Source organism: Bufo bufo, chromosome 3 (assembly GCF_905171765.1).
Source record: "Bufo bufo chromosome 3, aBufBuf1.1, whole genome shotgun sequence".
NCBI lineage: Eukaryota > Metazoa > Chordata > Amphibia > Anura > Bufonidae > Bufo > Bufo bufo.
The window spans coordinates 398,947,408-400,100,840 of NC_053391.1; the positions used below are offsets into that span (position 1 = coordinate 398,947,408).

Consider the following 1,153,433-nt stretch of genomic DNA (forward strand, 5'->3'; position numbering starts at 1 on the left):
CTGTCTTTCCACTCCTGTGGTAGAGGAGAATCTTCTAGATCAAAATCTAAAGGTGCTTTCACATGATCCTTCTGTTCTGCACTCACAGACATGATGGACGAAACTTGATCCAAAAGGTGTATCACACCAATCTTCTGATGACGATCAATCCGGATTTCCGTGGGGGTTAAATTCTGTACCATCACAGGAAAGCTCCGACACCACCTTTTCCGCCAATCTTTTACCTCAGGTATGAGAGTCCACCCTTTCTTCTGATCCTCTTCAGGCAGAGACTCAATAAGGTATTGTCCAGTTCCCCCCAACATTTCATGGTGCATTGAGGCTATGGCTCGTAAGGTTTTGGTCTCACCAGGCTTCACAAATTCAGGTTCTGTTCCTGAATAGTGGCACGACCCTGGTTTTGTTTCAAGGGCTAGTCGTCTACACTCTTTCCCTAGGACAGGGCTGACCTCCATCAGTCGGTCTAAGGAGACATCTCCCACTTCTGTCAGATAGGCCTTGAATACATCCTGTACCATCTTTGCATTAGTGCCCAATATTATTGGGGCACACACTTTCCTGGCTGCAGGGCATATTAAAGCTTCCAGCTCCATAGGACATATTATCCCAGTGTTTAACTGGGGAATAGTTATGGTCACTTCTATGCATCCCTCCACAGGTTGAGCTTGAGAACCAACGCCCCATAGCTGAAACTCTCCTGCAGGTTCCATAGGAATGTGTTTCAAATGACGTTCATAGAAGTCTCGGTAGATAATGGTGACTTGAGAACCTGTATCTAGCAATGCTGAAGCCTGAATTCCTTCTACTTGCACGTGTATCAAAGATTTAGGCCCAATCTTGGCTCCTACAGATAAACCATATGTAGGCCGGGTCTTCCTTCGCTTGTAAGACCTGGTCATTTGAGTCTCCTCAAGCTCGGTTGCCAGCACCTCCACATCCACCTCCATGGAGTTCGCAGGGCACTCCCGCTGAAAATGCCCTGACTTTCCACATTTAAAGAAATCCCCTCGACGGGGTGAATCCTCAAGAAACAGTTTTTTCTGAGTCTTCCTGTGTTGCCCCCCACTTCCAAGGGGAGGATCTGCTCTCTCTGGTGGTGACTTGCATAAGAACTCCAATTCAGCCACCTTCTTCCTAAGAGCTGACAGTTCTGTATCCTCTCTCTCCTTCTGTAGGGGTGGACACATCTGGTCTTCCAATCTCCTGGCTGTATTTATTAAGGTGGAATAAGGCAGGACTTTATCGTCCAACTTGGCTCTCAGCAAAATCATAATTGGATTATTGATTAAACCACCTCTCTGAATTTGCCTAGATAGCCGAGCATCCAACTCAGAGGCAGGAACTGCTCCTTTATGGAATAACTTTCCAAGCGATAGCTGTAACCGGTTGATATAGTCAGTGGCTTTTTCATGCTCCTTCTGCTTAGTGGCAAGGAACTTAACCAGCAGATCATCCAAATCTTCTGATTTCCCATAAGCATCCTGCAAAACTTGTAGATAGTCGTGCACAGTAGCTTGCCCATTTACTCCCTTGTACAGTCTTATCATGTCTGTAGCGGGAAACCGAAGACTCTCCACCAACCGCTGTTTCTTTATGGTATCCGTACGAGACCATTCCTCCAACAACTGCATAGCATTATCCTTCCAGACCTCAAAAGGCTCTTCTCCTGAAGGAACAGGCTGATTCCCAGAAAACACCTTTAGTTTGCGGTAACTATGGGTGTGGTTTGCCGTCACTATGGCTTCTGAGAGTTTCTGGAGTATGTCCGATACATCACTACCTCCTGTAGGCGGGGTGCGGACTTCAGGGTTGTCTGGTTTCAGTAATGCTGTAGATGGATGAAATTCTGCTTTAGGAGTACTCATCCCCCGTTCTCTAGGAGGATGGGCAGCTTGTTTAGGAATGGCTCCGGCCTTTCCAGAGATGGGAGTCAGGAGCTTAGAATAATTTTCTGTGACATAATCTCTCTGTTCTAATTTAAAGGGTTGTTGCAGCGAGACCCTTTCTTTCTTCTCAAGTAGAGCGTACACTAAAGAGCATCCTTCATCCGGGGCTCCATATAAATGAATGTTGGTAGGCATCTCATGGTCTCCCAAGTCCATATGACAATATATTAACATGTAAGTTTGGCCTTCAGAATCCTGCAGGATATCCCTGACGGTCGCCATTCCTATTCCCAATCGAAGTTCTATACACAAGATGACGTGATTCATCTCACAGCAGGATGGGACTCTGCATAACATCACAGCTTGCTGCAATGGTACATTTCTTTGCTGGGCCCACTCTTTTGCAAAGGAGGGAGTGGCCTGAGGATTTAATCTATTCTCACTGGTTGTACCCCAATTCATCTCAGCAGTGCCTCCATATGTAACGGGGTTTTGGGGGCGCCCCCTAGTGTCTATGGGGTCCCTAACCCTAGTTAACTCACTATGCCTGACAGGCGGATCCTGAGCCTCTGCTATCTGGGAGTTGGGGTACATGTCTGCGGCAGTGCCTCCACCCAGTGGAGCATCCGGGGTAGGGATGTGAGGCTCCACTGGGAACATACCTGGTGCAAATGAGACTGACACAGCCTAACTGGGATTAACTTTATATAGTGCGTAACAAAATGAACCAACATACATAGGAAAATACAATAGCGTAACACAAATAACAGGGTAATGTGGATTCTTCCTCACCCACCCACTAGCACACCTGTGTCCCACCCCCTTATCTTCGCCCTAGTGGCCGTTGGTGCACATAGGAGAGTTGGGGCCCTTATAAGCTCTTGCTCCGCAGGGTCACTGAAGCAGCCTGAGCTGTGTAATGTCCGTCACTGGACCTCAGAGTCTTTATTGTGGTGAGGAGACAGGTGCCCTGTGGTGATACAGGGAGACGTTTGACTTACCCTCACAACACCATTTACCAGGCCAGTCCGCAGCAATCTCCTTTCACTGGATTCACCAGACGTCTGGACTCAGTCATTGCCAGCGGTCCCTCTCTCAGCAGGTGTGATCTTGGGTGAAGTAAGTTCTCTCCGCCAGGTTCTATCTCTGTGCTGCAGTCTCTCAATGCCAGACCCATGTCCTCTCTCTGGCTGAGCAAATCGTAGCTTCTAGGACCTTCCTCCTTAGAGCTGTGCAGCCAGCGTCGTTTTAGGACCTGCGATGATGTCGCTAACCATGTGACTCCTTTCAGCCAGTCATGTGATCAATGCTCAATGTCTTATTAACAGCATACTGAGTCCATCTACTGGGCATTTCAGATAATGCAGCCGGTGTAACTTCACAGGGTTACAGTGTATTAGAATGCAGGACAGCCACAAGTTACTACATTAGTTCACTAGCATTAGTCAGTGGTCACTGAGTGATTCCCCAGCAGGGGGATGGGCTTTACATACTCTGCAGGCTCCAGAAAGATGACTCATCCACATGAACGAGCACGCAAGGACTGAGCTCTCAGGGTGAGTCATGAGGATGCGTGGACGGCCTTCACTCAACTGCCTGAGCCAAACCAGGAAGTTATCAGGACACTTACTGCTGGTAAGATTGAAAAAGCAAAGTGGGACAACCCCTTTAAGGGAGGCATAAACGTTCTCAACCTGAGCACAACCTGCATGACCAGGCATCTTAGTTCAAAGCACGAGCTGCAGTGGAGTAGACACCTCAAAAACCAAGAAAGGTCTCTGGCTCCTCCTGCTTCCTAGTCTGCTGCAGTCTCGGCCTCTTCATCCACCTCTGGAGTGACAGTGCCACCTGCCAACTTTAGTACAGCCAGGGGTAAACGACAGCAGGCAGTTTTAAAACTTATCAGTTTGGGGGACAAACCCCACACCGCGCGGGAGCTGTGGTCGGGCCTTGAACAACAGACCGATGAGTGGTTGGTGCGAGTGAGCCTCAAGCTAGCCGGTTTGATGCACATCCCTTGTCTGGCGCATGTGCTGAATTTGGTAGTGCAGAGATTCCTTAAAAATTATCCTGATATGTCAGAGCTGCTGCATAAAGTGCGGGCCGTCTCTGCGCGCTTTCGGCGTTCTCACCCTGCTGCTGCTCGCCTGTCAGTGCTGCAGCGTAACTTCGGCCTTCCCGCTCACCGCCGCCTCATATGCGACGTGCCCACAAAGTGGAAATCTAACTTGCACATGCTGGCCAGACTGTGCAAGCAGCAGCAGACGATAGTGGAGATTCAGCTGCAGCATGCAGAGGTGAGTCGCTCTGCGGAACAGCACCACTTCTACACCAATGACTGTGCCTCCATGCGAGACCTGTGTTCCTTGTTGCGCTGTTTCGAGTACTCCACCAACATGGCCAGTGCCGATAACACCATTCTCAGCGTTACTATCCCACTTCTATGCCTCCTTGAAAAAACGCTCCTGGTGATGATGGAAGAGGATGTGGCACAGGAGGAGGAAGAGGGATCATTTCGTAGGGTTTCCGGCCAGTCATTCACAAGTGGCTCCAAGGGTGGGTTCCTGCACCCACAAAAGACAGGTACACAATTGTCCAGCCAGGGCACAGTTCTGGAGGATGACGAGGCGGAGGATGAGGAGATGGAGGAGGAGGAACAATGTTCACAGCAGGGTGGCACCCAGACCAGCTCATGGCCATTACTGGTGCGTGGCTGGGGTGATACAGAGGACACAGACGATACACCTCCCACAGAGGACAGCTTTTCGTTGCCACACATGAGCGATTACATGCTGCAGTGTCTCCACAACGTACCGTCCTTAATTCCCTCACTGGATCGTGTTTTTCGTAAAATGCGCGAGTACAAGAACACACTGGTAGACGCGCTGCTGGTGGCATTCCCACCTGACAGCGGGCGCACAGTGGAAGCACAAATCAAAGGCAGAGGAGGAGGAATAGGTCGCCAACGCAACTGGGGCACTGCCAGCACCTCAGAAGGCAGGGTTAGCATGGCCGAAATGTGGAAAAGCTTTGTCAGCACACCACAACAACCAGCACCACCAGCTGATATGGAACGTCTTAGCAGGAGGCAGCATTTCACCAACATGATGAATTATGGGTCTGCCCCCTTCAACTTCTGGGTTTCCAAATTGGGCACATGGCCTGAGCTTGCTCTTTACGCCTTGGAGGTGCTGGCCTGCCCTGCAGCCAGTGTATTATCTGAACGTGTGTTTAGCATGGCAGGGGGCGTTATTACAGACAAGCGCAGCCGCCTGTCCACAGCCAATGTGGACAAGCTCACGTTCATTAAAATGAACCAGGCATGGATCCCACAGGACTTGTCTGTACCTTGTGCAGAATAGACATGTAAACCAGCCTTAATTTTAACATTAACCCATTTCTGGCGATGAAAAACCCCTGCTCTGCATAGGTGACAGGGACTTAAATTTCTAAAATTTGTCTTTAATTGGCCGTTTCATTCGATCCTTCTGCTTTAATAACTTGTCCCACATTTCAGCTCTATCCCATTTTAGCCATTGACCTCCCTTGGATGAGGTCTCCCTTTCTCACGCTCCCTCTCCGGCGTGGAATCCTGATTCGCCGATAACCGTAATCAACATGGTAAGCTCAGAAAAGAACATCGAAAGTTGATAGAGAAGATATCCAAATGGATCGTGGACGTCACAGGGACGTGCAATCAGGCAGAAGTTATCTAGAGTCAACAGAGCGGCAGCAGGGCCTTTCCTGGCTAACGTTTCCAAATCCTTAATACCCCAGTGACATACTTTGTCCCACATTTCCGCTCGATTACATTTAATTTCATCCATTGACCTCCCTTGGATGTGGTATCCCTTTCTCAGGCTCCATCTCCGGCCTGGGACCCTGATTCCCCGCCACCCGTGATCACCATGGTAGGCGCATAAAAGAACATCGAAAGTTGATAGAGAAGATATCCAATTGGATCGTGGACATCACGGGGATCTGCGACATGGTGGAGCAGTATGTGTGCACACGCCTACACGTACTGAATGATGGGTCTGCCCTCTTCAACTTCTGGGTCTCTAAATTGGGCACATGGCCTGAGCTTGCCCTTTACGCCTTGGAGGTGCTGGCCTGCCCTGCAGCCAGTGCATTGTCTGAATGTGTGTTTAGCATGACTGGAGGGGGTTATCACAGGTTGTATTTCCCAATGTTTTGGGGTGTACCCTAATTTAAAAAAATGTAAATAAATTTAAAACCAAAAAGCAGCGTAAGCTAACTCCTCCTACTCCACCGCTGCTTCCACCTACACCGCCACATCCACCGCCTCCTCAACCTCCTACTCCATATGGACTTTGTCCTCCTAGATCAAGACTATTATTTTTCATTTTTACGTATTTTATGTTATTTGAAGTCATTTCCCTATACACATTTGTTTGAGGAGTACTTGCCATGCTCTTAACCTCATTTTGCTGGCATTTGCAGCCCTCTAGTCCTTTCCATGACATTTTTACAGCCATTTTAGTTCTCAAAAGTTCGGGTTTCCATTGACTTCAAATGGGTTCGGTTTCGGGGTCAAATTCGGGTCCCGAACTCGAACTTTTTTGTGAAGTTCGGCCGAACCCTTCGAACCCGAACATCCAGGTGTCCGCTGAACTCTATTTTCTAATAGTGTGGAGATGGCAGTATCTTAAAGGCAGAGTGGCAAGGTGACATAGTGTAGACATGGCAGCAGCAGCATGATACAACAGGGTGACATAGTGTGGACATGGCAGCATCAGTAGGCCACAGAGTGGTAAGGTGACATGGTGTGGACATGGCAGCATCCATAGGCCACAGAGTGGCAAGGTGACATAGTGTGGACATGGCAGCATCAGTAGGCCACATAGTGGCAAGGTGACATAGTGCGGAGGTGGGTGGCAATACTAGTACTCGCTGAAGATGGTGGGTGAAAGAAGGAGCACTTGGCATCAGATGTTTGGCATCAGGGGGGTAACAGCATCAGAATAGTAGCTGAGGCAGGTAACATAGTAACATAGTACATAAGGCCGAAAAAAGACATTTGTCTATCCAGTTCGGCCTGTTAACCTCCAAGTTGATCCAGAGGAAGGCAAAAAAAAAAAAAAAAACTGAGGTAGAAGCCAATTTTCCCCACTTTAGGGGAATAAAAAATTCCTTCCTGACTCCAATCAGGCAATCAGATTAACTCCCTGGATCAACGACCCCTCTCTAGTAGCTATAGCCTGTAATATTATTACGCTCCAGAAATACATCCAGGCCCCTCTTGAATTCCTTTATTGTACTCACCATCCCCACCTCCTCAGGCAGAGAGTTCCATAGTCTCACTGCTCTTACCGTAAAGAATCCTCTTCTATGTTTGTGTACAAACCTTCTTTCCTCCAGACGCAGAGGATGTCCCCTCGTCACAGTCACAGTCCTGGGAATAAATAGATGATGGGATAGATCTCTGTACTGACCCCAGATATATTTATACATAGTAATTCGATCTCCCCTCAGTCATCTTTTTTCTAAAGTGAATAACCCTAATTTTGATAATTTTTCAGGGTACTGTAGTTGCCCCATTCCAGTTATTACTTTAGTTGCCTCCTCTGGACCTTCTCCAGCTCTGCTATGTCTGCCTTGTTTACAGGAGCCCAGAACTGTACACAGTACTCCACAGTAGCCAGAAGTAAACGGTCTCTTTTATCAAAATGTTGGTGTGCACCATGTATGATCTAGTCTGATGCATCAGGCATTGGTGTGTTGAAATCCTGGCTGATCCAATCCTGTTTCATCTTGATGCAGTGTCCCACTATGTGCTATACAGTATGTGGGCACTTTAAACTCTTGCTAAATGGCAGTATCATTTACTTTTATTCGCTCCTAGGTGGTGCAGGAACCACTTAGATATATAGCTGGGTGTGTGTGTGTAAAGTTAGTGTGTCCAATGTTAATGAAAAGATGAGGAAGTTAATGGAGGAGGTGGAAATTTTTATTTCCACCAAAATAACTCACAAAAGATTTCATTGCATAAAAGTGCAGCGCTTAACGCAGAATGCAAGTTTTTTTTCCACCCAAATATTTCAAAAGAGATTTTAGCGCATATCAGTGCAGCGCTTAACGCAGTATACAAGATTTTTTCTAAAATGAATGGGACGTAGCGGAGGAAGTAGGTCCGCGCTGGAAGAGCGAGATGCAGACCTCGTGCGGTTTCTGTGCTGCAGAAAAGTCGCAGTAGTGTCCAGTAAGCAATTCCGTAGATAGATGCAGGCTGGTGTGAATTATTTTGCATTTTTGTGTAGGGTTAGAGCATAGTGTATTCACCTGTATTGGTGCGCCGCTCTAATGGACGTTGTCACGTATGTGAGCAGTGTGTGAAACGTAAATACAATTTCAACACAACGTAATTCAGTTCATACTGCAAAAAGGACTTTCCCACACATAACTGCAGCACTGCTTGCTGAATATATCTTAATTTTTGTACAGAAATATGCCTCTAAAGGCTTTACCTCATATAACTGCAACAGTGAATGCTGAATATATTTTTATTTTTATGCTGATATATGTCAATAAATGTTTTTAAAGATATAAGTGCAGCAGCGAATGGTCAATGTATATCTATTTTTCTACTGCTATATGTGAATAATGTTTTTTCAAGATATAAGTGCAGCAGCGAATGGCAAATGTATATTTCTTTTTCTACTGATATACGTCAATAAAGGTTTTTCTATATATAAGTGCACCAGCGAAGGTTAATGTATATTTCTTTTTATACTGCAATACACCAGTAAAGTCTTTGCCAGATATAACTGCAACAGTGAACTGAGAATATATTTTTCTTGCAGTACTGAAATACGCCCCTATACGCTTTCACCAGAAATAACTGCAGAAGTGACCTGAGAATATATATTTCTTGTTGGATTCAAATAGGCCACTATACGCTTTCAACAGAAATAACTGCAGAAGTGAACTGAAAATTTATTTTTCTTGTTGGACTGAAATAGGTGCAGTGCATATCTTTTTTCTTTGTTTACTGAAATACGTCCCTATCAGCTTTCAACAGAAATAACTGCAGAAGAGAACTGAGAATATATTTTTCTTTGTTTACTAAAATACGTCCCTATACATTTTCAACAGAAATAACTGCAAAAGTGAACTGAAAATATATATTTCTTCAACAGAAATAACTGCAGAAGTGAAATGAAAATGATTTTTCTTGTTGGACGGAAATAGGCCACTATACACTTTCAACAGAAATAATTGCAACAGTGAAGTGCATATCTATTCTTCTTTGTTTACTGAAATACATCCCTATAAGCTTTCAACAGAAATAACTGCAGAAGTGAACTGTAAATATATATTTCTTCTTGGAGTGAAATAGGCCACTATATGCTTCCTGCTTAAAGGGAAACTGTCACCTGGATTTGTGTATAGAGCTGAGGACATGGGTTGCTAGATGGCCGCTAGCACATCCACAATATCCAGTCCCCATAGCTCTGTGTGCTGTTATTGTGTAAAAAAAAAAATGATTTGATACATATGCAAATTAACCTGAGATGAGTCCTGTATGTGAGATGAGTCAGGGACAGGACTCATCCCAGGTTAATTTGCATATGTATCAAATTGTTTTTTTTACACAATAAAAGCACACAGAGCTATGGGGACTGGGTATTGCGGATGTGCTAGCGGCCATCTAGCAATCCATGCCCTCAGCTCTATACACAAAATCCCGGTGACAGGTTCCCTTTAAGTTGCTTGACAAGCAAGTTAAGCAGGGAGGAATCATAACTTCAGAAGGAAAAAAATGACGAATATGCTAAAAAACAAATATAAAGCACTATATTCAATATAGTGCAATATATACATTTTTGACCCACTCCTATATTGATCGCGTAATATGCTTGCCGATTTTTCGAGTAATAAAAAAATGAAGACTATTCGAAAACGAATATATAGCACTCAATTTGAAATATTAGAAAATTCTCGAAGTTGCGATATTCGCGATAAATATTCATAATTCGAATATTCGCTCTCAACACTAGAGCACACAACAGAGAGTGAGGAGGGTGCAGAAGCGAAAGGATGAGTGAGCCTCTCAACCAATTCTGGTGAGTCCTTTGACGTAATCGCATGCACCTTCTCCAACTTCCCACTTAGGTTCCGGCCTGGTGCACATGCCCGACCCCTACCACCCCTGCGGAACGGCCTGCCTCTTCCTCTGCCTGTCATTTTCAAAATGACCCTGTGCCAAAGTTCCTAGAGAAGAGCAGTATTTGTGGAAGCAGGTATATCACAGGCCGCAATCAGTATTTGGTGGAAACAGATATATCAATTCCCTTAATCAGTATTTTGTGGAAGCAGATATATAGAACCCCTTAATCAGTATTTTGTAGAAGCAGGTATATCGCACCCCTCAATCAGTATTTGGTGGAAACAGGTATATGGCACCCCTTAATCTGTGTTTTGTGGAAGCAGGTATATCGCACCCCTCAATTGGAATTTTGTGGAAGTAGGGATATCAAACCTCTTAATCTATATTTTGTGGAAGCAGGTATATCGCAGCCCTCAATCAGTATTTTGTGGAAGCAGGTATATAGAACCCCTTAATCAGTATTTTATAGAAGCAAGTATATCGCACCCCTCAATCAGTATTTTGTGGAAACAGGTATTTTGAACACCTGAAACAATATTTGGTGGAAGCAGATATATCGCACTACTCAATCAGTATTTTAAAGAAGCAGGTATATTGCCACCCTTCAATACGTTTTTTGTGGAAGCCAGTATATCGTAGGCCTCAATCCATATTTGGTGGAAGCAGGTATATCACACTCCTCAATCAGTATTTTGTTGAAGCCGCTGTCTTGCAGGCCTCAATAAATATTAGGTGGGAGCAGGTATATCGCACTCCTCACTCAGTATTTTGTGGAAGCAGGTATATGGAACCCTTTAATCTAAATTTTGTAGAAGCAGATATATCGCACCACTCAATCATTATTTTGTGGAAACAGGTATATCGCACCCCATAATCAGTATTTTGTGGAAGTAGGTATATCAAACCCCTCAATCAGTATTTTGTCGAAGCAGGTATATAGCACCCCTCAATCTGTATTTTGTGTAAGCAGGTATATCAAACCCCTTAATCAGTATTTTGTAGAAGCAGGTATATTGCACCCTTCAATACGTTTTTTGTGGAAGCCAGTATATCGTAGGCCTCAATCCATATTTGGTGGAAGCAGGTATATCACACTCCTCAATCAGTATTTTGTTGAAGCCGCTGTCTTGCAGGCCTCAATAAATATTAGGTGGAAGCAGGTATATCGCACTCCTCACTCAGTATTTTGTGGAAGCAGGTATATGGAACCCTTTAATCTAAATTTTGTAGAAGCAGATATATCGCACCACTCAATCATTATTTTGTGGAAACAGGTATATCGCACCCCATAATCAGTATTTTGTGGAAGTAGGTATATCAAACCCCTCAATCAGTATTTTGTCGAAGCAGGTATATAGCACCCCTCAATCTGTATTTTGTGTAAGCAGGTATATCAAACCCCTTAATCAGTATTTTGTAGAAGCAGGTATATCGCAGCCCTCAATCAGTATTTTGTGGAAGCAAGGAGAACAAAGCCCTCAAACAGTATTTTGTGGAAGCAGGAATATCAAACCCCTCAATCAGTATTTTGTGGAAGCAGGAATATTGAACCCCTTAATCAGTATTTTGTAGAAGCAGGTATATCGCACCCCTCAATCAGTATTTTGTGGAATCAGGGATATCAAACCGCTTAATCTGTATTTTGTGGAAGCATGTATATCGCACTTCTCAATCAGTATTTTGTGGAAGCAGGTATATCAAACCCCTTAATAAGTATTTTGTGGAAGCAGGTATATCGCACCCGTCAATAAGTATTTTGTGGTAGCAGGAATAGAGAAACCCTCAATCAGTATTTTGTGGAAGCAGGTATATTGCACTCCTCAATCAGTATTTTGTGGAAGCAGGGATTTCTAACCCCTAAATCTTTATTTTGTGGAAGCAAGTATATCGCACCCCTCAATCAGTATTTTGTGGAAGCAGGTATATTAAACCCCTTAATCAGAATTTTGTGGAAGCAGGAATATAGAACCCCTCAATCAGTATTTTGTAGAAGCAGGTTTATCGCACACTTCAATCAGTATTTTGTGGAAACAGGTATATAGAAAACCTGAATCAATATTTGGTGGAAACAGGTATATCGCACCATTCAATCAGTATTTTGTGGAAGCCGGTGTCTCGCAGGCCTCAATAAATATTTGGTAGAAGCAGGTATATTGCACCCCTCAATCAGTATTTTGGGGGAAACAGGTATATAGAACACCTCAATCAATATTCAGTGGAAGCAGGTATATTACACCCCTTAATCAGTATTTTGTAGAAGCAGTTAAATAGCACCCCTCAATCTGCATTTTGTGGAAGCAGGTATATTAAACTCCTTTATCAGTATTTTGTAGAAGCAGGTATATTGCACCCTTCAATCAGTATTTTGTGGAAGCTGGTATATAGAACCAGTCAATCAATATTTGGTGGAAGCAGCTATATCGCACCCCTCAATTTGTATTTTGTGGAAGCAGGTATATCAAACCCCTTAATCTGTATTTTATGGAAGTAGGTATATTGCACCCATCAATCGTTATTTTGTCGAAGCAGATATATCAAACCCTTCAATCAGTTTTTTGTGGAAACAGGTATATCCAAGCCCTCAATCAGAATTTTGTGGAAGAAGAAATATAGAAAACCTTAATCATTATTTTGTAGAAGCAGGTATATCAAATCCCTTTATTATTTTGTGGAAACAGGTATATTGCACCCTTCAATCAGTATTTTCTGGAAGCATGTATATAGAACCCCTTAATCAGTATTTTGTAAAAGCAGGTATATTGTAGGCCTCAATCAATATTTGGTGGAAGCAGGTATATCACACCCCTCAATCAGTATTTTGTGGAAGCAAGTATATCGCACCTCTCAATTAGTATTTTGTGTAAGCAAGAATATAGAACCCCTTAATCAGAAGTTTGTAGAAGCAGGTACATCGCACCCCTCTATCAGTATTTTGTGGAAACAGGTAAATACAACACCTAAATAAATTTTTGGTGGAAGCAGGTATATCGCACCCCTCAATCAGTATTTTTTGGAAGCAGTTATATCAAACCCCTTAATCAGTATTTTGTAGAAGCAGGTATATCGCAGCCCTCTATCAGTATTTTGTGGAAACAGGTATTTATAATGCCTGAATCAATATTTGGTGGAAGCATGTATATCGCACCCCTCAATCTGTATTTTGTGGAAGGAGGTATATCCAACCCCTTAATCAGTATTTAGTGGAAGCAGGTATATCAAACCCCTCAATCAGTATTTTGTGGAAGCAGGTATATCACACCTCTCAATCAGAATTTTGTGGAAGCAGGAATATAGAACCCCTTAATGAGAAGTTTGTAGAAGCAGGTATATCACATCCCTCAATCAGTTTTTTGTGGAAGTAGGTATATAGAACCCCTTAATCAGTATTTTGTAGAACAGGTATATCCCACCCCTCCATTATTATGTTGTGGAAACAGGTATATAAAACACCTGAATCAATATTTGGTGGAAGCAGGAATATCGCACCCTTCAATCTGTATTTTGTGGAAGCAGGTATATCAATCCCCTTTATCAGTTTTTTGTGGAAGCAGGTATATTGCACCCATCAATCAGTATTTTGTGGAAACGGGTATATAGAACACCTAAATCAATATTTGGTGGAAGCAGGTATATGGCACCGCTCATTCAGTATTTTGTGGAGGAATGTATATAAAACCTCTTGATCAGTATTTTGTAGAAGCAGGTATATCGTAGACCTCAATCAATATTTTGTGGAAACAGGTATATCGCACCCCTCAATCAGTATTTTGTGGAAGCAAGTATATCGCACCTCTCAATTAGTATTTTGTGTAAGCAAGAATATAGAACCCCTTAATCAGAAGTTTGTAGAAGCAGGTATATCGCACCCCTCAATCAGTATTTTTTGGAAGCAGTTATATCAAACCCCTTAATCAGTATTTTGTAGAAGCAGGTATATCGCAGCCCTCTATCAGTATTTTGTGGAAACAGGTATTTATAATGCCTGAATCAATATTTGGTGGAAGCAGATATATCGCACCCCTCAATCTGTATTTTGTGGAAACAGGTATATAGAACACCTAAATCAATATTTGGTGGAAGCAGGAATATCGCACCCTTCAATCTGTATTTTGTGGAAGCAGGTATATCAATCCCCTTTATCATTTTTTTGTGGAAGCAGGTATATTGCACCCATCAATCAGTATTTTGTGGAAACAGGTATATAGAACACCTAAATCAATATTTGGTGGAAGCAGGTATATGGCACCGCTCATTCAGTATTTTGTGGAGGAATGTATATAAAACCTCTTGATCAGTATTTTGTAGAAGCAGGTATATCGTAGACCTCAATCAATATTTCCATATCATCACCACGACGGCCATACAAGGAGATTGACCCCTGACCTCTGTAGGGGCAGGAAGCAGAGAAAGGTTTAAATGTTCCCCTCCCACCACCAAACACCAGTGTTTCCTGTCCCTACAGAGGACAGGGGCGGAGAAAGGTCTCCGCGGGCAGCCGCCGTGGAGATGAAGGCAGAAGTGGTATGGAGTCGCGTACCTGCTTTTGCGGGCCCCCCCTGTCTGCCCGCGGTCTCGTACTAACGCCGGACAGGGGGGGGTAGGGAGAGACTCGCCTCCGGTTGATCTGGGGCCTGCTCCCGGGAGCGCGGAGATGCCCGCTGGTTCATCGAAACCATGCCGGCTTGTGCTCCCAGCGCCGTGCGGCGCTATACAAATTCGTCACTTCCGGGTAGCCGGACGTTTCCGGAAGTGACGCGGACGGAGGGGGCCGGCTTCAGAGGGCGGGAAGATTCAAATGGATTCTCCTGCCGGCAGCGTCCTGCGGTGAGTACCTACCTGATTTCGGCTGTACTACAGGATGTCTGCTTCTGAACACACCGAGACCTCTACTCTACCGTCCGTAAGTTCCCCATAGGGGAGAGTTTTTCTTCCTCTCTCACCGGGTCACATTTTAATGGGGTTTTCTCTCTTGGTTTTCCAGACTGCAAATGAACCTCTGAGAAAACCCAAGAAGTCATTGAAGTGTATCTCATGCCTCAAACGACTTCCTGATGATTACCCTAAGAAACTGTGCAGGGTCTGCATTACTAAGATTGTCCGGGAGGAACAACCGTCCCTCATGGACGAGATTAAATCCATGTTGCAGGAAGAGATTAAATCCTCTTTTGCGGCTTTTTCCTCTCTTCAAACAGTGAAGCCTGTGGTTTCGGAGCCCCCCGCTAAACGCCACAAATCGGACGATGATGTCTCATCCGACTCTGAGGTTTATGGGGGTTCAGCTTCCTCCTCTAAACATATGGAGGATGAAGATAAGCTCTCTGAACGGGATTTTTCAGAAAACAGAAGGAAATTTTATTTTTCATCTGAGGATATGCCCGAGCTGTTAAAAGCCGTCAGAGCTACTATGGGAGTAGAGGAGGTTCCCTCTACGCCGTCAGTACAAGATGAGATGTTTGGAGGTCTCAGGGTAAAGAAATCCAGAGTCTTCCCTATTAACGAGAACATCAAGGGGATGATTTTGGATGAATGGGCAGATCCGGAGAAACGGCTAGGCGTCGCCAGATCCTTCCTAAACCGGCTTCTCTTTGATCAGGAAGAAGCTAGGACATTTAATACCATCCCTAAAATTGACGCCCAGGTAGCAAGGGTCAATAAGAAAACCAGCCTACCATTTGAGGATGCTTCTCAACTCAGAGACCCACTGGATAGAAAGGCTGACGGCCTGCTGAGGAGATCCTGGGAAGCGGCCATGCTCACGCTTAAGTCAAACATAGCAGCCACTTCCGTGGCCAGATCTATGTTCATCTGGCTCTCTGAGTTAGAGAATAGGGCCTCCGACGATTCCTCTACAAATGAAATCATGAGCGCCATTCCCCTGTTAAAATCCGCTACAGCTTTTTTGGCAGACTCTTCCGTGGAGTCAGTGCGTTTTTCAGCAAAAGATGCGGGTCTGTCCAATGCAGCTCGCCGTGCCTTGTGGGTGAAGTGCTGGTCGGGGGACAAAGTATCTAAATCCAGATTATGTGACATCCCTTTCTCTGGAGAATACGTTTTCGGACCTGAGCTAGAGAAAATCCTAGAGAGGGCCTCCGATAAAAAGAAGGGTTTTCCGGAGGAGAAGGTCTATAAAAGGAAGTATCCCTTTCGTGCCCCTTCCAACCAAGGTAATCAATACACGGGGAAGGGCAAGTCGGGCCGTTTCAGTTACCCCAAAGGGGGGAGAGGTAGGGCTCCCGCTTCTGCTCCCCAGAAAGGAAATGGAAACCAGTGACATCCGGGTGGGGGGGAGATTGAGGATGTTTTTTCCCCGCTGGGAGGAAATATCCTCAAACTCCTGGGCTCTGAGGATTGTAGGGTCGGGTTACAGAATACAATTCTCGGACCCTCCCCCAAAGAGGTTTTTGGTCACCAAGGTTGCGGTCCCAGACTTCAATCATCCCATTTACGTGGGCATCCGGGAATTACTCGCAAAGGGGGTGGTGGTGAAAGTACCTCTATCCGAACAGGGAGGGGGTTTCTATTCCAACCTCTTCCTAGTAAAGAAGAAGGAGGGATCCTACCGCACAATTATAAACTTAAAGCGCCTGAACAGATACATTACTTATCAAAAATTCAGGATGGAGACCCTAAGATCTATAGTCCCTTTGCTCCAAAGCAATTCAGTAATGTGCTCGGTCGATCTGACCGACGCCTATTATCATGTACCAATACATCCCAGCTCTCAACGGTTCTTAAGGTTCGCGGTCAGAGACCATCACGGCAGAATCCTTCATTACCAATTCACCTCTCTCCCCTTCGGCATATCATCAGCCCCTCGAGTTTTTACATGATCGAGGTAGTGGCTTATCTAAGAAAAAAAGGTCTGATAGTCTTTCTGTACTTGGACGATTTTCTGATTTCAAACAGTTCCGCTCCTCTCCTGCTGAGAGATCTAGGTTTCTTCCGTCAAACTCTAGAAAGCCTGGGCTGGTTGATCAACATAAAAAAATCTCAGTTAGATCCGACAACGAAGATCCAGTTTCTGGGGGTTATTCTGGATTCTCAGAAACAGATAACCTGCTTACCTCAGAGCAAGATACGGGACATCCAAAGGAAGATCTCCATCTTCAACTCAAAGAATCTCTGTTCCATCAGGGACTCAATGAGTCTACTGGGGATCCTTACATCCTGCATACCATCCGTTCAGTGGTGTCAGATCCATTTTCGAACCCTACAGATGTGGATACTCAGGGTTTGGGACAGAAGAGAATCTTCTTTAGACCAAAAGGTGATCATCCCTCAGAGGATAAAGACCTCCCTTCTTTGGTGGAAGGACAGGCTAAAGATCTCCAAGGGGGTGCAGTGGTCAAGAAACCCCTATGCCCAGATCACCACAGATGCAAGCCAGTACGGTTGGGGAGCAAAGGTCGGAGAAGTTTATTACCAGGGAGTCTGGCCCAGATCTGTCAGCCTCCAGTCATCAAACCTTCGAGAACTAAGGGCAGTCTGGAAGACTCTAAGACAAGCAAAAGTTCATCTTCAGGGCCATCACGTAAGAGTCCTGTCAGACAACACGACAGTGATCAGGTATTTAAACCATCAGGGAGGCACAGGTTCGTGCAGCCTGCTGGAATTGTCGGCAAGAATATTCGCCTGGGCCGAAGCGAACGTCCGGTCAGTATCCGCAGTCCACCTGAAGGGGTCCCTAAATGTGGAAGCAGACTACCTAAGCCGGGCAAGAATAGATCACTTGGAATGGTCCTTAAACAAGGAGGTTTTCCTGATGATAGTGGACAGGTGGGGGAGACCTACAATAGATCTCTTTGCCACTCGAGCAAACTCAAAATTACCAGTTTTCTGTTCCCTACATCCCAGAGACAGCCCGAGTTTCCTGGACGCTTTCTCTCTCAGATGGAACCAAGGTCTCCATTACGCTTTCCCTCCTCTTCCATTAATACCGAGGGTGGTACAGAAGATCATACAGGACGGTACTTCAGTCATTCTGGTGACACCCTACTGGCCAAAGAGTAACTGGTTCCCAATCCTGTGGAACCTTGCCAGCGAAGGTCCTTGGATTCTACCAAAAAGACGAGACATCCTTCATCAGGGTCCGATCCTACACCCGGACCCGGACTTCCTCAACTTAGCAGCCTGGATCCTGAGACCCAGATCCTAAAGCGTCAGGGTCTATCAGAGGCGGTAATTTCAACTCTAAAGGCTTCCAAAAAGAAGGTGACCTTTTCAATTTACCTAAAGATCTGGAAGCGTTTCTGCTCATGGTCAGGTTTGCCTTCACCAAATACCTCATCCCCAAACATCCAGATGATTCTGGATTTCCTACAAAGAGGTTTCGAGATGGGATTAAGACCATCCACACTCAGGGTACAAGTATCAGCCCTTAGTTGCTTTTATGACACCGAGCTGGCAGGCCATAGGTGGATAAAACGCTTCATGAAGGCAACAACAAGGCTACGTCCGACCCTAAAGTCTCATGTACCTTCCTGGGATCTAGATATCGTCCTTAGGGGGCTATCGCATCCTCCATTTGAACCTCTGAGTGACTGCTCTTTGAAACACAGATCCTACAAGACTGCATTCCTGGTTGCCATCACCTCAGCCAGGAGAATAAGTGAACTACAGGCCCTTTCAATTAGAGAGCCTTACCTACAGGTCCTGGATGACAGGATAGTCCTAAAACTTGACCCGTGTTTTCTACCAAAGGTGGTCTCGAAATTTCATAAGGACCAGGAGATCACCCTCCCTTCCTTGTTTAATAACCCATCTAACGATTGGGAATCTACCCTTCATTCACTTGATGTCAGACGGGCAGTACTGGATTATTTAGAGACCACTAAAGACTTTAGGAAGTCAGATTGCCTTTTTGTTCAGTTTGGAGGAAGAAACAAGGGTCAGAAAGGTTCCAAGTCCTCCATTGCTAGATGGATCAAAGCTACCATCACCTCCTGTTATTCCCTACAGAATCTTTCTTGCCCTGGCGATATCAAAGCCCACTCTACCAGGGCAATGTCTTCTTCTCAGGCAGAAAGAGCGGGTGTCTCCCTAGAGGAGATCTGTAGAGCAGCCACTTGGTCCAGTATCCATACTTTTGCCAAACATTATAGGTTGGATCTTTTTAAAAAGACTGACATGGCCTTCGGACAGGGGGTTCTTCAGTCTGTGTCCCGCCCATAGATTCATATTTGATATACCTCCTTGTATGGCTGTCGTGGTGATGATATGGAAAGCCGGAATTAGTACTTACCGGTAATTCATTTTCCATGAGATCACCACGACGGCCCGTATTTCCCTCCCTATTGTTACCCGGGGGTTGATATGATGAAATATCTTCTCCTGTTTATTTATTTTTTCACGTGTGTAGCCACCACCCTTTACTCTGATATTTTGGAAGCACTGGTGTTTGGTGGTGGGAGGGGAACATTTAAACCTTTCTCTGCTTCCTGCCCCTACAGAGGTCAGGGGTCAATCTCCTTGTATGGCCGTCGTGGTGATCTCATGGAAAATGAATTACCGGTAAGTACTAATTCCGGCTTTTGTGGAAACAGATATATCGCACCCCTCAATCAGTATTTTGTGGAAACAGGTATATAGAACACCTAAATCAATATTTGGTGGAAGCAGGTATATGGCACCGCTCATTTAGTATTTTGTGGAAGAAGGTATATAAAACCTCTTGATCAGTATTTTGTAGAAGCAGGTATATCGTAGACCTCAATCAATATTTTGTGGAAACAGGTATATCGCACCCATCAATCAGTATTTTGTGGAAACAGGTATATAGAACACCTAAATCAATATTTGGTGGAAGCAGGTATATGGCACCGCTCATTTAGTATTTTGTGGAAAAAGGTATATAAAACCTCTTGATCAGTATTTTGTAGAAGCAGGTATATCGTAGACCTCAATCAATATTTTGTGGAAACAGGTATATCGCACCCATCAATCAGTATTTTGTGGAAACAGGTATATAGAACACCTAAATTAATATTTGGTGGAAGCAGGTATATGGCACCGCTCATTCAGTATTTTGTGGAAGAAGGTATATAAAACCTCTTAATCAGTATTTTGTAGAAGCAGGTATATCGTAGACCTCAATCAATATTTTGTGGAAACAGGTATATCGCACTTCTCAATCAGTATTTTGTGGAAGCAGATACATAGAAACCCTTAATCATTATTTTGTAGAAGCAGGTATATCCCAACCCTCAATCATTATTTTGTGGAAACAGGTATATAGAACACCTAAATCAATATTTGGTGGAAGCAGGTATATTGCACAGCTCAATCAGTATTTTGTGGAAACAGGTATATCAAACCCCTTAATCAGTATTTTGTAGAAGCAGGTATATCGCACCCCTCAATCTATATTTTGTGGAAGCAGGTATATTAAACCCCTTAATCACTATTTTGTGGAAGCAGGTATATCGCACCCCTCAATCAGTATTTTGTGAAAGCAGGTATATCAAACCCCTTAATTGGTATTTTGTTTGAAGCAGATATATTGCACCCCTCTATCATTATTTTGTGAAAGCAGGAATATAGAGCCCCTTAATCAGTATTTTGTAGAAGCAGGTATATCGCACCCTTTAACATTTTAAGTGTTGGAAAGGTTTTTTTTCAGCAAACAGGTGTCTCTTAGAATTCCGAAACAATAGTGAAAGCATTTCAAAGTACACATTTGTAAAAATGTAAATTTACTAACAGATCCAAATTTTTCACTTTTGTAAGGGGTAACAGGACAAAATGCACCCCAGTATATGTTCTCCATTTTCTCCCCATTCAGGAATCACTATATATATATATATATATATATATATATATATATATATATATATATATATACTTTACTGAACTATCACTAATTAACCAATATAATCATCATAAATGTCATAAACTAACGAATTCAAATACTCCACACAACGCACTAATTGCATCTTAATCTGAATTGCAAATAATTTTCATTCTTTTTTTTTTTTTTTTTATCCTAACAGTACAAATGTAATTATAAAAACAAATAAGGCTGCTGCAACAGGAGCAGCAGAGAAAGCAGCAGCTGATTTTTTACAGAAAGATGCAGCAGATAGAGGAGCAGCACCGTCAGAGAATCCATGAGCTTTTGGACCTTGAAGACAAACTTAAGAATATGCCATAGAGGCATATTTGTTTCCCAAATTGTAAATTAATTTTTTGTTCAGTTCTAACGTGTGCTTTCGTTTTTTTAAATTGTTATGTTTTTGTGTAATTTTAACAAATAAGGTTGCAGTAAGGCCCCTTTAGTCCAGGGCAACCTCATCAGGAACAGGACAGACAACAGTAGCAGCAGGTAAATAGTAACGCTGTAGTATAAAGCCTACACATAACTGATCAGGACTGACCGCAGCAGCAGCAGCAGATACATGGTAACGGTTGAGTATATGGCTTGCGCAAAACTCATCAGGATCAGGACAGACCGCAGAAGGTAAATGGTAACACTATAGTATAAGGCCTACACATAGCTGGGCCTAACTCAGCAGGATCAGGACAGGCAGCAGCAGGTAAATAGTAACGCTGTAGTATAAGGCCGACACATAACTCAGCAGGATCAGGACAGACAGCAGAATGTAAATGGTAACGCTATAGTATATGGCCTACACATAGCTGGGCCTAACTCAGCAGGATCAGGACAGACAGCAGCAGGTAAATGGTAACGCTATAGTATAAGGCCTACACATAGCTGGGCCTAACTCAGCAGGATCAGGACAGACAGCAGCAGCAGGTAAAGGTATTGGTCGAGTATAAGGACTACACATAGATCGGCCTAACTCAGCAGGAACCGAAAGCAGCAGGTTATTTGCTTGCAGCAGGAATGTGTTCCCAGGAATGGACCCCCACCAGACTGGGGCAACACAAAAAATAAACTTAGACACCTCTGACAGCAGCAGGTTCTTTGTCTAAATGCAATATTTTCCTTTGACAATTTTTTTCAAAAGTATTTTAAGTTTGTAAAGCCCACAATAAATTATTACAAAATAGCTCCACACGCCGCCCGCACCAGTCTGCTTTCAGTTTCCATATCGGGCACATTGAGTCTGGAGCAGAACACTGCGGCTACGCAGCCTGCCTCTACTCCAGTGGCCTACAGTAAAATTTGTATCCAGTGATCGCCTAATGTACCTCCAGCCACATAATCACAAGTTTTTTTTTCTGTTGGGTGAATGCCTAATTTTAGGGGCCTGTACTCCAGTCGCCTACAGTAACATTTTTATCCAGTGACTGCCTAATGTACCTTCAGCCACATAATCCCAAGTTCTTTTCTGTCAGTTTAATGCCTAATTTTTGGGGCCTGTACTGGTCTACAGTAAAAAAGAATTCCAGTGAACGCCTAATGTACCCCCAGCCACATAATCACAAGTTCTTTTCTGTCAGGTGAATGCCTAATTTTTGGGGCCTGTACTGGCTTACAGTAAAATTTTTAGCCAGTGACCGCCTAATGTACCTCCAGCCACATAATCACAAGTTATTTTCTGTCAGGTAAATGCCTAATTTTTGGGGCCTGCACTCCCGTGGCCTAAAATCAAAATGTTCTAGGCACCAGCAGGGCACATTTTTGAGAGTTTCCCTTTAAGACGCATACAAATGGCCCCTGATTAAAATATATATTTTTTGTGGGACTTTTTGCCAATGACCCCGCTCTGGTATGTCACTGTCCATGTTGTGGGACTATTTGTGCACTTCTAGTAAGTATTTGGTGGCTGCAAATATGACCTGAAGGTTTTTCAGGTTCGCCTGCCATTAAAGTGAATGTTGCCTGCCACGAACGCGCGGTTCGTGAACATTTGATCGCGAACGCAAGTTCGCGAACCGTCCCGGCCGATGTTCATCCATCACTATCTGGCAACTATTTTGCCGAGTTCTCTGTAGAATCTTAATTGTTGAAGCACTGAAATGGATTTGAGCTACAATATCAGAAACAGTCCTTGAGTGTTGCTTGTACTTGAAAAAAGCAGGTCCCATTTTTTTAACTATTTGCTACCTGAAGCAGAGAAGCGGTTTTAAGATTGCATTCTGAGGTACTGTATGGAAAGCGAAGAGCATTTCTCAAAAAAAAGAAAAAAGATATTGTATTTAGAAGGGCAGTTGAAAATAGCAGTTAGATTGGCATTTGATGTTTTGGCCTTTAGAATCTCTCAATAAGGAAACTTTCATTATAATGACCAGAGTATAGAAGAACCCTCAGCCTGTCCTTTACAGACCTTGATTTTTGGAAAGGTCACAAAGACTTGTGTTAGGAAGAGCAGAATATTAGATGTGGCAGGGTACTCTTTCCTTTGAACCACTATACATAAGTTCAAATCTCTACCATTTATAAACATTTGCATATAAAGTTTTGAATAATCTAATAAATGAATGATATGTCCTATAATAAGGGTCATAAAATATCTATATGAAAGTTTGCACTCATCATATATTAACATGGATTTAATATGGTTTTCATCTTAGGGGTCTGGATTCATAGAGGATCTTGTAGCCTATGAAGGCTCTTCAGCTGCACAGAGACTCAGGGGGAGATATCTACTCTGAACGCAGGGTAGCTTCTCTGTCTATTCTCTATAGTACCATGCCATCCCTGCCCACTGTCTCCTAGATTACACTGATACCGCAGCATCCACTTCAGCAAAGCATAGTGCCTTTATGATTGTCTGCACTGCCCTTTTATTTGCTGACAGTTGGAGATAGAATATGTGTGTGTGTGTGTGTGTGTGTGTCTGAGCAGTCTACAACCACAAGAGGATAAAGAGGAAGGAGTAATGCAGCCTTCAGTAGATCAACTTAACCTCTGCGCAGGAAGTCAACCCTTTCACTGCCCTAGACCACCAGGGCCGTTATTATTAAATGACTGGGGTGTCATTATATACCACTTCTTTACCTAGATTGCTTGTAATGTTACCAATTCTGTAAGTGATATTGTCCTTTTACATTTGTTTGTCTGCCCCAGGCTGGATTCATCAACCATTTATATGTCAATAGCTAAAAATGTTTCAAGTAGTACAGTAATTCTTATTCAAGGTGCAAATGTCAGCAGGTTCAGGCACTCAGGTGGAGAGGGGAGTTTCCAGAGTAGCAGAACGGAGGAGGTAAGGTACAAGTGGCTAGGGCCCACCTTCAGTGCACTAAAGGCTCCATTTGCATATTTTGTAAATTACTTGAGGAAATGGATTTGAGGAAGAGAGATACGTTTCTAATCAGCAGGGTAAACTCTACCAGGCATTGTAGATGGTTTACTAGGGTTAATCTTGCTGACAGATGCCCTTTAAAGGGGTTGCAGCACAAAATATTTTTAAATTTTTCAAAGCAGAACCTGGCTCTAAATATTTTTGTAATTGCGTTATTCAATAAAATCTTTTTGTATAGCACCACCTTGCCACCTGATGTTTGTTGTCAGTTGCATATGCTGTGACATTTACAATGAGAGAATTGCAGCAGAAAAGACATGTCTCCTGAGCTGCCAGCATGCAGTAAATCTAGCAAAGCATTTGGAGCAATAATTGGAGCATCCATGTGAGGAACAGAGTTGGTTTGTAAAGAGATTATCATGTTTTTTTTTTGTTTTTTTTACACCAATCATGGCATAACCCCTTTAAGATATCCAGCAATGGCATTACCTGGTGAGGATGCAATCTGTTCATTACATTTTTTTGTAGAACAGAAGTTGTTAATAGTGATGAGCGGTAGGGGTCATATTCGAATTCATGATATTTCGCAAATATTTTGTAGAATATATTGAATACAGTGCTATATATTTGTTTTTTAGAACATATGTCATTTTTTTCCATCTGAAGTCGTGATTCCTCCCTGCTTAAGTTGCTTGTGGGCCAAAGCAAGAAGCAGGGAGAAATCATGTGTTCGGATGGAAAAAATGACGAATATTTAAAAAAACAAATATATAGCTCTATATTCTAATATTCGCAAATTCTCGAAGTGACGATATTAGAGATAAAAATTTGGTAGTTTATGGTAGTTCACATGATAGAGTTTTCAGATAATTACAAGATGGTATGGATGTATGTATAATGAATTGTACATACAGTACATCATGCATGGGACACCAGTATTCTCCAATGGCATCAATGTGCCCAGATATATCAATAAGGTTGGTTCCCATTAAAGCCGAAATTAGTAACGCTTTCATTGTCTTGCATTCATACATAGCCTATATCGTTGAGATATTGAGCAAGTTTTTTTCTTTATTTGTGAGCAGTTTTGTTCCAGTTCCATTAAAATCAATACATTTACGCATGACATGTTTATAAAACAAATAAAAACATGCATAGCAAACTTGTAGATTAGATAGTACTGGATCTCCGAACCAATTATATATTCTTCTTCATTTACAATAGTAAGCTCCTAGTTTGCAATGTTCTTGTTTCGATGCTATTTTAGCCAATCAATATTTGACATGACCACATCCGTATAATGTTAAATGCTTACTACCTGCAAAGCACACACCACATATTTATTATTTTGTGTACCTGCTCTGTTGTTTTTATTATTCAGCAGCAATTTTTAAATAGTAACAATTTATATTACAGTGTAGATGCTACAGCTTCATCTTATATCACTATAGCTCTGAGCCACATGTAAATAGGTCAAGTCCCAATTTCAAATTCTAATACCTTTGGTTAAATTGTCTTTTAGACTAAACTGAGATTATATAGTTTTATCTAAGACAAGAGAATGGTGGAACCATAAATAATGGCTGTTTTTAAAGTTAGTGCTGACATTTTTCAAGCTCGTTTGTGGTCTTCAGTCATTTTGTAACAATTTATTACAAACACACAGTTGAATAATACAAATGTGATTCATTAACATACTTGATCCTGTCACTTGTTGCATTTGATGCTGGTGTTCTTGTGATGCCAATATATTATTTTAGGTGAATATTGCATTATTTGTTGAAGGGATAGCAACTGTTACAGTCACAATGGTAATGGTGTATCCATTATTGTAAAGGTCTCCAAAGAGTCATGAGCCACTTTACAACACGACAAATGGTGTTGGGTTAATTATTAAAAGAAAAAATGACTATTAAGTACTGTATATAACTGGGTCTATAGAGAGGACACTCATTGGGTATTGAAGTAAATTAGGTGATTACCCCTTCTGGAGTACTTTGGACATACTAGAAGTTAAAGTCATCAAACTTTGGAAATATCTTTCTGCTCTGGTGATAATTTCCTTTGATGGTGCTATACAGTATCTGCTGTTGGAATACACTACAGATTCTTAAATCGTTCTGGTTTCTTAAAATTGGTATGAATTACACCACCCCTTTAAGAGCAGCAGCAAGGTGAGATACTATCATCACGAGTGTAAAGTTTTCTTAATAATAGGTGAGCACATAACTGGCTTGACCTAGTACTAACATACTCACCAGTATTCTGCTTTACTATTCTAGCAAGCTTTTTTGTTCCCTGCCTAAGGGTGACTAGACATATTAGATGATTTAAAGACCTCTTGGTCAGGATCCTCTCTTTGTCCTTCACTCATTTCATATTTATTGCACTTCTTTTTTCCGTTATATTATGTTTGTAAATCCTTTACATATGTACAGCATCCTGGAATTTATGGTACTTAAAAATAAATAAATAATTTAATAATAAAAATAATGGTGAATATTGGCTGAAATTGGCAATTTTGCCAGGGCCAGTCAACCATATAATGTTTATGCATGCCAACCAGCGATGGACTGGCCATCGGGAGTACCGGGAGAATCCCGGTGGGCCGATCGAATTATGGGCCGGCCAGGGCCGCCATCAGGGGGGTAAAGCTCCAGTAACAGCAGGCAGTGTGGGGGCGGCGCTCACTCACTGACGTCACACGCCTGCTCCTCCCACTAGGCGGCGCAGGCGCGTGACGTCAGTGAGTGAGCGCTGCCGCCCGCACTTGTTACTGGAGGCTGGAGGCGGGAGCTGAATGTATGTAAGGTACTGTAGTAAAGAGATGAGATGAGCTCATGAGCGCTGTCTTAAAATTAAAGTTACTGTCTGCAGCCTGCTGCAGCCGGATACCGATTTATTAATGTATACTACTGTGAGTGGCGGGGAGGGGGATCTATGGATGACGGCACTGTTATAGGGAGGGGGATCCGTGGATGGCACTGTTATGGGGGGGGGGGTCTGTCATGTGGATGACACTTATGGGGGGGGGGTCTGTGGATGACACTTATGGGGGGGATCTGTGGATGGCACCATTATGGAGGGGGATCTGTGGATGACACTGTTATGGAGGGGGATCTGTGGATGACACTTATGGAGGGGGATCTGTGGATGACACTGTTATGGAGGGGGATCTGTGGATGGCACCGTTATGGAAGGGGATCTGTGGATGGCACCGTTATGGAGGGGGATCTGTGGATGGCACCGTTATGGGGAATCTGTGGATGATACATACCGTATATAACATCTTATGCTATATGTTTTTACTTATGTTTTTTTTTGAGTGTGTTTGGGAAAAATAAAGTGGGCCGGTCTGGCTGAAGTCCAGGGCCACTTTATTGTCCCAGTCCATCCCTGATGCCAACTCTCTCCTGACAGCAGATGTTCTGGGTAAGAAAGGTTGGCATGTTAGATTTCCCCATACACGTGCACACTGGACTTGGCAGATTGTGTATGTATGTTCTCAGTATCAAGACAGGAGTAAGCTGGTGAAAAACACCTCTAGGAGCTTACTCCCCTCTCCCCACTGAGAACACATGCATGTTCAACCAAGCCAAATATGTATGTGTATGGGGAAATGGGAATAATAGCTGCCAGCTGACAGCAAACTAAAGTACATGACCAGCTTTGCACGCATGTGAGGAAGTTCACTGCACTGGTACCCATTTGATAAATCTTGCTGGCTACATGAACAAGCAATATGGTTCTTACCACAGTGGTACCAGTCAGAGAAGTGGTTTGGTAAGCTCTAGCAATGCTTTAACATCCACATTGCAACTAGTGCACAATACCGTTTGCAGCTGACAGTAGCTAGGGATCCATATGCAGAAGGCACAAGAACCACATGTGGCTCCAGTGTCCGTGGATTACTGCATTAAGTGGTAAGACTTGTGTTCTCAGAAGTTCAAATCATCTTTATTTAAAAGAATGGTGAATAAAAGACAGCCTGTTTCTTCTGTATCATTTTCTTTGTGCTGATATATCCAGAGAATTTCATAAATGTTAGGTCACAGAGCTTTGAATTCATTAAACTAACAATCAAGCATGCAAAATGGATAATTTGGTACTGGATCATTTTAATCCCAAAGAATAAATTCAATGGTTGCATTTAACGTAAATCCTGAAGGAAAAACTTCTGACCCGCTCCACATCAGAAGTCATGAAATAACTCCAAGAGTTGATTCTGTAGGAATACCTCTTAAAGAAAGAGATCAAGTCTATAATATTTCCAAATTACAGATCTCTCTGTTTCCTGCTATTTGATGAAGTTTTTAATAGTCCATCGTTGTCCCGTACAGCTCCGAAGAATCAAATCAACTCCTGCATTGCCTCTGTTTTCAACTTCTAGGCAGCGTCCCGTACCTTTATTCATTATTGCTCCATTCTGAAAAAAAAAAAAAATATATATATATTAAAGAAACACTGTACATAGAAATAATTAAAAAAAGAGAAATCATATGCCTATGCAATATCTTAGAGTATACAAAGAATAGCCTTTCTAGACCTTGAAAAGAAACTTCTTTCATCTTATGGTTTTCTCAATGTTTAGGCTTGCGTACTTTCATAGTGGACTTGGCCATACTAAAATATCATGGCTAAATGGTCAGTTACAAACAAGAGATATTGGTAAAATATTGTTGGATTAATATTTAAATAGGTTTTCAGTTTGCATCAACATCCTTTAAAATAATCATTTATAAAGATAGCCGTAATTTTGTAATGTATTTCTTTTCACTTTACCAAAGTGGTTTTTCAGGCTCATGACATTGATGACCTATCCTCGGGATCGGGGAGGGTCCAACATTCTGTTCCCTCACGATCAGCTGTTCCCTGCAGCCTACACTGCTGGAACTAGAACTTGAATAAAGAAGGAAGCACCGCTCCTTTCAAACTGTAGTGGTCATACTGGGTTACTGGAACTCAGCTCTCATTGAAGTGAATGGAAACTGAACAGCAGCTGATCTGTGGGGATGTAGGGTTGAGAAAGAGCAGGAAATAGAGAGTGGAAGGGGAGGCATTGGAATGGGAGTGGCTGAGGACTGATAATTACTTTTTTAGTATTTTATAGCATTCTTAGTTTTCATAAAGTGTTAAATAAATGGGCAACACTTTAAATATTTGTTGTGGCCATAATCCTTGAGTTTTTAGGTCACCCACAGATAACTGTCACGATTGATAAGGGCAACTGTGAATGACTTTGCTCACAAATCATCAAGACATATAAAGTCAACTTAATTTTGATAATTTTTGACACACAGTTGAATTTTCATAATGTTTTCATTGATAGCTGTTGTTAAGTAACTTATAACGTATGTGTCTGAACAGCAACATAAGTGATGTATTGATTAAAAATATTCTGAGAAACATTTGTACTGGAGGATTAAAATGCAAAAACTGTACAAGATTTACCATTTCTTAAATACAATAAGCAAGCAATATATTAAGAAATGCTGAAACTCAAATGAGTTGTAAGATGTCTCTGTCATTGACTAATAGTTACCTGTATAAAGCTCCAGCGCTTATGAAGTGTGCTTTTCACCTTATCACAATCCATAAGTTGGGGAAATTTACTTTTTTTATTATCCACTAAACAACGAGTATCAGGCAAAAGGATTGTGCTCCCTAGAGTACCCAGATGGAGGTAGCCTTCTTTTGTATATCTCCCAAGCTGTGAACATATGAGAGAATTAGCATTACTATTGCAGGAAGAAAATATATGTGTAATTCATGCTGTAGAAATTAAAAAGAACTCCAGAAAATTGCTCCATACTAACTTCTAATACGGGGCAGAAACTAATTATAGTAGTTGCCCATAAGAATCTGAATACAAGTAAATGGCTAATGTTAATTGGCTATGTCCAGAATGACTGATTTGTACAATTTTGAAAGTATTTAGTTTTATGCTTACTACCATATATAAACCTATTTTATAAAGATTTTTATTTTTTTCTTTACTCCTAAAAGGATTTCCCAATATAGAAACTCATAATTGATCCACAGGATAAGTAATGTCACTGGGATCCTTGCTGATCATGAGAATGGGAGTTTCATGTTCCCTATGTGCTATTGCTCTATTCAAGGAGTATTGGACTGGTGGACTGATAGATCTCAACTATCTCCGTCAGTCATACAGATGGTGAATGAAGTGGCTTGACACCTATCCTCATAATTGGGACCACCAACAATCAGATACCTATCCTGTGGAAGGAGGATATCTTTTAAAGTTGAGACAGTCCTATAAAAAAATCGTCCAAGGCATAAAAGTTAGCAAAGTAAGTTAGAAGTTTTTACTAGAAACTTTAGTCTTTGTAGGGTTCCATGTAATACATAGCTAATGTACAGTGCCGTTGTATATCAGTATGTTTTCTACTGTAGAATAATTCTGTATATCATACATAATGACTACAGCATCTGAGCTTTTAGCCAGAGGGAAGGGGCTCCCTCTGACACCCAATTTTCCCCCATTGCAAAATCAGGTTCTGATCAGTAGTGATGAGCAGCATAGGCAATATTCGTTTTTGCGATATTTCGCTAATTTTTGGCCTAATATTTGCCATAAATTTGCAAATTCTATAATTTGTGGTCTCCAGTCATTATTTTCTTCATTGCAAAAATCGGCAATGTTATATGCGCGTATTGCGCACGCAATACAGGCATGGCTCACTTTTGCAACATTTTTTAAGCTGCTAGAATTTTCTTGAGACTGGAGAAAATGGTTGGCAGCAACTTTTGTGACTGTGAAGAAGAACTCCTGAACACTGTAAGTAATTTTACATGACAGCACTGTTTTTTATTACATTTCACATGCATGGGAGAACAATAGCTTTATATGCAGATAGAGTGCCCCAATATATTCGCACCAATTCGGCACTAATGATGTGCATATTTCACATTTTATCAGGTCTGAGTAGATATTACTGATTGGTGCACTAAGTATTGTTGTGACATCACAGCACTATGTCTGTAGCATGTATGTATGGACAGCAGAAAAATATCTCTCACATGCACATTGCACATCCATTTTCCTGCCACACACTATATACCACACACACACAAACACACAGTCTGAAGATTAGAGTTTGTGTCCTGTTGGTCAGGAGGAGCTTTCTTTGTCTGACCACCATTATTTGCTGGTTGATTTATCATTACCAAGGTTGCACCAGGGGGAGGCGAACCAGCTTTGCACCCCATACCATACCGTTACTTCACTAGACAGATACATCTTTGCTCAAAAATCTAATAAAATAGGGATTCAGAAAAACAGACAGCAAATTACATTTTTTTTTCAAAGACAAAAGACAAAGACACTAATCCCTATCACAGCACAGTAATCCCTATCACAGCACAGAAAAACAGACAGCAAATTACATTTTTTTTTTTTCAAAGACAAAAGACAAAGACACTAATCCCTATAATAGCACAGTAATTCCTATCACAGTAACCAACACCCTGCACTGGAACCTATCAGCTGCACTATATCACTATCTAACTTACACTGACTATCTCCCATTAACTATCTGTATTATATATATATATGAGCTAACTAACTATCTAATGAAATTGAATAAAGATCCAGATGACTCAGCAAAGTACAAAGCACAGCAATGACACTGCTCTCTCTCAGAACTGCAAAAAACAGCACAAAATTGCACAGAGCCCAGAATATCCTTTTATGTCTCCCCTTAGCCAGCATTTAACATTGGGCTTTGTGCATCTATTCTTGGTAAATCCTTTGTGATTCTTTGGTATTTTATTTTACACTTAATGGACTTTTTCATGCTTCATGTATTTTTCGCACTATAAGACTCACCAGCCCATAAGGTGCACCTAGATTTTAGAGGAGGACAATAAGAAAAAAATATTTTTAATTAGACATAAGGTCAGACCACCAATCAGACCCCCAATGTTAATCAGACCTCAGCTAACAGCCCCAATCAGACCCCCAATGTTAATAAGACCCCAACAAGACCTCAGATCAGACCCCCAATCAGACCTCAGATAAGAGCCCCATGCCTCATATCAGCTCCCATTGCCTCTCATATCTGCCCCCAGCAGCCCCATTACCTTTGATTTTAGCCCCCATTGCCTCAAATCATCCCCCAGCAGTCCCATATTGCCCAAAATCATCCCCCAGCAGCCCCATATTACCTCAGATTACCCCCAGCAGCCCCATAGTGCCTCAGATTACCCCCTCAGCAGCCTCATGGTGCGCATAGTGCCTCATATTACCCCCCCCCCAGCAGCCCCATAGTGCCTCATATTACCCCCCCAGCAGCCTCATGGTGCGCATAGTGCCTAATATTACCCCCCTAGCAGCCCCATAGTGTCTCATATTACCCCCCCCCAGCAGCCTCATGGTGCACATAGTGCCTCATATTACCCACCCCAGCAGCCCCATAGTGCCTCATATTACCACCCCAGCAGCCACATGGTGCGCATAGTGAATAATATTACCCCCCTAGCAGCCCCATAGTGCCTTAGATGACATCACCCAGCAGCCCCATAGTGCCTCATGTTTTATAAAATAAAAAACACACTTACCTCTCCTGCTCCTGGACGCCACCGCTCCTCACCTACATCGCAATCCTCTTCCCCCTGCTGTCGGCTGTGCTGTGAACTGGCGCTCACAGCGTGAGGTCACAGCAGACAGCCGAGGACCAGGAAGCGGTGAGCCTTCACCGCTTCCTGGTCCTCCGGTACTAATGAAGCGCTTCCATAATGGGGGAGGGCGGGTGGGGGTGAAGATTTCTAGGCTTAGTCTGGCCTTTTCCTGCAATGTACTGTAAGTACTGTATTACGTGTTTTTATTGTTTTTAGCTGTGTCGTTGGTTCATGTACAGTTTAAGGCTTTTGCCATTTTGTTGGTGTGCTCACATAACACACACTTGACTTTTTCTGCATAATAGCAATCACTTTAGATATGATTTGAGGGCAAAATAGTTATATGTATGGCATCTTTTTTTCTCTAGAATAAAAGTGGTAATCATGCAACTATTATGTTCTCAGCAGTTAAAAGGGTTGTCTCACTTCAGCAAATAGAATTTATTATGTAGAGAAAGTTAATACAAGCCACTTACTAATGTATTGTGATTGTCCATATTGCTTCCTTTGCTGGCTGGATTCATTTTCCATCACATTATACATTGCTCGTTTCCATGGTTACAACCACACTGCAATCCATCATTGGGGTAGGGTTTGCACACTATAGGAAAAATCAGTAGCCTATGTATGCTCCCACGGACCCAGGCACCTAATAGGCCAGTGATTTTTTCTACAGTGTGCAAGCATGACCACCACTCATGGATTGCAGGGTGGTCGTAACCATGGAACCAAGCAAATTTTAATCCAGCCAGTGAAGGAAGCAATATGGATAATAGCAATACATTAGTAAGTGCCTTGTATTAACTTCCTCTACTGCTATTTGATGGAGTGACACAACCCCTTTAAGGTAATATATGTCATTCTGACTTTCAGGCTTCTGCTTTCCTTCTTTCCCTTTCAAATCTGCCGTTGGTGGGGCGGAGGGGCAATAATCCCACCAAAATCTGCATTTATGGCCAACTTTTCTCTTATGTTTATGGTCAGCATTAGACCGTGCTGACACTTTTAAAACTTTAATAGATATAAGCACATTTTAGTTAGTGCCATAGTTTGGAGCATTAATTCCGCATTCCCAACAGTGTAGGAAAAATAAACCAATAGTTTCCAAACTGGTTTATTCTTCACTGTGAAGTGATCCCCAAGTGAAAGTCTTCATTATAATTTAATTATTTACAAGATCATATATTAATCAGTTTAATAAAATGTCTTAGATTTCATATCTTTGCATGTTTTAGCTCTTCCAGACAAGCATATCATAATCAAATGTACCTCATAACATTCAAGAACAGTATGATTCATTTTGACCAGTTGATGACCCTTTCTGATAGTAATAAAGAAAATCATTAAATAATTTAATCTTCTTGTTTTACCTTGCCAGAAAAAAAACTCAGAAATTAGATATAGCGCTAAAATTTTTTAGTTTAGAGCAGAGGCAACAAAGTTGATAAGGCAATTTATTATATAGAGTACATTACGTAAACGCTATATTGTGCATTTTATGAGCACCTATCTTAACCACCTCCCGTCCGCCCATAGACTATAAATGTCCAGGAGGTGGTTCTCTATTTCAGAACGTCCATTCAGAAACTGCAGCTGCACGCTAATCGTGCAGCTGCTGATCGGGTTGCCTGCTGTCAGTGATTCGGCGGCTACCCCAGCTAACATGCCAAGAAGCAGCCGGACAAAAACTGAAGCACGCAGCGGTATTTATCCAGCCGCTCCTCAGCATATTTGCCGGGTTGCAGCCAGATCTCAGCCAGTTCCCATTATAGTGAACGGGGCCAGACGATATCTAGCAGCGCACAGTAGTGCTCAGTATTCACAGATTTGTCAGGCTGTTCCCAGCCAGAACAGCCTGCCTGATATGCATAATGCAAATGTGAAACAACCCTAGGCTGTTAATGCACATAGCTAATGCATTAGGGTCTTTTAGGGTCTGTTGCATAATTACAGACGCACACTGCTACATCTCTATTAGATGATGTTCTCCCTGCACTGTGAAAGGAGTGCTGTAGATGGCAAAATTCCCTTACAATGTGCTGTCAGTTGGCTGAGCGCTATTGAAGACGATCATCTCCCTATATAGTAGTGTGAGCTGCTGCAGATCATCTCTCTACACTGTTCTGTCGCTGGTTGTTAGCCGCTGTAAAAGATCTTTCCCTGCACTGTACTGTGAGCTGGCTGTAAGCTGCTGCATATGATCTTCCCTCTATGATATGCTGGCAGTGAGCTGCTGTAGATTATCTTCCCTCTATACTGTGCTGTGAGCTGCTGTAGATGGTCTTCCCGTGCACTGCCATGTGAGCTATTTAATCATTGATCATATACAGAATAGATATCAAATGTGCTTTCAGAAGAAGAGCGGAGATGGCTTGCAGTGTAACCTGTGAAAGAGCTTCCCTGAAGGATTTTGCACAGAGAGAAATAGAGCAGCTTGCAGTATGGAAATACAGGCAAGCTACAGATTAAAAAAATGATAGATTTTTAGTAGAAACCAGTTATTATAGATAGATATTTTCATTTCATAAAATACATACAATAGCCTTTTTTTTTTTTTTGCAAAGGTGCCCATAGCCTGAAAGAAAACCACATCAAATCATGTCTGAAGTTTGCCAGAAAGTATTAGAGCTAAAATGTGACAAAGTTGTGTACCAGATAGGGTAACATTTGAGCTTTTGACTAGCATTAAAGAAATGAACATGCAGGAATATACAAGATCTTTTGCAACAATAGAGAAAATGAGTCTGATTTTTATAAAATAATATCTAAAAAGTTTGTAACACTGGTCAGATCAGTGTGCAGCTTTATTTTATAGACAACCTAGATGTGGTCTGTTTAGTTTTCTGCAGTCCTGAAAGTGTAATATCTGCAAGTAAAATACTGAATTAAAAATGATAAGTTGCAAACACATACCAAGCTCAATCAGGTTTATTTAGGTCACTTTTTTAAATTCATTTTCTAAATTACATATTTTACAAAATTCACAAATAGTGGGTTTACTAGTTATTTTCAATGGTCAAAGTGTTTCCTCTTTGTGGTGTATTCCTTAAAGAAGAGCCCACATTATGTTCTTGTTGTATCCCACGTTTCCCTTTTCAGATGAGGAGCAGAAGAGCTAGTGGCATGTAATAACATGATGTCACAGTGGGGAGTGGGGGAAACCGGTTTACTCCCACCCCTCAAAGACCCCCCAACAAAAAAAGGGGAACTAAACAGAGCACCCAAAAAACAACAGGGCGGGGGGGTAGGGGAAAGTAACAGGATCAGCGTCAGTGCAAGCAAGTCTCTAAAAGACTGCTGCCAGCCCCTGGAACCACCTAGAAACCAGGAAGCCAGCCACCATACAGCTCAGAGAGACTGCACTGAACACTGTGTCCACCTCAGACCTAGTTCACACAAGGTCGCTGCCAGCAAGCATTCCCAACCAGCACACCGCCAGTACACCAAAGAAATGCAGCCAGCACACAACACAAGTGACAAAACCACTGAGACATGGACAAGGGAAAGTAAGAAGATTTAGCGTCAGAGCAAGAATGTCTCTCTAAGACTGCCGCCAGCCCCTGGAGCAACACACAGGAACCAGGGCACCAGTCACCAAACAGCCCAGAGAAACCACATTGAACGCTGCGTCCACCTCAGACACAGTTCACACCAGGTCGCTGCCAGCATGCATCCCCAACCAGCACACAGCCAGTACACCAAAGAAATGCAGCCAGCACACAACACAAGCACCTGAACCACTGATAAATGGACGAGGAGAAACACAAACACAAGTGACGGTTCACACCTACTGCAACGAACAGTCACAGGGAACCGCACTGTTAACAGCGTCTCACCTTTCACCCTCCCTCTGGAGGATAAGCATGTGCACCAGAAAAACGGCAGGCAACACATGCTGGGCCCTCTTCCGAATGCTCCACACAAGGAGCCTTTGTGGTCATACTGTCACGGTGGGGAGTGGGGGAAACCCCCCACCATGCGGTGTCAAAGGGTAAAAGGGAATCAGCCTGGCCAAAAGGAGTAATAAGGGAGCAGGTCACCTCCTACCGCGTCCCTAATCCTCTCCCTGACTCCTCACCGTATGAGCAGACCCCGATGGTAGGACGACTTATACTCAGGATTCCTAGAGACCCTAAGTCTCCCTGGTAATCCCTCATCAAGGAGCAGGGAAGAGAAGGCCTGTTCATCCCAGTAATGGAGGAACAGGAGTCTCTATCTGAGGCCAGGCTGCAAGGAGAGGGGAACACATACAGCATAAGGAGATGGCAGGTAAGCGAAACCAATAACCCACTTACCTGCCACAGACACAACGATTGGAACCCGTGCACTAGTGCTGCTGTCCACACCAACATTAAAGGACACAGCACACACCACAAACCACACAGGGACCCAGGACATCCATAGCTGCAATAAACATGAGACAGGGGAATGTCTAGTAAACATGCTGGACACCAAACACCACCAGACATGTAACACCAAACTAGACATACAAACACCCTGAACATAACCCACTCCATACAAATAGGGACAGGAAGGGAAGGAGACACCGGGATAACATTGATGACCACAAGGGTGGCCCTCACTGGACAGATGGAACACCCTGGACTGGAGCAGAGCTCCAGCACCAACGACAACTGAAGTACAACTGACTCCAGCCAGGGAGCCACAGGGGATAAAACCCTAGTGACCACACCCAGTCAGGGAGTTAACCCTTACAGCACCAGACAGAGGGAGGCTAGAACTTAAAGGGTAAGTGCACACACAAGCATACTGAACCATGTAACTACCGGCAACAGCACGCGTGGCAACCATGTCACAGCAATCATCCAGAAGGCCGAAACACTGCCGTCGTATTCTCTCACAGGCAACCACAAGTGTGGCAACAGTGCCACAGCGTACACCATAGGCCGTGACACATGAGCACCCCTGGATGCCAAATGGATGCTGGTGACATATTCTGCTCTCCAGAGTGTGAATATCTGTATGCATCCGTTAGTCATCTTTGTATGCATTTCTAAGCAATAGCTTGAATAGATTTGGGTTGCTACTTACCAAACAGCGGGGGGGGGGGATTTATCATGAGGAGAATATTTGAAGTCAGTTTTGCTTGAGTCTGTGTTGGAGTACTTTGTGCCACATTTATCAAATGTCACATGTTGTTTGATAAATTTGGCTTGTCCTTCAACCTTGCACTTCTGTCTAGAGAAGCTACTCCAGTTTTCAAACATAGATAACCACACCCACTTTCCCATCCATATTACAAAACTGGAGTGAGTGGTGTACAAATGCAAAAAGTGGCAACATTTTGCGCAGTGAGTGCAAAAAAAGTCACAAAAAAACTATTTTGCGACTTTTTGATGCCAAAATTCTGGAGTGAAGGAATGATAAAGCAGGGTCCAGGTATAAATAATAATGCACTGAGTAGTCTGAAATACTTTAGCATTGTGAATGCTCAGTAGGATAGTGTGCACAAATATGGAATGATTATGTAAGGTGGCTGTTCATAAAAAGAATGTTTCAATACCTAATGTATAGCAACCACCAGACTCTGTGGTGTCATTTTAAAAAGCTACAGAGAAGCAAATCATGTAAGTGTAACAGTGACTAACATTGCTTATTAATTAGTAGGTGTCATTTGTATGGATGCAATGAATGCTAAACATTAGTGTATTCAGTGTTAAATAGTGTCAAGTATTTATTTTTGTTATTTTATTCATTTGTATAGCTTTTGATAACCCCTTTGCCGTACATAGAGAGAAACCTGCTGGCTGGTTGTTACATAATCACAAATGTGTAGGTCCTCAGTCAACACTATTTCATATTAATACTAAAAAAATAACCATCAACATGGTAGAGATTTATTAAAAACATTACAAAAAATCTTAAAATAGAAAATAAACAAATTAAAATTGGGTATACTAGCAAACTACCAGTATGTGATATTTTTTTTCATTGAGTCTACATTATTTTTTGATAGAGCTAATGAATCTGCTGCAAATGCGTTTGCTAATTAGATTTGCTGACAAAAGTCAGAAATAATATCACTTCAGTGGTTTTATGGATATTTATGCTCGATAAACAAGCTCCAAAGTAATGCAATCAGCACAAGTTTATTACTCTAGAATAACCAAACTATTACTGCTCAATTGTGTAAATCTTTATAATCATCTATATGTGACTCTTAGGGTACTCATCAGTTTTATCCTAATGCATTCTGAGTGGAGAGCAATCCATTCAGTATGCATCAGGATGTCTTCAGTTCAGTCACTGTACGGTTTTTGGACTGAGAAAATACCGCAGCATGCTGCAGTATTTTCTCCGTACAAAATTCCGGAACACTTGCCGGAATGCCGGATCCGACATTATTTTACATTGAAATGCATTGATGCCGGATCCGGCCCTAAGTGTTCCGGAAAAACAGATCTGGTTTTGCGGTCTGTGCATGCGCAGACTTTTAAAAATGTGAAAAAGATAAATATCGGATCCGTTTTTTAGGATAACAACCGGAGAGACAGATCCGGTATTGCAATACATTTGTCAGATGGATCCGCATCCGGATCCGTCTACAAATGGTATCTGTTTACATACAGATTGCCGGATCCTTCCATAACCACCCTTCCTGCCGGAATCAAGCGACGCTAGTAATAAAGTAACCTCCTGATGAACTGTGAACCATAAAACAAATAGAAAGAGATCTAACCTGAGGACCCCATCCATGGCAAGGATACATTATAGCCGTGTGATTCTCCTGTGGGCCTTGGTCTAGACAAACATCTTTAGCTTTGTTGTTCCGTAGCTGTGGAAACAAGAACATAAGGTATTTTGCTATTTTAAAGAACAGTTTGCAATGTTCAGAAAACTAAACTATTACTCAGTAAGTACTAAAATAGTTATATATCCAAGAAAAGCTGGTACTCAATTATCCTAAACATATACAGAAGTTGAGGCCTGAAAATTTAAAGGGGTTGTCCCATGAAAAATATTCTACAGTTTTCAAACCAGCAACTGTATCCGAATACTGTTATAATTGCATGTAAAAATATTGTATAGCCACTGAGCTTTTCAATAAAATGCATCGGTATAGTGCCACCTGTTGCTTTTTCTTATTTCTTTGTCCAGTTCACTGAGAAGGCCACACATGCTCAGTTTCATCCTTCAACTGTCTCCTGAGCTGTGATAGGGAAAGAGCTCCAGCAGAAAAGAAACACCCCATTAAGCTGCAGCATAAAGACACTCCCTTTCAGCTACACTCCCTTTCAGCTGCCATCTTGATATAAATCTAGTAGGGCTAGTTCTAGCTTTGTTAATAAGAGGTTGTCATGTACTGAATGATGTCTGATTAATCATGGGATAAATTATATGCCTATGAACTCTCCCCACAGCACTGACCCCCAAGATGGTCACTATGAACACAAGACCAGATAACATGCAATAATAACGCAGCAAATCTCTATGGTGGTAGAATAATCTGAAGGTTTTCCCCATCAAAAATGAAAAAACAAAAAACCTGTCATTACACCACCCAACCAAAAAAATGTATTAGTCTTCTACTGGGCAAAAAACATTTGTCCTTAACTAAATAGAGTGTACAGATTGCAAATCCGAAGTCAGAATTGTTGTAACACGTCACAAAATTTTGCTATGCATAAGTGTCACGATCAGTGTGGGGGAAAAACTCCACACTAAACACAGGAGGGAAGGGGAACAGTAACTGGCCAGGAAACTAGGGAAGAAACAGGTCACCTCCTAAACAACCCTAATCCGGGCCCTAACCACCTATCAATATGAATAGACCTTGAAGGTAGGAATATTCATATGCTGTATACCTAGGCCCTTATATCCCTATAAGGCCCTGGAATGAGGTTAGGACCAGAGACAACCCATTCCTTCCCAGATGAATGAATGGAAGTCTCTGTCTCAGGCCCAGATACAAACAACAGGGAATATAACAAACACAAACAATAAGAACAGACAAGACTTATCTGAAAGTACAAAACTGGCAACTCCAGAAGCACCACAGAGTACAACCGACCAGCTAGTTAGAAGGCAGGAAGGGACTTCCGGTTCCGGCGCCGCCATGTGAGGGAGTTGAGCGTGTGAGCTCCGCAGTACCTGAGTTAAAAACTGTTCATATTGCCGGTGTCTGAGTGGGAAACGGAACCCGAGCGGACCTGTCATCAAGCGTATGGATCGTTTCCTAACCAGCATGGGCAAGAAAACCAGAGGCAAACAGAACTCTCCCGTGAGACCGGAGATCCCAGTCCCCTCAACCCCCCTGAAAATGGCGCCGAACTTGCCTGAAGCGGAGGTGAGTGCAAAAGCACCGAATATAAGTGAGGACGAGGTGGGGACAAAAGACCTTGACATGCAGTCTCACCGGATCGATTACAAGGAACTGGCGCTAGAGGTGGCGGCGCAGTTGGCCCCGGATCTGAGGGAGACGCTGGCGGCGTCAGTGTCTAATGTAATGCGCCAGCTGCAAGAGGTAGTCCAGGAGCATGAAGGAAGGCTGGAAGAAGTGGAAGGGCGCATCCAGGTCATAGAGGACATAACAAAATCGGTCCTACAAAAGCTACAAACAGCCTTAGCTGATAATAAACGTCTGTGGGATAAGCTGGAGGACCTTGAGAATAGGTCCAGACGCAACAACTTGCGTCTTGTGGGCCTCCCGGAAAGCTTACCGCCTGGAGACCTGGTTAAAATATGTGAAATTGAAGTCCCCCAGGCCTTGGGCATAACGCGGCTGTGCAAGGTGGAACGAGCGCATCGAGTGGGGCCATCTCACACTGGCAAAGACCACAGTAATGTTCGCCCAAGGCAGGTGGTCATGAGATATCTGGACTACACTGACAAGGACGCAATATTCAAGGCATTTAAAGCCCGCAAGGAACCAGTCTTGGTAAGGGGATCAAAAATCCTTTTATTCGGGGACTACTCCGTGGAGGTTACAAAAAAGCATAAAGCTTTCTCCCCCCTGTGCACCCAATTGTACAGAGGAGGAGTAAAATTCGCCTTGCTGTTTCCAGCTACCTTAAAAGTTTTCCGACTTGACGGCTCTAGTTCAACCTTCTCCACGCCAGAAGAGGCGGAATTAGCCATGGATGGAAAGCTGGATCCAGCCACACGGAGTCAACGGCCTGCAGCTGGGAGGGCGTCAGGTGGCTCCCCTTCGGAGCCGGGACAAGAGAGGAAACAAGATAGAAGCCGCTGAGGACTTATCTAATTAAAGTGGTGGACTATTGAGAATATTCCGGATACCGGTATACAAATCTGGGATGAATGTAATGTATTGGGAATCTTTTCTTATTTATTGCGTCAATTCATGCCTTACATGTTTTATCAGGGTTCTGACTGCTAAGTAGCCTAACGTAGGTACGACATAGCTGTTTGTGTGTGGTAAGGGAGCTTCTAGAGCTTGACGTCACTGGGGAAAAAAGTGAAGTCCACAGGAGCTGAGAAGGGAACGGTCTGAGTCTTCCCTTGCTTCACAAATGTTTATGGTTTTTATTGTTTATAAAGGTTTTGAGGGGGGGCGGGGGGATGGGGGGGAATATGCAGAAATGTTCAGCCATATGTTGAAAATTGTCATAAGAAGCTATATCGTCTTTTTTACACATTATGAAGATAGTGTCATGGAACGTTAAAGGGTTGCGTTCACCCCAAAAACACAATATGGTTTTAAGGCGGCTGAAGCATCTAAAAGCTGACATTGCTATGCTGCAGGAGACTCACTTGCTGGAGAGTGACTTTTTTAGAATGAAGAAGCAATGGGTAGGGACGGTGGTGGGTTCCTCTGCAGTGAATCACAAGGCTGGAGTGTTGTTTCTCCTTCACAGGAACCTAGCTTGTGGCTTGCTGGGGACGGAATCTGACCATCAAGGCCGCTGCTGTGTCATCCACATTAAAGTTGGGTTGGAGGAAATCAGGTTATATAACATATATGGCCCCAATGACAACAACAAACAATTTTTTGCTGATTTGGCCATTAAGATAAATGGTGATCCGGTCCCGAAGCGAATTATTGGCGGAGACCTTAACACTGTAGTTAATGCGGTGGAGGATAGGAAGAGGTCGACTTCCCACTCTGAGGTGACGCACATACATAATAAGGTGTTAGAACCCTTTTTGCGTGACACCGCCTTATTGGACATCTGGAGATATGCAAATCCGGACGGCAGGGACTTTACTTTCTACTCTCCCCCGCATGAATCGTGGTCCAGGATTGACTATTTTCTAGTGTCAGATACCCTGAGGCTTAGGATAATGGAACCAAAAATTCATGACCTAGTGATCTCAGACCATACCCCGATCTCTCTAATTTTGTCGGATCAGCAACTCAAGGGTCAAGACATTCTTTGGAGGTTCCCTTCCTATCTGTATACTGATAGCAATTTTAGGGACATTGTCCGGGGTTGGTACTTAGAGTACAGAGAGGATAATATCTCCAGCATATCGAACCCTTCTTTGTTTTGGGACGCTGCCAAAGCTGTACTTAGAGGGAGGATTTTGGCTTATGTAAGGGGTCTTAAAAGAAAGATCACACAACAGATACATGATCTCAGCTTCTCCTTGCATACCGCTTACACCACTTATCAGACCCTCCCGGCTGAACATACCAAGAGGGCCTGGCAACTGGCTAAAGAAAATTATGAGTTATGGTATGAAAGGAAGATGAGATGTGACATGGCTGGTTGGGACAATAAGTTTTTTAGAGGTGGTAACAAGTCGGGCAGGTTGCTAGCCAACCTGGTTAAAAACTCCAGGCGGAAACCCCATATCATGAAACTGGCAGATGCTGGGGGGGTAGTGCACGACAACCCTGGTAAAATAGCCTCTATCCTGGGGGATTATTATAAAGACCTGTATAAAGACCCGGGGACCAAGACCACCTTGTCATCCTTTTTATCCAGGTGTGTGGCTTTACCAACTCTGTCTAACAGCCAATTGGATGTTTTAAACTCCCCAATATCTGAAGATGAGGTATTACACACGATTAAAGGCCTACACCTACATAAAGCTCCTGGTCCAGACGGCTACACAGGGGAATTTTTTAAAATGTTGGGTGAGGACCTTAAAAGCCCTTTGGCGGCGGTATTTAATGGTATGTTGACGGGCAGTCCGCTTTCTGCTTCAGATAATCTAGCCTATATTAAACTCATTCCTAAACCGGGGAAGGATAGTCTTCAGCCCGCCTCGTATCGCCCAATATCGCTGATAAATGTGGACCTTAAATTAGGAGCAAAAATTATAGCCGACAGACTCTCACTTGTCATGCCAGATCTGGTTTCACGGCCTCAGTCAGGGTTCATTAAAGGCAGATCGGCAGTTTCTAACATTAGAAAAGTCCTGACAGTTTTGGATGCGGTACAGGGAAATATCAGCTCTTCTTCTCGCCGTCTCTGATGGCAATCGACGCGGAGAAGGCATTTGACAATGTTAGGTGGGATTGGCTAGATGAGGTGTTGAACAGAATGCATTTTAGTGGCCCAATCAGAACTTTTATTTCAGCTCTATACACGGCCCCTATTGCCCGCATAGCTATCCCGGGTTTCCTCTCAGCCCCTTTTCCACTCTGTAGGGGGACGTGTCAGGGATGTCCACTCTCCCCGTTACTATTCAACTTGACACTCGAACCTTTAGCCCGCATGCTTGAGGGGGGGGATGTCTTTAGGGGTATAAAGGTGGGTCAAAGAGAAGTTTTCACATCCCTTTTTGCCGATGACATTTTGTTATTCATGGCAGACCCTGTTGAAGACCTTGAGAAAGTTCTTCGGCTTCTGGATTCCTTTGGTCCAATCTCAGGCTTTAAAATAAACCTAGATAAATCAGTAATACTGCCGTTAACATCCCCAAAATTAAAAGATTTACTTCCAGAATCGTGCAGGGATATTGTGGTGAGCAATTCTCACATCACTTATCTGGGAATAAAAATTGGGAAATCCGCATCTTCCCTCTATGGTTTAAACTATCCGCCTCTATTTAAAGCTATTGCGGATGACCTCTCAAGATGGCAAAGTCTTCCATTGTCATTAACGGGTAGAAGTCATATCCTGAAAATGGTGTGCTTCCCCAAACTGCTGTATCCCCTACAGACGGTCCCAATACTCCTTAGGCATGCGGATGTTCAGGATCTCCATTCAGTCTTTAACAGATTTTTGTGGTCAGGGAAAAAGCCCCGCATTGCACTGGCAAAGCTGATGCTACCAAGAGATAAAGGCGGCCTAAATATACCAAATATTAGAATATATAACCTAGCGTGCCTCTTCAGACATTGTCTGGATTGGATTCATGGGACTAGCCACTTCTCCAATTAAAGTCTGGAAACCCATTTATCTCCTCCATGGCCATTAGTTAACTTGCTTCACACGAGAAGGCAACTTCTGGAACCTTGTCTAAAACACTCTGTCATCATCCGTGACACAGTTGTTGCATGGAAGGAAACACGCAAACTAGAAAGGAAACCTTTTCTGGCATCGAGGGTTATGGGCCTGTGGAGACATCCAGAATTCCCACAAGGGGACACAAATAAGATGTTCACAAAATGGAAGGCAAAAAATATCATAACCCTATTTGATCTCCTCCATATCCCTGATAAAAGATATCTGACTTTCGCAGAGTTCTGTGGGAAATATGGTTTGGAGGGTTCTCATTTTCTTCCCTTCCAACAGGTTTATATGTTTTGTAGAAAGAGATTATATGATGTTACTGGGGAGTGTATGGGGAACTCACTGGTCTTTTCGCTAGGGGGTGGAAACTCCAGACTTTCCATCTCACACATTTATCAAGGCTTGCGTGATTCTAGTAATAAATCCTCAGCACAGGTTCTTTTTAAAAGATGGGAGAGGAGGCTTCATGTCACTTTGGAGGCTGAACAGATACTGCAGGGATGGGTCAGGGTTTGTAAAGCAATACCATGTGAGATTTGGAGGGAAACACATTTAAGGTTAATACACTCGGCCATCTATGCGTTTAATTTTCCCAGAAAGGTTGACAACACAGCCTTTCTTATTGCCTGTCCGAAGTGCGGCTTAGATAAAGCAGACCTAGTACATTGTATTTGGGTGTGTCCGCAGATTCAACGTTTCTGGGAACATGTTGGATGCTGGATTAAAGATACATTGAGATGCATCCTGAGCCTAGATCCGGAGGTATACCTTTTCCATGTTTATGGAGACGTCAACCCTCCTCCCCAGGCGATAGTAGACGCGGCATTGTTGGTGTCATTGCGTTGTCTAATGCAAAATTGGCTAAAAACGGAGGTACCCCAAATACAGGAGGTCAGGGCGCAGATGATACGTTTAATGTACCTTGATAAAACAGAAGCTGAGCTAAACAAAGACAAAAAGACCAAATGGTTTTTCAAGAGGTGGAGGATCTTTATTATAAACAGCTTTACTCAGGATGAAATAAAAAACATAATGCAAACGTTTAAATTTACAGAATGGTATAATTTGGAGGCGCTCAAGGGTACGCTGGGAGTGCTGTCATTGGAAGACTTGGTTGCATAGTTTTGGAAACTACATGACATAAAATAAAGTGACAACTGTTCAAATGTGTAGACCCGACTATAGGAATGGCGATATATAGATTGTTAGTTTAACAAACTACCAAGATCATGATTCTGCAGGGAGGGGGGAGGAGGGAGGGTTCTTTTAGGGGGGTTGTTGAAATGTTTTATGTTTAAAAAAAAAAATGATGTATCACTGACTGTATCTGAACTGTACCCAAAAGTCTGTACTTTTCTTTCTCTCATTGGTGATACTAATAAAGCAAATTTTCAACAAAAAAAAAGAAGGCAGGAAGAAAATCTATAAAACGCATCTCCAAGAGTGAGAAGCTGCTACTAAAGGGAAAGGTAGTTTACCAACAAGCAACACGCAGGGGTGTGGCATTCACCAAAACACAGACAATATAAGATCCACAGTGAACTTGTCAATTTAACCCATGAGCTGCCAGTCTCTCCGATCTCCTGTTGCCTGCCACGGGAACGTCCGTGACAGTACCCCCCCCCCCCCCTTCTACGGGCACCCAGGACCGACCTTATCTGGATAAGATCTATGAAAGGCATTCACTAAATTATTATTTAGAATTTTCCGCCATATTGATGACAATGATGACAAAAAAACGTCTTCCTCAGGGATACCAGAAGTATTAGAACGAGAAAATGTGCCAAACTGCGGGTGAAATCCATAGGCCCCAAAAAACGGCGACTCACCATCGGACTCCTGACTACGATTGTTTATGGCAAACTCTGACAAAGAGAAAAGGGAAGACCACTCCTCCGGGTTCTCAGATACAAAACATCTCAAGTAAGTCTCCAGACTCTGATTGGTGCGCTCCGTCTGTCCGTTCAACTGAGGATGAAAAGCCGAAGAAAAGGACAGTTGAATTCCCAGACGAGTACAGAACCTGGAAACAAACTGAGTCCCACGATCTGAGACCACGTCAGAGGGAATGCCATGAATTTTCACAATGTTGTCAACAAATACCTGTGCAAGGGTTTTAGCATTAGGTAGGCCTGGTAATGCAATAAAATGTACCATTTACTAAAGCGATCAACTACCACCAGAATAACTGTCTTTCCTGAAGAATTAGGTAGATCAGTGATAAAGTCCATGGATACATAAGTCCATGGTCTGGACGGAATGGGTAACAGAAGTAAACATCCATAAGGTCGAGTATGTATACGCCTTGGCCCGTGCACAGGTAGTACAGGCTGACACATAGTCCTTCACACACTTACGCCACCCCAGCCACCAAAATCTATGACATATGGGGTTGGCAGTGGATCTACTCCCAGGATGTCCTGTAAGATCCATACAATGATGTTCCTCCAACACGTTGTGAACTTGTGACACAATTCTGGTGGCACAAATAGTTTCCCAGAGGGACACGTGTCCGGTACGTCTCCCTGAGCCTCTAACACCTTCACCTCAAGGTCAGGGTAGAGGGTGGATATTACCACCCCTTTAGACAGTATGGGACTCAGGTTTTCAAAATCACCACCTCCAGGGAAACTACGTGACAAGGCGTTCGCCTTGACATTCTTAATCCCAGGACGATAGGTGACAGTGAAATAGAATCTGGTGAAAAACAGTGCCCATCTGGCTTGTCTTGGGTTCAGTCGTTTCGCCGACACCAGATAAGCCAGATTTTTGTGATCAGTAAATACCGTGATCGGATGAATCGCCCCTTCCAACCAATGACGCCATTCCTCAAAAGCCAATTTAATGGCCAGCAATTCTCTGTTACCCACATCATAATTTTTATCAGCGGGGGATAGTTTTTTGAGAAAAATGCACATGGTCGCCATTTACCAGGTAATGGGCCCTGTAACAAAACTGCTCCTACCCCCACCTCAGATGCGTCCACTTCCACAATATACGGTTGTGACACATCTGGCTGCACTAATATGGGAGCAGAAGAGAAGCATTCCTTAATCGCAGAAAAGGCTTGCAACGCCGAATCAGACCATACAGAGACATCGGTCCCTTTCTTAGTCATGTCCGTTTTTTATGGCGTTCACCGTGCGGGAAATGTGACATAACCGTTTTATAGATCAGGTCGTTATGGACGCGGTGATATATAACATGTGTAGGGAATTTTATTTTTTTAATCAGGGATAAATGTGTTTTTTTTATTTTTACTTTTTTTCACTTTTTTCACTTTTTTCACTTTTTTTAAGGGTTTTACTATTGTCGAATAATTCTTAATACATTTTTGGTAATAGTTGGTGAATCCTAAAAACTACATAAGAGCCTTCAGATTTTTGGGTCGATCCCAGTCCAATACAGCACAGACTTTCTAAGGATCCATTCGAAAACCTAAAGATGACAGCAGGTAGCCCAAGAACTGCACCTTGTGTACCGCAAAAACACATTTCTCTAATTTTGCAAACAATTTATTATCCCTTAGAATATGTAACACCCGTCTTACATGATTCTGATGTGTTTCCATGTCAGGAGAATAAATAAGAATGTCATCCAAATACACGATCACAAACCTCCCCACCAGGTGATGAAATATGTAATTCACTAAATGTTGGAAGACCGCCGGGGTATTGGTCAACCCGAAAGGCATGACCAGGTTCTCAAAGTGCCCCTCAGGAGTATTAAAAGCCATCTTCCATTTATCCCCTTCCTTGATCCTAACCAGATTATATGCCCCCCTTAAGTCCAACTTGGAGAACACCTTGGCACCAATAATCTGGTTAAACAAATCGGGAATCAAAGGAAGAGGGTAAGGATCACGGATAGTAATCTGATTGAGTTCAAGAAAATCCAGACATGGCCGAAGATCTCCATCTTTTTTTTTTTTTTGCAAAAAAGAACCCTGCAGCCACTAGAGACTTGGAAGGTCTTATGTGCCCATTCTCTCATGGCCTGCCTTTCAGATTCAGAAAGATTATACAACCTAGATTTAGGCAATTTAACCCCGGGAATAAGATTGACAGGGCAATCATATTCCCAATGGGAAGGTAAATCCTGACATCCACTTTCAGAAAACACATCGGCAAACTCGGATATAAAAGAGGGTACAGCCTTAGTAGTAACCACAGAAAAGGATGTATTGAGACAATTATCAATGCATTAGTCCCCCCAATCAAGAATCTGCCTAGCTTGCCAATCAATAGTAGGATTGTGCTTGGCAAGCCACGGTAAACCCAGAACCATAGGTGCAGGGAGACCTTCCAAAACAAAACATGATAACTTCTTGATGAAAGTCACCCATTCTTAATCTGATATCATGCAAAACTTGCGACAAGCACCTCTGAGTAAGAGGGGCAGAACCAGTAACAAATACAGGAATGTCTTTTTTTAATGTACTTAGTGATAACCCGTGCATGCGGACAAACTGAGCATCGATCAGGCTCACCCTGGCCCCGCTGTCAACAAATACTTCAATTTCCAGAGTTTTTGACTCTAGCGCCACCTCTTCAGTCAGGAGGAATCGGGTACTACCAGCAAAGAACAAATGCACATTCTCTGACTCCCCACTCACACCTCCGATAGTTAGATGGGATTTAGACACCCCTTTTTGTTTCTCTTTTTGCCGCTGAATGCTTGGACATATATTGACAAAATGTCCACTTTGACCGCAGAAAAAACATACTCCCTGCTTGCGACTCCTACTTTTGCAAGCAGATCCCGGAGTGGCTACCCCTAATTGCATGGGTTCATACTCAGTTATAAGCTCAGGAGTCTCTTCACCCAAAGGAATACGGTACGTTATGTAATAGAACGTCCTGAGAGATCTCTCTCTCAGGTGTCTATCAATACGTACAGCCAAAGACATAGTGGCTTCCAAAGGCTCAGGATTCTAATAAAAGGCCAAAGCGTCCTTCAGCCTCTCAGATAATCCCTTACAAAACTGGCTACTGAGAGCTGGATCGTTCCACTCAGAATCCATAGCCCAACTCCTAAATTCTGAACAATAGATCTCCACGAACTCTCTCCCTGACGCATGCCGCGTAATTTAACCTCGGCCAGAGAGGTTCGGTCCGAGTCATCATAGATAAGACCTAAAGTTCCGAAAAATGCATCTACTGATCGAAGAGACTGTGATCCGGTCGTAAGAGAAAAAGCCCAAGACTGGGCGTCCTCTTTAAGCAACAAAATAATCACACACACTCTCTGGCTCTCGTCCCCAGATGAGTGTGGATGCAACTTAAAGTACCATTTGCACGCTTCCCTGAACCAAATAAAATTATCACTCCCCCCCTTCCCGAGAATCTATCCGGGAGAGCAACTTTAGGTTCAGGACAGGTCAGGTAACCACTACTAGGATCAGCCAACAGTGGTCTCTGCATCTGTGAGATGGTTGTGCGGACGTCATCCACCTCCAGAGACAGCCCCTGTTGCTGTCCGGTCAGTGCAGCGATAACATCCATGGTTGAACTGATACAGACAACAAAATGACGGTTATTCAGCGGTTTATAAAGTCATGATCAGTGTAGGGGAAAAACTCCACACTAAACACAGAAGGGAAAGGGTACAGCAACTGGGCCTGGAAACTAGGGAAGAAACAGGTCACATTCTAAACAACCCTAATCTGGGCCCTAACTACCTATCAATATGAATAGACCTTGAAGGTAGGAATATTCATATGCTGGATACCTAGGCCCTTATATCTCTATAATGTGCTGGAATGAGGTTAGGACCAGAGACAACCCATTCCTCCCCAGATGGATGAATGGAAGTCTCTGTCTCAGGCCAAGATACAAACAACAGGGAATATAACTAACACAAAACAATAAGAGCAGACAAGACTTATCTGAAAGTAGAAAACTGGCAACTCCAGAAGCACCACAGAGTACAACCGACCAGCTAGTTGGAAGGCAAAAAAAAATCTATAAACTGCACCTTCAAGAGTGAGAAGCTGCTACTTATGGGGAAGGTAGTTTACCAACAAGCCACACCTGAAGCAAGGGGTGTGGCATTCACAAAAACACAAGCACAATAAGATCCACAGTGAACTGGTCAATTTAACCCAAGAGTTGCCAGTGTCTCCGATCTCCTGGTACCTGCCACGGGAACGTCCGTGACAATAAGTATGCCTAAATGAAATAAGCACTTGGAAAGCATTGAATAAATTTGAACAGAACAAGTTTTACTCCAACAATTACCTGATCTACATCAAAGTTTGCATAGTAAACAGTGTATGAAAATGTAATGGAATAACAAAATTTCAAATAGTCTAATTTTTTCAGTTTAAAAGTCTTACTTGAGCAAGGCCCAGTACTGTTAAAAGTGCTTCAGGTATTTGCTTTTGCCTTTGTGAACGGTCATATTTTCCCGTTGCAAAAACCAGAAGTAGTCCCCCATCATGTTGGGATTTCAGCAGCCTTGATACCTGTTCTCAATTGTAGAAATATCTTTATGGAACCGCTCTCCATGTTCGTCACTTACAAGTCCCAAATTGAGTGGGAAAAAAGTCAAGATGGGAATGTAAGAAATGCACTTTCAATGACATTCAGCAACCAAGTTGTTCATATGCTGTAAGCATGTTGTCTACTAATTCAGCATAGTTTGCAGCTCGTCTGTTCCCAAGGAAGTTCTGCACTACTAGCACAAATGCATCCCAAGCTGCAAGTTCCAGAGGGTTGAGTTTTGTTCTGAATGTGTCATCATGCATTAGTTTGTTGATTTCGGGGCCAGATGGTTTTTCGTTACCATTGTGCAACAAGACAGCTTTGAAACTTGTTTTTCTAGAGTCTATGAATAGCCTCCATTTATCGGGAACATGTGTACCAGCTAACTCCATCATAAGACCATTTACATCAGTACAGAAACAGACATCGCTTTCCATTGCATAGTATGCAGCTAACTTGGTTTGTCGATGACGAAACTATGAAGTTGTGGTGCCTCGTTGTAGCAAATTCTATTCCTGAAGTCTAGAAGCTAACAGTTCTGACTTTTCTTTAGATAATGACAGATCTCTTACCAGATCATTTGAATCTGATTGGCTCAGCAAGTGCGGCTGACCCTCCAGTTGTTCTGGATCAGGAAATACATTGACAATCAACATCTTCTTCTTCATCAAGATCAGATCTGTTTCAATTGCCGTTCCTGCTGTGGGAGGGGCAGGCACTGGATTCTCTACATCGTGTGGTACTGGTTGAAGAGCAGACTCACAGTCAGGATACACAATTTGTGACTTGTTTCTCTTTGAATACCCGGCGATTTTAGTCATGCAAAAGTAACAGTCTGAATGGTGATTTTTCTGCTCACGCCAAACCATAGGCACTGCAAAAGCCATTCCTTTTCTTTTACCATTCAACCACTGCATTAGCCCAGAGAAAAACACAGTGCAACAAACATGAGGTGCCCAGCTTTTATCTTGATCTCCAATTTTACAGTCAAAGCAATACTTGTAAGCAAGACGCACTTGCTTTATCAGATTCTTGCTCTGATCATAAGTAGTATATTTGCCACATAGGTAGCAGAAATTGTCTGGATCGTTCCATCTTAAGTTTCAAAACTGATAGCACTATAACAGATCACTTTATCAAAATCTGTCCAGATTGCCTTATATACTTACTGCTGACATCAGCCTGAGTGCGTCCGGACAGGTCTCGACACGTCCATTGGAATATTTCCAATATAATGCATTAATATTATAAAGGAATAGTCTTTGCATGTATAACTTAAAATCTAGATGTGTCAGGCAAATTCCAAGTTCATTTTTGGAATCAGCGTGCTCATTTTAGTAAAAATTTTAGTAGCAAAATCATTGTTGTGCGGTGTTATAGCAGTGCCATACTGTTCAGGCGAGACTGGTAGTGGCCTCAGTGGTCACATGTGCTTAAATAGCACATCACTGCTTCAGCCGAGGCTGGAAGTGGTTGGGAATGGAGTAGCAGCCATGGAACGATAGGACTGTGGACAGGTGAGTGTTTTGTTTATTTATTTATTTTTTTTTTTTTTGCATGGTGCACACTTTTTGACTCCTGGGGTTGTGGGCTCCTAGGCCAGGAAACCTTTTTAACAGAAGTGGAAGGGGCTACCATAGTCTAGCAAATTTGCAACAATTTCTGCCAAAGCTGTCATGAATTATAACTGAGAAGAAGCTAGGATTGGTTGCACATTTTAGTATCTGGTACATGGAGAGCACAGGATGTGATAAATTTATTGAGACATGAAATGCAAAATTTTACAAAGACTGGCATGTGAAACACCAGTCTTTAGTAAAAGTTTGCTTCAGACAAGGGGTACCAGTGAAATATTTTAGTCTATACATTTTGACCTATCTATTTAAAATAAAAAGGCCTGTAGTTAACATGAATGTGGTGCTGTTATTGGTTTATATGGGCAACTGTGTCAGTTTTCTTTTTAGACAGTTTTCATGAATCTGCCCCCTTTCTGTTAGTTTAAATATGTACACAAAGGGTCAGATTTTTAAGATGGTGACATTGCAGCAAGAAAAAGCATTTTGTGTGTTGTAATTTTCAAAATCTAGGTCTGTTGTGACAGTACAGCAATATTTTCTGAATACATTTGGTAAATATGCTCAGAATAGAAACTGCATTTTGTGTTGGGTGAAGAAATTCAAAACTACTGGCTTTTTATGTCATGGGAAAAGTCTGAGCCATCCAAAGACATCAGAAGAGACAGTGAACATGGGTCAAGCCATGCAAGAGCATAGTCCTAGAAAGTTCACCAGGCTGACTAGTATGGCACTAGAATGGTATCTTAGGAAAACTCTTGTGTTGTAAGCTATACAGATTACAAATTCGTTAGGCGCTAAAACCAGATGACAAACCAAAACACAGTGACTTTTTCATTAAATTGCAGGACTGATTGGAAGAGGATGAATTTGCTGAAAGGCTAGTGTACAATTATAAGGCCAGCTTTCACCTCAGTGAAAAGGCCAATGACCACAATGTTAGAGTCTGGAGCTCCGAAAATCTATGTGACCTTATTGAGCACATAAGGGACTAACCCAAAGTAAATGTGTTCTGTGTAATGAGCAAGCACAAAGTCTATGGTCCCTTCTTATTGCAGAGGATGCTGTCACTGGCTACTCCTACCTGGAAATCTTTAGGGAATTACTTATGCCACAGATAGAGGAAGGTCTGCCAAACGTAGTCTATCAGCAGGAATGTGCTCTTCTTCATTTCCAGCTGGACTTTGCCGATATCTGAATGAAACTCTACCAAATGTTGAGTTGGCCGCGTCAGAATAAACAATTGACCAATGCACTGGTCTTCATGATCACCAGATCCAACACACTATAATTTCTTGCTGTGGAGCTTCATTAAGAACTCAGTGTATCTGTCCTGTATAGATAAAACTTGGATTCCTTGTGTTTCTTTTCATGTTAATAAATTTGTATGGTCTTTCAGTTAGGATAATACCACATGCCATGATCAAGTTACGCTTGTGACACGGCAGTGCTGCGTTTGAGTACTGCACAGCTGAAAGGGCAACAGCAGGCTCTAGTTAAACTAATGAGACTGCAGTATTCAATGAGTGTGTATTATTAATGATCATGCGGCACCTGCTTGCAGGAATTTGATATTGATGGCCTATTCCACCCATCAGCTGTTCAAATAGGCTGCTGCCCTACGTGAGCACTTCCTAGGCCAGTGTCATCACCGCGCATCAGCCACATGGCCTCGGTGCAACTCAGTTCCATTCAAGTGAACGACACTGCGTTGCAATACCCGCACAGTCTCAGCCATTGTCCTGTGAGCTGAGCATAGGGAGAGATGTGGCAAGCGCTCATGCGCTAGTGACAGCCTTGCTGCAATAATCAAGCGGCCATGTTTGATCCATCCACTAAGTTCAGCATCTGGTTTTAACCCTAATAATTTAAAAAGAGAAATACCATTAGGTTAAGTAGAGAGGGGTCCCGGACCCTATGGAGTGATCCACATGGGATTATGGTCATGCCTGTTGTGAATCCCTCAATATTATTACTTGGAGGAAGCTTCAATGCTTTGTCCTATCTCTGGCACCATCACACATGAGGACATGGGCTGCTGCATACATGCTCTGGCTCCCCCGATTCCCGCTATAGGGGGGAGCTGGAGCACACCTCAATGACCACAGCATCTGAAGGGTTAAAAGTCTTTGACTGGCATTAACGCCAGTTGCATACATTAGAGCCAGGTGTCTGCTCTTTAAAATAACAGACACCCAGCTGCAATGGCATTCATGTAGTAATAAAAAACATATATGTAAAAAAATGAAAGATAAGGAAATAAACACAACACCTGATTTTAAATATGTTAAATGTAATGTATCTTTGCATAAAAAAAAAACCTCAATATCTGAATAATATATTATTCTCACATAGTCCAGTCCCAGATTTTAGCAATCATACAGGTTAAATTTAATCCGGTCCAGTTTTGTGAATCACCCTAGTATAAAAGATTGTTCCGTCCCTCTTTCTGATTACAACTAGCACCACTGAGGAAGAAACCGCTTTAGGTTTCGAAACGCGTCATGTGAATACTTCATTGCGATATCAATCTATATTTAAAAATACCCGGAAAAAGACCACCACAGTGTTTCAAGCATATTGTCTGCAAAGATGGATTATCTACAATACCTCCAATAAGCATCAAAGATCCATGAGCGCTACATCAGAAAGTACCGGCACTAGCGCAGGATGGAACACCTGCAAAATTACTGACACCTGCGGGTGTTTGAATACCAGGAACTGAAAGCCACACGACACGTATGTATACCTAGAGACATCGGGGCATTGAAGGTGCGGTAAGAGCCTGATACTTTTCACATATACAAACAGGAGACATTGTAGCTATATCCCAACTTGAAAAACTATCGAGGATTGTTCATAGTAACATGAAGACCACTATGTGGATTTAAGTGTCTTCTCCGGGAATACCAATTATACTGACATCGCTGAGAAAGCTTTCTATATTATACCATAGCAGTACATGAGCTCCCTACTGCAGTAAGATAGAGGGACCGTGACAGTGTGTGAACACACATCTATATATGCAATATATGTCAATGGTTTTATTTTATGTATTTTAAGAGTATAGGTTTTTTATGATGTTTTAGAGGTAATACATATTGGATATTAATACAATAAAGTGTTTTACTTTATATCAAGCTGGTCATTGAGTACATATGCAGTATAATTATGCTAGTTGGACTAGCAGACCGAGCTATACTTCGGTGAGCACTCCATTTTACATATTGTCATTGTGAGAGTTGCTCCCGGGGTAGTAGTTTTATCAATTTGGAGGTATAAGAATTAGTTGCAAGAAAAATTGATATTTGGGGCTTAATGGAGAATAAGAAAGAGAAACTACAAAATTTTTGTTTCTCAATTGAAAATATGGAAGGGACAAATAGGGCAATATATAATCCCACTGTCTCTGAAACATTTAAAGACCTGGAAAAATTTTTTTATAAAAGAATTGAGACAGCAGTGGGAGGTGAAGTCCTTACAGGCATTATACCATAAGGCCTTAGATTATGTTAAACCCCAGCATAGGACTAAGGCTACATGCACACGGCCGTTGTTTTGGTCCGCATCCGAGCAGCAGTTTTTGCGGCTTGGATGCGGACCCATTCACTTCAATGGGGCCGCAAAAGATGTGGACAGCACTCCGTGTGGTGTCCGCATCCGTGGCTCTGTTCCGTGGACCGCCAAAAAAATATAACATGTCCTACTCTTGTCTGCGCTTTTTCCGTGCCGTTCCGCAAATTGTGGAACGCACACGGACGCCATCCGTGTTTTGCGGATCTGCAATTTGCGGACCGAAAAACACACAACGGTTGTGTGCATATAGCCTTATGTGGTGAGGACTTCAACTCCCAGTGGGACTGTTTTTTTAAATTACAGTCCATAGATCTAGTAGAACTAATCCTAAGAAGGAGGCAACAGTTAATAACAGAATTGGAACAAATAGTTAGTATTAAGACTAAACTGGATACATATGAAAAAATTAGGAATATAATAGACTACAGGGCAATCTGTGTAAAAAGTTGGATAGTGTAGGACAGGAAATTATACAAAAAAAGACCAAAAAATGTTCTAATTTGTTCCATAAACAAAATGCATCTAATGCACAACAGGTCCGAACAGACACTAATACCACTGGCAAGCAAGTGAGCTTTCCTTCACATAATAAATCTCAAACACAGAATTGTTTTTTAGGAAGAAACCCTACAATCAATCAAATGGTTCAACACAAAATCCACAAGAACAACGTCTAAAAAATAACAACAAAGAAATTCACCAAAACATATTCACAAGCTTTGTCGGTTCCCAAACAATACACCACAGTTATAAATCAGACACTTCTCACAATACCCAGCACCCAGATTCACGAGTCAGATTCCCACCAGCCTCACAACACATCAGACACAATTCACCAAAGCACACAACAATACTAACATACTATTCCCCACACAATTATCACAAACACTGGGACATCGCTGAGAAACTTTTCTACATTATAACATATCACTATGTGAGCTCCCCACTGCAGTAAGATAGAGGGACCGTTACCGTCTGTGAACACACATCTATATATGAAATATATGTCAATGGTTTTATTTTATGTATTTTAAGAGTATAGGTTTTTATGATGTTTTAGAGGTAATACATATGGAATATTAATACAATATAGTGTTTTACTTTATATCAAGCTGGTTATTGAGTATATACACAGATATATATTTGAGTTGAGCAATGTAGCTTATCAGCTTAAAAATATTTTGCAATATTTTGCAAAAGGGCAGAGGATCCTGCTCACAGAAGCTTACAATCCGTATAAATAGGGGAGACACAAGTGTTAGAAGTGCTTAATGTATACAATGATCTAGCTATCTTCTGTACCAAAATATAAGACACATAAGGCTGTGTGGCCTAGTCATCCAGCTAGCATCTGCGTAGACAGAGATATGAAGTGCACAGAAAGTGAAGGTTACTGTTGAATGCATGGGTAGGGTTCTGAGGAATAAGGATGATAAAAGGACAGGAGTCGATTTAAGTTGTGTATTACACCTGCCTAAAGCAATGTGCTTTTAGGGTATGCTTAAAACTATAGATGTTGGGAATTAATTTGATTGCCTTAAATAGCACCAATAAAAATGTACTATGCCAACAGTTCTAAAAAATCCAATACAGCTTTATTATTAAATAATCACAAATAACACCTAAAAACACAGAAAAAATAATAGACAGTCAATGATTCCATGCTAAGATGGTCTACCCTACCACCAAAACAGTCAATTTTAACATTAGATATAAAATGGTGATAATGATGGTGATAAGTGGGGTGATTGACCTTGGGCTGGCGCGTTGGGTGGACAACAACTTACAAAATACTTAGTTACAGACATAAAGTAGTTACTCCATTTATCATTATAATCACTGAGGTGATGCTGGTAGACAACATATTAGCTACAGACATGAATGCTATGAAGGATTCAAGTCACAAGAATGTACATGAATGTACATACTAAAAGGTTTGTTGAAACAGGCACCACATAAGAATTCCACAGAGACATAGTGGAACAATATAGCCTTGAGACATACTTGGCTAAGAACCTTACACCTAGAGGACTAAGAGTGCAAGTCTTTTCTCATATGGTGTAGAGGAGTAACAATTCTGTAATAATGGGAGGAGACCTATGAGAGGTGCTCCAAGACATTAATGCAAATGATCATTGATTTGATGTCATGTTCGAGCGAGGGTCCTACCGTACACTAGAACATCTCAGGCAATCAAACATGAGGCAAGCAATCTGACAAGGTAAGGACTAACACAAATTCTATATTTACAGAGAACAGACATGGCTGGAAACTGGATCAGCAGGTAAGGGACCAGTGGCAGGTAATACTACTGGACCAAGTGCACCGGATTGAAATGGGGTCAAACCCAGAGGGCAGAGACTGAGTGAGCCCTCTCACCGAAGGCAGAACATATACAATACAGGGTCAGGATCAGAAGCAGTGGTGCACCACCAATGAGGCCAGGTGAGGCGATCGTCTCAGGCAGCACCACGTATGGGCAAGAGTGGGGCATCAGAAGAGCCATGGGCAATGAGTGCTTTCATTGTGGCAAAGGGGTTAGGTTAGGAAATTGGCATTGGAGGGGACGCTGTTTCAGTTTTCGCCTCAGGCAGCAGAAAGGCTAGGTGCACCACTGACTGCCAGGCTAACATAGACCTAGACACTCAACAAACACAGATAAGACAGAGATGTCCTCCCTCCAGAGAACCCAGGAGCCCTCTCACTAAAGGTGTAGACAGAACAAGCAGATGCCTGTTTCTCATGTGGAGTTAGTCCATGGGAGAACAGAAAGTCAATGGGAGAACAGACAGAGCTGCACACAAGGCACAGACAGGCAGAAGTCTGGACCCCATGCAGGAGGACACATGGTTGTCACATGCAAGACACGGATGGTCGTCACAGACAAGACACGGAACAGACAAGCAGATGCCTGGACCCCATGTGGAATGACACATGGCAGTCACAGGCAGAGCTGCACAGACAGGTAGAAGTCAGTCTGGACCCAATGCAGAACAACGCATGGCTGTCTGTGACCAGACACGGTACCAGACAAGAAGACATTTATGTGACCAGACACGGTACCAGACCGCGAAATAGAACCAATAACTATATAGACACAGTGATATATATGCCACTGCAATATATCGATACTGTGAAGCAGAATCGCAAATCCAACTAGTAAAGTAGTAACCCTTCATAGACTTACTACACCGCCTTCACCCCCTTTTTTTTTTTTTTTTTTTTTCACCTTGGCGCCCCTGTGCCACTGCCCACTATCCTTGGGCAAGCTCCACAGCACTTTTTTTTATATTTTATCTTCATAGGTGTCTACACAGACAGAGCAGGATGGAATAACCCTAGGGCAGGTGCATAGCTCCTGCACCCAACCCAGGCCCACAGCTAACAGGAATATATAGCATCTAGTGACCACAACCCCAGATGAAGGCTTAACCCCACACAAACCAGGGGACAGAGAGGGGAAGGCAAGGAAGAGACAGTAAACACACAGGCTGCCGTTACTACACAACGCCCCTGGCAACCAGCATACATGGAATCCACCATAGCCAGTACGCACGAGCACAAACGTGAGCAACAAGGCAACCCGTGTCACAGTGAAACACACTGTGACATTTGAATAATAAGATGATGGCAGCATTTGAAAATAAAATTGTATTGGTTGACAAACAATTGGGTAATCTTTTACCTACATCTGAGAAAAAAAAAATTAAATGGAGGAAAGGTTTGTTTCTTGGGAACAACAGATTTAGGCCTAGTTCACACGAACGTTTTTTTTTGCGGGTGTACGGGCCGTTTTTTTGTGTTCCGTATACGGTCCGTATACGGAACCATTAATTTCAATGGTTCCGCAAAAAAAACGGAATGTGTTCCGTATGCATTCCGTTTCCGTATTTCCGTTTTTCCGTTCCGTTGAAAGATAGAACATGTCCTATATTTGGCCGCAAATCACGTTCCGTGGCTCTATTAAAGTCAATGGGTCCGCAAAAAAAACAGAACACATACAGAAATGCATCCATATGTCTTCGGTATCTGTTCCGTTTTTGCTGAACCATCTATTGAAAATGTTATGCCCAGCCCAATTTTTTCTATGTAATTACTGTATACTGTATATGCCATACGGAAAAACGGAACAGAAAAACGGAACAGAAACGGAAACACAACGGAACTCAAAAACGGAACAACGGATCCTTGAAAAACGGACCGCAAAAAACTATAAAAGCCATAGGTTCGTGTGAACTAGGCCTAAGACTACTAGCTTCACAATGTGGAATCCGATTGAGTATTTAGGTGGAAACAGAAAAAAAGATGTTCTCTAGGGCCCCTTCGGTGTCTTATTTTGTTTCTACCGGTGGTGAATCTCATTCTGTCTCAGAGACCTTTGGCCATTACATTATATGAAGAGGAAATCTGAACAACAGAAACCAGCAAGTAAACAATCCTCTGATGAACATACGGATCGTGCACTAAAGCAAAAAAGAACATTCAGCTGTTTGGCCTCAAACTTGTTTTTAAGAACAAATACAACCCGAAGAAGTCTGATATATATTTTTTTACACGGGAAGAATAAGATGCAGTTCACATCTTATGTGATCTATTATATGAATGGAAATTGGGGATGAGGGAACCCTGGAAAAAGGTCTTATCACTAAGAACCAGTTTGTCTCTTGAAGGCCTTTCCTCTCAGGGTGAAGGCACAATCCAGCAGTCCTATTGTGTGAAGGATAAATAACATCTGCAATCTGAAGTTGGATAGTATTCAGTTGGAGGCTGATATGTGGCTGTCTACTTGTGTTGCTAAAGCCCTGTATATTTCTATTGGATGGATTGGAGGAAGTTGGATTCTTTCTGATGGCATCAGACCTGAATACGGACATGAGCTTAAAGTATAACTGTCGTATTATTATTTTTTTTGGAATATTGGATTGTGGTGATTAATATCACCTTGGTGGCCCTATTTCAACTTTTCACTGTGTATTCAATTACCCCTTAATTCCCTGTACTGCCTACTTTTACCTATGCTTAAAATAGGGTTGCTAGGCACGGTCCGTCTATCTGTTGAAGGACGGAGCTCGCTGCGTGCAGGCTCACATTACTGACAGCCAGGGACTAAGTAAATGATTAAAGCCAGGTCCTCCCCAGCAGCTGATAACAGTGCCTGGGTTGTGTGCACTTCTCCCTGTCCCTGCGCTTGGCAGACGCTCCCTCACTCTGCAGAGCTGGAGAATGCAGAGTTGGAGCAGCGCACAACAGGGAAGGGAGATCTGCCATCTGCTCAGTGTATAAATGAAAGCAACATGTGGTAAGAGGACCCCTTTGTGCTGCAGGAGATTAACCCTTTAGGGGGGAGGGCTCTGGTTACTGACACTTTTGGGGGGGCTATTGTTACTGGCTAGTGAGGGCAGGCGGGATTAGCCTCAGGGTGAGGGCAGTGGCGGCCATCTTAACTGAATAGTGAAATTGCAGTTTTATGCAGACTGGTTGCTAAGGGATGAATCTTATTAAATATGGGGTAAGTCAGTCTAATAGTAACTGATTCTGGAATATCATGTTATTAGTAACTACATATATGAAAATTGAAATTAGGGTTTAAATGTGACAGTTATCCTTTAAGAACTGTGATGCAGATTTTTAGAACGTGGATATGACAGACATCACATAGAGCCTGGGTATAAAAAAAGAAGTTAAGGCTAAGGGGCTCCTAAATGTCTCAGGACGTATAAATATGTCTCTCATGTGGAATAATCCTGTCTTATCTGAACTTTCTCAGTTGAAAGGATTTTTCACATGGGAACAAAAAGGGATTTGGAATATTGACCAGTTATGGAAGCAATTTCAGCAATTGTGCACTGAGTTTGATTTGCCCTCCAATCCAAGTATACATCTCACTAGATAATGGATTTTGTGGCGGCCGCTGGAACTGCAAGGGGAGCCATTTCGAGGGTTTATCAGGCTTTGCATGGTGAATTCTTGAAGGCCTTTCCTCTCAGGGTGAAGGCACAATGGGAAAAAGATGTCGGGACTATTAGTAATGCTCAATGGGAGGACATTTTGGCTTTGACCACATGCCTATCCTTGAGTGAAGCTGCTAGATTTTCCCAGTTGTTTATTATACATAGAGTGTATAAAACTCCAATGTTCCGGTTTAAATTTGGGTATAGGGCAGACTCCTGTTGCCGGGCGGTGCCATCGGGTCCCCATGCGGCTGTGGGGGGGACCCATTGGCATGGAAGGCAGCGCGATTTATAAGGAAGGCATCGCGCTGCCTTCCGGTGACGAGCCTGTGAGATCCAGCCCCCTGAATCTTACAGGCCGGAAGCTGTATGAGTAATACTCACTGTATTACTCATACAGCCAATGCATTCCAATACAGAAGTATTGGAATGCATTGTAAAGGATTAGACCCCCAAAAGTTCAAGTCCCAAGTGGGACAAAAAATAAAGTGAAAAAAAAGTTGAAAAAAAATAAAGTTTTCCCCAAAACAAATAAAAGTTTCAAGTAAAAATAACCAAAAACGTCATTTTCCCCAAATAAAGTTTAAAAAAAATTGGGAAAAAATAGGAAAAAAAAAGTATACATATTAGGTATCTCCGTGTCCGTATCGACCAGCTCTATAAACATATCACATGACCTAACCCTTCAGATGAACACCGTAAAAAATAAAAAGTAAAAACTGTACTAAATAAACCATTTTTTGTCACCTTACATCACAAAAAGTACAACAGCAAGCGATCAAAAAGGCGTTTGACCATCAAAATAGTACCAATCTGTCACCTCATCCCGCAAAAAATGAGCCCCTACCTGAGACAATCGCCCCAAAAAAAGAAAAACTATGGCTCAGAATATGGAGACACTAAAACATCATTTAAAAAAAAAAAAAAGCTGTTATTGTGTAAAACTTACATAAATAAAAAAAAAGTATACATATTAGGTATCGCTGCATCCGTATCGACCGGCTCTATAAAAGTATCACATGACCTAACCCCTCAGATGAACAAAGTAAAAAATAAAAAATAAAAACTGTGCTAAATAAACTATTTTTTGTCACCTTACATCACAAAAAGTGTAATAGCAAGCGATCAAAAAGTCACACGCACCCCAAAATAGTGCCAATAAAACAGTCATCTCATCCCGCAAAAATCATACCCTACCCAAGGTAATCGCCCAAAAACTGAAAAAATTATGGCTCTCAGACAATGAAATCATTGTGTAAAACTTACATAAATAAAAAAAAGTATACATATTAGGTATCGCCGCATCCGTGACAACCTGGTCTATAAAAATATCACATGATCTAACCTGTCAGATGAATGTTGTAAATAACAAAAAATAAAAACGGTACCAAAACAGCTATTTCTTGTTATCTTGCCTCACAAAAAGTGTAATATAGAGCAACCAAAAATCATATGTACTCTAAACTAGTACCAACAATACTGCCACCCTATCCCGTAGTTTCTAAAATGGGGCCACTTTTTTAGAGCTTTTACTCTAGGGGTGCATCAGGGGGGGCTTCAAATGGGACATGGTGTCAAAAAAAACAGTCCAGCAAAATCTGCCTTCCAAAAACCGTTTGGCATTCTTTTCCTTCTGCGCCCTGCCGTGTCCCCGTACAGTTGTTTACGACCACATATGGGGTTTTTCTGTAAACTACAGAATCAGGGCTATAAATATTGAGTTTGGTTTGCCTGTTAACCCTTGCTTTGTAACTGGAAAAAAATTATTAAAATGAGAAATCTGCCAAAAAAGTGAAATTTTGAAATTGTATCTCTATTTTCCATTAATTCTTGCGGAACACCTAAAGGGTTAACAAAGTTTGTAAAATCAGTTTTGAATACCTTGAGGGGTGTAGTTTATAGAATGCGGTAATTTTTGGGTGGTTTCTATTATGTAAGCCTCGCAAAGTGACTTCAGACCTAAACTGGTCACTAAAAATTGGGTTTTTGAAAATTTCTGAAAAATTTCAAGATTTGCTTCTAAACTTCTAAGCCTTGTAACATCCCCAAAAAATAAAATATCATTCCCAAAATGATCCAAACATGAAGTAGACATATGGGGAATGTAAAGTAATAACTATTTTTGAAGGTATTACTATGTATTATAGAAGTAGAGAAATTGAAACTTGGAAATTTGCAATTTTTTACAAATTTTTGGTAAATTTGGTATTTTTTTGTAAAAAAAAATGATTTTTCTTTACTTCATTTTACCAGTGTCATGAAGTACAATATGTGACGAAAAAACAGTCTCAGAATGGCCTGGATAAGTCAAAGCGTTTTAAAGTTAAAAGTCCGTAAGGTGAAATAGGGCCGAGTCCTTAAGGGGTTAAGTTGCTCAATAAAGTGTATAGTGCACATTTTTCCCTTAATCCAAAAATGGGTTTACTGGGTATCTTTGAGACTGATCAATTACAGATACCTATAGATGTGGGAATAAATAGGATGCTATACCAGGCATGGAAGACATTAGCGTCCAAATGGATACAACTATTGCCTCCTGTTATTACTGAATACATAGTACGTTTGAATATCATTATTATATTAGAGAGGGGGGTGTTTCTAAAGCAAAACTGTCTATCTAAATTTGAGGCTATATGAGGCCCCTGGATTGATCATTCTGGAGTCTGCAGCCCATGGCTAGCACTTACACGTTGATAGATGACATGTAATCTGACCACCGCAGAATTCATGATCACTGGAGTAATGTACCCACGGAGAGCTGTCTAATGGAGTTTTTTCTTTCTCTTTCTTTCTTTCTTTCTTTCTTTCTCGCTCCCATTCACTTGTATGGGAGCAGCGGGAAGCAGCACTTGATGGTGGACGAACCCCAGGGTCCTCCAAACACAGCTCTGCCAGCTCCTTTCTCCTTGTAGGTGCGGGTTCCAGACAATGGGGGCATATCTTAGTGATATGCCCCCATTGTATGTGATGGGAATCCCCCTTTAAGTTAATTGGCAAGCAAAAAGAAGCCAACATGCACCATGGCAAAGCTCACACACCTTGCCATCCTGACACTGTTTGGGAATGCATTTTTAGACTGTTGCTGTCATATAATGGTACGTCACCACTGCATTCTGTAAACAAGCAGCTGTAGGAGGATTGGACATGAGGCACAGAAAACCGTGTTGGAGAAAAAGGTAAGTATAGCATCCTTGGACTTTCTGGCACACAGAGCGCCAGAGAGGCACCTAATTTACTAAGAGGCACTTTAAGCCTATTTCAATCCAGTCTTGATAAATCTCCCACAATGTACATACACAGTATACTCTCTCTTGTTATTTTACGGTTTAGTAGCTCACAGAAACAGTCAAATAACACAAGTTTATGAAGACAAAATATATAGCTGTGAAATGTCTATTTGCTGTTCATATTGAGCAAATCATAGAGGTCACCTGTCACTAATGCACTATAATCTATACTGATCTCTCAGTACAAATATTTTTCTATAAGAAGCCTTTTTTCCGCAAGAAAAGCATAATTGTGCTCTCACTAACCATACCCATACAAACAGTATACATGTTATGTGAAAAACTTTTTATAACTACACATTTTCTATATATAGTACATAGAAGTAATGTTCAGTTACACTAAGGGATTACTTTTAGAAAGGATCATAGGTGGAGTAATGATCAGACCATTAAGTAAACTGGATTTAATGTTCCTGGCCGAGATAAGCCACTGTCAGAGGTATCTTGCATGGCTTATTCCCTTCTTCTCAGTAAAAGATGAAGAGTATTATGATAGAACCAGGAATAATAGCCTTTGGCTATCTGTATGGACAGCTTAATAAAAAGAAACATTATACAGGGATTTGAATGCACATATATATCCTCATCACAACAAGGTTAAAATGTAGAGGCTGGAAGAAAGAATGAAAGATGCTACACCAGGATAACATGGAACCAATAGTATCCTTTTATAGTCACTCTTTTCTGTTGTAATAATTATTTGGGTAGAGAATATATCCTAATGATGGGAACTAAATGTAGAACATGTTTACTATACCTCTCCATATGCAACAGTATTATTGTATCTTCTCATTTCTGGATAAACATTATCCAAGTACCACTGGAAGTTTTTGCACTTCAAGCTTTTTCTTAAAGCGATTCTTTCTGATATATCACCAATGTCAATTCCTGGGTTCTGTAAAAGATTTTAAAAAAAATTACCTTAATATATTTTTGAATACAGCGACTTATATGAATATATATATATATATATATATATATATATATATATGATTACAGTTTTTCAGTTATAAAATGCGTTATTTTTAACCCCTTGATGACCTCTGCTATACATGTCACTTTAAAACTGGTGCCCACTTGCAAGCGCAGCAGACACCATTGATGCAGGGTTTCTGCTGTTTCAAACTGCAGAGACACAGGACTAATGTCTGCAATTGGCCATTTAACCTCCCCAGATGCTGTGGTCAAATGTGACCTTGACATCTAATGAGTGAAGATGTGGTAGCCCATAACAGTCTCCCCAGCTGAGGTCGGGGAATCTATTACATTACCATGATAGGCTGCTTGATCACTGGTATATTCAAATACAGGCCTGCACAGAATACAATTGGCAATCTAACAATTGCTTGGTATAGTTACTAAGGGTCACCTAAAAACAGTTTAAAAAAAAAAGACAAAAACGTTTTTAAAAATATATAAAAGTTAAAATCAAAATGGCCAATTCGCTTTTTTTTGTCAATTCACCTACCCAAAAAAATTTAATAAATAGTGATCAAAAAGTCACACACTCCGTAATAGTATCACTGAAAAGTATAGATCAGCCCACAAAAAGAATAAGCCCTCAGAGAGCTCCATGGATGTAAATATAAAAAAAAAAGTTATAGGGCTAGAATATAGTAATAAAAGAAAATTATTATTTTTTTACAAAGTTTTAATTTTTTTTCACAATTAAAACAGTAGACAAACTATACAAATGTGGCATTGTTGTAATCGTACTGACCTGGAAAATGATGGGCACAGTCACGTTTACCTCATAGGGAACGCCATAAAAACAAGACCCATAAAACTTTGGCAGAACCCATTTGGAACTTTTTCCCAGCTCCCCATTACACCATATTCAATATTTAATGATGCCATTAGAAAGTACAACATGTCCAGCAAAAAATAAGCCCTCATATGGCTATGTGAATGAAAAAATTAAAACGTTATGGCTCTGGGAAGGCAGCGAGAAAAAATAAAACACAAAAACTGAAAATTGCTGGGTCATCTATCTAAGAGTTAACTTACCTCTAATGGTAAATTCCATGCAATGTAAACATGTGATTTGTAGTCATCCATCCAAACTTCAGCTACCCGTAAAGCATTTCTCTTTGTGTAAAAATCAATATTATTGTTATAAGGCTTTCTTTTGCGTTCTATATGTGCCACTCTTGAACATGGGAGGACTTCCATACTTCCACCACATAACCACACCTGGAATAAAGCAATTTATATTAATAATAGCAGTGCTTTCACATCATTAGGCTATTATATTAAAAAATCTCAATACTTTTTAGTCAGGAAAATCCTACTTTAATTGCTCTTAATACCATGTGAATGAGAGACGATGCAGAATAACTCACCACTAAAACTGAGTGAATTGGTTCTAAAACTCAGAAATTCAACCTGAAGCTCTGGCTCTACTGAACCTGAATTTTGTGATTTGCGATTTGTTTTGGTAGAATCAAGAATAATAATAGAGAATCAAGGAGAGATAGGGAGAGTAGAAGGTAAAATAGAGAGAGAGAAAAATCAGAGCACTTCCGAGTCGAAACAGTTGATTCAGACGTATTGGACCAGAAATCAAGAAATTTTGCTCATCTCGCCTCACCACATACAGTATGGAGCCTTTGCCTACAGGAATCTAAGTAGAGAGATAGAGGTCAGTGTATGTTACAAATTGGTTCCCATTTATGATACCACTATATGAGCTAGAGTGGTGGAGCAATAGCAGCTATACTTTGATGGACCCAATCCAAGTCTGAATTGCATGGTGAATAGTGCTGAGCAAAGTTTGAAGTTTAGGAAAATTTTGATTTGTAGCGAATCCAAATTTCCTTGCACTTCATGGTAAAGAATCAGTTTTTCCTAAAATGGTGGCTGCACATGTTACAAAGTGAAAGTAAGAAGCCCAGGAACGCGAGATCACCCATGATGCCGTGCAGCCAGCCAATCTGCAGATCGCCATCTCCTGTGATGTCACAGCCAGGGGCGGGCTGGAAGGGGGGGCAGGGAGGCAATTGCCCCCCAGGCCACCCCTAAAGCACGGTAATAACGGCCGCTGTCTGAGTCTGAGCACCGGAGGACCAGGAAGCGGTGAAGGCTTTGTACTCATCACTTCCTGGTCCTCGGCTGTCGGCTGTGCAGAGCTGCACACAGACGTAAGGCGCTCTGTGACGTCACGCTGTGCGCAGCCTTGCACAGCCGACAGCAGATGCAGATCGCTTTGGAGGAGAGGAGCGTCAGGCTGGCAGCGTCCAGGAGCAGGAAAAGTTGTTTTTTTTATTTTTATATTTAGGCTCATGGACACTGGGGGCTGGTGAGGGCACTGGGGGCTGATGAAGAGGATGCTAGGGGCTGATGAGAGGCAGTGGGGGGCAGATGAGAGGCACTGGGGGCAGATGAGAGGCACTTGGGGGCAGATGAGAGGCACTGGGGGCTGATAAGAGGCACTGGGGGGGCAGATGAGAGGCACTGGGGGCAAATGAGAGGCACTGGGGGCAAATGAGAGGCACTTGGGGCAGATGAGAGGCACTGGGGGCTGATGGAGAGGTTGCTGAGGGCTGAGAAGCTACTGGGGGCTGATGAAGAGGCTGCTGGGGGCTGATGAGAGGCACTGGGGGTTGATGAAGAGGCTGCTGGGGGCTGATGAGAGGCACTGGGGGCTGATGAGAGGCACTGGGGGCTGATGAGAGGCACTGGGGGTTGATGAAGAGGCTGCTGGGGGCTGATGAGAGGCGCTGGGGGCTGATGAGAGGCACTGGGGCAGATGAGAGGCACTGGGGCAGATGAGAGGCACTGGGGCAGATAGAGAGGCACTGGGGGCTCATGAAGAGGCTGCTGGGGGCTGAGAAGCTACTGTGGGATGATGAAGAGGCCGCTGGGGGCTGATGAAGAGGCTGCTGGGGGCTGATGAGAGGCACTGGGGGCTGATGGAGAGGCTGCTGGGGGATGATGATGTAGTGTCCCACTAGGTAGGCGTGGGCACTACACAAAGGTCAATTGGGTGACGTGTTACTCCTGCTCACAAGGGACAGTAATGTTATATTTGACTATGCATTTAATGTATTTTTCTATGTGTTTTTACATGCAATGTTTCCCCTGTGTTATGCATAGCAGGCCTATTAGGGTGTAGTTAGGCATCCTAGACACTAGAGGGAGATAGGGAGCCCCTAGTATAAAGGTTCAGGCCCAGACAGGGAGGAGTTAGGTCATAGTCAGGAGTCTGTGGAGACAGAAGTGAGAAGGCACCAGCCCGAGATATGCTGAGGGCCTCCTCCTGACATGCAGCTAGATAGTCCTGGTTTCTAGTTGCACTAGGAGGCTAGGAAGAGTACAGCCTGCCTGGAGACCAATCATCCAGCCAACACAGATGAGATACCCCAGTAGTAGGACAGCACCTCCTGGGAGAAACCTGCAGCCTCCTTTCAAAGCCAGCAGTGAAGCCAGCTAGGAAAAGAAGATATTGTAACCCTAAGCAAGTGCCAATACTGGAGGAAGGATTATATATACCAAGGATTCAAGCCAGCAATTAGGCATCCGGGCCTTGGGATCCAGCCAGCTAGAATAGCTGACGGGATAGAGCAGCATTGCACTGCAAAGCATTAACTGTTTACCCTCCAAGTATCTTGCAAGATTGAAACCTGCTGTGAAGTAAACCTGCTGTGCATTTTATATTGTAAAGGACTGCATTATATACCACTGCAACTGATTGTAAAAAGTTGGATTGTTTCACCAAGTAAAGCAATGTTTGGTTTACCAACTGCGTACTCTATTAATCCTCCTACAAATCGGTGTGCCACCGTTACAGGCACTAGCGTCACGATCCTTAAAGGGACCTTACCTAAGGCCAGGGCCGTCTTTACCGCAGGGCAAAAGGGGCAGCTGCCCCGGGCCCAGTTGCTCCTGGGGGGCCCAAGCAGCATTTTACTTGGATTTTACTTGGGCCCCCTATATTTTGTTGCCGCCGCCGCCCATCTAACAGCACAAAGTCACGGTCCGGTCTACAGAAATAGACTGAGTGAGGAGGGGGCGTGGGGGTCGCGGCCGCTCTGCGCTCCGCTCTGCTGCCTGGCCTCCTGTCTCTTTAACAGAGCAGACCAGTGGCTGCTAGAGCGTGACGCAGCTGAGCTGCCGCACAGGCAGAGAGAGAGGAAGGAAGCGGAGCCCGAGCCAGCAGCCCCAACACACAGCCTGAGCCAGCCAAGCAACTGACAGAACTTACAGGTATTTGGTAGCCCGGGGGGGGGGGGGGTAGGGCGTCCCTGTGTGTGTGTGTCTGTGTCTGTCCCTTTGTGTGTGTGTGTGTGTCTGTCCCTTTGTGTGTGTGTGTGTGTGTGTCTGTCCCTTTGTGTGTGTGTGTGTGTGTCTGTCCCTTTGTGTGTGTGTTTGTGTCTGTCCCTTTGTGTGTGTGTGTGTGTCTGTCCCTTTGTGTGTGTGTGTCTGTCCCTTTGTGTGTGTGTGTCTGTCCCTTTGTGTGTGTGTGTGTCTGTCCCTTTGTGTGTGTGTCTGTCCCTTTGTGTGTGTGTGTGTGTGTGTCTGTCCCTTTGTGTGTGTGTGTGTGTGTGTGTCTGTCCCTTTGTGTGTGTGTCTGTCCCTTTGTGTGTGTGTGTGTCCGTCCCTGTGTGTGTCCCTGTCCCTTTGTGTGTGTCTCTCCCTGTGTGTATCACCATGCCCACAGTGTTCCTATGTCTTGACGCAGCTGCTTCAGAACGTTCTGTGCGGGGCAAGAGGAAGAAGATGGAAGAGGAGGCAGCGCCAGCATGGAGTCCGTGCGATAGACACAGGGAGGCACACTAAGGATGAAGGTAACACTTCCACATGATCTACACTAGTGTTATCTGTGGTTTTACATAGGACTGCAGGTAACACTACTACATTATTTAGCACTAGTGTTATCTGTGGTTTTACATAGGACTGCAGGTAACACTACCACAAGGTTAGCTCACACAGGGCGCCTGAACACCTAAGGCCGGCCCTGGCCGCGCACCCCAGCGCCAAGGGATGACGTCACTGATGTAATATGCCTCTTATATGTGGAGAGCGGTGATGTCACTGATGTAATATATTACTTATAAGTGATCTATTACATCAGTGACATCACCACTCTCCACACATAAGTAATATATTACATCAGTGACATCACTGCTGTCCACATATACCGGTAAGTAATATATTACATCAGTGACATCACCACCCATCACATATATGTGGACAGCGGTTATGTCACTGATGTAAAATATCACTTATATGTGGACAGCGGTGATGTCACTGATGTAATATAACATTATATGTGGAGAGTGTTCATGTCACTGATGCAATACAGCGCTCCAGATGGCGACCAAAATGGTCGCCAATGCGCCTTAAAATTTGCAGATGGCGACAAGACTTGTCATAGGCTACAGGCCTGAGGTCTATTTGGTAGTGAAATCCCAGCGCAGGCAGGCGTGATGATGTCATCACGCCCGCCTGTGCCAGGACGCGGTGAGGTGTGCGCGTCTGCGTTGCACCATCCCTCGCCGTACCAGCAGCTAGTGAGCGCCAGTGAAAGGACACAGGTGAGTATAAGATTTTCGCATTTTTTTAAGGTGTGGGAAGGCGGGATCCAGGGGGCCCAAGTAAATTCTTGCCCAGGGTCCAATCAATATTAAAGACGGCCCTGCCTAAGGCACTCAAAACACCTGCAACATCCAGGGCACCTCACATACCATCAGGCCTGGTCCCTACATACAGAGTGTGCCCCAGAGGAACTAGTGTCTGCCTCTCCTTTCACTGTTGCATGCCTGCCCAGGGTTCTCCTCAGAAAAGTGAGTAACCCTCGATTGCCCATACCGTGACCTCACTGTCGCTGTACCCTGCAGGTCTGGCGTGCTGCAATGAGAGGCATGGGGCTCTTATCTGAGGTCTAATTGGGGGTCATTCATATTGGGGTCTGATCTGAGGTCTTATTGGGGTCTTATTAACATTGGGGATCTTATTGGGGCTGTTAGCTGAGGTCTGATTAACATTGGGGGTCTGATTGGTAGTCTGACCCGAGGTATAATGAAAAATATTTTTTTCTTATTGTCCCCCTCTAAAACCTAGATGCATCTTATGGGCCGGTGCATCTTATAGGGCAAAAAATACGGTACTTGCTTGCTCCTACTCCCGATCTCCCCCTGCCCCTTGTGTACGCCGCGCCCAGTGATGTCACGCGGAGGCACTGCAGCGCTAGGGTGAGCCCCGGTATCCTTCCTGAACTGCAGAGCAGTGCCCTCTTCCAGCCCTGAGCCCAGCTGCCCAGAGCACTGATCCTGAGCCTGCTGGAGTCTTCAGAACTGTAAGTATTTACAGTAATTCATTGTAAGCTATATTATATATATTACTTGTTTTATGTGAGTAAGGGTGCTGGGTGGTTGGAGAAGGGGAGGGATGGAGAAGGGAGAGGGAGGGGTGGATGGAGGGGTTAGTAGTACATTTGTATATTTGTCTTGCTTCATAACATCAATATCCGTTATAAAACAAGGAAAAGGTGGGCGTGGATGGTGAGCTGATTCGGTGGTGCAATAGGCCACTTGACTGGATTTGCCCCCCAGGACTAAGGCTGCCAGCCCTCCCCTGGTCACAGCCCTATAAAACCCTCATCCCCCGTGGTCTACGTCATTTTCTTGTGAGCTGAGCATAGGAAGAGACATGGCAAGCACTCATGCGCTAGGGACAGTGTAGTTGAAAACAGTTAATAGAAGAATATTGAAGAGGAGAAGTGAAGGGAGAGGGCAGAGAGACTTATGCTGTGTCAGTTTTATTGATTTATTCCTACATTAGCCTTAAACTAAGATATGTCATTCAATACCAATAAGATGGACGCATTTTATTCAACTGCCAGCATGCCAAACAATACCATCCAGTCTGCATCCCTCAGGGGGGCCAGGTCTTAATGATGACAATCCTCATCTTTTGCTGGCTTTACCTCCTAGAAAAGTCAGCAAGATGCAGAGAGAGGAGGAGCTGGATGTCCCTGATGACATATTCTCATTGATATTATATAATGTAGAAAAGGAGGAAAAGCAGATGGTAGAAGAAGGGCTTCCATCTGTAGGTGCTGGGGTTGGAAAAGTAGATATGCCAAATATCTTAATTAATATTCTGTGTTTACTGTCAAATAACCTGAAGGAGATTGCAGGAACAGCAATAATATGAAGATTGTGCCCCCACCTAACCAGCCAAACCCCATACCAGCAATAGCCCCTGTTTAAAGGTGCATTAAAGGTGCATTAAAGGTGCCGCACAACCAATAACAATAAAGACCCGCTATACAGTGCAGTCTTCATTATTAAATGAAAGGCAGCTGCGGGCTGATTGGCTGTGCAGTTCTTCACCCCAGCATGGCCACAACCCGCCCACAACACGGTCGCTCAATGTGGCTGTACCCTAAGGCACAGTGGCCTGGGTATACCTGATTTATAATTATTCGTGAAGAATTAATTTAGAACAAATGTAATTTCTTGGCTAACTCCGGCGAAGTTGCTGAATCGATTTTTTCAAAACTTTTCAAAACTACTGCAAGCGCTGCTGCCTTCTCAAACAGCTGAACGGCGGGGGTCCCATGTGTCAGACCACCACGATCAGATACTGATTTCCTATCCTGGGGAATTAAAGTCTTGGAAAACCTCATTAACTCATATATTGCTGCTATACCGCAGCTTTATGTAGTACTGATATATGTACTTTTATATCCAATTGTGCCCCAGGGGACCTTTCCCCACTCACTGTGCACCTGGTACTAGAACTGTAACAGATATTTTTCAGTTTTACCATGGTCAAATGTACAGTATATGCAATGTACTGCTACTGAGAAACAGATGACAAGAACATATTCAATTACTGTAGGTCCGCTGACCCAAAAAAAAACACACCTCTGGTTTAGTGGAAATTGTAATGATTTTTTTTTTTATAATTTATATTTTTATTAGTCAAATAAACATTATACAAACCATGAAATAATGCCACGTAAAACAAAGGATAGGCTTGCAGGCCTGCAAAGTGTTCCATTATCATCACACTAATACCATAAAAATAAAAATATATATTCGGTCTGGAAGAGTACTAAAGCGTCCTTTTAAACAGTAAACAGTAAATTGGACATGGAAGTCTTAGAACAATAAAACTTGTGGGCACCAGGATGCCACTTAAGCTGTATGAAGGGGTGGGGGGAGAAGAGAGCTTGAGTTGGTGCTATCACAATATTTCTGCCAAGGTTGCCAAATAGAGGATAAAACGTGTCTAGTGCAGAGTTCCCAGTGGGACAATTCCTCAAATCTATACAACTGGCCTACCTTGCTAACCCAATGGTCCAGGGTTGGGGATTCTTCAGAACGCCAATATAGTGGTATCAGCAAGTGGGCTGCTGTTATTAGGGGAGAAAAAAGTGTTCCCACGTGATTCTGCTTCCCTGAAAGACCAAGGCTTAAAAGAGCCATATCAGGTGAGCAAGGATACGACGTGCATCATATCTCGTTGCTTTATGCAAAGATAGTTTTCCACCAGTCCAGTATTTTACTACAGGCCCATCATATGTGGAAAAAGGGAGAGGTATCTCCAACACAGATCAGGTACATTGGAAGCAAAAGAGGCTATTTTATCTGGAGTCTTATACCACTGAGAAAGCACTTTTTACACGTTTTCTTGTATACGTACACATCTAGATAATTTGTGAGGTGCAATCAGTAGTTTGCGTATTTCAGCGGGTGAAAATTGCCTGCCCAAGTCCTGGTCCCACAGGCCCACCACTGCCGGCTTCACATTAGAGAAAGAGGTTTTCATTAGTGTTGGTCGAGCACCAAAGTGCTAGGGTGCTCGAGTACAACACTTTGGGATGCTCGGGTGTAAGTCAATGGGAGAACCCGAGCATTAAACCAGGCCCCCCTGCTCTGAAGAAGGGAGGGTGTCTGGTTCATTGGAAAAGGTCATAAATTGATGGAAACACCACTGAAATGGTTCAGGAACAGCATGGGGAGGATGTATGGATGCATCTTGGACTCCCAGGTCGCTGCTGGGAACGATGTTGTCCAAGTAGTACGCCACTTTTACAGACTGACAATAATACGCACCAAACCGAAGATAGAATCAATTTTAGAGGAAAAATTGTTAGGAAACATTCTTTCCTGTATATTTACTTGTTTATAAAGTGCAAGTGCTGCCAAAAATTACAAGGAAGAGGCACTCTGATACAAACTGTATATTACATAAAGGAGGGCCTCATTCACATTGTGGTACAATTGTTCAGGTAGTGGGACTTTTACACTCATAAAGCCTATGCACTAAGGGAAAGGGATGCCAAAAATTAAAAGGAACCGGCACTCCAATACACTTTTAATTACACATAAAGGAAGGCATCATACACACCCCTGAAAAATAATGAGTGATGGCCTGCTGGTGACCCTCTAAAACATTAGCGGCGAGGGCATGCTGCTCATCTGAACATCTAAAAAATTAGGGGTAAGGTCTGCTGCTGATCTGATCATCTAAAACATTAGGGGTGAGTGTACGCTGCTGATCTGACCAACTAAAACATTAGGGGTGAGGGCCTGCTGGTGACCCTCTAAAACATTAGGGGTAAGGGTCTGCTGTTGAGCTGACCCTCAAAAACATTAGGAGCGAGGGCAGCCTAATAAGCATGTTGAAATGATGGAGGAGGAGGAGGACGAGAAATGGAAGATTGAACCATATACCCTTTTTTGTGGTGGAGGGGGTGCATGGGAATACAGTGTATTCAATACACCATAAAAGCCACATTTTATGTTCCTTTATGTTCATCAGCTTTCCTCTGGTGGAGTAGAGAAGTCAGGGGCAATCCAGGCCTTGTTCATTTTGATAAGAGTCAACCTGTCAGCATTTTCAGTTGACAGTCGGATGCGCTTATCAGTTATTATACTCCAGCAGCACTAAATACCCGCTCTGACAAAACGCTGGCGGCAGGGAAGGCCAGCACCTCCAAGGCATAAAACGCCAGTTCGTGCCACGTGTCCAGCTTGGACACCCAATAGTTGTAAGGCACAGAGGGGTCGTTGAGGATGCTGACACGGTCTAGTACATACTCCTTCACCATCTTCCAAAACTTTTCTCTCCTTGTGACACTAGGCCACGCATCAGGGTGAGGGTGCTGGTGGGGTGTCATAAAACTGTCCCAGGCCTTGGAGAGTGTTGCCTTGCCTCTGTTGGAACTGCTGTGTGTTCCCCTCGTCTCCCCTCCTCTGTTGCCCAAGGAACTACGTACTCTGCCGCCAGCATTGTCAGGTGGAAATTTTTGGAGCAATTTTTCCACAAGGACCTTATGGTATTGCACCATTTTGCTAGTCCTCTCTACCACAGGAATGAGAGATAAGAAGTTCTCTTTGTAGCGGGGGTCGAGAACAACCAGTAATTGGTGTTGGCCAAAATGCATATAACGCGAGGGTCACGGGAAAGGCAGCATAACAAAGTCATCCATGTGTGCCAGAGTCCCAACAGACAAGACTTCACTGTCCTCATCAGGAGGATTACTCTCAATCTCCTCATCCTCTTCCTCCTCTTTGGCCCATCCATGCTGAACAGATGGAATAAACCTGCTATGGGTACTACCCTCTGTAGCGGAGGCAACCGTCTCCTGCTCCTCCTCCTCATCATCCAATTCGCACTGAGAAGACGAACGGAGGGTGGTCTGGCTATCACCCTGTGTACTGTCTTCCCCCATTTCCACCTCTTCCACATGCAAAGCATCCACTTTCATTGTGAGCAGCAAGCGTTTCAGTAGACCCAGAAGTGGGATGGTTATGCTGATAATAGCGGCATCGCAGCTCACCATCTGTGTTGATAACTCAAAGTTGCGTAAAACATTACAGAGGTCAGACATCCATTCCCACTCGTCACTTGTGAAGAGCGGAAGCTGACTGGAAAGGTGACGACCATGTTGCAGCTGGAATTCCACTACTGCCCTCTGCTGCTCACAAAGCCTGGCCAACATATGGAATGTGGAGTTCCAGCGCGTGCTCACGTCACACATCAGTCCGTGAGCTGGCAATTGCAAGCGCTGCTGCAGCGTTGCCAGACCGGCGGAAGCTGTAGATGACTTTCGGAAATGGGCACACACGCGGCGTACCTTCACCAGTAGCGCAGGTAAATTGGGGTAGGTTTTGAGAAACTGCTGAACCACTTGGGCTAGGCATGGTATGTGTTTGAGCTTGCCGAGTTGAACACGTGGGCTAGGCATGGTATGTGTTTGAGCTTGCCGAGCACCAAAGCCGCCACCAAGTTAGGGTCATTATCAGACACAACCATGCCTTTTTGTAGGTTGAGTGGCGACAACCACAGCTCAGTCTGGTCCCTTATCCGCTGCCACATCTGTGTGGCAGTGTGCTGTTTTTCACCTAAGCAAATAAGTTTCAGTGCGGCCTGTTGCCGCTTCCCCACTGCAGTGCTACACTTCTTCCAGCTACTGACTGATGGCTGACGGGTGCTGCAAGATGAGAATTCAGAGGTGGAAGTGAAGTTGGAGGTGGAGGAGGAGGAGAAGGTGGGGGGTTGCAGCCACTAATGTAGGTGGTGGCGGAAATCCAGATGGAAGTAGTGCCCGCAATCCTTGGCGTCGGTAGCACCTGTGCCATCCCAGGGTAATACTCACTCCCGGCCTCCACAACGTTCACCCAGTGTGCCGTCAGGGAAATGTAGTGTCCCTGGCCACAAGCACTTGTCCATGTGTCAGTCGTTAAGTCGACCTTCCGAATAACTGCGTTGGTCAGGGCATGGGTGATGTTAAGGGACACATGCTGGTGTAAGGCGGGGATGGCACACCAGGAAAAATAGTGGCAGCTGGGGACTGAGTAACGAGGGACGGCCACCAACATCAGGCTGTGGAAAGCCTCAGTGTCCACAAGCCTAAATGGCAACATTTCCAGGGCCAGCAATTTGGAAAGGTGCGCATTTTGTGCTATGGCCTGTGGGTGGGTGGCTTGGTTATTTTCACTTTCGTTCAAAGGCCTGGGGTATGGACATCTGTACGCTGCGCTGGAACACACAAGTGGATGTGGTAGATGATGGTGCTTGCGAAGGTCCAGGTGCAAGGCAGGAGGCATCCGGGCCTGCATCTTGGACAGGGATTGGCCAGCACCTAACACAGGGGAAGTGGAGGCAGTGGTGTGCAAACACAAGGGAAATGAACCTGAAGCCTGAGAAGACTGATATAGTCAGGTGTTGCCACATCATCACTGTGCGATGCCCAGGCAGCAGGCAAGTGATGATGCACTCAGTGGTTATAAGAGACTTCAGTCTGCACATGTCCAAAATGGCGCCAGCATGAGGACTAGCTAAGACGTTGACAGTACCCTCCCCTCATTGGCCCCTCCTCCGCGGAGCAAAAAACGGTTTCTGCGGAAAGCGAGCATGGAAAGCATGGAGAAGGGCGGGCGTCTTAACATCAGTGGAGGAAACCCAGGAGCGCTCCTCAGGACCATAACCTCTCCAGTGAACCACGAATTGGACTCAACCTCGTAGCCGACGAGAATCCAGGATGCTGCTAATCTAATACTCCTCATGATTGCCCACAGGAATGGGATGAGGGCAAGGAAGTGAGTTGTGATAGCGATTGCAAACCAGTGTCTTCAAAAGCGACACGTGGAAGACGTTGGAGATACGGATACCAGGAGGAAGATCAAGGGCATAGGCAACCGGGGTTCTGAGCAGGCAACTTGAGGTTGAGATTACGAGTCAATAACCACACCCTCTCCCCAACTCGGTATGAAGGAGCAGGTAAACACCTCCGTTCAGCCTGGAGCTTCTGACGCTGAGCAGAAACCCGTAACGACTCTTAAATCCACACCCAAGAGGAACGGAGGGCACGAAGATGATCCTCCACAGCCGGAATGTCCTGTGGCAAGAACGATTCAGGCAACACAGAGGGCTGGAAACCAAAATTCGTCATAAACGGAGACAGTCACTGATCGCTTTACACAGGGGAGGTGTTATCAATGATTGATAGCATTCACTGTGTAAGCTTGTATACATATATGGCTGTCAGTCACTGATAGATTTACACAGGGGATGTGTCATCAGTGATTGATAGTATTTTCTGTGCAAGTGAGTACACATAGATAGTTGTCCATTACTGATAGCTGTACACATGGGAGGTGTTATCTATGATTGATAGCATTCTCTGGTTATGTGTGTATACATATATAGCTGTCAGTCACTGATAATTGCACACGTGGAGGTGTTATCAGTGATTGATAGCATTCCCTGTGTAAGCTTGTACACATAGATAACTTTCAGTCACTGATAGCTGAACCAAGGGGAGTTATTATCAGTGACTGATAATATTCTCTGTATAATTGTATATACATAAATACTAGTGATGAGCGAGCATGCTCGGCCGAATTGCTGTTCGGCTCGAGCATCGCTATGAACGGCACATCTGAGTGCTCGGCCGAATAATTTGGCTGCTCGAATACAATTTAATACAATGGAAGTCAATGGGGGTCTGGTTCATAAAAAAAAGTTCGAAATTGATGGAAACCCCATCAAAAAGGTTTGGCAACAGCATTGAGAAGATTGCTGGATGCGTCTTAGACTCCAATTATGTACGACATACAATAGACAACCACACAAAGGCTATATGCCAAAAGCCAGGTATGTACAAGCCATCCACCTATCCATGAGACAGATAACAGCCAGCCTTGTGCACTATGATATATTCCAAACCAGCTCTCATCTGACTGAGAACCAGTAAACCTCAAAGTTATTTGGCATCTGTTGGATGGCTTGGATGAACCTGCACACCAATCTGCCTTGTTTTTCAGCTGTCATAAGACTATGAAAACCAATAGATAGTGCTATTGAGTTATGAAAGGCGCCCTCTATTGGTTTTGTAATATTCTAAAAAATGAATATATAGCAATATAGCGAATATTATGTAATAATTATGTAGTAAGTCAGTAATAATATCTGACACTGGAAAAGCAGGGTAATAACTCAGTGTAGATCGCGAGTTATTACCCATCTTTCCCAGCGTCAGGTTTTATCACTGAGTTATTACCCAGCTTTCCCAGTGTCAGATATCATCCTAGTGTAGATCGCGAATATTCTAATCCTGAATATTCTAATTGCGAATTTTCCATGCAAAAGGCTACACTAATAAGCTTGTCATAAGTCTAATATTCTTGAGAGAAGACTATGAAACCAATAGATGGCGCTATTGAGTTAGGAACAGCGCCCTCTATTGGTTTCATAGTCTTCTGACAAGAATATTTGTCTTGTCATAAGACTGTGAAACCAATAGAGGGTACTGTTCATAACTCAATAACGCCATCTATTGGTTTTCATACTCTAATTACAGTTGAAAAACAAGGCAGATTCTGCTCATTCGCATGTCTTTCCCATATGTACATGTTTATGCAAATGAGTTTTTACATGACAAAACTGTATAGAAAGGTTATTGAATATTATGTTAGGACGATCGGAAAACTTTTTGTCGCCCTAATTATATTGATCTAGGTGTGCAGGTCCACCCAAGCCATCCAACAGATGCAAAATAACTTTGAGGTTTACTGGTTCTCGGTCAGATGAGAGCTGGTTTGGAATATCTCATAGTGCACAAGGATGCCATTGTAAGGTATGCTGACTAAGTCTGTCATCTGTCTTATGGATAGATTGATGGCTTGCACATACCTGGCTATTGACATACAGCCTTTGTCTGGTTGTCTATTGTATGTAGTACATAATTGGAGTCTAAGGGTCCATTCACACAATCGTATGGCTTTGCGGATCCGCAAAAATGGGGATCTGTTCTTCTGTAAAAAACGGAACGGAATGGAATATGTTCCGTTCTTTGCGGATCCTCAAAAAAACGGAAGTTGTATTTTACATTTTCTAAAAACATTTAAGTGTTGAATTAAAAAAAAGGTGATTGCTTTAGTGCTATTTTGTCTGGCTTTGATTGCACAGAGAGCTTAGTGTGAAACTTGTGCTTGGTCGGCATCGGTTTTAGGCTATATTTCTTGTGTATCATGGCTAATGAACGAGAGATTTTTCTGTACTGGCTAGTTTCTCGGAGATTTGGACGGCAGCCAGCTACGCTGTCTGAAGAACCGAGGAGGAGGCGGTGGGTTCATCCTATTGTCTCCCAGGGCCTACAGAAGGGCCACTTTCACACCTTGTACTTCGACTTGCTGAAGCACCCTGATAAATTTCAGGGTTATTGCCGTATCACAGTAGCTACTTTTGATATGTTGCTGGCGTCTCTCTCTTCTGGACTAACTTTCCTGGACACTAACATGAGGCGCAGCATTTCACCTGAAGAAAGACTTTGTCACGTTGAGGTAAGTTTATTAGTCTATCGTTAATTATAACTGTAAAATATTTAGATTCAATAAATGGGAACTTATAAATGTATTTTTTCTCTTCACAGGTTCCTTGCAACTGGGAACTCTTTTGCCTCCTTCCATTATGAATATCTGCTGGGAATCTCAACTATTTCTGGGATTGTCTGTCACACATGTCAACTTATCTGGCAGCAACTCAGAGATGTGGCGATGCCCCAACCCAAGGCAGAAGATTGGCTTAGAATTGCTGATGGGTTTTATCAATCTGCACAGTTTCCAAACTGCATAGGGGCATTGGATGGCAAACACATACGTGTTAAGAAATCGCCTCACTCAGGGTCCCAATATTTTAATTTCAAACAATATTTTTCTATAGTGCTGTTGGCCTTAGTTGACAGTAATTATAGATTTATTATTGTTGATATTGAGGCCTATGGAAGCACAGCAGATGCCTGCATCTTCTGTTCATCTAGAATGGGTGAACGGCTTCGCGCCAACTAACTTGCCTTGCCAGAGCCCAAACGATTACCCGGATCTTCTGCTACAGCCGCTCCATTTGTAATCGTGGCCGACGAAGGGTTTGCATTATCTCCACATGTAATGCAACCTTTTTTAGACGCGATTTGGATGATCGAAAGCGCGTATTCAATTGTCGTCTGTCTCGTGCACGTCGATATGTTGAATGTGCTTTTGTAATACTGTCCAATAAATGGAGAGTGTTCATGTCATCCTTGCAAATGAGTCTGCAAAATGCCACCCTTGTGATACAGGCTTGTGGGATTTTACACAATTTCACCAGGATTCATGATGCACCCTCCGAACCTGAAGTGGCCCCTTCTCCAACAATCACATCTGTTGAATTAGACCATAATCTGCATGGAAGACCTGGATCTGCTGGACTAGCAGCTTGAGAACTCTTTGCGGATTACTTAATTAGTAGAGAGGGTGCATTATCATGGCAGCTGAACAGCATTCGTGATAGTCGTAGATAAAACTTGGGTTATGGTTATCTAAATTTATCTAAATTTAAATTTTTAGTTAGTTCCCATATTGTTAGATTAGATTAGGGACTCGCAAGAGAATGAGGACCCTTGACGTTGGCTTGCGAGCTAAGGTTTTTTAGAAAAACATAACATTTTTAATGTAATGTTTTTTTTTTTTAAACTGACTAATACCTCATTAGAAAAATACATTGTATGCATATATAATAAATATATATATACAGTACAGACCAAAAGTTTGGACACACCTTCTCATTCAAAGAGTTTTCTTTATTTTCATGACTATGAAGGCATCAAAACTATGAATTAACACATGTGGAATTATATACATAACAAACAAGTGTGAAACAACTGAAAATATGTCATATTCTAGGTTCTTCAAAGTAGCCACCTTTTGCTTTGATTACTGCTTTGCACACTCTTGGCATTCTCTTGATGAGCTTCAAGAGGTAGTCCCCTGAAATGGTCTTCCAACAGTCTTGAAGGAGTTCCCAGAGATGCTTAGCACTTGTTGGCCCTTTTGCCTTCACTCTGCGGTCCAGCTCACCCCAAACCATCTCGATTGGGTTCAGGTCCGGTGACTGTGGAGGCCAGGTCATCTGGCGCAACACCCCATCACTCTCCTTCATGGTCAAATAGCCCTTACTTTCAAAGTTTTCCCAATTTTTTGGCTGACTGACTGACCTTCATTTCTTAAAGTAATGATGGCCACTCGTTTTTCTTTACTTAGCTGCTTTTTTCTTGCCATAATACAAATTCTAACAGTCTATTCAGTAGGACTATCAGCTGTGTATCCACCTGACTTCTCCTCAACGCAACTGATGGTCCCAACCCCATTTATAAGGCAAGAAATCCCACTTATTAAACCTGACAGGGCACACCTGTGAAGTGAAAACCATTTCAGGGGACTACCTCTTGAAGCTCATCAAGAGAATGCCAAGAGTGTGCAAAGCAGTAATCAAAGCAAAAGGTGGCTACTTTGAAGAACCTAGAATATGACATATTTTCAGTTGTTTCACACTTGTTTGTTATGTATATAATTCCACATGTGTTAATTCATAGTTTTGATGCCTTCAGTGTGAATCTACAATTTTCATAGTCATGAAAATAAAAAAAAACTCTTTGAATGAGAAGGTGTGTCCAAACTTTTGGTCTGTACTATATACACTCACCTAAAGAATTATTAGGAACACCATACTAATACGGTGTTGGACCCCCTTTTGCCTTCAGAACTGCCTTAATTCTACATGGCATTGATTCAACAAGGTGCTGATAGCATTCTTTAGAAATGTTGGCCCATATTGATAGGATAGCATCTTGCAGTTGATGGAGATTTGAGGGATGCACATCTAGGGCACGAAGCTCCCGTTCCACCACATCCCAAAGATGCTCTATTGGGTTGAGATCTGGTGACTGTGGGGGCCATTTTAGTACAGTAAACTCATTGTCATGTTCAAGAAACCAATATGAAATGATTCGAGCTTTGTGACATGGTGCATTATCCTGCTGGAAGTAGCCATCAGAGGATTGGATACATGTTCTCATTCTGTTTACGCCAAATTCGGACTCTACCATTTGAATGTCTCAACAGAAATCGAGACTCATCAGACCAGGCAACATTTTTCTAGTCTTCAACAGTCCAATTTTGGTGAGCTTGTGCAAATTGTAGCCTCTTTTTCCTATTTGTAGTGGAGATGAGTGGTACCCGGTGGGGTCTTCTGCTGTTGTAGCCCATCCCCCTTAAGGTTGTGCGTGTAGTGGTTTCACAAATGCTTTGCTGCATACCTCGGTTGTAACGAGTGGTTATTTCAGTCAACGTTGCTCTTCTATCAGCTTGAATCAGTTGGCCCATTCTCCTCGAACCCCTAGCATCCACAAGGCATTTTTGCCCACAGGACTGGATGTTTTTCCCTTTTCACACCATTCTTTGTGAACCCTAGAAATGGTTGTGCGTGAAAATCCCAGTAACTGAGAAGATTGTGAAATACTTAGACCGGCTTGTCTGGCACCAACAACCATGCCACGCTCAAAATTGCTTAAATCACCTTTCTTTCCCATTCTGACATTCAGTTTGGAGTTCAGGAGATTGTCTTGACCAGGACCACCCCCCTAAATGCATTGAAGCAACTGTGTGATTGGTTGACTAGATAATTGCATTAATGAGAAAATGAACAGGTGTTCCTAATAATTCTTTAGGTGAGTGTATATATATATATATATATATATATATACACATACACACACACACAAATTGCAAACCAAAAACCCACCTTTTTTAAAAATTACAAGGTACTAACACGGCAATTTAAACAGAATACCAATATAGTATATCATCCATGTACTTTATCATTTAGCTATAACAGGCAACCTACTGCTAGTTCTGCTGTTCAAAATGCGCCCTGTGCTGATAAATGGCTGAAAAAGTCCAAAGGCATATTGGTACACCATAGACTTTGTTTCCCAGGGCGTGGTTGCACACAGAATGGGCTCTGAGTGCCACCTCTGGCACCCGTGCCATAGCTGTTCCACCACTGTGCTATTCTAACACATGGTAATATACCTTTTTTTATTATACTTTTTCTGAATAAACCTTTTTTTAAAGCAAAACATACAATTTTTCTTTAGGTAATACATTTTTTTTTAATATATAACAGAAATAAATAAATAAATCATTCATAAGTTATAAAGGTTCCGAGAGTACGAATACTGGTCCGAAGAGGAGGTAGTGGGCTGCTGGAAGACTCGTGTAGCACTTGGACCTTGGACTGGAGGAGGAAATGAATGATGCATCAAAGACATTGCAGACTCATGCAATTGTTTCCGAGCATCATCGAGGAAGTCGTACACTCGCATTGGCATAGTTGGGCCTGCAAATATCTCCAGAACAGCTGTCTAGGAAGACACGCACATATGCTGTCTGGATCTGGTTACCCTTTGTAAGAAAGGCCCCAGGCCCAGCACAATGCTGTCCTCTTGAGTTTCTGGCTTGTTTCGGGATAAATACTCAAGAACCTGACAATCAATCAGGTCTCGAGTACTTGTACCTGAAACAGGCTGAGGAGGATTACTTTTACGTTTTGAACCCCTTGTGGTAATGTCTGCCTGTGGATACGGGACCTCAAGTTTGCAAACTTCTCTGAGCATGCTGCACATGCTAGTAAACCTAAACCCAATTTCATTTCAAATAAAAATTAATCTAGAAATATTAAAATATAAGTTTACTTACTAATCCTTTTATCGACTTTGGCATCTCCCTTTTCCCACTCGTACGGCATAAGGATTTCAGCAACTTCGCACCACGACCTATCCTTGCGGACAGGGTCATGGTACAATTCTGAACGAGTGTCCCACAACTCAATTCTCTCCTGGATCATAACTATCATGTCAGACAACTCACAAACTCACAGCCAACTCACAAAATGGTTTTTCTCTGTCTGAATTTGCCCAGACAGACCTGTCTGATAATGTATATATTTTTATTTGGGGCTGGGTCAATAAAATTGCGGACATTGATCCGCAAAAATGTGGATTACATACGGAAACATTTCCGTTGTAATCCGCATTTTTGCGGACCCATAGACTTGTATGGGTCCACGGAACGTTTTATGTGGACAAGTATACGACATTGAAGTTTATTTTTGCGGACCCGCAGTACGGAATAACGGATGCGGACAGCACACGGTGTGCTGTCCGCATCTTTTGAGGGCCCATAGAAATGAATGGATCCGCAGACCTTCCGCAAAATTGCGGAACAGGTACGGATCCGTACATACGGTCGTGTGAAGGGGCCCTTAGAGTGCCATGGAGGTGAAGAAGATTATGAAGCAAAAGCACAGTGCAGTTGGTGGTGTTGATCTTGGGTTTGAAATACTGTAAGCAGTCATGAGCTGAAAGATATGAAGGGGGTACTAGGGGACCAAATGGAAATTAGGAAGTCAAAAGTGAAGAGTAGTGTTTGGGGTTGTGAGACAGGGAAGCTACCGGTATATCAACAGACATAATAGTAGAGCAAGGCCTGTGTAGCTGAATCTGATTTCAAATTTCGAACTGCTTATTTGTACATTATGTTTTAAACGCTTCTTTGAAGCAAGTTTACTTCCAATGTCACTCTGCAACCCTGGAACATTGTGACCATTTATCATCAGATTACTGTGCCAAAGTTGTCCATTGATTCATCGAGTTCTGCTTTGTGTCACAGGGCTGACTAAGCAAAGAGCTGGATTTTGTGGTGTTGATGAGAACAGTGACTACCTCTGTATTATGAATTGAAGATCTAGTTTAGAGAAGTAGAATAGAAGTGAATAATACATTTAAAGGGATGCTACCATTACATTTTTTTTAGTCATTCTTCTTCTTTTTTTTTTTTGTTTTCTCCGAAAATTGGGTGGCTGGTTTTCTGGATATTATTTTGGAAGTACTCTGTGTATTTTACTTCCTGTCCTGGCTTTTTAACTTCCTCCTTTGTTTAACTTTTTTGCATGGAAAACAGCCTTGCTTAAAAGTGAAATTAGAGAAGTAAGAGCAGCGCACATAAGTCGAGCTGCTATGGGAGTTATTGAAATAGACCAAATTGCTCAGGTCTATGTGTGGTTTGCAGCCTCCTGTGTGTGAACTGTGAGTATGTCTCCCTGTGTCCATATCACTGTGTAGTTCATGACACTCCAGGCACTCTGTGTACTGAGAATATCGGTAACCAAAGTCCCATTCTGTCACAATGAGCTCCTGGTGCACGGAAAAGGTAAGACCTTGAGATGCTTGGCTAATAAATGAATCCAGCACCGGGAAAATATAAAGCTGTGCGTTCCTTTATTGCAGTGGTAATTCAGCAATTCAACGACATCCATCTTAAAGTCAAAGCGTTTCAAACAAAAGTGTTCTTACTCATGACTTGTGGGAAATCTCTCCACAGCTGGGCTTATAAAGAAAATGTCAGTCTAAGCTACTGCCCTGAATGGGGGATGGGAAAAGAGATCATGTGTGATCACTAATCCAGCTAGTGGGGAGAGATCCCAGGGATTCTGTTGACCGCATATTCAGAAAGCATACACAATTTATTAAACAAAACCAGATAAAACCATAGTGATCATGTGATTAAAAATAGAAAAAGAATGCGATAAAGACCACACAAATATGTCTGCAAAAGGAGACCACCAATCAACCACCAAATATACCATATATGGTAGTGCTGGAGTCTGCTAGCAAACCGCTTGGTCTGAATACTGGCATATGCTGGAAAACATTTGATATACAAGGCTAGGCTAATCCACCAAGACATCCGTTTGAAATATATATATATAACACAATAAGAGCTCCATGTTTGCTTTCAGTAGACATACATAAGCTCTTTCTTTAGATTTAAGCCCTGCTGGTTTTCAAACGGAAGATCCAGAAGCCTTTCCTCTGTAAAATAAGTATTTTCAGGTTGCCTCCACGAAAAAGGAGGGCAAACCTTTTCTATACCATAAGCACAAAAAAAAGGTAAACTTCTGTTGTGTTTGATGCTAAAATGTTTGGCTGCACTGGAGATGTTGGTATAAGAGGCATTTGTAATGTAGTTGAGATGTTCCATAATTCTTGTTTTCAATTTTCTTGCTGTATGCATTTAATTACATATAGGACCCCCATCGTATTGCAATGTATGTAGGATTTGATGGTAAAGCTTGTACTATGATCCGAATCATTGAAGATTTTTGTGGGCACTACATAATTGCATGTTCTACATGGGTTGCTGCCACATCGACTAAATCCAACGTATTTTAACCATGTGCTATGTTTTTTTTTTTTGGGCATGTATGTAAATAGAGAAGGGGAGAGAGGACGCCAGCGTAGGAAAACGTCTGGGGACCACCCTATATCCATCTTTTAATAGATCGTACAGGGCGTCATCTTCAAACAAAATTGAAATGCTATCAGAGACGGCCTGTTTGATGAGGTTGAATTGTTTACTGTAGGTGAGTACTAGAGTCGGTATTCTTTTATTGCTATAATATTATTATTATTTCTCTTTGTGTACTGACTCTGGGCTGTTCCCATGCATGCTGGTTTATGTGATGCATGCTGACTGCGGCCTTATGTGTGCGAATGTAGGCTAGTGTATATGGATGCTCAATATTCTTGTTTGTTCTTGGTTCACATGAGGTAAATGTTCAGTGGTCTGGATGTGGTATCCCAGGTGGTCAGGTTCTCTCAGCATTCAGTTATACCTGTACCTGGGAGCTGTGGGCCTGTGGGGTCTGTCTTCAGCTTTGATGGGTGCAGAATCTTTGCTCCTGACCTGGGATTTTTATATCTGCCCTTTCTGTGTGGTCGCCTTGTAAAACATCTATGTCACCTTGCAGCCAGTGGTGTCCCGCCAATATAGGCAGACCACGCAGCTGCTTTGGGGCCTGTAGCCCAGAGCGAATGAAGGGCCATGCCCCCTTCATCTGCAGTTAAAGGGAACCTGTCACCAGGATTTTGGGTATAGAGCTGAGGACATGGGTTGCTAGATGGTCACTACCACATCCGCAATACCCAGACCCCATAGCTCTGTGTGCTTTTATTGTGTAAAAAAAAAACGATTTGACACATATACAAATTAACATAAACAGGGCCGGATTGGCTTGCCGGGATACCGGGAAATTTCCCGCTAGGTCGCGGCAGGCCTGAGTGCCGCAAGGCCGCAGCTCTGGTGACAAGTGGGGGCGGCCGGCGGCAGGGCACAGCAGCAGGAGATGAGCGCTTCCATTGTGGAAGCACTCATCTCCATAGTCATCTGTATCGCCGTCCTCAGGACGGCGATACAGATGTCTATGCTGCGGCAGGGGAGGGAGAGATGTGTCCCCTCCTGTTTCTCTGATAGGCTGCCGGCCTAGTGCTGGCAGCCTATCAGAGGCCGGTGCAGGCGGCGCGATGACGTCATCGCGCTGCCTGAGCCGTATAGCGAGGGACACAGGCCGGAAGAGGCCTGCATCGCATCGCTGGAGGTAAGTATATGTGTTTTTATTTTTTTAAATAGGTACAATACTGGCAGATGATAAGAGGGGACTACTGGGCTGGCACATGATAAGGGGGACTACTGGCACATGATGGGGGGGCTACTGGCACATCATAAGGGGGCTACTGGCACATAAGGGGGACTACTGGCACATGATAAGGGGGGCTACTGGCACATGATAAAGGTGTCTACTGGCACATGATATGGGGGCTACTGGCACATGATAAGGGGCGGCTACTGGCACATGATAAGGGACAGCTACTGGCACATGATAAGGGGCGGCTACTGGCACATAAGGGGCGGCTACTGGCACATAAGGGGCGGCTACTGGCACATAAGGGGGGCTACTGGCACATATGGGGGACCACTGGCACATGATAAGGGGGGGCTACTGGCACATGATTGGGGGCAGCTATTGGGGCACTTATTACTGGCAGATTATTCAGTGGCACTATAGGGGCATCTACTGAGGCTAAAAAGAAGGGGTATTTTATATGGGGGGCTCTGTATAGGGGCATTTTATACTGGGATACATTATGGTGGGAACTATGGGGAAGGGGGAGAGGGGCACTATGGGGTTATCTGCGGGGGCAAGGGGTATTTTATATTGGCACATTATGGGAACATTAGCTCAACTGGGGGCATTACAAAGGTGTATGTTTTGCACATTATAAGGAGAATTATTACTACGGGGGGGCATTATGGTGGGTTTTATTACTCCCCCATGGTATGACCCCCTAGTAGCAGCACCAGCCTCTCTCTGCTCTGCTATCTCTCTGCCCCTTCTCCAAATCCTTATTATGAAATCTTTCTCATTAGGATAAAGCACAACATCAGCTCCGCCGAGCCCCCGGCCAAGTGTTGAAGTGGCGTCAGAGATCCCCAAGGGCCAAGCCAAGTAACTGTAAGTTTTCATGTGAAATATGTATGTTTGTAGTTGATCTTTATTATCGATTTTACATTGCAGATTTTTTATTTTTTTGCAGCATATGGGTGAGATTTTATAAATATTTTTATTATTTGGTCGAAAGGCTCATTGGGGGGATTGTAACAGGACTGCCGTAGAATATATAAAATAGCTTAATAGCATTAAATAGGTGGCCAACAAAAAAGGGGCGGGTCAAAGGGCGTGGTAAAACACTGTCTGAGCATGCTGAGAGTTGTAGTTTTGCAACAGTTGGAGGCATCCTGGTTGGGAAAACACTGTGATAATATGAACAATGGGGGTTCTACAAAAGAGCTATCGTGGGGCAAAGTTCATATTCGTGTTTACACACGTGTTTTAAAATGAATGCTTTCTCCTATTATAAACAAGTAAATAATGACTCAATGCTGTGGGGCTGGTTTTTATCCCCAGTCCGGCCCTGAACATAAAAGAGTCATATATTACTTGTGTGACCAGAGAAGAGTCATATTTTTAAGCTCTGACTCATCTCGGGTTAATTTGCATATGTATCAAATCAGTTTTTATACACAATAAAAGCACACAGAGCTATGGGGACTGGATATTGCGGATGTGCTAGCGGCGATCTAGCAACCCATGTCCTCAGCTCTATACACAAAATCCTGGTGACAGGTTCCCCTAAGTATTATTGGGCATTGCCACAAGCTTGTTTGCCACCAAGGACAAAGTGGGTTGTACATTCATAGCAGTGAGTGATAGAATCTATGTTTAAAAAAGTTCATGTGGGAATGGTTAGTGGGGAGAAGGGGGCCGCAGCAAATAGAGTTCCTGCAGGGTTGGGGGACACTGTGACAATGTTCTTTAAAGCTTATTATAATATAGAGGACTCGGGACAGTGATCTAAAGCCCCCCTCCCCCCAGTGAACTCTACTTGCTGTTGAATTAGTAATACAGTGCGCCCTAGTCATGCACCTCACACAATAAACATAATACGGTATATAACTGGACACATATATCAGTACACACAGCGCTAATATACCTCGTACCTCACTTATCGGTACACTGCTGTATATACTATATATCTCTACACACTGCATCTATTATAACTCGTACCTCACATATCAGTACACTGCTGTATATACTATATATCTGTACACACTGCATCTATTATACCTTGTACTTCTTACATCAGTACACTGCTCTGTTCTATATATCTGTACACACTGCACTATTATACCTCAAACCTCACATATCAGTACACTGCTGTATATACTATATATCTGTACACACTGCATCTGTTATACCTCAAACCTCACATATCAGTACACTGCTGTATATACTATATATCTGTACACACTGCACTATTATACCTCAAACCTCACATATCAGTACACTGCTGTATATACTATATATCTGTACACACTGCATCTATTATACCTCAAACCTCACATATCAGTACACTGCTGTATATACTATATATCTGTACACACTGCACTATTATACCTCAAACCTCACATATCAGTACACTGCTGTATATACTATATATCTGTACACACTGCACTATTATACCTCAAACCTCACATATCAGTACACTGCTGTATATACTATATATCTGCACACACTGCATCTATTATACCTCAAACCTCACATATCAGTGCACTGCTATATATACTATACACTCACCTAAAGAATTATTAGGAACACCTGTTCTATTTCTCATTAATGCAATTATCTAGTCAACCAATCACATGGTAGTTGCTTCAATGCATTTAGGGGTGTGGTCCTGGTCAAGACAATCTCCTGAACTCCAAACTGAATGTCAGAATGGGAAAGAAAGGTGATTTAAGGCATTTTGAGCGTGGCATGGTTGTTGGTGCCAGACGGGCCCGTCTGAGTATTTCACAATCTGCTCAGTTACTGGGATTTTCACGCACAACCATTTCTAGGGTTTACAAAGAATGGTGTGAAAAGGGAAAAACATCCAGTATGCGGCAGTCCTGTGGGCGAAAATGCCTTGTGGATGCTAGAGGTCAGAGGAGAATGGGCCGACTGATTCAAGCTGATAGAAGAGCAACGTTGACTGAAATAACCACTCGTTACAACCGAGGTATGCAGCAAAGCATTTGTGAAGCCACAACACGTACAACCTTGAGGCAGATGGGCTACAACAGCAGAAGACCCCACCGGGTACCACTCATCTCCACTACAAATAGGAAAAAGAGGCTACAATTTGCACGAGCTCACCAAAATTGGACTGTTGAAGACTGGAAAAATGTTGCCTGGTCTGATGAGTCTCGATTTCTGTTGAGACTTTCAAATGGTAGAGTCCGAATTTGGCGTAAACAGAATGAGAACATGTATCCATCCTCTGATGGCTAGTTCCAGCAGGATAATGCACCATGTCACAAAGCTCGAATCATTTCAAATAGGTTTCTTGAACATGACAATGAGTTCACTGTACTAAAATGGCCCCCACAGTCACCAGATCTCAACCCAATAGAGCATCTTTGGGATGTGGTGGAACGGGAGCTTCGTGCCCTAGATGTGCATCCCTCAAATCTCCATCAACTGCAAGATGCTATCCTATCAATATGGGCCAACATTTCTAAAGAATGCTATCAGCACCTTGTTGAATCAATGACAGGTAGAATTAAGGCAGTTCTGAAGGCAAAAGGGCGTCCAACACCGTATTAGTATGGTGTTCCTAATAATTCTTTAGGTGAGTGTATATCTGTACACACTGCACTATTATACCTCTAACCTCACATATCAGTACACTGCTGTATATACTATATATCTGTACACACTGCATCTATTATACCTTGTACTTCTTACATCAGTACACTGCTCTGTTCTCCTATATATCTGTACACACTGCACTATTATACCTCAAACCTCACATATCAGTATACTGCTGTATATACTATATATCTGTACACACTGCACTATTATACCCTGTACCTCACATATCAGTGCACTGCTGTATATACTATATATCTGTACACACTGCACTATTATACCTCAAACCTCACATATCAGTGCACTGCTGTATATACTATATATCTGTACACACTGCACTATTATACCTCAAACCTCACATTTCAGTACACTGCTGTATATACTATATATCTGTACACACTGCATCTATTTTACCTTGTACCTCACATATCAGTACACTGCGGTATATACTATATATCTGTACACACTGCATCTATTATACCTTGTACCTCACATATCAGTACACTGCTGTATATACTATATATCTGTACACACTGCATCTATTATACCTTGTACCTCACACATCAGTGCACTGCTGTATATACTATATATCTGTACACACTGCACTATTATACCTCAAACCTCACATATCAGTACACTGCTGTATATACTATATATCTGTACACACTGCATCTATTATACCTTGTACCTCACATATCAGTACACTGCTGTATATACTATATATCTGTACACACTGCATCTATTATACCTTGTACCTCACACATCAGTGCACTGCTGTATATACTATATATCTGTACACACTGCATCTATTATACCTCAAACCTCACATATCAGTACACTGCTGTATATACTATATATCTGTATACACTGCATCTATTATACCTCAAACCTCACATATCAGTACACTGCTGTATATACTATATATCTGTACACACTGCATCTATTATACCTTGTACTTCTCACATCAGTACACTGCTCCATATACTATATATATATAATATATAAAGCTGAGTGTATGTGTGTGTGTATGTATGTCCGCTAAAGGAATCCGCACCGTCGCATTTACAATCACGAAATTTGGCACACAGGTACATCAGGTGTCCGGGAAGGTTTTAGACCAGGTCTCAGCTCTCCAGGATGTACCGTTCCTGAGATATTCCCAAAAAATGCATTAGCCAATAGAAGCTTGGTCACATGACCCTTATCAGCCAATGGAATCTCTCAGGTCCTTCAGCCTCCACATATAGTTTTACTCCAGGTTTCCATAACAACCCAGCCATTTATTTTCACTGTTGTAGATGAGTTTTAAAAGAAATCTGTTACCAGGCTAATCGCTATTGGAGTAAATCCATGGCCGAATAGCACTTAGTAACTTATTTCAAGATGTGTCTTTGTTCCAGCAATAGATGTTTATATCCTCTGAAAATCCAGTTTATTTGATATGCAAATGAGCCAGGAAGGTGCCCAGACACGCCCCCTGCCACAATGTGTCCACCCTCAAAAGACTTAAAACCCCGTCCCCAGGTCACACTAAGCCACGCCCCCTGATCCAGTTAGGTCACGCCCCTTCACACTCCTGAGCCGACGGGGATTGAAAAAATGTAGGTAAAAATCAACTTCTGTCAGCTTCTGCACTTAGGCTCCATTCAGATGTCCGTAGTGCATTGCGGATCCGCAATACACCTACTGTAGCCAGCACCCCAATAGAAATGCCTATTCTTATCCGCAATTGCGAACAAGAATAGGACATGCTCTATTTTTTTCCAGAGCTGCAGATCGGAAGATCTGGGCCGTGCTCCGGAAAAACGGATGTGGACAGCACACTTTGTGCTGTCCGCATCTCTTCCGGCCCCATAGAGAATGAATGGGTCCGCACCTGTTCCGCACAATTGCGGAATGGATGCGGACCCATTCTACGGACGTGTGAATGGACCCTTAGAGTGAGCTGTTCAAAAGGACACGCCCCTGATCTGGTTAGGCCACGCCCCCTCCCACTCCTCAGCCGACTGAAATTGAAAAAATGAAGTTAAAAATCAACTTCTAGGTCCAGCTAAGCCACGCCCATAGGGATTTTAAAAAATAAAGGTAAAAATCAACTTCTGTCAGTTGCAGAGGTGGGAGGGAGGGTGACTTTCTCCCTGCTGCTCACACTCAGACAGCACAGTGCTGCTGTCTTAGAGTGAGCTGTTCAAAAGGACACGCCCCCGATCTAGTAAAGGCCACTGTTAAGGGGGCGGCCCCTGTGGAGGTCACTGTCAAGGGGGTGGTATGCTGTGAAAGTCATTGTTAAAGGGGAAGGCTGCTGTAAAGGTCAAAGTTAAGAGGGTGGGCTGCTGTGGAGGTCCAATTTTAAGGGACGGGGCACTGTGGGGGGGGGGGTCAGTGTTAAGGGGTGGGTGGCTGTGGAGGTCACCGTTTTGTGGCCGGGGTGCTGTAGATGTCACTGTTATAGTGGATAGTGTTGATATCTTTTAACAACACACACAAACATTAAATGAAATAGATTAAATATACCCGAGGGAAGCCGGCTAGTCTAATATATAAAGCTGAGTGTATGGCCTCATGCACACGACCGTTGTGTGCATCCGCGTCCGTTCCGTCATTTTTCACAGTTTAGCGGAGGTCCCATTCATTTCTATGGAGCTGTGAAAAAAAACTGATAGTCCTCAGTTTTTTCTCCGCGTCCGTGATTCCAGTCCGTCCAAAAAATATAACCTGTCCTATTCTTGCTAGTGGAAAACGGAGGACGAACCCATTCAAGTCAATGGATCAGTCAAAAAAAACGGATGCACAACTGGTATGTCATCCGTGTCCGCGTCCGTGTCCATTTTTTTCTACAAGACCTTGGTGCAATAAAATTACACTTTTCATTAACCTTCCTTTTTTCCCCTGTCAGACAAAAAAAAAGGAAGACACAAGGAAACACAACTGAAGCAAAATCGGACACGGACCACTGAAGCCAAATCACTGACAGTGAAAAAACACTGTCGTGTGCATGAGGCCTATGTGTGTATCTATATCCGCTAAAGGAATCCGCACCGTTGCATTTACAATCATGAAATTTGGCACACAGGTACATAAGGTGTCCGGGAAGGTTTTAGACCAGGTCTCAGCTCTCTAGGATGTACCGTTCCTGAGATATTCCCACATGACCTACATCAGCCAAAAGAAGCTCACAGGTCCTTAGTCTCCACATACACACAGTTTTACACCAGGTTTCCATAACAACCCGGGCATTTTTCTTCACTGCTGCAGGTCAGCTTTAAAGGGGCAGGACGCTGTGAATGACACCGTTAAAGGGGCAGGCTGCTGTAAAGGTCACAGTTAAGGGGGTGGGATGCTGTGAAGGTCCCATTTTTGGGGAACTGTGGGGGGGTCAGTGTTAAGGGGTTGGGGGCTGTGGAGGTCACTGTTAAGGGGGCGGGGTGCTGTATACAGGGAGTGCAGAATTATTAGGCAAGTTGTATTTTTGAGGATTAATTTTATTATTGAACAACAACCATGTTCTCAATGAACCCAAAAAACTCATTAATATCAAAGCTGAATATTTTTGGAAGTAGTTTTTAATTTGTTTTTAGTTTTAGCTATTTTAGGGGGATATCTGTGTGTGCAGGTGACTATTACTGTGCATAATTATTAGGCAACTTAACAAAAAACAAATATATACCCATTTCAATTATTTATTTTTACCAGTGAAACCAATATAACATCTCAACATTCACAAATATACATTTCTGACATTCAAAAACAAAACAAAAACAAATCAGTGACCAATATAGCCACCTTTCTTTTGCAAGGACACTCAAAAGCCTGCCATCCATGGATTCTGTCAGTGTTTTGATCTGTTCACCATCAACATTGCGTGCAGCAGCAACCACAGCCTCCCAGACACTGTTCAGAGAGGTGTACTGTTTTCCCTCCTTGTAAATCTCACATTTGATGATGGACCACAGGTTCTCAATGGGGTTCAGATCAGGTGAACAAGGAGGCCATGTCATTAGATTTTCTTCTTTTATACCCTTTCTTGCCAGCCACGCTGTGGAGTACTTGGACGCGTGTGATGGAGCATTGTCCTGCATGAAAATCATGTTTTTCTTGAAGGATGCAGACTTCTTCCTGTACCACTGCTTGAAGAAGGTGTCTTCCAGAAACTGGCAGTAGGACTGGGAGTTGAGCTTGACTCCATCCTCAACCCGAAAAGGCCCCACAAGCTCATCTTTGATGATACCAGCGCAAAACAGTACTCCACCTCCACCTTGCTGGCGTCTGAGTCGGACTGGAGCTCTCTGCCCTTTACCAATCCAGCCACGGGCCCATCCATCTGGCCCATCAAGACTCACTCTCATTTCATCAGTCCATAAAACCTTAGAAAAATCAGTCTTGAGATATTTCTTGGCCCAGTCTTGACGTTTCAGCTTGTGTGTCTTGTTCAGTTGTGGTCGTCTTTCAGCCTTTCTTACCTTGGCCATGTCTCTGAGTATTGCATACCTTGTGCTTTTGGGCACTCCAAGTGATGTTGCAGCTCTGAAATATGGCCAAACTGGTGGCAAGTGGCATCTTGGCAGCTGCACGCTTGACTTTTCTCAGTTCATGGGCAGTTATTTTGCGCCTTGGTTTTTCCACACGCTTCTTGCGACCCTGTTGACTATTTTGAATGAAACGCTTGATTGTTCGATGATCACGCTTCAGAAGCTTTGCAATTTTAAGAGTGCTGCATCCCTCTGCAAGATATCTCACTATTTTTGACTTTTCTGAGCCTGTCAAGTCCTTCTTTTGACCCATTTTGCCAAAGGAAAGGAAGTTGCCTAATAATTATGCACACCTAATATAGGGTGTTGATGTCATTAGACCACACCCCTTCTCATTACAGAGATGCACATCACCTAATATGCTTAATTGGTAGTAGGCTTTCGAGCCTATACAGCTTGGAGTAAGACAACATGCATAAAGAGGATGATGTGGTCAAAATACTCATTTGCCTAATAATTCTGCACGCAGTGTAGTGTCACTGTTATATTAGATACTGTTGATATCTTTTAACGACACACACAAACATTAAATAAAATATACACACACACACACTGCATCTATTATACAGTATAATAGATGCAGTGGACACAGGTATGTAGCATACCCAGCAGTGTACTGATATGTGAGGAATAAGCTATAAGAGATGCAGTGTGTACAGATATATAGTATATCTAGCAGTGTACTGATATGTGAGGTATGAGATATAATAGATGCAGTGTGTACAGATATATATAGTTTATACAGCAGTGTACTGATGTGAGGAAAGAGATATATTAGATGCAGTGTGTACAGATATATACTATATACAGCAGTGAACTGATATATGAGGGACAAGTTATAATAGATGCAGTGTGTACAGATATATAGTATATACAGCAGTGTACTGATATGTGAGGGACAAGTTATAATAGATGCAGTGTGTACAGATATATACTATATACAGCAGTGTACTGATGAGGTACGAGCTGTAATTTATACTGTACCTCATACCTCACATATCAGTACATTGCTGGCCAGGAACGGGTAATGGGAGGGGCTATTAATGGGGCATGGGGGCCCAATTTAGATTCTTGCTATGGTGCCCAGTGACTTCTATGTACGCCCCTCCTAGTAGCTATGACACTCTGAGCGATGTCATCCTCGATCGATGTCACCTGGTTGATGTTACCTTAGCATTGTCACCTTGAAGTTATCACGACCTTGTTTATGTTTGTTAGGTCACCATGGGCCAGATTTATCATTAGCTCAAGTCAGAATAATGGAGTGAAAAAGTCGCAAATTTTTGCGCAATCGCTTAAATTGCACAAAAATTTGCGACTTTTATTGGCTCTGCACTATGCTCGCCAGTTTTCTGAAAGTGGGCATGTTTTCTTATGTAAATGAATCTCTACACAGATTTACTATTGGGACTATTTAAAAAGTTGCATAAAAAAGTCGGAAAAAAAATGCGCAATTTCACTCCAGTGAGGACCATGCTTATCTTATGCGACTATTTAATAGAACATGCGACTTTTTCGTAAAGACGTGCGACTTTTGTAAAGCTGCTTACTGACGGATAAACTGCTACCGTCAAACCACATTTATTACAGTCTTAAAGGGCCGATCATAAATCTGACTTGGCTAAAACTGACTTTAGCCATATGTGAAAGTGGAGTGAGCTGTCAGAGTAATGATAAATCTAGCCCTATGTCTTTATGTCTTCTGTGGTCCACTTTGGTTCTGTGTCTCGTAGTGCAGCTCTGCCTGGGAACACCATGTAGCAGTGTTTGCATGGAGTCCAGGCATATGCTTGTCTATGTTTTCAGATCTGTCTGGGAATGCCATGTAGCAGTGTTCGCATGGGGTCCAGACATCTGCTAGTTCCATGTCAGTGCCTCCTGTGTTCTAATTAGTCTGGTCTGAACAGTGTCCTGTGTTTCTGATATGTTTTGGTTATGTTTGTGTTCCAGTTTGTTGCCTGAGTTCTAGTTCTTGTTTCATGTATGCATAGAATGCTGGTGCTTGCATCACATTTGGGTCTTGCAGGTAAGTGGCCAAGTACACCAGGACCATCCCGGAGGTGTGACCTGGTGAGCCCTTGGTAAAGTCTATCCCCACCATTAGTGGTATTGTGAAGAGTAGTGTTGATTGTGAATATTCTAATCGCGAATATTGGCACTTCGAGAATTCGCAAATATCTAGAATAGAGTGCTATATATATCTTCGTAATCGCGAATATTCTAGATTTTTTTTTTCATTAATACCCATGATCCCTCACTGCTTCTTGCTTGTGGGCCAATGAGAAGGCTGCAATATCTTTGACTTTAGGAGTAGTGTTGTTTTCGTGTAGCTAATTTTCCAATTGCCGATTTTTGCAATCAAGAAAATTATGACTTGAGATTGTGAATTATCGAATTCGCAAATATATGACGAATATTCACCCAAATATTCGCTAAATATAGCGAATTTGAATATTGCCCCTGCCGCTCATCACTAGTGAAGAACAGGGCTCACTTAGACTCCACCCTTTGGGTTTGGCCCCAAGTCAAACCAGTGGACTTGGTCCAGTGGTTTTCCTTCCGCCACTGTTCCCTTGCCTGCTAATCCAGGAATTACTGTCATGTTTGGTCATGTCCTGTTTAATACAGTTTTAGTTTTTTGTCTTCAGGTGTATGTTGGTTTCTGTATGCCTGTGAGATGTTCTGGGTTCTGTATGACTCTTTGAACATGACACTCTTCTGTGGTCATCTTTATCTAAGCCTATCTGGAGAACAATACACCTATCATACTGTTATCCCATTTCTGCATCTACTATTATTACCATGAGGATTACTTTTCAGATAGCATCTTCCCCTCACACCAGCAGTGGACAATGGATGACATATTTATGTAGGAGGTTTTATAAATTGTGTTGACTGCTATAGAAGGACAACAATTTTGTATTTTATATTTTTTTTTTTGTATAGTACTGCCAAAACGAAATATAATAGCCAAAAGTTCTATAAAAATAGATTTCTTTGAATTTTGATAGAAGTGTCCCTTTTAGGTTAATACAAGTATATGCTAATTACCAGAAGAGGGCATTTGCAGATAAAAGGTAAGAGAATATAAATTCAGTATGCTCAGATCTAGAAGCACGTCCAAGGAGATTGACAGGGAACTGAGCAAGGTGAAAATAAGTTGTAATGTGTAATATGGGTATTGTTTCTTGGGTGTACCCTTAGACTTCTCATGGCATGGAGTGCCTACGGTTCCATAATATGGAATGACCATTCCAGTTTATTACATAGAGTAGATTTTGACTGTGTAGACATATATTTTCTTATATAGGATGTGGATTTCAAAGCCTGGCAGTTTAATAGTGTATTGTGTTTAATTTAATGGTTCTGTTGTAGTTACTTTCCCATTTAGACAAATGCCAATGGAAAATAAGTAATACTGACAAAAGGGGGATTTTAGATTTCCATTAAGTAACGTAATATATAGACATGTCATTTATTGCTTAATTAATCAGACTATGAAGCATTCATTGCCAGAAGGCCCCTGCCAAGATTAGATCAAGAAGATAATGGTATGTCTAGTTTACCGCAGATATATAAAAAAGTGATCTTTGTTAATCCTGTTACAATCAATCACCATGGTACATTAGGAACCCACTAATTCATTGTAAAGTAGAAAGACAGCTGAATTAGTCTTGACAAAAAAAACCCACACAATACACATGGAAAACAACGTGAATGCCAATAGCAAGGTGTCTGTTTATGCTTGGGAAGAACTTTATGCATTATATCTATCCATTATCACACCATTACTCATAATTTACAGATGACATTTAGAAAAATACTGGCTGCAGATGTTGCTGAAGGCAAAAGTGAAGATTAGTCTCAGTGAGTTTATGATGATATTACTGCTGGCAGTGACAAACACCGTGACCTTTCCTGTTGATATTTGATGTCACTCAATGGCTTTAACATGCATACATTTTGGAACAATTTAAATATCTATCATATACAGACAAGGCAAAAGAAAACGACGGTCTCTAAGTTCATATGTAGAAGTTTACCAGTTTTTAAACATAGAAAGAAACCTTTACATAATACTTAAAGTAGAAAACTTGGATATTTTATTTCGAAAATATAATATATATATGTGTGTGATTATATAGTAAATGTAGCAAAACTACACTAATATACATCTAATATAAAATCTTTAGACCCTTTCATTCTTATCACAATTTATGTTGAAGTCTTGTGCTAAAATTAACCCCTTCAACTGTTTTCACCTTCCTGCCCAGGCCATTTTTTTGCAAATCTGACATGTGTCACTTTATGTGGTAATAGCTTTATTACACTTTTACTTATACAAGCCATTCTGAGATTGTTTTCTCGTGACACATTGTACTTCAAGATAGTCATAAACTTGAGTCAATATATTTCACTTTTATTTGTGAAATAATCCCAAATTTACCAAAAATTTAGAAAAATTCCCAAATTTAAAAATTTACATTTCTCTACTTTTATAATAGATAGTGATACCTCATATAATACTTATTACTTTACATTTCCCATATGTCTAATTCATGTTTGGATTCATTTTATTTTTTGGGGACGTTAGAAGGCTTAGAAGTTTGAAAGCAAATCTTTAAATTTTTTGGAAAATTTCCAAAACACACTTTTTAAGGACCAGTTAAGGTCTGAAGTCACTTTGTGAGGTTTACATAATAGAAACCACCCCAAAATGATCCCATTTTAGAAACTATACCCCTCAAGGTATACAAAACTGATTTTACAAACTTTGTTAACTCTTTAGGTGTTCCACAAGAATTAATGGAAAATGGAGATGAAATTTCAGAATTTCACTTTTTGTGCAGATTTTACATTTTAATACATTTTTTCCAGTAGCTAAGCAAGGGTTAACAGCCAAATAAAACTCAATATTTATTACCCTGATTCTGCGGTTTACAGAAACACCCCACATGTGATCGTAAACTGCTGTACGGGCACACAACAGGGCGCAGTAGGAAAGGAACGCCATATGGTTTTTGGAAGGCAGATTTAGCTGAACTGGTTTTTAGATGCCATGTCCTATTTGAAGCCCCCGTGATGCACCCCTACAGTAGAAACTCAAAAAAGTGACCACATTTTGGAAACTACAGGATAAGGTGCCAGTATTGTTGGTACTATTTTGGGGTACATATGATTTTTAATTGCTCTATATTACATTTTTTGTGAGTCAATGTAACCAAAAAATTGATGTTTTGGCACCGTTTAAATTTTTCTTTTTTAACAACATTCATCTGACAGGTTAGATCATGCCCTATTTTTATAGAGCAGGTTGTTACGGACGCAATGATATCAAAATTGTCTACTTTCTGTGATGTTTGTTTCAGTTTTACATAATAGAGCATTTTTTAAAACAAAAATTTGGATTTTGTATCTCCATTTTCTGAACGCCTTATTTTTTTATATTTCTGCCGATCGTCTTGTGCAGGGGCTCGTTTTTTGCAGGAAGAGTTGACTTTTTTCTGGTACAATTTTTTGGTACATAAGATTTTTTGATTATTCATTATTACACTTTATGGGGCAAGGGGACCAAAAAATTGGTTGTTTTGGCGCAGTTTTTATTTATTTTTACAGCTTTTACCTGAGGGATTAGGTCATGTGACTTTTTTATAGAACAGATAGTTATGGACATGGCAATACCTAATGTGTCTACTTTTTCTTATTTATTTAAGTTTTACACAATAATAGCATTTTTGAAACCAAAATAATTATATTTTAGTGTATCCATAGTCAGAGAGCCATAGCTTTTTTCTTTTTTGACCAATTGTCTTAGGTAAGGTCTCATTTTTTGAGGGATGAGGTGATGGTTTGATTGGTACTATTTTGGGTGGTATATGCCTTTTTGATCGCTTGGTGTTACAATTTTTGTGATGTAAGGTGACAAAAATGGCATTTTTTTTTACACAACTTTTATTAAAAAAAAATTACGGTGTTTACCTGAGGGGTTAGGTCATGTGATATTTTTATAGAGCTGGTTGTTACGGACGTGGCGATACCTAATATGTATACTTTTTTTATTTATTTCACTTTAGCACAATAATAGCAGTTTTGAAGCAAAAAAGAATCATATTTTAGTGTCTCCATTGTCTGAGAGTGATAGCTTTTTTTATTTTTTGACCGATTCTCTTAGGTAGGGTCTCATTTTTTGCGGGATGATGCGACGTCTGATTGATACTATTTTGGGGGGCATATGTCTTTTTGATCACTTGCTGCTGCAATTTTTTTGATGTAATGTGCCAAATTTTTTTTTTTTTTTACAGTGTTCACCTGAGCTGTTAGGTCATGTGATATTTTTATAGAGCTGGTTGTTACGGACGTGGTGATACATAATATGTTTTTTTTTATTATGTATTTCACTTTAGCACAATAATAGCAGTTTTGAAACAAAAAATTATGTTTTAGTGTATCCATGTCCTGAGAGCTAAAGTTTTTTTTATTTTTTGGCCGATTATCTTAGGTTGAGGCAAATCTTTTGCGGGATGGGGTGACGGTTTTATTGATACCATTTTGTGGGACATACGCCCTTTTGATCGCTTTGTGTTGCACTTTTTGTGATGTAAGGTGACAAAAATTGCTTTTTTTTTTACACCGTTTTTTTTTTTTATGGTGTTTATCAGACAGGGTGGATCATGTGATATATTTATAGAGCCGGTCATTATGTACGCGGCGATACCTAATATGTGTGGCTTTTTTTTCTTGTGTTTTTATTATAAAATAAGGTGAAAGGGGCGTTTTTTTTTTCTTTTTTTACTTTATTAATTTTATTACTTTATTAATTTAATTAAAAACACTTCTTTTGACTTTTTTTCTTTACTTTATTTCTGATGTTGATTTTTGGGGGTCTGATCCCCTCTTCAATGCATTACAATACATTTGTATTGTAATGCATTGCCTGTTTGTGTACTACAGTGAGTAGTACAGAAAACGGGTTGCCTAGGAGACCCAGCCTGAGGCTCGATCTCCTCGGCACCCATAGAAGGCAGATCCCAATGCCATGCAAGGCATTGGGCAGCCTCTGCATGGCATCTGGCTGCCTTCTGACACATCGAGTCCCCGCCACAACAGCGCGGGGACTCGATGCGTTAACTCACCCGACACAAACCCCTTCTATGTCGCGGTCAGCGCGGACACCGGCATAGAAGGGGTTAATCTGCCGGCATCGGCTTTTACAGCGATGCTGGCGGATACAGCAGGGGCCCGGCTACCAGTGACTGCCGGGCCCCTGCAGTGATCATCCTTGCACCGCTCCGGTGCCCGCACGACCAACAAGACGTACCATTACGTCAAATTGCGAGAACGCAGTGGTTTCCATGATGTAGTAGTACATCATGGGTCAGGAAGGGGTTAAAAAAAAAGCTTTAAAGTTAAAAAAAAGTTTCTCACACTATCAAAGCTACACGCAAAACCCCATAAAGAGAATGTGAAAACAAAATTTTATAAATTTTTGCAAATTTATAAAAAAGAAATACTACAATTTTGCATGAACATAAGTATTCAGACAATTTGCTATGACATTTGAAATTTTAATCTGGGGGGGGCCCCTTATTTCTCATGATCATCTTTGATATGTTTCTACACCTTGATTCGAGTCTACCTGTGACAAAATTCAGTTGATTGGATATGATTTGGAAATACACACCATTGTGGAGGAATGAACTGCCTGTAGATATCAGAGACAGGATTAGGTGGAAGGACAGGTTTGGAGAAGGATACAAAACAATTTTGCTGCACTGAAATGTCCGAAGAGCATAGTGGCCCTCATAATTCTTAAATGGAAGAACTCTGGAGCAACTAGGTGCTTTCATCAAGCTGGCCACCTCACCAAACTATGCAACTGGGGAAGAAGGATGTTGGTAAGAGAAGAGTCTAAGAATTCAATGTTCACTGTGGCTGAGCTCCAAACATCCTGTGTGCAGATGGGAGAAACTTCCAGAAGGTCAACCAGTACTCCAGCACTCTAGGCTTTATGAGTTTGCAAAAAATCTAAGCACCTAAAGGACTCGTAGACTGTGAAGAAAGAAGATGATATGGTCTGATGAAAACAAGATTACATTTTTTAACATTCTGTTGTTACTTTGTCATAATGGGGTACTAAGTACAGAATGATGGTGGAAAACTAGATTTTTTTCATTTTAGCACAAAGCTACAACATATATACTCTATATTATCTTGTCTATGATCTATATCCAGATCTTTATCAAAAATTCAAAACCTTTTAACGTTCTAAAAAAATAACATTACCAAAATGATGCCCACATAAAGTAGACATATGGTGAATGTTTATTAATAAGTATTGTAACGAGCCCCTTTGCTCGCTGTGTTCCGCTCTCCCGGCACTCCCCAGACTTCAGACCGCAATGTCCGATTGTTCAGTTATTCGATAATTCGGGATTCGAACTACAGCTATGTGCTGTTCAAATCCAGTGGTAATAGCTCAGTACAAACACCAGGCAGGCTGTATGCAAGTTCAAACAGGAATCTCTCATTTATTGAATGCACACAACCGACTTTTATATAAAACAACAGTTTGAAAACCCCACCCAAACAACCACTTCCTATTGGTCAATTGTAAAGTCCCCTCTAGTCCTCACTCAGATCCTCTTGGCCATGCAAATAAGGACTTGAAACAGGGTCAGCAGGGATTGGTCCGATAGCTTGACTGGGCGGGCGGATATGTGTGGCCATGCAGAGAAGTCCCAGGAGATAATTAAATTACCTAAGCAAACAAACTGAAAAATGCCTTCCTTCTAGAACACGGAGACGTTTGGAGGGGATTATCCTAAAGACAACTGAGAACAATGAAACAACCACAGAGTGATTCGAACCAGACAGGGCAGAGGACCCACCACTGTGTAATATATTCAAGAAAACATGGTTCAGTATTCCAAGGACCATGACAACTATTTTATGAGGTATCACTTTCTGTCTTAAAAGCAGAGAAATTTAAATTTAGAAAATAGTGATTTGCTTCCAAATTTTCATTAAATTATGGATTTTTTTTTTAAAATAAAGGTAAAACATATTGACTCAAATTTACCATTAACATGATGTACAATGTGTCATGAAAAAACTAACAGTCTCTGCATGGCTTGGATAAGTAAAAGTATTTCAAAGTTACTACCACATGTTAGAATAACAAAAATAGGCTTGGTCAGGAAGGGGGGTAAACGGCCTGGTATGGAAGTGGTTAACAGAAACAGCTTAATGCAGTTTAATAGTTTCTGGAAGAATGTATTCCTGTATCTCTTATGTCATACAACCACTTTATGCCACATGCATACAAGCACCTGGTTGTAACTCACAATCATTAATGGAAATCACTGACCGAACACTGACTATGTGTAAGTGGCCTTAGGATGATACAAGTAAACTCTTGGAAAATGAACACAGTCTTGTCAACATTCATTTGTATTTAATTATACCCATTTGCCAGCTTTCAAATAGTCAACATGGTTTGCTACTCAGAGCTTTCCACAATGCACTGGTTTGGAATGTGATTAAAGTGGACAAATGAATCATGATGCTTGCTGATTGCACTCTGTCAGTGCGTTCTTCCTTACTGTAATCACTTCCATCATTTAAAGCAATGGTAAACTTTAACTGACCCTGATTTTTAAACTTGCATTAATTTTAAATCACATATACATTTCATTACATTCAAAAATTTCAATGATATTAAAGGGGTAATCCCCCTCCCCCAAACAAATTAAAATAAATAAATAAATAAAAATAGCACCAAAAAATGCTTTCCTCTCCACCAATCCAATGCAGAACCTCTGGTGATCCACTCAACCTTTGTCTAAAAGTGGCCAGAACTCACTGCAGTAAATCGGTGACCTTAGTGGTTATATGCTGTACTACTGGTATCATGGCTCCCAATGTTGAGTGGTGATGCCAGGAGTTGAGCCCTTGGCTGCAATGGTCACTAGCCAGTTGCTTGTAAACAAATACCTGATTGGCGTATCATCTGTGCTAGACTGACGGGGGAAATGAAAGGTATTTTTTTTATTTTATAGGACTTGCTACTGTTTTTTTAAATTTTATTTATGTTTTTTAAAGTATGGATAACTCCTTTTCTGTCTTATGTAACAGAGCTGATTCTAGTGCTGTGGCCCCTTCATCCTAGGTATTCAGGACTGCAAATTTAATGTAAAAGTTATATGCTAGGATTTGCCAATGCTTGTTGAAATGTTGTATTATCCATTTCAGTTTTTTAATCAAAATTTAGATTGGTTTAAAATGTTGTGCTCTTTAATTTCTTAATAACACCAGTTGGAATGTTATAAGTTATAAATCACCCTTATAGTGTTATATCGGTACAATTTATATTTTAAGTTATTCTGGGCCTGCCTCCTTAAAAAAAAGATAAATACCTACTCCATGCCATTATGATCCTCACCTTTCACCATCTTCCGGTCCACACAGTGTTTACATTCTGCTGGCCAGGGGCATGGTCACATGCACCACTACTGCCAACAGTAACACAGTAACAGTTTGTAAGTAAAATTGAGCGGACACCTGGAAGTTCGGGTTCGACGGGTTTGGCCGAAATTCGTAAAAAAGTTTGAGTTCAGGACCCTAACTTGGCCCGAACTTAACCCCGAACCCCATTGAAGTCAATGGGGACCCGAAATTTGGAGCACTAAAATGGCTCTAAAAAAGTCATGGAAAGGGCTAGAGGGCTGCAAAAGGCAGCAAAATGTGGTTAAGAGCATGGCAAGTGTTCTGCAAACAAATGTGGATAGGGAATTGACTTAAAATAACATAAAATACATAAAAATAAAATATAATAATCTTGATCTAGGAGAAGGAGGTCCATATGGAGTAGGAGGTTAAGGAGGCGGTGGATGCGGCGGTGTAGGTGGAAGCGGCGGTGAAGAAGGAGGAGGTAGCCAACACAGTTTTTTTGTTTTGTTTTTTTATTTTATTTTATAATTTTTTTTTGTTTAAATTTGAGTAGACCCCAAAACATTGGGAAATATAAAAAATAAAACAAAGGGAAAGTGCGCTGGAGTACAACAATGGCTGTGTGAGGCTGGTATACAAGTCTATTCTGCACAAGGTACTGAGAAGTCCTGTGGGATCCCTGCCTGGTTCATTTTAATGAACGTGAGCTTGTCCACATTGGCTGTGGACAGGCGGCTGCGCTTGTCTGTGATAACGCCCTCCTGCCGTGCTAAACAACTACTGTTCAGACAATACACTGGCTGCAGGGCAGGCCAGCACCTCCAAGTGTAAAGGGCAAGCTCAGGCCATGTGCCCAATTTGGAGACCTAGAAGTTGAAGGGGGCAGACCCATCAGTCAGTACGTGTAGGCGTGTGCACAAATACTTCTCCACCATGTCGCACGTCCCAGTGACGTCCACGATCCAATTGTATATTTTCCCTATCAACTTTCGATGTTCTTTTATGCGCCTACCATGGTAATCACGGGTAACGAGGAATTAAGGTTCCATGCTGGAGAGGGAGCCTGAGAAAGGGATACCACATCCAAGGGAGGTCAATGGCTGAAATCTGATTGGGTGGAGATGGTGGGACAAGATATTAAAGCTCAAGCATCGAAGGAAGGCAGGAGGCGCGCGGCAATTACCCACTCCCGACTCGGGGAGGTAGTGACGATAAATAACAATACAGGACTCCTTAAGATGTCCTGTTATTGGAATGAGTAATAAAAATTTACACAGAATGTCACTGCGGTATTTTGGATGAGGAAACGTTATACAGGAAAGGCCCTGCTTTGTTGACTCTAGATAACTTCTGCCTGATTGTCCCACGATCGAATTGGATATCTTCCCTATCAACTTTCGATGTTCTTTTATGCGCCTACCATGGTGATCACGGGTAACGAGGAATCAGGGTTCCATGCCGGAGAGGGAGCCTGAGAAAGGGATACCACATCCAAGGGAGGTCAATGCCTGAAATCTGATTGGGTGGAGAGGGTGGGTCAAGTTATTAAATTAAATTCAGCACATGCAACAGGCAAGGGAAAATGCGTTAAACTGGCTAGGCTCAGAGCTGCTACGAGATTTCTCCTATTATCGCACACCACCAGGCCGGGCTTGAGGGTCACTGACACCAATCACTCATCGGTCTGTTGTTCCATGCCCGTCCACAGCTCCTGCGCGGTGTAGGGTTTGTCCCCCAAACAGATACGTTTCAAAACTGCCTGCTGTCATTTCCCCCTTGCTGTGCTGAAGTTAGTGGTGAAGGTGTGACGCAGACCGGGTGAGGAGGCGGTAGAGGAAACGGAGTAGGAGGAGCAAGCAACAGGAGGCAAAGAGAAACGCCCTGCAATCCTCGGTGGTGGAAGGACATGCGCCAAACTGCTATCCCCCTCAGGCCCAGTCGCCACTGCATTTACCCAGTGTGCCGTTAGGGAGATATAACGTCACTGACCGTGCTTACTGGGCCACGTATCCGTAGTTATGTGGACCTTGCAACAGATAGCGTTGCGCAGTGCACATCTGATTTTGTCCCCCACTTAATTTGTGCAGGGAAGGCATGGCTAGCCTGGAAAAGTAGTGGCGGCTGGGCACAACATACTGTGGGACAACCACTGCCATCAGATTTTTAAAACTGTTCCTGTCCACCAGACGGAATGACAGCATTTCAAAGGCCAGGAATTTGAAAATTCTGGCATTCAGGGCCGGGGATCGCGGGTGGGTAGGGGGGTAATTCCTGTTTCGCTCCAGTGTTTGGGAAATAGACAGCTGAACGCTTCCATGGGACATTGTGGAGATGCTTGGTGACCGAGGTGGTGGCGTTGCTGCCATATACTCTGCTTGTGGGGTGGCATGTTCCACTGTCACTCCAGAGGGGGGTGAAGAGGCCGAGACTGCAGCAGAAGAGGAAGCAGGAGGAGCCAGAGTTTTTGAGGGGTCTACTCCACTGCAGCTCGTTCTTTGTACTTAGATGGCTGGTCATGCAGGTTGTGCTCAGGTTTAGAACGTTTATGCCTCGCTTCAGGCTCTGATTGCACAGGGTGCAAACCACTCGTGTCTTGTCGTCAGCACATTGTCTGAATAACTGCCACGCCAGGGGAACTCCTTGGAGCTGGCTTTGGTGTGCTCGGTCCCTTGGTGCGGTGAGCAGTAGCAGGTGTACTGTCTAGGGGACGGCCATTCCGCTTTTGCACCCTGCTCCCTCTTTTGCTGTGCTGATGGCTCTGTGCGACCACCGCCTCTACCTCCGAACTACACAGGTCACTCGCATGACCCCTGCCCTCCTTGTCGGTCTGCACACTGCAGAAAGCCGCAGCAGTTGGCACCTGTGTTTCGTCATCATCCGAGACGTGCTGCGATGGTCCTCCCATGTACTCATCCTGAAACATAAGTGGTTGGGCATCGGTGCACTCCATCTCTTCCACTTCTAAGGGAGGGCTATGTGGATGGCCCTGGGAAACCCTGCTAGCAGAGTCATCAAAAAGCAGAAGAGACTGCTGCATGACTTGGGGCTCAGACTGCAAGGGGGTGAGGTAAAAGACTGATGGCCATGGGCTGCAGGTGCCAACTCTGATCTTTCAGCAGGAGACTGGGTGGGAGACAATGTGAAGGAACTGGAGGCACTGTCAGCCACCCAATCTATTATCGCCTGTACTTGTTCTGGCCTCTCCATTTGTAAAGCCGCATTCGGCCCGACCAAATAACGCTGAAGATTCTGTCGCCTACTCGCACCTGAGGAAGGTGTTTTCACTTGGGCGTGTAGCTGGCACAGATCGACCACGTCCTCTCCCTGCAACAAGAGCTCCACCAACACCAGCAGCACCAAGACCAGGGCTACGTCCCTTGCTTGACGCTTTCCTAATTTTCACCCACCGAAGTAACAGACGTTTTTACTAAATTAAGTTCCTTGTGAACAATGCAGAGCAGGGTTTTTTTGACAGCCAAAATGGGTTAACTTCACCCAACAATGGAACAGACGAGTTTTTTAAACTTATTGCCCGGTCTGATGTGCAGTGCAGGCAGCAAACATTCTTTATTGCCCAAAAAAATGTTTTTTTCTCACACACAATGAAACAGATTGATTTAACTGTGATTATATTTTACTCTCACAAATGAAGCACAGAAGTTTTTAACATAAAAAATGGTGGATATGTCACCCCTACAATGGAAATGCAGCACAGGGCTAAAAGGTACTTTATTGCCCCAAAAAAGTTTTTTTTTTTTACCCTAAATGAAACAGATGGATTTAACTGTGTTTATATTTTACTCTCACAAATGAAGCACAGGAGTTTTTAACATTAAAAATGGTGGATATGTCACCCCTACAATGGAACAGATGGATTTGCTGAATTTATGTGCCTGCCTGTCACATATGCAGTCCTCAGAGGTACTTTACACCCAAAAATGTGAATTTGAAGCCCAAAAATGTAACAGCTGTATTTAATGGTTTTATTTGACTGACAGGAACGCAGCGTAGGCCGCAAATGAACTTTATAGCAACAAAAATGTGAATTTTTCAACAAAAAATTAACTGAGGCATTGCGCGGTTTTATTGGTCAGAAATGCAGCACAGGCCAAAATGGTACTTTATTGCCCAAAAAAGGTGGATATGTCACCCCTACAATGGAACAGATGTATTTGTTGAATTTATGTGCCTGCCTTTCACATACTGTATGCAGTGCAGGTCTCAGAGGTACTTTACAATAAAAAATGTAAATATGTCAACCCACAATGGAACAGATGGATTTAACTGATTATATTTCACTCTCAGAAATTCAGCACAGGGGTACTTTACAGAAAAGAAATGGGGATATGTCACCCCCTCGGTCCCTGACCTTACAGACGGTATTATTTTCCTTTCCCCTGGCACATAAGCAGTGCAGGTGCATTTTAAAAATGTGTATATGTCAGCCACTAAACTACAAGAACAGGATTAAATTATTGTCCCTGGCACATATGCAGTGCTCGTGCACTGCTGTAGCACGAAATGGCCGCCAACGCCCACCTAACTAACAGACTGATTAAAAGCTTTTTTTCCGACTCACTGGGCTCAGGGCAGGGCACAAAAATGTTGCATTGCACCCCAAAACATAAAACGCTGTAGATCGCTGACTTCACACCAAGTGCAGATATCAGAGTCTTTCCTAATATCTCCCTCACAGCAGCAGCATCCTATCCCTACAACTAGTAAGAGCAGAGTGACGTGTGGCACTACATGACTCTAGCTTACATAGAGGCTGGGTCACATGCTGCACTTGGCCAATCACAGCCATGCCATTAGTAGGGTACAACTAGTTAAACGCTTGTTGATTGGCTGCCCTGTAGCCTTTCAAAAAGCGCCATTAAATCGCAGAACACCGAACTCGAACCCGAACTTTTACAAAAATGTCCAGGTTCAGGTCCGGGTACAAAAAACCCTAAAAGTTCGGTACAAACCCTATTTGTAAGGCTGGAAAATACATCTGTCCATCCAGTTTAGCCTGCTATCCTGCACGTTGATCCAGAGGAAGGTAAAAAACACTCAGAAGGTAGAAGTAAATTTTCCTCATTTAAGGGGACAAAATTCCATCCCAATTCCAATTAGGCAATCAGAATAACTCCATAGAATAACTCCATGGAATAACGACCCTTCTCCAGAAACTTAACAACTATAACCTGTAGTACTATTAAACTCCAGAAATACATCCAGGTCCCTCTTGAACTCTTTTAGTGAATTCACCATCACCCCCTCCTTAGGCAGAGAGTTCCATAGTTTCACTGCTCTTACAGTGAAGAATCCAATAACTAGCTTCAATGGTGATGTAGCCACCAGCAGCATGTCACCGCTGAACCCAGTTATTAGCTGGAGCGGTGCATGTAACCATGCTCATGACCAGCAGGATATAAGCAGTGTGGGGATGGGAAGATAGAGATATCGGTGGAATGGAGCGGCATGAAGTAGGTAAGTATGAATCTTCTTTTTAAAGCAGGCTGCGGGCATTGCATAAAATATAATTATTACCTGAAAACCCCTTTATATAGCAACTGACAATGTGCAAAATCTAAAAAGTACGAATAGTGGACCTTAGCACATGGCCAGAAGTAACAGGCCATTTAACACAATGTTCTGGTGTGGCAGCACAATGCAGTCAGAACATTACTACCAGAATGATCTAGACTGATGCATCAGGCACTGGTGTCTGGAAGTCCTGGTTGATTCATGCCTGCTGCATCTTTATAAAGGTTAATCTCTCTACATTGTTTGTTGAAAGGTGAGATCTCTTTGGGGTAACAATGCCCCCGCCGCACTAAACACCCGCTCTGATGCCACATTACTGGCCAGGAAGGAAAGCTTGTCCAGGGCAAACTCGGCCAGTTGCGGCCACAATTCAAGTTTGGCTGCCCAGTAGTCCATGGGATCTTGAATCTGGGGTGACAGGGTTCACTCCAAGTATGCCAGCACCTTTTGGTTAAGGTTCTGCTCCATGTCCTGCTGCTGGCTGGTTTCTTCTTGCCGGGTGAACAAATGGGCTCATCAGAGACTTGAAACTCAAGTTACTGCTGAAGGAGCTGGTGCTGCTCCTGAACCCCCACCCCCCTCCAGCAGTTATGGTGGTGGAGTGAGAGCGTAGAGGGTCTCCCCGGTCAGACCTTTGTGGGTATGGGCGATGGCGCACATAGGCAGCGACCAACCGACTACATAGAATGTCTCGATAGTAGTTGAGTTTATCATCCCTCTCAGCAGGTGTAAAAAAGGCCCACATTTTGGCATGGAAGTGAAGGTCTAACATCTTGGAGAGCCAGTAGTCATCCCTCTACACAAGCAATGCACTATGCATCGGGCCATTTGAGCAAGGGAATCTGAGTGACTTCCTGCCTCCATCTCCACTACATAATGCAGTCTGTCAGGGAAATCTGGTCTTCCTCATAGCCATAGTGTTATATACCAATATACTTTCATTATAGTGCATTTGGGTACTGTATAGTGCATTTGCGCATGCGTGTACGCAAAAATTATATTGCCGATATTTCGCATTGAAAAAAATAATGAATGGAGATCGCAAATTCGAATAATACATCTGGTATGTCACTGTCCATGTTGTGGGACTATTTGTGCACTTCTAGTAATTATTTATTGGCTGCAAATATGAGCTGAAGGTTTTTCAGGTTCGCCTGCCATTAAAATGAATGAGACCCGCCGAGAACTTGCGGTTCGCGAACATTCGATCTTTTGTGGGGAGGTAGGATTTTGTTCTATTTTTTTATTTTATTTACAATTATATCATTTACAAATTAAAAAAAAAATTCCATTATAGGAATACCATTTTATGACTTTGACACTTATCAGTATCGGACTGGGCTGCCTAGGACCCAAAATTCTTTCTAGGGACCGCTTTAAAGCTATACGAAAATAGTATCTGCTTGCATGTGGTTAATTATTGGGGTCCCTGCAGTGACTTTGAGAAGGCAGGTCCATGATGAAAGAGGATACTGGCTGGCCTACCTCTATACTTAGAAATCATCTCAGCCACCCGATGCATCTATAATAAATTTAGTAGTTTGGTAAATGATCTACCCAGTTTTTAGTTTATATGAAAATAAGTTGGTTGAGATGCTGTAAGATGCCTACACTCACCTAAAGGATTATTAGGAACACCTGTTCTATTTCTCATTAATGCAATTATCTAGTCAACCAATCACATGGCAGTTGCTTCAATGCATTTAGGGGGGTGGTCCTGGTCAAGACAATCTCCTGAACTCCAAACTGAATGTCAGAATGGGAAAGAAAGTTGATTTAAGCAATTTTGAGCGTGGCATGGTTGTTGGTGCCAGACGGGCCGGTCTGAGTATTTCACAATCTGCTCAGTTACTGGGATTTTCACGCACAACCATTTCTAGGGTTTACAAAGAATGGTGTGAAAAGGGAAAAACATCCAGTATGCGGCAGTCCTGTGGGCAAAAATGCCTTGTGGATGCTAGAGGTCAGAGGAGAATGGGCCGACTGATTCAAGCTGATAGAAGAGCAACGTTGACTGAAATAACCACTCGTTACAACCGAGGTATGCAGCAAAGCATTTGTGAAGCCACAACACGCACAACCTTGAGGCGGATGGGCTACAACAGCAGAAGACCCCACCGGGTACCACTCATCTCCACTACAAATAGGAAAAAGAGGCTGCAATTTGCACAAGCTCACCAAAATTGGACTGTTGAAGACTGGAAAAATGTTGCCTGGTCTGATGAGTCTCGATTTCTGTTGAGACATTAAAATGGTAGAGTCCGAATTTGGCGTAAACAGAATGAGAACATGTATCCATCATGCCTTGTTACCACTGTGCAGGCTGGTGGTGGTGGTGTATTGGTGTGGGGGATGTTTTCTGGGCACACTTTAGGCCCCTTAGTGCCAATTGGGCATCGTTTAAATGCCACAGGCTACCTGAGCATTGTTTCTGACCATGTCCATCCCTTCATGACCACCATGTACCCATCCTCTGATGGCTACTTCCAGCAGGATAATGCACCATGTCACAAAGCTCGAATCATTTCAAATTGGTTTCTTGAACATGACAATGAGTTCACTGTACTAAAATGGGCCACACAGTCACCAGATCTCAACCCAATAGAGCATCTTTGGGATGTGGTGGAACGGGCGCTTCGTGCCCTGGATGTGCATCCCTCAAATCTCCATCAACTGCAAGATGCTATCCTATCAATATGGGCCAACATTTCTAAAGAATGCTATCAGCACCTTGTTGAATTAATGCCACGTAGAATTAAGGCAGTTCTGAAGGCAAAAGGGGGTCCAACACCGTATTAGTATGGTGTTCCTAATAATTCTTTAGGCGAGTGTATATGTAGTGCAATCAGTGTACTGTGCTATGTGCCACTTGTGCAGGGAGTGGGGGACTAGGGGCGGATTCACCTGTTTGCCTGCGGGCTAGTCCGAGCATACTCTTGTATGCTAATGCATTAGCTTCTGTGTCTCTATGACACAGGCTATTGTTAGAGCAACACTAGTGTGTCCTAATATCAGGCTTACTGAACAGACAGCCCTAGGGTATTTCATAGAACCTCAGGGCTGACTCGCTCCCCTGGTCTCCGATCAGGTCACTGGTAAACCACAACATGATCAAAGGGACCATGGAATGATCAAAGGGTTAACAGCCTGTATTGGAGCCTTCTGTGAAATGGAGCCTGTGCTAAGAAACCAGACTGTTACTTTGGAGTACTCCAGCAGCCTTATGTCCTCCCAGCTGCTGAAATACCATAAGACATTGCTGCAGTGGAGGACTTGCACAGCTGGCTGTCTAAAGATAGTGGGCAATTGTTAAGGGATTATAAATCAACAATCAGTTAACTTTCAATTCATTTGCAAACCAATCTGCTCAGGGCTACTGGCTGCACCATAGCTAGAACTTTTATGTGGGACCCCATCCTTATATACAACACAGTCTCAGGTAATAATCAGGAATGAAATATATGGAAAACCACACATCATTGGATACTAGAATATTAGTAAATGTAGTGTTAAAAACTTTAATTTCATATGAATTTAAGAGAAAAAGGTAAAATGATCCAGTTGTCATTCATAGCTTCAGATATGAACAATAGTTTCTACAACAATAAAACAGATTATTTCCTTGCCTGTCTAATATCTAAATTGTCAACATTTCCTGTGGAGCTTTCTGTATTTGTTAAGCTGAACAATGCCCATTGAAGCTTATAATGCTATGAATATTCATCAACTGAAAAACAGGCAAAATAAATATTCGGAAAATGAATTCTGTCCAGTAAGACTAAAGAGATGCTGCTCTCCCTTTTCTCACTTTTTCAGTATATGTGCTTACAGTCAGGTCCATAAATTTTGGGACATCGACACAATTCTAACATTTTTTGCTCTATACACCACCACAATGTATTTGAAATGAAACGAACAAGATGTGCTTTAACTACAGACTGTCAGCTTTAATTTGAGGGTATTTACATCCAAATAAGGTGAAGGGTGTAGGAATTACAAATGTTTGCATATGTTCCCCCCACTTGTTAAGGGACCAAAAGTAATGGGACATAATAATAATGATCATAAATCAAACTTTAAATTTTTAATGCTTGGTTGCAAATCCTTTGCAGTCAATTACAGCCTGAAGTCTGGAATGCATAGACATCACCAGATGCTGGGTTTCATCCCTGGTGATGCTCTGCCAGGCCTCTACTGCAGCTGTCTTCAGTTCCTGCTTGTTCTTGGGGCATTTTCCCTTCAGTTTTGTCTTCATCAAGTGAAATGCATGCTAAATCGGATTCAGGTCAGGTGATTGAGTTGGCCATTGTATTACATTCCACTTATTTCCCTTAAAAAACTCCTTGGTTGCTTTTGCAGTATGCTTTGGGTCATTGTCCATCTGCACTGTGAAGCGCCGTTCAATGAGTTCTGAAGCATTTGGCTGAATATGAGCAGATAATATTGCCCAAAACACTTCAGAATTCATCCTGCTGCTTTTGTCAGCAGTCACATCATCAATAAATACAAGAGAACCAATTTCATTGGCAGCCATAAATGCCCACGCCATGACACTACCACCACCATGCTTCACTGATGAGGTGGTATGCTTAGGATCATGAGCAGTTCCTTTCTCTTCTCCATACTCTTCTCTTCCCATCACTTTGGTACAAGTTGATCTTGGTCTCATCTGTCCATATGATGCTCCAGAACTGAAGGCTTTTTTAGATGTCGTTTGGCCTTCTAACAGTGGTCTGGCCTTCCTGTTTTTGAGGCTCACCAATGGTTTACATCTTATGGTGAACCCTCTGTATTCACTCTGGTGAAGTCTTCTCTTGATTGTTGACTTTGACACACATACACCTACTTAGAGTGTTCTTGATCTGGCCAACTGTTGTGAAGGGTGTTGTCACGGCCTTTGCTGCGTGCGCCGTGACACTGTGCCCTGCTTGCGGTTGCCGGTGGCAACGTGTTGCTGTTGTGGCATGTGGTGGCAGTGTCTCTGCTTTGGCTGTGTGCACCGTGACATGGTTGTTACGCATGCTGTTGCCAGTGGCAAAGTGTTGCGTGTTGGCTTGTGTGTGCACTTCCTCTTTAAGTTGTAGCCTCCCCCGGTCTGGTGCTGTAAGGGTTAACTCCCTGACTGAGTGTGGTCACTTGGGTTTTATCTCCTGTGGCTTCCTGGCTGGAGTCAGTTGTACTTCAGCTGTTGTTGGTGCTGAAGCTCTGCTCCAGTCTAGGGTGATCTATCTGCCCAGTCCTTGAGAGCCACCTTGTAGGACATCGATGTAATCTGCGATGTCATTCCTTTGTCTCCCTTATCCTCTATGTACCCAACCTCACTTGTTGTATGCTTGATGTGGGTTTATGTTCAGGGTTTGTTGTATGTCTTGTTGGTTGTTACATGTCTGGGCTGTTGTTGGTGTTTGTCCCTGCATGTGTGCAAGACGTTTTCCCTGTGTGTGTTGTACCTCCATGAGGGGGCTGGTAGGTCAGCTACTGAGGAAGGGGTGACCGGATACCCCGAAACGCGTCTAGCTAGGACCCCCAAGTTTTGTGACCACCTGATATATGTGAATAGCCTGCCGGATTTATATAAAGATATCGTCCGCTGCACGAATGGGAGTTTGAATTATACAGCACAAGACCGGCAACACAAGTGAGAGTCTAGCTGCACGTGTCAAACAACTGCCAGCGTGGCAGAGTGAGGACAAACAATGCTCGTAAACATTGGTCTCTACAGGTACAGGACCATTCAGTTGAGCGACTTTGGGACAAAAAGTGATACGGTAAGACCGTTTCAATCTTCTCCGACGTCGTCATTATATCTACTGGACTCTGATATTGCTTTTATATTTTTACATATTATCTATTCTCATACATCATCAATTTTTGCTGATTAGTTTTGTTTTATATTCGGATGTCATTGTATAACATAGGTTGCGCATATTTATACTTTTTATTTATTTATTTTATGTGTTAATAAATTCCTTATGGACCGGATACCTTGAGAGTGCCCAGTTCCACTTTGTTATACGTTTTCCATTTAAAAGGGGTCAGGTCCTAGTTATTTCTGTGCGCCACATTCACTATTTCATTTTAGTATCTTGGTATGAGCCATCCTACCATCCAGGTCCTCTCACATGGTGAGGAGTTAGGGTGAGGTTTAGGGACGCAATAGGAGGTGACCTGCTCTCTGATCTCGGCGTCCTGGCCTAGCTGCTTCTCCTTTATCCCTTTACATTGTACGGTGGGGGGTTTTCCCCACTCCCCACCGTGACAGGTGTTTTCTTCACCAGGGAAAGAATTCTTCGATCATCCATCACAGTTGTTTTTCGTGGTCTTCCGGGTCTTTTGGTGTTGCTGGGCTCATCGGTGCATTCCTTCTTTTTAAGAATGTTCCAAACAGTTGTTTTGTCCATGCCTAATGTTTTTGCTATCTCTCTGATGGGTTTGTTTTGTTTTTTCAGCCTAATGATGGCTTGCTTCACTGATGGTGACAGTTCTTTGGATCTCATCTTGAGAGTTGACAGCAACAGATTCCAAATGCAAATAGCACACTTGAAATGAACTCTGGACCTTTTTATCTGCTCATTGTAATTGGGATAATGAGGGAATAACACACACCTGGCCATGGAACAGCTAAAAAGCCAATTGTCCCATTATTTAATATTATTGTTTCATTTCAAATCCATTGTGGTGGTGTATAGAGCCAAAAATGTTAGAATTGTGTAGATGTCCCAATATTTATGGACCTGACTGTAACTTTGCTAACTCAACAATGCAATCTTTAGGAGTCTTAAGGTAAAGAGATATTTTGTATTGTAAGTATTGAAGCAATTTTTCAAAATATTATGAAATGCAATAAGTTACCATAGCAAAAAAAAAGCACTGTGTATGTGAATTTGTCCAACGAAAATTAAAAGGGTGGTGCCACTAATATAAATGTATCCTGCCGTAGAGAGATCGCTGTTAAAATTTATAAGACTACCACTGCACCATGTGGTGAATCAGTGTTAATATTCAGTTGCTGTTGGTTACGTTCTGCATTGGAGCCTTGTAATGTTGGATGCACACATGTTATTGGTAAGAATAAGTGGCGTGGTTATAGTCACATATCCTGCTGATGATGGGACACATCTTACTGCAGTAAGGCATGATGGGACAGCAGACACATGACAAACCAGGAGGTAGGATTCAAGCATGGGGAATACGAGAAAACTGCAAATGAGTTAAATTTGAGAAAAAAAAAACAAGGAGTAATGGGAGCTAGAGTAATTTATGAAAATAAACTTTACAGTGAAACGTAGTTTATGGCCCAATCCCTTAACCACCAAATAAGTGTATACAAAAGATACATTTAAAGGGTGTTCCTGGTGTTTGAAAAACAAAACTGTTACTGGAATGGCCTCTCAAATAAGAGACTAAGGCCTCTTTCACACGGGCGTCACGTTTTTGCTCAGGGTGCGTCCCGGGTGCATTGCGGCAAACCCGCGCGAGTAGGTACGCAATTGCAGTCAGTTTTGACAGCGATTTTGTTCCGTTGTTTAGTTTTTATCCCGTGGGTGCAATGTGTTTTGCACGTGCGTGATAAAAAACTGAATGTGGTACCCAGACCCGAACTTCACTGAAGTTCAGGTTTGGGTTCAAGGTTGTGTAGATGTAATTATTTTCCCTTAAACCATGGCTATAAGGGAAAATAATAGCATTCTTAATACAGAATGCTTAGTAAATTAGGGCTGGAGGGGTTAAAAAAATATAAAAAATTATTTAACTCACCTTAATCCACTTAATCCGCGAATAAGTGGATTAAGGTGAGTTCATTTATTTTATTTTCTTTTTAACCCCTCCAGCCCTATTTTAGTAAGCATTCTGTATTAAGAATGCTATTATTTTCCCTTATAACATGAAACATAATGATCGGGTCCCCATCCCGATCGTCTCCTAGCAACCGTGCGTGAAATTTGCACCGCATCTGTACTTGCTTGTGGATGCTTATGATTTTCACACAGCCCCATTCATTTCTATGGGGCCTGCGTTGCGTGACAAACGCACAATATAGAGCATGCTGCGATTTTCACGCAACGAACAAGTGATGTGTGAAAATCACCACTCATGTGCACAGCCCCATAGAAGTGAATGGGTCCGGATTCAGTGTGGGTGCAATGCGTTCACCTAACGCATTGCACCCGCGCAGAAATCTCGCCCATCTGAAAGAGGCCTAAGGGCTCATGCACACGACCGTATGCCCTCTGAGACATACGGTCCGTGAGCGGGCCATATGTCCCGGAGCGGCATACATCGTGCGCATGGGAGCACACAGCATCATAGGTTACTTGTCACAGGACGCCGAGGCGCTCGCTCTCCTCAGCACCGTCGGCGTCCCTTTGCTGTGCAGGAGAGAGGATGCGCACAGCGTCCTCGTCTCCTAGGTAACAGGGGGCCGGACGGACCGGCCGCGCACGTCTCCTCCGTGCGGCCGGCGTCCTCAGTTCCCCCAGTAACCAGGGGAGGTCTGAGCACCGAGCTGGACACTCGGTGCTCAGCTGTTCTCCCTGGTGTGGGTCATGTGGCGCTGGCCACGTCACATGACCTCAGCCTGCCAGTATTTAACAGGCAGCCTGCTGGCCACAGGTTGCATGTTAATTAGGTATCTGGCGATTGTTTGGTTTCCTGCATACTTACCTGATCCACAATAAGATCATATGAGTGCAAGACAATAGTCCCGCGGGCGGTCCAATGCACACAGCATCATAGTAACCTATGATGCTGTGCGCTCCCTTGCGCACGATGTATGCCGCTCCGGGACATATGGCCCGCTCACGGACCGTATGTCTCAGAGGGCATACGTTAATGTGGATGAGCCCTAAAGGTAATAAGGTAACTGAGTATCTTGAAGCAAGTTTTGATCAAGCTGAGCTCTCCCCATCCACCCACTATACCTCTCAGGAGTGCTGCTCCATGCCTGATACTCCCCTTTCTCTAAGTCCTCCCCATCCACTACACCAACTCAGCCCGACAGCTACACCCACTACACCCATTACATCAGGCATCCTCAAACTGCGGCCCTCCAGCTGTTGTAAAACTACAACTCCCACAATGCCCTGCTGTAGGCTGATACCTGTAGGCTGTTCGGGCATGCTGGGAGTTGTAGTTTTGCAACAGCTGGAGGGCCGCAGTTTGAGGATGCCTGCATTACATCATCATTCACAGCCCAGTATGCCTTGGAGCAGGCTCAGTTTGTTTACAGGGTCTAAACTGTACACTTCCTTATTACACTCTCTAGCAGAGTTTTCCACCTCCCCCTGTGATACATCACACAGATTTACAGAGCTTCTATCATGGTAATAAACATTATTGGGGTAATTTATCAAACTGGTATAAAGTAAAACTGGCTTAGTTGGCCAAAGGAACCAATCAGATTCCACCTTTCAGTTTCCAAAGGAGCTGTCAAAAATGAATGATGTATAGGGTTGAGCGAACCCGAACTGTAAAGTTCGGGTTCGTACCGAACTTAAGGATTTTTGGACCCCGGACCCGAACCCGAACATTTCAGTAAAAGTTTGGGTTCAGTGTTCGGCGCTTTCTTGGCGCTTTTTGAAAGGCTGCAGAGCAGCCAATCAACAAGCGTTTAACTGTGTGCCCTTAGAAGCTATCACAGCCATGCCTACTAATGGCATGGCTGTGATTGGCCAGTGCAGCATGTGACCCAGCCTCTAGCACGTCACTCTGCTGTTACTAGTGTAGGGAGAGGATGCGGCTGGTGATTTCAGGGAGAGAATAGGACTAAATCTTTGTTCAAAACGTGAATCTAAAATCACAATTTTTTTGGCAATATACAACATCTGGTGCATTGGCAGAATTAGTCAGTGTGCAATTTAAGCTAGAAATACAGCCTTAATTTTTTGGGTTTTTAAAAACACACTTTTTTGCCAAAATGCACAATTTTTCTGGCCTTGCAGCATCAAGACGTTTGAAATCCCAGGGTAATATACTGAGGTCATATTCAGTTATTAATCAAATACCCATTTTTGCCACAAATCTTTAATTGCAGCCTAGTGTGGGTCAGGGCGTGTGAGATACACTCTTTATATACAGGGGTTCTAGTCAGGTATTTGAAATACAGCCATTTTGGGCACAAATCTTTAATTGCGGCCTAGTGTGGGTCAGTGCGTGTGAGATATACCCTGTATATACAGGGGTTATATTCTTCTATTAATAAAACACCCTTTTTTGGGCAAAATACACAATTTTTGCGCCCTTGCAGCATCAAGACGTTTGAAATTCCAGGTTATATACTGCTGTCATATTCAGTTATTAAACAAACACCCGTTTGGGCAAAAAATAAATATTTGGCAGCCTTTGCTGCAGATGTCATTGTGAGATACACCCTTTATATATTTGGGTTATATTCAGATATTTGAAATACAGCCATTTTGTGCACAAATCTTTTATTGCGACCTAGTGTGGGTCAGGGCGTGTGAGATACACCCTTTAAATACAGGGGTTCTATTCAGGTATTTGAAATACAGCCATTTTGGGCAAACAAATTTAATTAAGGCCTAGTCTGGTTCAGGGCGTGTGAGATACACCCTGTACATACTGTCGTTCTATTCTACTATTAATTAAGCACCCATTTAGGGCAAGATCCTAAATTCGAAAAATATGAGAGCGTCAAATAAGGGACGTGGCCCAGGTCGTGGTGCTGCTGGTGAAGCTCCTGTTGCAGGTAGAGGACGTGATCGATCTGTGCCAGCAACACGCACAAGTGAAACCCCTTCCTCAGGTGCGAGTAGGCGACAGAACCTGCAGCTGTATTTGGTCGGGCCTAATGCGGCTCTACGAATGGTGAGGCCTGAACAAGTACAGGCGATAGTACATTGGGTTGCTGACAGTGGCTTAAATTCCTTCACATCTCCTACCCAGTCTCCTGCTGAAAGATCAGAGTTGGCACCTGCAGCCGATGTCCATCAGTCTTTCACCTCACCCCCTTGCAAATCAGCCAAGCAGTCTGAACCCCAAGTCATGCAGCAGTCTATTCTGCTTTTTGATGACTCTGTTAGCAGGGTTTCCAGGGCCATCCACCTATTCCTGCCCCAGAAGTGGAAGAGATTGAGTGCACCGATGCCCAACCACTTATCTTTCAAGATGAGTACATGGGAGGACCATCGCAGCACATCTCAGATGATGACGAAACACAGGTGCCAACTGCTGGGGCTTTCGAAAGTGTGCAGACCGACAAGGAGGGCAGGGGTGAAGACTGGGTGGAAGATGATGTGGAGGACAATGGTGTCCTCGACCCCACATGGAATCAAGGTCATGTGAGTGACCTATGTAGTTCGGAGGAAGAGGTAGTGGTCGCACAGAGCCACCAGCACAGAAGAAGAGGGAGCAGGGTGCAAAAGCAGAGCGGCCGTCCTCTAGATAGTACACCTGGTTCTGCCCACCGCAGCAAGGGACTGAGCACACCAAAGCCAGCTCCAAGGAGTTCCCTGGTGTGGCAGTTCTTCAGACAATGTGCTGACGACAAGACAAGTGTTTTGCACGCTGTGCAATCAGAGCCTGAAGCAAGGAATAAACGTTCTCAACCTGAGCACAACCTGCATGACCAGGTATTTAAGTGTAAAGCACGAGCTGCACTGGAGTAGACACCTCAAAAACCAAGAAAGGTCTCTGGCTCCCCCTGCTTCCTCTTCTGATGCAGTCTCGAACTCTTCATCCACCTCTGGAGTGACAGTGCCACCTGCCACCCCGCAAACAGAGGATCTTCCAGCAACACCACCACCTGGGTCACCAAGCATCTCCACAATGTCCCATGTCAACTTCTAAGTCTCCAAATTGGACACATGGCCTGAGCTTGCCCTTTACGCCCTGCATGTGCTGGCCTGCCCTGCAGCCAGTGTATTATCTGAACGTGTGTTTAGCATGGCAGGGGGCGTCATCATAGACAAGCGCAGCCGCCTGTCCACAGCCAATATGGACAAGCTCACATTCATTAAAATGAACCAGGCATGGATCCCACAGGACTTGTCCATACCTTGTGCAGAATGGCCTTAACCAGCCATTGTTATACTGCAGCGCAATTGCTCATTCTTGTATTTTGGATATTTCTCTTTTGGAGTGTACCATAATTAAAAAAATATATATTAAAACCAAAAACCAGTGTTGGCTACCTCGTCCTCCTCCACCGCCACTTCCACCTACACCACTACTTCCACTGCCTCCTCAAACTCCTACTCCCATATGGAACTCCACCTCATAAATCAAATTTTTTTTATTTATTTGTACGTATTTTATTTTATGTCATTTCACTACTTTGTCAGTTACATTTTCTGGTGAAATTCAGCAATTTTTGGGTATGATGTACTACTGCTAGACCTATTAGACCAGTAAAAAAAATAATAATTGTCAGTTACATTTTCTGGTGAAATTCACCAATTTTTGGGTATGATGTACCACTGCTAGACCTATTAGACCAGTAAAAAAAAATAAAAAATTGTCAGTTACATTTTCTGGCCGAAATTCACCAATTTTTGGGTCTGATGTACCACTGCTATACCTAGTAGACAGGTTAAAAAAATAAAAAATTTGTCTGTTACATTTTCGGGTGAAAATCACAAATTTTTGGGTGTAATATACCCCTCCTCTACCTAGTTGACAGCTTAATAAATTTAAAAAAAAATTCTTTTACATTTTCGGATGACAAACAATTTTTTTCTGTCATAGACCCCTGCTTTACCAAGTAGACAGGTTAATAAATTTCTGTTACATTCTCGGGTTGACATTATACAATTTTATACGTGAATAAACCCCTGCTCTGCATAGGTGACAGGGAATAAAATTTGAGAAATTCTTCTTTAATTGATGCGCGCCACCTCCTTTGATTCAATGATTAAACTTTAACAAGTTGTCCGACATTTGCGCTTCAATAATTTGTCCCACATTTCCACTTTACTCATTTGGCCAACATTTGCACTTCAATACTTTGTCCCACATTTCCGCTTTACTCTTTTGGCCAACATTTGCGCTTCAATACTTTGTCCCACATTTCCGTTTTAATCTTTTAGCCAACATTTGCGCTTCAATACTTTGTCCCACATTTCCGCTTTACTCTTTTGGCCACACATTTGGGCCTCTGTAATTTGTCCCACATTTGCACCTCAATAACTTTTCCCATATTTCCGCTCGATCCCCAAATTTTTTTATAAATTTATCTCCCTTAAATTTGGTCTCTTTTTCTCATGCTCCCTCTCCGGCGTGAAACCTTGATTCGCCGATAACCGTGATCAACATGGTAGGCTCAGAAAAGAACATCGAAAGTTGATAGAGAAGATATCCAAATGGATGGTGGATGTCACTGGGGCACCTCTACATAGGTGACAGGAACATAAATTTTAAAAAATCGTCAATTACATTGTCAGGTGAAATTTTTCTAATTTTGCCGGATAGAAATCCCTGCTCTGCATAGTTGACAGGGAATAAAATTTAAGAAATTCTTCAATAATTGATGCGCGACATATATTTTCATTCAATGCTTAAAGTTGTCCCACGTTTACGCTTTAATACTTTGTCCCATATTTCCGCTCTATAATTTGAAATTTTAGAAAATTAATCCTCCCTTGGATGTGGCCTCTCTTTCTCACGCGCCCTCTCCGGCCTGGAACCCTGATTCCACGCCACCCGTGATCACCATGGTAGGAGCATAAAGGAACATCGAAAGTTGATAGAGCAGATATCAAATTGGATCGTGAACATTACGGGGATGTGCGGCATGGTGGGGCAGTAAGTATGCACACGCCTACACGAACTGACTGACAGGGGTTAGCCCTTGCAACTTCTGGGTCTCCAAATTGGGCACATGGCCTGAGCTTACCCTTTACCCCTTGGAGGTGCTGGCCTGCCCTGCAGCCAGTGTATTGTCTGAACGTGTGTTTAGCACGACTGGAGGGGGTTATCACAGGTTATATTTCCCAATGTTTTGGGGTGTACCCTAATTTTAAAAATAAAATTTAAAACCAAAAAGCAGTGTAGGCTACCTCCTCCTCCACCGCAGCTTCCACCTACACTGCAACATCCACCGCCTCCTCAACCTCCATATGGACCTCCTAGATCAAGATTATTATTTTTAATTTTTATGTATTTTATGTTATTTAAAGTAATTACCCTATCCACATTTGTTTGCAAAGCACCTGCCATGCGCTTAACTACATTTTGATGCCATTTGCAGCCCTCTAGCCCTTTCCATGACATTTTTACAACCATTTTAGTGCTCTAAAGTTCGAGTCCCCATTGACTTCAATGGGGTTCGGGGTCAAGTTCGGGTCCCGAACTCAAACTTTTTTGTGAAGTTCGGCCGAACCCGTCGAACCCGAACATTCAGGTGTCCGCTCAACTCTAATGATGTAATCTCATTGGTTGATATGGGCAACTAAGCCAGTTCTACTTTACACCAGTTTGATAAATGACCCCATATGTTAGCAAATTTATTATCCATGTATTGATATAGAGGTGTACTTCTATATTCATAAGTACATATAAAAATACAGTCTGAAAAAAAGTTATATTTTTTGTGTATCTCTTTCAACATTTCTCCGCCCCCTACTACTTATTCAGTTGAGAAAAAACTGTCAATCAGTGGCAGGGAGCAGGGAGCCAGGAGCTCATGAATATGGAGGCTCATTGATATACACTGGAGCTGTTAAAACCCAACAGCATAAAACTGGTGACAGATTTCTTTTCAGAATAGGATAGGTCATCAATATTTGATTGGTGTGGGTAATGGTTCCTGCACTCCCGCTGATGAGCTGTTTGAGAAGGCAGCGGTGCTCCAGTGAGCACAACGGCCTTCCCACAGCTTACCAAGCACAGTGCTGTAGAGTGTACAGCAGCCAAGGGTGTAACTACCATAGTGGCAGACCATGCGACTGCTATGGGACCCAGGGCAAGAGGGGGCCTAGTTGGGATCAACCTCTCTTCTACTGGGGGTGAAAACTTGGTCAGGACGCTATCCTCTAAAGAGGAAATGAGGCAGTAAAAAAATGGCCCTTCTGTCCTGTGTGAGGGGACTGGTTTAATCCTTGCTATGGGGCCCTTACTTCTCTATGTACGTCATTGACAGCAGCTGGGCTTGATATTTCAGCCTAGGCCCATTCACTTGACTAGGATTGAACTGCACATAGTCTATGTGACAGATGCATATGACATCACTAGCCTAGAAAGAGGCTGCAGTGCTCATGGAGTGCCGTGGCCTCTTCAAACAGCTGATGACTGGGAATGCCAGGAGTCAGGCACTCACTGATCTGATTCTGAACCCCAAGACAACCCCTTTAAATGTAATGGCCACAAGTTAATAGGACCAAAGCCAATGAGGCATTAGAAGGCCACAGGGGATCTGGAAGTAACAAAATCATCATGACCGCCTGCGTGTGTTACTGGGCGAAGTAATTGAGATGACCTTTGCCAAGATACCAGCAACTAAGGCTGCATGCCGGAAGAGACTTGCGGCCTAAATCACAGATGGAGGCATAGGGGGAAATTTATCAAGCCATCAGTGTTTACTTGGTGGTGTCCAACCTCCTGGCCTCCTGCTGATCAGCATTATAAAGAAAATACATAACTTAAATGGGCATAAGTCCCCTTTATTGTTTACAATGACTCATCTCTCATCTGTATAAGCAGCTGATATGGTGTTATTGCTTCAGTCTAGATAAACCCCTTTAAATCATACCCATATAAATAATGAATTAGAATAAGCTGCCCATGTGGGTGTACATGAACGATAACACTATTTCTGGCCATTATATAACTTGTACCCTGTATTTTTTTTTAGCAGTTTTCCCCTCTGGAAGGCTACGTCTATTATTCTTAGCTGTCCCTGAGATGGTGGGTAGAAACTATAATCTGCCAAGATGTCTCCCATGCAGAGCACACAGAAAGCAGAAGAAGTGAGCAGCTGATGTGAGACCAGTAAGCCAGTAAAACATTTTCTTTTAGCTGCTCAAGCATGGCTGTCTTACTTTTCCTCCCATTCCCCTCACTAAAGACTTCTATGGGAATATGTGATGTGATCCTTCAGTGAGCAGGCAGTCTGTCTTGGTCTCTTAAAGAGGACCTTTCACCAGAAGAAAGACTCTAAACTGACTATACAGAGGTGTAGAGCGGCGCCCAGGGTTCCCGCTGCACTTACTGTTATCCCCGGGCGCCGCTCCGTTCTCCGGTTATAGCCTCCGGTATGTAAGTAGCCTGGCTATGAGCTGGCTATGAGCTGAGCGCTGCGATTGGCCAGCGCTACAGCATAGGAGAAGAAGACGCCGGCAGGATCAAGTGGGTGGAGCCTAACTACTTACATACCGGAGGCTATAACCGGAGAACGGAGCGGCGCCCGGGGATAACAGTAAGTGCAGCGGGATCCCTGGGCGCCGCTCTACATTTCTGTATAGTCATATTTAGAGGCTTTCTTCTGGTGAAAGGTCCTCTTTAAGACATTTATCACAGAATTCAAAGATAATGTTAGATTAGGAATAACTTTAAAGCAAGACATTTTTCTCTGATAAGATAGATTAAAATTTTTCTTATATTTACCATCACAATTGATTTATGCAAAGTTGTGTGAAAAGTTACTGACCGTTTAAGTATTCAAAGTTATGAAAACATAAGATTTTACCTTGCTTATGCATCTATATTTAGCTTATGTTGTGGTAATGTTTTGCAACGATGGTAAAAATTAGAGTATACTGTATTAGCCTGTCACTTACAGTGTAATAACATCTAATAATAAGATTCTAAATTCAACTATCCCTTCAATTTATATGTAAATGAGATGTGTAAAAATGCAATCCAGCCTTACAAAGCCAGATATTGCACATCTGTACAGTAATAAAAAACGTGTTTAATATCAAATGTTTTTATGAAAACCAAGTATCCTTCTTTATAAACCATTGAAATAGTGATAACATTAATAAGCATGCCAACCATTATATAAAATAAGATTACTAATACATATAAAAGTTTTTTGTTATGCTGCATGCAGAGTTTATTGCTTTTGCTAACCATTTGCAAATTACCATATAAAGGCCAAATAATCTAACAAAAGAGACATTCCATTTGAATATATGTGTTGTCCAGATGTCACTTATGAGGCAAGCATTTCTTATTCATGAAGGATGCCATTACTTTGTTTCACAACCTCTTGAAGTGGATGGCTATGATAGTCAGACGGAAATAATAAAAAGTGAAAGTATTTTTGGCTGCCGAACTTGTTTTATCTTGAAATAATGTTTTAATTAGATGGCGATTGAACACACAATGAAGGGACATGTGAGAGACATATGAGTGTAATCCGAATAAATTGCGTAATCTAAAAAAGTATGAATTCAGATGCAAAAAGTAGGTCAGGTCTATATTTCTAGAAATACAAAAACTGTTTAGGCTTCCAGTATAAATCTAAGGTAAAATATATCTGCAACAGAATTGTGTTTAGACAGAGATAATGTTGGAGATACAACAACTTACAACTTAGTCTATTGCTGGATTGACTGCAATTCACAGTTACAACACTAGATGTTGCTGTTACTAATGCTCACAAGTAGAAAGAGCCACGGCACTCCAAATGGATCCAATTAACTTCTTTTATTACACTTTGTGCAGCAACGTTTCAACCAAAATGTTACACATATTTTAACATCACCATTATCCTTCTCCTGTAGCATACTATTGCATACCGTGCCGCCAAGTAATGACATTGCGCATGCGCAGGTTGAACTCAGGGACGCCGATGATGAATTAATTAGCGTGTGAATACTTGGCTACACCTGAGTGACGAGGGCCCGACGGAGGCTCCTACAGCATGGCGGCGCGGTATGCAATAGTATGCTACAGGAGAAGGATAATGGTGATGTTAAAATATGTGTAACATTTTAGGAAGTATGTAGGGGGTTAATATGTAGGGCCTAGCTGTAACCAATGCGAGGCCATGGGGTGGTATTTAAATGTTCACTAAGTCATTTGTGTACTGGGAGCTTGATAAAGACCGTTTGGTTGAAACGTTGCTGCACAAGGTGTAATAAAATAAGTTAATTGGATCCATTTGGAGTGCCGTGGCTCTTTCTACTTATTGTTGGCTATTACGGGAACCCCTGGACCAGGATCCAATGCTACGGGCACCACCACATACTGGAACTACTGCAACAACAGTGAGTAGTGCTGTCCTATCTGTTATATTATGCACATGTAGTCTCTCTATGCATTTCTATGATGTGTTGCATTTCCAATTTTCAAGTGCTGATGCGGTGCAATTTTCACGCACGGTTGCTAGGAGACGATCGGGATGGGGACCCGATCATTATATTATTTTCCCATATAACATGGTTATAAGAGAAAATAATAGCATTCTTAATACAGAATGCTTACTAAAATAGGGCTGGAGGGGTTAAAAAAATAATTTAAAGGATAACTGTCATATATATTTTTTTTTTTGCTAAAGTGTAGGGCTCACTGCGCACAGTGCTTCTACTTCCGGTGGCTGCTTCATAAATTATTATCACAGGGATCGCAGGTCAGTGAATGTAACGGAGCATTAAATTGCATAGAAAGGGGGAATATAAATGTAATTTTAACTCCTAAGACTCCTGTGCCCAGCCTTCTGTCTCCCAGGGAAGCACGGGAGGCAGAAGCACAGTGTCTGCACAGCCCGTCTCCCCTTTTGTAATAGGAGACGGATGGCCCTTAGCAACGCTCATTTGAATAGTGCTGTTAAGGGTCATTTCAGTCCCAGTATTCTACCAAAAATAAACGTTTTGGCTAAATAAAGTCTATTGCAAAATTGTTACCTATCACTTGCCCTACACTTTATAAAAAAAATAATAATAATGACCGTTATCCTTTAACTCACCTTAATTCACTTGTTTGCGCAGCCCGGCTTCTCTTCTTTCTTCTTCTTTGCTGTGCAGGAGGAAAAGGACCTGTGGTGACAGCACTGCGCTCATCACATGGTCCGTCACATGATCCATCACCATGGTGATGGGTCATGTGATGGACCATGTGATGAGCGCAGTGACGTCACCACAGGTCCTTTACCCAGGTCCTGAAGAAAGAAGACAGAAGAGAAGCCGGGCTGCACAAACAAGTGGATTAAGTTTATGTTAAATTATTTTTTTTTAACCCCTCCAGCCCTATTTTAGTACCAGTCACATGACGAGTGATAGAAGTTTTTTCACAGAACTTGATCTGAACAACAAACTATTTACCTTGCAGATGGAAGTAAAATACATGCAGAAGTATATGGTAATGTAACCCTTGTATGCCCTGATGATGAGGGACACAATTTAGCTATACCAGTGAAAGATGTGCTTTACGTTCCTGATCTAGAAGGAGGACTCTTATCTGTGAAGCCAGAGGACCAGGGGCGTAGCTATAGGGGGTGCAGAGGTAGCAGTCGCTATCGGGCCCAGGAGCCTGAGGGGCCCAAAAAACCTTGTTCCACATAAGACACTGGCATTAGAGAAAGTGCATACTGGTCAATTTACACCTCTGGCTGGAGGGAAGGGGTTAGATTAAGAATTTGGCATGAGGGATGCCCTTTCAATGTTTGCCTCAGGCAGCAGGAAGGATATGTGCTCCCCTGCCCCTTGCCAACAAGCACTGAGGGATGGGGGCCCAAGCTGAACTCTTGCACCAGGGCCCATGAGCTTTTAGCTACGCCCCTGCAGAGGACTCACTGTAAAATTCCAAGGTGACAAGTGTTCTGTCCTGGACGGCAAGCAGACAATAGCAAGTGCCAAGCTGGATAATCATCTGTATCACCTCAACACAGTGAAGGAAAAGGCGAGACTATGTACACATAAGCACAAGGACTGTATACATATGTGGCACAGGAGCCTAGGTAATAGACACCCAGAATGCATACAGGACCTACAAAATTGGAATCTGACAAAGGATCTAACAGTATGCCTTTGTCCAGTTACTGCTAAGTGTGAATGTTGCATCAAATCAAAAGCTACAAGCGCAACACTTCCCAAAGTCAGTCAGAATAGAGCTTCAAGACCACTTGACCTAGTTCACAATGATGTATGTGGTCCCGTAAACCCACCTACACCTGGAGGCAACAGGTACATAGTGACTTTCATAGACGACTATTCAAGATACACAGTGACCTACCTAATGCAACACAAGAGTGAAGTTCTTGACAAATTACAAGACTATGTAGTAAAGACCAGTAACAAGTTTTAGAGGAAGTCTCTCATACTTCGGAGTGATAATGGAGGTGAATTCACAGGACATAAGATACAAAGGTACTTAAAACAGAATGGAATAGAACATCAAAAGACAGGCCATATACCCCAGAGCAAAATGGGGTAGCTGAAAGAAAGAACAGAACTCTGACTGAAATGATCAGATGTATGCTGACAGACTCTGGACTACCACAAAAATACTGGGGTGAGGCAGCAATGACAGCCACATATTTGCAGAACAGTGGAGAAAACTCCATATGAACTGTGGCACTATAAGAAGCCAAGTGTAAAACACCTAAGAGTTTTTGGATGCAAAGCGTTCATCTACATTCTAGAAGAAAAACACACACAATTCCAAAACAGAGCATTGGAAGGTGTCTTTGTTGGATACAGAAAAGGTTACCATTAGCAACAGCATAACTTTTGTTGAAGATCTGAGAAACAATGTAATGACAACAGAAGAAGCAAGAACAGAAAAGAAAACTGACACTGACCAGCCCACCTCTGCAACTTCTGAACAAACTGTTCAAGTGAGTGCAAACTCTCATACAAGGCAAGCACTGCCAGTGCCAATGAACCTGCAACCTGGGAAGACATATCTCAGCTTTCAGAACGGGAAGCCAATAAATGAAAAAAAAAGCTGCTGAGAAAGAGAGAAAATCCATGCATGACACTAAAACATGGACACTTCCAGAACTACCACCTGGAAATAAAGCCATAGTAAATGGACCTTTAAAGTGAAGTACAATGCAGATGGCACAGTAGAACGACACAAAGCAAGACTCGTAGCCAAGGGATATTCTCAAAAATATGGAAAGGACTATGATGAGACATTTGCGACAGTAGTCAAGCACGCTACAATAAGGACTTTGCCGACAGTAGCAGTCAGAAGGAAAATGCAAGTGAAACATTTTGATGAGAAAACTGCGAGTTAACAGAAGAAATCTACATGGAACAACCACCAGGGTTCAAAGATGAACAAAGGCCAGACCTACTATGCAAACTTCACAGGGGTATATATGGTCAAACAGCCAGAGTGTAGAATATAAAAATAAATGAAGTGCTTACACATCAGGACTTTCAAAGGAGTATAGCAGACCCCTGCTTATACACAAAGAAATTGGCAAACAGATGGATCTATATGCTTATTTATGTGGACAATATCCTGATTTGTTTTGAGCAAGAAGGGGATGAAGCAGAAATACTGAAAACCCTAAATCAGCACTTTGAAACCAAAGATCTTGGCGACATAAAAAATTACCTCGGCATTCAGATTGAAAGAGAGGAAGATGGCAGCTTTCTCCTGAACCAAAGACAAAAAATACAAGAAATAATTGAAACATTTGGAATGGAAGATGTAAAACCAGTAAAGTCTCCCATGGAAACCAACTACCTGAAGGAGATGAACAGCCAAGATAACCTGTTACCAACTAATACTCAGTACAGGAAAGCAATAGGGAAATTGCTACAAGGCCCGACATTGCAGCAACTATTGGAATCATATGCAGAAAGGTTTCAATGCCAAGTCAGATGGGCTGTAATGCTGTAAAGCGAATCATTTGCTACCTTAAAGGGACTTTGCACTATAAGCTAAAGTTACCAGCGAGTGATGAAAGCACCCTAACAGGATATGTGGATGCTGACTGGGCCGGAGACACCAGCAACAGAAATTCCACCAGTGGCTACTTATTTCTTCTGTCAGGAGGTGCAATCAGTTGGACTAGCAGAAAGCCGCTATCTGCTACACTATATTCTACTGAAGCAGAGTACATTGCAGCAGCGCAGGCAAGCCAAGAAGTTATATGGCTGAGACAACTGTTAACAAATGGGTCAACCACAGTTGGGACCAACAAAAATCTTTGAGGACAATCAAGGATGCCTTGCATTTGTGCAGATGGAAAGAGTTAACCAAGCACATTGATGTGAAGTTCCAATTTCTTAGGGATCTTCAAGAACAGGGACTTCTTGAGTTACTTTATTGCCTGACTGAGGATATGACAGCAGATATCCTTACAAAGCCCCTAACTGCTGAAAGACATTCAAGGCTTACAAAGAAGATGGGTTTAACGGACTAAGCCTTAGCTGTTGAGAAGGTGTGTTGGAGATATAACAACTTACAGCTTAGTCTATTGCTGGATTGACTGCAGTTCACAGTTATAACACTAGATGTCGCTGTTACTAATGCTCACATGTAGTCTCTCTATGCATTTCTATAATGTGTTGTATTTCCTGTACATTGAGGTGAACTCACTGATTCCTTTTTCCTGTCTGTGACATTCACCATGTAAGGTGACCTTCTGTTATTGCACATATGTTCCAATAAAGCCAATTCCGGTTACTCCACAACGTCTGATCTGAATTGACTCTGCTGCATCCAGCAATCCTACTCTGCAACAAATAAGACTTAACTCTTTTCAATGATGGTGTACTTTAAAGTGACATAATCACAATACATAGTAACATAGTAACATAGTAACATAGTACATAAGGCCGAAAAAAGACACTTGTCCATCCAGTTCGGCCTGTTATCCTGCAAATTGATCCAGAGGAAGGCAAAAAAAAAAAAAACCCTGTGAGGTAGAAGGCAATTTTCCCCACTTTAGGGGAATAAAAAATTTCTTCCCGACTCTAATCAGGCAATCAGAATAACTCCCTGGATCAACGACCCCTCTCTAGTAGCTATAGCCTGTGATATTATTACGCTCCAGAAATACATCCAGGCCCCTCTTGAATTCCTTTATTGTACTCACCATCACCACCTCCTCAGGCAGAGAGTTCCATAGTCTCACTGCTCTTACCATAAAGAATCCTTTTCTATGTTTGTGTACAAACCTTCTTTCCTCTAGAAGCAGAGGATGTCCCCTCGTCACAGTCCTGGGGATAAATAGATGATGGGATAGATCTATGTACTGACCCCTGATATGTTTATACATATTAGTTAGATCTCCCCTCAGTCGTCTTTTTTCTAAAGTGAATAACCCTAATTTTGACAGTCTTTCAGGGTACTGTAGTTGCCCCATTCCAGTTATTACTTTAGTTGCCCTCCTCTGGACCTTCTCCAGCTCTGCTATGTCTGCCTTGTTTACAGGAGCCCAGAACTGTACACAGTACTCCATGTGTGGTCTGACTAGCGATTTGTAAAGTGGTAGGACTATGTTCTTATCACGGGCATCTATGCCCCTTCTGATGCAACTCATTATCTTATTGGCCTTGGCACCAGCTGCCTGACACTGGTTTTTGCAGCTTAGTTTGCTGTTTATTAAAATTCCTAGATCCTTTTCCATGTCAGTGTTACCGAGTGTTTTACCATTTAGTATGTACGGGTGACTTGCATTATTCCTTCCCATGTGCTTAACTTTACATTTGTCAGTGATAAACCTCATCTGCCACTTATCTGCCCAAGCCTCTAATCTACCCAGATCAGTAGCAGTATACTGTCCTCTTCCGTGTCAATTACTTTACAGAATTTAGTGTCATCTGCAAAATTTTTATTTTACTGTGCAAGCCTTCTACAAGATCATTAATAAATATATTGAAGAGAATAGGGCCCAATACTGGCCCCTGAGGTACCCCACTAGTGACAGTGACCCAATCTGAGTGTGTACCGTTAATAACCACCCTCTGTTTTCTATCATTGAGCCAGTTACTTACCCACATACAGACGTTTTCTCCCAGTCCGAGCATTCTCATTTTATATACTAACCTTTTATGTGGTACAGTGTCAAATGCTTTGGAGAAGTCCAGATATACGACATCCATTGATTCGTCGCTGTCAAGTCTAGAACTTACCTCCTCATAGAAACTGATAAAAGTAGTTTGGCATGACCGATCCTTCACGAAGCCATGCTGATATGGCGTTATTTGCTTATTTCCGTTGAGATGCTCTAAGATAGCATCTCTCAGAAAACCTTCAAACAGTTTACCCACAACAGATGTTAAACTTACCGGCCTATAGTTTCCAGGCTCTGTTTCTGGCCCCTTTTTGAATATTGGCACCACATTTGCCATGCGCCAATCCTGTGGAACATTCCCTGTCAGTATAGAGTCCGCAAATATCAGAAATAAGGGTCTGGCTATGACATTACTTAATTCCCTTAGGATACGGGGGTGTATGCCATCATTTCATTACTTTGCCTTTCATAGTTTTCTTTCATCTTATTTTATTTTCAGTTTTTGTCCTATGTATTATTATTTATATGGCATTGCACATCTAGAGGAGGTTACACATGTATAATATAAAAACACAAATAAACAAGAAACTTTTAACAGACTGGTACAAGGCAGGAGAGGACCCTGCCCACAAGAGCTTACAATCTACAATTTAGAAACAGACAGAAGACAAAAAAAAAAACACATTCACACAGCTGCAGAGCAACCGATTGGTCTTTAGATATATGTAAATATTCCAGCACTCAGATATGTCTACCCTCACCTTTTTGTGAAATTCTCTAAAGACTCCAATTTCTCAACATAAAAATCCTGCCACCAAATGGCCATACATAGATACATATAGCACAAACAGCTACACAAAGAGTATTGCAAGATTATGTTATTTTTCTTTAAATGGTGGTCATCTCGTGTCACTTATCTCAGGATTAGAGATGGCCTTGCGGTTTGCCTGGCGGTCATTTCCGTGTCATTTGCTCATTCGCGATTCGGTGAACATGCAAACATAAGGCGATATTCGCACGTGGCATATATTTTTTGCATAGCTCCGAACTTTGACCCAATACACCTCTATCAGGTGGGACAGGACAGCCAATTGAGACGTTTCAGCACATGGACACACCCCCAGCCCTAGAACAGAACCCGATCTGGCAGCCATTTTACATTCTGTGTTTTGCCAGTGTAGGGAAAGGTTGCATTTTGGAGCAGGGATAGTTAGGGACACCAAACACTAGCTAATAGGGTCACAAAAGTCCTTTTAAGGACTGGTATAGGTGTGCTATCGATAGGTGTGATATAGAGGGGTGTGATAACATATACCTATATTCTTTCTAACATAGAAATTATATTATAGTGTATTTCTATTGTGCAGCAGTTGTGTGCGGTTCTGCTGCGATACCGCAGCTAGATAGAGGGACAAACGCTATTAGAGTAACTAATTGCAACGGGTGTGATATACCTGTTGCCCCCCCCAAAAAAAACTGCTTGAGGGCTGCGATATACCTTCTTCCACAAAATCCTGATTGAGGGGTGTTATATACCTGTTTCAGCCAAATACTGATTGAGGGGTGCTATATACCAGTTTCCGCCAAATACTGATTGAGGGGTGCTTAATACCTGTTTCTGCCAAATAGTGATTGGGGGGTGCCATATACCTTCTTCCACAAAATACTGATTGAGGTGTGCTATTGCTATATACCTTCTTCCACCAAATACGGATAGAGGGCTGCGAAACACCTGCTTCCACAAAATACTGAATGAGGGGTGCCATGTACCTGTTTCTGCCAAATACTGATTAAGGTGTGCTATATACCAGTTTCCGCCAAATACTGATTGAGGGGTGCTATATACCTTCTTCCACCAAATTCTGATTGAGGGCTGTGATACACCTGCTTCCACCAAAAATACTGACTGAGGGGTGCCATATACCTGTTTTCACCAAAAACTGATTGAGGGGTGCCATATACCTTCTTCCACAATATCCTTATTGGAGGGGTGCTATATACCTGTTTATGTCAAATACTGATTGAGGGGTGTTATATACCAGTTTCTGCCAAAATACTGGATTGAGGGGTGCTATATACCTTCTTCCACAAAATACTGATTAAGGGGTGCTATTGCTATATACCTTCTTCCACCAAATACTGATTGAGGGCTGCGATACACCTGCTTCCACAAAATACTGATTAAGGGGTGCCATATACCTGTTTCCACCAAATACTAATTGAGGGGTGCCATATACCTGTTTCCGCCAAATACTGATTGAGGGGTGCCATATGCCTGTTTCTGTCAAATACTGATTGAGGGGTGCCATATACCTTCTTCCACAAAATACTGATTGAGGGGTGCTATTGCTATATACCTTTTTCCACCAAATACTGATTGAGGGCTGCGATATACCTTCTCCCACAAATACTGCTCTTCTCTACAGACTTAGGCATCGGGTCATTTAGAAAATGACAGGCAGAGGAAGAGGCAGACTGTTTCGCAGGGATGTTAGGGGTCGGGCAGGTGGACCAGGCCGGAGCCTAAGTGGGAAGTTGGAGAAGGCTCGTGCGATAACTTCAAAGGGCGCGCCAGAGTTGGTTGAGTGGCTCACTCAGCCTTCCGCTTCTGCACCCTCCTCATCCTCTGTATCTGCACCCAAAGACACCACCACCACCATAGCCCCTCCACTCGTGTCAGAGGAATTATTTTCCCATCCATTCCCAGACCTTATTGATGCACAGCCAATTTTGGCATCGGTTGAGGAAGAGGAGGTAGCAAGAGAGGAAGAGGAGGGGAGTTCAGAGGGAGAGATGGCGCAGCAGATAGGGAGGAGAAGCAGGCAAAACTCACAGTGCACAGGAGGTAAAAAGCAGACTGCAAATGTATCTGGAGCGAGCCATTCACCATGCACGGTCACATCTGGCGCTCCCAGGACGCCTGCACATGGCTTTGCAGTGTGGACTTTTTTTTAACGTGTCAGCTGCTGATAATAATGTTGCCATCTGCAGCCTGTGCTGTCAACGCATAAGTCGCGGTTCAGGTGCGGTTTGATTTGTCTGATGTCATGACGGTAACCTGCACCTGGATTTAAAAGGAGCACTGACGCAAGCACGCATTGACGCACAGCCTGATGAAGCGCAGATAGCGCGAAACGGCCGGCGCTGTTAGTTGCGTGCTTGAACTGTCTGCCCCCTGCCTTAATCTCATGGAATAAAGCTACTGTTTTTCATCGCATATTGGTGAGTGCCGCTGTTCATTTTCTACTCACCGGCATAAGTCGCGGTAAGCCCAACACTCACCTAGGGACGACTGCTTTAAGAAGGCACCTGGCCTCCCATCACCGAGCCCAGTGGGAGCAACGCCATCAGAACCAACAAAGCCGCACTTCAGGCGCTCCACGTTCTGCATCTTCTCCTTCTCCTCCCATTTGTCCTCCACCTTCCAACGTGTCGTCGTCGCGTTTATCTGGTACAAAGCAGTTTTCCGTGGCCCAAATGTTCGAGCGTAAAAAAATGATGACACCGGATAATCCTCTATCCCAACGGCTGACTGCTGGCTTGTCGGAACTGCTAGCCCGCCAACAACTGTCATATAAATTGGAGGCTTTTAGAAAATTTGTGGCCATTGGCACACCACAATGGAAGGTCTCCGGAAGGAAATATTTCTCCCAGAAGGGCATCCCTGAACTATATGGCCACGTACAGCGGCAAGTTAATATATCTCTGGCACACAGTGTCGGTGCCAAGATACATCTGACCACAGACACGTGGTCTAGTAAACACGGGCAGGGAAGGTACATAACTTTTACTGCTCATTGGGTGAACCTTTTGACAGTCGTCAAGCATGTAACCCATAGCACCCGTGTGGATTTGGTGTTACCACCACGGATTGCATGCAGGCCTGCCTCTTCTTCTCCTCCTCCTGCTACTCCATCCTCCGTATCCTTCTCGGCTGATTACTCCTTTTCCACTGCTACTGCCTCTTCCGCTGCACCTTCAAGCTCCCCAGAATCTATTCGACGTGCCAGGTGAGACGTTGCCATGCAATGCTGTGGCTGTTGTGCCTGGAAGCCAAGAGCCACATTGGTCCTGCACTGCTTTCAGCTCTGCGGTCACAGGCCGTTCAGTGGCTAACACAGCTCTATTTTACAGTTGGTAAAGTGGTGTGCGACATCGGTGCCAATCTGCTGAGCGCATTGAAACAGGGCAAAATGACACTCGTGCCGTGCATGACACATGTCCTGAACTTAGCCATGCAGCGATTCATTGCAAAATACCCCGGGGTCCAGGACGTCTTGCGGCAGGCCAGGAAAATCTCTGGTCATTTTAGAAGATCTTACACGGCCATGGCTCGCCTTGCTGATGTTCAGCGGCGACATCACTTGCCCATCAAATGTCTGATTTATGACTGCCCGATGCGACGGAACTACACCTTGTATATGCTTGATAGGTTGCTCCAGCAGAAATGTGTCGTTAACGACTACCTGTTCGTACTCTGCTGCAGGACAGGTTCTGGGAGCTTGGTTTCTTTTCACCGCGCCAGTGGCTGCTCATGCGTGACACATGCAGACTTCTGCAGCCATTTGATGAGATCACCAAACTGGTCAGTCGCAGCCAGGGTGCCATCAGTGACATCGTACCTTACTCTTTCTTTCTGGAGCGTGCATTGCGTCGTGTCATTGATCAAGCTGTAGAGGAGCAGGAGCTGGAAGATGAGGAAGTCACAATGCTGAATGAATCACCAGGGGGGCTACTCCATCTAAGACAAGTCAGAAGGAGTCTGAAGAGGAGTCAGAGGAGGATTTTGGCTGGGGGGGAGGAGGAGGAGGAGGAGCAAGAAGAGCAGGCTTTAAACTTTTCGGGGATCCATGTTGTCCATGGCTGGGGGGAGGAGACCGAGGACAACATTCTCCTGGGCGATGAGCAGGAGCCAGGGTGCTCCACCACTTTAAATTTAGCGCAAATGGGGGCCTTCAAGCTCCAGTATTTGAAGAGGGATGCCCGTATAAAAAGCATAAAGGTCAAGGACCTGTACTGGGTGGCAACGTACTTAGACCCCCGGTAAAAACACAAAATGTGGGACATGTTAACAGCATCACAGAGGGCTGTCAGAATGCAGCCCTTGCTGCGAGAGATGCTGCATTCTGCTGTTGCGGGCACTGGCAGAGGAATTTCCACCCACAACGAAACAGGTGCGGGTACCCATTCTACCGCGCCTGCAAAAGGAGGGCGGTTTGAAGATGTGTTTTGTCATTTCGGATATGAGATCATTCTTGCAGCCAACCCATCAACAGCCGCCCTCCGGATCCAGCCTCAGGAAATGCCTAGATCGACGGGTTTCCGACTGCATTTGGTTAACAGCTGATGTGGACGCTCTGAGAAGCGAGGAACCCCTTGACTACTGGGTGTGCAGGCATGACCTGTGGCCAGAAATGGCACAATTTGCCATGGAATTCTTGGCTTGCCCCTCGTCTAGTGTCCTGTCAGAAAGGACGTTCAGTGCAGCAGGGGATATTGTGATCGATAAGCGCACTCGCCTAGCTCACGACAGTGTAGACTATCCCACATTTTTATAAATGAATGAGGCATCTCGGAGAAATTTAACAACTGTAATGACCACATGTAATTGAATTTCCTCATGCCAGCCCGCCACCACCCAGAACAAAGAATGGTCCTTGCCTTATGTATATACTGTACAGTCGTGGCCAAAAGTTTTGAGAATTACATAAATATTGGAAATTGGAAAAGTTGCTGCTTAAGTTTTTAAAATAGCAATTTGCATATACTCCAGAATGTTATGAAGAGTGATCAGATGATTTGCATAGTCCTTCTTTGCCATGAAAATTAACTTAATCCCAAAAAAACCTTTTCACTGCATTTCATTGCTGTCATTAAAGGACCTGCTGAGATCATTTCAGTAATCGTCCTGTTAACTCAGGTGAGAATGTTGACGAGCACAAGGCTGGAGATCATTATGTCAGGCTGATTGGGTTAAAATGGCAGACTTGACATGTTAAAAGGAGGGTGATGCTTGAAATCATTGTTCTTCCATTGTTAACCATGGTGACCTGCAAAGAAACGCGTGCAGCCATCATTGCGTTGCATAAAAATGGCTTCACAGGCAAGGATATTGTGGCTACTAAGATTGCACCTCAATCAACAATTTATAGGATCATCAAGAACTTCAAGGAAAGAGGTTCAATTCTTGTTAAGAAGGCTTCAGGGCGTCCAAGAAAGTCCAGCAAGCGCCAGGATCATCTCCTAAAGAGGATTCAGCTGCGGAATCGGAGTGCCACCAGTGCAGAGCTTGCTCAGGAATGGCAGCAGGCAGGTGTGAGCGCATCTGCATGCACAGTGAGGCGAAGACTTTTGGAAGATGGCCTGGTGTCAAGAAGGGCAGCAAAGAAGCCACTTCTCTCCAAAAAAAAACATCAGGGACAGATTGATCTTCTGCAGAAAGTATGGTGAATGGACTGCTGAGGACTGGGGCAAAGTCATATTCTCCAATGAAGCCTCTTTCCGATTGTTTGGGGCATCTGGAAAATGGCTTGTCCGGAGAAGAAAAGGTGAGCGCTACCATCAGTCCTGTGTCATGCCAACAGTAAAGCATCCTGAGACCATTCATGTGTAGGGTTGCTTCTCATCCAAAGGAGTGGGCTCACTCACAATTTTGCCCAAAAACACAGCCATGAATAAAGAATGGTACCAAAACACCCTCCAACAGCAACTTCTTCCAACAATCCAACAACAGTTTGGTGAAGAACAATGCATTTTCCAGCACGATGGAGCACCGTGCCATAAGGCAAAAGTGATAACTAAGTGGCTTGGGGGCCAAAACGTTGACATTTTGGGTCCATGGCCTGGAAACTCCCCAGATCTTAATCCCATTGAGAACTTGTGGTCAATCCTCAAGAGGCGGGTGGACAAACAAAAACCCACTAATTCTGACAAACTCCAAGAAGTGATTATGAAAGAATGGGTTGCTATCAGTCAGGAATTGGCCCAGAAGTTGATTGAGAGCATGCCCAGTCGAATTGCAGAGGTCCTGAAAAAGAAGGGCCAACACTGCAAATACTGACTCTTTGCATAAATGTCATGTAATTGTCGATAAAAGCCTTTGAAACGTATGAAGTGCGTGTAATTATATTTCACTACATCACAGAAACAACTGAAACAAAGATCTAAAAGCAGTTTAGCAGCAAACTTTGTGAAAACTAATATTTGTGTCATTCTCAAAACTTTTGGCCACGACTGTACAGCTGCATAAAAGGCCTTTTATGTCAGGTGAATGCCTAATTTTTGGGGCCTATACTGGCCGACAGTTACATATTTATCCTGTGACCGCCTAATGTACCTCCAGCCACAGAATCCAAAGTTCGTTGCTGTCAGGCGAATGCCTATTGCCAAATTTTTGGGGCCTGTACTGGCCGACAGTTAATTTTTTTTATCTCTAGCCACATAATCAAACCCCTGTCTCACTCCTCTGCCTCTCATTATAATGGCTTATGAACCACATTCACCATTAGGACCTTTTAATGTCACAGGGTCATTTGACTGTGCCCCCAACCCCATACTGTGCCCCTCACCCCATATTTTGTCCCCTTATACCCTGCATTATGCCCTCTTACCACACTCTGTGCAGTGTCCCTAGTCATTCCCTTTACTGTGCCCTCTTATACCCTTTTATCTGGTCAATGTATGGCGGTGGTATCCAATAACTGGATGGCCATAACTGTATCCCTTTCCCTGCCCACATCTTTTTTTAGACCTGGCATAAGCGGGAAAAATATGTAGATTGCAGTACTAAGGACCTTTGCACCACAATCTGTGTCAGAAATACAAGTTAAATTAACGTGGATAGCTCACCACCTTTCTCTATATGGCAAAGGTGCTCTAGTCTGGAACTCATCACCCAATCAGTCAGAATAAATGGTAAAATGAATAAATATGAGACTGGCACTCGCTATGTAGGTCACATCCACAGCATTTAATCTCAATAAATGGAATTAAAACAGCAAGTATATTCACACTATAAAAATATATTCACACTATAAAAATATGCATCACACTATTAATACATCAAAAAATATCCAGATTATAATCACATAAAATGTCCCATAAAAATATATAGAAAAAGGCAATCCACTTATAATAAGATCTTATATGTAGAGTAAAATCCTCTATGCACGACAATGCCTAAAAGGATGAGAGTCCTTTCAGCTGGGTATGGTTATGTTACCCAAATCCCGCTTTTATGACCTGTGTGGTCAAATGTATTCCGTATTGGCCTTTGGAGAATGTTCCTTTAAATTTTGGATGTAATGAGCATCCAGACGGTAAAAGCTCCCAGAGGTCCGTCTATTTGAAGTATAGTGTCCACATTAAATCGCAATCTGGTCCATGTGGAGCAGAGCGTCTCTCTCAACGTTTATAATGGTAATAGCAGCAGTGTCACTTGGTGGTCGGTGCTGGGGGAAAATATCGCTTACCGGTTATATGTTGATACCCAGCAGTCCCGTTTTCTAGCTCTCCTCTTTCCACCACACGGCTGTTGCTGCTTCCCGGCGTCCTTGCTCTCTGGTGTGTGTCACGTGATCTCTCCAGAGATATTGCGAGATTTGATGCCTTTGTTCCAGTATTCAAGTGAGATTATAGTCACAGCAGCAGAAAATGGAGCGCTCCAAGTTTACAGATGATTTTAAATTGTCCTAATCGTATCCGGATTCCTTATCAAAGCAGGGATATAACGCCAGACGCATTTCGGGGACTTCACTCCCCTTCCTCAGTGGCTAACTGAGGAAGGGGAGTGAAGTCCCCGAAACGCGTCTGACAAAGGCATCAAATCTCGACGGACCTCTGGGAGCTTTTACCGTCTGGATGCTCATTATATCCAAAATTTAAAGGAACATTGTCCAAAGGCCAATACAGAATACATTTGACCACACAGGTCATAAAAGCGGGATTTGGGTAATATAACCATACCCAGCTGAAAGGACTCTCATCCTTTTAGGCGTTGTCGCACATAGAGAATTTTACTCTACATATAAGATCTTATTATAAGTGGATTGCCTTTTTCTATATATTTTTATGGGACATTTTATGTGATTATAATCCGGATATTTGTGATGTATTAATAGTGTGATGCATATTTTTATAGTGTGAATATATTTTTATAGTGTGAATATACTTGCTGTTTTAATTCCATTTATTGAGATTAAATGCTGTGGATGTGACCTACATAGCGAGTGCCAGTCTCATATTTATTCATTGTGTCAGAAATACGCCTAACAGACGCATTTCTATATAATAAATGATCACCAAATTGTATTATTATTCGGGGGAAGGGATAATATCTTTATATTATATAGATTCTAGTGTATTATACTGTGCCCTGTATTTCCCAGTAAAAAATTATCCTTGGGAAGCACAGTCCTCATCCCTGACCACCAGGACCAGGTAGCGCTCTGTCAGTACATGGCGGCCTCCCCTCTCCGCCACGCTGCTCCGCTGTGTACTAGTGCTTATTCTGACACTAGGGCTGGGTTCACATCCTATTTATTCCATCCATTTAATGTATACCAAAAATGTATGCGTTAACAGATGCCTCAGACTGGTGTCCGTTCACAGTGGTGTCCGTTCACCATACAGTTCCATGGTAGAAAAAAAAAATTGCCTTAATGTATGCATTTTTTTAATGGACTCTGCAGGATACAAAAACGTGGAGTGCTGCACATTTGTATACATCAAACTGATAGGAAATAAAATTCTTCTAGGCTCCAGCCGGGCACATTTTTGAGAGTTTCCCTTTAAGACTCATAAAAATGGCCCCTGATTAAAATACATATTTTTTGTGGGAATTTTTGCCAATGATCTCCCTCTGGTATGCCACTGTCCATGTTGTGAGGCTATTTGTGTACTTCTAGTAAGTGTTTGCTGGCTGCAAATATGACCTGAAGGTTTTTCAGGTTCGCTTGCATTAAAGCAAATGGAGCCCACCAGGAACGCGCGGTTTGCGAACATTTGATCGCAAACGCGCGTCCGTGAATCGTCCCGACCGATGTTGGTCCATCACTACTAGGATTTGTTGAGCCAAAAGGACAGATAAGCAGGAAATATCTGTTATGTTTTAAAGTCCATAACTATACCAAAGTACATCTAATTTATTAAGAATTATGGTTTATGTTTTCAGTGAATTCCATCAGGCTTGGTCTTTTTAATTGTTAAGTGAGAACACAGGCTTTATTTGTATTAGGCCTTATGCACACTGCCGTTGTTTTGGTCCGCATCCGAGCCGCCGTTTTGGCGGTTCGGATGCGGACCCATTCACTTCGATGGGGCCGCAAAAGATGCGGACAGCACTGTGTGCTGTCCGCATCCGTTGCTCCATTCCGTGGCCCCGCAAAAAAAATATAACATGTCCAATTCTTGTCCGCGCTTTGTGGACAAGAATAGGCAGTTATATGTAAAGGCTGTTCGTGCCTTTCCGCAAATTGCGGAACGCGCACGGACGCCATCCGTGTTTTGCGGATCCGCGATTTGCAGACCGCAAAACTCACCACGGTCGTTTGCATGCGGCCTTAGGATGAGATCATTTCCTCTAAAACACCAAGCAAACCACCTTTTAGGACAAACTGCTCTGGAGACCCTGATTGGAGTTTTTTTAAGTCATAATCCTGCCTCTAAAAGGTAGTGTATAGTTCCAATGACAATTCCAAACCATATAAAATAAAAAACTAGCAGGAGCTTTATGCCTAGAGCTATGTGATTAAGAAAGTGTGGTCATCATGGTAGACAAAGGTAAAATGCAATTTTCTTTGTCTAATACAGACAACCTGTGTTAGGCCGAGTTCACACGAACATGTGTGACCAGTGCCCGTGCTGCGGCCCGCAATGCACAATCGCCGACCGTAGGTCAGCCGCATCGGATCGTGGACCCATATACTTTAATGGGTCCGCAATCCGCCTGTTCCGCTAAAAGATAGGACATGTTCTATCTTTTTGCGGAACTGAAGTACGGGACGGAAGCACTCCGTAATGCTTCCGAGGGGTCCCGTCCCGTGCGGTCGTTCCGCGATTCCGGATTTGCGGACCCATTGAAGCAAATGGGTCCGCATCCGTGATGCGGAATGCACACGGAACTGTGGCGTGTATTGCGGACAGCGATTTGCAGGCCGCAATACGGCCACGGGTCACACACGTTCGTGTGAACTAGGCCTTAGTATGGAAGCTGGCTGAGCCTTTAGTTGATTCTGCGAACTTGGATTCTCTAACTTTGGCAATCAGCTGTTATTAAAAGGCTTCAGTCAGCAGATTTGTGCCTATGACACTGGCTGACCTGTGACATGTGCACTTGTCAGCTGAAGGAATCTGTGCTGGTTCCATTTTTACATGTGCTCGCTTTTATGAAAAAAAAAAATATTTAAAATATGTAAGTGAGCCTCTAGGAGCAATAGGGGTTTTGTCGTTACACCTAGAGGCTCTGCTTTCTCTTCAACTACCGCACCCTCGGCACTGTGATTGACTTGACCAGGTGTGATGATGTTTTCACTGCCTGGCCCTGCTAATCAAAGTGGAGAGGATGCAGCAGTTACAGAGAGAGCAGAGCATCTATAGGTGTAATGGCAATGACCCATTGCTCCTAGAGGCCCATTTTCATATATTAAAACTTTATTTTCCTCAGCAATGTGGGAACTTATGAATATGGGACCAACACAGATGTCCTTCAGCTGCCAAGCGCACATGCAACAAGTCAGCCAGTTTCATAGGTACAAAGCTGCTGACAGATGCCTGCACATTTTCTATGCACCTGGGACATACTCGACATTCAAGGGTAGCTCTGCTGTTTGGCTCATGGCGGAGGGTGTTCAGGGGAAGAATCTACTCCCATTACATTAAAATACGCTAGGCATATAGTCAAGGGTTTGTGCTGTTCCTTTCATATTGAATTTCTGCACTGTATTATTTCTTGTTTTACCTATGTTGTTTAAGTCTATTGTTCTCTGCTGCCATCTGCTGGCCGGAATTTGTATGCTGCACGCCTTCGTTCGTTGTCTATAAAGTTTTATCTCTGGGCGTGGTTTTAGCAGCCTTGGGCCTGGTCACTTCCTGTAGCCTTTTTCAGTGCTGCATCCTTTGTGACTGGAGACACACACCTCGGCTTGTGAAGGCATCAGTTTTTGACCAGCAGTTGCCTCAGCAGTTGCCTCAGCAGTAGCCTCAGCAGTTAGCCTCAGAAAAGACATCCACACCACAGCATCTACTGCATTCCTGTATTGTATCACCGTATGACACTGCTCTGGATCAATAAACCCCCGTTTGATTGCATCCTCATGTCTACGTCTGGATCCATCTAACCTGAGCATCTGCCGGTCTGGTCTGCTCCACTGCTTGGATACGAAGGTAGGCCAGTCACAAAGTCATTATCAGTTACACCTTCATTCGCCTTCATGTGGGGACAGAACAGTCAAAAACTGCCTTAAAGCCTTATACCCCAGTCAATATCCGTCTGAATGTCCAATGTCCGGCTACAGGTTCCCTCAAAGCCCAGCGCCACACTCAGGAACCTCCCCTACAACAGGCCCACTCCCAGCAAATCTGCCCAGCAACAGTGCACGTCCCATAAGCCTAAGGGGGAGCACGGCGTGTCCGCAGTAGATATAGTCTCGCCTGGAAGTCCTCCACTACTCGCCAAGCCACTTTCTACATCCTATATTAACCCTTGCTCGCATGATATAAGAACTGTTCACGCACGCGGGGCCTCTCTCAAACCAAAACCCCGCAATTCACTCAAAACACCTTGGGAAACTCATCGGGGTGCCTCATCTGAGCCGCACAGCAATTTTCAGCCCCCAATTCAAAAGTTCATTTTCTTAAAGAGACAGCGCACCTTAAATAAAAATGGCCGAAAAGGACCTCGTACAGTTCCCCAGTGATGAAACAAAACAAATGCTACCTGATACTGATCATTATGAAGAGCTCGAGGTAGAAACCACACTTCCAGCAGACCAAGTCACGCGAACAACGCGCTCTCTCAAACCAACTATAAAGATCACAGAAAATTATCACACCAGGAAAGATGAGCTATGTGACAACCTGGAAGAGCTATGGGAACGAGTTTCCTCCCTCATATCAGGATTTAAGTCCTCCTCAGGCGATGCCACCAGTTTACAAGTTGCCGTCGGGCGGCTGAACGCAGCCCATGAAAGATACAAGAGACTGTCCACAAGGTATATAACCTTTCTAAAAGACTCTAATATTGAAGAAGCCCCATCAGAATTGTGCAAGGCAGAATCAATTGACAGACAAAGAGATGCCATGGTGCTGGACGCTAAAGATAAAGTGGAACTCCGTATCTCTCATTTGCAAGAAACTAGATCACACAGATCGCATTCATCCAAACATTCCTCGCGGTCCTACAGATCATCATGCTCTAGAAGCTCCACCCTGAGCGACAGATTACTAGAGGCCCGCATAAATGCAGAGCAATCCAAAGTGAGGCGTTCCTTCACCGAAAAAGAAGTCCTTGCGAGGGCTGAAGCAGAGGCCAAGAGGGCAGAAGCGGAGGCAGAAGCCAAGAGGGCAGAAGCAGAAGCGGAGGCTCGAATAAAGATCCTTGAATCAGAGAGGGAAGAGGAAATCGCATTAGCAAGAGTAAGACTACTTGAGCAAGCATTGAGCCAAGGCCCTGATTCAGTCTGCTTACCACCAGAGGAGATAGATGATCCAGCTGATCGCACCAGCGACTACGTACTGAAACAGTTATCTGCACCACCCCCAGTGTGCAGTACTGTCCAAGCCAACAACACTGAAACCTCCAAGTCAGCTCTACCTGCAGTGGCAGTGACACCCACAGCACCTGAGCAATCCAATAACAGTCGCCCAGACGCACCCTCTCAAGGACAGTTATTACAGCAAGATGGCTACCAGGTGTTTCCTGGCCTACCTCCACAGCTCAAGCAGCAGTCATCAGAATCTACAGAGGCTAGACCACAGCTCAACCCTGCAGCAACATCATTCTACCCGGAAGCATCTCACCCTTTCACGCCACGCAGCCTATACGCCCCAGGGGCATCACAAGTTGTCATGGCAACAAGCAGTGAGAAATCAGATATGTCTGAGTTTGCCAGGTTTATGGTGAGCAGAGAGCTAATTAACACCAGTCTCTCAAAATTTGATGACCGTGCGGAGAGCTATAGAGCCTGGAAGGCAACCTTCATAGCCGCCATCGCCAACCTCAACCTAACTGCAGAGCAGGAGCTCGACCTCTTGATCAACTGGCTGGGCCCAGGCTCCACAAATCGCATCAAGAGCCTTAGAACTGTCTATGTGGGACAAGCAGAAGCAGGTCTCGCTGCAGCCTGGCAGAGACTCGAACGCACCTTTGGCAGCGCAGAAGCAATAGAGAAGGCACTATTCAGGAGACTGCAGAACGTCCCCAAGATCAGTCTCAAGGATGTCCATAAGCTTCAGGATTTAAGTGATTTGCTCATGGAACTGGAGCTTGCCAAAAGAGACCCTCGTCTGTCCGGGCTGTGCTACCTGGATACAGCCCATGGGGTGAACCCAATTGTCGTGAAGCTACCATACAGCCTGCAAGAGAAGTGGGCGGCATCAGTCTCAAGGTACAAAAGAGTGCATGACGTCACTTTTCCTCCATTTATTAATTTCTGTAGGTTCATCGATGAACAGTCCCAGATGAGGAATGACCCCAGCCTCGACTTCCTGGAGTTCAATACTACAGCCTCAGTGACACCATCATCAAGGTATGAAAGTATTGTACATAAACACAGAGACTTTAAGAGCAGCGTGAATGTTAGAAAGACTAACCTACCATCATCTGCAGTACCCACTGGTAGACAGTACACTACCTCATCAGGAGACAAGGCCTTCAATCGTGAATGTCCCATTCATAAAAAACCACACTCACTGAACAAATGCAGAGGATTTAGATCCAAAACAATACAGGAGCGCAGGAAAGTCCTGACCGAGCTTGGGGTATGTTTCAAGTGCTGCGCTTCATTGGAGCACATGGCTAAGGACTGCAAATCCATTATCAAGTGTGAGGAGTGTCATAGTGATAGACATGCCTCAGCTATGCACCCAACTCCACTCACAAGGGATTCACCTGCTGCCGTCACCACCAGTCCTGCTCCAAGTCATGGCGGGGAGCCCCAGAACCACGCTAACACAGCCACTGCTGTTTCCTGCTCATGCTTGGACGTATGTGGGGAGGGCCAGAGTGAGAAATGTTGTGCCCGCATATGCCTAATCAAGGTCTACCCGGAGGGGCTACCAGAAAAGGCAGTAAAAATGTATGCCATCATTGACGACCAAAGCAACCGCTCCCTAGCAGGACCTAAATTCTTTGAAGCCTTTGGAATAAAGGGACCGTCAGAACCCTACATCTTAAACACCTGCTCGGGTCGCATAGAGACTAGCGGCAGGAGGGCACAAGGATTCATCGCTTGTTCCGTCAGTGGAAATACGGAAATACCTCTACCGACGCTGATTGAATGTGATCAAATACCCAACCATAGGGATGAAATTCCTACCCCGGAAGCTGCATTTCACCATCCACACCTAAGGCACCTAGCCAATGTTATCCCACCTATGGACAACAACGCCGAGATTCTACTCCTGCTTGGCAGAGACAATCTAAGGGTACACAAAGTGCGTCAACAGTGTAATGGTCCCGACTATGCACCATATGCCCAGAGACTGGACTTGGGATGGGTAGTCATAGGAAATGTATGCTTGGATCAACCAAAAATCCGCTCATTCAAAACGTATGTGCGTGGAGATGGACGCACGACTTGCATTAAGCCTTGCCCTCATCACTATGAGGTGAAAGAGAAGCCTCCAGACCTCATACAACCACCTGACGACATTCCTCCCTTTGCTGACAACTTGGGAAGATTAGTCTTTCACACAAGCAAGGACGATGATAAAGTAGCTTTGTCAGTAGAGGACAGAGAATTTATCAAGATAATGGACAATGAGTTCCTTAAAGACGAAACCAATCACTGGGTTTCTCCATTACCCTTCCGAGCTACCAGGGTGAGACTCCCGAACAATAGGGAACAAGCTCTGTCTAGATTTAACTCTCTTCAGCGTACCATGAACAGTAAGCCTGAGATGAGAGAACACATCGTTGCCTTTATCGACAAAATATTCCGCAACAACCATGCAGAACCAGCTCCATCCTTAGGGAAGAACGACGAGTGCTGGTACTTGCCTTCATTCGGAGTGTATCACCCACGGAAACCTAATCAAATTAGGGTTGTTTTCGACTCAAGTGCCAAACATCAAGGTGTATCGCTTAATGATGTCCTTCTCACAGGTCCTAATCTGACGAATAACTTAGTCGGAGTGCTGATGAGGTTCAGAAAAGAGCTCGTTGCCATCACCGCCGACATTGAACAGATGTTCCACTGTTTCGTAGTCAGAGAGGACCACCGGAATTTCCTCAGGTTTCTGTGGTACAAGAATAATGACACCAACGCAGAGATGGCAGAATATCGTATGAGGGTACACGTATTTGGAAACAGCCCTTCACCTGCCGTGGCAACTTACGGCCTTCGGCGCACTGCATTAGAGGGAGAATTTGAGTACGGTAAAGACGCCAGAGACTTTGTAGAAAAGGACTTCTACGTAGACGATGGACTCAAATCACTACCCACTGAAGAAGCGGCTATCGATCTGCTCAAAAGGACTCAAAGTATGTTGTACCAAGCTAAACTTAGACTACACAAAATTGCTTCAAACAGCCTGGCCGTTATGAGGGCCTTCGAATCAGGCGATCATGCACCAGGATTCAAGGACATTAATTTGGGACTGGACAGTCCACCTGTGCAAAGGAGCTTGGGCCTCAGATGGGATCTCTCGGCTGACTCCTTCGGTTTTCAGATAAGTTGTGCAGACAAGCCATTCACAAAGCGAGGCGTCCTATCAGTGGTAAACAGCCTATTTGATCCGCTGGGATTTGTAGCGCCCATCACCATACAAGGTAAATCTCTACTGAGACAGTTTTCTGAAACAGTCAAGGATTGGGATACCCCACTTCCCTCCGAGAAAGAGCAAAAATGGGAAGCCTGGAAGCGATCCTTGTGTGCCTTGGATGAGATCCACATCCCGAGATGCTATATTAAAACTTCACTTTCCTCTAGCATAAAGAAAGAACTCCACGTGTTCTCGGACGCCTCCACGGAGGCCATCGCAGCGGTTGCCTATCTGAAAGTGACAGAACCTAACAACCAAAACCACGTTGGATTCGTCTTTGGTAAGGCTAAGTTAGCCCCCAAGCCCGATCATACTATTCCCAGACTGGAACTTTGTGGGACTGTGTTGGCAGTTGAGATTGCGGATTTCATACAACAAGAACTGGGTGTCGACATAGCTGAAGTCCAGTATTACACCGACAGTAAGGTCGTTTTAGGTTACATCCACAATCGGACCAAGCGATTTTATGTGTACGTTAGTAACCGCATAGAGAGAATCAGGAGGTCCTCCAAACCTGAACAATGGCACTACGTACCATCCGAACTTAATCCGGCAGATCATGCCACTAGGCCTATGTCTATAGGTTCCTTTATTAACTCTACTTGGCTTACAGGTCCAGAGTTTCTGCTTGAAGAGGCGGACGAATGTGTACAGGAAGTTTTCAGCGTCCAGGATCCGGATAATGATCCAGAAATCCGCGCTGAAGTTAGTGCATTAGTCACTGGAACAAAGCAAACCGCCGGCTTCGGTTGTCAGCGCTTTGAACGTTTCTCCAGCTGGATGAGACTCGTCAGAACTATTGCAAGGTTAGTGCATATTGCAAGATGTTATCATAATACTCACCAAGATAAAGATTGTCATGGTTGGCATGCCTGTCATAAACCCTTCTCTGCTGAGAACATCTCTCATAGTGAGTACCTCATAATACGTCACGTCCAGCAGGAAAATTTCAACATAGAATGGAAGTGCTTGCACAACAAACAGCAGATTCCTTTAAAAAGTCCTCTTGCCAACTTAAATCCAGTTATCGACAGTTTTGGCCTGCTGAGAGTTGGTGGTCGTTTGAATCAAGCCCACCTGGGAATTGCAGAACAAAATCCTCTCATCATTCCCAGCAAACATCATATCACCGTCTTGCTAATCCGACACTACCACGAAAGGGCCGAACACCAAGGCAGGCAAATTACTGAGGGCAAATTACGGTCTGCAGGCCTTTGGATTATAGGTATGAAAAAACGTGTGGCCCAAGTACTGCATGAATGTGTGCACTGTCGTAAAGCAAGAGGAAAACAACTACACCAACAAATGGCCGACTTGCCTGCGGATAGACTATGTACAGAGCCGCCTTTCACCTATGTTGGCCTAGATGTCTTTGGGCCATGGATGGTATCCGCACGCAGGACTCGCGGCGGTCACGCAAACAGTAAGCGTTGGGCTGTACTATTTACTTGCATGAGTGTGCGAGCAGTTCACATAGAGGTGATAGAATCTATGGACACATCCAGCCTTATCAATGCCTTAAGACGGTTCTTCGCAATCAGAGGACCAGTTAAACAATTGAGGTCTGACCAGGGAAGCAACTTCATCGGAGCTTGTAGAGAACTTAACATCGACACCAAGTCCATTCAAGATCAGTTGGCGGAAAAAGGTTGCACCTGGATTTTCAACCCTCCTCATAGTTCCCACATGGGAGGCTCCTGGGAGAGAATGATCGGCATCTCACGCAACATCTTAAATTCTATGCTGATGGATGTAAATTCGTCAAGACTCACACATGAGACTCTTGTCACCCTTCTTGCCGAAGTTTCAGCCATTATCAACTCAAGACCCCTTGTGCCAGTGTCTATGGATCCTGAAACACCAGCCATACTGACTCCGGCTATTCTACTTACCCAAAAAACTGAGAGTACGCTAATACCTAGTGGAGAATTTACTCATGCCAACATCTATCAAAAACACTGGAAACGTGTACAATACCTAGCAGATTACTTCTGGAACAGGTGGCGAAAGGAGTACCTCAGTATTCTTCAAGAAAGAAGAAAATGGCAACACAACAAACCAAACTTGAAGGAAGGAGACCTTGTATTGATGAAAGAGCAACAAACCGAAAGGATTGACTGGTCTATCGGACTAATTTCAAAGGTTTTCCCTAGCAAGGATGGCAAGGTCCGGAAGGTGGAGTTGAAGATCTTCAGGAAAGGCGAGCTTAAAACGTTCTCAAGACCAATCAACGAACTCATTTTAATATTACCCATCGAGAACGTCCCTGCTGGGTGAACAGGACTGTATCTAGCTTCGCAGATCTTCTCCATTCCAAGTTGGAAAACAGGACTAATCTATGTTTGCATTCTAACATGTTCTTTTTACAGGTTGTTTATATTTTATGGACATTCGTCATAGTGAAATCCCCAAAGTGAATTTCAGACGGGGAGTGTGCTGTTCCTTTCATATTGAATTTCTGCACTGTATTATTTCTTGTTTTACCTATGTTGTTTAAGTCTATTGTTCTCTGCTGCCATCTGCTGGCCGGAATTTGTATGCTGCACGCCTTCGTTCGTTGTCTATAAAGTTTTATCTCTGGGCGTGGTTTTAGCAGCCTTGGGCCTGGTCACTTCCTGTAGCCTTTTTCAGTGCTGCATCCTTTGTGACTGGAGACACACACCTCGGCTTGTGAAGGCATCAGTTTTTGACCAGCAGTTGCCTCAGCAGTAGCCTCAGCAGTTAGCCTCAGAAAAGACATCCACACCACAGCATCTACTGCATTCCTGTATTCCATCACTGTATGACACTGCTCTGGATCAATAAACCCACGTTTGATTGCATCCTCATGTCTACGTCTGGATCCATCTAACCTGAGCATCTGCCGGTCCGGTCTGCTCCACTGCTTGGATACGAAGGTAGGCCAGTCACAAAGTCATTATCAGTTACACCTTCATTCGCCTTCATGTGGGGACAGAACAGGGTTGCCTCCATGGGAAAGTCCTTATAAAAGGGAGCCTGTCATCAACCTTATGCTGACCTCACTGTGGGCAGCATAAAATAGTGACAGAAATGCCGATTTCAGCGGTGTGTCATTTATAAGCTAAAAGTTAGTGGTTTCTGAGAACCAGCATCATAATCACTGCAGCATGGGCCTTGAAAAGAGTCATGGCTATCTATATTCTCCTGCTCTCTCCGCCCATCTGCTGATGATTGACAGTTCTTTCCTAGAGAGAAAGGGAGAAAACTAGGTAGAAGCCGGTCAGCCATCAGCAGGTCGGCCGGAGAGCAGGAATTCATGAATAACCATGACTCTTCTCAGGTGGCTGGGACCAGGGCCGATCCTAGGGTCACAGGCGCCTGGGTGCAGAAATATTTCTGGCGCCCCCACATGGGCGTGGTTATCTTACTAACTCCTCCCCTTTACAATGTTTCTATGGCAACAACTTCAGCCCCCAACTTCAGCCCCACCAATTTGCTTTGACAATAACTTAGTCAAAACCCAGTTTCTGACCCTTATGTTAAAACATAACTTTCATTTGATTGCTTTAATACCTAAAGGAAAAAATAATTAAAAAAAGCTGCTGTTTCTCTAGATGACCTTATGTTGATAGTAGTGGTAATAGAGTCTCAAGGGTCTATAAAAGCAGCTACACTATTTTTACAAAGCATTGAAACTCTATTAACACTACTATCAACATAAGGTCATCTAGAGAAACCGTAGGTTTTTATTTATTTTTTCTTTCTCTTTAGGTGTTAAAACATAACTTTAATTAGATTGCTCTAACACCTAAATGGGAAAAATAAGAATTTTAAAAACCTGCTTTTTCTAGTCTAGATGACCTTATGTTAATAGTTAATAGTAGTGTTAATAGAGTCTCAAAGGTCTGTAAAAATAGTGTAGCTGCTTTTATAGACCATTGAGACTCTATTACCACTACCATAAACATAAGGTCATCTAGAGAAACAGCAGGTTTTTAAAATAATTTGGGGGATCTGTGGATGACACATTGTTATGGGAGATCTGTGGATGACACATTGTTATGGGGGACCTGTGGATAACACACACTGTTATGGGGGACATTATACAGGGGTAATATAACTGAGGGGTATCAGGTAAATTATACAGGGGGTAATATAACTAAGGGGTATCAGGGTACACTATACAGGGGTAATATAAGTTATATTACCCCTGTATAATAATGTCCCCTGATACCCCTTAGTTATATTACCCCTGTATAATAATGTACACTGATACCCCTTAGTTATATTACCCCGCCCTGTATATTTTAACCTGATACCCCTCAGTTATATTATATAACTGAGGGGTATCAGGGTACATTATACAGGGGTAATATAACTAAGGGGTATCTATCAGGGTACATTATACAGGGGTAATATAAGTGAGGAGGGCTATCAGGGACATAATACAGGGGTGAGGGGTAAGATAAGATATATTACCCCTGTATAATGTCTGATAGTAGCCTAGCCCTCCTCCTCAGTTATATTACCCCTCATGTACCCTGATACCCCTAGTTATATTACCCCCTGTATAATTTACCCTGATACCCCTCAGATATATTATATAACTGATGGGTATCAGGGTAATACAGGGGACAACAGAGGATTCGTAGCACTGTGGGACAGGGGGGGGTACATACTTCTTTTTTTATATGCCCTCACCTCACCAGCTAGCAGGCGGCCAGGCGCGCAGGGTACTCAGATGTAGCGTAACGTGACGTGACGTGACCTCAGCCTGCGCCGCACAGCACGCACTCCCTCTCTGCCTCCGGCGGGTCCAAAACTCCGCCCCCCTATTTGAATACTAGCCACCGCCCACCGGCAGCCCACAGCCAGGTATTGTAAATTAACTGACCGTGCGGCGGGCGGCGCCAGCCAGCAAAACAGCGGGGGAATCAGCTGGGGGCCGGCACAGCTGAGTGAGCGGGCATTCTAAAATTGTGAGCGGGGCGGGGCCACAATAATTGCTGCGCGGCCGCCCACCCGCGCAGCTTAGATGGAACACTGGTCGTCACTGACATCCCGCTCGGCTCGCAGATTCCTCGGCGAATCGGCGGCTCGGCTGCTCGGCTTAAAAAAAAAAAAAAGTCTAAAAAAAAAAAGTCCCGGCGGCTCGCTCGGCGCCTTTCGGGTGACAGCGCTGGGGTGCGGGGCACCCACTGCACCCCGTGTAGGATCGGCCCTGGCTGGGACTCTTTTCCAAGCCCAGTCTCCAATGATTGTGATGTTGGTTCTCGCCAAACACTTAGTTTTAACTTATAAATGACAGACCTCTGAAATCAACTCACCACCCTTAACTAGTTATGAGCGAATATATAGCACTATATAATTTTTGACTTTAGGAGAAGTGTTGATTGCGAATTTTTGTAATGCAAATTTTTATCGGCGATAAATATATTTGTCATTTTTATCCATCTGAAGTCATGATTCCTCCCTGCTTAAGTTGCTTAACCACCTCAGCTCCCTTAGCTTAAACACCCTTAATGACCAGGCCACTTTTTACACTTCTGCACTACACTACTTTCACCGTTTATTGCTCGGTCATGCAACTTACCACCCAAATTAATTTTACCTCCTTTTCTTCTCACTAATAGAGCTTTCATTTGGTGGTATTTCATTGCTGCTGACATTTTTTACTTTTTTTGTTATTAATCGAAATTTAACGAAATCTTTGCAAAAAAAATGACATTTTTCACTTTCAGTTGTAAAGTTTTTTTAAAAAAACGACATCCATATATACATTTTTCTCTAAATTTATTGTTCTACATGTCTTTGATAAAAAAAAATGTTTGGGTAAAAGTTATAGCGTTTACAAACTAAGGTACAAAAATGTGAATTTCCGCTTTTTGAAGCAGCTCTGACTTTCTGAGCACCTGTCATGTTTCCTGAGGTTCTACAATGGCCAGACAGTACAAACACCCCACAAATGACCCCATTTCGGAAAGTAGACACCCTAAGGTATTCGCTGATGGGCATAGTGAGTTCATAGAACTTTTTATTTTTTGTCACAAGTTAGCGTAAAATGATGTTTTTTTTTTTGTTTGTTTTTTTCATACAAAGTCTCATATTCCACTAACTTGTGACAAAAAATAAAAACTTCCATGAACTCGCTATGCCCATCACGAAATACCTTGGGGTGTCTTCTTTCCAAAATGGGGTCACTTGTGGGGTAGTTATACTGCCCTGGCATTCTAGGGGCCCTAATGTGTGAGAAGTAGTTTGAAATCAAAATGTGTAAAAAATGCCCTGTGAAATCGAAAAGGTGCTCTTTGGAATGTGGGCCCCTTTGCCCACCTAGGCTGCAAAAAAGTGTCACACATCTGGTATTGCCGAACTCAGGAGAAGTTGAGCAATGTGTTTTGGGGTGTCATTTTACATATACCCATGCTGGGTGAGAGAAATATCTCGGTCAAATGCCAACTTTGTATAAAAAAATGGGGAAAGTTGTCTTTTGCCGAGATATTACTCTCACCCAGCATGGGTATATGTAAAATGACACCCCAAAACACATTGCCCAACTTCTCCTTAGTATGGTGACACTTTTTTGCAGCCTAGGTGGGCAAATGGGCCCACATTCCAAAGAGCACCTTTCGGATTTCACAGGGCATTTTTTACACATTTTGATTTCAAACTACTTCTCACACATTAGGGCCCCTAGAATGCCAGGGCAGTATAACTACCCCACAAGTGACCCCATTTTGGAAAGAAGACACCCCAAGGTATTTCAGTTCATGGAAGTTTTTATTTTTTGTCACAAGTTAGTGGAATATGAGACTTTGTAAGGAAAAAAAAGAAATAAAAAAATCATCATTTTCCGCTAACTTGGGCCAAAAAAAATTCTGAATGAAGCCTTACAGGGGGGTGATCAATGACAGGGGGGTGATCAGGGAGTATATATGGGGTTATCACCCCCCTGTCATTGATCACCCCCCTGTAAGGCTCCATTCAGACGTCCGTATGTGTTTTGCGGATCCGATCCATGGATCTGTGGATCCGTAAAAAACATCCGGACGTCTGAATGGAGCCTTACAGGGGGGTGATCAATGACAGGGGGGTGATCAATGACAGGGGGGTGATCAGGGAGTCTATATGGGGGGATCACCCCCCTGTAAGGCTCCATTCAGACGTCTGTATGTGTTTTGCGGATCCGATCCATGTATCCGTGGATCCATAAAAAACATACGGATGTCTGAATGGAGCCTTACAGGGGAGTGATCAATTACAGGGGGTGATCAATGACAGGGGGGTGATCAGGGAGTCTATATGGGGTGATCAGGGGTTAATAAGGGGTTTGTAAGTGACAGGGGAGGGTGTAGTGTAGTGGTGTTTGGTGCTACTTATTACTGAGCTGCCTGTGTCCTCTGGTGGTCGATCCAAGCAAAAGGGACCACCAGAGGACCAGGTAGCAGGTAAATTAGACGCTGTTATCAAAACAGCGTCTAATATACCTGTTAGGGGTTAAAAAAATCGCATCTACAGCCTGCCAGCGAACAATCGCCACTGGCAGGCTGTAGATCCACTCGCTCACCTTCCGATCCTGTGAACGCGTGCGCCTGTGTGCGCGCTTTCACAGGAAATCTCGCGTCTTGCGAGATGACGCATAGATGCGTGACTCTGCCTGGAGCTGCCGCCTCCGGAGCTCGATCCTGCGTTAGGCGGTCCGGAGGCGGATCGGAGGCAAAACACATACGGATGTCTGAATGGAGCCTTACAGGGGGGTGATCAATGACAGGGGGGTGATCACCCCATATAGACTCCCTGATCACCCCCCTGTCATTGATCACCCCCCTGTAAGGCTCCATTCAGACATTTTTTTGGCCCAAGTTAGCGGAAAATGATGATTTTTTTATTTCTTTTTTTTCCTTACAAAGTCTCATATTCCACTAACTTGTGACAAAAAATAAAAACTTCCATGAACTCAATATGCCCATCACGAAATACCTTGGGGTGTCTTCTTTCCAAAATGGGGTCACTTGTGGAGTAGTTATACTGCCCTGGCATTCTAGGGGCCCTAATGTGTGAGAAGTAGTTTGAAATCAAAATGTGTAAAAAATGCTCTGTGAAATCCGAAAGGTGCTCTTTGGAATGTGGGCCCATTTGCCCACCTAGGCTGCAAAAAAGTGTCACACATCTGGTATCGCCGTACTCAGGAGAAGTTGAGCAATGTGTTTTGGGGTGTCATTTTACATATACCCATGCTGGGTGAGAGAAATATCTCGGCAAAAGACAACTTTTCCCATTTTTTTATACAAAGTTGGCATTTGACCGAAAAGGAGGTAAAATTCATTATACTTACCTGAAGAGCTGCGATGTCTGTGTCTGGCAGGGAGCTCCTCCTACTGGTAAGTGACAGGTCTGTGCTATAGGCAATGCGCCGCACAGACCTTTCACTTACCAGTAGGAGGAGCTCCCGGCCGGACACAGACATCGCAGCTCTTCAGGTAAGTATAATGCTTCTATTTATTGCTAAGTAACTATGGCAGCCAAGACTACAATAGCGTCTTGGCTGCCATGGTAACCGATCGGAGCCCCAGCGATTTAAACTGGGACTCCGATCGGTACTCTCCACTGCCACCAATGATGGGGGGGTGGGTGATTTTAATTAGGGGGGGGAAGAGGGGAGGCCGCACTGGTCACAATACTTGGAATCCGCACTGGCCACCAATAAATATAGAGGGAGGGGGAGGCCGCACTGGTCATATTTAATACTTGGGAGGGAGGGGGAGGCCGCACTGGTCATATTTAATACTGGGGAGGGAGGGAGGGGGAGGCCACACTGATCATATTTAATACTGGGAATCCGCACTGGCCACCGATGAATATAGAGGGAGGGGGGCCGCACTGGTTACAATTAATACTGGGGAGGGAGGGGGGGCCGCACTGGCCACCAATAAGTTAAATACAGGAGGGGGGGGTCTGCCCCCTGCTGCCTGGCATCATCTGCCAGGCAGCAGGGGGCAGTCATGTACACAGTTCTCTGTATATTCTAACTTGAAGCGTCCCCATCACCATGGGAACGCCTCTGTGTTAGAATATACTGTCGGATCTGAGTTTCACGATGTTACTCAAATCCGATGGTATATTCTAACATAGAGGCGTTCCCATGGTGATGGAGACACTTCAAGTTAAAATATACCATCGGATTGGAGAAAACTCCGATCTGATGGTATATTAATAGGGACTCCTGACTTTACATTGAAAGTCAATGGGGGACAGATCCGTTTGAAATTGCACCATATTGTGTCAACGTCAAACGGATCCGTCCCCATTGACTTGCATTGTAAGTCTGGACGGATCCGTTTGGCTCCGCACGGCCAGGCGGACACAAAAAGGCTGCAAGCTGCGTTCGGGTGTCCGCCTGCTGAGCGGAGCGGAGGCCAAACGGTGCCAAACTGATGCATTCTGAGCGGATCCGCATCCACTCAGAATGCATTGGGGCTGTACGGATCCGTTCGGGGCCGCTTGTGAGAGCCTTCAAACGGAACTCACAAGCGGAGCCCCGAACGCTAGTGTGAAAGTAGCCTAAGCTAGGGGAGCTGAGGTGGTTAAGCAACTTAAGCAGGGAGGAATCATGACTTCAGATGGAAAAAAAATGACAAATATTTTAAAAAATGAATACATAGAGCAATATAGCTGATATAGTGCTATATTCGTTTTTCAGAATATTCGTAATATTCTAAAACAAGAATATACACTCACCTAAAGAATTATTAGGAACACCATACTAATACGGTGTTGGACCCCCTTTTGCCTTCAGAACTGCCTTAATTCTACGTGGCATTGATTCAACAAGGTGCTGATAGCACTCTTTAGAAATGTTGGCCCATATTGATAGGATAGCATCTTGCAGTTGATGGAGATTTGAGGGATGCACATCCAGGGCACGAAGCTCCCGTTCCACCACATCCCAAAGATGCTCTATTGGGTTGAGATCTGGTGACTGTGGGGGCCATTTTAGTACAGTGAACTCATTGACATGTTCAAGAAACCAATTTGATATGATTCGAGCTTTGTGACATGGTGCATTATCCTGCTGGAAGTAGCCATTAGAGGATGGATATATGTTCTCATTCTGTTTACGCCAAATTCGGACTCTACCATTTCAATGTCTCAACAGAAATCGAGACTCATCAGACCAGGCAACATTTTTCCAGTCTTCAACAGTCCAATTTTGGTGAGCTTGTGCAAATTGTAGCCTCTTTTTCCTATTTGTACCATTCTTTGTAAACCCTAGAAATGGTTGTGCGTGAAAATCCCAGTAACTGAGCAGATTGTGAAATACTCAGACCGGCTCGTCTGGCACCAACAACCATGCCACGCTCAAAATTGCTTAAATCACCTTTCTTTCCCATTCTGACATTCAGCTTGGTGTTCAGGAGATTGTCTTGACCAGGACCACACCCCTAAATGCATTGAAGCAACTGCCATGTGATTGGTTGACTAGATAATTGCATTAATGAGAAATAGAACAGGTGTTCCTAATAATTCTTTAGGTGAGTATATAGCAATATAGCGAATATTCGGGAAAAATATATATATAAAAAACGAATATAGAGCAATTTAGATAATATAGTGCTATAATCTTTTTTTTTTTTAATAGTTGTAATTTTTTTCCAATCTGAGCCTTAGATGAGAAAAAAATTACAACTATTAGACAAAGAAGATTATAGCACTATATTAGCAAAATTGCTCTATATTCGTTTTTTTCGAATATTCGCTATATTGCTATATATTCTTGTTTTAGAATATTACGAATATTCTAAAAAACGAATATATAGCACTATAATCGAATATATTAGTTTTTTAGAATGTTCAGCATTTTTTTCTATCTGAATCATGATTCCTCCCTGCTTAAGTTACTTAAGCAGGGAGGAATCAGGACTTCAGATGGAAAAAAAATTACGAATATACTTATCACCGATAAAAATTAGCATTACGAAAATTTGCAATCATCACTACTCCTAAAGTCAAAGATATTGCAGCCTTTTCATTGGCCCACAAGCTAGAAGCAGGGAGGGATCATGTGTACTGATTAAAAAAAAATCTTGAATATTCGAAATTACGAATATATCACTATATTCTAAATATTGCCAGTATTCGCGATACAAATTTGCAATTCGAATATTTGTGATCAACACTAGTCTCTACTTTATGATGTCGTTACTATGGGCAGCATAAAGTTGATGACAGGTTCCCTTTAACTTCCTTTGTATTTTATTTCTTACACAAACATATTTTGTCCATCTTAAATTTAAGCTAAAAAATTATCCTACTTCCTATTTATAATACTAATTATCTAGTTACCTAATTTTTTGATTTTATTAAAAACTTTCTTGAAGTCATGATTAATGGAATGATTACTCTTTTTGTCAAAATCACTGGAGTTCCAATAAAAATCTGACAGGAACATTTAAAAGTCCTTAAATCTGTCGGGATTCATTAGCATCTACGGTATATGAAAAAGGCACTATACTGGTTAGAGATGAGCAGAGTTATATGATTCAGCTGATTCAGCGAATTTCACAAAGAAATAAAATTTCTGACATTCCCTTGTATGTAGCGGGCGCAATAACGGGGATCGGCGATCATGGCACCCTCCATCTTTGAAGCCCTCATATCCCGCGTTCATCGCTGATCGCGGCATCTGAGGCTACAATTTAGGCCTTTCAGGGGTTAATCAGGGTAAAATAAATACTCACCCTATACATTTGCTCAAGTAGAGGCCGTCGCGGCCATATTGATAGAAGACACTGCGTGAAATCTTGCGCAGTGACTTGATGATGTCATCGCTGAGATGTCACTGTGCCCGACCAGCATGTTGCGTGGGGACATCATACATTACCCCGCACAAGATTTTGAGCGGTTTCTGCAATCAAAATGGCCGCAACAGCCTCTTCACATACAAATAGATGAGGTGAGTAAGTATATATTTTTTTAACCCCCATGTCACGAGGGTATCAAGAGCCACGTCTGACTCCGTTATACCCGGGGTCAGGAAGTTGCAGCGGGTGGCTGCGCGCTCTATATCTAAAGATCATGGTGTTTCTTAGTTATTGTTTTCTGTGTTTGCCTTGCTATCCTTTTTGTCTCTCTCAGGGCTTTAGGCACGTGATCGGCGTACAGGTAAGGAACCCGTCTAGGGACGTCAGGGCAGCCAGGTGCCAGCCGCCAGGTGAGTCAGGGGTCACCATCTTCCCTCTCACTTGGGCAGGGCCTTCCTCGTTCCCTCCCTCTGTGTCACGTATGTGATAGCCACGCCGACCGTGATATTAGGAACCCGTCTAGGGACGTCAGGGCAGCCAGGTGCCAGCCGCCAGGTGAGTCAGGGGTCACCATCTTCCCTCTTCTTCACCCGTGGCTGCAGGGTTTTTCTTTGTTAAAAAGAAAGACGGGGGCCTGCGTCCTTGCTTAGATTTCCGTGAGTTAAACCAGATAACCATCCGTGACCCATACCCTCTTCCTCTCATTCCTGACCTTTTTAATCAGATTGCGGGTGCTAAGTGGTTCTCCAAACTTGATCTTAGGGGGGCCTACAATCTGATTCGTATCAGGGAAGGGGATGAGTGGAAGACAGCTTTTAACACCCCTGAGGGGCATTATGAAAATCTAGTTATGCCTTTCGGTCTGACCAATGCCCCTGCTGTCTTCCAACATTTCGTTAATGATATTTTTAGTCATCTCATCGGCAGGTTTGTAGTCATATACCTAGATGATATCTTAATTTATTCGGCTGATCTGAAAACACATGAGGTGCATGTCAGGCAAGTACTGCAGGTCCTACGGACGAATAAATTATATGCGAAAATTGAAAAATGTGTCTTCGCTGTTCAGGAATTACAGTTCCTGGGATATCTATTATCTGCTTCAGGTTTCCGCATGGATCCTGGGAAGGTCCAGGCAATTTTAGATTGGGATCTTCCTGAGAACCTTAAAGCCCTACAACAGTTTTTGGGTTTCGCTAATTTCTATAGAAAGTTCATTAAAAATTATTCAGTGATCGTTAAACCCCTTACCGACATGACTAGGAAGGGGACGGATTTTTCCAAATGGTCTGACGCCGCTAAAGATGCATTTTCCTCTCTAAAGGAGAGGTTTACCTCGGCACCTGTTCTAATTCAACCTGATGTCTCCCAGCCTTTTATTGTAGAGGTAGATGCGTCAGAGGTGGGAGTGGGAGCTGTATTGTCTCAGGGTCCGTCTCCTGGCAAATGGCGTCCTTGCGCTTTCTTTTACAAAAAATTATCTTCTGCAGAGAAGAATTATGATATTGGAAATAGGGAACTGTTGGCGATTAAACTGGCGCTTGAAGAGTGGCGTCACTTCTTAGAGGGAGCAATCCACCCCGTCACGGTGATTACGGATCACAAGAACCTTCTGTACCTAGAATCAGCTAAACGTCTCACCCCTAGACAAGCTAGGTGGTCGCTATTCTTTACCAGATTTAACTTTGTAATCACCTATCGTCCTGGGGCAAAAAATACCAAGGCAGACGCATTATCTCGTAGTTTCCCTGGAGGGGGTAATGTTTGTGATCCGGTACCTATTTTACAAAGAGGAGTGGTTGTCTCTGCTGTACACTCTGTTCTAGAGGGAAAGGTGTTAGAGGCTCAGGGGGACGCCCCGGCCTCTTGCCCCTCAGAGAAATTGTTTGTACCGTTAAACCTGCGTCTTGAATTATTAAAAGAACATCATAATTCGGCACTTGCTGGACACCCGGGTAGTAAAGCAACCTTGGAGCTTTTATCTCGTCGTTTTTGGTGGCCAAGGTTGCGTCAGGATGTAATGGATTTCGAGTCTACTTGTTCTACTTGTGCACGCGCGAAAGTCTCTCATACACGTCCAACAGGGTCTTTATTGCCACTTTTCATTCCCAATAGGCCATGGACACATCTGTCTATGGATTTCATCACTGACTTACCGTTGTCGGCGGGTAAAACAGTTATCTTGGTAGTAGTAGACAGGTTTAGCAAAATGGTACACTTTATTGCGCTACCCGCACTTCCTAATGCTAAAACTCTCGCTTAGGTGTTTATCAGTGAAATCGTGAAGCTTCACGGGGTCCCTTCCGATGTGGTTTCGGATCGGGGAACCCAGTTTATTTCTAAGTTTTGGAAAGCTTTTTGTTCCCGTTTGGGGGTTCACTTGTCCTTTTCCTCAGCTTTCCATCCTCAGTCGAATGGACAGACTGAGCGTACCAACCAAAACCTAGAAACATATTTAAGGTGTTTTGTGTCTGAAAACCAAGAGTTGTGGTCATCATACTTACCGTTAGCTGAGTTTGCCATAAATAATCATTATCAGGAGTCCACTGGCAAGTCACCATTCCTTGGTGCATACGGTTTTCATCCCCAATTTTGTACTTTCAAAGAGGGGGGGTCTTCTGGGGTTCCCGAAGAGGAAAGGTTTTCTTCATCTCTTTCATCGGTATGGCAGAAGGTGCAAGTTAACTTGAAAAAGATGAGTGGTAAATATAAATGCATGGCCGATAAGAAACGGTCGCCAGGTCCGGACCTAGGAGTGAATGACTATGTGTGGTTGTCTACTAGGAATATTAAGTTGAAGGTTCCTTCTTGGAAACTGGGTCCTAGGTTCATTGGTCCCTATAAAATAGTAGCCGTCATTAACCCTGTGGCTTTTCGCCTGGAGCTACCTCAGACTTTTAAGATCCATAACGTCTTCCATAAATCGTTACTCAAGAAGTATGTTCCACCTCTTGAACCATCGCCGCTGCCACCTCCTCCTGTTATTGTGGATGGTAATCTGGAGTTTCAAATAGCCAGAATTGTTGATTCTCGTCGGGTCCGCCGCTCTCTTCAGTATCTTGTGCATTGGAGGGGTTACGGTCCCGAGGAAAGAATGTGGGTTCCAGCGTCAGAGGTAAACGCCAACAGGTTAATTCAGACTTTCCATGCCTCTCATCCGGAGAGACCTGGTCCTGAGTGTCCGGAGGCCCCTCGTGAAAGGGGGGGTACTGTCACGAGGGTATCAAGAGCCACGTCTGACTCCATTATACCCGGGGTCAGGAAGTCGCAGCGGGTGGCTTCGCGCTCTATATCTAAAGATCATGGTGTTTCTTAGTTATTGTTTTCTGTGTTTGCCTTGCTATCCTTTTTGTCTCTCTCAGGGATCCGTAGCTTCTCCTCCTCAGCCGTTTCGTGTCTGCCACTCCCTACCTCCTTATAGTCTCCCCTCACACTTCTCTAGTTGCCAGTTATAGAGCTTCCTGCCTGGACATCTATACTGACCCACTGGAGTGGTTAATCCTGGTTGTTGTTCCTGTGTGCTACCCTCCGGATCCCTGTTTGGCTTATTGTTGTCTCCTGTTGTCGCCCACCTGGGAATATATGTTGAGTCTGTGTTGTCTGTCCTCCCCTTGGTGTTTTCCCTTAGAGTTAGTGGTGCGGACTAGTGTTCCCATCGCCCTGTTCACTACCTAGGGCTCAGCTCAGGGAAAGCCAGGGCTTTAGGCACGTGATCGGCGTACGGGTGAGGAACCCGTCTAGGGACGTCAGGGCAGCCAGGTGCCAGCCGCCAGGTGAGTCAGGGGTCACCATCTTCCCTCTCACTTGGGCAGAGCCTTCCTCGTTCCCTCCCTCTGTGTCACGTATGTGATAGCCACGCCGACCGTGATACCCCATTTCAGGAAAAATAGATTTGTTGCCACGAAGTGTGTGGAATTCGGTTTTGCAGTAAATAAAATTTTCCTGAAATTCGGATCAAAGTTCACTTTGTTAACTTTGATTCGCTCAACACTTATACTGATCATGGCTTTAATACCAATGGAAACAATGACAGTAGTGTGAGTCTTATGTACATAAAAAGAATTCATGAAAGTCAGTGGCTTATATTTTTATTGTGCATCTAAAGAGGTTTTGTCGCCAAACCACTAAGATGTGTTGTAACTGATCAGTGAGATGGACTGCAGGTGTGTAAACCAATTAACGTCCAATATAGACTGGATATTTTACATGCTATATAAATGATAAAAGCATCTCTCCTAGTCAAGATGCATAGTTTTTACCATTTGAAATTAGGCTCACAGTGGGACATGTATGGAAATAAGTTTCACCCTGTCACCAGTACTAGTAAGAAGGTCACCTACTTGCCTTTGCAGTACAGTGGGAAGACAGGATTCTGAGTAGTAATGAGTGGGTGGAGATGCATTATTAGTAAACTAAGTTGCCCTGACATGATAAATCATGTTTAATTTCTACAGCAGCTCCTGTTTAGACAACACATAGCAAAAAATAAATTTTGCAATGCTTCTGAGGACATAAAGCATAAAACAGAAATTATACGCTATATGTATTTTCGGCAGTAAATTCATATTTCCACATAGGGTAAGTCAGACAATAAAATGTAATAAGAAGCACTGAGTTGTGATAATTTCACATCTGCAGGCTTATAACTATTCGTAAAGATGCTTAAAGCTACGACCAAATGTTTAACGTCTATAAAAAGCAACATTAACAAGATGAATAAATCTCTCATCTTTGGTATGCAATATTAAATATAAGTATTGTTCTGAGATTTAATGGATAGATTACCCCAGCTAGCCTTCACCAGCTTTCTCTGAGGCATCGGAATGAAACCATTCACTTTTAATCAAGGCAGATGGGAGAATTGGCTTGCGTGTGCGTAACAGACTGTCCTTCTCCTAAAGACAATAACACAATTAAGACAACCAGCAGGCTAAATGCCAAAATGGAAGGGCAATGCTGTTTACTTTTTCTAATTACTATCAAACAATTCTTGAAAGAAAGTGCCCTCCTTTCTGATAAACATTTGTTGTAAGATGAAATCAATTATTGATGAAAACGTACATGTAATACAATACATCATCAGTGGCCCAACACTGCAACTGGAGACGAGCAAACTGATTCTAAACAGATCACAATTGTCTGGATTTTACCAAAAACTTGTATTGTAGCTGAATCCAAATGTTTTTCGATTCAATTCTGTCAAATCTCTCAAACTAGCGGCCACCATTTTACGGGCAAGAAGACTGAGAAGAAGGCATCTCCCACCGAAAAGGACAGTGTTTTTGTTTTAAAAATATGAATAGTACAGTGTTTTTTTAAACAGGTTGTTTGGTACCAATGGCTACTATATATATATATATATATATATATATATATATATATATATATATATATATATATATACACATACAGTCAGGTCCATAAATATTGGGACATCTACACAATTCTAACATTTTTGGCTCTATACATCACCACAATGGATTTGAAATGAAACGAACAAGATGTGCTTTAACTGCAGACTGTCAGCTTTAATTTGAGGGTATTTACATCCAAATCAGGTGAACGGTGTAGGAATTACAACAGTTTGCATATGTGCCTCCCACTTGTTAAGGGACCAAAAGTAATGGGACATAATAATACTCACAAATCAAACTTTCACTTTTTAATACTTGGTTGCAAATCCTTTTCAGTCAATTACAGCCTGAAGTCTGGAACGCATAGACATCACCAGACGCTGGGTTTCATCCCTGGTGATGCTCTGCCAGGCCTCTACTGCAACTGTCTTCAGTTCCTGCTTGGTCTTGGGGCATTTTCCCTTCAGTTTTGTCTTAAGCAAGTAAAATGCATGCTCAATCGGATTCAGGTCAGGTGATTGACTTGGCCATTGCATAACATTCCACTTCTTTCCCTTAAAAAACTCTTTAGTTGCTTTTGCAGTATGCTTTGGGTCATTGTCCATCTGCACTGTGAAGCGCCGTCCAATGAGTTCTGAAGCATTTGGCTGAATATGAGCAGATAATATTGCCTGAAACACTTCAGAATTCATCCTGCTGCTTTTGTCAGCAGTCACATCATCAATAAATACAAGAGAACCAGTTCCATTGGCAGTCATACATGCCCACGCCATGACACTACCACCACCATGCTTCACTGATGAGGTGGTATGCTTAGAATCATGAGCAGTTCCTTTCTTTCTCCATACTCTTCTCTTCCCATCACTCTGGTACAAGTTGATCTTGGTCTCATCTGTCCATAGGATGTTGTTCCAGAACTGTGAAGGATTTTTTAGATGTCGTTTGACAAACTCTAATCTGGCCTTCCTGTTTTTGAGGCTCACTAATGGTTTACATCTTGTGGTGAACCCTCTGTATTCACTCTGGTGAAGTCTTCTCTTGATTGTTGACTTTGACACACATACACCTAACTCCTGAAGAGTGTTCTTGATTTGGCCAACTGTTGTGAAGGGTGTTTTCTTCACCAGGGAAAGAATTCTTCGGTCATCCACCACAGTTGTTTTCCGTGGTCTTCCGGGTCTTTTGGTGTTGCTGAGCTCACCGATGCGTTCCTTCTTTTTAAGGATGTTCCATACAGTTGTTTTGGCCACGCCTAATGTTTTTGATATCTCTCTGATAGGTTTGTTTTGTTTTTTTAAGCCTAATGATGGCTTGCTTCACTAATAGTGACAGCTCTTTGGATCTCATCTTGAGAGTTGACAGCAACAGATTCCAAATGCAAATAGCACACTTGAAATTAACTCTGGAACTTTTATCTGCTCATTGTAATTGGGATAATGAGGGAATAACACACACCTGGCCATGGAACAGCTGAGAAGCCAATTGTCCTATTACTTTTGGTCCCTTAACAAGTGGGAGGCACATATGCAAACTGTTGTAATTCCTACATGGTTCATCTGATTTGGATGTAAATACCCTCAAATTAAAGCTGATAGTCTTCAGTTAAAGCACATCTTGCTTGTTTTATTTCAAATCCATTGTGGTGGTGTATAGAGACAAAAATGTTAGAATTTTGTCGATGTCCCAATATTTATGGACCTGACTATATATATATATATATATATATATATATATATATATATATATATATATATACTAGCTGAAGGACCCGGCTTCGCTCGGGTATATTTAATCTGTTTCATTTAATGTTTGTGTGTGTCGTTAAAAGATATCAACACTATTCACTAAAACAGTGACATCTACAGCACCCCACCCCCTTAACAGTGACCTTTACAGCCCCCCACCCCTTAACACTGACCCCCCACAGTGCCCCGTCCCTTAAAATTAGACCTTCACAGCAGCCCATCCCCTTAACTTTGACCTTTACAGCAGCCTTTCCTTTTAACAGTGACTTTCACAGCACACCACCCCCTTGACAGTGACCACCACAGGGGCCCACCCCCTTAGCAGTGGCCTTTACAGCAATCTGCCCCTTAACACTGACCTCCATAGCGGACCATCCCCTTAACTGTGACCTCCACAGCAGTCTGCCCCTAGGGTGGTCATAGGTCCAGTTTTAGGCTGGACAGTCCAGCTTTCAGACTTCCTGTCCTCCATCTGGCGTAGGGCCTAGATGGACACAAGGATGTCCTTTTGAACAGCTCGCTCTCATAAAGCAGCACTGTGCTGTCTGAGTGCGAGCTGCAGGAGGAAAGTCACCATCCCTCCCACTCCTGCAGCTGACAGAAGTTGATTTTTAACCTCATTTTCTCAATCCTTGTCGACTGAGAAGTAGGAGGGGCGAGGCCTAACTAGATCGGGGCATGGCTTAGCGGGACTTAGAAGTTGATTTTTAACTTAATTTTTTCAATCCCTGTTGGCTGAGGAGTTGGAGGGGGCATGGCCTAACTAGATTGGGGGTGTGTCCTTTTGAACAGCTGAGTGTGCGCTGCAGGGAGAAAGTCACTCTTCCTCCCACCTCTGCAGCTTATAGAAGTAGATTTTTTACTTTAATTTTTCAATCCCTGTTGGCTAATAAAAGGGGTGTGTGACCTAACTGTATCGGGGACGTGACCTAGTGGGACATGGGGGCGGGGTTTTAAGTTTGTCTTTTGAAGGTGGACACATTGTGGCAGGGGGCGTGTCTGGGCTCCTTCTTGCTGGCTCATTTGCATACCAGATAAACTGGATTTTCAGAGGATAAAAACATCTATTGCTGGAACAAAGGCACATCTTGAATTAAGGTACTAAGTGCTATTAGGCTAAGGCTTTACTTCAATAGCGATTATCCTTGTGACAGATTTCCTTTAAAGCTGACCTACAGCAGTGAAAATAAATGGCTGGGTTGTTATGGAAACATGGAGTAAAACTGTATGTGGAGGCTGGAGGACCTGCGAGATTCTATTGGCTGATAAGGGTCATGTGACCAAGCTTCTATTGGCTAATGCATTTTTTGGGAATATCTCAGGAACGGTATGTCCTAGAGAGCTGAGACCTGTTCTAAAACCTTCCCGGACACTTGATGTACCTGTGTGCCAAAATTTGTGATTATAAATGAAATTCTGTGCACTTATTTCTTCAAACATACAGTACAGACCAAAAGTTTGGACACACCTGCTCATTCAAAGAGTTTTCTTTATTTTCATGACTATGAAAATTGTAGATTCACACTGACGGCATCAAAACTATGAATTAACACATGTGGAATTATATACATAACAAACAAGTGTGAAACAACTGAAAATATGTCATATTCTAGGTTCTTCAAAGTAGCCACCTTTTGCTTTGATTACTGCTTTGCACACTCTTGGCATTCTCTTGATGAGCTTCAAGAGGTAGTCCCCTGAAATGGTTTTAACTTCACAGGTGTGCCCTGTCAGGTTTAATAAGTGGGATTTCTTGCCTTATAAATGGGGTTGGGACCATCAGTTGCGTTGAGGAGAAGTCAGGTGGATACACAGCTGATAGTCCTACTGAATAGACTGTTAGAATTTGTATTATGGCAAGAAAAAAGCAGCTAAGTAAAGAAAAACGAGTGGCCATCATTACTTTAAGAAATGAAGGTCAGTCAGCCAAAAAATTGGGAAAACTTTGAAAGTAAGGGCTATTTGACCATGAAGGAGAGTGATGGGGTGCTGCGCCAGATGACCTGGCCTCCACAGTCACCGGACTTAAACCCAATCGAGATGGTTTGGGGTGAGCTGGACCGCAGAGTGAAGGCAAAAGGGCCAACAAGTGCTAAGCATCTCTGGGAACTCCTTCAAGACTGTTGGAAGACCATTTCAGGGGACTACCTCTTGAAGCTCATCAAGAGAATGCCAAGAGTGTGCAAAGCAGTAATCAAAGCAAAAGGTGGCTACTTTGAAGAACCTAGAATATGACATATTTTCAGTTGTTTCACACTTGTTTGTTATGTATATAATTCCACATGTGTTAATTCATAGTTTTGATGCCTTCATAGTCATAAAAATGAAGAAAACTCTTTGAATGAGAAGGTGTGTCCAAACTTTTGGTCTGTACTGTACCTATTGCTTCAAACATACCTTTGAGTAAATTACAACTAGAAAATGCTTTGCTATCTTCTTATAGCCTTCTCCTGCTTTGTATGCTTCAACCATTTTTATTTTCAGAGTGTCAGACAGCTGCTTAGAAGAACCCGACATACATGATGAACAGAGGAAGTAGACAAAAGACAAACTTAGGAGGGGACTTCTGTCAAATGGCAGGCACCATGAATGGTATTTGGTCGGTTGTAAGTTACAGTTTGCAGTTTTCCATCAAATCTATGATCTACTGTATGCATCACCGAAGCGTGCTTCACTCAACACTAGGAAAGAGCGATTGCAGCAGTAATCCCTCATCCTTATACAGCAGTGGTGCTACATGTAAATTTGATCAGCTATGTCAGCCTGTGTAAATGGGCCTTTAAACTGCACCAGAGTTTTCAAAGTGGCTGATACTGGATGATAAATCTGGAGCATTTACACTTTTGGCACATTTTTTGCACAATGACGTTTAAGCCATGCCCCCTTTTCTCGCAAAGCCATGACCCTTTCCATTAAGCCACGTCCTTTGTCAGTCAAGATGGAAAAGGTGTTTAAAGGTGTCTAAACAGTTAAAAGGGGTGCAATGCATATATATATATATATATATATATATATATATATATATATATACACACACAGTACAGACCAAAAGTTTGGACACACCTTCTCATTCAAAGAGTTTTCTTCATTTTTATGACTATGAAGGCATCAAAACTATGAATTAACACATGTGGAATTATATACATAACAAAAAAGTGTGAAACAACTGAAAATATGTCATATTCTAGGTTCTTCAAAGTAGCCACCTTTTACTTTGATTACCGCTTTGCACACTCTAGGCATTCTCTTGATGAGCTTCAAGAGGTAGTCACCTGAAATGGTTTTCACTTCACAGGTGTGCCCTGTCAGGTTTAATAAGTGGGATTTCTTGCCTTATAAATGGGTAGTCCTACTGAATAGACTGTTAGAATTTGTATTATGGCAAGAAAAAAGCAGCTAAGTAAAGAAAAACGAGTGGCCATCATTACTTTAAGAAATGAAGGTCAGTCAGTCAGTCAGAAAAATTGGAAAAACTTTGAGAGTAAGGGCTATTTGACCATGAAGGAGAGTGATTGGGTGCTGCGCCAGATGACCTGGCCTCAACAGTCACCGGACCTGAACCCAATCGAGATGGTTTGGGGTGAGCTGGACCGCAGAGTGAAGGGCCAACAAGTGCTAAGCATCTCTGGGAACTCCTTCAAGACTGTTGGAAGACCATTTCAGATGACTACCTCTTGAAGCTCATCAAGAGAATGCCAAGAGTGTGCAAAGCAGTAATCAAAGCAAAAGGACCTAGAATATGACATATTTCAGTTGTTTCACACTTGTTTGTTATGTATATAATTCCACATGTGTTAATTCATAGTTTTGATGTCTTCATAGTCATGAAAATAAAGAAAACTCTTTGACTGAGAAGGTGTGTCCAAACTTTTGGTCTGTATGGTATATATTTTATTCCAAACCTACACATTAATTATGACACATTTTCTATAGTATATCTGCCTGATTGCACTAGAAATGTATCAATAAGTGTTGAATATCAGTTAACAGGATGGATTTAATGCTGAGCAATGAAATTCTTAACATATCAAAAGGTACAGTGGTTCCAAACAAATTAGACACGAAAACAAAAAGGTAACAAAAAATAATAGAACAATAGGTAACATTATGCACTAAAATCATCAGTATAACTACATTTTCTAATGCATCTACTCAAGGCTTAAAGAAGATATTTTAAAGCTTGCTACCTGAGCCTCTATACTGTATGTTACCCTAACTAAATGAATCATAATTGTCTTATTCGGGTCTTGTAAAATGTATAATGCTCTGGAAAAGTCTTCCAGAAATATAAAAGGCAAATGCTTCAATTTATATTCAAATGACCTAGAAATTATGGCTAAAAGTCATCTATATATAAAAAGGATAACAAATTACTGGAGCAGAAAAATGAAAGATTCTGCTGTTCTCAGGCAATATCTAATAAAATCCATGATCATAGACAGTAAGATAAATAAGGTGACATTTTCAGGTGCTCTTTAACTTCTTTTATCATTGAAGTATTTTACAATCCACCTACTACATGCTTTATTGCAGTGAATTTATAGAATAATGTGTGGTCATGGAGATATTTTACAGCACATATGAAAGCAGTGAAATGTAAAATCTTATAGAATATAGAAAAACTGAACTAGACATAATTATTCTCTATAAGCAGAAATGGAATAGTCAGAGGAATAGCTAAAGAGGCCGCAGATTTAGCAGTCATTCTCAGGCCCTGGAGCCTGAGGAGGTTCAAAGGCACCTTTGCAACATAAGAAGACACCAGTACACATGGTACAGTAGGTGGAGGCCCTGTTCCAGATCCTCCACTGAAGCCCCTAAGCATCAAGCTTTTCTAAGAACAGTTCATGGTATATGACTGCTGTAAGGTGAGGAGGCTGCAGCCTTCTTCCCAGTGATGCATCCTCTTCAAACAGCTGATCATTGTTCTTGCTGGCAATCTGACCCTCAGTGTTCAAATATTGATCACCTATTCTAAGGAAAGGCCATCAATATTGTATTCCAGAAAAACTACTTTAACTACATTTTTCCTTTGGATTGACAAATTCCTGTTGTAGTACATCATTGAGTCACACAACTACAGCATTTAAATAACCACAGCTAAAGCCCCATGTCTGTACAGTGAGTTTCTTGACAATTATTATTTAGAAAAAGTTAATTCAAGCCACTTGCTAATGTATTGTGATTGTACATATTACTTAATTTGCTATCTGGATTAATTTTTCCATCACATTATACACATCTCGTTCCCATGGTTACGACCACCCTGCAATCCAGCAGCTGCGGCTGTACTTGCATACTATAGAAAAAGCACCAACCTATGTGAGCTCCCACGGTCCCGATCACTAGAAAGGCCGACATTTTTTCCTATAGTGTGCAAAAGTCAGCACCACTGCTGGATTACAGGGTGGTCGTAACCATGGAAACAAGAAGTGAATATTGTGATGGAAAAATTTATCCAGCCAGTAAAGGACGCAATATGGGTAATAACAATATATTAGCAAGTGGCTTGTATTAACTTTCTCTACATGATAAATGGCACTTGCTGAAGTGACAAAACCCCTTTAAGTTTTACAATTAATGAAAACAACTGGCAGCAAACATTTCTATGAAAAATATATTTATTCATGTGAGTTCTCACATCACTGAAACTTACAATCCGAGTTACTTTCTCATACACCAAGGTTAACTTTATTTCCCTTTTACACAGGCCAATAAATCAGGCAATGATTGGAATGAATGTTCATAGGAACATAAATTCCTGATCAATGCCTGCACATTAGCTGCATTTGCATGCAGTAACCATTGCTTCACTATGCGGATGAACAGTCATTGCTCTCAACATAAACTTTTATTCTTCATCCGCAGTATTGACAACGAAGCACTGTTTACATGAAGTGATGCGTTGCCAACAAAATAAGATTTTTTTGTGTATAAATGATCAGATAGGCTGTCAAACAGGCATTTGTTCATTTGTCAGTTGTACGCCATCACATGTACATGGAACAATTATTGGGAAGACACAGTCGCCAACTGTCCTGAATTTGCCTGGACTATCCCTGATTTTCAGCGACAGCACCAGAAAATTCGGGATATTCCATGCCCAAAATGGGCAGGGCAAACACAACCCCCACCCATAAATAATTGTTTCTGGGTGGGGCCGTGGCATTCCCGGAGCGGGGCTTATATGCCCCCGATTTTACCAACTGAAATGTTGGTATGTATGGGAGAGCGTTTATACAAACATTTGTTAATGATAGTCGGCCTGATCATCGCCTGGTATAAAAAGGCCTTTATAGAAAGACCATAGTGGCATTGTCTAGTTTGGACAATAACTTTTTGATAAGAAAAACCCTGATAAGTAGAGTTGATCGGACACCTGGATGTTCGGATTCGACAGGTTCGGCCGAACGTCACAAAAAAGTTTGAGTTTGGGATCCGAACTTGACCTGAACTTGACTCCGAACCCGAACCCCATTGAAGTCAATGGGGACCTGAACTTTGGAGCACTAAAATGGCTGTAAAAAAAGTCATGGAGAGGGCTAGAGGGCTGCAAATGGCAGCAAAATGTGGTTAAGAGCATGACAAGTGCAAACACATGTGGATAGGGAAATGACTTAAAATAACAAAATACTTAAAAATAAAAAATAATAATCTTGATCTTGGAGGACAAGGTCCATATAGAGTAGGAGGTTGAGGAGGCGGTGGATGTGGTGGTGTAGGTGGAAGCGGCGGTGGAGGATGAGGAGGTAGCCTACACTGCTTTTTGGTTTTATTATTATTATTTTTTGTTTAAATTAGAGTACACTGCAAAACATTGGGAAATATAACCTGTGATAACTCCCTCCAGCCGTGCTAAACACACATTCAGACAATACACTGGCTGCAGAGCAGGCCAGCACCTCCAAGGCGTAAAGGGCAAGCTCAGATCAAATACTCAATTTGTAGACCCAGAAGTTCAAGAGGCAGACCCATCAGTCAGTACGTGCACACATACTGCTCCACCATGTCGCACGTCCCCGTGATGTCCACGATCCAATTGGATATCTGCTCTATCAACTTTCGATGTTCTTTTCTGCGCCTACTGTGTTGATCACGGTTAGCGGCGAATCAGGGTTCCACGCCAGAGAGGGAGCGTGAATAAGGGATACCACATCCAAGGGAGGTCAATGTATGAAATTAAATGTGATCGAGCGTAAATGTGGGAGAAGTTATCAAAGCGGAAGGATCAAATGAAAGAAGGGGGCGCACGGCAATTGCCCACTCCCGACTCGGAGAGGTAGTGACGATTCATAACAGTACAGGACTCTTAAGATGCCCTGTTATTGGAATGATTAATAAAAAATTATAGTGAATGTCACTGGGGTATTTTGGATTTGGAAACATTAGACAGAAGAGGCTCTGCTGCCGCTTTGTTAACTTTAGATAACTTTTGCCTGATCGCACGTCCTCGTGACGTCCACAATCCAATTGGATATCTTCTCTATCAACTTTCGATGTTCTTTTCTGCGCCTACCATGTTGATCACAGTTAGCGGCGAATCAGGGTCCCACGCCGGAGAGGGAGCGCGAGAAAGGGAGACCACATCCAAGGGAGGTCAATGGCTGCAATATGATCGAGCGGAAATGTGGGCCAAGATATAAAAGCAGAAGGATCGAATGAAAGGGCCAATTAAAGAAAAATTTTAGAAATTTAAATCCTTGTCACCTATGCAGAGCAGGGGTTTTTCATCGCCAGAAATGGGTTAATGTCACCCACCAATAGAACAGATGGTGTTTGGGAGATGGAGAGCTGAACGCTTCCGTGGGACATTGTGGAGATGCTTGGTGACCCAGGTGGTGGTGTTGCTGGCAGATCCTCTGTTTGCGGGGTGAATAACGCTGAAGGTTCTGTCGCCTACTCGCCCCTGAGGAAGGTGTTTCACTTGTGCGTGTAGCTGGCACAGATCGACCATGTCCTCTCCCTGCAACAGGACCTCCACCAGCAGCACCACGACAGGGGCCACGTCCCTTATTCGACGCTCTCTTCATTCTCCACAAATTTAGGATCTTGCCCAAAATGCGTGTTTTTTTAATAACAGAAGATAACAGCAGTATCTAACGTGTGTATTTCACACTGACAGATGCAGCAAAGGCCTCAAATTTAGTATTTGGCCCAAAATGGGTGTTTTTTTAATAACAGAAGAAAACAGCAGTATCTAACGCGTGTATTTCACACTGACAGATGCAGCATAGGCCCCAGATGTAGGGTATTGCCAAAAGTGGGTGCTTTTTTAAACCCAGAAAATTATTGCAGTATTTCAAGCTTAAATTTCACAGTGACAAATGCTGCATAGGCCCCAGATGAAGGGTATTGCAAAAAAGGGGTGCTTTTTTAAACCCAGAAAATTATTGTAGTCTTTCAAGTTTGTATTTATCAATGACATATGCAGCAAACACTGCAAAATTAGGATTTTGCCCAAAATGGGTGTTTTTTTAATAAAAGAATATGACAGCAGTATCTTACGCTTGTATTTCACACTGACAGATGCAGCAAGGGCTGTAAAATTTAGTATTTTGCCCAAATAGGGTGTTTTTTTAAAACTCTGAAAATTATTGCTGTATTTCAAGCTTAAATTTCACACTGACAAATGCTACATAGGCCCCATATGGAGGGTATTGCCAAAAAGGGGTGCTTTTTTAAACCCAGAAAATTATTGCAGTCTTTCAAGCTTGTATTTAACAATGACAGATGCAGCAAACGCTGCAAAATTTGATTTTTGTCAAAAATGGGTGATTTAAAAAAAAATCCAGAATATAATTGCAGTATTTCAAGCTTCTATTTGACTGTAACAAATGCACATATGCTGTGCTGGTGCACTGAACTTACATAAAATGGCCGCCGCCCATCTAACTAACAGACGGCTAAAAGTTATTTTTCTGTGTCACTGGGCTCAGGGCAGGGTAAAAAGCTTGTGCACTGCACCCACAAAACAAAATCTAGGTAGATCGCTGAGTTAACAAGCACTTCAGATTAAAAATTATTTCCTATTCTCTCCTTCACAGCAGCAGCATCCTATCCCTACACTAATCAGAGCAGAGTGATGTGCAGCGCTACGCGATTCCAGCTTATATAGAGGCTGGGTCACATGCTGCACTGGCCAATCACAAGTGTGATGGCTTCTTAGGGCTCACAAGTTAAACGCTTGTTGATTGGCTGTTCTTTCAAAAAGCGCCATTAACTCGCTGAACACCGAACCCAGACTTTTACTGAAAAGTTCGGGTTCGGGTCCGGGGTCCAAAAATCCTAAAGTTGGGTACGAACCTGAACTTTACAGTTCGGGTTCGCTCAGCCCTACTGATAATAAACTGATCAGAGGATATCCCATGTCTGGGACCCTCAGCAGTTACTTTTTTTGTGCAATTTCCCTGTAGTGCTATTGCAGGAAAGATAAAACATGATATAATTTATGCTAAAATCAAATTGCAGTCCAGTGTAATTAATAATCTGCATGGTCTCCACTCTGCCGAAAAGGTTTAAATCTTGAATGGAGATTTCACCTCTATGAACTGTCATTATAACTAAATTCTAATTTGTCACATGTATGTTTAAGACGTGGTCAGCAGTGATCTGGATACTGGTATTCCAGTGCATGTAAGAGTGTAGAGGCTTCAGCAAGAATGCTAAGCCTTCAAAACAGTATATGACCTATACTCAGCATTCTGTTGGGAGTGGAAAACTGTCAGGACCCAAAAAAGGCAGGATGCATAGCAGACTTCATGTTCTTGCAGTCAAGTCGAGTATAAGTGTACATATAACCACTGAGAAATATGTGTTTATGACATGTCAGAAGTTAGTTGAAATGAAAGTTATCTGTCAAACTGTAAAAACTTAGAATGCTTTTTAGGAAGGGGGAGACAGAACATGTAGGGAAAATCAATGCATGCAGATATTGTCCTGGTTGCATTTTACTGACATGCTTCATCTTAGCTAAAAAAAATTCAATCTAATACATTTTAGGTCCTCTTTAAACCCTACAGAAATTTAAAGAGGAAATGCTTTACAGTCCTTGCTGGACACCTAGCCTAATAAAAAAAAAACACCAAAAAGTAAAAACATTTTGCAAGATGCATGATTAATTAAATAGTAATAGATGTTATAATCTCTAATAGATAAAAGGAATATAAAAATGGTAAAATCAAGACTAGATTTACTCTGCAGCACAAACAAAAAATAATGACACAATAAAAATGTTATTCTCCTAATGAAACTGCACAGGCTACAATTAAGGGTTGTAAAAACAAATAGCTGTGATTAGATTAGCTAATAAACATTCCTTTTTTTTAGTATTGACCATCAAGAAGGATTTAGGTGAAATAATACAATCAAAGGGGTAATGATGCCTTCATCGATTACACAAATCTCTAAGAAGTAGATCAAACACAGGTAATTAACCATGCACAACACTAGTAGAGAGTAATCGCTTTATACCTTCTCCCTAGGCAGCCCATGTTTGTAACAAATAAGTTGCACGGCTCAATTCCTGTTTCATCATGAAGGTCATAGAATTTGTGCTGGTGGTTAAATATAATTATTGCAAGCACCATGATAATACAATAAATTGAAAAATACCTAAATATATGCCTATGTAGTTTTGATTTAACACCATGAGAGTCCCTGCTAATACTGAGCATTCTAAATACTGGACATTTAAATGGCTGCACCACTTTAAAGACACATGCAAGTATGGCAGGTAAAATGTAGTCCATAAAATACAATAATAGGCATCTTTCAGGTGCTGCTAGCTACCTGTGACAAAGGTTCTGGTGTCCCCATCCATTTTTCATGATGCAAGTACATTCCCCCTTTTTCTCCAGGGGCTCCATAGCAGTCGTTCCCTCTATAGTACTAGTGGTTATAAAGATTGGGCCCTGGAAGAAATCCTTTGTTTGAACGTCTGAGTCATTGAGATGCAACCTTCTTGAGTGAGCCTTTATCCATGATCAATTCTATTTATCTAAATTATGGTCCGTGGTAGCAGAATCCATAGCAGACTTCTTAGATAACCTGAACCCGAACCTTGTACGCCGAACTTGAAAACACAAGTTTACTTATCCCTAATCAGCATCCATCTTGTGCCCATATATTTGGTTGGCCCTGTCCCATTGGTTTTGAAGCAAAGGCTAATAATGCAAGTATTTTAAGCGAAGGGGGACAAACCCCTAACTGAACTATACATTAATATGAAATGAAGGGAACAATATTGGAAACTAGATTTATTCTTTATTAACTATTACATAAGGCTATTTAATTTTTAATAAAACTTTGCAGCTCCCACGTAGTGATAGTGGGTGGCAAACCACAGGTGAGTTGTGGCCGCCCACAATAATCTTGTATCCATGATAGCAGTACTACCTGTACTGCCCTGATTGTGGAGGAATAAAAAAGGTATCTATTGCCTATATTCTTCACCAGTACTGCACTGAATGACTACTGACATCCACATGCATTGTTTTTACAACACATATAGACAATATGGTGCCTGGTACAGGGAGCCATTGATAGCTTGGCTACAGAATATACTAAGGGTAACATTTGAGTGGAAAATGCACTGCATAATGTTGAAAAGTATTTTAAAGTATTTCATTGTTGTAGGTACATACTGTACCACAAGCAGCTGCTCGACTCACTATTACAAGAAACATGTCAATAGTAAGCCACAATTTATGTCATTTTATTTCTCTACAGAAAATAGTAGGAAGTCAGATGCAATAAATTACCTGCCATATCATTACTTTCTACGTATTGTAAGAAGGTACAAGGAATCACCAAGGATAATTGGTACGTGTGATAGGTACGAGGTTCCTGGCCTTGGTGAAGTAAGAGCCGGTTTTTATGTGTCAGCAACAGTTGCTGTTTGACACCTAATACTTAGTATGGCTGTATAACTAATCCGGGACGGCTCTTACTGGGAGTAGTCAAAGTGCTGGGTGGGTGACTACTCCCCATGTTCCAGGCTGGGCTTTGCCAGGCCTAAAAACCAGCCAGCACTGCCAGGTGGGGGGATTACCTCAGTCTGATAGTGGAGCTCAGGAGGTGTGTGCTGGGATCTGAGGCTTGTGCCGTGCTGAAGGACTGAGACCTGTCTGTAAGGGGAAATGGGCCCCTAAAAGTCTGCTATGGACTGCTGGAGGCAGAACTGCCAACAAGGTGATTTTTGCTATGTGGACTTTCCATTGTGTGTGAACTAACACCAAGACTGCAAAGTGACGTTTTGTTTTTGCTTTATGTGAGAATAAACACGGAAGTTGATTTTAGAACGGGTAATTAGCCTCTGTACTGCGTCCGCACACCCTGTCTACCAGAGTGAATCCCCACAGTATATGTTATGTAATGCTCCTCTATCACCTTGTAGGCAGATACAGCATGTGCTGGTGTTTGATAAGTACATAAGAATTATGCCTTCTTGTCAATTTTTTAAAGATGTGTTTTTAAAAGCATAATAATAGTAGAGGTAAACCATTTGATATATAAATTAATACACTGAAAATATAGTTCAAATACACATTTTAGCTATTTGCTGGCTTTGTCACACAATTCAACACCAAACTTTGATTTATCACGGGTCAGATACAATGTAACACATTGTCCCAATGAATAAAGAAGCTGAGAAATACTTGTCAAGTCCTTTGTGCAACCTTCACCACTCAAAGCAAAAGGACAAGAAATTCCATGTAGAAAAATGTTCAAAAACAAGATGGAAATGATTGTTTATTTCTATCATGTCCTCCATTTTCATGATTCACAAGACTGTAAATAATATGTAAGCTGTAGAAACAGATTTTTTCATATATAGTAATTTATATGGATTTAATATTGCTATAATCTTTTTGTTTTGCAATTACTTTGTTGCTGTTAGTTTTAATAACAAAAAAGATAACAATTGATATCTGCGATGGGATGGCGATGTTTTATTTCAGGAAAATTATATATATTGTAGGAAGGAACAAGGGGCCATCATCGATGGTCAGTACGTGTCACAGAGGTTCCTGGCCTCGGTGAGGTAAGAGCCATTTTTTCCCCCTGAAGTGTTATTATTGCAGATTGCAGTCTGACACTTCAGCTGTTTAGTATGGCTGTAAAGCTGATCCAGGATGGCTCTTACTAGGAGTAGCCAAAGTGCTGGGTGGGTGGATGCTCCCCACGTTCCAGGCTGGGTCTTGGCAGGCTTATGAAAGCAGTCAGCACTATCAGGTGGTGTGGATTTTCCTCCATCTGACAGTGAAGCTGTGGAGTCCTCTAGGCTGAAGACTGCAAACAGGCGTGGAGGCCGCCTGGAAGCCTGCCAGTGAACTATTCTGTGGCTGAGCATTCAGCCAGGTGTGAACCGACACCTAGGATTCCAGGTGAACATTGTTTCGTTTTGCTGAGTGTGAATAAAACACTGAAGTTTGATTTACAACCTGGTTCTTTGCCTCTATACTGCGTCCGCTAACCTGTCTACCATAGCAAATCCCCACAATTGGTGGAGGATACGTGCACACACAGTGAGGCTGGCCTGAAGGCTGAAAAGTTTTTTGTTTTTTTTCGGGCACGGGTGTATGTCCTATATCAAGCCGGCAAGTTTACTACCAGTGTCCCCTGAAAAAATGGAGGCGGTTATGAAAGCCCTTATGGAGGCTAACTTGCAGCAGCAGGAGGCTAACAAGCAGCAGCAGGAAACCAACCAGCTGCTATTACAGCATATGATGGCGTTACAAGTGGCAGGAGTGTTCCAGAAAGTCCACGATGCCTGGAAAGCTGTCCGTGCGGAAATCCCTAAGATGACCCCCTCGGACTACGTCAAGAACTATCTGGCGGTATTTGAAAAGGTGGCCATGAGGGAGAAGTTACCCTGAGACCAATGGGCTCAGGTCGTCGCTCCGTTCCTGGTGTCTGGACACCAGCAGGTGTTTTTCGACTTACCAGATGGTCAAGCGGCCGACTACTCGACCATAAAGGGTGAGATTCTGGCCAGACTGGGAGTGAATGTATTGGTCTGGGCCCAGTGGGTGCATCAGTGGAAATTTAACCCGGCTGAACCCGCCAGACCACAGAATTGTGATCTGCTACACCGGTTGCAAAAATGGCTGCAGCCTGACGTACTAAGTCCCACTGCTATGCTGATGTGTTCTGGAGGGCTTTGCTGTACCTTCTCCAGCACTGGATAGGCCAGTTGTCTCCTGGTAATGCCCTAGAGATGGTAGATCTGGTGGAGCGCTATGAAGCCACCAGAAATCTACAGGGGGGTTCTGTTGGGAGGGGCCAGTAAAACACTGGAAATCTCCACCCTCGACTAGGCGGCTGGTGCCAGCAAGGCCTGCTCAGGATGTACTCCCTGCAGATCCAGCTTCGGTGGTCTGTTGGTGGTGTCAAGAGCCTGGTCACTTAAGGGCCGACTGTCCCCATCGGGGGGGAACCCATAGATAATAACTATGGCTACCGGCCCTCGATGTTTGCCAGGAGGCTGTGTGCAACCGGTACCCCCGAGACAATAGACATCTGTGCCAGGTTCAAGCGGGAGATACCCTGGCGGTGGTACTGGACTCAGGGAGCCTGGTATCCCTGGTAAGAGCTGTCCTGGTGCAGCCCGCCAAGTATACTAGCCGAAAAAGTCGGCGTTGTGTGCATTCATGGAGACTTAAAGGACTATCCCACCGCCCTGGTGTTTCTATCCACGGTGGCTGGCAGTTGGACTCATGAGGTGGCCGTCGCCACAAAGTTACATTATGAACTAATAATTGGGTGAGACTTCCCCGGTTTCCTGTCACTGTGGCCTGAGGTGAGAGCCACCGATACCCATGGGGCAGGAGCAACCCCAATAGAAGGGCCTTACTGAGGGGGGGAACCGGAACCCTGCGAACCTGAGACCAAAGGGCCAGTAGGGGTGGCTGCCACAGCAGGGGAAGAGGGGTAGCCAACCCCACTGAATGTAAAGGTGGGAGACGTGGAGGATTTGCCGCCGGGTCTGGAATTGGCAGACCTCAATGTCTCTGGAGACAATTTTGCTACAGAACAGCACCATGACCCGACTATCTCTGGCCTGGGAAAATGTGGTAGTAGTTGATGGTGAGCCGCAACAACCGGGGCCCGAGTCTATGTTACCCTGTGTTGTGGTTCAACAGGAGATGCTGTACTGGGTAAATCAACTACGGGGTGAGCATATTGGACAGTTGGTGGTGCCCAAGAGTTAGCCAACATGTTCTTGGGGGACACCTGGGCCAGCAGAAAATGCACGACCAGATTCGACAGCGGTTTTACTGGCCCAGTGTGTTTAGAGAGGTGGAAGAGTATTGCAAGTCTTGCCCAACCTGCCAGATAACCAGCCCCCAGCCACATTTCCGTAGTCCCCTGGTCCCTCTCCCGATTATTGAGGTTCCATTTGAGCGGATCGCTATGGATCTCATAGGCCCAGTACCAAAGTCCACTAGAGGGCACCAACACATCTTGGCAGTCCTGGACTATGCCCCTCTGTACCCGGAGGCGGTGCCGCTGCAACACACCTCGGCTAAACTCATAGCCAAAGAGTTAGTGGAGATGTTTTCCCTAGTGGACCTATGGAGAGAGATTCTGACCGACTAGGGGACCACTTTTATGTCAAAAGTCATGAGGGAACTCCGTAAACTACTACAGGTCAAACAGTTACAGATGTCCGTCTATCACCCACAAACGGACGGCCTGGTAGAAAGGTTTAATCAAACCTTGAAAAACATGTTAAAGCAGGTGGTGTCTAAGAATGGGAGGGATTGGGATCTTCTACTGCCCTACCTAATGTTCGCAGTGCGAGAGCCACCCCAGGCCTCTACTGGGTTTTCGCCCTTGGAACTGCTGTATTGCCGACATCCACGTGGTTTGTTGAACATAGCCAAAGAGGCGCGGGAACAACAAGCCACACCGCATAAAAGTGTGATTGAATATGTCACTCGGATGCAAGAGCGGATGGAGACAGTATTGCCACTGGTTAAGATACATATGGCGGCAGCCCAATGAGCCCAGAGTAGGGTCTATAATCGCCAGGCTCGGGTTCGGAATTTTAACCCAGAAGATCGGGTTATGGTTCTGGTGCCGACGGTGGACAGTAAGTTCCTGGCTAGGTGGCAGGGTCCCTACAAAGTGCTCAAAAAAGTTGGGTAACCTACAAGGTACTCCAGCCTGGGCGGAGAAAGCCGGAGCAGGTGTACAATGTAAACTTACTGAAACCGTGGAAAGATAGGGAAACAGTACAGACAACAGCCCCCGGCCGGGTTTTCTGGGGGTAGAGTTTTCAGTCCCACGGCCTGATACGAGGGAAGCAATTGCCACAGTAAAGATCGCTGACAACCTTTCCTCTAAACAGACTCAGGAGGCCAGGGAGTTTGTCAGCAGGAACACGGATGTGTTTTCAGACCTCCCTGGATGCAGTTCTATCATCCGACATGACATTTTCACTGAGCCTCAGGCCAGAATCCGGTTGAAACCATACCGGGTACCTGAGTCGCGGCGACAAGCCATCTCGGAAGAAGTGCAGCTGATGTTACAGCTGGGTGTCATCGAGGAGTCAAAAATTTAATGGGCCAGTCCGATAGTCTTAATACCCAAGTCGGACGGGACATTACGATTCTGTAACGACTTCCACAAACTTAATGAGGTTTCAAAGTTTGACGCATATCCCATGCCCCGAGTGGATGAGCCTATTGAGAAGTTAGGCCAAGCCCGGTATTTTTCTGTTTTGGACCTCACCAAAGGGTACTGGCAGGTACCCTTGATGGAGTCTGCTAAGGAGAAGATGGCTTTTATCACTCCAGAAGGGCTGTATCAGTACAAGGTATTACCCTTTGGTTTACATGGCACTCCCGCCATGTTTCAAAGGCTAATGGACATTGTACTCCGTCCAAATCATCGGTGCGCTTCGGCGTACCTGGATGATATCGTTATCCACAGTACTGACTGGGAAAGTCACCTACCTAAAGTACAGGCTGTAGTGGACTCCCTTAGGGAGGCTGGCTTAACCAGTGACCCAAAAAAGTACGTGATAGGGTTAGAAGAGACCAAGTACCTAGGGTATGTAATTGGGTGCGAAGTTATCAAACCTCAGGTGAACAAGATTGAGGCAATTCGGAATTGGCCCCGACCGGTGAATACTCGGCAAGTAAAGTCGTTCCTGGGAATGGTGGGATATTATATGAGGTTTGTCCCCCACTTTGCCATAATGACCGCACCATTGAAAGGCCTTTTGAAGGGACGCAAGTCAGTGATGGTCCACTGGAATGAACATGCGGAAAAGGCTTTCTCCTCTTTGAAGTCGGCCCTTTGTAGGTCCCCAGTTTTGGTGATGCCCGACTTCAAAAGGGAGTTTATAGTACAGACCGTTGCCTCCGAGGTTGGTCTCAGTGCTGTACTGTCTCAAAAGGTAAACAGGGAGGAGCATTCTGTTGTCTTCCTCAGCCGGAAGCTTACCCCAGCCGAGACCAGGTATACTATAGTGGAAAGAGAGTGCCTGGCTATCAAGTGGGCACTCAAGTCTCTCCGCTATTATTTGTTGGGGAGAAAGCTTTGTCTGGTGACCAACCACTCCCCTCTCAAATGGATGAGCCAGGCCAAGGACAGAAATGCCCATGTCACCCGGTGGTTTCTGTCTTTGCAAAATTTAAAATTTTCGGTGGAAAACAGGGCAGGCCGGTTACTAGGAAACGCAGATGCCCTGTCCCAGGTACACTTTTTAATGTGTGTCTACCCCCTCAGGGTTGAAAAAAGGGGGGGAGGTATGTAGGAAGGAACAAGGGGCCATCATTGATGGTCGGTACTTGTCACCAAGTTTCCTGGCCTCAGTGATGTAAGAGCCGTTTTTTTTTTCCTGAAGTGGCATTATTGCAGATTGCAGTCTGACACTTTAGCTGTTTAGTATGGCTGTAAAGCTGATCCGGGGCGGCTCTTACTAGGAGTAGCCAAAGTGCTGGGTGGGTGGCTACTCTCCACATTCCAGGCTGGGTCTTGGCAGGCTTATGAAAGCAGTCAGACCTATCAGGTGGTGTGGATTTTCCTCCATCTGACAGTGAAGCCGTGGAGTCCTCTATATATCCATTTTCTGAACATCACTTACAGGGGCTATTATTGTTACTATTCCTTTTCAACTACTATAATTACAGATGTAGCAGAGTTAACACAAACTTGGTGAGTTATCACATGTAGTTAGTTATGACTGTAACTCTAGTGTTGAGAGATTTGAAGTGGTAACGTCATCACATCAGCATGTGTGAGAATTGGCGCGTTTTCTTCAATCAAGATGGCTGCAACAGCCTCTACACAATCAAATGGATGAGTATTTATTTTTTGTTTTAACCCCTGATTAACCCCCCAATATGTTCAATGTGACTCTCAGATGCCGCAGTCAGGGTTGAAGGCGTCTTTGCGCTCACTCCATACATTGGAATGTAATTCATCACAAGTAATTTGAAACAAATCAAATTTCTTGTCGAAACGTTGCTCATCACTAGTTAACAGTCTTAACACACATATACTTGGTGAGTTATCACAAGTAGTTATGACTGACTGTTATCTCTGCGCTACAACCGTTTGTAGACGGCTGTGCTACCGATGTAATGAACGTGTATGGGAGATAAACTAATGCTGTAATGATCATTCCTCCTGCATTGCAATTTGTACTGACATGTGTAAAAGTTGATGGAAACAGCCACCAATCGGCTGAACATGGGCCCTTACTAGTGATGAGCAAAGCATTGGAAAATTTGATTCAGCGGCTTTGCCGAATTAAAAAAAAGAAAATTGCTTTGTGACAAATTACTTTGTCACAAAGCGCATTTCTTTGTAAGAAGTGGATGCAATGACAGGGACCGGCGATTGCGCCAACCTCAGTCATTGCACCCCTCAGATGCCGCGTTCATAGCTCAGCATCTGACATCTGACAGTGTAAAATTGAATTGAAATAAAAAATTTTTTTTTAACTCCTACTTATCCTCATCCATTTGATCGCAAATAGCCGGCCGCCATGTTTATTGAACATCTAGCGCAAAATAGTGCTTGGCCTGTGGGGATGTTATACATCACTGTGCACAGGATTTTGCGTTGGATCATCAATCAAGAAGGCGGCGGCCAGCTCTTCACTGTCAAATGTAAGGTAAGTATGATTTATTATTTTTTTTTACTGCCATTCAGGGAAAATCGATTTGTTACCACGAAGAACGAGGAAATTTGTCTTCGCAGCAAATCAAATTTTCCCTGAAATTCAGATCGAATTCCACTTTGTCAGGTTTGATTCACTCAACACTAGTCCTTACTAAGGCCTAGTTCACACGAACGTATGGCTTTTATAGTTTTTTGCGGTCCGTTTTTCACAGATCCGTTGTTCCGTTTTTTGTTTCCGTTGTGTTTCCGTTTCTCCGTGTGGCATATACAGTATACAGTAATTACATAGAAAAAATTGGGCTGGGCATAACATTTTCAATAGATGGTTCAGCGAAAATGGAACGGATACGGAATTCATACGGATGCATTTCTGTATGTGTTCAGTTTTTTTTGCGGACCCATTGACTTGAATGGAGCCACGGAACGTGATTTGCGGGCAATAATAAGACATGTTCTATCTTTTAACGGAACGGAAAAATGGAAATACGGAAACAGAATGCTTACAAAACACATTCCGTTTTTAATGCGGAACCATTGAAATGCATGGTTTCATATACGTACACTCTCACTCTCGTATACGTACACTCTCAAAAAAAAGTTTGTGTGAACTAGGCCTAATGGTGGAATATATTCTTTACATCACAGATGTGTTGATTTACTGTTTTCTAGTCTCATTTATGCTTCTGAGGGTTTCTTCTGTCATCCTTCTACCCATATATGAACTTTTTTAGTAAAAAGATCTACAGGAACCAAGTAGCTCGATGGATGTCTGGATCAAAGTCCATGGATGATGCTACAACTAGACATTTTTATTACATTAAAAAACACTGTGACATTGCTGTCCATAGGGAACACACTAAGCTTGAAAATCACTTCCAAATCGCTGCAGGCAATCGAGTGTTGCTGGAACGAGTTAATCTCTAGAAATTAAAAAAAAGTTGTGAAATCACTGCAGAGAAGTGAGTAGCTAGCGATTTGTTAAATAATATTATATTATGTGGAATTTCAGAGCAGTTTCCAAGCTACCTTTAACTCCATAAAGTAACATGAAAATAATTTGTCCATAAAAGTAAGGCTACTTTCACACTTATGGCAGAGTTATCCAGCAAGCAGTTCTGTCGCCGGAACTACCTGTCGGATCCGGCAATCTGTATGCAAACGGACAGCATTTGTAGACGAATCCGGATCTGTCTTACAAATGCATTGCAAGAACGGATCCGTCTGTCCGTTTGTCATACGGACAAACGGTTAAGTTTCTATTTTTTTTCACATTTTTAAAGGTCTGCGCATACGCAGACTGGAAGGACGGATCCGGCATTGCGGTATTTTTAATGCCGGATCCGGCACTAATACATTTTAATGTAAATTAATGCCAAATCCGGCAAGTGTTCCGGAATTTTAGACAGAGATAAAACCGCAGCATGTTGCGGTATTATCTCCGTCTTAAAAAGTCAAAAAGACTGAACTGAAGACATCCTGGTGCATCCTGAACGGATTTTTCTCCATTCAGAATGCATGGGGATAAGACTGATCAGTTATTTTCCGGTATTGAGCCCCTAGGACGGAACTCAGTGTCGGAAAAGAAAAACGCTAAGTACCCTAGTGTGAAAGTACCCCAATATGAAAATCAATAAAATAGCTGTGAAATCGCTGCTTAATCTCTAGCAATTAAATCTCTTCAGCAGAGTCCAAGCTACTGTACAGTGATTTAAATGCGATTTTAAAGCTACTCAATGCATTCTTTATAGACAGGGATTTCCCATACATTTTTTTATTTTTTTTTGTAGAGTGATAAGAAGTATTGGACTCATAGATAAGTGAATTTCTTAAAATGAATTTCAGTTCATTTTGTCCAAATCAGCCAAATCGAAAGTGCTTTAAATGCCTGGAAACAATTCTTCTCTCTATCACTCTCTCTCTCTTTCATTCTGTCTTTATGTCTCTCTCTCTCTCTCACTCTGCATTTTTCGCAACTGCAGCATTTTCTGGTGTTTTTACCCCTTGTAAATTTTTAAAGGACGTGAAACACAGAAAAAATGCATTAAAACTCTCACAAAAACATGCTATGAAAAAATAGTAAAAATTTTTTCATAACACCTATGAATGTGAAAGGAGGGTTTGGGAGTTGTAGTTTCAGAACAGCTGTAGTGCCGGAGGCTACTAATCCCTGGTCTATGGGAATTATTAAACACAGCACAATTAACACTTTTTGGGGTGGTGTTTTTTTCACCCTTGATGTACATTTTCTGGGTCAATGGCATTTTTTTCATTACCGGATTTGCAGCATACTCTGGGTCTAACATTTTTTCCCATCAGTTTCTGCATTTTTTTCTTGCCCTGCTTAACCACCTCCGGACCGCCTAACGCAGTATCGCGTTCCGGAGGTGCCAGCGCTGCGCAGAGTCACGCATATACGCGTCATCTCGCGAGACGCGAGATTTCGCTCAAAGCCGGCCCGCGCATGAGCATCGCGGGCCGGCAAAATTAAAAGAAGTATTTCCTCACCAGCCTGCCAGCAACGATCATTGGCTGGCAGGCTGGCGATTTTCAAAAAATCCAATCCAAAGTCATATAACAGATTATATTAGTAAATATGATCTGTTATATGGCTTGTCTGCTCCTGTGCTGGTCCTTTTCGTCGGTTGGATCCAGCACAGGAGCAGACTGAACTGTGAGTACACCAACACTACACCTTAGCCCCAGATCACCCACCTGCACCCCAATTAACCCTTTGATCACCCCTGGTATTGGCTGTTAGGTTTTAGGGATAGTTTAGGCCCCTTGGTTAGGTAGTTAGCGTCAGTTAGCGCCCACCCCACCGCACCGCAGTCACTTTTATTCGCTGTTTAGCGTATCGCTAATCAGCATTTGTACTTTTATAGTATCTGTAAGTGATCAAAACTGATCACGGTCAGATCTATAATAGTATTAGTGTCACCTTAGCTCGCCCTCCACCCAAAACGCAGTGTTTGCCCGATCAGGCCTGATCGGTCGCCCACACGTGCGTTCACCCACGCCCGCCCCACCGCAGTGACAAAAAATTATTATTTTTTGATCACTGCACATTCATTTTACACACACTGCGGCGATAAAAAAATCAGTTTTGATATTTTTTATCAACCGCAGCAGCCTCCGGTACTTCGCTAGCCTCCCCTTTGTAAGACAGGTTTGCTTTTTTTCTTGGGTAGTCTCAGGGAATACCCCTAAATTTAGTAGTCCAAAATGTCAAACAGGGGGTATTCTTCTGAAGAGGCCTACAGGATTCTGACCCAGTCGGATGAGGAGTGGGAACCCTCATCTGACGAATCTAGCGGGTCAGAATATGAACCTGTGGAAAGCAGTGGCTCTCTGACCCAAAGTTCGGACGAGGAGGTGGAGGTCCCTGGCAGCACCAGGCGTACCCGGCCCCATGTCGCTAGACCACAGGTTACGCAGGATCCGCTTCAAGAGCAGCAGAGTGGGGCTGTCGCTGCCGGATCACGTGGTGAGGCATACACCAGCAGCGCAGCCCTTCCTGGACCTAGTACCAGCACTGCCGTACAACCTGGTGAAGTAGCGAGCACCAGAAGGGCAGTTGAAGCTGGTCCGGTGGCACGTGCAATAGTTACCCCGTCGCAGCCACCGCACAGACAGGCCCGTAGAGCCCCTAGAGTCCCTGAGGTGCTGGCAAATCCTGATTGGCAGTCACCAACTTCAGCCGCACCAGTAGTTCCCCCTTTCACCGCCCAGTCTGGAGTTCGGGTTGAGACGGCTCAAATCGGTTCGGCCCTGGGATTTTTTGAGCTGTTCTTGACTGCGGAGCTCTTGGACTTAGTCGTGGCAGAGACCAACCAGTATGCCACACAATTTATAACCGCAAACCCGGGAAGCTATTATGCCCAGCCTTTCCGGTGGAAACCAGTCCAAGTTTCCGAACTTAAAATTTTTTTGGGCCTTCTCCTCAACATGGGCCTGACAAAAAAGCATGAATTGCGGTCATATTGGTCAACGCACCCAATTCATCACATGCCCATGTTCTCTGCTGCTATGTCCAGGACACGATTTGAGACCATCCTCCGTTTTCTGCATTTTAGCGACAACACCACCTCCCGTCCCAGAGGCCACCCTGCTTTTGACCGGCTCCACAAAATTCGGCCCCTCATAGACCATTTCAACCTGAAATTTGCAGATTTGTATACCCCTGAGCAAAACATCTGTGTAGACGAGTCCCTAATACATTTTACCGGGTGCCTTGGCTTCAAACAATACATCCCAAGCAAGCGTGCCCGGTATGGGGTCAAATTGTATAAGCTCTGTGAAAGGGCCACAGGCTATACCCACAAATTTCGGATCTATGAGGGAAAAGATCAGACCCTGGAGCCGGTCGGTTGCCCTGACTACCTGGGGAGCAGTGGGAAGACAGTCTGGGACTTGGTGTCACCCTTATTCGGCAAGGGGTACCATCTTTATGTGGACAATTTCTACACAAGTGTGGCCCTCTTTAGGCATTTGTTTCTAGAACGGATTTGCGCCTGTGGCACCGCGCGAACTAGTCGCGTGGGCTTCCCCCAACGGCTTGTAACCACCCGTCTTGCAAGGGGGCAGAGGGCTGCCTTGTGTAACGAAGAACTGCTCACGGTGAAATGGAGAGACAAGCGTGACGTTTACATGCTCTCCTCCATTCACGCAGACACGACAATCCAAATTGAGCGAGCAACCCGTGTCATTGAAAAGCCCCTCTGTGTCCACGACTATAATGCGCTCATGGGAGGGGTGGACTTCAATGACCAGATGTTGTCTCCGTATTTAGTTTTCCGCAGAACCAGACGCTGGTATAAGAAGGTGTCTGTATATTTGATTCAATTGGCGCTGTACAATAGTTTTGTTCTCTACAGTAAGGCTGGGAGAACAGGATCCTTCCTCAAATTCCAGGAAGAGATCATCGAGAACCTCCTTTACCCAGGAGGTTCCGTGGCCCCATCCACCAGTGTAGTTAGCCGTCTACACGAGCGACATTTCCCTAGTGTCGTTCCTGGTACCTCAACCCAACCGTCACCCCGAAAAAGATGTTGTGTCTGTAGCAGGAGTGGAATAAGGCGTGACACCCGCTATTTCTGTCCTGACTGTGCTGACCACCCTGCCCTATGCTATGGAGAGTGTTTCCGGAAGTACCACACACAGGTACACCTAGCATAGGGATCACATCTCACCAGGACAGGCACACAGGGCTATTAGGGCCCATTCACTCACAGCTGCTGCAAACCTCTCCTTTCACCTGGGATAAAGTGCATAACGTACTTCGCCACATCTTTGGGCGATTTGCGCTTTGCACATTGTCCCATGGGGAAGGAGAGGTTTGTTCTATAAAGGTAAAAAAAACTAAACAAAAAAAAAAATACCGGTAAGTAAAAAAGTTAAACGTTCAGTTAAAAAAGTTTAAAAAAAGTTTCTATGTTCTGTTCAACAGTTAATAAATTTATTGCGTTGCGGCCTGGTTTTTTCTTTTTTGTTTTGTTTTTTTTACCTTTCAGGTGGACCAACCGATCGACTAGCTGCAGCACTGATGTGCATTCGGACAGAAGCATTGCGCTGCTGTCAGATTACACGCAAGTCGGTGTATGCGGCGCTGCAAGACGAGATTTCTCCTCTGCAGTAAAAGATACGTTTGCCGAGGCATATGAGCTGAGGAGGTGGCGGTGTTCATATACTTTGGCAAACACTTTGTATATATAAAAAAAAAAAATCCCGGCAATGATCGATTGATGTGAATGGAGAAATCTGGTTTGCCAGGGCATACGAGCTAAGTGGGCATGGATGTTGGGCGGAGCTCCTATGTCCTGGCAGACGCCTTTCCCCTCCTTTTTCTTTTTTTGGCAGAGATTTTTTCATCCACATTGATCGATGCGAATGAAGAAATCTGTGCCGTTCATTTTTTTCTTTCAGCCCAGCGGCTGAACGGAAAAAAAAAATCTCATTACCTGTATGCTCAATATAAGGAGAATAGCAGAAACTCCTAATGCTGGGCATACATGTAATGATTGCGGAGAGCCTCAAATGCCAGGGCAGTACAAACACCCCACAAATAACACCATTTTGGAAAGAAGACACCCCAAGGTATTCGCTGAGGGGCATATTGAGTCCATGAAAGATTGAAATTTTTGTCCCAAGTTAGCGGAAAGGGAGACTTTGTGAGAAAAAAATTTAAAAAATCAATTTCCGCTAACTTGTGCCAATTTTTTTTTTTTTCTATGAACTCGCCATGCCCCTCATTGAATACCTTGGGGTGTCTTCTTTCCAAAATGGGGTCACATGTGGGGTATTTATACTGCCCTGGCATTTTAGGGGCCCCAAAGCGTGAGAATTAGTCTGGTATCCAAATGTCTAAAAATGCCCTCCTAAAAGGAATTTGGGCCCCTTTGCCCACCTAGGCTGCAAAAAAGTGTCACACATGTGGTATCTCCGTATTCAGTAGAAGTTGGTGAATGTGTTTTGGGGTGTCATTTTACATATACCCATGCTGGGTGAGATAAATATCTTGGTCAAATGCCAACTTTGTACACTGCTCAAAAAAATAAAGGGAACACTTAAACAACACAATGTAACTCCAAGTCAATCACACTTCTGTGAAATCAAACTGTCCACTTAGGAAGCAACACTGAGTGACAATCAATTTCACATGCTGTTGTACAAATGGGATAGACAACAGGTGGAAATTATAGGCAATTAGCAAGACACCCCCAATAAAGGAGTGGTTCTGCAGGTGGTTACCACAGACCACTTCTCAGTTCCTATGCTTCCTGGCTGATGTTTTGGTCACTTTTGAATGCTGGCGGTGCTTTCACTCTAGTGGTAGCATGAGACGGAGTCTACAACCCACACAAGTGGCTCAGGTAGTGCAGCTTATCCAGGATGGCACATCAATGCGAGCTGTGGCAAGAAGGTTTGCTGTGTCTGTCAGCGTAGTGTCCAGAGCATGGAGGCTCTACCAGGAGACAGGCCAGTACATCAGGAGATGTGGAGGAGGCCATAGGAGGGCAACAACCCAGCAGCAGGACCGCTACCTCCGCCTTTGTGCAAGGAGGAACAGGAGGAGCACTGCCAGAGCCCTGGAAAATGACCTCCAGCAGGCCACAAATGTGCATGTGTCTGCTCAAATGGTCAGAAACAGACTCCATGAGGGTGATATGAGGGCCCGACGTCCACAGGTGGGGGTTGTGCTTACAGCCCAACACCGTGCAGGACGTTTGGCATTTGCCAGAGAACACCAAGATTGGCAAATTCGCCACTGGCGCCCTGTGCTCTTCACAGATGAAAGCAAGTTCACACTGAGCACATGTGACAGACGTGACAGAGTCTGGAGATGCCGTGGAGAACGTTCTGCTGCCTCCAACATCCTCCAGCATGACCGGTTTGGCATTGGGTCAATAATGGTGTGGGGTGGCATTTCTTTGGAGGGCCGCACAGCCCTCCATGTGCTTGCCAGAGGTAGCCTGACTGCCATTAGGTACCGAGATGAGATCCTCAGACCCCTTGTGAGACCATATGCTGGTGCGGTTGGCCCTGGGTTCCTCCTAATGCAAGACAATGCTAGACCTCATATGGCTGAAGTGTGTCAGCAGTTCCTGCAAGACGAAGGCATTGATGCTATGGACTGGCCCGCCCGTTCCCCAGACCTGAATCCAATTGAGCACATCTGGGACATCATGTCTAGCTCTATCCACCAACGTCATGTTGCACCACAGACTGTCCAGGAGTTGGCAGATGCTTTAGTCCAGGTCTGGGAGGAGATCCCTCAGGAGACCGTCCGCCACCTCATCAGGAGCATGCACAGGCATTGTAGGGAGGTCATACAGGCACGTGGAGGCCACACACACTACTGAGCCTCATTTTGACTTGTTTTAAGGACATTACAATAAAGTTGGATCAGCCTGTAGTGTGTTTTTCCACTTTAATTTTGAGTGTGACTCCAAATCTAGGCCTCCATGGGTTGAAAAATTTGATTTCCATTTTTTTTTTTGTGTGATTTTGTTGTCAGCACATTCAACTATGTAAAGAACAAAGTATTTCAGAAGTATATTTAATTAACTCAGATCTAGGATGTGTTATTTTTGTGTTCCCTTTATTTTTTTGAGCAGTGTATAAAAAAATGGGAAAAGTTGTCTTTTGCCAAGATATTTCTCTCACCCAGCATGGGTATATGTAAAAAGACACCCCAAAACACATTCCCCAACTTCTAATGAATACGGAGATACCAGATGTGTGACACTTTTTTGCAGCCTAGGTGGGCAAAGGGGCCCATATTCCAAAGAGCACCTTTCGGATTTCACTCGTCATTTTTTACAGAATTTGATTTCAAACTCCTTACCACACATTTGGGCCCCTAGAATGCCAGGGCAGTATAACTACCCCACAAGTGACCCCATTTTGGAAAGAAGAGACCCCAAGGTATTCGCTGATGGGCATAGTGAGTTCATAGAACTTTTTATTTTTTGTCACAAGTTAGTGGAATATGAGACTTTGTAAGAAAAAAAAAAAAAAATCATCATTTTCCGCTAACTTGTGACAAAACATAAAAAGTTCTATGAACTCACTATGCCCATCAGCGAATACCTTAGGGTGTGTACTTTCCGAAATGGGGTCATTTGTGGGGTGTTTGTACTGTCTGGCCATTGTAGAACCTCAGGAAACATGACAGGTGCTCAGAAAGTCAGAGCTGCTTCAAAAAGCGGAAATTCACATTTTTGTACCATAGTTTGTAAACGCTATAACTTTTACCCAAACCATTTTTTTTTAACCCAAACATTTTTTTTTATCAAAGACATGTAGAACTATAAATTTAGAGCAAAATTTATATATGGATGTCGTTTTTTTTGCAAAATTTGACAACTGAAAGTGAAAAATGTCATTTTTTTGCAAAAAAATCGTTAAATTTCGATTAATAACAAAAAAAGTAAAAATGGCAGCAGCAATGAAATACCACCAAATGAAAGCTCTATTAGTGAGAAGAAAAGGAGGTAAAATTCATTTGGGTGGTAAGTTGCATGACCGAGCAATAAACGGTGAAAGTAGTGTAGGTCAGAAGTGTAAAAAGTGGCCTGGTCTTTCAGGGTGTTTAAGCACTGGGGGCTGAAGTGGTTAAACAGCATCTGTCAGCAGATTTGTACCTATGAAACTGGCTGACCTTTTACATGTGCGCTTGGCAGCTGTAGGCATCTGTGTTGGTTCCATGTTCCATCCTATGTGCCCACATTGCCGAGAAAAATGAAGTTTTAATATATGCAAATAATCCTCTCTGGGCAAAGGGGACGTTGTCATTACACCTAGAGACTCTTCTCTCTACAACTGCCGCACTTTCTGCACTTTGATTGACAGGACCAGGCAGTGTAAACATGATCACTCCTGGCCCTGTATTCTCTTACAGTCAATCAAAGTGCTGAGGGTACAGCAGTTGCAGAGAGAGCAGAGCCTCTAGGTGTAATGTCAATGCCCCCGTTGCTCCTAGAGGCTCATTTGCATATATTAAAACATCATTTTTCTCAGCAATGCAGGTACGTATGAACATGGGACCAACACAGATGCCTTCAGCTGCCAAGCGCACATGTAACAGGTCAGCCAGGTTCATAGGTACAGATCTGCTGATAGATGTTTAGGAAATTGCCTGTCAGTGCCTATTGTGTATTATAATGGCATTTTTCCATGGAGCTTTTTGTACCAGTGTACAATGAAATACATAATTTAATTTACAAAATGCACCATAGAAAGATTGTGAACAGTTTAAAACACATTTTTTTAACTGTAAAAAATCATGTGTAAGGTCCTTAGGCTTCCATTATAAGTGCTCTTTTTTGCAGATTATGTGGTAAAAAAAAACACCATGGGGGAATGTATTCATGGCTATGGGCACTTCTGTGCATGAAAATGCAGTAAACACATTTCTCACTAAACTGCTAAAGGAAAAAAAAAAAACATCTGTTTTTTGCATTGAGCTTTCCTTTCCATGCCTTCTGCAACTCCCACACCTGGTTCCTGACTTCATGACAAAGTGGATGAGATATTAAACAAATGTTATCCAAGGACTGTGCATATGAATGTATGCCTTGTCTGGTCAAGAATATATTTGACATATTGTAATTCCAATCTGGAGTGGCTGAACAGAGAGAGCAGGTAGGGGTGGATGAGGCTACTGTAAGTAATCAATAGGCAAACATCCCATGCTGACAATGGTAACCTTCCAGCACAATGATCTGGAGTGATAGCAATGGAATACAAGTCCTGTGATTGTTGGACAGGAAGGCCACTTTCATACAGTCAGGTGAAAAAAAAAAAGAAAAGAAAAAATGAGAATCGGTGCAAATCAGCATTCCAGATGATTGACAAATACCATGTGTGGGATTGACATGCTGTGGATTTTGAAATGTGCATCACAGATCATTTTCTGTGTTTGTTTTCTGACACATCACATGACATGTTTTACATGACTGAAAATTATAAATATTCATTAAAATCACACGCTGTTGCATTTTGATATGTTTTACCACATTCTTTCCTGGCACTTTTGGATTTTTATATATTTTTTTTGCAACTGCAGCATTTTCCTGTGTTTATGCCCCAAGTACATTTTAGAAGACTCGAAAAAATGCCAAAGGTTTTAAAAAATATGCTAGGCCTTTTTTTTACCATAAAAACCCACATATTTTCTATTGAACTTTTTGAGGAGTTTTGGTTTGTTTGTTTTAATGGTCATGGGAATTTTTAACTATAAAGCATTTTTTTTAGTGGAGGAGAGGTTTTCATGAGTCAATAATGCTGCCAGTGGGGAAGGGGTTGCCAGGAGACAATATTGCTGTCAGTGGGAGAGCAGATGTCAGGAGACAAAATGTTACCAGTAAGGCCTCTTTCACACGGCCGTTTTTTTTTTCCGTTTTGCGGGCCGTTTTTTGCGGTACGTACACGGTCCGTATACGGAACCATTCATTTCAATGGTTCCGCAAAAAAAACGGAATGTGTTCCGTATGCATTCCGTTTCCGTATTTCCGTTTTTCCGTTCCGTTTAAAGATAGAACATGTCCTATATTTGGCCGCAAATCACGTTCCGTTGCTCCATTAAAGTCTATGGGTCCGCAAAAAAACGGAATGCATACGGAAATGCATCCGTATGTCTTCCGTATCCGTTCCGTTTTTTGCGGAACCATCTATTGAAAATGTTATGCCCAGCCCAATTTTTTCTATGAAATTACTGTACACTGTATATGCCATACGGAAAAACGGAACGGAAAAACGGAACGGAAACGGAAACACAACGGAAACAAAAAACGGAACAACGGATCCGTTTAAAACGGACCGCAAAACACTGAAAAAGGACATACTGTCGTGTGAAAGAGGCCTAAGGGAGTGGTTTTCAGGGAACAATAAATCTGCTAGTGGGGAAGGGGTTATTAGGGGGACAATGCTGCTGTCAGTGTGAGGGTTATAAGGGGACAACACTGCTGCAAGTGGAAAAGGGATTGTCAAGGAACAATACTGCTGCCATTGGGTGGGTTCAGGAGGCAACACTGCTGCTAGTGATAGAAGGGTTATCTCCAGTTAATTTTGCTGTAGGTAACGTTATTTGGAATACATTTATCAAAATTTTTCATGATATTCATAAGTTTGTCACTTGCTTAAATAGGTCTAGAGGTGTTTCTTGAGTTTTTATTACACCCACCTACTCAAGTGAGATTGTGCAGTTTACAAAGTTACAATTCATGCATGAGCCTTAATCCTGGCTTGCAGTGCCTATTTTTTATTCCACTTTTATAAACTGATTTCTGGTACAAATGTCTCATAAATGAGTCATGACAAAGAAAAAAGTTCTCCAGCACTCTTCCAGTAAAAATAAAATAAAAATTGGAGTAAGATATATCTGAAAAAAGTGGCAGATAAATATATCAACTCCTCCTGAGGAAGCAACTATACGCGAAACGCGCGTTGAGGAGCGCCATTGCCCTGTCACCTGTCCCTATTCTGTAGGTATGTAGCCCTATATACACTTGCGTTACCTTATAGTGTTGGATCTTGTGTCTGCTATTTTTGGTATTAATGCATACTGAGGTATTGAGGCTAGTGAACCTGTGTGATATATACTCTCCATGTTTCTAGTACAATATCCTTTAGGATAAAATATCATCTCTCTTTATATCATATACATGGAGATTCACCTACGTCCGTCTTATAGATGGGGACGGGTAGCAGTGTGATGTAGGATTGTGGTGGTCCCTGCTCATTTTTTATCTTATAATATGCATTATGTATGTCTTTTATGGATATTGAATAAAATTGATTTGTATTTTCTCATACCGGTGTGTCAAGCACTCTTTTTCTTTATTGTGGTATTAGATAAATATAGGCTAATATCTATCAAACTGAAAAGGTTTGAACAAGGTCTATCATAAACTATCACATATTGGTTTTCTCCCAGATAAACATTAGCAAAGATGGCACTTGGCTTTATTCCCCCAATGAAAAATACTGTACACGTGCAAAAGTATATAGTGGAATCTGCATTTTAGCTGTTCAGCTTCTAGTTTATGAACAGCTTAAGGCTAGGGCTAGTTGGCAACATGTGTTGCGCAACATTTATTGTAATGACAGTCTATGGTGTTGCTCATTTACATGCTGCGACTGCAACGTGAAAGTTGCAAATTCCATCAAAATGTGATTTTTGTGCGACTGTCGCAGTTGCAGTATATTGCAGTGAGACACCGTAGACTATCATTCCATTAATTGTCGCGCGACATTTGTGCGGCATGAATGTCGCGCGACGCATGTCGCAATGTAGTTGTACCTCTTTTGTCACGAGACAAACTGTATACTTAGATCAATAATTAGCAGGGCCCCATCACTCCAAAAAAGTAGAACTGACACTGTAAATTAAATGATCTAACTAAGGCCTAGTTCACACGAACGAGTGTGATCCGTGGCCGTATTGCGGCCCGCAAATCGCGGGCCGCAATACACGGCCACAGTTCCGTGTGCATTCCGCATCACGGATGCGGACCCATTCACTTCAATGGGTCCGCAAATCCGGAATCGCGGAGTGCTTCGGTGGGGTTACGTCCCATACTTCCGGTCCGCAAAAAGATAGAACATATCCTATCTTTTAGCGGAACGGGCGGATCGCGGACCCATTAAAGTGAATGGGTCCGCGATCCGATGCGGCTGACCTACGGCCGGCGATCGTGCATTGCGGCCCGCTATTTGCGGGCCGCAGCATGGGCACGGGTCACACACGTTCGTGTGAACTCGGCCTAAGAAGTAATCATAGTTGTCCATAGTTGTCAGGACTCTATAGATGGAACAGGTGGAATATTAAAAAATGCATAAAAAGTATTGATATCTTACTATAACTATATATTGGTAAGACATTTGAGAACATTGTGGATAATACAGAAAACAAACAAGGGTACCTCATTAGTAACAGGTTTGTATGTGAGAAATAAAAAAGACCTTCAGAGAGATGAAAGGCTGCTAAAACACAGGAATCAAGGAGCCTCATTCCCCCCCCACCCCAAAAAAATAAATAAAATTTATTTGATAGCACTTAAATTAAGTCTAATGTTCGCATTCCAATATTTTTTTTCAAGATGGCACCATCTGCTACCTAAGTATATGAGGCTATATATGTAAGACTAATTATGTATATGAGATCATGACTAAGAACAATTTGTTTTGTCCAAAACACAGATGCATCTTTTTGGAGTACTTATAATTGCTGCTTTATCAGACTGTACAGTAGAATAAAGATTTGAAGATTTTAATTGTGAGCGCTGGATTATACAAATGCATATGAGATTGTTACTACATAATACACATGCAGTAGGCATGCTCAGCCAGGCAGGCAGATTTTGTACATAGAGAACATACTTTGTCTGCATGAGAATCCTTGCATTATAAAAAAACATTAAGAAGAATCTTCTTCCCTCTCAACAAAACTTTAGAGCACTGTATGCTATAAAACTAGTATTCCTTCAAATAGATGAAAATTTTGGTATTACAAACCTTTATACCAAGTTCAATATTTTCTCCTCCATATACGTCCATTCCTGGATCCAGAAGACCAATCTCCCCAAAGAACTGTCTGTTAACAACAAAGGAGCAGCCAATCATGGCAGGAGTTCTACAAAATTAAAAAGAAAATATAAGTGGTGAAGCAAAGGAGGAGCGTGAATGTCACTATGTATATGGAAAATGTAATGGCAGTTAGGATAAACCATTTCCCCAAAAATGTTTGTCATTTTAGATAAAAACAAACAAACAATGCAATACCACATGAATATATCGTGAATGTTGCTCATGCAACACAATGTATTCCATTGTAACACACAGTAGCTTGTAAGATCCAAGTTTTGCCTATTCTCCTAGAATGTCGATTCAGAGGGAGGTGAAAATCACTTTACTTTATCTTTGGGAAATAATTCAGTTACAGTGCTACAAAAAGTTGCACAAGAGTCATGTACATGCGTCTTACATAAGATTTTCTTTCAACTTTCATGTGATAAAATATCAAGGACAAAAACACAAGGCGGTCACACACAAGTCAAGTGAAAGTTGTAACAAACCTTCCGGCATTCGTGCAACATCCATCCCTACTTTTCCCCACCACTGCGGTACATTCACTGACGCTGCTAGGGATGATGATTGTGGTGTGCTCAGAGCACGTGATAGTTTGACCAATCAGGAGGTCTGGCTGAATGGCCAGGAGACATGGTCAGCAGACAAATCAGGAGGCTGCTAAGATGACCAATCAGAACAGTCTATTTGAATCAGGTTTTCCCTGACACCTGTTCCGCTTTTTTTTTTGTTCCAAAATATGGCTCTGCGTTATTGTTTTGATGCTTTCATTTATGTTTTGACCTGCTGACTCATGTCTACTCTCTGGAATTAAACATTCCCTATTGACCCAGAACTGGACTGTCTGACTTCCTATTTTCCTGCCATTCTCTCACTTAGGGCTGATGCACACGAACGTGCCTTTTTTTGCGGTCCGCAAATTGTGAATCCACAAAAAAACGGATGCCGCCTGTGTGCCTTCCACAATTTGTGCAACGGAACAGGAGGCTCATTATAGAGATTCCTATTCTTGTCTGAAAAACGGACAAGAATAGGACATGTCCCATAATTTTTGCGGGGCCACGGAACGGAGCAAAGAATGCGGACAGCACACAGAGTGCTGTCTGCATCTTTTGCGGACCCATTGAAATGAATGGTTCCGTATACGGACCATATGCGGAATCAAAATACGGTCCGTATATGGAACGCAAAAAACGGTTGTGTGCATGAGCCCTTATAGTTCCCTTCTGGTTTTGACTACACGTGCTCTGCCTCTGACTCTGATTGTGGATTTCCCCTTTTAGCTGATACTGGCTATATTTGGTAATAATAATCACCTGTTTTCTCCACTACTCAAATTACACACCATATCCCCATATAACGGTTAAAGGGTGCAAGCCTGAGACCCTTAGATTGTGCCTAATGTAGTGGTCAGGTCTGACTGTGGAAGCCCTATTTTAAGACAGGTGAGCGTAGCCGTTATAAAAGTCACGATTTAGGCAGAGATAACCCTCCTCTATCTCTGTGTGTGGGAAGCCATGCAGCAGCTCTTTTTTTTTTTTATCTCTACAGCAAAAAAATCTGAACATTTCGGTTATAAAAGCAAGTGAGAAATAAACATGTCTGCATTCTTAAAAACTAAAAGATCAGAGAGGAGCCTATGTGAATTATTTGGGACACGCATTTCCCTCATTGACAGCTTTGAACAGAAACTCTTCTGATGTCTGGAGCTCCTTATGCAGAGGAAGTTCTTGTGACATACTGGACTACATTACCAGATTCTACAAACATGGAGACTGTAAAAGGGTGACTCTCACTTAAAGTTACCTCATTTACATATTGGGCCAAAAATGTATTATCTAGGAGATTGTGCTAAGGAATTATATGGAAAATATAAGAGACTCTGATATTATGTCCCTGCACAAACGGATCTGTTCAGATAATACAAACGTCTGCATCCGTTCAGAACGGATCCGTTTGTATTATCTTTAAAAAAGCCAAGACGGATCCGTCTTGGACACCACTGAAAGTCAATGGGGGACGGATCCGTTTTCTATTGTGCCAGATTGTGTAATAGAAAACGGATCCGTCCCCATTGACTTACATTGTGTGTCAGAACGGATCCGTCTTGAACACCACTGAAAGTCAATGGGGGACGGATCCGTTTTCTATTGTGCCAGATTGTGTAATAGAAAACGGATCCGTCCCCATTGACTTACATTGTGTGCCAGGATGGATCCGTTTGGCTCAGTTTTGTCAGACGGACAGCAAAATGCTGCAAGCAGCGTTTGGTGTCCGCCTCCAGGGCGGAATGGAGACAGAACGGAGGCAAACTGATGCATTCTGAGCGGATCCTTTTCCATTCAGAATGCATTAGAGCAAAACTAATCCGTTTTGGACCGCTTGTGAGAGCCCTGAACGGATCTCACAAACGGAAAGTCAAAACGCCAGTGTGAAAGTAGCCTAAAAGAAAACAAATTTATAGTTTTTTTCCCTCCACCCCCTTAAAAAAGTTGATAATTTAAAAGAACCTCAAAATAGTGCTATGAAAAATACAATTCAACCTGCAAAAACAAGCTCTCATACAACTACATAACATTTTTTTTAAAGTTATATCTTCCGAAGATGGAAATGAAGTGACCTGACTCCTAAAGGCCAAAATACACTACGTACTAAAGAGGTTTAAGAGATATACCAGATTTCTGCTTTTGTATTACGCTCCTAGCATGGGGGCTGAAACAGAAGCATTGTTACAAAAGATATATTTTCTAATCTTTTGTACCTGAAAAGACTTGAGTGCAATGCAGCGGGGAAATACATATCACAACTCATCTACAATACGCTTTTCGGTTTTTCCCTTTGGACACAGTGAAAGCAAAGAGAAAGAAAATTTGCCAAAATCCCTTAAGGAACTACTGAAGCTTTCCTTCACAATAAGCATATAAAAGTCATTTTCTGCACTCATCATACTTTATAATCACTTAATTACTTTTTCATTTTTATATTAAAAGGGCACAGTCAAAAATACTGGAACTTTTAAAAGTATTTCTTGAGTAATTACTGAGGTACTTTATCACTGTTAACCTCAGATGCCCTACACTTTCAGCTTTATAATTTCTATTCATTTATCCCAATTTAAGGCAATTGAAGCAATTATGTTCAACTACTTTTATTTTCTAAGATTTAAAGTGACAAAAGTGTAAGAATGAAACCATGTAGTATAAGAATAAAATCATGTAAGCAAGTAGCAAGTAGCATTTTCATCAATATACTTTTCACAGAAAACTGAACATATATTTCCAAGCTATTATTCATCAATCATTAAAACATAATATGTTGATGCTGATGGGTGGCCTACAGGAAATCAAGCTGTAACAATAATTTAATTATTCAGTGTATTTGCTACCTATTAAGTCCCAGTTAGTTAAATCAAATGTTAGTTTTTGTCATTCATACTGGTGAAAATTGCTGTTTCATTGTAAAGAAAGTTTATGGCGTCAACATGAAAGAAAGTGTATAGTTTTACTTAACATGACAATACTCAAACACAATAAACCGCGCTGGCTATCCAGTGTAAATCTACAGGTTTTGTACCTAAAACAGGGTGAGTGTACTATTAACTTGCCTTACTTCTGATGGCTTTTGAGGATTCCTTACGGAGCTTCCTGGTGCTTGTCTTCAGGGGTAGTGGTGACGGCTGTGTCTTCAGGTTTCCTCTTTCAAACGCGCGCGGTCCCGGCCGGGATCCCTGATGAAGAAATTCGGTAATTTCGAAACGCGTTGGAGAGATCTTTTGGTCTAAGAGAGTATCCGTACTCAGTGTGACGTCACACGGAAGCAGCGTCCTCCTTGATCACCAGCCTGGGTTTCCCTCACGCGCACGAGTCACCGGCCGGGACCGCGCGCATTTGAAAGAGGAAACCTGAAGACACAGCCGTCACCACTACCCCTGAAGACAAGCACCAGGAAGCTCCGTAAGGAATCCTCAAAAGCCATCGGAAGTAAGGCAAGTTAATAGTACACTCACCCTGTTTTAGGTACAAAACCTGTAGATTTACACTGGATAGCCAGCGCGGTTTATTATATTATTTTCTTGATTCTACTCACTTATTTTAGGGTTTAGGCATTTTTCCCTATTCTAAACCTGCAGCGGCACACTCCAAGGAGTGTTACACAGTGTACTGTGGATCATACTCTGTACTTTTACAGAAGGCAGCGCGGGTTCCTTTTGATTGTTAATACTCAAACACAATTACAGGAAATTCTCACATTACAATGGCCAATCTAATACAGTGGCATCATTTTATTATTACTTAACTATCTACTTTACAAGAGCTTGAAGAAGCCCATGGCCTCTACATAGAACATTATTCCCCCAGCTTTCAGCAACCTTTATTGACTTGTATACATAAAAACTTGCTTTAGCCGTTTTAGTTATTTGCTTATTTTTCTATTATTTCCACTTTTTTATTTATTTTGGAGACATTTGAGGCCTTCATAACTAATTACTAGTCTTCCATAGAGTCATTGTCTAAAGTTATAAGGCTACAGTTAAAGGGTTAATCCCATCTTAATAACTCCCTGTGTGAATAAACATACAGAAAAACAACTTTTAATGAACAAAAAGACAGTATAAGAGTTATCCTCCAAAGTCTTAATACCCCTACACATAAACCAGAGAGAGAGATGCAAAGGCATAAAAAGCATGAAAAGAGTACATGGTGGCACCCACCAAAGTTGTGATAGATAATATAACCAAACTGGTTATACCATGCCTGTGGTTATGGTAAAGTATCACATGTTTCCAGATCTACAGTTATTGGGGGATCACAACAAACAGGTAAGGCATGGTCTCTATCCCTGGTTTGCCCTGTCAAGGGGACTATGTTCACCCAAAGATGTCTAACCATCCTACAAGGACGACTCCATCTGAAACCTGGCTCTAATCCATGCAGCCCTACAGTATACTGGCCCTGACCCACTATCCTGACATTTCATGTTTCACTATGTTTATTCATCAGGGGGCATGGTTAATGTTGAAGGTCTTTGCTGCATTCATTTCAGCAATATAAAACTTACTCCATTACAACTTAGGGAAGTGTGGACATGATTCATATGGCACTAAAGTACATCTGTCCCATACTATTTAAATCTCCAGAGTGCTCACTCGCACAGGAAGTCCTGTTCTAGAGGTTAGGTGACATCATAACACTAGATCAAATTGATAGGATATATCATATCTTTAAAATCAATGGGTGCCCCTACTGTAAGTGTTTTCTTCACAGCAATGCATCTGCCACTCAGCAGTGTGAGGAGCTGCAACTGGCCCCTTCCACTTAAATGCTGCAGTGGGTTAGACAGGGATTAGAAGCAGTTTCCCAAAATTGGTCCAAATGCACTGACGTCCTCCCACTGTCTAGCACCATTCCTGTTAAGGCTTTAAATGAAATGTTAAGTGCACTTTACCAGATTGCCTAAACCAGGTAAATCCCAAGATGATCCTGCAAACCATCCAATATTGTTACTGAACAATGGCATACATAGCTTTATTGACCTAATTACTTGGTCTGAGGTTACTGGAACATCTCTGTTCCTTTCTTTGGATGCAGTGAAGCCATTCATCAGGGTACACTGGGGATGTTTAACCCAACTAATTTGGCTTCTCAGGTTCCTTTCTCATTGCTATTATAACCCTGTATACTCATCCCAAGCAATACTTTTTTCACCTCTGGTTTTATGTCTAAGCCAAGCCCTTTTGCATCTCAAATTGTAGAGACGAGGGTGCACTTTATCCCTGTTTTCTCCACTGCCACAGTTTTGTAATATGGGTGGAAATGTGGGTGTGGTTAGCTATGTTAATGAGTTTCACACTAGATTTATCATTGCAACTTTTTTTTAAAAGTCGTAAATAACTCGCAATCTCATTCCAGGAGGAGGGTGGAGTAGGAAAAGTGGAGCAGCTTCTCTATACAGAAGTGTTAGGTTTAAGGACATGCCCAATTTATCAAACAACCTGAGCCATTTGATAAATTTGGCACAAAGTACTCTAACACAGACTCAAGCAAAACTGACTTCAAATATTCTGCTCATGATAATAAATTCTCCCCCATGTCTGCATTACTACCCATGTATTTAGATAATACTCCACAATCATGATTACAGATTCCCTTTGAAACCAAAAGAATCTCATGGCTGGGTAAAGTTCTTTAGAAATGTACCTATTCTACCTCCCATATACAAAATTAAGAAATGCAATCCCTTATTTCTAGTGATGAGCAGCATAGGTAATATTCAATTTTGCGATATTTTGCAAATTTTTGGCCGAATATTCGCCATAAATTTGCAAATTCTAGAATTTGTCATCTCCAGTCATTGTTTACTTGATTTACAAGTGCAGGGAACGATTATTTGGGGATCCAAATAGTCATTAGACATCTGTCATTTCAGCTATTTGTTATTGGGTTGCAAGTCATATGTTGAAAATACTTGAGGCTTATATCCTATTATCTTATTCAGTACTACAAGAAAAATATATACGCATTTCACTTCTCCAGTTATTTCTGTACATAGGGGGTATTTCAGTAACAAAGAAAAATATATACACACTGCACTGTTGCAGTTATTTCAGGTGACAGAGTATAGTGGCGTATTTCAGTACTGCAAGAAATATATATAAACACTTCACTCTTAAATTTTTTTGTGGTCAAAGCGTATAGTGGCCTAATTCGGTCCAAAAAGAAATCTATATTCTCAGTGCACTTCTGCAGTGACTTCTGGTGAAAGCGTGTAGGGCTTATTTCATTAAAAAAAGATAAATATATACACACTGCACTGTTGTAGTTATTTCTGGTGAAAGCGTATAGGGGTGTATTTCATTAAAAAAGGAAAAATATATACGCACTGCACTGTTGCAGTTATTTCTGGTGAAAGCGTGAAGGGGCGTATTTTAGAATTAGCAAAAAAATATTTACGCACTTCACTCTTTCATTTTTTTCTGGTAAAAGCATATAGTGGCCTAATTCAGTCCAACAAGAAATATATATTCTCAGTGCACTGCTGCAGTGATTTCTGTTGAAAGCGTATAGGGGCGTATTTCAGTACTTTAAGAAAAATATATACACACTTCAATCTTTAATTTTTTTCTGGTCAAAGCGGATAGGGTTGTATTTTAGTACAACAAGAAAAATATATTCTAAGTGCATTTCTGCAGTTAATCGTGGTGAAAGCGTTTAGTGGCCTTTTTCAGTACAAAAAGAAAATTATATTTGTCACTTTTAGGGGTATTTTAATTACCATTTTATTGGTTTAGTTCAACTTCAAGTATGTCAGGCAGAGAAGTGCCAGGCCATGCACAGAGGAGTGGCAGAGGCCTGAATGTTTCTGGTGCAAGCAGAGGTCGCAGCAGAATAAGAGGTTGAGGCAGCAGGAGTCGCAGTGAGAGGCCTGAGCTCCCGGTGACATCTAGCGGTCGTGACCCCCAGCCAACAGTCGGTGGGTACGTCAGACACAACCCTTAGTTGGCATGGCCCGGGAGCAGGCCCTGTGCCCTCACCTGTCCTCAACCTGCCTCTGGCCTTTTCTGCTCCATCACCGTAAGACGAACTACATGCAATGGGCTCAGCTTCACTTTTTAGCGAGGATGAGCTACTAGAGGAAAGCAGTTACTACCCAGCCAAGATGTGGAGGAGACTTCCGCCACTTCCTTCACTTGGCGGGCAAGTAGTGATGGGGAGAGTGGCATGGGAGCTTCTGTTGCGAGTGGTCAGGCTCCTGACCCAGAGGCTGTTGAGGAGGACATCAGTGATGTGCAGACACTACTCGATGATGATGAAGCCGATTGCACTTGGGAACTGGGTGAAGAAGGGGCTTCGTCATCATCAGAAGAAGAGGGTGGCAGCTTGCCGATCAGGCAGCGGCTGAGGCAGCAAGTCGCTAGCGTGGCCGAGAGTCAGCAGGGTGGCAGCAGTGGGAGGTCGGGAGCCAAACCTGCCCGGAATGGAGTGGTGCATGGGTTCACGGAAGCAGCGGCGGTAGCAGTCAGCGAGTGAGTAGCGTTGGGGGGAAAAATCAGATACTCGGCGGTGTGGCAGTTTTTTGTGAATTCGCCGGAGGAGGTCAACATGGCCATATGAAGAACATGTGGGCAGAAGGTGAAGCGTGGGCAGGGTGCCAATATTGGCACCACAGCCCGGCGTCAACATATGCAGCGTCAACATGCAGTGGCCTGGGAGAACCGTCGCCCCGATGTGGTAATCCAGCCTCCCACAGCTACCGCTACATCAAAAAAGTGGCATGCACTCAGTTTCAGCCAGTCAAGGCTCCACCACCTCAGCCGAAGGGAGCTGTCTGTCAATCCCATCTTATGCTGGTCCAGATGCTCCTGCTCCTACCCCTCGTCAGTCATTCCGTCAGCAATTGATCACCGAAGCGATTGCCAAGAGACAACAGTATGCGTGCACGCATCTAATGGCGCAGAAGTAAAACGTGCTGCTGTCCAAGTTGCTGATGCTTCAGTCCCTCCCTGAAGTTCTATGAAAAGGACTCTGTACTTTTCATAGAACTGATGGCTTGTGCTGAGCCTAGGTGGAGAGTCCCAAGCCGTCATTTCTTTGCGAAAAAGGCAGTACCAGCCCTGCACACATGTAGAACAGAAGGTGGGCCAGTCCTTGAGCCTGTCGGTGGAGCTGTAACTACGGTCAGGGACAATACATGTCCTTTACGGCCCACTGGGTGAATGTGGTTCCTGCACAGCCACACCAGCAACTTGGAAAGGTCACACCGCTTCCGCCTTAACGTTGTAACGCCGTTGGTCCTCTGACAATGTCTGCCTCTGCCTCCACATCTTCCACCATGTCCTCAGCCTCCACTGCAGGGACAAGTCACAGTGCCCCTCCAGCATATCACATGTGCAGGGCTCGGCGGTGTCACGCTGTTCTGCACCTGGTTTTCTTGGCGAACGGAGTCACACATGGGAGGAACTGCTCCGTGTGATGCATCAAGATATCGAATCCTGGCTTTCTCCCCGACAACTCAAAATTGGAACCATGCTGACCGACAACGGGAAGAAAATGGTGTGGGCACTGCATGGCACATGTGTTCAATCTGGTTATCAAGCAGTTCCTGAAGTCTTCCACCCATCTCCAAGACATCCTAAAAATGGGCAGGAAACTTTGCATGCACTTCAGCCACTTGTATACCGCAAAGCACACCCTCCTTGAGCTGCAGTGGCAGAACGGCATCCCCCAACATAGGCTGATATGCGACATTTCCACCTGTTGGAATTCCACCCTTCATATGTTGGACTGACTATACAAACAGAGAAAGGACATCAACGATTTCTTGATGATTCAAGCAGATAGGAGTACTCCACTGTGTAACTTCGATGTCAGCCAGTGGCAGCTCATGCTTGACACCTGCCGTTTGCTCAGGCTCTTTAAGGGATGCCACGTTATTTGTCAGTCACCAGGACTATGGGATGGATGCCGTCATTCCACTGCTTCATGTCCTGGAACAGATGCTGGTAACAATGGCTGGTCAGGGGACAGGAGATGTGGCGCCTCTATCTCATGGCCACATGAGCCCTGTGAGGGCTGAACTGGAAGAGGAGGAGGCGGGGGAGGAGGACATTGGTGCACTGGCAATGTGTAGCCAAATGGTTGGTTTTTCTACTCAACTGACAGGACAGGAGGAGGAGGAGCAGCCAGAGGAGCTACAGGGTGGTGAGGAAGACGAGACAGAGGACCCGGACACACTGTGGCAGTATGCAGTGGAGATGGAGGCAGGGAGTCCCTCAGTGTCACTTGCACAAATGGCACGATGCATGCTCACTTGCTTGTGTAGCGACAGCCGAATTGTCACCATTCGGCAGATGGATGACTTCTGGCTCTCCACTTTGTTGGACCCTCACTACTGGTCCAGAATGGGGGCCTTTTTTCCACTCACCGAGAGGGGGGACAAACTAAACTACTACAGAGACATCCTATTTAGTCAGTTGCCCCCTGCCTATCTGCGTACATCCTCTCGCAGGTCTGACCGGGCTCACGTTCCACTGCCATGGCTGCTGGAGAGAGGTGGGGTGGCAGGAGCAGTACCAGCTCTATCAGCAGCAGCCTGAGTCTACAGTCGCTGATGAGTAGCTTTTTTCACCCGCATAGTGAATAAACTACTCACTAGCAGCAGCAGCAGCAGGTGGACCTGGAGCAGGACCTGAACCAGCAGGTGGTGGCATACTTGGACAGGACCATGCCACCCAACATTCAAGATCCGCTGGACTACTGGGTAGCCAAACTGGATTTGTGGCCACAACTAGCAGAGTTTGCCCTGGAAAAGCTATCCTGCCCGGCAAGTAGTGTGGCATCAGAGCGGGTGTTTAGTGCGGTGGGGGCCATAGTTACCCCAAGGAGTCTACCCAAAATATGGAGAGACTGACCTTTGTCAAGATGAATCAGGCATGGATGAGCCATGATTTCCAACCACCAATTCCTGATGCATCAGACTAGGTCATACATTGTGCCACACCAACACTTTGATACAAGAGACCTGTTTCTTCTTATTACCTGCCTCAACTACTACTTTGATGCTGCAACCTGCCTGATGCCACACATCTGATGCCAAGTGCTCCTTATTTTAACCACCTTCGTCAGTGGGTACTGTAATTCCTACCCACTGCCCCACCTTGCCACTCTGTGGTATCCTCCTGCTGCTGCCATAGCCACACAATGTCACCTTGCCACTCTGTGGTCTCCTTCTGCTGCCATCTCCACACTATGTCTCCTTGCCACTGTGTGGTCTCCTCCTGCTGCTGCCATATCCACACTATGTCACCTTGCCACTCTGTTCCATCTCCGGATGCTGCCGCCACCTGTAAACTATGTAACCTTGCCACTCTGTGGTCTCCTTCTGCTGCCATCTCCACACTATGTCACCTTGCCACTGTGTGGTCTCCTCCTGCTGCTGCCATCTCCAAACTATGTCACCTTGCCACTCTTTGGTCTCCTTCTGCTGCTGTCATATCCACACTATGTCACCTTTCCACTCTGTGGTGTCCTCATGCTGCTACCATCTCCACACTATGTCACCTTACCACTCTGTCGTCTTCCCATGCTGCTTCCACCTCACCACTATGTCATAGGTCCACTCTGTGTACTTCTCATGCTGTTCCCACCCTCCCCACTTCATGAATGGTCCACTATTTTGCCTTTCGACCGGCTGACATCATTTATTTGACCCTTCTTCTGATCTGTCAGAAGGAAGGAAAAATGAGATGCACAATGGATCCTGTCTGTGTAGCAGCTGTAAGGCCTGTATGGTCCCATCAGAATTGGCTTATGATTTGGTAGCCAAAAGCAGGAGTGGGTACAAAACACAGAAGACATGCAAAGATTCCATTCACGTGTCATCTCTGTTTTACATCCACTCCATTTTTTTGGGCCTTTATAAATACTGATGGATTATTGAGCAAATGCTGACCGAGTGAAGGCTTATGCTCCACAGACAGGATCTGTTTTTTGTGGGTTATTGTTATGACGGATCAGAGGAAGGGCAAATTAATCGGTGACGTCAACACAAACTTACTACTGACACCGTCTCCACTATGTCGAGGGGCTCTCCTTGTATACGCGTTTAATAGAGCAGGTTCTGTTGACATCGATGTGGGATCCGCTGGCGACGGTGTCAAAGGTGTGTGCTTCTTCTTGGCACTAACATCGTCCTGTAAGACTGAGTTCATACTTGAGTTGTTTGGTCAGTTTTGGCCCAGTGACTGCCCAAATAAGTGAAGTGTGCAGTGATTCTAAGAGAGACGCCTGTCATCTGCATGTCATACTGACTCACAGTATTGTTTCACTACCAAAGCAGACTCCCTATGCGTGTTACTGCAAGGCACAGTGTTCTACACCACTATAAAGGCTCTCAGCAGCCAGTATATAGCCATTTTTTATGTAATTCGCCGCAAATATATTCGGATCAAATCAAATTTTTCCCGAAAAATTTGGCGAATTCGCTCATCTCTAATTACAATCTTTAAATGGTCTAAATTCCAAAAAAGTTTGTCACATCCAAAAAGATTTTATGGAAACTGCAAATGAGCCCAATAAAATGTCAAATGTGTCCACAATACCTCTTAAATATGCTTAAGATGTAGTAAAAAGGATTACCAAATTGTGGAATCAAGGGGGACATTTAGTATGTTGTTTTTTCCCCTATTGTGGTCACACATTTTTGTGCATGCCATATTTGTGCATGCCTTCAGGGTGTGGCAAGCAGGTATGGCAAGGAGCTAGGAGGTTGTTGTAGATTTTAGTAGGTCACACGGCTAGTGGGAGGATGCATCAAATCTATTGAGGCCTCCACCTCTGTATAAATTTGGCACATCATCTGGCTGTGCAGGGGGAATCAAAACTCAGGTCCTGATAAATGTCTTACCAAATGTCTATATTCTTATCTAACCTGTTTAAACATAAGTTTAACTTAAAGGGTCAACAGGTTTTCATAAAACGTTTGATATGTCATAGAGGTATATCAAAGGTTTTGATTGATGCGGGTGTGAGAGAGCTGAGACCCCAAGCAAACGCTAGAACATGGAGAGAGAGAAGCACTCATATATCACATGCTCTCTCCTCACTGCAGGAGAGGAAGAGAGATGGACTCAATAGAAAGTCTATGAGCCTGTCTCCTGCAGGAAGGAGACATAGCGCTGTATGATGACTTCTTTCTCCTTCTTCTAGAAATCAGTAGGGTTCTCAGCACTCAGACCCCCACTGATCAAAACTTTTAATATGTCTCTAGGATGTATAGAAACTTTAATGAAAACCCAATGACCCTTTAAATTCCTGCATTGGCAATGTTATTCTTGGGAATGAAAAAAATAATTTTCAAATCTACAATTACTCATGTTGTGATTGCAGTAACATCTAAAATTGGAAGGACTTGTAAATGCACAACCATCCCTTCACTATCAAAATGGCTGGTACAAAGTAATGTTTGTTTGTTCAAAAATATTATGACAATGGAAGTTTTGGTTAGAGGTTACCATAAATATACTTCATCACTGATTAACCATTTCAAAACCACACCATAGGAATTTCAATTCATGCCAATGCTCTTTATAAGCAGTATACAACTTATGCTCCATAGAATTTATGGCTGGGCTACTGTCTTTCCCCCCTTCTTCTCTCTTCTCCTTCCAGATAGTTATAAAATGTTATCTATTACTATAATGAACTGGGCAATATATTATAATGGCAATACATAGATCAATTCCACCGAGGAAGCTGTGAGTGGAGATATGTGTGGGTACTGTTTAAACTATGCCAATAACTCATACTAAAATATGTTATATTTTTTATTTTGGTATAATCTGCACAATTACTGCATTTTATTGATTTAGATTTTTTGGAGGCTTTATATTAGTTAAATTAGTAGAATCAGTTATTCACATCATATTAGTATGGCTAGATCTGGTGGTTTGTAGTTTATCAATCCCAGTCTTGATGTGATGCACTTTTTGTTCTTTAAGTGTTTTTAACTCTGCTTGGTTTCGTGTTTTTGTCAAATAAAATAGTTGCTTTTTGACATAGACTGTGTGCAGACTACATTCCTATTTCGCCTACCACCTTTTGTTCTTGGCTTCTATCCACAGAGTATAAGGCCACTGCACTCACGAACTAGACATCAATTTATTCAAACATATTTTTGTGGATGACAAAATAAAATCCCTAATATTAAAGGAGTAGAATTTCTTGTTAAGTTGATTTAACAAGAAAAGAAAACTTGGTAGAAGCTGCAAATATTTTGCATACCAAAAATATCCTAAGTGATATCAACTCATCTGAGTTTGCAGTTTCTGGATGCAAGAAACCGGCATTGTCTTTTTATTTTCAATAGCATGCTTTAGTCTATAACTTTCTATACAAGTACATGATGCATGCTTTACGAATAATGATTCTGGTTTTAAACTAAACTCATAACCATGGTTATTAAAAGAGTTCTCATTTAATTAAATTATTTGTTTAATCTTTCATTTAGGTTGCACTGGAAGCATAATTAAGACCAGATTAATTGGCACCAGACTCTGGCCCTATCCTTTGGATCCTGTTCAGAAAACAAATTAGCTTCCACATCTCTAGTCCCTGACTAAGAGAAAACACAGCATGAGAACAAAGTGGGAGGATATAAATCTCTGGCCTCTTCAAGAGGAGAGTATCCAATTCTTTTCTGCTCAGACAGCATTCATTGTCCAAAGAAAAACAAATTTTAAATTTCAATTTTAATATTTCAAAACAAACTGATGCAGTTAATGTAGCAGGTTTTCCACAGCTAAATAAATAAGCCTATGTTTTCTTGAATTGTGTTTTTCAGGTTTTTACAATATAAACATATACCATACAGTAATGATAGCAAGTATACTTACTAACGAGTGTTGAATTGTACTAATATAAAACATGCAAAATTTTGTGGTACTGTTCAGAAACTGCACTCACTGAAAATCTGCTAGGTATGAAAGTGAGAATTTCTAGTCGAGCGATCAAATGTTAGTTAATTGAAAGCATGCATACTATAATTAGTTGTGGGACAGGCTTCAGCATGAGCGACTATCACATTAGCAGTAGCACCCCCCACTTGTGGCATACTACTCTAAAGGCTTCCAGGCGTGCTACAGCAAAATGCCTGTTAAGCCCTGCCTGTAACAAAGCTTAAAAACAAAAAACTAAAATATAAAAAATTTTAATCAGACCCTTTCCTAATTGCGCTGAAGACATGAATCTTACTGCTGAGATCCTTACTAGCAAAGCTGCTGTAGAGGAAATTAAATTACATGGCACCCTTAAAATATGAACTGTTAGTAGTCTAAATTCTGCCACTCTCCAGAATCTTTATTTTTTTCCCCCTTGTAACTTCCCATTTCTGAGCTATCAGGGCCGTAAGGTCTGAAATAGAGATGAGCAAATTTTAAAAAAATCTGATTCGGCTGGTTCGCTGAATTTTTCGGAAAAATTTGCTTTGATCTGAATTTATTAACAGCGAATCGTGTTCAAAAACTGCTATTTCCTGGCTGCTGAGAGTCTTTATAGTGGTGTAGAACACTGTGCCTTCTAGTAACACGCATAGGGAATCTGCTTTGGTAGTGAAATAACACTGTGAGTCCGTATGAAATGCAGATGACAGGAGTCACTCTTAGAATAACTGCACACTTCACTTATTTGGGCAGTTACGGGGCCAAAACTGACCAAATAACTCAAGTATGAACTCAGCCTTACAGGTCGATGTTAGTGCCAAGAAGAAGCTCATTCCTTTTACACCGTCGCCAGCAGATTCCACATAAATGTTATCAGAACCTGTTCTATTAAACGCGTATACAAGTAGAGCATCCCAGACAGAGTCACTGATTAATTTGCCCTTCCTCTGATTAGTCAGAAAAATAACCCACAAAAAACGGATCCTCTCTGTGGAGCATTTGCCTTCACTCGGTCAGCATTTGCTCAATAATCCATCAGTATTTCTAATGCCAAAAAAAAACAGGAGTGGATGTTAAACAGAGATGACACGTGAATGGAATATTTGCATGTCTTCAGTATTTTTTACCCACTCCTGCTTTTGGCTACCAAATCATAAGCCATTTCTGATGGGACCATACAGGCCTTACAGCTGCTACACAGACATGATCCGTTGTGCGTCTCATTTTGCCTTCCGACAGATCAGAAGAAAGGTCAAATAAACGATGATGTCGGCCAGGCCGAAAGGCAAAATAGTGCACCAGTCATGAAGTGGGGAGGGTGGGAACAGCATGAGAAGTCCACAGAGTGGATCTATGACAAAGTGGTGAGTTGGAAGCAGTATGAGGAGACCACAGAGTGGCCCAATGACAGGGTCTGGATTTGGCAGCAGTATGAGGAGGCCACCAAGTGGCACAATGACCGAGTCTGGAGGTGACGGCATCAGGAGAAAGCCACCGAGTGGCACAATGATAGAGTCTGGAGGTGGTGGATGCAGCAGCAGCATCAGGAGAAGGGTACCAAGTGGCAAAATGACAGAGTCTGTAGATGGCAGCAGTATGATGAGGCCACCGAGTGGCACAATAATAGAGTCTGAAGATAGTGGCAGCATCAGGAGGTCGTCATTGTTTTCATGTACTTTTTGTATATTTGTTGCTTCATAATATATATTTTCCTCACACTTTCAGACGTCACACGACCTCACAAGATTTCATTCGGTCCATACAGCAAAATTAGTTTTTCAGTCACCCCTCATTTTTATCGGAAAAAAAAACCCATTTTGAAAAAGTGCAAAATGACAGAGTCTGTAGATGGCAGCAGCATGAGGAGACCACAGAGTGGCAAGGTGACATAATGTGGAGATGGCAGCAGCAGGATACCACAGAGTGGCAAGGTGACATAGTGTGGAGATGGAAGCAGCATGAAGAGATTACAGAGTGGCAAGGTGACAGTATGGAAGTTGGCCGCAGCATCAGGAGGCCACAGAGCGGCAAGGTAACAATGTGGAGATGGCAGCAGCAGGACACCACAGAGTGGCAAGGTGACAAAGTTTGCAGGTGGCGGGAGCATCAGGTGGCCACAGAGTGACAAGATAACAGTGTGGATATGGCAGCAGCATCAGGAGGCCACATAGTGGCAAGGTGACATAGTTTGGAAGTAGTGGCAGCATCAGGAGGCCACAGAGTGGCAAGGTGACATAATGTGGAGATGGCAGCAGGAGCATCAGGATACCACAGAGTAGCAAGATGACATAGTGTGGATATGGCAACAGCATCAGGAGGCCACATAGTGGAAAGGTGACATAGTTTGGAGGTGGCGGCAGCATCAGGAGGCCACAGAGTGGCAAGGTGACATAGTGTGGATATTGCAGCAGCAGCAGGATGCCACAGAGTGGCAAGGTGACATAGTGTGGATATGGCAGCAGCATGAGGAGGCCACATAGTGGCAAGGTGACATACTGTAGTATGGAGATGGCAGCAGCATGAGGAGGTCACAGAGTGGCAAGGTGACATACTGTAGTATGGAGATGGCAGCAGTATGAGGAAACCACAGAGTGACAAGGTGACAGTGTGGAGATGGCAGCAGCATCAGGAGACCACAGAGTGACAAGGTGACATAGTGTGGAGATGGCAGCAGCAGGATACCACAAAGTGGCAAGGTGACACAGTGTGGAGATGGCAGCAGCATGAGGATACCACAGAGTGGCAAGGTGACATAGTGTGGATATGGCAGCAGCATCAGGAGGCCACATAGTGGATAGTTGACATAGTTTGGAGGTGGCGGCAACATCAGGAGGCCACAGAGTGGCAAGGTGACATAGTTTGGAGATGGAAGCAGTATGAGGAGACCACAGAGTGACAAGGTGACATAGTGTGGAGATGGCAGCAGCATCAGGAGGCCACAGAGTGGCAAGGTGACATAGTTTAGAGATGGAAGCAGTATGAGTAGACCACAGAGTGACAAGGTGACATAGTGTGGAGATGGCAGCAACAGGTTACCACAGAGTGGCAAGGAGACATAGTGTGGAGATGGCAGCAACATGAGGAAACCACAGAGTGGCAAGGTGACATAGTGTGGATATGGTAGCAGCAGCTGCATCAGGATACCACAAAGTGACCATTGAACAGAGTGGTGCGGTCGGTGTCAATACCAGTGCCTGCTGACGAAGGTGGGTGCAAGAAGGATCACTTGGCATCAGATGTGTGGCATCAGGCGGGTTGCAGCACCAGAATAGTATCTGAGGCAGGTAGCCAGAAGAATCCGGTCTCTTTTGTCAAATTGTTGGTGTGGCACCATGGATGATCTAGTCTGATGCATCAGGCATTGGTGTGTGGAAGTCCTTGCTGATCCACGCCTGATTCACCTTGATGCAGTGTTCCACTATGTGCTTTATGTGGGCACTGTAAACTGTTGCTAAATGTCATGATCCCGTATATGACAATATGGAGGGATCCTCATGGGATTATGATCATCCCAGGTTAGATGGCTATTGGTTTTAGCGGGAATTCTGCCAAAAGTGGATGATCAAGGTGGCTAAAAATTGCCATTGTATCTAGGCTAGGGAAGGTGAGGCTTTATTGGTCAGCTATAGGTCCTATCCTGGGATTGTTGCTGTGCCAGGAAGATTAGGAGCAACAGTAGAGCATTGGTTAAATGGCCAGAGGTGTATATAATTGCGGTGCCTGACGGCTTTGCACTGTCTGCCGGATCGCAATTTGAGGAGTTGCTGCCCGCGCGCCCTCCCTGTTAAGTTTGGTATGTCACTGCCACTTTATTGGAAGGAGGGGTAAAGTCGCTCGCCGTAAATTGGCGAGTGGATGAGTTGATTATGGTATTCAGGCCGAGCTTATGGCTGGTCTAATCTGTGGTTTTAAAGTTATTTGGTTATTATCTATTGTGTAAGCTATTCTTTAATAAAGTTGGCCGTGGCCTAATTTTATCCATGCACTTATGTGTCCACGTGTCTTATTATTAGTTTATAGTTATTGGTTTAAGCTATTTAATTGGAAGGTTATATTATCTATAATCCCATGTCATATCAAATGTATTGTGGTATCATGCTGTAATTCCCTTTAAAAGGCTGGCAGTGTCATTTACCTTTACTCGTCCCTAGGTGGTGTTGGCACCACTTATATATATATATAGCGGGGGGGGGGGGGGATCAAGTCAGTGTGTGTGTTAAAGTTGCAAATGAAAAGAGGAGGAAGTTAATGGAGGAGGTGGAAATGTGTTTTTCCACCGAAATAAGTCACAAAAGATTTTACTGCATATAACTGCAGCACTGAACGCTTAATGAAATTTGTTTCTCCACCGAAATAATTCACAAAAGATTTTAATGCATATAAGTGCAGCACTAAACAAAAAATATTTTTCCACCAAAAAAATTCAATAAAGATTTTACCACATATAACAGAGCACGGAGATGGAAAGGGTCTTCGGATTCCCCCTGCACTATATGGACGTCTCAGAAATGAACCGCTGCTCCTGACAGCAGCTCCTGGGAAGGTCATGGAGCATCCCGGTCATTTGGCATCTATTCGCTCTGCTAAAGGATTATAATTTTGAAACTGTGTAGAAGCCACAAGGGGCCCCCACACTGCAGATTTATCTTGGAGATTTAACCGCATATAACAGCAGTGCTGACCGCTAAATACATTTCGTTTTTTGACCGAAATAATTTAATAAAGATTTTACCACATACGGTATAACCGCCGCACTGACTGACTGATACCGCTGCTATGTGAACCCCTGCTACTTCCCAGTTAGGAAGGCTGCTGCGAAGCAGGTGCTCTACCCTGGGCACGTTTGGCTCCCGACCTCCCACTGCTGCCACCCTGCTGACTCCCAGCCATGCTTTGAACACATAACAGCCGACGTGAACTGAGAATATATTTTTCTTTTTGTACTGAAATAGGCCAGTAAACGCTTTCAGCAGAAATAAATGCACTAGTGTAGTGCGTATATATTTTTCTTTCTGTACTGAAATAGGCCACTGAACGCTTTTGCCACAAATAAGTGCACCAGTGAAATGCGTATATATTTTTCTTTTTTTACTGTAATACGGCTCTATACGCTTTCACCAGAATTAACTGCAGAAATTCACTAAGAATATATTTTTCTTATTTTACTGTAATACGACCCTATACGCTTTCACCAGAAATAACTGCAACAGTGCAGTGCGTATATATTTGTCTTTTTTTACTGAAATACGCCCCTAAACCCTTTCACCAGAAATAACTGCAACAGTGCAGTGCGTATATATTTTTCTTTGTTACTGAAATACGCCCCTATATGCTTTCAACAGAAATAACTGCAGAAGTGAAATGCGTATATATTTTTCTTGTAGTACTGAATAAGATACTAAGACATAAGCCTCTAAAGGCTTTTCAACATAAGACTTGCAGCCCAATAACAAAACGCTTGAATGACAGAGCTATCTAATGACTATTTGGATATCCAAATAATCGTTCCCTGCACTTGTAAATCACTTTCCTATCATTGTCCCTAGCGCCTTCTGACATCTCTCCCTGCACTAAGATGCTGTGAAATGATTCCTCCCTATCCTTTCCCTGCACTTATAAATCCTTTTTTCTGTCTTTTCTTTTCCACAATGAGGTTTTTCCAATTGCTGTCCTTAGCACTTTCACACGTCTGTCCCTGCACTCTGAATGCTGGAAAATGGCAGAATCTAAAATGGTTGCCGTATTTATAGGGCTGTGACATCACAGGGCTGGCTGCTGATTGGCTGCATGCAGGCATGTCAATCTGGCTGATCCCGCCTTCCCAGAATTTCTTGCCACATGTCCTTAGTACTCACACGTGTAGCTGCCATTTTAGGAAAAATGCGATTTGTTACCACGAAGCGCGTGGAAATTTGCATTAGTTGCGAATCCAAATTTTCCTGAAATTTTAAATGAATTCCACTTCGTCAGCTTTGATTCGCTCATCTCTAGTCTGGAACTAAAGAGGCAGTCATTTTTCAAAGAGAGGGTTTAACCCACAATCATTTCTGAAGACGGAGTGCTTTTCACTGCTCTGACGCCGTTGGGTTGGGTTGGGTTGCTGTCTGCTCTGACGCAGACAGCATAGGGTTGTGAAGAACACTCACTCTTGAGTTTGCAAAACTTTGTGTTGTACTGAAGCTTCTCCTTGACGGTTTCAGTATTCTGCTACTGCAATTTCTCCTCCTTGTCATCTGTCTGCTCCTCAATGACTTGGGCTGCAGTGAGAACAGAACACTGCATGGTCTTCCAAGATAACTTATCTTGTAAAGCTAAGCTGTGTTCTACTTTTGTTGTAATTTTGGGTGTGGACAGAGGGACATCCAGCCAGGGAGGAGAAGACCCAGCAGCAGAACACCAAAAGGTGTCTAGGAAAAGTTCCCAAACAGCAGAAAGGTAAGCATAAAAAATGCAAGAGGGAGTGTCCGTCACTGCTTTGATACTGGCTGCGCTGACTGGAAAGAGCCTGAGTGGTGAAGAATATTTACCATATATAGCAACAAAAATGTAGATATTTTGGGAAAAAAATGGAAAATAAAATATATAAAAAAATCAGGAGAGCAGCCAGAACACATTTAGGCAAGCAGTTTAAAGAAACTAGTTCATTGACAGGTCCTCTTTAAATACAAACTGAAAAGAATGGCGTGGTATTAAACAAGCAGACTACATTTAGGTGCACCTGTGAAGCCTGGGCCTTATCAGCCAGTCTTGAGTGGGACTCTCAGACTTCTCCCTCCTCCCATTGCAAGCATGGTTACATGCTGGAGGTAACTGTGTGTTTTCTGTGAGTCGGCCTCATGCTTCTGTAATTTGCCCACTGGCTCCTGGTAATGCCCATATGGCACAGGTAGGTGAGTGTTAGGTTCCCGAGCTACTTGAGAAACCTTGGCGCGGTGCTCGGGCTCAGACATGTCCTACACCGTAGGATATGTTGGCTAATCTCTCAATTTTAAAATCAGTTTGAGGGTTTAGTAAGACCGCAGAGTGCACCTGTCTTTGCTATTATTTTGTTACAGGTCCTCTTTAAAATTAATAGGCCTTCCAAATAAGCCTGGTCTATCCAGAGTTAGTGCCACCATAGTGGGGAGTCTCAAGCAGTAAAGGGGATAGTCTGCTGTATCCATGTGCCCCAATGAGTCAGATAAAGAGGGATTATCTAAGCCAAAAACACTTTAACTTAAATAATAAAGTTAATCATACTAAACAAAAAATATTTCCCTTTAAAATTTGCCTACAAAATTTTTTCTTTTGCTTTAATAAAATGTGAAACATTAGAAAATCCTATCAGATCAAGTGTGTGTTCTACATAAAATGTTAGGACTTGAGTCTATTTTGAAATCCTTATGCACATCAGATATACTTATCAGTAATGACTTTGTGTACTACATGTTTTTTACTTTCTTTATGTAGCTTTAAACAGATCAAATCACATGGCTTTATGAAAAGGCAGGCAAATGGAAACACTCAAATATTCCTATATTTTCATCTATAGCAAATTTTCATTTATCAAAAGAGAGTTTTATTTTCTATAACACATAGTTACACATATGGTATAATCCAGAACTATTTGTTTCCATTGTCATTATTCCCTGTCCCTTGATTAAAAATGAACACTAAAGAATGCAGATATATATATATATATATATATATATATATATATATATATATATATGAATATATTCAGGAGTATAGTAACATGTTCATTTGTCATGCATGTGTTTAAATTGCATTGTTACTAACAGCAATGTCTACAGTAATCTTACTTAGATCTGCCTTACATCACATTGGCATAAAGCAATGATATGTAAGGGAAGTGTATAGAAGCATCAGGAGGCCACAGAGTGGCAAGGTGACATAGTTTAGAGATGGAAGCAGTATGAGTAGACCACAGAGTGACAAGGTGACATAGTGTGGAGATGGCAGCAACAGGTTACCACAGAGTGGCAAGGAGACATAGTGTAGAGATGGCAGCAACATGAGGAAACCACAGAGTGGCAAGGTGACATAGTGTGGATATGGTAGCAGCAGCTGCATCAGGATACCACAAAGTGACCATTGAACAGAGTGGTGCGGTCGGTGTCAATACCAGTGCCTGCTGACGAAGGTGGGTGCAAGAAGGATCACTTGGCATCAGATGTGTGGCATCAGGCGGGTTGCAGCACCAGAATAGTATCTGAGGCAGGTAGCCAGAAGAATCCGGTCTCTTTTGTCAAATTGTTGGTGTGGCACCATGGATGATCTAGTCTGATGCATCAGGCATTGGTGTGTGGAAGTCCTTGCTGATCCACGCCTGATTCACCTTGATGCAGTGTTCCACTATGTGCTTTATGTGGGCACTGTAAACTGTTGCTAAATGTCATGATCCCGTATATGACAATATGGAGGGATCCTCATGGGATTATGATCATCCCAGGTTAGATGGCTATTGGTTTTAGCGGGAATTCTGCCAAAAGTGGATGATCAAGGTGGCTAAAAATTGCCATTGTATCTAGGCTAGGGAAGGTGAGGCTTTATTGGTCAGCTATAGGTCCTATCCTGGGATTGTTGCTGTGCCAGGAAGATTAGGAGCAACAGTAGAGCATTGGTTAAATGGCCAGAGGTGTATATAATTGCGGTGCCTGACGGCTTTGCACTGTCTGCCGGATCGCAATTTGAGGAGTTGCTGCCCGCGCGCCCTCCCTGTTAAGTTTGGTATGTCACTGCCACTTTATTGGAAGGAGGGGTAAAGTCGCTCGCCGTAAATTGGCGAGTGGATGAGTTGATTATGGTATTCAGGCCGAGCTTATGGCTGGTCTAATCTGTGGTTTTAAAGTTATTTGGTTATTATCTATTGTGTAAGCTATTCTTTAATAAAGTTGGCCGTGGCCTAATTTTATCCATGCACTTATGTGTCCACGTGTCTTATTATTAGTTTATAGTTATTGGTTTAAGCTATTTAATTGGAAGGTTATATTATCTATAATCCCATGTCATATCAAATGTATTGTGGTATCATGCTGTAATTCCCTTTAAAAGGCTGGCAGTGTCATTTACCTTTACTCGTCCCTAGGTGGTGTTGGCACCACTTATATATATATAGAGCGGGGGGGGGGGATCAAGTCAGTGTGTGTGTTAAAGTTGCAAATGAAAAGAGGAGGAAGTTAATGGAGGAGGTGGAAATGTGTTTTTCCACCGAAATAAGTCACAAAAGATTTTACTGCATATAACTGCAGCACTGAACGCTTAATGAAATTTGTTTCTCCACCGAAATAATTCACAAAAGATTTTAATGCATATAAGTGCAGCACTAAACAAAAAATATTTTTCCACCAAAAAAATTCAATAAAGATTTTACCACATATAACAGAGCACGGAGATGGAAAGGGTCTTCGGATTCCCCCTGCACTATATGGACGTCTCAGAAATGAACCGCTGCTCCTGACAGCAGCTCCTGGGAAGGTCATGGAGCATCCCGGTCATTTGGCATCTATTCGCTCTGCTAAAGGATTATAATTTTGAAACTGTGTAGAAGCCACAAGGGGCCCCCACACTGCAGATTTATCTTGGAGATTTAACCGCATATAACAGCAGTGCTGACCGCTAAATACATTTCGTTTTTTGACCGAAATAATTTAATAAAGATTTTACCACATACGGTATAACCGCCGCACTGACTGACTGATACCGCTGCTATGTGAACCCCTGCTACTTCCCAGTTAGGAAGGCTGCTGCGAAGCAGGTGCTCTACCCTGGGCACGTTTGGCTCCCGACCTCCCACTGCTGCCACCCTGCTGACTCCCAGCCATGCTTTGAACACATAACAGCCGACGTGAACTGAGAATATATTTTTCTTTTTGTACTGAAATAGGCCAGTAAACGCTTTCAGCAGAAATAAATGCACTAGTGTAGTGCGTATATATTTTTCTTTCTGTACTGAAATAGGCCACTGAACGCTTTTGCCACAAATAAGTGCACCAGTGAAATGCGTATATATTTTTCTTTTTTTACTGTAATACGGCTCTATACGCTTTCACCAGAATTAACTGCAGAAATTCACTAAGAATATATTTTTCTTATTTTACTGTAATACGACCCTATACGCTTTCACCAGAAATAACTGCAACAGTGCAGTGCGTATATATTTGTCTTTTTTTACTGAAATACGCCCCTAAACCCTTTCACCAGAAATAACTGCAACAGTGCAGTGCGTATATATTTTTCTTTGTTACTGAAATACGCCCCTATATGCTTTCAACAGAAATAACTGCAGAAGTGAAATGCGTATATATTTTTCTTGTAGTACTGAATAAGATACTAAGACATAAGCCTCTAAAGGCTTTTCAACATAAGACTTGCAGCCCAATAACAAAACGCTTGAATGACAGAGCTATCTAATGACTATTTGGATATCCAAATAATCGTTCCCTGCACTTGTAAATCACTTTCCTATCATTGTCCCTAGCGCCTTCTGACATCTCTCCCTGCACTAAGATGCTATGAAATGATTCCTCCCTATCCTTTCCCTGCACTTATAAATCCTTTTTTCTGTCTTTTCTTTTCCACAATGAGGTTTTTCCAATTGCTGTCCTTAGCACTTTCACACGTCTGTCCCTGCACTCTGAATGCTGGAAAATGGCAGAATCTAAAATGGTTGCCGTATTTATAGGGCTGTGACATCACAGGGCTGGCTGCTGATTGGCTGCATGCAGGCATGTCAATCTGGCTGATCCCGCCTTCCCAGAATTTCTTGCCACATGTCCTTAGTACTCACACGTGTAGCTGCCATTTTAGGAAAAATGCGATTTGTTACCACGAAGCGCGTGGAAATTTGCATTAGTTGCGAATCCAAATTTTCCTGAAATTTTAAATGAATTCCACTTCGTCAGCTTTGATTCGCTCATCTCTAGTCTGGAACTAAAGAGGCAGTCATTTTTCAAAGAGAGGGTTTAACCCACAATCATTTCTGAAGACGGAGTGCTTTTCACTGCTCTGACGCCGTTGGGTTGGGTTGGGTTGCTGTCTGCTCTGACGCAGACAGCATAGGGTTGTGAAGAACACTCACTCTTGAGTTTGCAAAACTTTGTGTTGTACTGAAGCTTCTCCTTGACGGTTTCAGTATTCTGCTACTGCAATTTCTCCTCCTTGTCATCTGTCTGCTCCTCAATGACTTGGGCTGCAGTGAGAACAGAACACTGCATGGTCTTCCAAGATAACTTATCTTGTAAAGCTAAGCTGTGTTCTACTTTTGTTGTAATTTTGGGTGTGGACAGAGGGACATCCAGCCAGGGAGGAGAAGACCCAGCAGCAGAACACCAAAAGGTGTCTAGGAAAAGTTCCCAAACAGCAGAAAGGTAAGCATAAAAAATGCAAGAGGGAGTGTCCGTCACTGCTTTGATACTGGCTGCGCTGACTGGAAAGAGCCTGAGTGGTGAAGAATATTTACCATATATAGCAACAAAAATGTAGATATTTTGGGAAAAAAATGGAAAATAAAATATATAAAAAAATCAGGAGAGCAGCCAGAACACATTTAGGCAAGCAGTTTAAAGAAACTAGTTCATTGACAGGTCCTCTTTAAATACAAACTGAAAAGAATGGCGTGTTATTAAACAAGCAGACTACATTTAGGTGCACCTGTGAAGCCTGGGCCTTATCAGCCAGTCTTGAGTGGGACTCTCAGACTTCTCCCTCCTCCCATTGCAAGCATAGTTACATGCTGGAGGTAACTGTGTGTTTTCTGTGAGTCGGCCTCATGCTTCTGTAATTTGCCCACTGGCTCCTGGTAATGCCCATATGGCACAGGTAGGTGAGTGTTAGGTTCCCGAGCTACTTGAGAAACCTTGGCGCGGTGCTCGGGCTCAGACATGTCCTACACCGTAGGATATGTTGGCTAATCTCTCAATTTTAAAATCAGTTTGAGGGTTTAGTAAGACCGCAGAGTGCACCTGTCTTTGCTATTATTTTGTTACAGGTCCTCTTTAAAATTAATAGGCCTTCCAAATAAGCCTGGTCTATCCAGAGTTAGTGCCACCATAGTGGGGAGTCTCAAGCAGTAAAGGGGATAGTCTGCTGTATCCATGTGCCCCAATGAGTCAGATAAAGAGGGATTATCTAAGCCAAAAACACTTTAACTTAAATAATAAAGTTAATCATACTAAACAAAAAATATTTCCCTTTAAAATTTGCCTACAAAATTTTTTCTTTTGCTTTAATAAAATGTGAAACATTAGAAAATCCTATCAGATCAAGTGTGTGTTCTACATAAAATGTTAGGACTTGAGTCTATTTTGAAATCCTTATGCACATCAGATATACTTATCAGTAATGACTTTGTGTACTACATGTTTTTTACTTTCTTTATGTAGCTTTAAACAGATCAAATCACATGGCTTTATGAAAAGGCAGGCAAATGGAAACACTCAAATATTCCTATATTTTCATCTATAGCAAATTTTCATTTATCAAAAGAGAGTTTTATTTTCTATAACACATAGTTACACATATGGTATAATCCAGAACTATTTGTTTCCATTGTCATTATTCCCTGTCCCTTGATTAAAAATGAACACTAAAGAATGCAGATATATATAAATATATATATATATATATATATATATATATATATATATATATGAATATATTCAGGAGTATAGTAACATGTTCATTTGTCATGCATGTGTTTAAATTGCATTGTTACTAACAGCAATGTCTACAGTAATCTTACTTAGATCTGCCTTACATCACATTGGCATAAAGCAATGATATGTAAGGGAAGTGTATAGAAGCCATTTTCTAATTATAAATCATTGAGCTAAGGGTGGCCAGATTACTTATTAACTACAGAGGCGCTGTGTATGGTGAATAGCTATAAGTGCAATCCATTATCAAATTCTAATTATTTTATGCAGCTTTTTAGATATCCTCTAATATAGCATGCAGTCTTAAGAGCCTGAAGTGTTTGGTGTAATCTACATTATTAGATGCTGGCTTAGAATATGTATGGCAATTCAGTGTTGAGAGTTTTATGCTACATACCATGCTAAAATACATGGAGATGTAAAGGTAGTCTGTCACCTCCAAAATCACATTGAGAGCAAACACATCACTGTGTAAGGTAGGTGCCTTAGAACGTAAATTCCTTTTTGTGTAAAAATCTAGTACTCTAATCCAGAGAAGGGGCACCATGGTTTTCAGAGCACCATAAGCGTGGCTGTTCCATATGGTGCACCACTACTCTTCCATTAACACCACCTACTACCTCCCTGGCTTCAGAGTGAGTATCAATGATACAGGGCAAGCCAGATAAACCAAATAGAGTCCCAATTTTCACAGTGCACCGAATTGAGCACAATTTGCATAGAAAATACAAATATAGGATCTTTAAAAATTTGAGAACCGAATGTTCACAAAAAATGTATGGTTTTGTTTGAAAGCCTCTACCCTACATCCCAATATGCTTTCTTAACTGATTTTGGTTTAAGTAAAGTAGGTTTACATCATTATGCTGTACCAACACTGAGGGGGTCATTTATTAAGACCAGCGTTTTAGACGCTAGTCTTAATAACCCTATACCTGGTGGTGGATTCGCTAAAGTTATGAAGAGGCGCAGGACTCTCCATAACTTCGGCAGAACCTTCGCCAGTTCAAAATGTAAGACAGCTTAAAACAGGCATAGAAAATGATGACTGAGACAGGCCTGCCAGCCCATCCTCTTCCCCCAATCCGCACCACATGATGAAATGCGCCAGAAATATGCCTATTTCTGGATAATAAATGAGCTCCTGAGTCTTTACATATTGTTATATATATTAGTATACATGACTATTGATTGCTTTTGGAAACAGACTTTATCCGATTACGGTGTTATGCTGTTATACCTGGCACTGCTCCTTTCCCAATATGACTTGACAATGGTAGGTTATAGACAAATACAATTCTCTAATATCTATATCTATATATATATATCTATATATATATATATATATATATATATATATATATATATATACACTGCTCAAAAAAATAAAGGGAACACTTAAACAACACAATGTAACTCCAAGTCAATCACACTTCTGTGAAATCAAACTGTCCACTTAGGAAGCAACACTGAGTGACAATCAATTTCACATGCTGTTGTGCAAATGGGATAGACAACAGGTGGAAATTATAGGCAATTAGCAAGACACCCCCAATAAAGGAGTGGTTCTGCAGGTGGTGACCACAGTACACTTCTCAGTTCCTATGCTTCCTGGCTGATGTTTTGGTCACTTTTGAATGCTGGCGGTGCTTTCACTCTAGTGGTAGCATGAGACGGAGTCTACAACCCACACAAGTGGCTCAGGTAGTGCAGCTTATCCAGGATGGCACATCAATGCGAGCTGCGGCAAGAAGGTTTGCTGTGTCTGTCAGCGTAGTGTCCAGAGCATGGAGGCGCTACCAGGAGACATACCAGTACATCAGGAGACGTGGAGGAGACCGTAGGAGGGCAACAACCCAGCAGCAGGACTGCTACCTCCGCCTTTGTGCAAGGAGGAACAGGAGGAGCACTGCCAGAGCCCTGCAAAATGACCTCCAGCAGGCCACAAATGTGCATGTGTCTGCTCAAACGGTCAGAAACAGACTCCATGAGGGTGATATGAGGGCCCGACGTCCACAGGTGGGGGTTGTGCTTACAGAGCAACACCGTGCAGGACGTTTGGCATTTGCAGAGAACACCAAGGTTGGCAAATTCGCCACTGGCGCCCTGTGCTCTTCACAGATGAAAGCAGGTTCACACTGAGCACATGTGACAGACGTGACAGAGTCTTGAGACGCCGTGGAGAACGTTCTGCTGCCTGCAACATCCTCCAGCATGACCGGTTTGGCATTGGGTCAGTAATGGTGTGGGGTGGCATTTCTTTGGAGGGCCGCACAGCCCTCCATGGGCTCACCAGAGGTAGCCTGACTGCCATTAGGTACCGAGATGAGATCCTCAGACCCCTTGTGAGACCATATGCTGGTGCGGTTGGCCCTGGGTTCCTCCTAATGCAAGACAATGCTAGACCTCATGTGGCTGGAGTGTGTCAGCAGTTCCTGCAAGACGAAGGCATTGATGCTATGGACTGGCCCACCCGTTCCCCAGACCTGAATCCAATTGAGCACATCTGGGACATCATGTCTCGCTCTATCTACCAACGTCACGTTGCACCACAGACTGTCCAGGAGTTGGCAGATGCTTTAGTCCAGGTCTGGGAGGAGATTCCTCAGGAGACCGTCCGCCACCGCATCAGGAGCATACACAGGCGTTGTAGGGAGGCATACAGGCACGTGGAGGCCACACACACTACTGAGCCTCATTTTGACTTGTTTTAAGGACATTACATCAAAGTTGGATCAGCCTGTAGTGTGTTTTTCCACTTTTAATTTTGAGTGTGACTCTAAATCCAGACCTCCATGGGTTGAAAAATTTGATTTCCATTTTTTTATTTTTGTGTGATTTTGTTGTCAGCACATTCAACTATGTAAAGAACAAAGTATCTCAGAAGAATATTTATTTAACTCAGATCTAGGATGTGTTATTTTTGTGTTCCCTTTATTTTTTGGAGCAGTGTATATGTATATATATATAGGTGGGACAGTCCACCACCTTTACAAAGGAGACTTTGCACAGGTAATTTTGAAAACAACTTATTAGTAGGAGTGCCAAGAGCCAGTCCTCTGCTGATCTGATATTGATGGGGATAGTGCATCAATATGAAACCACTGTGTACAACCCCTTTAACCAGCAGAATTAAGTTTAAGAGATAAATGTGAAAACATCATATAAATCAAAATTGGCAGATGATAAATAATTTTTATATAAAGATGCTTAACAATACTGGAATATCTCAGCTGTGATTTAACAGTTAGATTTCATGCATTCTATGGATTACTCACTTGCTATACGATAGCCTAAGGTCCCTAACAAAATAATATATTATTCAAGTTACAGATATATTAGACATGCCATATAGCATGAGTGCAACCAATTTAATATGTCCTATGTAATGCCAACTTCTGTTCAAAATGATGTTTTCTTGTTTTTACCTGCACAAGTCACATCATTTCCTGTCCCAGCCTAGTCTCATAATGGGGTTGTCCAGATTCGAAAACCCTGTTTCATATAACTCCATAGGAAATTCTGTCTTACTAGATGGGGTTTTCTGTTCAGAATCCTCATCTCTTGGGCAGAGTGGAGAGCAGCTACAAAGAGTTTATCTGCTATGGAGGACCTATCATGTCTTGCCTTACGCAGATGAGCCATAAATTACTGTAAATGCGTAGTTTCCACTGTGGTGACCCTGGAAGGAAATGTATAACTTAGTGACACGTTTTTCCACACATTACAGCTCATTTATGATCATCACTATCAAGGATCCTATCTAACAGATAAGAATAATCCAAAGTCAGCAGTTTTTACCATACCTAATGGATAACAGCATTAAATAGGGGCTGGAAAAAGTAGTACAAGCATATGTTTTGTGAAGTTTTTATTATCAGGAGTCGTGAGAATATGAACTTTTATTCTGCTTCGCTGTGACATGATCTCTGTATTGAGCTGTTTCACAGGCTCTCCCCACTGATTGATAGTGGAAGTGAGTTCCTGGTTGAATTTTATAGCAATAACTCAGAGCAGATGGCTGGGGCAGCTGAAGCAGCTCAGTGCAGAGCAGAGATTACTTGATAGTGAAGAATAGCATCCTGAGCATTTTGAAGAGCAGAATCTGGAAGAATAAAAGTTTATATTCAACCTTACCAGTTTAACATTGATAAAACTTCTGACAGATTTCCTTTAACCACTTGCCGCAACTGTAACGCCGAAAGGCGTCATCGCGGCGGCTCCCCCAGGCTACGTTAACGCCGATTGGCGTCATCTCGCGTGAGCCGAGATTTCCTGTGAACGCGCGCACACAGGCGCGCGCGCTCACAGGAACGGAAGGTAAGCGAGTGGATCTCCAGCCTGCCAGCGGCGATCGTTCGCTGGCAGGCTGGAGATGTGTTTTTTTTAACCCCTGAAAGGTATATCAGACGCTGTTTTGATAACAGCGTCTAATATACCTGCTACCTGGTCCTCTGGTGGTCCCCTTTGTTTGGATCGACCACCAGAGGACACAGGTAGCTCAGTAATATGTTGCACCAAGCACCACTACACTACACCCCCCCCTTGTCACTTATTAACCCCTTATTCACCCTTGATCACCCCTGATCACCCCATATAGACTCCCTGATCACCCCCCTATCATTGATTACCCCCCTGTCATTGATTACCCCCCTGTAAAGCTCCATTCAGACGTCCGCATGATTTTTACGGATCCACTGATAGATGGATCGGATCCGCAAAACGCATACGGACGTCTGAATGGAGCCTTACAGGGGCGTGATCAATGACTGTGGTGATCACCCCATATAGACTCCCTGATCACCCCCCTGTCATTGATTACCCCCCTGTCATTGATCACCTGCCTGTAAAGCTCCATTCAGATGTCCGCATGATTTTTACGGATCTACTGATAGATGGATCGGATCCGCAAAACGCATACGGACGTCTGAATGGAGCCTTACAGGGGCGTGATCAATGACTGTGGAGATCACCCCATATAGACTCCCTGATCACCCCCCCTGTCATTGATTACCCCCCTGTCATTGATCACCCCCCTGTAAAGCTCCATTCAGATGTCCGCATGATTTTTACGGATCTACTGATAGATGGATCGGATCCGCAAAACGCATACGGACGTCTGAATGGAGCCTTACAGGGGCGTGATCAATGACTGTGGAGATCACCCCATATAGACTCCCTGATCACCCCCCTGTCATTGATCACCCCCCCTGTCATTGATCACCCCCCCCTGTCAGGCTGCATTCAGATGTCCGTATGATTTTTACGGATCCACGGATACATGGATCGGATCCGCAAAACACATACGGACATCTGAATGGAGCCTTATAGGGGGGTGGTCAATGACAGGGGGGTGATCACCCCCCTGTCATTGATCACCCCCCTGTCATTGATCACCCCCCTGTAAGGCTCCATTCAGACATTTTTTTGGCCCAAGTTAGCGGAAATTATTATTTTTTTCTTACAAAGTCTCATATTCCACTAACTTGTGTCAAAAAATAAAATCTCACATGAACTCACCATACCTCTCACGGAATCCAAATGCGTAAAATTTTTTAGAGATTTATATTCCAGACTTCTTCTCACGCTTTAGGGCCCCTAGAATGCCAGGACAGTATAAATACCCCACATGTGACCCCATTTCGGAAAGAAGACACCCCAAGGTATTCCGTGAGGGGCATATTGAGTCCATGAACGATTGAAATTTTTGTCCCAAGTTAGCGGAAAGGGAGACTTTGTGAGAAAAAAATAAATAAAATCAATTTCCGCTAACTTGTGCCAAAAAAAAAAAAATTCTATGAACTCGCCATGCCCCTCATTGAATACCTTGGGGTGTCTTCTTTCAAAAATGGGGTCACATGTGGGGTATTTATACTGCCCTGGCATTCTAGGGGCCCTAAAGCGTGAGAAGAAGTCTGGGATCCAAATGTCTAAAAATGCCCTCATAAAAGGAATGTGGGCCCCTTTGCGCATCTAGGCTGCAAAAAAGTGTCACACATCTGGTATCGCCGTACTCAGGAGAAGTTGGGGAATGTGTTTTGGGGTGTCATTTTACATATACCCATGCTGGGTGAGATAAATATCTTGGTCAAATGCCAACTTTGTATAAAAAAATTGGGGAAAGTTGTCTTTTGCTGAGATATTTCTCTCACCCAGCATGAGTATATGTAAAAAGACACCCCAAAACACATTGCCCAACTTCTCCAGAGTACGAAGATACCACATGTGTGACACTTTTTTGCAGCCTAGGTGGGAAAAGGGGCCCACATTCCAAAGAGCACCTTTAGGATTTCACATGTCATTTACCTACTTACCACACATTAGGGCCCCTGGAAAATGCCAGGGCAGTATAACTACCCCACAAGTGACCCCATTTTGGAAAGAAGACACCCCAAGGTATTCCGTGAGGGGCATGGCGAGTTCCTAGAATTTTATATTTTTTGTCACAAGTTAGCGGAAAAGTATGATTATTTTTTTTTTTTCCTTACAAAGTCTCATATTCCACTAACTTGTGACAAAAAATAAAAACTTCCATGAACTCACTATGCCCATCACGAAATACCTGGGGGTGTCTTCTTTCCAAAATAGGGTCACTTGTGGGGTAGTTATAGTGCCCTGGCATTCTAGGGGTCCAAATGTGTGGTAAGAAGTTTGAAATCAAAATGTGTAAAAAATGACCAGTGAAATCCGAAAGGTGCTCTTTGGAATATGGGCCCCTTTGCCCACCTAGGCTGCAAAAAAGTGTCACACATCTGGTATCTCCGTACTCAGGAGAAGTTGGGGAATGTGTTTTGGGGTGTCATTTTACATATACCCATGCTGGGTGAGAGAAATATCTTGGCAAAAGACAACTTTTCCATTTTTTTATACAAAGTTGGCATTTGACCAAGATATTTATCTCACCCAGCATGGGTATATGTAAAATGACACCCCAAAACACATTCCCCAACTTCTCCTGAGTACGGCGATACCACATGTGTGGCACTTTTTTGCAGCCTAGGTGGGCAAAGGGGCCCATATTCCAAAGAGCACCTTTCGGATTTCACTGGTCATTTTTTACAGAATTTGATTTCAAACTCCTTACCACACATTAGGGCCCCTAGAATGCCAGGGCAGTATAACTACCCCACAAGTGACCCCATTTTGGAAAGAAGACACCCCAAGGTATTCGCTGATGGGCATAGTGAGTTCATGGAAGTTTTTATTTTTTGTCACAAGTTAGTGGAATATGAGACTTTGTAAGAAAAAAAAAATAAAAAATCATCATTTTCCACTAACTTGTGACAAAAAATAAAAAATTCTAGGAACTCGCCATGCCCCTCACGGAATACCTTGGGGTGTCTTCTTTCCAAAATGGGGTCACTTGTGGGCTAGTTATACTGCCCTGGCATTCTAGGGGCCCAAATGTGTGGTAAGGAGTTTGAAATCAAATTCTGTAAAAAATGACCAGTGAAATCCGAAAGGTGCTCTTTGGAATATGGGCCCCTTTGCCCACCTAGGCTGCAAAAAAGTGTCACACATGTGGTATCTCCGTATTCAGGAGAAGTTGGGGAATGTGTTTTGGGGTGTCATTTTACATATACCCATGCTGGGTGAGAGAAATATCTTGGCAAAAGACAACTTTTCCCATTTTTTTATACAAAGTTGGCATTTGACCAAGATATTTATCTCACCCAGCATGGGTATATGTAAAATGACACCCCAAAACACATTCCCCAACTTCTCCTGAATACGGAGATACCAGATGTGTGACACTTTTTTGCAGCCTAGGTGGGCAAAGGGGCCCATATTCCAAAGAGCACCTTTCGGATTTCACTGGTCATTTTTTACAGAATTTGATTTCAAACTCCTTACCACACATTTGGGCCCCTAGAATGCCAGGGCAGTATAACTACCCCACAAGTGACCCCATTTTGGAAAGAAGACACCCCAAGGTATTCGATGATGGGCATAGTGAGTTCATGGAAGTTTTTATTTTTTGTCACAAGTTAGTGGAATATGAGACTTTGTAAGAAAAAAAAAAAAAAAAAATCATCATTTTCCACTAACTTGTGACAAAAAATAAAAAATTCTAGGAACTCGCCATGCCCCTCACGGAATACCTTGGGGTGTCTTCTTTCCAAAATGGGGTCACTTGTGGGGTAGTTATACTGCCCTGGCATTCTAGGGGCCCAAATGTGTGGTAAGGAGTTTGAAATCAAATTCTGTAAAAAATGACCAGTGAAATCCGAAAGGTGCTCTTTGGAATATGGGCCCCTTTGCCCACCTAGGCTGCAAAAAAGTGTCACACATGTGGTATCTCCGTATTCAGGAGAAGTTGGGGAATGTGTTTTGGGGTGTCATTTTACATATACCCATGCTGGGTGAGAGAAATATCTTGGCAAAAGACAACTTTTCCCATTTTTTTATACAAAGTTGGCATTTGACCAAGATATTTATCTCACCCAGCATGGGTATATGTAAAATGACACCCCAAAACACATTCCCCAACTTCTCCTGAATACGGAGATACCAGATGTGTGACACTTTTTTGCAGCCTAGGTGGGCAAAGGGGCCCATATTCCAAAGAGCACCTTTCGGATTTCACTGGTCATTTTTTACAGAATTTGATTTCAAACTCCTTACCACACATTTGGGCCCCTAGAATGCCAGGGCAGTATAACTACCCCACAAGTGACCCCATTTTGGAAAGAAGACACCCCCAGGTATTCGCTGATGGGCATAGTGAGTTCATGGAAGTTTTTATTTTTTGTCACAAGTTAGTGGAATATGAGACTTTGTAAGAAAAAAAAAAAATCATCATTTTCCGCTAACTTGTGACAAAAAATAAAAAGTTCAATGTAATCACTATGCCAATCAGCGAATACCTTAGAGTGTCTACTTTCCGAAATGGGGTCATTTGTGGGGTGTTTGTACTGTCTGGGCATTGTAGAACCTCAGGAAACATGACAGGTGCTCAGAAAGTCAGAGCTGCTTCAAAAAGCGGAAATTCACATTTTTGTACCATAGTTTGTAAACGCAATAACTTTTACCCAAACCATTTTTTTTTTACCCAAACATTTTTTTTTATCAAAGACATGTAGAACAATAAATTTAGAGAAAAATTTATATATGGATGTCGTTTTTTTTTGCAAAATTTTGCAACTGAAAGTGAAAAATGTCATTTTTTTGCAAAAAAATCGTTAAATTTCGATTAATAACAAAAAAAGTAAAAATGTCAGCAGCAATGAAATACCACCAAATGAAAGCTATATTAGTGAGAAGAAAAGGAGGTAAAATTCATTTGGGTGGTAAGTTGCATGACCGAGCAATAAACCGCTAAAGTTGTGGAGTGCCGATTTGTAAAAAAGGGCCTGGTCTTTAGGGGGGTATAAACCTGTGGTCCTTAAGTGGTTAACAGTCTTGGTATGCGGTCACAGTTAACAATTATTTACATATATATGGACTAAGGAAAGAGCAGAAAGAGCAGAACCCATGCAGCCAGAAGTAGTTATAGAGGATGGATCCCAGTCCATGGTTAAAGGTGTATTTTCCATCTCAAACATTTGGGGCATATCACTAGAATATGCCCCCAATGTCTAATAGGTGTGGGTTCCACCTCTCCAACCCGCACCTATACTTAGAACAGAGCCCGTAAAGTACCCAGCTTCCTCCATTCATTTAGGGGAGCACCGAAAACAGCCGAGTGGCATGCTTGGCTAGATTTAGAAGTGGGAATGGGAAGCGCATATCACAAAGGCAGCCACTACTCCATTCACTTCTATGGGGCTAACGGAAATAGCTCAGCTATTTTCAATGCTTCCATAGGAATGGAGGGCAGCTGCACACGCGCTGTGTACACTCCAGCATTATGCAGGCTCCATTCTAAGTATAGGTGCAGGTACCAGATGTGGGACCCACAGCTTTCAGATATTGGGGGCATATCCTAGCGATGTCCGAGATGAAGGGAATGAAGGGAATACCCCTTCAACTTGGGAGAAACCATACCATGCTTGTAGAAAAAAAAAAGACTTGCATGGTGCTATATATTTTGGCAAAAGGTGTTTTTTTTCGGAGTAGTAAGGCTTTAATGGGGCTATCCCATGTTTATTTACAAAAATAAAAACATCTGGAGTAATGCAAACTATTCAGTCCAAAAATGTTTTCCAGTGTAATTTCTGTTTTTCCTTTCTGTGGGAAGCAGCAGCTTGTCACATGAGACAACCAAATGGCCAAATCTCCCAATAGTGCATTTCAACCAGCTCCATCTTTCCCTGCATAAAAATAAACCCTCACTCACCGCACCAGAGACTCTTCTACAGTACTATGGTTTATAATGCTTCCACTCCAAATTCCTTCGCTACTGTTTGGAGATAGGTATAGCTATATATTTCTTTAGAAAGTAGAAGTAGGGGTGAATGAAAGGTGTGTAGACCACTTCACCAGCTTCACGATTATATCAATACACCAGCAATGAGATGTATACTGCAATAATACTTTACTTGAAATGCCCATCATTGCACAGTAATGTTTATGAAATAACCCCTATAATAAAGTCAGAAAAATATGATTTAATTTAACCTTTAGAGTAAATATAGTACTACCTTGCTAAATAAAATATTTGGGGGCAAAAAATATATTTAAGCACAAAGTGAGAGATTCATATTCTAACATTGTTATACAGCATGTAGTGTCAGGTGTTAAAATTTGATAGTTCCATATACCGTATCATTTTTTTTCTCACATTTTCCAACAAAGCAAACTCCTCCTTGTTTAAGAAGCTGCTGCTCAGCCGGTTGGAAAGTTGCCATTGAAATACTGAAATTTAATGTTACTGTAGAAGCAGCTGTTCATATCAAATACTAAACTATAAAAACATATTGCAGTATAACTATACCTTCCATTTACTGAATATTATATTATTGTGTATAAAACAAAGACAATGTATAAACCCATTTTGGCAGTCAACAAATACTGATGGTTCTGTGTATCTGTCCCAGAGAATATGACTTCAGGAAACAAAAAGATTTTGCCAAATACAAACTAAATCCAGACGGCACATTACATTTGCACACAGTTAAATAAATGAAAGGAAAATTTATATAATAACTAGCAGGGGCGTCGTTAGGTCAAAACATTCGGGGATCGAGCCCTGAATGTTTTGACCAGTGCCCCGAATGTTATGCTGGCAGGGCCAGCCGCTCTGACCAGTGGCGTACCAAGGGGGGGGGGATGGCGGCCCGCCCCGGGTGCCACTCACAAGGGGGGTGCCATGACGGAGTCACCCCTCCATCCACTGCTGCACCGCGACACGACTCCGCCAGGCGCCGGCTTCGAAGGATTATTGCGGCGGCGTGTAACATGACTTCACGACGCTGAAGGAAGCGGAAGGATCCATTACCAGCGGTCGGACGGAGCCTGAGGCATCATCAAAATGTGAGTAAATAATTGTGTAATTAAGGGGTGTGTGTGTGTGTAATTAAGTGGGGGTTTGTAATTAAGGGGGGGGGGGTGTAATTAAGGGATGTGTGTGTGTAATTAAGGGGGGTGTAATTAAGGTGGGGAGGGAGGGGGTGTAATTAAGGGGGGGAGTGTGTAATTAAGGGGGGTGTAATTAAGGGAGGGGGTGTAATTAAGGTGGGGAGGGAGGGGGTGTAATTAAGGGAGGAGGTGACGTGTAATTAAGGGAGGGGGTGTAATTAAGGGGAGAAGAGAGGGGGTGTAATTAAGGGGGGGGGGTGTAATTAAGGGAGGGTGTGTGTAATTAAGGTGGGGAGGGAGGGGGTGTAATTAAGGGGGGGTGTAATTAAGGGAGGAGGTGTAATTAAGGGGAGAAGAGAGGGGGTGTAATTAAGGGGGGTGTGTGTAATTAAGGGGGGGTGTAATTAAGGTGGGGAGGGAGGGGGTGTAATTAAGGGGGGGTGTTATTAAGGGAGGGGGTGTAATTAAGGTGGGGAGGGAGGGGGTGTAATTAAGGGGAGAAGAGAGGGTGTAATTAAGGGGGGGTGCAGGATTTGTTCATTTTATTGATGGGGATTTGGATTTTTTTTCTTTTCGGTGCAGATGGAAAGTGATTTTTTTAAGGGGGTGCGGGTTTTTATTTTTATTAAGGAAGGGTTAAGGGGTCTATTAAGGGGTGGTTAATGGGTTTTATTAAGGGGGGTTAATGGGTTTATTTCGTTAAGGGGGTGTGCAGAGGATTATTTTATTAAGGGGTTTTATTTTTATTTATAAATATTATTGAAAACATTGAAAAAAGTTTGTGCATGTTTTCTTAACTTTCTTGGGGAAGGGGGGGGGGGGGGGGTGCCAAACAAAGGGTTGCCCAGAAGGCTAGACCCTTCACAGTAGTTATTAACCCCTTTCAGCAATCCCCCATTCACTGAAGCGGGGACTGCTGAATGGGGTTAATAACTACTGTGAAGGCGGGACTGCTGAAAGGGGTTAAAGTACAAGGGGGGTGGGGGATGATCTGTGGGAATGCCCAGACGGCTAGGCCCTTTACAGTAGTTATTAACCCCTTTCAGCAGTCCCCCATTCACTGAAGGGGGACTGCTGAAAGGGGTTAATAACTACTGTGAAGGCGGGACTGCTGAAAGGGGTTAAAATACAAGGGGGGTGGGGGATGATCTGTGGGAATGCCCAGACGGCTAGGCCCTTTACAGTAGTTATTAACCCCTTTCAGCAGTCCCCCATTCACTGAAGGGGGACTGCTGAAAGGGGTTAATAACTACTGTGAAGGCGGGACTGCTGAAAGGGGTTAAAGTACAAGTGGGGTGGGGGCATGATCTGTGGGGTTGCCCAGACGGCTAGGCCCTTCACAGTAGTTATTGACCCTTTTCAGCAGTCCTCCATTCACTGAAGGGGGGACAGCTGAAAGGGGTTAATAACTACTGTGAAGGGGGACTGCTGAAAGGGGTTAATAACTATTGTGAAGCCCCCCAGGTGATGGGGGCGTGGCTCCACTGTGAAGGGGGCATGGCTTCACTGGGGCGTGATACAGTGGGCTTGTGCCCCGGATGTTTTCAGACCCTAGCAACGTCCCTTAGAACTAGTGTTGCTGCTCTGAAGAGGGGAGGGTGTCTGGTTCATAGGAAAAGGTCAGAAATTGATGGAAACACTAATGAAATGGTTCGGGAACAGCATGGGGAGGATGTCTGGATGCATCTTGGACTCCCAGGTCGCTGCTGGGAACGATGTTGTCCGAGTAGTACGCCACTTTTACAGACTGACAATAATGCGCAACCGAAGATAAAATCGATTTTAGAGGAAACATTGTTAGGAAACATTCTTTCCTGTATATTTACTTGTATATAAAGTGCAAGTGCTGCCAAAAATTATAAGGAAGAGACACTCCGATACAACCTGTATATCACATAAAGGAGGGCCTCATTCACATTGTGGCACAATTGTTCAGGTAGTGGGACTCCTACACTCATAAAGCCTATGCACTAAGTGAAAGGGCTGACAAAAATTACAAGGAATTGGCACTCCAATACACCCTTTGTTACACATAAATGAGGGCATCATACACAGCCTTGAAAAATTATGATTGATGGCTTGCTGGTGACCCTCAAAAACATTTGGAGCAAGGGCCTGCTGATCTGACCATCTAAAACATTATAAGCGAGGGCCTGCTGCCGCTTTGGTGACTCTAGATAACCTGGGCCCGATTGTACGTCCCCGTGACGGCGATGATCCATTCGGATTTCTGCCCCATCAACTTTTGATGTTATTTTCAGCGTCAACCACGATGACCATGGCTAACGGGGAATCAGGGTTTGATTCCGGAGAGGGAGCCTGAGAAACAGCTACGGCTACCACTTCCAAGCAAGGCAGCATGCGCGCAAATTACCTATTAGGTATAATTAGGTGAGGGCCTGCAGGTGAGCTGACCCTGTAAAACAGGCATCCTCAAACTGCGGCCCTCTAGCTGTTGTAAAACTACAACTCCCACAATGCCCTGCTGTAGACTAATAGCTGTAGGCTGTTCTGGCATGCTGGGAGTTTTAGTTTTGCAACAGCTGGAGGGCCGCAGTTTGAGGATGCCTGCTCTAAAACATTATATGCGAGGACCTGGAGGTGAGCTGACCCTGCAAAACATTATATGCGAGGGCCTGCAGGTCATCTGACCCTCTAAAAAATTATATACCAGGGCCGTCTGCTGAGCTGACAATCCCAAAAATTATGGGAGAGTGCCTGCTACTTAGAAGACCATTGAAAAAATGTACAGTGTTCAAAGCAGGCTGGGTCGCCTGAATACTTCAGCTAGGAATAATGGAATAGGACTCCGGTTCTATTTTGTGGTTTTTGGAACTGGGGCCATGATTAAGAGGAAGGCCGGTGGCATCCGTATTAAGCCGCTAGAAGTGAAATTCTTGGACCGGCGCAAGACGAACTAAAGCGAAAGCATTTGCCAAGAATGTTTTCATTAATCAAAAACGAAAGTTGGAGGTTTAAAGACGATCAAATACCGTCGTAATTCTGACCATAAACGATGACGACCGGCGATCCGTCGGCGTTATTCCCATGACCCACCGAGCAGCTTCTGGGAAACCAAAGTCTTTGGGTTCTGGGGGGAGAATGGTTGCAAAGCTGAAACTTAAAATGAATTGACGGAAGGGCACCACCAGGAGTGGAGCCTGCGGCTTAATTTGACTCAACACTTGGTGGAGTGATTTGTCTGGTTAATTCCAATAACGAACGAGACTCTTCCATGATAACTAGTTACGCTACCACTGGCGGTGAGTATTGTGCTGACCAGACTCTTGGATAGTGAGACTGGACTTGAAGGAGAGGGCCTGCTGGTGAGCTGACCCTCTAAAAAATTATATGCAAGGGCCTGCAGGAGAGCTGACCCTGTAAAAGATTTTAGGTGCGGGCCTGCTGGTGAGCTGACCCTGCAAAACATTATATGCGAGGGCCTGCTGGTGAGATGACCCTGTAAAATATTATATGCGAGGGCCTGCTGGTGAGCTGACCCTGTAAAATAATTTAGGTGCGGGCCTGCTGGTGACCTGACCCTGTAAAAGATTATATGAGAGGGCCTGCTGGTGAGCTGACCCTGTAAAACATTGTAGGTGAGGGCCTGCTGGTGAGCTAATCCTCAAAAAAATTATATGTGAGGGCTTGCTGGTGAGCTGACCCTGTAAAACATTGTAGGTGAGGGCTTGCTGGTGAGCTGACCCTCTAAATAATTATATGCAAGGGCCTGCAGCTGAGCTGACCCTGTAAAACATTGTAGGTGAGGGCCTGCTGGTGAGCTGACCCTCTAAAAAAATTTATGCGAGGGCCTGCAGCTGAGCTGGCCCTGTAAAATATTGTATGCGAAGGGAATATATGCGAGGTCATTATATGTGACGAATAAGCATGTTGATCTGATGGAAGAGGAGGGGGAGGATGAGAAAAAGGAAGATTCAACCATATACCCTTGTTAGTGGTGGAAGGGGTTCATGGGAATACAGTGTATTCAGTACATTATAAACACCACATTTAAAGTGCCTTTATATTCATCAGCTTTCTTCTGGTGGAGTCGAAAAGTCACGGTCAATTCAGGCCTTGTTCATCTTTATAAGACTCAACCTGTCAGCATTTCCAGTTGACATGCAGATACGCTTATCTGTTATAATGCCTCCAGCAGCACTAAATACCCACTCAGACAAAACGCTGGCGGCAGGGCAGGCCAGCACCTCCAAGGCATAGAACGCAAGTTCGTGTCGCGTGTCCAGCTTGGACACCCAGTAGTTGTAAAGCATTGAGGGATCATTGAGGACGCTGATGTATTCCTTCACCATCTTCCCAAATTTTTCCCTCCTTGTGACACTAGGCCGCGCATCAGGGTAAGGGTGCTGGAGGGGGTGTCATGAAACTGTCCCAGGCATTGAAGAGTGTTGCCCTGCCTCTGTTGGAACTGCTGTGTGTTCCCCTTGTCTCAACTCCTGGGTTGGCCAAGGAACTACGGACTCTGCCGCCAGCGTTGTCAGATTTTTGGAGCAAATTTTCAACAAGGATCCTCTGGTATTGCACCGTGCTCGTCCTCTCCACCAGAGAAATAAGAAATTAGAAGTTCTCTTTGTAGCGGGGTCGATAAGGGTGAACATCGGTGTTGTCTAAAATGCGTATAACGTGTGGGCCGCTGGAAAGGCAGCCTAACATGAAGTCAGCCATGTGTGCCAGAGTACCAATAAGCAAGACTTTGCTGTCGTCATCAGGAGGATCACTCAATCTCCTCTTCCGCCTACCCACACTGAACAGATGTAATTATACTTCCATGGGTACTACCCTCTGTAGCGGAGTCAACCGTCTCCTGCTCCTCCTCCTCTTCATCATTCAATTCGCGCTGAGAAGACGAACTGAGGGTGGTCTGGCCATCACCCTGTGTAATGTTTTCCCCCATTTCCACTTCTTCCACATGCAAAGCATCATCCTTAATTAATCGCCGCTCGCCATCTGTGTTGATTACTCAAAGTTGCGTAAAACCTCACAGAGGCCAGACATCCATGCCCACTTCTCCCTTGTGAATAGCGGAAGCTGACTGGAAAGGCGATGATCATGTTGCAGCTGGTATTCCACTACTGCACTCTGCTGCTCACAAAGCGTGGCCAACATGTGGAACGTCGAGTTCCAGCACGTGCTCACGTCGCACAACAGACAATAAGCTGGCAATTTCAAGCATTGCTGCAGCATTGACAGACTGGCTGAAGCTGTCGATGACTTGCGGAAATGTACACAAACGCGGCGCACCTTCACCTGTAGTTCAGGCAAATTAAAGTAGGTTTTGAGAAACCGCTAAACCACTAAGTTTAAGACGTGGGCTAGGCACGGGATGTGTCTGAGCTTACCGAGCTCCAAAGCCGCCACCAAGTTTGGTCTCTTATCCCCTGCCACAGCTCTGCAGCGGTATGCTGTTTGTCCCCTAAGCATATCAGCTTCAGCACGGCCTGTTGCCACTTCTCCACTGCAGTGCTACACTGCTTCCAGCTACCAACTGATGACTGACTGGTGCTGCACATGGATAATTTGGAGATGGAATTGGAGGAGGAGGTGGAGGAGGAGAAGTGGGGGTTGGAGCCACTAATGTAGGTGCTGATTGATGTAGGGCCCGCAATCCTTGGCATTGGTAGCACCTGTGCCATCCCAGGGTACGACTCGCTCCCGGCCTCCACAACATTCACCCAGTGTGCCATCAGGGAAATGTAGTATCCCTGGCCGAATGCACTTGTCCATGTGTCTGTGGTTAAGTGGACCTTTCCAGTAACTGCGTTGGTCAGGGCACGTGTGATGTTACGGGACACATGTTGGTGTAAAGCGGGCACGGCCCACCTTGAAAAACAGTGGCGGCTGGGGACTGCGTAATGTGGGAAGGCCGCCGATATCAGGCTGTGGAAGGCCTCAGTGTCTACAAGCCTAAATGGCAACATTTCCAGGATCAGTAATTTGGAAAGATGTGCATTTAATGCTATGGCATGTGGGTTGGTGGCTGGGTATTTTTTGTGCTTGCGTTCAAGTGCCTCGGGTAAGGACATTTGTACGCTGTGCTGGGACACGGAAGTGGATGTGGTCGCTGATGGTGCTTGCGAAGGTCTAGTGCAGGGCAGGAGGCATCCGGGCCTGCATCTTGGACAGGGGATTGGCCAGCACATAACACAGGGGAAGAGGAGGCAGTGGTGTGGCCCACAGACACAGATTGTGGACCCAGGCATTCGGCCCACCTATTACAGTGCTTTGATGCCATGTGGTGGATCATGCTGGTGGTGGTGAGGTTGCTAGTGTTCACGCCCCTACTCATTTTTGTACAGCATGAAAATCACAATTCCTTTGTCGTCTGCACTTTCCTCAAAAAAGCGCCAGACTGCTAAACACCTACCCCTTGGCAAGGGAGATTTCCGCAAGGGGGTGCTCCATGGAACAGTTGCGGCCGTGTTTGTTGTGGCCCGCCTTTTCCCTTTTGTCACCCCACTGCCTCTTCCAGCCTGTTGCGGTGCTGCAGATCCCTCCCCCTCTGTACTGCTTGCTCGGCTTTCCACCTTCCCAGATTGGGTCAGTGACTTAATCGTCCACCACCTCCTCTTCCACTTCGTCACTCTGCTCATCCTCCTGGCTTGTTGACCCAACCACAACCTCAGTGATTGACAACTGTGTCTAATCCTCATCATGAACCTCTTGAGACAGTAATTTCTGTTGAGTTATTGGCAACTATGTCTCATCATCATCCACCTCATTAAACAGTAATTGCCGTTCCCCACCGTCATCTTCTTGTGACTGTGGATGCTGAAGAGTTTGGGAATCAGGGCACAAGATCTGTCCCTCTTCAAGCGTGCTTGGCGAGAGGGCCAAAGGAGTGTCGACGAAAAGAGGTCCTCGGAATATCCGAGTGTGTGATCACTTGCTTGGCCAGACTCTCTATGGTGGGAGGAAGGAGTATCAAGACTGGACTTGGTGGAAGACAGGGTGGTGCTTAACCAACTGGAAGCATTATCTGCTGCAATCCAACCGACCACCTGGTCGCACTGGTCTGACTTCAAGAGTCGTATCCTGCGCCGCCCTGCAAACTGGGACATGAAGCTAGATATTGTGGATGACTGTTTCTCTTGTGCTCTGGCAGCAGGCACAGTTTCAACGCGCCCAGGCCCACGGCCTCTGCGTGCACCATCAGCATCACGGCCACTTCCCCGTCCCTTACTGCTCGCCTTCTTCATTTTAAATGTGATATATGCTTGAAAGTATGTTACACGTACAGTAGCATAGGATTTGGAAGTGCATGCGCAAAAAAATTTAAAAAGGTATTTGGGATGTGGAAACGTCACACAGGAGATATCCCGCAGATAATGTCAATGCTGTTACTAGCGGCTAATAGAAAATTACAGTGAATGTCACAGGTATTTAGGATCAGGAAACATTATACAGGAGAGGTACCACCGGTAACGTCACTGTCCAAAGCGTCTACGTAAAAAGTACACTGGATGTCACAGATATTCTTTGGATGCTCACACTTTACACTGGAGATGTGGCGCAGATAATCTCACTGTCCGCAGCGGACACCGTCTACGGAAAAATTACACTGAATGCCACTGATATTTTAGAGATGCACACACTTTACAAAGAAGTTATGGCCCGGATAATTTAACTGTTCGCAGCGGACACCATCTACGGAAAAAGTACACTGGATGTCACTGATATTTTAGGGATGTGCAAACTTTACATAGTAGATGTGCCGCGGATAATTTAACTGTCCGCAGCGGACACCGTCTACGGAAAAAGTACACTGGATGTCACTGATATTTTAGGGATAATTTAACTGTCTGCAGCGGCCTATTAGACGCTATTTAGCGCAGGATGGCCTAAAGATATATATTGCTGCTGTCACACACAATAGTCCTTAAAAGGACTTTTGGGTCTCTGAAAAGGTTTTGTAATAAAAATCTTTCAATAACACTCTCTACACTGTCTTTCCCTTCCTATGCTCAGCTCTCCCTGACTAAGACTAAGCCGAACACGTGTCTTCAGGTGCTTTAGAGCACCCGTTGACGCGTTCCAGCCAGCCAATCACTGTAATGCCAGTAGCCAACATGGCTTCCGCATTACAGTGTGTACCAGTACCTCCTTGCACTTTTTTGGGCTGCGTAGCAGGCAAGAAACATGCGGGAAGGAGACTCGAGCATTGCGCTCGAGCACATGCGGTACTCGGACGAGTACCGCCATGTGCCGAGCATCGAGATGCTCGAGCCGAACAGGTGTTCGGCCGAGCACGCTCAATCATCACTAATGATAACCCATGTCCATCTTACTCATCTTAGAAAAGTATCACACGGGTGAGAAGTAAAGACCGGTGAAGATGTTACAGCTAGAATAAAATGTAGTGTCAACTTATAAAAAAGGTTTATGTTTTAGGTTGTGTTAAGTTAAAACAATATGGCAGCAGTATTCATTTTTCTTTTCATTTACTTTGACTACCAATCTATTAACATTTTAAAAATACCCAGAATTGGTTAAACAATAAACGTTTAAAGGGAAAATATGCTGCTATATTGAATATTCCCCCATTTCTGTGGGCATATTAAAGAGGGCCTGTCACCACAAAACATAGATATAGTTTTTGTGGAGAAAAAACTTAGTGAACCATGAAATTTATATAATTACATGTTAATCCCTTTTGGAACTGAAGTACTGTATGATCCCATGCACTTGCATCAGTGACTGAAAGCTATGACAGTATACACACTTAAACAGAGAATGCTATTAATCACTGTTAACACCCTCCACCCCCCTTCCTGTGTACAGCTATCAGTGACTAACAGCTGTTTCTGTATACACACTTGCACAAAGAAAGCTATAAATCACTGATAACACATCCCCTGTGTACAACTATTAGTGACTGACAGCTACATGGGAGTTCTGCCTCTGCTCTGCAGCACTGGCGGATCCAGGGGGGGGGGGCAACTGGGCAATTGCCCCCCCCCCCCCGAGCTGCTCAGAAGTGGGGGGGGGGGCGGAGGCAGGGCACAGGGAGATGAACGCTTCCATTGTGGAAGCGTTCATCTCCATAGTCATCTGTATCGCCGTCCTCAGGACAGCGATACAGATGACTGTGCTAAACAGGAGAGGGAGAGGCATGTCCCTTCCTCTGATAGGCTGCAGCCTATCAGAGGCCGGCGCAGGCGGGCGATGACGTCATCGCGCCGCCTGAGCAGTACACTGCGGGACACAAGCCGGAAGAGGCCTGCATCGCATCGCTGCCAAGGAGTTAAGTATAAGTGTTGTTTTTTTTTTGTGTACAATACTGGTGGCTACTGGCACATAATGGGGGTCTCTGGCTACTGGCACATAATGGGGGTCTCTGGCTACTGGCACATAATGGGGGGGCTGTCATTATTGACACATAATGGGGGGCTGTCATTACTGACACATAATGGGGGGCTGTCATTACTGGCACATAATGGGGGGGCTGTCATTACTGGCACATAATGGGGGGCTGTCATTACTGGCACATAATGGGGGGGCTGTCATTATTGACACATAATGGGGGGGCTGTCATTACTGACCCATAATGGGGGGGCTGTCATTATTGGCACATAATGGGGGGGGCTGTCATTACTGGCACATAATGGGGGGGCTGTCAATACTGGCACATAATGGGGGGGCTGTCATTACTGGCACATAATGGGGGGGCTGTCATTATGGGGGACACTGAGGGCATCTACTAGGGCATTTTATACTGGTACATTATGGGGGCACTAGGAGGAAGGGGGGAGAGGAGCACTATGGAGGCATTTACTGGGGGCACTATATAGGGGTATTTTATACTGGCACATTATGGGGGCACTATGAGGACATTAGCTCAACTGGGGGCATTACAAGGGGGCATTTTTTGCACTGTCACATTATAAGGAGAATTATTTCTCCTGGGGGGCATTATGGTGGGCTTTATTACTCCCACATGGTATGACCCCCTAGTAGCAGCACCATCCTCTCCCTGCTCTGCTATTCCTCTGCCCCTTCTCCAAATCCTTATTATGAAATCTTTCTCATTAGGATAAAACACAACATCAGGTCCGCCGAGCCCCCAGCCAAGTGATGAAGTGGTGTCCGAGATCCCCAAAGGCCAAGCCAAGTAATTGTAAGTTTTCATGTGAAATATGTTTATGTTATACACATATAGCCTATACTGTGCCACACAATATACAGTATACCGCTATACTGTGTAGTCTGTTCTATAAGCACCATTGTTTTGTGACGGCGGACAGAAAATAATCTGGAAGTGCCCCTCCCGAGACCAGGCTCTGGATCCGCCACTGCACAGCTCATGCGTTATTATACTTTGTGATAATGAATATGCCCCCCCCCCCCTTCATTACATTCTCAGAAACAAGCAGAGCATGGATGTCAATAAAATTATGCCCCCTCCCCCCGGAAAAATTTCTGTGGAAGCCCATGGACAGCTATCTATGTATACACACTTAGGCCTCATGCACACGACCGTTGTTGTGTTCCGTTCCGCAAAATGGGGTTCCGTTGTTCCGTGATCCGTTTTTGTTTCCGTGTGTCTTCCTTTATTTTTGGAGGATCACCAGACATGAAGGAAAGTAAAAAAAAGTCTAAGTCAAGCTTGCCATGCAAATGATATTAAAAAAAACGGACGTGGACGACAATCTTGTGTGCCTCCGTGTTTTTTCACGGTACCATTGACTAGAATGGGTCCGGGAACCGTTTTCCGTGAAAAAAATAGGACAGGTTATATTTTTTTGACGGACTGGAACCACGGATCAAGGACGCGGATGACAAACGGTGCATTAGCCGAGTTTTCAACGGACCCATTGAAAGTCAATGGGTCCGCAGAAAATCACGAAAGACGGAACAACGGACACGGAATAAAACAACGGTCGTGTGCATGAGGCCTTAGGCTGAGTTCACACTTCAGTTACTTGTTCAGTTATTTCCATCAGTTATTGTGAGCCAAAACCAGTAGTAAAACCTACTCAGAGGTTACCAATAATAGAGAGATCTCTTCATGTTCTGTGTTTTTGGCTCGCTCCTAGTTTTGGCTCACAATATCTGATGGAAATAACTGAGCAAGTAACTGAATTGTGAAATCAGCCTTAGGCCTCCTGCACACGACCGTTGTGTGCATCCGTGGCCGTTGTGCCATTTTCTGTTTTTTTTCGCGGACCCATTGACTTTCAATGGGTCCGTGGAAAAATCGGAAAATGCACCGTTTTGCAGCCGAGACCGTGATCCGTGTATCCTGTCCGTCAAAAAAATATGACCTGTCCTATTTTTTTGACGGACAACGGTTCACGGACCCATTCAAGTCAATGGGTCCGTGAAAGAACACGGATGCACACAAGATTGGCATCCGTGTCCGTGATCCGTGGCCGTAGGTTAGTTTTTATACAGACGGATCCGAAGATCCGTCTGCATAAAAGCTTTTTCATAGCTGAGTTTTCACTTCGTGAAAACTCAGAACCGACAGTATATTCTAACACAGAGGCGTTCCCATGGTGATGGGGACGCTTTAGGTTAGAATATACTAAAAGAACTGTGTACATGACTGCCCCTGCTGCCTGACAGGCATCAGGGGGCAGCCCCCCCCTGTAGTTAACATATTGGTGGCCAGTGGCCCCCCCCCCTGTAGTTAACACATTGGTGGCCAGTGCGGCCGCCCCCCCCCTCCCTCCCTTGTAGTTAACTCATTGGTGGCCAGTGGGCCCCCTTCCCTCCCCTGTAGTTAACTTGTTGGTGGCCAGTGGGCCTTCTCCCCTCCCTCCCCCTCCTAATTAAAATCTCCCCCCTATCATTAGTGGCAGCGGAGTGTACCGATCGGAGTCCCAGTTTAATCGCTGGGGCTCCGATCGGTAACCATGGCAACCAGGACGCTACTGCAGTCCCGGTTGCCATGATTACTTAGCAATTTGTAGAACCATTATACTTACCTGCGAGCTGCGATGTCTGCGATGTCTGCATCCGGCCGGGAGCTCCTCCTACTGGTAAGTGACATGACCTGTCACTTACCAGTAGGAGGAGCTCCCGGCCGGACGCAGACATCGCAGCTCGCAGGTAAGTATAATGGTTCTACAAATTGCTAAGTAACCATGGCAACCAGGACTGCAGAAGCGTCCTGGTTGCCATGGTTACCGATCGGAGCCCCAGCGATTAAACTGGGACTCCGATCGGTACACTCCGCTGCCACCAATGATAGGGGGGAGATTTTAATTAGGAGGGGGAGGAATGGTACAGATGTAGCAGAGTTGACATTCAAACCCTTACATTTCTTAACCCATTGTGATATCCCAAAACAAAAGCTATTGAAAAGCAACTGAAGGTGTTGGATTAACACAATTAGGGTCCATTCACACGTCCGTAGTGTATTGCGGATCTGCAATACACCCGGCCGGCACCCCCCATAGAACTGCCTATTCTTGTCCGCAATTGCGGACAAGAATAGGACATGTTCTATTTTTTTGTGGAGCTGTGGCCCGGAAGTTCGGGGCCAAAACCCGGAAGTTCGGGGCCAAAGCCCGGAAGTTCGGGGCCACTCTCCGGAAATACAGATGCGGAGAGCACATAGTGTGCTCTCCGCATCTCTTCCGGCCCCGTAGAGAATGAAAGGGTCCGCACCCGTTCCCAATATTGTGGAACGGATGTAGACCCATTTGCAGACTTGTGAATGGACCCTTAGTTTAGTTAACTTATCTGATTAAGCATGTGTGGACATGTGCCATCAGTGACTGATAACTTTCTACATATGTATACACACTTACACAGACAATGCTATCAATGACTGATAACACCTCCCTTATATACAGCAATCAATGACTGACAGCTATCTATACATAGTTACAAAAAGAATGGTCACTGATAACACCTCCCTCATGAACACATATCAGTGGCTGACAGCTATCTATAGTATATAAATAAACTTACACTGAGAATGCTATTACTGATATTAACTTCCCTGTATACAACTAGAGTTGGCCTTGTGGTTTGCCTGGCGGTTGTTTTGCAGCGAACTTTGCTTGTTCGCTGTTTGCCGAACGGGCGAACATATGGCGATATTTTCGCCTGCTATATTTTTTTACATTGTGAAGAACTTTGACCCATGAAACATCCATCAGGTGGTACAGGACAGCCAATTGAGACGTTACAGCACATGGACATACCCCCTACCATAAATAAACCTGATCTGGCCGCAATTTTACATTCAGTCTTTTGTCAGTGTAGGGAGAGGTTGCTGTGTGGAGCAGGGACAGACTGTTAGGGACTTAAAACTCTAGCTAATAGGGCCACAAAAGTCCTTTTAAGGACTGGTAAAGGTGTGCTATCGATAGGAGTGACTTACTGAGGGGTGTAATACAGGGAGTGCAGAATTATTAGGCAAGTTGTATTTTTGAGGATTAATTTTATTATTGAAGAACAACCATGTTCTCAATGAACCCAAAAAACTCATTAATATCAAAGCTGAATATTTTTGAATATTAGGTAGTTTTTAGTTTGTTTTTAGTTTTAGCTATTTTAGGGGGATATCTGTGTGTGCAGGTGACTATTACTGTGCATAATTATTAGGCAACTTAACAAAAAACAAATATATACCCATTTCAATTATTTATTTTTACCAGTGAAACCAATATAACATCTCAACATTCACAAATATACATTTCTGACATTCAAAAACAAAACAAAAACAAATCAGTGACCAATATAGCCACCTTTCTTTGCAAGGACACTCAAAAGCCTGCCATCCATGGATTCTGTCAGTGTTTTGATCTGTTCACCATCAACATTGCGTGCAGCAGCAACCACAGCCTCCCAGACACTGTTCAGAGAGGTGTACTGTTTTCCCTCCTTGTAAATCTCACATTTGATGATGGACCACAGGTTCTCAATGGGGTTCAGATCAGGTGAACAAGGAGGCCATGTCATTAGATTTTCTTCTTTTATACCCTTTCTTGCCAGCCACGCTGTGGAGTACTTGGACGCGTGTGATGGAGCATTGTCCTGCATAAAAATCATGTTTTTCTTGAAGGATGCAGACTTCTTCCTGTACCACTGCTTGAAGAAGGTGTCTTCCAGAAACTGGCAGTAGGACTGGGAGTTGAGCTTGACTCCATCCTCAACCCGAAAAGGCCCCACAAGCTCATCTTTGATGATACCAGCCCAAACCAGTACTCCACCTCCACCTTGCTGGCGTCTAAATCGGACTGGAGCTCTCTGCCCTTTACCAATCCAGCCACGGGCCCATCCATCTGGCCCATCAAGACTGACTCTCATTTCATCAGTCCATAAAACCTTAGAAAAATCAGTCTTGAGATATTTCTTGGCCCAGTCTTGACGTTTCAGCTTGTGTGTCTTGTTCAGTGGTGGTCGTCTTTCAGCCTTTCTTACCTTGGCCATGTCTCTGAGTATTGCACACCTTGTGCTTTTGGGCATGCCAGTGATGTTGCAGCTCTGAAATATGGCCAAACTGGTGGCAAGTGGCATCTTGGCAGCTGCACGCTTGACTTTTCTCAGTTCATGGGCAGTTATTTTGCACCTTGGTTTTTCCACACGCTTCTTGCGACCCTGTTGACTATTTTGAATGAAACACTTGATTGTTCGATGATCACGCTTCAGAAGCTTTGCAATTTTAAGAGTGCTGCATCCCTCTGCAAGATATCTCACTATTTTTGACTTTTCTGAGCCTGTCAAGTCCTTCTTTTGACCCATTTTGCCAAAGGAAAGGAAGTTGCCTAATAATTATGCACACCTAATATAGGGTGTTGATGTCATTAGACCACACCCCTTCTCATTACAGAGAAGCACATCACCTAATATGCTTAATTGGTAGTAGGCTTTCGAGCCTATACAGCTTGGAGTAAGACAACATGCATAAAGAGGATGATGTGGTCAAAATACTCATTTGCCTAATAATTCTGCACTCCCTGTATACTTATAATATACTTTCTAACAAAAAGTATATTATAGTGCATTTGTATTGTGTAGCAGTTGTGTGCGGTTCTGCTGTGATACTGAGAGCTATAAAGAGAGACAAACGCTATTGGAACAAATAATTTCTACTGGTGTGATATACCAGTCGCCCCCCAAAAAACTGATTGAAGCAGGGGTGTTATATACCATTTATATACTTTTTATATAGTGCATTTGGGTAGTGTAGCATTTGTTTGCGGTTTTGCTGCATTACCTCAGCTACAGATAGTGACAAACACTATTGGAACAAATAATTTCTACTGGTGTGATTTACCAGTTGCCCCCCCAAAACAATTGATTGAAGCAGGGGTGTTATATACCAACAATATACGTTCTATATAGTGCATTTAGGTAGTGCAGCATTTGTTTGTGGTTTTGCTGCGTTACTGCATCTACACAAAGTGACAAACACAATTGGAACCAATAATTTCTATTGGTGTAATTAACCAGTTGCCCCCCAAAAAAACTGATTGAAGCAGGGGTGTTATATACCAATTATATCCTTTCTATATAGTACATTTGGGTAGTGCAGCATTTGTTTTCGGTTTAGCTGCGTGACCTCAGCTACACAGAGTGACAAACGCCATTGGAACGAATAATTTCTACTAGTGTGATATACCAGTTGCCCCCCCCAAAAAAATTATTGAGGTAGGGGTGTTATTTACGCTAAAATCATTTGCAGTCATTTCTTGGGAAAGAGCATAGGGCGGTATTTCAGTAACACACAAAACATTTAAACGCACTGCACGGTTGCATTCATTTCTGGTGAAAGTGTATAGGGGCTTATTTCATTAAAAAAAGAAAAATACATATGCACTGCTGGTGAAAGCGTAAAGTGGCCTATTTCAGTCCAACAAGAAAAATACATTTTCATTTCACTTCTGCAGTCATTTCCGGTGAAAGCGTATAGGGGCGTATTTCAGTACTACAAGAAAAATATATTCTCAGTTCACTGTTGCAGTTATATCTGGAAAAGTCTTTACTGGCATATAGCAGTAGAAAAAGAAATATACATTCGCCATTCGCTGCTGCACTCATATCTTGAAAAACATTTATCGACGTATATCAGTATAAAAATAAAAATATGTTTAGCTTTCACTGTTGCAGTTATATGAGGTAAAGCCTTTAGTGGCGTATTTCTGTACAAAAATCAAGATATATTCAGCGTTTGGCGCTCCATAAAAGCGGCGCATCAATACAGGTGAATACACTATGCACTAACTAACTAACCCTGCACAAAAATACTAGAAAATTCACACCAGCCCGCATCTATCTACGATATTGCTTACTGGACACTACAGGGACTTTTCTGCAGCACAGAAACCGCATGAGGTCCGCGTCTCGCTCTTCCAGCGCGGACCTACTTCCTCCGCTACGTCCTGTTCACTTCAGAAAAAATCTTGTATTCTGCGTTAAGCTCTGCACTGATATGTGCTAAAATCTCTTTTGAAATATTTTGGTGGCAAAAAATCTTGTATTCAACGTTAAGCACTGCACTGATATGCGCTAAAATCTCTTTTTAAATATTTTGGTTGTTAAAAAAACTTGTATTTGGCATTAAGCGCTACACTGATATGCGCTAAAATCTCATTTGAAATATTTGGGTGGGAAAAAAAAACTTGGATTCGGCGTTAAGCGCTGCACTTATATGCAGTAAAATCTTTTGTGAATTAATTCGGTGGAAATAAAAATTTCCACCTCCTCCATTAACTTTATCATCTCTTCATTAACATCGGACACACTAACTTTACACCCCCCCCCAAGCTATATATCTAAGTGGTTCCTACACCACCTAGGAGCGAATAAAGGTAAATTATACTGCCTGCCTGTTAAAGGGAACTACAGCATGATACCACAATACATTTGATATGACATTTAGCAAGAGTTTAAAGTGCCAACATATAGCACATAGTGGGACACTGCATCGAGATGAATCAGGCGTGGATCAGCCAGGATTTCAACACACCAATGCCTGATTGATCAGATTAGATCATCCATGGTGCCACACCAACATTTTGACAAAAGAGACCGTTTTCTTCTGGCTACCTGCCTCAGCTACTATTCTGATGCTGTTACCCGCCTGATGCCAAACATCTGATGCCAAGTGTTCCACCTCCACACTGACACCTTGCCACTCTGTGGCCTACTGATGCTGCCATGTCTACACTATGTCACTGTGCCACTCTGTTGTATCATGCTGCTGCTGCTGCCATGTCCACACTATGTCACAGTTCCACTCTGTTGTATCATGCTGCTGCCATCTCCACACTATGTAACCTGGCCACTTGCTGGCCTCCACATACTGCTGCCAACTACATACTCTGTGATTGTGCCACTCGGTGGCCTCCTCATACTGCTGCTACCTCCACACTGTCATTGTGCCACTCTGTGGCCTTCTGATGGTGCCGCCACCTCCAGACTTTGTCATTGGGCCACTGTGTGGTCTCCTCATGCTGCTTCCACCTCACTACTCTGTCATAGGGACACTCTGTGGACTTCTCATGCTGTTCCCACCCTCCCCACTTCATGACTGGGCCACTATTTTGACTTTTGGCCTGGCTGACATCATCATTTATTTGACCTTTCTTCTGATCTGTCAGAAGGAAGGAAAAATGAGATGCACAACAGATCCTGTCTGTTGCAGCTGTAAGGCCTGTATGGTCCCATCACTTCATGACTTTAGGCCTGTACTACCATAGCCTAAAATAAAACTTTTCAAGGCTCCAGCAGGGCACATTTTTGAGAGTTTCAATTTAAGACGCATAAAAATGGCCCCTGATTAAAATACATATTTTTTGGTGGGAATTTTTGCCATTGATCCCCCTCTGGTATGTCACTGTCCATATTGTGGGATGATTTTTGCACTTCTTGTAATTATTTGGTGGCTGCAAATATGAGATAAAGGTTTTTCAGGTTCGCTTGCCATTAAAGTGAATGGGGCCCGCTGCGAACTTGCGGTTCACGAACATTTGATCACGATCGCATTCGCGAACCGCCCCGGTTGATGTTCGTCCATCACTATATACAACTAATCAGTGATTGAAAGCTATCTCTGTATACACACTTACACAGAGAATGCTTTCATTTACTAATAATGCCTCCCCATGTTCAGATATCAGTGACTGAAAGCTATCTATGTATACACACTGTAAGGGATCACTCTCTCACAGGGGGTCGGTAATGACAGACTTCTCAACAAACAGGAAGTTCAAAAGTCCAAATGGTGCTTTATTGTGTCACTTCAGCAGTACAGATAATCTTTCCAGTTATAACATCACTGGGTGAGGTTCCAGCACCACAAAGCATAAATACAAAATAAACACCTGCCCGTCTGGGGTTTAACTAACACATAGGTCTCTATCTCACCTCTAAGTGAATGTTCACACCAGGGAGAGATCCGGCTTCACTCAGCCTCATGGTCTGCCAGTTACCATGCCTTTAATCACGCAGGTCTGCTCTCTACCTCTCCTCAGACTCACATATGCAGAGGGTTGCTTTATCCCTCAGTGATTAACTATAGCTGGCCTTACCTGGGGCCAGGGAACTTGTAGTGGACTAGGGGTGTGGACTGATAAACTCCCACTACCAACCTGTCTCCCAGTACAAAGAAATCCAGCCCATGTAACTTAAACAATCCATCTCCAGCAGGCTATGCCTTACTGAAGTAAAACATCTCTGGATTTCTGTTATCTCACCCAACTAACCTGGAAAACTGGGTGAGATACAGACCCCCTCCACACCTCTACCGTGCACTTCATCACAACATTTACACAGAGAATGCTATCAATCACTGATAACACTTCTCCCATGGACAACTATCAGTGACTGACAGCTATCCATGTATACACACTTACACAGAGAATGCTATCAATCACTGATAACACCTGTGTACAGCTATCAGTGACTGACAGGTATCTCTGTATACACACTTACATAAAGTATGCTTTCAATCACTGATAAGACCTCCCCTGTGTACAGCTATCAGTGACTGACTGCTATCTATGTATACACACTTACACAGAGAATACTATTAATCACTGATAACACCTCCCAGTGTACAGATGGTGGCGGCCGGCCCGTCGCGAGCAAAATTGATTTGCTACCACAAAACACGAGGAAATTCGGCTTTGCGGTGAATCAAATTTATCCTGAAATTCGGATTAAAGTCCACTTCCTGGACTTTGATTTACTCAACACTAATAACAACTCCCCCGTGTACAGCTGAGCAGATTAATATATAGTTGTATATGAAATTATTTAACATAGCATATTTATATAACATACTTCTTATACTAATAATGTTATGTTCATTTAAATCCATGAGTCATAATCCATTTGACACTGACTAATCTGAGGTGCAGAGTCTAAAGAATCTCCTTGTTCACACTTAATCCCTACATGTACGTGAGCGAATGTGGCTCCTTGCCGAATCCTCACGTGCATGCAGGAGCTGCACCCGCCTGATCCGTAGCAAGGGCCCGGCTGATAGCTGGGCTCCTGCTGCATCCGCCGGAATTGGTGGGTGTGGTGATGCCGGCGGATTAACCGTTTCACGTGCGGCGGTCAGCGCTGACCGCGGCACGTGCAGGGAATACAGAGGGAGGGGGCTCTCTCTGACTCCAGTTGCCATGGCAGCCCCGATAACTTACACAGGCATCAAAGCTGCCAGCCTACAGAAGCCCAGGAGATCCAGCCTGAGCGCTGGGTCTCCTAGGCAACTGTCAGCGTCTCACTGTGTAAGAAAAATAAGGTAAAAAATAAAAGTAGACATATTACATATCAACGCGTCCGTATAGACCTGCTCTATAAAAATATCACCTGATTTAACCCCTCAGATGAACACCGTAAAAAAAATTAAAAAAAATTGTGTAAAAAATTTCATTTTTTGTCACCTTACATCACAAAAAGTGTAATAACAAGTGGTCAAAAAGTCATACGCACCCCAAAATCATAACAAACTGTCATCTCATCCTGCAAAAAATGAGACCCTACCCAAGACAATCGCCCAAAAAATTTAAAAACTATGGCTCTCAGAATATGCATGATTTTTTTTGTTTCAAAAATCCTGTTATTGTGTAAAACTTTAATAAATAAAAAAAGTTATACATATTAGGTATCTATGCATCTGTAATCACCTGCTGTATAAAAATACACCTCAGGTGAACACCGTAAATAAAATAAAAAAACTGTGTCAAAAAAGCCATTTTTTGTCACCTTACTTCACAAAAAGTGTAACACCAAGCGATCAAAAAGTCATACACACTTAAATTGTACCAGAAAAAACTGTCATATCATCCCACAAAAAATGAGACCCTACATAAGATTGTCGCCCAAAAAATATTTAAAAAATGCTTTATTATGTAAAACTGAGTCATATTTGGTATTGTCGCATCCGTAACAACCTGCTCTAAATTATGATCTAACCTGTCAGATGAACATTGTAAATAACAAAAAATAAAAATGTTGCTAAAACAGCTATTGTTTGTTACCTTGCCTCACAAAAAGTGTAATATAGAGCAACCAAAAATCATATGTACCCTAAAATAGTACCAAAAAAACTGCCACCTTAACCCGTAGTTTACAAAATGGGGTCATTTTTTGGAGTTTCTACTCTATGGGTGCATCAGAGGTCTTCAAATGTGACATGGCCCTCCAAAAAACATATGGCATTCCTTTCCTTCTGCACCCTGCCGTGTGCCCGTACAGCAGTTTACGATCACAAATTGGGTGTTTTTGTAATCTACAGAATCAGGGTAATAAATATTAAGTTTTGTTCGGCTGTTAACCTTTGCTTTGCTACTGGAAAAAATGGATTAAAATGGAAATTCTGGCAAAAAAGTGAAATTCTAAAATTTAATCTCCATTTCCCTTTCATTTTTGTGGAAGGGTTAACAAAGTTTGTAAAAATCAGTTTTGCATACCTTGAGGGGTGTAGTTTATAACATGGGGTCATTTTTGGGTGGTTTATATTATGTAAGCCTCACAAAGTGACTTCAGACCTGAACTGGTCCTTAAAAAGTGGGTTTTGGAAATTTTCAGAAAAATTTCAAGATTTGCATCTGAACTTCTTAGCCTTCTAACGTCCTCAAAAAATAAAATGGCATTCACAAAATGATCCAAACATGAAGTAGACATTTGGGGAATGTGAAATAATAACTGTTTTTGGAGGTATTGCTGTCTATTATAAAAGTAGAAAAATTTAAATTTGGAAATTTGATAATTTTTCCACATTTTTGGTAAATTTGTTATTTTTTTAATAAATAAAAATGACATTTTTGACTCAATTTTACCACTTTCTTGAAGTATACAGTAATTTTGTTTTAGTGTCTCCATATTCTGAGAGCCATATATTTATATTATATTTTTTGGGCTATTGTCTCAGGTAGAGTTTCATTTTTGCAGGATAAGATTACGGTTTAATTGGCACTATTTTGGGGTGCATATGACTTGCTTTTTTGACACCCATTTTTTTATTTTTTAAGGTGTTCACCTGAGGGTTTAGGTCATGTGGTATTTTTATATAGCAGGTTGCTATGGATGCGGCGATATCTAATATTTCTACTTTTTTAAATATTTTTTTTTACATTTCATGCAATAAAAGCGTTTTTTGAAACAAAATCATGTTTTAGTGTCTCCATCGTCTGAGAGCCATAGTTTTTTTATTTTTTGGGCGATTGTCTTAGGTAGGGGGTCATTTTTTGCAGGAGGAGGTGACAGTTAGATTGGTACTATTTTGAGGGGCATATGCCTTTTTAATTTTTAACAGTTTTTATTTTTTATATTTTCTAGACGGTGTTCACCTGAGTGGTTAAGTTATGTGATATTTTTATAGAGCCGGTCGACACGGATGCAACAATACCTAATATGTCTACTTTTCTTTTTTTCCCTATTTAAATTTTTTTTTATTTTATTCGTTTATTTTGGGAAAAGGAAATTTTTTTTTTAACTTGAAACCGTTTTTTTTTTCTATAAAAATGTATTTTTGTAACTTTTTTTACACTTTATTTTTGTCCCACTCTGGGACTACAACTTTTGGGGGTCTGATCCCCCTTTGCAATGCATTACAATACTTTTGTATAGTGATGAATTGGCTGTAAGTTTATTACAGACTGTAATACACTTACATCCTGCTTGCCTGTGAGATCCAGGGGGCTGGATCTCACAGGCTCTCCCGGAAGGCAGCCACGATGCCTAAGGAAGGCATCAGGCTTCCTGTCATAGGGTCCCCGTCACAGCAGTCCGATGGCCACCCCGCACATGTCTGAAGTCTGCACGTGCCGCGGTCAGCGCTGGTAGTGGCAGTGCAGGGGTTAATGCGCCGGCATCTGTGATTTAACCGTTGCCGGCGCATATGGAGGGGTCCGTATCAGTGACTGCCGGACCCCTGCCGCGGATCGGGTGGGTGCAGTTCCTGTACATGTACTGCGCTGGGCGTTAAGGGGTTAATGTTAGAGATATTGATTTGATTACACTCTTAACAGTTTACATGGATTGTGATCTTTGCCCTATAGTTAAATGAATAAGCTATTGTTCTGCTATCTTTCTGTGTTCATGAACAATTAGTCAATCAGAACAAATCATTCAGTGTTTGGAAAATAATACTAGGTGCATGTTGTACCTTCATCTCTACATGTATGGGCGCAAAACAGTCTGCAGGATGCTGAAATTAACTACTAGTGTTGAGCGCAAATATTCGAATATCGAATTTTTTTAGCGAATATTTCGAATATAGCACTATAAATTCGCTATTTCGAATATTAGTTTTTTAAATTTTTTTAATTGTTATATTTTTTTCTTTCCCACTTCCCAAAAGTAGTTCTTACCTGTCCTGAGGATTCCTGGCTGCTCCAGTCAGTGTCCGTTGCCGCTTCTGCCGACTTCCGTGCTCATGGAGCATCCCCATCACCATGTTAACGCCTCCATACTAGAATGTACTGTCGGATGTGAGAATTAAGTTGAAATCGCAGTTCGATTATTATAACTTGAATTAATCGAATTGCGATTTCAACTTTAATTCTAGCAAGCAGACCCATTAGAAACACAGCTCTAAGTTAAAATCGCAATTTGATTATAACTTGAAGTAATCGCATTGCGATTTCAACTTAGACCTGGTTTACTATGGTTGGCTTAGTAGAATTAACGAAGATGACGAATATGACGAATGTATTCGTCATATTCCTCAAAACGAAGATAACGAAGTATTCTCCATCTTCGTTTTAGCTCCATATTCGTCAACTTTGCTAATTCTAGCAATCAAATAAGAAAGTTGACTATAGAGACAGCTGTGTTTAATTCGCTATGCAATTATATTACTTTGCTTTTTTTTTAATAAATATAATAATTATAATAATTATAATAATTATCAAGTATTATAATTATTTTATTTATAAAAAAAAAGCAAAGTAATATTATCGTATAGCGAATTAAAAACTTAGCTGTCTCTAGTCAACTTTCCTATTTGATTGCTAGAATTAGCGAAGTTGACGAATATGGAGCTAAGATGGAGAATACTTCGTTATCTTCATTTTGAGGAATATGACGAATACATTTGTCATATTCGTCATCTTCGCTAATTCTAGATATTAAACCAATAGGAAAGTTACCTTAAGTTAAAATCGCAATATGCGATTATTTAAATCGCATATTAATCGCGATAACTAGAATAATGACGAATATTCGATTTCGACGAATATGAGACGAATATTCATGCGAATATGAGCGAATTTCGTCAAAATAGAATATGACACCTCCCGCTCTTCACTATTAACTACTAACATACTAATTGTTTATTTCATTAATTTATAGAGATGAGTGAATTTCTTGAAGTTCACTTTGGATTAAAACTTGATTGGGGATCAAATAAATTAAACCCAAATCGAAAGTGCCCCAATAGCCCTAAAAAGTCATGCATGACATTCTGAGGTCTCCAGGAACTCGATCCAACCCCTTTCAACCTCTTTCAACACCAAGACGGCATTATTAATGTCATAGTACTGTATATGGCTATGGGTAAATGGATGCACTGCATTGTCAGATTTTCTCTTTAAATTTAAACATGGTCCACAAATTATCCCATTTGGTGGCAGATCCTTTTTTTCTGTCTTCTGACCTATAAAACGGTGCTGCTATTGTGAGAGATTCACCCAAATCTAATCATAAAAGAGTCGGATTTGCTGGAATCTGATTTATTTTTTAAACTTTTTACAAATATGATTAATTTTGAATCTACTCGCTCATCTTTATTCATTTATATAGCTCAAAACTTTTGATTTATTATTTTTTTGAATGTGTGAAGAATGGAAACCTACTTAAACACAGGGATAAGCAGCACGGCACATGGCGATTTAGGTGCCTACACAAATTATTTATTTACTTAACAAACGAGCGTTTCACTCATTCACTGGGTAATCGCCCTCACCTTCAAATAATTATCTGGCGGATTTTCGGATTTTGGACTACAGTAAATGTTATTTAATGTTTAGGGGGCTAGAAATCCTTTCTGTACATATATGGTTGGTTTAGCAAAATCGGGAATTGGATTTTGCGTTGAAGTATAAATTAAAATTAGCTTTCCTACAAATTAAAGCCTAACCCTAAACAAACAAACAAAAAAAAAAATTGGAAAAGGGCAATTATTTGGATTAGTAATATGTGAAAATTTCAGCCTATTATATGAATGGTAACGGAAATTTCGAAATAGGAAGAAAAATACACTGTACAATATAACTTCATTTAAGTCATTCTGCTGTATGATTATATTGCTTTGGAACATAGCTTTGACTAGGCCATGGTAATACAGTTAAATGTTTCCTGTTGAAATGCTCCAATGTAGCTTTAGAAGTATGTTTAGGGTATGTCATGAATTCACCTGGCAGTGCTCTGGCGGTGTTGCCAACATTGTGCTTTTGCTGTGGCAGCAAGTCCCACTGACATGGGAGCTCCTTGGCCTATCAGTGAGCAGAGGCATTGGACCAAACAGGCACTGCTCCAACATCACATGATCTCTGCCAGAGGGACATTTAAACAGGCAACTGCTGACAACAGGTGCCTGTCATTCGTTTTCTAAGCCTTATTAGCATGCATTGTACTTCTGTTTGGATCTCTAGTACTCTGACTTTTGGATTGTCCCTGACCTTGCTTCTGGCTGCCGTTTATTGCATGACGTGCTCTCCTGACTCTGACCCTACCTGGTATTTGCCGCTGTGTTTGTATGTTGTCTTGGTTCTGACGTACCTCTCTGGTGGGGACTCTGGCCTGATTCTGACTTTGCTTTTGGATTCTGATCCATTCCTGGTTTTGTCTACCATTACATTTATTAGTCTCTCAATTTGTATTTTCCCTCATAGGTCCCAGGACCTAGTAAGGAAGTGACTGCCATCTAGTTGTGGGCCTTAGGACGGATTGTGCATTTACAGTAGGTAGGGGCAGTGGTGCGGGTGAGTTCAGGGCTCCATCATTCCCTACCATGAAAGGGTCATTGTTCTGCAGGAAGGTGAATCTCCATCCCAGTCTGACGGGCTAAAATAGGTTTTCCTCAATAATTGCCCTGTATTTACTGCCATTCATCGTTCAATCATAAGCAGTTTTCCAGTGATGCTCTCAACACAATGTTTCACTGAATGCTGTTTGACTTAATAGTACTACAGACTCAGGGGCCTTTCAGAAAAGATATATTTATACTTACACTACATCATGTGACAGATCACACAACTTCTTATGGGAGAATGTATTCATCTAGAGAAACCTTATTTCAGAATTTCAATGCAATAATACATATGCTCTCACAATGTTCAGGGTTTTTATTTTTTTTTGTTTACTAGCTCAATATTCCAAATAAAACTTTGTGATACTTAGTATAAAATGTAAAACTCTGAAACTTGCACCTAAAGACCTCTAAAACTGTTCTCATGAAAAATGTACCTCTGTGCTTGCCAAATAATTTCATTTTTACTTTCATTATGATTGCACATCTGCTATATTGCATAAGAACTTCTGTGGGCATAAAATGTGCAAATCTAATTAAAAGTGTGTATTAGAGAAGGAATGAGTAGATGCCTTGTAGTTCTTGTACTAGGCCTTGTGATTTCTTAAAATTTGAACAAATGTCTTCTTTTTTCCCCTGTTTATACTGAGAAACTGGAATTCTGTAATGTAAATGCAGACAAGGCATTTTAAAGATAATACAGTACACAAACAGATTGAACAGTTATAGGCAGGAAGGAAATACGATAAGGATACTAGTGTATGAGAATAATGGCAAATATTGACAGTTCTGGCTAGTTACTTTTTAAAAAACTATCCTCCACCTTTGTCTGCCAGCCCTGTCCTCTCCTTCTTAATTGACTGGGATAAACATGAGACAATGCAGAAGTCTAGGCCTGTCATACAAGAGTAAGAGGGAAGGGCTGACATAGAAAGGTGGTGGAGCAAGGATGCACAGAGTAGCACTGCTCATTTGCATATGGATTAAAAGTATTCTCCAAAATAGATCACTAAATAAAAAGTATCATTACATTCAGCTGAACTAGCCCTACAAGCCATCTTGGCTGGTTTTAGAGTAATTTTCCTAGTGACAGATTCCATTTAAAGGGCATCTGTACCAATGAAGCTGGCTGACCTGTTGGATGTGCGCTTGGCAGCTGATGGCATCTGTGTTGCTGAGAAAAATTATGTTTTAATATGTGGAAGTGAGCCTCTAGGCTACGAGCAATGAGGCATTGCTGATACACCTAGAAACTCTCCTCTCTTTACAACTGCTGCGGCCTCTAAACTTTGATTGACTTTAGGAGAAGTTGGGTCCAGGCATGATCACGTTTACACAATGCCTGGTCCTGTCAATCAAAGTGCGGAGAGCACAACAGTTGCAGAGAGAGCAGAGCCTCTATAAGTAATGGCAATGCCCCTGATGTTCCTAGAGGCTATCTTGCATATATTAAAACTAAATTGTTCTCAGCAGTGCAGGGACATATGAACATGGGACCAAGCGCACATGTAACAGGCCAGCCAATTTCAATCAAAAGTAATCTGACCCCACATACCTAAAAATAAAATCTTCTGGTAGTGTAGATATGTGCACTTGTTGCATAAACTTAAAGGGGTTATCCCATGATTAAAGTAAAAGAGAAAACCAGATATCATATAGTATAAGACAATTTATTTCTAAGAAACTTACAACCAGCCATGTACCTCCCATGGATCCAGAGATCTTCAAATTCATTACTCCCATTGTTTTGCTAGATTTATTTCAAACTGGCAGCTAAGGGGGCAGCTTACTACTGCAGCTGCTGGCAGGACAGAATAATTAGAAAATTATATACAAATTATAAAAGTATTTATTTCCAGGTGCTGGTTTAAAAATTGTAGAATATTTTTCATGGGACAACCCCTTTACAAGGCGTATTTCTCCGAATAGGGGAACTTATGAAGATGGGCAAAGAGTAGTGCAATCTGCAGAAAGCACACATCTATAAAGGCAGCATGTTTTATTTCCAGGTATGTGGTGACAGATTCCCTTTAACTATGCCACAAACATGTACTTTATTTTCTCTGTAATTTATGACATAACAACATAATTTACAATAATATGTTGTTCTAGCTTAAAATATGAAATGCAAAACACTTCAGTCTCAATTATATTTTTCCAATTTTCTTTATGGCCCATAAAGTGGAAACCAGAAGGCTGACGACTGTGGCTAGTGTTGAGCAAAGCATTCCAAATAAAATTCGGTCTAAAGTTTAGGAAAACTTTGTTTTGCAACAAAGCTGAATTTCCTCCCGCTTCATGGTAAAGAACCAGGTTTGAGAAGCTCGGAAACACAAGATCACCTAATCCACAGATAGCCATCCCCTATGATGTAAAAGTACTATAAAACCCTCATCCTGTGCGGTCGCTGCAGTTTCACTGTTAGTTGAGCATAGGGAGACGTGGCAAGTGCTCATGTGCTATGGACAGTGTTGCTGAAAACTGTTTTAAAAAGGAATATTGGAGAGGTAGAGTGCAGGTAGAGTGCAGGTAGAGTGCAGGGAGAGTGCAGGGAGATCGCAAGGAGAGTTTTTCTTTATACTGTAGGGAGAGCGTAGAAAGACAGCAGGGAGACTGCAGGTTGAGCGTAATCGCATCACATTCAGAGTTAATCCCTTATTTTAGTGATACAGATAGTGTTCCTGAGTATATAAGGCAGGTGTAATTGCCGTGTTCTTTACGCTCTAGTGCACCCACATTCAGAGGTAATCTCTTATCTTAGTGATACATTTTCACTACTTCCGTATTCCAGGACAGTGTAATTTTTTGCCCTGTACATGTGAGCAGTGGAATAAAACTGGTTATAGCAAATGTCTTCTGTTAGCTGTTACGTTACACAGCAGCAGTATTAAGCCACCGTTATATACTTCACCCTGTACATGTGTGCAGTGTAGTGACATTTATCACAGTGAATGCTTTCTGTTAGCTGTTGCATTACATAGCATCAGTATGCTGCCATGGTTAAATAATTAGCCCTGTAAAATTCTGCAGAGGAACAAAATTTATCATAGTGAATGCCTTCTGTTAGCTGTTGTATTACATAGCATCAGTATTAGGCCATGGTTGAAAACTTTGCCTTGTACATGTGTGCAGTGGATTTTATCATAGTGAATGCCTTCTGTTAGCTGTTGTATTACATAGCATCAGTATTAGGCCATGGTTGAAAACTTTGCCTTGTACATGTGTGCAGTGGATTTTATCATAGTGAATGCCTTCCATTAGCGATACAGTTGTTATACACTACAGCGAACAGCCAGTTGCCTGGGCCCTCAAAAAGGAACAGGCAGCGGCAAAAATGATGCTGTAGCCTGCACAAGTAGCAGCAGACAAAGGGGCGGTGGTATCAGCAGCCGCAGCAACAGGCCAGAGGTGTCACTGTCATCTAGCGTGTTTTGACCAACAATCCAGCTGTACTGGAATGGTTGACTCGCTCTTCACAATCATCTCAAGTTACAACAGACACAAACACAGACAGCAATTGGTGGCTTCCTCTTACACTTCGGTTAGTTGGCATGGCCCAGGAACTGCCTCTATACATTTAACCTGTCCTGAACCTACTGCTTGCTTTTGCTGCTTCGTCTATTAGCTTAGTAAAGTTTGCTGCAGGTTCTGCTTCACTTTTCATCGACAAAGACCTTTGTGGGGACAGTCAGCAGTTACATGCCGGCACATACTTGGAGAAGAGGTTTGCTGTGGACTCCTTTAGGCACGTAACTACCAATGGGAGCATATGTGGAAGGCTGGAAGCACATGTTGCGAGAGGTCATGGACATGTGCAGGGGACAGGTGAGGGGGATACAAGTGACTTGCAAACATATGTAGATGACCATGTAGCCAATCACACGTTGGATCAATGGGCAGGCGAGGGTGGCAGCATGTCCGTGAGACAGCAGGATGGAAGTGTACCTGAGAGACAGCAGGGTGGAAGCATGGGAGATCTGGAGCCAATTGCAGGAGGGGCACACCGTCTGCTACTCAGGAGACTACCTGTGAGGAACACACTAGCAGTGCTCGGGTTCATAAAAGCAGTGGCAGACAGGCATCATGCAGTGGGGAAGCAGAAGGTGAGTGTGAGCAGGATGCTAATGTTGGCACTATGGCCCTGCATCAACAAAAAGTGGCATGGGAAAAATGTGCCACTCATTTAGTGTTACAGCCTGATGCAGCAACTGTTGCATCTCCCACTGGCGCGCACCCCCTCTTCAACACTCAGGGCTCGTCAACGTTAGCAGAAGGAAACAGTCGTTCCTTCCTATTGACTTCAATGACATCTATTGCTCCTGATGCTCCTCCTCCTCCTTGCCACTTATTTCAATAGCAATCAATCAATGAGGCAATTGCAAAAAGACAACAGTATGCATATACTCATCCAACATCACAGAGTGCACCTGGCCAAGTTGATGGTAATACAGTTCCTCCCTTTCCATGTAGTTGACCATGGAGTTAGTATGTAGTAGAAAATGGAAATCATTCTTTTTTTATGCAGGTGCAGGTCTTAAAGGGGTTGTGTCACTTCAGCAAGTGGCAAGTGGCATTTATCATGTAGGAAGCTAATACAAGTCACTTACTGATGTATTGTGATTGTCTATATTGCTTCCTTTGCTGGCTGGATTCATTTTTCCATCACATTATACATTGCTCGTTTCCATGGTTATGGCCACCCTGCAATCCATTGTTGGTTATGTGCTTGTACACTATAGGAAGAAGGGTTGGCCTCTCTGGTGGCTAAGCGATCAAAAAGGCGTTTGCCCACCAAAATATAACAACCTAACAGTCACCTCATCCCGCAAAAAATGAGCCCCTACCTGAGACAATCGCCCAAAAAATTAAAAAAAACTATGGTTTAGAATATGGAGACACTTAAACATCATTTTTTTTGTTTTAGAAAAGCTGTTATTGTGTAAAACTTACATAAATAAAAATAAGTATACATATTAGGTATCGCCGCGTCTGTATCGACCGGCTCTATATAAATATCACATGACCTAATCCCTTAGATGAACACCGTAAAAAATAAAAACTGTGCTAATAAATCATTTTGTCACCTTACATCACAAAAAGTGTAATAGCAAGCGATCAAAAAGTCATATGCACCCCAAAATCGTGCCAATCAAACCGTCATCTCATCTCACAAAAAATGAGACCCTACATAAGATAATCGCCAAAAAACTGAAAAAACTATGGCTCTCAGAATATGGAGACACTAAAACATGATTTTTTTTGCTTCAAAAATTAAATCATTGTGTAAAACTTACATAAATAAATAAAAAGTATACATATTAGGTATCGCTGCATCCGTGACAACCTGGTCTATAAAAATATCACATGATCTAACCTGTCAGATGAATGTTGTAAATAACAAAAAATAAAAACTGTGCCAAAACAGCTATTTCTTGTTACCTTGCCTCACAAAAAGTGTGATATTGAGCAACCAAAAATCATATGTACCCTAAACTAGTACCAACAATACTGCCACCCTATCATGTAGTTTCTAAAATGGGGTTACTTTTTTGGAGTTTCTACTCTAGGGGTGCATCAGGGGGGCTTCAAATGGGACATGGTGTCAAAAAAAACAGTCCAGCAAAATCTGCCTTCCAAAAACCGTATGCCATTCCTTTCCTTCTGCGCCCTGCCGTGTGCCCGTACAGCAGTTTATGACCACATATGGGGTGTTTCTGTAAACTACAGAATCAGGGCCATAAATATTCAGTTTTTTTTGGCTGTTAACCCTTGCTTTGTAACTGGAAAAATATTATAAAAAAGTGAAAATCTGCCAAAAAAGTGAAATTTTGAAATTGTATCTCTATATTCCATTAATTCTTGTGGAACACCTAAAGGGTTAACGACGTTTGTAAAAATCTGTTTTGAATACCTTGTGGGGTATAGTTTAAAAAATGGGGTAATTTTTTGGGTGGTTTCTATTATGTAAGCCTCGCAAAGTGACTTCAGACCTGAACTGGTCCCTAAAAATTGGGCTTTTGAAAATTTTAGAAAAATTTCAAGATTTGCTTCTAAACTTCTAAGCCTTGTAACATCCCCAAAAAATAAAATATCATTCCCAAAATAATCCAAACATGAAGTAGACATATGGGGTATGTAAATCAATAACTATTTTTGAAGTTATTACTATATATTGTAGAAGTAGAGAAATTGAAAGTTAGAAATTTGCTAATTTTTAAAAAAAATTGGTAAATTTTTTCTTTTTTTTCTAAATAAAAAATAATTTTTTGGACTCTATTTTACCAGTGTCATGAAGTACAATATGTGACGAAAAAACAATCTCATAATGGCCTGGCTAAGTAAAAGCGTTTTAAAGTTATCACCACATAAAGAGACACTGGTCAGATTTGCAAAAAATGGCCTGCTCCTTAAGGTGAAATAAGGCTGTGTCCTGAAGGGGTTAAGGATGACCATCCTCCTCTTTTGCTTGCTTTACTTCTTCTAAATCATCCTTTGTGGTCTACGAGAAAAGTCAGCAAGATGCAGACAAAGAAGGAGCTGGATATTCCTGATGACATATTCACATCGATATTAGATTATGTGGAAAATAAGGAAAAGCAGATGGCAAAAAAAGGGTCTTCCACCTGTAGGGCAGGAGAACACTGGGGTTGGATAGGTAGGTTCGCAATTAGAGGAGGGGGGGCTTCTTCTGGCACTCTGGAAATGTGCCATTACCATTTTTCTCTCCCCTTTTATCAGTTTGTTGGATCCAACTGCTACAACACAAGGTACCCTTCATATGTAGTTTCATGATGAAAGTATTAAAGGTAAGTATAAAGCCACGCATCTAGCCACCAAAACCCCATACAAGCAACACCCCCTGTTTGGCTTACATATTATATGTCAGATACTAGTTTTCAGGCTCCTGTCCCATATGGCAATAATCCTGTGGCCAAGTTCAGCCCATCTGGTTTTAACTCTAATACATTTTTTAAGCGAAATACCATCTGGTTCATAGAATATACAGTGGGGGAAATAATTATTTGACCCCTCACTGATTTTGTAAGTTTGTCCAATGACAAAGAAATGAAAAGTCTCAGAACAGTATCATTTCAATGGTAGGTTTATTGTAACAGTGGCAGATAGCACATCAAAAGGAAAATCGAAAAAATAACTTTAAATAAAAGATAGCAACTGATTTGCATTTCATTGAGTGAAATAAGTATTTGAACCCCTACCAACCATTAAGAGTTCTGGCTCCCACAGAGTGGTTAGACACTTCTACTCAATTAGTCACCCTCATTAAGGACACCTATCTTAACTAGTCACATGTATAAAAGACACCTGTCCACAGAATCAATCAATCAAGCAGACTCCAAACTCTCCAACATGGGAAAGACCAAAGAGCTGTCCAAGGATGTCAGAGACAAAATTGTAGACCTGCACAAGGCTGGAATGGGCTACAAAACCATTAGCAAGAAGCTGGGAGAGAAGGTGACAACTGTTGGTGCGATTGTTCGAAAATGGAAGGAGCACAAAATGACCATCAATCGACCTCGCTCTGGGGCTCCACGCAAGATCTCACCTCGTGGGGTGTCAATGGTTCTGAGAAAGGTGAAAAAGCATCCTAGAACTACACGGGAGGAGTTAGTTAATGACCTCAAATTAGCAGGGACCACAGTGACCAAGAAAACCATTGGAAACACATTACACCGCAATGGATTAAAATCCTGCAGGGCTCGCAAGGTCCCCCTGCTCAGGAAGGCACATGTGCAGGCCCGTCTGAAGTTTGCCAATGAACACCTGAATGATTCAGAGAGTGACTGGGAGAAGGTGCTGTGGTCTGATGAGACCAAAATAGAGCTCTTTGGCATTAACTCAACTCGCTGTGTTTGGAGGAAGAAAAATGCTGCCTATGACCCCCAAAACACCGTCCCCACCGTCAAGCATGGGGGTGGAAACATTTTGCTTTGGGGGTGTTTTTCTGCTAAGGGCACAGGACAACTTATTCGCATAAACGGGAAAATGGACGGAGCCATGTATCGTGAAATCCTGAGCGACAACCTCCTTCCCTCTGCCAGGAAACTGAAAATGGGTCGTGGATGGGTGTTCCAGCACGACAATGACCCAAAACATACAGCAAAGGCAACAAAGGAGTGGCTCAAGAAGAAGCACATTAAGGTCATGGAGTGGCCTAGTCAGTCTCCGGACCTTAATCCAATCGAAAACCTATGGAGGGAGCTCAAGCTCAGAGTTGCACAGAGACAGCCTCGAAACCTTAGGGATTTAGAGATGATCTGCAAAGAGGAGTGGACCAACATTCCTCCTAAAATGTGCGCAAACTTGGTCATCAATTACAAGAAACGTTTGACCTCTGTGCTTGCAAACAAGGGTTTTTCCACCAAGTATTAAGTCTTTTTTTGTTAGAGGGTTCAAATACTTATTTCACTCAATGAAATGCAAATCAGTTGCTATCTTTTATTTAAAGTTATTTTTTCGATTTTCCTTTTGATGTGCTATCTGCCACTGTTACAATAAACCTACCATTGAAATGATACTGTTCTGAGACTTTTCATTTCTTTGTCATTGGACAAACTTACAAAATCAGTGAGGGGTCAAATAATTATTTCCCCCACTGTATTTGAATAGTTTTAAATTTTACACTTGGAATATGGAAATCATTATTATTTTTTTAAAGAGATTCATGTCTACAGAGTTAAAAAATAATTTCTGTTTTTTCAATAGTTTTCCATTTGACGGAACAGAACCATTTACAAATTTAATGTGCACATTTTTATATTTATTCTCAGTCCATTTTTGAAAGTTCTTCATTGTTTGTGTTGTTTTCAGACTATACAGTCCCAACGTTCCAATAGCCATAACATTTTCAATTTTCAATTCATATAGTCATATGAGGGCTTATTTTTGGGGGGATAAACTGTACTATTTATGGGCACCATTCAATTTACCATGTCTGTTTCTGGAAAATGGGAAACAAATTCTTTGTGGAGTAAGGCCTCATGCACACGACCGTTTTTTTTTTAAGGTCCGCAAAAACGGGGTCCGTAGGTGCGTGATCCGTGACCGTTTTTTCGTCCGTGGGTCTTCCTTGATTTTTGGAGGATCCAAGGACATGAAAAATGAAAAAGAAATCTAAGTCAAGTTTGCCATTGAAATTATAGGAAAAAACGGACACGGATCACGGACACGGATCACGGACGCGGATGACAATCTTGTGTGCATCCGTGATTTTTCACGGACCCATTGACTTGAATGGGTCCGCGAACCGTTGACCGTGAAAAAAATAGGACAGATCATATTTTTTTCACGGCCAGGAAACACGGATCACGGATGCGGCTGCCAAACGGTGCATTTTGCGATTTTTCCACGGACCCATTGAAAGTCAATGGAGCCGCGAAAAAAAACGGAAAACGGAACCACGGACGCGGATGCACACAACGGTCGTGTGCATGAGGCCTTAAATGGAAAAAAAAATAATCCGCCAAAGTTTTTTGGGTTTTGACATCACTGTGTTCAATGTGCAGTAAAAATTTCATAACATCCTTATTCTGCGGCTCAATATGACAATATCAAGCTTGCATATAAATATATATATTACATATATATATTGTTTTTTGTTTTACTTATTTCTTTGCATCACCATTTTCTGACAGCCATAACTTTTTTATATTTCAGTCTACAGAGCTATATGATAGCTTGTTTGTGGAACGAAATTTACCGTATTTTTCTCTCCATAAAATGCTTTTTCCCCCTCAAAAGTTGGGGGAAAATGCCGCTGCCTCTTATGAGGCGAATACTAATGAAGCACTTCCATTTTGGAAGCGCTCATTAGTACTGGAGGACCGGGAAGCAGTGAAGGCTCTGTAAGGCCTCCTGCACACGACCGTTGTGTGCACCCGTGGCCGTTGTGCCGTTTTCCTTTTTTTTTCGCGGACCCATTGACTTTCAATGGGTCCGTGGAAAAAACGGAAAATGCACCGTTTTGCAGCCGCATCCGTGATCCGTGTTTCATGGCCGTGAAAAAAATATGACCTGTCCTATTTTTTTCACGGCCAACGGTTCACGGACCCATTCAAGTCAATGGGTCCGTGAAAGAACACGGATGCACACAAGATTGGCATCCGTGTCCGTGATCCGTGGCCGTAGGTTAGTTTTTATTCAGACGGATCCGAAGATCCGTCTGTATAAAAGCTTTTTCAAAGCTGAGTTTTCACTTCGTGAAAACTCAGAATCGACAGTATATTCTAACACAGAAGCGTTCCCATGGTGATGGGGACGCTTCTAGTTAGAATACACTACAAACTGTGTACAAGACTGCCCCCTGCTGCCTGGCAGCACCCGATCTCTTACAGGGGGCCGTGATCAGCACAATTAACCCCTTCAGGTGCCGCACCTGAAGGGGTTAATTGTGCTGATCACGGCCCCCTGTAAGAGATCAGGGCTGCCAGGCAGCAGGGGGCAGACCCTCCCCCCCCTCCCCAGTTTAAATATCATTGGTGGCCAGTGCGGCCCCCCCCCCTCTATTGTAATTATTCGTTGGTGGCACAGTGTGCGCCCCCCCCCCCCCCTCCCTCTATTGTAATAATTCGTTGGTGGCACAGTGTGCGCCCCCCCCTCCCTCCCTCTATTGTAATAATTCGTTGGTGGCACAGTGTGCGCCCCCCATCGGCCCCCCCTCCCTCTATTGTAATTATTCGTTGGTGGCACAGTGTGCGCCCCCCCCCTCCCTCCCTCTATTGTAATAATTCATTGGTGGCACAGTGTGCGCCCCCCCTCCCTCCCTCTATTGTAATAATTCGTTGGTGGCACAGTGTGCGCCCCCCATCGGCCCCCCCTCCCTCTATAGCATTAACAACATTGGTGGCCAGTGTGCGGCCTCCCATCTCCCCCCCCATCATTGGTGGCAGCGGAGTTCCGATCGGAGTCCCAGTTTAATCGCTGGGGCTCCGATCGGTAACCATGGCAACCAGGACGCTGGTTGCCATGGTTACTTAGCAATAGTACAATAGTAGAAGATTCATACTTACCGGCTGCTGCGATGTTCGTGTCCGGCCGGGAGCTCCACCTACTGGTAAGTGTCATTGCTAAATGAACTGTCACTTACCAGTAGGAGGAGCTCCCGGCCGGAAGCAGACATCGCGGCTCCCAGGTAAGTATGAATCTTTTACTATTGTACTATTGCTAGTAACCCGCTGCCACCAATGATCGGGGGGGGGGGTAGATGGGAGGCAACAGACTGGCCACCAATGTTGTTAATGCTATAGAGGGAGGGGGGCCAATGGGGGGAGCACACTGTGCCACCAACGATTACAATAGAGGGAGGAAGGGGGAGGGGGCGCACACTGTGCCACCAACGAATTATTACAATAGAGGGAGGAAGGGGGGGGGGCGCACACTGTGCCACCAACGATTTATTACAATAGAGGGAGGAAGGGGGGGGGGGGCGGGGGGGCGCACACTGTGCCACCAAGGAATTATTACAATAGAGGGAGGAAGGGGGGGGGGGGCCGCACTGGCCACCAATGATATTCAAACTGGGGAGGGGGGAGGGGGGGGGGGGGTCTGCCCCCTGCTGCCTGGCAGCCCTGATCTCTTACAGGGGGATATGATAGCACAATTAACCCCTTCAGGTGCGGCACCTGAAGGGTTAATTGTGCTGATCACAGCCCCCTGTAAGAGATCGGATGCTGCTAGGCAGCAGGGGGCAGTCATGTACACAGTTTGTAGTATATTCTAACTAGAAGCGTCCCCATCACCATGGGAACGCCTCTGTGTTAGAATATACTGTCGGAAATGAGGTTTCACGATCTAACTCATATCCGACAGTATATTCTAACATAGAGGCGTTCCCATGGTGATGGGGACGCTTCAAGTTAAAATATACCATCGGATTGGAGAAAACTCAGATCCGATGGTATAAAAGGGACTCCAGACTTTACATTGAAAGTCAATGGGGACGGATCCGTTTGAAATGGCACCATATTGTGTCAACGTCAAACGGATCCGTCCCCATTGACTTGCATTGTAATTCAGGACGGATCCGTTTGGCTCCGCACGGCCAGGCGGACACCAAAACGACTTTTTTTTCATGTCCGTGGATCCTCCAAAAATCAAGGAAGACCCACGGACGAAAAAACGGTCACGGATCACGGAAAAACGGGACCCGTTTTTGCGGACCGCAAAAAAATATGTTCGTGTGCAGGAGGCCTAACTCACAGCTTCCTGGTTCTCCGCTGTTAGCTGTGCAGGCTGCGCACAGTATGAGGGCACTCTGTGACCTAACGCTGTGCGAACCCATCACAACACAGCAGACAGAGGAGGAGGAAGACCGAGCGCGCTGGAGGTGAGTAGCGGAGGTGTCCAGGAGCAGGAGAGGTAAGTGTTTTTTTAACTTTATTTGCTCTGTGGCACTGGAGGCATCTGAAATGGTACTGGGGGCATCTGAAATGGCACTAAGGCTCATAACTGGCATGGGGGCTCATAAATAGCATAGGGGGCTGATTTGAGGCATGGGGGTCTGATCTAAGGTCTTACTGGGATATTATTAACATTGGGGTCTGATTGGGGCTGTCAGATGAGGTCTGATTAACATTGTGGGTCTGCTTGCTGGCCTGATCTGAGATCTAATGAAAATTTTTTTTTTCTTATTGTACTGTACTCCTGTAAAACCTAGGTGCGTCTTATGGGCCTGTGCATCTTATAGGGTGTAAAATACAGTAGATTTTATTGGTACCATTATTGTGGGACGTACAACTTTTTGATCACTGATACTCAATATTTTTTTTGGGAGGGAAAGGTGACAAAAAAAAAAAAACTACGAATAGTGAATTTTTTTCTCCCCATTACAGTGATTAGTGCACAGGGAATTTTTAATAATATTTTAATAGTTCAGACATTTTCAGACGCAGCAATACATAATATGTTTTTTTTTGTTTATACATTTTTAAATGTAAAATTGGGAAAGAGGGGCAAGATGCTGGGATCTTTTGATCCCTTGTCCTATTCACCCTAATAAATATTTCTCAGGGTGAATAGGATTTTGACGCACTCCTTGCTGATTTGTGCCTCGTGCACGCAGCAGGGAGGTACCATTGTAGCCATGGAAAGCTTCAAAAGCATCCAGGCTGCCATAGTAACTGATCGGAGCCCTGCGATTTCACTGTGGGGGCTGTGGGGATTAGCTCTGGTAGGAAGGTTAGCGGACGCAGTATAGAGGCAACAACAAAGTCTTTGAATTAAACAGTTCAGTGTTTATTCACACATTAAGGCCTCATGCACACGACCGTATTTTGTTTCCGTGTCCGATCCGTATTTATGCGGATAGGATGCGGACCCATTCATTTCAATGGGTCCGCAAAAAACGCAGACAGCACACCATGTGCTGTCCGCATCAGTATGTCCGTTCCATAGCTCCGCAAAAAAAATAGTGCATGTCCTATTTTTTTCTAGTTTGCGGACAAGGATAGGCATTATTACAATAGAGCCGCAAAAAAAACGGATCCGCAAAAAAAAAAAGGGATGCCATACGGAACGTCATCGTTTTTTTTTGCGGATCCGCAATTTGCGGACCGCAAAACACATACGGTCGTGTGCATGAGGCCTAAGTAAATTACAAAAATAAAAGTCAGCTTCAAGGAAAACAGTCACCTTGTGATTCTGGTGTTTGTTCACACCATGCGGCAAAGAAGAAGTCCTTGGACAAAGCAGAATCCACCTGCTTTCACACCAACAAGGTAGCAAGGCCTTAATCCAGGCCCAAACTCCCAGGTCCCAACACAGAGACTGACAGAGCTCCACTGTCAGAGAGGAGTAAACCACTTACAACTGACACTGCTGGCTGTTTATTTTTATAGGCCAGTCAAAACCCGGCCTGGTACATGGGGAGTAGTCACCCACCCATCACTTTGGCTACTCCCAGTAAGATCCATCCCAGATCAGCTATACAGCCATACTAAAATAGCAGTGTCAATCAGCATTAGCTGCCGCTGACATCTGAAAATACCGGTTCTTACTTCACCGAGGCCAGGACCGTCGGTGACACATACCTTCCATCAACGACGGACCCTTGCGCCTTCCTACAGGGCTCAGATCAGAAGGCAGAGGGAGCTGCATCCCTCTGGCTTACCTCACAGATGCTGCGATCAATGTTGACTGCGGCATCTGAGGGGTTAAATGTCAGGGTTCCATGGGATTGCCATTCCCCATCTTTGCAGCTGGGAGTCTGCTGTATGATACAGCCGGCACCTGCTGCATATGGACCCGGCTCACTGTAACATCCCGCTCCATACATTCCCTCTGCCACCATGACATATGGGTTAGATACTCTCACAGTTACGCTCTCCCTGATTTATAGAGATTTGTGACAAATTAATTCATAATGAAACAAATTTCTTGTCTAATCAAATTTTTTTAGATGCAAAACCACATGGCCATTACTATTCATAAATTATATATAATTCAATTTTGTTTATCAAGCTCTTTGGGAATTTAAAGGCAGGGATTTTGGGTGCATCACAACCACATCCTGGCTACCCCTCAGTCTTCTTTATATAAAATATAAAAAATAATAGTAATGAAGCTAATTATAATATTTGTGGTCGTGGCAACCAAGTACGTACCTATCCTACCTAGGATACCCTATCCCTAAGCGGTCAGAGTTGTGCCGTAACCGCGTCGTGGAGGGACGCCTGAAAGAGGGCATCCCCTTTGAGAGTAACAGGAGAAAGGGGTGGGTGGGAGGGAGAACTCTGCACGTCGTACGCATGTGGGAGGGTGCCGGCCGTTGAAGTAGGTGGCCAAGCCCCTCCCACAAATACAGGCCAATGAATCGGCCTTTACACTTGTGGTCGTGGCAACCAAGTACGTACCTATCCTACCTAGGATACCCTATCCCTAAGCGGTCAGAGTTGTGCCGTAACCGCGTCGTGGAGGGACGCCTGAAAGAGGGCAAAAAGACATACTGATAGGCAGAAGTAATTTATTGCAAAGTCGTTACAAAGCCAAAGTTTGAAAAGCTGCCGACATTTCTGTTTCGGGGTGAGGTATGTAACGATTGAAACAAGACGAGTGCCAACGCCCCAGTTTCTGTATGACATGCGCAGGCACTCGGTTTTTGGAGGCCGCGGATGCGGCACCTATGCGAAACGAATGACCCGAAATTGTGGCAGGGTCACCGCCCGTGCCGGCCACGAGTGACCTTACATGGGATATGAACTGATGGGTGGTGAGTGGAACCCCCCCGAAGGGTAACAATGGACTATTCGGTCCGGCCTCGGACAAGGCAAACCGTAACTGACGAAGTACCGTCACCGGACACCATTGGTGTGCTGTGGGAAAGAAGGATACCGGAACAGGGGGGCCCATCTGGGAGGTCTTGGACGTTTTGAGCAGTAATATGAACCCGTCGGAGTTCTGGACCAGCTGGCTGACCGTGAGGAACTTGCTACTGCCTGGCGCACAGGTGAACTCCCCAGGTCTTAGGAAGCCGTAAAAGGCTAGATAAATGGCGGATTTAAGTACCAAGCTGGCCAAAACCCCGAAAGGATTACCGTCCAAGGCGTCGGACATTTTGCGGAAAAGAGGGCCGGTGACCGCTTGCCTGCGTACTTGGCTTTGAGGCCCGCACTTGCTCAAACCCTTGAGAGCGGCTTTGACAGCATGTATGGTAAACACTGACGCTAGCTCGGGATGGCTAAGAGAGAGGAAGTGTTGCACTCCCGCCAGGTACGACCTCACTGTACCGTGGGAGAGCCTGCGCACGGAGTGGCAGTAACCAATGAACGCCAGGATGTACTCTGGAAAACTGGAGTCCCCTTGAGGACATTCCCCTCGAAACCTGCAGAACGTCTTCCACCCGGTGTTGTATGCCCTGGTTGTGTTAGGTGAGAGGGAATTGCGTATCAGAGCGTGAGCCGTCTCAAGGTGATCGGTTACATTAGCCTTAAGGACTCGAGAGGAGGGACGGTGGTGCCTGTCGCATCTGCCTCTGGCATGATCTGAAAGAAACGGGAGAAGTTAGCCCTCGACAAGGCGTCAGCAGCCCCGTTTTGCGCACCTGGCACATGCGCACTGAAAACATGAAAGTGGTGACGTAGGGAGAGCTGCACTAACCGTCTGAGAAAACACATGACTTGGCTAGATTTAGACAGCCCACTGTTAAGGATGTCTACCACGGCTGCGTTGTCAGTTACAAATAGAACAGACTGACGTGCCCAGAGACTGCCCCAAATGTCGGCGGCTACCACGATGGGGTACAGCTCGAACAGCGCCGAGGTTTGGAGGAACCCTGGAATTTGTTCCACCTCGGCAGGCCATACGTCTGCAACCCAGTGGGTGCCAAAAATGGCGGCAAACCCTGAGCCCGCAGCTGCATCCGAAAACACTGTAGGCGACCGACAAGACAGCTCGGGTACGAATAATGACACCCCGTTCCACTGGCTCAGGAAATGGTCCCACATGTGGAGATCCGCTAGGGCTTGACTGTCCAGGCACACTGGGCTGTCCTGTTCCGGGGCGGAACTTAAGAGCGACAGTAGGCGGGATATGAACGCTCTGCCCTGCGGGATGATGCGCATGGCGAAGTTCAACATACCCAGTAGAGACTGAAGGTCAGCCTTAGTGACCACGGTTGTGACTGTAAACCTGTGGATGACTTCTCTAATCCTTGTTAACTTATCCGCAGGCAACCTAGCTAACATGTGCTGGGAGTCTAACTCAATGCCCAAAAAGATGATGACTGTGGCCGGGCCTTCTACTTTCTTGGGGGAAACCGGGACACCTAACTGGGAAAAACACCTCAGCAATTTTCCCAGCCCTAGGGGAACTGCCCCTGGCCTCTCAATCAGCAGGAAGTCGTCCAAATAGTGGATGACAAATTCACAGAGGACCTTGTGTACCAAAACCCAGTGGAGGGCCTGAGCCAACTGATCGAAGAGCCAGGGGCTGCTCTTGGAACCGAAGGTGAGCTTGGTGGAGAAATAATACAGGCCTCTCCACTTGATGCCGTGCCACTGCCAGAGGGCTGGCATGATGGGAAGCAACTTAAAGGCATCCGATATGTCGGCTTTGGACAACATGGACCCTGGGCCCGTTTTCATGATGATGGCGATAGCCTGATCGATCGAAGCATATCTCATGCCCACTTCCTCCGAAGGAATGAGGGAGTTGAGGCTGGGGACCTGGGAGCCATGTGGGGCCGACAAGTCAATAATGAGTCTTTCCTTTTTACTGAACTTGCCTGTAACTACCCCCACGGGACTGACTCTCCAGTGTCGAAAGGGGGGCACACTAAAGGGACCGATCAAGAACCCTTTGCTTAACTCGGCCTCTATTAGTGTGTCTACCGAAGCGGGATTTCTTTCGGCTGACTGAAGGTTCCTGCATTCGTGTGTGGACTCTGGAGTCGTGATCAAACCCGTATGGAAACCCTCGTGAAATCCTGACACCAGGAACTGTACAAACCCTGGATTGTGATGACCTTGCAAGTACTCTTGTAGACGGCTAATATTGACCACACTCATGTAATTCTTCACCGACTTTAATGAGCACGCTACTCGGGGGTGGGCCCTAAAACAGTTGGTACAGATATGTAACAGCCGGCATTGACCGAAATTACAAGACGCGTAATTGAAATTGTTACATATCTGTGCCCTCCCTAGCTGAACGATGGGTCGGCCCAGCTTGTCTACTGAGTTAGGGGGTCTGAAGACGTCGAGTGGACCAGCTGTAGAGCTGGAGGGGTAGGATGCCGTGCTGACGGCGGACTTATCACACCACTCGACAGAGTGAAAGATAGACTGGCAGGCGGAACAGGAGGGAGCCTTCAGACCTGCAAAATGCCTGCAGAAAAGCTCAGTGTCCAGGTTTAACCAGTCAGTAACGTGTTGGAACTGGGAGAGAGCCGCTGCCGCCTTAGCTGAAAACGAACAGTGGTAGTCGTAGAATGCGCTCCCTCCATACCTGTGACCCAACTCTGTAACCCTAAAGAGATACAGGTCTAGTTCCTCCCTCCTGTCCGGCCTGGCAGTGCAAATCACATCCCTGAAAAGGCTGAACGCCATGACGAATTCCGGTATGGATAATTTGCGGTTGAGCCGGTGGTCGCGGCTTCTCAGTACCACTGACACTTCCCCGCAAGCTATGACCTTGTTGTCAGATAGGTCCCTGGAGGCTATCAATAGAGACGCAAGATTGACATCCCTACCCTCCAGGATGTCCTTCCTGATGTTGATCGGGACAAAGTGGGAGGGAGTCACGTTGGGGACGGACTGGACAGAGCGAATGTCCGCAGCGGCAGAGGTGGAGGCGACCGCCACCTCGAGGGAGGAAACTGGTAGGACTGCGCTGCGAGCCTCGATAGACTCCAACCTCGCCTGCATGGACGTGACGGCAGACGTCAGACTGTTTAGCAAGACGTGTATCTGAGTCAGCGAAGTTTGCATCGTGGCCGCAGGGGGATCATTGGTACTGGGTACCAGGGAGTCCTTCCATAGGCGATACAGTTCCGCTTTTCTGGCAGATGCCAGGAAAGGGACGCCCTGCTTTGTCAGCGCCGCCATAAGCCTGGGGATGGTCCAAGCACGTAGGGACGGTATACTGCCCCCTTCAGATGTCTCTGCTACGACCTCGTCCACTGACGCCTCGACGATGTCTGACGCGTGTGACATCGTGGCTGTGAAAAACAGTAACGAAAAATGACCGTCTAGCCTAAATGACCACCGGTAACCGTGCAGCAGTCTAACCATGTAACGAAAGGGTGAACTATCTCCGTGAGGAAATGTACGATGACACCAGAAGAGCCGTGAAGGAGTGGCCAGGAACCGCCACCCGGTAGTCCATGCAAGGAGACCTGCCGCACTTACCAACTGAGAAGCACTAAACTCTGACTTCCGCGGAAGTATCAATGAACACAGAACAACCTGTACGTAAAGTAATGCATGAGACACAAGCCTGACAAAGGCAGCACCTACCCGTCCCCCGAGGTGTACCCCACTACCTTGGTTGACGAGGAAAATCAACTGAGATCCAAACCAACTTCTCTCTGACTAATAACTGCTTTGAACCTGGAAAACAACGGGACAACAAAAGAACCAGTCAATGCGTGAGGCTCAATTGTAGAACGTGGGTTGTGAGTAGAAGGTATGGTTGGCTAACGAGAGTAGGTGTACTGATTTGACATCGACCACTACCCGACGTAGGCGGTGAAAACCCCTACCTGTCTAAGCGGCACAGCGGCCTGTGCCAGACTTTGGTGTGGGCGAGGAGCGGGGCCGCTGCGAGCCCCACCGTGCTTCACGGTAACCACGTGGGGAGCGCGGGGCTCCCTGGCACCGTGAACCAAGTGGGGGTGGTCATCTGAGCAACGGCCGACACCCCACGCCAACATGTGTCAGGTGCCACGTGGAGAGCCAGCGCGTGTCCCTGACAGGGTGCACAGTGCGGGGGCCCCCTGTCGTCCCGGGCCTGGGCCGCCCGCCGGCTGAGCACTACTGCCGCGTGGGGAGCAGCGCGGCCCTCTGGCATGAAGTTGACACAGGGGGGGCCCCCGGCGTCGAGGGCCCCACCTAGCCAAAAACTAGAAATGCCGCGTGGGGGGCCTCACCGGTCCCTGATGGAGAGCTCAGTGCGGGGGAGCCCTCCTACCTCTGAGGGGTCAACCCACCGCCGGCTGGGCATCTCCACCACGTGGGGAAACGGTGCTGCCCCCTGGCATGGGGGGAGGCCTTATCAGACACAGCCTCCCCCCTTCTTATGTGAGGCCGTGCCACGTGGGGGGCCCACCGCTCCCTGATGGGGTGCCCAGTGCGGGGGTGCCCCCCTACTCCATGAGGGGCCGACCCACCGCCGGCTGGGCCCCTGCACCACGTGGGGAGAACGGTGGTGCCCCCTGGCAGACTTGGGGTAAAGGGGGAGCTTGTGTGGCTCATCCCCAACTCCGTGTCGTGATGGGCGGAGCCACGTGGTGCCGCCCCGCTCCCCGGCAGGGCGCTCGTCGCAGGGGTGCCTCCCCTAGCTAGGGGGCCGGCCCACCGCAGACTGCGTATGCCCACCACGTGGGGGAGCGGGGTAGCACTGGCAGTGTGTGCGGGGTGGAAGGCCGGAAGCGGCCGGGGAGGCGGAAGTGGCCGGGGAGGCGGGCGGGGGGAGGTCCTCTCGTGACCACGAGCCCCGCCCCCCCGCCGGAGAGTGAAGCCGTGACCGGACCGGCGGAGGAGAGAGGTGCGTCCCAGTAGGCTCGGACCCCCACCCCCGCCGGCGGCTAAGAAGTACCGCCGTTTCGCAACGGGCAGAAGGGGCCCCCCGTAGTGCCGAGGCCCCGCCCCCCGCTATCTACAGTTAGGCACACAGTGGCCCGGCGCATGGCGGCCCTTACTTACCCAAGGGCTGAACCACCGCACGGACGTCCACTCACCTAAACTTCCGACCAAGGACTGCCAGGTACGAGCGCACGCAGAACTCTGCACGTCGTACGCATGTGGGAGGGTGCCGGCCATTGAAGTAGGTGGCCAAGCCCCTCCCACAAATACAGGCCAATGAATCGGCCTTTACACTTATATCAAAGAGATAAAGTATTGGACATAGGTGACACTATCCACACATACTTTTCTGAAGACTTTTTCTATGTAAAACTTTTTCAAAAAAGTATCACATAGAAGACTAGAGGCTAAGGTCCCAAACAGGACCGCATTTTTATTCTTTCATTTCAATGGAGACGCAATAGATGTGAACAGCACAGTGTGTCCTATTCTTGTCCATTTTGTGGCCAAGAATTAGCATGTGTAGCATAGGGTAGAATGTGCAGGACCGCAAAATGTGGGATGCAAACTGCCAGTATCCGTGTTTTGCATGTCCACAATTTTTGTGTGAATGGGGCCTTAATGTATCTTAAAGTTTTCCCTTTGACATGTATTTTAAAAAAAATTTAAACACAGGTGATAAATAAAGAAAGTATATGCAAAAACAAAATTTTGCCTTCAAATTTTTCAAAAAAGGAGCCCAAGCAAGATGTAAAATAAAAACCGGACATCTTTTCTCCATAAAGACCTTGGCTCATGAAGGCCTTGTATTATTTCTCGCTATTTATGTAGCATTTGTCCATTGGTAATACCTCATCCAAAGCCACTTAAAAGGACAAAAATTAGTGCTTTGTGCACATTTTGAGCTAAACATTTTTTTTTCAATTCGCCTTTATTACTTTGAGCCCCTTTTTCTGTACAGCCTTGAGTTTCTCTAGTGGCAGGTTCTATATTTCTTATGACGGCTCCTTATCTCCAATCCTGGACCTCCTAAGCACTGACTATAGCTCAATTCTTGTATTACTGATAAGAATGTGGCTTAAATAAGTGTTTTTGAACTTTTAATAATTTAGAGATAAGTAGTGTTGAGTGAGCATTGTCGACCGAACACCAGTTCGAACAGCAGTTGGGCTCGAGCATCGCTATGCTCGGCACATGGCGGTACTCGGCTGAGTAGAGCATGTGCTCGAGTGCAATGCTTGAGTTTCCTCCCCGCATATTTTGCGGCTGCTAAGCAGCCAATAAACGTGCAGCTAAGTACTGCCCTCACTTTAATGCCAGTAGCCATGTTGGCTACTGGCATTACTGTGATTGGCTGGCCGGAAAGAGTCATTGGGTGCTATATAGCACCCGATGACGTGTTCGGCTCATTCTAAGTCAGTGAGAGCTGAGCATAGGAAGGGACAGAGAGTGTAGGAAGTGTAATGGAATAAAATTTTTCTACAAAAACGTGTAATAGACCCAAAAGTCCTTGTAAGGACTATTGTGTGTGACAGCAGCAATATATGTTTGTAGCGCAACCTGCGCTAAATTGCTCAGTGTTAGGCCTCATGCACACGACCGTTTTTTTTTGCGGTCCGCAAAAACGGGTTCTGTAGTTCCGTGATCCGTGTCCGTTTTTTCTTCCGTGGGTCTTCCTTGTTTTTTGGAGGATCCACGGACATGAAGGAAAGTAAAAAAAAAAAGTCGTTTTGGTGTCCGCTTTTGGTGTCCGCCTGGCCTTACAATGCAAGTCAATGGGGACGGATCCGTTTGACGTTGACACAATATGGTGCAATTGCAAACGGATCCGTCCCCTATTGACTTTCAATGTAAAGTCAGGAGTCCCTATTAATATACCATCGGATCGGAGTTTTCTCCAATCTGATGGTATATTTTAACTTGAAGCTTCCCCCATCACCATGGGAACGCCTCTATGTTAGAATATATCATTGGATTTGAGTTAGATCGTGAAACTAAGATCCGACAGTATATTCTAACACAGAGGCATTCCCATAGTGATGGGGACGCTTCAAGTTAGAATATACTAAGAACTGTGGACATAACTGCCCTCTGCTGCCTGGCATCACCCGATCTCTTACAGGGGGCTGTGATCCGCACAATTAAGCCCTCAGGTGCGGCACCTGAGGGCTTAATTGTGCGTATCATAGCCCCCTGTAAGAGATTAGGTGCTGCCCCCCCTCCCCAGTATTATATTCTTTGGTGGCCAGTGTGGCCCCCCTCCCTCCCTCCCCAGTATTATATTCATTGGTGGCCAATGCGGCCCCCCTCCCTCCCTCCCCAGTATTATATTCATTGGTGGCCAATGCGGCCTCCCTCCCTCTCTAGTATTATATTCATTGGTGGCCAGTGCAGCCTCCCCTCTCTCCCCCCTAATTAAAAACACCCCCCCCCATCATTGGTGGCAGTAGAGAGTTCCGATCGGAGTCCCAGTTTAATCGCTGGGGCTCCGATCGGTTACCATGGCAGCCAAGACGCTACTGCAGTCCTGGCTGCCATGGTTACTTAGCAATTTTAGAAGCATTATACTTACCTGCGCTGTCTGTGGCCGGCCGGGCGCTCCTCCTACTGGTTAGTGACAGGTCTGTGCGGCGCATTGCTTATAGCACAGACCTGTCACTTACCAGTAGGAGGAGCGCCCGGCCGGACACAGACAGCGCAGGTAAGTATAATGCTTCTAAAATTGCTAAGTAACCATGGCAGCCAGGACTGCAGTAGCGTCTTGGCTACCATGGTAACCGATCGGAGCCCCAGCAATTAAACTGGGACTCCGATCGGAACTCTCCGCTGCCACCAATGATGGGGGAGGGGTTTAATTAGGGGGGGGGAGAGAGGGGAGGCTGCACTGGCCACCAATGAATATAATACTGGGGAGGGAGGGAGGGGGGCCGCACTGGCCACCAATGAATATAATACGGGGGAGGGAGGGAGGGGGGCCGCACTGGCCACCAATGAATATAATACTAGGGAGGGAGGGGGGCCGCACTGGCCACAAATGAATATAATACTGGGGAGGGAGGGGGGCCGCACTGGCCACCAATGAATTTAAAACTGGGGAGGGAGGGGGGTCTGGCCCCTGCTGCCTGGCAGCACCTGATCTCTTACAGGGGGCTATGATATGTACAATTAACCCCTCAGGTGCGGCACCTGAGGGGTTAATTGTGCGGATCACAGCCCCCTGTAAGAGATCGGGTGCTGCCAGGCAGCAGGGGGCAGTTATGTCCACAGTTCTTAGTATATTCTAACTTGAAGCGTCCCCATCACTATGGGAACACCTCTGTGTTAGAATATACTGTCGGATCTGAGTTTTCACAATGTGAAATCTCAGATCTGAAAAAGCTTTTATGCTGACGGATCTGCGGATCCGTCTGTGCGAAAGTAGCCTACGGACACGGATCACGGACGCGGATGACAATCTTGTGTGCCTCCGTGTTTTTTCACGGACCCATTGACTTGAATGGGTCCGCGAACCGTTGTCCGTCAAAAAAATAGGACAGGTCCTATTTTTTTGACGGTCAGCAAACGCGGATCACGAACGCGGATGATAAACGGTGCATTTTCCGAGTTTTCAACGAACACATTGAAAGTCAATGGGTCCGCAGAAAATCAGGGAAAATGGAACAACGGACACGGATGCACACAACGGTCGTGTGCATGAGTCCTTAGGGAGAGCTGTGCATAGGAAAGGACAGACAGTGTAGGGAGTGTAATAGGAAGATTTTTATACAAAAAACTTTTCAGAGACCCAAAAGTCCTTTTAAGGACTATTGTGTGTGACAGCAGCAATATATATTTTTAGCGCATCCTGCGCAAAATACTGTGTAATAGGCCGCTGCAGACAGTTAAATTATTCACGCCACATCTTCTGTGTAAATTGTACACATCCCTAAAATATCAGTGACATCCAGTAGACTTTTTTGTAGACTGTGTCCACTGTGGACAGTTAAATTATCCGCGGCAAATCTCCTGTTTAAAGTGTGCGCATCCCTAAAAGATCAGGGACATCCAGTGCACTTTTTCCGTAGATGGTGTCCCCTGCGGACAGTTAAATTATCCGCGCCACATCTCCTGTTTAAAGTATGTGCATGCCTAAAATATCAGTGACATCCAGTACACTTTTTCTGTAGACACTGCGAACTGTGACATTACCTGTGGTACCTGTCCTGTATAACGTTTCCTCATCACAAATACCGTTGTAAATTTTTTTGCACATACACTTCCAAATCCTATGCTACTGTACGTATGACATACTTTCAAGCATATATAACATTTAAAATGAAGAAGGCGAGCAGTAAGGGACGGGGAAGTGTCTGTGATTCTGATGTGCACACAGAGGCAGTGGGCCTGGGTGCAGAGAAACAGTGCCTACTGCCAGAGCACAAGAAAAACAATCATCCAAGATACCTAGATTCATGTCCCAGTTTGCAGGTCAGCGCAGGACACCACTCTTAGTCAGACCAGTGCGACCAGGTGATCGGTTGGATTGCAGCAGATAATGCTCCCAGTCGGTTAAGCACCACCCACTCTTCCACCAGTCCAGTCTCAGAAGCCTGGAGTCTGGTCAACACAATCCTCACCCTGATCCTCCATCCTCCCACCATTTACAGTCTGGCCAAACAAGTGATCCCACACTTGGATATTCCGAGGACTTCTTTTCATCGCCATTACTTGATGGAGACATGAGATCTTGTGCCCTGATTCCCAACTTCTTGAACATCCACAGTCACAAGAACATGATGGTGGGGAACGGCAATTAGTGTTTAATGAGGTGGATGATGAGGATGAGACACAGTTGGCAATCACTAAGGTTGGGGTTAGATCAGCAAATCAGGAGGATGATCAGAGTGAGGAAGTGGAAGAGGAGGTGGTGGACGATGAGGTCACTGACCCAACCTGGGAAGGTGGCAAGCCGATCAAGGAAAGTAGCACAGAGGGGGAGGGATCTTCAGCACCGCAACAGACTGGACGAGGCAGTGGGGTGGCAAAAGGGAGAAGGCAGACTACACCACACAGGCCCGCAACTGTTCCACGGAGCAACCCCTTGCATAAATTTCCCTTGCCAAGGGGTAGATTTTCCGCAGTATGGCGTTCTTTTGAGGAAAGTGCGGACGACAAAAGAATAGTAGTTTGCAACCAGTGCCAGATGAAAATCAGCCGGGGCGTGAACACGAGCAACCTCACCACCACCAGCATGATCCGCCACATGGCCTCCAAGCACAGTAATAGGTGGGACGAATGCCTGGGTCCACAATATGTGTCTGCGGTTCACACCACTGCCTCTTATTCCCCTGTGTTACGTGCTGGCCAATCCTCTGTCGAAGCCGCAGGCCCGGGTGCATCCCTCCCTGCACCTGGATCTTTGCAAGCACCATTAGCGACCACATCCACTTCCGTGTCCCAGCGCAGCGTACAAATGTCCTTACCCCAGGCATTTGAAAGCAAGCACAAATACCCAGCCACCCACCCACAGGCCATAGCACTAAATGCGCAACTTTACAAATTACTGGCCCTGGAAATGTTGCCATTTAAGCTTGTGGACACTGAGGCCTTCCACAGCCTGATGTCGGCAGCCATCTCTCGTTATGCAGTCCCCAGCCGCCACTATTTTTCACGGTGTGCCATGCCCGCCTTACACCTACAATATTTTACAGGGTCAGCTCACTAGCAGACACGCACCAAAAATCTTTTACAGGGTCAGCTCACCTGCAGGGCCTCACCTAATTATACTTAATTGGTAATTTGGCGCATGCTGCCTTGCTTGGATGTTGTAGCTGTAGCTGCTTGTCAGGCTCCCTCTCCGGAATTGAACCATTATTCCCCCTTTACCCATGGTTTACATGGTTTGGGCTGAAAATAACATCGAAAGTTGATAGGGCAGACATCTGAATAGATCGTCGCTGTCACAGGGACGTGCGATCGTCCCCAGGTTATCTAGAGTCACCAAAGCGGCAGCAGGCATTTGCCCATAATGTTTTAGATGGTCAGATCAGCAGACCCTTGCTCCAAATGTTTTTGAAATCCACCAGAAGGCCATCAATCATAATTTTTCAAGGCTGTGTATGATGCCTTCCTTTATGTGTAACAAAAGGTGTATTGTAGTGTCGGTTCCTTGCAATTTTTGGCAGCCCTTTCACTTAGTGCATAGGCTTTATGAGTGTAGGAGTCCCACTACAGGAACAATTGTACCACAATGTGAATGAGGCCCTCCTTTATGTGATATATATATATATACAGTACAGACCAAAAGTTTGGACACACCTTCTCATTCAAAGAGTTTTCTTCCTTAAATATACAGGAAAGAATGTTTCCTATCAATTTAAAAATAAAAACTAACATTTTTTTCTTTGGTTTTGTGTGTATTATTGACAGCCTGTAAAAGTGGCATACTATTCGGACAACATGGTTTCCAGCATCGACTTGCGAGTACAAGATGCATCCAGACATCCTCCCCATGCTGTTCCAGAACCATTTCGGTGGTGTTTACATCAATTTCTGACATTTTCCTATGAACCAGGCACCCTCCCCTCTTTAGAACAGGGTGTGCCTGGTTTAATGCTGGGGTTCTCCTATTGACTTCCATTATACTCGTGAGCTCGGTCGAGCACCCGAACATCCCGATGTGTTCGGTCCGAGCACCCGAGCACAACGGTGCTCGATCAACACTATTAGATCATCAGCACAAAATTAAAGTGAAAGTACGATTCACACAGAAAAAGATAACCTTTCGTGACAGCATGGTTGAATATTTTTTAATAAAGACCAATTTCAAAAACGAATTTTAGCCCAAAAGGAGTAAAGTACAATTATAAAAAATTGCCCTCATAGTTGTAACTAGCCTTTAAAGGGATTTTTTAAGGCTTGAAATATTGTTTACTTTTTTCGGGGATAAGACGTCCATATCCAATCAACCCAACCAGTCGGCTGTTCTCTGCTGCCACTATTACTAGAAGTAGCATTGTGAATGGAGGTGGAAGCCCAAGTATAAAGTGTAGTGCCCATGCTAGGTTACTACAGCAGCTCTCGTTCACTGTATTATTGTATTATAGAAGTACACCCGACTGCAAACTCCCAGAAAATTTAAAAGATATATGTTAATAGATTACATTTTTGCATGCTTTTCTACTTGATATTGCATTTTTTTCATATATTTCCATTGCATGTACATTTGCGGTCTAGACAATAAGCTTAACCCTGCATCTTTACACTGATCTTTAGAAAGAAATTAGATTTATACATTAAAACTAAGGATAGCTTGCTTAAAAATGAGTTTAATGGCAAAACTCACCACACAGCTTACACACAGCCTTACAAAGTGGTACTTAACTTAAGCAGTAAAAGCCTCTCCATTTATGGTACTCTAATTCAGCTTAATTCAATTGCTCAAATAAAAAAGCTGGAAAAATACTCTAATTTCAAGCAGTGGATATATACCATATATTTTGCTTAGGGGGAAAATAGCGATGTGTCTTATAAAGCGTGACCTGACTGCTAGAGATGAGCGAATCGAAGCTGACAAAGTGGAATTCGATCCAAATTTCAACGAATGCGAATTTCCTCGCGCTTCGTGGTAACGAATCCCAATTTTCCTAAAATGGCCACTACACGTGTGAGGACTGAGGACATGGGGCAAGGAACTTTGGGAAGGCGGGATCACCCAGATTGACATGCCTGCATGGAGCCAATTGGCAGCCAGCCAGCCCTGTGATGTCACAACCCTATAAATACGACAGCCATTTTAGATTCTGCCATTTTCCAGCATTCAGAGTGCAGGGACAGATGTGTGAAGGCGCTAGGGACAGCTAATGGAAAAAACTTTATGTTTAAAAAAAAGAAAAAAGGATTTATAAGTGCAGGGAAAGGATAGGGAGGAATCATTTCATAGCATCTTAGTGCAGGAAGAGACGTCAGAAGGCGCTAGGGACATTGATAGGAAAGTGATTTAGAAGTGCAGGGAACGATTATTTGGGGATCCAAATACTCATTAGACAGCTCTGTTATTCAAGCTTTTTGTTATTGGGCTGCAAGTCTTATGTTGAAAAGCCTTTAGTGGCTTATATCTTAGCATCTTATTCAGTACTACAAGAAAAATATATACGCATTTTACTTCTGCAGTTGATTCTGTTGAAAGTGTATAGGGGCGTATTTCAGTACAAGAAATATATATACGCACTGCACTGTTGAAGTTATTTCTGGTGAAAGCGTATAGGGGCTTATTTCAGTCCAACAAGAAAAATATATACGCACTGCACTGTTGCAGTTATTTCTGTTAAAAGCGTATAAGGGCGTATTACAGTAAAAAATATATATACAGTACAGACCAAAAGTTTGGACACACCTTCTCATTCAAAGAGTTTTCTTTATTTTCATGACTATAAAAATTGTAGATTCACACTGAAGGCATCAAAACTATGAATTAACACATGAGGAATTATATACATAGCAAACAAGTGTGAAACAACTGAAAATATGTCATATTCTAGGTTCCTCAAAGTAGCCACCTTTTGCTTTGATTACTGCTTTGCACACTCTTGGCATTCTCTTGATGAGCTTCAAGAGGTAGTCCCCTGAAATGGTTTTCACTTCACAGGTGGGCCCTTTTAGGTTTAAAAAGTGGAATTTCTTGCCTTATAAATGGGGTTGAGACCATCAGTTGTGTTGAGGAGAAGTCAGGTGGATACACAGCTGATAGTCCTACTGAATAGACTGTTAGAATTTGTATTATGGCAAGAAAAAAGCAGCTAAGTAAAGAAAAACGAGTGGCCATCATTACTTTAAGAAATGAAGGTCAGTCAGTCAGCCGAAAAATTGGGAAAACTTTGAAAGGGCTATTTGACCATATAGGAGAGTGATTGGGTGCTGCGCCAGATGATCTGGCCTCCACAGTCACCGGACCTGAACCCAATCGAGATGGTTTGGGGTGAGCTGGACCGCAGAGTGAAGGCAAAAGGGCCAACAAGTGCTAAGCATCTCTGGGAACTCCTTCAAGACTGTTGGAAGACCATTTCAGGGGACTACCTCTTGAAGCTCATCAAGAGAATGCCAAGAGTGTGCAAAGCAGTAATCAAAGCAAAAGGTGGCTACTTTGAAGAACCTAGAATATGACATATTTTCAGTTGTTTCACACTTGTTTGTTATGTATATAATTCAACATGTGTTAATTCATCGTTTTGATACCTTCATAGTCATGAAAATAAAGAAAACTCTTTGAATGAGAAGGTGTGTCCAAACATTTGGTCTGTACTGTATATACGCACTGCACTGTTATTTTTGGTGAAAGCATATAAGGGCGTATTTCAGTAAAAAAAAAGACAAATATACACTCACTTAAAGAATTATTAGGAACACCATACTAATATAGTGTTGGACCCCCTTTTGCCTTCAGAACTGCCTTAATTCTACGTGGCATTGATTCAGCAAGGTGCTGATAGCATTCTTTAGAAATGTTAGCCCATATTGATAGGATAGCATCTTGCAGTTGATGGAGATTTGAGGGATGCACATCCAGGGCACGAAACTCCCGTTCCACCACATCCCAAAGATGCTCTATTGGGTTGAGATCTGGTGACTGTGGGGGCCATTTTAGTACAGTGAACTCATTGTCATGTTCAAGAAACCAATTTGAAATGATTTGAGCTTTGTGACATGGTGCATTATCCTGCTGGAAGTAGCCATCAGAGGATGGATACATGTTCTCATTCTGTTTACGCCAAATTCAGACTCTACCATTTGAATATCTCAACAGAAATCGAGACTCATCAGACCAGGCAACATTTTTCCAGTCTTCAACAGTCCAATTTTGGTGAGCTCGTGCAAATTGTAGCCTCTTTTTTCTATTTGTAGTGGAGATGAGTGGTACCCGGTGGGGTCTTCTGCAGTTGTAGCCCATCTGCCTCAAGGTTGTGTGTGTTGTGGCTTCACAAATGCTTTGCTGCATACCTCGGTTGTAACGAGTGGTTATTTCAGTCAATGTTGCTCTTCTATCAGCTTGAATCAGTCGGCCCATTCTCCTCTGACCTCTAGCAACCACAAGGCATTTTTTCCCACAGGACTGCCACATACTGCATGTTTTTCCCTTTTCACACCATTCTTTGTAAACCCTAGAAATGGTTGTGCGTTAAAATCCCAGTAACTGAGCAGATTGTGAAATACTCAGACCGGCCCGTCTGGCACCAACAACCATGCCACGCTCAAAATTGCTTAAATCACCTTTCTTTCCTATTCTGACATTCAGTTTGGAGTTCAGGAGATTGTCTTGACCAGGACCACACCCCTAAATGCATTGAAGCAACTGCCATGTGATTGGTTGACTAGATAATTGCATTAATGATAAATAGAACAGGTGTTCCTAATAATTCTTTAGGTGAGTGTATATGCTCTGCACTGTTGCAGTTATTTATGGTGAAAGAGTATGGGGGCGTATTTCAGTAAAATAAGAAAAATATATACGCACTGCACTATTATATGTGTTGAAAGCATGGCTGGGAGTCAGTAGGGTGGCAGCAGTAGGAGGTCGTGAGCCAAATGTGCCCGGGAGAGCGCACCTGATTTGCAGCAGCCTAACTGCCCGGGAGGTAGTGGTGCAGGGGTTTACGGAAGTAGCGGCTGTAGCAGTCAGTCAGTGCGGCGGTTATATGTGTTATTTTGTATTTCAGTACAAACTGAAAAATACATTCTCAGTTCACGTCGGCGGCGGGTAGATGTGTTGAAAGCGTTTAGTGGCCAATTTCAGTACAAACAGAAAAATACATTCTCAGTTCACGTTGGCGGTTATATGTGTTGAAAGCATGGCTGTGGGAGGTCAGGAGCCAAACGTGCCCAGGGTATAGCACCTGCTTCGCAACACCCTACCTACCTGGGAAGTTGCAGGGGTTCATGGAAGTAACGGCAGTAGCAGTCAGTCAGTGCGGCGGTTATATGTGGTAAAATCTTTATTGAAGTATTTCAGTTCAAAAACTAAATTTATTCAGCCAGCACTGCGGTTATATGCTGTGCATGTTAAATCTCCATGATGTCTCCATGATAAATCTGCATCGCGGGGGCCCCGTGTGGCTTCTACACACTTTCAAAATAATCCATATATACGTTAAAATCTTTTATGAATTATTTTGGTGGAAAAACAAATTGTATTCAGCATTAAGTGCTGCACTTATGTGGTAAAATCTTTAAGTATTTCGATGGACAAAAAAAAATTGTATTCTGCATTAAGTGCTGCAGTTATATGCGATAAAATACTTTTTGAATTATTTCGGTGGAAATACAAATTTCCAGCTCCTCCATTAACTTTCTCATCTCTTCATTAGCATTGGACACACACACTAACTTTACACCCCCCCCCATCTATATATATATAATTGGTGGAAGCACCACCTAAGGGCAAATAAAGATAAATGACACTGCCAGCCTGTTATTACAGCATGATACCACCAATACATTTTATATGACATTTAGCAAGAGTTTAAAGTGCCCACATATAGCACAAAGTGGGACACTGCATCAAGATTAATCAGGCGTGGATCAGCCAGGATTTCCACACACCAATGCCTGATGCATCAGACTAGATCATCCATGGTGCCGCACCAACAATTTGACAAAAAATACCTTTTTTTCTGGCTATCTGCCTCAGCTACTATTCTGATGCTTTTACCCGCCTGATGCCACACATCTGATGCCAAGTGCTCCTTCTTTCACCCACCATCTTCAGCGGGTACTGGTATTTCCACCCACCTCCACAATATGTAATCTTGCCACTCTGTGGCCTCCTGATGCTGCTGCCACCTCCAGACTCTGTCATTGTGCCGCTTTGTGGTCTCCGCATGCTGCTGCCACCTCCAGACCCTGTCATTGGGCCACTCTGTGGTCTCCTCATGCTGCTTTCACCTCACCACTATGTCATAGGTCCACACTGTGGACTTCTCATGCTGTTCCCACCCTCCCCACTTCATGACTAGTCCATTATTTTGCCTTTCAGCTTGGCTGACATAATTTATTTTACACTTCTTCTGATCTGTCAGAAGGAAGGAAAAACAAGACTCACAATGGATCCTGTCTGTGTAGCAGCTTTAAGGCCTGTATGGTCCCATCAGAATTGGCTTATGATTTGGTAGCCAAAAGCAGGAGTGGGTAGAAAACACAGAAGACATGCAAATATTCCATTCACGTGTCATCTCTGTTTTAGACCCAATTTTATTTTGCCTTTAGCAATACTGATGGTTTATTGAGCAAATGCTGACCTAGTGAAGGCGTATGCTCCACAGTCAGAATCTGTTTTTTCTGGGTAATTGTTCTGACGGATCAGAGAATGGGGAAAATGAATCAGAGATGTCAACACAAACTTACTGCTGAAACCCTATCCACTCTGTTGGGGGTGCTCTACTTGTATAAGCTTTTAATAGAACAGGTTCTGTAGACATCTATGTGAAATCAGCTGACAAGGGTGTAAAAGGAGTGCGCTTCTTCTTGACGTTAACATCTACCTGTAAGGCTGAGTTGATACTTGAGTAATTTGTCAATTAGTCAGTTTTGGCCCTGTGACCGCCCAAATAAGTGAAGTATGCTGTGATTCTAAGAGTGACGCCTGTCATCTGCATGTCATAAGGACTTGCAGTATTATTTCACTACCAAAGCAGACTCCCTATGCGTGTTACTACAAGGCACAGTGTTCTACACCACTCTAAAGACTCTCAGCAGCCAGGAAATAACAGTTTTTAATGTAATTCACCGCAAATTTATTCGGATCAAAACAAATTTTTCCCGAAAAATTTGGTGAACCAGCGAATCAAATTTTGGAAAAATTTGCTCAACTCTGACTGCAGTCATATTAAAGGGCAGCATGGGCCTGGAGAAGACCAGGAAGCAGTAAGTGCAGGAGAGATAGCCGGATCTGCAGATTGGCAGTGGAGCAGGACAAACAAAAATTATTTTATCTCTGACTGCTGTCTCATCTGAGATCAGATGGGGGTCTGATCTGAGATCTGATGGAAGCCCGGCCCCCTTAACAGTAACCTCCACAGCACCCCGCTCCCTTAAATTGTGACCTTCACAACACCCTGCCCCCTTAACATTGACCTCCATAGTGGACTACCCCTTTAACAGTGACCTCCACAGCAGCCCTCCCCCTTAACAGTGACACCACACCCCACTACCCTAAAATCGGACCTCCGCAGCACCCTGCCCCCCTATAATTGACCTCTTGAGCACCCTGCCCCATAACAGTAAACTATAACATTGAAGAAAAATGGCTAAGTTCTTATGGAAACCTGGTGTAAAACTGGGTGTATGTCAAGACTGAAGGACCTGCAAGCCTCCATTGGTTAATGAGGGACATGTGACTGTATGTATGGCAGTTAGGATATGAGTGAAGAACCTGCAAGCTTCTATTGGGTAATAAATTTTTGGGGAATATCTCAAGAATCGTATTTCCTAGAGTACTGAGACCTTTGCAAAAACGTTCCAAAACATTTGATGTTTCTATGTGCCAAATTTGGTGCAGATTGGTCGGGTAATTTGGTTGCGCATAAAGAACAGACAGACAACAGACAGACAGAAATTCATTTAGGCATACATAAATTGTGTACTTTTTGTAACTTAATGGGATGCTGATTTTAACCAAGCTGAGCATCATTAATTACTTTTCAACATCTTTTCATTAGCTATTTAGTAAAATTCTAAGTTTGATCATTAGATTTTACCGTAATGATTTTTATTTTATTTTTACGATCAGGAAGAAGTGTGTGGCTTGATACAAACAACCATTGCTAAATAATTACAATATTTAAATATCTTAGTCATTTTTTTTTGGTCGCCTGAGTTTTCTGAAAATCATGGCAGAAAATTACAACATTACCAGGATATGTGAATAAATTCTTATCTGTCATCCACCTATGTGTCTATTACACATGGTAGAAAACTTATGGACCCCATTATAGTGAATACTATTCAGCGGTGTCCGGCTATGCTTGATACAGCAGTTTCTGTATTCTGCTTCTCTGCCAGAACAGAATACAAGAATGCCTGTCTGATATGTGGATGTAGAATAAAGGAACCTTTACACTGGCCGAGCATCGGGCAGATAATCACAAACGTTCGCAGGAACACTCATTAGCGATGATCTGCCAGTGTAAAGGTGCCGCCCATTAACCGATGATCATTTGTGTAGTCTCTTAAATCATTGTTTACCGGCAGCAGATCGTGCCATCTGCACAGCACTCTGCTGCCGGTAAACAATGATTTTGTATGGGGACGGGAGAAGGCATTAGCGATCACTTTTCCTTATACTGAGGAGGAGATTGCTGCAGGTACTGTAAATGCAGGGGTCTCCTTCACTGATGAGCAGACGATTGCTTGGAAGCTGTAGAGGTATGGATTATGAAGATTTTTCTTTTTTTGTGTGCACACACGCTGGTCTTAATAAGCCGTATACTCAGCGGTGGATCCGCCTGAATTATGAAGAGGCGCCGACCTCTACATAACTGCGGAGTATCCCGCGCTGCTTCTAAATGTAAGACCGCTTCCTTACTGTCTTCGATTTAGACCCATTTCTATGCCTGAAACAGGTGTAGAAAATGTTAAATGAGATGGGGCTGCTGGCCCATACCATGCCCAATATGCGGGATGAAGTCGCATATTGTGGCGCATCAAACCGTTGCTCTGCAATTTGCACCTTAAATACAACTAATTTAGGTGTATTTCAGCTTGATAAATGACCCTTTAGGTTCTTGTGCACGTACATTCATAGTTAAGGCTACTTTCACACTTGCGTTCGGGGTTCCGCTTGTGAGTTCCGTTTGAAGGGGCTCACAAGCGGCACCGAACGGATCCGTACAGCCCCAATGCATTCTGAGTGGATGCGGATCCGCTCAGAATGCATCAGTCTGGCTCCGCTTAGCCTCCGTTCCACTCAGCAGGCGGACACCCGAACGCAGCTTGCAGCGTTCGGGTGTCCGCCTGGCCGTGCGGAGCCAAACGGATCCGTCCAGACTTACAATGTAAGTCAATGGGGACGGATCCGTTTGAAGTCGACACAATATGGTGCAATTCCAAACGGATCCGTCCCCCATTGAATTTCAATGCAAAGTCAGGACGGATCCGTCTGACTAACTTTTAGACTTAGATTTTTTTCTGAAATATAATGCAGACGGATGCGTTCTGAATGGATACCATCGTTTGCATTATAGGAGCGGATCCGTCTGTGCAGACACCAGATGGATCCGCTCCGAACGCAAGTGTGAAAGTAGCCTCATTCGTTCTGCAGGTACTGTGCCATAAATATTACAGGTGTAATTTATCGCCATCTACATCACTGTGCAGTGCACAAAGATTCATAGCTAATTCCTTATGCTAAACTAAATTAAAAGCATTCAGCACCCTTCAGTAAAACAAAAAACAGTGCGTGCCCCTGTGGGAGATGTGTCCAAATGGCTCCTTAGTGGAACAAAATAAAGCACCCCAGAAACACTGCTACCCACTACTCAGATAACATGACCACTGATGAAGGTCCACCGTGACCGAAACGTCTGGTCAGAAATACTTTGTTGTTGACTTATATATATACCACGGGCAAATGGATGATGCAGAGATTATGAAATAAACCTCACTTGAATTGCAAAACTTTCAACCTGACTGCCTCAATACTTTATTACTTTAATGCAGCTGTGACTGCACAAACATGAAAGCATGCATCTGGCCATTTATGCAAGGGACTCGGAGAGCCTCCCTGCCTCCATCTCCACTGTATAATGCCACGGGCTGTCCGGGTCATCTGCGTCGTCTTCGTCATTCCCCTCCATCTCCTTATGCTCCTCTCCTGTTGCTTGGGCAGATAAACTACCTAGTTGTGTATAAAATTCCTAGGTGGTTATGACCTCCTCTTCCTCTGCCAGTTCATCCTCCTCAGGGCTCAGGTGGCCATGAGATGTAGGTGCCACTGCTTCTGCCCCCTCGCCAATCAGATTTGTCAGCATTCACTCCAGGACATGAAGGATTGGAATGACATCATTCATCCCATAGTTCTGCAGACTGACAAATAAAGTGGCCTCCTCGAAGGGACTGAGCAAACAGCACATGTCTCGCACAAGCTACCAATGGCTAATGTGGAAGTTACATCTGGAAGTAGTTCTGTCCGTCTGCAGCATTAAGAATAGTTGACCGCATTCCTCTGCTCGTACAGGTGGTCTAACATATGGAGCGTGGAGTTCCAATGGGTGGAAATGTCACATTACAGATGATTTTGGAGAAGAGCGTTTTGCCTTTGCAGCTCAATGCGGGCATGTTTTGCATGGTAAGAGTAGCTGAAGTGCATGCACAGTTTCCTGGACATTTTTAAAAGCTCTTGCAGTTCAGTGGAACACAACGGATGACAACTAGATTGAAGACAAACGCCATGCAGGGTGCATGAGTCAGCACACCCTGAGGCAGGGCGTTATCAATATCCATGGTTTCTATCTCCAGTTGGCGAGGAGACAGCCAGTGTTTAATTTTTTTATTGATGACGCCAAGCAGTTTCTCCCTGTTGTGGCACAGATCGCTCAGGCTGACAGGATGCAGAACCGTCTGACAATGATTAACTTTGCATAGGTGAAATGATAGAAGACCACTGTGAACTGTGGCGAGAGGGGAAGGTGAGGACAATATAATATAACAAAAACAAAGACAGGTGCACTCTGCGGTCTTACTAAGCCCTCAAACTGGTGATAAAATTGAGAGATTAGCCAACATGTCCTATGTGAGCACATGTCTGAGCCCGAGCACCGCACCAAGGTTTCTCAAGTAGCGCGGGACCTAACGCTAAACCTACCTGGGCCGTATGGGCAATACCAGGAGCCAGTGGGCGAATTACAGGAGCGCAAGGTCTGACTCAAAGCAATCTCCAAGTAACCTCCAGCATGTGACCATGCATGCAATGGGAGGAGGAAGAGAGAGCTCTGAGCCCCACCCAAGACTGGCTGATATAGCCCGGGCCTCACATGTGCACCAGAATGCTGCCTGTAGATGGAAATAAAGGCACATTCAGACTAGGAGTTTCTACACCTCCAAAAAATTCAAAATACAAACTACAAATTGGCGTGGTATTAAAAAGCAGGAAGTGCTCAACCCCATATGCAGTGGTGCATCTACACCGGGGGGGGGGGGGGGGGGGCAGATCCTGCACTTGTGGTCCGCTGCTAATGGCAATCCCCAGCAAAAATGCATACAATGAAGGATGCCTGCAGCGGACCACAAATACCACAATGGACATCCTACACAGGATAGCAAATGTGTGGATGTGATAAACAGTATATATAATATAACAAAAACAAAGACAGGTGCACTCTGCGGCCTTACTAAGCCCTCAAACTGGTGTTAAATTTGAGAGATTAGCCAACATGTCCTACGTGAGGACATGTCTGAGCCCAAGCACCACGCCAAGGTTTCTCAAGTAGCTCGGGACCTAACGTTAAACCTACCTGGGCCGTATGGGCAATACCAGGAGCCAGTGGGCGAATTACAGGAGCGCAAGGTCCGACTCAAAGCAATCTCCCAGTAACCTCCAGCATGTGACCATGCATACAATAGGAGGAGGCAGAGAGCTCTGAGCCCCACCCAAGACTGGCTGATATAGCCCGGGCCTCACATGTGCACCAGAATGCTGCCTGTGAATGGAAATAAAGGTACATTCAGACTAGGAGTTTCTACACCTCCAAAGAATTCAAAATACAAACTAAAAATTGGCGTGGTTTTAAAAAGCAGGAAGTGCTCAACCCCATATGCAGTGGTGCATCTATACCGGGGGGGGGGGGGGGGGGGCAGATCCTGCACTTGTGGTCCGCTGCTAATGGCAATCCCCAGCAAAAATGCATACAATGAAGGATGCCTGCAGCGGACTACAAGTACCACAATGGACACAGGATAGCAAATGTGTGGATGTGATAAACAGTATATATAATATAACAAAAACAAAGACAGGTGCACTCTGCGGTCTTACTAAGCCCTCAAACTGGTGTTAAAATTGAAAGATTAGCCAACATGTCCTACGTGAGGACATGTCTGAGCCCGAGCACCGCACCAAGGTTTCTCAAGTAGCCCGGGACCTAACGCTAAACCTACAATTTTAACACCAGTTTGAGGGCTTAGTAAGACCGCAGAGTGCACCTGTCTTTGTTTTTATTATATTATATATACTGTTTATCACATCCACACATTTGCTATCCTGTGTAGGATGTCCATTGGGGTACTTGTGGTCCGCTGCAGGCATCCTCCATTGTATGCATTTTTGCTGGGTATTGCGATTAGCAGCGGACCACAAGTGCAGGATCTCCCCCCCCTGGTATAGATGCACCACTGCATATGGGGTTGAGCACTTCCTGCTTTTTAATACCACGTCAATTTGTAGTTTGCATTTTGAATTTTTTGGAGGTGTAGAAACTCCTAGTCTGAATGTGCCTTTATTTCCATCTACAGGCAGCATTCTGGTGCACATGTGAGGCCCGGGCTATATCAGCCAGTCTTGGGTGGGGCTCAGAGCTCTCTGCCTCCTCTCATTGTATGCATGGTCACATTCTGGAGGTTACTGGGAGATTGCTTTGAGTCAGACCTTGCGCTCCTGTAATTCGCCTACTGGCTCCTGGTATTGCCCATACGGCCCAGGTAGGTTTAGCGTTAGGTCCCGAGCTACTTGAGAAACGTTGGCGTGGTGCTCGGGCTCAGACATGTCCTCACGTAGGACATGTTGGCTAATCTCTCAATTTTAACACCAGTTTGAGGGCTTAGTAAGACCGCAGAGTGTACCTGTCTTTGTTTTTGTTATATTATATATACTGTTTATCACATCCACACATTTGCTATCCTGTTTAGGATGTCCATTGTGGTACTTGTGGTCCGCTGCAGGCATCCTCCATTGTATGCATTTTTGCTGGGGATTACCATTAGCAGCGGACCACAAGTGCAGGATCTGCCCCCCCCCCCGGTATAGATGCACCACTGCATATGGGGTTGAGCACTTCCTGATTTTTAATACCACGCCAATTTGTAGTTTGTATTTTGAATTCTTTGGAGATGTAGAAACTCCTAGTCTGAATGTGCCTTTATTTCCATCTACAGGCATCATTCTGGTGCACATGTGAGGCCCGGGCTATATCAGCCAGTCTTGGGTGGGGCTCAGAGCTCTCTGCCTCCTCCCATTGTATGCATGGTCACATGCTGGAGGTTACTGGGAGATTGCTTTGAGTCGGACCTTGCGCTCCTGTAATTCGCCCACTGGCTCCTGGTATTGCACATACGGCCCAGGTAGGTTTAGCGTTATGTCCCGAGCTACTTGAGAAACCTTGGCGCGGTGCTCAGGCTCAGACATGTCCTCACGTAGGACATGTTGGCTAATCTCTCATTTTTAACACCAGTTTGAGGGCTTAGTAAGACCACAGAGTTATATTATATATACTGTTTATCACATCGACACATTTGCTATCCTGTGTAGGATGTCCATTGTGGTACTTGTGGTCCGCTGCAGGCATCCTCCATTGTATGCATTTTTGCTGGGGATTGCCATTAGCAGCGGACCACAAGTGCAGGATCTGCCCCCCCGGTATAGATGCACCACTGCATATGGGGTTGAGCACTTCCTGCTTTTTAATACCCCGCCAATTTGTAGTTTGGAAGGTGAGGACAAGATGTAGGATCAGGAGGCAGAGAAGGACATTGGCTGAAGGTGCTCAGACTGGGAATATGGCCAAGTCTCAGCCGAGACTAGGTCCTTGCTGTCTTCCTTATGCAGGGAGTAAAACTAAACTGCTTCTAACTGGTTTTCCCTCCCTTGCTGCAGGAATACAAAATAGCCCACCTCTCTCCAGAAGGGGGGCAGAATAGCAGAGGATTGTTTGACTCTGAACTGCCATAACATTAAGAGTATATCTGCCAATGATGCTGCCACCTGCTGGTATACCAGGAAAATGACTTGAACAATTTAACATAAGTTTATGCACATTTCTGGAGGACATAAGCAAAATCACATCTGATGACATTATAAAGGCTCTTAGGAGACAGTATCGGGGTTGAGGCATGTATGAACACAAGTCTGGGGTGTTACATCGTTTACCATGGTTTCGATTCTGAGTTCTCACAGAGAAAGCCAGCATTCTATTTCTTGATGAAGAACACAGAGCAATTCCTCCCTTGTGACTCCATTTGCCCAGGCAAATGAGGTGCAGAACAGCATTACACCACCGTGCCTTGCATATATAGTATGCTAGAGGGGCACTGTGAATTGTCCCTGCAGTGGAGGCTGAGGACACGGTGGAGGATGAGGAGGTAGAGCCGGACATTGTCGCAGGACCAACGGTGTGAGAACGTGGAGGCAGAAGCGGCGTCACCTGATCAAGTTGGTGGTGTGGCTGTGCAGGAACCACATTTACGCAGCGGGACATAAAGGACATGTATTGTTCGTGACCATAGTTACAGCTCCACATGTTGGCGCTACCGTGCACTTTGGCAGACACCGACAGGCTAAAGGACTGGCCCACCTTCTGTTCTTATTTTTTAACACTTATACACACCACAAAAGGCTTTAGAACATATAACTGCATCGCTAAACAGCAAATAATATATATTTCTTTGCCACTAATGCACGCCAAAAAGGGCTTTGGAACATATAACTGCACCGCTGAACGGCAAGTATATTTTATTTGGCCACTAATACACGGCAAAAAGGGCTGTAATTTTATCACTTCGCCACACAACGTCAAATACTTTTTTTGTGCCACTAATACACGCCAAAAAGGGCTTTAGAACATATAACTGCACCGCTGAACGGCAAACAATATATATATTTTTGCCACTAATAAACGCCAAAAAGGGCTTTAGAACATATAACTGCACCGCTGAACGGCAAATAGGCCCTTACTTTTTTCCACTTAGATATGTCACAAAAGGCTTTAGAACATATATATCTACTAGGGATGAGCGAACCCGAACTGTATAGTTCGGGTTCGTACCGAATTTTGGGGTGTCCGTGACACGGACCCGAACCCGAACATTTTCGTAAAAGTCCGGGTTCGGGTTCGGTGTTCGGCGCTTTCTTGCCGCTTTTTGAAAGGCTGCAAAGCAGCCAATCAACAAGCGTCATACTACTTGCCCCAAGAGGCCATCACAGCCTTGCCTACTATTGGCATGGCTGTGATTGGCCAGTGCAGCATGTGACCCAGCCTCTATATAAGCTTGGGTCACGTAGCGCTGCACGTCACTCTGCTGATTCAAGCATAGGGAGAGGTTGCAGCTGCGACGTTAGGGCGAGATTAGGCAGATTAACTCCTCCAAAAGACTTAATTCTGTGATCGATCTGCAGCTGTGGATCATTGAAGTGCTATTATTGACTTGCTCACTTTTTTGAGGCTGCCCAGAGCGTTTTTAGATCACTTTTTTTCTGGGGTGATCGGCGGCCATTTTGTGACTTGTGGTGCGCCAGCACGAGCTATCACCAAGTGTATTTAACCATCGATAGTGTGGTTATTTTGTGCTATATCCTACATCAGCTGCAGGCTGAGCCTGTGTCACCGAAGTGCATTTAACCATCAACAGTCTGGTTATTTTTTGGCCATATACTACATCAGCTGCAGGATGAGCCTGTTTCACCCAAGTGCATTTAACCATCAACAGTCTGATTATTTTTTGGCCATATACTACATCAGCTGCAGGCTGAGCCTGTGTCACCCAAGTGCATTTAACCATCAACAGTGTGGTTATTTTTTGGCCATATATTACATCAGGGGCAAGTTGAGCCTGTCACCCAGCGCCTAAAAAAAAAACCTGACATTTCTATTTAACCAAATCTGCACAGTTTTAGCTGGTCAAGTTATTTGTAGTGACCGTAAAAGCAGACTTTTTGTTCTGGGTTGAAAAAGCATTCCCAAATTTGCCATTCTGAAAATAACTAGTTTGTGGTATTTCAGGCCTACTTGAAATCTATCCCAAAAAGAAAATCTTACATTGAAGTTATTGATAGTGTCATTCAGAAAAACCTAAGACACACGCTAGCGTGCTGATAGAAGTGTCATTCTGTGATTAAACCTATAACTGTCACACAGCGCAAAAAAAAACAGGTCTCACATCTCTATTCAACCAAATCTGCACAGTTTTAGCTGGTCAAGTTATTTGTAGTGACCGTCAAAGCAGACTTTTTGTTCTGGGTTGAAAAAGCATTCCCAAATTTGCCATTCTGAAAATAACTAGTTTGTGGTATTTCAGGCCTACTTGAAATCTATCCCAAAAAGAAAATCTTACATTGAAGTTATTGATAGTGTCATTCAGAAAAACCTAAGACACACGCTAGCGTGCTGATAGAAGTGTCATTCTGTGATTAAACCTATAACTGTCACACAGAGCAAAAAAAAACAGGTCTCACATCTCTATTCAACCAAATCTGCACAGTTTTAGCTGGTCAAGTTATTTGTAGTGACCGTCAAAGCAGAATTTTTGTTCTGGGTTGAAAAAGCATTCCCAAATTTGCCATTTTGAAAATAACTAGTTTGTGGTATTTCAGGCCTACTTGAAATCTATCCCAAATATAAAATCTTACATTGAAGTTATTGATAGTGTCATTCAGAAAAACCTAAGACACACGCTAGCGTGCTGATAGAAGTGTCATTCTGTGATTAAACCTATAACTGTCACACAGCGCAAAAAAAAACAGGTCTCACATCTCTATTCAACCAAATCTGCACAGTTTTAGCTGGTCAAGTTATTTGTAGTGACCGTCAAAGCAGACTTTTTGTTCTGGGTTGAAAAAGCATTCCCAAATTTGCCATTCTCAAAATAACTAGTTTCTAGTATTTGAGGCCTACTTGAAATCTATCCCAAAAAGTATATCTTACATTGAAGGTACTGATAGTGTCATTCAGAAACACCTAAGACACACGCTACCGTGCAGATAGAAGTCTGATTCTGTGATTAAACCTTAACCTGTCACACAGTGCAAAAAAAAAACAGGTCTCACATTTCTATTCAATGGTCTGCCGGGTGTTCACTCCAAGGTCATGGAAGTCACGCCTGCGGCCACCCCTTTTTCCGAGGGATATGTCCTGAAATCCAGCTGAAAGCTGCAGAACATCAGTCGGAGGTCTCTCCACTACTGGCGGGCCTCTCTGGCGCCCTCTTCCCACAAGAAAAGGCTCGGCTGGTGGCTGCTGGGGTCTTTCAATGTGTCTAGGTTCTTGAGCCTCTTGCTCCTGTCCAGGCTGTCCTTGGCTGGGCTGCCCCCTGGCACGTGCTCTTCCGCAGGCTCTGGCTCGTCCACTCATCTTCTATTCCTGAGAGGATATAAACCGCTAATAAGGTCAATCTGCCGCCTAGCAGCTCCGCCGTGGCACAATCACCTCAGAACTCGCACACTGGTGACTTTAGGTATCTTCACTGGTCACTTTGAGCAGAATGATGACATCCGAGTCACGGCACCAAATGTAACCCTCTTTTCCTTGCACCATCTGCGACACCTCCAGCTTTCACACTCACTCGGTCACCAGCTCCTCCAGGCATAAACTCTAAGTGGACTCTAAGGGACGACACTCAGGTCTTCTGTGGTTTAAAGCTTTATTGAGGTGTAGTGCACTTGGCTGGAGCCTGTAATACAACAGGGAAACACTGCCACTATGTGGCATACAGCCAGGTCACCAGCCCACCTATATCATAACAGGCAGTCATTATATTACATTCCCACATACATGTTACAGGATATAACAAAGCATACAGAAAAATGAACAAGAAAATATCATTTACAAAGATATTGCAGCAGGGTGACCTAGAATACAGCATGTCTTGCAGCCATTTTAGGAAGAACACATGTCTCTTTAACTGTACATCATCTACTCAGCCTAGCATGTGCTGCAGGGTTTAAAGGCTGCTAAAAAACATACAGTCACCTCTTTACATTCTACAGAACTATTATGGGTATATATTATAACTTTTTACAATAGATAAATGAACTTTAGCTTTAGAGAACTTAGACAGAGATCCTACCTCCTTCACAGAAAATGTCTGCACTGAGGAGACCAAACCAAGTAGCAGAATACACAGGGGGCTTTCTGGAAGAGTCCACTGTAAAGACTCTGTCTGTTAAAACTTTCCTCAGTTATCTAATAGCACATTTGAAGAGGTTTATTTAGCATGTCCTGACTCTCTGCTAACAGCTTATGAATATATGGAACTATATTTAACAAGTGATCATTGCTGCAGCTCCTGTATATTGGTATGACCCTATTGCAAACCTGCAGACTGGATATTTGGTGAAACTTCATGTGGTTCATATCGACTGTACTACACCACTGACTTGGTGCCTGGGCCTAAATGTGTGACAGTGGCCTGTTCCAGTGGTGGGTGACGTGAAGCCTGATTCTCTGCTATGACATGAATACAGATTCTGCGCTGACATAAGGCCAGATTCTCTGTTACGGGACCGCTCTCCTCTGTCTGGGTGCCGGGGCCTAAATGTGTGACAGTGGCCTGTTCCAGTGGTGGGTGACGTGAAGCCTGATTCTCTGCTATGACATGAAGACAGATTCTGCGCTGACATAAGGCCAGATTCTCTGTTACGGGACCTCTCTCCTCTGCCTGGGTGCCTGGGCCTAAATGTGTGACAGTGGCCTGTTCCAGTGGTGGGTGACGTGATGCCTGATTCTCTGCTATGACATGAAGACAGATTCTGCGCTGACATAAGGCCAGATTCTCTGTTACGGGATCGCTCTCCTCTGTCTGGGTGCCGGGGCCTAAATGTGTGACAGTGGCCTGTTCCAGTGGTGGGTGACGTGAAGCCTGATTCTCTGCTATTACATCAAGACAGATTCTGCGCTGACATAAGGCCAGATTCTCTGTTACGGGACCGCTCTCCTCTGTCTGGGTGCCGGGGCCTAAATGTGTGACAGTGGCCTGTTCCAGTGGTGGGTGACGTGAAGCCTGATTCTCTGCTATGACATGAAGACTGATTCTGCGCTGACATGAAGCCAGATTCTCTGCTATGGCATGAAGATATGAAGATAAAATATAAAAAAGTGTGCTGTGGGGCTTGCCCAAGGATAGTGGGCAGTTGCACAGGGGCGCCAAGGTGAAGTAAAGAAAAAAAAAAAAAAAGGGGGCGGTGTAGTCTATGGAGGGTTAATACTTTGCTAGTTGGATTAGTGCTTCTGCTACACAGTATCGATATATTGCAGGGGCATATATATCACTGTGTCTGTATAGTTAGCAGTTCTATTTCGCAGTCTCAGTATATGGTAGGCCTATATATCACTGTGTCTCTTTATATTTTGTTATAATGGTTCTATTTTACAGTATCGATATATGGCGACACATGTATCACTGTACGGGTATTTAAAAGATAATAAATAATATGAATAGTAATAAATAATGTTAAAAGATTTATATGAGAAAGAAACGGAAGGCGACTTACTTCACCAGGGAGGGAGATATAGGATAAGCAAAATACACCTATACCTGCTCCTCCCCCGCCGAGATCGCTTGTCAGGTAGTATAAAATTTCCTCCACGTCCCAAATGGAGGAACATGTGTTTCTAACCAACACTGCTCTTGAGAAAGGGGAAGACACCCCGAAACGCGTTGAGCTTCTATCTATTTATGCAATAAAAAACTCTCCATTTGGAACCCTGACTACCATCATTTGGGACGTGGAGGAAATTTTATACTACCTGACAAGCGATCTCGGCGGGGGAGGAGCAGGTATAGGTGTATTTTGCTTATCCTATATCTCCCTCCCTGGTGAAGTAAGTCGCCTTCCGTTTCTTTCTCATATAAATCTTTTAACATTATTTATTACTATTCATATTATTTATTATCTTTTAAATACCCGTACAGTGATACATGTGTCGCTATATATATCGATACTGTAAAATAGAACCATTATAACAAAATATAAAGAGACACAGTGATATATAGGCCTACCATATACTGAGACTGCGAAATAGAACTGCTAACTATACAGACACAGTGATATATATGCCCCTGCAATATATCGATACTGTGTAGCAGAAGCACTAATCCAACTAGCAAAGTATTAACCCTCCATAGACTACACCGCCCCTTTTTTTTTTTTTTTTTTTTCTTTACTTCACCTTGGCGCCCCTGTGCAACTGCCCACTATCCTTGGGCAAGCCCCACAGCACACTTTTTTATATTTTATCTTCATATTATCTCGCAGTGCACTGACGTACACTGCTTTAGGGTGCTGCCTCGGTGAATACCCACCTAACCACCTACATCCCATTCCTAATATTTTGTCACTTCTAAATAGTCCTCTTGGCGCTCCAGAGAATACTTTCCCTCCTTCCCTTTCTACTGCGGTTAATCCCCCTTCTCCTTTTTTCTCCTTATTTTTTCTTCTTCTTCAACATGGCATGAAGAGACTGATTCTCTGCTGACATGAAGCCAGATTCTTTGCTATGGCATGAAGAGACTGATTCTCTGCTGACGTGAAGCCAGATTCTCTGCTATGGGACCTCTGTCCAATTGATATTGGTTCATTTTTATTTTTTTAATTTTAATTCATTTCCCTATCCACATTTGTTTGCAGGGGATTTACCTACATGTTGCTGCCTTTTGCAGCCCTCTAGCTCTTTCTTGGGCTGTTTTACAGCCTTTTTAGTGCCCAAAAGTTCGGGTCCCCATTGACTTCAATGGGGTTCGGGTTCGGGACGAAGTTCGGATCGGGTTCGGATCCCGAACATCCAGGTGTTCGCTCAACTCTAATAACTACACCCCTGAACGGCAAAAAAGAAAATTTTTTGTGCCACTAATACACGCTAAAAAGGGCTTTAGAACATATAACTACACTGCTGAACGGCAAATAGGCACTTATATTTTTTCCATTTGTACATGCCACAAAAGGCTTTACAAAATATAACTGCACCGCTGAACGGCAAATAATATATATTTTTGTGCTACTAATACACACCAAAAAGGGCTGTAATTTTCTCACTTCACCACACAACGGCTAATAAGTCCTTTTTTTTCACTAATACAAGCCAAAAAATGCTTTAAAACATAGAACTGCACCACACAAGGGCAAATAAGACAAATAAATATTTCCTTGTAATAAACCCTGTTAATGGCAGCATCAAACAGTACTTACACCCCAATAAACTCCCCTAATGAACCCTGTTCTGCTTCAATACTGCGGAATGATTCTTCCCTATCCTTTCCCTGAACTTCTATACAGTAAAATAAAAGTTTTAAAGTCTTTTCTACCACTGTCCCTAGCGCTGGCTGACATCTTTCCCTGTACTAAGTACACTGGAAAATGGCTAAATCCAAGATGGCTGAGGCTATTTAAGGGGCTGAGACATCACAGGGCTGGTTGTCTGCTGATTGGTTGCATGCATGGCATTGTGGGTGATCCTTCATTCCCAGAGTTCCCTGCTCCATGTCCTAACACGTGCATCAGCCATTTTAGGAAAAAAATTGATTCTATACCATGAAGCGTGAGGAGATTTGGACTTGGTGCTAATTTAATTTTTCCTGAAATTCGGACCGAATTCCACTTTGTCAACTTCGATTCGCTCATCTCTAGCCGTCGTGCCAACATTAGCACCCTGGCCATACCTCACCTTCTGCTCACACATCCTGCATACCACCTCACTATTGTTCCCCAGTGACTGAAACCATTTGTGATTCCTGCCTGCCGCTGCTTTTATGAAACCATGCACTGCTAGTGTGTTCCTCACAGGTAGTGTCCCCAGTAACAGATGGTGTAAGTGTACTCCTCCCACGTTTGGCTGCAGATCTCTTACTGCTTCCACCTTGCTGTCTCACAGGCATGCTTCCACTCTGCTGTCTCACGAGCACGCTGCCACTTTTGCCCCTACAGGATGATGATGCCCCCTCTGCACTCAGCTCCTATGTGCAATTGGCTACATCATCATCTGTTTGGTTGTCACTTCTGTAACCCTCATCCTTTAATACAGAGGCACAGTGTATTTCTATAAATTAACGGATTAACTATAAATGTGGCAGCAGTTGAACAAAATGCACGTGATATAGTGATATTTTAGACCGTCCTTTAATACAGAGGCACAGTAAGTCTATCTATAAAGTAATGGAATAACTTTGATTGTGGCACCAATTTAACAAGATGCACGTGGTGATATACAGTATTAGACTGCCCTGTAATACTGAGACACAGTGAGTCTATCTTTAAAGTAATGGATTAACTATTAATTTGGCAAAAGTTGAGCAAGATGCACGTAGAGATATATTAGACTGCCCTTTAATACTGTGGCACAGTAAGCCTATCTATGAAGTAATGGATTAACTATGAAAGTGGCAGTAGTTGAACAAGATGCATGCGGTAATATATTAGATCGTCCTTTAATACTGAGGCACAGTAAGTCTATCTATAAATAATGACCAAATATATGAGTGGGGCAGACATGAAAAATTTCCCCATACCCCCAGGTCAATCCTCAAAAACAAAAATGAAAGTAAAAAACAACAGGATAAAAATAAATCGAAAGTGGTGCGACAAGTGAGCTTTAATTCTTCTGAACCTGAAAATTCAGAATTTAAGAGTGATTCGCAGGAATCAGTGGAAGATTGTTTGGAGGAATTGCAGGAGTAACCAAAATCAACCACAAGATCCTCTTATTACAAAAAATCGAAAAATAAAAATAAAACAAAATATGGGAATTTGACAAAAAATGATGGAGAAGAGGCAGCAGGAAACACCCAAAGAAAACCACATATAATGGCAACCAGACATAAAAAAAAAATAAGCGATAATGGGTGTGATGAAAATACATATGATGTCATTAATTTATCACAAGCTATACTGACACAGAAACAGTTGGATGTTTTGTCCCTGGGATTAAACTTTGTTCCTGCAAGGGAATTTGATCTGTTCACCATGATTCTAGATGTGAATAAATTTATACGCAATTTAACCCTTAGACACTTCTTTGATACACCTGTGGGTGGTCAGATGGAAGTGATGAATAGGGAGTCTGTTATCAATAAATATGGTGGCTTGTCTTTTCAGGAACAAATGTCTTTAGTCAGTATGGTGGATTTACAAATAGAAAACTCCTGTTTCCTTCCCACATTTTCTGGGCAGGAATTTAAAACCACGAATGTACAATATTATCTTGTTCGGCATACATATTAGGACATCCTCAGACATCATCCACAACTCCCTCCTCCGTCAGGCAAAACTCCATCAGTCCTCCTCCCTCAGACCAAACTCCCTCCTCCGTCAGCCCAAACTCCATCAGTCCTCCTCCCTCAGACCAAACTTCCTCCTCCATCAGACTAAACTCCCTCCTCCGTCAGCCAAAAACTTCCTCCTCCCTCATTCAAAACTCCCGCCTACCTCAGACGTCAGCCAAAACTCCCTCCTCCATCAGGCAAAACTCCATCAGTCCTCCTCCCTCAGAAGAAACTCCCTCCTCCGTCAGGCTACACTCCCTTCTCTATCAGCCAAAACTCCCTCCTCCTTCAAACGTCAGCCAAAAAATACCTTCTCCATCAGCCCTCAGCACAAACTCGATCAGCCGTCAGGGGTCAGACATCAGGTGTCAGCCCTCAGCCTAAACTCCATCAGCCGTAGTAATACAATGCTAAATATGTTTACAGCAAGCGCTGGCACCACAGACCATTGTTTTCACATATTATATATATATTATGGACACTAATACCAGGCACCATGGCTGGATACAAGTTTCCTTGGTGTATAATGGAGGCACGCCGTGTTCAGCCGCTGACATACATGGGCTTCTCTCCAGCAGCTGCTAGTGACTGGTTCGCCTACAAGTGAATGAGATTACTTTCCTAACAGCAGATGGCTGCATAGTTCAGGGGTTAGAGAGCTGGTCTTGTAAACCAGGGGTTGCGAGTTCAAATCTCACTGGCACCTTTTAAATTTTTTATTTTTTTGTCTGTTAATATTTGTACTATTACTTATTCCCTTTAGTAAGCAAAGAACATTTTAGCACAATTTATCATATGAAATATGCTTTCTGTTATCATATAAATATGACAGGTCTGCTTACAGATAATTCAATATAGATAGAGAGATGAATGATAAATGAGATGATGGGGTAGATTTATGATGGGTGGATGATAATATATATGTCATGATTTGGTTCTTTTACTGTTCTGGGGGCACAAATCAATGCAACTGGGGTTTCATGTACAAGCAAGCAAACGTACAAATATTAACAGAAAAAAAATATATTATTGTGAAGGTGCCAGCAAGATTTGAACTTGCAACCCCTGGTTTACAACACCAGCTCTCTAACCCCTGAACTATGGAGCCATCTTCTGTTTGGAAAGGAATCTGATTCACTTGTAGGTGAACCAGTCTCTATAGGCTGCTGATGTAACGTGTGCTGGAAAGAAGCCCGTGTATGTCAGCGGCTGAACACGGCCTGCCTCCATTATACACCAAGGAAATTTGTATCCAGTACTGGTGCCCGGTATTGGTGTCTATAATATATATATAATGTGTGAAAACAATGGTCTGTGTTGCCAGCGCTTGCTATAAACATATTTAAATTCTATTACTATGGCTGATGGAGTTTAGGCTGAGGGCTGACACCTGATGTCTGACCCCTGACGGCTGATGGAGTTTAGGCTGAGGGCTGACACCTGACCCCTGACGGCTGATGGAGTTTAGGCTGAGGGATGACAACTAATGTCTGACCCCTGACGGCTGAGAGCTGACACCTGACGGCTGATGGAGTTTGGGCTGAGGGCTGAGGCAGGAGGTATTTTTTGACTGACGTCTGAAGGACGAGGGAGTTTTGGATGAGGGAGGAGGGAGTTTTGGCTGACGCTTGAGGTAGGAGGGAGTTTGGGCTGACGAAGGAGGGAGTTTAGCCTGACAGAGGAGGGAGTTTGGGCTGAGGGAGCAGGACTGATGGAGTTTTGCCTGACGGAGGATGGAGTTTTGCCTGACGGAGGATGGAGTTTTGGATGATGTCTGAGGATGTCCTAATATGTATGCTATAATCCTGTGAAATCACGTACACAAAGCATGGAAGTACTTAAAATGGAACTTACTGCAATATAAGGTCCTTCTCAAAAAATTAGCATATTGTGATAAAGTTCATTATTTTCTGTAATGTACTGATAAACATTAGACTTTCATATATTTTAGATTCATTACACACAACTGAAGTAGTTCAAGCCTTTTCTTGTTTTAATATTGATGATTTTGGCATACAGCTCATGAAAACCCAAAATTCCTATCTCAAAAAATTAGCATATTTCATCCGACCAATAAAAGAAAAGTGTTTTTAATACAAAAAAAGTCAACCTTCAAATAATTAAGTTCAGTTATGCACTCAATACTTGGTCGGGAATCCTTTTGCAGAAATGACTGCTTCAATGCGGCGTGGCATGGAGGCAATCAGCTTGTGGCACTGCTGAGGTGTTATGGAGGCCCAGGATGCTTCGATATCGGCCTTAAGCTTATCCAGAGTGTTGGGTCTTGCGTCTCTCAACTTTCTCTTCCCAATATCCCACAGATTCTCTATGGGGTTCAGGTCAGGAGAGTTGGCAGGCCAATTGAGCACAGTAATACCATGGTCAGTAAACCATTTACCAGTGGTTTTGGCACTGTGAGCAGGTGCCAGGTCGTGCTGAAAAATGAAATCTTCATCTCCATAAAGCTTTTCAGCAGATGGAAGCATGAAGTGCTCCAAAATCTCCTGATAGCTAGCTGCATTGACCCTGCCCTTGATAAAAACACAGTGGACCAACACCAGCAGCTGACATGGCACCCCAGACCATCACCTACTGTGGGTACTTGACACTGGACTTCAGGCATTTTGGCATTTCCCTCTCCCCAGTCTTCCTCCAGACTCTGGCACCTTGATTTCCGAATGACATGCAAAATTTGCTTTCATCCGAAAAAATCTTCTCTGTAGCCAAGGTCAGGCGCTTCTGCCGCTGTTTCTGGTTCAAAAGTGGCTTGACCTGGGGAATGCTGCACATGTAGCCCATTTCCTGCACACGCCTGTACACTGTGGCTCTGGATGTTTCTACTCCAGACTCAGTCCACTGCTTCCGCAGGTCCCCCAAGGTCTGGAATCGGTCCTTCTCCACAATCTTCCTCAGGGTCCGGTCACCTCTTCTCGTTGTGCAGCGTTTTCTGCCACACTTTTTCCTTCCCACAGACTTCCCACTGAGGTGCCTTGATACAGCACTCTGGGAACAGCCTATTCGTTCAGAAATTTCTTTCTGTGTCTTACCCTCTTGCTTGAGGGTGTCAATGATGGCCTTCTGGACAGCAGTCAGGTCGGCAGTCTTACCCATGATTGTGGTTATGAGTAATGAACCAGGCTGGGAGTTTTTAAAAGCCTCAGGAATCTTTTGCAGGTGTTTAGAGTTAATTAGTTGATTCAGATGATTAGGTTAATAGCTCGTTTAGAGAACCTTTTCATGATATGCTAATTTTTTTAGATAGGAATTTGGGGTTTTCATGAGCTGTATGCCAAAATCATCAATATTAAAACAAGAAAAGGCTTGAACTACTTCAGTTGTTTGTAATGAATCTAAAATATATGAAAGTCTAATGTTTAACAGTACATTATAGAAATTAATGAACTTTATCACAATATGCAAATTTTTTTAGAAGGACCTGTACACTCACCTAAAGAATTATTAGGAACACCTGTTCTATTTCTCATTAATGCAATTATCTAGTCAACCAATCACATGGCAGTTGCTTCAATGCATTTAGGGATGTGGTCCTGGTCAAGACAATCTCCTGAACTCCAAACTGAATGTCAGAATGGGAAAGAAAGGTGATTTAAGCAATTTTAAGCGTGGCATGGTTGTTGGTGCCAGACGGGCCGGTCTGAGGATTTCACAGTCTGCTCAGTTACTGGGATTTTCACGCACAACCATTTCTAGGGTTTACAAAGAATGGTGTGAAAAGGGAAAAACATCCAGTATGCGGCAGTCCTGTGGGCAAAAATGCCTTGTGGATGCTATAGGTCAGAGGAGAAAGGGCCGACTGATTCAAGCTGATAGAAGAGCAACGTTGACTGAAATAACCACTCGTTACAACCGAGGTATGCAGCAAAGCATTTGTGAAGCTACAACACGCACAACCTTGAGGCGGATGGGCTACAACAGCAGAAGACCCCACCGGGTACCACTCATCTCCACTACAAATAGGAAAAAGAGGCTACAATTTGCACGAGCTCACCAAAATTGGACTGTTGAAAACTGGAAAAATGTTGCCTGGTCTGATGAGTCTCGATTTCTGTTGAGACATTCAAATGGTAGAGTCCGAATTTGGCGTAAACAGAATGAGAACATGTATCTATCCTCTGATGGCTACTTCCAGCAGGATAATGCACCATGTCACAAAGCTCGAATCATTTCAAATTGGTTTCTTGAACATGACAATGAGTTCACTGTACTAAAATGGCCAGATCTCAACCCAATAGAGCATCTTTGGGATGTGGTGGAACAGGAGCTTCGTGCTCTGGATGTGCATCCCTCAAATCTCCATCAACTGCAAGATGCTATCCTATCAATATGGGCCAACATTTCTAAAGAATGCTATCAGCACCTTGTGGAATCAATGCCACGTAGAATTAAGGCAGTTCTGAAGGCAAAAGGGGGTCCAACACCATATTAGTATGGTGTTCCTAATAATTCTTTAGGTGAGTGTATAATTGTAAATTCAATGATAGTTATAATCTTACAAAGGAGCAAAGGGAAGTACTCAAACAATTGGAAGATCGGTCTGACCTAGTGATAAAAATGGCCGATAAAGGGGGGTCAGTAGTGGTATTGGACAAAGAGTTTTTTTCCAGAAGGTGATGGATTTGTTGTCGGATGCCTCCACATACAAGAAGTTGGATAGAAATCCTCTGGATGTTTATCAAAGAGAATTCCTAGTCATTCTTGACAAGCGTAGAAATAACGGTTTCCTGAGAGATAAAGAGCATGATTTGCTGGCTGTGGAGGCTCCCGTAACACCAATCATACATGCGCTTCCAAAACACAATCTACCCACCCCCACTAATCTACCCACCCCCACTTAGACCAATAGTTTCTGGAATTGGGTCATTACTGGAAAGAATGGGGGAGTGGGGGCTTGATGCTCTGAAACAGCCCTTAGTCAAGAGATTACCTGGTTACCTAAAAGACACATCTAATGTACTCAGCTTTTTTGAGAAAACTTGGGCAGGGGATTACAAGTGGTTAACCATGGATGTGGTCTCTCTATATCCTTCCATCCCCCATAATATAGCCCTAGAAGTACTGGAATATTATTTACATAGGTACAGCAGATATTCAATGGAGTATATTGATTACATGGTGGAGGTCACGTCATTCCTTCTAAACCACAATTATTTTTACTTTGTTTCTAAGTTTTATGTGCAAACTAGAGGCGTGTCTATGGGGGCGAAATTTTCGCCTTCCCTTGCTAACTTAACCATGGCATACTGGGAGGAGCAGTTTGTCTTCTCAGAGAATAACCAATGTCGGGGGATATTGTCTGGTATGGCAGATATATTGATGACTTGCTGCTTATTTGGGGACGTGATGTATCTGCAATACTGGACTTTGTGAACTACGCCAATAATAATCCATACGGCTTGAAATTTATCCACCATATGGATATGAAAACAGTGTGTTTTCTAGATCTGAGGCTGACTGGAATTATAGACTAGTATATACTGTATGTACCGAGACTTATCGCAAAGAAGAATCTGGGAATACTATTTTTAAAGCAACCAGTAACCACCCTATCAACACAATAAGGCTTCATTCACACGTCCGCAATTCTGCTCCGCATTTTGCGGAATGGAATTGCGGACCCATTCACTTCTATGAATGTGCTGCCCAGATCCGGAAATGCACCCCCTCACTTCCAGGTCCGCATTTCCGTTCCCGAAAAAAAATAGAACATGTCCTATTCTTGTCCGCAATTGCGGACAAGATTAGTCATTTTCTATTAAGTTCCGGAGATGTGCGGTCCGCAAAATGCAGAAACGCACATTGCCGGTGTCCGTGTTTTGCATATCCGTGGATCCGCAAAACACACATGGATGTGTGAATGGACTCTAAAAGCCATACCGGTGGGTGAGTTTATCCGGGTGCGGAGGAATTCCAGTACTGTGGATGTATTCCATAATGAATGTTGGATAATATGGGATCGCCTGAAGCATAGGGGTTATGCCAATTGGATGTTATCAAGGGCCCGAAATATTGCACAAAAGAAGGATATAAGGGATTTACTATTTAAATCAAAAGGGAAAGTACCAGTCACAATGGAAACAGGGAATATGGAGAAGCCCACACTTGTACTTACTTATAGAACGGGTGGTACGTAAATGTCTCCCGATTCTATATGAGGACAGTATTTTAAATGATATACTTAGGAATGGATGCAGGATTGTATCTAGGAGACCGAGCATGCTAGGAAATAGGTTGTCCCCCTCAGTTTTTTCCTGCACCCACAACCCTAGGTCTGATACTTTGATAAAATACCAAGGTTTCCCCAGATGTGGGACACATCCATGTAAGACATGTAACTTTGCTCAACCAACTAAGGTTTTTGATAATGCTATGCACACAGAAAGTTTTTCTATTAAAAGTTATATTAACTGTAATATGGAGGGGGTGGTTTATGTAATCAAATGCATCACTTGTGATATTATGTATGTTGGTAGTACGAGCAGGAAATTTAAAGCTAGACTCCGTGAACATTTGAATTAAATTTCCAATCCCCATGCTACTGGTGTTTCTAATGCGGCTAATCATTTTATTAATAAGCACAATAGGAGGACGGATAGTTTCCGTACCTATGCTTTTGAAAAAGTGTCCATGCCACCTAGAGGTGGTGATTACAAGCATAAAATCCATCTGCGTGAGGCATATTGGATCCTGAAATTAAACACCCGGGTTCCTATGGGACTTAATTTTAAAAAAGGAACTTATATCAACATTAGGTCAATAAGTCAATATATGTAATAATAGTGACATGAGTTGAGGCAGGTGCAGTATTTCCTTAATATTTCCCCCCCCCCCCCACAAATTCATCATGGACTAGCTATCATTAACCACTTGGACTAGCTACTATTAACCTATAATTAATTATTATTAATTTTAAGACGTTTTAACTATTTTTGTATAATGGTGCAGGGTGTCTGTTCACACCATGTGGTTTTTGGATCGAGTATGTTTGACCAGAGGAGGCACTGTTCCTTATGTGTCAGCAGGTGAATATTCCTCTCTCTGCGATATTTGGATGGATTCTGCTGCATGCATGTTTTGGTGAAATGAATTTTAGTATAAAACATTTAAATGTGGGTGAAGCTTGCTGAATTTGAACTTGACAAGTGGTCTATGGTGTGCAGTCCGGCCTGGGGGGCCTTGTCTCTGCCCTCCAATTTTTCCCCCTTCCCCTCCCAATGGAGAGTGGTGACTATTTCACCCCAGTAGCCGGACAACACATCAGGTTATGAGTAAGAACTGCTAAGTTCGAAACATGTTAACTGGGCGGTGGAGGGAGTTAATGTCTGTATAGCTGTATTTTAACCGAAGACAAATAAAGATAACGCCAACATATACAACCCTGGACTTCTTTTCTGTATCTATAAAGTAACGTATTCATTATGAAAGTGGCAGCAGTTGAACAAGATGCACGTTTTAATATATTAGACCGCCCTTTAATACTGAAGCACAGTAAGTCTATATGTAAAATAAGGGATTACCTATGAATGTTGCAGAACAAAATGCAAGTGGAAATTACATGAAACCTGCTGTCTCCCTATGCTTTCCTTACAGTCTCAAAATACTCTCCCTACGATCTCCCTGCACTGTCCCTGCACTCTCCCTCTCGAATATTCTTTTTTAAACAATTTTCAGCAACACTGTCCCTAGCGCATAAGCACTTGCGACGTCTCTCCCTACGCTCAGCTCACAGTGAAATAGTGGAGACCGCGCAGTAGCAGGGTTTTATAGGGTTGTGACATCACAGGGGATAGCTAACAGCGGATTGGATGGCTGCACAGCATTATGGGTGATCTCCCGTTACTGGTCTTCTTACTTTTACTGTCTAACATGTGCAGCCGCTATATTAAAAAAAAAAATTGTTACTACTAAGCGTGAGGAAATTCAGAATCATGACAAATTGAATTTCTCCTAAACTTCATATCGAAATGCACTTCGGATGCTTTGATTCCCTCAACACTAATTAGGAGAATTTGTTTTGTCGATTCCTAGGCTAAACAACTGCTTTTATGGTTGTCCTGCATAGCAGGAATCAATATTCCACCTGTCTAGGAGGTGGAACAGATGCACTTACTGAGCATGTGTGACCACAGCACTAGACTCCTTAGGTGACCATTCTTAGTGGAAAGCAAAAGAGCACCAGGGAGTACCAAAACAAGGATGTAGCATCAATACATAGATCTAGGAGCATTCTCTAAAATAGATTTCAATTGAAATACCATTATATTTTATCTGATCTATCAGAATAATGTAATATTTAATGTTGGAACAATCCCGTTTATTTAATGTTGGAACAATCCTCTATGACATATTGCATACTGACCATGTAGAGATGAAGAAGGTCACGGCACTCCAAAAGCTTCCTTATTCAGTGTTCTTTATTGCACCAAAATTACAGCAGCAACGTTTCGACAATACAGTCTTTATCAAGCTACATAAAATATCTTTTATGTAGCTTGATAAAGACTGTATTGTCGAAACGTTGCTGCTGTAATTTTGGTGCAATAAAGAACACTGAATAAGGAAGCTTTTGGAGTGCCGTGACCTTCTTCATCTCTACATGGTAATTTTAGGGGTCTCTGAGGCCGAGACCTGACGCCACGAGCACCGCCGCAAAATCTTTTGAGTTCATTCAAGAAAGTGGTGCTGTCCTACCACCTATTTTTTCTGTTTCATATTGCATACTGATTCACACAGGGAGAATTTGTGACAAGCAATAGAATTTTGTTGTTAGATTAATGCACATTTATGCTTAGAAGATGGGTAAAGATAGACAATAGAATTCTGTACTTTACCTTTTATTTGCTATAACGTTATTGTCATTGTTTCAAAGTCTCACAAACTCTTTGATTTATTTGGCGTGCGTTTCCTATCAACTCTGACTCACTTGTTGGCACACAGACTTTGTTTATTGCAGTTTGCGATTTTAGTTGAAATAAATGCGCATTAATTAACTACATTATCAACATGAAATTTGAAGCCTTGCATGCTAATTTTTCACAGTTCTATTAAGGATTAGGATTTAAGATATTCCCTTTGATTGTATTAGCCTAGGGCCTTATCATCCCTGACTTTAATCATTATTGTAGCATTTTAAATTGTGCTACGTGGGAGTACTTTATCAAGGCACAAAGCTTAGACAGAGAGGAAAAGAGTTTTACTCTTTCATAATCTATTAGGCTACGTGGCCTAAATGGGTGTTCATCTTTAAAAGTGTAAAAGCACAGAGGGTACATTGGATGTGTGACATATGCTGGCAAACTGATGTGGCATACCCGCTGTTGTGCTAATGAAACCCTGCATTCAAATGTCAGGTGGTAGCACCTTATGATAATTCTTTTACTGTCACATTTTTTATTTTAATGACTATTTAGGGCTGTATAATGTTTTTAAAATTTGGAACAATTTGCTAAAACAACCATCTAATTCAGGCAACAAATTATGAATGATACCGTATACAAGTGTGTTATGGCACCCGTTCTAGAACAAATAGAGTTTTTGCGTTTCAGTGCTTATATCAGTTAGGTTTGACATGAAAGTGTGACTGGTAGGGGCCCCAGAAAGCATCACTTTTATAGTTTCGGATTTTCTATATTAAAGCTAAGGCTTCATTTACATTCAGGCACCAAGAATACCATACATTTTATGGCAAAATGAAATCCAATACTTTCAGATAAAACATTTCCAAGATCTTTTTACCACCATTCACTTCTAAAACTCCATCCATTTTAAACTGTCACTCCTGTAAACTTTCATCATCACCACCTCCTTGTTCTAAGGCTATTTTCACACTAGCGTTTTTTTCCGGATCCGTCATGAATCTGCAAAAACGTTTTCGTTACAATAATACAACCGCATGCATCCGTCATGAACGAATCCGGTTGTATTATGTCTTCTATAGCCATGACGGATCCGTCTTGAACACCATTGAAAGTCAATGGGGGACGGATCAGTTTTCTATTGTGTCAGAGAAAATGGATCCGTCCCCATTGACTTACATTGTGTGCAGGACGGATCCATTTGGCTGCAGTTTGTCAGGCGGACAGCAAAATGCTGCAAGCAGCGTTTTGGTGTCCGCCTTCAGAGCGGAATGGAGACTGAACGGAGGAAAACTGATGCATTCTGAGCGGATCCTTTTCCATTCAGAATGCATTAGGGCAAAACTGATCCGTTTTGGACCGCTTGTCAGAGCCCTGAACGGATCTCACAAACGGAAAGCCAAAACGCTACTGTGAAAGTATCCTGACAGTGACTTAAGGGTACTTGGAAGGACAGATGAGTTGATTTGATGAGAATCCTTGCTAGTGGCAGAGTTAGTATCAGTATCAAATAAATTGTAGACCACTATAGTTAATTCTAACCTAAATGCTGCTGCTCGCATTTACAGTTTCTTCTAGACCAAGTCTCTCAGCCATAGGATGAACCAGTTTACACCTTGCAAAGCTCCACTTCTTCTTTTTGGATGTCATGATGGGAATGGAGGAGACTACAAGCAGAGTGCAGGGAGACAGCAGGGAGAGTATATTGCCATGTGCATCACATACTAGTGCACTGACGTTCTCAGTTAATCTGTTGTTATAGTGATATACACGTAGTGTGCCTCAGTATTAAAGGCAGGTGTGATATATCGACGCTCATCATGTTTTAGTGCACCGACATTCAGAGTTACATAGTTAATACGGTTTAAAAAAAAGACATACGTCCAACAAGTTCAACCAAGGGATAGGTGGGGACGCGAATCCCAGAAGGAAGTGAGACTCGGATTTCTACACGTTTTTATAAGCATTAATGTAATTTACTTTTAAGAATTCATCTAAACCCTTTTTAAAACTGTCCAATGTTCCTGCTGTGTCCACGTCTTGAGGAAGTCTATTCCACAGCTTCACAGTTCTTACAGTAAAGAAGCTTTGACGCTTCTGGAGACTGAACTTTTTCTTCTTCAGTCGGAGGCAGTGACCCCTTGTCTTTTGAGCACATTTTACATGGAACAGCTTTTCGCCGTATTTTTTGTATGGCCCATTTATATATTTGTATAGGTTAATCCCCCCTTAGACGTCTCTTCTCAAGACTAAATAAATTCAATTCTTTTAATCTTTCTTCATAACTAAGACCCTCCATGCCCCTTATCATTTTAGTCGCTCTCCTCTGTACTTTTTCCAGCTGCAGTGCGTCCTTTCTATGGACTGGTGCCCAGAACTGAACTGCATATTCCAGATGAGGCCGCACCAACACTTTGTAAAGTGGTAGTATTACATCCCTGCACCGCGAGTCCATGCCTCGTTTAATGCATGACAATATCCTGGTGGCCTTAGAAGCAGCTGATTGACATTGTATGCTGTTATTTAATCTACTATCTACATCAGGGTGCACAACGTTTCCTGGTTGGGGGCCACATTGCCAGACTGAACCAATGACGAGGGCCGAAATTAAAATTTAAAGGTGTATTAACAACTGAAATTTTGTACTTATGGCATATTGAACACACATTATATGCCATTAATGTGTAGCTACACTTCCAGGACTCTCATCTAATGGGATAAATACATGAAAATTACATGTAAGCAGCCACAAGACATAGGTATACATGTCTGTTACCAGATGGTTGGGGGCCGCACATAATGGTATCAAGGGCCGCATGTGGCCCCCGGGCCGCAGGTTGTGCACCCCTGATCTACATGGACACCCAAACCCTTCTCTATAAGTGACTCCCCCAGTGTTACATCACCTAGGACTGTACAGTTCTACACAGCTTAGTGTCATCTGCAAAAATAGAAATGGTGCTATTAATCTCGTCCTCAATATCATTAATAAATAAATTAAATAATAAAGGGCCCAGCACTGAACCTTGGGGTACACCACTTATAACCTGGAACCATTCTGAATAGGAATCATTTACCACAACTCTCTGGACACGGTCCTTCAGCCAGTTTTCAATCCAATTACAAACTATACTTTCCAAGCCAATATGCATTACTTTACTTATTAAGCGTCTATGAGGAACAGTATCAAAAGCCTTTGCAAAATCCAGAAACACTACTCTGTCCAGGCCACTACTTACCTCCTCATAAAAACAAATCGGGCTAGTCTGACAACTTCTGTCCTTGTTAAACCCATGCTGGTTATCACTTATAATATTATTTATAGTCACATACTCCTGTATATAGAGTCCTTCAAACATTTTTCTCACAACAGAAGTTAAACTAACTGGTCTATAATTACCTGTGGAGGACCTTAATCCTTTTTTGAATATGGGCACCACGTTTGCCTTGCACCAATCACTTGGCACTGTACCAGTCCCTAGAGAATCCTTAAAAATTATAAACAGGGGCACAACAATGACTGAACTGAGCTCTTTAACCACTCTTGGGAGTACTCCATCTGGACCCAGGGCTTTGCTCACATTTACCCTATTTAACTTCTCTTGGACCATATCTACAGTTAGCCAATTGAATATATCACTGGATGTACTAACAGCCCCGGCGCCACAGATATCAGCTCCTTTCTCTTCTTTTGTATATACAGAGCTAAAAAACCTATTTACTAACTTTACTTTTAACATTTATATATTTAAAAAAAACTTTTGGGGATTTGTTCTGCTTTCTTTTGCTACCTGCTGTTTGTTTTGTATCTTTACTAATTTTATCTCCTTTTTGCAGATTTTATTAAGCCATTTGTAATCTTCAAACGCTACAGCTGATCCCTCAGATTTGTATTTTTTAAATGCCCTCTTTTTGTCTTTTATTGCTCTTTTTACAGTAGCTGAAAGCCATGGGGGGTTTAATTTTAGCCGTTTATACTTGTTACTAGAGTTGAGCGAACACCTGGATGTTCGGGTTCGAGAAGTTCGGCCGAACTTCCCGGAAATGTTCGGGTTCGGGATCCGAACCCGATCCAAACTTCGTCCCGAACCCGAACCCCATTAAAGTCAATGGGGACCCGAACTTTTCGGCACTAAAAAGGCTGTAAAACAGCCCAGGAAAGAGCAAAAGGCAGCAACATGTAGGTAAATCCCCTGCAAACAAATGTGGATAGGGAAATGAATTAAAATTAAAATTAAAAAAATAAAAATGAACCAATATCAATTGGACAGAGGTCCCATAGCAGAGAATCTGGCTTCACGTCAGCAGAGAATCAGTCTCTTCATGCCATAGCAAAGAATCTGGCTTCATGTCAGCAGAGAATCAGTCTCTTCATGCCATAGCAGAGAATCTGGCTTCATGTCAGCGCAGAATCAGTCTTCATGTCATAGCAGAGAATCAGGCTTCACGTCACCCACCACTGGAACAGGCCACTGTCACACATTTAGGCCCAGACACCCAGGCAGAGGAGAGGTCCCGTAACAGAGAATCTGGCCTTATGTCAGCGCAGAATCTGTCTTCATGTCATAGCAGAGAATCAGGCTTCACGTCACCCACCACTGGAACAGGCCACTGTCACACATTTAGGCCCCGGCACCCAGACAGAGGAGAGCGGTCCCGTAACAGAGAATCTGGCCTTATGTCAGCGCAGAATCTGTCTTCATGTCATAGCAGAGAATCAGGCTTCACGTCACCCACCACTGGAACAGGCCACTGTCACACATTTAGGCCCAGGCACCCAGGCAGAGGTCCCGTAACAGAGAATCTGGCCTTATGTCAGCGCAGAATCTGTCTTCATGTCATAGCAGAGAATCAGGCTTCACGTCACCCACCACTGGAACAGGCCACTGTCACACATTTAGGCCCCGGCACCCAGACAGAGGAGAGCGGTCCCGTAACAGAGAATCTGGCCTTATGTCAGCGCAGAATCTGTCTTCATGTCATAGCAGAGAATCAGGCTTCACGTCACCCACCACTGGAACAGGCCACTGTCACACATTTAGGCCCAGGCACCCAGGCAGAGGAGAGAGGTCCCGTAACAGAGAATCTGGCCTTATGTCAGCGCAGAATCTGTATTCATGTCATAGCAGAGAATTGAATGAGGAAGTGCCCTGTAGTAGAATAATATATTGTTAAGGGGAGGTAGTAAATATCTAATCTGCACAAGGGATGGACAGGCTGTAGACAGGCGGCTGCGTTTGTCTGTAATGACGCCCCCTGCCGTGCTGAATACACGTTCAGACAAAACGCTGGCCGCCGGGCAGGCCAGCACCTCCAAGGCATAAAAGGCTAGCTCTGGCCACGTGGACAATTTGGAGACCCAGAAGTTGAATGGGGCCGAACCATCAGTCAGTACGTGGAGGGGTGTGCACAGGTACTGTTCCACCATGTTAGTGAAATGTTGCCTCCTGCTAACACGTTCCGTATCAGGTGGTGGTGCACTTAGCTGTGGCGTGTTGACAAAACTTTTCCACATCTCTGCCATGCTAACCCTGCCCTCAGAGGAGCTGGGCGTGACACAGCTGCGTTGGCGACCTCTTGCTCCTCCTCTGCCTTCGCCTTGGGCTTCCACTGGTTCCCCTGTGACATTTGGGAATGCTCTCAGTAGCGCGTCTACCAACGTGCGCTTGTACTCGCGCATCTTCCTATCACGCTCCAGTGTAGGAAGTAAGGTGGGCACATTGTCTTTGTACCGGGGATCCAGCAGGGTGGCAACCCAGTAGTCCGCACACGTTAAAATGTGGGCAACTCTGCTGTCGTTGCGCAGGCACTGCAGCATGTAGTCGCTCATGTGTGCCAGGCTGCCCAGAGGTAAGGACAAGCTTCCTCTGTGGGAGGCGTATCGTCATCGTCCTGTGTTTCCCCCCAGCCACGCACCAGTGATGGGCCCGAGCTGCTTTGGGTGCCACCCCGCTGTGAACATGCTTCATCCTCATCCTCCTCCACCTCCTCCTCATCCTCGTCCTCCTCGTCCTCCAGTAGTGGGCCCTGTCTGGCCACATTTGTACCTGGCCTCTGGTGTTGCAAAAAACCTCCCTCTGAGTCACTTTGAAGAGACTGGCCTGAAAGTGCTAAAAATGACCCCTCTTCCTCCTCTTCCTCCTGGGCCACCTCCTCTTCCATCATCGCCCTAAGTGTTTTCTCAAGGAGACATAGAAGTGGTATTGTAACGCTGATAACGGCGTCATCGCCACTGGCCATGTTGGTGGAGTACTCGAAACAGCGCAACAGGGCACACAGGTCTCGCATGGAGGCCCAGTCATTGGTGGTGAAATGGGTCTGATCCACAGTGCGACTGACCCGTGCGTGCTGCAGCTGAAACTCCACTATGGCCTGCTGCTGCTCGCACAGTCTGTCCAGCATATGCAAGGTGGAGTTCCACCTGGTGGGCACGTCGCATATGAGGCGGTGAGCGGGAAGGCCGAAGTTACGCTGTAGCGCAGACAGGCGAGCAGCGGCAGGGTGTGAACGCCGGAAGCGCGAACAGACGGCCCGCACTTCATGCAGCAGCTCTGACATGTCGGGGTAGTTGCGAATGAACTTCTGCACCACCAAATTCAGCACATGCGCCAGGCAAGGGATGTGCGTCAAACCGGCTAGTCCCAGAGCTGCAATGAGATTTCGCCCATTATCGCACACCACCAGGCCGGGCTTGAGGCTCACCGGCAGCAAACACTCGTCGGTCTGTTGTTCTATACCCCGCCACAACTCCTGGGCGGTGTGGGGCCTGTCCCCCAAACATATGAGTTTCAGAATGGCCTGCTGACGTTTACCCCGTGCTGTGCTGAAGTTGGTGGTGAAGGTGTGTGGCTGACTGGATGAGCAGGTGGAAGAAGAGGAGGAGGAAGCTGAGTAGGAGGAGGAGACAGGAGGCAAAGAATGTTGCCCTGCGATCCTTGGCGGCGGAAGGACGTGCGCCAAACAGCTCTCCGCCTGGGGCCCAGCCGCCACTACATTTACCCAGTGTGCACTTGATTTTATCGGACACTTGTTTGTGCAGGGAAGGCACGGCTCTCTTGGAGAAGTAGTGGCGGCTGGGAACAACATACTGTGGGACAGCAAGTGACATGAGCTGTTTGAAGCTGTGTGTGTCCACCAGCCTAAATGACAGCATTTCATAGGCCAGTAGTTTAGAAATGCTGGCATTCAGGGCCAGGGATCAAGGGTGGCTAGGTGGGAATTTACGCTTTCTCTCAAATGTTTGTGAGATGGAGAGCTGAACGCTGCCGTGTGACATGGTTGAGATGCTTGGTGACGCAGGTGGTGGTGTTGGTGGTACATCCCATGTTTGCTGGGCGGCAGGTGCCAACGTTCCTCCAGAGGCGGAGGAAGAGGCCGAGGCGGCAGCAGCAGCAGAAGAGGTAGCAGGGGAAGCCTGAGTGACTTCCTTGTTTTTAAGGTGTTTACTCCACTGCAGTTCATGCTTTGCATGCAGTTGCCTGGTCATGCAGGTTGTGCTAAGGTTCAGAACGTTAATGCCTCGCTTCAGGCTCTGATGGCACAGCGTGCAAACCACTCGGGTCTTGTCGTCAGCACATTGTTTGAAGAAGTGCCATGCCAGGGAACTCCTTGAAGCTGCCTTTGGGGTGCTCGGTCCCAGATGGCGGCGGTCAGTAGCAGGCGGAGTCTCTTGGCGGCGGGTGTTCTGATTTTGCCCACTGCTCCCTATTTTGCTACGCTGTTGGCTCGGTCTCACCACTGCCTCTTCCTCCGAACTGTGAAAGTCAGTGGCACGACCTTCATTCCATGTGGGGTCTAGGACCTCATCGTCCCCTGCATCGTCTTCCACCAAGTCTTGATCCCTGACCTCCTGTTCAGTCTGCACACTGCAGAAAGACGCAGCAGTTGGCACCTGTGTTTCGTCATCATCAGAGACGTGCTGAGGTGGTATTCCCATGTCCTCATCATCAGGAAAAATAAGTGGTTGTGCGTTAGTGCATTCTATCTCTTCCACCCCTGGGGAAGGGCTAGGTGGATGCCCTTGGGAAACCCTGGCAGCAGAGTCTTCAAACAGCATAAGAGACTGCTGCATAACTTGAGGCTCAGACAGTTTCCCTGATATGCATGGGGGTGATGTGACAGACCGATGGGCTTGGTTTGCATGCGCCATCTGTGCGCTTTCTGCAGAAGACTGGGTGGGAGATAATGTGAACGTGCTGGATCCACTGTCGGCCACCCAATTGACTAATGCCTGTACCTGCTCAGGCCTTACCATCCTTAGAACGGCATTGGGCCCCACCAAATATCGCTGTAAATTCTGCTGGCTACTGGGACCTCAGGTAGTTGGTTCACTAGGACGTGTGGCTGTGGCAGAACGGCCACGTCCTCTCCCAGCACCAGAGGGTCCACTAACACCACCACGACCATGTCCACGTCTGCGTCCGCGTCCCTTATTAGATGTTTTCCTCATTGTTCCCGTTCACCACAATTTTGAGAATGGCAAATTTGGGAATGCTTTTTCAACCCAGAAAAAAAAGTGTGCTTTTACGGTCACTACAAATAACTTGACCAGCTAAAACAGTGCAGATTTGGTTGAATAGAGATGTGAGACCTGTTTTTTTTTGCGCTGTGTGACAGGTATAGGTTTAATCACAGAATCACACTTCTATCAGCACGCTAGCGTGTGTCTTAGGTTTTTCTGAATGACACTATCAATACCTTCAATGTAAGATTTTCTTTTTGGGATAGATTTCAAGTAGGCCTCAAATACCAGAAACTAGTTATTTTGAGAATGGCAAATTTGGGAATGCTTTTTCAACCCAGAACAAAAAGTCTGCTTTTACGGTCACTACAAATAACTTGACCAGCTAAAACAGTGCAGATTTGGTTGAATAGAGATGTGAGACCTGTTTTTTTTTTTTGCGCTGTGTGACAGGTATAGGTTTAATCACAGAATCACACTTCTATCAGCACGCTAGCGTGTGTCTTAGGTTTTTCTGAATGACACTATCAATACCTTCAATGTAAGATTTTCTTTTTGGGATAGATTTCAAGTAGGCCTCAAATACCACAAACTAGTTATTTTGAGAATGGCAAATTTGAGAATGCTTTTTCAACCCAGAACAAAAAGTCTGCTTTTACGGTCACTACAAATAACTTGACCAGCTAAAACAGTGCAGATTTGGTTGAATAGAGATGTGAGACCTGTTTTCTTTTGCGCTGTGTGACAGGTATAGGTTTAATCACAGAATGACACTTCTATCAGCACGCTAGCGTGTGTCTTAGGTTTTTCTGAATGACACTATCAATACCTTCAATGTAAGATTTTCTTTTTGGGATAGATTTCAAGTAGGCCTCAAATACCAGAAACTAGTTATTTTGAGAATGGCAAATTTGGGAATGCTTTTTCAACCCAGAACAAAAAGTCTGCTTTTACGGTCACTACAAATAACTTGACCAGCTAAAACAGTGCAGATTTGGTTGAATAGAGATGTGAGACCTGTTTTTTTTTGCGCTGTGTGACAGGTATAGGTTTAATCACAGAATCACACTTCTATCAGCACGCTAGCGTGTGTCTTAGGTTTTTCTAAATGACACTATTAATACCTTCAATGTAAGATTTTCTTTTTGGGATAGATTTCAAGTAGGCCTCAAATACCAGAAACTAGTTATTTTGAGAATGGCAAATTTGGGAATGCTTTTTCAACCCAGAACAAAAAGTCTGCTTTTAAGGTCACTACAAATAACTTGACCAGCTAAAACAGTGCAGATTTGGTTGAATAGAGATGTGAGACCTGTTTTTTTTTGCGCTGTGTGACAGGTATAGGTTTAATCACAGAATCACACTTCTATCAGCACGCTAGCGTGTGTCTTAGGTTTTTCTGAAGGACACTATCAATACCTTCAATGTAAGATTTTCTTTTTGGGATAGATTTCAAGTAGGCCTCAAATACCAGAAACTAGTTATTTTGAGAATGGCAAATTTGGGAATGCTTTTTCAACCCAGAACAAAAAGTCTGCTTTTACGGTCACTACAAATAACTTGACCAGCTAAAACAGTGCAGATTTGGTTGAATAGAGATGTGAGACCTGTTTTTTTTTGCGCATTGTGACAGGTATAGGTTTAATCACAGAATCACACTTCTATCAGCACGCTAGCGTGTGTCTTAGGTTTTTCTGAATGACACTATCAATACCTTCTATGTAAGATTTTCTTTTTGGGATAGATTTCAAGTAGGCCTCAAATACCAGAAACTAGTTATTTTGAGAATGGCAAATTTGGGAATGCTTTTTCAACCCAGAAAAAAAAGTGTGCTTTTACGGTCATTACAAATAACTTGACCACCTAAAACAGTACAGATTTGGTTGAATAGAAATGTCAGGTCTATTTTTTAGGCGCTGGGTGACAGGCTGAACTTGCCCCTGATGTAGTATATGGCCAAAAAATAACCACACTGTTGATGGTTAAATGCACTTGGGTGACACAGGCTCAGCCTGCACCAGATGTAGTATATGGCCAAAAAATAATCAGACTGTTGATGGTTAAATGCACTTGGGTGACACAGGCTCAGCCTGCACCAGATGTAGTATATGGCCAAAGAATAATCAGACTGTTGATGGTTAAATGCACTTGGGTGACACAGGCTCAGCCTGCAGCTGATGTAGGATATAGCACAAAATAACCACACTATCGATGGTTAAATACACTTGGGTGACACAGGCTCAGCCTGCAGCTGATGTAGTATATGGCCAAAAAATAATCAGACTGTTGATGGTTAAATGCACTTCGGTGACACAGGCTCAGCCTGCAGCTAATGTAGGATATAGCACAAAATAACCACACTATCGATGGTTAAATACACTTGGTGATAGCTCGTGCTGGCGCACCACAAGTCACAAAATGGCCGCCAATCACCCCAGAAAAAAAGTGATCTAAAAACGCTCTGGGCAGCCTCAAAAAAGTGAGCAAGTCAATAATAGCACTTCAATGATCCACAGCTGCAGATCGATCACAGAATGAAGTCTTTTGGAGGAGTTAATCTGCCTAATCTCGCCCTAACGTCGCAGCTGCAACCTCTCCCTATACTGATCATAGCAGAGTGACGTGCGGCGCTACGTGACTCCAGCCTTAATAGAGGCTGGGTCACATGGTGCACTGGCCAATCACAGCCATGCCAATAGTAGGCATGGCTGTGATGGCCTCTTGGGCCAAGTAGTATGACGCTTGTTGATTGGCTGCTTTGCAGCCTTTCAAAAAGCGCCAAGAAAGCGCCGAACACCGAACCCGAACCCGGACTTTTACGAAAATGTTCGGGTTCGGGTCCGTGTCACGGACACCCCAAAATTCGGTACGAACCCGAACTATACAGTTCGGGTTCGCTCATCCCTACTTGTTACCTAAAGGGATACATTTTTTTGTGCAATTACTCAATGTGGATTTTAAGCTCTCCTATTTATCCTCAGTATTATTATGTGACAGTAGCTGCTCCTGATCTATGCCCTGAAATGCTGCCCTCAACCCAGGGAAATTTGCCTTTTTGAAATTCAGTGTCTTTGCTCTGCCTGACAGTTTGCTTCTTCTAGTTTAGGGGGAATATAATTATATTGTGGTCACTATTACCTAGTGTTTCTCGAACAGTAACATTACCAACAAGCTCTGCATCATTAGAAATTACCAGATCCAACAGAGCATAACCCCTAGTGGAAGCTTCTACAAACTGGCCCATAAAGTGGTCCTGCAGCAAGTTAAGGAATCTTCTCCCCTTTGTGGTTGAGGCAGAACCATGCCCCTAGTCAATGTCTGGGAAGTTAAAATCTCCCATTATGACCACTGTACCAGCCTGTGCCGCCCGCTATATTTGGTTATACAGTTGTGTTTCTATATCCTCTGTGATGTTAGGGGGTCTATAAATTACACAAAGTATTAATTTTTCATCCCATAAGGTTTCCACATCCTCACTATCCTCACACACAATTGCCTCTTTTACACTTGTCTTTAGATCACTCCTTACATACAAACACCACCACCTTTTCTATTGACCCAGTCTTTCCTAAATAGTGCAAAACCCTCAATATTTACAGCCCAGTCATGTGAAGAGTCCAACCATGCCTCAGTCACACCAACTACATCTATGTGTTCTTCTAATACCATAACCTCCAGCTCCCCTATTTTGCTAGCTAGACTTCTGGCATTTGTGAAAATACATTTTAAATTACTATTACCTGTAAAGTGATTATCTGGGATTTTTTGGTTACCTTGGTTAATTTTTGTATGTAACAGGTTCTTATTACCAGCAGTTCTATTTTCATAAATGTATAGTTATGCCCAGTCTTCTCCTTATTTTCCTTGTTAACCACAGCCCGCACTAAATCCCCACTGTCCCCTTCTATAACCCACTCTCTATCTACCCCTTATTAGTATGACAGCTCCCCCCCAGATCCTAGTTTAAAAGCTCCTCCAGTTAATCCATTATTTTAGTGATACAGTTACTGTGCCTCAGTATTAAAGGCTGGTGTAATACACTGCCTGTCCCCCCAAAAAAGTTGCCACCTGGATTTAACTAAGCAAATAGTTATGAGCCTCCGTTGGATAATTACTGCATGGGCGATTATCTTTCAGCTGGCAATAAGTTATTTAACCCCAACTGGTGCAATGAGTTGCTTCTCATTTCTTAATCAACCATGTCGAAAGACACATCTCATAGTCATGGAAAAGATGTTAGTCTGTTTGAGAAGGGTCCAATCATTGGCATGCATCAAGCATAGAAAACATCTAAGGAGACTGCAGAAACTACAAAAATTGCGTTAATAACTGTCCAACGCATTATTAAAAACTGGAAGGAAAGTGGGGACCTATCGTATTCGAGGAAGAAATGTGGCAGGAAAAAATCCTGAATGACCGTGATCGGCGATCACTTAAACGTTTGGTGAAATCAAATCGAAGAAAAACAACAGTAGAACTCAGGGCTATGTTTAATAGTGAAAGCAGGGGCGTAGCTATAGGCTCATGGGCCCTGGTGCAAGAGTTCAATTTGGTCCCCCCCCTACTCCACAGCAGAAGTATATGCCAATCGTTCACCAGCAAGGCAGTTGGCACTGGGATCTCTATGTTATTGGTCAGTTAATACATCAGGGACCCCCTGGCATGGGGCTTATTATCACAATCTCACCGGCGCTCCCACCAGGCGGGTCAGAGCCCGGATTCACTCAGGACAGACAGAGTCGTAGTCACTCACTCACTGGACCGACCGGACCAGGACCCCGGTCGGTCGGACGCTCACCTCAGTAAGTCAGTCAGGTCAGTCAGTGTGTCTCGCAGTCGCAGTCACACTCACAGGATAGGAGAGCAGTGGCATAGCGTGGGTTGCCTGCACCCGGGGAAAGCCAAAAATGGTGCCACCCCCCTACCCCGGGCACGCCCCTTTTAACAAATACTGTAGTAGATCACTAGCAGTCCTATGTAACACAGTGATAACTCTCTGAGTACAGATAATGTTGTAGATGGGTGTGAGGCCCCAGAATTCAGAACACAGTGTTACCTGAAGTCTGGGGCCGGATGCGGCAGTGTGGGTCAAATTCTATATACCCCTTACCCTACCGAGAAACAGATATGTGCATGGGTAATATTATTACAGGAGAATGCCGCACCATACCTGTTGCATCCAGTGACGTCTCCTGTGATGTACACTTTTCTCAACGTCTTCATCCAGAGATAAGACCGGCCATGACACCTTCTTTCAGCCGCTTCTCGTCTCTGCAGAGTTTCACAGATTATTTTTTAGGTTCCTCACTTTACTCTCATCCTCTCCTTCCTGGTGTCTCAACAACTCATCCTGCTGCCCCCCAATATTGTGCTAGAGCCAGATAGTCCCCCATTCACCATAATATTATTCCCCCTGTATATTATAATGGCCCCCTCTTCATCATTAATGTAATGGCCCCCACTTTATTATTAATATAATGGCCCCTCTTTAATAACAAAGAGGGGGCCATTACATTAATAATAAAGAGGGGGCCATTACATTAATAATAAAGAGGGGGACATTACATTAATAACAAAGAGGGGGCCATTACATTAATAATAAAGAGGGGGCCATTATATTAATAACAAAGAGGGGGCCATTACATTAATAATAAAGAGGGGGACATTATATTAATAATAATGTATTGGCCCCCTCTTTGTTATTAATATAATGTCCCCCTCTTTGTTATTAATATAATGGCCCCCTGTTTATTAATATAATGACCCCCTCTTTGTTATTAATGTAGTGGCCCCCTCTTTATTATTAATGTAATGACCCCCTCTTTATTAATAATATAATGCCCCCCTCGTTGTTAATATAATAGCCCCCTCTTTATTATTAATATAATGGTAGTCTCTCCAGTCTCCACTCTTATTAATACTATGATGTCCACTGACTGAGTACTGTCAGTGGTCCTCCTCTCGTGCCCCCAGTGCCTCTGCAATAAGGGTAGAACGTAGGGTACATAAAAAAAAATTAATAATTAATACTTACCTCTCTCTCCTTCACAGCTTGTGGCATCCTGGTACAGGCGGTCACCAATGCCTCACTCACTGTGCCTTCCCGCGCCGCGTCATCTCGCGAGATCCGACGCAGGAGGTCACTGTGAGGTACGTGACTAAGTCCTGCGTCGCACCTCAATTGAAGCCGCTCCCCCGGCCCCTCCTCCTCACTTCGCCTGCCCAGCTGCCCTGCACAGTGCGCGTCACACAGGGCCTCTCCTCTCAGCCTCCGCTCCGCCCCCTGTAAATCGTATCTTAGTTATTCAGCTGCGGCTGCGTTCTCCTGGCTTGAGGGGGCCCTGTGGGCCCCCCTGACTCAGGGGCCCGGTCGCAATTGCGACCGCTGCGACCCCTATAGCTACGCCACTGAGTGAAAGTAAGAGCATTTCCACATGCACAATGTGAAGAAAACTCAAGGGATTGGGACTGAACAGCTGTGTAGCCGTAAGAAAATCACTAATCAGTGAGGCAAACCAGAAAAAAAGGCTTCATTTTGCTAGGGATCATAAAGATTGGACTCTGGAGCAATGGAAGAAGGTCATGTGGTCTTATGAGTCCAGATTTACCCTGTTCCAGGGTAAGAAGAGAGGCAGATGAAGTGATGCACCCATCATGCCTAGTGCCTACTGTACAAGTCTCTGGGGGCAGTGCTATGATCTGGGGTTGCTGCAGTTGGTCAGGTCTAGGTTCAGCAACAGTATCTGCTCCAAGAATGAGGTCAGCTGACCACCTGAACATACTGAATGACCAGGTTATTCCATCAATGGATCTTTTCTTCCCTGATGGCACGGGCATATTACAAGATGACAATGCCATGATTCATCAGGCTCAAATTGTGAAAGAGTGGTTCAAAGAAGCATGAGACATCATTTTCACACATGGATTGGCCACCACAGAGTTTAGACCTTAACCCCATTGAGAATCTTTGGGATGTGCTGGAGAAGGCTTTGCGCAGCAGTCAGACTCTACCATCATCAATGCAAGATCTTGGTGAAAAATTAATGCAACACTGGGTGGAAATAAATCTTGTGACATTGCCGAAGCTTATGAAAACAATGCCACAGCGAAAGTGTGCAGTAATCAAAGCTAAAGGCTATTTTTTGGTGGCGACTTTTTTTTTGAGCAGTGTATATCACCGTGTGCATCACATTCTAGTGCACCGACAGTTACTGTGCCTCAGTATTAAAGGCAGGTGTAATATATCACAGTGAGCATCATGTTATAGTGCACTGACATTCAGAGTTAGGCTACATGCACACAACCGTATGTGTTTTGCGGTCCGCAAATTGCGGATCCGCAAAAAAAAGGATGACATCCGTATGCCATCTTTTTTTTGTGGCTCCATTGTAACAATGCCTATCCTTGTCCGCTAAACGGACAATAATAGGACATGTTCAATTTTTTTGCGGGGCTACAGAACGGACATACTGATGTGGATAGCACACAGTGTACTGTCCGCATTTTTTGCGGACCCATTGAAATGAATAGGTCCGCATCCTATCCGCAAAAATAACAGAACCGACGCGGAAACAAAATATGTTCGTGTGCATGTAGCCTTAATCTGTTATGGAGAGCTCTCTCCTCCTGAAGAAGCATTACACAAACATCTATTACTGCTCATATCTTTTTATATATCCTAGCTAATTACTATAACAGTCATAATTAGTTTTTTTTTGCTCATATTGCCCAAAAGGAGTAATATTAGGGCTCACTGGCATAGTAGAACTGGTTTTCCTCTGATTTGTCCGCTTGATATACTGCCATATGTGAGATCTTAGGGATAAGGTGCTATATTGGTATATTTCGATTCTTTGGTTTATAGAGCTAAAATGAAGTGGGAACAGAGTTATTTTGTTGGTTTAAAATTATTTTAGTGATACAGTTAGGCCTCTTTCACACGGGCGTCATGTTTTTGGCCCGGATAAGATGCGGGTGCGTCGCGGGAAAATGTGCGATTTTTCTGCGCGAGTGCAAATTTTTTTAATGAGAAAAATCGGCATGTTTGGTACCCAAACCCGAACTTCTTCACAGAAGTTCGGGTTTGGGTTAGGTGTTGTGTAGATTGTATTATTTTCCCTTATAACATGGTTATAATGGAAAATAATAGCATTCTTAAAACAGAATGCAAAGTACAATAGGGCTGGAGGGGTTAAAAAAAGTAAATAAAATAATTGAACTCAATTTTATCTACTTGTTCGCGCAGCCCGGCTTCTCTTCTGCCTTCATCTGTGAGGAAAAGGACCTGTGGTGACGTCACTGCGCTCATCACATGGTCCGTCACATGGTGATGGATCATGTGATGGACCATGTAATGAGAACAGTGACGTCACCACAGGTTCTTTTCCTCACAGATGAAGGCAGAAGAGAAGCCGGGCTGCGCGAACAAGTGGATTAAGGTGAGTAAAAAAAAAAAAATATATTTTTTTAACCCATCCAGCCCTATTGTACTTTGCATTCTGTTTTAAGAATGCTATTATTTTCCCTTATAACCATGTTATAAGGGAAATTAATAATGATCTGGTCCCCATCCCAATCGTCTCCTAGCAACCGTGCATGAAAATCGCACCGCATCCGCACTTGCTTGCGGATGCTTGAGATTTTCACGCAGCCCCATTCACTTCTATGGGGCCTGCGTTGCGTGAAAAATGCACAAAATAGAGCCTGCTGCGATTTTCATGCAACGCACAAGTGATGCGTGAAAATCACCGCTTGTGTGCACAGCCCCATAGAAATGAATGGGTCCGGATTCGGTGCGGGTGCAATGCGTTCACCTCACTCATTGCACCCGTGTGGAAAACTCGCCCGTGTGAAAGGGGCCTTAGTGTGCCTCAGTATTAAAGGAAAGTGGATTTCACTGCTGGGGCTCTGATCGGAAGGCAGAGGGAGCTGCATCCCTTGAGTTGATTGTAGCATCTGAGGGGGGTAAATGACAGGGTTTTGTGGGATTGTTATTCCCCGTCTTTGCGGCCAGGTGCCTGCTGTATGATATCGCAAGCACATGTCAAGTATGGATCAGGCTCACTGCAGCAGTTACTATACCTAATTTATAGATCAACCAAATTTACGAATTTCCCTACGGCAATGTAATCTGTATACACAGTCTTATAATCTAATATAGTTTTTTATATATATATATATATATATATATATATATATATATATATATACACTGCTCAAAAAAATAAAGGGAACACAAAAATAACACATCCTAGATCTGAATGAATTAAATATTCTTCTGAAATACTTTGTTGTTTACATAGTTGAATGTGCTGACAACAAAATCACACAAAAATAAAAAAATGGAAATCAAATTTTTCAACCAATGGAGGTCTGGATTTGGAGTCACCCTCAAAATTAAAGTGGAAAAACACACTACAGGCTGATCCAACTTTGATGTAATGTCCTTAAAACAAGTCAAAATGGGGCTCAGTAGTGTGTGTGGCCTCCACGTGCCTGTATGACCTCCCTACAACGCCTGTGCATGCTCCTGATGAGGTGGCGGACGGTCTCCTGAGGGATCTCTTCCCAGACCTGGACTAAAGCATCTGCCAACTCCTGGACAGTCTGTGGTGCAACGTGACGTTGGTGGATAGAGCGAGACATGATGTCCCAGATGTGCCCAATTGGATTCAGGTCTGGGGAACGGGCGGGCCAGTCCATAGCATCAATGCCTTTGTCTTGCAGGAACTGCTGACACACTCCAGCCACATGAGGTCTAGCATTGTCTTGCATTAGGAGGAACCCAGGGCCAACCGCACCAGCATATGGTCTCACAAGGGGTCTGAGGATCTCATCTCGGTACCTAATGGCAGTCAGGCTACCTCTGGCGAGCACATGGAGGGCTGTGCGGCCCTCCAAAGAAATGCCACCCCACACCATTACTGACCCAATGCCAAACCGGTCATGCTGGAGGATGTTGCAGGCAGCAGAACGTTCTCCATGGCATCTCAAGACTCTGTCACGTCTGTCACATGTGCTCAGTGTGAACCTGCTTTCATCTGTGAAGAGCACAGGGCGCCAGTGGCGAATTTGCCAATATTGGTGTTCTCTGGAAAATGCCAAACGTCCTGCACGGTGTTGGGCTGTAAGCACAACCCCCACCTGTGGACGTCGGGCCCTCATATCACCCTCATGGAGTCTGTTTCTGACCGTTTGAGCAGACACATGCACATTTGTGGCCTGCTGGAGGTCATTTTGCAGGGCTCTGGCAGTGCTCCTCCTGTTCCTCCTTGCACAAAGGCGGAGGTAGCGGTCCTGCTGCTGGGTTGTTGCCCTCCTACGGCCTCCTCCACGTCTCCTGATGTACTGGCCTGTCTCCTGGTAGCGCCTCCATGCTCTGGACACTACGCTGAGAGACACAGCAAACCTTCTTGCCACAGCTCGCATTGATGTGCCATCCTGGATAAGCTGCACTACCTGAGCCACTTGTGTGGGTTGTAGACTCCGTCTCATGCTACCACTAGAGTGAAAGCACCGCCAGCATTCAAAAGTGACCAAAACATCAGCCAGGAAGCATAGGAACTGAGAAGTGATCTGTGGTCACCACCTGCAGAACCACTCCTTTATTGGGGGTGTCTTGCTAATTGCCTATAATTTCCACCTGTTGTCTATCCCATTTGCACAACAGCATGTGAAATTGATTGTCACTCAGTGTAGCTTCCTAAGTGGACAGTTTGATTTCACAGAAGTGTGATTGACTTGGAATTGCATTGTGTTGTTTAAGTGTTCCCTTTATTTTTTTGAGCAGTGTATATATATATATATATAGAGAGAGAGAGAGAGAGAGAGAGAGAGAGAGAGAGAGAGAAGTAACACTCACTACAGAACTTTAAAAGAAGGAAATGACTTACTGACTTCTATTTAATTCAGCAGTTCTGGATATTTTTGAGAAATACATTTTCTGCAGAAAGACTGTGGGGGACATTTTTCAAGTGTGCTATGCCATTTTTGTGGTGTAAAAATGTTGCAAGTGATGTCTGCATGTGACATTTGGTCAACTTTTCTGACATTTGGTGATCCTTGCCACTTTTAGAAGTGGAATGAAGAGTAGGTCAGATTAGAATATCGTTAAAGTCACATTTATGATGTGTGACTTGAAACCCCCTGGTGTACTTTTACAGACATAGGCATACACCTCAAAGGATTATTCCAGTTTTGCAATTTCCAGCATCAATTGACAGAAAACGAAACATTGTCATTTACCAATAGTATTTTTTTTTTAAATCTGTAATGAGAAAGAGAGGAAGCTTGTGTTTCTCCATGTGCAGTCTATGGGAGCCATCATAATAGCTCCACCCCCTAGCTCAGGGAAAAGTAAGTATAAGAGATAGAGCTTGCAGAGTGAAGACTGCAAAAATGGCACGTACAAGCCATATAATTAGGCTCGGGCTGGCCCACAGACATACAGGTGAATCCCCCTGTGGGCCCCTGAGCAAGGTGGGCCCCTAGTCTTCCACCCCTTGCACAAGTGGCACAGAACACAGTAAACTTACTGCACTACATATATTCAATGTACAGCCCCTCAACCAGCCTATGTTCATATGAAAAACTTGATAGATTATTAAAGAAACTCCCCAGTTTATTGTTATAGACACAATCAGATAGCTAAGATTACTTCTAGCTATAGAGGAAAGCTAGCCAGTGACCTCTTTTCCCCGGGACCTACCTTCTCAAAGTTCCTGCAGGGACCCCTATATTCAATCATCTGGTAGCATCTTGAATGAATATTTAAATGTATCCGTACGGAGCCAAAGTTCTTCTCGCCCGAAGCCACACAAGACTTTGGTTAATTCCTTCCTAATACAAACTGGGCTTTGATACCGAAGTACAAGCCAGTACCAAAGCCCAGTTCGGATTGCTATTTTAAATTGTTTTTCAATACGTAGATATGCATACAGTAGCAATTAGGTTAAATCTCACACGACTTCAGGAGAAACAAACTTCATTTCACAGAGCCAATACATTTTAATGCTGTATGGATAAAGCATTAAAATTAAAGTATTTGAACAAATGGACGTCGGATCTATGATCCAAAGGTCGATTTGCTGAAACACAGTTACTATATAAGCAAGCAATTCAGAAAAAAAAATGTATATTCTTACATGGGATTACCAGAATAAATGTTAAAGTACTGCCCTATCTATTACTAACAGAAAGGTTCAGAATATATACCTTGTTTTCTGTATTCTTTGAGTTATATCCACGGCACCACCACTCCACTCTGTTGGGTAGACCCATTGTTGTCTGCTTCTTTCTCCTGGCAGGTCGCGGACTGCCCTTTTGCCAGCAAGCCCTTTGCTCGTAAGGGCTAGTGTGCACACAACATCCATTTCTTAAAGGGCTAGATTGTGCACCCAAATTCACAACAACTAGTGTTGAGCAAATCAAAGTCAAACAAATTGACTTCGATCCGAATTTCCTTGCGCTTCGGGGAAACAAATCAATTTATCTTAAAATGGCAGTACAAAAAAAACATACTCACCTCATTCATTACCGAAGAGGCCGTTGCGGACATCTTGATTGAAAACACCACACAAAATCTTGCATGCAGTGACGTATGATGTCACCACACCGGCCAGAATGATGTCTTCAAGTCACCGGAAGAGATTTTGCTCTGTGTCTTCAATCAAGATGGCCGCAACAGCCTCTGCGCTATCAAATGGATAAGATGAGTATTTATTTATTTATTTTACCGATGAATGCAGCATCTGAGGGGTTCAATAATCGCCGTTCCTCATGATTACACCCGCTACATACAAAGAAATGCACTTTATGACAAAGTAATTTGTCACAAAGTGAATTTCTTTGTGAATTTAGAATTTTCTATAACTTCACTTATCTCTAACAACAACCCTATGACTAGCCACCATTTTGAACTTATGGTAGAGTGCCTGAGCAATAGGCTTCCTAGATTGCATGTATACTGCAAAGGTGTGCTGTTTTATTTGTCTGCCTATGTGCTGACTTCCTGCACATTTACTGGATTCTGACCCATCGCTCCCTTACCTGACCTCTGCCTGACCTCTATATTGACCTTGCCTGCCCTGACCTTGGACCTGTCTATTGGATTGCTCATACTCTACATGCCCTGATCTTAGCCTGACCTATGTTGTGCCTGATTTCTTAGTGCTCTGCATTAGTTTCTATGACCCCTATAGGTTAGATGTCAATCACACAGAGACTACTCCAGGAGTTAGCAGCCTGGTGGTTCCCCTGTAGCGCAGTCCAGATCCCTGTACAGGGGTGAACCAGAAAAATGGCAATGTGAAATGGCTGTTGTCCTTTTTTATGTTTCTGCTTTACTGACGTGATTTTAAGTAAGTAATAAAATTGCCATATTTTAATTGGCGAGTGCTGCAAATATTTCTTTCTATGTTAACTGTATATTAAAATCAGGGGACCACCAGGATGACACCCTTAAGAGCAGCCCTAAGCAAAATGTGTTGGTTGACACATGGGTTTCCAAATGCACTGCTATAACACAGTGGCAATACTATTTATTTATAGCATTATAGAAAGGACAACAATAAACAAGAGAATATATTTTTGAGAGATAACATTTCATGTGTGAATAAAACTGCAAAAATAATAAGATACAAAAATGTAATTAAAATGTGTTTCTTTGACTGGAAAAACGTGATTTTTCAAACACTTTTTTTGTTCCTGGACAGATTTCTTCAAAGTACTGGCTGTGTGCCCAAATCTAAAGCAAGTTATGTATTGACTTATTAAACTAAAATGTTGCTGTATTTAAGCTTCAAAATCCAAAATTGAGAACTCAGAAAGCTCTAATGTGAATGTGAATTTCTGCCTCATGATAGTTATATCAACAATTGAGTGTTCTTTAACATTTTTATGTTTATAGTGGTTGGTGCTCCCTTTTTTAATACGGGACTCCCAAACCCTTGCATAGACACATAAAGTGTCTTGGACTACCAAAAGGACAGTATTTATCAGGTGGCCTGAGAAGTGGTGTGTCCATTTTGGATGGCAGAGGAGAAATCTGGAAATTGGCAAATCTGCAATTGAAAAGAAGAAAAGGAAGTCACAAGGTAATTGTTTTACCCAGTTAACATGATTTTTTTTCCTTGAACTGGAGGGTTCACTAACTGCTCCTGACATGTCTGTTTTAGAAAATTCTGTATATGCATCCCTTTTGTAATAACAATCATGGATCATCTATTCTTATGACTCTATAGTGTGCTATTCCTGCTTATAGTTATGAATTAATTACTAGCAGTTTGCTATGAAGGTCCAGAAGAGGTTAGCACTAAGGAAGTGGCGTAACTAGAAATGACTGGGCCCCATAGACAATTTTTTAACGGGCCTCCCATCCCCCAAAACTTCCTCGTGACACCTACTCCTGTGGCTAGTCAAGATTAGTCTCTATACGAGACCCAGCAGCTGCTCCGTCCATTTGCTACAGCATCACTGTAAATAATGTCATTGTATAATACTGTTAAGGGGCCCCTGACAATAAAATCTTTTAGTCCTCATCCTGTATGGGCCACTTCTGAGTTTGGGCCACAAACTGATTACCCTGCTTCCCCTATAGCTACGCCCCTCTACGAGTGCACTCAAATCCCAACCAAGGTCACTACCTGCATGGCGTTTGTATGTTCTCCCCATGTTTGCATGGGTTTCCTCTGGGTACTCCTGTTTCCTCCCACACTCCATATTGATAGGGACCTTAGATTGTGAGCCCCATTGGGGATAGATTGATGCTAATGTCTATAAAGTGCTGTGGAATATAGCAGCGTTGTATAAGTGCATAACATAAATAAAATAGAAAAGCAGGTGTGTCCCATTGTAGACTTGCAGGAATACTTGAGGAATGGCATAATAAAGAGTCATACGAATAGATTCTCCAGAATTGTTAGTGCATGGAGAATGCAGTAGTTACTAAAAGAAAAACATCAGAAGAGATTACAGGTCCTATTTACCGTATTTATCGGCGTATAACACGCACTTTTTCCCCCTGAAAATAGGGGGCAAATGATGTATGCGTGTTATACGCCGATATAATGTTACAGGGGTGTGGAATTCCTATCGCCCGACGCCCGGGACATGCAGTTCCGGGTGCCGGGCAGGTAGTTTGTGCAGGCAGCTTAGCCCTGCTGCAGGTAGCAGGGCTAGGGTTGCGCCGGGTTTTCCTCTAATACACAGCCCGATGCAGCAAGTCCGGGCTGCTTACCGCAGTGTTATCAGCGCTCCTGTGCAGGCCGGAAGTCGGGCGCCGCGGGCCGGAAGTCAGCTCCCAGCGGAGGCCCAAGTTAGTCAGCGGCTGTAGTAGGAGCTCCTGACATGGTGGCAGCCTGTGCCGTGATAGATAGCCCAGCAGGTAGTGTGTGTGGTGACTGCTCTGGGTCAGCTATGCTCTGCTGTCAGGCTGCCGCTCTGCTTCTTCTCCCTGGCATTGAAGTGTCAATAGGAGTGCTGCCAGATCCAACTTCCAGCCACTCACCCTCCATGAATAGGGGGTGGACGGGGACTTCCCCATACTAACGTCTCCCTCTTGCCCCCATACAGTATAACGTCACCTTGGGGCTTCCCTAGTGCCCCATACAGTATAACGTCACCAAGCGGCTGCCCCCGCACAGTATAATGTCACCCTGTGGCTCCTGCCCCCATACAGTATAACGTCTCCCTGTGGCCCCCGCCCCCATACAGCATTTTAATTTTTTTCCTGAAATTTCCTTCTTAAAATAAAGGTGCGTGTTATACGCCGATAAATACGGTAAGCACTCATTTACAAATTGTGCAAATAATTGATTTGAATTGATTGCCACTGTGACAAAATAACAAATAACAATAATTGCTAATCTGTTTGCATCATTAACATTTATACCTATTTATTATTTATTATTAGTATTTATTATATACTTATTATACCTATATGTTGAATGGATGCTAATTGTAAAAGCGTATGCCTATATTGAAAAGGATGTTAACAGTTGAAGTGTTCCAGTGGGATTTTAGGTCTTGTTCACAAAATGCAGTGCTGCTGATATCATTTCTACAGGCAAAACTGGAATTGGATCATTCAGAGAAGAAAAGTGAAAAGAAACAAGCACAGAAACCTATACCAAGCCTTTCTCTCTTTCCTGTTGCACACATTTTAAATACATGAAATTTTGACTTTCAAACAACTTTAAAGGAGTTCTTTTAAACTGATGACCTATCCTCTGGATAGATTATTAGTATCTGATCGGCAGGGGTCCGACACCCCTGCCGATCAAGCTGTTTGAGAAGGCAGTGGCGCTGGCAGTAGCGCTGCAGCCTTCGCGCTATTTACCGCAGGCCCAGTGACGTCACAACTAGTATCACTGCCCTGGGCGCGGCTAAGCTCCATTCAAGCTTAGCCCCACGCAGGCCAGTGATACTAGTCGTGACGCACTGGGCCTGAGGGAAATAGAGAGAAGGCCGCAGCGCTCTCGGAGCGGCGCTGCTTTCTCAAATAGCTGATCGGCAGGGGTCCCGGGTGTCAGATCCCCACCGATCAGCTGTTGATGATCTATCCAGAGGATAGATCATCAATTTAAAAGAACTGCAGAACCCCTATAGGTTTGAATTATTATTCCAAACTAAGGACTGTGGGGGTCATTTATCAAACTGGTGTAAAGTAGAACTGGCTTAGCTGCTCATAGCAACCAATTAGATTCCTCATTTTCCAAAGGAGCTGTCCATAGTGAAAGGTAGAACCTGATTGGTTGCTATGGGCAACTAAGCCAGTTCTACTTTACACCAGTTTGATAAATGACCCCCTGTGACTGTAAGAAAATCTGAATCATCTGGTGCCAGCTTTAAAGTAGCCTGCCGTATTTGTTTGAATTTCTTAATTTAAAATTTTCTCATATTTTGCCTACCCTGGCAGCATGAAGCATAGATCTATTTAGATAAGCCAGCCTCATTTTATTCTTTTTCTTTGTTATAATATGCAAAACACATTATGATTAAACAATACAAGGTTTAAAGCAATTAGGCATGATTAGAAATCTCAATGAATAATTCATTTTCATTTCTCAAGAAATTATCAGAGATATAAAGACACAAGTGACAACTCGCAGTTCTAAACCAACCATTATTAGATTTGTCATGGCAACTACATGTACTGGATTTATAAAGCATCAAAATAATTGTAATCGGCTAACTTTTAACTGTTATCTTCAAAGTTACGTGGGTTCAGTGAATGATAAGTTAGGTAACAGATATTCACCTCTACTCTGACCATTATTGACTAGGCCATATTTTAAAAGGGGTTTCTGAGATTTTAATACTGATGACCTATCCTCTGGACCCGGGACCCCCGCCGATCAGCTGTTTGAGAAGGTTCAAGTGCTCCTGTGAGCACCGTGGCCTTCTGTGTGCTTACCAAGGACAGTGCTGTACATTGTATAGTGGTGGCGTTTAGTATCATGCTTAGCCCCTATTCACTTAGATGTGGCTGAGCTGTGCCTAGGCCACGTGACCAATGAACGTGTTGTCACTGACCTAGGAAAAACAGAGAGAAGGCTGAGGTGTTACTGCAAGTCCTGGGTGTTGGACCCCCAGCCCATCAAATTCAACCAAGGGATTGGTGGGGGACGCGAATCCCAGAAAGGAAGTGAGACATTAATGTCATTAAGCCTGACAGAGAAGTTGGCCCAGTTCTCCTTGAACCCAAACCCTTCCTTCTTGCACCAGCTTCTGAGACACTTATTTAACTCCCTAAACTCCTGTTGTCTCTCTGGTGACACTTGTGGCACTGGTAGTATTTCTGAAAACACTACCTTGAAGGTCCTGGACTTGAGATTCTCTCCTAGTTCCCTAAAATAATTTTTAAGAACCTCCCATCTCTCTTTGACTTTGTCATTAGTAACAATATAGACAATGACTGCCGGGTCTTCCCCAGCCCCACCCAGCAATCTGTCTATCCGATCCGCAATATGCCAAGCCCGAGCACCCAGAAGACAACACACTGTTTAGCATTCACGATCTTGGCAACAGATGACTGTGTCTGTCTGCCTAATAATAGAGTCACCTACTACCAGCATCTGTCTGACCTTTGCTGCACTACTTTTCACATCGTTCCTACAGCAGTTATCCTCCTGTTTGCTAGGAGAAACTCCCTACTGCAGTGTTGCTGGCCCTGGGTTTTCATCCCTAATATCAGCTAAACAGTAATATCTACTATGGCTTTTCAGCTCAGGACTAGCCTCCGTGGCACTTTTTCCTTTACCCAACTACTGAACCTGTAGTCCTGATCTTGCACTCCTCCACCCACCTCCATTTCAGTGACCCCAGCCAGTGCCTGCACAGTGAAGTCTAAGCCTCTGTCAAGGTTTGCAATGCTCCTTTGTGTTGCATGCTGCCTATTTTGATCTGGGCTTCCAAATATGTAACATGCTTTACTGCTCCACTACTCTCCACATAACAACAAGAATGTCCAAGCTAGGCTGTGAATGAGAAAAGTGCATTAGAAATTGTTGTTTCAATCAACAGATTTAGTAGAAGATTTTGAGAATATTTGCAGGTAAGAGAGATAGATGTCACTTTCCTTTTGCATTATGATATATTGTAAAGTTTGATATATTCACGTGTACATTTATACTAATTTTTTATTTTAATATTGTACAAATGGTACAAGGTGTTGTGTCACAAATTATGTTGCAAACTGTTATCCAGATAATTTCAGCAAAATGTACAGTGAGGTTCTCCCACTTAAAAATGATGGAGGGGTCTGAAATTCACATTGTAGGTGCATTCCCACTCTGAGAGACAGAATAAAAAAATTAAAAAAAGAAAATCTAATTGTATGATATTGAAAGAATTTATTTGCCCTGCTGAAGTATTTGAACACCTGAGAAACAGCAAGAATTCTGGCTGTCTGAAAGACCTGTTACTCTGCCTTTAAAAAGTCCACCTCTACTCCACTCATTAATATAACTTAGTAGGACCTGTCTGAGCTCAATAAAGACCCCTGTCCACCCCACAGTCAGTCAGACGCCAACTACTACCATGGGCAAGACCAAAGAGCTGTCAAAAGACTCCAGAGACAAAATTGTGGACCTCCACAAGGCTGGAAAGGGCTACGGGGCAAATGCCAAGCAGCTTGGTGAAAATAGATCAACTGTTGGAGCAATTGTTAGAAAATGGAAGAGTCTAAAGACGACTGTCAGTCTCTCTCGAACTGGGGCTCCATGCAAGATCTCATCTCGTGGGGTATCACTGATAATAAGAAAGGTGAGGAATCAGCCCAGAACTACAAGGGAGGAGCTGGTCAATGACATGAAGAGAGCTGGGACTACAGTTTCAAAGGTAATTGTCGGTCGAACACTACGCTGTCATGGTTTCAAATCATGCATGGCACGGAAGGTTCCTCTGTTCAAGTCATCACATGTCCAGGCCCGTCTGAAGTTTGCCAATGACCATCTGGATGATCCAGAGGAGGCATGGGAGAAAGTCATGTGGTCAGATGAGACCAAAGTAGAATTTTTTGGTCTAAACTTTGCTCGTCGTGTTTGGAGGATAAAGAAGGATGAGAGTTGCATCCCAAGAACACCATCCCTACTGTAAAGCATGGGGGTGGTAACATCATGCTTTGGGGGTGCTTTTCTGCGAAGGGGGACAGGACGACTGCACTGTATTAAGGAGAGAATGAATAGGGCCATTTATTGTGAGATTTTGAGCAACAATCTCCTTCCCTCAGTCAGAGCATTGAAGATGGGTCATGGCTGGGTCTTCCAACGTGACAACGACCCGAAGCACACAGCCAGGATCCTTAAGAAGCATATCAAGGTTCTGTAGTGGCCTAGCCAGTCTCCAGACCTTAATCCAATAGAACATCTTTGGAGGGAGCTGAAACTCCATGTTGCTCAGCTACAGCCTCGAAATCTGACAAATCTAGAGGAGATCTGTGTGGAGAAGTGGGCCAAAATCCCTGTTGCAGTGTGTGCAAACCTGGTCAAGGAAACTACAGGAAACGTTTGACCTCTGTAATTGCAAACAAAGGCTTCTGTACCAAATATTATCACTGATTTTCTCAGGTGTTCAAATACTTATGTTCAGCAGTGCAAGACAAATACATTTTTAAAAAGTCATACAATGTGATTTCCTGATTTTTTTTATTTTATTCTGTCTCTCAGAGTGGTAATACACCTACAATGTGAATTTCAGACCCCTCCATGATTTCTAAGTGGGAGAACTTGCAAAATCGCAGGGTGTTCAAATACTTCTGTTCCTCACTGTATAAGGCAGTTCCTCCAAATAATTTTCTTAAATGCAATTCTTTGAAATTAAATTGTCACCTATTCTAAGTAAGACATATTAAAAGCATTTTTATAAATACACTCATATAAGAATATAGCCCTTCAAGTAATGACATCACTGACTATTGTAGCCTTTAATTGTATGAAGGCATTTATATTTTCAAAAGCTACTCTTTATTCCAATAAAGTTTCCCTTTCAGAAGTCTGCATTATTATCCTGCCTATGATTATCTTACTAAAGGATTAACAACATTATCAAATGCATGTAGCACAAATTGAAAAGTTTAAAATCAAGTGGTGTTTTTCTTGTTTTTTATTTACTTAAATATCCCGATTGACTATTTCTTCCACGGAGGTCCAACCACAGGGACCCTCAGAGATCACAGGAATGGGGTTCTTTTGTGCCTCATTTGAATGGAGCCATGGTTGAGCAAGCACATAGCTGCTTTATTATAAACCTATGGGAATGCTGATGTTAATTGTCTTGGATATCTTGTCCCATAGGGTTTGATAAGAGTAGCAGTGAACAGAACATGTGCATGAGGTGATACGTTGTCACTCTGGGGAAACCTCTTTTACTGCATCAGAGTTTTAACCAGTAAAATGTTTCCTTGAGACTTTTTTTCTCATATCATACCCCACTGGACTTATGCATATAACATAATTTGATCTCAATAGTTCTGAGTTGTATGCACTCATCATAATATTACATCCACATTACACCGAAAAATATGCCCATTTATTTCTAAAGCATATACTGTACTGTAGTTTTTTTCGGCGTTTGAAATGGAATTGGTGAAAAAATATTGTGGTACAGTATGCTCCATTGGCAGTTTATTACAAAATATTAAATTGTAGGTACTAAATGTGCCCCCATATAGACTTAGGCATTAGAAGAAAACAATTATTCAAAAAGCTCATTAGACCTATCTAGAGTACTGCTGAATTAGCAACCCATATGTAGAGCCAAGAAAGTCTCTGATTTCAACAGGCAATTGCATGATGATCTCATCATTTACTGTTCCAATGTATTGTGGGTTCTTAAAGAGGTTGTCCATTTAAGAAAACCCATTTCACATACTGAAGGATCCTCTTATATTGGATAGGGGGAAAAGTGGTTGCAAAAAGTGTCTCTTGCTGTGAAGACCTGTCCTCTCCTGCTATAGATAGACAATCCATTGAAATCCAGCTTCCCATAAAAATATGAACTTTATTTAGTTGCAGTAAAATCCAGACATCATTTGCATGTACAGTCCATTCTCATGTACAGTCTACGTGTTTCGGACCCTTGTATACCAATGGGATTTTTATCCCATTCATTCCAGATCCCCAGCTCTTAATAGTTTCCAGGAGTTAGTGGAGAAAGATTTGTGTTTACTAAATGACAGCATCAAATATAGAAAAAACAATATAACGAAGGAGGAATATAGTGCACTTAAGGATTTAATAGATCTCCATTATTTAACCATCAAGGAAGCAGGTAAAGGGGAGCGGTGGTCTTGCTGGATAGCAATGTTCACAGGACACAGACTCTAAATATGTTGACATTTTGGCAAGGTAGTGGGGGAGAATTGCAGCTGTTTTTGGAAGAACTGAATAAAAATACATCCAATTTGAAATTCATAGCAAATTTTAGCCAATTTCAAGTAGTATTCTTAGACTTACAAATTACAGTAAATCACAATAGACTCATGTGTAATACATACCAAAAACCAGTAGCTAAAAATTGATATATGCTATACTCCAGTTGCCACCTAACAAGGTGGCTTCTCAATATACAGACTGGCCAATTTCGCTGAATCAAATTTAATTGTTCTTCTAATGAACAATTTGGGAAGGAGGCCCAGGCAATGAAACCTTAATTTGTAATGAAAGAGTATCTGGTTGAAGCAATAGAAAAATCCCTATCTAAAGTGTACCAACTAGATAGACAGACTTTTAAAAAACAAACAAACACTAAGGTAGAAAAAAGCAGTGAGGAGGAAACCATCAGCATCATTCTACCGTTCAACATACAGTACAAGACAGTTGAACGAATTATTAAAAAGCACTTGCACTTTATTTTGAAGGATAAACATATAGGCCCCATAGTAGCGGCAACCCCACAGATTGCGTACACCAAGGCCCCAAATCTCGGACTTAAAATAGCACCAATGATCAACTGCAACAAAAAGAGCACACAATCCATAAACAAATGGCTCAACATGAAAGGGTTCTAGAAGTGTGAGAAGTGCAATAACTGCAAAATCTCGCCATCCCTAAAGAAAATGAGCAAAATAAGGTCCACACAGAATGGATTCATACACAAAATCAAAGAATTCCTATCACGCAATTCTACAAATGGGATTTACATCATAGAGTGTCGATGTGGGAAACAATATATAGGGATTACTAAAAGAAAATTGAAAAAAAGAATTGCTGAACACTTATCAAATATAAGAAAGGGTTACGATAATCATGCATTATCAGCACATTTCAGGCAATATCACAATCAAGACCCTAGGGGACTTACCTTTGCTGCACTTGAAAAGGTGGACATACACTGGAGAGGAGGGGACCATATTAAAAGGATGCCAAGATTGGAATCTAGAAGAATTTTTGAGTTTAACACACTCCTGCCAGGGGTCCTTAAAGGGCTTCTGTCAGCCCACTAAACCGTTTTTTTTTTTTTGCTTAATAATAACCCCTACACTGTGATTTATCCATACATAAGTAAAATAATAATTTTGGTTCAGTAGAATTTGCTAAAACCCTATTTTTATAATATGTAAATTACCTTGCTACCAGCAAGTAGGGCGGCTACTTGCTGGTAGCAGCCGCATCCTCCGATGGTAATGACGCCCCCTCTGCTTGTTGATTGACAGGGCCAGCGGACGGGATATTTCTCCGCTGGCCCTGCCTGTTTTCATTCAATATCTGGCGCCTGCGCCGCGGCCGTACCTATCTTCAATCGGCGCAGGCACACTGAGAGGCACTCACTCGGCCGCTTCATCCTCAATGCGCCTGCGCCGGGTGTAGATGTGACGTCATCGGCTCAGGCGCATTGAGGATGAAGCGGCCGAGTGAGTGGCCGCCTCTCAGTGCGCCTGCGCCGATTGAAGATAGGTACGGCCGCGGCGCAGGCGCCAGATATTGAATGAAAACAGGCAGGGCCAGCGGAGAAAGATCCCGTCCGCTGGCCCTGTCAATCAACAAGCAGAGGGGGCGTCATTACCATCGGAGGATGCGGCTGCTACCAGCAAGTAGCCGCCCTACTTGCTGGTAGCAAGGTAATTTACATATTATAAAAATAGGGTTTTAGCAAATTCTACTGAACCAAAATTATTATTTTACTTATGTATGGATAAATCGCAGTGTAGGGGTTATTATTAAGCAAAAAAAAAAAAACGGTTTAGTGGGCTGACAGAAGCCCTTTAACGCTGAACTGGAACTGGATTGCCCCCCGCCGACGGGAGATTGGCTTCCGGCTGTTTATCAGCACTCCAATGTCCCTTGGGCGAGAGGTCGTCGTCCTATTCTTCCCTCAACCGGCTCTATGAAGGCCCAACACGCGACCTTATATGCCCTCACACTTATGACAAATTAATTTACCCCTGCCAGTGGTCCGGGCGATTGCCCCCCGTCGATGGGAGATCGGAGTCAGGCTGTTTTACCAGCATTCCGATCTCCCCTTGACGAGGGGTTGACGTCCTCAATATCCCCTGAAGTACGCACCCCCAAGATACCCCAATTGATCATGTACCGAGAAAAAACAACACAACTAAGTGATATGCGGGACAATTTATCCCCAACATTTTAAAGATGACCAATTTTGTTACCTATGTTGTAATCATTCCATAAACAAAGTTCTATGCATCTATATATTTTAGCAATATATTTTTAGCAACATGTTTTAATAATAAGCTCTTAAAAATGGACAGTTCCATATTGTGTACATAAGCGGTGCGGCTGCTTACACTTTATAGAATATGTCATCATAGGGAGATGTAACATATTCATTTTTGGCCAATATGATCTCTCTTCATGTGGAAAAACAATCACACCATTAAGCCTGTAAAAAGCCAACCCGGATACGAAGCCAGATGCCAAAATACAAGAAAACGCACGAAAAACGCATCAAAACCGCAAGTGCGTTTTTTCGCGTGAGGCCGCAGTTCATTATGGTGAACATACCTTATGGAACAGTTTTTCCAATTGGACTGTTTTGACCAAGATAGATAATCAAGAAGCATATAAGGAACGGGGTGTGATCCAGTGCTTAACTTTGAGATAGCCCAAGGAATTCTGATGATGATTATTCAGCTGACTATATAAGTGGGTTTGGGATGGGGACATAATTAACCACTGAGGAAGGAGTGAGTTGACACTCCAAAATGCGTATGGTTAAAGAAGCCTTATACCTATGCAACCCAAAACCCACAACCTGATATCCATGGATATGAACTAGAAGAGCGCCCTACGAAGAAGTAGAAGATTCGCTCTGACAGAGAAGCAACATACGAACCTCCCCCTCACACTGAGGATAAGACCGTACCGGATGCTGGTTCGTCGGGCACGTGGGACGCCGAGCCCCAACCACGTGGGACGCAAGTCACTTCTCTCGGACTATTGTGTTCGGCGCAGCCGGGAGGTGGGCTACTGCGTTCGGAGTGGCTTTCAGGAGGGAGGTGATAGACAACCAGATACCGGCTGCTGCGTGGGACGCCACACAGCAACGGTACCATATGACATTCTCACCTAAGGTACAAAGGGATAAGTGTTATACTAACACAAGGCAATTTACTTAAGGGGACTGTGCCACAACTGAACAGGCACCTTAGTTTCCAGCCGCCAGGTTGAACCATCTGACCTTCTATCAGTCAAGGTGTACTCTATTTATATATTCTAAGGAGTATTGGCACATAGTTGACTGCAAGTGTGTAATAGCACTGACATATTTTAACTACTCCAAACCTATCCGAAGGATATTATATCCTCCGGAAGACAGGTTGATATAAAGCAACCTTTTGCAAAGGGGAACCAACTATGTGGATCTATACCTTATGCACAGGAATATTCTTATGCGAACTGCATCATTTTTGGCTTGAACATTAGAAACCACGTCTATGATTCCACCTTATGTTGCATGAACACTTTTACTATTTTACGCTGCAGGAACAATATAGGTGTACTGTATTTAGTCTATTCTCCAATCTATACGCAGAGATCAAGATACATTGTTTTTATCCGATTTTGATACATTGTTTTTATGTACGTTTGATACCGGGGTACATTGTTTTTACTCCACGTTTCCACTTGATTTCAATACATTGTTTTACCTAGTTATAGGACATCTTTTAGGCAATACCACTTAATAAATATATATTTATTTATACATAATCTCTTGGTGTGGTTCCAGAAGTTGAGTGCCTGTTACTTTTTATTCATAAATATGTTGGGTGACACTGCAGTCTATTTACCATTAAAAAGTAACCCGCTCCCCCTCTATCAGCAGGAACTCAGGAAGATCCTACAAAAGGATCATTTCCTCGGCATTTTCAATCAAAAAGAAACTGAATATATTTATGTTGAACATCTGGTCATTTCAATTTTTATGCGCTACTGTACCAAAGGTCCATAAAGGTGGATTTCCACCCCCTATAAGATCGATTGTTGCCGGTATTGGCTCATACTCAGAGAGGTTATCTGAGTAGGTGGATTCCCTCCTGCAGCCTTTGGTACCGCATATGCCAGGTTTTTTTTAGAGATACATGTATGGTTTTACAGTCTTTTGAGGATTTCATGCGGAAGGAGTGATACATTTGGATAACTGCTGATGTGTTATCACTATATACTAATATTCCCCACCTCCTTGCTATTGAGGCTGTACAATGGTTTTTGGTTACCTATAGCAACTATACAGTGGAACTCCATTTTTTTTTTATGTATGGCAACTGATTTTCTGCTTAAACATAAATTGTTTATGTTTAATGGAGATTTTATTCTCCAGATCTTTGGAGTTTCTATGGGAGCCAAATTCTCACCATCCATAGAAAATATTTTCATGTCATGGTGGGAAAAACATTTTTTATTTACAGAGATGAATCCTTTCTTTCAATGTATTAAATGGTAAGGATGTTATATATATGACATGTTGATGGTGTGGCAAGGAGGGACAGCGGACATATCAACTTTTGGAGAGTTTTTGAACCAGGGCATAGATTCTTAAAATTCAGTCTACATTATGATCTTAGATCGATTGTCTTTTTAGATCTATGTTTGCAAGGCGATATTCACACTACCAGGCTGCTGACATCCAATTTTAGAAAAGAAGCTGCGGGCAATACCACCGCCTACATTCAGATAAACAGATTTCCAGCATGAATGAGATAAAATCTTGCATGTTCTTTATTGGATATTCAAAACGTACACACAGTGCAGGGAAAGAGGTCCCTCCGTGTCCCTCTTGGGACTGCCTGCCATCCGCCACATGTAAGAATATACCCAGGGGCGAAATGACCAGGGCAAGACGTAACTGTTCTAATATGTCTACTTTTGTACAGGAAGCTGACAGAGTGGCAACTAGGTTGCAAGTAAGACAGTATACAGCCAGATCCATAGAGAATGTCAAACAATGGGCATTATCTCTTGAAAGAAAGGGTTTGATGTTCCCTCAAAATAAGGATAAATCTAGAAAGAGAAACAAGAATAGAAAATAAAAAATGAAAAAATAATAAAAGGAAAACCTATTACTTTTGTTACAGCCTATAGCGAGGACTATGCAGAGATTTGCAGGATTATTCAACGACATTTACCAGTACTCAATTATGATAAGGAGTGGAGGGATATGGTATCGACAGGAATAAGATGTGTTACACGAAGGGCCCCCACTTTAGGACAGAAAATTTGTCCCGGCCTATTCTATGATTGTCCCACTACTAAACGTACATAGCTCTCCTACAAAGAAAGCTATAAATGTGGCAGCAACAGATGTATTTGTTGTAGCCACATGACTGTCGGCCAAAATGTTACATCCACAACGAATAGAAGAAGTCATGCGATTCAACAATACCTCAATTGCAATACAGATTTTGCAATATATGTGATTACCTGTAAAGAATGTCATTTGCAGTATGTAGGATGTACAACACAACAGATTAATGTTAGGGTGCGCAAACATTTGTCAGATATTCCCTATTTTAGAACACGTAATGTCTCTGCTGCAAGCTTGCATTTTGCCACTGTTCACAAAGGGAACACGGTGGCGTTTGCGGTCTATTTTCCTATTAGAGGAGGTGATCATAAACAAAACCTTTTGAGTAGGGAAGCATTCTGGATGTTTAAATTGAGAAGTTGTGCCCCCAACGGTCTAAACAAAAGACATGACTTAGTTCTTCAGTGTAAATAAATGTGTTTTTAAGGAGTTATTTTAAGGGTTAAACATTTCTTCAGGTGTTTTGTAGTTCCCCTCCCACAGTGATCATGTGATAGGAACAAATAATTGGTTGTGGTATAGCACCTGTTTAAAAGGAAGAGGTTTATTTCATTTATTGTATGTCATGATGAAGGACCGGTATACAAGTGTCCGAAACGCGTAGACTGTACATGAGAATGGACTGTACATGCAAATGATGTCTGGATTTTACCGCAAGTAAATAAAGTTCATCTTTTTATGGGAAGCTGGATTTCACTGCTTTTTTCCTCAAATTGGTGCATGGCCGTGTCCAGGCCTTTTCCGTGCCTCCCCAAGAACAACACAGGTGAGAGCTGCAGTTTTTTTTCTCTTTGTAAATTGATTTGATTATGTACTGTGCAATGTTTCATTTTCCTTGTGGTGACATTACAGAACATTGGCTGCCAGTTTTCCCTAGATGATGGCAAATTTTTTCAGGTCACAGTGTGTGTGGACACTTTATGATCTGTTTAATATCAGGAATTTCATAAACCATTTAAACAGATCATTGTAATATGTAATACCTCAAAACAGCCTAAACCTTTAGATATACTCAGATTACTCTAAATTTTACTCAATGGAACCTGTGTGGTTGGGAATAAAAGAAGAACTGTATGTTATAATATAAAGAAAACTTTAAAAACAGCCATAAAAGTAAGTCATCCTATGTTTACTGATTAGTCGAACAGGCTTTAATTACCTTATCGGTAAAGATGGATCCCCTGCATCCCACCAGTCTTTTGGAGGACTTATGTACATGCACCAAAGTTCCCAGCTGTATCCATGTGCTGAATTTTCATATCTCTGAACTTCAAATGTATCTTGCTTAATATTGTCTATTGAAGGCAAAATGACTCTTTTTCTGTTTTCTTGTATTCGAGATAAAACTGGCTCAGCCCTATAAAAAAAAATAGTGATCAAGGCGATTTACATAAAAATATTACATAGAAGCCGTTGCAAGTCATATCAGAAACAAAAAGAAAGGTAAAGGATGTAACTTAGGATAATAAAGCTAAAGGAGACAGATAGCCCTTTCTTCAAAAGATTTATAAGCCGGGTAGACAGTTATTGTGTAACTCAAACAACAGTTTGGATTTCAGCTGTGTTTATCATATCAACCATGAACACTCCATTTCCTCTTCATGTTTTAACCCCTTCTACCCCAGGCCAGTTTTTGTGTCATTTTATGTGGTAATAGCTTTGGAACACTTTAATTTATCCAAGCCATTCTGAGATTGTTTTCTCGTGACACATTGTACTTCATGATAGTCATAAATTTAAGTCAATAGATTTCACCTTTATTTATGAAAAAATCCCAAATTTAACCAAAAACTTTGAAAAATTAGCAATTTTCTAAAAAAAAGTTTCTCTGCTTTTAAAGCAGAAAGTGATACCTCATAAAATATTTGTTACTTAACATTTCCCATATTTTTTTAGGGCGTTAAAAGGCTTAGAAATTTAGAAGCAATTCTTAAAATTTTTAAGAAAATTTCTAAAACCCACTTTTTAAAGAACAGTTCAGGTCTGAAGTCACTTTGTGGGGCTTACATAGTGAAACCCCCCATAAATTACCTCATTGTTGAAACTACACCCCTCAAGTTACTCAAAACTGATTCTACAAACCTTGTTAACCCTTTAGGTGTTCCACAAAAATTAAAGGAAAATGGAGATGAAATTTCAAAATTTAACTTTTTTGGCAAATTTTCCATTTTAATAAAAAGAATTCTTTAACATATCAAGGGTTAACAGTCTAACAAAACTCAGTATTGATTACCCTGATTCTGCGGTTTACAGAAACACCCCACATGTGGTCGTAAACTAATGTAAGGGCACATGGCAGGGTGCAGAAAAAAAGTGCCATATGGTTTTTGGAAGGCAAATTTTTGCTGGGCTGGTTTTTAGATGCCATCTCCCATTTAAAGCCCCCCTAATGCACCCTTACAGTAGAAACTCCCAAAAAGTGACCCTATTTTGGAATCTAGGGGATAAGGTGCCAGTTTTCCTGGTACTATTTTGGGGAACATATGATTTTTAATTGCTCTATATTGCGTTTTTTGGGAGGCAAGGTAAAAAATAAATTGCTGTTTTGGCACTTTTTTTCTTTACAACATTCATCTGACAGGGTAGATCATTTGCTATTTTTATAGAGCAGGTTGTTACGGATGCAATGATATCAAATATGTCTACTGGCTTTGTTTGTTTCAGTTTTACATAATAAAGCATTTTTGAAATAAATGTTTTTGTGTCTCCATTTTCTGAACGCCTTATTTTTTTATTTTTCTGCTGATTGTCTTGTGTAGGGGCTTGTTTTTCAGGAAGAGTTGACATTTTTATTGGTACAATTTTTGGGTACATATGATTTTTTTGATCATTCATTATTGCACTCTATGGGGCAAGGTGACTAAAAAATGTGTAATTGTGGCACAGTTTTTATTTATTTATTTTTACAAAGTTCACCTGAGGGGTTAGGTCATGTGACATTTTTATAGAGCAGATCGTTACGGACAAGTCAATACCCAATATGTATACTTTTTCTTATTTGTTTAAGTTTTACACAATAATATCATTTTTGAAACAAAACAAAATTATGTTTCAGTGTCTCCATAGTCTGAGAGCCATAGCTTTTTATTTTTTTGACCAATTGTCTTAGCTAGGGTCTCAGTTTTTGCGGGATGAGGTGGCGGTTTGATTGGTACTATTTTGGGGGGCATATGCCTTTTTGATCGCTTGGTGTTGCAATTTTTGTGATGTAAAGTGACAAAAAAACCTTTTTGGGCGCAGTTTTTATTTTTATTTTTTACGGTGTTCATCTGAGAGGTTAGGTCATGTGAAATTTTTATAGAGCAGGTTGTTATGGACGTGGTGATACGTAATATGTCAACTTTTTTTTATTTATTTCACTTTAGCACAATAATAGCAGTTTTGAAGCAGAAAAAAATCATATTTTAGTGTCTCCATTGTCTGAGAAAGATAGCTTTTTTTTAATTTTTTGACCGATTGTCTTAGGTAGGATCTAATTTTCTGCAGGATGAGGTGACGGTTTGATTGGTACTATTTTGTGTACGCCATTTTGTTCGGTTGGTGTTGCAATTTTTGTGATGTAAGGTGAAGGGTGGATCATGTGATATATTTATAGAGCCGGTCGTTATGGACGCGGCGATACCAAATATGTGTGTTTTTTCTATATTTTTCTATTTTTTATTATAAAATCTGGGGGAAGGGGCGTTTTTTCTTTTTTTACTTGAAACTTTATTTTTATTATTAAAAACACTTTTTAAACTTTATTTATTTCTGTCCCACTTTGGGACTTTAACTTTTGGGGGTATGATTCCCTCTGCAATGCAATACAATACATCTGTACTGTAATGCATTGCCTGTTAGTGTATTATACAGAGTAATACACTAACCGGTAGAAAGCAGGTCCTGATGCCGTGCATAGTATTGGGCAGCCTCTGCATGACATCGAGCTGCTTATTCACCCATCGGGTCCCCACCACAGCAGCGCAGGGACCCTATGGGCTCCCTAACCAGCAGTGAACTCCTTCTATCGAAGGGGTTAATCCGCCGACATAGCTGTAAAAGCAGGGTTATCAGGGACTGCCAGACCGCTGCAGTAATCGGGCGTGCACCGCTCCGGTGCCCACTCGATCACCATGACGTACTATTACGACTTTCATGATGTAATAGTACGTCATGTGTCAGGAAGGGGTTAAATGTGGAACTTGTGAATTGCAATATATTTTCTTAAAGATCACTTTACCTCAGATGTAAAAAAGGGTAATAGTAAAATAACAATATCTCATGCATGACAGAATTGGATATGAAGAATGTGAACTCTATTTTATCATATTTTAACTAAAGATTGGGTAAATCATTGTAGTGTCAGAAGTTCACAATTTTCATTCCATTGTTCTCAGAATTATACCTAAAGATTATGCCTTTTTTTGCCTTTTAAATGAACAAGGATTAAAAGATCTCCAAATATTGGAATTCTTTTACTACCTTTTTAGACCTTAACTTAAAAAAATTGCAAAAATGCATTAAAAACAACATGTGAACTTACCCTAAGATTGTAAAAAGGTTATAAAACATTACAATTCATAAAAGGAAAAAATAAAGTAATAGTCAGTGCCTACAATGGGATGCACAGGTTACTAGTTTCTAAGTGATTAATACTTTTGGATCAAAATACAGTGGTCCCTCAAGATACAATATTATTACCGTAGTTACAGGACTATGTTGAAACCATTGTAACTTGAGTAATCGGTGCCAAAGTCCCAGAATGTCATCCAAGATAACAAAAAATTTAGATTTTTGAAAAATAGGCAGATAACTAAGACAGATAAATGAAGTCCTTACATATAACAGTCAGAAATAGCTGCTAACTGGCAACTAATACAGATATTTTACCAGAGAAGTGATTTGAATGGTTAGATCTGAGTCTGATGCATTGTATGTTGAATCTAGTTTCAACTTACGATGGGTCAGAAAACACCAATGTATGTTGAAAATATTGTATCCTGAGGCCACTGTATCTTGATTAGTGATGAGCGGCAGGGGCTATATTTGAATTTGCAATATTTCATGAATATTTGGGCGAATATTCGTCATATATTCGCAAATTCAAGATTATTTTCTTGATTGCAAAAAATCGACAATGTAATATTCGCATAATGCGCACGAAATACAGGCGCGGGTCACTTTTGCTACATTTTCCAAGCTGCTAGAAGTTTCCTGAGACTGGAGAAAATGGTTGGCACGGCAGAACATTAAAAATGGCTTTATATGCAGATAGAGTGCTCCAATATATTCGCAATCGCGCTAATCGGCACTACTGATGTGAACATTTTGCCGCAATATGTGAAACTTCACATTTTAGCAGGTCTGCATGTATGTATGGACAGCAGAACCTATCACACTAGCTAACACCCTGCACTGCAACAGCTACACTATATCAGGATATAACCTACACTGACTATCTCCCACTAACGATCTGTATTATATATATATAAGCTATCTAACTATCTATCTAATGTAGTGTGGAAAGAAAAGAGCGCAGCAATGATACTGCTGTCTCTCTCAGAACTTTAAAAAAACTGTAGAAAATGGCTGCTGGGGAGGTTCTTATATAGTAAGGGGTAGGCAACTTTCCTATTGGTTGCTAGGGATGTTGCTAAGCTCAGACAAAGACATTGCAGCCTTCTCATTGGCCCACAAGCAAGAAGGGAGGCTAGAATATTCTAAATTACGAATATATATCACTATATTCTAAATATTTTCGAATTCTTGAAGTGCCAATATTCACGATAAATATTCGTGATTCGAATATTCGCGCCCAACACTAATCTTGAGGGAGCACTGTAGCTGTATATAGACAGATGCACAAATGGAAGCACCAACATAAATGTAATTTTTTTTAATTGCTTCAAATTAATAATAACCTTACTATATATGTAATTGTTTACAGTAATTTGTGAAGTTATATTCATTGAAAAAGTTGGCATTCCCATTGACTGAGATACAAAATTTCCATCTGGAAAACTGATAACACAGGAAGGGCTTTTTTCAATTTCCAATTAGGAAAATCACATGAAAATTAGTAGACTAATCCATCTGGAACATTTACGAAAAAGACAAATCATGTTCACACAGCACAGTAACTAACAAAATGTTCGCACTATAACATATGTTATTATAGAATTTACTTCTCATTAATGAAATCTATTCAAAATTCACTTGTGATGTTGTGATCATTACTGATCATGGCTATTTATACTAATGTACAATTCGTCTTCAGATTAGTGATCATGTGTGCAAAACCTCTGTGCTCTTGTAATCTGAGATTCCTATGCTACTAGTGCTATGCTTTCACGGCACAGGTTAGTAAGGGATTCAAATTTTATTATGATTGTCAATGTATTTCTGCTATTATGTAACACTGTGAGCGTGTGCTATTATCCTATGAGTTTGTCATTCCATTAAAAAGAATAACCATGGTAACTGTTTTGTCGTTATAACCACTGCTTAGTACATGGTAGTCTCAAATTGCTAAAAAGAACAGAATTGCAAGCATTAAGGGAGGCAAAGTTACAGGGAGTCAAATTTCCCACCTTTAAGGTATATATAAAAAGAAAATACAACTATAGTAAACAGGCAAAAAAGAGTAATGTGACTCCTACTAGTAAAGAGCTGCTGCTACCCATCACAATACTGTCTGCATTAAATACCCTCCTTCCTTACTTTTCTCTTCTATTATGGTGCCAGTTGTATTATTATAGGTATTACAGGTATTTAATATTGATGACCTATCCTCAGAATAGGTCATAAATAACTGATCAGTGAGAGTCCAACACCCGGCACCCCCGCCGATCAGCTAACCAAGCACAGCTCTGTCCAGCGCATAGCGGCTGTGATTGGTATCGCACCTCAGGCCCCTTAATTTGAATGGGACTGAGCTGCACCTAAGCCATGTGAACTATGAATAGATTGTCACAGGTTAGGAAGAGGCCACAGTGCTCTGGTGAACGATTGTCCTAAGACAGCTGATCGCCAAGACTGCTCAAAGTTAGACCCCCCCCCCCCCCCCCCCCCCCCACTGATCTGATTTTGATGACCTATCCTAAGGATAGACCATGAAAATGAAACTTTAAGTACTGCAGGCCTACAAATTCATAGTCAAGTCTGTAACCAGCTGTTCATTATATATGTACTGTACTTTATCTGACAGTACGCAGATAAATGTGTTCATCACTGCGTAAACTCACAGCTGTAAAATGTGTAAATGGAGCCTTGGAGACTGGGTTTCGTCCAACCCTGGGGTGTTGATAGCCTTGTTAATTTGGCTCTGTTACAAGTTTAGTGAATTGTGCAGTTACTGTCTGTAGGCACTATATGGCTTTATGTGGAATTGTTATATTTAGCCCATAGGGTGTCTTTATCATAGCGTGGTACTATTTTCAGGTAGTTGGATGAAATAAAAGTCTCCATGTGCACACTTTCATAATAAATGTAGGAAGTCATTTGCAAGGACCAATTTACAAGGGTCAGCAACTTGATGTTAAAGAACCTGTCACGTTGAACATGCGGTATGGGCTGCAGGCAGCATGTTTTACAGTTGAAGGAGCGGAGCAGATGGATATATGCAGAGGCATAGCTATAGGGGAAGCAGGGGAAGAGGCTGCTTTGGGGACTGAACTCAGAAAGAGCCCACCAAGGAGGAGGACTACAAGATTTTAATGTCAGAGCCCTCTCAACAGTATTATAAAAGGACATTATATACAGAGACAATATAGGAAACAGATAAAGCGGCTGCTAGGCCTTATCTGAGAGAGTGATATTGACTAGCCATAGGAGTAAGGGTTGCATGGGAGGAGGAAGTTGTAAAGAAATTGCTGTGGGGGGCCCCATTAAAAAAATTGCTGTGCTGCTCATTCTGTTCTTTGAAATCAAGGAGGTGGTCCTATCAGTGACTGACAGCTATCCCAGTATACACAGTCATATAGGGAAGGCTGTCATCACTGATAGGACCAACTCCTTGACTTCAAAGCCCAGAATGAGCAGGAATTTAAATGAATGAAATACAACTTGCACTGAATCTTTTCTCACAAAACAATATACTGTATATTAATCTGTTCAGACCCTCCTGCTATAAAACATGCAGCCTCCAGATTACTTCACATTTTCAGGGTGACAGGTTCACTTTTAGGCAAATCACACACCAATGCCATACATACTGATATTGTTTAACCCCTTAAGGACCCTGCCATTTTTCACCTTAAGGACCAGGCCAGTTTTAGCAAATCTGACCAGTGTCACTTTATGTGGTAATAACTTTAAAAGGCTTTTACTTATCCAGGCCATTGTGAGATTGTTTTCTCGTCACATATTGTACTTCATGACAGTGTTAAAATTGAGTCCAAAAATTTCATTTTTATTTATAAAAAAATACCAAATTTACTGAAAATTCTGAAAAATTTAAAAAAATTTGCAAATTTCAATTTCTCTACTTTTATAATGATAGTAACACCTCTAAAAATATTTATAACTTTACATTCCCCATATGTCTACTTCATGTTTGGATCATTTTGTGAATGCCATCAATTTTTTTTGGGATGTTAGAAGGCTCAGAAGTTTACAAGCAAATCTTAAAATTTTCAAAACCCACTTTTTAAGGACCAATTCATTTTTTAAGTCACTTTGTGAGGCTTACTTAATAGAAGCCACCCAAAATGACCCCATTTTAGAAACTACACCCTCAAGGTTTTCAAAACAGATTTTACAAACTTTGTTTACCCTTTAAGTGTTCCACAAGAATTAATGGAAAATGGAGATGAAATTTCAGAATTTCACTTTTTTGGCAGATTTTCCATTTTTTTCAAAAAAATTATTCCTGCTAACAAAGCAAGGGTTAACAGCCAAACAAAATGAAATATTTATTGCCCTGATTCTGTAGTTTACAGAAACCACCTATATGTGGTCATAAACTGCTGTACTGGCACACGGCAGGGCGCAGAAGGAAAGGAATGCCATATGGTTTTTGGAGGGCACATTTCACTGGGATGCCATGTCACATTTGAAGACCCCCCTGATGCACCCCTAAAGTAGAAACTCCAAAAAAGTTACTATTTTGGATACTAAGGGATAAGGTGGCAGTTTTTTTGGTACTATTTTAGGGTACATGTGATTTTTGGTTTCTCTATATTACACTTTTTGTTAAGGCAAGGTAACAAAAAATAGCTGTTTTAGTACCGTTTTTATTTTTTGTTATTTACAATGTTCACCTGACAGGTTAGATCATGTGGTATTTTTATAGAGAAGGTTGTTACGGACATGACAATACCAAATAAGGTTGTTTGTTTCAGTTTTACATAATAAAGCATTTTTAAAAAAAAATATTTTTTAATTTCTCCATATTCTGTAAGATATCTTTTGGGCGACTGTCTTATGTAGGGGCTCATTCTTTTTGGTATGAGATGACGGTTTGATTGGTACTATTTTAGGGGGCATATGACTATTTGAGCCCTTGGTATTATGACAAAAATTGCTTTTTTGACACACTTTTTACTTGTTTACGGTGTTCACCTGAGGGGTTAGGTCATGTGATATTTTATACAGCAGGTTATTACGGAAGCGGCGATACCTAATATGTATACTTTTTAAAATGTATTTAAGTTTTACACAATAACAGCATTTGTGAAACAAAAAAAAAAACATGTCTTAGTATCTCCATATTCTGAGAGCCATAGTTTATTTTTTATTTTTGGGAGATTGTCTTAGGTTGGGTGGGATGAGATGACGGTTTGATTGTTATGATTTTGTGGTGCATATAGAAACATAGAAACATAGAATGTGTTGGCAGATAAGAACCATTTGGACCATCTAGTCTGCCCAATATACTGAATACTATGGATAGCCCATGGCCCTATCTTATATGAAGGATGGCCTTATGCCTATCCCATGCATACTTAAACTCCTTCACTGTATTTGAAGCTACCACTTCTGCAGGAAGGCTATTCCATGCATTCACTACTCTCTCAGTAAAGTAATACTTCCTGATATTACTTTTAAACCTTTGCCCCTCTAATTTAAAACTATGTCCTCTTGTAGCAGTTTTTCTTCTTTTAAATATTCTCTCCTCTTTTACCTTGTTGATTCCCTTTATGTATTTAAAAGTTTCTATCATATCCCCTGTCTCGTCTTTCTTCCAAGCTATACATGTTAAGGTCCTTTAATCTTTCCTGGGAAGTTTTATCCTGCATGACTTTTTGATTGCTTGGTATTAGACTTTTTGTGATGTAAGGTGACAAAAAATTTCTTTTTTGACACTGTTTTCATTTTTAATTTTTTACGGTGTTCATCTGAAGGGTTAGGTCATGTGATATTTTTTATAGAGTAGGTCATTACGGATGTGTCAATACCTAATATGTATACTTTATCTTATTTATTTAATTTTTACACAATAACAGCATTTTTAAAACAAAAAAGAAATAATGACTTGCTGTCTCCATAGTCTGAGAGCAATATACACTCACCTAAAGAATTATTAGGAACACCTGTTCTATTTCTCATTAATGTAATTATCTAGTCAACCAATCACATGGCAGTTGCTTCAATGCATTTAGGGTTGTGGTCCTGGTCAAGAAAATCTCCTGAACTCCAAACTGAATGTCAGAATGGGAAAGAAAGGTGATTTAAGCAATTCTGAGCGTGGCATGGTTGTTGGTGCCAGACGGGCCGGTCTGAGTATTTCACAATCTGCTCAGTTACTGGGATTTTCACGCACAACCATTTCTAGGGTTTACAAAGAATGGTGTGAAAAGGGAAAAACATCCAGTATGCGGCAGTCCTGTGGGCAAAAATGCCTTGTGGATGCTAGAGGTAAGAGGAGAATGGGCCGACTGATTCAAGCTGATAGAAGAGCAACGTTGACTGAAATAAAGAGTAGGTCGTTACAACCGAGTTATGCAGCAAAGCATTTGTGAAGCCACAACAAGCACAACCTTGAGGCGGATGGGCTACAACAGCAGAAGACCCCACCGGGTACCACTCATCTCCACTACAAATAGGAAAAAGAGGCTACAATATGCACGAGCTCACCAAAATTGGACTGTTGAAGACTGGAAAAATGTTGCCTGGTCTGATGAGTCTCGATTTCTGTTGAGACATTCAAATGGTAGAGTCCGAATTTGGCGTAAACAGAATGAGAACATGTATCCATCCTCTGATGGCTACTTCCAGCAGGATAATGCACCATGTCAAATTGGTTTCTTGAACATGACAATGAGTTCACTGTACTAAAATGGCCCCCACAGTCACCAGATCTCAACCCAATAGAGCATCTTTGGGATGTGGTGGAACGGGAGCTTTGTGCCCTGGATGTGCATCCCTCAAATCTCCATCAACTGCAAGATGCTATCCTATCAATATGGGCCAACATTTCTAAAGAATGCTATCAGCACCTTGTTGAATGAATGCCACGTAGAATTAAGGCAGTTCTGAAGGCAAAAGGGGGTCCATAACCGTATTAGTATGGTGTTCCTAATAATTCTTTAGGTGAGTGTATATATATTTTTTTTTGGGAGATTGTCTTAGGTAGGGGCTCATTTTATTGCGGGATGAGGTGACGGTTAGATTGGTACTTTTTTGGGGGGTATACGCCTTTTTGATCGATTGATGTTGCATTTTTAATGATCTAAGGTGACAAAAAAATGGTTTATTTAGCAGAATTTATATATTTTTGACGGTGTTCATCTGAGGGGTTAGGTCATGTGATATTTTTATAGAGTCGGTCGATACGGACGTGGCGATACCTAATATGTCTACTTTTATTTTTTTCCCTATTTTTCAAAAAAAAAATGTACTTTATATTGGGAAAAGAACGCTTTATATATTTTTTTACTTGAAATGAAAAAAAAAAAAAAATTCACTATTTTTTTTTCTCCCGCTCAGGGACTTTAACTTTTGAGGGTCTGATCCCCTTTACAATGCATTACAATACTTCAGTATTGTGATGCTTTGGCTGTAAGTGTATTACTCAATGTAATTCACTTACAGCCTGCTTGCCTGTGAGATCCAGGGTTCTGGTTCTCACAGACTCTCCCGGAAGGCAGCCACGATGCCTAAGGAAGGCATCGGGCTGACTTCCCTGCCATCGGGTCCCCGTCACAGCAGCGGAGACCCGATGGCCACCCCGCACATGTCTGAAGCCGCATGTGCCATGGTCAGTGCTGACCGCGGCCCGTGCAGGGGTTAATGCGTCGGCATCAGTGATTTCACCGATGCCGGCGCATACAGCAGGGGTCCAGGTATCAGTGACTGCCGTACCCCTGCTGCTGATTGGGCAGGCGCAGCTCCTGCACCCTCCCGATCACCATGACGTACATGTACAGTCGTGGCCAAAAGTTTTGAGAATTACATAAATATTGGAAATTGGAAAAGTTGCTGCTTAAGTTTTTATAATAGCAATTTGCATATAATCCAGAATGTTATGAAGAGTGATCAGATCAATTGCATAGTCCTTCTTTGCCATGTAAATTAACTTAATCCCAAAAAAAAATTTCCACTGCAATTCATTGCAGTCATTAAAGGACCTGCTGAGATCAATTCAGTAATCATCTTGTTAATTCAGGTGAGAATGTTGACGAGCACAAGGCTGGAGATCATTATGTCAGGCTGATTGGGTTAAAATGGCAGACTTGACATGTTAAAAGGAGGGTGATGCTTGAAATCATTGTTCTTCCATTGTTAATCATGGTGACCTGCAAAGAAACGCGTGCAGCCATCATTGCATTGCATAAAAATGGCTTCATAGGCAAGGATATTGTGGCTACTAAGATTGCACCTCAATCAACAATTTATAGGATCATCAAAAACTTCAAGGAAAGAGGTTCAATTCTTGTTAAGAAGGCTTCAGGGCATCCAAGAAAGTCCAGCAAGCGCCAGGATTGTCTCCTAAAGAGGATTCAGCTGCGGGATCGGAGTGCCACCAGTGCAGAGCTTGCTCAGGAATGGCAGCAGGCAGGTGTGAGCGCATCTGCACACACAGTGAGGCGAAGACTTTTGGAAGATGGCCTGGTGTCAAGAAGGGCAGCAAAGAAGCCACTTCTCTCCAAAAAAAACATCAGGGACAGATTGATCTTCTGCAGAAAGTATGGTGAATGGACTGCTGAGGACTGGGGCAAAGTCATATTTTCCGATGAAGCCTCTTTCCGATTGTTTGGGGCATCTGGAAAAAGGCTTGTCCGGAGAAGAAAAGGTGAGCACTACCATCAGTCCTGTGTCATGCCAACAGTAAAGCATCCTGAGACCATTCATGTGTGGGGTTGCTTCTCATCCAAGGGAGTGGGCTCACTCACAATTTTGCCCAAAAACACAGCAATGAATAAAGAATGGTACCAAAACACCCTCCAACAGCAACTTCTTCCAACAATTTAACAACAGTTTGGTGAAGAACAATGCATTTTCGAGCACGATAGAGCACAGTGCCATAAGGCAAAAGTGATAACTAAGTGGCTCGGGGACCAAAACGTTGACATTTTGGGTCCATGGCCTGGAAACTCCCCAGATCTTAATCCCATTGAGAACTTGTGGTCAATCCTCAAGAGGCGGGTGGACAAACAAAAACCCACTAATTCTGACAAACTCCAAGAAGTGATTATGAAAGAATTGGTTGCTATCAGTCAGGAATTGGCCCAGAAGTTGATTGAGAGCATGCCCAGTTGAATTGCAGAGGTCCTGAAAAAGAAGGACCAACACTGCAAATACTGACTCTTTGCATAAATGTCATGTAATTGTCGATAAAAGCCTTTGAAACATATGAAGTTCGTGTAATTATATTTCACTACATCACAGAAACAACTGAAACAAAGATCTAAAAGCAGTTTAGCAGCAAACTTTGTGAAAACTAATATTTGTGTCATTCTCAAAACTTTTGGCCACGACTGTACTTCTCTAGTCCTTAAGTCACATCCAGAGATGACGTAATGTACGTCATGTGTTCTTAAGGGGTTAAACACCAATTTCCATCAGCATAAAGACAAGCCACAATGTAATTTCGGGGATAATGGGAATCACTGCTTTGCCACATGTACTTAGCATGTACTGGACAACCTACCTGATCAAATGGTATAGGTATGACCTGCAATCTGTAAGCCTGCATGGTGTACTACATATACAACTGTATGACTGCCACTCTATTAGGGTGACTTCACATGTGACAGATTTTCTTGCAGAAAATTTTGGTGGCTGAAAATCAGTACCATTCATCTGAATGGTGTTTTGATGGGAAGCACATGGCTTTCTGCAAGTCCGATTCAGATCAATGGAATTGATTTTTAGCTGCAGAAATGTTATGCCACAAAATCTGCTGCATTTTAAGGCATGCTAAACGCTTATTCATGTACCAGTGTAGTCCTGAACTGCCATGCCCTGATGAATGGTACTGTAGGTAGGTATGTAAGTGTCATACTGTATTTTACAGTTATGTGACCACCGACATAATATTGTGGCTTGTTTGCATGCTTCTAGGAACTGGTGTTTGAACCAGCCCTTGTATCAACATATTTACGCCCTCCAAAAAGTTAACTTGTTCCAGCTGGTATATTATTGCAATGGAAATCAATAAGTGGGAGCAATTTAATAACAGGTATAAATTTCATTTTCTGGTGAATCAACAGTCCAAGATGCAGCAAATCTATTAAAAGGTGTGCACATTTTAATAAATTCAGTGCACGTTACTCCAGAACCATTGGTTTATAACTGATGTATGAAACGCCAGTCATAATAAATCCCTTGCTCGAGTGTTTTTCTCTTGATTTACATTGTTAATAATTAGGGATGAGCGGACCCGTGGATGTTTAGGTTCACTGGGTTTGGCCGAACTTCGGGTCAAAGTTCGGGTTCAGGACCCGAACTTGACCCGAACTCGAACCCAAACCCGAACCCCATTGAAGTCAATGGGGACCCGAACTTTGGTGCGCTAAAATGGCTGTAAAATAGTCATAGTAAGGGCGATAGGGCTGCAAAAGGTAGCAAAATGGGGGCAAGAGCAGGACAATTGCCCTGCAAACAAATGTGGATAGAGAAATTACTTAAAATAATATAGAATATCTAAAAAAAATATATGTCTGAGTATTTCACAATCTGCTCAGTTACTGGGATTTTCACGCACAACCATTTCTAGGGTTTACAAAGAATGGTGTGAAAAGGGAAAAACATCCAGTATGCGGCAGTCCTGTGGGCAAAAATGCCTTGTGGATGCTAGAGGTAAGAGGAGAATGGGCCGACTGATTCAAGCTGATAGAAGAGCAACGTTGACTGAAATAAAGAGTAGGTCGTTACAACCGAGTTATGCAGCAAAGCATTTGTGAAGCCACAACAAGCACAACCTTGAGGCGGATGGGCTACAACAGCAGAAGACCCCACCGGGTACCACTCATCTCCACTACAAATAGGAAAAAGAGGCTACAATATGCACGAGCTCACCAAAATTGGACTGTTGAAGACTGGAAAAATGTTGCCTGGTCTGATGAGTCTCGATTTCTGTTGAGACATTCAAATGGTAGAGTCCGAATTTGGCGTAAACAGAATGAGAACATGTATCCATCCTCTGATGGCTACTTCCAGCAGGATAATGCACCATGTCAAATTGGTTTCTTGAACATGACAATGAGTTCACTGTACTAAAATGGCCCCCACAGTCACCAGATCTCAACCCAATAGAGCATCTTTGGGATGTGGTGGAACGGGAGCTTTGTGCCCTGGATGTGCATCCCTCAAATCTCCATCAACTGCAAGATGCTATCCTATCAATATGGGCCAACATTTCTAAAGAATGCTATCAGCACCTTGTTGAATGAATGCCACGTAGAATTAAGGCAGTTCTGAAGGCAAAAGGGGGTCCATAACCGTATTAGTATGGTGTTCCTAATAATTCTTTAGGTGAGTGTATATATATTTTTTTTTGGGAGATTGTCTTAGGTAGGGGCTCATTTTATTGCGGGATGAGGTGACGGTTAGATTGGTACTTTTTTGGGGGGTATACGCCTTTTTGATCGATTGATGTTGCATTTTTAATGATCTAAGGTGACAAAAAAATGGTTTATTTAGCAGAGTTTATATATTTTTGACGGTGTTCACCTGAGGGGTTAGGTCATGTGATATTTTTATAGAGCCGGTCGATACGGACGTGGCGATACCTAATATGTCTACTTTTATTTTTTTCCCTATTTTTCAAAAAAAAAATGTACTTTATATTGGGAAAAGAACGCTTTATATATTTTTTTACTTGAAATGAAAAAAAAAAAAAATTCACTATTTTTTTTTTCTCCCGCTCAGGGACTTTAACTTTTGAGGGTCTGATCCCCTTTACAATGCATTACAATACTTCAGTATTGTGATGCTTTGGCTGTAAGTGTATTACTCAATGTAATTCACTTACAGCCTGCTTGCCTGTGAGATCCAGGGTTCTGGTTCTCACAGACTCTCCCGGAAGGCAGCCACGATGCCTAAGGAAGGCATCGGGCTGACTTCCCTGCCATCGGGTCCCCGTCACAGCAGCGGAGACCCGATGGCCACCCCGCACATGTCTGAAGCCGCATGTGCCATGGTCAGTGCTGACCGCGGCCCGTGCAGGGGTTAATGCGTCGGCATCAGTGATTTCACCGATGCCGGCGCATACAGCAGGGGTCCAGGTATCAGTGACTGCCGTACCCCTGCTGCTGATTGGGCAGGCGCAGCTCCTGCACCCTCCCGATCACCATGACGTACATGTACAGTCGTGGCCAAAAGTTTTGAGAATTACATAAATATTGGAAATTGGAAAAGTTGCTGCTTAAGTTTTTATAATAGCAATTTGCATATAATCCAGAATGTTATGAAGAGTGATCAGATCAATTGCATAGTCCTTCTTTGCCATGTAAATTAACTTAATCCCAAAAAAAAATTTCCACTGCAATTCATTGCAGTCATTAAAGGACCTGCTGAGATCAATTCAGTAATCGTCTTGTTAATTCAGGTGAGAATGGTACATGAATAAGCGTTTAGCATGCCTTAAAATGCAGCAGATTTTGTGGCATAACATTTCTGCAGCTAAAAATCAATTCCATTGATCTGAATCGGACTTGCAGAAAGCCATGTGCTTCCCATCAAAACACCATTCAGATGAATGGTACTGATTTTCAGCCACCAAAATTTTCTGCAAGAAAATCTGTCACATGTGAAGTCACCCTAATAGAGTGGCAGTCATACAGTTGTATATGTAGTACACCATGCAGGCTTACAGATTGCAGGTCATACCTATACCATTTGATCAGGTAGGTTGTCCAGTACATGCTAAGTACATGTGGCAAAGCAGTGATTCCCAATATAGAATATATAAAAAAAATATATGTATATATATATATATATATATATATATATATAATCTTGAACTAGGAGGCAGACGTCAAAGTGGAGTAGGGTGTTGAGGAGGCGGTAGACGTGGCAGTGTAGGTGGAAGCAGCGGTGAAGGAGGAGTAGATAGCCAAGACTGTTTTAGTTTTTTTTGTTTTTTCCCTTTATTTATTTATTTTAAAAAAAAAATTAGGAAGGCCCCAAAACATTGGGAAATGGAAAAGAGAATGCAAAGAGAAAGTGCGCTGGAGTATAACAATGACTGGGTGAGGCCGGTATACTTGTCTACTCAGCACAAGGTACGGACAAGTCCTGTGGGATCCATGCCTGGTTCATTTTAATGAACGTGAGCTTGTACACGTTGGCTGTAGACAGGCGGCTGCGCTTGTCTGTGATCACCCTCCCTGCCATGCTAAACACACATTCGGGCAATACACTGGGCACAGGGCAGGCCATCACCTCCAAGGCGTAAAGGGCAAGATCAGGCCATGTGCCCAATTTGGAGACCCAGAAGTTGAATGGGGCAGACCCATCAGTCAGTACGTATAAGAGTGTGCACACGTACTGTTCCACCATGTTTCTTAAATGCTGCCTCCTGCTAAGATGTTCCGTATCAGCTGGTGGTGCTGGTTGTTGTGGTGTGCTGACAAAGACTTTTCACATTTTGGCCATGCTAACCCTCCCTTCTGAGGTGTTGGCAGTGCCCCAGCTGCGTTGGCGACTTCTTACTCCTCCTCTGCCGTCGCCGTGTGCTTCCACTGAACCCCCGCTGTCAGGTGGGAATGCCATCAGCAGCGCATCTACCAGCGTGCACTTCTACTCGTGCATCTTACGATCATGGTCCAGTGACGAAATTAAGGACGGCACGTTGTCCTTGTAGCAGGGATCCAGTAGAGTGGCCACCCAGTAATCAGGTCTGGTTAGAATGTGGGCGACTCAGCGGTCATTGCACAGGCACTGCAGCATGTACAGTAGTCACTCATGTGTGCCAGGCTGCCCATAGGCCCATGGGGGGTGCATCGTCTGTGTCCTCTGTATACCCCCAGCCACGCTCCAGTGATGCCCATGAGCTGCTTTGGGTGTCACCCTGCTGTGAACACAGTTCCTCCTCCTCATCATCCTCCTCATCCTCCAGAACTGTGTCCTGGCTGGACAGTTGTGTACCTGACCTCTGTTGGTGCAGGAACCCACCCCCCGAGCCACTTGTGAATGACTGGCCTGATCACTGTGGAAATGATCCCTCTTCCTCCTCCTCTTCCTCCTGTGCCACATCCTCTTCCATCATTGCCCAAAGCGTTTTTTCAAGGAGATATAGAAGTGGGATAGTAACGCTGAGGACTGCGTCATCAGCACTGGCCATGTTCGTGGAGTACTTAAAACAGCGACTCACCCGTGCGTGCTGCAGCTTAAACTCCACTATTGCCTGCTGCTGCTTGCACAGTCTCTCCAGCATGTGCAAGGTGGAGTTCCACCTTGTGGGTACATTGCATATGAGGCGGTGAGCGGGAAGGCTGAAGTTACACTGCAGCGCAGACAGGCGAGCAGTAACAGGGTGAGAACGATAAAAACGCGCACAGATGGCCCATACTTTTTCTGCAGCAGCTCTGACATATCAGGGTAATTTTTCAGGAACCTCTGCACCACCAAATTCAGCACATGCGCCAGACAAGGGATGTGTGTCCAGAGCTGCTATAAGATTTTGCCCATTATCGCACACCAGGCCGGGCTTCAGGCTTAGTGGCACCAACTACTCATCAGTCTGTTGTTCCATGCCTGTCCACAGCTCCTGCGTGGTGTGTTTCTCCCCCCCCCCAAACAGATGAGTTTAAAAACAGCCTGCAGTATTTTCCCCCTGGCTGTGCTGAAGTTGGTGGTGCTGGTGCTACGCTGACCGGATGAGGAGGTGTTAGAGGAGGAAGAGGAGTAGGAGGAGGAGGCAACAGGAGGCAACGAGAAACGTCCTGCAATGCTCGGTGGTAGAAGGACATTTGCCAAATTGCTATCCGCCTCTATTTACCCAGTGTGCAGTTAGGGAGATATAATGTCCCTGCTTGTGTTTACAGGTCCACGTATCAGTGGTTATGTGGAGCTTGCCACATATGGCGTTGCACAGTGCACACCTGATTTTGTCCGCCACTTGGTTGTGCAGGGCACCGATGACTCGCCTGGAAAAGTTGTGGCGACTGGGAACCACGTACTGTTGGACAGCCACCGACATAAGGTTTTTAATAGTCTCCGTCTCCACCAGATGGAATGACAGCATTTCAGAGGCCAGGAATGTTAAAATACTGGCATTCAGATCAAGCGCAAATAAAGTACACAGAATGTCACAGATATTCTTAGGATGTGCACATGTTAAACGGGAGGTATAGCGCAAGTAATGTCGCTGTCACCACCACCTATTAAAAAATTACACTGAATGAATGTCACTGATATTTAGGATGCGCACACGTTAAACAGGAGGTATAGCGCAAGTAATGTCACTGTCACCACCGCCTAATAAAAAATTACACTGAATTAATGTCACTGATATTTAGGATGCACACACGTTAAACAGGAGGTACTCACTCTCTGCTGTGTGCACCCCCAAAGACATTACCACCACCACCATAGCCCCTCCACTCGAGTTAGAGGAATTATTTTTCCATCCATTCACATGCCTCACCAATGCGCAGCCATTCTTGACATCGGATGAGGTAGAGGAGGTAGCAACGGGCGCCACCCAGCAGTCTGACGACAGTACCCAAATCAGCACAAGGAGTCAGATCCCCGCTGTTGCTGCCTACTCCGAGATCTTAAATGTCAGTGGTGGTGAAGGTGACGATGATGATGTGTCGATGAACGTCATGTGGGTGCCCACAAGAGAGGAAGAGGAGGGGAATTCAGAGTAAGAGATGGAGTAGTAGAGAGGGAGGAGAAGTAGGAGAAGCAGGCAGAGCTCGCAGGGCACAGCAGGCAAAAAGCACACTGCAAATGTATCTGGAGCGAACCATCCACCATGCACGGTCACTTCTGGCGCTCCCAGGATGCTGACACATGGCTCCGCAGTGTGGGCTTTTTTTAACGAGTCAGCTGCTGACAATAGTGTTGCCATCTTCAGCCTGTGCAGTCAACGCATAAGTCACTCACCTAGGGACGACCGCCTTAAGAAGGCACCTGGCCTCCCATCACCGAGCCCTTTGGGAGCAATGCCGTCAGAACCTACAAAGCCACACTCCCGGCGCTCCACGTCCTGCTTCTTTTCCTTCTCTTTCACCTCTCTCCTCCCATTTGTCCTCCACTCCACCTTCCACCGTGTAGTCGTAACGTTCATCTGGCAGAAGGCGCAGGATTCCATCGCCCAAATGTTTGAGCATAAAAAGCTGATGACGCCGGATAACCCTCTTGCCCAACGGCTGACTGCTGGCTTGTCGGAACTGCTAGCCTGCCAACTACTGCCATATAAACTGGTGGACTCTGAGGCATTTAGAAAATTTGTGGCCATTGGCACACCGCAATGGAAAGTCCCCGGAAGGAAATATTTCTCCCAGAAGGGGATCCCAGAGCAATATGGCCACGTTCAGTGGCAAGTGAATATATCTCTGGCATACAATGTCGTGCCAAGATACATCTGAACACAGACACATGGTATAGCAAACACGGGCAGGGAAGGTACATAACTTTTACTGCCCACTGGGTTAACCTTCTGACGGCCGTCAAGCATGTAACCCGTGGCACCCGTGTGGATTTGGTGTTACCGTCACGGATTGCATGCAGGCCTGCCTCTTCTTTTCCTCCTCCTACTTCATTATCCGTCTTCTCCTCGGCTGACTCCTCCTTTTCCACTGCTACCGCCTCTTCCTCTGCACCCCCCAAGCTTCCCAGAACCTATTCGATGTGCTAGGTGAGATGTTGCCATGCTGTGCTGTGGCTCTTGTGCCTGGAAGCCAAGAGCCACACCGATCCTGCACTGCTTTCAGCTCTGCGGTCACAGGCCGATCAGTGGCTAAACCCACTCAATTTGACAGTTGGTAAAGTGCTGTGCGACAACGGTGCCAATCTGCTGAGCCCGCTGAAAAAGGGCTAAATGACACACGTGCCGTGCATGTCACACGACCTGAGCTTAGTCGTGCAGCCAATTACCCCGGGGTCCAGGACGTCTTGCGGCAGGCCAGGAAAATCTCTGGCCATTTTAGATCTTACATGGCCATGGCTCGCCTTGCTGACGTTCAGCGGCGACACCACCTGCCTATCAGATGTCTGATTTGTGACAGCCCGACGCGCTGGAACTCCACCTTGTATATGATACATAGGCTCCTCCAGCAGCAGCGTGCCATTAACGACTACCTGTACGAACTCTGCAGCAGGACAGGTTCTAGGAAGCTTGGCTGCTCATGCGCGATGCATGCCGGCTTCTGTGGCCATTTGATGAGATCACCATAGTGGTTAGTTGCAGCCAGGGCACAATCAGTGATATCGTACCTTACAACTTCTTTCTGGAGCGTGCATTGCATCGTGTCATTGATCAAGCCGTCGAGGAGCAGGAGCTGAAAGATGAGGAAGTCGAAATGCTGAATGAATTCCCAGGGGGAACTACTCCATCTGAGACAAGTCAGCAGGAGTCTGAAGAGGAGTCAGAGGAGGATGGTGGCTGGGGGAGGAAAAGGAGGAGGAGCAAGAAGAGCAGGCTTTAAAGGGGGAATTTAAACTTTTAGGGGATCCCTGGTGTTGTCCGTGGCTGGGGGGAGGAGACCGAGGACGACATTCTCCTGGGCGATGAGCAGGAGCAAGGGCACTCCACCGCTTCCAATTTAGTTCAAATGGGGGCCTTCATGCTCCAGTGTTTGAAGAGGGACCACCATATAAAATGCATAAAGGGAAAGGACCAGTACTGGTTGGCAACATACTTAAACCCCCGGTACAAACACAAAATGGCGGACATGTTACTAGCATCACAGAGGGCTGTTAGAATGCAGCATTTCCAGGCCTTGTTGCGAGAGATGCTGCATTCTGCTGTTGCGGGCGCTGGCACAGGTATTTACACCCACAGTGAAACAGGTGCAGGTACCAATCCTACCATGCCTGCAAGAAGAGGGCAGTTTGAAGATGTGTTGGTCACTTTGGATATGAGATCATTCTTGCAGCCAACCCCTCCCTCCAGATCCAGCCTCAGGAAACATCTAGACCGACAGGTGTCTGACTACATTGGGTTAACGGCCGATGTGGAAGCTCTGAGAAGCGAAGGGTCCCTGAACTAATGGGTGTGCAGGCTTGACCTGTGGCCAGAGCTGGCACAATTTGCCATGGAACTCTTGGCTTGCACCTCGTCGAGTGTCCTGTCTGAAAGGACGTTCAGCGCAGCAGGGAGGATCGTGACCGATAAGCTCACTCGCCTAGCTCACGACAGTGAAAAATTAATGAGGCATAGATCTCTTAGGAATTCAACAACTGTGACGACCATGTGTAATTGAATTTCCTCATGCCAGCCCACACATATCCACCATCAACCAGAACAAAGAATGGCCCTTGTCTTATTTATATGCAGCGGCATAAGTCCTTTTCTGTCAGGTGAATGCCTAATTTTTGGGGCCTCTACTCCAGTAGCCTATAGCAAAAATGTTATCCAGTGACCGCTTAATGTACCTCCAGCCACATAATCACTTGTTCTTTTCTGTCAGGTGAATGCCTCATTTTTGGGGCCTGTACTCCACTGGCCTACAGTAAAATTGTTATTCAGTGACCGCCTAATGTAACTCTAGCCACATAATCATTTGTTCTTTTCTGTCAGGTGAATGCCTAATTTTTGGGGCCTCTACTCCAGTAGCCTATAGCAAAAATTTTATCCAGTGACCGCTTAATGTACCTCCAGCCACATAATCACTTGTTCTTTTCTGTCAGGTGAATTCCAACTTTTTGGGGCCTGTACTCCACTGGCCTACAGTAAATTTTTTAGCCAATGATCGCCTAATATACCTCCAGCCACATCATCACAAGTTCTTTTATGTCAGGTGAATGTCTTATTTTTGGGTCCTGTACTGGCCAACAGTAAAATTGTTATTCAGTGACCGCCTAATGTACCTCCAGCCACATAATCACTTGTTCTTTTCTGTCAGGTGAATTCCTAATTTTTGGGGCCTGTACTCCACTGGCCTACAGTAAAATTTTTAGCCACTGATCGCCTAATATACAGTCAGGTCCATAAATATTGGGACATCTACACAATTCTAATATTTTTGGCTCTATACACCACCCAGGGGCATAGCTAGAAATGAGTGGGCCCCATAGCAAAAAAAATTATGGGCCCCCCCTCCCGGATCTCCCACCCCCACATACCTCTCGGACCTCCCACCCCAACATCCCCACACCACCCTATTAAAGGGATTCTCTCATCAGATTTAACCCCTCTAACCTAAACATATGCTCATGTCCAGACTAATAAGAAGAATCCTAAGCTGGCCTTATTAAACCTCACAGTGGCTCTATTTGCCCAAAAAACTGGTTTTATAACCTGTCAATCACTTACTTAAGGTGCCCAAGGTGAGGTCTGTTAATACAGGGTGCCTGGCCGCACCCCTTGCCGTCCGTTGCCCAGCGCCGCCTTCCCTGTCTTCAGCGCCGCCTTCTACAACTCTGGCAGATCGCGAGCCTGCCGCTGCCAGGACCCCGCACGGGCGCATCAGGCTGAGCCTAGTGCGCAGGCGCGGGATCTGGCAGAGGGACGGGGAGGATTGCGGAGGCGGCGCTGAGCTGTAGAAGGCGGTGCTGAAGACAGGGAAGGCGGCGCTGGGCACCAGACGGCAAGAGGTTTGGCCGGGCACCCTGTATTTACGGACCTCACCTTGGGTACCTTAAGTAAGTGATTGACAGGTTATAAAAACCTGTTTTTTGGGCAAATAGAGCCACAGTGAGGTTTAATAAGGCCAGCTTAGGATTCTTTTTATTAGTCTGGACATGAGCATATGCTTAGGTTAGAGGGGTTAAATCTGAAGGAATCCCTTTAAATAATGCAGCTGCGCCTCCCAGGCTTGAGTAGGTATATGTGTGAATATGGATTAGGGAAGATGCTGAGATCTGGCTGTACCTCACTGTGAGGTACAGCCGGATCTCAACATCTTCCCTATTCACACATATACCTGCTCAAGCCTGGCAAGCGCAGCTGCATTATTTAATAGTGTGGGGTGGTAATGGTTAATGGCATTTTGGCGAAGACACAACCACCTAATCCTATCTGAGGGGTCTGTATTACTGGAGTTATTTCATCTGTGTGTGTGAGCTACCGCCGGATCTCAGCATCTTCCCTATTCACACATATAACTGCTCAAGCCTGGCAGGATCAACTGCGCCCGCATTATTTAATAGTGTGGTGTGGTAATGGTTAATGGCATTGGTGAAGACACAGCCACCTAATCCTATCTGAGGGGTCACAGACCTCTCAGATTTTAACTTAAGGTAACTTTCCTATTGGTTTGATATCTAGAATTAGCGAAGATGACGAATATGACGAATGTATTCGTCATATTCCTCAAAACGAAGATAACTATGTATTCTCCATCTTCGTTTTAGCTCCATATTCGTCAACTTCGCTAATTCTAGCAATCAAATAGGAAAGTTGACTAGAGACAGCTAAGTTTTTAATTCGCGTTAATGCGATAATATTACTTTGCTTTTTCTTTAAAATAAATAAAATAATTATAATACTTGATAATTATTAAAATTATTCTATTTATAAAAAAAAGCTAAGTAATATAATCGCATAGCAAATTAAACACAGCTGTCTCTATAGTCAACTTTCCTATTTGATTGCTAGAATTAGCGAAGTTGACGAATATGGAGCTAAAACGAAGATGGAGAATACTTTGTTATCTTCGTTTTGAGGAATATGATGAATACATTCGTCATATTCGTCATCTTCGCTAATTCTACCAAGCCAACCATAGTAAACCAGGTCTAAGTTGAAATCGCAATGCAATTACTTCAAGTTATAATAATCGAATTGCGATTTCAACTTAGGCTACTTTCACACAAGCGGCCCCGAACGGATCCGTTCATCCCCAATGCATTCTGAATGGATAAGGATCCGTTCAGAATGCATCAGTTTGGCTCCGTTCCGCCTCCATTCCGCTCTGGAGGCGGACACCAAAATGCAGCTGGCAGCGTTTTGGTGTCCGCCTGGCCGTGCGGAGCCAAGCGGATCTGTCCTGACTTACAATGCAAGTCAATGGGGACGGATCCGTTTGACGTTGACACAATATGGTGCAATTGCAAACGGATCCGTCTCCTATTGACTTTCAATGTAAAGTCAGGAGTCCCTATTAAAATACCATTGGATCGAAGTTTTCTCCAATCCAATGGTATATTTTAACTTGAAGCGTCCCCATCACCATGGGAACACCTCTATGTTAGAATATACCATCAGATTTGAGTTAGATCGTGAAAACTCAGATCCAAAAGTATATTCTAACACAGAGGCGTTCCCATAGTGATGGGGACGCTTCAAGTTAGAATATACTTAGAACTGTGTACATAACTGCCCCCTGCTGCCTGGCAGCACCCGATCTCTTACAGCGGGCTGTGATCCGCACAATTAACCCCTCAGGTGCCGCACCTGAGGGGTTAATTGTGCGGATCTCAGCCCCCTGTAAGAGATCAGGTGCTGCCAGGCAGCAGGGGCCAGACCCCCCTCCCTCCTCAGTTTAAAAATTAATTGGTGGCCAGTGCAGCCCCCCTCCCTCCCCAGTATTAAATTCATTGGTGGCCAGTGCGGCCCCCCCTCCCTCCCCAGTATTAAATTCATTGGTGGCCAGTGCGGCCCCCCCTCCCTCCCTTCCCAGTATTAAATTCATTGGTGGCCAGTGCGGCCTCCCCTCTCTCCCCCCCTCCCCCCATCATTGGTGGCAGTGGAGAGTTCCGATCGGAGTCCCAGTTTAATCACTGGGGCTCCGATCGGTTACCATGGCAGCCAGAACGCTACTGAAGCCCTGGCTGCCATGGTTACTTAGCAATTTTAGAAGCATTATACTTACCTGCGCTGTCTGTGGCCGGCCGGTCGCTCCTCCTACTGGTAAGTGACAGGTCTGTGCTATAACCAATGCGCCGCACAGACCTCTTACCAGTAAGAGGAGCGACCGGCCGGTCACAGACAGCGCAGGTAAGTATAATGCTTCTAAAATTGCTAAGTAACCATGGCAGCCAGGACTGCAGTAGCGTCCTGGCTGCCATGTTAACCGATCGGAGCCCCAACGATTAAACATGGACTCCGATCGGAACTCTCCGCTGCCACCAATGATGGGGGGGTGATTTTAATTAGGGAAGGGGGGAGAGGGGAGGCCGCACTGGCCACCAATGAATTTAATACTGGAGAGGGAGGGAGGGGGGGGGCTGCACTGGCCACCAATGAATTTAATACTGGGGAGGGAGGGGGGCCGGACTGGCTACCAATGAATTTAATACTGGGGAGGGAGGGAGGGGGGGGGCGAACTGGCCACCAATGCCTTTAATACTGGGGAGGGAGGGGGGCCGCACTAGCCACCAATGCCTTTAATACTGGGGAGGGAGGGAGGGGGGCCGCACTGGCAACCAATGCTTTAATACTGGGGAGGGAGGAGGATCTGGCCCATGCTGCCTGGCAGCACCCGATCTCTTACAGGGGGCTGAGATCCGCACAATTAACCCCTCAGGTGCGGCACCTGAGGGGTTAATTGTGCGGATCACAGCCCCCTGTAAGAGATCGGGTGCTGCCAGGCAGCAGGGGCAGTTATGTACACAGTTCTTAGTATAGTCTAACTTGAAGCGTCCCCATCACCATGGGAACGCCTCTGTGTTAGAATATACTGTCGGATCTGAGTTTTCATATCTGAAAAAGCTGTTATGCAGACGGATCCGTTCTAAACGGATGCAATCGTTTGCATTATAGGTGCGGATCCGTCTGTGCAGATACCAGACGGATCCGCACCTAACGCAAGTGTGAAAGTAGCCTTATAGCTGTGTTTCTAATGGGTCTGCTTGCTAGAATTAACGAAGTTAACGAATATGGAATATAGCAGTGCTAAGTTGAAATCGCAATTCGATTGATTCAAGTTATAATAATCGAATTGCGTTTTTAACTTAGAGCTGTGTTTCTAATGGGTCAGCTTGCTAGAATTAACTAAGTTAACGAATATGGAATATAGCAGTGCTAAGTTGAAATCGCAATTCGATTAATATAACTTGAAGTAATCACATTGCGATTTCAACTTAATTCTCACATCCGACAGTACATTCTTGTATGGAGGCGTTCCCATGGGGATGGGGACGCTCCATGAGCACGGATGTCGGCAGAAGCGGCAACGGGCACTGACTGGAGCAGCTAGGAAGCCAGGAATCCTCAGGACAGGTAAGAACTACTTTTGGGAAGTGGGAAAGAAAAAAATATAACTATAAAAAAAAAAAAAAAAAAAATGAAATATTCGAAATAGCGAATTTATAGTGCTATATTCGAAATATTTGCGAATTAGCGAAGTGGCGATATTCGCTAAAAAAATTCGATATTCGAATATTCGCGCTTAACACTAATCTCTATGCGTTCAAGACTTCAGGCTGTAATTGACTGCAAAGGATTTGCAACCAAGTATTAAAAAGTGAAAGTTTGATTTATGATTATTATTGTGTCCCATTACTTTTGGTCCCTTAACAAGTGGAAGACACATATGCAAACTGTTGTAATTCCTACACCGTTCACCTTATTTGGATGTAAATAACCTCAAATTAAAGCTGGCAGTCAGCAGTTAAAGCACATCTTGTTTGTTTTATTTCAAATCCATTGTGGTGGTGTATAGAGCCAAAAATGTTAGAATTCTGTAGGTGTCCCAATATTTATGGACCTGACTGTACCTCCAGCCACATAATCACAAGTTCTTTTCTGTCAGGTGAATGCCTAATTTTTGGGTCCTGTACTGGCCTACAGTAAAATTGTTATTCATTGACCGCCTAATATACCTCCAGCCACATAAGCACTTGTTCTTTTCTGTCAGGTGAATGCCTAATGTTTCGGGCCTGTACTCCACTGGCCTACAATAAAATTGTTATCCAGTGACCGTCTAAAATACCTCCAGCCACATAATCACTTGTTCTTTTCTATCAGGTGAATGCCTAATTTTAGGGGCCTGTACTCCCGTGGCCTAAAATAAATAAAAATTCTAGGCTCCGGTAGGACACATTTTTGAGAGTTTCCCTTTAAGACGCATAAAAATGGCCCCTGATTAAGATACATATTTTTTTGTGGGAATTTTTGCCATTGATCCCCCTCTGGTATGTCACTGTCCATGTTGTGGGACTATTTGTGCACTTCTAGTAAGTATTTGGTGGCTGCGAATATAACCTGAAGGTTTTTCAGGTTTGCCTAACATTAAAGTGAATGGGGCCCGCTGCGAAAGCGCTGTTCGCGAATATTATATCATGAACGCACGTTTGCTTTTGCGAAATGTCCCGGCCGATGTTCGTCCATCACTAGCTGCAACCCTCCTGATGCCATACATCTGATGCCGAGTGCTCCTTATTTCACCAACCTTCGTAGGCGGGTACTGCTATTGCCACCCACCTCCCTACTCTCTTACCGGGTCACTTTGTGGTCTCCTGATGCAACTTTTGCTGCCAGTCTCCAAACTATGTCACCTTGCCACTCTGTGGTCTCCTCATGCTGCTGCCATTTCCACACTAGGTCACCTTGCCACTCTGTGGTATCCTGCTGCTGCCATCTGCACATTATGTCACCTTGCCACTCTGTGGTCTCCTCATGCTGTTGCCAACTCCACACTATGTCACCTTGCCACTCTGTGGTCTCCTCATGCTGCTGCTGCTACTGCCATCTCCACACTATGTCACCATGCCACTCTGTGGTCTCCGGATGCTGCCGCCACCTCCAAACTATGTCACCTTGCCACTCTGTGGTCTCCTCCTGATGCTGTTACCGTCGCCACCTCCAGACTCTGTCATTGTGCCATTCTGGCCTCCTCATGCTACTTCCACCTCACCATTATGTCATAGGTCCACTATGTGGACTTCTTATGCTGTTCCCGGCCTCCCCACTTCATGACTGGGCCACTATTTTGCCTTTCGGCCTGGCTGACAATGATTTATTTGACCTTTTTTCTGATCTGTCAGAAGGAAGGAAAAATGAGACGCACAACCGATCCTGTCTGTGTAGCAGCTGTAAGGCCTGTATAGTCCCATAAGAATTGGCTTATGATTTGGTAGCCAAAAGCAGAAGTGAGCACAAAACACAGAAGACATGCAAATATTCCATTCACATGTTATCTCTGTTTTACATCCACTCCTGTTTTTTTTGGGCATTAGCAATACTGATGGATTATTGAGCAAATGCTGACCGAGTGAAGGTGTATGCTCCACAGACAAGATCCATTTTTTGTGGGTTATTGTTCTGAAGGATTAGAGGAAGGGCAAATTCATCAGTGACCTCGACACAAACTTATTTCTGACACCCTCTCCACTCTGTCCCGGGGGGCTCTACTTGTATAAGCGTTTAATAGAACAGGTTCTATAGACATCTATGTGGAATCAGCTGGCGATGGTGTAAAAGGAGTGTGCTTCTTTTTGGCGCTAACATCGACCTGTAAGGCTGAGTTTATACTTGAGTTATTTTGTCAGTGTTTACCCCGTGACTGCCCAAATAAGTGAAGTGTGCATTGATTCTAAGAGCGATGCCTGTCATACTGACTCACAGTATTGTTTCACTACCACAGCAGACTCCCAACACGTGTTACTGCAAGGCACAGTGTTCTACACCCCTATAAAGGCTCTCTGCAGCCTGGAAATAGTCATAAATTTGGATCAAAGTGAATTTTTCCCAAAAATTCGGCAAACCGTACGAATCAAATTTTTAAAGAATACGCTCATCTCTATTGATGACCTATCCTCAGGACAGGTCATCAATATGAGAACAATGAGAGGGGGTGGGTTTTACCCCTGGAACCCCTCAGATCAGCTACTTGAAAAGGTAGTCGTGTTCATATGTGTGCTGCTTCCTCTTTAAAAATTGTGATGAGCGGCATTGGCAATATTAGTTTTCGCAATATTTTGCAAATTTTTTGCATAATATTCTAAATAAATTCACGAATTATAGAATTTGTGATCTGCAGTCATTATTTTTGAGCAAATTGGCACTAATGATGCCCATATTTTTTTGTGCAATACAGGCAACTTCACTTTTTATCAGGTCTGAGCAGATATTACTGATTGGTGCACTAAGTATTGTTGTGAAATTGTGACATCACAGCACTATGTCTGTAGCATGTCTGTATGTATGGACAGCAGAGAAACAGTAATTCTTATCACACTACCTAACACCCTGCACTGGAACCTATCAGCTGCACTACATCACTATCTAGCCTACACTGACTATCCCCCACTAACTATCTGTATTATATACACTGCGTGCAGAATTATTAGGCAAATGAGTATTTTGACCACATCACATTTAGGCAAATGAGTATTTTGACCACATCATCCTCTTTATGCATGTTGTCTTACTCCAAGCTGTATAGGCTCGAAAGCCTACTACCAATTAAGCATATTAGGTGATGTGCATCTCTGTAATGAGAAGGGGTGTGGCCTAATGACATCAACACCCTATATTAGGTGTGCATAATTATTAGGCAACTTCCTTTCCTTTGGCAAAAGCGTGTGGAAAAACCAAGGCGCAAAATAACTGCCCATGAACTGAGAAAAGTCAAGCGTGCAGCTGCCAAGATGCCACTTGCCACCAGTTTGGCCATATTTCAGAGCTGCAACATCACTGGAGTGTCCAAAAGCACAAGGTGTGCAATACTCAGAGACATGGCCAAGGTAAGAAAGGCTGAAAGACGACCACCACTGAACAAGACACACAAGCTGAAACGTCAAGACTGTTTTTTCTAAGGTTTTATGGACTGATGAAATGAGAGTGAGTCTTGATGGGCCAGATGGATGGGCCCGTGGCTGGATTGGTAAAGGGCAGAGAGCTCCAGTCCGACTCAGACGCCAGCAAGGTGGAGGTGGAGTACTGGTTTGGGCTGGTATCATCAAAGATGAGCTTGTGGGGCCTTTTCGGGTTGAGGATGGAGTCAAGCTCAACTCCCAGTCCTACTGCCAGTTTCTGGAAGACACCTTCTTCAAGCAGTGGTACAGGAAGAAGTCTGCATCCTTCAAGAAAAACATGATTTTCATGCAGGACAATGCTCCATCACACGTGTCCAAGTACTCCACAGCGTGGCTGGCAAGAAAGGGTATAAAAGAAGAAAATCTGATGACATGGCCTCCTTGTTCACCTGATCTAAACCCCATTGAGAACCTGTGGTCCATCATCAAATGTAAGATTTACAAGGAGGGAAACCAGTACACCTCTCTGAACAGTGTCTGGGAGGCTCTGGTTGCTGCTGCACGCAATGTTGATGGTGAACAGATCAAAACACTGACAGAATCCATGGATGGCAGGCTTTTGAGTGTCCTTGCAAAGAAAGGTGGCTATATTGGTCACTGATTTGTTTTTGTTTTGTTTTTGAATGTCAGAAATGTATATTTGTGAATGTTGAGATGTTATATTAGTTTCACGGGTAAAAATAAATAATTGAAATGGGTATATATTTGTTTTTTGTTAAGTTGCCTAATAATTATGCACAGTAATAGTCACCTGCACACACAGATATCCCCCTAAAATAGCTAAAACTAAAAACAAACTAAAAACTACTTCCAAAAATATTCAGCTTTGATATTAATGAGTTTTTTGGGTTCATTGAGAACATGGTTGTTGTTCAATAATAAAATTAATCCTCAAAAATACAACTTGCCTAATAATTCTGCACTCCCTGTATATGAGCTAACTAACTATCTAATGTAATTGGATAAGGAATAGGATCCAGATGAAAGCACAGAACACAGCAATGTCACTACTCTCTCTCAGAAATGCAGAAAAACTGCAGAAAATAGCTGCTGGGGAGTTTCTTATATAGTAAGGGGTAGGCAACTATCCTATTAGTTGCTAGGGATGTTGCTAAGCTCTGACAAAGAAATTGAAGCCTTCTCACATGCCCACGAGCAAGAAGGGAGGTTACTGATGGAAAAAAAAAACTAGAATATTTGCGATTACGAATATATAGCACTATATTCTACATCTTTGCGAATTCTCAAAGCGCTGATATTCGCAATAAAAATTTGCAATTCAAATATTCACGATTAATTTAACACTATTCAAAATTACCTCTGTGCTGTCTCCTTGCATCAGCGGCACAGTGTAATTGAATTGGATGAGCAATTGTAATTATTGCAGAATCAGTCATGCATGAGCGCTATTACCTCTTCAAACATTAGGTCATCAATATCTTTCCACTGCAAAACCCCTTTAAATGTATGTGATATTTCAATGCACTACCATTTCAGTGCACTACTGTGATACATTTTGGTTGTCTAGACAGCCAGTGTTCATATTCCATTGCTTCTCTGTTTTTCTTTGAGTACTTGAGTTGCCCTTCTGTTTTCAGGGCGAGAATTAAGTTAGCACTGCCCTTTGCATTTTTATTACCAAGAGAGACATAGATGGATAGATGGGTTAATTATTTGTGTGTGTGTGTGTGTGTGTGAGAGATGCATTTTTATTACCAAGAGAGACATAGATGGATAGATGGGTTAATTATTTGTGTGTGTGTGTGTGTGTGTGTGTGTGAGAGATGCATTTTTCTTACCAAGAGAGACATAGATGGATAGATGGGTTAATTATTTGTGTGTGTGTGTGTGTGTGTGTGAGAGAGAAAGAGAGAGATAGCTGAAATATCTTAAATATACTACTGAAACAGGCAGGAGCTGACTGGCCAATGTCCAGGGGGCAGCCAGAGCCCCCTCACAACCACTGGACAGGTACATAACAATCTAAAGGTCTTAGCATTAATTAATGCTAGGAGCAATAACTAGTTATGCACCTGTCCAATGGCCACAGGTGCCCTCCTGAATTCAACTGTATTAACATCCTCAGGATGGTAAAACAGTTGAATACTGTGATGAGAGTAGCAGTATTTTGTGCTGCATTGTGGTATTTGGTTCTGCTGAGGCAGTATTTTGTGCTGCACTGCAGTATTGCTGGCCCCACCCACTCCTGCTGTCCATGCCTACTTGTTTTATTCCTGTCTACTTGTGTTGTTCTGCCTTCATTCAACTTGGATCTGCCTACAACATGGGGCTACTTAGATTTCTTGTCCAGGGCCAATTTAAGTGCCCAGTCCACCCCCAGGAAAGAAGATCACAAACTGTACAGGGAACTTTCTAGCTAAAATTCTTTGATTACAGCAGCACTGTCACTATCATAGTCTCTGCAATGTAGAGTTAAGGGAAAAGGTGCGTGGTGCCAAGTATATATTGAGATGCACAATGGAATCAACTTAGTATGCAATTTTTTATTTTATTTTTTTAATGAGGAGATCGTAAGCTGCTTTCAGACCCCTCTGGCAAAGGCTTATCTTCTCAAGAATAAACAATTCCAACTGTCAAATCCTTCTCTCCTCCAACATCCACTATATATATATATATATATATATATATATACCATGCCTCCACATGGGTGAATAAAACCTACACTGTTTGACTGAAGAACCGTTTGGAGTGCAGTCCAATTTTCTTGCTATATATATATATATATATATATATATATACATACACTCACCTAAAGAATTATTAGGAACACCTGTTCTATTTCTCATTAATGCAATTATCTAGTCAACCAATCACATGGCAGTTGCTTCAATGCATTTAGGGGTGTGGTCCTGGTCAAGACAATCTCCTGAACTCCAAACTGAATGTCAGAATGGTAAAGAAAGGTGATTTAAGCAATTTTGAGCGTGGCATGGTTGTTGGTGCCAGACGGGCCGGTCTGAGTATTTCACAATTTGCTCAGTTACTGGGATTTTCACGCACAACCATTTCTAGGGTTTACAAAGAATGGTGTGAAAAGGGAAAAACATCCAGTATGCGGCAGTCCTGTGGGCAAAAATGCCTTGTGGATGCTATAGGTCAGAGGAGAATGGGCCGACTGATTCAAGCTAATAGAAGAGCAATGTTGACTGAAATAACCACTCGTTACAACCGAGGTATGCAGCAAAGCAATTGTGACGCCACAACTCGCACAACCTTGAGGCGGATGGGCTACAACAGCAAAAGACCCCACCGGTTACCACTCATCTCCATTACAAATAGGAAAAAGAGGCTACAATTTGCACGAGCTCACCAAAATTGGACTGTTGAAGACTGGAAAAATGTTGCCTGGTCTGATGAGTCTCGATTTCTGTTGAGACATTCAAATGGTAGAGTCCGAATTTGGCGTAAACAGAATGAGAACATGTTTCCATCCTCTGATGGCTACTTCCAGCAGGATAATGCACCATGTCACAAAGCTCGAATCATTTCAAATTGGTTTCTTGAACATGACAATGAGTTCACTGTACTAAAATGGCCCCTACAGTCACCAGATCTCAACCCAATAGAGCATCTTTGGGATGTGGTGGAACGGGAGCTTCATGCCCTGGATGTGCATCCCTCAAATCTCCATCAACTGCAAGATGCTATCCTATCAATATGGGCCAATATTTCTAAAGAATGCTATCAGCACCTTGTTGAATCAATGCCACGTAGAATTAAGGCAGTTCTGAAGGCAAAAGTGGGTCCAACACCGTATTAGTATGGTGTTCCTAATAATTCTTTAGGTGAGTGTATATATATATATATATATATATATATATATATAGATATAGATATAGATATATAAAATCATCTTTACAAAACAAATACTGTAAATCGATTTCATGTTAGTAATTTAGGATAGGAATAAGGTCTGTATCAAAAAAAGCTAAGTTTTAAAAGCAGTGTCTATACATGAGGAACTAAGAGCACTAACATTTTTCTATTTGAATACAGGAAAGCTTTAAGTAATGAAGAATATGAAATTATGAAATGGGCAGTGGTTGTAGACCCACTATACCAAATAACTGAATTACGTTTGGGCTAGACCTAAGGGCAATCCTAGTGATACCCTGGTATTTATACTTTAACCCCCCACTGGGCCGCTACCTTTTAGAATATTCCAAGTGTAGTTTGGCAACTGACCCAAGGAGGGCGGTCAAAGACACTGGTGTAAAGCAGCAAGGGGTCAGACACTACCTGTAGTCACGAAACAGGCCAAGGTCAGGGCAGGCAGAGTTCATGTGCATCCATAAAACAAGTCCAAGTTTAAGGCAAGCAGCAGAGGCTCGTACACAGGCAGACAGAGAGAATTAGAACACGTTTACTGGGGCTAGGAAACACTGGAAAATTTAAAGCTTGGGCATCTTTCCCATGGGGAAGGCATCTAAAGTATGCACAAGTGGACAGAGTTCAGGTTCACAGGGCCAGGGAGCTAGGCTGCAGTCTCCAGCACCAGGCAGAGGACCCCGGCAGCCAGCCCTTCAACTGGAAGCCAGACTTAGCTGGCGGTCAGGCAGGTATCCAGACAACCATTAAAACTTATATGGGTGCTGCATACTAATCTTAGTCCAATTGCAAGTTTAGGTTTTTAGTTGGGTATCGTTTTAACTTAGATTAATTATGTATATGTGTATTGAATAGATTATATTTTATGTAAATTATTTTAATGCTTTTGCACTTACTTTATAGTTATGCTATATGAATAAAATGAAAACTTGTAAATAAAAAAAATTGAAGTAAATTATTGTTGATTTTCCAACAAATTAAATAATGAAGAATTTCTCTGCCTACTACATGAAACATTTTAAATTGCTTACAGCTTAAAAAAATGTCTTGGCACAGAAATAACATTTTATATGTGTCTATTTAGTGTTTAAATACTGTACCTACTGCAGTTTCTATAAGCTGAATATCATTATGAAATATATATACTGTTTACCTACCAGCCAGCAGTAAATTCAACATGTGCATCAAAAAATCCAGTGATTTGTCCAGTTGCAACTTTCCAGCCTTCTATCCGAGCTCTAATCAATCCCTCTCTTTTATGATTGCGGACTACTTTAACGAGACCGGGATATCGCTTGTGGACATATTCTTCTAAAGGTCCTTTTAGCTCCTCTGAGGGGAAACACAACATATTATGAACATTTTTAGACATAAAACACATAAAATATGTAAAACAATTTTCTAATATATCATGTGGTCACTAAAATCGATTGGTCAGTATCACAAGATGGAAGATGTGGAGAACAGATGTAAAGGTTTTTTATATTTAAAATTGTGTACCAGGAAATGTCAATTATTCCATTGTTTTCATAGGACTACAGATTCATGTTTAATCTTAAATAATGCTTCTCATTAAAATTAAAACTGGAGTTAACCATTAGGAACTGTTCAGTAGATTTAATCACTTTACCTGCTTTCAGCTGTACCTTCTGAGGACAATGTTGCACATTGTTAAACTGCCATCCTTATTCCTGCCTATCATCCCATTTATGATATTTAATCAACCACCTTTACTGTAGTACTTTGCCTCATATAATTAGACTCCCTCCTACTATCCACAACTAGTATGGCTTGAATACTTAACTACTTCACATCCGGGCCATTTGCCCCCTTCCAGACCAGGCCTAATTTTGCAAATCTGACATGTGTCACTATATGTGGTAATAACTTTGGAACGATTTTACTTATCCAAGCCATTCAGAGATTGTTTTTCTTGTGACACATTGTACTTCATGATAGTCATAATTTTGAGTCAATATATTTCACCTTTATTTATGAAAAAATCCCAAATTTACCCAAAATTTTGAAAAATTATCAATTTTCTAAATTTCTATTTCTCTTTTAAAACAGAAAGTGATACCTCATAAAATATTTATTACTTAACATTCCCCATATGTCTACTTTATGTTGGCATCATTTTGGAAATGTCATTTTATTTTTTTAGGACGTTAGAAGGCTTCGAAGTTTAGACGCAATCCTTAAAATTTTTAAGAAAATTGCCAAAACCCACTTTTTAAGGATCAGTTCAGGTCTGAAGTCACTTTGTGGGGCTTACATAGTAAATACCCCCATAAATGACCCCATTGTAGAAACTACACCCCTCAAGTCACTTAAAACTGATTTTACAATTTTTGTTAACCCTTTAGGAATTCCACAAAAATTTAAGGAAAGCGGAGATCACATTTTTAAATATAAATTTTTGGGCAGATTTTCCATTTTAATCAAATTTTTTCTTGGTTAACAGCCAAACAAAACTCCATATTTATTACCCAGATTCTACGGTTTACAGAAACACCCCACATGTGGTCATAAACTGCTGTATGACACACGGCAGGGCACAGAAGAAAAGGAGCACCACATGTTTTTTGGAAGGCAGATTTTGCTGAACTGGTTTTTAGATGCATTGTCCCATTTGAAGCCCCCCTGATGCACCCTTACAGTAGAAACTCCCAAAAAGTGACCACATTTTGGAAACTAGGGGATAAGGTGCCAGTTTTATTGGTACTATTTTTGGTTACATATGATTTTTTGATCATTCATTAGAACACTTAATGGGGCATGGTGACCAAAAAATTGTTTGTTTTAGCACAGTTTTTTAAATTTATTTTTACAGCGTTCACCTGAGGGGTTAGGTCATGTGAAATTTTTATAGAGCAGATGGTTACGAATGTGGCAATACCTAATATGTATACTTTTTCTTATTTATTTAAGTTTTACACAATAATAGCATTTTTTTAAACAAAAAAATGATGTTTTAATGTGTCCATGTTCTGAGAGCTATAGTTTTTTTGTTTTTTTTTTTTAAATGATTTTCTTATGTAGGGGCTCATTTTTTGCGGGATGAGGTGACGGTTTTATTGGTACCATTTTGTGGGACATACGCCTGTTTGATCACTTGGTGTTGCACTTTTTGTGATGTAAGGTGAACGCTGTGTATACAGCGATCTAGAAGTCAGGGACACCAGGGAACTGTCCCTGCCTTCTCTAAGGGTTGCCCTGCTGTCACTGACAATGGGCAACCTGATCTGCAGCTGCACGATTAGTGTGCAACTGCGATCTCTGAATGGACGTTCAGAAACATCCATTTAGAGATAGAGAACCACCTCCTGGACGTTTTTAGTCAATGTGCAAACGGGAGGTGGTTAAAGGGGTTATCTCATGACCAGTGCTTTAAGTGGGCCAAAAGAGGTGCCGGTACTCTATTAGGCGCCGGTGCTCCCCCCCCCTGCACATCAGACCCCCCCATCACACACATATATATTAGTTCCTCTATGTACCAGTACAGTACCCCCCCCACCACCGCACATTCGTTCCTCTCTGTACCAGTACCCCCCTGCACATCAGACCCCCCCCCCCACTCATCACACACACACACACATTAATTCCTCTCTGTACCAGTACCCCCCTGCCAGGGGGGTACTGGTACAGAGAGGAATTAATGTGTGTGTGTGTGTGATGAGGGGGGGGTCTGATGTGCAGGGGGGTACTGGTTCAGAGAGGAACGAATGTGCGGTGGTGGGGGGGGGGGGGTACTGGTACATAGAGGAACTAATATATATGTGTGTGATGGGGGGTCTGATGTGCAGAGGGGTACTGGTACAGAGAGGCACTAATGTGTGGTGGTGGTGGGGGGGGGGGGGTACTGGTAAAGAGAGGAACTAATGTGTGTGATGAGGGGGGGGGGGGGTCTGATGTGCAGGGGGGTACTGGTACAGAGAGGAACGAATGTGCGGTGGTGGGGGGGGGTCCTGGTACATAGAGGAACTAATATATATGTGTGTGATGGGGGGGTCTGATGTGCAGGGGCCCCCTACACATCAGACCCACCCATCAGACACATATATATTAGTTCCTCTATGTACCAGTACCCCCCCCCCCCCCACCACCGCACATTCGTTCCTCTCTGTACCAGTACCCCCCTGCACATCAGACCCCCCCCCCCCCCCCTCATCACACACATTAATTCCTCTCTGTACCAGTACCCCCCTGCCAGGGGGGGGGGGGGGGGTACTGGTACAGAGAGGAACTAATGTGTGTGATGAGGGGGGGGGGGGGGGGGGGTCTGATGTGCAGGGGGGTACTGGTACAGAGAGGAACTAATGTGTGTGGGGGGAGGGGGGGTGCCTGTCACTCACCAGTACTCTTCAGAAGTTGGATTCCAAAGCAAAGTCGATGTTCTTTGCTGCACCGTCCGACTCCTGACTCCAAGGAGGACCAGTCACTGGTCGCCGCACTGATCGCTCCTCAGTCACAGGCGCGCGGGAAGGAGTTGACGTCACCTAACGTGAGGTCAACTCCCTGCCTGCGCCAGCCTGAGCCGTACTCTGCAACGACCCGCCCCCCTCCACTAGCTGCCCAGCCAACGACATTAGGGAGGAGATACTGCCAGCTCTCCGCTGCGCTCCGGCAGGGCCGGCCTTAGGTGTCCAGGCGCCCTGTGCGAGCTAACCTTGTGGCGCCCCCCCCCCCCAAAAAACAAACAAAAAAACACTGCTTGTTGCTGGCATCATGGCATAGGCTGGCTGACTATCCAACCAAGTAGTTACCAGCCCGCACACCCCAAAGGCCGGTGTAATGTTATACTTCCCTACTTCGTGAGATTTCCCTACCTTCGTCACTTCCGGTCGCACCGGACATGACGTGAGGAGGTGTGCAGCGCCGCGCAGGCGCACAATGACAGGTTAGGGAAGTTTCACAGCAGAGTGCGCATGCGCCAGGAGTCTCGCCGGCGGTTAGGGTAGGGAAAAACTATGGGCCAGTGCGCAGGCGCAGTGATCGGATGGATGTTCTCAGCTGGACACCGGCCGACACTGCGCATGCACCGGGAGCCTCACCAGCGGTTAGGGAAGGGAAAAATTATGTACGGGTCAGTGCTTTTTCCCTACCCTAACCGCTGGTGAGGATCCCAGCGCATGCGCAGTGTCGGCCGGTGTCCTGCTGAGAACATCCATCCGATCACCGCACCTGTGCACTGGCCCATAATTTTTCCCTACCCTAACCGCCGGCGAGGCTCCCAGCGCATGCGCACTCTGCTGTGAAATTTCCCTAACCCGTCATTGTGCGCAGTGCGCCCCCCCAATATAATAAACATTGGTGGCGCAGTGCGCCCCTCCCAACACTCCAGTATAATAAACATTGGTGGCGCAGTGCGCCCCTCCCAACACTCCAGTATAATAAACATTGGTGGCGCAGTGCGCCCCCCCATCACCCCAGTATAATAAACATTGGTGGCGCAGTGCGCCCCCCCATCACCCCAGTATAATAAACATTGGTGGCGCAGTGCGCCCCCCCATCACCCCAGTATAATAAACATTGGTGGCGCAGTGCGCCCCCCCAACACCCCAGTATAATAAACATTGGTGGCGCAGTGCGCCCCCCCAACACCCCAGTATAATAAACATTGGTGGCGCAGTGCGCCCCCCCATCACCCCAGTATAATAAACATTGGTGGCGCAGTGCGCCCCCCCATCACCCCAGTATAATAAACATTGGTGGCGCAGTGCGCCCCCCGAACACCCCAGTATAATAAACATTGGTGGCGCAGTGCGCCCCCCCATCACCCCAGTATAATAAACATTGGTGGCGCAGTGCGCCCCCCCAACACCCCAGTATAATAAACATTGGTGGCGCAGTGCGCCCCCCCATCACCCCAGTATAATAAACATTGGTGGCGCAGTGCGCCCCCCCTCAATATAATAAACATTGGTGGCGCAGTGGGCCCCCCCTCAATATAATAAACATTGGTGGCGCAGTGCGCCCCCCCTCAATATAATAATCATTGGTGGCGCAGTGGGCCCCCCCTCAATATAATAATCATTGGTGGCGCAGTGGGCAGTGCCAATGAGGGTTAAAAAATAAAAATAATAATTAACTCACCTCCTCCAATTGATCGTCTTCTGTTCTTTCTTCATGACCTGTCAAAGGACCTGTGGTGACATCACTGTTAGCATCACATGATCCATCACCATGGTAATGGGTCATGTGATGAGCTCAGTGACGTCACCACAGGTCTTGAAGAAAACAGGAGAACGGCAGCTACGCGATCATCTGGAGGAGGTGAGTTAAAAAATTTTTATTATTTTTTAACCCTCACTGGCACTTCCCACTGAGCCACCAATGTTTCTTATACTGGGGTGTTTGGGGGGGAAAGCGCACTGCCTACCAACGTTTCTTATACTGGGGTGTTGGGGGGGGGGGGGCGCACTGTGCCACAAACGTTTCTTATACTGAGGGGGGGGTGGTGGCGCACTGCCTACCAACGTTTCTTATACTGGGGTGTTGGGGGGGGGGGGGGGCGCACTGTGCCACAAACGTTTCTTATACAAAAACAGGAGGCGGGTGCTGGAATCAAATAGCCGGCACCCGACCTCTGTGACAGGGAGCTGCGATCAGCTACAATTAACCCCTCCAGTACCGCACCTGAAGGGTTAACTCAACTGCAGCTGATCGCAGCTCCCTGTCACAGAGGTTGGCTGTCGGCTATTTGATTCCAGCACCCGCCTCCTGTTTTTGTATTCAGGTCAGTTATCTTCATTGGTGGCGCAGTGGCCACAGCCCCTCCCCTCCTCCTCCCGTCTCTCTTCTTATTGGCAGCGGCGGGGGCAGCAGGCAGGTCAGACAGGGGAGGAGGAACGAATCAGGTCAGACAGGGGAGGGCTAGATGGAGGGGGCGCCCCGAGGGAGAACACAAGTTCAGCCTCGCCTGCCGCATATTACATTGCGAGCTGTCGGCCGCCCAGCGCCCCTGTTACTATGGCGCCCTGTGCGGCCGCACAGCCCGCACACCCCAAAGGCCGGCCCTGCGCTCCGGTACCGGAAACCCACGTACTGGGCGCACGGAGAGGTGCTGGTACTCTCCAGGGCAATTTTTGGAAGTGGCGGTACTGAGTACCGCCGCGTTCCGGCCCACTTCAAGCACTGCTCATGACTAATGTAAAAAATTATAATCAGACATAATATAGCACATGACAATCTCTTTCTAACAAAGCTAGAACCAGCCCTGTACCTCACATGGATCCAGAGATCTCCCCATTCATTGCTCTGCTAGATTTATATCAAGCTGACAGCTCAGGAGGCGTGCCCATGCTCTCCCTATCACAGCTCAGGAGGAGTGCTCATGCTCTCCCTATCACAGCTCAGGAGGCATGTCCATGCTCTCCCTATCACAGCTCAGGAGGCAGTTGAAGGATAAAACTGAGCATGTGCAGCCATCTCAGGTGTCGCTATAAAGATACATTTTATTGAAATAATTCAGTTACTATGCAAAATTTTTAATTACATGCAATTACAAAAGTATTCAGATCCAGGTGCTGGTTTGAAAACTGTACAATATTTTTTCGTGGGACAACCCCTTTAACTCATCAGGAACACCAGAGTCACCTAATTTAATTATAGCAGAAACCATAGCACAACACACCCTGAACTGGTCACATATACACTGCGTGCAGAATTATTAGGCAAATGAGTATTTTGACCACATCATCCTCTTTATGCATGTTGTCTTACTCCAAGCTGTATAGGCTCGAAAGCCTACTACCAATTAAGCATATTAGGTGATGTGCATCTCTGTAATGAGAAGGGGTGTGGTCTAATGACATCAACACCCTATATTAGGTGTGCATAATTATTAGGCAACTTCCTTTCCTTTGGCAAAATGGGTCAAAAGAAGGACTTGACAGGCTCAGAAAAGTCAAAAATAGTGAGATATCTTGCAGAGGGATGCAGCACTCTTAAAATTGCAAAGCTTCTGAAGCGTGATCATCGAACAATCAAGCGTTTCATTCAAAATAGTCAACAGGGTCGCAAGAAGCGTGTGGAAAAACCAAGGCGCAAAATAACTGCCCATGAACTGAGAAAAGTCAAGCGTGCAGCTGCCAAGATGCCACTTGCCACCAGTTTGGCCATATTTCAGAGCTACAACATCACTGGAGTGCCCAAAAGCACAAGGTGTGCAATACTCAGAGACATGGCCAAGGTAAGAAAGGCTGAAAGACGACCACCACTGAACAAGACACACAAGCTGAAACGTCAAGACTGGGCCAAGAAATATCTCAAGACTGTTTTTTCTAAGGTTTTATGGACTGATGAAATGAGAGTGAGTCTTGATGGGCCAGATGGATGGGCCCGTGGCTGGATTGGTAAAGGGCAGAGAGCTCCAGTCCGACTCAGACGCCAGCAAGGTGGAGGTGGAGTACTGGTTTGGGCTGGTATCATCAAAGATGAGCTTGTGGGGCCTTTTCGGGTTGAGGATGGAGTCAAGCTCAACTCCCAGTCCTACTACCAGTTTCTGGAAGACACCTTCTTCAAGCAGTGCTACAGGAAGAAGTCTGCATCCTTCAAGAAAAACATGATTTTCATGCAGGACAATGCTCCATCACACGCGTCCAAGTACTCCACAGCGTGGCTGGCAAGAAAGGGTATAAAAGAAGAAAATCTAATGACATGGCCTCCTTGTTCACCTGATCTGAACCCCATTGAGAACCTGTGGTCCATCATCAAATGTGAGATTTACAAGGAGGGAAAACAGTACACCTCTCTGAAGGCTGTGGGAGGCTGTGGTTGCTGCTGCACGCAATGTTGATGGTGAACAGATCAAAACACTGACAGAATCCATGGATGGCAGGCTTTTGAGTGTCCTTGCAAAGAAAGGTGGCTATATTGGTCACTGATTTGTTTTTGTTTTGTTTTTGAATGTCAGAAATGTATATTTGTGAATGTTGAGATGTTATATTAGTTTCACTGGTAAAAATAAATAATTGAAATGGGTATATATTTGTTTTTTGTTAAGTTGCCTAATAATTATGCACAGTAATAGTCACCTGCACACACAGATATCCCCCTAAAATAGCTAAAACTAAAAACAAACTAAAAACTACTTCCAAAAATATTCAGCTTTGATATTAATGAGTTTTTTGGGTTCATTGAGACCATGGTTGTTGTTCAATAATAAAATTAATCCTCAAAAATACAACTTGCCTAATAATTCTGCACTCCCTGTACTTTCCTTCTAAACTCTTTCGTGTTTAGTCTGCCATCCACTATAATATAACAATCCACTTTATTTTGATGACCCATTTACTAGCTAATTTAGTAGTTGCTGCAATTTATAATTTTTTATCTCATTGTACATACCAGTGGCCAATCTGCAGCACTTTGTGCCAATGTCCTCATTTCTTCACTGCTGGGTAGGAAATCTTTCAAGAAAATCTGGGGCTTAAGACTTTACACCTGCACCCACAAACTTAACAGTTTTTTTAATACACCATTTTATGCCCTAAGACTGGGGCTACATGATCATCTTCACGATGACACCCATCTTGATAAAGGATTACCATGCTGTAGAGCAAATATTGAACTGAATGGGGTCACAGTGTGAATCACAGGTTGCCAGGATTGTGACCACAGAATCACAATAAACACAAGACTGTTGGATTTTTTTTTATTCTGGGTGTGGCAACTTGAGAGTCATCCTGCATTCTTATTCCGTTCAAAGGTTGCACTGCTACACAGCAATATTTGCTTGCACAATGGGTGTCATGGCTACCCGACTATCTCCAGTTTACATCAACTTAATAGTTCTTACATTTAACATATGCAAATGATTTGTTTCTTTTCAATTACAACCAAGAACACTCAGTTTATTAGCATTAGGCCTTGAGATGTAGGTAAATCTGACATTTTAATTATTTATATCTAGAGTTTACTACTCATTGGTAAAGTCTTATTTCACAATTTTTCTCTAACTGATTTTCTTTCTCTCTTTTTATTTTTTAATCTAAGTTTAACTTTCTCAAATGGGAATTACAACAGATGGTTCACTGTTCTGATACAGGTGGTAATTAATTTGGCAGGAGTACTTGTCCTTCCGCATCTTGTCAAAAGTATCTTTTTAAGCTGTCCTCTTTTGCCCAAGTGATACAGTATGTATTTAACCAACAAATATGGTATCATTATATGATATATTTATTTTCTGAAACATATGACCTATAGAATTGGGCCTTCATACACTGGCAAATATTAGATTGTGCAGCAAGCTGGCTCAATGGTTCTCACTGGGGTCCTAGGTTTGAATCCAACCAAGGACAACATCTGCATGGGGTTTCTATGTTCTCCCTGTGTTTGTATGAGTTTCCTTCCACAAGTCATAGACATAGTGATAGGGACAGCGAGTGATGATAATGTCTGTGAAGCACTACAGAATATGTCAGCACTATATAAGCAAGTAAAATGAAATAATACAATTATGGTGCAGTCCACTCAGTAGTTACTGTAGCTAACATAAATTATTGTATTAGGCTACATCGTTTGGAATTTGTCATTTTTATTGTTGGGCCTGTATTGTTTATGTACCATGATATTTATTATATCATTTGGCAGATTCACCTATAGTGTTATAAGTAAATGGGCTGCATATTATAGTTCTGTACAACCTCTGAGGATTTATATGGTGCCCATAGATGTCTATGGGAAAATACTGTAACTTCATTTGCCTCAGAAAACATACAGACACATGAAGAGGTTTATTCTCCATGATTCTGCATGAACCCAACAGAAAAAATGTCAATCATGTTCCATCAGATGCCATATTATGGAGAAATTATAACATTGAAACATTGCTGGTAGTTGTGGTAGTCGAGTTGCACACAGCAGGAGCAGAAGATACAGGGACTCCAGTTTTTTGTGTCCTGAATACATGTAGAGAACATAGTTCTTCTGTGCGTATTTGGCTTAAAGGAATTCATATGTTTTGGCATGTCCACAGGATATGCCAGACATGTCTGGTAGATGTGGATCTACACCTATTTCTAGAATGGGGGCTCTCTGAACCCAATGAGGAGGCTCCTCCCACATCTGGGCTTTCTGCTGTGTAGCACTGTTTCTGTAAGGGAATTACAGAAACAGAGTAGGGGGCAGAACCTACTGCTATGTCAAAGTTTTTTTTAAAACAATAAAACAATCACAAAACATCTTGTATGCCCAAACTCATGGAATAAAAGACATATTTTATATTTTATTAACATGGTAACAATATATTTTCCAAATAACTGTGTAATCTTTATAATCTTAGTTTACACTGTTGTGTTCCTTTGGGTTACATCACAGTCTTGAGACCAAAGGCAATACAGAGAGATATATCATTATATTGTGTAGGAAGGCGTAAGGGTCCGTTGTTGATGGAAGGTATGCGTCACCGAGGTTCCTGGAGTAAGAACCAGTTTTCATGTATCAGCAGCAGTTGCTGTTTGACACCTAGCTATTTAGTATAGCTGTATAGCTGATCCGGGACGGCTCTTCCTGGGAGTAGTCAAAGTGCTGGGTGGGTGACTACTCTCTACGTTCCAGGTTGGGTCTTGACTGGCCTATAAAAAAGCCATCCAGCAGTGTCAGCTGGGTGTGATTACCTCTCTCTCTGACAGAGGAGCTCTGGCAATCACTGGACTGGAATCTGACCAGTGTGCTAAGCTGGAGGCCTGAGTTTGGGAGGTCTGCTCTGTCCTGAGCAATGCCAATTGGGTGTGAACTAACACCTAGGATAACAGGCAACTGTGTTGTTGTATCAACAGTCTAGGTGTGATGAAAACCAAAAGTACAAATGGACTGTCGTACAGTTTTTTTGCCTCAAGTCTGAGTTACAAACTGGTCTTTGTCTCTATACTGTGTCCGCTTGTCCTGTCTACCAAAGCGAATACACACAATAGGTGGAGGATGCGCGCATCGCAGTGAAGTTGGCGCGAAGGCTGAAAAATTTTAGTTTCGCAGTTGTATGTCCTACATCAAACCAACGAGATTACAACCCATATCCCTCAACAAAATGGAAGCTGTCGTGAAAGCCCTCATGGAGACTAACCTGCAACAGCGGTAGGGCAATAAGCAGCAGGAAACAAACCAGCTGCTGTTACAACATGTAATGGCTTTACAAGCAGCAGGAGCATCCCAGAGCATCCATGATGCCCGTAAAGCAGTCTGTGCGGAACACCTTGGCGATATGAGACGTGGGAGGGATACTCCTTTAGCCAAACATATTGAACTCAGCCACAATGGCGACTTCTCAGGAATTTCATTCATGACCATTGAACAGGTCTCCCCTCTCAGAAGAGGAGGTGACTGGGACAGGAAAATCCTGCAAAGGGAGGCCTGGTGGATATTCAAATTAAAAACTGTTCAACCCATGGGTCTCAATGAGCAACTATTATTTAGTTGCTACATTGAAGAAACAAAGTCATTCCGGCGGTAGTTTAAATCCTTATAAGCTATAATTTTTCCCCTGGACATATGATGGTACAAAATCCCCCTGATGGTGTTATCCTTTAGGACATATTAGTAATTAATTCCCCCCCCCCCTTTTGGCATGCTGCTACATTTATAGTTGCATGTTTAATCGGGGGGCTAAACAATGCCCTGGACTTTAATCAACAACAATAATGTGACTTCTTGATTTGGGTGATTGTCTCTGTAGACTGTGACTTGGGGTTTATTGATGCCGAGCCATGGCTAATTATACATCCAGACGAGTCGCTGTAACAGTACAGCCTGGATCACAGCGGCTCCCTGTGACGATACGCTGACTTGCGCTCCAGCGTGGAACGCACCGGCCGTCTGCGATGATACGCTGGCTTACGTTCCAGCGTGGAACGCAGCGACCGCCTGTGTTGTTACGCTGGCTTGCGCTCCAGCGTGGAACGCAGTGGCTGCTGGGCCCTCCTGTGACTCCGCCCACTTACCGTCCGGCCCTTAAATAGAAGACAGGTGCTAAGCAGGGTGTTCCACTAATGGAGTGCGCACCCTGCTAGCTCCACTGCATCTGAGGACTCTGTCCACATATCCAGACCTGGATCCCTAACAACAGCGTGAAGGACTGTCTACCTTCTTGCCACTGGCTTCCCCACTGCTGGCTTCCTAGCCAGGACCAACTAACCGCAAGTATATGCCTGTTACCTGCTCTGATTAATGTCCTGGAACTCTGAGTGGGGTGGTTCCTGACTGGTGTGAGACGATACTCCCAAACCAACTCTGAACCTACTGCATATTATATACTAAACTGTGGACATGCTCTGAACCTACTGCATACTATATACTAAACTGTGGACATGCTATACTAACTCTGAACCTACTGCATACTATATACTAAACTGTGGACATGCTCTGAACCTACTGCATACTATATACTAAACTGTGGACATGCTATACTAACTCTGAACCTACTGCATACTATATACTAAACTGTGGACATGCTATACTAACTCTGAACCTACTGCATACTATATACTAAACTGTGGACATGTTCTGAACCTACTGCATACTATATACTAAACTGTGGACATGCTCTGAACCTATGGCATACAATATACTAAACTGAGGACATGCTATATACTAACCCTGAACCTATTGCATACTAGATACTAACTCTGAACTGTGCACAAGCTTATACTAACTTGTGACTCCTGTAATAGAAACATAGAAACATAGAAACATAGAATGTGTCGGCAGATAAGAACCATTTGGCCCATCTAGTCTGCCCAATATACTGAATACTATGGATAGCCCCCGGCCCTATCTTATATGAAGGCTGGCCTTATGCCTATCCCATGCATGCTTAAACCCCTTCACTGTATTTGCAGCTACCACTTCTGCAGGAAGGCTATTCCATGCATCCACTACTCTCTCAGTAAAGTAATACTTCCTTATATTACTTTTAAACCTTTGCCCCTCTAATTTAAAACTGTGTCCTCTTGTGGTAGTTTTTCTTCTTTTAAATATGCTCTCTTCCTTTACCGAGTTGATTCCCTTTATGTATTTAAAAGTTTCTATCATATCCCCTCTGTCTCTTCTTTCTTCCAAGCTATACATATTAAGGTCCTTTAACCTTTCCTGGTAAGTTTTATCCTGCAATCCATGTACTAGTTTAGTAGCTCTTCTCTGAACTCTCTCTAGAGTATCTATATCCTTCTGGAGATATGGCCTCCAGTACTGTGCACAATACTCCAAGTGAGGTCTCACCAGTGTTCTGTACAGCGGCATAAGCACTTCACTCTTTCTACTGCTTATACCTCTCCCTATACATCCAAGCATTCTGCTGGCATTTCGTGCTGCTCTATTACATTGTCTTCCCACCTTTAAGTCTTCTGAAATAATTACTCCTAAATCCTTTTCCTCAGATACTGAGGTCAGGACTGTGTCAAATATTCTATATTCTGCCCTTGGGTTTTTACGCCCCAGGTGCATTATCTTGCACTTATCCACATTAAATTTCAGTTTCCAGAGTTCTGACCATTCTTCTAGTTTTCCTAAATCCTTTTCCATTTGGCGTTTCCCTCCAGGAACATCAACCCTGTTACATATCTTTGTGTCATCAGCAAAAAGACAAACCTTACCAGCGAGGCCTTTTGCAATATCACTTATGAAGATATTAAACAAAATCGGTCCCAGTACAGATCCCTGTGGAACCCCACTGGTAACATTACCTTGTTTTGAATGTTCTCCATTGACTACAACCCTCTGTTGTCTGTCACTCAGCCACTGCCTAATCCACTCAACAATATGGGAGTCCATGCTCAATGACTGCAGTTTATTGATAAGTCTTCTATGTGGGACAGTGTCAAAAGCCTTACTAAAATCTAGATATGCGATGTCTACTGCACCTCCACCGTCTATTATTTTATTCACCCAGTCAAAAAAATCTATAAGATTTGTTTGACATGATCTCCCTGAAGTAAACCCATGTTGTTTTTCATCTTGCAATCCATGGGATTTTAGATGTTCCACAATCCTATCCTTTAATAGGGTTTCCATTAATTTGCCTACTATTGATGTCAGACTCACTGGTCTATAGTTGCTCGATTCCTCCCTACTACCTTTCTTGTGAATGGGCACGACATTTGCCAATTTCCAATCTTCCGGGACGACTCCTGTTACTAATGATTGGTTAAATAAATCTGTTAACGGTTTTGCCAGCTCACCACTAAGCTCTTTTAATAATTTTGGGTGTATCTCATCAGGCCCCTGTGACTTATCTGTCTTCACCTTAGACAGCAAACTTAGAACATCTTCCTCTGTAAAGATACATGCATCAAACGATTTAATAGTCATTCTTTCTAGTGGAGGTCCTTCTCCTTTTTCTTTTGTAAAAACTGAACAGAAGTATTCATTAAGGCAGTCGGCTAGCCCTTTATTCTCTTCTACATACCTTCCGTCCTTTGTTTTTAATTTAGTTATTCCTTGTAATACTGGGAGACCTTCCTCTCCAGCAGTAATACTAAATAGATGGATAGCGGTAAATGATTTTGTTACCCCAAACTCTCCGCCCAAGACTGAGAGAGATGCCTGGGGTACATACTGAGTAACCGCGAATCCCACAGCCAAGAACAAGGGCGGTGGGATAATAGTGCATGTCCATTGCTTCCGCAGTTGAGATCGTAACTGATCAACTAGGTGCGTTACAGTCGCACTGTATATTACTTTCTCATCGGTTTATCGCTTGTTTAACCTGCTGCTTCAAAACCCTAGTAGCGTTTTTTCTGACAACTCAGAACTTACGCACTTTAATATCATTAGACCTAACTATTTGTGTTTGACTTAGGGAGATTTGAGTAGCCCATCTCTATCTCTCCTATTGTCTCACAGCTTCGCTCCTTTACACTGCCCGGTCGGTCTCGTTGAGTGTGGGAGGTAGCTGCGGGGCGGCGCAGACACACCCCTTGTACAGGTTGCTGCCGATCATGTGGTCTGAATGATCACGTGGTTGGTATAGATCACGCAGGTTTTTTCTGATCGCGTGGTGGTTCCGGTGACGCGGGCATCATGTGACTAACTAAGACACAGCCTGCGTGACGGATCATGTGATCACGTGGTTCCAGTGATGCAGGCATCATGTGACTAACTACGTCACAGCCCGTGTGACGGATCATGTGACATTGGTGGACGGAGCCATAATGAACCCGCGCAGGCTTTAAATAACGCCAGTACAGGCATTTGCCATTGTCACTGCCATACGCTGGATTGGCATTCGCTGGATTGGGACCTGAGCCGCGTGCTAGGCTGGAGGCCTAAGTTCGGGAGGTCTGCTCTGTCCTGAGCAATGCCGATCCGGTGTGAACTAACACTTAGGATGTCAGGTGACTGTGTTGCTGTATGAACTGTGTAGGTGTGAACAAACACCAAAACTGCAAATGGACTGTCGTACTGTTTTGTTGCCATAAGTGTGAATAAAACACTGAAAATTATTTGAGTTACAAACTGGTCTTTGCCTCTATACTGCATCTGCTTGTCCTGTCTACCAAACCGAATCCCCAAAATTGTTATAGTCTTAATGTGAAATAAACTATAATTATTTGTGTGAAAAATAAAGATATGTTGAGTGTTATTGAAAGACCAAAAGAAAAAGCTCAATGTAACATAAGTAACACTTGTTCCCAAGTTTGTGACACATAAAGATATATAAATACCAAAAATACAAGCAGTGGTTGACAATAAAATTGGCTGAAAAGCAGTCATTGTTCCAACTCAAGTTACAAATAAAGAAAAACTTTAAATCTTTCAATTAGAGTCAGAGTGAAGAAACAAAGCACTGAATGATATCTTTTCAAGCATCCTTTTAGTTTAGCTAATGACTGTTAGAAAGCTCTCTGCACCAAGCACATGCTCAATATCTATTTCCCTCAGGTATCATATCCATCTAGTTAGGAGTGAGTAGGGAAAATCCAATTTAAAGGCAGCAGTTTCACATGCAGGATGGATATTTTTATTGTTATAATAGCAATTTTCTATGAGTACGTGTTCTGAAAGAGTCGTTGGTGTGCAGAAGATACTTTTGCCCTCGAGGTTTCTTTTCTTATCTAATTGAATGCTTTTAGGTAGCATTCACTGCACTTACAGTACCTGTAGACAAGTCTAAATGGGTTTAGAGTCAACCCTACAGACTGAGAAAGTCATAAAAACAAAATCACAATCAAATCATTTTCCAGCTATGTGATAAATCACTGCCTGAAACTGCATTTCCACCTTGCAGGCGGCTGTTTAGTTAACTTTCTATGTACAATATATTCTTCTGTTGAAGTTGTTTTGAAGACTATTCCTAATGTGATATCAAGGTTTGATCATTTTAATGTTCATACATAAGACATGTAAAGAAGTCTCACTATAATTGAAAGACACATTCTTTCAGCAATCATATACTTCCATGTATAAGTAATTTTTTGCCTACAGCAGCACTGCAGGACAGCATAAACATAGTTGCTCGCTAACTTAAATTACTAGTAACATAGTAACATAGTGTATAAGGCCGAAAAAATACATCTGTCCATCCAGTTCGGCCTGTTATCCTCCAAGTTGATCCAGAGGAAGGCAAAAAAAAAAACTGTGATGTAGAAGCCAATTTTCCCCACTTAAGGGAAAAAAATTCCTTCCCGACTCCAATCAGGCAATCAGAATAACTCCCTGGATCAACGACCCCTCTCTAGTAGCTATAGCCTGTAATATTATTACACTCCAGAAATACATCCAGGCCCCTCTGGAACTCTTTTAGTGAACTCACCATCACCACCTCCTCAGGCAGAGAGTTCCATAGTCTCACTGCTCTTACAGTAAAGAATCCTCTTCTATGTTTATGTACAAACCTTCTTTCCTCCAGACGCAGAGGATGTCCCCTCGTCACAGTCACAGTCCTGGGGATAAATAGATGATGGGATAGATCCCTATACTGACCCCTGATATATTTATACATAGTTATTAGATCTCTCTTCAGTCGTCTTTTTTCTAAAGTGAATAACCCTAATTTTGATAATCGTTCAGGGAACTGTAGTCCCCCCTTTCCAGTTATTACTTTAGTTGCCCTCCTGTGTATCCTCTCCAGCTATGCTATGTCTGCCTTGTTCACAAGAGCCCAGATCTGTACAAAGTACTCCATGTGGGGTCTGACTAGTGATTTTTAAAGTGGTAGAACTATGTTCTCAACACGGGCATCTATGCCCCTTTTGATGCAACCCATTATCTTATTGGTCTTGGCAGCAGCTGCCTGACACTGGTTTCTACAGCTTAGTTTGCTGTTCACTAAAATTCCTAGGTTCTTTTCCATGTCAGTGTTACCCAGTGTTTTACCATTTAGTATGTACGGGTGACTTGCATCATTCCTTCCCATGTGCATAACCTTACATTTGTCAGTGTTAAACCTCATCTTCCACTTATCCAATCTATCCAGATCCCTCTGTAGCAGTATACTGTCCTCTTCAATGTTAATTGGATGTAAGTAAAAAGAAACCAGATGAACCCCTTCTGTGGGTGCTGCCAAGGATACTGTCACAATAGAGCGTATTGTTCAAAAATCTTTTATTGTCTATGGGTTTCAGGGGTGAATAGCCCCATTCATCAGGACAGTGTTACATCTATGACAAACAACATACACTAAAGTTCCTCACTAAACATGTAGATGAAGGCCGACAATTCGAGACCAAGGACCTCACACAAACTGTAAAAATCTTCAAATTATCCAGCCATAAATTTACCTAATTTGAAAATAATCTATTGTAAAAGGGCCTTTTGTTTTGCCCATATAATAAAGTCAACCCTTTTGAATTGTTTGTTGATATCCAGAACTTTAGATGCAATCTTACCATAAAGAGAGATTTTGAGCTGGAATCTGGTAATATCCAGACATCATCATCCACTGATAAGGAGGAATATAGACATCATGAAGTCCGCCCCAAATCTAACTTCTTCCCAGTACAGAGCCAGGGTCATTGCATCCCCACTTTCTTCTATCTTGTGACCACAGATCTAAAAAGGGTCCCCAACGAGCCTAATGTGCTTCAATATAAAGGAAATCTTACAAAATATGAACAAATAGCACTCCAAGATCTAAAGAATAATGAAAAATGTATTATCCGCCCAGCAGATAAAGGGGGTGGCATTGTAATCCAGAATTACAATGACTACGAAATGGAGGATCAGAGGATGCTTAGTGATTCATCCTACTATACTAAGGTCACACATAATCCATTCCTGGAGGTTAATAAAAAGTGAAATAATTTAATCAAGTCCGCCTATGAAAAACAATATATAAATAAAAAATAAAAAAAATTCCTATTACCACGTACAGTATTCCATGTAACCCTTATTTCTACCACGTCCCCAAAATACATAAAAGCCTAATCAATCCCCCTGGTCGACCAATTGTATCTAACACCAGGTGTGCCACCAGCAACCTGTCGCACTATGTCGATCTATACCTCCAACCGTATGTAAGAGCACTACCTAGCTATCTCCATGGTTCAAGTCAACTAATTAGGGAACTGTATACTATTGAGTGGCAGGACTCCTATGACTTTCTCACCCCCATATAGAAAGGACCGACTCTCGCTGATATCAATGCAATGTTCTTTTATTGTTGCCGGCCCTGGACACGTGCACCGCCAATTAATATTACGAAGTGCCGACTGATCTATTTGTCGAATTTCCTCACCCTAGATGTCACAGCATTATATTCGAATATTCAGCATGAACTAGGTTTTAATTGTATCAGGACAACACTTGAACAAGACATTACACTAAAACCAGCCCAAACCCAATTTTAGCTTGATAGCCTACGATTTATTTTGGAGAACAACTATATACCACCAATGAAAAGGTACCGCTATGGGGACGCGGGTAGCGCCATCTGTCACTAATTTATTTATGGGGGAATTCGAAAAAACACACATTGCCAGCCATCCGACATATAAAGACCAAATAATTTATTTCAAAAGATACATTGATGATATCTTTATTATTTCGGATGGAGACAAAGTGTCGGCTAAGGCCTTTAGTGAGTCCCTGAACAATACAGATTGGGGGATTACGTTCACCTCCATTTTTAACAAAAAAGAAATAGAATTTTTTGAGATCAGTGTCATAAACAACAACTCTATACTTACAAAAACCTACTTTAAATCAGTTGATACCAACAGTTATATACACTTAACCAGTTTTCATCATAAAAAATGGCTACAGAACATCCATTACTAGTGATGAACGAACATCGGCCGGGACGGTTCGTGAACGTGATCAAATGTTCGCGAACCGCAAGTTCGGAGCGGGCCCCATTCACTTTAAAGGCAGGCATACCTGGAAAACCTTGAGGTCATATTTGCAGCCACAAAATACTTACTAGAAGTGCACAAATAGTCCCACAACATGGACAGTGACATACCAGATGTATTATTCGAATGTGCGAACTCCAGTCATTATTTTTTCGATGCTAAACATTGGCAATGTAATTTTCGCGTTTGTGCATGCTCAAAATAGGCGCGGCCTACTACAGCAACTGGTTTCCACCAGATCAAAGTTGGATGCAATCAGAAAAGATGGTTGGCAACAATTTTTGCGATGTTGAGGAAGAATTTCTGATCACTGTAAGTAATTTGACATTAAAGCAGTGTATTTGATAACATTTCACATGCATGTTAGAACAATCGCTGTATATGCAGATCGAGTGTTGAAAAAAAAAAGCGTCATTGCGAAAATCCCTAATGATGCAATATATTTCTCGTAGTACACACAACTTCACATTTTATAAGCTATTATGAGATATTAGTGATTGGTGCACCAAGTATTGTTGTGAGAACTTGTGACATCACAGCAATTTTTTGGGGGGCAACTGGTAAATCACACCAGTAGAAATTATTGTTTCCAATAGCGTATTGCACTCTGTGTAGCTGCGGTAACTCAGCAAAACCGCAAACAAATGCTGCACTACCCAAATGCACTATATAGAAAGTATATTATTGGTATATAACACCCCTGCTTCAATCAGATATTTGGGGGGCCAACTGATAAATCACACCAGTAGAAATTACTAGTTCCAATATCGTTTGTCACTCTGTGTAGATGCGGTAATGCAGCAAAACTGCAAACAAATGCCGCACTACCTAAATGCAGTATATATAAAGTATATTATTGGTATATAACACCCCTGCCTCAATCAGTTTTTTGGGGGGCAACTAGTAAATCACACCAGTAGAAATTATTTCTTCCAATAGAGTTTGGCACTCTGTGTAGCTGCAGTATCGCAGCAGAACCCCACACAACTGCTGCACAGTACAATTGCACTATAATATCCTTTTATGTTAGAAAGTATATTATAAGTATATTACACACCTCCGTATGTCACACCTATCGATAGCACACCTCTACCAGTCCTTAAAAGGACTTTTGGGACCCAATTAGCTAGCGTTTGGTGTCCCTAACAGTCTGTCCCTGCTCCACACAGCAACCTCTCCCAACACTGGCAAAAGACTGAATGTACAATGGCGGCCAGATCAGGTTTATTTATAAGATAGGGGGTATGTCCATGTGCTGAAACGCCTCAACTGGCTGTTCTGTACCACCTGATGGATGTGTCATGAGTCAAAGTTCTTCACAATGTAAAAGAATATGGCGGGCACGAATATCGCCATGTGTTTGCAGGTTCGGCGAATAACGTACGTGCAAAGTTCGCGTGAAACAACCGCCAGGCGAACCACAAGGTCATCTCTATCCATTACAGCCAATATAAGAGAATCCGGCGAAATTGTACTAATAACGATGATTTTCTAACACAGGCCCAAATACTCAAAAAAATATTTCTAGATAAAGGGTACCCGAAAAAACTGATCAAAAACGCAGTAGATAAGTGTATGATAAATACACAAAAAGATCATTTAGACACATCCCCAAAAGAACATGAAGGACCCGACCATATAAACTTCATCACCCAGTACAGTACTTCAAATAAACACATCTAGGCAGCACTCAGGAGACTCTGGCACAAATTGCTACAGGATCCTCATCTAGCGAAGCACCTATCAAGAACACCTAGGATTACGTATAGGCGAGCACCAATTATTAAGAGCATTTTGGCCCCCAGCAAACCAAAACAGCATAAAAAGAGACAAAATACGGGAAAGACACTAATATGCAAAAACCCAAGATTAGGGACTTTTAGGTGTGGAGCAAAAAGATGTTTGTGCTGTAAGATAATCACATACAACCAAACCACCATCACGTCTAAACATAATGGTACATTTTCTATTAAACAACGCATGACATGTCAATCAAACTATGTCATCTACCTCATTAAATGTGGTTACGGCCTACAATACGTTGGTCGCACCACTTAACCCCTACATTGCCCCATAAACCAAGATTGATATAACATTCAGAGACACTATGCCAAACATAGCTTTCCAGACACTGTACATCTACCCTGGAAAAAGAAAAACATCTGTTCAAAGTAACACCTATTGAATAAATACTAGAAAATCATTTTAATAGATTTGACAATCTTCAAAAAAGGGAGGTTTTCTGGATTTACCAACTGGACACACTGGCTCCCTATGGGCTGAATGAGATGAACAAAACCATACTATAAAACCCTTGCGTCCAGGAGTACGTAACTCTGCACCCAATACCTTGCCCCATGCACTCCACCCCATATGCCATGTCCAAGTCTATTCGTCCTTTCCTTCCAAAATCGCCCACGTGATATTTATCATTGCTTTTTATCATTTTATTTGTCATGACTATTACTTTTTATCGTTCTGATTTTTTGTATTTTATTAGACTTACTCTCTTAACATATGTTAAATTATGTGTTTCCTGCTTTTAGCCATAGATCGTATGTTTGAGTCACACTGTATATAGTAACAACTATACTAATCACGTTTTATTTCAGTATATATATACGTCAAGAATGTCAGTAGCGTTTTAATTATGGTTCATGCCGGTATATATATATATATATATATATATATATATATATACACATATATATGTCATGAATTGTACCCTTGGCCCTAGAATTACAATTTAAATACTTATAATGTCATAATCTTAAAAAATTGGGTGGTTAAAACTTTGTTCTGCAGCCCCAGGTGTAGGGGATACTGTATATATCTATGTAAAAACAACTATATAGAGCCACCCTAGATTCAAAACATGGTCACCCTGGTAACTACAGCCGTTTAAGGCACTGACTATGCCCCAGTAACATCTAGCGCTCGCCCCTTCGTGGCTTGTCTCGGTCAGCGCAGGGAGCACAGAGCAAACCTGAAACATAAAAGAGGGGCGTGATTATTCCTGCACTTGTGAAGGCAGCACGACCTATGGCGCCTATCCTGAGTGAAGGCCGATGCCCTAATCACGCCCCTCAACTCTGACACTAGGGAAGTAAGAACAACCCATCGCGCTTGTCCCGAATGAGCTGCACCCTAAGCACTCTGACAAGTTCTGTCACTCCCGGGGTGCCCCTCCTGTACACACCCCACATGTTGGCGCCAAAAAACTGTTTCAAAGCACTATATATAAGTATGTTGTTTGTCACAGATTTAACACTGTCCTGATGAAGGGGGTTATTCACCCCTGAAACACTTAGACAATAAAAGATTTTGGAACAATACGCTCTATTGTTACGGTATCCTTGGCAGCGCCCACAGAAGGGGTTCATCTGGTTTCTATTTACCAACGTCATACTTCAGCTCCAGCACTCGCATTTTTGGGTGCGGGCAGGAACCCAGGCTGCAGCCAAGTCCCCATGTGCTAGTCAGGATATATACCAGCAGGAGCCTGCATAGCTGTTGTGACTACCTCACAACAGACTCTGGTAAGCGAACTATATAATTTTATACAATAATATTTTCAAGCAATACCACACATGAGGCGCTGTCCTCTCTCTCCTTTTTTTCTCTTGCTTGCGTGTTAATTACTTTACACAGTTTAGTGTCATCTGAAAAAATTGATATTTTACTGTGCAAACCTTCCACAAGATCATTAATAAATATATTAAGGAGAGTAGGGCCCAATACTGACCCCTGAGGTACTCCGCTAGTGACAGTGACCCAATCTGAGTATGTACCGTTAATAACCACCCTCTGTTTTCTATCACTGTGCTAGTTACTTACCCACATGCAGACATTTTCTCCCAGTCCAAGCATGTTCAATTTATAAACTAACCTTTCATGCGGTGCAGTGTCAAATGCTTTTGAGAAGTCCAGATACAGTGCCTTGCAACAGTATTCACCCCCTTGACTTTTTTTGTATTTTGGTGCCTCACACCCTGGAATTAACATGGATTGTTTGAGGATTTGCATCATGTAATTTACAGAACATGCCCACAACTTTGAAGATTTTTTTATTTTATTGTGAAGCAAACAACAAATAGGACAAAATAACAGAAAAAGTCAATGTGCATAACTATTCACCCCCCTAAAGTCAATACTTTGTAGAGCCTTTTTTTTTTTGCGGCAATCACAGCTCTAAGTCACTTTGCATAAGTCTCTATGAGCTTGCCACATCTTACCACTGGGATTTTTGCCCATTCCTCCTTGCAAAACTGCTCCAGATCCTTCACAATTCAATGGTTTACGCTTGTAACCAGCAATCTATAAGTCTGACCACTGATTTTCTATTGGATTGAGATCTGCGCTTTGACTAGGCCATTCTAACACATTTACATGTTTCCCTTTAAACCACTTAAGTGTTGCTTCAGCAGTGTGTTTGGGGTCATTGCCCTGTTGAAAGGTGAACCTCCGTCCTAGCCTCAAATCACGCACAGTGGTACAGGTTATGCTCAAGAATATCCCTGCATTTAGCACTATCCATCTTTCTCTCAACTCTGACGAGTTTCCCAGTCCCGGCTCCTGAAAAACATCCCCACAGCATGATGCTGCCACCACCATGTTTCACTGTGGGGATGGTGTTCTTTGGGTGATGTGACATAGCGTTTTCTTTGATGGCCGAAAAGTTCAATTTTAGTCTCATCAGACCAGAGCACCTTCCTCCATACATTTTGGGAGTCTCCCATATGCTTTTTCACAAAAACTCACAACGTGCCTTATTGTTTTTAGATGAAAGTAATGGCTTTCTTCTGGCCACTCTGCCATGGAGTGTATGGCTTATTGTCGTCCTATGTACAGATACTCCAGTCTCTGCTGTGGAACTCTGCAGCTCCTCCAGGGTTACCTTAGGTCTCTGTGCTGCCTCTCGGATTAATGCCCTCCTTGCGGGGGTCCATGAGTTTTGGTGGGTGGCCGTTTCTTGGCAGGATTGCTGTTGTGCCATCTTCTTTCCATTTGGTTATGATAGATTTGATGGTGCTCCTGGGGATCATCAAAGATTTGGATATTTTTTATAATCTAACCATGACTTGTACTTCTCAACAACATTGTCCCTTACTTGTTTGGAGAGTTCCTTGCTCTTCATGTCAGTGTTTGGTTAGTGAGGCCTCTTGCTTAGGTATTGCAGCCTTTGGGGCCTTTCAAAATTGGTGTGTATATGTAATCATGTGACACTTAGATTGCACACAGGTGGACATCATTTCACTAATTATGTGACTTCTGAAGGTAATTGGTTGCACCAGAGCTTTTTATGGGCTTCCTAACAAAGGCGGTGAATACATACGTACATGCCAATTTTCTGTTTCCTATTTCTAACCAATAGTTTTATTTATATATTTTTCTCACTTCACCAAGTTATACTATTGTGTTCTGATCCATCACATGAAATTCAGATTAACAAAACATTGAACTTAAGGCTGTAATATAACAAAGCACGAAAAAAGTTAAGGGGGTAGAATACTTTTGCAAGGCACAGTATACGACATCAGATTTGTCAAATGGTAGGGGGCACTCAACTACTTGGTGCCAGATGGACAAAGATATTGTGAACAGTATTCTAGCAAATATTTATTTGGATAAAACTGGTAAGAGTGGTATGTGATCCACTTTAATAGATCACTATAAACAATCATAGAAAACAATGTTATAAATAAAACATTACATCACACATAATGGCGCCAAAGGAACATGGTAAAAAAGGATAAAAAAGAATAATAAAAGGATAAAAATGTCATTGGATGCTCCTAATAGTAATGTGCAATAGGAGACTGATCGTTGGAGCTCAAGGGCTCTTGTTCAGAACCCTTGAGTCTGTATGAGTCCGTGATACCGTGAACTGCAAGAAATTCAGGTGGTCAGGGTATCCAGGTAAGACAAAAATCTCTTGTATGAGATATAGTGCTGTATGTCAGAAAGGGTTAATGCAGCCTGCTTCCTATATACTGTTGCTCTGCTAAGGGGCATGTGCTATAGTAGGCAATATGGTTGCTGAAAGTGGACATTAGTATGGGTACATATATAGTATGTACTTTGTACCATGACTACTTTACCCCTCCAGATGGCATTTGATCCGATTATGTTCACTTGAATGATCCGGTCTGCATGCGGTCAGACGCCAAGTATGTATCTAGGACCTTCCTCCTTGTTCCACATGATCCCAGGTCATGTGATCGGACAATATCCACGTGATCGGAGGGGAGGGTTCAGGAGGCTGGATTAGCTTAGATGATTTAGTTGGAAACAAAGTATTTGTAGTGTTCATATCCACAAATGTAGTAATGGGGGATCCCTTAGATGATGGTAGCTGCTAAAACCAAACGCGTTACGGGGTCTGAACTTGTAGTTTACAGAACCGTTTTTTAGTGGGTAAGGCTGCAGTAACTGAATAGTGCGCTAAACCCTTTAGTCTAGAGAAAATTTTTAACAGGTTATGGGTAGCTCATTTCATTTGATTTAAAACTTAACATTTAATTAATGTCAATCATAAAAAGATAGGCCCTAAAATATAAACACTCAAAAAAAGATGTATCTGTAACCACTGGTTACACTAGTCTCCTGAAAAAATGGACGGAGATGGGAAGGATCCATAAACAGGGATAGCGTTTAAAACAGATAGGGTGAAGGGTACAAGGGTACCAAGACAGAGGGACACACTGCTGGGACTATACCCTGGATGTCCCTATTCTATCTAGATCACACCACTGTCTAATGCATATATCCCTGCATTCGCCCTCCCTAAAGGTGGACTGCCCAGCTTGGCCCGATAGACAGAATAGATGGTCCTGTGATGAGTAAATTCTCTACCGGGTGTGGGCACTAAAGTTGGCAAAAGGGACGTGGTGATTAGAGTCCAGGTTGATCGGTAGTCCCGCTGTGAGGGGTCCCAAATCCTGGTCTAAGTCATACACGTACAGATGTATTAATCAGAAAGGTACAGTGTCCCGACGCGTTTCCTCAGTGATGTCTGATTCATCAGGGGACAAAATTAAATATAAGAGGCTCCCTGGTGTGAGGATGCCTCTTCCAACCAAAACACGTGATACAGGATGGTATCTAGTTCATAGTCCTGAGTCCTGTGTAGACCCTGACTATATACCAACCACCATCCGGTTATATGTCACAATCCGGATGGTGAGTCAAGAGCGATCCTGTGTCACTTAATCACAGCCGTTATAGGGATACATAGACTGCTGTGACTCAAATCCAAGTATAGTGAAAACACCACATATAAGGTTACATATACATCACAATGAGTCAAAGTGTCAATTTAGTTTGCAGTGTAGCAGATCCATGCTAGTTATAAACCCCCAGCATAGGTTGACGATCTGTGCAGTGCTAAATGCATAACAATACTGAATCACTGTGGTAAGTAAGTATGTCAGCGTGGTACACTTATCTGTCCAGTTCTAAATGGCAACTGTTCCCAGATATCGCTGGGTGGAAGGTGCTCCTTGGCGTCCCGCGTGTAGCAGTGGCGATGAAGCCGCGTTCGCGGGTTGTTTAAAAAGGCCAGGTAGCTCCGCCCCTGCTATACACCCCCTCAACGTCATGCAGTGCCGTCGTCATGTGATGTCTCAGCTGTTCGGCTTCAACTCACATGACCGCACCTCTTCCTATGATGCGGTGTATAGAGGCGTGTACTGTCGCCAGGCAACCAACCGGATAGACGGCTTCCTTAATGAAGCCGGAAACCAAACAATACAGGTAACCCAGCAACCAGCCGTCTGACTAGTAGCTAATCCTACGGCGAGCACTCTATCTTGCGCATGTGTGAGGCGGGTATGTTATGGTGCAGAGATCGGGTCAAAGGGCAAGTTTGCCCAACCTTTGCTACCACCTAAATACAATGTAAATTCCACCTGTATGACTAGTCTACAGTTCACATAGTGGAGTCTTGGAGTTTCTAAGGTGGTTCCTCAAAGTTACTAACGTTGCCAGCAGTGGCTGTCGCACCCTTTTAAAGGAAGGGGCTCATCCTCCATAGGTAAACGAACCAAGTTCAAAGTAGAGAAAGCTTATCATCTCCCACAATGCATACATGTTGTTAATGCTGTATGGGTACAGAGGGTAGAAGATGTGATCGGATGGTATATCTCAATTGTCAGAGAGAGACACTAGGGATCTATATAACAACTGAACGACAGTTGTTCGTTCAGACCCATAGGCACCACTGTTTTGAGATGGAAGATCCACCATGTCTCTCTCTGCAGAATCCTCCGATCCCAATCTCCCCCCCTAGGTTGTCTTGCAATGGTCTCAATTCCCATAAATTTCAAAAATGACGCATCACCTCCGTGCATCGTATTGACATGTTTTGCCAGGGACGTGTCTCTGTCATTCCTTACGTCACCAAGGTGTTCACCCACCCGTCGTCGCAGTTCACGGGTGGTTATCCCTACGTATTCAAGGCCGCATCTACAGTTCGCCCTGTAGATTACTCCTTGAGTGCGGCAATTGATGAAATTTTTAATTTGGTAGGTTTTACCAGTGACGTTAGCACGGAATGACCGTCCCTGTGTAATATATCGACATGCCACACAGCCACTACAGTGAAAGCAACCGATCGGGCGCTGAAGCCATGTCCCTTTTAGATCACGTGCCTCACTGTAGTGGCTGTGCACTAGGCGGTCCTTGAGGCTAAGGCCTCTACGATATGTGACCTGTAACCTCTCAGGAAGAACCTTTTTGATGTCCGGATCAATTAAGAGGACCTCCCAGTGGTTCCTCAATATCTGTTTGACCTCATTTGAGGCATCATCAAACGTGCCTATAAGGCGTATATACCCGTCCCCAGTTTTTTTCGGTTTCGGGTGAAGGAGATCCTCTCGCTTACTTTCACATGCTCTCTTAAAGGCCAGTTTAAGCACTCTATCAGGGTTACCCCTCTCCCGAAAACGACTTCTCAGGTCATTTGCCTGTTCTTTAAAAGATTCCCAGGTGGAACAGTTCCTCCTGATGCGCAGGTACTGTCCCACCGGTATTCCCTTCTTCAGGGGAAAGGGATGGTGGCTACTCCAATGTAGGAGTGAGTTAGTGGAGGTGGGTTTCCTAAAGGTGCTTGTTTGTAACGCGTCTTCCTTGTCTCTTGAAATCAATATGTCAAGAAAGGGCAGGGTGTCCTTTTCAAAAACTGAAGTAAATTTCATGTTGATGTCATTTACATTCAGATTTTTGACGAAATCACAGAAATCTTGCTCTCCCCCTTTCCAGACAACAAAAACGTCGTCGATAAACCTTGCCCAAGTAACGACTCATGGGGTGTGTATATTGGGAATGTCACCGAAGACCAATGTCCTCTCCCACCAGCCCAGGAACAAGTTAGCGTATGACGGGGCACATGAACTCCCCATCGCGGTGCCCCTGAGCTGGTGGTAGAGGACCCCGTCAAATAGGAAGTAATTCCTTGTAAGAACAAAATTTAACAGTCGCAAGACAAAGCCATTGTGTGGATAGAACTGTTGTCCCCTGGTGAGGAGAAATGATTGCACTGCCCTCATACCTAATTCATGGGGTATTGAGGAATAGAGGGCCTCAACGTCAATTGAGGCTAATGATGTATCCGCCTCTAGACTGATTCCCTCTAAATGACCAAGAAGGTCACTTGTATCCCTTAGGTATGAGGGCAGTGCTTTCACAAAAGGCGCCAGGATGTGGTCCAAGTAGATCCCTAGATTTTGGGTCAGGCTATTGACGCCTGACACAATTGGGCGCCCTTTAACCGGGGTACCCCCCTTATGGACTTTAGGCAAGCTGTAAAATGTTGCTATCGTGGGGTTTTTCTTATAAAGAAAATCAAGTTCATCCCCAGATATCAAATTTTCAGTCTTTGCCTGTCGCAAAATATCAATTAGATCTTTCTGATAGGCGGCTGTAGGATCACAACCAAGTCTCTCATATGTCTCCTTGTCGTCAAGTAGGGTCTTACACATCTTTCTGTAGTCAATAGTGTCCATCAGGACAATATTGCCTGCCTTGTCTGAGGGTTTGATGGTAAGGTTCTTCTTCTTCTCAAGATCTAATAATGCTTTGTATTCACTGATGCTACAATTAAAGCCCCCCTGCAAAGAGGTAAGATTAGATAGATCTCGACAGACTTGGTTGACGAACACGTCTATACATGTGGGATCCCCCAGAGGAGGCATTTTAATGCTCTTGTTTTTGAGCCCAGTGAAGGGACCTTTACCCTCGTGGGGGGTACTATCGCTCAAACTGAATAGGAGGCGGACATCTTGCTAAATATCAGGTGAGATACCCATCTCTTTGCTCTCTCGTTTTGCAATGAGCGCAAAGTGTTTCCGCCATCTAAGTTTACGAGCAAACCCAATTAAAGAGGTTGAAATTAGGGGTAGGAACAAACGAAAGGCCTTTACAAAGTATGTTCATTTCTGAACCTTGGAGTGACTGGTCAGAGAGGTTAATTATTTGGTTGTGTTGCCTAACGGCCTGTTGGTCTGGGGTGGTGACTTTTGAGACCCTCGATTGCGCAGAGGGTATGGTGTATCTAAAAAATCTGACCCACCTTGATCTTGCCTGCCTCTCTGATTATTCCTCTCCCCTCTACCTCTAAAGTTTTGTGCTTTCCTATCGCCACTACCTCTTCCTCTAAATGTCTGATTTCCCTCCCTTTCGTTTTCAGAGGCCTCAGTATCACTAGATGTGATGTCCACCTCAGGACGCTTCGTTTGTGATATATTGCGATCTAGCATGGAGTACACCTGGTTATCCCTAAAATCTTGAAGGTCCCTGTTAAATTGGCGGTGTTTCCGCTCTTTGAGGTGAAACTGAAATTTGTCAACGGTATTCTTCAATTGAAGTTCTTTGTTAGCAAACTCAGTCTCTCCCCCAAATTTTTGGGTGAGTTCAATTTGATCTTTTAACTTCCCATCCAATTTAACCAGGTTAGCCTTTTCTTCTTCCAGCAAAAGATGCATAAATCTGAGAGAGCTTTTTGTAGCCTCGTCCTCCCACTTGCTCATCAGAGAGGTGGACCTACACCTAATTGCCGGGGTTAGGGTAATTCTCAATCCTCTGGGTACGATCTTATTTTTCAAATAGTTCTCTATTGATTGAATCTCCCACCACGAGGATATTTGTTCCTTATAAACCTTAGTAAGGTCCTTAAAAGCGGCCTTAAATGAGGGTGCGTATTTGCTCTGTGTCAAAGTCTTCTCTGAGAAGACCTCATTGGCATCAGAGAGCAACTGTGTTTTGTCAACGCCAGTGGAGAGGAATCCAGCCATACTCCAGTTATAGGTAAATGTAGTTTACAGAACCGTTTTTTAGTGGGTAAGGCTGCAGTAACTGAAAAGTGCGCTAAACCCTTTAGTCTAGAGAAAATTTTTAACAGGTTATGGGTAGCTCATTTCATTTGATTTAAAACTTAACATTTAATTAATGTCAATTATAAAAAGATAGGCCCTAAAATATAAACACTCAAAAAAAGATGCATCTGTAACCACTGGTTACACTAGTCTCCTGAAAAAATGGACGGAGATCGGAAGGATCCATAAACAGGGATAGCGTTTAAAACAGATAGGGTGAAGGGTACAAGGGTACCAAGACAGAGGGACACACTGCTGGGACTATACCCTGGATGTCCCTATTCTATCTAGATCACACCACTGTCTAATGCATATATCCCTGCATTCGCCCTCCCTAAAGGTGGACTGAATTAACAACATGTATGCATTGTGGGATATGATAAGCTTTCTCTACTTTGAACTTGGTTCGTTTACCTATGGAGGATGAGCCCCTTCCTTTAAAAGGGTGCGACAGCCACTGCTGGCAACATTAGTAACTTTGAGGAACCACCTTAGAAACTCCAAGACTCCACTATGTGAACTGTAGACTAGTCATACAGGTGGAATTTACATTGTATTTAGGTGGTAGCAAAGGTTGGGCAAACTTGCCCTTTGACCCGATCTCTGCACCATAACATACCCGCCTCACACATGCGCAAGATAGAGTGCTCGCCGTAGGATTAGCTACTAGTCAGACGGCTGGTTGCTGGGTTACCTGTATTGTTTGGTTTCCGGCTTCATTAAGGAAGCCGTCTATCCGGTTGGTTGCCTGGCGACAGTACACGCCTCTATACACCGCATCATAGGAAGAGGTGCGGTCATGTGAGTTGAAGCCGAACAGCTGAGACATCACATGACGACGGCACTGCATGACGTTGAGGGGGTGTATAGCAGGGGCGGAGCTACCTGGCCTTTTTAAACAACCCGCGAATGCGGCTTCATCGCCACTGCTACACGCGGGACGCCAAGGAGCACCTTCCACCCAGCGATATCTGGGAACAGTTGCCATTTAGAACTGGACAGATAAGTGTACCACGCTGACATACTTACTTACCACAGTGATTCAGTATCGTTATGCATTTAGCACTGCACAGATCGTCAACCTATGCTGGGGGTTTATAACTAGCATGGATCTGCTACACTGCAAACTAAATTGACACTTTGACTCATTGTGATGTATATGTAACCTTATATGTGGTGTTTTCACTATACTTGGATTTGAGTCACAGCAGTCTATGTATCCCTATAACGGCTGTGATTAAGTGACACAGGATCGCTCTTGACTCACCATCCGGATTGTGACATATAACCGGATGGTGGTTGGTATATAGTCAGGGTCTACACAGGACTCAGGACTATGAACTAGATACCATCCTGTATCACGTGTTTTGGTTGGAAGAGGCATCCTCACACCAGGGAGCCTCTTATATTTAATTTTGTCCCCTGATGAATCAGACATCACTGAGGAAACGCGTCGGGACACTGTACCTTTCTGATTAATACATCTGTACGTGTATGACTTAGACCAGGATTTGGGACCCCTCACAGCGGGACTACCGATCAACCTGGACTCTAATCACCACGTCCCTTTTGCCAACTTTAGTGCCCACACCCGGTAGAGAATTTACTCATCACAGGACCATCTATTCTGTCTATCGGGCCAAGCTGGGCAGTCCACCTTTAGGGAGGGCGAATGCAGGGGTCTGAACTTGCCCCTTCCTCAGTGGTCAACAGCATAGTGAAATATCTGTCCTTTTATAGAGGATTGCACCTGTATGGGGAGGTGTCTCTTTTTTAAAGGGATAATTGGAAAAACAGGACTGGAGCTGACTGGTTTGTTGGGATGTACCATGTGGATTGCACTAGGTACATGCCAAAAAATGATTAAAATACAGATAACATTTAAATGTGATGATCCCATATATTAAAAAAATGTGATGTACACAATTTATATCACTAAAATCACAAGATAATAAAGAGAGAAATAATAAAGTGGCACATACTGTAGGATATCAAATAACAGATGCTAAACTTTCTTGAAATACTGAAGTTAGAAATAACATTGCTGCGATAAAAAAAAAAAACGCTGCTGCGATTCTTCAAAATTTCTATGGATGATTTGCGTATTTCTTGCGTTTTTATCATAAGTCATTCTGTCTTGTCTAGAGCTTATATGATTTTCTATCCTAATAGACATAGACAGGATATTCCAAGACTCCATAGATAATCTATCGTCACATGTATGTTGTTCAGTATTTGAACCTTTGATTACTCAAACCTAAATAATAGATCGGATACCTATACTATTTGTCTGGTCTCTAAATAGTCTCATTCTTTGCAAAAGGCATTGTATATTCATATGCGGTTTATATGCGTTTTCATAGGTGAATATAGAAACATTCCAAAATCGTGATTATATAGGATAAATAAAGTAAAAATAATTTTCCATGAATGTAACCCATGTGTAAATAGATGGGGTATATGTGTATTTAAATTCGTATAGGTGGAGGAGAGGGAATAATGTATCCCTGTAAAAAAGTTATAATACATGTGAGATGAAATAAGGATACAAAAAGGTGACTGTAATTGAACAGTCACCACATACCGATACTTAAAGTGTAAGTGAACGGTGTGGTAGGGGGCAGTTGTCGGACAGGAAGGGGGGATCGAGGTGCTGGTATACAGTCTGACACTCGATGTCCCATTACCGCCCAACATATACCCCAGAATCATTACAGAAAGCCAAACAGTTCAAATTCAGCATTTAAACGAAATGGCATGATAGTATTAAAGAATAACTGTCACATTTAGACCCTAATTTCAATTTTCATATATGTAGTTAGTAATAACATGATATTCCAGAATCAGTTACTATTAGACTGACTTACCCCATATTTAATTAGATTCAGCCCTTAGCAACCAGTCTGCATAAAACTGCAATTTCACTATTCAGTTAAGATGGCCGCCACTGCCCTCACCCTGAGGCTAATCCCGCCTGCCCTCACTAGCCAGTAACAATAGCCCCCCAAAAGTGTCAGTAACCAGAGCCCTCCCCCCTAAAGGGTTAATCTCCTGCAGCACAAAGGGGTCCTCTTACCACATGTTGCTTTCATTTATACACTGAGCAGATGGCAGATCTCCCTTCCCTGGTCTGCGCTGATTCAACTCTGCATTCTCCAGCTCTGCTGAGTGAGGGAGCGTCTGCCAAGCGCAGGGACAGGGAGAAGTGCACACAGCCCAGGCACTGTTATCAGCTGCTGGGGAGGACCTGGCTTTAATCATTTACTTACAGTCCCTGGCTGTCAGTAATGTGACCCTGCACGCTGCGTGCTCCGTCTATCAATGGATAGACGGACCATGCCTAGCAACCCTATTTTAAGCACAGGTAAAAGTAGGCAGTACAGGGAACAAAAATGTGGAATTAAGGGGTAATTGAATACACAGTGAAAAGTTTAAATAGGGCTACCAAAGTGATATTAATCACCACAATCCAATACTCCCAAAAAAAATATATGACAGTTATACTTTCAATTTAAAGATCCTCCGAGATTCAGTTCGTGACATCTTGGCAATATGGTGGCCACCTCTCCATGGTTTCTTGACCCTCTCAAAAGCCACGAACTTTAACAAGGATGGATCGCTATTATGAAAATTTTTGAAATGTAGTGATACTGTGTGAGACTCAAAACCTTTTTTGATATTAGCTATATGCTCAGACACTCTTGTTTTTAGGGATCTCTTTGTCCTACCTATATACTGACTCCGACAAGGGCATTCAAGGAGGTAGATTACATCCATTGACTCACATGTCAGACCGTCTTTTATCGTAAATGTAAAGGGGTTTTGGGTGGACTGAATATATGTGGTTTTTTTTTGGAAATGTTGTAATGCGACAATTGCTACATCTTCCACACCTAAAGAATCCCTTATAACTAAGCCAGTTGGAATCATTATGTGTAGTCCTATTTTTAATTGGAGGCGCCACTTGTAAGCCCAGATTGGATGCTCTGGTATAAACTATTTGTGGATCGGTTAGTGTACGGCCAATAATTTTGTCACCTTAAAGGTGGTGCCAATGAGTCCTGATGATTTTATCTACTGATTTATAATGGGCATTGAACGGTAGAATGACACTTTTTGATCTCTTGTGAAGAAATTCTCTCTGTTCATAGCCCTGACTTTGCTTAAGGATCTATCTAACACACTATCTGGATATTGTTTCGTCATAAACTGGTGTTTCAGTTTTTCAGCCTCTAGTTCGAACTGGGTAGTATTTGAACAGTTTCTCTTGATTCTCCTAAACTGACTGGTAGGGATGTTAAGAAGCCACCTGAGAAGGTGGCAGCTGTTGTAGGGAATATAGCTGTTACGCATGACAGGTTTGTAATATGTACTGCACACCAATTTTTCCTCATTCCTAGTTATCAGTAGATCAAGATATTTAATTTGGGACTTGCTAATAGAGCTAGTGAAATGTAGATTCCTGCCGTTTATATTAATATCATGTAGGAATTCTTCTAAAGACGTGTCTGAATCTTTCCAAATAAAGATAACATCGTCTATATAAAGACGCCAGAGCAACAGATTTGTCCCCAGCTTGGGTTGGATGATATCCTCTTCCCATTGGGCCATGAATAAATTGTCGTAGCTGGGAGCAAATCTGGTGCCCATGGCTGTCCCCCGCCTCTGTACGAAAAAATCTGATTCAAATGAAAAATAATTGTGGTGGAGAATGTAGTGAACTCCTTCCAATAGGAAGGCTATTTGATCTTTATGGAGACCACTATTATTATTCAATTGCTTTTCTAGGGCTGACATGCCTTGTGTATGTTATATACTAGTATATAAGGCAGTTACATCTATGGTGCCCAGAGTCCAGTCATCCTTAAATGTAATATCTTCAAGTGTTGTAATGATATCCGTGGTATCTTTTATAAAAGATAACATTTTCTTTACTGTAGGTTGTAGAAGTCTATCGATATACTGCGATAGGTTGGAGGAGATAGAGCCTATGCCTGATATAATTGGCCTTCCTGGTGTATTGATAAGGCTTTTGTGAATTTTAGGGATGCAGTAAAAGACTGGTATCCGCTTTTTGACTCATTAATTGACAATATCTCTTTATCCAAACCTCTTTTGCATAGACCAGTTAATTGCTGATGATATTCAAATGTTGGGTCTGATGGAAGTTTATTGTATGTGACTGTATCCATGAGTTGTCTTCTACACTCTTTTTCATAATCTGTCATATTTAGGATCAACAACGCCCCACCTTTGTCAGCAGGTCTTATTGTTAAATTTTAGCTGGACTGTAATTGTTTGATGGCTTCAAATTCTTTTTTAGTAAGATTATTCTTAGCCCTAGGGTATTTCAATTTGCGTAGATCTGCTTCTACATTATTTTTAAAGGTTGCAATCTCATAACTGATCTCTTGTCTAGGGTATTTCTTAGAAGAGATCTTAAGGTCCATATGTACAAACATGGTAGGGTCGGATTGTTCCTTAATTACGGGGTTTTTGATAAAGTATTTTTTAAAACACCGTTTTCTTACAAATTTTTCAATCCCTATAAAAGTGGAAAATTTATCAAGGGGGGTAGTGGGTGAAAATTTTAGACCTTTATTCAAAAGTGAAGTTTGTGTTGGGCTTAGTTCAGTGTCACTGAGATTTACTATTATAGATGTCTCCTGTGTTGGTTGTGCTCTGGTCTTATTCTGTTTGTGTCTTCCTCTACGTATTGGACTCCGTAATCGTGATTGTGTGTCCTTATAGGTGCCCTGGAGTTGTAGTGTTCCTTGTGATGTCTCTGTGGGTAATTCTGTTCCCTGTTGTATCTGTGGTTGTAATGATGCTGTCGCAGATTGTAGTCGTGTGTACGTGTCTGTGTCTGTGATTTTGTCAAACCCTGAGGTGGGGTGGGGGAATGTGCTTGACGTCTCCTTGTCTTGTGATGTGGGGGAGTATGATCTAAAAAAAAGAGGAGATGACAAAGCTCCAAATCTATTAGTGGTGGATATATTATGATAGTTGTAATTGTCATTACTTTGCGGTTCCATTGATTCCTGTGTCTGAGTGCATCCCTGTATAAGGGTATCCTGTATCTGACTATTTGATTTATTAGTATGTCTGAACTTTTTAGTTTTCTTATTTATTATTTCTCTCTAGAGAGAGTCCAGTCAATATTCTTTCTTGCCACTTAGTATAGGTAGCATCTTGTGGTAGCTTATCTACAGTAGTTTTTAAACTCACTATTTGTTTTGTTATGTCTTCTAGAATTTCTGTACGTCTCTTAATGATCAGTCTTATGAGTTGGCAGGATTGTTCTTTTAGAAAAATCTCCCATTCTGATTTGAAAGAGTCACATATTAGATCCTGAGCTGGTTTTTTGTTCAATTGTAAACCTTTGGGAATCAGACCGCTGTGTAAAAATTGATTCAGCGATCTGATTTCCCATTTGTTTCTCAATTGTTTATTCAGGAATTTCTCTAAATCTTTAAACATATCATCTGTTTATTTGACTGATTCATCACAAAAAACACTTGTATCAAAACTATAAGTTTCAATTCTTTTGACTTTAGTGTCCATGTGGCTCCAGATATCCATGCTGATGACAGGAGGGAACTGAATGGGTACAATATATCAAGAAATAAATTATCCTTTTATTCTTTTTTATCCTTTTTTACCATTTTTCTTTGGCGCCAATTTGTGTTATGTAATGTTTTATTTATAACATTGTTTCCTATTATTGTTTTTAGTGATCTATTGAAGTGGATCACATACCACTATTACCAGTTTTATCCGAATAAATATTTGCTAGAATACTGTTCACAATATCTTTGTCCATCTGGTACCAGGTAGTTGAGTGCCCCCTACCATTTGACAAATCTGCTTTTTCACTCTCTCTGCAACCACGGGTAGGTAGCAAGGGTTGTGCACCAATACCCAGCTGATACGTGAGGTCAGAGCCACTGTACTACATTTATTTCACAGTATACGACATACATTGATTCACCCGCACCTATATCGTATCATAAACAGAGCCCCGCAAGCGAAGGAGGGCGCACTGCACATGCACAGCCACCCTCCATTCATTTTCTAAGGGGCCAGCGAAAATAGCTGAGCGCTGGCTTGGCTATTTCAGTCAGCCCCATAGAAATGAATGGGAGCGGGAGCTGCGCATGCACAGTATGCTTTCATTTACTTATATAGGGAGCCGGCTTGATGGTGGCCGGAATGGAGTCCTCCATCCACCACTTTGCGGGGCTCAGTTCTTGATATAGGTGCGGGTCCCAGTGGGAACTCGCACCTATAAGACAATGGGGGCATATCCTAGCGAAATGCCCCCATTGTCCATGATGAGATAACCCCTTTAAGGGTCTATGGAAAGAAACTGTCCAGATAAAACAAATCTAACTCTTCCTTTGAACACCTACTCTATTCCTTTTTTTTTTTTTACAGCTTGTCCTCTACCAGTAGCATGTAGATGGGCTTAAACTACTTCAGCTTGAAGGGTATACCCATGTCAGAAAGTATTTGACTTTTTTATAGTCATATAGTACTGTATGTAGGGTTTATGACTGACTTCCATATTGACTTACCATAATCACTGCACTTTTTAGTTTCATTGGTTGATACAAAAAACATTTTACCTTAAGCCTATACATCTTCTAAGTGAAATTAAATATGAATGATCTCAGTTCCCAAGAAAATGCTACAACAACAAGCCGACAACTGGGTATCTACAACTACACTAAAATTCATCAGCAAGAATATTTATTATTATTTTTTCTCTCCAGGGGATTCAGAGTGTAGTCTTGATGTATGAAGCAGAAAATTGGTTTGAAGTGATGTTCTAAATGGAGGATGGAGCCAATTATTTGCTCTCAAGCACTATACTTAGCAGGTACATTTTTGAAAACACATTCAAGGATGAGAGCTCTCTGAGGTTGGAGATGACTAACAAAAGGCACGCTGTGCATTACTGAAGACTCTGAATTCAGAGATCTTAAATGGGTTATTTCATTGATCATTTTAATATCAAAGGTCCTAACCGTTGTGACTAATCATGCATGTCGATCAGCACTAAGCTTATTAGTTGTACATGCACTCATTAAATGGACATATACATACATTGCTATACACTTTGAATACGAGGTAGTGCCATACAATTTAAGTAACTTTTCACTGGTTTTACAGCAAAAAGTAGAAAAAAATAAAAGGGGTAATTTACTAAGCTGAAATACACCTAAATTAGGAACATTTCAGGCAAAAATGTCAGTGCAACGGTTAGTTGTGCAGCTATCTGCGACTTCTCCCCACTTACACGAGGTCTAAAATTGTGGATGTGGCTTGGGCGGGGAATGGTATGGGCAAGCAGGGCTGTCTCATTTACCATTTTCTATGCCTGTTTTAGATGTAGCTCGGAAGCTGTCTTACATTTAGAACTGGCGCTACATGCACTGAAGTTATGGAGAGGCCTGCGCCTCTTCACAACTCCGGTGGATATACCGCCAGCACTGTGGTTTAATTAAGACCGGCGTCTAAAACAATGGTCTTAATAAATGTGCCCCAAAATCTGTTAATTATAATTGCTATCAGCACATCAACCAAGAAATCATAATATGAAATATGTGGACATTATGAAAAAATTCAAAAATAATGAGTAGCTGTTTTTGCTTCTACATCCCAAAAACAGGAGTAATGTGTTAACACAAGATCAAAATTTTTTTGTAAAAAAAATAAAATATATATATATATTTTAGCCCAAAATAAGTAGAATGCAGAAGGTGTCCATACTCTTACCCCATTTAAAAAGCCGCATAAAAAAAAAAATTGCCAACATATTCATAGGAAGGCTTGTTTTTGGCATGACAAGTAATATTTATATTGATGGCACTGTGATGGGTAAATAAAATGTATTGAATAACATTTTTGTGGAGATGGAAAACAAACATCAATGCCTTTTTTTCAGTATTCACCAAAAACGAAACAAATAATTTCTTTATTAGCAATGCTTCTTTGCAAGACACTGTATATTTACAATGCTTAATACAGAAGCTCATTCCAAAAATGCAATAGATAGCGCTAATTCAGACTTCATATTTATCAAATCAACACTTATTTTCACAATGTAGTCTCAGAAGGATTGCCCTACTTTATACAGGAAAAAATCAAGTTAACCTTCTACCCTTCTGAATATTGGAACTGTGTGATAACAGAGACAGAATCATTTCCGTTCATGTTGTTATCCAGATAATTTGTTACATTTTCCATGCTTCTAGGGAATCAACTGGCCATCTCTGTGGTGTATAACTACACTAGACACATGAGAGGGAGTAAAATCTTATACTGTATGTTGCCAACTGTCTATTAGCTAGCAATAAAACATGGCAGGGCGTACATTAAAGCAAATAAAGATAAACAGCAAAGTGTGAATCAAACAACATAATTGCAGGTGCTCCTTGAGTCATGTTGAGAATTAATGCACAAAGAAAGAAAGCAGCTGGCAAGTCGGCTGGCAATTACAGAAGTGGGAACGTTAAATATCACAATTACAGCTTACTTTTTTATTTTTTTGTGAGAGCCCAATGTATTTCAATGAACTATGTTCTATGTTTTTGGTTTATAGTTCACCCAGAACTGGGACATGTACCATATGCTGTTAACAGTTATTATAGCTTTTATTAGTATATGTCTGCAATTCTCGATATGTTGAAGTATTAGATATAGGGAGCAGCATTAATAAGGGACAAGTAGACTTTTACATGTTATGGTCTTTTTCTATGGTTTGCCGTAACAAAAATTGTTATGTTTTTTTTTTAAAAACTTAGGGACTCATTTATTAAGACTGGTGATTTACACTCTGGTCTTAATAGTATCTGCTTTGTTGGAGGAAGAGCCAAAGTTATGTGGAAGTGTAGGCATCTTCAAAACTTTGCCGCTTCCTCCAGCAGGCCGTGTAACAAACTTAAATCTTAAATCCTTCTTGCCCACGCCCCTTTTCTTGAATTGTCAAAATCACAGATTTTGGCAAAAACTTCAACTGATATATACCACAAAAGTGGCGTATATAAGTTAATAAATTAGCCCCTTCATCTTTATGCACGCAACAGTATTAAGGCATTAAACAACCCGAAAACTGTACTAAGCTTTGAGCATGAGCATTCATAGATTTCTAGGTGACCGTATAGTTGGATTCGCTGTGCCTGTGTTTTAATATGAGGGCGTGCAGAGGATTTTTTTTGTCAGATACCATAAAAATTGTATTATATTCCATTAGGTGCCCTATTGCAGAAGTATTATACTCTAAAAGTTTAGCTACTAATAGTGATTAGCAGCATAGGCAATATTCTCTTTTATATTTTGCAAATTTTTGGGCTAATATTCGCCATAAATTCGCAAATTCTAGAATTTGTGATCTCTAGTATTTTCTTGATTCCGAAAATGGGAAATGTAATATGCATATATTGCACACGTAAAACAGGCGTGGCTCACGATTGCTACATTTTTCAAGCTGCTAGGAGTTTTCTGAGACTGGAGAAAATGCACAGTACAGTAATTCCTATCACACTACCTAACACCCTGCACTGGAACCTATCAGCTACACTATATCACTATCTAACCTACACTGACTATCTCCCACTAGCTATCTGTATTATATATATATGAGCTAACTAACTATCTAACGCAATTGACTAAGGATCCAGATGACTCAGCAAAGCACAGAGCACAGCAATCACACTGCTATCTCTCTCTCAGAACTGCATAAAATGGCTGCTAAGGAGTTTCTTATATAGTAAGGGGTAGGCAACGTTCCTATTGGTTGCTAGGGATGTTACTAAGCTCGGACAAAGATATTGCAGCCTTCTCATTGGCCCACAGACAAGAAGCAGTGAGGGTAATGATGAAAAAAAACTAGAATATTCGCGATTACAAAGATATAACACTATATACTAAGTGCCGACATTCGCGATAAAATTTTTCAAATACAATATTTGCGATCAACACTAGCAACTAAGGGGAAATATCTTTGTAATACAAAGGCATCATATAAAGGCACATGTAGTGCCCACAGCTGCATCGTAAAGAACTATAGAAACTCTGTATGCCTCCATAAAGGCTGTGCACATTTTATGCCTGTGTGAGTCCTTTATGTTTAGCATATAATGAATGCCCCAATGCTTAATCCCTTACCTTACTTTGCCATTCTATTACAGGTGTCGACTCTAACATACAGCTGACACCCTGCTGCAAGAGCTGTGATTAACGATAACTCTGATACCTGCCAATTAAATCATAACGTACCACGCTCAATAACAGCAATGGCCCCTACCGTAAGTGGTTTTATAAAGGAAGGGGCTCTGTAAGTAAGCCCATTATCTTCACCAACACAATCATGGCATGTCAATAAGTTCCATGGTATGGATTGTGTGAAACACGCACAAATAATTTACTGTAACAATTCACTTTTGTAATAACATTTCCAAAATATTAAACTGTAATGGGGTTTATTGTAACGATTCTAATTTGGATAATATGACTGTCCTACTTCCATATAAATAATAAACATCATTTATGCATGTAGTAAATAGGCCTGTCATTACATGAAACCTGTAAGTGTTCTGCTTAATATGTTGTACACATATAGGTCACATTTTATAATAAAATATGTTACAATGCTGCAAACTTTCTACAGTATATATTTATGACAAATGGGGTATGAATAAAAGGGATATGATTAGAGTAGTTTTTGTGGATTATACATTGATAGCCTAATGTTAGAATAGGTCACAAAGTGCTATTGGTGGATGTCCAACCTCCCTACTCCCACCTTCCCAAAACCAAAGTGATCACATGAGTGGGGGAACTGCAGTACTAGGTACAAGTGTGGATCTGGACAAGCTGATAAAGCTGTATAAACATTGAAGGTACTACAACACTCCATCACCCCACAGTCCATTTGTTTTGTTGATAGTATACTATCCCATATAGCATTTATTCATCTACAATTAATTATTTAGAAATCATACTGTTTTATACCAGTAGGATTGCATTTTATATAGATTCAAGTGACCATTTGCTCGCTTGCAAAGTCAATAACATAATGCTATTTAAATAGTATATTCAATATAAAAATAAAAATGTACAAATTCTCTTTAGTGCTTGCAGTCTGTTCTTTTTCCTCTAACAGGATAAATAAGTTACTTTTTCCTATCTGTGCTATATAACTGAACTAAAAGGACCTTTTGTAAGGTAAAATATAACATTTATAATGAAAAACAACTCTAAATGTGCCATGGCAATCCTTTATAGCTTTAAGGCCAAAGTCAAGTTAGATAGTGTTCTATAAGATAAAGGAAATTCATGCACAATGTCAAATAAATGTAAGAGGATTTTTGTTTGGAGTAAAACAAGGTCAGATTATTTTTCTTACACAAAAATAGGAATAGATTTATGCAGAAAAATACCATATTTATGAGTTAAGAGTAACTGAGTTTATATGGAAAATTATGTAAGCTTCACAAAGTAAGAACCGGTGTTTATGTAAAAAGATGTGCTATTCAGCCAAATTCTATCTTCACATTTTTATTTGAACTTGTGCCATGAGGCTGGTGCTTTTAGTTATGGAGCTAAAATCAAAGCAGGACAGGATTGAAGATACTGGTACCAGACTTAAAAGTCTTTTCTGATCAAAGACACAGAACCGTACTGTATATTACCTTTTATTAATGAATGTATTCATTAGTGAATGCTAGCTGTAAAACATAGAAAATTAATTAAAATGTGCAGTTCAAAATGCAGTGAAGAGATTGGACCGAACAGTGCTAAGAGAGATTAAAAAATTATGTTTTCAAAAACAAATTGAACATACAGTATGCATGTATGGATTAAAGAAAAATCATGTATAATCATAGAATTGCTCTAGAGATGAGCAAACTTCCTGAAATTCATTTTGTGTCTAATTCAGCAAACATTTAAAAAAAAATTAATTCATGTGTGAATTGATTATGCACAAAAAATATGTTGCAATTGGCCTGAAAATTGCAATAGGACACTATGAGGTCTCCTTGTTATATATATTTTTTTCTTTCTTTTTATTTTCTCTTTTTCTCCTCGCCCCACATTTCTTAGCCCATTAACAAAATGACAGCAGTAGCTAATAATTTTTAGAGTGACAATGACATATATAGATATAGCTATGTGTACACATACCATGCCATTACATGTGTTATGCTTTTTCTCGTAGACACCTTTCAAAAATTGTCCCTTATTGGGGCAGATGGTGTTTAAACACATGGTATCATCAGATAAAAACAGTAGCTTGTTCGGTCCATCCACCCATCCAAAAATTATGCATTAACAGTGGAAAATGCCTGCCCCTTTTTATACACACCCTTGCTAATGTCAGAAGAAACAGTAGTTTGTTCTGAAAAAGCATACCAAAATTGTGTTACTGTTAACCCCTAGGATACTAGAGTTATTATTTTTTTTTTTTCATTTTTGCGCTTTCATTTTTCATCCCTATCTTCCTGGAGCTATAACTTTTTATATTTCCATTCACATAGCTGTATGAAAGCTTATTTTTTGCAGGACAAGTTGTACTTTTTAATGCCACAATTTATTATAGCATACAATGTAGTGGGAAGCAGTAAATCAAATTCCAAATGGGGTGTAATTGAGAAAAAACGCAATTCCTCCACCATTTTACTGGTTTTGTTCCCATGGCATTCAATTTGCAACAAAACTGACCTGTTCCCTTTATTATGATTACATCAATACCCCATATTTATAGTTTTTTTTATGTCTAAATAGTGTAAAAATAAATTCAAACTTTGAAAACAAATTGTGTGGGGGCTTATTTTTTGCTGAACAATCTGTAGTTTTTATTGATACCATTTTAGAGTGTGTGTGTGACTTTTTGATCACATTTTATTCTTTTTTTTTTCGGTAAGAGAAGCAATAAAAAAAATGTCAAAATGGCCATTTTAACACTTTATCGCCGTATTGGAAAACTATTTTTCTATTTTAATAGTACGGGCATTTTCGGTCGCGGTGATACCCATGATGTTTATATTTTTTGTTATTAACGTCTTTTTTTTATTATACGAAAAGGGGGTTGATGTAAACTTATCTATTTTTTTTCTTTTTATATATATATTTTTTTTTTTACCTGAGCGTACAAAATCCAATTTTTTTTAAAAATTCTGAACAATCATGGAGTTTTAAAATCAATTTATTACAGAAAATTGCTAATTTCTTATGTTGGCCTGAATTGCAGCTTTAATGCTTTAATGCTCTTCAGCGAGACTCAGCGTATTAAAATCAATTACTGGCATCCTTGCTTGCCGCAGAGGATGCAGACACTTGATCACAGCATCTAAAGGCTTTAATTACCGCGATCAGCATTATTGCCGGTCGCGGAAATTAACTCCAGGTCTCTGCTGTTTGAAACATGCGAATGGGCGCCATGTTTTCCAATCACTCCAGTGCCTTACTTGTAGGGTGCTGGTAGCGAAAGGGTTAATGTTGTGTTAAGTTAAACAAGCCTGAAAAATGTGGATGTGGAAAACGTTAATTATGTAGGGGTAATAACTGACAGAAATAGTAGTGCCATACAGGCAATGATTGTGGAACCACTGAGCCAAGTAACTGGTTTAACATTGATCCAAACACTAAGGGTGCTACTCTGGTTCCTCCATAACATTAACCCTTTAACACCGGTACAGAAATGTAAAATTAGCTGTGGGTTAGCGACCAGACTGCTACCTCCTTGGATGGTCCTGTTGTACTTGGAAGCTGACCTACTGGTGAAATGCTGGCGAAAACACCAGAGACAAAGGCATGACACAAAACACTGAGCACTGGCAGACAAATAGATCAGGAACCCATGCAGATTAACACAGAATCCCATTCACTTGGTAGGTGCTGAAGGAACCCGATCGCACATGATAAGAGCTGCAGAAATCCGTTTACACTTGGTGAGAGAAAGACATACTGGTGAGAAGACACAGAATACATAAGAGTCTGAAATGCAAACATCATGAATAGTGTTAATCGAGCACCGTAGTGCTCGGGTGCTCAGGGGCTCGGGCTGAACACATCGTGATATTCGGGTCAATAGGAAAGTCAATAGGAGAACCGAAGCATTAAACCAGGTACCCCCTGCTCTGAAGAGGGAAGGGTGTCTTGTTCATAACAAAATGTCAGAAATTGTTGGTAACACCACCAAAATGGTTCTGTAACAGCATGGGGAGGATGTATGGATGCATCTTGGACTCGCTGAGGAAATATTTATGGAAAACATTATTTCCTGAATATTTACTTGTATATAAAGTGCAAGTGCTGCCAAAAATTACAAGGAAGAGGCACTCCAATACACCCTTAGTTACACATAAAGGAGGGCATCATACACACCCTTTAAAAATTATGATTGATGGCCTGCTGGTGACCCTCAAAAACATTAGGAGCAAGGGCCTGCTGATCTGATCATCTAAAACATTATGGGCGGTGGCCTACTACCGCTTTGGTGACTCCAGTTAACCTGGGGCCAATGGCACTTCCCCATGACTGCGACAATCCATTCGTATGTCTGGCTTATCAACTTTCGATGTAATTGTCAGCTAAAAACAATTGTAAACTACGGGTAATGGGAAATCAGTGTTTGATTCCGGAGAGGGAGCCTGAGAAACGGCTACCACATCCAAGGAAGGCAAGCGGGTGTCGCGCAAATCACACACTTCCGACTTGTAGAGGTAGTGATGATAAATAACAATTCAGGACTCTTAAGATACCCTGTTATTGGAATGAGTAATACAAAATTACAGGGAATGTCACTGCGGTATTTTGTATGAGGAAACGTTATACAGGAGAGGCCCTTCTGCCGCTTTGTTGACTCTAGATAACTACTGCCTGATCGCACGTCCCCGTGATATCCACGATCCATTTGGATATATTCCCTATCAACTTTCGATGTAGCAGTCAGCTCAAAACCATTGTAACTACGGGTAACGGGGAATCAGTGTTTGATTCCGGACAGGGAGCCTGAGAAACGGCTATGGCTATAACATCCAAGCAAGGCAGCATGTGCGCAAATTACCTATTAGGTATAATTAGCTGAGGGCCTGCAGTGGAGCTGACACTTTAAAAAATTTGAGTTGCGGGCCAGCTGGTGAGCTGAGGTAGAAACAACAAACCCAAATTGATTTTGATGGCCGCATTAATCTGCAGGTGACCGTCATACAGCTCTCCAGATATGTTTCCATCTGCATCTTTCTCAACAATCTGTGGCCTCAGTCTTTTATCCAGACTGTCATTGTGCCACTACGGTATGTGGCCTCATCATGCTGCCATCTCCACACCATGTTACCTTGCCACTCATTTTTATCACCATGCTGCTTAAAAGGCCTTAAACTTAACACCAGGCCCACAATTTAATTAAAGTTCTGGAATCGATAAACCCAACTTGCTTTTGTGGGCTGCATCAATGGCGTAGCTAGAAATGACTGGGCTCCACAGCAAATTTTTGAATGGGGCTCCATCCCACAGTAATTTTTTAGCGACCCCTTCCTTTCATGCCGCCCCCATTCCTGTGGCTATTAAAGATCGCTCTCTCAGACCAGGGCCGGCAGCTGTTTCATCCATTTTATACACTGTCTATACTGTCACTGTATATAATTTCATTGTGTAATACTGTTGAGGGGGCCCTGACCAAATCCTTTAGTCCTTCTCCTCCTGGATGGGCCACTTTTGGGTCAGGGCCTCAAAGCTGCAGCTTCCCCTGCTTACCTTATAGCTACGCCCCTGGTCTGCATTAATCTGCAGGTGACTGTCATACAGCTCCACATATTTGTAATCCATCTGCATCTTTCTAAACAATCTGTGGCCTTAGTCTTTTATCCAGACTCAGTCATTGTGCCACTATGTGGCCTCCTCATGCTGCCATCTCCACAGCATGTCACCTTGACACTAATTTTTATCACCATGCTGATGCTGCTTAAAAGGCCTTAAACTGATCACCAGGCCCACAATCTGATTAAAACCCCCCCCAAAAAAAATCGATTTTATAGTAAAAATTTATTGAAAACATTCTTTCCTGTATATTTGTGTCACGATAGGTAGGAGAGCGGGGAAATACCCAAACACAGGAAAACAAACAGAACAAATGACTAGGCCGAAAAGCTAGGGAGAAAAGGGTCACCTCCTAGCGATCCCTAAAAGTTTTCCCTAAACTGCTGTGCCCATGTGCATACCCTAATGGTGGATATGCACATGCCCTCATGCCTAAACATATAAACCCTGGGCAAACCCTAAGCTGTAGGGAAAAAAGAAGAGGCAACCTGCTTCTTCAAACCCGGAGGAAGCAAGCGTCTCCCTAGAGGCCTAGATAAAAGACACAATGGGAAATAACGGAGAGCAGAGCTGAAGCAGACGATCCACCACACATTCAGAGCTCATAGGAAAGAACTATAACCTTCACAGGCCACTGAGGGAAGGAGGGATAAATAGCCTCACTAAAAATCAAACCCAGTACACCTGAGGGAAGGTGAATTCAGCTCAAACCCAAACCAAAACAAACAGAGAAGTCAGATATATGCAGCCAGTCTGAAAGACCTCCACACATTCACAGGGCAAGGCGTGACAGTACCCCCTCTTCTACGGGTGACCTCCGGACACCCCGGACACACTTTATCCAGGTGTGCCCTGTGAAAGGCCCTCACCAGGCGGCTAGCACTAACATCAGTAGCCGTAACCCACATTCTTTACTCTGGACCGTATCCCTTCCAGTGCACCAGGTACTGAAGTGAACCCCGAAGAACACGAGAATACTAGAGATCTCAAACTCCAAATTGCCATCCACCAGGACAGGGGGAGGTGGCAATGGAGATGGTTCCACATATTTCTTCAATAAAGACCTGTGAAACACATTATGGATCTTCCAGGTCTGCAGAAGATCCAGACGAAACTCCACCGGGTTGACAATAGCAGAGATTTTGTAATGTCCAATAATTCTTGGACCCAATTTCCAAGATGGTACCTTCAGCTTAATGTTTTTAGTAGACAACCACACCGAATCACCCACACACAGGTCCGGACCAGTCATACGTCTCCCGTCAGCCATCCGTTTATATCTTTCACCCATCTTTTCCAAATTAAATTAGATCTATCGCCAGATAGATGACAAGGCGGAAGAGAATCTCTCCTCTTCTGGCATCCCAGAAGATCCAGTCCCAGAAAAAGTACCAAACTGCGGGTGAAAACTATATGCGCCACAAAATGGTGATTTATCAGTTGACACCTGTCTACGGTTATTCAAGGCAAATTCGGCTAGAGACAGGAACGAGAACCAGTCATCCTGGTTCTCGGCAACAAAACACCTCAAATAGGTCTCCAGGTTTTGGTTAGTGCACTCTGTCTAACCATTCGACTGGGGATGGAAAGAGAAAGACAGCTGGAAAGAGAAAGACAGCCAAAGAGAAAGACAGCTGAATTCCCAGACGAGAGCAGGAATCCCTCCAAAACATGGAAACAAATTGCGTCCCCCTATCAGACACCGCATCAGAGGGAATGCCATGTAGTTTCACAGAGTTATCGATAAAAACCTGAGCGTGAGTTTTGGCATTGGGCAAGCTAGGTAACGGTACAAAGTGGAGCATCTTACTGAAGCGGTCCACTACCAGCAAAATCACAGTTTTCCCAGAGGAACTAAGTAAATCGGTAATAAAGTCCATGGACAAGTGCATCCAAGGATGAAACGGGATGGAAAAAGGAAGAAGGGATCCTAAAGGCCAAGTGTGAGCCACCTTCGCACGTGCACAGGTCTCACAAGCTGCCACATAACCCTCCACACCCTTGCGCAACCCTGGCCACCACAATCTCCGGGAAATAAGATCTATGGGGGATTTGCTTCGAGGATGTCCCGCAAGGACCGTATCATGATGTTCCTTGAACACCTTGTATCGCAGTTCAGCAGGAACAAACAACTTGTCTGGAGGACAAGAATCAGGAGCCTCCTCCTGGGCCCCCAACACCTCCATCTCCAACTCGGGGTACAAAGCGGAAACCATCCCATCAGCCAAAATCGGAGCAGGATCCTCCGAATCACTCCCCCCAGGAAAACTACACGACAATGCATCTGCCTTGACGTTTTTAACCTCAGGGCGAAAGGTGACCACAAATTTGAACCTAGTAAAAAACAGTGACCATCTAGCCTGTCTAGGATTCAGGCGCTTAGCAGACTGCAGATAAGCCAAATTCTTGTGGTCAGTATATACCGTAATAGGATGAGTAGCCCCTTCCAACCAATGACGCCATTCCTCAAAGGCCAATTTGATGGCTAGTAATTCTCCATCTCCTACATCATAATTTCTTTCAGCGGCCGAGAGTTTCTTGGAGAAAAAAGCACACGGACGTCACCTGCTAGGGGATGAACCCTGCGACATAACTGCTCCGACCCCCACTTCTGATGCATCAACCTCCACGATGAATGGTTGAGACACAGCAGGTTGCATCAGAATGGGAGCAGACGTAAAACATTTCTTAATAGCAGAAAAGGCCTGTAGTGCCTCATCCGACCAGACAGAGAAGTTGGCGCCTTTTTTAGTCATATCTGTCAAAGGTTTTACAATGGTGAAATAATAATAGATGAATTTTCTGTAGTAATTGGTAAAACCCCAAAACTGCATCAGAGCTTTCTGATTCTCAGGCCGGTCCCATTCTAGTACTGCCCGGACCTTTTTGGGGTTCATACGAAAGCCAGAGTCAGAAAGTAGGTATCCCAAAAACGGTAGCTCCTGGACAGCAAATACAAATTTTTCCAATTTTGCATACAATTTATTCTCCCGAAGGATCGACAACACCTGTCTCACGTGATCCAGATGGGTCTCCAAATCGGGTGAGTAAATTAGTATGTCATCAAGGTAGATAACAATGAATCTTCTCACTAAATGATGGAAAATATCATTGATAAATCGCTGAAAGACCGCTGGTGCATTAGTTAAACCAAAGGGCATGACGAGATTCTCGAAATGACCTTCGGGTGTATTGAAGGCCGTTTTCCACTCATCTCCTTCCTTAATTCTGATCAGATTATAAGCTCCTCTTAAATCCAACTTGGAGAACACCTTGGCTTTGACAATGTGATCAAATAGATCAGAAATCAAAGGAAGGGGATACAGATCACGGACCGTAATGAGATTAACCCCTTAAGGACATAGGACGTACCGGTACGCCCTATTTCCCGAGTCCTTAAGGACCAAGGACGTACCGGTACGTCCTGACTTAAAATCGGAATTCCGGCGCCGCGGGGGTTAATCGGAACGGGACGCCAGCTGAAATCATTCAGCCGGCATCCCGTAACAACGCAGGGGGGAGTCATTTGACCCCCCGTATCGGCGATCGCAGAAAACCGCAGGTCAATTCAGACCTGCGGTTTTCTGCGTTTCCGGTCCATTTGGGTGTCCTGTGACCCAATGAACCGGAAAAAGACTGCGATCGGTGGCGTAATTATACACCACCTTTTGCAGTCCGAGGATTTGGAGAGGCGGTGCTGGCCCTGGTGCTGAACACTGCTGTCCAGGGTGCTGATTGGTGCAGGGGAGAGAGGCGCGAGATTCAAACTTCCTGCGCTCCTCTCTCCCCTCCTCTTCCTGTCCAGCACCCTGACCGTGCAGCATCGTCCAGCACCAGCTCCTGCGTCCCCCTAATCGGCATCCATCACCCTCCTGCACCCATCGCCACCCAGGCGAAGTACTTTTATTCCAAACTTCCATCTATCCATCTAACCCTAACCCAGACCCCCCCTGCCACTTCCCCCACCCCCACCATCCCCCCCACCACCCCCCCCACCCCCCACCAGCCCCCCCCCCCCCAGCCTCCCCCCTCCTCACCACCACTTTTTTTTTTTCTGCGTGCGCTGACTGGCCGGCACTTTTTAGCGTCCGTCCACTGTTAGCGCATCGCCCGCCCCACCACCCCACCGACCGCTGATCAGCGTTGTACCACTGATCAGCAAGTTTTAACTTTTTTTTTCCTAACACTTGCCCTTTTTTTTTTGCCTTTTTTAGTACGCGAACACCCGTTGCCCCCACACACACGCACATATAATAAAGGTTTACACACACGCACACCTACACGCACACACACCCATGGCCCGCCGGATGTTCTCGGCCGAGGAGGCATACCCCCAGATTGCCTCCGACTCTGAGAGCCCCTAGTGAGGATGAGGATGACCCCACATTCCTTTTATCATCCGCATCCTCCTCATCATCATCGGATGACGATGAGCCACCAAGGCGGCGGAGACGCCGCCAGGCGGAGCCAGGGGCCCCACATGCTAGGGATCCTGTGGCCCACCCTAGTACGAGCCGCCCTGGGGTTCGTACTGGTTTCCCGGCCCACCAAATAAGTCCACCGGAGCCCCCTGCCGATGAACTTAGTTGGTGTCCCCCAGTGGACTTTGAGCCTGAGATTCCGGATTTTGCTGGCAATCCTGGAATCCAGATTCCCACAGTGGGGTTTACTGAAATAGACTATTTTAGTTTTTTTTTCAGTAACCCACTGGTGAATTTGATGGTGGAGCAGACGAATCTGTACGCCCAACAGTTCGTCGCTCAAAACCCAGGCTCAGTTTTGGCTAGACCCGGTGGCTGGACGCCGGTCAGTGCAGCCGAAATGAGGACATTTTGGGGCCTCGTGCTGCATATGGGTCTAGTCCAAAAACCCAGTGTCAGGCAATACTGGAGTGGGGACGTCCTATACCAGACCCCACTGTACAGTATGGTCATGACACGTACACGGTTTGAGGCCATCTGGAAATGTCTGCATTATTCCGATAATGCAGCATGTCCACCCCGAGGTGATCCTGCCTATGACCGGCTGTATAAGATACGGCCGGTCATCGATCACTTTGGGGCCAAATTCATGGAGGCCTACGTACCTGGAAGGGAGGTCGCGGTTGATGAGTCTCTCGTTGCGTTCAACTACATTCTCACAAAGCGGGCGAGGTATGGCGTGAAGCTATACAAAATTTGTGAGAGTACCTCAGGGTACACTTACAAATTTCGTGTGTACAAGGGGCGAGATTCCTGTATTCAACCCCCAGAATGTCCCCCCACTCTGGGTGTTAGCGGGAAACTCGTGTGGGACCTTATGTACCCACTGCTGGATAATGGTTACCACTTGTACGTGGATAACTTTTATACCAGCATTCCCTTGTTCAGGTCCCTTGCCGCCAGATCCATAGGTACCTATCCCCAGGGGTGAGACCCGTGCCCTTACCAGTGGAAACCTGTTGCTGGTCAGGTATAAGGACAAGAGGGATGTCCTTATGCTGTCCACAATCCACGGTAACAGCACCACCCCAGTCTCTGTGCGAGGTACCGCGGCAACGGTCCTCAAGCCCGATTGTATCGTCGACTACAATCGGTATATGGGAGGAGTTGATCTCTCTGATCAAGTCCTCAAGCCATATAACGCCATGCGCAAAACCCGGGCATGGTACAAAAAAGTCTACTTGGTACAGGTTGCCATGTACAACTCTTTTGTACTATCCCGAAGTGCTGGCAGCACAGGGACATTCCTCCAATTCTATGAGGCAGTCCTCAAGGACCTGATCTTTTCGGACCGGGAAAGAGCTGGCCGGAGTACCTCGGGAACTGGAGGCCCCCGGATCGTCCCTGGCCAACACTTTCCAGAGACGAACCCCAAAAAAGTGCAGAGTGTGTCACAAGAGGGGGATACGGAAGGACACCACTACTCAATGTGACACGTGCCCCGATCATCCGGGCCTCTGCATTATCAATTGCTTCAGGGAGTATCACACTTCCATGGAGTACTAAATTTTTATAATCCCCAACAGTCCACTAGAGAACATAAAACACTATGGCTCTCAGACTTTGGAGACACGGAAACAATTTTTCTTTCCCCAAAAAATATTAGTTTTAGTGCAGGCATCCTCAAACTGCGGCCCTCCAGATGTTGTAAAACTATAACTCCCAGCATGCCCAGACAACCTACAGCCATCAGCAGGGCATGGTGGGAATTGTAGTTTTACAACATCTGGAGGGCCGCAGTTTTAGGATGCCTGCTTAGTGTCTCCAAAGTCTGAGAGCCATACATAATGGGCATCGTCGCGTGCGTAAAAGTCGTCGCTATAAAAATAACTTTTGACCAAACGCCTCGGATGAACGGTGTTAAAAATATTAAATAAAAACTGTGCCAAAACACCCATTTTTGGGCAAAATTTCAATTTGAATCCATTTTGCCGGTAATAAAGCAAGGGTTAACAGCCAAACAAAACTAAATATTTATTGCCCCGATTCTGTATTTTGCAGAAACACCCCATATGTGGTCGTAAATGGCTATATAGCCGCACGGCAGGGCATAGAACGAAGGGAACTCCATACGGTTTCTGGAAGGCAGATTTTGATGGACAGTTTTTTTTTTACACCATGTCCCATTAGAAGCCCCCCCTGATGTAGCCTAGACTAGAAACTCCAAAAAAGTGACCCCATCTAAGAAACTACACCCCTCAAGGTATTCAAAAGTTACTTTACAAACTATGTTAACCCTTTAGGTGTTCCACAAAACTAAATAGCGAATGTAGAAACTATTTTAGAATTTAATTTTTTTGTTACATTGCCTCAAAAAAGAGTAAAATAGAGAAACCAAAAATCTAATTTAACTTAAAAATAGTCCCAAAACAACAACCACCTTATCCCGTAGTTTCCTAGATGGGGTCACTTTTATGGAGTTTCTACTCTAGGGGTGCATCAGGGGGCTTGAAAGGGTACATGGTGTAAATAAACCAGTCCAGCAAAATCTGCCTTCCAAAAACCATATGGTGTTCCCCTTCTTCTATGTCCTGCCGTTTAGCCAAATAGTAGTTTACGACCACATATGGGGTGTTTCTGCAAACTACAGAATCAGAGCAACCCATTTTGAGTGTTGTTTGGCAGTTAACCCTTGTTTTACTCCTGGAAAAAATTGATTATATTGGAAAATTTTCCAAAAAATAGAAATTTCAAAATTGTTTCTCCATCTGCCATTAACTCTTGTGGAACACCTAAAGGGTTAACAAAGTTTGTAAACCCAGTTTTGAATACCTTGAGGGGTGTACTTTCTTAGATGGAGTCACTTTTTTGAAATTTCTATTCTAGGGGTGCAACAGGGGGCTTCAAATGGGACATGGTATAAACAAAACCAGTCCTGCCAAATCTGCCTTCCAAAACCCATATGGTGTTCCCCTCCTTCTATGTGCTACCGTTCGGCCAAACAGTAGTTTACGACCACATATAGGGTGTTTTTGCAAACTACAGAATCAGGGCAACCCATTTTGAGTGTTGTTTGGCAGTTAACTCTTGTTTTGCTCCTGGAAAAAATGTATTATATTGGAAAATTTTCCAAAAAATAGAAATTTCAAAATTGTTTCTCCATCTGCCATTAACTCTTGTGGAACACCTAAAGGGTTAACAAAGTTTGTAAACCCAGTTTTGAATACCTTGAGGGGTGTTCTTTCTTAGATGGAGTCACTTTTTTGAAATTTCTATTCTAGGGGTGCAACAGGGGGCTTCAAATGGGACATGGTATAAACAAAACCAGTCCTGCCAAATCTGCCTTCCAAAACCCATATGGTGTTACCCTCCTTCTATGTGCTACCGTTTGGCCAAACAGCAGTTTACGACCACATATGGGGTGTTTTTGCAAACTACAGAATCAGGGCAACCCATTTTGAGTGTTGTTTGGCAGTTAACCCTTGTTTTACTTCTGGAAAAAATTGATTATATTGGAAAATTTTCCAAAAAATAGAAATTTCAAAATTGTTTCTCCATTTGCCATTAACTCTTGTGGAAGACCTAAAGGGTTAATAAAGTTTGAAAAAACAGTTTTGAATACCTTGAGGGGTGTAGTTTCTAGAATTGGGTCATTTTTGGGAGGTTTCTATTATCTAAGCCTGACAATATGACTTTAAACCTGAACTGGTCCATAAAAAGTGGGATTTTGAAGATTTCTGAAAATTTCTAAAATTTGCTTCTAAACTTCTAAGCCTTGTAACATCCCCAAAAAATAAAATATCATTCCCAAAATGCTACAAACATGAAGTAGACATATGGGGAATGTAAAGTCATCACAATTTTTGGGGGTATTACTATGTATTACAGAAGTAGAGAAACTGAAACTTTGAAATTTGCAAATTTTTCAACATTTTTGGTAAAAATTGTATTTTTTTATGCAAAAAAATTAACTTTTTTGACCCAATTTTAGCAGTGACATGAAGTACAATATGTGACGAAAAAACAATCTCAGAACGGCCTGGGTAAGTCAAAGAGTTTTAAAGTTATGAGCACTTAAAGTGACACTGGTCAGATTTGCAAAAAATGGCCTGGTCCTTAAGGTGAAAATGAGCCCGGTCCTTAAGGGGTTAAATTCCCGGAAATCCAAACACAGTCTAAGTGATCCGTCTTTCTTTTTTACGAAAAATAAGCCGGCGGCCACAGGAGACTTAGATGGCCTAATATGTCTCTTTGCTAAACTCTCTGCAATATACTTCCGCATAGCTTCTCTTTCAGGTTGGGAAAGGTTGTATAGCCGAGATTTTGGCAGTTTAGCTCCAGGGATGAGATTGACCGGACAATCATATTCTCGATAGGGGGGGGCAACTCCTGAGCTCCACCCTCCGAGAATACGTCCGCAAAATGAGAGAGAAACTGAGGTAGGAACGTAGTTGACACCCTTGAGATAGAAGCACAAAGACAGTTGTCCATACAAAATTCACTCCAGCTACTGATTTGTCTTGTTTTCCAGTCAATAGTAGGGTTATGCTTTATCAACTACGGTAAACCTAGAACCATCGGAGCAGGCAAGCCCTTCATAACAAAACAAGAAATCAACTCAACATGTGAATCACCCACCCTTAACTGAATGTCATGAACGATATGAGTAAGGCTCTTTTGTGAGAGAGGGGAGGAATCAATAGCAAACACTGGTATCTCTTTATCTAATTTGCTAGTTCTAAAACCATGATTTTGGAGGAAATGAAAATCAATAAGGTTTACCCACGCACCACTGTCAACAAATACATCAAAATCTAAATTTCCTGAGTCTAGCGCCACCATGGCAGACAGGAAGAAATGGGTATTGGAAGGAGAATGCATATTTGCTTGCTCAGACTTCCCATTCACACTACCAAGATTTAGGGAAGTAACATAGCTTATTCAGCTTCCTAAAATCGCTATCACCTGAGCAAAAGGAAACCTGGCCCAACTGAGAAGGCTCCTCTCCTGCCCCAGATCCAAATGTAATAATACTCCGGGGAATAGGTGGGACGGATCTACTTTTAGACGGGACCCCTCGCTTGAGAGGAATATTATACCTCTCTCTCAGACGTCTATCAAGCCGCACTGCCAAAGACATGGCCGTCTCCAATGAAACTGGATACTCATGAAAAGCAAGGGCATCTTTCAACCTCTCAGATAGCCCCTGACAAAACTGACTCCGGAGTGCAGGATCATTCCACCCGAGTCAGTTGCCCGTCTTCTAAATTCTGCACAATATGACTCCACAGTACGTTCTCCCTGTAATAAACTGTGCAAATTAGATTCAGCCATAGAGACCCGGTCTGGGTCATCATAAATCAAGCCCAAGGCTCTGAAAAATTCATCCACCGACCGGAGAGATGGTGAACCGGTCGGCAGAGAAAAAGCCCAGGACTGGATGTCCCATTCGAGCAGAGATATAATGATCCCCACTCTTTGATTCTCGTCACCAGATGAAATCGACCACAGATGAACATACAACCTGCAGGACTCCCTAAACCGAATAAAGTCATCAACACCCCCTGAGAACTTATCAGGGAGAGCGACTAAGCAGACCTGATTTCCTCCAACGGTGCCAGATGCAAGAGCATTCTGACACCGTGCAACAGAACTGCGGAGATCATCAACCTCCAGCGATAATCCCTGCATGCAATCGACCAAAGCATCCATAGCCTCCATTTCGCAAACAGCAGGGAAATGACAGTTTGGGTGGGTTATAATGTCACAATAGGTAGGAGAGCGGGAAAATAACCAAACACAGAAAAACAAACAGAACAAATGACTAGGCCGAAAAGCTAGGGAGAAAAGGGTCACCCACTAGCGATCCCTAAAAGTTTTCCCTAAACTGCTGTGCCCATGTGCATACCCTAATGGTGGATATGTACATGCCCTCATGCCTAAACCTATACACCCTGGGCAAACCCTAAGCTGTAGGGAAAAGGGAAGAGGCAACCTGCTTCTTCAAACCCGGAGGAAGCAAGCGTCTCCCTAGAGGCCTAGATAAAAGACACAATGGGAAATAACGGAGCGGACTTATCTTAGAGCAGAGCTGGAGCAGACGATCCACCACACATCCAGAGCTCACAGGAAAGAACTATAACCCGCACAGGCCACTGGGGGAAGGAGGGATAAATAGCCTCACTAACAATCAAACCCAGTACACCTAAGGGAAGGTGGATCCAGCTCAAACCCAAACCAAAACAAACAGAGAAGTCAGACATATGCAGCCAGTCTGACAGACCTCCGCACATTCACAGGGCAAGGCGTGACAATTTACTTGTATACAAAGTGTGAGTGCTGCCAAAAATTGCAAGGAAGAGGCACTCCGATACAACCTATATATCACATAAAGGAGGGCCTCATTCACATTGAGTTGCCGGCCTGCAGGTGAGCTGACCCTGTAAAAGATTTGATTTACGGGCCTGCAGCTGAGCTGACCCTGTAAAATATTTGAGTTGAGGGCCTGAAGGTGAGCGGACCCTCTAAAAAATGATGATATGTAAGGGGCCTGCTGGTGAGCGGACCATCTGAAAAATTATATGTCAGGGCCTGCTGGTGAGCGGACACTGTAAAAAATTATATGTGAGGGCCTGCTGGTGAGCGGACCCTGTAAAAAAGTATATGTGAGGGCCTTCTGGTGAGTGGACTCCGTAAAAAATTATAAAATCGAAGGACGTATATGCGAGGGCATTATATGTGACGAATAAGCAATGCATGTTGATATGACAGAAGAGGAGGATGAGAAAAGGAAGATTCAACCATATACCCTTGTTTGTGGTGGAAGGGGTGCATGGGAATACAGTCTATTAACTACATTAAAAACCAACACATGTAAAGTGCCTTTATGTTCATCAGCATTCCTCTGGTGGAGTCAAGAAGTCATGGTCAATCCAGGCCTTGTTCATTTTTATATGAGTCAACCTGTCAGCATTTTCAGTTGAAAGGCGAATACGCTTATCTGTTATAATGCCACCAGCAGCACTAAATACACGCTCAGACAAAACGTTGGTGGCAGGGCAGGCCAGCACCTCCAAGATGTAGAGCGCCAGTTCGTGCCACGTGTCCAGCTTGGAGACACAGTAGTTGTAAGGCACTGAGGGATCATTGAGGACACTGACACGGTCTGCTATGTACTCTTTTACCATCTTCCAAAATGTTTCCCTCCTTGTGACACTAGGCCACACATCAGGTTGAGGGTGCTCGCGGAGTGTCATAAAACTGTCCCAGGCCTTGGAGAGTGTTGCCCTGCCTCTGTTCAAACTGCTGTGTGTTCCCCTTGTCTCCCCTCCTCGGTTGGCCAAGGAAGTACGGACTCTGCAGCCAGCGTCAGATGGAAAATTTTGGAGCAATTTTTCAACAAGCACCATTTTGCTCATCCTCTCCACCAGAGGAATGAGAGATGAGAAGTAGTTATTTTTGTAGCGGGGGTTGAAAAGGGTGAACAACCAGTAATTCATGTTGTTCAAAATGCGTATAACATGCGGGTTGCGGGAAAGGCAGACTAGCATTAGGTCAGCCGTGTGTGCCAGAGTACCAACAGACGAGACTTTGCTGTCGTCATCAGGAGGATCACCCCCAATTTGCTCATCCTCTTCCTCCTCTTCTGCCAACCCACACAGAACAGATAGAATTAAACATTCATGGGTACAACCCTCTGTAGCTAAAGCAACCGTCTCCTGCTCCTCCTCCTCCTCTTCAGCCTCCAATTCGCGCTGAGAAGACAAACTGAGGGTGGCCTGGCTATCATCAACCTGTGTAATGTCTTCCCCCATTTCCACCTCTTCCACATGCAAAGCGTCGTCCTTAATTGTGAGCAGCGAGCGTTTGAGAAGACACAGAAATGGGATGGTGACGCTGATAATGGCGCTATCGCCGCTCACCATCTGTGTTGATTCCTCAAAGTTGCGTAAAACCTCACAGAGGTTCGACATCCATGCCCACTCCTCGCTTGTGAATAGCGGAAGCTGACTGGAAAGGCGATGACCATGTTGCAGCTGAAATTCCACAACTGCCCTCTGCTGCTCACAAAGCCTGGCCAACATGTGGAACGTGGAGTTCCAGCACGTGCTCACGTCGCACAACAGTCGATGAGCTGGCAATTTCAAGCACTGCTGCAGCGTTGACAGACTGGCTTAAGCTGTCGGTGACTTGTGGAAATGTGCACACACGCAGCACACCTTCACCAGTAGCTCAGGCAAATTAGGGCATGTTTTTAAAAACCGCTGAACGACAAGGTTGAATACGTGGACAAGGCATGGGATGTATCTAAGGTTGCCCAGCTCCAAAGCCGCCACCAAGTTACGGCCATTATCAGACATAACCATGCCTGGTTCTAGGTTGAGTGGCTAGAGCCACAGCTCAGTCTGGTCTCTTATCCCCTGCCACAGCTCTGCGGCGATATGCTGTTTGTCACCTAGGCAGGTCAGCTTCAGCGCGGCCTGTTGCCGCTTCCCCACTGCAGTGTTACACTGCTTCCAGCTACTAACCGATGGCTGACTGGTGCTGTAAGAGGATAATTCTGAGGTGGAAGTGGAGGAGGAGAAGTGGAGGTTGGAGCCACTAACGTAGGTGGTGGCGGAAACCCTGATGCAATTGGGGCACGCAATCCTTGCCATCGGTAGCACCTTTGCCATACCAGGATTTGAGTCGCTCCCTGCCTCCACAACATTCATCCAGTGTAGGGAAATGTAGCGTCCCTGGCCGAAAGCTCTTGTCCATGTGTCTGTGGTTAAGTGGACCTTCCCAGTAACTGCATTGGTCAGGGCAAGTGTGATGTTAAGGGACACATGTTGGTGTAATGCTGGCACGGCACACCTTGAAAAATAGTGGTGGCTGGGGACTGCGTAACAAGGGACGGCCACCGACATCAGGCTGTGGAAGGCCTCAGTGTCCACAAGCTTAAATGGCAAAATTTTCAGGGCCAGTAATTTGGAAAGCTGCACATTTAGTGCTATGGTCTGTGGGTGGGTGGGTGGATGGGTATTTGCGCTTGCGTTCAAATACCTGGGGTAATGACATTTGGACACTGCGTTGGGACAGGGAAGTGGATACTGATTGCGAAGGTCCAGGTGCAGGGCGGGAGGCATCCGGCCCTGCGTCTTGGACAGGGGATTGGCCAGCACGTAACACAGGGGAAGAAGAGGCAGTAGTGTGACCTGCAGACACTGATTCTGGACCCAGGCATTCGGCCTACCTATTAGGGTGCTTTGATGCCATGTGGCGGATCCTGCTGGTGATGGTGAGTTTGCTAGTGTTCATGCCCCTGCTCATTTTGGTACGGCACAGGTTGCAAATGACAATTCTTTTATCGTCCGCACTTTCCTCAAAAAAGTGCCATACTACCAAACACCTACCCCTTGGCAAGGGAGATTTATGCAAGGGGGTGCTCCGTGGAACGGTTGCGGGCCTGTTCGATGGTGCCCGCCTTCTACCTTTTGCCACCCCACTGCCTCTTCCAGCCTGTTGCAGTGCTGCAGATTCCTCCCCCTCTGTACTGCTCTCCTCGCTCGGCTTGTTGCAACCTTCCCAGTTTGGGTCAGTGACCTCAACGTCCAGCACCTCCTCTTCCACTTCCTCACTCTGATCATCCTCCTGATTTGTTGACCTACACACACAACCTCAGTGATTGAAAACTGTGTGTGATCCTCTTCCTGAACCTCTTGAGACAGTAATTGCAGTTAAGTCATTGGCAACTATGTCTCATCATCATCCACCTCATTAAACACTAATTGCCATTCCCCAGCATCATGTTCTTGTGACTCTGGATTCTCAAGAGGTTGGGAATCGGGGCACAAGATCCCAGGTCCCTCTTCAAGCGTGCTTGGCGAGAGGGCCAAATCAATTTATGGTGATGCAAAGAGGTCCTCGGAATATCCGAGTGTGGGATCACTTGTTTGGCCAGACTGTAAATGGTGGGAGGAAGGAGGATCAGGGTGAGGATTGTGTGGCCAGACTCCTGACTACTGAGACTGGACTTGGTGGAAGACATGGTGGTGCTTAACCGACTGGAAGCACTATCTGCTGCAATCCAACCGACCACCAGCTCGCATTGGTCTGACTTCAAGAATGGTGTCCTGTGCCGCCCTGCAAACTGGGACATGAAGCTAGGTATCTTGGATGATTGTTTTTCCTGTGCTCTGGCAGAAGGCACAGTTTCAATGCGCCCAGGGCCACGGCTTCTAGGGTGCACCATCAGCATCACGGCCACTTCCCCGTCCCTTAATGCTCACCTTCTTCATATTAAATGTTATATGCACGCTTGACACACAAGATGTGGCACGGATGTCCCATTCACAGCAAGCACAGTATATGGAAAAAGTACATAAAAGTATGGAAAAAGGAAAATAGATTTTACTTATATTTTTACTATGTCTTGTCCTGACACACACACACACACTATTTTCTTCCTATCTCTGCCCCTGACACACAGAAGGTATTGCTTTACAGATGTCACAAGTCACTGCAGACACCTTCTATAGAAAAAGAATCGCAAAGTATGAAAAAAAAATCGAAGACTACTTTGCAAGATTAAATTGCTGCCACCACACACAATAGTCCTTAAAAGGACTTTTAGATCTTTGAAACATAAAAAAAATTAATAAATTGCGATTACAAACTGCCTACACTATCTGTCCCTTCCTAAGCGCAGCTCTCCCTGACTCGCGATGAGCCGAACCCTCGTCATTGTTCCAGCCAGCCAATCCCTGTAATGCCAGTAGCCAACATGGCTACTGGCATTACAGTGATGGCAGTACTTACCTGCATGTTTATTGGCTGCTTAGCACCTGCAAAACATGCAGTGAGGGGACTCGAGCATGGCGCTCCAGCACATGCAGTACTCGAGTACCACCATGTGCCGAGCATAGCAATGCTCGAGCCAAACAGGTATTCGGCCGAGCATGCTCGCTCAACACTAATCATGAATTTGGAACCCAGACACACATAGCCAATACAGGATGGCAATAGTTAAAGATATCTCTGCATAATAAAAAGACATTTTATCAAGAGGCCTATGAATGAAAAGTCATAAGTTTCCTATAAATGAAAAGTCAGAGGTTTTGATACACATATTATTAAATTGTAGTAGCAAAATTGCAAGTATCTACAAACAAAATTGCAAGTTCTACAAATACACTTATACACAAATACACTAAATTGAATAACTTTCCCAGAAACCCAAAGGGAAATTGCCTGACCTTTAATGCTCCACATATGTACTATATGTACTATGCCCCCCCAGACAACGCATATATATTGCCACTAAAATCTGAGGAGCATACTAGTGTCACTGTCTACCTCTCTCTCTCCCTCTCTTTTCAATTTGCCTGAAATGAATAACAAAAAGTCCATTAGAACCTGAACCGACTTACCTGTCCAGGCTCCATCATTGCGGTCTAGGGCATGGTCGCACTGTATTAGACACACTGCCAGGTCTCGTCCCCCGACTATATGGTCCTGAGGAGAGGATATGTGTACAGATTTGGGGTATCCATGCTCCTCGCCTTATTAGGAAATTTCATGCCAAGTTTCTGTCTAAACCTTCTCCCCAGGTTGAGGGTTCAATGGCATACTTGTAAGAGGGGGTAACTTCACCAACTTTTCAACTTACCTATACAGGCTCCAGTGGCACAGTCTGGGGCTCAGACATGGCCACGAAGTGTCAGACATATAGTCATTGAGCACTCGCTCACCTCCTCCTAAAGCGCATGCATGCTGGAGGAGATAGGCAGTCTGTGTTAATGGATATTAATATGTAGGTGTATGGGTGATTATAGAGGCTGAGTGACTACTTAGCCTATCTATGGTGTGGATACTGGTGTTCTGGTCCAATGGTGTGCCAGGTCCCTGGACCTATCAGGTTCTGGTCCAGGGACTCAGCACTCTATTTAAATCCTCTGCTGGCAATACACCCTTGCCATTTATAGGTTTTTTTCTCTTGCTGTGCTCCTGGTTCTGTTCTTGCGTATTTGGATTTTTTGTTATATTGAACTCGGCTTGCCTTTTGACATTCCTCTGTCGTGTGATTCTGTACCATGATACCCATCTTGTTTTGACTTTGGCATGGCTATTTTGACTACCCTCCATCCTCCGATTTTGTACCATATTGTCCTATCGGCTTCTGACTTGATTCCTTATGACCCTTCTCTGTGTGGTTGCATTCCATGTCTATCCGTCTGTCTTGCACTTTAGCAGTACAGGGAATGTCGACCAGTTGCAGACTTGCCACTAAGAGCTTGCACTGCAAGTAGGCAGGGAAGGCGGGTTGAGTTCAGTCAGGGCTCACTGTGCATATGTGTTTCCCTGCCTACTGTGATGACAGGTAGAATTGATTTGTTCATTCTTAGTTGATACAGCAACAAATGCATTTTACATCAGTAAAGTATAACAGTCTGATAAAAGTGGTGAGGAGCGTGAGGACTATGACAATGATTGTGTGATGGACAGGACCTGGGAGCTGGATCGGGGTGTTAAGGAGGAGGTGACATCAGAGAAGTAGGGTGGTGACAATGGCAGCAATAAGGAGCAGAGGCACGTACAGTCAGATCTACTTCTATCATGGTCATCTAAGAAATTGGGGATGCTGCTGAAACTGCTGGTTACACCTGCTAGACCTAGGCCAAGATCGTCTGCCTCTAGCTCTTTTTGAGCAACTCCTTTATGGTGGTTTTTATCCACAAAACACAGACACAAAACAACAGAAGTAGTGCTGGACGAACATCGGCAGGGATGATTCGCGAATGCGCGTACGTGATCAAATGTTCGTGAACCCCAAGTTCGCCACGGGCCCCATTCACTTTAATGGCAGGCGAACCTAAAAAACCTTCAGGTCATTTTTGCACCAACAAAATACTTACTAGAAGTGCACAAATTGTCCCACAACATGGACAGTGACATAACAGAGGGGAATCAATGGCAAAAATTCCCACAAAAAATATGTATTTTAATCAGGAGACATTTTTAATTGTCTTAAAGGGACTCTCAAAAATGTGCCCTGCTGGAGCCTAGAAAAATTTAATTTTTGGCCACAGGAGTACAGGCCCCAAACAATAGGCATTCACCGGACAGAAAGCATCAAGTGTTTATGTGACTGGAGGTATATTAGACGGTCAGTGGATAACAATTTTACTGCAGGCCAGTGGAGTACAGTTAGATTACACACCCCAAAAAAGAAGCATTCACCGTACAGAAAACAACAAGTATTATGTGGCTGGAGGTACATTAGGCGGTCACCGTATAACAATTTTACTGTTGGCCAGTTAGATTACAGGCCCCAAAAATTATGCATTCACCGGACAGAAAAGAACAAGTGATTATGCAGCTGGAGGTACATTAGGCGGTCACAGTATAACTATTTTACTGCAGGCCAGTGGACTACAGGCCCCAAAAATTATTCATTCACCGGACAGAAAACATCAAGAGATTATGTGGCTGGAGGAATATTAGACAGTCATTGGATATCAATTTTACTGCAGGCCAGTGGACTACAGGCCCCCAAAAATTATTCATTCACCGTATAGAAAAGAACAATTGATAACGTGGCTGGAGGTACATTAGTGGGTCACCGTATAGCAATTTTACTGTTGGCCAGTTAGATTATAGGCCCCAAAAATTATGCATTCACCGTACAGAAAAGATCAAATGATTACGTTGCTGGAGGTATATTAGACGGTCAATGGATAGCAATTTTACTGCAGGTCAGTGGACTACAGGCCCCAAAAATTATTCATTCACCGGACAGAAAACAATAAGTGATTATGTGGCTCGAGGTATATTATACGGTCATTGGATATCAATTTTACTGTAGACCAGTGGACTACAGGCCCCAAAAATTATTAATTCACTGAACAATAAAGAACAAGTGATTACGTGGCTGGAGGTACATTAGGCGGTCACCATATAACAATTTTACTGTTGGCCAGTTAGATTATAAGGCCCAAAAATTATGCATTCACCGTACATAAAATATCAAGTGATTATGTGGCTGGAGGTATATTAGACGGTCAATGGATATCAATTTTAATGCAGGCCAGTGGACTACAGGCCCCAAAAATTATTCATTCACCGTATAGAAAAGAACAATTGATAATGTGGCTGGAGGTTTATTAGGCGTTCACCGTATAACAATTTTACTGTTGGCCAGTTAGATTATAGGCCCCAAAAATTCTGCATTAACCGTACATATAAGATCAAGTGATTATGTGGCTGGAGGTATATTTGACGGTCAATGGATATCAATTTTACTGCAGGCCAGTGGACTACAGGCCCTAAAAATTATTAATTCACCAGACAGAAAACATCAAGTGATTATGTGGCTGGAGGTATATTAGACAATCATTGGATATCAATTTTACTGTAGGCCAGTGGACTACAGGCCCCAAAAATTATTCATTCAATGTACAGAAAAGAACAAGTGATTACATGGCTGGAGGTACATTAGGCGGTCACCATATAACAATTTTACTGTAGTCAGTTAGATTATAGACCCCAAAAATTATGCATTCATCGTACAGAAAAGAACAAGTGATTATGTGGCTGGAGGTTCAATAGGCGGTCACCGTATAACAATTTTACTGTTGCTTAGTTAGATTATAGGCCCCAAAAATTATAAATTCACCGGACAGAAAACAATAAGTGATTATGTGGCTCGAGGTATATTATACGGTCATTGGATATCAATTTTACTGTAGACCAGTGGACTACAGGCCCCAAAAATTATTAATTCACTGAACAATAAAGAACAAATGATTGCGTGGCTGGAGGTACATTAGGCGGTCACCATATAACAATTTTACTGTTGGCCAGTCAGATTATAGACCCCAAAAATTATGCATTCATCGTACAGAAAAGAACAAGTGATTATGTGGCTGGAGGTTCATTAAGCGGTCACCGTATAACAATTTTACTGTTGCTTAGTTAGATTATAGGCCCCAAAAATTATGCATTCACCGTACAGAAAAGATCAAATGATTACGTTGCTGGAGGTATATTAGACGGTCAATGGATAGCAATTTTACTGCAGGTCAGTGGACTACAGGCCCCAAAAATTATTCATTCACCGGACAGAAAACAATAAGTGATTATGTGGCTCGGGGTATATTATACGGTCATTGGATATCAATTTTACTGCAGGCAAGTGGACTACAGGCCCCAAAAATTATTAATTCACCGTATAGAAAAGAACAATTGATAATGTGGCTGGAGGTACATTAGGCGGTCACCGTATAACAATTTTACTGTTGGCCAGTTAGATTATAGGCCCCAAAAATTATGCATTAACCGTACATATAAGATCAAGTGATTATGTGGCTGGAGGTATATTAGACGGTCAATGGATATCAATTTTACTGCAGGCCAGTGGACTACAGGCCCTAAAAATTATTAATTCACCAGACAGAAAACATCAAGTGATTATGTGGCTGGAGGTATATTAGACAATCATTGGATATCAATTTTACTGTAGGCCAGTGGACTACAGGCCCCAAAAATTCTTCATTCACTGTACAGAAAAGATCAAGTGATTACATGGCTGGAGGTACATTAGGCGGTCACCATATAACAATTTTACTGTTGTGAGTTAGATTATAGACCCCAAAAATTATGTATTCATCGTACAGAAAAGAACAAGTGATTATGTGGCTGGAGGTTCATTAGACAGTCACCGTATAACAATTTTACTGTTGCTTAGTTAGATTATAGGTCCCAAAAATTATGCATTCACCATACATAAAAGATCCAGTGATTATGTGGCTAAAGGTATATTAGACGGTCATTAGATATCAATTTTACTGCAGGCAAGTGGACTACAGGCCCCAAAAATTATTAATTCACCGTATAGAAAAGAACAATTGATAATGTGGCTGGAGGTACATTAGGCGGTCACCGTATAACAATTTTACTGTTGGCCAGTTAGATTATATGCCCCAAAAATTATGCATTCACCGTACAGAAAAGATCAAGTGATTATGTGGCTGAATATACCTCCAGCCACATAATCACTTGATCTTTTCTGTACGATGAATGCGTAATTTTTTGGGGCCTGTCATCTAACTGTACTCCACCCCTGCCTCATTCAGTTTTTTTGGGGGGCAACTGGTATATCAGACCAGTTGCAATTAGTTGTTCCAATAGCGTTTGTCCCTCTGTATAGCTGCAGTATCTCAGCAGAACTGCACACAACTGCTGCACAATACAAATGCACTATATAGAAATTATATTATAGGTATATCACACCCCTGTCTTAATAAGTTATTTGGGGGGCAACTGGTATATCACACCAGTAGCAATTAGTTGTTTCAATAGCGTTTGTCCCTCTGTATAGCTGTGGTATCGCAGCAGAACCGCACACAACTGCTGCACAATACAAGTGTTAGAAAGTATATTATAAGTATATCACACCCCTCAGTATGTCACACCTATCGATAGCACACCTATACCAGTACTTTAGAGGACTTTTGTGGCCCTATTAGCTAGCGTTTGGTGTCCCTAACAGCCTGTCCCTGCTCCACACAGCAAGCTCTCCCTACACTGGCAAAAGACCGAGTGTAAAATAGCAGCCAGATCAGGTTTATTTATAGGGTAGGGGGTGTGTCCATGTGCTGAAATGTCTTAATTGGCTGTCCTGTCCCACCTGATGGATGTGTCATGGGTCAAAGTTCGGCACAATGCAAAAGAATATGGCGCCGGCAGACATCGCCATATGTTTGCATGTTTGGCGAATCGCGAACGAGCAAAGTTCGCTGCAAAACTACTGCCGGGCGAACCGCAAGGCCATCTCTAAACAGAAGTGTGCAAGATCTGCAGGATTTAAATAAGCCATTTAAACACAGACAAAGGTAGAAGGGCTCTATTGTAGCACATAAGATGGCATCAATGGATCCTGTTGAAAAATAGAACTGCCCACCATTCTAAATCAGAACAAGCCTGTCCTCTTTCTCTTGGTCATCTTTGTAGCAGCTAGCCCGCATCCCCAAGCTATATATTGTTCCTGTAATCATCATTAGCTGCTTTTTCTGGATGGTTTGGAGGCTTTGGCACAGAAGTGGCAAATGAGACTTAACACTGATAAATGTAAGGTTATTCGCATAGGAAGGGAAAATATAAGTCACCAGTACATACCAGTACGGAGGTTTTTAGGTTGTTGGTCAAAAACATTATGTCGGCACGGCTGGTGTATCGGCAGCACGAGGTGAACGCGATCGAAGAGCGTTCACCTCGTGCTGCCGATACACCAGCCGTGCCGCCCGCACCACCAACATAAGTTTTTTGACCAACAACCTAAAAACCTCCGACTTGATAAAGGGGTCAGAAGTACCCCGAAACGCGTTGTCTACCTATAAACCTAAAAAATACTAATCCAGTTGTGATAGTGCGCCTCCTACTGTCCATACGTTCGACCAAAACAGTCAAGCGTCCTTTCTTCTTGTTACCACTGTCTAACCCGAGTGGTGGGGTGGCTCCCACTAAAGGAATTAGGAGAGATCTGGGCTGCACCAACTGTGAACCGTCTACAAACAACCGTCACTGGGGTTGCACCCAATTAGGTGCAACCGTAACAGGTGAGCAAACATATATATATATTATTTTCTTTATTAGTGGATTCTCCACTTATTGAACAGACTCACCCTATGAGCGCCTTTCTCTACCCTCTGGCCATCATCTGATGTATAAATACAGGCAGGCATTCTGCCTCATTTTTGGATGTTGTACAGAACGAGCCACTCTAATGACTTCTGACAATTAATACTTGTGCATGTCGGGTATAAATTCTGCCTCTGTTAAGGCTTAATTTTTGGACCATTTTACAGAATGAGCGATTCTTTCTTTTGACAATTAGCAATTCTACATGTCTAAATACAGGCAGGCATTAGCCCCTGTAAATGAATAATTGTTGGATGCTTAGTCCTAACAAGCCAGTGTATTTTGCCTATAGCACAGTGTGTGTTTAGCTACCATCTGCCCCTCGATAAGGGACAATTTTTGGAAGCTTAACACATGCATTTTGCAGTGTGTTTTTAAACACACTGTTTATTAATACCATCAAAAATGTGTTTACCCAGTGATTAGGAAGAGGGAGGAGGGAGAGTAAGAGCAAAAAATATTAATAAAAAGTGGTGACATATTCTATATTTCTAAAAAATCTGAGTCCTAGGAGGGTAGAGGGTATTATATGCCAATTTTCAGGGCAATTGGAGCAACCTCGATTTGTGTAATATTGTATCAGACACTGAACAAATCTCAAGAAGTCTGCTCCTCCTTATTGTTAAAAATAACCTGCATATTTATGTAGTTATTTTCTCTCTTCTAGTGTCTGTAGCTGGTTCTGCACATTTTCTCTCTTCATACTTGCTAAATGAGCTTTGTATGCAATAAGATTACTCCCTCCAGCTGTCAACTCTTCCATGAATCCATAATATTGTTTCACTGAAACACTAAAATAATGAACCACATCTGCATCTTCCTCTTTCATGTCTTCTGTTTTACTGAAGTTTTACACTATATGGATTTTTGGAGTAAATATGTATGGAAAGGGGTATGCCTTATTAAATTTATTTTGTCCTTTTCTCTATTAACATGTAATACTAATGATTAGCTGTTATCACTGGAGAAGGCCACAAAGGGCCATGTGGGAAATGTTATGTAATGGTCTAACATGTAATATAGACACTAGTGGTGAGTGAATCAAAGAATCCAAAATGGAATTCAATCCAAAGTTTAGCTAACAAATGTTTTTTTTCTTCCTAAAATGGCATATACATGTCACAAAATAAAAGTAAGAAGCCCGGGAACGTAAGATCACCCATTATGCCAGGCAGACAGCAAATCAGTAGCTAGCCAGCCCCTGTGATGTCACAGCCATTTAAAAGCCTCGTCCCATGTGGTCTCAAGAGCTAGGGACAGTGTTGCTAAAAGCTTTTAATTGTGGAATATTGGATAGGGAGAGTGCAGGGACTGTGCAGGTACAGTGTAGGGAGATCGTAGGGAGAGTTTTTATACACTGTAGGGAGAGCATATGGAGAGCATTGGTAGACTGCAGGAACAGTGTAGGGACTTTAATCTGAAGCTAAATGGATCCATAAGAGACAGCACAGTTTGCATTAAACCCTATGTAGGGAAAAGAACTACAGTACCTAATTGAACAATGTCCTCTTTGCTTAATAGATGATCAATTCTATTAGGCCTTGATTCTCAAATTGGCCTTAATAAGCTTTCTAATTATACTGTTATTGGGGTGTCCACCTTGTTTAATAGATAAGCAATTCTATTACGCCTACATTCTTAAGTTGGGGTGAATTAGCTTTCTAGTTCTACTGTTATTGGGGAGTCCACCTTGTTTAATGGATAAGCAATTCTATTACGCCTTGATTCTCACATTGGGGTGAATAAGCTGTCTACTTCTACTGTAAGTGTGGTGTTCACATTCTGTAATAGATAAACAATTCCATTAGGCCTTCATTCTCAGATCGGGGTGAATAACCTATTTACTTCTACTGTTGTTGGGGTGTCCACCTTGTTTATTACATAAGCAATTATATTAGGCCTTGATTCTCAAATTTCAAATTGTAGATAATGAAGAAAAGTAGACAAAACCCACAAGTCAGCACTGCCAGCAGTATAGATGCAGAAACAGTGTTCTTGGGAAGTTCTTCTTTATTGTAATAATAAAATGTCAATGCGTTTTTGGGATGGAGCGTCCCCTTCATCAGGACAGTAATAGTAATACATGCACAGGGAAGCTTTAAAAAGGCACATTTTTGGCGGGCTAATTGAGGAGTGTGGGAGGGGGAGGTACACAGGTGTGTTTTACATAATTAACTGAGTCTGCAGTTAGTATTGTAGGGTAATTTGCTGGTGGTGGAAAATCACTTATGTCAAATGAGTAAAAATATCCCTCATGCAGCATTAGAGTGAGCGCTTGCTGCAAGAGGTTAAAATGATCGCATCCAGTGTCTGTTTCATTGGGGGCTCTGCGATCCATTATATGCTATGTGTCGTGCGCCAACCACAGAGCAGAAGATGTTCATCTCACTGTTTTTTACATTTCAGGGGAAAAGACTAAATTGGAAAAAATATATTGTACATGTTGTACAGTAGGGGGGTCGGGTGCTGCGCTATGCAGCTGGATGGAGTGGCTGCAGGATAATAAATATATAGACTAGAATCAGATAAAAAGTTTTGAGTTTCATCATTATCCTAGGGGATTCGGGTATTGTATAGCTGTAGTTCGCATTTGTCTAATTCTACTGTTATTGGGGTGTCCACCGGCCTGTCACAGTACCAGAAAGGACTAGCTATGCATGTCGCGCTTTGTGTTAAATTAATTATTAACAAAACGTATTTCTTGAAAAAAATTGTTGACGCATCCGAAACAATTTTTGGAAAACTTTGCTCATTTCTAATATACACAGTCAAAGATCCTCTTTGTTAGGATTTTCTGCTGTTGCTAATACAGGAGGTCCCAAATAAAAGCACACTATGATGTTCATGCACCCTGGCAGAGTTAATGATTTTGGAAAAGGGTTGTCTTCATGTATGTTGCTGACGTATAGTTGAAATCTACTTGACAAATTAAAACAATATTAATGCATATGTAGTGCATACAGTAGTTTGGTGGCATTTCAAAACTACACATACACACTTCTTGGATTATAATATTTTTGTAAGTCTCACAGAGGAACTTACGACAGTCATATAAACTGGATACCATCAAAACAACACATCTACACTTTAAGAGGTTCAGCTGCAATTGACCTAAGCAAGGGTATATGCTACTTTCTAAAGGGAAAATGCAATGTTATTTAACAACAGACCACTTTCTTTTCAGAAGAAATTTTCCAGTTTTCTATTTAATTCATATTTTCATAGCTGCCATTGTTTGATGAATGTAGTTCTGTGAACATTGCTATTGAAAAGGAATTCTTTGAATGTATGCAAGCATTTTATAATGTATTGTTTTGTTTACCCAGTGGACACATCCAAGAAGAACAGGATGAATCTGAAGTCAGAAACTTATGTAGAATACAAATACTTAAAGTGCTGGAAAACATTATTTTCACCTTGAAAATGCTGCTGCTACATTATGCTTAAAGTATAGAATACTTCAAAAAATTCAAACGTATAAATGCTTTAATATTTGATGGTCAAGTAAGGTATAGATCACAATTTACATAAATGTGTACCTGTCCAATACAAATTATAGTGGTGCTTGAAAGTTTGTGAACCCTTCAGAATTTTCTATATTTCTGTATAAATCAGACTTTCACACAAGTCCTAAAAGTAGATAAAGATAACAAAATATTAGATTTAATAATAATAATAATAATAATTTATTGAGGAAACTGTGAGTGGCAAAAGTATGTGAATCTTTAGGATTAGCAGATCATTTGTTGGTGAAATTAGAGCCAAGTGTTTTCAATCAATGGGAGGAAAATCAGGTGTGAGTGGGCGACCTGTTCTAAAAAAAGAGCAGAAATCTATCAAAGTCTGATCTTCACAACAAATGTTTATGAAAGTGTGTCATGGGATGAGCAAAGGAGATTTCTGAGAAACTCAAGAAGAAGAGTTGTTGATGCTCATCAGACTGGCAAAGGTTTCACAACCCGCTTCAAAGAGTTTGGACTCCACTAGTCCACATTTAGATGGACTGTGTACACATGGAGGGATTTCAAGATCATTATTACCCTCCCCAGTAGTGGTCAACCAATAAAGATCCTGCCAACAGTAAGATGAGGGTTTTATAGGGCTGTGACACTATAGGGGGATGGCTAACAGCAGATTGGCTGGCTGCATGGCATTATGGGTTTATCTCACGCTCCCAGGATTCCTACTTTCACTGTGTAAGATGTGCAGCTGCCATTTTAGCAGGGGAAAAAATGATTTCTTACCATGAAGCATGAGGAAGTTTGGATTTGTGGCAAATCAATTGTTTCCTAAACTTCTAATCTAGTTCCAATTTGGATGCTGCAATTCACTCAACACTAATGATCACTGTACCTTCCTGTCCAGCCCATTTCTATCTCCTAAGTGATGTCAGGGGGATCTATAGATTACACCAGGTATTATTTTTTCAGTGTTTATTTCCCTTTCCAATTCTAACCACCAGGTTTCAACATCCTCACCCACAATTGCTTCTTTCATCACTCCTAACATATAGACACACTCAACTTCCTTTTTTATTGGTGCTGTCTTTCCTAAAGAGTGTAAAACCCTGAGAATTAAAAGCCTAGTCATGGTAAGAGCTCAGCAAAGCCAACTACATCTATATGTTCCTCCAGTACAATGGACTTCATCTCTGCCAATTTGTTTGGCTAGACTTCTGGTATTTGTGATCATTTATTTTAACTTATTCTTTAAATTTCCACATTCAATTCCTGGAATGTGAATTTCTGAGATTTCTTGGGCACTTTAGTTTTTATTGTTGGGATGTAATATCTCCCTATCCACTGCAAAAATAAGCACCCCATAATCCATTTTCTACCCACCAATACATTCTGGCCCCTCTCTGACCTATCTACCACTTAATTTTCTCTTTACCCTTTAAATACTCAGCCACAACAGACCCCTTTCCATTCAGGTGCAAACCATCCTTAGAATACAGTTTGTACCCCAACAATAAATCATTCCAGTGCTCTAAAAATGTAAACCCTTCTGTCCTACACCAAGACTTAGGCCATGAATTTCACTTACTGAGCTTCTACTGTCTTTTCTGTGTTTCGCATGGCACCGGTAGTATACCAGAGAATACTATTTTATCTTGGACATACTTCCTTTAAGCTTCCAATCTGGTTCTTTAAAATTCATCCTAAGGACTTTTCAAATACCACATATTCTGTCTGTTGGTTCCAACATGGACCATGACTGCTGGGTCATCACCAGCTACACCTAGTAATTTATCTATCACATGCTAAACACATGCTTAGGAGCATAGTAACAGGAGTGGCCTTCCTTTTCTTGAACCCCTTTCTACTCCCTCTGACTGCAATAACACAGTACCCCTGAACATTATATCCAACCTTTTTACCCAACTAACTGCTTGCTCAGTGAGCAGCATGCTCCAAGTTATGCATTCTGCTCTTCCATACCTTTAATTCGAGCTTCCAGATTGACAATATGCTCACACAGACATTTTCCTATTTCCAACAGAATTTCTTTTTATTGAAAAGTAAAATTCCTACAGGGATTAACTCCTACTTGTAACTCCTGTTTTTAATGCTGTTTTTGAATGCCACAATTGGCAAGCAGCAGACACTTAGCACACAGCAAACACTGAACAGCAGCCCTCTTAAAGGGGTTGTCCAGTTTCAGAGCTGAACCCGGACAAACCTCCATTTTCACCCCGGAAGCCCCCCTGACTTGAGCATCGGAGCAGTTCATTTTCAGATGCTCTCCTTTGCCCTGCGCTAAATCACGCAGGGCAAAGGCATTTTTTTGGAGATCCGGTGACGTACTGGGGCTCTCCATGGGGCTGCCAGGAAGCCCAGTGATGTGTGGGATTTAGCACTGCCCTAGCCAGTAAAACGACTAGGGCAGCACTAAAGCCCGCCCATCAGAGCCGGTGACGTCACCGAACACACTGCAGAGGAAAAAAGATGTACTTTTAAATTGTGTCAGTAGTTCTATGCAAAATAAAACAACCTTGCTATATCTTATAACAATCATTAAAAACAGCCCACAGAATTAACTCAGCATCAACACCAATTTTTTTTTTTTTTTTTTTATGCCACAAGCTTTAAAACACCTGGCAAGCTCAAGACACTTAGCAAACAACAGACACTATACAGCATCCCTCTCAACCCAGAAAACAGAATGAGCAAACCTTGCTGTCATCAAAAGTGTGTCCTTTGTCCTTAAGATGCAGGTACAATGTCGTGTAGGTGTTGGCTCTTCTTTCCTGGGCCATACACAGGAGTAACTGCTGCTTTGTTACCTCAATGCACACGGACACAGACATATAAAAGATGATTCCCAAACTTTGGCTACTGCTTTAGCTTCTTATTTACTTCTTCATGTTCCATTTTGAGTGGAAATTCTCCTTGAGAAATTATTTTTTTTCAGATACAGCCTAGTTTGCCCTTTGAGATCTTGCAAAAAGCACACATTGCCACATTGATTACCATAGCAAGAAGTTGATAAATCAACAGTGAGGAGGAATTGTCATCTACTGTATTTTAGCCTTTGTGTTGATTTCTTTATGTCTCCAGAGTTTTCAACGCCAAGAAGATATTGACCGAGTTGTCAAAGGTTTTAAATGACTGTAAGCAAGGAGTAAATCAATATAAGAAAAGTGTGATTCATTCCAAGTTAGACACTGGGTTGTATTATGTCCACTCTTTTATCCTTTTCTTTTCAGTGCTTCTGGTCTTTGTCAATTGGTTTAGAAACAGAAATCCTATAAAGTTCTATCTGCCATGAACAAAAGCAAAAATGAGACAAACATATAACCAGAATAATGTTATCTGGTTACATGCTCAACTTCTCAATTCAACTTTTTGCAGACTACTAGCCAGGAGATAGATCACATGAAATAGGTAAAACTATTTGGAGTTATAAATGTGTGGAGCAAAGTATATGTGTATACAGTCAATCTTGGTGACCAGAATAAAACACTTTAATTGATTACATTGGGGCTACATTCAGAGACAATATAATACATAAAAGAAATAATTTTTGTAATAAAAATTGGCTACTTTTCACCTTATCTGACAATTAAACAAATGTTTATTACGCAAACCTTAAAATCACACAATGTAGTTATGTGGTGTTGTGTTTAAATCACATTAGATTTACCAATATACACTCACCTAAAGAATTATTAGGAACACCATACTAATACGGTGTTGGACCCCCTTTTGCCTCAGAACTGCCTTAATTCTACGTGGCATTGATTCAACAAGGTGCTGATAGCATTCTTTAGAAATGTTGGCCCATATTGATAGGATAGCATCTTACAGTTGATGGAGATTGAATCAGTCGGCCCATTCTCCTCTGACCTCTAGCATCCACAAGGCATTTTTGCCCACAGGACTGCCGCATACTGGATGATTTTCCCTTTTCACACCATTCTTGGTAAAACCTAGAAATGGTTGTGCGTGAAAATCCCAGTAACTGAGCAGATTGTGAAATACTCAGACCGGCCCGTCTGGCACCAACAACCATGCCACGCTCAAAATTGCGTTCAGGAGATTGTCTTGACCAGGACCACACCCCTAAATGCATTGAAGCAACTGCCATGTGATTGGTTGACTAGATAATTGCATTAATGAGAAATAGAACAGGTGTTCCTAATAATTCTTTAGGTGAGTGTACACTGCGTGCAGAATTATTAGGCAAATGAGTATTTTGACCACATCATCCTCTTTATGCATGTTGTCTTACTCCAAGCTTTAGAGGCTCGAAAGCCTACTACTAATTAAGCATATTAGGTGATGTGCATCATTGTAATGAGAAGGGGTGTGGTCTAATGACATCAACACCCTATATTAGGTGTGCATCCTTTCCTTTGGCAAAATGGGTCAAAAGAAGGACTTGACAGGCTCAGAAAAGTCAAAAATAGTGAGATATCTTGCAGAGGGATGCAGCACTCTTAAAATTGCAAAGCTTCTGAAGCGTGATCATCGAACAATCAAGCGTTTCATTCAAAATAGTCAACAGGGTCGCAAGAAGCGTGTGGAAAAACCAAGGCGCAAAATAACTGCCCATGAACTGAGAAAAGTCAAGCGTGCAGCTGCCAAGATGCCACTTGCCACCAGTTTGGCCATATTTCAGAGCTGCAACATCACTGGAGTGCCCAAAAGCACAAGGTGTGCAATACTCAGAGACATGGCCAAGGTAAGAAAGGCTGAAAGACGACCACCACTGAACAAGACACACCAGCTGAAACGTCAAGACTGGGCCAAGAAATATCTCAAGACTGATTTTTCTAAGGTTTTATGGACTGATGAAATGAGAGTGAGTCTTGATGGGCCAGATGGATGGGCCCGTGGCTGGATTGGTAAAGGGCAGAGAGCTCCAGTCCGACTCAGACGCCAGCAAGGTGGAGGTGGAGTACTGGTTTGGGCTGGTATCATCAAAGATGAGCTTGTGGGGCCTTTTCGGGTTGAGGATGGAGTCAAGCTCAACTCCCAGTCCTACTGCCAGTTTCTGGAAGACACCTTCTTCAAGCAGTGGTACAGGAAGAAGTCTGCATCCTTCAAGAAAAACATGATTTTCATGCAGGACAATGCTCCATCACACGCGTCCAAGTACTCCACAGCGTGGCTGGCAAGAAAGGGTATAAAAGAAGAAAATCTAATGACATGGCCTCCTTGTTCACCTAATCTGAACCCCATTGAGAACCTGTGGTCCATCATCAAATGTGAGATTTACAAAGAGGGAAAACAGTACACCTCTCTGAACAGTGTCTGGGAGGCTGTGGTTGCTGCTGCACGCAATGTTGATGGTGAACAGATCAAAACACCAACAGAATCCATGGATGGCAGGCTTTTGAGTGTCCTTGCAAAGAAAGGTGGCTATATTGGTCAGTGATTTGTTTTTGTTTTGTTTTTGAATGTCAGAAATGTATATTTGTGAATGTTGAGATGTTATATTGGTTTCACTGGTAAAAATAAATAATTGCAATGGGTATATATTTGTTTTTTGTTAAGTTGCCTAATAATTATGCACAGTAATAGTCACCTGCACACACAGATATCCCCCTAAAATAGCTAAAACTAAAAACAAACTAAAAACTACTTCCAAAAATATTCAGCTATGATATTAATGAGTTTTTTGGGTTCATTGAGAACATGGTTGTTGTTCAATAATAAAATTAATCCTCAAAAATACAACTTGCCTAATAATTCTGCACTCCCTGTATATGTAGTATAGTGAAGTTATCAGCCTGTGGATGTACAGAACCAATTCAAAAATAAATTGGGAAGGTGTGTAAAATGTAAATAAATGTAAATAAAACTGAATGTGATGACTTGCAAAGTTCATAGACCCATATTTTATTCACAAATGATCAACTCTGGGGGGCAGAGTTTGAGGGATTTTAAGGGCAGAGGTTGCCCTCTTAAGATTCTAAGCATGTGTTCTAAACCTTTTAGTGACTAGGGATAGAGATAAAGGGAAAAAAAAGGTGGGCTGGAAGCAGCAAGCAGCAACCAACCTGCCACAGACCTATTGCTACAATAGTAGAACTGAGGAAGCAACAGTGCTACCATACTTAACTAATAAGGGAAAAATAATACGACACAGCTGAGAGATTTAAACAGTTTTAATTGGTCTAAAATATATTTTACATATTATTCATTAAAATTTACGTCTTAATAACAAGCAAGAGGCATACTTAAAAATAAAGCAATTATCAGTCGTAGAGATGAGCAAATTTTTAAAAATCTCGATTCGGCCAGTTCGCCGAATTTCCCCACAAAATTTGCTTCGATCCGAATATATTTGCCGCGAATCGCGATAAAAAACTGCTATTTCCGGGCTGCATAGAGCCTTTATATGGCTGTAAAGCACTGTGCCTTGCAGTAACATGCATAGGCAGGCATCGCTGTTATAATCACAGTGCACACTTCCATTATTTGGGCAGTCACGGGGCCAAAACTGACCAAATAACTCAAGTATTAACTCAGCCTTACAGTTCGATGTTAGTGTAAAGAAGAAGCGCACTCCTTTTACAACCTCAGCTGATTCCACATAGATGTCTACAGAACCTGTTCTATTAAACGCTTATACAAGTAGAGCCCCCTGACAAAGTGGAGAGGGTGTCAGCAATAAGTTAGTAAGTTTGTGTTGACGTCACTGATTAATTTGTCCTTCCTCTAATCCGTCAGAACAATAACCCACAAAAAATGGATCCTGTCTGTGGAGCATATGCCTTCACTCGGTCAACATTTGCTCAATAATCTATCACTATTGCTTATGCCCAAAAAAAACAGGAGTGGATGCAAAAAAATTTGCATGTCTTCTGTGTTTTGTACCCACTCCTGCTTTTGGCTACCAAATCATATGCCAATTCTGATGGGACCATACAGGCCTTACAGCTGCTACACAGACAGTATCGGTTGTGCGTCTAATTTTTCCTTTCTTCTGACAGATCAGAAGAAAGGTCAAGTAAATGATTATGTCAGCCAGGCCGAAAGCCAAAATAGTGGACCAGTCATGAAGTGGGAAGGGTGGGAACAGCATGGGAAGTCCACATAGTGGACTTAGGACATAGTGGTGAGGTGGAAGCACCAGGGTCTGGAGTTGGCAGCAGTATGAGGAGGCCACCGAGTGGTACAATGACAGAGTCTGGAGGTGGCTGATGCAGCAGCAGCATCATGGGAAGGTCACCGAGTGGCCCAATGACAGAGTCTGTAGATGGCAGCAGTATGATGAGGCCAGCGAGTGACAAGGTGACATAGTTGACAGTGTGTAGATGGCAGCAGCAGCATGAGGAGACCACAGAGTGGCAAATTGACATAGTGTGGAGATAGCAGCAGCAGCATCTGAAGGATACTATAGAGTGGAAAGGTGACATAATGTGGACATGGCAGCAGCAGGAGGTGACCACAGTGTTTGGAGATGGCAGAAGCAGCTGCATCAGGAGACCTGAAAGTGACCCGGTAACAGAGTGGGGTGGTGGGTGGCAATACTAATACCCGCTGACGAAGATGGGTTAAATAAGGAGCTCTTGGCATCAGATGTGTGGCATCAGGCGGGTTGCAGCTTCAAAGTAGTAGCTGAGGCAGGTAGTCAGAAGAAAACGGTCTCTTGTATCAAAGTGTTGGTGTGGCACCATGGATGATTTAGTCTGATGCATCAGGAATTGGTGGTTGGAAATCCTGGCTGATCCACGCCTGATTCATCTTGACAAAAAAGTCAGTCTCTCTACATTTTGGGTGGACAGGCGAGTTCTCCTTGTGGTAACTATGGCCCCCGCCGCACTAAACACCCGCTCTGATGCCACACTACTGGACGGGCAGGACAGCTTTTCCAGGGCAAACTCTGTTTGTTGCAGCCACAAATCCAGTTTGGCTACCCAGTAGTCCAGCGGATCTGCAATGTGGGGTGGCAGGGTGCTGTCCAAGTATGCCACCACCTGCTGGTTCAGGTCCTGCTCCAGGTCTACCTGATGCTGCTGGTGAGTAGTTTATTCACTATGTAGGTAATTAAAGCTACCCATCAGCGATTGTAGACTCAGGCTACTGCTGATGGAGCTGGTACTGCTCCTGCCACCCCACTCTACCCCTCCCCATCAGCCATAGCAGTGGAACATGAGTGCAGAGGGCCCCCTGGTCAGACCTGCGAGAGGATGGACGATAGGGCAAATAGGCAGCGTCCAACTGACTACATAGGATCTCTCTGTAGTAGTTTAGTTTTTCCTCCCGCTTGGTGGGTGTAAAAATGGCCCCCATTCTGGACTGGTAGCGAGGGTCCAACAAGGTGGAGAGCCAGAAGTCATCCCTCTGCCGAATGGTGACAATTCAGCTGTAACTACGCAAGCAAGTGAGCATGCAACGGGACATTTGTGCAAGTGACTCGGAGGGACTCCCTGTCTCCATCTCCACTGCATACTCCCACTGTGTATCCGAGTCCTCTGTCTCGTCTTCCTCATCATCCTATAACTCCTCTGGCTGCTCTTGCTCCTCCTATCCTGTCAGCTGAGTAGAAATACCACCCATTTGGCTACACATTGCCTGTGCTCCAATGTCCTCCTCTCCCTACTCTTCCAGTTCAGCCCCCACAGGGCTCATGTGGCCGTGAGACTGAGGTGCCACGTCTCCTGTCCCCTGACCAGCCATTGTTACCACCATCTGTTCCAGGACATGAAGCAGTGGAATGACAACGTTCATCTCGTAGTCTTGGCAACTGAAAAATAACATGGCATCCTCAAAGGGCCTAAGCAAACGGCAGGTGTCACGCATGAGCTTCCAGTGGCTGACATCGAAGTTACACAGGGGAGTACTCCTATCCGCTTGCATCATTAAGAAATCATTCATGGCCTTTGTCTGTTCGTATAGTTGGTCCAACATATGAAGGGTGGAATTCCAACAGGTGGAAACGTCAAAGATCAGCCTATGTTGGTGGATGTCGGTTGGTGGATGCCGTTCTGCCCCTGCAACTCAAGAAGGGTGTGATTTGCGGTATACAAGTGGTTGAAGCGCATGCAAAGTTTCCTGACCATTTTTAGGATGTCTTGCAGATGGGTGGAAGACTTCAGGAACAGCTGGACAACCAGAATGAACACGTGTGCCATGCAGGGCGCATGGCTCAGCCTTCTTTGACACAGCGCAGACACAATGTTCTTCCCGTTGTCGGTCACCATAGTTCCGATTTTGAGTTGTCGGGGAGAAAGCCAGGATTCAATTTCTTGATGCATCACATGGAGCAGTTGCTCCCCTGTGTGACTCAGTTTGCCAAGGCAAGCCAGGTGCATAGCAGCGTGACACCGCCGAGCCCCGCACATGTGGTATGCTGGAGGGGCACTGTGATTCGTCCCTGCAGTGGAGGCTGAGGACATGGTGGAGGATGAGGAAGCAGAGGCGGACATTGTCGCAGGACCAATGGCGTGACAAAGTGGAGGAATAAGCGACGTGATCTGTCCAAGTTGCTGGTGTGGCTGTGCAGGAACCACATTCACCCAGTGGGCTGTAAAGGACATGTATTGTCCCTGACCGTAGTTATAGCTCCACACCTCGGCACTGCCGTGCACTTTGGCAGACACCGACAGGCTCAAGGACTGGCCCACCTTCTCTTCTACATGTGTGTGCAGGGATGGTACTGCCTTTTTCACAAAGAAATGACGGCTTGGGACTCTCCACCTCGGCTCGGCACAAGCCATCAGTTGTCTGAAAGGTGCAGAGTCCACCACTTGGAAAGGGAGGGACTGAAGCACCAGCAACTTTTAGCAAAAATAACACCAAATGTAAACTGCGTCTAGTTTTCTAATATTGGATTGAAATATGACAAGAAACACTTTTAGCGCAAATAACACCAAATGTGAACCGCATCCATTTTTCTTGTATTGGAGTGAAGTATGACAAGAAACGGTTTTAGCGCAAATAACAACAAATATGAACTTAGTCTATTTTTGTCTTTTTCTCTATAAATATGGCAATAAACGCTTTTAGCGCAAATAACCCCAAATGTGAACTGCGTTTATTTTTCTCGTATTGTAGTGAAATATGACAAGAAACGCTTTTAGCACAAATAACACCAAATATAAACTTAGTCTATTTTTCTCTTTTTCTCTATAAATATGGCAATAAACGCTTTTAGCACAAATAACACAAAATGTGAACTGCGTTTATTTTTCTCGTATTGTAGTGAAATATGACAAGAATCGATTTTAACGATTTTAGTGCAAATAACACCAAATATGAACTGTGTCTATTTTTCTCGCATTGTAGTGAAATATGACAATAAATGCTTTTAGCGCAAATAACAGCAAATATGAACAGATTCTATTTTTAGCTTTTTCTCTAGAAATATGGCAATAAACGCTTTTAGCGCAAATAACAACAAAAGAGACCTGCGTAAATATTTCTCGTATTGTACAGAAATAGGCCACTAAATGATATCAGCGGAGTTAACAGCAAAAGTGACCTGCATATATATTTATCTTTTTCCACAGATAAAAGCCACTAAAGGCTTTTCAACATAGCACTTGCACCCCAATAACTAATTGCTGGAATGACAGAGCTGTATTATGAGACTATCTGGATCTCTAAGTAATATTTTCCTGCACTTGTAAATCGCTTCTTTCCTTTTTTTTTAACAATTAGCTTTTCTTTCACTCTCCCTAGCGCCTGCATACACGTTTGTCCCTGAACAAAGTACGATAGTGAATGGCAGACTCTAAGATGGTATTTATAGGGCTGTGAGATCGCCAGGCTGGCTGGCTGCTGATTGGCCGCATGCATGGCATTATGGTTCATCCCGCCTTCCCAGAGATCCTTCCCCCATGTCCTCATACGTGTAGCCACCATTTTAGCCACCATTGTGGCCGGCTAGCCACCATGTTAGGAAAAATTGTGATTCGTTACCATGAAGCGCAAGGAAATTCGCATTTGTTCAGAATCAATTTTTTTTCTGAAATTCGGAACGAATTCAACTTTGTCAGCTTCAATTCGCTCCTCTCTAAATCAGTCGAAATAACTATTTGTAAATAATGATATAAAGGTGCCTATGTGTATGCCTAGAGTCTATTTTTGTAGCAATTTAATTTTGGGGTGTATAAATTTGTAATAACTTTTTATATTTTTTTTTTGGGAGATGAAGCAACACAAAAAACTGCAAATCGACCAATTTTCTTTTTTTAAACCTTATGGCATTCACCATACAGGATATGGGAGCACTCACAAGGAAAGCCGCCTTAGATGCTTGGTCACAATTAACCATGGCATCTGAGGGATTAAATGTCTGCGATCGGCATTATCCAGATTATCCCTAGGTGCCTGCTGTGTGAAACTTCGGAGTGGGCACCATCTTAAAAGAAATGTATGGTGGATGTTGGGAAGGGGTTAACTAACACTCCATCCATTTTCATATGGTCAATAGATCCCAAATGAACTGTCAAAAAAGCTTTATAGCTTCCTATCCTGAGAGAGATTGTAGTCAACCTGGAACTCAAACTAGTTCCCCAAAGAGCTGTCCAATTTCTAATAGAATCTCCTTCCATCAGTATTTATCCAGCTTTAGAGTCCTAAAATTTTATCAACAGAAAATTAAAAAGTTATGGCTATTGTAATACACCTGGGGGGAAATTAAATAACTTCTACCATAGCAGTAGTCAGGTTTAAAATTTTCATAATGAGTAACTGTCCAAGATTTTCTCTTTTCTAAATACTGTTTAAAAGAAAAATGTAGTTAACATTTACAAACCAGAAAATATAGAATCAAAATATTTACGTCTATTTACTGATATAAATAAAAAATCTAAAAATGCAATACCTAAATATCTACCTGAATATTTATATTCCAAGTGGTAATTTTTTACTTTTACTTTCCAGCTACATGCAACATAAAGTTACTCAATGGTGCTACTTTAAAGTATAATTTCACACTGATGCAATAAAATAAGACTAGAATGTATATACATTTATTAATAGAGTAATGAGCGAGCACTCATACACTTGGCAACCAAATTGACATGTGCAGAAAATATTTATTATATCCCCATAAAATACAAGTAATAAAATTTATAAGAACAATGTAGCAATAATATACAACATTACAATCACATATATTGTGGTAGATATGATCAACACTATATTCATATGACTCAATAGTGTCGATAAATTCAATAATATATATCACACCAAGAAACTTCAAGTATATGCTGTTATTTGGGAAAGAGGGGGTATTATCTTCTAGCGCTCTATCCCAATTTGGGAAACTGAATGTCACTGAAAATGTTGTAGGTGTATTCACTGGGAGCGCAATATGTTCATAAAGTGTCCACAGGAATCCTGATAATGTGAAAAGTCTCTTATAGCATATCCTTTTAAGCTCGATATGAGCTTTGGATTGAAGAAAACTTTAAATCGATATTTGGCTTACCGTCAAGCGTCTGCTGTCTCCCTATTGCTTCAATGGAGCTTTAAATATTTGCCGGCTTATTCAGTCGCTCCATACAGCAAGCTGGTTTAAATTTCGCGGGAGTTCCAAAGATCGCAGGAGTTGCCACTCTGTTCCGCAATTTCCTTTGGTGCAGCTTTCGACGATAAGAATAGTTAATCCTTTACTGTAGAGATTTTCTTCTGTATGGCCATACAGTATTATCGGAGGCTTTTCAATGCAGGTACATCACTTGTGTCCCCATACGCGTTACGGGTAGATTCACTCTCCCTTCCTCAGTGGTCAAGTGTCTGCCTGCTCTGCCTCCATTTTTATCCATTCCTTTGATTGCTTCCCAAATCTCGGACACCTGTTGTTCATGTTACTCCCAGTTTGCAAGGGAATCCTCCCACATAATCAAGGGATAATTCTATACAGCCTTGATTTAAAAAAAAATAAATTTTTTTTTTTTTTTTTTTCTCTTGCAGTTTCCATGCGTTTTTTATGCGTTTTTTTGGGGACACATGCAAAACAATTTTGTCATTCAACACATGGTGCCAATGGGTTTTAATAATTTTCTGAATCTTCCTATAATTCTATCTAATTTCCTAATTTGGTTGAGTGACTCCTCCACTAAGTTTTCAGGATATTCCTTCTCAATCACTCAACCAAATTAGGAAATTAGATAGAAGAGAGTTCTTTAATAAGGAAGACAATAAAGATAAAAATGAGATGGATAATGAGGAAGATAAAACACTAAATAAAGAAGCCATGAGAGTTGTTCTTCCATTTAATGAGAATTATGGGAAGATTCAGAAAATTATTAAAACCCATTGGCACCATGTGTTGAATGACAAAATTGTGGGACACTTACTCCCGACTGTTCCGACGATTACCTTCACTAGGGCACCCAATCTAGGTATCAAGGTGGCCCCTACCGTAAAACCGTGGAAACAGAATAAGTTGAGTTTTTCAGGAACTTGGCTGAGTTTGAAGGGTTTTTATAAATGTGGAAGGTGTATGGGTTGTAGAATGAATAAAAAACCCCGCCTGACGACTAATGTCCCCTCGACTCAGAACAACTATAATTGGGAGATAGAAGATTGTCTTACATGTGACTCCAGTGGAGTTATCTACCTTCTCCAGTGCCCCTGTAACAGACAATATATAGGACGTACCAAGAGGCCATTCAAAAAAAGAGTGGCCGAACATATTGCCAACATCAGGAAGGGGTACAATAAACATTCCCTATCTAAACATTATAAAGAGATGCATAATCAGGATCCATCAAGTCTGGTGTTTACGGCACTGGAGAAGGTGGAGAAACACTGGAGAGGCGGGGATTTTATTAGACAAATGTCTAGGATAGAATCCAGACGCATTTATGAATTTGGATCTCTACAACCGAAAGGCCTTAATTCGGAGTTGGAAATTTTTGGATTTATGTAGGTTGGATGTCTCGTGGCCGACGGCACGTCGCATGCTAGGCCGTCTATCGGCGCTGCGACGTGTCCTTGGCTCCGAGATACCCACCCTTCTTTCTCTATCAAATCCGAATAATTGTATTGAACTCTAGGATTCCTATGAAACTTTCAAGATTCCTCACATTTATTATTTATTGTTTTATATTCTTATATTGATATTTTAATCTTGAAAATTTGTTTAATAATATTTTATTATAAAAAGTCATTTTATAAGTGTTGGCAATCAGATATCAAGTTTATATTTCACATAATGATATATCACACCAATTGGGACATCTGGGCCAAAAAACGCATAAAAAACGCATGGAAACTGCAAGAGAAAAAAAATAAATTTTTTTTTTTTTTTTTTAAATCAAGGCTGTATAGAATTATCCCTTGATTATGTGGGAGGATTCCCTTGCAAACTGGGAGTAGCATGAACAACAGGTGTCCGAGATTTGGGAAGCAATCAAAGGAATGGATAAAAATGGAGGCAGAGCAGGCAGACACTTGACCACTGAGGAAGGGAGAGTGAATCTACCCGTAACGCGTATGGGGACACAAGTGATGTACCTGCATTGAAAAGCCTCCGATAATACTGTATGGCCATACAGAAGAAAATCTCTACAGTAAAGGATTAACTATTCTTATCGTCGAAAGCTGCACCAAAGGAAATTGCGGAACAGAGTGGCAACTCCTGCGATCTTTGGAACTCCCGCGAAATTTAAACCAGCTTGCTGTATGGAGCGACTGAATAAGCCGGCAAATATTTAAAGCTCCATTGAAGCAATAGGGAGACAGCAGACTCTAGACGGTAAGCCAAACATCGATTTAAAGTTTTCTTCAATCCAAAGCTCATATCGACCTTAAAAGGATATGCTATAAGAGACTTTTCACATTATCAGGATTCCTGTGGACACTTTATGAACATATTGCGCTCCCAGTGAATACACCTACAACATTTTCAGTGACATTCAGTTTCCCAAATTGGGATAGAGCGCTAGAAGATAATACCCCCTCTTTCCCAAATAACAGCATATACTTGAAGTTTCTTGGTGTGATATATATTATTGAATTTATCGACACTATTGAGTCATATGAATATAGTGTTGATCATATCTACCACAATATGTGACTGTAATGTTGTATATTATTGCTACATTGTTCTTATAAATTTTATTACTTGTATTTTATGGGGATATAATAAATATTTTCTGCACATGTCAATTTGGTTGCCAAGTGTATGAGTGCTCGCTCATTACTCTATTACTACATTTGCCTTTAAGAGAGGGTGGGGTGATTCCCTCTATATGAGCTTGCAGCACCATACCTTAACTACTTGCTAGTGAGCCACCACAACCTACCACTATTTTTTATATACATTTATTGCTTAGAATTTCCTGCTGAAGATCTCTGCGCAATACATTATCTAGCATGAATAACCTAATCCATTTCCACTTTTATCTGTTTAAATGTGGATTTATAAAAAACACAAATGAGTAAAAACGTGATATACTGTATGCTTAAGGCTACTTTCACTTTAGCGTTCGGAGCGGATCCGTCTGATGTTTCATCAGACGGATCCGCTCCGATAATGCAGACGTTTGCATCCGTTCAGAACGGATCCGTCTGCATTATAACTTAGAAAATTTTCTAAGTCAGAAAGTAGCCTGAGCGGATCCGTTCAGACTTTACATTGAAAGTCAATGGGGAACGGATCCGCTTGAAGATTGAGCCATATAGTGTCATCTTCAAGCGGATCCGTCCCCATTGACTTCCATTATAAGTCTGGACGGATCCGCTCGCCTCCGCACGGCCAGGCGGACACCCGAACGCTGCAAGCAGCGTTCAGGTGTCCGCTCACTGAGCGGAGCGGAGGCTGAGCGCTGGCAGGCGGATGCATTCTCAGTGGATCCGCCTCCACTGAGAATGCATTAGGGCCAGACGGATGCGTTCGGGGCCGCTCGTGAGCCCCTCCAAACGGAGCTCACGAGCGGACACCCGAACGCTCGTGTGAAAGTAGCCTTACTTGTCCCACAAAGAGCTTATCACTGTGACAAACCTTTATATATTAAAGGGCTTTTCAGAGTTTACTGAAAATACAGAAAAGTAAAACCAATGATTCCAGTTCCCTGTTCTGTAATTACTCTCTGTATTTACAGGCAACACATACTTAGCTACTAACACTGCACTATCTGCCACCCAGCGTGTGAAGCATACCTTTTCCAGACAAAGGGTGAAATGGAGAAAGCAGGGAGAATAGAGAAGAGCCATATAATGCGATGAGGCACCATACTTTAGGGACATGTAGAGAGAAAAATACCATGTGATCAGAGTACATGTCAAAATGCAGAGAAGTCAGGGACTTAAAGGTGAAAGACCCTTAAACTGTTTTCACACATCAACTCTGAAAAATTTCAGGAACATCAGATCCGGAGATTTATCAGAGTTGCCTTTTTAAACATATAGCTATCAGTCTGGAGCGTGGTCGTGATTACCTGAAAGTACTACATTGCGGAGGCCCATAGGCAATTAAAAAATGAAGAGATCTGCAGCGTACTCAAGTTGTGTGTAGAAATGTGTTCCTGGGTGTAGTAGTGCAATAGACACTAACCTGAGACGGCTGACTCTCTGCATAGGCAGGTGATGGTAGGAAAATGTTCGTGACGCCAGTGCCAATTAAACGGTGGCACGCCGTTTGCTGATAGCAGGAATAACTGAGGAACCACGTGATGTTAAAACAAAACTCCAACTTTAGTAGTTTCCATATAGAGACATTAATGGAAGCACAGTTCCTTTGCATACAGTTGATTTTTCAATACGGTCGATGCAGGCAATACAGATTAAGCAAGGTGACTTCAGAGTGTGAAACACAGGACTTGCAGTACAGGAGCTTGCACTCTATTCCTGACTGATCCTGGGACATAGAAAATCTTCTCCAAGGCCCAATACCTTAACTCTGGCGTATATCCTTGGTTCTCTCTTTATAAAGTACCTCCTCTGTTATCTTGAGTACCTCTTGCTTTTCTGCGCTTTGCCTCTGTCTCCCTCTCAGCTTCCTCAGGCTCTTTAACTGAGGTATTCCTGTTTCGGCATATGGGAATTCAGGAGGGGAACCTTCTCCTTGGATCTGGAACCCGGTTACAGGGACTGCAATACCCTCTCCTGGTCCGCAGGCTTCAGGCCTGGACTTGACTCAGACATAGTCTAAACTCCAACTGCTGTAGACTGACTTTAGACTAGACTCTCCTTCCTTTCCCTGTCTGGGCCTTATATAAACTAGGGCTCCCTAGCTCCCTCTAGTGACTAGAAGCTGGAATGACACCCCTAGCAGGCCTGTACATGCAAGTGGCACAGTAACAGGGAAATACATAACATTACATTACATGACAATTTATAAAGATGACATATACCAACTTCCCCATAAATAAGGGGGGACGACAGCACACCAAGTGACACTTTTGTAGTGACGGGCATTACAGTCCCCGTACACTACAGATCTATGACATGATACGGAAAGATCCTCTACCAAGTATCCAGCAACAGCTTAGGAGTTTACTACAGAAATATGTAATGAGGGATTTTATCCCTAGTAAAAAATCTGAAAGACTCATACCACTGTTCCCTACTAGACCCTGTTGGTACTTTTTACCTAAGGTTCATAAGTCAATAAGACAACCCCCCGGCCGCCATATTGTGGCGAGGATTGGCTCGGTGACTGAACCATTATCCAAATATGTTTATTGGTTATTGAAACCTCTTCTATCTAGTGCCCCTGGTTATGTACATGATACCAATAATTTCCTTTTTATCACTGGATGGTTTCCATTGGCAGGAGGGTTACAATCTGGTTTCTCTGGATGCCGAGAGACTATATATCAGTATACCGCATGGGGCAGGTGTAGCTGCGGTCCTCGACATCCTGAGAAACGTTGGTCAGGGACCTTTATTTAGAGATTTTTATTTTATTTTAACCAATAATGTGTTTAAGTTTGGGAATCAGTGGTATAGTCAAAAGTGTGGTACTGCCATAGGTACCCCCGTCTCGTGCACTTTTGCCAATTTTTATTTAGCTAGGCTAGAGGATCGGGTTGTGTTTTCCACTGATAACCATTTTATGCGCCATAGTAAATTGTTTTTGCGTTATGTAGACAACATCTTCATGGTGTGGGCTTGTACAGAGGATGAATGTATAGAATTTGTGACCTTTTTAAATAATAGCAATGATATGGGCATGTTCTTCACCCTCAATTTGGGAGGTGATAATTTGAAGTTTTTGGATGTATCTGTCCGGGTGGTGGAGAATAAGTTGGTGACAAAGGGTTATCGTAAGCCCACGGCCACCAACTCTCTCCTACACAATGACAGTTTCCACCCTTCTAATGTAAAAAGATCTGTCCCATATGGGCAGTTCATCAGATTAAGACGTATAAATAGTACCAAAGAGGATTTTGATGAACAGGTGGCTCAGTTAAAAGAATGCCTCTTGAAGAGGGGCTACCCCATGAAGATGCTAGACATTGTTGCAAAAAAGGCAGGAAGTTTTTCCCAATATGCTTTACATCGTCGTCACACAAGAAATCATACTGAGAGGGGACATGTTTTGGAAAACAGTGGAAATCACCCCAAGAGATTAATTTTTTTTTCTTTAAAATTTTGCACAATGGCAGATGAGATACGGAGGGCCGTTTATAAACCTTGGGAAATCTTTTAAAAAGGATACCTGTTTTGCTGACTATGTCGGCAAACCACTAGTGACATTTAGGAGGAGTCATACAATTAAGGACAGGCTGGTTAGTAGCTGCTTCACTGAAGTGACAAGTAGCAATTGGCTATGGGAGAACAGACTGGAAGGGAATTTTAAGTGTGGCAGTTGCTCTTTTTGTTCTTTCAATTCTCCAAAAAAAATTGGATTTTGGAGGAGTACAGTTTGTAGTATATTTACTGACATGCAGTTGTGGCCATTTCTATGTGGGGAAAACAATTAGATGTCTGTTCGAAAGAATCAGGGAGCATATTAATTCCGTAAAATCAGGGAAAGGTTGCCTCAGATTTATTAAACACATAAGAGAGATACATGGAGGTAGCTGCAAAACCTTAAAATTTGCAGGCATTGAACTTGCCCCCAGTTTACCGTCAGGGGGGACAGACATCGGTTACTACTGCAAAAAGAAGCCAGATGGATTCTACGCTCGGATGCATTAGGTAATTTGGGACTTAATGATAGAAATGATTTGAGTATATTTCTGTGATGTTGCTTGCTATCGTTGCTTCTTGTTTTTAAATGTGTATGTCTGATTTTGGTTTGTCACGTGATCATGGCTGATTGCGGCCAGCTTTGTTTGTGATTAGCCATATGACCATGGCTGATTGCAACCAGGCTAACATAAAACACAGCACATATGGATACGCTGTTGTCAGTGGTCTGAGGAAACGCGGTTCTGCGTGAAAAGGCCGTCGCTGCCAACATGTGTGGGATTGACGCATACTGCCCCTGCTTGCCATTTTAGATGTTTTTGTAACACAATAAAGAACTGCCTATATTAATACAACATTGGTGAGTGCCAACCTTTGCATCTCTTTTTCTTATGAACTTATGTTATTTACTTTGAGGCCTTGTGCACCACAAGATTGCTGGTACTTTGAAGACGACGCGGACGGTGTTTATGGTGTTTGAGTAAGACCGCAGTTATAGCTGTGCTGCCTTTTTGGGACAATGGAGATGTTCAGTGTTGGGCACATTCTCACTACAGAAAATTGTTCCAGGTACCTAGGCATGGGGCAGGTACTTTAGGCATGGCCCACTGAGATTTTGCAGAACATTCACTTCTGTTTTTCCACATGAGCTGGCACAGACAAAACCGGGATCTGCTACTAGAGCGCTAACAAGAAAAACTCTGGATAGATATTGCAGGTGTTTGCATTCACACATACAGCTCATCCTGGTAAACTCCAGAACATATTTGGATTACCCTGCATGTGTGAAAATGTGTCTGCACACATATAGTATAGATACAGAAATAACCAATCCTATATTTCATCAAAAAACTATATACAACACAAACCATGTACAATTAACAACACTTAATTAAAACACAATTAAATTAAAACACAGTTAAAGACATGAAAATGCTTACATATATAACATAGGGAAGCATAGATTGTTCAGCAGCCCTACCCATGATCAGTCGTCATGTAGCATAATAATATGTGCAAATTAGAATTCAAATTAGTGCAAATTAGAGTTTCCTATTGAGCAAATCTTTAAAAAAAAAAAAAAGATTTTACCCAAGTCAAATATATTCCAATAGTACTGAAAACTGGCAAAACATACTCTCTGGTCTCATAATAATCTATTTCTGAAAAGATTCAGCAAATAAAAGAGTGTGATAGAGAGAGAGAGAGAGAGAGAGAGAGAGAGGAGCCCAGCTCTTTCCAGATAAGTACTTTTTAACAGGCAATCTAACTTGAATATATTTTCCAAAAAAAAACAAAGATATGCAAAATTAGCTTTCCTGCCAAAAAAGATAGTAAAGTTAAAGGGGTATTCCGGTAGGACTCCCACCAATCTGACAGTTATCTCCCGTGCTGTGGATAGGGGATAACTTTTACCTACTGGAATACCCCTTTAACTCTTTCTTATGCCAGTTGATGTTATACCTACTAATTTGCATATATCTTTCCCAGAAACCCAAATGAGACTTGCCTGGCCTACAATACTCCACACACAAGCATGCTAGGTGCTCTCTCTCTTTCTCTCTCTCTCTCACACACATGCATCAAATCGTATATCAATGAACAATGTGAATAAAAACTAATGACTACATATGATCAAGACAATAAAATGGAAATATGTTCTGAAAATGATGTGCAGTTAGGAGCAATGGGATGGGTCAATAAATCTGTTCAGTATAGGAATATATGGCACCAGTAAATACTTTCCTGAGGTGGCTACCGGGCAATGAGACACCACAATGGCACAAACTCATTATCTGCGTTCCAATACTGCACATGTGAATTAAGGTGGTGGGTATGGATAAACCAAAGCACAGGCGCTGAACAATGAATTCATAGGCTGTAATAGTTTAAAGCACTTTGCGCTAAGGCCAAACCATAATGAAATGGAATGTTCCATTACTGTGCCTGAGTATGTATATACTCACTGCACCTGAGTTAATGACTTAAACCACAGCGCCTGTGCATTGATGTAATAGGTATGAAAAATCCTGTGTGCTGGCTAAGTGAACATATGAAAGCAAATTATCAACAATTACATACTGTACTTAGTGAGTATCATTATCAAAAAGAGGTAGTACAGCTCATGCATGCTCCACTGGAACCTTAGGACAATAAAAGGGCTATTAGTCTCTGACAACACAGTAATCAAGTAACATACTGTAAATTAAAGTATCTTAAGGTGGTAAGTATAAAAGACCAATTTTGCAGGAAAAATCTGTGCATCCAAATGTGATATATGTCCCTGATAATTCAGTAAGTTTATATGGCGCTGCCAAGAACCACTCACACCTTACCCAAGCCAAAGAAATACATGTCACCACAAAAGCAAGAGATCAAGACAAGGACATAGTTACAGTGTGTGATGTTATGTAAGAATGCCTTATGGAGGCATTTCAACTGCAGACAGTACTTTAGTAAGGTTATTATGTTTGCAATTACATTGTGGATAGTTGTGTTTTTTTTTTTTTTTTTTTTGTGTCCCTCTCCCTCCCCCTAAGGGGGGTGGGCGGGAAATACGGGATTGAAAATAGCTTTTTTAAGTACAGAAAATTAATGTTTTTGATATAACTTATAATTGAACTTTATTGTTAACATGGAAATTTTGAATTTACTATTGTTATGTTGATATGGTGAAATAAAAATTTATAAAAGAAAAAAATGCAATGGATACTACTGGTGACTTATGGATCATATAAACGTATAATGAAGTAATTCAGGCTCTGGTGTGGTCTCTATCATTTGACAGAAAAAAGAGCAGTGCATGCAATGGATATTTCTTACGTTAAATATTAAAATGAACATCTGATGCAGATGCGAATGCATAAATGGAAATTCATACTGCATAAAATTATCTGCACGTAGAGATGAACAAACCTAACTTGTTGTACCCCCTAGCATGACTTTTTTAGAGTATCACATGGATATTCTTTTGTTTAATAGGTCTCTCATACAGGCAGAGTTATCGTTGAACATTTTAATAAATTTAATACAGTAGAAAAAATTTGAATATATCAAGAAATACATGTTCTAGAGTTTCAAACTGGCAGTCATATCCATCTCCCTGATACAGAGACTTAAAGTAGTAAGAGAAAACATAAATACACAAGAATTTCATGATAAATATTTGTGATAGGATTAAGAATAAAATATGTTTCTATAGTTTGGATGTTCTGCTGAGAATTTATAGTCATTTCTTTTTTATAGTTTTGTAGTAAAAAGAACTTCCCTTGTAGAAACCACAAACCACAGTTTCTCTAAGTCTTACTTACTAAGTCCTTAATACTGTCAGGTTCAAGCATATCTGACAGCTGACCTGACAAGTCCAACCGGCCATCACAACGAATGCGACAGATTGATATAATCAGCTACCACAGAAGTAAAATACTGTGGATCCAAAAAAGACACTGCCATAGCTTATTTAATCTTTTTTTTTTTAAAGGAATTTTTAACAACCGCCACAGTAATTACACTGATTACAAAATAATGTAATTACAATGTATATAACAATTCTAAATGAACTAAAATATTTTACACTATATGCAAATAAGGACTTGCTACAATACATTTCCCAAATTGCTATTTTAGTTAAAAGAGACAACAGTAGTAGAGCAGCACAGGATCGATACCTGATGCAGGAATAATTGCCATCTGAGATAGAATAGTATTGTTTTTGTTTGTATACACAATGTGATATAGTGAAAAAAAAAATATATAAACTGATCTAAAATTCACCCCCAAAAAATATCTATTTAGAATATATTTACTTGGGAACATTAAGCTGGATAATGTCTCATTTATTTCTTTATCAAGCAATTTATCAGTATATATTAGGAATAAGAATAATACATTCTTATATATAGCAATACTACTCCACACAGGTAAATATAGTATATAAAGTCCTGCAGATTGAATGACAGCTCAACTCTCCAGTCCTGTTATGCCAATTTCCTGTGCTGGGAATAAAGCTTAAAATCTTATACTATATGGAAGGGAGTGGGAGGTGTCATATAGGATGAAGCAATCTACATCATGCCAGTTCTAGTCGAGCATATGCATGGTAATATCTCCTGGATACCAGACATTTTATATTTAGTATTTCTATACATCTAGTAAAGCAGTTCCAGATGGAGGAATTAGGAACACAGCAATACATCAGTCCATTTCTTTAGGAGTGCTGCCATTACACTTTGATTTACTTATATGCACTAGAAGTCAGCCCATTTCAGTTATTATAAAACTCCATCATTCCAATGCTTCTATCAAGTAGAAAGCTGGAAACATTAGAGAAAGTAAATAGAAGTAAAATAAAAATAAAATGAAGGCTGGATAGTTAAAAGTAGAGATGAGCGAATTTTTTGGGGAAAAATTCGGTTTGAGCCGAATAAATTTGCAGCAAATTACTCAAAAAAACTGCAATTTCCTGGCTGCACAAAGCCTTTATAGTGGTGTAGAACACTGTGCCTTGCAGTAACACGCATAGGGAGTCTGCTTTGGTAGTGAAATAATACTGTAAGTCCTAATGACATGGAGATGACAGGCGTCGCACTTAGAATCACTGCACACTTTACTTATTTGGGCAGTCACAGGGCCAAAACTGAGCAAATAACTCAAGTATGAAATCAGCAATACAGGTCGATGTTAGCACCAAGAAGCAGCACACTCCTTTTACACCGTCATCAGCTGATTTCACATAGATGTATACAGAACTTGTTATTTTATAAGCTGATACAAGTAGTGCCCCCATGACAGAGTGGAGAGGGTGTCAGGACTAAGTTTGTGTTAATGTCACTGTTTATTTTGCCCTTTGTCTGATCAGTCATAAGAACAACACCCAAAAAACGGACCCTGTCTTTTAAGCGTCCACTTTCACATGGTCAGCATTTGGTCAGTAATCCATCAGTATTGCTAATGCCAAAAAAAAACAGGAGTGGATCCAAAACAGAGATGACACGTGAACGGAATAGTTGCATATCTTCTGTGTTTTGTACCCACTCCTGCTTTTGGCTACCAAATCACAAACCAATTTTTATTAATTTTTTTTGAACGGGGGAGAAAAAACAATGTTTATTTAACAAACAGGATATTAACACACATAAAATACAACACAGAAGGGGCAAAACCACAAAATTTAAAAGGCAAACTGGAAAACAAAGTGCTTAATCAACAAGAATGGATTGACGACCAGTGTCGGGGTGGCCACGAAAGGTAATACTTATGTATCAAGAAATGTATGGGGTTATGGCTGATAACTGCAGGACAGTCCAGCAAACAAGCCGACTCCAGCTCATTCTGTGACGAGCTGGGTTGCTGATAAGTGGATTCTAAAGTGTCTGAAGAAATGTGAGTAAAGACATTGGAATAAATTGTCCACTTCCTCCAATGTGACCTCGTCCTTTAATTTATGAATATCATTCCATAAAGTCTTGAAGTCCTCTGCGTGGATGGCTTAATTAATTTCCATTTGAGGTTCAACGGGCACAGAGAAAACAAGTTCTGTGGCCGACACTGATCCAGATACGTCATACCCGATCCATATCACTGCTAGCCATGTAAGGTCCTGAGAACTGATTAGCAGATTACCGAAACAACTAAATTTTTTGAACCACATCTCTACAATAGCTGTGAACGCCTTGGAGCCATTATACAGGAAGAGCGGGAGGCAAGATAAATATCTTAGGTAACACCTCCAATAGAGCATCCTCTTTGTATGTCCCGCAGAACTAACCTGTCCACACAATCCGGTCCTCTATGCTTGCCTTGGTGAGGCTTGGATGAAATCTGTATGAGCACAGCCACCGGATCTCTGTTCTTTCCTTTGAGTCTGTGTAAACAGGAAAATTTGGCTTTTAGGTTCAGCTCTGAGCCCACTTCAATGACAAGACCCTTCTGCTTCTCAGCAGCTATGTGGGCAGGCAGGTGCTTGCACTACTCTTTCAGTCTGGTGTATGAGAAATTATACATCGGTGTCACAGAGTACATTGTTTTTGAAAGAGCAAAGCAGCCTGTGCCGGATCAAGAGTTTCCTCCAAGGGAATGCACTGCAGGATTTTTCTTTTAGACAAACTTTGCAATGCAGACCGTCAACGTACAGAGGTCAAGCTTCCGGGAGGATACCTCGAGCTGTGAAAATAACTGCTCCTTCGTGCTGATGACCTACTTCTGGAGGCTAACACCCCATCGGTTGGTGTATTTCCATCTTTGAGGAGTGAGGAAGCACAAGCATCTGCTCCAACTACAAGAGTCTTTAGGACCACAGAATAAGATGGTGGCATGTGCACAACGCGAGGTCCAGCGTCTCCTTAGATTTTGCAAGTTAGCAGTGTTATTCCTGCTCATTTCGGGTCTGTTCTTTCAGAGCAACTTTGCTTTTACATCTTACACCTGACAAGAGCTTTTGGATATAGGATTACACAACTCTGACTGTTTTATCAGCAACCTTCGACTCAGAACAGTATGTTCGAAATGCGTCAATGATTGCCATGAGGTGGATGAATTTGTCCTTACTAGACAAAGACAAATAAAGACAAAGAACAACACATCTTTAAAGTGAGTGCTGGAACTTTTTTCTTCTGTTAACCTTCGACTCATCGCTGAATTAAGAAGAACACCCGACGTATTGCAGGCTACTCGGCCGACCGGAAGTGCTCAAAGACGGCACAGGGACACCAAACAAAGGTGGCGGAAGCACGGCGGGCTCATAGCTAAGCTAAGGCTAACACTGTATCGACTTTCTTTACCCAGCATTTTCCATGCTAATGTGTGGTCCCTGGTTAACAAAATAGATGAGTTACGACTATGGATCACTGGCAACAGGACACTTATGGATTGTAATGTCATGATACTCATGGAAACATGGCTACACAGCGCAATATCTGACAGTGCTGTCAAGCTGATCGGAAACCATACTCTCCAGGCGGACAGAATAGCAGATGATTCCGGTAAGACAAGAGGTGGAGGACTGTGCATTTATGTTAACAAGGCTTGGTGTACGAACTCTGTCATTGTTGGAAAACATTGCTCAGCTGACCTAGAGTATCTCATGGTTAAGTATAGACCGTTCTATCTGCCGAGGGAGTTCACCTCCACTATAATAGCAGCTTCATATATCCCACCGGATGCTAATGTCAAGTTTGCTATGAACGAACTTCATGTGGTCATCAGCAAACAACAATCTGCACACCCTGAGGCTGGATTTATTGTAGCGGGTGACTTTAACCATTCCAACCAAAAGTCAGTACTACCTAAATTTCATCAACATGTCTCCTGCCATACCAGAGGGGATAAAACCTTGGACCATACAACCTACAAGGCAATGCCCTTCCCCCACTTAGGACAGTCTGATCACCTTTCTTTGTTTCTCACCCCCAAGTACTTGCCACTTATCAACCGTGTGAAACCATCAGTGAAGACAATCAAAGTGTGGCCAGCGGGGGTAGATTCTGTACTCCAGGACAGGTTCAAAGACATGGACTGGAGCATGTTTGCCTCTCAGGCCACCTGTGGTTCTCACACTAACATCAATTCTTATACGTACTCAGTACTGGAATACATATATACCACAATTGACAATGTTACCACAGAAAAGCAGATCACAATGTACCCAAATCAGAAACCAAGGATGAACAAAGAAGTGCAGCTTCTACTAAAGGCACGTAACATTGCCCTTAGATCAGGTGACGCTCAGGTCTATAGTACGTCCAGGGCAGACCTGAAGAGGGGCATCAAGAAGGCCAAGCACAGCTACAAGCTGAAAGTGGAAGAACACTTTGTTAACTCTGACCCACGACGCATGTGGCTGGGCATTTAGGCCATCTTTGACTATAAGCTCAGCAATTCCACACAGACAGCCATGACTATGTCCTCCCCCAATGAGCTAAATTACTTCTACGCTCGTTTTGATAAGGACAATAAGGAAAAGTTTGCCAAAATCCTACCCTCTGATGACTGCCATACCCTCTCACCATCATAGATGTCCATAACGCACTGAGCAGTATCAACGCTCGCAAGGCTCCTGGCCCTGATGGCATTCCTGGACGTGTGCTTCGAGCATGTGCTGAGCAGCTTGCAGGAGTCTTCACTGACATCTTTAACCTGTCGCTTGCTCAGGCAGTAGTACCAGTGTGCTTCAAGACCACCTCTATTGTGCCAGTGCTGAAACACTCATCACCAATGTGCCGGAACGACTATCGCCCTGTAGCACTCACGCCTATAGTTATTAAGTGCTTTGAGCGATTGGTCCTGGCACATCTAAAGTTATGCTTGCCCCCCACACTGGATCCTTACCAATTTGCCTATTGAAGTAATAGGAGTACAGAGAATGCTGTATCTACAGTGCTTCACTGTGTACTCTCACACCTGGACAACAAGAATATTTATGCAAGAATGCTGTTTGTTGATTTCAGCTCAGCATTCTATACAGTCATTCCCTCCAAGTTGATTACTAAACTTGTGGATCTTGGAATCAGCAACCCTATCTGTAACTGGATCATGGACTTTTTGACCAACAGACCCCAGCATGTTAGGTCAGGAAATAACTGTTCCTCCACCATCACACTCAACACTGGCACTCCACAGGGCTGTGTGCTGAGCCCGTTCCTCTACTCCCTTTTCACCTATAACTGCAGGCCTAGATATGGATCCAATTCCATCATCAAGTTTGCAGATGACACCATGGTGATTGGTCTCATCACTGACAACAATGAGTCTGATTATAGGGAAGAGGTAAAGCACCTAGCTGTGTGGTGCACTGACAATAACTTGCTCCTGAATACCAGCAAAACAAAAGAGCTCACTGTGGACCTCAGGAAAGAGAAGACACTCATGACCCCATCCACATAAATGGCATGGCTGTTGAATGGGTTTCCAGCTTTAAGTTCCTGGGGACCTACATCTCTGAGAATCTTTCCTGGTCAACCAACATCTCTAGCCTGGCCAAGAAGGCACAGCAGTGCATCTTTTTTTTTGAGGACACTGAAGAAAAACCACCTGTCTGCTGACATACTGGGTATTTTCCATCGCTGTGCGATAGAGAGCATCCTGACCAACAGTGTTACAGTCTGGTATGGGAATTGCTCTGTTGCTGACCGCAAGGCACTGCAGCGGGTAGTGTAAACTGCCCAACGCATCATAGGGACTCCACTTCTTGCTATTGAGGATGTTCACAAGAAGAGATGTCTACATCGGGCACGCATCATTCTTAGGGACTCCTCTCATCCTTCCAATAAACTCTTCCAGTTACTTCCTTCAAGTAGGCGCTACAGGAACCTTCAGACTAAAACCAGCAGGCTTAGGAACAGTTTCTTCCCCATAGCTGTCACCCTACTGAACTCAGTCCCCCACTAAACCCTTTCATCCATACTCATTTAACCCTCTACACTCCTCTTCCCTCAATCCCTTCCTATGACCATGATCATGACTGCCATTCATTCTCAACATTCACGGTATGTTGATATTGGTTACTGCTATAGTTGGGACACAGTCATACCATAAGTCTCTGCTATAGTACTTATTTACACTACATTGTTTACTATTACAGTCCATTCATAGCGCTACTCTTCCACTTCTGGAGCTATATTCATAGCATTTTACAGATCTGTTTACTATACATCTGTAAATTTGTAAAAACTGTATGTAGCACATCTGTATAACTTGTTAATAGCACATTTTCGTATTCGCCGCCTGTATAGCAATAGAACAGTTTATCTGTATATCTGTATATATGTATACATCAGCACATCTGTATATATGTATACATCAGTACATCTGTATATTTGTCCATAGTACATTTGTATATTTGCTCTCTATATATCAGTATAAACACCAGTATACTTAGCTTATTTGTACATAAACTGTACATAACTATTCCTACTTTCTACACTATCCTTATCTGTATATAATTTGTTTTTATTGCACTGCTGTCCATTGCACTTCTGATTAGATGCAATGTATTTCGTTACCCTGTGTAATGACAATAAAGTTGAATCAAATCAAATCAAATTAAAATATCCTAGCGATAAATAATGTTCCCATTCACTGACTGTAAACAGAGATATTGACAGACAAAAAGTATCAAACTATGCTGACATTTTCCTAGGTGCCATGTCTCCAGTCCCCTGACCAGCCAGATTTACCACCATCTGTTCCAGGACATGAAGCAGTGGAATGACATTGTTCATCTCGTAGTCCTGGCGACTGACAAATAACATGGCCTCCTCAAAGGGCCTGAGCAAACGGCAGATGTCACGCATGAGCTGCCACTGGATGACATTGAAGTTACACAAAGGACTACTCTACTCCTGTCTGCTTGGATCATCAGGAAATCGTTTATGGCCTTTCTCTGCTCGTACAGTCGGTCCACCACATGGAGGGTGGAATTCCAATGGTTGGAAACATTGCTTATCAGCCTATGTTGTGGGATGCCGTTCTGCCGCTGCAGCTCAAGGAGGGTGTGCTTGGCGGTGTACAAGTGGCTGAAGTGCATGCAAAGTTTCCTGGCTATATTTAGGATGTCTTGCAGATGGGTGGAAGACTTCTGGAACCGCTTGACAACCAGATTGAACACATTTGCCATACAGGGTGCATGGCTCAGCCATTTTTGACGCAATGCCGACAGCATGTTCTTGCCATTGTCGATCACCATGGTTCCGATTTTAAGTTGTTGCGGAGAAAACCAGGAATCGATGTCTTGCTGAAGGACACAGAGCAGTACTTCCCCTGTGTGACCCCGTTCCCCCAGGCGCAGAACAGCGTGAGAGGGATGAGAGGGGTCGCACATGGCTTCCATACACTACATGCCTCCAACATAATTCTTGGATCTCTACATGAAAATAATGTATTTGGAGTAAATTGCGAGAGGGGCATTGCTGGAGAAATAAACTTCACAAGAGATACAGAGCAGCGGAATTTACTTTGAAATTAAAATTTTTAACACTGGGTAACCCAGCCCATACAGCAAAAGGATGTGTACAGTCACTCATCAATTTTCCCCCAAAAAGCCTGTTTCACATAACACATTTCACCACTACGTAATTTGGCCCATATCACAAAAAGAGGTGTGAATTCACCCATGCATTTTCCGAAAAAAAGCCAGTCACATAAAGAATTTCACCACTAAGTACATTGCTCGATACCGCAAAAGGATGGGTATATTAACCTATACATTTTCTGAAAAAGAGCCAGTGTCACAAAAAGAATCTCACCACTAAGTAAGTTGTTCCATGACACAAAAAGAGGTGTACATTCACCCATACATTTTCCGCAAAAAATCCAGTGTCACATAAAGAATTTTACCACTATGTAAATCGTTCAATACCGCAAAAGGAGGTGTACAGTCACCCATACATTTTCAGAAAAAAGCCAGTGTCACAGAAAGAATTTCACCACTAAGTACGTCGGTCCATCCCTCAAAAGGAGGTGTACATTCACCCATACATTTTCCGCAAAAAATCCAGTGTCACATAAAGAATTTCACCACTAAGTAAGTAGTTCCATACCGCAAAAGGAGTTTTTTCGTATAATAGTCACTATAAATTTGCAAATTCTAGAATTCGGGATCTCCAGTGATTATTTTCATGATTGCGCAAATCGGCACTAATGATGCACATATTTTTTGCGCAATACATGCAACTCACATTTTATCAGGTCTTAGTAAATATTACTGATTGGTGCACTAAGTATTGTTGTGACATCACAGCACTATGTCTGTAGCATGTATGTATGGGCAGCAGAGAAACAGTAATTCCTATCACACTACCTAACACCCTGCACTGGAACCTATCAGCTACACTATATCACTATCTAGCCTACATCGACTATCTCCCAGTAACTACCTGTATTATATACACTGTATATGAGCTAACTATCTAATGTAATTGGATAAGGAATAGGATCTATATGAAAGCACAGAACACAGCAATGTCACTGCTCTCTCTCTCTCTCTCGGAACTGCAAAAAAACAGCAGAAAATGGCTGTTTGAGAGTTTCTCATATAGTAAAGGGGTAGGCAACTTTCCTATTGGTTTCTAGGGATGTTGATAAGCTCCGACAAAGATATTGCAGCCTTCTCATTAGACCACAAGCAAGAAGGGAGGTTACTGATGAAAAAAAAAATCGTGAATATTCCCGATTATCAATATATAGCACTGTATTCTACATCTTCGCGAATTGTCGAAGTGCCAATATTCGTGATAAAAATTAGCAATTAGAATATTCATGATCAGCACTACTCCAAATTTAAAATTAGGGCAACCAGCTTCAGTTTCCTCCGATGTGTATACCTATGGAATCCTTTTTTTATGGCTTTGCTTAGGGAGCAAGATTGTTCCGCACAATTCTGATGGAATTCCTGATCTTAAGAAACTGGACTTGGACTCCAAAGCAGAGGCTCTCCTGTCATGTCTTGTGTGCTGTAGAAATCGAATGCAGACGGAGCAGATAAAAACACATGAATGTTTTCAACTTAGTTAAGCTGCTTGATTTAATTGTGAATAGATAGTAAAGGCAAAGTCTGCTGTTGCGTAGTCATCAGCGTTTTAATTATGTTTACTGCAGGACTCACAACGACCTTATTCGGTCCATACAGCAAAAGCAGGTCTACAATCACCCATCAATTTTCCCGAAGAAAACATAGTCCAAATAAAAAATGTCACCAATGAAAGGATAATGGAATTTGGTTCATGCAGAAGAAAGTCTACTATCACCCATCAATTTTCCCCCAAAAAACATGTTTCACATAAAATATTTCACCACTACGTAATTCGGTCCATACCGCAAAAAGAGTTGTACAATCACCCAATTTTCCAGAAGAAAACATGGTTGAAATAAAAAATTTCACCAATGAAAGGATAATGGAATTTGGTTCATACAGAAGACAGTATACTATCAGCCAGTAATTTTCCCCAAAAAGGCATGTTTCACAAAAAAATTTCACCACTACGTAAGGACAGCAAATATATTTTTATTTCCCAAGTAAAACACAGCAAACTGGACTGTATAATATCTCACTGCACCGCTGAACCGCCATTCAGCCCTAATTTTTTTTCTACTTTTACATAAAAGGCTTTTCAACAGATAAGTACAACCATAAACGGCAAATATATTTGTATTTCGCCAGTAATACACGGCAAACTGGGCTGTAAAATATCTCACTGCACCGCTCAAGGGCAATTAGGCCCTAATTTTTTTCTATTTTTACGCAAAAGGCTTTTCAACAGATAAGTACAACTATGAACGGCGAATATATTTCGCCCCTAATACACGGCAAACTGGAATGTAAAATATCTCACTGCACTACTGAGCGGCAAAGATATTTTTCCTTTTTCCACATATACACGCAAAAAAGGACTTTAAAACAGATAACTGCACCGCCAGGCGGCAAGTATATTTTTCCTTTCTCCACTAATACACGCAAAAAAGGGCTTTAAAACAGATAACAGCACCGCTAGGCAGCAAATATATTTCTCCTTTTCCACTAATACATGGAATAAAGGGCTTTAAAACAGATAAGTGCACCGCTAAGTGGCAAATATATTTTACTTTTGCCACTAATACACGCCGAAAGGGGCTGTAATTTTCGCACTTCACCACACAACGGCTAATAAGCCCTTTTTTCCCACTAATACAAGCTAAAAAATGCTTTAGAACATATAACTGCACCGCACAAGGGCAAATAAAACATAGAAATATTTCCTTGTAATAAACCCTGTTAATACCTGTATCAAACAGCACTTGCACCCTAATAAGAACAGTTTGCTGGAATTATCGAGCTGTATAATTGCATTTTGTATTGCCAGTTAGTGCAGCAAAGTTCCTATTAACCAGTAGTGTTGAGCGCGAATATTTGAATAGCGAATTTTAATCTCGAATATCGGCACTTTGAGAATTTGCGAATATTTAGAATATAGTGCTATATATTTGTAATTATGAATATTCGTAATTTTTTTCCATCTGAAGGCATGATTCCTCCCTGATTCTTGCTTGTAGGCCAATGAGTCATTGGCCCACAAACAACTTACAGTATTTTTCGCCCTATAAGACGCACCGACCCATAAGACGCACCTAGGTTTTTGAGGAGGAAAATAAGAAAAAAAATATTTTGAACCAAAAGGTGTGCTTTTGGTGGGTTTTGAACTAATTGTGGTCTGTGGATGGTGCACTGTTATGGGGGATCTGTGGGTGACGCACTGTTATGGGGATCTGTGGGTGACGCACTGTTATGGGGGATCTGTGGGTAACGCACTGTTATAGGGGATCTGTGGGTGACACTTATGGGGGATCTGTAGGTGACACTTATGGGGGATCTGTGGGTGACACTTATGGGGGATCTGTGGGTGGCTCTTATTAGGGTCTATGGATGGCACTGTTATGGGGATCTGTGTTTGAAACATATATAGCATCTTATGCTATGTGTCATCCGCAGATCCCCTCCATAACAGTGTCCCTGTAGTGAATGATCCTCAATAACTTCACACGCTACCGTGCATTTCCAAGTCTAATTCTGTCCGTAAAAGGGATACCTGTCATCCAGGGCCTAAATACTAGGCCTACAATTTATATTCAGCTAAATCTGTCATTACTGCTGTGCCTGTATTAGTGTAATACGGTACCTAAATAGATAGCCAGATAGTGTTAGGTGACTATAAAAAAAAGGCCTGAATTTGAATTCAATACATTGGGCCAAATAATTTTTTTCTTATTGTGGTGAACGGTAACAATGAGGAAAACATCTAGTAAGGGACGCGGACATGGTCGTGGTGGTGTTAGTGGACCCTCTGGTGCTGGGAGAGGATGTGGCCGTTCTACCACAGCCACACGTCCTAGTGAACCAACTACCTCAGGTCCCAGTAGCCAGCAGAATTTACAGCGATATTTGGTGGGGCCCAAAGCCCTTCTAAGGATGGTAAGACCTGAGCAGGTACAGGCATTAGTCAATTGGGTGGCCGACAGTCGATCCAGCACGTTCACATTATCTCCCACCCAGTCTTCTGCAGAAAGCGCACAGATGGCGCCTGAAAACCAAGCCCATCAGTCTGTCACATCACCCCCATGCATATCAGGGAAACTGTCTGAGCATCAAGTTATGCAGCAGTCTCTTATGCTGTTTGAAGACTCAGCTGGCAGGGTTTCCCAAGGGCATCCACCTAGCCCTTCCCCAGCGGTGGAAGAGATAGAATGCACTAACGCACAACCACTTATGTTTCCTGATGAGGACATGGGAATACCACCTCAGCACGTCTCTGATGATGACGAAACACAGGTGCCAACTGCTGCATCTTTCTGCAGTGTGCAGACTGAACAGGAGGTCAGGGAGGAAGACTGGGTGGAAGACGATGCAGGGGACGATGAGGTCCTAGACCCCACATGGAATGAAGGTCGTGCCACTGACTTTCAGAATTCGGAGGAAGAGGCAGTGGTGAGACCGAGCCAACAGCGTAGCAAAAGAGGGAGCAGTGGGCAAAAGCAGAACACCCGCCGCCAAGAGAGTCCGTCTGCTACTGGCCACCGCCATCTGGGACCGAGCACCCCAAAGGCAGCTTCAAGGAGTTCCCTGGCGTGGCAGTTCTTCAAACAATGTGCTGACGACAAGACCCGAGTGGTTTGCACACTGTGCCATCAGAGCCTGAAGCGAGGCATTAACGTTCTGAACCTTAGCACAACCTGCATGACCAGGCACCTGCATGCAAAGCATGAAATGCAGTGGAGTAAACACCTTAAAAACAAGGAACTCACTCAGGCTCCCCCTGCTACCTCTTCTGCTGCTGCCGCCTCGGCCTCTTCCTCCGCCTCTGGAGGAACGTTGGCACCTGCCGCCCAGCAAACAGAGGATGTACCACCAACACCACCACCACCTCCGTCACCAAGCATCTCAACCATGTCACATGGCAGCGTTCAGCTCTCCATCTCACAAACATTTGAGAGAAAGCGTAAATTCCCACCTAGCCACCCTCGATCCCTGGCCCTGAATGCCAGCATTTCTAAACTACTGGCCTATGAAATGCTGTCATTCAGGCTGGTGGACACAGACAACTTCAAACAGCTCATGTCGCTTGCTGTCCCACAGTATGTTGTTCCCAGCCGCCACTACTTCTCCAAGAGAGCCGTGCCTTCACTGCACAACCAAGTATCCGATAAAATCAAGTGTGCACTGCGCAACGCCATCTGTGGCAAGGTCCACCTAACCACAGATACATGGACTAGTAAGCACGGCCAGGGACGCTATATCTTCCTAACTGCACAACTGGGTAAATGTAGTGGCGGCTGGGCTCCAGGCGAAGAGCTGTTTGGCGCACGTCATTCCGCCGCCAAGGATCGCAGGGCAACATTCTTTGCCTCCTGTTGCCTCCTCCTCCTACTCGGCTTCCTCCTCCTCTTCTTTCACCTGCTCATCCAGTCAGCCACACACCTTCACCACCAACTTCAGCACAGCCTGGGGTAAATGTCAGCAGGCCATTCTGAAACTCATATGTTTGGGGGACAGGCCCCACACCGCACAGGAGTTGTGGCGGGGTATAGAACAACAGACCGACGAGTGGTTGCTGCAGGTGAGCCTCAAGCCCGGCCTGGTGGTGTGCAATAATGGGTGAAATCTCGTTGCAGCTCTGGGACTAGCCGGTTTGACGCACATCCCTTGCCTGGCGCATGTGCTGAATTTGGTGGTGCAGAAGTTCATTCACAACTACCCCGACATGTCAGAGCTGCTGCGGGCCGTCTGTGTGCGCTTCCGGCGTTCACATCCTGCCGCTGCTCGCCTATCTGCGCTACAGCGTAACTTCGGCCTTCCCGCTCACCGCCTCATATGCGACGTGCCCACCAGGTGGAACTCCTCCTTGCACATGCTCGACAGACTGTGCGAGCAGCAGCAGGCCATAGTGGAGTTTCAGCTGCAGCACGCACGGTCAGTCGCACTGCGGAACAGCACCACTTCACCACCAATGACTGGGCCTCCATGCGAGACCTGTGTGCCCTGTTGCGCTGTTTCGAGTACTCCACCAACATGGCCAGTGGCGATGACGCAGTTATCAGCGTTACAATACCACTTCTATGTCTCCTTGAGAAAACACTTAGGGCGATGATGGAAGAGGAGGTGGCCCAGGAGGAAGAGGAGGAAGAGGGGTCATTTTTAGCACTTTCAGGCCAGTCTCTTCGAAGTGACTCAGAGGGAGGTTTTTTGCAACAGCAGAGGCCAGGTACAAATCTGGCCAGCCAGGGCCCACTACTGGAGGACGAGGAGGACGAGGATGTGGAGGAGGATGAGGATGAAGCATGTTCAAAGCGGGGTGGCACCCAACGCAGCTCGGGCCCATCACTGGTGCGTGGCTGGGGGGAAACGCAGGACGATGACGATACGCCTCCCACAGAGGACAGCTTGTCCTTACCTCTGGGCAGCCTGGCACACATGAGCGACTACATACTGCAGTGCCTGCGCAACGACAGCAGAGTTGCCCACATTTTAACGTGTGCAGACTACTGGGTTGCCACCCTGCTGGATCCCCGGTACAAAGACAATGTGCCCATCTTACTTCCTGCACTGGAGCGTGATAGGAAGATGCGCGAGTACAAGCGCACGTTGGTAGACGCGCTACTGAGAGCCTTCCCAAATGTCACAAGGGAACAAGTGGAAGCCCAAGGCGAAGGCAGAGGAGGAGCAAGATGTCGCCAACGCAGCTGTGTCACGGCCAGCTCCTCTGAGGGCAGGGTTAGCATGGCAGAGATGTGGAAAAGTTTTGTCATCACGCCACAGCTAACTGCACCACCACCTGATATGGAACGTGTTAGCAGGAGGCAACATTTCACTAACATGGTGGAACAGTACGTGTGCACACCCCTCCACGTACTGACTGATGGTTCGGCCCCATTCAACTTCTGGGTCTCCAAATTGTCCACGTGGCCAGAGCTAGCCTTTTATGTCTTGGAGGTGCTGGCCTGCCCGGCGGCCAGCGTTTTGTCTTAACGTGTATTCAGCACGGCAGGGGGTGTCATTACAGACAAACGCAGCCGCCTGTCTACAGCCAATGTGGACAAGCTGACGTTCATAAAAATGAACCAAGCATAGATTCCACAGGACCTGTCCATCCCTTGTGCAGATTAGACATTTATAACTACCTCCCCTTAACCATATATTATTGTACTCCAGGGCACTTCCTCATTCAATCCTTTTTATATTTTCATTTTACCATTATATTGAGAGGCAACCCAAAGTTGAATGAACCTCTCCTCTGTCTGGGTGCCGGGGCCTAAAAATATCTGACAGTGGCCTGTTCCAGTGTTGGGTGACATGAAGCCTGATTCTCTGCTATGACATGAAGCCTGAATTTTTGCTATGGGACCTCTCTCCTCTGTCTGGGTGCCGGGGCCTAAAAATATCTGACAATGGCCTGTTCCAGTGTTGGATGACATGAAGCCTGATGCTCTGCTATGACATGAAGCCTGATTCTCTGCTATGGGACCTCTCTCCTCTGTCTGGGTGCCGGGGCCTAAAAATATCTGACAATAGCCTGTTCCAGTGTTGGGTGACATGAAGTCTGATTCTCTGCTATGATATGAAGCCTGATTCTCTGCTATGGGACCTCTCTCCTCTGTCTGGGTGCCGGGGCCTAAATATCTGACAATGGCCTGTTCCAGTGGTGGGTGACGTGAAGCCTGATTCTCTGCTATGACATGAAGCCTGATTCTCTGCTATGACATGAAGCCTGATTCTCTGCTATGGGACCTCTCTCCTCTGTCTGGGTCATTTAGCTGTCGTGTCTTGACCAGCAACCCAGCGGTTCTTGAATAGTTGACTCAGTCATCTCTGTTTTGGATCCACTCCTGTTTATTTGGTATTAGTAATACTGATTGATTACTGACTAAATGCTGACCGAGTGAAGGCAGATGCTCAACAGACAGGATCCGTTTTTTGGGGGTTATTGTTCTGACAGATCAGAGGAAGGGCAAAATAATTAGTGACGTCAACACAATCTTACTGCTGACACCCTCTCCACTCTGTCAGGGGACTCTACTTGTATAAGCGTTTTAATAGAACAGGTTCTGTAGACATCTATGTAAAATCAGCTGCCGACGATGTAAAAGGAGTGTACTTCTTCTTTGCGCTAACATCAACCTGTAAGGCTGAGTTCATTCTTGAGTTATTTGGTCAGTTTTGTCCCTGTGACTGCCCAAATAAGTGAAGTGTGCAGTGATTCTAAGAGTGACGCTTGTCAACTGCATGTCATACAGACTCACAGTATTATTTCACTACCACAGCAGACTCCCTATGCGTGTTACTGCAAGGCACAGTGTTCTACACCACTCTAAAGGCTGTCTGCAGCCAGGAAATAGCCATTTTTTAACGCAATTCGCCATGAATAGATTCGGATCAAACCAAATTTTTTCCAAAAATTCGGCGAACCAGACAAATTTTTGAAACATTTGCTCATCTCTACTTACTCGGTACCCAAATAACCCATTACAAATTTAAAATTTTTTGACAAATACACTAACCGTTTGACTAGAATAAATAAAAACTTGATAAAAGAATAAATATTCAATTGGTTCTATTTGAAAAGCACAATTCTGCCTGGCCTATAATAAAATGTATGTTGCTCTATTCTTTTATTTAACATTATGCTGTTGGCGCACAGGGGGCACAACATGAGCTGAAATAATGAAGAACTAACAAACAAATAAATATCTTTGGATTCATTTCAAGTTTTCTAAAACGGAGAAAGCTAATTAAGTTTATCAAACAAACTGGAGGAAAATATATAAAGCACTTACATAAAAGAACAAATTTGTAATTAAAAAAATAAATCATAAAATGAGACATAAAATCAGGAAGTGCTTCATGCTTAGCCATTGAAACATAAATTTATTTAGTTACTGCGCAAAATGTAGACGTAATCAAAGGTATATATTCCTTTATAGCTTTCTGCTTATAGTAATAGTAAAGAATATTTGTTGCCTTGAATATAAGTCATTTTTTGTGTTGCTTGGAAGGTTAAATAGCCTAACCAATAATTTAATTATATGAATGTCAGAGAACTGAATTTAGGGCTCATGCACACAGCTGTTTTAGAGATTTGTTTTGCATAATATATAGCTTTGATAGGGTCTCAACAGATCTACATGACCTTTCCACAACACCTTTGTATGCTTTGATTTCATATGGAGTTTTTTTTTTTCCTATAAGAAAACCATGCCATGCTTTATCTGACTCCATATGTATCGAGGAATGATCAAACATGGTTCCTAGAAAATCTATCTAGTTCCCTTATTAGTGGGAATGATTCAGCTAATAAGGGTCAGTAGACACAGGAAAACCATTGTAGAGTTGAATGGAGCTATCATATGTCAACATATCCTAAGAGACTGCAATTGTTATAAGTGGTAATTAAATTCTGTTAATCGTACCATTTTATGCATTCAAAGGGAATTTTTTTCACCTTTCCACTCTTTTGGCAGGTTTACAGTGTCTCCAATGCCCGACAATCCAGCAAAAGTTCCTACAAATGCTCTTTCCCCATAATTTTCCAGTCTAAAGGTGCAGGCGATAACCTGATGAATAAGCAAGTGAAAGGCTCGTTCATCGGGAGAAACCGTTATTCTTGCTGGCAAGTAAATTATCATTTGTGGGCAGCAGATCATACTGTCTAAACAGCACTTCTTTCTCATGCATTAGCGTATATATTGGGGTAAAAAAAGACATTCAATGAACATGCGATTCTTAGGATAAATGCTAAGATTCACCAAAAGGACAGCATTTTAATCCTAAGTCTAAGAAAATACTGAAAATTCTGAATCATTGCCTCATATTCTGTGCTAGGTATAATGAAGTGTATAGTTTTCCCTTGGAGTATTCCTTTAAAAGATCACTGTATTTTCACACAACTTTGCATAAACCGTTAGTACAGATGAACATTATAAAATTTGTATAATATCTTATATAAAAGAAAAAGAAACATGCAGAATCGTTCTGAACATATAATGTGTGCGGTTATATTGTGCTTACCTAATTGTGTTGTGTGATACACAACACTCTATTCACTGGCTGTATTTTTCTTTTCTTTTTAAAATCTTTTTATTGATTTTATAACATGTAATAAAATAATAAAGACAATGGTATACAAACCAATATTGTACAATGCTCAATCAATGATTATAAACAAAGAAAGAGATCTGGTGCAGATAAGTATATTCGATAGAAGGACAATATAATATAGCATAAATGAGAAAAAAAAAACACGTGTGGAACTTTAATAAGCGGCAAAAGAGAACTATCCAGTGGTTTAGCATAACTAAGACCAGAATAGACTCCAGCACAGTGCAAGCGAGCAGAGTCCCAATATTTGTAATAATATTGGCCTGGAGTATAGACCTGTCTTTCTCATATAAGCAATACGTTGTATAGTACAAAATTGGAAGCGTATTCAAATGAGCCAAGTAATCCAACAATGAACTGTTGAGAACAAAAAACAGGGGGGTGGGAAGGGATGGAAGGAAAGAGGGGGTAGGTGTGATTGACAGGACATAGTTAAGCATCTAAATCTTTGGATCCAGTAAAAATTCAAACAGACCAGTAGGAACTTGCTGCAGAGGCCCAGCAACCAGTCATAAAACAATGACAGTGATATGTATAAATAACCTCAGTGGTGATGTCAACTAAATACTTTGTGACCTTGGATGTTAAGAGCTCAAGATATCCATCTCTTTGAGTTGGTGGGGGTTTATGATATCTTTCCTAGCTGTCCAGGGATGCCATATTTTAGTGTATTTGTGATGAGAGCGTAATTCCCAATGTGATAACTCTTCTAGTCTTGCTAGAGCTTCGACTTTCCCTCTCCATTGAGAGATTGACGGAGCTGTAGTTGATTTCCAATTGGAGGCAATTAGTATTCTAGCTGCTGCCAGCAAAACTCTCAGGAGTGATAGTTTCAGGTTTGCCAAAGGATTAGGTATTAGGGTCAGAAGAGCTGTTCCTGGACAACTAGGAAGTAGATCCTCATTTAATTCAAGAATATCCCTAATTATCTTAAAGACCAAGTCCCAAAAGATTTTGATTTTGGGGCATGACCACCAGATGTGTAAAAAGGAACCTTTTTCAGAAAGACATATCCAGCAACTATTCGAAGTGCCACCATACATCAGGCTCTCTCTTACCGGGGTTAAGTACCACCTTGTGAGGACTTTGTATGCCTTCTCTTTTATGGTTACACATCTAGATATACTCTTGGGAGTACTTAAAATAATCTGAGTTTCTTTATCAGAGAATTTTACGTCTAGATCTTTCTCTCATTCCTTTATGAAGTAGAGGGAGGAAGATAATTCCAATGTTATTAGGTTTCTAGATACAATGGAGATGATCTTTGAAGGATATTGCGTTTGTGAAACAAGTTTTTCAAACCATGTTAGTGGCAGGGTTGCTTGATTCTTTGTTAGAATGGGGCTCATGATGGCTTTCAGGCATGAAAATTGTAACTGGTTCAAGCTTTTTAACTTAAATTTCGCTACTACAGAAGTGAGGTTAAGAAAGGTACCTTCATTGTTCAGTAATTCATGAGGCGGAAGATTGGAATTACGTAATTGAGAGGGCAATATGTAGGAACTGTCAGTGTTAAGGCTAAGGGAGTCTCTAATAGTTAAAAGTGATGAGGGATACGACAAGCAAGTTCCTCTTATATCTGGATTTTTCCATATAGACAATGTAGCTGACGCTAAAGAATCTCCTGATATAGGTTGCATTGTCTTACCAGGTTCTGATAATAATAGGGGTCTGATAGGGCAACCCACCAGTTTTTCTTCTAAAGGAATCCAGAGTTTATGCACTGGTCTCCTCAACAGGTCAATGATTCTGTTCATATGAACCGCCCTTTGATGGAAGGGAAACCAATACCTCCCTTTATGAAGGGAAGAAGCAGGATCTTGTTTGAGATTCTGGGTTTTGTGCTTCCCCAGATATAAGAGGAACAGATCTTCCTAAAGGAATTAAAGAAACTACTTGGCAATTTTACCGGGAGAACTTGCAGTAAATATGTAATCTTGGGAACTATTAGGGAGTTAAAAATGCTACGTCTGCCTATCCAAGAGATGAAAGAGGGGGACCATGAGTTTAATGTTTCAGGTATGGATTTTAGCAGAGGGGGGAAATTGGTTTCATAAAGTCTATTTAAGTCTGGCGCAATATTTATTCCCAGGAATTTTATGTATGAGTGCGTCCATTCAAATGGGGAATTTTCTTTGAGTTTCTGTAAGAGTTTGGGTGGGAGATTTATATTCATTGCAACTGATTTGGACAGATTTATCTTGAAGTTTGAGACAAAGCCGAAGGTGGTAAAGGTCTTAATAATGGCAGGGAAAGCTTTTGCTGGGTTGAAATCATTAAAAGTAAATCATTGGCATATGCCGCTTGTTTGATCTCCAAATTACCACAGACCAAGCCTTTTATCTCTTTAGTTTGTCTGATGAATTGTAAAAGAGGTTCGATTGTGAGAATGAAGAGTAGAGGTGATAGGGGACAGCCTTGTCTTGTCCCATTATTTATCTGAACAGGCTTAGAGAGAATATCATTGACTTTAATATTGGCACTTGGGGAGATATACATTGAGAAGATAGCCCTAATGAAAGGGTCAGGGAAACCTAACTTGGTTAGGGTGTTTTTAATGAAGGACCAAGCCACTCTGTCAAATGCTTTTTCAGCGTCTGTCCCCAGAGCCACAAAAGGGGTCCCAGTCTTTTTTGCTAATGCAATAGAGTTTATAACTTTATAAGTGTTATCTTTACCTTCACGCCCAGGAATGAATCCTGTTTGGTACGGATGAATGAGATCTTTCAATAGGGGTTTAATTCTATTAGCCAATGTCTTAGCATACATTTTTATATCTAAGTTTAACAAAGATATAGGTCTGTAGCTGGAACATAAGTTAGGGTCCCTTTGCGGCTTGGGAATCAGAGTGATATGGGCGTTGACAGTCTGCGGTAGAAAAGGCTTGCCTGTAAGTGCTTCATTGAAGGATTTAAGTAGGTGGGGAAATAAAATCTCTTTGAATGAGAGGTAGTACAACATTGGGAGGCCATCAGGCCCAGGGGATTTACCTTTAGCCATTTTTTTTATAGTATCAGATAACTCTGAGAATTTAATTGGAGCGCAAATACTGGTAGCTTGCTCCGAGGTTAAAGTCGGAAGATGTATTTTTCTAAGGAACTCCTTGGTCATCTTTATTTTTTCCTCTTTAAGGGCGACAGAGTCAGACTTATCTACAGGGTGGGCCATTTATATGGATACACCTTAATAAAATGGGAATGGTTGGTAATATTAACTTCCTGTTGGTGGCACATTAGTATATGTGAGGGGGGAAACTTTTCAAGATGGGTGGTGACCATGGCGGCCATTTTGAAGTCGGCCATTTTGAATCCAACTTTTGTTTTTTCAATAGGAAGAGGGTCATGTGACACATCAAACTTATTGGGAATTTCACACGAAAAACAATGGTGTGCTTGGTTTTAACGTAACTTTATTCTTTCACGAGTTATTTACAAGTTTCTCTTTGTTTACAGTCATTGACATGTCGCCGAGGTTAACACGTGAGGAGCGGATAGAAATTGTGAACGCAGTAATCGGGTCATTGCAGCAGATTTCAATTCAAGACACCCTACGAGACCACCCATCTCCCATGCTACAGTTAGCAAACTGCTTGCTAAGTTTTGTGAAACTGGTTCAGTGTTGGATTTGCCAAAATGTGGACGCATGAAATCTGTCTCTAATGAAGAAACATCAGTGGCTGTCCTAGCTTCATTCAGCAAGAGCCCACAGCGTAGCACTCGCCGCATGTCACTGGAGAGTGGCATTAGTCGAACATCCCTTCGGCGGATATTAGCTACTCACAAATGGCACCCTTACAAACTCCAGATACTGCAGCATCTCAATGAGGATGACCCAGATCGGCGCTCTGAATTTGCAGAATGGGCAAAACTAAAATTGGAACAGGACCCTCAGTTTACGCAGAAGATTTTGTTCAGTGATGAGGCAAACTTTTATGTAATTGGTGAAGTTAACAAACAAAACCACCGCTATTGGTCTGACACTAACCCACATTGGATAGATCCCTCCAAGACTGTTGGAACAAAAAAATTGATGGTATGGTGTGGTATATGGGGTACAAAGATAGTGGGGCCATTCTTCATCAATGGAAACCTCAAGGCCACTGGATATGCGAAATTGCTACATGATGATGTGTTTCACTCTTTATGCACTGAAGCTGGCACGTTCCCTGAGTTTTTCCAGCAAGATGGTGCACCACCACATTATGGGTGTCAGGTCCGAGCATTCCTAGATGAACAGTTTCCTGGAAAGTGGATTGGTCATCGTGGGCCAGTTGAATGGCCCCCAAGGTCTCCCGATCTGACCCCCTTAGACTTTTATCTTTGGAGTCATCTGAAGGCAATTGTCTATGCTGTGAAGATACGAGATGTGCAGCATCTGAAACTACGGATACTGGAGGCCTGTGCTAGCATTTCTCCTGCGGTGTTGCTATCAGTGTGTGAAGAGTCGGAGAAGAGGGTTGCATTGACAATCCAACACAATGGGCAGCACATTGAACACATTTTATAAGTGGTCAGAAACTTGTAAATAACTCAGTTACGACTAAGCACACCATTGTTTTTCTTGTGAAATTCCCAATAAGTTTGATGTGTCACATGACCCTCTTCCTATTGAAAAAAACAAAAGTTGGATTCAAAATGGCCAACTTCAAAATGGCCTCCATGGTCACCACCCATCTTGAAAAGTTTCCCCCCTCACATATACTAATGTGCCACAAATAGGAAGTTAATATCACCAACCATTCCCATTTTATTAAGGTGTATCCATATAAATGGCCCACCCTGTATATTATACAGCTCTGTGTAGAACTGTTGAAAGGCTTCTGCTATCTCGACATCGTTTTTCACTAATATCTTATTTTCATTTAAAATAGCTGAAATCCTAGATTTTCGTTTACGTTGTTTTATTAGCGCCATAGGCGAAAAACTTCTGTTTGAGGGCTAGGTATAGCTTTGCTTAATGTTTATTTAGAAGTTCCTTAAGCTCGTCTCTAATTGCGGAAAGTTCCTGTAATTGTTGTTTATTTTGTGACTTTTTGTGAGAGGATTCCAACTCAGCAATTCTATTATATAACTCAGTAACTTTGGCTCGTCTTTGTTTGTTTACGTGAGATGCAATTGAGATAAATTCGCCTCTGATAACAGATTTATGAGCTTCCCATAATATGTGTGAGGATAGCGTCTCAGATTTGTTTAGAGAGAAAAATTCCCTAAGTTTAGTTTCTACTTTTTCTTTCACTTGTCGGTCATTTAACAACGTCTCAGTAAGTCTCCAGATATATGTTCTAGGGGGCGTGTCCGGTGCTCTCCAAGTGAGAAATACTGGTGCGTGATCAGAGTGAACTATACTGCCAATGTGTGCTTCAGTGCAACATTGAATTTGGGGCGTAGGGAGCAAAATATAATCTAATCTGTGATATGTATTATGAGGATGGGAATAAAAGGAGAAATCTCTTTCACCCGGATTGTTCGCTCTCCATGCGTCTATGAGATTACTGTTATATATTAATTTTTTAATGAAGCTAAGTGTTTTTGATTTACCTACTAAAGTGTCTAATTGAGGGTTTAGGGCGACATTAAAGTCACCAGCTACAATAGCTATCCCTTCTCTAAATTTCTCAAATAGTTGCCAGGTATTTTTAAACCAAATTTTATGTGTTACATTAGGGGCGTATAAGTTTGCAAATGTGTACATTTGGGAATTTATTGTCCCTTTCACTAATAAAAAACGTCCTAAGGGATCTGATTTTATTCCTGTCATGGTGAAGTCAATATGTTTATGGAAGCCAATACTCGCGCCAAGCCTATTAGAATGTTCTGAGGTACTATGATACCACAGATTGTAGTAAGATCTTGACAAATTTGGAATCTTATTATTCTTAAAGTGTGTTTCCTGGAGAAAGATCACTTTGGCTTTTTCTTTATGTAGGTAGTGTAAGATCTGGCGTCTCTTTGCAGGGGTTCTGAAGCCTCTGACATTGTATATAGCTATATGTATATCTGCCATGATGGTGACTGAGAGGGTAGGGCGTTGTACTTACATAATACTGGCTGCCTGAGTCTGTTGAGGAAGCTATTGGTCACAAAATAGGTTGCTGGAGTCACTGGAACAAAGTGATTGCAGGTGAGGAGGGGAGGGGAAGGGCTATAAGGTAAATAAAAGAGCATCAACATACAAAGAAAATAGTGCAAAAACAATAACAATAACAATCCTCTGCTAGAAATGGAGACTAGGGATTTTATTATCCCTTTTTGAGACCTTTTTAGGTCAGATCCTCTAGACGAGGAAAGAAGTAACATAGGTGACAAACCCCGAATACTGTTCAGGGTTGACATAAGATGTATTAAATTAAATCTAAACTTAGATTAATGAAGAAGAAGTGAGTAATATATGTAATAACCACATACTCACTGATATAAGCTATTATAACTTAGTGAGAGCATCTAGACCAGTGTTTCCCAACTAGTGTGCCTCCAGCTGTTGCAAAACTACAACTCCCAGCATGCCCGCACAGCCAAAGGCTGTCCAGGCATGCTGGGAGTTGTAGTTTTGCAACAGCTGGAGGCACACTGGTTGGGAAACACTGATCTAGACTTATCTTAAATACATCAAGGGCATAGATTGCTGGTTGCCTAACCCTCATATACAAATCCTATAAGGCCATAAGGTGACCTCATTGAGTTACAAGAGGAGTGAGGGGTAAAATGAAGGTACTATTCAATCAGCAACCATGCCGCCACATCCATCATGTTATCTGTAAACAAGTGAAAAACAAACAGCTTTGAAGATCATGGATACGGTCAGTCTTCCTCTGTAATAATGCGTCTAGGGGTGAGTTTTCCTTGTTTTTTCTTGGATTTTTGAGATTTTCCACCCCCTGCTGTTTCCCATAATGTAGGAGGCATGATGTCTTGTGGGATCAGAACGTCGCTAGTGGCTGACCAGTCGGGTATGTCCACATCTTGTATTTCTAGAGCCGCTAGAATATCTGGGAGGTCTTTGAGAGATCTCAAGATGTACTTCTTTTCCTTGCAGGCAATCAGCATCCAAATGGAAACAGCCACCTAAAAGCGATGCGTCTTTGTCTAAGATGATCTGTAAGAAGTTTTAAGAGTAGCAGGAGCAAGATCTTGAAATAGTAGGATTTGGGAACCCTCATACTTGATGTTACCATTTTCTCTGGCTCTCTTCATAACTAGATCTTTCTGTGCGAAGTTTAAAAGCTTGCATATGATGTCCCTTGGGCGGTCACCAGGTTTAGGACGTAACGCACGATGAGCTCTTTCAATGGTGATTGGATCTGTATAATCTTCACCCAACAGGGCTAGGCATATCTCTTTTACTGCAGAGGGTATGGCTTCCATAGCAACAGTCTCTGGGACTCCTCTGATGCGAATGTTATTTCTTCTCCCTCTATTATCCTGATCTTCAATGTAGTCATACAAATAATTGATGTGTTGTTGGTAGACAGAGAGAGCAGTTGAATTTTTACTTGTGTAATCAGCCACAGCGGATTGAGCGGACTCCAAGGCTTCAACTCTCTGACCCACTTGCCTCACCTCTTTCTTAATTTCAGATAGTTCTTCCAAAACAGGATTTAAAGCTTTGGCTAAAGCTTGTGAGATGAAGGATCTTGATATTGGGAAGTCTGATGCTGTGTCTAATTGATCGTCGTCATCACTTTCCCTTTCTTGATGAGATATTGATTGCCTTTGGGAGTTACTTTTAGGGGTGGACAGGGGTGCCCCCTGATTGCACAGATTCTTCTTCATCATAAATCTGTCAAGGTCAGATTGTGACAAGGAAGGCGCCTTGGGCTGTTTATGAGAGTCTTGATATGCCCCCCTGTATCTTCCAACTTTCACCATAAGTGCGTATGTATGGCCCCTGAAGCAGATTACTCACTTCTTCATTTAGTGTTGTTAGATTAACACATCACTGGGTTCATATGTAGGTATGAGCTATATTCCAGTTTCTATGACATCGTGTGACAATGGGGTTGATGCTTCTGCAAGGTTGCACTTAAATCAATTGTGTTACTGGCCCTTTGAATATGATGATAAGAGGAACGCAATACTGTTGAAGCAGATTTTCTTCTGGTATGTCCCCAATCTGCCCGATCTGCCAGAGATTCAGTAGGGTAAGCTTTTACTGTTTAGCACACCAGGAGAGTCTGAGGAGCTAAATGCAGCCGCAGAGACAAGATGTGGCTACAGTGTGATGCGTCCGATCGTCTTGTGGCAGCACCGCTAGTATATCGGTAAGGACTTTTAAACAAAGCTCCCACTGACAGGGAAGTATTTTGTTTTAATATAGGTCCAGGGGCTGCTGATGACTGTGGAGACTGGCCGTGCGGACACAGTGCCTGGGTCTCAAGATGGCGCCCGCTCCGTGTTGTCAGCAATGCGGTAAGCGTTATATCCCCTTATATTGTCGAAGTTAAGGTTGGGGCTGGTTATATTAATGTACCTTGACAGGCAGTATCGTGGTCCTTGGAGGAGGAGTGGAGCAGAGATGAAGTACCGATGCTGGCCGCGCTCCGGATCAAATCTAGGCCAGGGTCTCCACTTCTGTTAGGCCTCACTTGTAGCTCCGGTTTTGAGCGGTCCTTTTGTTATAGAGAGATCTCAAATTGGGGCAGATGTTGTTAGCAAACTCCAGAGATCTGAGATGAGGTCTTTTAACTTTGTGACAAGGGTGGATGTTGTAGGATTGAGCCTGCAGAGACAGAGCAGAGGAGAAAGACGTCTTCCTCAGTCAGCAGCTAGCCACGCCCCCCCACTGGCTGTATTTTTACCCCACATAGTGAGCAGCATTTATCGGATGGAAACCACAGTCCCTCTGCAGGCAAAGTTGCATGCTCTCCAACGACGAAGTAAGCTTGAGAAAATGAGGCTAGGATAGGTCCCGGTTGTTGCAGTACTTCCCGAAAGGTTCTTCAGGCAAATTAGTGAAGTATTAAAAGTTCTTTATTTAGTTAGGCCTTTCAAGGGATAAGGGCCCTCTTCGTCAGGCAAATTTACCTGCCTGATGAAGAGGGTCTTTCACCCTTGAAATGTGTAGCTAAATAAAGAACTTTTAGTACTTCAGTTACGTGTCTGAAGAGTCGACGGGGCACTGCATCAACAAACAGGATTCGCCCAACCCTCATTTCCTCAAAATTATAAAATTTCTCAGCAGAGAAAAATGCCTTGTTCTCCAGTTATCATCTCTCCCCCGCTTAACCCCTTAAAGACCAGGCCTACTTCTATTTTTGCCATAACTTTTTTTTTTCCTTTCACATAGTTATATGAGGGCTTATTCTTTGCAGGACAAGATACATTTTTTTATGCGACCATTTAATTTACCATGTCTTGTATTAGAAAATGGGGAAAAAAATTATTTGTGTGGCAAAATTTAAAAGAGAAAAGAATACCGGCAAGATTTTTGAGGTTTTGACAAAAAATGCGTTCACAATGTACTAAAAATTACCTGACGTCCATATTCTGTGGTTACATACAAATGCGGCAATATCAAACTTGAATTGTTTATTTTTGTTTTACTACTTTAAAAATAATAAAAATGGGGCGTGGCTTGGCCTTCCGGCAAGATGGAGGTGTAGGAGAAGAGCTCCACCGCCCTAACATACAACACGAGCCTCATTAGTCTGTGTCCCATGGGGAAATTGCTGCCCTCTAAAAGATCTAGAGGCAGCCTGGCACCCAATTTGAGGACCCAAACTATCGCATCTTACCTGGAACGCCGCACTGAAGATCCGACTGCTTCCTTGGGCCTGAGGCGCGGGACTCTCACAGGCGCCATTACGGGAGGAGAGAAGACGGAACCTCCCCTGCTGCAGCGCCCTGGTCACCGCTGGCCAAGGAGTTTATCTACAGCCTCGCTGCTCAGCCAGGGACATTTGACACCACTGGGCAGCCTCTGGTGCCCTATTCTGAAGGAGGCATGCCGCCAAAGATGGCGCCCAAACGTCCTAACTCTCCGGCCACACCATGCCAGCGTAGAAAGGACTGGGCTGATCCCCCTGATGACCCTCTAGATTTCCCACATGCCAAGGGGAGACAAGATGGGGATGATACCCCATGGGACTCGAAGTCTGATATGAATGATTATAATGATGATGGCGCCATACAATTATCACAATCTTCAGCTTCTCTACAAAAATATTTACAGCACCTTCCCACTAAGGAAAACTTCAGGAATCTTATAAAAGAAGTGAGAAATACTTGTAAAACCGAAATTCCGTCCTTAGGCCAGGACTTTAAACAGATTACGGCCCGTATGGATTCTCTGGAAACAGAGGATGATGTAACCCGCAAATATATTCCTCACCTCCAATCTACTATATCAAGATGCTCCCAGGCTGTCTGGGACACCACTAGACATCTGGAAGACCTTGACAATAGAGGCCACAGACATAACATCAGAGTGAGGGGCTTGCCTGAACCGGAATCTGAAGAGAATCTGCATGAAGTCCTGAATGATTTATTTAATACTATACTGGGATCTCCACCTCACATTAATTAGGACCGTGCTCATAGGGCTCTACGCCCCAAAAATACGTCTGCGCAACCCCAAGATGTCATATGCTGTGTTGCAGACTTCCAGCTTAAAGAAACTATAATGACCAAAGCCCGTTCGCTCCGAGTCATTGATTTCTACGGTGTCCATGTGCAACTATACCAGGATTTATCCTGGCTATGGCTACTTTCACACTAGCGTTCGGAGCGGATCCGTCTGATGTTTCATCAGACGGATCCGCTCCGATAATGCAGACGTTCGCATCCGTTCAGAACGGAAGCGTCTGCATTAAAACTTAGAAAATTTTCTAAGTGTGAAAGTTATCTGAGCGGATCCGTTCAGACTTTACATTGAAAGTCAATGGGGAACGGATCCGCTTGAAGATTGAGCCATATTGTGTCATCTTCAAGCGGATCCGTCCCCATTGACTTACATTGTAAGTGTGGACGGATCCGCTCGCCTCCGCACGGCCAGGCGGACACCCGAACGCTGCAAGCAGCGTTCAGGTGTCCGCTCACTGAGCGGAGCGGAGGCTGAACGCTGGCAGGCGGAAGCATTCTCAGTGGATCCGCCTCCACTGAGAATGCATTGGGGCCAGACGGATGCGTTCGGGGCCGCTCGTGAGCCCCTTCAAACGGTGCGCACGAGCGGACACCCGAACGCTAGTGTGAAAGTAGCCTAACACTGCAAAAACGACGATTATTACAACCTCTCTTAACTTCCATGAGACACCAGAAAATTCCCTACCGTTGGGGATATCCGTTTGCGCTTGTTGCTAATAAAAATGGAAAGGCCATATCTTTGAGGACCCACGTGGACTTGTCTTCTTTTTGCGCTGCGCTGGGGGTTCCAGTCCCTCTTTTTGATGACTGGGAGGTCCCTGATCCACTGATGGCGCCTTCCCCCCAGTTTGGAACCAGTTGCGAAACAAGATCCGTCGATCTCCACCAAGAGAATAATCAATGGGATACGTATCGAGAGATGAACTTACCTGACCTGCTAATCTCTGAGTAGTATCTTAATGCTCGTCTCCTAAAATCTATGCCGCTTTGATTGGTGGATGATGTTCTTCCTATGTTTTCCTTACCTTACTGTTTTAGTGAAACAACTTGTTAGGCTTTTGTGAAGCTCAGTTTCTATACCTACCTCCGAAACTTTGTTTTGTTCTTTTTGCCGGGTATGTTCAACCATACCTCCATATGGGGGACTGACCTCTTTGCCCTCTTCCTCTCCTTTGTTCCCACGGGAACTGAGGAAATGAGACAGGGCCATGTCACGTATTTTGGATCTTTTCTGAACGCCCCCGCCTGGACGTTGAAGTCCAATGTATGGATCATTCCTGTCAGTTTCTTTCTTTTGATGTTGTCTTGTGTATCCCCCTTTACCCTCCTGTGTCATACATCCTACTATCTGTTCGGTGCACCTACTGATATTGACCGTGTTCTCTTGCAGATTTTCAACTGGAATGTCTGGAGTGAGTTTTCCTGGAGGACTAACTTCTGCACTCGTAATAGCAAGTATATGGCTCAGCCCCTCTTTCCGCCATGATTAAATGTATGTTATTGAACGTTAAAGGCCTGAACTCCAATGTTAAGCGGAGACTGGCCTCAACGGAGTGTCATTCTCAAAAAGCTGAAGTAGTCTTCCTCCGGGAAACACACATTTTAACGCCACTGGAACATTTAAATTTGCAGCTGGACTGTTCCCGAGAACATACTCGGCATTCTTCTATCTACCAATTGTCCACTCCAGGTAACCTCACAGACTTCTGACCCTCAGGGTCGTTATATTATCCTACAGGCAACCCTGCATGACACCTCCCTTGTCCTCTGTAATTTTATGCCCCGAACTCCAAGCAAATCTCCTTCTTTATTAAGGTGTTCACAAAGGTATCTCATTTACTTCCAGCAGCACTTATTGTGGGAGGCGATTTTAACATTTCTTTCTCTGAAACATTAGCAGGAAAACCCCTTTCCAATGAACAGAGTAGACTTTCACGCCTTTTTAGACGTTTAGTAAGAAGGTTTGCGTTATACGACTTGTGGCGAGTGAATTATCCTACGTCTAAGACATTTACATTCTATTCACATCCTCATAGTACGCAAACCCGCATTGACTATTTCTTAGGAAACATCCCCACCCTGCGCTTAATGATAGACGCTGATATAGGGTCCATCACGTGGTTAGACCACGCACCGATTTTTTTTAACCTAAACACTAAACATCCGCTCACCAAGGTTTGCCATTTACGTCTAAATGAAAGCCTTCTCTCCAACCCCATACCTAGGCAGGCCTTACAGGAAAGCTTATCGGAATATTTTCGTATTAATCAACAGTCAGTTTCTTCTGTGTCTACCCTATGGGAGGCACACAAAGCTGTTTTTAGGGGCAAATGTATAGCCATTAGCTCCAAAATGAAAAAAGATAGAAATCTGCAATATAGTACTACTAAGAGCGATCTGGAGGGCTTAGAGAGCCAGTTGGGATCCCGCAGCTCTCGTCACCTTTTAAGACGCATAATTATGTTAAGAGCTAAGCTGAGAGACCTGGCATTGGCGAAAAACGATAAATTACTCTTATATTCTCGGCAACGCTACTTTGCCTGGGCAAATAAATCACACACGCTCTTGGCGAAACAGTTGCGGGATTCTAATCTGACGAATGCCCCGACTGCCTTGAGACAGGCCGATGGCAAAACCCTTATTCCCTCCCCCAGCAAATTCCTAAAGATCCTTTGAAACAACAGGAGCAGTTTTCCTCTTTCCTTAAACAGTGTCAGCTACCTAAATTAACCTGTGACCTATCAGCCACCCTTAATACTCAGATTACAGCTGAAGAAATATTAGAAGTGATAAAGAACCTCCCTAATCGCAAGTCACCTGGTCCTGATGGCGTGCCATACCTTTACTACAAGACATACGTAGATACCCTTCTCCCGTACATGGTCAAGATATTTAATTCTTTCCTGGAGGGATCTCCTATACCAGAGACAATGCTTCAATCCTTCATCACCCTTATTCCAAAACCTGAGAAAGATTATATGGATTGCTCCAACTATCGTCCTATAGCCCTCCTCAATTCAGACTTAACCCCTTAGGGACCGGGCTCATTTTCACCTTAAGGACCAGGCCATTTTTTGGAAATCTGACCAGTGTCACTTTAAGTGCTAATAACTTTAAAACGCTTTGACTTATCCAGGCCATTCTGAGATAGTTTTTTCGTCACATATTGTACTTCATGACACTGGTAAAATGAAGTTAAAAAAATTATTTTTTTTGCACAAAAAAAATACCTAATTTACCAAAAATTTGGAAAAATTTGCAAATTTCAAAGTTTCAGTTTCTCTACTTCTGTAATACATAGTAATACCCCAAAAAATTGTGATGACTTTGCATTCCCCATATGTCTACTTCATGTTTGAATTATTTTGGGAATGATATTTTATTTTTTGGGGATGTTATAAAGCTTAGAAGTTTAGAAGCAAATCTTAAAATTTTTCAGAAATTTACAAAAACTAAATTTTTAGGGACCAGTTCAGGTCTGAAGTCGATTTGCAAGGCTTACATAATAGAAACCACCCAAAAATGACCCCATATAATAAACTACACCCCTCAAGGTATTCAAAACTGATTTTGCATACATTGTTAACCCTTTAGGTGTTGCACAAGAGTTATTGGCAAATGGGGAGGAAATTTGAGAATTTCATTTTTTTGTCTAATTTTTCATTTTAACCCATTTTTTCCACTAACAAAGCAAGGGTTAACAGCCAAACAAGATTGTATCTTTATTGCCCTGACTCTGCCGTTTACAGAGACACCCAATATGTGGCCGTAAACTACTGTACGGCCACACAGCGGGGCATAGAGTGAAAGGTGCGCCGTTTGGTTTTTGGAGGGCTAATTTTGCTGGACTGTTTTTTTGACACAATGTCCCATTTGAAGCCCCCCTGATGCACCCCTGGTGTAGAAACTCCCTAAAAGTGACCCCATCTAGTAAACTACACCCCTCAAGGTATTCCAAACTGATTTTACATACGTCGGTAACCCTTTAGGTGTTGCACAAGAGTTATTGGCAAATGGGGATGAAATTTGAGAATTTCATTTTTTTGCCTAATTTTCAATTTTAACCCATTTTTTCCACTAACAAAGCAAGGGTTAACGGCCAAACAAGATTGTATCTTTATTGCCCTGACTCTGCTGTTTACAGAAACACCCCATATGTGGCCGTAAACTACTGTACGGCCACACAGCGGGGCGTAGAGTGAAAGGTGCGCCGTTTGGTTTTTGGAGGGCTAATTTTGCTGGACTGTTTTTTTGACACAATGTCCCATTTGAAGCCCCCCTGATGCACCCCTGGTGTAGAAACTCCATAAAAGTGACCCCATATAAGAAACTACACCCCTCAAGGTATTCAAAACTGGTTTTACAAACTTTGTTAACCCTTTAGGTGTTGCACAAGATTTAATGGAAAATAGAGACACAATTTCAAAATTTCAAATTTTTGGCAGATTTTCCATTTTAATATTTTTTTTTCCAGTTACAAAGCAAGGTTTAACAGCCAAACAAAACTCATTATTTATGGCCCTGATTCTCTAGTTTACAGAAACACCCCATATGTGGTCGTAAACCGCTGTATGGGCACACGGCAGGGCGCAGAAGGAAAGGAATGCCATACGGTTTTTGGAAGGCAAGTTTTGCTGGACTGTTTTTTTTTACACCATGTCCCATTTGAAGCCCCCTTGATGCACCCCTAGAGTAGAAACTCCAAAAAAGTGACTCCATTTTAGAAACTAAGGGATAGGGTGGCAGTTTTGTTGGTACTATTTTAGGGTACATAAGATTTTTGGTTGCTCTATATTACACTTTTTGTGCGGCAAGGTAACAAGAAATAGCTTTTTTTGCAATTTTTTTTTTTGTTATTTACAACATTCATCTGACAGGTTAGATCATGTGGTAATTTTATAGAGCAGGTTGTCACGGACGCGGCGATACCTAATATGTATACAATTTTTTTTATTTATGTAAGTTTTATACAATAACTTCAATTTTAAAACCCAAAAAATGTTTTAGTGTCTCCATAGTCTAAGAGCCATAGTTTTTTCAGTTTTTGGGTGATTATCTTGAATAGGGTCTCATTTTTTGCGGGATGAGATGACGGTTTGATTGGCACTATTTTGGGGTGCATAAGACTTTTTGATCGCTTGCTATTACACTTTTTGTGACGTAAGATGGCAAAAAATTGCTTTTTTTACACCGTTTTTATTTTAATTTTTTTACGGTGGTCACCTGAAGGGTTAGGTCATGTGATATTTTTATAGAGCCAGTCGATACGGATGCGGCGATACCTAATATGTATACTTTTTTTTATTTATGTAAGTTTTACACAATGATTTCATTTTTGAAACAAAAAAAAAATCATGTTTTAGTGTTTCCATAGTCTAAGAGCCATAGTTTTTTCAGTTTTTGGGCGATTATCTTGAGTAGGGTCTCATTTTTTGCGGGATGAGATGACGGTTTGATTGGTACTATTTTGGCATACATGCGACTTTTTTGATCACTTTTATTACCTTTTTTGGGAAGTAAGGTGGGCAAAATTTCAATTTTCTCATAGTTTTTTAATTTTTTTTTATGGCGTTCACCATGCGGGGAAAGTAACATGACCGTTTTATAGATCAGGTCGTTACGGACGCGGCGATACCTAATATGTGTAGTGTATTTTATTTTTTTAATTTTTATTCAGTGATAAATTTTTTTTTTTTTTATCTTAACTTTTTTCACTTTTTTTTACATTTTTTTGACCCAGACCCACTTGGTTCTTGAAGATCTAGTGGGTATGAAGTCTGTATAATACAGTACAGTACAATATATATTGCACTGTACTGTATTTTACTTACACTGAACAGATCTATGCTTTTAGCATAGATCTGTTCAGCACCATGGACAGCAGGACGTTTGAGCAGGCGTCCTGTTGCCATGTGAACCTTCCCCGTCTGCCACAACTTCGCAGATGGGGAAGGGTAAGCACAGGGCTGAGGGGGGCTGAGGGGGGCTGTCGGGGGGCTCTCTCCCTCTCGATCGGGGGGGCTGCAAAGGCACAGCAGCCCCCCGATGGAGAGGGAGGGAGCTCCCTGACCGATGACAGTTAACTTTTTCCATACAGCGGTCCGTACGGACCGCGGTATGGAAAGGGTTAAACGGCTGACATCTGCACAGATGTCAGCCGTTTATACCAGGGTGCCAGCAATGTGATGGCACCCTGGTATACCCACTAGAAGCCAACGATCATTCATGGGGAGGCCGGCGGGGGATCGCAATCCCGCCTGCCGCACCGCCCACCTCCCGCAACGCCCCCACCGCCTGCGACACCCCCCCCCGCACCACCCGCCGGCATCAAATCGTGCAGGGGGGGGTGAAAAATAGATTTTAGGCACTCAGAAATTGCAAAAAGCGCAGCAAACCGCAGGTCTGAATTGACCTGCGGTTTGCTGCGATCGCCGACACGGGGGGGTCACATGAATGATTTCAGCCGGCATCCTGTTCAGATTAACCCCTGGGGCGCCGGAATGCCTATTTAAAGTTAGGACGTACCGGTACGTCCTTGGTCCTTAAGGACTCGGGAAATAGGGCGTACCGGCACGTCCTATGTCCTTAAGGGGTTAAAGATATTTACAAAACGTCTGGCGAACAGACTTGCCAACCTGCTTCCGAGCTTGATCCATAAAGATCAAGTCGGCTTTGTATTAAATCGCCAGGGGGCGATAACACGAGAAGGTAGATTTGATAGACATCATTAACAGACGGAAGCAGCAGGCGTTAATATTGGGCCTGGATGCAGAAAAGGCCTTTGACCGCCTAAGCTGGCCTTTTATGTTTTCTACACTGCAGTGTTTTGGTATAGGGGAGCCTTTTATGAATGCCATTCGAGCTCTTTATACCCGCCCAACGGCCATTGTAAGAACGACACATACCCAATCCAACATGATAACCATCCGTAACGGAACCCGCCAGGGTTGCCCACTATCCCCCCTACTCTTTGTACTCTGCATAGAGCCTTTAGCAGCATTTATACGGGCCCACCCAAATATTCAGGGAGTAGAGGTCAATAAGGTGACTTTCAAATTATCACTCTCCGCTGACGATATACTTCTTACGTTGACAAATCTGCATACTTCGTTACCGAACCTATTCCAGACGTTAAGGGAATATGGCAGACTATCTGGCTATAAGATTAATACATCTAAAACAGAGGCTTTATCTATTAATATCCCACCAGATATATTGAGTACTCTGCAAAGCAATTTCCATTTCAAGTGGAATAATCCTACCCTTAAATATTTGGGAGTGAAACTAACAAAAACATATACTACCCTCTATGCCCATAATTTTTTACCCCTTTTTCGGGAACTTAACTTGCTCATGACTAACTGGATGCCCCTGCCGATTTCTCTACTAGGACGCATTGCAGCGGTCAAAATGACCATATTACCCAAATTATTATATGTGATATAAACTATTCCAGTCCCCATACCTAAAAAAGATTTGAGAGCCTTGCAGTCTTCCATCCTCAAGTTTGTCTGGAATGGCAAGAGACACAGAATTTCTTGCAGCACTCTTACTGCTCTCAAGTCGCAAGGTGGTCTTGGGCTCCCTGATGTAACTACATACTATTGGGCGACACATTTACGTCTTATCCCTGCATGGTCTTCCCTCCTAGCATTCTCTAGATGGATGAAAATTGAGAAGTTATGGTTGGCCCCTACTCACCCTAATGCGTTCTTGTGGTCACCGTTACCGGCCAATTGTATTGCCCACTTGCTGGGTCCTATGACCCTAACATATAATATCTGGAAAAGTTGCAAACAGAAATTCCCTTTGGTATCCGATAAATCTTCCATGACCTTGTTTATATTTAATCCCTTATTCCCATTAGGGTTACAGCACACCTCTTTTAAGCCATGGTTTTCCAACAAATTATTTAGATTTGCTGATATAGTGGAGTATAGGACCCTTGAGATTACACCATTTGAGTCGCTTAGGGAAAAACAAATACAACACCTTCTTAGAACCTTATTTAATGACACGAAGGTATCTACTCCGACAATGTTTGAGCGATTATGTAAACTCTCGACCTCCACTAAGGGTCTCATATCAGACATATATGTTCTTCTCTCGACTCGGGAACCCCCACGGTTTATACGCCATGAGTATATGTCTAAATGGGAGAGATATTTGGAGAGGGAAATACCACCGAATGATTGGAAGCTTATATGGTGAAGAGCGGCAATGACATCCACATGTGTGACTCATATAAGCTTTTGATGTTTTGGTATCACACAGCCCAGTTGCTTAAACACTTTAATCCTACTGTTTCTAATACATGTTGGAGGTGTGGTTCTGGTACAGGGTCTTTGTTTCACATTTTCTGGGACTGCCATGCTATATTCCCACTATGGAGGGAAACCCAACACCTTATTCTGCAACTAACTAATGTAAAATTCTCACTCGACCCGTATATGTTTTTATTGAACATGTCTCCAACAGTACTAAAGAAACATGTACACTACTTAGTGCTTCATATATTGTCGGCAACTAGACGCCTTATAGCTAAATACTGGAAAAGGCAGGACATACCGACTCAATCTGACCTAATTTCCAGTGTCATGGATGTCAGACGAATGGAACACCTAACCGCGCTTATCAATAACACTACCGATGGAAGTATGGCAGCCTTTGGACACATTTACAGAGATCATTGTGTAGCATTCCTTTTCCCCTCCTCTACCCTCTTGTGTCTTGTCGTGTCTTGTCGTGTCTTTTGACCTTTGTAACCCACTCTTTATATATTACATATACCTATAACTTATTTTTTTATTGCTTATATGTTTTTATATGTAAAATTGGGAAAGGGGATGATTTAAACAGTTAACACATTGTTTTTCTTTCGTTTTTTTTTACTTTGTTTAACTTTTTTTAAAATAACTATTAGCCCCCTTAGGGGCCTAGTACATGGGATCTTTTGATCCCTCTCCTATTCACCCTAATAGAGATCTATTAGGGCGAATAGGATTTTTATACTCTCCATTCTGAGCTTGTGCATAGCTCAGTATGGAGAAAGCCATAAAGCCATGGATCGCTTCAGCGGTTGCAACCGATCAGAGCCCCGCGATTTCACTGCTGGGGTTCCAATCGGAAGAAAGAGGGAGCCGGGTCGCCCTGCCTTCAGTCACAGGTGCTGTGATCAGTCTGGACGGGTGTCGGCTATATGATACAGCCAGCACCCGCCGTGTATGGAGCAATTTCTAAAACTAATTTTCTTTATGAAATACAGATGTAGCAGAACTGAAGAGAATTGTGATAATGTGTCACAATGTTATCTCATGCCAAAAGCGATTGAATACTATAGAAAAAGTCAATTAACATTTTCTTGCAGTTTTTACTTAATGCGCTAACCATTGCTTTTAGCTCTGCTACATCTGTATGTGATAAATCCATCCAAAGCAAATCAAGAATGGCTGCCTGCTCAGTAAATGATTAAATTGCATCATCTTATAGAAATCTATGGAGATGGACATAGGACATAAGAAGATAAAAGTGCAGATAAAAACAAAAAGACAGAGAGTGACAGATATGATGCAGCAGATTCAACAGCTATAGTGTTATATGTCATCTACTGTATTCACATCTATACTGCTCAATACTTCTCTATAATGTCCTATATATTGCATCGGAGCGTTCTGAGAGAGCGTTAGGAAGCAGAATCTATTGTCTCTGTGTGTAATCTATGGAGAGCAGCTAGTTTTCACCTTCCAGCTTAGAGACAACTAAGAATCAAGAGATGCAGAAACAGACCATGAACTGCACATGAATTTGTATATGTAGTGCAACAAGTATTACTACTGGTGACCTTGAATATTATGTTCATTATGTTTAAGGACAAATAGTCACCTATAGTCATTCAACAGCTGTGGTGAACATACAGCATGCCAGCAAACCCTGTGTATATATCATCCAAATTTTTTCCTCTTTTCCTTACTTTCCTCACAATCATCAATGACAGTTGCAGATTCAGGGATTGAAGTTACTATATGTTCTTCAGCTATGAAGCCTGAGCTCTGACCTCCACTGATGAGCAGGCATTTATCAGGAAGGAGTGGTTCCTTCCCAATAAAGGCCTGTCAGGTCGGGCTGTGTAAGTCCAGCATTATATTTTATGGCAATCAATAAAATCTGAAATGCCCATCACTATAAGCATTAGAAGATGACGAAGAACTGATGAACAGGAGATCACACAAGATCTAATCACACACAGCCACATATTAGATACATAGCATGCCATGGAATACCAACAACATGTTATAGAGGTTAGCTTTAAAGGGTCACTGCACTTAGGGAAAACCTTTGATATGTCATAGCAACATATAAAAGATTCAATCTGTGGTGGTCTGAGTGCTCACATCTTTGACGATTGCGGGAACAGGGAGAGAGAAACATTTATGTAGTGCACTCTATATTCAATGCAGGAAATAGAATTGAAATGGGTCTGTAGACTTTCCATTGAGTCTGTCTCACTTGTGACTCCTGCAGTGAGGGGTAAGAGTGTGCTATCTCCTTGTTCTAGCAAAATTACAGTACTACGTAGATAATATAGAAAATAAACATATAAGACTCATCAATAAACAGCATAGCTACACCAACCAACTGGGTGTTATGATTCAGTAAAAGATATGGGCAAAAAACATACATGCCCAAATAAAATTCTTATACCTTAGTGTGGGTGTGTGGGTATTTGTAAAGCAAATACCCAAAGTCCTCAATATTTCCTCTCCAAATTATGTGCAAACTGTAAGCATTAGTGTTGGGCACAAATATTCGAACCGCAAATTTTAATCGTGAATATCGTCACTTTGAGAATTCGCAGAGATTTAGAATATAGTGCTATATATTCGTATTCACGAATATTCTAGATTTATTTTATTTTTTTCATCAGTAACCTCCCTTCTTGCTTGTGGGCCAATGAGAAGGCTGCAATGTCTTTGTCTGAGATTAGCAACATCCCTAGCAACCTATAAGAAAGTTGCCTACCCCTTACTATATAAGAGAATATTTTCTATAGTTTTATGAAGTTCTGAGAGAGACATCAGTGTCATTGCTGTGCTCTGTGCTTTCCACACTACATTAGATAGATAGTTAGTTAGCTTATATATATAATACAGATAGTTAGTGGGAGATAATCAGTGTAGGTTATATCCTGATATAGTGTAGCTGTTGCAGTGCAGTGTGTTAGGTAGTGTGATAGGTTCTGCTGTCCATACAGACATGCTACAGACATAGTGCTGTGATGTTACAAGTTCACAACAATACTTAGTGCACCAATCAGTAATATGTAGTCAGACCTGCTAATATGTGAAGTTGCACATATCAATAATTGCTAAGTTTGCACAATCACGAATATATTGGAGCACTCTATCTGCATATAAAGCTATTGTAATGTTCTGCCGTGCCAACCATTTTCTTTAGTCTCAGGAATATTCTAGCAGCTTGAAAAATGTAGCAACAGTGACCCTCTGTCACGGTAGGTAAGATAAGGGAAGGAAACAGGATATGGCAAAGCAAACAAAACAACTGACTAGGCCCCGAAAGCTAGGGATAAAAGGGGTCACCTCCTAGCCATCCCTAAAAGATTTTCCCTATGCTGCTATGCTCATGTGCATATCTCGAGGGTAGATATGCACATGCCCACGTACCTAAAGCTGTAACACACTGGACCAAACCCTCAGCAGTAGGGAAAAGGGAAAGAGACTACCAGCTCCTTCAACCACCGAAGGAGCAGCGTCACTCTAGGGGCCTAGTAAAAAACAGACACAAAAGGAAAAAGGCAAAAAGGACTTATCTATAGATGAGTTGGAGCAGACGATCCATCAAAACTTCCAGCACTCAAACAAGGAAGAACTATAACCCGCAAAGTCTATAGGGAGAGGGAGGAATAAATAGCCTCCCCAATGACCAAACAAACCACACCTGATAGGAGGTGGGAATCTGTTCAAACCCAAAACAAAACAGTCAGATCGAGTCACTTGCAGCAACTCTGACAGATCGTCTCAGAACACCCACAGGGCAGGGGGTGACACCCTCGCTTGTATTGAGCGCGCAATATGCGCAAATTACATTGCCGATTTTCACAATCAAGAAAATAATCTCGAATTCTCAAACTTGCGAATATATGATGAATATTTGCCCAAATATTTGCGAAATATCGCAAATTCGAATATTGCCCCTGAAGCTCATCACTAGTAAGCATATGAATAACTTTATTTATAGAAGAAATTACACTATTGGCACATGCGGAGTAATCATCTGTATATGTACTGCCCATGCACTGATAGTGTAATGTACAGTGCTGGCATCATGCCTGGGCCCGTTAATCAAGGTTAGGGGGTGGCCATCACTGATCAGTGGAAAAGCTAGGGTGCTTTCAGGGGCTCGGGCCTACCCCTTTGTTGCATTTAAGCCTCATTTACATAACCATTACAAAATAAATTTATAATTAACAGAGCACTGGATCTTTACAAGAGAGGTATGTTTTTATTCAGCAAGATCAACCCTATCAGGCATTATGCCTGGTTAACTCTATAGTCATATATAAACTTTGTTTACTTTATGTACAGCTTTCCTGCTTGGATAGTATATTAAAATATAATCATACCTTCATCACTGTTGTCATCCACAAGAATAATTTCCTTCAGAAGATGGACAGGTGTATGATTCACTGCACTGTGTACTGATCGAAGGATCACTGACAGGGCTTCATTTACAAAGATGAAAATGATTGAAATCTGGGGAAGTTCCTTTGGGTATTTTAATTTCTTGCACCTTAAAGAAATCAATATTTGGTATGTAAGATATACAATATTGTTTTATAGGAAAGAGAGGAAGAAGATGGGGTAGAAAGCTAAGGAGAGAAATAGAGAGATGATGAGAGATGGATACTTGCCAAGTGTATGACATATCAATATGCATTGCTTTAAATAAATATATCTTAAGTTACCAGGAGTTGCCATGGAATTATAAGACATCTTTAAATATGCCTTGCAAAAGGTCACAATTACAATTCTCTGAATTTTTTAATACATTTCATTAGATTGCATGTAACAGTTTCTTTGCATTTCTATCTAGGCACTTCACTTGCAAATATAATATGAAACATATTTTAGCTCTTATTTATTAAAAATACAATATAACAATGACAACTGTAGATGGGAGAAAAAAACAAGCTACTTCCCCTGCTCGAAAAATCATAGCTTGTATGGCTTCATTACTGTACATTGGCATCTTGACATGGTAGGACTGAACTAGAAGAGGAACCCTTTGGTTGACACTGTATGGGGTACTATCACTAGCACTGTTTGAGTGCTTCATGGCTGGCCATTTCAGAGGGCCCTTTGTGTTTTATTGACATGGGTTCTCAGTGCCTGGAGGTGTTAAGGGGCTCTGAATGGCACTGCTATGAACGTACTGGCATTTTAATGGAGGTCAGTTATGAGTACACTAACATGAATGGCAATATTATGAGGGCACTGGATTTGACATGGAAACACAGATGCATATGCAGTATAGTGAATATGCATGTGTGGACACAAGCCTATGTGTGCTTATGAAGCATACATCCTTTAATAAAAGAATACATCTAAATATAAAATAAATATGTGTGTATTTATTTATAGGGATGAGCGAACCTGTGGAAGTTCGGGTTCTCCAGGTTCGGCCGAACTTTAGGTCAAAGTTCGGGTTCAGGACCCGAGCTTGACCCGAACTTGACCCCGAACCCAGACCCCATTAAAGTCAATGGGAAGCCGAACTTCACTTTATTATTTTCCATTATAACATGGTTATAATGGAAAATAATAGCATTCTTAAGACAGAATGCTAAATAAAATAGCCATAGAGGGGTTAAAAATCAATAAAAAACTCACCTCATCCACTTAATCGTGCAGCCTTTATCGCACAGGTCTTATTTCTTCAGGACCTGCGAAAGGACTTGCGATGACGTCACTGCGCTCACCACGTGACGATCCTGGTGACGTCACCGCAGGTCCTGCTGTTCTATCTTCATTCAGCAGGACCTGCGATGACGTTACCGCGCTCACCATGTGGTCATGGCAGGTCCTTTCGCAGGCCCTGAAGAAAGAAGACCTGCGTGATAAAGGCTGTGCGATCAAGTTAATAAGGTGAGTTTTTTTAATTATTTTTAACACCTCTATGGCCATTTTATTTAGCATTCTGTCTTAAAAATGCTATTATTTTCTGTTATAACGGAAAATAATAAAGTGAAGTTCAGGTCCCCAAGTGGATGAGGTGAGTTTTTTAAAATAATTTTTAACCCCTCCATAGCCATTTTATTTAGCATTCTGTCTTAAGAATGCTATTATCTTCCGTTATAACCATGTTATAACAGAAAATAATAAAATCACCCAAACATCGAACCTGAACCCGAACTTTAGTGAAAAAGTCTGGGTTCGGGTCCAGGTACCCGAACTCGCAAAGTTCGATACAAACCCAAACGTTGCAGTTAGGGTTCGCTCAACTCTATTTATTTATTAATACATTGTATCAATTGTATAGGAATGTTAACACTTGCGTACATAGCCTATGCACAAAGCTTGTGAATGCCACAGTGGCCTCTTGTTTCCTAGTACACAAAACAGTGGGAAAAAAATTGCCCAGTGTAACAGATTACCTATTTTATTTTCTAACTTGCTCAGAGCTGGAATAACACAGAAGCAGTAAATTCTGTTTAGATTGCTTGAATGTCTGCACTGCCTAAAACGGACAGGTATTCAGAGGGCAAAGACAACTGGCTTCTAAATTGTTAATATACTGAATGCAGAAATTGTCCATTTCATACTAGAACAATCTTGCTCTTAAATCACTTTATTCTAAATCCTGAGGGAGAATTGCATTTTTGGAGACAAACACATTTCCATGAAACAGACAAGCGGTTGGAAGGGCGATAATATTGTTATTTAATAGCTTCACTATTTCATAAAATACAGTTGCCATAAGGCCATTTCTGCTCTATCCAAGGTGATCCATCAGTTATAGCTTTTCACATGAAATGTTTTCTGTTTTATAATGTGAACATTTAGGGAGAAGTCTAACAGTAGCTAGGATATGCTCCATTGTCTGATAGGTGCGGGTCCCACCGCTGGGACCCGTACCTACGAGAACGGAGCGGGGAAAGCTGTGGCTGGAGGACCCCACATTTCCCCAGAGCTCCCCGCTGCTCCCATAGAAGTGAATGGGAGCGCACCAAGCTCGCACGGCCCCTGCTCCCATTCATTTCTATGGGGCAGACAGAAATAGCCGAGCCAGCGCTCGGCTATTTTCGGCGGACCCATAGAAATTAATTGAGGGTGGCTGCGCATGCGCTGTGCGCCCTCCGTTCATTTCCCCGCTCTGTTCTTATTGTAGGTGTGGGTCCCAGAGGTGGGACCCGCACGTATCAGACAATGGGGGCATATCCTAGCGATATGTCCCATTGTCTGTGATGGGAATACCCCTATAAAGGTAATACACTATGGAATAAACAAGGAATTAAGATAAATAAAATCAACAGAATATTATAATCTGTGTTATATAAACCTATCTGTATTTACTGATAGTGGCTATATTACTTCTGAAATGCATAAACAAGAAATCCTATTATCACGTTCGCTTCATAACCAGGACATTTAATAGAAGAAGTTTGCAGCAAAATATGATTTTTTTACTGTTGCCTTGTAAGTATAGTGCAGGTGGCCAATTACAGCAATCTGTATTCCGTCTCTTTATAACAAACATCGATAAACTAAAAAAGCAGCGTTCTGCGGCCAGTAAAATCTATGCAAATATTGAATATCTGAGTAATTTTAAATTACATCCACAGCAACTGTGGATTGCATGGTAGTTATTGTGATAACCTCAGGATCAGAGATGTGCAAATCGATTTGTAAGATTTGATTTGTCTCATTAAGCAGAGTTCTTGACTCACAACTGGTTGTCCCTGAAGCTGAGGACGCTCCCTCTTGATTGACAGGGCCAGATATCTTGACCAGCCCTGAAAATCTTGCACCTACGTTGCTGCTCCTAGTAGCGGCACAAGCACAGGGGCTCTGCTTCTGTTTCCATAGCAGTGAATGTTGATGCTCTGCTACCCGGAAGTGTAGCGGTGCATGCCCCGTCGCTGCTCCAGGAGCAGAAGCAGAACCTATGTGCTTGTACTACTACTTAAAGCAGTGATGCAGGCATGAAATTGTCAGGGCTGGTTGAGATGCGGTCCTGTAATGCAAGCATCGGAGCGAGCATCCTCAGCTTTAGTGACACCCCGTCGCAGTTTCAGAAATCTGCCTTATAAGACAAATCGATTATTTCAAATAAATTTGCTCAACTCTACTCAGATTTAAATGTCACTGTGGAGCTCTCACTAAATCAAATTTAGTGAGCTTACCTGCCAGGACATTATTCAGATGGGTCCAAACTAGTGATGAGCGGGAGGTGCAATATTCGATTTCGCGATATTTCGCGAATATTCGAATGAATATTCTTATTATTTTCGGCGAAATCGAATATTCGTAATTATTAAATTTTTCGCGAATAATATGCGATTAAAATAATCGTGCGATTTTTATTTATTTTTTCCTGTATAAGGCAATGTTCCTATGACTATGGCTAGGCTAATATGTGTATTTTAGGAAAATTTTTAATATTGCTCTAACTTCGTATTTTAGAATATTCGTAATATTGCTCTAACTCAGTCTTTTAGAATATTACGGATATTCTAAAAGACGAAGTTAGAGCAATATTAAGAAATTTCGTAAAATACACATATTAGCCTAGCCATAGTCATAGGAAAAAAAAAAAAATCATAAGATTAAAATAATCGTACGATTATTTTAATCTTATGATTTTTTTTTTTTTCCTATGACTATGGCTAGGCTAATATGTGTATTTTACGAAATTTCTTAATATTGCTCTAACTTCGTCTTTTAGAATATTCGGAATATTGCTCTAACTCAGTCTTTTAGAATATTACGAATATTCTAAAAGACGAAGTTAGAGCAATATTAAGAAATTTCGTAAAATACACATATTAGCCTAGCCATAGTCATTCGATTTCGCGACTATTTGGAACTATATTCTAAATATTCGCGAAATCTCGAAATTGCGATATTCGAGAAAAAAATTCGAAATTCGAATATTCGCGCTCAACACTAGTCCAAACTAGACCACCTAGACCTCAAGCCAAGGTCTACAAATGACACTTAACATATGGGTACCAAACAGCCATAGATGGGAATAGTGCATGAGTGAGATGCAGATAGAAGACACTCCCCATAACCCAATGCAAGGAACAAAGTAACACCCATTTCACATGTTTCTGTTTCCACTCACAAGACCCCATATGATTTATTTTTTTACATTTCTATGAGGTTCTTAGCTCACATTTTTATCAAATTGCCAGAACCTTCAAATGCAGTTATATACTATAATCAACCCATGTAAACCTAGGTCCGAAAGAGAGTGAATTTGCTAATAAATTGCATGTAAAGGGAGGAATTCTCATAAAAGAATGCTACAGATATTATAGTATTTTCTTAAGACAATCCCCATCCATATGCATCATACATCATAAAGGAGAGGTATCCCACTTTGGACACCTCTTTATGAGTGGATTTGAGTTATCTTTGTATTACAAGGATGAGTTTTCATCCTAAATAGTGCAAGTAAGGTTACATTTTCCCTGCAGAGGTTGGTGAAGGGCAAGAAATGCTGTGGTTCCCTTGGATGTATTTAGCTGCTTGACAGTGATACTGGGGATTTAAAGCATTTTACTCCTGTTAATCAGCAGAATGAAGGAACCTGAGTGAACTGGACCTAGTTACATTAGCAGGCATATTCACAACCATATGCATATTGTGTTGCCTGGACAATGAAGGGGGTGACAAATGCTGGAGTCAATCAACTCTGGTTGACCTATCCTATTGAGACGACATCAATATTAGGCCTCATGCATATGACCATTTGTAATTTTTTTTATAGCATGCGGATCCATTCGTTTCTATGAGTTTGCAAAAATTTTAAATAATCAGACAGCAGATGGGTATCATCCATGTGCTGTCTACATCCATATGTCCATTCGACAAATTATAGAACATGTCCTATTACGGTCTGCATTGCGAATAGGAATAGTCATTTTATTTGATAGGAGAGAGAAAAATGCAGAATGAACATGAAAAGTACCCATATTTTGCAGACCCATGATTTGAGGACTGAAATTGATATAGTTGTGGGCATGAGGCCTTAAAGTCTTGTTTGGTCAATCAAATTAAATATACACCATAAATGTGTTAATAAACAAATATAAAATTAATTCCATTTTAATGGCTTGGCTTTGGCTGTACATATTACATGAATCAGCAATTCCTAGAAAACAGAATCAATCACGTAGTAAAATTAAAGGTCTCTTTCAGCCGAGAATGACTATAATTATTAGTGTATTTTATTGATCACTCAATAAATTTTTTATTACAGCGCATAGCTATAAATCTCAAATCTCATGTTCTTTGCCTAAAGAAACAATATAATGATATTGTTATACTGATGCACTAGTACAATACTGAAGGCATATTAATACTGCATCAGTCTGTTGCACATGCAATTCAATTTCTGCACATTGATTTCTACAGGTCTTACAGTTATATAAATTAGTAATAACATATTCTTAAAAGGATGTCCAGTTTTAGGTCTAAATAATACAAAAGGCTTAAAAAATACATGTAGGTCGAAAATGTTGCGTGCTGTTTATTTTTGTCTGCTTTACAGCGGTCTAGCTCTGCTCTATTCAGGTGCAGATATGACTAGTAACTTTAACAGCATTCTGTATCGCTGTCATCCTCAATGCAGGTCTGTCTGTCTGCTAGATTGGCTGTTGTGTACAAACCCTACACCCTCCAAGCCAGTTGAAAGTTAGTGTATGGAAAGACAATATTGATTATAGCAAGAACAAAGTAATTGTTATAAACTAAAACCAACTTTATTACTAAATTACTAGGTAAATTACATATGTAAGTGAGTCAAATGAGCCTTAGTAGAAGAGAAGACTGAAGGCTTTTATAGTAGTAAAATTAAAAACTTCAAAGTGCAACTAGATCCTTTGTAAAATTATTTCCTTTAAAATCACAGCCATTGTGCGGCAGATTTTTCATTCTTTCTAATATACTAATAAAAAGTTATCATAATTTGCCCTGTTACAGATAGAGTGTAACGGCAGTTCAGTCCCGATCACTCTTTGACTGTAATAATGATAAATCCAAGAGATTACAATACTAGAATGAAAGGATAAGTTTATTGGGGAAAAGTGTACAACTGAGAGGACCTTCTAGTTCCTTGTGGGGCCTTATCTAGCCTGGATACAAGATGATATACAATTGGGCATTAAAGCATACAGATTCCATATGGTATTGTCACGATGGTGTCAAGAGCCACGTCTGACTCCGTTATACCCGGGGTCAGGAAGTCGCAGCGGGTGGCTGCACGTTCGATGTACAAAGACAGTGCTGTTTCGTAATGGTAGCTTTCTGGGTTTGCCTTGCAATCCTTTTTGGCTCACTCAGGGATCCGTAGCTTCTCCTCCTCAGCTGTTTCTTGTCCAGCAATCCCAACCTCCTTATATTCCCATCTCCCACTTCTCTGGTTGCCAGATATAGAGCTTCCTGCCTGGACTTCTATACTGACCCACTGGAGCTGTGTAGCTGTGTTCCCTGGTTGTTGTTCCAGAACGTTACCCTCCGGATCCCTGTTGGGCCTTGGTGGTCTGCTGTTGTCGCCCACCTGGGATTATATGTTTGTCTGTATTGTCTGTCCTCTCCTTGGTGTTTTCCTCTTAGTGTCAGTGGTGCAGACTAGTGATCCCACCGCCCCGTTCACTACACAGGGCTCATCTTAGGGAAAGCCAGGGTTTAGGCACGTGATCGGCGTACGGGTGAGGAACCCGTCTAGGGACGTCAGGGCAGTCAGGTGCCAGCCGCAAGGTGAGTCAGGGGTCACCACCTTTCCCTCTCCCTTGGACAGGGCCTTCCCATTTCCCTCCTTTTGCGTGACGCCGGTCATTACATTATATCTGGCCCTTATTTTGTGTAGGTAAAAAAAAAAAAAAAAAAATTCTTTCTACCTACTTAGAATCCAGTATGGATCCAATTGCTGCTTTTTCAAAGCAACTTCAAGGCCTGTCTTTGGAGGTGGCAGGATTGAAGGCGTCGGTCCTCCAGCAACAGCAGCAATTGCAACAGACCGCAAGCCCAGCGGTTGCTACAGGTAATCAGGTTGTTGCGGAACCCAAGGTTGCTCTTCCTGACAGATTTTCTGGGGAAGGGACAAATTTGTCACGTTCCGTGAGGCCTGTAAATTATATTTTAAACTGCGCCCTTACTCCTCTGGTAATGAAGAACAGCGGGTGGGGATTGCTATTTCCCTGCTGCAGGGGGACCCGCAATCCTGGGCGTTCTCTTTACCCACTGATTCCCAGGCTCTACGGTCAGTGGATGAATTTTTTGGGGCCTTGGGTCTCATATATGACGACCCTGACCGAGTCGCACTGGCTGAATCAAAATTACGGAGACTCCTACAGGGAGAGCGGCCAGTAGAGGAATATTGCGCAGAGTTCCATAGGTGGGCTACGGATACCCAGTGGAACGACCCGGCTCTCAGGAGTCAGTTCTGCTCTGGGTTATCCGAAAGGATTAAGGATGCGCTTGCGCTGTATGAGACTCCCTTTTCCCTTGATGCGGTGATGTCCCTTTCTATCAGAATAGATAGACGTCTTAGGGACAGATTGAAAAATCCAGAGCAATTGGTAGCCCCTCTCAAGCAGCAGTTAGTCTGTACGGACTTAGACGAGCCTATGCAGCTAGGAGGAACTACCCGTCAGGTCCATCCTCCTGAGGCTCGCCGTAGGCGTGAGGTTTGTTTTTTCTGTGGGGAGAGGGGTCATTTTATTAATGTCTGTCCTTCCTTCCTCAAAAACAAAAGACCGTTGGAAAACTACTAACCCCAGGCTGTGTGGAGGATGTCAGCCGGGGGGTTTCCTCCATACGAACATCGCAATTTGTGTTGCCAGCGTTTGTTGTGTTTGGCGTTAAGACGGAGACTATTTCTTTTTTTCTAGACAGTGGAGCAGGAGTAAATTTGATAGATGCCCATTTTGCCCACACTATGGGTTTGTCTCTCTGTACGCTACAGAGACCTATTCCCATATTCGCTATTGATTCTGCTCCTCTGTCTCAGAGAAACCTCACTCACATTGTCCATAACTTACACCTTCGGGTAGGGGATCACCATAACGAGTTGCTTTCATGTTATGTTCTGGAGGGGCTTCCCACTCCGGTGGTGTTGGGTCTTCCCTGGTTGATAGCGCACAATCCAGTGGTGGATTGGCAGGCCAGGGAGATATTGGAGTGGAGTGAGCAGTGCAGAGAAAATTGCTTAAATAGCAATTGCTTAGTTGCCTCCATAGCTACCCTACCCACATTTGTTTTGGACTTTGAGGATGTTTTCTCTGAAAAGGATTATCAGAAGTTGCCACCTCACCGTCCTTATGATTGCCTGGTTAACCTGATTCCCGGTGCAAAATTACCCAAGACCAGGTTATATAATCTTTCGGGTCCAGAGAGACAAGCCATGAAAGATTATATCTCCGATAGCTTGGCTAAGTGACACATCAAACCCTCTTCTTCACCCGTGGCTGCAGGGTTTTTCTTCATTAAAAAGAAAGATGGGGGCCTGCGTCCTTGCCTAGATTTTTGCGAATTAAACCGGATAACCATCCGAGACCCATACCCTCTTCCTCTCATTCCTGACCTGTTTGATCAGATTGCGGGTGCTAGGTGGTTCTCCAAACGTGATCTTAGGGAAGCCTACAATCTGATTCATATCAAGGAAGGGGATGAGTGGAAGAAAGCTTTTAACACCCCTGAGGGGCATTATGAAAATCTAGTCATGCCTTTCGGTCTGACCAATGCTCCTGCTGTCTTCCAACATTTCGTTAATGACATTTTTAGTCATCTTATCGGCAGGTTTGTGGTGATATACCTAGATGATATTTTAATTTATTCGTCGGATCTGAAAACACATGAGGTGCATGTCAGACAGGTACTGCAGGTCCTACGGACGAATAAATTATATGCTAAAATTGAAAAGTGTGTTTTCGCCGTTCAGGAAATACAGTTCCTAGTGTATTTATCTGCTTCAGGTTTCCGTATGGATCCTAGGAAGGTCCAGGCAATTTTAGATTGGGATCTTCCTGAGAACCTCAAAGCACTGCAACGGTTCTTGGGTTTCGCAAATTTCTATAGAAAATTCATAAAAAATGATTCGGTGATTGTAAAACCCCTTACTAGGAAGGGGACTGATTTTTCTAAATGGTCTGACGCCGCAAAAATAGCTTTTTCCTCTCTAAAAGAGAGGTTTACCTCGGCACCTGTACTAATCCAACCTGATGTCTCCCAGCCTTTTATTGTTGAAGTAGATGCGTCAGAGGTGGGAGTGGGGGCTGTGCTGTCTCAGGGTCCGTCTCCTGGCAAATGGCGTCCTTGTGCTTTCTTTTCTAAAAAACTATCTGCAGCGGAGAAGAACTATGATATTGGCAATAGGGAACTATTAGCTATTAAACTAGCGTTTGAAGAATGGCGTCACTTTTTAGAGGGGGCAATCCACCCCGTCACTGTGATTACGGACCACTAAAACCTTCTGTACCTCGAATCAGCTAAGCGTCTCACCCCTAGACAAGCTAGGTGGTCGCTATTTTTTACCAGGTTTAACTTTGTTATTACCTATCGTCCTGGGGTAAAAAATACCAAGGCAGATGCATTATCGCGTTGTTTCCCTGGAGGGGGTAATGTGAGTGATCCGGAACCCATTCTACAAAGAGGAGTGGTTGTCTCTGCAGTACACTCTGTTCTGGAGGGGAAGGTGTTAGAGGCCCAGGGGGACGCCCCAGTCTCTTGCCCCTCAGAGAAATTGTTTGTACCGTTGAACCTGCGTCTCGAATTATTAAAGGAACATCATAATTCGGCACTTGCTGGGCACCCGGGTAGTAAAGCAACCTTGGAGCTATTGTCTCGTCGTTTTTGGTGGCCAAGGTTGCGTCAGGATGTAATGGATTTTGTGTCTTCTTGTTCTACTTGTGCGCGCGCGAAAGTCTCTCATACACGTCCTGCAGGGTCTTTATTGCCACATGTCATTCCCAATAGGCCATGGACACATCTGTCAATGGATTTTATCACTGACTTACCTTTGTCTGCGGGTAAAACAGTTATCTTGGTAGTAGTGGACAGGTTTAGCAAAATGGTACACTTCATTGCGTTACCCGCACTACCTAATGCTAAGACTCTTGCTCAGGTATTCATCAGTGAAATCGTGAAGCTTCACGGGGTCCCTTCCGATGTTGTTTCGGATCGGGGAACCCAGTTTATTTTTAAATTTTGGAAAGCTTTTTGTTCCCGTTTGGGGGTACACTTGTCCTTTTCCTCAGCTTTCCATCCTCAGTCGAATGGACAGACTGAGCATACCAACCAAAACCTTGAGACATATCTAAGATGTTTTGTGTCTGAAAACCAAGAGGTGTGGTCATCATATTTACCGTTAGCCGAGTTTGCCATAAATAATCGCCGTCAGGAATCTACTGGCAAGTCACCATTTCTTGGTGCATATGGTTTTCATCCCCAATTCTGTACTTTCAAAGAGGAAGGGTCTTCTGGGGTTCCCGAAGAGGAACGGTTTTCGTCTTCTCTTTCATCTGTATGGCAGAAAGTGCAAGCTAATTTGAAAAATATTGGAGGTAAATATAAATGCATGGCTGATAAAAAACGGTTGCCAGGTCCGGACCTAGGAGTGAATGACTATGTGTGGTTATCTACTAGGAATATTAAATTAAAGGTTCCCTCTTGGAAACTGGGTCCTAGGTTTATTGGTCCTTACAAAATAGTAGCCATCATTAACCCCGTGGCTTTTCGCCTGGAGCTACCTCAGACTTATAAAATTCATAACGTCTTCCATAAATCGTTACTCAAAAAGTATGTTCCACCTCTAGAACCATCACCACTGCCACCCCCTCCTGTTATTGTGGATGGTAATCTAGAGTTTCAAATATCCAAAATTGTTGATTCTCGTCGGGTCCGCCGTTCTCTTCAATATCTGGTGCATTGGAGGGGTTACGGTCCCGAAGAATGTGGGTTCCAGCGTCTGAGGTAAACGCCGACAGGTTAGTTCGGGTTTTTCATGCCTCTTATCCTGAGAGACCTAGTCCTGAGTGTCCGGGTGCCCCTCGTGGAAGGGGGGGTACTGTCACGAGGGTGTCAAGAGCCACTTCTGACTCCGTTATACCCGGGGTCAGGAAGTCGCAGCGGGTGGCTGCGCGTTCGATATACAAAGACAGTGCTGTTTCGTAATGGTAGCTTTCTGGGTTTGCCGTGCAATCCTTTTTGGCTCGCTCAGGGATCCGTAGCTTCTCCTCCTCAGCTGTTTCTTGTCCAGCAATCCCAACCTCCTTATATTCCCATCTCCCACTTCTCTGGTTGCCAGATATAGAGCTTCCTGCCTGGACTTCTATACTGACCCACTTGAGCTGTGTAGCTGTGTTCCCTGGTTGTTGTTCCAGAACGTTACCCTCCGGATCCCTGTTGGGCCTTGTTGGTCTGCTGTTGTCGCCCAACAGGGATTATATGTTTGTCTGTATTGTCTGTCCTCTCCTTGGTGTTTTCCTCTTAGTGTCAGTGGTGCGGACTAGTGATCCCACTGCCCCGTTCACTACACAGGGCTCATCTTAGAGAAAGCCAGGGTTTAGGCACGTGATCGGTGTACGGGTGAGGAACCCGTCTAGGGACGTCAGGGCAGTCAGGTGCCAGCCGCAAGGTGAGTCAGGGGTCACCACCTTTCCCTCTCCCTTGGACAGGGCCTTCCCATTTCCCTCCCTTTGCGTGACGCCGGTCATTACAGGTATCCTGTCCACAGGTGTTCCAGCTGGGCCTGTAAATTGTCCACACTTGTAGGTTGCCAAAGCTGGCATCCCAGCTGGTCCCATAAATACTAAATTAGTGATACATCTGGTGACCTTGTAGGCCATGGAGGTGTTGAAATCTGGTAGAGTCATTCCTAGAAAATCCTTGCTGTGTGTGGGGACGAGCATTATCCTGCTAAAAATGCCAGTTGGATGTCCTTCCATGAGAGGCAACACATGTGGCCGCAGGATGTCCTGTACATATCATTAAACACAATACAACAGTGCCCTAAACACATAAAAGACATGATCATAATAAATAAAAATATAAACTAACATCTGCCGGGACGGTTCGCGGCGGGTCCCATTCATTTTAATGGCAGGCGAACCTAAAAAACCTTCAGCTCATATTTGCAGCCAAGAAATAATTGCTAGAAGTGCACAAATAGTCCCACAACATGGACAGTGACATACCAGATGTATTATTTGAATTTGCGATCTCCATTTATTATTTTTTTCAATGCAAAATATCGGCAATATAATTTTCGCGTACGCGCATGCACAAATGCACTATACAGTACCCAAATGCACTATACAGTACCCAAATGCAGTATAAAGAAAGTATATTGGTATATAACACCCCGCTTCAATCAGTTTTTTTGGAAGGCGACTGGTATATCACACCAGTAGAAATTATTTGTTCAAATAAAGCTTGTTCCTCTTTATACCTGCAGTATCGCAACAGAACCTCACACAACTGCCGCTCAATACAAATGCACTATAATATACTTTCTAACATAGAAAGTATATTATAACATTGTACAAGGAAGGCAATCCAATAGAATATACATAAAGATAAAACGTAACTTTTAATAATGTTACTATGAGGGTCCATTCACACGTCCGTAAGTGTTTTGCGGATCCGCAAAGCACGGACATTGGCAATGTGCATACCACAATTTGTGGACCGCACATTGCCAGCACTATAATAGAAAATGCCTAATCTTGTCTGCAATTGCGGACAAGAATAGGACATGTTCTATTTTTTTGCGGAAAACGGAAGCACAGATGCGGAAGTGCGGATCCGCACATGCGGATGCGGACAGCACATTCCGGCCCCATTGAACATGAATGGGTCTGCAAAATTGCGGAACGGATGCGGACCCATTTTGCGGACGTGTGAATGGAAAAGATATCCCTCAAAATGAAAATAAATTAAATCAAATTCAAGTAAACAGAGCTTAGCCCCGCCCACACTAGTTGATACTAGTCGTGACGTCACTGGGCCAGCGGTAAACAGCGAGAAGGCCGCAGCGCTGCTGAAGCTCCGCTGCCTTCTCAAACAGCTGATCGGCGGGGGTCCCGGGTGTCGGACTTCCGCCGATCAGATGCTGATGATCTATCCAGAGGATAGATCATCAGTTAAAACAAAGTGCATAACCCCTTTAAGCAAAAAGCATAGATGTGGTAGGCAATAACAAGTGCTCGGTGGCACTAAATCAGGTGCTCGTTGGCACCAAATCAGAAACCATATGTCCTACCACAATCCGGGGGGTTCCAGTGCACATCCATGAATCCCAGAGGGAAAGCAAAAACCATCTATCCCTGGGCTAGATGATGATGTGGTATTGAAGGACAGGGTGGGCAAAGAACTGTCCCTGATATTGCCCGACAGGGGGGTGCTATTCTGGCCCTGATAGCCTAACCACAGACCACCCGCCCTGTGTGCGGTTCTGCTGAGATACAGAGGGACAAACGCTACTGGAACAACTAATTTCAACTGGTGTGATATACCAGTTGCCCCCAAAATAAAACTGATTGAGGAAGGGGTGTGATATACCTATAATATAATTTATCTATAGTGCATGTGCAAACTTTGTGTGCGGTTCTGCTGAGATACCACAGCTATACAGAGGGACAAACGCTATTGGAATAACTAATTGCAACTGGTGTGATATACCAGATGCACCCCAAAAAAAATGATTGAGGCAGGGGTGTGATATACCTATAATATAATTTATACATAGTGCATATGCAGCATTTGTGTGCGGTTCTGCTGAGATACCGCAACTATAGAGGGACAAATTCTACTGGAACAACAAATTTCAACTGCTGTGATATATCAGTTGCCCCCCAATAAAACTGATTGAGGCAGGGGTGTGATATACCTATAATATAATTTATATATAGTGCATTTGTATTGTGCAGCATTTGTGTGCGGTTCTGCTGAGATACTACAGCTATACAGAGGGACAAATGCTACTGGAATAACTAATTGCAACTGGTGTGATATACCAGTTGCCCCCAAAAAATAAAACTGATTGAGGCAGGGGTGTGATATATCTATAATATATTTTATATGTAGTGCATGTGCCATATTTGTGTGCGGCTCTGCTGAGATACCGCAGCTATACAGAGGGATAAACACTACTGGAACAACTAATTTCAACTGGTGTGATATACCAGTTGCCCCAAAATAAACTGATTAAGAGGTTTGATATACCTGCTTCAAGCAAACTCCCATTAATGGGGTTCTATATACTTGCCTTCTCAAATACTGCTCCTCTATAGGGACTTTGTCACAGGGTAATTTTGAAAATGACAGGCAGAGGAAGAGGCAGGCCATTCCGCAGGGGTGGTAGGGGTCGGGCAGGTGCACCAGGCCGGAGCTTAAGTGGGAAGTTGGAGAAGGACGCACCAGAGTTGGTTGAGTGGCTCACTCAGCCTTCCGCTTCTGCACCCTCCTCATTCTCTGTATCAGCACTCTCCTCACTCTCTGCTGTGTGCACCCCAAATAACCACCACCACCACCATAGTCCCTCCACTCGAGTCAGAGTAATTATTTTCCCATCAATTTCCAGACCTTACCGATGCGCAGCCATTCTTGGCATTGGATGAGGAAGAGGAGGTAGCGACAACCGCCACCCAGCGGTCTGACGACAGTAACCAGATCAGCCCAAGTCAGTGGCGTAGCTAAAGGGGTCGCAGCGGTCGCAATTGCGACCGGGCCCCTAAGTCAGGGGGGCCCATAGAGCCCCCCAGAAGAGATGGAGTAAAGCGGGCCCCGCAAGTGGTTTTTTATTAAGTGCGGTGGCCCGCCTATATTTTGTGTGGCTGCGCTGCGCTTACTTGTCAGCGCGAGACCCGTGACCTCCGCGGCGGGTCTCGCGGGATCACAGCAGCCAGGATTCGGAATGACGAGCCCGCCGGCTGCCTCAGCCCTCAAGTGAAGAAGAGAGCAGAACAAACAAGAGTAGGAAGTCTATTTTTTTTATGTAAAAAATGGCACACACCTGCGTCCGGCTTCATACGGAGGGGGGACATGAATGATGATCAGTGGTGCCGTGAAGCAGTGTGTCTGAATTCAGAAGGGCCCAGACCGGCCATAATAGGGCAGCAAATAATGAGGAGCCCGGGGGCAAATGAAAATGAAATACTCTGTGGGCAAAAATCGAAATGTATAGAGGGAGTGGGCGGGGGCAACATGAAATATAGTAAAAGTCTCACTATATTTCATTTTGCCCCCATTCCCTCTATATATTTTAAATTTTTTGCCCACAGAGTATTTCATTTTCATTTTGCCCCCTCATTATTGGCTGCCCTCATATGGCCAGCGCGGGTTCCCCCTTTCTGAATTCAGACACACTGCCGCACGGCACCACTGATCATCATTTATCCCCCCCCATCCCTCATATGAAGCCAGTGTGTGCCATACATTCAAAAATAAATAAAAAATACTCTAGTGACTAGAGTATTTTTTTTTTAAATGTATGGCTTCATACAGAGCTGTGGTGGGTATGGGTAGGGGCAGAGGATGGCAGGGGGGGGGGGCTGGTGCTGGTCCACTGCTACCTCCTCTTCCGCTGCATTCCCCAAGCTCCCAGAACCTATTTAATGTGCCAGGTGAGACATTGCCATGCTGTCCTGTGGCTGTTGTGCCTGGAAGCCAAGAGCCACACCGGTCCTGCACTTCTTTCAGCTTTGCGGTCACAGGCTGATCAGTGGCTAACCTCGCTCAATTTGACAGTTGGTAAAGTGGTGTGCGACAACGGTGCCAATCTGCTGAGCGTGCTGAAACAGGGCAAAATTACACACATGCCGTGCATGGCACACGTCCTGAACTTAGTCGCGCAGCGATTCGTTGCCAAATAGCCCGGGGTCCAGGACGTCTTGTGGCAGGCCAGGAAAATCTCTAGCCATTTTAGAAGATCTTACACGGCCATGGCTCCCCTTGCTGACGTTTAGCCGCGACACCACCTGCCCATCAGACGTCTGATTTGTGACTGCCCGACACGCTGTAACTCCACCTTTTATATGCTTGATAGGCTTCTCCAGCAGAATTGTGCCATTAATGACTACCTGTATGACCTATGCAGCAGGACAGGTTCTGGGGGGCTTGGTTTTTTTCACCAAGCCAGTGGCTGCTCAAGCGCAATGCATGCAGACTTCTGCGGCCATTTGATGAGATCACTAAACTGGTCAGTCGCTGCCAGGGCACCATCAGTGATATTGTATCTTACGCCTTCTTTCTGGAGTGTGCATTGCGTCGTGTCATTGATCAAGCCGTTGAGGAGCAAGAAGATGAGGAAGTCGTAATGCTGAATGAATTTCCAGGGGGGGCTACTCCATCTGAGACAAGTCAGCAGGAGTCTGAAGAGGAGTCAGAGGAGGATGGTACCTGGGAGGAGGAGGAGGAGCAAGAAGAGCAGGGTTTATACTTTTCTGGGAACCTTGGTGTTGTCCGAGGCTAGGGGGAGGAGACCGAGGACAACATTCTCCTGGGCGATGAGCAAGAGCCAGGCAGCTCCATTGCTTCCAATTTAGTGCAAATGGGGGCTTTCATGCCCCAGTGTTTGAAGAGGGACCACCGTATAAAAAGCATAAAGGGCAAGGACTAGTACTGAGTGGCAACGTACTTAGACGCCGGTACAAACACAAAATGGTGGACATGTTACCAGCATCACAGAGGGCTGTCAGAATGCAGCATTTCCAGGCCTTGCTTCGAGAGATGCTGCATTCTGCTGTTGCGGGCGCTGTCAGAGGAATTTCTACCCACAGAGAAACTGTTGCGGGTACCAATCCTACAGCACCTGCAAGAAGAGGGCGGTTTGAAGATGTGTTCACTTCAGATATGAGATCATTCTTGCAGCCCACCCATCGACAGCCGCCCTCCGTATCCAGCCTTATGGAATGCCTAGACCGACAAGTGTCCGACTACATCGGGTTAACAGCCGATGTGGACGCTCTGAGAAGCGAGGAATCCCTGGACTACTGGGTGTGCAGGCTTGACCTGTGGCCAGAGCTGCCACAATTTGCAATGGAACTCTTGGTTTACCCCTCGTCGAGTGTCCTGTCCTGGCCTACAGTAAAATTTTTAGCCAGTGACCACCTAATGTACCTCCAGCCACATCATCACAAGTTTAGGGTTGAGCGAACCCGAACTGTTAAGTTCGGGTTCGTACCGAATTTTAGGATTTTTGGATCCTGGACCCGAACATTTCCGTAAAAGTTCGGGTTCGGGTTCGGTGTACGGCGCATTCTTGTCGCTTTTTGAAAGAGCAGCCAATCAACAAACGGTTAACTGTCTGACCTTAGAAGCCTACTAATGGCATGGCTGTGATTGGCCAGAGCAGTATGTGACCCAGACTCTATATAAGCTTGAGTCACGTATCGCTGCACGCCACTCTGCTGTTACAAGTGTAGGGAGAGGATGCTGCTGGACTTGTGATTTCAGGGAGAGATAGGGAGAGAATCTAACTCAGCGATCTAGAGAGAAATAGTTGTGTGGGTGCAGGGCACAATCGTTTTACCCTGCCCTGAGCCCATTGACCAAAAAAATAAAACTTTTATAATTCTGTTAGTTAGGTGGGCGGTGGTGGCGGCCATTTTATGTAAGCTCATCTGAGCTTTTGGAACATTGCAAATCACAATTTTTTTGGGCAAACTACAACATCTTGATTAGTCAGTGTGCAATTTAAGCTAGAAATATACCCATAATTTTCTGGGGTTTGAAAAACACACTTTTTTTTTCAAAAAATGGTATTTTCCAGATCTGCAAGTGTTAAATTAATGTTTAATATATACAGCTTTCATATTCTGTTGCCAAAAAAAAAAAACTTTTTTGGCAAGCTACAATATCTTGATTAGTCAGTGTGCAATTTAAGCTAGAAATACACCCATCATTTTCTGGGGTTTGAAAAACACACTTTTTTTTTTCAAAAAACTGTATTTTCCAGATCTGCAAGTCTTAAGTTCAAGTTTAATATATACAGCTTTCATATTCTGTTACCAAAAAAACACTTTTTTTGGCAATCTACAACATCTTGATTAGTCAGTGTTCAATTTAAGCTAGAAACACACCCATCATTTTCTGGGGTTTTAAAAACACACTTTTGTGACAAAAAACACTATTTTCAGGCCTTGCAGCATCAGCACGTGTGAAATTACAGGCTTATATACTGCTGTCAAATTCAGTTGTTAAACAAACACTCGTTTGGGCACAAAACTTTTTGTGTCATTGTGAGATACACCCTTAATACATTAGGGTTACATTCAGAGATTTTAAATGCCGCCTTTTGGTGCACCAATATTGAATTCAGGCCTACACTGGTTCAGGCCGTGTGAGATACACCCTCTACGTACAGGGGTTTGATTCAGGCATTTGAAATACAGCCATTTTGTGCAAAGAAATATTTAATTTAGGCCTACACTGGTTCATGCCCTGTGAGAAACTCCCTCTACATACAAGGGTTTGATTAAGGCATTTGAAATACCGCCATTTGGTGCACCAATATTGAATTCAGGCCTACACTGGTTCAGACTGTGTGAGATACACCCTCTACATATAGGGGTTTGATTCAGGAATTTGAAATACAGCCATTTGAAATACATCCCTTTTGTGTAAAAAGAAATATTTAATTTAGGCCTACACTGGTTCATGCCCTGTGAGATACTCCCTCTACATACAGGGGTTTGATGCAGGCATTTAAAATACAGCCATTTGAAATACAGCCATTTTGTGCAAAGAAATATTTAATTTAGGCCTACATTGGTTCAGACCGTGTGAGATACATCCTCTACATACAGGGGTTGGATTCAGGAATTTGAAATACAGCCATTTTGGGCAAAGAAATATTTAATTGAGGCCTAGTCTGGTTCAAGCCGTGTGAGATATACTCTTTACATACTGTCATTCTACTATTAATTTAACACCCATTTAGGGCAAGATCCTAAATTCAAAAAATATGAGGAAAGCGTCAAATAAGGGACGTGGCCCAGGTCGTGGTGCTGCTGGTGGAGCTCCTGTTGCAGTGAGAGGACGTGGTTGATCTTTGCCAGCTACACACACAAGTGGAACACCTTCCTCAGGTGCGAGTAGGCGACAGAACCTGCAGCTGTATTTGGTCAGGCCTAATGCGGCTCTACGAATGGTGAGGCCTGAACAAGTACAGGCGATAATAGATTGGGTTGCTGACAGTGGATCCAGTTACTTCACATTGTCTCCCACCCAGTCTCCTGCTGAAAGACCACAGTTGGCACCTGCAGTCAATGTCCATCAGTCTTTCACCCCACCCCCTTGCAAATCAGCCAAGCAGTCTGAGCCCCAAGTCATGCAGCAGTCTCTTCTGCCTTTTGATGACTCTGTTAGCAGGGTTTTCCAGGGCCATCCACCTAGCCCTGCCCCAGAAGTGGAAGAGATTGAGTGCACCGATGCCCAACCACTTATTTTTCAAGATGAGTACATGGGAGGACCATCGCAGCACGTCTCTGATGATGACGAAACACAGGTGCCAACTGCTGGGGCTTTCGAAAGTGTGCAGACTGACAAGGAAGGCAGGGGTGAAGACTGGGTGGAAGATGATGTGGAGGACGATGAGGTCCTCCACCCCACATGGAATCAAGGTCATGCGAGTGACCTATGTAGTTCGGAGGAAGAGGCGGTGGTCGCACAGAGCCACCAACACAGCAGAAGAAGGAGCAGGGTGCAAAAGCGGAGCGGCCGTCCTCTAGACAGTACGCCTTCTACTGCCCACCGCAGCAAGGGACCGAGCACACCAAAGCCAGCTCCAAGGAGTTCCCTGGCATGGCAGTTCTTCAGACAATGTGCTGACGACAAGACACGAGTGGTTTGCACGCTGTGCAATCAGAGCCTGAAGCGAGGCATAAACGTTCTCAACCTGAGCACAACCTGCATGACCAGGCATTTAAGTGCAAAGCATGAGCTGCAGTGGAGTAGACACCTCAACAACCAAGAAAAGTCTCTGGCTCCTCCTGCTTCCTCTTCTGCTGCAGTCTCGGCCTCTTCATCCACCTCTGGAGTGACAGTGCCACCTGCCACCCCGCAAACAGAGGATCTGCCAGCAACACCACCACCTGGGTCACCAAGCATCTCCACAATGTCCCACGGAAGCGTTCAGCTCTCCATCTCCCAAACACTGGAGAGGAAGAGGAAGTACCCCCCTACCCACCCGCGATCCCTAGCCCTGAATGCCAGCATTTCTAAATTACTGGCCTTTGAAATGCTGTCATTCCGTCTGGTGGAGACGGATTGTTTTAAAGGCATTATGGCGGTGGCTGTCCCACAGTACGTCGTGCCCAGCCGCCACTACTTTTCAAGGCGAGTCATCCCTTCCCTGCACAACCAAGTAGGGGACAAAATCAGGTGTGCACTGCGTAACGCCATCTGTGGCAAGGTGCAACTGACTACCGATACGTGGACCAGTAACCACGGTCAGGGCCGTTATATCTCCATAACAGCACACTGGGTAATTGCAGTGGTGGCTGGGCCTGAGGCGGATAGCAGTTTGGCGCATGTCCTTCCACCACCGAGGATTGCAGGGCGCTTCAGTTTGCCTCCTGTTGCTTCCTCCTCCTACTCTGCTTCCTCATCCTCTACCAGCTCCTCATCCGGTCAGCGTAACACCTTCACCACCAACTTCAGCACAGCCGGGGATAAACGACAGCAGGCAGTTTTAAAACGTATCTGTTTGGGGGACAAACCCCACACCGCGCAGGAGCGTAACTTCAGCCTTCCCACTCACCGCCTCATATGCGACGTGCACACAAGGTGGAACTCCACCTTGCACATGCTGGGCAGACTGTGCGAGCAGCAGCAGGCGATAGTGGAGTTTCAGCTGCAGCACGCACGGGTGAGTCGCTCGGCGGAACAGCACCACTTCACCACCAATGACTGGGCATCCATGCGAGACCTGTGTTCCTTGTTGCGCTGTTTCAAGTACTCCACCAACATGGCCAGTGCCGATAACGCCGTTCTCAGCGTTACTATCCCATTTCTATGCCTCCTTGAAAAAACGCTCCTGGCGATGATGGAAGAGGATGTGGCACAGGAGGAGGAGGAGGAAGAGGGAGCATTTCATAGGGTTTCCGGCCAGTCATTCCCAAGTGGCTCCGAGGGTGGGTTCCTGCACCCACAAACTCAAGATACACAATTGTCCAGCCAGGGCACAGTTCTGGAGGATGACGAGGTTGAGGATGAGGAGATGGAGGAGGAGGAACCATGTTCACAGCAGGGTGGCACCCAGACCAGCTCATGGCCATCACTGGTGCTTGGCTGGGGGGATACAGAGGACACAGACGATACACCTCCCACAGAGGACAGCTTTTCGTTGCCTCTGGGCAGCCTGGCACACATGAGCGATTACATGCTGCAGTGTCTCCACAACAACCGCCTAGTTGCCCACATTCTAACTTGTGCTGACTACTGGGTGGCCATGCTTCTGGATCCCCGTTACAAGGACAACATACTGTCCTTAATTCCGTCACTGGAGCGTGATCATAAGATGCGTGAGTACAAGCACACGCTGGTAGACGCGCTGCTGGTGGCATTCCTACCTGAGAGCGGGAGCACAGTGGAAGCACAAGGCGAAGACAGAGGACGAGGAAGAGGTCGCCAATGCAGCTGGAACACCGCCAGCACCTCAGAAGTCAGGGTTAGCATGGCCAAAATGTGGAAAAGCTTTGTCAGCATGCCACAACAACCAGCACCACCAGCTGATATGGAACGTCTTAGCAGGAGGCAGCATTTCACCAACATGGTGGAGCAGTATGTGTGCACACGCCTACATGTACTGAATGACGGGTCTGCCCCCTTCAACTTCTGGGTCTCCAAATTGGGCACATGGCCTGAGCTTTCCCTTTACGCCTTGGAGGTGCTGGCCTGCCCTGCAGCCAGTGTATTGTCTGAACGTGTGTTTAGCAAGACTGGACGGTTATATTTCCCAATGTTTTGGGGTGTACGCTAATTTAAAATAAATACATTTTAAAACAAAAAGCAATGTAGGCTACCTCCTCCTCCTCCACCGCCACTTCCACCTACACCGCCACATCCACTGCCTCCTCAACCTCCTTCTCCATATGGACCTGGTCCTCCTAGATCAAGATTTTTTTTTTTTTACGTATTTTATGTTATTTAAAGTCATTTCCCTATCCACATTTGTTTGCAGAGCACTTGCCATGCTCTTAACCACATTTTGATGACATTTGCAGCCCTCTAGCCATTTCCATGACATTTTTACAGCCATTTTAGTGCTCAAAGTTCGGGTCCCCATTGACTTCAATGGGGTTCGGGTTTGGGGTCACGTTCGGGTCAAGTTCGGGTCCTGAACTCGAACTTTTTTCCGAAGTTCGGCCGAACCCGTCGAACCCGAACATCCAGGTGTCCGCTCAACTCTACACAAGTTCTTTTCTGTCAGGTGAATGCATAATTTTTGGGCCCTGTACTGGCCTACAGTAAAATTTTTAACCAGTCAACGCCTAATGTACCTTCAGCCACATAATCACAAGTTATTTTCTGTTAGGTGAATGCCATGTACTCCACTGGCCTACAGTAAGGGTCCATTCACCTGTCCGTATGTGTTTTGCGGATCCGTAAAACATGGACAATTTTGTGGGACTATTTGTGCACTTTTAGTAATTATTTGGTGGCTGCAAATATGACCTGAAGGTGTTTAAGGTTCGCCTGCCATTAAAGTCAATGGGGCCAGCGGCGAATGCGTGGTTCGCAAACATTTGATTGCGAACTCTCTTTCGCGAACCGTCCCGGCCGATGTTCATCCATCACTAGCCACCATCCTTCTCCTCTGATGTCTTCTCCTCCTTGGCACCCCAATGTGGCTCCAGGGTCCTGTCCAACATATAGTCATTGACATAGAAGTGGCGAGGAGGGTGAGGACTATCAGAGTGTGATATGGCATCAAGGGCTCCCTGGTCCCCCTCCGATTCCCTGCTCTGTATTTGCCCCAAGTGCCACTGTTGCTAACACTGCCCCTACCACCACCACCATGGCTAGAAGTGACACCACTACTACTACTGGCTGCATAACTGGTTTTGCTAATATACTACCCACATTATGACTATGCAAGTTTGAGGCAAGGGTTTTTCGTTTTGCACTCTTCATTTTCCAATCATTTTATTATGAGACCTATAAATGAAAACTCACAGGTTTAGTACACACATATTATTAAACATTACTGGCAAAATTGCAAATGTTCTGTAATTTAAAGATATTTTTGCAATTATATATCCCAAATCCTTCCTCTTCCACAAACACACTGCGTACTGGCATTGACCATTTACAATGATAATAATGCAGTTTTTGCAGTGAAACGTGTTTGACCTACACGCTCTGATACGCTACTATCGGCCCTTCAATAAAACTCGGTGGTGACAATGCAAATTTTTTGCAGTGAAGTTAAACTTCTTTTGATCTACACTCACCTAAAGAATTATTAGGAACACCTGTTCTATTTCTCATTAATGAAATTATCTAGTCAACCAATCACATGGCAGTTGCTTCAATACATTTAGGGGTGTGGTCCTGGTCAAGACAATCTCCTGAACTCCAAACTGAATGTCAGAATGGGAAAGAAAGGTGATTTAAGCAATTTTGAGCGTGGCATGGTTGTTGGTGCCAGACGGGCCGGTCTGAGTATTTCACAATCTTCTCAGTTACTGGGATTTTCACGCACAACCATTTCTAGGGTTTAGAAAGAATGGTGTGAAAAGGGAAAAACATCCAGTATGCGGCAGTCCTGTGGGCAAAAATGCCTTGTGGATGCTAGAGGTCAGAGGAGAATGGGCTGACTGATTCAAGCTGATAGAAGAGCAACGTTGACTGAAATAACCACTCGTTACAACCGAGGTATGCAGCAAAGCATTTGTGAAGCCACAACACGCACAACTTTGAGGCGGATGGGCTACAACAGCAGAAGACCCCACCGGGTACCACTCATCTCCACTACAAATAGGAAAAAGAGGCTACAATTTGCACGAGCTCACCAAAATTGGACTGTTGAAGACTGGAAAAATGTTCCCTGATCTGATGAGTCTCGATTTCTGTTGAGACATTCAAATGGTAGAGTCCGAATTTGGCGTAAACAGAATGAGAACATGTATCCATCCTCTGATGGCTACTTCCAGCAGGATAATGCACCATGTCACAAATCTCGAATCATTTCAAATTGGTTTCTTGAACATGACAATAAGTTCACTGTACTAAAATGGCCCCCACAGTCACCAGATCTCAACCCAATAGATCATCTTTGGGATGTGGTGGAACGGGAGCTTCATGCCCTGGATGTGCATCCCTCAAATCTCCATCAACTGCAAGATGCTATTCTATCAATATGGGCCAACATTTCTAAAGAATGCTATCATCACCTTGTTGAATCAATGCCACGTAGAATTAAGGCAGTTCTGAAGGCAAAAGGGGGTCCAACACCGTATTAGTATGGTGTTCCTAATAATTCTTTAGGTGAGTGTAGATGCTGTGATGCAGTAACGCCTTCATTTGCTGCTGTATCTACCTGCTGTCTTGTAGCAATGTACTAGGTGCTCAGTAACATAGGATAATGTCTTAATTGTGCAATACAAGCAGCTGAAGAAGAATGAATACTACATTTATATTCAGAGTGCAGTGACAACAGGGACAGCAGAATCATATCGCGGAGTACCATACGGTGGAGTACTGTACAAGCGGTCTAACTCACAGTCGCTACAAAGGCCAAATCACATTAGCCTATTAGTGACCATTAATATGCCTTTTTACTGACGTAAACAAAGGGGGTTTTAGCTAAACATCTGGCTTTAATCAATCATTACACGTACCCAAAATGGTGCATTAAAAACTATAACTTGTCCTGCAAAAATTAAGACCTCACAAAAGTACATTGATGAAAAAACAAAAACGTTATAGCTCTTGAAATACAATTTAAAAAAAATGTGTGTGGTCACTAAGAAGTTAGACTTTTACTGTGAGTAAAATCTGACACAGAATGTACTGTATATTACCATATGCCATATGGATTCATTCACCTATAGCAGTGAATAAAACACGTATTGCCTGCTGTATATCCAGAATAATCTGTACAGTCATACTACAGACCCACATTTATTATATATATCCTACCAATATATACTCCAAACATAGTTGACTTATTAGATATAAGCAATAATTCATCTCCATTATTGCGGCATGTGGAGTACCAGTCTACAGTTTTTCTAAGTTTTAATTAGTATCCTGAGTGTACAGGATTATACTTGTGCACTCGACCCTACAGCCATTTCCACTTAATCAGTGAGCCACTCATTTTCTTATTTAATAGATGTGCAAAGTTTGTCTCTAATTCATTACATTTAAACATTTTTTATTATTTCTCTATCCAAGCTAGTTCAAAATAGACATGCACTAGACTGTTTCCTGTGGCATTCTAAAAGAAAGATCACTTGATACCATAGCATTCATTTTAAACATACTGTATGTTCTCAAACTGCTTCATTTGCTTTAAAAACCAGATCATTATTCCATTGTGCTTTACATCTGCATTGTAATTTATATTAACATATAGTATATGGTTTGCAGGGCTAAAAAAAGACATCCATCCATCTAGTTCAGGCTATTATCCTGGAATGCTGATTCAGAGGAAGCCACACAACACCCATGAGGTAGAAGCCAATTTACTGCATGTTAGGGAAAAATAAATCCTTCTCAAATTCAAATGTGATATACTCATTATACAGTACCATTTACATGACTTAGTATGACCTATCATTCTTAGATTTAAAAAACAACTAATTAATACATTCTTATAGAAGGCATAGTAATGCCAGGTTCACATTACTGCATCCTTTATTTTGAGCATCCATTTTGCTCATTTTGCATCCGTTTTTGTCAGTTCTGTCAGAGATCTGTTATTTGTGATGGGAGAAACAGTGTTCCAAGCAGGACTTTTTCTTCCATCTGATGTATCTCAGATGGAACAACAGATGCTAAATAAGTACAACGGATGCTCTTTTTCTTTTTTTTGCTTGGATCAAAAGAACGGAATAATAAATGATGATATGAACCTAGCCTTATCCTGAAATGTATTTTCTTTTTAATGTCATGTTCCAATTTATTGATAAAAGAGGTCACTAGCAGCAGCTTTTATCATTGACATCAAAGGAGTGGTGACTGCTCTTGAGTTCAGCACCCTCCATTTACATCCATGAGAATTTCTGTCTGCCAATTCAACGTTTTGGTCCAGGACTTATCAGTTATATATATCTTGTGGACATGCCTTTAATGCCCATGATTGGAATGCCCCATCAAAATCCACAAATTGGCCCTTGATACGGTTATAAGAAGTTAAGATGCTGACTAGTGAAAGATCAAGACAAACAAAACTTTCATTACTTTCACCAACTTCTTCATTTTGAGAGCAATTCAACATAACAATGATCTCCAATTTAATGCAGCCATGCCTGTTACTTCAATTTCAATTGTTTGCTTAACAGCAGGTGAAATAAAACAGTGAAGCATAAAGTCTAATAGGGATTGTCTTTCCAGACACATATAGGTAGAATGCAGGCTACAGAGGCCACAGCTGTGTTTTCCATTTAGCTAGCTTGTGGTCTGTGGATCAGTAACAAACACATTTTCATCCAACCATAACTAATGCTTATTATATCTATCAATTACTCTACTACTTCAGTTCATTTTACATATCACTGAAATGAATACAAAGTGGTATGGAATATTTTACCAGTGTCAATAATATAATAGATTTGACTCTTAAAATCAGTTCAGTGACTCATGAAATTGAAAATATTTAACAGAACGCGTTAGCAAAAATTAACCAAAATATCATGCAAAAGAAAATTTGAGATACACATACATAGGCAGCTTCAGGAGGAGAAAAACTGTTGCAAGGGCACCAGGTTCCTTGAACGGACTCTCAAGCCGAGCTGTTGGGACTGTGAACAATGGGTGTCATGTATAACACTAATGACTACAATCCTGCTGGACACAATACATTTCCTGACATTCTCAGCAATATCTCATAGCTGCAATGTCTTATATCTCGGAGAGTGGATTCATGTTCTGTGAGAAAGTGCCAAGGAAGGTGCCAAGAAATTGCTGGCAAAGGAGCTCTAAGTGCCGCTTCCCACTGCAGATCAGCACTATGCTGCAAAAAGAGGTTACAAATATATATTTTTTGTGGTATATGCATTTACTATCTTAATTGCATGCAAGGTGTTAATAGAATGTACTCATATCCATCAGTGGATGAAGTTGGTGTTACCCTCCCTATATAGAGAGGAGAAGTGAACACTCTAATTAGATCAGCCCAGTGTCTAGTATGAATGAGTGTGTGAGTCTAAGAGCAAAGAGACAGAGCGCATGCTAAGTGTGGTAGCTGAATGAAGAGCCATTCCTGCATTAGGTACCAGCCAAAACAAAGCCAGAAAAGAAATTTGCAGAAAGCATGCCAGATTTGAAAGAGGAGGTATAGAGAGAAGTTCTTTGGGGGAAAAAAGGAGTACTGAGTCTCCATTGCCACGTGTTAAAGAATTTAAGTTCTTACTGTGCCTCGACACACTTAAGGATCAGATTGATTACCAGCATAGGAGAAACTATCTACATTCCACAAAGGACATTGTGGAAGTGTACAATGTAAGTTTGATAACCCGTTCAAAAAAGGTGCAGAGTATAGTATCTCATGTTAGGGTCCACCCTGAGGTTGCATTTGAAAACAAATAAGTGGTACACCCCATGCCTGGATGCTTGTGCAAGATTCAGCTACAGAAGTGCACTGTGAGGAGAATTGCTTTAAAGAGACATATTGGCCTATTAACTATCTTAGCTATCAGGTAAGAACTGTGGTAAGTGCCCTTACTTATTTGGTTTGCTCAGTGTCCCAGAAAATTTGTTCAGACAATTTTTATTATTAGGTCCAGAGGTGGATAAAAGTAGTGCAGGGGAATCCCCAAAAGAAATTCTGAACAGCACTTCCTCTTGCAGTTTGAAGTAGTTTTTATTGCGATAAAAACATAAATATAAAAACAATAAAATCCAGTGTTTTGGAGCTCTGCTGTTTCCTTTCACTAAGTAAGGGAAACACATGACTTGGATTTGATAGTTTTTATTTTTATGTTTTCACAATAAAAACTACTTCTACCTGAGGAAGTGCTGGACAAATTTTTTTTTTGCGATTATACACTACTTTTATCCACCTCTGAAACTTGTGTTGTACCATCCTGACATGGTCAATTAGTTCCACTCGCAGGCCTCAGGCTGGAACCTGATATATACTGGGTATCACTTTATGCCTACACTCTGTTCCTTTTTTTTTCTTAGCTGTTTTGAACTTTTTATTACTAAACACTGCATTATTTTGCTATACCTAGGACTACTCTATCTGAGACAAGTCAGCAGAAGTCTGATTTTTTGTGTATTGGACCGCCAGATTTACGCTGTTGTTCCTTGCTGCTGCACACGCTAGAATGTATATTCAAGGAGTTTGGGATACATTTAGCGGCAGAAAAGACCGTGGGGCCGACCATGGAGTTAAGCTTTCTGGGGATTGTGATAGATACCTTGCGGATGCAGTGTCCGTTACCGTTAGACAAGTTGGCAGATTTGAAGGAGGAAGTGGGGAGGGCTCAGAGGTCACGGAGGATTAGGTTATGTCAGCTCCAGTCTATCCTGGGTAAGCTTAACTTTGCTTGAAGGATTATGCCCATGGGGAGGGTTTTCTGTAGAAGGCTGGCCGGGGCAACGGCTGGGATTGTCTCGCCTATGTATTTTGTACGGTTGGGGAGGGAATTACGGGAGGATTTGCAGGTTTGGGGCTCTTTTCTTGATCAGTACAATGGTCGTTCGTTATTTATAGGGGACACAGTGGAGTCGTTTGATTTTGAGCTTTATTCGGATGCGGCTGGAGATGGTGGGCATGGTGTGTACTGTGGTGGGCAATGGTGTGCGGGGAGGTGTCCTGCGGCTTGGGTAGAGAGGGGTTGGGTGAAGAATATGGCTCTGTTGGAGCTTTTCCCCATTGTGGTTGCAGTATTGCTGTGGGGGGAAGTGTTTCGGGACAAAAAGGTGAGGTTTCACTGCGATAACTTGGGAGTGGTTAATGCGATTAACGGGCTGTCAGCTTCGTCCCCTTTGGTGGTACGGCTACTTCAGCGTTTGGTTTTGGAGTGCTTGTCCATCAATGCATGGGGGGTGGCGGTGCATGTACCCTAGTTGACAACTGCATTAATGACGCTCTTTCTCGTTCGCAGTGGGACTGTTTCTGGCGGTTGGCTCCAGAAGCGGAGGAGGAGGGGTTGGGCTGCCTGAGTTGTCTGTGGGAGCTGCTGGAGGAGCAGTGGCGGGGCTGATCCGAGCATCTTTGGCGCCCGGTATGTGGGGGTTGTACATGAAGGCTTGGAGGTGTTCGGAGGATTGGTGTGTTAGGCTAGGCGTGATGGACGTGGACTTGGAGGTTCCGCTTCTGTTGTTCTTAGGCCAGTGCAAGGAGGAGGGGTGGGCGGTGAGTAAAATCAATGGTTATGTGGCTGGGTTGGAATTCGGATTTAGATTGAGGCAGATGAAATATTTCACAAAATCTTTTTTGGTGGCGCGGGCGTTAAAAGGCTGGTGTAGGTTGCGTGTGGGGGTCAATTGCAGACGTCCAGTGTCTTTTGAGTTGTTGGTGCTGTTGGAGGTGCAGTTGGGGCAAATTTGCAGTTCGGAGTGGGAGGTGCGGTTGTTTCAATTGGACTTCTCGTTAGCCTTTTTCGGGGTGCTGCGTTTGAGGAAGTTGGTTGCTCCATCGGTCGGGCGCGCTGGTGGTTTGAGGGGGGATGATGTGAATCTGTTTCCAGATAGAGTAGAGTTCCTTATTCGTAGTTCGAAAACGGGCAGGGAAGGAAGAGGGCGCCGGGTAGTGCTCTTTGGGATATCTGGGTGCATCATGTGTTGGGGTTGCGCCTTTATTGGTGCATGCAGATGGTTCATTCTTGTCCAGGTATCAATTTATAGCAGTTTTTAGGAAATGTTTGGGTCAGTTAGGGTTAAACCAGGAGGGATACTCAGGCCACTCGTTCAGAATAGGTGCCGCTACAGAGGCGGCGAGGTGGGGGTTAGTGGATGAGGTGATTAAGAGGATAGGCCGCTGGGAGTCGATTCGTTTCAGGTGATACGTTCGTATGGATAGAGTGTGAGGTTACGGTAGGGTTGGTTATTGTGCCTGTTTTTCCTTGCTTCTTGTTGTTTGGTTTTCTCGTTTCAGGTGCTGGGCCGGCTCTCGTATGGATTTTGGGACATTCCTTTGTATTCTGGGGAGCCGATCGAGCGGCAGCCTGGCCGGATGGTCGGCAACTTGGTTTTAGTCATTTGGAGGCTTTGGTAAGATGGATTAGTCGACGAGGAATGGTTTGGGGGGGGAGTTCTGCCCGAATTTCACAGGTTTGTTTGGCAGGACAGGGCCCTGGATGTGCTAGTTTTACACGTGGTGGGGAATTATTTGGGTGCACGCCCATTCAGTGAACTGGTAAGGGATGTAAAGTTTGACCTTTTGAGGTTATGGTCGCTGTTCCCTGGAATGGTTACAGTATGGTCAGACATACAGTACAGACCAAAAGTTTGGACACACCTTCTCATTCAGAGTTTTCTTTATTTTCATGACTATGAAGGCATCAAAACTATGAATTAACACATGTGGAATTATATACATAACAAACAAGTGTGAAACAACTGAAAATATGTCATATTCTAGGTTCTTCAAAGTAGCCACCTTTTGCTTTGATTACTGCTTTGCACACTCTTGGCATTCTCTTGATGAGCTTCAAGAGGTAGTCCCCTGAAATGGTCTTCCAACAGTCTTTAAGGAGTTCCCAGAGATGCTTAGCACTTGTTGGCTCTTTTGCCTTCACTCTGCGGTCCAGCTCACCCCAAACCATCTCGATTGGGTTCAGGTCCGGTGACTGTGGAGGCCAGGTCATCTGGCGCAGCACCCCATCACTCTCCTTCATGGTCAAATAGCCCTTACTTTCAAAGTTTTCCCAATTTTTCAGCTGACTGACTGACCTTCATTTCTTAAAGTAATGATGGCCACTCGTTTTTCTTTACTTAGCTGCTTTTTTCTTGCCATAATACCAATTCTAACAGTCTATTCAGTAGGACTATCAGCTGTGTATCCACCTGACTTCTCCTCAACGCAACTGATGGTCCCAACCCCATTTATAAGGCAAGAAATCCCACTTATTAAACCTGACAGGGCACACCTGTGAAGTGAAAACCATTTCAGGGGTCTACTTCTTGAAGCTCATCAAGAGAATGCCAAGAGTATGCAAAGCAGTAATCAAAGCAAAAGGTGGCTACTTTGAAGAACCTAGAATATGACATATTTTCAGTTGTTTCACACTTGTTTGTTATGTATATAATTCCACATGTGTTAATTCATAGTTTTGATGCCTTCAGTGTGAATCTACAATTTTCATAGTCATGAAAATAAAGAAACCTCTTTGAATGAGAAGGTGTGTCCAAACTTTTGGCCTTTACGGTAGTTCAGAGGCAGAAGTGGAGGGCGGCTCGGTCAGTGGAGGGTGTAAATAGAGCCCAGGTTAAGGTTAACCATGCTACAGGGCGTTTTATGGCAAGAAATAGCTTGGTGGTGGTGAGGCACTCTGAGTTGGAAAAGGGCGTTGGGGCCTTTTGGCGGTCTGATGGGGTGCACTTAAATGCAGTGGGGATGGACATGTGGAGCCTTGTCTTACAGGATGGAATTGAGGTGGCTTTGAGAGTTTGGAGGGACGTGCAGTCTTAAGAGGTCAAGGCTGCGCGTCAGTGGCAGGGGGATGTCCTTGGAGTTGGAGATAATATCAAGTGGTGAGGATGGGAGGGCCCCACGGTTGGGGCTGGACTCCCATGGAGGCAAGTCGATTGTGGCTGGAATTAGGGGGCCATCAGTGGTGCCTCTGAGCTGGAATCAACGGCTGGAGGCAAATGGCCCTTCGCTGCGGGGATCTCTGTTGTTTTGGGGCTCCAAGGATCTCCCTCTGTATTAGGTACATTTAGGTGGTATATGCGGTTGCATATGAATGAAGGGATTGTGAAAATGGTTATGTTAAAAGTTATATTTTTGGTTATTTCTTAATTTTATAATTAACAGCTGCTGTGGCCAATTAAATCCAACTTGTTGTCCGAGTCTTATTGGGGGGGGGGGGGGGGACTCAGGAGGGGTGGTTAGGGGCCAGGGGCAGGAAGAAGGTTGGGTTGATGCAGCAGACCAGGTAGGTATTGGTTAAGGGGTCGAGTGGTTGGTAACCAATGCCCTCGTCATGACTTTTTGTCTGGTCAGCTCTTGGAAGATAAGCTGTTCAAGGAAATCTTGGTACTTAGCACTTGTGATGTAGTTTCATAGACATACTGCAACCAAATAAAATATAATGGGCATCCATGTAATAAAATGAGAAGTGGGATTCTTCACTGAAGGATACTTTTTCTAGAGGAAAGAAAGTAGGTACACTAGAAAGTAAACCAATCAATAAGTAAAGTTATACAAAGGTGTCTAACATGTCTTAAGATGCAGCAAGTTTATTTTCCAGCATCAATGTGAGAAATTTGGTGCATAGATAGACTTAGTATAAGTTTACATTGTCTAAATATCTGACAGATTAGTACATTTGTCCCAATAAATTTTAAACTGTGGCGATTATGTGTACAATGGGGGACATTTATGAACAGATATACACCATGCGGCAGATTTTGATGCATGCCATGTTTTGGCAGAATCTGCGACTTCTTCCCTGCTCATGCCAGGTCTAAAAAAGAGGTTGCGGCATGGACGAGGAAGGGGACAGAACAACAAGCCTGCCTCATTCATCAGCCTCATTCATCATTTTCTATGCCTGGTCAAGAAGCTGTCTTACATTCAGAATTGCGCCTCTACATTACTTTGGTAATCCACCACCATTGCAAGGTCTAATTATTAAATGTGCTTCTATGCTTTCAAAAGCATTGGGGTCAGTATTACTTACTTAGTTGGTCTATAGTCTGGTATTGCCCGATCCAGTGAAATTTTCTCACTGAGGTAGGAATTGTAGCCATACTTTTCATGTGGTCCTTTGGCTTTCTCTTCTTCTTCAGGGGTAAGTGTAGCTGGAAGCCCACCTTTACCCCGGCCACCATAACCTTCAATTAGCCCGAGTGATTTTGATAAACCTAAAAACAGAAAACATCAGTTGTTTTATATATGATCTGAGGTGCAATATGATAAAACAATTCAATTACTCTATGCAGTTAAAGATTCCAGGTTCTATATATGTATGCATTCTTATTGAATATTTCTGTGAACTTGTATTTTAACCCTTATATCTTGTTCTTTCAAACAAATCTTTATTTATAATTTATGTTTTTTTTATATTGCCTTAAACAGGATATGTGACCACAGAATGCAATGCAATCTAAAAGTACCATGTTATAGAGTTGGAAAAGCTAAGCAGATTGATATATAGTTTTGTGGAAAAAGTTTCAGTAAAACCTGTAATTTGTAATGTATAAGTGCGCATAAGAGATAGCTGTCAGTCACTGATAACACCTCCCTCCAGTACCAATAGGTATTTAAAAGGCTGCAGATGTAAATGTAAATATTACAAGTTTTACTGCATCTTTTCCCACAAAAATACATATCAATCTGCCCATCTTTTCCCGCTCTATAACATGGTGCTTTCAGATTGCATTGCATTTTGTGGTGACAAGTCCTCTTTAAAGGAGTTTTCTGGAAATATTAACTATCCAGGGAAGATCCCTTGTCTGCATTCCCTCCTGAAAAAGTCATACTTATCTGCTCCTTGCCACTCCGGTACTGCTCGCTTTCTCCCATTCCTCTATTTTTAGGTCTGAGTGCACTGTTGGGGTCAATGAGTTAAGTTCTGTATGAATTTTTCCGCAGTCGATGCAGGCTAGAGGCCTTCCCTTAGTTAATATTCCTGGAAAATCCCTTTAATATGATGTATTACCCATATTAAAATGTTGTACATAATACAAATGAAAGACATTTTGAGCAAAATGATGCTATATTTTACTCATCTTTAATACTAACATAAAATAGGTAATACATGCCTATATTCTAAAACTGAATGGATAATTTCCCTTTAGAGACTAATTTCATATAATTATGGTTAATGGGTCTCCTCTTGTGCTAAGAGTTTGCATTTTCTGAATGGTCTGAAAGTAATGCAAATCACATATTTTAGTTAGAAGCTATGCGCTTTTGTGCAGCCATGTAGAAAAACCTCACTAATTTGTTGTGAAAATCCCTTTAGCTTATAATGTATATCTATTAAGCAGTAATGATGAAGTTATAATGTGAGAATATAACAACATTGCAAAACCATCATGAGAAAAAATATATAATAAAAATAAAGACAACTCCAAGTGATACAGCAGTATATCCTTTGCTTCCAAAACTAAACAATTTTACAAAAAAAATATTGGTTAGGTAGGAACATGATATTGAAAGGGGCTGTTTTAGGCTGGGTTCACACGGGCGTTGCGGGAAATCGTGCGGGTGCGTTGCGGGAACACCCGCGATTTTTCCGCACGAGTGCAAAACATTGTAATGCGTTTTGCACTCGCGTGAGAAAAATCGCGCATGTTTGGTACGAAAACCCAAACTTCTTCACAGAAGTTCGGGCTTGGGATCGGTGTTCTGTAGATTTTATTATTTCCCCTTATAACATAGTTATAAGGGAAAATAATAGCATTCTGAATACAGAATCCATAGTAAACTAGCGCTGGAGGGGTTAAAAAAATAATAATAATAATTTAACTCACCTTAGTCCACTTGATCGCATAGCCCGGCATCTCCTTCTGTCTCCTTTGCTGAACAGGACCTGTGGTGAGCATTAATTACAGGTAAAGGACCTTTGGTGACGTCACTCCGGTCATCACATGATCCATCACCACGGTAAAAGATCATGTGATGGATCATGTGATGGATCATGTGATGACCGGAGTGACGTCACCAAAGGTCCTTTACCTGTAATTAATGCTCACCACAGGTCTTGTTAAGCAAAGGAGACAGAAGGAGATGCCGGGCTACGCGATTAAGTGGACTAAGGTGAGTTAAATTATTATTTATTTATTTTTAACCCCTCCAGCGCTAGTTTACTATGCATTCTGTATTCAGAATGCTATTATTTTCCCTTATAACCATGTTATAAGGGAAAATAATAATGATCGGGTCTCCATCCCGATCGTCTCCTAGCAACCGTGCGTGTGCTTGCGGATGCTTGCGATTTTCACGCAACCCCATTCACTTCTATGGAGTCTGCATTGCGTGAAAAATGCAGAATATAGAGCATGCTGCGATTTTCACGCAACGCACAAGTGATGCGTGAAAATCACCGCTCATGTGAACAGCCCCATAGAAATGAATGGGTCGGTATTCAGTGCGGGTGCAATGTGTTCACCTCACGCATCGCATCCGCACGGAATACTCACCCGTGTGAAAGAGGCCTAAGAGTGTGTTCACGTGGGGGGACTATGCTGTAGACTTTCTGTCAGGATTTTCTGGGGCAGAATCAGCAGCGAATGACAGTAAAAACAAAGTGGATGAGATATTACCAAATTGAGAAATTGAGCTGCATGCACCTGGCAATTTATGTTGGACCCATTGCAATGCCTAGGATGAGATCCAAAGCAAAATCCACAACAAATTCTCATGTAACTTATGCAGGTTTGTCATGGATTTGGTGGGTTTTTTTCTAGTCTTTTTTCTACTGATTTTTTCATGTTTTGTTTTCTGCTGAATTTACATGTCATGTAGTTCAATTGAACTAGTGTTCCTGTTTGGTTTGCTCCCACTCCTTACTGCCTATGTGAATGTTTTCTACACATCCTAATTAAGATGTTAAATTTCTAATGAAATAACTGGAAGCAATGAGTAAATATACAGCTGACATATTTACTGCAGAACTTTGTGGATTGGAAAGTGAACACTCATCTCCTAGATGGACTCAGTTGGCAAAGACCGAGCTGAAGTTCATAAATCTGTAACATTTTCTCTGGTTACTGGATGCAGTGGTTAAAAATGTAACTCTTTCATCCACTAGTACAACATTCTTTAAAGATATAGTACCTCTTCAGGCATTTGCATTCTCTCCAGTTTTCATCTTGCCCTCAGGATTGGGTAACTCTTTCAAATTTGGAGTAAGGCAGCCATTTGGCTGGTTTATCATCTAAGTTTCCAGGCATTTCTACAAAGTTCTCAGACTTCAATATGTTGTTTCAATATTCAAATGTTTCAATATCTTTTAGGATCTTGCAGAAGCAGATAGCTCTGAATTCGAAGGTTGCTATTCTAATCCTTTCAATTAATCAAGTACTTTCAGCTTAAATGAAAAAGAAGGCCCATGTTTAGCTGAGTAGAGGATAAGGCTACTTTCACACTGGCGTTTTGGCTTTCCATTTGTGAGATCCGTTCAGGGCCAAAATGGATCAGTTTTGCCCTAATGCATTCTGAATGGAAAAGGATCCGCTCAGAATGCATCAGTTTGCATCAGTTCAGTCTCCATTCCGCTCTGGAGGCAGACACCAAAACGCTGCCTGCAGCGGTTTGGTGTCCATCTGACGAAACTGAGCCAAACGGATCCGTCCTGCCACACAATGTAAGTCAATTGGGACGGATCCGTTTTCTATGACACAATCTGGCACAATAGAAAACGGATCCGTCCTCCCTTGACTTTCAATGGTGTTCAAGACGGCTCCGTCTTGGTTATGTTAAAGATAATACAAACGGATCCTTTCTGAGCGGATCCAGATGTTTGTATTATCTGAACGGATCCTTCTGTGCAGATCCATGACGGATCCGCACCAAACGCGAGTATGAAAGTAGCCTAAGATCCCACAATTTACACCAGAAAATAGCTGAGAATTAAGTTAAGGGACATAACCATCTGCAAGTGAACCCGAGCTAGAAAACAGATAATTTTTATGATAAAATGTTAACTGTCAGAAGAAGAGTTTACAAAGTATTGTCAACCAGCTATAATTGTTTGGTCTTGGGTGAGGACTATTGATGTGTCCACCCTTATGTTAGCTCTAAGTTGGTTAAGCACTCCAATTCGTCATGAAACCAATTCCATACAATATTGTAACAAGCTAGCAATATCAATAAAACATTTAAAAAGCCGTTCTTCTTGAGGCACACAAATCAATAAATATCCAGCCAAAAGTAAAGATATATCTACTGTATAACTTTATTCACATTCTAGATTTGTTTTTGGGGTAATACATACATCAGCAGTGACCCAATAATCCAGAAAAAAAGGCAAAACTAATAGCACGTGGGACGCCACGTGGGACGCCATAGCATGGAAAGGCAAACATCACGGATACATCGCTTGGTATATGTGAATAGATACCCGTGAAAGCTTCTCCCGCTGAAGGCATCAAAGCGGTAACATAGTTGCCTAACAGCAACCACGATTCAAACACACTTCATTTCATTTTATGTTCTGAATGAACATTATGAATATTATGTTGCAACAAGGGGCATTATAGATCTAAGTGAAAGATCAAGGGGAAACCGTTACTTATTGGTATTAGTTTTCACAATAAGAGAGACTATATGCAAGCAGTTTAAACCAAAGGACACTAAAACAAACAGAAAGAAATATACTCAAGGAATAACAATATAAACCACAGAATATCACAATAAATGAAAATCATGATGAATTGAAAGTTATTTATTTATTATTATCATTTGTATATTCACTACATTTATCATGTTTTTTCACCTTTTTTTTTTTTTGCACTGGGTTTGATTAACATAATCTTTGATCAACCACATGAAAAATGAAATTTTTGCCTCCATTATGAAAATACCTTTTGAGTTAGAAAAATCATGAACTAACAAAAGGAACAGTGATTACTGATTTGGGAATTAAATCTATTTGGACTGCATTTTATATATTTTTTATGCAAATTTTTATATATTTTTTATATTTATTTTTTATTATTTAGTTTTATCAAGTGTTCATATATATGAAATGATGAGCTATATGTACTAGGGTTGATGAATTATTTTGCTGAATCATATTCATATGGTTAATTTCTTTTTAACCCTTTATTTTTCTTTCTTCTTCCCCCTTTTCAGTTCAAAACATCAGTTTTTTAATACAGCCCCAAATAACAGAGTGTGTGTTATTTCAACTATTTACAGAATTTATATATATACTGTTGGAAATGTTAATGGTGAAAATAGCCACCTACCCAATTGTATTTATGCACCTTTCACAAAGGTAATTTGCTAGTAATTGCTCATTAGAGTTCACTTCTCTAAAGTCTTGGCAATTTCCCCTGGAAGTACAACTATTTCAGTCAAGTAACTGTGCTCACTTGGGATTAAACATCTAAAAGAATTATTTATTTTTAACATTAATTTAAGCATGGTCTGTTGAATGAAATATATATATATAACCAGGTCAATAATTTGTAATGAGCAATGATAGTTTGATAGTACCTTGTTGAAGTTGGATGTAAAATGATTCCTCATTTATTATTTAACATCAAATTTTCTGCAGAATTTACTATGTATATGAATATTCTTTAAATTGTGTGTGTGTGGGGGGGGAAATTGTTTCTTATTGAAGAGGCACAGCAGTTTATATGGAGAATTATTTTTGAGGGAATGCTGCAACAATAAAAATTATGCAGATATGATCAAGCCAGCAAACCACAGACACTAGTGTTGAGCCAATTGAAGTTAAACAAATTTACTTTGATCCAAATTTCAGGAAAAATTGGATTTGTCACAAATCCAAATTTTCTGACGCTTCATGTTAACGAATCAATTTTCCTGAAATGGTAGCAAAAAAAACCAAAAAAAAAAAAAAACATACCTCATCCATTTGCTCATGGAAAGGCCGTCACGGCCATCTTGATAGAAGAAAACGTGCCAAATCTCGCATTTGCTGACGTGTGACATTTTCACTCTAGCCAGGCATGATGTAGTCATCAGTGATAAATTCACCTCGTCTGCCCAGCGTGATGACATCATCAGCGTGCACTAGATTTGGTGTGTTTTCTGAAATCAAGATGGCCACGACGGCCTCTCCGCGAACAAACAGATGAGGTGAGTTGTTTTTTTTAACCCCTGAAAGGTCTCAATGTGACTGTCAGATCCGGCTATCAGTGTTAAACACGGCATCTAAGGTGTTCAACTATGGTGGTGGTGGGGGAGCGGTTCCCCATCATTGTGCCCGCTACATATAATGGAATGTGATTCATGATGAAGTAATTCATAATGAATCAAATTTCTTTGTGAACTTCAACGAAGCAGCTGAATCAAACTTGTGATAACCACTCATATCTAACAGACACCAATCTGTAGACATCTGCTCTGGGGTTATTGCCTCTCAACAGTACAAAGCAGGGTATATTTTTCTCATTGAGCGTTGGCTCAATAATATGTCTCCATATTCTTTTAAATTTTAACATTAATTGCTTTTATCCACTAGATAGATCTTGAAAATGATGATTAATTGGCAAACAATGGCCCAAATTTACTAATCCTAAACATGGCATAAAGTGCAGGGATAGACATTTTTCTCTGACACAATACCTTAGGCCTAGTTCACACAATAGTTTTTTTTGCGAGCGAACGGGCTGTTTTTTTGTGTTCCGTATACGGTCCGTATACGGAACCATTCATTTCAATGGTTCCGCATTAAAAATGGAATGTGTTCCATAAGCATTCCATTTCTGTATTTCCGTTTTTCCGTTCCGTTGAAAGATAGAACATGTCCTATTATTGCCTGCAAATCACGTTCCGTGGCTCCATTCAAGTCAATGGGTCCGCAAAAAAAACGGAACACATGTGGAAATGCATCCGTATGTCTTCCGTATCCGTTCAGTTTTTGAGGAACAATCTATTGAAAATGTTATGCCCAGTTCAATTTTTCTATGTAATTACTGTATACTGTATATGCCATACTGAAAAACGAAACAGAAAAACAGAACGGAAACGGAAACACAACGGAACTCAAAAACGGAACAACAGATCCGTGAAAAATGGACCGCAAAAAACTATAAAAGCCATACGTTTGTGTGAACTAGGCCTTAGACCTCATGCACACGACTGTTGTGTGCATCCGCGTCCGTTTCCATCATTTTTCACAGTTTAGCAGAGGTCCCATTCATTTCTATGGAGCTGTGAAAAAAAAACTGATAGTCCTCCGTTTTTTCTCCGCGTTCGTGATCTGTGATTCCTGTCCGTCAAAAAAATATAACCTGACAAACATGTTGGAAAAAAGTGAAGAAACACTAGATGCACCAAATTTTTAGGCAGATTTTTGGTGCAAGCACCTTAATACATCTGGTCCAATGTATATTAGACAGCTGCCTTGATTTCCATACTACAAAGATGACTTTTCTGTATAAGTTGCAATGCATGTGCATGAGTAATACCACTAATTATGGCCGTTATATAACTTATATATGGCCTTTTTTTTAATAAATTCTCACTTTTAATTGTCAGTTTTCTCTGAGCTAGTAGACTGAGTCTAGCTGCTACAATATGTTCCATATGAGGTCCACAGAGCAGAGACTATCCTGCTTCCCTATCACTGTCTTTCATATACAAAGAAATAGAAGAGCATTGAGAATATTATATAAAGTAATGTCCAGTGTTTCTGTGAATTAAGCACTTTGTCAATTAAGTGAGATAAAAAAAAGTTACTAATAGCTGCTGCAGCCTCCCATCTGTGCATCTTTGCTTCTTTCTCTATCACTCCTCCTCCCATCTCCCCTCTCCATAAACTTTTATTTGCAACATGTAATCTGATATTTTTTGGAGCTTTGTCTTGACCTCTCAAGATAAATGTAACAGAGAATTTAGAGTAAGGCTCCATTCACACGTCCGCAATTTCGTTCTGCATTTTGCGGAACGGAATTGCGGACCCATTCATTCCTATGGGGCACACAATTGCGGATCCGCACTTCCGGGTCCGCACCTCCGTTCCGCAAAAAAATAGAACATGTCCTATTCTTGTCCGCAATTGTGGACAAGAACAGGCATATTCTATTAGTGCCGGCAATGTGCGGTCCGCAAAATGCGGAACGCACATTGCCGCTTTCAGTGTTTTGCGGATCCGCGGCTCCGTGTATCCGCAAAACACGTTGCGGACGTGTGAATGGAGCCTAAAGCTGGTCATACATGTTACGGATCAGTGAATGTGGCTCCATTTTGCCAACAAACTGGTTTGGCTTTGGGGTAGACCCTAAGAGCATTATTCCTGTGCTACCTTGGTACAGTATTCACCCTGTAATCCCTGTAAAGTATTCACTGCAGGGTAGCAACCAGACCACTACCTCTTGGGATAGTCCCAGTATAGTTGTCAGTTGAAATACTGGGGTCGAGGACTCTGGTGCAAGCACAAGAATCTCAGGATAACAAAAATGCACCAAAAATACACCTAAACTTCAAGTATAAACTGAACAGTCACTTAGGCTTAAAAGCTGGTTTTAAGGTCCAGGAAGGACACTGGAAGTTTAGATGAATGCAGACACAGCATAGGCTGGCATGCAGGTAAGTGGAGACACAAGTAGGGCAGGCTGCATGTTTGGCAGGAATACAGACTAGACAGATAGACTCACACAAACAGAACTCAAACTTGACTTGAAAGTGCAGGAATACATAAACAGGCATGTAAAGACAAGAAACACACAAATAACACAGGCGTGAGATAACACAGGAAAACTTAGATAAACTCCAGAAAAATAAGACTTCACAACAACTTTGTTGGTCACCCAAGCTCAGGTACCCTCCAGTTGGAGAGGGTGCCTTAAATGCATAGTGTCCCACAACCATTGGCTAGAGTAGGACTTGGTAGCACACACACTGGCCCTTTAAGAGGGAGGAGGAAAGGAGCCTAATTAGTGGATAAAGAGGCAATGTTCTCTGATAAAATACCTTACAAAGTTTCGTATATTCAGCTTTATTTATGCAAAGCTTGTTGAAAGGTTAGTGACAGTTTAAGATTTAACTCATATATGACTAACAATTTCTGAAACAGTAAACAGTAAAAATGTACTTGTGTAGTTTACAGATCCATACATGAGGTTTAATAACATAGTTAAAGGCAAGACCATGTCCTTGTAGCCCTTTCTTATTTCCTGCGATGTTTTTGCCCATGACTGTATCAAAACAGCAACAGGAGCAGTGTTAGGGGACTGTACATGAGGTAAACTACTGTACACGAGCATATCTTCTAAAAGTCATAGTAATCCTGGAAAATCCCTTTCATTCTGGGAAAAGTTATGTAAGACTGTGGTATCATTAGATATGCACATACAATGATATATTTAAAGGCATATTTCAGTCTAATATATCACCTTTCCACTGAAAAGCCATGTCATGTCACAAATAGTCAACCCCCACTACATTTAAACTCCTCCTTCCCATAGTCATGTAGCTAGGGGGTGGTCGTGTCCTTCACTTATCAAATATTTAACACCTATCCAGTGGACGGGTCATGCAATTTTTGGCTGGAAACCCCTTACTCAAACCAGTAAAGATATTGGAGTACATTTATTAGGACTGGCGTTTTAGACGCCGGTCTTAATAAAGCCCTGCACTGGCAGTGGATGCACTGAAGTTATGCAGAGGCGATGGCCTCTACAGAACTTTGGCGGATTCCTTGCTATGTTACATTTAGACCATTTTGTACGCCTAAGACAGACATAGAAAATGGTAAATGAGACAGGCCTGCCATCCTGTCCCCTTCCCAGACGGAGAAAAAAGTCCTGCGTGCAGGACTCTCTTTTCATCAAGAAAAAAACCGTCTATCAGAAGAAAATGCCTAAAATGGGTGCAAAATATGCATAACAGATGCTCAGGATACGGTTTATCTTTACATTTTACGGATAATGAAACGGGGATGTGAACCAGCCTAAATTGTAGTATTAAAAAATGTGTATGTAAAATAATGTCCATAAAATTGGTATATTATTCTTTATTCGATTCTTTATGCTTTTTTTTTTTTACATGTGTTTATACATAGCTTCAAATCAAATGTGCAACTAAATAAAAAAGATTTATTCAGAAATGTTGGTGCTTTAGTCTGTGGCAATTTAATTCTCAATGGTCTTTCCTTTTATTACACCTGCTATGTCATCTGCTGTTATCCATTTTTCTTCAGACTACTAGCTCAGTGCTATGTTAAAGGAGAATCAATTAACAAATCATTCCTGTGGGTGCCTTGGGACATTTCACAAAGTTAATGGAAAAAAATAAAATCATCAATAGCTTTCTGTAAACAGGTAAATAACAAAAAGAGATTTTAATGCTGTGTGAACTGTTTCCAGTGCTCGGCTGAAAGAGGTTCAGAAGAATTTCAGAACTAAGGAGTCTCAGAACTTCCAGTGTAGAAAGCTCTAACATAAATCAAGTACAGTATTAATTTAGTATCTTACATTTTTATTCAGTTTTTATTCATTCAAGAACAGGTTCATTTTAGACCCATTTTCATTTTGGATTTTTGTGTTTTCTTTCCCACATCCCAATAGCCATAATTTTTAACATTTTCAGCTCATATAGCCATGTGAGTACTTGCAAGATAAGTACTGGGCCCATTTTTGCTTTTGCATTTTCATTTTTTACACCCCACGTTCCAATACCCATAACTTTTTAAATGTTCCATTCATATAGCAATATGAGGGCATATTTTTTGCGGAATAAGCTGTATTTTTTAATGGCACTATTTCACTGGTAAAAAAATCTTTGCGGGGTTAAACTGACAAAAAACACAATTCCGACAATGTTTTTGGGGTTTTGATATTACGGCGTTCAGTGTGTGCAAAAAAAAGACAAGACATCCTTTTTCGTCAGCTTAATATGATTACCAAATTTGTATTTAGTTTTTTTAACCTTTAAAATAAATAAAAACCTTTGAAAAAAAGTCCAAATTTTATTTGCATCACCATTTTTTGACAGCCACAGAGCTGCTTGAAGGCATGTTTTTTGTGGAATGAACTGTGGTTTTTATTGGTACAATTTTTGGGATAACTGCAACTTTTTGATTGCGGTTATTACATTTTGTTAGGGGGTAAAGTGACCAAAAATGGCAAATCATTTGTATTTATTTTTTTATGTTACGTCGTAAAACACGCAGGAAAAATATTTAATGTTTTTATATTTCAGACATTTTTGGATGCGGCAATACCTGCTAATATTTGCAGCAATACCTGCTAATATTGTTTTTTACTTTTTAAACAACTTTTAGCCCCCTTAACGGGCTAAAACCTGGAATCTTTTGATCCCTTGTCCAATTCACCATAATATATTTTTTTGGGGGGGGCCTAGGTGAGCAAAAAATGGCAAATCGTGTGTTTCTATTTTTTCCACACAGAAAACATATTTTTTATATTTTAATAATCTGCCATTTCTGGACTCAACTATATCTGGTATGTTTTTTTTTTATTATTATTCATTTTTCTATCAAAAATTGGTAAAGATAAAGGATTATAATATTTATGTCATTTTTTTATTTTTATTTCTTAATATAATGTTTAGCCCACTTGTCCCATAGACCATAATAGAGAACTACTGAGCCATGCCTGGTACACAGTTTTACAGGCAGTATAGCATGACAGGGAACCTCCATCAGGCCCAATGCTGTCATGTCAACCAATCAGAGCCATGTGATTTCAGTGCAGGGAATCCAAATGGAAGGCAGAGAAGGCAATTTCTGTAATTGCTGATTTGAGATAACAGGCTGTATTCACTGACCACTAGGTGGAGATGTATTGTCTATCCAGAGGGAAGAGCAAGCTAGAGTCAGTCTAGTCTAGCCCAGTGTGAGTCAGCAGAACAGTCTAGATGGTAGCAGACCTAGCTGACCCATGTTGTGGCTTGAACCAGACAGAAGCAAAGCAGAGCTGCAGAATAAACAGAGAGAAGCAGGGAAAAAGGGAAAAGATATACTTTAGGAGAATGCCATATGGAAAGAGGAGGTGTAGAGTAGAATTATGGTGCCTGGACAAACTTGAGGAGCAGATTGGCCATCAACATGAGAAATATCCACATCCCACAGCAGATTTTGTGAAGGTGTACTGTAAGTACAGCAACTTGTTTAAAAAAGTGCAGGGAGTTTGCCTGCTGTTAGGGGGACCAACCTGTTGGCTGCGTCTCCAAAAGTAAAGTGCTAAACCTCATGCCTGGATGCATGTACAAAAGCCAGCCTGAGAAGTGTAGTGTAAGGGAAAATGTTCCAGGTAGACATCTGCCAGTCCACCGCATGCTGAAACTGTGATTAATATGCCTGAACTTGAATTCTCAGTAAAGAACTGTTTGCTGTTAACTTGGTCTGTTTATTTCCTGTGCTGCTACACTGCAATGGTATTTACAGCTAAACCCTCAAAACCCTCAACACCAAGGGCACCTCAACCATCATCAGCAAGGAGCACCCCAGAACCAGAAAGTGCCCCAAAGGGAGGAAGAGGTGAACCCTTCAAGAAAACTCTTTGAATGAGAAGGTGTGTCCAAACTTTTGGTCTGTACTGTATATCATCTTGAAAGTGAGAAAGCAATGACTTTTTACAAAAGCCTTCACAAATGATCCCTTCATTGGGAGAGATTTCAGGTTTGTTATACTGTGCAGCAGCAGTATTACAGTATGGACCATAACAGACATGGCAGAAGATGTGCAGCTGTGAAAGGGTAGTAGCATTGGCAGTGTAATGTTGTTTCTTGCCTACACATTTGGCTATGGATGACTGACAGTGGAGTGGAGTAGTCAGAGCAGGAGAAACTTTAGTGATGATGTTGCCAGTGATTAGTGTCGAGTGAAGTATTCAAAGTGGAATTCAGTCCAAAGTTTAGGAAAACTTTGATTCACAGCAAATCTGCATTTTCTTGAGCTTCGTGGTAACAGATCAGGTTTGCAGGTCTGCATGTGTTACAAATCAAAACTAAGTATAGAGTAGAGAAGCCTGGGAACGCAAGATCACCCATAATGCCATGCAACCAGCAAATCCACAGATAGCCTTCCCCTGTGATGTCACAGCCCAATAAAGCCTCATCCTGAGCAGTCTCCACCATTGTCCTGTGAGTTGAGTATAGGGAGATACGTATGAAGTGCTCATACGCTAGATCAGGGGTGCACAACATTTTCTGTGTGGGGGCCACATTGTCAGACTGAACCAATGGCAAGGACCAAAAATAAAATGTAAAGGGTTATTAGCAACTGAAATACTGTATTTATGGCATTAATGTCTAGTTACACCTCCAGAATTCTCATCTAATGGTGGAATACATGAAAAATACATTTGAGCAGCCACAAAACAAAGTTATGCATGTCTGTTACGAGATACTTAGAGGCCGCATGGAATAATATCAAGGGCCACATGTGGCCCCTGGGCCACAGGTTGTGCACCCCTGCGCTAGAGACAGTGTTGCTAAAACGATTAATAAAACAATATAAGGGAGGGAGAGTGAAGCGAGACTGCAGGGAGAGAGAAAGGGAGAGTGCAGGGAGACTTATGCTGTGTTAGTTTTTTTATATGTAAGATATGTAATTCAATACCAATAAGATGGAAGCCTTTATTAGGCTAGTTTCACACTAGAGGCAAGCGACTCCGGAAGGCTGTTTCGGCGGGTGAACAGCCTGTCGGATCCGTCCTGCAGCTAGTGCTCGTGTGCCCCCGGACTACAGCTCCAGCCCCATTGACTATAATGGGGTTGGGGCGGAGTTCCGGCAGCAGCACGGCAGCGTACGCGGAGAGGCCGCCGGAATAAAAGTACTACATGTTGTTGCGCTGCCGCCGTAACTCCGCCCCGTCCCCATTATAGTCAATGGGGCCTGAGCAGTAGTCCGGGGTCACGCGTGCACTAGCGGCAGGATGGATCCGACAGGCTGTTCACCCGCCAGAACAGCCAGCCGGAGGTCTGTGCCGCTAGTGTGAAAGTACCCTTATTCCACTGCCAGCGTGCCAACCAATACCATCCAGTCTGAACCTCTTTGTTTATGATGACCATGCTAGCTTTACTTCTTCCAAATCATCCTTCAAAGTCTCCCTGTCCTGAAAAAGTCAGCAAGATGCAGAGAGGGAAGAGCTGGATGTTCCTGATAATACATTCTCATTGATATCTGATAATGTTGAAAAGAAGTAAAAGCAGATGGCAGAAGAAGGGCTCCCACCTGTAGGGCAGGAGAGTGCTGGGGTTGGAGAAGTGGGTACGGCCCCTGTTTAAAGGTGCATTAAAGGTGCAGCAGTGCAGCCCACAGCACGGCTGCTCCATTTAGCTGTGCTCTAAGGAAGAGTGGCTTGGGTATACCTGATTTATGACAACACTTTGACCATCCCTATCCCTACCAAATTTTTCAACACTTTGACCATCCCTACCAGTGATGACACTGAAAATATGACCTGGCTAGTAGAAAGACCATTTTTAGCAGGATGACATTTGGTGTCATGGAACCCATTATTTTACCTGACATTGACAGTGAGCCACTGTCAATGAAACCTGGACTGCTATAGACTGGAACTGTATCGTTAATGATGAATTCAATTTTTGTTTGGGATCCAATGATGTTTGAGTTTGAGTATGGTGGCCCCATGGTGAGCTCTTCAATCCTGCCTTTGCTGTGGAGAAACACACTGCCCCAATTGCTGGTGTAATGATCTTGGGAGCCATCATGTGCTACAGTCGGTCACCCCTGTTAATGATATGAGAGAAACTACCAGCAATGTGTGCAGGACTAGTGTTGATCGCAAATATTCTAATCGTGAATATTGGCACTTTGAGAATTCGAGAATATCGAGAATATAGTGCTATATCTTCGTAATCGCGAATATTCTAGATTTTGTTTTTATCAGTACCCATGATCCCTCACTGCTTCTTGCTTGTGGGCCAATGAGAAGGCTGCAATATCTTTGACTTTAGGAGTAGTGTTGATCGCAAATTTTCGTATCGCAAATTTTTATTGCAAATTTTCCAATTGCCAATTTTTCGCATTCAAGAAAATAATGACTGGAGATCACAAATTTGCGAATATATGACGAATATTCGCCCAAATATTCACAAAATATCGCAAATTCAAATATTGCCCTTGCCGCTCATCACTGTGCAGGACATCTTTTGGTCAGATACCATACGAAACCTGTATGCCTCCATGCCCAACCATATTTCATCTTGTATCCAGACAGGGCACTAGAGCCTCTTTTTATTGTACAGTTTTCCAGAGTAAATATATTCTTTCATTCTAATACAGTACTCACTTACATATATCATTATTACAGTCACACATAAAAAGTTTCATTTGATTGCAACAACTAGTTTTTGGTGCATTATTTTTGTCAATGAGTGTAGAATAGAATACACCATTTTGGCTGGTTTGTGCGGTACAAATATCAAAAGCTTTGAATTCATTAAAAAAACTAAAACATATTGGTTTAGTTTAGAATCGATTGCTTCTCAAGCAGTCATCAATCATCAAAACTGATGTCAGATATGACCTATTAAAATGTGTCAGATTTCCTAATTACTTAAAATCTACAATTAGTTATAGACTACCTATGTGTACTTTACACTACAAATCTCCCTTTAATAATTATATTTACTCCTCAGTAAATTCTTTTGACTTCTACTACTGTAGATATCGTTCAAAGTCTTAAAATGCAGCTATTGATGTAATAAACCTAGAGTTTTAACATTGCCTTTCTTTTGTACAATAAAGGATGAAAAAGGCCAGAAAAACTATTGGCAATTTAGATAGGACTGAAGGAAAGATTGAGCTCTGAGAATCAAGTCTATCAGACAGCAATGACAATCTGCACTGAAAAGCTGCTATTTGATGTTAACAGATGACAGAGAAATTGGTAATGATGCTCACTGTATCTTCTTCAGTTCAATTGTGGATACAATCTGTTGTCAGCTTTTATACCTGATTTTGTGAATAACACTACAGCTACAAGACAAACAAGATTTATTTACAGAATCTTTTACAGATGTACATTTTTTAAGCTGTTAAGTTAGTCTCAACTCCTTTAATACAATGAATACCCCTTGGCTTATTTAAAGGGGTTGTCTCACTTTAGAAAGTGGCATTTATCATGTAAAGAAAGTTAATACGGGAAACTGACTAATATATTGTTATTATCCACATTGCTTCCTTTGCTGGCTGGATTCATTTTTCCATCACATTATACACTACTCGTCTCCATGGTTACAGACCACCCTCAAATCCATCAGTGGTGGTCGTGCTTACACACTATAGGAAAAAGAGTCAGCCTCTCTTGTGGCCGGGACCATGGGAAGCGCACATAGGCTAGTTCTTTTTCCTATATTGTGCAAGCATGGCCACCGATGCTGGATTGCAGGGTGGTCTGTAACCATTGAAACGAGCAGTTTCCAGCAAAGGAAGCAATATGGATAATAGCAAAATATTAGTAAGTTCCTTGTATTAACTTTCTTTACATGATAAATGCCACTTACTGAAGTGAGACAACCCCTTTAAGGAGGAATTCTGTATGGCCATATTGTGTGTATACAAGCATCATATTTGATGTTGGAGCTGGACAGACAGTTATTAGACTTTCAACATCAAACAGACATGTAAAAGTCATATAGAAGCTCTTCTGAGTTACTTATCAACTTCCCAACTTACAGTACAATGCTGCACAGTGCTATGCCCGGCCTATGTATACGAATGGGCAAAATGTTGCCTCATTTAGAATTAAATGGGTGATTATAACTAAAATGCCACTAAGTGTTTTTACTTTTTAATCAGGGTGGCTTTCATGTGGTTTGGAAGCCATTTCTGGCATCAGGTCTTCTCTCATATTATTTCTATCAACTCAACCCCATGCCAAACATGTTTTCATGTTAAAACATACATGCCAACTCTCCCAGAATATCCAGAAGACTCCCAGAAAAGGGTTTTCTGGAAGAACTGTCAAATCTCCTGGGCATATTTTCAACCACCTCCCGTCCGCCCATAGACTATAAACGTCCGGGAGTGTGCAGGAGCTGTCAGGTCTTTCACAGACCTCGATCAGCCCTGCACTGAGGCTGTACAGTGCTGTATTGCACTGTAGAGACTCTCTGGGGGGTGTATTTCTGCTGTAACTAGGGCTACTATGTCAGCCTCAGTTACAGGAGAAATCAACAGTGAAAAAAGAAAAAAAAAAAGAAAGAAAAAGTGAAGTTAAATGTCCCCTAGAGGTCTTGTATGTCCTTATGGGGGATGAAAAGTGTATAAAATAAAAAAGAAAAAAAAAGGGTTTCACATGTAAAGAAAAAATTCCCCAAGTAAGGAATAATATATATTTTTTTAAAATAGAAAAATAAAATAAAAATAGACATATTTGGTATTGCCGTGTCCATGACGATCAGCTCTATAAATATATCACATGATTGACCCAGTCTGATAAACACCATAAAAAAACTGTGCCAAAAAAAGCTATTTTTGTCACTTTGCATCACAAAAAGTGCAACACCAAGTGATCAAAAAGGCGTATGTCCCACAAAATGGTACCAATAAAACAGTCACCTCATTCCGCAAAAAATGAGCCCCTACATAAGAAAATTACTCAAAAAATAAAAAATCTATAGCTCTCAGAACATGGAGACACTAAAACATAATTTTTTTGGTTTCAAAAATGCTATTATTGTGTTTAAGTGAAATAAATTTAAAAAGTATACATATTAGATATTGCCGAGTCCGTAACAACCAGCTCTATAAAAATATCACATGACCTAACCCCTCGGATGAACACTGTAAAAAAATAAAAATAAAAACTGTCAAAAAAAGCTATTTTTGTCACCTTACATCACAAAAAGTGCAACACCAAGTGATCAAAAAGGCTTATGTCCCACAAAATGGTACCTATAAAACCGTCACCTCATTCCGCAAAAAATGAGCCCCTATATAAGAAAATCTCTCAAAAAATAAAAAAAAAATATAGCTCTCAGAACGTGGAGACACTAAAACATAAGTTTTTTGTTTCAAAAATGCTATTATTGTGTAAAACTTAAATAAATAAGAAAAAGTATACATATTAGGTATCTCCACGTCCGTAACGATCTGCTCTATAAAAATGTCACTTGACCGAACCCCTCAGGTGAACGCTGTAAAAATAAATAAATAAAAACAGTGCTAAAACAACCAATTTTTTGGTCACCTTGCCCCATAAAGTGTTATAATGAATGATCAAAAAATCATATGTACCCAAAAATAGTACCAATAAAACTGGCACCTTATCCCCTAGTTTCCAAAATGGGGTCACTTCTTGGGAGTTTCTACTGTAAGGGTGCATCAGGGGGTCTTCAAATGGGACATGGCATCTAAAAACCATGTGGCGCTCCTTTTCTTCTGCGCCCTGCCGTGTGCCCATACAGCAGTTTATGACTACATGTGGGGTGTTTCTGTAAACCGCAGAATCTGGGTAATAAATATTGAGTTTTGTTTGGCTGTTAACCATCGATGTGTTAAAGAAAAAATTTGATTAAAATGGAAAATCTGCCAAAAAAGTGAAATTTAAAAACTTGATCTCCATTTTCCTTAAATTCTTGTGGAACGCCTAAAGGGTTAACAAAGTTTGTAAAATCGGTTTTAAGTAACTTGAGGGGTGTAGTTTTTACAATGGGGTCATTTATGGGGGTATCCACTATGTAGGCCCCACAAAGTGACTTCAGATCTGAACTGGTCCTTAAAAAGTGGGTTTTGGCAATTTTCTTAAAAATTTTAATAATTGCTTCTAAACTTCTAAGCCTTCTAACGTCCTAAAAAAATAAAATTACATTTCCAAAATGATGCCAACATAAAGTAGACATATGGGGAATGTTAAATAATAAATATTTTATGAGGTATCATTTTCTGTTTTAAAAGCAGAGAAATAGAAATTTAGAAAATTGCTAATTTTTCTATTTTTTTGGTAAATTTGGGATTTTTCCATAAATAAAGGTGAAATATATTGACTCAAATTTATGACTATCATTAAGTACAATGTGTCACAAGAAAACAGTCTCTGAATGGCTTGGATAAGTAAAGCATTCCAAAGTTATTACCACATAAAGTGAGACCTGTCAGATTTGCAAATTGGCCCAGATGTGAAGTGGTTAAATTATACTCCCCTATTCCTATTCTGGAGCATCTCTTCACTCCCACAGTTATGGGCCATTGTAAGATCACTGTGTGCAGTGGCGAGTGCTGGAAATAAAATGGGAGTAGAAGAACAGAGAGAAGTAAATATGTGAAAATTAGGTCTGGAGTCTGTAAAAAGGAGAGGTCTGTTATAAAGTTTGTAAAGATATGGGGTTTGGTCTGATGAAAGGATAGAGTTAGGCCTAGGGCTAGTCTGGCCTGTGCATTGTATAAATAGACTGGTTAGGTATTTGAGAGATCTGATCAAAGTTTGGGGTCTATATAAATGGAAGGTTTGATCTGGCGGTGTAGTCTGCAGTCTATATAAAAAGGGCTTCTGTAAGACAGAATACTTCTAACCACAATGCCCATTCCCCTGCATAATAAATATTACAGCATAGTGAGTTACATGCAATTGGTTTTCTTTTTTGCAGCATGGAGGCATTGAAGAGGTAGATGTGGCAAAGTAAGGGCGCTGTGAGACTAGTACAGCATCACTTTGTATAATATAATGTGACTTAAAAAAAGATTTGGCTTTTCCGGGCTCCTAAACAGAAAATCTGTTAAGTTATGCAGCAATATGATAATTGGGAATGTAACACTGCATAACTGGGCAGATATACTATTTAGCAATATATTTTTAGCAATATGTGAAAATTGGGTGTAAAACCTTATGGCAGTTGTCAAGAAGTTAATACTTACTGATATTTTTAAGGAGCACTGTCATTAAATTTATAACAGAACACTTGTAAATATAAAGTCCATAATAAAATTAGGCGTGGCTACTGGTTAATATGTGATATTATTTTAATAAAGTATAAGTGTGTAACGATAAATATCACATAACAAAATAAAACTCATAAAAAAAATTGAGACACATAAATGAGGTGTGAATTTAGCATTAGATATATTGTGGCTCTTTAAGTATAAATTAGGTATGAACCCAGGAAAAAGAACATATTAGAAGAAATGTATAATCAGCCTGCTGAATGTCTTTTTATTAACCTGTTATATTAGTCTGACATTGGTTTTCTGTGGAGCGGATACTAGGCTGTCTAATGAAAGTCAGGTTCCTACTCTAAAGGCTAGGATATGAGTAATCTAAGTAATTTAATATGCTGTGGTCAATATCCACTGCTGCATCTCCATTGGCCCCATAACACAATCACAGGGCATTGATGCAAGTTATAGTTCTAAGAATCATCCTTGCATCCGCCAAAAGCAGTAGCCTAGTAGGCCCTTTCAGAGCCGAGGTCTGATGGGCTGCATATCATCTTAAAATTAAAGTTATAATACACTGCATAAAAAAAATTCAATATACCGTAATTTTAAGAAAAAAATTCAAATAAAAAAATCCTAAATAAAAGAAAAATCCATATTTCCCCCATAAAACTTTTTCGATGGAAAAAAGAAAAAAACATACATAATTGGTATCATCACATTCAGAACAACCAAAATCATTAAATTACAATTAACATCACTTCTTTCACACAGTAAATGATGCAAAAATATTTATAAAACAAGTTGAAATTGATGTTTATTTGATCTTTCAACTTGTAAAATTTTTTAAAAAATGAGCGCTCAAAAAACAAATCTCCCAAAACAGGAGCCCTCATACAGCTTTGACAACTGTAAAATAAAAACAATATGGCTTTTGGAATATGGCGAGAGTTTTATGTTGCAATATAAGTCAAGCAAAAAAAACGGTATACATTTGGTATTGTCACAATCATCTTGACTTAGAGAATACATTTACCATGGCTTTTATTATGTTTGCAGAATTCTTTAAAAACAAAACAAAAAGTGGTGAAATTACTGTTTTTCTCATGCCCTGTTTTTAAAAAATAGCTAAAAGAATTATACAATATAGTATATGTGCACTACACCAAAATGGTGCCATTAAAAAAAATACAACTCCCTCAAAAAACTTCCTCATAAAGCTATGGCAATGAGGAAAAAAAGGTATGGCTCTTGGAATGCAACGATGAAAAAAATATTGAAAGTTACTAAAGTGTTAATAAATTGAAATGTATGCACTGAATTTACATGACAGAAAAAAGGAGACCTAAAGAGCACAGAAAAGAAAGGGACCTATTACAATAATCACTTCAGTTGATTGGTACTGAAACAAAGTTGATCTGTGATGAGGCCGGCTATAACTTACCACACAGAGAATGATTAATAATTCCCACAATTTACAGATCATTATATCATTATCTGATTGCACAGAGGCCTGTTGCTCTGTTTAATGTAACAGACTCAGCTGGAATTCATATTTACATACACTGCGATATTTCCGTTTTGAGGGACTACAAAGCACTTGTTGAACAGTGGCAATCAATAACATGCCAAGCAGCATGGCACAAGTCTTTTAAATGAATCTGCACTGGCAGAGAAAACAAGATGTTCCGCCAACATTTAAAATCTCTTCAGAAAAATGATCATTCAAGGAGCAAAATGATTTTAGTCTATTGAAAATAACAGCCTGTTTCATTATAAAAAAATAAAAAAAAGACAGGGACATTAAGAAACTTGAAACTGGGCACAGGAAGTAAGCATAGATTATATCCAATGAGGACATAAAAAAAATCTTCCAAGATAATCCCATGTGTGAAATAATCAGTTAGGCTAAGTGATTAAATACAAATGCTGACAAGACTGTCACTATGCATTAGTGACATGTACCCACTTATCCTGAGGCACTGTGGCTGCCTCTATTATAGGGGAATTAAACATGTGCAACTTTTGTTACATATATTATTTGACAAATCTGACTAGAAATGTTATTCCCGTTTTTTATACCAACCCCCAATTGGAGTAAGTTTGTGACTGTAAGTTTGTGACTTTTTTGTGATTGCTTAAAAAAGTCACAGTGATTAATCTGGAGTGAAACGAACTACCATAGCTAACCATACCCACTTTGCTACCTATTTTTCAAAAGTGGTGAAGGTGGTGTAAAGTGGCAAAAGGAAACAAATTGTTGGTGCAAAACAGTACCTGGAACAAACTTTGCATGCCAGAAAACTGGTGCATCCTTTATGGTTTATTCATCCTACATGTTTACATTATATGCTATGCAATACAATACGAATGTGTTAATTGGCTATATGTGCAGGTACTATGATGTATGTGCACTGTATGGCATAGCACTTGGCACTGCAATAAGGACAACAAATTGAAGTGTTTTGTGTACGGTATAGCATTCTGTTTCTTTAATTCTTTATAACTGCAAACTAGTTCTCTTTATACTGAGATTAAGATTGTAAACTCTCACCACATTAGATAAATGTCGGATAAACAGACTGATTTTGGGCCTCCCATACATATTTGGTAAGGCTTCGGCTGTTGGATTTCAACATGCCCCCTCATTTTGTTTTTTTTTTCAATTAAGATTCTTATTGAAATTTTTCGGTACAGCCAAAATAAAGACATATGCAAATGTAAAAAGCGTTTAACAATTTAAACATCATGTCTACAAAACTGTGTTGGGTAGATACCTATTATCACATAGTATGGCTCATGGGAGAATATGAGTTAGACATATCTAAATGGACATGTGAAATCTCAGTAACATATAGACAGACAAGACATTGGACAGGGGAGTAGGGGAGGAAAAGGAAGGGGAAAGGGTACAATTCTACTGAAGCGGTTAGACCTGCGCATCACGAAATGCGGTTGAAGAGCGAAAGATTTCCCAGGGGCCCCAAGTCTGCACATATCGTGTGATGTCTGAGGGCGTAATGCTAATGAGATCTTCCAACCTCTGATACAAGGCAATTTCGTCAAACCACTCCTCAGATGAAGGGGGAGAAGGGGATTTCCAATGCCTGGGGATCACCGCCTTTGCTGCCTGAACCATGTATTTTAGAAGGGATTTCTTATATGCTGGGACATTCAGGACACTATCAAAAAGTAGGAGAGCTTCTGGGGAGTTTTGGATAGGGATACCCGTGACCTCTTTAATAATTTTATGAACGAAATTCCAGAAAGGCCTTAAGCCGCTGCAGTTCCACCACACATGAATCATCGTGCCTTCCTCTGTAAGACATCTCCAACAACGGTCCGATACCGTCGGGAACCATCTATGAAGTAGCGCAGGTACCCTGTACCATCTAGATATAATTTTGTAGCTCGTTTCCTGAGCTTTGGCCGAGACCGTAGATTTGTGTGCTAGAAGGAAGCATCTGTTCCACTGAGCTGGGGTATAATGATCCCCCAAATCTCGCTCCCAGGCTTGACAATATGGAGGAAGGCACGAGGATCGCTGATGTATCAGAAGTTTGTATACTGAGTATATGGGGTGTAAGATCGCTGAGGAGGAGACACACATCCTTTCAAACTCAGTGAGTTTCCTGGCCAGAGTGTGAGTTCTACTTAGAGAGGTATGAAAATGTTGGAGCTGCAGGTATTCAAAGGAATTGCGGGTTAGTGGAGCCTCTAAAATCTGGGGCAGGGGTTTTAGTGCAGGGCCAGAGAGAACTTGATAGAACCTGATCGGTCGGAATCTTGAGCTTTGAAGAAAATGTTTGGAAGAGTGCCCTGGAGGGAATCTAGGGTGGTCAGTGACTGGCACCAGAGGGCCTTTTGGGTCAATCAATGAGGTCGCACGACTAATGGATGCTAAAGTTACAAAGGTATGATGAGCAGAGAAGGACAAGTGTGACGACGTCTGGCTTGAAGAGCCCATTAGCCATGGGAGGGTTGATACCGCACACGTTGAAGTGTCTTTTGTAATTTGTACCCACGCCTTGGGCGATTCAGCACATGTCAGGTCCAACAGTCGGGCATATGCTGCAGAATGATAATACAGTCTGCAATCTGGCAGACCCACCCCTCCCGTTTCTTTGGTGCGGGTCATTATCTCCCATTTGATTCGTGGTCGGCCAGGAGCCCATACAAATTGTGTGAAGCACCTACGGAGTTGGGACCAGAAGGTGGACGGTATGCGGATGGGAATAGTTTGTAGAAGGTACAGTAGTTTTGGTAAAAGGGTTATTTTTACTATACTAATCCTTCCAAACCAAGAAAAGTCTCGCTTACGCCAACCGTCTAAATCTTTTTGAAACTGCACGAGGAGTGGGGTAAAGTTCAATTTATGGAGACATGAGAGGTCTGCTGTCATTTTGATCCCCAAATATGTTATGCCTTTGGGTGGCCAGGTGAAGGGAAAGGAAGCCTTAAGAGCAGGAGCCAGATCGCTCGGTAAAGAGACATCCAGGGCCTCTGACTTGGACATATTAATTTTAAAATTGGACCAGGTACCAAATTGAGCTATTTCCCGAAGTAAGGACGGCAAAGATATACGTGGGTTGGTTATGTAGAGAAGGAGATCGTCCGCAAACGCCGCGCATTTATACTCTCGTGATCCGATCCTTAACCCTGTTATGTCTGGATTGGCCCGAATAGAAGCTAACAGATGTTCCATAACCAGGACGTATAGTAAGGGGGATAGTGGACATCCCTGTCGTGTCCCATTGTGGATTGGGAAGGGGGGGGAAAGGGCACCATTTATTTTGACTCTAGCAGTAGGATGTTGGTACAGTGTCAGGATCTTTGACAGGAATATTGGGCCCAGACCTATATGTGAAAGGGTCTCATGGATGGCACGCCAAGATATCCGGTCAAAGGCCTTTTCTGCGTCTAGGGAAAGTACCATGAGGGGGGTCTTTTTGGACTTGGCATAGTGGATAATGTCTAGGGTTTTAAGAGTGTTGTCCCGGGCCTCCCTCCCCGGCACAAACCCAACCTGATCAGCAGAAACCAGGGAAGGCAGATAAGCGCTCAATCTGTTCGCCATTAATTTGGCAAAGATCTTGAGATCTACATTTAAAAGGGAGATAGGACGATAGCTGGCACACAGGTGCGGGTCCTTTCCTGGCTTCGGGATGACCGTAATGTGTGCCTCTGTGGTCTGCGCCGGGAAGGGGAGCCCAGGAGACACCCCATTGAAAACCTGGAGCATAATAGGGGAAAGATTAGAGGAAAAGGCCTTATAGAACCTAGCCGTGAACCCGTCAGGACCTGGACTCTTACCACCCGGGAGCGACTTAAGTACCATATGGAGTTCAGTGTCTGTGAATGGAGCCTCCATCGTGGCAGAATCAAGCTCAGAAAGCTTGGGAAGTAAGAGAGGTAGGTCGGGGTGTTTGCCCACTGCTGGAGAGGATGTCTGGGGCAGGTTGTAAAGCTTCGAGTAGAAGGAGTGAAAAGTAGCCGCAATATCAGTGGTTGTGTGGATCAAACGATCCTGGGCGTTTTTGATAGCGGGGATATGGGAAGCTGCCAGTCTTCCCTTTAGAGCCCTTGCCAACATACGGCCACTTTTGTTCCCGTACTCGTAGAACTTACTCCTGCAAATTTGTACCATACGTTTGTAGGATGCATCTAGGAGGCGCTTAGCTTCCATACGCGCATTCTGGAGATCATGCAAGGTTTGCAGGGTAAGTGCTCGTTTGTGGGCCAGTTCCAGGGATGTGACTTTTTGCAGAGCAAGTTTAAGTGAATGGGCTTTCTCCCTCTTGAGGCGGGAGCCGTGTTTAATGAGTACACCTCGAAGAACACACTTCAAGGCCTCCCATCGGATCGGTATTGGAGTAGAATCCTCCTTATGATCCGCTAAGAAGTTCGTTATACTGCTAGCAAGGTCAGCAGCGCACCCCGCGTCAAGGAGACTCTCGTTCAATCGCCATGTCCACTCCTGTCTAGAGAGGAAGGGCAAATTCAAGGAGCAGTATATGGGGGCATGGTCCGACCAAAGGATATTTCCTATTTGTGTGGAATCAAGCCAAGATAGGGCCGATTGCTGAATAAGGATATGATCAATACGACTATATGAGCCATGGGGGGCGGAATAAAAGGTGTAATCCTTATCAGATGGATGTTGGATCCTCCAGGCATCTCTCAGTTGCAGTTGGAGCAGTGCCCGTTTTACCTTTTTAATGGTGGGATATGTGAGGGATGCACGTCCCGTCGAATTGTCAAGTGTTGGGTCAAATGTCAGATTAAGGTCGCCACATAAGATAACTGTCCCCCTAAGCAACGGTATGACATTATTAATGAGGTTTACAATAAAGAGAGCTTGATTTTGATTAGGGGCATATACATTAAGAAAGGTTAATTCCTGGCCACCAATCAGTAATGTGAGGGCCAGGTATCTTGCATCTGGGTCGGCAGTACAAGCTAGCACTTGATGGGGTAAAGACTTGTGGATCGCTATGGCGACTCCTTTGGTCTTATTCACCGCATTATTTGCAAAGTGCCAGGTGGTGTAGTGTCGATGTCGGATGTTCGGGGCGCTACCCTCCTTAAAATGCGTTTCTTGGAAACAGATAATATGTACCTTTTGGCGATGAAAGTGGTGAAGTACCTGGGCCCGCTTTTCGGGAGTGTTGAGGCCTTTCGCGTTGAATGATGCAATTTTCAGAGACCCCATTGCTACGGGAGGAGGGGGAAAGGGAAAAAACACGAGGAAGGCACGGGGAGACAACTGACAAAAAACAAAAACAGAAGAACAACAGTTATAAACAAATAAACAGGTGGAGTACCCCGAAAAGGGGTTTTTATGTGACCCAGAGGTCTAAAGAGGCTGTCACCTGGGGAGGATACCCCAAGGGAGAGTCTCCGCTTATTCGGGGGAAAAAGTGTCAGCCAAACAGGAGCTGGCCCCCCACAGCACCAATGGATGCAAGTGAAAACTTATAAGCACCAGCAAAATTGGAGCATAAATACAGATAAAGAAAATGAGCAAACAGCTAAAAACCAATAAGAAACCATCAGTATATTAGATCATTAGTAGTCCCAGGTAGCAAAAGCAGGGATCCCCTCATGTGGTAAGGGGAGGTGAGGATCTACGACTTGAGTAATCTGGTCCTCTCTGGCGTCGTCCCCTTGAGGCCTGAGCAGAAGAGCTGAGCGCTTTTTCAACAGATAATGGACGTTGTCGCCCCCTCGACTCAGAGGCAGGCGGGAGGAGGGAAGGCCAGGGTCACAATTCAACCGGTGGCAAGTCCAGCTGCTGTAGAAAATGGGAAAGATCCGTGGGGTCCCGCAGGGTGACGACTTGGTCTTTAGGGCCGGCAAATAGAGCAAAAGGAAAGCCCCAGCGGTAAGGGATACTGCGCTCTTTGAGAAGGTGTAACAGTGGGCGCAGGGCAGCACGTTGGGCTAGGGTGTAACGGGATAAGTCCTGCAGCAAAATAAAGGGGACACCGTCGTAGGACAAAGACGACATCTGTCGAGCCCTGAGCAGAATCTGATCTTTGATGGCATAAAAATGAACTCTGCATATGACGTCCCTTGGTTTTGAGGGGTCAGGGTTGGGAGGCCTCAATGCCCTATGGGCTCGGTCAATTTCAATGCTGGAACTTGGCGGACGTCCCAGGAGGTCATTGAAAATTTTTACAATGGTGGGTAAAAGAACCGCCTGCGTTATAGACTCCGGGAGACCTCTGATCCGAATATTATTGCGACGGCTCCTATTTTCGACATCATCCAGATGGTATTGTAAGGCGTGTATCTGTGCATCATGGGCTTGCAGCTTGTCTTTCAATACCTGCACGTCTGCAGATAGGTGATCATGTTCCTGTTGAACAGTGTCCACTTTTGTATCAATCAAGGCCATCTCAGAGCGTACTTGCGTGAATTCTTTTTTACATTCCTGTAAAATGTTAGCTGCAAAACTAGAGAGATCCGCCTTGGTGGGGAGTGAGCACATCAGGTTGCGTAAGTCCGCCATAGTAGGTGGCCGGGAGTCCTCATCCGGAAGAGGGACAGGAGACCCAGATCTCTGGGGCAAGGGTGGAGAGCCCCATGAGGCCGGCACTGCAGGGGCAGCCAGTGTCTGTGTGCCCGATGATACGATGCCCTCCTGGCGTGGGTGAGATCCGTCCCACGACGAGCCCGTGGACCAGTGTGGGGAATTTGCTAGAGACGGATCAGGAGAGTGAGTTAAAGGGGGCTCCCGCAGCACATACGGGGAAGAGGCCGCAGCCTGTGGCGAATCCGAGGCCCCCTCATCATCCCTTTCAGGTTGCCCCCTGTGAGAAGTGTCTCTCTGTGACTGGGGGTGCCCCATAAGGCTGGCTGAGGTACCCGACCAAGGGGACCCAGTGGGGGATCTCACTGGTGGGCTCAGTGGAGCTGCAGGAGAGGTGGGGGTTCTAGGGCCCCAGGCGACAGGGCAAGGGGTCACCTGAGAAGTCCCCTGAAGTGGGGGGAACTCCTCCTCACTAACCTGGATCGCCGGGTCGCAGGGAGACCTCACTGCGACTGCTAGGCCTCTGTCCTGGGCTGAAGAGGAGGGATCAGCGCGTGCCTCAGGGTCCCCTTCCACCTGGGCATGCATCATCCGGGTCCGGTCAGAGCCACTGCCCAAGGACGGAACCGATGCAGACCTGACTCTCCTTCTATCCGGTGAGTACCGCCGTTGGTTCCGGTGCTCAGCCTCAGGCTCAGGCTCAGCTGCTGCTGAGAGCTGAGATTCTCCAGGGCCGGCGGCGCCATCTTGGAAGCGCTTGGCGCGCTCAGTCAGGTCGGGGCCTGGAGTTGCAGGTTGCCGGGCGAAAAGCCTGGAAATGTCCCCCTGTGGAGATGCCCGGGGGGCTACAGAACGAGCCTTGGCTTTCTTGGGTAGTTTGCCCATCTTTAAAAGGTCGCTGGTGGTGGATTAGCTCCGGTGCTGTGGAGGAGCTCACAGCCGCACGTCTTCACTCCTGCATAGCTGGCCCGGCCCCCTCTCATTTTGTTTTTTAAGGGAGAGTGCCTGGAAGCAACTTTCTTCCCTCTTCCTATTCACAACACAGACGTGTATGGAGGGTCATGAGGAACAGCTATACTATACTACTATACTACGATGAGCTGTCACTTATTACTGTCCAGTACCTGACAAATAAGACCTCAAACAGAAGTATAACTTGTGACTCTCCTGAAAAATCATAAACAATCTCTGATCTCCAGAAAACCTCTTGGGAAGGTTTAGCATGGGTTCAACTGGTATTGGAATTGTAAGCGCAGTGAAATTTTGTCCATGCACAGTCTCATGATGTTGAAGTCTTTCAGCCAGATCCTGGACTAGCTGCATTAAGCCCTGCATTTGATCAACAAGGCCATTAATCTGCCCCATACCACAAAATAATTTTGGCCCATGATTATGTTAGGAACTACTAAGATGTTCCTGAGTCACCATCTGGACCACAGCCAATGAAACCCTAAACTGCTACCAGCCTTCCAAAATCACTCCGGGTAGACTAAAACTAAGGCTATTCCTAGGAATTTAACAGAGCCCAGTGCAAGGCAGGATTTGACTTGGCTGCTAGAGGTTCAGGATACATCTGTAGAGCTGATAACAGAATAACGGTGGAGCGCACATGTAGCAGACCTTCTAAAATGTCCAGGGAGGTACAAAGAGAAATAAACAAGCAGGGCCAAAACCAGGAAAAGACATGCATGATAAATACAGTACATGAATGGTAATTCCAAAGGAGGGCCAATGTCAGTTACTAGGAAAGTCGATGCAAACCAAAACAGCAGCCACAAGGATAATATAAAAACAAGACAGAAGTGTTTATCATGTCCCTAAAATAACATACATTGGATCTAAATAACTAATAATAATTATAAGTATGTTAAGAGTGTTTAAAACAAAATGGTCCACAGCCTCTTCTAGAGGAATTACGACGACAGTATATTAGTAATAGCTATTTTTATCAAAGTGAACATGCCTTATGCCTGTTATCCCAGACAATTCAATTTAAGTTAATGGACTACATTATAAGACCAATATAAATAATATATTTTTTACATTTTTCTGTAGCTACTAATGTTATTAAATCAGTGACAATGTTTGACATTAAAAAGTAATAACGTTGTTACAATGACTACAGTAAAAAGTGCAAGTTTTTCACTAAGAGCTCAAATTCCTATATACAGTACATAAATTATATTCCAATTGAATTAAATATACAGGAGGGAATTCATTAAGAAGTGAGAACTTTTCTTCAGAATTCAGAACTAGAATAAAAGTTAATTTTGTAATGAAATCGACAGTGCTTCAAAAATTATATGTTGTATACACAGTGAGTTTAGACTCTAGCACAGTATTTTTGCTCCCTGACACATCAACAATGTGACTGAACTTTATTAAAATCTATTAGCGATTTGACCTGATCATGAATTTCTTTCATTTTAAAAAAAATGATTTTATGACATTTGTCAATTGTTACCGACAGGAGACGAGATAATTTACTATATATAATAAATTGGATTCTGTGAAAAGTCTGCTAACTGATACTGTCAAGATTTCTCAGATATCAGCCAGCTGTGCATTGAAAGACTATGTGCTTTCATACCAGTGGGGCACCATTAACAAGTCCGTGACAGCAATATCTAGACACAGGAGCATTTTTAAATGACTCCAATTAAAACTTGTTCTGCATTGCTTGATCTAACATGGATAGTTAATTGAGGATAATCCCCTTCATTGACAGTTTCTTTTTAAAAAGTCTAAAATTAGGAGTTTTACTTTACAAAATTAAGGCTACATGCTTCCAGAAACACACACTTAATATACACTCACCTAAAGAATTATTAGGAACACCATACTAATACGGTGTTGGACCACTTTTGCCTTCAGAACTGCCTTAATTCTACGTGGCATTGATTCAACAAGGTGCTGATAGCATTCTTTAGAAATGTTGGCCCATATTGATAGGATAGCTTCTTGCAGTTGATGGAGATTTGAGGGATGCACATCCAGGGCACGAAGCTCCCGTTCCACCACATCCCAAAGATGCTCTATTGGGTTGAGATCTGGTGACTGTGGGGGCCATTTTAGTACAGTGAACTCATTGTCATGTTCAAGAAACCAATTTGAAATGATTCGAGCTTTGTGACATGGTGCATTATCCTGCTGGAAGTAGCCATCAGAGGATGGATACATGTTCTCATTCTGTTTACACCAAATTCGGACTCTACCATTTGAATGTCTCAACAGAAATCGAGACTCATCAGACCAGGCAACGTTTTTCCAGTCTTCAACAGTCCAATTTTGGTGAGCTCGTGCAAATTGTAGCCTCTTTTTCCTATTTGTAGTGGAGATGAGTGGTACCCGGTGGGGTCTTCTGCTGTTATAGCCCATCCGCCTCAAGGTTGTGCGGGTTGTGGCTTCACAAATGCTTTGCTGCATACCTCGGTTGTAACGAGTGGTTATTTCAGTCAACGTTGCTCTTCTATCAGCTTGAATCAGTCGGCCCATTCTCCTCTGACCTCTAGCATCCACAAGGCATTTTTGTCCACAGGACTGCCGCATACTGGATGTTTTTCCCTTTTCACACCATTCTTTGTAAACCCTAGAAATGGTTGTGCGTGAAAATCCCAGTAACTGAGCAGATTGCGAAATACTCAGACCGGCCCGTCTGGCACCAACAACCATGCTACGCTCAAAATTGCTTAAATCACCTTTCTTTCCCATTCTGACATTCAGTTTGGAGTTCAGTAGATTATCTTGACCAGGACCACACCCCTAAATGCATTGAAGCAACTGCCATGTGATTGGTTGACTAGATAATTGCATTAATGAGAAATAGAACAGGTGTTCCTAATAATTCTTTAGGTGAGTGTATATTGTGCATTAAATAATTGGGCAATTTAGGACGTGATCACACACAGATATGCCATACACAACTTCTAGTAGACTTTTTTTTGTTAAACATTGGCAGAAATCTCCAACTGAAACTTATACTTCCACACTACAATTCAATGTAGTTAATCTGTGGTTTTTCAGACCTTAGTGCACAGTAATAAATCACATTCACTGGCTTTGCCACATGTTACCAGATTCTTTCAGGATTTAGGTCCCTTTAAATGGCATCTATCAACAGATTTGTACCTATGAAACTGGCTGACCTGTTATACAGTCAGGTCCATAAATATTGGGACATCGGCACAATTCTAACATTTTTGGCTCTATACACCACCACAATGGATGAAATGAAACAAACAAGATGTGCTTTAACTGCAGACTGTTAGATTTAATTTGAGGGTATTTACATCCAAATAAGGTGACCGGTGTAGGAATTACAACAGTTTGCATATGTGCCTCCCACTTGTTAAGAGACCAAAAGTAATGGGACAATTGGCTTCTCAGCTGTCCCATGGCCAGGTGTGTGTTATTCCCTCATTATTCCAATTACAATGAGCAGATAAAAGGTCCAGAGTTCATTTCAAGTGTGCTTTTTGCATTTGGAATCTGTTGCTGTCAACTCTCAAGATGAGATCCAAAGAGCTGTCACTATCAGTGGAGCAAGCCACCATTAGGATGAAAGAACACAACAAACCCATCAGAGAGATAGCAAAAACATTAGGCATGGCCAAAACAACTGTTTGGAACATTCTTAAAAAGAAGTAACACATGGGTGAGCTCAGCAACACCAAAAGACCCGGAAGACCACGGAAAACAACTGTGATGGATGACCGAAGAATTCCTTCCCTGGTGAAGAAAACACCCTTCACAACAGTTGGCCAGATCAAGAACACTCTCCAGGAGGAAGGTGTATCTGTGTGAAAGTCAACAATCAAGAGAAGACTTCACCAGAGTGAATACAGAGGGTTCACCACAAGATGTAAACCATTGGTAAGCCTCAAAATCAGGAAGGCCAGATTAGAGTTTGCCAAACGACATCTAAAAAAGCCTTCACAGTTCTGGAACAACATCCTATGGACAGATGAGAGTGATGGGAAGAGAAGAGTATGGAGAAGGAAAGGAAGTGCTCATGATCCTAAGCATACCACCTCATCAGTGAAGCATGGTGGTGGTAGTGCCATGGCGTGGGCATGTATGGCTGCCAATGGAACTGGTTCTCTCTATTTATTGGTGATGTGACTGCTGACAAAAGCAGCAAGATGAATTCTGAAGTGTTTCGGGCAATATTTTCTGCTCCTATTCAGCCAAATGCTTCAGAACTCATCAGACGGCGCTTCACAGTGTAGATGGTTGATGACCCGAAGCATACTGCAAAAGCAACCAAAGAGTTTTTTAAGGGAAAGAAGTGGAATGTTATGCAATGGCCAAGTCAATCACCTGACCTGAATCCGATTGAGCATGCATTTCACTTGCTGAAGACAAAACTGAAGGGAAAATGCCCCAAGAACAAGCAGGAACTGGAGACAGTTGCAGTAGAGGCCTGGCAGAGCATCACCATGGGTGAAACCCAGCGTCTGGTGATGTCTATGCGTTCCAGACTTCAGGCTGTAATTGACTGCAAAGGATTTGCAACCAAGTATTAAAAAGTGAAAGTTTGATTTATGATTATTATTATGTCCCATTACTTTTGCTCCGTTAACAAGTGGGAGGCACATAAGCAAACTGTTGTAATTCCTACACCGTTCACCTGATTTGTTTGCAAATACCCTCAAATTAAAGCTGACAGTCTGCAGTTAAAGCACATCTTGTTCGTTTAATTTCAAATCCATTGTGGTGGTGTATAGAGCCAAAAATGTTAGAATTGTGTCGATGTCCTATCATTTATGGACCTGACTGTATGTGCGCTTGGCAGCTGAAGACATTTGTGTTGGTCCAATGTACATATGTGCCAGCATTGCTGAAAAAAAATTATGTTTTAATATATGCAAATGAGATTCTAGCAGCAATTGGGGCGTTGCCATTACACCCAGGGGCTTTTTTTTCTCTTCAACTCCTGCACTCTCCAGTATGATTGACAGAGCCAGGTGTGCTGAAGTTTTCACTCCCAGGTCCTGTCAAAGTGCAGAGGTAGCGGCAGCTGCAAAGAGAGCTGGGCTTCTAGGTGTAAAGACAACGCCCCCATTGCTCCTAGAGGCTCATTTGCATACATTAAAACGTCATTTTTCTTCAAAATGTGAGCACATATGAACATGGGACCAACACAGATGCCTCTAGCTGCTACATTGAGCAGCTAAAAGAATCTGTGTTGGTCCCATGTTCATGCTACAGGTCAGCCAGTTTCATTGGTAAAAATCTGCTGACAGATGCCCTTTAATTCAGATATAATCCTCATTAATATGGCCACAAAGTACAATATTAACACTTAGTGATATCAATGATGACTATAAAAATGGAAAAACTAAACATTTCTAAAAATGTTCTGTGTTGTTATAAATCATAATTGTTAGATGCATCTTGTTGCTGTACTCTAGAAAGGACATACACTATAGATGTCCTATGGAAAAAATATTTATATTGATCTTAGCATGTTTTACAGTAGTTCCAAAACTGAGACAATTAGTTATTAAAACCTTAATTCCCTTGGAACTTACATAAAGTTATTTTTTGATCAATGATTGACAGTTTGTAAGAAAGTCGAAAATTTGCAGCACCACTTAAGTTGAACTACAGGTGAAACTCGAAAAATTAGAATATCGTGCAAAGTTAATTTATTTCAGTAATGCAACTTAAAAGGTGAAACTAACATATGAGATAGACTCATTACATGGAAAGCGAGATATTTCAAGCCTTTATTTGTTATAATTTGGATTAATTTTCACTTACTACTTATGAAACCCCAAAGTCACAATTTTGAGGAACCCTTTGCTCAGGGGGTATGGATTAATTAGTGTGACACTTTGAGCCCAGAATATTGAACCTTTTCACAAAATTCAAATTTTAAGCTGCATTAATACAATTCCTTTTAATTTGCATTACTAAAATAAATGGACTTTTGCACAATATTTTAATTTTAACCTGTTTTATGTGACGTATGATGGCACACCAGCATTACACTGTAGTGATTACTGCATGACATTATGCAGTACTGTGCAAAAGTTTTAAGCAGGTATAAAAAAAATGCAGCAAAATAAGAATGCTTTAAAAAACAGAAGTGTTTATATATTTTTTTAAATAAACCACATGTAAAGCAAATGAACAAAATGTCCTGGAAGTGATGGAATGGCCCCCACAGAGCCCTGATATTAACATCATCATGTCTGTCTGGGATTCAATTCAAAAGGTTGTCCGGGTTCAAAGCTGAACCCGGATATAACCCTTTCTTCTCCCATTCAGCGCGTATGAGTGGAACATCGGAGCATTTCATGCTTCAATGCTCCCTCTTGCCCTGCAGATGTTTTGTTTACATTGTCACACTGCTAGGCTGAGGCTAGGGCAGCGCTAAAGACTGTCTATCAGTGCCAGTGACGTCACCGGGCTCACTGCAAGGTGGAAGTCTCCGCTTAGCTTTCCCATTCAGAGACCAGGTACATCACCGGATTTAAAGAAAAAAGCCATTGCCCTGCGCGGTACAGCACAAGACAAAGTCGGAGCATTAAAGCATGAAATGCTCCGATGCTCCACTCATTCATGTTGAATTAGAGAAGAAAGGGTTATGTCCAGGTTCAGCTCTGAATCCAGACAACCCCAATAAGAGGCAGAAGTATTTGTCCTCAACATGTTTTGAACAACCAATTTGCTAAGTTCCTTAAAAAACTATGTGCAAGTTTACCTAGAAGAACTAATGTTTTTTTTGAAGGAAAAAGGTAGTCACACCAAATATTGATTTGATTTAGATTCATTTGGTCATTCACTTTGTGTTTTGCTAATTAATTCATTCATTCTTTGCAGCATTTTTGCCACACCTGCCTAATTTTTTTGCACAGTACTGTATCTCCCTGCACTTAAAAGTGCCATGTAAGCAGCACCACATTGTTATGTTATGTCTTATGCCACATATGTGATCTAATGTGCCTTTAAGATGCTGTGAGATGTCATCAGATGCGAATACATGGACAAAGACATTTGTATGCAATATATTAGATACTGATGACATCAATGCCAGCCTATGACCGCAAACTAAAACTGAGTGAGTTAAATTGGACAACTGTATGCTGTTTGTATGTTCTCCCTGTGTTTGTGTAGGTTTCCTTTGGATACTTAGATTGTGAGCTCCACTGGGGACAAAGACTGCAGAATATTTCAGCGCTATAGAAGTGAGTAAAATTAATATATAAACATTCTCTTCTGAAGTCTGTCAATGGACATTGCATATTTACTTATTCTAAAACACCCTTTGGTGTACTATTGCTGTTGGATAATATGCTGTTATGTGCACAGGACCTTTTAGGCTATACGTGTCATTACATTAAAGTGAAGTCACATGCCTGTTAGATGATAAACAGAAATGCAGGAAAGCCTTATTGTGAGACACTGGTAAGTCTGACACTGAAAGAGAAATACTGGACACTGATCCAGCCACACTCCGGTAGTTTAGTTAGTTAGCCAGTGGAAGTGTGAGGGACTAGTCATAACGGATCACGACTTTAGGGCATAGATGTCTTGTGAAGAGAAAAAAAAATGCAACTATTTGAGGACAGTGGGAAGTGTGCATGGTACTTACGATAAAAAAGATGCTGTGGTCTACAGAGATGCAATAGAGAGTGTGCAGTATTTGCTACAAGTAGAATCAGCATTGCTTATGAAGTCGAACAGCCATCTTCATTGCTGTCAAGCAGAGGGACATAATACTGTCAGCTAGAGGAGCTGACTGAAATATCTGAGAGAAGCGTATGCTGTTAGTACATTTACCAAACTTTTTGCCCCTAAGTGTGTGCTCTCATTACGAGATTGTAACCATATGCTCATCGCCTCTTGTGAGACTGTAATCACTAAGCTAGTTGCTTCTTGTAATGTTGTAGTAAGCATCAAGCTCATTGCCTCAAGTGAAATTAGTAAAAGCTACAGTTTCTTTACACCGACAGTACAGACCAAAAGTTTGGACACTCCTTCTCATTCAAAGAGTTTTCTTTATTTTCATGACTATGAAGGAATCAAAACTATGAATTAACACATGTGGAATTATATACATAACAAACAAGTGTGAAACAACTGAAAATATGTCATATTCTAGGTTCTTCAAAGTAGCCACCTTTTGCTTTGATTACTGCTTTGCACACTCTTGGCATTCTCTTGATGAGCTTCAAGAGGTAGTCCCCTGAAATGGTCTTCCAACAGTCTTGAAGGAGTTCCCAGAGATGCTTAGCACTTGTTGGCCCTTTTGCCTTCACTCTGCGGTCCAGCTCACCCCAAACCATCTCGATTGGGTTCAGGTCCGGTGACTGTGGAGGCCAGGTCATCTGGCGCAGCACCCCATCACTCTCCTTCATGGTCAGAAAGCCCTTACTTTCAAAGTTTTCCCAATTTTTCGGCTGACTGACTGACCTTCATTTCTTAAAGTAATGATGGCCACTCGTTTTTCTTTACTTAGCTGCTTTTTTCTTGACATAATACAAATTCTAACAGTCTATTAAGTAGGACTATCAGCTGTGTATCCACCTGACTTCTCCTCAACGCAACTGATGGTCCCAACCCCATTTATAAGGCAAGAAATCCCACTTATTAAACCTGACAGGGCACACCTGTGAAGTGAAAACCATTTCAGGGGACTACCTCTTGAAGCTCATCAAGAGAATGCCAAGAGTGTGCAAAGCAGTAATCAAAGCAAAAGGTGGCTACTTTGAAGAACCTAGAATATGACATATTTTCAGTTGTTTCACACTTGTTTGTTATGTATATAATTCCACATGTGTTAATTCATAGTTTTGATGCCTTCAGTGTGAATCTACAATTTTCATAGTCATGAAAATAAAGAAAACTCTGAATGAGAAGGTGTGTCCAAACTTTTGGTCTATACTGTATGTGCGCCTGTTTCTTTTGGGCATTCTAGAGTAGGGAGTCTCAAATAACACTCAAAGGTAATAACTTGACCACCCATAAATTAGATTAATTTAGTTCACACATATAGAGCAATGTGCCTGAGCTACTAGTGAAGGTGCGCTGCGTGTGTGCAAATTTCCGCAAGTCACCGACAGATTCAGCCAGTCTGTCAATGTTGCAGCAGCGCTTGAAATTGCCAGCTCACCGGCTGTTGTGTGACGTTATGCAGCAGAGGGCAGTTGTGGAATACCAGCTGCAACATGGTCGTCGTCTTTCCAGTCAATTTCCTCTATTCAGAAGCGAGGAGTGGGCATGGATGTCTGACCTCTGTGAGGTTTTACGCAACTTTGAGGAACCAACACAGATGGTGAGCGGCGATGACGCTATTATCAGAGTCACCATCCCACTTCTGTGTCTTCTCAAACGCTCTCTGTTCACAATTAAAGACGACGCTGTGCATGTGGAAGAGGTGGAAAAGGGGAAGACATTACACGGGATGATGATAGCCAGACCAACCTCAGTTCGTCTTCTCAGCGCGAATTGGATGAGGAGGAGGAGGAGGAGCAGGAGTTGGTTGCCTCCGCTACAGAGGGTAGTTACCTTGGAAATTTTATTCCATCTGTTGAGCGTGGATAGGTAGAAGAGAAGAAAGAGAATGAGGAGATTGAGAGTCATCCTCCTGATGAGGACAGCGAAGTCTTGTCTGTTGGGACTCTGGCACACATGGCTGACTTTATGTTAGGCTGCCTTTCTCGTGACCCTCGCATTGTACGCATTTTGGCCAACACCGATTACTAGTTGTTAACCCTTCTCGACCCCCGCTATGAAAATAACTTTTCATTTCTCATTCCTGTGGTGGAGAGGAATGGTGCAATACCAGAATGTCCTTGTGGAAAAATCGCTCCAAAAATTTCCAGCTGAAAATGCTGGCTGCAGAGTACGTAGTTCCTTGGCAGACCGAGGAGGATATGAGGGGAACACACAACAGTTCCAACAGAGGCAGGGAAACACTCTCCAAGGCCTGGGACATCAACCTTATGCGCGGCCTAGTGTCACCAGGAGGGAAACATTTTGGAAGAAAGTGAAGGAGTATTTAGCAGACCGTGTCAGCATCCTCAGTGATCCCTCTGTGCCTTACAACTATTGGGTGTCCAAGCTGGACATGTGGCACAAACTGGCGCTCTACGCCTTGGAGGTGCTGGCCTGCCCTGCCGCCAGCGTTTTGTCAGATCGTGTATTAAGTGCTGCTGGGGGCATAATAACTGATAAGCGCATCTGCCTATCAACTGAAAATGCTGACCGGTTGACTCTTATAAAAATGAACAAGGCCTGGATTGCCCCTGACTTCTCTACTCCACCAGAGGAAAGCAGCTGGACATAAAGGCACTCTAAATGAGGCTTTTATTGTGTATTGCATACACTGTATTCCCATGCACCCCTTCCACCACTAAAAAGGGTATATGGTTCAATCTCCCTTTTCTCTACCTCCTCCTCCCCCTCCATCATATCAATGTGCTTATTAGGCTGCCCTCGCTCCCAATGTTTTAGAGGGTCAGCTAAGCAGCAGGCCCTCACCTATAATGTTTTAGAGAGTCACCAGCAGGCCCTCAACCATAATGTTTTTGAGGATCAGCAGCAGGCCCTCAACCATGTTTGTGAGGGTCACCAGCAGGCCCTCACCCATATTGTTTTAGAGGGTCACAAGCAGGCCCTCGCCCATAATGTTTTAGAGGGTCACCAGCAGGCCCTCGCCCATAATGTTTTTGAGGGTCATCAGCAGGCCCTCGCCCCCTAATGTTTTAAATGGTCACATCAGCAGCAAGCACTCACCCCAGCAGAGTGCTTGCTGCTGATGTGACCATTTAAAACATTAGGGGGAGAGGGCCTGCTGGTGACCCTCAAAACCATTATGAACAAGGGCCTGCTGGTGACCCACTCGCCATAATATATTAGAGGGTTAGCTCAGCAGCTTAACCTCACCTCTATTGTTTTAGAGGGTCAGCCCAGCAGCAGACCCTCACCCCTAATGTTTTAGATGGTAAGATCAGCAGCAGGCCTTCTCCCCTAATGTTTTAGATGGTCAGATCAGCAGCAGGCACTCACCCCTAATGTTTTAGAGGGTCAGCTCAGCAGCACACCCTCACCCCTAATGTTTTAGATGGTCACATCAGCAGCAGGCCCTCTCTCCTAATGTTTTAGATGATCAGATCAGCAGGCCTTTGCTCCAATAGTTTTTGAGGGTCACCAGCAGGCCATCAATCATAATTTTTCAAGGGTGTGTAGGATGCCTTCCTTTATGTGTAATAAAGGATGTATTGTAGTGCCAGTTCCTTGTAATTTTTGGCAGCCCTTTCACTTAGTGCATAGGCTTTATGAGTGTAGGAGTCCCACTACCTGAATAATTGTACCACAATGTGAATGAGGCCCTCCTTTATGTGATATACAGATTGTATCGGAGTGCCTCTTCCTTGTAATTTTTTGCAGCACTTGCACTTTATATACAAGTAAATATACAGGAAAGAATGTTTCCTAACAATTTTTGCTCTAAAATCACATTTATCTTTTGTTTTGTGCATATTATTGTCAATCTGTAAAAGTGGCGTACTACTCGGACAACATCGTTCCCGCGACTTGGGAGTCCAAGATGCATCCAGACATCCTCCCCATGCTGTTCCTGAACTATTTCAGTCGCGTTTCCATCAATTTCTGACCTTTTCCTGTGAACCAGACACCCTCCCCTTTTCAGAGCAGGGGGTGCCTGGTTTAATGCTCGGGTTCTCCCATTGACTTCCATTGTGCTCGGGTGCTCTGTAGAGCACCCGAGCATCCCAAGGTGTTCTACTCGAGCACCTTGGTGCTCGACCAACACTAATAGTAACACAAGGACAACACTTTCAAGACTCTTCCAGGTTTTTGAATCTTGCAAGCTACTGTTCAGTGAACATTCACATGATGCTAGCAAACTATTAATAAACCACTAATCACTCTGACTCTACTTGTACAGTAAATTGTTTTCTATAAGAAAAAGAAGATTGGTTTATACCAAAAAATGTTTTTAATATGATCAAAAATACAGTCAGGTCCATAAATATTGGGACATTGACAGAATTCTAACATTTTTGGCTCTATACACCACCACAATGGATTTTAAATCAAATGATCTAGATGTGCTTTAACTGCAGACTGTCAGCTTTAATTTGAGGGTATTTGCAAACAAATCAGGTGAACGGTGTAGGAATTACAACAGTTTGCGATATGTGCCTCCCACTTGTTAAGGAACCAAAAGTAATTGGACAGAATAATAATCATAAATCAAACTTTCACTTTTTAATACTTGGTTGCAAATCCTTTGCAGTCAATTACAGCCTGAAGTCTGGAACGCATAGACATCACCAGACGCTGGGTTTCATCCCTGGTGATGCTCTGCCAGGCCTCTACTGCAACTGTCTTCAGTTCCTGCTTGTTCTTGGGGCATTTTCCCTTCAGTTTTGTCTTCAGCAAGTGAAATGCATGCTCAATCGGATTCAGGTCAGGTGATTGACTTGGCCATTGCATAACATTCCACTTCTTTCCCTTAAAAAACTCTTTGGTTGCTTTTGCAGTATGCTTTGGGCCATTGTCCATCTGCACTGTGAAGCGCCGTCGAATGAGTTCTGAAGCAGTTGGCTGAATATGAGCAGATAATATTGCCCGAAACACTTCAGAATTCATCCTGCTGCTTTTGTCAGCAGTCACATTATCAATAAAAACAAGAGAACCAGTTCCATTGGCAGCCATACATGCCCAAGCCATGACACTACCACCACCATGCTTCACTGATGAGGTGGTATGCTTAGGATCATGAGCAGTTCCTTTCCTTCTCCATACTATTCTCTTCCCATCACTCTGGCACAAGTTGATCTTGGTCTCATCTGTCCATAGGATGTTGTTCCAGAACTGTGAAGGCTTTTTTAGATGTCGTTTGGCAAACTCTAATCTGGCCTTCCTGTTTTTGAGGCTGACCAATGGTTTCCATCTTGTGTAAACCCTCTGTATTCACTCTGGTGAAGTCTTCTCTTGATTGTTGACTATGACACACATACACCTACCTCCTGGAGAGTCTTCTTGTTCTGGCCAACTGTTGTAAGGGGTGTTTTCTTCATCAGGTAAATAATTCTTCAATCATCCACCATAGTTGTTTTCCGTGGCCTCCGGGTCTTTTGGTGTTGCTGAGCTCACCGGTGCGTTCCTTCTTTTTAAGAATGTTCCAAACAGTTGTTTTGGCCACACCTAATGTTTTTGCTATCTCTCTGATGGGTTTGTTGTGTTTTTTCAGCCTAATGATGGCTTGCTTCACGGATAGTGACAGCTCTTTGGATCTCATCTTGAGAGTTGACAGCAACAGATTCCAAATGCAAATAGCGCACTTGAAATGAACTCTGGACCTTTTATCTGCTTATTGTAATTGGGATAATGAGGGAATAACACACACCTGGCCATGGAACAGCTGAGAAGCCAATTGTCCCATTACTTTTGGTTCCTTAACAAGTGGGAAGCACATATGCAAACTGTTGTAATTCCTACACCGTTCACCTGATTTGGATGTAAATACCCTCAAATTAAAGCTGACAGCCTGCAGATAAAGCACATCTTGTTCGTTTCATTTCATATCCATTGTGGTGGTGTATAGAGCCAAAAATTTTAGAATTGTGTCGGTGTCCCAATATTTATGGACCTGACTGTATATTGTGGGCAATAGTAAGCACCATTGTCTTTTAGAGTTTATTATGGTCAGATTACTTTAAAGGGTTTGTCTCACTTCAGCAAATAGCATTTATTATGTAGAGAAAGTTAATACAAGGTACTTACTAATGTAGTGTGATTGTCCATATTGCCTGATTTGCTGGCTAGATTCATTTCCCCATCACATTATACACTTTATATATCCATTACATTATACACATTACATTGTGCAAGCATAGCCACCACTGATGGATTGCAGAGTGGTCGTAACCATGGAAACAAACAGTTCATAATGTGATGGAAAAATGAATCCATCCAGAACAGGAAGCAATATAAATAATAACAATACATTAGAAAGTGACTTATATTAACTTCCTCTACATAATATAGTAAATGCTATTTGCTGAAGTGAAACAATCCCTTTAACTTTATTGATATTCATATTAGGAATTTATTATTTTACATTATTGGCACATTAGAATATAACCAAAAACAAAAAAAAACAAGACTTTTAAGACCTCATGCAATGCTATACCCATAGTAAACTATCAGCCCATAGTGTACAGCTCGATACATCAGATTTCATGCAGAATCATACGTTCAGGCTGAAGCGTGCATTGAGCCTGTACAGCAATACATTAAGTCACTATGACTCCATAAAAAAAGCCACAGGCACTCCATGTTCTGATGTATTGTACTTTATGTTACAATCAGTGGGTAAACGCCAGGGTTGTTAACTGTCCAGAAATTTCTCGATAGTCCATACAAAGAGGGTACTTTTTTACTGTGTCCGTGAAAAAAAAAATGGATGTGTCCATGATTTTTTGAGGCTGGTGGTACTTTCATCACTGCAAAAGGTGCACCATAATGATATGCAACTGACAACACTGGCTAATCCCTCAAGCTGATGTTAAGAACTGAGACTTTAACCAATGTATTGCTGTCAGGAACACATCAGAGCCCTTTTGCACCACCGTCAAGGTATCTCAGTGTGGCATGGGTTCCGACCACTAGACTACCTACGGTGTGTGAACACAGTCTGAGACGTGCTAAGATACAACTTACAGCCAAGCTCCCACATACCTTCATAGTGAAATCACTCAGGTAGTGGGAGAGATGATAAGGCTGTAAGCCCCACCTATAACAGGCCATGTGAACAGGCTACCAGGTGCAACAGAATGCTACCAGCAGTACGCAATGGCACATTCTAAACATATCAAGAAAAATAACTGAAATAAAGTGTCCTAAATGGGAGGAAATGCTCAAAACCCCCAAACACTGTGGTGTGTTTATAACCGGGGGAGCAATTCCTCCACATGTGATCCGTTGCTGACAGGAATCCCCAGCAAAAATGCATACAATGGAGGATGTCGGCAGCGGACCACATGCACCACAAAAGCATCCTACACAAGATGGCATAATGTGTGGATGCAAATATAAAAATACATAAATCACTGCGAAAGGTGCATCGCAATTATATGCAACTGACAACACAAAGGGCTCCGAATTGTTCCTGACAGGAATACATTGGCTAAAGTCTCAGTTCTTAACATCAGCTTGAGGGATTAGCCAGTGTTGTCAGTTGCATATCATTGTGATGCACCTTTCGGAGTGATTTATGTATTTTTATATTTGCATCCACACATTATCCATCTTGTGTAGGATGCCTTTGTGGTGCATGTGGACCGCTGCCGACATCCTCCATTGTATGCATTTTTGTATTTTGTGCATTCCATATTTTGTGGAACGGAACAGCTGGCCCTTTATATAACATTACCATCCTTGTCCGCAATGTAGACACTGGACAATAATAGGACATGTTCTATTTTTTTGCGGAACAGAAATACGGGCATACAGAAACGGAATGCACATGGAGTAACTTCCATTTTTTTGCGGACCCATTGAAGTGAATGCATACGGTCCGAAAAAAAACGGAACAGACACGGAAATAAAATACGTTTATGTGCATGAGGCCTTGCAAATATAAGTATGTCAATGAATAAAGAGGGCTTGAACACCTCTCATTAAAAGATTAAACACTCTTTAAACAATCTGTTACTCAAATGAGTTGTCCAGCAGGGCAAAATCCTTAGCAAAGTGCTCAGAATGGTGTAAAAAATAAAAGACTCAAAACTTGCTTATCATCTGTTGCTGTTCTGAGGCTGTGTGGGTCCTGACTGGTTTCTACTTGTTGGTCTTAGCTTAGAACATAGGCAATAGCAGAAGACGACTCTGCCAATCACTGGCCATAGGGGTGAGCTATCTTAGCCAGTAATTGAGCAGTGTCCATCCTGCACTAGAAAAGGACACCACATAACATACAGCAATAGCAACATACTTTTCCAAGCCCTATTACTTACAGATGGCTATGTACTGTAAAGGTAAATAAATATAGTAAGTATACACTCACCTAAAGAATTATTAGGAACACCATACTAATACGGTGTTGGACCCCCTTTTGCCTTCAGAACTGCCTTAATTCTACGTGGCATTGATTCAACAAGGTGCTGATAGCATTCTTTAGAAATGTTGGCCCATATTGATAGGATAAATTCTTGCAGTTGATGGAGATTTGAGGGATGCACATCCATGGCACGAAGCTCCCGTTCCACCACATCCCAAAGATGCTCTATTGGGTTGAGATCTGGTGACTGTGGGGCCATTTTAGTACAGTGAACTCATTGTCATGTTCAAGAAACCAATTTGAAATGATTCGAGCTTTGTGACATGGTGCATTATCCTGCTGGAAGTAGCCATCAGAGGATGGGTACATGGTGGTCATGAAGGGATGGACATGGTCAGAAACAATGCTCAGGTAGCCCGTGGCATTTAAACAGTGCCCAATTGGCACTAAGGGGCCTAAAGTGTGCCCTGAAAACATCCCCCACACCATTACACCACCACCACCAGCCTGCACAGTGGTAACAAGGCATGATGGATACATGTTCTCATTCTGTTTACGCCAAATTCGGACTCTACCATTTGAATGTCTCAACAGAAATCCTGTCCTGCTAGGCATTTGTGTGCAGGCTGGGCTGTGAGCTGGATCACATCACCTTCAGACCGTGTTCACACCACAGTTAGCGTAGTGGTAGGACCCTTTGCCATGCTGAGTGACCGTGACGTGGTGCAATGATGGGCTCCGATATCTTCCTGACAGGAACATATTGGCGGAAGTCTCAGCTTTTAATATCTGCTTGTATGACCAGCTAGTTTAGTCAGTGACATATCCTTTTGGTGCATTTTCTTCAGTGATTTATATAATTGTATTTTCATCCGCACAATGCTCTGCCTGTGCAGGATGCTTTTGTGGTGCATGTGGACCGCGCTGGCGTCCTCCTTTGTACGCATTAATTGCTCGGGATGGTCGTTTGCTGCGGTCCACATGCGGTGGGACTGCTCCCCCAATGAGAAACACGCTACAGTGTTTGGGGTTTGAGCAGCTCCTCCATATCTGCCACGATATTTCTGTGGTTCACATGCGATGGGACTGCTCGCCCAATGAGAAACACGCTACAGTGTTTGGGGTCTGAGCAGTTCCGCCATATTGGCCACTGCAATTCTACAGTGATTTTGTTTTATATGTCTTGAATGTGCCTTCATCTGGCAATTGAACATTCCTTTGCACCTGGAATCCTTCATCACATGGTCTGATATGGGTGGGGCTCACGGTCCTGCTTTGTTCACATTGCACTGGCTGTCCTGCTAGGCATTTGTGTGCAGGCTGGGCTGTGAGCTGGATCACATCACCTTCAGACCGTGTTCACACCACAGTTAGCGTAGTGGTAGGACCCTTTGCCATGCTGAGTGACCGTGACGTGGTGCAATGATGGGCTCCGATATCTTCCTGACAGGAACATATTGGCGGAAGTCTCAGCTTTTAATATCTGCTTGTATGACCAGCTAGTTTAGTCAGTGACATATCCTTTTGGTGCATTTTCTTCAGTGATTTATATAATTGTATTTTCATCCGCACAATGCTCTGCCTGTGCAGGATGCTTTTGTGGTGCATGTGGACCGCGCTGGCGTCCTCCTTTGTACGCATTAATTGCTCGGGATGGTCGTTTGCTGCGGTCCACATGAGGTGGGACTGCTCCCCCAATGAGAAACACGCTACAGTGTTTGGGGTTTGAGCAGCTCCTCCATATCTGCCACGATATTTCTGTGGTTCACATGCGATGGGACTGCTCGCCCAATGAGAAACACGCTACAGTGTTTGGGGTCTGAGCAGTTCCGCCATATTGGCCACTGCAATTCTACAGTGATTTTGTTTTATATGTCTTGAATGTGCCTTCATCTGGCAATTGAACATTCCTTTGCACCTGGAATCCTTCATCACATGGTCTGATATGGGTGGGGCTCACGGTCCTGCTTTGTTCACATTGCACTGGCTGTCCTGCTAGGCATTTGTGTGCAGGCTGGGCTGTGAGCTGGATCACATCACCTTCAGACCGTGTTCACACCACAGTTAGCGTAGTGGTAGGACCCTTTGCCATGCTGAGTGACCGTGACGTGGTGCAATGATGGGCTCCGATATCTTCCTGACAGGAACATATTGGCGGAAGTCTCAGCTTTTAATATCTGCTTGTATGACCAGCTAGTTTAGTCAGTGACATATCCTTTTGGTGCATTTTCTTCAGTGATTTATATAATTGTATTTTCATCCGCACAATGCTCTGCCTGTGCAGGATGCTTTTGTGGTGCATGTGGACCGCGCTGGCGTCCTCCTTTGTACGCATTAATTGCTCGGGATGGTCGTTTGCTGCGGTCCACATGAGGTGGGACTGCTCCCCCAATGAGAAACACGCTACAGTGTTTGGGGTTTGAGCAGCTCCTCCATATCTGCCACGATATTTCTGTGGTTCACATGCGATGGGACTGCTCGCCCAATGAGAAACACGCTACAGTGTTTGGGGTCTGAGCAGTTCCGCCATATTGGCCACTGCAATTCTACAGTGATTTTGTTTTATATGTCTTGAATGTGCCTTCATCTGGCAATTGAACATTCCTTTGCACCTGGAATCCTTCATCACATGGTCTGATATGGGTGGGGCTCACGGTCCTGCTTTGTTCACATTGCACTGGCTGTCCTGCTAGGCATTTGTGTGCAGGCTGGGCTGTGAGCTGGATCACATCACCTTCAGACCGTGTTCACACCACAGTTAGCGTAGTGGTAGGACCCTTTGCCATGCTGAGTGACCGTGACGTGGTGCAATGATGGGCTCCGATATCTTCCTGACAGGAACATATTGGCGGAAGTCTCAGCTTTTAATATCTTTTAATATCTGCTTGTATGACCAGCTAGTTTAGTCAGTGACATATCCTTTTGGTGCATTTTCTTCAGTGATTTACTCAACAGAAATCGAGACTCATCAGACCAGGCAACATTTTTCCAGTCTTCAACAGTCCAATTTTGGTGAGCTCGTGCAAATTGTAGCCTCTTTTTCCTATTTGTAGTGGAGATGAGTGGTACCCGGTGGGGTCTTCTGCTGTTGTAGCCCATCCGCCTCAAGTTTGTGCGTGTTGTGGCTTCACAAATGCTTTGCTGCATATCTCGGTTGTAACGAGTGGTTATTTCAGTCAACGTTGCTCTTCTATCAGCTTGAATCAGTCGGCCCACTCTCCTCTGACCTCTAGCATCCACAAGGCATTTTCGCCCACAGGACTACCGCATACTGGATGTTTTTCCCTTTTCACACCATTCTTTGTAAACCCTAGAAATGGTTGTGCGTGAAAATCCCAGTAACTGAGCAGATTGTGAAATACTCAGACCGGCCCGTCTGGCACCAACAACCATGCCACGCTCAAAATTGCTTAAATCACCTTTCTTTCCCATTCTGACATTCAGTTTGGAGTTCAGGAGATTGTCTTGACCAGGACCACCCCCCTAAATGCATTGAAGCAACTGCCATGTGATTGGTTGACTAGATAATTGCATTAATGAGAAATAGAACAGGTGTTCCTAATAATTCTTTAGGTGAGTGTATATCCTCCATTGTACATGACTGCAGTACCTGGGAGGAAATAGATATAGACATGGTATCAGTAAGTTACAGCACGTGTTCTGTTAATAGAGCGTTATTTATGAACTCCCAGAGAAACCCTCTAACTAGGTCAGTGGAAATCTAGACAGAATTATGCTTAAACATTTTTGAAGTGTACCAAACTCATAATGACAGTTAGACCAATGCATTTACATGGTAGGTTTTAAACACAAAATAAACTGTTATTTTTTTCATGAGAAACATGATTTTGTAGTAAGCAGTATGGCAACACTGCTCTGAAATCCATCCTATATATAATTACATTTCTATAAAAGGAAAGAGCACTACAGAAATTCAAATGTTTAAAAGAAACTGTCAGCTCCTGTGATAAGTCTGCTTTATTAAATATTTTTATTCCCCATGAAGTAAATAGAGAGGAGTTAATTTCTAAAAAAATTGATTCGGCCGGTTCGCCGAATTTTTCGAAAGTATTCGGTTCCATCCGAATTTATTTGTGGCAAATCGCTTTAAAAATTGGTTATTTCCTGGCTGCAGAGAGCCTTTATAGGGGTGTAGAACACTGGTCCTTGCAGTAACATGCATAGGGAGTCTGCTGTGGTAGTGAAACAATACTGTGAGACAGTATGACATGCAGATAACAAGCGTCGCTATTAGAATTACTGCACGCTTCACTTATTTGGGCAGTTGCGGGGCCAAAACTGACCAAATAACTCAAGTGTGCCTTACAGATCAATGTTAGAGTCAAGAACAAGCACACTCCTTTTACAACGTCAGCAGCTGATTCCACATTGATGTCTACAGAACCTGTTCTATTAAACGCTTACACAAGTAGAGCCCCCCCCCCCCCTTTTATAGAGTGGAGAGGGTATCAGCAGTAAGCTTGTATTGACGTCACTGATTATTTTGCCCTTCTTCTGATCCTTTAGAACAATAACCCCCAAAAAACGAATCCTGCCTGTGGAGCATCTGCTTTCACTCAGTCAGCATTTGGTCAATAATCCATCAATATTGCTAAAGCCAAAAAAAACAGGAGTGGATCCAAAACAAAAATGACACGTGAATAAAATATTTGCATGTCTTCTGTGTTTTGTACCCATTCCTGCTTTTGGCTACCAAACCATAAGCCAATTCTGATGCAAAATAGGGACCATGTCATGCAGGCCTTATAGCTGTTACATAGACAGGATCTGTTGTGTGTCTCATTTTTCCTCCCTTCTGACAGATCAGAAGGGTCAAATAAATGATGATGTCAGCCAGGCCGAAATGAAAAATAGTGGCCCAGTCATGAAGGGGGGAGAGTGGGAACAGCATGAGTCCACAGAGTGGCCCTATGACATAGTGGTGAGGTGTAAGCAGCATGAGGAGACCAAAGAGTGGGCCAATGACAAAGTCTGAAGGTGGCAGCAGCATCAGGTGGAGGCCACAGGGTGGCACAATGAAAGTGTGGAGGTGGCAGCAGCAGCATGAGGAGACCACAGAATGGCACAATAAGAGTGTGTGGAGGTGGCAGCAGTAGCATCAAAAGGAGGCCACAGGGTGGCACAATGATAGAGAGTGGAAGTGGCGGCAGCAGCATCATCAGGAGGCTACAGAGTGGCATAATGACAGTGTGGAGGTGGAAGCATCAGGATGCCACAGAATGGCAAGGTGACATAGTGTTGAGATAGAAGCAGCATCAGGAGCTTACAGAGTGGCAAGGTGACATAGTGTAGAGGTGGCAGCAGCATCAGGAAACCACAGAGTGGCAAGGTGACAGTGTGAAGGTGGCAGCAGCATCAGGAGACCACAGAGGGACCTGGTGACAGAGTGGGGAGGTGGTTGGAAATACCAGTACCAGATGAAGATGGTGGGTGAAAGAAGGAGCACTTGGCATCAGATGTATGGCATCAGTCGGGTGGCAGCATCAGTAGAGTAGCTGAGGCAGGTAGCCAGTAGAAACCAGTCTCTTTTGTCAAAGTGTTAATGGGGCACCATGGATGATCTAGTCTGATGCATCAGGTATTAGTGGGTGGAAATCCGGGCTGACCCACGCCTGATTTACCTTGACAAAAGTCAGTCTCTTCACATTTTGGGTGGACACCCGCTCTGATGCCACACTACAGGCAGGGCAGGATAGCTTTTCCAGGGCAAACTCTGCCAGCTGCGGCCACAAATCCAGTTTGGCTGCCCAGTAGTCCAGCAGGTCTTCAATGTGGGGTGGCAGGGTGCTGTCTAAGTATGCCACCACCTGCTGGTTCAGGTCCTGCTCTAGGTTTATCTGCTGCTGCTGATGAGTAGTTTCTTTACTAGGCGGGTGAAGGAAGCTGATCATCAGCTACTCTAGACTCAAGTTGCTGCTGATGGAACTGGAACTGCTCATACCCCCCCACCATGCAAAAGCAGCAATGGCAAAGGAACGTGAGTGCAGAGGCCCCCCCTGGTCACATCTGCAAGAGGATGGACGATGGCACAGATAGGCAGCGGCCAACTGTAATAATTCAGTTTTGTCCTCCCTCACAGCGAGTGTAAAAAAGGCCCATACTTTGGACCAGTAGCAAGGGTCCAACAAGGTTGAGATCCAATAGTCATCCCTTTGCCGAATGGTGACAATTCGGCTGTCACTACCCAGGCAGGTGAGCATGCAGCGCACTATTTGCTCAAGTCACTCAGAGGGACTCCCTGCCTCCATCTCCCCTGCCACGGTGTGTCTGGGTCCATTGCCTCATCTTCCTCATCACCCTGTAGCTCCTTTGGCTGCTCCTGCTCCTCCTTTCCTGTGTATAAAAACCACTGTCCTCCTCCTCCAGTTCAGCCCACACAGGGCTCATGTGGCCATGAGATCTAGGCGCAACGTCTCCAGTCCCCTGACCAGCCAGATTTACCAGCATCTGTTCCAGGACATTAAGCAGTAGAATGACGTTGCTCATCCCATAGTCCTGCCGACTAACCAATAACATGGCCTCCTCAAAGCAAATGGCTCAGGCACCATAACTCCAATTTTGAGTTGTCGCGGAGAAAGCCAGGATTCGATTTCTTGATTAAGGACACCGAGGAGTTCCTCCCCTGTGTGACTGTGTTCTCCCAGGCAAACGAGGTGCAGAACAGCATGATACCCCCATGTCCTGCACATGTGGTATGCTAGAGGAGCACTGTGATTTGTCCCTGCAGTGGAGGCTGAGGACACAGTGGAGGATAAGGAGGCAGAGGCGGACAATGTCGCAGGACTAACGGTGTGAGAACGTGGAGGCAGCAGAGGCGTCACCTGGCCAAGTTGCTGGTGTGGCTGTGCAGGAACCACAGTAACCCAGTGGGCCGTAAAGAACATGTATTGTCCCTGACTGTAGTTACAGCTCCACACTCGGCACTTCTGTGCACTTTGGCAGACACTGACAGGCTCAAGGACTGGCCCACCTTCTGTTCTACATTTGTGTGCAGGGCTAGTACTGCCTTTTTGGCAAAGAAATGACAGCTTGGGACTCTCCACCTCACAAGCCATCAGTTCTCTGAAAGGTGCAGATTCCACCACTTGAAAAAGGGAGGGACTGCAGCACCAGCAACTTGGCCAGGAGCACGCATATTTTTGTCTCTCGGCAATCGCTTTGGTGATTGATTGCTGACGGAATGACTAACGAGGAGTAGGAGGAGGAGGAGGAGTAGGAGCATCTGGACCAGCAGATGATGGGAAGGACAGACAGCTCCCTTCGGCTGAGGTTGTGGAGCCTTGACTGCCTGAAACCGGGTACATGCCACTGGGTGATGCAGCAGTTGCTGCGGCAGGCTGGACCACCACATAAGAGCCATGGATCTCCCAGGCTACTTTACGGTGATGCTGTATATGTTGACACAGGGCCGTGGTGCCAACATAGGTAACCTGGCACACTTCGCCTTCTGCCCACAGATTCTATATATGGCCATGTTCACCTCCCCTGGCAGCTTAACAAAAAACTGCCACACTGCCGAGTAGTAGTGTTGAGCGCGAATATTCAATTTTTATCGTGAATATCGGCACTTCGAGAATTTGCGAATATTTACAATATAGTGCAATATATTCGCTTTTTTTTTTTTTTTACACGGTACACATCAGGTGATCAATCCCTCCCTTCTTTTAGCTTGAAGGCATATGAGAAGGCTTTGTCACAGCTTAGCAACATCCCTAGCAAACAATAGAAAAGTTGCTTACTATATAAGAACCTCCCCAGCAGCTATTTCTAAAGTTTATTGCAGTTATGAAAGAGACAGCAGTGTCATTGCTGTGCTCTGTGCTTAGTTGTATTACATTAGACATTTAACTTATATAATTTTATATATATATACATATAATTCAGTTAGGGGGAGATAGTCAATGTAGGTTAGATTGATCTATAGTGTAGCTGATAGGTTCTGCTGTCCATACATACATGCTACAGACATAGCGCTGTAATGTTACAAGTTGCTCGCATTGCGAAAACATTTGTGCATCATTAATTGCCGAAAATTTGCAAGCGCAAAAATATATTGGAGCACTCTATCTGCATATAAAGCTATTCTAATGTTCTGCCGTGCCAACCATTTTCTACAGTTTTAGGAAACATATACCAACTTGAAAAATTTAGTATAAGTGACCCACACCGGTATTTTGCGCTCATTACGCAAATAATACATTGCCGATTTTTGCAATCAAGAATATAATCTCGAATTCTCAAATTCACGAATATATGATGAATATTCTAAAAAATATTGGTGAAATATTGCGAATTTGAATATTGCCCCTGCCGCTCATCACTACTGAGTAGGTGAATTTACCCCCAACACTACGCACCCGACTGACTGCTTCTGCTGCTTCTTCCGTGAACCCGTGCACCACTACTTTCTGGGCACGTAGGCTACTGCGAAGCGAGTGGTCTACCCTGGGCACGTTTGGCTACCAACCTCCCACTGCTGCCACCCTGAGTACTCCCGGCCACGCTAGCGACTTGCTGGCTCCGCCGCTGCCTCGGGGAAAAGCTGCCACCCTTTTCTTCCGATGATAATGAAGTCCCTAATTCACCCGGCTCCCAAGTGCGACCAGCTACATTATCATCATTAAATACCATCTGCACATCACTGATGTCCTCCTCAACGGTCTCTGGGTCAGGAGCCTCACCGCTCGCAACACCAGCTCCCACACCACTCTCTTCATCAGTACTTGCCCGCCTAGTGGAGGAAGCGGCGGATGTCTTCTCCACATCTTGGCTGGCCAGTGGCTGCTGACTTTCCTCTAGTAGCTCATCCTTGCTATATAGTGGGTCTCAGCCCACAGCATATAATACTTCTCTGGCTGAGGGAACAGAAAAGGACAGAGGCAGGTTGAGGACAGTTGAGGGCACAGGGCCTGCTTCTGGGCCATGCCAACTAAGGGTTGTATCCGACGAACCCACCGACTCTTGGCTGGGGGTGTCTGATATCATTTGGGACGAAGTGGATGACCGAGTACACCATTCAAGAACTGCTGGGTTACTCAAGACACGACCGCTAGATGACACTGGGAGCTCAGGCCTTTCGCTGCAACTCCTGCTGCCACGCCCCCTTACTCTGCTGCAACCTGTGCCTACACGACACAAAAGGCTTTAGAACATAAAACTGCACCGCTGAATGGCAAACATATTTTTCATTTTTCCACTTATACACTCCACAAAAGGCTTTAGAACATATAACTGCACCGTTGAACGGCAAATAGTCCCTTATTTTTTTCCATTTGTACATGACACAAAAGGCTCTAGAACACTGCTGAACGGCAAATATGCCCTTATTTTTTCCACTTATACACAACACAAAAGGTTTTAGAACATATAACTGCAACGCTGAACAGCAAATAGGACCTTATTTTTTTCCATTTATACACAACACAAGGCTTTAGAACATAAAACTGCACCGCTGAACGGCAAATATATTTTTCGTTTTTCCACTTCTACACTCCACAAAAGGATTTAGAACATATAACTACACCGCTGAACGGCAAATAGGCCCTTATTTTTTCCACTTATACACAACACAAAAGGCTTTAGAACATGTAACTGCACCGCTAAACGACAAATACATTTTTCTTTTGCACTAAACCGCTGAATGGCAAATATATTTTTCTCTTTTCCACTTATACACTCCACAAAAGGGATTAAGATCGTATAACTGCACTGCTGAACGGAAAATAGGCCCTTATTTTTTTTCCACTTATAGACAACACAAAAGGCTTTAGAACATGTAACTGCACCGCTAAACGACAAATACATTTTTCTTTTGCACTAATCCATGACAAAAAGGGCTTTAGAAAATATAACTGCACTGCTGAATGGCAAATATATTTTTCTCTTTTCCACTTATACACTCCACAAAAGGCTTTAGAATATATAACTGCACCAGTGAACGGCAAATATATTTTTCTTTTTTCAACTGATACACTGCACAAAAGGCTTTAGAGGAGGGATGCTCAAACTGAGGCCCTCCAGCTGTTGCAAAACTACAACTACCAGCAAGCTCGGACAGCCTACAGATATTGTCTTACAGCTGGGCATGGTGGGAGTTGTAGTTTTACAACAGCTGGAGGACCGCAGGTTGAGCATCCCTGCCTTTGAACATATAACTGCACCGCTGAACGGCAAATATATTTTTCTTTTGCCACTAATACACGACAAAAAGGGCTTCGGAACATATAACAGCACCGCTGAACAGCAAATTTTTCTATTTTCCACATATACACTCCACAAAAGGGATTAAGAACGTATAACTGCACCGCTGAACGGAAAATAGGCCCTTATTTTTTTTCCACTTATACACGACACAAAAGGCTTTACAACATATAACTGCACTGCTAAACGGCAAATATATTTTTCTTTTTTCCACTTTTCCAGTCCACAAAAGGCTTTAGAACATATAACACCACTGAACGGCAAATAGTTTTTTATTTTCCTCTTATACGGTCCACAAAAGGCTTTTGAACATATAACTGTACCGCTCAGCGGCAAATATATTTTTCTTTTGCCGCTAATACATGACAAAAAGGGGTTTAGAACATATAACTGCACTGCTGAATAGCAAATATATTTTTCTTTTTCCACAAATAGACTCTACAAAAGGCTTTAGAACATATAACTGCAGAGCTGAATGGCAAATAGCCTTTTTTTGTGCCACTAATAAACGCTAAAAAGGGCTGTAATTTTCACACTTCACCACACAACGGCTAATAAGCCCTTTTTTCCCACTAATACAAGCCAAAAAATGCTTTAGGACATACAACTGCACCACACAAGGGCAAATAAGACATAGAAATATTTCCTTGTAATAAACCCTGTTAATGGCTGTATCAAACAACACTTGCACCACAATAACAAGAACGGTTTTGCTGGAATTACAGAGCTGTATAATGGCAATTTGGATCCCCAGTCAGTGCAGTAAGGTGTAATAGAAATGTTCCTATTACCCAGGCTGTAAACTCTCCTACTGAACCCTGTTCTACATAAATACTGTGGAATAATTCCTCCCTATCGTTTCCCTACACCTTTAATAATCTTTCCCTGAACTTTTAAATAGTTTTTTTTAGCACAATGAAGTCTTTCCTAGCACTGTCCGAAGCGCCTGCTGACGTCTCTCTCTGCACTAAGTACACTGGAAAATGGCAGAATCCAAGATGGCTGAGGCTATTTATAGGGCTGTGACATCACAGGGCTGGCTGGCTGCTGATTGGCTGGCATGCATGGCATTATGGGTGATCCTGCATTCCCAGAGTTCCTTGCTCCATGTCCTCACACATGCAGCAGCCATTTTAGAAAAAAAATGCGATTCGTTACCACGAAGAGTGAGGAAATTCAGATTCGATGCAAATCAAATTTTTCCTGAAATTTGGATTGAATTCCACTTTGTCAACTTTGATTCACTCATCTCTAATAACAACATTTGCAATTATGCTTCGTCTATGATTATGTACCATTACCCATAATTTCCCTCAATTCTTTTGTGAGAAAATTTCCTTATAACTGTGCATTAGTTGTTTATCTATATGATACATAGAGCTCTGAATGTTTTAATTACTACTAAGAAATACTGAAAGCACAATATTCTCTTACAGCTCTAGAAAAATAAGTGATTCTGACTGTTTTTATTATATTCAAACAGATAAACTCACACACTGTGTAAATAAACTGGAATCATGGGTGCCACTACAGTCACCAATATAGTGCAGGGCTCCTTTGGGTGCAGATACGAGTAATAGATCCACATCTAATTAGTCTTGTTGACTGGTGCATCTATTGAAATCTTTTACAAAACAGCGAATTTTGATATCTAGTGCCCCTTTTTCAAGTTATAAAACAGCATGCATGTACTTTGTAAATATGTAGTATGAAATATATCTGGGGTTAATTACTATCAGATATACACCAGTTTTCTGGCGTATTTCTGGCACAGATTAAGGCGCAACGGTAGTTTGTGCCTCAATCTGCGACCTTTCCCCGTTCATGCCAGGTCTAAAAAAGTCGGTGTGAAGTGGGTGGGGATGGGCCGACAGGCCTGTCTCACTTATTTTTTACACCTGTTTTAGGTGTAGAAAATGGTCTAAATTTAAGCCACCAATAAAGATGGCTTATATTTAGATCGGTGGTGAATGCGCCGAAGTTATGTAGAGGTTGGTGCCTCTACATAGCTTTGGCGGATCCACCGCCAGCACAAGGGTTTATTATGACCGGCGTCTAAAACACTGGTCTTAACCCCTTAAGGACTCAGCCCTATTTCACCTTAAGGACTTGGCCATTTTTTGCAAATCTGACCAGTGTCACTTTAAGTGCTGATAACTTTAAAACGCTTTGACTTATCCAGGCCGTTCTGAGATTGTTTTTTCGTCACATATTGTACTTCATGACACTGCTAAAATTGGGTCAAAAAAGTTAATTTTTTTGCATAAAAAAATACCATATTTACCAAAAAATTTGAAAAATTTGCAAATTTCAAAGTTTCAGTTTCTCTACTTCTGTAATACATAGTAATACCCCCAAAAATTTTGATGACTTTACATTCCCCATATGTCTACTTCATGTTTGTAGCATTTTGGGATTGATATTTTATTTTTTGGGGATGTTATAAGGCTTAGAAGTTTAGAAGCAAATCTTGAAATTTTTCAGAAATTTACAAAAACCAAATTTTTAGGGACCACTACAGGTCTGAAGTCACTTTGCGAGGCTTACATAATAGAAACCGCCCAAAAGTGACCCCATTCTATAAACTACACTCCTCAAGGTATTCAAAACTGATTTTACAAACGTCGTTAACCCTTTAGGTATTGCACAAGAGTTATTGGCAAATGGGGATGAAATTTGAGAATTTCATTTTTTTGCCTAATTTTCCATTTTAACCCATTTTTTCCACTAACAAAGCAAGGGTTAACAGCTAAACAAGACTGTACAGTATCTTTATTGCCCTGACTCTGCCGTTTACAGAAACACCCCATACAGTATGTGGTCGTAAACTACTGTACGGGCACACAGTAGGGCGTAGAGGGAAAGGTGTGCCGTCTGGTTTCTGGAAGGCTGATTTTGCTGGACTGTTTTTTTGACACCATGTCCCATTTGAAGCCCCCTGATGCACCCCTAGAGTAGAAACTCCATAAAAGTGACCCCATCTAAGAAACTACACCCCTCAAGGTATTCAAAACTGATTTTACAAACTTTGTTAACCCTTTAGGTGTTGCACAAGAGTTATTGGCAAATGGGGATGAAATTTGAGAATTTCATTTTTTTGCCTAATTTTCCATTTTAACCCATTTTTTCCACTAACAAAGCAAGGGTTAACAGCCAAACAAGACTGTATCTTTATTGCCCTGACTCTGCTGTTTACAGAAACACCCCATATGTGGCCGTAAACTACTGTACGGGCACACAGCGGGGCGTAGAGTGAAAGGTGCGCCGTATGGTTTTTGGAAGGCAGGTTTTGCTGGACTGTTTTTTTGACACCATGTCCCATTTGAAGCCCCCCTGATGCACCCCTAGAGTAGAAACTCCATAAAAGTGACCCCATCTAAGAAACTACACCCCTCAAGGTATTCAAAACTGATTTTACAAACTTTGTTAACCCTTTAGGTGTTGCACAAGATTTAATGGAAAATAGAGATATAATTTCAAAATTTCACTTTTTTGGCAGATTTTCCATTTTAATATTTTTTTTCCAGTAACAAAGCAAGGGTTAACAGCCAAACAAAACTCATTATTTATGGCCCTGATTCTGTAGTTTACAGAAACACCTAATATGTGTTCGTAAACCGCTGTACGGGCATTGCGCAGAAGGAAAGGAACGCCATATGGTTTTTGGAAGGCAGGTTTTGCTGGACTGGTTTTTTTGACACCATGTCCCATTTGAAGCCCCCCTGATGCACCCCTAGAGTAGAAACTCCAAAAAAGTGACCCCATTTTAGAAAGTACGGAATAAGGTGGCAGCTTTATTGGTACTAGTTTAGGGTACATATGATTTTTGGTTGCTCTATATTACACTTTTTGTGCGGCAAGGTAACAGAAATAGCTTTTTTGGCACGTTTTTTTTTTTTTGTTATTTACAACATTCATCTGACAGGTTAGATCATGTGGTAATTTTATAGAGAAGGTTTTCACGGACGCGGCGATACCTAATATGTATACCTTTTTTTTTATTTATGTAAGTTTTATACAATAACTTCATTTTTAAAACCCAAAAAAGTTTTAGTGTCTCCATAGTCTAAGAGCCATAGTTTTTTCAGTTTTTAGGCGATTATCTTGAGTAGGGTCTCATTTTTTGCGGGATGAGATGACGGTTTAATTGGCACTATTTTGGGGTGCATATGACTTTTTGATCGCTTGTTATTACACTTTTTGTGACGTAAGATGACAAAAAAATGGCTTTTTTTACACCGTTTTCATTTTTTATTTTTTACGGTGGTCACCTGAGGGGTTAGATCATGTGATATTCTTATAGAGCTGGTCGATACGGACGCGGCGATACCTAATATGTATACTTTATTTTTATTTATGTAAGTTTTACACAATGATTTCATTTTTGAAACAAAAAAAATCATGTTTTAGTGTTTCCATAGTCTGAGAGCCATAGTTTTTTCAGTTTTTGGGCGATTATCTTGGGTAAGGTATGATTTTTGCGGGATGAGATGACGGTTTTATTGGTACTATTTTGGCGTACATGTGACTTTTTTGATCACTTTTATTACCTTTTTTGGGAAGTAAGGTGGGCAAAATTTCAATTTTCTCAAAGTTTTTATTTTTTTATTTTTATGGTGTTCACCGTGCGGGGAAAGTAACATGACCGTTTTATAGATCAGGTCGTTACGGACACGGCGATACCTAATATGTGTAGTGTATTTTATTTTTTTAATTTTTATTCAGTGATGAATGTTTTTTTTTTATCTTAACTTTTTTCACTTTTTTTCACTTTTTTTTTGACCCAGACCCACTTGGTTCTGGAAGATCCCGTGGGTCTGATGTCTGTATAATACAGTACAGTACAATATATATTGTTCTGTACTGTATTTTACTTACACTGAACAGATCTATGCTTTTAGCGCAGATCTGTTCAGCACCATGGACAGCAGGACGCCTGAGCAGGCGTCCTGTTGCCATGGGAACCCTCCCCGTCTGCTCAGAACTTCGCAGACGGGGAAGGGTAAGCACAGGGCTGAGGGGGGCTGTCGGGGGGCTCTCTCCCTCTCCATCGGGGGGCTGCAAAGGCACAGCAGCCCCCCGATGGAGAGGGAGGGAGCTCCCTGACCGACGACAGTTAACTTTTTCCATACAGCGGTCCGTACGGACCGCGGTATGGAAAGGGTTAAACGGCTGACATCTGCACAGATGTCAGCCGTTTATACCAGGGTGCCAGCAATGTGCTGGCACCCTGGTATACCCACTAGAAGCCAACGATCGTTCATGGGGAGGCGGGCGGGGGATCGCGATCCCGCCTGCCGCACCGCCCGCCTCCCGCAACGCCCCCACCGCATGCGACACCCCCCACCGGCATAAAATCGTGCAGGGGTGCAGGGGGGGTGAAAAATATTGATTTTAGGCACTCTAAAGTTTCTGATCCCCGCGGTCAGGGACCGCGGGCATCAGAAACTGCAAAAAGCGCAGCAAACCGCAGGTCTGAATTGACCTGCGGTTTGCTGCGATCGCCAACACGGGGGGGTCACATGACCCCCCCTGGCGTTGTCACAGGATGCCGGCTGAAGGATTTCAGCCGAAATCCCGTTCCGTTTAACCCCTCGGGCGCCGGAATACTGATTTCAAGTTAGGACGTACCGGTACGCCCTGAGTCCTTAAGGACTCGGGAAATAGGGCGTACCGATATGCCCTGCGTCCTTAAGGGGTTAATAAATGACCCCCATTGTGCTGCTATGTTATGCTTATAGATTTATCTTTTATATTTATTAAAGCTAAAAACTACTCAATAATCTCAATTTATTGTTCCAGGGTACATGTCTTGCGATACGCTCTAAAATTGGTTGCAGTTATGCATCAGAAGTACTGTAGCAGTTATAGATACGCTTGAGTTGCTAAAAAAAAAACATAAAAAAAAAAAACATATGGAAATAAATCCATCCATATTGCTTCTGTAAAAGTCTAGACTGTAAATGAAAATGTTCTCTCATAATATCATATGCAGATAGCTCCAGCACAATCTGAACCACTAATTAGTAGATGAAATACTATATACTCAATCAGCTAAATACAGTAATCTCCCCTCCCACACAGAAACAGCTTTAACAATGTAGACTGTAAACCCTCGAGGGCAGGGCCCTCTCTCCTTCTGTACCAGTCTGTAACTTGTCTTGTTCATGCTTATTGCCATTGTCTGTATTATGTGTGTGCACCCCTTTTCATATGTAAACGCAAAATACAAATGTATTGGCACTCTACATCCAGCATTCTGCCCTGCCTCTATGCTGGATGAGGCATTGGTGTACATTTTGACCAAAGCGTAATAAGCCACGCACCACGTCAAGGTCGCCTCTATGGAGTGGTCCCTAACACTAGTTCCTACCTGTTTATGGGCCATGATAGCCACACAAAATCCAGGGAGCACAGGTACAGCATGCACGCCAAGCACACTCTGCTTTTAACCCCGTCCGGTGCCATTACAGCTTTCATCGGATCCAGGGATGCAAGTACCAACATGCATGCTGAGCCCACTATATACTTCTCCTGGAGCCAAATGGCTTTTCATATGTACAGCGGCATAAAATGAATGGCGCTTTAATAATAAATAATAATAATACTGCAATACAACCTATGGAAGAGAGAAGCTGCGGTTTCACTGATGGACAAGGTTTGATTGGAATACTAATAAGTTATTCAGTTGTCCTAGACTCTGACACAATTATAGGCCTCTAATTCAACAGTGGTCCAGCAGAAAATGAATTTATTAATAGTTGATTAACCTTTTTGCAACCATCATCTTGAAATCACTCGAAATCTGAACCTATGTTGAAAGTTGAAAGTTTTCATTCTTGTAACAGTTTTAACTTTCATATGGTCTTTAACCCTTTAAGGACCCTGCAATATTTCAACTTAAGAAACAGGACATTTTTTGCAAATCTGACATATCACTTTATGTGGTGATTAGTGTTGATCACGAATATTCGAATTTCGAATTTTTATTGCGAATATAGGTACTTCGAAAATTAGTTATATATATTCGAAATTTTGAATATTCAAATTTTTTCAGATTTTTTTTTTTTTATAATTTTTTTTATCAGTACACATGATCCCTCACTGCTTCGAGCTTGTGGGCCAATAAGAAGGCTGCAATATACTTGACTTTAGGAGTAGTAGTGTTTGCGAATTTTGCTCTATATTCGTTTTTTTTTAATATTCGCTATATTGCTATATATTCTTGTTTTAGAATATTACGAATATTCGAAAAAACTAAGTTATAGCAATATAGAGAATATTCGAAAAAAAACGAATAGAGCAATATAGCTAATATAGTGATATAATCTTCTCTGTCTAATAGTTGTAAGTTGAAAAATTCGCAATAAAAAATTTGAATCCGAAAATTCGAATTCTGAAAATTCGCATATTACACAATCATTACCTTTCCGATTTTTTGAGTAAAAAAAAAAAAAAATCGTGAATTTTCGAATTTGCGAATTTTCAACGAATATTCTACAAAATATTCGCAAAATATTGCGAATTTGAATATGACCCCTGCCGCTCATCACTAGTGGTGATAACTTTAAAACACTTTTACTTATCCAGGCCATTCTGAGATTATTTTCTCGTCACATATTGTACTTCATGACAGTGGTAAAATTGAGTCAAAAAATTTTATTTATAAAAAAATACCAAATTTACAAAAAATGTGGAAAAATTAGCAAATTTCCCAATTTAAATTTCTCTACTTTTATAATAGATAGTGTGGGGATTCGCTCTGGTAGGCAGGGTAAGCAGACGCAGTACAGAGGCAAAAACAAGGTTGTAAAGCAAAGTTCAGTGTTTATTCACACATAAGAAAAAACAAGCCAAAAGTAACGGTGTTCAGTTTTGGTGCCTGATCACGCCACACAAAGTCCACAGTGCAAAAAGCCTTCACCTGGTCAGCAGTTTTCCACCCGCAGTCCACAGCAGGCTTTAGAGGCCTGTTTCCCCAGCATGCGGCTCTCACAAATAGATGGCCTTAGTGTCTCAAGACACAGACTCCACAGCTTCACTGTCATGGAGGATAATCCACACCAGCTGAACGTGCTGGCTGGGTTTTTATATCCCAGCCAAAACCCGGCCTGGAACCGTGGGGAACAGCCACCCACCCTGCTCTTTGGCTGCTCCCAATAAGAACTGGCCCGGATCGACTTTATAGCCATACTAACAGCTGAAATGTCAGACTGCAACTGCAAAACTGACACTTCAGGGAAAAACCCGGTTCTTACCTCACCGAGGCCAGGAACCTCGGTGACACGTATCTTCCGTCAAGGACGGCCCCTTGTTCCTTCTTACAATAGTAATACCTCCAAAAATAGTTATTACTTTACATTCCCCATATGTCTACTACATGTTTGGATCATTTTGTGAATGCCATTTTATTTTTCTGTGCCATTTTATTCACTTTGTGAGGCTTACATAATAGAAACCACCCAAAAAATGACAACATTTTAGAAGATATACCCCACAAGGTATACTAAACTGATTTTACAAACTTTGTTAACCCATTAGGTGTTAATGGAATTAATGGAAAATAGAGATGAAATTTCCGAATTTCTCTTTTTTGGCAGAATTTACATTTTAATCAATTTTTTACAGTTACAAAGCAAGGGTTAACAGCCAAACTAAAATCAATATTTATGGCCCTGATTCTGTAGTTTACAGAAACACCCCATATGTGGTCGTAAATTGCTGTATGGGCACACGGCATTGCGCAAAAGGAAAGGAACTCCATATGGTTTTTGGAAAGCAGATTTCACTGGGATAATTTTAAGCTGCCATGTAACATTTGAAGACACCCTGATGCACCCCTAGAGTAGAAACTCCCAAAAAGTGACCCTATTTTGGAAACTACAGGATAAGTTGGAAGTTTTGTTGGTACTATTTTAGGGTACATATCATTTTTGGTTGCTCTATATTACACTTTTTGTGAGGCAAGGTAACAAAAAATAGCTATTTTGGCACCGTTTTTATTTTTTGTTATTTACAACATTCATCTGACAGGTTATATCAGGGGTAGGCAACCTCCGGCACTCCAGCTGTTGTGAAACTACAACTCCCAGCATGCATACTTGTTCTGCTCTTCTAAGAACTCTCATAGAAATGAATGAAGCATGCTGGGAATTGTAGTTTTACAACAGCTGGAGTGCGGAAGGTTGCTGATCCCTGGGTGATATCATGTGGTATTTTTATAAAGCAGGTTGTTACGGATGCGACAATACCAAATATGACTACTTTTTTTGTTGTTTGTTTCAGTTTTAAATAACAAAGCATTTTTGAAAAAAAATAAGTTAGTGTCTCCACATTCTGAAAGCCGTATTTTTTTTTATTTTTTTGGGTGACTGTCTTGTGTAGGGGCTCATTTTTTTCAGGATGAGATGATGGTTTGATTGGTACTATTATAGGGTGCATATGACTTTTTGATTGCTTGCTATTACACTTCTTGTGATGTAAGGTGACAAAAAATGGCTTTTTTGAGACACTTTATTTTATTATTTTTATGGTGTTCATCTGAGGGGTTAGGTCATGTGATATTTTTATAGAGAAGGTTATTATGGACGTGACGATACCTAAAATGTCAACTTTTTTATTTATGTAAGTTTTACACAATGATATCAAAAAATCATGTTTTAGTGTCTCCATAGTCTGAGAGCAATATTTTTTTTCTCTTTTGGGCATTGTCTTAGGTAGAGGCTCATTTTTGGCGGGATGAGGTGACGGTTAGACTGGTACTATTTTTGGGGGCATGTGCCTTTTTGATCGCTTGGTGTTTCACTTTTAGTGATGTAAGGAGACCCAAAAATTTTTTTAAACACTGTTTTTATTAAAAAAAATTTATTGTGTTCACCTCAGGGGTTAGTTCATGTGATATTTGTATAGAGGCGGTCGTTACGGATGTGGCAATACCTAATATTTATACTTTTTAATTTATTTAAGTTTTACACAATAATATCATTTTTGAAACAAAAAAAAAATCAGGTTTTAGTATCTCCATAGTCTGAGAGCCATAGTTTTTTCAGTTTTTGGGTGATTGTCTTATATAGGGTATGATTTTTGCGGGATGAGATGATGGTTTCATTGGCACTATTTTGGGGTGCATATGACTTTTTGATCGCTTGATATTACACTTTTTGTGATGTAAGGTGACAAAAAATTGCTTTTTGACACCGTTTTTTTTTTTTTTTTTTTTTGAAGATGGTCACCTGAGCAGTTAGGTCATGTGGTATTTTTATAGAGCAGGTTCTTAAGGACGTGACAATACCTACACAATAGTTTTACACAATAACAGCATTTTTGAAACAAAAAAAAAAGATGTTTCAGTGTCTCCATATTCTGAGCCATAGTTTTTTTATTTTTTGGGCGATTGTCTTAGGTAGGGGCTCATTTTTTGTGGGATGAGGTGACTGTTAGATTGGAACTATTTTAGGGGGTACACACCTTTTTCATCGCTTGGTGTTGCACTTTTAGTGATGTAAGGTGACAAAAAATGGTTTATTTAGCACAGTTTTTATTTTATTTTTTTGACTGTGTTCATCTGAGTGGTTAGGTCATGTAATATTTTTATAGAGCCGGTCGATGCCGACATGGCGATACCAAATATGTCTACTTATTTTTTTCAATTTTTTCCCCCTTTATTTTGGCAAAAGGATATATTATTATTTTTTTACTTGAAACTTTTAATATATTTTTTTTTACACTTTATTATTTGTTTTACTTTTTTTTTCTCACTTTTTTTTTTTGTCCCACTCTGGGATTTCAACTTTTGGGGGTCTGATCCCCTTTACAATGCATGACAATACTTCTGTATTGTCATGCATTGGCTGTAAGTGTATCACATACTGTAATACATTTACAGCTTTCCTGCCTATGAGATCCAGGGGGCTGGATCTCACAGGCTCTCCCAGAAGGCAGTCACGATGCCTAAGGAAGGCTGCATCGGGCTGCCTTCCATGCCATCGGGTCCCCGTCACAGCAGCGCGGGGACCCGATGGCTGCTTCCTCCCTGCACGGACATCGCACGTGGCACGGTCAGCGCTAATCGCGGCTGTGCAGGTGTTAATGTGCCGGAATCAGTGATTTCACCGATGCTGGCCCATGCAGCAGGGATCCGGCTATCAGTGACGGCCGGACCCCTGCTGCTGATTGGGCGGGCGCAAATCCTGCACCGCCCGATCACCATGATGTACATGTACTTCTCTGGTCCTTAAGTCACAGCCAGAGATGACGTAAAAAAGTATAAAATTCAAAATATCTTATTTCTGTTTTGTTTATATCTCAATGTAAAAAAATTAATCAATAGTGTTGATCGCGAATATTCTAATCGAAAATGATCGTACTTCAAGAATTCCCGAAGATCTAGAATATAGTGCTATATCTTCGTAATTGCGAATATGCAAGATTTTTTTTTCATCAGTACCCTCACTGCTTCTTGCTTCTTTGTCTGAGCTTAGCAACATCCCTATCAACCAATAGGAAAGTTGCCTACCACTTACTATATAGGAAACTCCCCAGCAGACATTTTCTGCTGTTTTTTGGAGAGAGAGAGAGAGAGAGAGAGAGAGAAGTGTCATTGCTGTGCTCTGTGCTTTGACATCTGGATCCTTATTAAATTACATTAGATAGTTAGTTAGCTCACATATATAATACAGATAGTTAGTGGGAGATAGTCAGTGTAGGTTAGATAGTGATATAGTTTAGCGGATAGGTTCCAGTGCAGGGTGTTAGGTAGTGTGATAGGAATTACTGTGCTGTGATAGGGATTAGTGTCTTTGTCTTTCATCTTTGAAAAAATAAAAATAAAAAAAGTAGCAAAAGTGAGCCACGTCTATATTGCGTGGGCAATATGCGCATATTAAATAGCAAATTTTTGCAATCAGGAAAATAATGACTGGAGATCACGAATTCTAGAATTTGTGAATTTATGGTGAATATTAGGCCAAAAATTCATGAATTATCACAAAAACGAATATTGCCTATGCTGCTCATCACTAGTAATCAAACATATTTAAAACTAATCATTTTTCCAAGTATAACAATATCAAGTATGTGTACTTAATCTACGTATACTATTGCTGTGATATTTTAAAACAAAGGCCTTTTTATTTTTGAAGTATTTGAGTAGTCATTTCCTATGGGTCACAATGAGCTTACTGGTTGCTGATTCAATATCCAGGCTATAATTTAATGAGTATCCAGTGTCAGACTGCCATGCCTAGGATCCACCAGTGAAATTCACTTTTTGGCCTCACTTTAAAGCTACATGCACCTGACCCCTTCACAAATCCTCGAGCCTAACTCCTAAATGGCTATTGCCTTGGACTATGGTCATCGTAGCTATGTGAGCCAGGAACACATGCTCACACAGCAGCAGCCAGCAGCAAGACAAGGACATGGGGCCCTCCCTGGCACAGGAGACTACTGAGGGATTTACCTACTCCCCTGTGGGCCAGTCTAAGTATCTGTGTGTCCATTTTAAATGGAAAATAGTTGCACCTTTGAGAAAGTATTTTGAGGTTCTTCACTTGGCTTTATTATCTGATTATTATCTGATTTCTTATTTTTTGCAAGTTGTGCAGTCTTACATGACAGGGTGCCTTACATTCATTTTTCTCACTGACTTGTTAATAATGTAAATAGCTTTTCGATCCTATCTGGATGAAGTACGTTTAGTTATTAGAACACATGAGTACCAGCTCATTCTTTAACACAAGCAAATCCTTCCAGATCAATTCTCATGATTCACCTTGTTCAGTGCACATGTCAAGAAAGCTTTGCAGATTTTGGATGACAAAATGACAGTATTTTTATGCTTATATTCTCAATTTGTCTTAATTAGGTTTTCTCTCCTTTATATGCTGCCTAGACCAATCCCTTAGCAACTGTCAGAAATGTAACACTTGTTATCATTTCATTGCCCATAATTTAACACTAGAATAATTCAAAGAGCTGCAGCTTTTAATATCTAATGTAGTCTCTTTTAAAAATGTGTTATTCCTATTGAAAAATATTAGTTCTGCACTAAAAAGAATCATTGACCTATATAAATTAATGTAGCTCCAAAGTTATAGTGATGTATTAAAAGCATTGGTTATTTCTAAATATAACTAACTGCAAGTCACTGAGATCAAATATGAGTGGAAATATTTTGAGCTGCACACACTTAATGTGAATTAAATGGAAGTTACCTGACAAATTAATACCCCATGTGAGCACTTTTATATTCTACTGCTAAACATGAAATTATTCACAAATACTGAAGGCTGAAAAAGAGTAATATGGAGAAGCTGTAAAATAGTTAAGTACAGTAACATGGCCCAACATTCAGCCTATTTGTGATACTTAGTAGAAATATTTCCCTAACTTGCAGAACCCTGGTGAGTCCATTTGTGTTACATAGTTACATAGTACATAAGGCCGAAAAAAGACATTTGTCCATCCAGTTCGGCCTGTCATCCTGAAAGTTGATCCAGAGGAAGGCAAAAAAAAAAAACCCTGTGAGGTAGAAGACAATTTTTCCCCACTTTCGGGGAATAAAAAATTCCTTCCCGACTCCAATCAGGCAATCAGAAAACTCCCTGGATCAACGACCCCTCTCTAGTAGCTATAGTGTGTAATATTATTACACTCCAGAAATACATCCAGGCCCTTCTTGAATTCCTTTATTGTACTCACCATCACCACCTCCTCAGGCAGAGAGTTCCATAGTCTCACTGCTCTTACCGTAAAGAATCATTTTCTATGTTTGTGTACAAACCTTCTTTCCTCCAGACGCAGAGGATGTCCCCTCGTCACAGTCACAGTCCTGGGGATAAATAGATGATGGGATAGATCTCTGTACTGACCCCTGATATGTTTATACATATTAGTTAGATCTCCCCTCAGTCATATTTTTTCTAAAGTGAATAACCCTAATTTTGATAATCTTTCAGGATACTGTAGTTGGCCCATTCCAGTTATTAATTTAGTTGCCCTCCTCTGGACCCTCTCCAGCTCTGCTATGTCTGTCTTGTTTACAGGAGCCCAGAACTGTACACAGTACTCCATGTGTGGTCTGACTAGCGATTTGTAAAGTGGTAGGACTATGTTCTTATCACGGGCATCTATGCCCTTTTTGATGCAACCCACTATCTTATCGTGTTGACCTAGTAGGACACTTGCTAATGATATAAAATTGAATCCATTCCCTTGTGGCCAGTGTTGTGGGTGTGGTAAAACAATCTTGTCCAGTGGGGCAAAATGTTTTAGTAAAGTATGCAGAGTGTTTAAAAAATGAAAAGAATCATTACTAACCCTCACCAATCACCTGTGTTCTCGCTCGTCTCCACCTCCTGGTCTGGAGTCAACATATAGTAAATGGCAGGGGATGATCGCTCATCCAATAACTGGCTGCAGTAATGACCCATTTCAGCCAGTGATAAGCTTGTTGAGATTGGACCAGGAAGTGGTGACCAGCAGGGACAACAGCAACATGGGATTGGTGAGGGTGATAACTCACTGCCTGTATGGGATGGTTAAAACAAATAGAAAAATATCTTTATTGAAGTAAATGCAGATATAAATAAAATAGGGTTTCTCCCTCTCTTGTGTTAACAAAGACAGGCAGATTGGGGAAATTGCCTAGGTGAGAGGTGGAAAAATGCAATGTGGAATGCTGCCACTCTCACATAAGGCACAATGGTCAGAGTAGGGGTATGCTCTATGGAGATTGGAATTGACCTCCAAAACCCAGACTGAGTTGGTAAATGAGAGTTAGGGGACTTAGACCACGTTCCCAATGTAAAGGGTAAAGGATATGTACAGTGTACTGGGTATCCTCTGGCTTCGCCCAGCACTGTTTATATATCTGATAATGCACCGTGTTCTGACAACCCAGGATCAGGTTAAATTGACCTTTGTTAGGCTGAGTTCACATCAGCGTTCAGCCTTTCCATTCTCCTGCTCCATTATAGGAGCAGGAGAACGGAAAGGACGGATTTGGCACATAACTGAGCCGAACTGAGCCTACGGACCCCATAGACTATAATGGGGTCTGTTAGGTTTCTGCTCAGAAAATGATTTTGGAGCAGAGACAAAAGTTGTGTGCAGAAACCTTTAGTCTATGGGGTCTGAAGGCTACGTTCAGCTCAGTTATGTGCCGAATCCGTCCTTTCCGTTCTCCTGCTCCTATAATTGAGCAGGAGAATGGAAAGGCTGAACGCTGATGTGAACTCAGCCTTATCAGCCTGGATCAGCAGAGTGCATGGAGTGCTCAGTGGGATAAATCAATGTCCATCTGTATAAGCTACATTGTGTCCCAGCTGACTGACACAGCTAATTATATGTGGACTATCCCATAAGCAGCCCGCTACTAACATATACTATCTAGCTATACTTTCTCAGCCCACTCAACGCGTTTCAGTGTCCCTAGAGAAGACACTTCGTCAGGAGCATAGGCAAAATTACTAAGAAACTATAGTCTACCTAACTAGTAGCCGGCGGTAAATGCTGCACATGTTGTGCAGCATGATCAGCGCTAGTAGCCGGCCCCAAGTGACGGTTCCCGGGGGATGAGGGCCACATTACTCTAACTGAGGGTCACTAATGGGGGCATTTTTCTTAATGGGTGGCACTAATGGGGGCATTACTCTTACTAGGGGCATTATTCTTACTGGGGGGCACTAATAGGGGGCATTATTCATTCTGGGGTGTACTAATAGGGCCATTACTCTTACTGGGGCACACTAATAGGGGCATTACTATTACTGAGGGGGCATTACTAGTACTGGGCGCATTACTGGGGGTGCTAATGGGGGCTTTAATATTCCTGGGGTGTGGCTTAACTTGCCTGGTATTTTTTGTTGGGAAAGGTGGCAACCATAATCAACCCCAGAGTAAACGCAAAAATTAATGTCCAGTCAGTGGTTTCACTGAATACACTGTGTAGGTTCTTGTGTAACAGTGTAATAAATAATGTCATATATTTCAAAGAGGTTTCCGTTCTCAGTTGAATATTAGTGTCTTTAGAACATAGTATCTACCTACAGCTATAGCGTGGCGTTCCATGTGGCTGTAAGTTACAGGATATGTATTACCTCGTCTTTGCAGACAACGCTAGGTGTGATACCTTCTCTTCTGACTGTATATCCTGGTATCCTGGAGGTTCATGCATGGCGTGCCACGTGGCTCAGGAGTTTCAGAGCCTAGAGTCATTACTCTTATGGTCCCGCTCTTTGTTAATGGTATGCTGAGAGGAGGATTATGCGTTCAACACCGCGCTGGTCTTTTTAATTAGGTAAAACATAATTTTAGACTTTATAATTGCTCCCCCGGTTATAGACACGGTACAGTGTCTAGGTTTGGAGCATTTCCACCTGTTTAGGCCACTTTAAGTTTTTGTCTTTATGTGTATGGAATGTGCCACTTCATTGTGGTGGTAACATTATTTTGCACCTGGTAGCTTCTGTGTCACATGGTCTGTTGTGGGTGCGGCTCACAGCTTTATCCTACCTCACAGTGCATTGGTGATACCACTATGGAGGCATGTGGGAATCTGGCTGTGAGTTGGTTTCTAGCACTGTTCAGATCATGTTCACACACCATGGTTAGTTGAGTGGTAGGACCTCATGCTTGCTGAGACACCGTGACGTGGTGCATGAGGGGCTCCGATATGTTCCTGACTGGAAAATATTGGCAAAGTTCTCAGCTTTTAACATTGGCTTGAGGAATTAGCTAGTATTGGCAGTTGCATATCATTTTGGTGCATTTTTTTCAGTGATTTGTGTATGTATATATTTTTTCATCTGCACAATGTATCATTTTGTGTGAGATGTCTTTGTGGTGCATGTGGTCTGCCCCGGCATCCTCCATTGTACGCATTTTTTGCTGGGGATTGCCGTAATCTGCGGACCGCATGCAGAGGAATTGCTCCCCCAGTTATAGACACGCTACAGTGTCTGGGTTTGAAGAAGAATTTCCACCCGTTTAGGCCACTTTTTTTCTAGTGAGTTTTTGTCTTTATGTGTATGGAATGTGCCACTTCATTGTGGTGCATTTTTTTTCAGTGATTTGTAGACTTTATCCATGGATCGTCTGTGTGGGTCTTTGGGTATGCAAGTATAACATATACCATACGCGTTTCGGAGCTTTGACCTCGCTCCTTCTTCAGTGGTGGTCAGCCTCTTTGAAATATGTGACATTAATTATTACACTGTTACACAAGAACCTACACAGTATTCAGTGAAATCACTGACTGGACATTCATTTTTGTGGTTACTCTGGGCTTGATCACTTATTCCAAACACTCTACAGGTGTTTTAATCACAGGGTTACTGACTCTGCTTCGCTTACTATCTATCAAAGCAGACTAAAGAGAAAGTTTATGTAACATCTATGAATGAACATATACAGAAGTTAAGGAAATACTATTATTGGTTGGTTTTGTTACCACCACCGTGGTTATTCCAATATTGGTATGTACTGTGCGGCTGACGGACAACTGGATATTATACCAGCCGTCTGAAAGCCTGTCGTCCACACACTACATACAATAAACTAATATTGAGAGTGGTTATAAATATTTGTATTTTTATCTCCCTTTTTTTTTTTTTTTTATGAATCAGCTTTGATGGGTCGAGCATTATAGTATATGGTGTATTAATTGGATTTTACTCAGTTTTTTAAGGGACATGTACAATGTGGTCTATGAATAAATTGTGTATTCAGAGTGATTTCAGTTGTTGAGTGCCTATCTTTTGGAATTGATCAATATTAATGTAAGCTGATTGGGTGAATCATCACGGTAGTACACCTAATCCATATCAGTAAACTGGAGAGCCACCTTGGGATATATCTATAACTCAGATTCTGCCAATTAACTTCCTAGTGTGTTAATAGCAACCAAAAAAAGTAAAAATCTGTTGAATTATTTTTTTTTAAATAATAAAAAAATAAAAAATACTAGAAATGCAACCAACCTACACACAACATACACACAATTGGTATTTGTATGTCCAAAAAATGCCCACTGTACTCTAACGTAATTGCCACTTTTCAGTCACCTCGAATCTTCCAAAAGATCTAATAAAAATATATCAAAAAGGTGCATCTTTCCCAAAATGATACCAATAAAAACTGTAGCTCACCAACACATAATAAGCCCTCGCATACCTCTGTCACAGGAGAAATAAAACAGAACACAAAGCTGGAAGCTGCATCTTTAGATCAGCCCCAAATAATTTGCATATAAAATGAATCTACAGGTATAGTAGGCGCAACAGATATTTGGTAAATGCTGAATCTGTATATTTGGTGGTATACCTCCAAATAATGCAGTCATATAGTGTAATACCAATATACCGTATAAGGGACAAAAAAAATCTCAATATATTACCATCACATAGTGTCCAAATAATACCATGATAGAAGAAAACACTATACATAGACCAATATTGGCCGCATACAGTGTCCATATAGTGAAAGTAAATGTAGTACAAATTGAGTAAACCACGGGTGGTGTCTCTATGGGTAGTGACTCATTTTCTATTTTCTTCTCAATTAAACCCAGAACACCATGATGACATTTCCAGAGCATGACTTATTTCTGCACAGTTTGCTGGCCAAAAATCTTTGGCTTCTAGCTGCTTTAGCACCCTTTCCACCTACGGTATTTCTACACTCTGCACTCATTTTTCACCCAACCACACCTTTAACAATGCCATCATGTTGTTTCCCTAATTACAGTGCCTGCTACAAAGTAATGCTTGCCTCATCTTCAGGGGTGGATTTACTTAGAGGCATGGAAATTCCAGATTTGTGGTAAGGGTATCTGTGTATATATATATATATATATATATATATATATATATACAGGGGCGTAGCTAAAGGCTCAAGGGCCCTGGTGCAAGAGTTAGGCTTGGGCCCCCCTTCCCTCAGTGCTTTGTGTGTTTTCTTATGAAGCACAAGGGTCTTTGGGCCCCCTCAGGCTCCTGGGCCCGGTAGCGACTGCTACCTCTGGATCCCCTATAGCTACGCCCCTGTATATATATATATATATGTATGAAGAAAAGCACGGCAGCACTTCAAACTGTGATTTATTCAACCCAGTGTCAGCAACGTATCAACTGCTCTTTGCCGAATTTGCACCCGCTTTATACAGTGTGCTGCTCTCTACTTTTCATATATATATATTGTGGCAATGTTCACATTGTCACTATATATATATATATATATATATATTATAAAATTGAATGTACGTTTGCCTGTCTGCCTGTCTGTTTGTCTGTCCTCTATAGGCATCCAGGTTCTTCACTCATATCCTTACTGCCATACACACAATCTCATGACCCTTATTAGCCTATAGAAGATCGCAGGTCCTTTAGTCTTGACTTATACACAGTTTTACAACACGTTTCAATAACAACTCAGCATTTTCTTCACTGTTATAGGTCACTGTTAAGGGGGCAGAGTGCTGTGGAGGTCACAGTTAAGGGTACAAGGTGTTGGGGAGGTCACAGGGGGGATGAGGTGCTGTGGATGTCATTATATGAGACATGGTGCGGTGGAGGTCACTGTTAAGAGGGTGGGGTGCTGTGGAGGTCACAGTTCAGGGGTCAGGTGCTGTGGAGGTCACAGTTAAGGGGGGAGGGTGTTGTGGAGGTCACAGCTAAGGGAGCAGGGGCATTGTTATGATCACAGTTAAGGGGATGGGGTGCTGTGGAGGTCATTAAAAAGGGGTCAGGTGCTGTGGAGGTCACAATTAAGGGGGGAGGGTGTTGTGGAGGTCACAGCTAAGGGAGCAGGGGCATTGTTAAGGTCACTGTTAAGAGAGTGGGGTGCTGTGGAGGTCACAGTTTAGGGGTTGGGTGCTGTGGAGGTCACTCTTAAGAGGGTGTGGTGCTGTGGATATCACTGATAAGTGGGCAGGGTGCTATGGAGGTTACGGTTAAAGGAAAAAGGTGCTGTGGAGAGTACTGTTTAGGGGGTGTGGCGCTGTGGAGATCACTGTTAAGGGGGTGTGGTGCTGTGGAGGCCATTGTTTAGCGGGTAGGGCACTGTGGAGGTCAGTGTTAAGGGGGTGTAGTGCTGTGAAAGTCACTGTTAACCACCTCCCGACCGCCAAACGCACGGATGCGTCCGGAAGGTGGTTGATTCATTCCTCCTGGACGCATCCGTGCGTCATCTCGCGAGACGCGAGATTTCGCTCAAAGCCGGCCCGCGCATGCGCATCGCGGGTCGGCAAAAGTTAAAGAACAATTTCGTCACCAGCCTGCCAGCAACGATCATTGGCTGGCAGGCTGGCGATTTTCAAAAAAACGAATCACAAGCCGTATAACAGATCATATTAGTAAATGTGATCTGTTATATGGCTTGTCTGCTCCTCTGCTGGTCCTTTTCGTCGGTTGGATCCAGCAGAGGAGCAGAGATCACAGTGAGTAGCACCAACAGTACACTTTAGCCCCAGATCACGCCCCTGCACCCCAATTAACCCTTTGATCACCCCTTTGATCGCCCCTGTCAATCACTAGTGAAAGGAAAAAAGTGATCAGTGTAAACTGTCACTTTTTTTTTTCACTGGTATTGACTGTTAGGTTTTAGGGATAGTTTAGGCCCCTTGGTTAGGTAGTTTAGGGATCAGTTAGCGCCCAGCCCACGGCACCGCGGTCACTTATTCGCTGTTTAGCGTATCGCTAATCAGCATTTGTACTTTTATAGTATCTGTAAGTGATCAAAACTGATCACGGCCAGATCTATAATTGTATTAGTGTCACTTTAGCCCGCCCTCCACCCAAAACGCAGTGTTTGCCCGATCAGGCCTGATCGGTCGCCCACACGTGCGTTCACCCACGCCCGCCCCACCGCAGTGACAAAAAATTATTATTTTTTGATCACTGCACATTCACTTTACACGCGCTGCGGCGATAAAAAAATCAGTTTTGATATTTTTTATCAACCGCAGCGGCCTCGCTAGCCTCCCATTTGTAAGACAGGCTTGCTTTTTTTCTTGGGTAGTCTCAGGGAATACCCCTAAATTTAGTTGCCCAAATGTCAAACAGGGGGTATTCTTCTGAAGAGGCCTACAGGATTCTGACCCAGTCGGATGAGGAGTGGGAACCCTCATCTGATGAATCTAGCGGGTCAGAATATGAACCTGTAGAAAGCAGTGGCTCTCTGACCCAAAGTTCGGACGAGGAGGCTGAGGTCCCTGATAGCACCAGGCGTACCCGGCCCCGTGTCGCTAGACCACAGGTTGCGCAGGATCCGCTTCAAGAGCAGCAGAGTGGGGCTGGCACTGCCGGATCACGTGGTGAGGCATACTCCAGCAGCGCAGCCCTTCCTGGACCTAGTACCAGCACTGCCGTACAACATGGTGAAGTAGCGAGCACCAGAAGGGCAGTTGAAGCTGGTACGGTGGCACGTGCAGTAGTTACCCCGTCGCAGCCACCGCACAGACAGGCCCGTAGAGCCCCTAGAGTCCCTGAGGTGCTGGCAAACCCTGATTGGCAGTCACCAACTTCAGCTGCACCATTAGTTCCCCCTTTCACCGCCCAGTTTGGAGTTCGGGTTGAGACAGCTCAGATCGGTTCGGCCCTGGGATTTTTTGAGCTGTTCTTGACTGCGGAGCTCTTAGACTTAGTTGTGGCAGAAACAAATCGGTATGCCACACAATTTATAACCGCAAACCCGGGAAGCTTTTATGCCCAGCCTTTCCGGTGGAAACCAGTCCAAGTTTCCGAAATTAAAATTTTTCTGGGCCTTCTCCTCAACATGGGTCTAACTAAAAAGCATGAATTGCGGTCATATTGGTCCACGAACCCAATTCATCACATGCCCATGTTCTCTGCTGCTATGTCCAGGACACGATTTGAGACCATCCTGCGTTTCCTGCATTTTAGCGACAACACCACCTCCCGTCCCAGAGGCCACCCAGCTTTTGACCGGCTCCACAAAATTCGGCCCCTCATAGACCATCTCAACCAGAAATTTGCAGATTTGTATACCCCAGAGCAAAATATCTGCATAGACGAGTCCCTAATACATTTTACCGGGTGCCTTGGCTTCAAACAATACATCCCAAGCAAGCGTGCCCGGTATGGGGTGAAATTGTATAAGCTCTGTGAAAGGGCCACAGGCTATACCCACAAATTTCGTGTCTATGAGGGAAAAGATCAGACCCTGGAGCCGGTCGGTTGCCCTGACTACCTGGGGAGCAGTGGGAAGACAGTCTGGGACTTGGTGTCAACCTTATTCGGCAAGGGGTACCATCTTTATGTGGACAATTTCTACACAAGTGTGGCCCTCTTTAGGCATTTGTTTCTAGAACAGATTTGCGCCTGTGGCACCGTGCGACCTAGTCGCCGGGGCTTCCCCCAACGGATCGTTACCACCCGTCTTGCAAGGGGGGAGAGGGCTGCCTTGTGTAACGAAGAACTGCTCGCGGTGAAATGGAGAGACAAGCGTGACGTTTACATGCTCTCCTCCATTCACGCAGACACGACAATCCAAATTGAGCGAGCAACCCGTGTCATTGAAAAGCCCCTCTCAGTCCACGACTATAATTTGCTCATGGGAGGGGTGGACTTCAATGACCAGATGTTGTCTCCGTATTTAGTGTCCCGCAGAACCAGACGCTGGTATAAGAAGGTGTCTGTATATTTGATTCAATTGGCTCTGTATAATAGTTTTGTTCTCTACAGTAAGGCTGGGAGAACACGATCCTTCCTAAAATTCCAGGAAGAGATCATCGAGAATCTCCTGTATCCAGAAGGTTCCGTGGCCCCATCCACCAGTGTAGTTAGCCGTCTACACGAGCGACATTTCCCCAATGTCGTTGCCGGTACCTCAACCCAACCGTCACCCCGAAAAAGATGTCGTGTCTGTAGCAGGAGTGGAATAAGGCGTGACACCCGCTATTTCTGTCCTGACTGTCCTGACCACCCTGCCCTATGCTTAGGGGAGTGTTTCCGGAAGTACCACACACAGGTACACCTAGCATAGGGATCACATCTCACCAGGACAGGCACACAGGGCTATTAGGGCCCATTCACTCACAGCTGCTGCAAACGTATCCTTTCACATGGGACAAAGTGCATAACGCACTTCGCCACATCTTTGGGCGATTTGCGCTTTGCACATTGACCCATGGGGAAGGAGAGGTTTATTCTATAAAAAAAACACCAGTAAGCAAAAAGGTTGATGTTCAGTTCAAAAAGTTAAAGTTTATATGTTCTGTTCCAAAGTTAATAAAATTATTGCGTTGCGGCCTGGTTTTTTCTTTTTTTTTTTTTTTTTTTTACCTTCCAGGTGGACCAACCGATCGACTAGCTGCAGCACAGATGTGCATTCTGACAGAAGCATTGCGCTGCTGTCAGATTACACTCAAGTCGGTGTATGCGGCGCTGCAAGACGAGATTTCTCCTCTGCTGTAAAAGATATGTTTGCCAAGGCATATGAGCTGAGGAGGTGGCGGTGTTCCTATGCTTTGGCAAACACTTTGTATATAAAAAAAAATAAAAAAATCCCGGCAATGATTTATTCATCCATATCGATTGATGTGAATGGAGAAATCGGGTTTGCCAGGGCATACGAGCTAAGTGGGTATGGATGTTGGGCGGAGCTCCTATGTCCTGGCAGACGCCTTTCCCCTCTTTTTTTTTGGCAGAGATTTTTTCATCCACATTGATCAATGCGAATGAAGAAATCTGTGCCGTTCATTTTTTTCTTTCAGCCCAGAGGCTGAACGGAAAAAAAAAAATCTCATTACCTGTATGCTCAATATAAGGAGAATAGCAGAAACTCCTAATGCTGGCCATACATGTAATGATTGCGGAGACCCTCAAATGCCAGGGCAGTACAAACACCCCACAACTGACCCCATTTTGGAAAGAAGACACCCCAAGGTATTCGCTGAGGGGCATATTGAGTCCATGAAAGATTTAAATTTTTGTCCCAAGTTAGAGGAAAGTGAGACTTTGTGAGAAAAATAAATAAATAAATCAATTTCCGCTAACTTATGCCAAAAAAAAAAATTCTATGAACTCGCCAGACCCCTCATTGAATACCTTGGGGTGTCTTCTTTCCAAAATGGGGTCACATGTGGGGTATTTATACTGCCCTGGCTTTTTAGGGGCCCTAAAGCGTGAGAAGAAGTCTGGGATCCAAATGTCTAAAAATGCCCTCCTAAAAGGAATTTGGGCCCCTTTGCGCATCTAGGCTGCAAAAAAGTGCCACACATGTGGTATCGCCGTACTCAGAAGAAGTTGGGGAATGTGTTTTGGGGTGTCATTTAACATATACCCATGCTGGGTGAGATAAATATCTTGGTCAAATGCCAACTTTGTATAAAAAATGGGAAAAGTTGTCTTTTGCCGAGATATTTCTCTCACCCAGCATGGGTATATGTAAAATGACACCCCAAAACACATTACTCAACTTCTTCTCAGTACGGTGATAGCACATGTGTGGCACTTTTTTGCAGCCTAGGTAGGCAAAGGGGCCCACATTCCAAAGAGCACCTTTCGGATTTCACCTGTCATTTTTTACACATTTTGATTTCAAACTTCTTACCACACATTTAGGCCCCTAGAATGCCAGGGCAGTATAACTACCCCACAAGTGACCCCATTTTGGAAATAAGACACCCCAAGGTATTCGCTGATGGGCATAGTGAGTTCATGGAAGTTTTTATTTTTTGTCACAAGTTAGTGGAATATGAGACTTTGTAAGAAAAAAAAAATCATCATTTTCCGCTAACTTGTGACAAAAAATAAAAAATTCTAGGAACTCGCAATGCCCCTCATGGAATACCTTGGGGTGTCTACTTTCCGAAATGGGGTCATTTGTGGGGTGTTTGTACTGTCTGGGCATTGTAGAACCTCACGAAACATGACAGGTGCTCAGAAAGTCAGAGCTGCTTCAAAAAGCGGAAATTCACATTTTTGTACCATAGTTTGTAAACGCTATAACTTTTACCCAAACCATTTTTTTTTTACCCAAACATTTTTTTTTTATCAAAGACATGTAGAATAATAAATTTAGAGAAAAATTTATATATGGATGTCGTTTTTTTTTGCAAAATTTTACAACTGAAAATGAAAAATTAAATTTTTTTGCAAAAAAATTGTTAAATTTCGATTAATAACAAAAAAAGTAAAAATGTCAGCAGCAATGAAATACCACCAAATGAAAGCTCTATTAGTGAGAAGAAAAGGAGGTAAAATTCATTTGGGTGGTAAGTTGCATGACCGAGCAATAAACGGTGAAAGTAGTGTAGGTCAGAAGTGTAAAAAGTGGCCTGGTCATTAAGGGTGTTTAAGCTATAGGGGCTGAGGTGGTTAAGGGAGTGGGGTGCTGTAGAGGTGACTTTTAAGGGGGGAGGTCACTATTAAGGGGGTTGGTCCTGTGGAAAGAACCTCCATATGCTTACAAAAGAAATTAGAGGCTTATGGAGCTACAGAAGGGCTGTTTGTACTTCTTTGGTATGCCTAATACAGCTAGACACACAGAGGCATAATACAGCAGTGAATATGAGACCTTAGTCATTTCTGAGGGTATGTAAGTTTGCATACGCAATGCCTTACTTATTAAACAGACCACGCTACTTTTTATGAGCCCCAACAACTTCAACATTGCTCAGAAGAACGCATCACAGATTTCTCCAAATAGCTCTCAAGTCATTTGGATGCTCAAAACACCCATGTTGCTCGTTAGATTGCAGAAGCACTGAGGGTCCAAGCTCTTAAAACTGTACCATGTAATTTTTACGTCTACATCTAGCTTAGTAATATGCAGCTCTCAATATCTATTAATATCCAATTCTGTTAAACTTCTGTACAGAGGTAGAAAGAGCCGAAGGGAATTTAAATCTGCCCATCTGCTATAGCAGTCCCCAAGATAAGTATTTGGGTACAGGATTTTAACACTGTGCATGTCAGGAATCATCTTAATTTGAAACAGAGAGGATAAAGTGAAATGAAAGAAAGTAAAAAAATGAACAAATGGCTACTGTTTTGAATTGCAAGAATAGAATAACATTTCCAACACATCACTGTCTCAGCAATGCACCAATGTCGCAATAATAGCAGAAACATTATATAGCCCTTTAGGGATCTGTACCTCCCTTAATTTATTAATGAAGTCTCCAGTATCCCTGATGTAGGATTTTGCACCCGTAGGATGGTAAATTCTTTACCGTACAGTCAAATGTTGAGAGTGAGAAGGATAGTGGATAAGGAGGATCATACTAACCAGGCTCTGCAGAATATGGAGGAGTCCTTTGTGAATAGAGGCTATCCTAGGAGTCTGGTACGCAGACATGCAAACAGAGCTAAAGAAATACCAAGAGAGGAATTGTTAACAACAAAACAGAAACAAAAAAGTGATAGGTTACCTTTTATGTCATCCTATATTGAGCTGAGTCATAGTATTGAACGAATAGTGAGACAACATTGGGGGATACTCAGGAGTGGCTATCCTACAATAGCGGCCTTTAGAGACCCCCCTATGATGGCATATAAAAGAGCAGGGAACATTAGAGAAAGAATAGTGCACTCAAGGGTGCCAGAAAAAAGTTCAGACAATACAAACATTTTTTAAAACGAAGCGTACAGGGAGTTTCCCGTGTTTGGGATGTGTGAACTGTAAACTTATGTATAAGGGATCGGTATTTACACATCCCGATACAGGAGAAACTTTTGACATCAAATATTATCTCACATGTGATTCATCGTGGGTAATATATGTACTATGGTGTCCGTGTAAAATGCTTTACGTAGGGGAGACTACGTGTGATATGAAAACCAGGTTAAATAACCATAGACAATCCATTAGAAATAAAAGGAAAAGACCTACCGGTATCAAAACATTTTGTGGAAAATTTATTAAAATTCATGATTCTAGATCATGTGAAACCGCTGGAAAGGGGTGGTGATAGGCTAACGGTATTAAAGAAAAATGAGCTCAGATGGATTTTTCGTCTTGATACATTGAAGCCCAAAGCCTTAAATGTTGAATTTAGGGTAACTGGGGGTATGGTAGGTTAGCGCCCTGTAATTCATTGCCTGTAGCTTTGTGTATTTGTATTGCTGTACCAGGTGAATTTAATGTATGTTACATATAAATACAATTGTGTAAATAATACTATAATATGATTTTTCTACAGTTGGGAATACAATTTGTGATTTAATGGAAAATATGGAAGCTGCTATGCTGGGACATATATTAGTTGGATACAAGAATATGGATTAAGGTAGATCTCTAATGTATATATTTGCCCAAAAGATTGCCCATAAACAAAATGGTGGAGATTGGGAGTGCGTCTCCGGAATGAGAACATTCGATGATGCATGGGCGTGCGGTGTGTTGGTTGGTCTCGGGCACTTTTGTGCGCGCTGGACGGGCTGACACTGCACTGATACCTGGCGTCGCGATCGTTTGGCCTCCGCCCCGGATGATGTCCATTAGATATGCACCGCCCAGTAGGAGGGATATGGGTTGACACATGCGCATTAGGTATTGGGAGACGCGTTGAATATAGCGTGCAGTACCGCGACTTAAAATGATTTTTTATCTCCCTTATTTGCCATATGAAATACAGCTTTAATGCCCCAGCAAGGTATTTTTTTATATCTATGTTTTTAATGCACCATGCACTTTATTATGCTATCACTATGAGTATATGAATTCTATGTTTAATATCACTGGTATGATATATGGATTGCTGTTGAACATGTATTGAGCGCCATCTGTCTCTGTTCACATTGAGATGTGGTTTGGAAAAGAATGAATTGTAACATTGTTAAAGGGGGAGTGCACGCTTTTTATGGCATAAATAATTAACTTGAATTAATTACAATATGTACATATACTAACACTATTGCACTTTATGTTTCACTTGGCTTGAGAAAGGTTCTGAGAGAGAACCGAAACGTTGCTATATGACATGTGTGAATAAAGAGCAAATTTTTTCATCTTTCAAGGAGTGCTGCGGAATTTTATTATTTGTTCATCATCCTGAATTGAGGGATTTCCGCTGGCACCCATCTTTCAACCTAATAAAGGAGTGCTGCCTGGCTTTTTATGGATATATATACACTCACCTAAAGAATTATTAGGAACACCATACTAATACAGTGTTGGACCCCCTTTTGCCTTCAGAACTGCCTTAATTCTACGTGGCATTGATTCAACAAGGTGCTGATAGCATTCTTTAGAAATGTTGGCCCATATTGATAGGATAGCATCTTGCAGTTGATGGAGATTTGAGGGATGCACATCCAGGGCACGAAGCTCCCGTTCCACCACATCCCAAAGATGCTCTATTGGGTTGAGATCTGGTGACTGTGGGGGCCATTTTAGTACAGTGAACTCATTGTCATGTTCAAGAAACCAATTTGAAATGATTCGAGCTTTGTGACATGGTGCATTATCCTGCTGGAAGTAGCCATCAGGATGGATACATGTTCTCATTCTGTTTACGCCAAATTCAGACTCTACCATTTGAATGTCTCAACAGAAATCGAGACTCATCAGACCAGGCAACATTTTTCCAGTCTTCAACAGTCAAATTTTGGTGAGCTCATGCAAATTGTAGCCTCTTTTTCCTATTTGTAGTGGAGATGAGTGGCACCCGGTGGGGTCTTCTGCTGTTGTAGCCCATCCGCCTCAAGGTTGTGCATGTTGTGGCTTCACAAATGCTTTGCTGCATACCTTGGCTGTAACGAGTGGTTATTTCAGTCAACGTTGCTCTTCTATCAGCTTGAATCAGTCGGCCCATTCTCCTCTGACCTCTAGCATCCACAAGGCATTTTTGCCCACAGGACTGCCGCATACTGGATGTTTTTCCCTTTTCACACCATTCTTTGTAAACCCTAGAAATGGTTGTGCGTGAAAATCCCAGTAACTGAGCAGATTGTGAAATACTCAGACCGGCCCGTCTGGCACCAACAACCATGCCACGCTCAAAATTGCTTAAATCACCTTTCTTTCCCATTCTGAAATTCAGTTTGGAGTTCAGGAGATTGTCTTGACCAGGACCACCCCCCTAAATGCATTAAAGCAACTGTCATGTGATTGGTTGACTAGATAATTGCATTAATGAGAAATAGAACAGGTGTTCCTAATAATTCTTTAGGTGAGTGTATATATATATATATATATATATAGACAGTATATACACTATATGTATACAGGGCTGGGATAAGGTGTAGGCACCTGCCTAGATCTCATCAAAGTTTAAATATAAAGTCTTGATTCCCCTTTCTCATTCGTAGGAAATAGAGTTGAGCGAACACCTGGATGTTCGGGTTCGACGAGTTCGGCCGAACTTTCGAAAAATGTTCGGGTTCGGGATCCGAACTCGACCCGAACTTCATCCCGAACCCGAACCCCATAGAAGTCAATGGGGACCCGAACTTTTGGCCACTAAAAAGGCTGTAAAACACACCCGGAAAGGGCTAGAGGGCTGCAAAAGGCAGCAAAATGTAGTTAAATCCCCTGCAAACAAATGTAGATAGGGAAATGATGAGTTAACATAAAATAAATAAAAATTAAACAATATTAATTGGAGTGAGGTCCCATAGCACAGAATCAGGCTTCAAGTCACCCACCAATGGAGTAGGTCACTTACTATTATTTTGACCACAGCACCCAGACAAAAGGAGAGAGGTCCCACAGCAGAGAACCAGGCATCATATCACCCACCACAGGAGTAGGCCACCATTTAGTTACTTTGACCCCTACACCCAGACGGAGGAGAGAGGTTACACAGCAGAAAATCAGGCATTTAGATCACCCACCACAGGAGTAGGCCACCATTGAATCAGACCCCGGCAACCATGTCAGATGGCACAACCATCAGCTTCATATCAATCAGCACAGGAGAAGGCGACTTTGAAAGACTTTGACCCCTACACCCAGACGGAGGAGAGAGGTTTCACAGCAGAGAATCAGGCATTTAGATCACCCACCACAGGAGTAGGCCCCCATTGAATCAGACCCTGGCAACCATGTCAGATGGCACAACCATCAGCTTTATATCAATCAGCACAGGAGAAGGCGACTTTGAAAGACTTTGACCCCTACACCCAGATGGAGGAGAGAGGTTTCACAGCAGAGAATCAGGCATCATATCAACCACCACAGGAGAAGCCACCATTTAGTTACTTTGACCCCTGCACCCAGGAAGAGGAGAGAGGCACCACAGCACATATTCTGGCATCATATCAGCCACCACAGGAGAAGCCACCATTGAGTTACTTTGACCCCCGCACCCAGGAAGAGGAGAGAGGCACCACAGCACATATTCTGGCATCATATCAGCCACCACAGGAGAAGCCACCATTGAGTTACTTTGACCCCCGCACCCAGGAAGAGGAGAGAGGCACCACAGCACATATTCTGGCATCATATCAGCCACCACAGGAGAAGCCACCATTGAGTTACTTTGACCCCTGCACCCAGGAAGAGGAGAGAGGCCCCACAGCACATATTCTGGCATCATATCAGCCACCACAGGAGAAGCCACCATTTAGTTACTTTGACCCCTTCACCCAAACAGAGGAGAGAGGTTCCACATCAGAGAATCAGGCATCATATCAACCACCACAGGAGTAGGCCACAATTTAATGGGACCCCCGGCAACCATGTCAGATGGCACAACCATCAGCTTCATATCAATCAGCACAGGAGAAGGCGACTTTGAAAGACTTTGACCCCTACACCCAGACGGAGGAGAGAGGTTTCACAGCAGAGAATCAGGCATTTAGATCACCCACCACAGGAGTAGGCCCCCATTGAATCAGACCCTGGCAACCATGTCAGATGGCACAACCATCAGCTTTATATCAATCAGCACAGGAGAAGCCACCATTGAGTTACTTTGACCCCTGCACCCAGGAAGAGGAGAGAGGCCCCACAGCACATATTCTGGCATCATATCAGCCACCACAGGAGAAGCCACCATTTAGTTACTTTGACCCCTTCACCCAAACAGAGGAGAGAGGTTCCACATCAGAGAATCAGGCATCATATCAACCACCACAGGAGTAGGCCACAATTTAATGGGACCCCCGGAAACCATGTCAGATGGCACAACCATCAGCTTCATATCAATCAGCACAGGAGAAGGCGACTTTGAAAGACTTTGACCCCTACACCCAGACGGAGGAGAGAGGTTTCACAGCAGAGAATCAGGCATTTAGATCACCCACCACAGGAGTAGGCCCCCATTGAATCAGACCCTGGCAACCATGTCAGATGGCACAACCATCAGCTTTATATCAATCAGCACAGGAGAAGCCACCATTGAGTTACTTTGACCCCTGCACCCAGGAAGAGGAGAGAGGCCCCACAGCACATATTCTGGTATCATATCAGCCACCACAGGAGAAGCCACCATTTAGTTACTTTGACCCCTTCACCCAAACAGAGGAGAGAGGTTCCACATCAGAGAATCAGGCATCATATCAACCACCACAGGAGTAGGCCACAATTTAATGGGACCCCGGCAACCATGTCAGATGGCACAACCATCAGCTTCATATCAATCAGCACAGGAGAAGGCGACTTTGAAAGACTTTGACCCCTACACCCAGACGGAGGAGAGAGGTTTCACAGCAGAGAATCAGGCATTTAGATCACCCACCACAGGAGTAGGCCCCCATTGAATCAGACCCTGGCAACCATGTCAGATGGCACAACCATCAGCTTTATATCAATCAGCACAGGAGAAGCCACCATTGAGTTACTTTGACCCCTGCACCCAGGAAGAGGAGAGAGGCCCCACAGCACATATTCTGGTATCATATCAGCCACCACAGGAGAAGCCACCATTTAGTTACTTTGACCCCTTCACCCAAACAGAGGAGAGAGGTTCCACATCAGAGAATCAGGCATCATATCAACCACCACAGGAGTAGGCCACAATTTAATGGGACCCCGGCAAACCATGTCAGATGGCACAACCATCAGCTTCATATCAATCAGCACAGGAGAAGGCGACTTTGAAAGACTTTGACCCCTACACCCAGACGGAGGAGAGAGGTTTCACAGCAGAGAATCAGGCATTTAGATCACCCACCACAGGAGTAGGCCCCCATTGAATTACTTTGACCCCTGCACCCAGGAAGAGGAGAGAGGCCCCACAGCACATATTCTGGCATCATACTAACCACCACAGGAGAAGCCACCATTGAGTTACTTTGACCCCTGCACCCAGGAAGAGGAGAAAGGCCCCACAGCACATATTCTGGCATCATATCAGCCACCACAGGAGAAGCCACCATTGAGTTACTTTGACCCCCGCACCCAGGAAGAGGAGAGAGGCACCACAGCACATATTCTGGCATCATATCAGCCACCACAGGAGAAGCCACCATTGAGTTACTTTGACCCCCGCACCCAGGAAGAGGAGAGAGGCACCACAGCACATATTCAGGCATCATATCACACACCACAGGAGAAGGCCTCTTTCAGTGATTTAGGCCTTTGGACCCAGACAGAGGAGAGAGGCACCACAGCACATATTCTGGCATCATATCAGCCACCACAGGAGAAGCCACCATTGAGTTACTTTGACCCCTGCACCCAGGAAGAGGAGAGAGGCCCCACAGCACATATTCTGGCATCATATCAGCCACCACAGGAGAAGCCACCATTGAGTTACTTTGACCCCTGCACCCAGGAAGAGGAGAGAGGCCCCACAGCACATATTCTGGCATCATACTAACCACCACAGGAGAAGCCACCATTGAGTTACTTTGACCCCTGCACCCAGGAAGAGGAGAGAGGCCCCACAGCACATATTCTGGCATCATATCAGCCACCACAGGAGAAGCCACCATTGAGTTACTTTGACCCCCGCACCCAGGAAGAGGAGAGAGGCACCACAGCACATATTCTGGCATCATATCAGCCACCACAGGAGAAGCCACCATTGAGTTACTTTGACCCCTGCACCCAGGAAGAGGAGAGAGGCCCCACAGCACATATTCTGGCATCATACTAACCACCACAGGAGAAGCCACCATTGAGTTACTTTGACCCCTGCACCCAGGAAGAGGAGAGAGGCCCCACAGCACATATTCTGGCATCATATCAGCCACCACAGGAGAAGCCACCATTGAGTTACTTTGACCCCCGCACCCAGGAAGAGGAGAGAGGCACCACAGCACATATTCTGGCATCATATCAGCCACCACAGGAGAAGCCACCATTGAGTTACTTTGACCCCTGCACCCAGGAAGAGGAGAGAGGCCCCACAGCACATATTCTGGCATCATACTAACCACCACAGGAGAAGCCACCATTGAGTTACTTTGACCCCTGCACCCAGGAAGAGGAGAGAGGCCCCACAGCACATATTCTGGCATCATATCAGCCACCACAGGAGAAGCCACCATTGAGTTACTTTGACCCCTGCACCCAGGAAGAGGAGAGAGGCCCCACAGCACATATTCTGGCATCATACTAACCACCACAGGAGAAGCCACCATTGAGTTACTTTGACCCCTGCACCCAGGAAGAGGAGAGAGGCCCCACAGCACATATTCTGGCATCATATCAGCCACCACAGGAGAAGCCACCATTGAGTTACTTTGACCCCCGCACCCAGGAAGAGGAGAGAGGCACCACAGCACATATTCAGGCATCATATCACACACCACAGGAGAAGGCCTCTTTCAGTGATTTAGGCCTTTGGACCCAGACAGAGGAGAGAGGCACCACAGCACATATTCTGGCATCATATCAGCCACCACAGGAGAAGCCACCATTGAGTTACTTTGACCCCTGCACCCAGGAAGAGGAGAGAGGCCCCACAGCACATATTCTGGCATCATATCAGCCACCACAGGAGAAGCCACCATTTAGTTACTTTGACCCCTGCACCCAGGAAGAGGAGAGAGGCACCACAGCACATATTCTGGCATCATATCAGCCACCACAGGAGAAGCCACCATTTAGTTACTTTGACCCCTTCACCCAAACAGAGGAGAGAGGTTCCACATCAGAGAATCAGGCATCATATCAACCACCACAGGAGTAGGCCACAATTTAGTTTATTTGACCCCTGCACCCAGGAAGAGGAGAGAGGCCCCACAGCACATATTCTGGCATCATATCACACACCACAGGAGAAGGCCTCTTTCAGTGATTTAGGCCTTTGGACCCAGACAGAGGAGAGAGGTCAGAGATTAGCTTCATATCCCCCAGCACAGCAGAAGACCGCTTTATTTGACTTAGGCCTCAGCACCTAGACAGAAGACAGAGGTAGCATGGCAGAGGTTATGGCTTCATGTCACCCGTTAGTTTAACCGGCCACTTTCATCTGGTTAGGCCCCGGCGCCCAGACAGAGAAGAGTTTCATTCAACTGTGGGTTTCATAAAATTTGTATCAAATAAAGAAGTGGCCCGTAGCACAACAAGACATGTTTTAGGCAGTTAATAAGGACTACTCTGCACAAGGGAGGGACAGGTCCTGTGGGATCCATGCCTGGTTCATCTTTATGAAGGTCAGCTTGTCCACGTTGGCTGTGGACAGGCGGCTGCGCTTGTCAGTAATGACGCCCCCTGCCGTGCTGAATACGCGTTCAGATAAAACGCTGGCCGCCGGGCAGGAAAGCACCTCCAAGGCATAACATGCTAACTCTGGCCACGTGGACAATTTAGAAACCCAGTAGTTGAATGGGGCCGAACCATCCGTCAGGATGTGGAGGGGTGTGCAGACATACTGTTCAACCATGTTAGTGAAATGCTGCCTCCTGCTAACACGTTCCGTATCAGGTGTCGGTGCAGATAGCTGTGGCGTGGAGACAAAACTTTTCCACATTTCTGCCATGCTAACCCTGCCCTCAGATGAGCTGGCCGTGACACAGCTGCGTTGGCGACCTCTTGCCACTCCTCTGCCTTCACCTTCCACCTGTTCCCCTGTGACATGTGGGAATGCTCTCAAGAGCGCCTCTATCAGCGTGCGCTTGTACTCGCGCATCTCACGGTCACGCTCCAGTTCAGGAATTAAAGTGGGCACATTGTCTTTATACCGGGGATCCAGCAGGGTGGCCACCCAGTAGTCTGCACACGTTAAAACGTGGGCAACTCTGCTGTCGTTGCGCAGGCATTGGAGCATATATTCGCTCATGTGGGCCAGGCTACCCATGGGTAAGGACAAGCTGTCCTCTGTGGGAGGCGTATCGTCATCGTCCACCGTATCCCCCCAGCCACGCACCAGTGATGGGCCTGGGCTGCCACCCCGCTGTGAACTTGCGTCATCCTCGTCCCCCTCCACCTCCTCCTCCTCATCCTCCTCGTCCTCCAGTACAGTGCCTTGGCTGGCGACTTGTGAACCTGTCCTCTGCTGCTTAAACAAACCTCCCTCTGAGCCACTTCGAACAGACTGGCCCGAAAGTGTTAGAAACGAGCCCTCATCCTCCTCCTCCTCCTCCACCTGGGCCACCTCCTCTAACATCATTGCCCTAAGTGTTTTCTCAAGGAGACATAGAAGTGGTATTGTAACGCTGATAACAGTGTCATCGCCACTGGCCATGTTGGTGGAGTACTCGAAACAGCGCAGCAGGGCACACAGGTCTCGCATGGAGGCCCAATCATTGGTGGTGAAGTGGTGCTGTTCGGCAGTACGACTGACGCGAGCGTGCTGCAGCTGAAACTCCACTATGGCCTGCTGCTGCTCGCACAGTCTCTCCAGCATGTGCAAGGTGGAGTTCCACCGGGTGGGCACGTCGCATATGAGGCGGTGAGCGGGAAGGCCGAAGTTCCGCTGTAGCGCAGACAGGCGAGCAGCGGCAGGATGTGAACGGCGGAAGCGCGCACAGACGGCCCGCACTTTATGCAGCAGCTCTGACATGTTGGGGTAGTGGTGAATGAACCTCTGCACCACCAAGTTCAGCACATGCGCCAGGCAAGGGATGTGCGTCAAACCGGCTAGTCCCAGAGCTGCCACGAGATTTCGCCCATTATCGCATACCACCAGGCCTGGCTTGAGGCCCACCGGCAGAAACCACTCGTCGGTCTGTTGTTCAATACCCCGCCACAACTCCTTTGCGCTGTGGGGCCTGTCCCCCAAACATATGAGTTTCAGAATGGCCTGCTGACGTTTACCCCGGGCTGTGCTGAAGTTGGTGGTGAAGGTGTGTGGCTGACCGGATGAGCTGGTGGAAGCAGTGGAGGAGGAAGCCGAGTAGGAGGAGGAGGCTACAGGAGGCAGAGAATGATGCCCTGCGATCCTAGGGGGCGGAAGGATGTGCGCCAAGGAACTGTCCGCCGGGGGCCCAGCCGCCACTACATTCATCCAGTGTGCAGTTAGTGAGATATAGCGTCCCTGGCCGTGCTTACTGGTCCACGTATCTGTGGTTAGGTGGACCTTGCCACAAATGGCGTTGCGCAGTGCACACTTGATTTTATCGGACACTTGCATGTGCAGGGAAGGCACGGCTGTCTTGGAGAAGTAGTGGCGGCTGGGAACCACATACTGCGGGACAGCCATGGCCATCAGCTGTTTGAAGCTGTCTGTGTCCACCAGCCGGAATGACAGCATTTCAAAGGCCAGCAGTTTAGAAATGCTGGCGTTCAGGCCAAGGGCTCGAGGGTGACTCGGGGGGAATTTGCGCTTCCTCTCTAAGGTTTGAGATATTGAGAGCTGAACGCTGCTGTGTGATATAGTGGAGACGCTAGTTGACGGTGGCGGTGGTGGTGGTGTCGGTGGCACATCCTCTGTTTGCTGCTCGGCAGGTGGCAACATTCCTCTCGAGGCGGAAGCCGAGGCAGCAGCGGTAGAGGGAGCAGGGGGAGCCTCAGCGAGTGCCTGGTTTTTAAGGTGTGTACCCCACTGCAGTTCATGCTTTGCATGTAGATGCCTGGTCATGCAGGTTGTGCTGAGGTTCAGAACGTTAATGCCTCGCCTCAGGCTCTGATGGCAGAGCGTGCAAGTCACTCGGGTCTTGTCGGTAGGACATTGTTTAAAGAAGTGCCATGCCAGGGAACTCTTTGAAGCTGCCTTTGTGGGGCTGGGTCCCTGTTGGCGATGTCCAGTAGCAGGCGAACTCTGGGGGCGGCGGCTCGTCTGCTTTGGCCCCCTGCTCCCTCTTTGGCTTCGCTGTTGTCTCGGTCTCACCACTACCTCTTCCTCTGAACTGTGAAAGTCATCGCCACGACCTTCAGTCCATGTGGGGTCTAAGACCTCATCGTCCTCTGCATCGTCTTCCACCCAGTCTCCCTCCCTGACCTCCTCCTGTTCAGTCTGCACACTGCAAAAAGACGCGGCAGTGGGCACCTGTGTTTCGTCATCATCAGAGAGTCGGTGACTCTGCTGTGGTGGTATTCCCATGTCCTCTTCATCTGGAGACATAAGTGGTTGTGCGTCAGTGCATGGTATGTCTTCCTCCACTGGGGAAGGGCTAGGTGGACGCCCCTGGGAAACCCTGGAAGCAGAGTCTTCAAACAGAAGAAGAGACTGCTGCATAACTTGTGGCTCAGACCGTTTCCCTGATATGCTTGGGGGTGATGTGACAGACTGATGGGCTTGGTTTTCAGGTGCCACCTGTGCGCTTTCCGCAGAAGACTGGGTGGAAGACCATGTGGTGAACGTGCTGGAAGCACTGTCGGCCACCCAATCGATTAATGCCTGTACCTGCTCAGGCCTTACCATCCTAAGAGCGGCATTGGGCCCCACGAGATATTGCGGTACATTCTGCCGGCTAGTTGAGGGAGTTCGTTCCCTACTGTGTGCGCCTGAGGCCGAACGGCCACGTCCTCTACCAGCAACAGAGGCTCCAAGGACACCACCACGACCGCGTCCTCGTCCCTTAATAGTATTTTTCTTCATTGTTGCGATTCAACTCGCACCACAATGAAATATATTATTTTTTATAAGCAAAATCCCCTCACTGGAATACTTTCAGTCTTTTGACTGTATGGATTACAGATGGAATGACTGTTATATGTGAGTACCGCTTTCTTTGACAGATTCTAGTATGGGTACATATATGTTTTCCCAACCCCAGCACATTAGTTTGCTAATTCCAGATGTATGAAACGCAGGCCTAACTGTATCTAGTATATTGAACGCCAGATAAACTAACTTGGCCTTTTTTAAATAAAAAAAAAATTCCCTCACTGGAATACTTTCAGTCTTTTGACTGTATGGATTACAGATGGAATGACTGTTATATGTGAGTACCGCTTTCTTTGACAGATTCTAGTATGGGTACATATATGTTTTCCCAACCCCAGCACATTAGTTTGCTAATTCCAGATGTATGAAACGCAGGCCTAACTGTATCTAGTATATTGAACGCCAGATAAACTAACTTGGCCTTTTTTAAATAAAAAAAATTCCCTCACTGGAATACTTTCAGTCTTTTGACTGTATGGATTACAGATGGAATGACTGTTATATGTGAGTACCGCTTTCTTTGACAGATTCTAGTATGGGTACATATATGTTTTCCCAACCCCAGCACATTAGTTTGCTAATTCCAGATGTATGAAACGCAGGCCTAACTGTATCTAGTATATTGAACGCCAGATAAACTAACTTGGCCTTTTTTAAATAAAAAAAATTCCCTCACTGGAATACTTTCAGTCTTTTGACTGTATGGATTACAGATGGAATGACTGTTATATGTGAGTACCGCTTTCTTTGACAGATTCTAGTATGGGTACATATATGTTTTCCCAACCCCAGCACATTAGTTTGCTAATTCCAGATGTATGAAACGCAGGCCTAACTGTATCTAGTATATTGAACGCCAGATAAACTAACTTGGCCTTTTTTAAATAAAAAAAATTCCCTCACTGGAATACTTTCAGTCTTTTGACTGTATGGATTACAGATGGAATGACTGTTATATGTGAGTACCGCTTTCTTTGACAGATTCTAGTATGGGTACATATATGTTTTCCCAACCCCAGCACATTAGTTTGCTAATTCCAGATGTATGAAACGCAGGCCTAACTGTATCTAGTATATTGAACGCCAGATAAACTAACTTGGCCTTTTTTAAATAAAAAAAATTCCCTCACTGGAATACTTTCAGTCTTTTGACTGTATGGATTACAGATGGAATGACTGTTATATGTGAGTACCGCTTTCTTTGACAGATTCTAGTATGGGTACATATATGTTTTCCCAACCCCAGCACATTAGTTTGATAATTCCAGATGTATGAAACGCAGGCCTAACTGTATCTAGTATATTGAACGCCAGATAAACTAACTTGGCCTTTTTTAAATAAAAAAAATTCCCTCACTGGAATACTTTCAGTCTTTTGACTGTATGGATTACAGATGGAATGACTGTTATATGTGAGTACCGCTTTCTTTGACAGATTCTAGTATGGGTACATATATGTTTTCCCAACCCCAGCACATTAGTTTGCTAATTCCAGATGTATGAAACGCAGGCCTAACTGTATCTAGTATATTGAACGCCAGATAAACTAACTTGGCCTTTTTTAAATAAAAAAAAAATTCCCTCACTGGAATACTTTATGGCTTTTCACTGTATGGATTACAGGTGGACTGGTATTAGTAGGGGTGACACAAGCACACCCAAGTCCCTGATGTAGGATTTCTATGGCACAGACCACTATTACAAGTGATTAATGGACGTTGGGAGAGATTGTGCTGCAGCACTAGTCCCAAGATGGCCGCCGCCTATCAGCCCAGTAACATGTGCCACAAAATGGTCTGCACAACCTTTAAAAAAAATAGCCTTGGACTGTGCTGCTAAATCGCTATTGGTCTGAATCCCAGGTGTAGATGTCTGACTTGTTTGGAGCTTTGGAATGCACACTGTGGCAGCTTCTGCTGCAGCACTACAAGTCGCAAAATGGCGGCCGGCGGTCAGCCCAGGTACATGTGGATGGAAAAATCACTCTGGCCACTCTAAAAATAGCCAATCCCTATCAAAGAAGCAGCTCAGCTGCAGTTGTTCAGATGAATCACAGGTGGAGGAGAGAAATTTGCTTCCAGTTATTCAATTATCCCTGCCTATTCTCGCCCTAGCATCAGCTGCGTCTATCCCTGTTCTATTCACATCGGGAGTGAGCACGTCCCGACGTGCGCACAAGCTTATAAAGAGGCTGAGTCACATGCTGCACTTGGCCAATCACAGCCTTGCCAATAGTAGGCATGGCTGCGATGGCATCTTAGCGCAAGTAGTATGATGCATGTTGATTGGCTGCTTTGCAGCCTTTCAAAATGCGCCAAAATACATGCCGAACGACGAACCCGAACTTTTACGAAAAAGTTCGGGTTCGGGTCCGTGTCACGAACACCCCAAAATTCGGTACGGACCCGAACTATGCTCGAACTGTTCGCTCAACACTAGTAGGAAACACCAAAGTTATGCTGTGGTGCATGCCTCAACACAGATTTGGCACAGAGCTTCCTCTGCACTAAAAAGAGATACTCATTGGTTATAGAGCTGAGTCTATCAAAGCATGTAACTTTTCACATGCTTTTGCTTCAACCAATCAAATATCAACTGCAACAGACTGTCAACCACATATACAACTGGCAACCAAATATACTAGTAACATACTAGTGCCAGAGAACAAGGAAATATGCACAAGAGACTGCACCTTGTTAGTAAATCCCCGAAAAACATGCAATGCTTTGTTATAAACGCAGAGATTAAAAATAATTAAAAACAGCACCAAATTGTGTATGATGATTACTCTGATACCCATTATTATCAAAGATCCGCCTCTTGGAAATCATAAAATATATGTGCCTTACATAGACAAAGGTATGTACAAATGACAATCCAACCGCAGAGCGATACAATAGAGAAAAGCTCTTTAACCATCCAAATAATTCAGCCTATTGTATCTTGCCACTACTCAATGGCCTTTTCTCCTAGTTACTGGTTCATCCTAAAGTCTAGTCAGTTCAGGTGGTACAGACTTTTACCTAGGTTGATTCCTTCATCTACTTTAAATCCTCTTTTAAATAGGTAGAAACAACCAGTATAGAAAATCTTCTCCTTACTATTGATATGTAACCACAGGTAAACTTCTATAACTGTTGAGTCGGACTGTTTGCAACTTACACAATTACATCCATTGTTGATCTAAAACAAATGCAGGAGACATTGGGGCTACAGGAATCTCATAGTTAGATGGCTTAACTCATGATTATTTTTATACATTTTAACACACTATCTTTTGTTACCAGCTAATCACCTGTGTGTCAGCTACATTAGCAGGACACAGTTCCATCTGCTTTAAACGGGTTTTCTGGGACTTACCGTATTTTTCACTCATAAAATGTATCAGGCCATAAGACGCATCTAGGATATAGAGTAGCAAAATAAGAAAAAATATTTTTTATCAGACCTCAGCTCAGACCCTAGTTAGACCGCCGAGCTCCATCAGACTTCTGATCACTCCTCAATCAGACTCCAAGCTCCATTGGACCTCAGATCAGTCCCCATCAGACCTCTTTATCAGACCCCTATTCCTCCTTAGACTTCAAATCAGACCCCTATTCCTTCTCAGACCTCAGATAAGACCACCATCAAAACTCTAAGCTCCATCAGACCTCTGTATCAGACTCTATTCCTCTTCAGACCTCTGTATTAGACCCCCAACAGACCCCCATTCCTCCTCAGACCAGAACCCCAAGGTCCATCAGATCTCATATCACACTCAGACCTCTGTATCAAAACCTCATTCCTCCTCAGGCCAAAGATCAGACTCCATCATACCCCCAAGCTCCATCAGAAATGTGAATCAGACACCCAAGCTTCATCAGAGCTTAGATCAGACCCCCATAATATCACATTTGCTCCTCAAAATGTCAGATCAGACCACCAAGCTCCATCAGAAAAAAAATAATTACTTACCTCTTCTGCTCTGGATTGCGCTGACACCTGACACTCAATATTCCCTGGTCTTCTGCTGACCTAGCCCTGCACTGTGATTTGACATCACACAGTGTCAGGTCATATTGCGTGCCAGGTGCACTAGGTTCTGATGCTGTACACAGTTCAGAAATGTGCAGTGCGGTGCTCAGAAGAAGACCAGGGAGTGGTAAGTACAGACAGTGCAAATCCTCCTGTATATTGATGTCACTTCCATTATGGAAGTGGTCATTAGCATTCACTCCATAAGATGCAGTACCATTTCCCCCTGCTTTCTTGGAGCTTAAATGATGGTATATATTAATTACCTATGCTCAGGATAGGCCATCAATATCAGTTTAGTGGGGGTAAGACACCCAGGACATCCACTGATCAGCTCTATCAGGCAGCCACTTACACTAGAAATTATGCAGCGGATGGAGCCAGATGCAGAATGTTCTGTCCACCGTGTACTGTAGTTTCTGGCATTGGTTTACTGTAGGTCATCTCCCAGAATGATATCATTTCTTGCAGCCGAAAACAGCTGATCAGTGAGGTTTGTTGGAGCGTTGTGAGGGTGCTAGACCCCTGCTGAACTGATACTGACATATCCTAAGGATAGGTCATTAAAACTTAAGCCCTAGAAAACAACTTTAAAGTGGACGAAAGTGGACTTATTTTGGACCATGTAAATAATACATTGGGGTTTTGGACACTGCACATTTCTACATATACAAAATGATCATTTCTCAAGTAGCCAACAATTGCTTTTTAGAATATAATGGTGAAATTTAGCAAAAGAGATCAGCAGAAACATGAAATATAGCCATAGAAATGCTGCCTGTTTGGCTTTCTTCACCATGTGAGCCATTAGTTTTCTAAAAATAATTTTCCTTCAGGCATATCACTCAACATTCTCTGGTTCGATACCAACAGCGAAAAAAATAATGAAATAATGCATATCCTGTTATAACATTGATAACGTTAAACAGATGCTTTCAACAGACTTGTGGCAAATTCTGAGGTGAAGAAAAGGCTAGCACGAATTCCGGTTGTATTAAGTACCTTTCTCATTAAATGAGAAAGCAGCACTTATTTATACAGTGTGATTAATCTTAGTCCATTGTAGAGTAAATAATTCCTAAGAATAGTGTTCTTGCATATTGTTAAGTATCCACAAGTGCCGTCTTTAGCCCTGCAGGAAATATTAAACATCCATAAAACCCACTCTGTGTATTGCAAATAAGGGCACTTAAAAATCTTTTTTAAGATGTAGGTTTTCTTTATTTCATCACCTCCCTATCCAACTATTTGCTTCAATAAGCATAGATGTGCAAATTAGGCACTTGGTGCAATGAGGGTATCACCGATGCTTTTGTTATACCGAAGCTCCACTCCGTTCTGTGGTCAGACCCTCCTTTGCTGTTTTGTCACTGCCTGGCCCTGTCAATCAAAGTAGCGAGAGAAGGGCTGGTTACAGAAAGGAAAGCTTGCATGAAATGAGAGCAATAGTCAATAGTGAAGCCATCATTGCAACATACACCTAATTTGCATATTAGTAAAATATGTCATAACTTTCAGAGGCATTTAAGTGCCATAGGCAGAGCAGGCAAATTTCTACTCCCCAACCCTGAATCAATGTAAAGTGACATTACTTTCTAATAAAGAGATTAAAATAAATTTTAAAAGATGAAGTCAAGGGAAGATCCAGTGACTTACAGGTGATGTCTCCACGGATTTGAGTTGTTAACTTTCCTTCTCATCCATTTGGTCCAGACCATCACAGGCAAACGTCAGGGTGTGCTTCCCCCTCTGCCACATATGAAGACACCGGTATTACTAAATGGCATATGGTAGATGGGGACTGTCAAATCAGCCTCCACATTTATATAGACCCTAGATCAACCCCTACATTTATACAGACCCTAGATTAGCCCCCAATTGTATGCAGGCATCGATTCAAACTCAAAATTTATTTACAACCCAGATCAGACCCAAATTTTAAGCAGTTCCCACCAAACACCAAAATTACACAGATCACTGTGTCATCCTGCTGCTACTCCCAGATGGCAGCTTGAACAGCTCGATCTGAACCAGGCATCCTGCACAACTATGATTACAGCTTTACCTCAACTCAGTGGCCCTTCTAGAACCCTCCTGTCCCCCCAGAGGTCCCAATAAGATGACAAAACAGGGGGAAAAAGAGGCTACAATGCACCTTACTCACTTCTTTGGTTCATCCGCTCCGAACAACAATGGCGATGCAGAGAGCTCCAGTGCCGTCTCCCACACCGGAGATCCATACGATCATAGGCTGTAAAGATGGCGCCACAGCTAAACAGGCCCCCTCAACCACCAATAGTCCTGCTAAACAGCAACAAAAATGGGACACTATATTATCTTTCACTGTCACAAGAGCCGAAAAACAGAGTTAGAGGCACCTGAAGATGCCCTATCGGCTATCCCTACCTCAAACCAAGCAGCATCTGAGGTATTCCTTAAAGATGCCATGATGGCGCTTAGGCTCTCCATTAAAAAAATATCTCCAAGGCGACTGTTAACATCTTGTCCACGGTGGAGGGCCTAGGGGAAAGAGCTTAAGTAGAAGGGGCTTAAGTAGAAGGGAAAGCGGATGAGTTCTCTGTGGCCGACATTGAACTGGTAGATGCGCACAATGTGTTGGCTGACGATCTAGAAGCTGTCAAACAGAAGATGGTGAATCTAGAGGACAGAAACCGCAGGAACAATATGAAATTTCGGGGCATCCAAGAATCTAAATTTGTGGATCTTTCCTAAGCAACCTTATCAGTGAGACACAAGCTTCTTCCCATCTCTCAGGCGCTACTCCAGCATGGTGTCCCCTATAGATGGGGCTATCCAATTAAGATGCTCATTACCAGGAATTTAACTTCTCATGTCATCACCACTCTGGACTCAGGAATCCAGGTTTAACTTACCTTTATGTTGCAGGTCACAGGATGATTTTTGCCTATGCAAGCCTTCTCCATGGTTTGACAGTCTCACCCACTGCTCTGTTTCAGTTTATATGTTTCTTTTTTGTGATGTTTAATTTTTCTAGACACCTTGGTATGTTAAGATTAGTGATGAGCGGCAGTGGCAATATTCGAATTTGCGATATTTTGCGAATATTTGGTAGAATATTCGTCATATATTCACAAATTCGAGATTATTTTCTTGATCGCAAAAAATCGGCAATGTAATATTTGCGTAATGCGTGCAAAATACAGGCATGGGTCACTATAGCTACATTTTTCAAGCTGCTAGAAGTTTCCTGAGACTGGAGAAAATGGTTTTCACGGCAGAACATTACAATAGCTTTATATGCAAATAGAGTGCTCCAATGTAGCATACATACATACATACATACATACATACAGCACTATGTATGTAGCATGCATATATGGACAGCTACACTATATCACTATCTAAGCTACACTGACTATATCTCCCACTAACTATCTGTATTATACAGTGGGATGCGAAAGTTTGGGCAACCTTGTTAATCATCATGATTTTCCTGTATAAATCGTTGGTTGTTACGATAAAAAAATGTCAGTTAAATATATCATATAGGAGACACACACAGTGATATTTGAGAAGTGAAATGAAGTTTATTGGATTTACAGAAAGTGTGCTATAATTGTTTAAACAAAGTTAGGCAGGTGCATAAATGTGGGCACTGTTGTCATTTTATTGATTCCAAAACCTTTAGAACTAATTATTGGAACTCAAATTGGCTTGGTAAGCTCAGTGACCCCTGACCTACATACACAGGTGAATCCAATTATGAGAAAGAGTATTTAAGGGGGTCAATTGTAAGTTTCCCTCCTCTTTTAATTTTCTCTGAAGAGTAGCAACATGGGGGTCTCAAAACAACTCTCAAATGACCTGAAGACAAAGATTGTTCACCATCATGGTTTAGGGGAAGGATACAGAAAGCTGTCTCAGAGATTTCAGCTGTCTGTTTCCACAGTTATGAACATATTGAGGAAATGGAAGACCACAGGCTCAGTTCAAGTTAAGGCTCGAAGTGGCAGACTAAGAAAAATCTAGGCTAGACAGAAGCGACGAATGGTGAGAACAGTCAGAGTCAACCCACAGACAAGCACCAAAGACCTACAACATCATCTTGCTGCAGATGGAGTCAGTGTGCATCGTTCAACCATTCGGAGCACTTTACACAAGGAGATGCTGTATGCGAGAGTGATGCAGAGGAAGCCTTTTCTCCGCCCACAGCACAAAAAGTGCCGCTTGAGGTGGGCTAAAGCACATTTGGACAAGCCAGCTTCATTTTGCAATAAGGTGCTGGGGACTGATGAAACTAAAATTGAGTTATTTGGCCATAACAAGGGGCGTTATGCATGCAGGAAAAAGAACACAGCATTCCAAGAAAAACACCTGCTACCTACAGTAAAATATGGTGGTGGTTCCATCATGCTGTGGGGCTGTGTGGCCAGTGCAAGGCCTGGGAATCTTGTCAAAATTTAGGGACGCATGGATTCCACTTAGTATCAGCAGATTCTGGAGACCAATGTCCAGGAATCAGTGAGAAAGCTTTCAACAAGACAACGACCCTAAACACTGCTCAAAATCCACTAAGGCATTTATGCAGAGGAACAAGTACAACGTTCTGGAATGGCCATCTCAGTCCCCAGACCTGAATATAATTGAAAATCTGTGGTGTGACTTAAAGAGAGCTGTCCATGCTCGGAAGCCATCAAACCTGAATGAACTAAAGATGTTTTGTAAAGAGGAATGGTCCAAAATACCTTCAACCAGAATCCAGACTCTCATTGGAACCTACAGGAAGCGTTTAGAGGCTGTAATTTCTGCAAAAGGAGGATCTACTAAATATTGATTTCATTTCTTTTTTGTGGTGCCCAAATTTATGCACCTGCCTAATTTTGTTTAAACAATTATAGCACACTTTCTGTAAATCCAATAAACTTAATGTCACTTCTCAAATATTACTGTGTGTCTCCTATATGATATATTTAACTGACATTTTTTATTGTAACAACCAATGATTTATACAGGAAAATCATGACGATTAACAAGGTTGCCCAAACTTTCGCATCCCACTGTATATATAAGCTAACTAACTATCTAATGTAATGACACAGGAAAGCAGAGAGCACAGCAATAACACTGCTGTCTCTTTCAGATCTGCAAAATACTGCATACAAGGGCTGCTGGGGAGGTTCTTATATAGTAAGCGGTAGGCAACTTTCCTATTGGTTGCTAGGGATGTTGCTAAGCTCAGACAAAGACATTGCAGCCTTTTCATAGGCCCACAAGCAAGAAGAGAGGTTACTCATGAAAAAAAATCTAGAATATTCGAAATTACGAATATAGATCACTATATTCTAAATATTCACAAATTCTTGAAGTGCCGATATTCGCGATTAATATTCGCTATTTGAATATTCGTGCCCAACACTAGTTAAGATACTATAACTGCTCTGTATGTTATAGGAAAGTGACATGTATCTGCATAGAGAGTCAACGTGATACTAAGAAGAACTAAGTATTGTGTCTGCAAGAAACCCATTTTAAAAATATCCAACCCCCCTAAATTCTCTCATAAGAACTATACCTTCATTTATTGTTCCAATGCTGAAAACAAAAGAGTAGGAGTAGGTATTGCAGTGTGTGATACAGTCACTTTCCAGGAGCTGGATGTGATTAAGGATACTGGGTGCAGGTTTGTGGCACTGGTTGGTTCATTAATAATACAATTCTAACTATTGTGAATATTTATGCCCCTAACTCTTCGCAGATCTCCTTTATTAGATGCTTGGGGAAGAAAATTACACCCAAGCAACGAGGTATTATGCAACAAGGTATTATACAAGATATTATTGTCACGGGTAGTACGGGGAAGGAAAGACAACCAAAGGGAACCACAATAAAACAACAACAGACTTGGCCCCAAACCTAGAGAACAAAGAGGTCACATCCTAGCAATCCCTGATACTCTACCTAAGCTGTTAACAACATGTGCAAATCTCAAAGGTAGAAATACACATGCACAGGAACCAAAGACTGCTGAAACACTGCACCAAACTCTCAGCTTAGGGAACAGGGAAAGAGGCAACCGGCTCCTTCCAAATTGAAAGAGCTAGTGTCTCCCTGAGGCCTAGTCATAACAGACACACCAAGAAAAGGGAAAAGTACTTAGCTTGAGAAGCAACTGGAACAGGAGAACCACCACACAAGCAGAGCACTCCACAGAACAACTATCAGCCACAGGGAAACAAGTGAGAGGCGGAACATATAAATAGCCACCTGACTGATAATGAGCAGCATCTGCGAAGGGGTGGAAACCTGTCAGCAACAATGAAAATAAGAAAGATCTGTCAGATAGACTCCTGAGTCTTCCGTCTATCTGAACTTCTAAGATCTCTCCCCAGGCCGGCAGTGACAGTACCCCCCATTCTACGGGTGACCTCCAGGCACCCAGGACCAACTTTATCAGGATGGGCTCTGTGAAAGGCCTTCAGAAGCCGACTGACCCACATTCTCTCCTCCGGACCGTAACCCTTCCAATGAACGAGGTATTGAAGGGAACCCCTCAGGACACGAGAGTCAACAACTCTGGAAATTTGAAATTCCACATTACCGTCAACTATGACAGGTGGAGGTGGCAAGGAAGATGGTACAGCAGGTTCCACATAACTCTTTAACAAAGATTTATGGAAGACATAATGGATCTTCCAATCCTGCAGAAGTTCAAGGCGAAAAGAAACCGGATTAATAATGGCAGAGATCTTGTATGGACCAATAAATCTTGGACCTAACTTCCAGGATGGCACCTTTAACTTAATGTTTTTAGTGGACAACCACACCAAATCACCCACATTCAGGTCCAGACCAGACACACGTTTCTTGTCAGCCATACGTTTATACCTATCACCCATCTTTTTTAAATTGATTAGAATTTTCCACCAGATAGATGACAAGGAAGAAGCAAATCTCTCCTCATCAGGTAAACCAGAGGAACTATTCCCAGAGAATGTACCAAACTGAGGGGAAAACCCATATGCACCAAAAAATGATGACTTATCAGTGGACTCCTGACAACGGTTATTCAAAGCAAATTCAGCCAAAGACAAAAATGAGGACCACTTCTCCTGATTCTCAGCGACAAAACACCTCAAATATGTCTCAAGATTTTGGTTAGTGCGTTCAGTTTGTCCATTCGACTGAGGGTGAAAAGCCGAAGAGAAGGACAAACGAATCCCCAGGCAAGTACAGAAAACCTTCCAGAATCTGGACACAAATTGAGGTCCTCTTTCATACACCACATCAGAGGGAATGCCGTGTAATTTCACAATGTTATCAACAAATGTCTGAGCCAAAGTTTTGGGTAAACTAGAAAATGAAATAAAGTGTGCCATCTTACTGAAGCGGTCAACCACCACCAAAATCACTGTTATCCCCGAAGAACTGGGCAAATCGGTGATGAGGACCATGGACAAGTGTGTCCAGGGATGGGATGGGATGGACAAAGGAAGAAGAGATCCTAAGGGCTGAGTATGAGTCACCTTGGCACATGCACAGGTCTCACAAGTTGCCACATAGCCCTTAACACTCTTACGTAAACCCGGCCACCAGAATCTCAGAGAAATAAGATCAACAGTGGATCTGCTCCCAGGGTGTCCAGCAAGGACAGTATCATGATGTTCCTTAAACACCTTGTGACAAAGCTCAGAAGGAACAAACAACCTCCCTGGGGGACAGGAATCAGGTGACTCTCCGTGAACTTTCAACACCTTTGCCTCCAGTTCAGGATAGAGGGCGGATACAACCACCCGATCAGCCAAAATCAGACCAGGATCTTCAGTATCACCCCCACCCCCAGGGAAGCTACGTGACAAGGCATTTGCCTGGACATTCTTGACCCCAGGGTGAAAAGTGACAATGAAATAAAATCTGGTAAAAAACAAAGACCATCTGGCCTGCCTTGGGTTCAAACATTTAGCCGACTCCAGGTAGGCCAGATTTTTATGATGGGTAAATACAGTAATGGGATGAATCGCTCCTTCTAACCAATGACGCCATTCCTCAAAGGCCAACTTAATGGCTAGCAATTCTCTATTGCCAACATCATAATTTCTCTCGGCAGAAGAGAGTTTTTTCGAAAAAAAAAGCACAAGGGCACCATTTGCCAGAAGAAGGACCCTGCGACAGAACTGCACCAACTCCCACTTCAGATGCGTCCACCTCAACATTAAATGGCTGAGACACATCATGCTGCACCAAAATGAGAGCAGAAGAAAAACATTTCTTTATAGTGGAAAAAGCATGTAACGCCTCTTCCGACCAGACAGAGAAATCCACCCCTTTCTTAGTCATGTCAGTCAGAGGTTTGACAACAGCGGAATAATTTAAGATACATTTTCTGTAGTAATTGGTAAACCCCAAAAACCTCATAAGCGCTTTCTGATTCTCGGGCAGATCCCATTCCAAGACTGCACAGAGTTTTTCGTGATCCATGCGAAAGCCCGTAGCGGAAAGCAGGTAACCCAGAAAAGGAATCTCTTGATCTGCAAACAGAGATTTTTTTTATATTGACATATAACTTATTCACCCGGAGGATCAGCAAGACTTGTCTCAAATGATCTTGATGACTCTCCATCTCGGGCTAGTAAATCAATATGTCATCCAGGTATACGACAACAAACCTTCCCACCAAATGATGAAAAATGTCATTAATGAAATGTTGAAATACTGCCGGGGCATTGGTCAAACCAAAAGGCATGACCAAGTTCTCAAAATGACCCAGAGGAGTATTTTAAAGCTGTCTTCCATTCATCCCCCTCTCTGATTCTTACCAGATTATATGCCCCTCTTAGGTCTAATTTAGAAAACACCTTAGCTCCAACAATCTGGATGAACAAATCTGGGATCAGGGGAAGGGGATAAGGATCACGGATAGTGATGTGATTCAACTCTCGGAAAGCTAGACACGGTCTCAATGTCCCATCTTTTTTCTTTACAAAAAAGAACCCCGCAGCCATAGGTGACTTAGATGGTCTGATGTGTCCCTTTGCAAAACTCTCAGTAATATACTTTCACATAGCAACTCTTTCGGGTTCAGAAAGATTATACAACCGAGACTTTGGCAACTTAGCTCTGGGAATCAGATTGACAGGGCAATCATATTCTCTATGAGGGGGCAACTTCTGATTCACACTCTCAGTGTACACATCAGAAAAATCTGAGAGAAACGGGGGTAACATCTTAATGGATATCCCAGCAAAAGATGTGACGAGACAGTTGTCCATACAGTAATCACTCCAGCCCTTGATATGTCTCGCTTGCCAATCAATGAATTATGTTTGGTCAACCATGGCAAACCTAGCACAAGAGGAGCTGGCAGACCCTTCATTATAAAACAATAAATACCCTCAACATGAGAATACCCCACCCTTAAATGGATATCCTGCACCATGTGAGTAAAAGATTTTTGAGAAAGGGGAGCAGAATCAATAGCGAACACTGAGATCTCTTTGTTTAGTGCATTAGATTTAAAACCATGCATCAGGACAAACTGGTAATCCACAAGGTTAACCCCTGCCCCGCTGTCCAAAAATAGCTCCACATCAATATTTTTGGAATCTAGCGCCACCCTGGCAGGCAGGAGAAAACGGTTACTACCAGTAAAAGACAAGAGCATGTTCTCAGATTCCCCAACTACTCTGCCAAGAATTAGAGAACAAAACTTATTGGTAACTCTTTTTTTTTTTATTCTCGCCTTCATATTTCACATAGGGACAAACATTAACAAAATGACCCCCTTTACCACAAAACAAACAAAGACCTGAAGTTCTTATCACCAGGGTCTGAAGAGACCCGTCCCAATTGCATAGGTTCATCTCCAAACATGGGCTCAGGTGTCTCAGTACCCCGAGTGTCAGAGGGGACCGACCTCCCTTCGGGTAATACGTCCCAAGAGAACTGAGTCTTGCAACTTTCCCTCAGACGTCTATCAATTCATATAACAAGAGACATGGCATCTTCTAATGAAACAGGATTTTCATGGAGTGCTAGGGGATATTTTAGTCGCTCAGATAGCCCCTGACAGAACTGACTCTGGAGAGCAGGGTCATTCCACTCTGAATTCAGGAGGTGGGCAACTGATTCTGAGGAATAGGACTCAGCAGATCGATTTCCCTGTTACAAGCCGCACAACATAGATTCAGCCAGAGAAACTCGGTCTGGGTCGTCATAAATAAGTCCCAGTGCTCTGAAAAAATCATCCACCGACCGGAGGGATTGGGATCTGGTCGGCAAAGAAAAGGCCCAGGATTGAGCGTCACCTTTCAATAAAGAAATAACGATCCCCACCTTTTGACTCTCGTCACCAGAGGAGTGAGGGCGTTAGCGAAAATAAAGTTTACAAGACTCCCTGAACCGAACAAAGTTGTCACTTCCTCTGGAAAATCGGTCCGGGAGGGCGATCTTAGGTTCAGAGCAGGTCTCGACCCCACTGGCGGAGACAGACGCCTGACACCTTGCAACAGATTCACGGAGGTCTGCTACCTCCAGCGACAACCCCTGCATGTGATCCACTAGTGCAGAGACAGGATCCATGACAACACAGAGCAGGGGAAACAGTAACGGTTTTCGGCGGCTGATAATGTCACGGGTAGTACGGGGAAGAAAAGACAACCAAAGGGAACCACAACAAAACAACAACAGACTAGGCCCCAAACCTAGGGAACAAAAAGGTCACCTCCTAGCAATCCCTGATACTCTCCCTAAGCTGCTAACAACATATGCAAATCTCAAAGGTAGAAATGCACATGCACAGGAACTTGAGACTGCTGAAACACTGCACCAAACCCTCAGCTTAGGGAACAGGGAAAGAGGCAACCGGCTCCTTCCAAACTAAAGGATTTAGTTTCTCCCTGAGGCCTAGTCAGAACAGACACACCAAGAAAAGGGGAAAACAACTTAGTTTGAGAAGCAACTTGAACAGGAGAACCACCACACAAGCAGAGCACTCCACAAAACAACTGTCAGCCACAGGGAAACAAGTGAGAGGAGGAACATATAAAGAGCCACCTGACTGATAATGAGCAGCATCTGCGAAGGGGTGGAAACCTGTCAGCAACAATAAAAACAAGAGAGATCTGTCAGATAGACTCCTGAGTCTTCCGTCTATCTGACCTTCTAAGATCTCTCCAAGGGCCGGCGTTGACAATTATATTATGCAGTGATTTCAACATCATTCAAGACCCAGAATTGTATTCCACATCTAGGGGTAAGAACCTTCCCCCCAATCTGTCCACCTGGCTTCAAACTGAGGAGTTATATGATGTTTGGAGATGTCTACACATGACAGAAAAAGATTATACCTTCTTCTCCAACTGCCATGGTACTTACACAAGGATTGACATTTCTATTACAACTAAATGACTGCTGTTAGATGTGATTTCATGTGACATAGGCAATATAACATGGTCTTACCATGCACCCGTAGTACTCAAAGTCAACACCCCTGCACATCCAACAAGCACTTTTCTTTGGTGCATGAACATCTCTGTCCTTACTGTGGGGGCGGACAGCGACAAGATCTCCGCAGATCTGTCTGAGTTCTTCTCGCTAAATGCACCAACCTCCTTAAACCACTTCACACTGTGGAATGCACACAAGGCGTACATGAGAGGGCTCCTATACAGCAACCAGCGTGTCTCCATAAACAAAGATGAGTGGCAGTGGATGGCCTCCTTAAAAAGATCTCTCAATCCCTATCTCTCAAACAACTTCAGAAAGCTAGAATTGAGCTTCAAAAAAACCTAGCATTCACGTTCGACAAGCAAACAATTATTATCTATTTATCATCTATCAATCTAAGCACTCGTTCATCGGGTAATCGGCAGCATCTTTACACAGGCAGATTATCGATAATGAGCATCTGTACAAACGCTCGTTCGTGTTAATCTGCCTAAACACTGTCAGTGTAAAGGGCCTTTTAGAGTCAAATTACAGGGAAAATAGCCGGTTCAGTAGAAGGTAATGATAGTACAAAATTATTTAGAAATGTTGTGTCAAGCTTAATAATCATATAATAAAAAGTGATTACATTCCTAATTCCAAAAAATTACCCATTTGAGTAGATTATAGGAACTTTAGCAATCATTGAGGATTTCCAAGACCATTTATACAGGTGACTAAGTATTTTTTTGAGATGTATACTATATATGGTATTATATGTATAGTATGTGTTAAACTGCATGTATAGTATGTTACATCTTATCGTACTACCTGTAGAATATGAGGTAATACCGCAAAACATTGATCCAATGTGTTACCCAAAAAGTAGAACTCTAGGGCAATTCAAGCATGCATAGGAGATGCTATTTCAGTATCACCTACTGTACATACTGTATGTAAATATGTATAGACTTTGTAAAGAAATAACATTTTACTCCATGCAATATGTACATTATTCTTATTTCTATTGTTTGATATTCATGGCTCACCAAGTTCTTAAAGCTTTGGTATGTTTCAATTCACCTCTGAATTTCTTTAGTTTAGGAGACAGGACTAAATAGCACATCAGGTAGATGAGGATTAGGGCTGTGTATGGCAGATACATTTCCATTAATACAATACTGCATTACCCCCATAGGGTCACATTGTTCAGTGTTTTTTCTTTAATTATTTTTCTGTTCATTTGTTTTCTGGCAGAGCACAGCATCTCAGTAAGAAGCCACATTTAATTTTGATTTTAAATCACAGCTACTGTATTTTACTTGAATTCTGATGCAGCAATCTACTGTATATTAAAACAATGATGAAGTCTCTGGGTTTCTCACATTGCTGTGTTTCTGTGGACACCATGTAAAGCAATGCTATAAAAAGAATTTGAGAAAAAAAGAAAGAGGAGAAAAAAGAGCTCAGAAAACAGATATGGGGAAAGGTGCAATTTTCCATTAAAATATAGAATAAAGTTTTATAAAGGACTCAGTAGCCATGATGCATTCGTTCAATTTTCATTAACTTGTACTTATTAGAATAAAGAGCTGAGTAGGCCACATAACAAATAGCATTATAATTTTTTTTATTATGTGCTAAAATTTATAATAATACGTAGCTTAAAATATCACACCATGAAAAGAGTTACTGATTGGTAATATTTATCTTGGAAAATGCGAATTTATGGACAGTTATAAAAATTTCTAACAGCATAACCCTTTAACGTAAAGAAATGTAATACATGACATTTACATGATGGAGAAGTAGAGAGTGGGCTCCCGAGCTATTCCCAATCCATACATCACAGGAGACGATCTTGGTTAGTTAATCCATAAAGAGGACCTTTCACCGATCCTGACATTGTGAACTAAGTATCATGACATATACAGCGGCGCCCAGGGATCTCAGTGCACTTACTATTATCCCTGGGCACCGCTCCGTTCTCCCGTTATGTCCTCCAGTATGTTTCGGGGACTTGGTTATAGTAGGCGGAGACTTAGGGGACTTGGTTATAGTAGGCAGAGTCTGCCCTTGTTCTGCTGGGCGTCTCCTTCTCCTAGGCTGTAGCGCTGGCCAATCGCAGCGCAGAGCTCACAGCCTGGGAGTTTTTTTCTCCAAGGCTGTGAGCTCTGCGATGCGATTGGCCAGCGCTACAGCCTAGGAGAAGGAGACGCCCAGCAGAACAAGGGCAGACACCGCCTACTATAACCAAGTCCCCGAACATACCGGAGGACATAACGGGAGAACGGAGCGGCGCCCAGGGATAATAGTAAGTGCAGTGAGATCCCTGGGCGCCGCTGTATATGTCATGATACTTAGTTCACAATGTCAGGATCGGTGAAAGGTCCTCTTTAAGATGTCATGGTCAATAGCGATTGCAGCATCTGAGCAGTTAGACATGTAAAATAGATTAACCCGAGGTGAACACAGTTGTGCTGATCTATACTCCATCTTGTCTATTAACCTTGTGACTTTATGTATTTGAGTAATACATATTTTGACAATGTAAATTATTGCCAATCGGAAACATGATTCTGTTGGATTTGCAAATAGGAAACTACTGATACCAACAAGCTGAGTTCAACATAAGAAGTTTCTGGCAAAACTCTGGCCTTGCACATTAATATATATATATATATATATATATATATATATATATATATATATATATATATACTGCCTGTCCCAAAAAAAAGTCGCCACCTGGATTTAACTAAGCAAATAGGTATGAGCCTCCTATTGGATAAATACTGCATGGGCGATTATCTTTCAGCTGGCAACAAGTTATTTAACCCCAACTGGTGCAATGAGTTGCTTTTCATTTCTTAAACAACCATGTCGAAAGACATATCTCAAAGTCGTGGAAAAGATAAAAGATGTTAGTCTGTTTGAGAAGGGTCAAATCATTGGCATGCATCAAGCAGAGAAAACATCTAAGGAGATTGCAGAAACTACTAAAATTGGGTTAAGAACTGTCCAACGCATTATTAAAAACTGGAAGGATAGTGGGGACCCATTATATTCGAGGAAGAAATGTGGCGGGAAAAAATCCGGAATGATCGTGATCGGCGATCACTTAAACGTTTGATGAAATCAAATCAAAGAAAAACAACAGTAGAACTCAGGCCTATGTTTAATAGTTAAAGTAAGAGCATATCCACACGCACAATGGGATGGGAACTCAAGGGATTGGGACTGAACAGCTGTGTAGCCGTAAGAAAACCACTAATCAGTGAGGCCAACCAGAAAAAAGGCTTCAATTTGCTAGGGAGCATAAAGATTGGACTCTGGAGCAATGGAAGAAGGTCACGTGGTCTAATGAGTCAAGATTTACCCTGTTCCAGAGTGATGGGCGCATCAGGGTAAGAAGAGAGGCAGATGAAGTGATGCACCTATCATGCCTAGTGCCTACTGTACAAGCCTGTGGGGGCAGTGCTATAATCTGTGGTTGCTGCAGTTGGTCAGGTCTAGGTTCAGCAACAGTATGTGCTCCAAGAATGAGGTCAGCTGACTACCTGAACATACTGAATGACCAGGTTATTCCATCAGTGGATTTTTTCTTCCCTGATGGCACGGGCATATTCCAAGATGACAATGCCAGGATTCATCTGAATAAAATTGTGAAAGAGTGGTTCAGGGAGCATGAGACATTTTCACACATGGATTGGCCAACACAGAGTCCAGACCTTAACCCCATTGCGAATCTTTGGGATGTGCTGGAAAAGGCTTTGCGCAGCAGTCAGACTCTACCATTATCAATGACTCTGCGCCCAATGACATACCCCAGGTACTTAGTCTCTTCTAACCCTATCGCACATTTTTTTGGGTTAGCGGTTAGGCCATCTTTCCGAAGGAGTCCACTACAGCCTGCACTTTGGGTAGGTGACTTTCCCAGTCGGAACTGTGGATTACAATATCGTCCAGGTAAGCCGAAGCGTACCGACGATGTGGACGAAGCACAATGTCCATAAGCCTAGCCTCGGGCTGTCTTCTGTACAGGTTTCCCTACCTCTCCATGGTTTGAGTAAATTCACATGGTAAACCTGCTTCGGCTTTCGCCGCCCTGGCTGGTGTTACTTGTCTTTTACATCTCCAATTTTTTCAAGTACCTCGTAGGGCCACCGCCACCTAGCCAGGAACTTACTGTCCACGGTCGGCACAAGAACCAAAACCCGATTACCCGGGTTAAAGATCTGGACCTGAGCCTGCCGATTATAGACCCGACTCTGGGCTTGCTGAGCTGCCTTCATATGCTCCCTAACAGGAGGCAACACTGTCTCTATCCGATCTTGCATCTGGGTAATGTACTCAATGACACTTTTATGTGAAGTGGGTTGTTGTTCCCACGCCTCTTTAGCCACGTCCAAGAGACCACAAGGGCGTCTGCCGAGAACCAAGTAGAGGCCTGGGGTACCTCTCGCACTGCAAACGTGAGATAAATCAGAAGAAGGTCCCAGTCCTTCCTATCTTTAGACACTACCTTTTTCAACATATTTGTTAATGTTCAGTTAATCCGTTCTACCTGACTGTCCGTTTGTGGATGGTAAACGGACGTCCGTAGTTGTTTTATGTGCAGCTCGGGATAGGGTTGGGTCCCGATATTGGGCGGTACCAAAATTATCCCCAGAGACATTGAGGTCTGCCAATTCAGGACCTGGTGGCAAGTCCTCCACATCTCTCACCATCACACTTAGCGGGGTCACTAGTGTTGATCGAGCACCAAAGTATAATGGAAGTCAATGGTAGAACCCGAGCATTAAACCAGGCATCCCCTGCTCTGAAGAGGGGAGGGTTCCTGTTAATAAAAAATAAGGTCAGAAATTGATGAAAACACTACCAAAATGGTTCGGGAACAGCATGGGAGGATGTCTAGATGCATCTTGGACTCCCAGGTCGCTGCTGGGAACGATGTTGTCCGAGTAGTACGCCACTTTTACAGACTTACAATAATATACAATAATATGCACCAAACCGAAGATAAAATCGATTTTTGGATTTTTTTTTAGGAAACATTCTTTCCTGTATATTTACTTGTATATAAAGTGCAAGTGCTGCCAAAAATTACAAGGAAGAGGCACTCTGATACAACCTGCATATCACATAAAGGAGGGCCTCATGCACTAAGTAAAAGATCTGCCAAAAATTACCGGCACTCCTCCTTTTTTGTCACATAAAGGAGGACATCATACACACCCTTGAAAAATTATGATTGATGGCCTGCTGGTGACCCTCAAAAACATTTGGAGCAAGGGCCTGCTGATCTGACCATCTAAAACATTATGGGCGAGGGCCGGCTGCCGCTTTGGTGACTCTAGATTACCTGAGGCTGATCGCACATCCATGTGACGGCAACGATGCATTCGGATGTCTGCCCTATCAACTTTCGATGTTATTTTCAGTGCAAACCATGGTGACCACGGGTAACGGTGAATCAGATTCCGGAGAGGGAGCCTAAGAAACGGCTTTGTCTACCACATCCAAGCAAGGCAGCACGCGCGCAAATTACCTATTAGGTATAATTAGGTGAGGGCCTGAAGATGATCTGACCCTGTAAAATATTTTAGGTACGGGCCTGCAGGTGAGCTGACCCTGTAAAAGATTTTAGGTGCGGGCCTGCAGGTGAGCTGACACTCTAAAAGATTTTAGGTGCGAGCCTGCAGGTGAGCTGACCCTGTAAAATATTTTTGGTGCGGGCCTGCAGGTGAGCTGACCCTGTAAAAGATTGTAGGTGAGGGCCTGCTGGTGATCTGACCCTCTAAACAGTTGTAGGTGAGGGCCTGCAGGTGAGCTGACCCTCTAAAACAATATATGCGAGGGCCTGTAGATGAGCTGACCCTGTAAAAGATAGTAGGTGAAGGTCTGCTGGTGAGCTGACCCTGAAAAAAATTATATGCGATGGTCTGCTGGTGAGCTGACCCTGTAAAAGATTTGAGGTGCGGGCCTGCTGGTGAGCTGACCCTGTAAAAGATTATAGGTGAGGGCCTGCTGGTGAGCTGACCCTGTAATAAATTAATAAATGCGAGGGCCTGCTGGTGAGCTGACCCTCTAAAAGGTTGTAGTTGAGGGCCTGCAGGTGAGCTGACCCTGTAAAAGATTATAGGTGAGGGCCTGCTGGTGACCTGACCCTGTAAAAAATTATATGCGAGGGCCTTCAGGTGAGCTGACCCTGTAAAAGATTGTAGGTAAAGGCCTTCTGGTGAGCTAACCCTGTAAAACATTGTAGGTGAGGGCCTGCTGGTGAGCTGACCATCTAAAAAAATTATATGCAAGGGCCTGCTGTTGAGCTGACCCTGTAAAACATTGTAGGTGAGGGCCTGCTGGTGAGCTGACCCTCTAAAAAGTTATATACGAGGGCCTGTAGCTGAGCTAACCCTGTTAAACATTATATGTGAAGGGCATATATGCCAGGGCATTATAAGCGTCGAATAAGCATGTTGATATGATGGAAGAGGAGAAGGAGGATGATAAAAGGTAGATTCAACCATATTCTCCTGTCTGTGGTGGAAGGGGTGCATGGGAATACAGTGTATTCAGTACATTATAAACAACACATTTAAAGTGTCTTTATGTTCATCAGCTTTCCTCTGGTGAAGTCGAGAAGTCATGGTCAATCTAGACTCAACCTGTCAGCATTTCCATTTGACAGGTGGATACACTTATCTGTTATAATGCCACCAGCAGCACTAAATACCCGCTCAGACAAAACGCTGGCGGCAGGGCAGGCCAGCACCTCCAAGGCGTAGAGTGCCAGTTCGTGCCATGCGTCCAGTGTTCGAATCACTTGTTTGCCCAGACTCTCCATGGTGGGAGGAAGCAGGATCAGGGTGAGGATTGGGTTGAGCAGACTCTTGGCTAGTGAGACTGGACTTGGTGGAAGACAGGGTGGTGCTTAACCGACTGGAAGCATTATCTGCTGCAATCCAACCGACCACCTGGTCGCACTGGTCTTCAAGAGTGGTGTCCTGCGCCGTCCTGTAAACATGGATGATTGTTTTTCTTGTGCTCTGGCAGCAGGCACAGTTTCACTGCGCCCAGGGCCACAGCCTCTGCGTGCACCATCAGCATCATGGCCACTGCGCAGGGCCGGCGCTACCATAGAGGCAAGGGGGCAATTGCCCCCGGGCCCCAGCTGACCCCGGCCCCTAGCGCCGGCCCGGCCGCAACTACTATTATATTATCTTTAATTGAATAATTGATTCTCTTGTCTTGTGAGTGTCGCGTGGCGGTAATGTAATTAATAAATTATAACTAACTGGGCTGGAGACTGGAGTGTCTGGAGTCAAGTGTGGAGGGGCCCCCCCTGCCGGGCGCTGGCGGCCGCTGACTGTGCCTGCGCTGCGCTGCCGCTGCTTGTCTCTTTAAGAGATTCAAGACTGGAGCAGCATGCACGGCGCGTCTAGCGTCTGGCTGACGTACGTTGCCACAGGCTCCGCCCGCCCAGATCAGAGAACTTGGAGGATTGTACTACTACTTAAGGAGACATGAGGCAAGGAGCAACTAGCAAAGCAATCAAGCGGATACCATTCACATTTGGCAGCCAGCCAGCCACAGCTAAGCCCAGAGAGCCCAGTCTGACACTCTGCCAGCAGCGCCAGGGAAGGCCTGCCGCCCACAGTCAGAAGGCAGCCAGCCCCCAGCCAAGTTCCAGCCCCTTATTGTTTCCCACCCCAGGGCCCCATTTCACCTAGAACCGGCCCTGCCACTGCCCCATCCCTTACTGCTCGCCTTCTTTATATTAAATGTTATATATGATTGAAAGTATGTCACATATACAGTAGTGTAGGATTTGGAAGTGTATGCGCAAACAAATTTAAAAAGGTATTTGGGATGTGGAAACGTCACACAGGAGATATCCCGCATGTAATGTCAGTGCTGTCACCAGCGACTAAAGAAGCAAGCGGATACCATTGGCATTTGGCAGCCAGCCAGCCACAGCCCAGCCCAGAGAGCCCAGTCTGACACTCTGCCAGCAGCACCAGGGAAGGCCCGCCGCCCACAGTCAGAAGGCAGCCAGCCCCCAGCCAAGTTCCAGTCTAGTAGGTTCATAATTCATTGGTTATATTGTTTTGTTGTTGTTAATTAAACTGGATCGGATCCATGATCCATCCATCCCCAGTGTTTCCCACTCACTGACTTACTTAGTCCCGCACCATCTCACCCGTCCGGGCCGTCCCAGTGTACTACTAGACCGCCCTGCGGCCCTGGTTCTGTTTGTGTTTGGAGTCAGTTGGACTGGAGAAATGTGCATTTGGGGGGGCCGGGGGGGGAGGCAATAACTGTCCCCCCCCCAAATGCACATTTCTCCAGTCCAACTGACTCCAAACAGAACCAGGGCGGGCTAGTATACTGGCACTGGGAAGGGTGAGATGGTGCCTGGGATAGATCCAACCCAGTTTAATCAACCAACCTACCAGTAACTGGCCCCCTCACACCCCCCAAAAGCACATTTCTCCAGTCCAGATGTCCAAACAGAACCAGGGCGGGCTAGTATACTGGCACTGGGACGGGTGAGATGGTGCCTGGGATGGATCCGACCCAGTTTAATCAACCAACCTACCAGTAACTGGCCCCCTCACACCCCCCAAATGCACATTTCTCCAGTTCAACTGTTCAAACAGAACCAGGGCGGGCTAGTACACTGGCACAAGTGAGATGGTGCCTGGGATGGATCCGATCCAGTTTAATCAACCAACCTACCAGTAACTGGTTGGTTGATTAAACTGGATCGTGATCCATCCCAGTCTGGTAGGTTGGTTGATTAAACTGGATCGGATCCATCCCAGGCACCATCTCACCCGTGCCAGTGTACTAGCCCGCCCTGGTTCTGTTTGGACAGTTGGACTGGAGAAATGTGCATTTGGGGGGTGTGAGGGGGCCAGTTACTGGTGGGTTGGTTGATTAAACTGGATCGGATCCATCCCAGGCACCATTTCACCCGTCCCAGTGGGGGGGGGGGCCTTGTGGGGGGGGCCCCTTATTGTTTTCCGCCCCAGGGCCCCATTTCACCTAGAACTGGCCCTGCCACTGCCCCATCCCTTACTGCTCGTCTTCTTTATATTAAATGTTATATATGATTGAAAGTCTGTCACACATACAGTAGTGTAGGATTTGGAAGTGTATACGCAAACAAATTTAAAAAGGTATTTGGGATGTGGAAACGTCACACAGGAGATATCCCGCAGGTAATGTCAGTGCTATCACCAGCGACTAAAGAAAAATTACAGGGAATGTCACAGGTATTTGGGATGAGGAAATGTTATACAGGAGAGGTGCCACCGATAATGTCACTGTCCGCAGCATCTACGCAAAAAAGTACTCTGTATGTCACAGATAAATTTTTGAAGTGCACACGTTACACTGCAGATGTGGCTCTGGTAATGTCACAGTTATACGCGGACACTATCTATTGACAAAGTACACTGTATGTCACAGACATTTTTTGAATGCGCACACTTTACACAGGAGATGTGGCACAGCTAATGTCACTATCTGCAGCAGCCTAACTATTGTACGCTATTTTGCGCTAAAAATAGATATTGCTGCCACACACAATAGTCCTCAGAAGGACTTTGGGGTCTGTAAAGTTTTATCAATTTAGCGCAGGTTGCGCTAAAAATATAGATTGCTGCTGCCACACACAATAGTCTTTAAAAAGACTTTGGGTCTCTGAAAAGTTTTGGTGGTAAAGATATTCTTAAATCACTCCCTACACTGTCTGTCCCTTCCTCAGCACAGCTCTCCCTGACTAAGAATTAGCCGAACATGCGTCATCGGGTGCTATATAGCACCCGATGTCGCATTCCAGCCAGCAAATCACTGTAATGCCAGCAGCCAACATGGCTACAGCATTACAGTGAGGGCAGTACTTACCTGCACATTTATTGGCTGCGTAGCAGGCAAGAAATGTGCGGGGCGGAGACTCGAGCATTGCGCTCGAGCACATGCAGTATTTGGCCAAATACCCCCATGTGCCGAGCATCGGTATGCTCAGCCAAACTGGTTTTCGGCTGAGCATGCTCGATCATCACTAGCGGTCACCCCTACCACTGGCCCTTAGGTCTCAGGTTCCCAGGGTTCTGGCCTCTCCCCTGAGCCGGGCCACTCTGCTAGGGTTACTCCTGTCTCATGGGTATCAGTCCCTCTCATAGCAGGCCACAGTGTCGGGAAGCCCGGGAAGTCTCTCCCTATTATAAGTTTGTAGTGTAAATTTGGGGCAATTGCCACTTTGTGAGTCCATCTGCCAGCCCCTGGTTAGTCTCTTGCTGCTGATAATTAGCCTGGCGTTGCTGCAGGTTTGTCTCTCACTGCTGCAGATTAGTCTCCATGAGGGCCTTCAAAGCAGCCTCCATTTTGCTGTGGGGCACTGGTTGTAATACAGCTGGTTTAATGTACGACATACAACCGTGCCTGAAAAATGCATAAACCCAAAATATCGGCGTTCATGCCAGCCTTCCTGCTCTTGCCCGCATTCTCCACCAATTGTGGGTTTTGCTCTGGTAGATAGGGTAAGCGGGCGCAGTACAGAGGCAAAATACAAGTTCTTAACTCAAAATGTCAGTGTTTATTCACACTTGAGGCAATTGCAGAAAACAGCACTAAACCTTGCAGTGTTAGTGTCAATTCACACACAATGGAATATTTAACACAAGTCACCTTGCTGGCAGTTCTGCCTCCAGTAGTCCACGGCAGGTTTTAGGGGGCCTGTTTCCCCAGCATGCGTTTCTCAGCCCTCCAGCACGGCACAAAGCCTCAGATCCCCAAAACAGAGCTCTCTGCTGAGCCCAGCTGCCTATTTAAGGACAGCCATGTGCTGCCAAAACTCGGATCGGCACTTAAACTCCGGTCCGGTATTTGACCTCACCTGGCTGGAAACCAGCCCAGCTGCACATGCTGGGAGGAGAAAAACCTGCCTTGCCAGACACAACCCCTCACTGTGTCACAATATATATATATTTTGTGGGGATTTGCTCTAGTAGACAGGACAAGCGGACGCATTATAGAGGCAAAGACCAGTTTGTAACTTAAAAACGTCAGTGTTTTATTCACACTTATGGCAATAAAAAAAATACGAAAGTCCATTTGCAGTTTTGGTGTTCGTTTACACCTAGACAGTTCATACAGCAAAAGAGTCACCTGTTATCCTAGGTGTTAGTTCACACCTGATCGGCATTGCTCAGGACAGAGCAGACCTCCCAAATTCAGGCCTCCAGCCTAGCACACGACTCAGATCCCAATCCAGAAATTGCCAGAGTTCCTCAGTCAGAGAGAGAGGTAATTACCACCAGCTGACACTGCTGGCTGGGTTTTTTATATAGGCCAGTCAAGACCCATCCTGGATCGAAGGGAGTAGTCATCCACCCAGCACTTTGACTACTCCCAGTAAAAGCCGTCCCGGATCAGCTATTACAGCTATACTAAATAGCAAGGTGTCAAACAGCAACTGCTGCTGACACATGAAAACTGGCTCTTACTCCACCGAGGCCAGGAACCTCGGTGACAAATACCTTCTGTCAACGACGGTCCCTTGCGCCTTCCTACAATATATATATATATTTATATACTAGCACAAAAACCCGGCTTCACACGGGTATATTTCATCTATTTCATTTTATGTTTCCATGTGTCGTAAAAAGATATCAACATAACAGTGACCTCTACAGTAACAGTACATGCCCCTTTACCAATGACCTCCACAGTGCCTGCCCATTTAACATTGACTTCCACAGTGCCTGCCTCTTTAACAATGACCTTTACAGTGCCTGCCCCTTTAACAGTGATCTCCATGTCTGCCCCTTTAACAGTGACCACCCTTTAGCATTGAACACCCCTTTAACAGTGACCTTTATAGTGGCCCCCCCTTTAACAGTGATCTTCACAGTGCCCACCCCTTTAACAGTGACTTTCACAGTGACTGCCCCTTTAACAATGACTTTTACAGTGACCGCCCCTTTAACAGTAACCACCCCTTTAACCGTGACTTTAACAGTGACTGCCCCTTTAACAGTGACTTTCACAGTGACAGCCCCTTTAACCGTGACTTTTACAGTGACCGCCTCTTTAACATTGACTTTCACAGTGACCGCCCCTTTAACAGTGACTTTCACAGTGACCGCCCCTTTAACAGTGACTTTCACAGTGACCGCCCCTTTAACAGGGACCTTCATAGCGCCCTCCCCTTTTAATAATAGTGACCTCCACAGTGCCTGTCCATTTAATAAGTGACATCCACAGTGCCCGCCCCTTTAATAACAGTGACCTCCATTGTGCCTGCCCCTTTAAAAACAGTGACCTCCACAGTGCCCGCCCCTTTAAACAGTAATGAAAAATGGCTGGGTTGTTATGGAAACCTGGAGTAAAACTGTGTTTATGGCAGTTGGGATTTGAAGAGAAAGACTTGCAGGCTTATATTGGCTAATGTGGGTCATTTTTTGGGAATATCTCAGGAACAGTATGTCCTAGAGAGCTGAGACCCCGTCTAAAACCTTCCCGGACACATGATGTACCTTTGTGCGAAATTTGGTGAAGATCGGTCCAGTCGTTTGGTCGTGCATAAAGAACGTCCAGACAGACGTCTAAACAGACAGAAACTCATTTTTATAATATAAGATATATATATATATATATATATATATATATATATATATATAGATAGATAGATATCAATTGCTTAATCATAAAGAATGAATTTATACCTCAGTTGCTATCTATCTGTTATTGGTTGTTTTTATATTTGGTATGTTAGGATGGGGGTGTACCCTTCTCCAGGCTATGGTCAAAAAATGGACTCAATAGGCCGTATCCATTAGAGAATCCATGGTACACAGCAAGTTGTCTGTGTCTTTGATTCTTATGTCGGCTGCCCCCTAGGCACAAAGGGGAGATAATCATCCACTAATTTGAAGCCCACAAAAGTGAAGTCCTTATGGTTTGGGACTTGCCCAAAAATTGCAGCAACAGACAGAAGAGTGGTGCTCCCTCTGTCCTCTGATCAGAGCCCTATGATATAAAATCACAGGATTGGTATGACAGCTTGGGGAATTGTGAAGCCTCCCAGGCCTATCATAGTAAACCATTTGTTAAAGGGGTTATCTCACTTCTGCAAATGACATTTATATTGTACATTAAGCAAATACATGGCACTTACTAATCTATTGGGATTGTCCATATTGTCTACTTTGCTGGCTTGATTCATTTTTCTATTGCATCATACACTGCTCATTTCCAGGGGTTACGACCACCCTGCATTCAAACAGCGGTAGTCATACTTGCATACTTTAGGAAAAAGCTCTGACCTTTCTTGTGGCTGGGAGCGAATACAGGCATACTGCATATCTGCACTGCAGCAGTGGTCATAACCCCTGGAAACGAGCAGCGTATAATATGATGAAAAAATGAATTAAGCCAACAAAGGAGGCAATATGGACAATTTTCCCCAAAATAGGGTGTGGTGAGGGCAAGGAGGGGTGTGACCATTGAGCCCATCATATTTATCTTCTTTTAAGCATAAAAGAAGACAGACATATACAGCAGATATAATATACAGTAGATTTTAAACTAGGTGCACAGACTGCTGGATGATCCACAAAAAAATGTAAGGCCATCCATGAGTATAGGAATGGTAGGACAGTGTTACAAGCATGTGAATAATTTTTAAAACTACACCAGTTACACGAGTCCAAACAAGAACCAAAAGGTACAAGTGCTATAAGACTGAGGAAACATTTCAAGAGTAACTTTAGGGTATATTTACACAACAGGGGAAAAAATGGGCATTAAAAGAAAATACATTATCAATTTTCCATGGACTTTTTTTCATTCATGTGTGTATATATTTTGTGGCTGTCTATCTTTGTCTAACAGTCATTACACAGGTGCACTCCTGTCTAAACAGCCTATTGATTTCATCTGCCCATCAAAACTGTCAAAAATAGAACATATCCTATTTTTTCATTGCTGTTATTCACTGACCATTAAAAAAAAATGTGGAGAGCCCTATAGACTGCAATGGTTCTTAAAATGATCCTGTGACAGCTGTTAAAAAACCCTCCATTTTGCACTATTGCATGAATGTACTCTTAGATTCTGGTCATGATACTACTTGTCATGTTTTGTGAAACAATTTTTCTCCCTCTCAAGAGTCACTACTTCAAGAAAACATGTTTTGACAACAAAATAATCTTCAAACTGTAAATAGCATTATTGTATATGCACTTGAAATCTCATAATACCCTCTGATCGACACAGCAATCTGCTTTGAATCTTTCAATATAGCTAGAGAAGAAATAGAGACAATCAAAATGTGTCTAACAAAATCCTTTCCAAAATTTCACAATAGAGGCACAGAATATGATTTTTTTTCAGTAACAGATAAAAAAAAAAAAGATTAAAAAAAATAACAAATAAAGATCATGCTTTGCTGTAAATGTATAGGGCAGCTTGTGAAAAAAAAAATCAGGGTCAAGTTCAAAATAATCAGTTGCTGATTTCCTGTGGACTGCTAATTAAATGTGTCTCTTCCCAGGAAATGAACACATTTGTTGAGCAAAATAACTATATGCAATGTAAATTCAGTAATATATAAAGTACTGTGCAAACATTTTAGATAGGTTTAAAAAAAATGGAAGTGTTAATAGTTGTTTTCTATCGAATAACAAAATCAAAAGACAATGAATAAAAGAAAAAGTAAATGAAATCACTATTTGGTGCGACCCACTGCCTTCAAACAGTATTAAATCTATGTACACTTGCACACAATTTTTTAAGGAATTCGGCAGGGAGGGTGTTCCAAAAATCTTTGATAACTAACCACAAATCTTCTGTGGATATAGGCTTGCTTAAATCCTTCTGTCTTTTCCTGCAATCCCAGACAGATTCAATGATGTTGAGATCAGCGCTCTGTAGGGGCCATATGCTAACTTCCAGGACTCATTATGTTGAAGATAGTTCTTAATGGCATTGGCTGTATGCTTGGGGTTACCACCATGCTGCACTGTTGTCTGCAGACACTCATTATTGTATCAGTGTCCAGCCCTTTGGTGAACAAATTGTCTTCTGTTACAGCCAAATATTTCAAACTTTGACTTATCAATCCAGAGAACCTGCTGCTCTTTTTCTGCACCCCATGTCCTATGTTTCCATGCACAGTTGCGTCACTTGGACTTTCCACGTTGAAAGTAAAAAATACTTTTTGTTTGCAATTCTTCCATGAAGACCACTTCTGGCCAGACATCTCTGAACAGTAGATGGATGTACCTGGTTCCCTCTGGTTTCTTCCAGTTCTGAGCTGATAACACTGCTGAACATCTTTCAATTTTTCAAGGGAATTAAGCATGATGTGGCTTTCATCTGCTGCACTAAGTTTCCTTGGCCCATCATTGTATCTACGGCACTCATGGTCAAGATTAATGGTGTCCTCAATGCTAAGAAACATAGGTGGATAATTATCCATTATGCAATGACATCAGAGAGGCATCTGATTGGTTGCAAATTTATTCTGCAGCAGGATAAAAAAAAAAAACATAGAGCCAATGTCATTAAGAACTTTAGCGTAATGAAGAACAAGGAGTCCTGTAAGTGATGATATGGCCCCCACAGAGCCCTGATCTTAACCTATCTGTACGCCCTGATGTCCCGGTACTTAAGGACACAGGCGGTACAGGTACGCCCAGTGTATTTACGATTACCGTTGCACGGTGGGTGGTGAACGGAACTGGGTGCCTGCTGAAATCAATCAGCAGGTACCCTGGGTCAATGCCGAGGGGGGTCCAGTGACCCCCCCCCCGTATCGGCGATCACTGCAAACCGCAGTTTGCAGCGCTTTCGGAAGTTTCTGATCCCCGCGGTCAGTGACCGCGGGGATCAGAAACTTCAAAATGCTTTTTTTTTATGTTTCCCCCGCGTGCGGTGCGGGCGGTGCTGGGGGGGAGGGCAGGCGGGCGATCATCCACTCGCCCCCTCTCTCAGGATGTCCGAGCTTGTAAAGCAGAGTGTCAGCACATTGCTGACACTCTGCTTGAAACGGCTGACATCATCGCACAGATGTCAGCCGTTTAACCCCTTCCATGCCGCGGTCCATAGGACCACTGTATGGAAGGGGTAAACAGGGAGGGAGCTTCCTCCCTCTCCCATCGGGCACTGCTGCGCCTTTTCAGCCCCCGATTCTTGATGGGATCAAAGAGAAAGGGGGGCCCCCTCCCTCCCCATCACTCACTGCTCTGTTGTGGCAGCGAGTGATAGTTACCATGGCAACCGGGCGCCTTCACAGGCTTCCGGCTTTCCATGGTGCTGATCAGACTTCTGCTAAAGGCAGAAGTCTGATCAGACTAAGTGTAAAGTGAAAATACAGTACAGTAAACTATATAGTGTACTGTACTGTATTATACAGACATCAGACCCACTGGATCTTCAAGAACCAAGTGGGTCTGGGTAAAAAAAAAGTGAAAACAAAGTGAAAAAACAAAACAAAACACATTTATCACTGATTAAAAAATAAAATAAAAAATTCCCTACACATGTTTGATATCACCGCGTCCGTAACGACCTGATCTATAAAACGGTCATTTGTACTTTCCCTGCACAGTGAACACCATAAAAATAAATAAATTAAAACTATGATGAAATTAAAATTTTACCAACCTTACTTCCCAAAAAAGGTAATAAAAGTGATCAAAAAAGTCATATGTACGCCAAAATAGTACCAGTCAAACCGTCACCTCATCCTGCAAAAATGAGCCCCTACATGAGACAATGGCCCAAAAATTTAAAAAAACTATAGCTCTCAGACTAAAACATGATTTTTTTGTTTAAAAAAATGCTTTTTTATGTTAAACGTAAAAAACCTGTAGACATATTAGGTTCGGCACGTCCGTAAGAACCTGCTGTGTAAAAATACCACATAACCTAAACCCTCAGGTGAACATTGTAAAAAAATAAAAACAGTGTCAAAAAAGCCAAAAGTGTAATAGCAAGCGATCAAAAAGTCATATGCCCCCCCAAAATAGTGCCAATCTCATCCCACAAAAATTATACCCTACCTAAGACAATCACACAAAAACTGAAAAAACTATGACTCTCAGACTTTGGAGACACTAAAACATGATTATTATTTTTTGGTTCAAAAATGATATTATTGTGTAAAACTTAAAAAAAAAAAAAAGTATACATATTAGGTATTGCAACGTCCGTAACGATCGGCTCTATAAAAATATCATATGATATAACCCCTCAGGTGAACACTGTCAAAAAAATAAAATAAAAACTGTGCTAAAAAAACATTTGTTTTGTCACCTTGCGTCACTAAAAGTGCAACACCAAGTCAAATCAAAAAGGCGTATGCCCCCCACAATGGTGCCAGTCTAACTGTCAACTCATCCTGCAATAAATGCGGTGTCAATAAAAACAGTGTCAAAAAAGCAATTTTTTTGTTACCTTACATCACAAAAAGTGTAATAGCAAGCGATCAAAAAGTCATATGCACCCCAAAATAGTGCCAATCTAACCGTCATCTCATCATGCAAAAATGATAACTAACGTGAGACAATCGCCTAAAAACTGAAAAAACTATGGCTCGCAGACTATGGAGACATTAAAACATGATTTTTTTTTTTTCAAAAAATTATTGTGTAAAACCTAAATAAATAAAAAAAGGTATACATTTTAGGTATCACCCCGTTTGTAAGAACCTGCTCTATAAAAATAGCACATGATCTAACCTGTCAGATGAATGTTGTAAATAATAAAAAATAAAAACTTTTCCATTTTAATCCATTTTTTGCCGTAACAAAGCAAGGGTTAACAGCCAAATAAAACTCAATATTTATTGCTCTGATTTTGTAGTTTACAGAAATGCCCCATATGTGGCCGTAAACTGCTGTATGGCCACACGGTAAGGCGCAGAAGGAAAGGAACGCCATATTGTTTTTGGAAGGCAGTTTTTGCTGGACTGGTTTTTTGACACCATGTCCCATTTGAAGACCCGATGCACCCCTAGAGTAGAAACTCCAAAAAGTGACCCCATTTAATAAACATACATGCCTCAAGGTATTCAAAACTGATTTTAAAGACTTTGTTAACCCTTTAAAGGGGTTGTCCGGGATTGGGGACATTGTTCTAAGTGTACAACAGTGACACAAATATTACACACATGCCTATCCTACCTTTGCCACACATGTCTGATGCCCCGTTTTCATATAGCAAATTCTCAGCCGGAAGTGCCTATTTTCTCATAGACAGTGACGTACCAGGTCCTTTGCTGCAGAGCGCAGCCTCTTCTTCCGCTTCGCAGGGAGCCCGGTAACGTCACCAACAGCCTCAGTAATAATTCAGATCGCAGGGAGGGGCAGTAACTAAGCTGGAAGACCTTGCTCTAAGCCATGCCCCGCTCCGGCCCAGTGACTCACCATCAGCCTCAGTAATTATGCAGATTGCAGGGAGGGGCGGTGACTTGGCTGGAAGACATCATGCTAAGCCACGCCCCTCCAGTGACGTCACCGGGCATGGCACTTTCTAATGAATGAAGGAGGCGGAATATTAATGAGGGGGCGGAGTTACAGCGGAGATGATCGTGAGCTGTAACCACGTGATGCCGCGCTGCACTGGGATCCACAGGGCAGTGCGGCAGGAAGTTAGGCAAAGATAAACCTAGATGTAAACAATGCGTGGGGGATCGTCGGAGCCCTGTAAAAGTGGCAAAAATACATAAAAACATATTTGGGAAGCTTTAATCAGCTCTTAATAGTGAGTACTCTTTAAAAAAAAAAAAATAATTGATCCCGGACAACCCCTTTAAGTGTTCCACAAGAGTTAATAGCAAATGAAGATGACATTTCAGAATTTCTATTTTTTGTTACTTTGCCTCACAAAAAGTGTAATATAGACCAACCAAAAATAATATGTACCCTAAAATAGTACCAACAAAACTGCCACCTTATCCCGCAGTTATCAAAAAGGGGTAACTTTTTTGGAGTTTCTACTCTACAGGTGCATCAGGGGGCTTCAAATGGGACATAGTGTCTAAAAACGAATCCAGCTAAATCTGCCTTCCAAAAACCAAATAGCGTTCATTTCCTTCTGCGCCCTGCTGTGTGTCTGTACAGCAGTTTACGACCACATATGGGGTGTTTCTGTAAACTGCAGAATAAGAGTAATAAATATTGAGTTTTGTTTGGCTGTTAACCCTTGCTTTGTTAGTGGAAAAAAAATATTAAAATGGAAAATCTTCCAAAAAATTGAAATTCAGAAATTTTGTCTCTAATTTCCATGAAATCTTATGGAACGCCTAAAGGGTTAATACATCTTATAAAATCAGTTTTGAATACCTTGAGGGGTGTAGTTTCTTAGATGTAGTCACTGTTATGTAATTTCTACTCTAGGGGTGCATCAGGGGTTCTTCAAATGGGACATGGTGTAAAAAAAAAAAAGGCCATCAAAATCTGCCATCCAGAAACCATATGGCGTTCCTTTCCTTGTGCGCCCTGCTGTTTGGTCATACAGCAGTTTACGACCACATATGGGGTGTTTCTATACATTACAGAATCAGGGCAATAAATATTGAGTTTTGTTTGGCTGTTAACCCTTGCTTTGTTACCGGAAAAAATTTATTAAAATGGAAAATTTGCCCAAAAATTTAAATTCTGAAATTTCATCTCCATTTGCTAATAACTTTTGTGGAACACCTAAAGGGTTAACAAAGTTTGTAAAATTAGTTTTGAATACCTTGAGGGGTGTAGTTTCCAAAATGCTGTCCTTTTTGGGTGGTTTCAATTATGTAAGATATTAGGACCTTGTAGTATCATTCCACATCAGCCTTAACGTCAAGATTACCTTGTTTCTGATGTATGGATTTTCTGTACAACTTTGTCCAGGGTATCGATAGTATGCGGTCGGTGGGAACAAGAAGCCATACACCTGAACAACGAGCTCCGGGTGGGCCTGGCCCCCCGGCAGCGTTTTATAGATGATGTTATTTTTATTTGGGAAGGGGGAGAGTTTGGTCTAAAAGAGTTTTTAATTGAAATTAATAAAAATGAGTTTTATTTTGATTTTACTCCTATTTACAGCTCAAAAGAAATACATTTTTTAGATCTTACTATTTATACAATGGGTGAAAAATATGCACGAAAACATATGAGAAACAAACAGACTCCAATAGTTATATTTCAAGGGGCAGCTGTCATTTACCCCGATGGTTGGATAATATACCCAGGAGTCAATTCCTGCGCATTAGGAGGAATTGCACAGAGATGACAGAGTATGTGTCACGGATGGTGTACAGGAAACAAGACAATGCAATACAATTAATGACTCACTGGATCCACAACTAAGGAACAAAAGGGAGACCCCTACATGAGACCTGCCACTCTCCCTAGTTGCTCAGCCTATGCGAACACCCCAAAGGTGGATGGGCGCATATCCACGTACCTCGGCTATCTAATACCTGAAGACCCTACAATAGTGAGGGGACACGACCACCGGCTCCCTACACAAGACACGGAGGGAGTCAGGGTCACCTGAAAATCCAGCAGACAGAAAATCACAAATAAAGGAACAGCACTTATCTTGCAGAGGACTGAGGAATAGAAACAGCATGCACACACACTCCAGGAAGTTGTATAAGCCGCAACCTAATGCATCATGGGGAGGAACTTAAAGGGAAGCAATCAGTCCAACTGCATGACAGCTGAGATAGACTAACGAGATGAGGAACTTAACCAAAACAAAGAAACTCAAGGAGGAGGATCTGGAAAGCTCCTGTCAGAGCTTCTCAACTGTCTGGTTGTGACAGTATGAAAGAGAAGCAGAAAAATTACAAAATAAATTTGAGTCAAAGGGAAATAATGTGAACAAGCTTGTAAAACAAAAAGATGAAATCAAACAAATTGAGAGAGAACAACTTTTGAAAAATGTAATAGTGGAAAAAATAATGTTAAGGAAACAAAGAAAATGGAGAAAAAATTCCACCCATAAATATCCCGTATAATGCGCAAACAAAAATTTTCAGGAATATTGTGAGGTGACACTGGGACATTTTAAAAGAAGATAAGGTGATGGGGAACCTATTTCCTAAGGCCCCATCATTTGTATCTAAAAAATCTGCCAACATTGGGAATATAGTTGCACCCACGAAAAAATGTGCCGCCATAATGTTAAACAAAAAAAAAAAAAGATAAATATCTACTAAATGTTTTTTTTTCCATGCAAAAAATGTATGGCCTGCAAAAAAATCGCTGAAAAATACTACTAAACAGACCCAGATAACAAACGGGCACGGCATATATGATTATAACATCAGAGACTATATAACATGCAGCACAAAAGGAGTTATTTATGCAATAAAGTGTCCATGTGAAAAACTGTATATTGGACGCACAAAGAGACAGTTAAAAAAACAATTGAGTGAACATTTGTATATTAACAAAAAATCTGAAGGGCATGCTCTTTATAGGCATTTTAGAGAAAAACATAATGGGAAGTTTAAGGGATCTTCATTTCTTGGGCTAGAAATAGTTAAAATGGATACACGGGTGGGAGATTACATTAAAAATATGTTGAAAAAAGAAACACAATGGATTTTTAATATGGACACATTGTTTAAACACAGAAATTTAGTTATTCGGTTTTGAATAATAAAAAACTATCGGATTTGTGACATTGGAGATAATTAACATCGAAAGCGGGGATAATAAATGGAGGCTATCGATAGCACCCGAATGATTGCCTGACGTACAGTCGTGGCCAAAAGTTTTGAGAATTAGATAAATATTGGAAATTGGAAAAGTTGCTGCTTAAGTTTTTATAATAGCAATTTGCATATACTCCAGAATGTTATGAAGAGTGATCAGATGAATTGCATAGTCCTTCTTTGCCATGAAAATTAACTTAATCCCAAAAAAAACTTTCCACTGCATTTCATTGCTGTCATTAAAGGACCTTCTGAGATCATTTCAGTAATCGTCTTGTTAACTCAGGTGAGAATGTTGACGAGCACAAGGCTGGAGATCATTATGTCAGGCTGATTGGGTTAAAATGGCAGACTTAACATGTTAAAAGGAGGGTTATGCTTGAAATCATTGTTCTTCCATTGTTAACCATGGTGACCTGCAAAGAAACGCGTGCAGCCATCATTGCGTTGCATAAAAATGGCTTCACAGGCAAGGATATTGTGGCTACTAAGATTTCACCTCAATTAACAATTTATAGGATCATCAAGAACTTCAAGGAAAGAGGTTCAATTCTTGTTAAGAAGGCTTCAGGGCGTCCAAGAAAGTCCAGCAAGCACCAGGATCGTCTCCTAAAGAGGATTCAGCTGAGGGATCGGAGTGCATCCAGTGCAGAGCTTGCTCAGGAATGGCAGCAGGTAGGTGGGAGCGCATCTGTACGCACAGTGAGGCGAAGACTTTTGGAAGATGGCCAGGTGTCAAGAAGGCCAGCAAAGAAGCCACTTCTCTCCAAAAAAAACATCAGGGACAGATTGATTTTCTGCAGAAAGTATGGTGAATGGACTGCTGAGGACTGGGGCAAAGTCATATTCTCCGATGAAGCCTCTTTCTGATTGTTTGGGGCATCTGGAAAAAGGCTTGTACGGAGAAGAAAAGGTGAGCGCTACTATCGGTCCTGTCTCATGCCAACAGTAAAGCATTCTGAAACCATTCATGTGTGGGGTTGCTTCTCATCCAAGGGAGTTGGCTCACTCACAATTTTTCCCAAAAACACAGCCATGAATAAAGAATGGTACCAAAACACCCTCCAACAGCAACTTCTTCCAACAATCCAACAACAGTTTGGTGAAGAACAATGCATTTTCCAGCACGATGGAGCACCGTGCCATAAGGCAAAAGTGATAACTAAGTGGCTCTGGGACCAAAACGTTGACATTTTGGGTCCATAGCCTGGAAACTCCCCAGATCTTAATCCCATTGAGAACGTGGTCAATCCTCAAGAGGCGGGTGGACAAACAAAACCCACTAATTCTGACAAACTCCAAGAAGTGATCATGAAAGAATGGGTTGCTATCAGTCAGGAATTGGCCCAGAAGTTGATTGAGAGCATGCCCAGTCGAATTGCAGAGGTCCTGAAAAAGAAGGGCCAACACTGCAAATACTGACTCTTTGCATAAATGTCATGTAATTGTCGTTAAAAGCCTTTGAAACTTATGAAGTGCGTGTAATTATATTTTACTACATCACAGAAACAACTGAAAGAAAGAGCTAAAAGCCGTTTAGCAGCAAACTTTGTGAAAACTAATATTTGTGTCATTCTCAAAACTTTTGGCCACGACTGTAGAGCAGCATACTGCTAGAAACACGTTGGATGTCTTTTGGTGCTTACAGCAGCCAGTAGCTCATAGTGGTGACATCACCGGCTCTCTTTGCGAGTGTAAGCGTAAGTATCAGCGGAGTTTCGCTACCGGCCGGGGCGAACTCCGAATAGCATTTTACCTGCAAAACCCTCTGCACACAAGAATCCAAATACTATCGATACCCTGGACAAAGTCGTACAGCAAATCCATACATCAGAAACAAGGAAATCTTGACGTTAAGGCTGATGTGGAATGGTACTACAAGGTCCTAATATCTGACAGTAAGGGCTATCAGTGATTTGCTGAGCGCGGTGTTCTTCTATTTTTTTTGTTTTCTGTGGCAGCTATTATGGAGCTGTGTAGACACTGCTGCTTGCTTTGCGTATTTTGCGCCGGTGGTTAATTTAGTTTATGATTCTATTATGTAAGCCTTACAAAGTGACTTCAGACCCGAACTGGTCCTTAAAAAGTGGGTTTTGGAAAATTTCAGAAAATTTTCAAGATTTGTTTCTAAACTTCTAAGCCTTGTAACATCCCCAAAAAATAAAATGGCATTTCCAAAATGGTCCAAACATGAAGTATACATATTGGGTATGTAAATTAATAACTTTATTTGGAGTTATTACTATGTATTGTAGAAGTAGAGAAATTGAAAGTTAGAAATGTGCAAATTTTTCAACATTTTTGGTAAACTTTTTTTTATAAATAAAAATGATTTTTTTTTTTTACTCCATTTTACCACTGTCATGAAGTACCATATGTGACAAAAAAACAATCTCAGAATGGCCTGGCTAAGTAAAAGCGTTTTAAAGTTATCACCACATAAAGTGACACTGGTCAGATTTGCAAAAAATGGCCTGGTCCTTAAGGTGAAATAAGGGTGTGTCCTGAAGGGATTAAGCAAGGTGGCCACTGGGGCCTCTTCATGATAAAATGGATGAGTTAAGTACAATCATATATTTTTTTAAATTGCAAACACTAAAATGCTTTAATATGGATCTGAGATGCTGTGATCAGCAATGAACGCAGCATCTGAGGGGTTCAATGATGGGGGCGGCACAATTACCATTCCCTGTCATTGCACCCTCTATTTACAAAGCAATGCATGTCACAAAACAAATTTTGTTGTAAAATATGGCAAAGCAGCCAAATTGAATTTGAGAGAACTTCCCTCATCTCTACTCACTGTACTGTAGGTTTAAGGCACATTTTTCTTGAGCATACGTATAATGGGAAATTCACACAATATGAAAGTGATTTTTGTCACTAATCACTAGAAATACTAGCTGATATCTCTGGTTAAAATTGTCATCTGGTGTAAAAAAAAAATGCACACTATCGTTTATTGACAAAATGTATTTATTCATTTCTAAGATATTTTTTATTTTTCAGCTACATTGTTTATTAAGTCACAGAGCAAATGTGTATCACCTTTATTAATAATATGCAGTTTATATCAAATGGAGTGTTATAATATAATGAAGAAAAATTTGCAGCACTCTAAGAGTAAAGTTCAAATCTAGCTGTGTTTATTAATCCATGTCCATGCAATGTTTCGGAACCTTTCTCAAATGTCACATGGACATGGATTAATAAGCACAGCCACATTTGGATTTTACCCTGGGAGTGCTGTGATTTTGTTCTTCTATATATCTATGGACCAGTGGATCAGCAAACATTTCACAGAACCTGGGTGCATCAGATTTATTTAAAATGCATATATTTTGATATTGGTATCCATTTAATTGGATTGATTCTGGATCTGGATCATTACCACAGAAGCACCATCCGTGTGAGGAAATATTTTTTAAGCATTGATTTTCTGCTCACATATCCCCAAAAATGTATTTGATCAACGGTGTGATACAATGTAAACACAATAAGCATTTTATTATATTTACAAAGCATCCACTGGGTAAATAGTGTGACACAATAAAACTAACTTTATCTAAAAATAATCAATGCAGAATATTGCTATAATAAAACAGATCCAACAAGTGAAGCACGGGCACTGTAAACCAATAAGAAAAGACACCTCTCAGAATTGAAGAGCAAGCACATTAGCATTGGAGTTCATTTATAAGTCCTGATGTGTGCCCTATACCTACAGTGACGCATAATGATAAAATACCATACCCTGCACGAGCAACAGCAGAATGAAGAATTTAGCCAATTTAGTTTGTCTTTGTGCATGTGCATAATAGGAGAAGATATCTCACTGGGCATTTGGGCCATCAAGCTCAAAGTTTATAATTTAGACAATATACGGTAGGCTAAGCCCCTGAACATGCACCATCACATCTGGGCTGGCCAGTATTATCTGTGGCCAATCCAAGAGCAGGTCTAGACAAGTTGGAAATGTTTTGGTCTACCAATGCACAGTGTGTGTATCGGGTTATTTGAGAATCTTGGATGGCAGAAGGGGGGTCAGAGAATTAGCAGACTTGCAACTAAAAAGATGAAAAAGAGGTCACCCTGTACCTGATCTGTTCATTGCCCAGTTAATGTGAACGTTTTTTCGTAAACCACTTTAACATTTTATTTCTTCCCAGCATTTAATATGTTTTTTTTTTTTTTTTTTCATTATACTTTATATTTCATTGAACAAAGAATTGTAATTGATCCATCAGTTAGTTCATCCTTTACATTTCTATGGGCTAGTGCCAAGTTTACAAATCTCCAGGTTCTGTCAAAAAGTGATGGATTGGAAAACTGATGCAAACTGATGAAAGCTAATATCAATTTGTCATCCATTTTTCAACCAGTTCATATCAATATCAGAGAGAACCTCATATTGCAAATAAATAAATAAATAAATAAAAATAGTGACCGCAACCTTAGTCATGTAATTATTGACTGCAAAATTAAGTCATCTGTTATCAGATGTGCAATATTGTTCAACTAGCTGCTAAATGTGATAATATACAGTTTGCAATATGAAATGTTACAAGGCCTTTGAATCCCACTTGCTGACTTTTAATCTCAATGAGTGAGGCTAGAGAATTTAAAAACAAATCAGATTAAGTAATTCTTTTCATACTGCAATGACAAAATTTAAAATAAAAAAATGGATTCTGATTTTGTCATTGGCTACCAATATTTTACCATTGCTCTTTGCAGCAAAGAAATATGAAAAGAGGTAGCGGAAACCAAAAATTACATCTGATATTCAACTTATCAAGTGTGGGAATACAGACATTCCAGTGATTTGCTCAACAAGTTCAGGTGACCATTGTAATCCTCATAATTTATACTGTGCCCTGAAAAATCACTATAGGGCTAACAGCCATTGCTTTACCCCATTTACCACATACATGTACAGCAGATGTCAGGTCATTAAACATGGCAGTTAACCCCTCTGAGTGGCCACTTGGAGGGATAGGGCTGCTGCGGATTGTCAGATGGCCACCTCTCCTCCACAATGAGATCATAGGAGCCATCCTGTTATGGCAGCCAAGAGCCATAAGGCTCCCAGGGCTACCACCGTAAAGTTCATATTAAGCCGTGTTTCAGACAGGGTTTAATAAGAACATAGAGATTTAACCAAAGACTGCAATAGTACACGATTTCAGTCTATGGTAAAATAAATCTAATGATCACATGCTCAACCCCACCTGAGGGGGCAGGTAAAAGTAAAATTAAAAATAAAAGAGGTATTATTGGTATCAAAATATAGAATACATTTAAAGTTAAAAAGAATAAAGTTATTGGTGTCAAAATTTGGCAATATAGAAAATGTCCTTTTTTAAAGTTTTTTTATTTTATATTTGGAAATTTAACAATAAACTATAAAAATTTGGTATCACTGAACTTGTACTGACCAACAGAATAAAGATATTGCATCATTTCAGTAAATTCCATAAAAACAAAACCTGTAAAACAATGGCACATTAGCATTTTTGTCCAATTTTTAAATACACTGTATTCCTAATACAGGGTGGGCCATTTATATGGATACACCTTAATAAAATGGGAATGGTTGGTGATATTAACTTCCTGTTTGTGGCACATTAGTATATGTGAGGGGGGAAACTTTTCAAGATGGGTGGTGACCATGGCGGCCATTTTGAAGTTGGCCATTTTGAATCCAACTTTTGTTTTTTCAATAGGAAGAGGGTCATTTGACACATCAAACTTATTGGGAATTTCACAAGAAAAGCAATGGTGTGCTTGGTTTTAACGTAACTTTATTCTTTCATGAGTTATTTACAAGTTTCTGACCACTTACAAAATGTGTTCAATGTGCTGCCCATTGTGTTGGATTGTCAATGCAACCCTCTTCTCCCACTCTTCACACACTGATAGCAACACCGCAGGAGAAATGCTAGCACAGGCTTCCAGTGTCCGTAATTTCAGGTGCTGCACATCTCGTATCATCTGAAGGCAATCGTCTATGCTGTGAAGATACGAGATGTGCAGCACCTGAAACTACGGATACTGGAAGCCTGTGCTAGCATTTCTCCTGCGGTGTTGCTATCAGTGTGTGAAGAGCGAGAGAAGAGGGTTGCATTGACAATCCAACACAATGGGCAGCACATTGAACACATTTTGTAAGTGGTCAGAAACTTGTAAATAACTCATGAAAGAATAAAGTTACGTTAAAACCAAGCACACCATTGCTTTTCTTGTGAAATTCCCAATAAGTTTGATGTGTCAAATGACCCTCTTCCTATTGAAAAAACAAAAGTTGGATTCAAAATGGCCAACTTCAAAATGGCCGCCATGGTCTCCATCCATCTTGAAAAGTTTCCCCCCTCACATATACTAATGTGCCACAAACAGGAAGTTAATATCACCAACCATTCCTATTTTATTAAGGTGTATCCATATAAATGGCCCACCCTGTACATGGTATCCCAATTTCTAATACTTTGTATGAAATGTTAAATGGTGCAATTACCAAAAAGGACCTCATGTGAATGGAAAAATTGAAACGCTATGGCTTTTGAAGGCAGGGAGTAAAAATACGAAAAACCCAAAAATGTCAGGAAAGGGTTAATGTTACCATTTCAGAGTTGTCGTACAGTAGATAGGGTTTTGGCTTCCTGTTTGTATTAAATGTTAGATATAGGCAGCAGAAGGTCAATGAATAAAAATTCTGAGTGGACCCACTGTTTTTCAGACCTTGCAACACTTTAGTCATTAGCAGGCAGTTGAACGATGATGCCCTTTTGGTCGCATCTAGAGATGAACGAAGCATTGGAAAATTTAATTTGGCTGCATTGCCGAATTTTAGAAAAAAAATTGCTTTGTGACGAATTACTTTGTCATGAAGTACATTTCTTTGTAAGTAGTGGGTGCAATGACAGGTAGCAGCGATTGCGCCACTCCCTGTCATTGTACCCCTCAGGCGACGCAGTCATACATGATCGTGGCATCTGATATACATAACATGGTGTCAAATAAAAAAATCATACTTACCCAATCCATTTGCTCGTCGTGGCCAGAAAATAACATCAACACGCTGGCCCGTGTGGTGTCGTCAAATGTTACTGCGCACGGTATTTTGTGCAAGATCTTCAAGCAAGATGGTGGCGGCTGGCCCCGTCGCAAGCAAATGGAGCAGGTAAGAATGATCAGACAGCAATGTGCTCTGAACAGTTGGTCCATTTGATTCACAGATACTGCAAGTACCATTCATGAAAGTACAGTACATACTTCTCAGAAGCCATTATCTTTATTCCTTGTGTGAAGCTTCACAGATCTTTATTATACTATTGTATGCAGTCTGTACTAGGTTTGTAAAACAGCGAATGAATTACTATCTAATCAACATTCCATCCAAGCCTGCACCTACAATTACTTTAATTTGCTATTAATTACTTTAATGTTAATTTCAGTCACTTCTGCTAGAATAATAAACTGCTGAGAACTCTGGGTCAGAAATTCTGCCTATGACTGTAAATATTATATGAGCACTGCTTAGACAACTATTGTATTTCCAGCATAAATTCTCCATAATTTAGAGACATATTCAGAGAAATGTAGAAATTGTCTTTCTGTTTTTGCCATTGGTTGACTAACCTAATGTGTTAGCAGTGTAACTATAAATGAATCATGAAAATAAAGGACGCCACAATGCTTCTTTGGAAAATCCAGAAGCTACATGACCCATCTATATATCTCAATGTACTAAAATCTTTTTCATGAATCAATTACTGTGGAAAATAAGACTGTGAAAATCCTTTGTTATACTATAATTTTGAGACGTGCTCTCCATAGTGTTCTTCTTTTCAATACCTTTAACCCCATAAGGACCCATGATGTACATGTACATCATATCTGGCCGAGACTTAGGGACCACATATGATGATCGGGCGGGTGCAGAAGATGCGCCCGCCCGATCAGTAACATGGACCCGGCAGTCACTGACATCCGGGTCCCTGCTGCATATGCCGGCATAGGTGAAAACACTGATGCCGGCGCATTAACCCTTGCACTGCTGCGGTCAGCATTGACCGCAGCACGTGCGGTATCCTGCCGGGTGCGGGGTGGCCATCGGGTCTCCGCACTGCTGTGACAGGGACCCGGTGGCAGGGAAGGCAGCCCAATGCCCTCCTTTAGGCATAATGGCTGCCTTCCGTGACAGCCTGTGAGATCCAGCCCCCTGGATCTCATAGGCAGGAAGCTGTAAGTGTATTACACTGGTAATACACTTACTGCCAATGCATTACAATACAGAAGTATTGTAATGCATTGTAAAGTGGCTAAGACCACCAAAAGTTGAAGTCCAAAGTGGTACAAAAAAAAAAGTAAAAAAAGGTTAAAAAAAATATAGTTTTACAAAAAAAATTCGTTTCAAGTAAAAAAAAAAAAAAGTGTCCTTTTCCCAAAATAAAGTAAAACAAAATTGTAAAAAAATGGGGAAAAAAAGAAAAGTAGACATACGCGTCTGTATCGACCAACTCTATAAAAATATCACATGACCTAACATGTGTTTGTGACAGAGTCATGCAGTACGCAGCCCTGCAGGGTGAGCGAGTGTGAGGTCACAGGGGTAGTTAATAAACCGAGGGTTGATCTTGTTACTCACAGTTTATAGAATACCCTGGGCAAGCGTACAGCAGTGATGGAGAGGCTGGCACATGGATCCTCTGGGGCACTCTGTGTATAGGGACCAGGCCAGGTGGTAGGTGAGGTGCCCTGGGTGTTGTAGGTTTAATGTGCCTGTGGCAAGATCCTTTTAAGTTCGTGACGCCAGTGACGGTAACGATGGCACACCGATTTTCTTGTAGTAATAATTGAGGAACACAAGTTGCAGTGAACCAAAACTTATTTTTTACTGAACAGTTTAACTGTTTACAGTCTTTGGTCAGTTCCACATATAAAAGGTGGTGACAGGCAGGCTTTACATCAAATGGCAGGCAGCACAAAATTCTTGCAAGATACTCAGAGGGTTAAACACTTACAGATCAGGCTGCACTTTTCCTCAGATCCTGTCTGTCTTTCTCCAAGGCCCGTATGCCCTATTGCTGGCTTTATTCTTGGGTAGGGAAAACTTCCTCAGGTATATGTCTCCTTGCTTTAAATATTTCCTTCTGCCCTTCAGCTCTCTGTTTGGCTGGAATAACTTTTCTAGGAACTTGGTTTCTCAGGAGACAGGCTCTTCTCCTGGTATCAAGCTAGAAGCCTGGGCTATCTAGCTGCATGTCAGAAGCTGCTTCTCAGCTCCTCTCTGGCTGAAGTGACTCTTGGCTTCTGAACATTCCACTCTGACTGACTCTTTCCTGTCTGGGCCTAACTATATGTACTAGGGGTTCCTTAGCTGCCTCTACAGCTTAGGAGGAGGAACTACACCCCTAACAGTACTGGTACACAGGAAATAACATAAATATCATGACAATATGCATTAAAGTGCAATATAAAATACAATGACCATGTTCCACAGGAGTTGGAGAACAACGTGACCCAATTTACCCTTGTGTTGTGCCAACCCTTACGTAGTGGGACACTACAGTCACTATAGCCAGGGACAGTTAGTGATTGGGAATAGACATAAAGCACACTATATAATAGCAGTAGAAATAAAGATGTGAATATATATTTACTCCTGAGTGCCAAAACCAATCACTTACAGTATATATACTCCATTAATCTACTGTGGCAAATCAGATATAGACCAGTTACAACTACCGTATACTTGTTGCTTTAGTGTCGGTAAATTTAATACAACAAATTACTGACATTGTCACTGTATAGGAGAATACTAGAGATATGAATATAATATCCCAGTTATATTTACCTGAGCTTAATGAGTGATAATAAGCGAACCTTATGGTTATACATTGATAGTGAAAGATATTCAGTATTACTCTGCACAAGCTTAGGGCCAGTATCATTCTTTTAATTATTGTCTATATTTGGGTAGTTTTATTTAATAATACAGAATAAAAGTTACGTTTTAGCAATGGCCAAAACAGGTATTGAAGGCCTTTGGCTTTTGAATCTTGCATTGCCCCCCAACATAGTGCCAATCTAACCGTCATCTCATCCTGCAAAAAATTAGCCCCTACCTAAGACAATCGGTCAAAAAAATAAAAAAAAATAAACTATGGCTCTCAAACTATGCAGACACTAAAACATGTTTTTTTTTGTTTAAAAATGCTTTTATTGTGTTAAATGTAAAAAAATAAATAAAAGAAAGTAGACATATTAGGTATTGCCGCATCCGTAACAACCTGCTCTATAAAAATACCACATGAACTAACCCCTCAGGTGAACACCGTAAAAAAAAAAAACGGAGTCAAAAAGCCATTTTGTCACCTCACATCACAAAAATTGTAATAGCAAGTATAAAAGTCATATACACCCCAAAATGGTGCCAAACAAACCATCATTTCATCCCACAAAAATGACAGCCTACCTAAGACAATTGGCCAAAAAAAAATAAAAAAAATATATGGTTCTCATACTATGGAGACACTAAAACAAAATTTAATTTTTTGTTGCAAAAATATTATTGTGTAAATCTTACATAAATAAAAGAAAGTATACATATTAGGTATAGCAATGTCCGTAATGACCTGCTTTATAAAAATATCACATGACCTAATCCCCCAGATGAACACTGTAAAAAAATATAAATAAAAACGGTGTCAAAATTTTTTTTTGTCACCTTACATCAAAAAAAGTGTAATACCAAGCGATCAAAAAGTCATACACACCCCAAAGTCATACCAAACTGTCATCTCATTCAGCAAAAAATTAGACCCTACCTAAGACAATCGCCCAAAAAATAAAAACTATGGCTCTCAGAATATGGAGACACTGAAACATGTTTTTTTTTTGTTTAAAAAAAATGCTGTTATTGTGTAAAAAATTAATTAAAAAAATATACATATTAAGTATCAACACATCCAAAAGAACCTGCTCTATAAAAATATCACATGAACTAACCCCTCAGATGAACACCGTAAAAATATTTTAAATAAATAGTGTCAAAAAAGCTTACATCACAAAAAGTGCAATACCAAGGGATCAAAAAGTCATATGCACCCTAAAATAGTACCAATCAAACCATAATCTCATACCGAAAAAAAATGCCCCTAAATAAGACATTCACCCAAAAAATAAAAAAAATTATGCTTTAAGAATATGGAAACACTAAAATATCATTTATTTTCAAAAATGCATTATGTAAAACTGAAACAAACAACCAAAAAAGTTGTCATATTTGGTATTGTCGCATCCATAACAATCTGCTCTATAAAAATACCTCATGCTCTAACCTGTCAGATGAACATTGTAAATAACAAAAAAATTAAAAAGATGCCAAAACAGCTATTTTTTGTTACTTTGCCTCACAAAAAGTGTAATATAGAGCAACCAAAAATCATATGTACCCTAAACTAGTACCAACAATACTGCCACCTTATCTCATAGTTTCCAATATGGGGTAATTTTTGGGGAATTTCTACTCAAGGGGTGCATCAGAGGGAATCCAAATGTGACATGGCTACTTAAAATTATCCCAGTGAGATCTGGGATAAAAACCATATGGCATTCCTTTCCTTCTGCGCCCTGCCGTGTGCCCATACAGCCGTTTATGACCACATATGTGGTGTTTCTGTAAACTACAGAATTAGGGTAATAAATATTGAGTTTTGTTTGGCTGTAAACCCTTGCTTTGTTACTGGAAAAATTGGTTAAAATGGAAAATCTGCAAAAAAGTGAAATTCTGAAATTTCATCTACATTTTACTTTAGTTCTTGTGGAAAACCTAAAGGGTTAACAAAGTTTGTAAAATCAGTTTTGAATACCTTGAAGGGTGTAGTTTCTACAATGGGGCCATTCATGGGTGGTTTCTATTATGTAAGCCTCACAAAGTGACTTCAGACCTGAACTCGTCCTTAAAAAGTGGGTTTTGGAAAATTTCTGAAAAAGTTCAAGATTTGCTTCTAAACTTCTAAGCCTTCTAACGTCCCAAAAAACAAAAAAAAAAAAAATTTACAAAATGATCCAAACATGAAGTAGACATACAGTATGATAAATGTAAAGTAATAACTATTTTAGGAGGTATCACTATCTGTTTTAAAAGCAGAGAAATATAAATTCAGAAAATTGCGAATTTTTCAACATTTTCGGTAAATTTGTTATTTTTTTATAAATAAAAATGAAATATTTTTACTCAAATTTACCACTGTCATGAAGTACAATATGTGACGAGAAAACAGTCTCAGAATGGCTTGGATAGGTAAAAGTTATCACCACATAAAGTGACACATGTCAGATTTGCTAAAATTGGCCTGGTCCTTAAGCTGAAAAATGTCAGGGTCCTGAAGGGGTTAAAGTTACAATTCTGAACATTCAGGCTTTAAAAATACATAAAAGGGTGAATAAATGTTGTTTATCATTGAATGTTGGCTCTGCTCCATTTCAGTTCCCTGTAATGATGGCAAGGAATGACATTGGGTTGAATATTGTAAAATTATTAGGCTTAGGTTATATTACAAATAAAAGCACATAAATCTAATAGGCAATGCTAGAGGCAGTAATGATAATGCTAGTAGCACCTTCATAAAAAAATAATGACTCATATTTTACCTTTCAGCAAGTTATAAAATAAACTAATCCATGGTCAATTACAGTAATTTAATCACAATATTTGAAACAAAATTACAGAATTTAAGCTACATAAAAAATATCAATGCTACTTAAAGGGGTCTCACACCCCTGTGCTGCTTCTTCTCCTGTTGGCTTTCCCTGCCTTCAGAGGCTGCATGGTTGGCAATCAAAGGGGGTCACATCAGACCCCCCCCCCACACACACCTATTGTACATTGGTTGAATATCCTAGAGCTATACCACAAATGTCTATGTTGAGACAACTTGTTTAAAATGTCAGTCCCATCTTATCTTTCAAAGAGGTATTCCAGTTTTAATGATTACATTTATTTGTAGAGAATTGGATGTGGAACAATTTTCTAATTTATATCTACTGAAAATTTTGCTTACAGACCATTATTATATCCGTGTATTTGCCTCTTCCTAAAGAAAAAAATAAATGGTACAGTCTATTTTAGTCTTGCAAAATGCATCCGTAGGAGAGCCAAATAGGACTAAACATGGTGGTAGTCATGTGACCATCACAAGATTCAGGTGGCCTGGCTTGCAGTTAAAAGGGTTATCTGACACTAAAAAATGCTCCCCCATATGCTCCCCCACACTGATTCTACTTTCCTGGCTCTCCGCGCTGCTCCTGGTCCCTGAACCGCCGCTGCTGCCGTGTGCAGATGAAAACATCCGATGTCGCGAGGGGCGGCAAATGGCAGGCAGATACGGGGACGAGCATCCCTAGCATCGCGGGTGACACTAAGGAGGCTTGTCCCTGTCACCGTCTGCCATTGACTGCCCCCCAACACCGAATGTTTTCATCCGTGCACAGGGAAAAGCAGCAGCAGCCGTGCGGGGACCAGGAACGGCGCATGGAGTGGGGAGCCAGGTAAGTAAAATCAGTGTGGGGGGGGGGGGGGGCCCCCATATGGGGGAGCATTTGTTAGTGTCTGATAACCCCTTTAACTGCCCAGGTATCTGTCAGGTGAATAGTACAGATGTAGCAGGGTTAGCACTCCAGCTCTTAACTCAAATTTCTTAACTCATCGCGTTATCTTGAGACAAAAGCCATTGAAAAGCAATTGAAGGTGTTTGCTTAGATTAGATAACACAACTCAGAAATCTAGTGTTAACTTTACTCCATCCGTAGTATATTGAGGAGCAGAACATGTACAGTATACACTACACAGTATTACCACCTGCAGCAGCATCTCATCATGTCCTTCAGTGTCTGTCTAGAAGCAGATCTGGGTGTGCTGTGTTTCTTATTTTTCACACTAAACTTTAATAATATGACATCATTTAGCGTTAGGCAGCTATTTTGCAAATCACTACAGACAGGCACATAATGATATAGTTACTGTAATCACTACAAAAAAAATCATGATTTCACCACTAGTCCTATTTATCACATGAACGTGTCCAGTGTGCTGGCCCAGCACATGTATGTCATGTAGCACTGCTTACTAAATGCCAGGGTATAACTAATGCCATGTTTCATTTGGCCCATGGATGCATTACATAGGACTAATTCATGGGCTATGCCATTCTTCTGCATACAAGAAAGGTATGTATGAAGAATTTTAAATACAGAAAATTGTATGATGTCCTATTATATAAACAGATACATTAAAAACCAACACAGAATACCCCTTAAACAGATATAATCTGCAGCTGCTTATCAAAGCTAAGAGTGTACCAGGTAAAGGTCCAATGCTTTTAAATAATGATGGAAGATGTTAATGGTGCCTGTTAGTGTCTGTGCAATACATCACCCTTGAAAGTATGAAATACTTGAAACTAGGGACACACTGGAGACTTGAAGTGGCCCTGGAAAAATAAAGTGGCCCCATGTTGTAGGTTGGTCCAAATTGATAGAATACATGTCCAACACAAGTAAGTTGGCCAATATAAGTGATTTGGGGAAGCAGTACCATTGTGTAGCATAAAATACAGCCCCATTAGAACAAAATCTCACAGTACAACACAAATACTGTCCGAGCAGCACAAAATAACTCCCCAAAAGCTGCCCCTCTTTGATGGCGAGTGCCAGCAGCTTTATTTTAATCTCCTTCTTCCCCAGTTGTCTCTAATTAACCACTTCCCGCCACGCTAACGCCGAAAGGCGTCATTTCTGCGGCGCTCCCAGGTCACACTAACGCCAATAGGCGTCATCTCGCGTGAGCCGAGATTTCCTGTGAACGTGCGCACACAGGCGCGCGCGCTCACAGGAACGGAAGGTAAGAGAGTTGATCTCCAGCCTGCCAGCGGCGATCGTTCGCTGGCAGGCTGGAGATGTGTTTTTTTTAACCCCTAACAGGTATATTAGACGCTGTTTTGATAACAGCGTCTAATATACCTGCTACCTGGTCCTCTGGTGGTCCCATTTGTTTGGATCGACCACCAGAGGACACAGGTAGCTTAGTAAAGTAGCACCAAGCACCACTACACTACACTACACCCCCCCCCCGTCACTTATTAACCCCTTATTAGCCCCTGATCACCCCATATAGACTCCCTGATTACCCCCCTGTCATTGATTACCCCCCTGTCATTGATTACCCCCCTGTAAAGCTCCATTCAGACGTCCGCATGATTTTTACGGATCCACTGATAGATGGATCGGATCCGCAAAACGCATCCGGACGTCTGAATGAAGCCTTACAGGGGCGTGATCAATGACTGTGGTGATCACCCCATATAGACTCCCTGATCACCCCCCTGTCATTGATTACACCCCTGTCATTGATCACCCCCCTGTAAAGCTCCATTCAGACGTCCGCATGATTTTTACGGATGCACTGATAGATGGATTCGATCCGCAAAACGCATCCGGACGTCTGAATGAAGCCTTACAGGGGCATGATCAATGACTGTGGTGATCACCCCATATAGACTCCCTGATCACCCCCCTGTAAAGCTCCATTCAGATGTCCGCATGATTTTTACGGATGCACTGATAGATGGATCCGATCCGCAAAACGCATCCGGACGTCTGAATGAAGCCTTACAGGGGCATGATCAATGACTGTGGTGATCACCCCATATAGACTCCCTGATCACCCCCCTGTAAAGCTCCATTCAGATGTCCGCATGATTTTTACGGATGCACTGATAGATGGATCGGATCCGCAAAACGCATCCGGACGTCTGAATGAAGCCTTACAGGGGCATGATCAATGACTGTGGTGATTACCCCCCTGTAAAGCTCCATTCAGATGTCCGCATGATTTTTACGGATGCACTGATAGATGGATCGGATCCGCAAAACGCATCCGGACGTCTGAATGAAGCCTTACAGGGGCGTGATCAATGACTGTGGTGATCACCCCATATAGACTCCCTGATCACCCCCCTGTCATTGATTACCCCCCTGTCATTGATTACCCCCCTGTAAAGCTCCATTCAGACGTCCGCATGATTTTTACGGATCCACTGATAGATGGATCGGATCCGCAAAACGCATCCGGACGTCTGAATGAAGCCTTACAGGGGCATGATCAATGACTGTGGTGATCACACCATATAGACTCCCTGATCACCCCCCTGTCATTGATTACCCCCCTGTAAAGCTCCATTCAGATGTCCGCATGATTTTTACGGATCCACTGATAGATGGATCGGATCCGCAAAACGCATCCGGACGTCTGAATGAAGCCTTACAGGGGCGTGATCAATGACTGTGGTGATCACCCCATATAGACTCCCTGATCACCCCCCTGTCATTGATTACCCCCCTGTCATTGATTACCCCCCTGTAAAGCTCCATTCAGACGTCCGCATGATTTTTACGGATCCACTGATAGATAATTCGGATCCGCAAAACGCATCCGGACGTCTGAATGAAGCCTTACAGGGGCATGATCAATGACTGTGGTGATCACACCATATAGACTCCCTGATCACCCCCCTGTCATTGATTACCCCCCTGTAAAGCTCCATTCAGATGTCCGCATGATTTTTACGGATGCACTGATAGATGGATCGGATCCGCAAAACGCATCCGGACGTCTGAATGAAGCCTTACAGGGGCGTGATCAATGACTGTGGTGATCACCCCATATAGACTCCCTGATCACCCCCCTGTCATTGATCACCCCCCCTGTCATTGATCACCCCCCCGTCATTGATCACCCCCCTGTCATTGATCACCCCCCCCCTGTCATTGATCACCCCCCTGTAAGGCTCCATTCAGACATTTTTTTGGCCCAAGTTAGCGGAATTATTATTATTTTTTTCTTACAAAGTCTCATATTCCACTAACTTGTGTCAAAAAATAAAATCTCACATGAACTCACCATACCCCTCACGGAAACCAAATGCGTAAAATTTTTTAGACATTTATATTCCAGACTTCTTCTCATGCTTTAGGGCCCCTAGAATGCCAGGGCAGTATAAATACCCCACATGTGACCCCATTTCGGAAAGAAGACACCCCCAGGTATTCCGTGAGGGGCATATTGAGTACATGAAAGATTGAAATTTTTGTCCCAAGTTAGCGGAACGGGAGACTTTGTGAGAAAAAAATTAAAAATATCAATTTCCGCTAACTTGTGCCAAAAAAAAAAAATTTCTATGAACTCGCCATGCCCCTCATTGAATACCTTGGGGTGTCTTCTTTCCAAAATGGGGTCACATGTGGGGTATTTATACTGCCCTGGCATTCTAGGGGCCCCAAAGCGTGAGAAGAAGTCTGGTATCCAAATGTCTAAAAATGCCCTTTCTAAAAGGAATTTGGGCACCTTTGCGCATCTAGGCTGCAAAAAAGTGTCACACATCTGGTATCGCCGTACTCAGGAGAAGTTGGGGAATGTGTTTTGGGGTGTCATTTTACATATACCCATGCTGGGTGAGAGAAATATCTTGGTCAAATGCCAACTTTGTATAAAAAAATGGGAAAAGTTGTCTTTTGCCAAGATATTTCTCTCACCCAGCATGGGTATATGTAAAATGACACCCCAAAACACATTCCCCAACTTCTCCTGAATACGGCGATACCACATGTGTGACACTTTTTTGCAGCCTAGGTGGGCAAAGGGGCCCACATTCCAAAGAGCACCTTTAGGATTTCACAGGTCATTTACCTACTTACCACACATTAGGGCCCCTGGAAAATGCCAGGGCAGTATAACTACCCAACAAGTGACCCCATTTTGGAAAGAAGACACCCCAAGGTATTCCGTGAGGGGCATGGCGAGTTCCTAGAATTTTTTATTTTTTGTCACAAGTTAGTGGAAAATGATGATTTTTTTTTTTTTTTTTTTTTTCATACAAAGTCTCATATTCCACTAACTTGTGACAAAAAATAAAAACTTCCATGAACTCACTATGCCCATCAGCGAATACCTTGGGGTCTCTTCTTTCCAAAATGGGGTCACTTGTGGGGTAGTTATACTGCCCTGGCATTCTAGGGGCCCAAATGTGTGGTAAGGAGTTTGAAATCAAATTCTGTAAAAAATGACCTGTGAAATCCGAAAGGTGCTCTTTGGAATATGGGCCCCTTTGCCCACCTAGGCTGCAAAAACGTGTCACACATCTGGTATCCCCGTACTCAGGAGAAGGTGGGGAATGTGTTTTGGGGTGTCATTTTACATATACCCATGCTGGGTGAGAGAAATATCTTGGCAAAAGACAACTTTTCCCATTTTTTTTATACAAAGTTGGCATTTGACCAAGATATTTATCTCACCCAGCATGGGTATATGTAAAAAGACACCCCAAAACACATTCCCCACCTTCTCCTGAGTACGGAGATACCAGATGTGTGACACGTTTTTGCAGCCTAGGTGGGCAAAGGGGCCCATATTCCAAAGAGCACCTTTCGGATTTCACTGGTCATTTTTTGCAGAATTTGATTTCAAACTCCTTACCACACATTCGGGCCCCTAGAATGCCAGGGCAGTATAACTACCCCACAAGTGACCCCATTTTGGAAAGAAGAGACCCCAAGGTATTCGCTGATGGGCATAGTGAGTTCATGGAAGTTTTTATTTTTTGTCACAAGTTAGTGGAATATGAGACTTTGTATGAAAAAAAAAAAAAAAAAAAATCATCATTTTCCACTAACTTGTGACAAAAAATAAAAAATTCTAGGAACTTGCCATGCCCCTCACGGAATACCTTGGGGTGTCTTCTTTCCAAAATGGGGTCACTTGTGGGGTAGTTATACTGCCCTGGCATTCTAGGGGCCCGAATGTGTGGTAAGGAGTTTGAAATCAAATTCTGTAACAAATGACCTGTGAAATCCGAAAGGTGCTCTTTGGAATATGGGCCCCTTTGCCCACCTAGGCTGCAAAAAAGTGTCACACATCTGGTATTGCCGTACTCAGGAGAAGGTGGGGAATGTGTTTTGGGGTGTCATTTTACATATACCCATGCTGGGTGAGAGAAATATCTTGGCAAAAGACAACTTTTCCCATTTTTTTATACAAAGTTGGCATTTGACCAAGATATTTATCCCACCCAGCATGGGTATATGTAAAAAGACACCCCAAAACACATTCCTCAACTTCTCCTGAATACAGAGATACCAGATGTGTGACACTTTTTTGCAGCCTAGGTGGGCAAAGGGGCCCATATTCCAAAGAGCACCTTTCGGATTTCACAGGTCATTTTTTACAGAATTTGATTTCAAACTCCTTACCACACATTTGGGCCCCTAGAATGCCAGGGCAGTATAACTACCCCACAAGTGACCCCATTTTGGAAAGAAGAGACCCCAAGGTATTTCGTGATGGGCATAGTGAGTTCATAGAAGTTTTTATTTTTTGTCACAAGTTAGTGGAATATGAGACTTTGTAAGAAAAAAAAAAAAAATTATCATTTTCCGCTAACTTGTGACAAAAAATAAAAAGTTCTATGAACTCACTATGCCCATCAGCGAATACCTTAGGGTGTGTACTTTCCGAAATGGGGTCATTTGTGGGGTGTTTTTACTGTCTGGCCATTCTAGAACCTCAGGAAACATGACAGGTGCTCAGAAAGTCAGAGCTGCTTCAAAAAGCGGAAATTCACATTTTTGTACCATAGTTTGTAAACGCTATAACTTTTACCCAAACCATTTTTTTTTTACCCAAACATTTTTTTTTTATCAAAGACATGTAGAACTATAAATTTAGAGCAAAATTTCTATATGGATCTCGTTTTTTTTGCAAAATTTTACAACTGAAAGTGAAAAATGTCATTTTTTTGCAAAAAAATCGTTAAATTTCGATTAATAACAAAAAAAGTAAAAATGTCAGCAGCAATGAAATACCACCAAATGAAAGCTCTATTAGTGAGAAGAAAAGGAGGTAAAATTCATTTGGGTGGTAAGTTGCATGACCGAGCAATAAACGGTGAAAGTAGTGTAGTGCCGATTTGTAAAACAGGGCCTGGTCTTTAGGGGGGTATAAACCTGTGGTCCTTAAGTGGTTAAGAAGGAAGAGGTGAGATATGGCTACACCACTGAGCCAACCCCACAAAAGGCATGCTGCCTGGTCTTTCATGGTTGACAAACATACAAGAGAGTTCAGTGCTACATACCTATTACATCCAGTGATGTCTCCTATGATGTAGACCTTTTCTTTCCAAATTCTTCTTTTAGCCGTATCTTGTCTCTGCAGAGTTTGCTCCACATACATCTTATAGTCTTCACTTTTCTATCATCCTCCACACACTGGTACTGCAACAGTGTTATCCTTCTGCCACCCCCAATACTGTGCCTGCTGTGCTCCTTAAAGCCCCCAAATACTATACCAAAGAAAACATAGTGCTCCTATTACTAATAATGTCCTTATAGTGCTCCTAGTATCAATAATAGCGCCTTCAGCAATAATGCTCTCTGTTGTGCCCCCAAAAATAATGCCTCCTAGACTTCCCACAGTACTAAAAATGCCCCTACAGTGTCCCCAGCTATAATATAATTATAATATAATTCTGAGGTCAGTGATACAGTTGGTTTGTCCCTGTTTTTGAGGTGCATGTATATGAGGAGCGGAAAAAAGAGGGGTAGCTTAAATGAAAACAGGAGAAAACCTACTTCATCCTAGGAAATATTTATCTTCACGTTTTACTGCCAAAAATTGTTACTTTCTTATACACCAAAACCATGGCTAAAGGAAATTGCTGTTAGTCCTGTCCTCTAATGGAAGTGATCTTGAAAAGCCATTTATCCAAATTGGAGCTGTGTCTTATTCACTCCAAGAAAGCTGTTGACATTTCATTGGAGTGAGTTTAATTAAAGAGGATCTGTCATAATTTGGAAGATCATTAAATATCTATACCAGCTAAATACTGCTGCCCCCCTGAGTCATGCAATGAATTTATTATCTTCCTGCTAATTTTGCAGCTATGGTCCCCCAAAAACTGTGCCCTATATGCTAATTTAGAATGGCTCGACAAGGAGATGGCAACTACTTCACTTTTCTAAAGGAGGAGTGTTCTTTGTCATGGTGGGGAGTGGGGGGAAATGTCAGGGGAGAATGGAATGCCACCAGGCCAGGATACCGGGATAAGGGAGCAGGAGACCACCTAATGCCACCCTAATCCAATCCCTGACCTCCTAACTGTATGAGCCAGCCTCGATGGTAGGGGGGCTCAAACTCCGTAACCTGGGCCTTTCTGACCCTAAAGATCCCTGAAATAGGAGACAGGAATAAGAGACAACCGGTTCATCCACAACATGGATGAACCGGAGTCTCCCACAGGCCTGGCAACAAAGGGAAGGGAAAGCCAGTGAGCAAAAGCCAGATTGGCAGATAACAACACACACTGGAGCAACAGCACTTACCTGCCACAACGACTGGGTGGAACAACATGCTGCTTGCTGACATTAGGTCCCCCCTCCGGGAAACCCCTAAGACCCCCCTCTGGAGGAACAGACAAACAGGGGAACATCTAGCATCCATGCCGGACAGAATACACCAAACACTGACCAGACACGGAACAACAACTAGACGTACAACAACCCCAGAACATACACCACCACCAAACATAACAACAGGAAAGATAGAGGATAAGGAGGAGAACATAGGGAGAGATCGCTAAAGACCTTGATGTTCCACAAGGAGGCCCTCACAAACAGGTGAAACATCCAGAGAGGAGCAAAGCTTCCTCTCAAACAAAGGCAGACATACAAAGGACCTCAGGCTCACAACATCAGTATAAGAAGAGCCGTGAGGCCACACCCAGCTCCACCTTGCACACAACCTAACCACCGAAAACACCAGAACGGGAAGGAACACAAAACTTAAAGGGGAAGTGTCAAAACATGCTAAAACAACATGGTGCCACCAGCAACAAGTATGCACGGCAAAAGTGTCATGGTCCACTACGCCAGACCATGACACAGCCGTGACATTCTTTCCCTCTCTCTGACACTATCTAATTATCTCAGACAGTGGTAGTGTGGTCTGCTGCAGCACGATCTTGCAAGATATAATTCATCTCGACGATGCTGTATCTTAAGTTGACTAAGGCAGAATGGAGAGACATCCCCTATCCCACCCATGCACCACCCACATTTTTCAAAAAGTGGCAAAAAGGGGTCAAAGTCGTGCATTTTCTTACAAAACTGAACTTGTGGCATCATTTTTTACTTTTATACCAGAAGACTCACATAGAACAAAGATAAATTTGCCCAATGTGTTCAAAACAAAATCCATATTATTATCTATAAATACAGAGTACATTATTCTAACTAATTTACTTAAGTTTCTTTTTTTCTGAAACATTGTTTTTATTGATATACCATTTTCTGTTACAGAAAGCAATTCAGTAAATGATATTGACATGGTATTCATTTACATGTTATACATAAGGACAAAAAAAACAAATGAAAACAAGAGAAATAGTACCTGTTGAACAACAAGAGTGATAGATCACATCAGTCGAATGTGAAGTACAATCTACATTTGGCAATTGTTATACAGTATTTCAGAGTCATACCAGAGAGGCAACTGTATATATCTTATTCACATAGTTTTTTTTTTTCCAAAAATAAATATAAGAGTACATATACACTAATATCCCGGTTTATAAAAAATAGAGGTGGTCCATAATTCCCACCTAGAAAGATATTTATAATGGTAGTTGAAGGCTGAAGCAGACATTTTTTCATACCAGCACTGCTCATTCAAAGATTGAATAATGTTGGATATGTGCAAGGGTTTATTTTGCTTCCAATAAGCTGCAATTTTTTGTCTCACTGCTATACACATGTGATAAATAATAGTGATATGCAAAAAAGAAAACCTATCTATTCCCGATGAAAGTAGAGCCAGGGATGGATCTGGGTGAAGAGGAAATTGACATAGTTTGGATAATATCAAGAATTTCTGAATCCAGATTCTCTTTATATGAGTGCAATCCCGCCACATGTGAATATAAGTACTGTGACAGTGAGAGGTTTGGTCTGGGAAAACAGGTATTTTCCTCCCATCTGGGCTGATTTATAGCCAGATGAGGTCAAATACCGGACCGGATTTTAAATGCTGGTCCGGGTTTTGGCAGCACCTGGCTGTCCTTAAATAGGCAGCTGGGCTCAGAAGCCAGGTCTTTGTGTTGGGATCTGGGAGCCTTGTGTCTGGATGAAGGCTTGCTACCTGTTTGGCGTGAAAACAGGTTGGTGCTGCTATCAGCAAGGACTCTTTGAGGGAGAATTGACATATGGTGTGAATTACCACCAACACCGCAAGGGGACTTTTTGTTTGAATATGACTTCTTCTTTTGTCACTTGCCTAAAGTGTGAATAAAACATTGAACTGATCCAAAGAACTTGTTGTTGCCTCTATACTGCGCCTAATCCTGTCTACCAGAGCGAGTCCCCACAGTACCTTCCGCTCTACCACATCTCCAGCACGTGTTTAAAGTGCCTGGAAAAATTTGGAAAAGGCAGGTCGGGGTAAAATACCATCTACAAAAGATCTTTCGATGTGTCTTAAGATGAGAAGTACATTTAGAAAATTTAGAAGTAGATGAGAGAGTAGACTGCCATTGATCATCTGAAAAGATCTGGTTTAAGTCTCTGTGCCACTGATTTTTTATTAGTCACTGTCCCATCTCCCTCTTCCAATAGATTTCTATAACAAAAGGAAATGTGTGAAATAGAGTTAGGATTCGTCAGCCACAACGGTAATATAGAGAGTTGGGAAATATTGGGAGGGACATTGACCCTTGCTTTAACCATGTGTCTCAATTGCAGATATATAAAGAAGTCTAGATCCGATAAATCATATTTTTTGACTAAGGTAGAGAATTGAAACAGCTCAGGGTCACCAACATCTCTCAAATAAATGATGCCCTTATTGGTCCAATTTCATACAGAAAGGCCTGGAATAAATAATTCAAAAATGGCTATGGGCAAATCTAACTATCACTGGGATAAAAAGGCCATGAATCGATGGGTCTAGCCACAATCGTATAATAGCTTTATATGTGTAGGTTAGAAAGGGGGATTTATTATTTGATACAAAATTAAGATGCGCATACAATTTTTTATTAGCTATCATGATCTTTCAGCATTCCTAGTTCAAGTTGAACCCATCTCACCGAGATATCTCTCATCCAAAGTGATTTCAAATGGGCTAAAATTACTGATTTATAGTATAGTGATAGAGAAGGGCAATTCACCCCACCTCGAGGCACATGGGAAAATAAGACATCCGTCTTTACCCTAGCCCTCCTTCCATTCCATACAAACTTCATAATCATGGCTTGCAGCAATCTGATGTAAGATAAAGGAACATAAATCGATACTTTCCTAAAGGTGTAGAGAATTTTAAAAAAAATCATACTTTTGAATACAGCAACTCTACCTGGCCATGAGATACCAAACATTCTATAGGAAGTAAGTTTTATCTTAATCTCCTCCAATAAAACAAGGTAATTAAATTGTAATAATGTGGAAGGGGGTGTAAGATAATGTTATACCTAAATATGGGAGACTATCTTTGACCCATTGAAAATGAAACTTAGCTTTCAAAGTTTTAAGTTCAGCTCGTCCCAAGTTTATAGGGAGTATGTGATACTTATTTACATTAATCCTATAGTAGGACACTTCGCTAAAAAGATTGAGTATCTCTACAACTGCTAGTAATGAGACAAAAGGTTGTGTCATAATCAAAATGGTGTCATCAGCAAAAAGGCCAATTTTGTGCGTTGCCCCATAGGTTATAATGCCGGTAATGGCCTGAGAGGTTCTAATGCTCTCCACTAGGCGTTCCATAATTAAAGCATAAATGAGTGGAGACATGGGACAACCCTGACGAGTACCATTAGTGATGTCAAACATAGTTGATAGAAAACCCAAGGTGTAGATTAATGCGTTAGTACGAGAGTTCAATCCAAATAAAGCAGTTAGAAAACTGCCCTGGAAGCCAAATTTAAGTAACATGGCCCTCAAAAAACTCCAGTTAACTCTATCGAATGCCTTCTCTGCATCCAGAGAAAGGAGCAGAGAAGGCACTCCACGTCTATCAATGATATCTAGAAGGTCCATAAGTCTTCTCGTGACATCTGATGTCTGTCTATTTTTCACAAATCCCACTTGGTCATTATTAACTAAGTTGGGTAGGATATCTACTAGTCGGTTGGACAATAATTTAGAAAAGATCTTTAAATCCGAACTGAGTAGGGATATGGGGTGAAAATTAGCCAGGGTATCAGGGGATTTAGCTGCCTTAGGCAGTGTGACTATCATGGACAATAACATTTCTTTAAGGATGGGGTGACTCTCAAAAAATTGCTGAAAGCATTCTCATGTGTTCTGACAAAGCTGGGGAAAACACTTTATAATATTTATTAGTTACTCCGTCAGGGCCTGGGGACTTATTTAGCTTGAGAAAAGCTATAACTTTCTTGTTCCATATGCTTAAATTAACGAACAAACTAACTGAACATAAGCATTTAAAATATTGTCTTTGAATGTTAAAGGGTTATGGTAAATAGCCCTTTTAAAAGATCTAGCTTATGGAGAGAGTGACTCAAACTAAAATGCTATATTATCTGCATACAAGAGCCAAATATAGCTTCATAAATCTCAACAAAAGATTCCTTACATTTTTCACTCACATTTTGACAAAAAGATAGAGGGTGTAATTATAGCAATTAAATATAAAGTCTCCTTTAATCTTATTTCATCTTATGCTGATTCCCAAGGTCGATATATGATTGTAGCTTGTTCAATTGATAACCAGATTTATCAGGGGGTATGGATTAATTAGCTGACTAGAGTGTGACACTTTGAGCCTAGAATATTGAACCTTTTCACAAAATTCTAATTTAAAGCTGCATTAATGCAATTTGTTTTAATTTGCATTACTGAAATAAATGGACTTTTGCACGATATTCAAATTTTTCGAGTTTCACCTGTATATATGTGTATAGATGTGCCCCAAGCATCTATATACATGTATATGCTTAAATGCTGGCCAAAATATCCCCCCATCATGGGTGCCCCCTCCCTAGCCAAATCCTCCTGAAGGCACATTCTAACGTGCTTGCAGAAGGAAAATGTCACCTGCATGGCTGGACAATCATGTCCAGGTGCGGCCACATCAAAAGACAGGGGATCGATAATTTTGTTAAACATCTCCAGCAGGTTTAAATACCCCGGCAGCACTACGCTAGTGAGGTTAGCCTGTCATGTCCCAGAAGAGAGCGCAATCGGCACTCTAAAGTTAACCCCCACATCCCCTGACCGCCCCATAAGCTATGAGAGCATGTGCGGCGCTCAGGGGAGAAGACCTGCTCCCTCCACCAGGCGCAGGCTGCACTGCAGTCAGAGAAGGAATCCAGCCCCCACACCACCCATGGAAGGAAGAGCGCCGGCAGCACTGCGTTGTGCCCTGTCCAGTCCCCCATGAGAGCCCAGAGAGTGAAGACCCTGGATTCTTTCTGAGTACCCCTGAACTTCCCCAATTACCCCTGCCCTGAATACCCCTTACCCTGAATTGCCCTGTCTCTGCAGAGCATTAACCCTTGCTGCCCTGCAGCAGCCCTCCCTGTGTCACCCCGGATTTACCCCGTTCATCTCTGCAGGATCATTTAACCCCTGCACTGCCACTAACCACTGCCTTCTGTACCCCTGATCCCTGGATCTCTTATACCCCAGGAATTAACCATTTCACCCCTGCTGTCACCCTGCAGCAGTCAGCATTATATTGTGGTTAACCCTTTGTATCCCCATAGGGACAATGTAGTGCTAGGGGGGTGGGCTGCTAATATTTATGTGTGTATGTAGATGTGTTATCGAGGTAGATTTGTGGGGTGGAATTGTGTAAATATATATAGATATAGCGTAATAGACTGTATTTGTATTGTGTAATAAATATTTCTTTATTCATAACATATAGTGTATACTCCTTCATTGTAGCAGTAAGTCGCACGTAGTTTAGTTCAGTGTAGAGTAAAAGCAACAGAGGTAGCTAGTCAGTTAGTTAGTTAGTTAGAGAATTAGCTAATAGAGGTAGTTGTATTTATTTATAAATAGGCGGAGTCATTAACAGACGATTCACGCCTATTTATGAATATTAATTATTGAGATTACCCAAAATGTCAATAATTAATATTACCTTTTACAAATTTGCTAGGCACAGACACATGGAAGTACAATATTTCTGTAGGTGCTATAATTTGGACCTGTGTCACATAGATACTGAATACAGCCATGCATATTAGATCTGTCCTTGTGTATGTCCAGTGTTATTCTATACAATTACTAAAGAAGACCTGCCACCATGAAATGCAGTACAATCTGCAGGCAGCATGTTATTGAGGAGAAGCTGAGCAGATTGCTATATAGTTTTGTGGGAAAAGATTCAGTAAAATTTAAATCCCTGCTACTTCTGACTTCAGTTGCAAGCAGGAGAGTAATTAATTTCTGAACTCTTTGTAAAAACATTGGGGGGAATTTAAAATTTGCTATGTTTTTGTGACATGTTCAAGTCTGTCTTTGCTTTGAGCAAAAAAGTCACAAATTGTGACATTTTAATGCCAAAATATTTAATAAATGACCCCCATTATCTGTATGTGCTGCTCTGCATCACCTCTCTGATCAAGGAACATAATTTCCCATTTCAATGGGCCTTCTAATTTGAATGTTCTGTCTTACCCTCTGTAACCTAAAAGAACTGCCAAAATTCCTGAACCAGATAAACCTTCTATAAATCCAACAATCACTGTCAGTACAATACTTGTATCTTCAGCCACTCAACCACATTGCAGAGGACACCTGGAAAGCTCCCCCACAGGTCTCCTACAAAGATCTTTCTGTCCTGTTTTCCATAGCTAGGGGCAATAGACAGTGTTGTTCTCAGACAACACATTTTATATATATATATATATATATATATATATATATATATATAGATATAAACAAAGAAGAACGTATATATGTGTGAATGTATGTATGTTCCGCAATCACTCAAAAACGCAACCATCGATTTCAGCGAAACTTGGTATACACATCCCTTGCTACCTGAAAAGAAATATTGTGGGGGTCACAGCTCTCTAGGACGTACTGTTCCTGAGATATTCCCAAAAAATGACCTGCATTAGCCAATACAAGCCTGCAAGTCTTTCTCTTCATATCCCAACTGCCATACACACGGTCACATGTCCCTTATCAGCCAATAGAAGCTCGCAGGCCCTTAGTCTCCACATACAGTGATCGCCAGTTCACATTGTTCGCCCGCGAACACATGCGGGCTGCCATCTTAACTCACAAGTCCGGCCAGACTCAAGCCGGTCTGAAATCAAATGCGGTCACCGGAAGCAGGCAGTTCCGAGAACAGCCGCCGGGGGCCTTCATCGGGCTGTTCTCGGAACTGCCTGCTCCCGCTGACCGCATTTGTTTCAGACCGGTTCGCTGCACAGGCACAGGTAAGGGCTTACCTGTGCCTCGTCGGACTTGTGAGTTAAGATGGCAGCCCGCATGTGTTCACGGGCAAACAATGCGAACTGGCCATCACTGTCCACATATACACACTCCAGGTTTACATAACAACCCAGCCATTTTTCTTCACTGCTGTAGGTCATCTTTAGGCTAGGGCTACATGACGACATGTGTCGCGTGACAATAAGTTGCGCGACACATAGGGCACAACTACACTGCTACATATGTCGCGGGACATTGATGTCGCACCAATGTCGCGTGACAATTTTTATAATGATAGTCTAAGGTGTTGCACTGCGACATGTGATGGATTTTTTTCAAATGTGTCACAGTCGCAGCATGTCACATGTCGCAGTGCGACATCATAGCCGATCATTATAAAAATTGTTGAGACAAAATGTCACGCGACACATGTCGTCATGTAGCCCTAGCATTAAAGGGGCAGGGCACTGTGGAGGTCACTGTTAAAGGGGTGGGCACTTTGGAGGTTACTGTTAAAGAGGCGTTCACTGTGGATGTTACTGTTAAGGGGGCATGCCGCTGTGGAGGTCACTGTTAAAGGGGCAGACACTGTGGAGGTCACTGTTAAGGGGGCAGGGGCCACTAATAAAGCGGCAACTGCTGTGGAGGTCACTTTTAAGGCAGCAGGGTATTGTGAGGCCACTGTTAAGGGGGCAGACCCCTGAGGAGGTCACTGTCAAGAGAGTGGGGTGCTGTGGAACTCACTGTTAATGGGGCAGGCTGCTGTGAATGTCAAAGTTAAGGGGATGGGCTGCTGTGGAGGGGCACTGTGGGGGGGGTCAGTGTTAAGTGGTGGAGGACTGTGGAGTTCACTGTAAAAAGGGATGGAGTGCTGTAGAGGTCACTGTTATGGGGGATACTGTCGATATATTTTAATGACACAACCAAACATTAAATAAAATAGATAAAATATACCCGTGCGAAGCCGGGTCCTTCTGCTAGTGTAGTTATATACTTGGTAAGGTTGGAAAAAAACACAGATCCATCAAGTGCAATCTATAATCCTACAGTGTCGATCCAGAGAATGGCAAAAAACACTATGAGGTGACTACCAAATGCCGCTTTTGCAAAGAGGAATGGAGGAATGATAGCCAACCTTTAATAGAACAGGATCAAATTTCAAAGCTCTAAATCCTACTGCTTCTTATTGAACTAAACTTCTAGAATATCTCCTCTCTGGGAACTCATAAATTGATGGCCTGTTCTTGTCCACCAGAAGGCATGTCTGCATATTTTATGTGATGTTTTATCATTTTCATCCGCCCCTTCCTTTACCTTACCCTATTTCCCCCTCTTTTATTGTCCTCCCTTTTTTTTTTTTTTTTTTTTTTTTTAAAAGTATCTTGTAGGGCAACCTCAACTCATTATGTTGTATTTTTAGGATGCCCTATTTATTGTGACTACCTTGTGTATTTGCCACCTCCACAGTAATATATTGATATGCAGACCACCAATGCTAAACCCTTGGAGAACCCTTTAAAATAATAATGCACTGAATTAATTATTTAGAGAGTTTTTATCAGGAATCTAGTAGAAGAAAATCCCGGTAACACTTTTAATATTACTGTAATATTAATAATGCTCCTGTTATTTTGACTACACATTCGCAGTTCAGTATCAAGGTGGTAGAGGTGGGAGGTTATTTTCCTTTTACATGAATAAATGCATATAGTTTTACCTCATTCCTAAGGATGCTGCCACATGTCACGACATGTGCTTTGGATGTGGCAAATTATTTTTATGCTTTTTTTCCCCCGAATACAAAATTCAGAACTGCCTCAACATGTGGCAGCACCTTAAGTCTTTTACTGAACAAATTTGTTTTGTAAACTGGTATTCTTAAAACATAGCGTTTACTAGGTCATTTAAAATAATGGTTTTTACAAAGTGATGGACAACAAACATATACCTCCACTATACCAATTCAAATATATGAAAAATGGTGGATCTTACCGCATCTCTGCAAGATCCACAATCAATGGAGGAGGTCCTGGTGTTAGATGATACCGGGAACCGGCGCGACCAGGGTGCTTGTGTTGGTATTGGCACTGCAAATAGCTCCTAGTAGGCCCTGTTGTGTCTTTCCTACCTCATTGAGGGTTAGGGGCTATTATCAGTGCCTGCCTAACACACATGGAGCACCCGCCCCGACAGGGGCGACCCCACACCGAACCTTACCCTCAGTATGGGTCTAGTGTTCTATATGGACCTAATTACACAGCCCTACATGCCATGTTTCTGTCTTGCTTTTGAGACATCATCAGGGGACTTCACACATGTATTCAAGGGCAATAAAGATCAAGGTGGTTTTGGCCTCGTATCTTCACTCAGGATAATCGATGGTTCTTATCCTTGCTGTACCATGGGAAGTGTCCCATGACAGCCGGTGTCTCACCACAAACAGCAATGATTGATCAAAAGCAAGACAGAAACATGGCATGTAGGGCTGTGTAATTAGGGCCATATAGAACACTAGACCCATACTGAGGGTAAGGTTCGGTGTGGGGTCGCCCCTGTCGGGGCGGGTGCTCCATGTGTGTTAGGCAGGCGCTGATAATAGCCCCTAACCCTCAATGAGGTAGGAAAGACACAACAGGGCCTACTAGGAGCTATTTGCAGTGCCAATACCAACACAAGCACCCTGGTCGCGCCGGTTCCCGGTATCATCTAACACCAGGACCTCCTCCATTGATTGTGGATCTTGCAGAGATGCGGTAAGATCCACCCTTTTTCATATATTTGAATTGGTATAGTGGAGGTATATGTTTGTTGTCGATCACTTTGTAAAAACCATTATTTTAAATGACCTAGTAAACGCTATGTTTTAAGAATACCAGTTTACAAAACAAATCTGTTATATATTTGGGTGTAATCAGATACCACCACAGATTTATCCAGTGTGGTGATATAATTAATTTTCTTTTACTGAACAACTCTAAGTAAAGGACAATTTTTGTACTACAGTATCATAAACCAACACAGAAATAACTTGAGGTGTTATACAGACAGCGACATCGATGTACAATATCTTGTTAACAATATGGAATCCTCTGGTAGCCTCTCAGTATATATCCATTCACTTAGAATGAGTTAGTACATCAGTTTTTCTGGTGTTTTACTCATCCTACTTTCTTTATTGTGACAGTCTCTGGGTCCACTTTGGGTCTGCTATCTCACTCGATCTCACTTTTGAGATGCTATCTCACAGTCAATTTGTCTGGCCTTTTTGCACGGTTTTGTTGCTCTTTAGGCACTGTGAATACACTCTTCTACAGGTCTGCTACGGTCTTCTGTAACAGTCTCCCAACTTCTCTCTCTCACTGTCACCTCTTTCTTTGTTTGTTTTTGTAGCTTCCTAGACACTGTTGATATACTCTTCTAAAGGTCTGCTAGAGTCTACCGTAACACTCTCCTGACCACTATCTCTTGTTTAATGGCGTAGCTAAAGGCTCATTGGCCCTGGTGTAAGGTTCGGCTTGGGCCCCCCTTTGCCCCCCCTTGCTCAAAATTTAAACAGCTACCCTTCCCCATGCCGCATTTTTGACCTAACCCCTTATCTCTAGCCAGAGGTGTAACTTGATCAGCATGCACTTCCTATAATACTGGTGTTTTCTTATGACGCACCAGGGTCTTTGGGCCCTCTCGGGCCCAGTAGCGACTGCTACCTCTCCATCCCTTATTGCTATGCCCCTGCTCTTGTTACTCACTGTCACTTCTCTCTTCAACCGTTATAAACTGCCCCTTTTATCAACTCCTCCTATTTAGATAACCTGACCATGGTTGCCCACAGTAATTCACTTTCTTCCGTCCCTCACGGGGACATCTTTCTACACCAACCTAATCACTTCTCTGTTGCTGCTCCACACACTATAACAAATTCTTTCCCCTATTTCTTTCATACAATCCATAGACAAAATCCCAACAACAGACATAAACTAAACATCACATAGGAAACAGAAAGGATAAAAATATTATCTCCCCCTTACCAGTGAGGAGTTCAGACCATGAGCCAAAAACTATGACTGCTCCACACCTCTTAAAGTGGTAATTATGGCTCAGAAACACAGCGGAATAAAAAAAAGTTGACACAAATTAATTCCATCCTTCTGCCATTACTGATTATTTTATGCCCATTACAGCAAACCACAGCAATTACATAATCTCGGAATAGCTGATTGGTCCATCAATGAATACTTCATCGAGGCACTAAAAGCTTTATCGTGATGGCACTGCAAATTTGTCTAGCAAAACTTGGAATTATGTGTTGTCTAAGCTAAATGCAATGCAACTGGCTTCAGCCTAAAAGCTTTCAATTTTCAGAAGAGATCACCTTGCCTTCTTTGTACTCATCCCTTTCTTATTTGGGGACATTTCAATGAGAAAATAATGAAAATGTTCCCACTTATTTTATTTAAATGTTCACAGACCATTATATTGCGACTTTCCGTTATCCCTAGCTTTCACAATTATAGTCAAAACTGTTCACCACTTGTAATCAACATGGAGAAACTGAGGAGAAAAATCTCTTCTCAGTTGCATCCAATGATTCAAATGGCACATTACTCTGGAACATTTAGCCTACGCCATTTAATATATGTATCATGTCTGTAGGTTTCTAAAGCATCTTTTATCCTTCTAAGAAAATCTATAAAACATGAAAAGCCAAGTTGAAAACAACAAGATCTTCAATGTTGTGTCCCTTAAGTTGGCCATACAAAGAAGATGCTAGACTAATCTTTCAGATCAGGAGGACAATTAAAGAAAATAAATGAAAACAAGATAGTGGACTTGCACAATGTGGCAAATGACTGTCCATATTTGGCAGATCATACCATACACCGGGCAACAACAGCAGAAAAATATTAAAAGGCTCAGGACGGGCCAAAACACTTCCTAGTGTAACAATTCGTATTATGTGAATACAAATGTAGTGATTTGAAGAAACGTAAGTGCAGGGAATTGATTTTCATAAACACCGGGATCATCTACTTACCACGTGCACTGAAGTGCTGACCAAATCTCTTTTTGTGTTCCACAAAAAATAATTTCAACCTAACATCAAATTTCCTGCCATCAATACAACTGTCGAATGACGGTTGGCCAAAATGGTCAAAATGGCCCATTTCATGCAACTTTTTTCTTTATGAACAATTTATTTAGATTTTAAAGAACAGCATAACAAATATAAAGGTCGTATAAAGTAGTATAAAGTCTCTTTCTATGAAAAGAAAGATTGACTGATTGTCCATCAATCAGTTACAGATAGATAGTGTTACATACAATAATCTATCGCAATATAAGGTGTCATGTTTCATTCAAACACGGCAAATGGTGGTACTGTGTGTTTCTAACACAGATATCGTGTGTATGCCAACTATATGTTTATTCTTAATGGTTGATCACAGCGTTCTAACATATGTAGATTGATATTGACCAATCTAGAAATATTATTTTTTTCCGCTAGATCTTTAGTAATCTACTGTACCTTTTTGCCATATCTACATATAAAGTGCATGCATCATCTTCATATTCCATATGACTTTCTTGAAACCCGCGATGCTAGGGAGGCTCATCCACATCCCCACCTGCCATTGGCTGCTCCCCCCTTCCCCTGACACCATATGTTTTCATCCACGGACAGGGAGAAGCAGCAGCGGCGATGCGGGGACCAGGAGTTGCGCGGGGAGCGGGGAGCCATGTAAGTATATTAATTGTGAGGGGCCTGACATACAGGGGTGGGGGGGTATTTTATACTCTTGGATAACTCGTTTAATGCTTTTGTGTACTACATTGATGATAAGGTGATATATAAGATTTTGGCATCCAAGTAATTATCCAACTTTTAATTTAAAGAGGACCTTTCACCGCTCCTGGCAGGACTGTTTTAATAGCTACATGCATTCCCCATGTAATAACAGTTCTGGAGCATCTATTCTTATGGCTCTATGTTGTGCAATTCCTCTGTTATTTCTACTAGAAGTTATGAATGAAATGCTATTAGCCTTCAGTAAGGGTACAGAGGGGAGGTAACCAGTTGGGGGGGGTGTACCAGCACAGTCTGACTCTATCCAATCAGTGCTGCCGTACTCAGACTGTGCAGGTACACACCCCCAACTAGTTACCACCCCTCTGTACTCTTACTAAAAGCTAATGCAGTTCATTCATAACTTCTAGTAGAAATAATAGAGGAACGACATACAGTCATAAGAACAGATGCTCCAGAATTGTTAGTACGTGGGGAATGCATGAAACTATTAAATCAGGAATGTCAGGAGGCGTGAAAGGTCCTCTTTAAGTGTATGGGTAGCTTTTGACTTTTTAGTTTATAGACATTCAGACTTTTAGTGGCCTCCATTATAAATGTTTAGAAGGAAATACGGAGGTCTCCTTGGAAGAGTGCCTAGCCACTTTTGTTCTTGTAGTTGGTGGGATTTTAGCTCAAAGGCACCAACAAATGGAAGCCACCAGTTACTGTATTTTAAAGGCAAAGCATTTACTTCAAACAGGTGAAAAGAAGAGTTACCAGTGCAAACTTTATGTGTACACATTTCACATAGTATCACAGGTTTAGTGGAGGGGGCACTGGCACACAAGCAATAGTCAATCACATTTTTTTATCATCTGCCAGAGTGTAGTGCGGCAATCACCGGCAGTAAAATCCATTGGTATGCATTAGTTTGTGTGTGTGTGCGTGTGTGGTTGTGGGGGATCCTGAAGTAAAGAACTAATTTATATGATCTTGAGGCAATTTTTATTTTTGCCGATAGGACATTGATTATAGTTACATCATACTTGAATTATACTTGATTCAGGTCTTGGTTCTGAGCTAAAATCTATTTTGTGCTAATTTAAAATGGAAACATTAAGGCCGATATTATATTTATTGTGTTGAAATATATCTAGCTATATTAGTGAATAATCACCTAATTGAAATTCAGTAATATGAACATTCCACATCCATCATTTCAGAATCCCATACTTGATACTGACCTTTTAATTTTTGTACTAATTATTTGTTAATCATCAGTTTAACTGGAGAAGAAAGCTGTACAGACCATTATGCCTTTCTTATTACACCCCCACTTCAAGCACTTCAAGAAGAAGGTAGTTAATTATATCTCCACAAAGCTTACAAAGCTCAATGTAAGTGTCACTTTATCAAAATTCAGCATTATTTTTTTTTTTTACTAATCTGCATACTGAGCTTCTCTTGCAGTTATGCTAATAAAGCAAGACACATCAAAATCACACAGTCTTATGTAGAGCATGGGAGACATAGGAAACATGGATGGATCTATTGATTATTCTTAGGCTAAAGCTGGACCATCGACATAAAGGTCTTACTTTGTGTTCCCTTAGATTGCAGCGCTATATATCATAAAATACTGTACAGCTTGCTTAGCAGTAATAAAAGCAGATTCAATTTACTGAAATACCGGACCAAGATTCATTTTTTTATTTTTTTTTATTTTATTGGCTAACAGCCCAGGCTATCAGCAAGAGCATAACTCGTTTGATTTGGGTCATCACATCAACACTAGCACATTACTTGTAGTAAAGAATCAAATATTTACATGTGCATTTTGACTATATCCAGCAACGTACCGTGTTGCAAGACTTATAATATACATATAATAAATTACTAGGAATAATGTATTAAATGAGAACTGTTAAAATGCAAACACTGCTCTGTGGCCATTGCAGGTAATGATATTGCTGTACATGCTGTCTACTAGTTCTACTATAGCTTTCAGTGGAGCTTTATACAATAGCAAAATACTTATTGCAGTGGATTTCATCACATTACATTGCACATTTAATAGCTACTCTCTAAGGGCCCTTTCACACGGGTGAGTTTTCCGCGCGGATGCAATGCGTGAGGTGAACACATTGCACCCGCACTGAATACCGACCCATTCATTTCTATGGGGCTGTTCACATAAGCGGTGATTTTCACGCAACACTTGTGCGTTGAGTGAAAATCGCAGCATGCTCTATATTCTGCGTTTTTCACGCAGCGCAGGCCCCATAGAAGTGAATGGGGTTGCGTGAAAATCGCAAGCATCCGCAGGCAAGTGCGGATGCGGCGCGATTTTCACGCACGGTTGCTAGGTAACGATCGGGATGGAGACCCGATCATTATTATTTTCCCTTATAACATGGTTATAAGGGAAAATAATAGCATTCTGAATACAGAATGCATAGTAAAATAGCGCTGGAGGGGTTAAAGAAAAATAAATAAAACTTTAACTCACCTTAGTCCACTTGATCGCGATGCCTGGCATCTCCTTCCGTCTCCTTTACTGAACAGGACCTGTGGTGAGCATTCATTACAGGTCAAGGATCTGTGGTGACGTCACTCCGGTCATCACATGATCCATCACATGATCTTTTACCATGGTGATGGATCATGTGATGACCGGAGTGACGTCACCAAAGGTCCTTTACCTGTAATTAATGCTCACCACAGGTCCTGTTCAGCAAAGGAGACAGAAGGAGATGCCGGGCATCGTGATCAAGTGGACTAAGGTGAGTTAAATAATTTTTTATTTTTTTTAACCCCTCCAGCGCTATTTTACTATGCATTCTGTATTCAGAATGCTATTATTTTCCCTTATAACTATGTTATAAGGGGAAATGATACAATCTACAGAACACCTAACCCAAGCCCGAACTTCTGTGAAGAAGTTCGGGTTTGGGTACCAAACATGCGCGATTTTTCTCACGCGAGTGCAAAACGCATTACAATGTTTTGCACTCGTGCGGAAAAATCGCGGGTGTTCCCGTAACGCACCCGCACATTTTCCTGCAACGCCCGTGTGAAAGAGGCCTAATACATTCATGTTAACCACGCTAACAATGGCACATTTTTAGAAACACAAAATTATGAAGTTTAACTAATATTACCAAGACTTTGTATGCTCTCCTAATGCTTGTGTGAGTTTTCAGGTTCCTTCAGCACTCCAGAAAACACACGTAATAGGCCCACTTGGTAACTTATGAAATTAGCTCTTTTATGTATTCAGGAATGACACTAGGGCATAGTTATAGGGATGCAGAGGTTGCAATCTTACCCAGGCTACCATGTCTAAGCCTCCCATGAGACCCTCTGCTACATATGAAGACACTAGCATTATACCGTAACTACGGTAGTTGGTGACACTGAGGACCTTTTTGCAGATCTTGCATTACAGCCAGGAGGTTGTCTTTATTCCTCTAAGATTAGAACTGTTTGGTTACAGCAATGACATACACTATTCCAGGGAAATATTTGCCTGAGTTCTGAGTGTTCTCTCCATGCTGGTGTGGGTTTCCTTTGAGGGTTCTGGTTTCCTTCAGTACTTTAAAGAACAGAGCCACAGATAAGATGTTGATAAGGTGTGTGTGTAACTTAGATTGTGAGCCCTACTAGCCACATGGAGTAATAGGATTGGAATCTGCACACAGATCTGTGGAAAACTGTATAAATGGTAAGAAACACATATAACTTAGTAAATATCATCTTGATTAATGCTACCCATAGCAACTAATAGATACGATGCCTTTCCATACATTATTATTAAATAATATAACATTTTAATACACTTTTTGTTACAAGGGTCCACAGGCTAATAAGAAGGTGTCCTGCCATCGGCACATTCAGGGATGATCTGTAAACTGTGAACCCAGCAGCAAGTGACCATTTCCTCTGCAGTACCACCTCAGGGGAAATTAAGCAATACACAGTGTCCTCGAAAATCAATGGACTCGCCATGTAAGGCATGGACATAAAGGGTTCTCTAGAGAGATGGACACTCCTCACGCCTGTGCTCTCAAATCCCCTAAACGAACACCTTATTTCACACACTTACACACACACAGAAATGTGCTATTTCACATAATTTTTTGTCATCATATTATTATAGATTTGGATAATACATTAATAGTAGACTATAGTGTAACCTTGCATGGAGTAAAGCTATAGTCACTATATTCTATCTATCTATCTATCTCAGATAAAGTGAAATAAAAGACCATAATCATACCCTGCTTAATGTGCTGCATCATTATTTACAGAAGAGTAGATATTGAGTTTATGAAGTTCACTATATGAATATTTAATGATAACATAATTACTTACTGCACCTGCAGCATATTCTTACTGGAATGATTTAAGGTAAAAGCTATTTATCTGCAACTACAGGGACTTGGGTATTTCTCCCAACTGAAATGTAATTACTATGGGCAAACATTCAATCTGGCTAAACAAAATAAATTTAAAATCTGTAAAATAGCCTACAATGATATGTTTTAATGCATCTACCAGTACAAAAATGGATTAAGCTAGAAGACTTTAGATGAAGATTTCCTTACTGAGTATTATGGCAAGAGATCCAATACTGCAAATGAAATATGTAATGGAAACATGATATTTAAGGATGAAGCAGAGGGTTCACATTCATTATACATAGAAGTATGATATACCACATGTCCAATGTGAGAGTTGGCCAGGTTGTAAGACAGAAGTATGAGCACAACAGACATAGGATAAAAAGCATTTCCAATTTGAAAACAACATCTACCAGACATTTTACAAATCCACAAAATATTATATTAGATTATATATTGTCATGCAGTCCTACCATTGAGCTGTCTGTAGACTATGTCCTCTAAAAGGGAGAGCCTTTTCAGCACTGCTTCCTGGATAGGGCTGACTCCATGGGTGGAGAAGTTTGTCACCTCTGCCCTTGGATGGATCTCATGGAAAGACTCCCCACCTTTCACAGTAATTGGTCTACACTTGGCCAAAAACAGAACAAATCCAGCAACCGCAATCAGGTTCAACACCAGCAAGATTTTAACTCTTCTAAGAGAAGCCATCAACCTCCTCAGTCTTGGATCTTCAGTTTCCCCTTGAACAGGTATTAATTCTGGGTGTCTTGTCAATGTCTAAGCTGGTTGGGAAACAAGTAAACATCCCTGTGTACATGAAAAATGTTTAATTCCAAAAAGAGTTACTCAGTAATAATATGACCAGTGACTGAAAAAACTTTGTTGGCATTAACAGTGGGAAGAACACCATCTGACAGGGAACTGATTTCAGATCTTGAATCCAGAGCTGGCCAACCAATCAATGTGCACTGAGCAGGAGCTGATGCCTATAGAAACATTTGTGGATGGCTACCTGCATCCTCAGCAAGTTCTCAATGCTTCACAATGAAAGTTTACAAACTGGGCAACAATCTGGACCCTGCAGCATCCACAGTGAAGCAGAGCTGGTTTTCCAGGTATTCGATCAAGATGAGGAACTAAAGCAAAAAGACTATTCCATAGGGGATGGTTGCCACACAAGCATATGTACCTTAATTGCTCATGGCTAGTCTTCCAGTCATTTGAATTATTTACTTACCGGGTCCAAAAAAAGTCAGCACACATGATAGTACCGTACTTCAATGACAGTCCTGGAGAAGAACAGAAGCATAGAGATTGCAATAAAAGATCTCCCACCATGGAAGTGCAGTAGAAGAGGCAGGCACACATCACAAGACTAGGCAAGAAATACAGCAGCCTGTAAAGTTTCCTAGTGGTTCCTCAAGGAAGCTGTGGCTGGTAATAACTGTAGTAATGATAAAGGCAAGTGCAGAATCCTTGGCAGCATTCTCTTTGCAGAGGACACGGAGTAACTATAATGATGCATATAGCTGAGCAGCAGTCTTCATGGCAACACAAAGTGTGAATGTGGGAAGAGAGTATTGCAGGGAAAATTGACAATGCGGCAAAGCTTCTGTAGAAATGAACTACTGATCTCACCCTCAGCACAGCAACGACCCTTCTATCTCATTCTAGTGTATGATGGTCTTCTGCTCAGCACTGCTTACCCTATCAGTCCATGGGAAGCAGCAGACTCAGGTGATGGTGATTGTGGTGCCTTCTTCCTGGCACTGCTGCTGAAGAAGCTTGCTGATGTTATTGGAAGAAGCTGCTCTCCTCTGTGCTCCCATTTCTCTTAGCTGGTTATTTCTGTGCAGAGACATCCTCCTGTGTGCTGCCTGAATCCCAGTTTACATGCCTACAAAAGGGCTGCAAGGAAAATGTGGTCTGGATAAATGGATCTGCAGCTGGATACATTCAGGGCTCACAACAAGGCTTTGTTTACTCAGTGTTATTGGGCATTTGTCAGCAGGAATAGGGTAGGGCAGGCAGCAATGAAATGCACAGAGCTGAGCACATTGCTATTATTAGTCACATATGTAATATGTGAAGATAGATAGATAGGATGTGCACTCTTCTGCCACTTTATTACAGGCACCCATATAGGAATGTCATATTGTATAATAATAGCTAACCTTCGGCTCTTTACACATTGTATCCACAGGATCAAATGAGTGGAAAGTTTTTATTCTAGGAAGGAATTAAAGGTAGATAGATAGATAGATAATAGATAGATACTGTAGTGAACAATTTGAATATCAGTATAAAAAAGTATAATACACAATTGTAAATATTTTTTTTTTTATAAATAAATGTATTTTGGCTCCTATTAGTATTATTATGACTTACACAGCTAGTTATCTGTCTGTCTATCTAGTTTATCTGTTGTTAATGAATTGCTTGTACAAACTGGATATTACAAAATTACATGATCTATAAATGGATTGTCCAAGTAAGGCTTTTTATAATGTTCAGAGAAAACTGCTCGGTTATGGTTATCTGACATATTTTTTTTAATTCCCGGTAGCCAGCAACTATTGTAAAATAAAATAATGTATACCTACCTATTTTATCACTGGCCACTTTCACCCCACAGATCACCCCAGCTGCTTATGTCATCTTCTTGACAGCAGCAGTGATGTGCCTGTACCTCAGACATTGCTGAAGCTAATCAACACTAAGCAGCACATGACCACTGAGGCCAGTGACTGGCTAGAGCAGTCATGTAAAGTATACAGAGAAGCCATTGCTGCAGCCATGCAAAATCTGGCAGGAAGGATCGAAGTCACAACACTGGAAGTGGTGGGGTTGAAATAGCTGATTATTCATTCTTTTATTATTTTATCATGTCTGCTGCCTAAGTCAGAAAACCCTTGCGATAAGTTTTTACAGAGAAATATGGAAGATGGATTAGGGTTGGACTAGATATAAGACAAAAAGTTCTGTTCGGAACTGAATCGATTATACCTGACCCAAAGTTGCCCCAATTGCCCTGACAGTTGGTACATCATCTCCCTTTATTCTGCTAGAAATCAGATTTTTTTGTAAAATATGTTATCTTTTTGTAATTTTTTTAATCAATTTTTGCATTTTCTCTCCCCCCCCCCCCCCCCCAAGCTCTGACAACAATGATGCAATAGCAAAAAAATTCACTTTGTGTCACTATGGGTAAATGCAGGTTGGCAGCGTTAAAACAACACATTTAAAAACACACTGAGCCGTCTGATTTATTATGCGTTTTCAGGGCAGATGGTGTTTAAACACAAATTGTGTTATGGGGAAAAAAAACTGTGGCTTTCTGGACCAAGCATCCAAAAATTATAATTTAATGAGGGTCAGAATGCCTGCCCAAATGACATGCACAAGAGTGGCTAGTTGGAACCAAGCGTCCAAAAGTTATGCAATAATGGGGGCAGAATGATTATCTCTATTTATACAAACATAGGTGATCATTGTCAGAAGAAAGAGTAGCTGGTTTTAAACAAGCCTAGAAACATTCTCCATTTTAATAGGGAGCAGCAGGAGTACAGTGTAGATGTGGAAAGTGTAGGGCAGGGGCGTAGCTAAAGGCTCATGGGCCCTGGTGCAAGAGTTCAGCTTGGGCCTCCATTCCCTCAGGGCTTTGTGACCAGGAGCAGGGGAAGCACATATCCTTCATGCTGCATGTGAGTAAAATTTAATTGGCACCCCCCATGCCAAATTCTTGACCTAACCCTTTCCCTCCAGCCAGAGGTGTAACTCCTTATATGGCACAAGGATCTTTGGGCCCCCTCAGGCTCCTGGGCCCGGTAGCGACTGCTACTTCTGCACCCCCTATAGCTACGCCCCTGGTGTAGGGTAATTGTGGCATGTGAATCACTGAAAGTAGAGCATTACAATGGTAAATGCAATTGACAATATATGGCTAAACCCTCACGCTGATATTAAAATTAGACTTTTGCCAATATATTCTTATATCAAGAACATACCGGTGCCCACGCACCCCGTCAAGGTCTCTCAATGTGGCACGGGACCTAACGCTAACCTACATGTGCCGTATGGACAATTTATGATAGGTGCATAAATGTATATGTTATGTTACCCATAGATTAAAATCAAGGCACATTCAAACCTGAGGTTGCCCCACCTCCAGGCATACATATACAGACAAAATCACAGAATAAAGTGGTCTAAAAGGCAAAAGATGCTCAAGACCCCAAATGCTGTTGCACATTTCTACCCGGGGGAAAGGCATGTTTGAAGGCGTTAAAAATTGTTGTCTTTAAAAACACATCATGTCAGGGCATGTTTTATGCTTTTTCCAATTTCAAAGATTCAACCAATTATACCTTATCGGAGGCAGATTGAGTTTAAACACAGTGTTATTTAAAAAAAAAAATAACAATGGATGAGGGACCAAGCCTCAAAAATTTGACGTTTAAGAGGCCAGATGCTCGCAGTCACAGTGCTAACTCTCATAACGAAGAAAAGGGTCGGTGGATGCAGCCTCAAACAATTAGATCTTTACATGGCCAGATGCTCGTAGTTGCAGTGCTAACTATAAGAATGAAGAATGGTTGGCTGGATGCAGCCTAAAAAAATTAGAGCTTTATGTGGCCAGATGCTGACAGTTGCAGTGTTGACTGTCATAACGAAGAAATGGTTGGGTGGGTGCAGCCTCAAAAATTTAGACCTTTACGTGTCCAGATGCTCACAATCACAGGAACATGATGGACAGTAGGCAACATCATGGTAGCCAGGCAGGCAGCAACAGTGGCAAGATGGGACACCATCAGCAAGGCCAGATCTACTCATCTGCCTCAACCTGAAGCAGTGTAAAAATCCTGCCTAATCTAGGCTTGGTTCATTTTAACAAACCCTCTCCAAGAGAACTCTAAAAACCCTCTCCAAGAGAACTCTGGAGGCTGGGCAGAAAGAAGACAAAGAGCATAGGTGGCCAGTTCAGTCCACTTTTGCAGTCTGCCTGCCCAAAAGTCCACGGGGTCCAAGGACAGACTTTATGAGCCAGAGTCCAGGTAGGCCTGAACCTGGTCATTGAGGCGGTTGGAATCGTCTGGCTGACTTGCCTGAGCCTGGAGTGGGACATTAAAAAACTGCTCCATCATGTTCAGTAGACTGAACTTGCTGCTGGTGCTGCTGCTTGTGGCATGAGGTGGATGTCTTTGCGGGGGGCAGGGATGGGCCTTCCCATCAGACACACTGACGGCAGGCTTCTGCTGACCAAAAGAAGCGGCAAGGTTAGTACACAGTGTCTCCTGATATTAAGCTAATTTCTCCTCCCTTTCCTCAGGAGGAAAACATTCTCCCATGTTAGAGTGATAGTGTGGGTCTAGAAGCATGGATATCCAGTAATTGTCGGCCTGCTTTACAGGGAGTGCAGAATTATTAGGCAAGTTGTATTTTTGAGGATTAATTTTATTATTGAACAACAACCATGTTCTCAATGAACCCAAAAAACTCATTAATATCAAAGCTGAATATTTTTGGAAGTAGTTTTTAGTTTGTTTTTAGTTTTAGCTATTTTAGGGGGATATCTGTGTGTGCAGGTGACCATTACTGTGCATAATTATTAGGCAACTTAACAAAAAACAAATATATACCCATTTCAATTATTTATTTTTACCAGTGAAACCAATATAACATCTCAACATTCACAAATATACATTTCTGACATTCAAAAACAAAACAAAAACAAATCAGTGACCAATATAGCCACCTTTCTTTGCAAGGACACTCAAAAGCCTGCCATCCATGGATTCTGACAGTGTTTTGATCTGTTCACCATCAACATTGCGTGCAGCAGCAACCACAGCCTCCCAGACACTGTTCAGAGAGGTGTACTGTTTTCCCTCCTTGTAAATCTCACATTTGATGATGGACCACAGGTTCTCAATGGGGTTCAGATCAGGTGAACAAGGAGGCCATGTCATTAGATTTTCTTCTTTTATACCCTTTCTTGCCAGCCACGCTGTGGAGTACTTGGACGCATGTGACGGAGCATTGTCCTGCATGAAAATCATGTTTTTCTTGAAGGATGCAGACTTCTTCCTGTACCACTACTTGAAGAAGGTGTCTTCCAGAAACTGGCAGTAGGACTGGGAGTTGAGCTTGACTCCATCCTCAACCCGAAAAGGCCCCACAAGCTCATCTTTGATGATACCAGCCCAAACCAGTACTCCACCTCCACCTTGCTGGCGTCTGAGTCGGACTGGAGCTCTCTGCCCTTTACCAATCCAACCACGGGCTCATCCATCTGGCCCATCAAGACTCACTCTCATTTCATCAGTCCATAAAACCTTAGAAAAATCAGTCTTGAGATATTTCTTGGCCCAGTCTTGACGTTACAGCTTGTGTGTCTTGTTCAGTGGTGGTCGTCTTTCAGCCTTTCTTACCTTGGCCATGTCTGAGTATTGCACACCTTGTGCTTTTGGGCACTCCAGTGATGTTGCAGCTCTGAAATATGGCCAAACTGGTGGCAAGTGGCATCTTGGCAGCTGCACGCTTGACTTTTCTCAGTTCATGGGCAGTTATTTTGCGCCTTGGTTTTTCCACACGCTTCTTGCGACCCTGTTGACTATTTTGAATGAAACGCTTGATTGTTCGATGATCACGCTTCAGAAGCTTTGCAATTTTAAGAGTGCTGCATCCCTCTGCAAGATATCTCACTATTTTTGACTTTTCTGAGCCTGTCAAGTCCTTCTTTTGACCCATTTTGCCAAAGGAAAGGAAGTTGCCTAATAATTATGCACACCTAATATAGGGTATTGATGTCATTAGACCACACCCCTTCTCATTACAGAGATGCACATCACCTAATATGCTTAATTGGTAGTAGGCTTTCGAGCCTATACAGCTTGGAGTAAGACAACATGCATAAAGAGGATGATGTGGTCAAAATACTCATTTGCCTAATAATTCTGCACGCAGTGTATGTGTAAGATATGCCTGTCAGTGCTTGAGCAATTGAGCATGCAGCTCGCCATCAAGGCTAACGTGTCCAAGTAGCCAGTTCTTTCCATCTCCACCTCTATCTGTAACGTTTGTTTGTCGTTGCCGATGTCATCATCATCCTCATGCTCCTCCAACACTATCTCCTCCCCTCCTACTGGCGGATCCAGGGCTGCTCAGAAGTGGGGGCAGCAGCCACAGGGCACAGGGAGATGAGCGCTTCCATCGTGGAAGCGCTCATCTCCATAGTCATCTGTATCGCCGTCCTCAGGACAGCGATACAGATGGCTGAGCTGCAAATGCGAACGGGCAGGGGAGGGAGAGGCGTGTCCCTTCCCCTTCCTCTGATAGGCTGCCGGCCTAGTGCCTGCAGCCTATCAGAGGCAGGCGCCATACAGCATGGGACACAGGCCGGAAGAGGCCTGCATCGCATCGCTGACATGGAGGTAAGTATAAGTGTTTTTTTTTTTTTATATGTACAATAGTTTTACTGGCACATTAGTGGGGGGAGGCCTCTTTTTACTGGCACATTAGGGGGGCTCTTGTTACTGGCACATTAGGAGGAGCCTCTTGTTACCGGCACATTAGGGGGGGCCTCTTGTTACCGGCACATTAGGGGGGGCCTCTTGTTACCGGCACATTAGGGGGGGCCTCTTGTTACCGGCACATTAGGGGGGGCCTCTTGTTACCGGCACATTAGGGGGGGGGCCTCTTGTTACCGGCACATTAGGGGGGGCTCTTGTTACTGGCACATTAGGGGGGCTCTTGTTACTGGCACATTAGGGGGGCTCTTGTTACTGGCACATTAGGGGGGCTCTTGTTACTGGCACATTAGGGGGGCTCTTGTTACTGGCACATTAGGGGGGCCTCTTGTTACTTAGGGGGGCTCTTATTACTGGCACATTAGGGGGGGCCTCTTGTTACTGGCACATTAGGGGGGCTCTTGTTATTGGCGCATTAGGGAGTGCTCATATTACTGGCACATTAGGGGGGCTCTTGTTACTGGCTCATTAGGGGGGCTCTTGTTACTGGCTCATTGGGGGGGCTCTTGTTACTGGCACATTAGGGGGGACTCTTGTTACTGACACATTAGGGGGGCCTCTTGTTACTGGCATATTAGGGGGGCTCTTGTTACTGGCACATTAGGGGGGCTCTTGTTACTGGCACATGATTGGAGGGGCTCTTGTTACTGGCACATGATGGGGGTGCTCTTGTTACTAGCAAATGATTGTGGGGCATCTATGGGGGCACATTTTACTGGCACATGATTGGGGGCACTTCTTACTGGCACATTATTGGTGGGCACTATAGGGGCATCTACTGAGGCCACAAAGAAGGGGTATTTTATATGGGGAGTTCTGTACAGTGGCATTTTATACTGGGACATATTATGGTGGGTACTATGGGGAAGGGGGAAGAGGAGTACTATGGGGTCATCTACAGGGGGCACTAAGAAGGGGTATTTTATACTTGCAAATTATGGTGGACACTGAGGGCATCTACTGGGGCACTATATATGGGGCATTTTATATTGGTAAATTATGGGGGGCACTAGGAGGAAGGGGGAGAGGAACACTATGGGGGCATTTACTGGGGGCACTATATAGGGGCATTTTATACTGGCACATTATGGGGGCACTATGGGGACATTAGCTCAACTGGGGCATTACAAGGGGGTATTTTTTGCACTGTCAATTATAAGGAGAATTATTATTACAGGGGGAGGTATTATGGTGGGCTTTATTCCTCCCCCACGGTATGAGCCCCCTAGTAGCAGCACCAGCCTCTCCCTGCTCTGTGACTCCTCTGCCCCTTCTCCAAATCCTTATTATGAAATCTTTCTCATTAGGATAAAACACTCCACCGAGCCCCCCAACCAAAGTGTTGAAGTGGTGTCCCCAAGGGCCAAGCCAATTGTAAGTTTTCATGTGAAATATGTTTGTTATACTCATATAGCATACATTGCACCACACAATATACAGTATACCTCTACACTGTGTAGTCTTGTGGCAGTGGACAGAAAATATTCTGGAAGTGCCCCTCCCGAGACCAGGCTCTGGATCCGCCACTGCCCCCTCCTCTAGTTGAAGTTCCTCATCCACATCCTCCTCTTGCTCCTCCATGGAACTTTCTCTTTGGGGCTCCCCAACAGCAACAGGGTGCGCAGCTAGATGCGCCAGGTGACCTTCTTCTCCCATGGTCCCCTGCTGTATGAGCTTAAGCGTTTTTTCTAAAACAAATATATTGGAAATTAGATTGCTCAGGCAGTAGCTGTCCCTGCCCATGAATTTTGTGGCCTCTTCCAAGGGCTTCAGCACACTACAGGTATCTCTGGCCAGCTTTCATTGTCAGATCTCGAAATGACACATGCTCCCTATGCCTGACAATTCTGGCTGGTGCATGACAAAGTCGATCACTGTTTTCCACTGCTCATAGAACCTTTCTAGCATGTGCAGTGTTGAACTCCAGTGAGTTGGCATTTCGCCAATCAGGTCCAGGAGACCGTTTCATGCCACGTAGAAAAGGCTGAAATTATTGCACAGCTTTCTTGATTTTGCCAGCACTGTACGCAGGGCAGTGAACTTTTTAAAGGAGCGTTGGACCACAAGGTTAATTACTTGTGCCATAGAGGGAGCATGTGTCATTCGGGCCAGGCTTACCCTGAAATAAGCCTTAGGTAGTGAGTAGGGCGGTGGGAGCACTAGAGCTCACCACTGACACCTAGGGTAACAGCAGGGAAAGGACAAACACCACAAACAATCCCTGATGGGAGACAACAAACAGGAGAGAACCAGAGATCCGAAAGCACCAGTTCCAACAGCTTCACAACAACTCCAACTTTACCAGAGGTCTGACTAGAAGATCTGGAAAGAAGGTCTATATCTGGCAACAAGAAAAGGCAGTAAGGGAAAATAAATAGTAGCTGGGAGTGGCTGACAAAGAACAGCTGAAAGGAAAAGCTACAGATTCCTAAATGGGACAAAAAGGATCGCAAACCTAGGCAGGAAAACCTGGACTGGAATCCATTCTCACAACTAGGTCATGGAGCAATCTCTCGAGAAACCGAGCATGTAGCCACCTGCTGTGACCTTCTGACTCAAGGCAGAACAGGGTCAGTGATAGATTGTGACACTCTCGTGACACTAGGCTGATAAAGGCGTGGAGGTGCCAAAAAGACCTGACCAGGATGCTGGGTTTCTGCCTCACCACTAAAAAAATTGAGCCAGTGGGTCATGAAGAACATTTATTTCCCCTGGCCATACGCGCTGCTTCAGGTGTCCACCATGGTGTGCACGGTGCTGCAGAGGGACAGCTGCAGGGAGCGGCCAATGTTGTCTGCCATATGAGAGTAAAGGGCAGGGATGGCTTTTTGGGAGAAGTAATGCCGGACAGAAATCTTCCAGCGCAGCTGAGTAGTGATGGACGAACATCTGCTGAGACGGTTCGCGAATGCGATCGCGCAAACACGATCAAATGTTCGCGAATCACAAGTTCGCGGCGGGTCCCATTCATTTTAATGGCAGGCGAACCTGAAAAACCTTCAGCTCATATTTGCAGTCCAGAAAAAATTACTAGAAGTGTACAAATAGTCCCACAACATGGACAGTGACATACCAGCTGTATTATTCGAATTTGCGATCTCCATAAAAAAATATTTCAATGCACAATACCGGCAATATAATTTCCGCGTACGCGCATGCGCAAATGCACTATACAAAACCCAAATTAACTATAAAGAAAGTATATTGGTATATAACACCCCGCTTCAATCTGTTTTTTTGGGGGACGACTGGTATATCACACCAGTAGAAATTATTTGTTCCAATAACGCTTGTCCCTCTATATACCTGCAGTATCGCAGCAGAACCGCACACAACTGACGCACAATACAAATGCACTATAATATACACTGCTCAAAAAAATAAAGGGAACACAAAAATAACACATCCTAGATCTAAGTTAATTAAATATTCTTATGAAATACTTTGTTCTTTACATAGTTGAATGTGCTGACAACAAAATCACACAAAAATAAAAAAATGGAAATCAAATTTTTCAACCCATGGAGGTCTGGATTTGGAGTCACACTCAAAATTAAAGTTGAAAAACACACTACAGGCTGATCCAACTTTGATGTAATGTCCTTAAAACAAGTCAAAATGAGGCTCAGTAGTGTGTGTGGCCTCCACGTGCCTGTATGACCTCCCTACAACGCCTGTGCATGCTCCTGATGAGGTGGCGGACGGTCTCCTGAGGGATCTCCTCCCAGACCTGGACTAAAGCATCTGCCAACTCCTGGACAGTCTGTGGTGCAATGTGACATTGGTGGATAGAGCGAGACATGATGTCCCAGATGTGCTCAATTGGATTCAGGTCTGGGGAACGGGTGGGCCAGTCCATAGCATCAATGCCTTCATCTTGCAGGAACTGCTGACACACTCCAGCCACATGAGGTTTAGCATTGTCTTGCATTAGGAGGAACCCAGGGCCAACCACACCAGCATATGGTCTCACAAGGTGTCTGAGGATTTCATCTCGGTACCTAATGGCAGTCAGGCAACCTCTGGCGAGCACATGGAGGGCTGTGCGGCCCTCCAAAGAAATGCCACCCCACACCATTACTGACCCAATGCCAAACCGGTCATGCTGGAGGATGTTGCAGGCAGCAGAACGTTCTCCACGGCGTCTCCAGACTCTGTCACGTCTGTCACATGTGCTCAGTGTGAACCTGCTTTCATCTGTGAAGAGCACAGGGCGCCAGTGGCGAATTTGCCAATCTTGGTGTTCTCTGGCAAATGCCAAACGTCCTGCACGGTGTTGGGCTGTAAGCACAACCCCCGCCTGTGGACGACGGGCCCTCATATCGCCCTCATGGAGTCTGTTTTTGACCGTTTGAGCATCCACATGCATATTTGTGGCCTGCTGGAGGTCATTTTGCAGGGCTCTGGCAGTGCTCCTCCTGTTCCTCCTTGCACAAAGGCGGAGGTAGCGGTCCTGCTGCTGGATTGTTGCCCTCCTACGGCCTCCTCCACATCTCCTGATGTACTGGCCTGTCTCCTGGTAGCGCCTCCATGCTCTGGACACTACGCTGACAGACACAGCAAACCTTCTTGCCACAGCTCGCATTGATGTGCCATCCTGGATAAGCTGCACTACCTGAGCCACTTGTGTGGGTTGTAGACTCCGTCTTATGCTACCACTAGAGTGAAAGCACCGCCAGCATTCAAAAGTGACCAAAACATCAGCCAGGAAGCATAGGAACTGAGAAGTGGTCTGTGGTCACCACCTGCAGAACCACTCCTTTATTGGGGGTGTCTTGCTAATTGCCTATAATTTCCACCTATTGTCTATCCCATTTGCATAACAGCATGTGAAATTGATTGTCACTCAGTGTTGCTTCCTAAGTGGACAGTTTGATTTCACAGAAGTGTGATTGACTTGGAGTTACATTGTGTTGTTTAAGTGTTCCCTTTATTTTTTTGAGCAGTGTACTTTCTAACATAGAAAGTATATTATAACATTGTACAAGGAAGGCAATCCATTAGAATATACATGAAGATAAAACGTAACCTTTAATAATTTTACTATGAGGGTCCATTCACACGTCCATAAGTGTTTTGCGGATCCGCAAAACACGGACACCGGCAATGTGCATTCCGCAATTTGTGGACTGCACATCACCGGCACTATAATAGAAAATGCCTAATCTTGTCTGCAATTGCGGACAAGAATAGGACATGTTCTATTTTTTTGCGGAAACAGAAGCACAGATGTGGAAGTGCGGATCCGCAAATGCGGATGTGGATCCGCAAATGCGGATGCGAACAGCACATTCCGGCCAAAATTGCGAAACGGATGGGGACCCATTTTGCGGACGTGTGAAGTGAAAAGATATCCCTGTGCCAGGATGTGTCATGGATCAAAGTTCTTCACAATGTGAAAAAATATGGCGGGCGCAAATTTCTCCATATGTTCGCATGTTCGTGGAATCGCGAACACGCAAAGTTTGCCACGAAATGACCCCCGGGCAAACCGCAAGGCCATCTCTACAGCTGAGTGCAGGCCATCAACTCCATAATGGCAGAAGACTCAACTGTAAGGCAGTGACTGCACCTCCAACAACATGGCCAGGTGGAAATTAAGTTTGCACACTGTGGGATTGCTGGGTGCATAAACTTGCTTCTTGGCCACGCATACCATTATTGATGCCTGACGAAGGAGGAGAAGCTGGAGAAGCACACATGGATGATGAGAAGGACATGAAAGACTTAGTACTGCCCATGCATGTGGGCTGGCTGCCCCAAGGGAGCCCCAGAGAAAAATCTAACTTTTCTTGTGGTAGATGACAGCCACCTTGTTTTGACAACTGCATGGGTTTACGCCACTTGACATGGTTCCACAGAGTGGTGGTGCCTACGTTTGAGTCTTTTGTCCCACGGCTAAATTTTGTGCTTGCAGAGTCTGCACAGGGCAGTGCTGCTATCTTCTGGCAGAGTGGAAAAGAACTTCCAGACACCAGATTTTTGCCCGCTCCCTCCAGAGGTAGCTGAGCTTGTCTTAGCCCTTGCACGCTTCGGCCCTGAATCTGCCCCTATGCTACTTGCAGCCTCTCCAGTTCCCAAAGCCGGTCTGGCCCTACTTCACCTCTACCATTTGTTGCTGCCACTACCATCATCCTTGTCCTCTGATGTGAACACTTCCTCACCACCCTGATCCGGCTCCCATGTCCTGACTAACACACAATCATCATTATCGGACTCCTCAACCTCTCTGCCACTTTTATCAGACTGTAATAGCTCATGTTTAGCCCTTGGCCTACCTGTAGATTCCCTGCTCTGAATGTGCCACCACTAACACTACCTACACCACCCTGGCTACGGGTGCCCCTACTAATACTACCACTGCGCATAGGTTCCTCACCTCCTCGCGAACCTCCACTTCCAGGCAATCTAAAAGCTTACTGCTCTCTAAAAGTCATTGAGAAGACTCTCCAGACTATCTGTCGGAGTGTACAGTGGGGTTCGGTGGCATCTTCATAAGTAAAAAAAGAAGGCGCACCACTCGGAGGGGGCAGTGTAGACACAGAGGACCCACATGACAGGCTTCACTGTAGCTAAAAGGAGGAGAAGCAGGAGGACTGCTCTGACCCCTGGCTTGAAGGTATTCTGTCTGACTCAGAAGGCACGTCATCCTGATGTGACTGAGAGGAGGAATGAGCCATCCATTCCACAATCTTATCCACTTTCTCCTCTAGGATAAGGTTGCACCTTCCGGAAGCCAGGGCTTACTACTACTACTACTATTGGTACCATCTACATGACCTGTGCCACTGCTACTAGCCACATTCTTACTTCTGGAGTGCAAGGTCTGGGTCTTATGTTTCAAAGTGGGACCCTTCCGCTTTTCAAACATTTCTAAGTTGTGATGGTGGGCGGTCTACTGTACACAGTAAGACAACCTATGGAACTGTTTTTATACTGTACAACTAAAATACAAAGAGTTTAAAAAAAATGTTCTAATCCCTTTCTACAGAATACAATCAAGAAGACAATGTTTTTGAGAATTTATTTGGTGAATGAAGTTGAAACTTGGCACCTGTAACAGATTCTTGTCTAATCTGACTTATATGAGTATTCAAATACAAAGAATCAGAAAAAATAAATTGCAAAAGAATATTGTTCAACCAGACGTTTCCCCAACACTTGAAATGTATGGATTATTTACTACAGGCACGTCTATGGCATTTACTGTGCTCACTTGGTTATAATTAACTGACTGACTGCACCCACCACCAAATAACGGTCAACATTTGGTAATTTATATACACTGAACAAAAGTATAGATGCCACTCTTTCGATTTTGCTTCCATTTTGCATGAGCTGAACTCAAAGATATGAAACATTTTCTACATACACAAAAGACCCATTACTCTCAAATATTGTTCACAAATCTATCTAAATCTGTATTAGTGAGCACTTCTCCTTTGCCGAGATAATCCATCCCACCTTACAGGTGTGGCATATCAAGGGGCTAATTAGACAGCATGAATATTGCACAGGTGTGCCTTAGACTGCCCACAATAAAAGACCACTCTGAAATGTGCAATTTGATTACACAGCACAATGCCAAAGATGTTGCAACGTTTGAGGGAGGGTGCAATTGGCATGCTGACTGCAGGAATTTCTACCAGAGCTGTTGCTCGTACAATGAATGTTCATTTCTCTTCGATAAGCCATCTTCAAAGGCATTTCAGAGAATTTGGCAGTACATCCAACATGCATCACAACCGCAGACCACGGCCCAGGACCTCCACATCCAGCATGTTCACCACCATGATCGTCTGAGACCAGCTACCCGGACAGCTGCAGCAACAATCGGTTTGCATAACCAAAGAATTTTTGCACAAACTGTCAGAAACCATCTCAGGAAAGCTCATCTGCATGCTTGTCGTCCTCATTGAGGTCTGGACCTGACTGCAGTTCGTCGTCGTAATCGCCTTGAGTGGGAAAATGCTCACATTCTATGGAGTCTGGCACGTTGGAGAAGTGCTCATGAGTCCTGGTTTTCACTGTTCAGGGCAGATGGCAGACAGTGTGTGACGTCGTGTGGGTGAGCGGTTTTCTGACGTCAGCATTGTGGATCGAGTGGCCCATGGTGGCGGTGGGGTTATGGTATGGGCAGGCGTATGTTATGGACAACGAACACAGGTGCATTTTATTGATGGCATTTTGAATGCACAGAGATACTGTGATGAGATCCTGAGGCCCATTGTTGTGCCATTCATCCACGACCATCACCTCATGTTGCAGCATGATAATGCACGGCCCCATATTGCAACGATCTGTGCACAATTCCTGGAAGCTGAAAATATCCCAGTTCTTGCATGGCCAGCATACTCACCAGACACGTCACCCATTGAGCATGTTTGGGATGCTCTGGATCAGCGTATACAACAGCGTGTTCCAGTTCCTGCCAATATTCTGCAACTTCGCACAGCTATTGAAGTGGAGTGGACCGACAGTCCTCAGGCCACAATCAACAACCTGATCAACTCTATGCGACGAAGATGTGTTGCGCTGCGTGAGGGAAGTGGTGGCCACACCAGATACTGACTGGTTTTCTGACCCCTCCCCCCCCCACCCCCAGTAAGGCAAAACTATGCACACTTCAAAGTGGCCTTTTATTGTGGGAAGTCTAAGGCACACCTATGCAATATTTATGCTGTCTAATCAGCACCTTGATATGCCACACCTGTGAGGTGGGATGGGTTATCTCGGCAAAGGAGCAGTGCTCACTAGCACATATTTAGACAGATTTGTGAACAATATTTGAGAGTAATGGGTCTTTTGTGTATGTAGAAAATGTTTCAGATCTTTGAGTTCAGCTCATGCAAAATAGGAGCAAAACCGAAAGTGTTGCGTTTATATTTTTGTTCAGTGTATATAAAGAAGGACGTATATATGTGTGTATGTATGTATGTTCCGCGATCACTCAAAAACGCAAACATCGATTTCAACGAATCTTAGTATACACATCCCTTGCTACCTGAAAATAAATCTTGTGGGGGTCACAGCTCTCTAGGACGTACCATTCCTGAGATATTCCCCAAAAATGACCTGCATTAGCCAACACAAGCCTGCAAGTCTTTCTCTTCATATCCCAACTGCCATACACACGGTCACATGTCCCTTATCAGCCAATAGAAGCTCGCAGGTCCTCCAGCCTCCACATACACAGTTTTACTCCAAGTTTCCATAACAACCCAGCCATTTTTCTTCACTGCTGTAGGTGAGCTTTAGGCTAGGGCTACACGACAACATGTGTCACATGACACATAGGGCACAACTACACTACTACATGTGTCGTGTGACATTAATGTCGCACCAATGTCGTGCAACAATTTTTGTAATGATAGTCTATGGTGTTGCACTGCGACACCATAGCCTATCATTATAAAAATTGTTGAGAAAAAATGTTGCGCGACACATGTCATCATGTAGCCCTAGTATTAAATGGGCATGGCACTGTGGATGTCACTGTTAAAGGGGTGAGCACTGTGAATATCACTGTTAGAGGCGTTCACTGTGGATGTTACTGTTAAGGGGGCAGGCCACTGTGGAGGTCACTGTTAAAGGGGCGGACACTGTGGAGGTCACTGTTAAGGGGCCACGGGCCACTATTTAAGGGGCAACTGCTGTGAAGGTCACTGTTAAGGCAGCGGGGTACTGTGAGGTCACTGTTAATGCAGTGGTGTACTGTGGAGGTCACTGTTAAAGGGGAGGGCCTCTGAGGAGGTCACTGTCAAGGGAGTGGGGTGCTGTGAAACTCACTGTTAAAGGGGCGGGCTGATGGAAAGGTCAAAGTTAAGGGGATGGGCTGCTGTGGAGGTCCTATTTTAAAGTGGCGGGGCACTGTGGGAGGGGTCAGTGTTAAGGGGTGGGGGACTGTGGAATTCACTGTTAAAGGGGCGGTGTGCTGTAGAGGTCACTGTTATGGGGTATACTGTCAATATCTTTTCTTATCTTTAACCACACACACAAACATTAAATGAAATAGATGAAATATACCTGTGCGAAGCTGGTTCCTTCTGCTAGTTAAAAATAAATTAAAAAGTAAATGGTCTGATAAAGCGTCAGGTGTAAATATCTACTTTTATGGTTGCCGGTTATTGCTTGGCCGCATTTTCCTCTTGCCTACTGGTGACACAACATTATCGATTGATTATGTGCACTCACTTAAAAAAACAAATGGCCTGACATCGTCAGGTGTAACTATCTTTTTTTCGTTGCTGCCTCAAACTGCGGTTAGTGCTTTGTCTGAGTCATGTGACAGGGCTTCTTCCTCCTCCCTGGTGCTTTTGCAACATGTCAATACCTCAGTACAATGGCTCTGAGCGCTGTTTTACAAGATTCATCCGAATTAAACTAGAAAAGATCTAGGTTCGATTTGGTGCCTAAACAAATATCAGATATTCGTACCAAGTCTATGAATCTGCGAATACATTCGTTCATCTCTACTGCTAATGTATAATACAGTTTCGTTCATCTCTACTGCTAATGTATAATACAATTTAAAGCATATCTGTCATTGATATATTCTGCTTAAGTGAAGGTCGGCATAATACAATAACAAGGAATATCGGCTTTTATATGAACCAGCAGAGAAAGAACAGTACTGTGCTGCTGGATAAAAGCTCAGAAGATGAACTACAGCAGAATCATAGTCCTCTCCTTGCCTCCTCCACCAACCTCATGACTGCTTGACGTCTACTGGTGTATATGCCCGTCACATTGAGGATCATGAATCATTTCTGACTGGACAATGAGAGCACCCGACTCATCAGTACAGTGGGACCATGGCAATGACTACTGAGTTCTTAATTCTTGGCTACTACACAAACAGTAGCATATTTTTGTGTATTATTATTATTTTTTATCATAATAGCTCATTAAACTTGTCATGTCCAGAATTATCAAATGTAATGAATAAAATACAAGTCATACTAAATAATTTCCCATAAAACTATATCTCAATCTGCTCAGCTCATCCTGCTTTTTAACATGCTGCCTGAAGATTGCACTGCATTTTCACGATGACAGATTCCCTTTAATGACTTGAGTATCTCCATCTAGCAAATATACGAGTGTATTACTGTAGTGCAGCGACGGCATGAAGCGCACGGCGTCATAGCAACCAATGACGCCGTGCACTCCTGCTGTCAGCAGGATGCCAGGCCGGGATACCACGGACCGCTCACGTCCGTGTTCCACGGCCGCGTGCATTCGGCCTTATTCAGCTTGTCTCCTCCAACCTTCCTCAGTGAGATCTAGATACTATTCCTCAAACATCCACTGTTCTGCCCTTCTCCTCCCGATCCATATAATCACTTCCTCATGTTCTTATGTTTTACTTTCTGACACCTAAGATTTTTCACACATCTGCACTATTTTAAAGGGCTTCTGTCACCCTACTAAACCTTTTTTTTTTGTTTACTTTTAATCCCTATACTGCGATTTATGCATACATACTGTAATTAATCATTTTGGTTCAGCAGATTATGTTAAAAACGTACTTTTAAAATATGCAAATTACCTTGCTACCAGCAAGTAGGGCGGCTACTTGCTGGTAGCAGCCGCATCCTCCTATCCTAAAGACGCCCCCTCCGCATGTTGATTGACAGGGCCAGCGGACGGGATCTTTCTCTGCTGGCCCTGTTTGCATTCAAAATCTGGCGCCTGCGCCGTACCTGTCTTCAGTCGGCGCAGGCGCACTGAGAGGCGAGCGCTCGCTCGGCCGCTCCATCCTCACTGCGCCTGCGCCGATGACGTCACATCTACACCCGGCGCAGGCGCATTGAGGAAGGAGCGGCCGAGCGAGCGTTCGCCTCTCAGTGAGCCTGCGCCGACTGAAGACAGGTACGGCGCAGGCGCCAGATTTTGAATGCAAACAGGGCCAGCAGAGAAAGATCCCGTCCGCTGGCCCTGTCAAACAACATGCGGAGGGGGCGTCTTTAGGATAGGAGGATGCGGCTGCTACCAGCAAGTAGCCGCCCTACTTGCTGGTAGCAAGGTAATTTGCATATTTTAACCACCTGCCATCTGGGCTATTTGCCCCCTTCCTGACCAGGCCAAATTTTGCAAAACTGACATATCTCACTTTATGTGGTAATAACTTTGGAACGCCTTTATTTATCCAAGTCAATCAGAGATTGTTTTCTCGTGACACATTGTACTTCATGATAGTCATAAATTTGAGTCAAAATATTTCACCTTTATTTATGAAAAAATCCCAAATTTACCCAAAAATTTGAAAAATTCGAAATTTTCTAAATTTCAATTTCTCTGCTTTTAAAACAGAAAGTGATACCTCATAAAATATTTATTACTTAACATTCCCCATATGTCTACTTTATGTTGGCACCATTTTGGAAATGTCATTTTATTTTTTTAGGACGTTAGAAGGCTTAGAAGTTTAGAAGCAATTCTTCAAATTTTTAAGAAAATTGCCAAAACCCACTTTTTAAGGACCAGTTCAGGTCTGAAGTCACTTTGTGGGGCCTACATAGTGGATACCCCCATAAATGACCCCATTGTAGAAACTACACCCCTCAAGGTATTCAAAACCGATTTTACAAACTTTGTTAACCCTTTAGGCATTCCACAAGAATTAAAGGAAAATGGAGATCAAATTTTTAAATTTCACTTTTTTGGCAGATTTTTCATTTTAATAAATTTTTTTCTTTAACACATCGATGGTTAACAGCCAAACAAAACTCAATATTTTTTACCCAGATTCTGCGGTTTAGAGAAACACCCCACATGTGGTCATAAACTGCTGTATGGGCACACGGCAGGGCGCAGAAGGAAAGGAACTCCACATGGTTTTTAGATGCCATGTCCCATTTGAAGCCCCCTGATGCACCCTTACAGTAGAAACTCCCAAGAAGTGACCCCATTTTGGAAACTAGGGGATAAAGTGCCAGTTTTATTAGTACTATTTTTGGGTACATATGATTTTTTGATCATTCATTATAACACTTTATGGGGCAAGGTGACCAAAAAATTGGTTGTTTTAGCACAGTTTCTATTTATTTATTTTTACGGCGTTCACCTGAGGGGTTAGGTCATGTGACAGTTTTATAGAGCAGATTGTTACGGACGTGGCGATACCTAATATGTATACTTTTTCTCATTTATTAAAGTTTTACACAATAATAGCATTTTTGAAACAAAAAAATTATGTTTTAATGTGTCCATGTTCTGAGAGCTATAGTTTTTTTTATTTTTTGAGAGATTTTCTTATGTAGGGGCTCATTTTTTGCGGGATGAGGTGACGGTTTTATTGGTACTATTTTGTGGGACATACGCGTTTTGATCACTTGGTGTTGCACCTTTTGTGATGCAAGGTGACAAAAATTGCTTGTTTTGACACAGTTTTTTTTTGTTTTTTTTACGGTGTTCATCTGAGGGGTTAGATCATGTGATATTTTTATAGAGCTGGTTTTTACGGACGTGGCAATACCTAATATGTATACTTTTTTTTATTTGTTTCACTTTAACACAATAATAGCATTTTTGAAACCCAAAAAATGATGTTTTAGTGTCTCCATGTTCTAAGAGCTATAGTTTTTTTATTTTTTGAGAGATTTTCTTATGTAGGGGCTCATTTTTTGCGGGATGAGGTGACGGTTTTATTGGTACCATTTTGTGGGACATACGCATTTTTGATCACTTGGTGTTGCACCTTTTGTGATGCAAGGTGACAAAAATTGCTTGTTTTGCCACATTTTTTTTTTTTTTTACGGTGTTCACCCGAGGGGTTAGGTCATGTGATATTTTTATAGAGCTGGTTTTTACGGACGCGGCAATACCAAATATGTCTATTTTATTTTATTTTTTCTATTTTTAAATTTTTTTTTTCATTCCTTACTTGTTTTATTTTTTTATTTTCAACCTTTTATTTTTATTTTTTTTATTTTACACTTTTCGTCCCCCATAAGGTCATACAAGACCTCTGGGGGACATTTACTTCACTTTTTCATTTTTTTTTCACTGTTGATTTCTCCTGTAACTGGGGCTGACATAGTAGCCCCAGTTACAGAAGAAATGCACCCCTAGAGAGGCTGTACAGCAGCAATCCTGCGCTGTACAGCCTCAGAGCAGGGCTGATCGAGGTCTCTGAGAGACCTCACACAGCCCCTGCACTCTCCGGTCACGGCGGTCACATGACCGCCGGGCCGGAACAGGAAGCGCATAGCGCTTCCTGCTCTGCATACACAGCGCTCGGTGAGCGCTGTGTATGCAGCGATCCTGAAGGCAGGGACACCTGGGCACTGTCCCTGCCTTCTCTCTGGGGTGCCCTGCTGTCACTGACAGCGGGCAACCCGATTAGCAGCTGCACGATTAGCGTGCAGCTGCTATTTCTGAAAGGACGTTTTAAAACGTGCTTTCAGAAATAGAGGTCCACCTATAGGACGTTTATATCCTATGGGCGGACGGAAAGTGGTTAAAAGTACGTTTTTAACAGAATCTGATGAAGCAAAATGATTAATTACAGTATGTATGCATAAATCGCAGTATAGGGATTATAAGTAACCAAAAAAAAAAAAAAACTGTTTAGTGGGGTGACAGAAGCCCTTTAAATTCCCTTCTACATAACATTTGCCAATCTCTAAACCTGTAATCCTAAAAGCTTCATGATACTCTATAATGTCTCTATAGACATTTTTTTTTAACCTAGCCTAAGGTAAAACCAATTGTCTGTTAAAAGCCTTTCCTGACCGCTGCTTCTACCATTATAAAGCGTGCATCTCTTACCTGCTGTATTCACTCTCACAGATTGTAAGGTTGCATTGTCAGGGCTCTCTTATCAATGTTCCCAGTCTACAATGTACTTTCATGGCTTTGTTCTGTGCTATTTGTATGTGTTCATGCTTTTGTATTTGTCATCTTGTCTTCACAGCAAATATTAGACCCTGACAGTGTATGTATCCAATGCCACAGAATCAAAATAACAGATATGCAGGTGAAACTCAAAAAATATGAATATTGTGCAAAAGTTCATTTATTTCAGTAATGCAAATTAAAAGGAAATGCATTAATGCAGCTTAAAATTAGAATTTAGTGAAAAGTTTCAATATTCTAGGCTCACAGTGTCACACTCTAGTCAGCTAATAATCCATACCCCCTGAGCAAAGGGTACCTGAGATTGTGACTTTGGGGTTTCATAGGCTGTAAGCCATAATCATCCAAATTATAACAAATAAAGGCTTGAAATATCTCACTTTCCATGTAATTGAGTCTATCTCATATGTTAGTTTCACCTTTTAAGTTGCATTACTGTAATAAATGAACTTTTTCACGATATTCTAATTTTTGGAGTTTCACATATATCATTGACAGACTACTGGTAGCAGCAGGGTCTACAGTCTGCGAAACACATGCTTGACCATAAGGCCTCTTGCACACGAACGTGTGCTGCCCGTTCCAGTGCTGCAGACCGCAAATTGCGGTCTGCAATGCACGGGCACCAACCGTGGGCCAGCCGCATGCGGATTGCGACCCCATTCACTTGAATGGGGTCCGCGATCTGTCCGTTCCACAAAAAGATAGGTCAAGTTCTATCTTTTTGCGGAACGGAAGCACGGAATGGAACCCCAGAAAAGCACTCCATAGTGCTTCCGTTCCGTGTTTCGTTCCGTTCTGCACCGCATCTCCGGATTTGCGGACCCATTGAAGTGAATGCACACGACCGGTGTCCCGTGTATTGCGGACCCCCCGTATGCGGGCCGCAATACGGCCATGGGACACACACGTTCGTGTGCAAGAGGCCTTAGAGGATTAGACCTCATTTTTTAAAGGGAACCTGTCACCATAAAAATGCAAAGTAATTTGCCAATAGCAGATAAAAAAATGGCACAAAAAGGTTAACTAACTCTTTCAATGTATTGCAATGGCGTTTTTGAAAAGATGACACGGGATAACACTGTGACATTTGTTATCAGAGTTAACTTTAGCTCAGCTACATCTGTAGGTTTGCAGGAAGATATTAAAAGAATCATTTATTAAGGCCTCATGCACACGACCGTATTTTTTTGCGGTCCGCAAAACGGGGTTCCGTTTTTCCGTGATCCGTGACCGTTTTTTCGTCCGTGAGTCTTCCTTGATTTTTGGAGGATCCACGGACATGAAAAAAAAGTCGTTTTGGTGTCCGCCTGGCCGTGCGGAGCCAAACGGATCCGTCCTGAATTACAATGCAAGTCAATGGGGACGGATCCGTTTGACGTTGACACAATATGGTGCAATTTCAAACGGATCCGTCCCCCATTGACTTTCAATGTAAAGTCAGGAGTTAATATACCATCGGATCGGAGTTTTCTCCAATCCGATGGTATATTTTAACTTGAAGCGTCCCCATCACCATGGGAACGCCTCTATGTTAGAATATACTGTCGGATTTGAGTTACACCGTAAAAACTCAAATCCGACAGTATATTCTAACACAGAGGCGTTCCCATGGTGATGGGGACGCTTCAGGTTAGAATATACTAAAAGAACTGTGTACATGACTGCCCCCTGCTGCCTGGCAGGTGCTGCCAGGCAGCAGGGGGCAGCCCCCCCCCCTGTAGTTAACACATTGGTGGCCGGCCCTCCCCTCCCCTGTAGTTAACTCATTGGTGGCCAGTGGCCCCCCCCTCCCCTGTAGTTAACTCATTGGTGGCCAGTGCGGCCGGCCCCCCTCCCTCCCCTGTAGTTAACTCGTTGGTGGGCAGTGGGCCCCCCCCTCCCTTCCCCTGTAGTTAACTCGTTGGTGGGCAGTGGGCCCCCCCTCCCTTCCCCTGTAGTTAACTCGTTGGTGGCCAGTGGGCCTTCTCCCCTCCCTCCCCCTCCTAATTAAAATCTCCCCCCTATCATTGGTGGCAGCGGAGTGTACCGATCGGAGTCCCAGTTTAATCGCTGGGGCTCCGATCGGTAACCATGGCAAACAGGACGCTACTGCAGTCCCGGTTGCCATGGTTACTTAGCAATTTGTAGAACCATGATACTTACCTGCGAGCTGCGATCTCTGCGTCCGGCCGGGAGCTCCTCCTACTGGTAAGTGACAGGTCTGTGCGGGAGCTCCTCCTACTGGTAAGTGACAGGTCATGTCACTTACCAGTAGGAGGAGCTCCCGCACAGACCTGTCACTTACCAGTAGGAGGAGCTCCCGGCCGGACGCAGAGATCGCAGCTCGCAGGTAAGTATCATGGTTCTACAAATTGCTAAGTAACCATGGCAACCGGGACTGCAGTAGCGTCCTGGTTGCCATGGTTACCGATTGGAGCCCCAGCGATTAAACTGGGACTCCGATCGGTACACTCCGCTGCCACCAATGATAGGGGGGAGATTTTAATTAGGAGGGGGAGGGAGGGGAGAAGGCCCACTGGCCACCAACGAGTTAACTACATGGGAAGGGAGGGGGGGCCCACTGCCCACCAACGAGTTAACTACAGGGGAGGGAGGGGGGGGCCCACTGGCCACCAATGAGTTAACTACAGGGGGGGGCCCACTGGCCACCAATGAGTTAACTACAGGGGAGGGGCCGCACTGGCCACCAATGAGTTAACTACAGGGGAGGGGGGCCGGCCGCACTGGCCACCAATGTGTTAACTACGGGGGGGGGGGGGGCTGCCCCCTGCTGCCTGGCAGCACCTGCCAGGCAGCAGGGGGCAGTCATGTACACAGTTCTGTTACTATATTCTAACCTGAAGCGTCCCCATCACCATGGGAACGCCTCTGTGTTAGAATATACTGTCGGATTTGAGTTTTCACGAAGTGAAAACTCATCTCTGAAAAAGCTTTTATGCAGACGGATCTTCGGATCCGTCTGTATAAAAACTAACCTACGGCCACGGATCACGGACACGGATGCCAATCTTGTGTGCATCCGTGTTCTTTCACGGACCCATTGACTTGAATGGGTCCGTGAACCGTTGGCCGTGAAAAAAATAGGACAGGTCATATTTTTTTCACGGCCAGGAAACACGGCTCACGGATGCGGCTGCCAAACGGTGCATTTTCCGATTTTTCCACGGACCCATTGAAAGTCAATGGGTCCGCGAAAAAAAACGGAAAACGGCACAACGGCCACGGATGCACACAACGGTCGTGTGCATGAGGCCTAAGACTGACATTTAGGACGCCAGTCTTAATAACATCTGCGCTGGCGGTGGTTCTGCTGAAGTTATGTAGAAGCGTCGGCATAATGTACATAAGTTCAACGCATCCACTGCCGGTCTAAGGCTAGGGCTACACGGCGTCATGTGTCGCGCGACACATAGGGCACAACTACACTGCAACATGTGTCGCACGACATTGATGTCGCACCAATGTCGCACGACAATTTTTATAATGATAGTCTATGGAAGGGCTGGCCAATGTGCGGCTCTCCAGCTGTTGTAAAACTACATTTCCCACCATGCCCTGCTGTAGGCTGATAGCTGTAAGCAGTCTAGGCATGCTGGGAGTTGTAGTTTTGCAACAGCTGGAGAGCCTCAGGTTGGCCAGCCCTGGTCTATGGTGTCGCACTGCAACATGCGACATGCTGCGACATTCGCAGAAAAATCCATCTTGGATGGATTTTCTGCTCTTGTCGTGTCGCAGTCGCAGCATGTTGCTTGTTGCAGTGCGACACCATAGACTATCATTATAAAAATTGTTGCGTGACATTGGTGCGACAAAATGTCTTGCGACACATGTAGTCGTGTAGCCCTAGCCTAAATCTCCACCAGCTTTTCTATGCCTAAAACAGAAAATTATAAATAGGACTGGAATAGCCCACCCTCTTTCCTGTCCATGCCACGCCCCCTTTTTTAGGCCTCTTGCACACAAACTTTTTTTTCCCCGTTTACGTTCTGTTTTTTGCTTTCCGTATACGCACCGTATATGGAACTATTCATTTCAATGGATCCGCAAAAAAAACGGAAGGTACTCCGTATGCCTTCCATTTCCGTATTTCCATTTTTCCCTTCCGTTCAAAGATAGAACATGTCCTATTATTGTTCGCATAACGGACAAGAATAGTACTGTTATATCAGGGGCCAGCTGTTCCGTTCCACAAAAAACGGAATGCACATGAACGTCATTCGTATTTTTTTGCATATCCGTTTTTTGCAGACCACAAAATACTGAAAAAGCCATACGGTCGTGTGCAAGAGGCCTTAGACCTGGCGTAAGCGCGGAAAAGTCGCCGCAATCTGCTACAGACATACGCCAGAAAACTGGTGAATATCAGTTTGTAAATGACCCCTTAAGTATACAGTATCTTTTATTTCATTCATTTAAATTCCTGCTCATTCTGGACTTTGAAGTCAAGGAGGTGGTCCTATCAGTGACTGACAGCTATCTCTGTATACACAGTCATAGAGGGAAGGCTGTCATCACTGATAGGATCGCCTCCACCATACAGCTATCTCTGTATACACAGTCATAGAGGGAAGGCTGTCATCACTGATAGCTGTATGGAGGAGGCGGTCCTATCAGTGATGACAGCCTTCCCTCTATGACTGTGTATACAGAGATAGCTGTATGGAGGAGACGGTCCTATCTCAGTATACACAGTCATAGAGGGAAGGCTGTCATCACTGATAGGACCGTCTCCTCCATACAGCTATCTCTGTATACACAGTCATAGAGGGAAGGCTGTCATCACTGATAGGACCGCCTCCTCCGTACAGCTATCTCAGTATACACAGTAATAGAGGGAAGTCTGTCATCACTGATAGGACCGTCTCCTCTATACAGCTATCTCTGTATACATCATCACTAATAGGACCGCCTCCTCCATACAGCTATCTCTGTATACACAGTCATAGAGGGAAGGCTGTCATCACTGATAGGACCGTCTCCTCTATACAGCTATCTCTGTATACACAGTCATAGAGGGAAGGCTGTCATCACTGATAGGACCGCCTCCTCCGTACAGCTATCTCAGTATACACAGTAATAGAGGGAAGTCTGTCATCACTGATAGGACCGTCTCCTCTATACAGCTATCTCTGTATACATCATCACTAATAGGACCGCCTCCTCCATACAGCTATCTCTGTATACACAGTCATAGAGGGAAGGCTGTCATCACTGATAGGACCGTCTCCTCTATACAGCTATCTCTGTATACACAGTCATAGAGGGAAGGCTGTCATCACTGATAGGACCGTCTCCTCCATACAGCTATCTCTGTATACACAGTCATAGAGGGAAGGCTGTCATCACTGATAGGACCGTCTCCTCCATACAGCTTTCTCTGTATACACAGTCATAGAGGGAAGGCTGTCATCACTGATAGCTGTATGGAGGAGGCGGTCCTATCAGTGATGACAGCCTTCCCTCTATGACTGTGTATACAGAGAAAGCTGTATGGAGGAGACGGTCCTATCAGTGATGACAGCCTTCCCTCTATGACTGTGTATACAGAGATAGCTGTATGGAGGAGACGGTCCTATCAGTGATGACAGCCTTCCCTCTATGACTGTGTATACAGAGATAGCTGTATAGAGGAGACGGTCCTATCAGTGATGACAGCCTTCCCTCTATGACTGTGTATACAGAGATAGCTGTATGGAGGAGGCGGTCCTATTAGTGATGATGTATACAGAGATAGCTGTATAGAGGAGACGGTCCTATCAGTGATGACAGACTTCCCTCTATTACTGTGTATACTGAGATAGCTGTATGGAGGAGACGGTCCTATCAGTGATGACAGCCTTCCCTCTATGACTGTGTATACTGAGATAGGACCGTCTCCTCCATACAGCTATCTCTGTATACACAGTCATAGAGGGAAGGCTGTCATCACTGATAGGACCGCCTCCTCCATACAGCTATCAGTGATGACAACCTTCCCTCTATGACTGTGTATACAGAGATAGCTGTATGGAGGAGGCGGTCCTATCTCTGTATACACAGTCATAGAGGGAAGGTTGTCATCACTGATAGTACCGTCTCCTCTATACAGCTATCTCAGTATACACAGTAATAGAGGGAAGGCTGTCATCACTGATAGGACCGTCTCCTCTATACAGCTATCTCTGTATACATCATCACTAATAGGACCGTCTCCTCTATACAGCTATCTCTGTATACATCATCACTAATAGGACCGCCTCCTCCATACAGCTATCTCTGTATACACAGTCATAGAGGGAAGGCTGTCATCACTGATAGGACCGTCTCCTCCATACAGCTATCTCTGTATACACAGTCATAGAGGGAAGGCTGTCATCACTGATAGGACTGACTCCTTCACTTTAAGGCCCAGAATGAGCAGAAATATAAATGAATGAAATACAATTTATACTGAATCTTTTACCATTAAACTACCGTATACATCGATCTGCTCAGCTCCTCCTGCTTTATAACATGCTGCCTGCAGATCAAACATCACGTTCAATTTGACAGGTTCCCTTTAATGGAGCCTGATACATTATGAGGAATTTATCATTTCCCTTCACCCTAGAAAAAGTCACACATTTTGGCACGTGCCATTGTTACAAAAAATGTTACACCTTTTTGTGATTTTGCACCATTACCAGGACTTTGGAAAAGTGGGTAGAAAAGCATGGGCATTGTGTAATCATGTTTCAATAAAAAATGTTGATATATTTTATATAGTCTTTTCTGTTCATTTGAGTTTGTGGATATTAGTTTGTCTTTTTGAGTTATATTTCTAGTCCCTTTTATTTGTTATTATTGTCTGAGGTACTGGTTGGTTTACTAAATAGATATATGGCAGATGTATTACTGCAGTAGGGGGGTTTAATAGCTAACAGCCCTAGACAAAAGCGTTATGTATAAAATATGACAAATGTATGAAATGTGCATCATTTGACAAATTGGATGCAGTTTACAGCAATACAGGCACACAGATGTATTAACTTCAGACATTCCCCTCATGATAAACCCCCCTACCCCTTCATTCAGTTCTTCTTGAATAGAAAAATGTCCTTGGATAGAACAGATTTTGTATCAGGAATTCCATAACTGCATTTAATACCAAGTGCATACTGCACATAGGGAGCTATAGGGAAAACAGGCTTTTTTTTTAGTAAGTTTATACTTTAGATTTACTACTGTAGAATTTAGAAATGTTAGTTTCTAAAGGGCAATTAATGGACTTTAAATTTGGAATATTTCCTAACATAATCAGAATATACAATTTTACACCAGTGAGAACGTACAGAATTTCTCCATAGACATCCCATACTGCACCAAGATAAGGGTACTTTCACACTAGCGTTTTCTTTTCCTGCACTGAGTTCCGTCCTAGGGGCTCAAATCCGGAAAAGAACTGATCAGTTTTATCCCCATGCATTCTGAATGGAGAGTAATCCGTTCAGGATGCATCAGGATGTCTCCAGTTCAGTCTTTTTGACTGATCAGACTTTTCAGAAAAACGTAGCATGCAGTATTTTTACCTCCGGCCAAAAAGCCTGAACACTTTGACTGAACGCCGGATCAGGCCTTTTTCCCATTGACTTGCATTAACGCCGGATCTGGCGCTGTGTGTTCAGTCAAACCGGATCCGGCTTTTGCATGTTAAACCCGAAAAATGTGAAAAAAAAGTTAAAGTCCATAAATGGCGGATCCGTTTTTTCCAATGCATTTTTTCATTGTGATCAAAATCCTGATCAGGATTCAAATGTAATCCGTTTTCACACGTTTTTCCGGATCCGGCGGGCAGTTCCGGTGTCGGAATTGAACGCTGGATTAAAACAACGCTAGTGTGAAAGTAGCCTAAGGCCGGGTTCATACGAACGTGTGTGACCCGTGCCTGTGCAGCGGCCCGCAAATAGCGGGCCGTAATGCACGATCGCCGGACCCATTCACTTTAATGGGTCCGCGATCCGGCCGTTCCGCTAAAAGATAGGACATGTTCTATCTTTTAGCGGAACGGAAGTACGGGACGTAACCCCACGGAGGCACTCCGTAGTGCTTCCGAGGGGTCCCGTCCCGTGCGGCCGTTCCGCGATTCCGGATTAGCGGACCCATTGAAGTGAATGGGTCCGCATCCGTGATGCGGAATTCACACGGAACTGTGGCCGTGTATTGCGGCCCGCATCACACACAGATCACACACGTTCGTGTGAACTTAGCCTAAGTCTTTTGATGTAGAAGATGTTAGGGAGATCTGACATTTTTGATGGTATTATCATAGTAAGCGGACTATAACAATGTAACTACCTTTATGCCATATGTATAATGTAACTATACCTGCTACATGGAGTTTGATAATCAAAAAGTTCCCAACACAGGTTCTCTCTGATGTTTTTAAAAGTCAATGGGAAACTGTTCTGTCTAAATGTTCTTTAAAGCTAATGGTGTTGATCATCACAGAGGAGGAAAAGGCTCTGGCAGAAATGCATGTCAGTATCACAGATTTAGGCTTCATGCACACGACCGTTGTGCAGCCGTTCCGTGCATTGGCGACCACAATTTATGGTCCCCAATGCACGGGCAACATCCGTGCGGCGGCCGGGGCGGATCGAGACCCATTTAACTTGAATCGGTCTGTGATCCGTCCACAACATAAAAAAATATATAGAACATGTCCGCACTGCATCTCCCGGATTGCGGACCCATTCAAGTGAATGGGTCCACATCAGTGATGCGGGGAGCACACGGCTGGTGCCAGTGTATTGCAGACCCGTTGTATGCGGGCCGCAATGCGGCAACGGCCGTGTGCATGAGGCCTTACAGGAAAAAGAGTTTGCCTTCACCAATAAGCAACTTTATAAGGAATCCCAGTTAAAGATCCAGGATCTTCAGGATTATAAGACTGGTTCAGTGTATAACTGGCCACGACCCTCTATTAAAGCTTTTACACCACTATCTATTCTGAAAAAAAAAAAATATATAAAATAAACATAAACGTCCATCAAGGGTTAATTTCAGTTCAACAGACCCTGATTTCACTGACAGTTCACCTGAGGACCTGAATAAGTCAAATTCCACATCAGATACATATAACTATTCCAAAAAGAAACACCAAGTGGAGGATTCAGGGCACAATGTAAAATAAAAAAAACAGAGGCGCAGTGGAAGAAAACCTCATAACCTCTGCGCAGGGGAGGACATACCAGTGCCAGCAGAAGCGTTTATTTTTTAATCTTATCATATTTTTCATTCCCTACCTCTGCCAACAGGGTAACTTGAGCACCTTGGTGGGGAGGTCGGGAGTGGGCGGAGGTTTTGGGGGGTGGGTGGGTCTTATTAGCACTTACTGCGAATCTGCTGCCAGTTTGTGTCTACACTCCATAGCTGAAGGACCTTCGATGACATCATAGTCATGTGATCTTTTCAGCAGTGGAAGTGGAGGTAGGACCTGTGATGAGGTCATCGTCATGTGACCAGTGCAGAAAGAGGCAGCGCTCTCCAGTGGAGACCTGTGATGCCATGGAATGAATGCGAGTGCCAGAGAAATGCTGGTAGATGTGGATCTCCTCATTATACCTCCTCCCTGCTTAGTGGGAGGGAAATATGTTATTTAACTGGGACTGTATGTTAGAGGGGCTGAAGGAAGGGGAGGGGTGTCAGTTACATAGGACTGTATGTTATAGAACAGTGGTACCCAACCTTTTTTGCACCAAGGACCAGTTTCATGCAAGACAATTTTCCCAGGGACCAGGTGGGGAGGGGCGGGGGTTCTGAGGTGGGGCTTAGGGGGTAGGCGGGGCTAGTCGGCACTGACTGATTCACGCGCATAACAAAACACAAGGTGCATATTAAAATATATAACACTATATAACGACTATATAAACTGACTAGGCTCTCTGCTGCACCTGGTCTCTGCTGCACTGGTCTCTGCTGCACTGTACCATATTTTTCGCCTCATAAGACGCACCTAGGTTTTAGAGTAGAACAATAAGAAAAAATATTTTTCATTACACCTCAGGTCAGACCAGCAATCAAACCCCCAATGTTAATCAGACCTCAGATCAGACCCCCAATGCCTCAGATCAACCCCCCAACCTTTAGCCATCTATCAGCCCCCATGTCAGCCATCAGCCTCCTATGTCAGCCATAAGCCCCCTATGTCAGCCATAAGCCCCTTATGTCAGCCATCAACCCCTTATGTCAGCCATCAACCCCTTATGTCAGCCATCAGCCGCTTATGTGAGCCATCAGCCCCTTATGTGAGACATCAGCCCCTTATGTGAGACATCAGCCCCTTATGTGAGACATCAGCCCCTTATGTGAGACATCAGCCCCATATGTCAATCATCTGCCCCTTATGTCAGCCATCAGCCCCTTATGTCAGCCATCAGCCCCTTATGTGAGTCGTCAGCCATCAGCCCCTTATGTCAGCCATCAGCCCCTTATGTCAGCCATCAGCCCCCAATGTCAGCCATCAGCCCCTTATGTCAGCCATCAGCCATATGTGAGCCATCAGCCCTTATGTCAGCCCCCAGGGCAAATAAAAAAATAACAAAAAACACTTACCTCTCCTGCTCCTGGTCACCATCACAATCCTCTTCATTCTGCTGTCGGTTGTGTATCGCGGCGCACAGTGTGAGGTCACAGAGCGACCTCACGCTGTGCGCAGCCCTGCACAGCCGATAGCCGAGCCGAGGACTAGGAAGCGGTGAGTATAGACCCTTCACCGCTTCCTGGTCCTCCTGTACTAATGAAGCGCTTCCATAATGGAAGCGCTTCATTAGTACCACGTTAAAGGGTTTCTATCACTTCGTATGACATAATTAGCTGTCAGACACTAGCGATCTGCTAGTGTCTGCTCTGGCCAACCATCCTACTATAATCACTTGTGGGGCAGCGGTTTTGCTAAAAAACTAACTTTTATAAATCTGCTAATGAGCCTCTAGGTGCTATGTGGGCGTCATTAGCACCTAGAGGCTCCGTCTACCTTCATACACAGCCGCCGCCCAGCGCGTCCCTCCAGCCCGCCCATGTCCTCCTCCGTGTGACGCAGCGGACGAGTTCTCGCGCATGCGCCGTGCGCGGCTGTATTCGGCGCATTTGAGATCTCAGCTCGGAGCGGTCAGACATTCAATGCGCATGCGCGGCTGTTTTCGGCGCATGCGCATTGAATGTCTGACCGCTCCGAGCTGAGATCTCAAATGCGCCGAATACAGCCGCGCATGGCGCATGCGCGAGAACTCGTCCGCTGCGTCACACGGAGGAGGACATGGGCGGGCTGGAGGGACGCGCTGGGCGGCAGCTGTGTATGAAGGTAGACGGAGCCTCTAGGTGCTAATGACGCCCACATAGCACCTAGAGGCTCATTAGCATATTTATAAAAGTTAGTTTTTTAGCAAAACCGCTGCCCCACAAGTGATTATAGTAGGATGGTTGGCCAGAGCAGACACCAGCAGATCGCTAGTGTCTGACAGCTAATTATGTCATACGAAGTGATAGAAACCCTTTAAAGACTGCCCTGATCGCCGCTGCCCGGCAAACAATCTTCCAGGGCCCGGTCCTGGGCCGCAGCCTGGCGGTTGGGGACCACTGTTATAGAGAACTGTAAGGAATATACGTTATTTACATAGGACTGGAGGAAGGGTACTGGTGTTATTTACATGGGAATGCATGGTTTAGAAGACTGAAGGGAGAGGAGTGAAGTTATTTACATGGGACTGAATTGTATAGAACACTGTAAGGAAGATTGGTTATTTACATGGGACTGTATCATATAGAAGACTGGTGGGAGGCGACTGGTGTTATTTACATGGAACTGCATGGTATAGAAGACTAGAGGGAGAGGACGGGCATTATAATTTATGGGGGCACTACAGAGATGATTATAACTCCGGGGGGTACGGCAGGAGGTATTATAATTACAGGGGGCACTTCAGGGAACATTATAAATACTGTGGGCAGTGGTGGAGGGCATTACTACTACTGAGAGCTCTATAGAAGTGCCTTATAGACTATAAGAGGTGCCCTATAGGGAGGCCTTATTAATACTGAGGGCACTGTAGGGAGCTTTATTACTACTGTGGATACTATTTGGGGGTGGCTTCCACCTGGCAGTGAGGCCGGTGATGTCACTGGCACTAATAGACATGCTTTAGCGCTGCCTTAGCATGTAAAATGGCTAGGGCAGGCCTAAAGCCACCCATCAGTGCCGGTCTGTGTTGGGCCCATGTTCATATATACCTGCATTATTGAGAGAAAAAAATTATATTTGAATATATGCAAATGATCCTCTAGGAGCAACGGGGGCGTTACCATTACACCTAGAGGCTCTGCTGTCTCTACTTTGACAGGGCCTGGTAGTGAAAATCTCATCCCATTGGGCCATGGTAAAGTGCAGAGGGTGCGGCAGTTACAGAGAGAGCAGAGCCTCTAGGTGTAATGGTAACGCTCTCATTTGTATATAATAAAACATCATTTTTCTCAGCAATGCAGGCACATAAGAACATGGCACCAACACAGATGTCTTCAGCTGCCAAGCGCACACGTAACAGGTCAGTCCTTGAATTGTCCAAGTGTATGAGGGAGTCCTGAGGCATAGCTGAAGGCCTAAGGAGCATTTTACCATCAGATATGGACTTCATTGAGGGAGAAAGCTGGCACTAAAGTGCCTAGGGCAGCATCAAATCCTAAACCCTACTCATGATCATAGTTCAGCCCTAATTTGCATTTTCGGATCCGCACTTCCGTATCCGTGCTTCCGTTTCCGCAAAAAAATAGAACATGTGCGGTACGCCAGACCTGCAGGGTAATGCGAATGTGAGGTCACGGTCAATGGCAAGCGAGGGTTACTCAGTTATGTATGGAAACCCTGGGCAGGCATACAGCAGTGAAGGAGAGGCCGGCACAAAAGTCCTCTGGGGCACACTCTGTGTTTAGGGACCAGGCCTGGTGTTGGATGAGGTGCCCTGGATGTTGCAGGTGTTTTATGTGCCTGGAGCAAGGTCCCTTTGAGGTACGTGACGCCAGTGCCAATTGAACGGTGGCACGCCGTTTGCTGATAGCAGGAATAACTGAGGAACCACGTAATAATAAAACAGAACTTATGCTTTACTTGTTCTCCAGTGGTTGTCATACACGGACATAGTTGGAAACGCAGTTCCTTTGAAGACAGTTAGTTTTGGTACATTTAATGCAGGCCATATGTAGCAAGGTGATTTCAGAGGGTTAAACACAGGACTTGCAGTACAGGCGGCTTGCACTCTATTCCTGACTGATCCTGGAACATGGAAACTATTCCCCAAGGCCCAATGCCCTAGCTCTGGCGTATATCCTTGGGTCTGTAAAAATCAAGTACCTCCTCTGCTGTCTTTAGTACCTCTTGCTTTCCAAGACTTGACTCTGCTCTCAGTGTCCTCAGGCTGGTTAACCGTGGTGTTCCTGCTTCTGCAAATATGGACTCAGGAGGGGAACCTTCTCCTTGGATCTGGAACCCGGTTACAGGGACTGCAATACCCTCTCCTAGTCTGCAGGCTCTAGGCCTGCTCTGCTCTCACAGGCCCATGGCCTGGCCTTTTCTCAGACACGGTCTAAACTAACTTTCCCTTCCCTGACTGGGCCTTATATAACCTAGGGCTCCCTAGCTCCCTCTAGTGACTTAGAGCTGGAATGACACCCCTAGCAGGCCTGCACATGCAAATTTCACAGTAACAGGGTAGTACATAGCATTACATTATGAAGATGACTCATACGAACCTCCCCATAAATAAGGGGAAACGACAGCACAACAAGTGACCCTTCTGTAGTGACGGGCATTACAGCTCCCGTACACTACACATGTCCTATTCTTGTCCGCAATTGCAGACGAGATTAGGCATTTTCTATTATAGTGTCGGCAATGTGCGGTCCGCAAATTGCGGAATGCACATTGCCGGTGTCCGTGTATTACGGATCCGCAAAACACTTACAGACTTGTGAATGGACATTCATAGTAACATTATTAAAGGTTACGTTTTATCTTTATGTATATTCTAATGGATTGCCTTCCTTGTACAATGTTATACAATGTTTCTATGTTAGAAAGTATATTATAGTGCATTTGTATTGTGCGGCAGTTGTGTGCGGTTCTGCTGCGATACTGCAGGTATATAGAGGGACAAGCGTTATTGGAACAAATAATTTCTACTGGTGTGATATACCAATCGCCCCCCAAAAAAACAGATTGAAGCGGGGTGTAATATACCAATATACTTTCTTTATAGTGCCTTTGGGTACTGTATAGTGCATTTGCGCATCCGCGTACGCGAAAATTATATTGCCGATATTTCGCATTGAAAAAAATAATGAATGGAGATCGCAAATTCGAATAATACATCTGGTATGTCACTGTCCATGTTGTGGGACTATTTGTGCACTTCTAGTAATTATTTCTTGGCTGCAAATATGAGCTGAAGGTTCTTCAGGTTCGCCTGCCATTAAAATGAATGGGACCCGCCGCGAACTAGCGGTTAGCGAACCGTCCCAGCAGATGTTCATCCATCACTAAAAGCCAACTATAAGGAGTTCCCTGGCATGGCAGGTCTTCAGAAAATGTGCTGACGACAAGACACGAATGGTTTGCACACTGTGCAATAAGAGCCTGAAGCGTGGCATAAATGTTCTCAACCGGAGCACAAACTGCATGACCAGGCATTTAAGTGCTAAGCACGAGCTGCAGTGGAGTAGACACCTCAAAAACCAAGAAAGGTCTCTGGCTCCTCCTGCTTCCTCTTCTGCTGCAGTCTCGGCCTCTTCATCCACCTCTGGAGTGACAGTGCCACCTGCCACCCCGCAAACAGAGGATCTGCCAGCAACACCACCACCTGGGTCACCAAGCATCTCCACAAAGTCCCACGGAAGCGTTCAGCTCTCCATCTCCCAAACATTGGAGAGGAAAAGGAAGTACCCCCCTACCCACCCGTGATCCCTAGCCCTGAATTCCAGCATTTCTAAATTACTTGCCATTGAAATGCTGTCATTCCGTCTGGTGGAGACGGATAGTTTTAAAGGCGTTATGTGGCTGTCCCACAGTACGTTGTGCCCAGCCACCACTACTTTTCCTGGCGTGCCATCCCTTCCCTTCACAACCAAGTAGGGGACAAAATCAGGTGTGCACTGCGCAACGCCATCTGTGGCAAGGTGCACCTCACTACGGATACGTGGACCAGTAAGGACGGTCAGGGACGTTATATCTCCATAACAGCACAATGGGTAAATGCAGTGGCGGCTGTGCCTGAGGCGGATAGCAGTTTGGCACATGTCCTTCCACCACCGAGGTTTGCAGGGCGCTTCATTTTTCCTCCTGTTGCTTCCTCCTCCTACTCTGCTTCCTCATCCTCTATTGGCTCCTCATCCGGTCAGTGTAACAAATTCACCACCAACTTCAGCACAGCCAGGGATAAACGACAGCAGGCAGTTTTAAAACTTATCTGTTTGGGGGACAAACCCCACACCGCGCAGGAGCTGTGGACGGGCCTTGATCAACAGATCGATGAGTGGTTGTTGCCAGTGAGCCTCAAGCCCGGCCTGGTGGTGTGCGATAATGGGTGAAAATCTCGTAGCAGCTCTGGGACTAGCCGGTTTGACGCACATCCCTTGCCTGGCGCATGTGCTGAATTTGGTGGTGCAGAGATTCCTTAAAGATTACCCCGATATGTCAGAGCTGCTGCATAAAGTGCGGGCCGTCTGTGCGCGCTCTCGGCGTTCTCACCCTGCTGCTGCTCGCCTGTCAGCGCTGCAGCGTAACTTCGGCCCTCCCGCTCACCGCCTCATATGCGACGTGCCCACAAGGTGGAACTCCACCTTGCACATGCTGGCCAGACTGTGTGAGCAGCAGCAGGCGATAGTGGATTTTCAGCTGCAGCACACACGGGTGAGTCGCTCTGAGGAACAGCACCACTTCACCACCAATGACTGGGCCTCCATGCGAGACCTGTGTTCCTTGTTGCGCTGTTTCGAGTACTCCACCGACATGGTCAGCGTAACTATCCCACTTCTATGCCTCCTTAAAAAAAAACACTGCTGGTGATGATGGAAGAGGATGTGGCACAGGAGGAGGAGGAGGAAGAGGGATCATTTCGTAGGGTTTCCGGCCAGTCATTCACAAGTGGCTCCGAGGGTGGGTTCCTGCACCCACAAACGCCATGTACACAATTGTCCAGCCAGGGCACAGTTCTGGAGGATGACGAGGTGGAAGATGAGGAGGAGGAGATGGAGGAGGAGGAACCATGTTCACAGCAGGGTGGCACCCAGACCAGCTCATGGCCATCACTGGTGCGTGGCTGGGGTGATACAGAGGACACAGACGATACACCTACCACAGAGGACAGCTATTTGTTGCCTCTGGGCAGCCTGGCACACATGAGCAATTACATGCTGCAGTGTCGCAGCAACGACCGCCGAGTTGCCCACATTCTAACTTGTGCTGATTACTGGGTGGCCACGCTGCTGGATCCCCGTTACAAGGACAACGTACCGTCCTTGTTCTGCCCATATTGTGCATAGTAAATGTATGTAATGTGCTGTAGTGATTATACTGCAATGTTATGTTTGACGTTGCTGCCATCTATTGGTCAAAGTTAGTTACTACCTTGCCAGAACTTTACAGGAAGTGTATTTTTCTCAGAGTCAGAGGCAGTAACCTTTAACCTGGAACTGTATTTCCTCCATTTCATGACTGCTCCTGGATCTAGCAGACTGCATGCAGAGGAGCTCTTGATCTATTCCTGGACTAATGATGACATTGTCTGTGAGTACTCTCACTGATGGAGTGAGGCTGCTGTATAATGTTTAATGTACTGACACATATGTTTTGTTTATGCTTATGTTGTAGTTTTACAAAGTTATTCAGAAAAGAGAATACATACAGATCTGATGTCTCACGTTTCTTGACTTCTGAATTATTGTTAAGCTGTCTGACTAGTGTTTTACAACAGTCAATAACGCTAAGCATTACAGTAAAAAGACACGTGGAAGTCTGGAATAAACTGAGATGCCATTACTGCAGCATGAGTCTAAGATCAGGAACAAAGTATCAGGCTGATGACACACTACCGCCGACACAGCAAGGCAGGGAGAACATTCCCAGTGCCCAGCAAGACGATGCACAGTCGCATGTGTCCAGAGCATCACTGGCTAGATGTCCTCAGCAAGTTCCTCAGCAGTTAGAGCTCTAGCCAAGGCAGAAGCTGCCCGTGTCCAGATACAGTACGCAGAAAAGGAAGCCATGATGATGCAGGAGTTAGTAGCAAAGAAAGCTGCCCTAGCACAAGAGAGAGCTAGGGAAGCAGCTAGGAAAGCTGCCATAGCACAAGAAGAAGCGGAATTAGAATCAAAATTGCTCATCCTGCAGCGACAGACTGCAGCTGCAGCTGCTGAAGCAGAGGCCGCTGCCTACATGGGAACAAGTCGGTCAGGAAGTGAAAAATTATATAAAGATTCAGAGGTTCCAGAAAAACCTCTATTCCCTGCAGATCGTACAAGTGAGTACATCCAGAATCTTACTGATGCGCATACAAAGGAAAAGTCTCTTAAACCTGAAGCAAAGGAATTCAGGCCGAGATCAACATACCCCCTGAGCAGGACCAATCAACCACATGAGGTCAGCGGCTGCCAGCAAACCAAGAATGAAGCACCAGAAACCCATAAGAACAAAAAACAAGTGTTCCCATCACCTCAACCTATAGATTACATGCGCGAACAACAATGTCCAGTGGATGTCACCAAATATCTCATCCGCAAAGAAATGGTTAGCTCAGGCTTTCTCCAATTTGATGACTGTCCTGAAAACTATTGGGCATGGAAGTCTTCCTTTCTGCATGCCACTGAAGGTCTGAACTTATTACCAGCAGAAATGCTTAATTTAATGAAAAAATGGCTTGGTACCGAGTCAGCAGGGCATACTAAGAGGATGAGAAGAGCAAACCTGTTCAACCCTGCAGCAGGACTCAACATGACCTGGAGAAGACTAGAAGAAACGTATGGATCCCCAGATGTAATAGAAGGAGCACTGTTGAAAAAAATTGAAGTCTTTCCCAAGGTGGGCTACAGAGACAACGTGCGGCTACAAGAAGTAAGTGATCTTCTACTAGAGATAGAATATGCCAAAGAGGATGGCTACTTGCAAGGACTTTCGTATCTAGATACAGCTAGAGGCACTAATCCCATAGTAGAGAAACTACCCTCAAATCTGCAAGACCGGTAGATGTCTGTGGGAGGTAAATTCAAAGAAGATTATGGAGTCGTTCTTCCCCCTTTCTCTGTGTTTTCTAGGTTTGTCCGACAGCAAGCAAAAGTCCGAAGTGATCCTAGTTTCGCCTTCACCACCAGCGGCAATCAATCACACAGACCTGAGAGACCTCACAGACCTCACGGTAGGACCTCTGTATCCACACACAAAACAGCTGTACCTTCAGAAGTCACAGACTACCAAACCACCCACAAGGTACACACCATAGAAAACCCTGATAAACATTGCCCAATACACAAAAAAACACATCCACTAAAGAAATGCAAAGGCTTTAGAAGCAAACCCATTGCAGAGCGGATGTCCTTCCTTAAACAAAACAACATCTGTTTCAAGTGCTGCGGATCTACTTATCACATTGCCAAAGACTGCAAAATACCAGTAGAATGTACAGAATGTGGCAGTGAGAGACATATTGCAGCTTTGCACCCTGGCCCTGCTCCTGCCCCACTAGAGACTGTAGAACCCAGGAAAGATCAGGGCAGGGAGCAACAAGAGACCCCACTCTCCTCTGTAATGTCTAATTGCACAGAGGTATGTGGACAAGGCAAGAGTGCATGATCATGCTCTAAAATCAGTTTAGTGACTGTGTATCCCACTGGCAAGAGAGCAAGGACAGTGAAAATGTATGCAGTGCTAGATGAACAGACCAACAGATCCCTTGCAAAGTCAGATTTCTTTGATATTTTTAACCTTAAGGCAAGTGCAGTTCCATACAATCTAAGGACATGTGCGTGGACAATTGAAACCACAGGGAGAAGAGCTACTGACTTTACCATTGAATCCTTCAATTGGAAAGTGCAGTTCCCACTTCCTACCCTAATAGAGTGTGGTATGATACCTGACGACAAAACTGATATTCCCTCTCCAGAAGTAGCCCATCATCACCCTCACCTCCGCTCAATTGCTCACCTTATCCCAGCTGTTGATCCAGATGTTTCTATCCTTCTACTTCTTGGGAGAGACATCCTTCAGGTAAACAAGGTGCGCCAGCAAATCAATGGACCTTATAATGCCCCCTATACACAGAGACTGGACCTGGGGTGGGTCATTGTAGGAGAAGTTTGCCTGGGGACAGTGCACCAGCCTGACAACATCAACACTTTGAAGACGTCTGTGTTAACAAATGGACGCACATCCCTTCTCAGTCCCTGTCACAACAACTTCATTGTCAAGGAAATCTTTGGCAGGTCAACACAACACTGACTCTTCTACACTATATGGTAAAGAAGAAGTCAATTCCAACATTGAGACAGACAATCTAGGGATTACAGTGTTCCAGAAAACTAAAGATTATGATAAACAGGCCCTCTCTATAGTGGATCAGACCTTCTTGCAGATTATGGATAGAGAGGCTTACCAAGATGACAATCACAGTTGGGTGGCCCCTCTCCCCTTTCGCACACCCAGACGTGTTTTGCCTAGTAACAGGGAGCATGCCATGAAGCGTTTGCATTCACTCAGAAAAACACTGCAGAGAAAGCCAGAAGTGAAAAGAGATTTCACTGAATTCATTAAAGGGATACTAGACAATGATCACGCTGAAGTTGCAGGACCACTTGAGACAGACAGGGAACACTGGTATCTACCAATGTTTGGTGTTTACCATCCTCACAAACCTAACCAAATCAGAATAGTTTTTGATTCCAGCGCAGAGTATAAAGGAGTCTCTTTAAATGACGTACTGTTGAGTGGCCCTGACCTAAATAATACTTTGCTAGGTGCCCGAATGCGCTTCAGATAAGAGCCCGTTGCTTTCACAGCAGATGTGCAACAAATGTTTTATTGCTTTCTTGTCAGAGAAGACCACAGAGACTTTCTACGTTTTCTCTGGTACAAAGACAGACATAGACAAAGAAATTGTCAAGTACAGAATGAAAGTGCACGTATTTGGCAATAGCCACTCTCCTGCTGTCGCTATATACTGCATGCAAAAGGCTGCCCAGAAAAACGCAGAGTGCTATGGAAAAGAAGCCAAACACTTTGTATTGAGACATTTCTATGTAGATGATGGACTCGCTTCTACTAGCACACCTGAAGATGGAATTTCCATCCTCAGAAAAGCAAAGCAAATGCTGGCAGAATCCAACCTGCGTCTTCATAAAATCGCTTCCAAAAGCCAAAAAGTAATGGAAGCCTTTCCTGTAGCAGACAGAGCTAAGGACCTTAAAAATCTTTGCCATGGTACAGACACCCTTCCCCTGCAGAAAAGCCTAGGCCTAAGTTGGGATCTAGAAACAGATAGTTTTGTTTTCAGAGTTTCCTCAGAGGAAAAGCCTTTTACATGTAGAGGCATTCTATCCACCGTAAATAGCTTCTATGATCCCCTAGGGTTTGTATCACCTGTGACAATAAGAGGTAAGGTCTTAGTTCGGGAACTGTCATCTGGGAAAAGTGAATGGGATGCATTGTTTCCACAAGAGAGACTAAGTGAGTGGGTTCAATGGACAGAATCCTTGCAAGCGTTGGAGCACCTAAAGATAGACAGATGCTATGTGCCCATATCTCTATCATCAGCTTCCAGGAAAGAACTATGCATCTTCTCAGACGCATCCACCACAGCAATAGGTGCAGTAGCTTACTTGAAAGTAATTGATGCAGAAAATGTGTGTCATGTTGGATTTGTCATGGGAAAGTCCAAATTAAGCCCTAAATCAGCCCACACGATTCCTCGTTTAGAGTTGTGTGCTGCTGTACTTGCAGTCAAAATGTCTGAGCTAATCACAGATGAACTAGACACTGACTTTGATGCTGTGAAATTCTTCACTGATAGAAAGACTGTCCTAGGGCACATTTGCAACTCCACTAGGAGGTTCTATCTGTATGTCTCCAACAGAGTGAATAGAATCAGGCAATCTACACACTCAGATCAGTGGTTCTATGTATCTACAGAGCAAAACCCTGAAGATTATGCCACTAGACCTATTCAAGCAGCATGCCTTCAGAACTCTATATGGTTCTCAGGCCGATCCTTTCTGTACCAACCACACTGTGAGGATATAGACACTGCTAATGTTTATCCACTCATAGAGCCTGAAGCTGACCCTGAAATCAGATTGGAAATTACAAGTTTCAGTACCAAAGCTTCTGAAGCCACACTTCACTCACATTGCTTTGATAGATTTTCTTGCTGGAAGATATTAGTTAAGACCCTAGCCAGACTCATCCATCTCTCTAAAACCTTCCGGAGAGAAACCAATAGCGGTCAGGCCAGAAGGTGGGAAGGTTTCCATGAACAGGTCAATCTAGAAGAACTTGCTCAGGCAAAGTCTGTTATAATTTCTTCTGTTCAAAACAAACATTTCCAGAAGGAAATTGACTGCATCAAAAAACAAAAGACATTCCCAAAACAAAGCCGTCTTAGGAAGCATAGCCCCTTTTTAGACAAAAATGGGTTGTTGAGAGTAGGTGGACGTTTGTCTCCTGCTGAACTTTCAGAGCAAGAGAAACAGCCTGTCATTATACCCTATGATCACCACATTGCGACACTGCTTGTTAGGTACTATCATGAACAAGTATTACACCAAGGGCGACACATCACAGAGGGTGCAATTAGATCCGCAGGTTTCTGGATTCTTGGAGGAAAATGCTTGGATCAGCAGTTATACACAAATGTGTCATCTGTCGCAAGCTGTGAGGAAGATTACAAAGTCTAAAGATGACAGAGCTACCAGAATAAAGAGTAATTGCTCAACCACCTTTCACCAATGTGGGCTTAGATGTATTTGGTCCGTGGTCTGTTTTAACCTGCCGCACAATAGAGGAGGCAGCGCGGACAGTAAATGATGGGCAATCCTTTTCACTTGTTTGTCCACCCGAGCTGTACACATAGAGCTACTTGAAACCATGTCAACATCAAGCTTTATTAATGCCTTGAGGAGATTCTTCTCAATTCGTGGCCCAGCAAAACTGCTCTGTTCTCAGGGCCGTCTTTAATATTGATTGGACCCTGGGCAAAAATTTACTTGGGCCCCCTGGATCCCGCCATCCCACACCCTTGCATGCAATCACGGCCTCCACCACAACACACACAAAAAAAAAAAACACACACCTGGTAGAGTACCAAGAATGACTGCAAATACTTCCAGCTCTGAAGACTCCAGTGGCTCAGGATCAGTGCTCTGGGCTGGAAGTGGGCACCGCTCTGCAGGAAGGAGACCGGGATTCGGCTCACCATTAGCGTTACAATGCATCCCAGCACCCCACAGTATGCAAGCAGTACAGCACCCCACAGTATACAGCACCCCACAGTATGCAAGCAGTATAGCACCCTATAGTATACAGCACCCCACAGTATGCAAGCAGTATAGCACACCACAGTATACAGCACCCCACAGTATACAGTAGAGCAGTATAGCACATCGCAGTATACAGCACCCCACAGTATACAGTAGAGAAGTATAGCACACCGAAGTATACAGCACCCCACAGTATACAGTAGAGAAGTATAGCACACTGCAGTATACAGCACCACATAGTATACAGTAGAGCAGTATACAGCCCCCCACTGTATACAGCCCCCACAGTATACAGTAGAGCAGTATAGCCCCCCACAGTATACAGCCCCCCACAGTATACAGCAGAGCAGTATAGCACCTCACAGTATACAGCCCCCCACAGTATACAGCACCCCATAGTATACAGAAGAGCAGTACAGCACCCCACAGTATACAGTAGAGCAGTATAGCACCCCACAGTATACAGTAGCTTACAGTATATTAGTATAACAGCCCCTGTCACCTTTTCCTGATGTATTCTTCACACAAAAAAGCTCCACAGTTAAGGCAAACTTCTCCTGCAGCAACACTCCTGGTAGAAAGGACCTTTGATTACCTCATAGCCATGTGACCAGTAATATTGCTAGGTTACTGGTAACATGGTGATGATGTCATCTAAGGTCTTTTCAGAATCACAGCTCTCAGTTCGCTTCCTGGAGTGTCGGCAGGCATGGCAGCACCCCCCTGTGTAGCTGACAGCCTCACATCCGGGCAGTGGCCAGCAGGGCTCAAGAGGGAGCTGCCTTGGGCCCCCCAGGTGCAACTGGGCCCAGGGCAGCTGCCCCTTTTGCCCCTTGTTAAAGACGGCTCTGGGTCCTCCCCTAAAGCCGCATGGGGACCCAATGGCACCGCCCGCCGCCGCAACCGCAAGTAAAAGCCACAAACCGCAGGTCTAAATTGACCTGCGGTTTGCGGCGATCGCCAACACGGGGGGGGTCACCGGATCCCCCCCGTGCATTTAGCCAAGGTGCCTGCTCAATGATTTGAGCAGGCACCTTGTTCAGATCACCGCCCGCCGGGCGGCGGTGATCAGAAATACACATGACGTACCGGTAAGTCATGTGTCCTTAAGTACCAGGACAACATGCCGTACCGGTACGTTATGTGTCCTGAAGAGGTTTAATTCTCATGGGTCAAGTAAGCAGGTTTGGTTTGTAACAACATAGTGTCCAAGATTCGCCTGGCAATACCTATAAGTCTCTCCCAGACACCACCCATGTGTGAGGAGTGTGGAGGATTAAAGACCCATGTACATCCTCTGTCTTGGAGAAAGTCTAGCAATTGTGATTCGCTGGCACAAATGTTAAGTTCCTTGCAGGCTCCTACAAAGTTTGTTCCTCTGTCAGAACAGACTGAGCCGTCTTTAACAAGGGGCAAAAGGGGCAGCTGCCCTGGGCCCAGTTGCTCCTGGGGGGCCCAAGGCAGCTCCCTCTTGAGCCCTGCTGCCAACTGCCCAGATGTGAGGCTGTCAGCTACACAGGGGGGTGCTGCCATGCCTGCCGACACTCCAGGAAGCGAACTGAGAGCTGTGATTCTGAAAAGACCTTAGATGACATCATCACCATGTTACCAGTAACCTAGCAATATTACTGGTCACATGGCTATGAGGTAATCAAAGGTCCTTTCTACCAGGAGTGTTGCTGCAGGAGAAGTTTGCCTTAACTGTGGAGCTTTTTTGTGTGAAGAATACATCAGGAAAAGGTGACAGGGGCTGTTATACTAATATACTGTAAGCTACTGTATACTGTGGGGTGCTATACTGCTCTACTGTATACTGTGGGGTGCTGTACTGCTCTACTGTATACTGTGGGGTGCTGTACTGCTCTACTGTATACTATGGGGTGCTGTATACTGTGGGGGGCTGTATACTGTGAGGTGCTATACTGCTCTGCTGTATACTGTGGGGGGCTGTATACTGTGGGGGGCTATACTGCTCTACTGTATACTGTGGGGGCTGTATACTGTGGGGGGCTGTATACTGCTCTACTGTATACTATGTGGTGCTGTATACTGCAGTGTGCTATACTTCTCTACTGTATACTGTGGGGTGCTGTATACTTCGGTGTGCTATACTTCTCTACTGTATACTGTGGGGTGCTGTATACTGCGATGTGCTATACTGCTCTACTGTATACTGTGGGGTGCTGTATACTGTGGTGTGCTATACTGCTTGCATACTGTGGGGTGCTGTATACTATAGGGTGCTATACTGCTTGCATACTGTGGGGTGCTGTATACTGTGGGGTGCTGTACTGCTTGCATACTGTGGGGTGCTGGGGTGCACTGTAACGCTAGGGTGAGCCGAACCACGGTCTCCTTCCTGCAGAGCGGTGCCCACCTACAGCCCAGAGCACTGATCCTGAGCCACTGGAGTCTTCAGAGCTGGAAGTATTTGCAGTCATTCTTGGTACTCTACCAGGTGTGTGGATTATTTTTGTGTGTGTTGTGGTGGAGGCCGTGATTGCATGCAAGGGTGTGGGATGGCGGGATCCAGGGGGCCCAAGTAAATTTTTGCCCAGGGTCCAATCAATATTAAAGACGGCCCTGGGGGGACCCGATGGCATGGAAGGAAGCGTGATGCCTAAGGAAGGCATCACGCTGCCTTCCGGTGACGAGCCTGTGAGATCCAGCCCCCTGGATCTCACAGGCAGGAAGCTGTATGAGTAATACTCACAGTATTACTCATACAGCCAATGCATTCCAATACAGAAGTATTGGAATGCATTGTAAAGGTATTAGACCCACAAAAGTTCAAGTCCCAAAGTGGGACAAAAAAGAAAGTGAAAAAATAAAGTTTTCCCCCCAAAAAAATTAAAGTTTCAAGTAAAAACAAACAAAAACTTCATTTTCCCCAAATAAAGTAAAAATAAAATGGTAAAAAGTAGGGGGGGGGGGGGGGGGAGAGTATACATATTGGGTATCGCCGCGTCCGTATCGACCGGCTCTATAAACATATCACATGACCTAACCAGTCAGATGAACACTGTAAAAAATAAAAAATAAAAACTGTGCTAAATAAACCATTTTTTGTCAACTTACATCACAAAAAGTGTAATAGCAAGCGATCAAAAAGTCATAAGCACCCCAAAATAGTGCCAATCAAACCGTCATCTCATCCCACAAAAAATGAGACCCTACCTAATATAATCGCTCAAAAACTGAAAAAAACTATGGCTCTCAGAATATGGAGACACTAAAACATGATTTTTTTTTTGTTTAAAAAATGATATTATTGTGTAAAACTTACATAAATAAATAAAAAGTATACATATTAGGTATCGCCGCGTCTGTATGGACCTGCTCTATAAAAATATCACATGACCTAACCCCTCAGATGAACACCGTAAAAAATTTAAAATAAAAACTGTACTAAATAAACCATTTTTTGTCACCTTACATCACAAAAAGTGTAATAGAAAGCAATCAAAAAGTCACACACACCCCAAAATAGTGTCAATAAAACCGTCATCTCATCCCGCAAAAATCATACCCTACCTAAGGTAATCGCCCAGAAACAAAAAAATTATGGCTCTCAGACTATGGAAACACTAAAACATGATTTTTTTTGCTTCAAAAATGAAATTGCTGTGTAAAACTTACATAAATAAAAAAAAAAGTATACATATTAGGTATTGCAGCGTCCGTAATATCTTGCTCTATAAAAATATCACATGACCTAAACCCTCAGGTGAATACCGTAAAAAAACTAAAAATAAAAACGGTGTAAAAAAAGCAATTTTTTGGTCACCTTACATCACAAAAAGTGTAATAGCAAGCGATCAAACATTCACACACACACACCAAAATAGTGCCAATAAAACCGTCATCTCATCCCGCAAAAATCATACCCAACCCAAGGTAATCGCCCAAAAACTGAAAAAATTATGGCTCTCAGATTATGGAAACACTAAAACATGATTTTTTTTGTTTCAAAAAAGAAATCATTGTGTAAAAGTTACATAAATAAAAAAAAAGTATACATATTAGGTATCTCCGCGTCCGTGACAACCTGGTCTATAAAAATACAACATGATCTAACCTGTCAGATAATTGTAGTAAATAACAAAAAAAAAACGGTGCCAAAACAGCTATTTATTGTTACCTTGCCTCACAAAAAGAGTAATATAGAGCAACCAAAAATCATATGTACCCTAAACTAGTACCAACAAAACTTTCTAAAATGTGGTCACTTTTTTGGAGTTTCTATTCTAGGGGTGCATCAGGGGGGCTTCAAATGGGACATGGTGTCAAAAAAAAACAGTCCAGCAAAACCTGCCTTCCAAAAACTGTATGGCATTCCTTTCCTTCTGCGCGCTGCCGTGTGCCCGTACAGCGGTTTACGACCACATATGGGGTGTTTCTGTAAACTACAGAATCAGGGCCATAAATCTTGAGTTTGGTTTGGCTGTTAACCCTTGCTTTGTAACTGGAAAAAAATTATTAAAATGGAAAATCTGCCAAAAAAAGTGACATTTTGAAATTGTATTTTCCATTAATTCTTGTGGAACACCTAAAGGGTTAACAAAGTTTGTAAAATAAGTTTTGAATACCTTGAGGGGTGTAGTTTATAGAATGGGGTCATTTTTGTGTGGTTTCTATTATGTAAGCCTCGCAAAGTGACTTCAGACCTGAACTGGTCCCTAAAAATTGGTTTTTTGAAAATTTCTGAAAAATTTCAAGATTTGCTTCTAAACTTCTAAGCCTTGTAACGTCCCCAAAAAATAAAATATCATTCCCAAAATGATCCAAACATGAAGTAGACATATGGGGAATGTAAAGTAATAACTATTTTTGGAGGTATTACTATGTATTATAGAAGTAGAGAAATTGAAACTTGGAAATTTGCCATTTTTTTATTTTTTTGGTAAATTTGGTATTTGTTTATAAATAAAAATAAATTTTTTGGACTTCATTTTGCCAGTGTCATGAAGTACAATATGTGACGAAAAAAAGAATCTCAGAATGGGCTGGATAAGTCAAAGCGTTTTAAAGTTATCCCCACTTAAAGTGACACTGGTCAGATTTGCAAAAAATGGCCTGGTCCTTAAAGTGAAATAAGGCTGTGTCCCAAAGGGGTTAAGCACCTTTATGGCAGAGGTTACAGCTATTATGAATGCCAGGGCTATAGTTCCTGTGTCCTCAGACCCAGATACACCTATGGTCCTTACCCCAGCAATGTTGTTGACTCAAAAGGTGAACTCTTTGTCTGCTCCATCTGGAACCATAAGTACAACACAAGTTCATGCTAAACAATGGAAGCAAGTACAATGCTTGGCAGACACCTTTTGAAAAAAGATGGAAGAGAGAGTATCTGTCAAATCTACAACGCCGTAGGAAATGGACTGAGGATCGCCCAAATGTAAAAGTGGGTGATGTTGTTCTGTTGGAGGACAGCCAAGAGGGCAGGGAACGAGTGGCCCGTGGGACTTATTGTCAATGCTCTACCAAGCAGGGTGGCAAGGTTAGAAAGGTGGAGGTCAGAATTATCTCAGACCTATAACTGACATTATAGTTTTGATCTCAGACTAGTTAGGATTCCATTTTCCTGTTTATATGCTTTTTTCTGCATAGCAGTAGTTATTTAGGTAGTGACATAATGAATTATGCCAGACAGGGAGTGTTCTGCCCATATTGTGCATAGTAAATGTATGTAATGTGCTGTAGTGATAATACTGCAATGTTATGTTTGACGGCTGCCATCTAGTGGTCAAAGTTAGTTACTACCTTGCCAGAACTTTACAGGAAGTGTATTTTTCTCAGAGTCAGAGGCAGTAACCTTTAGCCTGGAACTATATTTCCTCCATTTCATGACTGCTCCTGGATCTAGCAGACTGCATGCAGAGGAGCTCTTCATCTATTCCTGGACTTATGATGGAATTGTCTGTGAGTACTCTCACTGATGGAGTGAGGCTGCTGTATAATGTTTAATGTACTGACACATATGTTTTGTTTATGCTTATGTTGTAGTTTTACAAAGTTATTCAGAAAAGAGAATACATACAGATCTGATGTCTCACGTTTCTTGACTTCTGAATTATTGTTAAGCTGTCTGACTAGTGTTATACAACAGTCAATAACGCGAAGCAGAACAGTCCTTAATTCCCTCACTGGAGTGTGATCGTAAGATGTGCGAGTACAAGCGCACGCTGGTAGACGCGCTGCTGGTGGCATTCCCACCTGACAGCGGGGGCACAGTGGAAGCACAAGGCAAAGGCAGAGGACGAGGAAGAGGTCGCCAACGCAGCTGGGGCACCGCCAGCACCTCAGAAGGCAGGGTTAGCATGGCCGAAATGTGGAAAAGCTTTGTCAGCACCCCACAACAACCAGCACCACCAGCTGATATGGAACGTCTTAGCAGGAGGTAGCATTTCACCAACATGGTGGAGCAGTATGTGTGTCCACGCCTACATGTACTGAATGACGGCTCTGCCCCTTTCAACTTCTGGGTCTCCAAATTGGGCACATGGCCTGAGCTTGCCCTTTACGCCTTGGAGGTGCAGGCCTGCCCTGCAGCCAGTGTATTATCTGAACGTGTGTGTTCAGCATTGCAAGGGGCGTTATCACTGACAAGCGCAGCCGCCTGTCCACAGCCAATGTGGACAAGCTCACGTTAATTAAAATTAACTAGGCATGGATCCCACAGGACTTGTCCATGCTTTGTGCAGAATAGACATGTATACCGGCCTTAACCAGCCATTGTTATACTACAGCGCAATTGCTCATTCTTGTATTTTTTATATTTCACACTCTTTTGAAGTGTACCCGAATAAAAAAAATATATAATAATTAAAACCAAAAACCAGTTGTCACGTACCGGCAGGACAGGTAGTGGATCCTCTGGACCAGAGAGGCGATGGCGCGGGTTGTACTAGAGGACCGGTTCTAAGCAGTTACTGGTCTTCACCAGAGCCCGCCGCAAAGCGGGATGGATTTGCTGCGGCGGTAACTACCAGGTCGTGTCCCCTAGTAACAACTCGACCTCTCTGGCTGGTGATATGGCGTGGTACACAGGGAGAAGGCAAGAGCGAAGTCGGATGTAGCAGCGGTCAGGGCAGGCGGCAAAGGTTCAAAGGCGAGTGGACGGTAGCAACGGGTACGGCAACAGGTAAGGCAAACTAACATAGAAAGGAATGCTTTCTCTGAGGCACAAGGCACAAAGATCCGGCAGAGAGCTGTGGGAGGAGAAGGTATAAATGGGCAGTGCACAGGTGCAGCCTAATTAAGTCAGCACTGCCTCTCACAACCTTAACCCTTAATAACCCCTTTGGACCAGGCACCAATCACCTGTGCACTGGTCCTTTGAATCTAAGAGTCCCGGCGCGCGCGCCCCCTAGAGAGCGAGGACGCACACGCCGAGACGCTGGAGTGCTGCCTGGGGGCATACGCTGTGAGCGCTCCGAGGCCAGCAGGGGACCCGGAGCGCTCAGCGTAACACCAGTGTTGGCTACCTCGTCCTCCTCCACCGCCGCTTCCACCTACACCGCTACGTCCACCGCCTCCTCAAACTCCTACTCCATATGGATCTCCACCTCATAAATCATTTTTTAATTTTATTTGTACGTATTTTATTTTATTTTATGTCATTTCACTACTTTGTCTGTTACATTTTCGGGTGAGAATCACCAATTTTTGGGTGTAATATACCCCTCTACCTAGTTGACAGCTTAATAAATTTCAATAATTTTTCTTTTACATTTTCGGGTTACAATAAACAATTTTTTTCTGTCATAGACCCCTGCTCTACCAAGTAGACAGGTTAATACATTTCTGTAATTTTTCTGTTACATTACTGGTTTGACATTTTACAATTTTGGATGTGAATAAACCCCAGGGAATAAAACCCCAGGGAATAAAATGTCAGAAATCCTTCATTAATTGATGCACGCCACCTCCTTTCATTCAATGCTTAAACTTTAACAAGTTGTACCACATTTGCGCTTCAATAATTTGTCCCAGAATTGCGCTTCAATAACTTTTCCCATATTTCCGCTCGATCCCAAAAAAAAATTATACTTGTATCTCCCTTGGATGTGGTCTCTCTTTCTCACGCTCCCTCTCCGGCGTGGAACCCTGATTCGCCGATAACCGTGATCAACATGGTAGGCTCAGAAAAGAACATCGAAAGTTGATAGAGAAGATATCCAAATGGATGGTGGATGTCACTGGGGCACCTCTGGATAGGTGACAGGAACATAAATAAATAAAAAATCATCTGTTATATTGGCAGGTGACATTTTTGAAATTTTGACGGATATAAACCCCTGCTCTGCATAGTTGACAGGGAATAAAATGTTATAAATTCTTAATTAATTGATGAGCGCCACCTCCTTTCATTCAATGCTTAAACTTTAACAAGTTGTTCCACATTTGCGCTTTAATACTTTGTCCCATATTTCCACTCTATCATATTTAATTTGAAACAATTAACCTCCCTTGGATGTGGTCTCTCTTTCTCACGCTCCCTCCCCGGCGTGGAACCCTGATTTGCCGATAACCGTGATCAACATGGTAGGCAGTGGCGTTCCTACCATAAAGGCAGACCACGCAGCTGCTATGGGGCCCATGGCATGGGGGGGCCTGGAGCGCATGGAAGGCCCCGCCCCCTACATCTGCAAACAGTTTATCGGGCATTGAGGAAGCACGCCCACTTATCCTCCGTTCAGTCCTGGCCGGGCCCTGCTTGCTTCCTCTATGCTCAGGGCCCCCTCCGAACCTCTCCCCCCCCATACTGTACACAATAGATAACACTCTGCTGATGTCCCGACCCTCCGTGTCAGGCTCAAGCAGACAGAACTTCACCGGTCACGCCCACATCTATGAAGCCACGCCCCGTCCCGTGAAGCCACACCCCCAATGCCAGTCGCGAAAAAATACTGCACCAGGAAAGAATCTCAGGTAGGAAACTAGCTGTCTGCCACCTCCCTCTAGCCTGCTGTTACCTATTATCTCCCTCCTGGCCCCCACAGAACCTCTCTTGTATACCCCTCTACTACTCTCCCCACAGGCCAAAGAATAGCTGCAACTTCAAGCCTGCAATGCCCTGCATCCATCTGTGGCCTCCCAGCCACTATCATCTCCTATGTTCCCTGAGGTCCCCAGAGACTCCTTGCCACCTTCTGTGACCAAAATAACCTGGACCAGTTTCTGTGCCCCCTTCTCATAAAAGAGCCCCTGCCACCTTTTGTATACCTTGTCACCACCACCCACTCACAAAGCCCTTGGAACCCTCTGTCCTCCTCCAATCTCTTTCTGTCCACCCATCAGTAACTGAGCCCCTATCACCTATTGGACTTAATGTGCCCAATCCCTTAGCACAAAGCCCTTGTCAACTTCTGCCCCCTGATCTAACAGAGTCCATGCCACCTGCTTCTTTCCCCTTTCATATAAAAGAGCCCATGCCAGCTGCTGCTCCCCTCCCTCTAATAACAGATCTCCATCACCTTTTGTCTTTTATGTTCACTCTGTTCTGTCAGAATACTATTCCTTATCAGAATGCTATACCCTCGTCACTTCCGGTGACGTGGCCGCACCAGAAGTGACGAGAATCAGCTAGAGGAGGGGCTGTGCGGCGCTGCGCAAGCGCAGATCCACGGGTAAGTCGAAATTATAGCAGCGCTGCGGGAGAAGCGCCCACTTAATGCGCATGCGTGAAACCAGCTGGGACACCCTTCGCCTGGAGCCACGGCTGGGTAGGAGATGGTGCGGCTATATACGCCAGTCCAAATCTACCTACCCCTGAGTGCGCAAGTGTGCTGTAATCCTGATGTGTGTGGCCGACAGGAGTATATAGCCGCACGTGCACACCCTCTTCTACCCAGCCATGGCTCCGAGCGCAGGCGCAGTGTGTCCTGGCCGGTTTCGCGCATGCGCATTAAGTGGTACCTGATAAGGTATAGTATAAGGTATAGTATTCTGACAGAACACACTCCCCTCATAGAGCCTCTAGCAGCTTCTAATCTCCCACCCACTGTAGTGTCCCTGACATCTGCCACCTCTAACAGTGCCTAGTGGCACTGACTCTGTGGCAATTATGGGACAAAAAATTGCTAATAGCTGCCCTGTCCCACTGTGTGCAGGATATGGTGGCTTTATCTGTGCACATTGTATAAGGGTCCATTCAGACGTCTGTTGAATGGGTCAGGATCCGTTTCGCAATTATGCGGAACGGGTGCAGACCCATTCATTTTCAATTGGGCTGGAAAAGATGCGGACAGCACACAGTGTGCTGTCCGCATCCGCATTTCCTGTCCACTGCCCCGAACTTCCGGTCCGCGGCTCCGGAAAAAAATAGAGCATGTCCTATTCTTGTCCGCAGAATAGGAATGATCTATTAAGTACTGGTGATGTGCGGCGTCAGTGTTTTGCGGTCTGCAATTTTGCAGACCGCAAAACACTATGGACGTCTGAACGGACCCTTAGCAGGATTATTTATCTGTATAGCATATTATGTTATTATTTGTGCATAGTGTATGGGAGAGGCACTATATGGTGGAGTTACTGGTGTGTGCAAGGTTTAACAACATTATTGGTGTGTAACGTGTAATAGATCATATTTTTTGTGTATAATGTATGATGTTTACGCTTTTATTTCTTGCACGTTATGACATCAACTTATACTCTAAAGTCATTATTCATGATAAATGGCAATTTTTTCCCATGGTAAACTAAGCATCAGCAGCAAGGAGTTAAAGGGGTTATTCAAACCCTATAATGCCCCCCCAAAATGCCAGGGCACCTCATACAGGTAATACTTTGCCCGCTCCTAGTCCCCGCGTCACTGATGCCCACATAGCCACCACTGCATCCCCCCGTCACATGAATGAAAACATCCAGAGACGTGGGGGGCAGTCAATAGCAGGCCACAATGGGAACGAGCCTCCTTAGCATCACGGGTGACGCTAGGGAGGCTCATTTCCTTCACGGCCTGCTATTGGCTGCACCCCCCCGAGCATAAGTATTATCTGTATGCGGTGGACAAGCATTTTGGGGGGCATAATAGGGGTTGGATAACCCCTTTAATAGGATACCAGAGGTTTTTTTTCATTTTTGCATTTTCATTTTTCTTCCCTATCTTCCTTGAGCCATAACTTTTTTTTATTTTTCCGGTCACATATCTATATGAGGGCTTATTTTTGGCGGGACAAGTTGTACTTTCTAATGCCACCATTTAGTAAGGCATACAATGTAGTGGGAAGTGTGCAAAAAATTCCAAATGGGGTGGAATTGGAAGAAAAAAAAACGCAATTCCTCCACCATTTTACTGGTTTTGTTCCTACGGCGTTCCCATTGCGGCGAAACTGACCTGTGCCTTTTATTCTCTGGGTCAGTAGGAATGCAATGGGGGTGTGGCAGGGGAGGAGCCAGGGTAGGTAGTGGGATGGGTAGTAGGCGGAGTTAGGGGGCCCAATTCAGATTCTTGCTATGGGGCCCAATGATTTCTATGTACGCCCCTGATGGTAGGCTCAGAAAAGAACATCGAAAGTTGATAGAGAAGATATCCAAATGGATGGTGGACGTCACAGGGACGTGCGATCAGGCAGAAGTTATCTAGAGTCAACAAAGCCGCAGCAGGGCCTTTCCTGGCTACCGTTTCCAAATCCAAAATACCCCAGTGACATTCCCTATAATGTTTTATTAATCATCCCAATAACAGGGCATCTTAAGAGTCCTGTATTGTTATTTATCGTCACTACCTCCCCGAGTCGGGAGTGGGTAATTGCCGCACGCCCCCTAATTTCTTCAAAATTCTTCAGTTTTAATAGCTTCTCCCACATTTCCGCTCGATCACAATTAAATTTCATCCATTGATCTCCCTTGGATGTGGTCTCTCTTTCTCACGCTCCCTCTCCGGGGTGGAACCCTGATTCGCCGATAACCGTTATCACCATGGTAGGTGCAGAAAAGAACATCGAAAGTTGATAGAGCAGATATCCAATTGGATCATGAACATCAAGGGGACGTGCGACATGGTGGGGCAGTATGTTTGCACACTCCTACACGAACTGACTGATGGTTCTGCCCCCTGAAACTTCTGGGTCTCCAAATTGGGCACATGGCCTGAGCTTGCCCTTTATGCCTTGGAGGTGCTGGCCTGCCCTGCAGCCAGTGTATTGTCTGAACGTGTGTTTAGCATGACTGGAGGGGGTTATCACAGGTTATATTTCCCAATGTTTTGGGGTGTACCCTAATTTAAGAAAATCACAGAAATAAGATAATAATGCAATTAGTAAAGTAGATTTTATCATATCAGAGTGAGGACTTCGTCCATATATAATGCTTGCATCTACTTTACTAAGTGCATTATTATCTTATTTCTGTAATTTTCTTCAATAATATGGCCAGTGACATCTGCAGATTTGTATATCATACCGTGCAGGATGTTTTTATCTTAGTTTTTTTCTGTGATTTTTTTTGTCTATGTAGTATTTGCTTGAGGGAGTGGTACCTTCAAGTGTGAATGCGCACCTATTTTATCTTGGGAGTAGCATTTCTCTGCACTTTTGCCCTTCCTATCCAATAGAATGCCTTGATTAGGTGGTACATATAGGTGTGCTGGCTCCTCCTCCCATCAGTTGCTTGATGCACATGGAGGTGACTAGGAGCAGCACACCATATGTGTGGCATCTGCGCTCCTGAACATAGAAGCCCAATGGCTTAGGTAGGTTTAGCGTAGGACCCGCCTGACCTGAGACTACCTTGGCTTTTGGTAGGCGGGCTCAGATGTGTTTTGATCAAAATATATTGGCTAAGTGTCTCAGATTTTATCATATCAGAGTGAGGACTTTGTCCATATATAATGCTATACTTTACTAAGTGCATTATTATCTTATTTCTGTGATTTTCTTCAATAATATGGCCAGCGACATCTGCAGATTTGTATATCATACCGTGCAGGATGTTTTTATCTTAGTTTTTTCTGTGATTTATTTGTCTATGTACCCTAATTTAAAAAAATAAAAATAAATTTTAAATAAAAATACTGTGTAGGCTACCTCCTCCTCCTCCACCGCCGATTCCATCTACACCGCGACATCCACCACCTCCTCAACCTCCTACCCCATATGGACCTCGTCCTCCTAGATCACGATTATTATTATTTTTTTTTACGTATTTTATGTTATTTAAAGTCATTTCCCTATCCATTTTTGTTTGCAGAGCACTTGCCATGCTCTTAACCACATTTTGATGCCATTTGCAGCCCTCTAGCCCTTTCCATGACATTTTTACAGCCATTTTAGTGCTCAAAAGTTCGGGTCCCCATTGACTTCAATGGGGTTCGGGTTCGGGGTCAAGTTCGGGTCCCGAACTCAAACTTTTTTGTGAAGTTCGGCCGAACCCGTCGAACCCGAACATCCAGGTGTCCGCTCAACTCTAATCGCCATCTTTAGCGAATATTTTTAGGAGTTATTTTGAAAGTAAATATTTATTTGGCGACATTAACCCCTTTGCTCGGTGGTTGATCTGGTATGGTCGCTACATCGATGACCTGCTGTTTATATGGTGTGGCAATGTGGCGGCCATACCGGAGTTCATCCATTTCCTGAATAGTAACACTCTTAGGGCTCATGCACACGACCGTATGTATTTTTCAGTTCGCAAAAAACGGATCCGCAAAAAATACGGATGAAGTCCGTGTGCATTCCGTACTTCTGCTGACAATAATAGGAAATGTTCTATTTTTTTGAGGAAATGAAATACAGACATACAGAAATGGAATGCACAAGGAGTAACTTCCGTTTTTTTGCAAACCCATTGAAATTAATAGTTCTGCATACGGTCTGCAAAAAGAACGGAACCGACACGGAAGATACAGTCGTGTGCATGAGCCCTTAACCTTAGTTTTACTCATTACTAGAGATGAACGAATCGAAGCTGATGAAGTGGTATTTGATTTGTATTTCAGGAAAAATTTGATTCGCACTGAATCCAAATTTTCTCGCGCTTCGTGGTGACAAATCACATTTTTATTTTCTAAAATGGCTGCTGCACATGTGAGGACATGGAGCAAGGAACTCTGGGATCGCCCATAATGCCATGCATGCAGCCAATAAGCAGGCAGCCAGCCCTGTGATGTCACAGCCCTATAAATAGCCTCAACCATCTTGGATTCTGCCATTTTCCAGTGTACTTAGTGCAGAGAGAGACGTCAGCAGGCACTAGGGACAGTGCTAGAAAAAACTTCACAGTGCTAAAAAAAACGATTTACAAATGCAGGGAAAGATTATTCAAGGTGTAGGGAAAAGATAGGGAGGAATCATTCTACAGCTTTTACGTTGAACAGGGTTCAGTAGGGGAGGTTATAGCCTGGGTGATAGGAACATTCCTATTACACCTTGCTGCACTGATTGGGCACCCAAATTGCCATTATACAGCTCTGTAATTCCAGCAAACCATTCTTATTAGGGTTCAAGTGCTGTTTGATACAGGCATTAACAGGGGTTATTACAAGGAAATTTTTCTATGTCCTATTTACCCTTGTGTGGTGCACAATATATGTTCTAAAGCATTTTTTGGCTTGTATTAGTGGGAAAAATAGGCCTTATTAGTAGGGCTGAGCGAACCGGAACTGTAAAGTTTTGGGTTCGTACTGAACTTTACGATTTTTTGACCCCGGACCCGAACATTTCAGTAAAAGTTCGGGTTCGAGTTCAGTGTTTGACGACTTAATGGCTTGTGTTGAAAAGCTGCAGGGCAGCCAATTAACAAGCGTTTAAGTTGTGTGCCCTTAGAAGCCATCACATCCATGCCTACTAATGGCATGGCTGTGATTGGCCATTGCAGCATGTGACCCAGCCTCTATATAAGCTGGAGTCATGTAGCGCCGCATGTCACATCAGCTCTTACTAGTGTAGGGAGAGGATGCTGCAGCTGTGAGAGAGATTAGGAAACAATTCTGATGTACTTGGTGTTGTTAAATCTTTTTGTGGGTGCTATGCCTACATTTTTGTACGCATGACCCCAGTGCCGCAAAGAAATAAGCTTTAATCAGTCTGTTTGTTAGGTGGGCGTCGGAGACCATTTTTGCAAGTGCAGTGCACTAGCACTGCATGTGTGGCAGGAACATTACTTTAATCCTGTTCTGGTAGCTCAGTGGAAGACATCTAGGCATTTTTTTTATGACACCGGCACTGCATATGTGCCAGGGGAAGGGAAAATAATATAGGTAGTCCGTCTGTGACTTCACGGCCCGGGGGGGGGGGGGGGGTGATATTCACATTTTTTTCTGTGAAGTACCCCTGTGCTGAATATCTGACAAGGAAAATCTATTGATTAAATCCATCTGGCAGTGAAAATAATTCTATTACATTAGTCTGCCACATATTTGTGTGACCTAAAAGCGATTGTTTCTCTTTCTGACACCGTCACTGCATATCTGACAGTCAAATAAAACCAGTAAATACTGCTGTTACATTGTTGGTTGATAAAAATCACACTTTTTGTGGTAGATAGTACATTTGCAGCTGCGCTGCATTTCTTGGCAGTCCAATAAAACCAGTAAATACTGCTGTTACATTGTTGGTTGAAAAAAAACACTTTTTGTTCTAGATAGTACATTTGCGGCCTGCGCTGCATTTCTGACAGTCCAATTAAATACTGCTGTTACATTGAGGGTTGAAAAAATCACGCTTTTTGTGCGAGATAGTACATTTGCAGCCTGCGCTGCACTTCTTGCAGTCCAATAAAACTAGTAAATACTGCTGTTTTATTGTTGGTTTAAAAAAATCACACTTTTTGTGCTAGATAGTACATTTGCAGAGTGCACTGCATTTCTTGCAGTCCAATAAAACTGTTAAATAATGCTGTTACAGTGTTTGTTGAAAAAAATCACACTTTTTGTGCTAGATAGTACATTTGTAGCCTGCGCTGCATTTCTGACAGTCCAATAAAACCAGTAAATAACGCTGTTACATTGTTGCTTGACAAATTCAAATTTTTGTGCTAGATAGCACATTTGCAGCTTGTGCTGCATTTCTTGCAGTTCAATAAAACCATTAAATACTGCTGTTACATTGTCGGTTGAAAAAAATCACACTTTTTGTGCTAGATAGTAAATTTGCAGCCTGCGCTGCATTTCTTTCAAATATAATTTTTATTAGGATTGTCTTAGTGTATAGTACACTTAAAACATAAAAGTAATTTTATGATTAGAAACATAAATATATAATTTCTTGTCATGTTGTTACAATACAATATTGGTAGAATGGTTGGTCACACTTGTTGTTACAGATTTGTTACAGTTAGTTAACAAAATAATAAAGAAAATGATGGACAAACATTAATCAATTACTGTGTAAGAAGGTAGGATTCTACATTCAGCCATAGGTTGCTGTTTATTAACGTTACGTCAGTGGCTCACTTAAAGGTAATAACACAAACTCAAACTTAACTTTAAGCTCTAGAGATTTTAAGTTTTTCAGTTTTTTTTCTCCTCGGCTTCAGGAGAGTCTTGAATGGATAAACGGTTTTGTTTTAGTGAGAGTGGGAGTAGGAGGGGGGGTCTTAGTTAGGTGTTTAAAGAGGACCTTTCACTTGTAAAATCAATGTGAACTAAGTATGCTGCCATGTAGAGCGGTGCCCGGGGATCTCACTGCACTTACTATTATCCCCGGGCGCCGCTCCGTTCTCCCGTTATGCCCTCCGGTACCTTTGCTCTGTAAGTTATAGTAGGCGGTGTCTTCCCTTGTCCTGTGGGCGTCTCCTTCTCCTAGGCTGCAGCGCTGGCCAATCGCAGCGCACAGCTCATGTTCATACTAGGCTTGTTTCAGAGCTGCATTCACGTTCACTGTTACATCATGTTTATGCTCCACTCACATTTAGAGCTGCTATTCAACCTATTTCATTCTCGGCCACAACCAGAGGTGCATTCACACTACGCTGTCAAATCATTTTTGAACTCCACCCACGACCAGAGTTGCATTCATAGCTCTATCGGGTACATCATGTTTGCTCTACTCGCACTCAGAGCTGCGTTCCACACGTCCTATGCTACTACAGGTTCTTTCCAGGCCCATTTCAAGAACTGCATTCACGTTGCTGTTACATCTGTTATGCTCTGTTCACAACCAGACCTGCTGTTATACCAAATTTCATGCTCTGCTTATACCCAGAGTTCACAGTTCCGCTGCTACACCAGGTCATATACCCCACTCACCAAAGCCGCTTTCCATGTCTGCTGTCACATCAAGTAATATTCCGTTCACATCCAAAGCTGCGTCCGCATGTCTGCTTTCACATCTTGTCCTATACTCCATTAACTACTAGAGCTGCGTTCACGTGTCTGCTTTCGCATCACGTCAATACTCTGCTCACTTTCAGGTTACATTTATACGTCTGCTTTATACCATGCTTTTCATACGCTACCCATACTCAGAGCTGCGCCCATACCATGTTTTTTAGGTACCACTCACATCCAAAGCTGCATTCACCCATTTGTTGTTACATCATGTGTTGTACTCTGCTCCCACTCAAAGCTGCATTCTCCTGTTCATTGCTACGTCATGGTTTTACTCAATAATCTCACCGGGGCGGTCTGCACCCACCGCTCTGGTACCGCTCTCCCGACAAACATAACTGCGTTCTTTCAGGCTTACGTTCCCTTCCTCGCTGGTCTGTTACATTCCATAGGCCTACTTTTCTGTTTAATCCTGGTTCATGATCACTCAGACTGGTCTCCTTTTACTTCTGGTTCGTATTCACTCAGATTAGTCTCCTGCCCCAGTTCACCAAACAGCTCCTCAGCGTGGTCAGTGAACCAATAGGAGCAAGTTTCCTGCTATGTTTTCACAAGCTGTTTCATTTGTTTGTCACGATAAGAGACTTCTCTTAGCAAACTTGCAATGCCTAAGGCTCTTGTTTTTCTCCCATCTCTGTTTCAATTTCATGTTTACGTTTATGGTTCGCGGTGGTTAGTGTTTTATGTATGCACGTGCTTCGGATTACTAATGTCTATATTTTTCAAGTCGCTGCATATCCCTTTAGGTCCGGCTTACGTTTTAATTGCTTATCGTCACCGCAATGTCATCCTTCTGGCTTCGGGGGCCCTATGACTGATCCGGCCTCATGGCTCCGGGGGACCCATGACCGTTTTTTCATGTTTTGTTTGTTAGGGGTACGACATGGTTGTAGGCTGGTTAGTGTCCCAGGTTTGCTGTTGGAGGGGGTCATGGTTATGCGAGTCCCCAAGGCATTCTGGTGCTGCATAAGAGGTTTATTAAAAAAAAAAAATTAAAAATAAGAGGCTCGCACGAGTGGCTCTTCGCTTATAGGACCTTACGATTGGCACCGACAATCTGATACTTTTTTCTGCCATAAGAGTCTCACACGCATGGCTCTTGCCATAAGAGACTCGCACGCATGGCTCCTCCACTAAGAGAATCACACGAGTAGCTGTTCGCTTATAGGACCTCACGACTGGCATCGTCATTCGTTGTTCGCACGGTCATCCGATACTTGTTCCGCCATAAGAGGCTCGCACGCATGGCTCCCGCCATAAGAGGCTCGCACGCATGGCTCCCGCCATAAGAGGCTCGCACGCATGGCTCCCGCCATAAGAGGCTCGCTGGAGAAGCTCTTGGCTTAGAGTATTCACAATTGTCATCGACATTTGGTAGGTCATACGGCCATCTGATACTATTTTCCATGGCATACCTTTCAGAGGTTTTCTTTTGTTCATTTATATTTTACAGATTAGTACTTGCGGTTCATTTCAGCCTCATTTCAATAAGAAGCTTTACCCCATGTCTTTGTCTTTCTAGGTTATCGAGTACCGGTTTGATTACTAAGCCCTTTGGGTTAAGTCCAATCTTTTCCCCAGCCGTCCTTAATTCTTAAGGTTCGCATCCCGGCTGCTGCCCCGCCCCATATGCCCCTGGTGGTTGCTTCGGCCCCATGGCTTCAGGGGTCCGACCAATTGTTGTCTGTCCACCTGTGCAGCTATGCTTTTGGTTGAATGACTCACATCTTTACCTGCTTGCCAGCTTATGTTATTTAGGTTTCATTTTAGTTCATGTCCGTTATTATCTCCATTTTCTGTCACGTTTCCCTTCGTCTTTTCAGGTCATGCAGTTGAACTCATGTTGGGGGTCACCTTCCACGTCGGCCAGGTCTCGTTCCTAACGATATTTCGCCTTGCATGTTATTCAGGCCATGCAGATTATCTTAGGTATCGCCTGCCACATCGGTCAGACTCATGGTTTAATTTCACCTGCACCTTATTCAGGTCACTTTTTATAGTTTGTGCTCGGATCGGCTCATGCTGAGAGGGTCCCCTACCTACGCCTATACTCCACCCCCCCAACCTAGAAGCAGCAGAGTTATGCCGGAACTGCTTATCGAAGGGTAGCCTAAAGGGGGCTACCCCAATAATGAGACCTGAAAGAAGGGAGGGCTCCTGGGTGGGTTGAAATCGTTCGAACCGACAAGTGGGGGGAGGAGGGCCAGGTTTAAATAGTGAACGCCCCGCCTCCCTCACACAAATACGGCACTCTTAATTGCCTACCACTTGTGCTCTGGATCGGCCTCATGCTGAGAGGGTCCCCTAACCTACGCCTATACTCCACCCCCCCCAACCTAGAAGCAGCAGAGTTATGCCGGAACTGCTTATCGAAGGGTAGCCTAAAGGGGCCAAAAGAACCAGTGCATAGGAGTTAGAAACTTGATAACAGAAACTACAGACCAAAACTCCGAAAGCCAATGATATTTCGTATAAGGATCCGGGATATTACGTATGGAACACACGGAACTGCGACGACCCAACCGTTTGATGACATGTACTGGCACCTTATGCATGGACGCCGCCGCTGCCGCGCCCATGCCGGAAGGAATGTCCTGTGATCCAGCGAGGACCGACCCCTGGACCTGTCAACTAACCTGAAAGTACGTAAGAAAGGCGCGGTGGTTAGCCGGGCATTGGCCTAGTTCGAGTACGGGAGAACATGCCGCTTGGAACTAAATACTACGCAGCCAAGCCTCCAAGGCCTGCACCGGACACCATCTGCTGTCCGTGGGAAGTATCTGACCGCCACTGGTTGCCCCGGCCGTGACGTCTTGGACGAGGCCAAGGTGAGGACATAGATGGACCCGCGCCGGATGAGCTGACCTTTCCGCAGGCACCCAGCCAGCGTATTGGTGCCCATGAGCTCGCCTGACCTGAGGAATCCATGGAAGGCCAGGTACAAGGCTGTTTCTACCAGAGCGCTAACCTGCGGCCCGAACGGTTTGCCCCTGCAGTTCGCCTGTCACGGCCTGAACAAGCTACCGGTAAATGGCTGACGCCCATGTCGTTTCACAACAGACATCTTGCGCAAAACCCTTCACGCCGCTTTGATCGGGTGGGCGAGAAGATTGACGGTAGGTCCGGATGTAGCCTGCACCAATGGTGCTGAATACCTGCCATGTATAGTTAACAATGCTATAGGACAGGTTTAATTGAGAGTGGCAAAACCCAGACGAAGCCCAATAGGTGAGTGATAGGTCCCCGGCCAGCGGCCGGGTAGGTGTTCTCATATCTCTGAAACAGGTGCCAAGCCGTCTTGTAAGCCCTCAGAGTATTACTGGCCAAGGAATTGGCCATCAGTCTCTTAGCTATGGTGAGATGGGAGACTAGTCCCAGCGCAGCTGGGCCTGGTGAGGAAATTATTATTTTTTTTTTTCTTAATCTCCATGCGTGAGAGACTCTAATGGCGGAGTCATATGTGTAAAACTAAAACGGAGAAGCTCTGCGTGAGGGACTCTAATGGCGGAGTCATATGTGTAAAACTAAAACGGAGAAGCTCTGCGTGAGGGACTCTAATGGCGGAGTCATATGTGTAAAACTAAAACGGAGAAGCCATGCGTGAGAGACTCAGATGGCGGAGTCATATGTGTAACCTAAAACGGAGAAGCCATGCGTGAGAGACTCAGATGGCGGAGTCCTATGTGTAAACCTAAAACGGAGAAGCCATGCATGAGAGACTCTAATGGCGGAGTCATATGTGTAAACCTAAAACGGAGAAGCCATGCGTGAGAGACTCTAATGGCGGAGTCATATGTGTAAAACTAAAACGGAGAAGCTCTGCGTGAGGGACTCTAATGGCGGAGTCATATGTGTAAAACTAAAACGGAGAAGCCATGCGTGAGAGACTCAGATGGCAGAGTCATATGTGTAACCTAAAACGGAGAAACCATGCGTGAGAGACTCTAATGGCGGAGTCATATGTGTAACCTAAAACGGTGAAGCCATGCGTGAGAGACTCTAATGGCGGAGTCCTATGTGTAAACCTAAAACGGAGAAGCCATGCGTGAGAGACTCTAATGGCGGAGTCATATGTGTAACCTAAAACGGGGAAGCCATGCGTGAGAGACTCTAATGGCGGAGACATATGTGTGAACCTAAACGGAGAAGCCATGCGTGAGAGACTCTAATGGCGGGAGTCATATGTGTAACCTAAAACGGAGCAGCCATGCGTGAGACTCTAATGGCGGAGACATATGTGTAACCTAAAACGGAGCAGCCATGCGTGAGAGACTCTAATGGCGGAGCCATGCGTGAGACTCTAATGGGGGAGACATATGTGTGAACCTAAACGGAGAAGTCATGCATGAGAGACTCAGATGGCGGAGTCAAATGTGTAACCTAAAACGGAGAAGCCATGCGTGAGAGACTCTAATGGCGGAGTCATATGTGTAAACCTAAAACGGAGCAGCCATGCGTGAGAGACTAATGGCGGAGTCATATGTGTAAACCTAAAACGGAGCAGCCATGCGTGAGAGACTAATGCGGAGTCATATGTGTAAACCTAAAACGGAGAAGCCATGCGTGAGAGACTCTAATGGCGGAGTCATATGTGTAAACCTAAAACGGAGAAGCCATGCGTGAGAGACTAATGGCGGAGTCATATGTGTAAAACTCACACGGAGAAGCCATGCGTGAGAGACTCTAATGGCAGATCTGTATGTGTAAAACTAACACGGAGAAGCCATGCGTGAGAGACTCAAAAATGTATATATTTTTTTTTTTTTAATATATATATATATATATATATATATATATATATACATATTTTTATTTATTTTTTTTCACTATCAACCACTTAAGCAGCTCCCGTATGGGCACAGCTCTGAGTACGAGCATGAAGAGCATGGTATAACGCAGATCACCTGCACGGACTAACTAACATCTTGTGCCTAAATAACCCCCTTGGAACCTAATGTACGGCCGGCAGCAGGAAGCCAGCCACCGCCTATGATCTGCTCCCCCTGACCGAGCCTAGTACTCTCCTTCCCCTGATCCCTGCCTACCTAACGGCACGGCGGCCCGTGCCAGACTTTATTGAAGATGAGGAGCCTTACCCCCCAGCCGCGTGGGGAGCTCACGCTGCTCCCTGGCAGAATGCACCAGTGCGGGAGGGCCGACCCACCGCCGGCTGGACACTCGTACCGCGTGGGGAGCAGCGCCACTCCCTGGCAATGTGCACCGGATCAGAGGGAGCCCTTCCTTTACCGTGGGCCCCGGCCCCCGCTGGTTTGAACCGTGTGCCGCGTGAGGAGCCGCACAGCTCCCTGGCATTGTGCGCCGGTGCGGGAGTGCCCCCCCTCACCTAGGGGCTGGTTATTGTGACTGGAACCCGCTGGGAGACTGAAGCCTAACTGGACCTACCTGTGACCGTGAAGGCTGACCTCCCAGGCCGTGGCTGACCCACGTGCGTAGTCGTGACGCAACTACCCGTAGATGCCCACCCAGTGCCTGTAGTTAACGGGAGTGCGACCGAGTCTGTGGATGTGACCGACTAGCCCCTATAGTCGTGAGGGGACCCTACATCGAGAGTAGCGGTAACGGACCATCGCCTGTAGACGTGGTAGTATTACCTCATGAGTCTGTTGACATGAGACTAATGCCTGCAGTCGTGGCCGGTCTTAATAATGAGTCTGCAGTCGTAACGGATTTGTGCCTGCAGTCGTGGCAGGGCTTTAGAGCGGGTCTGTAGTCGTGACAGACTGATGCCTGCAGTCGTGGCAGGACTTTATAACGAGTCTGTAGTCGTGACAGACTGATGCCTGCAGTCGTGGCAGGGCCTTTATAACGGGTCTGTAGTCGTGACAGACTGATGCCTGCAGTCGTGGCAGGACTTTATAACGAGTCTGTAGTCCGTGACAGACTGATGCCTGCAGTCGTGGCAGGGCTTTATAACGGGTCTGTAGTCGTGACAGACTGTTGCCTGCAGTCGTGGCAGGGCTTTAGAGCGGGTCCTGTAGTCGTGACAGACTGATGCCTGCAGTCGTGGCAGGGCTTTATAAGGAGTCTGTAGTCGTGACAGACCTGGCAAAGCAACATTCCTATCTATACCATTATTTATAATTTTTTTTATTTTTTTTATTTTCCCCCCCACCAAAGGCCACGACTGTAGGCCCACCTTCTGTAAGAGATGCCCAGAGGCCTGGACATAATAGTCCACCGTCCCCCAAGCCTATGCAGGAGAAAAGAGGGGGTTGGGCCCCCGCATGCACCACCCCTGACCTCACCTGGCGGCCATGACAGCCACGAACCCCACAGTATCGTAAGTTAGCCCACCACCTGTGAACCTGAATAACCAAGGACAGACGTGTGAGTGAGCGCACGCCAGCTGGGCGACACTTCACATCATGCCACCGCTCCCTAGCTAACCACCGGATTTATTGTGACTGCGCCCGAACCAACCCCCTGACTGACCGTATGGGCTTACGGTGGCCCGGCTGCGTGCGCAAAGTGACGTGGCCAGCCCCCCTCCTTGAAGCCCTCTTTATATTTGATCCTTGAACATATTCCAAATTTTATTAATTTTTTTTTTTTTTTTTTACTCCTGCCTTAGTACCTAGCCACTGTGCCTGAGCAGAGGAGCCCCTGCACCAAGACTGCAGTACCAGTATGGGCCTGTAGGTGTCGACCATCCCCCGCCCTCTCTCAAGCCAGGACCTGCTGGAGCGCAGCAAGCCAGTGATTCCCTTCTAGTTAGAATTAACCATTGAAATCCTAACTTGTTATACAGTGCACATGTCTGAGTATCTGCTTATCTCGTCTTGCCTGAGTTTGGCGCAGTAAAGAAGACGAGTTTATTCTGCAGGCGGATTCCTAGACATGAATAAGCATGTCCACCTTCACGAGCCTCGCTAATTGTAATACCAGGAGAACGTGCATCAGGAGCGGCTGCGAGGGATTTGCGCTCCGCCATGTGGAACATTGCATCCCGTGCCCACCGCTATCGACTATTTGTACAGGGAAAGCCGCGGCGTATTAATCGCCTATAGGGTTCGGCTTCCGTCCCCTGATCCTGCAGCTGGACCTCCGCTTACTGATTGCAGCTAATGAATAGACCCCTGTGTGAGCGAACGGCATTTTCTCTACGGCGGAACGTTCTGATATGGGAGTGAGTGATATATAACGCTGCGTCGTGGAGCCGACGGCCGGCGTGACCGATGCTCAGGGTTATGCGAGCGGACGTCGTGACCCGTCGCTGCTGAGCCACAGTGAGGGGTGTCCTGCCTGGGGGACGCTGCATGTGGGAGCGGGGGTGCTTAGCGCAGGGCCTGGAGCGGATCGGGGTGCCTGTCTCCGGGGTGCCGGAAGCGATCGGGAGTGGCGGGCAGTCTCCAGCGCAGCTGGGACCGGCGGCACGCTCGGCAGCCCCACATGTTATACATAGCGAGACGGGTGTGCAAGCCACCCTGCCTACCTAATCACCGCAGCGACGAGCTCGACGCAGCCGATCCCCCCGATCCTCCAGTGACGCATGCCCTTCTCTGGCACCAACCCACAAGCCGATTCGAAATCGTTCGAACCGACAAGTGGGGGGAGGAGGGCCAGGTTTAAATAGTGAACGCCCCGCCTCCCTCACACAAATACGGCACTCTTAATTGCCTACCACTATAATTCTTTAAAACAAAAACTCGGCCCATGGCTTCGGGGCCCGATGACCACTTCGGCCCCATGGCTTCAGGGGCCCGATGACAGCTTCGGCCCCATGCTTCGGGGGCCCGATGACTGTTTTCAGTCCTGCTGGGCTGATTGCCTGGTTCATACATACCTGCTTCCCGCAAACTGGTCCGGTTCGTCCTACAGCATCATTGTCATGTCTTACGCAGATATTTGCTTTAATTGTTCATGCTTTTGTTCTGGTCCTGCCAGAGGAAGAACAAGTAGGGCAATTCCCTCTAGCATTTCAGTCTCTGATCGTAGTCGATCATATCTTGTGAACCAGGTCCCCGCACAAAGTCTTTGCCTTTTTACCACGACCAGGAATTCATTTTCGCCGGTAGCTTCATTGCATTGCATTCCCTCACTCATGGGAGGGCATAGATAGAATCTTGTATATTATGGCTTCGTAGCTTCTTGCCGTACTAACCTCAGACTCCCTACAACCACGTTGAATCGGGTTTTGGACAAGGTCCAGCATTTCCTCACGGTAGAAGATTCAGATAGTAGGTCGGTCTTCACGTCCTAGCGTTAAAACAATTCTCTGGGGCACACAGTAGAACAACGCGCGGACCACGGCTAGCAGATAGCTGTTGTCTGGGGAACGATTCAAGCATTCTCTCCTATCTACATGGTTCTTTTTGGCCCTCATTCCTGCATAGTCTAGCAGTTAGGTTTCGGTCCCACGATCTCCTGAGGCAGGGCATTGCCAGTACTCGCACTAGAACCAAAATTTTTAAAGGTTCAGTTGGTTTTTATGATCCATTTCACAACGTATTCCGGTCCTCTATCCGCTTTAGGGCAGTATCCTCAATATTGAGCATCATGTCTCTGGCCTTGTCATCCACAAGATGGGTTGTAGGTCTCCTTCTGGTCTAGCCTCATACACCCCGAATTTTCGCTCTAGATCCCTGACACCTTGCAGTTGGCTTGGGGATTAGTTTGCACATACCATTCGAGTTCCTCTTCTACCCTACTTGGCTTGGTTTTGCCCACTTATAGGCCTACTCACGATCATGGCTTAGGGCACACAACAAGCCATTTAGTCAGGTTAGCTAAGACACGCCTAGCTGGGTTAGGTTGTTCCCGTTGTTTCTCTCCCTAGGGTTCTTCGGATATCTCTCGGCCATAGCCATGACCACAAATAAATATATATAGGTATTTTTGTTTATATCTACATAAACTGCAAACATCATTCAGTATTCCTTTCAAAGTCCCTGACCATTATATACATCCCCCACACAATTTGCATGGGATTCAAGAATATATATATATACACTCACCTAAAGAATTATTAGGAACACCATACTAATACGGTGTTGGAACCCCTTTTGCCTTCAGAACTGCCTTAATTCTATATGGCATTGATTCAGCAAGGTGCTGATAGCATTCTTTAGAAATGTTGGCCCATATTGATAGGATAGCATCTTGCAGTTGATGGAGATTTGAGGGATGCACATCCATGGCACGAAGCTCCCGTTCCACCACATCCCAAAGATGCTCTATTGGGTTGAGATCTGGTGACTGTGGGGGGCCATTTTAGTACAGTGAACTCATTGTCATGTTCAAGAAACCAATTTGAAATGATTCAAGCTTTGTGACATGGTGCATTATCCTGCTGGAAGTAGCCATCAGAGGATGGATACATGTTCTCATTCTGTTTACCACCAAATTCGGACTCTACCATTTGAATGTCTCAACAGAAATCGAGACTCCATCAGACCAGGCAACATTTTTACAGTCTTCACAGTCCAATTTTGGTGATCTCGTGCAAATTGTAGCCTCTTTTCCTATTTGTAGTGGAGATGAGTGGTACCCGGTGGGGTCTTCTGCTGTTGTAGCCCATCCGCCTCAAGGTTTGTGCGTGTTGTGGCTTCACAAATGCTTTGCTGCATACCTTGGTTGTAACGAGTGGTTATTTCAGTCAACGTTGCTCTTCTATCAGCTTGAATCAGTCGGCCCATTCTCCTCTGACCTCTAGCATCCACAAGCATTTTTGCCCACAGGACTGCCGCATACTGGATGTTTTTCCCTTTTCACACCATTCTTTGTAAACCCTAGAAATGGTTGTGCGTGAAAATCCAGTAACTGAGGCAGATTGTGAAATACTCAGACCAGCCTGTCTGGCACCAACAACCATGCCACGCTCAAAATTGCTTAAATCACCTTTCTTTCCCATTCTGACATTCAGTTTGGAGTTCAGGAGATTGTCTTGACCAGGACCACACCCCTAAATGCATTGAAGCAACTGCCATGTGATTGGTTGACTAGATAATTGCATTAATGAGAAATAGAACAGGTGTTCCTAATAATTCTATAGGTGACTGCACATATATGTGAAGTGTTCAGTGATTCTAAGAGTCATCCTGCATGTCATACGGACTCACAGTATTATTTCATTACCAAAGCAGACTCCCTATGCGTGTTACTACAATGCACAGTGTTCCATAGTGCTTCTGTGGGGTTCTGCACGGCATCTCCGGATTTGCGGACCCATTCAAGTGAATGGGTCCACATCCGTGATGCGGAATTAACATGGCTGGTGCCCCGTGTGTTGCAGAACCGCCGTATGCGACCCTCAATACGGCCACGGAACAGATACGTTCATATGAAAGAGGCCTAAGGGTGTTATATACATCTGAAATGCGTCACAGGAGTTCCTTTTTTTTGTGTGTACTATGTGTTTAGCATACCTGGATTTTATGACTATTTCTCAATAAAGGATTCTATTGTTTTATCCGGAGGCTGGAATGAACTTTCTCTTCAGTTTACACTTGCTATAGGCCCTCAGAAGCTGATAGGGTTCATTCAGGTGCAGGAAGAAGCATCAACCACATAGGAGAATGGTCGAAATATTTTCGCCTTTGGCAGTCACAAAGGTGAGCTGCAGATTTTATACAGTTAGAATTCACTTCACTGAAACCTGTAAAAAATCTGTATGCAGTGAGATTCTCTAGGGGTGGCTCCAGGCAGAACAAATTAATGTAAGCATTTTTATTGAGATGCTAAGTCTGGGTCCATATGTTGCATTGTATTAGCATTCCTGTCTTTGTACATCAGACAGAAAGAACTGTAAGAGCGTGGTCTGTCTCTTACTTGCTTTACTGATCTATTTCAACTGTACTAAGATCAAAAAATAAATTACCCAAGATATTCTAAATTTGACATGCAAACCCAGTTTGACCAGTTTGGTTGTTAAAGGGCCATTAATCCTTGTTGCCCAGGGACCCAGATTTGCCCCTATATTTTGATAAATGACAATATTGTTGAAAGGACACTTTGATCAAATATTTTTTAGCACATATTTTTTAGCACATATACAGTATGTATATATTTAATGAATTAAAAAAAAAAAAGTGGATGGTTATAATTTTTTTAAGTAAGTCCTATACAGATTCCCTGATTAAAGAGGCTGTGTCACTCCAGTGAGCACTGTGACCTCTCACAGCATGCTTGGTATTCCAACCCAGGCCCATTTGCTTGAATTGGACTGAGCTGCACATATAACGTCACAGGTTTAGGCCTCATGCACACGACCGTTGTTTATTCCGTGTCCGTTGTGGCCGTTTTTTCGTGATTTCTGCGGACCCATTGACTTTCAATGGGTCCGTTGAAAACTCAGGCTAATGCACCATTTGTCGTCCGTGATCCGTGGTTCCAGTCCGTCAAAAAAAATATAACCTGTCCTATATTTTCGCGGAAAACGGTTCGCAGACCCATTCAAGACAATGGAACGCTAAAAAAACACAGAGGCACACAAGATTGTCATCCGCGTCCGCTTTTTTTCTATCATTTGCATGCAAACCTGTCTTAGATTTTTTTTTATTTCCTTCATGTCTGGGATCCTCCAAAATAAAGTAAGACACACGGAAACGGATCACGGAACAACGAAACCCCATTTTGCGGAACGGAACACAACAACGGTCGTGTGCATGAGGCCTTAGAAAGAAGTCACAACACTCTCTGGAACTCTGCCTCTACAAACAGTCAGGCCCTCACTGATAAAATATTTATGACCAATTCATGAGGATAGGTCATCAATATTCTACTTCCTTTTCTTCGCCTAAAACAGGCATAGAATATGGTAAATAAGACGGGCCTGCTAGCCCGTCCCTATCCCACGCCCACAACTTTATAACTGGTGTGAGTGGAGTGAAGATGCAGATAGTGGTGCAACTAACCATTTCACCACCATTTGCGCCTGAAATACACCTAATTTAGGCGTATTTCAGTATATTGACCCCCTAAATTTAATGTTGGGGGGTCTAGTCTGGTCTAATTTTTTTTTTTTTTATAGAGGTTAGGGCACAGTTTCAGTAGCAAGGAGCCTAAGATATCTAGGCAGCTAACTTTGAAGCCATGGTGGTCTTAGCTGAATGGAAAATAAAGAAAACAGAATGACTCCAATTAGAGAAGACATCACCTGCGGTCATTGCTGTGTAATATACCTGTGACTGATCTAATTAGTAGTGTACTCTTTTGATACTTTACTGCAGGCCTTTTGTATGGACCTACTATCTGATCAGGGACATTAAAGTGGTTTTCCGAGACTAATACTGTTAACCTATCCTCAGTATAGGTCATCAGTATCTGATCGTGGACCCCTGATGATCAGCTGTTTGAGAAGGCCACAGCGCTCTCAGTAGGGCCGTGTCCTTTATTCAACTTTCCTTAGGCAGGTGACGTCACATTCATCAATCACATGGCCTAATAGCAGCTCAGCCCCATAGAAGTGAATGGGGCTGAGCATGATACTAAACACTCACCAGACCCCCACCGTTTAGATACTGATGACCTATGCAGAGGATAGGTCATCAGTTGTAATGTCTTGGAAACCCTTTTACAGTCCTTTTACTTGATTGTTTTAGAAATTATCAGGAATGAACCAAGCATTTCCGATTATTGCCTGATCGTCATTGGAGATGGAAGCTGCATTCACATGAAGTAATCACCTCTGCTGTATGGAGAAAACCAATACAGGGAGTGCAGAATTATTAGGCAAATGAGTATTTTGACCACATCATTCTCTTTATGCATGTTGTCTTACTCCAAGCTGTATGGGCTCGAAAGCCTACTACCAATTAAGCATATTAGGTGATGTGCATCTCTGTAATGAGAAGGGGGTGTGGTCTAATGACATCAACACCCTATATTAGGTGTGCATAATTATTAGGCAACTTCCTTTCCTTTGGCAAAATGGGTCAAAAGAAGGACTTGACAGGCTCAGAAAAGTCAAAAATAGTGAGATATCTTGCAGAGGGATGCAGCACTCTTAAAATTGCAAAGCCTCTGAAGCGTGATCATCGAACAATCAAGCGTTTCATTCAAAATAGTCAACAGGGGTCGCAAGAAGCGTGTGGAAAAACCAAGGCGCAAAATAACTGCCCATGAACTGAGAAAAGTCAAGCGTGCAGCTGCCAAGATGCCACTTGCCACCAGTTTGGCCATATTTCAGAGCTGCAACATCACTGGAATGCCCAAAAGCACAAGGTGTGCAATACTCAGAGACATGGCCAAGGTAAGAAAGGCTGAAAGACGACCACCACTGAACAAGACAGACAAGCTGAAACGTCAAGACTGGGCCAAGAAATATCTCAAGACTGATTTTTCTAAGGTTTTATGGACTGATGAAATGAGAGTGAGTCTTGATGGCCAGATGGATGGGCCCGTGGCTGGATTGGTAAAGGGCAGAGAGCTCCAGTCCGACTCAGATGCCAGCAAGGTGGAGGTGGAGTACTGGTTTGGGCTGGTATTATCAAAGATGAGCGTGTGGGGCCTTTTCGGGTTGAGGATGGAGTCAAGCTCAACTCCCAGTCCTACTGCCAGTTTCTGGAAGACACCTTCTTCAAGCAGTGGTACAGGAAGAAGTCTGCATCCTTCAAGAAAAACATGATTTTCATGCAGGACAATGCTCCATCACACGCGTCCAAGTACTCCACAGCGTGGCTGGCAAGAAAGGGTATAAAAGAAGAAAATCTAATGGCATGGCCTCCTTGTTCACCTGATCTGAACCCCATTGAGAACCTGTGGTCCATCATCAAATGTGAGATTTACAAGGAAGGAAAACAGTACACCTCTCTGAACAGTGTCTGGGAGGCTGTGGTTGCTGCTGCACGCAATGTTTGATGGTGAACAGATCAAAACACTGACAGAATCCATGGATGGCAGGCTTTTGAGTGTCCTTGCAAAGAAAGGTGGCTATATTGGTCACTGATTTGTTTTTGTTTTGTTTTTGAATGTCAGAAATGTATATTTGTGAATGTTGAGATGTTGTATTGGTTTCACTGGTAAAAATAAATAATTGAAATGGGTATATATTTGTTTTTTTGTTAAGTTGCCTAATAATTATGCACAGTAATAGTCACCTGCACACACAGATATCCCCCTAAAATAGCTAAAACTAAAACTAACTAAAAACTACTTCCAAAAATATTCAGCTTTGATATTATGAGTTTTTTGGTTCATTGAGAACATGGTTGTTGTTCAATAATAAAATTAATCCTCAAAAATACAACATGCCTAATATTTCTGCACTCCATGTAGATACATCAATCGTTTGTCTCTATAGCAAATCATTGTTCCTGGGCTACAGAGCCAGGTTTACACAGCACAATCTGCTGCACAAAAAACTATGATTTTAGTTTTCAGCGGAAAGACAGAATCAACTGATGATGGAGCATTTGCTCTTTCACCGGGTGATCAGTGGTACCTTTACACAGGCCAATTATTGGGAACGAACGCTTCTATATACACTTATCCCCGATAATTGGCCTGATCTGTCATGGATACATGTTAAAGGATTATAGCTATAAATGAAACAGGGGAGATCTTGCACACAGGCCTTGGTGTCATTTCCCCTGGTGTTTTTTTCTCACATAAAAAAAAAGCAATATTAGCGGGCCTTGTTATAGATTTTCCATGGGAGCTTCAAGTTATGCCTCTACATTCCTATATGTTCTCCTGTCAAATGTTTGATTAGATCTGGGATGCTCAACCTACGGCCCTCCAGCTGTTCCAAAACTACAACTCCCAGTATGCCTGGACATCCTACAGCTACTAGGTCATGCGGGGAGTTGTAGTTTTGCAACAGCTGGAGGGCCGCAGGTTGAGCATCCCTGGATTCGATTTTTAAACAAGATTTACAAGCCGGGTAATGACTATGAACTTTAAACTCACATTGTCTGGATTCAGGAGTATTAGCCTGAATATCTAAATACGGTACTTTTAGCAAATCTCAAAATGAATGCGATGCAGAGACAGAATAGTTTAATGTACTGTAAATATACTAAAAGTAATGAAAATACATATCAATGAAATGGAAATGCATTGTCCTTGAAGAAGCGAGCTTGATAGAAGCTAGTTAAAAGAAAAAGATTCTGAAATGTTATATTCTTTTAGAAAATATTGTTCAACAAATGACTACTTTTAAAAATTGTGTATTGAATAAATGCTTTGACCTGAAAAAAACATATAAATATGATACTTTACAACCTTTCTAAACGGAAAAACATGTTTTATTGCCCATAACAACCAATCTCAGCTTTCATATTTAAAGAGCGGGTTAAAAACTCAAAGCGACATTGTGATAAGTTTCTAAGGCTACATGCACACGAACGTTGTTTGTTTCCATTCAGTTTTTTTTTCCGAATAGGATGCAGACCCATTCATTTCAATGGGTATGCAAAAAGTGTGGACCCACAAAAAAAAAAAAAAAAGAACATGTCCTATTCTTTTCCGTTTTAGGCATTGTTACAATGGATAGGCAAAAAAAAATGGATGGCATACGGTCATGTGCATGCAGCCTAAAGGCAACAAGGCTGTTTTTTTCTGTCAGTTTTGAAAAATCTCTCCAAGTTACAAAAGTCATTCAGGCACACAGTACTATAGATCAGATTCAAGCTTTTTTGCTTTTTCTGAAAAAGTATTTCCTAAATGTTATCTTCCATCCCATTCTTTTTTTTTATTATTGATTAATGCATAACAAGGTTGATAGTTCTGCCAGTCAAGTGCCTTGAGATAGGTTGTATGGGTATTCACACTTAATGACCAAGATGTCTTACACAAAGAGAAAGCAGTTTTTATTAATGCACTTTGCCATATGGAACTGACATTACAGCTAATGGATAATTCTGCACTAAAGTGCAAGAATTGGCCCAGGAACCTTATTGTATCCCATCCAAGCACATTTCTGTACTCTGTGTCTCCACTGTGACATTACATGACTTCTACAGTTCTAAACTAAATAAAATGGCTATGGATGATTTCCTAACTTTCTCAGAATATGGCTGTGTCTATTGTACAGTACAATAGAATCTACTCCCACCTTGTATTGTTCTAGATGACAAGCTGCAGAGATTTAATTTAATCTTTTACACCACTGAAAAGCAAAAAGAAAAGAAAACCTAAAGGGATCTTCTGGAAATCCTGAGTTCTTAGCAAGTGCCCACAGCCTGCCCATTTAAACAGAAGATTCATACTTAAAGAGGACCTTTCATTTGGCAAAACATTGTGAACTAAGTGTCATGATCTGTACAGCGGCGCCCAGGGATCTCACTGCACTTACTATTATCCCTGGGCGCCGCTCCGTTCTCCCGTTATGTCCTCCGGTATGTTCGGGGACTTGGTTATAGTAGGAGGAGACTGCCCTTGTTCTGCTGGGCGTCTCCTTCTCCCAGGCTGTAGCGCTGGCCCATCGCAGAGAAAAAACCTCCCAGGCTGTGAGCTCTGGGCTGCGACTGGCCAGCGCTACAGCCTGGGAGAAGGAGACGCCCAGCAGAACAAGGGCAGTCTCCTCCTACTATAACCAAGTGACCGAACATACCGGAGGACATAACGGGAGAACGGAGCAGCGCCCAGGGATAATAGTAAGTGCAGTGAGATCTCTGGGCGCCGCTGTACAGATCATGACACTTAGTTCACAATGTTTTGCCAGATGAAAGGTCCTCTTTAACTGCTTCCTGAGGATCCGGTCCTCCACGCTGCCTCGACTGTGTCCGGGTTACAGTCCCTGAAGTGTTTACTTACATCGCAGCAGTGGCATGGTCACATAATGACTGGCCTTAGCGATGACATGGCCACAAGCATCAAATCACTTCTGAAGCCAGTAATTGGTTGCAGCGAAGCCTGTGGACATGCCCATGCAGCGCTGAATGTCAACACTCCAGATACCGTAACATGAACACAATCTGGATAACGTGGCTGAAACACTGTCCACCCTTCAGTATGTTAAGGACATCATGGAACAAGTTCTACCTCCTTTATTGACTTAGTTAGATGATGTGGTGTTGCAATAAGGTAACGTCCATCCACACACACTGCTTGTGCTACACAGCATTCTCTTCAGTGTATATAGCAGCATGATTGCCAGATCACTCTCCCACCAAGAATGTCTGCGACTGGATCGGGCAGTGGATCTCCTAGGCACAGCAGTCAATAAACATCTTGGCTGAACTATGGACAGGTAAGTGTGCCCCAACGGAGGTCTGCCGTCTCTGTTGCAGCACAGCTGGAGTCATTCCGTTGCTGTGACAACCAGCCCAACTAACAGTCGGGCTGTTCATTCTATCAGGGAACAAGGACGTCGGAAAAATCAGGCCCCGTGCCGAAGTCACATGCTTCCTGTCAGAGGGAGATTTAAAGAGGCAGCTGACAGCAATAAGGTGTCTGATAAAGGGGTTCTACAGGAATTAAGAAGATTTAAAATACTTCAATATTAATTTATAATAATTATATTCTCAAATTCACAGTAGAAAAGTCACTAGTATACGTATCTGTATCTGTAATCTTGTGCTGCAGGTTTCCAATGCGATGTGGGAAGATCACAGAAGCAAGTAAATCAAGAAAGTGGAAAACCGCGCTGCTTGATACACCTCCTCATTTCTTGGTACGGGTTACAAAAGGCATGGGAAAGGATCTGCAAGGGGTATACCTGAGAATCCCTCCTCTCTACAACACTCCTGTGGGTAATTAAAGGTCGCAACAATAGTGAAGCCCAGACTGCCACCATCACGTGCAAAGATTTATTGTACTTACAATAGTATCTCTGATAAAACACATAAAACACTGGTATGCACACTTCGGTATCGCCCGACCCGGGTTTCCCTGTCACGCTTCGTCTTTGTCATATTCTCAAATACCTTTCATTATTTATAATGGCTCATTTTGTCTGTGGATCAATCATCAGGGGAAACAAAAAGGCCGCCGTCCCATTAGTTCACACAAAACCTTTCCTAATCACATATGAGGACAAGTTACTTCGCAACACTGAGGTACAGCTGCCTCATCATCCTCTGTGCTCTGTCAGGGATTATCATCCTAAATACAGCTGATACAGCCAGTCTTGGCAAGGGATCAGGAAGAGGAGGTAGCAACGTCCGCCACCCAGCGGTCTGACGACAGTGCCCAGATCAGCCCAAGGAGGGTGGTCCCCGCTGTTGCTGCCTACTCCAAGATCTAATGTCAGTGGTGGTGAAGGTGACGATGATGACGTGTCGATGGATGTCATGTGGGTGCCCACAAAAGAGGAAGAGGAGGGGAGTTCACAGTGCACAGGAGGCAAAAAGCAGACTGCAAATGTATCTGGAGCGAACTATCCACCATGCACGGTCACATCTTGTGCTCCCAGGACGCCGGCACATGGCTCCGCAGTGTGGGCTTTTTTAACTTGTCAGCTGACAATAGTGTTGATATCTGCAGCTTGTGCTGTCAATACATAAGTCGCGGGAAGCCCAACACTCACCTAGGGACTACCACCTTAAGAAGACACCTGGCCTCCCATCAACCGAGCCCAGTTGAAGCAACACCGTCTCAGAACCCACAAAGCCACACTCCCGGCACTCCACGCCCTGCCTCTTCTCCTTCTCCTCTCTCCTCCCATTTGTCCTCCACTCCACCTTCCACCATGCCTTTGTCGCGTTCATCTGGCAGAAGGAAGACTTCCGTGGCCCAAATGTTCTAATGTAAAAAGTTGATGACGCCGGATAACCCTCTTGCCCAATGGCTGACCGTTGGCTTGTCGGAACTGCTAGCCCGCCAATTACTGCCATATAAACTGGTGGACTCAGAGGCTTTTAGAAAATTTGTGGCCATTGGCACACCGCAATGCAAGGTCCCCAGAAGGAAACATTTCTCCCAGAAGGGCATCCCAGAGCTGCAGCCAGGTCCATAAATATTGGGACATCAACACAATTCTAAGATTTTTGGCTCTATACGCCACCATAATGTATTTGAAATGAAACGAACAAGGTGTGCTTTTACTGCAGACTGTCAGCTTTAATTTGAGGGTATTTACATCCAAATCAGGTGAACGGTGTAGGAATTACAACAGTTTGCATATGTGCCTCCCACTTGTTAAGGGACCAAAAGTAATGGGACAGAATAATAATCATAACTCAAACTTTCACTTTTTAATACTTGGTTGCAAATCCTTTGCAGTCAATTACAGCCCGAAGTCTGGAACGCATAGACATTACCAGATGTTGGGTTTCATCCCTAGTGATGCTCTGCCAGATGTCTACTGCAACTGTCTTCAGTTCCTGCTTGTTCTTGGGGCATTTTCCCTTCAGTTTTGTCTTCAGCAAGTGAAATGCATGCTCAATCGGATTCAGGTCAGGTGATTAACTCGACCATTGTATAACATTCCACTTCTGTCCCTTAAAAAAATCTTTGGTTGCTTTTGCAGTATGCTTTGGGTCATTGTCCGTCTGCACTGTGAAGCGCCATCCAATGAGTTCTGAAGCATTTGGCTGAATATGAGCAGATAATATTGCCCGAAACACTTCAGAATTCATCCTGCTGCTTTTGTCAGCAGTCACATCATCAATAAATACAAGAGAACCAGTTCCATTATCAGCCATACATGCCCACGCCATGACACTACCACCACCATGCTTCACTGATGAGGTGATATGTTTAGGATCATGAGCAGTTCCTTTCTTTCTCCATACTCTTCTCTTCCCATCACTCTGGTACAAGTTTAGCTTGGTCTCATCTGTCCATAGGATGTTGTTCCAGAACTGTGTAGGCTTTTTTAGATGTCGTTTGGCAAACTCTAATCTGGCCTTCCTGTTTTTGAGGCTCACCAATGGTTTACATCTTGTGGTGAACCCTCTGGATTCACTCTGGTGAAGTCTTCACTTGATTGTTGACTTTGACACACATAAACCTACCTCATGGAGAGTGTTCCTGATCTGGCCAATTGTTATGAAGGGTGTTTGCTTCACAAGGGAAATAATTCTTCGGTCATCCACCACAGTTGTTTTCCGTGGTCTTCCGGGTCTTTTGGTGTTGCTGAGCTCACTGATGCGTTCCTTCTTTTTAAGAATGTTCCAAACAGTAGTTTTGGCCACTCCTAATGTTTTTGCTATCTCTCTAATGTTTTTTTTTTTTTTTTTCAGCCTAATGATGGCTTGCTTCACTGATAGTGCCAGCTCTTTGGATCTCATCTTGAGAGTTGACAGCAACAGATTCCAAATGCAAATAGCACACTTGAAATAAACTCTGGACCTTTTATCTGCTCATTGTAATTAAGAGGGAATAACACACACCTGGCCATGGAACAGCTAAGAAGCCAATTGTCCCATTACTTTTGATCCCTTAACAAGTGGGAGGCACATATGCAAACTGTTGTAATTCCTACACCGTTCACCTGATTTGGATGTAAATACCCTCAAATTAGAGCTGACAGTCTGCAGTTAAAGCACATCTTGTTTGTTTCATTTCAAATCCATTGTGGTGTTGTATAGAGTCAAAAATGTTATAGTTGTGTCGATGTCCCAATATTTATGGACCTGACTGTATATGGCCATGTTCAGCGGCAATTGAATATATATCTGGCAAACAGACACGTGGTCTAGCAAACACGGGAAGGTACATAACTTTTACTGCCCACTGGGTGAACCTTCTGACGGCCGTCAAGCATGCAACCCGTGGCACCCGTGTGGATCTGGTGTTACCGCCACAGATTGCATGCAGGCCTGCCTCTTCTTCTCCTCCTCCTACTCCATCCTCCGTCTCCTCCTCGTCAGATTCCTCCTTTTCCACTGCGCCCCTTAAGCTCCCCAGAACCTATTTGACGTGCCAGGTGAGACATTGCCATGCTGTGCTGCGGCTGTTGTGCCTGGAAGCCAAGAGCCACACCGGTCCTGCACTGCTTTCAGCTCTGCGGTCAAAGGGCGATCAGTGGCTAACCCCACTCAATTTGACAGTTGGTAAAGTGGTGTGCGACAAAAGTGCCAATCTGCTGAGCGCACTCAAACAGGGCAAAATGACACACGTGCCACGCAAGGCACACGTCCTGAACTTAGTCGTGCAGCGATTCGTTGCCAAATACCCCGGGTTCCAGGATGTCTTGTGGCAGGCCAGGAAAATCTCTGGCCATTTTAGAAGATATTACCCAGCCATGGCTCGCCGTGCTGACGTTCAGCGGCGACACCTCCTGCTCATCAGACGTCTGATTTGTGACAGCCCGACGTGCTGGAACTCCACCTTGTATATGCTTGATAGGCTGCTCCAGCAGCAATGTCCCATTAACAACTACCTGTACGAACTCTGCAGCAGGGCAGGTTATGGGGAGCTAAGTTTATTTTCACCGTGCCAGTGGCTGCTCATGCACAATGCATGCACACTTCTGAGGCCATTTGATGAGATCAGCAAACTGATCAGTCGCAGCCAGGGCACCATCAGTGATATCGTACGTTACGCCTTCTTTCTGGAGCGTGTATTGCATCGTGTCATTGATCAGGCCATCGAGGAGTAGGAGCTGGAAGATGAGGAAGTCACAATGCTGAATAAATTCCCAGGGGGGGCTACTCCATCTGAGACAAGTCAGCAAGAATGTGAAGAGGAGTCAGAGGAGGATGGTGGCTGGGGGGAGGAGGAGAAGCAAGAAGAGCAGGCTTTGAGGCGGACTTTAAACTTTTCGGGGATCCCTGGTCTTGTCCGTGGCTGGGGGGAGGAGACCGAGGACAACATTCTCCTGGGCAATGAGCAGGAGTTAGGGCGCTCCAGGGCTTCCAATTTAGTGCAAATGGGGGTCTTCATGCTCTAGTCTTTGAAGAGGGACCCCCGTATATAAAGCATTAAGGGCAAGGACCAGTACTGAGTGGCAACATACTTAAACCCCCGGTACAAACACAAAATGGCGGACATGTTACCAGCATCACAGAGGGCTGTCATAATTCAGCATTTCCAGCCTTGCTGCGAGAGATGCTGCATTCTGCTGTTGCGGGTGATGGCAGAGGAATTTCCACCCACAGCGAAACAGGTGCGGGTACCAATCCTACCACACCTGCAAGAAGAGGGCGGTTTGAAGATGTGTTGGTCACTTCGGATATGAGATCATTCTTGCAGCCAACCCATCGAGAGCCACCCTCTGGATCCAGCTTTAGGGAATGCCAAGACCGACAGGAGTAAGACTACATTGGGTCAACGGCTTATGTGGACGCTTCGACAAGCGAGGAACTCCTGGGCTACTGGGTGTGCAGGCTGGACCTGTGGCCAGAGCTGGCACAATTTGCCAAGGAACTCTTGGCTTGCCCCTCGTTGAGTGTCCTGTCCAAAAGGAAGTTCATCGCAGCTTGTGACCGATAAGCGCACTCGCCTAGCTCACGACAGTGTTGACTACCTCACATTTCTAAAAATGAATGAGGCATGGATCTCGGAGGAATTCAACAACTGTGACAACCATGTGTAATTGATATTGCTCATGCCAGCCCACACATATCCACCAGAACCCAGAACAAAGAATTGTCCTTGTTTTATTTATATACAGCAGCATAAAAGGCCTTTTCTGTTAGGTGATTGCCTAATTTTTAAGGCCTTTACTCCAGTGGCCTACAGTAAAAATTTTATCCAGTGACCGCCTAATGTACCTCTAGACACATAATCAATTGTTATTTTCTGTCAGGTGAATGCCTAATTTTTGGGGCCTGTACTGGCCTACAGTAAAATTGTTATGCACTGACCGTCTAATATACCTCCAGCCACATAATCACTTGTTCTTTTCTGCCAGGTGAATGCCTAATTTTTGGGGCTTATGCTCCACTAGCCTACAGTAAAATTGTTATGCACTGACCGTCTAATACACCTCCAGCCACATAATCACTTGTTCTTTTCTGTCAGGTAAATGCATAATTTTTGGGGCCTGTACTCCACTGGCCTACAGTGAAATTGTTATCCACTGACCGTCTAATATACCTCCAGCCACATAATCACTTGTTCTTTTCTGTCAGGTGAATGCATAATTTTTGGGGACTGTACTCCACTGGCCTACAGTAAAATTGTTATCCACTGACCGTCTAATATACCTCCAGCCACATAATCACTTGTTCTTTTCTGTCCAGTGAATGCCTAATTTTTGGGGCCTATACTCCCGTGGCCTAAAATAAAAATTTTCTAGCCTTCAGCAGTGCACATTTTTTTGAGTTTTCCTTCAAGATGCATAAAAATGGCCCCTGATTAAAATACATATTTTTTGAGGGAATTTTTGCCGTTGATCCCCTATGGTATGTCAGCTGTAGATGACCTTTGGAAATGGGCACACACTCGGCGCACCTTCATCAGTAGCTTAGTCAAATTAGGGTAGGTTTTGAGTAAGCATTGAACCACTTTAAGTTTAAGTGTGTGCTTCAAGTTTAAGACGTGGGCTAGGCATGGTATGTGTGTAAGCCTGCGGAGCTCCAAAGCCGCCACCAAGTTACGGCCATTATCAGACACAACCATGCCTGGTGATAGGTTGAGTGGCAAGAGCCACAGCTCAGTCTGGTCCCTTATACCCTGCCACAGCTCTGCAGCGGTGTGCTGTTTGTCACCTAATTAAATTAGTTTCAGCACGGCCTGTTGCCGCTTCCCCACTGCTTCCAGCTACTGACTAATGTCTGACTGTTGCTGCAAGATGAGAATTCAGAGGTGGAAGTGGAGGAGGAAGTGGAGGAGGAGAAGGGAAGGCTGCAGCCACTAATGTAGGTGGTGGCAGAAATCCTGATGGAAGTAGGGCCCGCAATCCTTGGCGTCAGTAGCACCTGTGCCATCCCAAAGCACTTGTCCATGTGTCAGTCGTTAAGTGGCCCTTCCCAATAACTGCGTTGATCAGGGCACGGGTGATGTAATGGAAAACATGCTGGTGTAAGGCGGGTACAGCACACCGGAAAAAATAGTGGCGGCTGGGGACTGAGTAATGAGGGACCTCCTCCGCCATTAGGCTGTGGAAAGCCTTAGTGTCCACAAGCCTAAATAACAACATTTCCAGTGCCAGCAATTTGGAAAGGTGAACATTTAGTGATATGGCCTGTGGGTGGGTGGCCGGGTATTTGCGCTTTCGTTCAAATGCCTGGGGTATGGACATCTGTACTCTGCGCTAACACACAGGTGTGGATGTGCTAGCTGATGGTGCTTGCGAAGGTCCATGTGCAGGGCGGGAGGCATCTGGGCCTGCGTCTTGGACAGGGGATTGGCCAGCACGTAACACGGGAAGAGGGAGGAAGAGGAGGCAGTGGTGTGACCCGCAGACACTGATTGTGGACCCAGGCATTCGGCCCACATATTAGGGTGCTTTGATGCCATGTGGTGGATCATGCTGGTGATGGTGAGGTTGCTAGTGTTTACGCCCACTGCTCATTTTAGTACAGAACAGGTTGCAAATGACAATTCTTTTATCATCCGCACTTTCCTCAAAAAAGCGCCAGACTGCGGAACACTTACCCCATGGCAAGGGAGATTGCCGAAAGGGGGTGCTCCGGGGAACAGTTGCGGGCCTGTTTGGTGTGGTCCGCCTATTCCCTTCTGCCATCCCACTGCCTCTTCCAGCTTGATGCGGTGCTGGGGATCCCTTCTCCTCTGTACTGCTGTTCTTACTCGGCTTGCCGCCTTTCCAGGTTGGGTCAGTGATTTCATCGTCCATCGTCCATTTTTTGTCACCTTACATCACAAAAAGTGTAATACCAAGCGATCAAAAAGTCATATGCACCCTAAAATAGTACCAATCAAACTGTCATCTCATACAGAAAAAAATGAGCCCCTGCATAAGACAGTCGCGCGCACAACTTTTGTCTCTGCTTCAAAATCATCTTCTGAGCGGAAACCTAATGGACCCCATTATAGTCTATGGGGTCCGTAGGCTGCGTTCAGCTCAGTTATGTGTCGAATCCGTCCTTTCTGTTCTCCTGCTCCTATAACGGAGCAGGAGAATGGAATGGCTGAACGCTGATGTGAACTCAGCCTAAAGGGTTAACAAAGTTTGAAAAATCAGTTTTGAATACCTTGAGGGGTGTCGTTTCTAAAAGGGGGACATTTATGGGGGGTTTACGCTATGTAAGCCCCACAAAATGACTTCAGACCTGAACTGGTCCTTAAAAATTAGGTTTTGGAAATGTTCTTACAAATTTTAAGATTTGCTTCTAAACTTCTAAGCCTTCTAACGTCCCCAAAAAATAAAATGATCCAAACATGAAGTAGACATTTGGGAAATGTAAAGTAATAATAATATTTTAGGAGGTATCACTATATGTTTTAAAAGCAGAGAAATTGAAAGTTTTAAAATTGAGAATTTTTCAAAATTTTTGGTACATTTGGTATTAAAAAAAATAAATAAATGAAATATTCTGGCTCAAATTTACCACTGTCATGAAGTACAATATGTGACAAGAAAACAATCCTGAAGGGGTTAAAGTCTTAAATTGAGCTTCACAATAAATTGCTGATAAACATTTGTTCCACAGGTGAATTGTGCTACAGGAAACTCTTTGGCTCCCCATAGCAACCATACAAATTTGGGGACAAGCCATTAAATGTTCTGGAGGACATCTGTTCAGTAACTAAATCATAAATGCATTTACTGTATAATATAATATCTAGGGTTATAAGTTTGCAAACAGGAAATTGAATCTATTAATAAAATGGAGATGAAACATTTCATTTCGCAGGATCTGATATCTCATATAGTTTTCACACAAGTTGTACAGTAGCATTTATTATTTAAAAGCTTCCAAAATATGTATGCATAATAAATATATATATATATATATATATATATATATATATATATATATGTATAGTACAGACCAAAAGTTTGGACACACCTTCTCATTCAAAGAGTTTTCTTTATTTTCATGACTATGAAAATTGTAGATTCACACTGAAGGCATCAAAACTATGAATTAACACATGTGGAATTATATACATAACAAACAAGTGTGAAACAACTGAAAATATGTCATATTCTAGGTTCTTCAAAGTAGCCACCTTTTGCTTTGATTACTGCTTTGCACACTCTTGGCATTCTCTTGATGAGCTTCAAGAGGTAGTCCCCTGAAATGGTTTTCACTTCACAGGTGTGCCCTGTCAGGTTTAATACATGGGATTTCTTGCCTTATAAATGGGGTTGGGACCATCAGTTGCGTTGAGGAGAAGTCAGGTGGATACACAGCTGATAGTCCTACTGAATAGACTGTTAGAATTTGTATTATGGCAAGAAAAAAGCAGCTAAGTAAAGAAAAACGAGTGGCCATCATTACTTTAAGAAATGAAGGTCAGTCAGCCGAAAAATTGGGAAAACTTTGAAAGTAAGGGCTATTTGACCATGAAGGAGAGTGATGGGGTGCTGCGCCAGATGACCTGGCCTCCACAGTCACCGGACCTGAATCCAATCGAGATGGTTTGCGGTGAGCTGGACAGCAGAGTGAAGGCAAAAGGGCCAACAAGTGCTAACCATCTCTGGGAACTCCTTCAAGACTGTTGGAAGACCATTTCAGGGGACTAACTCTTGAAGCTCATCAAGAGAATGCCAAGAGTGTGCAAAGCAGTAATCAAAGCAAAAGGTGGCTACTTTGAAGAACCTAGAATATGACATATTTTAAGTTGTTTCACACTTGTTTGTTATGTATATAATTCCACATGTGTTAATTCATAGTTTTGATGCCTTCATAGTCATGAAAATAAAGAAAACTCTTTGAATGAGAAGGTGTGTCCAAACTTTTGGTCTGTACTGTATATATGGTCCTTCCTTCAGTTCAGGTAGCAGCAGATGTGTGCACACACCCATGACATGCTGGTAAAATTGTGGCATATGGAGCAAGTCTCAGATGAGCCAATGGAGAGGATGGGAGTGGTAGTGGCCCTGATGAGATGTTGTGTCACGGTGTACCCCCTCAGGCCATTGCTCCCTGGGGATTGGTGCAGTGGCGGCCATTGATTGAAGTGCCATAGAGAACATGGCAGAAACAGAGCCTCTGCTGGGCACCCTGAAAGGTTGGTGGAGCAAAGTCCATGAGAAAGTGGCAGGCGTGTGCACAAGTGATGTAAGATTATAAGGCCTCTTGCATACAAATGTTTTTTCCATTTCCGTTCCGGTTTTTGCATTCCGTATACGGACCATATACGTAACCATTCATTTAAATGGATCCGCAAAAAAAACGGAAGGTAATCCATATGCCTTCCGTTTCCGTATTTCCGTTCCGTTCAAAGATAGAACATGTCCTATTATTGTCTGCATAACGGACAAGGATAGTACTGTTCTATCAGGGGCCAGCTGTTCCGTTCCACAAAAAATGGAATGCACTCGGACGTCATCCGTATTTTTTGCAGACGCAAAATACTGAAAAAGCCATACGGTCGTGTTCAAGAGGCCTAAGTCCAAATGTGCCCTGCAGGATTCTAACTACTTCTAGGTTTTCAGTGTGACAGTGTATGTATGGAACACACTGAAAGATTAGAGAAATAGAGGACTATACGGTGAGATGATGCTTAGTAATGGCCCCTGAAAACAGCACATTCTGTGAGTTCCCCAGAGGATTGGAGGTGATAGTGACATTGCCAACCTCCAATGACAGTTTTGTACCCTGCCCCCCAGTTACACCACAGCATTAGAGTCGCATTGTGCCTTTGCCACCAATCAGTGGTAAATAACTGTGGTTTACCATATACACATAACAGTGTGTCCCTTTTACCTTGACCTATGGCTAGAGAATGTATCCCTCATAAACAGTGCCATCCCAGGAAATGCTACCTTTACGTCCTGCTGGGGTGTAAGAGGGCTTTCATTTTTAGGGAGACTGCATCCATGATTTCCATACTGCAAAACGTATACAGTTGTGTGTATGACACAGCCACAGTGCTCAAATATATAATGTACAGTGAGGTCAGATACACTATATTGTGCCACAGTCCAACATATTGTGTATGAGACTGTACTTTATCACTTCGCTATAACTGCCTCCCGTGCATTCACCTCAGACCCCACCTAGGGCTTATTAACCCTATCCAGTGTCACCAAGCCACCCATTGCCACCAGACCACCACTGCTACAGTCCTCCAATCTGGAGCCTACAGTCCTCCAATCTGCTGGTCTGGTCTTCCAAAGTGCTACCCATTGCCACCACTGCTCCCTTCTATAAAGACTAGACTTCCCTGTTCAATTCTTATTGCATTGAGTTTTGCGTGCTCTACTGCTCCGGTCGCTGTGTGACATATTTGGTACTTTAAGAAAGTTAGGGATTTAGTCTTCTATGAGATAAATTTAAAATGGTCAAAATTTGCTATTTATGCATAGAAGACAGTTATAGAGCAGAATAGTAATGGTGTTCCTGCATAAATTGCAGCCTCTTAACGTTATGTAGGCCTATTTATTTCATATATATATATATATATATATATATATAAAATATATATAATAATTAGAGATAATTCCATTTGCACCGAAGCCGATTTTCCTTGCGCTTTGTGGTAATGAATCACATTTTTTTCTGGCTGCTGCACTTGTGAGGACATGGAGAAGAGAAGGTGGGATCACCCATAATGCAATGCATGCAGCCAATCAGCAGCCAGCCCTGTGATGTCACAGCCCTATACATAATGGCAGCCATTTTAGATTCTGCCATTTATCAGTGTTCTTAGTGCAGGGAGAGATGTGTGCAGGCGCTAGGGACATGATAGGAAAGACTTGATTGTGGTAAAAAAAGATTTATAAGTGCAGGGAAAGAATAGGGAAGAATCGTTTCAAAGCATTTACCGTATGTAGAACAGGGTTCCGTAGGGGAGGTTACAGACTGGATAATAGGAACAATCCTGTTACCCCTTGCTGCACTGACTCCGGACCCATTCACTTCAATGGGGCTGTTTAGATGAGCTGTGATTTTCAAGAATCACTTGTGCGTTGCGTGAAAATCGCAGCATGTTCTATATTCTGCGTTTTTCACGCAACGCAGTCCCCATAGAAATGAATGGGTGTGCGTGAAAACCGCAAACATCCGCAAGCAAGTTCGGATGCGGTGCGATTTTCACGCATGGTTGCTAGGAGTATTGTTGAACGCGAATATTCAAATAGCAAATATTCTGCGTTTTTCACGCAACAAAGGCCCCATAGAAATGAATGGGTGTGCGTGAAAATCGCAAGCATCCGCAAGCAAGTGCGGATGCGGTGCGATTTTCACGCATGCTTGCTAGGAGTAGTGTTGAGCGCAAATGTTCAAATAGCGAATATTAATCGCGAATATTGCAACTTTGCTAATTTGCGAATATTTCAAATATAGTGCTGCATATTCGCTAAATCGAATATTCGGCATTTTTTAACATCTGAAAACATGATTCCTCCCTGCTTCTTTCTTGTGGGTCAAAGAGTCATTTTTCATAATTCTCTTTTTATTTATCAAAAACAAAGAGCAAATATATATACAAACAATTGATCTTCAGGATAAAGGACCAGTGCAACTGGTCAAAAAGCAACTACATCGAGATTCACAAATATGACAGGAAGTAACCACATGTTTAGGGGTCGACAAACCTTACTTATCACACATCATGAATCATACGACTTCTGAAATAGTCCAGTCTCCGAGATCAGGCCAAGAAAACAACAAAAGAAACAAAGAAATACTTGAAAGGAGGTAGTCGGACATGGTCACATCTCAATCCTGAATGATGATGACATAGAACATGGTACTACTTGACATTGTTTATATATTCACAAGCTAATTTCATAATCTAATACCAACAGAATGACGTCTAAGGAGAAAGTGACGTAGCTCCTATTTTGTCAGGCCATAGCATTATCCCTAATCCTAAGGCCCCAGTTCCTGTTTGGGAAACTCCTAGCTTCTCCCAGCATCAAGGTGAGTATCGGCTCCTGGACATTCCTTCACATGTGTCAGCCAGTGTTGCCAAATGTTTAGGAACCCCCTTCTGTTATGAGTCTCCCAACCCACCAACTTCTCCATTCTACACAAGTGATTCATTTTCTCATACCACATGGACACAATTGGCGGATCAGAGGCCCTCCAGAGCACAGGAATGAGCATCTTGGCTGGTGTAATCATGTGCGTCTGCAGAGTATTTTTATGAGGAGTAAAGTTAGTTTCGGGTTTCCACAACAACACTAACCGGGCAGTGAGTGTTAAATGGCCAGGGCAGATCTTATTGATGACGTCCTCTATTGTCTTCCAAAACTGTTTGATTTTCAGGCAAAACCACCAAATGTGAGACATACTGCCTGTGCTTTCAAGGCACCTCCAACACTTGTTTTATGTACTTAAATGAGTCCTATAAAGGAACTCAGGTGTGCGGTACCATCTAGTAAGAATGTTTAGCAAATTTCCCTGCACTCAGACACATCTGGAAAACCCATGTGGATGTGTCAATATGAAAGATCTACTAGACTCTTCTAACCTGATTCCTAGCTCAATTTCTCAATCACTCAAATAAGAAGGTGGTTGATCATCTCTTTTTACCATAATCTGCCTGTATATTAGGGAGAGACCTTTGGGGGGCAGCTTTGGAAGTAAGACCATGGTCTCCAGCCAAGTGGGATCTGGCATCGGGAGATGCTTAGATTTCTTAAACCTCTTGCACATGGCCTCAAAGTCCCACCTCTGTATAACAGTACAGCACTCCATGTGCTGTACCTAAGAGAAACTTGTAATAATCAGAGGAGGCTGACAGCTTCGAAAGATCGCCCAATTTGAGCTCAGAAACTGAGTCCCACATCGGATTAGTCTCAACCACTCTGTCCGAGAGCACATGAGACAACGTGTTAAGTGGGGTTACTGGGGACAGGCGGCTGTTACTAAGGTTCAGAGCAGGGAACTTTGGCACCATTTATTAGTGCTTCTGGTAAGGTCACTTAGGTAGCTAAAACCTGCGGCATGGCTTCACTAGGGTTAGTGATCATCAGTAACAAGTCGTCGGCAAAGGCCTCCATCTTGTGCATAAAGCCCCCTAATCAGACCCCTCTGATAACGGAATCCTGCCTAAACGTCAACAGTAATGTTTCTAGGACTAAGATGAAAAGTGTTGGAGAAAGGGGGCACCCCTGTCTCGTTCCGTTTCTAATTGTGAAAGGGTCAGACAGGGAGCCGTTGACCATAATACGGGCCGTGGGGGCTGAGTAAAGGGTGAAAATAGCTGAAATAAATTCCGGTGGGAAACCAAAAGCAAGTAACGCGCTACGCATGTAAGTCCTACTCACTCTGTCGAATGCCTTTTCGGCATCGTTCCCCAGTAGGACTAAAGGCATATTCTTCTTTCTATCATAACAGACAGCATTCACCACCCGGCTGATATTGTGTCTCCCTTCTCTACCCTGCACGAATCCCACTTTTTCCTCTCCCACAAGCCCAGGCAACAAGCCGGATATACAGTGACTTAACAGCTTAGCCCACCACTTTAAATCCGTGTTAAGGAGCGAAATCAGTCGGTAGCTACCACAAGTCTCCGGGTCCTTCCCCTTCTTGGGTATGATGGTAATAGTTACCGCCTGGGCCTGTGGAGGAAGACCAGAGCCACGCAAGAGGGAGTTACTCAACTTAGTAGAATGTGGGATCAATGTATCAGCAAATTTTTTCTAATATACTATAGGAAGACCATGGTCTTTTCCCAGATGGAATGCTATGAAGAACCTTAGTGACTTCTTCCTCTGTATAAGAGAGAGAGAGAGAGAGAGTTTGAGGGTCAGACAGATCTGTTGGAAGGGATTCCACTAGATCTGAAAAACTTGAGGCGCCTCGGGTTTGTAGGAGTGGGGTGGAAAGGAAATAGAGTGATAGATGCTAGAGGCTGCTCGGGATTTGTCAGGTCGACCAGAGTGTCTGCCTGTAGAGGATATGAGAGTATGCCGAACTAGGGGGACTGATGGGTATTGGTACCACCTCAATCTCGCCTGTTCTTGGAGAAACCCTTTTTAGCGACAATAGTGGTAGGTCAATGTCAAGATATTCAAGGGTACAGTGGATTTTACACCAACTTCAAATTTGTAAAAAAGTGTAATAAAAAATGTGTGGATAGCTAAAAAATATGTGGATATCTAAAAAATATAAAATATAAGATATAAAATATCTAAAAAATATATATAAAGATATACACGCAAGGTAGGAAACAAATTCGGAATGGATGAGCATAAGTACACTACATTCTGTCTCAAGTGCCTAAGAGACCGTATTCTGTAGTGTCATACACGACATAGTGTGGTGTAGTAGGGCGAGTGAGTTGTAACAAATAGGTAAAATCTGTTTAAAAGGATACAAGTAAATGTAATAAAAAGTACTGTAGTATTGTATGCTTATTTACTCACTTCACGAGGGGGGCGGTTTACCAGGATAAGCATAATACACCTGTAAACCAAACACCCTCCCAGCCTGGATCGCTTCTAGAATCTTAACGGATGAAGGCAGCCAATCACACGGGTGCTTCTCTTCACTTGTCTTTATTGCAATACATGTAAAAATCCGTCTCAACGCGTTTCGGGACAGGCACGTCCCTTCATCAGGAGCATTGCTCTCATATTCTTCCTCTGTAAATGGTTTTAATAGGTCCGTTTTATCCTCGGCAGATAAGATAGGTATGGTAATGGAGTTTAAAAAGTCATCAATGCGAGACTGTTAATGAAAATTTTCATGGGTTCTAGTCCTATCCTCATCCTCTAAGTTATAAAGTGAGGTATAAAAGCTACAGAATTCCTTTGCAATTGCTGGAGTCGTGGTAAATCTAAGCCCTTCTTTAGACTTAATTACCAAAATACAGGATTTATTTCTCTGAGACTTCAGCAGGTTCGACATTAATTTGGTACCCTTGTCCCCAAGGGAGTAGTATTTAAAACACAGTGCCTAAAGTATTTTAGCTGATTTTACATTCAGTTTATCCTTCAGCTGAGATCGAAGGGATTTAAGCTGGTTCAGCACCTCAGCAGTCTGAGCTGCTTTATGTACTCTTTCTAAAGAGGAAATTTGTAAAAGCAGATAGTGTCACGAGGGTATCAAGAGCCACGTCTGACTCCGTTATACACGGGGTCAGGAAGTCGCAGCGGGTGGCTGCGCGCTCTATATCTAAAGATCACGGTGTTTCTTAATGATTGTTTTCTGTGTTTGCCTTGCTATCCTTTTTGTCTCTCTCAGGGATCCGTAGCTTCTCCTCCTCAGCTGTTTCTTGTCTGCCACTCCCTACCTCCTTATATTCTCCCCTCACACTTCTCTAGTTGCCAGTTATAGAGCTTCCTGCCTGGACATCTATACTGACCCACTGGAGTGGTTAATCCTGGTTGTCGTTCCTGTGTGCTACCCTCCGGATCCCTGTTTGGCTTATTGTTGTCTCCTGTTGTCGCCCACCTGGGAATATATGTTGAGTCTGTGTTGTCTGTCCTCCCCTTGGTGTTTTCCCTTAGAGTTAGTGGTGCGGACTAGTGTTCCCATCGCCCTGTTCACTACCTAGGGCTCAGCTCAGGGAAAGCCAGGGCATTAGGCACGTGATCGGCGTACGGGTGAGGAACCCGTCTAGGGACGTCAGGGCAGCCAGGTGCCAGCCGCCAGGTGAGTCAGGGGTCACCATCTTCCCTCTCACTTGGGCAGGGCCTTCCTCGTTCCCTCCCTCTGTGTCACGTATGTGATAGCCACGCCGACCGTGATAGATAGTCTATAATCTGAGTCTTTTGCCGTTTAACTTTAGTCCCTAAGCTGATGAATTCTCCTCTAACCACAGCCTTGTGGGCTTTAATTTGTAACTTCATGCTCACAGGGGCATGATCCAAAATTGTTATAGGTCCTATGGCGGTGCTTAAGACCGCAGATATAGCGCTGTTAGAGAGAAATACATAGTATAGGCGCTGGTAAGTGCCATGGACTTTGGAGAACAAAGTAAAGTCTTTGTCCTCCGGATGAAATAGTCTCCATATATCAGATAATCCCATGTCCGCCAGGACTACTTGAAGTCTATACCTTTGTTTCTCTAAAATATGGTACGTGACAGTCGTGGAATCAACGACATGGTCCAATGGGAGGTTAAAATCACCTCCTAATATTAAAATGCCCTCAGTGAAGCTATTCAAGAAATCAAACATCTGAAGGAGCAATTTAATCTGTCCCGCATTCGGGGCGTAAATAGCAGCCAAAGTGACCGGCGTGTTTAGGATTTTCCCCTTAAGAAACAAAAACCTTCCGTTGGGGTCAATCAATTTCACTGTTACTTGAAGGGGAAGGTTTTTACCCAAGCCAATGGAGATGCCTCTTGACGCCGTGGAATGGGTGGCATGGTGCCAATCTGGGAAATGTTTACTAGCCATATTGGGAACTTGGTTGTGTCTATAATGTGTCTCTTGTAAAAACACTATATCTGGATTTTCCTTCCTAAGCGTATGATATACCTGACTACATTTCTGCGGTATATTTATTCAGTTTACATTAAGCGAGAAAAGTGTGATGTGTGTCATTGTACCTTAACGCAAACTCCTGATTCCATTCTATTGGGTGTGAACCATGTTACCTGACTCAGTAAAACTAAATTAAAAGACAGTAAAACAGTTATTAACAAAGTGTAAGGGCACAAAGGCCCCATAGGCACAACAAAGCACATTGGAGCAGTACAATACTGAAGACAGGAGATTGGGGGAGGGGACATAGGTGAAGACGTCTAGAAAAATCCAGCCAATCCACTCACCCGATCTCCTGTGTCTAATCAAACATTTGACCAATCTGACAAAAAAAAAACAGGCTTAGGAACCGATAGGCGAGAGATGGAAGCCGCTCAAGACTGCTGTCACTCCTTCGCATGAAGACAAGTGGCATTGTCAATGCACCAAAACCGCCTCTCACTTCCAAAGCAGACCCTATTATACATATGAGCGATATACAACAAGAAATAGCTGGGGTTACTCACATGCTAGCACTAACAAACCCAGAAACCAAAACAACATAAGACATTGTTATAGCAAGGGGGGGATTACAAATCCCAAGAGAACCAGGGACGGCATTAAAAAGCAGACCCTGAGAAACACCAAACACAATAACTGCAGGGTTCAATATTTCAGTCCCCTGCTGGTTGCTTCTTTTTTGGTTGCTTTTGCTTGGACATTGCTTGCCACGGGCCAGGGCGGCTAGCTTGGGCAGCTTCTCCATGTTGGCGGAAGGAAGCCATGATGGTACATCAAGCGGGGATATCTCAAGTGCCTCCCAAATCTTGGGAAGATCATCTGGATGACGGATAACTATCTGTCGGTCATTAATTGTGGTGCTGAGACCAAAGGGGAAAAGCCACCTCATGGGGAGTCTCCTTGCCCTCAGTTCCATTGTAAGGGGTTTCAGCGCTTTATGTTTAGCAAGGGTGCTAACGGCTAAGTCCTGAAACAGCAAAATATTGTTGCCTTCAAATAGGATGTCCTCCCGCTCCCTTGCTGCTTTGAGTACTGCAGCCGTGTCTAGGTAGTTCAGGAGGGCACAGATTGTATCTCTAGGCGGGTCACTTGCTACAGGCTTCAGCCTGAGCACTCTGTGCGCCCTTTCTATGATGATGCTGTCAGCACACTCTGTACCCACCATCTGTCGTACGCTGTCTGTCAGTGCCTCCGCTGCCACAGACTCAAGGATGACCCTTATCCTCACATTTTCTTCCTTCCCCTATTCTCTTGGTCTTCCAGGTGGAGGAATACGCTGTCAACTTGGGAGCTGAGCAATCATATTTGGGTTTGGAGCCCCTTACTGTGCTGCACCAACACTGTTTGAAAGTCCTCCAGCGCCACTACCCTCTGACCCACATGCGTTACTTCCATTTTAATGGCTGCTAATTCCTTCAGCACAGGGGACAGAGCCTGTGCCAGAGATTGCTGAAGAGAATGCTGCAGAAAGGATCTAGTGATCGGTGCAGGATCGGCGTCATCTGGGAGGTCTGAAGGAGCACAGGAGCTGGCGTCATCTGACTCATTTTCCAAGGCTGCCGCGCTGTCCTCAGCCGCCGCCATCCTCCCTCTTGCCGCCGGTGAGGCCAGCTTCTTGTACAAGTATCTGTTCATGTCCCCATGGGACTTCTTTGCTCTGGTGGCATGCCCCATGTCCTCTTCTTGCTGAGTTTGCCCATAGTCAGACTGGTGGGAGCGCTGCAAAATCTGAGAGATCGGGTGCTGTGGTGAGGAGCTCAAAGCTCACACATCTTCCACCATGCTCTGTTGGCTCCGCCCCCCGGTCCACAAGCAACTTAAGCACTGCTACTGCCAAAACCGCTGACAAGGTGAATGTTTTTTTTTCTGTGGACTTGCCATGGTGTGAATAAACACCAAGACAACAGTCATTTTTGTTTAAGTGTGAATAAACACTGCACTGTTTTAGTCAAAGACTTTGTTTTTGCCTCTGTACTGCATCCGCTAATCTGCCTACCAGAGCGAATGCCCACAATTGATAAAAGTCAATTTACTGTATTATTTTCCCTTATAACATGGTTATAAGGGAAAATAATAGCATTCTTAATACAGAATGCTTACTAAAAAGTGGCCTTAGGGGTTAAAATAAATAAATAAATAATTAACTCACCTCATCCTGTTCGCGCAGCCGGCATCATCTTCTCTCTTCTTCTTTCAGGACCTGCAGAAGGACCTTTGATGATGTAATCGAGCTCACCACATAGTAAGCGCGGTGACGTCAGCGCAGGTCCTGCTGAATGAAAATAGAAGATTTCGTTATCAAAGGTCCTTTGGCAGGTCCTGAAAGAAGAAAAAAGAAGAAGATGCCGGCTGTGCGAACAGGATGAGGTGAGTTAATTTTTTATTTTTTTATTTTTAACCCCTAAAGCCACATTTTAATAAACATTCTGTATTAAGAATGCTATTATTTTCTCTTATAACCATGTTATAAGGGAAAATATTAAAATATACAGAACACCTAACCCAAACCCGAACTTCAGTGAAGAAGTCCGGGTTCGGGTCTGGGTACCACAGTCAGTTTTTTATCACGTGCGTGCAAAACGCATTGCACCCGCGCAATAAAAACTGAACATCGGAACGCAATCGAAGTCAAAACTGACTGCAATTGCGTACCTACCCGCATGATTTTCCCTGATCGCAGATGCAACACATCCAGACCTAATCCGGACACTCTCGTCTGCAAGAGGCCTAAAATTTGAAAAAAAATAAGGCCTGTGCAGTGATATGTTCTATAGCCCTGTTTTCCATGTATTAGTGGCAGAATAAAAATATATTCGCCATCCAGCATTGGCGAATGTTGAAAAGCCTTTTGTGTAGTGTAAAAGTAGAAAAAAAATTAGAGCCTAATTGTCGTTCAGCAGTGCCTGTTTTCCGTGTATTAGTGGCGAAAAATATATATATTCGCCGTCCAGCATTGCACTTATCTGTTGAAAAGCCTGTTGTGTTGTGTAAAAATAGAAAAAAAATAGGGCCTAATTGCCATTCAGCGGTGCAGTGATATACTCTAAAGCCCTGTTTGCTGTGCATTAGTGGCAAAATAAAAATATATTCGCCGTCCAGTGTTGAACTTATCTGTTGAAAAGCTTGTTGTGTTGTGTAAAAGTTGAAAATAATTAGGGTCTAATTGCTGTTTAGTGGTGCAGTGATATACTCTACAGCCATGTTTGCTGTGTATTAGTGGCGAAATAAAAAATATTTGATCTAAATTTTTTTTATTTAATATAACAGTAGGTCAGACAGGAGAGTGGCAGAGGCCTAAATGTTTCTGGAGCAGGCAGAGGTCGCAGTAGAGTAAGGGGGTGTGTGCTCCCGGTGTCATCTAGTGGACACAACACTTAGTTGGCATGTCCCAGAAGCAGGCCTTGTGCCCCCACCTGTCCTGAACTTTCCTCTGTCATTTTCAGTTCCCTAACTGTGAGAAGTATATGCCGTAGGCTCGGCTCCAATTTTCAGCGAGGAAGAGCTACTAGAGGGCAGTCATCAGCTACTGCCCAGCCAAAATCTGGAGGAAACATGCGCCGCTTCCTCTGCTAGGCGGGCAAGTAGTGATTAGGAGAGTGGCGTGGGATCTGGTGTTGGGAGTGGTCAGGCTCCCAGAGATGGTTGAGGAGGACATTAGTGACGTGAGGACACTACTCGATGATGTATCTGATCGCACTTGGGAGCCGGGTGACAAAGGTGCTTCATCATCATCGGGAGAAGAGGGTGGCAGCTTGCCCATGAGGCAACAGTGGAGCCAGCAAGTCGCTAGCGTGGGCGGTAGTCAGCAGGGTGGCAGCAGTGGGAGGTCAGTAGCAAATGTGCCCAGGGTGGTCCACCCGCTTCGCAGGAGCATACCTGCCCGCGAAGTAGTAGTGCAGGGGTTCAAGGAGGCAGCAGCGGTAGCAGTCAGTTAGTGCGTAGTGTTGGGGGTAAAAGCACTTACTCGACAGTGTGGCTTTTTTTTTTTTTTAAGCCGGCGGAAAAGGTGAATATGGCCATATGTAGAATCTGTGGGCAGAAGATGAAATGTGGCATGGGTTCCAGTGTAGGCACCACTGCCCTGCTTCAACATATGCAGCGTCGTCATAAAGTTGCCTGGGAGAACCATGGCTCTTATGTGGTGATCCAGCCTGCTGCAGCAACCGCAGCATCACCCAGTGGCACGCACCCGGTTTCAGGTAGTCAAGGCTCCACCACCTCAGCCAAAGGGAGCTGTCTGTCCTTCCCATCATCTGCTAGTCCTGATGCTCCTGCTCCTCCTCCTCCTACTTCTCGTCACTCATTCCGTCAGCAATTGATCACAGAAGCGATTGCCTAGAGACAGCAGTACGTGTGCACTCATCCAATGGTGCAGAAGCTGAATGTACTCCTGTCCAAGTTGCTGGTGATGCAGTCCCTCCCTTTCCAAGTGGTGGACTCTGCACCTTTCAGAGCACTGATGGCTTGTGCCGAGCCAAGGTGGAGAGTCCCAAGTCATCAGTTCTTTGCCAAAAAGGCAGTACCATCCCTGCACAAACATGTAGAATAGAAGGTGGGCCAATCCTTGAGCCTGTTGGTGTCTGCTAAAGTGCACTGCAGCGCCGATGTGTGGAGCTGTAACTATGGTCAGGGAAAATACATATCCTTTATGGCCCTCTGGGTGAATCTGGTTCCCGCACAGCTACACAAGCAACTTGGCCAGGTGACGCCGCTTCCGCCTCCACGTTGTCAAGCTGTTGGTCCTACGACAATGTCCGCCTCTGCCTCCTCATCATCCACTTTGTCCTCAGCCTCCACTGCAGGGACAATTCACAGTGCCTGTAAAGGGGGAATATTAATTACCAATATTTGTGAAATATTAATAATTAATATTCATAAATAGGAGGAGCCGTCTATCGATGACTCCGTCTATTTATACCTTTATAATAATAATACGCTACTTTGCCTTACGCTAATCACTAAACTAGCTGCATGCGCCTTACTGAACTACCACTAATAACCACATGTTACACAGTAGGTACAAATAACATACAATATTTATTAACACCTACTGTACACAACGCACGCAAAGCACTAACAATACAGTACTAGAAATACAGTACTAAACTACACTACACGGTTCCCAAATTCCACCCACAAAGCTATCTAATACAGTACACACACACATATATTAGCAGCCCACCCCACCTGGTTCTAATTCTATCCCTAAGAGAGCAACGAAGGGTTAACGGTGGCGCTGCAGGGGTGAATGCAGGCCACAGACACAGAAATACAGTCAAGGGTACAGAATACGGAGCAGGGATGCTCCTGCAGGGTTAGGGTATGGGATTGGTGAACTGAAGGGTGGGGGTACAGCACTGCAAGGGTAATAGGGATACCTGCAGGGATGGTATAGGCAAGGGTTAATAGGGATGCCTGCAGGGATGGTATAGGGAAAATGGGAGTAGGGGTTGTAGGGGTACGTTGGTGGGATTGAGAATACAGGGGTTGTGTAGGGGATATGGGAATCGTTGGTGGGCTAGGGGATATGGGCACAATATAGGAGTTATAGGGAATCGTTGGTGGGATAGGGGATATGGGCAAGTAGGGATTAATATAGGGGTTATAGGGAATCGTTGGAGGGATAGGGGATATGGGCAAGTAGGGGTAATATAGGGGTTATAGGGAATCGTTGGTGGGATAGGGGATATGGGCAAGTAGGGGTTAATATAGGGGTTCGTTGGTGGGATAGGGTAGGTACTCATCCCTCCAGGGAATTAACAGCTCGTCGTGCAGGGGTTGATTCCGCTCCTTACGCTCATTTCCAGGGGTCTTCTGTAGAGGTGGGGCGGCTTGGCTCTCCTCCCTCCAGTGCAGGGCTGCCGGATATTTATATCCCGCAGCCCGCACTCCCGGGCCGTGGTGCATGTGCTGTGCACGCACCACAGGCAAAGACACGTGGGCCGGAGCGGTAATATGACGTCACCGCGCCAGCCCGCGCGTCAATGCACGCACACAGCAGGGCCGCGCCACTTGCTGACAGGCGGGAAAAGCCTTTGATCTCCCGCCTGCAGCACTTTGCATTCCGGACAGCGCGATAGTAATCTCGCTGCCGAAATGCGCATAATAGAAGGAGGGGAAGTTTCTCCCCTATTCCTATTATGCATGAATATCTCCAGCAGATCTGGAGATAATTACTACAAAGGACTCCGATTCTATTGAATCGGAGCTCTTTGAAGCATACAGGATGACCGGACTTTTGTCCGGTCATTTTGATGCAATTAGCCAGATGGCATCAGTGTGATTGCTTGGAGCACATTCACACTGATACATCTGGCTTCAGGTGAACCAGGGGACATAATATATAAAAAACATGTATATGGATGCTTGGGGCACATCCATACACATGTATACACTGATATTGGGGTATATATCTATGAGGGGACATATATATATATATATATATATATATATATTATATACCTATTAGGGGGCACATATTTCCCACAGGGGCCACAATGAGTCCCTGTGGACCACTAAGGGCAGATGTGCGCAGATGCTGGGCACATCTGCGCACATCATCCTACAAGGTGGCTATTAATGTATGCATATATATTATACATGCACGCACGTGTCTGCATGCATATACAGTACAGACCAAAAGTTTGGACACACCTTTTCATTCAAAGAGTTTTCTTTATTTTCATGACTATGAAGGCATCAAAACCATTAACACATGTGGAATTATATACATAACAAACAAGTGTGAAACAACTGAAAATATGTCATATTCTAGGTTCTTCAAAGTAGCCACCTTTTGCTTTGATTACTGCTTTGCACACTCTTGGCATTCTCTTGATGAGCTTCAAGAGGTAGTCACCTGAAATGGTCTTCCAACAGTCTTGAAGGAGTTCCCAGAGATGCTTAGCACTTGTTGTCCTTTTTGCCTCCACTCTGCGGTCCAGCTCACCCCAAACCATCTCGATTGGGTTCAGGTCCGGTGACTGTGGAGGCCAGGTCATCTGGAGCAGCACCTCATCACTCTCCTTCATGGTCAAATAGCCCTTACTTTCAAAGTTTTCCCAATTTTTCGGCTGACTGACTGACCTTCATTTCTTAAAGTAATGATGGCCACTCGTTTTTCTTTACTTAGCTGCTTTTTTCTTGCCATAATACAAATTCTAACAGTCTATTCAGATGCCTGATGCCACAAATCTGATGCCAAGTGCTCCTTCTTTCACCCACCATTTTTAGTGGGTACTCGTATTGCCATCCACCTCCACACTATGTCACCTTGCCACTCTGTGGCCTCCGGAAGCTGCGGCCACCTCCAAACTATGTCACATTGCCACTCTGTGGTCTACTCATGCTAATCCCACCTCCACACTATGTCACCTTGCCACTCTGCGGCCTCCTGATGCTGCCACCACCTACACATTATGTCACCTTGCCACTATTTGGTCTCCTCATGCTGCTCCCACCTCTATACTATGTCACCTTGCCACTCTGTGGTCTTCTGATGCTGCTGCCACCTCCACAGTCTGTCATTGTACCACTCTGTGGCCTCCTGATGCTGCCTCCACCTGCAGACTCTGTCATTGGGCCACTCTGTGGACTTCTAATGCTGTTCCCACCCTCCCCACTTCATGACTGGTCCACTATTTAGCTTTTTTGGCTTGGCTGACATCATCATTTATTTGACCCTTTTTCTGATCTGGCAGAAGGAAGGAAAAATGAGACGCACAACGGATCCTGTCTGTGTAGCAGCTTGAAGGCCTGTATGGTCCCATCAGAATTGGTTTGTGATTTGGTAGCCAAAAGCAGGAGTGGGTACAAAACACAGAAGACGGCAAATATTCTGTTCACGTGTTATCTCTGTTTTGGATTCACTCCTGTTTTTTTGGGCATTTGCAATACTGATGGATTACTGACCAAATGCTGACCGAGTGAAGGCGGATGCTCCATAGACAGGATCCGTTTTTTTGTGGGTTATTGTTCTGATGGATCAGAGGAAGGGGAAAATAATCAGTGACGTCAACACAAACTTACTGTTGACACCCACTCCACACTGTCGGGGGTCTCTACTTGTATAAGAATAGAACAGGTGCTATTAACATCTATGTGGAATCAGTTGACGAGGGTGTAAAAGGAGTGTGCTTCTTCTTGGCAGTAACATCGACCTGTAAGGCTGAGTTCATACTTGAGTTATTTGGTCAGTTTTGGCCCCGTGACTGCCCAAATAAGTGAAGTGTGCAGTGATTCTAAGAGTGATGCCTGTCATCTGCATGTCATACAGACTCACAGTATTATTTCACTACCAAAATAGACTCCCTATGCGTGTTATTGTAAGGCACAGTTTTCTACACCACTATAATGGCTCTCTGCAGCCAGGAAATAGACTTTTTTTTATTAAATTCGCTGTGAATATATTCGGATCAAAATAAAATTTTCCCAAAATTTTTTACGAACTGGCGAATCAAATTTTGGAAAAATTCGCTCATCTCTAATATATATGTATTACTGCAACTTTCGTTCTCCTTTCAGCTAAAAATACTCCTTAAAAATAGTAGAAAGAGTATTTTTAATCTTCTGGAAAAAAATGTATTGCAACCTCTGTTCTGCACACTAAGTCCTCACAGGAACTCCCCCTCCTGGCAGGAAGTACAGTAGGACTTGTCCAATCTTACCAAGAGGGGAGGTACAGGGTGGGTAACCCTATTCTTTGTTAACTGTTGCCATCCATAAACCTTCTGGTAACTATGGCAATGTAACACAATACAAAATAAATAATAATACAAAACTATTTACAAAATTGTAGCGCCCCCAGGTCTGGATTACTACACATATTTATACTCTATGGAGATATTAAATGATATGATATTGATTGTTATCTGTACCATGGGGTTTGCAAGCATACATACATATATGTACAGTATGCTGCTTCCTGCATGTGTGATTTTGCATTACATTATTCTCAAATCTTTACCTAAAATAGCATGAAAATAAAACCATTTTAAAATACCAACCCAGTATATATCCTTCTCCCCCTTCTGCATGACATAAACCTGTTACTGCAGCAAAAAAGTGTTTTTTCTCCCTTTCCTGGTTCTGTACAGTCTTGCTATGCAATCGAATATTTAATCCTGTGCCACTTCGGATGAGATCACCATCAAGACCGGTTATTTAAACCTATAGTAGCCAGGTTTCTTACTCATTACCTGAGTATACCTATACAAGAAAAATATATACGCATTTCACTTCTGCAGTTATTTCTGGTGAAAGCGTATATTTCAGTAAAAAAATAAAAAAATATACGCACTGCACTGTTGCCGTTATTTCTGTTGAAAGCGTATAGTGGCATATTTCAGTACTACAAGAAAAATATATACGCACTTCACTTTTTAAGATTTTCTGGTCAAAGCGTATAGTGGCCTATTTCAGTCCAACAAGAAAAATATATTCTTAGTTCACTTCTGCAGTTACAGTTGTGTTCAAAATAATAGCAGTAGGTTTAAAAAAGTGAATAAAGCTCAAAATCCTTCTAATGGCTTTTATTTCCATACACACAAATGCATTGGGAACACTACACATTCTATTCCAAATCAAAACATGAAGAAAAATATATCAAATTTGTGTTTTTCTTCAAAAAATGTTTTAAGAAAAGTGAATATTAGACTGTTCAAAAAATAGCAGTAGTTGTATTCTTCTTTACAAACTCAAGCATTCACTATATAAACTGAAAAATGTTTGAAGATTTTTCTTTCCTTTGAATCACTCAACTAATATTTAGTTGTATAACCACTGTTTCTGAGAACTGCTGTACTTCTGTGTTGCATGGAGTCAACCAACTTCTGGCACCTGTGAACAGGTACTGTATTCCAGCCCAGGATGATTGGACTACAATCCACAGTTCTTCTCTATTTCTTGGTTTTGCCTCAAACTGCATTTTTGATGTCACCCCACAAGTTTTCTATTGGATTAAGATCCGGGGATTGGGCTGGCCACTCCATAACGTCAATCTTGTTAGTCTGGAACCAAGATTTTTCACGTTTACTGGTGTGTTTGGGGTTGTTGTCTTGTTGGAACACCCATTTCAACGGCATTTCCTCTTCAGCATAAGGCAGTATGACTTATTCAAGTATTCTGATGTATTCAAACTGATCCATGATCCCTGGTATGCGATAAATAGGCCCAACACTGTAGTATGAGAAACATCCCCATATCATGATGTTTGCGCCACCATGCTTCACTGTCTTAACAGTGTACTGTGGCTTGAATTCAGAGTTTGGGGGTCGTCTGACAAACTGTCTCCGGCCACTAGACCCAAAAATAACAATCTTACTTTCATCAGTCCACAAAATGTCTCTTTAGGCCAGCCAATGTGCTCTTTGGCAAATTGCAACCTTTTCAGCACATGTCTTTTTTTCAACAGTGGGACTTTGTGGGGGCTTCTTGCAGAGAGCTTGGCTTCACATAGGCGTCTTCTAATTGTAACAGTACTCACAGGTAGTGATGGATGAACATCTGCCGGGACAGTTCACGAACGCGATCAAATGTTCGCAAACCACAAGTTCGCGGCGGGTCCCATTCATTTTAATGGCAGGCGAACCTGAAATACCTTCAGCTCATATTTGCAGCCAAGAAATCATTACTAGAAGTGCACAAATAGTCCCACATTATGGATAGTGACATACCAGATGTATTATTCGAATTTGCGATCTCCATTTATTAATTTTTTCAATGCAAAAAATAGTCAATATAATTTTCGCGTACGCGCATGCGCAAATGCACTATACAGTACCCAAATGCACTATAAAGAAAGTATATTGGTATATAACACCCCGCTTCAATCAGTTTTTTTGGGGGGCGACTGGTATATCACACCAGTAGAAATTATTTGTTCCAATAATGCTTGTCCCTCTATATACCTGCAGTATCGCAGCAGAACCGCACACAACTGCCACACAATACAAATGCACTATAATATACAGTACTTTCTAACATAGAAAGTATATTATTACATATTACAAGGAAGGCAATACATTATAATATACATAAAGATAAAACGTAGCCTTTAATAATGTTACTATGAGGGTCCATTCACACGTCCGTAAGTGTTTTGCGCAAAACACAGACACCGTCAATGTGCATTCCGCAATTTGCAGACCGCACATCGCCGGCACTATAATAGAAAATGCCTAATCTTGTCTGCAATTGCGGACAAGAATAGGACATGTTCTATTTTTTTGCAGAAACGGAAGCACGGATGTGGAAGTGTGGATCCGAAAATGCGGATGCGGATCCGCAAATGCGGATGCGGACAGCACATTCCGGACCCATTGAAAATGAATTGGTCTGCGGAACGGATGCGTACCCATTTTGTGGACGTGTGAATGGAAAAGATATCCCTCAAAATGAAAATAAATTAAATTATTAAAGTTAAGCAAAAAGCATAGATGTGGTAGGCAATAACAAGTGCTCGGCGGCACCAAATCAGGTGCTCGGCGGCACCAAATCAGAAACCATATGTCCTACCATAATCCAGGGGGTTCCAGTGCACATCGATGAATCCCGGAGGGAAAGCCAAAAATATTTATCCCTGGGCTAGATGATGATGTGGTATTGAAGGACAGAGTGGGCAAAGAACTGTCACTGATATTGCCCTACAGGGGGGTGCTATTCTGGCCCTGATAGCCTAACCACAGACCATCCTTCCTGATAAGAATGACCCAGTCTGGAACCTTACCCTATCTAAAAATGGCCCTAATAAGCCCCTAGCCCCTAGGCCCCTGACTTCCAGGTGATCACTATATAGATCTATGTGTTGCTGCGCAGTTAAAATTTATATAGTTTATTTTGTTGAACCATTCATAAATTCTATATTTGGTCATATGCTCCCATCTAGTGGTCATTTTTGGTATTGCACTTTGTTTTTCTGTTCATAATCTGTTATTCACTTCTTTGCTTCACCCTTCTTCTGTGTACCTCACTTCCTGTTTTCTATATACTGATCCAGGCATTCAACAGGTACACATATATTCTCATGCTATCATCTTTTGACCGCACAACACTGCACAATATTGAAATCCATCTGTTCTGCTGTACTCTGTTATCTGGCTTACAGAATAAAGCAATTTACATGGATAAACTCAGTGTTGGTGAGTTCAAGTTATCTGATGAGGATTGTCCGCAGTGATTATATCTGCTTATACAGGCCAGGCATAGAGGTCTCACTAGGGATAAATCGCTATTACAACAATCAGAGTCAGAATAGTCAAAAGATCTATAGAATTCCTACAGCGTGATGTGTATATGTGTGTGCCTAATCTGCCATCAAGCTCAGTGCCATCCGCCATCTTGTGAAAGCACATGGTCACACAAGCTTACTGCACTTCAAGTGAATGTTCAAAACTGTTTCTCTACATTGAACTGTGTTACCTCACCTGTAGGGTTGAGCGAACCTGAACTTTAGAATTTTTGGACCCCAGACCCAAACCCAAACATTTCAGTAAAAGTTCGGGTTCGGTGTTGGGCGATTTCTTAGTGCTTTTTGAAAGGCTGCAGAGCAGCCAATCAACAAGCGGTTAACTGTCTGACCTTAGAAGCCATCACAGCCATGCCTACTAATGGCATGGCTGTGATTGGCCAGTGCAGCATGTGACCCAGCCTCTATATAAGCTGGAGTCACGTAGCGCTGCACATCACTCTGCTGTTACTAGTGTAGGGAGAGGATGCTGCTGGTGATTTCAGGGAGAGAATAGGACAGAATCTGTGATCAGAACTCGAATCTAACTCAGCGATCTACATACATTTAGTTGTGTGGGTGCAGGGCACAATCTTTTTACACTGCCTCGAGCCCAGTGACAGAAAAAAATAACTTTTATCCGTCTGTTAGTTAGTTGGGCGGCGGCGGCGGCCATTTTATGCAAGCTCAGTGCACCAGCACTGCATCTGAGCTTTTGTGACATTCAAATCCAAGCTTGAAATACTGCACTAATAATCTGTTTTTAAAAAACACCCTTTTTTGCAATACACTATTTTACAGATCTGCACGTGTGAAATTCAAGCGTTATATACAGCTTTCATATTCTGTTACTAAAAAAAAAACACACTTTTTTGGCAATATCCAACATCTGGATTAGTCAGTGTGCAATTTAAGCTATAAATGCAGCCATAATTTTCTGGGTTTTTAAAAACACCCTTTTTGTGCAAAATACACTATTTTACTGCAGTAGCTGCATCTGACCGTGTGAAATTCTATCGTTTTATACAGCTTTCATATTCTGTTTTAAAAAAAAAACAACCTATTTTTTCAAAATACTTAATATTGCAGCCATTGCTGCATCTGTGATTGTTAAAAACAAGTTTTAAAAACTTAAATAATTTTCTGGCTTTGAAAAAACACACATTTTTGGCATTATCCAACATCTGGATTATTCAGTGTGCAATTTAAGCTAGAAATACAGACATAATTTTCTGGGTTTAAAAAAAAACACTTTTTTGTCAAAATACAGAATTTTAAAGCCCTTGCAGCATCAGCACGTGTGAAATTCAAGGGTTATATACTGCTGTCATAGTCAGTTATTAAACAAACACCCGTTTTGGGCAAAAAACTTTAATTGCAGCCTAGACTGCATCTGTATGTGTGAGATACACCCTTTACAATCTGTGGTTCTATTCAGATATTTGAAAAACAGCCATTTTGGTCAAAAAACTTAAATTGCGGCCTAGTTTGGATCTGTACGTGTGAGATACACACTTTAGATACTGTGGTTATATTAATATAACACCCTTTTTGGGCAAAATACACAATTTTTTTGCCCTTGCTGCAACAGCACGTGTGAAATTCAAGGGTTATATACTGCTGTCATATTCTGTTACTAAAAAAAAAACACACTTTTTTGGCAATATCCAACATCTGGATTAGTCAGTGTGCAATTTAAGCTATAAATGCAGCCATAATTTTCTGGGTTTTTAAAAACACCCTTTTTGTGCAAAATACACTATTTTACTGCAGTAGCTGCATCTGACCGTGTGAAATTCTATCGTTTTATACAGCTTTCATATTCTGTTTTAAAAAAAAAACAACCTATTTTTTCAAAATACTTAATATTGCAGCCATTGCTGCATCTGTGATTGTTAAAAACAAGTTTTAAAAACTTAAATAATTTTCTGGCTTTGAAAAAACACACATTTTTGGCATTATCCAACATCTGGATTATTCAGTGTGCAATTTAAGCTAGAAATACAGACATAATTTTCTGGGTTTAAAAAAAAACACTTTTTTGTCAAAATACAGAATTTTAAAGCCCTTGCAGCATCAGCACGTGTGAAATTCAAGGGTTATATACTGCTGTCATAGTCAGTTATTAAACAAACACCCGTTTTGGGCAAAAAACTTTAATTGCAGCCTAGACTGCATCTGTATGTGTGAGATACACCCTTTACAATCTGTGGTTCTATTCAGATATTTGAAAAACAGCCATTTTGGTCAAAAAACTTAAATTGCGGCCTAGTTTGGATCTGTACGTGTGAGATACACACTTTAGATACTGTGGTTATATTAATATAACACCCTTTTTGGGCAAAATACACAATTTTTTTGCCCTTGCTGCAACAGCACGTGTGAAATTCAAGGGTTATATACTGCTGTCATATTCAGTTATTAAACAAACACCAAATTTTGGGCAAAAAACTTAATTTAGAAAATATAGGAAGACTGAGCACTCACCAACTGGACCAAATAGAGACTAAGAACAAATGATACGTAGCAATAATATTTAATAGTAAATAACCCTATATTAAACCTAAATGGGTAAAATCTATAATGCAGTAAAATCTATAATACAGTGGTAATATAACACCTAAAAAACAGTTTATGTTCAAATGTAAAAAGGCAATAAATACACCTATAATATATATATGCGGTAATATAAATGTAACAGGGACAATTCTAAAAAGGAGCAAATATTATCGACGAATAAAAATATATATATATATATATATAAATAGTTGAGATGTTCAATGAAAATATATATATATATATATAAATAGTTGAGATGTTCAATGAATATTCGATATATAAATAGTTGAGATATATATATAAATAGTTGAGATGTTCAATAAAAATATATATAAATAGTTGAGATGTTCAATGAATATTCAATAGATCACCATTGAGTTCAATGGGAAATGCGCCAGATAGAATGTTCGGTAGTCAGAACAGGTAAGTATATCTGTGTTTGAAAGAATCAGTTCACTTATACAGGATCATTCGATCAATAAGACCAGATGAGCATACGGTCAGTGGATGTATTACACCTGTTAATTTTGCCGTCTGATGTGAGTATAACCGTGGCGTCCCACGTGGCTCACTGTGTCAGATTCGGCGGTACCTGGATCTGGTCGCTTGCTTGGGGTGATTCGGATGATCATGTAGCTCCCAACATGAGAGATCTCCTGATGATGTTCACCGATGTTGCAAGTCTGGACCTAGTTTTGTAGTTAACAAGGTGTTTCCTCCACATTGGCAGAAGTCGGAATTCCGATAAAGTTTAAAGTCCAGTTATCGGGATGTTGGGGTCTCGTAAATGTTCATCAGCTGATGTCCGAGGTATACAGAAACCAAACGCGTTTCGGGGTCCTTTCCTGGCCCCTTCCTCAGTGGTGGTCTGTAGGGTGGTTTTAATCCCCTTTTTATACCCAACATCCTTTAGGATAAGGTGGAGTGAAAATGTGGTTTTGGATCCGATCACACATAAACTCTGGCATGGAGCAATCTGAATAATTGTTCTTATTGTGAAAAAAGTACTTTCAAATATTATACTGATGTGATCGATTTTAGCAATCTTATTGTCTGGCGTTTCTCATTTGGATCCCGTTCTTATTATGCAACGATTTTCATATGCGTTATTGATGCGGTTTTATTATTTATAAAACGCAGGTGTGATTCTTTCAATGCATATGCGTTTTATTTTCCCTTATGTATATAGGTGCAAATTATGTTAGTGTTCATTAATTCTACATCTTAAAATACAATATATAGCTTTACAAAAAATTATAAAAAAATAAAATTATAACAATATATAAATAGAATGGGTTAAGATATATATTCATTTTTACTCTCATGATAGCATTATAAAATAAAATGAATTAAAATATATATTCATTATTTCTATCTTAATAATAGCATTATAAAATGCAAATGCATTCTATGTGTATAAGCACAAAATATGTCAGTTTTCGTCAATTTTATATTTAAAAATACAGTATATAGCATTGCAAAAAATATAACAATGAGAATATAACAATAAAGACAATACAATCGGTATTGAGCTAATACAGACTGTATTCATTATTTCTAACTTGATTGTGGAGTCATTGGAGTGGAGAGTATAGAAATGGGGGCCGCCCACCCAAGGGGAACCAGAGTGGGTATTAAATCCACCTCTGGGCCACGTCGGGAGGGAGGCCCCCACCCCCTTCCCCCCGGGAATACATTATAAGAAGCCGAAAAGTTCAGATTCAGCGTTCAAGCCCATGGGTATAATTGAATCAAAATTAAATATAAATCGTGTCTCGACACGAGACATATGCTTGATATTATCCCCTCCTCTCCAATGGGGTCTAACTTTTTCAATAGCAGCAAAGGAGAGACAGCCTGGGTCTTGGTCATGGTGCAATTTAAAATGTCTCAACACCGTATGCTTATCTGATCCACCTCTAATTTTATAAAAGTGTTCAGAAATTCTTTCTTTTAAAGTTCTTTTTGTGCGTCCTATATATTGTTTATTGCACGGGCATTGAAGAATATAGATTACATTTTTACTATTGCATGTTAGAAAATCCTGTATTTCGTGTTTAAAACCATTAGAGGTGGATATGACATTCATTGTTTTTTTTATTAAAACGTGTCTTTTTGCAATTGGGACAAGTATTGCATCTGAAGAAACCTTTCAAATGGAGCCATCCATGTATAGATGGATCCGAGATGGGAATACTGGATTTTACCGTAGGGGCAATTTGTAAACCCAAATTTGGGGCCTTCGTGTAAATTATAATCGGTTTGCTTGGTAATAGTGCTCCAATAGTTTTGTCTTTCTGGATAACGTGCCAGTGTTTATTTATAATTTTTTTCAATTTTTTTATGTTGTATATTAAAAGGAAGGACTATATTTGTACGTTCCAATCCTGGCATTTTATCTTGTTCTGTCAAGTTTTCCATCTCTTTAGGGGTTTTATTGAAGAAGGACTGTCTATCTAATTGTTTAATCTTATTTAATGATTCCTCGATGCATTTTATGGGGTAATTTTTCTCTTTGAACTGTGATTTTAGGGTTTCGGCTTCTTGCTCAAAAGTTTCATTCTTGGTGCAGTTCCTCTTCAGACGTCTGAATTGGCTACTTGGGATGTTGAGCAGCCACCTAGGTAAATGACAGCTAGTATAGAGAATAAAACTATTCCTAGCTGTGGGTTTTTGGTATGTTGAGCATAATAATTTATCCTGTTCAACTTTAATATTAAGATCCAAAAATTCTAGGTGTATTTTACTGATATTGGAGGAAAAGCGAAGATTCCATTCATTTATATTAATTTGATCCAGGAAGGAGGTTAATGTAGTTTAATAATTCCCACTCAGCCATAAATAGATTGGCGTAGCTGGCCAATCTATTTATGGCTGAGTGGGAATTATTAAATATAGACCACAAGCTGGGGTCGGACCTGGTGCTATGGTATCGCTACATCGACGATGTGATTTTTATTTGGAGGGGAAACAAAACTACATTAACCTCCTTCCTGGATCAAATTAATATAAATGAATGGAATCTTCGCTTTTCCTCCAATATCAGTAAAATACACCTAGAATTTTTGGATCTTAATATTAAAGTTGAACAGGATAAATTATTATGCTCAACATACCAAAAACCCACAGCTAGGAATAGTTTTATTCTCTATACTAGCTGTCATTTACCTAGGTGGCTGCTCAACATCCCAAGCAGCCAATTCAGACGTCTGAAGAGGAACTGCACCAAGAATGAAACTTTTGAGCAAGAAGCCGAAACCCTAAAATCACAGTTCAAGGAGAAAAATTACCCCATAAAATGCATCGAGGAATCATTAAATAAGATTAAACAATTAGATAGACAGTCCTTCTTCAATAAAACCCCTAAAGAGATGGAAAACTTGACAGAACAAGATAAAATGCCAGGATTGGAACGTACAAATATAGTCCTTCCTTTTAATATACAACATAAAAAAATTGAAAAAATTATAAATAAACACTGGCACGTTATCCAGAAAGACAAAACTATTTGAGCACTATTTCCAAGCAAACCGATTATAATTTACACGAAGGCCCCAAATTTGGGTTTAAAAATTGCCCCTACGGTAAAATCCAGTATTCCCATCTCGGATCCATCTATACATGGATGGCTTCATTTGAAAGGTTTCTTCAGATGCAATACTTGTCCCAATTGCAAAAAGACACGTTTTAATAAAAAAACAATGAATGTCATATCCACCTCTAATGGTTTTAAACACGAAATACAGGATTTTCTAACATGCAATAGTAAAAATGTAATCTATATTCTTCAATGCCCGTGCAATAAACAATATATAGGACGCACGAAAAGAACTTTAAAAGAAAGAATTTCTGAACACTTTTATAAAATTAGAGGTGGATCAGATAAGCATACGGTGTTGAGACATTTTAAATTGCACCATGACCAAGACCCAGGCTGTCTCTCCTTTGCTGCTATTGAAAAAGTTAGACCCCATTGGAGAGGAGGGGATAATATCAAGCATATGTCTCGTGTCGAGACACGATTTATATTTAATTTTGATTCAATTATACCCATGGGCTTGAACGCTGAATCTGAACTTTTCGGCTTCTTATAATGTATTCCCGGGGGGAAGGGGGTGGGGGCCTCCCTCCCGACGTGGCCCAGAGGTGGATTTAATACCCACTCTGGTTCCCCTTGGGTGGGCGGCCCCCATTTCTATACTCTCCACTCCAATGACTCCACAATCAAGTTAGAAATAATGAATACAGTCTGTATTAGCTCAATACCGATTGTATTGTCTTTATTGTTATATTCTCATTGTTATATTTTTTGCAATGCTATATACTGTATTTTTAAATATAAAATTGACGAAAACTGACATATTTTGTGCTTATACACATAGAATGCATTTGCATTTTATAATGCTATTATTAAGATAGAAATAATGAATATATATTTTAATTCATTTTATTTTATAATGCTATCATGAGAGTAAAAATGAATATATATCTTAACCCATTCTATTTATATATTGTTATAATTTTATTTTTTTATAATTTTTTGTAAAGCTATATATTGTATTTTAAGATGTAGAATTAATGAACACTAACATACCGTATATACTCGAGTATAAGCCGACCCGAATATAAGCCGAGGCCCCTAATTTTACCCCAAAAAAATGGGAAAAATTATTGACTCGAGTATAAGACTAGGGTGGGAAATGCAGCAGCTACTGGTAAATTTCAAAAATAAAAATAGATACCACCTAAATGCAGAGTGTGTGCATATATATGTGTATATAATGCACACACTCTACATTATATACACACATCTGCAAGAGGGTGACTCAGATTGATGGGAGTCTGACTCTGACTCCCTGTATTTAATGCAGAGTGTGTGCATTATATACACACACACTCTGCATTAAATACAGGGAGTCAGACTCCCATCAACTGGGCATTTATTTATTTATTTAATTTTTTTAAAATATTTATCAGGTTGTTTATTTTTATTTTTTTGTTCCCCCCTCCCTACTTCATACTTGGCCAGGGAGGGGGGGCTGTCCAGGGGGAGGGGGGGCTGTCCAGGGGGAGGGGGGGATGTCCAGGGGGAGGGGGGGCTGTCCAGTGGGAGGGGAGGCTGTGCAGGGGCCGGTACTTACTGCCGATGTAAATCTCGGTCTGCTCCCAGTGTAAACCTCGCGGCCCGCGTGTCTCGCGAGATTTACACTGGGAGCTTAACAGAGGTGCCGCGTGGACGTGCTGGGAGCAGCTGTAAAGATAAGTAACAGCTTCTCCGGCCCCCAACATGTCATGGTCTGTATTATGGCAATGTAAGTTGCCATAATACAGACCTAGACTCGATTATAAGACGAGGGGCCTTTTTGAGCACAAAAATATGTGCCAAAAAACTCGTCTTATACTCGAGTATATACGGTAATTTGCACCTATATACATAAGGGACAATAAAACGCATATGCATTGAAAGAATCGCACCTGCGTTTTATAAATAATAAAACCGCATCAATAACGCATATGAAAATCGTTGCATAATAAGAACGGGATCCAAATGAGAAACGCCAGACAATAAGATTGCTAAAATCGATCACATCAGTATAATATTTGAAAGTACTTTTTTCACAATAAGAACAATTATTCAGATTGCTCCATGCCAGAGTTTATGTGTGATCGGATCCAAAACCACATTTTCACTCCACCTTATCCTAAAGGATGTTGGGTATAAAAAGGGGATTAAAACCCCCCTACAGACCACCACTGAGGAAGGGGCCAGGAAAGGACCCCGAAACGCGTTTGGTTTCTGTATACCTCGGACATCAGCTGATGAACATTTACGAGACCCCAACATCCCGATAACTGGACTTTAAACTTTGTCGGAATTGCGACTTCTGCCAATGTGGAGGAAACACCTTGTTAACTACAAAACTAAGTCCAGACTTGCAACATCGGTGAACATCATCAGGAGATCTCTCATGTTGGGAGCTACATGATCATCCGAATCACCCCAAGCAAGCGACCAGATCCAGGTACCGCCGAATCTGACACAGTGAGCCACGTGGGACGCCACGGTTATACTCACATCAGACGGCAAAATTAACAGGTGTAATACATCCACTGACCGTGTGCTCATCTGGTCTTATTGATCGAATGATCCTGTATAAGTGAACTGATTCTTTTAAACACAGATATACTTACCTGTTCTGACTACCGAACATTCTATCTGGCACATTTCCCATTGAACTCAATGGTGATCTATTGAATATTCATTGAACATCTCAACTATTTATATATATTTTTATTGAACATCTCAACTATTTATATATATATCTCAACTATTTATATATCGAATATTCATTGAACATCTCAACTATTTATATATATATATATATATATATTCATTGAACATCTCAACTATTTATATATAAATATATATATATATATATATATATATTTTTTTTTTTATTCGTCGATAATATTTGCTCCTTTTTAGAATTGTCCCTGTTACATTTATATTACCGCATATATATATTATAGGTGTATTTATTGCCTTTTTACATTTGAACATAAACTGTTTTTTAGGTGTTATATTACCACTGTATTATAGATTTTACTGCATTATAGATTTTACCCATTTAGGTTTAATATAGGGTTATTTACTATTAAATATTATTGCTACGTATCATTTGTTCTTAGTCTCTATTTGGTCCAGTTGGTGAGTGCTCAGTCTTCCTATGTTTTCTATATTTATTCCTATTTATGACTGGGTGAGTCATTCCAGACTTAGCAGCACCCATTTCCATAGCCGTATACAGAGTGAGCCACCATATTTCTATTAAAAAACTTAATTTTGCAGCCTTTGCTGCACATGTCATTGTGAGATACACACTTTAGATACTGTTGTTCCATTCAGATATTTGAAAAACAGCCATTTTGGGCAAAAAACTTTAATTGCGGCCTAGTCTGCATCTGTACGTGTGAGATACACCCTTTACATACTGTGGTTCTATTCAGTTATTTGATAAACAGCCATTTTGGGCACAAATCTTAAATTCCGGCCTAGTCTGGATCAGTACGTGTGAGATACACACTTTAGATACTGTGGTTCAATTCAGTTATTAGAAAAACAACAATTTTGGGCAAAAAAATTGAATTGCTGCCTAGTCTGGATCAGTCGGTGTCACCCTTTAGATACTGTGGTTATATTCTTCTATCAATAAAACACCCTTTTTGTGCAAAATACACAATTTTCAGCCCTTGCTGCATCAGCACGTGTGAAATTCAAGGGTTATATACTGCTGTTATATTCAGTTATTAAACAAACACCCATTTTGGGCAAAAAAACTTTCATTGCAGCCTAGTCTGCATGTCATTGTGAGATACACCCTTTACATACTGTGGTTATATGCAGTTATTTGAAAAACAGCCATTTTGTGCACAACACTTTATTTGCGGCCTAGTCTGTATCAGTACGTGTGAGATACACTCTTTAGATACTGTGGTTCTATTCAGTTATTTGAAAAACAGCCATTTCGGGCAAAAAAAAATTAATTGCGGCCTAGTCTGGATCAGTCGGTGTGAGATACACACTTTAGATACTGTGGTTATATTCTTCTATTAATAAAACACCCTTTTTGGGCAAAATACACAATTTTTCTGCCCTTGCTGCATCAGCACGTGTGAAATTCAAGTGTTATATACTGCTGTCATATTCAGTTATTAAACAAACACCCGTTTTGGGCAAAAAACTTTAATTGCGGTCTAGTCTGCATCTGTACGTGTGAGATACACCCTTTACATACTGTGGTTCTATTCCGTTTATTTGAAAAACAGCCATTTTGGTCAAAAATCTTAAATTCCGGCCTAGTCTGCATCTGTACGTGTGAGATACACCGTTTCGATACTGTGGTTCTAGTCAGATATTTGAAAAACAGCCATTTTGTGCAAGAAACTTAAGTTCCGGCCTAGTCTGGATCAGGACGTGTGAGATACACACTTTAGATATTGTGGTTCTAATCAGTTATTTGAAAAACAGCCATTTTGGGCAAAAAAATTTAATTGTGGCCTAGTCTGTATCAGGACGTGTGAGATACACCCTTTAGATACTTTGGTTTTATTCAGTTATTAAACAAACACCCATTTTGGGCAAAAAACTTTAATTGCGGCCTAGTCTGCATCTGTATGTGTGAGATACAACCTTTATATACTGTCGTTCTATTCTGCTATTAATTAAACACCCATTTAGGACAAGATTCTAAACTTGAGAAATATGAGGAGAGCGTCAAATAAGGAACGGGGCCCAGGTCGTGTGCTGCTGGTGGAGCTCCTGTTGCAGGGAGAGGACGTGGTCGATCTGTGCCAGCTACACGCACAAGTGAAACCCCTTCCTCAGGTGCGAGTAGGTGACAGAACCTGCAGCAGTATTTGGTCGGGCCTAATGCGGCTCTACGAATGGTGAGGCCAGAACAAAAACAGGCGATAGTAGATTGGGTTGCTGACAGTGCCTCCAGTTCCTTCACATTGTCTCCCACCCAGTCTCCTGCTGAAAGATCAGAGTTGGCACCTGCAGCTGATGTCCATCAGTCTTTCACCTTACCCCCTTGCAAATCAGCCAAGCAGTCTGAGCCCCAAGTCATGCAGCAGTCTCTTCTGCTTTTTGATGACTCTGCTAGCAGGGTTTCCCAGGGCCATCCACATATCCCTGCCCCAGAAGTGGAAGAGATTGAGTGCACCGATGCCCAACCACTTATGTTTCAAGATAAGTACATGGGAGGACCATCTCAGCATGTCTCGGATGATGGCGAAACACAGGTGCCAACTGCTGGGGCTTTCGAAAGTGTGCAGACTGACAAGGAGGGCAGGGGTGAAGACTGGGTGGAAGATAATGTGGAGGACGATGAGGTCCTCGACCCCACATGGAATCAAGGTCATGCGAGTGACCTATGTAGTTCGGAGGAAGAGGCGGTGGTCGCACAGAGCCACCAGCACAGCAGATGCAGGGTGCAAAAGCGGAGAGTCCATCCCCTAGACAGTATGCCTGCTACTGCCCACCGCATCAAGGGACCGAGCACACCAAAGCCAGCTCCAAGGAGTTCCCTGGCATGGCAGTTCTTCAGATAATGTGCTGATGACAAGACACGAGTGGTTTTCACGCTGTGCAATCAGAGCCTGAAGCGAGGCATAAACGTTCTCAACCTGAGCACAACCTGCATGACCAAGCATTTAAGTGCAAAGCACGAGCTGCAGTGGAGTAGACACCTCAAAAACCAAGAAAGGTCTCTGGCTCCTCCTGCTCCCTCTTCTGCTGCAGTCTCAGCCTCTTCATACACCCTTAGAGTGACAGTGCCACCTGCCACCCCGCAAACAGATGATCTGCCAGCAACACCACCGCCTGGGTCACCAAGCATCTCCACAATGTCCCACAGAAGCGTTCAGCTCTCCATCTCCCAAACACTGGAGAGGAAGTGGAAGTACCCCCTACCCACCCGCGATCCCTAGCCCTGAATACCAGCATTTCAAAATTACTGGCCTTTGAAATACTGTTATTAAGTCTTGTGGAGACGGAGAGTTTTAAAGGCCTTATGGCGGTGGCTGTCCCACAGTACGTCATGCCCAGCCACCACTACTTTACCAGGCGAGCCATCCCTTCCCTGCAAAACCAATTGGGGGACAAAATTAGGTGTGCACTGCACAACACCATCTGTGGCAAGGTGCACCTCACTACGGATACGTGGACGTGTAAGCACGGTCAGGGACGTTATATCTCCATACCAGCACACTGGGTAAATGCAGTGGCGGCTGGGCCTGAGGCGGATAGCAGTTTTGCGCATGTCCTTCCACCACAGAGGATTGCAGGGTGCTTCAGTTTGCCTCCTGTTGCTTCTTCCTCCTACTCTGCTTCCTCATCCTCTACCAGCTCCTTATCCGGTCAGCGTAACACCTTCACCCCCAACTTCAGCACAGCCAGGGGTAAACGACAGCAGGCAGTTTTAAAACGTATCTGTTTGTGGGACAAACCCTACACCGCGTAGGAGCTGTGGACGGGCCTTGAACAACAGATCGATGAGTGTTGGTGCCATTGAGCGTCAAGCCCGGCCTGGTAGTGTGCGATAATGGGTGAAATCTCGTAGCAGCTCTGGGACTAGCCAGTGTGACGCACATCCCTTGCCTGGCGCATGTACTGAATTTGGTGGTGCAGAGATTCCTTAAAAATTACCGCGATATGTCAGAGCGGCTGCATAAAGTGTGAGCAGTCTGTGCGCACTTTCGGCGTTCTCCTCCTGCTGCTGCTTGCCTGTCAGCGGTGCAGCGTAACTTCGCCCTTCCCGCTCACCGCCTCATATGCGACGTGCCCACAAGGTGGAACTCCACCTTGCACATGCTGGCCAGACTGTACGAGCAGCAGCAGGCGATAGTGGAGTTTCAGCTGCAGCACGCATGGGTGAGTCGCTCTGCGGAACAGCACCACTTTATCACCAATGACTGGGCCTCCATGCGAGACTTGTGTTCCTTGTTGCGCTGTTTCGAGTACTCCACCAACATGGCCAGTGCCGATAACGCCCTTCTCAGCGTTACTATCCCATTTCTATGCCTCCTTGAAAAAACGCTGCTGGCGATGATGGAAGAGGATGTGGCACAGGAGGAGGAGGAAGAGGGATCATTTTGTAGGGTTTCCGGCCAGTCATTCACAAGTGGCCCCGAGAGTGGGTTCCTGCGCCCACAAACGCCAGGTACACAATTGTCCAGCCAGGGCATAGTTCTGGAGGATGACAAGGTGGAGGATGAGGAGGAGGAGGAACCTTGTTCACAGCAGGGTGGCACCCAGACCAGCTCATCGCCATCACTGGTGCATGGCTGGGGGATACAGAGAACACAGACGATACACCTCCCACAGAGGACAGCTTTTCGTTGACTCTGGGCAGCCTTGCACAAATGTGCGATTACATGCTGCAGTGTCTCCGCAATGACCGCCGAGTTGCCCACATTCTAACTTGTGCTCATTACTGGGTGGCCACGCTGCTGGATCCCCGTTACAAGGACAACGTACCGTCCTTAATTCCCTCACTGGAGCGTGATCGTAAGATGCGCGAGTACAAGCGCACGCTGGTAGACGCGCTGCTGGTGGCATTCCCACCTGACAGTGGGGGCACAGTGGAAGCACAAGGTGAAGGCAGAGGAAGAGGTCGCCAACGCAGCTGGGGCACCGCCAGCACCTCAGAAGGCAGGGTTAGCATGGCCGAAATGTGGAAAATCTTTGTCAGCACGCCACAACAACCTGCACCACCAGCTCATATGGAACGTCTTAGCAGGAGGCAGCATTTTACCAATATGATGAAGCAGTATGTGTGCACACGCCTACGCGTACTGAATGACGGATCTGCCCCCTTCAACTTTTGGGTCTCCAAATTGGGCACATGGCCTGAGCTTGCCATTTACGCCTTGGAGGTGCTGGCCTGCCCTGCCAGTGTATTATCTGAACGTGTGTTTAGCACGGCAGGGATCGTCATCACAGACAAGTGCAGCCGCCTGTCCACAGCCAATGTGGACAAGCTCACATTCATTAAAATGAACCAGGCATGGATCCCACCGGACTTGTCCGTACCTTGTGCAGAATAGACATGTATACCGGCCTTAACCAGCCATTGTTATACTACAGCGCAATTGCTCATTCTTGTATTTTGGATATTTCACAATTTAAAAAATAAAAATAAAATTAAAACAAAAAACAGTGTTGGCTACCTCGTCCTCCTCCACCGCCGCTTCCACCTACACCACTACGTCCACCGCCTCCTAAAACTCCTAGTCCATATGGAACTCCACCTCATAAATCAATTTTTAATATTTTTTTTTATTTGTATGTATTTTATGTCATTTCATTACTTTGTCTGTTACATTTTCGGGTGAAATTCACCAATTTTTGGGTGTGATGTAACACTGCTATACCTAGTAGACAGGTTAAAAAATAAATAAATGTCTCTTATATTTTCGGGTGAAATTCACCAATTTTTGGGTGTGATGTACCACTGCTATACATAGAAACATAGAAACATAGAATGTGTCGGCAGATAAGAACCATTTGGCCCATCTAGTCTGCCCAATATACTAAATACTATGGATAGCCCCTGGCTTTATCTTATATGAAGGATGGCCTTATGCCTATCCCATGCATGCTTAAACTCCTCCACTGTATTTGCAGCTGCCACTTCTGCAGGAAGGCTATTCCATGCATCCACTACTCTCTCAGTAAAGTAATACTTCCTGATATTACTTTTAAACCTTTGCCCCTCTAATTTAAAACTATGTCCTCTTGTAGCAGTTTTTCTTCTTTTAAATATTCTTTCCTCTTTTACCTTGTTGATTCCCTTTATGTATTTAAAAGTTTCTATCATATCCCCTCTGTCTCGTCTTTCTTCCAAGCTATACATGTTAAGGTCCTTTAATCTTTCCTGGTAAGTTTTATCCTGCAATCCATGTACCAGTTTAGTAGCTCTTCTCTGAACTCTCTCCAAAGTATCAATATCCTTCTGGAGATATGGTCTCCAGTACTGAGCACAATACTCCAAATGAGGTCTCACTAGTGCTCTGTAGAGCGGCATGAGCACCTCCCTCTTTCTACTGGTAATTCCTCTTGCTATACACCCAAGCATTCTGCTAGCATTTCCTGCTGCTCTATGACATTGTCTGCCTACCTTTAAGTCTTCTGAAATAATGATCCCTAAATCCCTTTCCTCAGATACTGAGGTTAGGACTGTATCACTGATTTTATATTCTGCTCTTGGGTTTTTACGTCCCAGGTGCATTATCTTGCACTTATCAACATTAAATTTTAGTTGCCAGATATTTTACCATTCCTCTAGTTTTCCTAAGTCCTTTTCCATTTGGTGTATTCCTCCAGGAACATCAACCCTGTTACAAATCTTTGTGTCATCAGCAAAAAGACACACCTTACCATTGAGGCCTTCTGCAATTTCGCTGACAAAGATATTAAACAATATGGGTCCCAGAACAGATCCCTGAGGTACCCCACTGGTAACAAGACCTTGGTCTGAATATACTCCATTGGCTACAACCCTCTGTTGCCTGTCCCTCAGCCACTGCCTAATCCATTCAACAATATGGGAGTCCAAGCCCAATGACTGCACTTTATTGATAAGCCTTCTATGTGGGACAGTATCAAAAGCCTTACTAAAGTCTAGATAAGCGATGTCTACTGCACCTCCTCCATCTATTATTTTAGTCACCCAATCAAAAAAATCAATAAGATTAGTTTGACATGATCTCCCTGAAGTAAACCCATGCTGTTTTTCATCTTTCAATCCATGGGATTTTAGATGTTCCACAATCCTCTCCTTAAGTATGGTTTCCATTAATTTCCCCACTATTGATGTCAGGCTTACTGGACTATAGTTGCCCGATTCCTCCCTACTACCTTTCTTGTGAATGGGCACATTTGTGAATGGGCACAGTAGACAAGTTAAAAAAAATAACAAATTTGTCTGTTACATTTTTTGTGTGGAATTGACCAATGTTTGGGTGTGATGTACCACTGCTATACCTAGTAGACAGGTAAAGAAACAAAACAAATTTGTGTGTTACATTTTTGGGTGAAACTCACCTATTTTTGGGTATGATGTACCACTGCTATACCTAGTAGACAGGTAAGAAAAAAAACACTAATTTGTCTGTTACATTTTCAGGTGAAATTCACCAATTTTTGGGTGTAATAAACCCCTCCTCTACCTAGTTGACAGCTTAATAAATTTCAATAATTTTTCTTTTACATTTTCGGGTGACAAAAAACTATTTTTTTCTGTCATAGACCCTGGCTCTATCAAGAAGACAGGTTACATTTCTGTAATTTTTCTGTTACATTCTTGGGTTGATATTTCACAATTTTGGATGTGAATAAACCCCTGCTCTGCATAGGTGACAGGGAATAAAATTTCAGAAATTCTTCTTTAATTGATGCGCTCCACCTCCTTTCATTCAATGCTTAAACTTTAGCAAGTTGTCCCACATTTGCGCTTTACTAATTTGTCCCACATTTGCGCTTCAATAATTTTTCCCACATTTGCGCTTCAGTAATTTGTCCCACATTTGCGCCTCAATAACTTTTCCCATATTTCCGCTCAATCCCAAAAAAATGTAATCCATTTATCTCCCTTGGATGTAGTCTCTCTTTCTCACGCTCCCTCTCCGGCGTGGAACCCTGATTCGCCGATAACCGTGATCAACATGGTAGGCTCAGAAAAGAACATCGAAAGTTGATAGAGAAGACATCCAAATGGATTGTGGATGTCGATGGGGCACCTCTGCATAGGTGACAGAACATAAATTTAAAAAAATCATCTGTTACATTGTCAGGTGACATTTTTTTATTTTGCCGGATAGAAACCCCTGCTCTGCATAGGTGACAGGGATTAAAATTTAAGAAATTATTTTTTAATTGATGCGCACCACCTCCTTTCATTCAATGCTTAAACTATAATAAGTTGTCCCACATTTGCGTTTCAATAACTTTTCCCACATTTACTCTTCAGTAATTTGTCCCACATTTGCGCCTCAATAACTTTTCCCAAATTTCTGCTCAATCCCAAAAAAATGTAATACATTTATCTCCCTTGGATGTGGTCTCTCTTTCTCACGCTCCCTCTCCGGCGTGGAATCCTGATTCGCCGATAACCGTGATCAACATGGAAGGCTCAGAAAAGAACATCGAGTTGATAGAGAAAATATCCAAATGGATGGTGGATGTCACTGCCTCTGCATAGGTGACGGAAACATAAATAAATAAAAAAAATTGTCTGTTACATTGTCAGGTGACATTTTTCTAATTTTGCCGGATAGAAACCCCTGCTCTGCATAGTTGACGGGGAATAAAATTTTATAAATTCTTCATTAATTGATGAGCGCCACCTCCTTTCATTCAATGCTTAAACTTTAACAAGTTGTCCCACATTTGCGCTTTAATACTTTGTCCCATATTTCCACTCTATCATATTTAATTTGAAACAATTAACCTCCCTTGGATGTGGTCTCTCTTTCTCACGCTCCCTCTCCGGCGTGGAACCCTGATTCGCCGATAACCGTGATCAACATGGTAGGCTCAGAAAAGAACATCGAAAGTTGATAGAGAAGATATCCAAATGGATGGTGGACATCACAGGGACGTGCGATCAGGCAGAAGTTATCTAGTCAACAAAGCGGCAGCAGGGCCTCTCCTGGCTAACGTTTCCAAATCCAAAATACCACAGTGACATTCCCTATAATTTTTATTAATGATTCCAATAACAGGGCATCTTAAGAGTCCTGTATTGGTTTTTATCGTCACTACCTCCCCGAGTCGGGAGTGGGTAATTGCCGCGCACCCCCTCCTTAACTTGGAAGCTTATGCTTCAATACTTTGTCCCACATTTCCGCTTGATTACATTTAATTTCATCCATTCACCTCCCTTGTATGTGGTATCCTTTTCTCAGGCTCCCTCTCCGGCCTGGAACCCTGATTCCCCGCCACCCGTGATCACCATGGTAGGCGCATAAAAGAACATCGAAAGTTGATAGAGCAGATATCAAATGGATCGTGAACATCACGGGGACGTGCGACATGGTGGGGCAGTAAGTGTGCACACGCCTACACGAACTGACTGACAGGGGTCAGCCCCTGCAACTTCTGGGTCTCCAAATTAGGCACATGGCCTGAGCTTGCCCTTTACCCCTTAGAGGTGCTGGCCTGCCCTGCAACCAGTGTATTGTCTGAACGTGTGTTTAGCACGACTGGAGGGGGTTATATTTCCCAATGTTTTTGGGGTGTACCCTAATTAAAAAAAAATAAAAAAAAATTCAAACCAAAAAACTGTGTAGGCTACCTCCTCTTCCTCCACCGCCGCTTCCACCTACCCCGCCACATCCACCGCCTCCTCAACCTCCTACTCCATATGGACCTCGTCCTCCTAGATCACGATTATTATCTTTTATTTTTACGTATTTTATGTTATTTAAAGTCATTTCCCTATCCACTTTTGTTTGCAGAGCACTTGCCATGCTCGTAACCACATTTTGCTGGCATTTGCAGCCCTCTAGCTCTTTCCATGACATTTTTACAGCCATTTTAGTGCTCAAAAGTGCCGGTCCCCATTGACTTCAATAGGGTTCGGGGTCAAGTTCGAGTCCCGAACTCAAACTTTTTTGTGAAATTAGGCCGAACCCGAACATCCAGGTGTCTGCTCAACTCTACTCACCTGTCTAAGATGCTGTTCATCTTCTTAAAGAGACAGTACCATGTTTCGTTGTTCATCTTTTTAAAGAGACAGTACCATTTTTCGCAAAACCGTAAAAAATGTCTAGACAAGGCTCTGAACACTCTTTTATGGCTGAACCAACGCAGATACATCATGCCTCTGAACCGGCAGATGTACAGGGAGCAGATTCTGTAGATATTACAGAACAGAGTGTAAGACCAAAACGTACAATAAAACCAATACAGAAACTCTGAGAAAACTATCAAGCCATTAGAGATGAGTTCTCCAGTTTTCTGTCAGACCTCTGGGACAGAACCTCACACAGCATGTCAGTTTTGTCACACTCTAATGATCAACCAGCTTAAATAAGAGACTCTATAAATCACCTATTTGCTGTGTATGTACGCTACCAGCAGTTGTCTGCAAAATACTCAGCCTTCTTGCAGGACTCTAATATAGAGGATTCTTCAGCAGAACTGACTAGGAATGATACACTGAACCAACAAAGGGATCTCTCAGTGCAAAATGCTAAGTTTAAGGCAGAACTCTGCATTACTCAACTGAGGGAGACCAGATCTCACAGATCTACCACAACCAAGTGCACTGCACTTTCTTCTAGATCCTCTCGTTCCAGAAGATCAATATTAAGCGACAAGTTAATAATGGCCTGCGCTAATGCGAATAAAAAAAAGGCGCAAAGTTCCTTTACCAGAAAGCAAGCAGAGATGGAAGCTCAAACGGCAGCTCAGCAAGCAGAGATGGAAGCTCAAAGGGCAGCTCAACAAGCAGAGAAGGAAGCTCAAAGGGCAGCTCAACAAGCAAAGATGGCAGCTCATCAAGCAGAGATGGAAGCTCAAAGGGCAGCTCATCAAGCCAAGATAGAAGCTCAAAGCAAAGCTCTCCAAGCAGAGGCAGATTCACAAATAAAGATTCTGCAACTGGAAGATGAGGAAGCAGCTTCCCTAGAAAGGCTGAAAGTCCTTGAACAAGCAATGGGACAAAGTGCAAATTCAGACTGCCTTATCCCAGTAGAATTGGAAGATCCAGCTGAACGCACTAATGAATACTCTCTAAAGCATAACATCTGCAAAGATACAGAGTCATCTCCTGTACCTCCTACTAACAACACTGTTCTGACTCTCAACACAGAGACCTCTCAGCTCTATATGCCTGAGCCTCTTCAAGTCTACAAGCAAGTACATCTATGCAGCAAACCGGATCAACTCATGTCAACAACAAGGTGACTTCTAGTGATAAGCCGCAAACTTCTTACTGGCAAGAGATCTGCAAACTTATATCTGAGATTTGTAGCTTGAAAGTACTTATTTCCCCGAAAATTTGCCTTTTAGGAGTTTTGGGAGAAATCAGGGGCCCCAAAATTAGACGTTTGTTGTGTAACACATTATTAGCAGCAGCTAGACTTATGGTGGCAATAGCATGGAAACAACCAAACCCACCAACTATTCAAAATTGGATCCTCAAATGCGACCAACTATATCGTCTAGAACAAATTGCACACTGGGATGCTCGTACCCCATATGCAATTCGAAATGGTTTGGAATCCATGGAAAACATTTAGAAATTTTTCTGGGATTTGAGTATTTACTGTGAGAGGTATTGTTTGCGAGGGTGGGCCTCCTCCTTTTGAGCTGCTTTCCTTTGAAAGGGTCTCATTCGGTTGTGAACACCCATACTGTTGCTCCTGGTTGGAGTCAGTAGGAGACATTACACTTTACGCCGGCCTCGATGGAATTCTGTGCTTTACAAAGCTACTTGTCCCCCCCCTCCCCCAACCTATGCTTTTGTTTCTGTTTTGTTTTATTGTGTTTAGGGTCAGTCCATTTAATTATATAGTGGATACTCATATACCTTTTAGATTAAGATGATCAGAGGCGTTTTCTTTGCTGGTAACATCTGGAAAACAATGAGCATGTTATTCTTCGATAGGGACAACTATATGAATATACTTGTAGACTGTATACGCAGAGTATGTGTATATTTAAAAAAAAAAAAAAAAAGGAAACTGGAATTATTGCTGACCTTTATGTTGGTTGTTTATTTCATGTCAGAAAACAATAAAAACAATTTTAAAACAAAAACAGTGATAAGCCGCAGCTCAAACCAAAGCCAGCACATGCCTCAGAGACTACACCACAGTTAAATGCTCATGCAACATCATTTTACCCTGGTAAACCTCACCCTACATCACCAGAGAACTTTCACACCCAAGGGGTTCCACAAGTTACTTTGACACCGAGAAGTAAGAGACCAAACATGAATGCCAGATACATGGTGCACCGTGAGCTCATTAACACCAGCCTCTCAAGGTTTGACGACTGTCCAGAGAGCTACAGGGCCTGGTGATCAACCTTCAAGTCTACTATTGCCAATCTCAACCTTACTGCTAAGGAAGAACTTGATTTGCTCATAAAGTGGCTGGGACCAGAATCTGCAGGTCATGTTTAAAGACTCAGAACAGTACATGTTGATCACCCAGATGCGGGTCTTGTTGCTGCATGGGCAAGACTTGAGCAAGCCTATGGTAGCTCTGAAGCCATAGAAAGCACTCTATTCAAGAGACTGCAAAACTTCCCAAAAATAGGGAACAAAGACTATCACAAGCTCCAAGATCTAAGTGGCCTCCTCAAGGAGCTAGCGTTGGCAAAGACTGACCCACGTCTACCTGGACTAAGTTTCCTGGACACCGCTCATGGTGTCTAAAATGCCATACAGCCTGCAAGAAAAATGGGCACAACAGGGCTCAAGATGCAAAATGGACTAAATTGTATCCTTTCCTCCATTCTCATACTTCTGCAGGTTCATTAGTGATCAAGCCTGGATGAGAAATGATCCCAGCTTCAGCTTCAGTGAACCCAACCTGCCTGCTTCATCCTCACCATCATCAAGGTATGATAACATAGCAGCTAAACATAGAGACTTAAATAGAGCTATATCTGTTAAAAGAACAGACATCTCACCCTCCACAACCTCACCTACTGATCAGGGCATTGTGGATGACAGAGATATAGACCCTGGGCTTAGGGCAAAGACTTTACAAGAGCGCAGGGAGATTCTCCGGAAACTTGACATATGCTACAAGTGCTGTGCTTCTTATAGCCATTTTGCTAAAGACTGTAAATTTGTCATCAAGTGCTCAGAATGCAGTAGCGACAGACATGTTACAGCCATGCATCCTACTCCACTTCCAGACAACCCACAGCAGCTTCCTACCTCCACTCCCGTCTCAAATCATGGTGGGGAGCAACAAGGTCATGCTCTAACCAAAGATAATGTCTCTTCTTCATGTACAGAAGTCTGTGGAGAAGGCAAGGACCACAAATGCTGTGCCAAGATATGCCTAGTCAAGATATACCCAAGGGATCATCCTGAGAAAGCTGCTAGGATGTATGCTATAATAGATGAACAGAGCAACAGAACCCTGGTTAAGCCTTAATTCTTTGAGATCTTTGGCATAGAGGGTCACGCAACACCATATACTTTCAGAACCTGTTCTGGTCGTGTAGAGACCTTCGTCAGAAGGGTTGATTGATTCATGGTCTCTCATATCAACGAGGGAGAGGGCATACCCCTACCTACGTTAGTCGAGTGCGACCAGATACCAGATGAAAGGGAAGAGATTCCCATTCCAGAAGCTGCGTATCAACATCCTCATTTAAGGCACCTTGCAGATGAGATTCCTGCAATGGACAAGAATGCTGAAATCTTAGTCCTGTTAGGAAGAGACATTCTCAGAGTACATAAAGTACCCGATCAGTGCGATGGGCCTGACAACGCCCCTTATGCACAAATACTTGACCTAGGCTGGGTAATAGTGGGTGATGTATGCTTGAACAGGATGTGTACACCATCTGAGATCCACTCCTTCAAGACTTACATGTTGGGAAACGGACGTGCATCCCACTTCAAACAGTGCCCTCACCATTATGAAGTAAAGGAGAAGCTTCTTGACATCATCCAAGTACCTGATGTTACTCCTGTCCTTTGTGATGACAACCTAGGTACCACAGTATTTTGTACTACAAGTAAGGACAACAAAATAGCCTTGTCAGTTGAAGACAGAGAATTCATAAAAATACTGGATAAGGAATTCTTTCAGGATGAGTCTAACAGTTGGGTTGCACCATTACCTCTTTGTGCTACAAGGGCCAAACTCCCAACCAATCGTGAAAAGGCTTTATCCAGATTCAACTCACTTCAACAAACACTAAGGAATAGGCCTGAAATGAAGGACCATTTAATCGCTTTTATGAAATGGATCTTTGACAATGATCACGCCCAACCAGCGCCTCCACTTCAAAGACACGATGAGTGCCTGTATCTGCCTTTCTTCCTTGTAAGCCAAAACAAATCAGGATAGTATTTGACTCCAGTGCCAAGCATCAAGGTGAATCCCTAAACGATGTTTTTGTCACTGGCCCGAATCTAACCAACAACCTCGTAGGCGTACTTATGAGATTTAGAAGAGAACCAGTTGCCATAACTGCTGATATTGAACAGATATTTCATTGCTTCATTGTACGTGAAGACCATAGAAACTTCCTAAGGTTTCTGTGGCACCGTGAAAACAACATGGACAATGAAATTATTAAATACCGCATGAAAGTATATGTTTTTGGAAATAGTCCCTCTCCCGCTGTTGCAACATACGGTTTACGAAGGACTGCCATGGATGGAGAAAAAGAGTATGGCGCGGATGCTCGACACTTTGTTGAGAGAGACTTTTATGTTGACGATGGACTTAAGTCTTTACCTACAGACGAAGAAGCCATAGACCTGCTCCAAAGGACACAAGGTATGCTTTCTGAGACCAACCTCAGACTACACAAATGTGCCTCAAATAGTGTTGCTATTATGAAAGCCTTTCAACCTGGCGATCATGCCACAGGGTTTAAGGACTTAAATCTGGGAATGGACATGCCACCTATACAGAGAAGTCTGGGCCTACAGTGGGACCTATTAAAGGACACTTTCAGCTTTCAAGTCAGCTCTACAGACAAGCCATTTACCAAGCGTGGTGTTCTGTCAGTGGTAAACAGCCTATAAGATCCAATGGGATTTGTGGCTCCCATCACCATACAAAGCCTTACTTAGACAGCTCTCAGAGTCCATTAAAGATTGGGATGCTCCACTGCCATCTGACAAGCTTTCAAAGTGGGAGTCCTGGAAGCAATCTCTTCACGCCTTAGATGGAATCCATATACCACGCTGCTATACCTCAGCTTCCCTTGCTACGAGTCAGAGAAAAGAGCTTCACATCTTCTCAGACGCATCTACTGAGGCCATAGCGGCTGTTGCCTACCTCAAGGTGAGAGACTCTTCTAATCAAACCCACATAGGGTTTCTGTTTGGGGAAGCTAAGTTAGCACCTAAGCCTGAGCACACAATTCCTAGGCTTGAACTTTGTGGGACTGTGCTAGCTGTAGAAATCACAGATTTCATATTACGCAAGCTAGATATTCAGATAGATGACAAGAAAATTCTACACAGACAGTAAGGTTGTTCTGGGCTACATATACAACCAGACTAAACGTTTCTATGTCTACGTCAGGAACCGTGTAGAAAGAATCAGTAAATCATCTAAACCTGAACAATGGCATTATGTCCCATCTGAAATTAATCCTGCAGATCATGCTACTAGGCCAGTGTCTGCAAGTGTACTTGCAAATTCTTCCTAGTTAACAGGTCCTGAATTCCTGCTGGATCACACAGAAGAGACCACAGCTGATTTCTTTGGTCTTCTAGAACCTGACAAGGATCCAGAGATTCGTCCTGAAGTTACAACCCTCATCACCAGAACTGAACAAAGACTCCTCTTGGGTAGTGATGTCGCGAACATAAAATTTTCAGTTCGCGAACAGCGAACGAGAACTTCCGCAAATGTTCGCGAACTGGCGAACCGGGCGAACCGCCATAGACTTCAATAGACAGGCGAATTTTAAAACCCACAGGGACTCTTTCTGGCCACAATAGTGATGAGAAAGTTGTTTCAAGGGGTCTAACACCTGGACTGTGGCATGCCGGAGGGGGATCTATGGCAAAACTCCCATGGAAAATTACGTAGTGGACGCAGAGTCGGGTTTTAATCCATAAAGGGCATAAATCAACTAACATTCCTAAATTGTTTGGAATAACGTGCTTTAAAACATCCAGTGTGTGTATACGATCAGGTATGATGTTGTATCGATCAGGTAGTGTAAGGGTTACGCCCGCATCACAGACATTGACAGACCAAACTCCCCTTTTAATGCACCGCAAACAGTTCATTTGCACAACCGCAAACTCCCCATTTGCACAAGGTTGGATACCAAGCTAGCCACGTCCCGGTGATGTCATTGAAGGTTTCTTCCTCCACCCAGCCACGTACAACACCAAGGGTCCCCGAAAGGTCAATTGAATTGATTTTTCGAACGGGGAGATGGTTAAAAAAACGCTGGCTCCCTCCCCTTTGTTTTTATCCACGGTGACTGCGTCTGCGCCGTGCAATTTACTGTCACACCCGATATGAGTGGTATTTTCTGTAGTACTATTCTCATCAGTTTAATCCCTCTAACGTCCCCAATCTGGGTGCCATTTATTGAATAGATTTTTCGAACGGGGAGATGGTATCAGTGGTTGGCACTGGCAGTGGGCACACTACAGTCAGTAGAAGCGGGCCTGACACACACTGGCAGCAGGCAAGCAACTGAAATTACACTAAAGTGTAAAAATTAAATGCCTTATTTATCGGCAAGCTACTGTGCCACCCGGTATGAGTGGTTGGCACTGGCAGTGGGCACACTACAGTCAGTGGAAGAGGGCCTGACACACACTGGCAGCAGGCAAGCAACTGAATTTAGACTACTGTCTAAAAATTAAATGCCTTATTTATCGGCAAGCTACTGTGCCACCCGGTATCAGTGGTTGGCACTGGCAGTGGGCACACTACAGTCAGTGGAAGCGGGCCTGACACACACTGGCAGCAGGCAAGCAACTGAATTTAGACTACTGTCTAAAAATTAAATGCCTTATTTATCGGCAAGCTACTGTGCCACCCGGTATCAGTGGTTGGCACTGGCAGTGGGCACACTACAGTCAGTTGAAGTCGGCCTGACACACACTAGCAGCAGGCAAGCAGCTGAAATTACACTAAAGTGTAAAAATTAAATGCCTTTTTTATGCAAAGTCCTGTGCCAGCCGGTATGAGTGGTGGGCACTGGCAGTGGGCACACTACAGTCAGTGGAAGTCAGCCTGACACACACTGGCAGGCAACTAACCTTAGATTAAAGTGTAAAAATTAAGTGCCTATTTTTTAAGCAAAGTCCTGTGCCACTCGGGATGACAGGGGTGGGCACTGGCAGTGGGCACACTACAGTCAGTTGAAGTCGGCCTGACACACACTGGCAGGCAACTAACCTTAGATTAAAGTGTAAAAATGAAGTGCCTTTTTTTTAAGCAAAGTCCTGTGCCACACGGGATGACAGGGGTGGGCACTGGCAGTGGGCACACTACAGTCAGTTGAAGTCGGCCTGACACACACTAGCAGCAGGCAAGCAGCTGAAATTACACTAAAGTGTAAAAATTAAATGCCTTTTTTATGCAAAGTCCTGTGCCAGCCGGTATGAGTGGTGGGCACTGGCAGTGGGCACACTACAGTCAGTGGAAGTCAGCCTGACACACACTGGCAGGCAACTAACCTTAGATTAAAGTGTAAAAATTAAGTGCCTATTTTTTAAGCAAAGTCCTGTGCCACTCGGGATGACAGGGGTGGGCACTGGCAGTGGGCACACTACAGTCAGTTGAAGTCGGCCTGACACACACTGGCAGGCAACTAACCTTAGATTAAAGTGTAAAAATGAAGTGCCTTTTTTTTAAGCAAAGTCCTGTGCCACACGGGATGACAGGGGTGGGCACTGGCAGTGGGCACACTACAGTCAGTTGAAGTCGGCCTGACACACACTAGCAGCAGGCAAGCAGCTGAAATTACACTAAAGTGTAAAAATTAAATGCCTTTTTTATGCAAAGTCCTGTGCCAGCCGGTATGAGTGGTGGGCACTGGCAGTGGGCACACTACAGTCAGTGGAAGTCAGCCTGACACACACTGGCAGGCAACTAACCTTAGATTAAAGTGTAAAAATTAAGTGCCTATTTTTTAAGCAAAGTCCTGTGCCACTCGGTATGACAGGGGTGGGCACTGGCAGTGGGCACACTACAGTCAGTTGAAGTCGGCCTGACACACACTAGCAGCAGGCAAGCAGCTGAAATTACATTAAAGTGTAAAAATTAAATGCCTTTTTTAAGCAAAGTCCTGTGCCAGCCGGTATGAGTGGTGGGCACTGGCAGTGGGCACACTACAGTCAGTGGAAGTCAGCCTGACACACACTGGCAGGCAACTAACCTTAGATTAAAGTGTAAAAATTAAGTGCCTATTTTTTAAGCAAAGTCCTGTGCCACACGGGATGACAGGGGTGGGCACTGGCAGTGGGCACACTACAGTCAGTTGAAGTCGGCCTGACACACACTAGCAGCAGGCAAGCAGCTGAAATTACACTAAAGTGTAAAAATTAAATGCCTTTTTTATGCAAAGTCCTGTGCCAGCCGGTATGAGTGGTGGGCACTGGCAGTGGGCACACTACAGTCAGTGGAAGTCAGCCTGACACACACTGGCAGGCAACTAACCTTAGATTAAAGTGTAAAAATTAAGTGCCTTTTTTTAAGCAAAGTCCTGTGCCACACGGAATGACAGGGGTGAGCACTGGCAGTGGGCACACTACAGTCTGTGGGCCTGCAGCTCCTCACACACAGGCAGGCCAGGCAACTGCAATATGTATATAAAGGAAAAAAAAAAAGCAGACTAATGTTGCAGCCCTAAAAAGGGCTTTTTGGGGTGCTGTCAGGACGCTGTCCTTACAGCAGAGATCAGATGAGTCTTTCAGGACTGGAGTGGACACTGAATTCACTAGCCTAGCTATCGATTTCCCAATTAAATCAGCAGCAGTTACAGTCTCCCTCCTCTCACTAAGACTGCAGCTTCAGAATGAATCTAAAATGGATGCTGTGCAGGAGGTGGGAGGGTCTGGGAGGGAGGGTATGCTGCTGATTGGCTGGAATGTGTCTGCTGACTGTGAGGTACAGGGTCAAAGTTTGCTCAATGATGATGTATAGGGGGCGGACCGAACATCGCATGTGTTCGCCCGGCAGAGGCGAACGCGAACAAGCTATGTTCGCCGGGAACTGTTCGCCGTCGGATAGTTCGGGCCATCTCTACTCTTGGGCTGTCAATGCTTTGAACTTTTTTCTAAGTGGATAAGGCTTGTACGCACCATCGCAAGGTTAGTCCATATCGTGCACTGATTTCACACACAGCCCACGGATGTTCAATGTCAAGGTTGGCACTAGAGATGGCCCGAACAGTTCGCCGGCGAATAGTTCCCGGCGAACATAGCTTGTTCGCGTTCGCCGCTGCGGGCGAACATATGCGATGTTCGGTCCGCTCCCTATACATCATCATTGAGTAAACTTTGACCCTCTACCTCACAGTCAGCAGACACATTCCAGCCAATCAGCAGCAGACCCTCCCTCCCAGACCCTCCCACCTCCAGGACAGCATCCATTTTAGATTCATTCGGAATCTGTTTTCACAGAGAGAGGAGGGAGAGTGTAGCTGCTGCTGATTCAATAGGGAAAGCGTTAGCTAGGGCAGTGTTCTGTGTCCACAGACTCATCTGCTGTAAGGACAGCATCCTGACAGCACCCCAAAAAGCCCTTTTCAGGGCTGGTACATCAGTGTGCTTTTTTTTTTAAAATATATATATTGCAGTTGCCTGGCTGCCCGTGTGTGAGAGGCTGCAGGCTCAGTCATAGACAGCATTGTGTGCACAGTGCACACCATTCATACAGGGTGTGACAGAAAATCCATTGCAGATAAAAAAAAATAATATTTAATATTTTTCTGTGATCTAATCACATTTGCAAGCCGTGTGTGTCAGGCGCCCACACATACTGTATTGTGGCCACTGGCTAGTGGCTGGTTCTGCCTGCACTCATACCATTACAGGGTGTAATTCGCCCAAATACATTTCAGAAAAAAAAATTATATTTAAAATATAACTGTGATCTAATCACATTTGCAAGCCCGTGTGTGTCAGGCGCCCACACATACTGTATTGTGTCCACTGGCTAGTGGCTGGTTCTGCCTGCACTCATACCGTTACAGGGTGTCATTCGCCCAAATACATTTCAGAAAAAAAAATTCTATTTAAAATTTAACTGTGATCTAATCACATTTGCAAGCCCGTGTGTGTCAGGTGCCCACACATACTGTATTGTGTCCACTGGTTAGTGGCTGGTTCTACAACTAAGAAGACAGGTTGGCATTAGCATGAGGTGCTCGAACCCACATGCAGTTGTGCATATATACAGGGGAGCAAATCCTGCACTTGTGGCCCGTTGCTAATGGCAATCCCCAGCAAAATGTATACGGTGGAGGATGCCCGCGGCGAACCACAAGTACCACAATAGACATCCTACACAAGGTAACAAGTGCGGATGTCATAATTAATATAACAATATAACAAAACAATAACAAACACAGGTGCACTCTGCAGTCTCCCTAAACCCTCAAACTGATTTTAAAATTGAGAGATTAGTCAACATGTTCTACGGTGTAGAACATGTCTAAGCCCGGGCACCACGCCAAGGTTTCTTTAAGTAGCCCGGGACCTAACACTCTCCTACCTGAGCCGTATGGGCGATACCAGGAGCCAGTGGGCAAATTACAGGAGCATAAGGCCGACTCACAAACAGCTCACCAGTTACCTCCAGCATGTAGCCATGCTTGCAATGGGAGGAGGGAGGAGTCTGCGAGTCCCACTCAAGACTGGCTGATATGTCCCAGGCCTCACAGGTGCACCTAAATGTGGCCTGTAGATGGAAAACAGGCACATTTAAATTGGAGTTTATACACCTCCAGGAATCTATATATACAAACTAAGAAGACAGGTTGGCATTAGCAGGAGGTGCTCGAACCCACATGCAGTTGTGCATATATACAGGGGAGCAAATCCTGCACTTGTGGCCCGTTGCTAATGGCAATCCCCAGCAAAATGCATACGGTGGAGGATGCCCGCGGCGAACCACAATAGACATAGTGGCTGGTTCAGCCTGCACTCATACCGTTACAGGGTGTCATTCGCCCAAATACCTTTCAGAAAAAAATATTCTATTTAAAATTTAACTGTGATCTAATCACATTTGTAAGCCAGTGTGTGTCAGCCAGGCCCACACAGACTGTACTGTGCCCACTGCCCACCACTTATATAGAGTGGCACAGTACCTTGCTTGCATAGTAACACTTTTCTAATAATAAATGACAGGCAGAGGCAGGCCACGCCGCAGGGGCCGTCGTGTTGGTGGTGCTGTGATTTCCACTGGCCCTGGAATAATGCCCAGTGTTCAGAGGCCACGTGCCCTGAACCCAAAAAATTCTGAGAAAATAGTTGACTGGCTTACACAGGACACCCAATCTTCAACAGCTTCCGCTAAGAACCTTGACGCACCATCCTCCTCCAGCTCAGCTTTGGTCACCACTCTCCCGCCCGCCGCCACCACCACCACAGCCACCACAGCCGCTTCACTTGATCCCTCAGAGGAGTTATTTACACATCAGTTGGATGAAATTATTGATGCACAAAAATTATTGCCAGGGGATGTAGATAATAGGGATATGTCTCAGTCAGGCAGCATTACACACATGGACGTACAGTGTGATGATGATGATGATGATGTTGTACCCGCTGCTGCTTCCTTTGCTGAGGTGTCAGATACAAGTGAAGCGGTTGATGATGACGATGTGTCCGTGGATGCCACGTGGGTGCCTGCTCGAAGAGAAGAAGTTTAGAAGGGGAGACAGAGAGAAGGAGGAGACGAGTTGGAAGCAGGGGGAGGTCGTCGCAAGGAGCAAGTGGCACAGTCAGACAGCATGTATCGGCACCCGGGGTCAGCCAGACAGCACGCCAATCAACACATGCTGCTGCCACCACCAGAATGCCGTCATTGCAAAGCTCAGCAGTGTGGCATTTTTTTTGTGTGTCTGCCTCTGTCAACAGCGATGCCATTTACAACCTGTGCCAAAAGAAACTGAGTCGTGGGAAATCCAACACCCACCTAGGTACAACTGCTTTGCGAAGGCACATGATTGCACATCACAAACATCTATGGGATCAACACATGATGACGAGTAGAAGCAGCACACAAGCTCAAAGCCACCATCCTCCTCCTGGTCCAGCATCTTCAGCCACGTCAAACACTGCTGTCCTCCTTGCCCTCTCTCAACCACCCACCACTCCGCCTCTTACCTTCAGCAGTTCCATCTCATCTGCCCACAGTCAGGTGTCTGTAAAGGAAATGTTTGAGCGTAGGAAGCCAATGTCCCAGAGTCACCCCCTTGCCCGGCGTCTGACAGCTGGCTTGACGGAACTCTTAGCCCGCCAGCTTTTACCATACCAGCTGGTGGAGTCTGAGGCCTTCAAAAAATTTGTCGCTATTGGGACACCACAGTGGAAGGTACCCTGACAACTTTTTTTTTCAAAAAAGGCAATCCCAAACCTCTACTCAGTGATTGAAAAAGAAGTCAGGGCATCTCTGGCATACAGTGTTGGGGCAAGGATCCATCTGACCACTGATACCTGGTCTTCAAAGCACGGTCAGGGCAGGTATATCACCTACACTGCGCATTGGGTCAAGCTGCTGACGGCTGACAAGCATGGAATGCGTGGCTCTGCAGCGGAGTTGGTGACACCGCCACGATTTGCAGGCAGGCCTACTGCCACCTCCTCTACTCCTCCTACTCCATCCTCTTCCATAACCTCCTCGGCTGAGTCCTTTTCTGCTGTGGCGTCTGGCTGCACATCAACTGAATCCCCCCAGCTCCCCAGTGGCTATTCCACATCCCGGATACGACAGTGTCACTCTGTCTTGGGGTTGACTTGCCTGAAAGCAGAGAGCCACACCGGACCAGCACTCCTGTCCGCCCTGAACGTACAGGTGGATCAGTGGCTGACCCCGCACCAACTGGAGATCGGCAAAGTGGTGTGTGACAATGGAAGCAATTTGTTGGCGGCATTGAATTTGGGCAAGTTGTCACATGGAGATTCAACACATGTGCCATGTGTCACATGTGTCACATGTGTCACGATGAGATTCAACACATGTGCCATGCACGGCACGTGCATGGCACATGTGTTGAATCTCATCGTACAACGATTTGTGTCTAAGTACCCAGGCTTACAGGACGTCCTGAAGCAGGCCAGGAAGGTGTGTGGCCATTTCAGGCGTTCCTACACGGCCATGGCGCACTTTTCAGACATTCAGAGCCGAAACAACATGCCAGTGAGGCGCTTGATTTGCGACAGCCCGACATGTTGGAATTCAACACTCCTAATGTTCGACCGCCTGCTCCAACAAGAAAAAGCCGTCAACGAGTATTTGTATGACCGGGGTGCTAGGACAGCCTCTGCGGAGCTGGGAATTTTTTTGCCACGTTACTGGACGCTCATGCGCAATGCCTGTAGGCTCATGTGTCCTTTTGAGGAGGTGACAAACCTAGTCAGTCGCACCGAAGGCACCATCAGCGACCTCATCCCATTTGATTTCTTCCTGGAGCATGCCCTGCGAAGAGTGCTGGATCAGGCTGTAGATGAGCGTGAAGAGGAAGAGTTGTGGTCACCATCATCACCAGAAACAGCCTTGTCATCATCGCTTGCTGGACCTGCGGCAACGCTGGAAGAGGAGTGTGAGGATAAGGAGTCAGAGGAGGAATCTGGCTTTGAGGAGGAGGAAGACCAACCACAGCAGGCATCCCAGGGTGCTCGTTGTTGTCACCTATCTGGGACCCGTGGTGTTGTACGTGGCTGGGGTGAAGAACAGACAGTCAATGACATCAGTGAGGACGAGGAACGGGAAATGAGTAGCTCGGCATCCAACCTTGTGCAAATGGGGTCTTTCATGCTGTCATGTCTGTTGAGGGACCCTCGTATAAAAAGGATGAAGGAGAACGACCTGTACTGGGTGGCCACGCTACTAGACCCCCGATATAAGCAGAAAGTGGCGGAAATTTTACCAACTTACCGAAAGTCAGAAAGGATGCAGCAGTTCAAAACAAAACTAAAAAATATGCTTTACACAGCTTATAAGGGGGATGTCACAGCACAACGGGAATCTAACAGGGGAAGAGGTGAAAGTAATCCTCCTCCTACCACGACCACGGTGGCAAGGACAGGACGCTTTACAGATGTGTTGTTGATGGAGGACATGTGGAGCTTTTTCAGTCCTACACATCGCCACAGCCCTTCGGGATCCAGCCTTAGAGAACGACTCGACCGACAGGTAGCAGACTACCTCGCTTTAACTGCAGATATCGACACTCTGAGGAGCAATGAACCCCTTGACTACTGGGTGTGCAGGCTTGACCTGTGGCCTGAGCTATCCCAGTTTGCGATAGAACTTCTGGCCTGCCCCGCTTCAAGTGTCCTGTCAGAAAGGACCTTCAGTGCAGCAGGAGGCATTGTCACTGACAAAAGAAGTCGCCTCGGTCAAAAAAGTGTTGATTACCTCACCTTCATTAAGATGAATGAGGCATGGATCCCGAAGGGACTGACAGTGGGGGATACGTTTGACTAACAAAGCGCCTGATGACATGCCTTGGCCTCAAAATGGTCCCCACGCTGCTGTATTTAATGTCTGCATACCGGATGACTTTCGTGAATTCTCCGCCACCAACTAGGGTTCAAGCCGCAATGTTTTAGTCACCTTTCTGCCTTGAAAACATCAATTTTTCTGGCCGCTGCTAACACAGTGGCTGCAACAATAACATGATTTTTCAGGCATGTGTACATGCCTAATTTTTCTGGCCTCTGGTGCTGCACTGTTGCTGCAAAAACAAAACAAAACAAAAAAAGGCACATACAAGTGTCAATTCCCCTTCGTGATCGTTACCTTGTTGTGGTGAAGGGGCTTGCATATCACAATGAAGCGATCATCACCTCTATGAGTGTGTTGCAATGTTGCCACACCCCAGATGATAAGGCCGTTGCTTCATTATGATCAGACCAAAAGCGATCGGCTGGATAATTTTTCATAGAAAAAACATACATTTTTTTTATATATTTTTTTTAAGTTGTATGGGTGGGTTTTTAATACATAAAATAAAAAAATCATAATAAAGTCTCTTAATAGTTTATTAGAAATAATGCAGACAATTAAAAAAATCCCCATCAATTCCAATACAAAGCAAGTACAAAGCTCAGAACTAAATTATTCCAGGATGTCGTAATGGTTTGTTAATTCGACAATGGTTAATCAATTCGACACACGTCCCCGGATAGGGGACATAACAGGGATTAAACTGATAGGAATAGTACTAGTTAAGACACCACTCATATAGGGTGTCACAGCACATTGCTCCGTGCACGCGCAGTGCCCCAACTTGGGACTGAGTAAGAGAACCGACCAAGCTGCTTTTTCCATCTCCCGGTTCCTAAAATCAATTCATTTTGGTGTATCAGAGTTTGGTCTGTCACTGTGAAGGCAGTCGAAGGTACCCGGCCTAAATTTTTTTTCACAGAAGGCAATCCCACCCTGATATGGGACGTGACAGGGATTAAACTGATGAGAATAGTACTACAGAAAATACCACTCATATCCGGTGGGGCAGTAAATTGCATGGGGCAGACGCAGTGACCGTGGCGTGCATTCAAACAAAGGGGAGGGAGCCAGCATGTTTTTAACCATCTCCCCGTTCAAAAAATCTATTTAATAATTTGACCCCAGATTGGGGACGTAACAGGGATTTAACTGATGAGAATAGTACTACAGAAAATACCACTCATATCCGGTGGGGCAGTAAATTGCACAGTGCAGACGCAGTGACCGTGGCGTGGATTGAAACAAAGGGGAGGGAGCCAGCATTTTTTTAACCATCTCCCCGTTCGAAAAATCTATTTAATAATTTGACCCCAGATTGGGGACGTAACAGGGATTAAACTGATGAGAATAGTACTACAGAAAATACCATTCATATCCGGTGGGGCAGTAAATTGCACGGTGCAGACGCAGTGACCGTGGCGTGGATTCAAACAGAGGGGAGGGAGCCAGCATTTTTTTAACCATCTCCCCGTTCGAAAAATTTATTTAATAATTTGACCCCAGATTGGGGACGTAACAGGGATTAAACTGATGAGAATAGTACTACAGAAAATACCACTCATATCCGGTGGGGCAGTAAATTGCACGGTGCAGACGCAGTGACCGTGGCGTGGATTCAAACAAAGGGGAGGGAGCCAGCATTTTTTTAACCATCTCCCAGTTCGAAAAATCTATTTAATAATTTGACCCCAGATTGGGGACGTAACAGGGATTAAACTGATGAGAAGAGAGAACTACAGAAAATACCACTCATATCGGGTGGGGCAGTAAATTGCACGGCACAGACGCAGTGACCGTGGATTCAAACAAAGGGGAGGGAGCCAGCGTTTTTTTAACCATCTCCCAATTCAAAAAATCTATTCAATTCACCTTTCGGGGACCCTTGGTGTTGTACGTGGCTGGGTGGAGGAAGAAACCTTCAATGACATCAACGGGACATGGCTAGCTTGGTATCCAACCTTGAACAAATGGGGAGTTTGCGGTTAGGCAAATGGACTGTTTGCGGTTGTTTGCGGTGCATTAAAAGGGGAGTTTGGTCTGTCAATGTCTGTGAAGCGGGCGTAACCCTTACACTACCTGATCGATACAACATCATACCTGATCGTATACACACACTGGATGTTTTAAACCACGTTGTTAAAAAATAATAATTGGATTGTTAGGTGATTTATGCCCTTTATGGATTAAAATCCAACTCTGCGTCAACTATGTAATTTTCCATGGGAGTTTTGCCATGGATCCCCCTCCGGTATGCCACAGTCCAGGTGTTAGTCCCCTTGAAACAACTTTTCCATCACTACTGCAGCTAGAAAGAGTCACTGTGGGTTTTAAAATTTGCCTGCCTATTAAAGTCTATAGCGGTTCGCCCGGTTCTCCCGTTCGCGAACATTTGCAGAAATTTGCGTTCGGGAACGAAAAATTTTATGTTCGCGACATCGCTAGTTGGCACGTGTGTCAAAGGCCTCTTTCTGCAAAGGACATTGCTAAAGGTGAAACGATTATAATAAGCAGTGTACAACAGGATGTCTTTGGCTCCGAAATTAGATGTATCCGTGACAAGAGGGACATTCCAAAAAACAGTCCAATTGCTAACCTGAACCCGTTCATTGACAATGATGATATGTTAAGAGTTGGTGAACGTTTAAACAAGGCTGAATTGGGAAAACAAGAACATAATCCTCTCATATTACCTGCTCGCAGGGCCGGCCTTTGGGGTGTGCGGACTGTGCGGCCGCACAGGGCGCCATAGCAACAGGGGCGCCGGGCGGCCGACAGCACGCCATGGCGCGAATCTTTATTCTGCAGGGCCTGCGGGCGGGCGGCGGACTTAAACAGTCACACTCACAGTGTGACACTGCGCTCCGGTCCGGACTGAAGGAGTGAGGAGGGGGCGGGGCTCGCGGCCGCTCTGCTGCCTGGCTGGCCTGCCTATCTCTTTAAGAGAGCAGACCAGTGGCTGCTGGAGCGTAGCCACTGAGCTCCGCCCCCAGAGAGAAGACGGAGCGCGCCCAGCCAGCAGACACAGCAAGGCCCACGCGGCAGCCGGCAGCACTACAGCTAGAGAACAAGTAGGTATTTTTTTATTTGGAGAAATGATTATGATTTATCATTTTGTGAATGTGCCAACAGTGCCATGGGGGATGGGGGGACGGGCCAGAGATGTGCTGATGCTGTCCAAGTGGAGGGGACAGGGAGAAGTGTGCCAATGCCATGGTGACTGGGGGGGGACAGAGTCTCTGTTGCCCCCCTCCAGTCACCATGGCATTGGCACATTTCTCCTCCAGATGGGCAGCATCAGCACATCTCTGTCCCCCCCCACCCCCGCCCCCGTGTCACCATGGCATTGGCACATTTCTCCCTGTCCCCTCCAGATGGGCAGCATCAGCACATCTCTGTCCCCCCCCCACCCCCGGCCGCGTCACCATGGCATTGGCACATTTCTCCTCCAGATGGGCAGCATCAGCACATCTCTGTCGTCCCCCCACCTCCGCCCCCCCAGTCACCATGGCATTGGCACATTTCTCCTTGTCCCCTCCAGATGGGCAGCATCAGCACATCTCTGTCCCCCCCCCACCCCCGCCCCCGCGTCACCATGGCATTGGCACATTTCTCCCTGTCCCCTCCAGATGGGCAGCATCAGCACATCTCTGTCACAGAGATGTGCTGATGCTGCCGCCCCAGAGAGAAGACGCGGCGGTGACGCGGGGGTGGTGACGCGGCGGCGGGAGGGGGGGGGGGGGACAGAGATGTGCTGATGCTGCCCATCTGGAGGGGACAGGGAGAAATGTGCCAATGCCATGGTGACGCGGGTGCGGGGGTGGGGGGGGACAGAGATGTGCTGATGCTGCCCATCTGGAGGGGACAGGGAGAAATGTGCCAATGCCATGGTGACGCGGGGGTGGAGGGGGGGACAGAGATGTGCTGATGCTGCCCATCTGGAGGAGAAATGTGCCAATGCCATGGTGACGCGGGGGCGGGGTCGGGGGGGACAGAGATGTGCTGATGCTGCCCATCTGGAGGGGACAGGGAGAAATGTGCCAATGCCATGGTGACTGGGTGGGGGGATGTGTTGCTGCCAGCCCACTGGCCCATCTGGAGTGGGAAAAGTGTGCAATGGGTGAGGGGGGGGGCTCAGAGAGGACTCAGGGGGGGCTCAGAGGACAGGGGGACAGTGTGCTTTCCTGCTACTACATCAACCCCCCCCCCCCCAGGGATTTTGGGGGCCATTAAGGGTTGGACTTTAACTCCTTGCTACTGATGTTGAGTGTGCACATAGCCACCAATCATATTCCTCTCCCCCAGCACATCAGTTACATTTAGGAGGGGGGCGGGGGATATGATTGGTGGCTATGTGCACAATCCGCATCATCCAACCACTAATGCCCCCCAAAATGCCCGGTGTGGGGGGGGGGGGGGGGAATATGACAGGCAGGAGGAGTAATGTGTATGCGGGCCCTTGCCCTGCACTCGCTCAGATGTGCTTGCATACATATTGTGCCCTGTGTCCACTGTCCTGTGACCACTCTGCTAAAGCCTGGCATAGCACAGCTTTACCAAAGCAGACAGGCAGGAACTGTGATGTGATCATATTTATCATATGTGTGTGTGTCCGTCCCTGTGTGTGTGTGTGTGTGCGTGTGTGTGTCTCTTCCTGTAGGTCACCATCACCATGCCCACTGTTCCTATGTCTTGACGCATCTGCATCAGGACGTTCTGTGCGGAGGAAGAAGGAAGAGGAGGCAGCGCCGCCAGCATGGAGTCCGTGCGATAGACACAGGAAGGCACACTAGGGACTAAGGTAACACTACCACATGATCTACACTAGTGTTATCTGTGGTTTTACATAGGACTGCAGGTAACACTACCACATTATCAGCACTAGTGTTATCTGTGGTTTTACATAGGACTGCAGGTAACACTACCACATTATCAGCACTAGTGTTATCTGTGGTTTTACATAGGACTGCAGGTAACACTACCACATTATCAGCACTAGTGTTATCTGTGGTTTTACATAGGACTGCAGGTAACACTACCACATGATTTACACTAGTGTTATCTGTGGTTTTACATAGGACTGCAGGTAACACTACCACATTATCAGCACTAGTGTTATCTGTGGTTTTACATAGGACTGCAGGTAACACTACCACATTATCAGCACTAGTGTTATCTGTGGTTTTACATAGGACTGCAGGTAACACTACCACATGATTTACACTAGTGTTATCTGTGGTTTTACATAGGACTGCAGGTAACACTACCACATTATCAGCACTAGTGTTATCTGTGGTTTTACATAGGACTGCAGGTAACACTACCACATTATCAGCACTAGTGTTATCTGTGGTTTTACATAGGACTGCAGGTAACACTACCACATTATCAGCACTAGTGTTATCTGTGGTTTTACATAGGACTGCAGGTAACACTACCACATGATCTACACTAGTGTTATCTGTGGTTTTACATAGGACTGCAGGTAACACTACCACATTATCAGCACTAGTGTTATCTGTGGTTTTACATAGGACTGCAGGTAATACTACCACATTATCAGCACTAGTGTTATCTGTGGTGTTACATAGGACTGCAGGTGACATCTACTACATTATCTGTACTCATAGAGTTATCACTGTGTTATATGTGGTGGTAAATAGGAGTGCAGATAAAACTTTTATGGTATATTCACAGGAGTCCCATAGATTCAGATACCGTATCGTGTAGTAGCAGGTAGCAGCATCATGGGTCCCAAAAAACTCTCCGGTTCCCAAAATCGAAAACGTAAGGTGCTTATGAATTTAGAGGACCAGAAGAGTGCAGGGGCTTTAAAAAAGTTCTTGGGAAGATCAACACATAGTGCTTCCGAAGCAACTGAAGAAGAAAAACTAGATGACGTTAGCTGCAGCAGTCAAGCTGATGATGTCCATCTTGAGAAGAATGAACCTTCAACATCAAGTTCATGTCTACAAGATCTGGATTCAAGTGCTCTCTCTAACCCACTGTCTTCTAATAGTCCCCCTGTCTCAGTGTCTTCTGAGACAACATCTGAAAGTCTATCAGATCCTGCTTTATGGCCGAAATAAATTTCCAAGAATGTTGACCGTATTTTGGAATTTGGCCCTGTGCAGGTAACAAATATGAAGTTTAAAAAAGATGTTCATAATCGCCACTTCTCTGCTACATTCTATAAGCGAAAGTTAGAAAGTGGAGAAGAGCAGACAAGGCGATGGCTGGTGTACTCTCCATTTGCAGATAAAAGCTTTTTGTTTTTCTTGCAAGTTATTTGACTGGAATGCAAAAAGTTCTTTGGCTTCCGGAGGGTCAGAAGACTGGAGACATACAGTACAGACCAAAAGTTTGGACACACCTTCTCATTCAAAGAGTTTTCTTTATTTTCATGACTATGAAGGCATCAAAACTATGAATTAACACATGTGGAATTATATACATAACAAACAAGTGTGAAACAACTGAAAATATGTCATATTCTAGGTTCTTCAAAGTAGCCACCTTTTGCTTTGATTACTGCTTTGCACACTCTTGGCATTCTCTTGATGAGCTTCAAGAGGTAGTCCCCTGAAATGGTTTTCACTTCACAGGTGTGCCCTGTCAGGTTTAATAAGTGTGATTTCTTGCCTTATAAATGGGGTTGGGACCATCAGTTGCGTTGAGGAGAAGTCAGGTGGATACACAGCTGATAGTCCTACTGAATAGACTGTTAGAATTTGTATTATGGCAAGAAAAAAGCAGCTAAGTAAAGAAAAAGAGTGGCCATCATTACTTTAAGAAATGAAGATCAGTCAGTCAGCCGAAAAATTGGGAAAACTTTGAAAGTAAGGGCTATTTGACCATGAAGGAGAGTGATGGGGTGCTGCGCCAGATGACCTGGCCTCCACAGTCACCGGACCTGAACCCAATCGAGATGGTTTGGGGTGAGCTGGACCGCAGAGTGAAGGCAAAAGGGCCAACAAGTGCTAAGCATCTCTGGGAACTCTTTCAAGACTGTTGGAAGACCATTTCAGGGGACTACCTCTTGAAGCTCATCAAGAGAATGCCAAGAGTGTGCAAAGCAGTAATCAAAGCAAAAGGTGGCTACTTTGAAGAACCTAGAATATTACATATTTTCAGTTGTTTCACACTTGTTTGTTATGTATATAAATCTACATGTGTTAATTCATAGTTTTGATGCCTTCATAGTCATGAAAATAAAGAAAACTCTTTGAATGAGAAGGTGTGTCCATACTTTTGGTCTGTACTGTATGGCAAATATTCTCAAATCTCATGAAACCTCCAGCAGTCACTTTTTAGCTCAACAGATGTGGATGGAAACACAACTCAGATTGAAGTCCAAAAGTGCAATTGATCACAATCAGGGCCGCTGATAGGCCAGTACAGCTGGCCCAGTTGTACCGGGCCCGGCTGGCAGGGGGGCCCGGGCTGCCGACTCCCGACTCGTAGGGTTGCCACCCGTCCGGGATTCACCCGGACAGTCCGGGTTTGTAATCCTGTGCCCGGGTACAAGCCTTTCTTAGACCCGGGCACAGGATTATTCATTCAAACTGCAGTGTGGTCCGACCGAGACTCCGATCGCATATTTAAGCTGTCACTCCGGGTGATCAGCTGAGCGCAGCGCTCCCGAGCCTCCCCTCCTCCCTCCTCCCTCCTCCCTTCTCCAGTCTACACACTACAGTACAGTGATGCCAGGCAGCGCTGTGTTCACTCACTGTTCAGGCTCCTCCCCTCGCTCCTCCCCTGCCTCCTAGTCCCTCCCTCCCTCTCTCTGATAAGGAAGTGATGACATCAGAGAGAGAGGCAGAGGGAGCTCCGTGGGAGAAATCATTCTTCTTCTCCTCTCCAGTCCAGCTCCAGCAGCCTGCCCATGTAGTGCCCACTGTGCCCTGCCTGCAGACAACCTGACCAAGACAGTCCTGACTCCTGAGTCCTGACACCTGTCCTAGTCTGTCACTCACTTCTAAAAAGGTAGAAATATAAAACATTTGAATTGTGTAATTGTATGTAACAGTGTGGGCTTCTGTCACCCCACTAAACTCTTTTTTTTTTGCCTTCTTATAATCCCTATACTGCGATATATGAATACATAATGTTATTAGTCATTTTGGTTCAGTAGATAATGAATAAAACAGATTTTTATAATATGTAAATTACCTGTCTACCAGCAGGCAGGGCGGTTACTTGCTGGTAGCATCCGCATCCTCCTATCATAATGAGGCCCCCTCCTCATGTTGATTGACAGGGCCAGCGAACGCGCTCGTCCTCTGGCTGGCCCTGTCTGCTATCAAGTTATTGCGCCTGCGCCGTAGCGGTCTTCAGTCGGCACAGGCGCACTGAGAGGAGGACGCTCGCTCGGCCGCTCCTTCCTCAGTGCGCCTGCGCCGGGTGTAGATGTGACGTCATTGGTGTAGGCGCACTGAGGAAGGAGCGGCCGAGCGAGTGTCCGCCTCTCAGTGCGCCTGTGCCGACTGAAGACCGCTACGGCGCAGGCGCAATAACTTGATAGCAGACAGGGCCAGCCAGAGGACGATCGCGTTCGCTGGCCCTGTCAATCAACATGAGGAGGGGGCGTCATTATGATAGGAGGATGCGGATGCTACCAGCAAGTAACCGCCCTGCCTGCTGGTAGACAGGTAATTTACATATTATAAAAATCTGTTTTATTCATTATCTACTGAACCAAAATGACTAATAACATTATGTATTCATATATCGCAGTATAGGGATTATAAGAAGCCGAAAAAAAAAAAAAAAAGAGTTTAGTGGGGTGACAGAAGCCCTTTAAACAGGTTTCTGAATCTGTCAATCATCAGAAAAAACGTTATGTTATGTAGCTGACTGACATTAGCGATGTGCTGATGTCAGCAGTACATAACTCCCTGCCTGCCGCTGCCGCCGTTCTCTTAAAATAAAGACTTATCATATGCTAATGAGCCTCTAGGTGCTATGAGGGCGTTCCTGCAGCACCTAGAGGCTCCGTCTATTCACCCTTTGGCAGTGGCACGCCCATGTCCAGTTGATTGACGTCCGAGTTCTCCTCTTCGTCCCGTAAATCCCGCGCCTGCGCCGAATACTAAACGGGACGGCGCAGGCGTGGGATCAGGGGCGTAACGATCGCGGTGCGACAGCGACCAAGGGTGGAGACGGGACATGGTTGGAGGCGGGACATGGGCGTGGCTGGAGGCGGGGCCTGGAAGGGGGCCCTCCCTCCCTTCTGTTCGGGTTTGGCTTGAAGAAAAGGTGGCAACCCTACTCCCGAGCCATTTTAATTTTTTTGCTGTCAGTGGGCTGGCTCCAGTAACAGCAGGCAGTGTGGGGGCGGCGCTCACTCACTGACGTCACACGCCTGCTCCTCCCACTAGGCGGCGCAGGCGCGTGACGTCAGTGAGTGAGCGCTGCCGCCCGCACTTGTTACTGGAGGGTGGAGGGAGGAGGCAGGATCTGAATGTAAGGTAGTATTTTAGTAAAGAGATGAGCGCTGTGCCTGTGCTAAAATTAAAGTTACTGTCTGCAGCCTGCACGGCTGCACCGATTTATTAATGTATACTACTGTGAGTGGCGGGGGGGGGATCTATATGGATGACGTCATGACGGCACTGTTATAGGGAGGGCGGGGGATCCGTGGATGGCACTGTTATGGGGGGGGGGTCTGTCATGTGGATGACACTTATGGGGGGGGGCCGGGGGGTCTGTGGATGACACTTATGGGGGGGATCTGTGGATGGCACCATTATGGAGGGGGATCTGTGGATGACACTGTTATGGGGGGGATCTGTGGATGACACTGTTATGGGGGGATCTGTGGATGACACTGTTATGGGGGGATCTGTGGATGACACTGTTATGGGGGGATCTGTGGATGACTGTTATGGGGGGGATCTGTGGATGGCACTGTTATGGAGGGTATCTGTGAATGGCACTGTTATGGAGGGGTATCTGTGGATGACACATAGCATAAGATGCTATATACGGTATGTGTCATCCACAGATCCCCCTCTATAACAGTACCATCCACAGATCCCCCCATAACAGTGCCATCCACAGATCCCCCCATAACAGTGCCATCCACAGATCCCCTCCATAACAGTGCCATCCACAGATCCCCCCATAACAGTGCCATCCACAGATCCCCTCCATAACAGTGCCATCCACAGATCCCCTCCATAACAGTGCCATCCACAGATCCCCTCCATAACAATGCCATCCACAGATCCCCTCCATAACAGTGCCATCCACAGATCCCCTCCATAACAGTGCCATCCACAGATCCCCTCCATAACAGTGCCATCCACAGATCCCCTCCATAACAGTGCCATCCACAGATCCCCTCCATAACAGTGCCATCCACAGATCCCCTCCATAACAGTGCCATCCACAGATCCCCTCCATAACAGTGCCATCCACAGATCCCCTCCATAACAGTGCCATCCACAGATCCCCTCCATAAAAGTGCCATTCACAGATCCCCTCCATAACAGTGCCATTCACAGATCCCCTCCATAACAGCGCCATTCACAGACGACCCCCCAGCGCCATAAATATCACTTGTAGACAAATCTGCATGTTGTCTCAAGGCGGAGTCTGGGGAGGGGCCAAGGGCGGGGCCAGGGGTGTGGCTGAAGGAGGGATCAGGGGGTGGAGCTGAAGGGGGCCCCGTCATGTATGCTGTACGGGGCCCCATGATTTCTATCAGCGGCCCTGATCACAATTTACAATCTCTTATGAGCCAAGAAAGAAAACATTGGAGATCAGTAATGGAGAGGCTACTAAACATTGTTCACTTTTTAACTGAGCGTAACTTGGCATTTAGAGGATCTTCAGATCGTTTGTTTACACCCAATAATGGCAATTTTCTTGGGCTTGTGGAATTACTGGGAAAATATGACAATATGATGGCAGAGCACTTACGCCGTGTGGCCTCAAAGGAGACAGCAGACCACTACTGTGGAAAAACAATTCAAAATGAATTAATAAACCTAATGGCAAAACAGGTACTTGAGGACATTTTGGAACGTTGTAGAAAAGCAAAATACTACTCAATAATCCTGGATTGCACCCCAGATATTAGCCACAAGGAACAGATGTCATTTACAGTTAGATTTTTGGATTACAGCACTGGGGATTTGAAAGTAAAAGAACATTTTATTGGGTTTCAAACAGTAGATGACACAACTGGAAAGGGACTGGCTGACTTCCTCCTTAAATTTCTATCTGAAAAAAAACTGGATATTGATAATTGCTGTGGACAAGGGTACGATAATGGGGCAAATATGGCAGGAAAAAACAGTGGTGTCCAGTCAAGAGTTTTAAGTATTAACCCAAGAGCCATATTTGTACCATGTGGATGTCATTGCCTTAATCTCGTCATTGGTGATGCAGCACGGTCAGGCAAGGAATCACTAGAGCTGTTTGGAGTAATTCAACGCATTTATGTTTTATTCTCTGCATCTGTAAAGAGGTGGAAGATTTTGACAGACCATGTATCTGGCCTCACGTTAAAGCCTCTATGCACTACACGGTGGGAATGTCGGATCAACTGCCTTAAACCTTTCAGGCATAATCTTGTTGAGATACAGGATGCATTGATTGCATTGTCAGAGGAAGAACACGCAGAACCAAGTGTCTGTCACGAAGCTCTGACATTGTCTCAGCAGGTTGGCAATTTCAAATGTATTATGGCATTATGTGTTTGGTATGAGATATTGTACCAAGTCAATATTGTCAGTAAGGCAATGCAGCGCGAAACAGCGGACTTGATTTTGGTTACAGAGTTAATAGAGAAATGTAAACACTTTGTGCAAATCTTCAGAGACACTGGATTTGAAAGTGCATTCCTTATTGCAAAGGAAATAGTGGAAAAGCTTGAAGTTGAGCCTGTTTTTTTTATCATCTGCTCGCATTCGAAGGAAGAAGGCTTTATTCAATTATGAGGGGAAAGATGAACCTTTAACTAATCCAAAGGAGAGATTTAAAATTGAATTCTTCTATGCTTTAGTGGATACAACAATTATGTCATTGGATGAGCGTTTTGACCAGTTGAAAAATCATACCAAGGTTTGGGGATTCCTGTATGCCATAAAGTGTCTCCCAGCAAGGGAAAATTTGAAGGAATGCTGCTTGATGTTTCAGAAGGCTTTAGAGAAAGACAGCCAATCTCTTATCAGTGGAATCGACTTCGCAGAGGAGCTTTGGCACATTCAAGGCCTTATTCCCCAAGAATCAACAACGCCACTGAATGTACTTAACTTCATTGTTAAGAATAGACTCACTGACACATTCCCAAACATCTGGATTGCACTACGCATACTACTGACAATCCCTGTTTCTGTGGCATCGGGAGAACGCAGCTTTTCTAAATTAAAGCCGATTAAAACTTACCTCAGATCCTCTATGAGTGATGAACGACTAACATCGTTATCAGTGCTGTCCATTGAAAATGACGTTTTTAAAACATTGGATCTTAACAGCACCATTGATGAATTTGCAAAGGCAAAAGCACGTAAAGTTGTGTTTTGAGCTTGTGCATGTGTAATCACTTGCGTACACAGTTAAATTGTACCTATTTTTTTGGCACTTTTACATTTAAAGCTTTATTTGAAAAACTGGCACTTTTGTAGGTTTTATACTCTGGATTATTGCACTTTCAGACTCCTCTTTAAAAGTATTAGTGCAGGAAATAAATAAATACCAAGTGATGAGGATCTGCAAGGGGTGTCTTAGTACTCATTTTGAGTTTGTGGAGTTCTAGTTTACATTTTACTTTGTTACACGTGGTGCACTTTGTTATAGTAACAATCTAGTCTAGGTTTTGTGTTCTGTTTTTTGTTTTTACTTTTCTAGATGCACTTGAAAAAAAGGGTCTGCGGGGCAACCTGACACTTTCTTTTATAGACTCTATTTTAGTTTGACATTTATTGTTTACCACTTGATTGTCTACTGTTGTTTTATTTAATATGAATGATTATATTGTGCTTACAAGTTTAATACCTTTTGAATAAAAGTTGTATTTTTATCATAATGTTAAAAAATATACTGGGCACACTCACTTATGTAGACTCATATATTTAATTCAAGGGCATGTAAGGTAAAGTGAAATCAATTATTCTAAAAACACATATAAAATACAGTCAAGCAATATAAGAACACATTGATACAATAAGACACATAGATATAGAATAAATAGTAGGACCAGTGGTGGATAGGCTGGGGATGGTATAGATCAGTCCATACGAAAGTCAGAAAAAATAGAAGTATAGCCCAGCTGGTGGCTTGAGCTAGTATAGTGGCTAGCTTCACAAAGTACTATAAGGTTCACAGTCCTGATTCGCTTGAAGAGGATAATGTAACTGTGGTCAAACAGGGTTCACTTAAGTAAGTATACTTGCGGCGTCCCGCTAATACTCACTGTGCAGTGCGATTCCCTGTGCAGGTAAACTTGGAGACAAATTGTCGTTATCAGCTGCTGCTGTAGCAACTGAAAGATACTGTGTCTTTTCTCTGTGCCCTTGCGATCCTCTGGCTGCCGCTCCGTAGTAACAGGAAGCCTTGCCCCAAGTACCCCGAAACGCGTTTGGTGAGGAGCCCCCCGGGACAACCCTAAGGAGTACGTGCTTGAACTATCCAGAGCCGTGCGGCAATTCAAAGTCTTTGAGAACTCCGTGCCTTACTAAACCCCTGATACGCCGGGATCCACAAGTGCAAACACACGAGGAGTGTGTCGCATACCAAACCGACGAGGGGAAAAGTATCTTGAGTCCCAGCGCTGACCGGCTTCCTGTTACTACGGAGCGGCAGCCAGAGGATCGCAAGGGCACAGAGAAAAGACACAGTATCTTTCAGTTGCTACAGCAGCAGCTGATAACGACAATTTGTCTCCAAGTTTACCTGCACAGGGAATCGCACTGCACAGTGAGTATTAGCGGGACGCCGCAAGTATACTTACTTAAGTGAACCCTGTTTGACCACAGTTACATTATCCTCTTCAAGCGAATCAGGACTGTGAACCTTATAGTACTTTGTGAAGCTAGCCACTATACTAGCTCAAGCCACCAGCTGGGCTATACTTCTATTTTTTCTGACTTTCGTATGGACTGATCTATACCATCCCCAGCCTATCCACCACTGGTCCTACTATTTATTCTATATCTATGTGTTTTATTGTATCAATGTGTTCTTATATTGCTTGACTGTATTTTATATGTGTTTTTAGAATAATTGATTTCACTTTACCTTACATGCCCTTGAATTAAATATATGAGTCTACATAAGTGAGTGTGCCCAGTATATTTTTTAACATTATTTATTCACTTTAGAGGAAGGGCGGATCCTCTTTTACTGGCAGCACCTCGTCCTAATTTTTCCTCAGTCCTGTGCGTCTCATTAACCTGTGTTGTATTTTTATCATAGCTTGTAATCTGTTTTTTGGGGACTTAACGGAATGGAAGGTTTTAAATTGAGCAGATATTGGAGAAATGGGTGTGACCACTGAAAGGGTGTGGTTACTGAGGGGTGTGGTTACTGAGGGGCGTGGTCACTGAGGGGCGTGGTCACTGAGGGGCGCTGTAAAGCTTTCTCGCACAGGGCGCCTAAAGGCCTAAGGCCGGCCCTGCCTGCTCGCCACCATATCACCACTCTGCTCATACGGCACTACCATGAAAGGGTTAAGCACCAAGGTAGACACTTCACTGAAGGTGGCATAAGAGAAGCCGGCCTTTGGATCATTGGAGCAAAAAGACAAATTACAGCTATGCTGCATAGCTGTGTTCAGTGCCGTAAATTAAGAGGTAAACATCAACAACAGCTAATGTCAGATTTGCCAGCTGACAGATTAAGTACTGACCCACCTTTTTCTCATGTTGGATTGGATGTCTTTGGGCCATGGATGGTAACAGCCCGCAGAACTCGAGGTGGCCAAGCGAATAGTAAACGATGGGCAGTGCTGTTCACTTGCATGAGTGTGCGTGCAGTACACATTGAAGTGATATAATCTATGGATGCCTCAAGCTTCATCAACGCTCTAAGACAATTTCTTGCCATCAGAGGACCAGTCAAAACACTGAGGTCTGACTGTGGAACTAATTTCGTTCGAGCCTGTAAAGAGTTACAACTCAACTCTAAGCCAATCCAAGAACTTTTAGCTGAAAAGGGCTGTACATGGATTTTCAATCCTCCTCATTCTTCCCACATGGGCGGCTCATGGGAGAGAATGATAGGCATCACACGAAAAATACTGGACTCTATGCTTATGGACTTGAACTCCACGAGACTTACCCAACTCAAGACCACTTGTTCCAGTGTATACAGATCCAGAGAACCCAACTATCCTTACCCCGGCTACCCTGCTTAACCAGAAGCTTGGGTCCATTCCTGTTCCACCTGGAAACTTTAAAGACAGAAATTTGTGCTTTGATCAATGGAAGCGAGTACAGAACCTTGCCAACCGCTTCTGGAATCGTTGGAAGATGGAGTATCTTTCCACTCTGCAAGGACGCAGGAAATGGCAACATCAGTACCCTAACATAAAAGTTGGAGATCTCGTTCTGCTCAAGGACCAGCAAGCCGAAAGAATCGACTGGCCTATGCGACTTATTGTTAAGAGCGTTCCTAGTGATGATGGTAAGGTGGAGGTGAAAGTTGCAAGACAAGGGACTGTAAAGACTTTCATCAGGCCTATCACGGAACTTGTTCTGTTCTTGCCCTTTGGAGAATGAACTTATTTGCCTAGGCTGCTGAATCCTACCTGAAACTTCAAGCAAGAAGTGTTTAAACTTTTCTTGTTACATTTGAAGTCTTACATTTTAGCTGTTGCATTATATGCTTGTTCTATGTATGTTTTTCAGGTCCTCTGACTTGCACTGTTGTTTATTTGCAATTATATAACTACCGTTATCGTTTAAATAGTGAATTGTTCAATGCCAGACAGGGAGTGTGCTCCTACGCAGTTAAAATTTATATAGTTTATTTCGTTGAACCATTCATATATTCTATATTTGGGCATATGCTCCCATCTAGTGGTCGTTTTTGGTATTGCACTTTGTTTTTCTGCTCATGATCTGTCATTCATTTCTTTGCTCCACCCTTCTTCTGTGTACCTCACTTCCTGTTTTCTATATACTGATCCAGGTATTCAACAGGTACACATATATTCTCATGCTAGCTTGCAAAAGCATCATCTTTTGACCGCATAACACCGCACAATATCGAAATCCATCTGTTCTGCTGTACTCTGTTATTGGGCTTACAGAATAAAGCAACTTACACGGATAAACTCGGTGTTGGTGAGTTTAATCTATCTGATAAGGATTGTGCGCAGTGATTATATCTGCTTATACAGGCCAGGCATAGAGGTCTCACTAGGGATAAATCGCTATTACAACAATCGGAGTCAGAATAGGAAAAGTGCTCACTAACACAGATTTTGACAGATTTGTGAACAATATTTGAGAGTAATGGGTCTTTTGTGTATGTAGAAAATGTTTCAGATCTTTGAGTTCAGCTCATGCAAAATGGGAGCAAAACCGAAAGTGTTGTGTTTATATTTTCAATGCATTTCTGCAGTTAATTCTGGTGAAAGCGGCGTACAGTGGCCTATTTCAGTCCAACAAGAAAAATATATTCTCAGTTAACTTCTGCAGTTATTTCTGTTGAAAGCATATAGGGGTGTATTTCAGTAAAAAAAAAAAAACATTTTTGGGGAGGTTTGATGGGTGAATGTACACTTTCTTCTGTATGAACCGAATTCCGTTATCCTTTCGTTGGTGAAATTTTATTGGGACACGCCCATTTTTGGGAAAATTTGATGGGTGAATGTACACTTTCTTCTGTATGAACCGAATTCCATTATCCTTTCGGTCGTGAAATTTTTTGAAGACACGCTCTTTTTTGGGAAAATTGATGGGTGAATGTACGCTTTCTTCTGTATGAACCGAATTCCGTTATCCTTTCGTTGGTGAAATTTTATTGTGACACGCCTTTTTTGGGGGAAATTTGATGGGTGAATGTACACTTTCTTCTGTATGAACCGAATTCCATTATCCTTTCGGTGATGAAATTTTATTGGGACAAGCCCTTTTTTGGGAAAATTTGATGGGTGAATGTACACTTTCTTCTGCATGAACCGAATTCCATTATCCTTTCGGTGGTGACATTTTATTGAGACACGCCCTTTTTTGGGAAAATTTGATGGGTGAATGTACACTTTCTTCTGTATGAACCGAATTCCATTATCCTTTCATTGGTGAAATTTTTTATTTCAAAATTGTGTTTTTAGATGAAATTGATGGGTGATTTTAAAACTCCTTTTGCTGTATGAACCGAATGACGTCGTGGTAAAACTTTTTTTTTCAGTAATATTGATGGGTGACTGCAAAACTACTTTTGCTATATGAACCAAATGACGTGGTGAAATTTTTTCTTTAATTTTTTTTTTTTTTTGGGTAAATTACGTATAAATAACAAATATACAAAAAGTACGTGAAAACAATGATAACCTCCTGATGTGCCGCCACCTCCAGACTCTGTTAATTGTGTCACTCGGTGGCCTTCTCCTGATACTGCTGCTGCATCTACCACCTCCAGACTCTGTCATTGTGCCACTCGGTGGCCTCCTCATACTGCCGCCACCTCCAGACTCTGTCATTGTGCCACTCGGTGGCCTTATCATACTGCTGCCATCTCCAGACTCTGTCATTGTGCCACTTGGTGGCCTTCTCCTGATGCTGCTGCTGGATCTGCCACCTCCAGACTCTGTCATTGTGCCACTCTGTGGTCCCCTCATGCTGCTTCCACCTCACCACTATGTCATAGGGCCACTCTGTGGACATCTCATGCTGTTCCGAACATTCGCCACTTCATGACTGGGCCAATACTAATGGATTACTGAGCAAATGCTGACCGAGTGAAGGCTGATGCTCCACAGACAGGATCCATTTTTTGTGGGTCATTGTTCTGACGGATCAGAGGAAGGGCAAAATAATTAGTGACGTCAACACAAACTTACTGTTGACACCCTCTCCACTCTGTCGGGGGGCTCTACTTGTATAAGAGTTTAATAGAACAGGTTCTGTAGACATCTATGTGGAATCAGCTGACAATGGTGTAAAAGGAGTACGCTTCTTCTTGATGCTATCATCGACCTGTAAGGCTGAGTCCAGTACTTGAGTGATTTTGTCAGTTTTGGCCTGGTGATTGCCCAAATAAGTGAAGTGTGCATTGTGATTCTAAGAGTGACGTCTGTCATCTGCATGTCATACTGACTCACAGTATTATTTCTATACCCCAGCAGACTTCTTATGCATGTATGCACAGTGTTCTACACCCCTATAAAGTAGATTCGGATAAAAGCATATCTTTTTTTTTTATTTGGCGAACCGGCCGAATCAAATTTTTGAGAAATTTGCTTATCTCTAGAGTTGAGCGAACACCTGGATGTTCGGGTTCGAGAAGTTCGGCCGAACTTCCCGGAAATGTTCGGGTTCGGGATCCGAACCCGAACCCCATTGAAGTCAATGGGGACCCGAACTTTTGGGCACTAAAAAGGCTGTAAAACAGCCCAGGAAAGAGCTAGAGGGCTGCAAAAGGCAGCAACATGTAGGTAAATCCCCTGCAAACAAATGTGGATAGGGAAATGAATTAAAATTAAAATTAAAAAAATAAAAATGAACCAATATCAATTGGACAGAGGTCCCATAGCAGAGAATCTGGCTTCACGTCAGCAGAGAATCAGTCTCTTCATGCCATAGCAAAGAATCTGGCTTCATGTCAGCAGAGAATCAGTCTCTTCATGCCATAGCAGAGAATCTGGCTTCATGTCAGCGCAGAATCAGTCTTCATGTCATAGCAGAGAATCAGGCTTCACGTCACCCACCACTGGAACAGGCCACTGTCACACATTTAGGCCCCGGCACCCAGGCAGAGGAGAGAGGTCCCGTAACAGAGAATCTGGCCTGATGTCAGCACAGAATCTGTCTTCATGTCATAGCAGAGAATCAGGCTTCACGTCACCCACCACTGGAACAGGCCACTGTCACACATTTAGGCCCCGGCACCCAGACAGAGGAGAGCGGTCCCGTAACAGAGAATCTGGCATTATGTCAGCGCAGAATCTGTCTTCATGTCATAGCAGAGAATCAGGCTTCACGTCACCCACCACTGGAAGAGGCCACTGTCACACATTTAGGCCCAGGCACCCAGGCAGAGGAGAGAGGTCCCGTAACAGAGAATCTGGCCTTATGTCAGCGCAGAATCTGTCTTCATGTCATAGCAGAGAATCAGGCTTCACGTCACCCACCACTGGAACAGGCCACTGTCACACATTTAGGCCCAGGCACCCAGGCAGAGGAGAGAGGTCCCGTAACAGAGAATCTGGCCTTATGTCAGCGCAGAATCTGTCTTCATGTCATAGCAGAGAATCAGGCTTTACGTCACCCACCACTGGAACAGGCCACTGTCACACATTTAGGCCCAGGCAGAGGAGAGAGGTCCCGTAACAGAGAATCTGGCCTTATGTCAGCACAGAATCTGTCTTCATGTCATAGCAGAGAATCAGGCATCACGTCACCCACCACTGGAACAGGCCACTGTCACACATTTAGGCCCAGGCACCCAGGCAGAGGAGAGAGGTCCCGTAACAGAGAATCTGGCCTTATGTCAGCACAGAATCTGTCTTCATGTCATAGCAGAGAATCAGGCATCACGTCACCCACCACTGGAACAGGCCACTGTCACACATTTAGGCCCAGGCACCCAGGCAGAGGAGAGAGGTCCCGTAACAGAGAATCTGGCCTTATGTCAGCACAGAATCTGTCTTCATGTCATAGCAGAGAATCAGGCATCACGTCACCCACCACTGGAACAGGCCACTGTCACACATTTAGGCCCAGGCACCCAGGCAGAGGAGAGAGGTCCCGTAACAGAGAATCTGGCCTTATGTCAGCGCAGAATCTGTCTTCATGTCATAGCAGAGAATCAGGCTTCACGTCACCCACCACTGGAACAGGCCACTGTCACACATTTAGGCCCAGGCACCCAGGCAGAGGAGAGAGGTCCCGTAACAGAGAATCTGGCCTTATGTCAGCGCAGAATCTGTCTTCATGTCATAGCAGAGAATCAGGCTTCATGTCACCCACCACTGGAACAGGCCACTGTCACACATTTAGGCCCAGGCACTCAGGCAGAGGAGAGAGGTCCCGTAACAGAGAATCTGGCCTTATGTCAGCACAGAATCTGTCTTCATGTCATAGCAGAGAATCAGGCATCACGTCACCCACCACTGGAACAGGCCACTGTCACACATTTAGGCCCAGGCACCCAGGCAGAGGAGAGAGGTCCCGTAACAGAGAATCTGGCCTTATGTCAGCGCAGAATCTGTCTTCATGTCATAGCAGAGAATCAGTCTTCACGTCACCCACCACTGGAACAGGCCACTGTCACACATTTAGGCCCAGGCACCCAGGCAGAGGAGAGAGGTCCCGTAACAGAGAATCTGGCCTTATGTCAGTGCAGAATCTGTCTTCATGTCATAGCAGAGAATCAGGCTTCACGTCACCCACCACTGGAACAGGCCACTGTCACACATTTAGACCCAGGCAGAGGAGAGAGGTCCCGTAACAGAGAATCTGGCCTTATGTAGGCACAGAATCTGTCTTCATGTCATAGCAGAGAATCAGGCATCACGTCACCCACCACTGGAACAGGCCACTGTCACACATTTAGGCCCAGGCAGAGGAGAGAGGTCCCGTAAAAGAGAATCTGGCCTTATGTCAGCACAGAATCTGTCTTCATGTCATAGCAGAGAATCAGGCATCACGTCACCCACCACTGGAACAGGCCACTGTCACACATTTAGGCCCAGGCACCCAGGCAGAGGAGAGAGGTCCCGTAACAGAGAATCTGGCCTTATGTCAGCGCAGAATCTGTCTTCATGTCATAGCAGAGAATCAGGCTTTACGTCACCCACCACTGGAACAGGCCACTGTCACACATTTAGGCCCAGGCAGAGGAGAGAGGTCCCGTAACAGAGAATCTGGCCTTATGTCAGCACAGAATCTGTCTTCATGTCATAGCAGAGAATCAGGCATCACGTCACCCACCACTGGAACAGGCCACTGTCACACATTTAGGCCCAGGCACCCAGGCAGAGGAGAGAGGTCCCGTAACAGAGAATCTGGCCTTATGTCAGCACAGAATCTGTCTTCATGTCATAGCAGAGAATCAGGCATCACGTCACCCACCACTGGAACAGGCCACTGTCACACATTTAGGCCCAGGCACCCAGGCAGAGGAGAGAGGTCCCGTAACAGAGAATCTGGCCTTATGTCAGCACAGAATCTGTCTTCATGTCATAGCAGAGAATCAGGCATCACGTCACCCACCACTGGAACAGGCCACTGTCACACATTTAGGCCCAGGCACCCAGGCAGAGGAGAGAGGTCCCGTAACAGAGAATCTGGCCTTATGTCAGCGCAGAATCTGTCTTCATGTCATAGCAGAGAATCAGGCTTCACGTCACCCACCACTGGAACAGGCCACTGTCACACATTTAGGCCCAGGCACCCAGGCAGAGGAGAGAGGTCCCGTAACAGAGAATCTGGCCTTATGTCAGCGCAGAATCTGTCTTCATGTCATAGCAGAGAATCAGGCTTCATGTCACCCACCACTGGAACAGGCCACTGTCACACATTTAGGCCCAGGCACTCAGGCAGAGGAGAGAGGTCCCGTAACAGAGAATCTGGCCTTATGTCAGCACAGAATCTGTCTTCATGTCATAGCAGAGAATCAGGCATCACGTCACCCACCACTGGAACAGGCCACTGTCACACATTTAGGCCCAGGCACCCAGGCAGAGGAGAGAGGTCCCGTAACAGAGAATCTGGCCTTATGTCAGCGCAGAATCTGTCTTCATGTCATAGCAGAGAATCAGTCTTCACGTCACCCACCACTGGAACAGGCCACTGTCACACATTTAGGCCCAGGCACCCAGGCAGAGGAGAGAGGTCCCGTAACAGAGAATCTGGCCTTATGTCAGTGCAGAATCTGTCTTCATGTCATAGCAGAGAATCAGGCTTCACGTCACCCACCACTGGAACAGGCCACTGTCACACATTTAGACCCAGGCAGAGGAGAGAGGTCCCGTAACAGAGAATCTGGCCTTATGTAGGCACAGAATCTGTCTTCATGTCATAGCAGAGAATCAGGCATCACGTCACCCACCACTGGAACAGGCCACTGTCACACATTTAGGCCCAGGCAGAGGAGAGAGGTCCCGTAAAAGAGAATCTGGCCTTATGTCAGCACAGAATCTGTCTTCATGTCATAGCAGAGAATCAGGCATCACGTCACCCACCACTGGAACAGGCCACTGTCACACATTTAGGCCCAGGCACCCAGGCAGAGGAGAGAGGTCCCGTAACAGAGAATCTGGCCTTATGTCAGCGCAGAATCTGTCTTCATGTCATAGCAGAGAATCAGGCTTCACGTCACCCACCACTGGAACAGGCCACTGTCACACATTTAGGCCCAGGCACCCAGGCAGAGGATAGAGGTCCCGTAACAGAGAATCTGGCCTTATGTCAGCGCAGAATCTGTATTCATGTCATAGCAGAGAATCAGGCTTCACGTCACCCACCACTGGAACAGGCCACTGTCACACATTTAGGCCCAGGCAGAGGAGAGAGGTCCCGTAACAGAGAATCTGGCCTTATGTCAGCACAGAATCTGTCTTCATGTCATAGCAGAGAATCAGGCATCACGTCACCCACCACTGGAACAGGCCACTGTCACATATTTAGGCCCAGGCACCAAGTCAGTGGTGTAGTACAGTCGATATGAACCACATGAAGTTTCATAAAATATCCAGTCTGCAGGTTTGCAATAGGGTCATACCAATATACAGGAGCTGCAGCAATGATCACTTGTTAAATATAGTTCCATATATTCATAAGCTGTTAGCAGAGAGTCAGGACATGCTAAATAAACCTCTTCAAATGTGCTATTAGATAACTGAGGAAAGTTTTAACAGACAGAGTCTTTACAGTAAACTCTTCCAGAAAGCCCCCTGTGTATTCTGCTACTTGGTTTGGTCTCCTCAGTGCAGACATTTACTGTGAAGGAGGTAGGATCTCTGTCTAAGTTCTCTAAAGCTAAAGTTCATTTATCTATTGTAAAAAGTTATAATATATACCCATAATAGTTCTGTAGAATGTAAAGAGGTGACTGTATGTTTTTTAGCAGCCTTTAAACCCTGCAGCACATGCTAGGCTGAGTAGATGATGTACAGTTAGAGAGCCATGTGTTCTTCCTAAAATGGCTGCAAGACATGCTGTATTCCAGGTCACCCTGCTGCAATATCTTTGTAAATGATTTTCTCTTGTTCATTTTTCTGTATGCTTTGTTATATCCTGTAACATGTATGTGGGAATGTAATATATTGACTGCCTGTTATGATATAGGTGGGCTGGTGACCTGGCTGTATACCACATAGTGGCAGTGTTTCCCTGTTGTATTACAGGCTCCAGCCAAGTGCACTCCACCTCAATAAAGCTTTAAACCACAGAAGACCTGAGTGTCGTCCCTTAGAGTCCACTTAGAGTTTATGCCTGGAGGAGCTGGTGACCGAGTGAGTGTGAAAGCTGGAGGTGTCGCAGATGGTGCAAGGAAAAGAGGGTTACACTTGGTGCCGTGACTCGGATGTCATCATTCTGCTCAAAGTGACCAGTGAAGATACCTAAAGTCACCAGTGTGCGAGTTCTGAGGTGATTGTGCCACGGCGGAGCTGCTAGGCGGCAGATTGACCTTATTAGCGGTTTATATCCTCTCAGGAATAGAAGATGAGTGGACGAGCCAGAGCCCGCGGAAGAGCACGTGCCAGGGGGCAGCCCAGCCAAGGACAGCCTGGAGAGGAGCAAGAGGCTCAAGAACCTAGACGCATTGAAAGACCCCAGCAGCCACCAGCCGAGCCTTTGCTTGTAGGAAGAGAGCGCCAGAGAGGCCCGCCAGTAGTGGAGAGACCTCCGACTGATGTTCTGCAGCTTTCAGCTGGATTTCAGGACATATCCCTCGGAGAACGGGGTGGCCGCAGGCGTGACTTCCATGACCTTGGAGTGAACACCCGGCAGACCATTGAATAGAAATGTGAGACCTGTTTTTTTTTTTTGCACTGTGTGACATGTTAAGGTTTAATCTCAGAATCAGACTTCTATCTGCACGGTAGCGTGTGTCTTAGGTTTTTCTGAATGACACTATCAATACCTTCAATGTAAGATTTTCTTTTTGGGATAGATTTCAAGTAGGCCTCAAATACCAGAAACTAGTTATTTTGAGAATGGCAAATTTGGGAATGCTTTTTCAACCCAGAACAAAAAGTCTGCTTTTACGATCACTACAAATAACTTGACCAGATAAAACACTGCAGATTTGGTTGAATAGAGATGTGAGACCTGTTTTTTTTTTTTTGCGCTGTGTGACAGGTATAGGTTTAATCACAGAATCACACTTCTATCAGCACGCTAGCGTGTGTCTTAGGTTTTTCTGAATGACACTATCAATACCTTCAATGTAAGATTTTCTTTTTGGGATAGATTTCAAGTAGGCCTCAAATACCAGAAACTAGTTATTTTGAGAATGGCAAATTTGGGAATGCTTTTTCAACCCAGAAAAAAAAGTGTGCTTTTACTGTCAATACAAATAACTTGACCAGCTAAAACAGTATAGATTTGGTTGAATAGAAATGTCAGGTCTATTTTTTAGGCGCTGGGTGACAGGCTCAACTTGCCCCTGATGTAATATATGGCCAAAAAATAACCACACTGTTGATGGTTAAATGCACTTGGGTGACACAGGCTCAGCCTGCACCAGATGTAGTATATGGCCAAAAAATAATCAGACTGTTGATGGTTAAATGCACTTGGGTGACACAGGCTCAGCCTGCACCAGATGTAGTATATGGCCAAAAAATAATCAGACTGTTGATGGTTAAATGCACTTGGGTGACACAGGCTCAGCCTGCAGCTGATGTAGGATATAGCACAAAATAACCACACTATCGATGGTTAAATACACTTGGTGATAGCTCGTGCTGGCGCACCACAAGTCACAAAATGGCCGCCGATCACCCCAGAAAAAAAGTGATCTAAAAACGCTCTGGGCAGCCTCAAAAAAGTGAGCAAGTCAATAATAGCACTTCAATGATCCACAGCTGCAGATCGATCACAGAATGAAGTCTTTTGGAGGAGTTAATCTGCCTAATCTCGCCCTAACGTCGCAGCTGCAACCTCTCCCTATACTGATCATAGCAGAGTGACGTGCGGCGCTACGTGACTCCAGCTTAAATAGAGGCTGGGTCACATGGTGCACTGGCCAATCACAGCCATGCCAATAGTAGGCATGGCTGTGATGGCCCTTTGGGCCAAGTAGTATGACGCTTGTTGATTGGCTGCTTTGCAGCCTTTCAAAAAGCGCCAAGAAAGCGCCGAACACCGAACCCGGACTTTTACGAAAATGTTTGGGTTCGGGTCCGTGTCACGGACACCCTAAAATTCGGTACGAACCCGAACTATACAGTTCGGGTTCGCTCATCCCTACTTATCTCTAGTCGCAACATAACTGAATGTGAAAAAAATGAAAGGGTCTAAAGACTTTCCAAGTATGTTGTATAACTGGTGGATTGGTATATCAGTAAGGGATTTTCTGAACGAGGTGGACTATGTCTATCACCCTGCTGTCATTGAAGAGGTTGTGCAGGGGTATTACATTGATGACCTATCCTCAGGATAGGTCATTAATATCAGATTGGTGGGGGGTTGCAATGCCCAGACCTCTCTACTATCAGCTCTTTGAAGATGAGGCAGCGCTGCATGCAACTCCTACTTCCTCTTCATTACACTGCCCTTCGTCTCCTGTGTTGCAGTTACGTACTGTGATTACAAGTACTCGCTCCGTTCAAGTGATTATATTTGCAATTACACTCACTTTCAAAATGACAGGCAGTGTAATGATGAGGAAGTATGGAGTGTCACTTCGTCTTCTAACAGATGATCGGCAGGGGTGCCGAGTGTGAGACCCCCACCAATCTAATATTGATGACCTATCCTGAGGATAGGTCAACAGTGCAAAACCCCTGCACAACCCCTTTAGATCAGCAGTTGGAAATCAAGGAGCGTATACATAATATTTATGTGGACTACCTGCTGTTAGTATCTGCCACTGGCTAAATTTATATATTATACTGTATCTTGTTGCAGATTTTCAGTTTGTACAGTTATATTATTGACATAAATGATGCAGCATTTGTATGATTATGTGCAATAAAACAACAAATGCATTTAGGATACTATTAGGAAGCACTGAATAATAATTTCAGCATATTCAGAGTTTGACTAAACAAATTAAAATACTACTGATGAAGAGTGTTAGAAAGCTGATTATGACAGACGGTTTGCATTACATGCACCATGAAATAAAATATCACAGCCTCCGTTCCCTCTGCCAAGGATCTGTGTATATATGGAAAATAACTAGTCGCTGAAAAAAAGAGAAGACAGGTGTTGTTTAGTTGCCTGTTCTCATCCAAGTTTGTATAATAGCAATGTAATCATTCCTAGAAGGGGAGAATACTAAAAAGGGATGTTCAATAGTCGAATGAATATTCATACTATTCATTCTATTATAAGAATTTTGTAATTGCAGTGTGTAATTAGATGAAATTATGTAGATTGTGATTGAATTATGCTACAATTCTGTATTACTAATATGACTGCAACAGAAAACAAAGGAATCCAAATTCCAAGCTGTACAAGCATCTAACCATCAATTACAATGGAGTGGGAAAATGGATAAATGAAAATGGCATCACAAAGCAAAATTATGTTATGATACTATAATGAATGCCGGAATAACTGCAAATTCATTTTTTTATCTTATATGAAAGAAGAATAGCCAATCAGAGCGAATTTCTTCTCATCCTATGTGCATAACTGTAAATGTGAGAAACAGTAATGGAATATTCAGAAATAGGGCACTGATGGTGTTACACGTTCCTACAAGGTTTCTATACAAAACATCTTTGGATACACTCCTTAAAGGGAATCTATCACCAGTTTTTTGGTACCGTGTCATAACTTAAGGGTGTATTAGACTGGCCAGTTCATCGTTAACGAGTGTTCACAGGAATGCTGGTTAACAATGATCCAGCAGTGTAAGGGATCATGTACACAACCGTTTTTCGGGTTTGCATCCGAGCCGCACATACACCTACCTCCTGGAGAGTGTTCTTGATCTGGCCAACTGTTGTGAAGGGTGTTTTCTTCACCAGGGAAAGAATTCTTTGGTCATGCACCACAGTTGTTTTCCCTGGTCTTCCGGGTCTTTTGGTGTTGCTGAGCTCACCGGTGCGTTCCTTCTTTTTAAGAATGTTCCAAACAGTTGTTTTGGCCACACCTAATGTTTTTGCTATCTTTCTGATGTTTTTTTTTTTTTGGTCTCATCTTGAGAGTTGACAGCAACAAATTCCAAATGCAAATACCACACTTGAAATGAACTCTGGACCTTTTATCTGCTCATTGTAATCGGGATAATGAGGGAATAACACACACCTGGCCATGGAACAGCCGAGAAGCCATTTGTCTCATTACTTTTGGTCCCTTAACAAGTGGGAGGCATATATGCAAACTGTTGTAATTCCTACACCGTTCACCTGATTTGGATGTAAATACCCTCAAATTAAAGCTGACAGCCTGCAGATAAAGCACATCTTGTTTGTTTCATTACAAATCCATTGTGGTGGTGTATAGAGCCAAAAAATTTAGAATTGTCTTGATGTCCCAATATTTATGGACCTGGCTGTATATTGCACCATAGTTATATGTTTTTACATAAATGTCATCTAACAGGATTATTGTTTGTATTTATTTTTAATGATTTATTTTAAATGATCAAAGCTTCACCTTTAAAGGGAACCTGTAACATATTGTTGTCCTGTCTGCAGGACCTTGCAAAGGAAGATGACCAGAACAGATTGCTGTATAGATTGTGAGATAACAAAACATCTTTGGATACACTCCTTAAAGGGAATCTATCACCAGTTTTTTGGTACCGTGTCATAACTTAAGGGTGTATTAGACTGGCCAGTTCATCGTTAACGAGTGTTCACAGGAATGCTGGTTAACAATGATCCAGCAGTGTAAGGGATCATGTACACAACCGTTTTTCGGGTTTGCATCCGAGCCGCAGTTTTTTGCGGCTTGGGTGCAGACCCAATCACTTCAATGGGGCCGCAAAAGATGCGGACAGCACTCCGTTTGCTGTCCACATCCATTGCACCGTTCTGTGGCCCTGCAAAAAAAAAATAGCATGTCCTATTCTTGTCCATTTTGCGGACAAGAATAGGCATGTCTACAATGGGCCGCCCGTTCTGTTCCGCAAATTGCGGAAGGCACACGGGTGGCTTGTGTTTTTTGCGGATCCGCGGTTTGCAGACCGCAAAAAATGGCACGGTCGTTTGCATGAGGCCTAATACTGCCGCCGATTGCCTGATGAATGAGAAAACGTTCGTTCATCGGGCAATTGTTTGCTAGCGGCAGATCATGCTATCTAATCAGGATCTGCTGCCGGCAAACAACAAGACAATATAGGGACAAGTGATGGCACATTGATCTCTCCTCCCCATGCTGCAGAGGAGATCACTGCATGTAATAGCAGCGGTCTCCTCCGCTAGCGAGCAGGCGATTGCCGGGAAGGAATGCTTGCTTCCAGACAATCGTCTGCAGAATCAGACTGTCTAATACAGCCTTAAGGGCAGCATAAACTAGTGACAGGTCTCCTTCGTTAAATGTTGGGTTACTTTTTTAATTGACCAAGCTGTTTTGCCAAAATACTGTATTGAGCAGCTCCAGCACGTGCTAATGAGTCCTGATATTAATGAGCTCACAACTCTCCCCTCCCAGCTGCTTTTAACTTCAGTAGGAAACAAACAGCCAATCATCAGCATGGAGTGAATAGAGCGTGGAACTATGACTATGAGGACTCATTGACATGCATTGGAGCTGTTAGGACTTGGAAGAAAGAGCAGCTTATGACAGATTCCCTTTGTGAGTGCGGTGAGTGGTCTTACTCAATGATGGACCATTATCTCCATATTAATGCTCATGCAGGAAAGGCTGTCAGTCATTGAGTGTTACCTTCCACTGTGCTCGCAAGCCCAGAGTGAGAACAAATTAAAATCAATATATTCCAATATATTATTTTTCTACTGAACTCTATATCAATCTGCTCATCTCCTACTACAGCATATTGAGCATGACAGGTTCTGTTTAACCCATTAATACAAAATGCCATACGTATATAGCACTTTTGTGCAGAAGAAGCATGTAGCATATACAGTAGTATGACCTATATCTGACTGGTGGTGGTCGGACTTCCGGCGAGCACCCCCCAACTTCCCCAATCAGTCATTTGAAGCAGCCGCAGTGCTCTGGTCAGTGTTGTGGCCTCTTCCTAAGCCAGTGATTTCACATTCTTTGGTCATGTGGCCTAGGTGCAGCTCAGTCCCATTGAAATGAATGGGTCTAAATTGCAATGCTAAGCTTAGCCGCTATCCAATAAATTGCATTATGCTTGGTAAACTGTAAGGAGACCGCGGTTCTCGCCTCATTACCAAAGCTTCTTCAAATAGAAGATTGGTGGGTGTCGGACCTACACTGATCTAATATTGATGACTTATCCTGGGAATAGGTCATTCATATTGACACTGACACATTTTCCCTTATTGTGAACCCACAAACGGACCCTGGAGTGCTTTGAGAGTAGAGATGGCCCTGCGGTCGTTTCGCAGTGAACTTTGCTTGTTCGCGGTTCGCTGTCGATGTCTGCCGGCGCCATATTATTTTGCATTGTACCGCTCTTTGACCCATGACACATCCATCAGGTGGGACAGGACAGCCAATTGAGACATTTCAGCATATAGACACACCCACTAACTTATAAATAAACCTGTTCTGGCAGCCATTTTAAATTCTGTTTTTTGCCAGTGTAGGGAGAGGTTGCTGTGTGGAGCAGGGACAGACTGTTAGGGACACCAAACGCTAGCTAATGGGGCCACAAAAGTCCTTTTAAGGACTGGTATAGGTGTTCTATCGATAGGTGTGACATACTAAGGGGTGTGATATACTTATAATACACTTTCTAACATAGAAAGTACACTCACCTAAAGAATTATTAGGAACACCTAATGAAAATGTGGAGTCACTGTGGGTAGAGATACATGGAGCTAAAAACAACAATAAATTACTAATAGGAGTTTACTATAAACCACCTAATATACCAGAGTCCACAGAAAATCTACTACTAAACGAGATAGACAAGGCGGCAAATCATAATGAGGTGCTTATTATGGGGGACTTCAACTACCCAGATATAGACCGGGAAACTGAATCTCGTATACCTCATAAGGGAAACAGGTTCTTGACAATAATCAAAGACAATTACCTCTCCCAACTGGTTCAGGACCCGACTAGAGGGACGGACATACTGGACTTAGTATTAACCAATAGGCCTGACAGAACAACAGACGTGCAGGTTGGTGGACACCTGAGAAATAGTGACCATAAAGTAATAACCTTCCAATTATCATTCAAAAGAGCATTTCTACAGGGAGGAACAAAAATACCAAACTTCAAAAAAGCTAAATTTAGCCAACTAAGAGAGGCCATAGGCCTAACTAACTGGGACAAAGTCCTCAAAAATAAAAATACAGCCACAAAATGGGATATCTTTAAAAACATCCTAAAATCTCATTGTGAGAGGTACATACCATATGGGAATAAAAGGTTAAGGAACAAAAAGAAACCAATGTGGATAAATAGAACTGTAAAGAAAGCAATAAATGACAAAAAAATAAAAAATAAATCACTAAAACAGGAGGGTGGCACGGAAGCACTGAAAAAAAAATAAAGAAAAAGATAGAACATGTAAAAAACAAATAAAAGCAGCCAAACTAGAGACCGAGAGATTAATTGCTAAAGAGAGTAAAACTAACCCTAAAATGTTCTTCAATAGAGTTGAGCGAACAGCTGGATGTTCGGGTTCGAGAAGTTCGGCCGAACCCGACCCAAACTTCGTCCCGAACCCCATTGAAGTCAATGGGGACCCGAACTTTTCGGCACTAAAAAGGCTGTAAAACAGCCCAGGAAAGGGCTAGAGGGCTGCAAAAGGCAGCAAAATGTAGTTAAATCCCCTGCAAACAAATGTGGAAAGGGAAATGAATAAAAATAAAAATAAAATAAATAATAATTAACCAATATCAATTGGAGAGAGGTCCCATAGCAGATAATCAGGCTTCATGTCAGCAGAGAATCAGTCTTCATGTCATAGCAGAGAATCAGGCTTCACGTCAGCCAAAATTGGAACAGTCCATTGTCATATATTTAGGCCCCGGCACCCAGACAGAGGAGAGAAGTCTAATAACAGAGATTCAGGCTTCATGTCAGCAGAGAATCAGGCTTGACATCAGCCAAAACTGGAACAGTCCATTGTCATATATTTAGGCCACGGCACCCAGACAGAGGAGAGAGGTCCCATAACAGAGATTCAGGCTTCATGTCAGCAGAGAATCAGTCTTCATGTCATAGCAGAGAATCAGGCTTCACGTCAGCCAAAACTGGAACAGTCCATTGTCAGATATTTAGGCCCCGGCACCCAGAAAGAGGAGAGAGGTCCCATGAAAGAGATTCAGGCTTCATGTCATAGCAGAGAATCATGCTTCACGTCACCAAAAACTGGAACAGTCCATTGTCAGATATTTAGGCCCTGGCACCCAGACAGAGGAGAGAGGTCCCATAGCAGAGATTCAGGCTTCATGTCATAGCAGAAAATCATGCTTCACGTCACCCAACACTGGAACAGGCCACTGTCAGATATTTTTAGGCCCCGGCACCCAGACAGAGGAGAGGTTCATTCAACTTTGGGTTACCCCGCAATATAATGGTAAAATGAAAATAAAAATAGGATTGAATGAGGAAGTGCCCTGGAGTACAATAATATATGGTTAAGGGGAGGTAGTTAATGTCTAATCTGCACAAGGGATAAACAGGTCCTGTGGGATCCATGCCTGGTTCATTTTTATGAACGTCAGCTTGTCCACATTGGCTGTAGACAGGCGGCTGCGTTTGTCTGTAATGACACCCCCTGCCGTGCTGAATACACGTTCAGACAAAACGCTGGCAGGCCAGCACCTCCAAGGCATAAAAGGCTAGCTCTTGCCACGTGGACAATTTGGAGACCCAGAAGTTGAATGGGGCCGAACCATCAGTCAGTACATGGAGGGGTGTGCACACGTACTTTTCCACCATGTTAGTGAAATGTTGCCTTCTGCTAACACGTTCCGTATCAGGTGGTGGTGCAGTTAGCTGTGGCGTGTTGACAAAACTTTTCCACATCTCTGCCATGCTAACCCTGCCCTCAGAGGAGCTGGCCGTGACACAGCTGCGTTGGCGACCTCTTGATCCTCCTCTGCCTTCGCCTTGGGCTTCCACTGGTTCCCCTGTGACATTTGGGAATGCTCTCAGTAGCGCGTCTACCAATGTGCGCTTGTACTCGCGCATCTTCCTATCACGCTCCAGTGCAGGAAGTAAGGTGGGCACATTGTCTTTGTACCGGGGATCCAGCAGGGTGGCAACCCAGTAGTCCGTAAACGTTAAAATGTGGGCAACTCTGCTGTCATTGCGCAGGCACTGCAGCATGTAGTCGCTCATGTGTGCCAGGCTGCCCAGAGGTAAGGACAAGCTGTCCTCTGTGGGAGGCGTATCGTCATCGTCCTGCGTTTCCCCCCAGCCACGCACCAGTGGGGTGCCACCCCGCTGTGAACATGCTTCATCCTCATCCTCCTCCACCCCCTCCTCGTCCTCCAGTAGTGGGCCCTGTCTGGCCACATTTGTACCTGGCCTCTGCTGTTGCAAAAAACCTCCCTCTGAGTCACTTCGAAGAGACTGGCCTGAAAGTGCTAAAAATGACCCCTCTTCCTCCTCCTCCTCCTAGGACACCTCCTCTTCCATCATCGCCCTAAGTGTTTTCTCAAGGAGACATAGAAGTGGTATTGTAACGCTGATAACGGCGTCATCGCCACTGGCCATGTTGGTGGAATACTCGAAACAGCGCAACAGGTCACACAGGTCTCGCATGAAGGCCCAGTCATTGGTGGTGAAGTGGTGCTGTTCCGCAGTGCGACTGACCCGTGCGTGCTGCAGCTGAAACTCCACTATGGCCTGCTGCTGCTCGCACAGTCTGTCCAGCATGTGCAAGGTGGAGTTCCACCTAGTGGGCACGTCGCATATGAGGCGGTGAGCGGGAAGGCCGAAGTTACGCTGTAGCACAGACAGGCGAGCAGCGGCAGGATGTGAATGCCGGAAGCGCGCACAGACGGCCCGCACTTTATGCAGCAGCTCTGACATGTCGGGGTAGTTGTGAATGAACTTCTGCACCACCAAATTCAGCACATGCGCCAGGCAAGGGATGTGCGTCAAACCGGCTAGTCCCAGAGCTGCAACGAGATTTCGCCCATTATCGCACACCACCAGGCCAGGCTTGAGGCTTACCGGCAGCAACCACTCGTCGGTCTGTTGTTCTATACCCCGCCACAACTCCTGTGCGGTGTGGGGCCTGTCCCCCAAACATATGAGTTTCAGAATGGCCTGCTGACGTTTACCCCGGGCTGTGCTGAAGTTGGTGGTGAAGGTGTGTGGCTGACTGGATGAGCAGGTGGAAGAAGAGGAGGAGGAAGCAAAGTAGGAGGAGGAGGCAACAGGAGGCAAAGAATGTTGCCCTGCGATCCTTGGCGGCGGAAGGACGTGCGCCAAACAGCTCTTCGCCTGGCGCCCAGCCGCCACTACATTTACTCAGTGTGCAGTTAGGGAGATATAGCGTCCCTGGCCGTGCTTACTGGTCCACGTATCTGTGGTTAGGTGGACCTTGCCACAGATGGCGTTGCGCAGTGCACACTTGATTTTATCGGATACTTGGTTGTGCAGGGAAGGCACGGCTCTCTTGGAGAAGTAGTGGCGGCTGGGAACAACATACTGTGGGACAGCAAGCGACATGAGCTGTTTGAAGCTGTCTGTGTCCACCAGCCTGAATGACAGCATTTCATAGGCCAGTAGTTTAGAAATGCTGGCATTCAGGGCCAGGGATCGAGGGTGGCTAGGTGGGAATTTACGCTTTCTCTCAAATGTTTGTGAGATGGAGAGCTGAACGCTGCCGTGTGACATGGTTGAGATGCTTGGTGACGGAGGTGGTGGTGGTGTTGGTGGTACATCCTCTGTTTGCTGGGCGGCAGGTGCCAATGTTCCTCCAAAGGCGGAGGAAGAGGCTGAGGCGGCAGCAGCAGAAGAGGTAGCAGGGGGAGCCTGAGTGAGTTCCTTGTTTTTAAGGTGTTTACTCCACTGCAGTTCATGCTTTGCATGCAGGTGCCTGGTCATGCAGGTTGTGCTAAGGTTCAGAACGTTAATGCCTCGCTTCAGGCTCTGATGGCACAGCATGCAAACCACTCGGGTCTTGTCGTCAGCACATTGTTTGAAGAACTGCCACGCCAGGGAACTCCTTGAAGCTGCCTTTGGGGTCCTGGGTCCCAGATGGCGGTGGCCAATAGCAGACGGACTCTCTTGGCGGCGGGTGTTCTGCTTTTGCCCACTGCTCCCTCTTTTGCTACGCTGTTGGCTCGGTCTCACCACTACCTCTTCCTCCGAATTCTGAAAGTCAGTGGCACGACCTTCATTCCATGTGGGGTCTAGGACCTCATCGTCCCCTGCATCGTCTTACACCCAGTCTTCCTCCCTGACCTCCTGTTCAGTCTGCACACAGCAGAAAGACGCAGCAGTTGGCACCTGTGTTTCATCATCATCAGAGACGTGCTGAGGTGGTATTCCCATGTCCTCATCATTAGGAAACATAAGTGGTTGTGCGTTAGTGCATTCTATCTCTTCCACCCCGGGGAAGGGCTAGGTGGATGCCCTTGGAAAACCCTGCCAGCAGAGTCTTCAAACAGCATAAGAGACTGCTGCATAACTTAAGGCTCAGACAGTTTCCCTGATATGCATGGGGGTGATGTGACAGACTGATGGGCTTGGTTTTCATGCGCCATCTGTGCGCTTTCTGCAGAAGACTGGGTGGGAGATAATGTGAACGTGCTGGATCCACTGTCGGCCACCCAATTGACTAATGCCTGTACCTGCTCAGGCCTTACCATCCTTAGAACGGCATTGGGCCCCACCAAATATCCCTGTAAATTCTGCTGGCTACTGGGACCTGAGGTAGTTGGTTCACTAGGACGTGTGGCTGTGGCAGAACGGCCACGTCCTCTCCCAGCACCAGAGGGTCCACTAACACCACCACGACCATGTCCGCGTCCGCGTCCCTTACTAGATGTTTTCCTCATTGTTACCGTTTTACAGGCACGTAACACTATCTGGCTATCTATTTAGGTACCGTATTACACTAATACAGGCACAACAGTAACGACAGATTTAGCTGAATATAAATTGTAGGCCTATTATTTAGGCGCTGGGTGACAGGTAAACGTTTACGGACAGAATTAGACATGGAAATGCACGGTAGCGTGTGAAGTTATTGAGAATGACCCTATCCGCACCTTCAATCTAATATACCCTTTTATGGATAGATTTAAACTTGGCCTGATACAGCAGAAACCACTGATTTAGAGAATTGCTAAGTTGGGAATTGTATTTCAACCCAGAAGAAAAACTGTGCTTTGGCGGACACTAAATGAATTGACCAGCCTCAGCAATAAACACAGATTTAGCTGAATATAAATTTTAGGCCTATTATTTAGGTGCTGGATGACAGGTATACGTTTACGGACAGAATTAAACTTGGAAATGCACGGTAGCGTGTGAAGTTATTGAGGATGACACTATCCGCACCTTAAATCTAATATACCCTTTTATGGATCGATTTAAACTTGGCCTGATACAGCATCAAAAAATTATTTAGGGAATTGCTAAGTTGGGAATTGTATTCAACCCAGAACAAAAACTGTGCTTCGGCAGACAGCAGACAGTATTGCAATTGGCTAGCCACAGCTGAAACACAAGATTTAGGGTACTGCTATTTTGGCAATTGTATTATACCCCTCAATAAAATAGCAAGCACAGCCAAGCCCCTGATGTAGGATATAGCAAAAAAATAACCACACTATTGATGGTTAAATGGACTTGGTGGCAGCTTGTGCTGGCACACCACAAGACACAAAATGGCCGCTGATCACCCAAGAAAAAAGTGACATAAAAACGCTCTGGGCAGCCTAAAAACAGTGAGCAATTAAATAGCAGCAGTTTAATGATCCACAGCTGTAGATCGATCACTGAATTAAGTGTTTTTGCAGAGTTAATCACTGTCTAATCTGGCCCTAACAGCAGCTGCAACCTCTCCCTACACTGATCAGAGCAGAGTGACGTGCGGCGCTACGTGACTCCAGCTTAAATAGAGGCTGGGTCACATGCTGCACTGGCCAATCACAGCCATGCCAATAGTAGGCATGGCTGTGATGGCCTCTTGGGGCAAGTAGTATGACGCTTGTTGATTGGCTGCTTTGCAGCCTTTCAAAAAGCGCCAAGAAAGTGCCGAACACCGAACCCGGACTTTTACGAAAATGTTCGGGTTCGGGTCCGTGTCACGGACACCCCAAAATTCGGTACGAACCCAAACTATACAGTTCGGGTTCGCTCATCCCTATTCTTCAATTATATAAATGTTAAAAAGTATAAATCTGAAGGTGTCGGCCCTTTAAAGAGTAATGAGGGTGGAGTCGCAGAGAGCGACGAGGAGAAAGCAAAACTGTTAAATATTTTTTTCTCCAGTGTATTCACTGAGGAAAAAAAACTGTCAGATGACATGCAGAATGTAAAAATAAATTCCCCATTAAAAGTGTCCTGTCTGACCCAGGAAGAAGTACATCAGCGACTTAAAAAGATTAAAAAAAACAAATCGCCAGGACCGTATGGCATACACCCCCGTATCCTAAGGGAATTAAGTAATGTCATAACCAGACCCTTATTTCTGATATTTGCTGACTCTATACTGACAGGGAATGTTCCACAGGATTGGCGCATGGCAAATATGGTGCCAATATTCAAAAAGGGTCCAAAAACAGAGCCTGGAAACTATAGGCCGGTAAGTTTAACATCTGTTGTGGGTAAACAGTTTGAAGGTTTTCTGAGAGATGCTATCTTAGAGCATCTCAACGGAAATAAGCAAATAACTCCATATTAGCATGGCTTTGTGAGGGATCGGTCATGCCAAACTAATTTAAAACTAATTTAATCAGTTTCTATGAAGAGGTAAGTTCTAGACTTGACAGCGGCGAATCAATGGATGCCGTATATCTGGACTTCTCCAAAGCATTTGACACTGTACCACATAAAAGGTTAGTATATAAAATGAGAATGCTCGGACTGGGAGAAAATGTCTGTATGTGGGTAAGTAACTGGCGGAGTGATAGAAAACAGAGGGTGGTTATTAACGGTACACACTCAGATTGGGTCACTGTCACTAGTGGGGTACCTCAGGGGTCAGTATTGGGCCCTATTCTCTTCAATATATTTATTAATGATCTCGTAGAAGGCTTGCAAAGTAAAGTATCAATTTTCACAGATGACACTAAACTGTGTAAAGTAATTAACACTGAAGAGGACAGTATAATACTACAGAGGGATCTGGATAGATTGAATGCTTGGGCAGATAAGTGGCAGATGAGGTTTAACACTGACAAATGTAAAGTTATGTACATGGGAAGGAATAATGCAAGTCACCCATACATACTAAATGGTAAAACACTCAGTAACACTGACATGGAAAAGGATCTAGGAATTTTAATAAACAGCAAACTAAGCTGCAAAAACCAGTGTCAGGCAGCTGCTGCCAAGGCCAATAAGATAATGGGTTGCATCAGAAGGGGCATAGATGCCCGTGATAAGAACATAGTCCTACCACTTTACAAATCGCTAGTCAGACCACACATGGAGTACTGTGTACAGTTCTGGGCTCCTGTAAATAAGGCAGACATAGCAGAGCTGGAGAGGGTCCAGAGGAGGGCAACTAAAGTAATAACTGGAATGGGGCAACTACAGTACCCTGAAAGATTATCAAAATTAGGGTTATTCACTTTAGAAAAAAGACGACTGAGGGGAGATCTAATTAATATGTATAAATATATCAGGGGTCAGTATAGAGATCTATCCCATCATCTATTTATCCCCAGAACTGTGACTGTGACGAGGGGACATCCTCTGCGTCTGGAGGAAAGAAGGTGTGTACACAAACATAGAAAAGGATTCTTTACGGTAAGAGCAGTGAGACTATGGAACTCTCTGCCTGAGGAGGTGGTGATGGTGAGTACAATAAAGGAATTCAAGAGGGGCTTGGATGTATTTCTGGAGCGTAATAATATTACAGGCTATGGCTACTAGAGGGGGTCGTTGATCCAGGGAGTTATTCTGATTGCCTGATTGGAGTCGGGAAGTTATTTTTTATTCCCCTAAAGTGAGGAAAATTGGCTTCTACCTCACAGGTTTTCTTATTTATTTTTTGCCTTCCTCTGGATCAACTTGCAGGATAACAGGCCGAACTGGATGGAAAAATGTCTTTTTTCGGCCTTATGTACTATGTTACTATGTTATGTACTATGTAACACCTGTTCTATTTCTCATTAATGCAATTATCTAGTCAACCAATTACATGGCAGTTGCTTCAATGCATTTAGGGGTGTGGTCCTGGTCAAGACAATCTCCGGAACTCCAAACTGAATGTCAGAATGGGAAAGAAAGGTGATTTAAGCAATTTTAGCGTGGCATGGTTGTTGGCGCCAGACGGGCCGGTCTGAGTATTTCACAATCTGCTCAGTTACTGGTATTTTTTACGCACAACCATTTCTAGGGTTTACAAAGAATGGTGTGAAAAGGGAAAAACATCCAGTATGCAGTATTTCTGTGGGCAAAAATGCCTTGTGGATGCTAGAGGTCAGAGGAGAATGGGCCGACTGATTCAAGCTGATAGAAGAGCAACGTTGACTGAAATAACCACTCGTTACATGCGAGGTATGCAGCAAAGCATTTGTGAAGCCACAACACGCACAACCTTGAGGTGGATGGGCTACAACAGCAGAAGACCCCACCGGGTACCACTCATCTCCACTACAAATAGGAAAAAGAGGCTACAATTTGCACGAGCTGACCAAAATTGGACGGTTGAAGACTGGAAAAATGTTGCCTGGTCTGAAGAATCTCGAATTCTGTTGAGACATTTAAATGGTAGAGTCCGAATTTGGCGTAAACAGAATGAGAACATGTATCCATCCTCTGATGGCTACTTCCAGCAGGATAATGCACCATGTCACAAAGCTCGAATCATTTCAAATTGGTTTCTTGAACATGACAATGAGTTCACTGTACTAAAATGGCCCCCACAGTCACCAGATCTCAACCCAATAGAGCATCTTTGGGATGTGGTGGAACGGGAGCTTCGTGCCCTGGACGTGCATCCCTCAAATCTCCATCAACTGCAAGATGCTATCCTATCAATATGGGCCAACATTTCTAAAGAATGCTATCAGCACCTTGTTGAATCAATGCCACGTAGAATTAAGGCAGTTCTGAAGGCAAAAGGGGGTCCAACACCGTATTAGTATGGTGTTCCTAATAATTCTTTAGGTCAGTGTATATTATAGTGCATTTGTATTGTGCAGCAGTTGTGTGCGGTTCTGCTGAGATACAGCGGCTATTTAAAGTAACTAATTACAACTGGTGTGATATACCTGTTGCCCAAAAAAAACAAAAAACTGAATGAGGGGTGTGATATACCTATAATATACCTTCTAACATAGAAAGTATATTATAGTGCATTTGTATTGTGCAGCAGTTGTGTGCGCAGCTAGATAGAGGGACAAACGCTATTGGAATAACTAATTGCAACTGGTGTGATATACCTGTTGCCCCCAAAAGAAATATTTAAGGGGTGCGATATACCTGCTTTAACAAAATGTTGATTAAGGGGTTTGATATACCTGTTTCCACAAAATACTGATTGAGGGGTATGATACACCGGCTTCCACCAAATATTGATTGAGGCCTGCGATACACCGGCTTCCTCCAAATATTGATTAAGGGGTTTAATATACTGGCTTCCAGCAAATACTCATTAAGGGGTTCTATATACCTGTTTCCACATAATACTGATAGAGGGGATTGATGTACCGTCTTCCACCAAATATTGATTGAGGCCTGCGATACATCAGCTTCCATCAAATATTGATTAAGGAATTTGATATACCTGCTTCCAGCAAATACTCATTAAGGTGTTCTCTGATTGATATACCAGCTTCCACCAAATATTGATTGAGGCCTGCGATACACCGGCTTACACCAAATATTGATTAAGGGGTTTGATTTACCAGCCTCCAGCAAATACTCATTAAGGGGTTCTATATACCTGTTTCCACAAAATACTGATAGAGGGGATTGATACTGGTATCCACCAAATATTTATTGAGGCCTGCAATACACCGGCTTCCACCAAATATTGATTAAGGGGTTTAATTTACCAGCTTCTAGAAAATACTAATTAAGGGGTTCTATATACTAGTTTCCACAAAATACTGATAGAGGGGATTGATATACCAGCTTCCACCAAATATTGATTGATGCACACAATATACCGGCTTCCATCAAATATTAATTAAGGGGTTTGATTTACTAGCTTCTAGCAAATACTCATTAAGGGGTTCTATATACCTGTTTCCACAAAATACTGATAGAGGGGATTGATTTACCGACTTCCCCCAAATATTTATTGAGGCCTGCGATATACCTGCTTCCACAAGTACTACTCTTCTATAAGGACTTTATAACAGGGTCATTTTGAAAATGACAGGCAAAGGACGAGGCAGGCCATTACGCAGGGGTAGTAGGAGTCGAGCAAGTGCACAAGGCCAGAGCCTAAGTGGGAAGTTGGAGATGATGCATGCGATTACGTCAAAGGACGCACCACAGTTGGTTGAGTGCCTCACTCAGCCTTCCGCTTCTGCCCCCTCCTCATCCTCTGTATCTGCACCTTCCTCACTCTCTGCTGTGTGCACCCCGAAAGACACCACCACCATAGCCCCTCCACTCGAGTCAGAGGAATTATTCTCCCATCGATTTCCAGAACTTACTGATTTGCAGCCATTCTTGGCATCATATCAGAAAGGGGAGGTAGCAACGGCCACCACCCAGCTGTCTGACAACAGTACCCAGATCAGCCCAAGGACAGAGGTCCCCGCTGTTGCTGCCTACTCCAAGATCTCTAATGTCAGTGGTGGTGAAGGTGCCGATGATGATGCGTCGATGGATGTCACGTGGGTATCCACAAGAGAGGAAGAGGAGGGGAGTTCAGAGGGAGAGACAGAGCAGCAGATAGGGGGTAGAAGGAGGAGAAGCAGGCAGAACTTGCAATGCATAGGAGGCAAAAAGCAGACTGCAAATGTATCTGCAGCGAGCCATCCTCCATGCACGGTCACATCTGGTGCTCCCAGGATGCCGGCACATGTCTCCACAGTGTGTTTTTTTTTTAACGTGTTAGCTGCTGACAATAGTGTTGCCATCTGCAGCCTGTGCTGTCAACGCATAAGTCGCGGTAAGCCCAACACTTACCTAGGGATGACCGCCTTAAGAAGGCACCTGGCCTCTCATCACCGAGCCCAGTGAGAGCAACTAAGTCAGAACCCACAAAGCCACACTCCCGGCGCTCCACGTGCTGACTCTTTTCCTTCTCCTCTCTCCTCCCATTTGTCCTCCACTCCATCTTCCACCGTGCCGTTGTTGTGTTCATCTGGCAAAAAGCAGGCTTCCGTGGCCCAAATGTTTAAACATAAAAAGTTGATGACGTCAAATAACCCTCTTGCCCAACGGCTGACTGCTGGCTTGTCGGATTTGCTAGCCCGCCAACTACTGCCATATAAACTGGTGTACTTGAAGGCCTTTAGAAAATTTGTGGCCATTGGCACACCGCAATCGAAAGTCCCCAGAAGGAAATATTTCTCCCAGAAGGGCATCCCAGAGCTATATGGCCACGTTCAGCGTCAAGTGAATGTATCTCTGGCACACTGTGTCAGTGCCAAGATACATCTGACCACAGACATGTGGTCTAGCAAACATGGGCAGGGAAGGTGAATAACTTTTACTGCCCACTGGGTGAAACTTTTGATGGCTGTCAAGCATACAACCTGTGGCACCCGTGTGGATTTGGTGTTATCGCCACGGATTGCATGCAGGCCTGCCTCTTCTTCTCCTCCTCCTACTCCAACTTCCGTCTCCTTCTCGACTGACTCCTCCTTTTCAACTGCTACCGCCTCTTCTGCTGCACCCCCCAAGCTCCCCAGAACCTATTCGACATGCCAGGTGAGACGTTGCCATGCTTTGCTGTGGCTGTTGTGCCTGGAAGCCAAGAGCCACATCGATCCTGCACTGCTTTCAGCTCTGTGGTCACAGGCCGATCAGTGGCTAACCCTGCTCAATTTGACATTTGGCAAAGTAGTGTGCGCTGAGCGCACTGAAACGGGGCAAAATGATACACGTGCCGTGAATGGCACACGTCATGAACTTAGTCATGCAGCGATTCGTTGCCAAATACCCCGGGGTCCAGGACTTCTTGCGGCAGGCCAGGGAATTCTCTGGCCATTTTAGAAGATCTTACACGGCCATGGCTCGCTCACCATCAGTAACATCATGCCTTACGCTTTCATTCTGGAGCGGGCTTTGCGTCGTATCATTAATCAAGTCGTCGAGGAGCAGGAGCTGGAAGATGAGGAAGTTGCAAAGCTGAATGAATTCCCACTCCATTTGAGACAAGTCAGCAGGCGTTCAAAGAGAAGTCAGAGGAGGATGGTGCCTGAGGGAAGGAGGAGGAGCAAGAAGAGCAGGCTTTAAACTTTTTGGGGATCCCTGGTGTTGTCTGTGGCTGGGGGGAAGAGACCGAGGACGACATTCTCATGGGCGATGAACAGGAGCCAGTGCGCCCTGCTGCTTTAAATTTAGTGCAAATGGGGGCCTTCATGCTCCAGTGTTTGAAGAGGGACCCCCGTATAAAAAGCATAAAGGGCAAGGACTAGTACTGGGTGGCAACGTACTTAGACCCTTGGTACAAACACAAAATACCATACATTTTACCAGCATCACAGAGGGCTGTCAGAATGCAGCATTTCCAGGCCTTTCTGCGAGAGATGCTGCATTCTGCTGTTGCGGGCACTGGAAGAGGAATTTCCACACACAGAGAAACTGTTGTGGGTACCAATGCAACAATGCATGCAAGAAGAGGGCGGTTTGAAGATGTGTTGGTCACTTCGGATATGATATTATTCTTTCAGCCAACCCATCGACAGCCGCCCTCCGGATCCAGCCTCAAGGAACGCCTAGACCGACAGGTGTCCGACTACATCGGGTTAACGGCTGATGTGGACGCTCTGAGAAGCGAGGAACCCCTTGACTACTGGGTGTGCAGGCTTGACCTGTGGCCAGAGCTGACACAATTTGCCATGGAACTCTAGGCTGGCCCCTTGTTGAGTGTCCTGTCCGAAAGGACGTTCAGCGCAGAAGGGGGATCATGACCGATAAGTGCACTCGCATAGCTCACGACAGTGTGGACTACCTCACATTTCTAAAAATTCATGAGACATGGATCTAGGAGGAATTCAACACCTGTGACAACCACGTTTAATTGAATTTTCTCTTGCCAGCCCACACATATCTGCCGCAACCCAGACCAAAGAATGGTCCCTGTCTAATATAAATACAGCGGCATAAAAGTCCTTTTCTGTCAGGTGAATGCCTAATGTTTGGGGCCTATACTCCACTAGCCTGCAGTGAAATTGGTATCTAATGACCATCTAATATACCTCCAGCCACATAATCACTTGATCTTTTCTGTACGGTGAATGCCTGATTGTTGGGGCCTCGGAGGAATTTAACACCTGTGACGACCACGTGTTATCGAATTTCACCTATTATCATTTGTTGTTTATTCAAGGGGGATTTCATTATCCATGTTTTAATCCATTTTTATATTTTTTGTTCTTTTAAACATATGTATTTGACATTAGTGATGAGCGACAGGGGCAATATTCGAATTTGTGATATTTTGCAAATATTTAGGCGAATATTCGCCATATATTCGCGAATTCGAGAATTCAAGAATTTGTTATCTCAGTCATTTTTTTCTTGATTGCATAAATCGGCAAATAAGAAATTTGTGGTAAAAATTTGCAGTACGAAAATTCGCAATCAACACTACTTCTAAAGTCAAAGATATTGCAGCCTTCTCATTGGCCCACAAGCTAGAAGCAGGGAGGGATCATGTGTACTGTTTAAAAAAAATCTTGAATATTCAAAATGACAAATATATATCACTATATTCTAAATATTCGCGAATTCTCGAAGTGCCGATAGTCACAATAAAAGTTTGCAATTCAAATATTCGTGATCAACACTATTTGACATGTATTTGTACTGGCTTACAGTAAAATTGTTATCCAATGACCGTCTAATATACCTCCAGCCACATAATCACTTGATATTTTCTGTCCGATGAATGCCTAATGTTTGGGGCCTGTACTCCACTGGCCTGCAGTAAAATTTATATCAAATGACCATCTTATATACCTCCAGCCACATAATCACTTGATCTTTTCTGTCTGGTGAATGCCTAATGTTTGGAGCCTGTACTCCACTGGCCTGCAGTAAAATGGATATCCAATGACCGTCTAATATACCTCCAGCCACATAATCACTTGATCTTTTCTGTCCGGTTAATGCCTAAGAGAGATGTCCCGAACTATTCGCCGGCGAACAGCTCCCGGCAAACATAGCATGTTTGCGTTCGCCGCGGCGGACGAACATATGCGATGTTGGGTCCGCCCCCTATACATCATTGAGCAAACTTTGACCCTGTACCTCACAGTCAGCAGACACATTCCAGCCAATCAGCATACCCTCCCTCCCAGACCCTCCCACCTCCTATCAAAAGCAAGGACAGCATACATCTTAGATTCATTCTGAAGCTGCAGTGTCACAAATTTGAATAAGTTGTAATAGCAATGTGAATAATACAGGTTATATTAATCGCATTGCGAATTCAACTTAGAGCTGGGTTTCTAATGGTTGTATTGCTAGAATATAATGAAGATTGAGAATATAGTGCTATATTCGTTATATTCGTCAATTCTAGCAATACAACCATTAGGAACTCAGATCTAAGTTGTAATCACAATGCGATTAATGCAGGTTATATTAATCGCATTGCAAATTCAACTTACCACACTCTGTGTCAACTACGTAATTTTCCTTGGGAGTTTTGCCATGGATCCCCCTCCGGCATGCCACAGTCCAGGTGTTAGTCCCCTTGAAACAACTTTTCCATCACTATTGTGGCCAGAAAGAGTCCCTGTGGGTTTTAAAATTCGCCTGTCTATTGAAGTCTATGGCGGTTCGCCCGTTTGCGAACATTTGCGTAAATTTGCGTTCGCGACATCTCTAATGCCTAATGTTTAGAGCCTGTACTCCACTGGCCTGCAGTAAAATGGATATCCAATGAACGTCTAATATACCTCCAGCCACATAATCACTTGATCTTTTCTGTACGGTGAATGCCTAATGTTTGGGGCCTGTACTCCAGTGGGCTACAGTAAAATTGTTATTCAGTGACCGCATAATGTACCTCGAGCCACAAAATCACAATTTCTTTTATGTCAGGTGATTGCCAAATTTTTAGGGCCAGTACTCTCGTGGCCTAAAATATTAATTTTCAAGGCTCCAGCAGGGCACATTTTTGAAACTTTCCCTTTAAGATGCATAAAAATGGCCCATGATTAAAATACATATTTTTTGAGGAAATTTTTGTCATTGATCCCCCCTCTAGTATGTCACTGTCAGTGTTGTGACACTATTTGTGACTTCTAGTAAGTATTTGGTGGCTGCAAATATGAACTGAAGGTTTTTCAGGTTTGCCTTCCATTAAAGTGAATGGGGCCCGCCGCGAACATTTGATCGTGTTCGCGAATTGTCCCAGCCGATGATCGTCTATCACTAATTGAGAGGACTCATAGGCCCCTTTCACACGGGCGAGTTTTCCGTGCGGGTGCAATGCGTGACGTGAACGCATTGCACCCGCACTGAATCTGGACCCATTCATTTATATGGGGTTGTGCACATGAGCGGTGATTTTCACGCATCACTTGTGCGTTGCGTGAAAATCGCAGCACGTTCAATATTATGCATTTTCACGCAACACAGGTCCCATAGAAGTGAATGGGGCTGCGTAAAAATCGCAAGCATCCGCAAGCAAGTGCGGATGCGGTGCGATTTTCACCCACAGTTGCTAGGAGACGATCGGGATCGGGACCCGATCTTTATTATTTTCACTTATAACATGGTTATAAGGGAAAATAATAGCATTCCTAATACATAATGCATAATACAATAGGGCTGGAGGGGTTAAATATTTTTTTATTTATTTAACTCACCTTAATCCACTTGTTCGCGCAGCCCGGCTTCTCTTCTGTCTGTCTATCTTTGCTGTGCACAGGAAAAGGACCTGTGGTGACGTCACCATGGTAAAATATCATGTAATGGACCATGTGATGAGCACAGTGACGTCATCAAAGGTCCTATTCCTCAAAGATGAAGACAGAAGAGAAGCCGGGCTGCGTGAGCAAGTGGATTAAGGTGAGTTAAATTATTTTTTTTTAAAATTTAACCCCTCCAGCCCTATTTTACTTAGCAGTCTGTATTTAGAATGCTATTATTTTCGCTTATAACCATGTTATAAGGGAAAATAATACAATCTACACAACACCTAACCCAAACCCGAACTTCTGTGAAGAAGTCCGGGTTCGGGTTTGGGTACCAAACATGCTGATTTTTCTCACGCGTGTGCAAAACGCATTACAATGTTTTGCACTCTCGCGGAAAAAACTTGCATTTTCCCGCAACACACCCGCATGTTATCCGGGCCAAAAACATGATGCCTGTGTGAAAGAGGCCATAAGCATGCAAACATAATGGAGAGGACTGCAGGAGAAGTCCACTCAATCCTTTTCATGTCCAATTTGCAGGTCGGGGGAATAGGAGACATATTAGTGACTTAGAACCACCGGCAGCAAACCAATTCAAGTAGTACTGTACTTAATACAGGTTGCAGAAGGTAACAGATTCCCTTTAACAGTGCAGTCATCAATACATATTTTCTTCAAATATAATTTACTTCAAGATACACAATGCTGTTACTTTATTATCAATATTCAGCAGAATTATGGAATAGTGTAATAGTTTCTATAAGACTTTGGACTGTAATAAGAAATAGCAACTGTTCTGCAAATGTACTTGAGAGATAACTGTTACTGGAAGAATATGATGCATTATCTCCAAAAAATGCAAAAAATAGATAAAAGATGAGCACTGGATAATCTCTTTGAAAAATGAGTCAGAAATGAGCAAACTGCTGCAAGTTCGAGATTCATATTTCATGACGGCTACACTAAAGCTATTATTTAAACTCGTCCTTTGAAAAAATGTAAAAATTTTAAGAGATCTTAGGTAATAGAGCACATTTGCATCATAAATGCCCTTGTATGTGCTACTCACATCATTTTTGAGCCAGTATCAAAATATTAGTGAATAGTTCAAAAAAATATTACCGAATTAATACCATGACATTTTCCATTTACTAATCCTTACTCTCAGTTCATTTCTTCTCATTTATTAACTATATAAATAATGAAAATATGTAATACATAAAACTTTCTATAGTGCTGCTCGGGATGTAACATTACACAGGTCTTGAACTGCTAATTGGAAAATAGAGGATATTGGATAGAGGTCATTGTTAGGCTCATCCTATGTTACTGTACAACATGGTATGAGGTGGTGGGAGGGGGTTAGTTTTTACAATGTGATACAGTATATCTAATCATCTAAGGCCTTATGCACACAACCATATTTTTCATCCGTGTACTATCCATATTTTTTGGCCAATAGCACACTGACCTATTCATTTCAATGGCGCCATTCACATACAGATGTAGCAGGGTTAACACTCAAACTTTTAACTCAAATTTCTTAACTCATCGTGTTATATTGAAACAAAAGCCATTGAAAAGCAATTTAAGGTGTTTGCTTAACGCATTTAGTTTAGATAACATGTCTCATAAAGCATGTGTGTTAACTCTACTACATCTGTATCTGTATTTCTTGAGGATCTGTGTACAGTCGTGGCCAAAAGTTTTGAGAATGACACAAATATTAGTTTTCACAAAGTTTGCTGCTAAACTGCTTTTAGATCTTTGTTTCAGTTGTTTCTGTGATGTAGTGAAATATAATTACACGCACTTCATACGTTTCAAAGGCTTTTATCGACAATTACATGACATTTATGCAAAGAGTCAGTATTTGCAGTGTTGGCCCTTCTTTTTCAGGACCTCTGCAATTCGACTGGGCATGCTCTCAATCAACTTCTGGGCAAATTCCTGACTGATAGCAACTAGAGTTGAGCGAACACCTGGATGTTCGGGTTCGAGAAGTTCGGCCGAACTTCCCTGAAATGTTCGGGTTCGGGATCTGAACCCGACCCGAACTTCGTCCCGAACCCGAACCCCATTGAAGTCAATGGGGACCCAAACTTTTCGGCACTAAAAAGGCTGTAAAACAGCCCAGGAAAGAGCTAGAGGGCTGCAAAAGGCAGAAAAATGTATTTAAATCCCCTGCAAACAAATGTGGATAGGGAAATGAATTAAAATAAAAATAAAATAAATAAAAATTAACCAATATCAATTGGAGAGAGGTCCCATAGCAGAGAATCAGGCTTCATGTCAGCAGAGAATCAGTCTTCATGTCATAGCAGAGAATCAGGCTTCACGTCACCCAAAACTGGAACAGTCCATTGTCAGATATTTAGGCCCCGGCACCCAGGCTGAGGAGAGAGGTGCCATAACATAGAATCTGGCTTCATGTCAGCAGAGAATCAGTCTTCATGTCATAGCAGAGAATCAGGCTTCATGTCATAGCAGAGAATCAGGCTTCATGTCACCCACCACTGGAACAGTCCATTGTCAGATATTTTGGCCCAGGCACCCAGGCAGAGGAGAGAGGTCCCATAGCAGAGATTCAGGCTTTATGTCAGCAGAGAATCAATCTTCATGTCATAGCAGAGAAACATGCTTCACGTCACCCAACATTGGAACAGTCCATTGTCATAATTTAGGCCCCGGCACCCAGACAGAGGAGAGAGGTCCCATAACATAGAATCTGGCTTCATGTCAGCAGAGAATCAGTCTTCATGTCATAGCAGAGAATCAGGCTTCATGTCACCCACCACTGGAACAGGCCACTGTCAGATATTTTTAGGCCCCGGCACCCAGACAGAGGAGAGAGGTCCCATAACATAGAATCTGGCTTCATGTCAGCGACTCAGCAGAGAATCAGTCTTCATGTCATAGCAGAGAATCAGGCTTCATATCACCCACCACTGGAACAGGCCACTGTCAGATATTTTTAGGCCCCGGCACCCAGACAGAGGAGAGAGGTCCCATAACATAGAATCTGGCTTCATGTCAGCAGAGAATCAGTCTTCATGTCATAGCAGAGAATCATAATTCACGTCACCCAACATTGGAACAGTCCATTGTCATATAATTTAGGCCCCAGCTCTGACATGTCGGGGTAGGTGCGAATGAACTTCTGCATCACCAAATTCAGCACATGCGCCAAGCAAGGGATGTGCGTCAAACCGGCTAGTCCCAGAGCTGCAACGAGATTTCGCCCATTATCGCACACCACCAGGCCGGGCTTGAGGCTCACCGGCAGCAACCACTCGTCGGTCTGTTGTTCTATACCCCGCCACAACTCCTGTGCGGTGTGGGGCCTGTCCCCCAAACATATGAGTTTCAGAATGGCCTGCTGACGTTTACCCCGGGCTGTGCTGAAGTTGGTGGTGAAGGTGTGTGGCTGACTGGATGAGCAGGTGGAAGAAGAGGAGGAGGAAGCTGAGTAGGAGGAGGAGGCAAAGAATGTTGCCCTGCGATCCTTGGCGGCGGAAGGACGTGCGCCAAACAGCTCTCCGCCTGGGGCCCAGCCGCCACTACATTTACCCAGTGTGCAGTTAGGGAGATATAGCGTCCCTGGCCGTGCTTACTGGTCCACGTATCTGTGGTTAGGTGGACCTTGCCACAGATGGCGTTGCGCAGTGCACACTTGATTTTATCGGATACTTGGTTGTGCAGGGAAGGCACGGCTCTCTTGGAGAAGTAGTGCCGGCTGGGAACAACATACTGTGGGACAGCAAGCGACATGAGCTGTTTGAAGCTGTCTGTGTCCACCAGCCTGAATGACAGCATTTCATAGGCCAGTAATTTAGAAATGCTGGCATTCAGGGCCAGGGATCGAGGGTGGCTAGGTGGGAATTTACGCTTTCTCTCAAATGTTTAATAGATGGAGAGCTGAACGCTGCCGTGTGACATGGTTGAGATGCTTGGTGACGCAGGTGGTGGTGTTGGTGGTACATCCCATGTTTGCTGGGCGGCAGGTGTCAACATTCCTCCAGAGGCGGAGGAAGAGGCGGAGGCAGCAGCAGCAGAAGAGGCCGAGGCGGCGGCAGCAGAAGAGGTAGCAGGGGGAGCCTGAGTGACTTCCTTGTTTTTAGGGTGTTTACTCCACTGCAGTTCATGCTTTGCATGCAGGTGCCTGGTCATGCAGGTTGTGCTAAGGTTCAGAACGTTAATGCCTCGCTTCAGGCTCTGATGGCACAGCGTGCAAACCACTCGGGTCTTGTCGTCAGCACATTGTTTGAAGAAGTGCCATGCCAGGGAACTCCTTGAAGCTGCCTTTGGGGTGCTCGGTCCCAGATGGCGGCGGTCAGTAGCAGGCGGAGTCTCTTGGCGGCGGGTGTTCTGCTTTTGCCCACTGCTCCCTCTTTGTCTTTTGCTATGCCGTTGGCTCGGTCTCACCACTGCCTCTTCCTCCGAACTGTGAAAGTCAGTGGCACGACCTTCATTCCATGTGGGGTCTAGGACCTCATCGTCCCCTGAATCGTCTTCCACCCAGTCTTGATCCCTGACCTCCTGTTCAGTCTGCACACTGCAGAAAGACGCAGCAGTTGGCACCTGTGTTTCGTCATCATCAGAGACGTGCTGAGGTGGTATTCCCATGTCCTCATCATCAGGAAACATAAGTGGTTGTGCGTTAGTGCATTCTATCTCTTCCACCCCTGGGGAAGGGCTAGGTGGATGCCCTTGGGAAACCCTGCCAGCAGAGTCTTCAAACAGCATAAGAGACTGCTGCATAACTTGAGGCTCAGACAGTTTCCCTGATATGCATGGGGGTGATGTGACAGACTGATGGGCTTGGTTTTCATGCGCCATCTGTGCGCTTTCTGCAGAAGACTGGGTGGGAGATAATGTGAACGTGCTGGATCCACTGTCGCCACCCAATTGACTAATGCCTGTACCTGCTCAGGCCTTACCATCTTTAGAACGGCATTGGGCCCCACCAAATATCCCTGTAAATTCTGGCGGCTACTGGGACCTGAGGTAGTTGGTACACTAGGACGTGTGGCTGTGGCAGAACGGCCATGTCCTCTCCCAGCACCAAAGGGTCCACTAACACCACCACGACCATGTCCGCGTCCCTTACTAGATGTTTTCCTCATTGTTACCGTTCACCACAATAAGAAAAAAATTATTTTGCCCAATGTATTGAATTCAAATTCAGGCCTTTTTTTACAGACACCTAACACTATCTGGCTATCTATTTAGGTACCGTATTACACATATACAGGCACAGCAGTAATGACAGATTTAGCTGAATATTAATTTGAGGCCTATTATTTAGGCGCTGGGTGACAGGTATACGTTTACGGACAGAATTAGACTTGGATATGCACAGTAGCGTGTGTGTGAAGTTATTGAGAATGACCCTATCAGCACCTTGAATCTAATATACCCTTTTAGGGATAGATTTAAATAACCACACTATTGATGGTTAAAAGTGACTGAAAAACGCTCTGGGCAGCCTAAAAACAGTGAGCAATTGAATAGCAGCAGTTCAATGATCCACAGCTGTAGATCGATCACTGTCTTAAGTGTTTTGGAGGAGTTAATCACTGCCTAATCTCGCCCTAACGTCGCAGCTGCAACCTCTCCCTACACTTGTAACAGCAGAGTGATGTGCAGCGCTACGTGACCCAAGCTTATATAGAGGCTGGGTCACATGCTGCACTGGCCAATCACAGCCATGCCAATAGTAGGCATGGCTGTGATGGCCTCTTGGGGCAAGTAGTATGACGCTTGTTGATTGGCTGCTTTGCAGCCTTTCAAAAAGCGCCAAGAAAGCGCCGAACACCGAACCCGGACTTTTACGAAAATGTTCGGGTTTGGGTCCGTGTCACGGACACCCCAAAATTCGGTACGAACCCGAACTATACAGTTCGGGTTCGCTCATCCCTAATAGCAATCCATTCTTTCATAATCACTTCTTGGAGTTTGTCAGAATTATTGGGTTTTTGTTTGTCCACCTGCCTCTTGAGGATTGACCACAAGTTCTCAATGGGATTAAGATCTGGGGAGTTGCCAGGCCATGGACCCAAAATGTCAACGTTTTGGTCCCCGAGCCACTTAGTTATCATTTTGCCTTATGGCACGGTGCTCCATCGTGCTGGAAAATGCATTGTTCTTAACCAAACTGTTGTTGGATTGTTGGAAGAAGTTGTTGGAGGGTGTTTTGGTACCATTCTTTATTCATGGCTGTGTTTTTGGCCAAAATTGTGAGTGAGCCCACTCCCTTGGATGAGAAGCAACCCCACACATGAATCGTCTCAGGATGCTTTACTGTTGGCATGACACAAGACTGATGGTAGCGCTCACCTTTTCTTCTCCGGACAAGTCTTTTTTAAGATGCCCCAAACAATCGGAAAGAGGCTTCATCAGAGAATATGACTTTGCCCCAGTCCTCAGCAGTCCATTCACCAAACTATCTGCAGAAGATCAATCTGTCCCTGATGTTTTTTTTGGAGAGAAGTGGCTTGTTTGCTGCCCTTCTTGACTCCAGGCCATCTTCCAAAAGTCTTCGCCTCACTGTGCGTGCAGATGCGCTCACACCTGCCTGCTGCCATTCCTGAGCAAGCTCTGCACTGGTGGCACTCCGATCTCACAGCTGAATCCTCTTTAGGAGATGATCCTGGCGCTTGCTGGACTTTCTTGGACGCCCTGAAGCCTTCTTAACAAGAATTCAACCTCTTTCCTTGAAGTTCTTGATGATCCTATAAATTGTTGATAGAGGTGCAATCTTAGTAGCCACAATATCCTTGCCTGTGAAGCCATTTTTATGCAACGCAATGATGGCTGCACGCGTTTTTTTGCAGGTCACCATGGTTAACAATGGAAGAACAATGATTTCAAGCATCACCCTCCATTTAACATGTCAAGTCTGCCATTTTAACCCAATCAGCCTGACATAATGATCTCCAGCCTTGTGCTCGTCAACATTCTCACCTGAGTTAACAAGACGATTACTGAAATGATCTCAGCAGGTCCTTTAATGACAGCAATGAAATGCAGTGGAAAGTTTTTTTTGGGATTAAGTTAATTTTCATGGCAAAGAAGGACTATGCAATTCAGCTGATCACTCTTCATAACATTCTGGAGTATATGCAAATTGCTATTATAAAAACTTAAGCAGCAACTTTTCCATTTTCCAATATTTATGTAATTCTCAAAACTTTTGGCCACGACTGTAGAGGCTTTGCAAATTTTAGAAAATGTCCTTTTCTTTACACATTGTGAATGAGAATCCATAGTAGTAAAATATATAGAAAATAATATCAGATTGGCATCAAATCCAATCAGCTGTATGCTGCTGGGAGCAGTGACATAAGGATCAGTGTCATACAGGCATGTTGCTCTGATCGAGCGGGTGCAGGAGCTCTGCCTGCTCGATCAGCGGCATATGCCTGGCCTGACAGCTGAGCCCCTGCTCTATCTGCCGGCATCAGTGCATACAGCAATATGGGTGTATTAACCCTTTGTATGCTGCAGTCAAAGCTGACTACTAGAGATGTCGCGAACATAAAATTTTCAGTTCGCGGACGGCGAACGCGAATTTCCTCAAATGTTCGCGAACGGGCAAACCGCCATAGACTTCAATAGGCAAGCAAATTTTAAAACCCCCAGGGACTCTTTCTAGCCACAGTAGTGATGGAAAAGTTGTTTCAAGGGGACTAACACCTGGACTGTGGCATGCCGGAGGGGGATCCATGGCAAAACTCTAATGGAAAATTACATAGTTGACGCAGGTTTGGGTTTTAATCCATAAAGGGCATAAATCAGCTAACAATCCTAAATTTTTTTGAACAACGTGGTTTAAAACATCCACTGTGTGTATACGATCAGGTATGATGTTGTATCGATCAAATAGTGTAAGGGTTACGCCCGCTTCACAGACATTGACAGACCAAACTCCCCTTTTAATGCACCGCAAACAACCGCAAACAGTCCATTTGCCCAACCGCAAACTCCCCATTTGCACAAGGGTCGTGCAACTGCGATTATATTTATTACAGAGAAATAATAAATTGACTTTAGTTTTATCTGCAAGGTATTGTGACACCCTGTAACGGTATGAGTGGTGGCCTGGCCAGTGGCCACAGTACAGTCTGTGTGGGCCAGACACTCACTGGCTTGCAACTGCGATTATATTTATTACAGAGAAAAAATAAATTTACTTTAGTTTTATCTGCAAAGTATTGTGACACCCTGTAACGGAATGGTGTGCACACAGTACAGTCTGTGAGCCTGCAGCCTCTCACTGTCTGGCAACTGCGATTATATAAAAAATAATAATAATAATAATTGATTTTTATCTGCAAGGTACTGTGACACCCTATATGAGTGGTGTGCACACAGTACAGTCTGTGGGCCTGCAGCCTCTCACTGTCTGGCAACTGCGATTATATAAAAAATAATAATAATAATAATTGATTTTTATCTGCAAGGTACTGTGACACCCTATATGAGTGGTGTGCACACAGTACAGTCTGTGGGCCTGCAGCCTCTCACACACGGGCAGGCAACTGCAATATATATATATATTTATATATATATATATAAAAATAAAAAAAAAGCAGACTGATGTACCAGCCCTAATAAGGGCTTTTTGGGGTGCTGTCAGGACGCTGTCCTTACAGCAGATGAGTCTGTGGACACAGAACACTGCCCTAGCTAACGCTTTCCCTATTAAATCAGCAGCAGCAGCACTGTCCCTCCTCTCACTAAGACTGCAGCTTCCGAATGAATCTAAAATGGATGCTGTCCAGGAGGTGGGAGGGTCTGGGAGGGAGGGTCTGCTGCTGATTGGCTGGAATATGTCTGCTGACTGTGAGGTACAGGGTCAAAGTTTGCTCAATGATGATGTATAGGGGGCGGACCGAACACCGCATATGTTCGCCCGCCGCGGCGGCCAAGCCATGTTTGCCGTGAAACTGTTCGCCAGCGAATAGTTCGGGACATCACTTCTGACTACGGCATGCACGGGGCTTGCAGAGGGTATGGGCTCCCTCCCTGTCCCAATCAGGTGCCCACACTGTGAGGATTGTGAAGCAGCCCAATGGCTTACACAGACATCTGGGCTTGCCGTCTGCGGAAGCCTGTGAAACCTAGCAAGCAGCCTGTCAGTGTATTACACTGGTAATACACTGACAGTCAATGCATTACAATATACATGTATTGTACTACATTGTAGAGTGGAACAGACCCCCAGAAGTTGAAGTCTCACAGTGGTACAAAAATAAAAAGTTTAAAAAAACTTTCACAAAAGTGTTTTTTATAACAAAAAATAAAAGTTTCAAGTTAAAAAACATCTCTTTTCTATAATAAACAGATATAACATTGTAAAAAATTGAAAAAAAGTTAAAATAAAAATAGACTTATTAGGTATTGCCGCATCCATAACGACCGGCTCTATAAAAAAATTCACATGATCCACGCCATAAGGTGAACGCCGTAAAACAAAAACCAAATAAATATTCTGCCAAGACATCCATTTTTTCGTTACTTTGCCTGACAAAAAGTTTAATACAAACCAATCAAAAAGTCGCATGTACCTCAAAATGGTACCAATCAAACCAACACCTAATGCTGCAAAAAATAAGCCCCTAAATACAGTAAGACAATTATCAGAAAAAGTTAATTAAAATATGGCTTTCAGGAAATGGAGACACAAAAAGTAATTTTTTTGTTCAAAAATGCTTTTATTGTGTAAAACTGAAAAAAATAAAAATAGACATATTGTATTAGGTATCGTTGCATCCGTAACAACCTGCTATATAAAAATATCCTATGATCTACCCCATCAGGTGCATAAAAAAATTAAAAAACTGTGCCAAACAACCATTTTTTGTCACCTTGCCCCAAAAGTGTAATATTGAATGATCATTCATAAGTACCCAAAAATAGCACCAATAAAAACATCAACTATTCCTGCAAAACTGCAGAAAAATAAATAAAATATGGCATTCAGAAAATGAAAAAAAATGAATGATTAAAAAAATGCTTTTGTTGTGTAAAACTGAAAAAATAAATAAAAATAGACCTATTAGGCATTGCTGCATCTGTAACAACCTACTCTATAAAAATTATAATTGATTTACCCTGTCAGGTGAATGCCGTAAAAAAAAAAAGGAAAATGTACCAAAACACTTTGCCCCTAAAAGTATCACATTGAATGATCAAAAATGTACTCAAAATGGTACCAATAAAAACTTCAACTCTACCCGCAAAAAACGAGCTCTTACACAAGAAAATCGGAAGAAAAGTAAAACAAATATGGATTTCAGAAAATGGAGACACAAAAACATGATTTAAAAAAAATGCTAAATTATTTACAACTGAAAAAAAAAATAAAAAAAAAATAGGGGCGGAGCTTGCGCCGGATGAAGATGGTCGCATAGCTCTCTGCTCTGTAAGGAGAATCGTCCCTAACGCCAGCTAAAACTAGCTTATTGTGGCAAGAATGGTGAAAATCGGGAATGCCAGACACGGTGATCCTCCTGCTACCTCCAAAAATCAAATTCCTGGGGGAGACATGGAGAAATTCCTCAAGAAAGCGGCCGCCACGATAGCTGCCAGAGAGCCCAAGATGGCGCCGACACCGCAATCTAAAGCTCCGAAACGTGCATCTGCCCAATCGGAGGAAGAAAGCGGATCAGAGGATATCCATCCTACTACTGAGTTGCCGATCACAAGGAAATACCTCGACCGAGCTCTCAATAGAGTAATGGAACCGATCCTGGCAGAACTGTCAGCCTGCAGGCACGAGGTGAGGCATATTGGGGAGCGTGTGGAGACCCTTGAATCGCACCAAACAGCCATCTTAACCCACCAGTCTGCAGTAACAGATTCCTTTCGCCGCTGCGCAATGTATTTGAATGACCTCCATGCTTCCCTAGAAGATCAGGAAAACAGGGGGCGCCGAAATAACCTGAGATTTAGAGGAGTGCCAGAATCGGTCCCCCCCAGCGATGTTTCGGCTACTATTATTGAAATATGTGGATCGTTACTGGGCCCTGACTACCCACACGAAGTGGTCATAGAACGGGCTCACAGAGCCTTGAGACCAAAGCCTAAGCCGACCGAACCGTCCAGGGACATTATATGCAAATTTCTCAATTTTCAAGTGAAAACCGCCATTCTAGAAGCGGCTCGTAACCGCAATGACATAGAATATGAAGATGCTAGGATTGATATATACCAGGACTTAGCTCCTTCAACTTTGAAGAAACGCAGGGCCCTCAAGCCCCTGACAGACTGGCTCCGTTCTAACAAAGTGCTGTACCGTTGGTCTTATCCGTTTGGCCTAGCTTTCACATATGCGGGCAAGAGGGTTAACATCTCATCCTTCACGGATCTCACAGCTGTCTACGAGCTACTGAATATACCTGCACTGCCGATTGAAAACTGGGAACTTTTTCAAGATTTAAATGTCTTACCTGATGTCCCCAGGGTGGCTCCCTTTGAAGTGCCACGTACACCGAAGTCCTCACGTTCCAAGAAAAGGGGCATGCAGCTTACACCGAGGAGCATTTCTCAAGAACAGTAGATTGTAATAAGTGATCTATCCATGCATGCTTTATGTGATGCTGTTTTTTAGAAATCATAATCTCCCACTTTTCTGATTTAAGATCTTAGAGCCATTGTGATTTCATACATCTAACACTACTGGCCTTAAGGGCCTTCCATCCTTTTCTTGCCCTATTAATACCTCCTCATGGGCGTTATACGATCTCCCAACCGGTCTACAGACCAATTACCCCCCTCCCGATCAGGACATATTTAAAAATGTCTACTCTCTACTATGTTGTTTGTTTAACTTGTTGTATTCTGTTCCCTCCCCTAATCCCTAACCCAAGGTATTTGTTTCTTCCACTGAAAAGGAATACTCTCCTATCTACTTCATCTTCCAAGACGTATGAAGCAGCGGATCACCACCAATCCGCTATATTGTCGCCGGGAAGGTCACACCAGCAGCAAGGTACTACCACACACACCACACCCAATGGCTGATCTGACAGTAGCCTCTTACAATGTTAAAGGTTTTCATTCCCCTTCAAAACGGAGTCAAATCTTTACCATTCTAAGAAAAGCCGGGGCTGGGGTGATTTTCCTACAAGAGACACACTTCCGCTTCAACCACTACCCTGACATGCGATTTTCATACTATTCCAATTGGTATCAATGTGGGGGTAGTTCCTCGGCCTCTAGTGGAGTCAGTATTGGTTTGCAAAGGAAAATCCCCTTTAAATTTGCTAGCCAAATCCTCGACCCAGATGGGAGATTTATGCTACTAAAAGGCACTATAGGGCCTCAAACTTACACCCTTATTAATTTATATGTCCCTAACTCTAAACAGGACCAGTGGTTTGCCGACATATTCCCAGTCATAGAATCATTTAAGGAGGGTATAGTAATAGCAGGGGGCGACTTTAACGTAGCACTTTTCCCACAGCTGGATACCTCTTCTCACAAATCCTCCCACTCAAATAAAGCTTTAAAAACCATTAGAAATACCCTATGGGATTTACACCTGATTGATGTCTGGCGATCACATCACCCTAATGATTCAGACTTCACATTCTACTCCCCAACACATGGTACCTATCACAGAATAGACTACCTTTTTATCTCTAAAGAGCACTTACACTTGTGTAGAGAGACGTCTATTGGCTCCATACATGTTTCAGATCACTCCCCTATATTTCTCTCTGTCTCAGCCCCTAACGAAACGCCCTCGTGCTTCAACTGGCGCCTAAATGAATCCCTCCTGGGCTTCCAGGACTCAGTAGATTTAATTTCCAAACACATCACTGAGTATTTTTCACTAAACAAAAACCCCGAATTAGCAGTGAACACACTTTGGGATGCTCACAAACCAGTAATTAGGGGACAATTCATCAATATTGGCACCCACCAAAAAAGAATAAGGGAAAGAGAAATTGATGAAACACTAAAAAACATCCAGAGATTAGAGTCGCAGCACAAAAATAATCCCTCTGACCCTGAATTCCAAGAATTATCGAAGTATAGGGCCAAACTAAGATCCCTCCTATCCTCTAGAGCGGCCAAATATTACATGAGTTTCCAGCACAAATTTTTCGCACATGGCGATAAAGCCACAAAATTTGTCATGAATAGAGTTAAAGGGAGGAGATCAGCAAAACATGTCCACCAGCTTTCCTCGCAGGATGGCTCTCCTATCTTCTCAGTTAACCAGATTGCTGCCCATTTTCGTTCATTTTACAATGATTTATATAACCTTCCCTCAGCCACAGACCCAAATACTCGTGCCTCCGCTACATCTTCTTTCCTGAAAGCTGCTAAACTTCCTAACATCTCTCCAGAGCAGAAATCCAGTCTGGAATCTCCTTTTTCCTTATCTGAACTTAAAAAAGCAATGCACCAAATGCCGACAGGAAAGAGTCCAGGCCCGGACGGTTTGCCATTAGCTTACTATAAAAAATTCCATGAACTCCTCCTCCCCCATCTTTTGGAAGTATGTAACCAGACTTTCCAGGGAATTCCCCTCTCAAGAGATATGACTGCGGCCCACATTACTCTTATTCCAAAGGAAGGGAAAGATGCTAAATTATGTTCAAATTATAGGCCCATTTCCCTCCTAAACATAGACCTCAAGCTCCTGGCCAAGATGTTAGCCAATAGGTTAGCCATTCTTCTTTCTCAACTTGTTCATGGGGACCAGGTCGGTTTTATCCGCAACAGGGAAGGCAAGGATAACACCACCAGAGTGATAAACACTCTTTGTCATGCCAAACAAATTTCCTCCCCTATGCTTTTACTTAGCACGGATGCTGAGAAAGCATTCGATAGGGTTAATTGGTTATACTTAAAGCAAACAATGCTGGGCTTTGGTTTGCCTGATTCCTTTGTTCAATCTACTTTCTCGATGTATGAACATGCAACAGCTTCAGTATTAGTTAATGGTAACCTATCCTCCCCTTTTCCCATTGGAAATGGGACCCGTCAAGGCTGCCCTCTTTCACCCCTCTTATTTATTTTGGCCCTTGAGCCACTCTTGGCAACCATAATATTGGACCGGGAGGTAGTAGGTCTATGTTTGGGAGGCAGGGAACAAAAAATAGCTGCCTTCGCAGATGATGTTCTTATGATGACAATTAACCCGAAGGTATCCTTGCCCCGGATTCAGACTCACCTTGAGAAGTATAGTGTCTTGTCAGATTTCAAAATTAATGCCAGCAAGTCACTAGTCCTCTGCTTAGGCATTTCTCAGATAACCAAAAGTCAACTGATGAGAGAGTCTCCATTTAACTGGTCCTCCCATAATATCACATACTTGGGGGTTAAGATTAGCCCTGAAGTATCTGAACTTTTCTCTCTTAACTACACCCCCACTCGCTTTTTGAAGCTATTGATAACTTGGCCCGCTCTAACCCAACTCTGTCCTGGTTTGGTCGCAAAAACCTCCTTTCTTCCTTAATACTTCCCCGTCTCACATACCTACAGCAAGTACTCCCCATAACTGTACCAAAACACTATTATGATTCGATTATGCAAAAGTTCAGATCCTTCATCTGGTGCGGAAAGAAAGCGAGACTTTCATCTGCTCTCCTCACTAAGCCGAGACATGCTGGGGGAATTGGCCTGCCAAACCCTGAGCTATACGGGAAAGCCATTCTCCTTTCACGAGCAATAGCTTGGCTACGTTCTCCCCCTTCCTCCGCAGTGGTTCAGATAGAACTAGATATTTTGAACGGACCAGCTATATCACTTCTCCTGGGTCATAGACTGGTTCTCCCTGGCCTAGTGCCTCACTACCCAATAGTTAAAGCTACTCTGGAAGCTTGGAAGTGGTTATCCTCTTCACACTGCTCCATCCCATACCCTTCCCCCACCCTATCTGTGTCTGATGTTATAAATACAGCCCCCTCTACCCTCAGGAAATCAACTTCAGTAGGACTTATTTCCGCCTCAACTCCTATAACCTCCTTGGTTCTCCCTATAGGAAGATGGATGGACTTAAATGAAACTAATGCCTTGCTCAACCCCCACCCGAGAGATTTCCTCTCTATTGCTTACCTCAGAGCCTACTTAAAACAACATATTAAAATAGGGGATCTGTCTCGTCCTTTGGTTTGGTTGGAAGCTTTCATTTCAATACACCCAACACCCAGAAAACTCATTTCACTGATATACAGTAAATTGCGGCTGCCTCCAATGATAGCTAAACCATCCTTTGTGAAACATTGGGAAACTGATTTGAACATTACAATTCCATTTGAAGATCTACCTAAACTACTTCAGTCCCCTCATGGTGCTTCCCGCTGCGTTAGACTCCAGGAAAATGGATATAAAATCCTTACCAGATGGTACAATACGCCTGACAAAACAGCAAGATTTTCAGTGTCTGCTTCGGACGTTTGCTGGAGGTGCCATGGGGAGAGAGGAACCTTTCTCCACATTTGGTGGGCTTGCCCTCTTATACATAAGTGGTGGTGTGAGATCTTCTCAGTTGCCAACCGAATCTGCGGCACTTCGATCCAACCTTCCCCCCAGCTAGCTCTACTGTCCCTCTCACAAGAAAAGGAGAAAGCTAAGCCACCCTTGGTATTCTCACAGATGCTACTGGCGGCTCGTCTCCTACTCCCTACATTTTGGCTGCAATCTGAAGTCCCTTCCCAAGAACAATGGATCCAAAAAATAGATCAGATCTATAGGTTTGAGGAACTATCGTCATGGGAATCCCGTACACACCTGATGTTCCTAAAGAGATGGTCCCTGTGGTCTCAACACAGATCCCTAACAACTTAGCATGGTTTAAGACATACATACCACACTCTCCCAATGCAATTAGCGTCTTGTTCAGGAGACTTTTATATTCCACATGGAAGATCTAAGACCCTTTGTGCCAGGTCATGTCGTCCTCTTCTTAGATCTCAGTTTGGCAAACACAATATTCATCATAAATCCTTTTCAAATTGCTGATGACTGTACTGTGAGCTAACTCATGCATGTTGTAATTTTTACAATGAAAGTGTACAATCTCTGTATCATATCTTATTTGACATGGCCTGCAAGCCTATACCTTGGTAACCTGTTACCCTCTGTTACCCTCTGTTATATATTGAAATTTACAATAAAAATATAAATAAAAAAAAATAAAAAATAGACATATTTAGTATTGTCGTGCCTATGACAACCTGCTCTGTAAAAATAACCTGTCAGGGGAACATAGTAAAAATAAAAAAAATAAAACTGTGCCAGAACAGGCATATTTTGGTTATTGTGCCGCACAAAAAGCATAATATTGTGTGATCAAAACTCATATGCACTCCAAAATAGTATAAATGAAGCTGTCAACTTATCCCGTAGTTTCCAAACTGGGGTCAGTTTTTGGGGATTTTCTACTGCAGGGGTGTATCTTCAAATGCAACATGGCAACTTAAAATTATCCCAGTGAAATCTGCCCTCCAAAATACATATGTTGGGGTGTTTCAGTAAACTGCAGAATCAGGGTAATAAATATTTAGTTTTGTTTGCCGGATAACCCTTGCTATGTCACAGGAAATTTTGAAATTGAATCTCCATTTTCCTATGATTCTTGTGGAACATCTAAAGTGTTAAAAAAGTTTGTAAATCCAGTTTTGAATAACTTAAGCGTGTAGTTTTTGAAAAAGGGGTCATTTTTGGGTGGTTTCTACTATGCAAGCCCCACAAAGTGACTTCATAACTGAACCTTAAAAAAGTGGGTTTTGGAAATTTTCTTAAAGATTTTAAGAATTGCTTTTAAAATTCTAAGGCTGCTTTCACACTTTCACACGTTGTGTTGTTCAGTTTTTATCGCGCGGGTGCAATGCGTTTTACACGCGCGTGATAAAAAACTGAATGTGGTACCCAGACCCGAACTTCTTCACTGAAGTTCGGGTTTGGGTTAGGTGTCGTGTAGATGTTATTATTTTCCCTTATTACATGGTTATAAGGGAAAATAATAGCATTCTTAATACAGGATGCTTTGTAAAATGTTGCTTGAGGGGTTAAAAAATAAAAACAATTAACTCACCTCATCCACTTAATCGCGCAGCCGGCATAGTCTTCTTTCTTCTTCTTTGAGGAACTGCAAAAGGACCTTTGATGGTGAGCGCGATGATGTCAGCGCAGGTACTGCTGAATGAAGATAGAAGATTCTCGGCGCATGCCCCTTGACTCATTTGAGGCTGTTGCCCTCAGGAGCTTTATGATCTCATAGGCGCAAGCAGTCGGCGGTACTGGGCCTGCGCGAGATTTCCGGCGGCCGAAAGGAAGAAGCCAGGGGCGTAGCTGGAATGTATTAGATGATGTAGCGGAGGGCGCGGCGCCGTTTACCTCGGCTGTCGGAGGATATTTCTTGATGAGGAGGCGTGCTTGGGCTGGAAATTAAGGCGGCCTGGGCACTGCAGGGGGCGTTACTGGGCTCAAGAGAAGAATAATAATATCCTTCTGGGCACCTTGGAAGTTCATTTGCATATCAAAAAGTGCTTTTTTTAAATCAAAATTACACCATGAAACGATAAAAGAAGATCACAGCAAGAAAGAAGGTAGTTTATTGTACATGGCAATGGTAACAGCTTAATATGCTAAAACCAGGTGACAGATTCCCTTTAAATAAGGCCTCTTGCACACGACCGTATGGCTTTTTTTGTATTTTGCGGTCCGTTTTTCACTGATCCATTTTTGATTCAGTAGTGTTTCCGCTTCCATTACGTTTTGCTGTTCTGTTTTTACGTTTGGAAACGGAAGCATACAATAATGTTTAAACAGTAAGCACAAAATTGGACTGTGCATAACATTTTCAATAGATGGTTCTGCAAAAATGGAACGGATACGGAAGACATGTTATTATTTTCCCTTATACATTCCGTATGCATTCCTTTTTTTACGGACCCGTTAGCCCGTTATTTGCGGGCAATAATAGGACAAGTTCTATCTTTCAGCGGAACAGAAATAAGAAAATACGGAAACGAAATGCATACGGAGTACATTCAGTTTTTTTTTTTGCGGAACCATTGAAATGAATGGTTCCACATACGGATCGCAAACGGAATCCGCAAAAACGCAACAGAAACGGGAAAAAAAACGTTTGGGTGCAAGAGGCCTAAAACACATTACCCACTCACACCTAATTGTCATTCCATTGATTGAAAAAACTTTAATTTCCCCTTCAAATTATCTGCTAATCCTAAAGGTTCACATACTTTTGCCTCTCATACATGTGATATTGGATCATTTTCCTCAATAAATAAATTACAAAGTTAATATTTTGACTCATTTGTTTGATTTGGTTATCTTTATCTACTTTTAGGACTTGTGTGAAAATCTGATGCATTTTTACGTCAACTTTATGCAGAAATATAGAAAATTCGGACCGGGTTCACAAACTTTGAAGCACCGCTGTATGTCCCCAGAACAGGTTAAGTAATGAAAACAGTTCTGATTGGTTGCAATCAAGTGTTGATAAATGAAGGCCATAGTACATTAATTATATAAATAAATATATCTGTGCCTAGTAAGGTTTATGGAAAGATCACACCGAAAGTTTTACTGTGTTAAACTGGATAAATATGAGTTTCCTTTCTATAATATAGACTTTAATGACTAGATAAGGATAAAATATCCTCTTTGCTTACATGGTGTGTTACATCACTGTCATGATTATATAGAGTATATTGAGGAGTCTGGCCTATACTTATTCTTTTATATCTTCGATATGGGGATTATTTATTTTCATTCATTTGTAGTGTCAGTTTTGATAATGTTTTACTTTAAGCTGCATTACCTTATGTATAAAAGTTTTGCAATGAAAGTTCTGAATGCCCATGAGAGTATTTCCATGTTTTCATTAGAGATGCATTTTCCATTAGCAAGGTAGGCATGTATCCAAGGGCACTATGGATTAAGGACCATCTGGCTTCCAGGTGCCATAGCATTTTATTAACCAGCTATCCATTGCAGGGAAAGCAGGTTAGACTGGATGTCTTTGCTCACTGCAATCTTTTACCCAGCGTGCAGTAAGCTGACTAAACCAAGCTAGTTATTCTGGCTTTTCATTTATTTGATTGCCAAGTCTGCAGGCAACTGAAATATTTGAGAAAAAGAGCATTCTTGCCAATTGAATTCCTAACCAATCATTCCTGCTAAGACCCCAGAGAAAGAAATACCTCAGTATTGAAAATTCATTGCTATAAATAAAATGACGCATTACAATTAGCGTTGAGCGAATTGAAGCATCTGAAGTGGAATTCGATCCGAAGTTTAGGAACAATTTGATTTGCCACAGATGCAAATTCCTTAGCGCTTTGAGTTAACAAATCAGTTTTTCCAAAAATGGTGGCTGTACGTGTTACAAAGTGAAAGTAAGAAGCCTGGGAATGTGATATAACCCATAATGCCGTGCAACCATCCCTTGTGATCTCACAGCCCTATAAAACCCTGATCCTGCATCATTGTTAACATTGTCCTGTGAGCTGAGCTTAGGGAGAGATGTCACAAGCTCTCATGCGCTAGGGACAGTGTTGCTTAATCTTGTTTAAAAAAGAATATTGTAGAGGGTTAGTGCAGGGAGAGTGTTTTGAGACTTTAGGGACACTGTCGGTTGAGTGTATAGCTGTGTGCATGACATTCTAATGCACCCACATTAAGAGTTAGGCCTCCTGCACACGACCGTTGTGTGCACCCGTGGCCGTTGTGCCGTTTTCCGTTTTTTTCGTGGAAAAATCGGAAAATGCACCGTTTTGCAGCCGCATCCGTGATCCGTGTTTCCTGGCCGTGAAAAAAATATGACCTGTCCTATTTTTTTCACGGCCAACGGTTCACGGACCCATTCAAGTCAATGGGTCCGTGAAAGAACACGGATGCACACAAGATTGGCATCCGTGTCCGTGATCCGTGGCCGTAGGTTAGTTTTTATACAGACGGATCCGAAGATCCGTCTGTATAAAAGCTTTTTCAAAGCTGAGTTTTCACTTCGTGAAAACTCAGAACCGACAGTATATTCTAACACAGAAGCGTTCCCATGGTGACCAGTGCGGCACCTGAAGGGGTTAATTGTGCTGATCACGGCCCCTGTAAAAGATCAGGGCTGCCAGGCAGCAGGGGGCAGACCCTCCCCCCCTCCCCAGTTTGAATATCATTGGTGGCCAGTGCGGCCCCCCCCCTCTATTGTAATAATAGGTTGGTGGCCAGTGCGGCCCCCCCTCCCTCTATTGTAATAATTCGTTGGTGGCACAGTGTGCGCCCCCCCTCCCTCCCTCTATTGTAATAATTCGTTGGTGGCACAGTGTGCGCCCCCCATCGGCCCCCCCTCCCTCTATAGCATTAACAACATTGGTGGCCAGTGTGCGGCCTCCCATCTCCCCCCCCCATCATTGGTGGCAGCGGAGTTCCGATCGGAGTCCCAGTTTAATCGCTGGGGCTCCGATCGGTAACCATGGCAACCAGGACGCTACTACAGTCCTGGTTGCCATGGTTACTTAGCAATAGTACAATAGTAGAAGATTCATACTTACCGGCTGCTGCGATGTTCGTGTCCGGCCGGGAGCTCCACCTACTGGTAAGTGTCATTGCTAAATGAACTGTCACTTACCAGTAGGAGGAGCTCCCGGCCGGAAGCAGACATCGCAGCTCCCAGGTAAGTATGAATCTTTTACTATTGTACTATTGCTAGTAACCCGCTGCCACCAATGATCGGGGGGGGGGGGGTAGATGGGAGGCCACACACTGGCCACCAATGTTGTTAATGCTATAGAGGGAGGGGGGGCCAATGGGGGGCGCACACTGTGCCACCAACGATTACAATAGAGGGAGAAAGGGGGGGGGGGCGCACACTGTGCCACCAACGAATTATTACAATAGAGGGAGGGGGGGGGCGCACACTGTGCCACCAACGATTTATTTTAATAGAGGGAGGAAGGGGGAGGGCGGGGGGGAGCACACTGTGCCACCAACAAATTATTACAATAGAGGGAGGAAGGGGGGGGCCGCACTGGCCACCAATAATATTCAAACTGGGGAGGGGGGAGGGGGGGGTCTGCCCCCTGCTGCCTGGCAGCCCTGATCTCTTACAGGGGGATATGATAGCACAATTAACCCCTTCAGGTGCGGCACCTGAAGGGTTAATTGTGCTGATCACAGCCCCCTGTAAGAGATCGGATGCTGCTAGGCAGCAGGGGGCAGTCATGTACACAGTTTGTAGTATATTCTAACTACAAGCGTCCCCATCACCATGGGAACGCCTCTGTGTTAGAATATACTGTCGGAAATGAGGTTTCACGATCTAACTCATATCCGACAGTATATTCTAACATAGAGGCGTTCCCATGGTGATGGGGACGCTTCAAGTTAAAATATACCATCGGATTGGAGAAAACTCCGATCCGATGGTATAAAAGGGACTCCAGACTTTACATTGAAAGTCAATGGGGACGGATCCGTTTGAAATGGCACCATATTGTGTCAACGTCAAACGGATCCGTCCCCATTGACTTGCATTGTAATTCAGGACGGATCCGTTTGGCTCCACACGGCCAGGCGGACACCAAAACGACTTTTTTTTCATGTCCGTGGATCCTCCAAAAATCAAGGAAGACCCACGGACGAAAAAACGGTCACGGAAAAACGGACCCGTTTTTGCGGACCGCAAAAAAATACGTTCGTGTGCAGGAGGCCTAAGGCTTATTGCACACGACAGTATATTTTCACGGTCCGCAAAACGGGGTCCCGTTTTTCCGTGATCCGTGACCGTTTTTTCGTCCGTGGGTCTTCCTTGATTTTTGGAGGATCCTCGGACATGAAAAAAAAGTCATTTTGGTGTCCGTCTGGCCGTGCGGAGCCAAACGGATCCGTCCTGAATTACAATGCAAGTCAATGGGGACGGATCCGTTTGACGTTGACACAATATGGTGCCATTTCAAACGGATCCGTCCCCATTGACTTTCAATGTAAAGTCTGGAGTCCCTTTTATACCATCGGATCGGAGTTTTCTCCAATCCGATGGTATATTTTAACTTGAAGCGTCCCAATCACCATGGGAACGCCTCTATGTTAGAATATACTGTCGGATATGAGTTAGATCGTGAAACCTCATTTCCGACAGTATATTCTAACACAGAGGCGTTCCCATGGTGATGGGGACGCTTCTAGTTAGAATATACTACAAACTGTGTACATGACTGCCCCCTGCTGCCTTGCAGTATCCGATCTCTTACAGGGGGCCGTGATCAGCACAATTAACCCCTCAGGTGCCGCACCTGAAGGGGTTAATTGTACTATCATATCCCCCTGTAAGAGATCAGGGCTGCCAGGCAGAAGGGGACAGACCCCCCCCTCCCCAGTTTGAATATCATTGGTGGCCAGTGCGGCCCCCCCTTCCTCCCTCTATTGTAATCATTCGTTGGGGCCACAGTGTGCACCCCCCCCTTCCTCCCTCTATTGTAATAAATCGTTGGTGGCACAGTGTGCGCCCCCCCCCCTTCCTCCCTCTATTGTAATAAATCGTTGGTGGCACCTAAACTACTTCAGTCCCCTCATGGTGCTTCCCGCTGCGTTAGACTCCAGGAAAATGGATATAAAATCCTTACCAGATGGTACAATACGCCTGACAAAACAGCAAGATTTTCAGTGTCTGCTTCGGACGTTTGCTGGAGGTGCCATGGGGAGAGAGGAACCTTTCTCCTCATTTGGTGGGCTTGCCCTCTTATACATAAGTGGTGGTGTGAGATCTTCTCAGTTGCCAACCGAATCTGCGGCACTTCGATCCAACCTTCCCCCCAGCTAGCTCTACTGTCCCTCTCACAAGAAAAGGAGAAAGCTAAGCCACCCTTGGTATTCTCACAGATGCTACTGGCGGCTCGTCTCCTACTCCCTACATTTTGGCTGCAATCTGAAGTCCCTTCCCAAGAACAATGGATCCAAAAAATAGATCAGATCTATAGGTTTGAGGAACTATCGTCATGGGAATCCCGTACACACCTGATGTTCCTAAAGAGATGGTCCCTGTGGTCTCAACACAGATCCCTAACAACTTAGCATATCCCACAGTTGTCTAAATGGTTTAAGACATACATACCACACTCTCCCAATGCAATTAGCGTCTTGTTCAGGAGACTTTTATATTCCACATGGAAGATCTAAGACCCTTTGTGCCAGGTCATGTCGTCCTCTTCTTAGATCTCAGTTTGGCAAACACAATATTCATCATAAATCCTTTTCAAATTGCTGATGACTGTACTGTGAGCTAACTCATGCATGTTGTAATTTTTACAATGAAAGTGTACAATCTCTGTATCATATCTTATTTGACATGGCCTGCAAGCCTATACCTTGGTAACCTGTTACCCTCTGTTACCCTCTGTTATATATTGAAATTTACAATAAAAATATAAATAAAAATAAATAAAAAATAGACATATTTAGTATTGTCGTGCCTATGACAACCTGCTCTGTAAAAATAACCTGTCAGGGGAACATAGTAAAAATAAAAAAAATAAAACTGTGCCAGAACAGGCATATTTTGGTTATTGTGCCGCACAAAAAGCATAATATTGTGTGATCAAAACTCATATGCACTCCAAAATAGTATAAATGAAGCTGTCAACTTATCCCGTAGTTTCCAAACTGGGGTCAGTTTTTGGGGATTTTCTACTGCAGGGGTGTATCTTCAAATGCAACATGGCAACTTAAAATTATCCCAGTGAAATCTGCCCTCCAAAATACATATGTTGGGGTGTTTCAGTAAACTGCAGAATCAGGGTAATAAATATTTAGTTTTGTTTGCCGGATAACCCTTGCTATGTCACAGGAAATTTTGAAATTGAATCTCCATTTTCCTATGATTCTTGTGGAACATCTAAAGTGTTAAAAAAGTTTGTAAATCCAGTTTTGAATAACTTAAGCGTGTAGTTTTTGAAAAAGGGGTCATTTTTGGGTGGTTTCTACTATGCAAGCCCCACAAAGTGACTTCATAACTGAACCTTAAAAAAGTGGGTTTTGGAAATTTTCTTAAAGATTTTAAGAATTGCTTTTAAAATTCTAAGGCTGCTTTCACACTTTCACACGTTGTGTTGTTCAGTTTTTATCGCGCGGGTGCAATGCGTTTTACACGCGCGTGATAAAAAACTGAATGTGGTACCCAGACCCGAACTTCTTCACTGAAGTTCGGGTTTGGGTTAGGTGTCGTGTAGATGTTATTATTTTCCCTTATTACATGGTTATAAGGGAAAATAATAGCATTCTTAATACAGGATGCTTTGTAAAATGTTGCTTGAGGGATTAAAAAATAAAAACAATTAACTCACCTCATCCACTTAATCGCGCAGCCGGCATAGTCTTCTTTCTTCTTCTTTGAGGAACTGCAAAAGGACCTTTGATGGTGAGCACGATGATGTCAGCGCAGGTACTGCTGAATGAAGATAGAAGATTCTCGGCGCATGCCCCTTGACTCATTTGAGGCTGTTGCCCTCAGGAGCTTTATGATCTCATAGGCGCAAGCAGTCGGCGGTACTGGGCCTGCGCGAGATTTCCGGCGGCCGAAAGGAAGAAGCCAGGGGCGTAGCTGGAATGTATTAGATGATGTAGCGGAGGGCGCGGCGCCGTTTACCTCGGCTGTCGGAGGATATTTCTTGATGAGGAGGCGTGCTTGGGCTGGAAATTAAGGCGGCCTGGGCACTGCAGGGGGCGTTACTGGGCTCAAGAGAAGAATAATAATATCCTTCTGGGCACCTTGGAAGTTCATTTGCATATCAAAAAGTGCTTTTTTTAAATCAAAATTACACCATGAAACGATAAAAGAAGATCACAGCAAGAAAGAAGGTAGTTTATTGTACATGGCAATGGTAACAGCTTAATATGCTAAAACCTGGTGACAGATTCCCTTTAAATAAGGCCTCTTGCACACGACCGTATGGCTTTTTTTGTATTTTGCGGTCCGTTTTTCACTGATCCATTTTTGATTCAGTAGTGTTTCCGCTTCCATTACGTTTTGCTGTTCTGTTTTTACGTTTGGAAACGGAAGCATACAATAATGTTTAAACAGTAAGCACAAAATTGGACTGTGCATAACATTTTCAATAGATGGTTCTGCAAAAATGGAACGGATACGGAAGACATGTTATTATTTTCCCTTATACATTCCGTATGCATTCCTTTTTTTACGGACCCGTTAGCCCGTTATTTGCGGGCAATAATAGGACAAGTTCTATCTTTCAGCGGAACAGAAATAAGAAAATACGGAAACGAAATGCATACGGAGTACATTCAGTTTTTTTTTTTGCGGAACCATTGAAATGAATGGTTCCACATACGGATCGCAAACGGAATCCGCAAAAACGGAACAGAAACGGGAAAAAAAACGTTTGGGTGCAAGAGGCCTAAAACACATTACCCACTCACACCTAATTGTCATTCCATTGATTGAAAAAACTTTAATTTCCCCTTCAAATTGTCTGCTAATCCTAAAGGTTCACATACTTTTGCCTCTCATACATGTGATATTGGATCATTTTCCTCAATAAATAAATTACAAAGTTAATATTTTGACTCATTTGTTTGATTTGGTTATCTTTATCTACTTTTAGGACTTGTGTGAAAATCTGATGCATTTTTACGTCAACTTTATGCAGAAATATAGAAAATTCGGACCGGGTTCACAAACTTTGAAGCACCGCTGTATGTCCCCAGAACAGGTTAAGTAATGAAAACAGTTCTGATTAGTTGCAATCAAGTGTTGATAAATGAAGGCCATAGTACATTAATTATATAAATAAATATATCTGTGCCTAGTAAGGTTTATGGAAAGATCACACCGAAAGTTTTACTGTGTTAAACTGGATAAATATGAGTTTCCTTTCTATAATATAGACTTTAATGACTAGATAAGGATAAAATATCCTCTTTGCTTACATGGTGTGTTACATCACTGTCATGATTATATAGAGTATATTGAGGAGTCTGGCCTATACTTATTCTTTTATATCTTCGATATGGGGATTATTTATTTTCATTCATTTGTAGTGTCAGTTTTGATAATGTTTTACTTTAAGCTGCATTACCTTATGTATAAAAGTTTTGCAATGAAAGTTCTGAATGCCCATGAGAGTATTTCCATGTTTTCATTAGAGATGCATTTTCCATTAGCAAGGTAGGCATGTATCCAAGGGCACTATGGATTAAGGACCATCTGGCTTCCAGGTGCCATAGCATTTTATTAACCAGCTATCCATTGCAGGGAAAGCAGGTTAGACTGGATGTCTTTGCTCACTGCAATCTTTTACCCAGCGTGCAGTAAGCTGACTAAACCAAGCTAGTTATTCTGGCTTTTCATTTATTTGATTGCCAAGTCTGCAGGCAACTGAAATATTTGAGAAAAAGAGCATTCTTGCCAATTGAATTCCTAACCAATCATTCCTGCTAAGACCCCAGAGAAAGAAATACCTCAGTATTGAAAATTCATTGCTATAAATAAAATGACGCATTACAATTAGCGTTGAGCGAATTGAAGCATCTGAAGTGGAATTCGATCCGAAGTTTAGGAACAATTTGATTTTCCACAGATGCAAATTCCTTAGCGCTTTGAGTTAACAAATCAGTTTTTCCAAAAATGGTGGCTGTACGTGTTACAAAGTGAAAGTAAGAAGCCTGGGAATGTGATATAACCCATAATGCCGTGCAACCATCCCTTGTGATCTCACAGCCCTATAAAACCCTGATCCTGCATCATTGTTAACATTGTCCTGTGAGCTGAGCTTAGGGAGAGATGTCACAAGCTCTCATGCGCTAGGGACAGTGTTGCTTAATCTTGTTTAAAAAAGAATATTGTAGAGGGTTAGTGCAGGGAGAGTGTTTTGAGACTTTAGGGACACTGTCGGTTGAGTGTATAGCTGTGTGCATGACATTCTAATGCACCCACATTAAGAGTTAGGCCTCCTGCACACGACCGTTGTGTGCACCCGTGGCCGTTGTGCCGTTTTCCGTTTTTTTCGTGGAAAAATCGGAAAATGCACCGTTTTGCAGCCGCATCCGTGATCCGTGTTTCCTGGCCGTGAAAAAAATATGACCTGTCCTATTTTTTTCACGGCCAACGGTTCACGGACCCATTCAAGTCAATGGGTCCGTGAAAGAACACGGATGCACACAAGATTGGCATCCGTGTCCGTGATCCGTGGCCGTAGGTTAGTTTTTATACAGACGGATCCGAAGATCCGTCTGTATAAAAGCTTTTTCAAAGCTGAGTTTTCACTTCGTGAAAACTCAGAACCGACAGTATATTCTAACACAGAAGCGTTCCCATGGTGACCAGTGCGGCACCTGAAGGGGTTAATTGTGCTGATCACGGCCCCTGTAAAAGATCAGGGCTGCCAGGCAGCAGGGGGCAGACCCTCCCCCCCCTCCCCAGTTTGAATATCATTGGTGGCCAGTGCGGCCCCCCCCCTCTATTGTAATAATAGGTTGGTGGCCAGTGCGGCCCCCCCTCCCTCTATTGTAATAATTAGTTGGTGGCACAGTGTGCGCCCCCCCTCCCTCCCTCTATTGTAATAATTCGTTGGTGGCACAGTGTGCGCCCCCCATCGGCCCCCCCTCCCTCTATAGCATTAACAACATTGGTGGCCAGTGTGCGGCCTCCCATCTCCCCCCCCCCATCATTGGTGGCAGCGGAGTTCCGATCGGAGTCCCAGTTTAATCGCTGGGGCTCCGATCGGTAACCATGGCAACCAGGACGCTACTACAGTCCTGGTTGCCATGGTTACTTAGCAATAGTACAATAGTAGAAGATTCATACTTACCGGCTGCTGCGATGTTCGTGTCCGGCCGGGAGCTCCACCTACTGGTAAGTGTCATTGCTAAATGAACTGTCACTTACCAGTAGGAGGAGCTCCCGGCCGGAAGCAGACATCGCAGCTCCCAGGTAAGTATGAATCTTTTACTATTGTACTATTGCTAGTAACCCGCTGCCACCAATGATCGGGGGGGGGGGGGGGGGTAGATGGGAGGCCGCACACTGGCCACCAATGTTGTTAATGCTATAGAGGGAGGGGGGGCCAATGGGGGGCGCACACTGTGCCACCAACGATTACAATAGAGGGAGGAAGGGGGGGGGGGCGGGGGGGAGCACACTGTGCCACCAACAAATTATTACAATAGAGGGAAGAAGGGGGGGGCCGCACTGGCCACCAATAATATTCAAACTGGGGAGGGGGGAGGGGGGGGTATGCCCCCTGCTGCCTGGCAGCCCTGATCTCTTACAGGGGGATATGATAGCACAATTAACCCCTTCAGGTGCGGCACCTGAAGGGTTAATTGTGCTGATCACAGCCCCCTGTAAGAGATCGGATGCTGCTAGGCAGCAGGGGGCAGTCATGTACACAGTTTGTAGTATATTCTAACTACAAGCATCCCCATCACCATGGGAACGCCTCTCTGTTAGAATATACTGTCGGAAATGAGGTTTCACGATCTAACTCATATCCGACAGTATATTCTAACATAGAGGCGTTCCCATGGTGATGGGGACGCTTCAAGTTAAAATATACCATCGGATTGGAGAAAACTCCGATCCGATGGTATAAAAGGGACTCCAGACTTTACATTGAAAGTCAATGGGGACGGATCCGTTTGAAATGGCACCATATTGTGTCAACGTCAAACGGATCCGTCCCCATTGACTTGCATTGTAATTCAGGACGGATCCGTTTGGCTCCACACGGTCAGGCGGACACCAAAACGACTTTTTTTTCATGTCCGTGGATCCTCCAAAAATCAAGGAAGACCCACGGACGAAAAAACGGTCACGGATCACGGAAAAACGGGACCCGTTTTTGCGGACCGCAAAAAAATACGTTCGTGTGCAGGAGGCCTAAGGCTTATTGCACACGACAGTATATTTTCACGGTCCGCAAAACGGGGTCCCGTTTTTCCGTGATCCGTGACCGTTTTTTCGTCCGTGGGTCTTCCTTGATTTTTGGAGGATCCTCGGACATGAAAAAAAAGTCATTTTGGTGTCCGTCTGGCCGTGCGGAGCCAAACGGATCCGTCCTAAATTACAATGCAAGTCAATGGGGACGGATCCGTTTGACGTTGACACAATATGGTGCCATTTCAAACGGATCCGTCCCCATTGACTTTCAATGTAAAGTCTGGAGTCCCCTTTATACCATCGGATCGGAGTTTTCTCCAATCCGATGGTATATTTTAACTTGAAGCGTCCCCATCACCATGGGAACGCCTCTATGTTAGAATATACTGTCGGATATGAGTTAGATCGTGAAACCTCATTTCCGACAGTATATTCTAACACAGAGGCGTTCCCATGGTGATGGGGACGCTTCTAGTTAGAATATACTACAAACTGTGTACATGACTGCCCCCTGCTGCCTTGCAGTATCCGATCTCTTACAGGGGGCCGTGATCAGCACAATTAACCCCTCAGGTGCCGCACCTGAAGGGGTTAATTGTACTATCATATCCCCCTGTAAGAGATCAGGGCTGCCAGGCAGAAGGGGACAGACCCCCCCCCTCCCCAGTTTGAATATCATTGGTGGCCAGTGCGGCCCCCCCCTTCCTCCCTCTATTGTAATCATTCGTTGGGGCCACAGTGTGCACCCCCCCCTTCCTCCCTCTATTGTAATAAATCGTTGGTGGCACAGTGTGCGCCCCCCCCCCTTCCTCCCTCTATTGTAATAAATCGTTGGTGGCACAGTGTGCGCCCCCCCAGTAGGTGGAGCTCCCGGCCGGACACGAACATCGCAGCAGCCACCAGCAGGTAAGTATGAATCTTCTACTATTGTACTATTGCTAAGTAACCATGGCAACCAGGACTGTAGTAGCGTCCTGGTTGCCATGGTTACCGATTGGAGCCCCAGCGATTAAACTGGGACTCCGATCGGAACTCCGCTGCCACCAATGATGGGGGGGGGGGGAAGATGGGAGGCCGCACACTGGCCACCAATGTTGTTAATGCTATTGAGGGAGGGGGGCCGATGGGGGGCGCACACTGTGCCACCAACGAATTATTACAATAGAGGGAGGGGGGGGGCGCACACTGTGCCACCAACGAATAATTACAATAGAGAGAGGGGGGGGCCGCACTGGCCACCAACCTATTATTACAATAGAGGGGGGGGGGGCCGCACTGGCCACCAATGATATTCAAACTGGGGAGGGGGGGGAGGGTCTGCCCCCTGCTGCCTGGCAGCCCTGATCTCTTACAGGGGATATGATAGTACAATTAACCCCTTCAGGTGCCGCACCTGAAGGGGTTAATTGTGCTGATCACGGCCCCCTGTAAGAGATCGGGTGCTGCCAGGCAGCAGGGGGCAGTCTTGTACACAGTTTGTAGTGTATTCTAACTAGAATCGTCCCCATCACCATGGGAACGCTTCTGTGTTAGAATATACTGTCGGTTCTGAGTTTTCACGAAGTGAAAACTCAGCTATGAAAAAGCTTTTATGCAGACGGATCTTCGGATCCATCTGTATAAAAAGTAACCTACAGCCACGGATCACGGACACGGATGCCAATCTTGTTCGCATCCGTGTTCTTTCACGGACCCATTGACTTGAATGGGTCCGTGAACCGTTGGCCGTGAAAAAAATAGGACAGGTCATATTTTTTTCACGGCCAGGAAACACGGATCTCGGATGCGGCTGCAAAACGGTGCATTTTCCGTTTTTTCCACGGACCCATTGAAAGTCATGGGGTCCGCGAAAAAAAACGGAAAACGGCACAACGGCCACGGGTGCGCACAACGGTCGTGTGAAAGAGGCCTAAATCTGTTATTTTACTCATATGGTTAGTGTGGAAGATTTAATTAAACTGGTGTAAAGGAAATACAGCTTAGTTGCCCATAGCAACAAATCAGATTCCAACTTTCATTTTGCAGAGCTCCTTTAGAAAAGAATAAGTGTAATTTAATTGGTCGCTATGAGCAACTAAGCTATTTTTGATAATTCTCCCCAGTGTGCCTCAGTATATAAGGCAGGTGTAATATTTGGTCATGTGCATCAAGTTCCACTGCACCCTCATTCAGAGTTAAGCCGTTCTGTTAGTTAAACAGTTACATTGTGTCAATATACCAGGAACAGTGTAATATTTCGCCTTGTTCAACTGTGCAGTGGAGCAAAATTCATCTTAGCAAATGGCTACTGTTTTCTGCTGTATTACATAGACTCTGTATTAGGCCACGGTTAAATATTTTGCCCTGTTCAACTGTGCAGTGAAGCAAAATTTATAATAGCGAATGCATTCTGTTAGTTGTTGCGCTACATAGCATCAGTATTCATGATGGACGAACATCAACCGAGACGTTTCACGAAAGCACGTTTGCGATCAAATGTTCGCGAACCGTGCTTTCGCGGCGGGCCCCATTCACTTTAATGGCAGGCGAACCTGAAAAACCTTCAGGTCATATTTGCAGCCACCAAATATTTACTAGAAGTGCACAAATAGTCCCACAACATGGACAGTGACATATCAGAAGGGGATCAACGGCAAAAATTCCCACAAAAAATATGTATTTTAATCAGGGGCCATTTTTATGCGTCTTAAAAGGTAAACTCTGAAAAATGTGCCCTGCTGGAACCTAGAAATTTTTTATTTTAGGCCACGGGAGTACGAGCCCCAAAAATTAGTTATTCACCTGACAGAAAAGAACAAGTGATTATGTGGCTGGAGGTATATTAGACGGTCAGTGCATAACAATTTTACTGTAGGCCAGTGGAGTAAAGGCCCCCAAAATTATGCATTCACCTGACAGAAAAGAGCAAGTGATTATATGGCTGGAAGATTATTAGACGGTCAGTACATAACAATTTTACTGCAGGCCAGTGGAGTATAGGCCCCAAAAATTAGGCATTCACAGGACAGAAAAAAACAAGTGATTATGTGGATGGGGGTATATTAGGCGGTCAGTGGATAACATTTTACTGTAGGCCAGTGGAGTACAGGCCTCAAATATTATGCATTCACTGGACAGAAAAGAACAAGTGATTGTGTGTCTAGAACAGGGGTAGGCAACCTCCGGCACTCCAGCTGTTGGGAAACTACAGCTCCCATCATGCATACTTGCTCTGCTCTTCTAAGAACTCTCATCAAAATGAATGGAGCATGCTGGGAATTTCACAACAGCTGGAGTGCCGGAGGTTGCTGATCCCTCGTCTAGAAGTATATCAGGCGGTCAGTGGATAACAATTTTACTATAGTACAGGCCCCAAACATTAGGCATTCACCTGACAGAAAAGAACAAGTGATTATGTGGCTGGAGGTACATTAGGCGGTCACTGAATGACAATTTTTCTGTAGGCCACTTGAGTATAGGCCCTAAAAATAAGGCATTCACCTGACAGAAAAGAATAAGTGATGATGTGGCTGGAGGTACAATAGGCGGTCACTGGATAAAAATTTGACTGTAGGCCACTAGAGTAGAGGCCCCAAAAATTAGGCATTCACCTGACAGAAAAGGCCATTTATGCTGCTTTATATACATAGGACAAGGACCATTCTTTGTTCTGGGTCGTGGCAGATATGTGTGGGCTGGCATGAGGAAATTCAATTACACGTGGTCGTCATAGGTGTTGAATTACTTCGAGATCCATGCCTCATTCATTTTGAGAAATGTGAGGTAGTCCACACTGTCGTGAGTTAGGCGAGTGCACTTATCGGTCACAATAACCCCTGCTGCGCTGAACATCCTTTCGGACAGGACACTTGACAAGGCCAGCACCAGCAACAGCAGAATGCAGCATCTCTAGCAGCAAGGCCTGGAAATGCTGCATTCTAACAGCTCACTGTGATGCTGGTAACATGTCTGCCATTTTGTGTTTGTATCGGGGGGTCTAAGTACGTTGCCACCCATTACTAGTCCTTGCCATTTATGCATTTTATATGTGGGTCGCTCTTCAAACACTGAATAATGAAGGCCCCCATTAGCACTAAATTGGAAGCGGTGGAGTGCCCTGGCTCCTGCTCATCGCCCAGGAGAATGTCATCCTCGGTCTCCTCCCCCCAGCCACCAGGGATCCCCGAAAAGTTTAGAGTCCCCCTCAAAGCCTGCTCTTCTTGATGCTCCTCCTTCTCTCCCCAGCCACCATTCTCCTCGGACTCCTCTATAGACTCCTGCTGACTTGTCTTAGATATAGTAGCCCTCCTGGGAATTCACTCAGCATTGCGACTTCCTCATCTTCCTGCTCCTGCTCCTCGATGGCTTGATCAATGACACAATGCAATGCACGCTCCAGAAAGAAGGCGTAAGGTATGATGTCATTGATGGAGACTTGGCTGCGACTGACCAGTTTGGTGATCTCATGAAATGGCCGCAGAAGTCTGCATGCGTCGTGCATGAGCAGCCACTGGCGCAGTGAAAAAAAAACAAGCTCCCTAGAACCTGTCCTGCTGCAGAGTTTGCACAGGTAGTCGTTAAATGCACATTTCTGCTGGAGCAGCCTATCAAGCATATATAGTACAAGGTGCAGTTCCATCGCGTCGGGCAGTCACAAATCAGACATCTGATGGGCAGGTGGTGTTGCCGCTGAATGTCAGGATGGCGAGCCATGGCCATGTAAGATCTTCTAAAATGGCCAGAGATTTTCCTGGCCTGCCGCAAGACGTCCTGGACCCCGGGGAATTTGGCAATAAATCACTGCAAGACTAAGTTCAGGACGTGTACCATGCATCGCACATGTGTCATTTTGACCTGTTTCAGTGCGCTCAGCAGATTGGCACCATTTTCGCACACCACTTTACCATTTGTCAAATTGAGCAGGGTTAGCCACTGATCAGCCTGTGACCAGTGCTAAAAGGAGTGCAAGAACAGTGTGACTCCAGGAACAACAGCCGCAGCACAGCATTGCAACGTCTCACCTGGCACGTTGAATAGGTTCTGGGGAGCTTGTAGGGTGCAGCGGAAGAGGTGTTAGCAATGGAAAAGGAGGAGTCAGCATAGGAGCAGATGGAGGACGGAGTAGAAGGAGGAGAAAAAGAGGCAGGCATGCATGCAATCCGTGGCGGTAACACCAAATCCACACGGGTGCCACAGGTTGCATGCTTGACGGCCGTCAGAAGATTCACCCAGTGGGCAGTAAAAGTTATGTTCCTTCCCTGTCAGTGTTTGCAAGACCACGTGCAGTTGGGCAAGAGGGTTATCCGGTGTCATCATCTTTTTTCGCTCGAACATTTGGGCCACGGAAGCTTGTCTTTTCCAGATGAGCGTGACAACGGCGCGGTGGAAGGTAGAGTAGAGTACAAATGGGAGGAGAGAGGAGAAGGAGAAGAGACAGGACGTGGAGTGCCGGGAGTTTGACTTTGTGTGTTCTGACGGCGTTGCTCCCACAGGGCTCGGTGATGGGAGGCCAGGTGCCTTCTTAAGGCAGTCGTCCCTAAGTGAATGTTGGGCTTACCGCGACTTATGCGATGACAGCACAGGCTGCAGGTGGCAACACTATTGTCAGCAGCGGACACATTAAAAAAAGCCCACAATGCAGAGCCATGTGCCAGCGTCCTGAGAGCGCCAGATGTGAACGTGCATGGTGGATGGCTCGTTCCAGATACAGTGCAGCAGAGGCAAAAAGCAGACTGCTAATGTAAGTTCTGCCTGCTTCTCCTCCTTCTCATCCCTATCTGCTACTCTGTCTCTCCCTCTGAACTCCCCTCCTCTTCCTCTCTTGTGGGCACCCACATGATGTCAATCGACACGTCATCATCGTCACCTTCACCACCACTGACATTAGAGATGTCGGAGTAGGCAGCAACCGCGGGGACCACCCTCCTTGTGCTGATATGGGTACTGTTGTCAGACTGCTGGGTGGCGACTGTTGCTACCTCCTCTTCCTGATCCGATGCCAAGAATGGCTGCGCATTGGTAATGTCTTGTAATTGATGGGAAAATAATTCCTCTGACTGGAGCGGAGGGGACATGGTTGTGGTGGTGGTGTCTTTGGGGGGGCACACAGCAGAGAGTGAAGAGGGTGCAGACAGAGAGGATAAGGAGGGTGCATAAGCGGAAGGCTGAGTGAGCCACTCAACTAATTTTGGTGCGTCCTTTGACGTAATCGCACGCACCTTCTTCAAATTCCCACTTAGGCTCCAGCCTGGTGAACCTGCTCGACCCCTACGATCCTTGTGGAATGGCCTGCCTCTGCCTCTTATTTTTAAAATGACCCTGGGACAAAAGTCCATATAGAAGAGCAGTATTTGTGGAAGAAGGTATATTGCACCCCTGCCTCAAATTATTTGTTCCAATAGCTTTTGCCACTCTGTGAGCTGAGGTAACGCAGCAAAACCGCAAACAAATGCTGCACTACCCAAATGCACAATATAGAAAGTATATTATTGGTATTTAACACCCCTGCTTCAATCAGTTATTTGGGGGGGGGCAACTGGTATATCACACCAGTAGAAATTTTTTGTTCCAAAAGCGTTTGTCAATTTGTGTAGCTGCGGTAACGCATCAAAACCATAAACAAATGCTGCACTACCCAAATGCACTATATAGAAATAATATTATTGGTATATAAGACCCCTGCTTCAATCAGTTTTTTTTAAGGGCCAACTGGAATATCACACCAGTAGAAATTATTTATTCCAATAGCGTTTGACACTCTGTGAGCTGATATAACGCAGCAAAACTGCAAATCAAAATGCACTGTAAAGAAAATATATAAATGGTTTATCACACCTCTGCTTCTATCAGTTTTTTTGGGGGGCAACTGGTATATGACACCAGTAGATATTATTTGTTCCAATAGCGTTTATCACTCTGTGTAGCTGCGGTAACGCAGCAAAACAGGAAACAAATGCTGCACTACCCAAATGCACTATATAGAAAGTATATTATTGGTATATAACACCCCTGCTTCAATCAGTGTTTTTGGGGGGCAACTGGTGTATCACACCAGTAGAAATTATTTGTTCCAAAAGCGTTTGTTACTCTGTGTAGCTGCGGTAACGAAGCAAAACCGCAAACAAAAATGCGGCACTAGCCAAATGCACCATATAGAAAGAATATTATTGGTATATAACACCCCTGCTCCAATCACTTTTTTGGGGGGGCAACTGATATATCACACCAGTAGAAATTATTTGTTTCAAAAGAGTTTGTCACTCTGTGTAGCTGCGGTAACGCAGCAAAACCGCAAACAAATGCTGTACTACCCAAATGCACTATATAGAAAATATATAATTAGTATATCACAGCCCTGCTTCAATCAGTTTTTTGAGGGGGCAACTGGTATATCACACAAGTAGAAATTATTTGTTCCAATAGCATTTGTCACTGTGTAGCTAAGTTAACGCAGCAAAACCGCAAACAAATGCTGCACTACCCAAATGCACTATATATAAAGTATATAATTGGTTTATCACACCTCTGCTTCTATCCGTTTTTTTGGGGGGCAACTGGAATATCACACCAGTAGAAATTATTTGTTCCAATACCGTTTGTCACTATCTGTAGCTGAGGTAACGCAGCAAAACAGGAAACAAATGCTGCACTACCTAAATGCCCTATATAGAAAGTATATTATTGGTATATCACACCCCTGCTTCAATCAGTGTTTTTGGGGGGCAACTGGTATATCACACTAGTAGAAATTATTTGTTTCAAAAGCGTTTGTTACTCTGTGTAGCTGCGATAAAGCAGCAAAACCGCAAACAAATGCTGCACTACCCAAATGCACAATATACAAAGTATATTATTGGTATATAACACCCCTGCTTCAATCGTTTTTTTTTTTGTGAGGCAAGTGGTATATCACACGAGTAGTAATTATTTGTTTCAATAGCGTTTGTCACTCTGTGAGCTAAGATGATGCAGCAAAACTGCAAACAAATGCTGCACTAACCAAATGCACTATATAGAAAGTACATAATTGTTATATCACACCCTTGCTTCAATCAGTTTTTTGGGGGGGCAACTGGTATATCACACCAGTAGAAATTATTTGTTCCAAAAGCGTTTGTCACTCTGTGAGCTTAGGTAAGCCAGCAAAACCGCAAACAAATGCTGCACTATATAGAAAGTATATTATTTGTATGTTAAACCCATGCTTCAATCAGTTTTTTTGGGGAACAACTGGTATATCACACGAGTAGAAATTTTCTGTTCCAATAGCGTTTGCAACTCTGTGTAGCTGATGTAACGCAGCAAAAACGCAAACAAATGCTGCACTACCCAAATGCACTATATAGAAAGTATATTATTGGTATATAACACCCCTGCTTCAATCAGTTTTTTTGGGGGGAAACCTTTTATATCACACCAGTAGAAATTATTTGTTCTAATACCGTTTGGCACTCTGTGTAGCTGAGGTAACGCAACAAAACCGCCAACAATTGCTGCACTACCTAACTGCACTATATAGAACGAATATTATTTGTATATAGTGATGGACGAACATCTGCCAGGACCATTCGCGAATGCGATCAAATATTCGCGAACAGCAAGTTCGCGTCGCGTCCCATTCATTTTATTGGTAGGCGAACCTGAAAAACCTTCAACTCATATTTGCAGCCAAGAAATAATTACTAGAAGTGCACAAATAGTCCCACAACATGGACAGTGACATACCAGATGTATTATTCGAATTTACAATCTCCATTCATTATTTTTTTCAATGCAAAATATCGGCAATATAATTTTTGCTTACGCGCATGCGCAAATGCACTATACAGTACCCAAATGCACTATAAAGATAGTATATTGGTATATAACACCCCGCTTCAATCAGTTTTTTTTGAGGGGCGACTGGTATATCACACCAGTAGAAATTATTTGTTCCAATAACGCTTGTCCCTCTATATACCTGCGGTATCGCAGCAGAACCGCACACAACTGTCGCACAATACAAATGCACTATAATATACTTTCTAACATAGAAAGTATATTATAACATTGTACAAGGAAGGCAATCCATTAGAATATACATAAAGATAAAACGTAACCTTTAATAATGTTACTATGAGGGTCCATTCACACGTCCGTAAGTGTTTTGCGGATCCGCAAAACACGGACACCGGCAATGTGCATTCCAAAATTTGCGGACCGCACATTGCCGACACTATAATAGAAAATGCATTATGTTGTCTGCAGTTGCAGACAAGAATAGGACATGTTCTATTTTTTTTGCGGAAACGGAAGCACGGATGCGGAAGTGCGGATCCGCAAATGCGGATCCTCAAATGCGGATACGGACAGCACATTCTGGCCCCATCGAAAAGGAATGGGTCTGCATCCGTTCCGCAAAATTGCAGAACGGATGCGGACCCATTTTGCGGACGTGTAAATGGAAAAGATTTCCCTCAAAATGAAAATAAATTAAATTATTAAAGTTAAGCAAAAAGCATAGATGTGGTAGGCAATAACAAGTGCTCGGCGGCACTAAATTAGGTGCACGGCGGCACCAAATCAGAAACCATATGTCCTACAACAAAACGGGGGGTTCCAGTGCACATCCATGCAAAAAACATCTATCCCTGGGTTAGATGATGATTTAGTATTGAAGGACAGGGAGGGCAAAAAACTGTCCCTGATATTGCCCTACAGGGGGTGCTATTCTGGCCCTGATAGCCTAACCACAGACCACCCGCCCTGATAAGAGCTACCCCGTCCGGAACCTTACCCTATATAAAAATGGCCCTAGTAAGCCCCTAGCCCCTAGGCCCCTGACTTCCAGGTGATCACTATATAGATCTATGTGTTTTTGACTCATTATAAAAGTATATTATAAGTATATCGCATTCCTCTGTGTATCACAACTATCGATAGCACACCTATACCAGTCCTTAAAAAGGACTTTTGTGGCCCTATTAGCTAGCGTTTGGTGTCCCTAACAGCCTGTCCCTCCTCCACACAGCAACCTCTCCCTACACTGGCAAAACACTGAATGTAAAATGGCAGCCAGATCAGGTTTATTTATAAGTAGGGATGAGCGAACCCGAACTGTATAGTTCGGGTTTTTACCGAATTTTGGGGTGTCCGTGACACGGACCCGAACCCGAACATTTTCGTAAAAGTCCGGGTTCGGGTTCGGTGTTCGGCGCTTTCTTGGCGCTTTTTGAAAGGCTGCAAAGCAGCCAATCAACAAGCGTCATACTACTTGCCCCAAGAGGCCATCACAGCCTTGCCTACTATTGGCATGGCTGTGATTGGCCAGTGCACCATGTGACCCAGCCTCTATATAAGCTTGGGTCACGTTGCACTGCACGTCACTCTGCTGATTCAAGCATAGGGAGAGGTTGCAGCTGCGACGTTAGGGCGAGATTAGGCAGATTAACTCCTCCAAAAGACTTCATTCTGTGATCGATCTGCAGCTGTGGATCATTGAAGTGCTATTATTGACTTGCTCACTTTTTTGAGGCTGCCCAGAGCGTTTTTAGATCACTTTTTTTCTGGGGTGATCGGCGGCCATTTTGTGACTTGTGGTGCGCCAGCACGAGCTATCACCAAGTGTATTTAACCATCAATAGTGTGGTTATTTTGTGCTATATCCTACATCAGCTGCAGGCTGAGCCTGTGTCACCGAAGTGCATTTAACCATCAACAGTCTGGTTATTTTTTGGCCATATACTACATCTGGTGCAGGCTGAGCCGGTGTCACCCAAGTGCATTTAACCATCAACAGTGTGGTTATTTTTTGGCTATATACTACATCAGGGGCAAGTTGAGCCTGTCACCCAGCGCCTAAAAAATAGACCTGACATTTCTATTCAACCAAATCTGTACTGTTTTAGCTGGTCAAGTTATTTGTAGTGACCGTAAAAGCAGACTTTTTGTTCTGGGTTGAAAAACGATTCCCAAATTTGCCATTCTCAAAATAACTAGTTTCTGGTATATGAGGCCTATTTGAAATCTATCCCAAAAAGGATATCTTACATTGAAGGTGCTGATAGTGTCATTCAGAAAAACCTAAGACACACGCTACCGTGCAGATAGAAGTCTGATTCTGTGATTAAACCTATACCTGTCACACAGCGCAAAAAAAAAACAGGCCTCACATTTCTATTCAACCAAATCTGTACTGTTTTAGCTGGTCAAGTTATTTGTAGTGACCGTAAAAGCAGACTTTTTGTTCTGGGTAGAAAAACTATTCCCAAATTTGCCATTCTCAAAATAACTAGTTTCTGTTATATGAGGCCTACTTGAAATCTATCCCAAAAAGGATATCTTACATTGAAGGTGCTGATAGTGTCATTCAGAAAAACCTAAGACACACGCTACCGTGCAGATAGAAGTCTGATTCTGTGATTAAACCTATACCTGTCACACAGCGCAAAAAAAAAACAGGCCTCACATTTCTATTCAACCAAATCTGTACTGTTTTAGCTGGTCAAGTTATTTGTAGTGACCGTAAAAGCAGACTTTTTGTTCTGGGTAGAAAAACTATTCCCAAATTTGCCATTCTCAAAATAACTAGTTTCTGGTATATGAGGCCTACTTGAAATCTATCCCAAAAAGGATATCTTACATTGAAGGTGCTGATAGTGTCATTCAGAAAAACCTAAGACACACGCTACCGTGCAGATAGAAGTCTAATTCTGTGATTAAACCTATACCTGTCACACAGCCCAAAAAAAAACAGGCCTCACATTTCTATTCAACCAAATCTGTACTGTTTTAGCTGGTCAAGTTATTTGTAGTGACCGTAAAAGCAGACTTTTTGTTCTGGGTTGAAAAACTATTCCCAAATTTGCCATTCTCAAAATAACTAGTTTCTGGTATATGAGGCCTACTTGAAATCTATCCCAAAAAGGATATCTTACATTGAAGGTGCTGATAGTGTCATTCAGAAAAACCTAAGACACACGCTACCGTGCAGATAGAAGTCTGATTCTGTGATTAAACCTATACCTGTCACACAGCGCAAAAAAAAAACAGGCCTCACATTTCTATTCAACCAAATCTGTACTGTTTTAGCTGGTCAAGTTATTTGTAGTGACCGTAAAAGCAGACTTTTTGTTCTGGGTAGAAAAACTATTCCCAAATTTGCCATTCTCAAAATAACTAGTTTCTGGTATATGAGGCCTACTTGAAATCTATCCCAAAAAGGATATCTTACATTGAAGGTGCTGATAGTGTCATTCAGAAAAACCTAAGACACACGCTACCGTGCAGATAGAAGTCTGATTCTGTGATTAAACCTATACCTGTCACACAGCGCAAAAAAAAAACAGGCCTCACATTTCTATTCAACCAAATCTGTACTGTTTTAGCTGGTCAAGTTATTTGTAGTGACCGTAAAAGCAGACTTTTTGTTCTGGGTAGAAAAACTATTCCCAAATTTGCCATTCTCAAAATAACTAGTTTCTGGTATATGAGGCCTACTTGAAATCTATCCCAAAAAGGATATCTTACATTGAAGGTGCTGATAGTGTCATTCAGAAAAACCTAAGACACACGCTACCGTGCAGATAGAAGTCTAATTCTGTGATTAAACCTATACCTGTCACACAGCCCAAAAAAAAACAGGCCTCACATTTCTATTCAACCAAATCTGTACTGTTTTAGCTGGTCAAGTTATTTGTAGTGACCGTAAAAGCAGACTTTTTGTTCTGGGTTGAAAAACTATTCCCAAATTTGCCATTCTCAAAATAACTAGTTTCTGGTATATGAGGCCTACTTGAAATCTATCCCAAAAAGGATATCTTACATTGAAGGTGCTGATAGTGTCATTCAGAAAAACCTAAGACACACGCTACCGTGCAGATAGAAGTCTGATTCTGTGATTAAACCTATACCTGTCACACAGCGCAAAAAAAAAACAGGCCTCACATTTCTATTCAACCAAATCTGTACTGTTTTAGCTGGTCAAGTTATTTGTAGTGACCATAAAAGCAGACTTTTTGTTCTGGGTTGAAAAACTATTCCCAAATTTGCCATTCTCAAAATAACTAGTTTCTGGTATATGAGGCCTACTTGAAATCTATCCCAAAAAGGATATCTTACATTGAAGGTGCTGATAGTGTCATTCAGAAAAACCTAAGACACACGCTACCGTGCAGATAGAAGTCTGATTCTGTGATTAAACCTATACCTGTCACACAGCGCAAAAAAAAAAACAGGCCTCACATTTCTATTCAACCAAATCTGTACTGTTTTAGCTGGTCAAGTTATTTCTAGTGACCGTAAAAGCACACTTTTTGTTCTGGGTTGAAAAACTATTCCCAAATTTGCCATTCTCAAAATTGTGTTGAACGGGAACAATGAGGAAAACATCTAATAAGGGACGCGGACGTGGACATGGTCGTGGTGGTGTTAGTGGACCCTCTGGTGCTGGGAGAGGACGTGGCCATTCTGCCACAGCCACACGTCCTAGTGTACCAACTACCTCAGGTCCCAGTAGCCGCCAGAATTTACAGGGATATTTGGTGGGGCCCAATGCCGTTCTAAGGATGGTAAGGCCTGAACAGGTACAGGCATTAGTCAATTGGGTGGCCGACAGTGCATCCATCACGTTCACATTATCTCCCACCCAGTCTTCTGCAGAAAGCGCACAGATGGCGCATGAAAACCAAGCCCATCGGTCTGTCACATCACCCCCATGCATATCAGGGAAAGTGTCTGAGCCTCAAGTTATGCAGCAGTCTCTTATGCTGTTTTAAGACTCTGCTGCCAGGGTTTCCCAAGGGCATCCACCTAGCTCTTCACCAGGGGTGGAAGAGATAGAATGCACTAACGCACAACCACTTATGTTTCCTGATGATGAGGACATGGGAATACCACCTCAGCACGTCTCTGATGATGACGAAACACAGGTGCCAACTGCTGCGTCTTTCTGCAGTGTGCAGACTGAACAGGAGGTCAGGGGTCAAGAGTGGGTGGAAGACGATGCAGGGGACGATGAGGTCCTAGACCCCACATGGAATGAAGGTCGTGCCACTGACTTTCAGAGTTCGGAGGAAGAGGCAGTGGTGAGACCGAGCCAACAGCGTAGCAAAAGAGGGAGCAGTGGGCAAAATCAGAACACTTGCCGCCAAGAGACTCCGCCTGCTACTGACCGCCGCCATCTGGGACCGAGCACCCCAAAGGCAGCTTCAAGGAGTTCCCTGGCATGGCACTTCTTCAAACAATGTGCTGACGACAAGACCCGAGTGGTTTGCACGCTGTGCCATCAGCTCACAGTTCACAGTATATAACACCCCTGCTTCAATCAGTTTTTTTTGGGGGGGCAACTGCTATATCACACCAGTAGAAATTATCTGTTCCAATAGTGTTTGGCACTGTGTAGCTGCGGTAACGCAGCAAAACTGCAAACAAATGCTGCACTACCCAAATGCACTATATTAAAAGTATATTATTGGTATATAACACCCCTGCTTCAATCACTTTTTTGGGGGGCAACTGGTATATCACACCATTAGAAATTATTGGTTCCAATAGCATTTGGCACTCTGTGTAGCTGCGGTAACGCAGCAAAACTGCAAACAAATGCTGCACTACCCAAATGCACTATATTGAAAGAATATTATTTGTATGTAACACCCCTGCTTAATCAGTTTTTGGGGAGGGGCAACTGGTATATCACACCAGTAGAAATTATTTATTCTAATATCTATCTGAAGCTGAGGTAACGCAGCAAAACCGCAAGCAAATGCTGCCTTACTCAAATTCACTATATAGAAAGTATATTACTGATTTATAATAGTGATGAGCGGAAAGACCCATATTCGAATTTGAAATATTTGACGAATAATTCGCACCATATTCGTCATATATTCGAGAATTCGCAACATTCGTCATTTCGCATTTAATATAATTAGCGAATTATTATTCAAGATATATTCGCATGCGCATAGAATCTATTCGTTATTCGTAAATAATCGACAACATATTCGTATGCGCGTGCGTGCATAAGGGTGTGGCTTCTGCTGCAAGGTGGATCGAACAAGTTACTAGGCCTTGTGGATTGGAAGGGAGCCAGCAGAAACAAAAAAGATGGTTGGAAACTTCATCGCGGCCAAAGTAAGTTATTGTTCTAACATTACTCCTACTACATTCCTGCGTGTAAATATTTACAAATGAAATGTTTTTTAAACTTCGGTTTTGTTGGAATACATTTTCGCACGTGCAAATATTCCCCAAATAATTATTCTCAGGACTTATAATTTCAATTTGCACGATTAAATTATTCCATCAAAACAGTGTTAAAAAAAAAAAAAACACTGTTATTCTCTTAACAAACACATGTTCTTTTACCCAGCATGGTTAACTTGTACTTTTAATTCCTAGGTCAATCAGTTACGCTGGAATGCTACTAATGTACTGTATATTTATAATCCAAATTGTACATGTGATTATCCGCCTTACCCAATAGACCCACACTATATACCCACCGCTAAATACCACAGGAACCCATGTCAAACCCACACACCCCTTTACCCCCAAACCCAGCCCAAACACAACACACAGACACACACACATACATAGGCTATAGTAGGCCTTCCCAAACAGCGGCCCTCCAACTGTTCTAAAACAATAACTCCCATCATGCATAAATTTATGATACACATTATAGCTTCAGCCTGAGATAGAATGATGGTAGTTTTATTTTTGCTACAGCTGGAGGGCCTCAGTTTGCTGGTGGGACACACTTTGATGATGATTAGTCCATACATTCTAACCAGTTTCCTTGCGATCAGAAGTAATGTTTGACATACAGCATTTGCTGGTTCATTTAGCGTTACCCAGGGTGCACCACGGGGAGGTGAACCAGTTTTACACCCCATGATGTCCCGTCACTCCTGTAGACAGGTACACCACTCCTCAGATGGCCCGTTGAAAATAATTAATAATCTAAACACATCGATGTTTGATACAATCCCAGATTTTGTTGAATCTCCAAAGTAGCCGACATGTAAAGTAGTGCATGGGGAGTACGTCTGACCATTCCAGGAAGGTGAACAGCCTGTCAGCTCCTGTCACGGTGGACGTGCACTCAGACTAACAGATAAACCACCAACCAGGCTCTAGGCGAGAGGCAGGGGAAGGGTCACCTCCTAGCTAATCCCTGACCTCTCTCCCTGCACTGCTCAGCCCACATGCAGACCTTGGTGGTAGGTATGATGTGTCCCCGTGCCTGGGCTGAAACACCCTAAATTCCCTGAGATGGTGAAGAGGGGAAATAGGAGCAGCCTACTCGCACAGAACCTGGATGGGAGAGATGACACAAAACAATCAAACTAGAAACCACACTTATCTTTCTGAGCTGGAACAGCCAACCTTCCCTCCTAGCTTCCAAGACCAAAGTGATTCCTATAATCCGCTCAGAGCACCGGGCTGGAGTGCTATTTAAACTAATGACCCCACCCAGTGCACCTGATGGGAGGCGGATCCAGCACGGCTCCAAAACAAAACACTAAACTCATGCTGCTATTCTGGCCGACCTCCGCACATAGTCAGGGCGGGGCATGACAACTCGGTAGTGCTAGGATTTATAAAGAGGAGTAGTATGAGGAACTCTTGTGGACAGCCCCCAATCAGCAGCAGACATGGTGGTAGCAGGAGGAGTCAGCAGTAGCAGCAGAAAGACCAGCATTGGTAATGTTGACAGAACCACAATATAACTCAACATGATCAAACTCTGTAGTGCCAGGATTTATAAACAGGAGTAGTATGAGGAACTTGTGTGGATAGCCCCCAAACAGAACCACACACGGTGGTAGCAGCAGGAGTCAGCAGCAGCAGCAGAAAGACCAGTATTGTTGATGTGGACAGACCCACAATATAACTCAACATGATCTTACTGGATAGTTGCAGGATTTATAAAGAGGAGTAGTATGAGGAACTCGTGTGGATAGCCCCCAATTATCTGCAGGCTCTGTGGTCGCAGCAGGAGCCCGCAGCATCAGGAGAAATCACAGCCCTTTTTTTGGTTGGAGGACCAACAATATAACTCAACATGTTATTACTTGGTAGTGGCAGGGTTTTTACTGCGGAGTAGAATGACGAACTCGTGTGTATAGCCCACAATCTGCTGCAAAGGTGGTTTCAGCAGGAGACAGCAGTTGCAGCAGCAGCTGAAGCCTCAGCAACAGGTAAAGCATTCGGAATGAGTTTATATGGGAATGTAACTGAACAAGAATAAAAATTGGATTGGACACGATTTCATTGGAGGAGTGTTATCATTAACATTTTGAAATAACCACAAATGTTTCGACTCAGATTATTTAGCTTTCACCCCGTGGTGGCACCACAAACTCTGATGCTGCCGATCCCTCCCCGGCGCCTCGGAGGGACACCCAATGGGCTATAAAACTAATGTATCTTCCCTGCCCATGTCTGATGGTCTAAGCCTCCATTGTGAGATGTACCCTGTCGCTGACAGCATGATCCAGCGACAGGCATACATTCTGCACAAGGTGCTGGTGTAGGGCAGGAACGCCAGTCCTGGCAAAGTAATGGCGGCTGGGGACACGCCATCTGGGTTGTTCCTGCGATAACCCTTGCCAGGAGCCCATTGAGTGAACGCACGCGTCGATCACCGGGGGCACCTGCCACTGGGCTCCCTGGTGACCTGGCGCACCATTTGCCTGGGGTGCCTACCTTCTTCAGTGCTGCTCTGACCTGCCAAAGTAGGTGGCACCCGTTTGGCAGCACCCTCCTCTTCTATGTCAGACCCGGTGTCAAAAAGTGGTGGACTGAGGGGAACAGCGAGCATGGAGCCCCTGCCTGGGCTCGGCTGCGCCTCGATGACGACTGGGTCTGAATAGATGCGGGGGTTGTGTGGCCTACACCACCCTCACCAGTTGGAAGGGATTTTGAGGGGGTATGTAATGGCATTACCACCCCCTCCTCCTCCTCACTATCCCCCATCCCTTCCAACAAGTCCTGCCCATCTGGTGGGCTGAACTGTAACTCCGCCTCCTGCAAAGCCTCCCTCAGAATGTCCTGCTCACTGTCCCCATGTTCGAACATAAGCGGGGACAATTCTGAATGAGTGGGGGTTGCTTCTACAGGAGGCGTAGATCTGCTGCTGCTCCTGCTGATGCTGCTGCTCTGGACCGGGGCTGAGGACTCCGTGGAACTGGAGTCGGCCACAAGAGTCATCACAGCCTCTGCGTCCTGGGATGTGATGGGTAGAGTTGAGCGAACACCTGGATGTTCGGGTTCGAGAAGTTCGGCCGAACTTCCCGGAAATGTTCGGGTTCGGGATCCGAACCCGATCCGAACTTCGTCCCGAACCCCATTTAAGTCAATGGGGACCCGAACTTTTGGGCACTAAAAAGGCTGTAAAACAGCCCAGGAAAGAGCTAGAGGGCTGCAAAAGGCAGCAACATGTAGGTAAATCCCCTGCAAACAAATGTGGATAGGGAAATGAATTAAAATTAAAATTAAAAAAATAAAAATGAACCAATATCAATTGGACAGAGGTCCCATAGCAGAGAATCTGGCTTCACGTCAGCAGAGAATCAGTATCTTCATGCCATAGCAAAGAATCTGGCTTCATGTCAGCAGAGAATCAGTCTCTTCATGCCATAGCAGAGAATCTGGCTTCATGTCAGCGCAGAATCAGTCTTCATGTCATAGCAGAGAATCAGGCTTCACGTCACCCACCACTGGAACAGGCCACTGTCACACATTTAGGCCCAGGCGCCCAGGCACCCAGGCAGAGGAGAGGTCCCGTAACAGAGAATCTGGCCTTATGTCAGCGCAGAATCTGTCTTCATGTCATAGCAGAGAATCAGGCTTCACGTCACCCACCACTGGAACAGGCCACTGTCACACATTTAGGCCCCGGCACCCAGACAGAGGAGAGCGGTCCCGTAACAGAGAATCTGGCCTTATGTCAGCGCAGAATCTGTCTTCATGTCATAGCAGAGAATCAGGCTTCACGTCACCCACCACTGGAACAGGCCACTGTCACACATTTAGGCCCACGCACCCAGGCAGAGGAGAGAGGTCCCGTAACAGAGAATCTGGCCTTATGTCAGCGCAGAATCTGTATTCATGTCATAGCAGAGAATCAGGCTTCACGTCACCCACCACTGGAACAGGCCACTGTCACACATTTAGGCCCAGGCACCCAGGCAGAGGAGAGAGGTCCCGTAACAGAGAATCTGGCCTTATGTCAGCGCAGAATCTGTCTTCATGTCATAGCAGAGAATCAGGCTTCACGTCACCCACCACTGAAACAGGCCACTGTCACACATTTAGGCCCAGGCACCCAGGCAGAGGAGAGAGGTCCCGTAACAGAGAATCTGGCCTTATGTCAGCGCAGAATCTGTATTCATGTCATAGCAGAGAATCAGGCTTCATGTCACCCACCACTGGAACAGGCCACTGTCACACATTTAGGCCCCGGCACCCAGACAGAGGAGAGCGGTCCCGTAACAGAGAATCTGGCCTTATGTCAGCGCAGAATCTGTCTTCATGTCATAGCAGAGAATCAGGCTTCACGTCACCCACCACTGGAACAGGAGACTGTCACACATTTAGGCCCAGGCACCCAGGCAGAGGAGAGAGGTCCCGTAACAGAGAATCTGGCCTTATGTCAGCGCAGAATCTGTATTCATGTCATAGCAGAGAATCAGGCTTCACGTCACCCACCACTGGAACAGGCCACTGTCACACATTTAGGCCCAGGCACGCAGACAGAGGAGAGTGGTCCCGTAACAGAGAATCTGGCCTTATGTCAGCGCAGAATCTGTCTTCATGTCATAGCAGAGAATCAGGCTTCACGTCACCCACCACTGGAACAGGCCACTGTCACACATTTAGGCCCAGGCACCCAGGCAGAGGAGAGAGGTCCCGTAACAGAGAATCTGGCCTTATGTCAGCGCAGAATCTGTATTCATGTCATAGCAGAGAATCAGGCTTCACGTCACCCACCACTGGAACAGGCCACTGTCACACATTTAGGCCCAGGCACCCAGGCAGAGGAGAGAGGTCCCGTAACAGAGAATCTGGCCTTATGTCAGCGCAGAATCTGTCTTCATGTCATAGCAGAGAATCAGGCTTCACGTCACCCACCACTGGAACAGGCCACTGTCACACATTTAGGCCCAGGCACCCAGGCAGAGGAGAGAGGTCCCGTAACAGAGAATCTGGCCTTATGTCAGCGCAGAATCTGTATTTATGTCATAGCAGAGAATCAGGCTTCACGTCACCCACCACTGGAACAGGCCACTGTCACACATTAAGGCCCTGGCACCCAGACAGAGGAGAGCGGTCCCGTAACAGAGAATCTGGCCTTATGTCAGCGCAGAATCTGTATTCATGTCATAGCAGAGAATCAGGCTTCACGTCACCCACCACTGGAACAGGCCACTGTCACACATTTAGGCCCCGGCACCCAGACAGAGGAGGGGTTCATTCAACTTTGGGTTGCCCCGCAATATAATGGTAAAATGAAATTAAAAATAGTATTGAATGAGGAAGTGCCCTGGAGTAGAATAATATATTGTTAAGGGGAGGTAGTTAATATCTAATCTGCACAAGGGATGGACAGGTCCTGTGGGATCCATGCTTGGTTCATTTTTATGAACGTCAGCTTGTCCACATTGGCTGTAGACAGGCGGCTGCGTTTGTCTGTAATGACGCCCCCTGCCGTGCTGAATACACGTTCAGACAAAACACTGGCCACCGGGCAGGCCAGCACCTCCAAGGCATAAAAGGCTAGCTCTGGCCACGTGGACAATTTGGAGACCCAGAAGTTGAATTTGGCCGAACCATCAGTCAGTACGTGGAGGGGTGTGCACAGGTACTGTTCCACCATGTTATTGAAATGTTGCCTCCTGCTAACACGTTCCGTATCAGGTGGTGGTGCACTTAGCTGTGGCGTGTTGACAAAACTTTTCCACATCTCTGCCATGCTAACCCTGCCCTCAGAGGAGCTGGGCGTGACACAGCTGCGTTGGCGACCTCTTGCCCCTCTTCTGCCTTCGCCTTGGGCTTCCACTGGTTCCCCTGTGACATTTGGGAATGCTCTCAGTAGCGCGTCTACCAACGTGCGCTTGTACTCGCGCATCTTCCTATCACGCTCCAGTGTAGGAAGTAAGGTGGGCACATTGTCTTTGTACCGGGGATCCAGCAGGGTGGCAACCCAGTAGTCCGCACACGTTAAAATGTGGGCAACTCTGCTGTCGTTGCGCAGGCACTGCAGCATGTAGTCGCTCATGTGTGCCAGGCTGCCCAGAGTTAAGGACAAGCTGTCCTCTGTGGGAGGCGTATCGTCATCGTCCTGTGTTTCCCCCCAGCCACGCACCAGTGATGGGCCCGAGCTGCTTTGGGTGCCACCCCGCTGTGAACATGCTTCATCCTCATCCTCCTCCACCTCCTCCTCATCCTCGTCCTCCTCGTCCTCCAGTAGTGGGCCCTGTCTGGCCACATTTGTACCTGGCCTCTGGTGTTGCAAAAAACCTCCCTCTGAGTCACTTCGAAGAGACTGGCCTGAAAGTGCTAAAAATGACCCCTCTTCTTCCTCTTCCTCCTGGGCCACCTTATCTTCCATCATCGCCCTAAGTGTTTTCTCAAGGAGACATAGAAGTGGTATTGTAACGCTGATAACGGCGTCATCGCCACTGGCCATGTTGGTGGAGTACTCGAAACAGCGCAACAGGGCACACAGGTGTCATGGTCTTACCTTCTTGCTGTTCTCCTTCGTTTGACATGTGCTGGCGGCCATCTTGGTTTCTGGGTTTCTTGTAGCCTTCCACCCTGCGGCTCCTCCTTCCCACTGGGAGGAGCTGGATGCCTAGCTCATATATATAGGAGGTCTGTGGCTTCAGTTCCTTGCTTGGTCCTCCTGTGTTCACATGCTTCTAAGACTGCTGCTGCTTCTGGTTCCTGATCCTGGCTTCGTCTGACTACCCTGCTGGTTCCTGATCCTGGCTTCGTCTGACTACCCTGCTGGTTCCTGATCCTGGCTTCGTCTGACTACCCTTCTGGTTCCTGATCTCTGGCCTCTCAAAGACTCTGCTTCGGTTTCACCATTCGTTTGGACTTTTGCTTTACAGCTTTATTTTCAATAAAGCCTTCTTATTTTCACTTATCTCTTGTTGTACGTCTGGTTCATGGTTCCGTGACATTAGGACCAAGCCATGAGTTCTGACGGTACAGGGCCATCCTCGCTACCCATGCTGGTTGCCAGACTTGATCAGCAGGATCACCTGTTGGGTCGGTTCGCTGTGGCGTTGCAAACCCTGCTTGAACGCACGGCTCATTTCGCTCCCGTTGCCGATGGGTCGGTTGTCGCTCCTACTGCCGCTCCGGTTGTTGCGCCAGAGTCTACCCCGACACCTGTTGTTGCGCCTGCGGTGTTTCGGGGTATGACCGGTTCTGCCCCTCTTCCACAGCGCTTTGGGGGAGAGCCAACTCAGTGCCGAGGTTTCCTTAACCAGGTGGGCATTTATTTCGAGTTGCTGCCACATGCCTTTCCTACTGAGAGATCAAAGGTGGGCTTCTTGATCTCGCTGCTCTCGGACAAGGCCTTGGCCTGGGCCAGCTCTTTATGGGAGAACAACAATCCGGTGGTTGCCGAGTTTTCCGGTTTTTTTGCTTCTCTTCGGAAGGTATTCGATGTGCCGGCTCGTGCTGCCTCTGCTGCGAAGCTCCTTATGTCCATCAGACAGGGTTCACGATCCGTAGCTGAATACGCCATTGAGTTTCGTACCCTGGCAGCAGAGGTGGGCTGGAATAATGAGGCTCTGGTCGCTGCTTTCTCTCATGGTCTCTCGGATGCCTTGAAGGATGAGGTTGCAGCTAAGGACCTACCAGTGGAGCTCGAGTCTCTTATTTCTTTCCTGATTTTGATTGACACCAGACTCAGGGAGAGACCTTCCTTTAAGGAGAGCCTGCGGAGGTCTTCTAACAGATTGGCGCCTACGTTTGCTGTCCCACCCGTGCCTCCCTCTCCTCCCACGCCTCCTGGGGATGACTTGTCTGGGGGTGAACCCATGCAGCTGGGGTTTGCTCGCCTGTCCGAGGGGGAGAGGGTACTCCGGAGACGCGAGGGTCGATGCATGTACTGTGGTCTCGGTGGGCCTTTTCGGTTGGCATGTCTGAACCGTCCGGGAAACGCTCGTACCTGAGATCCTGTCGGGGGCAGATCTTGGGTGGAGTCTCCTCGTCCCCGGTTTCCCGTGTTGACAAACCACTGATCACTGTTGTCCTCTCCTGGGTCGGGGGCTCGGTGACGACCCAGGCGTTGGTGGACTCTGGTGCTGGTGGTTTGTTCATTGATAGTGTGTTCGCTGCCGCCAATTCCATTCCTCTGCAGGCTCGAGGTTCCCCACTGGCTCTTGAGGCGATAGACGGCAGACCCCTTCTGTCGTCACACGTGACTCATGAGACCCTTCCAGTGGGGATAGCCATTGGTGCCGTTCACAGAGAGTCGGTCTGCCTCCAGGTTATTTCGTCTCCACACTACTCGGTGGTCTTGGGCTACCCCTGGCTCCAGAAGCATAATCCGACTTTCGATTGGAGATCGGCCGAGATCCTCTCGTGGTCACCGCAGTGTGGGGCTAGTTGCATCCATGGGTCTGTCAAGTTGCTGTGTACTTCCTCGGACTCTCTGTTGCCTCCTGAATACGAGGAGTACCGGGATGTATTCGATAAGGTGCGCGCGGTTGCCCTACCTCCGCACCGCCCATACGATTGTGCCATAGAGTTACAACCTGGTGCCGTTCCTCCTCGTGGCAAAGTCTATCCACTGTCGGTAGCGGAGAATGAGGCCATGGAGGAGTACGTGAGGGAGGCGCTTTCACGCGGACACATTCGCAAATCCTCGTCCCCGGCAGGGGCTGGATTTTTCTTTGTGAAAAAGAAGGGCGGTGAGTTGAGGCCTTGCATCGATTACAGGGGTCTCAATCTCATCACGATCAAGAACGCTTACCCGATACCCTTGATTTCCGAGCTGTTCGATCGCCTTAAAGGGGCCACGGTCTTTACCAAACTCGACCTGAGGGCGGCATATAACCTGGTAAGGATCAAGGCGGGCGATGAGTGGAAGACCGCGTTTAACACCAGGACCGGCCATTATGAATCCTTGGTTATGCCCTTTGGGTTGTGCAATGCGCCAACAGTCTTTCAGGAATTCATCAACGATGTTTTCCGTGACCTGTTGCAGCAGTGTGTGGTGGTTTATTTGGATGACATCTTGGTATATTCTGAATCCATGGAGGCCCACATTCTGGATGTCAGACGAGTGTTGCAACGGTTACGAGAGAACAAGCTGTTCGGTAAGCTTGAGAAATGCGAATTTCACCGATCCCAGGTAACCTTCTTAGGTTACATCATTTCCGCTGAGGGGTTCTCCATGGATCCTGAGAAGGTTTCGGCTGTCTTACAGTGGCCCCAGCCCAGTGGTCTTCGTTCCCTGCAGCGCTTTTTGGGCTTCGCCAATTATTATCGGAAGTTCATCAGGGACTTTTCCATGCTGGCCAAGCCTCTCACGGATCTGACCAGGAAGGGCAGTAATTCCCAGGTCTGGCCGCTCGAGGCCATCCGAGCTTTTGAGGCCCTAAAGTCCGCTTTTGTGTCGGCTCCGATTCTGTCGCATCCCAACCCTGGGTTGCCGTTTGTCCTCGAGGTGGACGCGTCTGAGACGTGAGTAGGCGCCCTTCTGTCTCAGCGTAGAACACCAGAGGGTCCTCTGCTTCATTGTGGGTTTTACTCCCGGAAACTGTCTTCCGCGGAGTGCAACTATCAGATTGGTGACAGGGAGTTATTGGCCATCGTGCAGGCCCTTAAAGAATGGAGGCACTTGCTCGAGGGTTCGGTGGTTCCGGTTCTCATCCTGACGGACCATAACAATCTGACCTACCTTTCTGAGGCCAAGAGATTGACACCACGTCAGGCCAGATGGGCTCTGTTCTTGTCACGTTTTAATTACGTGGTCTCCTACCTACCCGGTTCCAAGAACATCAGGGCGGATGCCCTATCACGGCAGTACTCCGAGCTGTCCAGGGAGGAGTCGATTCCGACTTCGGTCATACCTCCGAATCAGATCCTGGCCGCCATTCGCACCAGCCTGACCTCTCCCCTGGGTGAGCAGATTTTGGCGGCTCAATCTGGTGCTCCCTCTGGGAGACCCAACGGCAGATGTTTTGTGCCTGAGGAGTTGCGCACTCGGTTGTTGCGAACCTACCATAACTCCAAGACCGCGGGGCATCCTGGAAAGAATCAGCTGTCCTGGGCTGTTTCACGTCTGTTCTGGTGGCCTTCCCTACGTTCCGACATCGCCGCATATGTAGCGGCATGCTCCGTTTGTGCCCAGAGTAAGTCCCCTCGGCACCTTCCGTTGGGCCTTCTGCAACCCATAGCCACCGGGGAGCGCCCATGGTCACACCTGGGGATGGATTTCATTGTGGACCTCCCTGCATCCCGAGGCCATACGGTCATTCTCATGATTGTGGATCGGTTTTCCAAAATGTGCCACTGTGTTCCTCTCAAGAAGTTACCCTCTGCTCAAGAGTTGGCCACGATTTTTGCCAGGGAGGTCTTCCGGTTGCACGGTTTGCCCAAGGAGATTGTGTCGGATCGGGGGAGTCAGTTTGTGTCCAGGTTCTGGCGCGCCTTTTGCTCCCAGTTGGGGATTCATCTCTCCTTCTCCTCGGCCTACCACCCTCAGTCCAATGGGGCCGCAGAACGATCCAATCAGGCCTTGGAGCAATTCCTTCGTTGCTATGTCTCCGATCACCAAGACAATTGGGTTGACCTCCTGCCTTGGGCTGAGTTTGCCAGGAACACGGCGGTGAACTCTTCCTCTGGGACGTCTCCCTTCATGGCCAATTATGGGTTCCAACCTGCCGTGTTACCGCAGGTATTCTCTCCCCAGGATATTCCGGCTGTGGAGGATCACTTTTCCGTCCTACGTGCTTCTTGGGTACAGATCCAGAAGTCCCTTGAGGCCTCTGCGCAGCGCCAGAGACTCCAGGCTGATCGCAGACGAGCGCCTGCTCCTTCCTACCAGGTCGGAGACCGTGTATGGTTGTCCACCCGCAACCTCAACCTTCGAGTGCCCACTCCCAAGCTGGCGCCTCGCTTTGTTGGTCCCTTCCGAGTGCTTCGCAGGGTAAACCCGGTAGCCTATGCCCTTGCGCTTCCTCCTGGCATGCGGATCTCTAACGTGTTTCATGTCTCCCTGTTGAAGCCACTGGTGTGTAATCGTTTCACTTCCTCGGTTCCTCGGCCTCGTCCGGTCCGAGTGGGCAATCATGAGGAGTATGAGGTGAGCAATATCCTGGACTCACGCCTGGTCCGCGGTCGGGTGCAGTTTTTGGTCCATTGGCGTGGTTATGGTCCAGAGGAGCGTTCCTGGGTTCCCTCCGCAGATGTCCATGCTCCTGCCTTGCTCCGAGCCTTCCACGCACGCTTCCCTCAGAAACCGTTTTTTGCTCCGCGGAGGAGGGGCCCTTGAGGGGGAGGTACTGTCATGGTCTTACCTTCTTGCTGTTCTCCTTCGTTTGACATGTGCTGGCGGCCATCTTGGTTTCTGGGTTTCTTGTAGCCTTCCACCCTGCGGCTCCTCCTTCCCACTGGGAGGAGCTGGATGCCTAGCTCATATATATAGGAGGTCTGTGGCTTCAGTTCCTTGCTTGGTCCTCCTGTGTTCACATGCTTCTAAGACTGCTGCTGCTTCTGGTTCCTGATCCTGGCTTCGTCTGACTACCCTGCTGGTTCCTGATCCTGGCTTCGTCTGACTACCCTGCTGGTTCCTGATCCTGGCTTCGTCTGACTACCCTTCTGGTTCCTGATCTCTGGCCTCTCAAAGACTCTGCTTCGGTTTCACCATTCGTTTGGACTTTTGCTTTACGGCTTTATTTTCAATAAAGCCTTCTTATTTTCACTTATCTCTTGTTGTACGTCTGGTTCATGGTTCCGTGACAACAGGTCTCGCATGGAGGCCCAGTCATTGGTGGTGAAGTGGGTCTGATCCACAGTGCGACTGACCCGTGCGTGCTGCAGCTGAAACTCCACTATGGCCTGCTGCTGCTCGCACAGTCTGTCCAGCATATGCAAGGTGGAGTTCCACCTGGTGGGCACGTCGCATATGAGGCGGTGAGCGGGAAGGCCGAAGTTACGCTGTAGCGCAGACAGGCGAGCAGCGGCAGGGTGTGAACGCCGGAAGCGCGAACAGACGGCCCGCACTTTATGCAGCAGCTCTGACATGTCGGGGTAGTTGCGAATGAACTTCTGCACAACCAAATTCAGCACATGCGCCAGGCAAGGGATGTGCGTCAAACCGGCTAGTCCCAGAGCTGCAACGAGATTTCGCCCATTATCGCACACCACCAGGCCGGGCTTGAGGCTCACCGGCAGCAACCACTCGTCAGTCTGTTGTTCTATACCCCGCCACAACTCCTGTGCGGTGTGGGGCCTGTCTCCCAAACATATGAGTTTCAGAATGGCCTGCTGACGTTTACCCCATGCTGTGCTGAAGTTGGTGGTGAAGGTGTGTGGCTGACTGGATGAGCAGGTGGAAGAAGAGGAGGAGGAAGCTGAGTAGGAGGAGGAGGAGTCAGGAGGCAAAGAATGTTGCCCTGCGATCCTTGGCGGCGGAAGGACGTGCGCCAAACAGCTCTCCGCCTGGGGCCCTGCCGCCACTACATTTACCCAGTGTGCAGTTAGGGAGATATAGCGTCCCTGGCCATGCTTACTGGTCCACGTATCTGTGGTTAGGTGGACCTTGCCACAGATGGCGTTGCGCAGTGCACACTTGATTTTATCGGACACTTGTTTGTGCAGGGAAGGCACGGCTCTCTTGGAGAAGTAGTGGCGGCTGGGAACAACATACTGTGGGACAGCAAGTGACATGAGCTGTTTGAAGCTGTGTGTGTCCACCAGCCTAAATGACAGCATTTCATAGGCCAGTAGTTTAGAAATGCTGGCATTCAGGGCCAGGGATCGAGGGTGGCTAGGTGGGAATTTACGCTTTCTCTCAAATGTTTGCGAGATGGAGAGCTGAACGCTGCCGTGTGACATGGTTGAGATGCTTGGTGACGCAGGTGGTGGTGTTGGTGGTACATCCCATGTTTGCTGGGCGGCAGGTGCCAACGTTCCTCCAGAGGCGGAGGAAGAGGCCGAGGCGGCGGCAGCAGCAGCAGAAGAGGCCGAGGCGGCAGCAGCAGAAGAGGTAGCAGGGGGAGCCTGAGTGACTTCCTTGTTTTTAAGGTGTTTACTCCACTGCAGTTCATGCTTTGCATGCAGGTGCCTGGTCATGCAGGTTGTGCTAAGGTTCAGAACGTTAATGCCTCGCTTCAGGCTCTGATGGCACAGCATGCAAACCACTCGGGTCTTGTCGTCAGCACATTGTTTGAAGAAGTGCCATGCCAGGGAACTCCTTGAAGCTGCCTTTGGGGTGCTCGGTCCCAGATGGCGGCGGTCAGTAGCAGGCGGAGTCTCTTGGCGGCGGGTGTTCTGATTTTGCCCACTGCTCCCTCTTTTGCTACGCTGTTGGCTCGGTCTCACCACTGCCTCTTCCTCCGAACTGTGAAAGTCAGTGGCACGACCTTCATTCCATGTGGGGTCTAGGACCTCATCGTCCCCTGCATCGTCTTCCACCCAGTCTTGATCCCTGACCTCCTGTTCAGTCTGCACACTGCAGAAAGACGCAGCAGTTGGCACCTGTGTTTCGTCATCATCAGAGACGTGCTGAGGTGGTATTCCCATGTCCTCATCATCAGGAAAAATAAGTGGTTGTGCGTTAGTGCATTCTATCTCTTCCACCCCTGGGGAAGGGCTAGGTGGATGCCCTTGGGAAACCCTGGCAGCAGAGTCTTCAAACAGCATAAGAGACTGCTGCATAACTTGAGGCTCAGACAGTTTCCCTGATATGCATGGGGGTGATGTGACAGACCGATGGGCTTGGTTTTCATGCGCCATCTGTGCGCTTTCTGCAGAAGACTGGGTGGGAGATAATGTGAACGTGATGGATCCACTGTCGGCCACCCAATTGACTAATGCCTGTACCTGCTCAGGCCTTACCATCCTTAGAACGGCATTGGGCCCCACCAAATATCGCTGTAAATTCTGCTGGCTACTGGGACCTGAGGTAGTTGGTTCACTAGGACGTGTGGCTGTGGCAGAACGGCCACGTCCTCTCCCAGCACCAGAGGGTCCACTAACACCACCACGACCATGTCCACGTCCGCGTCCCTTATTAGATGTTTTCCTCATTGTTCCCGTTCACCACAATTTTGAGAATGGCAAATTTGGGAATGCTTTTTCAACCCAGAACAAAAAGTGTGCTTTTACGGTCACTACAAATAACTTGACCAGCTAAAACAGTGCAGATTTGGTTGAATAGAGATGTGAGACCTGTTTTTTTTTGCGCTGTGTGACAGGTATAGGTTTAATCACAGAATCACACTTCTATCAGCACGCTAGCGTGTGTCTTAGGTTTTTCTGAATGACACTATCAATACCTTCAATGTAAGATTTTCTTTTTGGGATAGATTTCAAGTAGGCCTCAAATACCAGAAACTAGTTATTTTGAGAATGGCAAATTTGGGAATGCTTTTTCAACCCAGAACAAAAAGTCTGCTTTTACGGTCACTACAAATAACTTGACCAGCTAAAACAGTGCAGATTTGGTTGAATAGAGATGTGAGACCTGTTTTTTTTTTGCGCTGTGTGAAAGGTATAGGTTTTATCACAGAATCACACTTCAATCAGCACGCTAGCGTGTTTCTTAGGTTTTTCTGAATGACACTATCAATACCTTCAATGTAAGATTTTTCTTTTTGGGATAGATTTCAAGTAGGCCTCAAATACCAGAAACTAGTTATTTTGAGAATGGCAAATTTGGGAATGCTTTTTCAACCCAGAACAAAAAGTCTGCTTTTACGGTCACTACAAATAACTTGACCAGCTAAAACAGTGCAGATTTGGTTGAATAGAGATGTGAGACCTGTTTTTTTTTGCGCTGTGTGACAGGTATAGGTTTAATCACAGAATCACACTTCTATCAGCACGCTAGTGTGTGTCTTAGGTTTTTCTGAATGACACTATCAATACCTTCAATGTAAGATTTTCTTTTTGGGATAGATTTCAAGTAGGCCTCAAATACCAGAAACTAGTTATTTTGAGAATGGCAAATTTGGAAATGCTTTTTCAACCCAGAAAAAAAAGTGTGCTTTTACGGTCAATACAAATAACTTGACCAGCTAAAACAGTACAGATTTGGTTGAATAGAAATGTCAGGTCTATTTTTTAGGCGCTGGGTGACAGGCTCAACTTGCTCCTGATGTAATATATGGCCAAAAAATAACCACACTGTTGATGGTTAAATGCACTTGGGTGACACAGGCTCAGCCTGCACCAGATGTAGTATATGGCCAAAAAATAATCAGACTGTTGATGGTTAAATGCACTTGGGTGACACAGGCTCAGCCTGCAGCTGATGTAGGATATAGCACAAAATAACCACACTATCGATGGTTAAATACACTTGGGTGACACAGGCTCAGCCTGCAGCTGATGTAGTATATGGCCAAAAAATAATCAGACTGTTGATGGTTAAATGCACTTGGGTGACACAGGCTCAGCCTGCAGCTGATGTAGTATATGGCCAAAAAATAACCAGACTGTTGATGGTTAAATGCACTTCGGTGACACAGGCTCAGCCTGCAGCTGATGTAGGATATAGCACAAAATAACCACACTATCGATGGTTAAATACACTTGGTGATAGCTCGTGCTGGCGCACCACAAGTCACAAAATGGCCGCCGATCACCCCAGAAAAAAAGTGATCTAAAAACGCTCTGGGAAGCCTCAAAAAAGTGAGCAAGTCAATAATAGCACTTCAATGATCCACAGCTGCAGATCGATCACAGAATGAAGTCTTTTGGAGGAGTTAATCTGCCTAATCTCGCCCTAACGTCGCAGCTGCAACCTCTCCCTATACTGATCATAGAAGAGTGACGTGCGGCGCTACGTGACTCCAGCTTAAATAGAGGCTGGGTCACATGGTGCACTGGCCAATCACAGCCATGCCAATAGTAGGCATGGCTGTGATGGCCTCTTGGGCCAAGTAGTATGACGCTTGTTGATTGGCTGCTTTGCAGCCTTTCAAAAAGCGCCAAGAAAGCGCCGAACACCGAACCCGAACCCGGACTTTTACGAAAATGTTCGGGTTCGGGTCCGTGTCACGGACACCCCAAAATTCGGTACGAACCCGAACTATACAGTTCGGGTTCGCTCATCCCTAGTGATGGGTATTAGACAACTGCCCATTTGGAAAAAAAATCACGGATCAGACGGACACCCCTGCCACCTGAGCCCGCCTGTCCGTGATTGGAGGAGCGGCCCCACGCTGGCTGCGGTCCAGCGGTGGAACCGACTCCTCGATTGCCCCTAATGCAGCTGGCTGGACGGCCTGTGCCGCTCATATTTATTGTTTTTGTTTTTATAAGAAAGCTTAAAGAAGCAAGAAATAATAAAATAAAATAAAAAATAAAAGATGTGCGATGGGACAAACTTTATTGGGGTAGGGAAGGTGTGTGGTGAAATTTAAGAGGAAAAAAAGCAAAACTAAAATTGAGGGACCCACTAAATTAAATCCGTAAAGTAAAATAATAAATAAATTATTAGAATTTTTTTAACAGAAAACAGACACAAACACAAAAAGACTCAGACAATCAGACGCGGACAAGATAGATAATACAAACAATAAACAGAAAACTCTAATTCACAACTTTTTTTTTTTAGACAAAAACTAACACCCCCAAAAAAAAAGACAGACACAGACAATATTTAATCTACAAAGCTAGACAGAAAACACAAACCTTTTTTTTTTTTTTTAACTTAACACAGACGATGAGACGCACTAACTATACAAAATAAAAAAGGCACTAACAAAGGAGAACTTTTTTCTTTTTAAGAAATTACACTAACACAAAAAGATGCAGACAGTAAGACCCAGACAAGACAGCTAAAGCTAAACAGTTTTTTTATTAAACTAAAAACACTAAAGGACAAAGACAATAACATGCGGACAGTACAGATAAAACTAACAGTCAACACTCAATGAAACTTTTTTTTTTTTAATCCTAAACCAAAGACAAGACAGACTAAACCGACAAACAAAAACAGACAGACTATACACTAAGACCCTAAATCCCTGACTAACCTAGCGCTAACTATCTAAGATGAGAAATTGACAGCCCTACCGCTAACCTACACTAATATTCTATGTATTTGTTATTCTCTAACACTAAAGCCCTACACTGATCCCTGCTCTAAACCTATCAGCCCTGACTAACTCTGTCTTTCACCTAACTAAACTAACCTATCACTGATAATTTTGACCCTAACAGCTAATCCCTAATCCCTATCTAACACTAACTAGCTAATATTATTTGATATATCAATTGGGGATGGGGAATTAGAATATCACAAAGCACCAGCACCACCACACCTCCTCTCTCTGGCACAAATACAACATCACTAAATGGCTGACGGGTGTGCCTTCATTTATATAGTGAGAAGGTAGGCTTCTTTCGGATTGGTTGCTAGGTTTGTTGCTAGGCCTTCTCATTGGCTAATCTTGGTAAAGTAGGGAGGGGTTAGGATCAAGTCACCTAGAAAGGAAAAAATAAAGACGAATATTCAATCTGCGAATATATAACTCTATTCAACATATTCGGCTATTCTTCTAGTACATCAAATTACACAAGGGCCAAACGCCGGATCGGGTATAGAATGCTGCAAATAGACTTAGGAGACAATTTTACATGTTTAAAAACCTTTACATGTATTGAAAGCTTGAAATGGCGGGAGTTGGTTGCGCGAATGGAATGCCGCAAAAATAACATATACGATTTTTCGGCAATACATGCAGTGTAGTGCTGTCTGACACAACCCGTTAATGCTTGAGAAAAGAAGGGAATAAAAAACACGAATAGATTACTGCAAATAGTCAAGTGACGGATTTCCGCAGGAAATGTTATTACGTATAATGTCCTTACTCTAACAGGAGTATTTAACCACCCCAGGACCGCCGTACGCAGGATTGCGTCTTTGCGGCGGCCCTGTTATTCTGGGTGGAGACGCACACAGGCGCGCGCGTTCACAGGAACCGGAGGTAAACTAGCTGATCTACAGCCTGCCAGCGGCGTTCGTTCGCTGGCAGGCTGTAGATGCGATTTTTTTTAACCCCTAAAAGGTATATTAGACGCTGTTTTGATAACAGCGTCTAATATACCTGCTACCTGGTCCTCTGGTGGTCCCTTTTGCTTGGATCGACCACCAGAGGACACAGGCAGCTCTGTAATAAGTAGCACCAAACACCACTACACTACACGCCCCCCTGTCACTTATTAACCCCTGATCACCCCCCTGTCATTGATCACCCCCCTGAAAGGCTCCATTCAGACGTCCGTATGTGTTTTGCGGATCCGATCCATGGATCCGCGGATCCGCAAAACACATAAGGACGTCTGAATGGAGCCTTACAGGGGGGTGATCAATGACATATAGCCCATATAGACTCCCTGATCACCGCCCTTTCATTGATCACCCCCCTGTAAGGCTGGCTCCATTCAGACGTCCGCATGTGTTTTGCGGATCCACGGATCCATGGATCGGATCTGCAAAACACATACGGACGTCTGAATGGAGCCTTACAGGGGGATGATCACCCCATATAGACTCCCTGATCACCCCCCTGTCATTGATCACCTCCTTGTAAGGCTGGCTCCATTCAGAGGTCCGTATGTGTTTTGCGGATCCACGGTTCCATGGATCGGATCCGCAAAACACATACAGACGTCTGAATGGAGCCTTACAGGGGGGTAATCAATGACAGGGGGTGATCACCCCATATAGACTCCCTGATCACCCCCCTGTCATTGATCACCCCCCTGTAAGGCTCCATTCAGACGTCCGTATGTGTTTTGCGGATCCGATCCATGGATCCGTGGATCTGCAAAACACATAGGGACCTCTGAATGGAGCCTTACAGGGGGGTGATCAATGACAGGGAATGATAAATGACAGGGGGGTGATCAGGGAGTCTAATATGGGGTGATCAGGGGTTAATAAGGGGTTAATAAGTGACAGGGGGGGTGTAGTGTAGTGGTGTTTGGTGCTACTTATTACAGAGCTGCCTGTGTCCTCTGGTGGTCGATCCAAGCACCCCCCTGTCATTGATCACCCCCCTGTAAAGCTCCATTCAGACATTTTTTTGGCACAAGTTAGCGGAAATTTATTTATTTTTAATTTATTTATTTATTTATTTATTTATTTTTCTTACAAAGTCTCATATTCCACTAACTTGTGACAAAAAATAAAATCTCACATGAACTCACCATGCCCCTCACGGAATCCAAATGCTTAAAAATTTTTAGACATTTATATTCCAGACTTCTTCTCACGCTTTAGGGCCCCTAAAATGTCAGGGCAGTATAAATACCCCACATGTGACCCCATTTTGGAAAGAAGACACCTCAAGGTATTTTGTGAGCGGCATGGCGAGTTCATGTAAAATTTTATTTTTTGTCACAAGTTAGCGAAAAGGGAGACTTTGTGAGAAAAAAAATAAAAATAAAAATTTCCGCTAACTTGTGCAAAAAAAAATAAAAAATTCTATGAACTCGCCATGCCCCTCACGGAATACCTTGGGGTGTCTTCTTTCCAAAATGGGGTCACATGTGGGGTATTTATACTGCCCTGGCATTTTAGGGGCCCTAAAGCGTGAGAAGAAGTCTGGAATCCAAATGCCCTCCTACAAGATACTCATTGGAATTTAGGCCCCTTTGCGCACCTAGGCTGCAAAAAAGTGTCACACATGTGGTATAGCTGTACTCAGGAGAAGTAGGGCAATGTGTTTTGGGGTGTCTTTTTACATATACCCATGCTGGGTGAGAGAATTATCTCTCATAATGACAACTTTGCATAAAAAAAATGGGAAAAGTTGACATTTAGAGATATTTCTCTCATCCAGCATGGGTATATGTAAAAATACACCCCAAAACACATTTCTCTACTTCTCCTGAGTACGGCGATACCACATGTGTGACACTTTTTTGCAGCCTAGGTGGGCAAAGGGGCCCACATTCCAATGAGTACTTTTAGGATTTTACAGGGCATTTTTTACACATTGGATTCCAGACTTCTTCTCACGCATTAAGGCACCTAAAATGCCAGGGCAGTATAACTACCCCACAAGTGACCCCATTTTGGAAATAAGACACCCCAAGGTATTTCGTGATGGGCATAGTGAGTTCATGGAAGTTTTTATTTTTTGTCACAAGTTAGTGGAATATGAGACCTTGTAAGGAAAAAAAAAATTAAAAAATAAAATCATAATTTTCCGCTAACTTGTGACAAAAAATAAAAAGTTCTATGAACTCACTATGCCCATTAGTGAATACCTTAGGGTGTCTACTTTCCGAAATGGGGTCATTTGTGGGGTGTCTGGGCATTGTAGAACCTCAGGAAACATGACAGTTGCTCAGAAAGTCAGAGTTGCTTCAAAATGCGGTAATTCACATTCTTGTACCATAGTTTGTAAACGCTATAACTTTTACCCAAACCATTTTTTTTACCCAAACATTTTTTTTTATATCAAAGACATGTATAACAATAAATTTAGAAAAAAATTTATATAGAAATGTATTATTTTTTTATTTATTTTACAAATGAAAGTGAAAAATGAAATTTTTTTGCAAAAATTTAGTTAAATTTCGATTAATAACAAAAAAAGTTAAAATGTCAGCAGCAATGAAATACCACCAAATGAAAGCTCTATTAGTGAGAAGAAAAGGAGGTAAAATTCATTTGGGTGGTAAGTTGTATGACCGAGCAATAAACCATGAAAGTAGTGTAGTGCAGAATTGTAAAAAGTGGTCTGGTCATTAAGGGTGTTTAAGCTAGGGGGGCTGAGGTGGTTAAACTATTGATTAGATTTGTAGATTGATATCAGGGAAATGTTATTGAACTTGGAACATAAATTAGCATATGCGATTATTCGGTATTTAACATTCGCACATATCAGATCGCAATACAGCATGAGGCATTTCACAGCCTTGACACGAGGTGGCAATAGCGTTTAGAAATTGACAAATATGGCGAATATTGTGCTATATTCGAAATTGATGAATATAGCACTATCTTCGACATATTCTACAATTGGGGCAACCTAAAATAGGGGCAAATAAAAGGTAGCATCATATGCGCGCAAATATGGAATTATTGAGACTTTGAACAATAAAAAAAATAAAAAATAAATATTGTATTCTGAATAGGGTAGGACACACACAAAATAATTAATAATGATAGAGTTTCACTAACACTATCCGTCTTGAAAGCGAATATTTGTATTTGCGAATATGGGGTCATGTATTCGACATATTCGCGAAATCTCGAAGTGACGATATTCAAGATAAAAATTTGCTTTGCGAATATTCATGCTCAACACTAATATATAACACCCCTGCATCAATAATTTTTTTTTGGGGGGGGCAACTGGTATATCACACCAGCATAAATTTTTTGTTCCAATGACGTTTGTCACTCAAATGCTGCACTACCCAAAAGCACTATATAGAAAGTATATAATTGGTATATCACACCCCTGCTTCAATCAGTTTTTTTGGGGGGAAACTTTTTATATCACACCCGTAGAAATTATTTGTTCCAATAGTGTTTGGCACTCTGTGTAGCTGAGGTAACTCAGCAAAACCGCAAACAAATGTTGCAGTAACCAAATGCACTACATAGAATGTATAAAATTGGTATATAAAACCCCTGCTTCAATCAATTTTTTGGGGGGCGCAACTGGTATATCACACCAGTAGAAAATACAGTATTTGTTCCAATAGCGTTTGTCACTCTGTGAGCTGAAGTAACGCAGCTAAACTGCAGACAAATGCTGCACTACCCAAATGCACTATATAGAAAGTATATAATCGGTATATCACACCCCTGATTCAATCAGTTTTTTTGGCGGGGCAACTGGTATTTCACACCAGTAGTGTTGATCACGAATATTCAAATTGCAAATTTTTATTGCGAATATCGGCACTTCGAGAATTTGCAAATATTTAGAATATAGTGATATATATTCGGAATTTCGAATATTCAAGATTTTTTTAAATCAGTACACATGATCCCTCTCTGCCTCTAGCTTGTAGTCCAATGAGAAGGCTGCAATATCTTTGACTTTAGGAGTAGTGTTGATGGCGAATTTTCATCATGCAAATTTTTATCGCAAATTTTTCAATTGCCAATTTCTGCAATCAAGGTCTTCTTACAGGTAGTAAATGAGTGTTGATTGACAATATAAGTTAATTTACAGACTGTTAACCCTGAGTGAGGATTGAGAATTATCTGGAATGATTGTTGCTGATAATTGGCCCTTACAAAGGTTCCGCAGATCACCTGACGAACAAGAACAACTCTTCTTTAATGGACACCCAAAATCAATTTCTGTTGGCAGCACACTGCCCTATGTAAATGCAAAGTAAAAGGTTGATGATTGCGGGGACTGAAATGCAATGAAATTGAAACAAGGAAGGGAGGACAGCACGCCTAGTTCAGTCTGCAATGTGTGCACGTCTCCAGTGGAGTGAAAAGCTTCCCCACATGGATTAGATGATCGGTAAAAAGTAGAAAAAAGTGGACAGAAAGTCCTCAAGTGAAGATTTATTCCAGATGCAACGTTTCAGCTATTTGAGCCTTTTTCAAGCATGCATACACCAGAAGTTCAGGGATTTAAATACACCGATTGTGACATCATCAAAGTGTGCTGACCCACCCCCTCAGTTGACATCACTGAGCTTAAAGGTGAGGTCAGAAAAACAGTAAATAGAAATACTTGTACATTATTAATACATGTAACATCATATTTCAAATACATCAGAAGCCAGAAAGAATCAATATTGGGGTGTAGTATAAAATGTAGCCCCTAAAATAGAATTGCACAGGCAGACTGCATTTAAATGAAACATAACAATATAGCCCCTAAAGTCATGTAACAATTAAATATATCTGCTATAGGGTTAACAAAGCATAAAATGTATACACTGCGTGCAGAATTATTAGGCAAATTAGTATTTTGACCACATCATCCTCTTTATGCATGTTGTCTTACTCCAAGCTGTATAGGCTCGAAAGCCTACTACCAATTAAGCATATTAGGTGATGTGCATCTCTGTAATGAGAAGGGGTGTGGTCTAATGACATCAACACCCTATATTAGGTGTGCATAATTATTAGGAAACTTCCTTTCCTTTGGCAAAATGGGTCAAAAGAAGGACTTGACAGGCTCAGAAAAGTAAAAAATAGTGAGATATCTTGCAGAGGGATGCAGCACTCTTAAAATTGCAAAGCTTCTGAAGCGTGATCATCGAACAATCAAGCGTTTCATTCAAAATAGTCAACAGGGTCGCAAGAAGCGTGTGGAAAAACCAAGGCGCAAAATAACTGCCCATGAACTGAGAAAAGTCAAGCGTGCAGCTGCCAAGATGCCACTTGCCACCAGTTTGGCCATATTTCAGAGCTGCAACGTCACTGGAGTGCCCAAAAGCACAAGGTGTGCAATACTCAGAGACATGGCCAAGGTAAGAAAGGCTGAAAGACGACCACCACTGAACAAGACACACAAGCTGAAACGTCAAGACTGGGCCAAGAAATATCTCAAGACTGATTTTTCTAAGGTTTTATGGACTGATGAAATGAGAGTGAGTCTTGATGGGCCAGATGGATAGGCCCGTGGCTGGATTGGTAAAGGGCAGAGAGCTCCAGTCCGACTCAGACGCCAGCAAGGTGGAGGTGGAGTACTGGTTTGGGCTGGTATCATCAAAGATGAGCTTGTGGGGCCTTTTCGGGTTGAGGATGGAGTCAAGCTCAACTCCCAGTCCTACTGCCAGTTTCTGGAAGACACCTTCTTCAAGCAGTGGTACAGGAAGAAGTCTGCATCCTTCAAGAAAAACATGATTTTTATGCAGGACAATGCTCCATCACACGCGTCCAAGTACTCCACAGCGTGGCTGGCAAGAAAGGGTATAAAAGAAGAAAATCTAATGACATGGCCTCCTTGTTCACCTGATCTGAACCCCATTGAGAACCTGTGGTCCATCATCAAATGTGAGATTTACAAGGAGGGAAAACAGTACACCTCTCTGAACAGTGTCTGGGAGGCTGTGGTTGCTGCTGCACGCAATGTTGATGGTGAACAGATCAAAACACTGACAGAATCCATGGATGGCAGGCTTTTGAGTGTCCTTGCAAAGAAAGGTGGCTATATTGGTCACTGATTTGTTTTTGTTTTGTTTTTGAATGTCAGAAATGTATATTTGTGAATGTTGAGATGTTATATTGGTTTCACTGGTAAAAATAAATAATTAAAATGGGTATATATTTGTTTTTTGTTAAGTTGCCTAATAATTATGCACAGTAATAGTCACCTGCACACACAGATATCCCCCTAAAATAGCTAAAACTAAAAACAAACTAAAAACTACTTCCAAAAATATTCAGCTTTGATATTAATGAGTTTTTTGGGTTCATTGAGAACATGGTTGTTGTTCAATAATAAAATTAATCCTCAAAAATACAACTTGCCTAATAATTCTGCACTCCCTGTAGTTACAGTGGTACTCAAAAGGGATCATACCTGCATTACTGTAATCATAATTTAAGAATGGGTCCCAAGATGGAAGCTCCACGTGTGAGACGCAGCCAGCGCTTGTCTGTTGGAGGAGGAAAGCGGCCCGGCCAAACTACTGGCAGTGGCGCATGCGTACAGTGAGCTACAGCTTTGATGAGGCACACTTTGATAATGTCAAAATCAGGGTATTTAAATCCCTGCACTTCTGGTGTATGCATGCTTGAAAAAGGATCTAATAGCCGAAACATCACATCTGGAATAAATCTTCACTTGAGGACGTGCTGTTTTCATCCACTTTTTTCTGCAATGCAATGAAGAAAGCCCAGGACAGAACTAAGCAGTGGGGAGTAGGTAGGTAAGTTTCCCTTCACAGGTCCGATGAGGAGAGGGTGGAATTTAAAAAATAAAGATCCCATCATGGACAACCCCTTTAAGAATATCCATGCTTTACATTGCAAGTGATTATTGAGACTACTGCTGATACAGCATACCAATATTTGTAATATAACAAGTTGGTTTGTGCCAGCCAACAGGGAAGTCAAAAGTTGCCCTACTTGATTTTTAGATTACCCCTGTAAGTTTATTCTATTATTTTTACAAGACTAAGTGTGGGTTCACATCTGTGTTCTGGATTCCGTTATGGCTTTCCGTTATAACGTGGTTATAACGGAAAATAATGGAATCCATAAGACGGAAGTCAAAACGGAAGCCTTTAGAGGCATTACGTTTTGATACGTCTTAATGGAAGTCTATGGGGAAGCATAACGGATCCGTCTGGGTACCGTTATGCAAGACGGAAAACAAAGTCCTGTCGACAGGACTTTTTTCTCCGTTCTTCATAACGGAAACCAGACGGATCTATTATGCTTCGCCATAGACTTCTATTAAGACGGAAAGCAAAACGGAATGCCTTTTAAAGGCTTCCGTTTTGCATTCCGCCATAATACAAGTCTATGGGAAGCATAACGGATCCGTCCTTCCGTCTTATGGATTCCATTATTTTCCATTATAACCATTTTATAATGGAAAGCCATAATGGAATTCAGAACGCAGATGTAAACCCACCCTAACTTGTTCACAACCACATTGCATGATGTACAACTCAAAGGCCTGGCAATATTACCATCAAATTCCCTTCATAAATGGTTAATTTTGTATTTCATATCTTTCTGGCAGCAAATACATAACTGTCAAAAACCTTTGTGACCCTTTGTTTAATACCATTATTGAACTCAGTGACAGGAGTGAAAAGAGTGACAGAAGCAATAATAATCTTGTGTCAGGGGGAATATATTAATAAAAAAGAAAATGTCTAACATAATAAAAAAACTTACATGAGGGAAAAGGTTTACAACAGTTCACACTGTATCTCTGTGATCACATAAATTGATAATCAACAAGGAGACAATTCTTCTTAAAAAATGAAGAGAAGACATTTTATTGGGTCTATTAAATAGTTTTATTTTACAAGTAGGGTGATGAACCCAGACAGCTGGACCCCAAGGACAGAAGATTCCAATTATTTGCCCATTTGCTGCAATAAAGGCTATCTTTACTGAATTGATGATGGGTGTTGTAGTATATATAGCAGCAAAAACATTGTTCCAAAATATATCACAGTATAGTTCTTTTCCCAGTAGCTGTGTATGGGGACTGGCAGTGATGATGGCAGTAGTCCTTGGGTCAAGACTGTATTATACCTGCAGATTTTGTAGGCAATTGTCAGAAGGAAAGCATTCTTTCCTGGCAATTGCCTGCTCGTTATTGGAGGAGACCATAATCCGAACCTCTAACTCCCGGCTCCAAGACTTTCCCGAGCTGCAACAGTTCTCTGGAATGCCCCATCCCAAGAAATTAGATTAACTCGCAATTTACACAGTTTTAGACGCTCCCTAAAAACACATCTTTTAAGGGGGCCTACCACATCCCCTGATCTTACTCCTCTCCATATATTGACCATATGTCATTGCCCGAACTAGATTGTCCACCAAACTATCCACCGCAACAATGCACTCAGAAGCACTACAGATATTGGCTGGTGACTAGTGTTGAGCGAGCATGCTCGGCCGAACTGCTGTTCAGCTCGAGCATCGCTATGCTCGGCAAATGGCGGTACTTGGCCGAGTACCGCATGTGCTCGAGCGCCATGCTCAAGTCTCCTACCCGCACGTTTCACGGCTGGTATGCAGCCAATAAACATGCAGTTAAGTAATGCCATCACTGTAATGCCATAGCCTTATTGGTTACTGGCATTACAGTGATTGGCTGGGTGGAACACGTGATCGGGTGCTATATAGAACCCAATGGCGCGTGTTCGGCTCATTATTAGTCAGGGAGAGTTGCGCTTAGGAAGGGACAGATAGTGTAGGGAGTGTGATCACAATCTATTTAGTTGAAAAACGTTTCAAAGACCCAAAAGTCCTTTTAAGGACTATTGTGTGTGGTGGCAGCAATATAATATAGCCATAATTTTTTTTCCATACTGTTCAATACTTTTGCTATAGAGGGTGTCTGCAGTGACTTGTGACATCTGTGCAATACCTTCTTTGTGTCAGGGCCAGAGATAGGAAAAATATAAGTGAAAACTAGTATATTTTTTTCTATACTTTTCAATAATTTTTCTATAGAGGGTGTCTGCAGTGACTTGTGACATCTGTGCAATACCTTCTGTTTGTCAGGGCCAGAGATAGGAAAAATATACCGTAAAAATAGCAGTGCGTCTTATGGGGCGAATGCTGCAATTTACAATGATACAGGGCCGCCGCGAAGCCGCACAGCGGGGTCGGCTTGTGTATCAACTGAGAGACAGGAGGGGCTGGGAGCCGGCATCTGGATTAGGAATGACAGCGGGGACCGGTGCAGTCCCTGTATTCTAATGCACTGGCCCTGCTCACTGTTGTATAATCTTATCTAACCTGTAGGCATTGTTAAGATATAATAATCATGTGTTATCAGCTGTATTACTTACAGCTAAGTTCCGTAGCAGAGAGGAGGAGGGAGGAGGCAGGCCGGGACGGCAGGCGGGCGGCGCGTCACTCACTACGTCATGCACCAGCGCCGCCCACTTTATGAATGAAGCAGGCGGCACGGGCGCGTGACGTAGTGAGTGATGCATCACCCGCCAGTCCTCCCGGCCTGCCTGCCTCCTCCCTCCTCTCTGCTATAGAACTTAGCTGTATGTAATACAGCTGGATTACACATGATTTATATATCTTAACAATGCAGGTTAGATAAGATTATACAACAGTGAGCGGGGACGGTGCATTAGAATACAGGGACTGCACCGGTCCCTGCTGTCATTCCTATTCCAGATGCCGGCCCCCAGACCCTGTATTAGGGGTCATTTACACTGCACAGACAGTGTTATGGGGGGGATCTGTGGATGGCACATAGCAGAAGATGCTATATATGTGTCATCCTCAGATCCTCCGATAGCAGTGTCATCCACAGATCCCCCATAGCAGTGTTATCCACAGATCCCCCCATAGCAGTGTCATCAACAAATGTCCCCATAGCAGTGTCATCCACAGATGTCCCCATAACAGTGCCATCGAGAGATCCCCCATAACAGTGCCATCCAGAGATCCCCTCCATAACAGTGTGTCATCTACAGATCCCAAATAACAGTGTCCTCCACAGATACCCCATAACAGTGTGTCACCCACAGATCCCCCATAATAGTGTCATCCACAGACCACCATTAGTTCAAAACCCACCAAAAACACACCTTTTGGTTCAACATTTTTTCTTATTATTTTCCCCCTCATAAACCTAGGTCCGTCTTATGTGCAGGTGCGTCTTATAGGGCAAAAGATACGGTAAGTGAAAACTACTGTAGTATATTTTTTCCAAACTTTTCAATACTTTTTCAATAGAGGGTGTCTGCAGTGACTTGAGACATCTGTGCAATACCTTCTCTGCGTCAGGGCCAGAGATAGAAAAAATGTAAGTGAAATCTATTTTCCTTTTTCCATACTTTTACGTACTTTTTCCGTATACTGTGCTTGCTGTGAACTGTGAAATCTTTGCCACATATTGTGTGTCAAGGGTGCATATAACATTTAATATGAAGAAGGCGAGCATTAAGGGACGGGGAAGTGGCCGTGATGCATATGGTTCACGCAGAGGCCGTGGCCCTGGGCGCGTTGAAACTGTGCCTGCTGCCAGAGCACAAAAAAAACAATCATCCACGATACCTAGCTTCTTGTCCCAGTTTGCAGGGTGTCGCAGGACAACACTCTTAAAGTCAGACTAATGCGACCAGGTAGTCGGTTGGATTGCAGCAGATAATGCTTCCAGTCGGTTAAGCACCACCCTGTCTTCCACCAAGTCGAGTCTCAGTAGCCAAGAGTCTGGTCAGCAGAATCCTCACCCTGAACCTCCTTCCTCCCACCATGGAGAGTCTGGCCACACAATTGATCCCACACTTGGAAATTCCGAGGAGCTCTATTTATCGCCATTACTTGATATGGCCTTCTTGCCAAGCATGCTGGAAGAGGGACATGAGATCTTGTACCCTGATTCCCAACCTCTTGAGCATCCACAGTCACAAGAACATGATGGTGGGGAACGGCAATTAATGTTTAATGAGGTGGATGATGATGAGACACAGTTGCCAATGAGTCAACCGCAATTACTGTCTCAAGAGGTTGATGAAGAGGATGAGACACAGTAGTCAATCATTGAGGTTGTGGATAGGTCAACAAATCAAAAGGATTATCAGAGTGAGGAAGTGGAAGAGCAGGTGGTGGAAGATGAGGTCACTGAACAAACCTTGGAAGGTGGAAAGCCAAGCGAGGACAGCAGTACAGAGGGGGAGGGATCTGCATCACCGCAACAGACTGCAAGAGGCAGTGGGGTGGCAAAAGGGAGAAGGCTGGCCACACCACACAGGCCCGCAACTGTTCCACGGAGCACCCCCTTGCGTAAATGTCCCTTGCCAAGGGGTAGTGCTCCGCAGTATGGCGCTTTTTTGAGGAAAGTGTGGACGACAAAAGAATAGTAGTTTGCAACCTGTGCCACACCAAAATGAGTCAGGGCAAGAACCCTAACAACCTCACCACCACCAGCATGATACGCCACATGGCATTCAAGCACCGTAATAAGTGAGACAAACGCCTGGGTCCACAATATTTGTCTGCGGGTCACACCACTGCTTCCTCTTCCCCTATGGTACGTGCTGGCCAATCGCCTGTCGAAGGCGCAGACGAGGATGCCTCCCGCCTTGCACCTGGACCTTTGCAAGCACCATCAGCGACCACATCCACTTCCCTGTCCCAGCGCAAGCGTCCAAATGTCATTACCTCAGGCATTTGATCGCAAGCGCAAATATCCAGCGACCCACCCACAGGCCATAGCACTAAATGTGCAACTTTCAAAATGACTGGCCCTGGAAATGTTGCCATTTAGGCTTGTGGACACTGAGGCCTTCCGCAGCCTGATGTTGGCAGCCGTCCCGCGGTACTCTGTCCCCAGCAATATGTGTCCCGAAACGTCACACGTGCCCTAACCAACTCCATTACTGGGAAGGTCCACTTAACCACAGACACATGGACAAGTGTATTTGGCCAGGAACACTACATTTCCCTGACAGCACACTGGGTGAACATTGTGGAGGCCGGGAGCGAGTCGTACCCTGGGATGGCACAGGTGCTACCGACGCCGAGGATTGCGGGCCCTAATTCGATCAGGGTTTCCACCAACACCTACATTAGTGGCTCCAACCCCCACTTCTCCTCCTCCGCCTTCTCCTCCTCCACTTCCACCTCTGAATTATCCACGTGCAGGACCAGTCAGTCATCAGTCGGTAGTTGGAAGTAGTGTAGCACTGCAGTGGGGAAGCAGCAACAGGCCGTGCTGAAGCTGATCTGCCTAGTTGACAAACAGCACACCGCCGCAGAGCTGTGGCAGGGGATAAGAGACCAGAGTGAGCTGCGACTCTCGCCACTCAACCTAGAACCAGGCATGGTTGTGTGTGATAATGGCCGTAACTTGGTGGTGGCTTTGGAGCTTGCCTAGCCCACGTCTTAAAATTAGTGTTTCAGCGGTTTCTCAAAACCTACCCCAATTTGACTGAGCTACTGTTGAAGGTGCGCATCGTATGTACATATTTCCGCAAGTCATCAACAGCTTCAGCCAGTCTGTCAATGCTGCAGCAGCGCTTTAAATTGCCAGCTCACCGGCTGTTGTGCGACGTGAGCACGCGCTGGAACTCGACGTTCCACATGTTAGCCAGGCTTTGTGAGCAGCAGAGGGCAGTAGTGGAATACCAGCTGCAACATAGTCGTCGCCTTTCCAGTCAGCTTCCGCTATTCATAAGCAAGGAGTGGGCATGGATGTCTGACCTCTTTGAGGTTTTAAGAAACTTTGAGGAATCAACACAGATAGTGAGCGGCGATAACACTATTATCAGCCTAAACATCCTACTTCTGTGTCTACTCAAATGCTTGCTGCTCACAATTAAGGACCACACTTTGCATGTGGAAGAGGTGGAAATGGGGGAAGAAGACATTACACAGGGTGAAAGCCAGACCACGCTCCGTCCGTCTTATCAGTGCGAATTGGATGATGAAGAGGTGGATGAGGAGGAACAGGAGACGGTTGCCTCCACTACAGAGGGTAGTACCCATGGAAATTTAATTCCATCTGTTCAGCGTGGGTGGGCAGAAGAGGAGGAAGAGGATGAGGATATGGAAAGTCATCATCCTGATGATGACAGCAAAGTCTTGCCTGTTGGTACTCTGGCACACATGGCTGACTTCATGTTAGGCTGCCTTTCCTGCGACCCGCGCGTTATACGCATTTTAGACAACACGGATTACTGGGTGTTCATCCTTCTCAACCCCTGCTACAAAGAGAACTTCTCATCTCTCATCCCTCAGGTGGAGAGGACGAGCAAAACGGTGCAATACCAGAAGGTCCTTGTTGAAAAATTGCTCAAAAAATTTCCATCTGACAATGCTGGCAGCAGAGTCCGTACTTCTTTGGGCAACCGAGGAGGGGAGACAAAGGGGAACACACAGCAGTTCCAACAGAGGCAGGGCAACACTCTCCAAGGACTGGGACAGTTTCATGACACCCCACCAGCCCCCTCACCCTGATACACAGCCTAGTGTCACAAGGAGGGAAAAGTTTTGGAAGATGGTGAAGGAGTACGTAGCAGACCGTGTCAGAGTCCTCAGTGATCCCTCAGTGCCTTACAACTACTGGGTGTCCAAGCTGGACACGTGGCACAAACTGGAGCTCTACACCTTGGAGGTGCTGGCCTGCCCTGCCGCCAGCGTTTTGTCTGAGTGGGTATTTAGTGCTGCTGGTGGCATTATAACAGATAAGCGTATCCGCCTGTCATCTGAAAATGCTGACAGCATTTTCAGTTGACAGGCGGATGCGCTTATCTGTTATAATGCCACCAGCAGCACTAAATACACGCTCAGACAAAACGCTGGGCAGGCCAGCAGGGCAGGCCAGCACGTCCAAAGCGTAGAGCGCCAGTTCGTGCCACGTGTCCAGCTTGGACGCCCAGTAGTTGTAAGGCACTGAGGGATCATTGAGGACGCTGACATGGTCTGCTATGTACTCCTTCACCATCTTCCCAAAATTTTCTCTCCTTGTTGCAGTAGGCCGCACATCAGGGTGAGGGTGATGGCGTGGTGTCACGAAACTGTACCAGGCCTTGGAGAGTGTTGCCCTGCCTCTGTTGGAACTGCTGTGTGTTCCCCTTGTCTCCCCTACTCGGTTGGGCAAAGAAGTACAGACTCTGCCGCAAGTGTTGTAAGATGGAAAATTTTGAAGCAATTTTAATTAAATTGATCTTCTGGTATTGCACGATTTTGCTCGTCCTCTCCACCAGAGGAATCAGAGATGAGAAGTTCTCTTTGTAGCGGGGGTCAAGAAGGGTGAACAACCAGTAATCCTTGTTGTTTAACCACTTCAGCCCCCAGTGCTTAAACACCCTGAAAGACCAGGCCACTTTTTACACTTCTGACCTACACTACTTTCACCGTTTATTGCTCGGTCATGCAACTTACCACCCAAATTAATTTTACCTCCTTTTCTTCTCACTAATAGAGCTTTCATTTGGTGGTATTTCTTTGCTGCTGACATTTTTACTTTTTTTGTTATTAATCGAAATTTAACGATTTTTCACTTTCAGTTGTCAAATTTTGCAAAAAAAACTACATCCATATATAAATTTTGCTCTAAATTTATTGTTCTACATGTCTTTGATAAAAAAAAATGTTTGGGTAAAAAAAAAAATGGTTTGGGTAAAAGTTATAGCGTTTACAAACTATGGTACAAAAATGTGAATTTCCGCTTTTTGAAGCAGCTCTGACTTTCTGAGCACCTGTCATGTTTCCTTAAGGTTCTACAATGCCCAGACAGTACAAACACCCCACAAATGACCCCATTTCGGAAAGTACACACCCTAAGGTATTCGCTGATGGGCATAGTGAGTTCATAGAACTTTTTATTTTGTGTCACAAGTTAGCGGAAAATGATGATTTTTTTTTTTTTTCTTACAAAGTCTCATATTCCACTAACTTGTGACAAAAAAATAGAAAGTTCTATGAACTCACTATGCCCATCAGCGAATACCTTGGGGTCTCTTCTTTCCAAAATGGGGTCACTTGTGGGGTAGTTATACTGCCCTGGCATTCTAGGGGCCCAAATGTGTGGTAAGGAGTTTGAAATCAAATTCTGTAAAAAATTACCTGTGAAATCCGAAAGGTGCTCTTTGGAATATGGGCCCCTTTGCCCACCTAGGCTGCAAAAAAGTGTCACACATCTGGTATCTCCGTACGCAGGAGAAGGTGGGGAATGTGTTTTGGGGAGTCATTTTACATATACCCATGCTGGGTGAGAGAAATATCTTGGCAAAAGACAACTTTTCCCATTTTTTTATACAAAGTTGGCATTTGACCAAGATATTTATCTCACCCAGCATGGGTATATGTAAAAAGACACCCCAAAACACATTCCCCAACTTCTCCTGAGTACGGAGATACCAGATGTGTGACACTTTTTTGCAGCCTAGGTGGGCAAAGGGGCCCATATTCCAAAGAGCACCTTTCGGATTTCACAGGTCATTTTTTACAGAATTTGATTTCAAACTCCTTACCACACATTTGGGCCCCTAGAATGCCAGGGCAGTATAACTACCCCACAAGTGACCCCATTTTGGAAAGAAGACACCCCAAGGTATTCTGTGAGGTGCATGGCGAGTTCCTAGAATTTTTTATTTTTTGTCACAAGTTAGTGGAAAATGATGATTTTTTTTTTTTCCCATACAAAGTCTCATATTCCACTAACTTGTGACAAAAAATAAAAACTTCCATGAACTCACTATGCCCATCAGCGAATACCTTGGGGTCTCTTCTTTCCAAAATGGGGTCACTTGTGGGGTAGTTATACTGCCCTGGCATTCTAGGGGCCCAAATGTGTGGTAAGGAGTTTGAAATCAAATTCTGTAAAAAATGACCAGTGAAATCCGAAAGGTGCTCTTTGGAATGTGGGCCCCTTTGCCCACCTAGGCTGCAAAAAAGTGTCACACATCTGGTATCTCCGTACTCAGGAGAAGTTGAGGAATGTGTTTTGGGGTGTCTTTTTACATATACCCATGCTGGGTGAGATAAATATCTTGGTCAAATGCCAACTTTGTATAAAAAAATGGGAAAAGTTGTCTTTTGCCAAGATATTTCTCTCACCCAGCATGGGTATATGTAAAATGACACCCCAAAACACATTCCCCACCTTCTCCTGAGTACGGAGATACCAGATGTGTGACACTTTTTTGCAGCCTAGGTGGGCAAAGGGGCCCATATTCCAAAGAGCACCTTTCGGATTTCACAGGTCATTTTTTACAGAATTTGATTTCAAACTCCTTACTACACATTTGGGCCCCTAGAATGCCAGGGCAGTATAACTACCCCACAAGTGACCCCATTTTGGAAAGAAGACACCCCAAGGTATTCCGTGAGGGGCATGGCGAGTTCCTAGAATTTTTTATTTTTTGTCACAAGTTAGTGGAAAATGATGATTTTTTTATTTATTTTTTTTCATACAAAGTCTCATATTCCACTAACTTGTGACAAAAAATAAAAACTTCCATGAACTCACTATGCCCATCAGCAAATACCTTGGGGTCTCTTCTTTCCAAAATGGGGTCACTTGTGGGGTAGTTATACTGCCCTGGCATTCTAGGGGCCCAAATGTGTGGTAAGGAGTTTGAAATCAAATTCAGTAAAAAATGACCTGTGAAATCCGAAAGGTGCTCTTTAGTGTTGAGCGAACAGTTCGAGCATAGTTCGGGTCCGTACCGAATTTTGGGGTGTTCGTGACACGGACCCGAACCCGAACTTTTTCGTAAAAGTTCGGGTTCGGGTTCGTCGTTCGGCATGTATTTTGGCGCATTTTGAAAGGCTGCAAAGCAGCCAATCAACATGCATCATACTACTTGCCCTAAGATGCCATCGCAGCCATGCCTACTATTGGCAAGGCTGTGATTGGCCAAGTGCAGCATGTGACTCAGCCTCTTATAAGCTTGTGCGCACGTCGGGACGTGCTCACTCCCGATGTGAATAGAACAGGGTTAGACGCAGCTGATGCTAGGGCGAGAATAGGCAGGGATAATTGAATAACTGGAAGCAAATTTCTCTCCTCCACCTGTGATTCATCTGAACAACTGCAGCTGAGCTGCTTTTTTGATAGGGATTGGCTATTTTTAGAGTGGCCAGAGTGATTTTTCCATCCACATGTACCCGGGCTGACCGCCGGCCGCCATTTTGCGACTTGTAGTGCTGCAGCAGAAGCTGCCACAGTGTGCATTCGAAAGCTCCAAACAAGTCAGACATCTACACCTGGGATTCAGACCAATAGCGATTTAGCAGCACAGTCCAAGGCTATTTTTTTTAAAGGTTGTGCAGACCATTTTGTGGCACATGTTACTGGGCTGATAGGCGGCGGCCATCTTGGGACTAGTGCTGCAGCACAATCTCTCCCAACGTCCATTAATCACTTGTAATAGTGGTCTGTGCCATAGAAATCCTACATCAGGGACTTGGGTGTGCTTGTGTCACCCCTACTAATACCAGTCCACCTGTAATCCATACAGTGAAAAGCCATAAAGTATTCCAGTGAGGGAATTTTTATTTTATTTAAAAAAGGCCAAGTTAGTTTATCTGGCGTTCAATGTACTAGATACAGTTAGGCCTGCGTTTCATACATCTGGAATTAGCAAACTAATGTGCTGGGGTTGGGAAAACATATATGTACCCATACTAGAATCTGTCAAAGAAAGCGGTACTCACATATAACAGTCATTCCATCTGTAATCCATACAGTCAAAAGACTGAAAGTATTCCAGTGAGGGAATTTTTTTTATTTAAAAAAGGCCAAGTTAGTTTATCTGGCGTTCAATATACTAGATACAGTTAGGCCTGCGTTTCATACATCTGGAATTAGCAAACTAATTTGCTGGGGTTGGGAAAACATATATGTACCCATACTAGAATCTGTCAAAGAAAGCGGTACTCACATATAACAGTCATTCCATCTGTAATCCATACAGTCAAAAGACTGAAAGTATTCCAGTGAGGGAATTTTTTTTATTTAAAAAAGGCCAAGTTAGTTTATCTGGCGTTCAATATACTAGATACAGTTAGGCCTGCGTTTCATACATCTGGAATTAGCAAACTAATGTGCTGGGGTTGGGAAAACATATATGTACCCATACTAGAATCTGTCAAAGAAAGCGGTACTCACATATAACAGTCATTCCATCTGTAATCCATACAGTCAAAAGACTGAAAGTATTCCAGTGAGGGAATTTTTTTTATTTAAAAAAGGCCAAGTTAGTTTATCTGGCGTTCAATATACTAGATACAGTTAGGCCTGCGTTTCATACATCTGGAATTAGCAAACTAATTTGCTGGGGTTGGGAAAACATATATGTACCCATACTAGAATCTGTCAAAGAAAGCGGTACTCACATATAACAGTCATTCCATCTGTAATCCATACAGTCAAAAGACTGAAAGTATTCCAGTGAGGGAATTTTTTTTATTTAAAAAAGGCCAAGTTAGTTTATCTGGCGTTCAATATACTAGATACAGTTAGGCCTGCGTTTCATACATCTGGAATTAGCAAACTAATTTGCTGGGGTTGGGAAAACATATATGTACCCATACTAGAATCTGTCAAAGAAAGCGGTACTCACATATAACAGTCATTCCATCTGTAATCCATACAGTCAAAAGACTGAAAGTATTCCAGTGAGGGAATTTTTTTTATTTAAAAAAGGCCAAGTTAGTTTATCTGGCGTTCAATATACTAGATACAGTTAGGCCTGCGTTTCATACATCTGGAATTAGCAAACTAATGTGCTGGGGTTGGGAAAACATATATGTACCCATACTAGAATCTGTCAAAGAAAGCGGTACTCACATATAACAGTCATTCCATCTGTAATCCATACAGTCAAAAGACTGAAAGTATTCCAGTGAGGGAATTTTTTTTATTTAAAAAAGGCCAAGTTAGTTTATCTGGCGTTCAATATACTAGATACAGTTAGGCCTGCGTTTCATACATCTGGAATTAGCAAACTAATGTGCTGGGGTTGGGAAAACATATATGTACCCATACTAGAATCTGTCAAAGAAAGCGGTACTCACATATAACAGTCATTCCATCTGTAATCCATACAGTCAAAAGACTGAAAGTATTCCAGTGAGGGAATTTTTTTTATTTAAAAAAGGCCAAGTTAGTTTATCTGGCGTTCAATATACTAGATACAGTTAGGCCTGCGTTTCATACATCTGGAATTAGCAAACTAATTTGCTGGGGTTGGGAAAACATATATGTACCCATACTAGAATCTGTCAAAGAAAGCGGTACTCACATATAACAGTCATTCCATCTGTAATCCATACAGTCAAAAGACTGAAAGTATTCCAGTGAGGGAATTTTTTTTATTTAAAAAAGGCCAAGTTAGTTTATCTGGCGTTCAATATACTAGATACAGTTAGGCCTGCGTTTCATACATCTGGAATTAGCAAACTAATGTGCTGGGGTTGGGAAAACATATATGTACCCATACTAGAATCTGTCAAAGAAAGCGGTTCTCACATATAACAGTCATTCCATCTGTAATCCATACAGTCAAAAGACTGAAAGTATTCCAGTGAGGGAATTTTTTTTATTTAAAAAAGGCCAAGTTAGTTTATCTGGCGTTCAATATACTAGATACAGTTAGGCCTGCGTTTCATACATCTGGAATTAGCAAACTAATTTGCTGGGGTTGGGAAAACATATATGTACCCATACTAGAATCTGTCAAAGAAAGCGGTACTCACATATAACAGTCATTCCATCTGTAATCCATACAGTCAAAAGACTGAAAGTATTCCAGTGAGGGAATTTTTTTTATTTAAAAAAGGCCAAGTTAGTTTATCTGGCGTTCAATATACTAGATACAGTTAGGCCTGCGTTTCATACATCTGGAATTAGCAAACTAATTTGCTGGGGTTGGGAAAACATATATGTACCCATACTAGAATCTGTCAAAGAAAGCGGTACTCACATATAACAGTCATTCCATCTGTAATCCATACAGTCAAAAGACTGAAAGTATTCCAGTGAGGGAATTTTTTTTATTTAAAAAAGGCCAAGTTAGTTTATCTGGCGTTCAATATACTAGATACAGTTAGGCCTGCGTTTCATACATCTGGAATTAGCAAACTAATGTGCTGGGGTTGGGAAAACATATATGTACCCATACTAGAATCTGTCAAAGAAAGCGGTACTCACATATAACAGTCATTCCATCTGTAATCCATACAGTCAAAAGACTGAAAGTATTCCAGTGAGGGAATTTTTTTTATTTAAAAAAGGCCAAGTTAGTTTATCTGGCGTTCAATATACTAGATACAGTTAGGCCTGCGTTTCATACATCTGGAATTAGCAAACTAATTTGCTGGGGTTGGGAAAACATATATGTACCCATACTAGAATCTGTCAAAGAAAGCGGTACTCACATATAACAGTCATTCCATCTGTAATCCATACAGTCAAAAGACTGAAAGTATTCCAGTGAGGGAATTTTTTTTATTTAAAAAAGGCCAAGTTAGTTTATCTGGCGTTCAATATACTAGATACAGTTAGGCCTGCGTTTCATACATCTGGAATTAGCAAACTAATGTGCTGGGGTTGGGAAAACATATATGTACCCATACTAGAATCTGTCAAAGAAAGCGGTACTCACATATAACAGTCATTCCATCTGTAATCCATACAGTCAAAAGACTGAAAGTATTCCAGTGAGGGAATTTTTTTTATTTAAAAAAGGCCAAGTTAGTTTATCTGGCGTTCAATATACTAGATACAGTTAGGCCTGCGTTTCATACATCTGGAATTAGCAAACTAATGTGCTGGGGTTGGGAAAACATATATGTACCCATACTAGAATCTGTCAAAGAAAGCGGTACTCACATATAACAGTCATTCCATCTGTAATCCATACAGTCAAAAGACTGAAAGTATTCCAGTGAGGGAATTTTTTTTATTTAAAAAAGGCCAAGTTAGTTTATCTGGCGTTCAATATACTAGATACAGTTAGGCCTGCGTTTCATACATCTGGAATTAGCAAACTAATGTGCTGGGGTTGGGAAAACATATATGTACCCATACTAGAATCTGTCAAAGAAAGCGGTACTCACATATAACAGTCATTCCATCTGTAATCCATACAGTCAAAAGACTGAAAGTATTCCAGTGAGGGAATTTTTTTTATTTAAAAAAGGCCAAGTTAGTTTATCTGGCGTTCAATATACTAGATACAGTTAGGCCTGCGTTTCATACATCTGGAATTAGCAAACTAATTTGCTGGGGTTGGGAAAACATATATGTACCCATACTAGAATCTGTCAAAGAAAGCGGTACTCACATATAACAGTCATTCCATCTGTAATCCATACAGTCAAAAGACTGAAAGTATTCCAGTGAGGGAATTTTTTTTATTTAAAAAAGGCCAAGTTAGTTTATCTGGCGTTCAATATACTAGATACAGTTAGGCCTGCGTTTCATACATCTGGAATTAGCAAACTAATGTGCTGGGGTTGGGAAAACATATATGTACCCATACTAGAATCTGTCAAAGAAAGCGGTACTCACATATAACAGTCATTCCATCTGTAATCCATACAGTCAAAAGACTGAAAGTATTCCAGTGAGGGAATTTTTTTTATTTAAAAAAGGCCAAGTTAGTTTATCTGGCGTTCAATATACTAGATACAGTTAGGCCTGCGTTTCATACATCTGGAATTAGCAAACTAATTTGCTGGGGTTGGGAAAACATATATGTACCCATACTAGAATCTGTCAAAGAAAGCGGTACTCACATATAACAGTCATTCCATCTGTAATCCATACAGTCAAAAGACTGAAAGTATTCCAGTGAGGGAATTTTTTTTATTTAAAAAAGGCCAAGTTAGTTTATCTGGCGTTCAATATACTAGATACAGTTAGGCCTGCGTTTCATACATCTGGAATTAGCAAACTAATTTGCTGGGGTTGGGAAAACATATATGTACCCATACTAGAATCTGTCAAAGAAAGCGGTACTCACATATAACAGTCATTCCATCTGTAATCCATACAGTCAAAAGACTGAAAGTATTCCAGTGAGGGAATTTTTTTTATTTAAAAAAGGCCAAGTTAGTTTATCTGGCGTTCAATATACTAGATACAGTTAGGCCTGCGTTTCATACATCTGGAATTAGCAAACTAATGTGCTGGGGTTGGGAAAACATATATGTACCCATACTAGAATCTGTCAAAGAAAGCGGTACTCACATATAACAGTCATTCCATCTGTAATCCATACAGTCAAAAGACTGAAAGTATTCCAGTGAGGGAATTTTTTTTATTTAAAAAAGGCCAAGTTAGTTTATCTGGCGTTCAATATACTAGATACAGTTAGGCCTGCGTTTCATACATCTGGAATTAGCAAACTAATGTGCTGGGGTTGGGAGAACATATATGTACCCATACTAGAATCTGTCAAAGAAAGCGGTACTCACATATAACAGTCATTCCATCTGTAATCCATACAGTCAAAAGACTGAAAGTATTCCAGTGAGGGAATTTTTTTTATTTAAAAAAGGCCAAGTTAGTTTATCTGGCGTTCAATATACTAGATACAGTTAGGCCTGCGTTTCATACATCTGGAATTAGCAAACTAATGTGCTGGGGTTGGGAAAACATATATGTACCCATACTAGAATCTGTCAAAGAAAGCGGTACTCACATATAACAGTCATTCCATCTGTAATCCATACAGTCAAAAGACTGAAAGTATTCCAGTGAGGGAATTTTTTTTATTTAAAAAAGGCCAAGTTAGTTTATCTGGCGTTCAATATACTAGATACAGTTAGGCCTGCGTTTCATACATCTGGAATTAGCAAACTAATGTGCTGGGGTTGGGAAAACATATATGTACCCATACTAGAATCTGTCAAAGAAAGCGGTACTCACATATAACAGTCATTCCATCTGTAATCCATACAGTCAAAAGACTGAAAGTATTCCAGTGAGGGGATTTTGCTTATAAAAAATAATATATTTCATTGTGGTGCGAGTTGAATCGCAACAATGAAGAAAAATACTATTAAGGGACGAGGACGCTGTCGTGGTGGTGTCCGTGGAGCCTCTGTTGCTGGTAGAGGACGTGGCCGTTCGGCCCCAGGCGCACACAGTAGGGAACGAACTCCCTCAACTAGCCGGCAGAATGTACCGCAATATCTCGTGGGGCACAATGCCGCTCTTAGGATGGTAAGGCCTGAGCAGGTACAGGCATTAATCGATTGGGTGGCCGACAGTGCTTCCAGCACGTTCACCACATGGTCTTCCACCCAGTCTTCTGCGGAAAGCGCACAGGTGGCACCTGAAAACCAAGCCCATCAGTCTGTCACATCACCCCCAAGCATATCAGGGAAACGGTTTGAGCCACAAGTTATGCAGCAGTCTCTTCTTCTGTTTGAAGACTCTGCTTCCAGGGTTTCCCAGGGGCGTCCACCTAGCCCTTCCCCAGTGGAGGAAGACATACCATGCACTGACGCACAACCACTTATGTCTCCAGATGAAGAGGACATGGGAATACCACCACAGCAGAGTCACCGACTCTCTGATGATGACGAAACACAGGTGCCCACTGCCGCGTCTTTTTGCAGTGTGCAGACTGAACAGGAGGAGGTCAGGGAGGGAGACTTGGTGGAAGACGATGCAGAGGACGATGAGGTCTTAGACCCCACATGGACTGAAGGTCGTGGCGATGACTTTCACAGTTCAGAGGAAGAGGTAGTGGTGAGACCGAGACAACAGCGAAGCCAAAGAGGGAGCAGGGGGCCAAAGCAGACGAGCCGCCGCCCCCAGAGTTCGCCTGCTACTGGACATCGCCAACAGGGACCCAGCCCCACAAAGGCAGCTTCAAAGAGTTCCCTGGCATGGCACTTCTTTAAACAATGTCCTACCGACAAGACCCGAGTGACTTGCACGCTGTGCCATCAGAGCCTGAGGCGAGGCATTAACGTTCTGAACCTCAGCACAACCTGCATGACCAGGCATCTACATGCAAAGCATGAACTGCAGTGGGGTACACACCTTAAAAACCAGGCACTCGCTGAGGCTCCCCCTGCTCCCTCTACCGCTGCTGCCTCGGCTTCCGCCTCGAGAGGAATGTTGCCACCTGCCGAGCAGCAAACAGAGGATGTGCCACCGACACCACCACCACCGCCACCGTCAACTAGCGTCTCCACTATATCACACAGCAGCGTTCAGCTCTCAATATCTCAAACCTTAGAGAGGAAGCGCAAATTCCCCCCGAGTCACCCTCGAGCCCTTGGCCTGAACGCCAGCATTTCTAAACTGCTGGCCTTTGAAATGCTGTCATTCCGGCTGGTGGACACAGACAGCTTCAAAAAGCTGATGGCCATGGCTGTCCCGCAGTATGTGGTTCCCAGCCGCCACTACTTCTCCAAGACAGCCGTGCCTTCCCTGCACATGCAAGTGTCCGATAAAATCAAGTGTGCACTGCGCAACGGCATTTGTGGCAAGGTCCACCTAACCACAGATACGTGGACCAGTAAGCACGGCCAGGGACGCTATATCTCACTAACTGCACACTGGATGAATGTAGTGGCGGCTGGGCCCCCGGCGGACAGTTCCTTGGCGCCCGTCCTTCCGCCCCCTAGGATCGCAGGGCATCATTCTCTGCCTCCTGTAGCCTCCTCCTCCTACTCGGCTTCCTCCTCCACTGCTTCCACCAGCTCATCCGGTCAGCCACACACCTTCACCACCAACTTCAGCACAGCCCGGGGTAAACGTCAGCAGGCCATTCTGAAACTCATATGTTTGGGGGACAGGCCCCACACCGCACAGGAGTTGTGGCGGGGTATTGAACAACAGACCGACGAGTGGTTTCTGCCGGTGGGCCTCAAGCCAGGCCTGGTGGTATGCGATAATGGGCGAAATCTCGTGGCAGCTCTGGGACTAGCCGGTTTGACGCACATCCCTTGCCTGGCGCATGTGCGGAACTTGGTGGTGCAGAGGTTCATTCACCACTACCCCAACATGTCAGAGCTGCTGCATAAAGTGCGGGCCGTCTGTGCGCGCTTCCGCCGTTCACATCCTGCCTCTGCTCGCCTGTCTGCGCTACAGCGGAACTTCGGCCTTCCCGCTCACCGCCTCATATGCGACGTGCCCACCCGGTGCAACTCCACCTTGCACATGCTGGAGAGACTGTGCGAGCAGCAGCAGGCCATAGTGGAGTTTCAGCTGCAGCACGCTCGCGTCAGTCGTACTGCCGAACAGCACCACTTCACCACCAATGATTGGGCCTCCATGCGAGACCTGTGTGCCCTGCTGCGCTGTTTCGAGTACTCCACCAACATGGCCAGTGGCGATGACACTGTTATCAGCGTTACAATACCACTTCTATGTCTCCTTGAGAAAACACTTAGGGCAATGATGTTAGAGGAGGTGGCCCAGGTGGAGGAGGATGAGGGCTCGTTTCTAACACTTTCGGGCCAGTCTGTTCGAAGTGGCTCAGAGGGAGGTTTGTTTAAGCAGCAGAGGACAGGTTCACAAGTCGCCAGCCAAGGCACTGTACTGGAGGACGGTGGAGGGGGACGAGGATGACGCAAGTTCACAGCGGGGTGGCAGCCCAGGCCCATCACTGGTGCGTGGCTGGGGGGATACGGTGGACGATGACGATACGCCTCCCACAGAGGACAGCTTGTCCTTACCCATGGGTAGCCTGGCCCACATGAGCGAATATATGCTCCAATGCCTGCGCAACGACAGCAGAGTTGCCCACGTTTTAACGTGTGCAGACTACTGGGTGGCCACCCTGCTGGATCCCCGGTATAAAGACAATGTGCCCACTTTAATTCCTGAACTGGAGCGCGACCGTAAGATGCGCGAGTACAAGCGCACGCTGATAGAGGGGCTCTTGAGAGCATTCCCACATGTCACAGGGGAACAGGTGGAAGGTGAAGGCAGAGGAGTGGCAAGAGGTCGCCAACGCAGCTGTGTCACGGCCAGCTCATCTGAGGGCAGGGTTAGCATGGCAGAAATGTGGAAAAGTTTTGTCTCCACGCCACAGCTATCTGCACCGACACCTGATACGGAACGTGTTAGCAGGAGGCAGCATTTCACTAACATGGTTGAACAGTATGTCTGCACACCCCTCCACATCCTGACGGATGGTTCGGCCCCATTCAACTACTGGGTTTCGAAATTGTCCACGTGGCCAGAGTTAGCATGTTATGCCTTGGAGGTGCTTTCCTGCCCGGCGGCCAGCGTTTTATCTGAACGCGTATTCAGCATGGCAGGGGGCGTCATTACTGACAAGCGCAGCCGCCTGTCCACAGCCAACGTGGACAAGCTGACCTTCATAAAGATGAACCAGGCATGGATCCCACAGGACCTGTCCCTCCCTTGTGCAGAGTAGTCCTTATTAACTGCCTAAAACATGTCTTGTTGTGCTACGGGCCACTTCTTTATTTGATACAAATTTTATGAAACCCACAGTTGAATGAAACTCTTCTCTGTCTGGGCGCCGGGGCCTAACCAGATGAAAGTGGCCGGTTAAACTAACGGGTGACATGAAGCCATAACCTCTGCCATGCTACCTCTGTCTTCTGTCTGGGTGCTGAGGCCTAAGTCAAATAAAGCGGTCTTCTGCTGTGCTGGGGGATATGAAGCTAATCTCTGACCTCTCTCCTCTGTCTGGGTCCAAAGGCCTAAATCACTGAAAGAGGCCTTCTCCTGTGGTGTGTGATATGATGCCAGAATATGTGCTGTGGGGCCTCTCTCCTCTTCCTGGGTGCAGGGGTCAAATAAACTAAATTGTGGCCTACTCCTGTGGTGGTTGATATGATGCCTGATTCTCTGATGTGGAACCTCTCTCCTCTGTTTGGGTGAAGGGGTCAAAGTAACTAAATGGTGGCTTCTCCTGTGGTGGCTGATATGATGCCAGAATATGTGCTGTGGGGCCTCTCTCCTCTTCCTGGGTGCAGGGGTCAAAGTAACTCAATGGTGGCTTCTCCTGTGGTGGCTGATATGATGCCAGAATATGTGCTGTGGTGCCTCTCTCCTCTTCCTGGGTGCGGGGGTCAAAGTAACTCAATGGTGGCTTCTCCTGTGGTGGCTGATATGATGCCAGAATATGTGCTGTGGTGCCTCTCTCCTCTTCCTGGGTGCGGGGGTCAAAGTAACTCAATGGTGGCTTCTCCTGTGGTGTGTGATATGATGCCAGAATATGTGCTGTGGGGCCTCTCTCCTCTTCCTGGGTGCAGGGGTCAAATAAACTAAATTGTGGCCTACTCCTGTGGTGGTTGATATGATGCCTGATTCTCTGATGTGGAACCTCTCTCCTCTGTTTGGGTGAAGGGGTCAAAGTAACTAAATGGTGGCTTCTCCTGTGGTGGCTGATATGATGCCAGAATATGTGCTGTGGTGCCTCTCTCCTCTTCCTGGGTGCAGGGGTCAAAGTAACTAAATGGTGGCTTCTCCTGTGGTGGCTGATATGATGCCAGAATATGTGCTGTGGGGCCTCTCTCCTCTTCCTGGGTGCAGGGGTCAAAGTAACTCAATGGTGGCTTCTCCTGTGGTGGCTGATATGATGCCAGAATATGTGCTGTGGTGCCTCTCTCCTCTGTCTGGGTCCAAAGGCCTAAATCACTGAAAGAGGCCTTCTCCTGTGGTGTGTGATATGATGCCTGAATATGTGCTGTGGTGCCTCTCTCCTCTTCCTGGGTGCGGGGGTCAAAGTAACTCAATGGTGGCTTCTCCTGTGGTGGCTGATATGATGCCAGAATATGTGCTGTGGTGCCTCTCTCCTCTTCCTGGGTGCGGGGGTCAAAGTAACTCAATGGTGGCTTCTCCTGTGGTGGCTGATATGATGCCAGAATATGTGCTGTGGGGCCTCTCTCCTCTTCCTGGGTGCAGGGGTCAAAGTAACTCAATGGTGGCTTCTCCTGTGGTGGTTAGTATGATGCCAGAATATGTGCTGTGGGGCCTCTCTCCTCTTCCTGGGTGCAGGGGTCAAAGTAACTCAATGGTGGCTTCTCCTGTGGTGGCTGATATGATGCCAGAATATGTGCTGTGGTGCCTCTCTCCTCTTCCTGGGTGCGGGGGTCAAAGTAACTCAATGGTGGCTTCTCCTGTGGTGGCTGATATGATGCCAGAATATGTGCTGTGGTGCCTCTCTCCTCTTCCTGGGTGCGGGGGTCAAAGTAACTCAATGGTGGCTTCTCCTGTGGTGGCTGATATGATGCCAGAATATGTGCTGTGGTGCCTCTCTCCTCTTCCTGGGTGCAGGGGTCAAAGTAACTAAATGGTGGCTTCTCCTGTGGTGGTTGATATGATGCCTGATTCTCTGCTGTGAAACCTCTCTCCTCCATCTGGGTGTAGGGGTCAAAGTCTTTCAAAGTCGTCCTTCTCCTGTGCTGATTGATATAAAGCTGATGGTTGTGCCATCTGACATGGTTGCCAGGGTCTGATTCAATGGGGGCCTACTCCTGTGGTGGGTGATCTAAATGCCTGATTCTCTGCTGTGAAACCTCTCTCCTCCGTCTGGGTGTAGGGGTCAAAGTCTTTCAAAGTCGCCTTCTCCTGTGCTGATTGATATGAAGCTGATGGTTGTGCCATCTGACATGGTTGCCGGGGTCCCATTAAATTGGGGCCTACTCCTGTGGTGGTTGATATGATGCCTGATTCTCTGATGTGGAACCTCTCTCCTCTGTTTGGGTGAAGGGGTCAAAGTAACTAAATGGTGGCTTCTCCTGTGGTGGCTGATATGATGCCAGAATATGTGCTGTGGGGCCTCTCTCCTCTTCCTGGGTGCAGGGGTCAAAGTAACTCAATGGTGGCTTCTCCTGTGGTGGCTGATATGATGCCAGAATATGTGCTGTGGTGCCTCTCTCCTCTTCCTGGGTGCGGGGGTCAAAGTAACTCAATGGTGGCTTCTCCTGTGGTGGCTGATATGATGCCAGAATATGTGCTGTGGTGCCTCTCTCCTCTTCCTGGGTGCGGGGGTCAAAGTAACTCAATGGTGGCTTCTCCTGTGGTGGCTGATATGATGCCAGAATATGTGCTGTGGTGCCTCTCTCCTCTTCCTGGGTGCGGGGGTCAAAGTAACTCAATGGTGGCTTCTCCTGTGGTGGCTGATATGATGCCAGAATATGTGCTGTGGTGCCTCTCTCCTCTTCCTGGGTGCAGGGGTCAAAGTAACTAAATGGTGGCTTCTCCTGTGGTGGTTGATATGATGCCTGATTCTCTGCTGTGAAACCTCTCTCCTCCATCTGGGTGTAGGGGTCAAAGTCTTTCAAAGTCGCCTTCTCCTGTGCTGATTGATATAAAGCTGATGGTTGTGCCATCTGACATGGTTGCCAGGGTCTGATTCAATGGGGGCCTACTCCTGTGGTGGGTGATCTAAATGCCTGATTCTCTGCTGTGAAACCTCTCTCCTCCGTCTGGGTGTAGGGGTCAAAGTCTTTCAAAGTCGCCTTCTCCTGTGCTGATTGATATGAAGCTGATGGTTGTGCCATCTGACATGGTTGCCGGGGTCCCATTAAATTGGGGCCTACTCCTGTGGTGGGTGATCTAAATGCCTGATTCTCTGCTTTGAAACCTCTCTCCTCCGTCCGGGTGTAGGGGTCAAAGTCTGTCAAAGTCGCCTTCTCCTGTGCTGATTGATATAAAGCTTATGCTTGTGCCATCTGACATGGTTGCCGGGGTCTGATTCAATGGTGGCCTACTCCTGTGGTGGGTGATCTAAATGCCTGATTCTCTGCTGTGTAACCTCTCTCCTCCGTCTGGGTGTAGGGGTCAAAGTAACTAAATGGTGGCCTACTCCTGTGGTGGGTGATATGATGCCTGGTTCTCTGCTGTGGGACCTCTCTCCTTTGTCTGGGTGCTGTGGTCAAAATAATAGTAAGTGACCTTCTCCATTGGTGGGTGACTTGAAGCCTGATTCTGTGCTATGGGACCTCACTCCAATTAATATTGTTTAATTTTTATTTATTTTATGTTAACTCATCATTTCCCTATCTACATTTGTTTGCAGGGGATTTAACTACATTTTGCTGCCTTTTGCAGCCCTCTAGCCCTTTCCGGGTGTGTTTTACTGCCTTTTTAGTGCCCAAAAGTTCGGGTCCCCATTGACTTCTATGGGGTTCGGGTTCGGGATGAAGTTCGGGTCGAGTTCGGATCCCGAACCCGAACATTTTTCGAAAGTTCGGCCGAACTCGTCGAACCCGAACATCCAGGTGTTCGCTCAACTCTAGTGCTCTTTGGAATGTGGGCCCCTTTGCCCACCTAGGCTGCAAAAAAGTGTCACACATCTGGTATCTCCGTACTCAGGAGAAGGTGGGGAATGTGTTTTGTGGTGTCATTTTACATATACCCATGCTGGGTGAGAGAAATATCTTGGCAAAAGACAACTTTTCCCATTTATTTATACAAAGTTGGCATTTGACCAAGATATTTATCTCACCCAGCATGGGTATATGTAAAAAGACACCCCAAAACACATTCCTCAACTTCTCCTGAGTACGGAGATACCAGATGTGTGACACTTTTTTGCAGCCTAGGTGGGCAAAGGGGCCCACATTCCTTTTAGGAGGGCATTTTTAGACATTTGGATACCAGATTTCTTCTCACGCTTTGGGCCCCCTAAAATGCCAGGGCAGTATAAATACCCCACATGTGACCCCATTTTGGAAAGAAGACACCCCAAGGTATTCAATGAGGGGCATGGCGAGTTTATTGAAAAAAAAAAATTTTGGCACAATTTAGCGGAAATTGATTTTTTTGATTTTGTTCTCACAAAGTCTCCCTTTCCGCTAACTTGGGACAAAAATTTCAATCTTTCATGGACTCAATATGCCCCTCAACGAATACCTTGGGGTGTCTTCTTTCCAAAATGGTGTTATTTGTGGGGTGTTTGTACTGCCCTGGCATTTGAGGGTCTCCGCAATCATTACATGTATGCCCAGCATTAGGAGTTTCTGCTATTCTCCTTATATTGAGCATACGGGTAATGAGATTTTTTTTTTCCGTTCAGCCTCTGGGCTGAAAGAAAAAAATGAACGGCACAGATTTCTTCATTCGCATCGATCAATGTGGATGAAAAAATCTCTGCCAAAAAAAGAAAAAGGAGGGGAAAGGCGTCTGCCAGGACATAGGAGCTCCGCCCAACATCCATACCCACTTCAGCTCGTATGCCCTGGCAAACCAGATTTCTCCATTCACATCAATCGATGTGGATGAATAAATCATTGCCGGGATTTTTTTTTTATATATACAAAGTGTTTGCCAAAGTATATGAACACCGCCACCTCCTCAGCTCATATGCCTCGGCAAACGTATCTTTTACCGCAGAGGAGAAATCTCGTCTTGCAGCGCCGCAAACACCGACTTGCGTGTAATCTGACAGCAGCGCAATGCTTCTGTCCGAATGCACATCAGTGCTGCAGCTAGTCGATCGGTTGGTCCACCTGAAAGGTAAAAAAAACAAAACAAAAAAGAAAAAACCAGGCCGCAAAGCAATAACTTTATTAACTGTTGAACAGAACATAGAAACTTTTTTTAAACTTTTTTAACTGAACGTTTAACTTTTTTACTTACCGGTATTTTTTTTTTTGTTTAGTTTTTTTTACCTTTATAGAACAAACCTCTCCTTTCCCATGGGACAATGTGCAAAGCGCAAATCGCCCAAAGATGTGGCGAAGTACGTTATGCACTTTATCCCAGGTGAAAGGAGAGGTTTGCAGCAGCTGTGAGTGAATGGGCCCTAATAGCCCTGTGTGCCTGTCCTGGTGAGATGTGATCCCTATGCTAGGTGTACCTGTGTGTGGTACTTCCGGAAACACTCTCCATAGCATAGGGCAGGGTGGTCAGCACAGTCAGGACAGAAATAGCGGGTGTCACGCCTTATTCCACTCCTGCTACAGACACGACATCTTTTTCGGGGTGACGGTTGGGTTGAGGTACTAGGAACGACACTGGGGAAATGTCGCTCGTGTAGACGGCTAACTACACTGGTGGATGGGGCCACGGAACCTCCTGGGTAAAGGAGGTTCTCGATGATCTCTTCCTGGAATTTGAGGAAGGATCCTGTTCTCCCAGCCTTACTGTAGAGAACAAAACTATTGTACAGCGCCAATTGAATCAAATATACAGACACCTTCTTATACCAGCGTCTGGTTCTGCGGGAAACTAAATACGGAGACAACATCTGGTCATTGAAGTCCACCCCTCCCATGAGCGCATTATAGTCGTGGACACAGAGGGGCTTTTCAATGACACGGGTTGCTCGCTCAATTTGGATTGTCGTGTCTGCGTGAATGGAGGAGAGCATGTAAACGTCACGCTTGTCTCTCCATTTCACCGCGAGCAGTTCTTCGTTACACAAGGCAGCCCTCTGCCCCCTTGCAAGACGGGTGGTTACAAGCCGTTGGGGGAAGCCCACGCGACTAGTTCGCGCGGTGCCACAGGCGCAAATCCGTTCTAGTAACAAATGCCTAAAGAGGGCCACACTTGTGTAGAAATTGTCCACATAAAGATGGTACCCCTTGCCGAATAAGGGTGACACCAAGTCCCAGACTGTCTTCCCACTGCTCCCCAGGTAGTCAGGGCAACCGACCGGCTCCAGGGTCTGATCTTTTCCCTCATAGATCCGAAATTTGTGGGTATAGCCTGTGGCCCTTTCATAGAGCTTATACAATTTGACCCCATACTGGGCACGCTTGCTTGGGATGTATTGTTTGAAGCCAAGGCACCCGGTAAAATGTATTAGGGACTCGTCTACGCAGATGTTTTGCTCAGGGGTATACAAATCTGCAAATTTCAGGTTGAAATGGTCTATGAGGGGCCGAATTTTGTGGAGCCGGTCAAAAGCAGGGTGGCCTCTGGGACGGGAGGTGGTGTTGTCGCTAAAATGCAGAAAACGGAGGATGGTCTCAAATCGTGTCCTGGACATAGCAGCAGAGAACATGGGCATGTGATGAATTGGGTGCGTTGACCAATATGACCGCAATTCATGCTTTTTTGTCAGGCCCATGTTGAGGAGAAGGCCCAAAAAAATTTTAAGTTCGGAAACTTGGACTGGTTTCCACTGGAAAGGCTGGGCATAATAGCTTCCCCGGTTTGCGGTTATAAATTGTGTGGCATACTGGTTGGTCTCTGCCACGACTAAGTCCAAGAGCTCCGCAGTCAAGAACAGCTCAAAAAATCCCAGGGCCGAACCGATTTGAGCCGTCTCAACCCGAACTCCAGACTGGGCGGTGAAAGGGGGAACTACTGGTGCGGCTGAAGTTGGTGACTGCCAATCAGGATTTGCCAGCACCTCAGGGACTCTAGGGGCTCTACGGGCCTGTCTGTGCGGTGGCTGCGACGGGGTAACTAGTGCACGTGCCACCGTACCAGCTTCAACTGCCCTTCTGGTGCTCGCTACTTCACCAGGTTGTACGGCAGTGCTGGTACTAGGTCCAGGAAGGGCTGCGCTGCTGGTGTATGCCTCACCACGTGATCCGGCAGCGACAGCCCCACTCTGCTGCTCTTGAAGCGGATCCTGCGTAACCTGTGGTCTAGCGACATGGGGCCGGGTACGCCTGGTGCTGCCAGGGACCTCCACCTCCTCGTCCGAACTTTGGGTCAGAGAGCCACTGCTTTCCACAGGTTCATATTCTGACCCGCTAGATTCGTCAGATGAGGGTTCCCACTCCTCATCCGACTGGGTCAGAATCCTGTAGGCCTCTTCAGAAGAATACCCCCTGTTTGACATTTTGGACTACTAAATTTAGGGGTATTCCCTTAGACTACCCAAGAAAAAAAGCAAACCTGTCTTACAAAGGGGAGGCTAGCGAAGTACCGGAGGCTGCTGCGGTTGATAAAAAATATCAAAACTGATTTTTTTATCGCCGCAGTGCGTGTAAAATGAATGTGCAGTGATCAAAAAATATATATTTTTTGTCACTGCGGTGGGGCGGGCGTGGGTGAACGCACGTGTGGGCGACCGATCAGGCCTGATCGGGCAAACACTGCGTTTTGGGTGGAGGGCGAGCTAAGGTGACACTAATACTATTATAGATCTGACCGTCATCAGTTTTGATCACTTACAGATACTATAAAAGTACAAATGCTGATTAGCGATACGCTAAACAGCGAATAAAAGTGACTGCGGTGCGGTGGGGTGGGCGCTAACTGACGCTAACTACCTAACCAAGGGGCCTAAACTATCCCTAAAACCTAACAGCCAATACCAGTGAAAAAAAAAAAGTGACAGTTTACACTGATCACTTTTTTTCCTTTCACTAGTGATTGACAGGGGCGATCAAAGGGGTGATCAAAGGGTTAATTGGGGTGCAGGTGGGTGATCTGGGGCTAAGGTGTAGTGTTGGTGTACTCACAGTTCAGTCTGCTCCTGTGCTGGATCCAACCGACGAAAAGGACCAGCACAGGAGCAGACAAGCCATATAACAGATCATATTTACTAATATGATCTGTTATATGACTTTGGATTGGATTTTTTGAAAATCGCCAGCCTGCCAGCCAATGATCGTTGCTGGCAGGCTGGTGACGAAATACTTCTTTTAATTTTGCCGGCCCGCGATGCGCATGCGCGGGCCGGCTTTGAGCGAAATCTCGCGTCTCGCGAGATGACGCGTATATGCGTGACTCTGCGCAGCGCTGCCACCTCCGGAACGCAATCCTGCGCTAGGCGGTCCGGAGGTGGTTAAAATGCGTTTAACGCGCGGGTCGCGGGAAAGGCAGCCTAACATAAAGTCAGCCATGTGTGCCAGAGTACCAACAGGCGAGACTTCGCTGTCGTCATCAGGAGGATCACTCCCAATCTCCTCATCCTCTTCCTCCTCTTCTGCCCACCCGCGCAGAACAGATGGACTTAAACTTCCATGGGAACTACCCTCTGTAGCTTAGGCAACAGTCTCCTGCTCTTCCTCTTCAGCCTCCAATTCACGCTGAGAAGACGAACTGAGGGAGGTCTGGCTATCATCAACCTGTGTAATGTCTTCCCCCATTTCCACCTCTTCCACATGCACAGTGTCGTCCTTAATTGTGAGCAGCGAGCATTTGAGAAGACACAGAAGTGGGATGGTGATGCTGATAATAGTTTTATTGCCACTCACCATTTGTGTTGATTCCTCAAAGTTGCGTAAAACAACAGAGGTCAGACATCCATGCCTACTCCTCGCTTGTGAATAGTGGAAGCTGACTGGAAAGGCGAAGACCATGTTGCAGCTGGTATTCTACAACTGCCCTCTGCTGCTCACAAAGCCTGGCCAACATGTGGAACAAGCGCTGCTGCAGCATTGACAGACCGGCTGAAGCTGTCGATGACTTGCGAAAATGTGCACACACGAGGCGCACATTCACCAGTAGCTCAAGCAAATTGGGGTATGTTTTTAGAAACCGCTGAACCACAAGATTGAATACGTTGGGAAGGCATGGGATGTGTCTAAGTTTGCCCAGCTCCAAAGCCGCCACCAAGTTACGGCCATTATCAGACACAACCATGCCTGGTTCTAGGTTGAGTGGCGAGAGCCACAGCTCACTCTGGTCTCTTATCCCCTGCCACAGGTCTGCGGCGGTGTGCTGTTTGTCAACTAGGCCGATCAGCTTCAACACGACCTGTTGTCTCTTCCCCACTGCAGTGCTACACTACTTCCAACTACCGACTGATGACTGACTGGTCCTGCACGTGGATAATTCAGAGGTGGAAGTGGAGGAGGAGGAGAAGTGGGGGTTGGAGCCACTAACGTAGGTGGTGGCGGAAACCCTGATGGAATTGGGGCCTGGAATCCTTGGCGTCGGTAGCACCTGTGCCATCCCAGGGTACGACTCGCTCCCGGCCTCCACAATGTTCACCCAGTGTGCCATAAGGGAAAAGTACCGTCCCTGGCCGAAAGCACTTGTCCATGGTTAAGTGGACCTTCCCAGTAACTGCGTTGGTTAGGTCACGTGTGATATTAAGGGACACATGTTGGTGTAATGTTGGCATGGCACACCTTGAAAAATAGTCTTAGACAGGGGATTGTCCAGAACGTAACACAGGGGAAGATGAGGCAGTGGTGTAACCCACAGACACAGATTGTGGACCCAGGCATTCGGCCCACCTATTAGGGTGCTTTGATGACATGTGGCAGATCATGCTGGTGGTGGTGAGGTTGCTAGTGTTCACGCCACAGCTCATTTTAGTATGGCACAGGTTGCAAACTACTATTCTTTTGTCGTCTGCACTTTCCTCAAAAAAGCGCCATACTGCCAAAAACCTACCCCTTGGCAAGAGATATTTACGCAAGGGGGTGCTCTGTTGAAAACTGTTGCAGGCTTGTTCGGTGGTGCCCGACTCCCTTTTGCCACCCCACTGCCTCTTTCAGCCTGTTGCAATGCTGCAGATCCCTCACCCTTTGTACTGCTTTCCTCGCTTGGCTTGTTGCTACCTTCCCAGGTTGGGTCAGTGACCTAGTCGTCCAGCACTTCCTCTTCCACTTCCTCACTCTGATCATACTCCTGATTTGTTGATCTAACCACAACCTCAGTGATTGACAACTGTGTCATCCTCTTCCTCAACCTCTTGAGACAGTAATTGCGCTTGAGTCATTGGCAACTGTGTCTCATGATCATCCACCTCGTTAAACATTAATTGCCGTTCTTCAGCATCATTTTCTTGTGACTCTGGATGCTCTGTATGCTCAAGAGGTTGGGAATCGGGGAACATGGTCTCAGGTTCCTCTTCAAGCGTGCTTGGCGAGAGGGCCAAATCAATTAATGGCGATGAAAAGAGGTCCTCGGAATATCCGAGTGTGGGATCACTTCATCTCCATGGTGGGAGGAAGGAGGTTCAGGCTGAGGATTCTGTTGACCAGACTCTTGGCTACTGAGATGCGACAAGGGGGGAGACAGGGTGGTGCTTAACCGACTGGAAGATTTCTACAGAACCCTCGATACGAATATATTCGCAACAAATCTTGATAAAAACTGCTTTTTCCGAGTTGCATAGAGCTTTTGTATGGGCGTAGAACACTGTGCCTTGCAGTAACACGCATATGGAGTGTGCTGGGGTAGTGAAATAATACTGTGAGTCAGTATGACATGCAGATGACAGGCATGGCTATTAGAACTGCACACTTCAATTATTTGGGCAGTCACGGGGCCAAAACTGACCAAATAACTCAAGTATTAACTCAGCCTTCCAGGTCCTTGTTAACGTCAAGAAGAAGTGCACTCCTTTTACACCCTCGTCAGCAGATTCCACATAGATTTCTACAGAACCTGTTCTATTAAACGTTTATAAACCTGAGTAAATTCTTGACTGGTAGTTGTATATAAGAACACTGTCACAGGGGCCAACTACCTAAAATATAACTTTTAATCAAAAATAGCTAAAAAAAATATACAGGGAGTGCAGAATTATTAGGCAAGTTGTATTTTTAAGGATTAATTTTATTATTGAACAACAACCATGTTCTCAATGAACCCAAAAAACTCATTAATATCAAAGCTGAATATTTTTGGAAGTAGTTTTTAGTTTGTTTTTAGTTTTAGCTATTTTAGGGGGATATCACTGTGCATAATTATTATGCAACTTAACAAAAAACAAATATACCCATTTTAATTATTAATTTTTACCAGTGAAACCAATATAACATCTCAACATTCACAAATATACATTTCTGACATTCAAAAACAAAACAAAAACAAATCAGTGACCAATATAGCCACCTTTCTTTGCAAGGACACTCAAAAGCCTGCCATCCATGGATTCTGTCAGTGTTTTGATCTGTTCACCATCAACATTGCGTGCAGCAGCAACCACAGCAGCAACAAGGAGGCCATGTCATTAGATTTTCTTCTTTTATACCCTTTCTTGCCAGCCACGCTGTGGAGTACTTGGACACGTGTGATGGAGCATTGTCCTGCATGAAAATCATGTTTTTCTTGAAGGATGCAAACTTCTTCCTGTACCACTGCTTGAAGAAGGTGTCTTCCAGAAACTGGCAGTAGGACTGGGAGTTGAGCTTGACTCCATCCTCAACCCGAAAAGGCCCCACAAGCTCATCTTTGATGATACCAGCCCAAACCAGTACTCCACCTCCACCTTTCTGGCGTCTGAGTCTGGCGTCTGAGTCGGACTGGACCTCTCTGCCCTTTACCAATCCAGCCACGGGCCCATCCATCTGGCCCATCAAGACTCACTCTCATTTCATCAGTCCATAAAACCTTAGAAAAATCAGTCTTGAGATATTTCTTGGCCCAGTCTTGACGTTTCAGCTTGTGTGTCTTGTTCAGTGGAGGTCGTCTTTCAGCCTTTCTTACCTTGGCCATGTCTCTGAGTATTGCACACCTTGTGCTTTTGGGCACTCCAGTGATGTTGCAGCTCTGAAATATGGCCAAACTGGTGGCAAGTGGCATCTTGGCAGCTGCACGCTTGACTTTTCTCAGTTCATGGGCAGTTATTTTGCGCCTTGGTTTTTCCACACGCTTCTTGCGACCCTGTTGACTATTTTGAATGAAACGCTTGATTGTTCGATGATCACGCTTCAGAAGCTTTGCAATTTTAAGAGTGCTGCATCCCTCTGCAAGATATCTCACTATTTTTGACTTTTCTGAGCCTGTCAAGTCCTTCTTTTGACCCATTTTGCCAAAGGAAAGGAAGTTGCCTAATAATTATGCACACCTAATATAGGGTGTTGATGTCATTAGACCACACCCCTTCTCATTACAGAGATGCACATCACCTAATATGCTTAATTGGTAGTAGGCTTCCGAGCCTATACAGCTTGGAGTAAGACAACATGCATAAAGAGGATGATGTGGTCAAAATACTCATTTGCCTAATAATTCTGCACTCCCTGTACACAAATATGTCCCTCACGTGGGGACTAATAAACATACAGAAAACACACACAGACAGAAAAAGCCAATGAAAGGACCAGGTCGGGAGGGCTAGGTGTGATGGTATGGCAGGGCCAGAAACACATGGGTCACTAGGTATATCCCTGTGATATCCCTGTGCTTATCTCAGCCCAGAGATGCACCCTGATGGTGGGAACACTCCGTCCCCGTGCCTAACCTACCTGTTCTTAAATTGCCCTTACCTCGAAACGACCCATATGGATGTCTGGGTCCTGAAATTGCTACTATACAAAAAATAGCGTCCTATATGAGGATCCAGGGGGATGCCTGGGTCAATCAAGGGCAGAGTCACAATTTACATAGATAGTATTAAATCAGTGCTCTAAGTCTCAGTCTCGACGCGTTTCCCCTCAGATGTGGTTCATCAGGAGACCAATAAAAATTTGACGCGTTTCCCCTCAGAGATGTGGTTCATCAGGAGACCAATAAAAATTTCATCAATAGACAAATAGTGACCTACCAGACTGCGACCGGAAGTCTGGGGTGGAACGCACGGCCATTTTTAGTATCTCGGTGTGCGTTCCACCTACGATCACTCGTACCCTAACACATTTATCAGAGGTATTTCCTTTTTTCTCTTGATAGGAGGAATGCGATCATAGAGGCATATATCTGCACATTTAGTAGAGTTAAGCTGGACCTAGTCCTAGGACCTTACACTGGAGTATTAGTTAATGGGTCACATGCTTAGAAGGGGGCATGATGATTGGTGTAAGCTGGAGGGGGCCTGCTCTATCTATGGTATAAATAGTCACAAGGTTGGTTTACAACTTGGAGCCTTATCTTTTTTGCCCCCTGGAGCACCCCATGCTCACACATGTGCCTCAGTATCTTTCTATCACTGTTTCCTGGAGACTTCCTGCTGAGGATCTACAGGAACGGATAAGTACATTCTCATTATCAGTATTTTCCACATAGCTATGATAGCTTTATTGCCTTAATCCCAGCAGTGTAGTGCTGCATGGTGGTGCTCCAGTTACCTTGGTTTTTTCATTTCATTTTTGTGGACTGTGATCGCGGACTTATCTCTATCACCGTGATGCAGTCGCTGCATTGATAAACCAGTGGTATGCGGTCGCTGAATTCTGGCAGCGACTTGTTCGTCTATACACTATTTGTCTATTGATGAAATTTTTATTGGTCTCCTGATGAACCACATCTCTGAGGGGAAACGCGTCAAATTTTTATTGGTCTCCTGATGAACCACATCTCTGAGGGGAAACGCGTCGAGACTGAGACTTAGAGCACTGATTTAATACTATCTATGTAAATTGTGACTCTGCCCTTGATTGACCCAGGCATCCCCCTGGATCCTCATATAGGACGCTATTTTTTGTATAGTAGCAATTTTAGGACCCAGACATCCATATGGGTCGTTTTGAGGTAAGGGCAATTTAAGGACAGGTAGGTTAGGCACGGGGACGGAGTGTTCCCACCATCAGGGTGCATCTCTGGGCTGAGATAAGCACAGGGATATCACAGGGATATACCTAGTGACCCATGTGTTTCTGGCCCTGCCATACCATCACACCTAGCCCTCCTGACCTGGTCCTTTCATTGGCTTTTTCTGTCTATTAAACGCTTATACAGGTAGAGCCCCCCGACAGTGGAGAGCAGTAAGTTTGTGTTGAACACACTGATTATTTTGCCCTTCCTCTGATCCGTCAGAACAATAACCCACAAAAAATTTATCCTGTCTGGGGAGCATACGCCTTCACCCGTTCAGCATCCATGAGTATTGGAAATGCCAAAAAAATACAGGAGTGGATCTAAAACAGAGATGACACGTGAAGATAATATTTGTATGTATTCTGTGTTTTGCACCCACTCCTGCTTTTGGCTACCAAATCATAAGACAATTCTGATGTGACCATACAGGCCTTACAGCTGCTACACAGACAAAATCCGTTGTGCATCTCATTTTTCCTTCCTTCTGACCGATCAGAAGAAAGGTCAAATAAATGGTGATTTCAAAAAGTCCAAACAAGTACAATAGCGACCCCGTCATGAAGTGGGGAGGGTAGTAACAGCATGAGAAGTCCACATAGTGGCCCTATGATATAGTGGTGAGGTGGAAGCAGCATGAGGAGACCACCAAGTAGCACAATGACAAGGTATGGAGGTTGAGGCAGGATCAGGACGCCACAGAGTGGCACAATGACAAAGTGTGGAGGTTACAGCAGCAGTATGATTAGGCCACAGAGTGGTGACGTAGTGTGGATATGGCAGCATCAGGAGGCCACAGAGTGGCAAGGTGACATAGTGTGGAGATTGCAGCAACAACAGCAGCCTGATGCCACAGAGTGACATGGTGACATAGTGTGGACATGGCTGCATCCGGAGGCCACAGAGTTACAAGGTGACATAGTGTGGAGATGGCAGCAACAGCATCATGATACCACAGATTGGCAAGGTGACATAGTTTGGAGATGGCAGCAACAGCAGCAGCATGATACCACAGAGTGGCAAGGTGACATAGTGTGGACATGGCAGCATCAGGAAGCCACAAAGTGGCAAGGTGACATAGTTTGGAAATGGCAGCAACAGCAGCAGCATGATACCACAGAGTGGCAAGGTGACATAGTTTGGAGATGGCAGCAACAGCAGCAGCATGATACCACAGAGTGGCAAGGTGACATAGTGTGGACATGGCAGCATCAGGAGGCCACAAAGTGTCACAGTGACATAGTGTGGAGATGGCAGCATCAGGAGGCCACAGAGTTGCATGGTGACATAGTGTTGACAAGGCAGCAACAGCAGCAGCATGATACCACAGAGTGGCACGGTGACATAGTGTGGAGATGGATGATCAAATCTGATGCATCAGGCGTTGGTGGGTGGAAATCCTGGCTGATCCACTGCTAATTTATCTTGACAAAAGTAAGTTTCTAAACATTTTGGGTGGACAGGCAAGTTCTTGGGGTAACTATGACCCCTGCTGCACTAAACACTTACTCTGATGCCACACTACTGGTTGGGCAGGACAGCTTTTGCAGGGAAAACTCGGCCAGTATGACGGCTGGCAGGGTGCTGTCAAAGTATGCCACCACCTGCTGGTTCAGGTCCTGCTCCAAGTCTATCTGCTGCTGCTGGTGAGTAGTTTCTTTACTAAGCAGGTGAGGAAAGCTGCTCATCAGCGACTCTAGACTCAGGCTGCTGGTGCTGCTGTCACTTGCGACAAAGTCGAAGATCCAGCCAACCAATCAAGAACCACTGGGTTGCTGGTCAAGAAACGACCGCTAGCTGACATGTGGAACTGAGGCCTCGGGAAGAAACCCCTGCTGCCACGCCCCCTTACTCTGCTGCGACCTGTGCCTGCGCCAGAATCATTTAGGCCTCTGACACTCCCCTGTGCAGGGCCTGGCACTTCTCTGTCTGACATACTTTTAGTTGAACTATGTAAATAAATTAAAAGCAAATTTAAAAAAAAACGCTAAATATATATATATATATATATTTTTTTTTTTTTTTACTGAGATAGGCAACTGAAGGATTTGAAGTTGGCAACAAAACGATTTCAGCATAAATAACAGCAAAAGTGAACTGCGTATTTATTTCTCGTATTGGACTAAAATGGGCCACTATAACGATTTCTAAGTAAATAACCTAAAAAGTGAACTGCAAATATTTTTCTCATTTTTTTTCTAGAAATATGACAATAAACACTTCTAGCGCAAATATCACCAAATGTGAACTACGTCTATTTTTCTCGTATTATAGTGAAATATGACAAGAAACGCTTTCAGCACAAATAACACCAAATGTGAACTGCGTATATATTTCTCGTATTGTAGTGAAATATGACAATAAACACTTTTAGGGCAAATAACAGCAAATATGAACTTAGTCTATTTTTCTCTGTTTATCTAGAAATATGGCAATAAACGCTTTTAGCGCAAATAACACCAAATGTGAAATTTGCGTCTATTTTTCTCGTATTGTAGTGAAATAGGCCACTAAATGATATCAGCGCAGTTAACAGCAAAAGTGACCTGCATATATATTTATCTTTTTCGACAGATAAAAGACACTAAAGGCTTTTCAACATAGCACTTGCTCCCCAATAACTAATTGCTGGAATGACAGAGCTGTATTATGAGACTATGTGGATCCCCAAGTAATGTTTTCCTGCCCTTGTAAATCGCTTTTTTTCACAATGAGGATTTTCCTATGACTCTCCCTAGCATCTGCACACGTCTCTCCCTGCCTGTGAAATGATTCCTCTGACTATCCTTTCCCTGCACTACTAAATCACTTCTTTCCTTTTTTTTTTTTACAATTCGTTTTTTTTTTCTCTCCCTAGCGCCTGCATACACGTCTGTCCCTGAACAAAGTACGATAGTAAATGGCAGACTCTAAGATGGCCGCCATATTTATAGGGCTGTGACATCACCGGGCTGGCTGGCTGCTGATTGGCTGCATGCATGGCATTATGGGTCATCCGTCTTCCCAGAGTTCCTTGCCCCATGTCCTCACATGTGTAGCCGCCATTGTAGCCTGCTAGCCGCCATGTTAGGAAAAATTGTGATTTGTTACCACGAAGCGCGAGGAAATTCGCATTCGTTCAGAATTACATTTTTCCTGAAATTCGGAATGAATTTGACTTCGTCAGCTTTGATTCGCTCATCTCTAAATACAGCCTTCACGCTTTAAACACTTTGCAGTCTTTCCAAAATAACCACAGGCGTGCTATTCTGTACTTGTTAACTCCCTCTGCAGTTCCCTGCCTAAGGGTTGAAATACCTATAAAAAGCAGGCCCTCTAACAATCCTGGTGCAGGAGGGAAGATATTAGAACACCGAAGAGGAAAAGTGCAGTGTGCGAACACTATATGGTAAAAAATTCCAATGAATGCCAACTTAGGAGGGCATATTGGGAGGCTCAATTTTCTATATAGCTGAGAAATTAATTTTTTAGGGGGATGTTTAGCATTGATGAGGCTTTCAAACCAGGTAAGGGGTCTTAAAAGTGCATGGTAAGGGACAAACTTTGTTAAGCTGGCATGTATAAACGAATAGACAGAAGGGAATGTCTTAGCTTCAGGAAAAAGGTGGGGTTGGCATCTGATACTGGCACCTGGGGGGGAGAGGCACCTGATACTGGCACATGGGGGGGGGAGAGGGGTTGGCACCTGATACTGGCACATGGGGGGGAGGGAGAGAGGCATTTGATACTGGCCCTTTTTTTGTGGGGGGGGGGGGAGATGGCACTATTATACTCGGACATGGGGGGGAGGAGAGAGGCACTTGATACTGGCACATGATGGAGGGCATCTATGGGGACACTTACTAGCACATTATTGGGGGGCATTATGGGGGATACTAGACCGGCAGCCTATCAGAGGCTGGACACTGAGGGGCATCTACTGGGGCACTATATATGGGGCATTTTATACTGGTACATTATGGGGGGCACTAGCAGGAAGGGGGGAGAGGAGCACTATGGGGGAATTTACTGGGGGCACTATATAGGGGTATTTTATACTGGGACATTATGGGGGCACTATGGGGACATTAGCTCAACTGAGGGCATTACAAGGGGGTATTTTTGCACTGTCACATTATAAGGAGAATTATTACTACTTGGGGGGTTGGCATTATAGTGGGCTTTATTACTCCCCCATGGTATGACCCCCTAGTAGCAGCACCAGCCTCTCCCTGCTCTGCTATCCCTCTGCCCCTTCTCCAAATCCTTATTATGAAATCTTTCTCATTAGGATAAAGCACAACATCAGCTCCGCCGAGCCCCTGGCCAAGTGTTGAAGTGGTGTCCGAGATCCCCAAGGGCCAAGTCAAGTAACTGTAAGTTTTCATATGAAATATGTTTATGTTATACACATATAGCCACTGTGCCACACAATATACAGTATACCGCTACACTGTGCCAAAGGAGTGGGGTTCACACAGGAGGAGGGAGGTGCAAAGCACGCTGGAGGGGCCCTTACAAATATTTGCTGTGGGGCCCAGTCACTTCTACACTGCTCAAAAAAATAAAGGGAACACAAAAATAACACATCCTAGATCTGAATTAATTAAATATTCTTCTGAAATACTTTGTTCTTTACATAGTTGAATGTGCTGACAACAAAATCACACAAAAATTTAAAAATGGAAATCTAATTTTTTAACCCATGGAGGTCTGGAATTGGAGTCACACTCAAAATTAAAGTGGAAAAACGCACTACAGGCTGATCCAACTTTGATGTAATGTCCTTAAAACAAGTCAAAATGAGGCTCAGTAGTGTGTGTGGCCTCCACGTGCCTGTATGACCTCCCTACAACGCCTGTGCATGCTCCTGATGAGGTGGCGGACGGTCTCCTGAGGGATCTCCTCCCAGACCTGGACTAAAGCATCTGCCAACTCCTGGACAGTCTGTGGTGCAACTGTTGTGCAGTCTGTTGGTGGATAGAGCGAGACATGATGTTCAGATGTGCTCAATTGGATTCAGGTCTGGGGAACGGGCGGGCCAGTCCATAGAATCAATGCCTTCGTCTTGCAGGAACTGCTGACACACTCCAGCCACATGAGGTCTAGCATTGTCTTGCATTAGGAGGAACCCAGGGCCAACCGCACCAGCATATGGTCTCACAAGGGGTCTGAGGATCTCATCTCGGTACCTAATGGCAGTCAGGCTACCTCTGGCGAGCACATGGAGGGCTGTGCGGCCCTCCAAAGAAATGCCACCCCACACCATTACTGACCCAATGCCAAACCGGTCATGCTGGAGGATGTTGCAGGCAGCAGAACGTTCTCCACGGCGTCTCCAGACTCTGTCACGTCTGTCACATGTGCTCAGTGTGAACCTGCTTTCATCTGTGAAGAGCACAGGGCGCCAGTGGCGAATTTGCCAATCTTGGTGTTCTCTGGCAAATGCCAAACGTCCTGAATGGTGTTGGGATGTAAGCACAACCCCCACCTGTGGACATCGGGTCCTCATATCACTTTCATGGAGTCTGTTTCTGACCGTTTGAGCAGACACATGCACATTTGTGGCCTGCTGGAGGTCATTTTGCAGGGCTCTGGCAGTGCTCCTCCTGTTCCTCCTTGCACAAAGGCGGAGGTAGCGGTCCTGCTGCTGGGTTGTTGCCCTCCTACGGCCTCCTCCACGTCTCCTGATGTACTGGCCTGTCTCCTGGTAGCGCCTCCATGCTCTGGACACTACGCTGACAGACACAGCAAACCTTCTTGCCACAGCTCGCATTGATGTGCCATCCTGGATAAGCTGCACTACCTGAGCCACTTGTGTGGGTTGTAGACTCAGTCTCATGCTACCACTAGAGTGAAAGCACCGCCAGCATTCAAAAGTGACCAAAACATCAGCCAGGAAGCATAGGAACTGAGAAGCGGTCTGTGGTCACCACCTGCAGAACCACTCCTTTATTGGGGGTGTCTTGCTAATTGCCTATAATTTCCACCTGTTGTCTATCCCATTTGCACAACAGCATGTGAAATTGATTGTCACTCAGTGTTGCTTCCTAAGTGGACAGTTTGATTTCACCGAAGTGTGATTGACTTGGAGTTACATTGTGTTGTTTAAGTGTTCCCTTTATTTTTTTTGAGCAGTGTAGTTACGCCCCTGCCAACTATCTATAGTTCTGAATCATAATCACCAGCTGCCTAAATGTTTGCACAAAGCTTCCTTTCCTGGAAGTGTTGTCATTATATATGACACTCTAAAGTAATATGATGAACTCAGTTAAATTGCTAAAGGTTTATGTTGACTGTTTCCATTGGCAGCGTCTAGAACTTTATACAGCTCTGGCCTTGAATACCAACTGTTATTGAGGAAGTATTGCAATGTGTCAGGTACACCACTCACAGCACATGTGAATAGGGTGCGATGGAAAGCGTTACTCAGCGTTCCAAATTCTCTTACAAGGTTACAAAAAGAAGTGATGTAAATGCTTCTGGGAGAATGAAAATCTTTTTCTACCAACTATCTAAAAGTTCTACCTATTTAATGACACGATAAGATTAAAGTGTATAGAATACTGTAGTAACTAAGTTTTTATGTCTGCTTTCAGGGATATTATTTTATGTTACTTCTAAGCTTGTTTTTGTGTAGTACAGCGTTTTATTGAAGTAAAACATTTTCAATTACACTACAGAATATGTAAAAGTCAGGCTTCTTTCTGACAGATGAGATGTAAGAGTGACATTTAATGCATATAAGCAAGCTGAAAAGAAAGTGTATTTCCATTTAGTAACATTTCTAGCTGGGGGCTACTTCAAAAATGTCTTCAGTTTGGTGACACTTAATCATACCTTCCTTAATATCATGCTTCTCAATGCAACCCAGCATTTTCTTTGTGTATATCTTGACTACATTTTATTTTTCCTTTGATGCTAAACCATTGAAGATGAGAAGGTCTTTCACACAAAATTTTTTATAGCTGTATAGGAATTTTCTGCAGAAAAAAATGCACTTATTGTATTTCACAACTTGACTTGTAATATCTAATTTAAGTATACAACATTTCAGGCAGCAGTTAGTAAAAGGAAATACACATTCAGATTGCATTAGTATATTGCTGGTAATAATGATTAAATAAATAAATAAATCACTCCCCAGTGTCAGACTGGGGATTCCTTGGATCACCAGTGGAAAGAGTGTCAAGTAATACACCACAAAGTCAGCTCAAAATGGGATTGTCTTCATCTGAGTCCTTGTGGCCCTGTTGCAGTAATGATATATTATTATGTCAAAGCTTTGGTCCACTGGATGACATCCTTGCTAAAATTTACTTTTCTTAAGGCATATGGTTAAAATTCTGTCAGTGCTGCCAAACCACCATCCCTGCTCTTAGTTCAATGCCTGAGTTAAAAATCTGAGTAATCTAAAATTGATTGGTACACCAAAGAGGGTGTGGTATTTCATTATACAAGAAAATGGCTGCTAGGTAGTGTATCTTTAGCAACCAGATTGTCTCAGATGAGGTGGAATGGTAATGTGCTGGCAAAACAGAAGAAGAAAAGCCATTTGGAAGCAGTCATTACTGATATTAGGGTAGGTGTACATATGAATAGAACCTGAGGCCAATCCCCGCTAATCAGATGTCTTTGTCTCTTCCTGCTCGCCACTGCTATGTCTATGGCAAAGCAGCAGCGAGCAGGAAGAGAGAAAGGAAAGGGCACGCTGCGCTTTCCCTTCATATAGCTGATCAGCGGGGGTGTTGGGTGTCGGACCCCCACCGATCTGATATTGATGACCAATCCTGAGGATATATATATATATATATACTGTATTTATATATATATATATATATCTCCTTTCTTTTGTCCTGACAGATTTTGCGCAGGATATCATATAATATAATAAAATATAATAGCAATGAAAGGGAGAGCATCGGAGCATTTCATATCAGAGGGGCTACCTGGGTGAAAAAGGGGATATATCAGCTCTGAACCCGGAAAAACCCCTTTAACTGCGAATTTGTCAGCAGTTCAACATGATGCAGACAGCAATATATTAGACCAGCCTTTAATACTGTGGCACAGTAATTCTACATATAAAATAAGAGTAATAAACCCATTGAATGACACACAATATAGTATAACCCGATTGTTATTAATTAAAGGAGAATAAATAAGTACATGTTATAGCAAAATACAATTTCATATAGTGGTAACAGTGCAGGAGTGTACTGCGACAAGTATAAAAACCACCATCTTCCTACAATACTATTAACTCATATGGTATGTTAAGTGCTGCCAAGGAGAGTGCACACCTACAATACTGTGATACCAATGTAATATACATATATAACAACGCAGGAAGTAGGCAACTCAATACTTGACCTCATGTCATCGTTTCATCCTGCCCATAGTACTACTCTATGGGGATAACCTTTAAATCTAGGGGATTGCCTTCGTGCGCTAGTGTGAAGTGGCGTGAGACGCTGTGTGTCGTGATTTTTTTTTTTTATGTTTGATCTGTGTTCGTTCATTCACTCTCTCAGGGTTTGTGTCTTGCGGCCAACGTAATAGATGTTGCAGGGGCATTGGAGTAAGTAAATGACGTTTCTACTGGCACAGGTCATTTGTTGTAGGAATAAGATTTTGCCTATGGGGTGTGGAATGTCCATCTCTCTGTTTGCTGTTTTAATCATCTGGCAGCATTTGCATTTTTTCACGACGCATTTCGAAGATCCCTTGAATTCTGATGTTTGTTTATTGATTTTTTGTTTACTGAATTCTTTGAATCTCCCTTGAAAAATCAATAAACAAACATCATAATTCAAGGGATCTTCGAAATGCGGCGTGAAAAAATGCAAATGCTGACAGAGAGAGCGAATGAACGAACACAGATCAAACATTAAAAAAAAATCACGACACACAGCATCTCACGCCACTTCACACTAGCGCACGAAGGCAATCCCCTAGATTTAAAGGTTATTCCCCTAGAGCAAACCCCTTCCTACCAACAACTCTGTAGGAAGGAAATGTTCTGGATTTTTAAACTGAACACCCTCACTCCATTTGGCCTTAACGAAACACTGGAACACGCCAACTACTAATCAACAAGTACTACTAAATATAAATTCATCTAAATAGCCAGACCCAACAATACCACCCGCCACCACCCCACACTGCCCAACTAACATTCATTTCCCACCTATTTTAAATTGCTTGACGTATTCAGATCAAAACACCGAAGTACTATATATAAAAATCCTTAAATAAAACCTGAAACAGAGTATGTAAACACAAAAAAAGAAAAAGGTCTAGCATAGAGCGATGAAAGCTGACCACACATGAAGAGAATATACATACGAATATACACACACATATATCTGCTTATATATACATATATATATGCACACAGGATTTAAAGAAAAAACAACACAAATAGAGCAAACTAATTTCACATTCATTTATTTATTTATTTAGTTATTTATTAAAATATTAAACACATATGTCTCGGACCATTAAACTCGAACCCATTGTACCCTGAGGTAAACAACCTCATCAACAGAACGATTCTCATTTTTATTTTCACTTTCACCACTTATTTAATATTTATATCTCTCAACTTTTTTAAATATATTTATTTAATACATTTTTTTATATTTTTGGAAATATTTCTCATTTATTTATAAATTCAGTCCATGACGTACCCTAGCGACGCACCTAAATAAAGGTTAACAACCCCCCCGCCTTCCCCCCCTTTCCCGATTTGTCCCCACTAATATTCGCCTAATATCAGCCCCACACCCTTATCCCCATACGATTTTAGAATAAAACAAGAATGACTTTATAGGAGCCTTACATATGGCATACTATATTTATGCCACCATAAAAGATCTATAAATTCACCACAAATCTTCTTATGATACTGAAAAGCCCTGTCTATATACCCCAGAGAGGATTCCACCCCACTATACACAATGCCCCCTAATCATGAAGCTTGATCTGACCAGATAGCCCAAACAGCAAAAAGTTGAGAAAGTAAAGATCGCTAAAACCGGAAGCCCCATATGCGTTCCAGCTTGGAACGCACCAACTTCCGGTCATGCGCAAAAGCGCAGCCGGACACACTCCTCCTTCCGGCCGGCTACACAGATTGGCGAGAGACGCCCTTTAGCTCACATGGGCGGTCCCCCTATATACTTCAGGCGCCGCTACGCCCGGAAGCTACAATGCGCTCCAGCTTGGAACGCACTAACTTCCGGTCATACAAAAAAAGTGCAGCCGGACACTCCCCCTTCCGGCCGGCCGCACAGATCGGCTAGAAAACGCCCTTTACCACACATGGGCGGTCCCCCAATACAATTTTGGCGCCGTTTTTTCTTTTTTTGCCGCCCTTCTGCCAATTAGTGGCCATTTTAACAAACATTTCAATAGGACATTTAGGGTATAAATACCTGTGACCATACACAGGGACACTATTGCTCCTGATGAAGGGACGTGCCTGTCCCGAAACGCGTTGAGCCGTATATATATGTACATGCAATAAAGACCTTTGAAGAGAAGCACCCGTGTGATTGGCTGCCTTCATCCGTTAAAACTCTAGAAGCGATCCAGGCTGGGGGGGTACTCGGTTTACAGGTGTATTATGCTTATCCTGGTAAACCGCCCCCCTCGTGAAGTGAGTAATTTACCCACGATACCACACTAATATATGTATTGGTATCCTTTTAAACAAAAATTGTTTTACCTATTGATTTGCCTAAACTGTACCACACTATATTGTGTACGATACTGCAGAACACGGTCTCTCAGGCACTCGAGATGGTATGCAGTGATCCTACCTATGTGTACAATTTTTATCCTTTTTATCTTTTCAGCAGAATTTATATATTTATATATGTGCACATTCATTTGATCTCTTATGCAGATTTTTTACATATGTGTGTGTGTGTATATATATATACATTTTTATCCTACACATTGATATCTCTATACACATCCCTTTACCGTCACTCCTTTTTTACAAATATAAAGCTGATGCAAAACCTATTACATACTTAACTTGCTAAACCACCATTATCAATCAAGCACTACTGGCGCCCAAAAGGGTTTTATTCAGAAATAGGTGAGACCTGGAGGGTTCTCCACCCACCAGTCCCCCTATTTTGGCATACTACCATACACTGTGACGAGGGGACATCCTCTGCGTCTGTTTGTACATAAACATAGAAGAGGATTCTTTACGGTAAGAGCAGTGAGTCTATGGAACTCTCTGCCTGAGGAGGTGGTGATGGTGAGTACAATAAAGGAATTCAAGAGGGGCTTGGATGTATTTCTGGAGCGTAATAATATTACAGGCTGTAGCTACTAGAGAGGGGTCATTGATCCAGGGAGTTATCTGATTGCCTGATTGGAGTCGGGAAGGAATTTTTTATTCCCCTAAAGAGGGGAAAATTGGCTTCTACCTCACAGTTTTTTTTTTTGCCTTCCTATGGATCAACTTGCAGGATAACAGGCCGAACTGGATGAACAAATGTCTTTTTTCGGCCTTATGTACAGTCGTGGCCAAAAGTTTTGAGAATTACATAAATATTGGAAATTGGAAAAGTTGCTGCTTAAGTTTTTATAATGGCAATTTGCATATACTCCAGAATGTTATGAAGAGTGATCAGATGAATTGCATAGTCCTTCTTTGCCATGAAAATTAACTTAATCCCAAAAAAACCTTTCCATTGCATTTCATTGCTGTCATTAAAGGACCTGCTGAGATCATTTCAGTAATCGTCTTGTTAACTCAGGTGAGAATGTTGACGAGCACAAGGCTGGAGATCATTATGTCAGACTGATTGGGTTAAAATGGCAGACTTGACATGTTAAAAGGAGGGTGATGCTTGAAATCATTGTTCTTCCATTGTTAACCATGGTGACCTGCAAAGAAATGCGTGCAGCCATCATTGCGTTGCATAAAAATGGCTTCACAGGCAAGGATATTGTGGCTACTAAGATTGCACCTCAATCAACAATTTATAGGATCATCAAGAACTTCAAGGAAAGAGGTTAAATTCTTGTTAAGAAGGCTTCAGGGCGTCCAAGAAAGTACAGAAAGCGCCAGGATTGTCTCCTAAAGAGGATTCAGCTGCGGGATCGGAGTGCCACCAGTGCAGAGCTTGCTCAGGAATGGCAGCAGGCAGGTGTGAGCGCATCTGCATGCACAGTGAGGCGAAGACTTTTGGAAGATGGCCTGGTGTCAAGAAGGGCAGCAAACAAGCCACATCTCTCCAAAAAAAACATCAGGGACAGATTGTTCTTCTTCAGAAAGTATGATGAATGGACTGCTGAGGACTGGGGCAAAGTCATATTCTCTGATGAGGCCTCTTTCCGATTGTTTGGGGCATCTGGAAAAAGGCTTGTCCGGAGAAGAAAAGGTGAGCGCCACCATCAGTCCTGTGTCATGCCAAAAGTAAAGCATCCTGAGACCATTCATGTGTGGGGTTGCTTCTCATCCAAGGGAGTGGGCTCACTCACAATTTTGCCCAAAAACACAGCCATGAATAAAGAATGGTACCAAAACACCCTCCAACAGCAACTTCTTCCAACAATCCAACAACATTTTGGTGAAGAACAATGCATTTTCCAGCATGATGGAGCACCGTGCCATAAGGCAAAAGTGATAACTAAGTGGCTCGGGGACCAAAACGTTGACATTTTGGGTCCATGGCCTGGAAACTCCCCAGATCTTAATCCCATTGAGAACTTGTGGTCAATCCTCAAGAGGCGGGTGGACAAACAAAAACCCACTAATTCTGACAAACTCCAAGAAGTGATTATGAAAGAATGAGTTGCTATCAGTCAGGAATTGGCCCAGAAGTTGATTGAGAGCATGTCCAGTCGAATTGCAGAGGTCCTGAAAAAGAAGGGCCAACACTGCAAATACTGACTCTTTGCATAAATGTCATGTAATTGTCAATAAAAGCCTTTGAAACGTATGAAGTGCGTGCAATTATATTTCCCTACATCACAGAAACAACTAAAACAAAGATCTAAAAGCAGTTTAGCAGCAAACTTTGTGAAAACTAATATTTGTGTCATTCTCAAAACTTTTGGCCACGACTGTACTATGTTACTATGTTACTATTACAGCAGCGAGAGGAAATTTGGCTTTGTGGCGAACTCTGCTTTGAAAGCTTCAATTCGCTCAACACATCTGACACATCTGTCATACTCGTACATATTTAACCTTTCTTTTGTACTCACAGATTTGAGGCAGGATATCTTATAATATAATAAAATATAATAGCTTTGGGCAGGACTTCCTAACAGCATTCCATGCAAAATCTAAAGTACTTATGGCTTAGGGCTCTGCCATTTGGTGTTCTGGGGGTTCCGTGTAGTGGTGACAGTGAATCAATTGTCAGAATTCAGTTGTGTCCCTTCTAATGACAGAATCTGCAGGTTTCTTGGGCTTGCGCATACTATTAGTATTTCAACATAATAGTTATGTTGCATTTGGTTCTAGTAATATGCTTAAAAAAGATTTTTTGTATGAATACTTATCAGTGATGAACAGTTGATTTATTATAGACTGTGTGTGCCAAACCGTCAGTGGAACATTATTATCAGTTGTCACATTAGTGCTGATAAAAGTAACTAGTGATGGGAATGAAGCATACTAAGTAAATACAGACCATCAACTTGGTTTGAAACATTTTCAAGAATAATAGTTCTTATATTTTACATCTGCAATAGAAGAAAACAGAGGGAATGGCAACACTGCATATACTATATATTGCTTTAAATAGTTTTAATAATAAAAATGCTTAATTATATAACTTTTCAAACCTGTACAAATATATCCCATACCATTTTACAAATGTAAATCCTTATCACATATCAAAATACACAAACTCTGGTATAGAGCACTTCTAACAATCTCTTTTGGAAGAAAAATCTTTCCATCTTTATAATGTTCTCTTGGGGTTGTCCCAGGAAAAATATTCTACAGTCTTCAAACCAGCACCTCGATCTGAATTATTTTTTAATTGCATGTAACCACTGAGTTATTCTATAAAGTGCATCTGTATAGCGCCACCTGCTCTTAGTTTTTTGGTTTTTTTCTTATTTCTTTGTCCGGCTCACTGAGAAGGCCGCACTTGCTCAGTTCATGCTTATAGACACGCTACCTTAGCTGCAGCAGAAAAGACAATCCTTTGAGCTGTCAGCTGGATATAAATCTAGTAGAGCAGTGGATGGGGAGATATCTGGATCAATGTGAGGTTTGGTTCTAACTTTGTTAGAAAGAGATTGTCATATACTATATGATGTCTGATTTATAATTTTTTTTACATTAGTCATGGGATAACCCTTTTAACTTCATATTGATTGTTCCTAGAAACAGGACTTATTCCAGTGTGCTAGAACAGCCATTTTTTTATTACCTTGCCTCACAAAAAGTGTTATTTAGAGCAATCAAAAATCATCTGTACCCCAAAATATTACCAACAAAACTGCCACTAGAGTTGAGCGAACACCTGGATGTTCGGGTTCGAGAAGTTCGGCCGAACTTCCCGGAAATGTTCGGGTTCGGGATCCGAACTCGACCCGAACTTCGTCCCGAACCCGAACCCCATTGAAGTCAATGGGGACCCGAACTTTTCGGCACTAAAAAGGCTGTAAAACAGCCCAGGAAAGAGCTAGAGGGCTGCAAAAGGCAGCAACATGTAGGTAAATCCCCTGCAAACAAATGTGGATAGGGAAATTAATTAAAATTAAAATAAAAAAAATAAAAATTAACCAATATCAATTGGACAGAGGTCCCATAGCAGAGAATCTGGCTTCACGTCAGCAGAGAATCAGTCTCTTCATGCCATAGCAAAGAATCTGGCTTCATGTCAGCAGAGAATCAGTCTCTTCATGCCATAGCAGAGAATCTGGCTTCATGTCAGCACAGAATCAGTCTTCATGTCATAGCAGAGAATCAGGCTTCACGTCACCCACCACTGGAACAGGCCACTGTCACACATTTAGGCCCCGGCACCCAGACAGAGGAGAGAGGTCCTGTAACAGAGAATCTGGCCTTATGTCAGCGCAGAATCAGTCTTCATGTCATAGCAGAGAATCAGGCTTCACGTCACTCACCACTGGAACAGGCCACTGTCACACATTTAGGCCCCGGCACCCAGACAGAGGAGAGAGGTCCCGTAACAGAGAATCTGGCCTTATGTCAGCGCAGAATCAGTCTTCATGTCATAGCAGAGAATCAGGCTTCACGTCACCCACCACTGGAACAGGCCACTGTAACATATTTAGGCCCCGGCACCCAGACAGAGGTGAGAGGTCCCGTAACAGAGAATCTGGCCTTATGTCAGCACAGAATCTGTCTTCATGTCATAGCAGAGAATCAGGCTTCACGTCAGCCACCACTGGAACAGGCCACTGTCACACATTTAGGCCCAGGCACCCAGGCAGAGGAGAGAGGTCCCGTAACAGAGAATCTGGCCTTATGTCAGCGCAGAATCTGTATTCATGTCATAGCAGAGAATCAGGCTTCACGTCACCCACCACTGGAACAGGCCACTGTCACACATTTAGGCCCTGGCACCCAGACAGAGGAGATCGGTCCCGTAACAGAGAATCTGGCCTTATGTCAGCGCAGAATCTGTCTTCATGTCATAGCAGAGAATCAGGCTTCACGTCATCCACCACTGGAACAGGCCACTGTCACACATTTAGGCCCAGCCACCCAGGCAGAGGAGAGAGGTCCCATAACAGAGAATCTGGCCTTATGTCAGCACAGAATCTGTCTTCATGTCATAGCAGAGAATCAGGCTTCACGTCACCCACCACTGGAACAGGCCACTGTCACACATTTAGGCCCCGGCACCCAGACAGAGGAGAGCGGTCCTGTAACAGAGAATCTGGCCTTATGTCAGCGCAGAATCTGTCTTCATGTCATAGCAGAGAATCAGGCTTCACGTCAGCCACCACTGGAACAGGCCACTGTCACACATTTAGGCCCAGGCACCGAGGCAGAGGAGAGAGGTCCCGTAACAGAGAATCTGGCCTTATGTCAGCGCAGAATCTGTATTCATGTCATAGCAGAGAATCAGGCTTCACGTCACCCACCACTGGAACAGGCCACTGTCACACATTTAGGCCCCGGCACCCAGACAGAGGAGAGCGGTCCCGTAACAGAGAATCTGGCCTTATGTCAGCGCAGAATCTGTCTTCATGTCATAGCAGAGAATCAGGCTTCACGTCACCCACCACTGGAACAGGCCACTGTCACACATTTAGGCCCCGGCACCCAGACAGAGGAGAGAGGTCCCGTAACAGAGAATCTGGCCTTATGTCAGCGCAGAATCAGTCTTCATGTCATAGCAGAGAATCAGGCTTCACGTCACCCACCACTGGAACAGGCCACTGTCACACATTTAGGCCCCGGCACCCAGACAGAGGAGAGAGGTCCCGTAACAGAGAATCTGGCCTTATGTCAGCGCAGAATCAGTCTTCATGTCATAGCAGAGAATCAGGCTTCACGTCACCCACCACTGGAACAGGCCACTGTCACATATTTAGGACCTGGCACCCAGACAGAGGTGAGAGGTCCCGTAACAGAGAATCTGGCCTTATGTCAGCACAGAATCTGTCTTCATGTCATAGCAGAGAATCAGGCTTCACGTCACCCACCACTGGAACAGGCCACTGTCACACATTTAGGCCCCGGCACCCAGGCAGAGGAGAGAGGTCCCGTAACAGAGAATCTGGCCTTATGTCAGCACAGAATCTGTCTTCATGTCATAGCAGAGAATCAGGCTTCACGTCACCCACCACTGGAACAGGCCACTGTCACACATTTAGGCCCCGGCACCCAGACAGAGGAGAGCGGTCCCGTAACAGAGAATCTGGCCTTATGTCAGCGCAGAATCTGTCTTCATGTCATAGCAGAGAATCAGGCTTCACGTCAACCACCACTGGAACAGGCCACTGTCACACATTTAGGCCCAGGCACCCAGGCAGAGGAGAGAGGTCCCGTAACAGAGAATCTGGCCTTATGTCAGCACAGAATCTGTCTTCATGTCATAGCAGAGAATCAGGCTTCACGTCACCCACCACTGGAACAGGCCACTGTCACACATTTAGGCCCCGGCACCCAGACAGAGGAGAGGTTCATTCAACTTTGGGTTGCCCCGCAATATAATGGTAAAATGAAATTAAAAATAGTATTGAATGAGGAAGTGCCCTGGAGTAGAATAATATATTGTTAAGGGGAGGTAGTTAATATCTAATCTGCACAAGGGATGGACAGGTCCTGTGGGATCCATGCCTGGTTCATTTTTATGAACGTCAGCTTGTCCACATTGGCTGTAGACAGGCGGCTGCGTTTGTCTGTAATGACGCCCCCTGCCGTGCTGAATACACGTTCAGACAAAACGCTGGCCGCCGGGCAGGCCAGCACCTCCAAGGCATAAAAGGCTAGCTCTGGCCACGTGGACAATTTGGAGACCCAGAAGTTGAATGGGGCCGAACCATCAGTCAGTACGTGGAGGGGTGTGCACAGGTACTGTTCCACCATGTTAGTGAAATGTTGCCTCCTGCTAACACGTTCCGTATCAGCTGGTGGTGCACTTAGCTGTGGCGTGTTGACAAAACTTTTCCACATCTCTGCCATGCTAACCCTGCCCTCAGAGGAGCTGGCCGTGACACAGCTGCGTTGGCGACCTCTTGCTCCTCCTCTGCCTTCGCCTTGGGCTTCCACTGGTTCCCCTGTGACATTTGGGAATGCTCTCAGTAGCGCGTCTACCAACGTGCGCTTGTACTCGCGCATCTTCCTATCACGCTTCAGTGTAGGAAGTAAGGTGGGCACATTGTCTTTGTACCGGGGATCCAGCAGGGTGGCAACCCAGTAGTCTGCACACGTTAAAATGTGGGCAACTCTGCTGTCATTGCGCAGGCACTGTAGCATGTAGTCGCTCATGTGTGCCAGGCTGCCCAGAGGTAAGGACAAGCTGTCCTCTGTGGGAGGCGTATCGTCATCGTCCTGTGTTTCCTCCCAGCCACGTACCAGTGATGGGCCCGAGCTGCTTTGGGTGCCACCCCGCTGTGAACATGCTTCATCCTCATCCTCCTCCACCTCCTCCTCATCCTCGTCCTCCTCGTCCTCCAGTAGTGGGCCCTGTCTGGCCACATTTGTACCTGGCCTCTGGTGTTGCAAAAAACCTCCCTCTGAGTCACTTTGAAGAGACTGGCCTGAAAGTGCTAAAAATGACCCCTCTTCCTCCTCTTCCTCCTGGGCCACCTCCTCTTCTATCATCGCTCTAAGTGTTTTCTCAAGGAGACATAGAAGTGGTATTGTAACGCTGATAACGGCGTCATCGCCACTGGCCATGTTGGTGGAGTACTCGAAACAGCGCAACAGGGCACACAGGTCTCGCATGGAGGCCCAGTCATTGGTGGTGAAGTGGGTCTGATCCGCAGTGCGACTGACCCGTGCGTGCTGCAGCTGAAACTCCACTATGGCCTGCTGCTGCTCGCACAGTCTGTCCAGCATATGCAAGGTGGAGTTCCACCTGGTGGGCACGTCGCATATGAGGCGGTGAGCGGGAAGGCCGAAGTTACGCTGTAGCGCAGACAGGCGAGCAGCGGCAGGGTGTGAACGCCGGAAGCGCGAACAGACGGCCCGCACTTTATGCAGCAGCTCTGACATGTCGGGGTAGTTGCGAATGAACTTCTGCACCAACAAATTCAGCACATGCGCCAGGCAAGGGATGTGCGTCAAACCGGCTAGTCCCAGAGCTGCAACGAGATTTCGCCCATTATCGCACACCACCAGGCCGGGCTTGAGGCTCACCGGCAGCAACCACTCGTCGGTCTGTTGTTCTATACCCCGCCACAACTCCTGTGCGGTGTGGGGCCTGTCCCCCAAACATATGAGTTTCAGAATGGCCTGCTGACGTTTACCCCGTGCTGTGCTGAAGTTGGTGGTGAAGGTGTGTGGCTGACTGGATGAGCAGGTGGAAGAAGAGGAGGAGGAAGCTGAGTAGGAGGAGGAGGAGACAGGAGGCAAAGAATGTTGCCCTGCGATCCTTGGCGGCGGAAGGACGTGCGCCAAATAGCTCTCCGCCTGGGGCCCAGCCGCCACTACATTTACCCAGTGTGCAGTTAGGGAGATATAGCGTCCCTGGCCGTGCTTACTGGTCCACGTATCTGTGGTTAGGTGGACCTTGCCACAGATGGCGTTGCGCAGTGCACACTTGATTTTATCGGACACTTGTTTGTGCAGGGAAGGCACGGCTCTCTTAGAGAAGTAGTGGCGGCTGGGAACAACATACTGTGGGACAGCAAGTGACATGAGCTGTTTGAAGCTGTGTGTGTCCACCAGCCTAAATGACAGCATTTCATAGGCCAGTAGTTTAGAAATGCTGGCATTCAGGGCCAGGGATCGAGGGTGGCTAGGTGAGAATTTACGCTTTCTCTCAAATGTTTGTGAGATGGAGAGCTGAACGCTGCCGTGTGACATGGTTGAGATGCTTGGTGACGCAGGTGGTGGTGTTGGTGGTACATTCCATGTTTGCTGGGCGGCAGGTGCCAACGTTCCTCCAGAGGCGGAGGAAGAGGCCGAGGCGGCGGCAGCAGCAGCAGAAGAGGCCGAGGCGGCAGCAGCAGAAGATGTAGCAGGGGGAGCCTGAGTGACTTCCTTGTTTTTAAGGTGTTTACTCCACTGCAGTTCATGCTTTGCATGCAGGTGCCTGGTCATGCAGGTTGTGCTAAGGTTCAGAACGTTAATGCCTCGCTTCAGGCTCTGATGGCACAGCGTGCAAACCACTCGGGTCTTGTCGTCAGCACATTGTTTGAAGAAGTGCCATGCCAGGGAACTCCTTGAAGCTGCCTTTGGGGTGCTCGGTCCCAGATGGCGGCGGTCAGTAGCAGGCGGAGTCTCTTGGCGGCGGGTGTTCTTATTTTTCCCACTGCTCCCTCTTTTGCTACGCTGTTGGCTCGGTCTCACCACTGCCTCTTCCTCCGAACTGTGAAAGTCAGTGGCACAACCTTCATTCCATGTGGGGTCTAGGACCTCATCGTCCCCTGCATCGTCTTCCACCCAGTCTTGATCCCTGACCTCCTGTTCAGTCTGCACACTGCAGAAAGACGCAGCAGTTGGCACCTGTGTTTCGTCATCATCAGAGACGTGCTGAGGTGGTATTCCCATGTCCTCATCATGAGGAAAAATAAGTGGTTGTGCGTTAGTGCATTCTATCTCTTCCACCCCTGGGGAAGGGCTAGGTGGATGCCCTTGGGAAACCCTGGCAGCAGAGTCTTCAAACAGCATAAGAGACTGCTGCATAACTTGAAGCTCAGACAGTTTCCCTGATATGCATGGGGGTGATGTGACAGACGGATGGGCTTGGTTTTCATGCGCCATCTGTGCGCTTTCTGCAGAAGACTGGGTGGGAGATAATGTGAACCGCTGGATCCACTGTCGGCCACCCAATTGACTAATGCCTGTACCTGCTCAGGCCTTACCATCCTTAGAACGGAATTGGGCCCCACCAAATATCGCTGTAAATTCTGCTGGCTACTGGGACCTGGGGTAGTTGGTTCACTAGGACGTGTGGCTGTGGCGAAACGGCCACGTCCTCTCCCAGCACCAGAGGGTCCACTAACACCACTACGACCATGTCCACGTCCGCGTCCGCATCCCTTATTAGATGTTTTCCTCATTGTTCCCGTTCACCACAATTTTGAGAATGGAAAATTTGGGAATGCTTTTTCAACCCAGAACAAAAAGTCTGCTTTTACGGTCACTACAAATAACTTGACCAGCTAAAACTGTGCAGATTTGGTTGAATAGAGATGTGAGACCTGTTTTTTTTTGCGCTGTGTGACAGTTATAGGTTTAATCACAGAATGACACTTCTATCAGCACGCTAGCGTGTGTCTTAGGTTTTTCTGAATGACACTATCAATACCTTCAATGTAAGTTTTTCTTTTTGGGATAGATTTCAAGTAGGCCTCAAATACCACAAACTAGTTATTTTCAGAATGGCAAATTTGGGAATGCTTTTTCCACCCAGAACAAAAAGTCTGCTTTTACGGTCACTACAAATAACTTGACCAGCTAAAACTGTGCAGATTTGGTTGAATAGAGATGTGAGACCTGGTTTTTTTTGCGCTGTGTGACAGTTATAGGTTTAATCACAGAATGACACTTCTATCAGCACGCTAGCGTGTGTCTTAGGTTTTTCTGAATGACACTATCAATACCTTCAATGTAAGTGTTTCTTTTTGGGATAGATTTCAAGTAGGCCTCAAATACCACAAACTAGTTATTTTGAGAATGGCAAATTTGGGAATGCTTTTTCAACCCAGAACAAAAAGTCTGCTTTGACGGTCACTACAAATAACTTGACCAGCTAAAACTGTGCAGATTTGGTTGAATAGAGATGTGAGACCTGTTTTTTTTTGCGCTGTGTGACAGTTATAGGTTTAATCACAGAATGACACTTCTATCAGCACGCTAGCGTGTGTCTTAGGTTTTTCTGAATGACACTATCAATACCTTCAATGTAAGATTTTCTTTTTGGGATAGATTTCAAGTAGGGCTCAAATACCACAAACTAGTTATTTTGAGAATGGCAAATTTGGGAATGCTTTTTCAACCCAGAACAAAAAGTCTGCTTTTACGGTCACTACAAATAACTTGACCAGCTAAAACTGTGCAGATTTGGTTGAATAGAGATGTGAGACCTGTTTTTTTTTGCGCTGTGTGACAGTTATAGGTTTAATCACAGAATGACACTTCTATCAGCACGCTAGCGTGTGTCTTAGGTTTTTCTGAATGACACTATCAATACCTTCAATGTAAGTGTTTCTTTTTGGGATAGATTTCAAGTAGGCCTCAAATACCACAAACTAGTTATTTTCAGAATGGCAAATTTGGGAATGCTTTTTCAACCCAGAACAAAAAGTCTGCTTTTACGGTCACTACAAATAACTTGACCAGCTAAAACTGTGCAGATTTGGTTGAATAGAGATGTGAGACCTGTTTTTTTTTGCGCTGTGTGACAGTTATAGGTTTAATCACAGAATGACACTTTTATCAGCACACTAGCGTGTGTCTTAGGTTTTTCTGAATGACACTATCAATACCTTCAATGTAAGATTTTCTTTTTGGGATAGATTTCAAGTAGGCCTCAAATACCACAAACTAGTTATTTTGAGAATGGCAAATTTGGGAATGCTTTTTCCACCCAGAACAAAAAGTCTGCTTTTACGGTCACTACAAATAACTTGACCAGCTAAAACTGTGCAGATTTGGTTGAATAGAGATGTGAGACCTGTTTTTTTTTGCGCTGTGTGACAGTTATAGGTTTAATCACAGAATGACACTTCTATCAGCACGCTAGTGTGTGTCTTAGGTTTTTCTGAATGACACTATCAATACCTTCAATGTAAGTGTTTCTTTTTGGGATAGATTTCAAGTAGGCCTCAAATACCACAAACTAGTTATTTTGAGAATGGCAAATTTGGGAATGCTTTTTCAACCCAGAACAAAAAGTCTGCTTTTACGGTCACTACAAATAACTTGACCAGCTAAAACTGTGCAGATTTGGTTGAATAGAGATGTGAGACCTGTTTTTTTTTGCGCTGTGTGACAGTTATAGGTTTAATCACAGAATGACACTTCTATCAGCACGCTAGCGTGTGTCTTAGGTTTTTCTGAATGACACTATCAATACCTTCAATGTAAGTGTTTCTTTTTGGGATAGATTTCAAGTAGGCCTCAAATACCACAAACTAGTTATTTTCAGAATGGCAAATTTGGGAATGCTTTTTCAACCCAGAACAAAAAGTCTGCTTTTACGGTCACTACAAATAACTTGACCAGCTAAAACTGTGCAGATTTGGTTGAATAGAAATGTCAGGTCTATTTTTTTGTCGCTGGGTGACAGGCTCAACTTGCCCCTGATGTAATATATGGCCAAAAAATAACCACACTGTTGATGGTTAAATGCACTTGGGTGACACAGGCTCAGCCTGCACCAGATGTAGTATACGGCCAAAAAATAACCAGACTGTTGATGGTTAAATGCACTTCTTTGACACAGGCTCAGCCTGCAGCTAATGTAGTATATGGCCAAAAAATAACCAGACTGTTGATGGTTAAATGCACTTCGGTGACACAGGCTCAGCCTGCAGCTGATGTAGGATATAGCACAAAATAACCACACTATCGATGGTTAAATACACTTGGTGATAGCTCGTGCTGGCGCACTACAAGTCACAAAATGGCCGCCGATCACCCCAGAAAAAAGTGATCTAAAAACGCTCTGGGCAGCCTCAAAAAAGTGAGCAAGTCAATAATAGCACTTCAATGTTCCACAGCTGCAGATCGATCACAGAATGAAGTCTTTTGGAGGAGTTAATCTGCCTAATCTCGCCCTAACGTCGCAGCTGCAACCTCTCCCTATACTGATCATAGCAGAGTGACGTGCGGCGCTACGTGACTCCAGCTTAAATAGAGGCTGGGTCACATGGTGCACTGGCCAATCACAGCCATGCCAATAGTAGGCATGGCTGTGATGGCCTCTTGGGCCAAGTAGTATAACACTTGTTGATTGGCTGCTTTGCAGCCTTTCAAAAAGCGCCAAGAAAGCGCCGAACACCGAACCCGAACCCGGACTTTTACGAAAATGTTCGGGTTCGGGTCCGTGTCACGGACACCCCAAAATTTGGTGCGAACCTGAACTATACAGTTCGGGTTCGCTCATCCCTAGCTGCCACCTTATCCCGTAGTCTTCAAATGTGACATGGCAACTTGAAATTATCCTAGTGAAGTCTGCCTTCCAAAAACCATATATTGCTCCTTCTCTTCTGTGCCCTTCAGTGTGTCCATACAGCAGTTTACGATCACAAATAGAGTGTTTCTGTAAACTACAAAATCAGGGTAATAAATATTGAGTTTTTTTTTGTCTGTTAACCCTTGCTGTGTTACAGGGGGAAAAAATGATTAAAATGGAAAATCTGCCAATGAAGTGAAATTCTAAAATTTCATCTACATTTTCCTTTAATTTTTGTGGAGCACCTAAGGGGTTAACAACATTTGTAAAATAAGTTTTGAATACCTTGAGGGGTGTCGTTTCTAAAATGGGGCCATTTATGTGTGGTCTCTATTATGTAAGCCCAACAGTTACTTCATAACTGAACTGGTCCTTAAAAAAGTGGGTTTTGGAAATTTTCTTAAAAATTTTAAGATTTGTTTCTAACGTCCCCCCAAAAATAAAAAAATAAAAGGCATTTACAAAATGATCCAAACATAAAGTAGACATATGGGGAATATAAAGTAATAACTAATTCACTATCACTATCTGTTTTAAAAGCAGAGAAATTGAAATTTGGAAAGTTTTTCAATTATTTTTGTAAATTTTGGATGTTTTTTATAAATAAAAAATGAAATATATTGACTAGAATTTACCACTAGCATGAAGTACAATGTGTCATGAGTAAACGTTCCAAAGACACTACCACATAAAGTGATACATGTCAAATGTAAAAAAAAAAATGGCTTGGTCCTTAAGGTGAAATATGGCAGGGTCCTGAAAGGGTTAAACACACAGATCTTTTGTTATACACACCAACTATTAGTCTGATTGGACAGAAATTGGTCAGGTAATCTGTTGGTGTAATAGAGCTCTAAAGGTACCTTTACACAAGCCTATTATTGTGTAAATTATCGTTAAATTGAGGGAAACTGCAACTGAAAGATTATTAAGTAGTGTAAAAGCAATGAACAAGAGAGTGACAACTGACAATCGGTACATTTCTCATTGGTTTGATAGTTTGTGTGGGCGCAAAAATTATCATTGTATGTTAAAGATTGTATACGTGTAAATAGGAATCGTTCATTGCATGCACAATTAAAAACAATTACACCGTGGGTGTGTTTACTGATACCACTCAAGTTATAGGCTTGTGTAAATGCAACTGTCTGCTTTGCAAATGATGGCATATGCGATCAAAATTACTATTTTATGAATGATAATTGGCGTGTCTAAAGGGTCATTGTTGAAACATTCACTACACCAAGAAATAACTCGTTCATCACTCAATCGTACCAATCATCTACTCGTGTAAAGGTATCTTAACTATCTAAGTACATAGTAGTGTTATCTGTTACCCTATGTAACATCACAGATAGCACAGTGATAATTCTCTGAGTATCGGCAGCCACTGCCCTCCCCAGACCAGAACTCCCAGATGCAGAATAAAGGAGTGAGAGGGATGGGCTTCAGGATCCAGTGCAGCTAGGCAAGTACTTGCTTGGAGGAGTACGCTGTCAGTTACATGATGTGACTTTTATGCTTTGTCCCCCCACTCTCCCAGTATTGAAAGGCGGCCTAATATATCGTCACATGCATCTTGTTGAGCTGCTGCCACAATCCCCATTAATCTGTTAATTTATACATAGAATTACTGTGCTTCAGTATTAAAAGGCGGTCTAGTATATCGCCATGCACATCTTGTTCACCTGCTGCCACAATCCTCGTTAAACTGTTAGTTTATACATTGAAATACTTTGCCTCAGTAATATAGGGTGGGTTGGTCTAATATATTGCCGTGTGCATCTTATTGAACTGCTGTTATAAACCCAGTTAATCTATTAGTTTATATACAGAATTACTGTGCCTCAGTACTAAAGGGCAGTCTAATGTATCGCTTTATGCATCTTGTTCAACTACTGCCACAAACCCTGTAAATCTGTTAGTTTACACATGGAATTACTGTGCCTTAGTATGAAAGGATGGTCAAAAATATTGCCACATTTATCTTGTTAAACTGCTGCCACAATCCCCATTAATCTATGAGTTTATACATAGAATTACTGTGCCTCAGTATTAAAGGGAGGTCTTACATAGAATTACTGTGCTTCAGTATTAAAGGGCAGTCTAATATATTGCCGTGTGCATCTTGTTGAACTGCTGCCACAACCCAGTTGAGCTTTCAATTTATACATAGCATTACTGAGCCTCAGTATTAAAGGGCGGTCTAGTATATTGCCGTGTGCATCTTGTTGAACTATGTACTGCCATAAACCTGTTAGTTTAAATGTACTGTAGAATTACTGTGCCTCAATATTAAAGGGCGGTCTTATTTATCGCTGCATGCATCTTGTTGAACTGCTGCCACAATCCCTATTAATCTGTTAGTCTATACGTAGAATTACTGTGCCTCAGTATCAAAAGCCAGTCTAATATAGTGACACATTTATCTTCTAGAACTGCTGCCACAATCCATATTAATCTGTAAGTTTATACATAGAATTACTGTGCCTCAGTATTAAAAACGGTCTAATATATTGCCTTTTTCATCTTGCTGAACTGCTGCCACAAACCCTCTTAATCTGTGAGTTTATACATATAATTCCTATGCCTTAGTATTATAGGGTGATCTAATATATCATCATGTGCATCTTGTTGAACTGCTGCCACAATCTCTTGTAATCTGTTAGTTTATACATAGAATTACTGTGCATCAGTATTAAAGAGTGGTCTAATATATTGCCATGTGCATCTTGTTCAATTGCTGCCACAATCCCTAGTAATTTGTTAGTTTATACATAGAACTACTGTGCCTCAGTATTGAAGGGTGGTCTAATGTATTGCTGCATATACACTCACCTAAAAAATTATTAGGAACACCATACTAATATGGTGTTGGACCCCCTTTTGCCTTCAGAACTGCCTTAATTCTACGTGGCATTGATTCAACAAGGTGCTGATAGCATTCTTTAGAAATGTTGGCCCATATTGATAGGATAGCATCTTGCAGTTGATGGAGATTTGAGGGATGCACATCCAGGGCACGAAGCTCCCGTTCCACCACATCCCAAAGATGCTCTATTGGGTTGAGATCTGGTGACTGTGGGGGCCATTTTAGTACAGTGAACTCATTGTCATGTTCAAGAAACCAATTTGAAATGATTCGAGCTTTGTGACATGGTGCATTATCCTGCTGGAAGTAGCCATCAGAGGATAGATACATGTTCTTATTCTGTTTACGCCAAATTCGGACTCTACCATTTGAATGTCTCAACAGAAATCGAGACTCATCAGACCAGGCAACATTTTTCCAGTCTTCAACAGTCCAATTTTGGTGAGCTCGTGCAAATTGTAGCCTCTTTTTCCTATTTGTAGTGGAGATGAGTGGTACCCGGTGGGGTCTTCTGCTGTTGTAGCCCATCCGCCTCAAGGTTGTGCGTGTTGTGGCTTCACAAATGCTTTGCTGCATACCTCGGTTGTAACGAGTGGTTATTTCAGTCAACATTGCTCTTCTATCAGCTTGAATCAGTCGGCCCATTCTCCTCTGACCTCTAGCATCCACAAGGCATTTTTGCCCACAGGACTGCCGCATACTGGATGTTTTTCCCTTTTCACATATGGACGGAACCGGGGTCGCCTCGGATCCAGTCAGCAAACAAACAGAAACACACAATGTCTGCACACTTAACTGAAGGAGCTGCAGCAGCAGTGAAAACAGATCCAAAGTCAGCAGACAATATCCGAAGTACTTGCTTCAGCAGAACTCTGGTCCATAGAAAGATATCACAAGTGAAGATACTCAAGCGAGAGATACAGCTCAAATGAAAAGTATAATCCGCGCCCTACAAAGGAGGAGGGGTGATTTAAAGGCAGAGAAATCAAACACAGGAGGGACAGCTGGGAGGAAGGAAACAGAAAGTAAAGACCTCAACACAGGGGCGGAGAAACAGAGCAGAGAGAACTCCTCCAAGCACTAGTAGTGACATCATCACAGGGGTGGAGAAACAGAGCTGTGAGAACGTCTCAAAGCTCTGGTAGTGACAATATAAAAAGGAAAAAAAGAGAGGGGGAGGAAAGGAAAGAAAAAAAAAAAAAGAGGGGGAAGTAAGTAAGGGAAAAGAGGTACACGGGATGGCCCCAAAAACTAATAGGCGTTCTGAAGATCTCTCTGCCCAGAAACCGGCCACTAAACCCTTTGTAGGAATACAAATAGACCAATTCCTAAAGTCCCCAAGGGTTAATACTAAAGGTGGTCAAAACGACATTAGTTCTAAAAGAACTGACAATACTGAGGTGACGGAAGCAGAACCACAAAAAGTTTCTGGGTACCCCCAAGGGGAAGGGGGAATAGAGGGAGAGGATATGTTTAACCACCTCAGCTCCCCTAGCTTAAACAACCTTAATGACCAGGGCACTTTTTACACTTCTGCACTACACTACTTTTACCGTTTATTGCTCAGTCATGCAACTTACCACCCAAATGAATTTTACCTCCTTTTCTTCTCACTAATAGATCTTTCATTTGGTGGTATTTTATTGCTGCTGACATTTTTACTTTTTTTGTTATTAATCAAAATTTTACGAAATTTTTGCAAAAAAATGCAATTTTTCACTTTTTTCCCAAAAAAACGACATCCATACATAAATTTTTCTCTAAATTTATTGTTCTACATGTCTTTGATAAAAAAAAAAAATGTTTGGGTAAAAAAAAATGGTTTGGGTAAAAGTTATAGCGTTTACAAACTATGGTACAAAAATGTGAATTTCTGCTTTTTGAAGTAGCTCTGACTTTCTGAGCACCTGTCATGTTTCCTGAAGTTCTACAATGCCCAGACAGAAGAAAAACCCCACAATTGACCCCATTTCGGAAAGTAGACACCCTAAAGTATTCGCTGATGGGCATAGTGAGTTCATAGAACTTTTTATTTTTTGTCACAAGTTAGCGGAAAATAATGATTTTTTTTTTTTCTTCTTATAAAGTCTCATATTCCACTAACTTGTGACAAAAAATAAAAACTTCCATGAACTCACTATGCCCATCACGAAATACGTTGGGGTGTCTTCTTTCCAAAATGGGGTTACTTGTGGGGTAGTTATACTGCCCTGGCATTTTAGGGGCCCAAATGCGTGCAAGGTAGTTTGAAATCAAAATCTGTAAAAAATGGCCGGTGAAATCCGAAAGGTGCTCTTTGGAATGTGGGCCCCTTTGCCCACCTAGGCTGCAAAAAAGTGTCACACATCTGGTTTTGCCGTACTCAGGAGAAGTTGGGGAATGTGTTTTGGGGTTTCATTTTACATATACCCATGCTGGGTGAGAGAAATATCTTGGCAAAAGACAACTTTTCCCATTTTTTTTATACAAAGTTGGTATTTGACCAAGATATTTATCTCACCCAGCATGGGTATATGTAAAATGACACACCAAACCACATTCCCCAACTTCTCCTGAGTACGGCAATACCAGATGTGTGACACTTTTTTGCAGCCTAGGTTGGCAAAGGGGCCCACATTCCAAAGAGCACCTTTAGGATTTTACAGTTCATTTTTTACACATTTTGATTTCAAACTATTTACCACACATTAGGGCCCCTAGAATGCCAGGGCAGTATAACTACCCCACAAGTGACCCCATTTTGGAAAAAAGACACACCAAGGTATTCCGTGAGGGGCATGGTGAGTTCCTAGAATTTTATATTTTTTGTCACAAGTTAGTGGAATATGAGACTTTGTAAGAAAAAAAAAAAAAATCATCATTTTCCGCTAACTTGTGCCAAAAAATAAAAAATTCTATGAACTCGCCATGCCCCTCACGGAATACCTTGGGGTGTCTTCTTTCCAAAATGGGGTCACTTGTGGGGTAGTTATACTGCCCTGGCATTCTAGGGGCCCTAATGTGTTGTAAGTAGTTTGAAATCAAAATGTGTAAAAAATGACCTGTGAAATCCTAAAGGTGCTCTTTGGAATGTGGGCCCCTTTGCCCACCTAGGCTGCAAAAAAGTGTCACACATCTGGTATTTCCGTACTCAGGAGAAGTTGGGCAATGTGTTTCGGGGTGTCATTTTGCATATACCCATGCTGGGTGAGATAAATATCTCGGCAAAAGACAACTTTTCCCATTTTTTTTATACAAAGTTGGCATTTGACCGAGATATTTCTCTCACCCAGCATGGGTATATGTAAAATGACACCCCAAAACACATACCCCAACTTCTCCTGAGTACGGCAATACCAGATGTGTGACACTTTTTTGCAGCCTAGATGGGCAAAGGGGCCCACATTCCTTTTAGGAGGGCATTTTTAGACATTTGGATCCCAGACTTCTTCTCATGCTTTAGGGCCCCTAAAATGCCAGGGCAGTATAAATACCCCACATGTGACCCCATTTTGGAAAGAAGACACCCCTAAGTATTCAATGAGGGGCATGGCGAGTTCATAGAATTTTTTTTTTTTTGCCACAAGTTAGCGGAAATTGATTTTTTTTTTGTTTTTTTTCTCACAAAGTCTCCCTTTCCGCTAACTTGGGACAAAAATTTCAATCTTTCATGGACTCAATATGCCCCTCAGTGAATACCTCGGGGTGTCTTATTTCCAAAATGGGGTCATTTGTGGGGTGATTGTACTGCCCTGGCATTTGAGGGTCTCCGCAATCATTACATGTATGGCCAGCATTAGGAGTTTCTGCTATTCTCCTTATATTGAGCATACGGGTAATGAGATATTTTTTTTTCGTTCAGCCGTCGGGCTGAAAGAAAAAATGAACGGCACAGGTTTCTTCATTCGCATCGATCAATGTGGATGAAAAAATCTCTGCCAAAAAAAAAAAGGAGGGAAAAGGCGTCTGCCAGGACATAGGAGCTCCGCCCAACATCCATACCCACTTAGCTCGTATGCCCTGGCAAACCAGATTTCTCCATTCACATCAATCGATGTGAATGAATAAATCATTGCCGGGATTTATTATTATTTTTTTTATATACAAAATGTTTGCCAAAGTATATGAACACCGCCGCCTCCTCAGCTCATATGCCTCGCCAAACGTATCTTTTACTGCAGAGGAGAAATCTCGTCTTGCAGCGCCGCATACACTGACTTTTGTGTAATCTGACAGCAGTGCAATGCTTCTGTCAGAATGCACATCAGTGCTGCAGCTGGTTCATCGGTTGGTCCACCTGGAAGGTAAAAAAAAAAAAAACAAAAAAGAAAAAACCAGGCCGCAACGCAATAAATTTATTAACTTTATAATAACTTTTTGTCACGGAACCATGAACCAGACGTACAACAAGAGATAAGTGAAAATAAGAAGGCTTTATTGAAAATAAAGCTGTAAAGCAAAAGTCCAAACGAATGGTGAAACCGAAGCAGAGTCTTTGAGAGGCCAGAGATCAGGAACCAGAAGGGTAGTCAGACGAAGCCAGGATCAGGAATCAGCAGGGTAGTCAGACGAAGCCAGGATCAGGAACCAGCAGGGTAGTCAGACGAAGCCAGGATCAGGAACCAGAAGCAGCAGCAGTCTTAGAAGCATGTGAACACAGGAGGACCAAGCAAGGAACTGAAGCCACAGACCTCCTATATATATGAGCTAGGCATCCAGCTCCTCCCAGTGGGAAGGAGGAGCCGCAGGGTGGAAGGCTACAAGAAACCCAGAAACCAAGATGGCCGCCAGCACATGTCAAACGAAGGAGAACAGCAAGAAGGTAGGACCATGACAGTACCTCCCCCTCAAGGGCCCCTCCTCCGCGGAGGAAAAAACGGTTTCTGAGGGAAGCGTGCGTGGAAGGCTCGGAGCAAGGCAGGAGCATGGACATCTGCGGAGGGAACCCAGGAACGCTCCTCTGGACCATAACCACGCCAATGGGCCAAAAACTGCACTCGACCGCGGACCAGGCGTGAGTCCAGGATATTGCTCACCTCATACTCCTCATGATTGCCCACTCGGACCGGACGAGGCCGAGGAACCGAGGAAGTGAAACGATTACACACCAGTGGCTTCAACAGGGAGACATGAAACACGTTAGAGATCCGCATGCCAGGAGGAAGCGCAAGGGCATAGGCTACCGGGTTTACCCTGCGAAGCACTCGGAAGGGACCAACAAAGCGAGGCGCCAGCTTGGGAGTGGGCACTCGAAGGTTGAGGTTGCGGGTGGACAACCATACACGGTCTCCGACCTGGTAGGAAGGAGCAGGCGCTCGTCTGCGATCAGCCTGGAGTCTCTGGCGCTGCGCAGAGGCCTCAAGGGACTTCTGGATCTGTACCCAAGAAGCACGTAGGACGGAAAGGTGATCCTCCACAGCCGGAATATCCTGGGGAGAGAATACCTCCGGTAACACGGCAGGTTGGAACCCATAATTGGCCATGAAGGGAGACGTCCCAGAGGAAGAGTTCACCGCCGTGTTCCTGGCAAACTCAGCCCAAGGCAGAAGGTCAACCCAATTGTCTTGGTGATCGGAGACATAGCAACGAAGGAATTGCTCCAAGGCCTGATTGGATCGTTCTGCGGCCCCATTGGACTGAGGGTGGTAGGCCGAGGAGAAGGAGAGATGAATCCCCAACTGGGAGCAAAAGGCGCGCCAGAACCTGGACACAAACTGACTCCCCCGATCCGACACAATCTCCTTGGGCAAACCGTGCAACCGGAAGACCTCCCTGGCAAAAATCGTGGCCAACTCTTGTGCAGAGGGTAACTTCTTGAGAGGAACACAGTGGCACATTTTGGAAAACCGATCCACAATCATGAGAATGACCGTATGGCCTCGGGATGCAGGGAGGTCCACAATGAAATCCATCCCCAGGTGTGACCATGGGCGCTCCCCGGTGGCTATGGGTTGCAGAAGGCCCAACGGAAGGTGCCGAGGGGACTTACTCTGGGCACAAACGGAGCATGCCGCTACATATGCGGCGATGTCGGAACGTAGGGAAGGCCACCAGAACAGACGTGAAACAGCCCAGGACAGCTGATTCTTTCCAGGATGCCCCGCGGTCTTGGAGTTATGGTAGGTTCGCAACAACCGAGTGCGCAACTCCTCAGGCACAAAACATCTGCCGTTGGGTCTCCCAGGGGGAGCACCAGATTGAGCCGCCAAAATCTGCTCACCCAGGGGAGAGGTCAGGCTGGTGCGAATGGCGGCCAGGATCTGATTCGGAGGTATGACCGAAGTCGGAATCGACTCCTCCTTGGACAGCTCGGAGTACTGCCGTGATAGGGCATCCGCCCTGATGTTCTTGGAACCGGGTAGGTAGGAGACCACGTAATTAAAACGTGGCAAGAACAGAGCCCATCTGGCCTGACGTGGTGTCAATCTCTTGGCCTCAGAAAGGTAGGTCAGATTCTTATGGTCCGTCAGGATGAGAACCGGAACCACCGAACCCTCGAGCAAGTGCCTCCATTCTTTAAGGGCCTGCACGATGGCCAATAACTCCCTGTCACCAATCTGATAGTTGCACTCCGCGGAAGACAGTTTCCGGGAGTAAAACCCACAAGGAAGCAGAGGACCCTCTGGTGTTCTACGCTGAGACAGAAGGGCGCCTACTCCCGTCTCAGACGCGTCCACCTCGAGGACAAAGGGCAACCCAGGGTTGGGATGCGACAGAATCGGAGCCGACACAAAAGCGGACTTTAGGGCCTCAAAAGCTCGGATGGCCTCGAGCGGCCAGACCTGGGAATTACTGCCCTTCCTGGTCAGATCCGTGAGAGGCTTGGCCAGCATGGAAAAGTCCCTGATGAACTTCCGATAATAATTGGCGAAGCCCAAAAAGCGCTGCAGGGAACGAAGACCACTGGGCTGGGGCCACTGTAAGACAGCCGAAACCTTCTCAGGATCCATGGAGAACCCCTCAGCGGAAATGATGTAACCTAAGAAGGTTACCTGGGATCGGTGAAATTCGCATTTCTCAAGCTTACCGAACAGCTTGTTCTCTCGTAACCGTTGCAACACTCGTCTGACATCCAGAATGTGGGCCTCCATGGATTCAGAATATACCAAGATGTCATCCAAATAGACCACCACACACTGCTGCAACAGGTCACGGAAAACATCGTTGATGAATTCCTGAAAGACTGCGGGCGCATTGCACAACCCAAAGGGCATAACCAAGGATTCATAATGACCGGTCCTGGTGTTAAACGCGGTCTTCCACTCATCGCCCGCCTTGATCCTTACCAGGTTATATGCCGCCCTCAGGTCGAGTTTGGTAAAGACCGTGGCCCCTTTAAGGCGATCGAACAGCTCGGAAATCAAGGGTATCGGGTAAGCGTTCTTGATCGTGATGCGATTGAGACCCCTGTAATCGATGCAAGGCCTCAACTCACCGCCCTTCTTTTTCACAAAGAAAAATCCAGCCCCTGCCGGGGACGAGGATTTGCGAATGTGTCCGCGTGAAAGCGCCTCCCTCACGTACTCCTCAATGGCCTCATTCTCCGCTACCGACAGTGGATAGACTTTGCCACGAGGAGGAACGGCACCAGGTTGTAACTCTATGGCACAATCGTATGGGCGGTGCGGAGGTAGGGCAACCGCGCGCACCTTATCGAATACATCCCGGTACTCCTCGTATTCAGGAGGCAACAGAGAGTCCGAGGAAGTACACAGCAACTTGACAGACCCATGGATGCAACTAGCCCCACACTGCGGTGACCACGAGAGGATCTCGGCCGATCTCCAATCGAAAGTCGGATTATGCTTCTGGAGCCAGGGGTACCCCAAGACCACCGAGTAGTGTGGAGACGAAATAACCTGGAGACAGACCGACTCTCTGTGAACGGCACCAATGGCTATCCCCACTGGAAGGGTCTCATGAGTCACGTGTGACGACAGAAGGGGTCTGCCGTCTATCGCCTCAAGAGCCAGTGGGGAACCTCGAGCCTGCAGAGGAATGGAATTGGCGGCAGCGAACACACTATCAATGAACAAACCACCAGCACCAGAGTCCACCAACGCCTGGGTCGTCACCGAGCCCCCGACCCAGGAGAGGACAACAGTGATCAGTGGTTTGTCAACACGGGAAACCGGGGACGAGGAGACTCCACCCAAGATCTGCCCCCGACAGGATCTCAGGTACGAGCGTTTCCCGGACGGTTCGGACATGCCAACTGAAAATGCCCACCGAGACCACAGTACATGCATCGACCCTCGCGTCTCCGGAGTACCCTCTCCCCCTCGGACAGGCGAGCAAACCCCAGCTGCATGGGTTCACCCCCAGACAAGTCATCCCCAGGAGGCGTGGGAGGAGAGGGAGGCACGGGTGGGACAGCAAACGTAGGCGCCAATCTGTTAGAAGACCTCCGCAGGCTCTCCTTAAAGGAAGGTCTCTCCCTGAGTCTGGTGTCAATCAAAATCAGGAAAGAAATAAGAGACTCGAGCTCCACTGGTAGGTCCTTAGCTGCAACCTCATCCTTCAAGGCATCCGAGAGACCATGAGAGAAAGCAGCGACCAGAGCCTCATTATTCCAGCCCACCTCTGCTGCCAGGGTACGAAACTCAATGGCGTATTCAGCTACGGATCGTGAAACCTGTCTGATGGACATAAGGAGCTTCGCAGCAGAGGCAGCACGAGCCGGCACATCGAATACCTTCCGAAGAGAAGCAACAAAACCGGAAAACTCGGCAACCACCGGATTGTTGTTCTCCCATAAAGGGCTGGCCCAGGCCAAGGCCTTGTCCGAGAGCAGCGAGATCAAGAAGCCCACCTTTGATCTCTCAGTAGGAAAGGCATGTGGCAGCAACTCGAAATAAATGCCCACCTGGTTAAGGAAACCTCGGCACTGAGTTGGCTCTCCCCCAAAGCGCTGTGGAAGAGGGGCAGAACCGGTCATACCCCGAAACACCGCAGGCGCAACAACAGGTGTCGGGGTAGACTCTGGCGCAACAACCGGAGCGGCAGTAGGAGCGACAACCGACCCATCGGCAACGGGAGCGAAATGAGCCGTGCGTTCAAGCAGGGTTTGCAACGCCACAGCGAACCGACCCAACAGGTGATCCTGCTGATCAAGTCTGGCAACCAGCATGGGTAGCGAGGATGGCCCTGTACCGTCAGAACTCATGGCTTGGTCCTAATGTCACGGAACCATGAACCAGACGTACAACAAGAGATAAGTGAAAATAAGAAGGCTTTATTGAAAATAAAGCTGTAAAGCAAAAGTCCAAACGAATGGTGAAACCGAAGCAGAGTCTTTGAGAGGCCAGAGATCAGGAACCAGAAGGGTAGTCAGACGAAGCCAGGATCAGGAACCAGCAGGGTAGTCAGACGAAGCCAGGATCAGGAACCAGCAGGGTAGTCAGACGAAGCCAGGATCAGGAACCAGCAGGGTAGTCAGACGAAGCCAGGATCAGGAACCAGAAGCAGCAGCAGTCTTAGAAGCATGTGAACACAGGAGGACCAAGCAAGGAACTGAAGCCACAGACCTCCTATATATATGAGCTAGGCATCCAGCTCCTCCCAGTGGGAAGGAGGAGCCGCAGGGTGGAAGGCTACAAGAAACCCAGAAACCAAGATGGCCGCCAGCACATGTCAAACGAAGGAGAACAGCAAGAAGGTAAGACCATGACACTTTTGAACAGAACATATAAACTTTATTTAACTTTTTGAACTGAACGTTAACTTTTTTGCTTACCGGTGTTTTTTTTTTTTGTTTTTTTTTGCTTTTATAGGACAAACCTCTCCTTCCCCATGGGACAATGTGCAAAGCGCAAATCGCCCAAAGATGTGGCGAAGTACATTATGCACTTTATCCCAGGTGAAAGGAGAGGTTTGCAGCAGCTGTGAGTAAAAGGGCCCTAATAGCCCTGTGTGCCTGTCCTGTGAGATGCAATCCCTATGCTAAGTGTACCTGTGTGTGGTACTTCCGGAAACACTCCCCTAAGCATAGGGCAGGGTGGTCAGGGCAGCCAGGACAGAAATAGCGGGTGTCACGCCTTATTCCACTCCTGCTACAGACACAACATTTTTTTTTCGGGGTGACGGTTGGGTTGAGGTACCAGCAATGACATTGGGGAAATGTCGCTCGTGTAGACGGCTCACTACACTGGTGGTTGGGACCACGGAACCTCCTGGATAGAGGAGGTTCTTGATGATCTCTTCCTGAAATTTGTGGAAGGATCCTGTTCTCCCAGCCATACTGTAGAGAACAAAACTATTATATGCAGCCAATTGAATCAAATATACAGACACCTTCTTATACCAGCGTCTGGTGCGTCGGGAAACTAAATAGGGAGCCAACATCTGGTCATTGAAGTCCACCCCTCCCATGAGCGCATTATAGTCGTGGACTGAGAGGGGCTTTTCAATGACACTGGTTGCCCGTTCAATTTGTATTGTCGTGTCTGCGTGAATGGAGAAGAGCATGTAAACGTCACGCTTGTCACTCCATTTCACCGCGAGCAGTTCTTCGTTACACAAGGCAGCCCTCTCTGCTGTGGCACCCCTCTCCCCCCTTGCAAGACTAGGTCGCACAGTGCCACAGCAGCCAATCTGTTCTAGGAACAAATGCCTGAAGAGGGGCACACTTGTGTAAAAATTGTCCACATAAAGATGGTACCCCTTGCCAAATAAGGGTGACACCAAGTCCCAGACTGTCTTCCCACTGCTCCCCAGGTAGTCAGGGCAACCGACCGGCTCCAGGGTCTGATCTTTTCCCTCATAGATCCGAAATTTGTGCGTATAGCCTGTGGCCCTTTCACAGAGCTTATACAATTTGACCCCATACCCTGCACGTTTGCTTGGGTTGTATTGTTTGAAGCCAAGACGCCCGGTAAAATGTATTAGGGACTCGTCTACGCAGATGTTTTGCTCAGGGGTATACAAATCTGCAAATTTCTGGTTGAAGTGGTCTATGAGGGGCCGAATTTTGTGGAGCCGGTCAAAAGCTGGGTGGCCTCTGGGACGGGAGGTGCTGTTGTCGCTAAAGTGCAGGAAACGCAGGATGGTCTCAAAACGTGTCCTGGACATAGCAGCAGAGAACATGGGCGTGTGATGAATTGGGTTCGTGGACCAATATGACCGCAATTCATGCTTTTTGGTTAGACCCATGTTCAGGAGAAGGCCCAGAAAAATTTTAATTTCGGAAACTTGGACTGGTTTCCACCGGAAAGGCTGGGCATAAAAGCTTCCCGGGTTGGCGGCTATAAATTGAGTGGCATACCGATTTGTTTCTGCCACGACTAAGTCCAAGAGCTCCGCAGTCAAGAGCAGCTCAAAAAATCCCAGTGCCGAACCGATCTGAGCTGTCTCAACCCGAACTCCAGACTGGGCGGTGAAAGGGGGAACTACAGGTGCGGCTGAAGTTGGGGACTGCCAATCAGGGTTTGCCAGCACCTCAGGGACTCTAGGGGCTCTACGGGCCTGTCTGTGCGGTGGCTGCGACGGGGTAACTAATGCACGTGCCACCGTACCAGCTTCAACTGCCCTTCTGGTGCTCGCCACTTCACCATGTTGTACGGCAGTGCTGGTACTAGGTCCAGGATGGGCTGCGCTGCTGGTGTATGCCTCACCACGTAATCCGACAGCGCCAGCCCCACTCTGCTGCCCTTGAAACGGATCCTGCACAACCTGTGGTCTAGCGACACGTGGCCGGGTACGCCTGGTGCTATCAGGGACCTCAACCTCCTCGTCCGAACTTTGGGTCAGACTGCCACTGCTTTCTACAGGTTCATATTCTGACCCGCTAGATTCATCAGATGAGGGTTCCCATTCCTCATCCGACTGGGTCAGAAGCCTGTAGGCCTCTTCAGAAGAATACCCCCTGTTTGAGATTTGGACTACTAAATTTAGGGGTATTCCCTGAGACTACCCAAGAAAAAAAGCAGGCCTGTCTTACAAATGGGAGGCTAGCGAAGTATCGGAGGCCGCTGCGATTGATATAAAAATATCAAAACGGATTTTTTTATCGCCGCAGCACTTGTAAAGTGATTGTGCAGTGATCAAAAAAATAATAATTTTTTGTCACTGCGGTTGGGCGGGCGTGGGTGAACGCACGTGTGGGCGACTGATCAGGCCTGATCGGGCAAACACTGCGTTTTGGGTGGAGGGCGACTAATACAATTATAGATCTGACTGTGATCAGTTTTGATCACTTACAGATACTATAAAAGTACAAATGCTGATTAGCGATACGCTAATCAGCGAATAAGTGACTGTGATGCGTTGGGCTGGACGCTAACCGACGCTAACTACCTAACCAAGGGACCTAAACTATCCTAAAACTATCAGTCAATACCAGTGAAAAAAAAAAGTGACAGTTTACACTGATCACTTTTTTCCCTTTCACTAGGTGATTGACAGGGGCCAATCAAGGGGTTAATTGGGGTGATGGGGGTGATGGGGGGGTGATCTGGGGCTAAGTGTGGTGTTGGGTGTACTCACTGTGATGTCTGCTCCTCTGCTGGGACCAACCGACCAAAAGGACCAGCAGAGGAGCAGAGAAGCCATTTAACACCTTATATTTATAAATATAAGGTGTTAGATGGCTTGTGATTCGATTTTTTAAAAATCAGCAACCTGCCAGCGATGCGCATGCGCGGGCCGGCTCTGACCGAAATCTCGCGTCTCGCGAGAGGACGCGTATATGCGTCCAGGAGGAATGAATCGACCGCCTCCAGGGCGCGTCCCTGCGTTCGGCGGTCCGGAGGCGGTTAAGCTTGATTCCACTTCACTAAAAGAAATACTAATGGCAGTAAAACAGAATGCGGATTTAATACAAGGCATTACAACCCAACTTGGGTCAATCCAAGCCGACGTGGGACTGATTGGAGACGATTTGTGAAATATCCGAGATAGAATTAACAATGTGGAGAGCTCTATGGCATTAATGCAGAATGAATCCCAAAAAATAAACACCGAGGCCTCCACCCTGAAGATAGATTTTAACCTTCTTAAAAGAAAGGTGGTGGACCTCGAAGATCGATCACAAAGATATAATTTGAGAATTTTGGGGGTTCCAGAAGGTGTGGAATATAAGAACCCTACCCAATTTATACAGTACAGTCGCTGATCCTGGAGAATTTTAGGAGGGATTTTTTCTCAGCTATGTTCATGGTAGAAAGAGCCCACCGGGTCCCAGGTGGGAAACCAATCCCTGGGCGACAACCACGAACACTCCTTGTTAAGATGCTCGTTACAAGGGACAGAGATATGATACTAAGAAGGGCGAGGGAATGTTCCCCCGTTCTATATGACGGGAACAGACTGGCCTTCTTTCCTGATTTTTCAAAGGATATCCAGGAAAAGACACGTTTGTTTATGACTGTTAAAAAGAGGCTAAGAGAAAGGGACATTAAAGGGCTTCTGTCACCCCACTAAACAGTTTTTTTTTTGGTTACTTTTAATCCCTATACTACGATTTATGCATACATACTGTAATTAATCATTTTGGTTCAGCAGAATATGTTAAAAACGTACTTTTAAAATATGAAAATTACCTTGCTACCAGCAAGTAGGGCGGCTACTTGCTGGTAGCAGCCGCATCCTCCTATCCTAAAGACGCCCCCTCCGCATGTTGGGACAGGGCCAGCGGACGGGATCTTTCTCTGCTGGCCCTGTTTGCATTCAAAATCAGGCGCCTGCGCCGTACCTGTCTTCGGTCGGCGCAGGCGCACTGAGAGGCAGACGCTCGCTCGGCCGCTCCATCCTCAATGCGCCTACGCCGATGACGTCACATCTACACCCGGCGCAGGAGCATTGAGAAGGGGGACGCTCGCTCGGTGCTCCTTCCTCAATGAGCCTGGTGTAGATGTGACGTCATCGGCGCAGGCGCATTGAGGATGGAGCGGCCGAGCGAGCGTCCGCCTCTCAGTGCGCCTGCACCGACTGAAGACAGGTACGGCGCAGGCGCCAGATTTTGTATGCAAACAGGGCCAGCAGAGAAAGATCCCGTCCGCTGGCCCTGTCAATCAACATGCGGAGGGGGCGTCTTTAGGATAGGAGGATGCGGCTGCTACCAGCAAGTAGCCGCCCTACTTGCTGGTAGCAAGGCAATTTGCATATTTTAGAAGTACGTTTTTAACATAATCTGCTGAACCAAAATGATTAATTACAGTATGTATGCATAAATCGCAGTATAGGGATTATAAGTAACCAAAAAAAACAAAAACAGTTTAGTGGGGTGACAGAAGCCCTTTAAATACTCACTTATTTTCCCAGCAAAACTTTTAAAAATACCACTTTTTTTTTGACACCCCGGATAAAGCCGCGGATTGGCTTGAACGAAACAATATGTGATTTAACTGTTGTTGGGTTGGCTGGGAATAATAATTATTAGAGGGTGTTTATATTTTCCACTTTCTTTGCTTTCCTAGTGGGGAGGTGCCGAGGGGGGGGGGGGGGGATTATGGGAGGGATGGTCATAGGTGAGAAATCTGCTGCAATATGTGGTGGATTATTTGTATGGGGGGGCTGGGTGGGCTGGGATGCGTCCTTTTTTTTTTTTTTTTTCCTCTCTCTCTAATTACTGCTCATAATGTCTATCACAATTCTTACCTGGAATGTTAGGGGTTTGGGGGACAGAAGAAAAAGACAAGCGGTTTTTTATATGATGCGTATACATCTTCCAGCAATTGTATGCCTGATAGAAACTCATCTTACTGGGGAGACATCCGGGGTGGTCACCAGGGGATGGGCTGTGCATGCGTATCACTCGACCTTCTCTAGTCATTCTAGGGGAGTGACAGTCTTTATTCATAAAACGATTGAATTCTTCTGCGAGGCGTCCTCTGTTGACCACCAGGGAAGATTTGTTTTCTTATACTGTAAGTTGGCCGGGAAGATGTGCATTTTGGCCTTTGTTTATATTCCACCTCCATTCTCGTTCTCAGTGCTTAACTCTCTGTTAACATTTATTGACAAATGGCCGGAATGCCCCACATTGATTATTGGGGCTTTCAATTGTGTTATTAATCCGACAGTAGATAGGGTTGCTATGGGTGTGGAGGGAGACGCCTCTGTGCAGGGGTCCCCCTTGGCACGCTTCTGTTCCGAGGCCGGGTTTGAGGATGTCTAGAGAGGTCTGGGCCAAGGGAGAAGAGTCTTCTCATGTATTAGTAAATCAGGTAGATCTATGTCCAGAATAGACCATGCATTGATTAATAAAAAAAATATGTACGATATGTAACACGAATGAAGTACGAGACTAGGTCACTTTCGGATCATCTACCGATACTCCTCGAACTCTGCCCGGCCCAGGATAAACAAATAGGGAGGTCTCCTTTTAGATTAAATCCTTATTGGCTATCACTAATAAAGAATCATGAAATAATACAAAATTAAATAAACCAATTTTGGCTAACTAACCATGGGTCAACTAAAATCCAAATGGCATGGGATACTTTTAATGCCTATATGAGGGGTATAATGGTCAGTCACATTGCAAATTTGAGAAAGGAGTATGGGAAAAATGAGAAGAATTTAAAAGTACAGGCGTCCTCAGCCACACAATCTTTCTATATAAATAGGACAGAGGAAAACAGGGAAAATATGCAGAAGACTGCACAAGTATACTCTAACTTTTTGTTGGAGAAGGCACAACAGAGCTTATTCTTCAAAGGGCAAAAATATTTTACTGAATCGGGGCGACCAGGGAAACTCCTATCTAGGGTGACCTCGAGTCAGGAATCCAAAAAGAATATAGATAATATACAATTGTCCAATGGGAGGATGGCTAGGGGACAAGACTCCATAGAGAAGGCCTTCCTTGATTACTTTTCAGACCTCTATAGAGCCGATTGTAGGATCACGTATGAATTGATGGACTTTTATCTTGATGGTATAGTCTTTCCTACTATCACTCCGGCTCAAAGGAAGGTATTCGAGGCCGATCTATCTATTCAGGAGCTGGAAGGTGCAATTAAGCTATGTTCGGGTAACTCCACCCCCGGTTCAGACCGACTCCCATATGAATTCTATGTTAAATATAAAGAGGATGTTTTTCCTAGATTGCTGGAGGTCCTTGCTGAATCGGTGGAGGAGGGGAACCTGCCGGGCTCAATGATGGAAGCTGTAATAATATTAATTTCAAAAAAAGGTAAGAACCCCATAGATATGGGATCCAATAGACCGATCTCGCTGCTTAACGCGGATGTAAAGCTCCTGGCGAGGATCTTGGCCACAAGACTTTCTGGGGTTATCTCCTCCGTGGTCCACCCGGACCAGAACGGTTTCATTCAAAACAAAGGTACACACCATAATCTTCACCGGCTTTTTGCCAATATACAGGCTCCAGGGGGGTCTGCTCGTTCCATCCTGTCTCTAGATGCCTCTAAGGCCTTTGACAGGGTGGAGTGGCGGTTTCGATGGAGGGTTTTGGCGAGGATGGGTTTTGGGGAGAGATTTATAAACATGATCAAAACACTCTATAGATCCCCTACGGCCAAGTTGAGTCTCAATGGGAGCCTTACTGCCAGTATTGATCTAAACAGAGGTACTCGCCAGGGTTGTCCATTATCCCCACTCCTATTCAATATTTATACTGAGCCCCTGGCCTTGGCTATTAGGCAGGATGCCCAAATTAAAGGATTTGGAATACTGGGAGAGGAAGATCGTATTTCTCTATACGCGGATGACGTCCTTTTTTTTGCAGATAATACAGAGATAACTGTCCCAAGAATTATCCGGATGGTTAAACTATTTGGTGAGGTTTCAGGCCTGGATATAAACTGGTCAAAGACTATTTTGATGCTAATAGACCCGGTGTCTCAAGAGGAGACCTTCACAACCCAGTTAGATGTTGTTGATACTTTTCAATACTTGGGCATGACGATATCCCCCAAGGTTGAAAATTCTGTACATCTTAATCTGACCCCATTGATAACAAAAACGAGGGCAAAAATTGGGATTTGGCTGAGACTTCACTTATCTAAAGCTGACCGAGTTTCACTGGTTAAAATGGTAATTCTACCCCAATTTCTCTATGTCCTTAGGAATTTACCTATTTGGATAGAGGATAAATATTTCAAACTAATGGAAAAAATAATCAATGATTTGATTTGGGGAAGAAAACGAGTGAGACTCAAACTAGAATACTTACATAAGCCGTTGGAGCATGGGGGTTTAAATCCCCCATGCTTTAAAGGTTATTTCATCGCTGCTCAGCTATGGATGTGTAATGAATGGCCAAATAGTACTTTTTTAAGCAGCCTAGTAAGAAGCTCTGCATATAATAATATATTTACGCTTTTGGAATCTGGGCTATTGATTAATAGGGACCGGGGTCATAAAGGGACTACAAAATTACTATTGAAAATGTGGGCTGTTACTAGAGGATGGTTGGGGGTAAAGGGATCACTTATATTCACGCCTCTCTGGCACAATATCCACTTACAGACATTAGATAGTATAGCAAGGGATCAATTCTGGCAAAAGAATGGGATTCTCTTCATGGCACAGGTTGTTAAGAACGGAGAAATTAAGTCGTTTGTGGAACTATCACATAGTTTAGAGAATTTATCATGGTTTAGGTATTTTCAGCTTCGTTCGGCACTTTTTAGTTTGGATGACAAATCACTGCTAGAAATAGATGATTCTTCTCCGTTAAATGAGAGGTTTGGGAAGACACCATTAAGAATGAAGATTTCAAATATATATAAATTATTAATTAAGTCACGGTTTTCTGAGGCAAAATCACCAGGGCAAAAGGCCTGGGAGAGGGACTGCCAAAATATACAAATGGTAGGGTGGGGGAGCATTTTCACTAATCCAGATGTACTTTCCCATAACTTTAATCATGTTCTAGTACAGTTTAACATTTATCATAGATTATACAGTCCCTGACAAAAGTCTTGTCGCTTGTGTACAAATTGACCTGAAGTGCCACCAAAATATATTTCTAATCAAGATTTTGTTACAAGAAATGGGTCATTTTAATCCCAACAGCTTTTGTAATAATGTTTCAGTGCAAAACGAAACTGACAAAAAGTATTCTAATATTCACAGCTTGGTAAAGCCCATTGAGTCAATTTTTGCCAAGACATAAGTGTTGTCGCCTTGTCATATGAGCTTCACCTGTGACTAATTATGGATCAATCAGGTCTCAGGTGTGTATAAAAAGAACCCTAGTACACTAGACCTTCACATCAACTGCAACTAGACCTCTGCAAACAAGCCTAAGAGACTAAAGTGTTGATTATCAAGAGGCTGAAGACCAGATCCACTGCTGATGTGGCAGACACCTTCAATGTGTCTCAGCGTCAAGTTCAGAGGATAAAAAAAAGATTTGAAGAGACTGGAGACGTTTTGGACAAGGCCAGGTCAGGCCGACCCCGCAAGACAACTGCTCGAGAGGACCGTTTGTTGGCTCGAAAATCCAAGGCCAGCCCATTTTCCACTGCAGCAGAGCTCCACGAGACCTGGTCACCTGAAGTCCCTGTGTCAACCAGAACAGTTTGTCGGATTCTGTCTCGAAATGGCCTCCATGGTCGAATCAGTGCCCATAAGCCAGCACTAAACAAAAGACAATTGAAAAACCGTGTGGCATTTGCCAGGGGACACAGCCTGCTAAAAGGATGGATGCTGGAAAAGTGGCAGAAGGTGGATTTTTCAGATGAATCTTCTGTTGAATTACCCCACAGTCTCCGCAAATATTGCAGGAGACCTACTGGAACCCGCATGGAGCCGAGATTTACCCAGAAAACAGTGAAGTTTGGTGGAGGCAAAATCATGGTCTGGGGTTACATCCAGTATGGGTGTGTGCGAGGGATCTGCAGGGTGGAAGGCAACATCAATAGTCTAAAATACCAAGAAATCTTAGCTACGTCTTATATTCCCATCCATCGCATACTTCCATCTCCACATCAAAGTTCCTTAAGGCAAAGAAGATCAAGATGCTTCAGGATTGGCCAGCCCAGTCACCAGACATGAACATCATTGAGCATATGTGATGTAGGATGAAAGAGGAAGCATGGAAGACGAAACCAAAGAATATTGATGAACTCTGGGAGGCATGCAAGACTGTTTTCTTTGCTATTCCTGATGACTTCATCAATAAATTGTATGAATCCTTGCCAAACCGCATGGATGCTGTCCTTCAAGCTCATGGAAGTCATACAAGATTTGGATCTCACACCACCACTACTTAATTTGCTGACATATTTTGGGATTTGCAGTAAAGTTGTTCAATTTCTGTATAGGCGACAAAACTTTTGTCTTGCCAAAATTTGACCTTTCTGTCTTGATTAAATGATAAATCTTTTTTCAGTGAAACTAATTTATTTCAGTGCATAAAACATCATTTGGGAGGGCTTTAGCTTTTCATATGAGCTATTTCTAACACCAATTGATTAATTAAAAGTCAGGTTAATAGCAGGAGTTTCTACAAAATAGAGAAGCGACAAGACTTTTGTCAGGGACTGTATGTTACCCCTATTTGGTTAAACAAGTGTGGAATAAGAGATACCTCCAACTGTCCTTGATGTGATACTGTTGGTGCGGATTATCTACACATGATCTGGGCATGCCCAGAACTTGCGGCATACTGGAGTGGTATTAACAACTTCCTTAGATTAAAGGTGGTCAGTCCTGGTGGGAGGTGCAGGGCCTGGAGCACTACATTAAACAGGGAATAGTGCCCAGGGGTTTGCGTATTACCCTGTCTCCTGCACACCGCATCAGGAATCCTGAATTCCTGAAGAGGTGGGAGAGGGAGGCAACATCCAGTTCCCTGAGACTTATGCAGCTTCTCTTGGATGAGGAGAGGCAGGTCTTGGGTAGAGTAGAAGGCAATCTCAACGAACAGATTGAGATTGCCAAGAAATTTCAGTCCGAACCAGAGTTTTCAACTAAGGAGGTCCAGTTACAGAACGCGGTGGAGCGGTTTCAATACCAACTTAAGGACCGCAAACACAAGCAATTCAATCGAGACTCTCAAGACTTTCGGGATAATAGGGCATATCAGTTTCTGACGAACCCACCAGTCACTCAGAACACAGATATCTCTTCCACGGACACGGAGACATCTGACGTGGAAAGAGAGAGATTCCCTAAAAATAGGGGGCGAGGACGTGGGTCGAATAGGTCTAGGGGACGCAATTATCGCCCAAGACAGAATCCACAAAACCCCCCCCAAAATCTCCCGACACCGGCACCAGGCTCCCCTTTTTTAGACCAGGGGACACATTATTACCCCTTGAGGAGTCGGAACGCTCAGTCATAGATATTGCATCTGTGACTGATATACTTCCCTCCCCAGATAAACGAGTAATTAACCTTTCTGCTCGTGCTCTCTCTCAGGTAGAATTGAAACTGCTGGGACGTGGACTGTCATTTGTTCCCACCAATAAGTTTGATGCTTTTAGGTGGACGAGGGACCTCCACCTTTTTGCCCGAAAATTAAAGTGGCATAAGTTTCACAAGCTTAGGGATAGGAAAGAGAGCCGTGAACTGGGTGTTCCCATGGATATCTTAAAGGACGTACATCTTCTCTACAACCTTGATCGAGCATTACCTAATGCAGAAGGGCTAGGCCCTTTCACGGCCCTCAAAAACAAAAATACTAGAATGCCCCCGATGGGTGATGTATCGTGTGTGGACGTGTTTTTACAACACGTGACCACAGAGCTATCCACCATACATCATATCCCACAAAAATTTAATTGTAGTAGGGAAGAGAGGATGGCGATTGCTAATCTTGAAAGGGACAAAGATATCGTCATCAAGCCCTCAGATAAGGGGGGCAATATTGTAATAATGGACATGCCGGCCTATCGCAGAATGTGTCTCACAGTCCTGGAGGATGGGATGGGATATGAAATACTTCCCAGTAATCCTACCACCGGCCTACAGGGGACTCTGAGACACATTCTGGATAGAGCAAAGAAAGCCTCCCTCATTAGTGGTGAGGAATTTGAGTTTTTATATCCACTCCACCCGGTCACGGCTACATTTTATTGTCTGCCGAAGGTACACAAGGAAACCACCCCAATCAGGGGACGCCCTATTGTCTCGGGGGTGGGAAGTCTGTCCCAAAACTGCGGTATCTACGTGGACAAGGTGCTACGCCCCTTTGTGTCATCTCTGCCGTCTCATATCAGAGACACGGGGGATCTATTAGGAAAACTGGAGGACATCTGCATCGAGCCACACTGGTTTCTGGCCTCTGTGGATGTGGAGGCGTTGTACTCCTCCATTCCACACGAAAGAGGTTTGGAAGCGAGCAGCCATTTCCTGAAGACCAGGGGCCAACAATATGTGGAGCATAATACCTTCACTCTTGAACTTTTGAGGTTTATATTGGTGAGCAACTTCTTCCTGTTTGATGGACGTATATACCACCAGCTCAGGGGCACTGCGATGGGTAGCTCTTGTGCCCCATCGTATGCCAATTTGCTCCTGGGCTGGTGGGAGGAGTCTGTTGTGTTTGCTGAACCGTCACCATGGTTCGCCGATATGGTCGCTCTCTGGTCACGCTACATTGACGATATTTTCGTGTTGTGGAGCGGACCAGAGAGCGACTTTGAGAGGTTCATCTCGGAGTTGAATACAAATAACTTCAACCTGAGGTTTACCTCGGTGATTGTGGAGGACCGCCTCCCCTTCCTGGATGTGGTGATCTGTAGGGACGGGAGGGGCGGCCTCAGCACCTCCATCTATCGTAAGCCCACCTCCACCAACTCTCTTCTCAGATGGGATAGTTGCCACCCTGTGCCCCTTAAGAGAGGTATTCCGACCGGACAGTACCTGAGATTAAAACGTAACTGCTCTGAGTCCGGTGATTTCAGGCGCCAGGCGAGGGACCTAAGAGCGAGATTTCAGGAGAGGGGGTATCCTGACAGGACCCTCAGACTGGCGTATGAGAAGACCAAATCACGGACTCGGACAGAGCTTCTCCATCCTGTTACCACCAGGGAGAAGGAATCTCAAGGTACTGTCCGGGTGATAGGTACATTTGATGCCGCGGCCTCTCAGGTGAGGGGGATCTTGTCACGACATTGGAAGACACTTCTCATGGACCCGGATCTTTCGGATGTGTTGGGCCCTAGTGTCTCACTAACTTTCCGAAGAGGCAACAATTTGCGGGACAGACTCGTGCACAGCCACTTTGCCCCTTTGGCGAAACCACGGACGTGGTTGAACACACCCGTGACGTGCTGCCACAGATGTGGACATTGCAGCTTCTGCGGCAGCCTCTCACAGGGTAAGTCCTTCACTGGGGAACCTAATGATACTGTGTATCAGGTGAAGGACTTTATGAATTGTCGTACGGCGGGCGTGATCTATCTGGTCACATGCATTTGCGGACTCCGCTATATAGGAAAAACGTTTAGGGAGTTACGCAAACGCATGGGGGAACATCTCGGGGACATCCGTAACAACAAAGATACCCCCGTAGCACGCCACGTACAGACGGCACATGACGGACGCACCTCGGCCATCACCTTTATGGCCATTGAGCGGGTGCCAAGACCCTTACGAGGGGGAGACTGGAATAGGCGTATTCTACAGAGGGAGTGCTGGTGGACCTTCACCCTCAACACAGTCACCCCTCAGGGCCTTAATGAACAATTAAACTTCTCGTGCTTTCTGTAAATACCAATTTTTCCTAGTCATATTCCTGGTATCAGTTTATCCTGGTCATATAACCTCTGTATCATTGGTCTTATTAGGGGAACTGTGGCCAGACACTGCCATGTCCCCCTCAGATATGAAGGATGGGGAGGTTGAGGTCCTACCAGACCAAAGAGCGATGCATCGCTCCCCCCTATTCCTATGTTAGATTCTTAATCCCAGCTTTGTAATGCTTGGGTTCATAAGCCCCTCCTATCGGTAATCCCTAATGAGGGGGGTAACCAAGTTTCTACTGCATGCAGACCGGAGGAGTGGTCGTGCATATTATTGTAAATATTCCATGGTGATACTATCCCGTCTGGGCACGGTGCCTGACGCGGCTCCTATCAGTTCACCTGGAATTGCTTGTTGTTGCGCTCCGATCACGTGACCCCCGCGATGCTATGATGGCCCGTGATGCGGGCAGTCTGCGGCGGTCACGTGATGCGGAAGCGCCTCCGTGCGTTCCACCTCGGGCCTGTGACACGCAGGGAGAGCTCTCTGCGCATGCGCAAGTGCGTCACTTCCGGCCACAAGAGCGGATGACGGGCGCACTGGCTGCGACGTCATACGGGGGCGCCGGGGTCTTGTTTGGATAACGCACAGGGCCCCACAGCCTTATAAAAGGGGCGTTAATCGCCACGATGGCTGCCGGTCACCCCACCACTGCGGACACCACCACCCTGGGTCACAGCCTGCTGGTGGAACTATAGCCATACGCCTGACCGCTGCCATACAAAAGTAAGTAACCTGCCTTCATGGCCCGATATGGGCTGATGGTATGGAAGCACGCATATGCTGTTTTACTTATTCAGTCTTTGTTTCTGATATGATTTCTAGACTCAGCCGTAACCTGACTGTAGTATTGCCCCGTGTCCCCTGATGAATCCTGGGGCATACTCTTTGTGAAGAAACGCGTCGGGACACTTGAGTATTCCTCTCACTTTTATCCCCCATTGTGGATAATTTCTGTGGTGGGGTTACGTTTATTTTGGTACACTTGTGTGTTTTTTTGCTCCTCTGGACGGATTTTTCTTCCTGATGTGTGAGGGCCTCACTAGGGTCATCTATTTAGGTTAAGAGTTCCTGTCTGGGTCACCCCTTGCGGGGCTTTTTGGACCCCGTCCTGAGGATATTTGTTACAGGGTGGACCAGGCCAAGCAGGGAGTCACTAGGGTTTGCTAACTTCTTCTGACATAGCCGTGCCCGGCTTGCCATCCATGGTCCAGCCCACCTATAACACCTTACCAATATTTGCATTTACTGGTCTCTCTGTACCAGTTCGTGTATGTACGTGTCTTACTTGTTGTTTTGTCTGTAGGGGCCGTCGTTTTACTCCTATTATTTAATAAAAGTGATATTTTAGTAGTTACTGCCCCGTTTAGTTTATTATTAACAACTTCCTTACCTACAAATTAAAAATACGGATTCCTCTTGAGCCACAATTGTTTTTACTGAATGATCTTTCAACATTAAGTAGTCATAAACCTCAAAAGATCCTACTAGGCAGAACATTACTATTGGCCTGATCAGTCGGAGCTGGTTCGCTCATCATGCCCCAGAAGTAAATAATTGGATAAATCTGGTTAATAAGGTGAAGAACTATGAACGGATTCTTTATAAGCAGAGAGGTGGATTAGAGAAATGGGTTAACCACCTCAGCCCCCCTAGCTTAAACACCCTTAATGACCAGGGCACTTTTTACACTTCTGCACTACACTATTTTCACTGTTTATTGCTCGGTCATGCAACTTACCACCCAAATGAATTTTACCTCCTTTTCTTCTCACTAATAGAGCTTTCATTTGGTGGTATTTCATTGCTGCTGACATTTTTACTTTTTTTGTTATTAATCAAAATTTTACGATTTTTTTGCAAAAAAAAGAAATTTTTCACTTTCAGTTGTAAAATGTTGCAAAAAAAACGACATCCATAGATAAATTTTTCTCAAAATTTATTGTTCTACATGTCTTTGATAAAAAAAAAATGTTTGGGTAAAAAAAAAATGGTTTGGGTAAAAGTTATAGCGTTTACAAACTATGGTACAAAAATGCGAATTTCCGCTTTTTGAAGCAGCTCTGACTTTCTGAGCACCTGTCATGATTCCTGAGGTTCTACAATGGCCAGACAGTATAAACACCCCACAAATGACCCCATTTCGGAAAGTAGACACCCTAAGGTATTCTCTGATGGGCATAGTGAGTTCATAGAACTTTTTATTTTTTGTCATAAGTTAGCGGAAAATGATGATTTTTTTTTTTTTCTTACAAAGTCTCATATTCCACTAACTTGTGACAAAAAATAGAAACTTCCATGAACTCACTATGCCCATCACGAAATACCTTGGGGTGTCTTCTTTCCAAGATGGGGTCACTTGTGGGGTAGTTATACTGCCCTGGCATTTTAGGGGCCCAAATGCATGCGAAGTAGTTTGAAATAAAAATCTGTAAAAAATGGCCGGTGAAATCCGAAAGGTGCTCTTTGGAATGTGGGCCCCTTTGCCCACCTAGGCTGCAAAAAAGTGTCACACATGTGGTATTGCCGTACTCAGGAGAAGTTGGGCAATGTTTTTTGGGGTGTCATTTTACATATACCCATGTTAGGTGAGAGAAATATCTTGGCAAAAGACAACCTTTCCCATTTTTTTATACAAAGTTGGCATTTGACCAAGATATTTATCTCACCCAGCATGGGTATATGTAAAATGACACCCCAAAACACATTGCCCAACTTATTCTGAGTACGGCAATACCACATGTGTGACACTTTTTTGCAGCCTAGGTGGGCAAAGGGGCCCACATTCCAAAGAGCACCTTTAGGATTTCACAGGTAATTTTTTACACATTTTGATTTCAAAATACTTACCACACATTAGGGCCCCTAGAATGCCAGGGCAGTATAACTACCCCACAAGTGACCCCATTTTGGAAAAAAGACACCCCAAGGTATTCCGTGAGGGGCATGGCGAGTTCCTAGAATTTTTTATTTTTTGTCACAAGTTAGCGGAAAATGATGATTTTTTTTTTCTTACAAAGTCTCATATTCCAATAACTTGTGACAAAAAATAAAAACTTCCATGAACCCACTATGCCCATCACGAAATATCTTGGGGTGTCTTCTTTCCAAAATGGGGTCACTTGTGGGGTAGTTATACTGCCCTGGCATTTTAGGGGCCCGAATGCGTGAGAAATAGTTTGAAATCAAAATGTGTAAAAAATGAAATCCGAAATCCGAAAAGGTGCTCTTTGGAATGTGGGCCCCTTTGCCCACCTAGGCTGCAAAAAAGTGTCACACATGTGGTATTGCCGTATTCAGGAGAAGTTGGGCAATGTGTTTTGGGGTGTCATTTTACATATACCCATGCTGGGTGAGAGAAATATCTTGGCAAAAGACAACTTTTCCCATTTTTTTTATACAAAGTTGGCATTTGACCAAAGTTGGCATTTCTAGGAACAAATGCCTGAAGAGGGGCACACTTGTGTAAAAATTGTCCACATAAAGATGGTACCCCTTGCCAAATAAGGGTGACACCAAGTCCCAGACTGTCTTCCCACTGCTCCCCAGGTAGTCAGGGCAACCGACTGGCTCCAGGGTCTGATCTTTTCCCTCATAGATCCGAAATTTGTGGGTATAGCCTGTGGCCCTTTCACAGAGCTTATACAATTTGACCCCATACCGGGCGTGCTTGATTGGGATGTATTGTTTGATGCCAAGGCGCCCGGTAAAATGTATTAGGGACTCGTCTACGCAGATGTTTTGCTCAGGGGTATACAAATCTGCAAATTTCTGGTTGAATTGGTCTATGAGGGGCCGAATCTTGTGGAGCCAGTCAAAAGCTGGGTGGCATCTGGGACGAGAGGTTGTGTTGTCGCTAAAGTGCAGGAAACGCAGGATGGTCTCAAAACGTGTCCTGGACATAGCAGCGGAGAACATGGGCATGTGATGAATCGGGTTCGTGGACCAATATGACCGCAATTCATGCTTTTTGGTTAGAACCATGTTGAGGAGAAGGCCCAGAAAATTTTTACATTCGGAAACTTGGACTGGTTTCCACCGGAAAGACTGGGCATAAGAGCTTCCCGGGTTGGCGGCTATAAATTGAGTGGCATACCGATTTGTTTCTGCCACGACTAAGTCCAAGAGCTCCGCAGTCAAGAACAGCTCAAAAAATCCCAGTGCCGAACCGATCTGAGCTGTCTTAACCCGAACTCCAGACTGGGCGGTGAAAGGGAAAACTAATGGTGCGGCTGAAGTTGGGGACTGCCAATCAGGGTTTTCCAGCACCTCAGGGATTCTAGGGGCTCTACGGGCCTGTCTTTGCTGTGGCTGCGACGGGGTAACTATTGCACGTGCCACTGTACCAGCTTCAACTGCCCTTCTGGTGCTCGCCACTTCACCATGTTGTACGGCAGTGCTGGTACTAGGTCCAGGATGGGCTGCGCTGCTGGTGTATGCCTCACCACGTAATCCGACAGCGCCAGCCCCACTCTGCTGCCCTTGAAACGGATCCTGCGCAACTTGTGGTCTAGCAACAAGGGGCCGGGTACGCCTGGTGCTATCACGGACCTCAACCTCCTCGTCCGAACTTTGGGTCAGACTGCCACTGCTTTCTACAGGTTCATATTCTGACCCGCTAGATTCGTCAGATGAGGGTTCCCATTCCTCATCCGACTGTTTCAGAAGCCTGTAGGCCTCTTCAGAAGAATACCCCCTGTTTGACATTTGGACTACTAAATTTAGGGGTATTCCCTGAGACTACCCAAGAAAAAAAGCAAGCCTGTCTTACAAAGGGGAGGCTAGCGAAGTACCGGAGGCCACTGCGATTGATAAAAAATATCAAAACTGATTTTTTTTTTATCGCCGCAGCGCTTGTAAAGTGATTGTGCGGTGCGGTGGGCTGGGCGCTAACCGACGCTAACTACCTAACCAAGGGACCTAAACTATCCTAAAACTATAAATCAATACCAGTGAAAAAAAAAAGTGACAGTTTACACTGATCACTTTTTTCACTTTCACTAGGTGATTGACAGGGGCGATCAAGGGGTTAATTGGGGTGATGGAGGGTGATGGAGGGTGATCTGGGGGCTAAGTGTGGTGTTAATGGGTAGCCACAGTGATGTGTGCTCCTCTGCTGGAACCAACCGACGAAAAAGACCAGCAGAGGAGCACAGAAGCCATTTAACACATTATATTTATAAATATAATGTGTTAGATGGCTTCTGATTCGATTTTTTGAAAATCATCAACCTGCCAGCGACGATCATTGGCTGGCAGGTTGATGACGAACTTGTCTTTTAAATTTTGCCGGCCCGCGATGCGCATGCGCGGGCCGGCTTTGCCCGAAATCTCGCGTCTCACGAGAGGACGCACCGGCGCGTCCACCCAGAGTAACAGGACCGCCGCAAAGACGCAATTCTGCGTACGGCGGTCCCGAGCAGGTTAACATATGGGACGGCTGGTAATTCTGATAGGACTGTACCTGGAATATATTTATTTATTTATATATTAATAACTTTTCTTTTCTCTTTCCCCCTCCTCTCTCTTCCCTTCTACTTATTTCTTCCGAGGGGGGTTGGAGGCGGGGCTGGACGCATCACAGAGTGGGGGGGGGAGATAATGGGGTTAAGGGGGAAAAAGGTTGAAAAATTTATACTAAGTTTGAATTGTACTCTGTGTATTTGCTTTTTATAGTAATAAAGATGTTAAATAAAAAAAATAAAAAAGCAAAATGATTTTTCCCAACTCGATTTCTACTCTGTTGCTTGGACTTTAGCTGTCATTTTGGTCTTATATGAAAGCTTTCAAACAAGACCACTAGCATGCTTCTAGCTGCTACCATTCAGGAGATAGCAGCATCTAAAGCAGGGCAGAACAGTTAGCTACTTTTCCCACTACCCAAGCTGGACTCGGGGAAAACAGTTAGGTGGTTATTTTTTGGTGCAGCGGATGAGTTAGGTAAACACACCAATATATTAGACTGCCTGTTGACAATAAGTCTGATGCACAGTAAGATTATTTTTAACAGAACAGTTTAAGTATTAACCCCTTCAGGACCCTGCCATTTTTCACCTAAAGGGGTTGTCCGGCTAGGGAAGTGCTAAAGCATGCCCATCAGAGCCGGTGACGTCACCGAACACACTGTTTACACACTGTGTTATTGTAAACAAAAGAGCCCGTACCCTGCGTCATGTAGCGCAGGGCAAGTGAGCGCATCGGAGCATCAGGGGTGCTGCCTGGACAACCCCTGGACAAGGTCATTTTTTGCATATCTGACATGTGTCACTTTATGTAATATGTGGTGATAACTTTAAAACACTTTTACTTATACAAACCATTCTGAGATTGTTTTCTCGTCACATATTGTATTTCATGACCGTGGTAAATTTAAGTCAATATATTTTATTTTAATTTATAAAAAAATACAAAACTTATCAAAAATTTTAAAAAATTCACAATTTTAAAAATGTCAATTTCTCTGCTTTTAAAACAGATAGTGATACCTCCTAAAATAGTTATTACTTTATGTTTCCCATATGTCTACTTCATGTTTGGATCATTTTGTAAATTACATTTTCTTTTTTTGGGACGTTAGAAGGCTTAGAAGTTTAGACGAAGAGTTGAGCGAACACCTGGATGTTCGGGTTCGAGAAGTTCGGCCGAACTTCCCGGAAATGTTCGGGTTCGGGATCCGAACCCGACCCGAACTTCGTCCCGAACCCCATTGAAGTCAATGGGGACCCGAACTTTTCGGCACTAAAAAGGCTGTAAAACAGCCCAGAAAAGGGCTAGAGGGCTGCAAAAGGCAGCACAATGTAGTTAAATCCCCTGCAAACAAATGTGGATAGGGAAATGAATAAAAATAAAAATTTAATAAATAAAAATTAACCAATATCAATTGGAGAGAGGTCCCATAGCATAGAATCTGGCTTCATGTCAGCAGAGAATCAGTCTTCATGTCATAGCAGAGAATCAGGCTTCACGTCACCCACCACTGGAACAGTCCATTGTCAGATATTTAGGCCCCGGCACCCAGGCAGAGGAGAGAGGTCCCATAACATAGAATCTGGCCTTATGTCAGCAGAGAATCAGTCTTCATGTCATAGCAGAGAATCATGCTTCATGTTACCCACCACTGGAACAGTCCATTGTCAGATATTTAGGCCCAGGCACCAAGGCAGAGGAGAGAGGTCCCATAACAGAGATTCAGGCTTCATGTCAGCAGAGAATCAGTCTTCATGTCATAGCAGAGAATCATGCTTCACGTCACCCAACATTGGAACAGTCCATTGTCATATAATTTAGGCCCCGGCACCCAGACAGAGGAGAGAGGTCCCAAAACATAGAATCTGGCTTCATGTCAGCAGAGAATCAGTCTTCATGTCATAGCAGAGAATCAGGCTTCACGTCACCCACCACTGGAACAGACCATTGTCAGATATTTAGGACCAGGCACCCAGGCAGAGGAGAGAGGTCCCATAGCAGAGAATCTGGCTTCATGTCAGCAGAGAATCAGTCTTCATGTCATAGCAGAGAATAATGCTTCACGTCACCCAACATTGGAACAGTCCATTGTCATATAATTTAGGCCCCGGCACCCAGACAGAGGAGAGAGGTCCCAAAACATAGAATCTGGCTTCATGTCAGCAGAGAATCAGTCTTCATGTCATAGCAGAGAATCAGGCTTCACGTCACCCACCACTGTAACAGTCCATTGTCAGATATTTAGGCCCCGGCACCCAGGCAGAGGAGAGAGGTCCCATAACAGAGATTCAGGCTTCATGTCAGCAGAGAATCAGTCTTCATGTCATAGCAGAGAATCATGCTTCACGTCACCCACCACTGGAACAGTCCATTGTCAGATATTTAGGCCCAGGCACCAAGGCAGAGGAGAGAGGTCCCATAGCAGAGAATCTTGCTTCATGTCAGCAGAGAATCAGTCTTCATGTCATAACAGAGAATCATGCTTCACGTCACCCACCACTGGAACAGTCCATTGTCAGATATTTAGGCCCAGGCACCCAGGCAGAGGAGAGAGGTCCTATAACAGAGATTCAGGCTTCATGTCAGCAGAGAATCAGTCTTCATGTCATAGCAGAGAATCATGCTTCACGTCACCCACCACTGGAACAGTCCATTGTCAGATATTTAGGCCCAAGCACCCAGGCAGAGGAGAGAGGTCCCATAGCAGAGAATCTGGCTTCATGTCAGCAGAGAATCAGTCTTCATGTCATAGCAGAGAATCATTCTTCACGTCACCCAACATTTGAACAGTCCATTGTCATATAATTTAGGCGCCGGCACCCAGACAGAGGAGAGAGGTCCCATAACATAGAATCTGGCTTCATGTCAGCAGAGAATCAGTCTTCATGTCATAGCAGAGAATCAGGCTTCACGTCACCCACCACTGTAACAGTCCATTGTCAGATATTTAGGCCCCGGCACCCAGGCAGAGGAGAGAGGTCCCATAACAGAGATTCAGGCTTCATGTCAGCAGAGAATTAGTCTTCATGTCATAGCAGAGAATCATGCTTCACGTCACCCACCACTGGAACAGTCCATTGTCAGATATTTAGGCCCAGGCACCCAGGCAGAGGAGAGAGGTCCCATAGCAGAGAATCTGGCTTCATGTCAGCAGAGAATCAGTCTTCATGTCATAGCAGAGAATCATGCTTCACGTCACCCACCACTGGAACAGTCCATTGTCAGATATTTAGGCCCAAGCACCCAGGCAGAGGAGAGAGGTCCCATAGCAGAGAATCTGGCTTCATGTCAGCAGAGAATCAGTCTTAATGTCATAGCAGAGAATCATGCTTCACGTCACCCAACATTAGAACAGTCCATTGTCATATAATTTAGGCCCCGGCACCCAGACAGAGGAGAGAGGTCCCATAACAGAGATTCAGGCTTCATGTCAGCGACTCAGCAGAGAATCAGTCTTCATGTCATAGCAGAGAATCAGGCTTCATGTCACCCACCACTGGAACAGGCCACGGTCAGATATTTTTAGGCCCCGGCACCCAGACAGAGGAGAGGTTCATTCAACTTTGGGTTGCCCCGCAATATAATGGTAAAATGAAAATAAAAATAGGATTGAAAGAGGAAGTGACCTGGAGTGCAATAATATATGGTTAAGGGGAGGTAGTTAATGTCTAATCTGCACAAGGGATGGACAGGTCCTGTGGGATCCATGCCTGGTTCATTTTTATGAACGTCAGCTTGTCCACATTGGCTGTAGACAGGCGGCTGCGTTTGTCTGTAATGAGGCCCCCTGCCGTGCTGAATACACGTTCAGACAAAACGCTGGCCGCCGGGCAGGCCAGCACCTCCAAGGCATAAAAGGCTAGCTCTGGCCACATGCACAATTTGGAGACCCAGAAGTTGAATGGGGCCGAACCATCAGTCAGTACGTGGAGGGGTGTGCACACGTACTGTTCCACCATGTTAGTGAAATGTTGCCTCCTGCTAACACGTTCCGTATCAGGTGGTGGTGCAGTTAGCTGTGGCGTGGTGACAAAACTTTTCCACATCTCTGCCATGCTAACCCTGCCCTCAGAAAAGCTGGCCGTGACACAGCTGCGTTGGCGACCTCTTGCTCCTCCTCTGGTACAATATATAGGGTTCGGACCGCGCTTCTGGTCCAGGTCAGTATGCAAGTTCTTTAATCCTTCTCACTTCCTCGTTTGCAGAGAGAGCCTGAGGGCTGCAAATACCCCTCAAGTAGATATCCTGCAACCAATGGAATTATAATAGTGTAAATCCGTATGTAACAATAACCTGCATTGCACTGATTGTACTCACACACTGCGTATCACACAAGGCGTAAATGTAATCTCTCCGTGGTAGGTTGCTCTTATTCTGTCGAAACAGCCACGTTTCCATACAATCTGGTTTAGTCCCCACACGGACTCAAAAAACAGAGCAATGTAATAAAGGAGCGCTTTGTTGAAAAGGGCTATAAAAATGAAGACCTGGAGAGGTGTATAAAAGATATAACAGAACAGCAAGAGAGAACTCCCAATAGTAAACCTAAAAAAATAGAGAAGACCATCGATTTTCGTTTTTCATTTATAACCCAGTTCACACAGTGTTCTGGTGAACTGAAAAACGCAATCAGAAAAAACTGGTCGATTTTAAAAAATGACCCGATTTTGGGACGTGTTATTCCTGAGCAACCGACAGTCATCTATAAAAAGGCTCCCAACCTAAAAAATAAATTGGTACACAGCGCCAATCGTTCTGAAAATAAATATAAAAATAAAAAAATGAAAAATAGCTTTAATTGGTGTGGTTTTTGCATTCCATGCAAGAACAGAAAAAGAACAGAAAAATTACAAAAGAGTACGCTAATCAAAAGCACCAATAAAGATAAAAAATTAGAAGTAGTAGGTGAGATGACTTGTCATAGTAAAGGGGTTGTATATGTACTGGAGTGCCCTTGTGGCCTCCAGTATGTTGATCGGACTATTAGACCTCTAAAAGTCCGCATACAGGAACACATAAGAAATATAAAAAAAGGTCTTGAAAGTCATGGAGTATCGGCCCATTATAAAAAATACCACCAAAAAAACCCAGAGGGTCTAAAGTTTATGGGAGTGGAATCCGTACAAAACCATTGGAGGGGAGGCAGTCTTTTGGAAAAAATCAATAGGCAGGAAACCAAGTGGATATACGAATTAGGTACACTACAGCCGGGAGGTCTAAATGTAGATTTTGACCTGCAGGCTGTATTGAATTAGTGAAAAAACGTTATATACTAAAAAGCATGCTCATGTGAATGGGGACGTAACTACATGCGTCTTCTTTCCCCTGGGGATGAGGAGAGTCCAGTATAGGGTTAATAGCAGGATGGGAAAATACTGTGGAAGAATACACCTGATTCCTGATTAGTTGCAAGGAAGGAATAAGAAGGTGGGGGAGGGAGAAAACAAGTGTGCCCCTGACGAAGCTCTAGGAGTGAAACCCGGGTCGGGCAGAAGCAGCAGACGCTGGGAATTTTATGTGTTTTAAAAGCTGTTTTAAGAAAGTTGTCTTGTGAGTATGGACAAATAAAAAGTTTTAAAGAAGTATTACGGAGCTTCACTATTGCAGAAGCCATTCTTGTCCACAGAATACTTTCAGGAATCTGAAGAAAGGAAACACAGATTTGTCTGTGGTATATACCATTTGAGTCCGTGTGGGGACTGAACCAGATTGTATGGAAACGTGGCTGTTTCGACAGAATAAGAGCAACCTACCACGGAGAGATTACATTTACGCCTTGTGTGATACGCAGTGTGTGAGTACAATCAGTGCAATGCAGGTTATTGTTACATACGGATTTACACTATTATAATTCCATTGGTTGCAGGATATCTACTTGAGGGGTATTTGCAGCCCTCAGGCTCTCTCTGCAAACGAGGAAGTGAGAAGGATTAAAGAACTTGCATACTGACCTGGACCAGAAGCGCGGTCCGAACCCTATATATTGTACCTGTTTATAACGTGATTGAACCCACATCACTTTTCGGACCTGCTGCATAACATTATTGCGGACTGGTGATAGATATATTTATTTCTTTATTGTATCTTGCTCCTCCTCTGCCTTCGCCTTGGGCTTCCACTGGTTCCCCTGTGACATTTGGGAATGCTCTCAGTAGCGCGTCTACCAACGTGCGCTTGTACTCGCGCATCTTCCTATCACGCTCCAGTGCAGTAAGTAAGGTGGGCACATTGTCTTTGTACCGTGGATCCAGCAGGGTGGCAACCCAGTAGTCCGCACACGTTAAAATGTGGGCAACTCTGCTGTCGTTGCGCAGGCACTGCAGCATGTAGTCGCTCATGTGTGCCAGGCTGCCCAGAGGTAAGGACAAGCTGTCCTCTGTGGGAGGGGTATCGTCATCGTCCTGCGTTTCCCCCCAGCCACGCACCAGTGATGGGCCCGAGCTGCGTTGGGTGCCACCCCGCTGTGAACATGCTTCATCCTCATCCTCATCCTCCTCCACCTCCTCCTCATCCTCGTCCTTCTCGTCCTCCAGTAGTGGGCCCTGTCTGGCCACATTTGTACATTTGTACCTGGCCTCTGCTGTTGCAAAAAACCTCCCTCTGAGTCACTTCGAAGAGACTGGCCTGAAAGTGCTAAAAATGACCCCTCTTCCTCCTCCTCCTCCTCCTCCTCCTGGGCCACCTCCTCTTCCATCATCGCCCTAAATGTTTTCTCAAGGAGACATAGAAGTGGTATTGTAACGCTGATAACGGCGTCATCGCCACTGGCCATGTTGGTGGAGTACTCGAAACAGCGCAACAGGGCACACAGGTCTCGCATGGAGGCCCAGTCATTGGTGGTGAAGTGGTGCTGTTCCGCAGTGCGACTGACCCGTGCGTGCTGCAGCTGAAACTCCACTATGGCCTGCTGCTGCTCGCACAGTCTGTCCAGCATGTGCAAGGTGGAGTTCCACCTGGTGGGCACGTCGCATATGAGGCGGTGAGTGGGAAGGCCGAAGTTAGGCTGTAGCGCAGACAGGCGAGCAGAGGCAGGTTGTGAACACCGGAAGCGCGAACAGACGGCCCGCACTTTATGCAGCAGCTCTGACATGTGGGGTTAGTTTCGAATGAACTTCTGCACCACCAAATTCAGCACATGCGCCAGGCAAGGGATGTGCGTCAAACCGGCTAGTCTCAGAGCTGCAACGAGATTTCTCCCATTATCGCACACCACCAGGCCGGGCTTGAGGCTCACCGGCAGCAACCACTCGTCAGTCTGTTGTTCTATACCCCGCCACAACTCCTGTGCGGTGTGGGGCCTGTCCCCCAAACATATGAGTTTCAGAATGGCCTGCTGACGTTTACCCCATGCTGTGCTGAAGTTGGTGGTGAAGGTGTGTGGCTGACTGGATGAGCAGGTGGAAGAAGAGGAGGAGGAAGCTGAGTAGGAGGAGGAGGAGACAGGAGGCAAAGAATGTTGCCCTGCGAACCTTGGAAGCGGAAGAACGTGCGCCAAACAGCTCTCCGCCTGGGGCCCAGCCGCCACTACATTTACCCAGTGTGCAGTTAGGGAGATATAGCGTCCCTGGCCGTGCTTACTGGTCCACGTATCTGTGGTTTGGTGGACCTTGCCACAGATGGTGTTGCACAGTGCACACTTGATTTTATCGGATACTTGGTTGTGCAGGGAAGGCACGGCTCTCTTGGAGAAGTAGTGCCGGCTGGGAACAACATACTGTGGGACAGCAAGCGACATGAGCTGTTTGAAGCTGTGTGTGTCCACCAGCCTAAATGACAGCATTTCATAGGCCAGTAGTTTAGAAATGCTGGCATTCAGGGCCAGGGATCGAGGGTGGCTAGGTGGGAATTTACGCTTTCTCTCAAATGTTTGTGAGATGGAGAGCTGAACGCTACCGTGTGACATGGTTGAGATGCTTGGTGATGCAGGTGGTGGTGTTGGTGGTACATCCCATTTTTTCTGGGCGGCAGGTGCCAAAGTTCCTCCAGAGGCAGAGGAAGAGGCCGAGCCGGCAGCAGCAGAAGAGGCCGAGGTGGCAGCAGCAGAAGAGGTAGCAGGGGAGCCCCAGTGACTTCCTTGTTTTTAAGGTGTTTACTCCACTGCAGTTCATGCTTTGCATGCAGGTGCCTGGTCATGCAGGTTGTGCTAAGGTTCAGAACGTTAATGCCTCGCTTCAGGCTCTGATGGCACAGCGTGCAAACCACTCAGGTCTTGTCGTCAGCACATTGTTTGAAGAAGTGCCATGCCAGGGAACTCCTTGAAGCTGCCTTTGGGGTGCTCGGTCCCAGATGGCGGCGGTCAGTAGCAGGCAGAGTCTCTTGGCGGTGGTTGTTCTGCTTTTGCCCACTGCTCACTCTTTGTCTTTTGCTACGCTGTTGGCTCGGTCTCACCACTGCCTCTTCCTCCGAACTGTGAAAGTCAGTGGCACGAACTTCATTCCATGTGGGGTCTAGGACCTCATCGTCCCCTGCAACGTCTTCATCCCTGACCTCCTGTTCAGTCTGCACACTGCAGAAAGACGCAGCAGTTGGCACCTGTGTTTCGTCATCATCAGAGACGTGCTGAGGTGGTATGCCCATGTTCTCATCATCAGGATACATAAGTGGTTGTGCGTTAGTGCATTCTATGTCTTCCACCGCTGGGGAAGGGCTAGGTGGATGCCCTTGGGAAACCCTGCCAGCAGAGTCTTCAAACAGCATAAGAGACTGCTGCATAACTTGAGGCTCAGACAGTTTCCCTGGTATGCATGGGGGTGATGTGACAGACTGATGGGCTTGGTTTTCATGCGCCATCTGTGCGCTTTCTGCAGAAGACTGGGTGGGAGATAATGTGAACGTGCTGGATCCACTGTCGGCCACCCAATTGACTAATGCCTGTACCTGCTCAGGCCTTACCATCCTTAAAACGGCATTGGGCCCCACCAAATATCCCTGTAAATCCTGGCGGCTACTGGGACCTGAGGTAGTTGGTACACTAGGACGTGTGGCTGTGGCAGAACGGCCACGTCCTCTCCCAGCACCAGAGGGTCCACTAACACCACCACGACCATGTCCGCATCCCTTACTAGATGTTTTCCTCATTGTTACCGTTCACCACAATAAGAAAAATATTATTTGGCCCAATGTATTGAATTCAAATTCAGGCCTTTTTTACAGACACCTAACACTATCTGGCTATCTATTTAGGTACCGTATTACACTTATACAGGCACAGCAGTAATGACAGATTTAGCTGAATATAAATTTGAGGCCTATTATTTAGGCGCTGGGTGACAGGTATATGTTTACGGACAGAATTAGACTTGGATATGCACAGTAGCATGTGTGTGAAGTTATTGAGAATGACCCTATCAGCACCTTGAATCTAATATACCCTTTTAGGGATAGATTTAAAGTAGGCCTGATACAGCAGAAACCACTAATTTAGAAAATTGCTAGGTTGGGAATTGTATTTCAACCCAGAACAAAAACTGTGCTTTGACGGACACAAAATAACTTGAGCAGCTACAGCAATAGCCACAGATTTAGCTGAATATAAATTTGAGGCCTATTATTTAGGCGCTGGGTGACAGGTATACGTTTACGGACAGAATTAGACTTGGATATGCACAGTAGCGTGTGTGTGAAGTTATTGAGAATGACCCTATCAGCACCTTGAATCTAATATACCCTTTTTGGGATAGATTTAAAATAGGCCTGATACAGCAGAAACCACTAATTTAGAAAATTGCTAGGTTGGGAATTGTATTTCAACCCAGAACAAAAACTGTGCTTTGGCGGACACAAAATAACTTAACCAGCTACAGCAATAGCCACAGATTTAGCTGAATATAAATTTGAGGCCTATTATTTAGGCGCTGGGTGACAGGTATACGTTTACGGACAGAATTAGACTTGGATATGCACAGTAGTGTGTGTGTGAAGTTATTGAGAATGACCCTATCAGCACCTTGAATCTAATATACCCTTTTAGGGATAGATTTAAATAACCACACTATTGATGGTTAAATGGACTTGGTGGCAGCTTGCCCCTGATGTAGGATATAGCCAAAAAATATCCACACTATTGATGGTTAAATGGACTTGGTGGCAGCTTGCCCCTGATATAGGATATAGCCAAAAAATAACCACACTATTGATGGTTAAATGGACTTGGTGACAGCTTGCCCTTGATGTAGGATATAGCCAAAAAATAACCACACTATTGATGGTTAAATGGACTTGGTGGCAGCTTGTGCTGGCGCACCACAAGCCACAAAATGGCCACCGATCACCCCAGAAAAAAGTGACTGAAAAACGCTCTGGGCAGCCTAAAAACAGTGAGCAATTGAATAGCAGCAGTTCAATGATCCACAGCTGTAGATCGATCACTGTCTTAAGTGTTTTGGAGGAGTTAATCACTGCCTAATCTCGCCCTAACGTCGCAGCTGCAACCTCTCCCTACACTTGTAACAGCAGAGTGACGTGCAGCGCTACGTGACCCAAGCTTATATAGAGGCTGGGTTACATGCTGCACTGGCCAATCACAGCCATGCCAATAGTAGGCATGGCTGTGATGGCCTCTTGGGGCAAGTAGTATGACGCTTGTTGATTGGCTGCTTTGCAGCCTTTCAAAAAGCGCCAAGAAAGCGCCGAACACCGAACCCGGACTTTTACAAAAATGTTCGGGTCCGTGTCACGGACACCCCAAAATTCGGTACGAACCCAAACTATACAGTTCGGGTTCGCTCATCCCTATTTAGAAGCAAATATTAAAATTTTTAAGAAAATTTCAAAACCCAATTTTTAAGGACCAGTTCAGGTCTGTAGTCACTTTGTGGGGCTTACATAATAGAAACCACCCATAAATGGCCCCATTTTAGAAACGACACCCCTCAAGGTATTCAAAACTGATTTTACAAACTTTGTTAACCCTTTGGCCTCTTTCACACGAGCATCATGTTTTTTGCCCGGATAAGATGCGGGTGCGTTGCGGGAAAATACGCAATTTTTCCACGCGAGTGCAAAACATTGTAATGCGTTTTGCACGCGCGTCAGAAAAATCGGCATGTTTGGTACCCAAACCCGAACTTCTTCACAGAAGTTCGGGTTTGTGTTAGGTGTTCTGTAGATTGTATTATTTTCCCTTATAACATGGTTATAAGGGAAAATAATAGCATTCTTAATACGGAATGCATAGTACAATAGGGCTGGAGGGGTTAAAAAAAAAAAAAAATTATAATAATTTAACTCACCTTAATCCACTTGATCGCGCAGCCCGGCTTCTCTTCTGTCTTCTTCTTTGCTGTGCACAGGAATAGGACCTTTGATGACGTCACTGTGCTCATCACATGGTCCAATCAATTGGTTCATCACCATGGTGAGGGACCATGTGATTGGACAATGTGATGTGACGTCACCACAGGTCCTTAGCCAGCAGCTCAACATTACAGAAGTAGAAAGAGATCCGCAACTACGCGATCAAGTGGACTCGGTGAGTTAATTTATTTTTATTTTTAACCCCTCCATTACTATTTTACTTTGCATTCTGTATTCAGAATGCTATTATTTTCCCATTTAACCATGTTATAAGGGAAAATAATACAGATCGGGTCCCCAGCCCGATCGTCACCTAGCAACCATGTGTGAAAATCGCACCGCAGCCGCACTTGCTTGCGGATGCTTGCGATTTTCACGCGGCCCCATTCAATTCTACGGGGCCTGCAATGCGTGAAAAATAAAGAATATAGAGCATGCTGCGATTTTCACGCAATGCACAAGTGATGCGTGAAAATCACAGCTCATTTGCACAGCCCCATAGAAATGAATGTGTCAGGATTCAGTGCGGGTGCAATGCGTTCACATCACGCATTGCACCCGCGCGGAATACTCGCCCGTGTGAAAGGGGCCTTTAGGTGTTCCACAAGAATGAAAGAAAAATGTAGATGAAATTTCATAATTTAACTTTTTTGGCAGATTTTCCATTTTATTCAATTTTTTCCAGTAAAAAAGCAAGGGTTAACAGCCAAACAAAACTCAATATTTATTACCCTAATTCTGCAGTTTACATAAACATATATGGTCGTAAACCGCTGTAAGGGCACACGGCAGGGCGCAGTAGGAAAGGAACGCCATATGGTTTTTGGAGGGTAGATTTCACTGGGATAATTTTAGGTTGCATGTCACATTTTTGACACCGTTTTTATTTTATGTTTTTTACGGTGTTCACCTGAAGAGTTAGTTAATTTGATATTTTAATAGACTTGGTTGTTACGGACATGGCAATACCTAATATGTCTACTTTTTATTTTTTTCACTTTTAACACAATAAACTCATTTTTGAAACAAAAAAAATCATGTTTTAGTTCTCCATATTCTGAGAGCCATAGTTTTTTTATTTTTTGGGAGACTGTCTTATGTAACGGCTCATTTTTTTCAGTATGAGATGACGGTTTGATTGGTACTATTTTAGGGTGCATATTACTTTTTGATCACTTGGTATTGCACTTTTTGTGATATAAGGTGACAAAAAATGTCTTTTTTTTCACCGTTTAATTTTTTTTACAGTGTTCATCTGAGGGGTTAGGTCATGTGATATTTTTATACAGCAGGTTGTTATGGATGCGGAAATACCTAATATGTCTACTTTCTTTTATTTATTTAAGTTTTACACAATAAATGCATTAAAAAAAAAATGTAAATCATGTTTTAGTGTCTCCATATTCTGAGAGCCATAGATTGTTTTATGTAGGGGCTCATTTTTGCAGGATGAGGTGATAGTTTGATTGATACTATTTTGGGGGGCATACGCCTTTTTGATCGCTTGGTGTTTCACTTTTTGTGATGTAAGGTAAAAAAAATTGGTTCTTTTCACACAGCTTTTATTTATTTTTTTCTACGGTGTTAAGGTGACGGGGTGGATCATGTAATATTTTTATAGAGCCAGTCGTTATGGACGCGACAATACCCAATATGTCTGTTATTCAATTTTTTTCACAATTTTATGTTTTATTTTGGGAGATTTTTCTTAAATTTTCTTTTTTTCTTGAAACTTAATATATTTTTATTATAAAAAATACTTTTTTTTTTTTACTTTTTTTTTTGTCCCACTATGTGACTTCTGGGGTCTGATCCCTCTGTAATGCATTGCAATGCAACCTGTATTGTAATGCATTGGCTGTCAGCTTTTATGCTGACAGCCTGCATGTGAGACCCAGGGCTGGATCTCACAGGCTTCAGTAGGAGGCAAGCCCTGATGCCTATTGTAGTCATCGGGCTTGCCTTCTCTGCCATCAGGTCCCCGTCACTGCAGCGCGGGGACCCGATGGAGATGCAGAGGGCACCCGTACACTTTGCAAACTCTCTGCATGCCGCTGTCAGCTTTGACCGTGGCTTACAAGGGGTTAATACACCGGCATCAGTGTCTTTACTGATGCCGGTGTATGAGGAGGGACCCGGCTGACAGTGACTGCCAGGTGCGTGCCACTGATCAGGCGGGCACAGCTCCTGCACCCGCATGATCAGCCCGCCGTACATCCACGTACCTGATCCTTAAGTCACATCCATCTGTGACGTACATATATGGCAAGGGTCCTTAAGGTGTTAATGGTGCAGCAGATGAGCTAGGTAAATGTGCCTATATATTAGACTGCCTGTTGACAATAAGTCTGATGTACACTAAGTCTATGTATAGGTGAACAGATTAATTATGAATGGTGCAGCAGATGAACTAGGTAACTGCACCTACATTTTAGACTGCCTGTTGACTTTTAAAGGGCTGTGACATCACAGGTGATGGATATTTGCCGATTGCCTGGCTGCACATCATTATGGGTCATATCGCATTCTTAGGCTTCACACTTTCACTTTGTAACACATGTAGCTGACATTTTAGGAAAAAAATATATTTGTTACAACAAAGCGAGAGGAAATTCAGATTAGTTGCGGACTAACATTTTTCCTGAAATTAATTTCACTTCGATTCGTTCAACACTAATGTTAAGCAGATGAAAGTATTCATTGAAAGTGGGCTTTAAAATACTGTCACTGGTACCCCTCCAATCAAATGATGTCAATTAGCCTATCAGAAGCACCTAAAGCCATGACATAATTTTCTGGAATTTTCCAAGATATTTATTATAAGCATAGTCTACTTGGTGTATGCAAACTTCTCAGCCACTGTGAATGCAATGAAGGAAAGAAAAGCTGAAATAAAATATTGTCTCTAGTATTGATCTGGCCTTTCACGTTCTTAAAATACAGTAGTGATTATAACTGACCTAAGAGTGGGAATGCGTACTAGGATTAACTAAGTTTCAATGAATGTAGCCAAGGTGAATGTAAACTGATAACTTCAAGTGTATAACATACAGTGTACTATATATATATATATATATATATCAACTGTAACACAACCATTCTCTTTTGGTGAAACAGAAAACTTTTTACATATTTTTTCTAGATTCAATATTCAATATATCATGGACAAAAGTTCCTTTACCAGTGTGGTACCAATAGTTGAAGAAACAGAGCCTGGAGTAATGTAAAGCCATTAAGAGATTGGCCTGCAAAAGAAGGATTATTCCTTATCCCACTGGGATACTGCAATGCAGGACTCTTGAAAACACATGCTGAGATAATGAGACAATTCAGTTACAATTTGTGCTTCAAATCCCTTAATAGCAATACTAGAGCATCATCCTAAAAAAGTAATAGATGTTACAACCATCTTTGGTCATTTACTGGGATGGATCAGTGATCACACAAGTGGGATTTTTTTAAACAAACTTTAAAACCCATTAACCTAATTTCATTGGATGGGGGATGATGAACTTTCATAACATTCTATTAAGTCTTTCTCTAAGGAGCTTTCATATATTTTTATATGCCTTGCAACACCTTTTCATATACAGTGAAGTTAATTATTTGTGCTGCAGGCCCCACAGAGTTTGTCATTCAATTCTCCTTTACAACAAAAACTAGAGCTATGGCTGTTATTTCACAGGTGAAACACTTAATAACATGCAGGTGCACTCTAAATTACAGACTTATCATGAATCTGAACACAACAACAGAAGTAGTAAGAAGATAAAGCAATAGCCTTTTAAATCCCAGGTGTTGCTGCATTTTCCAAGATTTTGCATACAAGGACAAATCAATTAATTCCTGAATAATAAAGCAAGCATTACTGACAAGGCTTGACTCTTTGATTGTCCTCAGCTGACTGGAGCATAAATTTTCAACCATATTCCACACGATCAGCACTTTGAGAAGCTAAGCAGTTTTAGATTCTAAGTTTTTCTTTTATGTTAATTGTGTGAGAATTTTTATAGAAATATGAGCAAATTTCTTGAAATTCGTTTAGGGCCTGATTATAATGAATGGATCTAAAGATTTAGTTCAGGTACAAATACATTTGAAAATCACTGAAAATGGTGCACTACAATGGTAAAAGCAAATGACAATATATGGCTAAACCCTCACGCTGATATTAAAATGAGACGTTCGCTAATATATTCTTATATCAAGAACATACTGGAGCCCGCGCACCCCGTCAAGGTCTCTCAATGTAGCACAGGACCTAACGCTAACCTACCTATGCCGGATGGACAATTTATGATATGTGCATAGGGTCCGACACACAGCCAGCAGCTCCCAGTTACCTCCAGTCTGAAGTCACACATACAATCGGAGGAGGGAGGAGGCTGTGAGTCCCACCTATAACGAGCTCATGTGACGCAGGCCGCCCAGGTGCACCTGAATATTACCCATAGATCAATATCAACGCACTTTCATACTTGAGGTTGCCCCACCTCCAGGTATACATATATACAGACAAAATCACAGAATAAAGTGGTCTAAATGGCAAAAGATGCTCAAGACCCCAAATGCTGTTGCGCATTTCTACCCGGTGGAGCAAATCCTGCCCATGTGATCCTTTGCTAACAGCAATCCCCAGCAAAAATGCATACAATAGAGGATGCCGGCAGCAGACCACATGTACCACAAAAAACATCCTACACAGGTCTCAAAAGCAGAAAATGCTGAAAACCCTATATGCTGTTGTGCATTTTTAACCAGGGGAGCAAATCTTGCACATATGATCCGTTGATGACAGCAATCTTCAAAAAAATGCATACAATGGAGGATGCCTGCAACGGACCACATGTAAGACAAATGTGCGGATGGGGCTATAAAAAACAGAAAATCACTGAAAATGGTGCACTACAACGGCAAATGCAATTGACAATATATGGCTAAACCCTCACGCTGATATTAAAATGAGACGTTCGCCAATATATTCTTATATCAAGAACATACCGTAGCCTGCACACCCTGTTAAGGTCTCTCAATGTGGCACAGGACCTAACGCTAACCTTCCTATGCCGTATGGACAGTTTATGATAGGTGCATAGAGTCCGACACACAGCCAGCAGCTCCCAGTGACCTCCAGCGTGAAATCACACATACAATGGGAGAAGAGAGGAGGCTGTGAGTCCCACCTATAATGGGCTCATGTGACGCAGGCTGCCCAAGTGCACCTGAATGTTACCCATAGATCAAAATCAAGGCACATTCAAACCTGAGGTTTCCCCACCTCCAGGAATACATATACAGACAAAATTACAGAATAAAGTGGTCTACATGGCAAAAGATGCTCAAGACCCTAAATGCTGTTGAGCATTTCTACCCGGAGGGGTGGGGGTGGGGTGGAATCCTGCCCATGTGATCCGTTGCTAACAGCAATCTACCAGCAATAATGCATACAATGGAGGATGCTGGCAGGGGACCACATGTACCACAAAAGAACATCCTACACAGGTCTTTAAAGCATAAAATGCTCAAAACCCTATATGCTGTTGCGCATACAATGGAGGATGCCCGCCACAGACCACATCATCTATAATAAAATCCCTCTGTGCCTGCGATGTGTCTGTGTGTGTGTGCCGATGTTAAACGCACATGCGCGGCACGCCGGCCAATAGAATCACAGCGCACCACATGCGGACACACCGCCCACATCAGCGTGCCGGAGAACAGAATTGGGAGAGAAAGAAGTACTCTCCGCTAATTGGTGAAAGAGGTGGTACGGGGGCATGGTTTTGAATCCCCATCATTGCAAGGCGGTTACCTGGAGCAGAGACCACCTCAGCAGGGGCATGACAGGAGGTGGAGTTGGCATGAGCACAGGCACCAGAGGGAGGAAGAGCATATGGAGCAGGGGCACTACAGAGGGGAGGCAACTGAAGGAGGGGCACTGAGGGGGCATCTGGAACTAAAGAAGAGGCACTTGGAGCAGGGGTACTCGGTGCATAGAGTCCGACACACAACCAGCAGCTCCCAGTTATCTCCAACATGAAATCACACATACAATAGGAGGAGGCTGTGAGTCCCACCTATACATGGCTAATGTGATGCAGGCTGCCCAGGTGCACCTAAATGTTACCCATAGATCATAATCAAGATACATTCAAACCTGAGGTTGCCCTACCTCCAGGCATACATAGACAGACAAAATCACAGAATACCTCCCCAGGGTAGAAATGCGCCATTATGACGACTTTATTTTGTGATTTTGTTTATATATATGTATACCTAGAGGTGAGGCAACCTCAGGTTTGAATGTTTCTTGATTTTGATCTATGGGTAACATTCAGGTGCATCTGGGCAGCCTGCGTCACATGAGCCCGTTATAGGTGAGACTCACAGCCTCTTCCCTCCTCCCACTGTATGTGTGATTTTACACTGGAGGTAACTGGGAGCTGCTGGCTGTGTGTTGGACTCTATGCACCTATCATAAATTGTCCATACGGCATAGGTAAGTTAGCGTTAGGTCCCGTGCCACATTAAGAGAACTTGACGGGGTGCGCGGGATACGGTATGTTCTTGATATAAGAATATATTGGCGAACGTCTTATTTTAACATCAGCGTGGGGGTTTAGCCTTATATTGTCACGGTAGGTAAGATAAGGGAAGTAAACAGAACATGACAAGGCTAACAAAACAACTGACTAGGCCCCAAATGCTAGGGAACAATGGAGTAACCTCCTAGCAATCCCTCAAACACTTTCCCTAAGCTGCTATGCCCATGTGCATATCTCGATGGTAGATATGCACATGCCCACATACCTAAGACTATAACACACTGAACCAAACCCTCAGCTGTAGTGAAGAGGGAAAGAGACACCCAGCTCCTTCAACTACCGAAGGTGCTAGCGTCACCCTAGAGGCCTAGTAAAAACAGACACAGAAGACAAAAGGGAAAAGGACTTATCTAGAGATGTATTGGAGCAGACGATCCACCAAACTTCCAGAGCTCACACAAGGCAGAACTATAACCAGCAAGGGCTATAGGGAGAGGGAGGGATAAATAGCTTCACTAATTACCTCAACCACAACAAAACAAACTGTCAGATCAAGTCACGTGCAGCAACTCTGACAGATCTCCTCAGAACACCCACAGGGCAGGGCGTGACAGTTCCCCCCCCCCCTCTACAGGTGCCCTCCAGACACCCAGGTCCAACTTTATCTGGGTGTGCTGGTTGTGCCCTGTGAAAGGCATTGACAAGGTGGCTAGCATTATCATCGGTAGCCGTAACCAACATTCTTTCCTCGGAACCGTGTCCCCTCCAATGCACCAGGTACTGAAGGGAACCCCGAAGAACACGTGAGTTGAGAATTCTAGAGATTTTAAACTCCAAATTACCATCAACCAAAACAGGAGGAGGAGGCAAAGGAGATAGTTCCGCAGGTTCCACATATGTCTTCAACAAGGACCTGTGAAACACATTATGGATATTCCAGGCCTGCGGAAGTTCCAGACGAAACGCCACCGCATTAACAATGGCCGAGGTTTTCTAAGGGCCAATAAATCTTGGACCCAATTTCCAAGAGGGTACCTTCAGCTTTATGTTTTTAGTGGATAACCACACCAAATCACCCACACACAGGACCGGACCAGTCATACGTCTCTTGTCAGCCATCCGTTTATATCTTTCTCTTATTTCAGCCATTTTTTTCAAATTAACTTGAATCTTCCGCCATACGTCTCTTGTCAGCCATCCGTTTATATCTTTCTCTTATTTCAGCCATTTTTTTCAAATTAACTTGAATCTTGCGCCAGATAGATGACAAAGAGGAAGAGAATCTCTCCTTATCCAGTATCCCAGGGTGAAAACCATATGCGCCAAAAAATGGTGACTTAACAGTTGACTCCTGCCTACGGTTATTCAAGGCAAACTCAGCAAAACACAAGAACGAGGACCACTCATCCTGATTCTCAGCAACAAAACACTTTAAATAGGTCTCCAGGTTTTGGTTAGTGCTCTCAGTTTGACCATTCAACTGAGGATGAAAAGTCGAAGAGAAAGACAACTGAATACACAGACGGGAACAAAACGCCCTCCAAAACCTGGAAACAAATTGCGTCCCCCTATCAGACACCACATCAGAGGGAATGCCATGTAATTTCTCAATGTTATCAATAAAAACCTGAGCGAGAGTTTTCGCATTGGGCAAACCTGATAATGGTACAAAGTGAGCCATCTTGCTGAAGCGGTCCACTACCACCAAAATCACAGTTTTCCCAGAGGAACTCGGCAAATCAGTAATGAAGTCCATGGACAAATGCGTCCAAGGAGGAGATGGGATGGACAAAGGAAGAAGAGATCCTGATGGCCGAGTGTGAGCCACTTTCGCGCGTGCACAAGTCTCACAAGCTGCTACATAACTCTCAACACTTTTACGCAACCCTGGCCACCAGAATATCTGGGAAATAAGATCTACAGTGGATCTACTTCAAGGATGTCCTGCAAGGACAGTATTGTGATGTTCCTTGAACACCTTGTATCGCAGTTCAGAAGGAACTTGCCTGGAGGACAAGAATCAGGTGCCTCCTCTTGAGCCCCCAACACTTCCGTCTCCAGCTCGGGGTAAAGAGCGGAAACCACCACCCCATCAGCCAAAATCGGACAGGGATCCTTTGAATTACCCCCCTCCCCCGGAAAGCTACGTAACAACGCATCCTCTTTGACGTTTTTAATCCCAGGGCAATAGGTGACCACAAAATTGAACCTGGTAAAAAACAATGACCATCTAGCCTGCCTAGGATTTAAACGCTTTGCAGATTGCAGGTAAGCCAGATTCTTATGGTCAGTAAATGCCGTAATCGGATGGGTAGCCCCTTCTAGCCAATGACGCCACTCTTCAAAGGCCAATTTGATTGCCAACAACTCTCTACTCCCAACATCATAATTTCTTTCGGCGGCCGAGAGTTTCTTGGAGAAAAAAGCACACAGGTGCCATTTGCTGGGAGAGGGACCCTGCGACAAGATTGCTCCGTCTCCCACTTCTGACTCGTCAACCTCCACAATGAAGGGTTGAGACTAGAGTTGAGCGGACACCTGGATGTTCGGGTTCAACGGGTTCGACCGAACTTGAAAAAAAAGTTCGAGTTTGGGACCCGAACTTGACCCCGAACCCGAACCCCATTGAAGTCAATGGGGACCCGAACTTTTGAGCACTAAAATGGCTGTAAAAATGTCATGGAAAGGGCTAGAGGGCTGCAAATGTCGGCAAAATGTGGTTAAGAGCATGGCAAGTGCTCTGCAAACAAATGTGGTTAGGGAAATGACTTTAAATAACATAAAATATGTAAAAAAAAAATATCTTGATCTAGGAGGACCAAGTCCATATGGAGTAGGAGGTTGAGGAAGCGGTGGATGTGCCGGTGTAGGTGGAAGTGGCAGTGGAGGAGGAGGAAGTAGCGTACACTGCTTTTTGTTTTAAAATGTATATTTATTTTTTTAAATTTGGGTACACCCCAAAACATTGGGAAATATAACCCTCCAGTCATGCTAAACACACGTTCAGACAATACACCGGCTGCAGGGCAGGCCAGCACCTCCAAGACGTAAAGGGCAAGCTCAGGTCATGTGCCCAATTTGGAGATCCAGAAGTTGCAGGGGCTGACCCCTGTCAGTTAGTTCGTGTAGGCGTGTGCATACTTACTGCCCCACCATGTTGCACGTCCCCGTGATGTTCATGATCCAATTTGATATCTGCTCTATCAACTTTCGATGTTCTTTTGAGTGCCTACAATGGTGATTACGGGTAGCATGAAATCAGGATTCCAGGCCGGAGAGGGAGCATGAGAAAAAGAGACCAAATTTAAGGGAGAAAAATTAATTAAAAAAATTTGGGATAGAGAAGAAATGTGGGAAAAGCTATTGAGGCACAAATGTGGGACAAATTACAGAAGCCCAAATGTGGGCCAAAAGAGTTTTTTTTTTACCGTTCTACTAGGTATAGCAGTGGTACTTCACACCAAAAAATATTTGAATTTCACAAGAAAATGTAAAATTTTATTTTATTTTTTTAACCGGCCTACTAGGTATAGCAGTGGTACTTATACACCCAAAAATTGGTTTATTTTACTAGAAAATGTTAATGACCTTTTTTTTTTTTAACCGGCATACTAGGTATAGTAGTGTTAATATACACCCAAAAATGTATGAATTTCAGCAGAAAATGTTAATGACATTTTTTATTTTATTTTTTTAACCGGCCTACTAGGTATAGCAGTGGTACTATAGACCCAAAAATTGGTTAATTTCACCAGAAAATGTTAATGAGATAATTAATTTTTTTAACCAGCATACTAGGTATAGCAGTGGTTCTATACACCCAAAAATTGGTTAATTTCACCAGAAAATTTTAATTACATTTTTTTTTTTTAACCGGCCTACTAGGTATAGCAGTGGTACTATACACCCAAAAATTGGTTAATTTCACCAGAAAATGTTAATGACAATAAAAAAAAAATTAACCGGCATACTAGGCATACTAGGCATAAAAGGATTATGGTATATTTCACAATATTTTCTAAATAAAACACTGAAGGATAGGGACACATTATTAATGAATGGAAGGGAAGATAGACAAAGTTATTTTAGATATATTCAGCTGGAGGATATTGTTAAAACGGTTATAAAAAAAAGGAAGATACAATGATAAACTCACACGAGGTGATGAATTATATATTAGGTTGGAAAGGTAAGCACAAATTGGTGTCAAGTTTGTATAAAAAGATATGTGAAATAAGAAATGAGGGATTTATTTGTAATAGTAAACTAAAATGGGAGAATGATATAGGGATAATAACAGATGATCATTGGAGAAAACTTTGGTGCTTTAAATCATATTTGAGGAACCCTTCTCATAGGGTAACTCAATTTATGATATTACATCGTCTATATATAATACCAAAATGGCTTAAAAAAGTTTCAGCTAAAACGCCAGGACTATGTCCTAGATGTTTGAATGATAAAGCGGACATGATTGAATTAATCAGGGATATTTTTAGTCTTAAAATCCAGTGGACAGTTTCTATATGTATTTTGGGTGAAATTCCTTATAAGTTATCAAAGGAAAATGAAATTATGCTATACAAATCATGTTTTATAGCTCGCTTACTGATAGCAAGAAGATGGATGCGCCCCGAATTACCAACAATAAAAGAATGGGAAAATTTAATGAACTCCAACTGTATAATAGAAAGAACAGGATATATTAAGAGTAATAAAGGTTACAGATATGAGAAAATTTGGACTCAGTGGTTAAAATAAATAAATATATATAATTTTTATTTTTATTTTTCTCTTGTCTCTCTCGCTCTCTGTCCGTCCGTCCACCATACCTACCCAAGGTGGATGGGGTGGTGGTTGTGGGTAGGGGGATAAGGGTCGGGGGGAGGAGGGGAGGGGGGAAAGAAGGAAAAAAGGGTTAAAGGTAAGATAAGCAATGTGATACTTATTGTAATGTACTGGATAGGTCAAGTATTCCCATGTAGAGGGTATTTAAGTGGGAGGGAAATGGATGCCCTACCACCCCTATTTATGTAGTTGTTTTAATTACTTTCACCCCTCTCTGGCTGATGCTTGATGTTTTTATTATGTAAGTGTAAAATGTATTGCTATTTATCTTTTTTTGTAATTTATTTATGAGGTGGAGTTCCGTATGGAGTAGGAGTTTGAGGAGGCAGTGGATGTAGCGGTGTAGGTGAAAGCGGCAGTGGAGGAGGACGAGGTAGCCAACACAGGTTTGTGGTTTTAATTTTATTTTTAAAATATCCAAAATACAAGAATGAGCAATTGCACTGCAGTATAACAATGGCTGTTTAGTATCGGTATACATGTCTATTCTGCACAAGGTACGAACAAGTCCTGCAGGATCCATGCCTGGTTCATTTTAATGAACGTGAGCTTGTCCACATTGGCTGTGGAGAGGCGGCTGCGCTTGTCTGTGATGACGCCCCCTGCCATGCTAAACACAGGTTCAGATAATACACTGGCTGCAGGGCTGGACAGCACCTCCAAGGCGTAAAGGGCAAGCTCAGGCCATGTGCCCAATTTGGAGACCCATAAGTTGAAGGGGGCAGACCCGTCATTCAGTACGTGTAGGCGTGTGCACACATACTGCTCCACCATGTTGCTGAAATGCTGCCTCCTGCTAAGACGTTCCATATCAGCTGGATGTGCTGGTTGTTGTGGCGTGCTGACAAAGCTTTTCCACATTTCAGCCATGCTAACCCTGCCTTCTGAGGTGCTGGCGGTTTTCCAGCTGCGTTAGCGACCTCTCCCTCGTCCTCTGCCTTCGCCTTGTGCTTCCACTGTGCCCCCGCTGTCAGGTGGGAATGCCACCAGCGTGCGCTTGTACTCGCGCATCTTACGATCACGCTCCAGTGAGGGAATTAAGGACAGTACGTTGTCCTTGTAGCGGGGATCCAGCAGCGTGGCCACCCAGTAATCTGCACAAGTTAGAATGTGGGCAACTTGGCGGTCGTTGCGGAGACAATGCAGCATGTAATCGCTCATGTGTGCCAGGCTGCCCAGAGATAACGAAAAGCTGTCCTCTGTGGGAGGTGTATCGTCTGTGTCCTCTGTATCCCCCCATCCACGCACCAGTGATGGCCAGGAGCTGGTCTGGGTGCCACCCTGCTGTGAACATGGTTCCTCCTCCTCCATCTCCTCATCCTCCACCTCGTCATCCTCCAGAACTTTGCCCTGGCTGGACAATTGTGTACCTTTGGTTTGTGGGTGCAGGAACCCACCCTCTGAGCCACTTGGGAATAACTGTCCGGAAACCCTACAAAATGATCCCTCTTCCTCCTCCTCCTCCTCCTCCTCCTCCTGTGCCACATCCTCTTCCATCATCGCCAGGAGCATTTTTTCAAGGAGGCATAGAAGTGGGATAGTAACGCTGAGAACGGCGTTATCGGCACTAGTCATGTTGGTGGAGTACTCGAAACTGCGCAACAAGGAACACAGGTCTCGCATGGAGGCCCAGTCATTGGTGGTGAAGTGGTGCTGTTCCGCCGAGCGACTCACCCGTGCGTGCTGCATCTGAAACTCCACTATCGCCTGCTTCTGCTCGCACATTCTGGCCAGCATGTGCAAGGTGGAGTTCCACCTTGTGGGCATGTGGCATATGAGGCGGTGAGCGGGAAGGCCGAAGTTACGCTGCAGCGCTGACAGGCGAGCAGCAGCAGGGTGAGAACGCCGAAAGCGCGCACAGATGGCCCGCACTTTATGCAGCAGCTCTGACATATCGTGGTAATTTTTAAGGAATCTCTGCACCACCAAATTCAGCACATGCACCAGGCAAGGGATGTGCGTCAAACCGGCTAGTCCCAGAGCTGCTACAAGATTTCGCCCATTATCGCACACCACCAGGCTGGGCTTGAGGCTGACTGGCACAAACCACTCATCGGTCTGTTGTTCAAGGCCCATCCACAGCTCCTGCGCGGTGTGGAGTTTGTCCCCCAAACAGATACGTTTTAAAACTGCCTGCTGTTGTTTACCCCTGGCTGTGCTGAAGTTAGTGGTGAAGGTGTTATGCTGACCGAATGAGGAGCTGGTAGAGGATGAGGAAGCAGAGTAGGAGGAGGAAGCAACAGGAGGCAAACTGAAGCGCCCTGCAATCCTCAGTGGTGGAAGGACTTGCGCCAAACTGCTATTCGCCTCAGGCCCAGCCGCCACTGCATTTACCGAGTGTGCTGTTATGGAGATATAACGGCCCTGACCATGCTTACTGGTCCACGAATCCGTAGTGAGGTGCACTTTGCCACAGAAAGGGTTTCGCAGTGCACACCTGATTTTGTCCCCTACTTGGTTGTGCAGGGAAGGGATGGCTCTCCTGGAAAAGTAGTGGCGGCTGGGCACGACATACTGTGGGACAGCCACCGCCATAAGGTCTTTAAAACTATACGTCTCCACCAGATGGAAGACCAGTAATTTAGAAATGCTGTCATTCAGGGCTAGGGATTGCGGATCGGTAGGGGGGTACTTCCTCTTCCTCTCCAGCATTTGGGAGATGAAGAGCTAAACGCTTCCTTGGGACATTGTGGAGATGCTTGGTGACCCAGGTGTTGGTGTTGCTGGCAGATCCTCTGCGGGGTGGCAGGTGGTACTGTCACTCCAGAGGTGGATGAAGAGGCCGAGACTGCAGCAGAAGAGGAAGCAGGAGGAGCCAGTGACCTTTCTTGGTTTTTGAGGTGTCTACTCCACTGCAGCTGGTGCTTTGCACTTAAATGCCTGGTCATGCAGCTTTTGCTCAGGTTGAGAACATTTATGCCTCGCTTCAGGCTCTGATTGCACAGTGTGCAAACCACTCGTGTCTTGTCGTCAGCACATTGTCTGAAGAACTGCCACGCCAGGGAATTCCTTGGAACTGGCTTTGGTGTGATTGGTCCCTTGCTGCGGTGGGCAGTAGCAGGCGTACTGTCTAGAGGATGGCAGCTCCGCTTTTGCACCCTGCTCCCTCTTCTGCTGTGCTGGTGGCTTTGTTCGACCACCGCCTCTTCCTCCGAACTACATAGGTCACTCGCATGACCTTGATTCCATGTGGGGTCAAGGACCTAATCGTCCTCCACATCATCTTCCACCCAGTCTTCACCCCTGCCTTCCTTGTCGGTCTGCACACTTTCGATAGCCCCAGAAGTTGGCACCTGTGTTTCGTCATCATCCGAGACGTGCTGCGATGGTCCTCCCATGTACTCATCTTGAAAGATAAGTGGTTGGGCATCGGTGCACTCAATCTCTTCCACTTTTGGGGCAGGGCTAGGTGGATGTCCCTGGGAAACCCTGCTAACAGAGAAATCAAAAAGCAGAAGAGACTGCTGCATGACTTGGGGCTCAGACTGCTTGGCTGATTTGCAAGGGGGTGAGGTGAAAGACTGATGGACATGGGCTGCAGGTGCCAACTGTGGTCTTTCAGCAGGAGACTGGTGGGAGACAATGTGAAGGAACTGGATCCACTGTCAGCAACCCAATCTACTATCGCCTGTACTTGTTCAGGCCTCACCATTCGTAGAGCAACATTAGGCCCGACCAAATACCGCTGTAGGTTTTGTCGCCTGCTTGCAACTGAGGAAGGTGTTTCACTTGTACGTGTAGCTGGCAAAGATCAACCACGTACTCTCCCTGCAACAGGAGCTCCACCAGCAGCACCACGACCTGGGCCACGTCTCTTATTTGACGCTCTCCTCATATTTTTTTAATTTAGGATCTTGCCCTAAATAGGTGTTTAATTAATAGTAGAATAGAACTACAGTATGTAAAGGGTGCATCTCAAAAGGCCTGAACCAGACTAGGCCTCAATAAAATATATTTTTGCCCAAAATGGCTATATTTCAAATGCCTAATTCAAACACCTGTTTGTAGAGGTGGTATCTCACACGGCTTGAACCTCTGTAGGCCTGAAGTAAATATATCTTTGCACAAAATGGCTGTATTTCAAATGGCTGTATTTCAAATGGCTGTATTTCAAATGCCTGATTCAAACCCCTGTATGTAGAGGTGGTATCTCAAAAGGCCTGAACCTGTGTAGGCCTGAAGTAAATATATCTTTAAACAAAATGGCGTATTTAAAATGGCTGTTTTTCAAATGCGTGATTCAAACCCCTGTTTGTAGAGGTGGTATCTCAGAGTGCCTGAACCTCTGTGGGCCTGAAGTAAATATATCTTTGCACAAAATGGCTGTATTTCAAATGGCTGCATTTCAAATGCCTGATTCAAACCCCTGTATGTAGAGGTGGTATCTCAAAAGGCCTGAACCTGTGTAGGCCTGAAGTAAATATATCTTTGCACAAAATGGCGTATTTCAATGGCTGTATTTCAAATGCATGATTCAAACCCCTGTTTGTAGAGGTGGTATCTCAGAGGGCCTGAACCTCTGTAGGCCTGAAGTAAATATATCTTTGCACAAAATGGCTGTATTTCAAATGGCTGTATTTCAAATGCCTGATTCAAACCCCTGTATGTAGAGGGGTATCTCACACGGTCTGAACCAGTGTAGGCCTGAGGTAAATATATCTTTGCACAAAATGGCTGTATTTCAAATGGCTATATTTCAAATGCCTAATTCAAACCCCTATATGTAGTGGTGGTATCTAAGAGGGCCTGAACCTCTGTAGGCCTGCAGTAAATATATCTTTGCACAAAATGGCTGTATTTCAAATGGCTGTATTTCAAATGCCTAATTTAAACCCCTGTATGTAGAGGTGGTATCTCACAGGCCCTAAGACAAGACTAGGCCTGCAGTAAATATATCTTTGCACAAAATGGCTGTATTTCAAATGGCTGTATTTCAAATGCCTGATTCAAACCCATGTTTGTAGAGGTGGTAGCTCACAGGGCCTGAACCACTGTAGGCCTGAAGTAAAAATATCTTTGCACAAAATTGCTGTATTTCAAATGCCTGATTCAAACCCCTGTATGTAGGGGGTATCTCACACGGTCTGAACCATTGTAGGCCTGAAGTAAATATTTCTTTGCACAAAATGGCTGTATTTCAAATGACTGAATTTCAATTGCCTGATTCAAACCCCTGTTTGTAGAGGTGGTATCTCACAGGGACTGAACCTCTGTAGGCCTGCAGTAATTTATCTTTGCACAAAATGGCTGTATTTCAAATGGCTATATTTCAAATGCCTAATTCAAACCCCTGTTTGTAGAGATGGTATCTCACAGGGCCTGAACCAGTGTAGGCCTGCATTAAATATATCTTTGCACACAATGGCTGTATTTCAAATGCCTGATTTTAACCCCTGTTTGTAGAGATGGTATCTCACAGGGCCTGAACCTCTGTAGGCCTGAAGTAAATATATCTTTGCACAAAATGGCTGTATTTCAAGAGGCTGTATTTCAAATGCCTAATTCAAACCCCTGTATATAGAGGTGGTATCTCAGAGTGCCTGAACCTCTGTAGGCCTGCAGTAAATATATCTTTGCACAAAATGGCTGTATTTCAAATGCCTGATTCAAACCCCTGTATGTAGAGGGGTATCTCACACGGTCTGAACCAGTGTAGGCCTGAGGTAAATATATCTTTGCACAAAATGGCTATATTTCAAATGGCTGTATTTCAAATGCCTGATTCAAACCCCTGTTTGTAGATGTGGAATCTCACAGGGCCTGAACCTCTGTAGGCCTGCACTAAATATATCTATGCACAAAATGGCTGTATTTCAAATGGCTATATTTCAAATGCCTAATTCAAACCCCTGTATGTAGTGGTGGTATCTCAGAGGGCCTGAACCTCTGTAGGCCTGCAGTAAATATATCTTTGCACAAAATGGCTATATTTCAAATGGCTGTATTTCAAATGCCTAATTCAAACCCCTGTATGTAGAGGTGGTATCTCACATGCCCTAAGACAAGACTAGGCCTGAAGTAAAAATTTCTTTCCACAAAATGGCTGTATTTCAAATGACTGAATTTCAATTGCCTGATTCAAACCCATGTTTGTAGAGGTGGTATCTCACAGGGCCTGAACCTCTGTAGGCCTGCAGTAAATATATCTTTCCACAAAATGGCTGTATTTCAAATGGCTATATTTCAAATGCCTAATTTAAACCCCTGTTTGTAGAGGTGGTATCTCACAGGATCCTGAACCTCTGTAGACCTGCAGTAAATATATCTTTGCACAAAATGGCTGTATTTCAAGAGGCTGTATTTCAAATGCCTAATTCAAACCCCTGTATATAGAGGTTGTATCTCAGAGTGCCTGAACCTCTGTAGGCCTGCAGTAAATATATCTTTGCACAAAATGGCTGTATTTCAAATGGCTGTGTTTCAAATGCCTAATTCAAACCCCTGTATGTAGAGGTGGTATCTCACAGGCCTTGAACCAGTGTAGGCCTGCATTAAATATATCTTTGCACAAAATGGCTGTATTTCAAATGCCTGATTCAAACCCCTCTTTGTAGAGATGGTATCTCACAGGGCCTGAACCTCTGTAGGCCTGCAGTAAATATATCTTTGCACAAAATGGCTGTATTTCAAATGCCTTGTTCAAACCCCTGTTTGTCGAGGTGGTATCTCAGAGGGCCTGAACCTCTGTAGGCCTGAAGTAAATATATCTTTGCACTCAATGGCTGTATTTTAAATGGCTGTATTTCAAATGCCTTGTTCAAACCCCTGTTTGTCGAGGTGGTATCTCAGAGGGCCTGAACCTCTGTAGGCCTGAAGTAAATATATCTTTGCACTCAATGGCTGTATTTTAAATGGCTGTATTTCAAATGCCTGATTCAAACCCCTGTTTGTAGAGGTGGTATCTCACAGGGTCTGAACCTCTGTAGGCCTGAAGTAAATATATCTTTGCACAAAATGGCTGTATTTCAAATGGCTGTATTTCAAATGCCTGATTCAAATCCCTGTATGTAGGGGGGGATCTCACACAGTCTGAACCAGTGTAGGCCTGAAGTAAATATATATTTGCACAAAATGGCTGTATTTCAAATGCCTGATTCAAACCCCTGTTTGTAGAGGTGGTATCTCAAAGGGCCTGAACCTCTGTATGCCTGCAGTAAATATATCTTTGCACAAAATGGCTGTATTTCAAATGGCTGTATTTCAAATGCCTAATTCAAACCCCTGTATGTAGGGGTGGTATCTTAAAGGGCCTGAACCTCTGTAGGCCTGCACTAAATATATCTTTGCACAAAATGGCTGTATTTCAAATGGCTATATTTCAAATGCCTATTTAAACCCATGTATGTAGAGGTGGTATCTCACAGGCCCTAAGACAAGAGTAGGCCTGCAGTAAATATGTCTTTGCACAAAATGGCTGTATTTCTAATAGCTGTATTTCAAATGCCTAATTCAAACCCCTGTTTGTAGAGGTGGTATTTCACAGGGCCTGAACCTCTGTAGGCCTGAAGTAAATATATCTTTGCACAAAATGGCTGTATTTCAAATGGCTGATTCAAACCCCTTTATGTAGGGGGGTATCTCACACGGTCTGAACCAGTGTAGGCCTGAAGTAAATATATCTTTGCACAAAATGGCTGTATTTCAAATGGCTGTAATACAAATGCCTGATTCAAACCCCTGTTTGTAGAGGTAGTATCTCACAGGGCCTGAACCTCTGTACTCCGGCAGTAAATATATCTTTGCAAAAAATGGCCGTATTTCAAATGCCTAATTCAAGCCTCTGTATGTAGAGGTATTATCTCTCAGGCCCTGAACCAGTGTAGGCCTGCAGTAAATATATCTTTGCAGAAAATGGCTGCATTTCAAATGGCTGTATTTCAAATGCCTAATTCAAACCCCTGCATGCAGAGGGAGTATCTCACAGGCCCTGAACCAGTGTAGGCCTGCAGTAAATAAATCCAGGGGAGGGCTGGCAACTTTAGTCCTGGGGGGCAAATCCAGTCAAGTGGCCCATTTAGCTTCGCCCATTATTAAAAGCCCCTCCTACATATAATAGGCCACTCCCAACAAACACTGTACAGCTGACATTCTATAGTTGAGGCCTGTCTCTACACATCATACGGAGAGGGGAGGCCTGTCCTCCGCTCTCCTCCCTCCCCAGATTCTGCTCATTGCCTGTGGTTCTCCCCACCATCTGCCACCCGCCCGTGGCCTGCTGTTGCCCTTTGCCGTCCTCACCTAGCTCTGAATCCTCCTTCTGCAAATGGCAGGGGGAGGAGCTGGAGCATCTCCTCTCCTACATTGCGCCCCATACCTCTTACATCCAGTGATGTCACCTTTGTTGTAGACGTTCTCTTTCCTCATCTTCTCCATTCAGACCAGACCGCCATGATGATTTTTCTGCCATCTCCCGTCTCTGCAGAGATTGAGAAAAATACATTAGTTTCCCACATTTCCATCATCTTCACATCTTCTGAACACCCTTTCCTGCCACCCCCAATACTATACTGCAGAAACAGTCCCCCTGGAAATGCTACTACCACACAGATAGTGCCCCCTTCAACAATTATTGGCACACAGTGCTCTAAAAAATAACTGCGCCCAGACACTAATAGTATAAAGATAATGTCCCCCAAAAATAATTGTGCTAATCTGATACTATGCCAGGGTGCCCCCAAAGTAACAGTGCTCCCCAAAATCCCACCAATAGAAATAATTCTCTGCCAGAGCACACTTAGTAGTAATAATGCCTCTGTAGTGCCCATACTAGTAATCATGTTCCTCATAGCCCCCCAGTAGTAGTAAAGCTCCCCATAATACCTCCTAGTATTACTAATTCTCCCTATAATATGACAGTACATGAAATACCCCCGCTTAGTGCCCGCAGTTAAGCTAATGTCCCCATAATGTATGCCAGTATAAAATACCCCTATATAGTGCCCCAGTAAATGCCCTCATATTGCTCCTCTCCCCCTTCCCCATAGTGTCCCCCATAATATGCCAGTAAAAAAATGCCCCTTCTTAGTGCCCCCAGCAGATGCCCCTATAGTGCTCCTCTCCCCCACAATGTGCCAGTAAAAAATGCCCCTTCTTTGTGCCACCATATGCCCCAATAGTGCTCCACTCCCCCATAGTGCCTCAAATAATGCCCCATAGTGCCGCTCTCCCCTATAGTGCCTCCCATAATGTCCCCCTCTCCCCCTTAGTGCCACCAAATGCCATAGTGCCCCCCCATAATGTGCCAATAAAAAAGTCCCCTTTAGAGCCCCCACTTCCCCATAGTGCCCCCAAATAATGCCCTATAGTGACACCAGGTGCCCCATAGTGACACTCTCCCCTATAGTGCCACCCATAATGTGCCAATAATTACAAAAAGCCCCTTTAGAGCCCCGAGATACCCCCATAGTGCTCCTCTCCCCCATGGTGCCCCCCATAATGTGCCAGTAAGAAATGCCCTCATAGTGCCAGCTCCTCCCATAGTGCCAGCTCCCCCCCATAGTGCCAGCTTCCCCCATAGTGCCAGCTCCCCCCCATAGTGCCAGCTTCCCCCATAGTGCCAGCTCCCCCACATAGTGACATCTTCCCCCATAGTGCCAGCTCCCCCATAGTGCCAGCCCCCCCATAGTGCCAGCTCCCCCCATAGTGCCAGCTCCCCCCCATAGTGCCAGCTCCCCCATAGTGCCAGCCCCCCCATAGTGCCAGCTCCCCCATAGTGCCAGCTCCCCCATAGTGCCAGCCCCCCCAATAGTGCCAGCTCCCCCATAGTGCCAGTTCTCCCCCCATAGTGCCAGCTTCCCCATAGTGCCAGTTCTCCCCCCATATTGCTAGCTCCCCCATAGTGCCAGCCCCCCCTATTGTGGCAGCCCCCCCATAGTGCCAGTTCCCCCCCATAGTGCTAGCTCCCCCCCATAGTGCCAGCCCCCCCATAGTGCCAGCCCCCCCCATAGTGCCAGCTCCCCCATAGTGCCAGCTCCCTCCCCCCATAGTGCCAGCCCCCCAATAGTGCCAGCTTCCCCATAGTGCCAGCTCCCCCCCATAGTGCCAGCTTCCCCCATAGTGCCAGCTCCCCCCCATAGTGCCAGCTTCCCCCATAGTGCCAGCTCCCCCACATAGTGCCATCTTCCCCCATAGTGCCAGCTCCCCCATAGTGCCAGCCCCCCCATAGTGCCAGCTCCCCCCATAGTGCCAGCTTCCCCATAGTGCCAGCTTCCCCATAGTGCCAGCTCCCCCATAGTGCCAGCCCCCCCATAGTGCCAGCTCCCCCATAGTGCCAGCTCCCTCCCCCCATAGTGCCAGCCCCCCCAATAGTGCCAGCTCCCCCATAGTGCCAGTTCTCCCCCCATAGTGCCAGCTCCCCCATAGTGCCACTTCTCCCCCCATATTGCTAGCTCCCCCATAGTGCCAGCCCCCCCTATTGTGGCAGCCCCCCCATAGTGCCAGTTCCCCCCCATAGTGCTAGCTCCCCCCCATAGTGCCAGCCCCTCCATAGTGCCAGCCCCCCCATAGTGCCAGCTCCCCCATAGTGCTAGCTCCCTCCCCCCATAGTGCCAGCCCCCCAATAGTGCCAGCTTCCCCATAGTACCAGCTCCCCCATAGTGCCAGTTCTCCCCCCCATAGTGCCAGCTCCCCCATAGTGCCAGTTTTCCCCCACATAGTGCCAGCTCCCCCATAGTGCCAGCTCCCCCTATTGTGGCAGCCCCTTCCATAGTGCCAGCTCCCCCCCATAGTCATAGTGACAGCTCCCCCCCATAGTGCCAGCTCCCCCCCATAGTGCCAGCCCCCCCAATAGTGCCAGCTCCCCCATAGTGCCAGTTCTCCGCCACATAGTGCCAGCTCCCCCATAGTGCCAGCCCCCCCTATTCTTGTAGCCCCCCCATAGTGCCAGCTCCCCCCATAGCCATAGTGACAGCTCCCCCCCATAGTGACATCTCCCCCCCATAGTGACAGCTCCCCCCCATAGTGACAGCCCCCCAATAGTGCCAGCCCCCCCCAATAGTGCCAGCTCCCCCATAGTGCCAGTTCTCCCCCCCATAGTGCCAGCTCCCCCATAGTGCCAGCCCCGCCTATTGTGGCAGCCCCCCCATAGTGCCAGCTCCCCCCCATAGCCATAGTGACAGCTCCCCCCATAGTGCCAGCTTCCCCCGCAAAGAAAGGAAAAAAAAAACACTAATACTTACCTCCATCAGCAGCGATGCGATGCAGGCCTCTTCCGGCCTGTGTCCCTGCTGTGTGCTGCCCGGCTCAGGCAGCGCAATGATAATGACGTAATCGCGCTGCCTGAGCCGGCCTCTGATAGGCTGCAGGCATTAGTGCCTGCGGCCTATCAGAAGAACAGGGGAGGGACACACCTCTCCCTCCCCTGCCACACAGCACAGCCATCTGTATCGCTGTCCTGAGGACGGCGATACAGATGAATATGGAGATCTCCTACTGCCCGCCGCCACCACCGCCGCCGCAATTACATCCAGGGCCGCGCCGCCTGTGGTGATCGGCGGTGCGGCCCTGAGGAATAAAAAAAAAATATAGAATTATTTGTTAAAGACGGCCCAGCGGCTGTTTTTTTTAGGGCGGCCTGGGGGGCAATTGCCTCCCTGCCCCCCGGCCCAGCCCGCCCCTGAAGGTCTGGTGTTTCTCTCTTAGTTTTTTTGTGTCTATGACTCAGCTTCAGCAAGATACCCCTAATATTCGCCTTATGGGCTGTCCATACTAAGGTGGAATCTGGCCCAGAGTTAGTGTTAAACTTGAAGTATTCCCTTAAGGCAGCAGACACCTCCGCTTGATACTTGGTATTAGCCAGTATGAATTCGTTAGCCCTCCATAAGGGTTTGGAGGGGAGACAAATTCCTCTGCCAATTCTATCGACACTGGAGCATGATCTGACCAGGTAATTGTCCCAATAGAGGAACATACTGATGCCGCCAGGGAAACTCTGTCTACTAGAATCAAATCAATGCGGGAGTAGGATTGATGTGCAGGTGAATAGTATGAAAAATCTTTTTCGGATGCATGGTGAATGCGCCATACATCAAAAAGGGAGTTAGCTAATAATGACAGAGCAAGAGATGTAGAGCCAGTTCTCGCGGCAGAGGAGTCTTGATATGGGTCAGGAACTAGATTGTAATCCCCACAGATGATAACTCTGCCTTCTTTCAAGGATTGTACCTTTTTAAAGAGCTTGTTAAGGAATCGTATAGGCCGAATATTGGGGGCATATACTCCCACTAATGTGTAAATGACATTATTTATAGTGCATACATGTATAATATAACGTCCCCCTGCATCTACCACTGTTTTCTTCTCTGTGTGCGCCACTGAATTTCGAATCGCTAGAAGCACTCCCCTCTTTTTGCCCAAACCATGGGAATGAATCAGATTCGGGAAAGCTGGGTGTTTTAACCTCCCTATGTCTGCTTCTACTATATGTGTCTTTTGTGCACAAAAAACATCACATTTGGTCGAAAAAGCTTCCCTCCACATCATCCGTCTCTTAAATGGACTGTTCAAGCCCCTGACATTTAAGGAACCTACTTTTAGCACCATCTTAGTATAGGTATAATTGCCAATGAGAAATCTCTCGGATGACGTAGAGGGAACCATACATCAATATAATGCTGTACACTTGAATTTCTGGTGAAGTATGGACACGACATAAAGAAAAAATAACGATAAATAAATATGAACATTAACATTATGAACCAGCACTGGCTGCCCTGGTATTGGGGAAGTAATGAAGTAGCACAAGGGTTAAAACTCAAAACCCCTTGCGATCTTTGTGGGGGGAAAACAGTCATGCCTACCGCAAGGAGAATCCAAAAGGTAGAACAAATCCCCACTCCTGCTGAATGCAGGGTATGTAAAGGAACCCCTCAACGATGTTTCTTCTGACGGCGACCTTCCACTCGGTGCCATTCTCCATCTTCTGGTAGATGTTGATGTTGTTTTGCAAGAGGGACTTCAGCCGCCGTGATATTCCAGGTGGCTAGTACTGCTTTTCCCTCTTCTACCGAGCGGATGACTATCACAGCTCCATTTTTTTTGACTAGCAGTTTAACCGGGTATCCCCACCGGTATGGGATGGAGTGTGCCCTCAGTGCTAGGGTAATGGGAGCTAGCGTGCAACGTAGTTGTAGGGTAGCTATGGATAGGTCCGCAAAAAGCTTCACTTGTTGATACGGATCTGGTAATGCATCCACTTTCCTTGCCGCCGCCAGGGTTTCTTCTTTGGCATGGAAGAAATGTAAACGGGCTAAGACATCCCATGGTGTGTCATCAGGCAGGTGCTTTGGTTTCACAATTCTGTGGGCCCGATCTATAATGAGATCCTGTTCCGTACAGTTAGGCAGGAGAAGCTTGATCAGCCTTTTAATGTAAATCTGGAGGTCCGTAGCTTGTACAGACTCCGGAACTCCGTGCAGTTTCAGGTTATTCCTGCGGGATCAGTCTTCTTAGTCTGCCACCTTCGCCCGGAGGTAAGAGATTTCCTCCGATTGGACATCATGTGAGTCTATCAGTCTGTTATGTGACTCAGCGAATTCACCCATTTTTTGCTCGACATGCTGGACTCTATTTCCCAAGTCCGTAACAGACGTTTGGATGGGCACTATTAGCTGTGACATATGCGTAGTGACCGAATGATTAAAGGCCAGAAACATGTCCTTTAGCAGAGTGCTGGACGCAGGTTTGTCGTCCGCTGGAAAATTGCGAAGTACCTCAATCAGGGTGTCTGTACCTTTTAGGCCTTGGCCTTCGCCTGCTTCAGGTTCCGCTGCCGCGGGGTCTTGTAGCCTAGGTCTCTGCTTCGCCGGGCTTGTAGTAGGGGACCGCTGCGCTGCACGATTGCTTGGAGATGCACTATCATGCCCTGTCATGCTCTCACCCATCCGGGTATTTTGCGGTGAACCTCGAGGGCCCTGTTGATGTGAGCTTCCATATTCTGATGCTCGAGGAGAGCAGACACTTGCCGAAGATGTCGGGCTGGAGGAGGGCTCTGCATGCAGGTCTCGTGTGCCGGCGCCATCTTTGTCCCGATCTTGGCCAAAGAAAAATTCTAGCTTTCCCTGCTTCTTCATGCTTCGCTTTCCTCTAGTCATCATCAGGGACGATTCCGGTACCAGATGGCACCGAGAGGTACGAATAGAGAGCGGATATAGGGTTCTGCTGGACTGAGACGCTTTGCTGGAGCAAGAGCTCTGGGTTCAAGCGGCCATACTCCTTGCCTGGTGGTCGGTTCGCAGTGAACTTTGCTTGTTCACGGTTTGCCGAACGGGCGAACATATGGCGATGTCCACCGGCGCCATATTCTTTTTCTTTGTGAAGAACTTTGACCCATGAAACATCCATCAGGTGGTACAGGACAGCCAATTGAGACGGTAGAGCACATAGACATACCCCCTACCTTATAAATAAACCCGATTTGGCCTCCATTTTATATTCAGTCTTTTGCCAGTGTAGGGAGAGGTTGCTGTGTGGAGCAGGGACAGACTGTTAGGGACACCAAACGCTAGCTAATAGGGCAACAAAAGTCCTTTTAAGGACTGGTATAGGTGTGCTACTGATAGGTGTGACTTACTGAGGGGAGTGATATAATTATAATTTACGTTCTAACATAGAAAGTCTATTACAGTGCATTTGTATTCTGCAGCAGTTGTATGCGTTTCTGTTGCGATACTGCAGCTACACAGAGTGACAAACGCTATTGGAACAAATAATTTCTACTGGTGTGATATACCAGTTTCCCCCCCCAAAAAACGAATTGAAGCAGGAGGGTTATATACCAATAATAAACTTTCTATATAGTGCATTTGGGTAGTGCAGCATTTGTTAGCAGTTTTGCTGCGTTACCGCAGCTACACAGAGTGACAAACGCTATTGGAACAAATAATTTCTACTGGTGGAATATACCAGTTGCCACCCAAAAAAAGTGACTAAGGCAGGGGTGTTATATACCAATAATATGCTTTCTATATAGAGCATTTGGGTAGTGAAGCATTTGTTTGCGGTTTTGCTGCGTTATCGCAGCTACACAGAGTGACTAACACTATTGGAACAACTAATTTCAACTGGTGTGATATACCAGTTTCCCCCCAAAAAAATCTGATTGAAGCAGGGGTGTTATATACCAATAATATACTTTCTATATAGTGCATTTGTGTAGTGCAGCGTTTTTGCGGTTTTGCTGCATTATTGCAGCCACACAGAGTGACAAACACTATTGGAACAAACAAGGAGGAGAAGAAGAGGCAGGCCTGCATGCAATCTGTGGCGGTAACACAAAATCCACACTGGTGCCACGGTTACATGCTTGACGGCCGTCAGAAGGTTCACCCAGTGGGCAGTAAAAGTTATGTACCTTCCCTGCCCGTGTTTACTAGACCACGTGTCTGTGTTCAGATGTATCTTGGCACCGACTCTGTGTGCCAGAGTTATATTCACTTGATGCTGAACGTGGCCATATAGCTTTGGGATGCCCTTCTGGGAGAAATATTTCCTTCTGGGGGCCTTCCATTGCGGTGTGCCAGTTTATATGGCAGTAGTTGGTGGGCTAGCAGTTCCGACAAGCCAGCGGTCAGCCGTTGGGCAAGAGGGTTATCCGGCGTCACCTACTTTAAGCTTGAACATTTGGGCCACGGAAGCCTGCCTTCTGCCAGATGAACGTGACGATGGCACGGTGGAAGGTGGAGTGGAAGGAGGGAGAAGAAGAAGAGGCAGGACGTGCAGCGCCGGGAGTGTGGCTTTGTGGGTTCTGACGGCATTGCTCCCACTGGGCTCGGTGATGGGAGGCCAGTTGCCTTCTTAAGGTGGTCGTCCCTAGGTGAGTGTTGTGATTAACGGGACTTATGCATTGACAGCACACCCTGCAGATGGCAACACTATTGTCAGCAGCTTACACGTTGAAAAAAGCCCACACTGCGGAGCCATGTGCCGGCGTACTGGGATCACAAGATGTGACCATGCATACACAAAGCTGGGCCTAACTCAGCAATATCAGGACAGACAGTAGCAGCTAGTAAATGGTAATGCTGTAGTTTAAGGCATACACATATCTGGGCCTAACTCAGTAATATCAGGACAGACAGCAGAAGCTGGTAAATGGTAATGCTTTAGTATAAGCCATACACATAGCTGGGCCTAACTCAGCAGGAAGAGAACTGACAGCACCAGTGAAATGGTAACGCTATAGTATAAGGCCGACACATAACTCATCAAGATCAGGACAGACAGCAGTAGCAGGTAAAGGTAACAGTGGAGTATAAGGCCTACACATAACTCAGCATGATGAGGACAGACAGCAGCAGCAGGTACATGGTAATGGTCAAGTCTAAGGCCTACACATAGCTCGGCCTAACTTAGCAGGAACAGACAGCAGCAGGTTCTTTGTTTGTAGCATGAATGTGTTCCCAGGAATGGGCCCCCACCAGACGGGGGCAACACCAAAAATAAACTTAGACACCTCTGACAGCAGCAGGTTCTTTGTCTAGAGCAGGAATGTGCTCCCATGCAAACAAAATATTATATTTTCCTTTGACAAAATATATTTTAAGTTTGTAAAGCCTGCAATAAATTAGTACAACATTAGCTCCACATTCTGCCTGCACCGGTCTGCTCTCAGTTTTCATATCGGGCACATTGAGTCCGGGAAAGAACAATGCGGTAATGCAGCCTGCCGCGCCGTGTGCTGATTCCTCCAAGCCAGAGGGCAGCAGGACTGGTAGGGTTTAGCAGTGGCTCTCTCATGCTCCTTTTGTCTGTGAGGAGGCATGGTTACTGCTGCTTGCACGACCCATACATGATCAGCGCCACACACACGCTGGGCTCCGGCCATCGGCCATCACCCAGCCATCCTCTGCCCGTCTGAGCACAGAAGCCAGTGAAGAGTCCCCTGCTCTGCCACCGGGATCAGTTCCCCTCCTCTCGGTGATGACTGCTGGCGTGGTCCTCGGTGGCTGCCTCCAGTGCGCAGCCTGGATCAACGATCGCAGGTCAGGCTGCTGAATAAGCATTTTGCTGCGAGTCCTGGCTACACACGGGGGTAGATATTACCAGGAAGGGGCTGACAGGCAACAGGGAGCACCTACACTGCCATCCAGCAGAGCAGAGTTTGTAGTCTGTTTTGAAGGCAACATGTGTTCCCGAGTTACATAGAACTGCCGGTAAACTTACCCCACAAAACAAATGCAGCTCTGCTTCATCTTTGTGGACTTGACATAGAAAATCTGATCCTGTAGGATTTCAGGGCTTCAAGGGAGAGATAGGGTAGATAGATTAGATTATAGCATGATAGACCACATGTATATATCTATCTATCTACCCCATCTCTCCCTGGAAGCCCTTTCTATCTTTATTCAGCAGGACCTCATAGCCATTCATATAGCTGATCAGCTGGGGGAATCTGTCACCCCGATTTTGCACCATTATCTACAGTAATACAAGTAGTCCTGCAGATATGGAGTCCAAATCACATTTTTTTTTATTTCTCTCCTGCCTCTGATCTCCCCTGTCAGCACTGAGAGCTACACTGAAATTCATTATTGTCAGGACTACTGTGCATGCGCACATGGGTCCTCTCTATTATATTAGAATAGCACAGCAGTCTGAACTGTATATTTCTGTTCAGCTTTGAGAGCGGACAGCGGGAGAATCGGGGATAGTAGGAAGAAAAAATAGTAATCTGGACTCCTTATCTGCAGGATCATGGTGACAGATTATTTTAAAAAATAGGAAAAAAAAAATTTATTTAAAAAAATGGGTGACAAACCATTGGTGGCAAATTAAACCCTGTATTAAGCCACCCTGCAGCCACACACCCTTTTGGAGTGTGGCTTAATTTGGCAGTTTTTTTGGGGGAAAGTTGGCAACCAAGGTGAGGTCCACATGTGACTAAGCTGTCACCTTGCCCCTTTCTGTAGACTTGGTGGTGAAAAATGCACATTGTGACTTGAAAAGTAACAAATGCATTGGAAAGTCACAAATCCAGTGGATTTGCGACTTTTCTGTGCCAAAAACAGGTGTCAGGGCAATAATAAATGTGTACTGTATATGAGTTTGGGGTACAATTTTCTTTAACTGCCTAGGGCACCAAAATATCTTGTCCTGGCCCTGTACATGCCTATACAATAGTTTATGACCACATATCGGGTGGTGCCATATTCAGTAGTGTTGAGTGAGCATGTTCGGCCGAACTGCTGTTTGGCTCGAGCATCGCTATGCTCGGCACATTGCACTGCTCGGCCAAATACTGCGGGTGTTTGAGTACAATTTAATACAATAAAAGTCAATGGGAGACCCGAGCATCAAACCAGGCACCCCCTGCTCTGAAGAAGAGAGGGTGTCTGGTTCACAAAAAAAGGTTAAAAGTTGATGGAAACCCCATCAAAATGGTTTGGAAACGGCATTAAGAAGATGGCTAGATGCGTCTTGGACTCCTATTATCTATGACATACATCAGACAACCACGCAATGGCTATATGTAAAAAGCCAGGTATGTGGAAGCTAACAATCTATCCATGAGACAGATAACAGTCAGCATATCTTACAATAGCAGCCTTGTGCACTATGAGACATTCCAAACCAGCTCTCATCTGACTGAGAGGCAGTAATCTTCAAAGTTGCTTCACATCTGTTGGATGGCTTGGGTGGACCTGTGCACCTAGATCAATATTATTAGGGTGACAAAAAGTTTTCTGATTGTCCTAACACATAATATTCAATCGGAAAATGCAAATGTGATCGCACACTACATCCAGCACTCTGCCTTCCATGCTGGACGAGACATTGGTTTATATTTTGGCCAAAGCATAGTAAGCCACTCACCGCGTCAAGGTTGTCTCATGAGTGGTCCCTAACTCTTGTTCCTACCTGTTCATGGGCCATGACAGCCACATAAAATCCAGGGAAAGCAGGTCAGCATGCAAGCCAAGTACACTTTGCTTGTAACCCCGTCCGGTGCCATTACAGCTTTCATCGGATCCAGGGATGCAAGTACCAACATGCATGCTGAACCCACCATATACTTCTCCTGGAGCCAGATGGCTAATGGTAGGTTCTATACAAGCAGACTCAGTTTTATACTGACTTTAAAACCAGTCTCAAGGACAGATTAACTGGTCAGGTGTGCAATGACTCCAAGGAGATCGCCACGCCTCCAATATATACTACAAAGAAAAAAATAAGGGGTTGGGTCAGCACAACCTGCCTGTAGGTGCACATCACTATGGCGAAATACATATACAAACGGAAAATGCAAATGTGATCGCACACTACATCCAGCACTCTGCCCTCCATGCTGGACGAGACATTGGTTTATATTTTGGCCAAAGCATAGTAAGCCACTCACCGCGTCAAGGTTGTCTCATGAGTGGTCCCTAACTCTTGTTCCTACCTGTTCATGGGCCATGACAGCCACATAAAATCCAGGGAATGCAGGTCAGCATGCAAGCCAAGTACACTTTGCTTGTAACCCCGTCCGGTGCCATTACAGCTTTCATCGGATCCAGGGATGCAAGTACCAACATGCATGCTGAACCCACCATATACTTCTCCTGGAGCCAGATGGCTAATGGTAGGTTCTATACAAGCAGACTCAGTTTTATACTGACTTTAAAACCAGCCTCAAGGACAGATTAACTGGTCAGGTGTGCAATGACTCCAAGGAGATCGCCACGCCTCCAATATATACTACAAAGAAAAAAATAAGGGGTTGGGTCAGCACAACCTGCCTGTAGGTGCACATCACTATGGCGAAATACATATACAAACGGAAAATGCAAATGTGATCGCACACTACATCCAGCACTCTGCCTTCCATGCTGGACGAGACATTGGTTTATATTTTGGCCAAAGCATAGTAAGCCACTCACCGCGTCAAGGTTGTCTCATGAGTGGTCCCTAACTCTTGTTCCTACCTGTTCATGGGCCATGACAGCCACATAAAATCCAGGGAATGCAGGTCAGCATGCAAGCCAAGTACACTTTGCTTGTAACCCCGTCCGGTGCCATTACAGCTTTCATCAGATCCAGGGATGCAAGTACCAACATGCATGCTGAACCCACCATATACTTCTCCTGGAGCCAGATGGCTAATGGTAGGTTCCATACAAGCAGACTCAGTTTTATACTGACTTTAAAACCAGCCTCAAGGACAGATTAACTGGTCAGGTGTGCAATGACTCCAAGGAGATCGCCACGCCTCCAATATATACTACAAAGAAAAAAATAAGGGGTTGGGTCAGCACAACCTGCCTGTAGGTGCACATCACTATGGCGAAATACATATACAAACGGAAAATGCAAATGTGATCGCACACTACATCCAGCACTCTGCCCTCCATGCTGGACGAGACATTGGTTTATATTTTGGCCAAAGCATAGTAAGCCACTCACCGCGTCAAGGTTGTCTCATGAGTGGTCCCTAACTCTTGTTCCTACCTGTTCATGGGCCATGACAGCCACATAAAATCCAGGGAATGCAGGTCAGCATGCAAGCCAAGTACACTTTGCTTGTAACCCCGTCCGGTGCCATTACAGCTTTCATCGGATCCAGGGATGCAAGTACCAACATGCATGCTGAACCCACCATATACTTCTCCTGGAGCCAGATGGCTAATGGTAGGTTCTATACAAGCAGACTCAGTTTTATACTGACTTTAAAACCAGCCTCAAGGACAGATTAACTGGTCAGGTGTGCAATGACTCCAAGGAGATCGCCACGCCTCCAATATATACTACAAAGAAAAAAATAAGGGGTTGGGTCAGCACAACCTGCCTGTAGGTGCACATCACTATGGCGAAATACATATACAAACGGAAAATGCAAATGTGATCGCACACTACATCCAGCACTCTGCCCTCCATGCTGGACGAGACATTGGTTTATATTTTGGCCAAAGCATAGTAAGCCACTCACCGCCAGGGCCGGTACAAGGCAGGGGCCGAAGGAGCGGGTGCCCTGGGCGCTACCATTTGCGGACAGGAGGGGGGCGCAGGTGAAGTGCCAGCAGCAGTGGCGTCGCCAGGGGGGGGCCAGAGGGGGCCACGGCCCCCCCTACATCATGCTGTGCCCCCCCATGTGCCCCCCCAACTAAAATGACCCCCCCCCCCCAAGTGAGCAGCCGCCGCCGGGCACAGGGAGATGAGCGCTTCCATTGCGCTCATCTCCATTGTAAACTGTCTGTGCCAGCGGAGGTGCAGGGGAGGGAGAGGCGTGTCCCTTCCCTTTCCTCTGATAGGCTGCAGGCAGGCACCGAAGTGGAGGAGAGGCCCCGCCCCCTAATTACTCCTGTTTACCTTTCTAAAGCTAAAGGACCTTTGATGATGTCATCACAGGTCCTGTAAGGGAACTGCACAGTGTAAAGTGTAGTTCCCAGGTTAGAACAGTGCATCTGCCAGGACCTGTGATGACATCATCTTCAACATCACAGGTCCTGCAGAATCTAGCAAAGGAACTGCACCAAAAATGGTGTAGTTCCTAGGTTTCAAAGGTACATCTGCCAGGACCTGTGATGACATCATCACAGGTCCTTCAACCCCTAACAGCAAGTATTAAAAGTTCACAAGCAGCTCTGCATTGATCCATACAGACTGGAATGGAGAGGTAAGAGGAGGTCCTCCACTTTTCATCATTTACCCCCCCCCCCCCTCCATGCCCTGTTTTTACTCATTGCTCACTCATGTATACTACTTCAGACAGTTACCACTACCTCATGTACCTCACAGTGACTATAATGCATAACTGACCACATATTTCTATAAACACTGCATCTACAGTATTATACCTTCTATGTGTCACATCAATACACTGCTCTGTATATATATATATATATATACACACACACATACATGCACACACACTGCATATATTACACAGTATTATACATGCAATATCTACAGATATATAGTATATACCGCAGTGCACTGATATGTGAGGTATGAGGTATAATAGATGCTGTGTGTACAGATATCAGTACACTTCTGTATATACTATATATGTGAGGTACGAGGTATAATAGATGCAGTGTGTACAGATATATAGTATATACAGCAGTGTACTGATATGTGAGGTACGAGGTGTCAATACACTGCTGTATTTACTATATACCTGTACACACTGCATCTATTATACCTCGTACCTCACATATTACACTACTGTATATACTGTATACACTGCATATATTATACCCCGTACCTCACATATCAGTACACTGCTGTATATACTATATACCTGTACACACTGCATCTATTATACCCTGTACCTCACATATCAGAACACTAGGGAATATACTATATACCTGTACACACTGCATCTATTATACCCTGTACCTCACATATCAGAACACTAGGGAATATACTATATACCTGTACACACTGCATCTATTATACCTCTTTTGTGTGCCAGGGCTGTTTTGTAATCCCATTCCGGCCCTGATGGCATAAATTATAAAACGCAGCAGCAAGAATAGTTCATGGAACAAAGGGAGGGGCTATAAAAGGGGAATGGGGGCCCAATTTAGATTCCTGCTATGGGGCCCAGTGATTTTTATGTACGCCCCTGGCTGCAGGCACTAGGCCGGCAGCCTATCAGAGGCCGGCGCAATGACGTCATCGTGCCGCCTGAGCCTTACATTACAGCGTGGGACACAGGAAGAGGCTGCATCGCATCGCTGACACTTAGGTAAGTATAAGTGTTTTTTTTTTTGTTTTTTTTTACAATAGTGTTACTGGCACATTGGGGGGGCTTATTACAAAACTGGCACATGATGATGGGGGGGACTTTATACTGGCACATGATGATGGGGGGGAACTTTATAGTGTCTGTGACTTTCAAAGTCCCACAGTCCTTTGTTCTATTGCTTTAAGAATATTCTTGTTTTGAAACAACATTGATTCTTTCTTAAAAACGGGGGGGGGGGGGGGGGGGGGGGGCGCAGTTTGCCATCTTCGCCCTGGGCACCAAATGGCCTTGTCCCAGCCCTGCTCACCGCGTCAAGGTTGTCTCATGAGTGGTCCCTAACTCTTGTTTCTACCTGTTCATGGGCCATGACAGCCACATAAAATCCAGGGAATGCAGGTCAGCATGCAAGCCAAGTACACTTTGCTTGTAACCCCGTCCGGTGCCATTACAGCTTTCATCGGATCCAGGGATGCAAGTACCAACATGCATGCTGAACCCACCATATACTTCTCCTGGAGCCAGATGGCTAATGGTAGGTTCTATACAAGCAGACTCAGTTTTATACTGACTTTAAAACCAGCCTCAAGGACAGATTAACTGGTCAGGTGTGCAATGACTCCAAGGAGATCGCCACGCCTCCAATATATACTACAAAGAAAAAAATAAGGGGTTGGGTCAGCACAACCTGCCTGTAGGTGCACATCACTATGGCGAAATACATATACAAACGGAAAATGCAAATGTGATCGCACACTACATCCAGCACTCTGCCCTCCATGCTGGACGAGACATTGGTTTATATTTTGGCCAAAGCATAGTAAGCCACTCACCGCGTTTGTATATGTATTTCGCCATAGTGATGTGCACCTACAGGCAGGTTGTGCTGACCCAACCCCTTATTTTTTTCTTTGTAGTATATATTGGAGGCGTGGCGATCTCCTTGGAGTCATTGCACACCTGACCAGTTAATCTGTCCTTGAGGCTGGTTTTAAAGTCAGTATAAAACTGAGTCTGCTTGTATAGAACCTACCATTAGCCATCTGGCTCCAGGAGAAGTATATGGTGGGTTCAGCATGCATGTTGGTACTTGCATCCCTGGATCCGATGAAAGCTGTAATGGCACCGGACGGGGTTACAAGCAAAGTGTACTTGGCTTGCATGCTGACCTGCATTCCCTGGATTTTATGTGGCTGTCATGGCCCATGAACAGGTAGGAACAAGAGTTAGGGACCACTCATGAGACAACCTTGACGCGGTGAGTGGCTTACTATGCTTTGGCCAAAATATAAACCAATGTCTCGTCCAGCATGGAGGGCAGAGTGCTGGATGTAGTGTGCGATCACATTTGCATTTTCCGTTTGTATATGTATTTCGCCATAGTGATGTGCACCTACAGGCAGGTTGTGCTGACCCAACCCCTTATTTTTTTCTTTGTAGTATATATTGGAGGCGTGGCGATCTCCTTGGAGTCATTGCACACCTGACCAGTTAATCTGTCCTTGAGGCTGGTTTTAAAGTCAGTATAAAACTGAGTCTGCTTGTATAGAACCTACCATTAGCCATCTGGCTCCAGGAGAAGTATATGGTGGGTTCAGCATGCATGTTGGTACTTGCATCCCTGGATCCGATGAAAGCTGTAATGGCACCGGACGGGGGTTACAAGCAAAGTGTACTTGGCTTGCATGCTGACCTGCATTCCCTGGATTTTATGTGGCTGTCATGGCCCATGAACAGGTAGGAACAAGAGTTAGGGACCACTCATGAGACAACCTTGACGCGGTGAGTGGCTTACTATGCTTTGGCCAAAATATAAACCAATGTCTCGTCCAGCATGGAGGGCAGAGTGCTGGATGTAGTGTGCGATCACATTTGCATTTTCCGTTTGTATATGTATTTCGCCATAGTGATGTGCACCTACAGGCAGGTTGTGCTGACCCAACCCCTTATTTTTTTCTTTGTAGTATATATTGGAGGCGTGGCGATCTCCTTGGAGTCATTGCACACCTGACCAGTTAATCTGTCCTTGAGGCTGGTTTTAAAGTCAGTATAAAACTGAGTCTGCTTGTATAGAACCTACCATTAGCCATCTGGCTCCAGGAGAAGTATATGGTGGGTTCAGCATGCATGTTGGTACTTGCATCCCTGGATCCGATGAAAGCTGTAATGGCACCGGACGGGGTTACAAGCAAAGTGTACTTGGCTTGCATGCTGACCTGCATTCCCTGGATTTTATGTGGCTGTCATGGCCCATGAACAGGTAGGAACAAGAGTTAGGGACCACTCATGAGACAACCTTGACGCGGTGAGTGGCTTACTATGCTTTGGCCAAAATATAAACCAATGTCTCGTCCAGCATGGAGGGCAGAGTGCTGGATGTAGTGTGCGATCACATTTGCATTTTCCGTTTGTATATGTATTTCGCCATAGTGATGTGCACCTACAGGCAGGTTGTGCTGACCCAACCCCTTATTTTTTTCTTTGTAGTATATATTGGAGGCGTGGCGATCTCCTTGGAGTCATTGCACACCTGACCAGTTAATCTGTCCTTGAGGCTGGTTTTAAAGTCAGTATAAAACTGAGTCTGCTTGTATAGAACCTACCATTAGCCATCTGGCTCCAGGAGAAGTATATGGTGGGTTCAGCATGCATGTTGGTACTTGCATCCCTGGATCCGATGAAAGCTGTAATGGCACCGGACGGGGGTTACAAGCAAAGTGTACTTGGCTTGCATGCTGACCTGCATTCCCTGGATTTTATGTGGCTGTCATGGCCCATGAACAGGTAGGAACAAGAGTTAGGGACCACTCATGAGACAACCTTGACGCGGTGAGTGGCTTACTATGCTTTGGCCAAAATATAAACCAATGTCTCGTCCAGCATGGAGGGCAGAGTGCTGGATGTAGTGTGCGATCACATTTGCATTTTCCGTTTGTATATGTATTTCGCCATAGTGATGTGCACCTACAGGCAGGTTGTGCTGACCCAACCCCTTATTTTTTTCTTTGTAGTATATATTGGAGGCGTGGCGATCTCCTTGGAGTCATTGCACACCTGACCAGTTAATCTGTCCTTGAGGCTGGTTTTAAAGTCAGTATAAAACTGAGTCTGCTTGTATAGAACCTACCTTTAGCCATCTGGCTCCAGGAGAAGTATATGGTGGGTTCAGCATGCATGTTGGTACTTGCATCCCTGGATCCGATGAAAGCTGTAATGGCACCGGACGGGGTTACAAGCAAAGTGTACTTGGCTTGCATGCTGACCTGCATTCCCTGGATTTTATGTGGCTGTCATGGCCCATGAACAGGTAGGAACAAGAGTTAGGGACCACTCATGAGACAACCTTGACGCGGTGAGTGGCTTACTATGCTTTGGCCAAAATATAAACCAATGTCTCGTCCAGCATGGAGGGCAGAGTGCTGGATGTAGTGTGCGATCACATTTGCATTTTCCGTTTGTATATGTATTTCGCCATAGTGATGTGCACCTACAGGCAGGTTGTGCTGACCCAACCCCTTATTTTTTTCTACATAATATTCAATAACTAGGGTTGAGCAAACCCAAACTTTACCGAACTTTAGGATTTTTGGACCCCGGACCCGAACATTTCAGTAAAAGTTCAGGTTCGGTGTTCAGCTATTATATGGTGCTTTTTGAAAACCCATTTTTGGCAATACCCTCCATCTGGGGCCTCTGCCGCATTAGTCAGTGTGCAATTTAAGCTAGAAATACAGCTATAATTTTCTGAGTTTTAAAAAACATCCTTTTTGGGCAAAATACTCAATTTTACAGCCCTTGTTGGTGTCAGTGTGAGATTCAATTGTTATATACTGCTGTCATATTCTGTTATTAAAAAAATACCCTTTTTAGTCAAAATAATAAATTTTACAGCCCTTGCAGCATCTGTCATTGTGAGATACACACTTTAGATACTGTTGTGCTATTCTGTTATTAAAAAAAACATCCTTTTTGCGCAAAATACTTAATTTTCAGCCTTGTCTGCATCGGTCAGTGTGAAATTCAAGTGTTATATACTGCTGTCATATTCTGTTATAAAAAAAACACCTTATTTGGGCAAAGTACTTAATATTGCAGCCTTTGCTGCATCTGTGATTGTTAAAAACAAGCTTGAAATACTTCAATAATTTTCTGGGTTTTAAAAAACACACATTTTTGGCAATACCCTCCATCTGAGGCCATTGCCACATTAGTCAGTGTGCAATTTAAGCTAGAAATGCAGGTATAATTTTTGGGGTTTTAAAAAACACCCTTTTTGGGCAAAATACTAAATTTTACAGCCCTTGCTGCATCTGTACATGTGAAATTCAAGCGTCATATTCTTTTATAAAAAAAAAACCCACCTATTTTGGGCAAAAAACTAAATTTGCGGCCTTGTCTGCATCTGTCAGTGTGAGATACAATCTTGAAATACAGCAATAATATTCTGGGTTTAAAAAAACACTTATTTTGGGCAAAGTACTTAATATTGCAGCCCTTGCTGCATTTGTCTTTGTGAGATACACGCATTAGATACTGGTGTTCTATTCTGTTATTAAAAAAACACTCATTTTGGGCCGAAAACTAAATTTGCGGCCTTGTCTGCATCTGTCATTGTGAGATACACCCTTTAGATACTGTTGTTTTATTCTGCTATTAAAAAAAAATAATAATAATATTTAGGGCATAAATCTTAATTTTGCAGCCTTTGCTGCATCTGTCCACTCTACCCTCCAGATCTCATCTGACCACCTGTGCACTGGACCAAATCCAATCCCACCTCATCCCTAACCTCACCACAGTGTTTATCCCAGCCCTAACTCATCTCTTCAACCTATCACTAACCTCTGGTGTCTTCCCCTCTCCTTTTAAACATGCTACCATTACACCCATCCTCAAAAAGCCTTCACTTGACCTATCTGCTTTGTCCAGTTATCGTCCCTTATCACTTCTTCCGTATGCCTCAAAGCTACTTGAACAACATGTCCATTCAGAACTGTCCTCTCACCTCTACTCCTGCTCCCTCTTTGACTGCCTACAATCTGGCTTCCGACCCCACCACTCGACTGAGACTGCCTTTACTAAAGTCACCAATGACCTACTAACAGCCAAAACCAAGAAACAATACTCTGTCCTTCTCCTTGATCTGTCCTCTGTCTTCGACACTGTTGACCACTCCCTTCTGTTGCAAACTCTCTCATCTCTTGGCATCACTGACCTGGCCCTCTCCTGGATCACATCATACCTCACAGAATGGACATTTTGTGTCTCCCACTCCTGCACCACCTCCTCGTCTCATTCCCACTCTGTTGGTGTCCCTCAAGGATCTGTCCTAGGACCCCTGCTCTTCTCTATCTACACTTTTGGCCTGGGACAGCTCATAGAGTCCCATGGCTTTCAGTATCCCTCTTATGCTGACGACACACAAATCTACCTCTCTGGTCCAGACATCACCACCTTACTATCAAGTCTATCATGTCTATCTTCTATATCATCCTTCTTCACCTTTCGCTTTCTAAAACTTAACATGGATAAAACAGAATACATCATCTTTCCCCCATCTTGCTCAACTCCCCCAACAGACCTATCTATCACGATCAATAGCTGCTCACTATCCCCGGTCAACCAAGTCCGCTGCCTTGCAGTGACCTAGGATTCTGCCCTTTCCTTCCGACAGCACATCCAAGCCTTTCCACCACCTGCCGCCTCCAACTTAAAAATATCTCCCGCATCCGCGCTTTCCTTAACTTTGAATCTGCGAAAATGCTTGTACATGCCCTCATCATCTCCCACCTAGACTACTGCAACATTCTCCTCTGTGGCCTTCCACCTAGCACTTTCGCACCCCTCCAATCTATCCTCAATTCTGCTGCCCGACTAATTCACCTATAACTTTATTACTCCTCTGCCTCTCCCCTCTGCCAATGCCATCACTGGCTCCCCATTGCCCAGCAAATTCACAATTCACTTCAAAGTACTAACAAATACATACAAGGCCATCCATAACCTGTCCTCTCCCTACATCTCTGAGCTACTTTCCCGATACATCCCCACACGCACTCTCCGATCCTCACAAGACCTCCTTCTCTCCTCTCCTCTTATCACCTCTTCCCACAATCGCCTCCAAGATTTCTCCCGCGCATCCCCCATACTCTGGAACTCACTACCCTAACATATCAGACTCTCACCTAGAGTGGAATCCTTCAAAAGAAACCTGAAAACCCACCTCTTCAGAGAAGCCTACAACCAGTGATCCTGCTGCCTCTATACCGCCATGACCAACTTCAACAGCACCTACTTTGTCCTTCTCCTATACCATGTATATTGTAAGCCCTCATGGGCAGTGCCCTCTCTCCTTCTGTACCAGTTTGTAACTTGTTTTGTTTAAGATTAGTGCAATTGTCTGTATTATGTATGTATACCTATTTTCATATGTACAGCGCTATGGAATGAAAGGAACTCTAATAATAAATAATAATAATAATAATCTGTCATTGTGAGATACAGCCTTTAGATACTGTTGTTCTATTCTGCTTTTAAGAAAAAAACACCCATTTTGGGCAAGATCCTAAATTTGAGAAATATGAGGAGAGCGTCAAATAAGGGATGTGGCCCCGGTCGTGGTGCTGCTGGTGGAGCTCCTGTTGCAGGGAGAGGAAGTGGTCAATCTGTGCCAGCTATACGCATAAGTGAAACACCTTCCTCAGGTGCAAGTAGGCGACAGAACCTTCAGTGGTATTTGGTTGGGCCTAATTCGGCTTTACGAATGGTGAGGCCAGAACAAGTACAGGCGATAGTAGATTGAGTTGCTGACAGTGCCTCCTTTTCCTTTACATTGTCTCCCACCCAGTCTCCTGCTGAAAGATCAGAGATAGCACCTGCAGCCCATGTCCATCAGTCTTTCACCTCATACCCTTGCAAATCAGCCAAGCAGTCTGAGCCCCAAGTCATGCAGCAGACTCTTCTTCTTTTTGATGACTCTGCTAGCAGGCTTTGCCAGGGCCATCCACCTAGCCCTGTCCCAGAAGTGAAAGAGATTGAGTGCACCAATGCCCAACCACTTATGTTTCAAGATGAGTACATGGGACGACCATGCTGCACATCTCGGATGATGATGAAACACAGGTGCCAACTGCTGTGGCTTTCGAAAGTGTGCAGACCGACAAGGAGGGCAAGGGTAAAGACTAGGTGGAAGATAATGTGGAGGACAATGAGGTACTCAACCCCACATGGAATCAAGGTCATGCGAATGACCTGTGTAGTTTGGAGGAAGACGCGTGGTTGCACAGAATCACCAGCACAGCAAAAGAGGGAGCAGGGTGCAAAAGCAGAGCGGTCGTCCCCTAGACAGTATGCCTGCTACTGCCCACCGCAGCAAGGGAACGAGCACACCAAAGCCAGCTCCAAGGAGTTCCCTGGTGTGGCAGTTCTTCAGACAATGTGCTGACAACAAAACACGAGTGGTTTGCACGCTGTGCAATCGGAGCCTGAAGTGAGGCATAAATGTTCTCAACCTGAGCACAACCTGCATCACCAGGCATTTAAGTGCTAAGCATAAGCTTCAGTGGAGTAGACACCTCAAAAACCAAGAAAGGTCTCTGGCTCCTCCTGCTTCCTCTTCTGCTGCAGTCTCGGCCTCTTCATCCACCTCTGGAGTGACAGTGCCACCTGCCATTCTGCAAACAGAGGATCTGCCAGCAACACCACCTCCTGGGTCACCAAGCATCTCCAAGATGTCACACAGAAGCGTTCATCTCTCCATCTCCCAAACACTGGAGCGTAAGAGGAAGTATCCCCCTACCCACCCGCTATCCCTGGCCCCGAATGCCAGCATTTCAAAATTATTGTCCTTTGAAGTGCTGTCATTCAGTCTGGTGGAGATGGAGAGTTTTAAAGGCCTTATGGCGGTGGCTGTCCCACAGTACGTCGTGCCCAGCCGCCACTACATTTCCAGGCGTGCCATCCCTTCCCTGCACAACCAAGTGGGGGACAAAATCAGGTGTGCACTGCGCAACGCCATCTATGGCAAGGTCCACCTAACTACGGATAAGTGGACCAGTAAGCACGGTCAGGCACGTTATATCTCCATAACACTGGGTAAATGCAGTGGCGGCTGGGCCTGAGGCGGATAGCAGTTTGGCGCATGTCATTCCACCACGAGGATTGCAGGGCGCTTGTTTGCCTCCTGCTGCTTCCTACTCCTCTTGCTTATCCTATACCGGCTCCTCATCTGGCTAGCGTAACACTTTCACCACAAACTTCAGCAAATCCAGAGGTAAACGACAGTAGGCAGTTTTAAAACTTATCTGTTTGGGGGACAAACCTCACCCCGCGCAGGAGCTGTGGACGGGCCTTGAACAACAGACCGATGAGTGGTTGGTGCCAGTGAGCCTCAAGCCCGGCCTGGTGGTGTGCGATAAATCTCATAGCAGCTCTGGGACTAGCCAGTTTGACGCACATCCCTTGCCTGGCACATGTGCTGAATTTGGTGGTGCAGAGGTTCCTGAAAAATTACCCCAATATTTCAGAGCTGCTGCAGAAAGTGCGGGCCGTCTGTGCGTGCTTTCAGCATTCTCACCCTGCTGCTGCTCGCCTGTAAGCGCTGCAACGTAACTTCGGCTTTCCCGCTCACTGCCTCACATGCGGCGTGCCCACAAGGTGAAACTCCACCTTGCACATGCTGGCCAGACTGTGTGAGCAGCAGCAGGCAATAGCGGAGTTTCAGCTGCAGCACGCACGGGTGAGTCGCTCTGCAGAACAGCACCACTTCACCACCAATGACTGGGCCTCCAAGCGAGACCTGTGTTCCTTGTTGCGCTGTTTCGAGTACTCCACCAACATGGCCAGTGCCAACAACACCATTCTCAGCGTTACTATCACACTTCTATGCCTCCTTGAAAAAACGCTGCTGGCGATGATGGAAGATGATGTGGCACAGGAGGAGGAGGAGGAAGTGAGATCATTTCATAGGGTTTCCGGACAGTCTTTCACAAGTGGCTCCGAGGGTGGGTTCCTGCACCCACAAACGCCAGGTACACAATTGTCCAGCCAGGGCACAGTTCTGGAGGATGACGAGGTGGAGGATGAGGAGGAGGAGATGGAGGAGGAGGAACCGTGTTCACAGCAGGGTGGCACCCAAACCAGCTCATGGACATCACTGATGCGTGGATGGGGGATACAGAGGACACAGACGATACACCTCCCACAGAGGACAGCTTGTCGTTGCCTCTGGCAGCCTAGCACACATGAGCGATTACATGCTGCAGTGTCTCCGCAACGACCGCCGAATTGCCCACGTTCTAACTTGTGCTGATTACTGGGTGGCCAAGCTGCTGGATCCCCGTTACAAGGACAACGTACCGTCCTTAATTCAGTCACTGGAGCGTGATCGGAAGATGCGCGAGTACAAGCGCACGCTGGTAGACGCGCTGCTGTCACCGCCAGCCCTCTGAGAAGCTCTAGCAGACGTTCTTCTGTACCTCTTGCATGATGTTCTTTGTTTTGGTTTCACTTTGTCATCTCTTTTCCTTCTCCCAGCTGTCATCTATTTAGACTGATTGCCTCCCTTTATATTCCCTTGCATACTGCCTCACTTTGTGGTTTATACTACTTCCTGGATTGTGTTCACTGCTAGAGCCTGCAACTGCTGGTTCCTCAGATAAGTCTTTTTCCTTTATTTGTGTTTCCGTGCTGGCTTGATTCTAGGTGACCCTGACTCCCTCCGTATTAAGTGCAGGGAACCGGTGGTCGTGTTTCCTGACTATTATAGGGTTTTCAGGTGTCACACTGTCTAGGTACGAGGGCATGCAATCTTCTATCATAAAGATCTTTGCATGGGCTTAGCAGTCAGGGAGAGCTCTAGGGGTTTTATAGGGCTCACCCATATGTTCCTTCGTTTGGGATCAAGTCAGTTGGATGTTTATTTATAACTTCCAGTTTTCTGCAACACCATCCGTGACATTATAAACCGCCACTACCGGTTTCAGCCTTGATTGACCGCATGCAGGGTCTTTCACTGGAGGTAGCAGATCTCCGTAAAACTGTGTCTCAGTTTCAGGTGAACGGTTCTGCTTGCGTTCATGGAGTTTGTTCCGAGCCTAAGATCTCGCTTCCGGATACGTTCTCCGGGGGTAGTGAGAATTTTGTTTGTTTTAGAGAGGCTTGCAAACTCCATTTTCTCTGGTGATGAGGAGCAGAAGGTGGGGATAATCATCTCGCTGCTCAGTCTCTCTCAATCTCCTCTGAGGAGGAGGCCATGCAGCTGGGTTTGCTTGCCTCTGATAGTAGAGGATTCAGCTCTCAGAGGAGGGTTTGTTTCTGTTGTGGGGGTATAAATCATTTGGCAAATGTTTGCCCGACTAGGAGATTCAGGGAATTTTCTGAGGGTAATAAAGAAACAAGAAGAAAAAAACCCTCTAAAAACTTTCCATCTGTTACTATTGGCAAGGTTGATGCGGAAATTGAAGGTTTGCCGTTTGCTTGTAGTTCCCGTTTTGTCCTACCTGCCAGGGTGGCGCTAGATAGCAAGAGCATTGTTTGTGAGATTTTTGTAGATAGTGGAGCAGCTGTCAATCTCATTGATAATCAATTTGCTATAACACATGGTTTCCAGGTATGCACTTTGGGAAAGGATATACCTGTTTTTTGCTATCGATTCCGCTCCACTTTCTCAAAAATCGTTAAAGGGCATAGTTCACAATATCCGTTTGACTGTGGGTGACGCTCATGTTGAGGATATGTCATGTTTTGTCCTAAGCGGCTTACCTACTCCTCTAGTGTTGGGGCTACCCTGGCTCACTAAACATAACCCCACCATTGATTGGCAAGCAAGGCAAATAAATGGTTGGAGTGACTTTTGCAGAGAGAATTGCCTCACGGCGTCTCTTTCAGAGGTTTCTACCAAGACTGTACCATCTTTTCTCTCAGAATTTTCAGATGTGTTTTTAGAGAGTGGTGTCCAGGAGCTGCCCCCTCACCGGGAGTACGATTGCCCTATTAATCTCATCCCAGGCGCCAAGCTGCCAAAATCACATTTATATAATCTCTCCCAACCTGAAAAAGAGTCGCTATGCGTACTTATATCTCTGAGAGCCTGAGAAAGGGACACATCCGACCCTCGAAGTCACCTGTTGCCGCTGGTTTCTTTTATTGTTAAGAAAAAAGATGGTTCTTTAAGACCATGTCTGGATTTCAGGGAGCTGAACTGTATCACAATTCGTGACCCTTATCCGCTTCCTCTGATCCCAGACCTGTTTAACCAGATTGTTGGGGCTAAAGTTTTTTCTAAGTTGGATTCAAGAGGGGCATACAACCTAGTCAGGGTCAGGGAAGGGGACAAATGGAAGATGGCCTTCAATACCCCTGAGGGCCATTTCAAGAATTTGGTTATGCCCTTTGGTTTGATGAATGCTCCAGCCGTCTTCCAACATTTTGTGAACAGCATTTTTTATCATTTAATGGGGAAATTTGTACTGGTGTATCTAGATGACATTTAGATTTTTTCTCCTGATTTCAAAACTCATAGGGACCACCTACGTCAGGTCTTGCTCATTCTGCGGAAGAATAAATTGTACGCTAAACTGGAAAAATGTGTGTTTGCGGTTCCAGAGATTCAATTTCTGGGTTTTCTTCTCTCTGCTTCTGGTTTTTGCATGGACCCTGAGAAGGTCTGCGCTGTGCTTGATTGGGAGCTTCCTGAGAATCAGAAGGCGCTGATGCGGTTTTTGGGTTTTGCCAATTGTTACAGGAAGTTTATTTTGAATTATTCCTCTGTTGTTAAGCCACTCACTGATATGACTAAAAAGGGGGTCGATTTTTCCTCCTGGTCGGTAGATGCGCTTAAGGCCTTTTCTAGTATCAAAGAGAGTCTTGCTTCTGCTCCCATCCTGGTACAACCTGATGTCTCTCTGTCTTTCATTGTTGAGGTGGACGCTTCTGAGGTGGCTGTGGGTGCGGTCTTGTCTCAGGGTCCCTCTCCTGCCAAATGGCAACCGTATGCTTTTTTTTCAAGGAAACTCTCCTCCGCAGAGAGAAATTACGATGTGGGAGATAGGGAGTTGTTGGCCATCAAATTAGCTTTTGAGGAATGGCGCCATTGGCTAGAGGGAGCCAGACACCCTATTACCGTGTTTACCGACCATAAGAATCTGGCCTACTTGGAATCAGCCAAGTGTCTGAACCCGAGACAGGCCAGATGGTCTTTATTCTTTTCTAGGTTTAATTTTGTTGTCACGTTCCGCCCTGGGGTTAAAAATGTGAAGGCTGATGCCCTGTCACGTTGTTTTCCGGGAGGGGGGAACTTTGAAGACCCGGGTCCCATTTTGGCTGAAGGGGTGGTCGTCTCTGCTCTTTATCCTGATTTGGAGGCAGAGGTTCAGGCAGCCCAGGCAGAGGCTCCTGATCTTTGTCCTCCTGGGAGGTTGTTTGTGCCTCTCGCTTTACGACACAAGGTTTTTAAGGAGCACCACGATACTGTCCTTGCTGGGCACCCGGGAGGTAGAGCCACAGTGGATCTCATTGCTCGGAGATTCTGGTGGCCGGCTCTTCGTAAGACGGTTGAGAGTTTTGTTGCAGCCTGCGAGACCTGCGCTCGTGCCAAGGTCCCTCATTCACGGCCATCGGGTTCTCTCCTCCCGTTACCCATTCCTTCCCGTCCTTGGACGCATCTGTCCATGGACTTCATTACGGACCTGCCTCGTTCCTCGGGGAAGACTGTGATTTTGGTAGTAGTGGACCGTTTTAGCAAAATGGCGTATTTCATTCCCTTTCCTGGGTTACCCAATGCTAAAACGCTGGCGCAAGCATTTGTTGATCACATTGTCAAATTGCATGGCATTCCTTCAGACATAGTTTCTGATAGGGGCACGCAGTTTTTTTCCAGATTCTGGAAGGCCTTCTGTTCTCGCTTGGGGGTTCGGTTGTCATTCTCTTCTGCTTTTCACCCGCAGTCGAATGGCCAGACCGAACGCGTCAATCAGAATCTGGAGACATATCTGCGCTGTTTTGTGGCAGAGAATCAGGAGGATTGGTATTCTTTTTTGTCTCTTGCTGAGTTTTCTTTAAATAACTGTCGCCAGGAGTCCTCGGATAAGTCACCATTTTTTGGTACATATGGGTTTCATCCGCAGTTTGGGACATTCTCTGGAGAGGGGTCTTCTGGTTTACCTGATGAGGAGAGATTTTCCTCGTCTTTGTCATTTATTTGGCAAAAGATTCAGGGTAATCTGAAGAGGATGAGTGAGAGATATAAGCGTGTGGCGGATAATAGACGTGTGCCTTGTCCGGACCTGAATGTGGGTGATCTGGTGTGGTTGTCTACAAAGAATATCAAATTGAAGGGTCCCTCCTGGAAGTTGGGTCCTAAGTTTATTGGGCCTTACAAGATCTTGTCCGTCATCAATCCCGTTGCCTTCCGTCTTTATCCTCCTCAGACTTGGAAGATCCATAATATTTTTCACAGGTCCCTATTAAAACCGTATGTCCAACCCACTGTACCCTCCTCTTTGCCTCCTCCTCCTATTGTTGTTGATGGTAATCTTGAATTTCAGGTCTCTAGGATTGTGGATTCTCGCATTATCCGCGGTTCTCTCCAGTACCTCGTTCATTGGGAGGGTTATGGTCCTGAGGAGAGGATGTGGGTCCCAGTGGCGGACATTAAGGCCACTCGTCTCATCAGGGCTTTTTATAGGTCCCATCCTGAGAGGGTGGGCTCTGAGTATCCGGAGTCCACTAGTAGAGGGAGGGGTACTGTCACCGCCAGCTTTTTGAGAAGCTCTAGCAGACGTTCTTCTGTACCTCTTGCATGATGTTCTTTGTTTTGGTTTTACTTTTAAATCTCTTTACCTTCTCCCAGCTGTCATCTATTTACACTGATTGCCTCCCTTTATATTCCCTCCCATACTGCCTCACTTTGCGGTTTATACTACTTCCTGGATTGTGTTCACTGCTAGAACCTGCAACTGCTGGTTCCTCAGATAAGTCTTTTTCCTTTATTTGTGTTTCCGTGCTGGCTTGATTCTAGGTGACCCTGACTCCCTCCGTATTAAGTGCAGGGAGCCAGTGGTCGTGTCCCCTCACTATTATAGGGTTTTCAGGTGTCACACAGTCTAGGTACGAGGGCATGCAATCTTCTATCATAAAGATCTTTGCATGGGCTTAGCATGAGCTCTAGGGGTTATATAGGGCTCACCCATATGTTCCTTCGTTTGGGATCAAGTCAGTTGGATGTTTATTTATAACTTCCAGTTTTCTGCAACACCATCCGTGACAGCTGCTGGTGGAATTCCCTCTTGACAGCGGGGGCACAGTGGAAGCACAAGGCGAAGGCAGAGGAGGAGGAAGAGGTCGTCAACGCAGCTGGGGCACCACCAGCACCTCAGAATGCAGGGTTAACATGGCCGAAATGTGGAAAAACTTTGTCAGCACGCCACAACAACCAGCACCACCAGCTGATATGGAACGTCTTAGCAGGAGACAGCATTTCAGCAACATGTTGGAGCAGTATGTGTGCACACACCTACACGTACTGAATGACAGGTCTGCCCCCTTCAACTTCTGGGTCTCCAAATTGGTCACATGGCCTGAGCTTGCCCTGTACGCCTTGGAGGTGCTGACCTGCCCTGCAGCCAGTGTATTGTCTGAATGTGTGTTTAGCACGACTGGAGGGGGGTTATCACAGGTTATATTTCCCAATGTTTTGGGGTGTACCCTAATTTGATAAAATAAAAATTAATTTAAAACCAAAAAGCAGTGTAGGCTACCTCCTCCTCCTCCTCCTCCACCGCCACTTCCACCTACACTGCCACATCCACTGCCTCCTCAACCTCCGACCTCATCCTCCTAGATCAAGATTATTATTTTTTATTTTTACGTATTTTATGTTATTTAAAGTCATTTTCCTATCCACATTTGTTTGCAGAGCACTTGCCATGCTCTTAACCACATTTTGATGCCTTTTCCATGACATTTTTAGAGCCATTTTAGTGCTCAAAAGTTCGGGTCCCAAATTACTTCAATAGGGTTCGGGTCCCGAACTCAAACTTTTTTCTTAAGTTCGGCAGAACCCGTCGAGCCCGAACATCTAGGTGTCCGCTCAACTCTATCAATAACCTTTCTATACAGTTTTGTCATGTAAAAACTAATTTGCATAAACATGGGCATATGGGAAAGACATTTCTAACCTAACATTTCTAACCTTTTTTTGTGAACCAGACATTCTCTTCCGAGCAGGGGGTGCCTAGGGTTCTCCAATTCCATTATACTCGAGTGTTCGGTAGAGCACTCGAGCATACCGATATGTTCGGCCAGAGCACTCGAGCACTTTCGTGCTCGATCAACACTAATATTCAGGAGAAAATAGGTAACAAATTGAAAGGTACCTTTCCTCCTGTTACCTCTTGTGAAAATTCCAAATATGGGTCTATAGCAACATTTTATTTTCACATCCAAGCACTTGCTAATACTGTAAAACACTTCCAAAAACCATATCAAACTCTTTTTCTTTTGAAACCTGTCATCTGCCCTGTTTATGTAAACTGCATAATCAGGGAAATAAATATTGAGGTTTGTTAACTTTTGAATTGTGAACGAAAAAAATGGATCAAAATTGAAAATCTGCAAATAAAATTTATTTTTATTTTTTACCTCCATTTTGCTTTAATTCCAAAAGTGTTAACAAAAGTTATAAAATCTGTTTTCAATAATGTGAGCGGTGTAGTTTCTAAAATGGGGTCATTTATGGTATTTTCTATTATCCCTCTCAAAGCTACTCCAAACCTGAATTGGTACTTAAGTCGGTTTTGAAAATTGTATTGAAAATTTGAAAAATTGCTGCTAAAATTCTAAGCTTTCTAACATCCTAGAAAATAAAATAAAATTTGCAAAATGATAACATAAAATAGACATTTAATGAATTTAGAAATCTGCCATCTTATCCAAATTTCCTATAAATTTGTGATTTCTTTTATAACTATAGGTAAAACATTTCAACTCAAATTTACCACTAAAATTAACTACATTGTGTCACAAAAAATAATCTCAGAATTGCTTGGATAAGTAAAAGCATTCTAAAGTTAATACATGGAGTGACACAAGTCAAATTTGCAACATTGGGCTTTATTCTTAATGCCAAAATAGGCTTTATCCTTGGGAGTTAACTATAGAAAGTTTCCATAATCTTTTTGAAAAAAAAGGCAAAATTACACAACCTCTGAGACCAAAATATACCCTGCTACTGATGCTATAAGTTACTGTTATGTGTACACTTAGTACATTAATTGTAGAAAATTTGCAACAGTTTTATCCCCCCCCATGGGGAGTGTTTGGATGCTCTGTTCTATAGAGAAGGGTTGAGTGGCAAGGTTCTATGTAATGGTGGAGTGGTGGGAGGATACTTTATGCTTGACTTATTTTGGTCTTGTATTCCATAGAAAAATGGGGTTTGCTTACTATTGGAGACCCTGTTTTGTGGTCCTATGGTCTGCTAGTAGAGATGAGTGAACTTTTGAAAAAATTGTTTCAGCAGACAAGAAATTTGATTAGTTATGAATTACTTTGTCACAAATCGCTTTCCATTGTATTGAGCGCGATCAATGACGTGGGAACAGCGATTATTCCCCCCACTCATCATTTAACACCCCAAATGCTTGGTTGATGGAGACATCTGTGACTCACCTTTAGCTACTCACCTCATCCACTTGATCGCGGAGAGGCTGTCTAATCCCATCTTGATTGAACAAAACTCACTAAAGGACCTGCAGCGAGCATGATGATGTCACCACATGACCAAGTTGGGCATGCGTGGTGAAGTCATCAGTGGTGATGTCACACACGCCCCCAGCGTGATCACGTGGTGAGGTCATCACACCCGCCACAGGTCCTTTGGCAGATTTTGTTCAATCAAGACGGAAGCGGATGGCCTCTCTATGATCAAGTGGATGAGATGCCTATATATTATTTTTACTTTCAGCCACCATTTTAGGAGAAATTGATTTATTACCAGAAAGCACAAGGAAAACTAGCTTTGTGGCAAATCAAATTTTTCCTGAAATTCCGATCGAAGTCCACTTGGGATATTTTGATTTGCTCAACACTAACTGCTGGCATAATATCAGGTTCCAACTTCATTTTATTTATTTTTTTCCTCAATTTATATAGTACACATTTTAAGACTGTAGAGTAGTAATTCTACAGGATACTTTATCTTTTGGGATTTTTCTCTGAAGGTACAAAAGATTCTAGTTTAACACACTGTGGAATTACTTGTCACTTGTCCCTGTTCTGTCTGGGGAGTGCAGAGGTGCGAGGGTAGCACTTTATAACACTAACTATGGGACCATGGGATCCTCTGCTATTCACAGAATGCAAAATTCAATGATACTAGTAGTGATGTAAGTATACTCGACAACTCAAATTATGATTCTCAGATTTACAAGCTTTACAAAAGCATGAATATATTTTATTCAAGTACCATTTTAACCCATTAAGGACTCAGCCCTATTTCACCTTAAGGACCAGGCCATTTTCTGCAAATCTGACCAGTGTCACTTTAAGTGCTGATAACTTTAAAACACTTTTACTTTCCCAGGCCGTTTTGAGATTGTTTTTTCGTCACATATTGTACTTCATGACATTGCTAAAATTGGGTCAAAAAAGTTAATTTTTTTCCATAAAAAAAATACCAAATTTACCAAAAATTTGGAAAAATTAGCAAATTTCAAAGTTTCAGTTTCTCTACCTCTGTAATACACAGTAATACCCCCAAAAATTATGATGATTTTACATTCCGAATATGTCTACTTCATGTTTGTATCATTTTGGGAATTATGTTTTATTTTTTGGGGATGTTACATAGCTGAGAAGTTTAGAAGCAAATTTTGAAATTTTTCAGAAATTTTCCAAATCCCACTTTTTATGGACCAGTTCAGGTCTGAAGTCACTTTGTGAGGCTTATGTAATAGAAACCACCCAAAAATGACCCCATTTTAGAAACTACACCCCTCAAGGTATTCAAAACTGATTTTACAAACTTTGTTAACCCTTTAGGTCTTCCACAAGACTTCATGGTAAATGGACATAAAATTTAAGAATTTTAATTTTTGGGGAAAATTTTCCAATATAATCCATTTTTTCTAGGAACAAAACTCAATATAGGTTGCCCTGATTCTGTATTTTGCAGAAACACCCCATATGTGGTCGTAAACTACTATTTGGCTAAACGGCAGGACATAGAAGAAGGGGAACGCCATATGGTTTTTGGAAGGCAGATTTTGCTGGACTGGTTTATTTACACCATGTACCCTTTCAAGCCCCCTGATGCACCCCTAGAGTAGAAACTTCATAAAAGTGACCCCATCTAGGAAACTACGGGTTAAGGTGGTTGTTGTTTTGGGACTATTTTAGGGTAAATATGATTTTTGGTTGCTCTATACTACACTTTTTTGAGGCAAGGTAACAAAAAATTTAAATTCTAAAATTGTTTCTACATTCGCTATTTAGTTTTGTGGAACACCTAAAGGGTTAACAAAGTTTGTAAAGTAACTTTTGAATACCTTGAGGGGTGTAGTTTCTTAGATGGGGTCACTTTTTTGGAGTTTCTAGTCTAGGCTACATCAGGGGGGGCTTCTAATGGGACATAGTGTAAATAAACCAGTCCATCAAAATCTGCCTTCCAGAAACCATATGGCGTTCCCTTCGTTCTATGCCCTGCCGTGTGGCTATATAGCCATTTATGACCACATATGGGGTGTTTCTGCAAACTAAAGAATCAGGGCAATAAATATTTAGTTTTGTTTGGCTGTTAACCCTTGATTTATTACCGGAAAAAAAGGATTCAAATGGAAATTTTGGCAAAAAAATTGGTGTTTTGGCACAGTTTTTATTTTATATTTTTAACGCTGTTCATCTGAGGGGTTTGGTCAAATGTTATTTTTATAGGGCAGATTCTTACGGACGCGGCGATACCTAATATGTCTACATTTTAAAATGTATTTAGATTTGACACTATATTATCATTTTAGGAACCAAAAAAAATTATTTAAGTATCTCCATAGCCTGGGAGCTACATTTTTTTGATTTGTTGGGCGACTATCTAATGTAAGGGCTAATTTTTTGCGGGATGAGATGGCGGCTTTATTGGCACTAATTGGGTGTGCATATGACATTTTTGATCGCTCGCTATTACATTTTTTGTGATGTTAGTTGACAAAAAATGGCTTTTTTTTTACACTTGTAAAAACGCTTTTTAACGCTGTTCATCCGGGGGGGTTTAGTAAAATGTTATTTTTATAGAGAAGATTTTTACGGACACGGCGATGCCCAATATGTATGGCTCTCAGACTTTGGAGACACTAAGCAGGCATCCTCAAACTGCGGCTCTCCCGATGTTGTAAAACTACAATTCCCACCATGCCCTGCTGATGGCTGTAGGTTGTCCGGGCATGCTAGGAGTTATAGTTTTACAACATCTGGAGGGCCTCAGTTTGAGGATGCCTGCACTAAAACTAATATTTTTTGGGAAAAAAATTGTTTCCGTGTCTCTAAAGTCTGAGAGCCATAGTTTTTTATGTTCTCTAGGGGACTGTTGGGGATTATAAAAATGTAGTACTCCATGGAAGTGTGATACTCCCTGAAGCAATCGATAACGCAGAGGCCCGGATGATCGGGGCAAGTGTCACATTGAGTGGTGGTGTACTTCCGTATCTCCCTCTTCTGACACACTCTGCATCTTTTTTGGGTTCGTCCCTTCTTTCCAGTATGGCCGACCACACCTGGAAAATGTTGGCCAGGGACGATCCGGGCGCCTATAATTCCCGAGGTACTCTGGTCTGCTCTTTCCCGGTCTGAAAAAATCTGGTCCTTGAGGACTGCCTCATACACTGCGTGCAGAATTATTAGGCAAATGAGTATTTTGACCACATCATCCTCTTTATGCATGTTGTCTTACTCCAAGCTGTATAGGCTTGAAAGCCTACTACCAATTAAGCATATTAGGTGATGTGCATCTCTGTAATGAGAAGGGGTGTGGTCTAATGACATCAACACCGTATATTAGGTGTGCATAATTATTAGGCAACTTCCTTTCCTTTGGCAAAATGGGTCAAAAATGGGTCAAAAGAAGGACTTGACAGGCTCAGAAAAGTCAAAAATAGTGAGATATCTTGCAGAGGGATGCAGCACTCTTAAAATTGCAAAGCTTCTGAAGCGTGATCATCGAACAATCAAGCGTTTCATTCAAAATAGTCAACAGAGTCGCAAGAAGCGTGTGGAAAAACCAAGGCGCAAAATAACTGCCCATGAACTGAGAAAAGTCAAGCGTGCAGCTGCCAAGATGCCACTTGCCACCAGTTTGGCCATATTTCAGAGCTGCAACATCACTGGAGTGCCCAAAAGCACAAGGTGTGCAATACTCAGAGACATGGCCAAGGTAAGAAAGGCTGAAAGACGACCACCACTGAACAAGACACACAAGCTGAAACGTCAAGACTGGGCCAAGAAATATCTCAAGACTGATTTTTCTAAGGTTTTATGGACTGATGAAATGAGAGTGAGTCTTAATGGGCCAGATGGATGGGCCCGTGGCTGGATTGGTAAAGGGCAGAGAGCTCCAGTCCGACTCAGACGCCAGCAAGGTGGAGGTGGAGTACTGGTTTGGGCTGGTATCATCAAAGATGAGCTTGTGGGGCCTTTTCGGGTTGAGGATGGAGTCAAGCTCAGCTCCCAGTCCTACTGCCAGTTTCTGGAAGACACCTTCTTCAAGCAGTGGTACAGGAAGAAGTCTGCATCCTTCAAGAAAAACATGATTTTCATGCAGGACAATGCTCCATCACACGCGTCCAAGTACTCCACAGCGTGGCTGGCAAAAAAGGGTATAAAAGAAGAAAATCTAATGACATGGCCTCCTTTTTCACCTGATCTGAACCCCATTGAGAACCTGTGGTCCATCATCAAATGTGAGATTTACAAGGAGGGAAAACAGTACACCTCTCTGAACAGTGTCTGGGAGGCTGTGGTTGCTGCTGCACGCAATGTTGATGGTGAACAGATCAAAACACTGACAGAATCCATGGATGGCAGGCTTTTGAGTGTCCTTGCAAAGAAAGGTGGCTATATTGGTCACTGATTTGTTTTTGTTTTGTTTTTGAATGTCAGAAATGTATATTTGGGAATGTTGAGATGTTATATTGGTTTCACTGGTAAAAATAAATAATTGAAATGGGTATATATTTGTTTTTTGTTAAGTTGCCTAATAATTATGCACAGTAATAGTCACCTGCACACACAGATATCCCCCTAAAATAGCTAAAACTAAAAACAAGCTAAAAACTACTTCCAAAAATATTCAGCTTTGATATTAATGAGTTTTTTGGGTTCATTGAGAACA

At 43.7% G+C, this 1,153,433-nt stretch overlaps 1 protein-coding gene across 2 annotated transcripts; it reads right to left on the reverse strand.

Annotated features, from left to right (window-relative positions):
* Positions 1 to 27,583: 27,583 nt before the first annotated feature.
* On the reverse strand, positions 27,584 to 742,482 carry GALNT17 (polypeptide N-acetylgalactosaminyltransferase 17). 2 transcript variants are annotated; one of them, XM_040424819.1, is made up of 12 exons: positions 741,840 to 742,482; positions 741,073 to 741,384; positions 571,705 to 571,888; positions 538,075 to 538,241; positions 401,763 to 401,937; positions 366,677 to 366,874; positions 207,382 to 207,499; positions 68,077 to 68,262; positions 66,827 to 66,964; positions 39,511 to 39,606; positions 29,710 to 29,877; positions 27,584 to 28,593 (listed from the first exon to the last, which is right to left on the reverse strand). In XM_040424819.1, the coding sequence occupies exons 2-12, from the start codon at positions 741,308 to 741,310 to the stop codon at positions 28,465 to 28,467; spliced, it is 1,797 nt and encodes a 598-aa protein (XP_040280753.1). In that variant the 5' UTR covers positions 741,311 to 741,384; positions 741,840 to 742,482; the 3' UTR covers positions 27,584 to 28,464. The 2 variants fall into 2 exon arrangements, with proteins under 2 accessions (XP_040280753.1, XP_040280752.1); XM_040424818.1 differs by having other exon boundaries at positions 741,073 to 742,482.
* Positions 742,483 to 1,153,433: the final 410,951 nt, after the last annotated feature.

Bases quoted from the DNA above. Each gene is read 5' to 3' on its own strand.
- GALNT17 (XM_040424819.1), bottom strand. From the start codon at position 741,310: ATGGCTTCTCTTAGAAGAGTTAAAATCTTGCTGGTGTTGAACCTGATT. The intron at 29,878-39,510 runs GTTAGATCTCTT...ATATGTTCACAG, and splicing joins GCCATGGATGGGGTCCTCAG to CTTGGGAGATATACAAAAGA. The intron at 28,594-29,709 runs GTAACTATTAGT...TTTTTTTTTCAG, and splicing joins AGCGCTGGAGCTTTATACAG to AATGGAGCAATAATGAATAA.